The sequence below is a fragment of the Mesoplodon bidens genome (assembly GCF_964165515.1).
Source record: "Mesoplodon bidens genome assembly, chromosome: 10".
Classification (NCBI taxonomy): domain Eukaryota; kingdom Metazoa; phylum Chordata; class Mammalia; order Artiodactyla; family Ziphiidae; genus Mesoplodon; species Mesoplodon bidens.
Genome location: NC_138172.1, coordinates 75,850,075 through 77,003,507, shown reverse-complemented (window position 1 = coordinate 77,003,507; position 1,153,433 = coordinate 75,850,075). Strand labels below are relative to the sequence as shown.

The 1,153,433-nt window shown below is 40.7% G+C and overlaps 6 protein-coding genes across 21 annotated transcripts; 4 read left to right on the top strand and 2 right to left on the bottom strand.

The window, feature by feature from the left end:
- The first annotated feature begins 2,901 nt into the window (after nt 1-2,901).
- Nucleotides 2,902-14,925, top strand: ENPP5 (ectonucleotide pyrophosphatase/phosphodiesterase family member 5). Of its 2 annotated transcripts, none has more exons than XM_081246414.1 (4): nt 2,902-3,017; nt 5,719-6,582; nt 8,183-8,359; nt 12,446-14,925. In XM_081246414.1, exons 2-4 carry the CDS (start codon nt 5,754-5,756, stop codon nt 12,871-12,873), a joined length of 1,434 nt encoding a protein of 477 aa, XP_081102540.1. In that variant the 5' UTR covers nt 2,902-3,017; nt 5,719-5,753; the 3' UTR covers nt 12,874-14,925. The 2 variants fall into 2 exon arrangements, with proteins under 2 accessions (XP_081102540.1, XP_081102539.1); XM_081246413.1 differs by having other exon boundaries at nt 2,903-3,161.
- Nucleotides 14,926-16,354: 1,429 nt separating this feature from the next.
- On the bottom strand, nt 16,355-30,188 carry ENPP4 (ectonucleotide pyrophosphatase/phosphodiesterase 4). 3 transcript variants are annotated; one of them, XM_081247749.1, is made up of 4 exons: nt 29,948-30,188; nt 23,381-24,239; nt 22,026-22,196; nt 16,355-20,003 (listed from the first exon to the last, which is right to left on the bottom strand). In XM_081247749.1, the coding sequence occupies exons 2-4, from the start codon at nt 24,213-24,215 to the stop codon at nt 19,639-19,641; spliced, it is 1,371 nt and encodes a 456-aa protein (XP_081103875.1). In that variant the 5' UTR covers nt 24,216-24,239; nt 29,948-30,188; the 3' UTR covers nt 16,355-19,638. The 3 variants fall into 3 exon arrangements, with proteins under 3 accessions (XP_081103875.1, XP_081103877.1, XP_081103876.1); XM_081247751.1 differs by lacking the exon at nt 29,948-30,188 and adding an exon at nt 29,866-29,915; XM_081247750.1 differs by lacking the exon at nt 29,948-30,188 and adding an exon at nt 29,715-29,792.
- An 82,952-nt stretch (nt 30,189-113,140) lies between these two features.
- On the top strand, nt 113,141-217,340 carry CLIC5 (chloride intracellular channel 5). The gene is made up of 6 exons (XM_081247752.1): nt 113,141-113,506; nt 169,446-169,555; nt 173,370-173,495; nt 181,493-181,599; nt 209,304-209,488; nt 217,166-217,340. Exons 1-6 carry the CDS (start codon nt 113,444-113,446, stop codon nt 217,331-217,333), a joined length of 759 nt encoding a protein of 252 aa, XP_081103878.1. The 5' UTR covers nt 113,141-113,443; the 3' UTR covers nt 217,334-217,340.
- A 165,402-nt stretch (nt 217,341-382,742) lies between these two features.
- RUNX2 (RUNX family transcription factor 2) lies at nt 382,743-741,171 on the bottom strand. Of its 6 annotated transcripts, XM_081246845.1 has the most exons (9): nt 740,838-741,171; nt 740,514-740,637; nt 651,013-651,386; nt 642,207-642,363; nt 636,344-636,448; nt 580,233-580,406; nt 560,351-560,512; nt 530,915-530,980; nt 525,028-529,321 (listed from the first exon to the last, which is right to left on the bottom strand). In XM_081246845.1, the coding sequence occupies exons 1-9, from the start codon at nt 740,973-740,975 to the stop codon at nt 528,843-528,845; spliced, it is 1,779 nt and encodes a 592-aa protein (XP_081102971.1). In that variant the 5' UTR covers nt 740,976-741,171; the 3' UTR covers nt 525,028-528,842. The 6 variants fall into 6 exon arrangements, with proteins under 6 accessions (XP_081102974.1, XP_081102970.1, XP_081102971.1 ...); XM_081246848.1 differs by lacking the exons at nt 525,028-529,321; nt 530,915-530,980 and adding an exon at nt 382,743-383,093; XM_081246844.1 differs by lacking the exons at nt 525,028-529,321; nt 530,915-530,980 and adding an exon at nt 421,096-422,855.
- On the top strand, nt 690,250-1,131,798 carry SUPT3H (SPT3 homolog, SAGA and STAGA complex component). Of its 8 annotated transcripts, none has more exons than XM_081246852.1 (13): nt 690,250-690,486; nt 692,919-692,969; nt 700,439-700,539; nt 921,307-921,391; nt 980,471-980,557; nt 983,822-983,912; nt 989,049-989,188; nt 1,023,894-1,023,969; nt 1,029,810-1,029,922; nt 1,031,057-1,031,164; nt 1,034,690-1,034,857; nt 1,044,480-1,044,590; nt 1,130,424-1,131,798. In XM_081246852.1, exons 3-13 carry the CDS (start codon nt 700,439-700,441, stop codon nt 1,130,487-1,130,489), a joined length of 1,146 nt encoding a protein of 381 aa, XP_081102978.1. In that variant the 5' UTR covers nt 690,250-690,486; nt 692,919-692,969; the 3' UTR covers nt 1,130,490-1,131,798. The 8 variants fall into 8 exon arrangements, with proteins under 8 accessions (XP_081102978.1, XP_081102977.1, XP_081102981.1 ...); XM_081246851.1 differs by having other exon boundaries at nt 690,250-690,511; XM_081246853.1 differs by lacking the exon at nt 690,250-690,486 and adding an exon at nt 690,653-690,979.
- On the top strand, nt 1,065,909-1,068,217 carry LOC308624236 (ETS translocation variant 5-like). The gene has a single exon (XM_081247325.1). It carries the CDS (start codon nt 1,066,128-1,066,130, stop codon nt 1,067,769-1,067,771), a length of 1,644 nt encoding a protein of 547 aa, XP_081103451.1. The 5' UTR covers nt 1,065,909-1,066,127; the 3' UTR covers nt 1,067,772-1,068,217.
- Nucleotides 1,131,799-1,153,433: the final 21,635 nt, after the last annotated feature.

Here is a 1,153,433-nt window from a genome sequence, read left to right as displayed (position 1 = left end):
AAAATACTATACTATGAATACAATTTGCAAAATCCAGTAATGCAAAGAAGTTTACACAGTTCTATTTGACTGACATAAAGCTTTCTGAGAATAAAACATACTAATTGTGTGAAAATATAGTTCTAATTAGTACAAATATATCATTAGCAGCCTAAATTACTAATAGGCATAAAATTACTTGGACTAAATCTTTGAATAATCTGTAATTTAACTTTTCACTCATTGAGTTGAACTTCTGCTAATGAGTCCAAATTAGTGGAGACCTACTATTTATCAAGAATTAAGGTCAGTCCTGGGGGGAGGGGAAGGGATAAATTAGGAATTTGGGATTAACAGAATCACATTATTATGTATAAAATAGATAAACAACAAGGACCTACTGTATAGCACAAGGAACTACATTCAATATCTTGTAATGACCTATAATAGACAAGAATCTGAAAAGGTATATTTATATATACATATATATATATATGACTGAATCACTTTGCTGTACACCTGAAACATTGTTAATCAACTACACGTCAATCAAAAAAAAAAAAAAAAAAAGAATTAAGGTCTGTCCAGAACGAGAATCCTGATGGTTCCTAATCTATGGATGTTCAATACGTGAGACCCTATTTTGCAGAATGTTCTATAAAGGATTAAGAGATAGACTTTGTTTATTTTAGTTGTTGTGGTGGAATATACTACAACCTTAAAGATTTTTAAAACTGTGAAATAATTTGCTCATTTTCCCTACCACATGGTATAGACTAGTTTTGAAAACAAAACATCTGTGGCAGAGCCAGTCTTGGCTATTTCATTAAAAAAAAAAAAGATCTTATTCCAGTTTTACCACAAACCTCTTCCAGCTCCTGAGGAAGAAAATAATTCAGCTCTCCAACCCCTATTAGACAGGCAGAGGGACCCCCATCTCCAGCCCAAAACCCATGAAAGAAGTTGATTCTTCTGTTACACCATTATTCAGAAAAATATTACTAGCTCAATGATTACATATATTAATTAAATAATATAAAACAAAGGAATAGCTACAGTCAACAGGTTGTGGCTTAGGCGACCGTAACTGGCTAAGTAGTGATTGCATTTGGACAGAAATCAAGGTAACAGGGAGGACAGAAGGGCTGGTACAGATGTGGAGGCAGGAATTCCATGTTTTTACAATCATTCCTGTAGCTGTACTATGTAAGCCAGATTGTTTTTACCATTAGAGACATAAGTTATATAACAAGCCTGCCAGCTGACACTAGATGTCATTATATGGGGATCTGGGCAGTGTCTCTGGCACTCGCTGGCCCCCTCATGCATCGTTTTCCGTGCTGTGCACTGTGGTTAACAGCTGCACCATGCCTGTTTCACAGGGGTGGGTCGTGAATACAATCGTGTCTTCCATAAAAAGTTTGCAGAGCCAGGCAGTGTCATCTGAACAGAGTCCAACAATGCTCAGCGATCCATGTAAGAGACAGGCCTGTTTTCACTACTCTGCTCTCTAATCAGCATATGCTGTTCTCTGACTGTTTGGGGAGAACATAGGGGGGCCTATTCTAGGGGGACAAAGACATAATCCTGGCCACCCCATTCCAAGTTGAGGCAATATCAAAGGACAGGGCTCTGGGGACTTGGAACAACCTGTACAACTTCATTGTCACTGGGTCTGGGTAAACACAGACACCAGCTTCCCTCTTAACCCCCATCCCACACGTGGAAAGCCATAAACTCAAGTCACTACAAATAAAAGGCCATGGAAGAGTGCCCAGACACCCCTGGGGATGGTATGATGCATTTGGAAGGAAGCCATTGGGGTAGGGACTGTCCCTCTGTGAGAAGTTGAGAGAAAGAGAAAAAACAAGGAACAAAATGTTTGCCTCATTTAATTAAATATCAGCAGGACTGTCTATTCATTTTACAGTCCCGATATACCAGACAGGGAATGTGAGCCCTGGAGGGGACCCAGACCTACTGGCTTTGCTCTCCATTTTAACGGATTAAGTTGTTGAAGCTTAAGTTGTGACAGCCAAGCAGATACTATTGACCATTTCATGGTGGTCAGAATTAGGCCTGGGAATTCTGTAGATGGACAAATTCAGAGGAGCTCAAAGTCACTGCTACAATTTATGATAAATATAGCTGGGATCAAACTGGCAAACTGTGCACATGCCTGCACTCCCTCTGACCTAAAAATACCACTGATTACAAAAAAAAACCTGAAAAATTAATCCACTATGGTAAGGGAGCAGAAGAAACAAGGCCAAAGAAGACTTCCTGAAAGAGGCATCAGACCCGAAGTTCATAGCTTTATTGCATATTTGGAAACAAAGCTAGGAGCAGAGTCTGGCCCTGGATGCACCCATGCTGTTCAGTCTCTCACCCTGTGTAAATTAACCCGATTCAGAACCCGGCTTGGTGTAATATGTGCATTCTTAGGTGCCACACTATTGCAGATCCCTCAGAGACCTGCCATTGCCAAAACCTGGACAATAAACATCGGGGCTGCAGAGCTCACTAAATTAAATCCTTTTAAATTAGATTTTGCATCGTCCTATCGACATCCTGGGGTGCTCAGGTGTTCCTCGGAGTAAAGTCCAGGGTATGGTGCCACCCATTTGTGGTAAGAAAACAAACAAACAAAAAAATGGGATAGCGCACTATGATCTCTCTGCATCACTGACTACAGGCACAACTGCCCGTCTAGAAAAGGCACAGCGCATAAAGGTTTCGTGACCCGGCAGAGAAGACCTTAGCGAGCGCCCGGCGCCTTCGCCTCCCCGCCCTCGAGCCTCCCGGCCGGGTCCACGCCTCCCGGTGCTCCCCGGGCTCCCGCCCCATCCATCCTCCGAACCCGCCAGAGCCCGCCCCGCTCCCGCTGATTGACAGGCGGGGCAGCGATACCAGGAGCCCGGCTTTTGCTCCGCAACCCCAGCAGGAACCATCCTACTGTAGCCAATGGGAGCCAAGAGGTGGGGCCTGCGGTGGGCCTGCGGTGCTGGTCAGGTGCTTTGCGCTGAGGTGGCTTAAAGGTGAGGGACTGCAGGTTCGGGGGGGGCGCGCCCCTTGCTGCCGCCGCCTCCCCGCTATTGCCCCCGGTCTGCGGGAGGGAGCCTCCTCCAGGCCCTCCCTGCCATTGCCCCAAGCAGATGCGGACTGAGCGGATCGCCGCGAGGGTAAGAGTCCGGGAGTGTGGGAGGCTGGCCTGCCTGGGACCCACCCGCCTCCTGCGGGCTTCCAAAACTACCCTCCCACCTGTTTCCACTGCACACATACCCAGAGCCCACGTTAGGGCATCTGCCAGCCTTGGTGGGCGGGAGGTTTGCGAATTGGGAACGTACCCTACCCCGAGATCCTTCCAGGAGCTAGGATGGAATCCCGGTGAAGAAGATGGGGCGAGGCATCACCCTCCTCTTGATGTATATTCGCTCTACACACACCTACTACTCCTTCAGTGTCCTTCCTCTCGTTTCTTGGCGCCCCGTCCCTCCAGATTTCCAAGGCTGTCTGTGGGGGAAGGGTTGGAGGGGAGGAGGAACTGGAAAGCAGCTCAGTGAAATCTGGACCCAGAACTAGGGATTCCACTGCGCAGTGCAGCATTTTGTGCGTGGAGAAGAAATCAGATCTCCTTCCATCCCTACCCCCACTTCCCAGTTTGTTGCTTTATGTCATCGATGTGATGATATTGGTTCCTCTTACCAAACATTCCTAAGCTCGAGGCAACACTTAGCCTTTGTTTATTTTCATTTGTCCCAGGAAAGCAGTTCTTTCCTGCTTACCACAGTTGCTGAATTAATTTATTAAAATAGAGGAAAATCAGATGTTTCATGTAGTTGATTCTTTTTTAGCCTTAAATTGTATTTGGTTCATAGTATCCTTCCTTGTGTTAGGAAGGTGAAGGAGAGAAAGAGGAAGGGATCACCACTCTTAGCCAGAAATGTTAATAAGTATATTTGCAGTTCCTTACGGGAACTGATTATTCACATTCCTTCCAGGTTTGGAAAGTTTATTGCTGTTTGAGAAATAGCTTTTAAATTTAATTTTTGAACCATTGTCTGGAAACCAATACCTAAAACAATTTCAGTTTAAGCAACAATTTCAGTTCTAGGTATGCTGAAATCAATTAAAAAACAAAACAGAATTCTTGCCCCTGATAGCAAAGCAAGCACGCCGAGCAGTTTTTATTTACCTGCACTTATAGCAAGGCAAGACAGGGTCTAATTTTGAGGTTTAAATATGTCTTCAGCATATTCAAATTAGGAAGATGTCAAAAGCTGAATTCGATTGCTTTTTTAAATATCAATTTATTTATTTACCTATCTATTTATTTATTTATTTTGGGGGCCGCATTGAATCTTTGTTGCTGTGCGTGGGCTTTCTGTAGTTGCGGCGAGCGGGGGCTACTCTGTTGCTGTGCGCGGGCTTCTCATTGCAGTGGCTTCTCTTGTTGCGGAGCACGGGCTGTAGGCGTGCGGGCTTCAGTAGTTGTGGCTCACGGGCTCTAGAGGCTCAGTAGTTGTGGCGCACGGGCTCTAGAGGCTCAGTAGTTGTGGCGCACGGGCTTAGCTGCTCTGTGGCATGTGGAATCTTCCCAGACCAGGGATCGAACCCGTGTCCCCTGCATTGGCAGGCGGATTCTTAACCACTGCGCCACCAGGGAGTTTCCTCAAGAGATTTCTTGACACAAAATACGGCTAGATCCAGGTTTCTGTGGACTTATAAATACCTTCATGAAAGAATGGACAGCAGAGGGAGAGAACAAAAGATCCTTACTGGATCTGCAAACCCAATGAGAACTGACCAAATTTACATATGTATTGTTTTTTCATATTATCTCTTATTAGCTTTCTTGAATAGAATAAAAGCTTTTTAGAAATATAGGCAGATTACCAACGACAATAATAACAACCTTGATCCCAAGAGATTATTTAATCCTGGGAAGTGCCTTTTCTACACACGTCACTGATAAGATTAAATGTTGATGAATTTTAAAATTAGGAAGGTCAACATCAAATTTTAGAATTATGTTTCAGTTTATACTTCGTTCAGAATCTAATTGTTTTGTTTAAAGAAGGCTATGCTTTGATTATTAATACGTGAATGCAAATTACATTTCACAAATATATTTGAATGTCACAAATTTTGTCACTTCAGGATACCAAGTTAATCTATTTTCTCCTCTCTCTCATGACATCTCTCACATTCTTACCATTATGGACCAGACATAAGGCCTTGCCTTTGAAAAACAGAGCTGTATACATGTACTTTTAAAAAGTATTATTTTGGAGTTTGCTAGTGCAAATTTGCTTGTTGCTAGGTTCCTACAGCCCATCTAACCATAATGATAAATATGTCCACAGGTATTTGACTATATAAATGTTTCTGCCCAGGAGTCAGAAGTCTGAGTCAACCTGAAAATGTTTCTGAAAAGTTGTATGTAAATTATATCATCTTTTAAAATGATATTTGAGGAGCTTATTTAAGTAATTTCTTTGAGGAATGTTTCAATAAATTCTTGGAAACTAAAACAGTTTCTAAAATGCAAATATAATTTTTAGCTTTATTTATACAGGGAGCCCCAGGTCTCTTGTTTAAGATGAAGCTCTGCAGCATAATCCTTCCAGGCTGTGATTTATGATGTAACTGGGATTACTAAGCACCATCCCTCTCCATTTTGGGTGAAGTATACAAAACAAAATTATTGCCATTAACTTCTATATGTTTCTTAAACAGATTATCTTACACTGAACTGATCAAGTACTTTGAAAATGACTTCAAAACTTCTCTGGGTGTCCTTCATACTTGCTGCATTGACACTTTCAATTACGTTTTCTCTCCAACCAGACCAGCCAAAGGTTCTACTAGTTTCATTTGATGGATTCCGTTGGGATTACTTATACAGAGTTCCAACACCCCATTTTCATCATGTTAAAGAATATGGTGTCCACGTGAAGCAAGTTACTAATATTTTTATTACAAAGACCTACCCTAACCATTATAGTTTGGTAACTGGCCTCTTTGCCGAGAATCATGGCATTGTGGCAAATGACATGTTTGATCCTGTTCTGAACAAATCTTTCTCCTCGGATAATATGAACATTTATGATTCTGAGTTTTGGGAAGAAGCAACACCAATATGGGTCACAAATCAGAGGGCAGGACATACGAGTGGTGCAGCCATGTGGCCTGGAACAGATGTCAAAATACATAAAAGCTTTCCTACTTACTATATGCCTTACAATGAGTCTGTTTCATTCGAAGAGAGAGTTGCCAAAATTATTGAATGGTTTACATCGAAAGAGCCCATCAATCTTGGTCTTCTCTATTGGGAAGAACCTGATGACATGGGCCACCATTTGGGACCAGACAGCCCACTCATGGGGCCTGTCATTTCAGATATTGACCAGAGGTTAGGGTATCTCATACGAATGCTGAAAAAGGCAAAGTTGTGGAACATTCTCAACCTAATTATCACAAGTGATCACGGAATGGCGCAGTGTTCTGAGGAAAGGATCATAGAGCTTGACCAGTATCTGGATAAAGACCACTATACCCTGATTGACCAGTCGCCGGTGGCAGCCGTCTTGCCCAAAGAAGGTAAGTCTGAACTGACTGCTGGTCTGGGGCCTGGTCTGCGTGTGCCCAGTGCGATTGAGTGGGGGATTTTTGTTTCTGTGTCTTTCAAGTGTGCTTGCCTTTGTCATGGTAATATTCTGGGATTTAATCCTTAGTCTCTGAAAAGACAAACTCTCTTTTCTCAGAGTCTGATTTTTCACTTTTTCCTAGAATACTAAAACTGATACTTTATGTATTTATGGTAGTCGCATTTAACCATTTTGGAGTCATTGGATATGGTGAAAGCTACAGCCTCCATTCTCAGAGAAATTGAGATGGGAAGATAGATACAAAATGTGCCTGCAGTTAACAGTGATTTTATGGAAGCCCTAAGGCCTTCAATGGATCCTTAGTTAGGACCTGCTTATAGGGAAGCAGTGGGGTATAGGAAGGAGAGAGTTTTGGTCTCCTGAGATTTCGTTTTCTTATCTGTAAACAGGGGAAGTAGTAACAGTACCTCAAATTTTTACAAACCTCTCCCGGAAGCCTCATACCAACTCTGTCTCTCATTATTTCTGTTTTTTTTTTTTTTTTTTTTTTGATACGCGGGCCTCTCACTATTGTGGCCTCTCCCGGACCAGGGCACGAACCCGTGTCCCCTGCATCGGCAGGCGGACTCTCAACCACTGCGCCACCAGGGAAGCCCTATTTCTGTTTTAAAGATAGGTGAACAAGCTCAAAAGGTTTAACATCCCCAGGTCAAAAAGTAAGTGCAGAGCAAGACTCAGACTTGCACTCCTGATGTTTGTTTTATCACCTCCTGGGGTTAGTCTAGGTATCAAATGAGAAAACAGATCTTGAAAAGCTGAAGAGCTCACAAATGAGAGTTAGATCCCTGGTAGGGGAATTAAGAGGATAGGAAACAGTGAATGTTAAAACAGGCACGTGCAGCTGCACACAAACATTTCTACCAATTCAATACAAAATAGCAACCTTTTGTGGTTAAGAAAATTGCATTAACCCTTCTGTTCCCCTGATCAAGTTGGTATGGTGTTCCCTTGTTGGCAGGGAGGAAGCCCCAACAAATGGATTTGAAAAACAAGAAAAGGATTAAAGATATTGCCCAGGTTTACTGTGTTTGAAGTTACAGGGAGTACTTCTGCAACGCCTCCAGGGTTTCAAAGAACGTTTGACCACCCCTCACCCTCCATTTACCGAATTTTCTTGTCTTGAGATTCTCTATTTCTGTACTCAGAACTACCAGAACTTAGCTCTTTGGTTTTGTTTGGATGTTGCAGTGCCCTTGACATTTTACTTTGTGCCACCACTTAGTACCTGTGTGTGTGTGTGTGTGTGTGTGTGTGTGTATTTAGGGATTAGAGATTTCTGGTTCTATAAAATGTCTTCTCTTAAGGTGAATTTACTTTAAGAGAAGATTATTTCTCAGCTTCCCCGACAAGATTATTTCCTCAAAGGAGATGGGAGTTCTAAAGTGTCTGGTGAGGCTTCATTACCTTGAACTTGCTGGCTGTCTATGTCAGTAGGATGTCTGCGTTGATTGACCTCTGTTGCCATGGTTGTTTCTTTGGCTGTAGCAGTGAGTGTCTTGTTCTGACTGCCTCTCCTCATCCTTCTCTTTTAGGCAGATTTGATGAAGTCTATGAAGCACTAGCTCATGCTCATCCTAATCTGACTGTTTACAAAAAAGAAGAGATTCCAGAAAGATGGCATTACAAGTACAACAGTCGAATTCAGCCAATTCTCGCAGTGGCTGACGAAGGGTGGTATATTTTACGGAATAAGTCAGATGACTTTCAGTGTGAGTATGTTATAGTATTTCTCCCCATTCTGCATTGTTGTCTGCTAAAGTGGAGGCTAAGTGGGAGTTGTTTCTGCCGTATTCAACAGTCTGTTTATCGATCGAATAACTAGCTAGTGTCACACATTAATAGCTAAATAAAGATCCAATAAAGATCCCAATAAAGATTTATTGGGGCTTTAAAATGAGGTAACCTCCTAAAAGTGGAACATTTACTTCTCTTGAAGCCTTCAGACCAAAGATAAGCACAGTGCTTATTATAAGTACTGCTTATTATAACCGTTATGTTCTGGAGGAAAACCTAACTGAATTTTATAAATTGAATCATTTTCTGCATCTGTTTTATACTCTGATTTCAAAAGAGTTTAATCTCTATTTTTCTTTTCAGTTGCTAGCTTTCTAGTTTCTTTTGCGCTTCTGGCTCTACCAAATATAGTCCAGCTTTGCTTTACACCTTAGAAACATTTCTAAAAAAGAAGCGCATATTGGCATGGATAAAAATATATCAAGATATATTTTCCTAATGAATACCTAGTGGTATAATTTTGGAGATATCTCCATTGAATAAATTTAGAATATAATGTAAATCCTATTTAAAATTAAAGCATGCAAAATAAAGAGCTTCCTGCTATCCTTTTTTTTTTAATTTATTTGTGGCCACACCGTGCAGCTTGTGGGATCTTAGCTCCCCGCCCAGGGATCGAACCCACGCCCCCTGCACTGGAAGCGCAGAGTCTTAACCACTGGACCACCAGGGAGGTCCCCCTGCTATCCTTAAGTGTAGTTTTCCCTTCTCATATAGCTTTTAACAAGTTAGTCAAATGGAAAAGTCATCCACAGAATTTCACTCGTTTTTATTTTGCCTGTTATTTGCATATTTGCTCTCAATCTCCCCGCCCTTACCCTGCTCTGCTTTGTATCAGCAGTGACAGATCCCTACAGAGTAAATTTCCCAGGCTCCTTAGAGAACTGGTTTCTGGTTCAGTTTGGTCAATAGAGGACCTTTGCAGAGTGTGGAAGGCTGGAGTTTGGGAGAAAGCCAGGGTATTTTTCCCCCACTCTCTCTGCTCCAGGCTGTGTCTCTAACAGTGACTTCATGTCCTCTGTGATCCCAGCTCTGGACGACTTCCTGCTCTGTGGCCTCAGTGCCTACTGGGTAGTCCTGGCTTTGGCGTTCTGGGGACACTACCTCTTCCTTCTCTCCCTCCAGCCCTGGGGGCCATGGGAGGTTCCCACTGTTCTACTCACTGGGTAACCTTGCCATCCCATGTTTGCTTCTGAGCTTCAGCACCTTTGTAACTAGCCCCCCATCTGAAATTCTCTCTCTTGGATGGGTTCCACTTTCCCAGCTGATGGAGATATTAACACGCACTGCCAATCAATTCACTGGGAGTTGTTTCCATTCTGTTACTTGAATGTTGAAGCAAGCACATGGTGTCAGCATTATCTAGAAATGTTCTTTTAGGCACTGGTCCTTGATACATATAAGAGATGAACAAAGTGTCCCTTTAGCTAGAATTGGGTTCCCATCATGTTTATTGATAAAGAGAAAAGCAGTTGCCTGGCCATGGCATTTGTAGAGCATATGTAAGGCATATTGGCAGATGCATACAGGTACATGGGTTCTGGTCCTGAAAACAGGTTTTACATATAGATAATAATCTGTAAAACAATATTTAATCGGCCAGATGAGCTGTTTTAAGAAGGCTTTTAAAAGTAATTTCCTTGGCCAGGAGAATAGTTGCCACCTTCATATGTTCAGGTTTTCATGTATTGTGCAGGTACCTCTTATGTTAGAGGGGTTGCTCAAAAAAGAACTGCTATCTCTGAGGAGATTGAATTACAATGTACAATTAACATAAATGTAAGTGGCTCTCTTGGAATTTTGGTTTGGTGAACTACACATACTAGATGAGTCACACCTATTTTGAGTAGAAAACCTTAATAGTGCTCCTATTTCTGTTACATGATGTTCAACCATAATTATTTATTCAACAAATAATTAAGTACTGGCTACTACAATCCTTCTCAGCCTGAGTTCTATAAGAGAATTCAGCCCTAATGTCCAAAAGCAGTGGTTCTCAAAGTGTGTTCCCTGGACCAGCAGCATCCAAATCACCTGGGAACTTCTTAGAAATGCAGATTCTTGGGCCCAACCCAGATCTACAGAACTAGAAACTGTGAGGGTAGAGCCCAGCAATCTGTGTTTTTACCTGCACCCATCCCCCTACCCCGGGGTCTCAAGTTTAAGATTCAAGTTTGAGAACCTCCGCCCTTAGGCATGCATTATTAAATACTGTCTACTGGATCAAGCATTTATTGTAGGGGCTACCACTATGAAACAAAGTCCCTCTTCATGGGAAAAGTTTTCTAAGTCATAATGAGTTCACTTCAAATCTGATTTTCTAGTAAGAAGTGTGATATGATTTATCTTTGCCTTCACGATTAGAGTCTAGATCCAACTTTTCATAGACATGAGCATAGCAGTCATCCAATCAATTACAAATTATATAATGGCACATTTCCCAAGGTTACTATCGATTAATTAACTAGAATAGCACAATCCCGTCAGGTGATTCCTAGTGATTCATAAATCCAGCGTTATTTTCACTTGAATAATAAACTCAAAAGAATCATGACACTAAGAATGACTTCTTTAGATGGGTTTTGCTGGGCAGGTTGGGAATTACTTTGAGGAGTGACTCTTGGAGGAATGAATTTAGGATTTTCTTTTTTGCAATGCTGTGCTCTCATTGCATATTTCCCGGTAGCAAACACAAGCAGTAGAGGCTAATTTGCTAGTCCTTCTCACCACCTTTATTTTATTTTATTTTATTTTATTTTATTTTATTTTATTTTATTTTATTTTATTTTATTTTATTTTATTTTTTACATCTTTATTGGAGTATAATTACTTTACAATGGTGTGTTAGTTTCTGCTTTATAACAAAGTGAATCAGTTATACATATACATCTGTTCCCATATCCCTTCCCTCTTGCATCTCCCTCCCTCCCACCCTCCCTATCCCACCCCTCTAGGTGGTCACAAAGCACCGAGCTGATCTCCCTGTGCTATGCGGCTGCTTCCCACTAGCTATCTATTTTACGTTTGGTAGTGTATATATGTCCATCAGTTTTCTTTGGTTGCCGTCTCATCAGCAGTAGCACCCTGATATTATGCTAGATGCACATGCCTTTAAAAGGCAGCTTTGGGCAGAAATAGAGACACAGATGTAGAGAACAAACGTATGGACATCAAGGGGGGAAAAGGGGTGGGCGGGGGGGGTGCGGTGGTGGGATGAATTGGGAGATTGGGATTGACATATATACACTAATATGTATAAAATGGACACCTAATAAGAACCTGCTGTATAAAAAAATAAAATAAAATTCAAAAAAATAATAAAAATAAAAGGCAGCTTTTATTATGCAGGAGTTTTCATCCTTCAATTTTGTATCATCTTCTGACTTGATAAGTCACGAGACTCCTAAAGTTTTTACTTCTTTGTAGCCACACGAAAGCACACAATGCTAAGTTGGATCCTGATCTGAACCACCAAAGTCAAGATTTTACCCACAAGTCCTGACTTTTTTGATAGCAGATTGTAACTATAACTAGAAGTTTGATTTTTGTGGTGTCTTTTGTTTTCCTTTATTATTTTCCTCCTTTTATTGGTAATTATGAATTTATTGGCTTCATGACTAAGAGCACCTTTATCACTTTATCTTTAGAACAAGCTGGAACATAGTAGGTACCTCCCAATATGTGTTGAATATTAGTTTACCTGCCACGAAAAGAATATCACTTTCATGTTCCCCTGACTTGCCTCAGCTTTGCTCTTTCCCCTTCTTCCTGTGCTGCTGAAGGTAGTGTTGCCTGGAGAGGAAGATTTGTGATCACTTGACTTTTCGTTTCCTGAAGTGAATTGTGGTGTTGACAACAGCAGAGATTATTTGTAAAAGATACTTTTATTTAAAAGTCAAATTAGATAAAATGTGCATTTAAGTTCACAATTTGGTGATACAATTATTTCCATTTTAATACCATCTGGCTGGCTAACTTGTTCATGCATTCTCTCTTCACAGTAGGCAACCACGGTTATGACAATGCATTAGCAGAAATGCATCCCATGTTTTTAGCCCACGGTCCTGCCTTCCGAAAGAATTTCACAAAAGAGGCCATGAACTCAACAGATCTGTACCCCCTGCTCTGCCACCTCCTCAATATCACTGCAGTGCCACACAACGGATCACTCAGGAACGTCCAGGATCTGCTCCGTTCACCAACTCCAAGTGCAAGTCCGTATACACAGGGCCCGCCTCTCCTCCATGGTACTGTCAAACCAAGAGAAAATGAACAAGAGGAGCCATATGCTTACTCCATAGGGGTCTCTCTCGGTAGCATTGTAGTTATTGTGTTTTTTATCATTTTCATTAAACATTTAATTCGCAGTCAAATACCTGCCTTACCAGATTTTCAGGCTGAAATATCTCAACCATTATTACAAGCCTGATGCTCCTTTGATGTGGAGATTGCATAGTTATGTCAGTGTTTAAAGGTTTCAAATTCTAGGAAACCAGCTTCAGACATTTGCACAGACCATTAAGCAGTTACGTACATATGCAGAGGCAGTCATACACACACACACACACACTCATGCACATGGACCAAAATACACATACCTGCAAAGGATGAAAGACGGGGAGGTATGTTTCCATTGTCCTCTCTGGCTTCTGGTAGGTAAGATCCTGCTTTATTTGGACTTGGCACATACTTTGCACTATGTGAAGTACCTTACATATTGCACTTTAAATTACTCTCCTAATGGGTACATTTATGTGAAATGCACTTTATTGACAATTACGTCTGATAACTCGGTTGAAAAAGACAACTTTGCACCCATGTCCCAGAATACCTGTTATTCCTTGTTCAAACAGAATGAAATTTCTAATAATTCCTGAATACTGTAGAAATCTATCTATCTTCTTAAATTGGGAGAACATGAAGAAAGTGAAAACTGTTGAAAATGAAATGTGATGACCTTTGAACATTCAATTTTGGAGAGATGCATTCCCAACAGCAGGGTGCATCTGTGGGCACTCCTTGTCATATTTCTTTGCAATGGGCATGGGTTTTCACTTTATTTTTCCCCCAAAAAAGAGATCCAAATACTGACGGATTCATTCCAGGTATGTTGTTTCCATCGTGAAATTCATTATTGCTGTTTCCTGATTAGTCATTTTACTCTGATTTTAATAGTAAGACACCATGAGACCTCTACTCTGTAGGCTTGAAAAAAAATAATAATAAGACACCATGAATATACATTTCTTTCCTCTCGAGTCTAGCACTGGTCTGACTAGAAGGCATCAGGCACCATCTCAGCAATATTTTCTCTTGCTCTGTAATTATTTGCTTCCTTGAAAACTAAATCACTATTAATCGCATTAAAAAATCAGATTAGATAAAACAATGTTTTCTTTCCAGTAATCTGTAGTGACAGAGCACAAGCGTCTTTTAGATTTCAGCACGTGAAGGTCCAGAATGGCAAGAGAGCACAAACTACATTAGGGAAAATGTAGGCCATGCAATCCTTGAAAAGAAATGTGTGGAGCTTGGGAGAAAAAGAATTAGAAACTTGGGGAAAAAAATTAGGCAGGACCATTGTTGTTTGCAGTGTACGCAGGACATTGCTAAAGGGTGCCTGGTGGCAAAAAATAGTGAAACTCCTAGAGGTAACAGGTAATTGAAACAAGAGGAGCTGAGATTATAGCCTTGTTTCCTGAAATATCTGAATATCCACTCACCAAATGCTCAGTGGAATCAAAGATGAATCCAGGTTCACAAATAGACTTTACCTCCTGGGTAGGTTTTTTCACCTGCCTGTTCATCTCAGCTTCCCATTCCCACCATGGAAAGATGTGCCTTAGATCTCTTAAGTAGGCTGGTTAGGGAGAGGGTAGTGTTACCTGTGGTTTCTTAGAGGAAAGAGAAAGCCCTGGAAAGAATAGCTTTCCTTGAAGAAAATAGAAACCAGTTTATAGACACGTGGCCCATAGAAAATACTGTGATTTTGTGTATGCCACAAAAGTGGCATAGTGAAAAATACAATTGAAGTGCTTCCTAAAATCAGGTGAATGAATTATTTTTAAATGATACCAGTAAACAGTGTTAGCACTTAATTCTCATGTCATTAATACAACCTCTAAATGGGATAGGATGGAATCGCTGAAAATGTACTATAGATTAAAAAGCTGAGAAGTGAGATGGTAGATAGCAAACTCCTCAAGAGGTCTGAACTCTGGATTAGACATTTTACAACATGTGACCACTCGTGTTGGCTTGCTTTGTAGCGATGAACTTATCTGCGTTATTGAGATGCCAATCTAATGACTGAAAGATGAAATTGGTCTATTTAAAAGCATTATTATTCAAGTGCTATCTGTGTATTTAAACTAATTGTTGCATTAAATTCATTTTAGAGGGTGCTATTACCTTAGTAGTAACGAGAGAGTAGATTCTGTAACACTGATGAAATCATTAAAATTCTGATATGAAGATTTGATTATTGAATGGTTTCCTTTATCTACAGATACGTATTTTCCTGTAAAATATCAGCAGGAGAGTTTACCTGAAGGAAAATAAAATTTTCAACTTTGCTGGGGAAATATCTAGTCACTCATCATTTTTCGATAGTTTCGTTGTTGTTTTGGTTTTATCTGCATGTCTCTGTGGTCAAACTTTGTATGCAGTCAACACAAATTAGCACATAGAAATAACATGTAGACCAGCTAATCTTCCTAACTGTAAGTAAGAACTTTTAAAAGGTCCAAGGAATGGAATCCCCCCCCCCCACAACACTGACATGTTTGCTCTACATCCTCTATCGGCTATTTTGAAGTTCATTAGTTGATACGATTTTTCTTGTTCAGCATGTATTTTGCAATTTCTTCTCCCTTTGCCACCTGCCATTTAAGTTGAAAATTGCTTTTCAAAATGCTTTCTGTCCTCTTAAGTAAAATTAGGATCAATTCTATTATTAATTTCAGTTTCTTACAAGAACCTATTTCTAGAAAATCTATAGTTTTCTTTTTTTGATGCTATTTTTATCAGGTTTGATATCAATGTTATATTCCCCTCAAAAACTCATGCATTTTTTTCTACAACACTAGTTTTATGAAGCAACTATAACAGGGATAATCAAACACAACCAAGGGGCACTAAAAAAGATCATTGTTTTGGGGGCCTGAAACTTTTTTGTAGAATAGTTTATAAATTTCTCAATCTTTAATTAAGAAATTGGTTTTAATTTTCTTTCTCTATTGGAATCAATTTTATTCAGTAAATCTGGCATCCAAACTTCAGGAAGCACAGGGCCTGGGAAATGGTTCTGGATCCAAGGATCTTAGCCCAGGAGTTAAACCATGAGTAGACAAAAGTAATTTGTTAGTATAAAGTTTTACCACTTTTGAAATGCTACAGAACTCTCTTCCAAAGTAAAGTGCCTTTTTTTTGTTTTCCCACAGTTCCTAGAAGTGTTCAGTGAATGTCAAAATAGGAAATTAATCACTGCTCTATTAGAGGAAACTTTGTTGAATCTATATTAGAAAAGACATTAAATACTCTGGCTATGTACAAAAAAAGTTTAAATACTGTAATCCCGCCCTCACCCTGAGTGTTCTGTGATCACCTTTTTTCAAACTTCTTCCTGTCCACTGTAAGTCAATAAATTATAGTTCTAGAAACTCTGCAAAATTTATCTTGGCTTTCTTTCCAGTGATGTCCTCATGTTGGATTGCATATTTATACACTGCTTTAAAAATCTGGTTAAATGTTACAAACTTAATCCTGGTTTTAAAAAAATTGTAATGAATGCCTAGGTGGATTTTGCAGTATTACTAAGTCATGTCAACATCTATCACGGTATGTATATTGTGCGAGAAGGTGACAAATTAAAAAATCATCAATGACATCACATTGTATATTGAATAATTATGGTTAAAATGTTTTGGTAGATTTTATTCACATAAAATTTTTAAAATCATAACAAAGTCACAACTATGAATTCAAACAATATGGTCAAAATATATTTAACTTAAGGCACTACACACAAATTTCTTTAAAGCACACTCATGTCATTTATTTACATAGTATTTTAGGAATTTACAATAAATACACATTGCCCATCTCATCTTTGTCCTTCATTTGTAGCTTTATATACTCACAATGAAGTAAAAACCTCCAAATAAAAGGTATTAAATGCAATTATCCTTAAAGCTTACCAGATACGGGCAAGAGAAGGAAATACCCAAGAACAAGGCAAAGGTTTTTCTAATCCTTTAATGTTCCAAGTATCTTTCAATTCATATACCAAGCTTAATGGAACAATAACACAAAACCAGTGGTACAGAGAACTGAAATAATTTTTATTCTATTGCTGTTTACCAGAAGAACTTGCACATTAATAATAGCAGCAGAACTGTCCCTACATTTACATAAGTAAATGTACTTATTCTGAATTCACTCACTGAATTAACAAACTTACTAAAAAGTTTTCCTATTACCTTTGAGTATTGTCATAAACAGTTAAATCCTTCCTGGAGCCAAATACTTTCTACCACCCAGAAAACACAGAAGCATATTAGTCAATTATTTAACAAAATACACACCAAGTGAAAAAGGCTGGCTTTACTGAAATATTTTCTCAGTGTACTAGAGGAGTCATTGGCTTTAAGTGATCATTTTTAAGGATACAACTGAATTAACATAAAGTTCAATATAATAATATATAAACATCTCTTTGATTAAATACTCTTCTTGTCCCATCAACATATACATAAAACATTTACAATTTTTTTTTTTTTTTTTTTTTTTTTTTTGTGGTACGCGGGCCTCTCACTGTTGTGGAGCACAGGCTCCAGACGCGCAGGCTCAGTGGCCATGGCTCACGGGCACAGGCATGTGGGATCTTCCTGGACCGGGGCACGAACCCGTGTCCCCTGCATCGGCAGGCGGACTCTCAACCACTGCGCCACCAGGGAAGCCCAAACATTTACAATTTTAATTCAAGTTAGTATTTTGAGAATGAAATAAAGAACAAGACAAATAGGTCTTTTGTTCAAACGGCTGAGACACTGATGGGGCATCCCTTCCTATTCCATCCTCCATAAAATCCACTCACAGGATGGATGCTATGGACCGATTTCTGAAACTCATAACTGCCAATCAAGCCAGTACAACCACTAAAGCTCACACCACTGCAAAGACCAAGCTCTCCTCAATTAGTATTTTAGACATTTCAAAAAAATGCTCACTGCTTTAAATGTGACTGTTCTCCTGTCTTTTCTTTTTAATGGAAATGGAAGTAGAAAGAAATTATTCTATTATTTTGTTCAGATCAACTGTTAACCTTTAGGATAACTTTTATGTGAGGCAAAAACATCAGAAATAAAATCTGTCAAAAAGCAAAATGAGTCCTGGTGGTTTTATTTGTTTATTATGCTGTTCTTAATACAGCCACCTACGACTGCATGCATGGACTATTCATGCAGGGTGTAGAAATGCTTCTCAAGAACCCCAAGTACAATAGGTACCAAATGCCAGGATCAGGAGATCAGCAATGACCACAGGATGAATTATATGTTTGATGACTGGCACCACTGTTCTTGACCACCACAGATAATCAACATTTAAGTGGGCTGCATATTTACTGCAGGTTATCTTTGTATCTGTAAAACAGTTCCCTAGTTTATTTTATATTGTCAAAACTTTAAAGATCGCACTAGTAATATTAAGTGCTTGCCTCAGCTGTTGATGAATGGTTCTTGAACCCAATTTTTCCTCTAACAGATGGAATCTCGTCTGCCACAATTCAGTTTCTTCCTACTAATTATGATTGTTAAAAGGTACCACTTAGCAAAGCTAGGATAACAGTTATTCACAACAAATTCTTCGCTCTGAACAAGTATGTTTTAAAAAATATGAGCAGAGTGATTATTTCTATGAACCAAATATGGGAGAAAAACGCAGAGGCAGCGTTCAGGCTACTGAAGGTTAACAGAGTCCTGAGAGTTTCTTCAGCCACTTAACATATGATTCATGTAAAAGATCAAAAGATACTAAATTCCATTTTAAATTTAGCTACCCTATAGCCTAAAAAGTAAGGCATAAAATTCCCAAAGGTAAATAGAAAAATCTCTTTTCCTCATTCTGACCCAATCAAAACCAGATTTGTAGTCAGGTCATACATTTCTCGGCAGCGCCTGGAGACCTCTGGTTACAAAAAACAACATGAGAAAGTTAAAAATGGTAACAAAAATTAATGAATTTTTAAAAATTATGATTTTACCCTGTGAGTTAGAAGAAAGTACACGAAAGTGAAGTGCAATTATAACCTTTCCTGAGAGCTGGGTTCTATGGGGATATGGGAGGCTGCTCCCAGGCCATTCACCTCCCACCACCTGCTATAAGTCACACAAAGTCTGTACACACATACATGCAACACACTGGCACATACATACACACAATTAAATAACTTACACAAAGGCATTGACTACAAAGTGAGAAAAGCACTTTTCCCTATTTTCTTAATTTCTTCTTAGCAATACTCTTCAAAAGGTTTAACTTTTGAGGCTTCAATAGCTTAAGGGTCTTAACAAAGACACACTGGTGAAGAAGACAGGCTTTGTATCACAGGGTCTTTGCTTGTTTTCTATAATAGTTTTTCTTAAAATAATTTCTTCATAATGCTAGATCTTTTCTGCCTGCTTGATCCATTTTAACTAACCATCAGAGAATTTCCTACCTCAGGGTTTACTTGGGATACAAACTCTATTAAAGGCACATATAAAAATATAAGAAAGTTTTCCTTCCTGATACACAAAATCCACACATTTTATAAAGATTTCTGTTGTATAATTTACAAATGTAAAAATTTATTCAAAAAGCATACCCACTAAATTTTTGCATATTTTCATCTAAAGATGTGTCTAATCTTCATTGCAAAAAAAAAAAAAGGCAAAGGCAGTATTTTTCTTAAAAAAAACCTTTCTAGTTAGGGAAACAGTTGGTGTTAACTAATGATTTACTAGCAATTTTTTCTATGGTCAGAGTTTTTTATATTAGCTAATGCTGCAAAACAAAACACAAGGAAAAACAAAATAATTGTAGCATGCTTGGCCTAAGATCTTTGTCTTTCAAAGTATACTTTTTCATAGTTGTAACACCATTCCTTGGGTGTGTCCTAATCACAGCCACTTTGTATAAACCCCAGCACATGTCACCCAATTAAAGGATCATCATCATCATCTTGTAGCTGAAGTCGGGAAAATGGCCGGGGTCCAGAGAGTCTATTCTGCATGATTATGATGAGGCAGGTCAGAGTGGTTAAGACCAAGAGCGCACCGATAACAATCCCTATGGCTTCTGGGAGATTAATGCACCACTGGTCCACTAACAAACACTTAGTATGACCAAAGGTTCCATTATTGGGATGTGGCTTTAATCCCAGGATGTGGCACATCATTGGATAAATATCCACAATGTTAATGGTGCTGTGCTGGTAGCCTTTGTGAAATGCAGGACCGTGGGCAGCTAGAAACGGATTCATACTAGGCAAAGAATTATCATAACCATGGTCACCTACTGGAAAAGAACAAGATAATGTTAGTAAATAGAGCAGCTTTTCTACTACAAAATAACTTGCTTCTAGTGTAAATACACTGGATTCTTGCCAGTGTAATTCCCATTAAAATTCTGCTTAGTTGGGCCAAACAGGTGCCAGAAGTAAAATTTTCTGTTTTCTTCAAGTCAGCCATGTCATCTATTTCACACACACACGACCCCCACCTTTTCTCGATCGGTCATGACCTCAGGCTTTAAAACTCTCTCTCAGCCTGATGTGCTTCTCTCTCAGTCCCAGCCCCACGTATTTCACCTGCCAGTGTCCAGCACTGTTTGCACAAGCCCACTGCAAACAGCACCAGTGGTAAAAAGAGTGGTCGGCCTGAGGGTCCTGAGTAACTGGGGAAAGCAGAAGTGAGTAAAACCAGTGAGTGGCAAGGAAGTGAGCCTGCAGCCTGACCTATGTCAGCTGCTCCTGGACAAGGCACAGGATGTGGAATACACCACTGGTCTACTGACAGCTAATGGACACCTCAACATCTGGAGGGCCAGGGGATTCTTGCCTTGAATGTGAAGTCTAACCTGGTGACTCCAACTTGTAACTCTAGTCAAAGTCTAACTCAAAGAAAAACCTGACGGCCCCTGATATCATTCCAATACCAGATTCTCAATTTTTCACTTTATTTTTTTAAATATTGCCTTTTAATGCAGACCAGTTACATTTAATAAGCTCCTACTTCCATATGAAGGGCAGGTGACTAAGTGATGAGTGTATCAGTGTTACATATTCTTTAATCGTATGTTTGAAATATTTCATAATAAAAACAACCCACGTGACCAATAAAAAGCATAATATAACATCATATATAGGTATTATGATTTCAGTAATATAAATGAATATGATTATAATGTGAATAATATAAACCATACGATTTAATAATAAAAATATGCATTTGTATGTAACAGAGAAAAAGATTAGAAGGAGGAAAACACCCACAATTAACAACTGCCTGTACTTCTGTATTGAAGGATTATGGATAGTTTTTGTTCTCCTTTCTGAACTTTTCTGTATTTTCCAAGTTTTCAATAATTAGTATACAATGTAAGTATCAATAATACATAAACTCTAATGGCCCTCAGTCTTATCCTTGCCTGATGCGTCTGAACTGCTATAGATCAGGGATCTGCAGACTACAGCACCTGGCCAAATTTAGCCCTCCGCCTGTTTCTGTAAAGGAAGCTTCATTGGAACACCCCATGACAGTTTGTTTATGTATTGCCTGTGGCTGCTTTCCCACTATAAAGGTAGGATTGAGTAGTTGAGACAGACCAGCTGTTCCACAAAGCCTAAAATATTTACTATTTGGCTTTTTACAGAAAACTTTTCTGACCCCTGCTATGGTTTACAAAATCAGATTTTTGAAAAATGTACTTGAATTGAATTTATCGTATGGGTAAAAAGCTGTAATTCTCCCCTATACATTTCTTCAGTTTGAGGAGAGATTTTGATCCATCTGTTTTGTTTACTTGGTCGATTTTTGTTTGCATACTTTCTGGTTCTTGCCCAGTGTTCTAACTAGCTGTAGCACTCAGGTAAACAATTTCATCACTGGGGAAAGACTTAAGGTTACTTGGACAAATTTTTTTTTGAACACAAAAAAAGAATTTGAACTAGCTAATCTCTCCCCTTTTACTTTGTTTCTTGACTTCTCTCTCTTTTATTTTCTTTGTTTCTTTACTACTCTCTTATTTTTTACAAATCAAGAGAACCAGCCTTGAAAGTTACTGACAGTAACTGAAGTTTTTGTAAAAAAAGTAAAACTACTCCTTCACCCTTAAGATCACCCAACCTTCTAATCTAAGGATGAAACTGTGGTTTCTAAAAATTGCTCTCAGATGAAAACCTGAGAATCACCTAGTTGAAAATCAAACTAATTATACTGTGTGAACATCTCTAAATCAAAGTATCCTGTTAATGGAACAATGTCACAACGTGTGATTTATCCCTAGGATACAAAAGAAAAATTCTAAATAAATACTTACATTTTGGTGATGATTTATTTAGCACAATTGTCCAGCCTTCATCAGCAACCAAAATAATAGGTTGAATTCGATCGTTATGTTGGTAATGAAACCTGGCAGGAATGTCTTCTTTGAGATAAACATTCATGTGAGGGTCACAGATTTTCAGTTTGTTATAAACCTTTGTTCTGTCTGGAAGAAAAGGAAACAGCAAAGGGAAAAAGTCATGCTGACTGATAAGGAAAAAATATTTCTAACTAGAATAACTGGAAATAAGTCCTGAACAATGTTATCTATTAAAGCCCTTTAGTCATTAAAAAAAACAGAGCAATAATAATGATGTAACAGTGTTGGGGACACACATACACACACACACACCCCTTTCCAAGCATTCACATATCTCTCTTTTCATTTTGTGATTATCCCTGGTGGACTTTTATACAAAGAGGACAAATTTCACATCTAGCTTCCTAAGTAAATATAAACTAATTACATATTACTGCTAATTACTAATTCTAAGATCAGTAGATGAAGGGTATATCTCACACAAAAGTCCAAGATGTTTTTTAAGGATAAAAATTTCCTTTTTCCATTAGTGTAAATAAGTAAGAAATATATCAACAAGGACCTACTGTATAGTACAGGGAACTATATTCAATATCTTATAATAACCTATAATGGAAAAGAATCTGAAAAAGAATATATATATATATATGTAAAACTGCATTTCCTTGCTGTACACCAGAAACCTTATAAATCAACTATACTTCAATAAAAAAATAAAAATTTTAAAAAAGAAATATATCAAAAAGCAAGGAGGGACTTCCCTGGTGGCGCAGTGGTTGGGAATCTGCCTGCCAATGCAGGGGACACGGGTTTGGAGCCCTGGTCTGGGAAGATCTCACGTGCCGCAGGGCAACTAAGCCTGTGCGCCACAACTACTGAGCCTGCGCTCTAGAGCCCGTGAGCCACTACTACTGAGCCTGCATGCCACAACTACTGAGCCCATGTGCCAAGAGCCCATGCTCTGCAACAAGAGAAGCCACCACAATGAGAAGCCTGCACGCTGTAACGAAGAGTAGCCCCCACTCGCGGCAACTAGAGAAAGCCTGCGCGCAACAACGAAGACCCAATGCAGCCAAAAATAAATTAATTAATTAAGAAAAAAAAAGCGAAGAAATAATCCCTTTGAACCTAAACCTTAAGCTAATTGCCTAAAAACTTATACATCAGGGGAAAAACATAATCCCACTCTGAGTGAGTATAGGAGTGTATGGCTGTGAACTACAAAAAGTCTGAGCTTCATTCTTTTACAAAACCCTTCCTCCTCAATCAACTGCCCCATTCAAATATTCCTTGGCTAAAAGTTTACTTACTTATTTTGGGAAGTATTGCAGCAACTGGGGTCAAGTCTATAAGAGTGTAGTCTGAGGGGTCGATGCAGAGATCCAAGTTTATCAGCTTGTCCTTAGAACACTGGGTCATCCCATGATCACTTGTAATGATCACATTAAGATCTTCCCACAGTCCTAACACCTTGAGTTTGTGAACTAGCTCACCAATATGGTCATCTATTTCTTTCAACACTCGGCGCATGTTTTCTTTATCTTCAGGGCCATATTTGTGGCCACTTGCGTCTGGCTCTTCCCAATAGAGTGCTGCAAAGGTGACAGGTGGGTTCGAATTGCTCAGCCACGTGGAGACATTACTGAGTCTCTCCTCAAATGACACTGAGGGGCTGTAATTCATGAAATAGGAAGGTGTGGTATTGTGAATGGGCACGTCGGTACCAGGCCACATAGCAGCAGCACTTGATCTGTTTTCCTGAAGCTGATTGGTCACCCAAATAGGGACTGCCTCATTCCACCAAAAAGGATCCTTGTCATTAATGTCAGAAAAATGTTTCTTTGTGATGACATCATACATGGAATTAGCCACAATGCCATGGCTTTCTTCATACAGGCCTGTCACAATGCTGTAGTGGTTTGGAAATGTTTTTGTGATAAAGACATTTTTAACCTGCTCTACCAAGACACCTTCTTTGATAAAATTCTGGAGATGAGGAAATTCATAGTTGTGTAGATAGTCAGCTCTGAAGCCATCAAAGGATACCAGTAGTAACTTGGGTGGCAAAGTACAGGAAGAGTTCACTCTACAACCAGTTATAAGTCCAGAAAACAAAAATATCAGCAATAACTTCATAGTGAACATGCTGAAGGAGGGCAGTCAGGGTTCCTAAAATATAAAAACACAATTCATAAGTAGTAATGCTATTTGAGTTGGATTAGGTTTCAAAAGTTTAGTCATCAGGAGAAGAAAACCAACATTTATAAACTTTTTATACACCAGCTTTACCTACATCAACTTGAAAATTAAATAATGTCACTTACTGAAAGATAACCGAATAAAGTGGGAAAAAATAAAAATTGCCTTTACTTGTCCAGTTATATGTCCTGCCCCAGTTTTCATGCTCTGAAGGGGATATGGGCCATTCTTGTGCTCCATACAAACGGGTTGCCTTGTTTGTTTGCAGCAGCAAAAGTTATTCTAAAGGTTTAATAAGAACAAACGAAGAAACAAAAACAATCCTTTTGCACAAAACAGAAATAACGCCAAGCTTTCAGAGGCTCCAGAGAGGGCGATTATTTTTCTAGTTTAATGACTGGTACCCTATAGTTCCTTTTAATCTACAGAAATAGGGGGTGGAAACTCTACCATACTGGCTCATCATCAGTTCCTGTTGAAAAATACTGGCATGAAAAAGGGGAGTAAGTAATAAATATTACTTGAGAAAAAGGTCCCACCTCAATCTGAACCTGCCCAATATTCACAGGAGGCTGACAAACAGACAAAGCCTACAGGAACTTGGATGCCACGGTAATTTCTGAAGAAATGCAACAGCTGTTGAAATGCATTTCATCACCAATTCCCTTTTAAACTTCCTTTTTACTGTCAAAGACATACAGTTGGCCCTCCATATCCACGGGTTTTACATCCATGGATTCAACCAACCGTGGATGGAAAATCCAGAGGGCTGACCGTATTCATGTACTATGCCATTTTATATAAGAGACTTTAGCATCTGCAGATTTTGGTATCTGCTGGGGCTCCTGGAACCAATCTCCCTGCAGATAATGAGGGACCACTGTAACTCTCCTGCCTAACACCCTAGGCTCAGAGTGCTCCCTGATTTTTTGGTTCTTTTTTAACAATCTACTGATTACAAAAAAACAGATTTCCCCAAACAAATCTCACTGCCTTCAGGCTCTATCTTCTTTGGTTCCTAAGAAAATAGGATATGTAATTTAGGTAGAGTGAGTCTCCACTGCTGCCATACTCCTTTTTTTAAATTATTTTTTAATTTTTTTGCCACGCCAAGAGGCCTGTGGGATCTTAGTTCCCTGACCAGGGATTGAACCTGTGCCCTCTGCATTGGAAGTGCAGAGTCTTAACCACTGGACCGCCAGGTAAGTCCCCTGCCACACTTCTTCAAGTCCCCAGTGCCTCCTGTCCAGAGCCCTTCCATCTCTTAACTGACCTTCCTACCTCGATCACCTTCCCCTTACTCACCCAACATCCGCTCCCAACGTAACCTTCCCAGGAATAGCCCTGTCCATGACACTTCCTTAATAAAATCAGTATTCAAAGTCCCCCAGCCTATACAGAAACACCTCTGCCTGGCATTCAAGTCCCTCCATTATCCAGGCACAACTCACGTGCAAATTACTATGAAACAGTTACAGAAATCATGGTCAACCTTAATTCCCTTTTACCACACAATGCTGTCACCGTCGGTCTGAGATGTATTACAGAGACAATAATCGTTTATCTAGGTGACCTATAACAGCTCTTCAGTAATAATTTGTGTTTCCAAACCTCTTAAAGTTGCTTTCTACACATGAGTTCTTTGCCCAAATACTCTCTGAGGTCAATAAAAAAAACATTCAATAAATAATATAACTAAAGTCTATAACACCAAAATTTATGTATGTGCCATTTTTCAGAGGACAAGGGCTTTATACTTTTCAAACATAAAATACTCAAAATAGGGGCATAAATAATCCAAACAACGAATCTGGCTGTCATCTTGGAAGAACAAAGATGAGCTTGAGTGAACTCTGTTCTACAACACCACAATTTCTTGTAATGCTGTGCTTGAGACCCATACATCATAAAGTATTGTTTTTAAAACTAAGCCCTTTGAGGAATCATGTCACAGTATGTCTAAAACTTTTCCAACGGAGTTCCTCTAAGAGCAGAGGGGTGCCGAGACAACTGTATATCCACATGCAAAAGAATCAATTTGGACCCCTCAGCTCATACCATGTACAAAAATAAACTCAAAATGACCAAGATTAAGAGCTAAAACTATGAAACTCTTAGCAGAAAATATAGGAATAAGTCTTCATGACCTTGAGTTAGGCAAAGCCTTCTAAGATACAGCAACAAGAGCACAAGTGATGAAAATCATAAATAAATAAATTGGACTTCACCAAAATTGAAAGCTTTTACATTTCAAAGGATATAATGGAGAGAAAAGAAAACCCACAGAACGGGAGACAATATTTGCAAATCATATATCTGATAAAGGATTTATATCTAGAATATATAAAGAAGTGTAACAACTCAATACTAAAAGTTAAATAATCCAATTTAAAAATGAGCAAAGGATCTGAAAAGATATTTCTCCAGCTATAGAGATGGCAAATAAGCACATGAAAATATGTTCAACATCATTAGTCATCAGGGAAATGCAAGTCAAAACCACAATGAGATACCCCTTCACACCCACTAGGATGGATATAATAAAAAACATAATAACAAGTGTTGGCAAGGATGTAGAGAAACTAGAACTTTTATACACTGCTGGTGAGAATGAAAATGGTACAGGCACTTGGAAAACATTCTGGTAGTTCTTCAAAAGTTTAAACAGAGCTACCGTACGACCCAGAAAATCTACTAGTAGGCATATGCCTCAGAGAAATTAAAACACAAGTCAACAATAAAACTTGTACACAAATGATCACAGCAGCATTATCTCTAAGGGCCATGAAGTGGAAACATCTCAAATGTCCGTAAGTGATAAATGGATAAGATGTGGTATATCCACACAATGGAATATTATTTGGCAATAAAAAGGAATGAAGTGCAAATATATGTTATAACTTGGATAAACCTCTGAAACATTGTGCTAAGTAAAAAAAGGCAGTCACAAAAGATCACTTATTGTATGATTCTATTTAGATGAAATGCCTAGATAGGCAAATCTATAGAGATGGAAAGTATATTAGATTTGTCTTGAGCAAGGGGTTGAGGAGAAATGAGGAGTAAATGCTAATGGGTATGAGGTTTCTTTTTGGGGTGATGAAAATGTTCTCAAATTGACAATTGCACAATTCGTAAAACTGTACACTTTAAATGAGTAAACTAGACAGTATGTGAATTTTACCTTAATAAAACCATTATATTAAAAAAAAGAGTAGAGAGAAATGAAATTGTAATCTTAAAAGCATCTGGATTGTCCTGCCACAAAACAGGAAACATCTGATGTTTCATCTTACCTCAAAAATTATGTGAAATGTGTACTCTATACCACAGACCTGAGTTTTTTAACATGAATGTGTTTTACCCCATTTCCCAAGTGCAAAACAATAAAACAAAAACCTGTGTCTGCCCCTCTCTCACACAAAATACATACAAATCAAAATCTTTCTTCCCCAAATCTTGAGTGAATAGGAGGGTCAAGGCACATGTGCTGTTTACCCTGGGGTTCACTAACCCCTTAGCACACTGCTGGATTCTTGTCCCCAGACTTAGAAGCACAGACAAAGTGGAAAGATTAGAGGCTCTGAAATCAGAAGGATCCCAGAACTTGAGCTCACATTTAGTAGACGGGCAACTGTGGGCAGAACTACCAGCTTCAGTTTCTGTGTTTGTAAAATGCGGATACATAAAGTGTCAAACAATAGGCTCTCAAATTTAGTCTCTTTTTTATCCACAGTTACAAAGCTGTTATGTTAGGGAAAAAGTCTGTATTGTGACAGGCGGAATGATACTATTGTGAAACTATAAAGTAGACAGAAATAATTTAGGCTAACCTCTTCTTTTTACACAGGATGAAGATGAAGTCCCTGGATTGGCCAAACTCAGGAAGCAATTCGTAGCCTTACTGTCTGTACTCTTACTAATTTCAGGTCCTTAACAAGTTTATAAATCTAGTAACAGCGAGTTTACAAGTCTAGTTTTAATCTCCAAACTATGAACGGAACTTTTCCTGCTTTCATTAATGGTGCCTGTATCTATGTCTACTGCATTCTGTTTCATCCCAACAGGAGTGTTAAGCTATAAACAAAACACCAGTGAGAAGTTCTCAAGTATTTCCAAGGAATAAAAAAATCACTAACTGCTACATTACAAAGCACTGGGAGAAATTCTGTAATTTTTCAAACCAAAAAGATATCAAAGGGAAGGGAAAAAAGCAGAGTCACCGGAACTACACCCAGATAATCCCAACAGAAGTTGTGTGTAGTTTTCTTCAATTCAGGGGCCAAAACACACTCTACCTCATCTGGGATGACTTTCTTACTTGGATGAAATGTATCTCGGGCAATTCTCACTGGCATTCTTAGCTGAAATTGGGGGAGTGTGACAGTTAAAAGATATGGTGAAAGCTATTTGCCACCATTAGCATGCCATCTGCTCTGTAATACAAAAGCCTTATTCTAAACACTTCACAAATACTATTTATAATGAAACTCTTATACAGTTTTAAAATAAAATAAAAATAAAATAGCATTGTCTATGCACATAGATAACATTGGTGGTTTTCCCTAGATTATTATTATTAATTTTCTTGATATTCTAAAGAAAAACTAAAACTACTCTCTGAAAGACTCTGTTTCTTAACAACTCTAGGATTCTAAAGTATTCTTCAATTTTCCAGCACATACAAACTTTTCCAGCATCTTCAAAACAGCTACACTTAATCTTACTTTCTACATATATTATTTCTTTCTACAAAATAACTCCTTGTGTACTTCTTCTGTGTTCATCAAATTTCTCCCAAATTATATTTTGTAGCTGATTTAAAAGCAAGGAGGAGATATTTATATTTTATATATTTTAGTTATAAAATATCTCCTCCCTGCTTTTAAATTCGTTTAATTTCCTTAAAATAGCTTGGAACAACCTCTGGAAAAAAAGGAAGAAAGAAAAGAAAACCGGAATATTAAAAGGAGCAGTTGACTTTCTATAGTACTGGCAAGGTTTCCGGCTTGGGTCCACCAGATGGCCTGGTGGTTAAAGAAGAAACCCTAGTGAAGTCAAGGCTGGTATAAACCTGAATCTGTTCGTGGTCACTAGCTGTGCTTCACGTCTCTAAGCAGGACTTTCCCCATCTGTATAATGGGACGACGCTGTGATCTCACAGGGTTGCAGTGCCCAGAAAAGGAAGCGTTATTTGTAAAATGCTTAACACAGTGTCCGGCCGATAAAAATCAATTCAGTGTTACCTTTCTTGTTAGGTTTTCTAGGAAATTCGTTTTTAAATTTGGTGTGTCACTCCCATCAACTCTAACCGAATACTCAGGCGGAGGCAGGTCGATCGATACCTTGTACAATCAAACGCCCGCCCCCTCGGCCTCCACCTCTGTCCCGCCACCGCCCCCCGCCTCCACCCCATACCCCACCGTCCACCCAGGCCGCGCCTACCTGCTCAGTTTCCTATCCTCTTCCCACCCCGCCCTCCGCCGCCCCCAGCCAGGTACCTCCCGGCCGCTCCGGGGTCCCTAGCGGCTGTCCGCTAGGGGGATGTGTGTGTGTGTGTGTGTGTGTGTGTATCAAGGGTAGGGGATCTCACCACCTCTATTTTCAAAGCCCCTAGTGGACGGGGGAGGGGGTGGCATTTCCCTCCGGAACGCCGGGCGCGCTAGGCTCACACTCACCCGCTACCGCCGCTTCTCTGCAGCACGCGGAACCCGGCGCGCGCGGAACCCGGCGCTCCTGGGTCTTGGGAGCGACGGAGACCTGAAGTCGCAGGAGCCAGACCAAGCTCTTCCTGAGGCGCCTGCGCACTAGCGGGCGCCCCCCGCTGTTAACAGCCCCTTCCTCCCTGAGATTCGCGCTACCCGAGGCGCTCCGAGGGTGCTCGGCTGCCCCGCGCGCGACTGCGGAACAGTTTTACAGCTCTCGGGGACTCAGCGGGCAACGGAGTGTGAGACATGTCCTCGGATTGGACACCTCAGCCGCCGTCGATGTAACTCCCTTTCCGATTGGTTGGATTCAGGTACAACCTGGAGACAGAGGCCTTGTGGGGGTCGAATTGGATCTAGTAGGAGAGGTTAGTTCCACTCTCCTGCCACGCCCCATTTTCTAGCGTCCCAGGGCTGGGTGCCCTTCAGGGGACCTGAAACACAGCGAGTCCCTGAAAGGGCACCTGGCTATTGCCAGCCTCAGGCTTACTGCCATTCTCCGTTCGCCCCTAGCTAACATGCACCTGGCGGTAAGGTGTCTGCAGGAAAAACGACTTTGGCAGCCCCAGGGCCCAGCATGAGTCTAGAGCAGCTTTAGCCAGTTCCGGTTAGTTGGGAAAAATACAGTGTGGCTCTACCAAAGCAGTATGTGTCCGTGTTGCTGGAGAAGTGATCACCGTATTACACGCGAATTGAGTACTAGGCAGTTTATCAGTAAGGTTGCAAGAAATACAGAAACACGGTCCTTGCAGTAGGGAACTAGGAATGGCTACCAGCTGAGAAATGGGCGTTTCTTTTTAACACATATGTGTGGGTCTGGACCTTTAGTGTATAGCCATTACCAAGACCCCAGAGTCTGGAAGCAGCTGCAGAGACAAGTTGGGGCTGGATATTTTCTGTTGCTTATTAGTTTGTACCTTCAGAAGTTAATTCCAGTTTCAAAGCTCAAGGCTGGCCTGTGCACTGGTGAATTGGGGCATCTTAGATCCGTCCGTGGGCTGCCAGAGCTGAAAGGAGTGGCAGAGGCCACGTTGTCCAGTCCCTACGATCTGCCAGACCTGAGTTTGAATCCTCACTCAGCAGCTGAGCAATCTTGGGCCAGTATCTCCACCTGTTTGAGCCTCCATGTCCTCATCTGCAAAACAGGCCCTCTTAACAGTACTAGCCTCTTCGGGTTATTATAAAAAAAAAATGAGGTAAAACAGTAAAGTACTCAGCACACGTGCTGTCAGTGATTGTTATTGCTATGACCAGGAAAATGTTCCTCAGCGTGAACAATGGTCAGGGGAAAGCTGAGCTCTGGGGGAAATTACATGACATACAACTGAGTTAAATTTAAACGTCCTGGCGTTTGGGGCGTAAGATTATGCATGTCCTGTTTGTTCATTCACTGGGTGCATGACTGCATAAAGAGTAGACAGAAACTGGCTGCCGTGTACGTCAGGTGGTGATGGAGACAGCTGCTGTATGGGCATCAGGAGAGAAGGGCTCCCTTCATTCACTGTCCCTGCCCCTGCGCATGTGACTGGCTCAGATCAGGGAGTCCTGTGCAGCCTGGTCTCCTCTGTAAGATAACGTGGTCAAGAACAGAGGGACAGAATGATTCATAAGGATCTCTTTGTCCCAAGCATCTGTTATCTTACAAATATTTACTACGTCAACCACAAATGAAAAGCTATTTCAGATGCTTGAAAAATAAGGATATTTCTCATCTCACAAAACAGGAAGTCCAGAGGTAGGGCAGGCTTCAGAACTGGTTGAATTAGCAGCTCAACAATGTCACCGTGTCCTGAGTTCTTTCTAACTCCTCACGGAGCTATTAACAGAATTGGCTTCTGGTTCCTCTAGTGGTAAAGGTAACAACAGCAGGTATCATATGATTCATTTTTCACTTCCTCTGGGCAATGGACATGACTTCTCGGTTTTTTTATTTTTTGTGTTTGGCTCCAGCAACTATCTCCTTCAATCACTCTACAATTGTGTCATAGGCCCAAACCTAAGCCAGCATATGAAATTCAGCAGACCAATTCAGTCTGCACTTCGAGCTGAGTTCTCTTTCCCAAACTGCACTTCTTCTGTCAATGGAAGTGAGGAGTAGTGGGTGCTGGGAAGGCCACCAGAGAGTCCACTATAGGGTCATTGGAGGCATTTATTGATAATAAAAGAAAACATAACAGTAACAAATTCTCCATTTCCAATGTGATTTTCTTGATATATTGCTTTATATAGATAGACAAAATAATAACATTCATTTACAATTTTCTTTCAGCTCAGCTTTTGAAAAAGGAATTTCATATAAATCTTAGAAATAGGGATGAAATTTAAACCCATTTTTGTGTTGGAGATTGAAATGAACTAGGAGCTATAGTCTAAATCCATCATGTACAAATGAATGTGGTGCCCCAGAGAGAACCGACTTGGCTAAATTCACACAAACTAATTACAACTAGATTCTTTGCCTCCATGGCCAATGTCAAGTTTGGAAGCAGCATGTTAGAGGGAGTATCTTTTTCCCCCCATTAAGTAGACTCAAGACTTAGCATTTATTCATTAGTGTAAAATATTTAAAATGTTTTATCCTGTTTTCAAAAGCAACGACATAGCTCTTCATGCAGTTATTTTTCTTTTAAACTCCTTATTGGGATGCATCACTCATTGCTGGCAGGAATGGGTCAGAAGCTAGAAATTACAGGAAAAAAGTTTCACAAGAAAAGTCACACCCTGCCCCAAGAAAAACAGTTCCTGTCCACTGCTCAGTCTGGTTTAACGACAAAACTGAAACTAGTGAATCAAATTTCAAATCACAAGGAATGTATTTTAAGTTTCACTTTTTAATATATATTAGATGTTAATGTAAAGAAAATATAATAGAGGTTTTCTCTTAAATATGATGGGGAAAGGACCTTAGGAATCATAGTACTTTAATAATTTTGAAAGTTTAACACAAACTCTGCACCCACCCCATTGTCAGCAAGATTGCATTTGAATAATCTCAATCAAATAAGACTATAAACTATTTTAAATGCTCATGTTAAAAGTGATCCTGTATTATCCATCATGAACTACTTAGTGTTAGACATTCTTCCCTCTACAGGAATTTTTTCAAGTATTTAATAAAGTTGTGCAAGAAATAGGAGAAATTCTTTTGAGGCCCTCCTATGTGGAAGGCAGTGTGCTAAATTTTAGGAAAGATGCAAAAATAAGTAAGAGTCAATCCCTGTCCTCAAGGTACCTCTAATCCAGAAAGGCACATGGAGAAGATATTACTTGGTTACTTGGCCTTCCCAGAATCCATTTCCCCTTCTGGGGGTTCCTCCAGAAAACCATCCCACCTTCACTCCTAGTCGTGAGAGTCTTATGGGGCTCTTCTCCGGCATGGACTACTTTAGGGCAAATTTTGACCTAAATTGAGGGGTTCCCTGGGGCATGGGACTTCTAGTGCCGAAACCAGAAAAGTCCCAGGCAAACTGCGATGAGCTGGTTACACTTACTCTGACCCAAGCCTGGCCTATCAGAGCAAATTCTGCTTCCTTGACCAGAGGAATTAGTTCCGTGGTGGGTGGTGGGGACACGCCCCAGGCCAGACTAAAAAGATTCAATCCTGAAACGTTTGTTGAAACCATTGAGAGTCAGTCTTTCAGCAGGAGCAGCTAAATAAGTAGAATACAGGCATCCCTCGTTTTACTGCTCTCCACAGATACTGCGTTTTTTAACACATTGAAGGTCTGTGGCAACCCTGTGTCGAGCAACTCTTATCAGCACCATTTTCCCAACAGCATTTGCTCACTTCGTGTCTCTGTGTCACATTTCGGTAACTCTTACAGTATTTCAAACTTTTAAATCATGATTATACTGGTTATGGTGATCTGTGATCAGTGACCTTTGATGCTACTCTTGTCATCGTTTGGGGGCACAAACTGCTGCCCTGTCCGACAGCACATTCAATCAACAAAAGCTGTGTGTGTTCTGACCGCTCTACCATCCAGCTGTTCCCCCATCTCTCTTCCTCTCCTCGCGCCTCCATATTCCCGGAGACACAACAATATTGAAATTAGGCTGATTGATAACCCCACAGTGGCCTCTGAGTGTTCAAATGAAAGGAGGATTCCCATGTCCCTCACTTTAAATCAGAAGCTAGAAATGATTAGTCTCAGTGAGGAAGGCACGCTGAAAACCAAGGTGGGCTGAAAGGTAGGCCTCTCGTGCCAAACCGCCAAGGTGTGAAAGCAAAGGGAAAGTTCTTAAAGGAAATTAAAAGTGCTGCTCCAGTGAACACATGAACGATAAGAAAGTGAAGTAGCCTTAACGCTGATACGAAAAAAGTGTTAGCGGTCTGGATAGAAGATTAAACCAGCCACAGCATTCCCTTAAACCAAAGCCTGATCCAGAGCAAGGCCCTAACTCTGTTCAATTCTGTGAAAGCTAAGAGAGATAAGGAAGCTGCAGAAGAAATGTTTGAAGCTAGCAGGGCTGGTTCATGAGGTTTAAAGAAAGAATCTTTTTCCATAACATAAAAGTGCAAGGTGAAGCAGCAAGTAGTGATGTAGAAGCTGCCGCAAGTTATCCAAAAGATCCAGCTAAGATAATTAATGAAGGCGGTTACACTAAACAACAGATTTTCAATGTAAATGCAACAGCCTTCTATTGAAAGAAGATGCCATCTAGGACTTTCATAGCTAGAAAGAAGTCAATTCCTGACTTCAAAACTTCAAAGGACAGGCTGACTTTCTTGCTAGGGGCTAATGCTGCTGGTGACTTTAAGTTGAAGCCAGAGCTCATTTACCATTCCAGAAATACTAGGGCCCTTCAGAATTATGCAAAATCTACTCTGCCTGTGCTCTATAAATTGAACAGCAAAACCTGGATGATAGCACATCTGTTAAAAATCTGGTTTACTGAATATCTTAAGCCTACTGTTGAGAGCAACTGCTCAGGAAAAAATATTTCTTTCAAAATATTCCTACTTATTGATAATGAAGTGAATGAAGGGGGCCCTTCTCTCCCGATGCCCATACAGCAGCTGTCTCCATCACCACCTAACGTATACGGCAGCCAGTTCTGTCTACTCTTTAAGCAGTCTTGCACCCAGTGAATAAACAAACAGGACATGCATAATTTTGTGCCCCAAATGCCAGGACGTTTAAATTTAACTCAGTTGTATGTCATGTAATTTTCCCCAGAGCTCAGCTTTCCCCTGACCATTGTTCACGTTGAGGAACATTTTTCTGGTCATAGCAATAACAATCACTGACACTTAGCACGTGTGCTGAGTACTTTACTTGTTTTATCTCTCTTTTTTTTTTTTTTTTTTTTTTTGCGGTACGTGTGCCTCTCACTGTTGTGGCCTCTCCCATTGCGGAGCACAGGCTCCGGATGCACAGGCTCAGCGGCCATGGCTCACGGGCCCAGCCACTCCACGGCACGTGGGATCTTCCCGGACCGGGGCACGAACCCACGTCCCCTCCATCGGCAGGCGGACTCTGAACCACTGCGCCACCAGGGAAGCCCTATTTTTTCATGATTCTAAGTTCCGTGAGAAACTTCGAGTTAAGTCGAAGTTTCTTGGACTTCTAGCCTTCAGAAGGTGTCAGCAGGGTTGGTTTCTTCCGAGGGCCTCTCTCTTTGACTCGTAGATGGCCATCTTCTCTCTCTGTGTCTTCACGTGGTCTTCCCCTGTGCATGTCTGCATCCTAATCTCCTCTTCTTGTAAGGACACCAGTCGTATTTGGATTTGGCTCACCCTTAGGACCTCATTTGACCTTAATCACCTCTTTAAAGGCCCTGTCTGAAGTGCTGGGGGTCAGGACTTCAACCTCTGAGTTTGCAAGGGACACGATTCATAACCTACTCAAAGAGGTGGCGGGTCCACCTGCCAGAGGAATTTACCTGATTGCAAGTGTGCCCCACCTGCTGGTCAGTGTCCCATACTTGCTGGCCAGGGTCATGTGGCTGCTTGCTGACATCACCCACCCGCCTGTGACAGAACCCGCCCCCGTGCCAGGGTGACCAACCTTTGCCCTAAAGAAAACCCCGGCTTCCTGACACAACAGCCTGACCCCTGACCTCACCTCCTTGCAAGGATACCCCCAGTTTGCTTCTTACCTCCTCCTGCAGTACCTCAGCCACCTTCTCTTCTTTCCTGGACTCTGCTACGCCCCCTCCTGGGCTGCTTGCTTCCCTTCCTAACCCTTGCTGTCTAGTCCTCATTCAGCAGCCAGCTGGAGCTTTTGTTAGAAAATCTCTTCCTATGGTTCAGACCCCACCCGTGGGCTCCCATCACATCCAGAGCTCATCCAGCCTCCTACATCTGCTGCTCTGTATCACATGAGTATTTCTTGGACCTCGGTTCCGTCCAACTCACTGCCTCACGCACAGCATTCCTGACACACTGGCCTCTCTTCTCCCCAAAGACCCAAATCTCATTCCCACCCTGAAACTTTTGCCCCATTCCCACTGCCCGTATCACCCTCCACATGAGCTTTACACACCTCTCTCCCCATACTCATTATATCTCTGCTTATACAGAAATTCACTTGGTTAATAGAGCTTATACAGTTGTTCATAATTTCAGATGTTTTGAAGACTGCAGTGTTGTAAAAACTTAAAATTACAGAGATAAAATTTATACTAATTAATGGTCTTTTCAAGAAGAATGACATTTAAGGCGCCCTAGGAAGATGGTTATTTATCTCCTTTCTCAAAGTCCTACACAAAGGGAGATTGTATACAATTTTTCAGGAGCCCCTTCTTTTCTTTAATGATCCTAATTATGTGTTCCACCAAAACTAGTTATGTGACTACAGGCAAATTAGTTAATCTCTCCAAGTCCTTTGTAAGTGGAAACATTTCTGTTTGCCATCCTCAAGGAGCTGTGTGATATACACATGGGGCAAACTCAAATGAGAGAATACTTTGAGTGGGTATTGAGCAAGTTAAAGAAGAGATAAAAATTTTGACTCATCTGGATATTTCATGCTATATTTGAATGTGTGCCCATCCATAAGGGAGAGATGGAGACTATTATCACTGGCCCTTTGTATGGCATTCTCTGCTGGAGTTTGTCCTGACCTTGTTTTTCTTTTCTCTGATTTTTACTTTTAGTTTATATTATGCCACCTTAAGTCCTTTCTGGAATAAGCTGAAGTTACATATAAATGCATTGTTAAAACAGCACTCATCCTTTGTATACTGGAATCATGCTTTTAAAAAATTAATTTAAAAATTCAACTATACTTTGAGCTCTGTGACATATTAGCCCTTTCTTTTCAACCTATGATTTGAAGATGGCTGGAGTCATTTTGCAAATAAGGAAGCAGAAAACATTAAAATAACCTAGGATGTGAGTTTATCCTTCTGTTATCTCATTTTTCACACCCACTCACACACATTTTTTTTTCTTTTTGATTTCTCAATGTATCTAGAACGCATCTGGAATGAACCTAAAAATATTTCTTCCCTGAGCATGGTATGTAATGTATGAAATGATTATTTCCAAGGTGTTTAAGTTTATGAATGACTACAGAAAGTGAAAGCCAAAAAGGACCTCAGAGATTATTGAATTCAAGTCTGCGTTTTACATGTAAGAAGCTTTAATTACCTACTTAGTTCTGAATAGCAAATTTGAAACACTCATGTCTTCCCTCAGGGCATTATAAAGCTGTCAGATTATATCGTAGGACTTTGAACAGCCTTCTGAGGCATGTTTGTACCTGCTTCTTGGGTACTTTAGGCACTTCCTAAGCACTGAAGCAGTCTTGTAACCCGACTATCTTCCATCTGGGCAGATTCGTGTGTCTGGATCTGTTCACTGAACAGATTGGCAGGGGGTGCACATCGACCCTGGGTCAGTTTTTTGAGCACAGAGAATCTTCTCCTCTACAAGATGCATTTCAAGTCCCCAAAGCCTCCACGGGACATTCTTTGTTTTATGGTGGATTAGGTGAGAAGGGTAGGATGTCTCAACCCAACTCTTTTCATTCAATGCATTATTGAGGACCTACTGTGTGCATAATTCTGTGTTAACCCAGGTAAGTATAGTCAAGAGTTTGCTTCTTCCAGGACCTTGTAGTCTAGTTACCCATCAATCCAGCTAGGAGACTGTCACCAAGCAAATACCTGGATGGTGGTCAGGTGCACCATCTTGGTTAAACATGTCAATAAGCCATTTCCTGGTCTTAATAATGTGGCGCAGTGGCTTGGGTGAGAAGGAAACTTAAGTGGCTTCTCCTGTTTCAGTAATGGAGGCAAACATAGACTCATCAAATGTGAAAGTTGGAAAGGACCTTAGAAGGTATGTGAGTCCATCCTATTTGCTGTCCAGGTAGAGAGGCTGAGGCCCAGGGGGGCAGGTTCGAGATCACAACCCATTACTGTTAGACCCGGAACCTCCAGCTGGGTTCCCACGGCAAGTCCTGAGCCCTCTTGCCCTCTCTCCATGTCCTCAGGACTAACTGTGCCTTTAAGCAATAGCTCAGTGCCCTGGGGCAATTGTATTGACGCAGCTAACGTTGTGGTCCAGAGGGCAGAGATGTAGGCGATTCTCACCAACATTCAGGCATCCTGAGAAAGCATATGGCAGATCTCCTTGTTTGATTTACGATCTGGGTTGTATTCTTCATCTTAAAAGGTAGAGTTTAGGATGGAAGCACTATGGAGTTGCTCCCGAGCTGATAGCTCACACCGGTCTTAGCACACCATGCCCCGCTTGTCCCACAGTACTGTGCGTGGACCACGGGATTCAGTTGGACAGAGAAGAAAAATACCACCAGCGACATCAGTGGTCAGCTGGCCCCACCTCTGTGCTGGTGCCAACGGCTGCAGGGTGTGTGCACAGAAATAGCTGAGAGTGGCCAGTGACCTAAGCTCCATCCCCAGCTTTAGAACAAGTGTTCTGGACAGTTCTTCCCTGCCACCCCTGCCTGTGATGTCAATTAATGTAGCCAAGGTACCTGGAAGCATGTATCTTTGCTACCCATCATTTTCCTGCTTTTGTGACCTGCCATATCTTAGGATATACCTCATTAACTGGACCCATTCACGATGGGGGTGGGGGGTTGCTAAAGAGATGAGCCAGGTTGTGGATGCCAGGAGGAAGTTCATTCTGGCACACAGAGCCCTGTGTTGGGGCCACCGCAGGCTCTCAGGCTCTGCTCTTGGGCTGGGATTCAAGGGCGGGGGACATTTGAGGGCAAGGACAGCCCACCGAATTAAGAGGATCTGGCTTGCTGAGCATGTTACCAGTACAGCGATGTATCATGGACCTACTGATCAGGTCTAGGGTACACCATCAGGGTTGGGCCCTGGTTAGACCCAGACAAAAAGCAGAGTTGATGCTGAGGTTTAGAGGGCTGGGAGAGAGCTCTTTAAAAACCTCCTTCTTGGGCTTCCCTGGTGGTGCAGTGGTTGAGAGTCCGCCTGCCGATGCAGGGGACACGGGTTCGTGCCCCGGTCAGGGAGGATCCCACATGCCGTGGAGCGGCTGGGCCCGTGAGCCATGGCCGCTGGGCCTGCGCATCCAGAGCCTGTGCTCCGCAATGGGAGAGGCCACAACAGTGAGAGGCCCGCGTACCGCAAAAAAAAAACAAAAAAACCCTCCTTCTTAAGCCAGCTTTGGTTCTAGAGAATGAGAAAGGAGGTGTTCCAGGGCTGGTCTGTGGTAAAAGAAGAGACGAGAGGAAGGAGATGAGGCAGGCCACGAGGTGATCCCAGACATACGGCGCCAGAATAAACTCTGTCTGCACACCTGTGCCCTCTGCACTGTTTCTATGGCCCCCGCTCTTGCTCAGACCTGCATTGCTACTCCCCTACCTTGACTTGTCCTCCTTACGAGCTATCCCAGCCCAGGCCTCATGCTTCGGGAACATGAAACTGGAAAGAACTAGAACAGGAGGCATATAGCGATCACCATAGCAAGCGTTTTGACAGTTGTTTTGCTGGACAGTGTGTACCAATGACCTTGTGGTTGCCTCCGGAGACAGAGTGAGTCTTCGAGTATGTCTCTTGAGGCAGGAGGTAGATGAACACAGGGAGATGATTAAGAAGGCTTTTCACTTTTTATTTTGTATTCTTTGATAGCCTTTGAATTTCTTACATTGTGCCTGCTTTCATGTATTTCTTATATAATTTAAAATTAAAATATATAAAATGACTTGTAAAACTTAGAATAAGGTGGAGTTCATGAACAGCATCAGTCTGCTTGGGCCCCGATAAATCGCTGCCACTGTGGTCTTAATGGTGTGGAACTGGCACACGAGGAGGGGCAGGGCAGGGCAGGGCAGAGGGTGGGTACAAATTTGTAGCCAGTGCCAAGGCAGACGGCATCACGGGCCAGCCTCTGGCACCACCATGGGGCAGGCAGCACGAGAGCAGAGTTGGGGAGCTCTTAACTCAGGGCACCCCCAGAACCTTTCCATGCCTCAGTTTCCTCATCTTTAAAATGGGAGTAAGGGCGATGACGTTAGTCCCAGCCAACTCACAGGATTTGGCTTTTGTTTTTTTCTTTGGTTTTGTTCTTTCCTGGTGACTTGATGTTCCCATGCATTGTGGGTGTGACATAGTGATTGGATATTGAAGCAAGGTGAAGGGTCAAAGGCAGACAAAATGACTGGAGCCAAGGTGGGACGAGTTAATGACCTGATACATGTTGTAATGACCTACTTCTGCTTGGCATCTCCGGAGAGCTAAAAACAGGACCTAAACACCATCGTTTCCAAGAAAAGAAAGCTAGTGGCATTTTGTCAGAGTGGCAGAAGAGAGGGCTCAGCCCTGTTTTTGATGGTCTTATGAATTTTAAATGACCACAGGAAAGCAGTGGAGACTTTTCTTGAGATATAAGTCTCTCTCTCTATCCTTTAAGAAAGCTCCATAAAAAAAATACTATCAAAATGATCACTATTCTGCCAGTCATGCTAATGAGGAAATGTACACTTAAAAAATTTTCCCTTCCCTCTCCTCATGAGGGAAGCCCAGAGGATGCCAACTCCAAGGCCAAATTATCCATACATGCGTCCATAATTAAATGCATGGGCAAGAGCATACATCTGCAGTTTTTTAAATTGAAATATAGTTGATTTACAGTGTTGTGTTAGTTCCAGGTGTACAGCATGTGATTTATATATATATATTTTTTTCAGATTCTTTTCCCTTATAGGTTATTACAAGATATTGAATATAGTTCCCTGTGCTGTACATTAGGTCCTTGTTGTTTATCTATTTTATATATAGGAGTGTGTATCTGTTAATCCCCAGCTCCTAATTTGTCCCTCCCCTCCCCTTTCCCCTTTGGTAACCTTAAGTTTGTTTTCTATGTCTGTGAGTCTGTTTCTGTTTTGTAAATAAGTTCATTTGTGTCAATTTTTTAGATTGCACATATAAATGATATCATATAATTGTCTTTGCCTGACTTACTTCACTTAGTATGATAATCTCTAGGTCCATCCGTGTTGCTGCAGATGACATTATTTCATTTTTATGACTGAGTAATATTCCATTGTGTATATATTCCACATCTTTTTTATCCATTCACCTGTTGACATACACTTAAGTTGTTTCTGGGTCTTGGCTGCTGTAAATATATCTGCAGTTTTTAAACTGATTTTACCATAGAACTAACTCCATGGTTTTCCTGAGTTTTAGATGTTTACGGTCTTTGTATAAATAAATAAATAATTAATTAATTAAATACACACATATGTACACACATAAAGTAAGGTGTTCTAGAAATGTAGAAAAAAAAAAGAGTACAATTCTTCCAATATCCCACCGCCCAAAGATAACTGCTTGTGACAGTTTTTTGTGTGTGTGTTTTTGAAAAGTATGTTTTCTTTTGCATACATTTAAATTTTTTTCCTGCATTGTTACATCAGAAAGACCAATAGCAAGATGATAGCTGTACAGTTTTTACCCTTTCAGTGCATAGTGATAATGGAGCAAAGCCTCTGTTCTGCTTTCCAGAAAGTCCTGCTTCTGAGGGAGGTTGCCTCATTCACTCTCTCTCTTTTTTTTTTGGCCACGCGGCATGTGGGATCTTAGTTCCCTGACCAGGGATCGAACCCGCATCCCCTGCATTGGAAGCACGGAGTCTTAACCACTGGACCACCAGGGAAGTCCTATTCACTCTCTCTTATTCACAATGGGGGGCTGCCCTGCAGTTGAAGGGATTATTCCATGTTGTCCGAGAGGGAGAGCTTGGAGAACTAGGTCTGGTCGTTTTTCTGACCCTCCTACTTGCTACACGTCAGACATCCTGAAGGCCAAGAAGAGTTTTGACATTTGGACAAAACCCTAACTCTCCTGGAGGAGTTTAGTCCAGTGGAGTTTAGTACGTTCTTCCTGGAGTTTAGTGTTCTGATTTGATTCTTACTGGCCTGACTTTTTAGCCATTTTCTGTCCCTTTCTCTAATAAGAGAAACTCTGAAACCTGTAAATTCCGGGAACTTTCTAACCGTCTGTGGAACACCTGCTGTGCGCCCTCCCCACTCCTACCCCCAGGCGGCCAGTGCCAGTTTCCCACACCTGATCCCCAGGCTCTGGAAGCTTCTCAGGGCCAGCTCTGCACTGGCTCCAGGCCCTGCTCAGCAAACAAAGGACAATTAGCACGTTGTTCTCAATTGAGTTCACAGTGCAAAGCCTGCTGGGCCAGGCGGACGCTCTCTCCGCCGCCCTCCTCCTCAGGTACTTTTACTTTCTAATTGACTGGCGCTGACTCCTGTCTGGGGACCAAAGGAGAACAGAGGGTGGGAAGCAAGGTGAACCGTCGGTGCAGAAGCCCCTTCCACTCCCTCAGCCAGGCTGGGAGCGGCTTTCATGTCGACAATCCTGGCAACGGCCATGGTTCCTCCCAACCTCCCATAGATAGAATAACTGTAATCAATGCTAATATAATTATATTTTTTTCTTTTTTACCATAATGACTCCTCCCACACAATTTTTGAAATAGCAAATATAAATTTTTTCCCAAGTATATATTTTGGCGTCTGCCCTAAACACGTGCTGAGCCCACCTTTAAGGTAATCCAGCTATGCTGATCAGATATACACATCAGAATTTGGGACACTGGTAGCGTTCTCCTAGATGTCAGTTTCTATAGGATTAAACTAATTTCTGCCAATGAGATCTTATTAATTCTGGGAATCTAAAGCTGAAGTTTGTCCTGTTTTAATGAGAACTCATCAACCTATATCACACTTTGATACGTATCTCTAAGAGTTGGAAGAAAAAGATGCCCACAAAACTTAAAAACCTTTACCCAAAACAGCATTTTTTAAGTAAAATGTTATCTTCTTTGCAGTCCCCTTGAAAACTTTTTAACTTTGAAAATGTAAGGTCTAGTTATGTGACGCATATTAAACTCACCAGGAGGGCATTTAAAAAGTACAGGGGAGGGAACTCCCTGGCGGTCCAGTGGTTAAGACTCCAAACTTCCACTGCAGGGGGCGCAGATTTGATCCCTGGCCAGGGAACTAAGATCCTGCAAGCTGCATGACGTGGCCAAAAAATAAATAAACAAATAAAAATCAAAAGTACAGATGCCCAGGCCTCTCTCCTACCCGCCCTCCCATGTAGATTCAGCTGTCCCAGGGGAGCCAGTATCACCCTGGCTTTAAAAGCTCCCCAGGTGATTCTAGTAGTAAGCCAGCTCTGGGGATCAGTGTTCCACTCAGTAAGAAGCGGCGCCTACACCCCATTGGATGGTCCAGCAATGAATGACATTGCTGATATCCACCTGAAATCAATTAACAAAGAAGGTTACCATTTCAAATTAACCCAGCAGAAAGACTATGGATTAAATGGACAAAAAGTACTAAAGAGTTAGATTTATACATAGAATTGCAGACATTTCTAAGTTAACTATGTCAACATATGTTAAATTTTAACCACCAAGACATTTCATTAGGGTATTTGTGAATCATGTATGGTCTGGAATGATGAACAGGTCTCAGATTTTCTCTCTCCTGTTTTCCCAGCCACTCTGGTTGCCACTGGCAGCTTCAGTCCATGTTGGTCTGTGTTCTTCAGGAGGCTTAGATCCTCTAAGTAAATGAAGGTCCCACGTCGACCAGTATTTCTAGACCTTTGCCATGGTGCTCTCCATGTGTCCGAGTGCACACCTGATTTTTTTCTCTCTGCACAGGTGGTGAGCTGCACAGTGCTGTCAGGGCCTCTCCAAATGGATGTTAGAGGCATCAGCCCTGAGCTGGGATCAGGGGTACAGATATAAGCAGAAGTGTCTCCTCACTGTTGTGGGTTGTTTTCTTTTCAACGTTTTATTATGAGAATTTTCAAGCATTCAGAAAACTTAAAAAACACCCGTATGCCCACCATCTAGATTCTGCAGTATAGTTGTCCCTTCAACAATGTGGCTTTGAACTACGTGGGTCCACTTATATACAGGCTTTTTTCAAGAAATAGTACTACAGTACTACACAATCTGCAGTTGATGGAACGCGTGAATATGGAACCATGGATACATTTATAAAGGAAGTTATAATCGGATTTTTGACTGCACGGAAGGTTGGCACCCCTAACCCTGACATTGTTCAAGAATCAGCTGTAAACATACTCTGTACTTGCTTTACCCACGTATCTAGCCAGCTGTTCATCCATCAATTCATCTTATTGTTTGATGCATTTCAATGTCAGTTGTCATGGTTATCAGTACACTTCACTTAGAAACATTTCAGCAGCAGCATATCAATAATGGTAGTACAGAATTTTTTTAGAGTTATTCTTTTTAAATAAAATTTACAAAGACTAAAATGTACAAATCTAAAGCATACTGTTCTGAGTTTTGACAGATACATACACCTGTGTAATTCAAAGTCCTGTCAAAACACACGACGTTTCATTCCCCTGGGCAAGTACCTTTATAACCCTTCCTGTCTACCCCCTTCCCCAGGTAACCACTGTTTGACTTTTTAAAAAGTTATAGATTTGTTTTACCCTCTGTAACATCATATAAAAGGAATAAAATCATATAATAAGTACTCTTTTGTGTCTGGTTGTTTCACTAACATGATGCATTTGAAATTTACCCATGTTGTGTGTATCAGTACTTCATAGTTTTTTATTAGGAATCATTGGCCCAACATTGACCAAGAAAGCCTCAAGACAGGCCTGGCAGCAGGTTGGAGCCAGGCAAGGCCACAGCAGTCCTCTCTCATGGATCACTCAGTGACAGAAGTCAGTGGCCATGTCATTAGGACACTCATGCAGCTCCATGGAGAGCAGCGTGTGGGAAGGAACTGAGGCCCCCTGCCAACAGCCAGACGAGTGAGCCATCTTGGAAGCAAGTTCTGCAGCCCCAGGCAAGCCTTCCGATGACTGCAGTTCTACCTTACATAATTGCAGCCTCATGGGAGAACTCAAGCCAGTATTCCATGGTGTTGAAATAGTAGCCAGTATTCCATGGTGTTGAAATAGTAGCCAGCATTGCACAGTACAGATATACCACAATTTATTTATCATTTATTTATTTATTTATTTATTTACCAGTTAATGGACACAGGAGTATTTTCAGTTTTTGGCTGTTGTGAATAAAGCTGTTTTGAACATTCTTGTACAGGTCTTTTTGTAGATGTGTGTTTTCATTTCTCTTTGGTAAATATCTAAGAGAGGAACTACTAGATATAGGGTAAGTATATGATAATTTTGTAAAAAAAAAAAAAAAAAAAAAAGGACAGCCAGATCTTTGCTTAAAGTAGGTACACTTTTAAATCCCCATTTTATGAGAATCCAGGCATTCAGACGTCCGTACCAACAATTGATGTTGCCATAGTGGTGGTTGTGTAGTGCTATCTCATTGTCTTTGCATTTGCTTTCTAACTTTTAATTTTCTAGTACATGTGAGTTAACACCTGCCATGTGCAAAACATTATGCAAGGGCCTTGCTGCTCAAAGCGTGGCCCATGAACCTGTAGTATTAATATTCTCTGGGAAATGCAGAGTCTCAGGCCCCACCCTAGGCCTACTGAATCAGAATCAGTATTTCAACAAGATCCCCATAGAGTTATTATGCACGTTCAAGCTTAAGAAGCATGGCATTAGGGGATGTAAACATAAATAAGGTACGGTTATTGTCCTCAAGAAGTGGTGCAGGATAAAAAAGGTTTTGGGGAGGGAAAAAAGGCGAGGCTATTTTAATAGGTAGAATATGATGCTTGTACCATCTGACATGAAAACAAAGTCTGGAGAGATGGGAGAGGGCTTCATGGGAAGGCATCACCTATCTGGGTCATGAGCAATAGATAGGAAAGAGGGAGGAAGACACGTAACCTTAGCTGCATTGTAGGTTACTTACCCTGGTAAAAAGCAGGAGTTAGACTGAGAGGTGGTGGTAGGAGAGAGAGAAAGCAACCTTTGGACTAGAGTGACAGTCCAAATAAGAGAGAAAGATGGAAAATACAGTGACCTCATGTTCCCCAATCCTGTACTCTGTACACATAAAAGATTGTGTAGATAGGTAGATAGATAGATAGATAATGTTCATTCATTCAAGGAGACTCCTTAGCTTTTAGTTTGAGACTTCAGGTTGTAGAACTAATAAGACAGACACTATGTGCCATAATTATTAGTACTGAAGAAAATCACACAGGTTTTCTTCAGTGACAGTAAAGAAACTGCAAACATCAAGACCCAGGACACCAAAAGTGCCACAAAATATTGGTATGGAAATTGGGTACAAATGTAATTTTATATGTATATAGACAAATGTGTATACACATACACAAAATGAAACCTTTCGAATTTTGGTGTGGACAATCCAGAATTTAGACAGTTATCACTACTTTTTTTCTATTCGATTTGGACATTATCAGTGTTAGGAGCTAAGACTTGGGGTAAAATGTTATGAATACTTAGTTACTTAGATACTAAAATGAACCAGAGCAGGCGTAAAACACATTCAAAGGGAGTTTGTAGATTGACTCTAGGAAAATTTCTCTGAAATCGTTTCCTCGGGTATAAGATAGAAAAACGAATTGCCCTATAGGGTTGTTGTGAAGATCAAATGGTCCTCATGAGCTCCTTTCTTCTTTTTTAAAAAATTTAATACATGTTAAATGAACTGTAAGGAATTTTTTTAAGGGAGGGAATTGAGCTCTAATAGGACATATATAGATAAAATATTTTAAACATATGTTTTGAATTTGAGCCACCTTATCCTCAAACCAAAATAATTGGGAAATGGGAAAAAAGCCCTTAGACCAGGGAATCTGTAAACTTGCAATAGTTACCTAACTTTTTAGACTGGAAGAAGGAAACAGCTCATGAGGTAGTGCCAGGTCTGCCCTGAGAGCAGGTAACAGTGCTCCCTAGTGGACTAGGAGTGAAAGAAAACACTCAGTTTTCCAAATCCTGAGCGTTTCTCAGCTTGATCTTTCTTGCATATTGTGTTTGCCTTTGGTAAAAGCATGTTCATTTTTATTGCATAATCTATCATTCTGGTTCATTTATAGACATCTGATATTTTCCCTTACTCTACAGAGATACTTTACAGAGCATACATTTTAAACTTTTAGTGGTCACAGCAATCTTGAGCTATGGACGAAGTTCAGTAGCAGCTGTTAGGGGACCTGGGCCCTAATCTTAGTGTTATAAACATGCACCAGAAAAGCAGCCTGAGCCATGGCTTTCATATCTACAAAACGGATTTGGTAATACTTGCCTTACTGCGTTCTTGGCCAAATCATGCAAAATACTGTCTGTAAATGTCTTTTAAGTTTGCAATTACTACAAAATGCAAAATATAATTATGATTTAGAGGAGGTATCAGGGTTATGGAAAGAAAATAACTCCAAAAATACATAATAATAAATATAATTCAGAGTAGAACTAAGTTCTATTAACATACTAACATGTCATGATGTTACTTATACATATTTTTTTCCCCTCCAGAATCTCTTCATTCTGAGCTCTGAAACCAATGCAGCTTAGCTGTGGGAGAAGGATGGGGAACTAACACTGAACACGCCTGTCTAATCTATCAGGCTCTGAGGCTTCACACGTATCTTTTTATTTAAACTTTCCAACAACACTTTGAGGATGGTGTTAGTTACATTTTTACAAATAAGGAAACCAAGCCTCAGAAAAGGTAAGTGGCAGAGTCTACATTTGCACCCAGGTCTGTTTGGCACCAAAGTTTCCCTTACCCCATGTTGCATGTTGCTAAAACATTTCCCCTTCATCTTCATAATTTTTATAAACAAGAAACACTTCAATTAACCTCAAGTTGTTTTTTTTCACCCCAAAATTCCATAATTTCCCATCTCTGCTCCCGAGGTCTGCCCACTGTGCACCCAAATGTAAACTAAAACCAAAAGAGAATTTAAACATGTGTAGATAAATTGAGTATGTTATCTGCAGATAGGGATATTTAAAGGAAAATCATAAGCAGTCTTGAAATCCCTTGCAAAGCATTCAGTGAGCCCTGCCCTGCTGTGAGTATCACCCAATGTTACTGTAGAGTCACCATGTCACAGCCTGGGAAGCGCACAGAGGCAAGAAGAATGAGAGTTTCCCATGTTATTGTCCCGTTAGTTGGGCCAACCCCCTACTTAAACAAAATCCCATGCCTTTTAAAAAGTCTTTTGGCTAGACAGTGAAGAAAAATATCTTTGAATCTTCTACACTGACAAATTACATCAGCTAATATTTGAGTTGACTGTCTGAAAAATACTGGTCTTATATAAATATGCTTAAATTCCATGTATGTACACTGTATAATGTCAATTTTTTTAAAGCAGAATACAAAGATAACTATGATTCCAATTGAAAATATAAACATACAGGTAGAAAAGGAGTAAGAGAAAATTAACATAAGTACCTTCGGGTAGTAGAATTACAGATGATTCTTATCTTTTTTTTATAATAAGCATGAATGACATTTATAATGGAAAGAAGTCTCCTTAATGTAAAGGACACAGACATCTTGGATGCCACAGCAAGAACCTAAGAAGCTGAAAATGACAGCTGTGGACTTATTTCTCAGTAAGTGTGTTTCTTGTGGAGTAACTTAAGGGCAGTGTCCTTGGGCAATACTGTTTAGAAAATGTAAAACCAAGGTATGAAAGGACAGCTTACTCGGGCATTTGTACCCAAGCCAGTGGAATTATTCCTCAAGTTTCATTTTCAAAGTCCACAGCACTTTCTCCATCTTTTCTGGATGGCTCAGAGTAACAATTTACATTATATTTGTTATACAGTCTGCTCTGTATCTGTTATACAGATACAGAATCCAAGGATGCAGAGGGCGACTATACTCCATTTTACATAAGGGACTTGAGTATCCGTGGATTTTGGTAACCCCAGGGGGTCCTGGAACCAATCCCCTCAGATACCGAGGGATGACTATCTAGAGAATTACACAATATACAGAGTGATGACTCAGAACGTTACTGAGATAGATTGCCTTTAGTTTTATAATACAGAATCAAACTTCCCGGATGTCTTTGGAGAAAAAAAAATCCCCAAACAGTAAAACCTTAAAACCCCTCAAACCACAAAGTAAAATCTCCAAAGATGGAGAAATGTACTGGAAGAAGGTGGAGTGAGAGAGCTCAGTGGAGTCAAGTTGTCTATGGCAGAAAGAAGACACATTCCCTTTAGGCAGAATGATGGAGATTAAAAAAAAAAATAGCCCAGTGATACTCCATTAAGTTACTAAGTAAACTTGATATTTCCTCAAGTTCCTTCAACACTGATGCAGCACGCCTTTATCCTTGTCTGCAAAAGCCCAGCTAAAGTGATGCCCATCTCTCCTTTCCTCTCTTCTCAATGGACTATCTGGGCATTTCGATCTTTGGACATCTGCAAATTCACCTGCTTCAAGTTGCTTTTTTCCTGTACTAAAGGTTCTAGAGAAGTGATAGACAGCTACTAAGGGGTCAGACTTTGGTCATGTTGGAGACAGCAGAGGGAGGAAGTGGAGTGAGAAAACTAGACCCAGTCTGAATAAAGATGAAGGGCAAGGGGACAGCTGGGAGACATCCCTGAGGGTGGGGCCCTGTGGTTGAGTGTGTAGTCCCAGCCTGGGTAAGTCGACAATGCCAGGGGCAGGGAGAGGATGAAGCAAGGGTTTCCCTGCCTGAGGGCTTAAGGGTATATAGTTCATCCAATTTTAAAAATGATGTCATGTTCAATTTTTTTATCAAATTTATTTAAATAACCTTGTTGTCCCTTCCATTTATGTTAAATTGTTTGAGTGAAGAGCATCCCATCTGTCTCATCCTCCCAATGTTTAATATTACCCTTTTCCTATTTTCTGTATTCATTTCCTCTAAGTAATAAAACATCATAACTGACTGCTACTCAGGCTTCTAGGGCCTTTAGGACTTTTCCCAGATTGTATAAAGTAGACAGCACCGAGGTGGACCAACTATTGTAATGACGAGTCAAGATGCGAATGACTGTTCACAATTTGAAAAGTAAGAAAGTGCAGTAAAATTTTAAGAGATACCTATGGTGGGTATAATGGCAGAGTCAGAATTGTGAGGAATGAAATTCAAAACGTTGGAACAACTAGATGAAGGTTACGAAAATAAAGCTATGCAGTGACCAGCTGGGAATGGTGTTTGAGGGAGCTCCAAGGAGGAGAGAGAGTGCCAGGAGAGGTAAACGGGAGCGGGGCACAGTCACAGTGACTGAAATAAACCAGCAGAACCATCTGAAGTTCTCAGGTGCCTTCCACACGGTCCCCTCCCTGTGCTCATTCTGAAAGGTGGTTGCCACGTTGTGATGTGGCAGTAGACCAAGTTGCTCCAGTAAAGCAACACCAGCTACTGGAAATGGTTTTCTCCGAGCACCTGCCTCTGTCTTGAAGCCAGCTGGAGTGTAAATGATTGTGGAATTGAACGACTTTCTGTGTTATGTGTCTGCCCATCCTTGATATCATCCTATGAACATAAAACTCAGAGTTCTGATCTTGACATTCAACGCTCTCCACAGTCTAGCCCAGTACTGCCATCTTCTCTATTTTTTCTGGAATCCACATACTCCATCCAATCTGGTTTATCTCCATCATTGTGAATTCTCGATTCTGCATCATATTTCATACCTTAATCCTCCTTCTCCACTTCATTGTCCCTGGGTCTCTTCTACCACCTAAGGTACTCACTTTCCCTGTTCCTCACCCCCAACTGAGATGACCTCACCCTCTTCTGAAATCCTACAGCTCCTAAGATCAGTCCCACTTATTTGTCACTGAACATAGTACTTCATGTTGTTAATTAACTTTTCTTGCTGGAATATTATATCTTACATTCAGTCATATTTTAAACTCTTAAATTCATGGACCATATCTTAACAGCCCTTCCATAACCTCAGATTAGGTATAAGACCCTTAGGTATAAGGCCCTTTTATAATCTCAGATTTTATATCTTTAGATGAATCCAGAATGTTTCCTTATTCCTCAAAAAAGATAACAGAAGAATTCATATTGTTATCTAAGGAATAAAGCTTAGAATAGTACCAATAATAATGCCAATTAAGAGCCAGCCAGCCACTGCAATAAGCTTCTAACCTACATTATTTAAGTAAATCCTTCAATAACACATACTATTACTCTCACTTTATATATGAGACAACTGTGAATAAGTAGAGAAGACAGGAAGTGAGAAATAGATCTTCTCTGAAGAGTGGAAAATGAGTTTTCACCACTAGCCACTCATTCCTTTGGGTTAGACTTTGCATTGAAATTATTACTGAGAGAGTAAGTAATTAGCTTGTTGACGGTATGTGGCTCCTGAGAGGAAAAGCAGAGAGGAGGGGAGGGGTGAGGTGGAGAGAAGAGGGCAGAAGAGCAAACTGAGTTCCTGGCATTGGAGATAAGCCTGCCTTTCTTAAAATAACTCACCAGTCTTTCCCCCTCTGTAATGGTTTTCTTGCTCTTCTGAGGCCAGCCATTTCATTTGTGTTGATTTTCCTGAAGCTTGTTTGGCTAATTTCTGTATCTCAGGCTAGAGGGTCATTTTTCTTTTTTGTTTTTGGGCTGGGCACATGCGTGGCTTGTAGGATCTTAATCCCCCAACCAGGGGTCGAACCCACACCCCCTGCAGTAGAAGCATGGAGTCTTAACCACTGGACCTCCAGGGAAGTCCCTAGAGGGTCATGTTTTAAGTCACTGGTTTGCTAGGTATATCAGGGCCCAGTCACTCATTCCAGGACCTGTTATAAGCTCTGGCCTCACTATCTCTTCCTGTCCTAGAGGTCTATGGTTTGATGAATTTCAAATTGGCTGGAATGAACTGATATTAAACTCAAGTGAGTACTCCTAGTGAAAATCAAAGGCAAAGATTGTTAGACTAGATAAAAATATAACTATCTAATGCTTATATATGAGAACACACAAAAATTGAAAGTAAAAACTTGGGAAAATATATACATAAACACTAACCAAAAGAAAATTGATATCAGAAGAAGGCAAAAAATAATGCTAGAGATAAAGAGTGACATTTTCTACTGAAAAAACAGTCCATCTACCAAGATTATATAACAGTTCTGAATCTGTGTGCATCCAGTAATATAGCCTCAAAAATATATAAAGCAAGGGCTTCCCTGGTGGTGCAGTGGTTAAGAATCCGCCTGCCAATGCAGGGGACACGGGTTCGAGCCCTGGCCCGGGCAGATCCCACATGCCGCAGAGCAACTAAGCCCGTGCGCCACAACTACTGAAGCCCGCGCACCGTGCTCTGCAATAAGAGAAGCCACTGCAATGAGAAGCCCGCGCACCATAACAAAGACCCAATGCAGCCAAAAATTTAAAAAAAATAAAATAAATTTATTAAAAAAATATATATTTAAAGCAAAAAATGAGATAACTGAAGTAAGAATTAGACAAATCCATGATCATAGGGAAGATTTTAACTTTCCTTTTTCAATACCTAATAGAGGAAGCAGATGAAAGTCAATAGGAAAATGAAATAATTGAGTAACAAAAATAAACAGACACTAGTTTATTATCACCTACAGAATACTATACTTAACAATGGAGGAACACATGTTATTTTCAAATGCACATGGAATATTTCCAATGGCCATATGCTTGGCCATAAAGCAAATCTCAAAACAAATTTCAGTAGATTAAAATCATAACAACTGTATTGTCTGACCACAGTGAAATTAAGCTAAAAATCAACAAAAAATATAACTAGAAAATCTTCAACTGTTCTAAAACTGATCAATACATTTATAAATAGCTCATGGATAAAGGGAAAAAAATCTAAACAGAAATGGGAAGTATTTTGAACTGGATGATAAGGAAAATAAATCATATCAAAACTTGTGAGATGCAGGTAAAGCTGTACTAGAGGAAAATTAATAATCTTAAATGCATATATTAGAAAACAAGAAAAGTTGAACACCAGTGATTTAAGTGTCCATCACAATTATCTTGGGATAAAAAGCAAACAGCAACAAACAAGTAAAAACAAAAAGAGTAGAAAGGAAATAATAAAGATAAGAGTAGAAATTAATGAAATTGCAAAGAAATGCACACTAGAGACTATTAATAAAGTCAAATATTCTCAAAAGAAAAAGAAAGAAAATTTAAAAATCCCTAATAAGACTGATCAAGATAAGAAGAAAAGGCACAAATCACTGATACTGGGTTTTAAAAATACCCCTATTTTTAATAGGGGTATTGCCTCAGATCCTACAAACATCACATAAAAGTAATATGAGGATATTACCTTAACTGATTCCCTATGTAGAATTTGCTACCATGAAGAGACCATGCTTATTATCTCAAGCAAATATTCAAGTCAATGTGGCAGTTATGTTTTGGGGGGTAAATATAAAAATTGGCCTTTATGTTGCTAAACTGAATTTTTTTTTTTTTAGTTTAGTTAGAGTGACTCAGTTCTACAATGTTTGAAAAACCCTGTGTAAACTGACCAAATTGAGTCTTTGTACATGAAAAACAGAAGACTAGACATTGGCCCCACAGTTATCCAAGACAATGGGCAGGGCTGCTGTAGTCCCAGTTGGATCCTTTCTGTGGGATAGCTAATTTGTAAATTTCCTCAGTTGTACATGCAGGTAAGAACACGTTTTATGTATATTTATAGCCTGTATCTAGTAGAATGAGTAGCATTTCGCCCAGTGGAGGCAACATATGTGCAAAAGCATAGGGGCAGGAAATGGCATAGTATATTCAGGGAAGAGCAATGTTTCTGCTGCAGAGTAGGATATTTGAAGGAGTGCTGAGGGAGAAGCTGGCTGGACAGATAGGCTTGGTTTCATTTGTGAAAGGTCTTGAAACACACATCTTCCTGTACCTGCTTTATCAAAAAATTCCAAACATGGGTGTGATATAGGCAAACTTGTATTTCAGAAAGCACACAAGTTCATTCTTAGAACTTCTCAATCAAGTGAATATATGTCTTGTTTCCTTTCTTAGGTTATATGTAACAGCCATATGGGGCTCTCAAAATACTTTCAATTGATTAACTGGTTGATAGACTCTTTCTTTTATCAGTAAACAAACAAACTTGTTTTATACAAAGTGCTGTGGAAGACCCAAGTATTAGTTTTCTTCCTGCAGGAGTTTACAATATAGTAATGAAATAACACTTATGCACATAACACAGGAAGAAAATGGACCGGGAGTAAAAGGACTTGAATTCTAGATACATCTCCTTCATTTTAGTTGTTTATAAAAACAAATATTTAATAAGCACCTATTATGTGTCAGATATCTGTTAGACTTTAGGTATGCACTGATGAGCAAAATAGTCATGGGCTTTGTGTGTCCAATGGAGGATAAAGACATCAAACAATCACAAAAATTTATTCAACAAATTATTTGTTATTCAACAAATAATGTATTGAGAATCTAATATGTGTTAGATATTATATATATTATATATATCTAATATATATATTAGATTCTATATATAGAATCTAATACTGTTCTAGGTACCTGAAACAATAATGCAAAGGCAGACAGATCTGTGCCCATACAGGATTTACATTCTAGTGGGAGAAGACAGAAAACAAACTCTAGATGTACAATAAATAAGTAATATATATATCTTATTAGAAGGTGATATGTATTATGGAAAAAGAAATGGAAAGTCAGGTAAGGGTTTAGTAATGAGGAGGGGCTACAGATAAGAGTTGGGATGGGTTGTCATTTTACACAGGACAGTTAGAGTGGTCTCATTGAGAAGGGATGCATGAGCAAAAACTGAGAATTTTGGAGAGTTGACTATGCAGATAGCCAAGGGAAATGTATTCCCGGCAGAGGGAACAGCCAATGTAAAGATCCTAATATGGGAGCATTTTGGAGGGTTCCAGGCACAGCAACGAGGCCATATCCTCTGAAGCAGGGTAAGCAAGGGGGAGAAAAGCAGATGTAGGAGGGTTTGTGTAGATATTATAGGACCTTGAGGGTCACTGTAAGGACTTTGGCCTTTCCTGAAAGAAATGGAGAGCCATTATAGGAGTCTGAGTAGGGAGAGAGATGATCTGATTTATGCTTTAATGGGATGACCGGTTCCATGTTACAACCTGTAACTAAATCACGATAGGTGTGTGCATGCGGTCTATATAAGCTCACGTTGTAGAATACTGTTCCTTGGAAGTGTTGCAGAATGACACATAATCTTATTGCAGAACGGTACGTAATCTAGAAGTGTTCTAGCAGTGAAGGCACATATTCTCAAAGGAGCCATATCACCCCCAAAGGGGTGAAAATTGGTTCTTAAGGGACAAAAACTTACTCTGTTTTTGATGTATAAAGCACAGATGTACATACAGTATGTAACAGATATGTAATATATTGGCAGTATTTTAATTTCATGGGAGAGATACCTAAAAAGGATCCTTTAGGGATGGGGTGGGAGTGGAAGGTTGTATGATCATAAAAAAGGTTGGAAAACACCGACTTAAGAAGGGAGTGAGTGGCAAGAAGATCACTGAGCTGGAGGTTAGGAAACCACAGCCAAAATCAGCTCCATCATTAACTCTCTTTGCGAACTTGGACCACTTGCTTCCCCTTTCTAGGTTCCAGCCTGCCTTCAAATGTAAAATCAGGTAGACTGTGACTTTTTAGCTTTTCTCCAGTGCTAAAATTATGAGAAGGACTTGAGCTGGCTCTCCACTGAGTTATAAACACCGGATTATGGGAACTATGGTAATCTATCAGGTATTTGGACCCATCAAACCTCACCTTTCAATAAAAGAAAGGGATAGCATCAATAGACTTTAAAGTCTGTCTCTAGTCTCTTTCCCTTTATCTATTCTTTAAGCTATCCCCAAAGCTTGAATTCTAGAAATACTGCTTTAGTTCGCTCCAGAAGATTCCTGGATGCAACATTGGAGGCAAGGGTACCATGATACCATGAAGTTTTGTCAATAAGATGCTCATCAGGGCTTCCCTGGTGGCGCAGTGGTTGAGAGTCCGCCTGCCGATGCAGGGGACACGGGTTCATGCCGCGGTCCAGAAAGATCCCGCATGCCGCGGAGCAGCTGGGTCCGTGAGCCATGGCCGCTGAGCCTGCACATCCAGAGCCTGTGCTCCGCAACGGGAGAGGCCACAACAGTGAGAGGCCCGTGTACCGCAAAAAATAATAATAATAATAATAATAAGATGCTTTGGAACCTGTCAACCAGAGTTGCACTGCTTCTCAATTTTCACATGATTTCTAGACACTAAAGTCCCTTTACAATACATCTGGGTTGTCACTTCAAAGAGAACGATGTACGTGATAGGTGAAGGGATGCAGGAATTAGCAGGATAGAATACCAGGTTAAAAAACAAAGAGCCCGTGTATTCGTGGCATCTGTAGATGACATCAACTAGACAACTTTGTGCATACAGTTCTTTGCTTTAGAAGTCCTTTGAGGACAGAGAATGTATCTGCTAACTCAAATGTTTAGTGCTCAACTCAGTATCCTGTACATAAGAGGATCTTTGTGATGGTGTCTTGACTGTGATGATCACACAGGTCGAAGAGAAAAAAATAAAACTCAAAGCCATAAATCTTTGAGTCCCTTAGTTTGGGTGACTTGTACTGATGTGACCATAGACAAGAGCATTTATCTTCTTTTCCTTCTGTTATTTAATTTATTTAATCACCTAGTGGTGTTTCCAGATAAGCAACATAGACGGCATTCATTACGTAACTGGAGCATGTGTAGCACATTTATCATAGGGTATCAATACTCAAACAACTGTTTTGTGTAATGAATTCAGCTATTCATAGATGAGTTACTATTGTGAAGAATTGTGCTCCACTGAACTGCAGGGACTTCATGAATGTTGTCAATATTTGGAGGCAATTGGAAGAGGGAACACTATTTAGTGACAAATGGCTAAATATTCAGAATTTCAATGTATACTGGGAAGATAATTCAAGTCAACCTCTAGTTGATCCGAAGAATTTTGGAGTTACTGGCAATGAAGAAAACTATAGAGTCTGCTTGAAAATATCCTTAGGAGTGAAGGAATTAACTGAGTGTGTAAGCTTTATCTCATGTCCAATGGACTTGTGGTTTGCTGATTAAAGTCTCCGGTAAATAATTGTTAGAGACCTGTCATTGATAGCTGTTGCTAGTTGCTGTGTTTAAAAGCCCGTTGATTCTTCTGCAAGGTGATACAGCATCCTCTATCCCTTTCCTTATTTCAGACTTACTCAGGTCTGCCTGCAAAAGGATCCACCAAATCAATAAACATGAATGATGAAGACTGCAGCACCATCTATGACAGAATCCCAAAAGAGAGGGCATATGAGGATTCGGACCAGCCAGCAGAAAACGGAGGTCCCCTTTACAATGGTGTCCATGAATACTTGAAGGCAGAAGACAATTTATGTGCCACTGAGTTGGAAACCCATGGGTATGACTCTGTGGCCATTTATGCTGTTGTTGGTCAGAAGAGCACCTCAGCCTCTTTTCAGCGAGAAACAGGAGAATACCTCCTGCCCGAAAAAGTATATCCTGAGGCTCAGCATCCTCAACCTGGGGAGCCCCAGGAGAATGGAAATGAGATGGAAGCAGATCTGCCTTCTCCTTCCAGCTTCACCATCCAGCATAGCAGAGCCTTCTCCGCCAGCCAGAACTCCCCTACCAGCTATTCTGCTGATGATGTTTCAGAAGAAAACGAATCAGCTTCCACTAACCCTGAGGTTAACCTCTTTGTGAAGGTAAGGGCTGCCTCTGACACACACACCTGCACACACAGATGGTGTTTTATTTTGCTCTGAGTGACCAGGGAAAGATGCATGGTGTCATGGTCCTTGGGGGTCAATATATATTAAAGAGTAGGGCTGATGGAATGAGTTGTTCCATAGTTCACCCAGGACCGCTCAAAATTACAAGAATTGGTAAGTGCATTTAAAGTGTGTGTCTAATCATTGACTTCTCTATACCACAGGCAAAGCATTTTTTAAGAGTTCACTTATGAGGGAGCAGAAATTGTTGCTCATATTCTTTCCTTTGTGACAGACGTTAAGTGCATTTTCCTGTCTGGTTAAATTTCCTTTATCATCATGATTTTGAAAAACGAAACATGCTTGTTGAAGTCAAATCGATGGTCCTTCTTAACGTTTCTAAGGTCACAGATAGTACTTCGTATATATGGTCAATAAATGTTACCTCTGTCACCGAGCTTGCCCTTTTAGCACCAATATAGCTAAAATATCTGATTAGATAAACTGATTTCTCTAGTAGTAAGACACTTAGTGTCAGTGTTAATGTTTAACCCTTAGGATATTTAAACAAAGAACTTTGGTGATCTTTGTATTAGACTTATATTCTAATAAAGATTATGGTTATGAATATTATCAAAACATAAAAATCATTTCAGGGATAAACAAATCATCTTTATAGATCAAGATGGTGTTTTCCCCAACATTCCCCACCCAAATTCATATTTACACAAATTTTTATGTGAAGGCAACAAAAATGATTACTCTATGAACCTATACAAACCCCAGTCCACACTCATTTCTCCCCTTTCTGGTTTCCAATTAACTCCTTTAATGAAATGCACTTTATTTTCTAATTTAATACATAATTCTTTTCTATTTTTCTCTAGCTGTTTGGTGTATAAATCGTCTCCTTTATGCTACCACAAGGTCCTTTTCAAAAGCACCAAGAGCGTTTGGTTCACATTTAGGTACCTGGCAAAACTTGCCTGGGATTTTGTTGAGCATTTGGGAGAAAGAAGGGTGTGTAGACAGAGCCCTTGCTCTCAAGAAATAACAATGCAGTACAGGAGACAGACTTGCACGTTGTGAATTTTGGTGAAATGGAGGAGTGAGAGAGCGTTGTGCTGTGGGTATTCTGGGAACGCCCAAGGGTGAACGAAGGAGTAAGGGAAGGCTCCACAGAGGAGGTGACGTTCAAACAGGTGCATTCAAGCAGCATTCCAGCCATTATATTCACATGGCCATTGTGTTCATTTCAAAAAAAAAAAACCCACCTTTTTAAAAGTGGGAACTAGGTGTATTTTCCTCAAGACAGAGGCATCCCTGCAACTTCCTGCAAGAGACAAGATGAATCAATCATCATCGTCATGATCATCATCATCATTATGGGCACATCAAGCCATTATTTGCATGTTTGGCAAAGTGTCGATTTCATCAGAAATTAGGCTGCCACTGTTGAACCATACAGAAGTAGGAGGAAATAGAAGTGTTGGCATCTCTAGCTGGTACCAGCAACAGGAAAAACTACTTGATAGTACCATGTGGTTCCTAAGTTATTTAAGATCTGTAGTTCCCTAAAGTAAATATTGGATCTAATTAGCTCTTTACATTTTAGTATAATTATAGTATAATTTTGTTAACTAAGGGGTCGTAGAATGTACCATCAACCTCAGCTCCTCTATGTGAGCTCCTTTTTAGAGATTCTCAGCATCACTCAGTGAGAAGAGGGGCAGTCATAATCCTGGCTTCTCCACCCCCAGCCCACCTCCACTGCGGTCCTTTATTCAATGAGGAGGGAAATGCGTAATACGAAAACAGGTGATACAGGGCTGCAGGGCTTGCGTGGGAGTGGAGGGCATGCGTGTGACCAGCCCAGGCTCCTCCCTCCTCCCAGCTCTGCAGAGGGGCTGCTGGAACCCCCGCATTGGACGGGGATCGCCATCTTCCTAGCGGGCTTGTTGCTGGTGTTCTGGGGTTGTTCTCCTCCTGGGCTGTTTTGGTGTAGACCACTTGGGCTGCAGCTACACCTGTATTCATTTGTGCATGTTTCCACCTGTCTGGACAAGTCAGAGAAAATGTCATGCAGGTTAATAACTGTGTTCAACCAACTTTTTATTGAGGCTGGGCCATTTCAGGGTGTTGACCTGTTACTTACTTAGTTAAAGTATGTCATTTATTTATTCATTCAACAGAGAGTTATTGCGTCAGGTTCTGGGTGTACAACAATGAAGAAAACAAAGGCCTGGCTCCCCAGCACTTTGCATCATGGTGGGAGAAACAACAGACGGACAAATAGAGAAGTAAATATAAAATATGCCGAGTGGTGATAGTGCCATAAAGAAACTTAAAACAAAACAACGGGTGTGTTAATTTCCTACTGCTGCCCTAACAAATTACTACAAACATAGTGGCTCCAAACCACACACATTTATTCTCCTACCTTCTGGAGATCAATCGGAAATGAGTCTTAAGGGACTAAAACAAGGAGTCAGCAGAGCTGAGCTCCTTCCGGAGGCTCGAGGCGAGAATTCGTTCCCTCCCCTCTTCTAGAGATGGTCCTCATTCTTGGCTCATGGCCCATGTCACACGTCCCTTTCTCCCTGGCTTCCAGCTTCACCTTTTTTTTTTTTTGGCCACACCGTGCAGCATGCAGGCTCTTAGTTCCCCAACCAGAGATCGAACTCGTGCCCCCTGCAGTGGAAGTGCAGAGTCTTAACCACTGGGCCTCCAGGGAAGCCCCCAGCTTCGCCTTGCCTTCCAATCTGACTCCTTCTGCTTCCCTCTTATAAGGAAACTTGTGAATAGTTTGGGCCCGCAAGATAATCCAGGTTAATCTCCTCATTTCAAGATCCTTAATTTAATCACTTCTACAAAGTCCCTTTTGCTTCAGAGTTTCTGGGAAGTAGAGCATGGGCCTATTTGGGAGCCATTGTTCAGCTTCCCACAGTGGGACGGGAATGATGCTGAGTAGGGGTGGGAGGAGTAGGGGTAGCCGGGGCGTGGGGGGCGGGGATGGTGGCGAGGGAGATAAGAGAGGTGAAGGTGGGCACAGGTCATGCCTAGGCCTGATGAGCCATTGACAGAGCTTCCACTTTTTTTTTTTTTTTTTTCAGTATGCAGGCCTCTCACTGTTGTGGCCTCTCCCGTTGCGGAGCACAGGCTCCGGACGCGCACGCTCAGCGGCCATGGCTCACGGGCCCAGCCGCTCCGCAGCATGTGGGATCTTCCCGGACCGGGGCACGAACTCGTGTCCCCTGCATCGGCAGGCAGACTCCCCACCACAGCGCCACCAGGGAAGCCCAGAGCTTCCACTTGTACTCTGAGTGATAAGGGGAGTCATCAAAGGGTTTTGGAAGGAAAATTCTGGCTGCCTTTTTGATGATAGACTACCGCAGAGAAAGGGCAGAGGCAGGGAGGACAGGTTGGAGGCCCTTGAAAAGTAGGCAGGGGAGGCCGGTGGATTGGACGATGGTGACAGCAGTGGAGCTGGTGCCAAGTAGATTGGGATTGTTGGGAAGAGAGAGCCCAGAGGTTTTGCTGGTGGGTCTGATGTGTAGGATCAGGAAGGGAAGGAGCTAAGTTTGACTCTAAGGGTTTAGACAAGAGCTACTGAGTGAATGGAGATGTTATTCTCACTTCACCTGTGGACCTCTTCTCCAGGAGCATATGATCCAGAAAATGTGTTCACAGTCATTCATATGTCCATCCCTTCGTTCCTTCCTTCCTTCTTTCCAACATTTACAAGATACTTACTACGTGCCAGGTACTGGATGTAAGAGATGAACGCAGCACAACCCAAGTGCAACTGTCCTGTGGGCAAAGACAGAGAAACACAATTCTTGAAAATAATAAGAGGAAAGAAATAACTGCTTCCTGGTCATTGGCTGAGATCCAGTGAAGGAAAAGTCTCTAGTGAGAGCTGCAATTCATGTCGTAAGGCAACCAAGAGGAGATGTCAGTTCAGAATTTGCTGATAGGATTATAAGAATTTCTTGCTGCTTTCTGCTAAAATTGAAGGACCTGTAGACATTTTCCTAATTGTGTGTGTGTGTGTGTGTATGGAAGAGAAAGAAAGAGAGGGACGAGAGGGACAGAGACTGAGGGAGGAAAGGAGATAGAGATATAGATGGAGATAAGAGAGATAAGAGATGGAGAGGGAGAGGGAGAGAGAAAAAATATTCTGCTATTTAACACAAAGGAAAAAAAGTATTCTGACGATGACAGTTGCAAAGAAAAATGGTACAAATGAACACCATTTGTCCTGCACATAATTGATGTCATTGATTATGGAAGGCAGTATATATATGTATGCTGTAGAGCATGTTTTCAAGTCAGGTTGCATGGTTTGAATCCTGGCTTAGCAAATTAATTTCTGTTAAATTGTTTACCAATTTTCTCATGGGTAAAATGGATGTCATAGTGATATGTTCCTCATAGGGTGGTTGTGAAGATTGAATAAGAGAATCCATGTAAATTGCTGAGTATAGTATCTGACGTATAGTAAATTCTCAATATTTAGGAGGCTAAATTATTATTGTTTATTGTGATGAATTTGAACCATCCATAAAATAATAATTTTTATTTTAGGCACCATGCTTTATAGTTAGTAGACATTATAAATGTTCTGTTAGCTGATATTAATGTGACAGTGTAATATTGTGGAAAGAGCACTAGTCAGGAAATTCTAACACGACTTTGTCAATGATTCACTATGAAACACTCTTGGACCTAAGTTTCCTCATCTCTGAAATGTAGTCCATTCCAGCTCTTACAGTCTTTGACCAGAGTGTGTGGCTCCAGCTCTGTATCAGTGTCACGTGTCTGGCACCATCTATTATCCACTTGAGCAGACCACTTGATAGTGATTAGGGTCTCTAGATTAGGGTGTGGTAGGGAGGGCCAGCAGGAAATCAACACGCCTTTCCACCCTCAGCTCACGTGAAGCCTGTCCCTTGGAAAGCATCCTCAGGGTCTGTCTCTGATTAGGCACTCACAGAGTCCCCATGTAGAGTTGCACAGGTTGTGCACTGAGCAAAGTTAGGGGTCCCCATTCACAGAAAATATAAATGGCGTCCTTCTAGAGTCAGGTAACATATGAGCCCTGATAAATGTTTTTCAGACTCATAGCCTGGAGTATTTTTGTCTAAAAGAGTGACTCCCTATAATTTGGTTCAGCATAATGGAAAGAGTCACAGAATTGTTAGTAGAAATTGTTATTATTGCTGTAGCACAGGAGCCTGATGCTGTTCCAGTGGTCACGGTATCCAAATAGAGTATTCAACCTAATCCATCGGCTGTTAGAGTACTGTAATTAGGATAAAAAATATTAAGCAATATTTCTATTTACCCTAGTCCTCTTAAATGTTATTTTATATATTTCATCACATGTACAGTGTATTCTTGCAGTGATACATTAATATAATTTGTAAATGAATAAATATACATATATTGTGGGTAAATGTTTAAGTTCTGTATTGAGAGGGATGCTCAGTTTTTACACTCTTATTGACTCATAGGCTTTCCTTCCTTTTCTGCCACCACCTGGGGTCTGAGACTCTTTCCTCAGCCAAGAACAAGTGAGAATAGGTCCCCTCACCTCCCGGGTCCTTCCTGGGAGTTTTCATAAGCAACACACTGAGTCCATTTGCTTTGGAGGCAAACAAAAATTCACCATCTCAGTCGAGGAACTAAGAAATCGCATTGAGGAAATGAGGGACATGCAGCTAGATTTGTATGTTGAGATCTGATTCAGGTGAGGAGAAGTGGGGATGTGCCAGGCGGTGGTCTCAGCAAAGACACAGCAAATATGCACGTATATGTGAGGAGATATATTTGGCTGGAATGGAGGGAAGGTCCACACTGGTACAGAGCAGAGGCTGAGGTTGAAGAACCAGGAGTACAGTCTTTTTTTTTTTTTTTCAGTTTCTGGTCCTCTTTATTAGCTAGACAATCTCCAGGAAGGCTATGATAATTTTAGAGACTCTACTTCACCAACTGGAAGGCAGGGAAGAAAAACTGACCCGGCTTATTTCATAAGGCTCTTCTGAGGATTGATTGAGATACATGCATGCGCGGTGTAAAATATACAACCCGTATCAGGGTACATCTTAATAACATTTAGCAGTCACCTCACCCTTCCTGCCTGCTATCTATCCTGATCATTTTTCTCACATTTTTTTTTTTTTTTTTTTTTTTTTTTTTTGCTGTACGCGGGCCTCTCACTGCTGTGGCCTCTCCCGTTGCGGAGCACAGGCTCCGGACACACAGGCTCCGCGGCCATGGCTCGCGGGCCCAGCCGCTCCGTGGCATGTGGGATCTTCCGGGATAGGGGCACGAACCCGTGTCCCCTGCATCGGCAGGCGGACTCTCAACCACTGCGCCACCAGGGAAGCCCTCTCACATTTTATTTCCAAGACCTTTTCCTTTTTCAGCCAGGAACAGAGACTATTCAACAGGGCTTTCACAGAAGGAATATTACAGCTTGTGAAAGTCATTTCTCATTATATTGAAAGCTTTAATTTTGAAGGGAAATTCACGTTTAATCATATCTTTTATTCTCCTATTATCTTTGGGTTTTTGCTGTTGGTTTGTTTATTGAAGTAGGGTTGATTTACAATGTTGTGTTAGTTTCAGGTATACAGCAAAGTGATTCAGTTATACATACATATATAATTTTTTTCATATTCTTTTCCCTTATGGGTTATTACAAAATATTGGGTATAGTCTTTCATGGCAAACTGAGCAGCTTGGATTTTATCCTGAAGGCAACCGAGTGTAACAGGATGTTTTGGAAGAGAATATCATTAGCGAAGCAATGTTTAGGGTGATGGATAAGCAAATTAAAAAGCATCTCCACCTGTTGGTGTAGAACAGGACAAAGCAGACATCTACCAACTTTCATTTATAAGATTAGTTCAAGCATTTGAATGTAAATACATTGTGTAGAATGACTATCTTCTTTTTTAGTTATTTATTCATTCAGCTGTCTGTCTGAATACGTCCAAGTATTTAGATCCTTGATTTCATACAGACAAATTTCTGGAAAAAGTTACCAGATGTGATGCTGATTTATATACTATCTAAATGGGTATCTAGGTACTTTATATTTGGTTGGGGGAGAGGGATAATGTGGATTTGGCACAAAGTTTTTTGTTTTTGTTTTTGTTTTTGTTTTGCTGTATGTGGGCCTCTCACTGTTGTGGCCTCTCCCGTTGCGGAGCACAGGCTCCAGACGTGCAGGCTCAGCGGCCATGGCTCACGGGCCCAGCCGCTCCACGGCACGTGGGATCCTCCTGGATCGGGCCACGAACCCGTGTCCCCTGCATCGGCAGGCGGACTCTCAACTACTGCGCCACCAGGGAAGCCCTGGCACAAAGTTTTGATTGATGTTGTTTTAGTACAGTTCCCAATAAAAAAAATGTGTTTGTGAGGTCTGTCTTAGCCTGGCTGGACTACTCAAAAGTTTTACATTTAGATGCCTGGAGATAGCTGGAGCCCTGCAACGGGCTTCCTGTTCACAACCCCTAGGAACAGCCTGCTCTCATGTCAGTAATAAGCACACATCAAATATGTCCTTGGAAACATTTGTGAGAAAGTGGAAGTCTGAGCCTGTTGCATGTGCCCAACTATGCTTTCGTGGAACCCTTGAAACATAGGAATATGGAACAAGGGGCAGGTTTGAACAAAGATTTCTACTTCTTGTCATAATGTCCTCTTAATTAGGGTACTGGGAACAATCAAGTCCAAATTTCATTCAAAATCACTTTCTAGGTGCCTGTGTGAACTACTCTGCTCTGTGAATCAATGCCATCAATCAAAGAGAGACCAGAATCCTAGTGCTATAACAAGAATATTGAAAACCAGATGAGTCAAGTAACTTGCCCAAGGCTGATGGTAAATTACTAGCAAAGCCAGGGCTTTGACCAGCCCGCCGCTTCCAGGGCACTTTCCTTCCTATTGGCATTCCTAGCCTGGGGTGCTGGGTGCTCATGAAAGTGCTACAGGAGGTTCAGGAGCATTCTAAAACTCCATGCAAATTTTTTGTGGAAGATGCTTCCAAGAGGGTCCATGAACTCTTGCTGTTGTCTATCTCTGTGATGCATTCTGCTTCCCTACCTGGGTCCTCATGCTTTGTGTCTCCATGTGGGAGGGGGAGAATGACTGAGCAGCCCAACTAACTCCTGTCCTTTCTGTGGAGTCAGCCACTTGCTCTAAGCCGTTTAGCAACTTGAGAAACCATGGGAAGGAACACTGACAAAAGAGTAATAAAGATGCATTACCTGAATCATCATGGGGGGATTATGTCCACTCTGAAAACGAAGGTGATGTGATATTCTGAAATAAATACCACCAAATTAGAATCCACCTATTTTCCAAGGGACATTTTTTCCCCAGAGGGACTGAAAACTTAATGTCAACTCAACCACACCTCATCCCACCACCTTGGTGGGCAGTGTCACCAATTGTACAAGCTAAAACGTTTTAGTAACTTAGATTTCTGCTTCTTTACTGCCCAACATTCCAGTCAATTTCACCTCCTAAAGTGTTCTCATCTCTCCATCTTGGCCACCATTGGCCAAGGTCGTCTTGACCACAGTTATTCAACTTGTCGCTCTGCCTCTAGAATTATCTTCCTCCTAAGAAGCCCCACATAGTCACCAGAATGGCATCTGAACACACCATTCCCTGTTTCAAGCTATACAGTGGTTCCCCACTGCCCCCAGGAAAAAGGCTGGCATGAGAGAATGTACAGAAAGGTCTTCATGCCTCATCAGGCTTTTAGCCAAGACCTCATCACCTGCTATTCTTCACTCACCCTTTGCCTTGAAAAATGTTGACTTGTATTTCCCTGCATACTTCATGCCATTTCATGACACTGGGTCTTTGCTCAAGCTGTTCTCTTTCAGTGCTCTCCCTTCCTGGGATAGCCTACCATCCTTTCAGACCCAGCTGAGAAGTCACCTTTTCCAGAAGCTTTTCTTGGCCCCTCCAGGCAGGGCTGTGTTGGGTCTTACCTCAGTGTACCAGTCTGCTAGGGCTGCTATAACAAAGTACCACAGACTGGGTGGTACAAAGTACACAGAAATTTATTTTCTCTCAATTTGGAGGTTAGAAGTCTCCAGAATTCTCCAGGAGGCTAGAAGGCTAGAATCAAGGTGTGGCACGGTTGGTTTCTTCAGAGGCCTCTCTCCTTGGCTTGTAGATGCTGTCTTCCTCCTGTGTCTGCCCGTGGTCCTTCCTCTGTGTGGGTCTGTGTCCTAATTTCCTCTTCTTATAAGGACACAAGTCATATTGGATTAGGGGGTCCACTCTAATGATACCATTAGGATCACCCTAATGATCTCATTTTACCTTCATTACCTCATTAAAGACCCTGTCTCCAAATACAGTCACATTCTGAGGCACTAGGGATTAGGATTCCACATATGAATTTTGGGGAGACATAACTCAGCCCATAACACTAAATGTTATAATTCTCTCACTGAAGGAGCATCTGTCTTTTATCCATTTTCATATACACTGTCCATAGCTACTTAAATGATGATTGAATTAGGAAGGAAGGAGGGAATCAGTTACTCCTAGGGAGCCTCAGGGCAATGGGGGGAGGAGGAAGGCTTGTCCCAGTGGCCTGCAGCTGTAATGAGAACGGTGCTCCAAGCCCCTGTGTTAGTCTCATAGAGCTGCTGTAACAAATTACCATAAACTTGGTGGCTTAAAACAAAAGGAACTTATTCTCTCATGGTTCTAGAGGTCAGAACTCTGAAGTCAAGGTATAGGCAGAGTCACACTCCCTCTGACAGCTTTAAGGGAGAATCCTTCCTGCCTTTTCCAGTTTCTCGTGGCTCCTGGCATTCCTTGGCTTATGGCTGCATCACTCCCATCTCTGCTTCCATCATCACATGGCCTTTTCCCCTGCATCTCCGTATCTGTTTTCTCTTCTCTTCTTTTATAAAGACTTGTTAATGGATTTAGGGCCCATCCTAATCCAGCATGATCTTATCTCAAGATTCTTCATTTAATTACTCTACAGAGACACTTTTTCCAAATAAGGTCACATTTACAAGTCTGTTTGGGCATAGCTTCGGGGAGGGAGGAACACTTCAACCCACTACATACAGCCCCTGAAGGTAGGACTGAGTTGAGTTGAAGCATGGGAACTCTGGACATGGACCGCTACTCCTGGGATCCACATATCCCACCCAATGCAAGGGGTTCTATGAGAATTCAGTGGACTGTTTGCACCTTCATCTCATTAGCTCTGCAGCACTCATGAGACTGCCTGGCACGTGCCTAGCATCACCCTGAAGTTGGGCAGGAAGCCAGCCACTGAGTGCTTAGTGTCATTTGCTGGGCTTAGAAGGGACATTTGAGTCCAAGGACTTGAGGATTCCCACAGCGGTTGGTGTGAAACAGTGTAAGGAATGGCCTGCAGAAATAGTGTTGCCATAGCTAATTCAACATGTCCTGGTTCCTGGGTCTAGCTTTGTGTTTCTGCATCTATGTAATTGACCAAACACTGTTCTGACAATAGACATGAAAGCCAGATCAAACACAGTGACCAAGAAAATGTGCGTAGTGTGAACACTGGGAGAAAGAATGTCAACTGACGGGGATGGGGCTGACAATCAGAATATCTGGGGAGAGGGACAGTGACATGGATGATGGACCCTTTTCTGGACTCCCCTTGTTTAAAGGGTAACTCACCAGACTGTCAGCTCCTTGACGGAATGGATGATGTCTTTCTTATTTCCACAATGCATTGTCCTGTGGGGTGCTGGGCTGGTTGTAAGGGGCTCCATAAATGTGGGACAAACTGAACTGACCCTTCAGGTAGGCTTCACCCAGTGCTCTCTAGCCACATCTTACTCACCTGTGTTTGTACTTCCACCATTAGTGTGGAGGCTGGCCCATAACCGTAAATATTTTTCAAATGGAATTGAACTGAGCGTGTTATGGGAAAAGTAGTTAAGTTCTTTTTTGAAGGGAAAGCTTATTAGTGTATTCTGGGAAATGTGATCAGCATTTTCAAGCAAAGGCCCTATGTCCCTGCATCCATTGATGGGGGATGGTGTATGGGGGAATGGTGAGTCATGGTAAGAAGCCAGCTGATATGGGGGAGAAAAGAGAAGGAGAAATTCATATTACCTGAAAGTTTTCTTTGAACTATGTGCTGTAAATCACCTGCTTAATTGAAATTATCTCTGTAATAGGACTTAGGATCAAGGTCTGCATCTGGATTCTGACACTGGGTAACCATGCAATGTTGGGGAAGTCGTTTGCACTCTCTGGGCCTTAGATTTCTCAACTGTAAAATAGACAGTTGGAATAAGTTGAGCCCAAGAGCCCCCACTGGTTCTAACCTGCAGAGCGTGGAAGCTTCATTCTCCCCTACAGTAAAATAGTCTCCCTCCCACGCCCCCACCACACACACAGCTTAAATTTATATTATCATCAGGTTCTCTGAACTATATACTGAACATACTCTTAGACAGCCCCGTGACTTGTTAAATGGGGGAAAAGGGAGATAGTGAGTAACAAAGAAAAAGATGTTCTCACACAGAAACAGGATTTTGACTCAACTCATAATGAATAGTAACAGGTTTTGGAGCCCAATTGACTCTTCTCCCCTTTTGAATAGGTTTACCATTTGCATGGTTCAAAATTTGAAAGGTACAAAAGATAGTCTCTCCCCCACCATACTCCTTCAGACATCACATTTCCATTTTCTGAGGCGATTTATTCTAAACTTTCATGTATGTGCTTCCTGAGACATTTTACACGTATCCTGGCAAATATATGTATGTTTGTATATTCGAAATTATCTTTTTTCCCTTTTATTTAATACAGATGGTATTATACTATATATCCTATTATGTACCTTCCTTTTTTTTTTTTTTTTTTGCGGTACGTGGGCCTCTCATTGTTGTGGCCTCTCCCCTTGCGGAACACAGGCTCCGGACGCGCAGGCTCAGCGGCCATGGCTCACGGGCCCAGCCGCTCCGTGGCATGTGGGATACTCCTGGACCGGGGCACGAACCCGTGTCCCCTGCATCGGCAGACAGACTCTCAACCACTGCGCCACCAGGGAAGCCCAGCATAATGCTTTTGAATTCATCCATGTCAGTACATATATCAGCAGGTGGTTCCTTTTTATTACTGAGTAGTATTCCACTGTGTGAATATACCACAATTCGTTCATTCATTCAGAAGCTGATGAACATGGGTTCTTTCCCAGTTTTTGGCTATTATTAATAAAATGGCTATAAACATTCACATATAAGCTTTTGTGTTGATTGTGTTTTCATTTCTCTTGGTCAAATACCTAAGGGTGGAATTATTGGGTCATATGGTCAGTGAATGCTTAACCTCATTAAAAAAATCTTTCAAATTATTTTCAAAGTGGCTGTAAGAATTTATAAGAGATTTCTTGTTGCTCCTTTTCCAGTACTTGGTATTTTCAATCTTTTAAGTTTTAGGTATACTGATAAATATATAATGATCTTTCATGGCAGCTTTAATATACATTTTTTCTTATGACTAATAATGCTAAGCAACTTTTCATGTACTTACTAGCCATCATTAGATCTTCTTTGATGAAGTATCTGTTCAAATATTTTGCTTATTATTGTTATTTTAGCATTATCATATTATTGAATTTTAAGAGTTCCTTATATGGTCAAGGTACAATTTCTTTATCAGGTAAGTATTTTGGAAATAGTTTACAAAGTTACTTGACTTTTCATTTTCATAAGTGTCTTTTGAAGACTAAAGATTTTGATTTTGATAAAGTCCATTTATCAATTTTTTTTCTTCTATGGTTTGTGCTTTTTGTGTTCTAAGAAATATTTGTCTAGTTCATGGTCACAAAGATGTTCTCCTATATTTTCTTCCAGAAGTTTCTCAGCTTTAGGTTTTATATTTAGTTCTATGATCCATTTTGAGCTAATTTTCCATAGGGTGCAAATATGGCTTGCATCTATCTATCTATCTATCTATCTATCTATCTATCTATCTATATCTAACTTTATCACAATCTCTCTCTCTTTCTGCAGCTCCATCCCTTCTGGTATTTAGATCTGTGAATTCTAGCTGCCTTGACCTTCTGAGACACCAAACTCTGTTGTCTCCTCAACTCAGAAAGACCACCAGCCTCTATTTGGGTTCTATGCTATCTGTCTCCAATGTCTGAAAACCATCACTTTGTGAAGTTTGTCTGCTTTACTCATTGTTTAAAGAAATCTTCCAATTGTTAAGTGTAAATCTGGTTCCTTTTAATCCATGCTGGCCAGAAATGGAGGTTGTCAAAATTGACTTTAAGATCCTCATTTCACTTGGGTTGCTTCTCCTTTCTTTCCAAATATTGGCCCCTTAAAGTCAAGTTTGAATGGGAGTTTGGAATATAGCCATGAAGTTCAACTAGACTAAAGTCTAATGATTATGACATTAAAGTGATATAGTAGGAGTCAGCTATCTCAAGTATTTTGGCCTTCAGGCAAAGACTGCTTGCTGACCTTCCATCTTTCCATTTTCTTTTAAGACTATGTTGTCTTTTGCAAAGTCTTTATTTTGTACCTTAAGTTCTGAGTAATGACAAGACAGGAAAACAAATGTTCCAGCTAATCATTCACCAACATAAGTCATAAGACAATTCCATCTTCTCATCTTTTAACCTTTTACCAGTCAAGCCTCTGATGATTCCCTGAGTTCCTTAGATGACCCTTGAAAAAGAGGTTGTCACTACTATCAAAAGGGAATCCTATATTAAAAAAAATTTTTTTTTAATTTATTTTTGGCTGCGTTGGGTCTTCGTTGCTGTGCGCGGGCTTTCTCTAGTTGCAGTGAGCAGGGGCTACACTTCGCTGTGGTGCACAGGCTTCTCGCTGTGGTGGCTTCTCTTGTTGTGGAGCACGGGCTCTAGGCCTGCGGGCTTCAGTAGTTGCAGCATGCAGGCTCAGTAGTTGCAGCACATGGGACCTAGAGTGCGCAGGCTTCACTAGTTGTTCTGCGCGGGCTCAGTAGTTGTGGCTCACGGGCCCTAGAGAGCAGGCTCAGTAGTTGTGGTGCATGGACTTAGTTGCTCTGCAGCATGTGGGATCTTCCCAGACCAGGGATTGAACCCATGTCCCCTGCACTGGCAGGCGGATTCTTCACCACTGTGCCACAAAGGAAGTCCCAGGAATCCTGTTTCTAAGCTACCTTCCAATACGCAGGCCCAGAGTGTCCAGAATGGATTAGTGTATAAACTGTATTGTGTACGTGGGAAAATGCACTGACTGGCAGCTCTGCTCCCGAGTGACACTCCCTTAAAAATATGAGATGACTCTCCCTGTGAGTGGAGCATGAAGTTTAGCCCTGAAACCAAATATTTTGTGTAATCTTGTGAGGTCAAAGATTAAGAACCTGGGTTTTAAGCCATGCCCCATTTTTATGCTTTATAAGCAGAACCTTCCTTTCATGAGCCTGTGGGTTTGCAAAAGTGCTAGCCTCTCATTATTGCCTGGACTTGGTGCACAGCATTAACATGGCAACAGCTGGAATAAACAAGAGAATGCATTGCTTAGGAAACCACTAAGGTTCTGAGGTTTCAACGATAACAATTGCAGGGTGAATATGTAAGGTGGTAATGAATAACTGACTTGAGTGCCTTTTGTTAACTGGAGTACAGCTGCATATTTTCTTCCCCCTACAGAAGTATTTTTGTCCTGTTCTCCTACGGTGCCAAGAAAGGAAAGAATTTGGTGGATAGCCTTTTTATATTTACAATAGCAACCCTCTATAAACTGGCTTGGTTCTTCTACAACCGTGCTATTCAAAACACTAGCCATTAGCCCTGTGTGGCTATTTAAATTTAAACTAATTTAAGTGAAAAAATCTTAAAAATGCTTTTCCTTAGTCATGCTATCCGTATGTGGCTACTGGCTACTATATTGGAAAATACAGCTAAGGAACATTTCTAGCATCATAGAATGTTCTATAGGACAGTGCTACTGTAGAGTGGCCTGGGTTCAGCTGTGGCATGAAGACCAATCATTTATGTGGTCACAGGCCCTTCCTTGGGTCTTTATTCCCTTGTCTAAAAATAAGAGGCAGGTTGATTGCGTTTAGCGAGACAGAAGAGTGGTCATGCCCACAAAATAAAGAAATCACCAGTGAAATTTATTCTCATCGATAAATAGTATCTGTGCTACAAGTTCATATGAATCAGTTGGTTTAAAATGGCAACTGTTTAGGAAAAGCTCTACAACTCATTAACCAGCGCGTGTGAATCTCAGTAAATCTGTCAATAACCGTTGGCCATGCCCAAACCCATTGAAGGTGTCTCTGTGGCAATGTTATCCATCAAAGCTGCAGTAACTTTGAGGACTGAAGATGCTGCCTCACCAGCCACTTGAGCCAAACATAGCATTAAGCCTGGAACCCAGGTACAGAGATCAAGGTCCTTCTCCTCAATCAAAACAACTTGCCACAGTAAAGCAGGGAGTGTTATCTGGGGTGGGGGTAGGCGGCTGCTTACTGAGAAGATATGAGGGTGAAGGCTGAGCAATTCTCTTGTAAGTGTGATGAGTTCTTATTCCATAATAAACATTGTATTGCTGCAAGAATGAGCTCAGGTCTATTGCCTGTTCCTTCCTGTGTATCCCTTTAATCCATCTCCAATAAACAGGTTGATGAGTCTTTATGGAGCCTGCACTGCACTTGGGGTGCAGATGCTGTGAGAGGTAGAAAAGCAGTCTAAGATGGGGGCCTTTTCTGTGAGGCTCTGACCTGCTGGCTAGAAGGAAGGATTAACACACACCATGAAGCATTTAGAAATTAATATGAGGGTTGAGAGAGAATCAGTTGCCAGAATACATGATGTATGGTATCAAATAAGCACTGAAGGTGTTCAGAGATGGAAGAGTGCTGGACTTATCGGGGAGGGCTTCATGGAAGGGGCAGACCTTAAAAATTTGAAGGAAATGTAGGCACACAGGTTGCAGACAGAATGAAGGACAAGATGCCAGGCCTCAGCAATCACATCATCCTTCGCAATCCTATGTCACTGGGAGGCAGTTTAGCATAGTGGCTTACAGCAGAAAGCCTTGGAGCTAGACTGTGTGATTCACATCCTGATCCTGTCTCTTATTAGCTATGTAGACTTAGGCAATTTATTTAACCTTTCACTGGATTATTATGAGGGTGAAATAAGTTCATATATGTAAAAGTCTTAGGTACAAAATAAGCATCATATAACTATTAGCAGCCCCCTCCCCCTCCAATCTCTTTTTCTCAGGCCTTATTTGTTTTTACCTGTATTTCCATTGAATATCTCTTCTTTTAATAGAAGCCTCAGTAATTCATATTGACTTGGTATTTCCCTGACTTTATTCAGTTTGGTTTTCCTGATTTCTAATTTTTGCAATAAGTAAATATACCTTATTTAGGTCAAACCAACCCACAGAATTGTCCTGGTGAATGCCTCAGTTTTTTTTTAATTCATTTTTTTGAAGTATAGTTGAATTACAATGTGTTAATTACTGCTGTACAGCAAAGTGACTCAGTTATACATATATATACATTCTTTTTCATATTCTTTTCCATTATGGTTTATCACAGGATATTGAATATAGTTCCCTGTGCTATACAATAGAAACTTATTGTTTATTCTGTATATACTGGTTTGCATCTGCTAATCCCAAACTCCCAGTCCTACCCTCTCCCACTTCCCTCCCCCTTGGCAACCACCAGTCTATTCTCTATGTCCCTGACTTTCTCTCTGTTTCATAGATAGGTTCATTTGTGTCATATTTTAGGTTCCACATATAAATTATATCATATGGTATTTGTCTTTGTCTTTCAGACTCACTTCACTTTGTATGATAATCTCTAGTTTCTTCCATGTCGCTGCAAATGGCATTATTTCATTCTTTTTTATGGCTGAGTAGTATTCCATTATATTGTATATATGTACCACATCTTCTTTATCCATTCATTCATTGATGGACATTTAAGTTGTTTCCATGTCTTGGCTATTGTGAATAGTGCTGCTATGGACATAAGAGTGTGTGTATCTTTTTGAGTTATAGTTTTGTCTGGATATATGCCCAGGAGTGGGATTGCTGGATCATGTGGTAATTCTATTTTTCTGAGGAACCTCCATACTGTTTTCCACAGTGACTGCACCAACTTATATTCCCACCAACAGTGTAGGAGGGTTCCTTTTTCTCCACACCCTCTCCAGCATTTGTTATTTGTAGACTTTTTAATGATGGCCATTCTGACCTGCATGAGGTGGTACCTCATTGTAGTTTTGATTTGCATTTCTCTAATAATTAGCAGTGTTGAGCATCTTTTCATGTGCCTACTGGCCATCTCAGTTTTTGGGTTTTTTTTAATCAAAATACTCTTGTCATCGGAGCCCTGGGTAGAATCGAGTTAATCACCAAATTTGAGGCTGGGTCTTAATGTGTTTCCCAGGGTTATACCTAAATTATACAAGAGGGATTATTTGGTTTAGGAAGACCTCTGTGCTGTGTCAGTGTTCTTTCCTATCAGACTCCAAATTCTTTGACAGCAAAGACTGGACCTTTTCATCCTTGGATGCCCAGTCAGCATCTTGAATAGCACTTGCCATCTCCTAGTTGGTCCATGATACCTGAATTAAATGGACCTCTTTTTGTAAAATGAGCTAGTGATGCTTAACTCCCCCTGGCTCCTATAGGGTAGCATAATTCAATTCCATTCAATTCAACACATTTAATGAGCGTCCCCTCTGTGCCTGGCTTAGTGTAAGATGCTGGGATCCAGTGGTGAGCAAGTCAAGCACAGTCTCCCCTGTCATGGGGTTAATGAGACCAGTCTATTATTTCTTTGCTTCTCCTAAGGGAAAGATATGCAGCGGAACCTTGTAAAGCATTGCACTGCCCTTACAATCTCAGGACACAACACCTTTAGCCAAAAAAAAAAAAAAAAAAAAAGCAACCACTGAACTCAATCTAGATTATGATTGGCCAGAAGAGTTTCCATTCCCAGATGTGGCTGAGCTGTGCCTTGTAATGATGCTGAAGAGCATACTGACCAGGATGTGACAATGAGGTGACTCTGGTTTGCCCAAGGTCTCAGTGGTTTCACAGCTTGAGATAAGGGAAGAATAGAATTTCTAAGCCTTACCTTCTAATTGGGATCCTGTTCACTTCTTATTGTGACCTCATCAGAGCATTTATGAGATTTCCTATGAATTTTAAACCCTCTGTATGTGTTAAATACCTCGTATAGTAGAATTATACAGTAAGTTTCACCATTTTTTAAATGAGGATAACAATATCTTCCTAGTAAGGTGATTGCGAGGATTCCAACTAGACATGGAAAGCATTCTACACATGCATAGAGCAGGCTCTCAGTAATGGACAGCTATCATTTTTAATAGATTAAAGGTGTTGTTAGATTATTATAGGAGACACAAAGGTAAACAAGACACAGTCCCTTTCTTCAGGGACCTTCAGCTCAGTAGGAAAGATTTCATATTTACAAGTAACTATTACTAAGTCAAAAAGTGAAATTTTTCAAAAGAGAAGTGCTAACAATGTTCTTTTGAAATTTAGAAGAGAAAGGCATTATTATTGGCTAAGAAGATCAGTGATAACTTCACAGAAAAGGAAGCATTTATTTGAAAGATTTGGTCCAATGGAAATAGTGAAAGGGACATTCTGTAAATAGGGACTGCACGTACACAGACATTGTATCAGTCAGCTTGGTCTGTGTAACAAAACACCACAAACTAGGAGGCTTAACACAGACACTTATGTCCTCACAGTTCTGGAGGCTATAAATCTAAGGTCAAGGTACAGGCACGGTAGGTCTGATGATAACTCTCTTCTTGGCTTGCAGATGGCGGTCTTCTCACTGTGTCCTCATAGGAAGGAGAGAAGGCTCTCTGGTGTCTCTTCTTATAAGGACACTAATCCTATCAGATGAGGGCCCCACCCTTCTGATCTCATTTAACCTTAATTACTTCCTTAGAGGCCCCAACTCTAAATACAGCCACATTGGAACTTAGGGTTTCAACATATGAATTTGGGGAGGACACAGAAATTAAGTCCATCACAGGCTTGGAGGTGGAAAATACCTTTATAAGGAACATTTGATGATATAGTTTGATTGGAGCATAAGAGGGGCTGAAAGTGGAGGTATGGGAGAAGCAAAATTAAACCTTGGGGTTGTCCTGGATTACAGAAGGCCTGGAAGGACAGCTAAGACTTTTAGAGGGTACTTTGTCTGCATCAGGGAGTATCTAGTGTTTTAAACTAGGAAGTTGCAAGTTCAGAACTGTGCTTTGGGAAGATGATTTCGGCAGCTATGGGTTTTAAAGCCAGTCTCGCTCTTGTTATCTTGGAGCAGAGAAGGAGGTGGAAACACTGGCAGATTAAGTACCTAGTTCAGAATCTCCCAACCAGACCTTCCAAGTTGCTTTTCTGAATGCCAGTCAGTGTGTTGTTTGACTGGTAAGGAAAGAACATGCAGTTTGGGACACTGACTCTGGGGTGCCCTTGTGAAAATTCAATATGGGAGGCATCTTCTCTGGACCTACCCTCCACCAAGACTTTCTAAGCATCAATCCCAAAACAAAACAGTCCTTTTTATCTCAGCAAAAGATTTTGAATGGGAACTATTGCCCCATTGACCAAAGTAACTTTGGACGGTTTCTTGCTGACTACTGGGTACACAGCAGAGCTACCTGATCTTGCATTTCATGAAGGAGGCAACCAGTTCTCAGAGGTTATAAATCCTCAAAAGTCATTAGAGAGCTCTTCAGGCCAAGATTGCAGAATGCAATGCCTCTCCCCTGGGTAAAGTTCTCATCAGCCCCTCCTGAGGCAGTAGCTCCCAGCAGTCACTGCAGATGACTAAAAACAGCCCCAGTATAAAACCCCAGCTCCCAGGACTGCTGGGGAAGTGACGTGCTGAGAGGAGCAGCCCAGACTGTGATAAAGCATTGCCTCGGGTCTCCTAACACATCGTCAGATGGGGTATTCCCTGAAGTCACTAATGCCCAGCCTCAACAATTAGAGTGGGTCTTCTGGGTGAGATTGAAGGCTACTTTCTAATTACCATGGATGGGCCTTGGTGATTATCTAGTGGAACTGCTCAGTTATACCTGAGAACAGTGACGTCTGCCTTCCTCAGCGCCCTAACAGTCTTCCATCCACATTCTTTCATTCCTTCCTTCTTTCGGCAAATATTGATTGAATGAGGCTCAATTCCTTTATTCAGTGTCTCTGCTCGAATATAACCGTCTCACCATCCACAACAGAGCTCTACCAATCTTTTTCCTTATTCCCTGTTTGCTTTATGCCCCTGCCATTGCACTTTGTTATTGTCGGTCTGCCCTACTAGAAGGTTGATTGGCTCCCGGGACAGGGACTTTGTCTGTTTGGGGTCTGACTCTTGAATGGCTGTGCTGAGTATAGGGTGTGTCAGGCGTGGCCCTGCCCTCTATTTTTCCTGTAACTTGTATTAGTTGGGTGCTGCCCTTCTGGGTTTGGCCTCTACTTCTTGTTACTTCTCTCATGTTATCTGTCTCTCTTTTTTTATTCTATGTTTTGTCAACTGAAATAAAATGCACAACCTGAAAGTTGAGAATTATGTTTTATTCCATGGACTTAAGCTGGGAAGACAGCCTCTCAGATGGCTCTGGGGGACAGCTCCTAAGAGGTAGGGGAGGAACCAGGATGTATAGGAGTTTTTGCAACAAAGCCCAGGTAGTCAGAACCTCAAAAGATTGCTGTTAATTAAAAAAACAAAAACAAAACAAAAACCCCCCAGACATCTCAAGTTAATGATTTTAGCGTTTTTCTCTATATGGGAAGATGCAAGAGTCTGGGCTCATTGAAATGATTCCTTTGATGTGCACCTTAACTATCTAGGGCCAGTATCCTGCTTTTCTCCATCCTGAATCTCCTCAGGGCTGCAGTGGCTGATGGCTTGATGGCTACAACATCCTTCATTTACTGATATGGCAGGCAGCATTTGAAAGATTTTCTTTGTTTTCCAACTCTTCTATTACATTTTTCATTTTCGATTGTGACATTCTTAATTCCTCATAACTCTGGTTTTATTCTCTACTTGTTCCTTTTTCAAAGCTTCCCATGCTACCTTACAAGGGAAGAGAGACAGAGGAGGCCACCACTGGGTGAGCAGGAAGGAAGTGGATTTCCAAATGCCAAGAAAAGGAAGGATTGGGGGCGCTGCCACACCCACACTGGAAGCATCTTTCCCCAGCTCCTCAGATGGCTTCCTGTGGAGAAGAACCTTCCATTTACAGCCTGGAGTTAAACTCCACCTCCAGCTGGGACAGCTGTTCTAAGATAGACTTTTAATGAGTCACTCCACCTAAGCACCACATCATACCTCCCACCTGCTGTGGATTTGGCCAAGTTCAAGCCCACAGCTTCTCAGGGGTCCTGGCAGAGAACATGGCCCCCACCTCCTCTGCAGCCCCCTTGGGATTTATTCTGGGCTATAGTTTTCTCTGTCCTCTATCATCAGTCAATGTGTTGCCTTCTCTCCTCCAGAAGTTTGTCTAAATCCCTTATCCGTTGGTGATCCTGTCTCACTTCCTTTATTCTTGTGAGATTATTCCTTTTCATAGGTCTATACTGTTATTTCAGCAGGATCTCAGGAGGGTCTGTGGGCAGAAACCTGGCAATATTTCATGTTCAAGCGTTCTAAATATAGTTTGGAACTATTGAATTTACAAGTGTTTAAATAGGGCTCTTTATTGCAGAACTTCTCAGCCCTTTCATTTGCAAATACTTACTGCAAAGCTCTAAGAAAGGGTGTAGATGGAGTATTTCCCAATTATTTGACTGTAAGATTTTCTTTTTTTCAGGGAAATCTCACCATGCTTCATGAAATACACTGTGGAAAACACTGGATTAATTTACTGGCATTATACTAGCTCTGGGACTGAAATACATGAGACATTAACAATGTTTGCTGAATGCTTGTGCAAAAAGAGGTTGAGGGGATGGGTCCTAAGTACCACCCTCACTCCACCCAAGTTACAGGTTTACTTCCTGGCCATGATCCCTAACTTCAGAGACTGAGTACAGTGGAAAGAACACCCAGGCTGAATTCAGACTAACATAACTACTGGGTGCCTTCAGGCAGATTAACTTCTCTGAGTCCCGATTTCCATATCTGGGAATAATATCTACTCTTCCTACTTTGTGAGGCAGTTGTGAGTATCAAAACATAAATTATATGAGCCAGTATTTATAAAATATAAAACAGTAAACAAATACAAGGAATTACAGTTCTTGTGGTGAAATTTAGTCACTATGTCACGGGAGTTAGAATGTGAAAGGGAACATTTGAACATTCTCTAAACATAGCCTAGGGCTGGTGACCTTCTCATCCTACATCTAGAGTCACGGCTCACAGGGAGAAGCACTTAGGAAAAGAGGAGAGAAACCCTACTCATTTCTAGGTCTGTACCCAGAGCTAAACCAGGACTTCATCCTCACTTCGCTAGTGAAGACTTTGAGGTAAAGAAACAGACTCCGGGATCTTCAGATCTAGAGAAGATCTCAGATGTCATTTGATCCAACTTGCTTGTTTTAGATGCATAGAAACTGTGACCCAGAGAGTATAAAGAGTTTGCCTCCAATCATACTGAAATAATGGCAGCGAGTGCTAGCAAGCAGGTGTCCAAGTTCAATATAACTTAACCTGGCAAACATTTACCCAGCCTCTGGTACCGGCTTGCCGCTGCCCCAAGGGCTGGAGGACACACAAGTGGGAGCAAGGTTTCCACCCTGAAGGAGCTCACAAGTGCTCAGAGGAGAGAGTAACAGCAAACACTAGAGCAGAAGTGGGCTGTTCAGTTAAGTGTTCTAGGAGTTCGGAGAAAGGGTCATTGTTGATAGCTGAGACAGACAGAAAATTTTTTGTAGTTGGTATTTTCCATTTTCAGAAATTCTTCCCCTTACCTCAAAGATTCCTTAATAAGGAGACTATATATCACATACATACACACATACGTATATACACTTTTATTTTATATACATATATAAATATATACACACTTTTAAATTTCACATACATATGTGACATGTGTGATTTGGAGAGACTATTATTCTTCCTGTTTCTCCTTCTTGGTTATCTTTAGAATAGTGTGAGATGTATACAGATGCAAGCTGAAGAATCTGTTGTAAATGTCAAGGGAAATTTCTTGACCTTAAAAAATTCCAAGAGAAATGGGGACCTGCTGGTGGAGTCCATTCTGCCTAAAATATATTTTTTTCCACCTGAGGCAAAGTGCCTCAGAGTCCATGTTCCTTTTGTGGCAAAGAAGTAGAAGAGAAAACATCCCTTTCCCTGGCAACAGCGTTTATTTAGTATTGAAATACTATCCCTGTGTTTGGAAAGCCCATGCATCTATTAGTGTTTTAATTTCTAAATAGAGCAGCAAATTGGTTTGGCACCTGTTAGTAACTCTGCCCTAAGATGGGGATGATTCTATCTCGGCAATTAGTGGGCACTCTCTCCCATTAGGAGATGTGATGAAGTGATGTGGTTGAACATCTCAGGATGCCAAGTTTATTCTGTTTGGACAAATGGCATATTGTCTTGGTTTCCATTTCTTAAAAAATCTTTTTAGAAAGACTTCTCTTTTTAGTTTATGTTGGAAAATTCAGTTTAACCAAAGAACCAGAACCAGAGCAGGACATTCAACAGTGTGAAGGGGGGGTGTACCACCCTGCGGTATTCTGCCCACAAAGCAAGGACAGTTGAGAAGATTCGTTTTGGTGGCTCTGCATAAGGGTGTGGTACAGGGATCCACAGGGACCCAGAGAAACACAGAAGTAGATTAATGGGCAACTAAATAAATAGGCTGATGAGATCCATGTGGCTCAAAAATGGTTTACTGTTGAGGATACGTGTGGGCAGTAGTCACAGTGTGATCTCCTAAGACTGGTGATTATGTCTGAAGGTGTATCCCACGGAACACACATCCTTGACATACTCCACCCAAAAATGGATCCTCTAGCTAAAAAAATTTGAGAAACAAGACCTACTACTTCCTCCTCTTGCAAATCCACAGTGCACATTAGCCTATAAAGGAGCAGAAAAATTAGTTAAGAAAACTTGAACCTTGTTTAACCCAGCATTTCCCAATATTTTGGAAACAGTAACTATAACATCCCATATAGTGGAATCAATGCATCTTAATCTTTCTGACTGAAGCTATTTATACAGCACATCAAAAACTAATTAGCGCTGGTGGCGCATTGGTTGGGAGTCCGCCTCCCAATGCAGGGGACACGGGTTCGAGCCTTGGTCCGGGAAGATCCCACATGCCGAGGAACAAGTAAACCTGTGCACCACAACTACTGAGCCTGCTCTCTAGAGCCCACAAGCCACAACTACTGAGCCCACGTGCCACAACTACTGAAGCCTGTGCACCTAGAGCCCGTGCTCCACAAGAGAAGCCACCGCAATGAGAAGCCAGCCCACCGCAACGAAGAGTATCTCCCGCTCGCTGCAACGAGAGAAAGCCCACGCACAGCAACAAAGACCCAACACGGCCAAAAATAAATAAATAAATTTATATATATATTAAAAAAAAAGGATCCACCTGCCAATGCAGGGGACACGGGTTCGAGCCCTGGTCTGGGAAGATCCCACATGCCGCAGAGCAACTAAGCCGGTGTGCCACAACTACTGAGCCTGAGCTCTAGAGCCCATGAGCCACAACTACTGAGCCCACGTGCCACAACTACTGAAGCCCAGGCGCTTAGATCCTGTGCTCTGCAACAAAGAGAAGCCACCGCAATGAGAAGCCCACGCATCGCAACGGAGAGTAGCCCCTGCTCGCCACAACTAGAGAAAGCCTGCACGCAGCAACGAGGACCCAACGTAGCCAAAAATAAATAAATTTATATTTAAAAAAATCTAATTGTGACAAAGAAAAGAAAATTTAGTTTACATGAAATCTATTTGAGATGATGTAGCCAACCCAGTGTTTCGTCACTTGATGAAATTAGTCCTGCCTATTCCTACAGCCAGCTTGATGGCTCTTGCCTGGATCTGAAGGCTCTATTGAAAGTGGGTCTCATACCTGGATCTGTTGGTTTCCAAAGCCCATGTTTTTAATTATATGTTATTCTACTTGATATGTGGGTGAATATAAACCCCTTCTCTCTGAAGACCATGTAATAGTTGAGCACTTTCATTTCTCCTACATTATCCAACTTCCCTGCTAGAAATGAAAAAAAAAGAGAGGAGGAGAGGGAGGAATGAAGGAAGGAAGAAGGAAGGGAGGGAAGAAAGAAGGAAGGAAGGAAGGAAGAAAGGAAAGAAGGAAGGAAGGAAGGAAGGAAGGGGGGAGGGAGGGAGGGAGGGAGGAATGGAAGATTAAGTTCTTGTAGAAGCATGGGTAGGACTTTGCCACAGGAATACTTCTGAGCACTTGTAACATTTGTTTCTTTATTACACTTTCTAACAACTGTCACAACTCCCTGGGAGATTTTATGCTTGGACATAGGTTAAAAACATCAGTATTTACAGGATGAAAAACATCTGTCGTCCTAGGAAGGGGAGAGGATGGCAAAGATGATTGTGAATGAAATGGTCTAGGGTGACTCTTGAAAAATTGTCCCATGGAGCAGCCCCCAAGCCATTTTTCTCAGCCTTCATTTGCAAAGCAAAGTAGTAGTAATGTAATCAGCCTCTTATCTTTATCAAATCTACCTACCCTAGGACTTGCCGGGGTTATTAATACAGGAGACATTTAGGAAAGTGCCTTTGAACAACAGCCTCATTTGTTTTCCTCCCTTGTCTCTGACCACTCTGGTTTTCAAATTTTCAAATTTGAATTCTCAAGTTAAGTTTTGTATGACTTTTAGCATCATTTGCAACCAAGAAGCGTCCATTGTCCTTGCTGTTGCCATCGTCTGGACCACGAATTCTGACGGCTAAGCCACCATGGCATGACCGACTGAGATGATGTTTCAGGCTCTCTGCCCTTTCTTCTCCCTGGAGACAAGTGGCCCCTGACCAAGCTGTCAACTTCTCATTGGCTAACTCTCCTGAACTGTCCCCTCTGCCAGCCTGAACTCCTCTCCCACGCAAGGAGGGAGTCCAAGATCCTGACCGGGGCTTGGGCTCCAGGACCTGGACTGGAACCACAGAGCTGAGGAAGAGCGTGGGGCAGGGGTCCCTGCTGGGTGGTGCAATGCAGGCAGAAAAAGTGAGATTTGCAATAAGGAGGCTGTGAGGAGAGGGATGTAAGCTGGACAGGAGGCCAGGGAGCAGATAGAAAGAGCATTTGAAATGAGGAGGATGGAGAAGGGGCTGAGGTTGAAAATATTCCCACACCAATGGTTAGGTTAAGAACGAGGACAGATCCTGGATTCGTGAGGCCAGAAGGCTTGTCTAATCAGGGAACCGTCCTCCACAAATGGATCCAAATTTACAAATATAAAACTAAACACAGAAGTGAATATTTATTTATAATGAGAAAAAATCAAACAAATGAGAAACTTAAAAAAAAGCTGTCAAATACCACAGATATCAAAAAATTCAGAAAAGTAACCATGTTTTATTAAGTCCCTAACACACACCTACAATACTTTTTTCCCTGGGTTTTTTTTGACTGCACACATTTTGATTGCTTCCTTGTTGGACAAGGACTTTGTAAATATACTTTTTTTATGGGAGAAATGAAAGAAAATCTAATTCCTCCACTAGAACAATCGATCAAGATATGATTTTTAGTATTGATGGTTGGGATGCAAAGATGCAACTAGTTATAGAACTACTATAGGTTTACATGCTATAAATACATAAAGTCTATTTTGGCTACTTCCCCTTAAAATGTATAGTGAATTTATTATTGTATATGCTGCATTATTGAGTATATTCCTGATGGGAGAAAACCTCTGTTTGACCAGGCATTGGTGAGAACAAAGTCCTCTGTTTGCAATTTTACGCATCTGATGAATGGGGGAACTTACCAGAGACTACCTTATGACTTTGTGTATTTCAAACCTTGATTCTCCTCTATCACCCACGTACCTCTGATGCCTGGTGCCTTAGCACAAATTTATATTGCAATATGACCTCTGACCTTGCACCTTTGTGTCATGACCTGGGTAAGTCAGCACACGGGACTGCAAGAGTCTTACTAGAAGCTAGTCCTTCATGAAGAGAGCTAACAATAATATTACCAGAAATGACTTAGGACCACACAATTATCTTCCACTAAACCCAAACTAAATATATCCCCAAAATGAAGTGAAGTCCCCAAAATGACCATGGCCACTTCAGTATCACCTGATACTAGACAATGTAACAGAGGTGAAGCTGTAATGGAAAAACACTGGTCTCACCCAATTGCAGCTCAAATATCTTATGTTTGCAAATTTTAAAAAAACAAGATCACGTGAACACTATGGTAGGTCCTTTCTGAGCCTTGGAAGAGATGAATGCAAGGGGTGGGGGGAGTGTGTCAAGGATTTTGAGTTTTATTAGTGTCACAATAAAAACTGCTTGGGTTAGGTCACAGGTTGCTAAGCACCTTCCTATACCGACCCAGTATATAGACCCAGATTGTCTCTGTCCTGATCTTTCAACAGTCACATACACGAAGACTGGGCCATCATGGACTCCACACTTGCTCTAGGCACGCTGTACAGACACATGCCTCCCGCACGAATCCATGCTGCCTGTTAGGAATAAATGCCTCCTGTGTGAGAGATCTCACTGCCAGATGCTTCCATTTAAGAAAATCACTGTTATTAAAAGAAGGACATTAAAACTACTTTAAATGGATTCTGCTTCAAAGGGCTTTGCCTGGGGAATACACCAACTAAATGTAAAAAACACAGTTTTCAGGTGAGCAGTGGGGTCTCTGGTGACCACACTGATGACCATATGGGCTTATGTAAAATGTCTAATCCCAGGACAGGCATTCAGTCCCAGGTGGTCAGACAGTAAAGAGGCTTTTGACTTTCCACCCTCTTGGCACTGTTAGACAAGGGTCACAGGTTGTTTTGGGGACACTGTATTAATCCTTCATCATGTTTCTTTTGTTTCCATTAAGGTAGAATGCATGAGCCTGTCTTGCTGATAACTTTACTTTGACTAGGAAGGTCTTTAAGTGAGGCAGACCAGATGGCAGCAGAGACTGTCAGAGGAGAAAGGAGCCTTGGAGATAATCTTCATGGCACAGTGGAGGGAACCAAAGTCCCACAGGCAAAATTACAAGTCAGAGTTAAGGAAACTGGCACACTTATTGGGAAGTGAGGCAAGAGTCCTCTCTGGAAATCAAGTCCACTTTGTTTACCTTCTATGCAAACTGACATTCACTCAGAGTCTTTGTAGAGAAGATAATTCAGGAAGCTAAGGGGGTAATTCAGGCATCGTTCTTCTCAGCTCTATCCCCCCAGCCCTGCTCCCACCTACCTATCCCAAAGTGTCTGCACCTGTCTGTACACAGTTAAGGTGACTGTGAAATTTGTATTTGAAGGTAATAATGAAATAATAATAATGAAATAATAATGAAATATTTATATTCATCACACAATTATTCAGGACTTCCAATGTCTAGGGTGTGATAGAAATTTTTTGGATACTATTTAATAGGAAAGAAGAAGATGTGGAAGATCGTGGGATCTTGATACATACCAACTGGTAATACGGTATGATTTCAATTTTGCAGCATGTAAAAAAATAAAAAATCTTGTGTAGAACACAGAGAGAGAGAATTGTTAACAGGGGTTATATTTGCATAGTTAGCCCTTGCCATTTTTTTCTTCTTTGTATCTCTCTATAATTTTTAGATTATTCACAATTTATAGATTACTTACTACATTTTAAAAATTAGATATAGTTTTTAAAAAATAGAATAAAATAACCTTGAATTTGAATAATAATGAAATTCATTTTATCTGGCTTAGTGCTTCTGATTTTGGTTATCTTGTTTGATATGCAAGGAACCATGGACCCAATGGCATTAAGTAAATTTACACATAAGATCCCCAAATTTACACATAACACTATCTTGTTGCCCAGAAGGCCAGTGGTTTCTTGGTACCCAGCATCATGGAGAATGGAGCCCCTGAGACCCCGCCTCTGTGAGTGCTTTATGAGGTCACACTCTCTCTGAGTCAGTCTAGGGTGAGTCATGCTTCCCATATCTGTGAGCGGAAGGAAGAGAAGGAAGTAAGAAAAATAATAATAACTTTGTTGTTATTGTATTAAATAAGGTAAATTTCAGTGTGTCAGGCCAGGTGGTAAAATTATAGAAGCCAATCTAATCTTTCCGAAAGTGTAAAATCAACTGTGTTGAGTCATGATTTTTTTTTAATTAAAAAAAGATTGTTGTCAAATTTGTTTATTTTCTGAACACTTGGAACTGCCTATTAAAAAGAGGCAGCTAATTACTCTGGCAAACTTTGTGGAAATTTGACACAGAGTCTTGGGAGTGGCATTAAAAATGTAAGAGGGCGTTTTACTCTCAGAGGAGAGCAGGGTGGAGAAGGGGCAGCTGCCTCCTCACTGCTCCAGGTCAGCAAACTCAGAATTATTTATTTATGGAAAGTGTGCTAGGTGCCAGCGGGGTTCTGGGGAAGCTGAGTGCCCAAGAATGAAGTCTGCAAACACAGCAAATGAATTCCCACAGCCTTGATGATTTAGGAGAGAGTTTTGCCTTTGATTTTCATTGTTCGATGATTTTTCCAGATCCATTTCGAATTCAAGCTGAGAATTTCTCACTTTCTTTGGCTTCAACAGGATAAAACTTAGAATGTAGCTTTTATTCATGGTGTTCTAACCCTAGGAATTACTGGAGATGCATTTTTACACCTTCAGTACCTCTATGGTCCCCCAAAGACAAACCCTGTGAAATCTATGACTGTTTAATGAGAGAATCCAGTTCCCCAAAACATCCTCATTCAGGTCACCCGAAGGAATCTAGATTCCCAGTTCTCCAGGTGGGCGGCAAGTCTCCATTTACATTTTACCTGTGCCCTGAAAGTTCATAACAGTAACGAAAGCAAAAGGATTCAGAATCACTGCGTGAAATTTCCAAATTTATGTATATTTCTAGAGAGGTATGTAAAGCACCTAGCCCAGTACCTGGCCTACGGAAGGTGCTCAGTAAATGTTAGCTATCAGCATCATCAGCATCAGCATCATCATCAATGGTCTCATCATCACCATCCCATCCAGTAGCAGCAACGAACTCTGTTGGTGCTAATGAGGCAAAATCATTAGGTGTGATTTATGAGCAGGCTGGGTAGAGTCACAAGGTAGAAAATCCCGGTGAATTATACACTTTTAAATATATCCCTGCTTGTCAGTCATCGACAGTGCTCCTTGGAAACAAAAACTATAAAGCAAGGGAGAATGTGCACCCAAAGTGTGTGTTCAAGGTTCCCGCCTGATGGATATTGTGTTTTACCCATTGAAATGGGCAAGTGGTGGAGCGGAGAAGGTCTGGGTCTGAGGTCTGGATTCTAGCTTTCTGTCTACTTCTAATGAATAGCAGAGTGACCTTGGCCAAGCACCGCACTTCTCTGGGCTTCTGCATCCTCACCGGGGAAACAGAAACTTAGTCTCCATACTCTCGTTCCCCTTGGGCGTGGACAGTCTCTGTGTTTCCTTTACTTCACTCTTCCTTCCCTTTCCCAATTGAGAAAACAAGGGGGAGGTGAAAACAAGTCGGAAAACAGCGCCCTCTAGGGATTTTCAGAGGCATGTCTCTATTGAGGACGTAAGAGTATGAAAAACGCCTGGGTGAACACCTGGGGGCGCCGTACTTCCTAGGGCCTACATTACCTGCCTGCTTCTTAAGTGGTCCTTGCATCCTTTTTTCTATCTTAATGGGAATTGAAATTGAATTTGTTTTGAAAAATTTAAAAACTCCAGAAAAAACAAAAACCCTGGTGAAAAATTGAAGATACAGAAACTCAAGTCAAGCAGGAAGTTATTGAAAAAAAATTATTAAGTCCAACTTAGAGAAAGCAGCTATTATTTATTTCAATGATAATTAACATTTGAAGAAGAAATACAGTCTTTTTGGTGCTTCCATTAAGAGAGTAAAGAAAATGTTCAGAATATTTAAGCAAGGTAAACTTTAGTATTTTGTTAATTCAATATTTAATTTTTTAAAAATAAGAGTTTTGGAGGAAGTCCATTTTAGTTTCTATTTCTTGAGTTTATTATTCTTCTTGACATGAGGCAAAAATAAAGAAAACATTATTCTTTCCTAGACACAGAATGTCACAAATCACCTGAACTAACCCTCTCATTGTATAAATTAGTTGGAAACTCAATGCTTTTGTTTCTGGTCTAGAGCTCTTGGTACTTTATGGAAGAGTACATATAATAATAGCAATGATTGTATTCAATACAAATAATAATGGACATTAACTTACTCTGTGCCAGGCACTCTGCCATGTTTTACATGGAGCCCCTTACTTAACCCTCACAACAGCTCAATGAATTTGCTACTATTGTCATTACCATTTTACAGCTGGAGAAATGGAGACACAGAGAAGTCAAGTAAGTACTCCCAATTTCACAACTTAGCAATACCTGTGGGATTTTTATATTCAACCACAAACCTAACTCACATTCAAATTAATTGATACATACTTAATTGATACATACATACATACCTCTAGGTTCTTTTTTGACCTCTTTTTTTAGGGTGGGGCTTTGAAACAAAAAAATTGTTAGGTTTTGAAAGCTCTTTCTAACCATTATGAGGATAAAATGAGAGTTGGGACGGGGACTAAGACAGGTGATAAATGGACTCCAGAACCAGTCAGTTAGCGACCAGTTATTTGGAGTGAGGTATATGCTGAGTTTAATCATGACCTTTCCTAAATAGAGTCTATTGAGCAAGAACATAAAAAGGGAAAAACTTAATTCGTAAACCTTTATTGAGCTCTAAGCACATGTATTTATATTTTCTTCTGTTCTTCGGTAGAAACACACTGACTAAACACATGGTTTTGTGTTGGTCTAATGTCATTTTTATATGCATATTTCCTCATGTTTCACTTTAAATAATTGCATGATATTATTCCATCATCTTGATGTATCATGATTTGCTTAGTCATTTCCCTGTTGTTGAGGCTTTGGATTGTTCCCAGTTATAAAGAGCACGGCTATCCCATTTCCAGGCCATTTTTAATTTGGGAGATATTTTTCTGATGTATATTCCCAAGAGTTTAATTACTATATCAAAGTGTACAATATATTATATCCTTTGTTATGTATTTCTAAATTGCTTTCCAGAAAGACTACAGAATAAATTATGAGGCCAATAGCACTGAATTTTTAACACTTTGTTTTTCTGATTTATCCACCAAGAATGGTAGTTATTTTAACATTTTTTTGGCCACACCACCATCACGACCACTGCCCCCAACATCACAACCACTACCGTCATCATCACCTTCATCAACACAAGCAAAAACAGAACCATTAATATCATCAGCTACCATCACCATCAATACCACAACCAGCATCCTTATCCACCACCACCATCACCATCACCTTATCAACGACCACCATGGCACCAATGTCACCATCATCACAATCACCTTTATCAGTAAAACCACCACCACCATCACCATCATTCATTACCATCACCATCATCAAATCCACCAACACCAGCACCACCACCACCATCACCATGACCTGCTACCATCACCACCACCTTTTAACATCACTAGTCCTCATCCACCACTACCACCGTCACCTTCACCACCAACACCAGCACCATCACCATGATCAGCTATCATCAACATCATCAACACCACCACCACCAAAACCAGCACTACCAACCATTACTTTCACCAAGAGCATCAACACCAAGATTGTCATCAACACCACCATTACTATCATCTTCACTACCAACACCATCAACACCTTCCCCAGCACCAGCAGCAATACCACCATCACTATATTCCATCACTGCTGTTACTATTAATGGAAATATTCAATATGTGCCAAATACTGTAGTCATTGACGTTAATGACTTTGTCCCCACAGTAACCCTTGTAAGTATATAATAGCCTCCTGTTACTGATTAGAAAACTGATGTTGAGAGTTTAGGACCCTTGATCAAAGACACAGCTGCAAAGTGTCAAGGCCAGGATCCTTGTCTATATCCGACTACTCCACAGCCCATTCTCTGAACAGCCAATGCCTCTGCTTCCTTTAATCGATGTACCATGGTGTTGCAAAGTTCTTTTGTTTGCATTTCTTTAGTTTCTATGGAGACTGAACATTTTTCCATGTGGTGATTTATTGTCTGCATTTCCTCGGTGTAAACTCTCCATTTATTTCCTGTGACCTCATTTTGAATGAAAGCTGAATATTGATCTTAAATAATTAGATCAATTCTCCATTTTCTATGGTAAAGCTTTTCTTTTAACATTTATAACATAATTTTCTCACTTATATTTAATCTTTTAAGCCCTTTTGTTTTTTTATATTCTAACTATTTTACGTTTAATTATGTATTAGGAATCAAAAGAATTTCTTTCTTAATTGGAAAGAATATGCTTATTTTCTTCTAGCTTTCTTTATATGTTCTTCATTTTACTTTGACCAAAATGTATTATAGTATACTATATGAGGCGTGAATCTAATATATTCTCCTTACTGTGACTTGATTGCCTCATGTATTAAATAATAATTATTTCTTGCATTTGTATATTCTTTTGTTCATGTATTAATAAGTTCTTATAATAATTTTATTTACCGTTGAAATATCTATTCTACACAATAATTTTTCTTGCTTTTAACCCAATATCATATAGTTTTGGTAATTGTCACTTGTTTTAAAACCTAAACACTAAATCCTTTATCAATCCTTTTGGAAAAAACAATTTTGATATTTTTCCTGCTTGTTCTTCTGGAGGAATCTTAAAACCAGTGTTTCAAATTTTATAAAATCTAAAACATAAAATCAAAAAATACTGTGAAGACTTAAATTGTTATCATATGAATAGAATTTTGTTATCTTAAGGATACTTGGCTTTCCATCCATGAATAAGCTTTCATTTCTCATTTATTCATAGTATTCTTTTTCTCTTATAAGATTTTTTTCCTTTCAAAATAATTTTATCATTTGGAGCTAAATTATTATCTGAGCATTTAATAGTATTTTATCACCACAGTACATAGATTTTATAGCATTATTAAGTTATTCATCACCTAAGTATCCAGAAACAACTAATTTTAGTGAATTTATCTGTTCCCAACTCATCAACTTCTGCTGTAAATGCAAAATCTAGGAAGATAAATGGTTCAGATGCTGTAACAATTTTCTGTGTTTCTTGAAAAACAACACTCAAATTAGTAAAAACAATGACATCTTCTTTAAAGCCAAAATAGTTCAGAAAGGCAAGGTGCCCAGATGAGCCATTCTGGGAGAGAGAGGGCAATGGGAGTGGGGGGTGGGGATGGGGAGAGATTCCTGGCACATGGATACTCACTAATGTAAATAGCTGAGCCCACTAAGGCTGAGTTTTTACAACACTGTGATGTGAAGTGGGATATTGATGCCACTAAACTTCCCTTTCTCCCAGTTCCCTCATTTTCCATCATCTGGGGCTCCTATGTTCTGACTTTGGCAGAGAGTAACAGTCAAGACTGGGGTGTAAGCTGGAAAAATGGTTCCAGAGAAGGGCTTCTGAGAAGTCAACCCACTCCACCCTTGTCTGCCCCCTTTCTCCCAAAGATGGAGCCCTGCCCCTGGGTCCTAATGAGATCCTGGGGGTATGGGGTCCCACCCGGGTGGACAATACTTCTCTGACAGTCAAGGTCTTTAAGTTTGGAGACTAGATTTGCAGTCACAGCAAAAATAGATGAGTCCAACTTTCGTTCATTTATTCAACAAATATTATTGAGTCTCGCAAGCCACTAACTATGGACCTGGGCTTCGATTTTTTTTTTTCATCGATAAAAGTGAAAGGGGGGAAATGAAGGCATTGGACCGGGTGAGCTCCTGAGTCCCCTTCACTTTAGAGTTAGTATGTCTGGTGTCACAGAATGGCTGCCCAAGGGGCTGGCCAGTGTGTTCTGCCAAATAAAAAGCTAGTCTTGGTAAGTGGGCCCTCTGAGTGCAGTAAGTCCCGGGCTCAGGCTGAGGCCCAGATGTCAGCCTCTAATCCTGAGGTTCATTGTCACTGGCTTAATCTTCTCAATACAATTTCAGTATCTTCTACCGACTCAGCAGTCTGCCTTTTGGTGAATCCCTGTCTGTAACCCAATACCAATCCTTGCTGTGATTCTACAGTTATATGCTCCCCTGTGCTTTCAGCCACCCAGCAATGACCACATCCCTAGTACACACCCAAGATGGGCAAGCACCGTTCAGCAAACTGGGGGAGCCCTCTGACAATTCTGCAGATGGTCCACCCACTTACTTATTTAGTCCTTGTGCTTTCATTAATTTCTTAGTGAGCACAACCCATGTGCCCACACCCTCAGGCCTTTCTGCCCAATATCACAACTGAAGTAATTTGTTCTTTCAAACTGGCCAAGGCATGTCATTCAGTTGATAAACTGTGATCAAAAGCTTGTGCTTTTTGGGCTTCCCTGGTGGCGCAGTGGTTGAGAGTCTGCCTGCCGATGCAGGGGACACGGGTTCGTGCCCCGGTCTGGGGGGATCCCACATGCCGCGGAGTAGCTGGGCCTGTGAGCCATGGCCGCTTAGCCTGGCGCGTCCAGAGCCTGTGCTCCACAACGGGAGAGGCCACAACAGTGAGAGGCCCGCGTACCACAAAAAAAAAAAAAAAAAAAAAAAGCTTGTGCTTTTGAATTTTGAACCAAACCGTGGTTTGGGTATTCATTTGCAAAAGAGCTTCTTAGCACTGTTCTGAGTAAAGGGTGGGAGGAATAATTAATAGTCAGTTGCCAACCAGAATCACAGGGATGTTCTTCTTATGGGAGGGAGGGTCCCTTGAATACTCATAAGGGAAGCAAAGGAGATAAAATACAGTACATGCAAAAATATTAAGATCTTCCTAATATAGACAAATATTGAAACATTATGTTGTACACCTGAAATTAAGATGACATAATGTTGTGTCAATTATATCTCAATAATTTTTTAGATGTTAACACCTGAGGTTAAATAAGAATTGTTAAACTAAGAATGGAAAAAAAATTTGGGGGGGTATTTTTTTCCAAGCTTCTTTTTCTGGAGGAATCTTAAAATCAGTTTTTCAGCTTTTATAGAATATGCTATGGAGACTTTATGTTATTTTTTTAATTTTGGAGTAAGATGGTAGACAGAATTTGGAGGGCAGTGATTTCCAAGAAGAAACTTCCCATATTCTTTTCAAACAAAGCTATCATAACTCTTATACTACAAAACACACAAGGTTTATAAACCTTGAACCCTTGGGAATCCTCTAATAAAATACTTGCTATTCTGCAATGCCACCAAATTCAGTCACCATCCGTTCATTTATTCAACAAGTGCTTCCTGAGCATGATTCTAGCACTGTGGGTGCTCTGTGGGGAAATAAAAAGAACTGTAAGACATTATTCTAAGCTCAAAAACACTGCAGTCTCGTTGGGGAGACAAGATTTACAGAGCGAAAGGGAAACTAATAATAGAACACAGTTTAGGATTAAACAATAAGAGTAAAAATAAATAAATCGCCAAATGCTAAATAAATGCCAAATGAAACAATACAAGTGACTCTGAGTTTCAAAAGGCAAAAATCACTGCAGGCTGATGGGATAGGAGACCCTTTCTGGAGAGGTGAGACTTGAGCATTTGAACACAAGGAGGACATAGACCAGGCTGTTTGAGTGGAGAGAGCTTATTAAGAGCCAAGTCTTGGGCTTCCCTGGTGGCGCAGTGGTTGAGAGTCCGCCTGCCGACGCAGGGGACGCGGGTTCATGCCCAGGTCCAGGAAGATCCCACATGCCGTGGAGCGGCTGGGCCCGTGTGCCATGGCCGCTGGGCCTGCGCGTCCGGAGCCTGTGCTCCGCAACAGGAGAGGCCACAACAGTGAGAGGCCCGCGTACCGAAAAAAAAAAAAAAAGCCAAGTCTGGTTGTGATGCAGCCACCGGGTCAGCTGGTGCCCCCATCAGACAAGTGGCCCTTAGAATGACTTGACTAATTGTGCAAACTGACCAGTTACATCAGCCCAAAGCCCCCAAGTGAGAGCCTGGGGTAGATGCAGAGAGTGCACAGGCTTGATGTAAGTCAATGCTAGTTTTTCAAACACAATTCTGAGAGATTCAATGTCGTCCAGAAGCAAACAGACCCAGAGAACTGTAGAGATGGAGGCATTGTGAGGGGAGTTGAGGCCGGGTTATATCATTTAAAAGGAATTGAAGCACTGGGCAATTGCCAGGTAGTCATTAAGCAGCATGTTTGTTTAAATAACATATCCTAAACCAAATGACTGTACTTGTCACTTAGTCAAAGTGCCTTTTACTTGAAGGAAAATATTTTCTGTTCCATTAGCTTTTTTTGTTTTTTCTTCTTCTAATATCAGTCAATAAGTTGAAAATTCCTACTGTCTTTTGAGGAAAAGACCCCAGCACAATACAAAATAGGGAAAAGGAAGTGACTGGTAGTAGCCAAGAGATCTGAGTTCCTGACCTGGTTTTGCCATTGATACCCTTTGAAATTTGAGATCTGTCACTTAAACTTTCTCAATTTGCTTTAGCCCCACAAGATGATGACAACATGGACTGCCTTAATTACCTTACAGGGTTATTTGGGTTGGAAGTAAGGTAAAAATTTTTAATGTTTTGAGCACCTCCTTTTAACCAAATACTTTCACATTCTTTATGTCGTTTAATGCTGAAGACAAGAGTCCATATTAAATATGATTAGCCCTACTCACAGATAAGGAGACTACGAATGGGAGAGGTTAAATGATTTGTGAAAGGCCACACAGCTATTGCAACCCCAGTTGTCCAAACCTTAGGAGTCACTCTTCCCTTTATTGTCCAAAGGACACAGTTTGAGCCGGCGCACTGCATGCCTGCTCTCTCCTCCATCAGCTGGGTGCTCCTTTTGCTCCGAGAAGGTCTGAGACAGAACGTTGAAAGAGTGTAGTCCTTGAGGTGGGAGTGTCAAGTTTACACTGAACTACCTGATGAAGCTACAGCAGAAAAAGGGGGTGGGTTCCTGGGATGTGACATGGAGGGCCCCCAGCATGGGCTGCGACGTGTTCACCGGCTCAGCCTGAAGCAACTGTGTTAGAATTATCCCCTGGCTCAGGGCTACCTGGAGGGGACATCTTGCCTTCCTTCTGTGGACCTAAAAAGACTCTCTTAAAAGCAGTTGGCTCAACTTTGGCTGCACTACATCAGCTGGGGAGCTTTAAAAAGAATCCCAGTGCCCAGACCACACCCCAGACCAAGGACATTAGAGTCTCTGGTGATGGAAGACGGGAATAAATATTTTGATAGGCCCCGAATGCAGCCAATTTTCAGAACCACTGACCTAGAGAACAAAGGAAGGCTCTCCCAAAGGGCAAATCTGAGCTTCCAGTATTTTACGATCCAGACCCTCCAGAAACAGGGAGAAGCTCTCTGGCACCATCTCCATTAGTAGCTTTGTTTGTTTGTTTCTGATATATTAGCAAGTGGAGAGTAGCAGTCCCAGGGCTCTACCCTTAGTCTTCTTACTCTAAGATGCCATTGTTGCCCTTAAAAACTAAGAGCCTCGGCTTCCCTGGTGGCGCAGTTGTTGAGAGTCCGCCTGCCGATGCAGGGGACACGGGTTCGTGCCCCGGTGCGGGAAGATCCCACATGCCGCGGAGCAGCTGGGCCCGTGAGCCATGGCTGCTGAGCCTGCGCGTCTGGTGACTGTGCTCCGCAGCGGGAGAGGCCACAACAGTGAGAGGCCCGCGTACCACAAAAAAAAAACAAAAAAACTAAGAGCCTCTTGTGTTAACATAGCATTTGATGGCCATCCACTGGGGTTATTGTCAAAGCTGGCTCTTCAGATGCCATTTAAGGATCAAATGTTGATTGTTTTTAAATTTTATTCCTATTAAATAGATAATTGGTGGTGATCAGCTATTCTGGCTATCGTGATGGAAGTCAGGGCAGGGAGGACCATGCCGGAAAGATGCTCCCCAGATATAGATAAATCTACAGATAAATGCATCTATGGATAGAAATTTATTTGTTACAAAGTGATGCTAGTTTCCCACCCTTTGGCATTTCTTCTCTCTTCTCTATACAGGGTCTTTGTGGGCCTCTCAAAGTCAAGACTTAAAGCTTCCTGGGCTGATGTTATCAGGAAACAGGGTGGGTCTTCCTGTGTGTGCAGAATAAAGGTAGACGCTGTGGAGGGGCAGGGAAAGTGTCCGGCCGCCACACTCTCCCCTCTCCTCCCCTCCCCTCCCCCCTCCCATCCCCTCTCCTCCCCTCCCCTCCCCTCCCCTCCCCCCTCCCATCCCCTCTCCTCCCCTCCCCTCCCCTCCCCTCCCCCCTCCCATCCCCTCTCCTCCCATGCCCTCTCCTCCCCTCCCCTCCCCTCCTCTCCTCTCCTCTCCCCCTCTACTGCAGGGCTATGGAGCTTCAGTGGGCAAGAGAATCACAAGGGGAGGTGGGGGGAGCTTATAAAATGCAGATTTATAGACCCCACCCTCTGATTCAGTGTTTGTGGGAGGGGCCCAGAGGAGCCCATTTTTAAGATGCTCCCTGAGTGATTCAGGAACGGACTGTCCTAGGAAACTCTGCTGGCCCCACGCCCTTCTTGAAAGGCTGGCTTTTGTGCTATTTATGGCCATCAACCTGCATTGTCCTTTGTAAATGCAGATGTGACGGGACTGAACCCTTGGCTAATTTCCTCTGTGCTGCCTGCAGATGTAGGAACAAGGGCAGTGGGAGGGTCTCCAGAGGAAAGTGGGATCTTCCGAGTGTGAGGATGTCTGTGGGGGAGGAGGGTCCTGAATCCAGGGTAAGTCCATAGAAGAGGGAATTGGCTTCCCAAAGACAAACGTGATTGACTTTGTAGCAGTGGGGGACCCACATCGCCCGAGGGAGCTCTGACAGTCTCCTGACATGCCTGAAAAAAAAATTTCTAGCAACATACAAAGAAAAAATTGTAAAAAGTGAAAATAAAAAAATTCTCCCTCCCTCATCCCACTGTTCTGAACTAATCACTAGAGTTTTGTGTATAGCCTTCCGAACAATATGTGTAATTGTGTAGAATGACATATATTTTACAAAAACAAAATAAACAAAATAAATGCATGCACTTTCCCACAATTTGTTATCTTTTTTAATTTAACAATATATCCTGGATATCTTTCCATGTCACACAATCTATGTCTTTCCTGTGATAGCCTTCATTATGTGGCTGCACCAAAATGTACCCAGTCTCCTTCTGGTGGACTTTAGTTCACTTCGAATTTTTCCTTATTTCAAACAATGATGCAGTGAACATCTTTGAATCTACACTCTTTGCTCACGTAAGAATTTCCTATCAGTGGACCTGTTGGGTCTTCATATGCCCCAATTTGTCTTCAAATTTGATGGATAACAGGCCCTCCAAAAAGATGTACCAATTTACACTCCCTACCCATATTGCATATTTACCCACAATTTTTATCATGAATCTGTAAAAAATTTTACGAACTAAATAAGTGAGAAAACTTGTTCATTGGTGCAATTTCAGTTTCTTCGCTAAGTGGTATGCCTTTTCATTAACATGACTAATATTAATTAGTCCCCGACTTCCTGTTTTTGTGAACTAACTGTTCATATCTTTTACCCAGAGTCAAGGCTCACCTTTGTGTTTTCACACATCATGTTTTCTTACTTTCACTATGGCATCTGTTGACAAAGAGTGAATAGTCTAGTGTTGGAAAGAGTAAATGCCATGGAGAGGGGGAGGGGCAAGGGAGCCATTTCCCAATTAATCAAGATATCAGAACCACCAACTCAGTATTAAAAAGCGCTGCTTATATTATTTAGTGTGTAAGACCTTTAAGAACTGGAGTAACATCTTATATTCTGCAAAGAACAGTGGTGGAAGAAAATAGGACCTTAATAAGGATTTGTTGAACAAATGAGTAGATGTGGACAGATAGAACCAAATATATACCATGTGTTGGGCATGAGGGGAAACAAAGATAAGAAACATCACCCTGCTTTCTCAAAGCTTGAAAATTTTGGGGGGCTGTCGATGTGTAAAGTGATGAGTACAACACAAAAGGTGATTAAAGTAAAGGGATGAGTAGATGCCTCCTGTACTCAAAGATCTTAGCTCTAGAGGGCAACAGATACATAAACAAATAATTTCAATGTAGTGGAACAAGAAGAGAGATTTGCGTAATGGGTTATGGAAGCATGAGTTTAAGGATGAGAAAGAGTTTGCTGGGTGAGGAAATGTGCAAAAGTATCTCAAGGAAAGGGAGTAAAGACAGAGAGATAGGAAACAGCAGGGTGTGTATATAGGAAATCAACCGTCATAGGCTTCCCAGAATCTTTACGGCCTGAAGCCAGATGAGTCCAGTTGGGCAGGAAGGTCACAACCTGTCACATCATGGTCCACACAGAGCCACTGAAGAGTTTTGAGCAAGGGCTGGTGTGACCCAATGTGCTTTTTAAAAAAAATGTTATTTATATTGGAGTATATTTGATTTACAGTGTTATGTTAGTTTCAGGTGTATAGCAAGGTGGTTTAGTTATATATATATATCTATTCTTTTTCAGTTTCTTTTCTCATAGGTTATTACAGAGTAATGAGTAGAGTTCTCTATGCTTTACAGTAAGTCCTTGTTGATTATCTATTGTATATGTAGTTATAAGAGGTTAATGCCAACCTCCTAATTTAACCCTCCCCCACCTTTCCCCTTTGGTAACCTTAAGTTTGTTTTCTGAGTCAGTTTCTATTCTGTAAATAAGTTCATTTGTATCATTTTTTTAGATTCCACATATAAGTGACATCATATGATATTTGTCTTTGCCTGACTTACTTCACTTAGTATGATAATCTCTAGGTCCATCCACGTTGCTGCAAATGGTGTCATTTCATTCTTTTTATGGCTGAGTAGTATTCCATTGTATCTGTGTACCACATCTTCTTCATCCATTCCTCTGTCGATGGATATTTAGGTTTGTAGATAGCTTACTCTGGCCACAGGGTGGTGGATGGAATTAAGGGCAAGGTGAGTGGCTGAGGTGGAGGGCAGTTAGGAATGTTCTATGACCATTTAGGCAGGAAGCAATGCAGCCGCGGCAATGCAAATGGAAAGTGGAGAGATTTGAGAGTAGGGACTTAGTGACTAATTGTATTTGGGATGACGGAAGAATCAAACAAAAATATGGGCTTGGTTTCTGGTTTGGGTGACTGGATAGATGATGATGTCACCGGTAGGGAAAGAAAATACAGGATAAGGAGAGGATTATTTGTGTGATATTTTGGAAATGTTGACTTTGAGGAAACTGGGATACCCATGGGATTTACACAGCACAATTATATATTAGCATGAGGCTCTCAGGGACGAGATAAAGGCTAACAGCTAAGATCTGGGAATGAATGAAGGAGCTCCAGATGGCCTTGGGTTTCACGGCATAAGCCTCATTCATAACTCCCTCATAACCAGGCATCACTCCCAGAAGTTCATTGTCCCCTGATGGCCCATCACACTGCAGATCTGAAATGAATTTGGGCCTAGATCCTTGAAGCTTTTTGATCTCTAACACGAGCAGAGGAAGCCCAGCAGTGCATTCTTTGCTGTTGAATGAGTATGAGCTGCTCATAGATCCTTGTTCAAGTTTCCTTCCCCAGAGCTCAATTCCACATCCCAACAATAGTTTGCTTGTGGTGAAAGGAAAATTGGGGTTCTCTTCTTTTGTGAGAAGATGCACTCCCCTGAATAACAAGATTGGGATTGGGTGGCCCTCACCTGTCACTATCTCAGCATGAATTAGTTTCTTGTTTACTATTCGCTAGTTTGAATGACCAAGATCCTGGCTTCAGGGGAGACTCTGTATAGGATAAAGACATCAGAGTACATCAGAGAGTTCCAGAGGCCAGTGCTGGCTCTGCTGCTCTCCAGCACAGGGAATTTGGATGAGTTATTTTACCTCTCTGAATCTGAGTTTTCTGATCTCGTTAAAATGGGGATAATAAGAAAAATACCTGTTCTCCTACTTTTCATGACTGCTGGTATGATAAAATGAGAAATATTTTTGGAGGACCCATGCAAACGTTCTTATTGTCTGAAGATGCCCGGCAGAGAGCCTGCACTGACCAGACCTCCGTCAGCAGTCATCAGAGGAACTCCAAGAACTACACTCATTCGTTTGCTCCTTTATCAACCCATTTACTCAACAAATGCCAGTCGAGTACCTCCTCTGTGTGAGGCTCTGTGCTAGTGAAAGAGAGAATGAATGCCGTGAAAAGACATGGAGGAGCCTTAAATGCATAATGCTCAGTGAAAGAAGCCCATCTGCAAAGGCTACATATTGCACGATTCCAACTATATGACATTCTGGAAAATGCAAAATGATGGAGACAGTGAAAACATTAGTGGTTCCCAGAGGCTAGGGGGAGAGAGGGATGAATCGGTGGAGTACGGAGGATGTTTAGGGCAGTGAGACGACTCTGTAAGATACTGCAATGGTGGATGCATGTCATCATACACTGGTCAAAACCAATGGAATATATAACCCCAGGAGTGCACCCTAATGTCAGTGTGGGCTTTGGGTGATAACGACGGTCAACGTAGCGTCTCTGATTGTAACAAATGCACCGATCTGGTGCAGGAGGCTGATCGTGGGGAAGCTGTGCAAGAGTGGGGACAGGGGGTTCACGGAAACTCTGTACTTACTGCTCAATTTTTTAGTAAATGTAGAGACAGACAGACAGAGAGAGAATGGATGCTGTATGCCTTTTAGGCCCCTACAGCTTACTAGAGGAGAGAGGAACATAAACAGATCTTTAGACATCGATAAACGGGAGTAAGTCCTGCATGCATACAGTGCAAGCAAGCGCCTTCCTTTTTTGTTGTTCTGATATTTTGTCTTCATTTGTGACCGGTGCATGCAGAGGGTTAGTACTATTTATCATTCAGAGAGGACCCCCTTCAGCCTTATTTACTGCAGGGCGAGCAGCTTCAAAGAGACAAGGGTGAGGGGTGCTGAGTGGAGAACATCCACTAGGCTGGGTGCACAGCAGCCCTACAGCCAGAGGGAAGGAACAGAAGAGTTGGCCTTGACTGATGAACTCAGCCAGACCACTTTGGCGTGGCTGTTTTGCATCCCTCTGCCCTTTAATTTGATGACTTCCTGTGGGGAGCCGGGTGTGGAGAGGAAGGCAGAGCTTAGGTCAGCGTTTGTCCCTTTGGGCCTTAAACATTGGGAGGCTCCATTAAGGGCATTAAGTCTGGTGTCTAGTGATGCAATTACCCTGTGCTATGTGGATGGAAGATCAGTGACTGAGTCCATATTCAGCTCTATTCATTTGGGGGCTTAACTTTATGACTGAGGAAAAGTGACAACTGTTGGGTTTACAAGATTCCAAAAGAGCAAGGTAAAAAAGAATTAGTTCCACTGTAATTGAATGAGTTTCAATCCATTTTTTAAACATAAAGTCACTTAGATAAAATATCAGCCTTTGGAAGTGGGTTTACCATCCCACCCCCCCTCCCCCGTCGATGTCCTAGCCTGGTCTAGATGCAGCCAATGAACCAAACCAAGTGAGAGAGATCTTGAGGTGAAAAACAGATATTGCAAAGGAGTCTTAGACTAATGTCTACCTTTTGTATGGGGGTGCATTGCAAACTTTTCCAAAGTGTATTTAACTGAGGAAATTACGCATCATTACAGAGCAATACAGAAAGTGTATTGGCTGCAAACTCAATATACATTCAGTGGAGCTGTCATTATTTCTTCAGGCTGGAACTTTTTCATTGAATGAAAACCTCCAGGCAGATGTTCTCCAACAATTCCCATAATGTATTGAAATTACAAAGGTGGTATAACGTAATGAAATAAGAAAAGGTGAAAATGTGACCCCACCAAGTCACATAGGGATATCATGGAAGATTTCAAGCTAGACTTTCAGTTCTTCAACGTAAAATGCTTTGTTCTATCTACCTCAGGGGCCCTCACTCATGCTGTTCCTTTCTCTCTTCCCTTCAGTCTTCAAGTGACTGGCCCCTTTTTATCATTCAGATCTGGGCTTCAATGTCACCTCCCCTGAGAGGTCTTCCTCAGGAACACCCTACAAAGGAAGTTCCCTCATTCCTCACTGTGACTCTTTAGCATTGTAACCCAGATTCCCAGATAATATTGAGCAATTTTATAACTATACATCTATTTATTTGTTTACATGTTTGTTCTATCTCCTACAATGAATTGCAAGACCCACCAGGCAAGGGCCATGCACAATGGTTTTTTTTCCCCAAGGTACATCCAGTGTTTCCAAGCCTATTTGGTATATAATAGGTACTCAGTAGATAAAGGAATGTGAAAGTAACACTGGCCATGGAAGTCTCAGTGGAAGAGGACTCATTCATGAGGCAGCTGGCATAGTTTCAAGTGCTATCTGGTTACAAAAATGTAGGTAATGAGCATCTTTTCTCAATACTCTCAGATCTATTTTGATTCTGTGTTCCTAAAAACACATTGTATCTACTCAACTAGAAGGGCTGAGGAATGGGAGCACCCCCCCCACACACACACACACACACTTGTTTCAGGCACTGTGAGTTCCTTGGGACAGTGGCTGGATCTTATTCATAAATTTATCCCTAGCATTGAGCATAGTGCCTGGCACAGAACAGCTGACCATGTTTGCTGAATTGAACCAAAGTGAGGTATTTGAAGTGCTTTCTGCCTTCTCCCTGGAAGAAGAAAACTGAAGCAATTCAAGGTAATATTCTCTGATTTTTCTGTCCAAGCTTTGTGGGAGTAGGGTTAATCTTCCTGGCAGCTTGTAAAAGATTGCACAGTTGGTGAAAATATATGACAAAAATAGAATCAAATCTTCCTCCCTGAATATAGATTAAAGAGAACCACTTATTACTGTGCTGAAGAAATAAATTTCTTCTGTATCTGCCTGGCTATGACCAGGTAATAATGCACAGAAATGTAATGTTCTATTTCTCTGGGTTCCTAAAGGAGAGAGAGAGAGAGAGATACAAGGAAATATATGGAAAGGAAGAAAGACTCAAATACAGATATGTTCCTAGAATTCTAAGAGAGGAACCGACTTATACTACTGCTCCCACTTTTAGGATAGATTATTTAAAAAATAATAATAACAATTCAGTTAGATCAATTCTGCCCATTTCCAAGAAGGAACTTGTAATTTTCTAAATAATATACTATGCCTGTCAGGAAATAATTCCTTATGTAGCTTTAAGAGCTGATACGATGGCAGGCAGACAGTCAGATAAAGATAAAGGATGAAGGCCATCAAGCATGGTCAGGGTAATTACAGAGTACAAATTCCACTCTTCACCTGGGAGCATTGCTTTTTGAATGTTCCAGTAGCTGATCTTCAGCTTTCACTTCCAAACCGGGTGTTTACTTCCTTTCTCTCTCTCTGTCTCTCTCTTTCTCTCACTTTTCTACGAATTTAAATATAATAATAAAATAATATTAAATAGTGCTTATTTATTGAGGTCATTAAAAGTAGACACTAGGGAGTCAAACAGACCCGATTCAAACCCCAGCTCTAGAGCTCTGGTGGTTAGCTATGCTTACTGACTAATTTGTGTGTGTCAGTTTCCTCATCTGCGAAATAGAGTATTGTTAGTAGCTACCTTGTGTGTAGGGTTGAAGTGAGGGATTAAGTGAGAAACTGCCTGTGAAATGCAATGCTGCCTTATATACATTTTGGGGAAAAGAGCTCTTTTGTCTTTTGTTTACGGGTCAGTCAGTATGTTGGCTGCTTTATGTATATTCATAAATAGAATTATTTAAACTTTACATAAACTTGAGGCAAGGTACAGTTATCCCCATTTTACAGATAAAGAAACTGAGACTTAGAGGGGTTGGATGACCAGGTTACAGGACTAGAAAATGGCAGGAGCCAAGTCTTCAATTTGGAGCTTCAGGATCTAAGCCTGGTGTTCTTTTCACTGTATTGTAAGACATTCAAAAAAAATCAATTCCTGGAGACATTGTTTTATGAATTTGTTATTTTATTCTGTAGCTATCTATGATCACCTTCAATCTACACATAGGACTTTTCTCTGTAACTTTGTCAATTTCTGAACATATTTTTATTTTCATCTTATATCTTAGCTTATGAGCCTGAGAAGACTACATAGTGTTTTTATGAGGACTAGACCTTTAAAAATAATACTTTTTATTCATCTCAGGATGTGGCCTCTTTTTTAAAGTGCATCATTCTGTTGCTGAGACCTTATTTCTGTCATATGGACCATCTCTTGCCCATGACCCTCTTTAGTCTATGCAGGTTCTAACTGCTATGGATATAAATCTCTAGTTGCAAACATCAGAAAACCCAACTGAAGATGGTCTGAGCCAAAAAGAGATTTTACTGACCATCAGGACGGGAAATTCTAGGCACAAAGAGGTCCAGTCCCTCACAGAACATGGTCTTCCTCTCTCCAGCTCTTGGCCCTTGTTTTCTCTCTGTTGGCTTTACTCTCGGGGAGACTCCATCTCAGCTGTGACAAGATAGTGCAAGCGGCTCCAGGATCATATCCTAGTTTCTCCGTAAGTCCAGCAGAAGGAAAAATTGTCTCAAAAAATTATCTCTTTTCTGACAAAATTCCCAGAATTGGATCTCATTGGATCCAAGTTGATCACGTGTCCATTTTGAACCAATCACTGTGCTCAGAGGAATTCAGAGGCTCCCACTGGCCAACACGAGTCACCTACCCTCCCCTGAAACTCCACTTGAAGCTAACAGGCTGTGAATGGAGGAGGTGTAGAATCTTAAGGAAAATTAGGGGCCCCTTTAACAAAAAGAATGGATTCTAGTTGTCAATCATTATAACAACACCTAACTTTTCCTTTCAGAACTGTAATCTGTTTGGTAATGGACATTTGCCCACTTCCCTCAAAACATTCTATATTCTGCTCCCACTTGTATAGATGCTGACTTTCCATCCCCAATGTCCCTCACCTTGCTTCTTCTCCAACCCTCACTCTCTTTAACAGCACACCCTTTTTTGAGTTATTAAAGGCTGTCTCTGGTCAATTGGCAAAATGAACCTGTTGGCCAAAATAAAATCAGATGTGTGGGTAAGAGTAATATGGGTCAACAGTTGTTTTGGAATTTTGTTACATGTATTTACCTTGGACCAAGGTTTTTTAAGTGCATTTGTGTAATAGTTGTGTTTTTATGTGATCTTGCTGTGACTGAAGTATGAGCTTTGCCATTAAGTGAGGACAATCACCAGAGTAGTAAACCCTGTCAAAAATGCATGGTGATGCATTAGAACATGACCTGAGATCACTTTTCTCTTGCCTTTTGTCTCCTGGGGTTTTCCTTTCTCTAGGGGCTGGGTATTTTTTATTTTTTATTTTTTTTAATTTTATTTATTTATTTATTTATTTTTTGCGGTACGCGGGCCTCTCACTGTTGTGGCCTCTCCCGTTGCGGAGCACAGGCTCCGGACGCACAGGCTCAGCGGCCATGGCTCACGGGCCCAGCCCCTCCGCGGCATGTGGGATCTTCCCGGACCGGGGCACGAACCCGTGTCCCCTGCATCGGCAGGTGGACTCTCAACCACTGCGCCACCAGGGAAGCCCATTTTTTATTTTTGATGTGCTACTTCTTGGGCCCAATTTCTTTTTTCAGCTTATCTCTGGGTGTCTCTTAGGGTTCCAGAGTCACCAAATCCAGTCACTCCTTATCTAAGACCAGCCATTCACTGATCCTACCAATTCAATAAGCAATTTCTAAATCTCTATCAGCATCTCAACCTCGTCCAGCCACATCCTACTTCACATACACAGTAAATCTTGGTGGTTATGAAAATAGGCTTTAATGATGGAGAGACTTGGGTCAGAATACCAGCTGTGTTATTTATACTTATCTATGTGACCTTGGGCAAGTTACTTCACCTCTTTAAGTCTTAACTTCCTCATTTGCAAAATGAGACTAATGGTACCTGCCTTGGGTTATTATGAAGATGAAGCAAGCTAATAAGAGATTCAGAGTTCCCACACATGGTGGCCTCTTAGTAAATATTAACTATTATTTTGTTACAGAATGCTTTCCTATGTTTCAGTTCAAAGCTAGAATACTTATAAAGACTTCACACTGTAATGTCCATTTCACTAATATCAGCCTTTGAGAGATATGAGTACAGAAGTCCAAGAGGAAGAAGAGGCTGTGAATAAAATAGGTGCCAGTTATCTATTTATTAACTGATTCCATCAACCATTATTTAATGAGCATGTACACTGTACTGGGAATATTATCAGTTTGTTTGCAAGTTTATAGCCAGGGGCCATTACATTCTGTGGGTTGTGCCAAAGAGACATAAAACTAGATTCCTCTCCTCAAGGAGCTTTCACTCTTGTGAGAAAGATAGGACTCAATCCATGAAGGAATTCCATGAAGAAATAATGCAGGAGCTAAATCTGCTCATTGTCAGGAAGTGATATGCACACTGCATGTTCTCAGAGGGTTCTAGAAAGAGCATGGCATCCCCAAAACTCTAGTGGAGTAATGAGTGAATCAGTGGGATGAGTGAGAGTTATTGACAAGGACTCTTGGCTTCAGTCCAGGCTACTCCCTGGCCTCTCCCTTTGCTGAGCACAAGTAGGCAGATTGCTGCGAGGACAAAGATCACTGGCGATGTTGAAGACGTCCAAGAGCACATTAGTTTATGAAGGAATAGAATTAGCAACCCACCCCATGCTCCTCAGGGCCCGACCTGTGACCTCGTGCAGGTGGAAGCACTCATCTCTCTGTGTCTACCCTCACTCGATTCTCCTACAGAGACACAATATGACTGCTGCTTCTGCAGCTGTCATCAAAATCTGCCAGTCTCCTCAGCTTGAACCTGAAACCCTTGAGCTTCTCCAAGAGATCCTCTGCAGAGAATGTAAGGGTTGAACAACCTGATTCCTATATAAATAGCTCCCTTGGGCAGAATGAACGGATTCAACTAAATGCCATTAGGTACATAAAAGTTAGAGCCTATAACTAAATGATATACTCTGGTACTGTGTAAGGGGAACATTTTTGGAAAATTTCCTTATAAGGATCATCATTGTTTCATGATAATATATTCTTTTTCTCTGGTAAATATAGCTAGAAGTTTATTAATTTTATTGATGCTTTACAAGAACCAGTTTCTGCTTTCATTGATTTTCTCCATTGTTTTATCTTTCTTTCTATTTCATTAATTTCTGTGCTTATATTTATTATTTTACTCCTTCTTCTTGCTTTGTGTTTAGCTGGCTATTCTTTTTCTAATTTTTTTAAGGTGGAAGCTCAGATTATTGATTTGAGACCTTTATTCTTTCCTAAAAAGAACACTTTACGTGTAAACTTCTTCCTAGGTGCTGCATTAGCTGCATCTCACAAATTTCGGTATGTTCTATGTTCATTTGTATTTAGTTCAAAATATTTTCTAATTATCGTTGAGGCCTCTTTGTTAGCAAGTGAATTTCTTAAACTGTATTGCTTAATTGCCAAACATTTAGGGGTTTTCCATATATCTTTATTATTGGTCTAATTGATTCTGTTATGGTCAGAGAATATATGTTATATGATTTCATTCTTTTAAAATAATAATTGTGTAACCCAGAATATGGTCTATTTTGGTGAATGTTCCGTGTGTCTATTTTGGTGTATGTTCTGTGTGTACTTGCAAATAGTGTGTATTCTGTTGTTTGGGTGGGATATTGTATAAATGTTTATTAGATCAAATTGTTTGATAGTATTACTTATGTCTTCTATACTCTTGCTGATTTGTCTTCTTGTGCTATTAATTTCTAACAAAGGAGTGCTGTAGTCTCCAAATGTAATTGCATATTTGTCTTTTTCTTCTTTCAGTTCTATCACTTTTGCTTCATGTATGTTGTAGCTCTGTTATTAGGTACATACACATTTAGGGTTGTTATAGCTTCTTGATGAGTTGACTCTTTTATCATTATGTAATACCCGTCTCTTTATTCATGATGATTTCCTTTTTCTGGAGTCTATTTTGTTTGGTGTTAATATGGTGACTAGCTTTCTTTTGATTAGCATTTGCATGGCATTTTTCCCCATCTTTTTACTTTATCTATATCATTATGTTTGAAGTGAGATTCTGTAATGTGCCATTTTATTATTAGTTTTCTGTTTGCTCTCTTTTTCCCCCTTTTAGATTATTTGAATATTTCTTGTCATTACATTTTAATTTACATATTGGGTTTTTTTAACTATATCTCTTTGTGTAACTTTTATAGCTGTTGTTTAGGAGTGGTTACCATATACATACCTAACTTTTCTCAATCTGCTTAGAGTTCATAGGTCACCACTTCAAGTAAAGTATAGAAACATTACAGCTATACAAATTCCTTTGCCTTCACCCTTTAAGTCATATCATTAAATCTGAATATATTGAAAATCCAATCACATATGTTATAATTTCTTATTTCAACGATCATACAAAAATATGGGTGTTGCACAGATGTACATGTCATCCTTTCATTGGGGCAATTCTAATCTTTGCCGTATTGTTCTAATTTTAGTATATGTGCTGCTAAAGTGAGCATTGAATATGTTTTTGAAGTGCTTTCCTAATAAGGATTTATCCAAAACTTGCAGCAAGTTTGTGAAACTATGATTATTAGAAGTACAGTCTATATGATCAGGGAAGTGTTTTTCTCTGAAGAAAGCTAGAATTGCTTAACCAATTATGCTTTGACATGAAAGGGTACAAAATGAGGTCTTTTTTATCATGAACTAAAATAGAATGTGGAATTAAAAACTAGAAATATGCACAGAAATATTTTATAACTAAAGAAGAAATTTTTTTTGCAAAATGAAAGTTTATAAGATCAAAACTATCAGTTATCTGCAGAGATGTCCAAATGGGAGGTATTATCTAGAAATTAAAAGGGAACTGTTCTTTTTTTCAGTAAGTGGTAGATCTTTGGAGAAGATGAAATAAAAGCTAACTCTGCTAGGTTTGGGATTAGGGAAAGTAGAGGTCATACCACACATTGTTTAGCTCATAGCCAAGAAAATAATCACATGTGTAAAGCATCTTTCATTCAAAAAAAAAAAAACCCTCAAAGGCACTTTAGCATATAATTTTATTTACCTCTTTCACATTGCTATTGTGAATATTGTCCACTGTCCAGAGCAGGAAAGTGATGAGTCTGTGTGGCATGCAGGGAACATAGCAGTCTCCCTCCGTAACCTTGTCCTTCCCAGAGTATGCGGTCATTGGCTTGGAATGTACAGCTATGAAGGTGACTGCTTCTCTAAAGGCTTTGGTGATGTAAGCCCGAAACCAAGGAGGAGGCGAGCAATTAAGCCTCACCTTGATGAAGCTATAGTGTACCATGAGGGCTGCACGTTAGGCTTGGTGACTGTTTTCTTCAGTGAATAGGAGACATTTGCACTTGGAGTTTATGGGGAAACAGCCTGCCATAAAGGGCGGTCAGGATACCTTGCCATTTTCTCTGCCTATCAGATGCCTGACTATTTAGGAAGGTTCAGCTGTAGTGCCTTCTGCTCTATGAGGGCTTTCTTTCCGGCCACTCCAACTGTGATGAATAATCTCTCTACATGCTGACTTATGTAGCCCCTCCATCTGCCATGTGTGGCAGCCTTAGTCTTCTTCTCATGGGACTATTCTCCTGAAATAGATTTTAATCTACATTAAGACCAGGGCAGTGCCTTTGTTTCCCCAAAGTGCCTTACCCAGTGTGCCTGAAGTTTGAGAGAGGCAGTTAGTAGAGTGGTTAAAAGCATGGGCTTAGGGCTTCCCTGATGGCGCAGTGGTTGAGAGTCTGCCTGCCGATGTAGGGGACACGGGTTCGTGCCCCGATACGGGAAGATCCCACATGCGGTGGAGCGGCTGGGCCCGTGAGCCATGGCCGCTGAGCCTGCGCGTCTGGAGCCTGTGCTCTGCAACGGGAGAGGCCACAACAGTGAGAGGCCCGCGTACCGCAAAAAAAAAAAAAAAAAAAAGCATGGGCTTAGTCTGTCTGAGTTCAAATCCTGATTCCACCATTTCCTAGCTGAATGACTAGGGGCAAGTTACTTAAATAACTCTATGCCTCCCTTTCCCCACTTGTAAAATTGGGATACTAACACTATCTGTAAAGATTAAATAAGTTAAAACATGTAGAGCGCTTAGCATTTTTTTGCCTGGTACCTAATAAGTACTGTTACTTATTTTTATTAAGTGATTAATTCTTTTTCTTAGAAAGCTGTGGAACAAATATATATTTGTAAGTAAGGCAAGAAAGACCACAGACAAGAGCAGCTAAAGAGAAGGCAAAGAACACAAATAGAAGTTGACCAGATTCCAGATGCAAAAGACTTAGCACCTGTTTTTAAAAGAAATGGAGGGTGGGAATGTAAATTGGTACAGCCACTTTGGAAAACTGTCTGGCAATGTTTTTTTTTTCTTTGCGGTACGCGGGCCTCTCACTGTTGTGACCCCTCCCGTTGAGGAGCACAGGCTCCGGATGCGCAGGCTCAGCGGCCATGGCTCACGGGCCCAGCCGCTCCGCCACATGTGGGATCTTCCCAGACTGGGGCACGAACCCGTGTCCCCTGTATCAGCAGGCGGACTCTCAACCACTGCGCCACCAGGGAAGCCCCATGGCAATGTTTATTCAAGAACATTCTAATACTCTAGAACCAAGCAATTCCATTCCTGAGTATATAGCCAACAGAGAAGTGTCCACATATCGTGAAAGGAGTTTTATAGAATGTTCATAGCAGCCCCATGGTAGTCATTAACTGGAAACTCTGCAAATGTCCATCAACAAAAGAATGGATAAATAAATTACGGCAATAAAAATGGGTGGTTTGCAACTACACACAGCAGAATGGATGAATCTCACCAACGTACTGGTGAGCAAAGGAAGCCAGACACGGAGGAGTATATACTACGTTTATTGTAAGATTCCAGGCAAAACTACCCTGTGCTGTTACAAGTCTCACCCCAGGTGGGTGAGAGCCATGGAGAGGGAGGAGAGTTAGAGAGATCAGAATGAGCTTCTGGGCGGCTAGCTAACATTTTACATCGTCATCTGGTGCTGGTTTCATGGATGGGTTCAGCTTGTGAAAACTTATCTAGCTGTCCACTTACAATATATGCATTTTTCCCCATGCGTGTATTATCCTTTACTAAACAAACAAACAAACAAACAAAAAACAAACCAAAAAAAAGAGGGAGAGAGAAAAGAAGTAAAATAAGAATAGAAAAGAAAGAAAAAAGAAGGGAATGCAAAAGACAAAATGAAAGAAAGAGGAAGAAAACCAGCCCAGAAGGTTAAAGGACAGGATCTTGGATCTGGCTGCACCTGACTGGGCTAGCACACCTCTCTCTCTACCTTACACATCACCCCCTGGCCATCCCTGCCTCCCCCTGCCCCCAACCCTACTCTATTGATCCAGCACGAGGATGGTGAATGCATGGTTTTCAGGGTCCTTCCGTTCTCTTCCGCGCTACCCGCAGCCTCTCCCCACTCTGAGCATCCCTAAGGCAAGAAGGGGCTTTCCTCGTGGGTATCGCTGCTAGGAGAGTAACTTGGAGGAGCTGATGCTTCGTTAATGAATGTAAAGCTTAAAGCCATCTTCCCTTTCTCTCTCTTCTCTTCTCTTCTCTTCTCTCATCCTCTCCGCGCCCCCCCCCCCCACTCCCATCCCTTTTTACCTTTCCCAGGGCATCCTCCTACCCGGGTGGCGGTGCCGCCCGGCCGGTCTGCGCGCGCCCCGCAGGGCCTGGGGTGCGGGCGGGGGCCGCGCTCGCGGGGAGCCCCTCCCGCCCGCCCGGGCTGACCCCGCCCCGCGGCGCCGGCTATTTTGGGCGCGGGCGGCGACCGCGGGATCGCTGCCGGGCGCGGATCCGGTGACACCTCTCAGCGCGCGGCACTTGTTGCTCTCAGGACCTGCCGGCCATCCCTGAGTCCACCTTTCTCCCTCGCCGGCCCCTGTCCCCTCCTGGCTTCTCTCCTTTCCGTGTGATCGCCCGGGACACCGATCTCTCAGGCACCGCTGTCACCGGCTGGAGAAATAGATTAAAGGAAATAAACTCTCTCCGCAGGGGGCCCAGCCGGGCTGCAGCAGCGGCAGGAGCTGGAGCGCTGGCCCGGGCGCCGCAGAGGTGGCGCCTCCCCGGCCCGGGACGCTGGCCCCGGGCGCCGACGGCATGACGGACGCGGCGACAGCTAACGGGGACGACAGGGACCCCGAGATCGAACTCTTCGTGAAGGTAGGTCGGCGTCCCGCCGCCGCAGCACCTGCCGCGCCTCCAGCCAGGCTCGCGGCTCACGTGCCCGGGCGCCGAGCGCTCTGGGACGCGGACCTTCCCCAGGGAGCACAGCCCAGCCCTGACGGTCCCTTGGGTGGCCTTTCTGTTGCTTCGGGGCTCCCGGGAGGGATGGAGTCAGGTGCAGTCTGGCAGGTGGCTGTCTTCTCGGAGAGTCTGCCAGGCAGTTTGTCAAACCCGCCGCAGAACCAGCCGTCACCCTACCCCGGCGCGATTTTGGCCTGTCCTGAAGGGCATCTCCAGGTGCAGGGAGATGGCAGGAACCTGGCTGGACCCCTGAAGCTTTCTTCTAAAATTGGGGGGTGAGGGGAAGGAAGAGGGAGAAAAGAAAGCATTACTAGTAATATGACCTTTGGCAAAGCAAAAATAACATTTCTTAAAATCCCCCTTTTCTCTTTTACTCAGAGCTATTAAAAGAACAGCAAAAGGAAACAAAGACGTTTTCTTGCTCTGTGACCCGCAAAGCAGAAACCAAACACTCCACTCGCCCACATTATTGTAATTGTCATAATTATGCTTCTGCGGGGTTGTAGCAGGAAAGGCTAAGGGTAACCTGGGGCGGACTGGGAGGAAGGGGCATAGGGGAAAAAATTAAATTAAGTTGCCTTGCTCCCTGGGCAGAAACGGGCTAACATCCAAACCTGCTGCACTTCCTTTGCAACCTGGAGGGGGGAAGGATGGAGGCCGAGGCAGCGTCTCCCGGTCCTCGAGCGTAATAAGAAAGAAACATTTGATAGGTCTTCGTGCAGCAGAAGCCGGGAAACCTGAGGCGCAGGGAAGTTGCCTCCGGGGCGGTGCAGAGTCGCCAGAACTTGGGGGAGGGGGCGTCGGCTGGCTGCCTGAGCGCTGAGACCTTTCACAAAAGGGAAAAAACCCTCAGAATGCAGTTTCCCTAGGCATATACATGTAACTGAGAAGGGAAGAGAACTTGGTGCCTGTCAGGGGCCTCCTGGCTGAATTTAAAAGGCATATATATTCCCCAAGGATGGGGCATATACACGTCTTTTAAATTTGTTTTGGCCAAAGGATCTTTATCTAATACAAACTAATTAAACAAATAGAGTTTCACAGAAAGTATAAGATCTATATGACCTTTTTGGTTTTTGGTACCTTTTGACACCTAAAAAATAATAAACCAGTTGTGGAATTTACACTTGGAAATTGCTCAGTCTCAGTTGGCCCAGCCTACCACGAAGCTTTGTTGGATTTTTTCATTTTGGAGAGTTATTTTTCAAGACTATCCATAGATATTACATTTGTTTTTTAGTGAGACTTACTTTCCTCAACCTGTTTCTCTCCCCCAAAATGAGGCTTCTGTCTCCCTCATTTGGTTTCTGGGACCCCTCTGGGAGGATTTCCAGGCTCTGTGGCAGACCAGGTAATGAAAGAGGTCATGTCCTCCCAGGCTGGGCAGTGTTGGACCCAGGGCCCGGCAGGTCTGCCCTGACCCCCAGCGTCCAAGGCTGCGGTCTAGGGAGTGAATACGGAGAGCTTTTACAGAGCAAGGAGTCTTGCTGTTCTTCTTGAGGAAAGCTATTCTAGGACTTTCTCAGATTCCTTGGGAGCAGGTAGTTTCACGGTGTCAAGTTCCTGAAAGATATTTGAAACACAAATTGACTCTTTTAGAGCCAAAGGAGCCCTTTGCCCCCTCCTAGGTGAGAAGACCATTCTACCTGCGCCTTCTGAATTTCATGTTGGCAGCTTGGAGGGTTTCTCCATTTGTATAGAAAGCTCACTTCGCTGCCCCCAGTGCCTGCAAGAATTCTAAAGTACCTGTGTTGTCATTTGCTTTTTTTTCCCTAAAGGAAAGGAACCCATGAGAGCCAGGCAGACCTTCTTGGTCAGCGCAGAAACCAGATTGATGAGGGAACAAAAAAATCAGATAGGAAAGCTCTTTTGATTCCCCCACCCCCCTTTTGAGCTTCTGGTTAGTAGTTATCATTTACAGGGACAAGTAAAGGCTGAAAAAAATTGTGAACATAAAGACACTGCCCAGGCTTTGAACGGTTTTGTGTTAGAGAAGCAATGTCCTGATTTATAGAATCAGGCATTTCCATAGCTTGCCGTGTCTCTTAGCTGTATGATTCCCATCAGAAGAAAGTCCTTCTCGTTGACGGGGTCAGGTATCTGAGGTAATTTCTGCAGGCCCAGCGGGTTGGTTTCTAGGAAGCCTCCCAGGCAGGCTTGCCTCACCCAGTAAGACTTGTGATGTCATCTTCAACACTTCCATGAAGGGACCCTTGCCCCCAAAGCTGGCCTGTCTCCTGGGTGTGTCATTCACAACCTCCATAATCCAGAGTTTCAAGGACATGCGATTCTGTGCCACATCAATTGATAATCATCTGTTACTACCGCCGCTGCTAATAATACTACTAAATGGTAGCGTTTTAGGACTTAGGGAGCGCGTTCAAATACCTTATCTCATCAGATCCCCAGCTTCCTTGTTCGGGAGCCTTGGTTCACTCAGGAAAAGTGATGTAAACAAAGAAATGTGGCTCCCAGGGACCTCTTGAGACGCGATGCTGTCAGAGTGCTTGGCAAGCGGCCGTTTGCTCTCCCTGTAACAACCTCAGGAACTGAGGATGATGATTTGTCCCGTTTTATGGTTGAATAACTCAGGTGCTCAGGGAGCGTATGAGAAATGCCCAGAAGTAGATGGCAGTAAATAGCATTCAGACCCTGTCCTCAGCTAGCAGTTGAGACTCTACATTTCTTACTCTTTTGCAAACACCCATATGTCAGGTCTTGCACCTTCTTTTGCCAAGTCAGGCTTTCAAGTGTTTCCAAGATGATCCTTCCTGGCAACTTACTAGTCCATTCTCACGTGGGCATAAAACGCTGTCAGAGTTCCTGCCCAGCCCTGCTCTGTACTCCAAGTCTCTCCCGTCCAGGGAACATTCTAACGGGGATGTTTAAGAGATCACAGAGGTTTGAGGAGGTCAGCTCTGATTCTCATTTCCCAACTGATGTGGATCGAGAAGAGGAGCCAGAGACCTGGATTCAGATCTTGTCTCTGCCTCTCGTTTGTCGAGTGACTCTGAGCAAGTTCAGAGTGTATGAACAAGTGTATGAGTCTCAATACACCCCTCTTAAAACAAGAGGGTGGTTACAAATAAGGTGCCCGTATCTTGAATTGTCCAAACCAAGACACTTCTGAGAGAGAAAGGAGGTGCTACCAATGGTTAGGCTGGGACAACAGGTGTCACCGATGTTGTGCAGGACGTGTGGCCACCCTGGTTATGAAAATACCTCCCCCACAGACGGGCTGTGAGGATGCCACAGGAACAAATAGAGGAAAGCATTTTGTAAATTGGAAATTGCCATGAACACATTGACTTCGATAAGGATATGAGTTCCGTGGCAGATAGAACCTTTCTTGATCTGCAGGTCCCTGATTTGCCTTAGAGAACAATGGCCTGGCTGATTCCTCACTCGCAGGGCTATTTTGAGAATAAATGAGATCATACACAGCTGGGACTTTGATCACAAAGGGAGGACAACAGGTTAGAGTTGATAGTGGCAGTGAGTGTGGTTTATTGAAAGAAAAAAGAGCTCGGAAATAAAAGCAAAACAGAAAGTGATTTGGGAAGACAAACGCAGGATGTGCTGCATAGTTAGATCTCCATCTGTATCGACTCCCTCACCCCCAGTCCCACCCCTAGACCCCGGAGGTAGAAAGCCACCCAAGTGAAGTGATGATGGTGCACCAGTTGGCAACAAGTGTCTCTTGGGGCCAAGGCTGTGAGTTTCAACAGAAACCAGTGGTTCTCAACTTTGGCTACATATTCAAATCATTTGGGGGAGATTTTAAAACTCCTGATGCCAGGCTGCTCCCCAGGTCAATTACAGAAGAGTTTCTGTGGGTGGGACCCAGAAGTGGTATTTTTACCACACCCCCAGGTGACTTCGGCGTGCAGCTCTGGTGGAGAGCCACTGAGTCCTCATCAGAGGCGGGTCCCGAGGCAGTCAGCTTTGCCACAGCTGAACTAGGCGGCCTTGCTAGTGCAGATGAATGTCTAGAACTTCTAACAGCCTCTGGGCATCGTGATCATCCCGATCAGGAGCATTGTTGATAGAGAGCTTGCAGCCAGATGCTCCGGGAACAGATGCTGACGGACTATAAAGCCCTATCTGCAGGACTCCAGAACAATCCGTGCATGGGGTCGGTCTAGTAAATAATCATCAGTTCAGCCTGGGGGAAACAGAACGGAGTCCTGCTGTTTGTCTGATGGAAATGACTAGTCTTTTCATTTACTGAGTGATCCGAACGTCTCTGACAGTGGTGCAGGGCACAAGTCAAGACGTGGTGACCCGTGGTGTGGTCATCTGACTTCCAGAACAGACAGGATCAAATCTTTTTGTGTTGCCTCTCAGACCCCAGCTGCCCACTGGCTGCCTGGTCACCTGCCCAAGCATGGGTTTATCAGGTTTTGAAGTTCCTTTGATCACATCATGCCACTGTGTTTCTTTCCCACTACCTCCTGGCTTTGATCTTTGGTCAATAATCCAATACACCAATTCATCTGCCCTGCTGTGTCAGCGAGTGCATCCTTACCTGGTAACACATTCATGGCAGTGCTAATGTCAAAGGGTGACTCATATATGTCCCAGGTTCCCTGGCAGGTGGTGGGAGTGAGGACTGAGGGTCTCAAGATGCTAAAGCCCACAGCCAGTGGTGTCAGGTCCTGCCTCCCTGCCGACTTGCGCTGTTTCTCTGGGTGTTTGGTGGCTCTGTCCACCCAGGGCAAAGAGCCCATCAATTTAGACGGTCAGGTCAAAAGCTTTCCATTCTTGGTTCCTTTTGAGATTCCAGATGCTGGGCCCATGTGAGTGGTGACAGGAGGTGTAGTAGAAAAGTGCAGTTTTTGGTATCAGACTGAGAGTCATCTGCTGTGTGAGCTAGGACAGGCTGCTTGACCTCTCTGGGCCACAGTTTTCTTACCAGTGCAGTACTGATAATGGCAATACCTATTTCCTGGGGTGGGTGTGAGCACTGAGTGAGCTGTGCAGAATCTGGGGTCTAAGTAAAGCCTCCTCTGCAGGCCCAGTATAGCCCAAAAAGTGAGAAGCCAAGCCTTTGCCTGTCCCTTCCTTGATGTGTCCCAGAAGTCAGACATTCAGTCCTATGTTCTGCTGCCTTGTTGCTGGAGCCGGGACAAAGGCCGCTGGGAGCCCGAGCACAGGGAAGCTGTCTCTGGATCTGATCGCCTCCCACAGGGCTGCTGCTTCAGAAGCTGGAATCCCCCACAGGCCACTGTTTGAAGTAATGTAACCACAGGGACAGTGTAGATCTCTGACCAATGGGTGGATTCTTCCAACTCAAGGGATGTTGATTCCTCCTGTAGTTGCTCCCACATAGCTCGAGGGGCTGGACCAAGATGCATCAAACCACTGGGGGTGCCCCTCCCCTTTCAGCTCCATGGGGATGATACTTCCGGGGTTTTATTCCCTTCTTGTCACTGGATTCCAGGTGGGGCCTCCCAGGCTCATCCGTAGGTGCTACAACCTTGACCCTTCAATAAGGAGAAGGCTCTGGAGTCCAGGTCCTTTAGTTCCAAGAGGACCCCTGGAATCCCTATGCAGATTTTCTCACTTGCTTGCAAACTTCAAGCTCTGCCTAGCCATGGTTACTCTCCTAGAAAACACACACACACATTTACATGTATTATCTATCTGGACTATAGGAAAAACATAATAGACTCTCAATCTCTGGTACCTTTAAAAACTGTTACCCGGGAGACATTCTCAGTTGTCTTTTTCATCGAAGCTGGAAGATCAGAAATAGTGAAGATGCGAAGTGTTTAAAGCATGGGCTTCCTGAAGGTGTGTCTCCACCCCGGGGCATCTTAGATCTGACGCTGCTTGTGAGGGGTGAGCTCCAACTACCAAGGAAGTGTCTCTGCCAGCTCCCTGAGTGAGAATCTACTTTGCACACTCATATATTTATTCAAGGAGTATCTTAGTTCTGAGATGTGAAGGGCTTTAAGGATAAATAAGATAGATAATCTGCTGTCAGAACTAAAATGAATTCTTTCTGGTAAAGAGAAATGGAGTTTTTAACCTCTAAAACAAAGTCCCCTCTAGCTCTGTTAGCACGGGAAGTTTCTTTGAGTTATGTTTATTGCAGCACTCATGGTGAACAATGGCTAGGCCACTGGCGCACAACCTTTGGGGCATGAAAAAGTCACTGCAAAGCTTTTTCATATGGACTTGCCCAGCCCTGTCCCCAGAGATTCGCATTCAGGAGGTGAGGGTGAGTTCCAGGTATCTACCCCTGGGTGATCCTGGGATTCATCAAACATTGAGAACCACTGGCCTAGATCATGGGTAAATAGGGTTGAACCTACCCAGTGGAGGATCCAAAGGGCAAGAGAAAGTCGACTCCCCACTGGAAGTGTGCATTTCTTGGGATGGAGGAGGCTGAGGCAAATATGCTTATTAGCATGAATCACCCCAGATTGACCCTAAATAAACCAGAAAAGGGAGGAAAGGAATGCTTTTGACCTTTCTTTTACACTTGCTTTTCTTCCTTTGTAATTTTTTTATGATATAGGAATGACAAGTAATTTAAAAAGCTGGGCATGAAGGAAATAGTAGTCAGATAAGAAATGTAGGGCGTTAAGAGATTAAAAACAATCCATCAATCAGTTAACCAATTAACAAACATGTTTATGGAGCCACCTACTCTTGTGCCAGGCTCAGTGAAAGCTGAAATCAGGGCGGGGAGATCAAAGAAGATGGGGTCTCAGCAGCCCATGAACTTGAAGCTGAGGAGTAAAAATGCCAACATCATGCCCCGTGAGTGGTAGGAAGTGAAATGAGGGGAGCCGATGAAGGGACCCATGTGGCTCAGATGAGGTCTCCAGGTCTAGTCTGCAGGGAGGTGGGGCCTGATTTGTGCTCTGAAGAGTGATGAGAGTCACTAGGAGTGGGCAACCATGTCAGGTCCAGAAACAGTATGGAGACGAGGATGTGTGGGGCCCAGTGGGTCTACAAGGTTGGCTGAAGGGAGTGGTATATGGAGGGCCACAGTTGGAAATAAGATAGAAACACAGCAGTGGGAAGGGGTTTTGAATGGCAGGTAAGTGGGTTTTGCCCCCTGGTAAGTAATAGGGAGTTACCAGAGGGTTCTACCCAGGGTGGGAGCTTGATCTGGTCCCTGCTTCGTTAGAATGGTTCCTATGCTATTTTGCACGATGTGGTGGGAAGATTAATGAATGACAAGTAAGAAAACCTGGATTCCAGGTCTGGCTCTGCTCCATATTGGTGGTGGGGCTTTCTTTAAGGCCAAGCTTCCTCTTCTGTAAGATGGGCTCCACAATCATAAAATCATAGAATTTCTGATTGGGAAAAGCCTCTTAGAAGTCATCTGGTCTGACCCCCTCTTGTCAGATAAATTCACAGTCTAACATTTCCGGTTACCTGCTCTATGGGTTTGAGGAAGAGAAGCGAGATGACACGTGAGCTGCTGCTGTTTTTGTCTTTGCTCTTATGGCTGTGTTCACGGGGATTATGAAGAAGGAGAGCCTTGCAGCAGAGGCCGGGGAGGAGGCTCCTCCAGTGTTTGCTGCGGGGAGGCCACCGTGAGCCCAAGCTGGGGCTGAAAGGAGGGGCCTGCTGGGGAGGAGTGATGTGGGTACAGAACGAGCACAGGCCTTGGAAGAAGCCTCTGCAAACACAGGAGGGAGGCCCAAGTCTAGATTCATGGTCAGTTCACCTCTGGAGAGACTGGTTTCCAGGTCTGGAATGGTGATGCTATTGATGGGCTTGACCACTATTGTCCAAGCTGTTGTAAACGGATTGAGTCTAGATGAATGAATTGAGCTTCAGCTTTATGCTTCCTTTTTAACCTGGAAACCCTACGGATCTAGGATAGAAATAGAGCCGCGAGGAAGGGAGTTGTTGGTCATGAGGCTAATCTCCTGGTTTTAGAACTGTTCTGTTTGAGGTGATGGCAGGCCAGCTGAGGGCAGATGGCCATTGGAGTGCTGGAAAACCAGAGCTAACGATGAGATAGAGGTCAGGCTAGGGGTGCGGATTTGAACTCGTGTTTCCTTCCTACCACCGTTGAAGGCATGGGTTCGGACGAGGGAGCTTGGAGAAGGGGTAAAGAGGTGAGGACTGTGCTTTAGGAAATGTCCATTTCCTAAATGAGGAATGAGGCCCAGGAGGATTTAGCAAAGGTGATGAAGAAGCAGAGCGGTAGGAAACAAACATGATGTCCCAGACAGAGGAAACCATCGTATGGACGATGGCTTGTAGAGGCAAGAAGTGTCCGGAAGTGTCTAGAAGAACTAAGCATTCTACTGTTCTTTGGCAAAGCGTGTGGAGGGATATGGGGAAGGCAGACAGATATATAAGTTTGGGTCGGATCGTGAGGCAAACTGAGCAATTTGGGCTTTTATTTAAAATGCAGAAGATCCCATGTGTTACCTCCTGCTTGTGGGGCAATTATATTTTAAAAGCGAGGAAGGTACTTAATAATCTGAACGTGGTGTGCCTGGCCCCTTTGTATCTAAGGAGAGGTATTCTGAAGTGGAGTTCATCACACTGTGTCTTGGGTGACCCCCAGGCTGTGGTGTGTAGAAGTTTGGTGCTGGTTACCCTATACCCTATACCAACCTCTACGGAGCTCAGGGTGATGTTTTCCACTTCAGTTTATCATTATTCTAGGGTAAGCGGGGAAGACTCAAGTATCAGACTGGAGATAACACAAAAGGTGAAGGAGGGGAGGGTTTGTAGTGGATGGACGCCAACTGCAAACCCATTACCTAGAACGCAGAGGAAGTGAAAACTACGTACCAGTTACTGTCGCTTATAAACTCAGTTTGGGAGGTTGGCATGAAAGCAGATAAAGACTTCTTGACTCAGCCCAAGGCTCTTCTCCCCTCACTGCCCACCTGTGTTTGACAGGGAGCAGAGACCCAGGAAACACAGCAGGTAGGTGGTTGTAGGGAGGGGCAATCTCACCTGCCTTTTATTCATTTTCACATTTGGCTTCTGTGGCGTTTTGTAGTTATATCATAAAATCTAGCATCCACTCTGTCTTTGTTTTTCTGCCTTGGAAACCAAAGGAGCCATATGTCTGTGGTCCTTTATCACAAATGCCTCAGATTTTTCCTGTGGAGATAAAGGGTTCTGAGCAGGGCTGGACCACAGGGCTTTCGGGAGAGAAGGATGCCACGTGGGGAAGGTTACATGACCTCTTCTCCTTGGAGTACTTTAGGAGCACGTCAGAGGTGTTATCTGTCTGGTGGGATTAGTATAAGGGTCAAATAAAATCAGAAACATAAACTCCTTTCATAAATTAGAGTTTTCATTGTTTAAGTGTAGGGCATTGTATTGGTCAGTATGCACCCATCACCTTGTTCCCACAATAGCTCAGTGGAGGGTTTGGTGAACGATCTTCCTTCTTCTGGCTTCTTCTGCTCTGTGGTCCTGCCACTCCCTAAGGCTGCCAACTCCTCTGCTGGACTGTGCATTCGACCAGCACAGGGGGAAGGATGGAGCATCATGGGGAAGAGGTGAAGGACCACATGGAAAGTGTGCATGGTCCCTGCCTGGAAGCGGCCAAGTCACTTCCAGCCTCTTTCCATAGTCCAGAACTCAAGTGTCATTGAGCTGTGTTTTCAGGAATAGCGGAAGCAGGTTTGACAAACAACAAACCAGTCTCTACCGTAGAAATGATTTATTTCCTTGTTTCCTACCGCTGTGTCATCTCATCACTCCCTAGGACAGCATCCTGCCGACAGCCTCTCTCTTCTTCTGTCTGCCATGTTTGATACCATGAGCTTAATCTTCCTGGAATACTCGCTTTGTCGTAGCCACTCCTCTACCTGCTAGATCAAGTTCCCCTTCTTCTACCTGACATTGAGGACACTCTAACCAGGCCTGCATTCCCTTTCCCAGCCGGATTTCCTATACTCCCTTAAAATGGTTCCTTATGTGTCCGTACAGTTTCGGAAGCATTTTCGAGTCTCATCTGATTTTATCCTCACACAGTCCCTTGGAGGAAGGAAGAGGTTTAATCCTCAGGACAGACAAGATGACTTTCTGGGGCCTGTTCTCTGGTTTCTTCTGCACAAGCTGAGGGAGAAACCTGGAGATCCTGACCCCAGACCTGAGTGATCTCAACCAGCACAGGGTGTCCCAGCCTCGCATGATCACACGATCTACCTGGGACGCTTTACAAATGCCGGCACACGCTTATGAGTCAGAGTCTTGTGGGGAGGACGTCCCAGGCATCTGTAATTAACTAGTGCCCCAGGGATTCTGATGCACAGTCCATTATGGGAACACTGCCCATGACTTAACAAGGGCCCATGTGGATACCCTGAACCCAGAGAAGTGAGTCTAACAGTGGGAATGTGAAGGACCGTGACATGCACTGGAGAGAAATCTGAGGGGCAGCGGGTCTTCCAGCTGCTCCCAGGTCACCTCAATGTACATTATATTCCAATCCTCTTAAATATTGACCCTTGACTTTAGAACCTGCTCCATGGCCTTTGGAGTTAAAAAACAGTCATGGGCTTGTGTTTTCTGCACAGCTATTCACCCCTATCCCCGGAATATAATGTGCTTGAAGTGGAAAATGTCGGGAATTGATGGGTGGGGGGGATGTCAGGGGAAATAAGGTGAGATAAACAGAGGGCAGCTGACTTGACTTATGAAGTAGAAAAATCAACCCTCATTCCCCAGTCCTCTTTGGTCCCATGAGTGTCTCTGCACTTTCAGAAATCAGAGAATACGTTTGGAAACTGAATAATAATAACCATGGCTCTGTGCTGTTCTGAATGCCTTGCTTATTTAGCTCCTTGAATTCTATGGGTGGGTCCGATTATTACTCCCAAGTTACAGATGAGGAAAGTGAAGCTCAGAGAGACCAAGTCTACTGTCCAAGGCCACAGAGCTAGGACACGGTAGAGCTAGGCTTTGGCCCCCATCCCCAGGCAATGGGATCTGTGCTCTCTGCTTTCTCATTGCACCCAGACCCTCCCAGCTGCGTGAAGAGAAAGTTGTCGTGCTGAGTCAAGAGACATTTTTTTTAATGGCCAGCTAGAGGGGGGTGCCCAAGGCTTCGCCTTTCCTTAGTTCTCCATAGGTGACAACAAATAGTCCAAGGCCAAGTCAGATCGCTACACTTAGGCAGACCAGGCGATGACCAGACATGGAAGGTAGAGCCACCTAGAGACCCACCTGTTCTCAAGTCTTCTTCCTATTTCTCTACGACTGTCAATCAATTCCCACACTTTGATGTCAATCAGTTCCCACCCTTTGCTCAACCTCTTTGCTTTAAGGCCTGTCCCCCAGAGGTCCTTTTTAAAACGTGAGCGTTACCCAGGATGGGCTATACCTGGACACTGCAGCCCCTGCTGCCACGTTCGTTGGCTGGGATTGCTTTATCAGGTCAGGATGCAGGAGGAAGAGGATCCGAAGGAGGGGCAGAGAGAGACGAGGAGAACAGCTTGTGTACTGAGCTTGCCATCTTTCAGACCAGGAGTAGAGGTCATGTTTGCTGTGCGATCTGGGGGTAGCTACCCAGAGCAGACCCCATCCCCTTGCCAAGAGATGGCCGTTGGCCAAGGTGCCTCAGGATTCTAGGGTAAGCTTTGAAACTCATCTTTGCAAGGATGGAACCCTTGGCTTGAAGGAAACCTGTGTGTGTTCCAGTTACACTGCCCCTCTCCATCACTAAGAACTAGACTCATTTAAAGAGGTATGGTAGAGTCCTACAATAAAAATAATTACAGACAATTTGCCAGGGCCCTCTAAAGGTGAAAAATAATACATCAAAATAAATTTAAGTGTTACTTCTGGAATTCAGTGGATTCCACTGAGTCCTCACGGGATTCCAGCAGCTTCTGAGGAGCCTGATGGTGCTTTTGTTAAGAGGACGTTGAGGCCCAGAGAAGGTAGGCTATTATATTGCCACACAGCAGACTGAAGTCAGCAGGGAGAATAGAGCTATTGGCTGTGGTTCACTCTATGGGGGCCCAGCCTCACAGATGCTAGGCCCTTTCTGAATCATTCTGAGACACATGACATAGTCAAAGGTAGCAAAGCGGTGGGAGGCTTTTATAATAAATTCAATTTTTTGAGCATCTCCTATGCCCTAGACGTTGTGCTCGCCACTCCATTTCATTCAGTACCCCTGAGGCAGACATGCCATGGGGTGGGTACCTTGTGACTGATTTACAGATGGGAAATCTAGGGCTTGGAAAAGTTAGAGCTTAACTTGGGGTCCCATGGAAAGTAGTAGAGTTAGGATTCAAACCTAGGTCTGACTGACTACAAAACCACATCTTGTAACATATGTTAGTGATGAAAAATAACAAAATTAAAGTCAAACGTGCTTGCAATGCACTCTTCCACGTGGCAGCTGTTGCCTGAGGTCGACCAGGTGTCCAGCCCCTGGTCTGGAAGGGAATAAGGTACACAAGGCAGACACAGTCGGGCCCAGGCAGAATTTGCAGTCTGAGGTGGAGGGGTGGGCAGGGCAGCCACTGGATATGCAGGAGGATTGGGACCCAAGGGCACATACAAGGCTGTGGGAGCTGGAAGCAAGGGGACCTGGTATTAGGAAGGCACTGAGCTGAGCTTTGTGGCATGGGCAGATAAGGGTTTGGGGTTCAGTTCAGGGGCAGGGAGTGAGGGGATACTCCCGGCTAAGCTGGGGCAAAGAAGGGGGATGAGGCCATCCACCTCTGCCTGCAACAGACCTGATCCCAGGGCAGGACCTGGAGGAGCAGGTGGTGAAGGGCCTCCTGTTCTCCACCCCATCAGGACCCTGGGCGCTGCTCTTGACCAGGAGAGCAAGGGCACCCCTGGAGGAAGCCCAAGGCCTATCCCTCTGGCCCCGCTCCCAGTTTAGGTCATCGTAAAGGGCAATTGGAGCCTATCTCGGCCTGATGCTCTTCAGAAAACATTTTTTGACTTGTGTGCCAAGAACTACATTATCAAGTGTGTTTCATTCCAGAGTGGAGATAAAGGGTCCTTGGAGGGAAGGTCTGGTGGGTTAACACTTTGGGGTGAAGGCGTACCTCCCGATGTGTGATCAGACATCAGCCAAGGAGGGCAAAGGAGCGGTTATCAGATGCCCCTCGATGACGAAGGACTTGTAATGTGGGGGGACGATGGTCTACAAGGATCTGGGAAAAGAGGCCAGGGATGGAAGACAGCTGTCACTCGGGCCATGGTTGTGCCCCCTGGGCTCGTACTGATTTCCTTTTGTTGGGTTCAAACAAGGAGGACAGTATCCAACTGACATGGTTACTTTGAAGTCACAGATCAGTTGGAGCCTTTCCTCATGGCTGGCTGTTTCCTACAAGGGAACATGTGCACCATCATTTTATTATTGCTTTATACACACACACACACATGCATACATATATGATCATATTTATATTATACATCATATATAATACACATATAAACTTTTTATGTGTACACTCTTCTCCCAAGGTTTGAGGTCCAAGACTAAAATGCCTATATTCATATGGTGTTTGGTATATACCATATGCTCAACTAATGATATTGCTATATACATCCATATGTATCTTTGCATTTATTCCTGATTTAATGAATATTTACTGGGGAACATAGCAATACAATGGAATTCAGGAAAGTTGCTGTTTGCTATTGCTTCCTGCCACTCTAGGATTTTGGACTGGTCGTTTGAGTTTCTTCATCTCTAAAATAAGAGGGTTGGATGAAATGATATCTGAGGTCCCTTTCAGCTCACAAGTTGATTCTTGGATGGGTTCGACTGTGTACTGAGCATTGTGGGAGGCCTGGTGGGAGAGTCCAAAAGGACCCTCTCAAGCAGTTTACCATCTACTTGGTGAGGAGTCTTCGTGCTCCCATAACCTAGATTGAGGTCAGCAAACTTTTTCTATAAAGGGTCACATAGTAAATATTTTCGGCCTTGAAGTCCACACAGTTTCTGTCACAGCTGCCAAACTCTGTTGCTGTAGCAAGAAAGCAGCCATAGACAATACATAGATGATGGGCATGCTTGTGTTCTAATAAAACTTTATTTACAAAAACAGGTGTTGGGCTGACCCCTGACCAAGGGGCCCAGCTGACACGGAAATGAACTGACCGTGGTGTGTTACCCAGAGCAAAGGTCTTAGCCTTTGCTGTCATGTGCTGAGGTTGGAGGGGCTGCCTTCTGTGGAGGTGCCTGTACTCACCTGTCACTGTCCTTGCCACTAAGCACTGAGGTCTGGCCACCCCAGAGTGGAGCTGTCAGATGAAGCATTGTGAATTTCTTAGAGAATGTTCCTGGGTGAATCCAAATTAGTAATATTCCTATTCTGCATGGGATGAAATATTCACGGAAACTGAGGCTCTAGACTTTGTTACCAGACCCAGGAAAAGGTTTCTGTGGCTGTGGACTCAGGTCCTTGTGTGGGAGAGCAGTGTGTGAACAGAACTCATTCCCCCCTCCTGCCAGCATGATTTTTCTCTCATGCCCTGCACTTGGGGTGTTGTTCTGTCAAATGATCCCCTTGACGTTTTCTGCTCGGCCTGCCTTCCACGAAGCCCAGTGCTGCTGACACATGCTGTTTCTCTGGGCAGTGCCCTGACACCTGTGTGCTGGGACACAGCCACCTGGCGATGGAGAGTCGCCTCGGGGTCTGTCCAAGAACGTCACTGGGTAAAAATGCAATAGTGACTGCATTTCTCAACCAGTTTTGCACCCACATGAGATAGGTAAGCGATTCAAACAGGCAAGCCAATCTGTGAGGCCTCATACATCTGCTGCAAGAGGTAGATTTTCTGAGAAAGGAGAATGTTGTCTTATAAGGCAAACATTCCTAACAGTAAGCACTTGGAGTGGTTTATGTCCTTGACTCCCCTGGGCCCTTGACCAAGACACTTGGCCTCTCTGGGGAATTCTTCAACTATGAAATAGATGGAACTACATTCCTGGGTCTGTTAGATCCTGGCCTCAATTCAAATTATATAAATTCATGGAATCCACTTATGGTCTCTGGCTACTGTTGACTTATTTTGATTAACTTTTGCATTGGCCAGTTTCATTATGTGTGTTTGTGTGTGTGTGTCTGTGTATGTCTCTGTGTGTATCTGTATGTGTCTGAATGTGTGTCTGCATGTGTCTGTGTGTGTGTGTCTGTGCATCTGTGTGTGTCTGTGTGTATGTCTGTGTATGCCTTTTTTTCCTCAAATTCAAGGTCTTTTCTTTTCAGCAGTCTCAGATACAATGATCTGGCAGGAAATTGGTTCTTTTGAATGCCAACAAAGTAATAATAAAGGGTACTTTTGCTCACTATTCATATGTTTATATTTTGGAGAGTATTTTCAACTGATTTCAATAGTGACACGTATAGGGGACATTTGTCCAACTTTGTTGTGACCCAGCACCATTTGAACATTCTTCTTTTAGGCCCTGCTTCTTCAAGGCAGAAGCCAGAAATTGACTTTCTAGCCCATTTCCTTTTCTGCTTAAATGAGCTAGAGTGAATCCTGTGGTTTGCTACCTTATCAGTATTTCCTTAGAAAAAATTGTACAACAGAATCTTCTTTTAAGTCTTACTGATCCTATGATATTAATTATACCTAGTTTGAGTGCTTAGACTGTCCTATTAGGATATTTAACACCAAATATTTCTTTTATAACTTCAGTAAATTCTTTGGGGTGATTTTATTGGAGACTGACAGAAACGTAGATCCAGGATCCCATGTAGTTCTTGCTATGAATGTGGAGCGTCTGACTCACTGGGGGAAAGACTGCGGTCCAGCAAATCACACTGTGAGTTTTTTCTCCTCCCTCCTCACCCCCTTTAGTACCACCAAAGTAAAGCCTTTTCACTGGGTGGGAACAGGTTACAATAATTCCCGAGAGCCTCCTTACCCCTCAGATATTATACCTGGCTTAAGTTACAACAAAATTGGGCTGTAAGACATTTGAAGACATTGACCTTTACTTCCACACCGCCTGCAAGTCTTTGCACAGAACTAAACATTTGACAGATAATGAGTTTTTCAGAGATTGACTGGTTGACTGCAATAAAATCTTGCCTACCCTGATGACCAGATCTATAAAATGATAAATATGCTGATGGTTCTTTTTGTCCAAAATGTGTTTTGTTCGCTTACTTTAAAATAGGCATTTGAACGTAGTGGTTTGCAAGGGCAATGCAAAAATTAGAATTTTGGTATTTTCTTTTTATAAACAATTAAATGTCTTCTGCTTGTGTGGCCTATAAAATCTCTCCCAACTCTGAAGATCCGGAAACCAGGTCATGCCCAGTGAGCTTCAGAACTGGCTAGAGTTCCCCGGTTTTCTAATTGCTGGTGTCTGTTTCCTACAAGAACCACTGGACCAGGGCTGCTCTCTGGTTTGGCTGTGATAAGTGGGGAGCCTCCCCTCTAAGAGCTCAACATGCTTTGCAGGTCTCTCTCGCAGGAGCCCACTAGCTAGCTGGCTAGTGGTGTGCATGTGTGTGTGTGTGTTTGCACATGTGCACAGATGAACGTATAGGCCACACATTCTCAACGGGGGCAGTATCTCCCCAAGGGGGATAAAATTGGTTCTTGAGGGGTGAACCATCTTACTCTGCTTTTATATAAGGCACAAATACACACACAGCACATAAACAGATAGACAGTATATCTGTGGTATTAAATTTTCATGGGGAGTTAATGAGGGAAAAAATGTCTAAAAAGTCTCCTTAGAAGAGGTGATAATGAAAAAAAGAGTTGAGAAACACTGATATAGAGCAGATGGACTGACACATAAATACACATGGATGTGGGCATCCATATGTATACCATGCATACATGTGTGCCTATCAGGGATAACACATGCTATAACAGATTCACCTAGAAATTTGAATTGGTGGCAGGGGCAGGACTGAATTCTGTGTTCTTTCTGACACTTTCTGCAACTAAGGATTTGCATTCACTTTCATGATTTTTCATGAACTGCCATTCTCCTTTTAAATTGCAAACACTTCAGTTAACACGGCATACAGTCTCCAAACGCAGATAATCCATATTCCTGTCATTCTCTGGAAAGGCTGCCTGTTAAAAATGAGCTGGGTCAACAATTCATTTCACCAGTCACCTGCCAAGCACCTCCTCAGTGGGTGGAGTTGCAGTGTCTCCCATGGGACGTGAAAAGATGGAGGACAAGGGCCCTGGGTCCGGGACCCAAGGCAGGGTGAGGGTGAGGGATGGAACTTACAGGTGTGAGCACCCCAGATGCTGCTGAAGGATGGCTGATGACTTGAATAGCCCGAGACAGGGGAAGGGGCTTACCTCACATCCTCTGGGGCTCTGGATGCAATTTTCTCTTCCATCACTACCCTTTATCCACCTTATTCTGAGGCCTCTTGTTAAGTATTTTTTGCTATGATCATACCTTTTTGGAAATAGGTGGTATATGCAAAATCCATAAAAGTCAAAATTTTAAAGATCTTATTAAAAACAGCTTCAATTAGTACTCGTATTTGACCAGGCTGTCAAGTGTCCATGCTGAATTCCTCACACTCTATCTCATTAAGCTCCTTTGCCATTATCCTGACCCTCTGTTCATACTCATCCCCGCCTGTTACCTTGATGCTGTATTCCCAACCCTCCTTAGAAAGCACCTGGGAGGCCTCAACAAATGCCAGTGCCTGGCCCCACTCTGGACCAATTAAATCAGAATCTCTGTGGCTGGGGCTCAAGCTTCAGCATTTCTTACAAGCTCTCCGGAGGGTTCCAAATGCAACCAGAGTTGGGCATCCCTGGTTTATTCCGTTAACTCCTCAAATGACTGCACATCGGAACCTTTTCAGGGAGCTTCTGAAAAATACAAGCCCCTATGCTCCACCCAGGAACTCCGGTATGGGAACAAATCTGTACTTACTGTTGCCTTAATGCCAGACTTTCACATGACAGCCTCGGCCCCCGATGCACCCTGTTCTTTGCTTAAAATGCTCTTCTCCTTCTTCTCTCCCCTTTACCTTCTTAGAAACCGGCTCAGGATTGTGTTGCTTTAAAGAAACCCCCTTCTGATTCACACAGACTCTCCTGCATCCCTCTGGCTCCTGCACCCTCTTTCTTGGTTCATAGAATATGGATTTGCGGTACTAGCTTTACGTATGATTAAAATAAGTGTGATTTCAGGGACACAAAGAAAAACTCCTGCATTTTCCCAAATGGTGCCACCTCCCCCTGGAGACTTCAAAGGCTATCGTACTTTAGTGTGAGTGAAGCATCCGAAGTCAGATGTGGGGTACGGGTGGGGGAGGTGCATCACGACACAGGACCCTGAAGCGGGGTGGGGGGGAAGGGAGGCACCCAGGATGGTGGAAGGGAACATGCCTGCCTTTGGCTGGTGAGCTGCCGCTCTGTGTCGAGACAGGGCAGGAGATGAAGGGCACGGTCCCTGCCCACAGTGAGCTTGCTGCCTGTGAGGTGTGCAGCAGATGGTCCACAATTTCCGGACCTCCTTCACAGGGCTGTTGGGAGGATTACGTGAGTTCAAGTATGCCAAGTGCTTCGGACAGTGCCTGGCCCTTAGTAAGTGCTCAGTAGAGCTGAACTGTCCTTAGTCTTTGGCTTTGTCCATGACCCTGTGCTGCTCTCCTGTCTACAAAGCTCCATGGCATTTCTTATTGAAAGCTTTCTGGCCTTTACTCCTTCAATAGACACTTATCTCGGCATTTCATCTTATGTCAACAAAGTTTCACTGAGCGCTTTCAGCATCCCAGGGGGTCACCACGCTGGGCTTAGCAATGACAAAATGAATCAGGGTGTCTGTTCTTGATCAGACTGGAGGGGGAGACCACTTCCACACCTGCCTGACGCTGGGAGATGGAAGGAGCCAGAGCCAGGTGGAAGGCCGATGGAGACGGTTGTAGAGTTCAGAGCAGGGAGCTGCCACTTCAGGCTGAGGGGCTGGAGGAAGGCTGCATGGATGCCTGCATTAGAGGAGAAGCCTTGGGAAGAGTAGGGCTGGTGATACGAACAGGCCAGGCTCTACCTCTTTGCACCTAGAACTGTGCTCAGGCATCACCTGCACTGTAGGTCCTCTTAGAAGTCCCACTTTATGGATGGGGACACTGAGGCTTAGAGAGGTGGCTGCCAGCACTCGGTATCTCAGAGCCATATTCCTATATATATGCAGAGAGCAGTGGCGTGTGGAGAAGATTTGATTCCAGGCAGAGAGCAGTGGGGAGTAGAGAAGACATTCCACGCAGAGGTAGCAGCTGAAATATGACAGAGCATGAGAGTGTAGGGCACGGGGTGGGTGTGGGAGCCTCCAGTGAGAAACCCATTTGGTTATGCCCAGGGGATGAGTAAGAGCTACACTTAGACAGCTTGGTTGTCTAGATGATAGATGCTCTAACGTTTAACATCAGTTACAGCACTGGGGCAAGGTCTGGGTTGCCCCGTGCCATGTCTGCCATTAATCCATTTGTGCTGGATGCTGGGGAATCAGGGGGGTCCTGAATGGGGTGTGGGGGGGTGGTGGGGAGATGCTGTACAACAGTGGCTGACCAACCAGTGCAGATACTTCAGTTCTTGAACAACTGGCCTGAATATCTGCTCTGTTTGTGACCAAGTCATGATGGTTCCTGAATATAAGGAAGAGGAGTTTGGAATTATTATTTTTGTTAATTATTTTTGTTATGATCGTAGCTTGTTTTGATTTTGAGTGCCCTCAAAACTTTTGGGGGGAGTTGGTGGAATATATAAAATCAATAACATGAAATTAAAGACTAATTTTTAAAAATTTCCTGAACAATTTACAGCTACTATCTCTACTTAGCTTTGAGTTACTGAGACCTCAGAGCTATTGACCCTGACTGTCCCCTGTGGGTGAGAGCAGTGGCTGTTTCCAGGTTCCATTAGAAGCCCGCCCTTTAAGGGGCCAGAGATTGCCCGCCCCCCCCCCTTCAGAAGAACGATTGCTGCCACTCTTTTTTATTTTAATTTTACAAAATCTATTTCCACAGTGATTACTTTATGTTATCCTTACAACATCCTTCTGAACTGAGCAAAATTCATATAATTATACCCATTTTGCAGATGTGGAAACTAAGACACCCCCCCACACACACACAGCTGAGAATAAGAGACTAACCCAAATTTATAGGGCAGGTCAGCAAACCAGAGCCAGGTGGCCACTGGGTAGCCTCATGGAGACCTGGGCATGACTGGGGTGGCAAGGGCCTGGTGAGGTTCCAGAGTGCTGAAGTCTTCCCAGTGGTCACACCAGGCACAGTCCTTGAAAAAGGGACCGATGTGTCTGGGGAAGCTTCCCTTCCTTTCCTTCATCCCTATACCCAACAATTCTGTAGATGGATAAAAGTAAAACCCTGTGCTCCTTCCATCCAAGCCTGTCTCTACAAGTGATTTCCAGAAGCAATGGTGTATTCGTTTTCTATTGCCGGGTAACAAGTTACCACAAACGTAGTGATTTAAACCAATACATTTCTTTTTTTTTTAATTTAATTTAATTTTTTTGTACAGCAGGTTCTTATTAGTTACCTATTTTGTACATATTATGTATATACGTCAATCCCAATCTCCCAATTCATCCCACCCTCCTCCCCTGCTTTTCCCCCTTGGTGTCCATACGTTTGTTCTCTACATCTGTGTCTCTATTTCTGCCATGCAAATTGGTTCATCTGTACCATTTTTCTAGATTCCACATATATGCGTTAATATGCGATATTTGTTTTTCTCTTTCTGACTTACTTCACTCTGTATGACAGTCTCTAGGTCCATCCACGTCTCTACAGATTACTATCCTTTTTATGGCTGAATAATATTCCATTGAATATATGTACCACATCTTCTTTAAACCAATGCATTTCTTATATCAGAGTTCCTGTGGACCAGGAGTCTGACTGCTTTGCTGGGTCCTCTTCTCTGCATCTCACGTGGAGCTCAGAGTCCTTCCCAAGCCTTTATGGGGGTTGACAGAAATAGGACTGAAACCCCCAACCCCTTGAGGCTCCTCAGATTTCCCTACCACATGGCCTCCATGTGGGCGGTTCACATCACAGCAGCCTGCTTCTCCAAGGCCGGCAGGAGAGCGTCTCTTTCATGAGCTTTCTCCTGATTAAGTGAGGTCTGCTTAGGAGTCTCTTTTTTTTTTTTTTTTAATGGTACGCGGGCCTCCCCCTGCTGTGGCCCCTCCCGCTGCGGAGCACAGGCTCCGGACACACAGGCTCAGCGGCCATGGCTCACGGGCCCAGCCGCTCCGCGGCATGTGGGATCCTCCCAGACCGGGGCACGAACCCGTATCCCCTGCATCGGCAGGCGGACTCTCAACCACTGCACCACCAGGGAAGCCCAGGAGTCTCTTTTGATTAACTTATGTTTGACGAAGTTGGAGCCTTGATTACACCTGCAAAATCCCTTCACCTTTAGTGTATTCTGTTGGCTAGAAACACGTCCTAGATCCCATCCACACTCAAGGGAGGGGATTATACAAGAGCATAGATGCCAGGAGGCAGGGGTCATGGGGCTGTCACCTTAGGGTCTGTCACAAGTAGGTTGAGCTTACTTTCCTCTACAAATAATAATATAGCCCAGCACTTCATATACACCATCTTCTCATATCGTCACAGCTGCATGAGCAAGGAATTGATATGGGCCCATTTCATAGGAAAGGAAACTGAGGTTTAGAGATCCAGCCCCTTTCCCAGAGTCATACAGCTCTAAGGGGCAGAACCTGTCTTGAATTTAGGTGTGTCATACATCAAGCCAACCACCCCAAAACTTATGGGCCTCTTAAGGGAGCTGACAACCTCACATACTCAGAGGCCACTATTGCATTGGAAACTCGGGTTTTACTTGACCTTGCTAGATGCTCACCAACTTTATTTATATTTCTTCCCAAGCTTAGATGAGCTCACATCTGAGACCTTGGAGTTGGCATGAATCTGTTTTCTGAGAAAGGAAGGAAACCTTTACTATGTGACAGGATTTTTTTTTTTTGCATATATTCTCTTATAAACATTCTGCAGTGTAAATGTTGTTATCCGAATTTTCTCTACCAGGAAACCCCTCCGCAGGCTCAGGGAGGTTCTGTGACCTTCCACGTACAGTTGTTGGGAGTGAGATGTTAAACCCACCATCTGTCTATCACAGTTCATTCCATCGGACACTTATGGGCCAGCTCAAATGGAAACAAAAGTCAAGATGGAGGTTTCTTTTTGTCTGCTTTAGACAGTTATATTTTTAGCCAACTCTGTAACTCACTGACCCATTTGCTGGAATGGAAACTGGTAACTTAAGCATGAATGGAAACCACTTTAAAAAATAATGGTCCAACACTGGTCAACGCTGGTCTCTATCACTGCCACCTGCAATGGCAGAAAAGGTGAGGTTTTTACAGGAGTGCAAAGAATCTACCTGGTCTCGCTTATCTTCATCATCCCTTTTGTTTGTAAAACAGACTGCAGCCTATAAAGAATACTTGCATAATTATATCATGGAATTGTCCTAACAGCTCTGTTTCCATGTCCCTAATTTCCAGATGGTGGAAGGTTTCAGGGAGAGGCTCTGTGTCTTGGCCAAGGTCACACAGTGCGTACGAGGAAGAGCTGGGTCTCCTGCCTAGGCATTTACTGCCAAGTTCCCCATCCACTCCCCTCTCGTGAGCACAGATGGATATATGGGGGGAGATGTCATTGAAGAAAGCTTACGGATGTGAAATAAATACCATCCTGGACCCACAGAAACACCCAAGAGTTGACCCCAGAATTCAGCCATCATCCTATTGGTGAAAATCCTCAAAACACTAGACCAGGTCTGGTACTTTGCTACTGGTTCCCATCCTGGAGGCCAGTGTGACTTGCCCTGGGGGATCCTTGGGGGATTTGGGTACCTTTAATGGGATGCCTAGCTTGCTCAAGCTATTTTTTTGTGTATTTTAATATCCCTCATTTACAAAACAGAGCCAAAGCTGAGAATCCTTGTAGAGAGAAAGATGGGCCTTTCTCATTTTCCCATTCAGGTTATACTATGTACCTGATTTACATGTTTATTGACTTTGTGAATGTGATGTTGTGAAGGCAGCACCCGAGATACTGGTCCAGCAGTGATGTTAGGCACAGAAAAGTGGTGACTCTAGAAAACGACTTCCATTGATCTACATCTTAATTGGGGTATTTTCCATAATACTTTTTTCCAAAATTTCAAAGTAGCCCTGACTTTTGTCAGCCAAAATTATTCCTTCTTTACAGAGGTAGTACTGGGAATTGGAATATTTACAGAACAATACAGCTTTAGCAGGATGATGGGGGCTACATGTAAGAGAACCTGGAAGGGGGTCTCTGAGGTCTTATGATGACAGTCAGGAGTGGGGACACAGTTCATGTAAAATGCCACCTGGAAAACATCCGTGGGGGCAGGGAGAGTATTCAGAGTTAAAGCCAATCATAATTATATACCCTCTTCCTCCCGACATTTTGACGGAATGAAACAAATTCAAATGGATGTCAAGTGCAGCCTAGGAAGGCAGACCAAGTCCCCCATGCACATCAGCACCTCCAGACTGCAAAGCAGTTCTACCCAGGTGGGTAGGAGGTTCATGCTGCTACCTCTGAACTCACAGCCAGGGTCCTATGGACTGAGACTGGCCTTTAAGGTTTCTCCCCAAGTCATCGCAGGTCAGACAGCCTCCAACCAGAGCTGCTGTGGTAAAATCGTCCTGCAGAGCCTTGGGAGGGGAGGCTTCCCAGAGCCGTGGGGGCAAGACTGCGGCCCCAGTGGGTCTGAAAAGCAGGACATCAAGCTAAAGAGGTTTATTCTTGACATGAGATCTAGCTGAATTTGCTTTGCTAGATTTGGGACTTGCTTGGGACCCATCATCCTTTCTTCTTTTGTATTTCTCCCTTTTTGGAATGGGAATGTCTATCCTATGCCTGTCCCGTGATTGTGTTTTGAAAGCACATAACTTGTTTGGTTTCACAGATTCACAGCTGAAGAGAAATTTTGCCTTAGGATGAATCATACCTGGAGTCTCGCCCATATCTGATTTAGATAATATTTAGATGAGACTTTGGAGTTTAGACTTCAGAGTTGATGCTGCAAAGAGTTAAGACTTTTGGAGCCATTGGGGTGGAATGAATATATTTCGCATGTGAGAAGGACATGTATTTCGGGGGGCTAGGAGTGGAATGCTGTGAACTGAATTGTGCCCCCCCTCAATTCATATGTTGAAGCCCTAACCCCACAACGTGACTGTATTTGGAGATAGGGCTGTTAGGAGGTAATTATGGTGAATGAGGTCATAAGGGTGGGTCCCAGGTCCCATAGGACTAGTGGCCTTACAAAATGAGAAGGAGAGAGGTCTCTCCACTGTGTAAGGACACAGTCAGAAGACGGCCATCTACAAACCAGGAAAAGAGCCCTCACCAGGAACCATATGAGCTGGCATCTTAATCTTGGGCTTCTCAACCTCCAGAACTATGAGAAACAAGTTTCTATTGTTTAAGCCACTCAGTCTATGGTCTTTTGTATAGCAGCCCAAGAAGAATAAGAAACCCCTTTAAAACCTTAGTGTTGTGAATATCAAAAAACAAAAAAAATGCATTCTGTAAGTCCCTCTCTGACCAACTTTTACCATCAGCTGAAATCAATAAACAATAAACACTGCAGAGAATATAGAGATGTATACATCATATCCCTTTCTCCAATGGAGACTGCAGTTCAGCAGAAGAGGTAAATGTGGATACGGACACCCACAGGTATCTAACTTCAAAGGGCAGCAGAGGATCGTGCTAAATGTTGAATTGAGAAGGATATGTGTGGCAGGGGCATTATCAGGACAGGTTTTGTAGAGTGAGAAACGATGTTAGTAAATGTCTTTAGGAAGCAAACTTTTTGCAGAGCTTCCCACATACCAGCTAGGTTAATGGGGTCAAATGCTTGGGTGAAGTCCACAGTACCACTCATGTTGCTATTCTCAGCATCTTCCACTGGCTGCCAGTGGAAGAGTATCAGGTCTCCAGTTTCATGGCATCACTGGAGCTACACTGACTTTCAAGTAAGACACAACTGCCACTGATACGTATGAGTAGTTCATGGAAAATGACTCATGTTAATGCTGTTCTGAAATTGTGCACAAACAATATGGCTCCAGGTTGTCTGTCCCTGCACAAGCCTCCTTATGTTGGGCAAGGTCACAGTTACTGTCTCTTTGTAATCTAAGCAGTCAAGTGATGCCATCCATGCTTGAGCTACTGGCCACAATACCTGTGGATTGTAGAGGAGGCTGCATCCTTATGAGGTTCTCTACCCAATGAATGAGCAGAGGGGAAAGCTCAGCTCTAAAAATCAGAAAGGACCTCGCAGCTTCAAGTATTTTTCAAGTATTTCCTGGTGGCAAGGAATTCTTTTTTGGAGTTCACTAAATCATAGATGGAACCTCATATATAAAAAAGATAAAAGGAGGGGAGCTCTGACTCCCCTTCCCCCCAACCCCAAGGGGCCCTGAGGCACCTCCACAGAACACTGGAACTCCAGAGATGACATGGTCCAAAACCTGCAATTCATGCCTACCCTTTCCAATTGCAGATACCACTGCTCTCTAAGGCAATAAAGTCCTTTCATCAAAATTGATGCTGAGCAGGATTTGTACTTGCCTGAGGTCACACAGCTACTCACGGGCCAAGATGAGACTGGAAGCTGGGTTTCCTGACTCCCAGCCAGTGCTCTTCATCCTTTGGGTGGCTTTGTCCAATGGTATCAAAGACTGAATGTTCTGTCTGCCCTTGAGGCAGTCGTGGGGTCATGGATGGTGATTATTAACCTTATTGCCCTTGTATTAGGACAGTGCCTGACCCAGAGCTGCTCAGTGAGCGTTTGCAGACAGAAAGGATTTCCTGCATCCTGGTCTTCTCACCCTTGAAAACAAAGTATCATGGGAAACTCAATGAATTCGTCATGAGTGGTTTTGAGCGATGGCTGTAAACAAAGGCACTCAGCTCCTCATGATTTTTTTTCCTTAAAAGTCCACGAGAACCCCATTTTGTGAGTAACCAGTGCTAGCAAAGGCCTTTGCCTGCAGTGAGTCCCAGGGGAAGGCATCTTGGTGACAGTCAAATTGTGATTGTCTACATGTGATGTCACAGTTTATGGAGCACAGGCACTACATTATCTAATGTGTCCTTCAAAACAAAACTGTTGGGGGCTTCCCTGGTGGTGCAGTGGTTGAGAGTCCACCTGCCGATGCAGGGGACGTGGGTCCGTGCCCCGGTCCGGGAAGATCCCACATGCCGCGGAGAGGCTGGGCCCGTGAGCCATGGCCGCTGAGCCTGCGCATCCGGAGCCTGTGCTCTGCAACGGGAGAGGCCACAACAGTGAGAGGCCTGTGTACCGCAAAAAAAAAAAAAAAAAAAAAAAAAAAAAACTGTTGTGGGGGGCACTTAGTCCAAATGTCATCATCCCCATTTTATTGATAGAGGCCTTCTGATTTCTGCCAGTGTCCTTTCCGCTCGAGCACAGTGGGTCTAAGGATGGCCCGGGCCGCGTGAAAGAGTGCTGGCATCATCTAGATGAAGACAGTAGAATCACAGACCAGGAGGCCTGGAAAGTACTGCAGACTTAATTCTGCTCAACCCTTTCATCTCAAACACAAGGAACCTATGCATTGATGATTCCTCTGATGTTTTGTTTTTTGATGCCAAGTACCTTTTTAAATTTGGAGAGAGTGGTGGAATTCAGTTTCTGTGCTGGTTTTCCCTTTCGTTTTCTGCCTCACTACATGCTTTTCCACACTCTCTTAGAATCTCTTTTCGAAGGACCAAGGTCTGTTCATCTCTGTGAGTCATTCCTTCAAAAAGCAGTTTTTTGAGGGCCTGCTATGTACCTGGCACTGTTCTAGGTGCCAGAGTACAGCAGTGAGCAAAGTAGACAGGGTCCTGGCCTTCATGAGGCTTATATTCTAGTGGATGAGACAGGACATAAAGAAATAAAAAGTTATGTTCCATTTATAGTTATTGTAAAATATTTGCTATATTGCCCCTGTTGTCCAAAATATCCTTGTAGCTTATTTTATACCTAATAGTTTGTACCTCTTAATCCCCCACCCTCATATTTCCCTCTCCCCTCTTCCTCCTGTAAATAGAGTACAACCTTTAAAATTGTGCATCACTATATTGTACACCTGTAATTTACATGATGTTATATACATCAGCTGTACTTCAATAAAAATTTTTTTGGAATATATATATAAGGTGCTATGGAGGGAATAAGTAAGGGCCAATTTAGAAGGGGGAGGAAGGTACAGAGCTATCTGGGAAAGACTATATTTTAGCCCCGAACTCAGGGCTTAGCCCTTCTTAGGGGCTGAGGAAATGTTTGGTGAATGAATGCATGTATGCATACATTAAAATGAATGAATGAGTGAATGAATGGTTATTTGTATTCTCTTTCAAATCAGACGTGCCCTCAACCCACCTTGACCTACTTGTTGCCTTTTGGTCCCAGCTGGTCCACACCTAACTCTTCCATGTGGCTCTTCACCCTCCCTCCGCCCCGTAATCCCATAATTCCCTGTGGAGAGCTGAGTAGGGGAGCAGTGTGACCCCAGCTGGGCTCTGGGGGATGCCACTCTCACCTGCCCAGCAGGCTGTGATGAAAGCAACAGGACCACATGCTGTGCAAGAACGTTTCCTGTCTTGACTTCATGCACCAGCCCAACCCCCGCTCAGGAGGGTAGGAGGGACATTACTCTTTCAGTGACACTTTGGTGGCTCGGTGCATGACTGCACACACCCCTTCCCGAAGGTCTGGCTTTTTACAGCGTCCCAGTAAGAATGCCGGCAAAGCCTTACCCAGTGATTCCCTTTGCTTCTCCCTTTCTGCGCTGCTGCAGGAACTTTCCATCAGGTGCAATCAGGCTGTGAGAGAGGCCCTGGGTAGAGGTCTGAGGATTTAGCAGATCTACTGAGAATTATGGGCTGTCACCGAATATATGCCATAAGGATGCTCAGCTCCTCTCTTTTATTGCTTTTCCATGTTTCTCCCTGTCCTAGAATGTGCAGGCTTTTCCCTGGACAGCCCATAAAATTAGGCAACCAGCCTCAGTTATTCACTTTATCCTCGAATTATTTCTCATCTTTTACCAAGGCTATTCCGTTTCTGGATATATCGTTATTCTTTTCAGTTCTTCCCAACTCCAATGGCTTGTCATTTAGACTGAGATAAATGAGAGAGAAAAATGCCAGTCAGCGCTGAAAGCTAATCATTACCTTCTTAAATGTCTCTTATTAAAACCACTCATCTACGCAGCCAGGCAATCTGAGACAAACAGAGTGGATCCAAGTCTGCATCTCCACGTGCGCAGTCTCTTGTGAGCTTATATGGATATAATGTCATAGACTCATCCACCAAAAGAACCGGAAAAGCCTTAGAGATGAACTAGTTCAACTCATAAGGAAACTGAATCCCAGGCGGGGGCAGGAGGGACTTCTCCCAAGCCACCCAAATGGATAGGGTGGGGCTGGCACAAGAACAAGAGCCCCTACTGGGTTTGTGGTCTGGTGTTTGTTCATTGTTCCAAACTGCTTGTTGTACGGCCACCTCATCTCCCATCTGAACTTTCCCCCAAAGCCAGGCTCCCTCATGTTGGCTTTGCCATCCCCCAGGTTCCTAGAGCAAAGTCTCAGGGTCACCCTTGACTGCCCTCTGTGTTCCATCAGACAGCAGGTCTTCCTTCAGAGTGGTCCTCTTGGCTGACGCCATCAAAACTGGACAGCCATAGCGAGGTGCAGCCCCGCAGAGTCCACGGTCAGAGGAGCCCTCATGGTACCCCATCCGATATCACCTGTGTACAGAAGATGAATGTTACACACTTTGTGGCCTCTGACAATCAAAAACATTGACTCAGATTTACCCACTGCTTCAAATTCTCTCTGGTTGTAAACATAAGCCTTTAAGGAACAGGTGCTTAGAAGCTGCATTATTTAACTTGTTGAATTAAATGTTTCGCTTGATGTGGCTCCCTATTGCATTTTTTTCCACTCCAGAGTGTTTAGAAATTTCAGAAATTATATAGGACAAGAAGGTTCTACTTGTCTAATAAGTAATAGCTTATAGTAGGAAGTTGCAAGAAAATAGAAAATGAAAATAAGGACGCTAAGAACCTATGATCAAGGTGAGCATAACTATTGAGAGTGTGTTTCAAATATGATTTTGAGCTTCTTGGAAGGCAAGGGGAGGAAAGAAAGCAAAATCAGTTATAGAATTCTCTTTTTGAGAGTGGAAGAAGCCATCTAAATAAAATTCCCTACCACTGCATTACCTCGAAAAATAATTTAATTTTTTTCTATTTATAAAAGTAATTCATGCTCTTTGAAGAAAATTGGGAACAGATAAATATATAGACCATCTCTCACAATCTACCACCCAAAGATAATTTCTGATAGCATTTTGGTTTCTTTCTGTCAGTCTTTTTTTTTTTTTTTAATATTGAGATCGTATAGCCTATACATTTAGCAGGATGCTTTATTCACAGCATTATATCACTTGCATTTCCCCTGAACACTAAGTGTCTTTTTATATGTGGCACTGGGTCTTAAGGTCATTTCTCAAATGATGTTTTATGTGTTGTGTGTGGGGAAACACTGAAGAATTTAATAATGTCATCAACTTTTTAAAAACAATAAATGCAGTAGAAAGCTTCGTATGATGATTTCTTCTAGTGACCGCTGGCAAAGGCTTGAGGCCATGACATTAAAATGTAATTTAGTGAGAGTGATTTTCACAGGTGCTAATCTTGGTATAAGTGTTTAACTATTGGCAGTGCAAGGTGATTCCAGACGAGGCAGAAGGCGGGAGGGGTAGATGGATTGCTTGTAGCCCTGGGCGCACCTTCCCTAAATGTCCCTTTCCAGAGGGGCTCTTGATTCAAAGCTGCTTCAAGGTCTTGAGTCCCTGGGGAATCTATTCAGGGATTTGGGTCTTTAAGATACTAAATAATACTTCAGTGAACTGGGAAAGAATGCAACCTGCTTAGAGGGTATCTCTTCCACTCAAGGGGTCATTTTGGACTGGGAAAGGGGGAAGATATGGCCCCTCAAAATATTGGCTATATTTCCCATGTTGTACAGTAAGTACATCCTTGTAGCCTATCTTATACCCAGTAGTTTGTACCTCCCACTGCCCCACCCCTACGTTGCCCCTCCTCCTTTCCCTCTCCACACTGGTAACCATTAGTTTGTCTTGTATATCTTTGAGTCTGCTTCTTTTTTGTTATATTCACTAGTTTGTTGTATTTTTTAGATTCCACATATAAGGGATGTCATACAGTATTTGTCTTTCTCTGTCTGACCTATTTCACTTAGCACAATGCCCTCCAAGTCCATCCATGTTTTTGCAAATGGCAAAATTTCATTCTTTTTTATATCTGAGTAGTATTCCATTGTATATATATACCACATCTTCTTTATCCATTCATCTTTTGATGGACACTTAGGTTGCTTCCGTATCTTGGTGATTGTAAGTAATGCTGCTATGAACATTGAGGTGCATATATCTTTTCGAATTAGTGTTTTTATTTTTTCCCAGGAATGGGGTTGCTGGATCACATGGTAATTCTATTTTTAGTTTTTCTTTTTTTTTTTTTTTGCGGTACGCGGGCCTCTCACTGTTGTGGCCTCTCCCGTTGCGGAGCACAGGCTCTGGACGTGCAGGCCCAGCGGCCATGGCACACGGGCCCAGCCACTCTGCGGCATGTGGGATCTTCCCAGACCGGGGCACGAACCCATGTCCCCTGCATCGGCAGGCGGACTCTCAACCACTGCGCCACCAGGGAAGCCCAATTTTTAGTTTTTTGAGGAAACTCCATACTGTTTTCCACAATGGCTGCACCAATTTACATTCCCACCAACAGTGTACAAGGCTTCCCTTTTCTCCACATCCTCACCAACATGTGTTATTTGTGTTTCCTATGACTCTTAAGTTGATCTCCAGTCCGTACATATAATACTTTACATTTGTCCCGGGTCCTAATAGCACTGTGAGGTATAAAGGGAATATTCTTATCCTAACTCTACGAATAAGGAAACCAAGGCTCAAAGGAGATAAATGACTCGTCCAAGATCATATTCCAATGAAGGATGGAACCAGAGCTAGACTTTGGGTTGTCTGAGTCCAGGGTTCGTCCCACTCTGCTGTGCGTTTTCCTCAGACCTTGGCTGGTGACTTTTTCGGAAGGCTGAATTGTTTTCTCTCTCTGGCACCAGCACAGAGGTTCTCAAAGTGTGGATCTTATACCAGGAAGCGTACCCTGGGCATTTGTTAGAAATGCAAATTCTTGGGCTCCACCCCAAACCTATTGTGTTTTAACAAGCCTTCCAGATAACTCTGAGGTATGCTAAAGTTTGAGGACCACTGTTCTAAAAGTTTTCAATAAATACTGTTGAATAAATACTTCCTAGAATTCCTTTCATTAACATGTTTAAGTAATAGTCTTTCATTAACATGTTTAAAATATTTAAGAACTCCCATTTATATTTTTATTTGAAAACTTCCAATGACCCCTTATTAACCAATCCCCAGTGGGAGAGAGGAGTATTTTATCATACAGTGAAGACAAGGCCCAGCCCTGTTTCTCTGTGTGAAAGGTACAGAGAGAAAAGAAGGCATCACAGACACAGACGATATGGATGGGCGAATCAGACCAGCTAGAAGAACGAAATGTAAATAACGTTTATTGAGCTCTTAGTTTGTACCACAGACTATCCCTAAATGCTTACATGAACTATCTCATTGAATCCTCACCACAACTTTATGAGGTGTGTACCACATTGCATTCCCACTTTACAGATGAACAAACCAAGGCCAGGAAACTTGCCCAAGATTACAAAATTAGTAAGTGGCAAAGCCCAGTAAGATTCCAAAGCTCAGGAGCTTACATACTGTTGTATTTTGCCTTCTCATGTTCTGCATCTTCCAGAGAACATCAGCGCTGTAGCAAGTCATAGGGAGAGATGCTGAGTGGAGACTTACTGGGTATCCCTTGTCCCTAGAACAGTACACAATACATTGTTGATGCCTAATATGTGTCTAGTGAATGAATGAAATGAACTGTTCACAAAATAATTCTATTAGGAGTGGGCATAAAAAGCTTTCCAGGGGTGGTCGGATCGGGGTTGGCATTTGAAAATGGAAACATAGGGAAAATGCAATCCAGAAGAGAGAAAGGGTACAGATAACAGTACAACTATAGCAAATCAAGTTCCAACAGAGGTGGTGGGCAAGCGGTTTGCCTGGAGGAGTGAGGAGGTAAGGGAAGGGGTCCTGAAAGGGGACTATTGCTAAAACTGGGAAGAGAGAGTGGGACCCCCTGAGAGGCAGCCTACAGAGCTGGACTTTATCCTGTTATCAGTGAAAGGTCATCAGAGGGTTCTGAATATGGGCTCCAAAGGGCCAAGGAAACAACTTAGAACATTCTAGTATATATGTCTGTTATTTTTAATTTTACAGATGACAGGAAAGTCAGCTGGACTACAGATCTGGGAGAGTTTGCTGGCATGACAGCAAAAAGATAATCTCTCCAAAAGAGTCACATAGTCATTTTGATTCATTATAGTTTGCATGGAGTGATAACAATTACAATATGCCTGTCTGTAAAGCTTGCAGTGGCATTTGATAAAAATGAGTTTTTTCTGAAGGCTGAAGGGCTGTCATAGAAAAGAGGGATGCAAAATCCAAAAGGCCACAGGGTCAAAAATGAAGAATGGAGACGTTGCTATAATCCCTGTTATTCAAGGGTAGAATAAGAGCAATTACCCAATCTATTTATTTAAAATAAATATTTATTACAAATATGTATTATCAATCATCACATAGCTTAAACACAGCCTCCTTGCAAAGCAGAAAGCTCTGAAAGGAAGTAACTTCCTCTTTTGATATGTGGGCAGATCTGTTTGAACTACACTGCCCATTCAGTCAAAAATCAAGCGAATACGGCTATACAATGTGCACCTCACATACACATGGCGCACTCAAAAAATCCACCTCTCGAGAGAATCAACAATACCCATCTGTTATTGCTGTTTTCCTGACTAGCTGTCTTTTATCTCTTCTAGTTATTTTAGGAAAACTCATAGGTCTGAGCCACTACAATGTCCATCACCCACTTAAACAAAGTCTGGAATGATTTTTTTTTAATCTTTTACTTTTTTATTTTTATTTTATATTGGAGTATAGTTGACTCACAATGTTGTGTTAGTTTCAGGTGTACAGCAAAGTGATTCAGTTATACACATACATGTATCTATTCTTTTTCAAGTTCTTTTTCCATTTAGCTTACTAGAATAGTGAGCAGAGTTCCCTATGCTATACAGTAGGTCCTTGCTGTTTATCTATTTTAAATATAGCAGTGTGTATGTGTCAATCCCAAACTCCCAGTCTTAATACTGAGAATCACTAGATTCGATCCTATGAAGGATAAAATTGCAGGATGATGGGCCAAAAGTGCTAAGAAAGGATTATTTGAAATTTCTAAGCTGCTTTGAAGTGAATGAACTCAGTCTACACGTAGGCTTTGTGTGAATGCGTTTCTTACATTGAGCATCTATGTTTAAATGTCCCTTTAAATCCTATTTGGAAAGTAGAAATGTGCCTAGATACTGTTAGCAACTCATTCCAGTTTGCCAGGGACTTTCCCAGTTTTAAACCCTGAAGGCTCTGAAATCCCCTGTGTCTCAGGCAAGCTGGGATGGCTGGACATCCTACGCATTTAACAAGCAAGCAGACAAAAAAAAAATAAATCCGTAGGAGATGGTGAAAATGAAAGGACACTTTCCTAATCTCCCACTCAGAAGTAAACACTGCTCCCCTGGATACGTAGAACACATTGGTGGGACTGTATGTACCATTTATTCCATTCTGCCTTATATATAACTTTATTATTATTACTATTATATTCATCTTTTTATAGGTAGCTGGAAGCTGGAACCACTTCCAGTGATCAGAGCCCTTCCCATTTGCATGGTCTCATTTGACCTTTGTTGTCACTCTGAAAGATGGACAGGGCAAGGTGTCAGAGATCCAGGTATGAAAGCAGCTCCCGGTTTTAGGGGAGCATCTCGACCACACCTAGGATCTCTGATTCCTGGTCCAGTGATTTCACCACCACTGATCATTTGTATTCCCTTTGGGACATTCTGGCCCTGATCCTTCACCTCCATAATGTAGAGAAATAGGTCATTTATAACTTACAACATGTATTAATCCAAAGGCTTTTAAACACCTTTCAATTTTACTGATTACCTTCCAGGTGAGCGTGGTGAATGGTACTAACCCCCATTTCACAGTAAGAGAAACAAAGGCTCCAAATGCCCTGGCTTAGGTTATCCAGGACTTACAGCTTGGAGACTGACAGTTAAAATACTGTCTTGGGGCTTCCCTGGTGGCGCATTGGTTGAGAGTCCGCCTGCCGATGCAGGGGACACGGGTTCGTGCCCTGGTCCGGGAAGATCCCACATGCCGCGGAGCGGCTGGGCCCACGAGCCATGGCCGCTGAGCCTGCGTGTCCGGAGCCTGTGCTCCGCGACGGGAGAGGCCACAACAGTGAGAGGCCCGCGTACCGCAAAAAAAAAAAAAAAAAAAAAAATACTGTCTTGTTCTTTGTGATTTGGCATAATTGGACACTTGGCACCTTTGAAGATATTTTAAAGATCAACAGCATAACTATTTATATTTTTAAAAGAAATGTCTAGATTGATGGAGACCCACAAAAAGCAAAAGCTTACCTGCCCCAGTGAGAATCTGAGACCATCACTGAACAAGTTGATGGTGCACTGGGGCTGCCATGGATACGTATGCTAGGTTCTCCCTGTTGACTTCACACAATGTGCATTTTAACTTTGACACAGATGCTTTGGTTTCAGTTGCACACTGAATAACAGGAACCACATCTTAGTAGCTGGTTACTCCCTAGCACCTAAGTTACTTTTTCTGTTTTGTTAAAACTATTTCTATCATCTTCTTTTGTGTTCTCCTGTATCTGCTACACAGCAGTCCAGCGGGCTTGAATTTGCTAATGTCTCAAATGCACAAACCCACTCTCTGCATGTGTTTCACCAAACCTGCGTCCACGGGATCACTCTCAAGTTCTAAGTCAGAGTCCTTTGGAGGCACAAGTGCAAGTACCCAAGGGTACATCAAAGGGTGTTCCCCTTTATTTTTCCTTTCTCTTTTGTCCCTTCCCTTTTATTTTATTCTATTGGTTTAAATTACAAATACACGATCAGTGTGGCAAATCAGACCCTAAAGAGATACATGGATCCAGAATCCTGAAACTCAAAAAGCTCTGACACCTGAAAGTCCTTTTGTAAATTTGTGGCTAATTCATTTGAAGGCAAAACTGACCTAAATTTTTGGAGGCTATTTGTTGCCTCTATGTGTCCCACTTTGTGCTGCAGAAATGTGAATGGACTTGATTACAGGGTGGTGCCCAGAGCCTGCTGAGGATGGGATGAGGTTACATGCATCTTGTTACCTTTCTACACGCCAAAATATTTAAAATTTTGAAACATATCTGGCTCAAGGGTTTCAGATATTTCCTTATCTGAAACCACATAAACCACATAAAGAAAATATGAAGACTTTCCCTTCCCCACCCCTCAAATGCTTCCTACTGGAGAAAAGCTGATGTTATTTGTGTGAAGTACTGCCTTCCACTCCCCTCTGTCTATTGTCTCTCTTTCTCACAAGCTCACGCACACACACACACACACCACACATACATACACACACGTTTTTAACTTAAAACCGAAGCCCTGTGTGTGTGTTCATGTGTAACACAGCGTTTTGTTTTTAAATAAAAAGGGATCATACTACTCACATCACTTTGTGACTTGTGTTTCTCCCCCCACCATGATATCCCAGGATAAGACTTAAGACTCTAACTCATTCCTCTTACTAGCCATATGTTATTGCATTAAACACGGCTGGATCGTCCTGTGATCAACCATTCTGCTATCAACAGACATGTTGTTAACAGTATTTTGTTTTTGGGGATCGAATATTCGTGATTATAAAAGGACAAGTTATCGACAGAGGTTAATTTGTTTTATAAACATTGGCACGTTGGTTAGCCAAGAAACCTTTTCTCTCCATTGTATAAGTAGAAACCCTGAGGCAGAGAATGTTTTTCTGGTTTTGTTTTGTTTTTTATTTTATTTTTTAAGAGTATGTTGCAACGTACTGGCTTTCTTGTTTTTCTGCCTCTCTCTGTGTAAGCTTTCTATGCCCCAGGGGTTGCAGGCAGGCAGGAAGCCTGCACTGCACAGCAATGGGCGCTGATGTGACACCTTCAGAAAGCCCAGGTCACAAACCACAACTTGTCAGGTTTCCATAACTTAACCTCTCAGGAGAGGGTCCAACATCCGACTGGTCCCCACAGGCGAAGAGGCAGGGGGCTTCACAGGGATCAGGCCTGCGCGGGATGGATAGGCTCAGTGACTCTAGGCTCTGCTGGCTTGTGATGGACAAGCCACATCATGGAATTTCAATAAATAATTTAGCCCTGGCTCCAGTTTCAGCTGCAGTGTTCGCTTTCAGCCCCAGGCTGCCATTGCTATTTGCATTCAGGCTCCCCTGCTCTGCACAAGGTATGGAAATTTGGCTGAGATTCACTCACATTTCTAGAACCCAGTAGGACCAGATTCCTAGGTACAAGAGTAGAGATTTTTTTTGTTTTCCCCCTAAACAGGAGTGATGTCAAATCCAGATGTGCAAAAATGTACCTTTTAAGATCAAACAGAAAAGCTGGACATCACTGACCTAGTGCACAGATCGTGAATGTCTTTGCATTGTTGCTTTATGAGGCCTCTGTCATCCAAAGGTTCTGAAGACCAGGCTTCCCCAACGCTAACAGGCATAAATCACCTAGAGATCTTGTTGAAAATGCAGACTCGTGTTCAGTTGGTCTGGGGTAGGGCCTGAGAATCTACATACCTACCCAGCTCCTAGAGGAGGCTGTTGCTGCTGGTCCGTGGACCTAACTTTGAGTAGCACGGCTGTAGACAGCCTAGAATTCCCTCCTTTGAAGACAGTTGTTCCCTTCAGGGCCATTGCTGGGAATTCTGTGGGAGAGACCGGACATTCTTACTGGGACTCGGTGGAGGGCTGGGTGCATGTTCATTCCCCTACTGTCGAGCTGTTGGGCACCATAGTCTAGCTGTAATTGCTGATGAAGGACCAGATATGGGGTCGTAGCGTTATTCTTGTGCCCCTGCCTTGCAGGGCACTTGCATGTACATCATCTCATTTGAACTTCACAGAGAACTTGAAGCAGGCGGGCAGCTGTTTTTTTCCCCAGTGACAGATGAGGGAGAGAGCTCTGAGGCCAGTTCAAGCCATCTTTTATGCCCCTTTGGGAGAAACAATTGAGAGAAGAAATGCCATGCTCAAAGCTAGTTCCAGAACTGCAAATATGACAGAGCAAAAGTCCTATACTCTACTCACGTTCTATTGTTCCTAAGGTCTCTTCAGCCCTACCATATGTCTCCAAGACTGTGGTCTTTGCATGTAAGCTCTATGTTGAACAGCTAGAGTGTTATATCTGGCCCTTAACTATATCACGGGACTGAAAAGAGAAAAATAAAACAGGGTCTGTTTTATGACTTAGCAGAAAGAAATTCCGTTCAAGCAAGATGTGATAAGAGCCAAATGGGAGAACACAGAGGAAAACGCTGCTGCTTCTTTTGGCTTTGCCCTGTTTCTTCTCCCTCTTCAAATGTACATGTGGAAGTGTCTGCAGAATTCCATCTAACGTTAGCATGATCAATAAAGCATGTGATCACCAAATGACACTGACATTCTTGCCCACTGATCCTAGCTGAGACCTCAGAATTTTCTTCATCATGCTTCCAGCAGCCTCTTCCAATAGTTGGGAGATGAAGCAAAGTTGAAAAGTCTTTGTCGTTTCTGAGCTTCCATCAAAAGATCATTGGGAGGGGTTGATCCTAAACATTAGGTAAAAGATCTAGAAGACTATTTGCTATTAATCCCTGCAGGCCATTGCTTAGCATCTTCTAGACTAAACATAGCCCAACAATAGCAGGCTTCCTTCCTTAGATAGGTTTTGCGAGTAAAGGGAAGCTGTTGTGACTTTGGTTTGTCCTGGCTTATAAGGGTGGATTCTGTTTGATGGGGGTTGGGGTGTGGAGGACATGGCATTAGTACAATTATTAACACACAGGTGCAACAATTCTTCTCAGTACCTTCATACTAAATGGAAATACAAATGATATGCTTTGATGACTATCTACAGTGACATACACTTCCATGGGTGATCTCTGTTAGAGGTGGAAACGTGTCTTCACATCTACCAAATGGCTGATCTGAGGGATTCTCTCTGTGAATCCCAGTATTAGGGTACAGAAGCCAAAACAAGGGGTTCTGTGGTACTTGTGAACTTGAGGTACCCAGAAGCAGCACACCAAATTCTGAGATGTACAGAAAAGATCCAGTAGAGGAGAAGAAAACTTCTGCAAAAAAGGAAAGGAAAGGAAAGGAATGGAATGGAAAAGAAAGGAAAGAAGAGAAAACTTCTGTACCTCACTTACTCTGGAGTTATTTGGGGCAGTTTTCTATCTTTATGATGGCCACTTTCAGTGTTTTCTCCTAGGCATGAAGTGGAGAATTTGCATTATAGTTCTTCACAAGCAAGGGTTATTTCTAACTTCTTGGTGCCCAATTAATAATGCTGAACAAGTGAGCATGGAGAGAAGCAGAGAATTCAGAGCTAGACACTGTCCAGTCATCCTTTCATCTTATAGGCGAGGGTGCACAAGCCCACACTGAGGCAGTGACTTTCTCAAAGGCATATTTACCTTGCAGAACATCTGGGACCAGCCCGAAAATTCTTCTGACTCCCACCGGCCAGGCAGAAAGCAGAGTGGGCAATCTGTCTCTTGTAACTGTAGAACTTGTGAAAAATAAATAAATATGGTAGGTCTTGGAATGATTCCCTGTTTGGAGAGAAACGCAGACTCCATCTCAGGTTGTGGCTTCCTGGGTGATGACCTGGACTATTGTGTGTGTGGCATAATTACTAGGGTCAGTTTTTTTTTTTTTTTTTTTAATGGGAGTACAATAAATAGAACATTTCCTGCCTTAGTCTGCCATTTGGGAAAGCTTTTCATTTTCCCTTTGGGCCTAGGGAATTACAAAAGACAGACTTCTTTTCAATTATAGCTTGGCTTGAGCTTGAATATATAACTCAGCCAGGAGCGAGCTCAGACTGAAGTTTTTAAAGGCAGAGAAAATGAAAGGAGGTCTCCTTGATGCAAAACCTGGCTCAGTTTCTGTGTCTGTAGCTGGGATGCTGTTTGTAAAAAGCCCCCCTCTGAAGCAGGAAATAGAATCATCCAGAATGACACTTTACAGTAAGCTCTGCAGGAGCTTGAAAGAAATGAGTAGGGGGGGGCTCATGGGACAGAAGGCACTTGGTTAGTAGAATATTTCTGTCTTGCATGGTGGCAGAGAAGACCCTCCAGGCCCATGACCTTTAGTGACCCGGGGGTGTGAGAAGGAGGAAGGAGAGGTGGTCCAGAAAGCAGAGTGACGATGATGACAGCTGATGTATTGAGTGCTTGCTCTCTTGCAGCCCCTGCCCTCGCGTTTTACTTGTGTTATCTCCTTAACCTCCCCCATCACCTCTGGGGAGGAAGGACTCTGGAGAGGAGGGATTTAGCTACCCAGCTGTTCTCCTATCTGCCTCCTGGGGGATCAAGAACTTCAGTGTGAGACTGGCTTCTGGTCTTTACCCTGAGGGAATCCTCCACATTAAAGCAGAATAAACCTTGATGAGAATCTGTGGCCTACAGTAATCAGAACTTCTCTTTTCATGTCTTCAACATTTTACTCTTAAGAGAATCAAAGGGCAGGTAAGGGAGGACTGGCAGGAACGTCTGTAAGATGACGTTTGAAAGGATTCAGTTCTCATGGCTTTGGTGGTTATGGCTGAATTACTTACATTAATGACTTCGACTGAGATTTCAACCATCTCCATTCTACTGCAAACTCCATCCCCACTGATTGTCGGTGTCTTGGACAGTCATCTAAAGTCTTTGGACCTCCAGCTGGCTGGGTCTGAAACATAAGAGGGTTGGATGAAGCTTGAGGGATCAGGGTGGGTGTGGGGAGCCTTCCCAGAGGGATGCTTCTTTAACTGCTGTTGAAGGTGATGTACTGAGAATACGATGGAGAGATGTTAGAGGCAAGCTGTGAGAAGGCAGAGCCTTGAAGGAGCCTCTGAAGGTGGTCACAGAGGCTTCTTGCTTTATGTCTTCATTTGTCCTCCAACCTACAGTGCTGGCCGCTACCCCGCAGGTCCGTTGTAGTTGATTTACAATGTTGTGTTAATTTCACATGTACACCATCAGAATTCTTAAATGCAAATAAACGATTCAGTGATATTCACCTTCTCCCAGTCACACTTTAGAAATATTTCAGAGTATCTTTCAACATCATCTCTTCTAATTCATCCACTTTGTAAATAACAAAACTAAGGCCCAAGGAGGGGGAAATTACTTGCCCAAGATCACACAGTTCTTTGTGCCAAAACTAGGTCTAGAACACAGGACTCTGGATCCTCTGCTTTTCATTACACGCTCTTTTGCTTAAAGGGCTACCTAAGGCATTCAGTTCACCCGACCATCCTGCTTCTCCAAAAATTCTGACTAAGGCCTTATTGCACAGCGTATAGGAAAACATAACTATCCCAAATTCACAGTGCTCATATTAAAGGCAACACTTAACATGCCTATAGTTTCCCACTTCCAAATTAATTAGAAAGGAATGTGTTATTTTTAAGTCTTACCCTTCCAACCAGCCCTGAAGTGATTTTAAATAGAGAATTTTGAATGGAAATGAAAGCAGCTGTGCAATAAGAAGTGCTGCCCTTTGGCCTGGGCACCCATTATGGATGCTTGTCCTTGTAAGTTGCAGGTAAGAACTGACTGGCTCTCACTTAGGATGTGATAGGTGAGAGCCCATGTGTCTTATTTCAAGACTCCAGGAAGCTCCTGCAGTCCTTCTTCCTCCTTTCCCGGTTCCACACTCCCCTGCCAGAGGCCTGAAAACCTACCACTGGAGCTTTATCCCCTCTGCTTACATCTGGTCCACGATCAACGTTGAGATGTTGTCCAGAATTCACACTTCAGTGGGAATACTTTCAGAGTTGACTTTGAGAAAGGAAAGCGGGAAAGATGCCACATCGGCCAAGGGTGGCTGGCGGGGTTAGAGATTAGTGAGGGTAGGAATAGCAGACCCAGGGTACAGGTGGCTCCCAGAAGATAGGCTTTTGACTGCTTTGTGGCTTGGCGTGTGGTTGGGCTGGCATCCTCAAGCTGGAGGAAGAAAGGGACCTGGAGAATTCCTGTGTGGGCTTTCCTGATATAGCACGAAGAACAAGAGTACCTGCTCATGGTTCCTGACACACCTCGCCATCATGTAATCAAGCCTCCAGACCTGTTCTTACTTGGTTGCTTTTGCTCTGATGTCCTTCCCCACCACTTTGCTTGAACAAATCCTCTTACCCTTCAAGTCTCCTATCAAGGCAAGCTGTGAGAAGGGAGAGCCTTGAAGGAGCCTCTGCTGCCCCAAAACCTTCCCTGAGGTCTCAGGGGGTCTCCCTCCTGCTCCCACCCCACCCAGGCTCTATCACTCCACTTATGACCAGGTCTCATTCAGCACCACCCTCCTGGGCTCTGCACCGAGGAGGCCGTTAGTGAAGATGTTTGTCCCCCTCACTGCGAGGACCCACCTTGCCCACATGGTGATTACACATCATTGAGGGTGGAGCTAAAGCTTCCTAAGTGTCCCCCACAGCCAGGAAAGCCGAACATAGGACTTGATGGAATCCTGCGTTGCAGAAGCAGCGAAGTTTCCTGCGACCGTTGGCTAGAGGCTAGTAGAAGATAGTGCCTGGGGAGAGGAAAGTGGTTGAGCACATCTGACCATGTGAGAAGTTTGCCCAAGCGGGTAGGATTTCTGGACCTGGTCACAGTACTGTCACCTTCAGGGATGACCCACCTGCAGAGCTCTGTGTGGATGGGCAACTAGGAAGTCGTCAGTTTGTGAGTGAAGCTCCTGACATGGTGGCTGTGTTGACTTGAGATTCTACCACTGTTCTCATCCAAAATGTGTCCTCCATTCCCTGAATGACTCAAAATGGTGCACTTCTTCCAGGGCAAGGACTGATGGTGGGGAGGAACAGCAGTAGAAGTGGGGTCGGGGGGAGAAGGGGGCCGTGATCCAAAGGAGTTTCCAGGTTACATAGGGAAATAGGGAACAGAGTGGAGGGCACCTCACGTGTCTCCTGAGACTCTGGCCTCCCTGTGTCTGGAGTGGGCTCTGGGAGCTGTGTTGTCACTTTTCTTTTTTATCATGCTCCTTAGGGGATTCTATTGTCCATCCCCAATTTTGAGCACCACTGGGTCAGAGATGGCCAGGCGTTGTTGAACATTAGAATCACTTTGAGAGTTAAAAAAAAACAACTCACTTGAGTCCTACCCCAGATTAAATAAATCAGAATATCTGACCATCGGACCCGGACATGGCATTATTAAATGAATATTAGAATAGACTTTTCAAGCTCTATAAGCCCTACGTCACTGACATATTATAAAGTACTAATTTTGCAAAGAATGTTCCATAGGGTCCTGGATTTACATCACCCTATTTAGTAAATCTCATGATTCAGATTTGATTTTAGTGCCACAAGGCATTTAATCTCTCATATTTGAGAGGTTTGGATAGATGAGAGCTTAGTGAACCCATCTGGGAGGCCCAGTGACAGATTTTGTGATTTCTCTAAAGTCTTTTCAGACCAGTTTGTGATATTAAGATGCTCGAGTAAAAAACGCAGACAAGGGCTTCCCTGGTGGCACAGTGGTTGAGAGTCCGCCTGCCGATGCAGGGGACACAGGTTTGTGCCCCGGTCTGGGAAGATCCCACATGCCGCGGAGCGGCTGGGCCCGTGAGCCATGGCCGCTGAGCCTGCGTGTCCGGAGGCTGTTCTCCGCAACGGGAGAGGCAACAACAGTGAGAGGCCCACGTACCGCAAAAAAACAAAAAACGAAAAACAACGCAGACAACCAGAGCAGAGGGCAGGATGAAGAACAATTGCAGAATCTCCATTATCATAGGATCCCAAACACCATTCTCTTTGTCAGAGAACCAGTATCAAGATACCCTCATTTGGTATGAAGATTATAGGAATTGCAGGCTCATTCCATGAATGTAGGGGGAATGGATTCATGATCAAAAGCTGGAACTAATTTCTGTAGCAACTTGAATAATAAAAAGTATGTCAAGGGAGGAAAGCAAAACTTTTGACAGCGGCTTAATTAAGTGGAAGGCATGTTTCCTCCATTAGGGACTGGTATTCTCCAGGAGAGGCTTAAGTAAGAAGATGTCTTCTTCAACTTAAACCCATGTGGGAAGGAGTTCTGTTTATAGGAGGCTGTAGATTAGTGTCGTTCTTTGGTTTCCTGTGCTTTGGTGCATTTCTGAGGTGGAAGAATTCCAGCTTTCAGTTCTCCTGATCCGAGCATAGAGAGCCATTATCAGGCCTAAAGAATAGCATGACGGTCCCATAAATATTTGTGGCAAAGGTTCCTGGATATTCAGAGGACACAAAGGCTTCCACTAGGCTTCAATATAAAACTGCCAGGAATCTGTCACAGACCTGATCCCTTAGCTTTACCCATCCATCTTCCTTGAATTCCAGACCTTTGAGTCTGGTTCCTGAACTACTTGAAAACCTTGTTTGGTTGCAGAACATTGCTCTGCATAGAAACTCAATGGCCTTGTGGAGAGCAGATGTGCATGTGCCCATCACTGCAACAACAGCTCACCAAATATGAATCACTTTCCCTTTTCCCCTTCATGGTCAATGGGATTCTGCCCTAGCTTAGGATCACCCATCTCCGGCCAATGGACAGTGGCCATAGTTCTTCCTGTGTTTACTTTCTCCATTGAATGTATTGCTCCACACACAAAACCCTGAACATGGAGGTATTGCTCAATTTTTGTGCCATCAAAGTGAATCAGTTATACATTTATGGGATATTATATGTATATGTATAACTGACTCACTTTGTTATAAAGCAGAAACTAACACACCATTGTAAAGCAATTATACTCCAGTAAAGATGTTAAAAAAAAAAAAAAAGAGAGAGAGATCTACTGACTCTTTACTAAGGCATAACATTTCACAATCAGGGATGTTTAATTAGCTCTTCCTAAATGTTTGTCTTCTGTGCTCATGATGACAATAGCTCTAAATTTATAAAGCGAAAACTATGTGTTTTGTACATATTATCATCTAGTTGTGCAACAACCCTGCAAGGTAGATGTTTCTTGCCCCCAATTTGTAGATAAGGAACCTGAGTCTAAGTGTGTATGTGAGTTATATGCTGGATAATAAACCACTCCAAACTTAGGGGCTTTAAGCAATAACAACATTTATTTTGCTCGTGAACCTGCAGCTTGGCCAGGGCTTAGTGGGGACGACTCATTTTACTTCACTAGGTATCATTTGGGACAGCTCAAAGGCTGGGGGCTAGAATCATCTGAAATCTCACTCATTCATGTGTGGTGGTTGAGGGCACCTGTCAACTGAGAACTTAGCTGGGGATCAGCCAGAACACTACACAGTGCCTCTTCATGGGCTCTGGGCTTCCTTACAACATGGTGGCTGGGTTCCAAGGGTAAGCATCTCAAATGAGAGAAAAGGCCAGACAGAATCTGCATCACCTTTAATGATCTGGTCTCAGATCTCACACTGTGACATTCTTCTATTCATCTATGCTGCCACAAAGGTCCACCCAATTTCAAGAAAGAAAATATAGGCTTTTCCAGTGGAGAGTATATGGGACTGAAAATAGTACTGTAGCCACTTTGGGAAAATAAAATCTGCCACATCCAGCTGGTTGATATCAGGGCTGGAGTTTGAACCCAGGTGTGCATGGCTCTACACCAGGCCCTTTACACTGTACTACTGAACTCTGTGAAGTCAAGGACACAAGCCTGCCTCTAGTGCAATGGAATTTAGTTTTTAAATGTTACACGTGGGGCCAGTGCAGCAAAAGAGTCAAACTTAAGGGCAGAGGATTTGGACCTTGGGACCGTCTAAGCCTTGGTGCAGGTTTTTGGTATGAATGAGAGCCATTCTGCCTTGCTAAGCATGATGGAGTCATTTGGAAGACATATCAGGGCAATCAAATTTACATTTCTTGAGCCCTTACTGGGTTCCTAGGGTTTCATAAAATAAAGAACCAAAATAAAACAAGTCACCAAGTCACATCCATGCTAATGGAAGGCTTACCAACTAGATGGTTGGAAGGACAGATCATTTGGTATCAAAAAAAATAATACGGAGTAGTGTCTGACTTACTAATAAGAAAACCTCACGTATCTAGTAACTGCAAAACTATCTAATAGAAATGAAGCAAATTCTAGAACAATACATAACACTAGAGTGAAAACACTAGGAAAGGAGAAGGAACTAACAAGGAAGACTTAAAGCAAGCAAGCCCTGCAGCATTTCAACATTTTTCTTTTTCTTTGTTCCCTTTCTTTCCTTTTCCTTTTTTTTAAGCTCCGGGTAAATAGCATGTTTATAGGTCTAAAAGCCAGAGTTCTTGCTGTCTTGGGGAGGATAATCCTGTTCTTAGGAGTAGGTGAGTTCTCAAAAGGGCACGAAGTATGGCGGGGGAAGGGCAATTAGCTGAGAGGGCAAAGGTCAGGAAGAGGAGAATGTCAGTACATGGACAGGAGAGTCACATGCAGGACCGGCTGCAACTGGTGGGGCGCACTGCAAAATGAAAACGAGGGATCCTTTGTTCAAAAATGATTAAGAATTTCGATACAGCAACAACAGAGCCTTAAGCCAAGTGTGAGGCCCTTCTGTGCTCAGGGTCTCGTGCATCCGCACAGATGGCATGTGTGTGAAGCCAGTCTGGGACACAGGAGAGGCACCAGGTGACAAGGCAGGCAGCAGAGGGCTGAGTTTTAAGAGGAAGAGATAATCAGAAGTTCTAGCTACCAGAGTCAAGTAAGGGTAAGTCAGTGAAGAAGGAAGGGAAGGAGGGAGGGAAGAAGGAAGGAAGGAAGGAAGGAAGGAAGGAGGGAAGGAAGGGAAATTGCTTAGTCCCAGAAAGTGACTGAAAGAGAATCGCTTTAGAAGAGGGTATTAAGGTAGAAGCAAGACTATCAAGAATTTTAAGAGAGACACAGTAACCTATTAAATTGTTTGGACATGAAAGAATAGGGAGGAGAACATGTAGGAGTGGAAGGAAGGGGCATGGTGCTAGGGTGTGGTGTTGGGCTGGAGAGGGCAGTTCTTTCTTGGAGGGTCTGTGAACAAACAGGAGGGTGAGTACCGACTCAGTGCAGAAAGCCATAAAGCTCAGCGTAGGTTGAAGGTCACTCCCAAGAGGCCTCAAGCACAGTACTATTACGCAACACATTGAGTTGTAGGCAGCCTTGGCCCAAAAGCCACTATCGGACCAGGCTGGTAACTCAGGGTCCAAGGTACCACTGGACCCTGCTCTCTTAGACACTTGAGCTGAGTAGCCTGCTGGGCATGGAGCCTACGAGGTCCTTTAGATATTTACATAACTATGTTCAGTTGTTTATAAAACCATCTGGCAAGCTGAGGTGTTGATGACGCATACTAAATTGATGGGTTACCTGTCTCAGGTAATAGTTTTAAATTCATCTGGTGTGATGTTTAATTTTTATGTGTCAACCTGGCTAGGCTGTGGTGCCCAGATATTTGGTCAAATACTATGCTGACTGTTTCTAGGCAGGTGTTTATTTGGCTGAGATTCACATTTAAATTAGTAGCCTTTGAGGAAAGCAAAGTGACCTTCTGTTCTGTGTGTGAGCCTCATCCAGTCAGTTGAAGGCCTTAATAGAGAAACAACTGACAATGTCGGAGGAAGAGGGAATTCTGCCAGCAGGTTGCCTTTGGACTTCAACTGCGACTCTTCCCTGAGTCTCCAACTTGATGATATAGCCCACGAGATTTTAGATTCACCAAACCTCCACAATTGGGTGGAGACAATTCTCTCTCTCTCTTTCTCTCTCTACATATATATATATATATATATATATATACACATATATATATATATATATTTCTTTCTCTCTCTTTCTCTCTATCTATCTCTATCTCTATCTATCTCTGTCTCTATCCACACACAAATCCTATTGGTTCTATTTCTCTGGAGAACCCTGACAAATACACCTGAAATTCCTCATATGACATTATATAGGCAGCCTTCTGCATAGAGCTGATTCAGACTTTATAATCAGCTTCAGATAAAATGCTAAGAATCTCTGAAGCCTCAAATGTATACTTATTACCTGACTGCTTATTGAATGAAAAATAAGAAAATAAGGCCTGAGTGACCCCAGTGAGTTAAGCCGTATGTGACTACTGAGAAAAAGAATGTTGTCTCTTCAAGGGTAGAACTCGCCATCTTCAAGCGGACCACAACCGGCCCCAAATCCCATCTCTTTTCATGGGAGGCTGACCAACCAAATTATTGGAACAGCAGATAATTTGGTATTAAAAAACAGTCATAGTAAGGAATATTATCTGACTTACATGAATAAGAGAAAGTGGGCAAATCCAAATATCGCTACTATGAGGAAAAATTTTCTCTTCCACGTGATATGAATCAGTTTAGTGCTATAAAGATGAGTCACTTTATATCCAAAGAAAGTCCTTTTCCTGTGGTCTCTGTCACTTCAACACTCTTTCTGTAAGAGAAAAATCAGCCCGGCATAGAGAAAAGCTAGGAATTAGGAATCAAGAATTGTATCCCTGGGAGCTCCCTGGTGGCCTAGTGGTTAGGATTCCGGGCTTTCACTGCCATGGCCCAGGTTCAATCCCTGGTCGGGGAACTGAGATCCTATAAGCCACGGCACAGCATTAAAAACAAAAATTATATCCCAGATTCTGCCATGGGACCAGGCTGTGCCACCATGGGCAAAACGTCTAAACTTTCTGGGCCTGTTTCCTTCCCAGTAAAAAGAAAGAGCTGGACCATATCATCCTTGAGGTCAGTTCTAGTCCAACTGTTGTAGAATTTTTATCTGTAACTTGAAAAAAAATTTTAATCACTTGAGTCTTCAGGGATAGTTTTCACAGACTAAAGTAACAAAAAGTTGAAATGTGACATAAATGGTGACAATTAACTTTCTGGAGAAAATTCAGGTTTCTTTCTTCTAGTACCTCATTTAGGACTTAACCGTGTGAGATTTTTAAAGGAATCAGACAAATAGCCTAAAAATCTTCCATTTTGAAATATCTGACATCTAAGCATCTGTCGTAGTCTGGGTCCAATCAGGAGAGAGAAACCACACAGTGATTTTAGCAGAAGTTTAACATAAAGCAATAGTTAACTAGGATAAAAGAGTAACCATTACATATAAGGCCACTACATGGTACCCTAGAGTTGAAGGAGAATAGCCAAGGGATGACAAACTTAGAAGGGTTTCAACTCTCACACGGGAAGTGTGGTCAGCCCAGCAGAAAGCGTAGACGTCCACCGGACTGGCAAGGCCAGAGCTGGTTTGGAGTCGCTGGGCAAGCAATAGCCACCCTCCAGCACTCAGGACGGGAGCAGACGGTCAGCAATGGGGGCATAGGTGTGCACTGGGGTCCAGGTGCCGGCGGGAACGGGGGGCTTCAGGCCACACGGGGCTTGTAGAGTAAGTGGCAGATCTGTGTGGACACCCTGGCCACAGGCGGACTTACTCAGGCTACATGGAGGCGTTGCCTCCTGTGTCCAGAGGGCTAGCAGCAGGATGAGGCTACAGGGAACCGGAGAGGTCACAGTCTGGGCTGGGGCGGGGCCAGGCTCACTGCTGACCCCCAGCCCATGCCAGAGGCAGCAGAAGAGCCCCTTCTTCCTGCAGGGTCCCTCCAGTCCTCTCTTCTGGGAAATCCTACCTTCGCGCTCACTTTAGAAATGCCGAGAGGAATTGCCACTGTTTCTCACCCAGCATTTATCAAAGGGTGCCTTCAGAGCTGGGAAACAATAAATTGATAAGGGACCCGACACCTGTCAAGCTTCAGTGTCATCTCTCCCCATTCTGCTATTCCTTTTTGGATCCTTTCTGAATAATGCTTCCCTCTTCTGGACCTTGGTGCCCTCAAATGACTTGGGGGCAATTATCAACTTCACTCTATTGTCTGGAGAGGAAGCTCTATGTACCTGGTCTGTTCATGGGGTATCTTATCCCAACAGATCTCCAATGTTGTTCATGGACTCCTGGGTCCATGAGATCCTTTGGGGGGTTGCTGAGAGGTCACAACTATTTTCAAAGTCATCATTTTTCCCCGGGGTTGCTGTTTTGTGGGTAAAATTTGCTGGCATTTTAGGGCAAATAGAGGCAGTGGTATAACGGAGGAGTCATGCATGGACAGGAAAAAAAAAAAGCCAGTCTCGTTTGTGAATGATCTTGATGAAGCAGTAAAAATGATCTAATGTAATTAAATCTCAACTCACAAGTACATGTCTTTTAAACATTCTGGCAGATGAAATGGGAAATGCACATCCAGCTCTTTGGCCTCATTACCAAGCACAAATAGTTGTCTCAGGAGAAGCACTTGCGCCATTGAGCTGTGACCAGAAGTTTCTCTCGCAGAACAGTTTTTACCTGAAAGACAACCAGCAGAAAAACTATGGTTTTTACTACTTGGTATTTATTTGCCAGACATTTCCTGGGAAGTCAAGGAAATGAGCTTGTCATTTCAAGACTAACAGCTGACAGTATTCATTGTCAATGATAAAAGACAAGCTTTCAAGAGAAAATGAGAATATTGGAAAACAGGTATTTGCCACCAGGATCTTGACAGCCTCCTTTTGCTTAAACTTTTCTGATGAGCTTGGTGGTGATATTACAGAAGGAGATATTTTGCTACTGTATAAAGAGAAGTATCACCATTTGGAAGATCTGTTTAACTCTGTGAAATGCTATTTTCCAAAAGATGAATTTGTGAAGTGACAAAATCATTCATGGGTACAAGACCCATTCAAAGTGTGAGACAGATGAATGGGTTTTAGTGGAACAGAAGAATTTCATTGATAGGGTTTCAAATTCCACCTATCAACTAACCTTTAAGAAACTACCACTTGTTGAGTTTAAGTGTGGTATAAAAGAAAAATACCCACAATCTTCTGAATAGGCTATTAAATTACTCCTCCCTTTTCCAACTACATATCTGGGTAAGGCCAGATTTTCTTCATATACTTCAACCAAGTAGCAAAAGACTGAATGCAGAAGCCAACTTCTGTTAAGTCATACTTTAAAGATTTTGTAAAAATATAACGATTCCACTCTTCTTACTAAATTTCTTTTTTTAAATATATGGTTTCTTTAATTAAAACATTATTTATGTTAACATGTAATGTGTTTTTATTAGTATTATATTTTAATGAATGAGTAAACAAATATTTGAAATATTTTTAGCTTTAATTATAATACAGTAAATATCGATAGCTATAACCCACATGAACAAAAGCTCTTTGGGATTCTCACCAATCATGAAAGGCATAAAAGGATTCTGAGACCAAAGAGTTTGAGAACTGCTGTCTTAAACTGCTTAATTTCATTAGGCACTTGAATTCACAACACTGAGGGAAGTTATAAGTGCAAAGACTGAGACTCAGGGTCACATGGTGAATTACAGGCAGAGGTGGGTCTAGAACCGTGATCTCCTGCTATAATGTCTTCTACAACCCAAGCTTTTTTCTCAGGATGCTCTTCAGAGGGCCAATATCAAAATTTTGGGATACTCAAGCCACAAAAGTGGAGCAATATCACCCTCCCCTCAACATGTATCCATTCTAACAGGCACTGAATATCAACTCAGTTTCAGGTACCTGTGCTTGTTGCTGCTGAAGGTAACATGAATAAAACATAGTCGTGTTTTGGGGGTAGCCAAACTCACCATATGGGGGAGAGACTATGTGGAAGGCAATATTTCAGAACATATAATATGACTTAGCTGGCATACAACGTATAAAGTATAATCATACAACCTATATAATTACATCATGCTATCACTATTATAGTATGTAATATTATACAGTGTATAATATTTTATGTTTTATTACAACTTAAATAATATAGTATATAATACCGTATAGTATAACAAGGTATAGCATAATATATACGCTTAATAGTAAATAAATTTACTATGTCTAGGGAACAGACAGTACCTTGGAGTCATAGCTGGCTGGCGGTTGTGTGCACACGAGGCCCATGGCAAAGCAGAACCGTGAACTTGGGAAGTTTGCCAGTAGCTGTACACCATTCTCCTTTGACCCCACTGTTTGCTTTCATTTCCCAGTGCTGCCAAAATAAATGACCATAAACTGGGTGGCTTATAACAACAAAAATGTATTCTCACAGTGCTGGAGGCTGGAAGTTGGAAATCAAGTTATCATGAGGGCCATGCTCTCTCTGAAATCTCTAGAGAAGACCCTTTCTTTGTCTCCTCTAGCCTCTGGGGTCTGCCAGCCATCCTTAGTGTTCCCTGGTCTGCAGACAGATCACTCCAATCTCTCTTCCTATGACCTTCTCCTTTATATCTGTGTCCAAATTTCCTTCTTCTTATAAGGACACCAGTTGTGTTTAGGGCCCACCCAAATCCAGCGTGACCTCATGTTTACTTGCTTTCATCTGTGAAGATTCTGTTTCCAGATAAGGTCATGCACACAGGTTCTGTGTGGACATGAATTTGGGGGGAACATTATTCAACCCAGTACACCATGTTTTTGTCTGTCCCCAGCCCACATTGCTCAGAGCCTCTTTGGACCACAGCCCATCTGGATTTTCCCTCATACTTTTCAGGACCTGGGGTCCCATTGAGCCCCACCAAGTTCTTGGTTAATGTTTTAAGTGGTTGCCACAAGCTCACCACATTTAACCCATGAGTTTAGCAAATGGTTTCCATGGGCAACTGGTGAGTTGTGAAGGAAGAAAAGAGGAGACTAAACAACTCAGTGGTTAAAAAAAAAGAAACCCTAATAACCCAATTGAAAAACGGCTAAGGACTTGAATAGATGTTTCTCCAAAGAAGACATACAAATGGGCCACAGGGATATGAAAAAATTCTCAATGTCAGTAATCATGAGAGAAATGCAAGTCAAAACCATGATGAGATCTCACCTCCCCCCCTGTCAAGGTAGCCATTCTGGAAAAAACAAATGACAACAAGTCTTGGTGAGGATGTGGAGAAATTAGAACCCTTGCACACTGTTGGTGAAAATACAAAGTGGTGCATCCACTATGGAAAACAGTATGGAGGGTCCTCAAAAAATAAAAAATAGAACTACCATATGATCCAGCAATCCAACTTCTGGGTAGTTAGCTAAAATAATTGAACTTGGAATCTGGAAGAGATCTTAGCACCCCTGTGTTCATTGTAGCACCATTTAAATAGCCAAGGTATGAAAAGAGCCTGAATGTCCATTGACAGATGAATGGATAAAGAAACTGTGGTGTACACACACAGTGGAATATTATGCAGCCTTAAAAAAAGAAGGAAATTCTAAAATATGCAACAACATGGGTAAATCTCGAGGACATTATGGTGAATGAATTAAGTCAATCACAGAAAGGCAAATACTGCATGATTCCAGTTATATGAAGTAACTAACATAGCCAAAGTCATAGAATCAAAGAGTGGAAAGGTGGTTGCCAGGGGCAAGGGGAGGGGGGAGGGGGGAGTTACTAATAACGGGAATACAGTTTCATTTGAGCAAAGTGAGTAAACTCTAGAGAGCTGCTTACAGTGCTGGACCTACGGCCAACAATACTGCATTGTGCACCGAAACATTTTTTAAGAGGGTAGATCTCATGTTAAATGTTCCTAGCACAAGAAAAGGGAAGGAGAGGGAAGGGAATGGGGAGCTTCAGGAGAGATGCAAAGAAGTAAGGGTAAATCGTAAAATCCTCGCATATTATTTCTCTTGGTCTTGCAGCAATTTTTGTCTACTAGGTCTAGAATCATAATATAAGACAATAGTGGAAATGTGGGGAGCTGTGACAACCACCAGCCTGTACACCCCCGCAGAGCTGTGGCACATGGACTGAAGCCTGGGATGCATCACGCACATCCAGCACCCGCGCCTCCTGCTCTGTCACCTTGGGTGAACATGCCATCTGGGCTGGGCCCTCAGGGTGGAGTCTGTACATGGCAGTTAAGAGCTCAGGATCTGGAGCCAGGTGGCCTGGGTTCATTCCAGGGATCCTCAGACCAGTGATTTCCCCTCTCTGTAATTTCCCCTCAGCTTCCACATCTGTAAAATGGTGACACTATCTCACTACACAGGTTTCGCATGAGGAATAAATGCGTTAATAATATACGTAAAGCACTTCGAACAGTGCCTGGCTATATAGACATTCGTTGACATTATTAACATTATTATATGAATTTTTGGTCCAGCTAATAAGAATTCCAATAATTCAGTAGTATCTCCTTCAATCCCCTTATGACCACCTCCACCCCCGGAGGTAAAACAGATGAGAGTGTGTGGACCGTGGCTTTTTATTTTATTTTTTTTACATCTTTATTGGAGTATAATTGCTTTACAATGGTGTGTTAGTTTCTGCTTTATAACAAAGTGAATCAGTTATACATACACATATGTTCCCATATCTCTTCCCTCTTTCATCTCCCTCCCTCCCACCCTCCCTATCCCACCCCTCCAGGCGGTCACAAAGCACCGAGCTGATCTCCCTGTGCTATGCGGCTGGCTTTTGTTCTTTTTTTTGTTTTTTAATTCTCCACTTGTCTCTTACACCATAACCGGCCCTGGGGAAAAGTTCCTTTGTCAGGATGTCTTAAAGGACCAGGAAGCTGTCAGATGAGTGCTTCTTGGGAAAGAAGGTCTTAGGGAACTGATGTCATCAACTCAAGTTTTGCAATGAGCTATTATTAAATTCATAGTCACCTGTCTGAGTGTGGCTTTATCAGTAACTTTAGCCCTGTGGGCAGGGGTGGCGCCCGCCCTGTTGCCCTCCACCTTTCTGATTTTCTACAACCTAGCCGTGGTGTCTGAAACACCCAGGGTGTGTCTGTCTCCAGCACTAAGGAAAGTGAGAACTGAATCAGGATGGGGCTCTGGGTGGAGTTAAGAGAGAGGTAAAATAACTGTAATTTCATAGCAATTACCTACAAGCAATACGTCGAAGGCGCCAGTTTTCCATTATAAACCTGAGCCTCTGCTGGGAGCGATGGGCCAGGTAGAAATAAGGACACAAACCTGCCTTCCCACCCGAACCCCACAGCAAACAAACCTCGAGGGGAAAAATAATGTGCTGAGCTTGGAGGGTAGTTTTTTTCTCCTTCTCTTTCAGAAAAAGAAAATCTTAGTAAGCCCCCATTCCAGGATGTTGGTTGGATTGCTGGCAGCTTTGCAAGCAAGGCTGGGGCGCCTTCCCTCTTTGAACCCTCCCTGTTAGTGGAGCCTGGTCCTGATGCCACCATGGTTTCCAGGGGAGCCAACAGCAAACTAGAATGAATGGGTGATTTCTCCCTCCAAGTACCATTTTGGGGCCAATAAACCACTCACTGGAAAAAAAATTACACAGAGATCAGTTTTCCAAACTTTTTGTTCGTATGTTTCTGAAAGTGTATTCTTTATCAAATTCACATCTCTGCAGCCTACTCAGAGGTAAAGATAGACCTGCCTTTCAGACAAAAAAAAAAAAAAATCTGCTGTTTTGGGGAGGGTACTGAGAAGGGGGAAATGTGAAGAGCAGAAGTGTACAGGTCTTCAATAATGCTATCTGTCATGGTTTCCTATGTGTTCCCATCTCATCCCCCAGCCCAGCCCACAGGAGGCCATAAGCTCCTGAGTAAATGCAGTTTTGAATCCCCTGTGTAATTTCTTCCAGTGCCTTGCACATGGTCAATATGTATTCGTTGAGCAAAAGGATAATTTAACAAATGAATAGTTTATTGACACTAGGTCAAGCAGTAGTCAGAACTAAGTGGGACATTGATTAAAGTCTTGAGCCTGCTGACAAGATAGAAAGAGATAGGGTCAAAATCTGAGGGTCTATACTCATGATGTCTTCAGGGAGTAAGGACCAAAGGGTAGAAGATAAACTACAGAGGAACATACTTTGGCGAGGTATAACCAAAGAAAAGCATTTCTTTGGTTAGAACTGGTTAGAAATAGAACTGTCCTCAGAATGGACTGATTTGAGAGATATATATTGCCGGTGAGTGGAGATATTCAAGCATAGACAGGATGATTACCCAGGAGTATAGAAGTTGGTCCGACATCATTTGTGTTAGACTATGTGATGCTGAAGGTCTCTTTTTTTTTTTTTTTTTTTTTTTTGCGGTACGCGGGCATCTCACTGTTGTGGCCTCTCCTGTTGCGGAGCACAGGCTCCGGATACGCAGGCTCAGTGGCCATGGCTCATGGGCCCAGCCGCTCTGCGGCATGTGGGATCTTCCCGGACCGAGGCACGAACCCGCGTCCCCTGCATCGGCAGGCGGACTCTCAACCACTGTGCCACCAGGGAAGCCCTGAAGGTCTCTTTTTTACCCTGAGATGCAAAAGGGTTCGATGGTTTCAGAAAGTTATGACTCTCCCTAATCACCATGCTGGAAACTCACATTCAGTTCTGCACGTGTTTCTCGAGCCCTTACCCTGTGCCAGGTGTCACCTTGCATAAACATTAGGAAGACAAGGATAAATCTTAGAGGGCAACTTTAAAGTAAGGCTGGGGCATGGACTTTCGGTTCTGCTCAGACTGGTGTCTGGCTGTTATAATCCTACATTTCTTCTTGTTAATGTGCACAAGCTAACTCAGGACTCTGGCCTCTTCTTTCTAGGCTGGAATCGATGGGGAAAGCATCGGCAACTGTCCCTTCTCTCAGCGCCTCTTTATGATCCTCTGGCTGAAAGGAGTTGTGTTCAATGTCACCACTGTGGATCTGAAAAGGTAAAGGATGCTGCATTCATGAGCAATATGTTTCTCTGCAGGGAGAGAGAATCTCCCATGGTGGGGGGGCGAAAACCTCGAGGCTCCCAGCAGCCTCCTGCTCACACCTTGTTGGCCAGAGCCCTAGTCACAAGGGAGGCTGCAAAAGCAAGCAACACCCTTGGAACAGAGCAAGTCCTGATTAGCAAGGAAGAAGGAGGGAATGGACAATGGGTATCTCGACTGAGAGTGTCTAGCACAGAGGTGGACGCAGCATCTAAAAATCTGGGAGTGAGCCATTCTGGTCCTACTAGTGCCCCCAACCTAGGGGACCCCAGCCAGACTTCAGAGGGAGAGGTTGAGTTTCCAAGGAGCTGGGATCCAGACCATTTCTCCCACTATGTTCCCATCTTTAGAACTCCTTAGTGTGAGAACTCTGGATTAGAGACTGGGATGGAGAGTTACTAGTATTCTGCTTTTAAAGTGCAGTTTTAATGGCTGTTAAAAATACGGGCATTGTTCACCATCACAAGCCACACTGTTTCCATCTTTCTTCTCTTTCCTCTCCTCCGCCTGTCCTTCAAGTGTGGACTGGCTCAGGCTTACTCCCTGGGTCTTTATCACCTGCCACAGCTTTCCCCCAGTGAGCTTAGCATACTCTCCCTGTCACCTTTATGTCAATTATTCCATACCCAGAGCCCTGCTCTCGTCTAGATATTTCCACTTGCATTTTCTGTTATCGCTTTAAAATCTGTGTGTCAAAAATTGTACCTTCATTTTCCCTTTGAATTCGGGTCCCCTCCTGAATTCCTTTGTTCTTCCATTTTTCTAGGCACTGAAACGTTTCCAGCTGCCTTCTCTTGCCACCCCCATTGCCCATCAGTTGCCAAGCCCAGGGCATTCTCTCACCGTGCTGTCTCTTACTTCCAGGCTCTCTTGTCCATTCCCAAAGCCCACACATGGTGTGGGTCCCACCACTGGCAGCTGGACTGTTTCTCTGTTCTTCAAACTGGTCTTCATCCTTCTGGTTTCTCTCTGTCTCTCTCTGATCCATCCTTTATATTATCATAAGGATATTCTTCCTAAAATAATCCTATAATCATGTGGCTCTCCCTACTCAGAAAATCTCCTGACAGTTCCCATTGCCCGCAGCATAAATGCATCTGCAGCCCTCCTTTGTCTTTGCCAACATTGTCTCCCAGGACCTACCTGCCTCTGGCAGGCTGGACCACCTTCTGCTGTCCTTGTCCCTCTGGCCTCCAGCCGTTGCCTGTGATGCTTCCTCTGTCTCACAGAGGCTCTCTGTTTTTCCTGAATGGAGAGATGGTGCCTAGCCCCCAGAAGCAAACCCCTCCCCTGGGAAACTTCCCCCTCCCCCCCCCACCACTCTCAGGCAAATCTATCCCTCAGCCTCCCTCCAGACTCACCCAGCATCTATGGTCCATTTTGCATCTCACCAGTTTACGATATCTACAATCCCGATGCTTTACAACTAGTGCATGCTTCCCCATAAAAAATCACATAAAGTGTAACCCTGTGAAGGAGATCTTATTTCTTCATTCTATATGAGGAAACGAAGACAGACGCATTTAAATGACTTGTCCAAGGTGCCCACCTGGAATTGGAGGGGCTGCCACTAAAACCCCAATCTTCTAGGTTCAAATGCCGCGTTCTTCAGGACACATCAGTTATGAAGTTTATTTGGTCATTCGCATCAGACCTTCAACTCCTCAAGGGCAAGTCGAGATCATGTTTTAAGTTTCTTTGTATCTGCCCTAGAAGCCAATTCATTCATTCGGGGCCCTGACTAATTTCTGTCAAATGAATGAAAACACACACGAAATGCAGATATTGTCTGTGACAACTACAGAGGGTAGACTTTTTTTCCTACAGTTGGAAAGATTGGCTTCCTTCAGTGGAGAATAGGAGGTCTTTGGAGTATCATCTGTGAAAGTAGACTTGTATTTGGCTGGGGATCAGCATGGGAGAGGGAACCATCCCAGCATTCCTTAGATCCTTACAAGGCTCTTTCCCAGCTGTTATCATATCCGATCCTGCCAGCACCCTTTGAAGTGGGCCAGACAAGTATCACGACTCCAGTTTTATAGATAAGGAGAACTTCTTACTGAAAAAAAATTAATATATATATATATATATATATATATATATGTATATGAATTAAGGAATTTTTAAAATGTATTATACAGTGAAGTTTAGCAATTCCTAATAAAACTAATTTCTTATCCTGGCACCACCATGTATTGGTGGAGTGACCTGGAATCTTCCCTTTTCTGAGCCCATTGCCTTACCTGTACAATGGGGATAAAAGTTATGCCTGGTTTCTAGAGTTATTGTGAGGATCTGATGGGGCAGGCCATGGACCACTTGCATTGTGTTGTACTGGCTTCTAGCAAGAACACCGCACATGTCGGCTCCTTTTAGCATCGTCCTGCCCTCATGGAGCTGGCAATCCAGGCAGGGAAGGAGAACTGATATACATTAAATAATCTGTAAGTTAGACTTGGCAATATGTAATTAAGTTCTAATTACATAATTTCATAACTGCTGAAGAGGGTCAACAAAGAGAGGGCGCCACCCCTGACCAGCGTCCGTTGGCAACGGCAGCTGAGCGACAGCGGTCAGGGCAGTACTTCCCAAGGATGCCAGACTCCAGAGCCCATTGTTCTCTTGAGTCCTAGAAAAAAAAAAAAAAATCATCCTTAATAATTTCTGGATCTTTAAGCCCCAGAGAAATCATTGCTGAAAAATAAAATCAGTATAGATTTTCCCTCGCTGCTGAGAGCCCAAGCATTGCTGCCTTGGGTGAGCTTTCAAAAACAGGAGGAGAAGGTAAAGAATGTCTGAAGGGAAGAACACTGACAAAGTAAACACAGGGACTAAGGAAATGAGATTTTAGAAATGCTTTCAGTGTCAATTGTCTGAGGAGCTCCAAGGGCCACAGAAGGCAGCTGGAGAGTCTGCGTGTTGTGCAAGGGTGTGGGAGGGGCCCCTTAATTGAAATTCTTCTCTTCCCCTCCCAAGCTGATTACGCCAGGAATGCGTTTCATTACAGACTCCTCTTCCCCGTTGTTTACTCCTTTTCGGGTCCTCCATCTAATGTTTTCCATGCTTGCCTCCCACAGGGAGTGTGGCATTCTCAGAGAGAGCACTTGGGGTGACTGAAGGTCCAGCCCTGCCCGGGGAAGCTTCCATCATTATTTCTCTTCTTCCTCCCTCTGTCTTCTGTGCAGCCTTCTCCCTGCCCACTTCCCTCCATCCGTCCGCCAGCCCGTCTTCCCCTCGCTTTGCTCCATCTCTGCACCTCCATTCTGACCGGCTGTGGGGAGCCCAGAAGCTCAGCCTTGGACGTGAATGGGGCCCACGTCAAACACAAGGTCACTTCCTTCCCATTGCGCAAACCTTAAAGAACAGGGAAGCTAGTTCTTAGTGTAAAAGCCTGACTGAATTCATGAATATTTAAAGTTTGGGATTCTGCCTCGTGCATTTTTGTAAAGCTAATGGGTGAAGGACCTTTGGAAAGCAAAGCCCGACTTCCTCCCTGGGTATCAGAAGCTTGGTTGTAGCTTAGATAGTCACTTGTGATCACACTGCTTTTTCGAAGTCCATCCCGACTTGCTCCTCTCTCACTGAACTCCACCGGTTGGATATCCTGTGTCACACCACATCCTTCCAGAATCTCTCCAACCTCCTCTGCCCTACGCCTCACACTGGGTCTGATTTTGCCCACGGGCGTCTAATGGACAGTGCACCCTGGGCTTCCCTGTCCGTGAAGCACCCTGGTGTAAGCCACCCCTGCACCTTGCTCTCTCCACAGAAAGCCAGCCGACCTGCACAACCTCGCCCCTGGCACCCATCCGCCCTTCCTGACCTTCAACGGGGACGTGAAGACGGACGTCAATAAGATCGAGGAATTCCTAGAGGAGACTTTGACCCCTGAAAAGTAATGAGCTGCTTGTTTCTGGAGCTAATGAGAGGGAGGGGGGTCCTTGTGCTTTTCTAGATCCTGGGGGAGATTTCCATCTCATCAATCCAGAGCCCAGGACCCTCTTTGCACAGAGAGTCCCGCATGGCCCTCCCCACCCCCAAAGGGATGCCAGTCTCAAACCTGCTCCACGAAGTCCAACCCCAAGAGTTGATGCCCCTTAACGCCAGGTCCCTGGGCCTGAGTGAAGGCCAAGGCTCCCTCATTGCAAAGCAAGAGCTGAAAGGCCGACGAAGTGAAAAGTCAGCCAGGAGAGAGGTAATCCCATGACTTAAAACCACACCAAGGTATGAATAAGAGTCATAAATCTGACCCTGTCGGGTCGGAGCCCATAAGTAAACATGAAAAACACTGACTGAAAGCAGTTCCTCTTCTGAAAACAAGCTCAGGGAGAGGAGAGACCAGAGGGCTGTGGGTTCTTGTCCGGTAGATAAGCTGCTCCTGATGGGAAAGAGGAGTGAAGAGAACAGAGGTGAATTCTAAAAGCTTCTGGAAGCTAGACTAGTTCATTGGACTCTACTGAAATCAGGGATTCAAACAATCACCTTTTTAAAAAAAACTGGAACAATAATATTACATATAGAGTAAGGTGTGCACGGACTTTATCCTGTAGGATAGTCACTGAAAAGCTTTAAGCAAAAGTGTTGGAGAATCTGTTTTCAGGCTTACTTTGGGGGATGGGGGAAGATGGGGCGGGCAGAGGAGGAAAAGCTCCTAGAAATCAACTAGGAGGGAGCCAATTGGTGACATTCCGGGTAAGACAGACTGGAGGGCTGGGCTAAGGCAGTGACACTGAAATGGGGGGAGAGGGGTAGGAAGGATTTTAGGACATACTTAGTAGGTAAAATAAGTGGGATTGACTATAAAAATGACCATCTTGCATTTATTTTAAAGTTTTATTTTTTATTTTTAATCAAATTGTATACTTTATTTTTTATTTATTTATTTTTTACAACTTTATTGGAGTATAATTGCTTTACAATGGTGTGTTAGTTTCTGCTTTATAACAAGGTGAATCAGTTATACATATACATCTGTTCCCATATCCCTTCCTAAAGTTTTATTTTTTAATTGATATTTATATAGCCCTCACTTAGTGGGCCCTTAAAGGTAGGTGCTATCGTTATCCTAATTTGATAGCTGGGGAAACTGAGGATTGGAGAGGTTAAGTAACTTGCCCAAGGTCACACATCTAGCAAATCACTGTTAAATCAAAACTCCCAGTCGTGATCTAATTAAGCCTCAACCTTTTATACATTCTTCCTAAAAATGTATTCCTAGTCATCCACATTAGGACAGTTTACCTCCATACTGAGTGTGGAAAATTGCCTCAAGTCCAATAGACTTTAAAATAAATGCATTGATTAAATCAGCTGGGCAGCCCCTCCCGTAACACCAGGCCAGCCACTTGCTGAAAAGACCCCCAAGGGGCTCAGGCTCCTTCTTCCTCCCTTGGGACTCAACCTCATTGCGGGCTCTGGTTTGGAATCCAACAGCTGAAAATGAATGCTGTTTTCAATAACTAAATAGGGTTTGGACTTTGCCTGGGAGATCCAGAGGGGAAAGTGAACGATGAACATTTTCTCTTCTAGAAGTAATACCTGCACGCAGGAGTCCTTGCTTCCATCAAGGCCAGTAGGGAATGGGAAACTGAAACAATGCGGAGGCTGGATAGTCAGCCTGGTGGGTGGAGGCGTGCAGGGTTGGGCTGGGCTGGGCCTGGAGGCCTGGGGTCCACTCCTGGATCTGCCAGTGATGCAGTGTGACCCCTCGAACCAGTCCCTTTCTTGCTCTCGGCTTCCATTCCCTCCCCTGTGAAAGGATGACCCTTCACGCCCATCTTAACCAGGCTCCCTCAATCCCCGTCCAGCAGTGCCTTTGGGGGGGGCTGTTTCTCTAACTCAGGGCTCTCTAATCTACATCCCCAACAGGACCAAGGGGGCCCATGAGACCCCCCCCCCGAGAATTGTATGCCCATGTGTTCAGGTAGATTCTTCCAGAGGAGGGCCAGGATCAGATTCATCACCATATCATCAGATTCTGGAAAATTTCCATGATCCGAATCAGGCTAAGCTGTGCAGGACATAGACGCTGCCTCTTCACTTCTCTCTCCACCTGTCCTGAGCTCTGCTTCATCTGGTCCAGGTCCCTCTGGACTGCAATGTGTGTAGGAGGTTTTACTAAGTCCATTCCTGATGTGTCAGTGACCCTACGGTCTGCCACGCCACGGTAGCAGAACCTCAACACTCTTAAAATGCACAACTCCAGAAGGGCACCAAGGTGGGACCCTAGTAATGAGACCATCAACCATTTCAGAGCCCCCAGGAGTGTCCTTTAGATGCCTTTGTATGGATCAGACTGGGGCAGGTGCCGTAATTACCTCCCAGGAAATGTCAGCAAACCTGTGCTTCAGCCCTGCAAAGGGAGACCGGCTGTTCTGCCCACAGCAAAGCCACCCACCTCGGCTGGCTTCCCACCAACTCTAGCTGGGAGGTCGGTCAGGTGGCCCATGTCCAGAGGCCCCAGGAGGAGGGCAGCCTGGCCTTCTGGTACTCTAGGGGGCAGCAAAACCCCCGTTTCTGTTCCACAAACGCTGGTCGGCATGTGTTTCTCATCACACTGCTGTTTGTAAAAGCTGCCAGAGAGCCAAGAAATTGTGGGAGCCTTTTTCCCCTTAGCTTTATTTTTTAAAGGAAAAAACCCACATACAAACACTCCAGCAATCTTTTTAAAAGATCACATTTGGTTCCACAAAGCATTTGGTGTCAAAGTGAGGAATCTAGGAAGTCTCAAGAAGTTTCCAAAGGAGACGAACTTCCATCCTTCTCCTTAGACTGACCCAGTTAATGCTCCACAGGGAAGCGTCGGGATTATTGTTGACATGCTGCCTTTACCTTTCATCCTCATCCTCGTGGAATGGCCCAAGTTAATGGGATCCAGAAGTGAGAGTCAGGAGACCAAAGTCCGGCCACCTTTCTACACAGCGCTTGCTGTATGAACTTGGCCAAGCCTCGTGCCCTCTCAGACCCTCCCCATTCCATCATCTCTGAAACTACATAGTCTCTAAGATGCCTTTCAGCAGAAGTTCTATGATTCCACGAATTTTTCAAAGTGCTTTCCCAGAGCTGGTTGCGGTTTGAAATAAACAGTGGTAAAAATTCAGGGGAGTGAACGGATAAAGTCTAGTTACATGTCTTGTCATTTAGTCAGTCAACTATCACGTGAGTATTAACAGTGCTCAGAGCCATACCAGAATTGGAAGACACTTTGAATTCATTATTTTAAGAAATGTTTATGGATATTTCATGATAGTAAAAATCACGAAGTTTCTTCTGATCCTCTGGGAGGTGGAGAAGCAGCCTCAGTACCAAGGACAGGATGGCATAGTGGCTGAAAGTACAGTAAGTCCCCTACATATGGATGAGTTCTGTTCTGAGAGCATGTTCCTAAGTCCAATTTGTCCATAAGTCCAACAAAGTTAGCCTAGGTACCCAGCTAATACAATCGGCTATATAGTACTGTTCTGTAATAGGTTTATAACACTTTTCACACAAATAATACATAAAAAACAAACACAAAAAATAAAGAAAACATTTTTAATCTTACAGTACAGTAGCTTGGAAAGTACAGTAGTACAGTACAACAGCTGGTGCTTCTTAACGGTACCAGCTACATCACTGCTGCTTTTACGCCTGCTTCCGGACATCTGGGGCTTGCAATAAAGATACTGTACTACTGTACTCTATACAGTACTATACAGTAAAGTACACAAAAGCACAACGACTTGTAGAGGATGCATGCACGTGACAGTGTATGCCAGACATGTGAACTAACTTACATGACTGGACATGCGAACGCACGTTTGCATCTTTGAAAGTTTGCAGCTTGAAGGTTCGTATGTAGGGAACTTACTGTATGGGCTTTGGAGTCAGAATACCTTGGGTTCTAACCTGAACCACCAGGTTGTGCTACACCGAAGTAACAAATTGACCACAAAATCTCAGTAGCTTAACAGAATACAGGTTTATTTCTCACTCATGCAGAGTCTGAGTGGGTAGTGTGACCCTCTTCCATTCTGTAGCCTTTGAAATACATTTCTTCCAAGACTCCTTCAGCAGGGAAAGAGGGAGGAGAAGGGTGATGCAAAATATTTTTAAAGCCCAGGGTTATGAGTGGTTACATCACTTCTCCTCCCATACTATTGGTCAGAATCCAGTCACGTGACCCCAACCTATCTGAGAGGGAGGGGCAGGGAAATGCAGAGAGGCACATGGGTATTTAATGAGCATGTGTGGTCTCTGCTGCAGATAAATTACTCATTCCCTCTTTGATCTTTAATTCTCACATCTATAAACTGATGACGTCAAGTTGATCTTGAACGACTATTATTGAAGATGATACTGCTTAACCTAGCACCTGACGTAGAGTCAGAGCCCATTATATGGCAGCTTGAAGAGCTAGAGAGGTCAGTGCCTCTTTTGTGACCGTCTCCCAGGTGTAATCATAAAAACAACTGGTGAGCTTAGGTCTTAAATCCACAGATCCCAGTGGTTGTCTTTTTATGAATAAGCCAGACCCCAACCACCTCCAAGGATCATTTGTTTAAGTAGCAGGGACAAGACAAGGCAAGCTCACAGTTCAGGAGCAGAAAAGTCAGAAGCATTAATCTGCTTCTTCAGTGAGGGTTTGGTGAGGTGAGGAAGCAGGAATAACAGAGAAGGGAGAGAGGGGACATCCTTCCACTTTTCAGCTTATTTGAAAATGGAGTGTCAACACTCAGGCTGCCAGAAGAGCCCCTGGAATCAGCAGATGTCACCCCATGAGGACAAGATGACTGTTTCTCTTTTTCTCCAGTGTATCCCCAATGCCAGGGACAGGGCTTGGCCCCTGGTAGGTGCTTACTGCATGTTGGTTTAGTTGCATGGAGTCCTTCTGTTCAGGGGCGGGGTGGCCTATGGTTAGTCAGTGAGACGTCTTTTGGGACTCTAAGCCAATCAGAGCATTTCCATCTGCAATCATATCTTATTTTTTTTTGCTACTATTTACCAAAAAAAATTGTTTTGATGAGTGGCCAACTGTTTTACTTCCCAGAATGAAGCTTAAGTGCATATCTAAAATGAATGCATTTGAAATAAGATATCTTAAAAACAGAGTGGGGAGAAATTTTCATTATTGAGAGCAGGGGTTGGCCAACTTTCCTGGAAAGAGCCAGGGAGCACTTTTGACTTTGTGGCCATAGAGTCTTAGTAGAGTAAAAGCAGCCATAGACAATATGTAAGTAAATGGATGTGGCTGTGTTCTATTTGTGAATGCTGAAACTTGAATTTCATATTATTTTCACATGTCACAAAATAATATACTTCTTTTGATTTTTTTCAATTATTTAAAAGTATACAAAGTATTCTTAGCTCATGGGAGGTACATAAACAAATGTTGAGCTGGATGTGGCCCATAGGCCATCATTTACTCACCCTTGAGTTAGAGAAATTGCCCATCTCTTTGATTGTCACCAGATGACATCACAATCTTATTTCAAAGATGTTTCTATAAATGAAGTACTATTTGTTAGCCTTTTAGAGAAACAAAATGTACCTTGGAACCCACTTATTTTCATATTTAAAATGCAGTGTAAATATGGAGCTAAAATAAAAGCACTTAACATCCTGCACAGTAGCTGCCCCAAATCTAGTTACCAAACTCCGTAAGATTAATATTTGAAGACACACTTCCCACAAGGACAGTCTTCAAGTGGGACATTATGCTATAAAGTCACATCTCAATGAGTCATAGTGCTTAGAAAACAGGACGGCACTCGCATGGTCTCCCTGAGCACATGGCCCTTTTTTCGCCTGTCTTGGATTTGCTACCACCCAATCATGTTTGGCCCACACTGGCCATGAAGAAATGGTCAGATTAGTGGAAGTCTGATCAAATGATGGCATAAATTAAACAAACCCCAACAAACCCAAAGGAAAAATGCATTATCTAGGCCCTTCTCTCTTTACATGATTACCTTATCAAGCAAAAACAAGGAGCACTTGGTATATATTAAAATAATTTAAGACATTCCATTTTAAGAGCATGCCTAATTCTATGTGAGAAAGCCAAAATAGGGATGGATGATCCTAAATTCCCTTGTCTTGGAAGATTAACCTAGCATCCTGCAGGAACAATTGCTTTGTACCCCAAGTCAGAGCAGATGAATGGATGATTCCCAGGGTATTCAGGAAAATATGTGTGCAGAACCTGTGCAGAGCGCCCCCTCCTGGTGGTTGAGGGGAGTTCCTCCATGGTGCTCAGCCCAGCTCCAGAGGGTGTTTGGGAGCTTGGAGGGTAAACAGCAGAGTCGGTGAGAGGCCACAAGACACGGAACTTAAGATCTGGGCTTCCAGAGTGAAACTGCCTGGGTTGGGCTCCTGGGTCTGCCACCTGGCCACGTGAACTTAGATGAATTGCTTAGCTTCTCTGTGTCTCGTTTGTCTTCTGTGGGAAATGAGGCTAATGACAATACCAATGAAATTGTGAGGAGTAAATGATGAAACTGTGAAGGGGTTAGAACAGTGTCTGGCACGTAGTGGACACAGTACAAGTTAGCTTTTGCTGATATTGGAGAAGGGTCACTGCTTCAGTGCCCCAAAACTGGGTTCTCAGGGTCCCTCCACTATTTATTTCCCATGAGCCCTCAAATAGCCATTTAACCTCTCTGGTCTCCAGTTGCTTCTCCATGAAATGAGGACGATAATGCCTCTGTATCTGACTCTTGGCAGAGGACTGGACCCAGTGACTTTCCATGGACTCGTCCAATGGCAGTATCTGAAATTTAACAGCCACCTAATATGGCCCAAGAGTGGGCGGTCCTAGCTAATGGTCAGTGGAGAAGCCAAAAAATGAAAGAACACAAATACTTGTTACAGGCATTTTGGTTCAAGTTAGTTAAAACATTAAACCAAAAAAAAAAAAAAAAAGCAACGATTTTGCATTTTAAACATATAAAGTAGCCAAATAGTTCGCAGTTCACACTATTCACCCAGAGATCACAAAGGTCCACATACTTGGTGATAATGATGACCAAGCAATTGTCCCCCATCTCCTTCCACCCTTGCCTGGCCATCCATGTAAAATGTTTGTGAAATAATATTTTTTGAAAATTAGAATGGCTTGTTTTGATGGTGCCAGTGGGGTCAAAGCAAGTTTGCCTCATTTGGCCTCAAGGCCAGTAGGAAAGAGCCCTAACCCCAGTTTGCCACTTATACTCTTCTGGCTTCAAAATGGAAGAATGCGTGAGGGAGAGGCGCTGGGTCATTGCAAGTATATCTCCACGCCTGGAAATAAAACAATTGTAAATGCTTGTCCCACTGACGTAGCCTGGTAGTTTCTGCATCTTATTCCTGCACACAAATAAGAAGAATATTTCAGAAGGGGACCATGGGTAGCATTCCTTTCAAGAGATGATTTCGAGGCCTCAGTGCCAAGGTGCCTAGCACCTCCTTGCCCCCAGAATTAGCTCCATGCAGCTAGGATTATAATCGCAGGCCTGGCAGTGGATAGTTATTTTAACATGGGTTGGGAAAAGTCTGGGACCCCACCTGATGCAGAGGAGAACTCACTGAGAATTTTGACTAAGGCCTGGGCATTGCTGCATTATTGTTGGTGGTCCCAGGAAGAGAACACACCCTGGACCCTCTGAGTGGTGCTGTGCTTCTCTGCCCACAGACTGCGTTCCTGGGCAGTTCTCCACACCTCACTGGACTCTAGTTTCCTCTATCATTGAACCAGAGATGCAAATGCCCACCCTCCCTAGAGGATGGGATGGAAAAACCCCAAAAGATTTGTAGATCCTGCTAGAAACAAGAGTGTTTCCTGCTAGAAACTCATCGTGAGGTGATGGGAAGGGGCTCTCCCTTAAAGGACCTCCGAGTTCTCACTGACCCTAGAACACTGGTCTTGCATTCCAGGTACCCCAAACTGGCTGCGAAGCACCGGGAATCCAACACAGCGGGCATCGACATCTTCTCCAAGTTCTCCGCCTACATCAAAAACACAAAGCAGCAGAACAACGCTGGTAAGTGGTTCCCTTCTACCCAGAGCCCCTGGTGGCACTGTCCCCTGCCCAGGGCATCTTCAGACACTCAGACTAGAGAAGCACCTGGAATCAGTGCTTTTATTCACTCACCCTGAGGCCCCCTTGATGCAGGAGAGTGGGTGGTAGATCTTGCTTTCTGGCCAGTGCAGGAGAAACGGCCAGTGAGCCTTACTGTGGAATTGGAGGAGAGATGCAGTTTGTGTTCTGAGCCTGCCTTAGTCCACATCATGATACACTGCACACAGGGTCCTGCCTCGGCCATACTACTGTCTGTTTGTCCCCAGTTCATGACCCTGCTGCGCTCACAGGAAGTCCTGTTTGGAACGACACATTGCAGCTTCCTTCTGGTCCCTGAAAGACTTCTCAGGGGGTTGACCAGAGCCCATGGTGGGACAGGGCAGTCACCATGGTGGTAAATGCTCAAGGCAGAGCCCGGCCCTCTGCATTCCCCCCAACGGCAAGCGCAGAAGGTGCTGGGAAGCCTCCTCTCCAAGCCCGGCTCATCCTCCACCCGGCCCTTAATTTCTAGCATTGGCCATAGAACTCGGACTTGGTTCTCTTGTGGTGCCTTCTCAGAGGGGTTTGAGCTCCTCATTTAAGTGGATAGCACTTTTAGTCCCTCACTTGACTTGGTCCTTTAAGCATGAGCTGAAGCAATTTGAATAGAACTGCCACAATGAGCATGTGTAACTTTAGAACCGTGTTAGTTCCTGTGAGGAGAAGGAAGAAGGAAGAGGAAGTTTGCTTGCCCTCCGAATAGGAGGATGGAGCCCAGTGCAGAGCAAGGGCAACACGAAAACTTCATGAATGAGTGAGTGAATGAATGGTGATTGGCTGAACAGCCAATCTTGAGTCTTCATGAATGAACCAGGAACTGAATGTATATCAGATGAACACACAATGGATCCTGAAACAAGGTGGTCCATTTGTTTGGACCCCCTTGGAGGAAACTGCTGCAGGAGCTCAGAAGAGAAAGGCATCCCTTTGGACCAAAGTGACCAGGCAAGGCAGCCAGGATGAACTTTTGGCAGGAGCAGTGGTGTGGTGGGAAGTAAATGATTCAGGAACAGCTGCTGTGGACCTGGATCCTATTATTTGGAAATAGAGTCTTTGCAGATGTAATTAGGTAACGGTCTCGAGATGAGGTGATACTGATTTCGTGTGGTCCCTAAATCCAATGACTGGTGTCCTTAGAAGAAGAAAAGAGGACACACAGAGATGGGGGTGGGGGCACGTGAAGACAGAGCAGGGATTACAGTGCTGCAGCCACAAGCCAAGGACTGCTTGGGGCCACCAGAAGCTGAAAGAGGCAAGGAAGCATTCCCCCAGAGCCTTGGGAGGGTACATAGCCCTGTGACACCTTGACTTGGATTTCTGGTCTCCAGAACTGGGAGAGGAGAGATTTCTGTTGTTTTAAGCCACCCAGTTTGTGGTCCTTCGTGGTGGCAGCCCTAGGTGGCTATGCAGCCCTCACAGCCATCGATCGGGTGAAAGGCAACCCCTGCCCTTGCCCTGCTGCAGACACAGAAGCAATGGGATGACAGTGGCTTGTCCTCGCCCCCAGGGGCTAAGCTGGCTCTCAACTCCAGTTTTCAGATTCCACAGCCAGCGTCCTTTCAGCCGCAGATATCTTCCTTCATAGTCGTTGAAGCGCCAGCAGACAGATTGTCTTAGCCGAGTCTTCCAGACTTCTCAGGTTCTGAGTGGTATTTACATATGAGCCGTATTTACAGTTCTCCTGCCCCAAAGCCAAAGCAACCACTGAACATCATGTATCAATCTCATAAACTGAGCGCTCTCCAATTTTCATTGTTTCCACTTCTTCTGTTTCACCCTGTTTTTCTCTGTGATGGGTCTTGCGCTTGTGACTCCTTCTCCCCTAAAACTCATTTGCACATTTCAAGACGCCAGTGTTTCTCTTGTCCCCAGTTGCCTGTCCCCCAGATCAGAGTCCTCTGTGCTGTTCTCTCCTGCCTTTTAACAAGACACCAAGTTCTTCCTTCAGTGTGACTATAGCTTCCCCTGCCGCCCCCTTCACTTTTCTTCCCCAAGCCCACACCCTTAGTCCTGGTCAGCTGGTCAGCTGGCTCCGTAAGTTCTTAGGCTCAGCCACCCAGCACCCGGAGCTCCGGTGGGCCCGTCCTTGAGCAGAGAGCAGCATCCCTCTCGCGCTGGGCTTCGAGAGCTGGCACCATGGCCCCACCCCACCCAGCCGCTGGCCCGTGAGACCATCCACACCCTGTCTCTGCTTTGTCCGAGCTCTGTACTCACAGGTCTCTGCAAGGGCATCAACCTCAGCCCCCAGGCTTCCCCTGACAGCCTTCTGCATCTTCAGCTCTGCGTTTGTTTTTCCAACATCCTTTTTTCAGACTGTCCCTTTTGTGTTTTCAATTTTTTTTTTTTTATCTTGAGCAGAGCCCTCTCTCCACCTAATACCCCAGCACCCTCCACCCAGCCCCACAACACACTGACTGTCTTCTTGGACCTTTTCTGCCCTTTCAACAACAAAGCGTGAAAACACCCCACACTGTGACCTGGTTCTACATGATGGATCAGTTCTCCACTCCCGTGGTGGATACAGAAACCACCATTCAACATTTCCCTGTTGTTCACAAATCCTCAAAAAAGACCCCAGCTACTGGAACTCAAGACCCCATCCTGGAGGAGCCATCCACAGCTAGCCCCCAAGGGAGTTGTCCGTTAGTTAGGACGTTCAGTCATTCATTTATTCATTCAACAAATACAGATTACACGAAGTGGATCCAAGTCTGAGCTAATGTATAAAGGGTGGTTCTTGTGTGCCAGGCACCGGGCTGTGTTCTGGACTTGCCAAGACAAATGAGACAACATCATTGTCCTCTATAAACTAACCATCCACAGGGGCCTGTGAAACATACAAACATGCAGTTACTGACCTGGGTTTGAGTCCCAGATCTGCCACTTACAGCTGTACCACTTTGCCTGAGAGGCTTCTCTCTGAGCCTCCGTTTCTGCATCTGTAAAACATACTTCATAATGCTTTCAATTTCATCAATCTGACAAATAAGGCCATTAATAGCATAGCCAAGGTCTGTCATGCAGAGTCATTTATTTATAAGTTAATGCATGTAAATCCTTTAGCACACTGCCTGACACATCATAAATGCTTTTCAAATGTTAACTTTGATTATTACTAGAGCAAACATGAGACAAACACGAATACTGGCATCAGAAACTGCTGCTGCAGCTCTTACTTTTTGACCCCTAATCAGCACTTCCAAATCTCCCACTCATTTATTCTCTTTTCTACTTGTTTAATTTTGTTTCCCATTTTCTTGGTGCATTTTCCTCCTCTCCAAAGTATACAGTTGCTCCCTTGGTCCATGGATGCAGAATCTGCAGATTCAGAGGGCTGACTGTCCTGTGCCACTTTATAAAACGGACTTGAGTATCTGTGGATTTTTGATACCCGAGGGCATTCGTGAGTGAGAAGAGCTCTAGGGATGACACCCAAGGATCACCCACAGCTGTGGGGTCAGAAGGGTCTGAGGAAGCGGAGCCAGGGAGGAAGATTAAGAAGCAGTAGCAAGTGGGGAAGGGGGCGGGGGGTCAGGGGATCGTGAAGATGAGGGAGAAAAACTTTATGGAAAAGACTGATCTATGATATAAGACACTGCCCAGGTCATGGGACGCTTTGTCTTTTTTTTTTTTTTTTTTTTGAGGGTGCGGGGTACACAGGCCTCTCACTGCTGTGGCCTCTCCCGTTGCGGAGCATAGGCTCCGGACGCGCAGGCTCAGCGGCCATGGCTCACGGGCCCAGCTGCTCCGCGGCATGTGGGATCTTCCTGGACCAGGGCACGAACCCGCGTCCCCTGCATCAGCAGGCGGACTCTCAACCACTGCGCCACCAGGGAAGCCCGGCTTTGCCTTCTGTGTTCAGCTTTCTGGACCTGTCCTCAGGCATCCTTCTCCGACTGCTTCTCTCATCTGCATCAGCCCATAACTCAGACCCTACTCAACGGGAGAGCCAGGCTGACCCAGGAGCACAGGCCCTTCTCCCTTGGAACTCGGAGGTGCAGCGAGAGACCAAGAAACCACATGGCCCGAGGAAGGGCATCTTGGAGACGGGAGAGAGCAGCCCTGCATTTAGATTTGGCTGCAGGAATCCCTGCCCTGGGCCCCGCACATTCGTGTTTCAATCTTGCAAGGAAAGGTTTTGTCATTTGTTGAGTCTCGAAGGTTTATAGAATTCTGAAGCAGGATGGTGGGGAGGGCGCGAGCATCATCCATTCCACCTTTGGCATGTCCAGTGACAAGCTTGGAGTTAGCCGTGCTCAGCTCTGCCCTGCATCCTGCATCCTGCCTCTGCCTCTGCCTGGCAGAGGCCACTTTCAGCCATGCTGGTGGCCCCATCTCTAATGTCCTCCCTCTCTCTCTGCGAGTACCCATCCTGGCACTTCTCCGTTCACCTTCCTCAGAGATGCCACCATGGCACACAGACCCCAGGCAACCCAAGGCCGGGCAGCAGCCCCCAGACTCAGCAGTTCCGGCTCCCCTCGCTTCCCAGCCCCACAACTTGCTCAGCGCTCTGCCCGCTGGGATGTCAGTTTGGTGTATCCCTTCCCTCGAGGGGTTTCTTTGACACGCTACTTTACCTTGTCACTCCCACTCTTCTCTGTCGTCTTGTAAGAGGACCTGGGCTTTTCTCTCTGAATATCCATCTTGTATTTTGCATTTTTTACCCTCAAGCTGCTGTTTGAACAGACTCTTAAAAACCTCTGCCACGGGCTTCCCTGGCGGCGCAGTGGTTGAGAGTCTGCCTGCCAATGCAGGGGACACGGGTTCGTGCCCTGGTCTGGGGAGATCCCACATGCCGTGGAGCTGCTGGGCTCGTGAGCCATGGCCGCTGAGCCTGCGCTCTGCAACGGGAGAGGCCACAACAGTGAGAGGCCCGCGTACCGCAAAAAAAAAAAAAAAAACCTCTGCCAAACCCCTCGGCTTTCAAGAAACTCATTTTAGCTATTTATTCTAATCTGGGCATAAATGACTATATTTTACTTTCTTTTCCCCCACCTCTCTTTTTCCTTCTGCTTCAATCCTATCCATTCTACTGGTTTATTTCACTTTTTGTACATACTGCAGGGTCCAGGCAGTTAACAAATGGATCTCATGTGTGTTTTTAGTTCTCTGTTTTTTTGTGTGTGTGGTATGCGGGCCTCTCACTGTTGTGGCCTCTCCCGTTGAGGAGCACAAGCTCCGGATGCACAGGCTCAGTGGCCATGGCTCACGGGCCCAGCCGCTCCGTGGCATGTGGGATCTTCCCAGACCGGGGCACGAACCCATGTCCCCTGCATCGGCAGGCGGACTCTCAACCACTGTGCCACCAGGGAAGCCCCTAGTTCTCTATTCTTATTCGCTATTTTAAAAGTCCTTTTTTAATTCCTCCAGCCCTATCACGTGTCCCTAGATATAGTTAATATCCCTGCCCACGTGACCATCTCATTTTTGGCTTGTGTCTCATTCTCATGTACTTTCCCCCATTTTCCATCACCATTCCTTTATCCTTTGCACAAGCCCATGTCCACGGGGCTCTCTTCCCCTGCTAAGAGGTCTAAAAAGTCCCAAACCCCTCTGTTTGTATCTAATCCATAGATCATATGCAGCCTCATGGCTTTTCCTTCCTACATTTGCATATTCCTTTTTCACACATCTGACACAGGCTGCCTGTACCACCTATTTCTGTGCTAAGTGGTGTTTTTCCCAATTCGGATGATTTTGGTCTTTCAACGCTCCCTCGAAATTCCCTCATCTCATCCCCCCTCAAGTCTGGCTTTCTCTCTTATTTCCGCCTCTGTATGCGTCCATCTTGGGGGCTTTCTTTCTAATTTTAAAATGTATACTCCACTTGTCCCAGAATGGCTTTATAGCCACCCACAGGGACACGTAAAGCTCTGCAAAGCAACATACCCTAGAAGGAGGTGAGAAAGAAAAACAAGGCGGGTCATAAAATGAGCTCAGGGCAAGCAAGACAGGAAAGGCAGCTCCCAGAGCCCCTGTGCCAAGATGAAAGCAAACCAGCCTCCCAGGAGAATGACGAGTATTCCTGAACTGGGGCTTGAGTCGTAGTCATAGAGGAGCTGTTATTGTCATCTTCTTTGTCCATTTCCTCCTGTGACTCCCCTTCCTGTTCTCTTGGAGCCCAGGCCCGCTGACTTCATGCCAGTATGACTTCTCCGTCTTCACCCCGCCCTGTGGCTGCACCCCTCCCCATCTGTCTCCTCTTCAGTCCTCACTACACCTGACATCCATGTTCTTCTTTTTCCTGCCTAGGCCTGTTTCTCTCTCTGTCTTTTTTAATCTCCTTCATAGACAGAGTCTTTTTTTTTTAAGTTTCTTTTTAAGTTTTTTTTTTTTGATGTGGATGAATTTTAAAGTGTTTATTGAATTTGTTACAATATTCCTTCTGTTTTCTGTTTTGGTTTTTTGGCCACGAGGCATGTGGATCTTAGCTCTCCGAACAGGGATCAAACCCTCACCCCCTGCACTGGATGGTGAAGTCTTAACCATTGGACCACCAGGGAAGTTCCCCATAGACAGATTCTTAAATCCACACTCTGTATCTCCATTTATTCAGTTTCCATGCAACCCAATCAGGGATAGCCTAGACCAACCTTCATAAGTGTCATCAGTGGTGCACGTGGGGCTAAATCCAACAGGCATTTAATTAATTAATTAGCTAATTAATTAGTTTATTTATTAATTTATTTTTAGTATAGTTGATTTACAATATTGTGTTAGTGTCTGGTGTACAGCAAAGTGATTCATATATATATATATATATATATATATATATGTATATATATATATACCTATTCTTTTTCAGATTCTTTTCCATTGTAGGTTATTACAAGATGTTGAATATAGTTCCCTGTAGGTCCTGGTTATCTATTTTATATATAGTAGTGTGTACTTGTTAATCCTGAACTCCCAATTTAGCCCTCCCCCCACCCTTTGTTTGCAGTACGCGAGCCTCTCACTGTTGTGGCCTCTCCCGTTGCGGAGCACAGGCTCTGGACGCGCAGGCTCAGCGGCCATGGCTCACGGGCCCTGCCGCTCCGCGGCATGTGGAATCTTCCCAGACCAGGGCACGAACCCGTGTCCCCTGCATCGGCAGGCGGACTTCCAACCACTGCCCCACCAGGGAAGCCCCCCTCCCTTTTTTTTAATTGACACATAACCTTGTATTAGTTTCAGGTAGACAACATAATCATTCAATATTTGTATTCATTGCAAAATGGTCACCACAATAAGTCTAGTTAACATCCATCACTACACACAGTTACAAAATTTTTTTCTTGTGATGAGAACTTTTAAGATCTACTCTTTTAGCAACTTTCAAATATGCAATACGGTGTATTATTAACTATAGTCGCCATGTTGTACATTACATTCCCAGGGCTTATTTATTTTATAACTGGAAGTTTATAGGTTTTGACCCCCTTCACCCATTTTGCTTGCTCCCCAACCCCTGCCTTAGGCAACCACCAATCTGTTCTCTGTTATCTATGAGCTCTGTTTTTTGTTTGTTTTGTTTTTAGATTCCACATATAAGTGAGATCATACAGTATTTGTCTTTCTCTGACTCATTTCACTTAGCATAATGCCCTCTAGGTCCATCCATGTTGTTGCACATGACAGGATTTCCTCCTTTTATGGCTGAATAATATTCCAGCGTGTGTGTGTGTGTGTGTGTGTGTGTGTATACACATATATATCACATTTTCTTTATCCATTCACCCACTGATGGACACCTAGGTTGTGTCCGTGTCTTGGCTATTGTAAATCACGCTGCAGTATACGTGGGAGTGCAGATATCTTTTTAAGTTAGTGTTTTTGTTTCTTTGGATAAATACCCAGAAGTGGAATTTTTAGTGTTTTTGTTTCTTTGGATAAATACCCAGAAGTGGAATTGCTGGATCATGCCTGTCTCTTTTTATTATGACTGATGGCCCCCTGTGCTGTGTTTGCAAAGATATCCCCCTTTCTAGCTATGGAAGACACTGGGATATCCTAACATACTCCTGCTAAAATATTTGCCCTAGTAAGATACTTCTAACTTCCTAAATAAAGTCCTAAAGCCCCTTCCTTGGACACCCATGATGTGCTGGCCCCAGTGCTATGTATTTAGTGTCCCATGCTTGCACTGAATTGTCTCTCTAGCTGTTGACCTTTATTAGTTGTAAGTGCAGTGGCCATATTTTCCAAACTGAAAAATCGCATGTCTAACAAATTGCCTTCATTGAAAATAATCAAATTATAAGAAATCAGGACTGTCCCAGAAAATCCAGGACATATGTCTCCAAATGAAAAGCACCTGGCTTTTTGGTCCCCAGTCCAAATCCACACCTGGCTGCCACTGTTGGGGGGAAGGCAAGTGCATCGCATTTCCTGCCACCTCCTGGCCCCACATCCTGGACCAGACAAATGAGTGTCCATTAGCCATGAGCTTCTCTGAGCAGTCTTGGTTCTGTTTCCAAATAAGGATCAAGGTTTCCTCCCTTCCTGAGGCTTGTGTCAGCAGCTTCACTTCCTGGGACCTGGAAGCAGGTAGCAGGCGCCCTGGGTTTATTCTGAGAAAATTGATAGTCACAGCCACGTATCCTGAAGAAGACCCTCAGGGTATCTAGAAACCTCGGTGAGCTCATCTCATCATTGGGCTGGTCATTCTCTCCAGATGGACATGTGACTGAAGGCCTACATCATGGTGATCAACACAATATCAATTACTCTCATCCTGCCTCTCTCGCCCCCAGCATCTCCCGGAGTCCTCAGGAAAGGCAGCTTGAGCAAACCAGCCACAGCTGAATTCCTTACTCCTTCCTTGTCTCCCTCCTCCATTCAGGCCCGAATCTTCAAATCACTCCTGTCTTCTCTTCTAAGAGGTGCCCCCCGAAGTGGGCCATGCTCCGGGCGGATGCTAGTAGAAAAAGAATCTGCCTGTAGCACTGGCAATCTTTCTTTCCCTGCCATGTTCTCCAAGGCTCATGTCTGCATGAGCTCACCCCTGACCGCAGCCTGCCTGGCTCCATCAGACCAACACACAGATTCCTCCTGCATCCAGCTCTGCACATGCTTGCCCCTGCGTCAAAGTGCCTCTTCCCTAGCACAGCCCCTCACTCCCTTTTAATAAGATCTGTAAGACCCCTTAAGTACATATATTAAACAAGACAATCCCCATTGGATGTATAGAAAATTGAGGATCACAAGACTTCAGCTCAATATTAAGAAGTTTACAATTAAATCTGCAGAATGGGCCACTAACTAAAGAAGAGAGGGTCCCGTCAATGGAAGGATACAAAAAGAGACTGGACCTTCAGAGGTTGGACCTTTGCCTAACCTAAGTGGTCGACTATTATAAGACACTTATTTTAAGTACCACTAAGAAACAAAAAGTGCCTTCAAGTAAACAAAAATGCTTTCACTTAAACTCTAAGATTTTCATGGTAAGACGCAGTCTGATTTCGAAGATGTCAAATGTGAAAAAATGTGCATCTTAGTCTCAATGAAACATGGAAGGCAATTCCCATAGCCCTTTTTAAGTCTAACATTCCGTTACTTCCTAGAGGCTAAGCATGAAATGTCAAACCCTCCCTTCTGCTTGACCTTGAGCTACCCTGTTGGAAGGAAAGCGAATTAAGGTCAATACTGCTTCCAGATCCCTCTGGGATGGCTGTCCTAACCCCATATCCCTTTGTCTCTCCTGCCTGGAAACAAGTAGTGCTTATCTCTTAGCTCAGGGTTTGGCAAACTTTTAGACTTTTCAGGCTCTGCGGGATGTCGCCACTGCTCAACTCTGCTGCTGGAAGAATAAAGTGGCCACGGACAATATGTAAACCAATGGGTGTGGCTGTGCTCCGATACAACTTCATTTATGGCACTGAAATTTGAATTTCACAACATTTTCAGGGATCACAAAGTATTATTCTCTTTTGACTTTTTTCCAACCATCCAAAAATGTAAAAACCATTCGTAGCTTCAGGGCAGTGCAAAAATAGGCAGTAGGCTGGATTTGGCCCTTGGACTATAATTTGCTGAGCTCTGCCTTAGGCAGTCCAGGGCTACAATAGCAGATTCTCTTAATTTCTATGCCTCTCATCCTCCTCATCTCTAGTATAGAGACTATAATAGTGTCCTTTTTTGCATTGTCATGTTAATTAAACGAATGAATACATTAAAGCACTTCAGCCAGTAGGCACCAATAGGTGATGGCTATTACTGCTTCTGCTATTCATTTCATGAATCCTGCCCCAGATTCCATGGTACCCACCCTTTGGACTGGGCAGTCCAGCTTTCCCGGTAATGTAGAAGTATGTGCTGCCCTCTTCTGGCAGGTGGAGGAATCAGCGTGAGGGACAGCTCTTCATGTTTTAGTGTAAGGAAACCTATGGACTTTTAAGCATCTTCTGCGTTCAGGGACTCGGTTATCCTGAGCTTTTGTTGGGAGTTCCAGAAGAGGCCAGGTCTCCTTCGGGGGGCTCGAAGCCATCTTGCTTTCTCTGTCCCCTGCACCCAGGGTGAGGCATGTGTCCCAGGCCTGATGGATCCTCCAGAGGTCGCTGGCTGCCTGGTGATAAGCTGTCCTCCATCAACTACTTCTTTCTCCCTTGCCTCTCCCCACTCCATCACCTCCAGTCTTTGCTTTTATGAACTTCCTTGACCTAAACTAGGACAGTATTTGAAAGGAGTCGGAGCGGCCTGGGAGGGCCGTTAGCCCAGAACTAACGAGCCCGTTACTATCAAAGCCCCCTGTGCTTCTTCCTGCGGCCTCGTGAAAGCCAGCTTCTGTGGGGGGCAGTGGTGGAGCGTTTCTCCAGATTCCCCAGGATGTGGCAAGCCGCGTTCAGAAGCCAGTGTGTGCATTTATTATTCCAAGCCAACCGTTTCCATCCCAGGAACTTCCTTCCTTCACCTCTTCCTCGCTCCTGCCCTCAGCCCCAGGTCACGGTGGGCCCAGGCTGGAGGCCAGGCCTGCCCAAGGGGATGGGCACGACCCTCCCTTATTCAGCCTGATGCTCAGAGATGAAAGCTAAGGCAAGATGTCAAAAGGAGAAGGAACGTGCGTTGTAATTGCGCTGCTCAGAGACAGAGGTCCTGAGGTGGCGTGGGCTTCCAGATCTATTCTATAAGAAACCGCAACGTTTTCTTTTGGAGGAAGATAGCTGTGTCCAACTCGGGACAATGGGTTCCCTGGAAGGAGGCCCGAGCCCAGGCTGTTATCACGAGGGCATCTCCGGGGTGGTCCCTGGACTACCACAGTGCGGAGGGTAACGAGGGGGACTGTCTTCCCACTTCCTCACAAAGCAGCCATTGCTGTCTCATTTCAAAAACGCCTCTAGTCATAAAGGAGCCCTTCAGGCTGCCTTCCTTGGCCACCCTTGCGTGCCCAGGGCCAACTTGGGGTATTTTGTTTGTTTGTTTGTTGGGTTACCGTTTTGCTTTGATTAACAGTCTTACGAGGAAAAATAACCTAGGCTCGGGGGGACCCACCTCCGAGGTGTGGAGCGCCCTGCAGAGATGCTCGACTGTCTTCACACCCACGGAGGGTCCTTGAGGCTAAGAGCCGGAAGGAGGGGAAGGGTCGAACAATTGCTTTTGGCACCTACCAGCGGTTGCCCAGAGCATCCCTCCAGAGGGTCTTTGATTTGGCTTATGATCAAGGCCGTTGCTGGCCATGTCTAATTTCACAGATGTTGCTCCTGAAATGAAGTCTTCAGGAAGGCGGTTGGTGGCATGGGGCTGTTGAAGGCGGCGGGCCTGGGGAGGGAGGAGGTGGGAAGGGGGATGGCAAGCAGGGTCCTGTGTGGGTGGGCGCATTCATTAGTGGAGAGAGCCGCCGTTAGCTGTGTGGGCTCCCGGCAGCAGAGCTGAGACCACCAACACCATTCCATGTGCTGGAATTTCCCGCCGTCTGACCAGAACGAGCTCGCCTCGCCTGGCCTGGCCTCGGATCAAGGCCTGGGGAATAAGGAACATTAAATGACTAATTCGAACACGAGTTCAGTGCTCTTGCACCTCGGGCTACCGTTACTTTGTCCTGTGCAACAGATACAGACTCTTATACAGTCTGTATGTGGGAACTCAATCTCTACCTTTCTCTCTCTCTCCCCCTCCATGCAGACATACACACACACAAACAGCTAGTGTGTGTTCTGATGTTTCTATGTGCCAGCTGAGGCCATTACATAGCTCTTTAAATAAACAGGGTCATCGATCAATTAATCTGAAAAAACAAAAAAAGTGCTTGCGTGTAAAGTTGTATTAGTGCCAGGACATGATGGAGTAGCTTTGCCGTTAAGCCCCATGGTGTTCAGACCACAGAAGCATGGGATGCGTGTGGGTGCAGGTGTCTACATGTCGTTGTGCGCGTACCGGTCTGGAGGGCTGTAGTTGGTTTATACGGTGACTGCACTCATAGTCCCTCAGCTGTGATTAGAACGTAGCTTTGAGGGAAAAGTCCCCCTCTTCTCTGTTGACTCTCGGTGGAGAATGGCTCTGGGGAAATGAGCACGTAGAATGGGTTCCCCATTTGTGGTGGAGCTGGGGCTGAAAATGACAAGATGTGAAATCCAGGTAGTGGGTTGAACCTTCTAACCAAAACTTCAGATTCACCCCAATTATGAATCCTCCTTGTCAAATCTGTCACGATCTTATCCAGGCAGGATGGGCAACATTCTCTCCATTTCACACGAGGAAAGCTGAAGTGTGGATAAACTGTTCAGAAGACATGATGGAGCCAGAGATGGACACAGGGCAAACCAGGCATTTCTCAGCTTTTAAACTCTTTTGCTAACAAACTAGTAATACTAAAACATAAGAATTGAAACCAGGGGTTAAATCCAGTCTGGTATTTATCAGCAACTTAGAGAGGATTATTTATTTATTCACTTATTTAAAATATTTTATTTTCTTCCTTCTTTTTTTATTATTTATTTTCTTTATCTTTTTGGCTGCATCGGGTCTTAGTTGCCGCACGCAGGATCTTTGTTGAGGCATGAGGGATCTTTTGTTGTGGCGTGCAGGCTTGTCTCTAGTTGTAGTACGCAAGCTCCAGAGCGTCTGGGCTCTGTAGTTGTGTTGTGTGGGTTCCAGAGAGCGTGGGCTCTGTAGTTTTGCAGCATGCGGGCTCTCTCATTGAGGCGCCCGAGCTCAGTAGTTGTGGCATGCGAGCTTAGTTGCCCTGCGGCATGTGGGATCTTAGTTCCCTACCAGGGATGGAACCCGCTTCCCCTGCATTGGAAGGCAGATTCTTTACCACTGGCTGGACCACCAGGAAAGTCCTGAGGATAATTTATTGAAAAACAAAGTTGCTACACAGAATATTGACTTTAAAACCTCTAGCTTTCTTTAAAACCCTGCTCTAGAACTGTCTTTCTGGAAGGCATCCCAACCCACCTCCGGCCTATTGCTGAGTTCAGCCTGAGAAGCCTCATGAACTAAAGAGACACATAAGTTCAGGACTTAAGGCTCAAGTGGCACTTCACTCTGCCTTGTGATCCAGACCATTATCCAACTTGAATGTACATTTGAATCCCCGAGGGGTCTTGTGACAATGCAGATATTGATGGGTCTAGGGTGGGGCCTGAGGGCCCCCAGGTGGTCCTGATGCTGCTGGTCCAGGACAGAGCTTTGGGAAGTAGGGTCTCATTCGTCATCCTCATCCCCAGAGCGCAGCTCATCATCTAGCCCAGAACAGGTGCTCAATAAACATTTGCTAAATGAATGAGCGAACCATATCCCAAACACCTCGAGATGCCCCAACCCTCTCTGCTCATTTACTGAGAGAGGATGGAAGGGCTGACCCTGCTTCACCCATGTCAGGAGCTTTCCTCCAGGATGCTTCCTGTTCCAGCCTGTCCTGCACTCACCTTTAAGCCTGTCCCACTGTACAGCCCCTTCCATTCTCTTGGTTACCCCTGACACTTCCCAGTCTCCTTTTAAATTTTATGATACTCTATTGCTAAAACTGTCTCTCAGCTGAGAACATGTCATGCTTATATAACCTCTGTTATATTAAATCCAGTATCATGGTAGGAAAAAAAAAAGAAAAACCTCATTTAAAACCAATCAGTAGGGCTTCCCTGGTGGCGCAGTGGTTGAGAATCCACCTGCCGATGCAGGGGACACGGGTTCGTGCCCCAGTCCGGGAGGATCCCACATGCCGTGGAGCAGCTGGGCCCATGAGCCATGGCCGCTGAGCCTGTGCGTCCGGAGCCTGTGCTCCACAATGGGAGAGGCCACAGCAGTGAGAGGCCCGCGTACCACAAAAAAAAAAAAAAAAAAAAAAAAATCAATAAAAGTGTAAAAATCTGAACACTTCCCCCCATGAAGACTGTCAGTGTGGGTGGTGGTGTTGGCTTAAATGGTATTTTTCTTGTCACCCTCATTTTTATAACTACATTCAAGGAACGTTATATTCGGTGTTAAAGGTGAAACATCACCAAGAGGGGGGAAAGTAAGCACCCAAGACTAAATTCTAGTGTTCTTCCAGCCAGAAGCCAGGGGTCAAATTATTTTTCTAGGAACTCCTAGTTGAAGAAGCATTTAATGATCTGGATCATAGTAAGAAATGCGTTTCTCTGTGCGCATGTCCAGAACGCCTTCCATTCCTGAATATTCCAGGGAAGAGGGTCCCACCCAGTGATTTCTCAGCACCCCCCCGCCCCCCCGCCCAGCTCTAACTCTGATGGTCACATGCCTGCTGGCGTGTGCACTGACAGTTACCCATGTTTTGTTTCCATGGTGGAGACCTCAAAGCAAGCTTCTTCAATGCTCTGCCCAGGTCTGGCCCTGGCCTCCATACTGCTTGCATCACTTGGCAGGGGGCTGCAGATTGGTGATGGCCTTTGCATCTCATTTGACTCTGATGACCCTGCAAGAGGGCATGCCAGCCCAAACAAATGGAATCCCTGCATCCATCCCCCAGAAACCAAGGGCTCTCAGCACACAAAGAAAGGAGCCATCCTAGGTCCTCTAAGGACAGGAAGCCTGTTGCATAAACATAGGGAGACATGGAGTTACATTTTAGGGCCTCTCATCTTTCCTCAAACCCCACTGAATAGCTCAGTCTTTCAACAAATACGTAGTCAGTACCAGACACTGCCCAAGGTGCTAGAATTATAATGTAATAATGAAATATTGGCAATATCTATGGGTGCTGGCAAAGGTTGTGTTTGGCTGCATATGATACAAACCTGATCACAGAACCTAAAGCACATATTTATTTCATTTTACTTAGCAAACCTATGTAGCATTTTATCAGTACTATGTTCCATGCCCTGCTCTAAGCACTCTTTATAAATGTTGACTTCTTTTTTAAAATTTATTATTATTATTTTTTATACAGCAGGTTCTTATTAGTCATCAATTTTCTACACATCAGTGTATACATGTCAATCCCAATCGCCCAATTCAGCACACCACCATCCCCAGGCCCCCGCCGTTTTCCCCCCTTGGTGTCTATACGTTTGTTCTCTACATCTGTGTCTCAACTTCTGCCCTGCAAACCGGTTCATCTGTACCATTTTTCTAGGTTCCACATACATGCATTAATATACGATATTTGTTTTTCTCTTTCTAACTTACTTCACTCTGTATGACAGTCTCTAGATCCATCCACGTCTCAACAAATGACTCAATTTCATTCCTTTTTATGGCTGAGTAATATTCCATTGTATATATGTACCACATCTTCTTTATCCATTCATCTGTTGATGGGCATTTAGGTTGCTTCCATGACCTGGCTATTGTAAATAGTGCTGCAATGAACATTGGGGTGCATGTGTCTTTTTGAATTATGGTTTTCTCTGGGTATATGCCCAATAGTGGGATTGCTGGATCATATGGTAATTCTATTTTTAGTTTTTCATAGAACCGCCATACTTTTCTCCATAGTGGCTGTATCAGTTTACATTCCCACCAATAGTGCAAGAGGGTTCCCTTTTCTCCACACCCTCTCCAGTATTTGTTGTTTGTAGATTTTCTGATGATGCCCATTCTAACTGTTTGGAGGTGATACCTCATTGTAGTTTTGATTTGCATTTCTCTAATAATTAGTGATGTTGAGCAGCTTTTCATGTGCTTCTTGGCCATCTGTATGTCTTCTTTGGAGAAATATCTATTTAGGTCTTCTGCCCATTTTTTTGATTGGGTTGTTTGTTTCTTTAATATTGAGCTGCATGAGCTGTTTATATATTTTGGAGATTAATCCTTTGTCTGTTGATTCATTTGCAAATATTTTCTCCCATTCTGAGGGCTGTCGTTTTGTCTTGTTTATGGTTTCCTTTGCTGTGCAAAAGCTTTGAAATTAGGTCCCATTTGTTTATTTTTGTTTTTATTTCCAGTACTCTAGGAGGTGGATCAAAAAAGATCTTGCTGTGATTTATGTCAAAGAGTGTTCTTCCTATGTTTTCCTCTAAGAGTTTTATAATGTCCGGTCCTACATTTAGGTCTCGAATCCATTTTGAGTTTATTTTTGTGTATGGTGTTAGGGAGTGTTCTAATATCATTCTTTTACATGTAGCTGTCCAGTTTTCCCAGCACCACTTACTGAAGAGACTGTCTTTTCTCCATTTTATATCTTTGCCTCCTTTGTCATAGATTAGTTGACCATAGGTGCGTGGGTTTATCTCTGGGCTTTCTAACTTGTTCCATTGATCTATGTTTCTATTTTTGTGCCAGTACCATATTGTCTTGATTACTGTAGCTTTGTAGTATAGTCTGAAGTCAGGGAGTCTGATTCCTCCAGCTCCGTTTTTTTCCCTCAAGACTGCTTTGGCTATTCGGGGTCTTTTGTGTCTCCATACAAATTTTAAGATTATTTGTTCTAGTTCCGTAAAAAATGCCATTGGTAATTTGACAGGGATTGCATTGAATGTGTAGATTGCTTTGGGTAGTATAGTCATTTTCACAATATTGATTCTTCCAATCCAAGAACATGGTATATCTCTCCATCTGTTGGTATCATCTTTAATTTCTTTAGTGTCTTATAGTTTTCTGCATACAGGTCTTTTGTCTCCCTAGGTAGGTTTATTCCTAGGTATTTTATTCTTTATCTTTATAAATGTTTACTTCTTAATAGGAGTTTGCTTTTCTCACATCACAAGAAGTCCAGAGAAGAGAGAATTCCATGCAGTTGTAGTTCTTCAAGAAGTCATGGATCCAGCTCCTTAGAGCACCTGATTCTCCATCTTGAGTGTGTGACTCCCATTCTCATGTCACAAGATAGTTGCTCCACTTCCAGACATTACATCTGAGTTCAGGCACTGCCAGCTATATCTTGTCTTTTCTTTCCCAGAAGCGTATCCATCAATTTCCACTTAACATTTCATTGGCAAGAACTTGATCATTTGGCCTCCTCTAGTCTGGGAGTCTGGCAAAATAAGTATTTGTGACCCAGCATGTTGCTACTCTGAAAAAATCTGGGTTCTCTTGGTAACAAAGAAGGTAAGAGTGAATTCTTGCATATAATTCACTTTCAATTTAGTATGATTTTTTTAAAAAACTGCAGTGAAAGTATCTCAGCTAGCCATGCCAAAAAAAGGCATACTATTTCAAATTCTCCCTTGGGGTTGACCAATTCTGAATCATTACCCCACCTAGATTTTAGGCAACAGAAATATAAAATTGCACACTTAATCTGCAGTACTCTTACTTCAAACTTTAGAAGATACAAGACTCACGTAGCAAAAGCTGTTTAGTAAAGGTTATAATACACAGTGGAGAGTCCCCCCCCCCAGACTGTAATCCATGGGGGGGCAAGAGCAGGCACCCAGAGATCTGCCCTGAGCAAGGGAGGGGGCGGGTGTAATTGTGGCCTATCTGGGAAATTCTGCAAAAGTGTCGGTCACCCCCAACCCCCGCTCATCTTAGCCTCTAAGTTTGCCTCATTGCATGACTGTTAGGACAAAGGCCCACTCTGGTGGGACTGTGGTCATGGCAGCAGAGTCAGAGTGAAAGGACCAGCTGAACACACGAAAAAAAGACTCTGCCTAATTCATCCGGGGTGACTTCCTCGAGGCAGACGACCAGTCAAGCACAATATTTATCAAGCAGTCCTTTTCCTCGCAACTCTAAGAATTTATTAGCTGTTTTGTAGCTTTGATCCTTATACACCAGCATCATCACACACTACACATAATGACCAGGCGCTGTCCCAAGCTCTCTGCAGGCATTATTCACAGCCCTCCTATAAGGTGTGCTGTGCTATGATGTCTGTTTTGCACATGAGGAAACTGAGACACCAGAGGTTAAGGTAGTATGTGGCAGAGCTGGGATCTCAACCCAAGCAGCTGGTCCCATGGTCTGTGCACTTGATCCAGGCACAGTCTACATTTAATACAGTTCATTATTGAAAATGCATGTGGTACGGAGTTTTTGAACAAGAGTAGGTAGGTCATTTCGGAAACTGGGATCAAATCAACTCATAAAACAACAAATACTGATTGAACAACTACCACATATGTTTCGCTATATGTACCCAACCCTCCCAGTTTCACCTCTAGAGTCCTAACTCAGCAATCCGTGGGGAACTAGGAGTCCCAAACCTGGCCCATAGAGGGCGCTCCATAGATACCCGTTTAGCAAATGAAAGAACGGGCCAACTGGAAAGGAATTTATAATCACAAAACGACTAGAACCAGTAATCATTTAAATACAGATCTGTGACAGCAGGGTGGCCGTTTTTAAAGCTGTTAATAGCTCTTACATAAAAGATGTGGCCATCTGAGGATGAAGCAAGGCAGAATGTGGTTAAATCATTTCAGCCTGTTTGGAAGGGTTGAGAGTTGAGAATGAAAGTCTCTAGGTCTAAACGCTGGAACAGATGACTGAGGAAGTCAGAATCTCCCTTGACCAGCTCCTTCCAAATGTTTGAACATCAGCACTCCAGCTAATCTTGGCCTGATACTTAAAAATAACCTGTTGGAAAATCACTGTAAAAAAACTCCCAGTTTTCAGCCTGATTCAGTCCGCTGCATAAACTACAACCAGCATTAATAGCTTTAGTCAGCATTTATGTCGCTCTTCCTATTAGCACAATGGGTTTTACAACCATTTATGAGTTTCTGGAAAGCCTAATAGAAAACACACTTACGCGTTTGCTGCGGAAGCTGCAGAAGAGGTTTTTTTTTTTTTTTTTTTTTTTTTGAATCTCACTCAGCCAGTAGGGGGCGCCACCTCCCCGTCACAAAAGTCGGGGCCAGGCTCCCTAATGGGGACCACATTCCCTCCTGGCGGCTCCAGCTAGTTCTTACCCTCCCTGGTGAGTTTCTGCATTTTCCTCTTCAGCTGGCTGCATTCAGTGTCTCTGTCTCTTTCTCCTCCTGTTCATAAATAAACATTTGGGGCGTTTACATGGTACAGACTGTGTCCACAAAAGGAAACCTACATGTGAAGAGCTAAGTGATAATCTTTCTCTTCAAATTTACTGTGGCTTTTAGGAGATTTAGCAAATTATCTGAATCTGGAATTGTCTATGTGATCCATACCTCCCCTCATACTTTAAAATCATAGCTTATGAAAGGCATGTTGGATTGTCCTAAATTCTTTACCACGCTGGTGTTTTAAACACAGCCAGATAATTGCCAAAGACTCATCTTTCTTAAAGAAAAATCTTTGTTCTCGTTGTTTGTTGTTTTTGGGAATAATACTTCTGAACAAAGGGCAAATATGAAGTTGATTTGTGGAGCTGTATAAGTAAGATGATTATTCACAATGATGCCCTACAGGGCTTGAGGAGGAAGCTATGCAGAGGATCTGTCTCTTCCTCAAGGAAAATCCTTTGGAATTCTTTGGAAATCTGTCAGAGAGTGCCCCATTCACTCGATGATTCTCTCCACCAAAGGGGGATAAGGAGGCATCCAACAATGTACTAGATCCCAATCCACCATAGTTGCCAGAGTTGAATCCTGCCTTGGGAGTAGAGAATTATCTACTGGCCTCTTATTGGAAGAACCACAAGAATTTGCCATTTAACATCCTTCTCATTCAAGGCCAAAATCCCTTCTAGAATGGAGGGAATAATACTCATGGCAGCATGAGCTGCAGACTCTTCTCAAGGCCAGGTGACGCCACACAAGGGAACCCTAGGGGGTCTGCTGAAATTGTCATTGCTTTTTGCTTTCTCATAAACCACTGTTTTTCTGCCTTTCCTGTTTTCACCAGTGCCTAGAAATGGGGACCCGGGAACTGCTTCCCACATATAAGCCCGTCACAGACAGAGTCCATTTGACAGCATCCTCCATTCCTGGTCTGATGCCAAAGTGGACGTGAATTCTCCAAACCATCAAACCAAGAATATTTGACACACCCAAATAGCCCAGAGAGAAAAACGTTCAACCCAAAGAGATGATTCCAGGAGACTTGGGGTCCCGAGTGTGTCGGGGAATGCAGGAGTGGGCTTCACCCTCTGAGCTCCCTCGATTCTCCTTGGACCTGCGAAGTTCTGGGGTGATGGGATAAGCCTCACTTCAGACAGCCAGCTTCTGCCTTGAGTTTATCTCTTGCTCTCATCTTTTACCCACTCTGTCCTTGCTCCATCCTCAAACTTACATTCTACAGCCATAATAATGATAATAATTAGTATAATAACAATGATGTTTCATTAAGTCCCACCGGACTCTGTAGGGCCAGTGGCAGGATTCAAACCCAGGTCTCCTGAACACCGGAGCTCTGGACCACCTTGCCTGGTATCATGGCTGTTATCACAGGCCCTCTCTGGCAGCCTGGTCCAGGGCTGTGTGACACCCCCGACCCAGGCTCTCTCCGTCCCTTCCCTGATGACACCAGTGATATGCCAACATAGCCAGAGGACCCAGGCACAGCAGAGAAGGGCCCACCAAACCAGAAGGAAAGCCATTCCCATCTCCTACATCCCTGCTACCATTTCTGCCTCACTGGGGTCTAAGGACCCGGCAGAGACACTGCTTTAAGAGTGAAGGGACCGTGGGGATCAGCCACCCCTTACCTGCTTTGTGTTCTAGAAGGGTCACTGTGAATCAGAGTGGGTGTGGCCCCCAGTTTCTACCTGCTTTATAAGTTTCCCTCTATGTGGTCATGCATACTCACGTAACCCACATATAACTGGGCCACCTTCCTCTCTTTAAGGACTCTTGCGACAGAGAAAAGCTACATGACTCTAATTCCAAAACCTGGAAGAGGAATTCCGATCTTTACAGAGGATGTTTAGTGAGAGGAAATTACACTGCCCGTCACAAAGCTGAAAGTCCGAGATATGCCCTTAGAACATCTTTTTCTCTCCTCAAAACTGTGTTCTTCATGACAGCATCTACGTCTCTGCTCACCTGGCCCACCGCTTCTCTTCCCCCGCCTCCCATAACTCTCCCGGGCCTTTCTGCTGCCCCCGCCCCTCTCCCGTCTCCTGGATCTTTGGCCCTGGGCATCTCACGGAAGAACAATTTGACCTCTCCTGGTTTCTAAAGAAAGCCTTCTTTCTCCAAAAGGTGAGGAAAAAGTGATAGTAAATTCTGACTCTTTGATTTTTTTTTGTTTTTCCCATCACATTTTCATTCATGCTTAAAGCTATCGAATATCAACAAGGTGAGGCCATCTTTGTATTTTCCCTCCAAGGATATGTGATGGCCAGAAACGTCTCTGTCGTGGTCTCCCTCAAACCACAGCAGCATTTATTTTTTTTGCATCCTTTATATTGACATGGTCTCGAATGAGAAGATGAAAATAAAAACTTTATTCAGTCAGCCAGGTATTTCTCAATATGTAGATATTTCTTCCTTCATAGGCAAAACCCAAATGGATTTCTTTCTTCACCCAGATGTTTTGCTATCACCTGAGGCAATGGGACAGCACTGGCCCCGAGTACAGGCAGAGTTGCTATTTGTTACTGAGGAATGATGTAAAGAGCCCTGGTAAGCTCTCTCTTCAGAGATTATTCCTTCTAGAGCCAATCATGGTTACTGAGAGCACCACGGATTATAGCTAAAATCAACCCATTAATAGCAGAGTACAAATATGTTATCAAATAGCTGGAAGCTAGGACATGAGGAATGGTATCCTGACAGCCACACTCTTGTCAGAGGAAAGGGGTACGTGAGAAAGGTCTGCAGTATGGAAGGAAGATGGCAGGCTGGGTGGACCCCCAAGGAACAGTGGGCCAGTCCTCAGCATCCAGACATGGCCTTGCAGAGTAGAAGAAGTTTAAGTTTTAGAATCCAGCAGCCCTGGTTTTAACTCCTCATTTTGCTTTTAACTCGTAGGATAGGATTACTATCTTGAAAATATTTTCCTCAGTACCTAACTCTAATCTGTCCTACGCCTCCATCAACTCAATGAGAGATGAGGGTTTCTATAGAAGGAATTCTAAGAAAGAGCAAAGACTTTAATATTTAGCCTCTGATATTCAAAATAGCATTTTCAACAAGACAGTAGCCTTGCAAGCCAAGCTATTGTCTTAAAATGTCCTAGATGCCTTTTTCTCTCAATTTTAGCACATCAGGAACCAGGCCTGAGGACTCAGATCACAGGGAGGATAGCTGCTCTGTGGATGAAGGAATCTTTGACATAGGAAACTGAAACAGGGGTTTTGGGGATGAAGGAGGACAGAGAGGCAGGGAGAAAGGGAACTAGAGACGTGTCTGGGGAGCCCCATGGGATGCTTTGCTCAGGTATTCTTCCCAATCAAAGTTTTGGACAAAGGCAAGCAGCATCCCACCTCTGACCACCACCCAAGGGTCAACATCCCCACGGTTACTCTGGAAGGATGTGGAGGGTCAGCATCGCTGAGAAGAGACAGAACCCCTGTGGTAGCCTCCCCGAGCCGCCCACCCGACAGACCTCAGGATTCCCGTCTCCCCAGTGCCAGGAGGTCCCAGGGTCCTCCTCACCTACCCACTCCCCATTTATTCAGGAGGAAGCGCAGGGGAGAGCAGGTTCTCTGAGTAACTGAGCATTTTTATGAAAGAGACTGAGAATTCCCTAGAGGGACTATGTAGATTATTACATCAACTAGATTCTAATCCAGAATGGACTAAATTAAAGTTGTTGTTTTCCCATGACCCACGCGTTGGGAGCTTGTCAGGAAGAGCAAAGCGGTTAAAAACAAAACAAGGGGGGGCTTCCCTGGTGGCGCAGTGGTTGAGAGCCCGCCTGCCGATGTGGGCGACACGGGTTCGTGCCCTGGTCCGGGAAGATCCCACATGCCGCGGAGCGGCTGGGCCCGTGAGCCATGGCCGCTGAGCCTGCGCGTCCGGAGCCTGTGCCCCGCAACGGGAGAGGCCACAACAGTGAGAGGCCCACGTACCGCAAAAAAAAAAAAACAAGAAAAACACAAAAAACAAGGTACGTTTTTCATGGTACGTCCCAGGAGTCGTTTGAACAGCCTGCTGGCACAGGCCTGTGTGCCTTGGATGGGACTAAGACTCAATGTCTTTATCTGTTCAATGGGGATGAATAATAACTCTCATCTCAATAGCTTCGTTGTGTATTTAAATGATCAGTGGCGTAAACACCCCTGGTCCACTTCAGAACATCAGTAAGTGTATTTCGTGCCGGTGCCGAGGAAGAGGATTCAAGCAGGGAAAGGAACACAACAGGGGACAGGGTGCCCGCTCTGGGGTAGGCTCCCTTCCCCACCATCTCCTTCTCCATGGGAGAGGTGAACAGACCCCCATCCAGGCCACGGACCCTGATCAGAGGTGGACCCGTGGTTCTTATCTGTCTGCAAGTTCGCGTGCCAGAGAAAAATAACATACGAGAAACTGAGAACATAGCAACCTGGGCCCCCAGGGCTGCTCCTGTCCTTTCAAAGGCCACCTGTGACATCGCTCAGCTCCAAGTGAATTTTGAGCCCCCAGGGGTCTGCATGGCTCTTTGCTGCTTGATATCCCCGCTGCACAAAGCATGCCAGCAAACCAGGGCTGAGCCCTGCTTGCAAGAGCTTGTTGGAGGCTGGGTCTTGGCTCCCTGGTCCCCATTCAGCCTCCATGCCCGGGTAAGAGTATATTATTTTCTTAGCTCAAATTGCCGTTTCCAAGTCATTATTTCTCTACGAAGAGAAAACAATATCGGGTCTTATGTAATATCAACCTCAGTGAATCTGGAAGTGATCATGGAATGGGTGGATTTTTTTTTCCCTCCTTAAAAAAGAGAAGAATAAATTTGAGATTGTTTGCATATGGCTGAGAATATTTATGAACTATTCCCCTTGTTTCCTCATCACATATTTTACCCAGTGTGTTTGTGTGTGGTACGGAATAAATCTTTACGGGAAGGGTGGGGTGGAGAGGGGAAGAAAGCAGTTCAAGGACTGGGGATCCATCAAGTGCCTGGGACGTTAGTGGTCCCGGGTCTCGGGGTCCCCTGGCCTCAGGCTTGCTTGCTGCTCTCTGAGGTTTCCCCCACCCCACCCCCCACCCAACACCGTCCTGCTACTCAGAGGAAGTCTTTAGGAGGGAGGGTTTCAAATGCCAGCCCAGAAGGAATTAACATCTTCTTGTCGTTCTGGTTTCTTTCACATCCCCTTCACTCTCAGCAGAGCAGAAAGTTTAACAGCAACGGTTTCATGACCTGGGTACCATTAGCCAAAAGAGATCATTAAATTCTATGGATGCCAGATTGAGCCGAGGGGTCAGAAGAATGAATGAGTTGGCAGGTAGGGGGGAAAGAACCAGCAGAGAATGTATTGGTGCTGGTCTTTGTCATTCAACAACACAGCAGTGTGTTAGCACACAGGCACGTCTATCTCCCTCTGGCCCTGCCTCTCAACACAGCTTGTCACCGAGAAGGATCCCGAGGGAGGGTAAGGGACAAGGCTGTGGCTGGACATTCAGTCAGTAAGAGAAGCCAAGCTGCAGGCCATTGAATTTCCTCCTCTAGGGACTGGGCTTCAGAATCGGAGCTTAGAATCTCTCGTGCTCTGCCATACCTTGGATTTTTTGAGGAATATACTGACCAAGAGTGTGGGGTGAGGGACAGAGAGCAGGATGACTGCCACGTTTGGTAACACAATGGCAGTAAGTGTCATTAACTGATGTCCTAATAGGAGCCAGGCACTGCGTGACGCGCTTTCCCTGCATTGGCTGAGTTAATCCTCCCAGTGGCCTTATGAGAGTTAGGGTTTTTGTTTTTTTTTGTTGTTGTTGTTACGCGGGCCTCTCACTGCTGTGGTCTCTCCCATTGCTGAGCACAGGCTCCAGACGCGCAGGCTCAGCAGCCATGGCTCACGGGCCCAGCCGCTCCGTGGCATGTGGGATCTTCGCGGACCAGGGCACGAACCCGTGTCCCCTGCATCGGCAGGCGGACTCTCAACCACTGCGCCACCAGGGAAGCCCGAGAGTTAGGGATGTTTAATCCTGCAGTTGAAATGAGAAAAGCGATGCTCAGAGAGATTGAGGAACGTGCCCACGGTCACACTTCATAAGTGCCAGGATCAGGGTCATTTCCAGGATTTGTGGAATCGGAAGCCAATACAATAAATAGGGAATTTGAAAAGTCAAGTTCAAGGCCTTGGAGTGTAAGCCTCAGCAGCATCACGGTAAATTCACCCTGGGAGGGGTCAAAAGTTAAACACGGGGTCAGCTCTGTCACGTGGGCCCTCCCCTGCTGCCCCGTCTCCTCTTGTCTCTACCGTGATTATCGCCAGCTCCGGCCTTCACGTTCCTGATCAAAAATGCACAAACACGAGTGATGCCACTGACACTCGGAAGATGTCCTCAGAACATCCTGACTTGGCATATTACATGGCATGTCGTAGTTGTGACCTAAGGCAACGACCCTGCCGATTGCCAAACTTTACCCTTCCACCTTAAGAGACGGCTGGAGAGATAGTTGAAATTTCTCCAGAGCTATCCTCCCCAAGAGCTTCAGTTGCTGTTCTAGGCCTCTCTTACCAAATTTCACGTTTCCAAGACTGGGCACTCGGGCAGGGACCTGCTCAGGTGTCTGGGGGGCATTTGGAGTTAGAACCTGCAATGTCTCGTATCCCATCAATGTCTCTTTCCCTCGGATGATATCAGCTCATCAAATTTCAGCAGGCATTCTATCTGAGTTTTCCTTTCTCCATTAGAATCAAGATTTTGTCATCATCTCCATCACTGAAAGGGTAGCGGGATTTGTGGAAGCAACCAGACCCGATATCAATCACAGCTGCTTCAGTGGGGCTGAGCTGGGGTGCTAAGAAGTATTGTTGGCGCCCTCTGCTGGTGCTCTTGAATAGGCTTGCAGTCCCATCCCAGTCTAGACAATTACTAAGGGGAATACAAGCATTTTTCCCAGCCCCGCTCACTCTTTTCTCCCAAACTGGAAACACAAAGCAGATGATGAAGTCCAAGTTCAAATGCCAGGGAGAAGGAAGTGTTGAGAAACCACATCCAACCTCCAGCCTGTTTTCACATGTTCCAGTAAGCGTTCAGTTGATGTATCGTGGGCTGGTGTCGTTTCATTGTCTCAGACAAAGTCTTTCTATGAAAAGACAAACACGGGTTATGTGAGGAGGCGGAGCTAACAGAAGGCACATTTGGGGAAAATCTGAGCAAGAGCACAGTCCTCTGGGCTCTTCCTCCAGAGGCAGCTCCCTCCTTTTAGCTGCTGAAATTAACATCCAGACTGATTCCCATCATCTCGGTGTCAATCTCTAAACCAGAGTCTGAAAAAAACAGTCATTGGGGGGTGGGCTGATGACAGGTGCATTGGCCAATGACCTGGCCAGCCATCTCCTCCAGCGGTCAGGTGGACAGTTTCTAGATTAGGGTTCTCTGACTGGAATGGTCGGTGAGATTTCGGGTGGAATGACTCTGAGTGATAGTGATTTTCTATAGCTGCTCTTTTGAGTATTTTGTTCTGTTCTTATACGTACATGAATTCTTTGATAGATAATCACTGGGGCAAGACTGGAAAAATCTTCTGCCACATTGTCTTCCCTCGGATTTTCACTCTTTGAGCTGTATCCATGACAGGTTTCCACGAAGGCAGCTTGCACGTTTCTGGTGGAGCCTGCTGCCCGGTGCGTTGGGCGTTCCATTTTGGACCGCTCTGATTTTTAGAACAACCCCTCTAGATTAAAGTCAGGGATGCCTCCTTGATACCCACTGGTTCCCTGGGGGCAGCCCCGGACACGGGTGCTCACTGTCCTATGTCACGTCTTCCTGGAAGACTTCACACCTCTCCTTCTGAGGTTGGGTTAGCCATAGCTAAGGCTGCCCTCAAATCTAGTGACTATCTCTTTCCTAGGACCTCTATGCAGTTGTTATTTACTTATTTAATAGTTCTTTCTTTCTACAAAATTAGTATGCGGGTTAATTGCAGAATATCGGCAAAATTTAGATGAGCAAAAGAAGAAAATGAAAACTGACAATTATTATTACATCTGTTGGAGAGGAGTACTGTACAAGCTTTGATAGATATCCTGATGGTTGTACTTCTGTATTTATATGATCTTTTCCAAAAAAAAAGGATTAGCAAATGTTTATTGTTTGGTTAAGATTTGCTTTTTCAGGCTGTTTAATACTCTTCTATGGCAGCGTGTACCTGGCTGTCAGGTACTCTGTAGTGTGAGGGAAGCCGCTATGCTGAGGGGGACAGGATTCTGGATAAGCTCCTTTGCTCTGAAGACCCCGTGGCTGTATCCAGCGGCAGGAAGGTTGACTAAAGACACTTCTTTTGCTGTTGCATGCCAGCCCTTGAGCGAGGCCTGACCAAGGCACTGAAGAAACTGGATGACTACCTGAACACCCCTCTGCCAGAGGAGATCGACTCCAACAGTCGCGGGGACGAAGACAAGGGCTCCCGGCGCAAGTTCCTGGATGGCGACGAGCTGACCCTGGCCGACTGCAACCTGCTGCCCAAGCTCCATGTGGTCAAGGTAAAAACGCTCTATCTATCCGCAGGTGCTCCCCAGATCCAGCTCCGTCAAAGAGCCCGGGTCACCTGTGGAGGTGAGGCGAGGACAGTGCCGCCTGCTGATGGAGAGTCAGAGCTCGGAAGTCACGCAAACCGGGACCCCAAGTCAGCCTCCGCTGCGTGCTGGCTGTATAGCCTCTCTGAGCTCCAGGTTACACCTGTCACATAGGCATATATTATTTAGCGCTGTTGGGAGACTAAGTGTGGCCTGAAAGTGCCTGCCATATTGTAAGGGCTCAATAGATAATAGTTGCTATTATGGTCCTGTTATAAATAGTTATATATAGTCCTGTCACTCCACAGGCCTCTTCCTTACCTCTTCCTCATGGGTTTTCACGGGCCACACCTCCACCCCGACATCTCTATTAAGCGTGGCCTCATATGCATGTTTTTCTTTGTGGGCAGATGCACCTTCTGATTCCCTGTAGCCACTCTCTGGGGCAGGCAGGCACCTTCCTCTTCTACCAGTTGAAGAACTGGAGGCTGCAAGACGGGACAGCATTTTCTTGCTACTGCTGCACTTACTGATCACGGTTAACCTGCAGGGTAATCCCTTCCTATCCAGCCTTAGGACCTGAGAATTGGAAAGAAAGGGGAGATTCTGAGGTCACCCTAATCTCCCACCCCAAAGCGGACCCCTTCCTGTGTGTCTGTGACAGGCTTCTGTGCAGCTGTGACTGCACGTTTCTGATGACCAAGAGCCCTCTGCCTACCGAGCCAGCACTACCATTTTGGACGGTTCCAGTTATTAAACCATCCTTCTTTATATGGAGCCCAGACATGCCTCCCTGCTCCCCTTGGTTCTCTGGAGCAGCACGAAACAGGGCTGCTTTCTTCATCTCATTTGAAGACAGCAGTTGTGTCTCCCACATTTCTCTACACTAATACTTCTTCTCACATCCTTTTTTTCATTTTTATTTTTTTAACCATTTTATTTGTTTGTTTTAACATCATCTTTCTTGGAGTCTAGTTGATTTACAATGTTGTGTTAGCTTCAGATGTTCAGCAAAGTGATTCAGTTATATATAGATTCTTTTTTGGATTCTTTTCCTTTATAGGTTATGACGAGATATTGAGTATAGTTCCCTGTGCTATACCGTTGTGGTCTATCTATGTTATATATAGTAGTGTGTACATGTTGATCCCAAACTCCTAATTTATCTCCACCCCTCGCCCCTCAACTATCCCCATTGGTAACCATAAGTTTGTTTTCTATCCCATCCTTTTCTGACGCTCACCAGACCAGAGAAAATTACAGTGTGATCGTAGAGCTAGACTGCTCTCTACTTTTACATGTGTTAATATCTTATTGTCTCAGACAAAAAGCTCTGTGAGGACAGGTCTTCTCCAAGCACGATGGTGGGTACATGGTGGCCCTTTAATAAATACTCACTGATGGACCATTTGATCACCTAGCATGTGATCCCCAGTTTCTTTCCACCTGTCACTAAGGAGAACCAGATTCAATCATTTATCAGCTGGATATCTGCCTACTGGTTTTCAGCTGATGTCCTGAGCTGGAAATCAGAGCCCTCCAATCAGAGCACATGCCAGCTTGAGTTGAATTGTTAGCTGTGCACCCACCGGTGCTCCTGTGGGACACGTCAGGGCTGGAGGCTGGGAGAGCATCCTGCTTGCTGGGGCTGATGGGCAGAGCAAATTCAGTCTATTAGTAGGAAGACACTTTGGGTTTGGGCCAAGCCAGTGGTCACTGGTAGGTCCAGCCAAGCTATGCCTTTGAAGTTATTAATTACTGCACGCCCACCCCACCTCCAAAACATCTTTTATTCTCATTTCCTGAGGAACAAGTGGCACCATTAGAGGTGATCTGATTCTATCAGTCACACTGTCAGAGTGAGGTAATGGAAAGAAACCCGTTCTAGAAGTCCGGAGACCCAAGTTCTGGTCCCGTGGGGGCCACCAACTGGCAGCAGGAGTTGGGCCAGGCCTTTTACTCTTCTGGGGAATCCTTTCTCTCATGCCCAAAAGAAGAGATGTGGATTACATTCCTTCTCGCCTCTCCCCCTCACTTCCGTCCCTCCTCCTCTCACTCACACGTGGGTTGACCACCCACTCAAGAAGCATGTGTCTGATCAGGTGAACAAATGGATCTCCCAGGCCCCATGCTTCATCCTCTAGTTTCTCCAGTTCCTTCCAGCCCTGGATGACTAAGTTACACTCCTGTCCTGGGATGAAGTGCAGTGTGTCATTTACTTGGAGGAGCTGGGGATCAGAGGGAGGATGGCCTGCGAGGGGCCAAAGGCTGGGCCTCACCTCCCGTCTTCTTGGATTTCTGCTGATCCAGCTTATCAGATCCCAGAGCCCTGGCAAACCTCTGAAGTGTGGAAAGCGCGAAGGGGAAGCCAAGTCAGACCTCCATTTTGGCTTCAGACGCTGAGACTTAATCCGGGCTGGGGGAGCTAACTGTTTTCATATGAAAGCAAATTCAGAACATGAGCATGGACGTTCCTGCGGACGTCAGAGCTTCTGCCGTGCGCATCCTCTCCCTCTCTGTTTCATTGGCTCTCCTTCAGTGTGTCTGCATCCTTGGGGGCTGAGTTGCTCTGGCCCCGCTGCTCACGGACAGCCTGGTTTGAACTTTCGTTGCGTGGCTGCCTTCTATTCTCATCTCCCCACACAAGTCAACGTGTGAGGAAAGAACCAGCTCTGGCCAAGGTCATGGTGCGTGGATCTGGGCAGGGAGGGACACACGGGACTCCTGTGGCTGCCCCTGGGACCCTTAGCCCCTGGACCCTCATGTGGCACAGGGACCTGTTCAGCTGCTGAAGCAAACAGGAAGGGAGCTATATATATAAATACAAATATATATTCATAAGTTGCATCTCTGCCGTTTTCAAGCTCATATTATATATATCCTTTAAAAACCTGAAAATGCATTCCAGCATGTAGAGACTTGAGGCTGCCCCATGGATCAGTTTATAATTTTGAAAAATATTTTTTGATCGATGCCTTGACCTTATTGTGGGACTTTTTCTTTCTGTTTTTTTTTTTCCATTCTTTAAATTGAAGTATAGTTCATGTACAATATAAGTTACCGGTGTACAACATAGTGATTCATGATTTTTAAAGGTTATACTCCACTTATAGTTAACTATAAAATCCTGGCTATATTCCCCGTATTGTACATCTTTGTAGCTTATTTTATACATAGTAGTTTGTGCCTCTTGATCTCCTACCCCTTATTTTGCTCCTTCCCTCTGGTAACCACTAGTCTGTTCTCTGTATCTATGAATCAGTTTCTGTTAGATTCACTAGTTTGTTTTCTTTTTTAGATTCCACATATAAATGATAACATGCATTATTTGTCTCTCTCTGTGTGACTTCTTCCATTTAGCATAATGCCCTCCAAGGCCATCCATGTTGCTGCAAATAGAATTATTTCATTCTTTTTTAAAGCTGAGTAGTATTTCATTGTATATAGACCACATCTTCTTTTTTTTTTTTCCAATACATGGGCCTCTCACTGCTGTGACCTCTCCTGTCGCGGAGCACAGGCTCCGGACCTGCAGGCTCAGCAGCCATGGCTCATGGGCCCAGCCGCTCCGCGGCATGTGGGATCTTCCCAGACCGGGGCACGAACCCGTGTCCCCTGCGTCGGCAGGTGGACTCTCAACCACTGCACCACCAGGGAAGCCCGACCCCATCTTCTTTATCCATTCATCTGTTGATGGGCACTTGGGTTGCTTCCATATCTTGGCTATTGTAAATAGTGCTGCTATGAACACTGGGGTGCATGTATCTTTTTGAAATACAGTTCTCGTTATTTTAGGGTATAAACAGGAGTGGAATTACTGGATCATATGGTAGTTCTATTTCTAGTTTTTTTTGCGAAAACTTCATACGGTTTTCCACAGGGGCTGCATCACTTTACATTGTGTGGGCCTTTTTCGTTCACTCTGGCAATTTCCAGCTGCTTCCCTTGGTGGAGCCTCCACCCCTGCATGGATTTTCTCGTTACCCAAGGCAACCTTTTCTAAAGGTTCGCGAGCAAACCCAAGGAGCCGCCGTCTTGCAGTGAGCAGAGGGCTCTGTCGAAGGACCCTGATTCCATCACCTGTGTTATCAGCCACACCTACGCTAGACACACAGTGCCAGGTGGCTTCTGTAGTGACCACCCCAAACCAGTTATCTTAACCGAGATAATTTCATATGAAGAAGTACTAAGTACTGAGAACTAGGAAGCCAAAATGTTCCTTGAGGTCCCTCCTTCAGGGCAGCAGGGCAGAGGGAAGAGGGTGGAATGATCCAAACTTGAACTAAACAATAGCCAACCCATGGAAATAACCTAAATGTCCATTGACAGATGAATGGATAAGAAGATGTAATATATATATATATATATGCATGTATACATATATGTACATCTATATATGCAGTGGAATACTACTCAGCCATAAAAAAGAATGAAACAATGCCATTTGCAGCAATATGGATGGATCTAGAGATGATCATACTAAGTGAAGCAAGTCAGAAAGAGAAAGACAAATACCATATGATATCCCTTATATGTGGAATCTAAAATATGACCCAAATGAACTTATCTACGAAACAGAGTCACAGACAGAGAGAACTGACGTGTGGTTGCCAAGGGCAGGGGTGGGGGAGGGACGGACTGGGAGTTTGGGATGAGCACATGCAAACTAGTGTACATAGACTGCATAAGCAACAAGGTCCTACTGTACAGCACAGGGAACTCTATTCAGTATCCTGGGATAAACCATAATGGAAAAGAATATGAAAAAGAATGCGTAATATATATGTATAACTGAGTCACTTTGCTGTAATATATATGTATAACTGAGTCACAGCAGAAATCAACACAACATTGTAAATCAACTACACTTAAACAAAATAAATTTAAAAAAAAAACAAAAAACCTTGAACTCCATGAGGGATCCCACAGAGCTACACCTTGGACCTCCGGGGTGGGGTGCTGCTTAGCTGGGGCTGAGGGCTGAGTTCAGAGAGGCCCGTGGGGCTGGGACGCAAGCTCAGTGGGGGGCTCACTGCTGTGTGCCGGCCTCTCTGAGCTGGTGTGAGGACACGGGTCCTGTGAGCGTTTGCAGAATGGCAAACTGGATTCAGCTGCTGCTACTGGAGAAAAGGAGACTCTCATAGGAACAGGAAACCCACAGGAAGGGGCCAGTCCCTGCTCCCTCCTCCAGTCTCGAAGCCTCTGTCTAGCACCCCCTGGTAGAGCCTCAGGGGAGTTGCCGGCAAAGCAGAGGTAAGGTTTGCAGTCCCAGTCCCAGCATCACCAAGAAGCCGGTACAGCTACACCGGTAGGTCTGGAGATAAAGCAACAGTAGCTGAATCATTGGCACAGGAGAGATTCTGAGTAGAGCTCTTCCTTTATCATTTACATAAGGCTGAGTGGCAAAGTGGAAAGAATTGGATTAGACAGCAGAGACTGTAATAAATATTAGTGATTAATAGAAAATTATAGATAACAGATCCTGGTTGAATTATTTTCCTGTGTAACATTGTATCAACCACTAAATCTCTTGTGACTCCAGTTTGCTCATGGCAAAGATCTGCAAGCTTTAAAGTTAAGTGATCATATACGTTTGACACTAGAGGCACTCTGTCTGATGTTCGGATAACAAGATGGTAAAGATTAAATACAACTTTTTATTGAATCCCCCCCTGCTTGTTTAACCTCTCTCTGCCTTATTTTTCTCATCTGTAAAATGGGAATATAACACACTCTTCCTTGTAGAGTTATTTAGAGATTTCAGTAGCTCGCCAAGTGCTTAAGGCAGTGCCCGGTGCAGAATGCGGAGGGAATAGATGTTTGCTATTGTTGTTACTCTTATCAGCAGCATTATTGAGGTTGTCAAGCGGGACAGAAATGAAGAAGCTGCGGTTCCTGTCCTCATACTGCTCACGAGCTAGGGAAGAGAGGGAGGTTATGAACTGACTGTGATTCGGAGTAGAATAGAGCTTAGGGCCATAATGGAAGTTCAAAACACATGTAGGGGATCGGAGCGGGGAAATGCATCCTCCCTGGAACGTGGTCGTGTCTATGCGACTGAGCTGTTCATACAATAGGTCATCGGTGTTCCTCACTCAGAACTGCTTTCTGGGGAATCCTGCACAGCACTGGCGCCCAGATGAAGATGAAAGCCCGGAGTGGCTGGTCTGGGGGGTCCCCTGAGTGGGAGGATCCCTGGGCCAGTGATCTGGTGACCTGTTTAAAAAGAAAGCAAGGAAAGGAGTCAGAAGTCAGTGCTGCAGGAGAGAGGCTACTCTTTGCTCTCTCCTCTCCAGTTCCCGAGGGGGTAGAGGCAAGACTAGCCAATGTGCAGGTCCCAGTGCCCAGCGAAACTAAAAGGGTGCCTGTTAAAAAAGTCTTCAGTTTCCAGATGTTGACAGCAGAGTGTTAAACCAAGAGCAGGGCCCTTCTGAGTGTGAGACCCCCTGTGACTCACGGGTCTCACGTCTTTGAAGCCCCCCCTGGCTAGAGAGACCTTATTAAAGAGACCACGCAGCCCCTACCTAGGGAGGAATGCATGCAATGGGCAAAAGGTGGGTCTCAGTGAATTTTGACAACAGGTAATCTTTCTTGAGCACTTAGTATGAGCCAGCACCCCCCACACCCCCAATCATTTTATGTGTATTAACTGATTTATTACTCCAAGGTAGCTCGTCTTATTACCTCCATTTTAGAGGAAAATAATTTGGGGCTCAGAGAAGTTAAGTAACTAGTCCAAGGTCACACAGCTGTCAAGTAGTGGGGTCAGGATTGCAGATCCAGTCAGCTGGGATCCAGAGCCCACGCTTTAACCACTATGCTACTGTGTCTCTCAACACAAACACCACTTCCCCAGAAGGCCCAAGTCCACAGCCCCGAGTGTGGTAAACTAAGGAGAGAACGGAAATCACTGTCTGTTCACTCCCACATACCCTGAACCTACAGATACATTCCTATACCTAACTTACGTTTTATGCTTTGTATTCTCTTCTGTAAATAAGGATGCTTAGTAAAACAAAGTGGATAGGGAAAAAAGAAAAAAAAAATGTTGTCTATAATTCTGTCAAGCAGACATAACCACGGGTAATAGATTGGCGTATATACTTCTAGTCATCCTACATATTTCTCCAGATGCCTTATACTACACTTGAAACTCCACGGCCTCTCTTGAAGCGTTTTCCAAGTCACTGGGATTTCCTCTGCAGCATCATTTTTCATGGCTCTCCAGATATGTATGATAACGTATTTATCCATTCACGTGTTGTTGGACATTTGTGTTGGATACCATTTTTTGCTATTCCAAATAGTCCTACGGCCCTATGTGTGTAGCTAAATCTTCTTGTACACCCATGGTATTTCCTAAGGAAAAAAATCCCTGGAAGCAGAATTACTAAGTCAAAGGGCAAATTATATTTGCTTGAGAAAATACAATACAACAAAAATAAATAAAATATAAAATAAAATAAACAAAATTGCATTAAAAAGGTAGCACTGCCACCTTGCGTGACAAGCATCTTGCTGCTGGCCCCTTAGAATGCATGGAGGGTCTTCCCGCTGTGCACACACTCGGTCACACCACTAACACCTTCCCAGTGGTTTGTTTCATGCTTTAACACCATCTCCATCCTGCCATCTCTGTTGTAGACTGTGGCCAAGAAATACCGCAACTACGATTTCCCGGCTGAGATGACGGGCTTGTGGCGGTACCTTAAGAATGCCTACGCCCGGGACGAGTTCACCAACACCTGCGCGGCCGACAGTGAGATTGAGTTGGCCTATGCGGATGTGGCCAAGCGCCTCAGCCGATCCTGAACTTGGCCGTCTTGCCCCATCACTGCTGCAGAAAGACTCACCATCTCCCCAAGGACTCCAGCTTCACGGACTCCTTTTCCACGTCACCTCCAGAAACTTCTGTTTTTATCAGGCCACATCTTGCTGGCATCATTGGAACCCCAGCCTGCTGTCTTTGATGAAGGTCGGCACCATCCCCATCTGATCAGGCAGGAATCTGCAAGCAGAAATGAGAGAAACGGTCAAGCTCTCAGCCTTTCAGGCCTGGGCTGGGTTCAGTGTATTTGGGGTCGGTGCAGGAGAACGAACCCGTCTGTGGGATTGTCACTGGCCCCTTTTGCCAATATCAAACTATCTCCTAGGCTGCGTTAGACACGTGCAACACCCGGTCCTCATCCACTTACCTCTTTGTCAGTAACTCCAGGGCCAAGGCCAAACACCATCTTAGTTCTCATTAGAAAGAGATGCAGTGCTTTGTTAGGGGGAGACAGAGAGTGAATGGAAAGAATGGAGCAGGTGTGGATTTGGGCATCCGGCAGACACACCTCCAGTCACTCAGCACTTTCTGGCACTCCTGTCACTTCGGGCACTGAAGGCCAGATTGGAAAACTATTTCGGACACAATCTCAGTTCGCTGCAGTGCCAGGCACAGTCTGATGCTATCAAGTACCTGGCTTGATGCTGATCTCCATTTTTATCTGTCCAGGCCTTGCCAGGAAGGGAAATTGGCATGTAATTCCAAGCTGGGGTGACTGGGAAGGGGAGGGGAGGGGAACAGTGTTAATGCCAAAAGGCCCAAGGGGTCGGTCTACCAGCCATGGGGTTTGCTTGCTTACGGGAGTGGTTTCATTGGAGATTACATGCCTGGGTTTGACTGTGTTTATCCACGAGTGAATTTCGGTCTCTGAGAAAGCAGATGGGAGTCGGGGGTGGAGGGATGGGTGAAGATCAGAAAAGTTCTTTAGGAGGCTCAATGTTTCCCGGGAATCTTTTAGATAGGTCTTCTCTCTTATGATCTAACTAAGTCTTGAACTGGTGATGTCATGTAACTACACACCTTATAACAAAAATCCAAGAATTGGCCAAAAGTGACTGTCCGGTCTCTTCAAATTGTTCCTGGATGTGAGTCTGCTAAGCCGGGTGCTCTCTGAATCAACTGTAGCCTCCGATGGGTGAGAATACATTTAGGAGGTGGCTTGATCACGGAGCCTTAGGAATAAAGTTCATGGGCCTTTCTGATTGGGAAACCATGTGGTTTAAACTCGAACAGAAAGTACATACACATCTGGGTAAATTTTCCTACCATCTGACTCAACTGCCAGATGAAAAAGAAGAAATTTTTTAGCTAATATTTCGCTCTGTAGTCATTCTCCTTGAATTTCACCTCCTTAAAAATCTCACCCTGCTTGAGCACGGGGACCTGTGCAGAGGAACCAAAGAAAAATGAGCTAGTCATCAGCTCCCTCTTCCCGTGAACACCCTGGGAGAAAGTCCACCCGCCACCGACCCTCACCTCCAACAATCCTTCCTTCTGTGCTGCCTGTTGGTGGAGAGAGAGGCTCCCAAGTGCCCGAAAGCCCCAGGACTTGGCTCACTGCTCAGTGAGGGCAGGACGGCACAGGGCCTTCCTGTAGAAACATCACCAGATTCTAACCCAAGCAATCCCCGGACCTACCTGCCTCCAGGGATCTCTGGAGATAAAAGGGGCCCCCTGATCAGAGCCAAGGAGAAGCAGCAGGAGGGTCTCCTTTAGCCCAGGGAGGAAGACGACGTTTCTCAGCAAGACATCCTATAAGCCTGAGACCTTTCAAAAAGCAGAAGGAATTGATGCATCTTCACCTCTAAGGGAACCTTTCCACAGACTCCCTGGTAATTTTGTCCCTGGAGATGTTTGAAAAGAACTGGTAAGGAAACAGTCCTTTTGACTGTAGGGAAAAACCCCAAACTGGCCTCCTGGGAGGTGAAAGCTTGAATGATCCCAAAGGCCTTTTAAGTAGTGTGAAATCCTGTTGTCCCAGAAATCCTTCCCTCAACGTCACAGCACAGGCTTGATGATCTAAGAGGCAATTTACTTTCCTGAGACCCAGGGAGGCGCTCTTCTTAAAGCACATCTGAGAAGCATAGCCAGCCGGCGACAGAGAAAACAGGAGGAGCTCAAGTGGAGTAGCTCCCCCAGGGGAGTTTTTGCACACCAAGACTCTGCTTTGATATTCAGAATTCAGCAACTGGTGAGTCTTTAAACACAGCCTTTAAAAACAAACAAGCCAAACCAAATCAGCATTGTTGGTTCTAGATGTTCTTTCTGTGGTTGACTTAGTTTTACATAAATAACAATATTAAGGCACAGGGGTGAGGTTGGGACAGTTATATGATCCATCGTAACCACTTAGAAGAGGGAGAGGAGTTACAGATGGACGGCACTTCCTGGTACTCAATCCAGGACTATCTTTTTATTGCAACAGGAGATTATCATGTGATGCAACTGACTATTGATTTAAAGCTTTAATGTCTATGACCAGATTTATCAGAATATTTTTAAAGCATAATAATACTGCCTTATGATTATTTTTTTCCAAAGAGATTTTTCTCCAGATCTTTCAGCCTCCCCGGGTTTTGGCCATGACCTTGTCATGTACACAGCTTATCATCTCCCAGCAACAGTGTGGAGAGGTCCTTAGGTGTCCCCAGAACCAACTCAGGGAGTATTGATGGTCTGCACTTTGACCCTGAACTCCAGAGTGTTAAGGTGGGAGGTGACCTTTGTCACTGTTCTGGAATGCATATTGATGCCTCAGAAAGCATTTCAGTGACGCTGAAAGGGGATTTGTTTGGGTTAAGATCCTGCTTTACCCTGGAGTTAATTCTCTCCTTCGAATTTCACATCACTGTGGCTGTTTTGGTGGAGTAGCATAGTGGGGGAGAAATAAGAATCATACTCAGAATGGCTGTGTTGAATTTACCCCTCTTCTCAGTCCTGCCTGCCTCTCAGGTGGCCCCAAGAGGGTATGGGATAAGATTTTAACAGCTATAAAAGATGAGCTGGGTCAGTAAAATCTGGATTGGTCCAGAGCAGAGTTCCTTCTATTGCACGCCCTCATCACCTGACAATTCAGAATCACAGGCATGAGTATGGCTGTCTTGTTTTGAACAAGGATACAACTACCTGGCACCAAGCTCATGAGTTGAAAAGTGAAACCCACACTCCACGGGGTTATTGGACCACAGGATCTCAAACCAGTTTCAGCTTCCTAGGAAATGGCACTATCTTCAGCGTTCACTTCTCGTGCTGGTGGGGCCATTGAGGAGTTTGATCTTTTCATTAGAAAGGGGCCATGGCAAGAGTGAGGTTTCCTGGGCTGAATTTTCTAGTACTGAATGAAATAAGTGAAGCTCACAACACCTGTGTCCAGTGGCCACTCTGCAGAAAGACAAGACCAAGCATCTTAGAATTGTTGCAAAATGCATCACGCCCAGAAGGGACCCTGAGGATCTAAGAGTCTTAGAAATCAGCAAGGTCTGGACAAATAGAATGAAAACGGAGGCAGAGTCAGGAAAGTGCAGGTCTACCGAGCAAGTTTTCCATCCGGAGGAAACAGGGAGAGTCTGTCTGAAATTAAGTTGGTCTAGGGACAGCCGACATCCAGTAGGTACGTCTGTGGCTCCAATTTCCACTGACCCAGGAGCCAGTTCAACAGCAGAGGGAATCAAGATGCTGGTGTCTTCCTCCTTGGAAAGATGAAGCATTAACTCATGGTTAAAACTAAGCTCGATGATTCACACGGGATCACTTTCTTGTTTTTTATGTAACATTAAAAAGAACCTAAAGCATTAGAGAAAGGAGTGTGCCTGTGAAGCATCCTGGTTCTGATGTTAGGACAGAAGTGATCACATCATTGGCTTTGGGGCCCTTCTAGCACACAAGGCCCATTATCTTCTATCCGCTGCTCTTGGCATTTAATCCAAACGACACGTGCCCTCCTATGAATGCATCTTCCTCTCCCTTTGTCAATATTCTCCTCCCAGTTTAGTTTCAGGATACTTTCATTTCATAATTAGATATGATAAAATATAAAATATCCAGCTGATGTTTGAATTTGTCTATCTTTCCTGACCACCTGCCTATCCCATTTTATAAGCTGGAGAGCTAACTAATTCAGCAAAAGAAGCCTAGCTTTTATAAAAGATCAAACATATCATTTTATAAAGACACTCCCAATGATGGTAACTTGATTTTCTCAAGACCTTTAACTGTGGTGATAAAATAATAGGTCTTGCTTTCAAGCCTTAATAATGTAAAATGCCTTTTAATGAAGATATTACTGAGTGTCTTCCTCATGAATCTGAACCAGTTATAAATTTGTTTTCCAGTCTTGATTGATATTGACTGATCCAAATAAAGTTGGTTTATTTTCAAATAATACAAAGGCGATCATCAGACTTCTTACTGGAGGTGGGGGTTTCCTATGCTGTTTGAAATGTGTACGAAATACCTCTTTTTTCCCAAACGTTATTTTGTTTTCCCATTATAAAAGAAAATATGTTCATTCTTCTTAAAAATCAAAAGCAAATAAAAATTACACAGCAATAAAAAAGAATGAAATAGGGAATTCCCTGGTGGTACAGTGGTTAGGATTTGGCGCTTTCACTGCCGAGGCCCTGGGTTCAGTCCCCGGTTGGAGAACTAAGATCCCGCAAGCCCCACGGTGCAGCCAAAAAAAAAATAAATAAAAAGTAATAAAAGGAATGAAATAATGCCATTTGCAGCAACATGGATGGACCGAAAGATTATCATACTGAGTGAAGTAAGCTAGACAAAGACAAATATTATACGATATCGCTTCTATGTGGAACCTGAAAAATAAAAGATACAAATGAACTTATTTACAAAACAGAAATAGACCCAGAGACATAGAAAACAAATTTATGATTACCAAAGGGGTAGGGGGGGAGGGATAAATTAGGAGGATGGGATTAACAGATACACACTACTGTTTATAAAATAGATAACCAACAAGGACCTACTCTATAGCACAGAGAACTATACTCAGTATTTTGTAATAACCTATAAGGGAAAAGAATCTGGAAAAGAATGAATATATATATATATATATATATATATATATATATATATATATATATGAAACTGAAGCACTGTGCTGTACACCTGAAACTAACATGACATTGTAAATCAACTATACTTCAATTTAAAAAAGAAAAGAAAAAAAACAGGAGGAAGAAGAACAGAAAGAAAAGCAAAAAGCTTGTGACTCAGCCATCCAAAAACAGATTTTTATTTTAGCAAGGCTAAAAATCTATCATGGTACATGGCCCAGGTGAAAAAAATATACTGATGTTCCTTCATGGGTCTTATTTCAATTTCCTATGTGTATTGTACCTGGGGCTGGGCCAGCAGTGACAGTGTAGGTGCGATTTAAGGAACACCTTAAAAGACTGGTCTATCTGCACCCAAAGCTCTCTCTTGGCCCGCGGTGGCCTCGCCCTATCAGCTTTCCTGGCCTGAAATTCCCGCCCTTAGCATCATGTCACTGAGTCTGGATTAAGGTCCCCAGAATCCTCAGTAAGAATTTACCTGTAGGGGCTTCCCTGGTGGCTCAGTGGTTAAGAATCCGCCTGCCAATGCAGGGGACATGGGCTCAAGCCCTGGTCTGGTAAGATCCCACATGCCACGGAGCAACTAAGCCCGTGTGCCACAACTACTGAGCCTGCACTCTAGAGCCCACTAGCCACACCTACTGAAGCCTGCGTGCCTAGAGCCTGTGCTCCGCAACAAGAGAAACCACCGCAATGAGAAGCCCTTGCACCACAACGAAGAGTAGCCCCTGCTTGCCGCAACTAGAGAAAGCCCACGCAAAGCAACGAAGACCCAACGCAGCCAAAAAATAAATTAATTAATTTATTAAAATAAAATAAAATAAAATAAAGAATTTACCTGTAGTCAATGTAGCACCTGAGGAGGACCTCTGTGAGCAGTCACACTGCTGAAAGGTGAAAAGGTCCTGGCAGTCCTCTGTGCTCCCCGTGCTCTGTCAGAACAGCTTCTCATCCCTTGGAAGAGATCAGACCCTTGACTCAGGGAATAAGTCCTGGTGGGAGAGGCAGCCGGCAGCTCAGAGCAGATACTGTTGGTGGTCATCTCTCCATCCCGACCACCCCTATCTTCCTCTGGCGATCTCTGATGGGGTCGGAGTCCACTTCCCCATTCCTCCCTTCTCCCCACCTGCCCACTCTCTCCCCACCCTCCTGTGACTCAGGTGAGAATGGTTCCAGCCCCAGGTTCAGGGGTGAATCATGAATGGTCTGAGCCTGTCCTCCTGGCTGTGGTTGGTTTCAGAGTGGACTCTTGACCAAGTTTCACCCAGTGTTCTGAGGGGAGGTTTGTTCAGGAACCGCTGAGAAAGATTTCCTTGTTTTTCAGAAAGTGACTCCCTAAGTCACTGCCTCTGGTGCTCCCTTGGAATGTGGATGTGAGGTCTGGAAGTGCTGCCACCCTCTGGAGACCATGAGGGGCAAGCCTCAGGCAAAGGCACTAATACACTGCAAAATGCAACAAGAGTGGAGAGAGCCTGGGTCCTTGATGGGACCCTGAGCCGCTGAAATGTCACATCTTGAGACTGGTTCTACCTCTGCGCTTCCTGTCCTGTAATACATCCTAGACTGTTTGAGGATGTTTATTGCTTATTTGTTTATTATTATGAGTGGCCAAAACATCCTAAGTGGTATATTAGCCAAGTTTGTTGTTGCTGTTAATAGCCAGTTAGATCATCAGTTTGTTCACCCAGGAGGTGTTCTGTGTTTCTATTGTTTGCATGCAGAGGGTCTGTTCTACAGGCTGACCAAGGTCTGGGAACATGGGTCTTCATCTCTCTGCCTCTCGTTTCCTTCCCTATGCTATGACAAAACCAAGGGGCATACAAGTGGCAATCACTGTGCTTGGCATTGAGGAGAACTGTGCCGTGTTCCAGAGAAGCTTCCAAAAGGTGGACTTGGAGATGGGAGCATCTCATATACTCAAAGGTGTTGTGAGCCGTGTCGTTTTTACTCTTATGTCTAGTAGCTTAAGATCGCCAGAGTCCCCAGTAAGTTTTGCCTTGTGGGGAAAGGCATGGCGTATCAGACTAGAGAGGTAGGAGGCTGAGGATTAAAAACAAGGAGGTCGGGCTTCCCTGGTGGCGCAGTGGTTGAGAATCTGCCTGCTAATGCAGGGGACACGGGTTCGAGCCCTGGTCTGGGAAGATCCCACATGCCACGGAGCAACTGGGCCCGTGAGCCACAATTGCTGAGCCTGTGCGTCTGGAGCCTGTGCTCCGCAACAAGAGAGGCCCGCGCACCGCGATGAAGAGTGACCCCCACTTGCCACGACTGGGGGAAGCCCTAGCACAGAAACAAAGACCCAACACAGCAAAAATAAATAAATTAATTAATTAAAAAAAAAACAAAAAAACAAGGAGATCAGGATATTAATCGTAGGTCCATCACTTAGTTACTATGTGACTTGGAATAAAGTCCCTTTCTGAGCCTCAGTTTCCCCCAGGGGTTATTAAGCCCTCTTGCCTATGAGATGATGAAATCCCTGATGAAGAGTATTTATGAATAATAAAGGGTTATTTCAAGTGGAATGACATTTTGGCCAATTGGAATCTTCAATCTGTTGGAAGGTCTCACTGTAGTCTTTAATGGAAAGAGATGATCACCAGAAAACACATGGATACTAGGAATGTGTGTGTGTGTGTGTGTGTGTGTGTGTGTTGGGGGGTGTCTTTTAAAGTAAATTTCAGGCTATTTTGGAGTTAGTTCACATCCACATCAGCCTCCTATCTTTCTCATCTACACTGAATGAAATCTACATCTAGATGCAATGAGAATGACTGTGGGCCCTGCAATTAGGTTCACTGAGCTACAGTTATTTATGCAGAAAGTAAAGCAGACTCAAGTTTTGGAAAGGTTTTCAATATAAAGAAAGGATATTTTTTAAAATTTGAGTTTAACCCGTCTTTAACTAGAATATCTCAATGTCCCAAACCTTCAAACCAGTGAATTTGTATAGGACTTGGAGTCTAGACCACACAAGAAGCATAATGCAAATGTCATAATAGAGACCAGCATAGAATCAAGTCCTGATCCACCTGTGGTTATATGCCATTTTGCAGCTACTTGGAATTGTTCCCTGTGTGTCAATCACTCCTCATAGCCCCTTCCCCAATGAAAAACTAAGCTCCTTTAAGGACTGGAACGTAGGTTATCCAATTTTTGTGCCATGCCTCACCTGTCCAACACTCAGCAAATATCAGATGCTCAAAAATATTTATCAGTGGTTGATTGGAGAGTCGTGAGACAGTATTCAAGACTTCTGGTTCACCTTGGATCTTACCCCTCTCTTCCCTGGAGTCTCTGATCCCCACTATATCGTAATTCTGAAAGTAGAATGATAACAGAGTCCAGGACAGAAATGCATGTCTGTGTTTGTTAAGTATGCTTTCATTATACATGTGAAGAATGGATCCTTCTAATACAGTCTTACAGTGCTTATCTGTCTGAAAAGATGAAAAGCCGTCTAATGCACATTGAATCGCATGGTTGTGATTAGGTAATGATCTAGCCAGTTTCCCAAGTTGGCCACAAAATTCTGCTCGATTTGGTGTACTTAGAAATGGATTCGAAGTTTTGAAATGAGAGTGACTATGGATGCTATAGTCCTGCAATTATCTGGCTCAATATGAGTTAAACTAATGCATCTTTTTTTTTCTGAATATATGTTCATTAGAGAAAACTTAGAAAATACAACCTAGCAAAAAAGAAGAAACTAAAAGAATACTTGTAACCCCTCCACCAGGAGGTAACCACATTTAATTTACACATAATTATCTTTCTAGGCATTTTCTAGTGAGATTGAAATATAAATATAAACAATTTTTTTAACAAAAGAGCTATTATTGACAACTGAAATCAAAGTACTTTCTTGTCTCTATGGTAAACAATTATGAACAAAACATATATTCTTGTTTCTGCGCCAAACTATACCAGGACTAGGCACAAATAACCTGCTATTTGCTCCAGAAAATACTTGTTTACTTATCAAGATCAACAGTTTGCTCAACAATGTTTGTTTCAAGACAGTACCTTACTGTGTCCATCAGTCCAAAGCTGTTATGTCATAAATCGTTCAATCCCCACCAGTTCCCCACCTGGTAAGACCCACCTTATAATCAATAACTCAGCTCTGGCGTAAAGCCCTGTAAATATCCTCCTCCTGCAGCTTCCCTTTCTGCTCTACTGCTAAGACTCTGTATTCTTCTTTATTGAAATAAATCTAATAAACTTAGCTTTTCTTAATCAAGTCTTTCTAGTGTGTTTTTTGTTTTGTTTTGTTTTGGTTTAGTTTGGTTTGGGGTTTTTTGGGGGGTGGAGTGTAATTGTCAGCTAACACTCTTTATACTGTTTTCCTAATGTTTTTTTTCTTGCTTATGTATCAAGAACATCTTTCCAAGCCCCTTTTCATCTATGACATCATTCTTATGTATCATAATCCATTTAACCAGTTCCCTATTACTTGGTCCTTAGGGTATTACTAATTTATTACTCTTATAATCAATGCTATAATGAAGTTCCAGTTGGCGAGATTCTCTGTTACCTCTATTTTTTCCTTGGAATAGATTTCTGGAGGTGGAATTGCCAAATCAAAAGGCATGCAGATTTTAAGGCTCCTGAAATATACTATTGCTAACTTTGCCTCCAGATTGTTCCAACTTATTCCCTCACCAGAAGAATATGAGTGCTTATATTTTCACATCATTGCCAGTATTGGGTTGTATTATTTTTCAATTCTTCTCAATTTGAGAAGTGAAATATATCTGACTGCTATCTATTTGTCTACTTGTTGAAGATCTCTCTCAAGTGCACAATTCCATTTTCTTTACTGACTTTAGGTTTTCTCTCTCTTGGAGAGCACAAGAAACTGTGCTCATTTCTTCCTCTGTAATTCAGTTGCTGCATATACCCATGAGGCTGCCATATCATGGGATGAGTTGAGTATAAACTGTTTCTTGAGGAAGTTGCTGATACCCTTGTGACTTCTTGGTATAGTTTTAAAGTAGAAGGGGAAAAAATGTAGAATTCCTCCTTTAAACAAAAGAAAATTAAAAAATAAAAAACACATCCTTACTTGAGGCCACATAAGATTAAGCCAAGTGTATGTACACCCTGCCAGTATCGTCTTCAGGGTATTGGGAACATAATATGGGAAGGTGTATTTGTGTGTTGGTGGTGGGGAAAGACAGGGGGTCCTCGCTGGCTTAAGCCTTGGAAACATTAGTATTGGGCTTGTGAAGTGTTATTTTCTCTAGAAATTTCCACAAGAAATTCTCACCATCCATTGAGCTTTTGACCTTCAGAATAAGGTTGGGCCCACCCTTAGGGAAGATGAGTGTGGATAAAGTAAAGAGAAGGGCAAATGGCAAGTTGGCAGGTCCCCCACTGGGATTTGTAAAAGTGTGGTAGGAAAGTGACGAGAGAGAACCTGAAATCCAGGTCTGTATTTCTAGGGTAATGGTGTCCAAAGTACTGTGACATCTAAAATAAAACCCAAGAGACAGACAGATCTTCGACCTTAAATCCTAGATTAATTAATGGGGAAAAGACACTTGACATTCACCCGGAACCAAAGGACTTTTGGAAAACGGTGGTCTTCAGTCTTTCCTTTCACACGCACCACATTCTAGGAGAAAGATGAGGAATGGGAACAAGCATGAGACTCTAACTGAACCACTATATAAATAAAGACCATAACAGGGCCAAGTTCAACATCTAAAAGAGACATGGAGCCCAAAAGCTATGATGTGGTTATTTAATTCTAGAAAAGGGAACTACGTGAGGGTGTTGTGAGGGGTAGTGAAAGGAGCAGTTAAAATGTAAATTGCCCACTAGACACTATTTTTAAATGCTTTTTTGGAGTACCTTACAAGGAGCTCCAAAGTCAATAATAAAAGACCCTGGTCAGTGCATCAAGGCAGAAAGCCTACTAGAAAATCAGTGAGACCAATTGACCCAGAGCTGCCCTGGGAGATGAAACGGAGAGACAGAAGAGAGGCAGTTCTTCTTCTTTTTAACTCTGTAAAAGTGAAGAAAGACAACATCGGCATCCTCACTTCCTCTTCTGAAAGACATTGTTATAAACAGAGACTCAAACACAAATAGGACTAATGGACCTAGGGCAACAGAAGCCAACAAGAGGCATCTTGCGGGGGTGGGGAGGAGCCACTAGATACAATTCATGCTTAAAAGATGAGAATAAGCTCCCCTAAGAGGGGCTCTGAAGGCACCATATAAGCAAAAAAAAAAAAAAAAAAAAAAGCCCCAGTTGCACCCAGAGAATATTGAATTCTGAACTATTATTAGTAGCTGCTTCTCTGAGATACAGGCCCAAGGCTACTGTGGCCAAAAACACCAGCCAAATGCTAGGCTTCCTCTGGAACAGCCTTGGCCATGACACACAAAGCCTTGCCTACCCTGGTGCAAAACCAGGTGTGGTCCCTCCTGTCTACACTTCCGATGGCCACATCCCAAGGAATATTAATGATGGTAACAGCCACCATCTTGAAAAATGCTTACCCTTGGGTCCTTATGTGCTAAATAGTTATTGCAATTTCTTACAGCATTCCTGTAATGTATTCTTTTTTTTTTTTTTTTTGACGGATGGGGAATCTGAGGCCCACAGCAGTTAAGTTGCTTGTGTTCACAAGCCAGTAGGAGCTAGGATTTCAACCCAAAAGACTGGTATCAAGTCTTAGAGGTGAGGAAGACATACCAGAACAAAAAATAGTCATCTTTGATCTGAAAGGCAGGGATGTGACATGTTCATATCCCAAGCAAAGAAAATTGGTGTGGGTTGAACACCAGGTAGAAGTGTCAACCAAGTAACACATAGTATGGGAAACTCTGAAGCAGCTAAAATTTAAAAATATATTGTTTAACAACATATCTTGGAAACTGTTCTGTATAAGTACATAAAAATCTTCCTCAGTTGTTTGTTTTACAGCTGCAGTTTTCATTGTATGGATATACTTTTATTCGTTGATTTATTTGTAAATATTTTTAATTGAAAAAAATGCACACAGTAAAAGGCATGTAGTTCAAAAATCATTACAATGAAAAATAGGTGACTTTCCTACCCTACATACTCTCACCCCCTTCCCAGAGGCCACCACCATTAGCAATTTTTTATATTTGCTTCCAGAAATTTTCCATGTGTGTAGACACACAAACACACACACACATAACGTTGCACGTCAAGTTTTTTTTTTTTAATAGAAATACAGGATACATGGGAGTATGTGCATGCATCAAATTTATTTTATCAAAAATGGGGGCACAATTTTTTTTTTTTTTTTTTTTTTTTTTTTGCAGTACATGGGCCTCTCACTGTTGTGGCCTCTCCCGTTGTGGAGCACAGGCTCAGGACGCGCAGGCTCAGCGGCCATGGCTCACGGGCCCAGCCGCTCCGCAGCATGTGGGATCTTCCCGGACCGGGGCACGAACCTGTGTCCCCTGCATGGGCAGGCAGACTCTCAACTGCTGCGCCACCAGAGAAGCCCCTCGTGTTATTTTTTAGATTCCACAAAGCTAACTAATAAATGTTTCTTGATTGATCAATTGGTAAATGTGTTCCTCTCAGCGATGACACTCTACGCCTGAGCCAGGAGCCCAGCACTCCGCTCACATCATTTCTCTGAGGCTTTCCTCTCCCATGTGCTCTAGCTCCACATTGGCTCGTGAATTCCTGGAATGCTGAAAGAGACCTTAGAGTTTTCCTAAGGTTTATGACAGCAGTAGCAGCTATTGACTGAAATAAAGGATTTGAGGAACCAATATATTTGGAAAACACTGAGTGAAAGAAAATCTGAGTAAGTCCTTCACTGTAGAACTTCCCAAAGTGAACTTCTCATATTATATTAGCCCATGATATGCTAGGCTGTGTTGGGAATCTCTGAGAAAGGAATATAGTGCCATTTCTCAATGCCCTCTCACTGCACCCTCACAGTGGAACCCTTTTCTCTCAAAGCTTCCCCTTGGACTTGGTTCTGTGGAAATCACCGTGGGACACTGACCCACCACAGGCCCCTCGTTCTGCAGGTGGGAATTCACATCCTTGGATCACGGCGCCAACCCAGCAGTGAGGCTGCCTGCCTCCGGCTCAGTCTCTCCATCTCACTCTGGGGCTCCATCTTGATCTTCTCCACCACTTCTGGCCACACCACTAATTTAGCGCTTTGCATGGTTGGTCGTGTATGCACTTCTGTCTAGAACGAAATTATAACTTTCCTAAAGGGAGGGGCCATTTCAACACTCTCCTCATCTCCTCCTGAGTGCAGAGAGTCAGGCATGGGGCCAATATACTCTGACCGAAGAAAGAATGGCGAAGAAATGAGTGAGAGAGGTAAAAGTTTATCACAGTGTTTTGAAAAGGGATCTTATATATCTCTTTGGGGACTGGAATAGATGCACCATCATTATTCTATGTTCCACTAAACAGGAAAATGCTTTCCATGACCTCACCATACTTCCCCATCATCAACTGTACGGAGTGCCCTAATTTCAGGACTGTTAAAAACAAATCTGTACCTTAAAAAGTTGATGAAATACAGCAAAGACGTTTACTCAAAGCAAAACTCAGTTCTACAGATAACCTCGTTCCACTGGAAACTCATTTCGAAATTTCCCAAAGCCTCCGAGTAGGAGAGGAGTGGGCAGGGAGTGGGAAGAAAGAAAGGTCGGTAGTCACGGGGCTAAAGAAGGACAGTGAAGGGAATTCTGCCAAACGCCAAAGTTGTAAGTGCCTTGAGGTTCTCAAGGGTGGTGGCCGTTGCCATTGGGCGGACTCCAGCTGAAACCGAAGAGACAGGGCACACAAATGGCATCAATTAATCTGAGATCGGTAATGACATGTTTGTTTTGGATGGAAGGGATGCCATTGTGGCTTCAGTGCAGTGGTTGGGTTGTTGTGGACAGAGGGTGGGGAAATGTGTGTCCTGGGTACAGTTGTGCCATGGCCCTTGGAAGCTAGCCAAGAGGGTTCGTGGGTGTTTTTTTGGTAGTTGGGAGTCTCTGGGTTAAAAACATTTTCTCGAAGAACCTCAAACAAAAGCAGCAATTGCTCATTCTGAACCTGAGAACCAGAGGCTAAGACTGACATGCCAATGGCCACGGGGTAACGCTCTAGAGTTGATCTGAACATCTTCACTTTTTTTTTTTTTTTTTTTAAACGGAAGGCTTTTTTCTCTGATTGTATAAACACTGGGACCAGAAGTCATTTCCCCATTGCCAGAACACTGTCCAAATTCACGAGTTCGACATTTCAAACCAGACCCATGCCCTCAGCGGTCAGGTTGGTTTTCCTTTGGCCAAACACAACCTTCTGCACTTGGACGGGGCAGCCTGGGGTAGGAGGGCACTTACAGGGCTTCTTAAAAAGGACTTCAAAATCTTCTGGGAGAGAGAAAAGAGCTCTTTCCAGAGGGATATTTGTGATTAAGTGCAAATGAATCTGAAACACATGGATCAAATTTCCCTGAAATTACACACAGTTTTAAAAATTAAGGGGGGAAAGGGAATGGCTTTTCTGGTAACCCCAAAACATCTGAAGAAGCAACACACACACTCGGGCACACAAAAATAAACCAAACGATGGTGTCTGAGGGCTCCTATAAATGCAGGCTCCAACTGAACTTGTCCTTGAGTTAGGCTAAGGCCTCCCCTTGGAGCAGCTAACATCAGCGAACAGGAGAATCTGGGGCTGGGAGCCCATCTGCCACTGAAGTGCCCTGCAATTTTGAAGCAGGAGTCAGGGCAGCCGGGGAAAAAAGCCCATTTTCTGTCCGTTAAGCCTCTCCATTAGTTACCTTTACCTTTATGAATGTTGTTAAGATTTGGGCTTTAACACACATAACTTTAAATCAGTAATATCCTTCATGGTTCCATGATTTGTCGGCTCCATATGTAACCCCTTGGCCCATTAAATTGGCTCCAACTCAAATCCTATGGTTCCTGTACTTTTTGCTGGGAAGGGGCATGGAGCGGAGGAGTGGGCAGGCAAGAGACATGAGAAGAAGCTAGAGAAAGAAGAAAAAACGGAATTCCTTCTACTGAAATTTCTCAATGTGGAACTCATTGTCTGTACTGGCTTTGAGGCAGAAAAAAAAAAAAAAAAAAACCCGAAGAGTTTAAATATTTGTTGAAGTCTGGATTTCTCCCTGCACCCGTCCCCAGCAGCCCCCACCCCCACCCCGCCCCGCCCATTCCCTCTTGTAAAATTAAAGCTGAAGCTAGCAGTTCACATCTCGCTCTTGAAATGTCACCAGCAACACTGCTATTATTCTGATTTTCTGGGCAACGCCCATCGGTTCCCGGCTGCAGCTCAATTAAGCTAACTCTGCTTCTCTCGGATCTGGCCTGACAGCTGCATTGAATTTGGGTTCATGGGGTGATTTATCGGGCCTGCTGAGGTGCAGCCACGTGATTTTGGAGTGCAAAAAACCCTGGAATGCACCAAAAAGCAATATATGCATTATTATTAATAATAATAATAAAGATAAATGTCAGCCCCAAGTGACTCTGGTGACCCTTGTCACTCCATTTAACATTTTAACGGTGGCATGTGGCCCCTGCGTGGCACTCGGTTCTGTCTGGTGCCTTCAAGGAGGCTAAGAAAAGGTTATTTGTCAAATGCTGGGTCAGAGTTGGAGGGGGAGGGTGGGTATTTTTAAAGCTCTAGGTCAGCCCAGCCCAGCTGCATTCCTGTCCCTGTCATTGAAGGAGCTGAACTTTGTCACATTATTAAGCTGTCAGCAACACCAGGGCGTTGTTTAGATTTCTGGTGGGAACTCCTCACACATGCTCCAGGGCTCCATGGGGATTTTATCAACACTATTGTAAAACATGCACAAATGAGCTGTGCTGGAATTGCCCTGGGAAGACCCGGCTGCCAGGCCTCACCGGGCGGCAATACCAGAGCCGGGCTCTTGTGCTACCCACAGCACCCTCCCCAGAGCCCTCTGCAAACACCCATGCGTGACGGGGCCCTCCTTTCTGCTGGGTCCCTTCTCCCTGAGTGCTGATGGTCGAGAGCCCTGCTGTGGCCTCCGCCAGACCGGATGCGGAGAAGCTCTGAGTTCAGGTTCATGTGGAGCTGAGGTGGCCAATGGGGCTGTGGTCCAAGTCCAAGTTCAGCACCCCCCCCACCCGCTTATCTCTCTTTCCCCCCACAGGTCAGTTCCTCCCTCACCCATGAGAGCCGAACGTTCCCTCATTGTTCATCTTCCAGTCTGGGAGCCGGGAAACCTCCGGATACACATTAGGGAGGTTGAATGGTCAAGAATTATGGGGTGCACTCTCTCTGTAAGGAAGGGCTGTATTCACAGGGGGCTGGAATCCAGAGTTGGGCTTCAAATTTTAGCTCTCAGCAACAAGACTCCAGGGAAGGGGCTCAGGGCTGGGGGTTTCCAGCAGCCCTCAAATCACACCACGGCGCGCAGCCCACACTTCACGTCCCTATGGAGCTGCCTCCAAATAGGGCAGAAAGGGGCGGGGAGGGGAGCAAGGGCAGAAAGGGGCGGTATGATACTAACACACCATTGTAAAGCGATTAAACTCCAATAAAGATGTTAAAAAAGAATAAGCAGTAATGAGAACACCTGCAAGGACACTCCAGAATCCCTGAGGTCTTTATAAAGCTGGGAAAGCATTGTTCCCACCACAGCCAACCCCACTACTGGAAGAGAAGAGGGGAGGACAGCCCGGGACTCTTGGGATCCATTTAAATAGCAGGCTAGACTTGAGCAGGGTGAAAAAACCCTGTCCCCTGTTGGCTCTGTGACCTCAGACCACGACCGTCTGTACAGTAGATATAGAAGCAGCATGTGCCTTGTGGGCTGTTATGAGGACCAGACCAGATAAAGGAAATATCAATGCTGATTATACTCTGAACGTAATAGCTCTGCCACACTGATATTTTAGAGAAAGCAGATCCGGGCCCCGGTGCCCCTTGGTGTGTCTGGCTTATTCTGCTCTGACTTGTGGCTGTGTTGCTAACTGGCTCTGTGAACTTGGGAAATGACCCTCTGACCAGCAAGGAAGGTGCCCTCATGACTCAGTCCTCCTGTATCTTCTGTGATTCTTTTTCAACTTGCGTGATCAGAAACAGCACGAAGGAGTCAGAGCCACTGTTCAGAACCCCGGGTCCACGTGGGACCGAAACCACGTAGGCAGTGACACTCGCACAATTGAGCACCCCATGCCTAAGTGACAACACATGGCCACTTCACCGCCCCTTTCCAGGGCACACAACACGGGGGTGGTCCCCACAGGGAAGTGGAAAAGATCGTGTACCTGCTCAGAGGATTCTTTTCCACATAAGAAGAGCCCCAGATCTTTCTCCAGACTTCCCACTGCTGACAACTTTGTCCATCACCTGGCAAAGAACTCCTCGGGGATGGGACACTTCTCCTAACCAGGTCCCTTGTGACCACTGTGGGGCGCCTGCTAACAACCTCATTAGATTGGGTTTGTCCAGGCCTTCTGACGGATGCTCTGGGCACATCAGGTAGAAGCCACAGGCCTCTCCTAAGACATGGAAGGCATTACGATTTCCCCTCCTTCCGAGTTTGTGGAGGTGGATATTGTTAATGACAAGCAAAGATGCTACCACGTTTATTGACAAGCAAGGCAAATCATCACTCGTGGGCACGAGACACCGAGATACTGGGACAGGTCACTGATGCATCGTGCTTCAGACTTAGGGTCTAGATGGAGGGACACAGAGCTACGTCCAGGTCTGCCATCATGTGACCTTCAGCAAGCCACTTCCGCTCACCAGACCACCTCCTCAATTCAGAACAGAAAGTATGAGGATGCACTTGTCCTCCTTAAAAGGCTCTGGGGACTAGGAATAATAAGCGGAAGTGGGCTTTTAACAACACCCGTCTCCAAGAGGATTTCATAAAGCAATACACCTAAAGTTCTTGATACAGAGGGAGGCATGCAGTAAGAGCTCAATAATTATTGGCTATTGTTATCATTGTCAATCTGTCTCCTTTCTAGATGTAGTTAGTGCTGGATGCTGAGCTGGATGCCATGAAAATATTATTTCACTTAATCCTCACAACTTGACGGGGACTGTATTATTTTGCACATTTTACAGGTGAGGAAACTGAGGCTCAAGAAGATAGTTTTTTTCTCAGGTCCTCTAGATGGGGCAGAGATTCATACCCATGCCCTCTAACTCCAAAGCTGGTGCTCTTTCATTTCTAACTAAATGAAATAATGTGCACAGATGTACAATATTGTTGATAACTCTTACCAGTATTATTTCACCAAAGACCCTGGCTTCCTAGTATAATGTCTATCAGTTAGGATTCCATTCATTTGGCCACATGCAACAGGACACTCAGTTATCAGTGGCCCAGGTGATAAAGGCATTATATTATCTTACACAAACACAAGGATGGAGGAAGGTGGTGCTAGGTTCAACAGCTCTGTGAAGTCAGAACACCAAGGAGCTCGGTTGGCATTTCTCTGATTCTCTGGTCTTCCACCTCATTGCTGCAAGATGGCTGCCAAAGGGCCAAACATCACATCTTCACACCACAGCATCCCAACAAGGAAGGAGGGGAGGGGTCAGAAGAGCTTTTTCTCGTGCAACTTCCTTTTTTGTTATTATGAGAAAAATCTTTTCCAGAGGCTCCCAACAGAGTTCTAGTTATGTCTTATTGGCTGAATTGAGTCGGTGGCAAGGGGAAGAGAGTGGCTATAATTGAACTAGAACAATCAAATCCATATCCTGGGACTTCAGGAAGAAAATTGGAGTTCTGATTAGCAAGGGGAAGGGGGAAAAGTCAGCAGTATTGGGTGGTCAGCGATTCCTTTACATAGTATTCAAGCCCCGACTCCCTTCCCTGCCTCATAGCCCACTCCCCTTCTCATCCCCACCTTTCATTGCTCTCCCATTGGACCCTGCTCTGGCCAGCCAGTCTCCTCATTACTTGACCCATATGCCATGTTGAGGCCCACTTGCACATTTCTTCTCTTGGAGTTCCCTCTGTTTACAATATCTTTCTCCTATACCTTTGTCAATGAAAATTCTATTCTACAATAAAGGACAGTCATAATTCACATTCATCCCCAATAAATGCAGTCCACACCAGTGTTGCTTTCTTATATACTTGGGAACACTTAGAATCTGAAAGAAAGGGTGTCTAGCATGGTGGTTAAAAACATGGACTTTACACAGCTACCCTGAAGGTATTTGATTCCTGCCTATAGTATCTACTAGCTGTGTGACCTTGGGCGAGTCACGTGGTCTCTCTGGGCCTCAGTTTCCTCATCTGTCAAATGAGATTAATAATGGCTTCTACCACACAGGATTGTTGTAAGGCCTAAAAGAGTTAATGTAAATGACTTTAGAGCAGTGTCTGACACATGGTGAATGCCATTTGTATACGCTCATTTTACTATTAAACTATCCCTTTCATTACTTAAATCCTAGATTACAAGACTGAAGGAGAATATCCAGATCCGTCAACTCACATGGTAGTTATGTGAATTGAGGTCTAGAGTGTTTAAAACTGATATTTTCAAGGTCACAGGAGCAATTACATACTGCTGGCAGGTCCTTGAAATACAGACATTTTGGTGCCAAGGGTACTCTTTCAGAAACTTTGTAAAATGTTTCTGAACCTCTGGATCTGGGTTTCTCGAAGCCTGGGACTTCACCGCCATCAGAATCCTCATCAGAATCCTCTGGGTGCTTACTAAAAGTTATGATTCCTCGACCCCATTTCAGATTCTCTGAATAAGAGTCTCTATGAGTGAGGCTCACATCTGCTATTTGAACAAACTGTCCAGATGTTTTTTGAACCAAAGATTGGTACCTGCTGCCAGAGGGGTTGGCATTTCCTCCAGGAAGACTCACATGGACAAGACCTAGGATAGGGAGAAGGATATCGCTAAGGACCCAGGCAGACCTCCATGGAGATGGGAAATTACACTCAGCCAGGAAGGCACAAGGTAAGGATCTCTTGGGTCTATTTAATCACTGTCAGTCAGAGCCCTGTGGGATTTTAGAGACTGAGAAATTTGTCCAATGCTGTGAATTTTCTCAAAGGAATCATGTTGGGGAAGGAGACAAGATGGGAAGGGACAACTCTCCTGAGACCTGGTTTATGACCCAGCTCTCAATCTTGGGCATTTTTTTCCAGGGCTAATTCCATGGAAAATGTCACTGGAGAAGTCTGACACTTGGAGGACAAATGGGCTAAAAGACCCTTGTATTTGTTTTCTTTGGTACATAACAGATTACCACAAACTTCGCAGCTTAAGAAAACACACATTTATTATCTCAGGGCTCCTGTGGGTCAGGAGTCTGGGCACAGCTCCGCTGGCTCTTCTGCTTCAGAATCTCTCACAAGGCTGCAAGTGAGATGTCATCTGGGGCTGAGGTTTAACCTGAAGGTTTGACTGGGAAGAATCTGCTTCCAAGCTTACGTGGTTGTTGGCAGCATCTAGCTCTTTACAAGTTGTTGGATTAGGACCTTGGTTCCTTGTCAGCTATTAGTGTAAGACTTCTGAGAGTTTCTGATCATATGGGCAACGTCATCAAAGCCCACAAAGTTGTCTGCTACCAAGAAGGAAGTGACAACCTTTGTAACCTAATTATAGAAGTATAACCTGATCATATAACTTAATTAACATTGCTGTATTCTATTGGCTAGAAGCAGTTTGCTCAAGGGAAGGGGAATATACAAAGCTCTGAATACCAGTACATGGGGATCATTGGGAACCTCCATATTGAAAATTTTCTCTCTCAACCTAAGTGGGTGAAACCATTGGAGAGAAGTGTGGATAATGCAAATACATGATGTGGGCAGGATTCTATTAATCCATATATACCACCTCTCAAATTACTTTACTACGTTAGCTAATCTCATATTTATTCATGAAATATTATTGATGAGGGTATAGAAGTAAGTATTTCCAGGCAAACTAGATGTACGAAACAGGGGACTTCCGCCAAGAGGATTTTAATCCAGAAGGAGAGATAAATTATTATAATAGTTGCTTTTAAATTCTCCCTGCCAAATCCTCACTCTAAAGCCACTTCTGGGAGTAAGAGCACAGAATCTCCTAAAGGTTCCTATTAAATGCAAATATATTATCCCTGGACAGAGAACAGAAGTGATGCATTATATTACAGCAAGATTTGGCTAACAGTCACAGAACAGGTGTAAGCAGAGACACCAACTCAGACATGGTGACAGACTGATGGGGACAATGTGGTCCAGGCCTTGGGGGGGCTATAGAAGGGCCTCTTTCTGACTGGGGAAGGGGCTGTGACAGCAAGTGCTGGAAGGGAATAGGCAGGCACACTACCAAAGGGACATTCTTCACCAACAATTCCGTCCGGGGCGGACTCAAGTTTCAGCCAACAAAAAGTTAGCCAAGAAAGGTGCTTGGTAAAGTATAAAATCCTTTAACCAATACCCTCCACTTCCAAGCATTATTAATGCAAAAGGAAGTATAAAAGGAGGGTCATTCATTACTTTCATGTACCCAACAAGCTTTTATTGAATGCTCTCTCTGTGCAAAGCATGGGGGCCCTGTCTCTGCTCCTGTGCAACTTTTTGTGGGACCACAAGCAAGGTAACTCCACGCTTCCTTGTAATACTCAGGGAGAGTTATTCTATAGCTCCCATGGGAATCTGCAAAATATGGCCCCAGTCCTCCTTTCATGGAGCTCTCCTGGAGAGAACAATGAGAGAAGCCAGCCTGACATTTCTAAAGTGGGAGCCTCAAGTGAAAATCTCTTCTTGGAAAGACAGCAGGAAGAGAGGAGCCCGGAGGTTTGGAAATGGCATTTGATAACAATAGCAAGGGGACTGCTTTTCTGAGGGATTTAAACATGTGCACTGAACTCTAATTGGTGTGGGAGAAACTGGGATGTAGAGATGAATGAACCATCTATTGGAAGAAGGCCTGATGCATGTCTCCCAGTACCAGGCCAGGGACAGTGTGCCAGGCTCACTCCGGGCCAGGGAGGTGGGAGGGACAGATCTCTAGCTGAGGTTCCTCAGCAGAGTCAACTGCTTTGTGATCTCCAAAAATCACGATGGTAGAAGAGAGGAGAGAATGTTTGCCCTGTGCTACCCGATTCTTGTTCTAAGCAGCTGAAGTTCTTTATTAACACGACAAGATCTCTAGCCCACATCCAACCATGTTTTAACCTTGCCTATATTGGTCCTTCAAGTTCATGACAGCTCATGGAAACCCCTTATGCAAATGAAGAGTGTCCAAACCAATGGCTCTGACCTAGACTAGCCTTATGAGCACCAGGCCATTGTCTTGGCGTTCAAGGGCTCTTGACATTCAGCTCATTCTGTGCAGTAGGCATGGCGGCGATCCTCAAAGTTGGACATTCAGAAGCTCTGGCATCTAGAATGGACATCTAACCCCAAGGGCTCTAGAGGAAAGAATTGGAAATTTCAACAGAGATTTGAAAACTTGAGACTCTAGTCACAATGCAAAACTCGGGGCCAAATGAGGTAAGAAGGTGTTTCTCTATTAGCACCAGAATAACTTGTCTCTCTCAAATCTTACCTTCTTCCATAGATGCTGAGTGACAAAAATTCGTGGCAGCTGGGGAGGAGAGACACAATCTAAATAGGTGGAGGGTCTCTTCCTGAGACTATGCTCATGGTCTTCCTTTGTATTTTAGTTTCTCTCCGGATTTTAATATTTGTGATCTTTATACTATCAGAGAACAAAGACATACGTAACAGATGTCAATTTACTATGATGAGTTTATGTAATATTATGATTTGTTTTCTTTCACATATCTAATATTTACCCCTTTCTTTCCCCCCAATCATTTTTCTTCTGACGCATGAGGACACTACATTAAGAATCACCAGGGTGGCATATATCCAGACAAAACTATAATTCAGAAAGATACATGCACCCCTATGTTCATAGCAGCACTATTCACAATAGCCAAGACATGGAAACAAACTAAATGTCCATCAACAGATGAATGGGTAAGGAAGATGTGGCATACATACATACATACATACATATATATATATATATATATATATATATATATATATATATATATATATATATATGTAATAGAATACTACTCAGTCATAAAAAGAATGAAATAATGCCATTTTCAGCAACATGGATGGATCTAGAGATTATCATACCAAGTGAAGTAAGTCAGAAAGAGAAAGACAAATACGATATGATATCACTTATATGTGGAACCTAAAATATGACACAAATGAACCTATCTATGAAACAGAAACAGAGCCACAGACATAGAGAACAGACTTGTGGTTGCCAAGGGGGAGGGGGATTAGGGGAGGGAAGGATTAGGAGTTTGGGGTTAGCAGATGCAAACTGTTATATATAGGATGGATAAGCAACAAGGTCCTACTGTATAGTATAGGGAATATCCTGGGATAAACCATAATGGAAAAGAATATGAAAAAGAATGTATATATATGTATAACTGAATCACTTTGCTGTACAGCAGAAATTAACACAACATTGTAAATCAACTATACTTCAATAAAATAAATTAAAAAAAAAGAAGAATCGCCAGGGTGGGTGATTGATACATGAGTACTGGGAGGGAGAAGGGTGGGCTAGGATGTAGAGGGGCTACTCACTCACTTCAAATCCCTCCTGCCCCCTTGAAACTATACTTATGAGCAGGAGCAAATCTATCAGATTGGCAGAAAAGTTATTGAAAAATAAGGAATCTCTGAATTTTAGAATAAAGGAGCCACTTAGAGATCCTCTGCTACAATCCGTTCTCAGAAGCCAAGAAATGATAGGGAATGTACCCAGATCACAACAAAGAGCAAAACTAGGATACAATGCCAGGTGTGTCTGGTTCCCAAGCTTAGATTCTTTCTCCATACTGAGCCACCCCTGAGATGCTCAGACACTGATACCACAGCGGGATTCAAGCATCAGACCCATTTCTCCTCAGGCCATTTGCAAAGGCCACTTTCTACTTGAGAACATAAATCTCTGTCCTGTCCTACAGTGTGTAGCATGTCCTAATTCCTGTTGTGTCTCTTCCCTGGTTCCCCCCGCCACTTACGTCCAGCCATTCCCTGGGCTCCAGTGGACAAGAAGAGGCTTGTCCAGTTGAGTTGAACCCCATGGTGGCCAAGTCCCCACCTGCCTCCTTTTTGTAAATTTCCCTATGCTAATCTTATAACAACTTACACACACGTATGCACAGAAACGAGCAATAGTTAACAAGAAGAATCTCAGTCGAGGGAAACGTGAATGTTTAAAAAGCAAAGAATATATTTTAGCTCATAGAGCAGGGCTGATCTGGAAATAATCTGGTTTCGATATGCCTCTCGTGTAACCCTTCGAAAATATAAGACCCTTGCAGAACTCCCTATCTCTAATTTCTTTTGTTGCAATTTTCCAATAAAATCTGGCCCTGGCCCAAGTTCTCAGAGGACTAATAAGGATAAGAATGTCCCTGATTTTCCTTCAAAATGAGAAATCATTTCAACGTGAGGAGTTCGGCCGCAACTGGCACAATCCCCCTGGGTCTCTGGATTTCAGGAAAAGGGACCCGGGCCTCTTTCTCTGGCCATCCCAACAGCCTTCCCGACTTATAATTATTCAGTCAGCAGCCCAGAATTGTGGCCTACTTAGTTTTCTCTAAAAGCACTTAAGGACAGTTTAATGAAAGGAAAGAGCAGCAAAGAAAGGGGGAAAATGCTTTTTTTAGGAACAGAACAAAATATCATGTTTTCTTCTCTTTCTCTCTTTTTTCCCTTTTTGCAATATTTCTCCTCAGAGAAAATTATAGTCTTGAAAGCCAGCAATGTGCTCTGTATGTTTTGCTTATTACAGTGGTTAAAACGAGCACCACGGATGATGGAGTATCATTATAACATTCTTGATACCCCTGATATATTTGCGCAAACATAGTTGTGGGCGATGCATGCACAGCGATGAGCCTGTGTTGTCTGGAGAAGTCTCTCCCCATCTTTGTTTATTCGCACAGCCTCCTGCCTTTCTCTGGAATCCGTCCTTTGTATCCCTTTGTACAGCTTCTGTCTCTTCGAGCTCCCCTTTTCCTGAACTTACCTTCTTTCCCACCTCCCTGGAGCAGCATCACGATGTCTGGGTGCCAAACAATTTGCAAAGGAAATGGTTCAAGTTAGAAATGGAGTAAGATGGAGGCTGTAACCACAATGTAGGATTTCGGGTCGTTACCACTTCATTTCCTTTGGTTTGCATCTGTGCCTTTCTCGATTTTCTGTTCCTGTTTACACAGGATCCCAGCAAGAGGCCCCTGTTTCCTAGCCGGTGGAGCGGGAGGGTGTCTAAGAGCCAAAAAATAGAAAAATAAAAGCATAATACCATTCAAAGGCAATATTGAAGAGCACTGAGTCAAATGCTTTTGGGACAATGAGGAATAATACCCTCCCCCATTCCACTCCTTGCTCTAAAAATGTTTACAATGTGCAAAAAAGGAAAACATGAACGTTTAATAAGGCCAGACAGGTCAAGGGCCATAGGAGTTCAGGAAATAAGGGCCCTCTGAGGCTGGAAGATTCTAGGAAGGCTCCATGGAAGAGCTGGCCCTGAAGGATGGATGGGGCCCAGGAAGAGTAGAGAGAAGTTAGGAGAACTTTCCAAACAGAAGAAGCCGTAAACTTTAAAAGCATGTCACTCACGGTTGTCCTGTGGGTCAATTCAACACTGGAAGGCTGGTGGGACATCCCATAAGAACACTCTCTAAATAAGCATTACTGATATTCTAGATGGACTAATTTGCCCACTTCACTGGCTTCTGGTGCTAATAATGCAAATCTTTTGAGTTCGAGCCTTCTTCTTAAAATCTAGTATCTACTTAGTTATTGGATTCTATCTGTCTGTGGACACAAACACTTTGGGATTCTGACAAAAGTTATGGACTGTTTCCCTAGAAGAAGTCACATGAACACAAAATGATGCTTGTAATTTCAAGGGCTTCCAGAAGCCTCTTTATGAAACCCAGGTGAAAATGCCTGGACTAAACCATCCCCGAGACAGAGATATTGACTTTGATTTATCACGGTAGCCTGATGCAGAACACACTAGTTGGTCACTGAAGGTTGAATGAATAGGAATGAATTCTGTGTTCCCCCACACTTTTTGGTCCCTGGGACTTCCATCCATCTGCCCTCCTGGGGCCACAGACTCAAGTTCCCTGCTGATCCAGATGCCAGTGTGGAAGACTCTCAGAGAACCTGCCCATTGTGATTCCAGCTCCTATCCTGGTATCCAAGAACCTGTCCTTTTCTTGAATCCACCTTCTTATTGTTCTGGGCCCATCTTGCATCTTATCTCCTGAGGGTTTGGCTCTCTCTGCCATCTAAGGTAATAATTAAAGGGACCCGTGTCAACATGATAAAGGAAGAGAAATAGACAAGCCTCTCCTTTCTCTTGTTTCTGTCCCGGGAGAACCCCTTGCATCTTCATGGCTGCCTTCTGGAACCGGACCTCAATCTTACTTTCTAGCCCTGAAGTGCCTCCAGTGAGAGGAACTGAAACCTAGTGGAATGGGATGTATCTCCTGGGAAGGTCAGAGAAGAAGATGCTTTGTGGCAGGAAGAAGCTGGTCACACTCTCTCTAGTCATACTCCATGTTAAGAAAGATGATCCAAAATTTGGAAATAACACAAAAGATGACTGAGTTCCCTTCTGGAGTCATACTAGAGCACTGCCTCACAAGCCTTGATTTTGTCCTGGGGATATAGCTTTTTTAACTTCTTATTTAATACCGATTAAGAGCCCGGACTTTGTAAAGTTAATTGTTAATTTATAGAATATTAATAGATGACACATAATTTTTATCTGGTAGAGATGTAAGCAAAGTCTGTCTAATAAAAAACATAATTTCAAGGGATAGAGTTGTATGGTCCTGTAGGACATTACCTAATTTTGTATTTAAAGTTTCTATCTTACTTCATTAATCTGTCTTGCATTGACTATATATACTGCAGTCTCTTTCATTCTCTTGTAAAGTAGTTTTAGCATCCTGTAGTTTTCTTTTTTTTTTTTGCGGTATGCGGGCCTCTCACCGTTGTGGCCTCTCCCGCCGTGGCCTCTCCCGCCATGGAGCACAGGCTCCGGACGCGCAGGCCCAGAGGCCACGGATCACGGGCCCAGCCGCTCCGCGGCATGTGGGATCTTCCCGGACCAGGGCACGAACCCGCGTCCCCTGCATCGGCAGGCAGACTCCCAACCACTGCGCCACCGGGGAAGCCCCCTGCAGTTTTCTTGATTAAAGAGTTCAATGAATCTATGAACTCACTCTAAAGTTGTATGGGAATTACGAGGTTTTTTTTTGTTTTTTTTTTGTGAAAACTCTCAGCTACATCTCAGCTGTGGGCAGAGGCCAATGTCAGAGGTATTTTAAGACCCAGAGTGCTGTAGGGCAGCACTTCTCAGACTCTAGTGGACACACGAATTACCTGGGGACCCTTTAAAATGCAGATTCTGATTTGGTGGTTCTGGAGTGGGGCACTTCTCACAAGCCTCCCAGGGATGCCCGCTATGCTGGTCCATGGAGAACACTTCACTGAGGCTGTAGAACGTACATAGTCTTCACCAAAGACTGGATGGATCTGTAAATCTGTGTCTCCACCTCCACCCACCACCCCCTGCCCTTCGAAAGGCACAGCAGAACCAACCGAAGAGACAGCCCTGACTACCAAAGACCTGGGCTTGGTGGAGGGTTTCTGGAAACTTTCGGGGGAGGTTCAAGTGTGTGTAGAAGGGAGTGGGTAGGAGGGTGGGGCAACCAAAAGGAAATGAAGTGATTCATGCTCAAGTGCGATTGCATGAGCATTAAATACAATCAGAGGGAAACCCAATCTCCCTATTGCAAAGGGCGATATCCAACTTGGAGCGCTGCTCTCCAAGCAATACAGCCCCCTCCCTCTCCCGACGGACCCACCCAGACTCTTCCCCAAGGAGCCCTCAGGGCTGTCAAGTGCACAGGCAGTGCTCAGACTTCATGTTTTCCATGGCAGTTGAGCTCTTTTCACCTCCTTTGGGAAGAGGAGAGGTGGGCCCCTTTGGTTTTCAGTGGGCACATTTCAGTACATTGGTGTCCTGTCTCCGCTCTGCTACATGCTCTCTTACATCATGGTGCACTCATATTTTTAATCCTGCACATTTCTTGGAAACACATAGATCTCAGAGACTCCAAGAAACACACAATTGGTTTAGTTCACTCCTACCCCTGGGCCTCTACAAAATCGAAGAGGTATCTGTTCCCAGAGAGGATGGAAAGCTTCGATTCTGGAGCTCAAAGACCTGCTCGTGGACTGCACTGCACTGTGATGAGGAGAGAGAGAGAGAGAGAGAGAGAGAGAGAGAGAGAGAGAGAGAGATAGGAAGAAAAGGGGAGAGAGGAAGGAAGGGAGGGAGGGAGGGCATTGTTCATAAAGCTAGATTTATTCTGTGAAAGAGATGTCCTTTATTCTGAGAGTATCTTCTCTCTGTCTTTTTTGGAGGCCATGTTAGGTATCTTCATTGAGATGATATTGGTAGTAAGATGACAGATTTTGTGTTGCTTTGCTTTTGCTTTTGTTTTTTATGTCCTTGTTCAGTAAACTAAAAAAGTTGGCAATCCCGTGTTAGTCCTCCAATTTGGGGGGAAACTGTTCTACTCTGGAAAGCCACACATCCAAGAATCACTTACCCTGGGCTCTCAGGCTATAGCTGGGATACCCCTGAGTAACTGAGTCCCTTCTTGCATCTTTCTGGAAAAACAGCCTTTGATTCCCGGGGCTGGCCAGTGTGGGAGCAGGTAATGGGAAGCCCCTCTGTTCCTCCCTTCACCAGTCTGCTTAGAGGGAAGAAACACTTGTCAAAACAGATAACGGAGCATCTTCTACACTGATTTAACATAAAGTTTGGAGACTGGGAATGAGTTAGAGTTTGAATACCTGGGAGTGAGTCTTGGTTCTTCCACTTAAAAACTGTGTGAACTTTTGCAAGTGGTGTAATATTTTTGAAGCTGAAAAAACTTTCAGTTGCCAAGAGAATAAAATCAGTAACATATATGAAGAGCTCTGTAAAACATAACATAAAAGAGCTGTGAAAATGTAATCTATTGTTACAAGACCTCTCCCTCCCTCCTACCAAATTTCCACACACAAATGAAACATTGTTGGGTTTATAGCTAAGATTTCTGGCTCCCTTGTGCCCACTTTTGGTGTGGGGACAATTAAATGATCTCAGAGACAAGCAGTCTAATTTTCAGTTATTTATTAGATTTTAATATCTGGAGTTTGTCAGGGCATCAAGAGCTATCTGGGTAATTCAAATGTGCATCCAAGGTCAATAACCACTGTTTACAGGAACTGGGTAGAGAAAAGATATCTAACCTAACTAGCTAAGTTGCAGCTTATCAAATGTTCTGACATAATAATCTCATTTCAGTCTTAAAAAATTGAGTTTTACTGTTCCCAGTCACACATGAAAAACAGAGGATCTAGAGATTAAATTACTGCCCAAATTCACACCATCAGAGCAGCAAGGACAGGATGCTAATATATTTTGGGGTGATTCAGAAGCCCTGCCCTTTACCCATCACTACCTCATGCTATCAGAGAGCCAACAGTGAATCTTAATTCACTCACCATAGGGGAATTTTTTTGACAGGGTACCAACTTGGATAAATGGTCCCAACTTGACCATTTATCAAAAGTGTAACTTTGGACCCATCTCTTTTGATAGATCCTGTACCATTCATAGAAGAAATATAAAATCTTCTCAAATAATTTCCAGGAAAGTGATTACAAAAAAACAAAACCAAAATCAAAATACTTTGCAATTGTAAAAATTATAATTATTAACTTTCTCTAATGAACTAACTCACCATTAGCCAAGACTTGCTGTTTTTGCCATAACTGAAATGTAATTGAAATGTCATTCATTTTCTTAGTAGGGCTGGTAAATGGAACTGCTCATGTCTGAAGGGTTAAATAAAATATTTTTATACTATTTACACTGAGCACTAGCTAACTCCCTGGGCTAATATTAGACATTATCCCATCAGTGCACATTAGATGTAACATAGGCATCTGTTACTGATGCTAAACATCTAATTGGGGGAGTGGAAATATAATATAATAAAGAGAATGTATATATGAGGAAAACTGAACTCCAAAATGCTTTAAATTACAACATGATGCCTCCCACTTTATTTAATCAAGTCCTTTCTTATAACTCAGTTAAAATGAGAGGGAAGAGAGAAAGGGAAAGTAATACTAAAATTTATTCCTAATTTTAACTCTGAAGTATACAAATCATAGTGATTTGGTGAAATAGTTTGAAGTTTCCCCCAAAAAAAAGAAAAAGAAAAAGAAAAAGAAGAGTTCTGTGTTTTTCCTGTAAGCCCTCTCTTCAAGAAGATAATTACAGAAACTATACCTTAATCATTCTACTATTCTGACCCAAGAAAATTTAGATGTTGTTAACACAGATGCTGCAGAAATAGACATGGACAAAGAGTGGTGGGTCTGGGTGATAAGGGTCAGTGCCAGAAGGTTCCTGGGGTCCTCAAAACCTCAAAAAATAGACAAAAACAAATTCGACTCACCAAGTATTTCAGTTACATCTGGTGAGGTGACCCAGGTTAGCCGGGAGAACCACAAGTCTGCTTCTACATGTTAGAGTATGTTTGACTTAAAAATGGCAGGAGGAAGCAGAAAATAGTCTGTGTCCCTAAAAAGTGCTTGATCTTGTCCATCTCATAAGACATCTCTCTTCCTTCCTCCTGTCCTGAAGTCACCAAAAGACGGCAGACACCAGTAAAGACTCCCGCACATAGCAGCAGTGGAAGGTACACTCCCTCCTTGAGGGCTTCCCTGCCCTCAGTAAAGGAACTCAAGGGAGATCTGCTAAAACAGAGGTCAGCAAACTATTCCTGTTTTTTTTTTTAAATAAAGGTATATTGGAACACAGTCATGCAATTTGTTTATGTATTGTCTAGAGCTGCTTTTATACTGGGAAGGCAGAGTTGATTAGTTGCCACTGAGATCACATGGCCCACAAAGGGTAAAATATTTACTACCTTTACAGAAAAAGTTAGCCTACTCTTGTACCAAAAGGGGCACCAGCTACAGAGCACCAAGATTGGTATTTTATCAACTCCCACACTCTGGTTTGCAATCTTTCTGTAACCCTAGCACACCTTAGGGAAAAAACATATATCCATCGGTAATACCATCTACCTCCTCTAAGGAGGAAGGATTTTCCATGAAGCTAGTGCAATTTAAGCTTCGTGTCACTCACTTGCAGAAGGTCTTGGGAAGGACCCTAGGGATGTGTTCATATGGTTAGATGTTTTTATAACATTTGAAAACATTAGAGAGAGAGACTATTGTGTCTTTCCATTCCAGCTTCCCTTCCGCTAATCTTCTCCATGTCTTGGGTAGTGCTGGAAGGAAAGTGTGAATTTTGTGGATCCAATTAAATAGAAGTTGAGAAGGGGAGTTGGGGGTACATCTAATTGGGTTTCATGAGACATGGATAGAGAGAGACAGAGAGATGGTGTCTCATAGGCACTTCTCTTTAGGTTAAGTTTCTGCCAGTCCTCCCAAGATATGAATAACTCTCAGGACTCTTCTGAGCGCCCACTGCGCCAAACCATTGTCATTGTGACATAAAAGTACAGGCTTAGCTGTCCTAGCACAGCGGATACGTCCTGTGACGTCCATCGTTGAAAGTGTGTGGTTGCAGGGGAGAAAATTTGTGAAATGTGTGAAGCCAGAAGCTAGTCTATGGGAAATTCTACCCAGGCTCACAGTACATAACGGAAAAAAACATGATAGATTTTTCCCCCAAGATCTGCAAACAGTCTAAAACTGTCAGATGGCATTGTTAATTACAAGTTGTGATGCTAAAAAACACTTTTCTATCAATAATAAAAATTTTTTTCAATCAACCACACTGAAAAAGGTCAAAATATCTATTTCTCTTATAATAACGTATAGTGGAAAATAATCTGAAAAATATATATATATTTCTTTTGCTGTACACTTGAAACTAACACAACATTGTAAATTAACTATACTTCAAAGCTTCAAAAGAAAGAAAGAAAGAAAGAAAAAGAAAGAAAGAGAATATCTCTTTCTGTAGAAAATGATATAATATTGCAATTATATAAAGAAATGTTCAAAGAGGATGCAGCCCACACATATAGGAAAACTAGTATTATAGAGTGCATCAAATAATTAATTAATAAAAACATCATGCTATTTTCTGGATTTTGTGATGTTTGTGGTCACCTTTTTAAAATTAGTAATGTCTTGTGATGTTATCTTCATTCTAAAAAAATTGTATATACTTTTTCATAAATAGGGGCCCCCAGATCAAGTCAGCTTTAGGCCCACAAAACCTGGCCTATGCATGTACATACTTACTCACACTTGTGTGTTATTAAAACACAGATTTTCTTTCTTTCCTTTTTTTTTTATTTTTTTTTATTTTTTTATTTTTTTAAATTTTATTTATTTATTTTAGTGTTATGCGGGCCTCTCACTGTTGTGGCCTCTCCCGTTGCGGAGCACAGGCTCCGGACGCTCAGGCTCAGCGGCCATGGCTCACGGGCCCAGCCGCTCCGCGGCATGTGGGATCCTCCCAGACCGGGGCACGAACCCGCGTCCCCTGCATCGGCAGGCGGACTCTCAACCACTGCGCCACCAGGGAGGCCCCCTTTTTTTTTTTTAATGCTGGTCGTTATAACCCACTACACTGATGCAGTGATCTAGTAATGCATTAGGATTCCCAGTAGAAAAAAGCTTCCTTAAAAATCTATACAAACAAATTATCATTTTAAGTGAATCTATTATAAGTGGATGTCTCATGTCCTATCCCAAGTTACCTTGCTGCAATGGTCTGGATGGGATAGAAAGACATAAATTGCAGAGCTTGGTTGACCTGGATCTGAATCCTGACTTCACCTTTTTTGCCCTCTGAACTTCCCTGAGACTTAGTTTCTTTATCTGTCAAACAGGGAAATTGGTGCCGACTTCATAAGGTCCTCGTGAAGGGGAAATGAAGGAACCAGTATTAAAAGCGTAGCTCAAAACCTGGTGGACGGCAGGCCCTCCACCCTGGAGGTTCCTTCCCTTCGCCATCAACATCTCTCTGGGAGCCCCCAGCGGCTCCCGCACAGAAAACACAGCTGGCAAAGAGACACTCCGAGGAAAGCCTCTGTAATTAATGTCATATTCACTCAATTTCAGGTCTAGACAATATTTTTCTAAAACAATTGCTTCCAAGGGCCAGTAATAAAAACAGAACAATGTCAGTCATCAGAACTCAGAAAGGGGAGGATAAATACTGCCTGACAGGTCCATTCTAACTTTGATCCGAAATTCTGCATTCCTCTGGGAGACTTATAGTAAATGATTTCCACACTTCTCCATGGCTGTTGGTCCTTGCTGTGCATGGCCCTGTGTCTCAGGAACAAAAGACAGGAATGCAGAGAGAAGACGGCTTTAAGGGATCCAGAAGCCTCAGCGACTGGGGTAGCAGATGTTAATTGCCCTCTGGAGATCACTGTCCTAGATACAGTGTGAGATGGGTCCTCTGAAAGCTATGGACAGCCCCAAATCTCTGACCTAGAGTATTTCCCCAACCAGCATGCCAGGGGTCTGAAATCCTGTCTGCTACTTAGGACAGCTGCCTGTTGTCCTGGAAAAGCAGAGGAGGAGATGAAAGGGAACTGGAATTTTCCCTGGTATTGGGCCTGTTGAAGGGGGTCTCTGTTCTTCCTCAACCCACCTCTACGCTCACCCTATCTTCATTCTTCCTAACTAGTTAGGAGCAGGGAATACGGAAAGCACTGGCCATAGTCGCCAAAGTATCTCGACTCTGAGAGGGTGCCATTTTGATGGAATTCTTCGCAAATGGCATCTCCTAGAAATGGACAAAGTTGTTGTTCAGGTGCTGGCAATTTAGATCTTCCATCCAGAGAAGTTTCTTCACATCTCCCTTCATGGGGAGAGAGAACAAGAGACTAGAAACAGAGAGAAATGGAGAGGCTGACAAGAGGAAAAAGAGAGAAAGAGGAGGCCCAGAGGGAGACACAGAGAGAGGAAACTGGAGGCAGAGGCTGAGTGGCCTTTGTTACAGTCCTTGGGAATAAACCCAAGGCTCTTCAGTAAATAGAATTCAGCAAAGAAGCCAACAGACGTTCCCACGAACGCAGGGCACAGACCACCCAGCACTCAGACTCCTTCGCCAGATCCTGGAGTGTTGTCACCAGAAGGTGTATCTCGGTCTGCAGAGGCCCTGGGAGTCATTCGTGTTTGCCCACCCCCTGACCTTTAATTCCCATATTTGAATGAGGACAAGCCTTTGTGATCCGAAGCGAAAATCTACATCCTTCTCTCTCCCTCACCCCACCCGGATTCAGTAGCTCCTCCCAGCAAGAAGGAACAGTTCAGCTCAAAATGGCACGTGGCCTCCTTGGGCATGCTCACCCACCGGGCACCCAGCAACCCTCCATCCTTTAAAAATAGGTCTTCCTCCTGCAATTTCTCCAAACAAATCAAAAATCCCCTTCTCCGGTTAAGGTATTCTCCACCAAGTCAAAGGGGAGCCTGATTTAATTAAATCTGATGTATGAGTGACTGATGATCTTCCTCAGTGCTTCCAGGAGCATCTACACTATAAAAAAGCAATTTATGACAAAAAGAAACAAAGAAACAGGAAGATGAATCTCTCCTTGGTAGGGCTCCAGGGAGGGGGGCAAAGAGAAGGGATAAATTTCAGGAAGGGTGGAGACTTCATGGAAGGCCCAGCTGGTCTGCTAGTGCCCCTAAGTCACACCACAAGGGCAAGTGTTTGCTCTATCTAGGTAGAAAGTTGCTTCAGCATCCGGGAAGTCACAGCTCTCCTCGGATCAGCAACCTGATACACCTGTTTGCTGCCATAGCACCTAACAGGAGAGCCAAGGGGGTGTAAGACAGCGGTTCTCCAATGGCGAGCCCTGAAGCAGCAGCATGGGCATCGCCTGGGATCTCATTAGAAATGCAGAATCAGAAACTCAGGGGGTGGGACCCAGGAATCTCTGTTTCTACAAGCCCTCCAGGGAAGGCTGATGTACTTCAAGGCTGAGAACCATCTATAGCGCATGATGAACGGGGAGCCTTCGTCTTCCTCCAGCTACTTTCAAACCTTGAGTAACTCAGTTAACTTCTGTGAACTTCAGTTTCCCCAAATATCCAATAGTAGGATGGGATTTAATCAGTGTCCTAGGGAAAACCTGGTTTCCTCAAATGCTGCATGAAAAAAAAAAAAAGAATAGCCAGATCATTCTGGGAAACCGCTCCTTAGACATCCGTAATACATATTAGCCTATTAAAGACTTCAAAAAAACCAACCATGAATAAAGAAGCCTGTTTAACTGTGTTTAACTCCGTGTTTGGGAAACATGTTTGAGTATAGATCTTCTTTCTTAGTCACATCCATTAACATTGGGAACAGGAGGGTTTAGGTGATCACCAGGGTCTTTTCCAAATATAGTACCTTGTAGGTCTACATCGTACTGCTCCAAGGAGGTTGACTCTCTCTGTTCTGGCTCACGTCTGCTGCAGCACATGTAAAGTCAGCTCTAATAAGCAAATGCTCAGCTTATACAGGACCCAGGCCATCTACAGGAGTTTATCTACCTTATGATTTATGTGCATTCAGTAAATTTGTTAGTGCAGTGTACAATCTTACCCGTCTCTGCCACCTAGAGAAAAATCTAGAGAGGGGCATTATACAGCTTTGAGGGCAAGAGGTGAGGCAGGTGGGGAACAGCAGGAGAGGTGAGGAAGACATCCTAGGAGGAGGGGAGGTGTGGTGGACGGTGAATTGCTACAGAGAATAGAGGGCCCTTGGGAGGGATGAAGCTGACTGTCCTCAGCCATCTGCAAGACTGCCAGTAGCACTTCACAGTTTCTCATTTCTTAACCCTCTGCCCGTCTCAGAGGGCAGAGAAGATGAGTCACATGCATGAAACACCCTGATCTCTGAAAGCAAGGGATGCCAAGAGTAATAATCATTACTAGCTAATAATCATTAGAATGTTCTGCAATTTACAGAACATTTCTGTGTAGATTCTTCCTTAATCTTGGCAATAACAAAGCTGTGAAGTAGGAATTACCTTTTATTCCCATTTTGCAGATAAGAAAACTGAGGATCAGTTGGGATTGTTTTTTCCTGGACAAAGTTCAGGAAGGGTGGAGACTTCATGGAAGGCTCTGTAACTGGGAGTAAGTGGATTCACTTCAAGGGCTCTTCCACCATTCCAGGTGACAGCAGTCTCCAAGGGCACGTGATCTATCCTTCTAAAGCCACTTCCATTCAGAAGTTCTCTCTGGTTTGTGCAATGTTGAATTCACTTCACATTAGCCCAATGCAGCCCTGACAATCCCCTCCCTAATAGTGTAATGGCTCAGAACATGATTCTAGAACTGATAGCTCAGGATCAAGCCCCAGGTCCTCACACTAGTTGTATGACTTGGGGTTTTGTGGGACTAACTGTGTAAAGTTTTTAGCACAGTGCCTGGCATAGTAAGTGCTCTGTGAATGTTGGCTGCTCATCCATCATTGTGAGAAGACAAATCTTAGCTGAGTTCAAGCACCAGGAAAGGGAGTAGTAAGCACTAGAGGAATGAAAAGTCATGGACTACCCCAGGGCCAAGGAGACCAGTCATGCAAAGAACAATAGACTCAGGACTGAAGGCTTTGGTTGGAATCTTTACTTTGCCATTTAATTCCAAGTGGACTTGAGCAAATAACAGAACTGTTCAGTTTTCTCTTCTGCTTGTTGGCAGTTGTCATGCCTTACTTTCTACGTGAGGCTGTTAGAAGGTTAGACAGACCAAGCATGACCCTTCTAGCAGACACTCTTGGTTGCCTACCTAAGAGCCACTTACCCCAAATTCTTGATAACTGAACCCTGACTTTGTTCAGGTTCTGCTCTTCTCCATAGTCATTTCCTTTAGGGGATGTGCTCTGGCTGGTCTAAGCTCATAAAGGCAGCTCCATTCCTCTTACCAGTGACTGGTGGAAGTCAGGCATGTAACTCACTTCTGACCACTGGGATGTGAAGCCAGGTCCTCTTTGAACTTGGGGAAAAGATTTTCCGGATTTTAAAAAGATGCATAAGAAGAAATGGTATCTCCTTCCCCTGGACATGGTGCATCTAAATGTGATACTGGTCCTACTGCAGCAGGTGTCTTGCTACCATAGGGTGACATGCATGAGCATGATGCTAACCCTGGGAAGATGGCAGAGAAGAGGGATGGAAAGCACCCGGGTCTCGGACAGTGTTGCTGAGCCACTTAATTAACCAATCCTAAGATGTCCTATCTCTGAAATTCTTTGTTTAAGGGCAGTAGAGTCAGGGTGTTGTGCTGTTTACATCTGAGAGTGCCGTAGTGTCCCCCAGGTGATAGGTCACTGTAAAGTACTATTTTATGAATATGTGGAACTATTTTTTGCAGTGAATCCTCCAAACTCTCTGCATAAGTGAGAGAATAACAACAAATTACCCAGCAAAACCCCAGCGGGTCATAGCACTCAGGTGACAAGGCATAGATCAGTGATGCAGAATAGAATCTTGATACAAAACCAGCCTAACTGAGCTTCAGAGTTTATTTCCCTGTAATGATGTTCAGAGTTATGCTCCCCCATATCTTTATGTTCAACAAAAGAGTGCCCTAAAGAAATAATATATGATAAGGGAACACATTCTGCCACTTTATGAAATCCATATGCCCTCTCCCTTGCCATCCAGATTTCCAAAGCTGACATTTACTGTGCATCAGAACATAGGCAAACCAACTGCATGAAATCATCTGGAAGTCACAAGTCCATTGCTTCAGCTTTTTAAAAAGTGAAATAGAGGGATGCTGGCTGTGGCAAGTGTTCCATTTTCTAAATAGAATGCTTGATTTGGCCAGGCCAGATATGACCTAATGACAGAGATTCAATTGCATCTGAAAGGAACATAAATTAGGATATAAGTAGTAAAATTGCATGTTCTTACTAAACTGAACCTATGACAGGATTTTTTTTTCTTCTAATAGCTGTTCACTCTTACTATTTTCCCTGAGTTGACAGCAAATGGTCAATATCTTCAAACTTATTTAAGATCCTGTGGGATTATGTTTGTTTTAAATTTTGTATTGGGAAGGCAGGAAACTGTTCCTGGTAAAGAATCGGGAAAATGTCACAAGGATAATGTCTTGGTCGGAGTTGTGACTTTCAGTAATGACAAAGCCTGCATTCACTCCTGGCACATAGTAAGTGCTCAACAGATATGTTTGAAAGAACTAAATCACAGTATCCTATTTATTCTAAGCAGAAGACCCTGAGTGTCCTCTCAAGGTGGCAGTTTAATGTTCTGTGAACAGGTCTGAGATGTAAATTGTAAGGAAGTACTAGGATAAATGTCTTTATTGGAAAATCTATGATTTTTCAAAAATATATGACAGTGATAATTGATGTACATGATGAGCCACAGGGATTCACAACCTCTAAGTACCTTAAAAGGAAGCATTATTGTGAAGAGCATGGAATTCGGAGTCCACAGAACTGGGATTCTGTCCCTGGCTTCTCCACGTAGTAGTTGCATGACCACTGGCAAGAACTTCAACATCTGCACCCATAGCTTCTTTTTTCCCCCCAAACAAACAACTTTTTATTGAAGTGCAGTTGATTTACAATGTTGTATTAGTTTCAGGTATATAGCGAAGTAAATATATATATATATATATTCTTTTGCAGATTCTTTTCCATTATAGGTTACTATAAGATATTGACTATAATTTCCTGTGCTATACAGTAGGACCTTGTTGTTTATCTATTTTATGTATAGTAGTGTACATCTGTTAATCCCAAACTCCTAATTTATCCCTCCCCCCATTTCCCCTTTGGTAACCATAAATTTGTTTTCTATGTCTGTGAGTCTGTTTCTATTTTGTAAATAAGTTCATTGGTATCATTTTTTGAGATTCCACATGGAAGTGATATCATATAATACTTGCTTTTTCTCTGTCTGACTTACTTCACTTGGTATGATAATCTCTAGGTCCATCCATGTGGCTGCAAATGGCATTATTTCATCCTTTTTTATGGCTGAGTTATATTCCATTATATATATATATGTATATATAATATATATATATATATATTCCATTATATATATCTATATATCACATCTTCTTTATCCATTTATCTGTCAATGGACATTTAGATTGCTTCCATGTCTTGGCTATAGTAAATAGTGCTGCTATGAACATTGGGGTGGATGTATTCTTTTCAAATTAGAGTTTTCATCTCTTCCAAATATATGCCCAGGAGTGGGATTGCAGGACCATATGGTAACTCTATTTTAGTTTTTTAAGAAACCTCTATACTGTTCTCCATAGAGACCACACCATAGCTTCTCCTTTTTTTTTTTTTTTTTTTTTTTTTTTTGCGGTACGCGGGCCTCTCACTGTTGCGGCCTCTCCCGTTGCGGAGCACAGGCTCCGGACACGCAGGCTCAGCGGCCATGGCTCACGGGTCCAGCCGCTCCGCAGCATGTGGGATCTTCCCGGACCGGGACACGCACCCGCGTCCCCTGCATGGGCAGGCGGACTCTCAACCACTGCGCCACCAGGGAAGCCCACCATAGCTTCTTTATTGGCCAAATGGATGGTGACAATAGTGCCTACCTTATAATGTGGTTTTGAGGATTAACAGATAATGCATTGAAAAGCACTCTCCAAGGTGTCTGGCATATTAGTCTTTGTCAGAATCACCCAAAATATGACAAATGAATGAATGAAGGAAGGAAGGAAAAAATGAGCTATGTGGTGATAGCTTTCAAATCCAATCTATGATACTAAAGCCTAGTTCTGTTTGACCAATCATGGATGACACATAACAGGAACTCAACTAACCAGACTCTGACTAACCAGAGTATGCTTCTATTACTGTGCTTACTTTATTGTGTCACCATTATTTGTTCGGAAATTTCTCTATAGCTATATTCATCTTCTTATCTCCAACACCCCAGCGTTTGGCATATAGTAAGCACTTAATAAACATTTATCAAATAAGTGAGTGAGTGAATAAAAAAATTTCCCTGGGGTCAGAACGGTTTTCTGTAAAATATTAAGTGACTGACAGGGGACCCATTGGTAGCTGCTAAGACAAGTCAAGATGAAGCCACTACAGAAAGCCTTCGCTGAAGGCAAAAAACTACACGCTCCCACTGCTGGCCCTGCTGCCAGATGAAAACCACATCACGTGGCAATTTACATTGTGCTCTCCTAACATGGACAGATTCAAGACAGCCTGGCTTTTCCATCTTACGAACCATTCTGCCCCAACACACTGGCTACTGTTCTTTCTATTGAATTGCAACTTCTTTTTTTCCTGGGTATCGATAAACAGCTGCAGAGTCAAATTAGTACTGTTTACTGTCAAATTAAGATGGAAACCGATCCTTTCTGTTCTTTGTTTACAGTGCCTGTACGGCTTGTCCCAAACCTCCAGAGTAACTAAATGCAAACGGATGGCTTCTGACGGTGGATGCTGTCCCAGATCAAACAGAAGGCAGATTTTGTTTGTCTTCTAAAATAAACTATCTTTTCAGGTTCATGGGCTCAGAATAACAGCTATCATATTTCTCCAGCTGGTTTTTATTCCTTTACTAATTTTACAGCTTGGTCTTTTAGAAGGAGAGTTCTGTCTTTGTTCCATTCCTATGGGGCTAGTTCTGTGTCAGGGGAACAGAATATTCATAGAAGTTCAGGAAGCCGAGAGAGAGACAGACAGACAGACAGACAGAGAAGAGTGTGTCTGTGATTTGGATGCATGGATAATACTGTTCTGAAAACTCATCATGAAATAAAAGTGTTTATTGTCAAAACCTAAATACTGTGGCAATCTCTAAATAATAGAATTTTTAAAATCCTGGTCTTATTACTTAACTTTTATTTTCCTTCCAGAGTCTTTGCCGTTTGTATATTCGATTAGCAGACCTGTATGTTCCTCTAAGTTCTTTTCTTAAAATGTTGAACTAAATGGGTAGCATGCCACTTAGAAACCATCTGCAGCTTGACATCACTTTGACTGATTCCACCACTTTGGGGGACAAGTTTTCAAACCAGCCAATGCACTGTCCGGCGGTGCCCTCTTCTCTGTTGTTCATCAGCCTGTTATGAAGAAGAATCTTGCAAGTTGTCTCGCTCCAGACATGCTACTTATGCTGCCTTTTCTGGGTGAGACAGGCAACACTCACAACAAAGGGAATGATACTGTGCTCACATGAAGGGTTCTCATGAAACCCAAGCTGCCTCCTGACAATGACAGCTTCTTTATTTCATGCTTGCAAACCACAAACCAAATTCCCAATTGTCTGATCTAGAATCTCACCCAAGAACCCCACCATGTTGATTGTTCTGCAATTAGTAGAATCTATCCTCTTACCCTTTATGAAAATGGGACCAATAATTTGCTAAATTCATTTACCATTCATTTCACAAAGAGTCATTTTAGGTATGCTATATAATTTAATCTACATGACAATTTTATAGGAAAAGTACCATATTCCCACTTGATAAATAAAGCATCACACAGGAGGTTAACTTCTAGAACAAGAGTTGGCCTTCTTGTTTGCCATCCTAGTTCAGATGCTCCTGCCACCAGGCCCTGCCTTCTGTTCCCTGGAATTTGAAGCCTCAGACCTGGCTTTCAAGCCATCTCTAACGTGACCTCACTCTTTCACTTCAAATTTCCACTCTTCTAACACTTGAAGCTCCAATCAAACTGGGTTACTCCCTGAACCTAAACATGTCTGTACAATCCTTCTTCCATGTTCATGCCATTCCCCAGTCCTCGTCACATAGCCAGGTTCCAGTTAAAATATCTCACATGGACACATACAGACAATCACTCAGAGCTGTTGCAGTGACTGCTCAGTCATTTGACAGTGAATAGAAGAGCACCTTGCTGGGAGGACCGTGGGCATTGCAGACATTAAAGCCAGTGAGCTGAAGACTCCAGCTGAAGAAAATACTTAGAGGACCCCCAGGGGCTGGGGCAGATCATCCAGGAAAACCAGGCTGAGCAGACATGGGGCTTGCATTGGATTCGTTCTCTCACTGGTGTTACACCTGGGGACACGGATCTTTCCACCATCTTTAGTGCATCTGATACAGTAGAAAATATCAAATTCATATAGTCTTTGGCAGAAAGACAATCTTCCCCTGCCAGAATCAAGTGGGAAGACTGCAGCTGGGACACTTACTATTAATACAGTATCACAGGTAGTCAACTACCTGAAGGCAGAAGTTGCAAGGTGAGATCAGGTGAGGACAAGTGGATCAAGGCTATAGTACACATTCCTTGAAGATCATGGGGACCAGTCAAGGTGAGACTGAAGCCTCCTGGAGCACCAGGCTAATGAATGGGTACTCTTTGTATGCTTCTGGGTGGGTGATGGCGAGTCCTTGAAGGTTTTTGAGCAAGGGAGTGACGTGCTGAACACAACGTTTAGGAAGGTTAATCTGGTCATTCTATGGAAAAGGGAAATTGTACACGCCATATGCTCTGACTTCTTCACAGTTGGAAATCCTGAATATTCTCTGAATTTTCTCACTTCTTATTCACCTACACTCATCACAAATTATAAGGAAGCCTGGGATGCAGTTCCAACGTCGTTTTTTCTTGTTTTCTTAATTTTTTTATGAACAATATATCTACACTAGTTCTAGTTATGAAAAACAATGGCTATGGTCGAGTCACACAAGTTCCTAAAATGGAAGAAACCTCAAGTTAGGGACCTGAATCTGGTGTAGTACAAACTTCATCGTTGTCATCTTAATCACCATCATCACCATCATCACCATCATCATCATCATCACCATCATCACCATCATCATCATCACTATCATCCTCCTTATCATCATCCATCATCATCACCACCATCATCATCATCATCATCATCATCATTATCACAATCATCATCCATCATCACCATCATCATCATCATTATCACAATCATCATCCATCATTACCATCACCATCATCATCACCATCATCACCACCACCACCATCATCATCCATCATCATCATCATTATCATCATCTATCATCATCACCATCATCACCACCACCACCACCATCATCATCCATCATCATCATCATTATCATCATCCATCATCATCACCATCATCACCATCAACATCATCATCACCATCATCATCATCATAATCATCATCCATCATCACCATCACCATCATCATCATCATAATCACCATCATCACCATCATCATCATTATTATCGCCACTAACTAACTACTGAGCATTCACTCTCCCCACTAGGTACTTGTTATGGACTCATTTATTCCTTATCATACTATAAGCTAGAGGAAAGTGGCTGACCTTTACACTTGATCATCACAACATTTTGATTCCAGGTTCTCTTTGGTGTGTGTCTAGTCCAGGACCAGAACAGAATTTTCAACCTACATCCTGGGAACCAGTTCAGGGCTCAAGCTGGTTATAATCTGGAATTTTTGTTTGCTTCACTCTTTGGTCCCAATCAATATTCAGATCTGGATTGCTTTCTTTCATTCTTCAAATATTTTGTGAGCATCTGCTATGTGCCCAGGACTTTGGTGAACAAGACAGATGTGTTTCCTGCAAGCATGGGTGAGTTTTGCTTGGAATGCTTGAAGGTAGAAGTTTCAACCCCCGCTATGATAACAAAGAAACCTGGGTATAAGACTTGGCCCCGATGTTAATTATTCTGGGACCTTGGCCAAGCATCTAAATCTCCCTAAGCCTCAGTTTCCCTGTGGTTAGAAAGACAGAATTCACCTGGAGACTCTCAGCTCTTCATCAGAGTCTGGTTTTCAGAGTTTAAAAACTGAAGTTATGCTGCAATCAGATGCCTTTCTGTCTCCCCATCTCGGCCTTTCTACTCTCCAGGGCTGAACAGTTTAGCTATCAGTGGAGTGAACATGCCACATTGCAAGCTCTTCCCCACTGAGGTTAATTGGAGTCATTCTTGTCTTGGCCTCCCCACATCCCATGGGGGCCTGAGAGGTCCAGCCTGGCTATTTGCTCAGTGTCACTCTGAATCTAAACCTGTTCCTTTTTAACTTGATATTGTGTCTCTGTTTACTTTACCTAATAAGCAAATCATTTCCTTCATAAAAAGCTCATTTTGCAGATGAGGTGGGATTCAGAAAAGGGCGATGCCGGTCATTTTTCCTGACCTCTTCCATTAGCTGAAGTACTTGCTGAGAGGTGATGTCATTCCCTGAAACAGAGGCTAGACGTACAGGGATAAACAAAGTTGCTCTTCTCCTCCCATTAGAAGAGACCATGCCAATGGAGTTATGCTGGGTTCTTCAGAAAAGGGAACCCAGGAACTCAATACCAGGCTCATTATATAGACCCCACAAAGCCTCTTTCAACGTAGGACTCTTGACCTAGAGCATGCTATTAAACTGGAAACAGGATTAAGTAAGGCAGCTGCAAATCACAAAGCACTTGAGCTGTCATTTACTTTCACCCTTCTCTCCTTCCAAATGAGCATGCAATTTCCTTTGTGCAATGGCATTTGGCATATGCCAACCCAAAGCCATTTTGATTTTTCCTATTCTGTGGTTTCAGCCATGCATCAGAGGCCTATATTTTTCCTTTTTGCCCACATAAAAAAAAAATTCATAGTAGAACAAGAAGTTGATGGGAAGACTGGAACTCTTTCACTAAGAGGCAAGAGGAAAAGTATGAAGTATTCAAAGAAGATATTTAACACCTTGGGCCAGCCATTATGTTCTCTGAGCCTCAGTTTCCTCCTTCAGAAAATGGGGATGAAAGCTGCTTCCAGAAAGCTGGAGACACTTCAAGGAGATACTGTATATAAAACACATATTCATTCATTCAACAATTAGTAAGTGCCTACTCTGTTCTACACCGGGATGACTTTTAACTCCCTCAAAAACATGAGAATGCAGACCTAACTACCTATCCTATTAAAATAGATTCAAGAATTTGTTTTGGAAAATCACTGGATTTTCATAGCCTTTTTCTCTTTATCTTTTTCCCTTCCCTCCCATCCCAAACTTCAGTGTGAAGAAAAACCTCCTCCTTCAATGGCCCCAACTCAACTCCCTTCTCCATAAATCATTCCTTGAATCCAGTAAATCAGACTCAGAGAAGGTGTCTTGGAGAAAAGACACATATGAGAAAAAAGATGGGTGACTTTTGACTGATTCGGTTCCCAGTAAAAACTCGAAGGATATGTTCATTCAATTCCACAAACATCTAGTAAGTGCCTATTAGACATGCCATGTGGTAGCTCGGAAAGAGCTGAGTTCTAGTTGGCATTCCATCACTAATTGATTCCCGACACTGGCCAATTCCAATTCCATTGCCTCTCTGGATCTCCTTCTCTATAAGGGCGGCTGGAGTAGATGGTCATTAATGACCCTTCCAACACTAACGTTTATGGTGCTGGTGAGTGCAGGGAAAGGAACTGAAAAGTAGCTCCTGCAAAAATGGAACAGCTTTGCCATTTCTGTTCTTTATTTGACCACAATCACTTGAATTATTTAGAACATATTTCCATGTTGAGGTCTAATTACAGAATTTTCTAATCTTTTTTTTTTTTTTTTTTTTTTACTGCTGTTGTTGCTGTTTGAATCAAACTTGTTTTGCTCTTTGCCTCGGGTGGAGACTTTTAATGCTGAGTGTGTTTTTGTGAGTGTCTTTAAAAGCGAGATTTAGATTCAGCCCCTCTGCCTCGCTATGGAGGTCCCTGAAAGTTACAGGGGAAGAAAAAATATCTAGTCACTTCGAATCTAGGTCAAACCAAATTTTAATATCCAAAGAATTTAATCAGAAAGCTGGAGTCTACATTACTGTTTTAAGATACCAGATTTGGCAAGTGTTCTATTTTGTTATGAAGGACCCTACCCATCTCAAGGCTAATGCAGTACATATTAGCATTCAGGACCTCAGCAAGTCTCATTTTGTTTTGAATTTAACTCTGTATATCCCAGCATTTGTTAGATAAAGGCCTCTCTGCTTCAGATGTAGTCTCTTAGGTCATATCATATTTATTTCTCTAGTTTTGAGTATTTCAAGAGTTAGTTATCAATTGATTCAACACATTCCAAAAGTAAATGTGATAATATCTCATTAACTCAGACCTCACTAATTTAGAATTTGTGCACCTTGGGGGCACATAGGCAAACCTAAGCCAAATAGTAGTGTAAATGACATTTAAGAAAATTTTAACGTTCTTAAGAAGACATAGTTTTAAGTACATTAAAAAAAAAAACTCTTGCATTTAAAAAACAGAAAAGGGTGCTACATACAAATGATCCTAAGTTATTTTCCAAAGCTGACACAGTAGCCCCTCTTTGCACAATATATTTCTGGCCATTATCTGTGACACAGTTTATAGCAGAAATCATTTTTTATACATTCTGCAATTCTAGCTTTTCCCTTTCTGGCTGTACTGGTGCCACAACTTAGTAAAAATTAATAATATCACTGCTACAGAATATACCATGTTGGAAAATGTGACGTGTTTGATCACAGTGTGAAATTTGCTTTCTATGACTCACCCCAGGGTAATGATGAAAGCGTTTGTGGTGGGAAGAATATTTGAGTTGAGTTTGGGTAAATGCAGAAGGAACGCATGTTGTCAAAGAATTGACCTAGTCATCTCATTATGAACAACAAAGTAAGGCCCAGAGAAGAAAACCGACGCAGCTCCCTCCTCAGTTTAGCAGGAAGTGGAGCAATATGTAGAAAGTATGGCTCTTGACTATGGGTTCAGGCGTTTTCACTACCCAGTCTTTATGTGATGAAAGGGGGAAACCTCACCAGCACCATCTTGCTCTGTCATAAAGGCTCTTATGCTGACCCGGTGCCTTCACGCCAAGCAGCCACAGAATCCCTTGTTGAAGTTACACTGAGAGCCTGCCTACAGAATTGTTCAATTTCCCCCGAAAACCATGTACTTAGCCTCTAGATTTGTTTTTGTTCCAAGGCATCTGACTCAGTGGCAGCCCCATAGAGACACAGTGTTTAGGTAGGGGTGGGGAGGGTAGAGGAGATCTATCTATCTATCTATCTATATTTATATATAGATAGATATATAAAAATATATCCTGCCACATTATTGAGCCTGACCCTTCCACCCATTTCCACCCCCTGCTTACTGGTAAACCAAGGGTAAGTGTGTATTTTAAGGAGAATGTACTGAGTGATCACCAAAGCAACCTGAACTTAAGTTGAGCTGAGAACCACAGGCCACAGTAACCTGATTCTTGGAATGTTTACCCCTGATCTTGGCAGCCGTTTTCTTTCTGGTTTGCGATTTTCAATAAGATCCCAAACAACCAAAGAGGGGAGGAAAAAGAAAAAAGAACAAGCAAAGGGAGAAAAATCCCTAACCTTCCCAAACCAGCCATTTATCACAGTCGTTCACACAACGACCTCAGGGGAGGTCACCACTACTTAGGAACTGGCGACGGGGCTGTGATGAGCACTGAAAAGGGCATTTTTGGCCTAACAGACCAATTAGCCAATGATCATATCCACTTCCTTGCTCCTTCCTGAATTTCTTAAACATGTGTTTCTTGGAATCCACCTCTATTGCCACATAGACCCAAGTGACAAATCATCAACCCCCAAGAGCCACTGCTCTGCAGCAAACCAGCAGCAAATGCTGCAACTTGCCAGAGGGCAGGAGGGAACGATAAGCCAGACTACCAAATTTGGTTTAAAAAAAACCCCAAACCTGTTTGTATTGGCTGAGTAGTATATTCCAAAGCACAGTGGTGGCACTTACTCCTTTGCAAAATGTTCTGAGGTCCTATTACACTTAAGAGGAAGCTTGGTGAGAGAGAAGGTGTCATCCGGGGCAGGCTGGCTGGCTCCCAGAGAAGCAGTAGCCTGATGAAGCAAGCTCCAGCCGTCCACACGCTGGTCCTCAGCCCGGTGGGTGCAGCAGTTAGATTGAGCCCACACGTACCCAGATATGAAAGATGAGTTTCTTACAGGCAGGTGTTTGATAATCAAACACCTAGGAGGCTGATGTATAAACCAGAAGCTAGTCTGGATCTGACATGCTCTCTCCCTTCTCATCCCTGTCTGGAATGGTCCTCTGGTGATGAGATGCCAAAGTCTTCTACTTACAAATTTAGATATGTGATGTTGGGAAGACTTTTCCACAGATTGGCTTCTGGCTCCACACTTTTATACTTGGCTTCTCCTCCAGTCTCATCCTACCAGTGCCAGGCACCTTAGGACACAGTCAAAATGAGATGATTTTGACCCTGCGCCTTTAGGCCATGATGGGAGCAAGTCCACCCAGCGGGTAGTAGGATTTTCCCTGACGTTCCTACACGAGGAGGGTTTGCAATAACCTAATCGTACATGGGTATGATGACAAACTATACTAATATACACCCAAGAAAACTGAACTTATGTATCCCCAAAGCAATTGCCCTTTACCCAGATCCCCCAAGTGCCCACGGCCACTCCAATGTCACCTGATAGGAAGGGAGGTATTGGAGGGAAGGTTGGGGAGAAAAGACAGAAACCTTGACTACCTTAAAATAGCTTACTTCTGCCAATTTTACAAAGACGTACGAGCACTAGGGCGTCTCGCATGCAAGCGGGGGAGGGAGGTCCTAAAACTTAAGCCTCGTCAGCTTCATAGTAAATCCAGCCCTTAAATCTGGACATGCCAGACCTGTTGATAAAGCTCAGTGCAATCCCCTCCTCCCAGAAGGCTGGCTCATCTGATGTCTGGGCTGAGGAACTGATCTTCTAGGTCTGTAGCTAGCGGATGGAGGCGGGGGGCGTCCTGGATAATCCTTAAAATGAATCCATATGTTGCTGGATTTGTCGGATGAGTGGGGAGGAGGGTGAGGAACCAAGACCAGCAAACATCTATATTCAGGGGTTGATTAGCATCGTGGGGGAAAGAGACCAGCGAGCAGCCTGGCGTGGAGTGTGGGAAGCAGGGGATGGGGGAGGGGGAGGAGGATGGCACAGAGACACACACATACACACACACCCACCAGGCCCAAATGTGCGGAGCCAGTGGCTGCCGCACGAAGCTGGAGGGGAGGGTTGCTGAAGGACTTGGTAAGCCATGGGCACTCCGATCATCACCTGGTCAAGCCCCAGGTGACTGGGTGTGTGACAAAGAGTAGGGTAGCAGCCCTTTCCCATCTAAACAGAACACTCACGGCTCTGGCACCTTTAGGAGCCGCCACTCTCCAAGGAGATGACCCTGAACGTGGAGGGTGGTGCTCCGGAGGTGGAGAGGCAGCTCAGGAGGCCGGGCACAGAGGGCACATCATTGGGAGGGCCTTGATGGGGAGAGGAGGGAGATGGAGGACACCACGTGCTGACCACCGCTGGCACATGTGACACATCTTCCCAGGATCCCCAAAGTGACTGAGTGGGGGGGCTGTGCAGAGCACGGAGACCCTTGTGATCTCCTTGTGATCAGATCGCGTTGCTGTCATTGAGACCTGGGGAGACGGGAGTCCCATTTCACGGACATTAGCATCTTAGCCTGCTTTTTAGAAGGAACCCATCTAGGCAATATTATTGCTCTGATTTTGAAGGTTGAGGAAGGATAGGGCCACCTCAGGCCCATCCGTTAGGGGTGAGAGGGTCAGATGAGAATGAGGTTCTACTTATGTATTTATTCGTTCATCCATTTAATACTTGTTGAGCTTCTACTACATGCAGGCACTGTTTGGGGGTAAAATAGAGCGTTCCAGCTGATAGACTGCCGAGGGAACTGGACATCTCTGAGTTAAGGCATCTCTCCATCTCATGGGAGCCGGTGTACAAACCAAGTGGGAGGGCACACCACCCAAAGGTCAAGGTTGTGGACTCTGGAGCCAAATGACCTGGGTTTAAACTCATAGCCAACCTTTACCAGCTGTGAGAACTCAAGCAAGGTACCTCGTCTCTCCCAGCCTCTACTGTTGTGGTCTTTACCTGTAAAGTGGGAATAATAATATTTGCTTCCAGGGTAATTTTGAGGATTAAAATGTAGAATCCACAGAAGTGTTTAGCATCGTGTCTGATGCACAGGAAAGGCAAGGGGAGTGTGAGCTCTTCACAGTATATTTGTATGAGGATGATTCTCTCCTTGTCCCCGTTTGGGAGTGGTTCAGCAGCGCAGAGCTGTGAGCCAGACGGGCACACATAGGATACAGGAAAGAAAGCACAGGCTTCCACAGGCAGCAGAAGACAGCACTGGGGCCACAGTTTCCCCAGAGCATGCTGCGGGGCCTGGGAACTCGCTCCACCTCCTCAGAGAAGGAAACTGGCAAATGCCTTGAGGGAGATGACGGCTGTGCACACGAGCACTCAGACGACATCTTCTGGAGACTAGAAGGAAAACTAGAGGAGGGAGCTTTTGAAAGACTGAAGGACGGCTGAGGTTCCCATAGTGACAGATGGCGAAGTGAACTCTGCTGATCGCGTTTCTCCCTCCAGGCTGGAGGCTGAGACACTGCGGGCGACAGAAGAAGTAGCCTCCCCTTAGGAGGCCTGGGAAGGGAGGAGGCATTGGCTGGGGATGAATTCACCGGAGTTTTCTAGGTAAGACACCAGTGAAAGGAGACATCAAAGTCTAGGAAAAGGAAAGAAGCAAATGAGAAGGAAGTTGGAAAGTTAAATCGGAGGCAGATTGCGAAAACCCTTCTATGCCAAACCTACCCAGTCTCGCAGTTTGGGGGGCACACGGGAGGTTTATAAGCCAGAAGTAAAAAAGCAGATAGGACAATTGGGCATGCATTTATTAAAGGTTCCCTGTGGCAGTGTGGAGGGTAGATGATGGAGGCGCTGGCGGGGGAGGATTGGGTGTGGGCAGTCATCCGACAAGGTCAAAGTTACCAGTATTCCTGTACCGAGGGCTGCCCAGTTGGCCCGTGAAGATGCACTTCTTCTCTCTCTGCAGCTTTTCTAATCTCCTTTCTTTCTCCACGTGCTAATAGCTCCTGATGGTAGCCCCCTGCAGGGAGCATCTTGCCCCTCTGATTCTTCACCTTGAGGGTACATAAGAGACCAGATCAGTGTCTCGACTTTGCAGAAGTCTAGAAGAATAAAGGAGCATTCAAACGAAATAAGATGAAAGAGCAACTTATTTTGAGGCTACCTTTCTAATATCTTAAATATCAGGGCGAGCTAGATGGGGGCCCCTGGGGCTCAAGTTGTGTTTATGGGCTGACCTGAGACACGAAGAGCTGATTTGAAAACGTTAAGAAATGCCCCTCCAGGCCAGGTTGATCCCCTTGACCGGAATGATTTACTAGAATGGAAACCAGAAGAAACGTTGACCTCGGCTCTTTGCCTCCTTTTTCGGCGTGTAACCACATGGACCTGAGAAGGGGGTAGGGGACGAGAAATGCCTTTTGTTGGAAGCATAGTCCCTGGACTCCCCTCCCCCAACCCCTCCTCGGCCGTCTTGGTCCTCAGCCCTCCTGTCCCCTTGCTTCCCCAGACACACCTTGCTCCTTCTTGCTTCCCCATCATGGCTTCCACACTCGGCGACATGGGAAATGCCTTCAGCCTCCTCATCCCTTCCAGCCCTCCGCGTCCAGAGCACTCTCCTCACCTTCCACTGGCCTCCCCGAATCAAGCCAGTCATCACCCAAAATGAAAAGAGCAGTAAGGACAGTCACCCATGCGGAGCCCCACCAGCCAGACACTGGGAGCACCGGACTCAGCCGTGCACTCACTCATTCTATGAAAAGTAAGGAGCGCCTATGACAGACCAGGGGACCAGCCAGGAGCAGGGATTCGGCAATGCACGGGACAGACTGGGGCCCTGTCCTCACTGGGCTCTGCAGTGCTTCATAGCCTCCCAGGGACCCTGGGAATAAATAGGCTGTCCTGTTCTTTACAGATGGGATAATGTAAGCTCAGCCAGCCAGAGCATCTTCTCCAAGGCTGTACAACTGGTAATCGGGGGATAAAGCTTTAGACACTGGTCAGTGGGATGCATGGCCCTCCAGCTTTGGACACACGGGTCACCTCCTACAGCGTCTGTAGTGGCACCGTGTCTGACCTCCAGTGCCTACGATGTTTTCTCATTGTTTGGTGTGTGTTGGATGCAGCTCCTTAACTGAGATCATTTAAGGTAGGGGCCCGATCATTTGTGTCATTTTCCCCTATAGCACCTGGTGCCAGGCTGAGCCGTAAATACTTGGAGAGTGAGGCCAGGCAGGCCTTATCTGGCTCTCCAGCTCCTGTCTCAGGTTTTACCCATAATTTCAGCAGCAGAGGGAGGGCCAGTGGGACTCCTGGGTACTGAGACATATCAGGCTTCTCTCCATGTCCCACCATCTTCAAATCCTCCTACGGACCTTCTCTCGCAGTAGGAGGACTTGCTAATCCACTTGGTATCCAAAATCTTCTAAATGTGACATTTAATCATGTCATGTATTCCAAAGATACTGTGTTTTCTTTTTTTCATTTCTCGTGTAAATAATGAATAACAAATAAATCACACAACACTGGTCCCATGCCAGGCATTATTCTAAAACATGGTGCTTGACATTTCGGGGGCTCTCGCCTTCTGAGATGGCCCACACTCTGTCTGTTGAGTGTGTTTCTCTCTAAATAAATCCACTTATTACCTATCAAAACTAAATAAAGTAAAATAAAACAGCATGCTTTGTTGGACAGAATCAGCATCACCTGGGAACCTGTTAGAAATGCAAACTAAAGGGACACTCTGGGGTGAGGGTAGGGATCCAGCAATCTGTGTTTTAACAAGATTCCAAGTGCACTGAAGCTGAGAACCACTGCCCTAAGGGCTTTTCGTATATAAACTAATTCCCTGAATTCCCATTGCAACCCTCTGAGGTAGGTTCTATTGTTAGCTCCATTTTGGAGCTGGGGGAACAAAGGTACAGAGAGGTTAGGTAACTTGCTCAAAGTCACACAGCCAGGGAGGGTGGAGTTTCCAATCCCTCAGTGGGGGAGAGGGCTTGACCTCAGGGAATTTGCGGAGTTCATGGTGACATCTGTCTCACCCCTGGAAAACATATCTGGAGACAAGAGGCTGGTGGGCACTAGACAGGGCCACCATAGGACTTTGGAGGCCTAGGGATGTTCCAGTTTTCCTGGGGTTCATGTGGACCTGTGAACGGTCACTGGCCCCAAGACCTTGAAGAACAATTTGACTGAATGTGTCTGAAAATGGTGCTGTAGGAAAAACAAAGCGCTTAAAAATCATCCTCTGCCATTTGTAGTTATTACAAAATATTGGCTTTATTTCCTGTGTTGTACCATATATCCTTGTAGCTTATTTTTTAATTGAAATATAGTTGATTTACAATATTTTGTTAGTTTCAGGTGTACAGAAAAATAGTTCAGTTATATACAAAGAACTAAAAAAGAATATATATATTTTTTCAGATTCTTTTCCATTATACGTTATTACAAGATATTGAATATAACTCCTTAATTATATTTCTTTTTAACCCGTCCAACATTTGGAACATTAATACCACCTATCAATCATGTTTTCTTCTTATCATGTTATGTGATGTATCAATTCATTCTAATGTGCAGGGCTTGTCATGACCTTAGGGAGGTGGAGGATGTCAAGTTGAACACATTTGGCAGGAAGCTGTGATTCCACTGACACATCCAACCAACACTCCAAGTAGGTGAGTTTATGGGCGTGTGATGTGAAGGGGTATTGGGAAGACATTTAGTTATCCCCAGATATCCCTTTCTCGCTCATGATACTGAGCTGTCACCCTTGAAGAATTTTGGATTTTTCCAGTCCCCTGTGACAGTGCAAGGGTCTCTGGCTACGACTGGAAGGGGCAGGTATCCAGCTGAGAGTACAGTCTCTGGGGACTAGACCACTGGGGAGGGACCAAGGAATGAATGTAGAAAAAAGAGAGAGAGAAACAGGGAAGCATTGAAGGGGAGGCACCAAGGACTATTCCACCAGCCCCCCAGGTTTCTTCTTCCTTATGAGCAGGTAGAAACAGCATCCTCCCGAAGGATGCCAGATGGACAGCATATAAGAGTGCACAGGTAAGTGCACAGGTAAGTGCACTATGTGCTACGTAAGCACTGTGCTGATACTTCACAGGCACTAGCTAATTTAATCCTCACAACAACCCCGTGAGAGTGTCACTATTATTATTTCCATTTTACAGATGGAGAAACTGAGGCACAGAGAGGCTAAGTGTTACACCCAAGTTACACAGCTGTGTGACAGAGTCAGGAGCACAGACAGCTTGACTCCAATGCCATGCTCTGTGCCATCACACCAGCAATATGGCCCTTACGCCATAACACACACACACACACACACACACACACACACGCCCTTGGAGGATTGTCAGGGAACTCCTGCTTTCAAGAACTGCTAGTTGCCATGTTCTGCCTTTTAGAGCCAATGAGACAATAAGAACTTGTTGGTCGTGTGTTAAGAACGCTTACTTGATACTAACATAGTAGATTTATTCTCTGTCACTCCAGAGCACAGAACTAAAACTGAAAGGGGGGGAGGTACAGGAGGCAGACAGTGGCTCAACAGAGGCTGTGTCATAAGACAAAAGGGCTGTGGTAGGTAACAAGCTCCCCGTCAGTGGAAGTGTTACAGCTTGGGCAGTCACAGGCCAGGGAAGGTCTATACCCCAGGGACAAGGTTGGAAGAGACCAGAATCAAAGCCCCCCACTCCTCGCCCCCAATCCCTGGCAGTCAGTCTCAACACACTTCTCCAGATCTGCCATCTCCAAGCAGTGTGCTCACCCAGCAGGAGATGTCTGATGAATATTTAATATCATCTTCATAGACTTTCTGGGAGGAATTTAATAAAAACAGCAAGCATTCATTCTTTTCGTCTCCTAAGGGTAAGCCCATTCCGACCTGCCCAGTCACCCTTTCTGTTCTCTATCTGCTTCCGGAGAGCCCTATGGGGATTCAGACTTATTTAAAAAAAAAAAAAAAAAAAAAAGCCCATGTATAATAGGGTCTATGTCTTTGCCTCCGCAGAGGAAATGCTCTGTGTTACTGTAAATAATAATTTGCAGGTCCGTGAGGGTTGTTAAATGTCCCTGATGCGTTTTCTCACTTCCCTCCAGACTTTTGTAATTACTACTGCTCTGAACCCAGCTGGCAGAGGGGCATATTTCTCTGTCCAGGAAATGACAACACTGTGGTACCCTCTTCTCACTGTGGCGAAAGCCTGTATGACTGTGGATCGTGCCTGTCCTGAACCATTCACATCTCTGCAGGAAAACAGCCACGTGGGAACTGAGCATGTTGTTGCCCCAAAGACCCAAGGCATGGCAGCTGGGTTCTAAAGTTGGCTGTGCCACTATGTGCGTGACTTCAGACCAGGCACCGAAACTCCTGGGCTTCTGGTTCTTGACCTGCAAAGCTGAGAACACAATAGTTACACTGACCAATAAGTATCATTGCTATGAGAATTCATGCTTTTATCCAATATGTCTTCCTAAATCTTTACGGATCATCGCTAAGGGCCAGGGGGCCAGGCACATTGTAGTCCCTGGGGAGGGGAGGATGCAGTCATAAACAAAAGAGGCAAAAGTCTCTCTGCCCCTGAAGCTCCACTGGGGGAAGCAGAGAAATAAGGGAACAAGCCAAACCTACAGAATTCCTAGTGGTGCTAGATGCTTTGGCGAAAAGTAAAGCAGAAAAGGGAGGTGGGAAGTGCTGTGCAGTAATTGGGGAGGACATCTCTAAGAGGCTGCAATTGGAACTTGGACCCAAAGGAGGTAAGGGGGTGGGTCCAAGGAATATTTGGGAGAAGAGCATTCCAGGTGGTGGGAATGGCAGGGGCAAAGGCCCTGGAGCAAGTGTGAATCTGCAGTTCAAAGATGCTGAGGCCAGAGTGGCTGGAGCAGAGGGCGTGAGAGGAGCGGTCACTCTGAGGTCCCAGGGAAGCAGGACCAGACAGGGTAGGGCCTTGTAAGGCCTTTGACTTGGACTCTGATCGAGACAGGAGTCGCTGGATGGTTTGGAGCAAAGGAGTGACATAGTCTGACTTGAGTTTGAAAAGAATCTCTCCAGCTGCTGGGTTTAGAAAACAGAATCCAGTGAAAGAATATTTGCCGAGGGTTTTTGAAAAGCACAACAGAGAGATGAAGCACAGGGAAACCTTCAGTTTTCCAGACCCCTCAGGGATTTGTAGTTCCGGAGACCTAGTGTGGATTAGATACGACCACCCAATCATTGCACTTTCCCTGTTGAGAAGGGAAGTCATTTTCCCTCCCCTTCAATCTTGCTGGTCCTGCAACGACTTACCAAATAAAATACAGTGGGATTGACGCCGGGTATTTTTTTAAAGGACTGGCAACGCAGGAGCAGGACCCAGGGCTCCACCACTCGGGCCAGAGCTCCATCATCAGGCTCTCTGAGCACAGTTCTCCACTGTGATCTGTAAGTCCCCAGTGAGTCCAGGGAGCCACTGAAACACCTTCCTATAAGGGATGGTGAAGCCTGGGGGAAATGCTTTGTTTGGTCCCACTACTTACCAGCCTTATGATATCGCACAAGTCGCTTAGGCTGCCCGAGACTAATTTATTCAGGGTAATAAGTTCCACTATCCAAGATCACTATGAAAAATCAATAAGAGAATGCATGAGTCCCCAGCTCGGTATCAGGCACTCATTCAATTACCATCGCTCCTCAAGATGTAGGAGAAAAACTTACGGTTACGAAGAGGGAAGAAGGGGGAGGGGTAAATTGGGAGATTGGGATTGCCATGTATACACTACTGTATGTAAAATAGGTAACTCATAAGGATCGACTGTAGAGCACAGGGAACTCTACTCAATACTCTGTAATGACCTGCATGGGAAAAGAATCTTAAAAAAGTGGATATGTGGATATGTATAACTGATTCACTTTGCTGTGCACCTGAAAATAACACAACGTTGTAAATCAACTAGACTCCAATAAAAACTAATTTTAAAAAATTACCAACATTCTTTTGTCGTGCCCTGTATCAGGCTTAACCCTAACATGGAGTGTGAGGCTCCCTATAGGGCTGGATTTAAACCTTTCTTTCTCCTTGTGACTTTACCTACTTGATTGGAATATTCCACCTCTAGACCCTCCCCTCTGGAAAGTGATCGCAAAGGCAGGAGACTGTCCAGGGAAGGTGTCTGCTAACATGTGTATACATGGTGGAAGGGGTTATAGAGAGAGCCCGACCAGAACAGAATCCAAGTTTGCTGAGTCCTGTTTATAGGACTCTCTGCTGGGCAAGGGCTTCCCTAGGGATGTGGAAGAAGCCTGGTTTGCCAGAGAGTGAAAGTTTGAAGACGGGATACCCCTAGGAGCCAGCAATGAGATGTAAATGCTTCCCATCCCACGCCTCCCCCGTCAGTTCCCAAGGACTGTGAGGCCCCCATACTTGTTTTGGAGAGAATTTTAGTCCGTGCTCAGAGGAAAAAAGAGAGAGAGAGAGAGAGAGAGTCAGTAAATCAATAACAGATTTTCCTTCCCATCAGTTGGTTTCAAGGTTTGAGCCAATGTCAACCGATCTAGAATTTCGAAGTTGTAAATAAAAAATTGAATGGTAAGATTTTTATCTGAACCACCTCATGAAAGGCACTATTCAGAGTACTGGTTTATCACACTCCTCACGTAGTCGGAGCTAAGGTATGGGTGCAGAAGTGCACACCAGTCCAGGAAATGCAATGGGAAAGTTTTCACTTCTGCCCGGCTTGGGCTATGGTGCTAAGATGTGGCACTCTTACTGGGTCTTCTTGTTTCTCCTCCAAATTATTTCCCTCCGTTGATTTCTTGCCCCTTGATCTAATCAACATACCCCCCACTGTACCAGGTACTGTGGAAAGTAACAACAACAACAATAGCAAGGGCAGTTACTATTTTCTGAGCACCTACTATGTACCAGGTACCGAGCTTGCCACTTTTCGTATCTTATTTCTGATTCTTCTGAAAAATGGATAAAGTGGTCATCATTACCTGTTTTATACACTGACAAACTGAAACTTTCAGAAGTTAAGTAAGTTGCTTAAGGTTGCCCAACTAGTGAGAATAATAAAATCATATGATCATTTCCTTGCTCCCAAGGAGTTTTAAGAAAACCACCTCTCATCAATCACCCAGGATTGGGACTTCCCTGGTGGCGCAGTGGTTAAGAATCTGCCTGCCAATGCAGGGGACACGAGTTCAATCCCTAGTCCAGGAAGATCCCACATGCTGTGGAGCAATAAGCCTGCGAGCCACAACTACTGAACCCGTGTGCCACAACTACTGAAGCCACAAGCCTAGAGCCGGTGCTCCACAACAAGAGAAGCCACCGCAATGAGAAGCCTGCGCACCACAACAAAGAGTAGCCCCCGCTCGCCACAACTAGAGAAAGCCAGTGGGCAACAATGAAGACCCAACACAGCCAAAAATAAATTAATTAATTAATTTAAAAAAATCACCCAGGATTCTCTTACTTCTGGCCGTTCACTAACATTCCTTTGGCCAATAAATGTGCCTAAACCACTTACTATGTGTATCTGCAAATACAACATTGGCAACAGAGAAAAAAATACATAGAATGATTATTTTTTTCAACTTTGTGGAATATAATGGAAGGTCAGAGAAACAGGACAGCATGGGCCAGAGAACCCAGGGAGAGTTTTACAGAGAGAGTAAGACTTAGGTTGTGTATTGAAAAGTGAAAAAAAAAATTATTCAAGGGCATTCCTAGTCAGGGGAACGGGATAGGCAAAGGTACTGAGGCACGAATAAGCATGACAGGACGAAGCATAGTGGATGGACGTCTGAAGTGGAAGAATGAAACTATTCCCACCCCCTACAGGGACTGGGCAAGGGGAAGGCATTTTTCTAGGAATTGAACTAGATGATTGCAAATGGTAATGCCAATGCTTCACATTTCTCAGAAGGTTTTAGAGTACTTTTAAAAGTCAAAGAAGAGTGGAAAAAATCAACCAACCAACCAACCAACACTTCTCTGTGTTAATACTTGAATCACTAATTCTACTATGAGAGAAGCAGTCCACCAAACGTGGGGTGATTAAGAAGGTGTTTCTGCCCTTCTTCATCGGTTGAAATCAGAATTTCTCTGAAAATTCATCTTCACCCTCAGAAGATGTGCATGTGTGTGCCTCTTCCAATAATATGTACTTTAGAAACCTGGAAAAATAAGAAAGTGTAACTGCTCCTTATCTTGAACCTGGAAAGCTCTGTGGGGACCAGATCGATTGTGCCCATACCCCCCCCCCCACCGATAGATACATCTGAAGGTCTCGGGATGTCAAAGATCACCATGGAATGTTTTACTGTCCTAGTCTCCCCTCAGGAACCACCAAAGATGGCAGATTATTCCAGACTGAAGAACTCCAATTTAGGGGAAATCTCCTGGAGGGTAAGGGCTGGATTCTTTGGTGAGAGAAACTCCTACCAGGTGGAGTGGCACTTTCTCAAACCTAGGAATTTACATGGTGAAAGTGGAAAAGAAGGAGGTGCTCTTGCAAAGAGGAAGAGAGACCCAAGGACAGAGATGGGGAGGGTCAGGGGGTGGCAAGATTCAGAACTGGGAACGCTTTCAAGGGGACCATCCTACAATGTTTTAACTTCCTGGATGCCCTTGCACTAGGGAAGATTAATATTTAGGTACATTGTTGTCTCTTGTGGCAGAGCCTGTTATCCACCCTCCTTGTGTCCCCATCATTTCTGGGTGGTCACTGCTCTATCAGAGGTCTCATTTCCCAGCCCCTCTTGCATTCAAGTAGGGCCACGTGGGGTCTTCCAGGGCCCACTAACTGCCCTGGGCATGGAAAAATTTATTCCTTCAAATATTCCCTTGCTTCCTCATACAGAATTTATTCCTAATAATATTTCAATTGTCAGGATAGTAATAGCATGCTAAAATTAATAATTTGCAGTTTAGAATGTTTGTCCATACCTATGGTCTCATTTGATACCAACAAGAACCCTATGATGTGGCTATGGTACCCATCTTATCCCCATTTTAGAGATGAGGAAACTGAGATTCATGTCTTAATAGAATCTGGTAAGTGGTGGAGCCATAGTGGAGGTACCACACAGCTGAACAGATGCTCTCTAAGTGAAAGTTGGTGGATCCATCCCTATTAAATTGCTTTGCTTTGTTCCTTGCCACTGCTACTCTCATGCTACCCAGCTTTATGATCTTCAGGTGATTTCCACGGATCCAACTCTCCTATTTTTGCACTCAAACAAGCAAAAGGCCAAGGAGTCATCCCTGGTGCCCATGGTTTAACTTCGAATCTCAAATCAAAATGACGATGACAAATGTAGAGAACAGGTCCAGTGGAAGTCAAAATGTCATGGCCTTTGGCAAAATCTCTGCACACAGGAGTCTTTGCCCAGGTTAGTTGTCCAGCTCTAGAAAACAGAGCCGCGAAACACTGTCTCTTAGCAATTTTCCAGGAATATTCGTTGTCTCCAGCACAACATCACATTCATTCATTCAGTCAGTAAATATGTTTAGAGCAGGGTTTCCCAACCTCTTTCTCATTATGACTCCCCTTAAGGAGACTTTTTAGAAAATTTTCGCCCAATCTCCTCATGAAACTTTAATGCCACCGATATACTGTATACCTCTTTATGTACTGTGGACCATTGAAGGGCCATAAGCCATTTCTAAGACATTTTCATTGCCCTCCCCCAAGAACCACTTTCACCCCTTGGGGGCATTATCACCTCTGTGGAGAATGCATGGTTTAGAGGACGTACCATGTGTGAAGGATATGAAAGTAGAAAACAGACCTGATCCTTGCCTTCAAAAGCTTCCAGTCCAATACGAAGAAGGCTATGTCTCGCATTATCAACAATCCTAGTAAAGAAGAGAAACCAGTGATCCTGGGTTGATTTTAGAGATTTCTCTCTAAACCACCAAAGGTGATTTTAAGACCTTTCTCAATCCAAGACTTTAGTAGCATTAGATAGGGTTTCAGTTCTGGGCCATCATCCGTGGGGCTCTACATACAAAAAAAAATTGGCAAAGACCTGTGTTCTGTGTGGAAATATGGCTGGGAGGCACTCACCACACATTTATGGCACGGAGAATAATTTTTGCTAAAAAAAATTGTTTAGAGTGAAACACAAGACAGAATGGAACAAATTCCTCCAAAAATTATTTTAAAAAATGGTTTTTTGTTCAATCACTTCTATTGAAAAACCATTCAGCAGGATTTAAATACTCAAGATAATGTTTCACTTTCTCTAACAAGGGAAAGAATTTGAAGCTGAAAACCCAACAGCTCCTTCATTACTTGAATGGAAATCCCCTTGAATTCCATCATCCACTCAATCACAGGCTTGTAGGTTGAGTCACAAAAAGGTAACCAGTGGTCAGGAAGAAAGGGACTGAATGTGAAAGTCGTTTCCATTTCGCTTTAGCACCTTTGAACATGTTATTGTAATGCTTCTGGTGGAAGTGGGGAGGAAAATCTCATGGGTCATGCTCCTTCATTCAGCAAATATTTATTAAGTGCTGCTATGTGACAGGCCCCATGTCAGGTGTTTTTTAAAAAAAGAAGTCTATTAGGGAAAGAAGTACTTCTCTGACATCTGTAGCATGCCTGGCCTTGTCCTTGATGTGCTAGGGATTCAACTTGCATTATTAGAACATTTTTCCACAGGGATCAGGAGACCTGAGTGGTAGATCCACCTCTGGGTCTAGCTGTGTGGACCTCTATCAGTTGCCTAACATCTCTGGGACTTGATTTCTCCATTCATAATAATTAGGGAGGTTACGCTAGTGGTTCTCAACTATGGCTTTCACCTGGGGAGCGTCAAAGATATACCTATGCTTGAATCCTATTGGGACCAATGGTCTCAGAATCTCTGGAGGTGGGACTTGGGAGCAGGTATTTTTTCAAAGCTCCCCCCACTGATTCTTCCAGCTCTATCTTCTTTGCTAAAGACTAAAGACAAAATGCTAGAGGGGAGTCACCTTAAAACAAGGTGGCAGCTCTGGCTGTCTGACCATGGGCAATTCTCAACATAAAGAAGAGAGCAAGGCTTGCCTCCCCTCCTTCCACTTCCTGTTTTAGCATGTTTATGCTTTCCTTCCTCCTTTCCCCCATTACCATCTGTTTCCTGACTCCATTTCTCTCCTGACCCACTTGCTATGGCCTACTGCCCGCTGTACTTTCCTTCTGCTTTTGGTAAAGCCTACAGTAGCATTCATTTGAAGCTAAAAAGAGTTCCTGCTCTCAGGAAGGATGACCCGTAACAGGAAGATGAAAGGCCCTCTGACCCTGAGAATGCAATTACAGTCCTCAAGCAAATGGGACAGGACACTTCTAAGAGTCGAGAGCAAGGCTAAAATCAAACCCTGTGGAATAGTACATTCCTTGGTTATGCGGAAGAGTTGTATGCCTTCCACCTCCAGTGGAAAATTAGACACAATTTCTCCAGGATTTAACCCAAAAAGCTAAGACATTTGGAGTGGATTGGGAAGTCTTCTGGTCAAACATTTCTGCCCCATGCTCAGGCTCCCAAGCCCATCAGGGAGACTTTTTACTTGATGTGTTTCAAGTTGTGGATGTCCCCCTTTAAAAAATGGAAGTTCCATTAAATTAAAACATGTTTTTAAAGATGTCTATAAACTGAAAACCCCAGGGCCTCTGTAAAGTGCCGTTGTTTTGTCTGCTTGAAGACACAGATGCTGAGCTGTCTAACTTACAACCGCAATGACTTAAACACAGAAGGTATTCAGCTAATGTTCCATTCTTCTTATGAAAAAAGTAAAATTTACACTGTTAAAGTCAACCTGGGCCCTTTTTGCTCAAGGCCTTTCTTTTGGCCCCCAGACCAAAACCCCTTGCATGGATGAGAAGAGCTCCCAATTCAACTTTTATCACTTAGCAGAGGGTTTGGTACCAGAATGAATGAATGAACGAACAATTATCTCAGTGGAAGCTTTTGTGATTTTTCTCTCCTATAAGTCATTGTCCCTTGCTTATTCCCCAAACGATACTGTTTGCATCACAGGGAGATCTGGACTACTTTAAGATATAAAGCAACAATGCCTATATGCCGACCACACCATCTGTACTGTGACCAAAGGTCACCCTCACGGCTCTTTCCACGTACCCCATGAAGTCATTGCCCACAGTGGTGGTGTGGTACCTAGGACACTCAGAAGGAACTTTCAACCCTGGGTGTTCCATCTGGCCCCATGAAATCGCCCTGGAGTTTCAGCTGAGGGGTTAGTTATTCATTCATATCACATTTAATAATCTATTTGTAAATTTGCATTTTGAAATACTTGTATAGTCACAGGAAGTTGCAAAAATGGACAAAGAGGTCCCAGGTACCCTTCATCAAATTTCTCCAATTCACCAAACTAATATGCAATGTGGCAGAGTCACTTTTATCAGGTCTTTTCATGTGAGGGAATGGGAAATAGAGTGACTGACCTTCCTGGTTTGCCCAGAGTGGAGGGGGTTCCCAGAACATGGGATTTTTTAGATTTTAAACCAGGACAGTCCTAAGCAAACAGGCACAAGTTAGTCACCCTAAAAATATCCATACAAAAGCAAGCAATATTTGGGGGGATCTATCCCCACTGCTCTTTTTGTGCCTTTTCTAGAACTGGTTTCCATCACCCCCTCTGTGCTCTGTGGCTATTCCATTTCTGCTGTTTGCAGGCTCTCACCTCCCGCTAACTGGATCTGTCTCTCCTCCCAGACCTCTGTTTTGGAATGATCCCCTCATATTGTCCTGAGTTCCCCATTAGCTCTCAAGATTTCTACTTTCTCAACTCACATTGCTGGTCTCAACAAGATATTGGGAGAAAAGCGTTTCATTCCAGTGCAGTGAAAAGAGCCCTGGACTCAGAATCAGGAGGTAAGTGTTTTCATCCCTCTCCTGCTATTGGCTGAGTGACTTTGGGTAAATGATCTTCCAACTCTGGACTCCTGACTCTGAAAATAAGGGAACGGGTCAAAAACAGGCTTTTTCACCTACTGACACTGTTGACATCTGGGGCTACTTCTTCTTTGTTGTTGAGGTGTGTCCTGTGCATTATAGGATGGTTAGAAACATCCTTGGCCTCTGCTCTCTAGATGCCAGGAGCAGCCCTAAGCTGTGACAGCCAAACATGTTTTCAGACACACCAAACGTCCTCTGGGGGCTAAAATCACCCCTGGTGGAGGATTGGTCTGAAATATTTTTCAAGACACTTTCAGTTCTGGAAACGCTTGCTATCGTTAATCTGCAGTAAATTATAAGTGATTAATAGTTTCCCCTCCACCTCTCTAGAATATTTGCATTTTCAAAGCATAACTCGTTTGGAAAAAAGTCTAGAAGCAGCTTCACTGAAACATGAAAATCAGCTCTCTCTAGGCTGTGTTCATAGAGGTTTAATGTTTTTTCTTTTCCTCTTCGTTTCCTTCTCCCCGTACGCCTGCTCCTCCTCTTCGTTTTTTCTTCCGTTTAATAACTACATGATCATGTATTACCTGAGTTATTTTTTATGCATTTTTTTGACAAAGTAATTTTTTTGTTTTTACTGAGGTATAATTGACATATAACATTATATTAGTTTCAGGTATACAACATAATGATTCAATATTTGTATATGCTGTAAAATGATCCTCACAATATGGCTCGTTAACATCCATCACCATACATAGTAATGAAAAATTTTCTCTGGTGAGAAGAGATTTTAAGATCTACTCTCTAAGCAACTTTCAAATACGCAATACAATATTATTAACTATCGTCACCATCTCAGCTTCTTCATCTTTAAAGCAAGAATGCTAATACCTGAGTTATTTTTTTAATTGGATGTTTTCAGATCCAAATGAAGTCAGTAGGTTTTCAAGCCAGCACTATGAGTGAAACAGGAAGGATTACAGGAAAAACAGGGACTCACTAAGTCACATCGTTCTGAGCTCTCAGACCTTTTCATATAGTTGTACTTACTTTTAAATTTGTATGATGTAATTTTCCACATCAGATTATCTTGGCAAACAAACAAGAGTTTTCAAAATACTCTTCACACCAACGGCATCCCTCCAGCTCAGGGTACCTCAGCTGGAATGAACAAAACCTCATCAACTCTCCCCTCCTAGAAGCACAGTGCACCCCGAACCCTTCGCCTCTGACACTGGGCCTGTCTGACTGAGGGAGGGTCCTAGAAAACAGACTTCGTGGAAAAAGCTAAAACACCTCCAAAGCTCATGGATTATCCATTTCATACCAATGTGCTAAATATTTGATTTAATCATATGAACTTATTGATAACTGACTGTTTCTGACCTACAAAAACTGCAATTTTATATGGGTTTCCCCTAATAATATTCAGTAACTGTCAAATACATGAAGAATCCCACCCATCAGCACTGGTCCTCCAGCCAAGTGCCTTGACATCAGAAGTAGGTAGGAAGGGAGAGGGGGGGGTGGAGGAAAACCTGCAGGGAGAAGAGACACGAAGCCAGACCTCTTATGAGTGATGGGGGACCCCTGGGGATGATGGTGACCCCCACAGCTGACCTGATCCACGATGTCACCAAGAAGGACAGGTTGAGAATTGGGGCTCTGCCCTGTGCAGTGTGTAAGCTCCCTGAGGGCAGAAACCATCTGCTATTATATGCATCTGTTTGTCTCACTCTGTGCCTCTCACAGAGCGTTACACACAGCAAGGACCCAGTAATCACTGCTGTATGGTTATGTGCATAGGAATATCTAAATCACATTGTGCTATGAAATGCTTCATCCTGGCCTTCATTCATTTACGGGTTCCTTCATCCACTGTATTTGCAAAGAAAAATGCTAGATAATGTGGTCCGTTCAAAAATCTTGCCCCAGCTCTCAAGATATTTGTAGCCTATGCAAATTAGGCCTAAAGAAGTGGTTTCAACGCTAGAATCCAAGTTCAGTGTGGTTCCGTGTATATGGCTTTATCACTGAAAGAAGTGAACCAGGGGAACTCCCTTGAAGTTACATTCATGACCCCAGTCTCTCTGACAAAAGACAGTACTCAGTTAAAGCAAAGGAAAAAGTCTACTTGGAAGAAAAAAAAAATTTATTTCATTACTGGCTAAATCTTCACATGCTCAGCAACTCATTTTTGGATTCTCAAAAGCCATGAGTTTGCATCCATTGTCAAAAATGCACATGAGTAGGAAATTCTCCAAAAATATTCAAATATGCAAAAGTCAGATCGAAGAAATGATGAGGGAGCTCATTCTAAATCTTTTGGATTATTTTGGGGGTGCCTTTTCCTTTGTATGGCATTTATGGTTTATGAACAGAATTGACTAGGATCAGGCCTTCCTAGTGGTAGAAAGCCAATTAGATTTACTCCAAGTGATTAGAGCTACTAGCTCTGACTTGGGGTCAATAGAATAAACAAATCATTACTCAGGGAATGGATGTTCTTCCATCTTTTAATAAGAATTTCAACAAAATCTGACAAACTCATATGTTTGGATCATTTTCCTGTTTTTCCCTGACATTTGCATAACTAACAGCTTCTTCCAACGTGGCTTTGGCTGGTGTTAAGTGACTGCCAGAATTTGGACAGGACCATTCATAGGAGGCCCTGTCCCGTATCGGCAGCATGCAGCTGATCCCTGGAACCCACTGACTCTCTTGGTTACCATAATGAAAAGACTGCCAACTTCAGCTTAGTTCCATTATTTCTTCCCAAGAGCACCTGGCCAACCATATCTTGTTTTTCTAACCTCTTATTTAGGCATTCAGGATCTCCGGTGGAAAAGAAAACTACCGGAGGAGAGAAGAAATTTCAGCGCAGGGCAAAGGTCAACAGGAGTTGGCCGACCTGTGTTCACAGCCCACCTTTCTGTCTCCTATGGTACCCAAAGCCAATCATGCTCCTATATATCTCATCTACAAATCACAGAGGTGAAATTAGATAAGCCTGAAATCCTTCAAGTTCTAATTCTCTGTTATTCTATGGCCTCAGGAAAAAACTATACCTCTTTTCTGCTCTCCCACCTTCCCTTTCTCCCCTTCCTCAATCAATCTCTCTCTCTCTCTCCCTCTCCCTCCCTCCCTCCTTCCTTCCTCCCTTCTTCCTGCCTTCCCTCTCTCCCTCTCTCTCTCTCTCTTTTTTTCCATAGGGCTTGCTGAAGGCTGGCAAATGCTTCCCAGCAGCCAAATAGAAGTCATTACCAGAAGCACCGCAGCTAAACAGAGGGAAATGTTTAGGTAAGCATTATAATGGGCATGGAAATAAAGAGACCACAATTCAAAGCATAAGTCATCATAGATGAGAATGCACATGTCTGGGGCTAGGTTTATGAGAAATGAACGGGATGAGGCTCGGCTGGCGAATCCCTGGGCTTGTGTTTTCTTAATGCCAGGAGTGATTTATTTTCTGGTAAACAGTTTTGCTCAAGTAGGGCATCCAGTTACTACAAACCTTGTTTGGTATAAAAACTAACTGCATAGAAAAATATTGCCTTAGCAAGGTTTAACTGGTTGTTAATCCAAACATGTGGCAGAGACTGAATTCCAGAGCTCAAAATATCCTCCCGATTCTCAGCAGCATCAGAACGTCCAGAGGAGATCATAATCATCACTCTTAATGAGGCGTGACTCAGAGGTAGCGTATGGAAAGAGGACATTTCCAGAAAAACCATGGTATGGAAACCAAGCCCGCCGGGGGAGGTAAGCTGTCCCTTAGGTAGAAGTTCTACTCAGCTCTTTTGAAGTATGAGGCTGGGCTGCCTCGGGAAGATGAAAAAAAAAAAAGTTTTTAAAATCCTTTCCACACAAATCTCTTCACATACAGCTCTGTTCCCTGGGATGTTTCATCACCTTAAGAAATATATTTAAAACAGACACAAGGAAAAGTATCCTTTTATAAGGAAAGCAAAGCTCTGGGCTTTTATTTTTTTAACAAAAAAATTGAATTGCCTCCTTCAAATTCTCTGCGTTTGCCTCTCAGCATCCATGAGACCTAATTGTCATATTTTAAATATTTTGTTTTTATATTTAAACAAAAGCTTGAAAGAACTAAAGAAAGAAAAATGAAGGAGAGAGAGAGAAATCTGGTCATCAAGAACATTTAGCTTCTATGTCAAAAGATGTTTTAGGAAGAGAAAGAGAGGAGATAAGTTTAATGTTCAGATCTTCCAGCTTCCACATCTCTTTTCCGCGGGGGTTCCTGCTGCGCTAATAGCTTTCAGTTGCCTCTCCGAGGTGTCCGGTGACCGTGTATTCTGAGCACTGCAAATACACCCTCAGCCTGCATGTCCTGGAGGGTTTGTTTAAAATACTTTTCCTATTTCAAGGTGGCAGTTGGCAGTCAGAACGATCCTAAATGCCCCTGGAGCCGTTGGAGTCTACAGGATCGTGAAGTGTCAGCTTACCCAGCACACAGACCAGCAGCTTCGCCACAAGGCAGCAGGCTTCTGGCTCCACGCACTGGGTTCCCTGCCACGTGCAATACACTCAGTGCAGCAGAGTCAGGGCGCCCCAGGGGGACTTGGCCCACGGAAACGGTCAGCTCAGCCATCGCAGGCAGATATCTAAACCAATCCACCGCGTTGATTCACGCAGATCACATTCATTTAAGAATTCCAGAGATGGGGATTTCATAATCTTCCTTGGTTGTTCGTTCCAATGTCTCACAACCCTTCAACCAGGACCTGCTCCTTCATCTCCAACCTAATCTCCCCTGATGCAATTCCAGCTCCTCCAGTTTTTTGCTTTTTTTTCTGTCTTCACTAGAAATGAAAAACAGCTGGACACCATCTTCCGCATAAAAACCCTGCATAAGCTGGGAGACCATTATTAAATCAACCAGGTCCTTGTCTTCTCTAGGTTACACAATGGATGCCAACGCCTTATCGTGCTGATTCCTCTCATTATTTTCCTGACTGTCTGTGTCACTCAAATCTAGAAATTTTATGAGGATTTGACTCATACTAACTAAATGTGTGCATGTGTACATGCATGTATAGGAGGGAGGTTAAGCTCACAGTTCCAACAAGTTAATTTTGTAAACTCTTTTACTGTGAAAAACAGCAAAAAGAATTTATATAACATACATGCATGGTTTAAAAAACAAATTACAGTGAGAACTCACATACCCAGCACAAGTTCTTTTTTCTATTAACAGTGACCTTGTGTTTGATTTGCTTTATTTGAGAGGAGATGGAGAGTCATTTCGCCATTGTTTGTAGTTTAAATTACATTTACATTTAAATCACACTATGTTTTAAACCAATGATGCTGTTTAAACCCCTTCGCACATGTTTGTTATAGCCTCTTTCCAATCTGACAATATTTAGCTAAGGCATCAGAAATTTTATAAGGTGGCCCATTCTAAAAAAAGCTGAACCCAAATCAAAAAAATCTTTAAATGGGGAATGTTTTCACTGAGCCAAGTTTACTAACAGTCTAGTTCTGTATTATTGAAATATTCATGTCTGAGCTAAAATACAATGTTTTCATCAGGAAATGTCAGGAAACAGGCCATTTAATCATGTTTCTAGCAGATGATATTTGATGGTATTGTTTCCATCATCCAAACAAACTGCCAAGTATCAGATGTGCCCAGCATTCAAGTGAGTCAGAGATTCAAGCCCCTGTAGATGTAGCATCATGACTTTTCTACTTGCTATTGGTCAAAAAGATGCTGCTTCATGAAAACATTTGAGATGAAGCAAAGTGAACAAACAAACCACTATCATTTTGTATATTTTAGGGGAAAATACACAGATCTGATCTGTGTTAATTAGATCTTCCTTTATGGTCATCCTGAATCTCTGCTTGAGTCAGAAGCCCAAAGGCTTCCTGGACATTAAACCACAACTCTCAGTTCAGCCGACGTGAAGGATGGTGCACGTGCTGTTCTCCAGAGGCAGCTGTGATTCCCTCTCTCACCCATAGGTGGCCCATCCTTTCTTTTTTCTTTTTTTTTTCTTTCTTTAAATTGAAGTCTAGTTTTGATTTAAAATGTTGTGTTAATTACTGCTGTACAGCAAAGTGATTCAGTTATACATACACATACATTCTTTTTTATATTCTTTTCCATTATGGTTTATCATAGGATATTGAATATAGTTTCCTGTGCTATACAGTAGGACCTTGTTGTTTATTCATCCTATATATAATAGTTTGCATCTGCTAACCCCAAACTCCCAAACCATCCTTCCCCCAACTCCCTCCCTCTTGGTAACCACAAGTCTATTCTCTATATCCGTGATTCTGTTTCTGTTTCATAGATAGGTTCATTTGTGTCATACTTTAGATTCCACATATAAATGATATCATATAGTATTTGTCTTTTTCTGTCTGACTTACTTAACTTAGTATGATAATCTCTAGGTCCATCCATGTAGCTGCAAAAGGCATTATTTCATTCTTTCTTATGGCTGAGTAGTATTCCATTGCATATATGTACCACATCTTTATCCATTCATCTGTCGATGGACATTTTGGTTGTTTCCATGTCTTCACTGTTGTGAAGAGTGCTGCTCTGAACATAGGGCTGCATGTATCTTTTTGAATTATAGTTTTGTCCACATGGAAAAGGGAACCCTCCTACACTGTTGGTGGGAAAGTAAGTAGGGCAGCCACTGTGGAAAAGAGTATGGAGGTTCCTCAGAAAACTAAAAATAGGATTACCATATGATCCAGCAATTCCACTCCTGGACATATATCCATCTCTTCTTAATCTCAGAAGAAGCCTCAGTTTTCCATCTTGGCTCTGCTTTTCCCAGAGTTCTCCATTGCTAACTTTTCCTGTCCTAGAAAAGGATCAGAAGTCAAAGCTCTGTTCTCACCACCTTCATATCGATTTTTCCTCAAGCAGCCTAAGGCATTTCTTGCTTTTTGTTATTTTTGTTGTTGTTGGGTTTGGTTTTTTTATTTACCTCTCCTGCCAGCTGCTTCGCTACCATGGCTGGGACTCTATCTCACTTGTTTTATGTTTACAGTTTCTCCTTTCATGACTAGATCAAGGTTTGTGACTTGGCAACACACTTATTTTCATTTCTTTCAAGAATCCAGATCTTTTTTGAACACAGACCACAGTTGGCTTCATCGCATCGTCCCAAAAAGCTATGCAGAGGCTGGCTTCCTACATCCAGTCCCTTTATCCAATACTAACCCTTTCCCTTGGCTTCAGGTAAAATATTTTTAAACCATTGCCACACTTCCTGAGAATTTATAAAGACTGTTCGCTTCCATTTTTTTCCCTAGCTAATACCCATGTTTTATTCTGATTCCCTTTGCTGAAATTGAGAAACATGCAGGATATTTGATTTCTCTTTGGTAGCAGCTTCACTGTGGACACTTCTTGCAAGGATTTTTTCTCCACCTGTCAGAACCAAGGCGAGACTATTTCCCATCCTTATGGCTGCTCCAGGTTCCAGAACAAGGTTAGACCCACCTGACAGGCTCTGTGCCAGATCCAAGGTCAGGATGAGCCTGGCTACCTGTCTTGAAAGAAAGAAACTTCACCATTAGGACCACCCACCTGATACCATCCTGCAGCTTTGGACTGTCCTTTTAAGAGGGAAAGGGGGAAAAAGAGAAAAAATAACATAGCAAAATTGATCTCAGCACTACCCGTGGAGTCATTAATGTGGTTTTTTGCAAACTGCTCATAAAATTCATGGCAGCAGCTAATTGCTACCATGTTCTTCCTCATATACTCTCATATTAAATTTGAAAGAAAGAAATAAAAGCCCTTTCAAAGCCATATTAATCCATGCACGGCAGTGGAATGCGTGATCTAAAGCGAGCCTCTCGCATCGCCACAGCTATGTGGGCTGGTTGGCAAACGTGGATTTCATGTCACTCACAATACAATGAACAATGCCTTTGCCAGCCGCTGGCTCTGCCTGGGCCCAGCTCCCCTGAACCACAGCAGCCCAAGCCAGCAAGGAGTGCCGTGTGAGCTCCCACATGTGAGCAGCGGCACATGTGCCTGAGTGTGCATATCGGTCTCGATGGAATTCAAGCTAAACTTGGCGTGTATCTTTCTGCCTCCGCCCCCCCCCCCACGCACATTTGCTTGAAAGTTCTCAGCAGAAGAGTGGTGGCCCGTGGCCAAGATCTGGTTGCCACTTTACCCTCAGGAAGTTTCACTGCATTTGCCCTGCAATGTGCTAAGAAGACCAGTCTTGCCTCAAGCACCTCTTCCAAGAATTTAAAGAACTAAAAACTCGACAAGCCTCTCATACTTTCTTGAAATTCTCACTCGTAGAAGGCTCCTGTTGGAATGAATTATTCCAAGCTCTCCTGGGAACCGGGCTGCCCCTCGGCCGGTCTACACAGGTGTGGTGCTATCAGTTTTGATGGGTCATGGCACCCCTTCTGATTGGGTGTGGCATCTATCCAATTGGTCCTGGCGTCCCTTCTTATTGTTTGAATCAGTGCTGCACTGATTAGTACATATTTTAAGTGTATTAAATGCAATAAATCTAGCCAAGAAACCAATATATCAGAATAGCTAGGTGACAACTAACCAAAGACATGGCTGAGTCTTCAATGAGCAGTTCATCTGACAATTTCCTGCTTCTGTATGAAAATATGACCCTCTCCCAGGTATATCAGAGATGTCATTGTAGAATTGCTGCAGATGAATTTCTTGTCCCAATCCTGCCTGAACAGGAAAGCTTAAAGAGGACTAATGTGGGTCTCCATGGTCAAGAAAGACAGAGCATAGTATCTTATGGATGATTCTTTTATCCCTCCCTCCTGTCCCAGCCTCATGACCTGCAAGACTTGATCTCTTTTCATTACCATCCCAGACCCATTCTGGCCCCAATTCAGCCCTAACCAAGCCACGCAGCAAATCAGAAGCTCCATCCCAACCAATGGGCATGTTTGGTACTAGTTTAGAATTAGTCTTGGGAGCTGATGGGAACGAGGTGAGCATTCTGTGTCCACCAAACCTCTAGCCTTAGCCTCATCCTCACAGTCATTGTCCCCCCCCCCATCCCATTATTTCCATGGGGACGGGTGCCCTGCTCTGAAGCACAGCCCACTGATGTGAGTCTCCACCCTAACATAATATTTGTGACTGCCTCTCACCTCTATAAGTAGCTCAAAGCCTCCTACTCCTCTCTAGGTGGCTTCCCCAACACTCTCATCATCTCTCTGCCATTTCCAAGAGGAAGAGTTCTGAAATCACAAAGTCTTAGGACAGTTGGATCTCTGCTCTGGGCAGTGCACTTTGGACAGGAGGAGATGATGTGGGCATGAAATTGGCCAATATTCTCTTTCTCTTGGGTTCATCATTTTGGGTGCACCCTCACTAAAAGAGAGGTGAGAGTAGAAACCAGTGGGAAGAGGGCAAAGGGCCATGACTTTAGGTCTTGGATTATAGGAGAAAAATGTCTTTATGGTTCATATATGACCCATCCTTGGGCATGACACCAGATGAGGACATGGGGTCAAAGTCTGGGTTAGAAATAAAGTACGTTTCCTCTGTCCCTCTCCCTCAGGAGTCTGTGGCAATGGTAAGCAGCTGATCAAGTACTAGAGGTTCATTATCTTAGATTCATTTCAATGAACACATGGTTCTAGCCAGGCAGCTTTCCCTGGGTTCAGGGCTTGTTTACCATACTCTTCCCCATTGCCTGGGGTCCTGATTCTCACAAACAGAAGTTCCTGGATGCACAAGGCACCTTACCCTCCAGACAAAACATTTCACCCCTGCTTAAACACTCTTGCTGCTAAGCCCCAGTCACCACATTGGCATCCTAAGATGTATTCATCAACACACATACAGCCCAAGTTCAGGCACTGATTCTGTGACACATACTCAGCCATCCTCCTTCAGGACCTTGAGTCGGTTTCATACATTCTGACAGCTCCCCTCAACTGTTGCCCTATCTCGGACGTTTCAGATCACCCTGCAGCTATAATAACAGAAGTACTCGGTGCATGTCCAAAAGTGGAGCTGCTGTCTCTGAACACCGCTATGTATCTGTGTTGTGTCAGAGGAAAGTAGCAAAACATGAGAAAATTACTAAGCAAGTTACATTTTCATTGGACGGGGGTTCAAGCAACAGTGTTCATGAAAGTCTGTTGAGAGAACTGATATCTTCCCTGAAGGTTTTAGCTTGTGTGCTATTCAAAAAGAAGGATTCTCATAAATAATATAACTCAAGTGACCCCAGGTCTACAAGCTTTGGGTATTAGCTTCTGTCTAATAGTCAGATAAAATAATTCAAGTCTTTACCTTCCATAGCTATGGGGAATCCAGTGCCTCTCCAGTATTTCTCAGGATTTCGACAAGGTATTTACAATCTTTTGGAGCTTGCCTCTACCTGCCAGCCCTAAACCCTTGTTCCTGGTTTACCCCCAGTCATCCCTGATTTCAGCCCATGCTCCTCTCACCCATAACACTGCCCCCAAGGGCAGATCAGCCTCCTTTTATTCCCCAAGGCAAACCCAACAATCTTGTGTGGAACAGACTTTGAAGGATTACAACAGAGGACAGGAAACAACTTAAAATTGGATATCTGATATGAATGTTAATAAAGTTGGTTGTCTTAGCCCTTCATGAGGGTTTGGATGTCCACTATCCAAGATGGTGACTCCAGATCCGTCACAAATCAGGGGTCCTTTCTCATCACCTTTCTTTCCCAAGCCTCTGACTGCTATTACCTCCATTCCCCCAATGGTGAGCCCTTAGGCTAACCCAAAGGACACCGAAATTTTCACAAAAATCATGCAAAAACATTTTAGGCCTCTCTTTGATTCAAAGGCATCCATATAAATAGAACAGGATGTAAAATCAAAGGCTCATTAAAGTGTCTTCTTAAAAAAAGAGCAGCTCCCCACTTAGTAGAAGGTCTGCCTTCCTTCTAGGAGGTGGCAAGACTATAACTTTGAAAGGCAGCACCTTTCTTTCTTTGGTTCCACCATAAGTTAATCCAAGGATTTATTCCAATCATGGTGGAGGGATTTTAGGGTGCTTAAGGTTCTCTTAAGCATTTCCAGGTGGAGTTTAAAGGTATGCTTGTATCTGGAAGAGAGAGAGGAGACCTTACCTGCAAACCAAGATAGCCTTTGATTTGATGCATAAACGAAGAGAAGTTCAGATGATCCCATGGACTATGTTCTCCCAGGCATCCCCACGTCTTAACGAGATGGGTCTACAACCTAGTGGGATGGATCTTAAAACTAGAATTCCAAAGAAGAGAACATTTTTGGGAAAAGGAGGCAGAGTAATACAAGTCAAGGAGATGGACAGCTATGTTAAAATTCACAGATCTGTTATGGAAAGGTTTCTGGAAAACAAGTGAGTGAGGGGACCAGGACAGGAGGGAGGATGTGTTGTGGTCAGAGAAGACTGTGTTCTACTGGAGGGCATGGACGGTGCCACCCAGATGCAGATAATGGGAGGTGCCAAGAGAAAATGTTGGGAAGATCTTAAAAAGGAGTGGGGAAGCAGTTATCGCTGTGATGGAAAATCATCTTTTGATCTCAAGTGAAAGGAAAGAGGGAAATGCCTCAAGTAGATCGAATGGTTAAGTTGGGGGTTTTATTTAATTTTAGCCCCTGGTACTGATTCCTATATCCCTTTTAAATAGTAGGGGACCTGATGTAACTTTAAAGAAAATTAAAAGTTGGCCTAACTTGAAGTCATTTTTAAGAAATTTAGTATCCATTTAAAGCCAAAGAATCACAGAGGAGAGAGTATAGAGTCTGTTGCAAATGTGTGCATTCTGACTAAGACTAATATAGATCTCAAGAAATCCCCTCTCTTAACTCAATACAACACAGCCTTCTTGTGGTTTCGACTCCTTCCTCAAATGATATTAGAACCACCCACGTCAGAGGGTGGAAGCAAGAGGTGCAAGAAGCGGGATATTAGCGGAAGGCATGGGATCAGCTTGGAGATATTTGGGCATCCTTGTGAGCATTTGGTGGCTTGTTAAGCTCCAGGAATTGGCTGTGCTTTAGCCTCCTGCCTTTCTGTACTGAGCGACAGATCAGCTGGCTTGCTTTCCTTATCGATTAAGTAGGGTCATCCTCTTGGTGTCTCAGATCCTTTGTGTCACTCTCTTAGTCAAACGAAGGATCTGTATGGTTTAGAATTCATCTGCAAATAGGAAAAGAACCCAAGTAGCAAGCCAATTCCTTGAGCAGCTCTGACGCCTCACACAGGATGCTCACGTGGAAAGTCCCAAGTATCCTTTTATTCAATAGAAGTCAAGTGATGTCTCCACCTGATTAAAAAAAAATAGGTAATGCAATTGAAATAAATCAGTATTCTTACACAACTCAGAATTGTATTTTAGAAGTAGAGACAAAAGATAAATGGTAAATCAAACATGAATATCATGTGAATGTACATACAGAAGAAGAGTATCAAGGAGGTCATAGTCCTGACAGAGTGACCAGCTGTTCTGGTTTGCGTAGGACTGAAGGGATTCCCAGGACATGGAGTGATCAGTGCTAAAACTGGAAGAGTTCTAAATAAACCAGAACGGTTGGTCACCCTGGTCTACGATGAGTGAGGTTAGTGACAATGCAAGAGTCAAAAGAGATTTTTTTTGTGTGGCCAGCACAGACTAACTACACAGTCAGAGAGAAGCCTAGGAGCTGATCTCCATGCTGTATATTTGAAGGATGATATATTGAAAGTAGAGCGCTCAGACTCCTGCTTTGCTTTTGTTCTGTCTGGAAAGAAGAATGATCTTCAGGCCAAGAAGAATAAAAACAAAACTGGTTAAGGGTCTACCAAAGCTCAAGATGGATATAGAGTTAATAAGAATTGACCCAGCTGTTTGAAATGAAATCAAGAGTGCTAACCCAGGAACTTTGAACCTGAAAGAAACAACAATAGAAACTACCAAATCCTGTGGACAGTATTTAGAGTTCTCAAACTTGAGTGTGCTTGATGTCCTCCTGGAAAACTTGTTAAAGATGCAGCTTCCAGGGCTCCACCTTCAGATAATCTTATTTGATGGGTCTCAAAGTTGGGGGTCTGCAGCCTCAATAAACACACCAAATCATTCCCCTAAAGGTGGACCTTTAATGTCCACTCTTTGAGAAACACCCTTTTAAAGAACACTGGTGAGCAACCAATTGGTGAGCAAACAGTTGGTCAACACCAACAACTGGTGGACAAACAAACAAAAAGAAAAGATTAGAGATTAAAAAAAAGAAAAATACATATATGGATGTCTATATGTGCGTGTAGGCACACATACATGTTTAAATTTCAAATAAGAAATTTCTAAGATGGATTTCACAAATCCATCTTAATGAGCAGCTTAATGAACCACTTGCAGGTCCTGTCAGATGCAGGCAATGCCTCTCTGGAGGACAAAACAGCTGGTACTGGCAGAGGCCACACTTGGTCCTCTGACGTCCAGACTCTCTAGAGACCTATGGGCTGAGCACTCTTCAGAACCATCTGTTTGGAGTCAATGCCTCCACCCAAAGGAATGAACTTCAAGGTAAGAACTGAAGACACCCTGGACAACCAAAGCTTAATATATTATCACTTGAGTGTATTTTTGTCATCAGCAGGCCAGACAGTTGCAGGTATGCAAATCAGAGTTCTGGAAACCACACCACTGAAAATGCCTGGGCTGGAACCTCATCTCCACCCAGACAGTTTATATTCTAATAATGGCATTTCCTTCCTATCTGGTTGCTAATTCTCTGAGATGCAAACAAAAAAGAAATGAGAAAAAAAGAAATGATTTGCCGATTAGCTCTATGGAAAAATTCCTCCAATTAAGTGAAATAAGTCAGACAGAGGAAGACAGATACTGTATGACATCACTTATATGCAGAACCTAGAAAATACAACAAGCTAGTGAATATAACAAAAAAGAAACAGACTCACAGATATAGAGAACAAATTAGTGCTTACCAGTGGGGAGAGGGAAGGGGGGAGGGGCAAGATGGGGTGGGGGATTAAGAGATACAAACTATCATATAAAATAAGCTACAAAGATATATTGTCCAACACAGGGAATGTAGCCAATATTTTACAATAACTATAAATGGAGTATAATCTTTAAAAATTGTGAATCACTATACTGTACATTTGTAACATATAATATTGTACATCAACTATACTTCAATTAAAAAAAAAGAAAATTCCTCCCAAATTAAAATTTGTATCTCTTTTAACTTTGGTTTCTGAAATAATCGCTAATATGTGCGTCATGCTTTATTTCTTAAATAAGTCCTTTATGCATGTTATTATGTCTTTATCCTCCACCAGCCCCATGAGTAGGTAGGACAGAGAGTTTAATGACACCTGGGTCCTCTAGGCTGAGAAGCGGCAGAGCACAAATAATCAGAGCTGAGACTCAACTCAGTCTCCTGATTGCAAATCTGAAACCACAGCCCTCTGAACTGGACAATCATCCCCTTAAATCCTTCTGGGAAAAGGGGAGCAGTGCAGATTACTTAACGAGCTAATTCCTCCATTGAAGAAATGGCTCAGACAGTTGTGGCTGTTCTCCTGATCACCGTTATATTTGTGTTTGCTTTTTCTTAAAATTAACTTCATTATGTTCCTGAGTGGCGGATGCCAACGCGTATCTGCAGGGAATTACAATTCTGGGCTGGAAGGAAGCTCCCTCTTGGACGCCTTGCAAGACCCATCAAAGAACCTGATGGAAATTGAGCCTGTCATTAATGAGACAGGGCAATTTGGCACAGAGAAAACAATTTTCTAAAATGACTGTGTCAGCAACCTCATTGGACTCCCCACTGAAACAGAGCAGGGACCTGTTCCCAGAGGGCAGGGGCCATGTGGTTACACATTTATATGCTCCCTGGTACCAAGCACAGTGCCACAGGCAGAGTGGGCGCCCAGGAATGTCTATGAGGTGAACAATTCAGGATGGGTACATGATTTGTGAGCTAGAAAGAGGTGCAGAGAACAGAGCCAAAGAATAATAAATTAAGGTCTGAGGGTTTTCTTCCCAGCTCCAGCCTTGTAAGAGCATTTTACTCTTCTTTCTCACGGGTAAAGTGCTTTAGTGAAGAATAGGACAAGCTAAGCATTTATTTTTCAATAATCTATACAAAATCTGCCAGAGGTGGGTAAGCAAGCAAAGCAATTAAACCACTTTAACAACAGAGGGGAAGCAGTCCAAATTCAAAACCGAGAAACCCAGCTAGGAGAAAAAAGCAGTTTAGGTCACTTCCCTTTGTAAATCGATCCCACTGGCTAACACAAGGTTGACTATGCTTAAGGGTTAAATGCATTACCAGCTGGCAAACAACCTTCTGGAGAGAGAAAGAGGAAGCAAGAGAGGCCAATGCTTCAGAAGTAACTTATTTAATAAAAATCATCTCCCCCTCGCATTTCTGACACCACCGGGCAGTCACACCATCCTGCCTTGGGTCACCAGACTTGGCTCTGTGAAGTCAGAGGAAATTATAGAAATCCATCATGGCTGAGTTTTCTGAGCTGGTTATTAGTCGCTGCTTTTTATCTTCCAAACGGTCCCTAAATTTAATTGCTTCATTGTAATGGATTAACCTCTGAGGTCCACAGTAGCACTCATATTGTGTTCAAAGGGAAAGTTGCCGTTTCTGAGCTCGGTGGAGGAAGTTTCATGAGACCAAAACGTCCCTGCTCAGTTCTGGGTAACTCTGACAGTCACTTGTCTTCAGAGGTCACACAGAAGTCCAGGCAAGGAGTAACCCCAAGAAGACTCTTATTTGACCTAAAGGAACCAATGTATGCCCCCCAAGCTGATTTCAAGATGAAAGAGGAGTGGACAGTGACCATGGGGTTGTCACTCTGCAAATAGATATTAAAAACACTTGGGCTTCCCTGGTGGTGCAGTGGTTAAGAATCTGCCTGTCAATGCAGGGGACACGGCTTCGAGCCCTGGTCCAGGAAGATCCCACATGCCGAGGAACAACTAAGCCCGTGTGCCACAACTACTGAGCCTGCGCTCTGGAGCCCATGAGCTACAACTACTGAGCCCGCATGCCACAACTACTGAAGCTCACGTGCCTAAAGCCTGTGCTCCGCAACAAGAGAAGCCACCGCAACGAGAAGCCCGCGCACCGCAACAAAGAGTGGCCCCTGCTCACCACAACTAGAGAAAAGCCCTCACACAGCAATGAAGACCCGATGCAGCCAAAAATAAATAAATAAATAAAATTTAAATTTAAAAAAACATTGGTTTTCGGGGAGGATTAGACACAGGTCTTACTCTCCTGCTTCATTTATGCCTCTACTGCTTCTAGACCTTTCCCATCATCAAGCAAACAGGCTCTACTATCTCCCATCTATAAAAAGGTGCCTCTCTTGGCCCCAGAATCTTTGCTATTCTTTATAAACAAAATTCTTACAAGTATAATTTACACTCCCCTCCCACTCAAACGTCTCTTACCAGTGACCAACAGCCCTCATTGAGTCAGGTTCCATAGACACTTCTTTTGGTTCATCTTCCTCACCTTGGCAGTGGCATTTGATACAGGGGACTGGTCCCTATGTCTTGAAACATTGCTCCCTCCTAGATCCCATGAAACACACCCTCCCCTGGTTTTCCTCCTACCTCTCTGGCCGTTCATTCCCATGTCCCTTCCCTGGTTCTACTCCTCCTACTTACCTCTCAATGTCAGGTTTTTTCCCTGGGCCCTCTTCTCATTTCTCTCTATCCTTCTTTCCTAGATTTTCTCATCTGTCCCTATGGCTCTAAATGCCATCTAGACACTGATGACTCTACAATGTACATCTCTAGCATCTGACTTCTTTTCTGAACTTCAGACCAGCATATTCATAGTTTATCCGGCCCAAATTTAAATTCTTGAGGATTCACCATCTCAGGAAATGAATCCTACCCCTCTTTACCTCTAATCCACTGGCCTGTCCCGTTGCATCTGACTCCAAATTATATCTCATTGGGTTCTGACCCAGGGATTAGAGCAAAGGAGAAGTCTTCTTAGAGTATCTGGAAATCATGTTCAATTTTCATATATGTGTTAGAATTGGAATGGCAAAATCAAGAGGGGTCGGGCGTGGAGCAGATATATCTGGTTTGAGTTCAGGGCCTGTGAGCACAAAGTCTGGGAGACAAGCTTGGAGAAAACAGCATGCTGCAGTGGTCACTTTTGCAGTGTCCATAGCCAACCCTCCCTCCTTCTTTCATTCAACCCATTTCTTCCACAAATATTCACACAATACCTTCTGTGTGTGCCAGACACAGTCCTGGCAGCTGGGGGCATAAGATGGAGAACCAAGGGAACACAACCCCTGCCCAGATGGAGCTACAGCCAAGTGAAGGAAATAGATATTAACAAACACAGACAAATGCTGTATTTCTTTGATTCTAGAACATTATCAGTTGTAAGAAACACTACTTCACCAAAGGTATACATAAGCTGTAAGACGCAGTCCAGTTTAGAAGCCTTAAAATATTGGGGAGGAGATATGGCACATAATTGTATAATTGTGAGACATGTTATGAAGAAAAAGTACAAAGCACTATGGGAGATGATCACAGGGTGTAGGTGAGACTAATTTAGACTGTGGGAGTCATAGAATCCTTCTTGAAGGAGTAGTATTCAAGCTGAGATATCCTTCCTGGAAATCCCCTTTGACTTCCATGTTACTTTGAGGAGTCACTGGAGCCTTAGGTGGTAGATAGTTTTGACATGGGAACACCTCCATCGTATTTAAAACAAATCTCTTTTTAAATAATGTAAGGACATTTTAACACATTCTCTTCTCATATGTTTGAAGAGAAGAGCATCATTTGATGATAAAGCAAGAGTAAGTTCTGTGTCCCAAGCCCAGTCTTGCCACTAATCTTCATCATGCCAGGCAGTTCACTTCATAGGGATGGTCTGAGCAACAAGGATGAGAAAGAACAAAAAACTACAAAATATAAATGCTCACATACACAATCAATAATAATATAACAACAACAAAGACAACAGGCCATGTAGGACCAACCAACCACATCTTCCTAGTGTTGGTGGTTGATGACCCCTCAAACCTATTTCTCACTCATATAATGATCAGCAAAACCCCAAGTGTGACTCTGCCTAAGACTTTTTCTCAGTTCCCTTCAAACCCACATGGACTTTGAGGTAAATCTAATCCACATGTTTCTGATTCATTTACACTTAACTCATCAAAATGTTGTTTTCTAACAGCTATTTGATGGCCAAGAAGTCATTCTTAAAGCTCTTTTCTTAGAAATAGGATGTTGCGGTTTGCCAAGAGAAAAAAAGGCTGAGACCCCAAAGGTTTAAATTCGACTTGAAACTAAGAAATGGTGAAGTTTGGGCCAAATCTGGTCCAATGCTTTCTCATTATTCTTAAGAACCTTTCTGCCCCAGTTGGCTTTTCAACTCTCAGTTCAGTGTGAAAATGCTTGGACTAGGCAGGGTTGCTGGTCCAGGATGACCTTTGAGATGAATTTGAACTAAAAAATAGGATGTGTTCAAAAAGGATGTTTTTCTGTTGGCTCATTTTCCCTCCCTTGAAATTCCCTTTACCTCCATAATTTACAGGAAGCCTCTTGTCAGATAAATGGCAGCTCCTTGACTCACCCTGGGGTGCTCCCCCTAGGGTCGGGCTACTCATGGTACTTGGAACCACTGCTTCTTTCTTCGTTTCCCCTTCTCAATGAAAGCTCTGTGTCAAAGCTTTCAAGAAAACAAAAGTCCTGGAGCATGAAGAATTTCATGGCCCTGCAAAGAAACAGAAGATACGTTAGATCAAATTTAGGCTGATAAACTCACCAACTCCCTTTAACTTGACTTTAATTGCAATGACCCTTGTAAGGAGGACTAAAAATAAACACTCATTCATGGTTTTGCTCTGGAATCCCATAAAATCTACACGAATACACTACTTCTGGTTTACTGTAGCATCTCAAGACACCCTGCCCAGATGGATTCGATTCCTGCCATTTGGAATTAAGACAAACCTTTAGCAGCCCTCACAAGCATAGAAACTCTGATCTTCCTCCATGTTTGTTTCTCTTTGGGCAGCTTCCAGACATGGGCCATTGGACACATGATACACTAGTAAGATGAGTTTATGAATTCTCTCTGGTGAAGGAGCAAACTGTGTAGTCTGGCAGCAGTAACTAGGACACAATAAATGTCCAAAAAAATATGTGTTGAATTAATCTCTATCAACAAAACTCAGTGGGTCTATAGACCTAGTGGAATAGAGAAGAGGAAGCATATTTGTACTTTGCAAAGCAAAAGAAGAAATTGACCATGTAGGGAGGGAATGAAATGAGGAGAAATGCAGAGAGAAGGTACCTAGTTAAGTCATTCTGCAACCCCAGCCATTGGTTTTCCTCCCGATATCATATATGTATATAAAATGTGTACGCACACACACACACACACACACACACAAATGGAATACTACTCAACCATAAAAAAGAAAATCCTGAGATTTATGACAACATGGATGGACCTTGAGGGCATTATGCTAAGTAAAATAAATCAGACAGAGAAAGACAAATAGTGTGTGATCTTATTTATATGTGGAATCTAAGAAACAAAAAAACAAACCCCACCAAACTCATAGAAAAAGGGATCAGATATGTGGTTATCAGAGGTGGGAGGTAGCAGGCAGAAGAACTGGATGAAGGTGGTCAAACGGTACAAACTAGCAGTTACAAGGTAAATAAGTCCTGGGGATGTAATGTACAACATGATGACTATAATTAACACTGCCGTACAGTATATTGGAAAGTTACTAAGAGAGTAGATCCTAAAAGTTCTCATCACAAGGAAAAAAACTTTTCTTCTTTTTTGTGTGTGTGTGTATCTTTATGAGGTGACAGATGTTAACTTATGGTGCTAATCATTTTGCAATATATGTAAGTCAAGACATTATGCTGTACACTGTAAACTCATACAGTGTCATAAGTTAATTATATCTCAATAAAACTGAAAGATAGATAAATAAATAAGTAAATAAATGCCAGCAGTTACAAAATTTTAAACACATATATTTTCTTTTATTGAAGTAGAGTTGATTTACAATGTTGTGTTAGTTTCAGGTGTATAGCACAGTGATTCTGTTATATATATAAATATATATATATATATATTTTTTTTGAGGATAGTTCCCTGTGCTATACAGTAGGTCCTTGCTGGTTATCTATTTTATACATAGCAGTATGTATATAAACATATGTATATTTTATATGAGGTAAAAGTTTTTGTCTTTTACTGATATCAATAAATATAGATGGGGCAAATTAAACAAAGCTAAAGTTAGTGATAAAAGTGTGGGAGAAATATCAGTTCTTGAAATGGGACAAAACTTGAATCAAAGTCTATCAATAAACTCTCATGAATTTTTATAAGTTTGTGAATTCTTTATGGAATGTGACTAATATAATCTCTGTCAAAAATATATGTATATATACATACATGTATATACAAAAAGTACATACATATATAACACATACATACATGCACACACACACACACACAAACCATCCCCAGTGAAGAAATACAGTGATTTATGCTATATATCTGTTTATATAACAAGTTTTACTTAGGCTAATGATGTTTAAGGAGGAACAAGTAATTGGAGATTTAATTAATTAGAGACATGCACTCATGTCTACTGATAGTTTGAATCATATATTTTGGATAGTTTAAACCAAACTATACATTTGTTTCTCAAAAGATACACTTAAAATGGCATTAAGACAAAAAAATCATACTCAAGCTAAGAAATTCATAATAGAACTATAAACAGACTTCTGAATAATGAATGTGCAACCTGATTATAAATTTAGTGTATGGCCCAGAGCCTCTGTTCACCTGTCCTATTCCTTAGGAATTAGTTGCTCACAGAACATAGCTCAGAGCTGAGCACCTTAACAGGTAATTGAAAAAAGGCCTGACTCTTGACCAAGTTAAGTTAAGCCAAGTTAAGCCTTTATCTGTATTTCTTTCATGTACACACACACACACACACACACACACACCAGAGACACTCACATCTGTAGTTAGATTAATGCCTCATTTATCTGACATTATTGTTAGTACATTTCCCAAATAAATAAAGCTCACCCACTGAAAGTTATATATTTTAATTGGAATCACAAAACTTTCTAAAAGAAAATACACACTACTCAAACTTCTTAAACATAAAATTCTCAATATAGTATAAACTGTAAACAATGAGTCATGATGGTTCTAATTATGAACATCAGTCATTTTACTGGGCCCTCAGACTCTGTTGAGGATATTTTAGCCATCCTCAGGCTATTTATTATTTTTTAACTGCATTCTGAACAGCTGAGGCAGTGAGACGTCTCCCCCTCCTTCAGTGCCGTGCATTTGATGGCAAATTTTGCCTTCAGAATAAAACCTGAGGGTTGATCTCTGAAGACAATAGGTGTTCTGCTTGGGAAGGATACAGGTGAGGTTGAGTCTGAGATAGTATTAAAATAAATAGTTTGGTAACTCTAGCCAACACTCCCATTCGATTCTTAGGGAAACAAAAAAATCAGCTCCACCCAGGAGTAAAACACAGTGAAGGTTAATATCCCCAAACAGAAGTCCTCTTTATTTTGCTCCTTTTGGGTTGCCCAGCCTGCCCATGCAGGGTACCTCATATGGAAACATGTGCCCTGCCCACGTAAGCAGAGTAGGGAGGCTGTCCTCGTATTTATGGGAGGGGACCGTTAGGCAAACAGTCCTGTACAAAAGCAGGGGAACCCTAAAACCAAGGATCATCCAATGTGGAAGGAAAGCTGATTCCATAAAAGGGAAGGATCAGGTGAATAAAGAGATCAACTGTTATTCAGAGAACAGAAGTGACATTAAAAAATATATATATAATTAGTATTTGCAGAGAGTTTTAAGAAGATAATGCATTCAGAAATGGAGAGCAGGGTGCTACAAAAAAGAAGCATTCAAAGAACAAGAAGGAGTTCCTGGAAATTAAAACATAATACTTTTCAAAATATAAGAGTCACACCAATAACAGAACCAAGGTAGTTGTCTGGAATCTATAACTGGGCAAGCATTCCATAATATAGAGCAATACAACAAAGAGATGGAAAATGTGATAGGAAAATTAAGAGACCATGGAAGAAAAATCTACTAAATCCAGTCTATGTCCAATAAGAGTTTTAGAAGTAGAGAACAGAGACAAGGGAGAGGAGAAAACAATCAAAGACAGGAGGGAAGGATAAACGTTCCCTGAGCTGAGGAATGATAAGAATCTCCAGATTGGAAGGGGCCCATAAAATCTCAGAAGAATGCCTAAAAAGATCCCACCTAAACGTACAAGAGATTTCAGGATTTTGAAAAATAAAGAGAAAGGCTTAAAAGCTTCTGAGAGCAAAAGCAGTTTTTATAAGGGAATTTAAATCAGAGTGACATCAGACTATGGTTACAGTAGATGCTAGAAATCAATAAAGCAGTGCAAACACAGTTTGGAGACAAGAAGGGACCCAGAAAATGCACCTGTGTGTCATAAAGTAATCTGGGGGCTGACACTGCTAGTTTCTTGCCTTCTTTACCATTTTCTTAGGAAGGGGGATATCAATGTACCCAGCTAAAATTATCCACATCACCAGACTCCCGTGACGCTAAGAGTGAGCATATGACCCAGTTCCGGCCAATGAGTGTAAGCAGAAGCTGATAACTGGAACTTCCTGGATAGTGTTTTCAAAGGAACAGAGTCAATAGCCTGATTTTTTTTTTTTGTCTATTTGTCCCTTTGCTCTTCCCCCTGCCTGCTTCTCAGAATGTGGACTTGATGCTTGGAGGTTCACAACCGTCTTGTGACCAAAAGGGCCACAGTTTACACAATAAAGATGCTAATAGAGAAGGGTGGAAAAAGCCTGGATCCTTCAGGAAAAATAAAATCATAAAAGTATTAAAAGAAATGTGGGGAAATTTTTAAAAATCGTTTTGGAGGAGAAAGGACCATTCTAAGTGTGACACAAGATGCAGAAGCCGTAAAAAGAAAGATTAATAGATTTGATAAATTAAAACTTTAAAATTACAGTACGGGAAAAAGAGCCTCATAAAAAGTCAAATAATTAAAGACAAACTGTGAAAAAAAACATAGCTGCAACTCTTATCATAAAAAGACAATGTCTTCAATATATAATGAAATCCATACAAATTGGTACAGAAAAAAAGACTTGACTCAGAGAAAAATAGGCAAAACATAAGAACAGTTCACAGGCAAAAGAATACTATCACCCTTGTATGAAAAGATGTTCAACTCATAAAAAGATTAATGTAAACTAAAACTATGGTGAAATACCATGTAGATATAGACATACAGATATATAGATATAGTCTTGTTCAAGCTTGTATATTCATGAAATATTCTGGACAGATAAGTAGGAAAATTGTTCCTGGAAAGAGGGAGTGGATGACTAAGAGATAATGATGGTAGAACATTTACTTTTCACCATATACCTCCTTTTATAAATTAAACGTTGTATTTTGAGGTAATTGTAGGTTCACAGGCAGCTTTAAGAAATAATACATGAGCTTCCCTGGTGGCGCGGTAGTTGAGAGTCTGCCTGCCGATGCAGGGGACATGGGTTCTTGCCCCAGTCCAGGAAGATCCCACATGCCACAGAGTGGCTGAGCCTGTGAGCCATGGCCGCTGAGCCTGAGCGTCCGGAGCCTGTGGTCCACAACGGCAGAGGCCACAACAGTGAGAGGCCCGCGTACCGCAAAAATAATAATAATAATAATACAGAGGATCCTTGTATCCTTTACCTAGGGTCCCCCAGTGGTAACAATTTGCAAATCTCTAGTACATTATCACAACTGGGATATCGATGGCGATACTGTCAAGACACAAAATATTTGCATCACCACGGGATCCCTCTTGTTGTCCCTTTACAGCCACATCAACTTCCCTCTCACCCACAATCCCTCCTTAGCCCCTAGCAGCCACTAGTGGACATTTCAAGAATGTTACACAAATGGAATCATATATTATGTAACCTCTTCGAATTGGCTTTTTTCACTGGCATAATTCTCTGGAGATTCATCCAGGTTGCTGCATGTATCAATAGTTTGCTGTTTTTATGGCTGAATAAGTTTCATGGTACAGCTTTCACTCATTGAAGGATATAGGGTTGGCTTCCAGTTTGGGGTTATTTTGAATAAAGCTGCCATAAATTTTCATGTACAGGTTTTTGTGTGAACATCAGTGGTTTTTTGCACTCTGGGCTAAACGCCCAAAAGGGTAACTGATGGGTGGTATACTAGTTGCAGTTTTTCTAAAGAAATTGCCAAATTTGTGGCTGCACCATTTTACATTCCTACCAGCCATGGAAGAATGATCTAGTTTCTCCACATCCTCTCCAGCATTTGGTGTTGGTATTTTTAATTTTAATTTAACTGATATATGTTTAGTAATATCACATTGTGGTTGTAACTTGCATTTTCCTAATGGCTAATGATTGTTGAACAGCTTTTCAGGTTCTTATTTGCCATTTGTATATCCTCATTGGTAAAATGTCTCTTCCTGTCTTTTGCACATGTTTTAATTGGATTTTATTTTATTTTTAACTGTTGCATTTTGAGAGTTCTTTATATATTTCAGATACTAGGCTTTTGCCAGATATGTACTTTATAAGTATTTTCTCCTTGTCTGTACCTTCTCTTTTTATTCTCTTAACATGGTCTTTTGCTGAGCAAAAGTTTTGAATTTTAATGACATCCAATGTATCATTTTTCCTTTTGTAAATCATACTTTTGGTATCAAATCTAAGACTCTTCTCCTAGCCCGAAATCCTGAAGGTTTACTTCTATGTTTTTTTCTAAAAGTTTTATAATTTTATGTTATATACTTAAGTCCATTATTCATTTGAGATATTTTTGTGTAAGATGTGAGGTTTAAGTCAGGTTTCTTTTTTTTGAAAGGGTCATGGATGGCCAATTGTTCCAGTAGCATTTGTTTAAAAAGATACCCTTCCTCCTTCGAATTGCTTTTGCACCTTTGTCAAAAATCAGTTGGGCATATTTGTGCCCATTTCCCTAATGGCTTTCATTGATGTACATGTCTGTCACTCCACCAGTACTACACAGTCTGGATTACTATAGCCATAGGATAAGTCTTTAAATCAAGTAGACTGACCCCTCCCTGTTTATTTTTCAAAATTGTTTTAGCTATTCTAGTTCCCTTGCCTTTCTATATAAATTTTACACTTGATCTGAGCCAAAAGGCCAAGAAGTGATTCCATATGAATTTTAGAGTAATCTTCTCTATATCTACAAAAAGCCTTCCTAGGATTTTGATAGGGATTGAATTAAACCTGTACCTCAATCAATTTGAGAAGAATCAACATGTTTACTATGTTGTCTTCTTACACATGAACATGATATTTTTCTCCATTTATTTAGATAATCTTTGATTTCTTTCATTAGCATTTTGTAGTTTTCAGCATAGAATTTCTGAACATGTTTTGTTAGGTTTACATCTAAGTGTTTCATTTAGTTTGAGTGATTTAAATGGTATTGTATTTTTCATTTTGTTGTCCATGTATTCCTTGTTAGTGTATAGGAATACAATTGATGTTTGTATGTTTATCTTGTATCCCGCAGGCTTGCTGAAATCATTTATTAGTTCTAGGAGATTTGGGTGTTTTTGTAGATTCCTTAGGGTTTTCTACATGGACAATCATGTCGTCTCCAAATAAGAACAGTTTTATTACTTCCCTTCCAATCTGCATGCCTTTAGTTTCATTTTCTTGCCTTATTTCACTGGCTAGCACTTCCAGAACCATGTTAAATAAGAGTGGTAAGAATGGACATTCTTGTCTTGTTGTCACTCTTGGGGGGAAAGTGTTCAGTCTTTCACCATTAAATATAATGTCAACTGTAGATGAGGTCTTTATTAAGTTGAGGAAGTTCCCTCTATTCCTATTTTTCTGAGAGTTTTTATCATGCATGAGTGTTCAATTTTGTCAAATGCTCTTTCTGGATCAATTGATATGATCATGTGATTTTCTTCTTTAACCTGTTAATGTGATGAATTACATCGATTACATTCTGAGTATTGAAGCAGCTTTGTATCCCTGGGAGGTACAAATGACAAGGATTATTAATGCAAATAGGTTGTGGTATCTTTGAGCCTCACCTAAATTGTTCTTTCTCTGAGCTCCACCACACTTTCTCTCCTGCTGAAGAGGTTATCAAGGCTGGCTGCAGTGGACACCGATCCAGGCAAAGATCACCAGGCCATGGTGCCAGCAAGTATCACAGGGAAGCAAGCATGCCAAAGAAGAGAGTGCTGTGGATGTACCAGGCTGTGGGGAAGAGGAGTAAGGAGGTATGCCCACCATGACAAGTTTGCTGCCTGCAGAGCCCAATAGGGATACCAGCCTTCAGCTGGCCAACAATTCCTACTTGAGAACAATATGGCTGATTAATTCTTACTAATTTTGCCCATAAATATGCAAAGCATAAAGGGAGTATGCATCCAGCTATCAATGGAATGCAGTACTTGGGCAGAGACACTCACATCAGCTTACTTTGCCTTGCTACATTCTAAGAACATATTCTGCATTTTTATTTGTGTGGAACAAATTGTCCTCAACAAATCCCAGACTTTGTCACATTAACCTAGTGCTCAGTCATAAAAATACCCATAGACCTTGAACACTACTCATAGGCTACAGTAATGCATCTGTGAAAGATGAAATTTAGAAACTATTCCTTTTAGCCCAACGTCTGTATAACAGTTAAGCTGCCTGGAGAAAATAGGCAAGATTTTGTGTGTGGAGGATCTCTCTCTGCACCTAAGACCCCAAGGGAAGCCAGAAAATAAAGTCAAATCTCCATTTAGAAGCAGAGGCCATCTGTAAATCTACTTCTTTCACAAGAGTCATCTAGAGAGCAATTTATATATGTCTAGTGAAAGTGGGAAAACATTGTCCAGCATTTTAGATGGAAAGGGTTCCATTTTTTGTCTATTTTTTCTTCCTTAGATCAGTATTTCTCAAACATGTTTCATTATATCTCCCTCTAAAGCATCTTTTAGGAGATTTCTTTCCTAATTGTCTCCCTGCTTCCATGAAATTTGGATACCACAGATATATTGTTTAGTTTGATGGGTAAGGTTGAGTTTTGGGGGGGCCAAAGTTATTGTAATATCTAATTCTCTCCCAATCAATTTTTCCCCCTGGGGAGCAATACTGCCTTGTTAAGAATGCATATCTTAGATAAATGAGTATTTAAATTCTTCACAAAAGCAGAAGAAAGGAATATTCTAAAACCACTTTTAAGGTTGCTCCCATATCCTGTCCTCAGAATTGCAATGACAATTATTCTCCTTTATCTGGATTCAAGTATACATACTTTAGTCCAGAATCAAGTAAAAAGAGATTTATTATAATCAAAGAAATGTCAGGGAAGTCAGTTTTGGGAAGTCAGTTTCAGAAAGTCCTAAAAGACTGGGAAAGTCACGATCAGGCAGCTACCTTCTCCTTAATCTAATAAGTTAGGTGAAGGCTCTCACCTGCTTTTGCCCAGTGCTGTGTGTCTCCTGCAAAATCCAAATGCCTAAATCCTTCGTCCACACAAACTTCCAATGTTCCTTCACTGTTATGTTAAGGATGAGGGGTAATAGAGGGTGAGTTATATGGCACCATTTATTGCAATATTTGATGGCTGGACTCAGATGAGATGTTTAAGTGGACAAGCTTTACTTACGACATTATATAAAACCTGGCGTTATGTCTTGGACTCAGAGTCCAACAGATTTTTGGTACATGAACCATGACATATTTATCAAGGGTGGTAACTGCAATGTGGTAATGAAGTTGGGTATCTGATTCACCCACATTAAAGATTTCTTTCATTCATTTCTATTGGATTTGAGCAGCCATAACAATGATGTCAGGTAGCAGGAAATCTAAAGCTGTGTGGTGGCAGCTCAGCATGCCAGGGTACCAAGGTTTGCCAGGGAAGACAGTTGCTGGGTTTGAGGGCACCTCTAACAATCTCTCCACAAACTGGTTTAATGAGGAGTCTCAACTCATTGGGAGATAAACCTGAAACAGTCTGCTTTATGGAGTATCTGTTACCAACCAGGCTCTGTGGACTTGCCCTTCCCCCTGGACTCCGTACTGCTAACCATAGCTGAGATGGCAGCATACGTGTCCCATCACCTTCAATTATCAAAGCAGTCTCAGAGCAGACTCTCTGTGAGAGTCAGTGCTGTGAATGTAAAATCTCCAATTCCATATTCAAGGGGAACATTTCTCTTTCCACCTTCCGGACCTCAGGGTATGCTACACTGGGAGCTCAACTGGCTTAGCCAGGGGAGGGAAAGTGAGACATGGTCTGCTCTCACACACCTCCTCCTTCCCCTTCTCCACTCTCATTTTGGGGTGGAGAGCAGAGGGTTAGAAGGTATATATACTTTCTTACGTGACTGCTCACAGTGAGCTTTCAGACTTTTCCCAACTTCATCTTGGTTAGTCCTACCTGCAGACTTGGCTCATTATCTATGAACTCAGAATGGTCAGGTGGTGGTTCCAACAGCCTTGCTGATAAGGGACTCAATTTAGAGATGCTCTGCTAGGCATAGGTGGTCTCTTGAGAGATGAAGCCACCTCTTTCACTTGTCCTCCAGCCAATGGATTCACCTACTTGCTCTGATATTCCAAAACTATCAATACTTTGGTCTCTGGAAAGACTATGGCCCCAACTCCCAATTACCCTTCCCAACCCCAAATGTGGGGTCCATGACACATATAGGATCTATTTCCCATACTCTCAGGAACTATAGAGAGGCAGTCCTTGTCTCTGCCCCCAGGGTTCTTTCTGCCTTTCTGGTCTCCCTGGTATGGCTTCTCAAGTCTGGTGACTTGATGTCACAACCAGGGAATTAAACGTCTAACTTCTTCTACTTGCTGGACTTACTTACCTTCAATGGATTACATGAAAATTTATGAGGGATTCTCTTGAGGTCTCCATCTTTTGGCTTCAGAAAGTAAAACTTCCTTGCGAAGGGAAAGGGAGGATGGTTTGAGAGGCTCATGGCACTCCCTCAAGTAGGAAGTCTCATTCCACCCTCCGTTACCCTCTGATATCTACTGGGAAGAGGGATGGAGAGTAGCAGAAGCCATGCCTCTTGGCAAGCCCGATGGGAGTGTCTGATCCATTAATGATGTGAAAACAGGATCTCACTCCCCCGCTACATGGCTTCTTTCCAAGTCTCTTGGTTCTTTTTCTTCCACAAAGATAGCTTGCAAATATGGCTTTGGGTTGCTATGCTAACAGTTCCAACCACCAGTCCACCTGATCTCAACTCTATTGCTCAATTCCAACTACCTCAATCTCTGGGTCTCAGTGCAAATTTTCAAGAGAGGGAATCTGATTGGCTCCGTCCTGAACAGACGTTCACTACAGTTTCAACCTAATGTGAACAAAAGAGCAGGTCCCCACGTGAAAACACATCTTCATAGTCCAACTCATTCACCAGGGTCTAGGTTAGAATTACGGTATCATCACATCAACCAAGTTGAGGCATTCTGGAGAGCAAGAGGTAGAGTTACCAATAATTCTCCAGGGACTATAGCATACACTGGGAATGTCCTGAACAAACTAATATATATATTCATCCAACCCAGAGGAATTGCCAAAGAAGGAAGAGTGGGTAGACAGGTGTACCAGGTACATTTATGATGTAGTGAACCACAGATTAGTCAACAAGCTCCCTGAGGGAAGGAAGTGTGTCTTGTACACCTTTATATGTTGGAGTCTTTCACAGTGTCTGTCAGATAGGAGACACCTAATGAATATCTGTTGCATAAATGAAAATATAACAAGCTCCAATATCTCAGTGAAAAAAATGTAGTTAATTTTAACATGGAATCTTTTTTCCTGTAAAAGGGAAAAGGTTCATATTATTCTGAGAGATAATTTTATAGTCTTGCTGATCAAGTTGCCCACACAATGCAATGAGAATTTTGAAGCTTGGGAAAGTAGCCTGTTTAGAATTTAGCCTAAAACATAACCTGCACCAAAGCAGCATCTTTTATTTCTAATGAGACTCTTTCATTTACAGCATTTATCATTCTCAACTTTCTATGGAATTTCAGCCCTTATCTACAGGGTTATATTGGCAATCCTATGTCAGGAATTTAGGCAGAAATGTGGTCTCCCTCCCTTGTGGCTGGACACCCTCTGCTGCAGGATAATAAAACAGAGCAGAAAAAATGGAATATGGCCAGGGTTGGTGGATGAAGGGATACAGAAGAGAGAAGTAAGAGAGTAAAAGTCAAGAAGATACCCAAAGACAGGAGTAAGTCCACAGCCAGGAAAGAATTGAGAACAAGCTCTGAACAGCATCTCTGATGGGACTTCTCAGGGACTTCCAGCTCCTCTCCCATGTAGGCTTTCTTCAGGTATCTGCAGCCCTTTCCATACACCCATCTAAAGCCATCTCCAAGAACAACATCTTTGGAGCCAGCAGAGGCACCCACATGTGGCTGGGCAAACCACCCTGCCCCTCCTCCACCCAAGAATCAGAGTGGCACTCTCCTTATAGCTGTTAATATGGCCTTGGTCTTCTAGCTCTGTTCGAGAAGGCATCTCTGACTCCATAACAAAAATAATAACTACCAACTCTGTGAAAGGAAACTTTCTTTATTTTGGAGCATGAGACCATTATCTTATTATATATTATTTTGTTTTAACTGGGTTTATATTTAATGACTTTCTACAAAACTTAGAAGTGAGTTGTGTAACAAGAGAAAGAGAGGAGATAAAGGGGAAGAACAAATACATCACTTCCTCCCCCAACTCTCCTTTCATGTTTTGAAGCTATATTTTTACATTTATTTAAATTGTCATAGATAATTTTGTGGTTGATTCTTGTACTTATGAATGTTCAAGTTGCTTTATCTTTTTTCCTCTTAAGACTATATAATTTTAATTAAAATGTGGGCTGAGTAATGTGGATTTCTCTGGGAGGAAAACCCCCCTCCACCCCGTGATCTTGTTCTGTGGGAGAAGCTCTAATGCCAAGCATTTCCCCTCTCTGGGTGGCTGAATCACAGACATAAAGCCTCAGAGTATTTAACTTGGCTTTTGAGAGTCTCCTTGCAAACTTGAACTTAATGAGGACAGGAAAATTATTACAGAGGTGTTCTTGATGGCATCCAGAATGAAGGCACATTTGCCATTGGCCAGTGACAACAAGGTTTACCCCACTCTGTGTCACTGACAACCTCAAGCTCCCGGAATTTCCCTGAGGCCTAGTTGCCTCAAAAACCCAATAAACAGTCCAGATTGTTTATTGGAGAGAGGCTCTGCCTCTCTCCCACTACTCACCATTGCCCTGGGTGGCATGACCACCCTCGCTTTTAGGTTGGGAAAATGGCAAACTCAGGACCATGTGTATGGGACACACTGAATTATCACCTGTGAGAAGAAAACAGAGAAAGAGCGAGAGAGAGCCTCAAGAAATCAGTTAATCTGGGAAGCAGAACATGAATGCGTTCATAGCGTAAGGAAAATAGAAGGGTTACAGGTTTTGGTGGGTTTTTAAGATTTCAAAATGTTTTGTGATGGTTTACACCCACACGATACCATGTTTTAGACCACAGGTTGGCAAACGCTGGCCTGTGGGCCAGATCTGGCCAGCCATCTGTTTTTATAAATAAAGTTTTATTGGAACACAGCCACACCCACTTGTTTACACAGTGTCTATGGCTGCTCTTATGCTCCAAGGCTGAGTTGAGTAGTTGTGACGGAGACCATGTGCGCCACAAAGCCTAAGATATTTACTATCTGGCCCTTTGCAGAAAAAGTTTGCCAACTCTCGTTTTAGACCAACATGAAGGCACAGTCTCATCTTCCTAATTTAACAGGAGGACATTTATACATCAATGCAAAAGTAGAACCTAGGACCCTCCCTTGTAGGTTATGATCACGTCATTGTTCTTCTGCACCCACGGGCATGTCCTAGAGTGGAGGTAAAGAGCAGCATCCGCCTCCATGTTCACCAGGTGTGTAACTTTGGGCCAGCCCCTTAACCTCCCAAGTCCCAGTTTTCTCATCCGTGTATGACGGAGGAGATGGCAGATGGGATGGCGGTTGCACCTTGCTCATAAGGTTGTAATGAGATTACGTGAATGAACACACCCTTTGTATTAATGTCAAGAGTCAAGGACAGTGCCTGGCCATAGTGCAGCCTCCATGCACATTGGTTGTTGAGTGGTCCTTTTTCATTGCTGAGCCATTTCTCAACACCCACCATCCACGAGACATGCATTTCTCAGAAAAGTGGTAACAGGAGAGCACGAAAAAGAGGTAGTCACCCATTGGCAATTTAGCAAGATCTAAGTTCCTACCTCTTATTTATTTTTTCTAAAAATCATTCGTAACAATCCATGAACTGGATGTTCTAGGATACGGCCTGCAGAATAGCTCCTATAAAATCCAAACTAACAGTGAACAAGAATGATAATACTTATTTGCACTGGAATCTGCTCAATTCAGTATCTCCCTGGATGCAGCTACTACAACTCACTCTCATGCCCCAGTGAGCTCATTGTTCCTTAAATAGACTCACCCCTGGGCTCAGCACCCAACTCTCTTCAAAGAGCTCAATAAATCAGTGGCTCTCCACGTGTATCACTCGTGTGCCACAAAGTCAGATGCACAGGGTCTGGGCTGACCTCAGCTTAAAAACAGGAAAGCTAATCAAGTCATTGCTCCATGGGAATCCAAGGAACACGGGAGTAATTTGCCCCAAACACCCAGTGCTACATTGTCCCTCAACAGAACAGCTAAATCAATTAGCCTAATTAAAAGAGGTGGAAAATTACTCATGGCAAATAAGTTGCCATGAAAGGCAAGTCTTAATTTGGCCTAAGGGAAAGCAAAGAACTCACGCCTATGTCTTGCCAGAGTCTATGAATGGGGAATAATTGGCAATTTATGTGTGTGTGTGTTTAAGGCCATGGTACAAATATGTTTTCGTTGACAAGCAGCTGAGGCTTCCCCTGGTATAAAGAGAGGGTTCTAATTAAGGGATAGTATAATTGTGTGTGTTGGCTGAAACTCCGCGTGAGTACTGTGGGTGTACACTTGGGGGCCTGAGACAAACCCCACTGTGGGGATCCAGGGCTGGAGCCAAAATCGACCCCTGGGAGCAAGACCTCACATCAGCCGAGTCAGCCTCTGCTTCCTTCTCAGGGGACATTTCCCAGCTCAGCAGACTTTGCAGGGAGGATCTGAGGACTTTACCGCAAGCATCCTAGGAAGACAAGCTATGAAGTTAAAAAGTAAAATTAAAAAGGGTGCCTTCATCCCATGGAATCCCATTAAGAATAGTGCTGGAGAAGTACATCTCTGAGTGTAGGAAGGTAATCGAAATTACTTGATAAGAAAAAAACAGCTACATGATGGTCTATGTCAGCATGGGCGCAGCCACCTTGTTCTTCCATCCACAACCCAGCATCCAACCTCTGGGACTGTCCCAGTCCTCTGCCTGCCCCCAGCCCAGCCCCATCTGCAGGGAGCACTCCGAGACCCCTGCGTGGCTGAGAGAGCTGTAGGTCCTTGGGATCCTCAGAAAGGGACGTCTACAAACCCAGCATAGCTCTCTCTTGCCCATGTTGGCCCCCCTCGGGCAATGTAACTTTGATATGCTTTTTTTTTTTTTGAAAAAAGGAGAAAGAAGAAGAAAGAAAAATGTCTCCTTTCAATGTCTTTCTCAAAGGTCTCTTCCCCAACAGGGATGAGGACTTGAATGAAAGAAGGCTATGGGGAAGAAGAAAACCCTTGCTATACTTGGGTAATTGAAAAATTAAAATATTGAAATAATCACAGGATGCGAACATCTCCCAACACCCTCTTTCTAGGTTCAGGGAAGGACCCAGAGCAGTGTGGTTCTGAGCCAAGGGCAGGACATGGGATTCTCAGTCACCTTGGCTTCCTCCTCCCTCAACGCCCCATCCCCACCCTGTTTTCCTGGTCCCTCCCATACAGTGCGGCTCTTAAGCCCCTACTGTTTGCCAACTTTTCCTTGTGAACCCAGCTCATCTCCACTGTGGGTTTCTGGACCCTGGACTGTGTCTTACACTCTCCTTTCATCTAGCTGGGGACGATAAATGATTAGCTAATGACCCAGAATGGGGGATAGTCGACAGACCTAAAGGATCCTTGAGAAGAGGGGGCTTGAGGTGATGGAGGGACCCAACAAACACAATCTTTTAATTGACCCAGGACTAAGGCTGCATGCCCTGCGGATACGAAGAAAATCAGTCCCAGTCCCTCTGTGCTGTGACAGGGCTCAGTTTTTGAGATATTAAGCTTAAGAGGCAGTAGAGCTTGGGGTTAAGAGCATCAGCTCTGAAACAAGCCAGAGGGAGGGAGGAAGAAAGATGGAAAGGTGGAAGGAGGGAAGGAAGGAATCAGGGAGAAAGTGCTAATACCAGTTCCATACGAGCCATGTGCCAAGCCATGTGCCGTGCCCTTTACAGACATTATCTCACTGAAGCCTCCCCTCAAACCTGTGGAATTTACCATCCGAAGAAGAAGGGAATTTTAAAGAGAGCCCTCTTGCTAAAGCTCAGAAGCCATATCATTAAACGTCTTATTTGATCTGTAACCCTCAGCTCATCTGGACCCTCACCCCCATCCCCGAGCATATTCCATCCTCAAACCCCATCTCACACCTAAGATGAGGCTCAGAGATGGGTGGGAGGGAGGGAAGTGTCTTCCTTCTAAGTTAGTCGATCATTTTTAAAAGCTAACATTTGGAGGATTTTCTTTTTTTTTTCTTTTTTTTTTTTTTTGTGGTACGCGGGCCTCTCACTGTTGTGGCCTCTCCCGTTGCGGAGCACAGGCTCTGGACGCGCAGGCTCAGGGGCCATGGCTCAGGGGCCCAGCTGCTCCACGGCATGTGGGATCTTCCCAGACCAGGGCACGAACCCGTGTCCCCTGCATCCGCAGGCGGACTCCCAACCACTGCGCCACCAGGGAAGCCCTGAAGGATTTTCTTTGAGTGTCATAAACTGTAGTGTGAATGCCAAAATCTCTACCATGGCTACCAAAGCGCCAAGTCAACTTACCATATTACCCACCATTATCCCCATTATACAGATGAGGGTCCAGAGAGATTCAATAACTGGCCCACATTTCCAGAGCTAGACTGTAGTGGAGCCAGGGCTCCAAAGCCACGCATGTTTGTTTGTTGGAGTGCGTGGCTTTCCACTCCACCACACTGCCTTGCATCCCCGCACCCCAGAAGCCCCACCACCATCCATCTCCCCACCCCCGGCCTGGGCCGGGATGCAGATCTTCTTTCGTGTCCAGAATCATGAACCAGCCTGAATCAGTCCCTTAGTAGCCTTAACTGTGAATGTCCCAGTAGCTTATTGTGTGGAATTGTCTGGGAAAAAAATTGTTCCTGTGAAATGGAAAAAAAAAATGAAGTCAGATAAGATGCTACAAGAAAAAGCTTTCTTTTCTGACAGGTGCCATTTTTCTCAAACTCACATGGATTTAAAGTGGATCAGATACTGCTTCTTTTAGTATAACACAAGGATCAGGTAAATGGATCCATGGTACCAGTTTCTATTTTCCACTTGCTTTGAAATTGTTTACATAATGTGGGCATGGTCAGGTGTTCGTGCCGGGGAGAAACTCTGGAATTTGGGACAGCGAGAAGATCTCTCTAGGAGAGTCTGCCAAGGCCTGAACGGGACTTTGAGGACATCCTCGGGCTGTAGTTTTCATGAGGGCTTGTTGAACTCAGATTCTTGCTAAAGCCCTGTTTCTTTTCCTTGCTCTTTATTGATGAAGTTTTCCTTTGAAACCTAAATGCACGAAACAACAGCTCCTTCTGACCAATCTCAAGAGGAGGGCCATAATGAACCAGAACTGACTCTCTTTTCAACTTTTTAGAAATGGGGGAGAGGTGGCAAGAATTTTTATCTTACTTTGTCAAGGGACAACAAGCTTCCATGGTTAGTCATTTTCCCATTTGATGAGCACGCAAGAGACTGAACAGAGCAGGTAGATATCTCCTTGTTCTAGCCCTGAGGTTACTCATGGACAAAATGATTCTAGTGTTTTCTCTGCCCCTTCAAGTCTGACAACCATTGATTGTCCCTCATTTCTCAGTGTCTGTCAAGATTTTTTTTTTTTTGAAACATGTATCCTAATTTGAAAGCGAATGAGTTTTTTGGAAAGAAATAATATTTGCCACCATTTAAAAAGGTCTGTTGTGTCCCAGACTAAGACACAAGTAGCTAGAGGTTTGGATGGAGATGGGGGAAAATGGGCTGGCTGGAGGCCGCTCTCCAGACTCAGAGCATCTTGGGTCCACTGTGGCCTGATTGTGACACAAGCTTGTGGGTTTTGGCCTCCTGGATCCAGAGACACATCTGCCAAAGAGTCAGGAAGAAGACAAAATTCTCATCCATCCTGGTGATCAGCAAGATAGAGATAGACAAAAACAAAAAATAATCAAAAACAGGTAAGACACACAAAAAATAGTTTTAAGCCAGAAAACTGCCCTATTCCTTAGTAAAGACATCAAGGGTGCCACACCCATGTCTACACCTTCCCTGCACTGCAGAGTAAGTCAAGCCCCCCAATAGTATGTCCATGCCCCATCCCCAATAACATCCCTGGGTAGCAGACAGCCTCAGCAGCCTCTCCATAAGGCTCCAGGACATGGATTCTCACTCCGGAAACCCAGTGGGGGCCCCAAGAAGTAAGGGCTTTTTCCAAGTAACATTCTGAGGTCCTTTTTAAACCTCTGTATCTCTGCTAAATCTGCAAGGCTCCATGGAGTTGGGTTGGAGCCAAGGTGGGATTAAGTGGGATTGTAGAGGTTTTCCGAATAAACAGTTTCCTAGTATTAGCAACTTTGCACCTACAGCGAAGGCTCAACTTTTCCCCCTCCCTTTCTTAGCCAAGAAGTGTATATAATAATTCTGTTGTGTGAGATACATTGTGTGTGTGTGGATGTGTGTGCATGTGTGTGTGGTGGGCCACATATGTGTATGCACCTCTATACACAAGAACTGCAAGACCATATCCATACCTTCCCTGCACTGCAGAATTGGCCAAGCCCCAAAGAAAACATGCATTTTGGATGCCTGCATAAGTGTTTTCAGTGTGTATGCATGTGTGCATATTTCTGTGTATGCGTATGTGTGTGTAAACACATATAAATATATATTCTTTCTCTCCTTATTGATTCTCTTCCAAAGATTTCATCAAATCTGATAACCATTCTTTTCCATTCCTATCCAAACTAGGTTTTCTGTTATGTCTGCTTCAAACATCACAAAACAAAGGTTAATTTTTTTTAACAGCCTCAGTCATAGGACCTAGAACTGCTCTTTCCCCTTCCTTGCTGGCCTTGACCTCGCTGGGATATCTCCCAGCAGAATTCCCCAGAAACCGGGTTGCATGGCCAGGCATCTCAAGTCCTCCTTCTGGGTTGTGTTATAAATTTTGGCTGAGACATTGACACATGTCAACATGTTACTTTCAGTGACATGTTTGTCTTTTCTTTGTTAGCTTTGGTTCAAGGCCGTGAATCCATTTGGAGAATCGACTTTTCCAAGCCTAAGTAAAAGTCTTCTAATCTGTTTCATGGATTTTGGGGTTTCTCAATGCCTGCCCCCTCCTTCCATTGCTCTCCCTCCCCTCTTATTTTTCTTAGAAATTCAAGTGAAAAGGATATTTGGTGATCAAAGGGAATTCAACTGGCAGGGCATGAATGAAACAAACCAATGAGCTCCTGGTGACCTCTGTCTTTGGTTGGATCTTGATGAGATCCATCCCTGGTACCCACGTTTGCTGCCTCTGGGGAGACCGCAGCCATCTCTCCGCTTTTTCATCTGAGCTCTGTGATTCGTTTTATCTTTTCAATGGCAACAGCGATCTGTGCTGAGGTTTTAACCCTGCTTTGTCAAATCTCTTCTCTCCTTGGTCATTATTCAAAAGATCTTTGATCTACTTGAAGTCAGACTCCAGGGTACCTGCTGCATTCCTTCCAGGAGTTTTGAGAGCTCCAAAGCCATCTCCCTTTGCCCAGATGGGCTGCTTCTCTGCTCATTTCCTTTTGCCCTCGAGACAGTAATTTCCCTTGGTGGTGCTTTCATTAGCTGTCGTGGAAAAAGACGAGCCACAGCAGCTCAGCTCAAACGTGGCTTGGGAAAAGTGGCCTAAAAGTGAAGATGTGTTATGCATTCCTTGGGGCCAACTGAAGGTGGCCAGCAGGAAGCCAGTTTATAGCAAAAGAAACACAGTTTTGTTGTCTCTTTCTTTAAAAAATTCTTCTTGGGCTTTGAACAAATAATATTAATATAAAGCTTGAACACACATCTTAATCATCAACCTTAAATCTAAATCAGTTTTGGCTGCCCCAGAAGTCCATTTACAAAAGGTAAAGATTTACCCCCATTAGGATGGCCTAAAGAATTAGTCACACTCTAAAAAAAAATCTATAGCAGGAGACAGTATGTGAGAATGAAGGGGGCAATTAAACCAGAAGTCAGACAACTGGATTCTAACCCCAGAACAGCTTCTGTGTGGCCATGGGCAACCTATTTAATTACCCTGGGGTTCAGTTTCCTCATCTGTAAAAGGGAGGAGGTGGGCTGAAACCTCTAAATTTCTATGTTCTGAGCAAGCAAGCAGTATCATAATAATCAAGTATTCTCCTAAGGCAACTACTTTGAAGGGAAAATATATTTATTTGGATATACAAGTTCTGGTGTTTGTTTTTTAAAAAAAGATTTTCATTGCTTTATAATCACACCTCATATATTCCAGCTCCTGTTAGAAGCCTTTTATGACTCTGTCATTCATAAATTTGTCCAAACTCTTTTTTAATCCATTTACATTTCCTGTCTGTACCGCCTCTCAGGGTAATGAGTTCCATAACTTTATTATGTGCTAGGAGAGTATTATTTCCTTGTTTGCCCTAACGTACCTCAAGCTTCCAAACTGCCTGCTTGCCCTGGTATTTCAGAATTGGGTGAACAAGTTCATCCATAGTCTTTGCTTTATAAACTGGAGTTAAAATCATTTTAGGCTGTTTCATAAACAGCAGCCCACCCCACGCCTTTCCCCTAATCGTAATAGTTACTTGTGCAATAAATGTGGAAGCTGATGCTGTTAAGAAAGTCCTGGCTTCAAATGACTGAGAGTCAGGAGAGCCTGAAGGCGTAAAGCTTGGGCTCTAGAGTCAGACAAACCCAGGCTCAGATTCCAGTTCTGCTATTTTCTTGTGGTCTCTCTGAGCCCCATTTCCTCATCTGGAAAAGAGAAAACAGCCCTTACGTCAGAAGTTGTTATAAGAGTTGACTGATGTAAATTTTGGAATGTGCCCAACACAAGCCAGGGACGTTGTAAATATCTCCCCAGATCTAGTGGTTGGTTCGGTGATAGTTAATGGATGCCATGACACTAAATAGAGTTTAATGGGCAAGGTGTTCTAGAATCATGGCTCATATCGTGAGCATGGGTCTAAATAAGTGGTTGACAAAGAATAATCTAAGCTTCAATGCATGAAAAAAGCATGCATGGGGAGTGACGTTCCATACGTGACCAAGTGGGTAGGATTTGAGGGGAGATCTTCGGCAACAGATAGGTAGGAAATGTGATCTCAGCTTGAACTAAAATGGTATCAGATCATGGACAATAAATATTTACAAGGTAGTAGAGGATGTTTTAAACCAAAGAAGGCAGAGGAAGCCAATATACTCTTTCCAAAGCAATGGCCTGAGTGTCTCAGAGAATAGAAATTCAACATCTAGATCTTACTAACAAGTTGTGTGACCTTGAGTAATTCAAAGCTGTCTCTAAGTCTAGGTTTCCTTGTGCATAGAATGGAATCAGTCTAGTTCACTGACTTACAATTCCTGTTCCTTAGAACCTGTATTAAGGAAGAGAGGAAAGAGAGAGGGATGAGGATAGGATAAAGTCCTTGTTCCTAATTCAATCCAAGTAGCTATCTTTCTAAGGTCCTAAATGGGTTCATAAAGGAAAATTACATAGAACCAAAATCACTCTTTAAAAAACCCTTAAATCACCCCAATGTATACTGTGATAAGTTCAAAGGAACCAAAACCAAGTGAAGAAAAGCAAAGTCACCTCTCCTGTCTCACCCTGACTCTGGGGTATACCATCATTGAGCCAAGGGCCAGGCTGACTTCTCTCTCTCTCTTTCTGTCTCTCTGTCTCTGTCTCTCTCTCTCTCTCACACACACACACACACACATATAAACATACATACGGTTCCATAAATGCATGAACTAAAGCTATTACAATGAGCTTCCCTTTAAGATTTAAAATTTGGGTTGTAAAAAGTCTTCCTAAGCTGGAAAGAAACAACTGATACCACTTGATTAGATGCTGAGGTGCCTTCCACTCTAACAGAATGAGATTCCATCCAGAAGAATGCAAGCCCTGGCTCCAGGATTCTTATTAGAGAGATTTGGAGAGACTCCTTAAGAGGAAATTGGGACAATTTATTTGCACACCTAATCAGACAACCAACCGGTGAAGGAAGTGTGTGGAAAATATGCCAAAATACATAAGCATTTCTGCATGAATGTGGAAGCCTAAGAAAAACAAAAAGAAACACTTGGCATCCAGTAGATCCATAACCCAATGGGCGTCCCCACAAGAAACTGGTTACAAGAAAGGAATGCAGAAGACTCCATAGTTATTCTCTGAAGACAAGATCCCAATGTGTATTCAGCATCAAAATGACCAATAAAATTTCAGGCACATCATCAGCATGACTGCTTTTTTAAAAATACATAGATGCTTTATCCAACTCCTGAATAAAAACATGGCACAACCCAACTAAGGTAATTTGCATCGTTCTCATTCTTATGCCTCAGAAAGATGTAATGAGCTGGTCAAGGCAACTCAGAAAACAGAGAGAGAAAACAGGGCAAGAGAAGCAAGAGGAAGAGAGGGAGGGAGGGAGAAATGAAGGACAGACTGAAGTATTTCAAAGAGGGGTACTGAAATAATTAGAGTCATAGAAGATTCTTCAACAGAGAACACTTGGAAGGGATGTTACCAATATCCACAAACTATCAACAGAATTGCAAAGGAGAAAACAAGGTGGCCAAGGTCTTCAACCCCATTCATAAGTCCTTAGAGAAAAGAGTGTGGGGACTCAGCAAAAGCATACTCTATCCAATAAAGCAACATATATTTAAAGGATATCTCACAGGTATAGTGTTCACATTTATCCACAGGAAATGCTTGGAACTGGTTATTCCACCAGGAGAATTCAACAGATGTTATAAATAATTCAAGAAAAGTTAGGGAAAAAATGTAGATAAATTTGAGAATTTGATTTAAGGAGAATGCAGCTCTTCATATATCTTTGGCCAAAGAACAGTCCATTTCTTATAGGGAACGTTGTCATCTTCAACCTGGAGCATGATTCTGGAGAATACTACTCAAAAGTCTTCATATTTCCCCATTAGTTTGCTAATGTCCAGAGGCAAGGACCAGCTCTTACTCTCTTTTATGTCCTTTGAAAGCTCCTGTCCAGCACAGTACCTCATACATATTCAGCAGTCATTTATATTTGCTGAAAGAAAGTTAATTGCATTGATTCATTGAAAGAGCTGGTAAGTATGGTCTCTCTACAAGCTTTCTTTTTTGGGGGGGCCACACTGCGTGGCTTGCAGGAACTTTGTTCCCTTACCAGGGATGGAACCCATGCCCCCTGCAGTGGAAGCATGGAGTCCTAACTACTGGGCAGTCAGGAAATTCCCTATACAAGCTTTCTTGGTACTTCCAATATTCCCTTTGGATCCATAAGATCAGTCCCTAATAATCATTACATTTCTTGTCATCTGGAAAACATTCTTTCTGTGTTTTTTAACTTCTTTAAAAGATCCAACCTATTTGGTTCCCCAAGCATTGCATCTAATAAGCCTTTTATAAAAGTATGTGATTTGAATAACAACAGAATAAATGTAGCCTTGGCCTATTGTGATACTAGGAAACAGCCAGTGCCAATCAATTTCAAAACAAATCCCAGAGTTAGTGCAACCAAACACAATGGCAGTCAACCAGCAATTTTCTCCAGAGCATGACCATTGGTGCTGAGCCTGCTAAGGAAAAGCAGTATTTGTGAGCTCTCAGGATTTGTCATCATGTTCTTTGAGGGGCTACCAACCCGGATGTGAGAGATGCAAAGTCTAAGCCCAGTTCTATCATGAAGGCACCTGTGGCCTCAGGTGAATGATTTAGCCTCCCTGGGCCTCATTTTCCTCATCTGTAAAGTGTAGAGGTTACTGACTCAGGTCATAACACTCAAGTCCCAGAACTGGAGCTTCTTAAATCTATTGATTAAGAAAACTAGACATTTTTCTGTTTCCAGAAAGTGAGGTTTTGATTTCTATATTTGGGAATATAGATTCTCTAACTTACTCTAATTTCATTACAGCTCCATGAGATATTTGGAAGCCCAGAAAAGGTTGTGTGGGGGGATGGGGGGGAAGGCGGGGAGGATTGCATAAGGCAAGAGTTTAATACTACCCTCCCCTTCAACTCCCCTGATTTGAGAAGAAAACCAATCTTCTCTGTGATGTGACCACACTTCATATATTTCCATGTTCATATTTATCAACGAAACAGCCCTTACAGAAGAAATACCCCTTCTCAGAATCTTCTTAAGATCTATCCTCTACTGCACTACTGAATGAAAAACTCCTGGAGAATAGACACTTTAGGGCACAGTCCTGAAATTGTTCAAGAAGTGGAAAAGCAGAGTCCTATGTGAAAAGAATGGGGCTAAGAGAGCTGTAAAAAGAAGTCAGCCATGGAGAAAAAATAGAAGTCTTGCTGGAGAAGTCAGAGAGGTGAGGCTTATTCTAGATAACCGCAAACCCACAAGAAGACAGAAGCCTGCCTCAGAAGATGTTACAGTCCTTCCAGAATTCCAGTTCTTTACCAGCAAATAGAATGGACATCAATGAATGACGTGCCATGCAGCACTATAGCAATGGGCCAAGACAAAGAAGATGAGAACAAGAAAGGGCATGTTCTTCAAAGGCTCACAGACCAGCATGGCTAGTGATTGACTCCTAAAAAATGCTATGAGAGTGTTTGTAAATAAATAACATAGAAATAAAAACCCTTGTAGTCCAAAACACACATGAAATAAGAGCCTGCCACAGACATCTTGGAAGGCTTTCAGCATTGCTATCTACAAGACTTTTCCATTCATATAAGCAATAGGCCTGAGCTGTGACTGTGTCCTAACAAGAATGGATGATGAAAGGTCTTGTGCCCTTGCAGCCAATTTCATAGGACCTGGAGACGTGCTTTGCCCTGTGGCGAAAGAGGATATAACAAAGTAGAATATGAGGACTCTACCTACAGGAACATCACAATCCAATGGGTGAAGTAAATTATGCACGTGCCCAAAGTTAAACACCTACCCAAGAGATGGCATCAGACAACGTAAGAAATAGCAAAAGACTAGTACAGACAGTATGTGTGATAAGTAAGAAGAATGTGGATGTAAGCAGGTCGGGGACGTTTTCATGGAGAAGGGCTTTGAATTGTGGGCATGAGAGGCATAGTGGAGATGAAAGGAGAGACTTCCTAAAAGCTAGAGGAGTGAATATAGATAGGCACCAGTTCGAGCAGACTAGCACCATTTGGTGGCAGTAAGATATGACCTTCCAGTGACTGGGTAGATCAGTTGGCCAGACTAAGCAACTCAGACTTTATCCTGTGAGTTGTAGGGAACCTTTGATGATAAACAATGTAAGCTAGGCTCTTGGTCATCCAAAATTCCCTAAGTGAGCCTAAAATATTGATCATTGTTCCTTGCTCCATTGAGTCCTTGCTCCTCGTAACCATAGAAACACTCTTTGGAGCTGCCCGCATCACATGTGGTTTTAACAGATTTTCTTCCTAAATTACAGGCATCTTTGAAAACGTGAGGAGGATCCTAGAATTGGAAGAAGTCTAAGAAGTTGCCAAATCTATTTCTTATCGATGCAGAAAAGTTTTCTACAAGACCCTCAAGAGCAACGTATTCCCTAGGCTGGTAGAATACACTGAAAGTAGGAGACACTCAGGAAAGGCTGGCGGCGAGTAAGCAAATGAATTCAACCACTTCTTAACCTTGGTCATTCGGATCTCACTTGCAGGATTGAGCAGCACTGATTTCTTAGAAAGTTCTTTCTTCCTTTGAGTGGAATTCTGTCCTCCTATTTCTACCATCCATTGGCTCTAGTTCTGTCATCCAAAGAAACAAAAGAAATTGACTCATTTTTCCATGTCCCTGCTCTTTTACTATTTGGAGACATTTGTTGGGTCTTAGCCTTTTCCTCTCCAACTAAACACCTCCAGTTCCTTCCTAGAGCTCAAAGGAACCAGCCTGCTATTGTGAATAATGCTGGGTTCCCTTTTCTCCTTCTTAATTCACTGAGAAAAATGGGTTGCAGAAGGGATTGGGTTATAGATTCTAGGGGGAGGTGTCACCCAGAGGCTAGATCAATGAGTCCCTGAACTTTTACATACGTGCCATGCTTCCCTGGGTTGTGTGTTCCGACCCTGCTACAGCTGAGGCCACTTGGCCATTTTCCAGTGAGCCTGATCCTTTCTCCCCGCAAGCTCCCAAACTCCCATGCTGTAGGAGGATCTATGTGACCTGTCATCCTCCCGCTGCTTCCATTTCCATCAAATGGCGTTTTCCCAGGAAGGAGCTTTCTCAGCGCCCTGCTGGCAGTCTTTACACTAGCCTGTCTACTCTAAATCACAGCCATTACCATGTAAGCCCACTTCCTCCAACTTGGTCCCCAGCGCTTCAAGCGAGCAAAAGCAGCTGGTTCCTCATCTTCCACACCATAATCCTTCAAATCCTTGAAAGCCATCATTAAATCACAATTCCACCAATGTCACCACACCCCTAAGCTTCAGGGAAGGCTCGGCTACAAACCAACCTTCCACCTTCTAAGCAGAGGATTGTAGTCAACATTTCTAAAAAGCGAAACAGAAAGCACTTGAGCTCATCATACTTAATAAGCATAAATATGGTTTCTGGAATTTTGGGTTTTTGTATACAGTAATATTTTTTAGTTATGTACAAATATGTCCTATAAGTACATAAATATTCTTCAGGCACTGAAATATTAAATGTCTTTGTGTTGTGGGTTTTGGGCAAAAGAGTTTGATAAACACAGTCTTCTGCCAGCCCAAAGCTGTGGCTGTCCCTAGTTAAGGGCTGTGTAATAAAAAGAGGGATTCTGAAGGTAGACACCACGTCCGTCTTATTCACCTAGGCATCCTCACTCAGTATCTCCATGAAGTAGGTGTCTAATAAATATTTGCTAAATGACTGAGAAACACTCACTGGCTCGGTGACCTCTGAGACTCAGTCCCCTCATTTATAAAATGAATTTTCAGCACTTCTTGGTAAACTTTGAGTCCCCTCCCTCAAACCCTACCCTAAGAATCCATGACTATCTCTGAGTCCTAGAGAATGCTTTTGCCATGGCAAAATTTGGTTCCAGTAACATCTTTCTTCCCCCAAATTCACACTGTACAAATAACCACCACTGGGTAGGAAGTGTAAGGATAAGCTGGTGCTGAAAAAAGGCTAAGAAAAAAAAAATAAAGTAAATCCTGCCCAGTGTATGTCAGGCTGTGGTTTGTGCTAGATTAATGAAAGCCCCACATGGCATAATTGTGTTTACAGTGAGCTTATAGGAGTTTTCCCTCAAGGTAGGGAAAGGGGATCGGGTTAAACAAATTATTTAGCTTTTCCTGACCTGAACTGGCAACAGTGATGGAGAGCAGTAGTTGAGGAATGGCCTTCCCAATTCCAGCCCAAATTATGCTCACCTTGAGTGCTTTTACAACCAGAGGCTGGTCTTCCATCAGGGAGGTAGAAAGCAATTCCTAGGCACTACCCTAGAAGGTCTAAAGCCCCAACTTGTTTCCTGTGGGCGAACTGTACCTTGTCCAGTTGTGTAGAAGACTCTCAGCTACAAGGCAGCAAGTAACTGGTATTACAGGAATGAAAGGTCCTGCTTTCTGGATGGAAAAAGTGAAGCAAATAAGCAAATTTGATTGCCCAGAACTAGAATCCTGTTATCTTTATTGCTATGACTCAGCTCTTCTTCTTGAAACAGAAACACCTCATGGAGTTACACGCAGCCCACATCCACAGGAGGCTGACACCCTGAAGTTCTGGTAAGAAGAAAACACAAATCTTATCTGCTGAGTCTACACAACACCAAAAATCTAATTTGAATGAACACTTTACTCAATGTATTCGATGAAGGACCTATAGCTCCGGCATAGTTGACTTTGGTCTAAAAGCAAATTAGCTTTAACTACAGCTTAGGGTATATGGATATAATGTTGCTTAGTTTTTGTGTGTGTGTGTGTGTGTGCATGTGTGTGTGTGTGTGTGTGTTTTCAGTCGATCCATAGCCACGGCCAGTTTCTCTTTAGTCTCTGAAGATATTTTTAGGTATGAGACTGTACTAACAGGATGTATGTAATTTATTGGCAGAACTTTCCTGTCAACCCGTCAGTCATTTCTGATTCCAAATTACACGGGCCCAACCCAGGTCTGGGATGCATTCACATTAAATGATTGCGGATCGTTTATTTCAGAAATGATAGGTTGGAGAAAATGTGCTTTGCACATGAGAAATGAAATCCCACAGCACATCAGGTTTCCTGTTTCCTTGAGATCCTCCTTTTTTCCATTTAGTCTCTATTTTCACTTTTCCTCCCTCTCACTGAAAGGTCTTGAGAGGATCCAAATACAGATCAGGAAAGGCCTAACTACCCACTCCCTGGCCCAGGGTTGCATAAGACCACGCACGCTCCCGGAGGAGAAGAAGGAAGGAATCCCAGTCACGACTGACACTTGGTACGGCCCTTGGGAGTTCAGCAAGTCAGGAGAGGCGGTGTGATGACCCACCTTTGCAGGCTCAGCTGGATTAGGTGACTTGGCCAAGGTCACACAGAAAGGATAAGGATGCAGGAACATGAATGCGTGCTTTCTCGACTGTGTGCTCTTCTCTCCCCACTGTTTGTGAGCTCCCTTGTGGTTCCTTTTACCCAGCACCACATCTGTACCAATAAGCCAAATCTCGTGTCAGTGTGGGTTCAGTCAGAGAAGCACAGCCTCTGTGGATGTCATGGAGGACGGGATACCTTCTGCGGGTATGTCTTACTGTCATGGAACTGGCTTACCGAGCTTCTCTAAATACTTTGCCTGCTGTCAGTGTGGGCAACCAGGAAGGGAGGAAGAAGGTGAAGTGGGAAACGTCAAATCCAACAGGAATGGTGTGCAGCCCTTACCACCTCCAGTCTTTTTTTTTTTTAATTGAATGAAAGATTCTTTAAATTCCATAGTGCTTTACAATTTTCAAAAGTTTCACATGCATGATTTCATATAATCCTATAATAACCCTTTTCTCCCCCTATGCCTATATTATCCACCCCCCCCAGTGCTAACAGCTAGTTTGTTCTCTCTGTGAGTCTGCTTCTTTTTTTGTTTTATTCACTAATTTGTTGTATTTTTTAGATGTCACCTTCCAAGTCCATCCATGTTGCTGCAAATAGCAAAATTTCATTCTTTTTTATGTCTGAGTAGTATTCCATTGTGTGTGTATATATATATATATATATATATATATATATATACCACATCTTTTTTACCCATTCATCTGTTGATGGACACTTAGGTTGCTTCCATATCTTGACAATTGTAAATAATGCTGCATTGGGGTGCATGTCTCTTTTCGAATTAGTGTTTTTGTTTTTTTCAGATGTATACTCAGGAGTGGACTTACTGGGTCATATGGTACTTCTTTTTTAGTTTTTTGAGAAACCCCCATACTCTTTTCCACCATGGCTTCACCAATTTACATTCTCACCAACAGTGAGCAGAGGTTCTCTTTTCTCCACGTCCTTGCCAGCATTTATCATTTGTGTTCTTTTGATGACAACCATTCTGACCAATCACCACCTCCGGTCTTGATGGTGTGAGGCCTTTCCCTGGGGAGATGCACTCAGGCCTGGCCCGGGAGTTGAAGAAGCTGGATGAGGAGTTCTGGAGGCCTGGAAGCCACCCTGAGCCAGCGAGGCCTGCCAGCATAACAGCCCCAAGAGCGCCTGCTCATACTTCTGTAAACAAAGCTGGCCCATAAACAATTACACGGTTTGGACTTTGTGATTGTTCTTAGGTAATTTTTATTATTATTGAGATTTTATTTATTTAAGCTTTTAATAGAGGTATAAGTCACATATTATGAATCTTAGGTGATTGATACTAATAAATGTACACATCCATGCATCCTTTTAACAGGAACCCCTATCAAGGTACACTCCATGGCTCCAGAAAGTTCCCTCCCAGTCAACACCCCTCCCCTGCTACCACCAGAAATAGCCACTGCTCTGATTCTCTTGGCAGTAGATTCACTTTGCCTACATTAGAACTTTATATAAATGGAATCATACAGTACTTACCCTTTGGCGTCATGGATTCTTTATGTAACATAACATTTGTTAGAGTATCCATGTTGTTACGTGTATCAGTAGATCATTGCGAAGTAGTATTCCATTACATGAATGTATATGAATTGACCCACTCACCCGCTAATGGACATTTGGGTTGCTTTTACTCTGAGGCTATTATCACACAATTACTATGAACATTTTTGCACAAGGCATTTGGTGGGAGGGCATGTGACTTCACTTGGATAAATACTTATGGGTGGAATTACTGAGTCATAGGTAGAGGAATATTTAATTTTATTAGAAACTGCCAAACTATTTTTTTAAAATGAGACGTTATGGGTTGAACTGTGTCCCTTCACAATTCATCTGTTGAAATCTTAACCCCTACTACCTCAGAATGTGACTGTGTTTGGAGACAGAGTCTTTAAAGAGGTAATTCAGTTAAAGTGAGGGCATTAGAATGGGCTCTAATCCAATACGATGGATGCCCTTGTAAGAGGATATTAGGATACAGATACACCCAGAAGGAAGACCTGAGAAGACACAAGGGGACAATGACCATCTATCCACCAAGGAGAGGGGCCTCAGAAGAAACCAATCCTGCCCACACCTTGATCTTAAACTTCTAGCCTCCAGAACTGTGAGAAAATAAACATCTGCTGTTTAAGCTAATCAAACAAAGTTGTGGTACTTTGATATAGCAGCCCTAGGAGCCTAGCCTAGATGCTTGGCTACCATTTCCAACTCATCCCCTGCCACTGTCACCTTCAATTGTCCCACTTCAGCCACCCTGGACATTTTGCCATTTCCTCCACACGCCATACCCACTCCCGACTCTGGGACTTGGCGGTTGATATACTCTGCCTGGAATCTACTTCCCCCACATTGCTGCCTCCCTTCTTTCATCCTCAGCTCAAATGTCACCTCCTCAGAGAGGCCGTCTCTGACCATCCTACCAAAACAGTCCCCATCGCGCCCCCATCCCTCTCCATCACCAGCTAACTTTTTAACTTCATAAGAGCTTTGACTTTCTAACGTATTACATCTGTCTTGTCTTATCTCCCAAGGTAGACTGTAAGCCCTACAAAGCAGACACAGAATTGTTCAACACTGTACATTGGAACCCACAGAACCCACAGAAGAAGCACACAGAAGGTACTTATTAATTATTAAGGTAATTAGTAATTATTTATTAACTGAATAGTTTTTTTAAAAAGAGAGAACAAGTTCTATGCACTGCTTGGCACAGAACCGTTGCTAAACAAATAATGCTATTATAATTCTAAAGATATGTAATCATTGAAGCCATAAGAAAATATCATCACGTGGTTACAGTTCTCAATTTAAGACACACAAAAATGGACTTTAAAAAACAAATATAAATTATAAGCATGTTAAAAACATCCCCATATTCAGGCATTAATTAGTTTTCTTGCATTAAGCATAGTTTTCTTTTCCATTCTTTATTTACATTTTTTAACTCTTTTTTTAATTGTAATCTATACCCTGAAATTTTTCTGCAAAACAAAAACTCCATGGTTGAAAGTCTTGCAATGAAACAATTTAAAATAACACTTAGAGTTTTGTATTTCCCATGTCTTCAGGGTCTGATAGCTTCTGTATGCCTGTTCCCAGGATGTTTGGCTGTGCTGCAATTCCTACCCCTAGATTTCATGAGTATTCCTTTGTAGCTAAAATAATCACCTTATCTTACTGAACTACAATGATTCTCTTATTTAATAGAACTTCTTCATTGGGTGTCTGTATCTTGCAATCAATCATAAAAAACTAAAAAGAACAAGTCTTCTGTCTTGTAATCTTTTTTCACTTAACTGCATAATGTGAAAATCTTTTCATGTCAACAGGTATACACATGAATGACTTTAAATGGCTACGTACTATTCCATTGAGTGGCTAAAATATGAAATCTTACCAGTCTTCTATAATTTGACTTTTAAGTTTCAAGGCTTTGCTTTTCTCCTTACAATTTTTTCTTGCATTTTTTTTCACATCTTAAATAGCAGTTTATTTCCATAAACTGAATCGCCAAGTAATTCTTAGCTTATTTTAATCAAGTAAATGCAGAGAGCACGTATACCCTCCCACTGAAAAGATCCAAGAAGTGGGTAACACTGAGCATTACTAAATGTAGCAAAACCACTACCCAACTTTAAAATACATAAAATGATCTTATCTAGAACTTGTTCTAAAAGAGCTGGATACATATTTTCCCCTTAAAAAACAGTAAGTGATATTCCCAGTAAAAACATCTTAGGAAAATTAAACTTTAATACTTGCTCATTAAATAGTATAAACTTTAAAATCTTTGCTTTTTTAAATTTTTATTTCATATTGAAGTATAATCGATTAACAAAGTTGTGTTAGTTACAGGTGTACAGCAGCCTGATTGAAATCGTAAACTGGCTTTTGATTAAAAGACAGAACTTGTATATTTTCTTGTGAAACTTGAAAAGGTAAAAGACTTAAAATGAAAGGATTCAAAATAGTGGGGCATTTTATAGGTTCATGGTGTCTATAATATATCTGAACAGTGAATGGGCTTCAGAATGGGATGTAAAAGAGTTGATGTCACACAGCCTCTGTCCCAACCAGTGCAAGGACAGAGCTGGATGGTGCTGGTCCATTCTGCTGGCTTTGGCAGAAGACAGCACTTCTAAGAGCCAGATCTGAAATCTCGGATGCTAGTTATGCCCAATGAGGATAACTGGATCTCTCTTTCTCAAATCATAGGCTTGAGAAATTCCTTACTAAAGTGTTCCCTAAAATTAATTTTATTTTAAACTTCATTTTATAGCTGGTGCTCATGCAGCTCTGACTACTGAACCCAGGTAGGTGTGCTTTGCAGAGGTGGGGGGGGGGGCTGGTGGAGGTGCAGGGGAGCCCATGTTTCTCTCTTAGCTTGTTTTAGCCCAACTGTTACTCAACCTTTGGAAGGAATGGATTCTAAAGGCTCAGAGTGCTCCGTTAGCCACTCTAATTATTCCAGAAAAATTGAATTTCCAGGAGTTTAAGTTATTTGAGGAGAGAGAATGACAGGCAAAGGCCTGTGGTCTACAAGACAGAACCAAGAGGTTTCTGGGGTGTCAGCACAAATCACTGCATTGCTCTGAGCCTGATGAGAGGGTTGGGCTAAATGTTCTCTTGTATCTCCTTAAATTCTGAGATTTTTGTGACCCAGTTGTCTCTGGGAGAATTCAAACTTCTTTCCTAAAAGACTTAATCACTTCTTAAGTTAATTTGGAAATTCTCACTTTAGCTGGACACAATATTTTGGAAAAAAAAAGTCATTCCCTTATGACTTCTGTTAACTTCTGTAGAGCAAGCAGTTAATTCTACTTATACGTGGGCTTGGGAGCTCATAAAGAGCCCATTCTCACCTGGGGGCTCTGTGAATCATCACAGCCTCGCCGTCATTTTAAATAGTTCAATGGAGTTTAATAGCAAGTGTTTAATTCAACACACTGACTGGAATTCACCAGTCCAAGGCACCCTAGACTGAAGATATTGTGGGAGATAACAGAAATTAATGAGTTTCTTTCTTACTTCATTCAGATGACCAGCTGAAGTTATCTCCCTTGCCTGAGTTAGAGAACTCCCTAGCTCTCCTCTCTTCTGCTTCCTGTTCACCTTGGGCACCCATGTGCATTTGTGAAGTGTGCATTTAGGTGTATGGAAAAGCTCAGCTGATTGGAAACCCTGCGGGACTTTGGACAAGGGAGTGAAGATCAGACCACAGAGAGTTAACCTAAAGCGCACTACTAACTTATAGCCCACTATTTCTATAGCAAAGGAGCAATTTTAAGGCCGAAAAAATAATATGGAGCCTCTGCTATATCACTTGTATTATAAAAATTGGGGGAGAGGAATCTTCAAAGATGGGAGAGACCTGAGTGACTGAAGCAGTCATGTTCACATTGTATGGCAGGGAAGCATATTAGAAGACAAATCCCAGAGCCGACTGCAAGGCGGATCGCTGGAATCTTCCCTAGATACCTGCTCAACCGTGGGGCCCCCAGGGACCAGCTGGTTGGGCAGTGAAGGGGGTATAAAGTGATAATAGGTTGAGTTTGCAATTTACTTTTCTTGACTTGTTTCAACCTGATTTCACAGACGTAACAATGCTCATTTCACACTACAATAAAGTATTGACTAGGAACTAGGGAAAGGGGCAGAGAGATCTAATTCAGGGCTGAAGTGCCATAGCAAGACTGGTCCCAAACTTGAACTTTTAGAGGACATCCCCTGAGGAATTGTAAGAAATGGACATGAGGGGAAAAAAAACCTCCTCTAATGCTTTGTCTATGTCTTAAGACTTATGAAAAAAGATATTGAAAGCTGTGGCATCAGAACTCAATCCATGCAACTGAACTTGGGAAAATGTCATCCTAGGAGAACCTGCTCTGTTTCTTAAATCTCCATTTGTCATGTGGCCCTAGAGAATAATCATTTGTCATCCAGGTAGAAGTTCATTCCTACAGTCTCCTGCTGCAATCCAGCTTTGTGAAGAATGTAGCTTCTATGCGAAGCTTAATTGCCTCCATCAGTGTTTTTGTGAAAAAAATACAAAAGAATATAAACTGGGGATACTGCCCACTAATATCTCATAACCTACATTTTGTTTTACTAGTAGGATTTTTTTAGCACTTAATTATATAGTGTTTAATTTATATTATTTATACACATTTCAATAAATTTTCAATACGGATAATACCCTGTATGCTTCCTTTTTCTTAGCGGTAGATATCCTTTACATACTTACTTTACGTTTTTACATATATAATTACATATCAATACTTTAGAACTTTAGGCACTGAGCTTGCAACATTATAATGCAATAAAATGACTCAGAGTAGAAAATGAAAAAGAGAGGTTCTAAAAAAATTTAATTAGAGAGGGGATATTGTTTTGTTAAATGCCTGCAATGTAAGCGTAAAGACATTTGAAAACTAAGTTAAGCTTGAAGCTCCTTTGCAGCCTTGGCAAAAAGGGAAACATATATCCTAATGAGACAAAGCCTTTCCCCTGTGCTAAAATATACTTGGAATATTACACAGAGTCCTCTATTTGAGACCTTGAAAATATAATGGATGTCCTCACCTTGAGTTTTATAGAAGACACAAAAATTGTCTTCAGGGCTTCCCTGGTGGCGCAGTGGTTGAGAGTCCGCCTGCCGATGCAGGGGAAACGGGTTCGTGCCCCGGTCCGGGAGGATCCCACATGCCATGGAGCGGCTGGGCCCGTGAGCCATGGCCGCTGAGCCTGCACGTCCGGAGCCTGTGCTCCACAACGGGAGAGGCCACAGCAGTGAGAGGCCCGTGTACCGCAAAAAAAAGAAAAAAAAGAAAAAAGAAAAAAAAATTGTCTTCAATATGGCCATAAAATAAAATCTGAGGGTACATTATCCATCAAGATGGACAGGAAACTTGAACATGGGGGCAAAACCCAGCTCTTTTCATGGCAGTTGCCAGGATGATAACAATAACACTAGCGGTGAAGGTAAGATTTCCCCAGGGAAAAATGAAAGTCCCACGAGCAGACCATAAATAAGTATAGGAAGAAGCTCTCCACCCTGACACAGAGGATCTTATATTTGAAAGGATAAGTACGAAAATCCAGACATAACCTAATCCTCATAATTTGTGTTCAAGAGTCGCTCAATTCTCTATGTTTTTAAGGTCTTGCGAGAAACATTAAAATTCTAATTCTTTTAAAATGAATTGGAGCCAAAGCTGTGTTTTGCTAAACCAACACACCATATTATTTTGGTCAATTTCATCTACTAGTGGAAAAGCAAAGCAGTCAAACCACTGATTTCGAATGGTGCAGATACCTCCAAAAAGGAAAGCAATCAGCAAAAAAAAAAAAAAAAAAAAGCCTTCCATCTCTTTCCTTCATCGTACCAGAGCACCAGTTACTAAGAATCTCAGATGAGTAGAGAAATAACTATTAAAAAATTGAATTCTTGTCTACACAATGCCAAAACATCTAGTAAGTCTGGTTAAAAAAAAAAAAAAAGTCAACCCAGATGTTTGGCGCTATATAGACAAAACATCCAGATGACTGGCTGAACTTGCAAATAAACTGCTGAAACGGGCCAGATGTTCTGGCTTCTTTGGGCTTCGGAGCCTACGGGGTCCTTGGGGACATCAGGAGAAAGCAAATGTTCCCTCTGGACCTTCACCACCTGCATGCCTTCCTTGGAAACTGAAGTGGGTGTGCAACAGCGGGGTTTCAATTAAAAACGTCAACGACTGCCTTAGAAAAATCAAGGGAAAAGTACAAAAAGGCCGTAATGTGATATTTATCTGAAATCCGTGTTTTGGGAAGTCACTGAGTCACATCTATCTTGAGGCACTGTGGTTGCATATCTAAATATGCTTCCCCTTGAGACTTTCTCTTTCAACCCAAGTTCTGGGCTACCCTTACCCAACCCAGGGGGCAGTGGTTTTTCTACAGGCAACCGTTAAAGCTGACATCTACAGCTCTCTGTTTCCCCACATCAATTTTGCCCCTTCCTTGCTCCCTTCTTCATGGTTCCTGTTATATCTTTTCTTTCCTACAGAGGTGTGCTAAGTAGGAAAGGGAGAATCCGAATCAAACCAGGGATTCTTCTGGTACAGCCCAGCCATGGGCAGCCCTGGCAGAAAGGGGACAGAGGGACTGGGATGCTGAGGGCTGCTGCGCTCCACAAGGAAGTCTAGACCCACGTGGCTGCCAGCCAGCCAGCAGAGGCTCCAGCAGCACTCAGGCGGGTATTAACTGACAGGGTGAGACAGATCCACAAAACCCAGAGTCCCCTCCAGCAGATTTGTCTAAAATGGTGCCTCGCAGGAAACTGAGGGCAGCAGGAAAGGAAGAGTCTCATCAACCACCATGTGATTACTGAGCTCCCGACTGTATTTAGAAAACAGCTTCGGCTTCCATCAGAAAGTTCAGATATGCCTTCAATCCATGATCTAATTTTTGTTTTCAGAAAGGGGTCTGTTTTGTTTCTTTTAAAAAAACATCATTAAAAAGATTTCCTTTGAGTCAGTCTCTTCTGTAGTCACCTTCCTTGGGAGACTTTCTGCTTCTCTGTGAACGAAAAGCTGTGATTGCTTTCTTGTCCCCCTCCAGAAACACTTATTCAGACGTTATTCAGACAATTTCCCGACTGCCACTGCAGAAGGAGTTTCTACGTCTCTCATCAGGATACAATTAACAGAACAAATGAAGTGATGTGGGAAGGAAAATAGAAAAAGGAATCATTCCCACTGTCCTACATGAAGTCGTCCCTGCACTCTGCTGGGCTGAAGGAAATCAGAACAGCAGATTTGAGAGTTGAAACAACATCAGCTACACACCCAGCCCAAGACCCATAGGACACATCCCGATTTCACTCATGTCAAAAGATGGCACAGACAGACGGGAAAATTTAAACACAAAAATAAAGTGTTATTTTCCTCTCTTTGGATTAACAAAAAACTCCTTCTCCCATATCTAACCACCCCCTCCCCTCGCCCCCTCCTCTCTCAGGGGTTGGCTTTATTTAAAAAACTATATTTCTGCCCAGGCATTCAAAAATGCTGAGTGCCTCAAGCAAAGTAGTAGAATAAGCATGTTTCTTACTGCTTCTTGGCAACTCTGCGGCCCAAGACCTGCTTCCAATTAGGGATCATGTGGCTTCAGTTTAGTATTATCATGAAAATGAAATTACCACTTTAGAAAAGTCAAGTTATTTTGGAAGTGAAAACTGCAGGTCAGAGCCCACCAAAATTCCAAAAAATTTGCTCAAGAAACATCTTACTGAAGGGTCAAACTGGTCTGGCTGATAAACATCCTAGGGTTTTGTGAAATGTGCCTCTCCTCCGGCAGCTCCACTGTCCCCAACCCGGCCCTAGGTCAAGTTCATTGTCCTTGGGAAATAGGTATCCCTCTGATGGCAGATCCAAGTTTGCTCTGCTTGCAAAGCAATAGCATCGGCTTCTCTGATCCTCTGATGTACTTGAACCAGCAGACCTCATGCACTCACCTGGCTGGGACATAGTCTACCTTAGCTGGCTCCTTCTCTCCTGAGGTTTCTATTCCCTGCCCAGCCCCGCCGCCGCCCCCCCCCAACCCCCAACAAGATCGTAAATTCCTGAGAGCAAGGGCCATGTCTTTACTTTTTTGTAGCTTCATAAATTCTTAGAACAGGAAGGGACCAGATCCAATTGCTTCATTTTAAAGATAAGGCCTATTAACTAGTTCTGGCACACACGCTCTGAGGACTGAGGCCTCTGTCCGCAGCCAGGTCAGCCCCGAGCCCACAGGATGTCTGACAACAAGGATGCCCTTCACAAGTGTTGCAGACCAGACCCGAGAGACCTTGCCTGTGAGCAGAGTGGTTAAGACCCTTGAGAGTCAACCCAGCCAAAATAATAAATAAGTAAATAACTTAATTAATTAGTTTTTTTAAGTTTATTTAAGTTTACCCTTGAGATTCAGAAAGACTGGGTTCAAATCCTGGGTCCATCACCAACTAGTTCTGTGACTTAAGACAAATTGCTTTACCTATTCTAGGCTTCATTTATTCATGTGTAAAGCTGGGAAAATAGGGTTTGCTGGGGATTAAAGAAGGTAATGTATGTATTTAGTCCCTGTGCCTATCATTAGGAAGCACTAAATAAATGGATATAGTTTTATTGTCATTACTATTTGGCATGTTTGATGTAACCCAAACAGAGGGGTTTCTTTTATAGAAAGCTCCAGCGTTTGTCATATGAAAACATGGGTTTATTTGGAGGAAATGGTCTGTATCAACTTTTTGGAACCATCTCTGTTATTATGAAATTCCAGGAACTGGAATAAAATAACAAGGGGGTGGGAGAGAGGGTGAGCGGATGGCTCACAAAGCAACTGGAACCAACCAGCCCGGGGGTCACGAACTGAATGAGCACCCACTGTGTGTCAGGCGCTGTGTCTGGTGCTGCAGGAAATCCAGGCCATGTTAGACGTGGCTCGGTCTTCAAATGCTCACAGTCTACTTAGAGACATAGAATTCACGGGAAGAAAACTAAAATTCCAGCTGTGGGTAGTCGTCTCACGGGATCTGTTGATCACAAAAACTACAGAAGTACAGAAGAAACAGGATGCCTTCCAGGTGGTGTGGGCAGGGAAAATGTCACAGAGAAGGTGAAACTTAAAGGAGGCTTTGAAATTTTGCCATTTGCAGCAACATGGATGGACTTGGAAGGTATTACGCTAAGTGAAAGAAGTCAGACGGACTTGATGACATTGCTTATATGTGGAATCTAAAAAATACAACAAACTAGTGAATATAACAAAAAAGAAGCCGACTCACAGATACAGAGAACAAACTTGTGGTTACCAGTGGGAGAGTGAAGCGGGGTGGGGGGGAGGGGCAACATAGGGGTGGGGAATGGGAGGCACAAACTACTGGGTGTAAGAGAGGCTCAAGGATGTATTGTACAACACGGGGAATACAGCCAATATTTTGTAGTGACTGTAAATAGAAAGTAACCTTTAAAACTTGTATAAAAATTAAAAATAAGATAAAGTAGGTTTTGAAGCACTGGGAAGACTCAGCTAGGTGGAGATGAGGAAGCAGCACTCCTTACGCTAAAGAAAGAGTCTCTGTGAAGTCCCAGATGTAGGGATTTCATGATGTGTTTAGAGGCAGTGAAACCAGCCTGACTAAAGGTAAAGGTACACCTACAGGCTTAGGGAACAGAAGATTAGAAGAGTTGCTTGAACATGCACTGTGAAGAGCTTTGAATGCTTTGCTTATCACAGGGCCTTAGCATGACTGTGCTGAGTATGAGACATTAGTCATTAGCATTGTGCAGTGTACAACCTAAACAACTGTCCTTAGCAGCTTGGCTAAATCTTTGGACTTCATCTTGCAGGTGGTCATGAGGCACTGAAGATTTTCGAGTAAGATATCAGGGTCTGATTTTTATATATGTTGCTGAGGACATTGCACTCAACTTGGAAGAGTTTTAGAAGTGGGTATCACCAATTCCATGGAATAACTGACCACCAATTACCAATTTGGGTGTGGAGAAGGAGGGAAGTCATGGTGCTTTAAAGTCCTGGCCCTTTACAATTCAGTCTCTGCACCTTTGGAGTTTAAGGAATCTTGGTCCAAGTTAACAATTTTTCAAAGCTGACTGGGGAGAAAAATCTCAGAATAGAACATATTCCAGCTGTCCAATCTTTATTGTGGGCTGTTCTAAAATTCTCCTTCTCTAAAAGCAGAATGTCTGAAAGAGTTTAGAGGAGGAGGGGTAGGCTGTGGGGCTGAGGCAAGGGAGAAGCAGCCATGGTACCAACTAAACCTCCTTAGAGGCAGGAAATGAAGGAACAGGTGGATGCGGGGACTCAGTCACGATTCTTCCATTTTCCCTTTCACTGTCTTTGAGAACAATCGTTCTGTGACTTAACGTCAAAAATAGGGACAAATCCAGGATTGTGCCAAGAAAAACTCCGCTGGATATAGCACAATACTGAGTCTACCGTGAGGTGGAGGGCAAGGAGGGAGACTATTACAAAAGGAAACAGCCATGTGTGGTCCTCTTCACACACATTGGCAATTGATGGGTGAGTTTCTGTATCACGGGCTACTTCAAATGCCATCCAGCTCGAGTCTTTAACCCACTGCACCGGGCAGACAACCCCACGGCAACCGGAGGCTCCCAGGCACCCCCAGCCCTGGGTTCCCCGTGTCATAGCTCCTACTGGCCACCAGGGAAGACTGAAACTCAGAGGAGAGCAGAAATTTTCTGCAAGGCAGGAAAGGTGTGGAGCAGATGCTGGGGATGGGGGTGCCAAAGGGATGGAAACAGATGCCTGGGAGTTTCTGCCATCAACACCTACTTGTAGATTCAAGTTTGAGCCGTCATTTGCAGATGCCTGTGTAAAATAATCCGTCTCCCATGACCTCAGTGGAACATGACTTGGCTGGCGGGGACAAAGCCTCCTGAGGAGAAAAGCAGCTTGCCCAGATCTTCACAGAAAGCTGAAAAGATCCCAAGATGGGCCCCACTGCTTTAAGGCAGGAGGACTGGAGGGAGGTCAGGGACCCCAGAGCTACACCAAAGGAGCCTTTCCAAACCCTGTGGTTGACCACAGGAGAGAGAAAACGTGGACGGAGAACACAGGGGTGGAGGATGGCTCTCCCACACACTCTCTCAGGCCCCTAGGGAGCATCAGGGACCATGTCCCCATCTCCTCCTTCATTTACCACACTCGGACACACCCAGAAGAGTCATCTGTTTCCTCAGGAGAGAGCAGCACAGGCAAAGCCCGGCTGACTCCCCAGAATTCCATCCCAGAGCTGCCCCCAGCCCAGGGCAGACCCCTAACGGATGTGCCTGGAGGGACCCCGGGAAGCCCAGGCATGAAACCAGAACGGAAAAGAAAATGACTCCAGATTGCTGACAGGCAGCCCCGCGTCCGTGGACTGCAGAGGTGGGGGTAATGTACAAACACAAACCGAGCAGCTACCAGAGTGGGGTTCTGGGTGGCTGGCATTCCACCAGCACGGCCACCGGGATGGCAGCAGGGATCAGCAGCATTTAGCCTTTTTTCTGTCATTTCTTGCCAATGCTGCTCGGACCATCTCGAGATCAGGGTCTCGCGTAGGATTCCAGAGCACCGCTGGGGCACTCGGTGAGCTGAAAATTCGGGAGGAGAGGATGCCACGAGGCCCCTTGCCTGTGGTCAACACCACTCATTGTAATGAATGGGACATCCCCTCATTTCTCTCTCTCTCTGCTGCCTTTTTCTTACACACAGAAGATGTGTGTGGGTGCATACATATATACATACAGAACATTATACATAGATAAAATATAACATAGTATAATACAATACAATAGATCCTTGTGTGTCAGCATAGAAGTCAAGATCCTTGAGACTGACGTTCGGGCAACGGCCGGTTTCATCAGCCCAGCACTTTGAAAATCAGCTCAGAGCAGGGTCACTTCGAGATCTCTGTGCTACCAGTTTTCAGGAGGAACCGGGTGTATTTCCCTTAAGTGTTCCAAAGGTTCTCTGTGAGTGGATTAGTTTACTCAGCTCACAAAGCCAGAAGCTTCCATTAGCTTCCATGACTGTCACATGAACAAGCTTCCACGGTTGGGCAAACAGTTGGTAGCATCTAGCAGAGGCTGGCTCACGCTTGAAGATGGGGAAGGGTCTCCTCGAAGGGCCACAAGCTTCTGCCTCCTTTCCTGACCTTCTCCTCACCTCACCTCTCCTGCAATAGTGTTTTAAGAATGAGCTGTTCCTCCCCACCATCCCAGCTCCATCCATGTCTCTAGATGGATGGCCGTAGGACCACACCTCACTCTGCTGGGTTGCTGATGCCTCACCCTCCTGGTCTTTTATATCCCTGGAGATGTAGAGATAAAATTCTGAAAAAAAAAGTGCTCCAGTATCTCTGGGCATTCAAAATATCCACAGGGACCATGAAATCTGAATTTGTGCATAACCCAAGCTGTCACCACCGCCTGGAATCACCCCCTTGTCCTCCTGTACCTACTTCATCTCCAGCTACAGATGCCTGCGTCAAATTCCTTCAAGAGGTCCCGAGCTCATTCACGTGTCAGTAAATGTTTATTGAACATGCACTACGTGCCAGCACTGCCTGTTCTAGGCCCTGGGAATAAGGCGGTAGGCAACACTGCCAAAGTCCCTGCCCTCTTGGGTCTTACAGTTAAATAGTGGAAAAAGAAAATAACTACTTCCTAACATGGCAGGGGGTGATAGGGGCTACAGATAAAAATAGACTTGGTTAAGAGGACTGAGAGGGAACTAAAGGAATTGGGTAGCACAGCAGATGGCAAGGGGCTTGTCAGAGGAGCCCCTCTGAAGGGGAGACACTTGGCAGGGATTGAAGTGCAATCAGAGAGCCTGCACGAGGACATTGTTCACCTATTTAAAAATCCTGAATTCCCTATGGCAATGAAAGATGGTAATAAAAATTAAAGTTCCTGCGTTATTGCAGCACCTAATCACTTATCACAGGCTTTACACTCACCACTTCATTAGCTTCTCGCTACTCTCTGAGGTGTTATTTGCACTTTAAAGATGCTGACATGGAGTCTCACAGAGGGGAAGGGACTTTCCCAAGTCCATTCAGAGAAAACCCAGTGGCAGGGTGGGATTAGAATCCAGTTCTCCTAATTCCCAGCCAAATGCTTCCTAGGAGAATAGATAATGTTGGACGACCTCACTATCAGGCATATTTTTGCTTAAGACTTCAATCAGAGATACATGCCCCAGATATATAACTCTGTCTGTGTGCAGCCCCAATTCCCTTCCAGCTGGACCTAAAATATAACTACATGGCTACAAATAGGCAAATAACTCACTGACGCACCATAGGTATCCCACTCTTAGATAAATAAGAGCTAAATATATTCAATCAGAAAGGAGGTAAAGAGCAGAGAGTGAGTGCCCACTATGTCTACTATATTTGCTATAACTACTACATACATGTTTGTGGACTTGCTTACCTCTGCATGTTAATAAATGGATGCCCCTGGACTTTTGACACTTGGGTCCCAGCTTTCCCCACAGACAATGGACTATATAAGGTGGAAAGTTGCCAGTCCTATGTGACTTTGGGCAAATCTTTTCCCCTCTCTGACCTCAGTTTCCTCTTTTGTAAAATGAACACTTTGAATTAGATAATCTCTAAGTTTCTGTCACTTCCTGACATCTTACAATTCTATACAAACTCGTAATTTTTAGTAATAAATACAGATATGGTCCTAAGTAAGCCCTTGCATGCTGTGCCACATCATACCTGGCTAGAGACTTTCAACAATATCTTATCACCTTCTTGATTCATTTTTCCAGCAAAGAGACTCTTCCAAACCTAAAATATTCCTGAGCTTTGCTGAGACGAGGTGCAGAGAATGTTCATTTGTTTTTCTAAATCAGTGTCAATTGCTGACTAAAAAACTGAGGCAGGGTTAAGCCTTTGGGGATGAGTATGAAGACAAAAGGGAACAACAGGAAACGGGAAGAAAACAAGCAAAGGAGAAGAAAGAGTAAGAGAAGGTGAAGAAAGGAAGGAAAAGTAGTGGTGGGTTGTGGGTGATGGAGGGGTGTGGGCAGGGACAGGAAATGTCCTGGAAAGTATTTCCAGAGCTTTGTGATCTGTTTCTTGTATAAGGCATACGGGCTTCATTAATAAGAGAGAGTGTGTGTGTGTGTGTGTGTGTGTCCTGAAACATGTATTAATCATGCTGGTGACGAGCAGATGAAATCAATGATTCCTGAAACTTCCTCTGAAATCAACTCAAGAGACCACGTACGTGATGTTTCCTCAAACTGGCACCAACGTAGTCATCCTTCATGGGCTGGTGTCCAGGACCCTTTTCTCTTAGGCTTACCCCTCACTCCAGGATCCACCCCCAAACTCTCCCTCCTTCTCCAACCCCATCACTGATTTCTCCTTCTCTCCTGGAAGGGGAAGACTTGTGTCATCTCCCTAGCCAGCTTCAGCCAAGGAAAGTTTTTATTTCTCAACTTTCACACATTTTCTATATGATTTGAGCCTTTTACTCCACTTTTTTCATTCTGGTTCTTTTTTTCATTGAGGTCTTTCCATTCATTTTACCTTCACCTATGTCTATAGCATCTTATATTTTATGGAAATAATCCTCAAACTGGGTGTGTGTACCCCTACGAGGTCCAAAGGTTTTCTTTCAGGCAAGAAAAATGCAAGAGGGGGCTTCCCTGTTGGCGCAGTTGTTGAGAATCTGCCTGCTGATGCAGGGGACACGGGTTCGAGCCCTGGTCTGGGAAGATCCCACATGCCGCGGAGCAATTAAGCTCGTGCGTCACAACTACCGAGCCTGCGTGCTGCACCTACTGAAGCCTGCGCACCTAGAGTCCGTGCTCCACAACGAGAGAAGCCACTGCAGTGAGAAGCCCGCACACTGCAACGAAGAGTAGCCCCCTCTCACTGCGACTAGAGAAAGCCCATGCGCCACAACGAAGACCCAACACAGCCAAAAATAAATAAATAAAATAAATAATTTTTTTAAAAAAAGAATAATGGAAGAGAATACTTTTCCAGACCCTAAACTTCCATAAATTCTCTTAGATCAGCACCACCAGTCTGTGGCATCTGCTTTCACTTCCCCTTTCAAGGTCACCATTTTCTTACTTGACAAAATATGGTATATTTCTTGCCCATCCAAGTCTTGCTTTGGGGTATGACTTTGGTGAGTAAAAATCTCTGGGACACCAAACAAGGAGCAATTTGATAATGCATTGTTCCGAAAGGAACTCCTTGGCAGCAAAGCAATGAGGACTTTAGTAAGAATTATTAAAAGGGCAGAACCTTTTTTCTTCCAGGAAACCAATTAATGGCAGGACTCTGTGACTTTAACTGTGGGACTATCTACCTATCTACAAATTAGAAATAAATAATTGCCATAGGAACATATCAACAAGTATATGTGAATTAAAATTTTAAGTTAGATTTTTTTTCCTGACAAAAGACAAGGCTGATCCGACTGATTTATTTGAACATGCGAACCACCTTTGCCAAGGGGGTTTTATGTGAGTGGAAATGTTCTCAAACTGAATGAGTTTCTAAGGTTATGACAAAATATATGTAAAGCACATATGCAATATGCCAGAAATTATAACATTTGCAACTATTAAACTTACTAAAAAATTTTAGACGGTGTGATAGATTGTATTTTTGTTTCCAATTGTTTGCTGCCCCATTCTTATAAAAGGAATATACTTGGGTCAGGCTCTGCCCTATGACCTGCTTTGACCCATGGAATGTGAGCAGAAATGATGTATGCCATAGCTGCACAGCAGCTTTAAATGTCACCACATGGTTCTGCCAGAGCTCTTTTTTTTCCCTCTGCCACAAGCATGTCATGTTCCAAACAGCAGGTGCTGCTTTAGCCTGGATCCTGGAAGGAGAAGACATATGGAACAGATCCATAAACAGCCTGCAGCCAACATATCAGGTAAGCCAGAAATAAGACCTTGTTACAATAAGCCAATAAGATTTGTGTGCATTTGTTATAGCATCATAACCTAATAAAAGCTGACTAAATAGAGCTACAATATGACCCAGCAATCCCACTCTTGGGTATATAACCAGAGAAAAACATAATTCTAAAAGATACATGCACCCCTATGTTCGTCGCAGCACTACTTACAATAGCCAAGACATGGAAGCAACTTAAATGTCCATCGACATGAATGAATAAAGAAGATGTGGTACATATATACAATGGAATATTACTCAGCCATAAAAAAGAATGAAATAACGTCATTTACAGGAACATGGATGGACTTAGAGATCATCATACTACGTGAAGTAAGTCAGACAGAGAAAGACAAATATCATATAACATCACTTATATGTGGAATCTAAAAAATTATACAAAAGAACTTATTTACAAAACAGAAACAGACTCACAGCCTTAGAGAACAGACTTGTGGTTACCAAAGGGGAAAGATGGGGGGGGGATAAATTAGGAGGATGGGATTAACATATGCACACTACCATATATAATATATATATATATAATTGTATATATATAAAAAATAGATAATCAACAAGGACCTACTGTATAGCACAGAGAAGTCTACTCAGTATTCTGTGATAACCTATATCAGAAAAGAGTCTGAAAAGGAATAGATATATGTATATGTATAACTGAATCACTCTGCTGTACACCTGAAACTAACACATTGTGAATCAACTATACTTCAATTATAAAATAAAAATTTAAAAACATAAAATAAAAAAGGAAGCTGACTAATTATAGATAACTCAAAAACATCTGACGGGAAGGGCAAATAACTTTTCAAAATTTATTTATGGAGTATGAGAGTGAAAAGGTTGCCAACCTCCATTTTAGATCAATGCTCTTTTCCCATTAAGTAAACCACTTTTACACATTTTGTGCAGCTGTGGCATACATCACTTCTGCTCCAGGTTTATGTTAGATGTGAGCACTGGAAATAAAGAAATGAAGAACACATATTCCCCAATCTTCAAGAAATTAGAGTCTAATACAGCAGAGATATACAAGTAAGGTACCACTTGCCTGATGAGCATGACCACAGATATGGGTCCAGAGAACAGAAATATCACTTCTAAGATAGAAGACACTGCAGTCAGATACAAATGCATATATAATTTCCTGGAAATGTAAAAGGAGGTGGTATGTTTTTCAGAAGTAGAAACATCTGGCATTGCTGGAGTCCACTTTTCAGAAGCAGTAGAGGGAGCTACAGTCTGTGGCAGACAGACCCTAGATCCCCACCTCCTATTGTTCACACTCTTGTATAATCCTCTCCCTTTGGAAATGGAAAGGTCCTATGACTTACTTCTAACTAATAAAATATGGCAAAAGTGACGGTATTGATTCTAGTCCATTACATAAGACTCCTGGAAAACTCGCCCTGGAGTTTTTCCTTCCCTTGTCAGCTGTGAGAAAGCAAGTGCTCTTTAAGTAAGTGGAAGCTCACATGTCAAGAGACTGTAGGAGGTTCCTAATAGCCAAAGGAGACTTCACTCCTGCCACCATAAGGAAATAAATTCTGCTAACAATCAGAGTGAATTTAGAAGTGAATTCTTCCCCATTTGAGCCTCTGATGAGACCACAGCTATAGCTGATAGCTTGACTGCAACTTGGTTGAGGCTCTGAAGCAGAGAACTGAACTAAGTCAGGCCCAGGCTCCCATATAATAAATATGAGTTGTTTCAAGTTGCTAAGTTCATGGTAACTTGTTACACATCAGTAGAAAGTTAAAACACAGTAAAAGTGTGGGGAGGCACTCTTCAAGGAGTCTAGATTTTAGTACATGGTTAATGAGGAGCCCAGATGATGGCTCAAGGGAGGGAAATGATACAAAAGTAAGTTTTAGGATTGTCACTCTGACAACAGCGATGGAGAAGGACTTTAAGGGGCAAGGTTAGAAGCCTCTCATCTTCCACAAAGCCAGACATACAAATGAGTATGTGACCACAGACCAAGAAATATCAAGAAACATGTATTTATTGAGCATCTACAGGATGCTGTGTCAGTGAAGAGAACTGTAGGAAGAGTCACAGAGCATGGTTCCCACACTTCAAGATTCTTATGTCAAGCAAGGGAACAAGAGAGATGTGCAAACAAGGATTTGTTTGCTTTGTTTCATTTTGTCTTCTTAACTGACATTAATCAGTAAGTAGATAGTACTCGAGAGGAGGGATGGATCAAAGTCTCTTCCCACAGGAGTGGTGAAGGAGTGATTCTGTGAGGAGTGATTCTGAGGTCCATCTTGAAGGCTGAGTAGGATTTGGATGAGCCAGGTAGTGTTTCATGGCCAGCAGACAATTTCCCGGTGAGAGAAAATACAAGTTGGTTTGGAGAGAAAGCCGGAAACTGGGACTTTTGGAAAGGACTTCAGAGGGAAAGACTGAAGTGAGAGATTAGTCTTTCTCCTTCTTATTTGTTTACAGTACTGACTATAGTTTGGAATTTGTTGAAGGGCCACCCAAGAAGGCTTCATGGAGGAGGTGAGACGTGAACTGGTTCTGAAGGATGGCAGGGCTTAGATGAGCACCTAGAAGTAGAGAGAACCTTCCAGTGAGGAGCAGGGTGTGGCAGTGTAGTGGGGATTCAAGGAACATAAAGAAGACCCATCTGTTTGAGAGAAGAGAAGGAGAATAGAAAGAAATACAGGGAAAGAAGGTTGAGAAAGTTCGTTGGTGTCACATTTTTACCTCAAAAGCTTTAAGATCAATCAATACCCTTTTGAGCTTATACATTCTTAGCCCTTCCACGGTCATGTTACTCCCTATTCATCATCTTTTAAAACTATTAATAGTTTTCTATTATCTCTGGGATAAAGTCAATACTCCCTCCCATGACCTACAAGGCACTGCCCGCTCTGGCCTCTGCCTACCTCTCTGGCCTCACCTCCTACCCCAAAGGCCCCTAGCACCTGGCCTCATTTCCTCAAAACACCAAGCTTCTTCTGTCCTCGGGTCCTTTACACAGCAGGGTCAGCAGCCAGGAGGAGGAGGAAGCCATGTCCTAGGCAGTATTTCCCGGGACTCTCCTCACCTCAGTTTGGAGTCCTTCTTTGTCCTAAGTGCTCATGGCACCAGCTTGCTTCACAGAACTTATCATGCATATCATTACAACCCTGGTTAAGGAGTGGTTGAGTGTCTGTGGGTCTAGCTAGACTCTAGGAATCTAGTCTGTGTTGTCTACCACCATATTCCCAGGCTGTGTTGTGTCTGGCACAGAGCTGGCACACAATAAATATTGACCCAGTGAGTGGGTGGATCCATGGGTCCACCCGTGGCTGGAGTGTAACCCAACATAGATGACAGGAACCAAAGCTTGAAAGTGATGCTCCTACCACTCATGTTCACCCGCCTGGGACAGAAGCACCACTGGACACAAGCACAGACCACTAACTGGCAGTGAGTGAAATACTTTTACAGCCATCCCTCAGAACACGGAAATAAGGAAGGAAAAAGAAATAAGGTCTGGCTTGGCATCACTGCATGCCATATCTCCATGGCTGCATAATGCTTCTATTGGCAAGTGTTCACCACAAACTTACGGGTTGTTTTTTTTTTAAATCACCCCTCAATAGATAAGAAACCAAGAGATTATGATACACCGGGGGTCACATGGCAAATTGACAGTGGAACTACAGGTTCAAACTCAAAACCACGAGATAGTCAACATATTCAATGAACAGGCATTGTTCAAATGTGAGCTCTTTGGTTTCATCTGGTGATTTCATTCCAATTGTATGTAGACTGAGAGAAACCCCAGTCTGGCAGAGGACTTAATATTCAGAATGTAAGAGGATTTAGGACTTTCTGGGGTTGATGCCAAACTCTGTGCTGAGGACAGACAGTGAGTTAAGAGGAAATGAATGCCTGAGAAGGGTGACCTTTTTGAGAGAGGTTAAGGGGGATAGGAGAGAGTTGATAGGACTCAGGCTGGGATGCTGAGGGCCCCAGGAGGCACCTGTGCAGGGCGTGGGTCCATGTTTGGTGCTTTTAGAAACTCAGAAGGGTGGTTTAAACATGGGGCCACTAGTCTGGGTCTGCATCCTGGATCTTCCTGTCTTAGTGACCTCAGAAAAGTGACTTAATCTATCTAGTTAACTAGTACCTATCTTATGGGCTTGTTACAAAAATTAAATGGGAAAATTCTTATCAAGCCAGGGTAGTAAAGTTGAGCCACGCTGAGCCTCCTGGCTGTTTTTGTAAATAAAGTTTTACTGGAATATAATGACACTCATTTGCTTACACATTGTTTGTGGCTGTTTTCACACTGCAGTGGCAGAGTTAAGTAATCACAGCAGAGAACATATGGCCTGCAAAACTGGAAATATTTGCTGTATGGTCCTTTATAGGAAGAGTTGCTGATCCTCAATATGAAGCATCTATTACATGTTTAGTGTAATAATTTAGTACTAACTATGTACATATTTAAATATCTATTACACAGTCTGGCACAAAGTAAGTGCTCAATAATTATTAGCTTTTATTATGTAACCCCCTCCTGTCAGATGAAGGCCCAGAGAGAGGGTAAGTGGTTTTCCCAGGGCTGCTGAGCTAGCTTGTATTAAAGAAACAGGGTTCAAGAAAGAGAATTAGGTGCCAAACAGGGCAATCAGGAAACTTGCCCCCAGAGGAATGTGTACCCAGGACACAGGAAGTTCAATTCAAGGAATCTGTAGGTCAAATCCAGTGTCTTATGAGTTGAGCTGGCTATAGAACCAAAATTGATTAATCGAGAATGAAAAGCTAAGGAGAGTGAGTTTCCTCATGTGTTTTTCCTTATTAAAAAAATCCAGGAAGACCGGTCTGGAGAGAAAAGCTATTGTAAAGGATGCCTTTGACTCCTGAGTGATGGTTGTGACAATTTACCGAAAAGTGATGAGAACCTGCTAGCAAATCTTCATCTTAACTAAGGTTGGGGGCTGGCTGGTCATGGCAGTCCATGATTTCCCTTTCAGGAAAGTAGACAGAAAAACTTTCCATTTAATTGTGTGTTGTAACCCAGCAAATACAATCCAGAAGGTAAATAATGAAAATAGGCACTTTCAGGTCAATGATGTCTTTGTACAATCAAATAAAAATTTGGGTGCGTCTGAGGAGAGGTAGTTATTGTATATCAGAAGCCTTTGAGCAAGCACGCAGTTTTAACACGAGGCAGCAAAACGGGAGGCAAAAATAAGCTTGTTACTAGGGTTTATATTGCTTTTTTGTGTGTGTGTGCTTACTCATTAACACACAGATGGCAAATACTGGTCTTCTAAATATTGATCGTATGTGCTTCCATTCCTCTATCCATGGCAGACATTACTAATTGATCTTGGCACATTTTCCCACTGATTTCAGACTGCTTCAGAATTTACTTCAATGCCATGCTCTATGAATCTACCAGGTGGCATGCAAGATGAAATAAAATCGCCATCCCCAGATGCATGGCACGTGCTGGGGGCTTATTAAATTTTTCTTGAACGATGAATTAATTAATTAATTAATTAATGGATGAATAGGTAGTTGATTCAATAATGGATCTTTCTAAATGCTGCAAACTGCTGTTTGTTCATATCGTTGATCACAAGAGAAACCAGTAAGGGGTTGGAGCAGATTGTGGGTTTTTACTGGAGAAAAACAACTCCGGCGCATCCTTGGAGTCTTGAACTAATGATGACAACTACATTTCTAAAGAATTGAACCTGGGAGGAAATGGCTCTGGAACCAACGTGTTGCAATTATCCAGAAGTATGGCTCACTACAGTGAAGCCTCATTCATTTGTTCATTCAATAAATCTTAATTTCCTTAGTCAGGACCCCAGCAGAATACAGATAATGGTAGAAACAGATAAACTCAAAAGGAGTCATCTTCTGAGTTTAATGAAGAGACTATTACAAGGGATAGTACAGGATCCTGGGAGTAGAAGGAGGGAGGTTTTACCATCCCTGTGGTTGACAGGGGCTTGTGGCTGCAGCCCAGAGACTCAGCCAGCTCGATGCTGATATCCCCTGTGCTTTCACTGGTTTCCAAAAGGAAGCTGGAGGGCCAGGGAGCCTGTGTCAACCAGGGTTCTCCAGAGAAACAGAATCAATAGGATATATACAGACATGTATGAGATTGATGATAGGCATTGGCTCATGTGGTTATGGAGGCTGAGAAGTTCCACAATCTGCTGTCTGCCAGCTATAGAACAAGGAAATTCAGTGGTATAAGAGAACTGGGGGCCACGGTGTAAATCCTTCAGTCCAAAGGCCCAAGAACCAGGATCTCTGATACCTGAAGGCAGGAAGAGGTGGACATACCAGCTCAACAAGAGAGAAAGAGAATTCACTCTTCCTTGGCCTTTTTGTTACAGTTGGGCCCCCAATGAATTGGATTATGCCCACCCACGTTACTCGGTCTATCAAATCAAATGCTAATCTCTTCTAGCAACACAGTCTGAAACACCCCAGAGAAACAATACTTTACCGGCTATCTGGGGATCCCTTGACCCAGTCAAGTTGGAGCATAAACTTAACCATCACAGAGCCCATGGACATGGTTCATAGGCGTCAGCCCCGGGGCACAGAATGAGGTGAGAAAAGGTACAGAGTGCATCTGGAGGGGCAAACAGAGACACCCAGCTCGAAACCAGGCAGCAGTGTTGGTGAGACCTTGTTTTGAACATTGAGGACTCAATAGAGAACAAGGCAGACCAGGTCCTGGCTGAAGCTGACAGTACAGTGGTGGGAAGAGAAGTACTGAACTAATGAATAGGTGAAAATAACATGATTTCACATATTTTAGAAAACCCAAAGCTGGTGGTATTTTACCAATATTGCTTTGGCTACTTTTTCCTAAATTAAAAGATGAATTATCACCAGCAGATAAGGCAAATGCCAACAGAGACCATTCTGCCTGATTGGCTGTCCATTCTTAAAAAAGAAATGAGGCACGATTTTCCTTTTTTGTCTTTTAATCACATGCTCGCTTCTCAAAGTCATTCACTCTTCGATAGTTTGAGAAAACAGATTTTTGGTTTTGGAATGGGTGCCTTGTTTAATCATGGTTTCTGCAATCTTGGTAAATCAGGGAGAAAGATATGTCCAGTGGGCAACACAAGAATGTTTTATTTGCGTAAGAAAAAGAAAACAGAGATTTTTTTCCCAAGTTGCAGGAATCAAGTCTTGACCATACTTTGGTGTTTCTCATCCATTCATCTCTTTATTTCCAATCTGTTCTGGATTCTATCCAAAGAGAACTATGACATTTCTCTTCACCGATACTATTTTAGAGCTTAATACCCTACAGGATCTTTCTTAAATATTGTCAAAGGAGACAGGATTTGGCCAAGGGTTTTGATGGTTTTCTTGGGGACATCTGAGGGAGGGCTTGGCAAGTGGGAAAGGGGAGAGTTTCTTTTTTTATTCGAATGTGTTGTTTTGTTTTGTTTTGTTTTTTACCAAGATACCAAGTCCCGATCCCCAAATCAACAAGCCATGCCCAAAGTTACAACAGTAGAGAAGGGCTGGCTGAACTTTCAAAAAACTTGCAAACAAATTCACAGTCTGATGGGTTCACAGTCTTCCGCAATCACAAATCCTACAGTGGATTCCAGAACAATGAAAAAAGAGAGAGAGAGACATAAAGACCCCCAAACCAGCTGAGCCAGTATTTAAAGCCTTTTTAATTGAACGGAACTATTTTTTATGGTATCCAGGATATGTTTCTGGCTTTTCAAGCTGTCACATGATCTCTTGTCCAGATGTGCGGGTGTATCTCTGGGACGGGACCGGCCACAAGCTGCAGTGTTTCCCTTCGGCTTGTCGCTCGTTCCTGTAACTCAGCCTAGTCCTCTCGGCTCCAGAAGCCCCGCATTAATCTGTGGTAGAACAACAGTCACACAGGAGGGGATAAAGTTAAACAAAACACTCGCATGAATCTGGAAAAGCAGAGAGGCAGTGGGTGGGGCTGGAGGGGAAGGAGCGCCAACTCAGAAGAGGTTTATTTGTCAGCTCCACACAACGCTGAAAGTGAAACCTCCAAGTGTGTGGTGGTCTGAAAACTTCCCTTTTTTTCACCTACTGGGAATAGCTTTTACCCGAGGACAAGCCTTCCTGGAGCCTTCCCCAGGAAATTAGCAAATGCCTCTGTTTGGAAAGTCAGGTGGCAGGAACCCACAGCAAGGCCAGCAGTGCCTCAAGAACCGCAGAGAACAGGGCTTCTCCTTCAAAGAAATTTCTGGAAGCCCAGGCCTTCACCGCAGAGCAGGCGGGAATGGGCAGCCAGGGGGCAGCCGCCTGCCTGGAGCGTCTTTGCCGGTGACCTCTGTGGGGACTAACCTGTCAGGCAGCTTGGAGAGCTTCTGGCAATCAGTTGAATTGGTTAAGCCTTGGTTTCTTCGGTATGAAGTGGGGTTATTAATAGAACCTGTCTTGAAGGGTATTTTCAGGATTTGATGGAATCGCTGTGAAAGCACTTAGCACAGTGCCTGTCACAGATGAAGGTTTTGATTCATTCTTGAGTTCAAAAATATTGGCATATGCGAGGCTTGGGAACATCTGTGAACAAAACAAAGGTCCTGGCCCCGAGGAGCTTACTTTTGGAGGGAAAGAGGGTAAACATCATAAGTAAGCAAACAAATGTGTGTGCAAAGGTGGTAACACGTGCTACAGCAAAGGGAAAAGAAAGCCCGGTAAAGGGGATTGGGTGATAAGGGCAGGCCCTATGAAGAAAACGATTTTAAAATTCACTCAAGGGACTTCCCTGGTGGTGCAGTGGTTAAGAATCCGCCTGCCAATGCAGGGCACAGGGGTTCAATCCCTGGTCCGGGAAGATCCCACATGCCATGGAGCAACTAAGCCCGTGAGCCACAACTACTGAGCCCACGTGCTGCAACTACTGAAGCCCACTTGCCTAGAGCCCATGCTCTGCAACAAGAGAAGCCACCGCAATGAGAAGCCCGCGCACGGCAAGGAAGAGTAGCCCCCTCTTGACGCAACTAGAGAAAGCCCGCGTGCAGCAACGAAGACCCAACACAGCCAAAAATAAATAAATAAATAAATGGTCCTTTTAAAAATAAATAAATAAAATTCGTTCAATAAAAGAAATGTGATTTACAATCTTATCTTAATTCATAAAGGACGTCTATCAGCCCCTTAATTCACAAGGGACATCGATCAATGCCACTGGATTCCTAGCCCTAACAGTTGAGAACAAGGGACTTCCTCCAAATGAATGTGAGCAACTGGAGAGTGTGCAGGTGTCTCAGAGACACCGCCCCCCCCCCGCATTTAAGATCCGGCTCCCCAGCCTGCTGGGCCTGTTACCCCGGACCCAGCCTGGGATTACCCCAGGAGTTGGAGCCATAAGATGTGTCTGGGCCAGTTTGCCTGTGGGTTTTCTCCCCCGTGTAAGGCAAGTAGAGCCCAAGGTCCCAAGGTCCCCTTTATGATACTCCACTAAAGGGGCATGAAAGGTAAGAGCCTGATATTTATTAAGGGGATCTTTATAGTCTTTTCTGCCTTAACTCACACTCTTACAGTGCCACAGCACAGATGCCAGAAGGGAATTCTCTGCCGGGCCTTCCCCCAGCCTATTCCATTTTCAGGACACTTTTCCCTCTTCCTTGGAGTGTCATTCCTTCCAAAGTCTCTGTGCTCTACTCGGTTTGACTTCAGCTCCAGTGGTGAGAGGGAAGATTTATTTCCACAACTTTCTGTGCAGAGTGTTTCACAGAAGATGTATTGTTCCGAGTGAGATTTTCACCGGGGCAGTGGAAGAGGTGGGAAATCTGCCCCCAGAAATACTGTCACATTTCTTCAAAATCATTGACTCTGAAAAAGAAAGAAAAACCTATAATCATTTCAGTTAGGTAGTATGCAGATATCTGTATTGTATGTTTAAAAATATGTGGGAGTCTGACATAACCCACATATACACACGTTAAATCATATCATCTCGGGGTCAGAAGGGTACGACAAGCAGAAGCCCTTCTCTCGCCGTAATGCATTCTGAATTATGCCTGCATGAGGTATAACATGGGTTACAGCCAAGGAGAAACATCTACCCCTCTGCAATCTAGCCAGTCTGCTGAAATTCTGCAGATGGCACCCAACAAAGGTAGGATCTTAATTCACAGGCTGAATTATGATAATTAATTTCAAAACACTTTCATTTAAGGTGAGTTTAAAGGCAAAGAAGTTAATACAATTACTCTTAATGAGTTTTCACAGTGGTTTTCACCTCTGGGTACACATTAGAATCACCGGGACCTTGGTATTTTTAATCCATACCTGTAGAGAATCTGTTGACAGCAAATTCCAGTGTTCAGTATGCTAGGTTCATTTTTGCAACAGAAAGAAATATTCTGCTTATAATAATGAAAACTTGCAGCAAGAAGGCTCATATATAATTTCCCTCCAACAATGTTTAAAATATAAATCACTTCCCTCTCCACCCCATAGTCATAACCTGATTATTTTTTCATTGGCCTTTGCAAAAGGCCTTTTGACTCTTCTTATTTCAGTCGTGGGGAATAGTTGAAAGAAATCATGGTTTAGGAACCCAGAAAGATGGTCTTCCCCTCCTTTTTTTTTTTTTTTTTTTTTTTGCGGTACGCGGGCCTCTCACTGTTGTGGCTTCTCCCATTGTGGAGCACAGGCTCTGGACGCGCAGGCTCAGCAGCCATGGCTCACGGGCCCAGCTGCTCCGCAGTATGTGGGATCTTCCCGGACCGGGGCACGAACCCGTGTCCCCTGCATCGGCAGGCAGACCCTCAACCACCGCGCCACCAGGGAAGCCCTCTTCCCCTCCTTTGACATCAGCTCACTGTATGATTTTAGGTGAGGCCTTTGTGGCCTCAGCTTGCTCCTCAATAAAGCGGGCAGATTGTACTAGGCAATCTTGAAAATCCCTTCATTTAGAAAGAAAGCATGGAAATTATGGAAGGAGTCAGAGAGATGGGAGTTTGAATCCAGCTCGGTCCCTTCCTAGATCTTGGACTCGTCTCTGTTTCAGAACAGCCATTGGTAAACACGCACTGGGAAAATGAATTGAGATGGCATGCATGAAGCCTCTTTGCAAAAGACACAATTAAATATTCATTTCCATTCCATTTGGTTCTCTTCCTCCCCTCAGGCTCCTTCCTGAGTTGACAGAAGACTCAAGTAAAATACAAGAAGTGGTTAAGAAACCCACCCAAATGATGAAGGAATTTCTACTTTGGCACATTTTTTTTTTTTGTCCAGTAAATTACTCTTTTCTCTCCAGGTAGCCCAAAGGAGACAGGGAGTTGCTCATGCTGTCAGCAGGCCTTCAACATTCAACGTGCTTCCTAGAGTTGATGACCCCCTTGGGGACCCTGACGGTGGTGGGCATTGGGGGCTACGGGAGAGATGTTTTGGAGGCAAGCCCTGGATGGAAACCTCCAAATCGCATTCCGCAGTCACCCACTGGTTATTCCAGCGTTAGGTGAGCCCGACTGGTCTCAGCTACTGCCTTTCATTGCATCAGGGTCAGGCCCTCTGAGTAGCATCTTTGGGTAGATCTGATGCTTCCATCTTTTCATGGGAGGGAAGAGACCATTCAAAAAGGGCAGAAAGGAAAGCAGACGTTTTCTTGACATCTCTGAAAGCGGCATTCCTTCCAATAGCCCGGGTATCCCGGGAACTTGCCCAGCCCTCTATGCAAAGGGCTTTCTACCCTAAAAGGAACGATCCTTCCGATGAGTGGAGCATGGCAAAGCCAATGGTAGATAAAGCAAGCATAATTCCTTGCCATCTTGAGCCATCGTAACTATAGAATATAAGCTTGGTGTGTCGATGGTGCTTTGAGCCTGGCAGTTGGAAAAACATCTACATCGGACTCGTTCCCTGAATGAATATGATCGGGGGTGTTGGGGTGGATGGGAGAAGAGAAAAATGAACCGGAGCTGTGTGAATTTCATCAGTTTCCGTTCACAGGGCTTTGAGTTAACTTCTTTCAGTTTCCATTCATGCAGGTTTCCCTCCTTTGGAGAGCAACTTTGACTTTCAGGTTGAAAGAAGCTAAACGGAGCTGAAACCACATTATTTGACGTACTTTCAGGTTGAGTCGAGGAGAAGAAAGAGGTGGAAAGGTTGCCCCAGACGCCTTCCAATTTCTCCTACAAAAACCTGCTACCGGTTCACCTCCACAGTTCTGTGATTCCTGGTCAGCTGTCCTCTCAGCTAGATTCGAGTTGAATTGGAAACCCCAATTCCCATTTATTTAGCTTCTCCTGGAGGTCCACTCCCCGAGCCCAAGCCCACCCCAGAGGGAGGAGAGCTGACCTGTGAGGGAGGGGCAAGACCTGCCCTGAAAGACCCACCTGCCCCCAAATGCCACTCTGTTGACCTTTCTGAAATCCCCCTTGGGGCCTGGGATGGTGATCAGCAGAGAATTGGGGTTGGAACCTCACCTCCACAATTTACTATCTGTATGACCTTGGCAGGGTAGGGGAGGGGAGGTTGTTAATGGCCAAACTCTTTTTTGTAAATTTTTTTTACTTATTATTTATTTATTTATTTATTTATTTATTTATTTATTTGGGGCTGTGTTGGGTCTTCGTTTCTGTGCGAGGGCTTTCTCTAGTTGTGGCAAGCGGGAGCCACTCTTCATCATGGTACGCGGGCCTCTCACCATCACGGCCTCTCTTGTTGCGGAGTGCAGGCTCCAGACTCACAGGCTCAGTAGTTGTGGCTCACGGGCCTAGTTGCTCCGCGGCATGTGGGATCTTCCCAGACCAGGGCTCGAACCCGTGTCCCCTGCATTAGCAGGCAGATTCTCAACCACTGCACCACCAGGGAAGCCCAATCACCAAACTCTTGATGCAAATGTTGATGATTTCTTTAAATTCCTAACATTTGTCTGACTACCTCAAAATCACATCGTTGCTCCAAGTTTGGTTCAGTTATTCAACATGTTTAGCGAGGACTCCTTCGTCTATCTCTAGTCCAGTACCCTTAAAATGCTAAGTGCTTTGGGGAGAAGTCAGGAATGGAGTAGTTAAGAAACATTTAGGAGAATGGGAAACTCTTAGACAACAGAGAGGAAGGAAGATGGGCAGAGTACTCTGAGCGCGGGGAACCCAGGAGGAAGCAGGAGGTTTATGAAGTGGGGCTAGAGGGCGCTGAAGCCAACTCCACTTATTCCACAATTTGGCCCCAGAGAGGAGTTCCACTCATACAAATGCACTCAGTTCCTCCGAAAACCAAGCAGCCCCTCAGTGGAGATTGTGACCGCAGGAGACCCTCTCGTGGGTCTGACTGAGGCCATCATTCTTTCCAAATTACATCCTGTCCCCTCTGAGAGTCCCACTGAGGAAATGGGTCACAGGGCAGCCAACACCCCTGACCCACGTTCCATGGCATTTGCAAATAGAAAGAAGGAGGGAAGGAGGGAGACAGAGAGAGAAAAAGAGAGAGATTATCCTCCACGTAGGGGAAATCACTGCTCCCAAGGTTGCTTTGATTTCTAGAAATTAATAATGCGCATCCTGACAAAATTCCTGCTGCATGTGGAGCCACTGTAGACAGGGATCACTTACTGGAACGAGAAAGCAAGATCGGGTGCAGAATAAGAGAAGGAGCTCCAATGAACACAGACAGGTCCCAGTCAGTGAGAATGGGGTTTGCTCAATGTTTCCAGTAACCAGAAGGTCTACATTACATGGTTACATGGTAGAATCTCCTCAAGGAGATTCTATCGGGGATGGTTTTCTCTCTAGAAGAAAAGAAGCTCAAATGTTCATAGGTCTGACCTGGGCTTAGTACTGAGTCAAGCTCATCTTTGACGATGTAAGTTACAGGAACTGACTCCACAAGCCACCCAGGATACTCAGCTCCTAATGGGTACGTCTGAGACCCTTGCAAAGTCAACCCAAGGGCCAACGACTGAAGCATACACACCCACTTTGGGAAGTGGGGAGCCTCCACCCTGTGCAATGGCCTGTTGGACAGTGACTCAGAGAGGCAATGGTTTGGGGGTATGGAGGTACTTTTAATGAAAATCCTTGAGGCATGAATCCAAAACTCTTAGCTTGAACCCAAAGACTCCCTGTTACCAAAGCAAAGCTTGCAGAACAGCATTTCCCCAGAGTCCACAAACTCCCTGTGGCAATGATCACTGACTGTCCCCCAATACCTATTCTGTCTTTCTTCTGCAGTCCTTAGATGCGTGATTTTTTTTTGTGGGGCACCTGGCTGCCAGATTAAAGACTGCATTTCCCAGCCTTCCTTGCAGTTGTGTGATTGGGTACCTCAGTCCTGGCCAATGAAGTTAAAGTGGTGTGTGCAACTTGCTGGGAATGGTTTTAAAAGCAAAGTCACACCCTTTGTCCCCACCTCTCTCCCCAGCCTTTTTCTGTCCCACTGGCTGGAATGTGGCTATTGTGGTTAGAGCCCCAGCAGCAAACTGGGACCATGACATATTCTAGAGAAGCCACGCATCACGGAGTATTCAGATTAAAGATGCCTGAATCCCTGTTGCCACGGAGTCCAGGGGTGCTCTGGACTGCCTGCCTCTAAACTTATTGAATGTAAGGTGTAAAGAAACTTCTACCCGGTTTACACTGTTGCTCACATCTAAACATCATGCCTGATGCATTCCCTTAACATGCTGCGTGTTTTCTCGCTTCATTTCCTCTTCCAGTTATTCCAAAATTTCCCCTTCTAATAATTTCAATTATTCAGTTAACAAAGTTAAAATAATCAGAGCTAGCCTTTGTAGAGTGTTTATTATATGCCAGCCACTGTTCTAAGTGCTTTATAGGAGTTAATTTATTTGTCACCACAACCTGTAAAGCAGGTCCTGCTTTTTTTTTTTTTTCTGTTCAAGGATATTTATCATGAGAATGTTTGCAATGGCAAAAAAATAGGAAATAAACTATACCGACGGGGGACTGATTGAATTATTGTGTGTGTGTGTGTGTGTGTGTGTGTGAAAGGGTTATGCAGCTCTCTCTATACTGATATGGGACAATCTCCCAGGTGTGTAGCTAGTGAAAAAGGCAAGCTATCAAAGTGTGCTTTGACCAATCAGGAAACTGAGGCATAACTTGATGTTACATTTCTTACAGATGGTTTGATATTTGAATCCAAATTATCTAACTTCAACTCTGAAAAGTAAGAGAAAGGGATGGATTGGCCCGGGTCTTCAGCTGCCAGCTGAGGTTCACAGTGGTGGGGGGAATCTATCCACTGAGCAGAAAGTTGGATCAGATGATTTCCAAGATGCATTCTGGTTCTAAAAGTTCCATAATTGCATGACTAGGAGACATTGTATGATCCTTAGGCCACCAGTGAAGATTCACTGATGTGTATCACACCTCTCTTCCTGAGAGAAAGAGAGTGAACTGGAACCTTTTTTTTTTTCGGTACGCGGGCCTCTCACTGTTGTGGCCTCTCTCGTCGTGGAGCACAGGCTCCGGCCTTGCAGGCTCAGCGGCCATGGCTCAGGGGCCCAGCTGCTCCGCGGCACGTGGGATCCTCCCGGACCGGGGCACAAACCCGCGTCCCCTGCATCGGCAGGCAGACTCTCAACCACTGTGCCACCAGGGAAGCCCAAACTGGAACCTTTTAGATATATTTTCAATGCCTTTGTTACAGGATGATTCTAGATTCATCAGAAACTCAGTCAGAACTTGCATTTTCCCAAGTTTCTGATGAATCAAGCCTCATCTCCATCCAGTCATGTTTCATTCAGTCAAGAACAAACCAACAAAATCCTTTCCACGTTCAAGTCTCTATGCTACCTGATCAGAGAGATATAAAATAAAATAAAATAACAAGAATATGACACTGTCCATGCCTCCAAACCCTGTGAACTCTTAGGATAAAAGAATCATGTAAAAGAGTCTTAGGCTTGAATTCAGAAGAACTTGGCTTATGTCCTGGACCTTAAGAAAGTCACTTTTCCTCTTTGAGTATCAATTTCCTCATATTTGAGTTGGGATTGATAAGACTTGAATGAAAGAGTTGGCGTGAAGATTAAGTAGCATGATTATAACACGCTGCACATCAAAAAGCACTAAAACCATGTATAATTCTTAACTGCCCTTTATAATCTTCATAAACCTCTTTGACACACATTTTCTATATCATTTATTCCTTATCACAATCCAGCAGGATGTGTCACGTGAATAGTGTCACCCCATTTTACAGAGGAGGAAACTGAGACCCAGGAACATGAATTAACTTGGCCAAGTTCACAGTCATTCCGTAAAAGAGTCAGCCCTTAGAGCAGACACCTTCAAGCTGAAATCCTGACTGTGCCGTCTCCAGATGGTGAAGCCGCAGACAGGACACTTAGCAATTTTAACATGAGCTCTGGGGCCAGGCTCCCTAGGTGTGAATCCCAGATCTGCCACTGCATCCTGTGCAACTCTAGAAAAGTGGCTTAACCTCTCTGTGCCTTGGCTCCCTCATCTGTAAAATGGAGACGGAATAAGGTTAGAAGCATGATGAATGTTTAAAGATTCTCTACAATATTTTGTTCACGTACTGAAAGTTTCACTTTCAAATCTCTCCACTGTCTTTCTAAAGGACAGTCCTGTGCTTGGCTTGAAGGAGCTTTCAAGTCTGCTCTTCCTTCAGTTCATGAGGGTCTGGTGTCCACACCTGTTGCAATGGCCCAAAACCTCAAAGGAAAGGGACATCATAAGAGGTACATTGATTCCTCAGCTGGGGGCCAGAACCCCAGGCTGCGAGCTCACCCCGTGCAGAGAATTTACACCTCTGAACAGGGAAGAGTAGACTCTGCTGAGCAACAGAGGAAAAGCAGGAAGGAGGGATCAAATCCTAACTGTCCAGGCTTGACTCTCACCATGTAAACACTCCCTGGCTGCACACGGACACCCACGGCCGCACTGGCGTATACATTTACACTGGGACCAAGCAGATGAATTGGCTCAATTCACTAAGACTCTTGTTTAATTTGGAGGCTTGAACGTCCAACTGCCAAGTGAAATGCCTGTCTTAGAAAGCGCCTGTGTATTTTAAAGGAACATTGCATGCATTTTAACCAGAGATTTCCGCTGTGTGTTTATTTCCAATAGTAGAAGTGCCAAAGGGTGGTAAGTTTGTTGCCTCTCGTCTGTGGTTTTTGGGACAAGATGACTGGCCCGCCTGAGGACATTGAATGATGGGCTACAAGGAGTGAACTGGAAATCAGTGGGGTTCCTCTGTGCCCCATTGTTCAGCAACCAGGGAGAGGAAGGGGCTAGTGTTAGTCTGAAGTCTAGGGTGCTTGCTGATGCTATATTTTATCCAAGCTGTCAATGTAATGTTTGAATATTGCTTTGCAGTTAGAATTTTTTCACATGCATTCTGTATGTCACTGGGCATTAGAAAGACTACTGGTCTGGTTACATCCTGGGGCATCTCAGGTTATGCACATAGCCTGATGCTAGCAAGAGCCGTCACCCTACTTAAACTGATGCCACGTCCTCGGTATGTGTCTTAGATCACTTAACCTCTCTCTGTGTCTCTTTCCTCATGTCCCTACATGTGAGGTCGTGAGGATTAAATGAGTTAATGCATGTAAAGCATTTAGCATCCAAACCATAGTGAACACTCAATAGGTATTTGTGACAATGATGCTGAGGATGGTCATGATGATAAGGGTGGAGGTGATGAGGGTGATGACAGAAAGGATGCTTCTCTCTCCTCCTTTTTGGTAAAATAACAGTATTCATAGATTCCAGTCACTTGAGGTCTACTGTGAGCCAGGAAACCACCCTGATGGGCACTTTATATACTTGTGTCTAATCTGTAACAACCCCTATGTTCTAGCTGGGAAAATGGAGCATCAGGCTGGTTAAGTAACTGGCCTAAAGTCACAGCCCTAATAAAAGGCAGAGGGTTTGGATCTGTGGATACCCCCCTACCACAGTGCACACCTTTTTGCTGCATCTCCTGGACAGTTTAGTCCTCTTAAATGCTTTCCAGAAAAGGAGGTGTGTAATATAAATAAATGAACATACAAACAGATCTTTTGAAAGCTGAGTTCTTGCCGGTTTCCCCTTCCTCTCTACATTTTGTTTTACTTCTGTCTTGACTTTTCTACCTCCTACTAGCTTCTGTTCCCAAGTTTCCTGTTCACAACACCCCTCGTTAGAAAGTGTTCTGTGTAACAAGAGTTTTTCCCGAGGCCCCAAGTTATGGCAATGCCAGTTTGGAAATCCTGGGTTAAGTAGACAATGTATTGATTGGAAATGACAAAGTTGCCTGACTCATTTCAGTGGGCCTGTGGGGACTGAGCACCCGGCATGTACCGGCAACAGTCCTATGTGTAGGAACAAAGCCCCTGCTTCCACCAACCTGCATTCTGGAGGATGATACCTACAGCTCCTATACACAAAAAAAATCAGTAAAGCCGTATTCTTTGCAGGGAAAGCCATGCATTTCAAAGCATTCATGTCTTCAGCCCATTCTGGAGTCAAGAATTTCAGAATCCAACCCCAGCTGGGAGAGACAAGGAGTTGGGGACACTGAGATTTAAGTCTTGGTGCTACTTTCTTCATCTGTGACCTCAAGCAAGGATTAGCCCCTCTGATCTTCAGGTTAGTCCTTTGCAAGGGAGGTGACACCCAATCCCTCGGTAACAATGCTGTGCTTTTGCCCCATATATTTAACCATCACATTTTACATCAGCATTGCCTTTCGTTGTGCCAAGCCCGGCCCTCCAGGTCACGGGAGACATCAGCTCCCTGGATCTCTGTGGAGCGCAATGAACTAGTAGCCACCACTGCACGCTGACCATTCAGGGGCTCCACCCCCTTGTGCGGATCGGGACCGAGGATTCCGAGTGGGGAGCACAGGCAGCAGCAGATGTGCCGGCTGAGCTGAGAATGAGGGGTGGCCAAGGCCTTGAGAGGAGACTGGTCCATCCTAGACAAGACAGCATGTGCCCCCCAGACCCTCTTGCCAGCCCACAGTTGCTGCCTAGCTTGTTGATGGAAATAAATTAAGTGAAAGCCATTTAAGCGAAGTGGTGTTTGTGTGTGGTTTCTCTTAGTCAATATCCTGTACCTAGGTCCTTGTTTTGACTTTTGGGTGTAGTTCCTCAGAAAGAAACCTTGACCCTCCAAAACCACTGAAGTTCTGCCTGTGGTCAGGCTGCTTCCTCACTCAGTCCTGCACCCAGATGCAGCAGATTAACCCAGTCTTTGAGATTAACCTAACCGACACCGAAGGGCCCTGAATTCAAGTCCCACCTTTTCACTCACGAGCTGTGTGACTTTGGGAAAGTTACTTGACTTGTCTGTGCCTTGGTTTCCAAATCTCTAAAATAGGGATAATACTATTGGGGGTTGTTTTAAAGATCCAATTAAATAATGGATGTAAAGAACTTAGGACAGCAAGCACTTAGAAACTGGTAAAAGACAAAAAAAAATGCATAATAGCTGATTCTTATCAGGTAGAGTCCGGAGGAAGAAGGGAGGGCGCTTAGGAGAAATAGCTGTGCCCAGCATACCTTAAGCATAGGCCCTGGGCAAAAACGCATGGTAATCTAACCTTGTTTCTGAAAAAGAATGGATATGTATATCCATTGCCCAGTGGGCGGCAACACTTTCTTCCTAGTGGAGAAGCAGGCAGGCCCGGACCTCAGAGCCCCACAAAACAGTGGCATCTAGCTTATCTTTTTATTTTTTTATTTTATTTATTTATATTTCTTTTGCGGTATGCGGGCCTCTCACTGTTGTGGCGTCTCCCATTGCGGAGCACAGGCTCCGGACACGCAGGCTCAGCGGCCATGGCTCACAGGCCCAGCCACTCCGCGGCATGTGGTATCTTCCCAGACCGGGGCACGAACCCGTGTCCCCTGCATCGGCAGGTGGACTCTCAACCACTGCGCCACCAGGGAAGCCCTAGCCTATCTTTTTAAAAGCCTGAGGGATTTCATGTCCCAGAGCAGGCCAGAGGGACACAGAAGTAGTTTTGTATATATATATATATATATATATATATATATATGTATATCTGATTCACTTTGCTGTACACCTGAAACTAACACAGCATTGTACATCAACTAGACTCCAATAAAAATTTCAAAAAAAAAATCTAACCTTGCTTCAAGTACCCACCAAGAGCTTGACATCTTCCAGACATCTTGGGATAGATATACATTTCCTGATTTTACAGATAGATGAACAACCATGGCTCAGACACACTAAGAGGCTGCCGTCACACAGGTGGCTAGTGAGTGTCTTGAGGAAGGGGACCACTTGGGGTTATTCATCACTGTATCCACCATCCCATTACCCGGCACCTTGTTGCTCTGCCTGCCTCGCCTGGCAGCAGGTCCCTCCCAGATGACCCGTGTCTTACAGGCAAGAGATGAGATGATGCCCGAGACTTGGTCATGGCAACTGAGGAAGAGGGAAGTTATTAAAAACCCTACTTACCAGACAACTTCTGTGTCCCTCTGGCCTGCTCTGGAATGTAAAACCCCTCAGGCTTTAAACTGACAGACCAGATGCCAGTTTGTGAGGCTCTGAGGTCTGGGCCTGCCTGCTTCCCCACTAGGAAGAAAGCATTGCCACCCGCTGTGCAATTGTCCACACAGCTTCCGTCTTGGGCATATGGGCCCCCTCCATCACCCACCAGCAGGAAGGATGCTCCTGTCTCCTACCTCTGACTCACCTCCCACAGTCACTTCACCTCGCATCTGGTAACATTCATTTGTGCACGTGGGATTTCCTCCTTCCCCCTTCAATCTCAGGGATTAAGACAGCTGGCCCCAGACCGACACCCCTTCTTGGCCAAAGCTGGTTCCACCCCTGAGCATTGCTCTCCTCCCCACCACATGCCTCCCCTTTCCTCACCTCTCTGGCCAAGCCCCACCCTGGAGCACTTCCTGAGGGTGGGGCCTATGTTGGAAGTTGCCCAGCCCAAGCCAAGGCCACATGGTTCCAGGGCAACTGGGGCAACGGCACAGTGGATGACAATAGAAGGCAATGAGGGAAGATGCACAAACGGGACGGAGCACCGCAGAAAGGACAGGTGGTCTGGAGAAGGTGTCATGGTGGAGGGGCAGATAGACAGGTAGGATATGGACAGGCCCAACTGGGTGTGGAGGCGATGCCTTACTGAGAACCCTGGTGCACTGTGGGTGAGGAGATAAACTGGGGTAGCCACCATGGAAAACAGTGTGGAGGTTCCTCACAAAATTAAAAATAGAGCTCCCATATCATCTAGCAATTTCACTTCTGGGTATTTATCTGAGGAAAATGAAAATGAAAACTCAAAAAGATATTTGCACCCCCATGTTCATTGCAGCTTTATTTGCAATAGCCAAGACATAGAAGCAACCTAAGTGTTCATCAACGGATGAATAAAAAAATGTGATATATATATATATAGATAGATAGATATAGATATATATACGAATATTACTCCACCATAAAAAAGAAGGAAATATTGCCACTTGTGACAACATGGATGGAACTTAAGGGCATTATGCTAAGTGAAATAACAGACAGAGAAAGACAAATTCCATATATTCTCACTTACATGTGGAATCTGAAAAAACAAAACAAAAACCAACCCCAAGCTCCTAGATACAGAGGACAGATAGATGGGTGGTTGCCTGAGGTAGCGGGTGGGGTGAGCAAAGTGGGTGAAGGGGACCAAAAGGTACAAATGGCCAGTTGTAAAATAAATGTCCTGGGGGTGTAATGTACAGCATGTGACTATAGTAAATAATACTGTAGTGCATATCTGAAAGTTACCAAGAGAGCAGATCTAAAAGTTCTCATGACAAGAAAAAAAAAATTGTAACTATGTATAGTGCTAGATGTTAACTAGACTAATTGTGGAGATCACTTTGCAATATATACAAATATCGAATCATTATGTTATATACCTGAAACTAATATAATAGTATATGTTAATTACCTCTCAAGTTTTTAAAAAAGGAGATGGCCTGCTGAGAAATCCTGAACCAACTGTTACATCTGGAAAGGGACCCGAGGGATATTGCACCAGCCTGATAATGTTGAGACAGAGACCCCAAAGGTGTGACAGCTCCCCAGTCCACCTGGAATCTTGGAAAACACGTAGGTTTTGAGGTCAAATCGTCATGAGTTCTAATCCTGCCTTTGCCCTTCTGACCTATGGCACCTGGAGAAAGTCGCTCAACCTCCCAAGCCTCAGTTTCCTTATCTGCAAAATGGGACCGTCAGTATCTATCTCAAGAGACTTGATGAGAGGATTACTGGCTAGATGTGCATAAATCACTGAGCCCTGAGCCTGGTCATATCCTGAGCTCCATAAATGATTCTCTACTGTCCTCAGGATCAAGGGCAAACCCCTCACTCCATGCTTATGAACTCTCATACAAACATATCCACTATCGTAATTTAATTTTATATTCAGAAATTGATGTTTTTTATTGTAGTCATAATACACACCACAAGATACAAAGTTCAACAAAACCTTAAGCCAGTAGGGATGCAAATTGAAAAAAGGCCCAGATCTGTCCACAGCAGGAGTCAGGCTTCAGTCAGCATAAAATTGTCATGCTCTCAGTAGAGGGCAAGGGTCTTTAAGATTGAAAATCTTGGACTTGGGGTCTCCCTAGGGTCCCTCTGGCTACAGGAGTCTAAGTCTGACTTGGGGAAGGCTGGGAGGAGCAGAAGAGAGAATCTTATCCTCTGAGCCTGCATGGGATCGGGGATTGAGGTATGAGCGCCGCATGCAGGGCTTGTCTTCCTTGTGTTCCCTGCAGTGGGGTGTAGGAGTGGGGGCCATAGTAGGTTTAGAAGCAGAATGCTTTCTGTGAGCCCCTTTACAACAGAGGACAAACGCCGGAGTCCAAATGACCATCAGTATTCCAGAACTCTCCAGAGTCTTCCTGGAAGTTCTGAAGCCATTAGCCAAGCACTCTCTCAACATTTAGAAGGAAAAAAAAAAATTAGCATCTTTTGCTTCCAGAGTACATGCTATAAATCTCTGTACCCATCTTCTACATACCTTCCGTCTCCCCTCCCACTTTAGCCAAGCACTCAGAGGATTCTGGGTGGCTTCTACATCCCTCACACCAAGTTCTAGCTTTCTGGAGAACCAGGAACCAGCCACTACCACTTCCACTGGTTGGACTGCATAGGAGCATCCTAGGCTTGGCTAGGATATGATGTAAATTGTAGAGATTGAGAAGCAGCCAGACCCCAGCCTCCTCTTCCCCTGCCTGGAGGATCCATCTCCTCTCACATCTGCTTAATCAGATGGACTGCAGACCCATTTTTGCAAAAGTAGGTTAAGGTCAGAGCCAAGACAGCTGCAGAAAGAAGCAATTGCTTGTGGATCCCCACCTGGGTTATCAGCTCACTCTGGTCCTGGAAATGACTAGACCATGTTTGGGCATCCATGTTGATCAGCCGGCCTCCAGTGAAATTAGGTCCCAAGGAAATCTGAGCTTCCATCTCCTTGGAGCTGCATTGACTCTGGGTGCACCTGTCTTATTCACATTTGTGCCTTGAGAGAACCATGTGGGAAAGAAGAAGAGATGCCCCAGGCCAGCCTGGGGAGGAGCCTGTGTCAAGTGCATACAAGAGCCATGCTTACAAGGCCAAGTGTGGGAATACTGGATAACCCAAGCAGGTCATACCCTTGAGCCATGGATGCATCCTCCCCTCACCTGCAACTCCAGCCAGCTGTCTTCATAATACCTGTGTGTAGACAACAAACAAGCCAGGTGAGAGTGTGGGCAGCTCAGGGAAACTCGTTGCCATGACCATAGAAGAACCCAAGCAGCCCTGGGGGTAGAGATAGGCTATAGCATCATCTTTAAGTGTAGAAAGGACCACTCTTCTCAGAGTGGTCCTTTCTCTTCTCACAGCTCCATCACTCTGAGTAGCAAACACCTTCTCTCCCCGCTCAAGTGCTGGCCAGGATGGTAGATGATTGTTCAGGGCTGGAGAAACTATATCAGTGAGGGTCCTGATCCCAGACCTGAAAGCAACATAGAGATTTCCCTGAGTACAAGGCTCCCCTCCCCAGGGCCTCTCTCCTCTGGTCCTGAGCTCTGGAGGCGGCAGCCCTGCAGCAGCTTCCGTGACGGGACCAATTAGAAGAGCCTCCTCGGGCTGGTCGGGGCCCAGGTTTCCACCCATCATGTCATTGCACTGGCCACCTGGCAGAAGTGGATGCTCTCAGAATCAGCTGGCTAAGCTTGGATGATCTAGGTGGAGAAAGGCTTTCCTTTTCAAATCTGGTTGAATTATGTTTTTATACCATTTCTGCTATAACTATCATGATCACGCTTACAGTGCAACATGGACAAAGATCCGTCTTGACCACAAACAAGAACCTCATAGAAGACAATGTAGTGACACCCCCCACTACACGATATCTACTTAAAGGACCCCCTAAGGGCTCCGCACCCCCCAAAAGCTCTCTCTAGCTGGCCTGTCACCATCCAAGGCATTGCCATCTTTACAGTTTCATTCCTTTGGGTTAAGGTAGTGTTCCCTGTCAAAGTATAAAAATTCCTGGGAGGATAACACATTGAGTGCTGGTCTCCAGCATCTTAGAATCCATTCATCATGCTTTCATCACCCTCACCCAGACCATCGCAGCAGCCCCCTTGCCAGCTGCCCTGCTCTGCTTTTTCCTCCCTCCCACCCATCATCTCCTCTTCTGCCAGCGATTACTTTTAAAAACCTCAGTCCTTGCCGCTTCCCTGCCTAACAACTTCCCCTTCTCCTATAGAATCCAACTCAAACTCCTTAGGGTTCAAGGTCTCTCATTTTTTAGTCCCTGCGTGGAGATGGAGACTCTTCGCTTCCGTCACCCACACCCTGACCATTTGTTTCCCGAACAAACAAGCCTCTTTCACATCTCTCTTCCCCAGGGTGTTCCATTTGCCTTTCCTCCTCCCGTCCTCCTGAATTGAGAGGCACCTGAAATTGTATCCCTGTTGGCTGGGTTTTCACATCCCACCCCATGCTTCTGTGAACCCTCTGTCCTGCCTTTCTCTTCACCCAAAGATTCTTTTTGGACCCCTCTAGAAAGACACTCATCCCAGGGCCCCATGATTATGTTTGGGTCTATTGAATATAATATAAAGAATAGATTGTATTATATTTTTTCATATATATATATACACACACACAATAGGTATGATAATATTCCTTCCCCCTTTCTACTGTGAGTTCTTTGTAGACAAGGACTTTGTCTAATTCATCTGCTTGCCCCAGATCCCAGCACTGGCTACACAGCCAGCCTTCAACAAATATGTGTTCTCTGCCACCCCTGACAGTCAGCTAGGAGATTTTGATATGGAAAAAAAGGAGTGATGGGGCAGAATGGAGTAAAAGCAGTAACATACTTTGGTCTGAATACAGCAAGAAGTCACTTGAAGCCTGGATGCAGGAGAAGAATCCTAAAAGGTAAGAACTTAGGACCGGCATCACCTTCCAAGTCCTGGCCTCCAGGTCAGCCCAACCTTAGCAAAGACTGCTAGCCACTTACAGCTTCTAAACCTCTCTACCAGAGTTGATGTCATTTTATCTTTTTTTTTTGGGGGGGGGGGCTTCATTGGGTCTTCATTTCTGCGCACGGGCCTTCTCTAGTTGCCGTGAGCTGAGGTTACTCTAAGTTGCGGTGCGCGGGCTTCTCATTGCGGTGGCTTCTCCTGTTGCAGAGCACAGGCTCTAGGCGCACTGGCTTCAGTAGTTGTGGTGCGTGGGCTTCAGTAGTTGTGGTGCGTGGGCTTCAGTAGTTGCGGCACACGGGCTTAGTTGCTCCACGGCATGTGGGATATTCCGGGATCAGGGCTGGAAACCTGCAGGAGACCAGGGCCTGTCCCCTGCATTGGCAGGCGGATTCTTAACCACTGTGCCACCAGGGAAACCCCGTCATTTTATCTTGACTCCCAAATTTAAATTTCCAAATATACGTGTGTTATTTTTCTGTCATCAGTTTCTAATTTAATGGCGTTATAGTCAGAAAACGTGGTCTGTGTGTTCCTGATTTTTTTGAAACTTAGTAACCTTTATTGCATAATATATGGCCAATTTCTATAAACATTTACACAGGAAAGACTATGTAAGCCCCAACTGTGGGGCACAGGGCTCCCTGTATGTCCACCAAATCGATCTGGTTCTGTGAGCTGTTCAAACCCTCGACAGCTGTACTAACTCATGGCCTGCTTAGTCTGAAGTCCATTGTGTTTAACATCTGCCCCTGTGATGGTGAGATTCACAGCCTCTCCTCCTAATTCACTCTTTCTCGACAAACATTATCTGCTTTCACTTGCCTCAAAGAGTTGTCAGCTCCAGGGAAGAGAGGGTTTGTGAACTACAAAGCAACCCATGCAGGTTAATTATTACTGCTGAAAATTTTCGCAACACCTCTCACCATCTTGAGAAGAATAAAAAGCCTTTTTTTAAATTAATTTATTTATTTTGGCTGCATTGGGTCTTCGTTGCTGCACATGGGCTTTATCTAGTTGCAGTGAGCAGGGGTTATTCTTTGTTGTGGTGCGAGGGCCTCTCGTTGTGGTGGCTTCTCTTGTTGTGGAGCACGGGCTCTAGGAGAGCAGGCTTCAGTAGTTGTGGCTCACGGGCTCCAGAGCACAGGCTCAGCAGTTGTGGCACACAGGCTTAGTTGCTCCGTGGCATGTGGGATCTTCCCGGACCAGGGCACGAACCCGTGTCCCCTGCATTGGCAGGCAGACTCCCAACCACTGCACCACCAGGGAAGTCCCCTAAAAGGATTTTTAATAGTTCTTTTAGGCCTTCTTCCCATCTTCCTCATCATTGCTCCATGGCTAAACACCTACTGTGTGTGGGCTCTGCTCACTTCATTCTTGGGTTTCCCCTCCGATGCCCTTGAGGAGGTGTCATTAGTCTCAGAGGGAAGAGCCTTGCTCAGATCCCAAGTTCATAAAGCAGCAGAGTCTGGAGCAGAGCCCAGGTTGGCCTGCCTCCAAAACCTATGCTTTTATTATGTTTTGTTTCATTGCTTAAATTGTTTTTCTAATGATGAAATATTTCATATGTATACAGAATCATATACATAACACTATATAGAAAGTATAAAGAATAATCCCTACCACGCAGCCTTAAGCATAGTACATTCTAGATGCTTTTGAATCCACCTGTGTGCCCACCCCATTCTCATTCCCTCCACCCTTTTCTCTGGGGTATCCACTCTCCTTAATTTTATGGGTATTTTTTTCACCTTGCTTTTTTCTCGGTAGTTTTACTATGTGTGTATATATTATACATAGATATATGTAATAATATATTATTGAGTTGTACATAACTTCAGTTAAGTGAGTTCATACTACACATATTCTTCTGCAACTTGGGAGATTCATCTTTATTAATTTGACTAGAGGGATATATTCATTTTCACTTCTAAATAATTCCACTGTGTGAATGTATATCACCATTTATTTATTTCCCCTACTACTGGTGGATATATAGTTTGTTCCTACTTTTTGCTTAACAGTGGTGCTGTAAATATGCTTATCTCTTGGTGTACATAAGCAAAAGTTTCCCTAGAGTGTAAATACTAGGAGTGTGTCTTAGCTTGGGCTGCCATAAGAAAATACCAGAGACTGGATGGCTTAAACGGCAAAAATTTATTTCTCGAAGTTCTGGAGGCTAAAAATCCAAAATATAGGTGTCAGCATGGTCATTACCTGGTTAGAATTCTCTTCCTGCTTGTCGACAGCCACCTTCTCACTGTGTCTTCACATGGCAGAGAGAGACAGTAAGCTCTCTTATAAGGGCACTAACCCCATCATGAGGACCCCACCCTCATGGCCTCATCTAGACCTAACTATGTCTCAAAGGCCCCATCTCCAAATACCATTCCACTGGGGGGTTAAGGCTTCAACATGTGAATTGAGGAAGGGAGCACAATTCGGTCCAAAGCAGAGTGGAATTGCTGGGTCATAGGTTACACCTATCTTCAAACTTACTAGATATTGCCAAACTGTTGTCTAAAGAAGTCAATTCAAACTCCATGCTCCTGACCTGCTTCCTAACTCAGCCACCTGCCTCCTTCAGTATGCCTCCCATTAACATTCTTCACCCAGATTCAAAATGTTCTCTCTCCAAGAGCTTAAGAATCTTTTATGTGTCATGATCTGTTTCTCTTCCCTGCCCCCTTGCCCGGCCACCCTACCTTGTTTGTCTCCTCCCACCATCATTTCTCCCCACCTTCCTGGTGATGACACTGGCTGACACACACCCACACCCTACCTGTGCTCCAGGAATCCAGTGTGCTTTCAGGGGCAGAGTAGAAACTAACATTCCTCTCTCAAAGGCATGTGGAGAGATGGTGCCCCAGCTTCCCTATGGTTAACCACCGTGAATAAGCCAAGCAGTGACAGAATCAGTGGGCGCTGAAAATCTTAGAGGTGGAAGAGGTCCAAGCAATCATCGTCTACTCCCCCTTTAACACAGGAGGAAGTGAACACCCAGAGGGGAAAGTGTTTTGCCCAAGGTCACCAAGCCAGTGAGGGGCCACTGGGCTGGAACAATAAGTCCTGTGTTGTGAGCAGAAGTTACCATCCCGGCAGTTTGTAGGGACAGGGGTAACATTATTCTAATTCTGGTTTTTGGATACAAACAGCGAGTCTCATCATAGTCTAAAGCAGAAAATTTAGGTTGTCCCAAATGAATCACCTGTTTGGGGAGCTGATTTTTGAGGGCTAATTTTACGTCCAACCAAAGCAGACAATAATGAGTACATTATAGCAAGGGGTTTGTTTCTAGCATAGGACAATGAATACCTTGTTCATACCATCATTCATTCAAAAAGTATTCCTTGAACAGCTGCTATGTGCCATATTCTAGGCACTATACCAGGAAAGCGGGGGAGGGAGGGGAAACAGGCGAAAATCCCTGCCTTCTTGGAGCCTACTTTCTAGTGGGTGATAACAGACAATAACAAACAAAAAAAGATAAAAAACGAACAAGCACATAAATATCAGTGTGTAGGTGTCTGTGTGCGTCAAGTGGTAGCGACCACTCTGAAGAACAGCAAAGCCAGGTAAGAGAGAGACAGAAAACAAGGGCCAGCAGGGGGCGCTGTTTGTAATAAGGTCTGTGGGAGGGTAGAAGGAAATGATGTCAGAAAGATGGCAGGACCAGATAGATCATTTGGGTTTATCTCTATTCATTGCTCTATAATAAACTGCTGTAGGCAAACTTTATGGCTTCAAATATTTCAAATGTATCATCTTGAAGCTCTGGAGGTCAGAGTAGGACATGGGTCTCACTGGGCTGAAATCAAGGTGTCAGTGGGGCTGGGTTCCTTCCTGGAGGCTCCAGGGGAGGATCCCTTGCCTCCTCTTTTCTAGCTTCCAGAGGCTGACGTCGCTCCCTGCCTCCTGGCCCCCTTGTCTCTACCTTCAAAGGCAGCAACAGGGTGTCAGGTCCTTCTCACCTGGAATTCCTCTGACCATCTTTCCATACCCACAAGTCCACCTCTCTGTTCTCAGCCGGGCAGGGTTCTTCACTCTTAGGGACTTGTGGGATTAGGGTTGAACCCACTCGGATCGCCCAGGGTACCTTCCCCATGTCAAGGCCCATCCTCTTAATCACATCTGCAGCATCCCTTTCACCACGTGAGGTAACACACAGGCTCCAGGCATCAGGCCATGGACATTTGGGGACCATTAGTCTGCCAACCACAAAAACCACTGGAGGATTTTGGTAGAAGAGTGACCTGATTTCTAAACGGCTGCTTGGCAAGGAACAGACCACGGGAGGCAAAGTTGGGGGGCGGGGTGGGCAAGGGGACGAGCTAGGAAGCTGCTGCAAGTACCCAGGGCAGGGGAGGTGGCAGGGAAGGAGGAAGTGGATAGGAGCCGTGGAAGTTTCAAGAGGCCTTCTTTCTGCGGGTGTATTTTAAAGGTAGAGGCAGTAGGATTACCTGACCAACTGGACGTGGAGGGTGGTAGGAAGAGAAGAGTTGTGTGATTCCAAGGATTTTGTTCAGGGAATGGAGTTGCCTGTCATCAGAGGGAAAGACGCTGAAAGAAACAAGGGGTGGGGAGGGATGAAATCAGGTAATACTTCCACCCCCCAGAGTTAAGCTAATGCCTCTGCTCTGGCCCCCAGCTTTCAGGATTTTATATTTCAGTTGGGAAATCAAGACACACAAGATAACACAACTGATTACTTCTGAAACATCAGAACTTACACTTACAAGTGAACGCTGTCCCCAAAGCTGTCATCTCGGGAAGCCATATACATTTATTCCAAGGCTGCTGCCCAAACAGCCAAACAGCCAAAACATCCTTGGAACTTCTTTCTAGGAACTGGATTGATTTACGGGCTGTAAAGAACATCAGCCTTGTCATTTCTCCATCAGAAGTTCAGTTTGAACATTGACTTTATTCACCGGACCTGACTCAACCTTCAAAGAATTAAAACCATTTTCCCAGAATGATAATTGGCCACCACGGGGGACAGGCACATCTCTAGCTGTGGCCGTGCCACTGGAAAAGTCGGCTGCCATCTCCAGGGAGGACGAATTTCCTTCTACAGACCAGTACCCCATCCAGTGGAGGTGAGAGCCACCTCCCTCCAGAAGCTCCAGTAATGATGTCATTAATATTGGTCAGAGGTGGTCTTCTTAACAGCCCAGCCCTCATCTGGGTGTATAGATTTGGGTATAATATGGTTTAAAATTGTGCAACTTGGTGATAGTGGATCATCCATACATTTCACAGAGACATTTTTTCCTCTGGTTTCAATACCAGGCATATTCATGTTTCTCATAAGCTACTGGATTGTTCAGATTGTATGATCCTAGTGAAGATGTAACTGGTCATATTTCTTCCTTCATTCTACAGACCAGAAAATTTTCTGTTTGCTCATTTGTAAAATATGGAAGCTTACTTTCTAGTGGGTGCTAACAGACAATAACAAACAAACAAAAAAACACAAAAAAACAACAAACACAGTGTGTAGGTGTCTGTGTGTGTCAAGTGTATCTTCTTAGGGTAGTTTTGAGGAGGAAATCAGACATTCCATATAAAGCACTTCACACGATGCCTGAGAAACTCTTGAGAAATTGTATTAACCTCGGTCCATGTGCAGGATCACGTTTACCAGATCACTGCTCACCTTTTACTTTTCCCTGGAAGAACTTACTCCTTTCAGGCTCCAACTGATGGTGTTGCTTGCTTCTGATTCTTGCCTGGTTTTCCCAACATTCCCTTCGAGTACCTTAGCCATCCAGTTGGCCGTGAGGATCAAGCAGGTGAGCAGGGGTCTTCTTTTCCTACCTTCACTACCCTTCCCCTTTCTCCTCCGACTGCCAGGCCATCCCAAAGACAGGCAACGGCCCTGCCAAACCAATGTCCTATAAATTATCAGCCCTGCCTGCTGCCTTCATGATGGACCTAATACAGAGGTAAACTACTACCTGGACTTCCCCTGCAGAAAACAACAAAGACTTCATAGGCTACAGGTAGGAAACTTGGTCTTTGCTGGTATCTGGATGCCCAGAGAGAGAGGTGAGCTCTATCTAAGAAAAACTTTGGGTCTCCATCCCTTTCATTTAAACCAACACCCATGATTTCCATTAACCTGAGAAATAATTACGTGACGTTGCCGGGAGCACCTTTCTTCTCTCACAGGGAATTTTGGGGGCATTTTAACAGAGGCTTCTGGAATCCGTGCGTGGTTCATGCTTCAAATCTGAGTCACTAGTGGCCCAGTTGTTTGGAATTTTAGTCCAGTGGGGGAGATAGTTTTGTCCAGAATATCCTTTAGAAGCACCCCAAAATGGCAGTGAATCATGGCTCATTTTCTCTGTTTGTCCATGAGTGGCCCTAAGGGCAGTGTGAGGCCCGCTCTACCCCTCCTGCCCTATTTCTCCTCCTCCCCTGTCCCTACCAGGCCCTTTAAGAGGAGTCATGACCCGTGGTTGATGAGATCATTGTCCGCATTAGATGAGAAAATGGATTTTTAAAACTCCCTGCTCTGTTCCTGGCACATAATAGGCCCTTTATTAATGTCAGGGTAATTGTCTCTCCCATCCCCCATGTTTGCCCACCAAAACCATGAAGGTCAGACCCCAAAAGACAATCTTCAGAGGCTCTGATCTGGCTGTGAAGATCCCCAGTCTCCAGAACCTTCCCCAGCCCATTTATAACATCACAGTCTCACTACAGCTGCTGATGGACCAGCCATGTCCATCTTTCTTTCTGAGTCTCCAGGACTTTATAGAAACTTCCAACCACTTGATTTGACAAATGACTTTCTGAGTGGAAGGGGGTTTTACATTTAATACATATCATAAGAGACATCAGAGCTATGCTCAGGAGATCAAATAGTTTCTTCAGCTAAGAATGTAAGCATGATCCTCATTAATATCTTTCCAACAAAGGCCCTGAGCTCCCCACCCCCATTCCTCTATGATCTCAGTTTATTAATGTTGCTGTCCCCTCCCCCTGGTTAAGCTGCCCTCACCGCAGAGTCTCATTCCAGTCTGATGTACACCCTCCATAGAACACACCTCCTTGGCAAGCATTTAATGTTAAAAAAAAAAAAAGTCCTTCATCATCAAACAACTGAACGCCATCTCCTGGGAAATAAAATCTGAAAAGTTAAGAGGGGAAAAAGAGAGGGCTATGATTATTTTAATCTTATTCCAGATGCTCAAGTACGCTCCCAAACAAAACCCAAATTAAACGTGAGCCTTATTCAAAGGGATGATGACCGTGCAAGTGTCTGAGACAAGGTTTGGCAAATAGTAGGTGCTCAGTTAATATTTATCTAAAAATAAATAAGAACATCCATACAAGCTGTCTCATGGACCACGCTCTGTCAAGCCCCAGCCTGAACAGACAAGATGGGTTACTGTTACTGCAGTCCTCACCTGGACCCAGGGTGCTGTGATTTTTCAAAAGCACCTTCATGCTTACTAGCTGCTTTGATTAATGCAGCGTATCGAAGCTTGCACCTGGCCATGAGAGAAGAGGGCCTCTCCCAGGTCTCTCAAAGACAGGATTAACGCAGACACCCCACACTGACACACACAAACACTGGGAAAATCTGGTTCTCGCAAGAATTTGGAAGCCTCTAAAGATTTTGGAATCTCTGTCAGCACTACAGACATTGCTGAGATTGGGGCTCTGATTCCTTATCAAAACTAGAGTGAATAAAAACCTCTTTACCACCAACATCAACACCAAAAGTATGTCAGAAGAGTACCGACATTGTAGGATGGACGCTTTGGTCCCTTTGGTCAAAAGGGCCAATGTACCAGCCAGAAAATTTCCCTTTCACTTAGCCACTCCAGCCCTGAAACCAATGCCCAAGTCATGTTGTTCCCTGGGCCTCAGTTTATTGCATCCATAAAATGGGAACAAAGAGGTTAGCTTCGTCTCCCTGCTGGCATTCTTGGGAGAATAAAATTAGACAGCCTGAGAAAGATTTTTCAAGAATGGAAACTTATACATACAAATTGGCAGCCACCAGTGAAGGACAGATGATGTGGGTACCAAAGAGAGCCAGCGGGAGCTCCTTGCCAATCTGGTACTAGGTAACAGGGGTAAGGATGCTCAGATCATCACGGGTTGTGTTCTTCCTTCGAGGGCTCTGTCCTATCACCCAGGTTCAGGTCATTGGCAGTCCTGGATGTGAATCCCAGAGCTGTCATCTACCAGCTAAATAACTTCATAACCTGAGCTGGCCCCCTGGCCTCCCGGACCCTTCACCTCCTTGCATACAAGGTGGGTTACTATCTCCTCCCTCATAGAGAACAGCCAGAGGTAAGGATCCAATGAGGGAACAGAGGCCAGCGCACAGAGGTGCTGCACAGATGTTAGCTCATCCTGCGAGTTTGTCCTTCAAAGAAACCATTCTGCTCTCAGAGACCCTCAGAGGGGAGGAGGAGTTTCCCTACAGCTGCCTGTGGAAATCTGTCTCAAGTTCCGCCCCATTGCTCTGGGTCTCCTCTCCCCACCCTGTCTGTGGCACTTCCACAAGCCTTGGAGGGTCGCCTGCTGGGAAGCAAGTGGCCCTTTGCCTCATGCTCTGTCCCCTGCTGGTAGAGGTGGTGGCTGCAGGGGAGGGAAGATGGCCTGAGGTGGTTGCTGGTGGCAGCTCTGGACCAATGGCTCTAGCATCTCCCGCGGCCCCCAAGCGGTGCCCTAAACAGAAGGGGGGAATTGGATGAAGTCCTCCTGCACGGCGTTTCCATCTGCGTTTCACCACCCTCCCCCCAGCAAGGCCTGGGGCTCCACAAGAAGTGCTGTACCAGGTCACCCACCCGACCTCCAGATCCTCCTGTCAAAGCCTCCTTAGACTCAGAACTCTGGGACCCGGATGGGATTCAGAGAGCATCCTATCTGGATTCTAACCTGGGTCACTGAGCCCCTTAAACAGCCTGGCAGGCAGTAATGGGGGTACTAGAGACACTCTTTTATTTTATTTTATTTTATTTATTTATTTTTTCGGTACACGGGCCTCTCAGTGTCGTGGCCTCTCCCGTTGCGCAGCACAGGGTCCGGACACGCAGGCTCAGCGGCCATGGCTCACGGGCCCAGCCGCTCCGCGGCATGTAGTATCTTCCCGGACCGGGGCACGAACCCGTGTCCCCTGCATCGGCAGGCGGACTCTCAACCACTGCCCCACCAGGGAAGCCCAGTATATAATTTTTAAATGCAGCAATTACTACTTAATGAATGCTGTTTGTAGCACTGATGAACTTTTCTTTTCTAAACAAGGAGTCTAAGGGGAAAAAATGATGAAAAGGCTCCTTAGTGGCAAAAGGGGCAGAACCCACCAACCTGTCCCATTTTACAGGTGAGGAAATAGAGTCGCAGGAGTTAGGCCTCTCCCAAACCTGAGCAGCTTCTCTGGAGTAGAAGCAAGATTCCATATTACAACCCCAGAGTTTTGCTTCCTGTGCTGTTTGTTCGAGCTGCTTTGTCCCATCCTGGGCCCCGTCCTCTCCACACACACCTGATAATTACCAGGTTACACCAAACAAGGAAACTATGCCTTGTTAGCCAAAGGACGGACACATGTCAACAGGCCCTTCTAAAACTACGTTGTCCATTAGGTAAATACATGTGGATATTTAATTAATTAAAATTACACTTTACAATTCAGTTTCTCATTCGTACGAGCCACATTTCAAGTGCTAGGTAGCCACTTGTGGCTGGTGGCTACCATACTGGACCGTGCAGATATAGACCATTTCTATCATTGCAGGAATTTCTACTGGGCAACACTGGTCTAGAAGCAGTGACTTTGACAGGAAAGAGTTCAGACCCTGTGAGTGGGCAGGGCTTGGAGGTCCTTCACACGTCACCCAGGCTCTGCATGGACTCCGAGTCTGTGGGACCCCAAGGACCTGGAGACTTTGAGAGAGAAACAGCCTAAAGGACCACCTCCCTCCTAGACTGGTGCTGTGGTTTCTACGACCAGAGCCTCTCTCGAGATTCAGCCACCCTGAATATTTACAAGTCACTTTGTCACAGGTGAAGAAGCACTCACATGAGCATCAGAGAGGGTGTTTCAGCGCCAGGGCTGCCTTTTACTAGCTGTGTGTCTTCAGCAAATAACTCCTCTTCTCTGGCCCTCAATCCCCCACTAGGGAAACCATTCTGTCTTCTGAAGCCCCAAAATTTGATGCTGCTCCATCCTCAATTCATTCATCTCTCGTGGGTCTGTGTCTTATCTTTCTTGGGTGTCTGTGCATTTAGAGAAATGTTCATCTTGATCAAGGGCATGGTGGAGAGGGCAGGGGAGATTGCCTTGGCCAACATCAGAATATGGGTTTTTGTTGTTGTTGTTGTTGTTGTTTACATCTTTATTGGAGTATAATTGCTTTACAATGGTGCATTAGTTTCTGCTTTATAACAAAGTGAATCAGTTATACATATGCATCTGTTCCCATATCTCTTCCCTCTTGCGTCTCCCTCCCACCCTCCCTATCCCACCCCTCTAGGTGGTCACAAAGCACCGAGCTGATCTCCCTGTGCTAAGAGAAAAACCTCTGAAGAGACTAAGGCAGCAGAGGGCCTTTGGGCTACTGTTTTCCATGCAAGAATCCAGTAGATGGGGCTGCTGCATAGAGGCGATGTCCTGACAGGCTTTGCCTTAAGCTTGTCATAGCGAGTGCCCAAGCTCAGAGGGCAGGAAATGCGTCTTTTTTGTCCTTGCAGGACCCCAAATCTCTCCATACACCCAGACTTAATGAGTCACCGCTAGAAGCCTCAGTACAGGCCCAGGAAAGCCCCTCGTGCCCTTTGTGTGCCTTTAGCCCTGATGAATTTTCCCTTTCCCCTTCCAAATTATAAAACTGAAGCTATTTTCTCCGGTGCCTTATTTAGTAGCTGTCAAAAGTTGGAACCTGACAAAAATCAACAACTTTTTACCAGCTCAAACTTCACTCCTGTCCCAGGTGGGTTTTCCCCTGCTCTGCCCTCCCTCTCCTTCCCCAGTGAAAACTTTCAAAGTCCACCGAGGTTGCCTGAGACCCTGGCCGCGTGCCTCTTTGGATACAGAATGCTTTTAAAGAAATAGAAGTGCATCCCCGCCATTCACTTTTTCCTAACTGCCTCTTTTTCCTTCCCAAGGTGACGATGGAACTAAATCCTCCTCCCCAGATGAAGGTTGATTGGCAGCCTCGGTCCACAGTCTCTCACCATCTTCTGAGAACAAGACTCACTCAGCCTCAGCACCACAACTGACAGCCGATGGTTCGTCGGAATTTCCAACTCCTATGATTTCTCCCTTCAGTTCTTCAGAGGTAAAGATGAGAGTAAAATATGTCAAGAAGGCCCCTGGCTGTGCGTGCCCACCGTGGGAGTTTTGGGGGACAGAAAGGTGCACATCCTTTGCAACTTCACCGTGAGGCTTCCACAGAAGGGCTCTTTTGCTTTTAAATGGCCCATTTAAGGCTTCAGGTTCAAGAACGTACCTGGGTCCAGCCTCACTGGGAGGAGATGGGGGAGGGCAGCAGAGGAGGGCGACAGTCTGGCAGGCACCCCTTCTGTTGAAACCAGAGGGACCCGTCCTGGTAGGTGAAGCTGCGTATGGCAGCTCGGCTGCTGTCTTAAAGCGATGGATGAGAACAGGAGCTGTAGGTGGAGGGAGATTTCATTCCCTGAGGTTGGTCTCCAAGCTGAATAGACAAAGGAGCAAGAAATGGGGAAAATTCTCAAACAAAATAAGGAGTATTTGCTGGTCCACCTGAGTGAGAATTCTCAGAATATTTTCCAAAGCTCCAAGCTGCTTGGGGACTGCAGCCACAGTATAGAGATAATTGCCCCATATTCATTAGGAGAGCCTGTGTGTGTAAAGGGAATAAATATTCAAGCTTTGGGGCCAAATGTTGGTTCAAATCTCAGCCCCGTGAGCTTCTGCTTGCATAACTTTAGATAAGTCACCTGGACTCTCTGAATCTTCATTTTCTCATCTTTTATAGATTGATTATTGCCAAGAGTCAATGAAATAATCTGTGTGAAGGCACTCAGCACCGTGCCTGACATGTAGTAAGTACTCAGATGTTAGCTACTATCTTACTTTGCAAATAAAATAATACCACAATGCCCTTCTAAGTAGAAATAGAGATGTATGAGAAAATTCTCTTTTTCCACAGGCTACGGGAATTTCTTTAGGATTAACATACTAACACTTGTGGAATTTAAGACTGACACCCAAAGAAAAGTCACGGGGGCGTTTGATACGTGCTCCCTAAAATTTGCTTCCCGTTCTACCTAACAACCCTTACGAGTTTGGAGTTCTACCGATGAAGCCACGTGGTCAGTATAAATGGCAGCATATTCACCAAAAAACAAATATTTCTCAGATCCAGTAAAACCCTGTGAAAACACCACGCCCTTTCTCTCTAAATCAAAACCAGACACGGAGAGATTGGGTCCGTCCTTGTTCTAGCCCTGACTATAATAAAATGACCCTACGTTCATGCTATGGAATATTTTGGACCCCACTAGAAGATCGTAGTGGAGTATGGGATCTGTGTGGGGTGTGTGCCAACAGCCCCGAGGTGGGCAGACACCGCCCTGATGGTGTTAAACAGTATGTGCCTCGTTCCCATTCTTGTTTCTCAGTCAAGGTCAAGTAGATGTTCTTGGAGCAGTTCAGGGGCAGCACAGTTCCCGAGGATTCTAACCCCAGCCCAACTCTAACTCCCGCAAATGAGAGTCACATTATCGTGGGATTAGAACCTTGAGTTTGCACAAATAGTGAAAAGGGAGGGAAGAAAGAGCGTGGTTTCCGAGTTTGAAAACCTCAAGATTTTCTAACAAGAAATTCGCTGCGACACGTGTCCCGAGTGATCAATAGCATGTGGCCACTCACAACTGAAAAGTGCGCTAGTTTATTCATTCATCTCACAAACTTTTATTAAGCACCTACTATGTGCCATGCCCTGTGCCAGACCCTGGAGAATCAAGAAGGAACTAGGCACAGGCTCAGCCTTCAAAGACCTCACAAGGGTACGGGGGAGGCCGACCATGCAGGGTGACGAGTGCTGTGCAGGGTGACAAGCACCGTGCAGGGTAAGCACAGGGCACTGTGGAGCCCACAGGAGGGAGAGGCTGTTAGTTGTAAGCAACTCTGCCTTGAGCCAGGAGGCCAAGGTCCTGAGATGGGAGAGCCAGCGTGCATGGGAGGCCCCCTGGGGACATGGAGGAGGAGTCAGGCTCAGGTAAGAGCACCTGAGGCCAGCAAAGGCAAGAAGGCTCAAGTGCAAAGGCTCTGAGTTGGGAGCCTGTGATGGGCATCACAGTCTGTATGGAGGGGGCGGGGGGACGCTAATTCCAAAGCCCACATTCCTCTCCCATACTCACCATGTCTCTGATAGTTACACTTATATTCCAAATGCACTGTCAAAGCACAATTAGCACTGAATCTGAAAAAACGCAATGTAGATGCTTATTCTGAACCAGAAAAGACTTTCAGGTTTCCTAGGAAGTTTATGACCCTACCCCTCAAACACTGAAATGAAGGCCACGTGTGAGGTTTCAAAGCTCTCTAACGAAGCACATGCCTCAGCGTTCTTTGATAATAATATCTGACCTCTCCTTGAAAATCAGGAAACATTTCTTCACGTGGCCTCTTGTCACATTGTAAGCCAACTGGCTATTAGTCAGCATGCATCAGGAATAGAGCGTAATATCATTCATTTAATATAATTTTTTAGAAACCTCATAGAGTGATAGAATGAATAAAATGCCCCAGGCACGGCACTTAACCCCCTCCCTAAGTCAGCAACTCTGAGTGTGAACGCTGGATCTAAGCTGGTTGAGCCAGGCTACGTGCAGATCCAAAGCCAGCTGAGCCCCGCACGTAGGTAGGATTTGAGAGGCACCAAGAAACCTACCCTCAGTGGCAGAATTCCAATAAGTTATTCATATTTTGAGTGAAGGTAGTGGGAATTGGGGGTTTTGTTTGTTTGTTTTTCCTTTTTTTTTTAATAAAGCAGTGGAAACCTTCCTTCATGTGAAACCTTGCAGAGTGCCCCATATAAAATCATAATAGCAGATTCTTAAATAGTATTTACTATGTGCCAGATGTTTTAACTTATTTAGTCCAACAACAACACTGTAAGACAGATACAGTGTACTGTTACTGTCAAGATTTCCCAGATGACAAAACTGAGGCACAGAGAGGTTAAATGACCTGCCCAACATCACGCAGCTGGTAGGTGGTGAAGCTGGGGTTCGAATCAGGGTGGTCTGGCTCCATAGCCCATCCAATACTGACCCCACTGGGTGGTCCCAAAGCAGAAGGCAGCATGGCCCTGGTCGGAGCCCAGGTGGAGGGCAGGGCTTCCAGGCTCCATGGGGATGGGGTCACCCTCAGGCACATCCATGGAATAATTCCATGAAACACAACTTGAAAGCCATTGGATTGAGGTGTTATCTACCAAGGGTCACTTTACGATAATACCTCCTTCTTGGAAGGAGTGACATGTTAGTGCATTAGTATGAAACCGTTTTCAAAAACCTGGTTCTAAGTCCAGGGAAGTAGTGATGGGGACATCCCAGCCTCAGGGCAGGGATGCTGGCAAGGGCAAAGCTGGGTCCAGGGAGGGCTGGACTCCAGAGTCTGAATAGTAGGAGGAGAGGGTGATGCGAGAAATGGCGCCTCCAAGACCACAAGCTCCCTGCCTGGCAGGCGAGCGGGAGGTCAGGCTAAGAGCAAGGTGCCTGTGAGGCTCCTAAGGAAGGGCCTTAGGGCAGGCAGGCTTCTGGTTGCTGAGCACAAAAGAAGGAGGGTAACTCCTGGCAGAAGCATAGCGTGACTAGAGTTGTAGGGGGCGGGTGAGAAGAACAGTCTGACGTGGGAGTGTCAGGGCTCCCCGTGTGGTGACACTCAGAATTTTTCAGTTTCTATATTGATAAAAAATTTTGCAACTTTCAAAATTGCAGAACAAATAGAACCATGACTCATACTTCACAATTTGCCTGGCAAATTTACTGTAGTATCATGATTCTGACCATTGCATGTTTTTCAGGGGTGATGAGACATCAGGATAGAATACTTGGCACAAGTATGTGACTGTGGGGATGGTGGGACACACATAACCCCCACCTCATGTCTTATGTTCAAGATTAGAAACCAGTGATTTATGTGGATTATGAGTCTCAGTGGACCTGGGGGTACACGTTTTGATGTATCCACGTGTGTCTTTTTGGTCTGCTTTTTAATCAGCTCTGAGCCACATTTTCGTCCTCTGTAACTTCATGAGATTAATTACTTTGGACCCACCATTAAAAGTATTAAAATTTTGAATGGATTTGAAATTTGAATGTTTAAATGGTAGGAGTTTGAGTAGAAACTTTCAGGATAACATAATTTAAGAGCTGATGATATGCACAATTAAATCTTGACACTTGAAAGGAACAATTAAAAAACCAGATTTCTGCCCTTTGGTTTCTAACTGAGGAATCAAGTCAGAAAGTCTATAGTCTCTTGTGGAAGAAATAGACATGGGGGGCCAAGTCTTGTCACTGTTAGATGGCACCTAGCATTGTGTCAGCAACAGAAGACATAATCGATAATTCGCTGAATGAATGAATGAATGAATGATAAATACATATATGCAGACACTCAAATATACAGTCTCTACGAGTTGAAATACAGGCCCCAATCTTACTATACTTAGGGACCGTTTTTCTATTTACGATTTTTCTGGTATTTGTTCCTTTTTAAATGTGTTCATTAATCTTAGAAGTCAGTTTATACAGAAAGAGAAACTATTTTATATCTTGAATTTGTTCAACACCTTTCACTCAGATCTCGTTGACATTGTCCATATTTTCAATTTTCAGAGCACCAGTGGGCTGTCCAGGCCCAGGGTAAAGGTCATGGTCTCCAATATCTCACACCATCACGTTTTTCACTCTCTCTCTCAGGGGCTTTTGTGGAACAGAAACTATTCTATTAACTAAGAGACTAGTTCTCCTTAGAAGATGATTCATTTGAATAGTCTGAAACTAGTATTTGGTGAATTGCCTACCTCTACAGGCGTTGGGACAGACCCTTAATCTTTATTTCATTTAATCCTCCCACGTGTAATTTTGCCCATGTTTAGGAGATGAGAAATTGGGGTCAGAGAGATTTATCCAAGCCACAAAGATAGGAAGGGGCAGAATTGGGATTCCAAGCCAGGCTGAGTCCAATGACCATTATCTTTATATCAAGGACAAACAGCATTAGTTCAAATGGTGGTGGTTGGAAATGAACACCTTAACAAGGCTAGGAGCCAAACCAGGGATTAACCAGGAGGGCTTTTAGGCCAGGGGGTAGAGCTGATATTTGGGGAGACCCTCCTGTTACACCTCAGTTCTCACTGTGTAGCCATTTGGCCAGTTGGATGCTGCAGGGGCCTCCTAACCAGCCAGGAGCCCACTCTGGTCCCCCTCCAGGCCACCTTCCACGCTCAGCCAAGGTGATTGAATGTCAATCAGAAGAGGTCACTGCCTTGTTGAAAGCCCTTTAGCACTGCCCATTGCACTCAGAATAAAGACTCCAATCCCCACATGCCAGAGGTCCCACCTGAGCGGCCCCACCCACCTCTTTGGGCTCATCCACCCCCCCCTTCTGCCCATGCTCTCTGCTCTCCAGGCACTGGGCATTCACTTCCTCCTTCCTGCCGCAGGGCCTTTGCACGTGCATCCCCCTCCCTGAGAGCCCCATCCCACCTTGCTCTCCACCAGGCCACCTTCCTCCCCCTTTTCCTGTCTCAGCGTAAATATCCCTTCCTCAGAGAAGCCACTGTTGATGATGATCAGCTTAGGCCCCCTGCAGTGCATCCCAAGGCACCTTGCCCTGATCTTTAATTTATCACTGTTAGAGTGAGACAATTACCTGCATGATCATGTGTTGAATGGGCACACCCCGCCCAGAGGGAGATTTGGCTTAAGTGACACCCGTGAGGCAGGAACCCATCAATATTGTTCATCACTCTATCCCCAGCCTCTGCTTCAGCGCCTGACATATAGGAGATGCTCAAAACATGCTTTTTCCACCCAGGAGGCAGTTCAGTACAAAATCAGGCACTTGCCCATCTAGCTTCAGGCCCAGGAACCCCCAGTCGTACTTACTATGTGATTTCCTTGAGTTTTTTCGGAAGCAGTGTGTGAGAAGTCAGGGGAACCAGCGTGTAGCACCCATGTCACAGGAAACCGTTTACCACTTGGTGATCCTCTCTCCCTGCCACGTTTTAATAAGCGTAAGAGCAACAGCAGCCAACATTCATTAAGTGCTACACTCTCAGCAGTGCGTTCCGAGATTTTCATTCAGCCTAAGTCCACAAGGCATGATCCCATTTCACTTACATCAGATCCTGGCCTGGCTCCATTCACCTTCCAGAGGCTCCGTCTCACAGGAAAAGCCCCTATTCGAGGCCTGGCCTGTGAGGCCCAGAGGCTGGGTTCCTCTCTGACCTCATCCCTGTGACTCTCCGCCCCCTCATTCAGCTCCAGCCACACCGGCCTCCTTGCAGCTTCTAGAACACTCCTGGCAGGGAAACCCCCAGGGCCTGTGCACCTGCTCTTCCCACCCCCACCACCGCAGGGAGCCCTCTTGCCCCCCACAGAGAGCCACGGCTCTGGCATCTGCTTTAAATGTCTCCTTCTCTCCCAGCCTCCCCTGACCACCGTCCTGCACTCCCTCGGCCTCTTGGTCGCTACATTTCCTCCATCAGGTACCACCATCTAACATACTGTTATGTTAGATGTTATATTAGCTATTATGTATCTGTTTATGTATTGTCTCTCCCCCCACCCTTGCAAGGGAAGCACCACGTGGGGAGGGCGGTGCCTGCTTGGTTCACAGCTGTGCCCTCCTGCCTGGCACAGACCAGGAGCTCAGCAAACGGTGACTCCACCGGTGTCAAAAGAAAGGAGAAAGCATCTCTTTTCCTCCCAATGCTCATCCTGAGGGATGCACATGCCACCCCAACACCTTCCTGGCCACCTGTCTCTGCCGAGGCTAACGCTGCCCCTGCACCCTCTAGAGGAAGAGACCAGGAAACTCAGCCTCCAGAGATTTGGGGTGCACCACGGCCCCCAAAGTCTGATCTGAGACAAGCACCCTGTTTCAACTTCCCATTTCTTCAGTGCATCCAGAAGATGAGTTTCCTTCCCCATCAGTCGTGCATTTGTCCATTGTTTTAACCGAAGCCATCACTTACTCAGATGGAGGAGGCCCCACCCTTGGGGGACTCAAAGTTAAGACGCCACCTCCCAACAGCCATGTGAGCTGCATTCTGTTGAATGTGTTTTCCTTCTCATTTATTTTTCTAATCTCAGATATAGAATTTTGTTACCTTTCAAAATATGGGGCATTTAAGAAAAGCAGTCTTTTCAGAAAGTGCTCATGGCCAGAACTGGCTGCACTTCTTTCATACCTCCTGGTCCCAATCTCCAGGGGTGAAAGGGCTGCAGCGTGGTCCCAAGTAGGAAAGCACAACATTTTTTTAAACCAGGGAAGGGTTGTGTTTCCGCACATAGGACAGGTCCTGAGCCCCGGGACAGCAGAGAACTTGATCATTTTTCATCTCAGACACCACATCTCTGAATTCTTTCCCCAACCCATGACCGCTCAGCATTGCTATCAGTAGCTCCAAATATTTTGCTCGTGTTTAAGGCCTTGTAGTTATCACACAATAAATACCCCAGACGTGCTCCCCACTTCCTGCCTCCATTCCTTCCACTGGTTTCACAGCTCTGTCCTTTTCAAAGTTGTCCCCTGTACTTAGGATGACCCGTTTTTTCTGCTCTATCAAACCACCCTGCTTTCAAATCCCTCCCTCTCTTTAAATCCCTCTTCATTCTTTTTTTTTTTTTTTTTTTTTTTTTTTTTTGCGATACGCAGGCCTCTCACTGTTGTGGCCTCTCCCATTACGGAGCACAGGCTCCGGACACGCAGACTCAGCGCCCATGGTTCACGGGCCCAGCCGCTCCGCGGCATGTGGGATCTTCCCGGACCGGGGCACGAACCCACATCCCCTGCATCAGCAGGCGGACTCTCAACCACTGCGCCACCAGGGAAGCCCCCTCTTCACTCTTGAGTGAAACCTTCTACTGTGGTCTCACAAGGAGGGCCCCTCCCTCCTGCCACCCGTCCCCAACAACCTGGAGAGGAAGGAGTAATAGTAGAACTGAAATAATATGTCAGTTTCAGCTAACCTGAGCCAGGTACACTTTCACCAGGTGTTTCAGATCTTGGCTCCTGGGGAAGATAAGGATCCAAAAGAGCAAAAGCTGAGGACTTCATGTCCCCAACACCACAGCCTAGAGTGCCAGTCAGTACCTGCTTTGGAATGGACAGGGTATGGACTTGCCTACACCCTCCGATTAGAGGAATTAGCAGGGCATCGTGCACCCATTAATTCATCAGTGTCATCCTTCAGTTATGTAGCAAATAGTGATTGAGAGGTTTAGTTATTTGATTGCTGAAGGTTTTACAATCTAACTTTCAAGCATGCCCTATTACACTGCAAATCTTCTCACAAGAAATTATGTCTTACTGAACGCAATTGAATTTGATAAAATTCAGTTCCTTCATTTGACCCTCCATGGTATTTTTCGATGTAGTAAAAGAGCACTGGACTAGGACTAAGGAGAACTGGAGAAGAATCCCGTCTATCCTACTTAACCATGGGAAAGGCACATGACCTCTCCCAGCCTCAATCTCCCTTATCCATAAAATGGGTGTGATACCAACTGCCCTGCCTACATTACAGGAGTTGCTGTATCTTATTCATCTCAGTGTCCTTGGCCATCAGTACAAAGCCTGATCTATAACAGCCTTTCCAAAAACATAGATGACACTGAAAAGATGGTAGTTACATTGAGAAAATAATAACAAAGGACCTTTTTGTTGAGTCAAGCATGACGGACACAAAAGCCTCACCTCTACTTAACAAAATTCGGTGCATCCTTCCAGACCTAATTCAAATGCAATTTTATCCATGAAGTGGCCCATCCCCACAACCCCAAGACAGAAAAGAGTCAAGGAGGTTGTGTGGCATCTGGGACACCGGGCCATACCTAGGAGGTACCACCCCCTGGAATGGAGCTCTTGAGAGCTGCCATGAGGAGAGACCCAGTGCAGGTTGTGGAGTCTGGAAACCCAGGTCCTGACCAGGAGGAGGGATGAGCCAAGGACCCAGAGCAGGAAAGGACTCTGAGCTATGAGAGCAGGGATGGATCAGATGGGACATCTGAGAACAAAGTTGGGGGTTTTGTGGAGTCAGTAGAGATGGTCTCAAGGGGAAAATGGATAAGGACAGACTCACACTCTGTGTGTCTGGAATGTTCTCTGAATCAGGCTGGATGGAGACCAACTCTCCCTTTCTCAAATCCCATAGCACTTTGCACTTCTTGGGACACTGCCCATACTGCCTGTCTTCGTGGTTCTTTGAATATGTGCATCCCTCCCCTAACATCAACTCTTTGAAGGCAAGTCCAAGCTTTACTCATCTTTGTACCCCTTTCTCAGTCCACACCCAAAGCCTAGCCCAGTGTCTTGCCTATAACCACTCTAATAAATATTTGTTTGATGGATTATGAAAACATTACCCTCTTTGGTTTCCAATAGGATCAAATAAAACATGGTCCAAGATACTATAGAACCTTATAAACTAGTTCACTCATCTAGTTTTATCACCTGTGTTTTGCATTTTCTCCCTTATCCTTTAGCATTTTACAGCACACAGTTTTCTCCAAGAAAATCACTCACTACTCACCAGGCTGTGTGTTTCATACCAAATAACATAAGCATGGCTACCACTTATTGAGCCTTGTGGCAAAATGGCCAGCTGTTGGCCAGAAACATTTGGCACCCCTTAGAGAGTGTGGAGTTATTGCTCAGAGGGGCTGCTAAGCTGGGACTACATTTCTCAGCCCTCCTTGTACCCAGGTAAGGCCATGGGACCGGTTCTCATCAATGTAACATGATGAAAGTGCATCTCACCTGTAAGGATTTTAAGGAACAGCAGGGCTTCTCCACTCCCTCTTTCTCCTTTGCCACCTGAAGTCAGAGAACTTGGAGTTTCTAGGAGGTGGGGGAGTCACAGGATGGAAGCCTGGACCCCTGAGTCACCACGTGGAGGAAGGCCTCCTGCTTCCCTGTTGAGTCTATTACATGGGCAAGAAATAAACTTTAATTATATGAAACCACTGGAATTTTGCACTTAACTGTTACAACAGCTAGCATTACCTTAATTGTTTCACTAAACCCTTGTAATGGCCCTGCATGGTAGGTACTCTCACCAACCCTCTTTGTATTTTTCAAATCAGTGAACTAAGACACAGAGGGCCTAAGTTACTTAGACAGGGTATCAGAGCTAATAAGTGCTAGAGCTGGAACTCGACCAAGATTTGCCTGTTTCAAATGCCATGTTTTTCCCCACTACCTTGTCCTGTCTCCCATCCATCAATGACCTTGGACTCTGTCTTTGACATCATGTTTAAAGTAGGGGTTTCTGGGCTTCCCTGGTGGTGCAGTGGTTAAGAATCTGCCTGCCAATGCAGGGGACACAGGTTTGACCCCTGGTCTGGGAAGATCCCACATGCCACGGAGCAACTAAGTCCATGCGCCACAACTACTGAGCCTGTGCCCTAGAGCCCGCAAGCCACAACTACTGAAGCCCGCATGCCTACAGCCCATGCTCTGCAACAAAAGAAGCCACCACAATGAGAAGCCCGCGCACCACAAAGAAGAGTAGTCCCTGCTCACCGCAACTAGAGAAAGCCCGCACGCAGCAACGAAGACCCAGCGCAGCCATAAATAAATAAATAAATAAATAAATAAATAAATAAGGGGTTTCTGACCTACCCTCTTAAAAGAAGTTTAGATATATGTCTCCCCTTTCCTTCACAGAACTCCTTCCATCACCTAGAAGAATTATGAATGCCAAGCCCTGGAGTGTTCTACAAAGAACTTAATTTCTTCCTCACCTGTTCTGACATAATTTTTTTTTTTTACTACCAGAATTGAATTATTTCTCTAAGGAAATATTTAAACTTAATACTGCTTGGCTTCTGTGTTTTTCACCAGGTATGAAGGTAAGAAGAGAATTCATTATGGGTTTTGAGTGGGAGACAGGAAAGAGAATGGGGAAAAAAGAGAAATCATATGGCTTTATCAAATCCCCCCTGGTCCTTTCTTGCTTCAATAAGCTCTCAAAACCTTTGTACTGGTTCTCAGGCAAATTGTTGATACAATTTATGCCACCCACGGTTTTGTCTGTATTAGTTCTGTATCTTTTTCACCTTCTGACTGAGGCATTTAAAAAGTTCAGATGACTTATCCAGAATCATATAGTATCAAGGGACAGAACTGAAAAGCAAATTATATCAGCATGAAAAGGAATAGAAAGAAAGGTCAGTATAAACTCATCTGCAAAAAGGAGCTTTTAAAATGACAGGAGTTTCTTTCTTTCTTTTCTTTCTTCCTTCCTTCCTTTTCTTCCTTTCTTTTTCTTTCTTTCTTTCATCACCCTTTACATATAAAATTACAGTTATACAACTTAGAAAGAAGAAACAAGGAGTAGGCAATCCAGATTTTTTTCAGTGGATGCGTGTTTTGCTTTCTAATTATTTCATCTCCTCGTTTTATATCAAGTCGTGTGTTGCCATCATTTCCTTGGCCCTTAATTTGCTATTCCTAATCTTCTGTGGGTTGGGAAACTAAAAGATAGATACATACATACATGGATAGTTCAAAGAAATTGTGATATAACTCAATAGAACTTTTGAACTTTCTACAATGATGGAAATTTCTCTGTGCACTATCAACTTACCACTCTTGAGTCCTTGAAGTATGAGTAGTTCAGCTAAGGAATTGAATTTTACATTTTATCTAACTGTAATTAATTTCAATTAAATTTAAATAGCCATGTGTGCCTAGGGCCTACTGTCCTGGACAACACAGGTCTTGAACAAGGTGCTAAATAAGAGTCAATAAAGACTCGTCTGAAGCTCAAAGGACACATATTTTGAAAACTCAGCAGCATTATTTTTTTTAAATTCACTTCTGCCCTGATATGAGTGAATAATGAAGCCAGTGGAAAGACCCTCCAGCAAACCTGGGCATGGGAGGGGAGCTGGGCGATGATTTGGCTCAAGAAGGATAGTTCAGCCTTCGTGATCATGGAAGGAGGACAAGGGTGCTGAAGGTGAGAAGCAGGGAAGCTCAGTCAGGGGTGCGCCTGAGGCCAGGGGAGCCTGGAGAGAAAAGCTGCTCTTTTCAGGGAGCCCTTCCATCCTGGTCACTCAGGGCAGGGAACAGGGCAGACAGAACCTCCCGAGACACCCAGGACCAGCTCAGAGAGTCCCCTCGAGCACAGCACACATGTGGCACCAGCCTGGATAATGACAGGATGTTGACGTGGGGTTTGGGGCTTTTTTTTAATCCCCAGACTTGCTCACAGTTTTTTTCCAACACAAGGCTTCAAGCGACCAGAATTGGCATCAACGCTCTTCTCTATCCCTACCCTAAGAGTCAAGGATCATTCTAATGCGTTTGGGAAGGTTCAGGGTCTACGATCTGAGCAGATACCGGGTCTTCCAGGGCGTCTGTGTCCTGTGGGGGTTACTTGGTGGCTTTCTGAGTAGGATGGAGCAGCCCTGCTTTCTGAAGGGAGTCCATCCATCCTTTGCAGCTTTGTCCCAGGTATTCCCTGGAGCTACAGCAACCTCAGCAAGTTAGACCTCAAGGATCCCAGACCAAATTCAGGGTCTACTGTGTTCAGAAATGGCATCTGTCCATCTCTGTGCAGGAAGAGAGAGCCTCAGTTCTGAACAATGACACACACATACGTCTTTCCTGGCCAAGGATAACAGTGCTTGTCTGCGGCCTGCAGGTACCTACCACTGACTAGCTCGCCCGCCTACTCCCTCATGAAAGGGACAGCTTTGGCCTCAACCTCCCATACTTAGGCACCAGGTCCTATTTCAGCATCAAATCTGTGCAGTTCTTTTCTTTTTGAAATAAAGATATGCATTAATATAGAGTCATGTGTCTATTTAATAGAATATAAAAGCAATAACTGGTCATTGAAGAAAATGTAAAAAAAATATAAGCAAAAACATCCAAAGACCCCCATCTAAAGGCAACCTCAGTTACCATTTGTTTGTTTCTTGCTCGCCATTTCTCTTTGAGCAGAGTGTTTCCCCTCTTGACCTAGTTGTAAGCATTTTATAATCAGTATCTTGGTTTTTGTTCCATCATGAGCTTTTCTTGTAATCATACAGACTTAGCAACCATCACTTGTAGTGTCTGCAGAGCATCCCGTTAAGAAGAGCTACCATATCCGCTTACTCATTCCCCTCTTGAAATACATTTTTTTCTAGCATTGCCCATTTCTAAATTATGATAGGAAATGACTCTGTGTGCAAAGGTTTGCCCCCGACACACACCAGTTTGGGGAAACTCTCCTTAGGATGGAATCATAGAAGAGGAATTTCTGAGTCCAGGGTCCGGAAGACAGGGAGCCAAGGTCCAGGGTGGACCAGAGCCAAGTTTATGAACCAATAATCTTGACCTTCTTGGCATTCCAGCTCCCAAACACAAGACCTACTGCCACAGGATTATCTGGGCAGGTTCCTGACAGTTGCTAGGTGATTGCTTGATAATCACTGCTTCTGATCGACCGGACCTACAGGCAGGAACACATTTTGGAGAAGGTCTTCCTGAGCTTTCTCTTTACCTGTTGCTATTAAAACTGCAGACAACAGGGACTTCTCTGGTGGTCCAGTGGTTAAGACTCCTCACTTCCACTGCAGGGGGCACGGGTTCAGTCCCTGGTCGGAGAACTAAGATCCCACATGCCGCATGACAAGGCCAAAAAAAAAAAAAAAAGAAAAAGAAAAAAGAAAACTGCAGACAATAGGACTATTCTTAACCCTTGCCTCTTGGCAGGGGGAAAAACTCATAACAGCAATCAGTTCATTTCCTAGTTCCCTTTTTGAAGTATTCACATAATTTTTTTTTTAAATCATCCCATGTAAAGATATGGAAATTGAGATCCCACTGATTAAAAGTCCTGCCTTTACCTTACATGATCTTTGAAAGTTAGCTGTTCCCCATGTGGACTTTTATTCCTTTTATTCAGTATTTCCCTTGCTGAGCCCGTCCACAAGTCCAGCACTCTGGAGTCTTTTTACTGGAAGACATGGAGAGGGTCTCATCAGTTTTAATCATGAACCTCAAGGAGGTAACTGGAATTTTAGTCACAGAACATTACACATCCACCAAAGGCAAAGCGTTTGGGAGTTGCTGATGGGACCCTCTAAGGAGGAAAAGTGAACCTGGCTCAAACCCAAGATGTGCAAAGAACACTTAAAACTCTTCCATCTCCCTGAACCCAAGCCTGCTCCTTCGGTGTTCTTTTATTAGGAACGATGAATTTACATAAAACAAAACTGAGAAATAAAGACAGAGACAGAAACCAAGTCAAAAGCAGAGATCAATTTTTGGAGCACGCAGGACTTCAGGATGAGCTGGGTGTGATCCCAGAGGCTGCCACCCAGTGGAGTTCGAGGGAAGCATCTTGCCTGCCGCATCCTGGCCCCGCGTCAAAAAGGGCTTTCTCAGAGGAGGCGCTGAAAAGGTGTCCGGGTATTAATTTGTCTGTTGTGAGAGGTTTTAATGCAGCTGTAAATCACTGCAAATCACAAACAGGGCCTCCACGGAGGTATCCCTGAGCGGCTTGAGCTTGGTGAGGCCTGAAAAGAAGAAACTTCCGTCCATCGCAGGAGGGATCGGGCAACAGACTACAGGCCAGTGTTAATCACCTGATGTGGTTAAAAGGCAATGGCTCTGGTCCCACAAAATCACCCCACAACAGTGAACCTGGCAGGTGTTGTGTTTTGGTAGTTGAGAGATTTTTAAGGAAGCATTTCTCAAAAGTTAAGACGTGTTGAGACTCAGAGGCTGTGGTTCAAGGTTAAAAGGCCCGGGTCAGGGAAGGGCCATATACAGTTGTCTGGGAGAGGCTCCCTTTTAATATTAGACAAGCAATCAGCCAAATCCAGAGAGAGAAGTTGAGAGGCTGGCCATTGAGATGGGGACCTGGCCGGCTCATGGGTGTCACTTTAAAGTAAAACAGTTCCCTAGAATTTGAAGTTGCTTCACGCAAGTCTTCAATGATAGTCAGGCCGGTGCATGGCCTGGTACGATGAACCCACCCCAGGGTCCATTCTCTAGTATTCGCAGATGAAGAGAACAGAGGTCGAGGCAGAACAGCAGGAAGCAAGCGCTTGTGATAAAGCTTATTTTCTAACTTTCTATTATTAAGATGCCCCTTCTCTTCAGAGTGGGTAAGAAAGGCTGGAAATCCCAGGTCCAATCACCAACGATCCCAAGGGTGGTCCAGGAGTCTGTGATGTTAACCAGCCCCCTTCCCCATCACATGATTCTGATATCCGTGGTTGAGGACCCGTTGTGACCAGGACTCCCCAGAGCACCAAGCGTGGCTCCACCCATGGCCCCAACGTAACACTTTCAGAGGTGAGCAACCCTCAGATAAGCTCTGTGCTCCTAGGGTGAAAAGGCCATGGTTTCTCAGCCCTTCTTTTGGAATGAATCACAGAAGGAGGACTCTGCATTTATTCTTTGAGGGTACAAGCCAGTGACTCAATTCTGGCAGCAGCATTCTTGTCAGATGGCCTTTGGGGGCCCCATAAGCAAAAGAGATAGTCAAATGCACTAATTCAGCTAGCTGACTGGGGCCACACCTCCCCCTCAGGGTGAAGCTTATCAATCATATTATCATTCCCAAATACTTATCCTCCCCTCCTCATTCCATCAGAGCTGCAACCAAGTAATATGACATAAAAAGAAAGAAGTGTTTATTGTTTTAAACCATTGAGCTGTTGGGGGTGTTTTTTACTGCAGCAAAAGCTGCTTGACACACACAGCTTTGCTCCTTGTTAGACACAGGAATGTAGGATTTTCTTTCACCCAACATACTTCTTTTAGACACCTACTCTGTGCAAGGCATTATTCAAGGATAAATGTACAAACCTTACAAATATAGCATCGGACCACTCCCGCCATTCAGCGTTAGCCCCTTCTGCTACAGAAACAAATTATGTCATTCCTACTCGGAGCTCTTCAATGGTTCTCTGGTCAATTTAAAATTAAAGCCCAAGTCCCTTATGATGGCCTGGAGGGCCCCACAGGGTCTGGCTCTTGTCTCCTCTGTGACCTCATTTTCTACCACCCCTCCATCAACCACTTCCGCTGCCACCCTGGCTTCCTTGCTGTTCCTGAAATATGCCAAATGTGCCCCTGCCTCAGGGCCTTTGCACTTGCTGTTCTTTCTCCCTTAACTCTTGTTCCCCAAGATACCACAGGGGTCACTCCCTCCCCTCCTTTAAGTCTTTGTGCAAGTGTCACCTCTTCACTGAAGCCTGCTTTGACCACCCATTTGAATTGAACCTTCCTCCTTTCTCTCTGGTACCCCTTCCCTGCCATAACTCACTCCTTCGCATCTATCACTGTCTAAGTAGTTCTCAGAGCATGGTGCAACAATCCTGAAGGTCTCCAAGACACATTCAAACTATTTTCATGATAATATGAAGATGCTACTTGCCCTTTTCCCAGTGTTGACGTTTGCACCGGTGGTACAAAGGCAGTGGGGGTAAAACTGCTGGCACCTTGGCGTGAATTGGGTTAGGCACACCAAACTATACCTTTGGTCACTGTGACCTTCACTGCCACACTCACAAGAGAAAAGATGCTAGTTTCACCTAAGAATGTCCCTGAGGAAAGGGTGTAGATGACTAATTCTATTAAATCTTGACCCCTGAGCATATGTTTTTCTAATATTCTGAGGAATATGCACAAAGCCCTTCTGTTACCTATCAAGGTATGATTTTTTTGTCTCAAGGAAAAATATTCATGTGATTGTTTGAGTTACAGGCTGAATCAGCTGCTTCTTTCATGGACTACATTTCACTCAAAAGAATGACAGAAAAATTATGATCATTCCAACTTGGGCATTTGACAGATATTTTCTGGAAAACAACTGGTATTTGCTGCCAAAGATAAAATACTGGCTTTCAAGCAAAAATTAAAATTTTTGGAAGACTTGTATCTGTCACTTCCCAAAACTTAAAGACTTTTCTGATGAGTTTGAAGATGACATGCATAAATGTGATTTTGGTACTGGATCATGAAAGGTATGAACATTGGGAAGAATCTGTATAACTTGGTGAACCCATTCTTTGCAAATGATCAATTCGTAAGGCGTGGGTAAAAGACCCATTCAAAGTCCAAGGTAGACCAACAGATTTTAATGAAATAGAGTATTGATATGGTTTCAGATTCGACATTACAACCAACCTTTAAGAGACTACTACTTGTTGAGTTCTGGTGTAGTATCAGAGAAGAATATCCACAATTAAAAGGCTATTCAAATACTCCTCCTTTTTCTAACTACCTATCTGTGTGAGGTCAGATTTTTCTCCATCTACTTCAGCCAAAGCAACATATCAGCACAGACTGAATGCAAAAGCAGATATGAGAATCCAGCCGTCTCCCACTTCAATCAGAAAATAAAGAGATCTGGGACTTCCCTGTTGGTCCAGTGGTTAAGACTTCGCCTTCCAGTGCAGGGGGTACGGGTTCAAACCCTGGTCGAGGAGCTAAGATCCCACATGCCTTGGGGCCAAAATACCAAAGCATAAAACAGAAGAAATATTGTCACAAATTCAATAAAGAGTTAAAGAAAAAGAATGGTCCTCATCAAAAAAATCTTAAAAAAAATAAAGAAAGAGATCTGCCAAAATGTCAAGCATGCCACTCTTCCTCTAAATTTCCCTTTTCTAAAAAATAGCAATTTTTCACTAGATATATGTCATTTATCCTAAAATGTCATGAGCATATTGTTACCTTTAAATTTTCATATGTGAATATTTTTGGTTGCTCAGTTTTGATTTCTAGTATTATAAATTTCAGTAGCAATAACCTACATAGAAAAAAAGTTCTTTGAGATCCTCAATAATTTTTAAGGATAGATGGGGGTTTTGAGATCAAAAAGTTTGAGAACTGTTTCTATATATAACTTCTTAGTTATTTTTTGTCTTCCTCTTTTATAATGGAAACTACACTAAGGCAGGGGCTATTTTCTGTCTTGTTCACTATCCCCAGAGGTTAGAAAAGTGCCTGGTATTAGTAGGCAGTTGGTAAAGATCTGTTGAATGAACGAATGAATGAATGAATGCCACCCAGCCATACCCTCCACTCCTATGAACATGTCTGTGGCACAGTCCACAAGGCCTAGCTAAGGCTCTGTACCCATCCATCTGCTCTAAGATATTTTCCAACTTCCTGCCCTCTCCAAACAAAACCATCCTCACCCCACTGAACCATTCTGAACTCCCACTCCACTGACCTGTCTCACTCATCCTGACCCCAAGGCCACCCCTTGCTTGTCTGTGTGCATCCACTTATCTTCCCACCAGCCTGCAAGATCCCAGAGTATCATGTCATGAGCCTCTATCTCTTCCTCAGCTTGAAGCCCAGAGCCTAGCACCGAAGAAATACTGTTGAAGTGAAGAGATACTTTTTAAATGAGTGAATGATATACCACATGAGCATCCTTTCACATGAATAAGCACATGTGTACAAACATGCAGAAGATCCAGCAGCCAATCAAAACCTTTCTCCAGTACTGCCTGGATCCCCCACATTTCTGTACCTATAGCTCAACCCTTGACTCTCTCTTGAAGGTTCTCTGGCTGACCCTCACTGGCCCATGTGCCAGAGCTAGTATCCAGACTTCTGCCTCGTGGCCACAGATCCAGGCATTGTTCCCCTGCAGGAGTCCTTGCCTTGGTGATAACAGTAGCATTTCTTGAGCATCTACTATGTATCACTCATAGATATATATAATCCCCCCAGACCTTCCAACAACCTAATTAGGAAGAACCAAAAGGAACTAAGGGCCGTGTCTAATTAATTTGTTGTATCTCCAGCCCCCGGCACAGTGCCTGGTACACAGTAGGTGCTCAACCAGTATTTAGCGAATAAATGGATTAATGAATGAGTCCCACCCCATTTTACAGATGAGCAAACTGAGCCTCCTCAAGGGTAGGCATCCCATCCATCATGTGATCCTCTCTCCAAATATTCAGGGCTGCCAATGGTATACACCTGGCTTTGCCCCCACAAGCCTCTCTACCCAGTTGGACAAACCCAGTCTTCAGGTCCCAGACCCTCCTGGTCCTAGCTCATCCCAATGTTCATTCAGGAACAATCTCTCACTGGCAGCCACCTGAGACAAGGCACCTCAGGCCTCCCAACCCTGCCATCCTTGGCCGAACAAGCAGGTGTGTTTCAAGGTGCATTAAACCTCTTGCATGAAATCTCTTGATCTCAGCTTGGTCCAGACCAGGGACTAATACCACCAGGACCAGCTTGCAATGCAGAGAGCAGCAAGCCGACCACAGGAAGCCATCCTGCTCTCAACGAGAATGAAGCTGAGAGCCCTTCTTTCAGCAACTCCTCAGCTTCCGCTGCTGGGGGAAGAAAAGTGAAGAAGGAGGTCGGGGAAAGGCAGGCTGACCTACACACTCAAAACGCACCCAGCCTCCCCACCTGTGGCTACCGTTTTTTGCTGGAAGGTAATAGACACGTGACCTGGCCAAGCCTAGGGTGGCTTGCTTTCTGAGGGCTTCTAAGAGCTGCACTTGACCAGACGAAACAGAGCTGGGAAGGAGCTAGGAAGTCCAAGGTTGGCCTCCCTCCCCCGTGCCCAGGTCCCCTGGGGAGCTGGCCATAACCATCCTCTGCTCAGTTATTGCCACTTACAGCACAGGGAGCACGTGTGCCATTGTGAGAGCTGACTGTGCATCAGAGAAGGAGCGCCAGGACCCCAGGTGGGATTGGAGGGCCCGGGCCTGTGTGTCGCCAAGTTCAAGGGACAGTACCTACTTAGCGATGGGGGAAGAGACACAAGAGGATCAGTCCCTTCCCAGTAACCTCCCTAGACAACCGAAGGGCTGTGGTGCCTTCACCAAAAAAACAATTTCTTGCTTTATCACTTTAAAAGTGATTCATTTGAGCTTCCCTGGTGGTGCAGTGGTTAAGAATCCACCTGCCAATACAGGGGACATGGATTCAATCCCTGGTCCGGGAAGACCCCACATGCCGTGGGACAACTAAGCCTGTGCACCACAACTACTGAGCCTGCGCTCTAGAGCTCACAAGCCACAACTACTGAGCCCGCACGCCACAACTACTGAAGCCCATGCGCCTAGAGCCCGTGCTCCGCAACAAGAGAAGCCACCGCAATGAGAAACCCGCACACCACAACGAAGAGTAGCCCCCGCTCGCCACAACTAGAGAAAGCCGGCGCACAGCAACGAAGTCCCGACACAGCCAGAAATGAATGAATGAATTAATTAATTAAATTTTTTTAAAAGTGATACATTTTAAAAGTAGAAAATTTGACTAATACATAAAAGCACTAAGAAGAAAACTAAAATCACCTGTAACCCCACCCAGGACCTAACTTGTGAACATTTTGTACAAATCCTCCAGTTTCTTCTTCTACATGTATCTCTATTTTGTAACATATTGATCTCATAACGTTCAGACTTTTTTAAACAGGTTTTCCACCAAGCACTGCATGGTAAACATTTTCTTCATCACAGTAAATAAGATTTTGCTATCTTAAAAGTATACAGAGGGGCTTCCCTGGTGGCGCAGTGGTTGAGAGTCCGCCTGCCGATGCAGGGGACACGGCTTCGTGCCCCGGTCTGGGAAGATCCCACGTGCCGCGGAGCGGCTGCGCCCGTGAGTCATGGCTGCTGAGCCTGTGCGTCTGGAGCCTGTGCTGCGCAACAGGAGAGGCCACAACAGTGAGAAGCCCGTGTACCGCAAAAAAAAAAAACCCACAAAAATAACAGACATATTTAGGTATAACTGACATACAGAAAGTTGCACGTATTTAAAGTTTTGTAATTTTTTTAATATAAATTTATTTATTTATTTTTGGCTGTGTTGGGTCTTCGTTTCTGTGCGAGGGCTTTCTCTAGTTGCGGCGAGCAGGGGCCACTCTTCATCGCGGTGCGCGGGCCTCTTACTGTAGCGGCCTCTCTTGTTGCGGAGCACAGGCTCCAGATGCACAGGCTCAGTAGTTGTGGCTCACGGGCCTAGTTGCTCCGCGGCATGTGGGATCTTCCCAGACCAGGGCTCGAACCCGTGTCCCCTGCATTAGCAGGCAGATTCTCAACCACTGCGCCACCAGGGAAGCCCCTAAAATTTTGTAATTTTTGACATAGGTCCACACGCATGAAACCATTGCCATAATCAAGGTAATGAACATGTCCATCACCCTTGTAAGTTTCTCTGTGCCCCTTTGTCATCTCTTCCTCTCTCTGCTCTCCCCCTCCCCAGCACCACTGTTCTGTTTTCGGTCACTGCAGAATAGTTAGCATTTTCTAGCAATTTATGCAAATGGATCAGACAGTATGGACATTTTTCCCCTCTCCCTTCTTTAATTAGCATAATTATTTTGTGATTCATTCACATTGTTGCACATACCAACAGCTCCTTCCTTTTTATTGCTGAGTAGTATTCCACACACACTTTTAACATTCCTGATACATACCACCAAATGGTCTGTGGGGAACTTTTTGAGGCCCTCCATCATAACAGTACAGTGATTTGGAGTTGATCACCCCTGAAAAGCTAACGTTGAAATGCCACTTGTCCCAAGAACACCATTCTGCCTCCTGAACTGCCTGGCCTCCAACACGAATTACCAGAAACAAATAAAAAAGGCCAAGAAAACATGCAGGAGCAGAAGGGCTAGGGAGGGCAGCCATGGGTTCTTGGGGTCCTGATGGTTCACATCTCAGCCCTCCAAGCCCAGAAGGGACTGGTTTCCTGGATACTGCACTGCTGGCAGGAACTTGCACTAAATCAGCCTCTGATTGCTGGCAGTAATGGACATTCATGAGCAGGGCTCTGGGACAATACAGACCCCACAACAAGTGTTGGGGGCTGCATCTGCTCTCCCTGTGACCATGCATGAACATTCTATTGATACAGACAAATCTAACTATAAAATAGCAAAAAAAAAAAAAAAAAACAGCAAACAAACAAACAAATTTGCTTTGCTACTAGACTGTAAAACCGCTGGAGGGTAGAATCTACGGCTGACTCATCTTTCTCCACAGCCTCTCACTCTGGTAAGTTCTCAATACACTTTCTCAAACGCTGTGGCTTACATGTTCTTTGAAATAGCTCAGCTCCTGCCCCGCACCACAGAGACAGAAATCAGATGACCGCAGGGCAGACCAGCTGGGGGCTGCTACATTCGGGAAGGCTGTGTCGTTGAGTAGCTGTGATGGTTAATTTCATGGGTCACACACCAACGTGTCCATAATAAAAGCAAGAGGAATGCTCATGACAATTTCAGTTTTCATTTCTGTAACTGATCACGTGGTCATAGCTACAGTTTATAATTACCTTCTCCCACTACCCGCTCTGTACTCCCTTTGCCATCCGCAAGCACCTCAGCTGGTTGTGATTCTGTACCTGGTGGGATGACCCAAACCTTCATTCCTGAAGGGTCTGAGTCATTAGTAGTGCTGCCTGGATTGGGTTGTTGTAGTTTTTCATTGACCTTAATCACAGGACATGGAGATACTAAGAGACTAATTTCATGGGCATGGAATAATCCAGGGCATGGAATACTAAGCCCTAAGGGATCTCCTATATTTCAGACACACTCTTCCTTACCTTCACTATGGAGGAGCAGTCCTATTTCCCCTTGGGAGTCAGGTTCAATCACCCCAACCAACACTATAACTCACTATAACTCTGTACCTGTTGATTCAGAGGAAGGAGGAAACCAGAGTGGTTGGGTGGCTGTCTTAACTTCCAGTTCAGTGGAATCATTATTGTGTCTCCCACTGGAAGCCTTCCTCCTTCTGGAACTAAGACCTCTAAGCCAGCAGAGCATAAAGTCGCAGGAACGGAGAGCAAAAACTTTGATGGTGGGTCACTAGGAGTGTAACCTTCTCCCCACTCCCCTCCCACAAGCTTCTCTGCTTCCTTCAACATACAGCCCCATGTATTCTCTTTAAAGCCACTTTTGACCTCTCCAGCTGGAGTCAGTCACTACCTCTGTCCCCCTTGTTTTCCATTTTATTGAAATTATTTGTTTATTCATTCGAGAAGTTTATTGGGAGTCTCCCATGTGCCAAGCACCCTGGCCCTTCCCCACATAGAGTCCAGAGTCTAGGGAAGCCAAAGACACTGAAGACAACTTATCTGACCATATGTTAGGAGCAATGATGGAAATGTACAAAGGGCACCACGGGCCCACTGAGGAAAGGTGCCTGTCATGGGGTGGGCAGGGAAGTAACAAAGGCTTTCTGGAGGAGCTGGGCCCTAAAATAAGCCTTAAAGAATGACTAGGAGTTATCCTCTTCAGTAGCTCATAATAGCAGTTATCCTGCGTGACAAAGGAGGCAGGGGGCAGGGAGCAAAGGCAGAGAGGCGGTGGGGTGGGGGATGGGTGCAGAAGGAAGGGTCAAAACACTTACCCACCAGGAGGACCAGAGGCCAATGCAAAGGGCTGAATGGTCAGTCTGGTGGTCAGGAGCATCTACTAAGGGACAAAGCTGGAGAGGCGGGTACCAGCCAGGGCATCAAGGACTTTGTACTCCATGGTAAGTGGGCCAAAGGGAGCCATTTGAAAGCTTGGCTAGGTGACTTAGATGTATATTTTAGGCAAGTCACTCATACATCAGGGTGGGAAAGCGATGAAGGAGGATGAGACCAAATCAGATAGACTGGTTATGAGGAAATTGCAATAATCAACAAAAGAGGTATAAAGGACCTAAACTAGGGGAGTCTTGGATGGGATGCAGAAGTAGAGATGAGTATGATGAATGTTTCGAAGGTAAAATGGATAAGACTCCGTGTTTGATTGCAGTGTGGAGGCAAAGGAGAGGGAGACTCTCAGGTTTCTAAAGTGGCTCGAGTGTGGATGGTCTGTCACCTTCAACCAGGACAGATCCGTACCTTATTCACCTCTCCAACCTCAGAGGCCAATAGAATGTCTGAGACATAGCCAGTGCTTAAAATTATTTCCGAATGAATGAATGCATCAGTCAAGAATAGGGCCATAGTCTTACCTCAGTGTCCAACTCCAAGAGGACATCTACACAGAGTGCAAAGTGAATAGTGCCCTGGAATTGGACAGCTGGAGGCCCTGCCCAGAGACCCTTGGCTTGAGGATGGTCCCTGTCACAATAGCCTGAGCTTCACAGGGGAAAGTGCCAAATGAGGACTCGCTACAGCAAGGAATGGAGGAAGCCAAATAACCATAAGTAGAGGTGACTTAGATCCTTGTCACTTTCAAGCTACTGACAGCTTATCAGGTCTATGTGAGCAGAATCCCAGGAGCTTGACCTAGAGAGAGAGGAAAGGATTTGGAGAATTTAGTCAGCGAAAGGGACTGAACGTGGACAAGATCCATGTTTACAAAGTCAAGAGGTGGTCCCCCCCTCTTCTTAGTATAAAGAGGTTATTGGAGGTCAACTAAATGGAAACTCTAGTTCCTGTAAAAGGGACCACATAAAATTGTTGAGAGGAGGAAAGATCAAAGACTACAATAGATTTTTTAAAGTGTTCAGTTGATGATGCCTGATAGAGTTACCAGAAGTTATTGGGTATTTGTACAGGATGGGAGAGTTGAGTGTTTTTTTTTTTTTTTAATTTTATTTATTTATTTTTGGCTGTGTTGGGTCTTCGTTGTTGCATATGGGCTTTCTCTAGTTGCGGCGAGCCGGGGGCCACTCTTCGCTGCAGTGCACAGGCCTCTCATTGCGGTGGCCTCTCCTGTTGCAGAACACAGGCTCCAGGTGCACGGGCTTCAGTAGTTGTGGCTCGTGGGCTCTAAAGCGCAGGTTCAGTAGCTATGGCACACGGGCCCAGCCGCTCCACGGCATGTGGGATCCTCCTGAACCAGGGCTCAAACCAGTGTCCCCTGCACCGGCAGGCGGACTCCCAACCACTGCGCCACCAGGGAAGCCCCGAGTTGAGTGTTTTTACCCTCCATCTCTTCTCTTTTTGTCTCAGTTGAGGACTCCTCCATGGGCTTTATGGATTCCCACTGGGAACCTTCTTAGCCAAGTGTCCTTGAGCAAGCTCTCCATCTCTCATTCTTCAGATTCCTCCTGGTAGAACAGTCACAGAAATACCAACCTTGGAGGACTTCTATAGGGTCGAGTGAGATCCTACACATTGTATGTGCTCAATAAATGTCAGAGTTTATTCTCAGAGGCAGAACCCCATCATTAACTTAGAACAGATCAACCTTTCTGAGTTTCCCCACAAAAAAACATGACCATGTTTTGTGAGAATTCAATGAGATAATGGAGTGTTTTGTATCCTGGGAAGAATTTTCTAAAGAATAAAATGGTGATTGTTGAGTGGGAATGAGGAAGGAAATTCAGGCCCCCAATCCTCCTGGAGACAGTGAGGGTTTTCACTCAGAGAGTGCAAAGTTTTGTCTTTCATTCAAGACCTGTGATTCAGATCAGGGATCTGCACACGGGGTTCCTTGAGGGCTGGGCTTGGAATCTCCCTCCAGGACCACCCAGGAGTCTGAGCAGCCACGGGATGCCTGCAGCTTGTTGACTTAAGAATATGAACCATTGGAATGTACTACACCTGTCTGGACTGGCTACCTAGCCTTTTAGTCCTTCAAGGTGTTTAATTTAATCTGCAGAACTCTATACAGGGGACCCTCATTGCCTCTGAGGTTACTGCTTGCTTTTGTAACATCAGGCTTGGAAGTTATAAAATTGCAGACTGCGGGAAAAATACCAAGCCCCTAACATTGTTTTGACCACCTACCAACTCTGTGGTCCTGAGCAGATCATTTCACTTCTCTAAGCCTCAGTTTCCTAGCCTATAATATGGGGCTTCGAATAACCTGTTTATCTTGCAAGGTTAGGAGGATCAAGAAAATATTTTTTGCAGTATAAACAATTATATAAAATAAATATATGAAAAATTTCTGTTCATTTCTGCTATATTAGTTAGGTTAAGTGACACTATGCTCCAAGAATACAACAAAGAGTCATTTCTTGTTTAGTTAAATTTAAATGCGGATTGGGTGGATCCTGAGGGCAACTTTCCTCCACGCAGTGATTCAGGGATCTAGGCTGCCTCCATCTTGAGATGCCAACACCTCAACATCTGGCTTCCTGTATTGTGGAAGAGGAAGAGAGGGATGGTGACCCATCCAGGATGTTATCAAAGGTCATGCTCGGGGTGGTTGTACATCACTTCTGCCCACATCCTATTGTCAGAAACCAATCACGTGGCCCCAGTGTAACTGGAAGCGAGAGTGAGAAATTTAGGGCAACCCATGAACTAATTGGTGAATACCACTATCTCTGCTACTTCTGCACTAATGACAATGAATTCACTGTTAAGAAAAATGCAGGACAAAGTACAAAGACCTTAGAATCAGGCAAGGCTGGATCCCAATCTAAGCTTTGCTGCTCACTAGCTGTATGAGCTAGTTTGCTCAACTTTTCAGAACCTCAGTTTCCTTACCCTCAAAGTGATTCAGATGTATACATATATATTCTTTTTCAGATTCTTTTACACTATATCTTATTACAAGATATTGAATATAGTTCCCTGTGCTATACTGTATGTCCTTGTTGTGATATGTCTTTGGAATGTACTTTCACTCATTTGTTCTAAGCACTGTCTTCAAATGAGGACAAAGTGGGTGCTAGAGTGTGCTACTGAGAATTACAGATTCAATATCTTGTAATAACCTACAATGGAAAATAATCTGATATATATATATATATATATATATATATACCTATATACAAAACGGAATCATTTTGCTGTACACCTGAAAGTAGCCCCATATGGTAAATCAACTATACTTCAATTCTTAAACAACTTACAGTACGTTACAAGTAAGAGAAGCCTGAGAAACAGGGACATACATACCTTCGAAGTCTCGTGTTTCCTCATGTACCTGGACGTCCACAAAGAAGGCGTTCTCAGCAGTAGTCCTGGGGCCACGCTCTCAGAGACCCAGGCCCTTTCTGTCTTCTCCCTCAGCCATGCTCGTATTGTACTGTCACCGCAGCATCACATTCTCACTCCAGGCAGGAAGAAGGAGTAGGACAAAGGGGGTCCCCACCACCCCTTCCAGGAGTGCCACTCAATGTTTCATTTGTTTCTCATTGGCCAAAGGAGTGCCACATGACAACTGCTTTCTGCGGGGAAGCTGAGAAATGTAGGTTTTTAGCGAGGCACATAGTTCTGATAGTAAGGAAGAAAGGAGGAACGGATATTGGGTAGACACCTAGCAGTGTAGACTAGATGGTGTCTGTGACCAGCTGATTGACACAAGGGATAAAGGAGTGATAAAAAGTCTAAGGGGTAGGGGGCTTCCCTGGTGGTGCAGTGGTTGAGAGTCCGCCTGCCAATGCGGGGGACACGGGTTCGTGCCCCGGTCCGGGAAGATCCCACGTGCCGCGGAGCGGCTGTGCCCGTGAGCCATGGACGCTGAGCCTGCGCGTCCGGAGCCTGTGCTCCGCAACGGGAGAGGCCGCAGCAGTGAGAGGCCCGCGTACTGCAAAAAAAAAAAAAAAAAAAAAAAAAAGTCTAAGGGGTAAATCCCCACCTCAATCATCTACATCCACAGTAATGCTACTGCTACTGACCAGGGTCCTCGGACTCCTTAATCAATAGTGATGGATAAGAGGCCAGATGAGGAATTCAGGGAAGGTTTTTATTTTGTTTTGTTTTGTTTATAAATTTGTACATTTATTTGCTTGTTTGTTTGTTTGTTTGTTTTCGGCTGCGTTGTGCCTCCATTGCTGCGCACGGGCTTTCTCTAGTTGCAGCGAGCGAGGGCTACTCTTCATTGAGGTGCATGGGCTTCTCATTGCGGTGGCTTCTCTTGTTGCGGAGCATGGGCCCTAGGCACACAGGCTTCAGTAACTGTGGCACGTGGGCTCAGTAGTTGTGGCTTGCGGGCTGTAGAGCGCAGGCTCAGTAGTCGTGGCGCCATGTGGGATCTTCCTGGACCAGGGCTGGAACCCGTATCCCCTGCGTTGGCAGGCGGATTCTTAACCACTGCGCCACCAGGGAAGCCCTAGGCAAGGTTTTATTGGGGCTTGTGCTGCAGCACAAGGGAGGAAAAACAAGTAGCAAGTACCCTTGCTCGCTACTTGTCGGGGGGCGAGCTGGTCCCTTAAATGGGGTGAGGGTAGGGGTGGATCAGTGGGTCGGGCCAGAGGGGTAGCTTAGGTGGTCGGCCCACCCCTTTGGTGGTGCTGTGTGCAGGGACGATGCTCAGTACCCTACTTTTGCTCCTGGCACCTCAGAAGTGGCAGCTGGGTTTGGGACTTTTTGTATCTTATTGTTCATAATTTGCCCCACCTGTGCATACCTGCATTAATTTTTAGTCCTTTATTTGTATTCTGTTGCTCAAGGAGATGTTTATCTAGGTTCAAGCACTGCAGTAAAGAGTCCCAGGTCCCAGCCTGTCTCACTGCCTTGCCATCACTAAGTCTCAGTGACATGCAAGAATAAACATCTAGGGTCAGCTGGGGGTCAGCTAAGAGGCCCTGCTAATCTAGGCTGGGCTAACTCATGTGTCTGGGAGTTGGCTGACTGTTGGCTGATCTAGACTGGCCTCAGCTGACACAAGTGGGATGATCTGGCTCTGCTCCTCAGTGTCTCCTCCTCCAACAGGTTAGCTTGAGCATGTTTCCATGGCAATGAGAGGCACAAGAGAGCAAGAGGAAACATGCAAGGCCTCTTGGGATCTAGGTTTGGAGCCAATGCACATCACTTCCACTTTATCCTGTTGGCCAAAACAAGTTCATGACTAAGCCCAGATGTAGCCTTGGAGGTCAATGCAAAGTTATATGGCAAAGGCATGGATACAGGAAGGATGAAGAATTAGGATCATTTTTACAGTCTTCCCCATCCCCCTCCATGGGCCATGGGCCCTCACACCTAGGGGTTAAAAGTGGAACTAAGTGGCTAAAAAGTATTCTCTAGGCAGTAGTGTTCATCACATTCACACTCATTCACAGGTCTGATGATAGAAGAGTACATCCAAGCAGCACAATCACTTTATTTCCTAGAGCTCACTTGGGGAGTTAAATGTTTTCCCAGGAAGTAGAGAGAGAATGTCAGAATGTATGAGGGGTGGAAGAGCCAGGATGACAAAGGCGGCATCAGGGTAAGAAGGGGAAATACAAATCCTTTAGCTGCAGAAATGGCCCTTCACCTGAACTTGGCTCTTCACCTAAACTTGGAACTGATGGAAAACTAAACCTGCTTCAGAGCTGCCTTTCTGCACAGAGCTGCTATTGTGCAATGGGTGGTACAGATTTAGCTAACCCTACAAAATCCATTTCCCTGGACACATCCTGCAAGGTTTCTGTGGCCCCTGGTGGTAAAACACCAAAATGGAGCTCGTTCGTCAAAGAGCGCTGTCGTCTGGCTCCATTGCTCCTAGGGGCACACACTGGAGGAGAGAATTTCTCCTCTGAGGCCTTGGGGTTGTCTGCTCATGATCTTGTAAGTCACAGCAAGGACAGAGGAAAACATGGGAGAAATGAAACTGGCCAAAGGAAACGGCCAATTGTACAGACACGGTGCTTTCAGGAGAACGTGACAAGGACTTTCTTTCCCCTCAGGGAGAAGGACAAGAACGTAGTCAGCATAAGGCTTGCACTAGGATGAAGCGGACTGGGTTGCAAGAGGCCTGAGTTCTACTTTAGATAAGTGAGTACCCCTCTCTGGGTCTCAGTTTCCCCAAACAAGCAGATGAAGCAAGGTGGGACTGAGGTCCCTTCCAGCCCTTGGAGTCTGTGTTTGGGGAAAACCTGGAGGCCATCACTTCAAGGGATGTGTATGGTACCACGTACGTGTCCTCCCCAGAGGGGAGAAGATGGCAGGCAAGCTAGACATTGGCATGACTGGAGAAGAGTAAGAGGCCCCAGCCCAGTAGAGCAGACCCCTTACAGTTAGCCCTTAGGAGGGCAGAAGGGGCTGTGTGGTGTGTCCCCCAGGTGGGGACATCAAAGAGAGGGGGAGGTTCGGAAAACAAACTTTGCTTTAGAACTCCAGAGGAATAGAGACAGAATTCTCTCTGCATATGTGTGGGCAGCATTCACAGCAGACAGCCTCAGCTCCCAGATCCAAAAGGGTGACCACTTCCTACAGGGAGAGCCAGATGGCATTTCTGAACCAGATGTACAGTTCTAAAAGGAGCGCAGATGATTATATTTAGTAATTCAATGTCGGGGCTCAGAGCCCTTGAATGAATTAGATCTAAACATCCAGTCATTGACCAAACATGACCTGATCACCCACTATGTGCCAGTGACCCATGGGGCATCTTGTTCCCTTCCTGCCTCCATGCCACAGATGATAAACACCGTCACCTCTCAGCCACAGGTGGAGACCCCGGCCAGGGAGACACCATGGAACTGCAGATCAGTCTTGACCAGGAACACAACAGGACGGCCTCTGTTTCCCCAGCCTCCCTTCTAGACCGAAATTTCCTGCCCTGAAATGCTGCCGACAGCCAGGCCAAGCAGCCAAAAAAAAAAAAAAAAAAAAACAACCCTTTTAAAATTAACGTACTAGGATATGGAGCTGGTGGGAGGAGGGGATGAAAAGAAGGATCTTGGAAGAACTCCAGCTATTTTATTCCAACTTTTTCATTCCAGTTTGGAGATCTGGGACACATTGATTCACAACTTTATAGTTCTTATTCAGCATTGATTTATGGGTTGACCAATCTGGGCCTAATCTGTTGGAGAAGGATTGGTTTTTCGGTCCAATAATGTTATATTTATGAGCCCATGAAGTGCACCGGGGCTGCAGCCCAGCCTGGAGTCAATAGAACAGAACTTCTAAGATCTCAGAGAGGGGTGTTCACAGACCATCTTCTGCTCCCAGATCATGCTTAAAGCTCCCCTGTACATTAAAGGCTTCTGGTGTCATCTCATATTTGAACTCCAAAGTGCCTGCCCATAAATCTGTAATGACCGTGAACAGTTCCGACAGTTGGGAACGTTCCTGGTTCCGTTTGCCTGTCACTCTCCTCCCCCGCGCCAACCCCGCCCCCCAGGTCTCTCTCTGATTGTGGAAGTTACTAGCCCGAGCCTGGAGCTGCAGACACCGCTGGGTACTGGCTGGAGACCTCGCAGCTGCGCAGGCCAGGGCAGGATTTGAATGTGCGCCCAGCCAAGGCCATGCAGAGTTCAACAGGTTATCGTCTGCTTCCGGTTCGACTTGTGGTTATTCTGCTTCAGTAACTATAAAGAAATGAGTGGCCTGGAGAGACAGGAACTCGTGGAGAAGCCTGCCTGCCATGGTGAAGAGGAAATACAGCTATTCAGAGAGCATGCATTTCTGTGTTTCTCTTTGATGGGAAAGACATTTTCCTTGTCACCCTCTGGGCAGTTTTCTGTTCTCAGCCACTACCCGTGGGTCATTCCCAGCCTGGTCATTCTGAGGATGCCTCCGGCAGCAACCCCACAGTGGGTCCCAGTAGTCAATGTCCATTGCCAGCCTTGACCCCCTAATACACCATTGGAAGTCTCCAGACAAGGGGGTCACTGCATGGTTTGCCCTTAGAAGAGAAAAATCTAGCAACAGCAAGACACCACTCAGAGAAGGCACCAGCCTCTGAGGGATGAAGAGAGAAGCTGAAAATTCTAAATTTCAGAGTCCAAGCCCTATAAAGATGACCAGATCGACCTATAAAGGGAGTTTTTAGCATCCTGGGAAGATCATTTACCATCCTTGGATGAGCAGTTAAATGGATTGTCCAGACCAGGAATCAGCAAACTTTTATTTTCTGCAAACAGTCAGATAGTAAATATTCTTGGCTTTGCCGGTCACATACGGTCTCTGTCACATATTCTTCTTCTTTGTGCAGGATTCGAAAATGTAAAAATCATTCTCAGTTCCCAAGCTAAACAAGAACAGGTTATGGGCCAGGGTTGCCTGACCCCTGGTTTAGAAAACTAAAAAACGTTGTTTTCATTTAAAAATGCTAATGCAGGGCTTCCCTGGTGGCGCAGTGGTTGAGAGTCCGCCTGCCGATGCAGGGGACACGGGTTTGTGCCCCGGTCCGGGAAGATCCCACATGCCGCAGAGCGGCTGGGCCCGTGAGCCATGGCCGCTGAGCCTGCGCGTCCGGAGCCTGTGCTCCACACGGGAGAGGCCACAACAGTGAGAGGCCCGCGTACCACAAAAATAAAATGCTCATGCATCCTCCGTGTGTGTACACGTGTGTGCTGAGTGTAGGTGCACCCACTCTGTGCTGGAGGAGGCGGACTGACAGCTCCCAGCAATGGAAAGCTTCACTCTGGGGAGCCCGGAAGAGTGGCCGTTGAAAGAATGCAGGACTCAGGAGACATCTGCTCTGCCTGCCACCCCTGAGCAAGTCACTCGACCTTTGTGACGCTTCCTGTACCATCTGCACAGTGACAGGCCAGATGCCGTCTGACCTCGCTCCCAAGTGCGATATTCCATTTGGTCATCTCAAACGCTTCTGGGAACCAAGTGGGATGCAAGAGAAAGGAATGGGTAAAATCTGTTAGATCCGTTCACTCCAGCACAAAGCCCAGCTAACTTTGAGGTGGCTTAAGGAGACCATCCCCCATCGGAACACCCCACTTTGGGAGCGGAGCCCCCTGGCACAAGCCCGGCCTGGGGAGACCCTGAAGGAATGCTCTCCCCGGGAGTGCCAGCCTTCCCTGCCATGCTCACCACGGAAAAGAGCCATGCGGCCCGCGCACCACGCCAAGAATCCAGGCAGTTGAATGAGCCATGCCATTGTGGGCAGACACCGAGGCTCCCAGAAAACAAGCAAAGGCGAGGCCTGGAAGCTGCAGCGGAGGCAGGTCGTCATGACCTTCCCTCCCGGGCCAGCACCAGACTGGCCGGCCAACAGGTCTTCATCTCCATCCAGGCGGTCCAGGCAGCCCTCAGGATGCAGGAGGTGGCACCCACCGTTGCCAGACTGGATGCCCGGGGACTGCTCCCTCGGTCAACATTTCTGAGCACCAGCTCCGTGCCTCAACGCTGCCAGGCCCCATGGGGATGGGGCAAATGGGAGGAAATGCCTGCTCCAGAAGAGATGGCTGGGCCAGAGTCAGTGCCCTCCAGAGAGCACAAGGGCAAGAGACCCAGCCCTTGGCGCATTTTGGAGGAAGCAGCTGGAGCACAGAGCCTTGGGTGATGCCCCTGGTGGCCCCTCATCAGAGGCTTTGCACGTTCGTTTTATGGAAATGGTTTGAGCTGCCGGTACCCCCCCCAGCCAACCTCATCCATGAAAGTCAAGGTTAGAGTCAGCCTGCTTGCTGCTTGCTGGGGCCCTTGCTTTATAGGAGGCTTAGCAAATGCCCCCTGGGACTTGGGATCCTGGTGCAGGTGCCACAGTGACCTGCAGAAATCCTTGCATTTTCTGGCTCCCTACACAGAGTTGGTTGTTGGAAGCCAGGTGGCCCGAGGGGGTAAGGAGTGAAGGAAACACAATACAGTTACGGCCAAGTCCCCTTGTACGTGTCATGTGGCTAAGGACATCGACCTTAAAGGACCCGAAGGACCCGAAGGTTATCAGTATTTCAGAGCCGCCGAGGCGGCACAACCCTCCTGGCCTGTCCTCATCGGCTCTTTCCTGTGCCTTGTCTCATCCTCCAGTATCTCCTCTGCCTCTCCATGCGCAGTACACATGATGTCATTGGTACTGTGGCCCGGGGGGTGGGCGGTGCCCTGTTTATTGTTCCAGTTTGCTGACCTTTTCTGATTCTTCAGGGACCTGCTACTTCCAGAGAGCAATTCTGCTGTCACCCTGGGGAAGAATCATCAGCCAAAGGCAGTTCAACAGTCCTGGGTCCTTGACCTACTTCTGAAAAGAGAAAGTCCAGTTTAAGAGGCAGCCCCAGGTGTGGCACAGCCAGGGCCTTGGAGACAGACAGATCCAGGCTCTGTCGGTTACCAGCTATGCGACCATGAGCAAGTCACATGACCCCCTTTCGCCTCAGTTTCCTGATCAATGAAATGGGCTTTATAGGCGCTAGCTCCCAACTTTGCTTACAGGGATGCTGTGAGAAGTAAACCCAGTCCTGTACATAGCGCACAGCACAGGGCCCAACACCTGATAGGAGCCCGGTCAGTGTTAGTGCGGACGTCCTTTAGATAAAGGAAGATGGCCAAGGGCAAGTCCAGGGTTGGCTTCCTGCTCCCAGAGTGCAGCACACACCAGTTAACCTACAATTGTCCAGAGCCTAACAGCCCACCAAGAAGGCTCAGAAACCCAGCCCGTCTGCACCTGGCAGCGAGGCCATCTCCTGGGGACAGTATCTCATTGCCACACTCTAGCCAGTTGAGTGGCCTCAGATAAGAGACCCAGGGTGCCTTCTGTGAGGTCTTGGCAGGGTCCAGAGGGTCAGGTAAGCACTCACCTGCTGGCACAGGCACTGCCCACGTGGTCTCCCTGGTGCCTGCTCTTGGGCGTGCCCATGGCCGATCCATTCCACTCTCGGATAGAGACCTGCTTTCTTCAGATACACCACTACTTTGCCGCGAGTTCCTGCTGGGACTGTCACTCGCTTATTTGTTGTCAGCTGCATTCCTGCTCTTCTTTGCTCTGCCCTGTGTCATAAGGGCTGAAGCCCCACAAACTGCACCTCCCAGACTCCCTCCAGTGGGCCCCCAGCTAGGTTCTGGGAAGAGGAGGCGCTGACAGGGAAGGCGGGAGGCGGGGTGAAGCAACTCTCTCCCTTCCTCCCCCATGGCCCCCGGTGGCGGGTGTCAGGCAGTAGCGACAGCACTAGTGACAGCCGAGGATGACGGTGGCAGGGGCTGCAGCCTGGCAGGGTCGCTCCTGGGTTCCTGCTGAAGCAGCTCAGCTCTACCGCCGAGACCTTGGCATCACACTGGTCCTGAGTCCCCTTGGCATCTCCAGCCCAGGGCTGGTAGCGCTTTCCTGCAGTCACTCCTCTTGGGGTACCCACCTTCCCCTCCACACTCCTCCAGCCTTCCAACACCCTTGCTCCCGATTCCTGAATGAGTCCCCTCTGTGTGCAGAACCCAGATGGCCTCTGTTTCCTGACCAGACCCAGACTAACTCACTGGTCGAGTGACCATCCAAGATTCACATTTTCAGGGTGGTGGCACACCTCTGTCTGGCCCCCCACATGCTGACTTTAAAGTTCAGCCTTCAGAAGGCAGACTTGTTTCTATTTCCCCCTTTTTCCAGTTTCCTGGATGGAACCACCCCAAGGTCCCCGTGTTCCTCCTGCCATCCACTCACTTCCCCTTCTGGAACTTTGATGAAGCCACAGCAACAGCCTAAAGCAAGAAGTAGGAACGTATGCCTTTGACTCCACAATTACACCTCCAGGAATTTACATGAACAACATAGTCACAGAAGAGACAAAACATGTATCCCCAGACACGGTCATTACAGGACTGCTTACGATTGTGAAAAATCTGGAAGCACAAATAGAAAACGGGCTAAGTAAATCTTGCTTCATATATAACGTCTATTTTTTAAATAGAAAGACTTTCATCATCTATTATCAAGTTAACAAACAAAACAGGCTACAGAGCAGCAGACATACTGTCCATCTGTAGAATTGGACACACATGTATGTGTTTCTATTGAAACACAGATGTTTCATATAGTAGTTGCCAGAATACTGACAGCAGTTATCTCTTGGGGGTGGAATTTGGGGTGAGTTTTATATTCTTCTTTGTTCTCCTCTGTGTTGTCTGAATTGTTACAACAATTGACAGGTCCCTTTTACAAAACACTTTGTTTTTTTAAAGGCAGTGTGCTGGGAAGACAGCAGTGAACAAAACAGACAAAAATTTCTTCCCTCACGGGAAGCTGACATTCTAAGAACAAAAAATAAAGTAAGACATATACTGGGTAAGGTGGATATTGGTGCGAGGCAAAAAAGCAAGAAAGGAGAAAAAGAAATGCGTCTAGGGAGTGGAGGATGATGGTTAGGGAGCGGATTACAACTTTTAAAAGGATAGTGATGCTTGAGCCACGACCTGAAGGAGGTGAGGGAGCAAGCCATGTGATATATCTGGGAAAGAGTGGTCCAGGCTGAAGCAATAGGCAGTGCAAAGGCCCTGAGATAGGAATGTGCCTGGTACACGGGAGAGGCAGCAAGGAGGCGTGGGTGACCAGAGAGCAGGAGAGCCATAAGAGATGAGGTCAGGCAGGTAACAGGAGACCAGATTATGTAAAACATTGGCTCTTATTCTCAGTGAGATGAAAGCCACTGAGAGTCTTGTGCAGAAGAATAACCTAGTCAGAAATATTTTTAAAAGACCACCCTGGCTGCTCTGTGAGAATGGAGAGGGAGCAGGGAGCCCATTTAGGAGCCAATTGCAATAACTCAGGTGAGAAAGGATAGAGTGGTTTGGACCAGGTAGTAACAATGGAGGTGGTGAGAAGTGGCTGGATCATGGAACTCTCTAGAAGGTAGAACCAATGTGATGTGCTTTTGGATTGGATATAGGCATGAGAGATAGGGAAGAGCCAAGAATTACTTCAAAGTTAGAGTGAAAGAGTCCTTAAATCACTGCCCCACCGAGTAGAGAATCCCTTCTGCTGAAGCACCAGCTGCTCCCCATCCAGTCTCTGCTTGGTGCCCTCCTACAACAGGGCCCTCACTACCTCACACAGTTGAGTCCGGTAACTGCTGGTAAATCCTTCCTTGGTTGAAGCCTGCTCTCCTCCGCCATAGGTCTTATGCTTGCCTTCAGCTTGCCACCTTGAACCATCGTGTGCTTGTCTCATGATATGCCCACCTGAACGACACCCTAAGCCTTGGGGAAAACAGGTATCAGGACAGATATCGGAGGGAAGTTTCAATCTAGAATCTACAAGACTAGGGAATTCCCCGGTGGTCCAGTGGTTAGGACTCCACACTTTCACTGCCAGGGGCCTGGTTTCAATCCCTGGTTGGGGAACTAAGATCCTGCAAGCCGCGTGGCAAAAAAAAAAAAAAAAAATCTACAAAACTAGATTTCCTTTTTTCTGCCCAGCATCTTCAAACTGACATTTTGTTGGAACCCAGTTCCATCCCACCCCCCATCCCCCACCCCAGAAACTGTCAAATTTCCCCTGGCTGTACCTTCTGCAAGATGAAGGCCATCCTAACCTCTAACCTCCTTCATTCAGCCCCATCTTCAAAAACCCTAAACCAGGCCCAGTCTCTGAGGCCCCACTCACCCAGGACGGGAGCTCAGACTTTTCTCTGGTCTGCCCAGATGGAATCAGTGTTATGTCGGTTCCTTCCTCTGATATCCTCAATCTCAATCTCATACATAGAAATATAAATATATAAATATATATGGGGATTCTGATCAAATGATTCAGTCCCTGTATCTAAATTTAGGATTTATATACCAGCCCCTCTTTGTTCTTGAAAGATTTCGTTTTTTGTTGCTGTTTTTAATCTCACACAAAAGAAGTCAGTTAAAATGAAAACAAAAGACTGTTCAAATGAGTAAAAACCAGAAGCTGGTGCCCTCAGGTGTGGCACTGGCATTCCAGTTTAGCTGCTTGTTCCTCTAAAGAGCAGAACAAAGGCTGGTCCCTTTGGGCCATAGATTCTCTTCCTGAAAAAGTGAAGGGGTTAGTCCCTCAGAGCCGGAAGGCAACTCAGACCTGAGTGTGTGATTCTCACTCCACCCGGGGCCTCCTGACTTAGGACCCAGGAGAGAGGAAGTAAAAATGCCCGCTGACCATAAAAAGGCATTTGGACTGCACTTTCAGGAGTGCAAAGCTGCCATCGCGTCCATGTCTGATTCTGATAGGCAGATGCCATCAGCCCCATTTGACACAGATCAGAAGACTGAGGCTCAGAGGGATTAAATAACTGTCCCAAAGTCAAACCTCAAGAAGCCTGGCCTCCTGTGACTGCCATTCTCACCACTTCGTGCTGCTTCAAATTGTTTACATGCTGGGATTGATAATCCCTCTCTTTGTGGGACACTGGGCTGGGAACCCCTGGAAGGCAGGGCCTTTATTCTATTCATCTTTGTGTCCCCCAGGGCATCAGCATTGTAGATATCCAATAAATGCTTGCTGGAACTAGTTTGAACTCCACTGAAGCTTTTTTAGAAGTGGGTGGTTAGACTTAATAGACCCTGGCTTTAAAAAGAAAAGTCCCCCCACGAGCTGCTTTGAAAGTTTAAAGGTTGAGGAATCCAGGCCTCTGCAGGGGCAAGGACAAACAGCAGTTTCTGGGGAACAGTGGCAATGCAACCAGCAGGAATCCCAGAGCAGACAAACCCCTACTCACTACTACACAAAATGCGTCTTGGGCAAGTGGCATCAGCATCCCCTGATGCTGATTTGAAATGCAGAGTCCCAGGCCCACCCCGGAGCCGCCGAAGCAGAACCTGCATCATAAGCTCTCCATGCCAAAGTCTGAGAAGCTCTGGGGGTGCCAGAAACTGCAGAAACCAGGCAGCTTACCAGCTGTGCGCCCTGCAAATGCTCGAGGTGGGGTTTTACTCTGTGCAATGTGGTTTCCAAGGCTTGGTTTGTTTCTGGAAAGAGAGCAGTAGATTTGCTTCTGGCAAATGAGCACACTTAATTAAAATTCTAATTCAATCAGGAAGGCGAGAAGGGCCCTCTTCCTCATGGGAAGTCAGATCCTGAAGGGCATAGGTTCCTCCAGATTTCTGAAATTCCATCTAGGTCTCCACCAGGGGACACTGGCAAAGTCTGGAGACATGTTTGTTTGTCACAGCTGGGAAGGATGGTGTTACCGGCATCTAGGAGGAAAGGCCAGGGGTGCTGGCTTCCTCCTTGTTGGCCAGTGAATCGGTTTCTGCTCCAATCCAGAGAAAAGGGGCGGATTTACCAAATCTAGGGAGGTCTGGGAGCTTTAGAAAAGAACCATGACAATCTTTAAAAGCTTATTCTTCACAAGCACGAGAAAAGTTGAAATAAGACTCAAGGAGTAAAGTAAGGCTGGGATAGGTAACTGAGAACAGAAGGAGCAGGGGAAGGAAGAAATGTGGCACCGAAAGGCCAACACCCAGAAAGTACATATAAAAATCTTGTTTATTACACAAAATACTTTCTTATTCATAAGAAAGACTTAAATAACCCCCTTCTCCAAATACATCAGGTTTTTCTCACTTCTCTATTTTCCAAACCTCTTGAAATGTGGTTATAATGAGAAAAAATAAACTTCTTTTCCCAAAAATATTTTTTAAAGAAATGTGTAAAAGTCACCAGAGATCAGATACCACATCAACAACTCAAGAAAGGAACACTGGAGCTGCCCTTGAACTAATGCTTTTGTAACATGCTTCTCACTTGCCTTCCCTCCACGGGACTCAGAAGTCACCCATGTGGGCCGGGAAAGGATGGTTCTCTGAGCATCTTGCCCAGGGTCCCACCACAATCTTCGGGCACTTGTCCTGCCAGGAGCTCAAGGCCTTCTCCAAAACAAGAGAAGGACATCTGAAGGGCCGGGAGAGCTCCCAGGAGTGGGGCAGGTGGGAGAGAGCTGAGAAAGAGCCTGGCACGGCAGAGAGTGTGAAGACACCATCATATCAGATTGAAATGCGAGGGGAGGTCCATTCGTTCCCATAAGTAGGTTGAGCAGAGTAATTCCGTCCTCTGCTGGGTTTGCCAGGCTCAGGGGTGACACAGGCAGGGATGCCTGGTGCATTCTGGATCCCTTTACTGCGCGGCTCGGATACACAGTCCGGGGGCAGCTCCATCAGTTGCCATCCGGGGCATCCGGCGGCGGCTGCGGCTGTGGCCCCAGGGACGAGGCCAGTTTGGTGAGGGCCCTCGCTATGACGTCCAGGTGGCCATTCATCGTCCGCAACTCCACCAGGATGTCCCCGACGTTGGCTTCTAAGGTCGCGGTGGCGGCGGCGGCGGCGGCGGGCCGGGCGCAGGGCGGCGGGGAAGCGCCCGGGTCCTCCGCGCCCTCCTCCCTGCCCGCTGCACCCGGGCGCGGGGCGCAGGTAGCCGGCCGATCACGCTCATCCCCGCGGACGCCGGGAGGGGTGGTCGAGGGGCAGCCGGGCAGCCAGTCGACGAGGCGCGGGGCTCCCTCCGGGGAGGAGGCGACCACCGAGTAGAGGCCGGCGCGCCGGGGGGCGCCCGAGCCCGAGGCGGGAGGCGCAGGGGCGGCGGGAAGCGGCGGCAGCAGCGGGGGTAGCACCGAGGGCCCCGGGGAGAACGCCTGGGGCTCGCAGGACGACGAGGGAGAAGGAAGCGCGGTGGTGGAGGGCCCTGGCTCCTCGGAGGAGAGGAACAAGGTGGTCGAGGACTGGGAGTCCAAGGTGCTGGGCTCTGAATCTGTCAAGGAGGAAACGAGAAAGGGTCACTCGGGCATTTATTGAGTGCCAGCTGTATGCCCGGCTCCATGCTAGGTATAAAGGAACTGAGTTGGAAGGTGGAAACTTATTTCCTACCCCTAGATCCGATACGGAAGAGTGGGTCTCAGGAGCACGGGAATCCATAGGCAGGGGAGACCATGGAGTCCAGCAAGGCAGCCTGGTGGGTAAGGCTCTCTACTGAGGTCTAGAGAGGGTCACTGCTGGGAAGACAGCGAGGGAGTTCCAGGCGGGGGCGGAAGTCGCAGCCTGTTCGCAGGCAGTCTTGCCAAGGACAGTAGGTCAAGGCTGTGAAAGGAGGACCCCTCCACCCTCCTCAGAAGCAGAAGTGTGTTAAGCAGAGGGCTCTCTCCGCTGTCCCAGCAAAGCCAGGCTCTCAGGAGGAAGTTGAAAGAGTTTGGGGCCAGGAGCCAGATCTCAGCGCTGTTTCCCACTCTGCCAGAAAATGCCATGGAACCTTGGGCCAGACCCTTCTCCCCTTGAGGACTTGGTTTCCTATCCCAGTGACCCCTGGGTCCCAACCAGGACTGATCAACCTGCCTTCAAAAGTCTTCAGCTTGGGGCTTCCCTGGTGGGGCAGTGGTTGAGAGTCCGCCTGCCGATGTGGGGGACACGGGTTCGTGCCCCGGTCCGGGAAGATTCCACATGCTGCGGAGCGGCTGGGCCCGTGAGCCATGGCCTCTGAGCCTGCGCGTCCGGAGCCTGTGCTCCGCAACGGGAGAGGCCACGACAGTGAGAGGCCCGCGTACCGCAAAAAAAAAATAAAATAAAATAAAGTCTTCAACTTGAAGCACGGGTCTAAGTTCACAGGGGGCCGCACTCAAAGACTCTATAAGCCTCCTGCTGTGAGTTCTCCCCTAATCCCCTGGGTCCCCACGTAGAAAGTGGGCAGCAGCTCTTTGCAACTGGGTACGGCAGCAAGGTGTACCAATCTCAGATCAAAGGATCCACCTCAATGCCAATGACCTCAGCTGTTTCCGCCTCCCTGTTCCCGCCTTTGGGTAGACGGCTCGTGCTCACCCTGGAAGTGGTTCTGAGTTTTACTGGAGCCCGGTCTCCGCAGGCTTGCTCCCAGTTCCAGCTGGAGTGTCTGCTCTTGGCTCCCCTCATTGACAGTTCGGGTGACCACCTTTATGCCCTGCCCTTGAGGGGTTCCAAGCCTTTCAAAGGCAGAACTTGCTCTGTGACCTCGGCCTGTTATCTTGGGGGGGGGGGATGTGGGTGGGAGAATGACGTGATGACAGAACCAGTGAGTAAACACGTTCCCCGTTGCTTGTGAACATGTGTGTTCTCGCTGCCCCTCCTGGGTGAGCTGTTCCTTCATTTGGGAGTTGAGTCTTGCGGAGACTCAGAGCAATCATCTGGCGAGAACTTGTTCCCTCATCCTGACTTCAACCCAACCGCATTCTCGCAGTACTCACTGGCACCAGATGTTCCAATGTCCAGTCGGTGTGGTTGTGAATTTGGTCTGATGGGAGCAGAGAAGCAGTGGCTCCTCGGGGACCGCAGTTGAGGACAGCCACCCGTGTGCCTGAAAACTCCTCTGATGGAGATTGCATGGGCACTTTCTGCTACTGGCTTTCACAGAACTGCCTCTCTTCCACCAGAACTTAAGTTCCTCCGGTTTCTGTGAGGCTCTTCTTTTGTTAACCACGAATCTCAGACACTTCTGGGCACATAACCCTCATGAGTTGAAAAGAATCAAAGAGAAACCCTACAAACTGTTGGCTCTGCTTTTGCTCGAGAACGATGTTAATAAGCTTCACACATAGCAGACAAGAGGCTGTTTTATATATATATATATATATATATATATTTTTTTTTTTTTTTTTTTTTTTTTGCGGTACGCAGGCCTCTCACTCTTGTGGCCTCTCCCGTTGCAGAGCACAGGCTCCGGACGCGCAGGCTCCGCGGCCACAGCTCATGGGCCCAGCCGCTCCACGGCATGTGGGATCTTTCTGGACCGGTGCACGAACCGGAGTCCCCTGCATCGGCAGGTAGACTCTCAACCACTGCGCCACCAGGGAAGCCCAAGGCTGTTATATTTAATCGAATAGAAGTCTAACCAGGAAAATGAGATAGAGGCAAGTACACAAAATGTTCTAGCGCAGTGTTTCCTGAATTTTCATGTGCAGGCCATTCCCCTGGGACATTGTTAAAGGGCAGGTTGTGGTTTGGCAGGTCAGGACTGGGGCCAGAGACTCTGCATTTCTAGCCAGCTCCCAGGTCATGTGGATGCTGCTGGTCTGGGGACCACACCTTGCGGAGCAAAGGTGTAGACCAAATATACAAGGTTGGCAATAAAGCTTAGGGTTCACAATCATAGAAACTCGAGTAACCAGGGGTAGAGGAACAACCTAGAAGCCTCATATGATCATGAAGATAGTAATAGTAATGATGCTGATGACCTCGCCTAGCTATCAGAGGAATAAGAGAGGTGGCCTATCCTGCTGTTAGTTTGATGGGTTTCCAGCAAAGCCTTGAACCAGTGAGCACTGGCTTAGGGAGGACTGAAGGTTTCTTAAAGAGGAAAGCCCTTCATTGCTGTTTAAACTAAAACTTCAAAGATTTCTGCAGTGACCATGCATGAACATGCCTTCCCTTGTCACTGACCTTTAGCAGAAAGTGACTGCTTCCTCCCAAGCCTGTAAGTCAAGGTCTTCTGAGTGCTTTCTGTTAAATCCTATTGCTGAGTCAGGCTGAATCATTGCTTGGCTGGTAACTATGTACCTTGAACGGCTGACCTTTTCTATCTTTTTTTACACCCACTTGGCATTCCCTGTCACCACCACTTAAACCCACCTGCCTGGGCCTAGGCTTTCCCTGGGGGACGCCTGTGGAAGAGGTGAAGTGTGCAGCTGGCTACAGGAACCTGCGATTCGTTTGCAAATAAACCCTTCAGATCATCCCCTAAAACCTGCCCCTCTTGCTACCTTCCCCTTCTCAGTAAGTGACCTTCCCTTTGTTTAGCCAAACACCCAGGACAAACCCTTGACCCATCTCTTCCCCTTACTCCCCACGTCCAATCCGCCAGCAGTGCTTATAGCCTCTGCCTTCAAAGTATATCCAGCATCTGATCAATTCTCACTGGCTCCAGGCAGTGGTCCAGCTACTGGTGGCTGAGCTGAGACCAGAAGACGGGGCTCCTGAGTTCCAGGTCAGTGCTTCCTCTGCCACACCCAAAAGCTTACTGGATTTGAATGAATCATTTAGAACTCTCCCCTGGCTCTATTGTGTCTCCCCAGCCCTCCTGGCCACCCTCCACCATTTGCCCAGGAAAATTGTTTGCTGAGTCTTAGCCTCTTTTTTATATAAGATAATAGCTACATTTATTCATTAAGTCATTCAACAAATATTTATTGAGCACCTATAATATGCCCAGCAGAATGCTCCACAGTGTACAAAGCCAGACCTAAATCCTGACCTCACTGTGGAGGCAGAAAATAATCAAATAATTGCATAAACAAATGTGTAATTGCAACAGTGATACAATCTACATGCTATAAGCATCTAAAAGAAAACGGAGGGTTTGACCTAATCAAGGAAGATTCCCTGAGGAAATGCTGTTGGCGTGGAGTAAGGATGAGTAGTTAAGTAGGAAGAGGGGAGAATGTTGATGCATGAGCAAGGGCCTGAGGCAGAAGGGAGTGCTGCAAATATGTGGGACTTCCAGAGAAAGCCAGTTTGCTGGGAGTGGAGAGAACCACCAGGGGAAGGAAGTGTGAGGTGAGATGAAGCTCAAAAAGGAGAGCAGGGGTCAGGAGATGGAGTGTATGATAAACACTGCCAGTATTGCTCAGTACCCATTTTCTTCCTCCTTTTCAGCTGGTCCATGACCACTTAGAATAAAGATTACATTTTCTAGCCTCTCTTCCAACTAGCTCTAGCCATGTCACTAAATTCTGGGCAGAAAAATGTCAGTAGAAGTGCTATGTACAATTCTTTGTTCCTGTGTCTGGGTTTTGGTTGCAATGGCTGGTGCTCAAGCAGCCCCTTTGGACCATGAGGTAGAAACCACATGCTAAGGATTATAGAGCAGAGAACTGAGTCCCTGAGAATTTTAAGGAACTGCTATACAAATTCTAGCTGGCTCAACTGTAGCCTTTTTGTATGAGAAAATAAAATCTTATCTATTCAAACTCCTGTTAAATTGGGTTTTCTGTCACTCACAGCCAATCCAAATCCTGATAAACATGGCTTTGCGGAATTTATTAAGGGGGTTTGTCATTATTCTATGAGCGATGGAAAGCTTTGAAAATGCCTTAAACATGTGTGTGTGTTTGTATGTGTGTGTATGTGTGATATGATCAGTTTTGTATTTTGAAAAGTTCACCTGGCTGCATTGGGCAAGAAGTAGACAGAATAGAAGCCGGGGACACAAGTTAGGAGGTTGCCGTGGCAGGTGAGAAACTACAAAATGACAGTGGCTTTTGCTAGGGTGGTAGCTAGAGATGCAGAGAAGTAGACAGCTTCTAGAGACAGCTGGGACCCAGAAACATTAGGATTTACTATCAGCAGGGATGCAGGAGGTGGGGGAAAAGGCATCAGAGAAATGGGTGCACTCCTGGCTGCGGCTTCAGTGCAAGGTTCCAGAAATTCTGGCTGCAGAAGGGGAACTTTCCCTTTCTTGTGCTCTGGAGCCTGGGTGGCCCCTTCCCAGTCCACACCCAGCCATGCAGCATAGCTCAGCTCTGACACACCTCAGCAGAGGCAGCCCGTGGGAACATTTTCCCAGGAGCCTGGAGGGAGGAGAAACAGGGTAGCTTTGGGCAGGGAACCAGAGAAGCAGAAGTCTGTGGGAAAAGGATGAAACCTGTCTGGGGGAGAAGCAACATCTCTCAGCAGTGCAGCCAGGCCCTGGCCTTTGATGGTTCAGACTTGGCTGGGCCACTGCCTGCTTCTTTCAGAACCCCCGGCACACAAAAGGGAGGGTGAGTGTCGGATGAACTAAACCCAATAATATTCACTCCTTTTATTTTCCAGAAACGTCATGAGACCCACAGGGCAATCTTCTGGTTTTAAGACCTGGTGAGTCACGCCTACAAATACCTCTGACTCAATGTGATCCCAAGTTCTCCCCAGGCATCTCCCAGGAACGTGGCTCAGCAGGAGAGCCAGAGCAGGACAGCCTGGCAGGGGAGAGAAGGGCTGGTGTCTCTGGAGGGGGTGGAAAGGGCCAGCTGCAGTACAGACCATGAGATTCCTGACTTGACACTGACTGCTCCTAAAAACAGCCAACATTGACCGAGTGCTATCTCCAAGCCACATGCTAAATTCTCTCTTCTAATCTTCATGGAAGACCATGATGTGGATTCTGTTTTTAATCCCATTTTCTTGTGTAGGAAACTGAGGCTCTGTTATGTGAAGTACCCAGCTCACTGTCACAGAGCCAGGATAGGAATCCAGGCAGCTAATGCCAAAGGCTATTGTGTGTGAAGGAGGGCACATGCTTTCTGGAGTTTGCAGGGATGAGACAAGGGATGAGAAGGAGAGCTAACATTTGTGGAGGGTCTGCTACACTCTAGGCTGATGATTTGTCACCTTGACTGCACATTAAAATCACTTGGGGAACTTTATAAACACTACAGTTGCCCCAGCCAATTAAATCACGATCTCTGGGGATGGTGCCCAGGCATCTTATATTTCAAAAGCACCCATTTTATAAGATAACACTAATACGCAGCTAGGGTTATTCGACCAAAGCAACTTTCATACGTTTTCTTATTTAGTCCCAACAGTGGCCTTCTTCCCATTTGCAAACGGAGAAACTGAGGCTCCCAGAATTTGCATAGCTTAGACAAAGCCCACAGCCACCGAGACCTGATCTGTATCTGGCTGACCCCCATGCCATTCATGTTGATTCCATTCTCTCTCATATCTGGGCCTCCTCCATTTTGAAAGCATGTGAACTTGCGTCATGTAAATTTCTTTCGCAACTTGCATCTTTTTTGTTCAAGTGCAAGTACTGTTTAGGCCAGCTGTTGGAGAGTAGCAGTGCAGTCTATAGCTACTGAGTAGAATGGGCTGGCCCAGGGGCCTCTGAAACCATGGCTATGGCTTCATCCAAGCTCTGCTACAGCCAATGGACCAGGACATCTGAAGAGATGCCCAGTAGCCCTGGCCAGGATGTGCCTGCGGTCTCTCCCAGAACATCGCCCATTCACTGGAGTCCCTGCCTCTGAGGAGCCACCCTCTGAAGATCAGAAGGCCCAGCCCTGAGGAAATCCTTAGTCTCTGCTTCCAGCAGCATTAGTGACTTCCCAAGGATGACATGGGAAAAGTCATCACCCTTTTACTTCCGTGTGGATTACCCAAGCCTCTAATTTCCTAGTGGCTGAGGGCTGCGCTAATGAGAAGGGGTGTTCATCATCAATCAACTTAGTGAAAAAGCAGCTGGGAAGGCAGAAGGGCATCCAGAGACTGATTTGAGCAGCCAAAAGGTTCTCCTGCACGAAGAGTCCTTTTTAAAGACGGGAGAAAAGGAAGTGACAGAAGGGGTCTATCCGCCCATGCTCATGGCAGGATTATTCACATTGGCCAAAAGGTGGATGCAGCACATGTGGCCATGGATGGATGGATAAACAAAATGTGATATTGATATAATGGAACATCACTCAACCTTAAAAAGGAAGGAAATTCTGATACTTGCTACACAGATAATGCTTCACATTATGCTAAGTGAAACAAGCCGGTCACCAAAGCGGATACACAAAATATTATATGATTTCTCTTGGATGAGGTTCCTGGGGCAGTCAGATTCATAGAGGCAGAGAGGAGGATGGGGGTTGCCAGGGTTGAGGGGAGGAGGAGTAGAAAGTTAGTGTTTAATGAGTGCAGACTTCCAGTTGGGGAGGATGAGGACATTCCAGGAGATGGATGATGGGGAGGGTTACCCAATAATGGGAAGGTACTTAAGGCCACAGAACTGTACACTTAAAAATGGGTAAAACAGTGAATGTACACTGTATATATTTTACCACAACAACAAAAAAACAGGTGGGGGAGGTGTGACAGTAATTCACAATTTTATCCATACACGTGAAGGAAGGTCTATGTACGAACTTTCTGGGACGGTCTGTAAAACAGGAATAAGAAAAACTGGTAAATAAATGACTGTTGAGAACATTATAGATCAGATGTAAACACCCCGAAGTCTCCCCTAAGCATGAGGACCCTTTACCCAGATCTGGACCTAAACATTACTGCATCATTAAAGACTGTTCCATTTTCAATCAGCAGGGTGAAAAGTTCTGAAACAGTTTTGTTGAGACTGTGGACATAGGTTAGAAGAAAGGAAAGTCTGGAGTCTGACGCTTTTAGATCCACTTTTAGACTCATTCTACTTTCGGAAGCAAAGTGACGTCAACCCTCCAGGCATTTCGCAGCCAAGCTGCTGGCTCCTCAGGGTCCCCCTTTGTCACTAGCACCACTGGCCACCGAGAAAAAGTGGGGATTGTTTCAGTTCAAGAGCCTCAGGTCCTCAGCCCGGCCCCTAGCTGCCCCACCCCTTCCTCGTTCACTCTGCCCCAACCATTTCTTGAAGGTATCAGACACCTTTCGACCTCAGGGCCTTTGCACTTGCTGCTCTGCCCGGCATGCTTCCCCCCACGAACATCCCCATGGCTCAGTCTGTCACCACCTTCAGCCTTTGCTCAAGGTCACCTTCTCCAGCGGCCTCTTCTGGACACCCTAGTTGAAAGGACTACCCTCATTCCCCCACATCAGTTTTCTGTCCCCCTCGCCCTGCCCAAAAGATGCTGTCACTGTCCCACTCATACCCTGCGGCTCATTCCAGGTGGAGGGAGTTATATGAGGCTTGGGGATTGTGGCCTGAAAGACAATTTGAAAGAGCTGAAGTGTAGGGTGCCCAGGGCTGGGAGACTTGCATGAAATGACTTACTAGGTAACAAAGATGGAGAGCTGAGCGGCTGGTCTGCTAAGGTAAGGAATTTGAGCTTGAGCAGGCAGAGGGGAGCCACTGAAGGATTTTAGGCAGGAGAGTGCTAGATTTGATTTGGATTTTTAAGCGATTACTCTGGCAGCCGGCCTCGTGGAGGCTGAACTCAGGGGGTGAGGCTGGAGGCAGGAAGACCAAACGTAAAAGGAACCTCTTGGCTGTTCAAGGAGCTAAAATGATACTACGGCAGAAAGAGACACAAGCGTGAAGTCCAGCCAACCAGTATTAGAAGCAAATTTTTTTTTCTAGGAATGGATTGAATTTCAACAAAAAGAGACTTTCCTGCCACCCTTTATGGACAATACAGTGAAGGCTGCCTTCTACCCTGGTTCAAGTTGTCCACCCTGGGCCGTTCATGCGTCAATATTCAATAAAAGCGAGCGTGGGTTTTATGGGATTGTTTGTTAAGCGTGGAGCCAAGCTTTTCTACTAAGACAGAACTGCTCTGCCAACGTCTAAATTGGCCGTTTTTTGCGTGTAGGGTGTGAGGGATATCTCTATGTGTCTTTATGAGCACACCCATTTGGAAGGAGACCTATGTGACTATATATAATATCTTTATGTGATTTTTTGAGGAGATGTTTATACAACCTGTATATTCCTTGGCATGAATATGTTTGTAGCATGGAGAAAGGGAGAGACAGAATGCAAAAGCGATTCCCACACCATAACCGACTTTGGCTCACGAAGAAAAATGCAAAATAGATTATGTTCCCTAGCAATGCCTGCAGGGTTGAAAGATTTCCAAATCCACCCATTTAATCCTTCCTCTTGGAAGGGCACTCACCTTTGAACTTTATTTTTTAAAACTATCATTTAAAAAAATAACAATCGCACAGCCCAGACCAGGCCCTACTGCAGCCCAGGCTCCCCGCCCCTATCCCACACCCCAACAACAGAGCTAACCAAAGGGGCCATCTTGCTTGCAAAACAAACAAACAAACAAAAAACCCCGCGGGCTGCTTGATGAACTTCATGGAAAGAGCCAGCCTTGTAAAAGACGGCATTCTGGCTTTAACAAGGCCAGGAGCCCGGAGCGCCGCCAGCTGGGTAGTCTGAACCAACCCAAGAATATTAGAACCTGGGGTCACCCGGAGCTGGGACGCCACCAGGAATGCGGGGAGGAGAGACGGCCTGGCGGGGTGGGGGGGCGGCGCTGGGGATCACTGGGGCCCCGCGCTGCCAGCTCCTTGACGCAAGTCAACAGGCGGACGGAGAGGCCAGGACAGCTGAGCGGGAGCAGTGCTGTGCCCGCAGCACGGGGCTCGCCTGGGCCCTCTTCACACAACCAGGCTCCAGGACCCCTGGGGTAGGGCAGGTGGACACACACGCGTGTCCACTCACCAGCTCAGCAGGTACAGCACCTCAAGAAGGAAGCCTCCTTGGCTTGTTCCGATGCCTCCTTGCCACGCTGTTGACCCACAGGAAGTAAAGAAGCAGTGGAGCATCCCACCTGCAGAGGAGGGAGGGGTGATGGTCCCATTTCCCAAAGCCATAAGCAGCCAGGTTCTCAACAAGGGTGTTCCCTGAGTCAATGGCAGAGCAGAGGAAAGGGACCCTTCGCAGTCCTCTGGACCTAAGTGGCAATGCCAGCTCTGGACACGCTTGGTAAATGTCTATTAAGTGGATTACCCTGTTGTTCTCAGCATTCCATGCAGCCCTGGGAGCACAGCCTCGCTCTTAACGTCTGACGCCTCTGGTGTCTGTCACCTATTTCCACAGTTCCCCCACCCCACCCCCTGCACATAGAAGCAAATGACCCCAAGAAATGGCCCTGTGAGTTCTCTCACTGCCCCATCCGGACACTTTTAATACTTGATCCTTTCTCTTGAGAATTCCCTGGAGATTAGATCACCCAGCCGTGCCACTGTGTCTCTCCTTAGGAAGCTCTTCTAATTTAGGTCCGAGCTCTCCCTTTCCTTCATTCCATGCCAGCCCTCCTAATGATAACCAGGCTTGTGCCTGGTTCAACTGTGCCAGGCTCAATTACACACAAAGCTCAAATGAGCAGCCCCAACTCTAAACTTGGCCCTGTGCATTGGAAGGGGAGGTCTTGGGCATCTTACTCTACCCAGAAAGAAAGATGCTGTTCCCCCAGGGGAAACAAAGCCAAGGATGGGTGGGGTGGAATCTCCTGCAAAAATAAAAGTCAAGAATGAAGAAACAGGGACTTCCCTGGTGGCGCAGTGGTTAAGAATCCGCCTGCCAAGGCAGGGGACATGGGTTCGAGCCCTGGTCCGGGAAGATCCCACATAATGCGAAGCAACTAAGCCTGTGCGCCACAACCATGGAGCCTGCGTTCTAGAGCCCGGGAGCCACAACTACTGGGCCCACGTGCCGCAACTACTGAAGCCCACGTGCCTAGAGCCCGTGCTCTGCAACAAGAGAAGCCACCACAATGAGAAACCTGCACACCGCAACGAAGAGTAGCCCCCACTCACCGCAACTAGAGAAAGCCCATGCGCAGCAACGAAAACCCAATGCAGCCATTAATAAATAAATAAATAAATTTATTTATTTATTTATTTTTTAAAAAAAGAAGAAACAGACCAGCTCTGGCTCCCCCAGGGCACTGGGGCTGAAGGCTGATGTTGCATCTTCAGCCAGGCCTGTTAGGACACTGCCCTGCCCCAGGCATGCAAGAGCAACAGAAGTGCTTTGATTTTTCCCTTTCTAAAAACGTCCTCCAGCCTGACCCTACCTACGCTTTCACTACAGGGTCAGCAGAGGGTGAAATGAGAGCATTCTCTCGGAATTTCCTGACTTCTGTGAATTCTTCTCAAGATCTGGCCATGAGTCAATGTGAGGCACTGTGACACATGGTGTGCCTTGCAGTGGCTCCCCTGCCTCCTGGAACACCGTGAAAAGCATCTGCCAGCTGAGTAACTGAGGACGAAAATCCATAAGACCCCCCCACCTTCCCCCCAACTCTCCTTCCATATTGTCTCCAAATTAGAGGAGATATGGAACTATATTTTATCAGGATATTAATATTCTCTAGAAGTACGGAAAGATCTGTATTGATGCAGTTGACTTCCTTTGCAGAGTTAAGCTCTCTTGTATGATGTTTGTTGGTCTTTACGTTTCAGGTATTTAGAAAATGGGGCAGGGGGCGGATGAGAACAGCCGTGGAGGAGAGAGGAGGAGATTGCTCAGATTTACAAAGTCCTGGCAAGATCCTAGAACATCCCCTGAAAGGTCCAGGTGAACTGGACTAGGTAGGCAGGTAGATTTATCCGCTCAAATTTATTGATGTTGACAACCAATCTGAAATAGCCAAACAAAACAGATTAATTATAATTTTGCATGCGAATTATCTGACTGCCAGGACTGGATATCACTTCCCAGTGGAGACCAGCTACAACCAGTATCTGCTAGTGATGGTTTATAATCCCCCCCCCAGAGTTTGGGGGGCAAGTGCTCAGATCAATGACAAAAGATCCTGGAATTAAAATGAAGGGAATACTACACAGCCATTAAAAAGAATGAAATTTTGCCATCTGTAGCAACATGGATGGAGGTGGAGCGTATTATGCTGAGTGAAATAAGTCTGACAGAGAAAGACAAATACTCTGTGATATCACTTCTATGTGGAATCTAAACAATAATACAAATGAGTGTATATGCAAAATAGGAACAGATTCACAGATATAGTGAACAAACTAGTGGTTATCAAAAGGGAAAGAAAAGGGGGAAGGACAAATTAGGAGTAGGGGAATAAGGGATAACAAACTACTATGGATAAGGCAGATGAACAATAAGGATGTATTGTATATCACAGGAAATTACAGCTGTTATCTTGTAATGACTTTTTTTTTTTTTTTCTTGCAGTACGCGGGCATCTCACTGTTGTGGCCTCTCCCGTTGCGGAGCACAGGCTCCGGACGCACAGGCTCAGTGGCCATGGCTCACGGGCCCAGCCACTCCGCGGCATGTGGGATCTTCCCGGACCAGGGCACGAACCCGTGTCCCCTGCATCGGCAGGCGGACTCTCAACCACTGCGCCACCAGGGAAGCCCCTGTAATAACTTTTAATGGAGTATAATCTATGAAAATATTGAATGACTATGCTGTACACCTGAAACTAAAGTAACGCTGTAAATCAACTACACTTCAATTAATTAATACGAATGGAGTGTTAAAACGAGACTGCTAAATGTTTGTGGAGCCTGGCCTCACTCGGGCTTCTTGGGAACGTGTGTGGAAGCATTTTGCAAACTGTCATATGCTATGCAAACAGCAAGGAATCACCATCCTTAGGGTGTATTAAGACCCCAACTTGGGACCAAAGAAGATTAAGCCTTTTATAAATAGAGTAGAGAATTTCTAACCGTCCTAGTAGGGCCGAGTGCCTCTCTTTCAAATGCAGAAAATGAAGCGCAGACCCTAGGGGAGTTACCCAGACATTGAGGAAAATGAGGCACCTCGTACCCCCTCTGCCTACGTAGCCCCTTTCCCTCCTTAGACCCCCAGGAAGAGCATCCTCGGTTGTAGAAAGTCGAATTTGGGGAGGAAAATCCCAGTTTGAAGCAAAAGCTCTCAGAGCTCCTACACCTTCTGATCTTCTGAGGTAAATGGAAGATAAATATTGTCTGGGGCTCTTTCAACCAAGGTGAAGAAGGTAACTTTCCTCTCCCCACCCCCATTTCTTCTCCTTCCCCCAACCCCCCTCCCTTCTCTTCCTGTCTTCTCAGCACCATCCAAAGAGACAACTCTTTGGTTTTCTTCTCGTTCTGGAAAAAACTGTTTTCCTGAATTGCTGTCTTTTCACTGACTTGTGAAGGCAAAACAAGAGAATTAAATGAAGCCATTGGGTAAGAAGGAATCAAATCTTACTGAACTATGATTTCTAAATTTAAATTTTTTATTATATATTGTAGATATTTTAGAGATTTATTTTAAATTATTTTTATTATAACTATATATATATATATTTATAATTTATTTTTTTACACTAATAGAACCTTTCCTTTTCCTAGCCGACCATCTGCCATCTTTTTTGTAGTTTGCTTGCTGAGATGCGGCCCCGGGGTGGGCACTGGGGGAGCCGGGACTTCTCTGAGCCCGGGCCCAGCCTCTCTTACTGGCAGGCCCTGGAAACACGTTTCTTCCAACTCCGCCCCATCGTGCTGTGGTTCCCCTCTATACAAAATGAGCAAAACAACACTCTTCCCTCCCACAGGCAGGAGATGAGGTGGAATCCTTGCAAATTTGTCAAGTGTTTTAAGGTCCTTGGATTAAAGAAGTTACTTGAGAGAAGAAAATACGGTTCCAGGGTGGAATTCCACTCGGCGGTCATGTGCTCTGGCCCTCCCGCCACCCAACCTGCCCCCACCCCCGTGTCTTACATGACTTGGAACAAGGACCATGAGCTCTGAGAGGTTCAGAAAGCCTTTAAGTCATCTCTTGGCCTGCTCTTCTTTACCTTTTAATAAATTCTAGTTCTACTCCTGCTTTTTTTCTTCTTCACGCAGCCAAAACCTTCTCTCTCCTAATGTGGCTTATCAGACGAGGAGCCAGCTGGTTGGAGACGGGCCCCCTCCCATCTTGCTCTTTTCTCTTTGTCTCTCATCCCTGCCTCTCCTTTGCCTGTGCTTCCCTTTGCACCCCGTTTTCAACATGTCGTACGTTTCGATAAATTGAAACGAATTTGACTCTGAATTCTTGGCTGTAAAATTTTCTTCGTCCTCCTGAACTGGCACTCTCTGAAATGGAGCCCGGTGCCTCCTGGGGAGTGTGGGCCACTGGGCGGTGATGGAGGAGGGCCCTGCTGTCCCCGAGGAGGCTCTTTCCTACTCAGGGCTTCCCGACCTCAGCATCCCATGTGGAATGTGGGAAAACACCCAGGCAGCTGCTAGGGCAGCCGTGAGACAGCGGCCAAGAATGCCCCCGGCCCTGGCCGCAGCTGTGTCCTCAACAGGTGTTGGCTGGCCGCCGGGCATGCCTGCATGTGTCACCCTCTCTTCTGGACACACAGAAACATCCCAGATCAGGGCCACCGACATGGCCTCTCTCCATTCACCCCCGCCAGTCCTGAGGCCACAGAGATTCGGGCACAAGACAGTCCCAGGTGACAAAAAGCAGCCAGAGTCACGTTTCCTCTGCCCTCCACCCTCCGCCCTCAGCGTGAGGCTCACTGGACAAATGAGAGCCACTCCTCCGATGAGAGGCGCCTTCCCGGCCTCACTGCAGGAAAGGCGGTGTTTCCAGAGAAGGGCAAGGCTGACCCTTCACTGGCTGGCTCTGATCACAGCTCCAGAGAGGCTGCCACACCACACTTCCTAAGCCTGGGGACAGGACAGAACCAGGCACCTTCCTCCTGCCCCTGGGTCCTCTCTGTCACCCCTCCTGCCTTTCTCTCCTTCACCTGCCCCAGCTTCTCACCTCCCAGAGCCCACCCTCCTCACAGGAAGAGTTAGTTACCCTGGTGGGGCGCGTGTGTGTGTGCGTGTTTGTGCGCATGTGTGTGTGTTGCCTCCTCAACAAGACAAGAGTAGGGACTGTGCCATCTACAGCCATACAGCAGCCCCTCAACAGTGGCTTTTTGGGGGTTTTTTAATTTTTATTTTTTTGTTGGAGTATAGTTGATTTACAATGTTATGTTAGTTTCAGGTGTACAGCAAAGTGAATCAGTTATACATATACATGTATCTACTCTTTTTTAGATTCTTTCCCCATATAGGCCATTACACCAACAGTGTTTCACTCATCCCTATGGAAATAAAAACCAAATCAGAAAAACATCACAAGTTAAATCCCGTGTTGTATCTGTATATAAAATCTCCTCTCCCAATCCCGTGTGCTTTGGGAAAAATAGTATTTACTTGTGTCTTCCTTATCTATGTTTTACTCATTTTTTTTTTTTGCGTTACGCAGGCCTCTCACTGTTGTGGCCTCTCCTGTTGCGGAGCATAGGCTCCAGACGCTCAGGCCCAGCCACCATGGCTCACGGGCCCAGCCGCTCCGTGGCATGTGGGATCTTCCCGGACCGGGGCACAAACCCGTGTCCCCTGCATCGGCAGGCGGACTCTCAACCACTGTGCCACCAGGGAAGCCCTGCTCTCTTTTATTGTGTTTTACTTTACATTTCCCAAGGCCTGTTAAATGGAGTGCCATGAAAATTCAGTTCCATGACGTAGAAATGCTGGAACATTCGGAGCTGAACAAAGTTAAACAGGACTTTTCGGCATCTTAACACAGTAAAGGGCATAGCGATCATCCACAAGAAATGTAGAATTCAGGGTTTTCCAAATCTGCTTAACCTCAAAACCCCGTCTTTGGAGGAATATTTCAAGGAACTGGCATCCCTTTGGTCAATGCTTCAGTAGACATCAGCTCCTCTCGTGAATGATGTACAGCAGCCAGCAAGGATCATGCACAGGCCAATATGCTCATTAAAGACCAACGCCTCTGCCTTCCTTCAAGCCAGAAGAATAGAAATGCCTCATCTTCCAGAACTTTTGACAATTACAGGAGGAAGAAGCCCTTTGGCAAATGACGGATTTGCTCCGGCCTTTGTGTTTCAGCCTGGGATAGTGAGGGAATATCCAAAGCTATTCTTTCCACCAGAGGCCCTCATAAAAAGCCAGAGCCCTCAGCTATTCATCACCAGCAGTACCAGCATCAGGGCGGCAAAAGCATTGCAAAGCCTAGAAAAGTCCAGATCTGGCAGTGAGCCGTGATGACTCTTTTAAATACAACTCTTACCCCGCTGCTGGCCGCCTTCTTGGACTTGGTCTAACTTCTGTTGAGGCCCCTCGTTAATCAACTCTCACCTCCTGGCGCCCCAGAGGCTCTCTTTGGTGGTCCATGTGACAAGGTCCTGGGACTTGTGTCCTTCTTCTGGATGCTTTGAACTGCCCTACAGCCTGGACGTAGATCCATGAACCAATTTTGTTTTCTTCGAATCCAGAGGAAGAGAGGAGTGGTCTGCTAGCTTCCTGGGAATGTTGGTGATGTCAGAGAGTTGGGGTAGGGAGGGGGGAACTGTCGGGGCCAATCCAAGGGACGGGATCAGGGCATTTGGAGAAGCCAGGCCAGTTCCCACAGGGCACCGACTTGGAAGCTTTGTAAACAGAGCTCACTTGGCAAAGGATCTGTGTGGCCACTGCCATCCACGGCAGCATCGCTGCTGGCAGAGTGTTTACTCCCATCACTTCCTCCTCATTTCCCCCTGACACTGTCCCTACAAAGAAGGATGGGAATTGGGTGAGAATCAGGCAGACGATATCCTCTGGACAACCATCAGGGTTTCTAAGGATCACACCAAGCCGCTGCTGGCCAACTCATGTTTCTTCCTCTTCCCCTCCATGGGTGTGAGTACCCAGTGAGGCAGCGAAGAAGCCCAGTTCAGGAGCTTCCCATGCTCTGGGAGACAGTGTGGTCGCTTTGCTGCTTGGAGCCTCAGCGTGTCCATCTGGGACTTGAGCACAGTGGTTCCCTCCTGGCTTGTCTCACAGGGGCCTCTGAGATGCACGATGGGGAGAGGGGGCTGAGAGAACTAAAAACCAGCCTCCGCTCCGTTTCCCCGAAGCTTTCCATTCCTGCACCTCCGCCTCTGTCCCCCAGGAAGATCAAATAGAGACTCCCTCTCAGCCAACACGAGGCCGCAGGAGACCCAAGGTCCCACCTCGTTAGATTCCAATCACAGAATTACATGGTGAGAGTCCCCTGAGCTGCCTTACCTGGGACTACAAATCATATCATAGAAAAGACAGCCCCCCGCCCCCTTACCACTTACCCGCTCTCACTATGCCTGTCTCGTCTTCTCTGCCAAGCTCTTTCCTGGGAAGCTATCAGGACTGTGGCTGAGCACGCGTGACTTTGACCCTGACAAAACTGAACCCAAGGCGACCCTACCTCCATCTTCCTAACTGGTCCGTATGGAGTGAGATGGCAGGACCACAGGGAAGAGAGAACAGAATGGGTTCATTTCTGCTCCTTCCCCACTCCCCCGAGCCAGCCTCCAGATCAGTGCTTCCAGTTACAGACGCTCTGAAGCTGGTTCCCAGAATATAAGTCAAATGGAAGACGCCCAAGTAGAGAAGGTGCCTTTCCCCAGACAGAGGAGCCCTCCAGGGCACCCACAAAGAGCTCAGGATAAGCCCTTCCCGTTTCTGGGCTGCATCTCCTTTATCCTCCTGATGGTAACTCGCAAAGCCTTCATCAGCCCCGTCTCAGACCGCAGGATCTGTAGAAGGAGTCCCAGCCCTTCACACACCCTCTCCGTCTGCAGGGACCTGACAGTGGTCATTGTTCTCGGCCTCGTATTTCCCTTCCCTGAAGTCCCAGCAAAACCGCCCGAGCTCAGAGCCTTGCGGTGACACAGGGAAGACACCAGGAGAACCCCAAGCTGTAATGTGGGAGGGTGAGGACCCACTAACCAAGACATGAGAGGAGTGGGGGGGGGCACAGGAAAGGGGAGGAAAGGAGAAAAGACAGGAAGGGGTATGAGAGAAGGGAAGGGAGAAGATAGGAAAGGAAAGGGAAAAAAAAGAAAAAGAGAAAGGGAGGAACACTTCACCACGAAGCCTTTAAAAATGAACTCTCTTCCCCAACAGAGGGATGTAATGGGGAGGAAGGCCACGAAAGGGAGCACAGACAAATAAATATAAATACAGTTATTTTCGGGCTTGGTGGGGAATGGATGCTGGTGGTCTCCAGCTTCTTCCTGGTGGGTCGGCGCTCATCCCAGGGAGGAAACCTGGGCCATGCCAGCCCTGGCCTTGCGGCCCGACCGGGTGGCCGGCGTGGAACCGCAGGGCGGCCCCAGGGGCGGAGGCTCAGCCGCACCTCAGAAAAGCCAGGGTGTAGGTGTGAGCAGCACTGTGATATCTGGCCGAGGAAGGGCTAGTTCTCAAAGCTCCCATTCATGGACGCTACGCGCAGGAGCGGCAAACAGGAAAAAAAATTGTTTCCCGGTCGGCCTCGCAAGGTGGGTTCCTGTTTATTAATCAAAGACCACATCAAGAATGCAGGGTTACAAATGTTCCTTCTCAGGAGCACAGAAGCTGGTGGCTGGATGTAAAAAAACTGAAAATCCCAACCGGTGGACAAAAAGCTGCCGCTAGGGGGGCGGGGCCCCCGTGTTCGTTTCCGAAGGAAAATTCTACAAAAGGATGGGGGGGCCAGCAGCAGGCGTCCGTTGCCGAGGGCAATGTGCTCTCCATGGGGCTGGAAACAGGCCTCCTGTTGCCGGAAGCTCTTGGGTGGTGGGGTTAGCGGCTGCCCCGCACCCCCTTTCTTCCTGCTAGCCCCCTCGTCTTCCTTCTGAGCTGGTAGCAGTGAGAAATGCCCAAGGGGATTTTTTTTTAAGATAATTAGCAATTAGTTCCCCGTGGAAATCGGGGAAAATCGAAAGGAGGCCCTTGGAGGAGGTTCAGAGAAATTCATTCACCAGGCAAGGCTGGGCCAGACCAAGAGGGTTCCCCCCCCCACCGCCCCCGAGGGTCCCCATCCCACCCCTCGGAGACCAGGCTGCGCTTCCCACCTACAGCAGGGACCGTGGAAAAGGAATTAAAGAAGCAAACTGCAGATAAGATGGAGGCTCCCGCTCTCCTTTGAAGCTTAATTAAAGCAAACTGATCAGCCTTACACTGGGCATACTGCAGACTTCCCAAATGGCAGCGATAATCGCTAACAGGGAGCAATGTTATTCCAGAATCGGGGATGCACAGGAAGCTGGTTCAGGCTTCCAGTGCGGGTAGAGGAAAATCTGAACTGTGATAATTAAATACAAATCGCGCCTGGGGGCAAACAAACAAACAAAAATCCTTGCTCTCTCCAGATAAGGGGGAAAGGGAGCAAGCAGCAGAAGAAATGGATTCAGGGCCATCTACATTTAATTTCATTCTCGGGCAGATCTAAACTGATTTCTGGGTGAGGGGGGATCAAACAGACCTGTCAGCAGATCACAAAGCCGTCTCGAATACGTGCAGGGTGTACCCCATCCAGCACCCAGACCACCGGTACATTTTATGATTTCTTGACAATACAAATATTTGGCAGTGCTGAAATCGCCCCAATCAAATCAACGTGGGGCTTCATCTGCAGTTCTGAGGTGCTCTCCAAGAGGTTGCTGGAGCCCAGGCCCAAATAACCACGGCTCATCTTATTCTAATATTGCAGGAAACGGTGTCCTCCTTCCCATGTCTGCTCACCACCCTCTGCAGGGGGAGGGAAGGTCTCCACTTGGTGTGTGTGGTTGTTGCTTTTGCTGTTGACTTGGCCGCTCTTGTTTTCCACACACACGGCAGCCTAGTGGCCTGAGTCAGAAGACCAAGACTCAGACCTTCCCCTCTAGCCCTTCAGCTGCAGGCCCTCCACCCTCCTGCCTGCAGAAGGAGGCCAAGGCCAAGTTCAGGCTGGAAAGCCATAGGGGAGAGCAGGCATTTCTGAGACAGGGCCAAAGTCAAGGCTCAGAAGGGTCCACCTGAAGAGGGGCCGTGTAGGATGAGCAGGGAAGGGAAACGAAGCAGGAGCTGCTGCAGCTGTGATGCCTCAAGGTGCCCAGGGAACACCAGGCAGGTAGGTGCCATCATCCATGAGGCTGCTGTTTGCTTCTTCCACAGAATAAGATTTCACCTGCGTTAAGACACTGAAACATCTGCCTCATCTTTCTCTTTGAAATTAGAAGTTCTTGGAGCATACAATGTGGGTTTCACTCAATACCATTTTGGCCTTACTTAGAGAAGGTGGTATAATTTTCCCTCTTCACAGGTGAGAAAACAGGTACAGACTCAGGAGGAATCCCGGCAGTCTTCCTGGCCTATAAGGAGGGGCCCTGAAGATCTTTCAGGAAGCCTGGAGAACTCTGTACTTGCTTGCTAAGCACCTGTCTCCAAAAGCCTCAGCGTCAAGGGTTACCCGTGAACCTAACCCATGAACTTGATGTATAACTTCCTCCATACGCCCATAAACTTCAGTGCCTCACCAACGTGTGGAGGATGAGGTCCTGGACAGCAGCTAAAGGACCATGCATTCCATCCTTACCCCGCTGAGCCAGGCCTATGAACAGAGCAATTTCTATCAGACCCCAGCCCTAAGTGCCCCTGGATCCCAGAGAGTGGAAACATGAAATTCAGCCCTGTTCCCCATCACACAGAGACACCCCCCCACCCCCACCCCCCACCCACCCCCTGGCCAAAAAGTCTCAGACAAGCCCCATGGCAAAGCCAACAAAATTCAGTGTTTCTCCCCATGCCACACCACCATGCTACAAAGTGACTACCAACCCCCTTCTTTTAGTGATTGCCTTGCTTCTTCCCTCCTGCCTGGGAGATTGGTGAGATACTAAGTTACTAAACGGGCAGTACTTTGTGTTTGTGTGCCTGCAGTCCGGAGTTGACCTCGATTCCCTGGTCTCTCCCTGCCATCATTCAGCCTGAGCCCAGAGCTTATAATCAGCCCTTCCCCAGGCCTTCCTCCTGAGAAGCCCGTGGCTCTTTGGGGCATGTTCCCCTCGCTGCAGCAAGTTAGTGAACCTGGCCTTATGTGGTGACTTGCATTCTTGGTGGTTCTTATCTGTTGCAAAGAGCAATGCTGGGGGAAGTAACTGAGGCTAAGCCTTGGGTCTGACCACAGCCTCTGCGAACCCAGCTTCCACAGGGATGATACTGATACTCTGCTGAGATATCACCTCGTTATCAACACCTAGTTTTCCAGAGGGAGGTCACAGGCCCCAACCGTGGGGTCAATGGCTCTGTATCTTCTTCCTATTTCTCCTGGAGGCCACTTCTCCAGTTTGGGTCCAGGGTTCTGAGAGGGGAAAAGAGCAGAGGTATACCCTCTGAGCTCTGAAATGTACAGGTTGACTTTGTCTTATTGTTGCTATTTTTTTTAATTGAAGTATAGTTGATTTACAATGCTGTGTTAATTTCTGCTGTACAGCAAAGTGACTCAGTTATACATATATATTCTTTTTCATATTCTTTTCCATTATGGTTTATCACAGGATATTGAATATAGTTCCCTGTGCTGTACAGTAGGACCTTGTTATTTATCCTATTGTTGGTATTTTTAATTTTTACATTGAAAATAGTCTTTTTTTTCTGATTCAAAAATAATAAACAGTGCAAAAAATTCAAACTCTAGAAAAACATAAGAAACTAAAACTAACCTGAAATCCACTAGTCTGTTAATCACCACTAACATTTTGGTAATCCATCTCTTTATATCTCTGTCCGTGAACATACGTACGCTTTCTATATAAGTGGGAGGTAATACGTACTGGTGTTCTTACATGATGCACACCTTTTTCTCTTTTATGGTCTTTTTTCTTATCTCCCACCTCCCCATCTTCAACACTTCCCCTGCAGGGCACCAATGCTGCCTAATATGCCGTCCTCCCACCCTGATCTTCGTGCTGCTTTCTCCACACAGCAGTGGAGCATGATAAAAGCCCTGCTCCCGGGAAAGGTCTAGATTTTGACAATGGACCCTGGACAAAGAGACAAAGACAGAGATCCACACTTGCAATTAAGGAATCTCTGATAAGAAGTCAGAAGACCTCTAACCCATGCGACGCTATCATTTTAAAGACTGTTGCTAGGCCATAACTGAGTTCTGCTTAAAATATACCGACTGGTGGGACAAACAGAGCAGCCCCAGATGTCCTCCTCTTCCTCCCAAAACAAAGTTGGATAGGGTGGGGTGGGAGAGGGCATCCTATGTGGATTTCAGCACACCCTGTAGCCCTTTAGATGGTACTTCCAGTCCGTTCTGTGTGTGTGGCAGGGATCTGGTCAGGATGGTACCAAACCAGGGTGTTACTAGCCTCCTTGGTGGCTCCACTGCCCACACACGTCTCCCCACAATTGAAAAGAACTCCTCAACCCTACCAAACATAATTCCCTTCTGCTCCCACAGAGCAGCTTCTTGCTTTCTCTCATTTCTAATTATTTAAGATCGTTCCCCGTCTTGTGTAACATCCTCAAGACATCAGCCATGCTCAATGGCCACTTCCTAATGCGCTGCTTTCCACAGCATGTGGTAAAGATGGATGTCATTTTAATCAACTCTATTTTTTGCAAATGCAGATGTACACTAAAGATGAATTTGATGGTGGTTATTTGTTTAAGAATCAATTTATTGCATGAGACAGGGATATCCTAATTGGGGCTACAAAAATACATGATTTGCACCCAACATTTCAGGAGCATATTTGTTGCCTTAAAGAGAGATGGGGGCGGGGGCGGGAGCGCATCTGGGTCCCTGTCTGTATGTGTGTGTTTCTGCATCTATAAGCTTGGGCCTCTGGTCTCTGGCCTTTTAAATCAGGACCAGGTTGCCTGCCACATACCTCTCTTCTGCCTGTCACTCACCAGAAGCGGCCCCTTACAGGCTGGAACTCTGCTGTGCAAACAGGTGCGGCAGAGTTCATCCAAAAGAGTTGAACAAAAAACCCCCCTCCCCCCAAAAAAAACCCCAAAACAAAAGCGTTCCACTCCGAGCAGGCAAGCTTTACTTTTTTCAAGTAAGTGTTACTTAACAGAAGGCCTTGTAAAGCTCATAAAACCCTGGAACATCTGGTAAATGGTGTCAATTTTACACATTCTCCAACACAGGGTACATGACTCTTGTTTCCACTGGCGTAACTCAAGGATACTGGTGCGTCTCCGGGCATCCTGCCCATCCTGATTTTCATGGGATGGTCCCAAGCCAACAGGTCATCTCTCCTTCCACCAGCCCAGCAACAGACAACAGAAAACCTCAGAACCCAGATCCAAGAGGCAAGGGACATGGTGGGGGAGTGGAATCAGCCAAGGACATCACTCCTGCTGTGACAGGCGCACACGGCACACTGGGGGATGGGGGAGGGGCACAGACTAGGGTGCTGCATGTGAGGGGCAGGATGACTTCTCTGGGTGGCTTTAAAATACCATGAGAATCTGCGGTTTTAATATTTAGTCATTTATCCCAGTTGTTAAACATACCACCTTTGGCCTGAGTTGGATGCCAGGGATTGAGGGTTACTCAAAAACATTTAAAATCAATATTTCCAAAGTTGTCTGGAAATGAGGTCACAGTCCCATCAGCAGATGCTATTTGCTATACATATTTTTATATTCTGGCAAGTGAGAACCCCAAAGGCTCCACTGTAAGATTCTGACTTTGCTATCAGAAGAAGGCTTCTTGCTTCCCTGCCGGACTGTCTTCCCACTGTGTGACTTTCAGCCCTAGGGATGGCCGTAAGAAAATGTCAAAGAGACCATCTAAATTTTGAGTCCCCAAGCAAACACCTCAGAAAGCAAAACCTCACCCTTTTGCAAACCCTCACACTCTTGCATGTCCCTTTGGGATGTATTTAGATCTCAGGATTGTCCCAAAACCCAGGGATCAGGCAGTGCGTGCACCCAGGAATGAGCCGCGGACACCTGGCTGTAGGAGGACTGACTGTGTGTTCTTCGGCAAGTCCCCCACTTAAGCTTCAATGTCCTCATCTGAGAAATTGCTCTGTGTTTCTCACAGGCTTGATGGGAGACTCAAACAACTTAATACACATGAATGTGGTCTGTAAGACATTCCACAAGGGTTACTTACAGTTATACCTGCGTAATTGCTGACCATTTTGTCTTTTCTATAGTCTTCCCTAAAAAACCCAGTTCTGGCTAATGAATTAACAGAAAGTCTGCTGAAAGATTTCTGGGAAAGAATTTTTGCTGCTGATGAAATACTGAGGTTAGAGAAGAGAGCTCGCTGGTATACCCTCTTCCCTGTGCTTCCTGACTTTGAAAGCAGAGCTGCAGCAGCCATTCTGTCATCATGAGACCACAAGCCCAAGACTAAAAAGTCCATATGTTGAAGAGGGGAGGGAGGAGGCATAGAAAGGGCTTGGATCCTTGAAGACATCACCAAACCAATGCCAACAAATGCCTGCTTTTGGACTTCTTGTTATGTGAAAAGAAATAAACTCTACTTATATAAGTCACTGTCAGTTTTCTGTTCCTTGCAGCTGAACACATCAGTCCCTCTGTTAGCCACTTTCATATGACCTTGTATTTTCCTCTGTAGAACTTATCACAGTTATAATCACTTAATATATTATTCAATCCTTAGTATAATTATCTGCTCAATGTCTCTATTCCCATCTACACTTTAAGTTCTGCGAAGGCAGGAACCACCTCTGTCTGGTTCACTGCTGAATCCTCAGATCCTCGCTCACTGTCCAACATATAGTAGTTGCTCAGTAAATATTGGTTGGTTAAGTGAATAGCTCTGGTTCTAAATGGATACTTGTCACTTTGCTTCTTACTCCCAGTAGTGTTTAGGTTCTGGGGACGTGGAGAGGCCACTCCACCATTTTACTTCCAACGCTAACTTGACTCAGATTTTTATGCCAGTCAAGCCATCCCCCCCCCTTGTGGAAGATAACACCCAACATCAAGCCCTTAGAGGACCCTCAGTAAATACTTGTTGAACAGAATTTGCAGCCTCCCAGAGTGGTTTTCAATAAACAAATGCATTCTGCCTTCTAAAGTCTATTTGAATCCTTTCTTCAGAAGTCTGAGCCTCAACCCCAGCTTTGAGAGCAGGAAAACACAGGAAAATAAGTAATACCCGCCCATACGGTTTCTGGATTTTGCTTCAAGAAGAAGGAAGAACATTTTCTCAGTGAAAAATCTTCCTTTTCTTGCAGCTCCCTGGGCTGTGTTACCACTTCTAGCCCCAGCTGGAACTAGCAACCCAAAAGCAGCCCCAGAAAAGAGAAGGAAAAAGAATTAAATCACACCACCCACAAGGGATCAGGAGTTTACAATATAGTTTCCCCGTGGTTGGCTGCGAACACCGTCTGGAGGGTGGTCTCTCCCTCCATCTCTGGTCTCCGCGTTCTCCCTGTGCGCCAGGGGTATATATTACCTTTCCCTCTGTTAAATGCCAACACACAAACTCCTGGAAATGGTCCATCAGCAATTCCAAGACAGGATCCCCCACATAAGGCAGGAGGATCCTGAGTTCCAGCTTCCTGTCTCCATTCATAATGTACCTTCCAAACGGAGAGAGAGACTGGGTCCTGAGGGGCCATAAAGCATAACAGTCAAGAACCAGGATTCCAGACCTGGGAATTCTGCCACTTCCTGGTTATATAATCCTGGCGTTTTATCCAATCGCCATAAAACTCACTCTCTGCATTGCTCAAATCGGGAAATAAGTGAGATAACCCATGTAAAAGTGCAAGCCTGCCACAGAGTAAGCCTCGGAAAAAACTTCAGATATTTTTATCTAGGCTCAACCAGACCCACACTTACCTATTAAACCATGCTTCGGGCTTTGTTAAATGGCCTTCAAGATTTTTCTTCCTGATTGGCCGGTTCCCCCAGCCCTCTCTGGTCCTGCCTATGTTGCCTCTGTGTGCACCCGCCTCTCCTAGCCTCACTCTCTAAACGGGCTACTCCAGCTTGAGAGATGCCTTTTACAGCCTTTGTGGAGCCTGGAAAGGGCTATCTCGGTGAATACCTTAGTCACCCTGAACTTTGCTCTCCGGTTCTCTGCCAGGCAAATTATCTCCCCTCAGCTCGTTTGCATCCTCGGAACATCAGGGGTAATAATCGCTCACTTGCAGGATTGGTATAAGGTAGAAAAATTAAATAATATTTGCAAAGTGCCAGGCACATAAATTGTACTTAATATTGCTAGTATTAATAAGAATATCATCATCAATATTATTATTCAAGCTAATCATTCAATAATATTATTCAATAATAATATTGCTATTCAATGATAGTATTAATATTCAATAATATTATATGTTCATTATTATTATTCATATCATTAACATTATTAATATTTTTATTCAGAATTCAAGTTAGCCTACGCCTGAGTTCACCGAAACAAACAAACAGACACACAAACAAACCAGAAGTAAGGGCAAAAAATGTTTTTCTTTTCTTAAAGCCGAGATGCAACTTGGCAGTCGGCTGGGGTCTGGAAAGGGAGCCGGCCAGCCACCCAGCACGCTGCTGCTTCCTGGGAAGATACTGCTTTAAAGCTGAAGCCCCACTGGGCAGGGTCCAGAGATGCCTGGCCCGTAATGGCACCACCACACAAACAAAGAAGAATGTGTGCTTGCAGATACCTGTACAGATTTGGATGAAATAAAGTCCCCAGATGGACCCCACCAAGCTTATATTTTAGAAGGATTTCTTTCTCTCTCTATCCCTCCATGTGTGTGTCTGTCTCTCTCTGGCAATATTCTGGACTCCTGAAAATAGAGGTTTATTATGGAAATGCTGACAGACCCTTAAATAGAGCACTGTATTTGCAACACTGTAATTATGCCTCCATTGAAAAGCTCCAAAGAAAACATGATTTCCTTGAGCAAATAAATCACGCATGGCTCTAAAGGCCCAGATTTAAATCATTTGAACCATAAAGAACAGTCGTGTTCCATATATAAAGGGAATATAAATAATAATGACTGAAAAAAAAACCAAAAACCTAGGCCTATACCAGGGAAACGTAGACAAACTTTTACGGTCTTCATAAAATTGGACCCACGTCTCACTACCATCCGACTGCATAAGTAGGCACCAGAGTAGCCTTAGGACAGTGTTGATTTGATTGGCCTAGAAATTGCCCCTGAATAAATAAGAGATCCATATCTTCTCCCGTGCACACCCGGCACTGGACTCCCGTTTCTCTCCCTTTGTCTCCCTCCCTCTCTCCCCCGCTCTTATCCTGACCACACCCTACCTCTCCACGCCCCCCCACCACCAGTCGCCGAGTCCCACCACTAACATTTGCTCTGAGACATTCCTCAGCGATATGATCTAAGGTTAGACCCTGCAATTAACCGCCTCAAGGCGATGCAGTAGCTCAGATGTGTCCGGTGACTACAGACAGGCTCTCACTCCCCGTGGAAAATGACTTGTGCATTTCAATGTGCTCTCAACACACATCTCATTGAAGACATGAGGCCACCGATCCTTGAGACCAGCACCTTGACAAGCAGCGTGTGTTTGACATGCAACCTGTGTCTGCAGCCTGGGCAAAATTCGCTCCAGATTTCACAGTCACCATACCAAGCACTGAAAAAGGGGCCCTTCTGTGACTCTGCAGCAGCTCTCAGCAGTAATCAGAGAAGCCCAACACGGTACTGGAGGACAGGCTTTTTTTTTCTTTTCCAGCCAGATTGTGGTTTGCTTATTTTCAAACAGTTATTGATACTTCCAAATGGCAGTCACTAAATGACAGGTTTCATTTAGATGATTATCAAAAATGAAACTCGTAAAGTTTGAGGCTATAATTCCTTTTCTTAATAGCAAAAGAAAACCTGCGTTATAACTATATAGACCTCATGTGCTTATCCATACTTATTTATACCTACAAAAACCAAAAGTGTTCTATGGCTTAGTTTTTTTCAACAACATAACTATATCCAGATATTTTTCAGATGTAATTTTCATATTTGGGGGTGAATTCACTCCTACGAGGCCTTTCAAATTACAAATGAGAGATTCAATTATGTTCCTTCTGATTTTCTTATCAAGTTTGTTTTATTATATTCTGATCGTTTGAAAACTGAAAACTGGGTAACAGAGAGTGGCCTAAAGCTACATACCACCCCTATAAACTCAGGGCGCCTGTGACCCCGGCTTGGTAGAGGGCTATATTAAAAGCAATTCAATAGAAAACAAATATACTTGAAAGCAATTTAAATCACTTTTGCTTCTTTTTAGTAAAACTAAATTGGGGATGGTGGGGGGAGACACATGTTTAATATAATAAAACAACTTTAAAACCCTTGTATGGACTAAATTGTGTTCCCCCTAAAAAATCATATGTTGAAGCCCTAACCCCCAATGTGACTGTATTTGGGGATGGGGCCTTTAAAGAGGTAATTAAGGTTAAATGAGGTAATAAGGGTGGGCTCTAATCCGATATGACTGGTGTCCTCATAAGAAGAGGAAGAGACGCCAGGGATGCATGCACACAAAGAAAAGGCCATGTGAGGACACAGCAAGGAGACAGCCACGTGCAAGCCAAGGAGAGAGGCCTCAAGAGAAACCAACCCTGCCAACACCTTGATCTTGGATGTCCAGCCTCCAGAATTATGAGAAAGTAAATTTTGGTTGCTTAAACCACCCAGTCCGTGGCATTTTGTTATGGCAACCGTGGCAAACAAATACAAGGCTCTTTAGATGTCTTTCATGCTTATTCTCTCTCATACCTGTCATTGCTTCCCCCCCACACACACACACACAAAAATCCACTTACTCCCTCTCTCTCTATGGCCCTCAAACTCTCCCAAATGCCCATTTCACACCTGCTTTCACTTCTCCCTTCCTGCTCCCCTCTGGGGCTCAGCTCCCTATGATCAACTAGGTCACCCTGGCCGTCTTAGCCTTAACCCATCTTATCCTGTCCAATATCAAAGATCCCAGAAAATTAAAAGCCTTCCTCCGAGAGATGGATGGGAAGAGAGGCTATGAATATTACCACAATCTGCTGTCCTTGTTACAGACTTTAAGATGATAACGTAGGAGCAACTAGGACAAGAAAGAAAGGGATGAAGGTCGAAAGGAAGGACAGAAGTGCAAACAGCGCAGCCGCACTGCCTACACGATGTCAAACGTTCAGTAGAAAAGACCAATGATTTCTCACCATTAAAAAAAAAAAGAATCCAAACGTTTGACTAATATGTTTGCCATCCTGACAAAGTTGACCGAAAGTTTTGACATCCTAGCCACCGGGTGTGAAGGTAGTCTGCTTGAAAAGGGTGTGTTCAAGTCTTATCACCAGGCCGGCTCTCTCCAGGTGGAGGCAGAAATGCAGCCAGGCTCATCTGGCCACCCCTAACAGAAGAAAAACGAGGGAGAAAGAAGGGAGCCGTAAATGCTCAATGGAATAAGGACCATTTAAAAAGCACCAACAGAAAGTCTGATTTTTGTTTTGGGATGGACTTGTTTACAATTGACAACCAAAATATTCAGAAATGTCGTGGGGAGAAAGGGTCACCACCAACTCTGACAAATTCTACCGTTAGCAGAGTGCCTGTAAATCTGGATTCAGGCATCTGGGTGCAATCATGACAGCATTTCCAACACACCCTTCACCTTTAAAGCCCTTTCGCCAGCATTAACTAATGAATCCTCCCAACACCCTGGGAGGGGAGGTGTGATTATTTCTGTCTTGGAGAGAGAGGTAAGGTGGCCCAAAGAGGGCTCCACCTTCCCCAGGCCTGAGAGAGCAGTGACACCTCTGTGGTAGGAGCCACCCAGGGAGGAGGCCACCAGCTTACAGCTGCTGGTCCCCAAAGACAGACACAGTTCCTCTCTCTTGGAGTGAGGAAAGCTCATTTCTGCACCCAAATGGGGACCTCTCCTCCAACCATTAGTTTTCAGAGTCTTCTTGCAACACGTGCTGGCTTTGTCTAGTGTCAACTCAGCTAAACTGTAACTGAGATTCCCAGAATTCCCTTCCCTCTATGGCTCCAGATTAGGGTTGGCCACCAAAGAACTTGGAGTGGGATTTGGGGGGTGGAAGGCAAGCAGCCTCCATCACACGGGGAAGGTGGTGTGGAGCACCAAGCACCCTGGTGGCCTGCACCTGTTACCGCTGGTCCACTAGCCCACTTTGTGGGAGGAGATCCTACAAGATCGCCTCCTTCAGCTTCTCTGAGTCCTGGGCCAGGCATGCATGCAGTTCCATGGAGAGATGGGCACCTGCTTCTTCAGGGCATCCATATGGTTGAGGTTAGAGGTGACGAGTGATGCACTCAGGTTCCAGGATGTCTTCATGGGCTTCTTGAAGGTGCATTCCACTTTGTCCTTGGCTCTCCCCCACTTCAAATCCAAGCTTTTCTTCCCAACTGTCAACACTGACCTGCAGTGACTTCAGGCCACCATCAGACAGAGGCAACAGCCTTCCGTAGATTTCTTCACCAGTTGCAGATGGGTGAGCTATAATCCTTACAGAAAATCTCTTATTGACCATATCGCTCATAGTGGTTTGGCTTCCTTGATCAAACCCTAACTGACACAGAGCATTTGACTAATTATGCGATCATAGAACCTCCAGACAAAGTGGGGCCCCCACCAGGAATCTCATCCCCAGGAAGCCTATAAGGCATGTACGATGTGGTACACAGGCTGGATGGACTTCCCAGTTTCCTCCATTTCTCTCTTGTAGGTAGGCTGCTTGGCCTCCTCCCCTGTGAACCAGAGTCAGAAGACCTGTGAATCGGCATTCTAACCCCAAAGCACATTCCCACTCCTCTCTTCTCCCTCATACTCTCTCCCATCACAGTGACCCCAGCCTGTACTCTTACAGGTCAAGTGTTTATTTAATAAGGTGCTGCCTAAAAGATACTCCACCCATGTACATTTCCAGTGTCAAGAGTGAAGCTAATTTGGGGTGCAGTGGACTCACTAAGCAGTTTACATATTTTCCAAGAAAGGCGAAATCGGGAAGAAAGAGAGAAAAGGTTCAGTACAATCCTCCCAAGGGGCCACCACTTCTCTAAGATGAGTGCAGCCACATTGCCCCAAATCCACACCATAAGGAGCACCGGGGCATCTATGGATGAATGCTGGTCACTTGCCTATTTGCCCTCAGATCCAGTCCCCACCATTTCCTTGTTCTCTGTATTCAAAGGGGGAGAACCCAGGAAACTACCAAGGCTACCTCGCCCACTGCTACCTGCTTGGTTTGGCCAAAGAGAAGCACAGGCAAGGGATTGGAGGGTGGACTGGAAAGAGAAGCCAGGTGTTCACGTTCACCCCATCCTGTACTTCGGGCTGAGTCTTCCCCATTCAGCACAACTGTTGAACTTCCCATGGAACCAGATTCCAAGAGATGGCCCAGGCTCTTGAACTCAGGCTATGCCTCTACTCCTCCAGCCCTAGGAAGGAAGAGTAAGCTGTGCTTGCTAATATTGGGGTTGCCTTACCTTCCAAGCCTGCTCTTGCAATTCTTCTAAAAATCTTTGTAACTAATTTCCCATATTAAATTTCTTCTATGATATTACTCTGCATGAGTTTTGTTTTTTCTTGAGAGACCCAGGTTGATACATTTGCTTTCAACCCTGAGGAATAGAATTTGCCAAAGCTGACCTCCTTCCAAGATTTCTAAGCTCCCTGGACTAGTATCATTTTGTAAAATGACTGTAGATAACAACACACAGAGTGCTGCAGAAGAGGAAAACTGAATGATAACTCTGCACCCAGCCTTTTTGGGTGGGGGTGTGCAGAGTTGACTCAAGTCTCCCATCTAACCCAATGAGAGCAGACACGTACTAGAGGAGTTTCTCAGGGGATGGCAATGGGTTTCTACTCATGGTAAGTAATGGGTTTCCACACTGTCTTACCTGAAGTTCACAGCTTTCGTATAATCACCAGCATATGACCTGCTAGGCCCTGGAGAGTTGTGATGGACAACAATGCGACTGACCTCAAGAAATGTCCAGTCAAGTAGTCAAGCATGATCATGTGTGTGCTCATTCTAAGGGCTGCTCATAAACAGAAAGCTGGACTCTTCAAGTTCAACCTCACAGCAATGCCCATCGCTAAGGTCATTCAGATAGAAAGGGCAGCGACATGCACCCCCAGGGAGAAAACCATATTCTTCTCAAAGTTCAGAGCCCAGTCTCTTCTGGGATTGAACATTCCAGCCCCTCCTTTCACTGCCCTGTGTGCTTTGATCGTGCATCAGGCTAATCAACTAAACCTTCAAGGCTTGCCTTTTCTTACATGTTCAGAAGAGCTTATCTTCCCTCTTTCTCCTTCCCTAAGCCAGATACTGACCCCCCCACCCACTCTTCAAGTCCCTTAGGATCATGCCTCCATCTCTTCCTTCTCAATCAGCTCTGTGTCTTTCCTCAGCACCTGGTAGGCTCTGACACACTGAAGTCCTTTAATGAGTCTTTGCTTTTTGAATGAATGATTGCATGGATGCACGGATGATTGGTTTGGAGTGGGAAGCAACCACTGATGGATTCCCTAGGAGTTGTCTGCAAAGCACTGGTCTAGAAATCCTGCTTTAAATATGGTAACACCTCCACCCTTGATCATCATTAGTGTTGAACGGCAGAAATAAGACTTACAAGGAGGAATGCAGAGTAACGCTGAAACTCCATCCCTGGGCATAGACCAGGACCAGGGTGTGCAGAGGGGACCAGACCTGCAAAACTGTGACCAGACCTGCAAAACTAGTTTCATCCTAAAATTCAGCCAATTCTAGAAAATCAAGATGTCTAAGGAAAGGTCTGAAGCATTCATTTTGCAGAGTCCCCCCATGAAGCTTGTTCCGTGTGGATTCAATATTTTAAAATCTTCCACTGGCACTTCCAGTTGTAGAAAATATGGATCACAATGGACTACAGGCAGATGGCTCCTGCGTTTTCCTTTGCCAAAGTGGCCTGCAGACCCAACACCCACAGACAATGCCCTCTCTCTGCAGAGGATAAGTTAGACCCCAGGGAGGTGTCTGTTATTAGCTGTAAGACTCTCCCTTTTCCCAGACTTTAAACTTTGGTCTCTAGCTTGTTAAAGATAGAAGGTAGACTCCCGTGGGGCCCAGACTTGTGCCCAGCCTACTAGAAATAATCAGGAAGCCAGAGATGACTCAGCGCCTACTTTAGACCCAGGATGACTTTTCTACCAGCCAGCGCTATTGTTCTGAGGTACCCACCCTTCGGGGTTCCTGACCTTGCTTGCCTTGACCTCCAAGACTGGTTTGCCCTGTCCTGCCATGACAAATCTACTAGTTGGGCCTCAGGCCTGACCTCTGAAGACATCAAGTTCATCATTCTTGGCCTGCAGACCCCTAGTCTTGATTCCTGATCCATCTCTGCATGTCCGGTCCTGACAGGAGCCACCCACACCTCCAACTGTGAGTATCTCTTCCTCAGGAGACAAACAAAACAGGACATAAACCAGCAAAAGCCCTAGATAAAGATGAGATGGCAGATTTGCAGTGGCTTGGGCACCATGCAGAATTAACACGGAATGCCTCGTGCCGTAGATGAGACCACAGCCCCCAAACAAGCCACCTCCAACCGTCCCCCACTTCACTGAGACAGGGTGGCAAAGGCCTGCCCTCTCTCTGCCTTCTAGGCAGGAAGTCTTATATGGCTCTTGCATTCCATCCAAAAGACGAGGGGGTGGATTTCTCTGAACCCTCGCCAGGTCGCATTGAGGTGGGTGTTGGGTCTTTTGAAACTGTCAGAATGAGTATGCTTCTGATTATGGGGTTCCCAAGACTCTGAGCCAGTTTTTTTTTAAAGCACATACATTTTCTTTCTGGACCACAGCCACATTGCTCTGGCTATGTTAATCCCCGCAGTAGTCACAGTGCTTCCCAGGACATCCAGGGAGTTGCTTGTTTTAGGGAAATCCTGTTAGATTGAACTCTGTTCAAGAATGTGCCCAGTGTGCTTCAGCCCAGAAGCAAAGTGAATTTTGCCTGGAGAGTTCAAAGCACTTGGGTAATTGGGGGCCGGGCAGGGATGTGCATCTGAGGGGTCAGTTAGCTCAGCCCTGCAGCATTCTGACCTGCGATCTTGGGGATGAACTAGCTACTGGAAGATTCTCAAGATGACCCAATTAATGAAAGAGCCAGTTAGTACTGATGTGGTGTGGGCAGCTGTCAAGTGGGCCTTACTCCACCTTGTGTTCTAAGACCTTCCTCTCCCACCGGGTTCTCTGGGCCCTCTCTGTGCCCGGGAATTCTCAGCGCAATCCCTTTGCTGATAGGGGAGTATGTTGCCCTTTCCAAATGTTTACCAAAACTTTCCTGACCTGGGTCCCTACAGTGATAATAGGGTATGATCATTAATCCCTGTTAATGTATTTTTAAGGGTAACCTTATAAATAACTGGAAAAGGACATTTCCTCTATGATGGGAATTTAAACACACCAGTTGTTTGCCTCTTTCATCCCATGAACTCTCCACTTCTGATTCAAGACCACGTAGAGGTTCACCATGATGGATATGAAAAAGCAAATCGGAGAGGCCGTATGCTATAGTGGAGAGAACACCACCACTAGGAATCAGGGACTTCTGTCTCCCGGCTCTGCCATTAGCAAGTTATGAGATCCTGGGCACTCACTTCATCTCTCTCGTCCCTTATGTACATGAAGTCCAGGAAGGTCCCAGGAATAATGGCAATTTGGTGGTTCAATAAAGTCACACAGCCCCGAGGACTGCCTGTAAGGGGGTGCTCTCTAAATATTTGATGAACGGATGTGCACCGACCATAGACTAGCCTGCAGGAGAGTTAAGACCTTACGACCACTTACGTATACTTGTATGTTGATCAGATTCTTTCCCGATATTGGGTTTTCTTTAGTTGAGGGAGGGAGAGGGAGAAAATAAAAGAAAGGAGGAGAGACATAGAAAAAAATGAGCTGGAACATAAAACAGGCCATCAAGGAAAGAGAAAGGAAGCAGAAAGGGAGAGCAAAGGTAGCAGCACTGAGCAAGAAATGAGGTTCCTTCATAACTTCATTCAACCCTGCTTCCCTTTCTCATCACCAGTTCAAATATACCACACGGCATGTGGCCCTGGAGTTAAGCTGCGAGACAATGTTCTGAATTTGAATTAGACTCTACCTCTCCTTTTAGCAAAGGTATTTAACCATGATTACTTTCAAGGAAGAGATTCTGGGAATATTATGTTGTGCTCTTTAGAAAATAAGATTTTATAAAATGTGAACATTGGGAAATTTTAGACATGATCAGGTTTTACTGAATAAATTGCTGCATTTATAAAAGTTAATAAATTTAATAAAAACACACTACTGATATACATGAGGCTCAGATTTGCCAATAGCCTTTTTTTGTTGTTATTAAAAATCTATCCTCGGGCTTCCCTGGTGGAGCAGTGGTTGAGAGTCCTCCTGCAGATGCAGGGGACACGGGTTCGTGCCCCAGTCCGGGAGGATCCCACGTGCCATGGAGCGGCTGGGCCCGTGAGCCATGGCTGCTGAGCCTGTGCATCTGGAGCCTGTGCTCCGCAATGGGAGAGGCCACAACAGTGAGAGGCCTGCGTACCGCAAAAAAAAAAAAAAAAAAAAAAAAAATACTGGAACATACTAAAAAAGACAAAAAAACAAAGGTATTTAACTTTTCTTTTCTATGCCCTGACTTCCTCTTTTATAAAAGGAGGTCAACATTAGTACCTAACTCCATGGGTCTGGAGGACTGAGAGCATATGCATGTTAATCTCTGCCCTGCTAACGGATGTTTAGCCTTCCTCACTGAAGACTCGCTATTTGTAAGGTCTTGTTAGTATTTGGGAGGAACACGATGCCCTGAACTCCAGACAGGTGTCTAGAGGAAGACGTATTCCTTAAACAGGAGAACAAGGGCGGTGAGCATTGCAAGGCCTCTTGGGTTGAACCCTGTGAAGTGGGAAAATGAGCTGTCCATGATGAGGTCCTTGAAGGACATGCATGAGGTCGATTGATAAACCCCAGGTAATCCACAGGCGCCATGTTACCCGGTGCGCTAAGTGCATCCCCCTCTAAAGGTCAGGTCACACTGCTCAGACCTTGAGATTCACCCCTGCATTGAGGTGAGATCCCCAGGCTGCATTCTGAAATGTGATGGTTCTTGACCAGTGAGTTATGTTTAGCTGAGAATGAACAGATAGACTAAAGCTCTTCACAACTTAAAAGGTTATCTAGAGATCAGGTCAGCTGAGGCCTGGGGCCACCACCCTGCTCCAAGGGAGTGAGGATGGGATCCTGGGGGTGTTTTCTTCTCAAAGTAGGACTTGGGATTTTTATCACCGATGATAATGATGTGGACTCACAACTAGGACAACACAGTGAGCTACCAGGGCCTAAAGAAGTTTGAGTGTAAAAGAAAACTTATCTAACAATGTGGTTTAAAAAAAAAAATCCATAGAGTTCTTTTCTGAAGAACTAATTAAATAAAATCCATAGTCCTCACAATGACTTCAATCTTCTACGTGACCCAGCCCCTTTTTGTAATAGATTGAAACAATTTTTTTTTTTTTTTTTTTTTTTTGCGATACACTGGCCTCTCACTGTTGTGGCCTCTCCCGTTGCAGAGCACAGGCTCCGGACGCGCAGGCTCAGTGACCATGGCTCACGGGCCCAGCTGCTCTGCGGCATGTGGGATCTTCCCGGACCAGGGCACGAACCCGTGTCCCCTGCATTGGCAGGCGGACTCTCAACCACTGCGCCACCAGGGAAACCCCAGAAACAAAATTTTTATGCGATAAATGAGAAAAGGATAGAAAATATCAGTATTTCATAAAACTTGTACTTCCATTTTGTGGAGGTGTTTGTAATGTCACAATCTAAAATAAATTTTTCACCCTGGGTCATCGTTAAAAAGGTTGAAAAGTACTGATTTAGAAGAACTTATTATAGTCCTGATTTGGGGTGATTAAGACCTGAATTGAAGTGGAAGCTATGTGAGAAAGAATAACAAAAACAATAATAACTATTATTATTATTTTATATAATCCTCACAATAACCTGCTGGGTAGGGTTTATTGTGTTATTCTGATTTTTCAGAGACAGAATGGTAGAGAGTAAGTCACACAGCAAATAAGTGGAAGAGCCTGACTGGAACACAATTTGTGCTCTTGGTTTCTCTGTTTACTACAGATCCTACGGTCCTACGACTAGGCTATGTGCTTCTTCTCAAAGGGGACTGAGGGAGGCAGAAAGCTAAGAAAATTTAGAGTCAATATTGACACTAAGACTTCAGTCCTGAGTGGCTAAGAGAATGCTTGTACAAATGCCCAAAATGGACATGTCAGCAGAGACGATTGGTTTGGGAGGAGAGTGGGATAAGCGTGAATTTAAAGTGATGGAGGGACATCCAAGTGTCTAAGTTTCAAATCAGAAGAGAACTTCAAGCCCTTGGGAGAGATCACTGGGATTTGGGTTTGCACATCTCTGGGTCAGAGCCAGCACTTGTCCCCTCTGTGCAAAGGAGCACCTCCTATACACTCGAAGGGCTGGCTGGCCCTTGTGAACTGTGCACTGGCCTCATCATGGGGCCAGTGTCCTACTGACACCTTCAAATTCTGAGGAACCATCAGCCTTTCCCTGTGAGCACACCTCCTCACCCTCTCTAAACTGTGGTTCTCCACTCAGAGGTCATAGAACATGCTAGAGTCACTTTCTGTTCTGCAGCTTCAGTCTCTGAGGGCGTCTCAGACCTCCTCTAACTCCATCCCCCATCGCACGGAGAAGCATTCATCAAACCTGTCCCTTGCCTCCGTGATCAGCCGCCCTGCACAGCTCGCCCAGTCTCTCTTGCTGCCATGTGAACTGGTTGCTCTCAGAAGATGTGGGCACCAGACAGGCTGTAGCCTTCTGCAAAAAGCAATGACCCAGGGCAACCATATATTAAGTTAACTGAAAGTTAACCTCACGCCAAAGGCAAAAATTAAGGCTCACATATGGACCAGGGGTCAACAACATGTAACAAACAGAGTTTTAAAAATTCTTGCACCAACATCAGTGTGAAGCAAACTCAGCTAGTGGATGACTCCTCTCCCTCCTCAGCCCAAGGGGACCTCAGAGGTAAGGCATAGAATGAATGATTAAGGGGCTCTGCAGTTAGAAAAATAAACTACGACAACAAAATATATAAATGGCTAAGCTGTTCACCTAGGCCATTCCTAACATTTATGGCTAGGCTGTGCGGTCAGCCGGATAACGGTCCTCCTAGAGATATCTATGTCCTAGCTCCCAGGACCTGGGAATGTTACCTTATGTGGCAAAGTTGCCTTTGCAAATGTTAAAGATTCTTGAGATGAAGAAATCATCCTGAGTTACCCAAGAAGGTCCTAAATCTAATCACAAGTGTTCTTATAAAGAGAGAGGTTGAGAGAGATTTGACACATGAAGAGGAGAAGGCAATGTGACCACAGAGCAGAGTTTGGAGGGATGTGGTTAAAGCCAAGGAATGTTGGCAGCTGCCAGCAGCTGAAGAGGCAAGAAACAGGTTCTCTCCTCAAGCCTCCAGAGAGAGTGTGGCCCTGCTCACACCTTAATTTCAGCCCGGCAATATTGATTACAAACTCCTGGTCTCCAGAACTGTGACAGAATACATTTCTGTTGTTTAAGCCACTACGTTTGTGATGATTCTTTACAGCAGCCATAGGAAACTAACACAGTCTGGAATACAAAGAGATGTGAAAATGCCTGGTACAAGAAATGGTACATAAAAGACACTCTGTAAAGGTTTGTTTCTTATTTGCAAGTCTTTCTCCATCCCTTCCTTCCTTTGTGTGCTTTCTATGTTCTTATCCTCCTTTTAAAAGATACATCCAGTCTCTAGGGCATAGAAAAAGGAACACAGGCTTTGGAACCTTAGCTCAAATTCCACCACTACTCATTAGCTGAGCTTAGGCTAGTCATGTAACCTTCCTCAGTTCTCACATCTGCAAAATGGGGATAACCCCACTTGCTATGCAGGGTTCTTGTGAAAAGCAAGGGAGATAATACACATCAATCTTTATGCAGTTTGTTTGCATCACGTACCCATTTATTATATCTTGCCGTTTCAGCTTTCCGTATTTGGGGCAAAAAGAAAATGAGAGAACGATCATAATAGCAGAAAATAACTATTTAAATTGTGTTAGTAATTAAGCCTGGTGTTTCTCTCTATAGTCATTTTCTGCAAAGAGTATATAAGATGAAGGATATGAATGTACTCTTCCTTCTGGGACATCCAACCTCAGGTGATTCTGCTGAGTGCGTGTTCTGAGTACAAACCCACCATGTAAAGACATATTTAGTTATAGAACATGGTCCCTGAACACAGGTGCACTTCTTCATCTGGTGCCCAGCCCCAAAACAGCAGCATAATCCAACATAGAGGAAGAATCACCGGGATGCCTGACACTCTCCACTGTGTGCCTTTCTATGGGATTTAAACCAACATTATTAAGCATGCATGGTATACGCCTTATGGCTGACTTCAGAACATGGACCCAGGAAAGATGTGATTCCGTTGTACTGACTACTCAGTAAACTTCCACACATATATGCACTTGGCTGGCCAGCCCTCTCCTTCCATCCCCCAACTAAACCACCCCTCACTGAACTCCTATAGGCACCAAAGGCTATTAGCTTTCTGGTCTTCTGGCCACACTGTAATTCTGGAACAATTATCCTGCTTGTCTCTTATCTCCATCACATAATTTCAATGCAAAGTTTCAAAGAGGCATAAAGATTCCCCAAAGTTGGGGAAATGTAGAAAGCACTAAAAAGTCATGAAACTCATCAAACACCAAGTTACTGCTCCTTGCCCTCAGCAATTCCCTCAAAGAAGACAAACGTATTTATAGAACATCAGTCTTCCTACAGCATCTCCCACTTCAAACATGATTTCTTTTAATTACAGCAGAACTTATTGCTGAACAACCATGTCTGCATCCGATAGCTTTTTGGGAGGTTATAACACAGATAAGGAGCTCTACTGGAGTCATAACATAGCAAAAACCTAGTCACACTACTGAAAAAAGAAAACCTGAAATGTGCCCTACCCGCCTTAAAATGGGAGTCTCTCGGGAAAAAAAAAAAAGTCTCTGGCTTCTTTAAATATCTCTCTGTATTTAATTTCACTGAAAACCACGCTTCTGGTCCCACGGTGCCGGCAGCCTTCTCATTACCTCCAGCAATTTACATTGCAGCTTTTTTTTTGAACTCTGAGTTCCCGGACAGAGTGTGGTGCAGCAAATTAGTGAATCATAAAAATTAGAGTCGGAAAAGGCCTCTGGGGTCATAGGGTTATCCTCTGCCAATTCTAGATGGTTCTCTGTGGTTTATTCCTGAGTGCTTTGTTCAAACTGGTTTGAAGTCAACAGTACATCCCACAGGGAGGGGGAAAAAGAACAACAATATATCTCTTGCCTCTCCATTCCCCTAGCCAGCCCAACCCAGGAGAGGGAAGCCTGGGGCCACCGGGAAAGGAGGGATGAATCATGGGATGTGAGGGCTGGAAACGACTTTGGAGGGCATCTCATCCAACATCAAATTTCACAAATAAGGTTCAGGGAGTTTAATGCACAAGCCACAAGGATTACATGAGACCCATGACAAGGATAGCACATCAAAGGTACTCAACAAATATCGGTTCCATTTCCTTCATCAGTTCATCTTGTGCCTTGTATTTGAGTTGGTTGTATGCACACATTAGACTGCGGCTTGTGAACTCCTTGTGGGTGGAGCCCCTAATTTATTTATTTCTATATCTCCCAGAGTGCCTAAATCACTGCCTTGCACATAAAGGATGGCTTAGTGAGTGCTGGTCAGGTTGCATTAAGTTACTACAGAAATAGTTTTTCTTATACAGATCTCACTAGCTTGCATCCATGTATGTCCCTGCCCCCATCTTGTAGACCTAGGAACAATGGTGTACATTATAGAATCAATGTGAGCCGAGCTTTCTATGGATGACACCCAAAATGGACTGCACTGTCGTGGGAGGTGTGTCAGGCAAAGAAGGAAACTGGACAGAGACATAAAGAGGGGACTCAGGAACCCAATCTAGGTTTAGAGTATTGACGTCCGGGGTGCCATCCCACCTTCAAGCTTTTATGATATAAAAGAGCTTTATTTCCAACTGCACATAAGGTTTCAACTAGTTGAATCCCTTAAAAGTCAAAGCCCTCTCCAGACAGATCCCTCTAGCCTCTCACCCTTATAAATCAAAGACATCGGCATATGGCCCCAACCATGGGTATAGGGGGAAAGAGTTGTCCCCAAAGTTTTCTCCCAAATGCACCTCTTGATCTAGCTGAGAGACTTCAAAAGTTATCCTCTGATACACTTTTTAAAACCTCATTTAACATAGTCGAAAGTGGAAATAGTTCTGTGAGTTGGTTTGGCAGAGAGATGAAGTCACATCAAATCCATATTCATTATCGACATCCCATATGTCATCTGTGCAGATGAATGGGGACTCTCGTGTGGGAAAAAGGGTACTTCAACGGAAACACTCCAGAGCTCACAGACACCTGTCTACAGTCTTCCTGTTTTGCCTCCTTTTTTTTTTTTAAGAATTTCTTTATATATATATATATATATATATATATATATATATATATATATATATATATATATATATATTTTTTTTTTAGTTAGTTAGTTAGTTGTGTGGGGTCTTAGTTGTGGCAGGCAGGGTCCTTACTTGCAGCTTGCAGGCTCCTTAGTTGTGGCATGAGAACTCTTAGTTGCGGCACACATATGGGATCCAGTTCCCCGACCAGGGATTGAACCTGGGCCCCCTGCATTGGGAGCATGGAGTCAATCACTGAGCCATCAGGGGAGTCCCTGTACTCCTTTTAATGGATTTATCTCAAATACTGGCCAAGGGAGACTCATCCAGTTCAGCTGAAACTCTCTCATGTTTAATACTTCTCTTCCCACTCTTAACACCTAAATAGGCCTTTGAAGACGTTTAAACCTTCTTATGTGTTGTTTTTAAAATTAACTTAGTTAAAACTGAGAATATTATTGTTGAAAAATTAGAAAATGCAGGTAAACAAAAGAAAAACTCTCACCTCTTGGAGAAAATTGCTATGAATATCTAGTAGGTAGGCTTTCAAGCCTTCTTTCTCTGTCTTAGTCCTTTAGAGTGATGGGAATGAGGGTACTTAGAGAATAACTTTATTACCAAGGCTCCACTGAGAGTCAGCTGTAACTTCTAGGTCAACCTCACTCTTGGACACTTGGAAAAGCCAACAGTAGGCGTGTGTGGAAAAAACTTACAGAAATGATACAGGCTGTTTCAAACCAAACATCCTCTCCCTCTTGGAAATTATTCAGATTTCCAATCATTATCAATAGAGTTACTCCACATGTAGCTTACTGAACATGTATAATGTGCCAAGCATCCTTCATCTCGTTGAGTTGACATCTTCTAGAGCCTTCCCAGGGGCGTGATGGTAAAGTTCTAACAACTGGCAAATTTGGGGGTAGAGCCCTGACTTGTAACATTTGCCATTTTCTGTGGTGTAAATACTCCTATGGATTTCAAGTTATGACTCAGAGTTGGAAAGAGGAGCACAGCATCATATAGTGTTTCTGCCACTCAGATGTCATAGTCATAAGAGATGATAGCAAAATAGAGTCATGTAATTAGGAAGTGGTGAGTGTTGTATATTTATTACTTGTGTTTTTGGGGTTTTTTTTTTTTGTTTTTTTTTGTTTTTGGCGGTACACAGGCCTCCCACTGCTGTGGCCTCTCCCGTTGCGGAGCACAGGCTCCGGACACGCAGGCTCAGCAGCCATGGCTCACGGGCCTAACCGCTCCACGGCATGTGGGATCTTCCCGGACCGGGGCACGAACCCATGTCCCCTGCATCGGCAGGTGGACTCTCAACCACTGTGCCACCAGGGAAGCCCCTACTTATGTTTTTAATATATTCAATGGAAAGTTTATATAGCTTAATTTTCATTAATGGCTGTGTTTAACACCTGGCTTGCAAAATTCCTGAAAAGTAATAGATTGGTTCTCGTGAGCCTGCACACCATGGAGACTTCCTCACCAACTCTTCTTCACCAAGTCATCAGGTATAAATAAAACCTGATTCATGAGCTTTTGTTTGACCTGGATTTAGGTTTTCTTTCTCTATTTTCCATCCTCAAGATATTCTTCTCCTCCCCCTCCTCTTCTGATCTTGTCTTTCGGCAATAGGAGATATTGGGATGGGAAATGGAAGCTAGACTCCAGAGGGAAGAGCTTTTTCTACGGAACAAAGATTTGAAGAAAGGGAGAGCATTAAAGCCAGAAACGTAAGGCAAGTTCAAAAGGCATGCTGTCCAACATGGTAGCCCCTGGATGCATGTGGCTACTGAGCTTTGAAATGTGCATAGTTTGAATTGAGTTGTGCTATAATTGTAAAATTCACAGCGGATTTTGAAGACTTAGTTCAAAGCAATATAAAACATCTCATTGATGATTTCATATTGATTGTATGTTGGATGATGCTTCATATCTGTTGACTTAAATTATGTTATAAAATTGGTTTTACCTGATCCTTTTTAAAAGACACCCACTAGAAAATGTTAAGTTACATCTGTGGCTTGCTTTATCTTTCTATTGGACACCACTGCTCTAGACAGTTACCAGGAATCAAGGATAACCTTTGCTGAAGGTTATTTTGGGTTATTTGGCCCTAAGTTTCACAAGCTAGGGGCATGGTCTCTGAAATCTGCTGGCTTGGTGAGAAGGCAAACCCCAACCCTAATCCTTAGCATCTTTCAGGAATTCAGGCTGACCCTGACTTATTTAGTGCCAACTCTTAGGGACAGTGTGAGCAAGAACCAGCACCAATAACACACTGTTGTCATACCACCTGAATTCCTTACTGCACTACTCTCCCCAGGCCCAGCAACATTCACCTGGATCTAATGAGAAAGCCCTGAAAACACCTGCAATCAAGTTATAGCCTCCCCCCAGCAGTTATTAAACACCTATCTGTGCTAGCCCTGAGCAGGGACTATGACAGAGTTGGGGTCAGGAGTATTAAAAGAAGTAGACCCACAGGTATATGGCCAACTGACTTCTGACATAGGCACAAAGGCATTTCAGGAGAGAAAGGAAATTCTCTTCAATAAATGTTGCTGGAATACATAGATATTCATATGCCCAAAAAATGAATCTTGAGCCATACTTCACACTCCATACAAAAACTAACTCAAAATGGATCCTAGCCCTAAAGCCTACAACTATAAAACTTTTGAAGAAAACATGGGGGACAATATTTGTAACCTTGAGTTAGGCAAGGTTAACTGTTGCTGCAGTTAATTCTTTGCTAAGAATCCTAGCAAGTAGACCAGATCGATTCCTTTTAAGATCTGGACCCATATGGCCCCAGTCCGGGGCCAGCCATCAGCAGCCCTCCCACCTCTCTAGAGCCTTCTCCCCTCTCCTACCTGTACTCCCTCCTGCTAGCTGTTCTGAGCGCCCTGTGGGGAGCAATGTTCTCAGCTACTCCCACCCACGGAGGAATTAGTGCCTGAAAAATGTTTGTGTTGTTTCTCTCAGTGGGACCTGCCTTTTGACAGATCTGTGGAGCAAAAAGACTCAAAAGGATTCATTTCTAGAGGGGACATTTCAGACTCTATTGGGACTTGTGGGACCTTTCCATCACCTGGGCAATGGGCCACATTCCCCTCTCATCTTCTGCAATCACAAGTCAAGAGACCCTTACTCTCCAGTTGTGGGAGTTGCTGGCAGAGGGAAGTTGAGCTTATCTCTTGCTTCCTTTCAAACTGACCGCTCAGGAAAGAGCAGGTGGAAGGAAAGCCCTGGAGCTTTTGCTGCCTGTTGGGACCCCAGTCATGTTGGCCACCAGCTAAGTTCCACCTGAGATGGTGAGTTGCAGGCTGAGAAGTGGGGAACAAACCCAAAGTCCTATTGAGACAGGCTGGGAGCTGGGACCCTTTGCTGCAGCGCCTGCACCTGGACAAACGCCTCCTCAAGCAACAAAATACAAAGAAACTATAAGGGACTAAAAATAACTGCATGCATGCACAGTTGGGGCAAAGTATGGACAACAAGACACAAAAACAAACAAACAAAAACCAACTACCACTTCTGAAGAGCTGAGAGCAAAAGCAGGGTGTCAGGAGCAAAAGCAGGGTACTGTGCATGCCCCCCGCACACAACAACAGCAAAGAGGCTGGCAAACCACCTATGTCACCCTTCCAGCCTTACCCCTGAACACGCCACTACCCTCACCCCATGTAAGAAGCTAGCTCACCACCCCTGCTGGGGAGCGAGCAGGGAAAACTGTTACTTGTTTTTGCTCCCCCACTGCTGCAGCAGGGGCCCCAATAAAGCCTTGACTGAATTTCTTGTCTGGCCTCTTATCAGTTTCTATTGACTGGGGAAGGCCAAGGACCCTGATAGGTATCACCCTGGAGGACACTTCTCGGCGAGACTATGCTTGCCAAAGAGTGGCTTGGAATCTACTGGAATGTAATCCTTCTTCCCTCTAGGTAATAATGACGGGCCAGGTTAGCTCCCAGTGGGGCTAGATGATGAGCCAGGACCTTGACTCAGAAGCCCCTGCATTTTGACATGGCCCAGGTCAGCCCTGCATGCCAGCCCTCTGGAGTCTGAACCACCCAGGGCTGGCTGAGCCCCAAGTCAGAGCCCAGTCAGAGACAGAAAACAACAATGTTGTTTCTGGGGTTTTTTAAACTGCTCTCTAATCTTTGGACAACTTAACACAGGATCAGGAAATCTCAGTTGGAGGAACAGTAGAAGTATTCTAGCCTGACTACCTTGCTGACACATAATCTCAGCTCCATCATCCCTGTCTGTTCTTTGCCTGAGTGCTCCCAGTGACAGCGTTCTATTTTCAAACAAGCCCTAATTGTTAGAAAGTTCTTCCTTATATGCAGCTGTGAAAAAGAATGAGGAAGTTCTCTTTGTACTGATGTGGAAAAATCTCCAAGATATACTATCAAGTGAAAGGAAAGAAAAAAAAAATCAACCCCAAAAAACTGGTGTTGAACAATGTGTACCACATACTAACTTTGGAATTTTTAAAAATGAGAAAAATGAGAAATGACATTCATATCTGCTTATATTATGTGCATTGAGAAATTCTGAAACAATATACAAGAAACTTGAAAAATAAAGTTTCCTTAAGGGGGAATGGGGAGAATGAAGCCAAGGATAATGAGAGGAATGAGAGCTAACATGTATTGTGCAATTTACTGCGAGCCAGAAGCTACTCTAAATGCTTCACATGTATGAACCCATTTAATCTTCTCTACAATCCCGCATCATTATTCCTATTTTTCAGATGAGAACGCTGAGGCTCAGAGAGGTTAAGTAACTTGCCTAAGGTCACACAGCTAGTAAGCAGCATGGATGGGATGCAAATCCACGCAGCATAGCTTCAGAGATCCAGCTCTAAGGACCCTGCCAAACTGTTCCTTCCAGAATACAAGGGTGAGAAGGAGGCTTTTCCCTGTATCTGTATTTGTTTTTATACTTTTTGTTAGTTTGGTTGTTTGGTTAGTTGGTTAGTTGGTTGGCTGTTAGCTTTTTTAACCACGTGACTATATTAACCACGTACTAAATAAAATTTTCTCTGGTTGCTACGAGGAAGCAATGTTACAAGCTGGGTGGTGGTGGAGTGGGGTGGGGGGAGTTGGAAAAGAAAGGAAAAAAGAGAAAAAAGAAATGAAAGTTCTTCCTTGAGCTGAGAAAAACAAAAATAAAAACCTGAAGCTTTTTGCTTTTTTTGTCCTGGGTTGGTTCTCTGGGCAACTACCAGCTCCTGCTAAATGGACCCTTTCCCAGAAATGGAAAAGGACATTCTCAGTTCTTTCTGCTGATTCCTAGATGCCTTAGGCTTTCATACCCTTCACCATGCTGGTCCGTCTTCCCCAAATACACTCCAGGATATCACTGTCCTCTTAAGGGTGAGGCCCCAGACTGAACCCAGTTCTCCAGCACTGGTCTGGCCAATATGATACTCCCTTGTTTTGAGAACTATATTTCTACTAATGCAGCTTATGTTTACACTTGCTTTTTTGGACTCCTCATGTTTCCATTGCAATTAACTGAAATGTCCAACAACTATTCCCACGTGCTTCTGCTTATTCAGCTCTTCTCTGTTCCTGCCGGGCTGAGTTGTTTTCTGAGCCCGTGTCTAGGATGCTTAATCTCTTCCCATTAAACATTCTCTTGTTAGTCTGTTTGACCCATTGGTCCAGGCTGCCTCAGTTGGCTCCTGAAATAGTCAAGATCCTTCCCAGCCAGACAGGTTTCCATTTGGCAGGTAAGGAGACTTAGTCCCAGAGAGGGGACTTGCCTAAGATCTCACAAATTGTTGGTGCCGATGGGGAGGAATGAATCAAGGGCCTTGACCTCCATTCAGTGCCCTTTCCAGGAAGCCCTGCTGTCACAGGCCAGTGTCTTCAGAAGACTCCGTCCTACAGGCATGACATAGGCCGCCTCTGACAGGAACCAGGAAAGAGCGCACCGAGGTAGTCCGGCCGGTTGAGTGTTGCAGTTAAGAAGGGAAGGCCGGCATGTGCGTGGCACATGTTCATAGTTGGCTGGTGATTATAGCAGCTTAAAACATCATGTTCTAGATTAGCTGCTTGGGGTTTTCTGAAGCTTGTGCCGAAATCAGAGATGCCGTGGGGATGAGATCTTCCTTATCTGTGAAGTGATGCGATGTGGAGTTATTCAACAAGCAGTCCCCAGAGACCACAGACCAAGGAACCGGTCCAGGAATTCCACTCTCATCTGCCCGCCCGCCTGCCAGATGTGCAGGTTGAAGTGTGTTTCGATGTTCCGCCTGTCTTCTCTCCAAGAGATGGGATCAGACAGCTATTTTGAGGATGAGTCCAGAAAAGGAGGGGGTGCCTACCTAATCCTTATGCTGGTACAATATCCGATTTGGCAAAGTGGGTGGAAAAAGTGAAAACCGGAAAATTCCCTAAGATAAATGAATCCGTGGTCATGAAGACCCCAGGAAACAGGGTAAGGGAGACAGAGAAACCTCAGTTGGGCAGATCCAAGTGCTCCAGGACAATCACCCATAGGAAAAAGTCAGGAAAGTACAAGTAGCAATCAGTGAAAATGCCTTGGAGATGAGGTGACTCCAATCAGATACGGAGGCCAGCTCTCTGCAAAGGTCATGGAGGGTTTGTCTGAGACGTGAGACACACCTCAATATCTCGAATTAAGTCTCAGATGCCATCAGGAAATTTAGCTTTACTGGATCAGGTGGAACTTACAATGAAATCTTACTAACCTGGACCCCAAGATTGTGGTCTCCAGTTCTGACCCTGCCTTACTGGAGGGGCTTTTGAACATTACGTAACCTATGAGCACCTCCATTTCCCGCCTTTGGTGGTGACTCTTGGGAAGGTAAGAGGCCGAATAAGAGAGATGATTAATAATCCCCACTCTACCTGCCTAACTGATGTCCTGTAAATACAGAGACAGTAACGTCAGGAAATTCTTCTGAACTACTTCAAGAATGACAGAGAATAAATAGGAGACTTTGTTACTGCCATTAACCATGAAATTCATAAAACTGCCTATGGGGGTATGTTTTCTGAAATCCCCAAACACAATTTTTTCCCAAGTATGTAACCGACTTCACAATGTCAAAACACTTAACAAAAAGTCCCCGGGACTCCATCATGGGAAATTAAATCTCTGGAAATGTAGAAAGGCCTCGAAAATATGCCCTTCTGACCCCAAACCAGGAGCAGGTTAGTGCGAGAAGCTGTCTCAAGTATGTTCAGTTGTGAACTGGGTGCAGCTGGCATCTCTTAACGGATAAAACTGGTTCCAAGAATGAGTCATTCTGATTATACCCTTGGGACACCATTCATAAATATCATCTGTCCCCAAAGACTTCCAAAACACAGGAGTGACAGCAAAACACACACACATATATACATGTAAGCAAGGTTTCTAACAATCGGGCCATTGTTCAGTACAGAGAAACCAGGCGCACCCTTTATCTAAGATAAAAAGAAAATGCGAAAGCAATCAAATGAAATCTGTCTTGTCCAACCTGAAAAACGGCAGTTGGATTAGAACATTGTCTATGATCCATTTTCAGCGAGCCACCTTTCCGGGAGCGTTTCAGAGAGCAGAACAGCTTTTGGGGGGCCAGCCCTCCCCGCCTAATGAAGAAACGTTCCCTGCCACCTGTACCCAGGTTCCCTGCCATGACTGTCCTCCCCAAATCAGTCCCATCCTCACTCAAGGAGCCCAACACCTGGTTAACTAAACTTTCTTCTTTCCTATAAAATGTGGTCTCAGAAAAATAGCTCTCTTTTTTTCATAGGGAATAAAACTTCAGAAATGTTCATTTCAGCCTTTCGGGCTCCTGTAAGCTTTTGGAGATGGGGCGAGGGAAGGCGAAGGGGATGTGTACATTATCCTCTCCAGCTCCTCAAGGACGAGCCTGCGGTTCATCACCGTGAGGGAGTCTCTCCCACCTCCCCCTTCAATCCTGCACAAACAGAAAGTTGGCAGAGGACTAGCCCTATGCAATGGCCACTTGACCCCGCTGCAGCATCTTACCCAGAACAAAGCTCCCCAAGGATGCCTTTCTGCAGAAAGACCTGAGAAGAGTCAGCAGGCCACACAGCATAAGGCCAGGTGTAGAATGTATTCATCCTTGCAGAGCCTGCAGCCCTGGGGTAGAGGCTGGGAGGCTTCAGACTGTCTCTACCCCCTTGGTGTCCCCGGCAGGGTTCAGGAGCCTTCTGTGTGGTCCCCACAGAGAGATGCACATAGAATTCTGTCCCCACAGCCTTTCCCTCTACTCCTCTCCCCACTGCATCTCAGGATTTGGGAACTAACTGGAGTCCTACCCTCTCGTGTGCAAACCCAAGTGTGGCCATGACCCCTACACCCACACGCTGCTAGAGCACCAATTTAGACATAGGAATGACGCCCCCCCCCATGCCTACCCTTTTGAGGGCATTAGACAACCAGCTTCCCACTGGACACACACACATTTTTTTTTTTTTTTTTACGGTACACAGGCCTCTCACTGCTGTGGCCTCCCCCGTTGCAGAGCACAGGCTCCGGACGCGCAGGCTCAGCGGCCATGGCTTACGGGCCCAGCCGCTCCGTGGCATGTGGGATCTTCCCGCACCGGGGCACGAACCTGTGTCCCCAGCATCGGCAGGCAGACTCTCAACCACTGCGCCACCAGGGAAGCCCTGGACGCACATTTTCTAATTTGCCCCCCCAGGAGTTTTCGCCCCAAGCAGAAAGAATTCTAGCATTATGCTGTGTATTCAGAACACTCAGGCAAAGAGAGAGGCAGAGAGAGGGAGGGAGAGTCTCACAGGCCACCAGGGCTGGGAGACACCTCCTTAGAATAAGCCAGACACAGCCACTAATTTTTTTAAAATTTCTTCAATGGTTATAGATCTATTCATTTTTTAAAATTTATTCTGAGTCAGTTTTGGTAATTTAATAGGAAGTTATCTATTTAAATGTTCAAATTTATGGCATAAAATTATTCAAGATAGCCTTGTATGTATAGTTATGTCCCTTTTTTTCATGGTTTGCTCATGTTTTCTGTTCCTTCTTGCTTAATTTTGCCACAGATTTGTCTTTTCGAAGGACCAGCTTTTGACTTTGTCAATCCCCTCTCGAATCTTTGTTTCTGTTCCTTGAATCCCTGCTCATGCTAGTATTTTTCCCTTCCTTCCACCTCACCTTTACGCTTGCATTTCTCCTAACTTCCTAAGTTGGACACTTAGCTCATTAATGTAAGGATTCTTCTGTTTTCTAGTTGTAATGCCCACTCTCACTCAGGTGGTAATTTGTGTCTTCTCTCCCTTCATTTCTTGGTCCGTCTAGCTACATGTTTGTCAAGTTTACTGATCTTTTCAGAGAACCAACTTTTTGTTTCATTGAATTTCTTTATTGCTTTTCTGCTTTCTCTTTCATTCATTTCCACTCTCTTCTTTATTATTTTCTTCCCTCTGTTTGTTGTTTGCTTAGTTTACTCTTAATTTTCTAGTTTCTTAAGGTTTAAGCTAAGGTTATTAATTTGAGGTCTTTCCTGTTTTCAAATATAGACACTTAAAGGTATAAATTCCCTCTAGAAACATTTATGGAATGATGGAGTAAGAACCTCTGAAAATCAACTCCTCCATAAAAGCAACAAGAACATTGGCAAAAATGTTACAAGCAATTTTTTTTTTGGAATTCATAACAATCCAAGGAGCATTATGACTTTTAAAATCAACTTTTCCATTTCTGCAAGAAAGGCAATTGGGATTTTGAAAGGGATTGCACTGAATCTGTAGATCAATTTGGGAAATACTACAGACATAACAATATTAAGTTTTCCAGTGCACAAAAACAGGATAGCTTTCCATTTATTTGAGTCTTCTTTAATTTCCTTCAACAATGTTTTGTAGTTTTCAAAAGATAATTCTTGCATTTCCTTGGTTAAATTTATTCCTAAGTACTTTCTTCTTTTTGATTCTATTATAAATGGAATTATCTTCTTAGACTGTTCATGGCTAGTGTTTAGAAATATAATTAATTTTTGCATATTGATATTTTTCCTGCAACTTTGTTGGACTAGTTTATTAGCTCTAGAAGGTTTTCTGTGGATTCCTTAGGATTTTTTATATATAAGAGCATGTCATCTGCAAATAGAGTTTTATTTCTTCCTTTCCAACTTGGTTGCCTTTTATTTCTTTTTCTTGCCTAATTGTCCTGGCTAGAACTTCCAGTACAACAATGATTAGAAGTGGTGAGAGCAGACATCCGTGTCTTTTTCCTGACTTTAGGGGTAAAGCTTTCAGTCTTTCACCAATATGATTTATTTTAGCTCTGGGTTTTCCATAGATGCCCTTTATCACTGGTGGGAATATAAAATGGTAAAGCTGCTTTGGAATACTGTTTGATGGCTCCTAAAAAATTTAAACATAGATCTACTATATAACCCAACTTCCCATTTTGGTATATACCCAAAATAATGGAAAACACATGTCCACACTAAAAAACCTGTACATGAATTTTCATAGCAGGGTTATTCATCATAGCCAAAAGGTGGAAACATCCCAATGTCCATTAAGCCATGAATGGATAAACTAAATGTGGTATATCCATACAATGCATTACTCATTCATAAAAAGGAATAAAATACTGATACAAGCTACAACATGGGTGAACCTTAAAAACATGCAAAGTGAAAAAAGGCAAACACAAAAGATCACATAGCATATAATTCTATTTATAAGAAACGTCCAAAATAGGCAGTCCATAGAGAAAGAAATTGCATTAGTGTTTGCCAGGGAATGGGGGAAGGGAATAAAACCGATTGACTGGTAATGGGTATGGGGTTTCTTTCTGGGATGATGAAATGTTCTGAAATTAGTGGTGAGGGCTGAAAATCTCTCAGAGTTACACTGAAAACCACTGAACTGTATACCTTAAAGGGGCAAATTTTATGGTATATGAAGTTTATCTCAGTAAAGCTGCTATTTAAACAAATTTCCTTCTAAGCACATTAGCTGCTTCATATAAATTTGGATGATGTATTTTGGTTTTCATTCAGTTAAAAATATTTTCTAATTTCCCTTGTGATTTCTCATTTGACCCATGGGTTATCGAGACATGTGTCATTTAATTTTCAAATATTTGGAGGTTACTCATATTTATTTCTGTTGTTAACTTCTAATGTAACTCCATTGTGTCCAGAAAAATACTTTGTATCATTTAAGTGCTTTTAAATTTATCGACAGTTTGCTTTATGACCTGGCATATAACCTGTCCTGGAGACTGTTCCATGTATGCTTGAAAAGAATGCATTCTGCTGATGTTGAGTGGAATGTTCTACAGATCAGGTCAAGTTGGTTGGTAATGTTGTTCAAGTCCTCTTATACCATTGCCAGTTTTCTGTCTGGTTCCCTATCAATTATTGAGAGTGGGATATTAAAGCCTCCAAATATTTTTGTTGAATTATCTATTTCTCCCTTCAGTTTTGTCAGTTTTTAGTCATATATTTGGCGCTTTGTTCTTAGGTGTGCATAAGTTTATAACTTTTACATCTTCTTGATAAATTGACCAGTTATCACTATGAAATGTCCCTCCATGTCCCTTAATACATTTTTTGTCTTACAGTCTATTTTGTTCGACATTATAGCTCTCTTATGTTTACTTTTTATATGGTATATCTTTCCCCATCCTTTTATTTTCAACCTATCTGTGTCTTTGAATCTAAACTGCATCTCTTTGTAGATAGCACATGGTTGGATCTTGTTTTTTATCAAATCTGACAAATGACCTTTTGATTGGAGTGTTTAATTCATTTACCTTTAATGCACTTATTGAAATCTTAGATTTATGTCTGCCATGTTCTTTTTCTTTTCTGTATGTCTCATGCTCTTTTTAATTTATTTGTTCCTCCTTTACTACCTTATTTTGTGTCAATTAGATATTTTCTACTGTGTCATTTTAATTCCTTCATTGGATTTTTAAATTATTTTCTTAGTGGTTAGTCTAGGGATTATAGTTTATATCTTAATTTATCACAGTCCACTTTGGATTAATACTAACTTAACTCCAGTACAATATTGAGTTTACTTCAATATAACTCTGTTACGTAACTCCTTTTTGCTATCTTTGACGTATATATTACATCTTTCTGTAAGTCCCAAAATACAGTTTTAGAAATTTTGTTTTATGCAGTGATCTTTTAAACTTGACATGAGAAGAAAAGAGAAAAATATATAATACAGTCTTTTATATTTACCTATGTAATTACCTTTTGTAATGGTCTTTATTTCTTCATGTGGATTCAAGTTACTCTTCAATGTCATTTCTTGTAAGGTAGTTCTGCTAGCAATGAACATTCTCATTATTTGTTTGTCTGGTAAAATGTTTCATCACTGTCACTTCTGAAGGACAGTTTTTTGGATATAGTATTCTTGGTTGATTTTTTTTTCTTTCAGTATTTTGAATACGTCATCCATCGCTTTCTGACTTTCAATGTTTCTAATAGAAATTCAACTTTAATCATGTTGTTTCTGAGTATGTATTGCATTATTTTCTCTTACTACTTTTAAGGTTTCTCTTTGTCTCTGTCTTTCAATAGTTGTACTATGATGTGTCTAGATGTCACTACAGTCTTGGTAGTTCAGGTAACTTCACCTATTTTGGTCTTGATCATACAAGATGCAGATACAAATTGTTTTTATTATGTTCAACCCATGGTCCAGGAGCCAAGCAATGTGCTATCATACTTCAAATTTAATCTTCATAGCAATGCTGGCAGGGAGGGAAGCCTAGTCATGCCCATTCTGAAGATGTGGAAGCTGAGGCTTAGAAACATCTCAGTTTTGAAGTGGTAGAGATAGGATTTAAACACTGACTTTAGACTCTATGGCTTAGTGTTGAACATAGTTCAATGTTCTCCTTAAATTGGGATGTCATCCAGCTGAAATAAAGTGGGGAACATGGGATGAGCCTTGAGAAAATTGATAAGAATAATGCAAGATTTAGGAATAGAAAACTTAAATATTGGGTATTAATTGGTCTAGAAAGGAGCTGAAATAACAATATTTAATATCTGAAGTGATAACAAGGTTTGCTGGTAAGCACTAGATAATTATTTTCACTGAAGGGGAAAAAGCAAAACAAAACAATAGAAAGTGCATTTCTACTGAATATTTCATTGGGAAAATTTTACTCCTTTCAAGGATTCATGAGATGTTAAAGTTTGTTGCCTGAAAGTTTATGTGATCTCATTCTGCAGTAACTCACTGCTTTTCATGTCTCCTTCACATATAGCTTAGGTGAAGGCAAAAGTGGCTTCCCAAGACTCTTTCAGCCCTGCCTGCACTTCTCAAGTTAGAATGACAGGCTCCCCATTCAAGCCCACCAGCGTCTGAGCTCCATATGCGGCTCACCTCTGGTCCTCCACATCGTTCTCTGGTTCACGTAACTAATTAAAGCAAGATTCCAGGATGAAACACCCCTCCAGGCAGGGCCAAACCTCTCTTGAAGAAATAGGCCACCATATGAGCTCTAATACAGAGACGTATAAAAGCCCCACTTGCTCCAGCTAATCTCTCTGACCGAAAATCCCCTATTTGATTTAATACTTTGGGGTAAGGAATGTGCATCACCTTGGGCACATCTATTTAAGTAGATGTGCACCTCCAACTGGCTAACCATATCTTGGAAAGAAGGAGTGATTCTGAGATGATACCAGCTTAGATCAGGAGAAATTCAATTTGTGGACAAAAAAGAAGATAGAGATTTTGCCTTGATGGAGAAATGAGTCAATGGGGGCTGAGAAAGGAAAAACTGATGAGAGAGGAGGGCTAGCTGACTTTCAGAAAACACCACTGTAGACCAGGGATGTGATACTTGTCCTTCACAATTGTCCTTCAGCCCAGCATGGACTCAGATCATGCAACATCTATGCCTTGGGGCCAAGAGTCTGAAGCGAAGACCTGAATGCTGTGCAACTTTGATTGCACCTCAACCAGCCAGCTGGAATCATAAGCATATGCTTTTACATTCACTTTTCTATGAACTTCATTTTGCTAGAGATTTCATTAAAACCCACTTCCAGTCTTGATATGTGCAACATGAAATCCTCCAGATGAATTGGGTCTGTAGATGGTGACAACACTCTCGCCACACTCCATGGATCAAATTGCTCTGTATCCACTTAACTTGGCCGGAATGTAAAGGCAAACGCTGAGCAAATGCTATGAAATCAATAGCTACAGAGTGTTGGTTTCTTGGTTTTTTTTTTCCCCCCTAGGCAGACCCCAGAGGAGACTGACACGAAGATTAGACAAATCACTTTTCATAATCCTAAGGACTGCTGCATGACACATCCAGAGTATTAATCAAAGGCTAGGGCCGAGTAAAATGTGAATTAAATTTCTTAATGGAGAGAGACGTGAACTTTCTATTCTCTGGCTGTGGACGTCTCTAAGGCAATGAAAAATTCAGCTACCCAGTTTATAATATTCTGAGAGATATATCACCAAAGTGACACAACTTATCATGGTTACATTTTCTGTTTAGAGAACTTGGTTTCCGATGTGCTCGAAAGGAGCTCTGGGGATGCTGGCAGAGAGCTTGAGGGTAGCCCGTGAAACACAAGGTCTTATATATTTGGGGTCATTTAAAGATTCCTTTCACCAATGTCTGGGGGCCCGTCCTGGGGTCTCAACCAGACTCCAGGGTCTCAACACTTTTTATTTAGCCCATGGAATTGCAAAGAAGTGAAATCTTTTGCTTTCTAAGCCAGCAGAGCAAAGATGAGCCTCAAAGAAATTAGACTGAAAGCAAATGAGATTTAATACTAAAATTGAAAATAAGCCTGTGCCATGGCCTTTTTTAAAGGTCAAACTCACACCAACTAAAGTCCCTGCTAGGACCCTGGTTAAGTTAGGGATAAACAGCAAGAAAAAAGAAGTCAGTCATTGTGTTTGTGAAACAAAGGTTTTTTTTCTCAGCCCTCACAAAGATATATTTTGGGGTATATGGCAGTGCAAAGTCCATCCAGGACAACTGGCCATCTGAGAAGGCGTGGGCACAGCAGCGGACGCACAGGATTCCTCCTCGTCCGGGACTGTCTCCTGCTCCCTGTGGATGGACGGGGCTACAAATACACATGGAAGTTTTATAGGATGCCGTGTTTGTCGTGGACAACTTTCTCCTGGGGGGTTAAAAGCCTTTTATGGGCATTATCTGATGTATCCCCTGCAACCTCCTGGTAGATGGAGTGAGGAGAGAGGAAGCTAGCCGTATAGATTGGAACACCAATCAGAAATCCACAAAACCTGTTTTAAGAAGTATCAGTGATGGCTTCCCTGGTGGCGCAGTGGTTGAGAGTCTGCCTGCCGATGCAGGGGACACGGGTTCGTGCCCCGGTCCGGGAAGATCCCACATTCCACAGAGCAGCTGGGCGCATGAGCCATGGCCGCTGAGCCTGCGCGTCCGGAGCCTGTGCTCCTCAATAGGAGAGGCCACAACAGTGAGAGGCCCGCGTACCGCAAAAAAAAAAAAAAAAAAAAAAAGAAGTATCAGTGACTTGCCCAGGAAAAAGCAAGCTGGTGGAAAAAGAAATCAGAGGCATTCAGCTTTCCTAAGGAGACAGGGGCTGCAGGATTGCACACCTCACACACACACACACACACACACACATGCACACACACAATCTGGGCCTCCCTGGGACTCAAGATTACAGTGTACACCTTGCAGGATTTTGATGAAGATTCAGGGAGATGACCTAAGTAAAAAAATAAATAAATAAAATAAAAATAACTGATCCATAATAAAAGGCAATTCCCTCCTAAAGCCTTCCCTTTCCCTCCTCACTGCCATATCCCTCTAGAAATGGGCCACAGAAGGGGGCAGAACATATGAGGCAGCCAGACTGGCAGCAGGAGGCGTGAAGCTTCTAACAGCCCCTCAAACAAACTGATTATAGATTCTGTATATTCTGGGCTGTACATTGCCCATATCCATTAAAGCTCATCTCAAATGTATTTTGCATTTTGTCAGACTAAGAGTGCACTGAATCACTGGCTGAACCTTTGGCTTCTTCTGCCATGCCCGTCTGCTCCTCTTTGCCTGTGGTGGGTGGAGGTAGATTTCACCCCCTCCTCACCCTCCCCAGCTTGGAGACCCAGGGATTTTATCAGCATATGTGCAGTAAATCTTGAAGATCTATCCCCACTTGAACGCAGTGTGCTGTAGCACACCGGGTTACAAGATGCATAATTAGAACTCGTTCGGCTGACAGATTGATGGGGGTGTAGCAGAGGCCAGATGGCAGTAAATTAGGCAGCTAAACACAGCAAACTCTGGCATAACATCGGCACCAAGTTGCATGTCTTTTGCAAAGCTTCTTCAAAGGGTATCTGTTTTAGGAGGTGTTTTCTTTTCAAGGTACCTCAGCATAAATACTTTTATGGGGAGTTTGTCCTCCTGGCTTTCACCATTCCACTGCCCCAACTACTTCAGAATCACCTACTTAATACATCTAATATATCACTATGGCCTATTATTGGATGAACGGTCACAGGTATACGTGACAACAGTGACTTCTTAGTAGGACTCAGAAATACTCTCCCTAATGAACTGAAAAAAACACCCTAACAAACTCATGATTTTTGTACAAATGTTCTGATGACCTCATTCTCTGAAAGTCAAATTGGTTAAGAAGAAAGTTAAATTCCAGAATGTTCTGAGGGATAAATAAATAAACCTGAGTGCTATGGGTGTTCTCATTCTAGATAGGACAGCTCGCCAAGATCTCATATAAGACAGACAAATTCATGCCTAAGTACAGGCAGCAGGATCTTCTCTCCCAGGGTCTCCTAATCTTTTTCACCTTTTTTTCCATCTCTGCTTAGATTCCTGCAATTTTGGGAGCATTTTTTGAGTCCTGGGCTCCTTTCTGTCTATTAATGGGTTTTCCTCCTTGCCTGTGTCTCTCAGCTTTCTCTAAACCAGGGGTCTTCAGGAGATTTTGTGTGTGTGTACCCACAAAAGAAATTTTTTAAACTACATTTTTCAGATAACATCTACATCTCCTCATCGTACATGTAGTTATAAAGGATGTACCATCTGGCAACTGGTGCACTCTACTTACTTGTACTTTAGCTCTATCCCGTCAAACCCTTATTGCAACAGATTCAGGTGATTCCATTTATGGGAAATGTCTGCCATAGGACCTAAATGACTAAGCAGTTCTCACTGTCAATCCAATTAGTCAAATCAGACTCACTTTCTCACAGAGAAACTCGAACTTCATTTTTCATTTCAAATAAGTGTGTTAATATGTGTCCCCATGGCTACTAACTCATTTCTGAATTGTCATTCTAATAGACAGACGAGTGGGTAGATACTGATGGCAGATACAGACATACATACATGGAGACTTGCCATGAGTTTGTTATGGGGTAGAATAAAGCTCTGTCCCCTTTCAGTATTTCTCCCCAAAGCTCTCTTTGCTTTGTTCTCCTGGGACTTTTCCTGGGGTGAAATGTCTTCACAAATTATCCCTTCATTTAGAGACCCAAAGGATATTTAGACCCTGGGGCAATGCTCTACAGTGACACTAGGGTGGGTGAGAGGGTGCCTTTTTTTGTGACATCATTGTAAAGGAATGATGTTCTCAGGCTGTTGAGCTATAGAAAAGATGGGAGTGAAGGATCTCAAAACCCATGCCTTGGGCTTCCCTGGTGGCGCAGTGGTTAAGAATCCGCCTGCCAATGCAGGGGACACGGGTTTGAGCCCTGGTCCGGGAAGATCCCACATGCCGTGGAGCAACTAAGCCTGCACGCCACAACTACTGAGCCTGCGCTCTAGAGCCTGCGAGCCACAGCTACTGAGCCCGAGTGCCACAACTACTGAAGCCTGCACGCCTAGAGCCCATGCTCTGCAACAAGAGAAGCCACCCAATGAGAAGCCTGTGCACCACCACAAAGACCCAACGTGGCCAAAAATAAAAATAAATAAATAAATTTATTTTAAAAAAAAAATCAAAACCCATGCCTTTAAAGCCATGTGCATCTGCATAATCCCTGGAGAATCCAGGTACCCCCAGAAGGATGCATACTACACTGAAGATGCTGTTCTTGATCAAGCACACAAGATGGGGGTCATTCGGGGGCCAGCAGCAAGAAGCACCTGCTGTACCACCATCTGCCTCTGTTATTCCATCGGTCATGAGCAAGAGGTGTCCCCTCTTCACTCACTCATTAATTCATTCAACAAACACCTGCTTTGTATGAACCACAGTGCTCTGTAGGCTCCCTTGACATTGTGTCCCAGGGATCCTCTTGAATGATCATTGTCAACAAAATCTGGAGACTCCCATCAGCCCTCATTTGTGATAACTTCAGATCGTAACAAAACCAGGGTGTGTGTAGAGACAGCCACTGGTTACTTGGGTAGAAAAACCTGCTTTCGGTATTTCCAGACACTTGAGCCATCTAGAATTCCAGATCCCAAATAAAATAAAATAAAAGGGGTGGGAGGGATGCCTGAGGGAAAAAGTCATATCCTAAACTCATTGTTAAATTGCTAGGAAGTGTGAGTGATGAAAATGGCCAGAAAATATGATCCTTTGGTGAATTGGGATCTCACTCATGTTTAATTGAGTCTCCTGTGAGACATTTAAATCTATGGGCAGCTATCAAGGGTGAGAAGTCTGCTCCAGTGGCCCCCAAATGATTTCACCTTTACTTTCATTTTAGTGGTGGAGGAAAGCCAGGACATTTGCTAAAATATCTGAACTGTGGGTGTGTGTTTTAAGGCCTGTATGCGTGTGGCAGTCGCCATGGAGGAAATTCAGAGTCCCATGATCACTTTCAGCGTGTTGCTTACCAAAAGCCAGGGCAGCCACGCTGGAGGTACAGTCACCTTGTACATGCCCTGGATTTCTCAGTTTCCCAAAACAAGGTTTTTGTAAGAAGTATGGCTTAGAAATGACTATACTCAAAATTTCTTCAAGTACTTCCAAACCTTCAGGCTGAAATCTAGATGCTTCCAAATAAACAAAAATAGTTTGCAAAGCACTCCCTAGCTTCTTCACCCCAAACCCATTCAAAATAAACAATAAACGTTGTATTTTTTTTTTCTTTTAAATTCCACCTCATCGTCACAGGTTTGGGGACTAGAGACAGGGAGGAAAAGCAGTGGACCAGAAGGCAGGAGACTGAAGGTTTAGTCTCAGCTCTGTGCAGGGACAAAGGAGGCTCTGGACAGAGGTTGTGAATCTGCACCCCACACTCCCTTGCCAAGTGATCTTGGATAAGTTACTTAACTACTCTCTGCCTTGGTTTCCTTATCTTTAGAGTGAGAAGCTTCTGAGTGGGTTGTCAAGAATTAAAGGAGATACGGCGTGGGAGTGCTTAGCCTGGTGCCAGCACGTACCACGAGCGCTGTCATGTTTGCCATTACTGTTGGTGGCAGCGGGCAAGTCACTTAGTTTCTCTTCTTCTGCCAATGTGGGGAGGAAGAAAAGCACATTTTATGGTTTTACCACAATAAAGTTTTACTGCAAGGTAAATGGATCAAAAAGCAGTTTCTCCCTCCATTAAACTGCAGACGTCTTGAGGTCTAAGACCAGAATCTGGCTTTTATATTCTACCCCAAGCTCCCCTGCCCCCTCCACTGCCCATCAGTACCTTATACATGGTGGGCATCCATCAATACACGTTCGTGGACTTGAAGTCTCTCTAAGTGTAACTTTGCCATAAGGGAGTGAATGAGTGAGGCCGATTTTGGGGCGGGGGGGCGGTGTTAAAGTGCATCTGGGAGAGTCTGTCTGAGTGAGAGTAGGTGTGTTTATCTGTGATTGAGAGAGGGGTGGGGGAGGGGTGGCCACACATGGGTATCAACATTTCTGTAATTGCTGAGCCTGCTCTAACTGACCCAAAGACTGAATCCACAGTAACATAAATCTCCAGCCGGCAGATAGAGATGCTGTTATTAAAATTCTGATAATAATAATAATAAAGAGGCACATTTTAGATCTCAGATGAATCAGATTTTGACACTGATCTTCCAAAGATAAGTCCGTGTGGGGAGAAAATGAGTTGCATGTTTTCCACCTTTGCCCTTCCTTGCCTTGTTTTATTGAAAAAATACCACCTAGGAGAGAGCTTTCTCACTTCAAAACACACAAAAAAATCAACCCCTACTTCTCCACAGGCCTCCCCCCACCTTCCCTGTGAATACCAAGTGCAGATGAAGCCCTTTGGGACAAGCCTGGGTATCTAAGACTGCCTCAGAAATCTGAGGTTAAAAAACACCTCTAAACAGTGGATGTCCATTTCTATCTCTTTTTATTTTGAAATAAAGGAAAGATAAAACAAAAACAAAACACCCAGTGTTTTACCTGGCATGTGTGTTTGTGATGACTCACTTCAAGAACATCCGGTGAGGGGAGAAAAACCCACTTCACTTTTACCTCTAGAAAATTCCCTTTTCATGGGAATGAAAATCCCGGCTCCCACGTGCTCAGATCTGGGGACATGGGGATGTGGGTCGGTCTTCCTGCCCTGAAGCTACGAGCCCTAGGGCAAGGCAGTGCTTTCTCTCTAACCAGATCATATTTTTCCATCTGAACGGTTTTATGATGGGGGCTTAAGCAACTTCCTAAGTCCCGTTGTTGCTCTTAATTTCTTCGACTTGGAGTGAAACCTCTACGGGGAAGCTGTAAAGAAAATAAAAGAAAGAAGGGAGGAAGAGAATGTTCCTCTTCTCTTTCCTCCCTAACCCCCCCCCCCAATAAACATCCCACCCCATGTCGCAAAATGTATGGCGAGCGTTAAGCCTTGGCAGTATTTTGACACGATGCGCGGTCCCTCACTCCCCCTCTATTCCTTTGAGGTTCATCTTGCAGCCCAGGGCTCTGTTCCACTGCCAACTTGGTGGGAGTGTTTAGTGACTGGAAGGCTGTGGCTTGCTCTCCCCAGAACTTCACACTTCATTTTTCCATATCCCTGGGAGCAGCAGCAAATATTTCACCAGCCTGGTTTGCTGGCTACCAACATAAATCAGACTTAGGCCTCAAAAAAATATCCAGGCCTGTCAAGGCATTAAGCTTTTATTTTCTGACTCCATCCAGTGGTAAATGAGAGCTTGTATTTTCCTTGAAAACTGTAAAGGGATTTTTAAGGATTGTCGCTGGATGGCTGCCAGCTCTGAAAGATACGATACGGAGTGTAACTGGTTAGGAAAGATTTGAAAAAGTCTTAAGTATGAAAAATGGCTTTTCTGAAAGGTTTTTCAATGAAATGAGAAACGGGGCTTAAATTTCATATAGATTTTTTTTTTTTTTTCTGGAAAGACCTGAACTATTCACGAGAAAAGCGTTAGGAAGAGACGTGTTCTCAGAGAAACGTGAGTTATATTAGTGAGGCGTGCTTCTCTCCCTTGCCCCCGTTCTTCCTCTCTTTCTCTGTGTACACAGACACTTGGGCTGCTTTATTAGGTCAGTTCCTGCCATCATTACTGATGATACGACAGCAAGAACAAACAGACGGGACAGTTTTATGTGCTGTGTATTAATTGTTTCATAATTGAGGCCAGCAAACCCAGTGCGCTTTGAAAACGCTGGCTTAAAATTCTAAGCAAGTTTGCAAGGTGCAGACCATGCCTCTGAGATCGCTTCTTCATACCTCCCCTGGGTGAGGAATCCAATCTCACACTCCAAATGTCGACAGCTTTCTTGCGCTGGGAAGAGCACTGGAGTTAAATAGGCAGGCATTTGCACCAAAACACCGTGCAGGTCCAGAAAATCTGGGAAAAGGTGCAAGGAACCGGGCTGAGATCAGGAACTTGGGGTAGAAAAACAACCCCACTTAGATTTTGGGATGTGTCATGTTTCATCGAGGTACATGTTGAATTTCAGTGGAATAGGATGAAATGAGAATAAACGTGATCTGACCCCGGTTTCGCCCAGGTCATTGTATCGACTTGCCACCTGGGGTAGCGAGGAGGTGAGGGAAGGCAAGGAGGAAATAACTAAGGAAATAGTGAGCCTCTAGGTTGAAGGTTTCCATGTAGCACTTAAGGCAGGATGAGACTGATCAGGAAGGTAACAGGCCACGTGGACGACGCAATTTGATTTTTGAACCAGGGACCTGGGGATGAGGTGAGTGAGACTGATGGGAACCCAGTAGCCATGGACCCAAGAGGAGGAAATGGCAGGTGTGTAGCAGAGTGTCATAAGGAGAAGAGCGGGGAAGACATACGCCAGGCTGACTTCGCAGGGACCCACAGCCCATCCGTCCTCCTTGTGCAGTTGATTGACGTACACGGCTCCCATCCAACCCCAAGCCATTGGTTGTATTAAATCTTGGGTGTTCCCAAGGTGGGACATTGTTTCCCTGGGTGCTTTGTCTTCTTTTTTAAAAATTTTATTTTATTTTATTTTATTTTTTTCCTGCGGTACGCGGGCCTCTCACTGTTGTGGCCTCTCCCGTCGCGGAGCACAGGCTCCGGACGCGCAGGCTCAGCGGCCATGGCTCACGGGCCCAGCTGCTCCGCGGCATGTGGGATCTTCCCAGACCGGGGCACGAACCCGTGTCCCCTGCATCGGCAGGTGGACTCTCAACCACTGCGCCACCAGGGAAGCCCTGCTTTGTCTTCTTGAGAGAGTACAGAAGAATCTGAAAGCAGACTTTCTGGACCAGAGCATTTTGAGCCATGGTTCAAACCGCAGTGCCATCCCAGAATGAACCCACTGCTACGTTCCTTCCAGCTGATCTGGCTCCACACCTTCAACCCCTTTGGGGGCACCTGGAGCCAAGCTTCCAGCGGCTGAAGCCTCTGCAGCCACAGCCCTCACCTCCGGCTCCCACTCAGTGGTCAGTGACCACCTTCTGTTCGTTCTTTCGATTTGCTGAGCTCTCACCTGCCTCTAGTATTTTCCCTCTGAAAACTGTGAAAAGTGTGTGAAATTCAGAATGGATTCAGATTTATGGACATGGATGTCCATAAATCAAGTTTTATTGGGACAGAGCCGTGTTCATCTGTTCATCTCACATACTGTCTATGGCTGCTTTCACGGTAGAACAGCACAGTTGGGTCGTTGTGACAGAGATCGTGTGACCCACTGATGTTTACACCTGGCTTTTTACAGATCAAGCTTGCTGCCCTCTGCACCACTTCCCTTCGTCAACCACGCACACCCACGCTGAGTCTGGCCAGCCCCTTCCTCTTCCTTCAGAGCTGCCTGCAGACTAGCCCTCTGGCTGGTGGTTCCCATGGCGTATACTCTGAACTTAGCCTTGCAGAGCGAATATGTTGTAAACTGAATTCATTTCTAAATGCTTTGTCATTCAAACTACAAAATGGCAAAACTACTAGATGAAAAAATTTTAAAGTCATCCAGCGACCATAAAAAAAATACCCTACTTGAAAACTGGAATCACATATCCAAAATTTTCATATTGGTTATCCATAAATAGTGATATTCTGGATGAGTTTAATACACTTTTGACTTATTGGCACTTTCTAAATTTTCATAATAAGCATCTTCTAAATTTTCTCTGTAATGCACATGTTCTAAGTTTTTGAGAACATACATTCTATAATGTTTAAATATGACTTTTTTTTTTTTTTTTTTGCAGTACACGGGCCTCTCACTGTTGTGGCCTCTCCTGTTGCGGAGCACAGGCTCCGGATGCGCAGGCTCAGCGGCCATGGCTCACGGGCCCAGCCGCTCCGCGGCATGTGGGATCTTCCCGGACCAGGGCACGAACCCGTGTCCCCTGCATTGGCAGGTGGACTCTCAACCACTGCGCCACCAGGGAAGCCCTAAATATGACTTTTAATGGGACTTTTACAAAAATTTGTATTGAGCACCTTTTATATGCAAGGCTCTGTGTTAAGTGCCATGGAAATAATCCATGCCCTCAAGGAAGTCTAAAATCTGGTAGTTTACAAAAAATGGACATGCATAATGATGCTGACAATATGCCGACTTTGCCTATTTTGTTTGAGTATTCAAGAGAGCAACTATCATTTGCTGAGGAAATAGGTTTAAGTGTTATGAAACAATGTATATGTGTCTATGTCTGCACCCCGCCCCCCGCCTAGAGGCATCCACTTATTTACCAGAAGTCCTTGAGTATGTCTCTATCCTTTTTTAAAATGGAGTGTATGTGTTTTCATTTACATTAAAGATATTCTGCTATAATATCATCCTTTAATTTTTACATTCTTTAAAAGAGTTATTAAAATTTCCCAAAAAGATTTTGAGCAGTCTTCTGTTGGGTTGATTCCCAAATTTGTGGTGGGTTTAGCTGCTACTGTGAAGGGGATCTCATTTTCTATCATCTTTTCTAGTTGGTGATTGCCGGTGGGCCATGAATCTTGAATATGGGCCACCTTGCTGGGGAAAGGGAAAAGTCAGTAAAACACAGAGGAGCCTCTTACAGATCACCGTGCCACAAACTACGGAACTGAGTCTGCACCTGAGGTCTAAGAGCCTGGGATAGGGTGGGGCTCGTCTCTATCTGTGTCACCCATCAACAAGTCCCATGCTCTTCACAGCTGAGACCCCTGTAGGCCTGCTGCATGCACCTGGCATTTCTTGACACCACACCACCACCACTCTGACTATCCAACCTCACCACATACACACGCCCACCAAGAAACCCATCCTTCCCTTAAAAAATCCCCTGCACTCTCACTGAGGCTCTAAGCCTGTCCTTTCTGCTATAAATCTGTGGGCAAGAAGCAGCACTGACAGAGCCCTTTTTCTCTTTATACCCTCCCAGCTATCCTGGTAGATCGAATGGCCTCTAGTATCCAGCAGACCCCAGTGGGTGGAGCTCATTATTCTTAGGGCGCTCCTACTGGTTTAATAAGATCTGGAAAACTCTAGAATGATCTGAGCACCTGAGGTTTCCGGTCTTGGCCAGTCCCTGTTACCATCACCACTACCTGGGCTGAATCTTATCATGGGTGTCATAATGTCCTAGTTCTCTCAGGGGTTTGCTGAGAACAAGCACCATTTTTGCAGGAGTCACACGAGCTGGACAAAGAGATACTCTTTGTCCACATCCATGAAATGTTGGGAAGAAGCTTTTGAAAGGCTTTTCGAAGGGCTCTAGATGATCAGACCATCCTTAGCTAATATTTATGCAGGAATAAGCAATGCTACTTCTTACTAGGGCCGGGCCCAACTTTTCCCAGTGATTTTCCCTCTAAGTACATTTAGTCATCCCAGTTCTTTCCATAACTGGACCAGCGGCTCTCAATCACCTGGGAGCTTTCAACACATACCAATACTTAGGCCCTACCCCAGAGAAACTGAATCAGAACTTCCCCATCTGCTGGGCCAGCGGTACCATGTCGGGTCTCTGAGCCCAAGCAGGACACGTCTGTCTGTCTGGAGAGGTGGAGAATTGGATTGGAGAGCCTGTCCTCTGACCCCGCCTCTCTCTAACCACATCTAAGCTAAATACCACAAAACCAAGTAAACAGGCAAATGAGGGTGAGGCCATGATTCAAAGGAAGGGGGGCTGGCGGGGTGGGGAGGATGGATATGGGAGAGAGGCCGTGTTGGATGAACAGAGTCCTCTTCGAGGTCAGAATGGACACTTCACGGCGGAAGTGATCTTTGAGGGTCGGGGAAGGATGGTGCCACCAGTGCCCAGGCTGGAGAGGGCTGAATCTCAGCGAAGTCCAGGCCAACCCCAGGAGTTCCTGCCCCGTCCTCCCTGCAGACCCAGGCCACCCTCCGGCTCCTCCTCTGTGCCCCCTGCCTAGCTCACACTCACTTCATCACCGCCAATGCTTCTTGGGTGTTCCACCCGCCTCTGGCTGCCGTGTGAGGGAATTCACTTCCTGAAATGCCACCGCAGCCTCGTGGGCAGGTTAGGGAACAGCCAGCAGGGTTGGCCACGTGCCTCAGGAGGCCATGTCTCCACCAACTAGAGGTGCCAGAGACTCATTCGGGGGGCCCTCGGGGTGGGACGGTTTGCTCACCAGAGGTGTTTACTAGAAAGGAGGAAATAGTTCTCCCAGGCCTCCTCTGATACTTTCACCAAAGTTACCAAGAAACAGAAAGAACTCTACTTCCATCTCCATTGTCCTGCTCCAACGACCTCTCTTTCCCAGCCAGGTCCTCTTTGCTTCCTCTCCGTAATAATAAACACCTTCGATTGCATGCTAGCTAGCACTGGCGGCAGCGCGTTGAGGGATTCCTGCGTGCACTCTTCTGTAACATTCCATGCCTAGATGAAGAAATTGGGGCCCAGGGAAATTAGGCACATTGCCTCGCATCACATGGCCAGTAGCTGGCAGAGGACAATTTGGACTCAGGCCCATCTGAGACCAAAGCCAAAGCAAACACCATGCCACGCCAAGAGCTTTGTAGGCCAGAAACCGGGGTCATCAGTAAAGTCAGAGCTGGTACTCAAACAGCCCGACTATCTTCCACCAAACTCACCAGAACTCAGAGCCACTTGGCGGCTCTGGAGGGTAACAGTATAAGCTAGAGTTGAAAGCACCCACAGGCTTTGGAGTCAAACACTTACTTGACTAGCCAAGCTTCAATTTCCTCATCTGTAAACTAGGGCAATAGTACTTACTTCATAGAGTTGCTGCAGAAATGAAATAAGATAAGCCAGGGGAAAGGTTTACTACAGTGTCAGGCACAGCGTGAGAGCTCCATGATGTAGCCGTTTTATTATCAATGGTATTATCGTTAGAAATATAATAACCACCAAACATTTTCTCACTCGTTCGGTGAATATTTACAGAGGGTCCTGCACCGGTCACTGCTGTCATGCTCTCCCCAGTTGGAAAGTCCACCCTGCAAAGCAAGTTGCCATCAGAAGGCTGCCTGCAAGTTGTGGACCATCAGAGAAAGACGGCAAGTGTCTTTAAGCTGTGACAACTTGAAGTGGCCCCTTCCTTTCAAACATCTTTGGAGCTAGGGTTCAAGATGGCCTATTGCATGGAGAAGAATTGGGGAAAGAGGGAACTAAGCCTTATGGAGCACTTCCTGGGTGTCAGGTGCAACGCTCCTTGCTTGCATGCAGGGCAATGTCTCCCTATAATTCATGATGCAGGAAATGCTTTTAGGCAGCACCTGAGATGCTCTGGGCATCATGAAGTCAGAGCATTAAATAACATTGACCCTGCTGTGCACGAGAAGAAATAGACCCGTGGTGACAACAGCTCTGGAGACAAATCACTTTGATCCTCTCTGTGTCTGTACCCCTAACTAGCTGTGTGCTCTGAGCAAGTGATTTATTCTCTCTCAGCCTTGGTGCCTTTAGCTGGAAAAGGGATAGAAATAATAGGAGTAGCTGTCTCATATGATGGTGGAGTACATGCAAAGAGGGGCTCAGCAAATTTGATCCATTACTATTGTCTTCTGTCAATCTTCTTTACTACACCAAGGAGAGAATGGCTCTGCTGGTAAGTCTAACACTTGCTAACCTGACCTCTAACAAAAAGAGAGCAAGCCTCAGGCCCACAGAGTTCCACAGACAATAGTACCTAGCTAGGACTTAACAACCTGATTTTTTTCTTCATTGTGGGGTGTGTGTGTGTGAGAGAGAGAAGGAGAGAGAGAGAGACAGAGGGAGGGAGAGAGAAGGATTAACTTCTAATTGTGGTGAGTGACACTGGTGTTTCATTTCTGCTAGTAACAGAACGCTTCCTTTTAAAATAAACATCTTTTAATTAAAAGAAGAAATCAACTTAAAGGCAAATATTGAGGAAATAAAAGGACAGGCAGCAGGTGGATATGACAGACATCTTGACTGTGGCATTTGAATGATGGAAGTTTGGGAAACAAGGATAGGGCAGCCCCCATGTCACGCCTTCCAATCTCGTTAGAGACGAGACCCCCAAAGCTTAAGAGCAGTGGGGCACAATGAAGCTCGGAGGGAGGGGTTGTGCCTCTCTCTAGCACCTCTGCCCTTTCCCAGTATGTGCTAGCAACAGACCTATGTCTTTGCTTTCCAGCCACCCATTTTTCAGAGCCCAAAGAGACCACTGCCCGTCAGCCATCCCCTTCTTCTAAGAGGTCATGCACCATGTCTGTGGTTTCATTCCTTGGAGTTGCCTCCCAGGCTGAGGGATACGGCCCCATCCCCTTGGCAGGATCAAGAAGGTTTTCAAGTCTTCTTAGAAACACAACTACAAACCGTCTCTAGGTGTGGCCTACTTTTGCACGTGGCTCACCTCACTCACAGGCTATCGGGTCCAACTGCTTCCTTCCTTAGATGGCAATGGGGGCCCCTGGCTGGAGTTCCTCACGTTCCAGCCACACATCTGAGATAAACGAGCATCTCATAAAGTGGGAGAGACCAAAGCCCCATGAAGGACTCTGTGTCTATTGTGGCTCTGATTTCTGTCTCTCACGTTAGAGAAAGGGGAACTCTGGGTAGATATTGCTGGATAAAGAGTGTTCTTTGGCAAAGCTGTGATGGTGGGTCTTAGAAGTCAGTGAACTAGGGGCCCCAGGGGGTGTGGGTTGGGAGAGATAAGAATCATAGTATTTGAGATGTCAACGTTCCCTAAAACTACAGCCCCACGATTCTGCTTCACACACAAGGGGAATGAGGCTGAGAGGTTACTTGACCTGCCCAAGGTCATAGGCATCCCAGTCAGAACACTGCCACGTTTCCCTTTGGGCCTCTGAACCCAGATTGACCCTGGGCCTCATTAAAAATTCTTGCCATGTCTTCTTTCTTCAGTGGATAATTTAAAATAGAAATAATAAATATAACACCTCGTTGTATATGTGTAGCACCTTTCTTCCAATAAATGGTGTTCTTTCAGCTTGCCCACCCATGCTGCATGGAGCGGAAGTGTTTCCACTGTGGACTCTGACACTGGTTATTGACTGAACCTCGCCTCAAGCCCACACACATACCTCTATCAAAGGTATAGCTCACGGGACAGGGCCCAAGTCCTACAGGGAGCTCTGTGATTCGCTACTTCAGGGTGGTGTTAAAAAAAAAAAACAGCTCTCACACATCATATACATGAGAGACATATTCAGAAAGCTAAAGTTTTAACTGTTTTTCTTCTATCTAATTCTTTGATTCTCCATGCAATAACAGGCCCTTTTGTGTTTTTAGTAGTTTTTGCTGTAGCGCTTGTAGTAGAATAGTAGTGATTACCATCATTTATTAAACTTCGACATTGTAGACATTTATATCCAGTATCTTATTTAATCTTCACAAAAATCTTAATGATATATGTATTATGCTGCCTTACGAATGAAACAAACTAAAGCTCACAGAAGTAATTGCCTGATACAAAAAAGTAAAGTCTTCTATTTTTGACAGTAGGGTCAACTAGATTTTCAGGGAATTCCTAAGAGCACTACATAAAATATAACATCTTTTTTTTTTTTAATGCATGACAGATTTGGCTAGAAAGTGAAGTAATTCTTTGTGTTGCAGAAATGACCAGAAAGCCCAAATCCAAAGGAGTCATTAGGTGCTGGAGTTAGCATTTCCCACACGTGAGGGACAAATCCTGAAGCCCAAGCTGAGTGAAAGGTCAGAGCAGAGACCAAGAACACTGAAGGGAACCCTCTCAGTAAGTGAACCGGTGAAACCCTGATCCCACAGAATAGGAAGGTGGAGATCTGTGACCACTTGTCCTCAGCTCTGTGTGGAGCAGACCAAGAAAAAGACACCCCCCCCCCATTTCTAATTACAGACCTGGACTTTCATGAGTTTGGGGCCTGAATATACACAACCACTGCGGCTGGAAGAAAACGTTGAAATGTTAGTTTAAACTGGTTTCAACTTGGTGATACCCTCAGGCACCTGACAGAAGCAAATTCCAATTTTCTGTGGAAGAAAATACTCTTAAACGGGGCCTCAATGAATTCCTACACGTTAAGTTATGAGGAAAAGGACCTTTTTTTTTTTTTTTGTCACTAAACACACAAGGAAAAAAGCCACACTGAGAGTCAGCTGGAAAAAGAAACTCTAGAATCAGACCTTCAGTGACCACAGATACTGGAACTAATCAAGCACAGAATATAAAATTAGTATGATTAACATGTTCAAAAACATGAAAGGAGATTGAAAGTATAGCAAAGGAAAAAAGACTATCATATCTGGCCAGATTTGATAAAAGATGAGATAGAAATTCTAGAAATGAAAAATGTGATCAATAAAATTAGAACTTTAATGACTGGGCTAAAACAGAAACTAGGTGAACTAAAATACTGAAGAGATTACACATACTCTAGTAGTAGAGGGGAAAAAAGCAATGGGAAATATGAAAATGTTTAAGAACCTTAGAGAATAGTGCGAGGCTATTCTATAGGAAACAGTAAAGAGAATGGGAAAAAGTAATATTAAAAGAGATAACGACTGAGAATTCTCCAGAATTAATGGAAAGGTGCCAGTGCATGGATTAAGAAAGCCCAGAGAATCCCAAGCAGGATAAATATAAAGAAATCCATTCCTACACATATCACAATGAACACAACAACAAAAAGAAACAGAAGATCTTAAAGCAATCAGAGAAGAAGCAGATAATCTGGAAAAGAATGACAAGCTGACAGCTGAATTCTTAAGAACAGCAGGGAAAATTAGATGCATTAATATCAACCAATTCGTATCAAATAACCAACAATTTAGAATTCTAAACAAGGAAAGCTATTTCCCAAAGGTGGGGGGAGGAGCAAAAATTTTCAAAGGCATCACAAACTGAAAGAATATACTACCAGAACATTCTCACTGTAGGAACTTCTAAAGGAAATGCATTTTAGAAAGAAGGAAATTGATCCTAGAGTATAGGTCTAAAATGCACGCAACTCAGGTTAGCAAAGTAAAAGGTTGAAATGTGGCTAAATCTTAATAAACATTGATGGTATAAAACAACAATAATGTCTAATTTATGGCTTTCTTAAAATTAAGAGAGAATTAAAATCCTGGACAACTGGGTGTCAAATTGGAGGAGAGCAATTAGAATTCAAGGGTTCTTTGCTTCTTTTATCTTCTGGAAAGAGCTTAAATATATTAATTTTCAACTTTATTATGTTAAATATCCATATTGAAATGTCTAGGGTAACCTCTGAAAGAACTGGAATATGGAGAAAAATGAAACTGGGAAGGGGGGCGAATGAAACCAATCAATTCAAAACAAGGAAGCAAAGAAGGAAAAAGAAAAAGCAGGAAAAATATTACTAGAAAGTGCAACATAAGATGAGAGAAATGAATACAGAGAGTTCAATTATTACAAATGATTTCAATGGACTAAACTCTCTAGTTGAAAGACAAAGACTATCAGACTAGAGACTGACCTGGAAGGAGTAGTTGGTCCAAGGTGAGGAAGGGCAGAAATAAGTTTGAGAAGGTGATGCAAGCAGCACCATGTCACACAGGGATATAAAAGTTTAGCATTTGACTTTGATTTAACAGGGCCTGCTAGTGTGAAGCGTGGGACAGGAGACTGTTGTTTTCCATTATAAGATTTTTTCTATTATTATTTGAATAAATGTTTAACATTTGCATGAATTATATGGATAAATATTTTAAAATTTAAAAAGACTAAAAGAAAGAATCTCAAAAGACCAATCCTTTGGTTTGATGATAGATAGAAAGATACATGATGATGATAGATAGATAGATAGATAGATAGGAGATATTTTCTTTTATACGCTACTGTTTGTATTATTTGAATTTGGGACAGTAAGTGTTATTTTTGTGATTTAAAAAAAACTCAAAAATAGGCAATGGGGTACTGTAGAATTTTGAGTCAGGGGGACTTGAGAATGGGTTATTATTCGGGGAGTAGACTAGAAGATGGATTGAGAGATCAGGAGACAAAACCTAGAATCAGAGAAATAAGTTGGAACAACTAAAACGATTGTCTGGACCAGTGTGATCAATGTGGCATGGAAAGAAAGGAAAAATCTAAAAGGAAAGAAGTGATGGTCTTTGTTGACTGTTCTTGTTCCTGCAGGCCAGGGGTAGTGAGAGCCACTGAGTTCTTGAAGATGAAGGAAGAGGCAAAATTATTTAATGAATGATGATGACAATGCCTGTTCTAGCCTGCCCCTGCAGGAGTCACTTCTACCCTAAGCCAGCTTCAGACTCTCTATCTGGAGAGCAAAATATTTACTTATTGGACATTCTGGAGTGTTTGCAGTGACCCCCAGTTGTACTGTAAACCCCTCCTTGGTATCTTTCCTGGAAATAATTTGGCATCACAGAGGACCAAGCACTACTGTAGCCTTCAGAGTCTCCAAAACACAAGCCAATTGGATGAGAATGGGAAAAAAAAAAATGCTCATTTGCTATTCTCCTGGAAGCTCCCCTAATCCCAGCCCACAACACTGGAGGATCTGGAAGGATCTTGGAATTCCAGATAAATTGTCGAAAAGGAGAGGACAGTACCTCAACCATGTCACAGGTCCTGGCATAGGACGGGCAGGTCCGCTCTCCATGCCCTAGACCAGGTTCTTCCTAGAGCCACGTTATCCCGTGGTTGGATAGGACACTCAGCCCCAAAAGGCAAGGAACCAATTACCTGAAAATGGAAGCACCTTTATCATCATTTCTGGTGCCTCCAGAATGGTATCCAAACTGGCCATTCCCCACGCCTTCTAGAACTTCACTTGTGTGACCTGAGAAAGTCACTGAGTGTCTCTGAGCCCGAGTTTCCTCATCTGTAAATGAGGATGGTCGTAACAGACGTCTAAAGGTTTGTTATAAGGGTTAAATGGGACAATGATTTAGAAATCAGGTGGCAGAGGTTTGGCCAAGGTATTAATTTAACACTTATTTTTTTAATTAGTGGTTTAAAAAGAGATGATACAGAGAGCCCTTCTATTTCTGGAGAAGTGCCAGGAGAAACGTAAAGGGAAGAGGAGACAGGAAAAATAAAGTGTAGAATCAATAGGACTGAAAGAGCGGGAATGAAAGAAACGGAATCTTCATGAATTCAGAAAATATACACCTGGGCTATTATGTAAAGTGTGCTGTCAGTGATCAAAATAAAGATGTCAGGAGGGGAAGTCTTGTCTCTGCAATGGGATCGTAAGATGTTTGAGGCAAGAAACTGTGATTCTTCACCACGGCATTGAGCACAGGTCAAACATTATTTTAGTCTAAAACACTCAAAGTATCTGTTGAGTAAATAATGAATAAGGGAGGGCTTCCCTGGTGGCGCAGTGGTTGAGAGTCCGCCTGCTGATGCAGGGGACACGGGTTCGTGCCCCGGTCTGGGAAGATCCCACATGCCGCGGAGCGGCTAGGCCCGTGAGCCATGGCCACTGAGCCTGCGTGTCCGGAGCCTGTGCTCTGCAACGGGAGAGGCCACAACAGTGAGAGGCCCATGTACAGCAAAAAAATAAAATAAAATAAGAATAAGAATAAGAATGAATAAGGGAAAAAGTGAATGAATGAGAGGGGAAAGGGGGTCGAGGGAGGGAAGGATAGAGCACAAACTATAACACAGGCAGGTGTCCTCTCCTAGGGTTGGGATAGCAGCTCTCGCATGCCAAGGAGGGTGCCACCATGTTATCTATTCCAAAACAAGAAGGGATTCCGAACCTTGAGGCAATTTGGACATTATTAACCAGAATCCTTTCTGAGAAGCTAACACTGTCCCTGAGCTTCGTCCCCTGCTCCCTCATAGCACGTCCAGAGGTCTGAGCCCTAAGAAACCACCCAAGGGCTAACGATGCACTCAAAGAAGCTTGGCCATCACGGGCCTCGCTGGTCACAGGTACAGAGGCACGAGCTAGGCTGAAGCTTTGGTGCCCGCACTGCTCCAGATCTGGCTCCCACCCCAGAGCCCGTGTCCCCCAGAGGCTGAAGCCCGCCCTGGCTCTCATCACTGGTAAGTAAAGTGGTTTCAGACAACCTTGTGCACGGAGTCAGGACGTGGAAGGAGTTATTTCTTTTCCCTGCAGAGAGCTGGTTCTTCTGATAAACTACAGTTTGATTTTATTTTATTAATGCCAATAGTGGAGTGTGTTTTCTCATGATTAAGCTTCTTTTCCTCCCGCCTCTTTAGACTTTGGCTATAAATAGGAGCTTCTTTGTTCCGTCTCCTCTGGGCAATAATTGGAAACATAAAGTAGGGGAGACACCCTCGTGTCCTTCCGCATCTCTTGGTTGTTTCTCCACAAGTAGGCAGTCGCGCAAACAAACAGGCTGCTATGTTTGTATTTTCTCTGAAGTCACAATTTCTTCCACTAAATGTTTACACATTCCAGCATTTCGGGGCCTTGAGGACCAAGACTGACAGTATTTTAATATTCGTTTGAACACGCGCACTTAATGTGCTTGGTTAATTGGAGTAATCAGTGATCTTTTCATGCCAAAGCCGTTGCTGAAATTAAATCAGGGTTGTTATTTCTTTTAACGGACTACCTGAAGAATTTTTATTTTGAAAATGAATCAGGACTGACAGACATGAAGGTCAGCTCTGCAACAGAGGAGGAAGGGACAAGGATTCTAGGGACCTGGGGGTCTTCGGGGAGAGTTCCCAGCCTCATTGAGTCCCTCCAGATTTCCATCTGTCAGTAATTACAATGCCCAGGGTGATAATGACTTATCACCCAAACCAGGACACTTCTGAGAATGAAATGGGGTCCCATTACTGATTTCAACAGGACCACAGTCCTAAACGGTCCCAGGCAAACCAAGACTGTGGTCTCCCTACCCGACAAACGCATAGCTCTTTACACAGGACATTCACGATTTGATCTCATCTGCTCCTCCCCACAAGGGAGGGATCATTCCCATTTAACAGATGAAGCAACTGAGGCTGCAAAGTTAATAAGACACTTGCCCCAGGCCCACCAGGCAGTGGATAGAACCACGCTCAACCACAGCTCTTCTTCAGGGTCATATTCTTCGCCCACTACCCTGACCCACATTCCTTCTGGTCAGCCAGGAACGGCCACAGGGTTGAGTGGTAGCATGTAAACATCTGTGGCAGAATCGGAAGATGGATGGGAAGGTGGTAGAAGCAAGAGCCACAGTAAGGAGCCGGCAGGAGGTCCCAGCCAGGAAGGCGGGTGGACAGCCAGGCTGGGTTTCTGAAAGAGGTTGACCTTCCTCAGGGGCCAAGGAGGTGGCTGGCTAGTCTGGTGTTCTGGCGCCAGATGCCACCCCCCAGGCATGGGTGCAGCTCAGATGAGCTCCAGGGCTCCTGTGCGGCCAAGGGAGCTCTAATTATAAAGGCAATGGCTGTCGTGACAGAATTTTCCAGGAGATAATTTTGGGCAAACTCCTGGACTGAGAGGGCTGGCCATGCACAGCTGGGGGCTGTTGCGGTGACTCTCTGTGTGTCACCCTCCTCTGTGACTCATCGGCCAGGCAGCACTGCTTCTCTCATGTCTACCTGTTTCTCTCCACCTCCCATCTCTCCTGCTTGCCTCATCCTTCCCACTTGGTGAAGGCAAACGTCCTCTGCTCAGTTTAACTAATTCCCTCTGATATCAGCGTTTCTATCTTTACAGTTTGGCGTCCCTGTGAAGTTTCCCTTTGTACATTTCCCCGTTCCTGTATTCCCATCATTCAGGTATCATCACTCAATAACCATTCGACAGCAGTAATGCTTTTCATATGGAAAGAATTGGTTTTTTATTGATGGCAAATGTTGTGATGAACGTTCACGCCCACTTGGAGCCAAAGGAGCTTTTTATTGGATGAACCGCACTAAGATGTGGTTCCAAGAAATGTCTTTGGAGTGTGGACTGAGATGTACTTTTGGGAACAGGTCTTGTGGCTGGAGGCGGGGGAAGGAGGGCAGCCGTTCCGTTTATCAAAATCTCATCAATCAAAATGTATAATAGCAACAGTATTAATAACCCCATAGTTGCATAGCACTTGGTATTTTTCCAAGCACTTCCCTGGAATATTATCATTTCCATGTTACAAGCTAAGCCACATTGTAACAGGATGGACCGGCCTCATGAGCAAGGAGTTAGCTGATAAGTGGGTCAGTGTCCCATGAGAAGGATAATTTTTAGCATGTGTGAAAACCCATCTTTGGGTGTCTCTGAAGATCAGAAGTCCTTCCCAAGCTAAACTCTTCTCAAGGTTCCCTTTGCCCGGTCAAAATATAAAATGATGGCCACCATGACCAGGCATAGTACTCATCTCAATGCCACCTCTGTTGCAGTTAAGCATCCTGACACGTAACCCAGATGCAGAGGGAAACCAAGGTTTATTTAGCACCATATGCCATTGGCCTATGGTGTGGCCATCGGAATGTGGACGCCGTGTACTGACCGTCCCAGACCAGAGCCCTTCTCCATTGGAACTAACAAGAGGATGGCAAGCATTGGATGATGGAGGTGGTGATGCTAGTGTTTCCCACCCACATGAGTCAATTGTCCAGTTTGGACTCCAACCCACCTCTGCATTCCTCAGAAGCTAGCCTTAGCACTGGCCTTGGTAAAACAAGGGAATTAGGGGACTAGATAGGAACTTGGAAGTCATATGGGGCTACCACCATCAGCATTTTATTAATATGGAAGCTAAAGCCTCAAGACTGTGGAGGGACTTGCCCTAGTTAGCAAGGCGAGCCAGGGTGGAGCAGTCCCAAGAACCCAGGACTCTGATGGAGAATGTGGCTGTCTTCACTCAGCCTCCCACATCGAACCAGAGAATTTCCTAACTCACCCTGCCTGCCTTTTCTTCTTCCTTCTTAACCCGTTGGCTTTCCTTTATGCAGCTGGGACTCAGGGACTCGCCAGTCTATCTGAGGTGAGAAGAGGGAATCGTTCTACACATTCGGGTTCCCCATGCTCCACCGCCCAGCCCACGCCATGTCCACACCCTTCATTATAAGGGAGCAAAGCTCCCGGATCAGCAGGGTGTAGTAGTGGCACTTGGAGGCGATATGAACCAGCAGCATGCTGAACTCAACAGGGTGCGTGGTTAGCATCCGGCTGCCATGCCTGGAGGGGTGAGCTCGGGGATGTGTCCTGAGATCTGGTCCCAGACACACTAGATCACGCAGGAATGCACTGGGAGGAAAGGTGCTTTTGTTTCTGCACCTGCTTCCACTACTCATGGGTGTCCCTCACCAGGTCGGCTGCCTCGTTGCTCGTGTTACTAATTGGCTCATAACAGAACATCCAGACTCTCTGGGGCTCAGATTTTCTGTCCTTTCAGACCTAACCCTCCCTGGCTCGTGTTTCAAGGGATGTTTTCCTGCCTACCCTTTTGGCTTTCTCTAGTTCTTCGTCTGCTCTTTCTGTTTTGCTTGGCTTATGAAATGTCATATTTCATTCTAAGCCAGCAAGCTGCTCCAATAGCAATTCCATTTCAGCCCCAGAGCATCGAAGAGGGGGCCTAGACCACGATTAGCTTCTCTAGACTCTAAGATCGTAGGAAATTCCATCCGGTGCATCCGCAGCTAATTACCCATGCCATAGGCAGGGCTCTTCATTTATATTTTGCTTGGCAAACAAAGCAACTTATGGGGATTTTCCTCCTCAATGTCCCCTCAGAAATCAACCATCTAATGCTACTACCACCACCACTGAGTTAAGGAGGAAGGCAAGGCCACCAGCTGGAGCAGTGGTGACTAATAAGGCTCTGGCTTCATGGCTGTCATGGTCTCTCTGCTCGGTTCCATCTAGTCCTCTGTTCTCCCAGCATCTGTCAGGCCGGGCCTTCCTCAATCCACCTTTTCCAGTCTGGTTCCTCTCAGGTTCCTGGTTGAGGATAACTTAGGGGTTGCTTCCTTGCACATACATGGTCTTTGCTCTTTACATTGGGGGTATCAAGAATGAAGTACCTATTCTGGGCCAGACACTGTGCTAGGCACCTTGTATACATCATGTACATTATCTCACATGATCTGCACCATGATCTTACACGGGAGCTGTGAGAACTGAGCTCAAAGAGAGTAACGATTACCCAAGGTCCAGGAAAGATTTAAATCATAACTGCCTAATTTCAAAGCCTGTGCACGCTCCAATATTCCCCCAGGTTTTTTCAGGGAGATGATTGTGCAAGTGGCCCTTCACCAAGAAGGAGAACTTTGACCATCAGCCAGCTATTCTCCTTCACCTTTGTATTTAGCTAATTCTCATCATATTGCTGAAGCTGACAACCAGGGCTCTCCCTTCAGGAACGCAGACCCAGTAACCATTTATGATGGCAATCAGCACACACATTCCAATGAACAGATACAGCTTGAGGTGGGATCTCCAAATCGAAAACAGGAAGCCCTCCAGCTTCAGCAACGTAGTCCCAAAGCACAAGCCATTCCCAGGTGTAGCCTAGAAGATTCATCTGTGGTTTCTATGTGTGCTCAAACATGATAAGAGGCTCCAGGATCTCCAGAGATGCCCTAAAGAAAAGGTTCCCAGGTACTTTGCAGAGGCAGAAAGAAAAGGTGCGCTGGGCCGGTTCACACCAGCTGGTGAGAGTCAGCTGTGTCCATCATTTCTCAGTTCTGGTTGTAGTGACGTCGCACTGATAGTTTGAACTTGGCCAAGGCCAAGGAGGAATATTTACACCACAGAAATCGGCAAGCTACACATAAGGGCTTTTGTTTTTGTTTTTGTTCTGGCGAGCGAGTGGTGAAACATTTACCAACTTTTGGAAGGACGGGTAGCATAATGAGAAGCATCTGAGTAGCCAGTTTACATGGTGGGCTTTGAGGGGCTCCCACAAAGCCCCACCTGCCCAAGACTCATTAGCCGGGTTGTGGCTCCACCAATGAGGGCTATACTCCCAGCCTGGATCACTTCTCAGGACCGGGGACCGGACCACAGAGGCAAGGGCTCTCCTGGAAGTCCTGGTCACCGTGCCTACCTAGGACCCCACTTGTAGGCCAGGCTTTCTCTCCTGCCCTGCCCTCAAATGCAGTGGCTGCCCTCAGATGCAGTGGCCAGCACCCCTTGACCCCATAAGGAAACTGCTACTTGGAAGCACAGGCATGGCTGGCAAGGACCCAGGAGGACCACGGGTCCATGCTGAGGAGGACAGCATCTAAGTCTGAAGCTTTCTTACTCTCTAGATTCCTGGTTGTAGGAAGGAGCTACAGGAACAGTTGGGGAAAGGAGGGAAGGATTTTGCAGAAGCAGGAAGCTGGGTTAAAACTGCAGACTCCTGTGTTTGGGATTTCCCTTTTCACCCTCCAAGTTCTGGGAAAGAACTGTTCTAATTTGAGAAAATCCAGGCCAGGTGTGCCCCTCCCCCATTGTACCGTGGAGCCTCCTCTTCCTGACAAGGACCCCAAGTGCCCCTGCACTCAGCTCCACAATTTAGGTGAAGCATCTGAATGCAAGAGTGGCAGAGGGGAGTCAGAAAGGAGAATGGAAGAGGAAGAGAAACAGAGGATAGAGGTAAAGCCAGAGGCGGAGGAGGAGAGTCAGAGACAGCACCTTTGCTCTGGAAACCAGAGTAAGGAAGGAGGGGAGGGTGGCGCTAAGAGAGGATGAGAACGAGAGCAAATGCCACCATCTTACTCGTTTCTACCATGAGGGCTTTCTCAGTGTAAATCCATTCTGCAGCCAGCAGCTGGATGAACCATCCTAAACTACTGCTTTCAATAGGTCACTGCCACGAACTTTCAATGGCTCCCTTTGGCCCCAAATCACTAGCTTTGCGCCTAAAGTCTCCCTTATCTGGCCCCAATCTCCCTTCTCAAACACACCTCCCACTGAGCTATTTACAGAGGACAATTCTAAATTAGAAGAGAAGCAGAGGCATGGCTGCTAATGCAAGATGAAACCCTTGATTGAATCCGAGAATTTTTTTTAAGTAGCTGTAAAGAATATCATTGGGACAGTTTGAGAAATTTAATATATTACTATTTGTGACATAGTCATATATTTAAATAATATATTTTAATATTTAAATACTCATACATAATATGATATAATATATCAACATTTCCTGGGTGGGATCATAGTATTTTGGAATATATGATGAAATATTTAGGTGTAAAGCGTCATGATGTCCGCAACTGACTTTAAAATGCTTGAGAAAAAAAAGAAAAAGGGAGTAAATGTGGTGAAATATTAATTAGTGAACAAGCTAGGTGAAGAGTATTTATTTTAAAAAGCCTTTCAACTTTTCTAAAGATCTGAAAATGTTCAAAATTAAAAGTTGGATTAAAAATAAAATAACAGGGCTTCCCTGGTGGCGCAGTGGTTGAGAGTCCGCCTGCCGATGCAGGGGACATGGGTTCGTGCCCCGGTCCGGGAAGATCCCACATGCCGCGGAGCGGCTAGGCCCGTGGGCCATGGCCGCTGAGCCTGCGCGTCCAGAGCCTGTGCTCCGCAACGGGAGAGGCCACAGCAGTGAGAGGCCCATGTACTGCAAAAAAACAAAACAAAACAAAACAAAACCAAAACCTAAAGTAGCTCATGCCCTCCATCCACCATCACCACCAGCTTCGCCAGTCATGTCAGAATAAAATCCAAAGTCCATCACAGCCTACGACTGGTAGTCCATGAACTGGTCCTGGCTCCATCTCCTACCATTTCCCAGCTCTCTGACTACCCCCCAAGCTCATGAGCCTCCCCACTGTTTCTAGGACCAAGCATGGGCATTATAACTATAGAAGCAGACAATAATATATAATCTGATAAAGATCGATTATGTGTGAGTGAAAGAAGAAAAACAAAGCATATGCCTGCCTCAGGGCCTTTGCACTTATAGCTCCTGTTGCTTGCAACAGTTTCCCCAGGGGTTATAGCTTACTCACTCACTTTATTCAGGTTTCTATTCAAGTATGACCACTTCAGAAAGATCATTTCTGGCAACCCTACGTGAAACAAAATCCCTGCCTACTCCATTATTCTCTATCCCCTTTCTTTGTTTTTTTTTTTTTTTATGCAAAGCACTTAGCACAACTTGACATTATGTTATTTGTTTTATTATAGGTTTACTGTTTATCTGCCCTTGTTATAATCTGCAGTATCCAGAAAAGCAGATGGCATGTATTTTACATAAATACATGAGTGAAAAACTGAACTGTTCTTTATATATTAATTTGATACATATCATGCCTGGCTATGTATTGTTGGTTACCTTGTCCATGTATCTTCCCTCACACCTAGTTCTGGAAAGCTACTTTTTTTGTTAATTGATTCTTTTTTATTTACCACTTGTCTAAGTGACAGTAAGCATAATCATTCTCACTATAAACTAATTTGAAAAGATAATTTTCTAATTAATAAATATATACCAGTGTAAACTGTGTTTTTATAATAAAATAATTATAAATGCTGCTGACAACTTTGGAAAGAAAACAAAGGTATTTGTTAGTGGCGAGACCTCATGAAAAATCTGATAGTCTAAATAAGAAAAATGGACAAGCACAATTCCCCCTACAAGGACACTGGTAAATTACTTTTGATTTAATAATTTTGCCTAAGGATCATTTCAGGCATCATATACACAGATTCTCTCTGTGGAAAGTGCACAGTAAGAGAACTTCTGTTGACGGCCTAGCTCAACCCTTTACTGTTTATAGAAACTTGGCCAAGTTGCTTAACCTCTCTGAACCTTTGTTACATTGCCTGTACAATCATTACCTACCATACTTTGCAGATCTATTGCATTAAATAAGATCAAGTATACGCATGCTATCTGTAAACTTTAAAGCACTGTAAAAACATACTCTATTATTTTATCTCTGAGAAAGATCTGGAGAAAATAAACACGTCGAGTACCATTAAAAATATTAATAAAACTAACAATAGTGCTAGTTATAAAAATGTGAATCTTTCTATACTTATTCTCCAAAGCAGCACTGTCCAGTAGAACTTTCTACAATAATGCAAATATTCTATACCTGCACTATCTAATACAGTAGCTATTAGCCACATGTGGCTACTGAGCACTTGAAATGTGGCTGGCGTGACTGGGGAACTGCACGTAAAATTTTAAACTAACTGTATTAATTTTATTTAGACTTAAACAGTCATGTGGCTGGAGGCTCCTGTATCAGACAGCACGGCTCTAAAGCATCATTGCTTCAAATATGTTTTGCAGAAAACTCCTACTTGGCCCTAACCATAAAGGGATTAGGTTTTGCAAGCATCAAGACGCCTGGTGATGGAAATCTTGTGGTTTGGAGTAAAGGAAAAAGTGTGGAATGAAGTGAAGACGGGAAGAGAAGGAAAGGAGAGGATGGCTTCTTTGCCCTGTGGCCTTGCTGATTTTGAAAAAGCAAATAGAATCTACCCCTTTGGAATTCCAGCATCCCTTCTTATGTGCTGTGTGACCTTAGAAAAGATAGTTAACCTCTCTGAGCTTCAGTCTTTTAACTATAAAATAGGAATCATAATGCCTACTTCAGAGGCATAAAGAAGCTTCATAGGAGTAAATGAAACAGATAAATGATACAAAGTGCCTAACACAGTGCCCTGTACAAAGCAAACTGTGAGCTCTCTAAATCTCCCTTCACACCGGGAACACAGGAGATGGGGGGCAGCACATCAAGTCTCTTGCCCTGGACCACACGGCTGCTGGGCAGCCTGGCCATGAGTGGGCATCCCTCTAGCTTCATCCAGCCTCAAAGCAGCCCGGCTGGCACGCACCCAGCCTCCCACCCTCCCTCCATTCACGCCTCCTGAATGCCCTGACCTCACCCAGCTTTGCTCTGAAGATCTCTGAGGGCTTCAAAGACTCCTCTTTGGATTCAATACAAACGATGTTCCTTCTGGGTATGTGTACACAGGTTGGGGGAAGGCTAGAGGGTGGGGTCCAGTCACCCCTCAAAATGAAGCCACAACTCCCTCTGTTCCCTGAGCTGCCGTTTCCTCCGCTGTCGGTGGAAAAAATGCAAAGTCCGTTTCATCCCCGTGAGGGCCTGGGAGTCCACTGGGACAGTCTCACTCCCTAAAAAGCAGGTGGTGGTGGTGACCCCACTTTCCACAGGTGTGGCAAATGGATGTTTCCAGCAAACTGTTTAAAAACCATACTTTACTCTGGATTGCCCAAGGTAGTCCCATTTTTGATTATTGTCTCCATAACCCTTCAAAATATCCCAGAGTTCAAATGTCCAAGTCTCATCTCTTAGATTGCCTTTCTCCCCTGGAAGCAGCACCAAAATCCTTTGTTAGATGGTGGGCTTTCAGTGTTCAGTGTTCATAATCACCGTATGTCCGTGACGGTTTAACCCCACGAGTGCCAGCCCTCTGACACTCCTCCCTTGAGAGACAGGGTCCCTTCTCCTTGAATGTGGGTGGGCTTGTGACCGCTTGGACCAATAGATATGGTGAAAGTGACACTGTGTGATTCTGAGGCTCTGGCATTAAAGGCCACACAGCTCCCCCCAGGACGGCTGGGACACCTGTTCTCAGAGCTCAAGCAAGTACAGGAGAAACCCAGTGACCCTGAGGCACCATACAGGGCAGGCCATGCAGAGGGCCCCCAGGAGGCAGTCCCGGCTCAGACTACCCTTTGTCCAGCCCAATCCAGGCAACCAACACATGAGTGAGGACGCCCCCAGCCTTTCAAGTCTTCCCAGCTGAGGCCACTTGTTTACAGTGGAGACAAGCCTGTTCCACTTCCTGACCCACAGAATCTGTGAGAGTAATTAAATGTCATCCTCCTGCACCACTATATTTGGGGGTGATTTATTGTTCAGTAACAGATGACGGGGCCCAAGTACCATGTCTCATAGAACCCAGGAGTCTGGAAAACTGAATTCCACAGACTGAATGCCCTGACTGTCAGGGATAGGGTGGGACGGGGGACCTATGCAGTTCCCACTGGGACTTGTTGATTGAAGAAGAGGCAAAGCTGGACCTACATAAGAGTCGTCTGGAGTAGAATTGGTGGCAGAGGGGAAGCAGGCAGAAGAAGACATTTTCTTTTTTGCTTTAGTATAATCCTGGACTCTGATCTATCAAATAATTTTTTTAAATAAAGAAATCAATAGCAGAACAAAGACTTACTAATGTGATTTCAGTGAATGGCTTTACTCAAAGATTTTCATGTTGAAATTTGCTGGTGATGGAGACGGTTTTTTATCTTCTGTTTCGCTAGCATTTTCTCTTCTGGTCACCCCCGTATTTTTCGGGGTCCTATGGAGCACGCTACTCGAGAATGAAGGCCAAAAGTGGCCATTCTGAGTTGCGATGTGTCCTTTCAACTCAAATACTTTGTGTCCTTAGAGGGACTCAAACATCTATGGAACAGAAGGAAGAGCCCTGGGCTGAGAAGAGGAATCACCAATATGATGCTTAACCTTGGGCAGCTCATGTTAACAAGCCCAGGCCTCAGTTTGGTTATTCACAAATTGGACTCAGTGATTTCCAAGGTCCATTTTCTAACATGTTGGAGAGAAAGCAGTTAATACTTATTAAGTGCTTGCCCTGTGGCAAGCACCATGCTAGGCCCTCTAGGCCCTCTATCTAGATTATTTTATTTACTCCTCAAAAAAAAAAAACCCAAAAGCCTAAGAACCAGTGTCCCCATTTTGCCTGTGAGGAAACCAAGGCCCAGTGGGATGGAGGTTTCAGCCGCTGAGAGGTGGAGGGATGGAATTCTAGAATCAACAGGGCCACCCTCAGGGGACGCTCCCTCCCCTCTCTGTCCCACAGTGGTTCCCACACCTTGTGCTCAGAGGCTCTGAGAGTCTGGCTCTTCAGTCAGTTCTAATCCTCCATAGTTAAGAGGGAAGGTTCTAACTACATTCCTTTATACTATCATCAGCTACTTAAAGTGGCAAGAAACAATAGACTCTTTCTCTGCTTTCCTGGAAGGGTGGCTCTTGGACCCTTGTTGAGTCTCTGAGCGACAACCAGGGCAGCCATTCCAGCCTGACTGCCCCCCAGGTGGCCCGGGCAAGTCTAGAAGAATCCTGCCACCCAGATCTTCCCCGAAGAACTGTTAAGGGGCGTGAGCTTCTCTCTTCCCCTTAACAAGAGTCCCCCGACCCTAGGTTATTTGGCATATACTCGGTCCATCACAAGACTCAACAAAGCATATAATGACTGTTTTTACAAAATACTAGGGACTCCTCTTTCTCTGACAAACACACACCTTCTCCATTGCCAGGATGTTACTTATCCTTGTGTTTTGCTGAAGAGGGTTCTAACTGTGCAGGATGCTTCATGCCCGAGATCTCTTCTCACACACCTGTTACTGATGTCTGAATCCTGAAATAATCACCAAATGCTGACCAAGTCCCACTGCAATGGGCACTGAGAGGGATCATTGAGAACTGTGATATCTGAGGGTGTGGCTGCAGAGTGGCTTTGCCTCTCCTCTCATGAAGATCTGTGGGTCTACTTCCCCTCCCCTTGACTCTGGGCTGGCCTCTGTGACTGCCTTTGACCGACAGAACACAGTGGAAATGGCCTTGCCCATCTCCTCTTCCAAGGTGGACCTTAAAAGATGTGCAGCTTCCACTTCTGTGCCTCTTAGAAGCCTGGGCTGTGGAAGAATTCTGACTACCCTGGGACCGCCATGCCGTGAGGAAGCCCAAGGTAGCCCTACAGAACTGCCCGGCTGAGCCCTGCCTGCATTCCTGACCCATGGAATCATGAGCAATAAAACAGCTGTTGTTCTAAAGCACTAAATTATGGTGTAGTTGGTTAAGCAGAAACATAGCTAGCCGAAACAGACTATAAGAGGATGAGAGCACCAAACTCACAGTACAGATGACATAATGGTGTCATTGAGCAATTAGGTCAGAATGGTAAGGAAGTCTTCATAGAGGAGGGGGACCTGAAGGTTTGTAGGAGGGGATGGAGTTGGACGAGTGCAAGGACAGGATGTGGGGAGAGGAAATTCTACAAGATCCAACTACTCCACAGGCCTCTGGGAAAATGCCCTGAACACCCACCGGACTCCTCATATTTCTACTGCAGCCACCCGACTGCAGAGAGCAAACCCTTAACTCTGGGACATCAGCCTGAGTTTGGCCCAAAGTAACCCATTACAAGTAGACGATTTCTCCAGAGTCCTGTTTTATCTCTCCAACTCCCATGAATTCTATATTGCCTTCCATAGTTTATTCAACCATATCTTAATATAAAAAATGTTTGAAATGACTTACCAGTTAGATTACTTAACTTCACCCTACCCTAACCAGTTCAAGGAAAATAGATACTCCAGGAAGAGGGGTCAAAATGAGATATGAGACTGTGTAGCTCCAGAACACACGTGCACCCCGAGGCAGGCGTCATAATCACACATCTTCAGCAGACAAATCTAGCCTCCGGCCTCCCCCTTCCTGTCTCATTCCCAGCTTTAAACTAGCCCTAGGTTCACAAGGGGCCCAAATCAGGAGACACCCGGAGGACTCCGTCCAGATGTGGATTAAAAATTAAAGTCACCTGATGCTTTAGTTCTTCTATCTCTGATCCACCCTCCAGGTCAGCCACCCGTAGAGCGTTTGGAAAGTAACCTAGGGTGATTCGCAGCCTTTCCAACACACTGGAATGCTCCCCAAACTTCTTTTTCTTAGTTCACACACAGACACACACACGCACTCTCTCTCTCTCTCTCTCTCACATCTATAGCCTGTGTAGATACGTTGACACTTGGAAGCAAAAGAGAGGAAAGCTTTTATTATTGTTTGCCATTTGAAAATGATTATCTAGCAGGATGATGTGCATTGAAGGAGACGGCCTGCAGTTAGCATCCCGGGGAGAGCTCCCTTCCTAGACCTGGGTGAGCCTGCACTACCTCCCGGCTTCTCGACTGGGGACTACCTGGTGCCAGACTTGGATGCCGACCAACACAAATTAAAGGAATATACTGCCTCCTAGACAGGACAGGACGCGGGAGAGTGAGAATGCTGAGAATTTTAAAGGGATCATCACCTCAGCAGGAGACCAAAAATCAGCCTCAGAAAGAGCAGCTATCCCAACAGATGGTCACCTCTAGTTCAGAAAGTCTTTGGTTCTGGGTTACCGCGTGATTCCAGATGCTGTCTCTCTTGCACCCCACCACCCCCCATCCCAGCCTAGGGCCTCCACCCCTCCCCACAACAACTACTCTCTCCTCTCAGTCCTTTCTGGAAATACAGCCGTGCCTTATTTAAAATCGTGAAGCCCTCACACTATTGGTGGGAATATAAATTGTTACAGCCACTATGGAGAACAGTATGGAGGTTCTCTAAAAAAACTAAAAATAGAACTACCATATGACCCAGCAATCCCACTGCTGGACATATATCCTGAGAAAACCATAGTTCAAAAAGACACATACCCCATTGTTCACTGCAGCACTATTTACAATAGCCAGGACATGGAAGCAACCTAAACATCCATCAACAGATGAATGGATAAAGAAGATGTGGTACAAATATACAATGGAATATTACTCAGCCATAAAAAGGAACAAAATTGGGTCATTTGTAGAGTTGTGGATGGACCTAGAGTCTGTCATACAGAGTGAAATAAGTCAGAAAGAGAAAAACAAATATCGTATATTAACACATATATGCAGAACCTAGAAAAATGGTACAGATGAACCTATTTGCAGGGCAGGAACAGAGACTCAGATGTGGAGAACAGACATGTAGACGCAGCGGGGGAAGGGGAGGGTGGGAGGAATTGGGAGATTAGGATTGACATATATACACTACCATAGATAGCTAGTGGGAACCTGCTGTATAGCATAGGGAGCTCAGCTCGGTGCTCTGTGGTGATCTAGATGTGTAGGATGCGGGGGTGGGAGGGAGGTCCAAGAGGGAGGGTATATATGCGTACATATAGCTGATTCACTTTGTTACACAACAGAAACTAACAAAACATTGTAAAGGAACTACACTCCAATTTAAAAAAAAAATTTTTTTAAGGAAAATGAGAAAGGAAAGAAGAAAAGGAAATAAGTAAGGCACGCAGGCAGGAAGGAAGAAAGGATTCCTGTCAAGAATTGGACCTCATTTCCCTGGGTTCTATGTTGTCCTTTATCTTCGTATTTTCTCTCATTTTGCTAAAGCTCATTCTGCAGTAACTAATGTGTATGTATATTAAATCATCACATTGTACATCTTAAAAAAATCACATTGGGCTTCCCTGGTGGCGCAGTGGTTGAGAGTCCGCCTGCCGATGCAGGGGACACGGTTTCGTGCCCCGGTCCGGGAGGATCCCAAGTGCCGCGGAGCGGCTGGGCCCGTGAGCCATGGCCGCTGAGCCTGTGCGTCCGGAGCCTGTGCTCCACAACGGGAGAGGTCACAACAGTGAGAGGCCCGCGTACCGCCAAAAAAAAAAAAAAATCACATTGTACAACCTAAATATGTATAACTTTTGTCAATCATACCTCTATAAAGTTGGAGAAAAAATAAAATAAAATAAAATCGTGAAGCCCTAAAACGACACTCTGTGGGAAGGCAGTTAACCAACTTGTATTCAAAAATGAATCTAGAGGGACTTCCCTGGTGGCGCAGTGGTTAAGAATCCGCCTGCCAGTGCAGGGGATACGGGTTCAAGCCCTGGTCCGCGAAGATCCCACACGCCGCGGACCACCTAAGCCCGTGTGCCGCAACTACTGAGCCTGTGCTCTAGAGCCCATGAGCCACAACTGCTGAGTCCTCACGCCTAGAGCCTGTGCTCCGCAACAAGAGAAGCCACCGCAAAGAGAAGCCCGCGCACCGCAACGAAGAGTAGCCCCCGCTCGCGGAAACTAGAGAAAGCCCGCGTGCAGCAGCGAAGACCCAACGCAGCCGAAAATAAATAAAGAAATAAATCAAATTAAAAAAGAATCCAGAGGTGGGAACAGGGAGTCAGGGCTTAATGGGTGCAAGGTGTCTGTTTGGGAGTGACAGGAATGCAGTGGTCGTACAACGTGGAGAGTGTACTAAACGCTACTGAATTGTTCACTTTAATAAATGGTTAATTTCATGCCATGTGAATTTCACCTCAATTTTTCTTTAAAAAAAAAGGATCTTCCAAGAAAGAGTAAATCCTTCTAGAATCCTATTAACCAGCCCACATTTGACTGGGCCTCAGTCCCCTGAGGTGCTCATGGAAGGCTGTGGGGAAGAAGCGGGACCCACATTATCCAATGGTTTCACGTCCTATCAGGACAAGAGCTTTGGAGGCTCCCAGGACAGAGAGAAAATGAAATCAGCAAGCTACCCCGTAGGCTAAAATTAGCTGACCCTGTCTATGACTTGGACTTGGCAAGGGACTGAACTTCTCTCTTCTTCCTCCTCTGTGAGGCCAAACGTGTCTTATGAGACTACCACGAGGGACCCATAAAAGTGATGATAAACTCGGGCCAGATCTGGGGGGTGCTGTATATTTGGCTCCTCCTATAACTTCATTTCTTTCTCTGCCACCAGCAAGCAGTCTCCAGGAAGTCCCCATGTCAGGTAATGCAGAATTTTTCTTAATATCATCTTCAACAGCCCTGGCCACGTTCAAAATAAAGAGAAGACAGGATGCTGGGAGCATGTCCCCTACAAATTTTAAAAAGAAAATGGAAAAGGTCCTTGTACTCCAACAAGTCGATGTGATACTTAGAAAAGAATCCTTTTGGCTGAAGAATATTTTTACTTCGTGTGTCTATATAAGTAGGCTTTTTTTTTTTAATAGAAAGCACATCACTAGTGTCTAAAACCAAACATGGTTTTGATTGAACCAGACTTACATTTATAACTGAAGCTCATTGGCTAACAATAGAACTGGCTTTCCCATTTGCCAACATCAATGTTGACCTGTTTTCACCTAAATTTTATAGTTGTCAGAAAAGAAACTGTGCGCTAGTCAGTGGCATACCCTGGCCTTTCTCAGCCACACTTGCTTGCATTTTTTGCAGCTCCTTTAAATTCCCCTTGTCACAAATACTAACAATAAGGTCAAGTATTTCAGTAAGAAATATTGAATTATTATCCAACTTTGTCAAACAGCCAAGAGCCTACGAAAGCTAACCACGAACTGTAGAAGGGCAGATTAACCTCAGGCCTCCCCACCCTGCCTCCATGGCTCGAGGAAAGATTTTTGGAACCAGGGGGGCACCGGGAGGGTTGGGGGGAATGGGAACTGGATGGCTCACAATCACGTCCCAGCCCCCATCCCTCGGGAGTGTCTTGTTGCTCTCGTTTGCTGCTGCAAAGAGCCAGCTTTGATTTTTCTTGGAGAGGGTTCCAGGCACCCTAACATCTCAGTCATGCCAACACCACGAGGCTGCCCAGCTCTCCTGATCCCCTGGCCGTATCCCTGTCCATCAAGGTTAATTTCTATGACAACATAAACTTCATTGCGTAGCCAATAAACTCAAACCTGATGGAACTTGATGTGGCCAGGACGGAGAATGACGAACGGGCAAGATGTCAGGGCTGGAAATAGAACTTGCTTCACCAGCCAGTGGTTTGGGAGGCATAGAGATGGATTTATGTGTGTGTGCATGTGTTTTATTTGCTCTAATAACTGTAATAGATTTCCATTAATCAATAAACTGCCTCTTGCAGAGACAAGAATAAAATGCAAGGCTCCTGATGTAAGCTTCAGGTAGAACCAGGACCCTCTCCCTCATTTTCAGTCTAGCCCATAGCAGCTAAGAGCACGGATCCCCTATCACCTCAAGGGATCTGGGCAGGGCAGGGTTCTTGGGCAAGAGAGAGAGAGAGAAGAATGAGGATTGGCTTTCAACTGGACAGGGAAGAGATTAGCCTGCAGGAAGGCAGCAGCCCCAGGACAAGATGTCAAAAAAAATCACCCCAAGGAAATTTCCTGCTCTTTGAGCAGGGTGTGTGGCTTTGGAAGGAAGGTTTTAGTGGTTCCAGAAAACCTGCCTTGAAATGCAAATACACTGACTCCTCAAAGGTGAGGGTCAGGACACTTTTGTTCTATAAAAGAGGACGTCCTCAGCGCGGGGGTAACTGGTGTGGGCTCGGAGAGAGATGCGGGGTCCATGGGAGGTCCTTCAGGGGCATGGTGGGCCTCCAAAAGAGGGGTCTGGAGGACTGGGTAGAGAAGACCCCAAAGTACTGTTTTAAAGTATTACGCAGGGTCGGTCATGAGCATAACTCTCGTGAAGTTCTTTGACTGTGTCTCATCCAGAGCATAAACATATCCCAACCATTTATACTTGTCACGCTACTGAATGCTGAAGGGTCCGACGTGCCAAATCATCCCTCCCTTTCCATCAAGACTCCGGTTCACTTGGTAGTAGAGTTTGAACAAGCAATCGGATAAAATATATCTATACTTTGTCCTGAAAATTTGATATTTTGTGCTGTCATTCCTCGACATTTTTATAGTGGTACTTTCTTTTGTTAAACATTAAGAATCGCACATGTTTTTTCTTCATGTTGTATATTTTGATAACATAGGTATTTCCTCTGGTTTTTGATTATCTGATATTGAATCTGGTTTCTGAAGTAGGACTCGTCTCCCACAGAGATTCTGATACCACCCCCCTCACTCTAACGCCTCTGAGAATCCCTCTTGCCCATCCTATTAGTGGAAGTGTGATTTGGAATGCTACCGAATGCCACGAGCTCAGGGCAGCCGTCTCACCCTCTTTTTCTTTCTGGAGAGCTGTCCGTGGGATCACCATGGTGGGGATCCAGCTGCTGCCAGGTACCACACTGCAGGGTGGATGTGGGGCTGGCACGAGCTCAGCTGCAGACCCAGAATGGCAAGGAATTACTCAGCCTTCCAGATCCAGCTCAAGTGTCAACTTCCTGCTGTGCCCAGGAGCTGCTGCCTGAATGGGGCTCCTCTACCCTTGGTTCACATCACTGTTGTGGCACTGCTATGCCGTGTTGTCACTTACAGCTTTATTTTTCTGTCTCTCTGAGCAGATGGTGAGTTTCTTGAGGGCATGGGGGTATGTCTCATTCACTGCCATTTCCGTCATTTCTAAGAAGTGTTTTCACATCAGTGTTTACTGAATGAATAAAAATACAGCCCCTCCCTCAAGGTCAGATGAGAATTGGGGATTGTGAAGCAAACAATGACAGCTATTCTCTCAAGCAAGGGATAGGGTAAAGCTACAAATTCTTCCTCTTCTTACCCTCCACCTCCTTCCACCCTGTAAATGGCTTTGCACTTGTGTCTGATAATCAAGGGGCACAATAAGGCTATGTCTATCATTAAACAGGCATCAGATGATTAATTACGTTCTAAGTTTTGTGCGATAGCACTACACCTAGTACCTGTGTCTTCCATTCTTGCCCCACCAGCACAGTTTTCTTCTTGCATCTTTAAAATTGAAGAGATCTTTGTTATAGGTAACTCAGATAGTAAGTAGATAAAAGGTAACATTGAGATGGAAAATCTTTTTTCAAGATTAGCTGTCATGTACCATTTGTTTAGATGGCTAGGATATCGTGTTAACGAAGTCCAGAGTGTGGCCTCGTCTCTATAGCCAGAGCATGAAAGACCAGAATAGAAAGACCTTGGACCACGACAAGGTCATGACATCTACCCTTAGCACTGAGGACAAGGGGGTCTAGGGACATCAGCTTGAACCATGTTGCCAACAGATAGATCATCTTTATCCAGGAAGGAATGACACTGATGCTCTTAGACTGAAGTTCTCACTAGGTCAGACCTCGGAGCTTTATCTATGATTTTAATGAAGTCATATATAGCAGGTCTTTCTCAATAAGGTGAGCTGGAGTATGGTATGCTGGAAATTTGTATGTTGGAAATTAATTCACATGAGTATAGGAAATTTTTAACAGAATCAGTATGAGTTTATAAAATATGGAAATAGGTTCATAAAAAGTACAAAAGTAAATAAGTGCTTAATGAAAAGACAACACAGAAGAAGCTACTCTTATAAAGGAAGGAAATGTCTCTTCCAGTGAATGAGTATGAGAACGGCTTGGAAATAGAGTCCAACCCTTCACGTCCCCTCATCTGTCTACAGGGTGATCCTGCGTAAGTGATTTGACCTCTCTGGGGTTTCATTTACTAATCCTCTACAGATTGGCCATTTTTGCCAATTCTGTGAGAAACAATGGACCTCGTTCTCTCTCTTAATGCTAGGCAGACTCTACCTGCCTCTTAAAACTCCCCATAATTTCTCCATTCTAAAAGCCACTCCAAATCTATAGGTAAGAGTTGTTGCATGGAACCTTAGCATACCATCTAGTAATATATCACTGCCCACATTTAAGGAGAAGGTCAAGAGAGGTTAAGTGGCTTGCTCAAGGTCACAGGTTTAGTTGGTAGGGATGTGGAACCCAGATCTTTTTGCCACTAACTGCTTCCCCCCCCCCTTTTTTTGAATTAATTAATTTATTTTTTGGCCACGATGCATGACATATGGGATCTTAGTTCCCCGACCAGGGACTGAACCCGTGCCCCCTGCAGTAGAAGCATGGAGTCCTAACCACTGGACAGCCAGGGAATTCCCTCTGCTTCCCTCTTTCAATATACCACTCAACCCCTTAATGCAGAGTTGGCTGCATGACTGTGACAACAAGAAAGAGAAAATGGAAGACCAGCTTTCCCCCTTTGATTATATGAAAATCATCCACTTTTTCAACACCAAGCCTCCCATGTACTGTGGTAGAAATGAAAGGCTTGTATGGCTAAATATAGATGCCAAGTATCTCACAAATACTTGAGTGTTTCAGGAAATGAGAAATGGGAAATGAAATTGGCTATAAGCAGAAATCAAAACTATCCAAATTCTCTCTAGAAACTAATCACTAACTTTTTAATCTCTGTTTTGGGCAACCTGAAACATTCATGAATTCACTTAAATAAAGAATGGCATGGGGGCTTCCCTGGTGGCGCAGTGGTTGAGAGTCCGCCTGCCGATGTGGGGGACGTGGGTTCGTGCCCTGATCCGGGAGGATCCCACATGCCGCGGAGCGGCTGGGCCCGTGAGCCATGGCCGATGGGCCGGTGCGTCCGGAGCCTGTGCTCCGCAGCGGGAGAGGCCACAGCAGTGAGAGGCCCGCGTACCGCCAAAAGAAAAAAAAAAAAAAAAGAATGGCATGACAAACACCTCTTATTGGGATGGATTAAGTTGAATAGAGACGCTTTCCAAGGTGCTTTGTAATGGTGCTTTTTTAAGCCTTCCACCATACTGCTCTGCCTAGAGTAGGTGTTCAATAAATATTTTCAGAAAGAAGAAAGAAAAGAAGGCAGAGAGAGTGAGAGGGAGAGAGGTCATTTCTGTTCTCTTGGGATTTGGGGAAAATGGGATATTAATTCCATATAAAGTAAGGAAATAGTCTATAAAATGTTTTAAAACAGTTGGAGAGAAGCCTACTTGTTCAGTTAAAGAGATTTAAATGATTTAGGGCAGAGAACACTGACGCCCCATTCCCAGGCTCCTCCAGGCCCCTGCATAAGTACACAAAGCCGTGCACACACCAGGTATCCCATCTCAGGCCTGGGGCCTCCAGGATCAGCTCTCTCCAGTACACAGCACTGCCTCTTAGTGATGCATTTCAGAAATGGGGGATCTGGGTGCTGCCCCTTTATCAGGCGGTAAGAAGGATCCCAGAGCCACTCCTGGAAACGAAAGAGCTGAAGTTGACAGGAATTTCTTGGCTTGGGCCTTTCTCTTCTAAGATGAGGCCAATGCTGCCAAATCAGGTTCATTAATACCTTCTGCAGTAACAAAATTAACATGAAACTCAATACACCTAAATGGAAAACCTTGGAAGAGATTACAGACTGGGGACTGAGGTTGGGGTAGGGTCAACATTTCTGTTCTGAATGTGCCCGTGTATTTTAAATTTATAGTTTATGTGATGTGATGTCTCTGAGTTCCTACAGGGAAGAACCCATGTTAAACCAATTACCAAACTTAGCCATGATGTTCAGTAGAAAATTAGTTTATAAAATATGTAGAAAAATATTACTTTCAAAGAGCAACATTTTTTTTAAGTGTTAAAAGAATATTTTTTAAAAAGCATTCCACTTCGGGCTCCAGCTCTATTGTGATTCAAACTATTTGGAAACCTTATTGACTCATTTTAAGAGAATCATCTTAGTTATTATGAGTAACGATAATAGGTCCCATCAATTTTATATTTACTATGCTGTGGATACTTTGCTAGGCTTCCTCATATCTCATTAACTCATCTCCCTTCTCCACTATACAGATGATAAAGGAGATTGTGTCTAAAGTTTTAGCTTAGGAATATAGTCTCTGGAATCAGGCAGATCTAGGCTTGAGTCTTAATGGCTGTGTAACTTGGGCAAGTCTGAGCCTCAGTTTCTTCATCAGTAAAATGGGGATAAAAACAATACTACCTTCTTCATAGGTTGCTGAGAAGATTGAGATAAGTCATGTGAAACATTCAGCCAAGTGCCAAGGGCATAGTCCAGTGTGCCATGAAAATTAAATGTTGTTAAGTATTATTATTATTTGGTCACATTACCAGTACCAAATACAACTTTTCCCCAAGAGGAAATTAAAACAATGGCCATCAGTGCCATCCCAAGAGGGGAAGGAGGGAAATCATCTTCTGTCTCCATTCCTTTCTCCCCGGGATATTCATATTAGTGGGATGAGGGCCAAGCAAACTTCAAGGACAGCTACAGAGGACGAAAATAGTGAGAGAATAGTTGCTGGGGTGTCCTTTGTGCATTGCAGGGGAGGGAGCAGCAAGCAGGAAAAGGAAGGACCAGGGTTTAGGAGGATGATGGGAAGAAGAAAGGCCATAAGGAGGACTTTGGGGACCTGATTACCGGTACGAGCCTCTCTACCTGCTCCTAACGTCCCTTCCTTCTCTCACTCCTGCAAGCCCCAAGGAGAGACTGTCAGGGAGCGCCAGGCACCCCTGCTCTCTGGGAAGCAACTTCTGGGTGGCATGAGCCGGCAGCAGCGTGCAGCCTTGCCCCACAGAGCCCCACAGCGGCTCTGGCATCTCCCCGGGAAAGAAGAAAGCAGCGTCTTACATGTGTGGCGTATTCTAAAACAAAATAAGAACTGCGAGATTTGATGGACTCTGACAGGGGGAAGAAGGGAGTGAAAAAGATGGAACAAAGATGCCATTTTAAAATGATTGGCTTGGGTTCAGGATTTCACTATTTTCTATGGCAAGGAGCAAGTAAAAAAATTCCTCCTATTGATGAGTATTTTTTTTTATAGTCGGTGAAAGCCAAAGGGCTCGGGGCTTCCGACTATTCCCTCCTGGGGCACCTGGGAGCCGGTCCTCTGGATAACTCAGAAAAGAGCTGGATAGACAGCAGGCAGGAGACTCAAAGGCCCCCAGCAAGCAGCATGAAGGAGGCACGGGTGCAGGAGGACAGGCTGTGTTTTCAGCTAGGATTCTGTGATCTCCCTGCCAAACGGGGGTTTACAAAGCAAAAACCTCCAGAGAATTCTCATACTTTCTGGCTTATTCTCCTGGTGTTCATCTTAACAGGAATCAGCTGTTTGCCTTCTCACTTCTCCAGCATGTTGCCGAGGAGAATTTAGCATCTGGTCTGGCTATTATTAAAAACAAGAACATCCTGCTCCGTTGGGAGAACAGCACCACTGGCAAGAGAAGGACAGAGATCTTTGCATTCAGGATTCCAAAGATGGGTTTCGGTTCAATATCTGCTCTCGCTCCTACCCACCCCCCCTCCCCACCCGGGCTTTCGTTTTAAAATTTCCCAGTGCATCTGTCATTTGCATCGTGGTCTCCTCTTTCTGAAACAGAGAGATGGAGAGTACTTTTTCCTTTCACTGGGAGGCAGGAATCACTGGAGTTGTTCAAACACTGACCCGGTCCCGCTGTGTGATAAAGTTGAACTACCAGAGGAAATTTTTTTTTTTTTTTACAACTGCGGAAATGAAAAAGTAAACAAGACTGGAGCTGCATCGGTATTCAGGCTCCAGCTTTTTTGTTGTTGTTTTTGTCTTTTGCTTTTTTTAAGCATTGGGCTAGGAGCCTGAAGGAATCGTATAATATGAAAAACCCTGAGAGGTTTTATTAGCCAATAAAAAAAAAACTGAGTTCCCATTAACCACTTAACTCCTTGCTAAGGTTCCGCCCTTTCTTCCCTCCTGGATCCTTCTCTCCCTCTGATGCCTGTGAAGAATGAAATTTGGTCCATCGGTCTCTCCCCGCACAATCTGAGTTCCCAGTGCGTCCCAGAAGTTGTGGTGGAGAATTACATTCAGTAATTGTCTCTGCATTTCTCATCTGTAAAACCACTAATAAGATCTTGATAAGGAGTCAGATTTTCTATGCCCCCAAATCCACACCCAGAAAGACTCCCTGAGCACGCCTCTAAAAGGACAAAGGTCATCGTGATTTTCAAGATTTCAATACTAAATGACTGTTAGAGAAAAACAGAATCGGGCTAAGACATTGCTGGAATATGTCATGATTCCCACAAAAGGCTCCTCTCGTTTCAGGGCAGAAGAATAGAGAGAGAATAGAGAGAAACTCACAGAGAAACAGAAAGTGAAACTGGCCAGAGTTGTTGCACTGTCAGAGATGGATGCAGTTATAAAAAAAATAAATGACCTAATTTAGGAAGGAAAGGATGTCCAAGGAGATTTAAATCATAAAACCGTTGTATTAAGGCTCCCGCGATTACACATGTCATGCGGTTTTGTGTGTTTGCTTTTGCTGTTTTTAAATGAGACATTTGCACATTTACATCAATCCATCATCCGATTGCATTTTGGGAGTTCCTGGTACCCTCAGCTCTCAAAGACCCCCTTCAGCGCTGCCACTGTATCCTGTATCTCCTAACTCCACTGATTCCACTCTATCTTCCTTCCATCCCCGCATCCGGGCTACCTCTGGCACTTTGGGTTCTCCAGTAGAAATGTCCCAAGGCAGAAGGAGTACAGGGCCACATGAGACCTCGCTGCAATTTTGTGTTCTGGTCTCATTTAGTGTTGTGAAGATAAAACTAGTTCTTGAAGGGCTTGTGTGGAAGAACTTTTGCATGTCCCCATCCCTCCCCCCTCCCATTTTTTTAGCAGTTTGCTAGATGGTCTTGATTTCTCTATAAGGATGACAGGTTGGGGGGTGGGGGGCAGGGGTGGGATTCTTTCCATCCTATTGGCCGTGGAGTGGCACAGAAAGACCTGGGACAAAAAGACAGCAATCATGACGTGAGCTACCTTTGCAATGCTAAAACATAAAGCAGGTTTTCCAGAAAACCCCACTGAGTGGTCAGACACCATTGCAACAAGATAATAAGCAAATGAAATTAAAATAAATTTTAGTAAAAGTTCAGTGGGTTTCCAGAAACTTGATCCTTCTGCTTTCCAACTGGTTGAGCATGTCTGTCCAGGACAGCAGGGCCGGTTGAATCACAAAACGCTTGTGAATAAATGCGTTACAAAAATGAATAATAACCCTTCTTAGATGTCCATGTCACCGTGCTCCTGACATCTCAGGGAGGCGTCCAGTGTCCCCTGTCCCTTCTAAATAACCTATTTGAAGAAGAGTAAGTGCTTGTGGGATGGTGTGCTTTTTTTGCAGAATTTGAGGCAAATAAATGCTGTGTCAAGGGGTATCTGTGTGTGTGCTGAGCTCCGTCTTTCCCTGAAGGCTGCTCTGGCATCTCTTCCCATCCCTCCACCCTCCTCCCTCCCCGCCTCCCTCCCTTCAGGTGTGCATGCACCCATCACACACACACACACACACACATACATACATACACACACAAACACCCCTTAGTATACTGCCTTTTACATCTTCAGTGGATCCTTTGTCAAATTTTGATGTATAACTTTTTTTAAAATTTCATTTCCAAGACCTCCCGACTGAATGCTGTGAAGCCCCCGGGGAGCCACAAAGAAGCTGGAGGAGGAGGGAGATGCCCTCGCCTTTGCTCAGAGCTCATAATTTAAATGAGAGCCATCCATGTATTGGTTACTACCTGGCCTTACTTAAGCATCTTCTGCAGACCCAAGGCGAGAGCCCAGGAGGGAAGAGCAGAGGTGGTAGAGCAGGCATTGGAGTAGCCTGGTACCCCCAGCGCCAGTGAGCAACCAGCTGTCACCCACATGTTCTCTGCACCAACACCCGGACAGCTCAGGCATCCTTCGAAGGATCCTTCCTGAGCCCTTCGGACCCGATTCGAGGAGCAAATGCATGTGTTTGCCTGGGGTCTCACAGGAGAGCTGGCCCGCACTCACCGAAACGGAGGAAGTCAGTTGTCCCCAGAAAAACTTAAAGCCTGTAAGATCTTATCGTACCACCCGCCCCTCCCCTCCCGCCCCCCCACCAGAAAAACCCTGTTTCCTAGGACAGGTCTCTAAAATGGCGTTAAGTGATTGGGTCAGAGATTGAAACTGGATTGCCCACTGTTAACCTGATATCTAGGTAGGGTTGTTTGCTTACATCAGACCAGCCGGTACCTGCATTTGTACCCTGGCTCTTGGCTGGGTCAGTGCAATGAACCACCCGCCTCCAGAGGGGATGAAACATCAACACGTGCAGATCTGTGGGCCCTGCCCTCCCTGTGAACAAGGGCTTCCTCTACCTCCTCCCTGGCCTTTTCAGACTGTTCTCAAATCCCATAAATATAAACATGTGGCTCTTCAACCGCATCTGTAGATAATAACTTCAGGGGGCTTCCTGTTTACACGGCAATACCCATTTCCCAGCCAAATAAACTCTGCGACGGAGAGCTGAGGTGTTTATGGGGCCAGTCTCGGCCGGGATCGAGTTAACAGGAAACACCCACTCTCCAAGAAATGTCTGATGATTAAATATTTGTGGGGCAGGGGGCACAAAGGGTCAAAAACACTGGAGAAATTGCTTTCTTCTTCCGCCTGTCGTTTCCAGTGAGAAACAGAAGCAGCCATGATAAATACAGCCCAGCCGGTCAGGCCTAGCAAAGCCCCACAGCCGTGCTGATCGCTGGCTGCAGGGCCCGTGAAGCGGGGAAGATGGAGGAAGTGCAGACTGGAGAGTCAGGAGCCTCTGTCCCAACACGTACAGCCCTCAGGGTGCCATCAGGTGGAGGGACGGGGCAGGCGGATGGGCATCCACCCCTGGGAAGTCCCTCAGTCTCCTATTTGCCTGTCCTGTTTCAATGAGCAACGTATTCTCGCACCAGCTCTGTCCAGAAAGCCTGAGACGTTAGAGCCTTTAGCCCAGTCGTTCTTAATCGGGGCGCTTTGGCCCCCCAGGGAGCACCTGGCAACGTCTGGAGACATTTTTCATTGTCACGACTGGGCGGATGCTACAGGCCCGTAGCAGGTAGAAACCAGGGATGCTGCTAAACGCCCTACAATGCACGTGACAGTCCTCCCTACACACACGCCGAAGAATTATCCAGCCTGAAATGCCAGTAGCGCCAAGGTCTAGCCCAGTGCCTTTCCATAAACCAAGAAACTGAGACCCCGAGGAGGAGAGTGATTTGCTGCTGCAGGATAAAGCTGGAGAGGCCGAGAAGGCCACCATGCCCACCTCCCATGCAGTGCCTTTTAAAGCCACACAGATGTTTAATTTAAAAGGATAAATAAATATACATCCTCAAAGAGTTGCAAACAAGTTCCCTGGCCTAAGTTCACCCAAGTGCTTTTAGGATGTCTCCCAGGCTTAGAAATGAGCTGTTTCCAAGATCTCTCAGAAAACAGTGCCAAAGGGGCAAGGATGAGCAGATCTAAAAGGCAGCCTCTAACTCCTAGCGTGACGTGGGCCCCCCGCCAGTGACTGCGCTTGTCGGCACCGAGGTTTCCCCGTCCCTCTCTAGAACTGCGATAAGCCAAGGCACACGGACAGCACGGGACAGAAAGCAAGCAACCGCTCTACCCCAGGCCCTCGACCTTCTCGCAGGGGAGGGACTTACCAAAAATAAACTGTGGCCCAGAAAAAAAGTCTCCAAACTAGAGTTAACCTGACTAGTAGTGGAATTTTTCTGAGGCTAGAGCTCTCCAGGCCAAGGTCCGTTTTTACTCATCCTTGTCTTCGGTTGACTTTCTTTTTAAGAACCCAAAAGAGATGTCAGAAGGAAAACAGACTACCCTCTACGGCTGGGCTGCTTGAGCTCTTGGGACTACAGTCAAGGGTTCACCTGTCGGCCCCGTTCATGTGTCCAGAGATTAGCATCATGGAACCATCGAGGCTGCTGTCTTTCTACCCTGACTCGTCCCCTGGTTGGAATAAGGGGCTTTACCCAAGGATGGGGTGAGCACTCCTTCCTTCAGACAACAGGCTGATAAGGAAGTGAGCACACTGCTAGATTCTTCACCCACCCCTCTCTAGGGGTAGCACAAAACAAGAACCCAGCGCTTACCAAGACGGTTTTCCTCTCACCAGTAATATAGGATCTCTGCTCTCATCCAGCCCTGGCAAGTCCTACGACCAATAAGTGCCCAGGTGTAGGCAGGAGTAGGTGTCAGACTAGAGAAGAAACCGCGGATGAGAAAAGACCCAGTGTACACACATAACAAAACCAAAAAAGCCATTTTATTGAAAATTAAATTCAAACTTCAAATTAATATTACAATCATGAGAAAAATGCCAAATAATTCAATTTACAGTTGCAACATACAATACAAATAGTCCCTTTGAAGTTAAGAGTAAACTCATCCACAATCATGGCCTGTGGCACAAAGCAGAATTTGTACAATATGTGCACAGAAAGCAAATCTTGGGCAACAGCGACTGGAAAAAAATAAAAATGAAAAGCTTGTATTTACACAAAATGCTACAAATATTTTTGTTCCACAGAAATCTAAGAATGGTAAAGCATATCCAAAAAAATGGAATTTTATTCAAAATACCTAAGAAATTACTGTAAGTTATGGTTTTGGCTGATATATTTCAAAGTACTGCATGAAGAAGCAAACAGTTATTTGTAAACATGAAGTAAACAAACATCTAAAAAATTCTCACATAGAAAATATGTTTCAAATGTGTTATCTTTTGAAGAACAACAAATTCAAGGTTTGGAAGAGTCGTCTTTTATTTATTTTATTTATTATGGTTCTTTCGAATGTCATAGGTATAATTATTGTTTTTGCTAATGCTTTGTGTTTCCATGCATTCACCTAGACTCTGAGTCAGTCCCTTTCCTGGGAATGGAGGGAACTCTTTCAGCCAGCACACACATCTCTTCCCCTCTGAATCTGCAATGGATGCGCCCCAATGGTATACAGTTCTCTGCTCACTTTTAAAAGGCCCTGGTGGGGGTAAGACGGCCTGAAGAGCGAACCACAGCTGATCTGTTGAGTCTTTCAGTTCCAACCTGGATGTCATTTCACAAAAAAAAAACCCTAAAGCTTCGGTACCTGTTCTGGAACTCTGACATAGGTTAGAACAGGTTAAAAAAGTGGCTGTATTGGTCACGCTGTAAACCATGCCTTTTTAATCTGAAGGAAGTAGAGTGCTGGCTAGTTCATGGTTCCACAGTAGCAGTAAGGCTTTGCTTTGGTCTTGAAATCAAAAATCATACACGTGACCCAGTGCAAATTAAGGATTTGGTTAAAAAAAAAAAAAAAAAAAGATAGAAAAATTTAACCCCCGGGCTAAAAAAGGGCTGAATTTGATCTAAGAAATGTAAATTACCCCATTGGAATGGTTCGAGTGAGGGGAGAAGGAAGAAGTGCTTGAATTTTTCCCAAGGAAAAAAAAAAAGAAAACTTTTAAAGTGTTTCTGGGTTGCTGCCTGCAGCCACTATACTAACATTTCAACACAAAAGCATCCCTCAAGTCACTTAGTATGTGTACTGTAAACTTAAAAAAGCCCTTTCAACATTAAAAAAGAATGTACAGATATAGTACCTTTTTTATTAAATAGGGTACAGCTGGCACTGGCAGTAACATTTTTCTGTCAATTAATTAAGATTGAAATGTGTAACCAGACACTGGCTTTTTTAAGTGCTACTGAAACAAACACACATATTTTACACTTACAAATAAATGGACAGTGGCTTGCTTCAAGCTACCACACACAAATAATAAATAGTATCAATTACTACTTCCATCTTCAGTAATAGGAAAGTGGCTTATTTATCTAAGCATACTTGGTATACAACCTTTAGAAGGCAAAGTGTTTTGTTTTGGTTGGGCTTGGTTTTCCCCTCGATCTTTACTAGGAGGAGTCAGGGTGAATTCCCAGGCGAGGAGCACAGGTCCAATGCCCCACGAGCCGTCCCAAGATGCTTGGTGCTCTATGAGGTGGGCTGGACGATGATGACCGGGGAGCAAAGGGCCTCTGGGGCTGGAGGCAAAGCTCTAAAGGTTCTGCCTGGGGGCGGGCACAAGCTTTAAATGAAAGGGCCCTGACCTGTGGGGGAGGTGGGTGGGGATCTGCCTGGTGGTGTCGTGAAGTGGTCCTGGCTTGGATCAAGGATCCACACTTGAGAATCTGCCACGTGGCCGCCAGGAGTGGTCAAAGTGCATCCGACAGGAGGGCTTCGGCTCAAATTCATACGCAGTAGTAGACACCAAATTCCACCTAGCTTTGCCTTCCCTTTGCCCCCCATGGTGAGAAATATGACTATCAGAGGCTGTATTATGGGTCCCCACTGCCTGTATGTTCTCAGATCCGCTGCCTGCTGGAACTTGCCTGCTCCTTCAGACGACCCTGCTCCCAGAAGACAAGGACTTAACTCTGCTCCGTTAAATGCAAATTCTGTGGGAAGCTGCCAGTGGGGCCCCGGGCTAAGGCAGATTTGGGTTCCCCTGACTTACTGTTCGGTAAGGCGTTTTGGGTAACACTCCCTGTAGCAGTTTTGCTTTCCTGTACCGTGTGTCTCACGACTGCTCCTTCAGCCACATGTGTGGCTTTAAGCTGACTACGTCTTCACTGGTGATGTCGAGTTTTGCTTTAACTATGAAACCACAGAACATTGTTCTGCAGTTCAAGGATTCACTTGTGCTTGTCTTTTTAATATGACAAGAGTCATCATTATTTCAAAGAAATTAGGAAACCACATCACTCCAGCATTTCATGCTGACAAAGAGCAACATAAGTGATAAAGGACTAAGGGTTGCTTTTTAAATCTCTGATTATTGCTTTTTAAAAGGCAAAGCTGTGTTAGAGGCAATCAAAGATCTGAAAAGAACTAAACATAACATTTCCTTCATACATCACAAAAACAAGCTACATCTAAAATATTTGGAGATGGAAGTATTTTTAAAAATCACATTGTGTCTGGATGAACTGAAATTGCTTAGCAATATTTCAGATATGGCTCTAGCCCACTGAAGAAATTTGTTATTTAATAAAGAGCACTTTTAGAGACCGAAGTCAACATATCAATACACTAAGAAATGTTTCAAGGGTCCAAATGTCATTAAATAATTATAAATATATCTTTAAAGTTATATGACCATTCACGTTAGCAAGTTACCTCAGATTTTACACATATTCATAATTTAAAAAAAAAAGAAGACAAATAACACACAGCCAAACGCAAACACTATCTCTACCATTATGGCTATAATAAGGTATTGCCATTTTCAGTTTTGCGTAAAAGAAGAAGGGGTTAGGTGGGAAGGGGGCAGTTCGGGATCGGATTTCTTTTTGGTTAAATGGGAAAAGGAAAAAAAAAAGTATAAAAAGGTAAAATAAAATAATCTATCCTGATCGGTACTTTTTGAAGTCACTTTCTTAAAGTAGGAAAAAAATTAAAATAAAAACAACTGAACCAAACAGTTCAAATGAGTACTTGCAGAAAGTGTGAAAGCCAAAGTTTGGAACAGTTACTCTGAATGGATGGCAAGGGAACGGAAGCATTCTTTCTGCCCCTTTTCCCTTCGTGGGCACCTGCACCGGCTGTGTAAGCGGGTCTGCCGAGGGCACTGGTCCACACCCAGCGGCACCGTGAGGGTGTGTGGTTTCAAAGCACAGGGGACAAGCGTCTTTGCTTTTCCTCCTGAACTTGGAGTCCACCTCTCTGAACTGGCATCTGAACAGGTTACTGAGGATAACAGACCAAATGACAACAGCAACAAAAGTACCTTTTTTCCTTTGTTTGCTCGCAAAGGTACATGTTTAAATAGAGAACGATCTGGAATCTGATTAGGATTGTCTCTCTTGGGCCTCTTGCTTCTCAAGAGCTACCCTCTGAGGGTTGCAAGATCATGACAGAATGAGTGAATGCCAAGACAAAAAAAAAAAAAAAACCTTCTAAAAAATAGGCACTTTGTAGATAGGCTAGTTGATATACATATATATGCACTCTCTATATATGTATATGTTGATACATTTGGGATGTGGCTCCCAGAGGCCGCTGGGCCACTGCTGAGGAAGTTTCAATAGGGTCGCCAAACAGATTCATCCATTCTGCCACTAGAATTCAAAACGGTGGGGGAACTGCTGTGGCTTCCGTCGGCGTCAACGCCATCGTTCTGGTTCGGCAGGTTTGGGTTTAAGAGCGTGCTGCCGTTCGAGGTGGTGGTGCACGGCGGTAGCATTCTGGAAGGAGACCGGTCTCCCCCGGGCACCATGGGGAACTGATAGGATCCTGACGAGGTGCCATAGTAGAGATATGGAGTGCTGCTGGTCTGGAAGGGTCCGCTCTGGCTTTGGGAGGAGCCGGGGTAGGGTGGTGGCAGGTAGGTGTGGTAGTGGGTGGTGGCGGACATACCGAGGGACATGCCTGAGGTGACTGGCGGGGTATAAGTAAAGGTGGCTGGATAGTGCATTCGTGGGTTGGAGAAGCGGCTCTCAGTGAGGGATGAAATGCTTGAGAACTGCCTGGGGTCTGAAAAAGGGCCCAGTTCTGAAGCACCTAAAAATTACAACAGAAGATGGGGGGGAAACATCTGTAAATAGCAGTTAAAATCATGAAAGAATTTATTTTTTTTACAAGAAAAGAAAGAAAACTTTAGCTTTCCCCCAAAGGAACAGCAAGCCACAAACAGACTTTCAAATGCACCGGTCACTACACAGACTTCTGGGGTTTTTCTGTTTGTTTGTTTTTCACTTAACAGTCTTAGCAGCATTGAGCCTCAAGTTCTTCACCCCCAGAGACTCCCAAAGGGCTTTAAAAGCCCAAATGCGTGCTAGGTCGTGTGTGTAAACCAACCCAACACTCTGATCAGACAGATTCACTCACCAGGCTTTAAGACTGAATCCTCATTGATTTTTTTCCCCTCTCTTTTTATTCCTTGTTGTTCCTCAGATATTTGAAAGTGACCTTTTTACTAAGTCGGACACGTTTCTTTGTCTCAACCCAATATAAAGAAATTCCAGAGTGATCCGTTTTGTTATTGGTACTCTTAGCAGGGCCCCTTGTCAATGAAGGAACGTCAAAAAGATACCCTAGCGTGGGCCTATCACTTCAACTCTTAAAATAATGTGAAATCCTGTTTTATTCCTCATCTTGGTAACAGATTTCAAAAAAAAATTAAACTAGATTTCAATGTTTTCTGGAACTATCTTACCTATCTGGGGGTGTATGGGGAGTGTCTGACCCTTAGGAATTCTCCCAAGGGGCATAAACTAGCAGGTTTTGAAAGTGGGTGGGGGGAAGGCTTGGTACCTAGGAATCACTGCATTTCAAGTCTTGATGGGAGAAGTAGGACCTGATTAAGGCCACGTGCCAACAGCAGCTTTGGGGAAAGGCTCGCTGGTAGAGGAGATAAAGCAGGAGGGTACCTCACCATCCACCTTCCGGACCCCTGTACCACATCCTACAGAATTAGCTTCAGGCCAGTTGGAACTGGGAACCTGAAGCAAAGACAGTTTTCCTCTAAAATGTAAAGTCCTTGAACTTCTAAAGCTAACAGGGTGCCTCCTTAATAGGTATTTCTGGCACTTAACTTATGAAACCACAGTTAGAAATGACTTCATGTGGAAATTAGTTTTCGGAAATGCCAAAAACTTATAGTTGTGATCTTTAAAGACAGGGTTATGAATTTCTAACACTGACAGAATTGTGACAAGCCGTTTTATAATACCAGTGTTCTTAAGATTTTGTTCACACCTAAAATCTTCCAATCCTTTGGATCTCATACATTTGCTTTTCCTACCGCTTTTATCTGTAAGGGAAAGCACTCAGTAATCCTTGAAGGTCTTAGTGAGCAGGTACTTCTTCAGCTTCCATTTTTTATAGCCACGTTCTTGGATACTACAATATTTATTAAACGAATCATCCCAATATTTTTCTTTCAAGGTGCTGATCGAGAGTCGTTCATTTTTGTTAAAATGCACACTGCCTGTGTTCTTTATAAAATGCTCGGGACAAGTGCCGTGATGTGCACCGATAGCAAGAAGTGACTACTTCAAAGCAATATACCGTTAACAAGGTGTTTCTCACTCATGGACAGTCCCAATCAGACAGCCCCACCCAGCCCAGCCCAGCAATTGTGAAAAGTCTCACCTGCCTGGCTCTTCTTACTGAGAGTGGAAGGCCAGAGGCAGAAGTCAGAGGTGGCAGTGTCATCATCTGTAAAATGAGGGGATGAGCTCTAAGTTCCCTTCCGGCTCTAACGTTCTATCACCGTGAATCCCAAGACAGGAGGAGAAGCAACTGCCTTGGGGGTGGGGAAGGGGAGGCAGAGAAGGTCCCACCCCTCACAGTACCTTCCCAGAATCCACAGGCCCATAGGCAGAGAGTAAAAAGCTGGTGAGCAGCTTCTAATACCAGAAGCAAACACTTTCAAGATGACAAACCAAAACTAGCACAGTCTGGGCAGTTACTCTCTGTTTTTTATAAATTCTTCCATCCTCCACTGGCCTCTCCCTAACCCCACCCAAACATGAAATTCTGACAAGCTCACGTGTGAAAAGGTACAAGAAGTGATTAGGACAGAATCGCCAACGGGGCCAGATGAGATCTGCCATCTCCCCGCCCTGTGCTTCTGTAGTGCCTGACACGATACAGGCCCTGCCTAGAGACCAGAGATGTTCTCGCCCAGCCTGATTTTCACTGCAGGGCATCTAGGTGAACTTGAGTTGGCAGAGTTAATGGGTATAGGCAGGCCACTTCTGTACGCTTTAAGTTCAACGCTCAGCTCGTGAGAGAAACCAGAATAATGTGAGCAATTTCAAATGGAAAGATGTCACCCTTAAAACATCAGTGTTTGCCCCCCACAGGAGCACAGAGCTCACACAGGTAGGTTCATCAATGGAAAAAATGCTTCTCGTGGGTATTTATACTTAAAATATACTGTCGTCATGATTAAAATTCCAGGTGGTTTCCCTGCTTTTGATGCAGAAGCCTCATTAAAACCCTTTATGTGGGACCCTGCCAGTAAACTCCAGTGTGGTTTTGAATTTCTCTCTCCACCTCCCACCCCCAACTTCTCGATTTTACCTGATGCGTTTGCCTGATGTTTTTATTATCCATCACATGCCAGGATCACTCTACCTTTTTGGCTTCTAAATGCCAGCTAATGTAAATTGACATTCATTTCTCAATTAATGAGCTCTGGCTGTGGTTTATAGAAAACAATGCCACAAACTTCCGCTGGCTTTACAGAACTTTGACCAATGACTTCTAGTCATTTGAGACTGTCATGTCTTGAGGATTAACTCCTTCTGGGCAAAGAGAGCTCATGAGGACTTTAAAGGGATTATATGGTAATTTTTATATGTTACAAAAAATAAAGTTTTCTGGAACTTAGTTATTTCGTGTTACACTGCAACGTGTTCTGTAGGAAGAAATTTCAACAACTTGCTGCAGTATCATGTGAGATCTCTTATATAGTAATCAATGATGGGGAGATGGAAGGAATTCTAAACTTAAAAAGAAAGAACTTAAACCCCTTCCTAACCTTCGATTATTCATAATAATTATTACAGAAGCAAAGGATATAACTAAATTTTCTTTCCTTGAATGGGGTTGTACCTGTACTTCTAATCTCCGTTCTGTACAAGATCTCAAGTTTTTCTTTTAGACCATCTTCTCAGGTTATTTCGACCTTGTGTCCTAAACTATTCATACCCATGTCACCAGCCACATTACGTACAGCTACAAACTATCTATAGACCTAGATATTATGTCAACTAAAGTAAAGAAAATATAATATCTACTTATTAAAAGGATCAGGATGAAAGCCTGGAGAGTTCTAAAAGTACTCTTACCCCAATCTAATTTTAGAAATGTAAAGCCAAAGCTCAGTAATGGCCCCAGTGATCTGCCTTGTAGCTTTAGAGCCAGTTTAAAACTCCAGATTACAACCTACCGATTAAATAAAGCCAGCACTGCCAGGAGTTACTTGAAGCCCAAGATAAACATGGTGCATCTTCCTGATAGGCTTGTTTTACCCAGCATGGAGACAAGGGTATGCTGTACAGTAAACATGGACATGATATGGAGTAGAATGCAACATTTGGGTGAATTTTCAGACAAACAAAAAATGACTTCAACAAAATTTTGCACTTGTGAAGCTTTAAACTATGCGCCCAGATTCCCTAAGGTACCCATTTATCCTCCTCTGCTAGTTTGGGGTACTCTGGTGAAAAAAAAATCCAAACCCCTCGTTTACTGTTTAGATGATCCTAATCTAACCTGCTGACAAATGCGGAAGCTAAGCGGAGAAGGGAGCCATGTGCTCTACAAAAATCACAAAGCTCCAGAGAGGCAGAACCACAGCTAGACAAGACCTCTTTGACCTCTAACCACTCTGCAGTCTTAGTCACCCTTAAGGAATTGGGTGGACACAACCACAGATATATATTTGCTGTCTTACGAGCCTATCTGCCGAAATAAATTTGCCTAGAAATATTTAAGTAGGTTCTTCTGGTGCCCATGTGTTGCCCAATGAGAGCTACTGTTCTTGGGACACTGTTTAAAAACTCTTTCGGGACCTGTTGATCTAATCTGCTCAACAGTGAGCAACTAATTCAGTTGTTCATGGCATAATGTGAATGAGACCAAGGTCAAGGGCTTGATTCCCTTAGGACCTGCTGGTTCCCTACAGATGCATTTCATTCCACAACTGCTCGCTGCACCCTTAGCCAGTCAGACAGCTGCAGATTTATGTAGCTATCATAAATAGAGCGGCAAGAGCCTTGCTCATTGAAACGGCAGCAGCGGCAGTTTTTCACAACCTAGTGTATCTGGGGAAGAATATATTAATAAAATGCCCATGAAGCTCAAATAAAAATAAAATCGATGTTAAAAGTAAAAATTTCTTGCTCCTCTCCGCCAAAGGCTATGGGGAAAAAGGAAATGGCCTCCCTTTACCCAACCAGGTCTCTTGGGTCTCCCAAGCAAGTGGAAAGTGTAGGGGAAAGGAGTGAAACCAAGATAAGGGAGAATAAAAGAGAAGCTCTGATCTGATTCCTGCAAGCCTCCACTCAGCGCCTTCCACACCCCGATGGCTAAGGAGAGTTATCTTGGGTCATGCTTGAGTCCTAACTAGAGTGAGCTGCGGAGGGCACTGACAGTCTAATCCCTGTTCGTCTTCCCCTTTGGGGCTTCCTAACAATGATACTTGATGTTTCTAGGCCTTTACCCAGTACTTTCACATGCATTTTCTTATTCAGTAGACCGTCAAGACATTGTGGTTGGTTGAAAATGGGCCAGGAGAGCTCTCAAAAGGATGGGAATAGGAGTTCGAAAAGAATAGCAGACTGGGGTACTTGCCATTCGGGGCTGTCAGCTAGGAAACATCGTACCCACGTATCACCCCCTCTCAGCAGTGGAATTTACACACCCCAGCCAAGGAGGGCAGGTCGGGGCGGAGAAAAGGACAAGGGGCCTTGAATCCAGGTGGAGCACAGATGGGCAAATGCAGAGCCCTCTGCCCTTTTTTAATGCAAGGGCAAAAATATACAGAATGAAAAGCCCTCAGACTTCTCAGCAATGAAGCGTTAACTTCAAAGCTTCATCGGGGCCTTTCAAATGGTAGGAGTTGTCGCCACACCAAATCTCAAATAACGTCCAGGTACTTCTTATTAACCCCCTCGCAGCATCCTTTCTACTGGAACATATAATACACGAGATCTCCGCAGAGCTGCTCTCCTCTAAGAATCTTCTTCCCCTTCTACATTTTGGCTGCCACCTTCCCAACTGCTCTATTATATAATTTCCTATTTCACTCCTGTTCGAAATAGCATTTATTTTCCATGTCACTCTCTCGGGCCCTCAGCCACTACTTTACTGAATTATTAGCTGTTTCGTAGCCTGTGTTCTCCAACTACAAAGTAAGCTTTGGATGGTAAAGATGATTTATTTTCCTTTCCTATCCCTCAGAACCGTCTATATTTTAAGAGCTTAATTTTTTTTAAATATAAGTGTACGAATGGATGGATAAATCAACAAATAAGTAAATTAGTTGGGGGATCAGGAACTCTGCACAACAGCTGGTACATTTTTGACACATCAAGAAAATAGATATTATAATAAACATTAAGTAATGCTGACATCAAACCTAAAATGTAACTCAAATATGATTCCATACCTATAAAGCCTCGTCAAACTCTCTTTAAAGGGTGTTCAAAGCTCTCCCCAAGCATTGTTACATCGGTTGACTTCACGTTTCAGACAGGGGCCCGCAAATGGCAGTTGCCACTAGTGAACGGATTTCTCTGTTTGGCCACCGTGCTGTTCCCAATATCCTGAGAGCCCGTATCTGTGTGTAAGTCTACACTGGGGAGCCACGGGGAGGAGAGAGGAAGGAGAAAGAGGGCCAGGCCAGAAAGGTACAGCCTGCGGGAAGGCGAGTCAGCACGCTCCTCTCCCTCTGAACCCCAAGGTAACTGCTGCCGCTGAGGTCACGTGGTTTATCTGGAGTGGGTTGGAAAGCTTGCTTCCTGTCTGAATTTCTAGATAGTCTAAAGAGCCAGTATGTCAGCATCATCCAGAGTTGTGGATGACCTTTATAGATGAAGAGATGGCACCCTGGAGACACGTGGATCTGCGTGACATCCCGAGACGAAAACGTGGTCCTCCCGTCTCAGGCCCGAGTGTGCTACTGCCTGTCTGCATCCCTGACAGTGCGTGCCAGCGGGGAAACGTAGAGCTTCGGCCTTGAGCTTCCTTAGATCTGCATGCTATGGAAACACACACAGAAGGGGAAAATCTTCCACCTTTTCAGGCCACACAGGGGCAGAGCCTTGAAACCAGAGGGTGTCATCCCGACCCAGCACAGGTCACAGCCACCCTTCACCAGGCGTGACTGAGCAGCTCTGCAAAGGGGGTGCGGAAAATAAGGGTGAGGCTATTGGCATAGTCAGAGACCTCTGTCCTACTCTTCCACGGTCACGTCCCACTACGGCTCGGTATCAACCTTCCTCTTTGTGGCGGGACATGTACTCAGGACCCTCACGACAGCTTTGCTCATCCCCAGACTCACGGCCACCTCTCTTTTCTCTGCCAGACCCGGGTACGTAAGCACTGCCTTCAAAGCTCACCACTACACAAGGACTTCCCAGGTATACAAATGCCTATCACCTTTTCTTCACCCTATACAGCTGGAACGTTTACAGATGTAAATTTTACCACTCCATGCATTTTAAAGTATCATCACTGGTTTTAGAGAAGCATTTTCATTTTCCAGCTAAAGGGAAAGCAAATGAAGAAGAAGAACCATGTATCCTTTGAAATCCTACCTAGTAGGGGCTTCCCTGGCGGTCCAGTGGTTAAGACTCCTCGCTTTTACTGTAGGGGGCGCGGGTTCCATCCCTGGTCGGGGAACTAAGACCCCGCACACCGTGCAGCCAAAAAAAAAAAAAAAAAAAAAGCAGCACCCCTACCTACCTAGCTCACGGTATGGTACTGAAAAAAGACGAGTACTTCCAAAACATCTACTAAACGAATCAGTTACTAGCATAGACCCAAGCAAGCAACATGACAGAAGCAGAAATGCTATGTAAACATTACCTAAAATCAACTTTCGACTTTACGCAGAACATTACTTTGCATTTTCCACACTGAGGTTTTAAGAGATTTTTACATCAGTTTTCTTACTTTCCCTGAATTTGTCCCCTCACACTTAAAATGATCAAGTATCAATCACTAAATTACTTTTACTTTTAATTTCATTAGATAATAGGTGGAAAAATATACCTCACGGGGGAGAAATGTAATGGATCACACTGATGGAGAAGAAAGCAGCAAAATGAGAATCTGAAATCGATTTTTTGAAGATAATGAGAGGTCAGACTAGCAAGCTCCGTAGTTTTGCAAAAGAGAGAAAAAGTGCCTCGACTATCCAGTATAAATATTTATTTTCCGTGTTGTAATGAATTGTACTTTTCCACTGCACGCTCACAAATTCTGAAAGACCAGCTGATCCCAAGGCTCAGAAAGTATGCTATGCTGAAGGAAAGAGAGAGAAAAAGGAAAAATAAAAATAAAGCAAAAAACGCACAACCTGGCAATTTTCAGAAACTTCAACCATCCCTTTAACCCACCCAAATTTTGAGGATATGGTTGGAATAATACATTTCCTCTTGGTGAGAAGGAGGGAGGCCATAGATGTGCAGTGCGTGTGTGTGTGTGTGTGTGTGTGTGTGTTCGTGTGTGCATGGGGAGGGAGGGTAAGAGAGAAGGAAGAAACCAAAGGGTGAAGGGGGGGAGAGAAACGGAGGAAAAACGAGAGAGAGATCTTCTTGCTAGGCCTTGATTAAGAACTTTTTAAAGGCTAGGAAGGGTGGATAGTCTTTGAAACCAGATCCGCCACAGGAAGGAGGCCAGCACCCAGGACACCGTGTCTTTCAGAAGGGGCCACCCACAGTGCCGCGGTGGTCATATGACTGCTCTGTCACATCCTGAAGCCATTTCCAGCCCATGCACACGTCTGTGCTCCCATTTAGAGAGGATGGGGTATATGGGGAACACACATATGGAAACACTTTCAGAGAATCAGTTTCCATGAAATTCATAATAAGCCAAGTGGCTTCAGATGTGGTTGCGTTCCTCCGATTAGCCAGGGAAAAAAAAGAAGGAAGAAAAGGAGGAAAAGGGGACAAATCCACCCTTTCAGACCTTATTTCAGTTTCAGAGAAATTAAAAACCACTAATGACTTATGGCTACCAAAACGTAGAGCCACAATTAAGACAGGAGGAACTAGGGAAAAGAGGGACAGAGGTTTAGAAGCAATAGCCTTTCCCTCCTAAACGTAACAGCTTCAATATCAGTAATCTTGTCTTAAATCAGGGGGAGGCTTTCCTGTGACGGTATCTGCCTAGGGTGGCATAATTTTCGGACATCCTGGCAACAGGCAGTGCGCATGCGCACGTGTGGGGCGGGACCACGCGGACAGAGGCAGACGCTAGAAGGCCGGCTTTTATTCGATAACATATGTGGCCAATTAAGATTATTTTAAAAATTGCAACTAAATGATAAATTGTTCCTAAGTAAATCTTTCCAAAAAGCCTGAATGCAGAGGGGACAGCCTGGTATTTTCCTGTGGCCTGTGCTAATGGTAACTCAGACTATATATTAAAAGCAGAAATTTATGAACTGGTTGAGATGTTATATATTAGACAATCAAGCTTAGCTGATAGGAAGGCATGAAATACAAGAAGGGAACAAATGGGGGAGGGACTTTAAAAAGGGACATTCAACTGATATTAGTAAGTTAAGACGTTAGTTTTATATTAAAACCAAAGCAGATATACTATGGAGGAAAATTCACATTAATTTTAAGGTATAACAGGAGACAAGAAAATGCTCTCCAGGCAAGAGTTGGGGTTGTTTTGGGCTACATCAGCAGATTGGGGGGTGCAGAGTGGGGAAGGAGCCGAGTTCCCTCTGCCCTTTGGGGTGCTTCAGTGGGGAAGTCTTTCAAGCTTGGTACGTTGTTTAGGAATGCCCTGAGGATGGGCTGGGAACCAGCACTGCCTGGTGCTTAACAGACCAGTCTTTGCTCCAAGCATAGGAATCCTCCAAGTGAGTTTGTAGTCACAGCATCCCATGGTGTCACAGGTTTTACTAAGGGGAAAGAGATTCGAAGGTTCCCACCTGCAGAGGATCTGTACTCCATGGGAGATGTCTACTTACATTACAGTGAGTCTACTCACATTAAATCCTCACTCCAGCCCTGGGAGGGAGACGGTATCACTGACCCCACATTATGGATGACAAACTGAAGCCCAAAGAAGCAAAGTGATTTCCTCAAGGTTACAGACCAGTAAAATGGTGGCCTGGGACCTGGCCCCAGACCTAGGGGGCTCAGCAGCTGCCACAGTCCCCTCCATGGTTCAGGGATTCTGTGTCACTTTCATGCGAGTTCTAACATACTGGTGGCCATTCCTACCTGGAGGGCAGTGATGGAAAGGGTTCTGATCAATTGTCAGTGACAGGCCTGGGGATGGAGGTGGGGATGGGATGTGGAATGGGGTGGGGGTGGGGGGCTGATTCCTGTCCCCTATTTTCTGTGCTCGACTCAGCCCCAGAATTCTCATATGGTCCTTACCGTTGATGTTCTGGGTGATCGTAAGCAAGTCACGTTTTATTTATTCCCCAGGTTCTCTCATTGGGTAAGACTCTTGTAAGTGAGAACAGGCAAAAGTACACAGCAAATAGTAAACAGCTCCATCTCAAAGGGGTATTCCTTCATACGGTATTATTTGAATTAGTAGAGCCAGAGATGAAGGAAAATTTAAAAATTGGGTCCAAGCTAGGAAAGACGTGAGCTGAGAATTAGAATCCTGAAACTCCTGATTCACTCCACACACCCGGCTCCAGTCCCAACCAAACCCTTCTGTTAAAAAAAAAAAAAAAAAAAAAAGCCTCTTGCAGTGGGAAAAGGAGGCTAGGAGAGCAAATAATCACCATAGCAACCACATTCCACCATCCCCTAAATGCGCAGACTGTTTTCAGATCCAGCTCGATTCTCCCCTTCTTAAAGTAGGAACAGATAGACTAAATCCAGCACCAATGCAGTTTCAGACTCTCCCTGTGACTGACTCTAGCGCTGACCCAGGAAGGCTCCAGGCAGCAGCTGCCTTGGAGGTAGCATCGCTCAAAATGTGACAAGCTCGGGGCACCGTTTTTTTTCAAATAAAATTCCCTTCAAAGGGCTTAGCGCCCTGGTGTGGTCCCACAGCCCTGAAGCCATCCTGAACCGTAACGCCTGTGTCTCAAACCACCCGATGTCCCAAGACCCAGAATGGGAACCAGATGACCAAAGTGCTCTGGTTCAGGCTCGAAGTCAGCTCCCCAAGCTACAGCTCTCCCAGGCCTGATAGGACCCACGTTAATCTGGGATCAAAGCCACAGGCTTCAGCCTCACGCTGTGTCCTGCCGGGACCTGTCCTTACCCGTGCCCTCTCTCCCTCTCCAGTCAGATGCATCCACTTACCGGCTCCCTCTGCCCATGCCCTGGGAGGGGTTCCTGTCCCAGGGAGACCACGTAAGAGGCTTCCTGGTTGTGACAGAAGGTAGCCTTAGATCCAAGGGCCACTTGTGTGTGTGTTGTATCTGCTGCCCAGACGGCTTATCCATCCTTGTCTCATCTAACTTGCTGGTTCCTCAAGCTTTCCTACCCGTTCTGTGACTTCATGTCACGCTTTTTACGCGGGTTTGCGTGTATGTTTCCAGATCTCTCTATTAGGCACACAGCAAAACATTTGCTGGAGTAACAACCCTGTCCCAACTTACCTTTCCAGCCTCGTTTCTCACTCTCCTTCGTCGGGAGCTCTACAATCCATTCCGACTGGACCCCTGTCCGTGTTCTGTCCTGTCCACCTTCCATGTTCCCTCCTTCAGGCGCTGGTTTTACCTTATTCCCCTCAGCCCTCAGCGTCCCCACCTCCACTCTATCTCAATCCCTTGAAATTCTAAGCAGGCTGTAAAATCTACCTCACAATCCCCCTCCGCTTCCGAGAGTCTTCTCGTGTTCTTGCTTTAGCCCAGAGTGACCCCTCCTTCCCCTGCACCTCGTTCTTCGCTTATATTTCTCTTCTAGGCAGGCATGCACATGCAGAGGACCTACAATCACCTCACCACTTCTACCAGCCTGTAAATTCCTTGAGAACAATAACTCCGTCCTACATATCTTCAAACGCGCTGTAGCTCCTTCTCAGAGTGACATTCGGGAAGTTTTTAAATGTGTGTGAGAGGAGAAAGAGATGGTGATGCCAGGTTTGACCTAAAGCCTTGTCCCTAACTGCATTTTGCCTGTGCCTTCTGATTTCTGCCTGTCCATCTGCAGCCAACGGCTTTTCCTGACCTACTACACCTGTGGTTTACTTGCACCAAAAGGGCTCAGGTTAGTTCCAGACCCACAGCACTGCTCTGCCCACCGGTTTTGGGGTGCACCTCTCGTTCTAACCTGTCCCCTGCATTTGCTCCCTTATACTAAGAGCAAAAATTTGTTCTGGCTTTTTCAGTCCCAAGCAAATTCTCGTGTCCCACGTCAACACTGACTCTCAAAAATAATAGTTCAATTAAAAAATCATGTTGCAAATGTGTACATTGCTTCTTAGGTTGTCACTGTTTTCACATACATCTGGTTTTACCTTCACAAAAAGCCCAACTGATGTGGAAGCTGAGTCAAGGAAAGAAGGCACCAACTCAAGGACGCAGCCAATTAGTGGCAGAGCCAGGATGGAATTGTTGGGTTTCCTAATTTGTCCCTTTTCCCCGCTCAACTTGTCCCTTTAGCATCTACTACTTTTCATCCTAAGAGAAGTCCTGACAGGGAGAAAGATGGTGTTTCTTTAACAACAGGGATCATCTCGATTGAATTTTTTTTTTTTAAAGTGATGACTGGCATGCCTTGTCACATTGAAGGTTTATATCCAATAATATCAGAAACCAGTTTCAGTTAACTGAAAAACTGACTCACTTTGAAAAGAATTTCTTTTTCTTTGTTGCTAGGATTCAGCCTAAAACCATGTACAAGTCTTCCTACTGTCTTGAGACAATGCTCCTTATGTAACTTCCGAATCCAAACACAGTGTTGCAGTAACTCGTTCCTCTGACATTCTGAGATTTTCCACTCAGGCCCTGCACACGGAATTAACTCAAAACTTCTGCAAGAAAAACGTCCCTTTTAGAGTTTGATTTGGCATCCATTTCAAAGAGCTGTTTGTATATTTTAGAATATGGAGAATTTTCCTTTGATTGAAACCTCTCTTTTCACAATGGACAAGAGATGATTTCTCTTCTGAGTGATTTAAACAAAAACAAACACATCTTAGTTACATAGAACCTTGTTCTCAAAGTGGGTTTTTTGACACAAATCAAACCCTACAGATTGTAAAGCATTTGGCAAAAGCCTTCCAACAGCCAAAGCCAAATAGTGAAATTTTCCTTGTTGTAGGAGATAAACAAATACTAAGGCAAATCGAAAAAAAAAAAAGAAAAAGAGGACCTCCTTTCACTTTCTACTCTGCTCGATAACATTGCCCTCTCAACACACACACACACCCCTGCAGAGGGGTTGCATCCTCAGTGTTTATTCCTGGTGCTATAGTAATAACCCTGCCGCAAATGGACAATTTCAACATCTGTTTGTGGCTGCTCCCAGACTCCTTGTACTTCTTTAGGACATGAAGACCGCTGTCTCCCAAGTGTAAACAGACACACCTAATTATGTTTTAAGGTGTCTGAGAGGAGCTACTTGTTTCGATGACCAAAAAAAAAAAAAAAAAAAAGAGGGCCTGGTCAGCTCCATATCCTTGAGAGAAACACACAAAAACACAACAAATAGTCCAAGAGTAGCTCCTCCAACAGTGGAAGTTCTCTGCCTGCCCAAACCCTGAGCCCTATTTTTCCCCAGCCTGGGAATACTGTCCACTGAGTGCACCCTAGATGTGGCCCCAAACAGCTGGTGACCGGCCCGGAGAGATAGTGCTGTCACAGATGTGAAGCAGAGTCTACTCGGTCTATTCAGAAGGAGCTAATTCGAGGGTGAAAAGAGGAAAGGGGCAAAGGAGATAATACAGGGATAGCTTTTTGTTTTCCTTCAGATCACAGTGGCCATGTGCAGCAATAGCAAAATAATGTCAGTGGTCTATTAGATATGTAGCAGGAGAATAGGATTCTAGAGCCTTGGGCTAGCAGTCGGGGTTGGGGAGGGTTCTGGTCACAGCAGTGTCCCTAATGGGAAGGGTGATCATGGTGGAGCCCCCTCCCACCCCATTCTTCATCAGTAAAATGATGGAACTTGACTCAATCATCTTTATGGGTTTCCAGCTCTAAAATTCTAATTCATATTACAAAACCTTGAGAATTCCAAAAGTACCTTTAAAATTCTATTAGAAGTGCCGTTCCTCTAAAGAAAGGTGCCCATTCATTAAAAAACAGTATGACAGTCTTTTTTTAAATGAAGTATATAAATCCACCGTGCGAAAAATACCAGGTTTCCCTCGATATACAAAATGCCGATTAGAAAATTAAGTTCTTCCACAAAATAAAAAAAGTATAATTGTTAACAACAGTTTGCAAGGAGACCAGAAGAAAATGGGAACACTGTTAGCTTTTCAAGAAAGTGTTTCGTCATTAAATTTAGCAGTAAAGGGGGTTAAAATTTGCTTTAGGCTCACACATTCAAGGAGAGATAGGATGTGAGCTATTTCTCTTTCTTCTCTGTTCTAGACTTTTCCAGCAAATTGTTTTGATCTGACCTATCTGAAATTAATACATTTATATCCACCTTTCCAACTCTTGCAGGAGAGGATATATTGTTATGCATAACTTAAGTAGCTTAAGTTTCCTTGCCCCACACATAAAAATATATACCTTCAGGTTTTAAGATTCCATTAATATGTACATGTTTCATCTCAGAATAAAATTCAGGTTTACAAAAATCAGAAGGTGGATTATTTCCACTGTTGTTTCTGGTAGGAATCTGGTGAATTTTACTTTATTTTGGGTTCTCTGACCTGTAAGCATGAACATAGGAAGGATTACTGGTGTTATGTCCCCCAAAGATAGCCTGGAAAGACCAATGTGATAAAAATCCCTCTTAGGATGACACCCAATAGGTTCTGTAGCAAAATCTGGCTCTGATGTGGAGACCCCTATGACAACGCATGGTGGGGAAAGCACACTTGGAGCCCAGAGACGTGGGGTTGAGTCTTTCCCTCCCCCGTCTCCCCATGTGACCTAGAGGTCAAGTCTCTGAATGTCCCTGAGCCTAAACTCCTACTGGCAAAGCAGGGACTATAATAACATCTATACTCCGATGAGCTGCTGTGAGATCAAACGAGAATGTCTGTGAAAGTCTTTTCTATATATTTAAAACACTATCTAAATATTATTATCATTATTAATTCTGAGTTTTGCTATGCACTTAATTTTACTATCACCTTTCGATAGAGTTGCTACCGTATAATCCTTCCTGTTTTCCTCTGCACCTAATCTGTTGTAACGCGGTGTTCTCCTTCTGTAGGCTTTAAGTAACTTCTGCCACCAGGAAAACCACTGTTATCGATGACATGAGCGTCCTGGGTCTTTTCAGTTTCCTCTTGGGAGTTGCTGAATTAGAGCAGCAGAAGAGTTCCAGCCTCCCCACCACGAGGACGATTCCTCCTCCCTGGTGGTGTCTTCAGTTTTTCTTCACACGTTCAGGGGCGCCTGCCCGCATCTCTGCGTCTCCTGGCCGACCCAGCCTTCAGACCAGCATCCTCTGAGCCTGACGTGCTGCTGCAGGCCCGTCATCCTCAAACTGCACTGGGCCATGGTCCTTGTCACACCCAGTGTGATGCCACCGGAATCCACAGTCCCAACCCGCAGGTTGTATTTGTACAAATCTCTTTATTCGTCCCCTGTTTCCCTCAAGGCTAACTTGCCTATTTGTTCTATTTGTTAGAGCTCACTTGCCATATTTTTCAGTAACTGCAGAGTTTTACCTCAGTGTGAATGGCTCCAATTTGCCTTCTACATAATCTCAAGTGGTACTTGCTTATTCGATTTTTACAAACTTTCAGAAAGATTTTTTCTCCAACTTCCAAGCGGAAGTTCTGTTATTTACCATTTGAAATGTTACCTTTGTATTAAAATGTTAGCAGGAAGACCCTTGGGTGGGGTTCACTTTGGTTTTTCTCTTAATTTAGGCACCAGAGAACATGGCAAAGAGCTGGGCAATGCCACGAAGCCACCTGCAGGGACCCAGGGCGTAAGCTGTGGCTTCAAGCTGACACTTCAAATACTAGCTTGGAAGGTCTGCACAGGGGCTGAAACACAACCACATCACCAGTTTTCTACTTCCAAGGTCCCTAAATAGAGGCCTAGTTATCTATCTCCTTGCCCACTTTTGTAGTGATTTTCAATATAATACTGCAAAGTTATAGCAAAAAAGAACAGGACCAAAGCCTTAAAACTGGAGGGGACCATGAGTCTGATCAAGACCACCCCTCGTTTGAGGAAGAAGCAAGTCTGACCATCAGGATTCAGACCTGGCTCCTGGGGAGAAAGCAGCCCTCCTCAAGCCTGTTGTCTTTAAGTTTTATTCCTTTTAAAAAGTGCCTATTTTTTTTTTTCCCCAGTGGCCTGTTATTTGGTGTTTCTCAATCTGGTTTTGCATCCTCCTTTCACTGAGCCTTTTGATTTCAATCTTCCTTGACTGCTCTATTCTAAATGATAAAGCCAGAGAGAACGGCTAAGAAGGAGCTTCCACAGCTAAAGAAATGTTCCACCTGTTATCCGGAATTCCAATCCATCAAGTTTTCAGAGCCCCTGGAATTATTCTACATGTCCCATCCTAGGAGATGCTGATGCCCTTTGGATCGCACCTTATTTTGGGTCCTTTGGGCTTCCAAAACTCAATATAAATCCATCAAATAAATTTTAAGGGGATCAGGTCACCGAGAAATATGCTCCCCAGACTCTGATTTTACTGCTTTCCTTCTTTCCTTTAAAACAAGCTAACAAATGGTGGTAACGGTTTTCAGGACACACCTCCTCCCTCTGCACCTTGGCATTGCAGGAAGAAGAGGACGCTGGTGCCCATGGAGAGCAGGACTTTTGTTACTTTTCAAACAGGAAATGTCAGAAGGGCTCATATCTTCGTGAGATCTGGAAGCTAATTACTAAAACCACAAATGGAAGGTTTGGGGGTGGGGGTAGGGAAGACTCCCCCTTGAAGGTCGGGTTAAAGGATTTGAGAAGGGAGTGACCACTGACTACAGCAGTGACTCTGTACAAGAGTCTCAGCTGTTTGAAGATTCCTCCTTTAACCCTAGTTTGTGCTTATGAGATTCTGCTTAGAACAAGTCCCTCATCCCTTACCAACTCAAGTTCTTCCTAGTTTAAGCCATGTCCCCATTTCTCAGTCCTCTGGGAGGCAGCTGTCCTGGGGTGTTGACTCCATTCCCAGTGAGGACAAGTACTGGTGTCTCACCCAGCTTTCCTTGTCTCAAATGCAGGAGATGGGCTAGCAAGCCTGACCTAAGGAACCCCCAGCCCCTTGCCCAGGGGTCTCTTCCCTTCAAGGCTGTTGCCACACACGCTTCCCTTGTGATCATCTAATAGCCCCTGCACAGCATTTCACTCCATCTTAAAAGCAGTGTATAGCATATAGTGTATAAAGGCCATGGAAGACATAAAAACACAAGACCTACATTTTAAGAGGAGGACACACAATGCGGGTCAGTCCCCCTAATTAATCTCATCAGTGCACTTCACTTCACTGCACTGTAGTCGGGGTTTGCACGGTGCCAAGGAAGCGGAGCTACTGGAAATAATCAGATTAATGTGTCAATGAAAACAACCAAACCAAACATTTCAGCTCTCAGAATGGATTGCTGGCCTGAATTTTCCAGGTGGGTGGTTCTGTATTCACCTAATAAATCAAGCAATTCCTGAATTACCACTTCACTCTGGGGTGTATGAACAGCGTCTAAACATTAACTACGGTTTTATAAGATGCAGTATTATTCCTTTAAAAGTAAACTAATGACTGGGGTGGAGGGAGCATTACTGAAACATTTTGATGATACAGGGGTATTTGCAAATACCCCCTCCAATCCCCAGTCTCATCCCTTCCAGGTAAGCACAAACCACCGTCCTGTCACCAGCATGACTGCCACAGCCTCCCAGCCACACCCTTGCTTCCTCCCTCATCCTCCTACACAATTCTCCCCCAAACAGCCAGAGTGACCTTTGAAAGATGGAAATCCATTTTTATCGTGACCTTGCTTAAAATCTGCCAGTGGCTCATCACTGCAGGTACCTGCAAATCCAAACCTCTAATCCTGACCAGCGAGGCCCTGCATGACCTGGAGCCCATCCCTCTGACGCCATCTCACCTTCTACACACTCCAGCCACTGGGCATTCTTCTTGCCCACTGCCTGGGATGACGGGGCAGGGCTACACCTCCTGCCTATTTGGACCTCGGCTTAAATGCTTCTTCCTCATCACATCACCCTGTTTTATTTTTTTCACAGCACATATCCCTAGATAATATTTTCTTATTTTCAATTGCCTACCCTTCCCCAGGAATAGCTAACATGTATTGAGTGCCAGGCATTATTCTAACGGCTTTACATATATTAACTAACTACCTTTGAGTCCTCATGACAACCTTTCAACATTGGTGATATTATTATTATATTATTAGCCCATTTTACAGATAGAAAAATTGTGGTACAGACAAGCTAAGTAATCACCCCAAGATCACACAGCTAGTGAGTGAAGAGGCCTGTATTTAAACCCAGGGAGTCTGGCTCCAAAGACTGAATGTTTAATCACCACGTCATACACCATTAGAAAAAGCTCCCTGAGCTTTTATTAATCACCGTATTAATAAACATTTTTATCATGTGGACGTAAAACACTATGATAGCGATTCATCACTAAAAGGAAATTTGTTATAATTCTAATCATCTTTTCTCTAAATATATCTAATTTCTTTAATATAGAAAGTCTGGTCTCTGATCCCATTTTTTTCTGTTATTTACAAAATTCACCTGCCCTTTTGTTTTAATAACCTTTAGCTTACAAGATTCTCATTTCTCCAGTGAGATAAAGTACACTTCATTATAACCATCCTCTGGTAAAGAGTGTGTAACAAAGATAAGTTGCATAAAGCCACACAAGGGTGTGTAAAATGTCAATGAAATTAAGTTCCTTAATTTTAAAGTTGGGGTTTCAAAATCTGTCTGCAGACCCTGACACACATGCACATATATGAGGCTTCACCATGTACAGAAGCTCAGCTGTGGTCAAGTGTCAAGTTCTTGGCATTAATTAACCTGATCTTAGGTTGCTTCTCATCAGAATCAACTGAAGCACAAGACAAAGCTTTCCTTGACATCTGTAGTAGTTATTCCTATAAATTTAGTTCATAAATCAAATACTATACTAGCCTTTATTCACATTATGGGTGGCAGTATCCAGTTTTCTGATGTGCTTTCAGGCCTTAATTTAGAACGACAGACATTCAAAGCTTTACGAATATCTAGCCCAACTAACTCATTTCACACCTGAGGAAACTAAGACCCATGGAAGTTAAGTGACTTGCTCAAGAGCTCAGAGGCACATCAAAAATTAGATGTCAGGTTCCTCAATTCCTAGCCAAGTGCTGTTTCCAACACACGTCCAGTGATGCTATGAGAGTTTAATCACTGTGCTATATGCCTGGGCCTTAGAAGAAGCGTTTTCCTGATAAACCAAGTCAATTCAACAGAATTTTATTGAACAACTGCTATTGTATCACTGTTGGGTTCTAGTCTCTTTGGGGATGCGTATCCCAAATTTAAATGCTTCAATCATTTGCTGGATTAAAAAGATTATTTAAGACTTTACCAACCCTCCAAAGAGATGCTAATCTAACTATATCAATAATCACATTGAATGTCAATGGTCTAAATGCACCATTAAGACAGAGACTGTTAGAGTGGATCAAAAAAAAAGACCCAGTGGTATGTTATCTACAAGAAAGGCACTTTAAATATAAAGGCACACAGAGATTATGTAGAGCAGTGGGAAATCCCATTCATTGCTGGTGGGAATGCAAAATGTACAGCCACTTTGGGAGACAGTGTGGCCGTTTCTCACAAAACTAAGTATACATTTACCATGCGATGCGGCAACTGAACTCCTCGGCATTTACCCAAAGGAGTTGAAAACTTATGTCCACACAAAACCTACACACAGATGTTTATATATTGTGAGGTACTCACAATACCCATGAAGTGGTATGGTACTATTGAAAGACTTGGAGTAGTCATAAATGTACATTGCAAACTCTAGAGCAACCACTAAAAAAAGGTTAAAGAAGAAGTAGAACTGACATGCTAAGAAAGGAGAGAAAAGAGGATCATATAAAACACTCAATTAAAACCACAAAAGGCAGAAAAGAGTGGAAGGCAAAAATCAGAAAGAACAAGGGCAATAGAAAGAAAAGAGTAACAAATATGGTAGATGTTAATCCAACTAGATCAATAATCACTTTAAATGTCAATGGTCTAAATGCGCCAATTAAAAGAGAGAGTGGATCAAAAACCAAGACCCAGCTGATGCTTCAAAGGTATGGTACTCTTGACAACCTATAAACTTCTAAGGTCAGAAAAAATGGAACTTGTTCTATTAACTGCCCAGGGAGTCAAACTCTTTTCTTTTTGGAATCTTTAAGACCAATTCTCCACCACACCTTTAAGCAATACTGAGAATCACTGTTTTCCCAAGGTGTAGGTTGGGAGCTTACAGGTTTGTTTGTTTTTTTTTTTTAATAAATTTATTTATTTATTTATTTTGGCTGCGTTGGGTCTTTGTTGCTGCGCACGGGCTTTCTCTGGTTGTGGCAAGCGGGGCTACTCTTCATTGCGGTGCGCGGGCTTCTCGTTGCAGTGGCTTCTCTTGTTGCAGAGCACGGGCTCTAGGCACACGGGCTTCAGTAGTTGCAGCACATGGGCTCAGTAGTTGTGGCTCGCAGGCTCTAGAGCGCAGGCTCAGTAGTTGTGGCACACGGGCTTAGGTGCTCCATGGCATGTGGGATCTTCCCGGACCAGGGCTCGAACCCGTGTCCCCTGCATTGGCAGGCGGATTCTTAACGACTGCACCACCAGGGAAGCCCCAGGTTTGTTATGTTTGATGATGAGTACCACAACAGTATTATCAGACTTTTTCCTCTTTTCCAAGCCTGTTTTTATTTCCTTCTGTAGTTGTTATTTAGAAAGGGTTCTTCTTAATTACATGTGGATTTATTGTATCCACATCAACGGGTTTATTATTGATTTATTATGAATCACTGCTCTCCTTGGCATAGGGTGGAGTGTTTATAACCATCCTTATACTTGTTATTATTATTCCATTAATGCTAACATTATTATTAATTACAACAGGAAGCTGGAATGGTGACCATTTGGGTTGGAGACGGCTGTAGCCAATGTTTGGATACAGAAACATTGGTCTTATCCCAGTCCACCATGCTTGGCTGTTTCTAAGCTGGTCACTTAACGTGAAAGTCTCTCTGGAAGAGATATGACACCTTCCTGCGGAAGAAATCCTTTGAGATATTCAGGGACAATGTTGCCTGAGCAGTATTTTAATTTACATGATGTTCATGGACTTGACATTCATGAATTTCTTAAGAGTCACATCAAAAAAATAATAATTTAGACAGTTTAGTCAAATGGGATCCTAGATTTACCTCAGGCCAAGTGACTTATATTCCAACCCAATTTAATAATATACGCCTTCTTATTTGTTTTCTGAAAATGAACTGTTCGAAATAAAATACTACCCCAAAATGACTTTGAACAATTCAAATTTAAGTGCTGTAATCTACGTTTTATCATATAGAATTTAAATTATTAAAAAGCTTTTTACTTGTTTAGTTATATCTTTCTAAGTTCTCCCTTATAACTATTTCTACATATTAACAAACCTAAAAACTAACTTAATATAATCATGCAGTTTCTCTTTCCCTTTTTCTACCAGCACTAATCAAGTAATATTTCCTGAGAAAGCAGTGCTCAATAAAGTAACAAAATAATACTAATAATGTATTTCTCCTGAAAAAAAGTAAGTAGTAGCTTGGTTGATATTTAGGAATATCCCAAATAAGAGACCTGTCAAGAATATTCACATGTATATTCATTCTAAATGTAGTGAATAGGTAAATACATGCACATATGCATGTATATGTTAGAGCACATATCTAACAGTATTCCTTCACTTTAAAAGAGACAGTGGAAAATTCTATAACATAATCATGTGCTAGGACCATATTTGTATATACGGAATATGAAATTAAGGTAAATGACAATTATCCTTAGTCTCCTATACAGCCCCACTTCTAGATCTATTAGCCAATTCCTAATGGTCAGAGCATAGTTAACCCTGAGGCATGCAGCCTGGACTATTAGGTAGATTTTTCTTCTTCAGGCACGGACTTCCCATGAGCATCTACATGCAGAGCAGAGAGAAAGCAACAGAGGTAGCAAAGGATTAGAAGGCCAGGTCCTTGGCCTAAGGGGAGCTTTCAATCTAGCTGGGAAAAGACAAGATCTTATATATTCTTGTCATATGTTAAGAAATATTATGAAACCAAACATGTCAACAAGTGTAATTTTTTTCCAGCTGAAAATGTAATTGTGGAAGCAATTCAGAATAAAAATATAATCTGAGCAGAATGGAATTGAATTTTAATTTCCTAAAGGAGAAGACTTTAAGTTTATGCAGGGGCAAAAGAGATTTCCTTTCACTAAAATCCTGAGCATTTTTTTTTTTTTTTGCATATTCTGGCATCCATACGGGCTGGTATCATAATGTAACCATGTCATATTCCCATCATGTCTTCTGAATGAGACTGAAACCTTCCTGAAGGCAGAGAGGATGTCTTCTATTTTGCTTTTATTCACTGCCTGCCTAAGCACATTTTAAGTCACATACCAAGTATTTGTTGACCCGACTTGAAATGGCTGAAATGAATTGAGGAAAGACATTTGAGGTTGGAAAGAAAGCAAGAGACTACTAATATATTGGGTGACATTAATAAAAATCCAAAGTTCTTGACAGGTAGAAACTATTACCTGAATTCAATAAAATAAAACCTAACAGGAATAACTATAAATTTCTATACTTGGATCAAAAAAAAAAAAAAAACCTGCAGAAGTTAGAAATGGGAGAATCGCAGCTTGACAGGAAGTGGCAAATATGAGAAAACAGTGTAACATGGCCACCAAAGAACCAAGACCACGTGAGCTGGCACCAGCAGGGGCCAAGAATAAAGAAGTTTGGTACTGGATGCCAGGCATTAAGAGAGCCACTGAGAAACTGTAGTTTGCCCAGAGACCACTGACCAGGACAGTGAGGTGATGTGTCACAAAACCCCATCATACGGCAAGAGTTTAAAAGGGGGGGGGGGGCGGGGAAGAATAGGTGAAAACAGGAAAAATTCAGAAGACTTTGTGAGAAGTGATAGTTGTCCAAAGCAGATCTCTTGCTTTGTTTTAGGGGAATAATTTTGCTTCACTTTATGGCTTAGTTAATATAATTTCTATCGTTTTCTCAGAAAAGATTTTGACACTTTATTACATGACGGCTATAATTAATGTCAGACTCTAAATTAGAAATCAAAAACTCTATTTGATCATTTGGTTTCAAGCTGGATCTAAAGTATGTTTTGGCATGATTACTAACTGTTAGCAGCAAGTACTGGAAACAGATGCAGTCTTGATATGTGTTCTAAATGTGAAACACATTGCAAAGAGACTTGGAAATAAAAATATACACTGCTCATGCACACTCTTACTGTGCTATTTCCTGTCCTTATCAGTCATAAAAGTTTCTCTTGTTTTGTCCTTTATTTGTTTTCCCAGGTGAATAAAATCTTCATTCTCCTTTTTCCCTTTCTTCTTCCATTTTTTCCTACATGCCAATCTTCCTTTTTGTTTCTATTGTCTTTTCCACTAATAGTTTGTCCATTAAATATTCATTGAGCACCTACTATGCACCAATATCCTGTGCAAGGATATGTAAGACACAGTCCTGACCTTGGAGAAGCCTACCTCCTACAAAAGGGGAAAGGCATATAATGAAATTATTACTAAAGGAAAATACATACACATTAGACGTGTGCCCAAAGTACAGAGACGAGAAATGGAGGAGAGAGTGATTCACTTGGAGGAAAGTGGTGGTTGGGAAAAGGATGCCTGAGAAGGATCAGTCGGGCCCTGTCCAGCCAATGCAGAGAAAGGGGCTGGCCCATAAGTATGAAGCAGCACAGCATACTTGAGGAATGCCAGGCATTCTTAGGAGAAAAGGAGCATCCTTTACCTAGGAGAGTTGAGTATTTGCAGAGGCAGCTATCAATCAATAACATAAATGGATTGGTATTTTTTAGCTTGGGTCTGTGCTGTACTTGAATTGATGGGAACCACCACCTAAAGGTAAATGTCTCTATGGGCAAAACCAAAGAAAAAATTTTAATTAAAATATGGGCCAGGGACTTTCCTGGTGGTCCAGTGGTAAAGAATCCACCTTATAAAGCAGGGCACGTGGGTTTGATCCCTGGTCAGGGAACTAAGATCCCACATGCCGCGGGGCAACTAAGCCCGCGCGCCTTAACTAGAGAGCTCATGCGCCCTGGAGCCCTTGTGCCACAACTAGGGAGAGAAAATACGCATGCCACAACTAGAGAGAAGCCCGCGTGACACAACAAAGAACCTGAGCAGCATGCCACAACTAAGACCCAATGCAGCCAAAAAAAAATAAATAAATAAAATGAATAAAATTTTTTTTAATGGGCCAAAGATAAGGAAAATCATAATCTGGACCATTTGGGGACAGTTGCTGACACAGAGGACTTGTTCCCCCAGGTAGGAATGCATGAAATGCTTTCTAAAAAGAAATATCACTAAGTCAGTAACAAAAGGAAATGGGGTGGTCCTATTCAGAGGTGCAGGGAGAACAGTCTGGATGTTTTTTTTTAATTTAATAACATCCTTACAATGGAATATCATTCAGTGGTAAAAATGAGCTATCTAGCCATGAAAAGATACAGAGGAATCTTAAATGCACATTGCCAAGTGAAAGAATCCAGTCTGAAAAGGCTACATACTGAAAAGGCCAATTATATGATATTCTGGAAAAAGCAAAAATATAGAGACAGGAAAAAGATCAGTGGTTGCCCGGGGATGGGGGGCAGTTGGGGAAGGAGAAATAGGTGGAGCACAGGAGATTTTTTAGGGCAATGAAACTATTCTCTGTAATTCTGTAATGGTGGCTACATGGCACTATGCATTTGGCAAAATCCACAGGAGTACACAACACTGAGAGTGAACCCTAATGTAAACTATGGACTTTAGTTAATAATAATATATCAATATTGGTTCATCAACTGTACCACACAAATACAAGATGTTAATAATAAGAAAAAGTGGCCAGTGGGGATGGTGCAGGAGAGAGATACAGGAACTCTGCACCTTATGCTCAATTCTTCTGTAAATCTAAAACTGCTCTAAAAAATAGAGCATTAATTTAAAAACAAATATACATGATAGTATGTTTCTACTCTTTTGAAGCTAATGACATAACTTAGTTCTTCCACTAGCATTTATCAGGTCAGGCAAGTTTTCTTTACCAAAAGTCCTAAGAACAACAAATCCCTGGACAGACACGATCGTACTCCCTGCAGAACCTCTGAGACACGTAGGTGGGCAATTTTGAGTAATTCACTTACACAGGACCATTGAGGCACAATAAATTAACTGACATACCTGAGAACAGTGCAAAGAGTCTTTAGTGACAATGAAACTAAAACTCAGGTTTCCTTAGTTCAACTGTCTCCACCCTCTTCTTAGATCACAGTGAACCACAGAAGCCACTGTGTCATTCAAAAATTAACTTTAATACTTTTGGTGAAGTTAGGTTCAAGCTCCCAAGCTTTCTTCTATGAAAAGAAAAGGATTAGAGCAAATCTTTCAATAAAATGTGTAACCATGTCTTTGCCATCCCTGCATAAGCACGATTGCTTTCATTACTGAGTCTTTTCTCCATATGTGGGTGGTTGTACATGTATCGAAAATAAATCGTCACAGAAACAACTGACAAGAACCAAGTATAAAGTCAGAGTCAAACCGTGTACACAGGTTTCATTCTGTGCTTTGGTAGCTCAGTCTAGCTACAAGCAGCAGTAACTAGTCATACAACCAAGTTTAGTCAACTTTGTGAGCTGGGCCAACTATCCCCAACTGATCTCGTAGGAACGGAAACCACTTCTTGCATCCTCAGCACCAGTAACTCAAAAGTTATGCTCCACTGAGGTCCAGGGATGCCCTGGAAAACTGGGCCTACAGCAGTAAGATAAAAAATGTCCTCTGCTCATGTCAGAAAACAGCCCATTTCTAAAGAAAGCAAGATGAATTTCAACTTACGGAATGCAAAAATAACCCAACCAATCACAGTCAATATTATAGGGAAGAATATTGAATGTTCAATTGGTAACACAGGGCTTGCCTTTGTTTAGGGTCCATTAAATTTAATAACTTCCCCCTCTGTGGCTTTAAACAGAGAACTTCTTCAAAATAAGAGTGGCTCCTATTAAACTTAACTACTTGCCCGTGGCTGCGATGGCAGAGGTGTGTCTACCAAATAGGTGGGTCTTAAGAAAGGAATGGTTCTATAGTAAAAATAAGTAGATGGTCTAGTGTTTTATTAAAGTTGCTTTAACTTTCTGGTTTATTAGTATTAATTGCTGGAGTTTTCCTTTTTACCTCTCTTAAGGCATCACTCCCTCCTGTGAGATGAGTGGCCCTGCTAAAATTAATGTCCACATATACTTGAACCATTACTGAAGCTGCTGGTTCCAAACCCTCAACCAGGGGAACTGACAGAAACTCGTCTATAAGCGACATTTAAAAAATGAACTACATCAAACACCTCCGGCTTTGAAATGACATGAAACAATCCTCCCGATAGACCTTGAGTGATCAAATGGAGTTTTTCCACTGCAGTTTCTAGATTTTGTGGTAGTAATCAAATAATTTTTAGAAACTTTGTTTATTAGACTAATCCCTATCCTGCTGCCCTTTGGAAATATTATAGTTGAGCAACTAAGAGTCATAAAAATGGAGACATCTTTAATAGTCCTGTACAGTTGATTAAGTGGAATTCGTCGATATTTAAATATCTTGAAAGAAGGAATTCAAGACTATTTGCTTAAACAGGAAAAAAAAAAAGACTTCAAAAAGATTACAGTTCTTAACTCTGTCTCATGTAAAATAATCCTACAATTGCAGAGAAAAATCATCCACACAACCTGTCTTGGCCTCTCCCAGGGTACCTGAGGCAGACAATGTGTATGACCTTGCATTTCTAATTCATGTATCCTAAGAGACCTCCAGAAAGGATCAGAGAGGTCCATGGGCACAATGACCAGGACTGCAGAAAAATGCCTGCATAAACCCCTTCCACCTCCTGTATGCCAAAGAGTGGTACAGACTTAGGTTAATCTAAGATACTTCACTCAGATGGGTGGGGCGAGGAGGAGTTATTTGCAGTGAATAACCCAAGGTACAGTCTCTGCTAGGAGGCTAACGATAGCGCACACTCTTACCCACCAGTCAAAGAATAAGACTTAATAAACGGTTGTGCTTCTTTTCCTAAGAGTATAATTACATAAACTACATTTTGAAAGTCAGTGATTATTTATCATCGTACTATTTTTTAATGAGCTCCAGAAAAGTAATTATCATCTTTGTGTTAAGCCTCACAAGTGCTTGAACATCAAAAATGCCATGGGTGATAACATTACAGTGATGAAGCCATGCAATGGTTTGGTTTGCTGTCAAGGTTCCTTGCTTGTCTTGCCACACACCTTGCTCTTTAATAGAATCAGTGAGAAATAACTTTGGCTACCTCTGTGTAGTGAATATTCTTTTAGGATCATATAAGATGAAATGAGATAATGTATAAAATCTCTGGGGATTGGGGGTGCCACTTAAATACAGATTATTATGTGATAAGGCCATACTTACCATAGTAAGTATGGTGGGGAGGGGAACCAACCCCTACAGGGCTTCTGCTGCACTAGGTATCTCTAGACTGGTTTCTGCTTGACTTTTATAATTCAGCTGGACATGAACTAAACTCAATACAATAAGGTAGACCCTATTAGTCAACTACATGACAATAATTTACTGTTCAGCCGTAACTTATAACTGCTGCTATTGCTCTTGTTATAATATTGAAGGCTACTCAAGGTTAAGGAAATATTTTCTGAATCTTTGTACTGCCCCTGTGAACTTCAAGATATCTGGGTTTGTATCTTTCTTTGCAATAAAGTAGAGAATGTTAGTGATATATCTTTATCATCTTATTTTATTTACTCCTTGCTTCCATAAAGAATTTGAGGGAGACTACAGGAGCTATGTGGTATAATATCACTGCCATTATCATAATTCATTAAGTTTGAGCATTTGTAGCCACACTTGAAAAATTACTCAGAAGAAAGGATAACAAAAAAAGAAGTTGTAAAATTGGATCCTCTGAAGGTCTTTAAACAGATTAAATCATGGTCTTTCTTTGCAATGGTCTTTTAGGATGAAATGGAATTTCTTTAGGAATATTTCTTTCTGAAAGATCTTTCTGGTCCCCTTTATTCCTATGACCCCTTGGAAAAGAACCTTAGCATGCCTAGTTACATGTAAGTGTAATTTAACATCTATTTTCTGACACTATAACTGAATAGTTATTTTCTCTTAGTGCTTTATTGAGTTTTTGTGAATGGCTCCCAACTGCTTTTAGCTCCATAAAAATTTATAAGTCTATGGAATAATAATAATAATGACAAACATTTATTGAGTACTTCTATGTGTTAGGCACTGTATTAAGTGCTTTATGAATGCCATATGAGTATTAACTTGTTTAAATATTTAAATATTTCATGGTGTTTTTTGTTTTAAATATACTCTGTAGCCATCCATTTTAGAAAGCAAATAATCCCTTTAAAAGTTTAGATTTTTACCTACTGATTCATTTAAACCAGGGCTTGCCTGCAAATTATATACAGACATACAATTTTTACAAAACAATGTTAGCTTCATAATCTCAGCTACAATCTGTTTAGCACATATTGTGCGTCAGGCCTGCCCTAAGCACTTTACACTAAGCATCTCATTTAATCCTCATAGTAACCCCAAGAGATAAATATTATATCCCTGTTTGACAAATAATAAAACTAATTTTCTGAGAAGTAAGAAACTTGCCTGATATATGTGTGAGTTAGAATTCATACCTGGGTCTGAACCTCCAACCCTGCTGTATAAGTGAGGAATTTTATTCTTTCTCACCCAAGATCATATGAGAATGTTTTGTGTATTCCTTCATACAGCGAGATGAGAACTGATGTCTCTACACAGAAAAACAGGAACTGTTCTGGAAAGCATCTCAAAAAGTGAACACAGAGCTACTTGGAGATGGAGACAGAGGTTAATATTTTAGCTGTCTGTGTTGCAGAGACATAGCATCCTGGAACTTAGGGATACCTTTAGACATTGAGGGGAATAAGAAGAAGAAAGTATGCAGCTTGGTACCTGAGAACTTATGAGACAGGCTCCTCTCCAAGAAGTGTCCTAGGACCGGTCCCCAGGGAACTGAAAATGGGGCTCACTCCAGATGATTTGGTCCCCTAGTCCACCGGGCAGCACCCTGGGGTGCAGACGCAGGCCCACACCCAAGAGCAAGGTCAGAGAAAGCAAGGCTCCTCTAGTTCCCTTACAGTCCACTTCTAGTTCTTTCTTCCTGATTCCCTACTGCTGACAAGAAGGATTTTCTGTTCTCTTCGCTTTAATGTTTATACAGAACCTCCCACCCTGGCACCATGTTACTTTGCCAGGAACAACTCATAGAGATGTTTGGGGTGGGAGGAAAAAACTGAACTAAACTCAGTCTCGAACTAGTTTAAAGCAGAGGCCCGTTCCCACCATTGGCCTCAGATCAATATACAGCTGGGTAATGAACCAGTTTCTGTCTCCTCTGTGAAATGAGAAAAGCTGTGCTGTGTTCGTTTATGGAAATGTTTTAATTAATTATCAGTAAATTGCCTCCAAGTAATCTGGCTGTTCCGTGTTACACATGTAAATGATAAAATGCCATGTTCAGTGTTATTTTCAACGGTTTCCCCATTGAATTCACATACGAATACACCTCAGCGAGAAAATGCTGGAGGTAAGTGTCTCTAAGGTAAGTGTCTCAAGTGTCCCTGAGGTTTTTTTTTTTCTTCCTCCAGGTACTGCCAGAGGACAAACAGCAAAAACTGCTTCAGCCACAGAGGGTTGGACAGATGGAAGCCCCAGAGGACCCTAAACAGAAACAAGTTTGCACAAATCTGTCCCGGCAAAGTGTCACCTTGGCCTCACGTAAGACAAAACGAACTCAGTCTAAAATACAGAAGGAATGACCAGAACTAACTCAACACCCACCACCCACCACTATACCTACGATCCCGTGTCAGCCCTGGTTATCCCCACCCCCGTGCCTTCCTCATCCCTTCCTGTGTCGTTAACTGATGTTTGCCAATAGCAGAGAGTCATTCCAGTCAAGGGAAATGATCACTCAAATGCCATACTCGGCACACTTCCCCAGCACATACCATGTGATTCATGACAATAAGAACAGCGGTCGGAATGAAAAGTGGTCACGTGGTTTTCCAAAGACTCTTGAGGTTTCCCTCCCCCACCCCTTCTTTCCCTACTCACCCCTATGGGAGTCCGTCTGTGGCAGAAAATGTGAAGGCATTAGGACCAGAGAGCCCTTTCCTGCTATTTGCTTGAGAAACAAAGCCTTCCCTCCTCCCAAGTTGAAAGAAATAAAGGAGTCTGAGCTAGTCACAACCTGCAAGCCTGCTGGCGGCCCGTCAGCTTTGCCAGTGGTGCAACTCAGCGGAGTGAGTACCGGCTTCGAGCTTTGCAGAAAATAAGAGAGGGAGAGAAGACAGAGACAGAAACACAAAGAGAAAGAAAGAAAGGCATTAACCTGGCCAGGAGTCAAACAGGTGCATGGAGCCCGAACGCTGAGAAGAGTGTCTGACAAATAGAGGATCCAACTGTGTGTGCCTCTGGGGGGCTGCTTCTGTACTGATGGGGGCAGGGCTGCAGTCTGGATGTCAAGGGGTGGATGACAGATTTTTTTTCTTATTCACAGGACTCATATGGTTGGCCAAGAGCCTTTAACTTTCCTCCACTTGTCAGTCTGACATCTTCGTGGATACTCTCTGGCTCCCTGGGATGAATTCTCCATGAGAGAGGGGCAGCCAGGATGTTGATCACGCACGCTGCCACCATGAGTCACAGAATTTTGTGGTGCCTTTGGAAGAGGGGGTGTGTGAGCCCCGGGGCTGCCACGTTGACAGCAACAGCAGTGAGCTGTGTGATTCGTGGAGAGGCTGCCTCGGTACTGAGCTGGCCACTCAGAGGCCATACGTGGCCTTTGAAGACTCTTACAGCCCCACTGCACTTGGAGTGACACATGTCTGGCAAGGATCTGAAGTTTGCAGGCGCTCTCTCTCAGAACTGGCTACCTGGGACTCCTGGGATTTAAGAGTCTCTAGAAATGGAGGGCTGTGCCCTCAGGCTGTAATTTGGCTTTCAGGCAGATGTTAGGAACAGAAAAGGAACACAAGCAGAGGAAGGCCTGGTACAAGACCCTCAGGAGAAGGCCCCAGTTAGGAGACAGAGCCAACCAAAGGGCATGCAATTCAGTGGGACTAAACTGGGAGGGCACTGAGTGTCATCTTAGACAAGGATGCCATGTCTGGTGGACTTTCAGTCTCTTGACTTCAATTGAAGTTCAAGCACTCAATAGCCCCACAATTCAGAAGACCTGGTTTGCAGCTGTCAGACCCTTGTCCACATGCCTCTGATGGAGAGTTACTGTGAGTGTAGCTGAGATAGCTGGGCTCATCCCGCAGTCCCGACCCCACCCCTGCACCGGAGTGGGTTTTGAGTTCAAGTGTGGTCTTTACCTGAAATGCGCCTGGGCACGTCGGTGATGGCAGGCAGCCCGGTGCCCCGGGTGGAGGACAGCGGGGTGGTGGAGTGAATGGACGGGGGCGTCATCTGGCTCAGGTATGAGGGGTAGGACTGGTCGTAGGACCACGGCGGGGAAGACTGCGTCTGCCTGGGATCTGGGCAAAGAAGAAACGTCTTTAGCACACCAGCCGCTGTGGCCTTCGAACACACAACCCCAAACTCAGAAAGGATAAAGCAGGGGAAAATCAGAATATACAAGGACGGTTTATTTCCCACAACTCCACCCTTGCAGGCCCCCTAGGGCACAGAGCTTTCTAGACTTCGAGTCTCTATGAAAGTAACAAAATGGATCTCGTGTGTAAGGACTATTTGTCTCTCTCACACGTAAATATTTCTATTTGGAAAGCCTGTCATTTAAGAAAACAATCTGCTTTGGTTATCGTCACAGAGTTGAATTCCATTTTATTTATTTTCTGCATTTCCTGTATGTTTTTTAATATTACTCCAATGAATATGTATTACTTATTTCTTTTTTAAAAAGTTAGAAAATTTGGGAACAATTTATTTGATTAAAGAGCAGGTAGCCTGTGCCTTTTACTGCTACACATCCAGCCACTATCTTTCAGCCTTGCTTTTTGGTTTGTAAATGATTCCATGATTTTAGCATGGTTCGTTTTCTTTCCAGGCAGGTCAATGGGGTGCCCTTTCCAGCCTGGGGTTTAGGAGGCTGGGGTAGAGACGAGCACAGAAGGGGCAGCATGTAAGGAGAAGAGGAAAGAGGGGAGCCAGTTATGTTATTCTCATGCTAAAGCTACGCCAGAAAATAGCCTTTAAGAAAAAAACAAAACTTAATTTCAAAGCCAACTAAGAACTGAAAAGCTTCATCACCATCCAGTTTCAATGTTAAGCACATGAGTTTCTGACAGTAAGAAAATGATCCAAAACACAACAGGGAAATGTCTTCAATCCAATTGGAATCTGTTTAAAAGATGTCACGTGTTTGGAATGTGGCCTAGTGTTACCTCCAGTCACTATAACGATAAAAATAATGGGCTACCAACTGGTTAGAGTGAACTGCTGAGAATGAGCAATATCTTTTGATTTATCTCTATGGAGTTTCTTGGAGGTACAAACAGAATCATAAGCAAATTTCTCTTATCATTTTTTTTTCTAACTTCACATTTAAAAAATTTTAAACACTCTAACATACCAGGCTGTTCTCAAGACAGCTTTGTATATTAGAATAGCCATGGACTTTGGAATGTGCAGAATTAGGTTCAGGTTCTGAGACTTCTATTTTCTAGCTGTGCGATCTTGGGTTAATTACTCAGTGACTCTGAACCTCAGTTTCCTAATCTGTAAAAGGGGGTGGGGGAGTAATAATATATGAATCACAGGGATGTGGGAATTGCATGAGAAAACTATGTGGAGAGGGCTAGCATAGGAAGCACTCAGTAAGTATTAATTCTTGTCTTTTAGAAAAACTCTTGGTGACACGAGGATAGTTCCATGGTTAAAACACATCTGAACTGGAGTAAATACTTTTGGAATAGGTTTAATTTTAAATTATTCCTACATCACCTATCAGCCTCTGAAAACAAAAAGCTCAATTTTTAAAAACTATAAATAGGTTGAAGTCAATTCAGGTTTATTGCTACAAATAAAAGTGAGTGTGACAAAACATGGGTTTTCCTGAGATGATGCCTCTTTTAAAGCCTCTCAGTTTTTCTGTCCAAAGCCATTTAGTTTCAGCTATTTCTTGTTTATTTGTTCCATTCAGAAATATTTTATTTAAAGACTATCTAAATAGGACATACTTTTCTTGAGTCAAAATAATTAAATACATCTGGATATTTATCTAATGTTACTGTATCAACAGATGTATAGGAAAATTTCATCCAACTCAATTTTAAGGAATATTTACCTGAGTTTGCAATTTGAATAAAAGTATAGCACTGTAAATGGTTAACAGAAAATTTTCCTTCAGAAATCTAAAGGATGCTTGATCATTAAAGTAATGAACTTTTGTGCTTTAAAACGTTCAAGGCTGACATTGTATAGATCGGCAACATTTCAAATCTGAGTGAGTGGTCCTCGTTATATATCTGATACAGCCATACTTCCTTGCTTTAACCATTAATGTAATTCACTATTCAGATAAACGGTAAATGATCTTCAGATGGAAAAAGATGCATTCCTTACAGCACCAGAAAGCAATCTCACAAAAGTAAGGCCTTCTCTCAAGCACTATTTTCAATAGACAAAAAGGACAAGAACCACATAGCAAAATGAGCAGGGCACACAGGACTCAAATTTGGATTTGAGTTCTAATCTAACATCACCAGATGACTCCCTGAGCAAGCAGTCTAACCTCTATCTCCATCCCTCTACTATAACATGTTACCAGCAGTATTGGGCTCTCTGCCTGCAAGTGGGGGGAAAATACAAAGAAATCTAAAGAATGACTAAAATCATTGACATTTAGACATATCACGAAGGAATTTGGGAACTTAGCTTGGAAGTAAGATACAGCCTTTCATACCTCCTTAAGCTGAGAGGCAGGCCAGTACAAGGGGAAAGAAGGGGGCTTTCTGATGAGAGGATCTGAGTTGGAGTCCCAGCTCTGCTATCTGTGAGCTGGATGACCTCAGCTGTATTAGCTAACTCTCTGAACCTCAGTTTCCTCATCTGGAAAATGAAGCAGCATAACATGATAAAGTGAACATAGCAAAGTGCTCACGTGTGCTGGCTGGACAGACAAGCCTAGGCTTGAATCACAGCTCCCCACTTTGCTGAGCAAGTCACTTAAATGTTGGGGGCCTCAATGACTCATCTGTAAAATGGGAATCATGACACTTATTAGGGCTCTTGTGAGCATTACATAAACTAGGCCTTCTTTAAGGCCGAGTTCTTCTAAGGCCTAACTTCTAAGTTATCTGACACTCTTGGCACATACTAAGTATATAATAAATAAATATGATTATTGCTATCTGTAAAGTGAGTATAATTATAACTACTATCATTTTTGTTTACAGAATTAGGTGAAATAATACAAGTAAAAGCATTTTGTAAAGTACTATATGAAAATGATTATTATTCTCTCTAGGAGCTCATATCACGTGGCCAAGGCCCTACTGTGTTTCATGGGGTGTTTCTTAATGTTGCTGAGCTTTAATTTCCTCATCTGTAAAATGGGATACTATCTCAGAGCGTGTCATAACGATTAAATAACATACAGCAAGTGGCTAATTATCATTATTCAAAATAATTAAAAATCTGACTCTAAACTATCCAGGGTGGTTGGGTTGTCTAGTGTTAAGTCTTGAAGATTTCCAAGATCAGACTCAGCACAATTCAGTATAATGCCTGGCATATAGTAGGTGCTCAATAAATAACCATTGCATGAACCTCCCAGGGTGGCTGGAGTAAATAATAGAATTTTATAATGAAGTAGTAATTAGTCCTTTTCTAACTTCCCCTTAGGCTACAAAAGAACTTGTTATTGGTGACGTTTTAGATTTGACATAAACTTCCTGACTGCTGGAATATATACTAGAATAGTCTATCAAAGGATAGCTTTCCTTTGAGTGGAGGTCCTTCCTGAAGATATCCAAGATTAGCAAAAAGAACTTCTCACTAGCCCTAAACAAGTGAGAAGATCTCGATCTCTCTCTCTTTTTTTTTTTTTTTTTCTTTCTCAGAGGACAGGCTGCAGGCCAGCCAATCTCTCTTCCAAGTTCACTGTCCTAAGATTCTATGACAATGACCTACTCAAGGAGGGAGAGTTACTAAAGAAAAATAAAACACAAGAACTGCCATATAGGGCTCACTAGATCTAGTCTAAGGAATTTTAAAAGGGAACAGTAATCTTTAAAAAAAAAATAATAATAATGGTCTCCAAGCACCCCAGGGCTTCTCTAATACCCTGTGAATGAGGCCTCAACAATCCCAGCTCCCCAACGTCTGGCCTGTGTGATACTGGACAAATTACATAACCTATCTAACTTTAAGGTGCTTAATGTGTATAAATGTGGGAATAAATAAGAAGAGCTCCCTCTTAAAGTTGTTTTAAAGATTAAATGAGGTAATGTAGGAAAGAGCTTAGCACATGGAAAGAACCCAATAAATGTTCACCACTGTTAAAGCATCTACTTTACTGAGCCTTCATTCTGTATTTATGTTTCCAGCCCATAACCTCTTATTCTAGCAAAGGGCCATTTTTAGAAAGCTTCCTATAGTTTTGAAGTCTGCCATTTGGAGACCATATCTGCACTGGTCGCTTTGATACCCTTTACAATCATTTAACCTGAATCGTGTTCCTTCTTAGTCTTAAGCTTCTCCCAGACCAAGAAATCCTAATCTGTTTAGTGTGTTTTCTAATACTGTATGCTTCAACTTTTTTCAAACTTTTAGTGGGGAAAAAAAAAAGGCTATAAAATAGCCATAAAATGTCCAATCACTAAGAAAATGTAATCCTATCATAAATATATGATTACATCATATTTGCTTTGTTGTGGACAATTATTAATGCTTACAACAGAGAAAAGTCACCTTAACCTGATCTCATAAATGATTTCTGAACTCAACTTCCTGAAGAAACCTGAGACTTCTGAGATTCACTCTGAACTTGGATGAGTCAGAGCAGGTGACAGATGTTTTTAGGCACCGCCGGTCAATCCTAAGGTTACTAATAGGGAAAAGTGAGTATAGGGCCTAGCTCTGAGACAAACCTACTAATTAACCATTAACAAACAAGAAACTGTCTTCATCAACCTCAGGCCCCACAGGGCTAGTAGAACATATTCCTTTCCTATACCCCATGCAGAGCTGTACTGAATGTTTCATCCTATTGAGTCTGCAGAAACATGGAGGGAAGTACCCTGTCCTTCCACTCCAACATAAATAAGAATATCCTTGAGTTTTTGGGTCTCAGAGGCTAGAGGTGCCAATCATCGCGTTGATATTACACCCTGGGTGACCAGAGATTACCTATGAGCACCCACAAGTTTTCAGAAAATAACTGAACTCTATTTCGCAGACATTCCCAAAAGACAAGAAAACTGCTGTTGAACTTTAAATCGTTTTAGGGTGCTTTAAAAACAATAATTCATTATTTTCCTATGGCAATCTTCGGAAACAGCATCAATATTATTTTTATTACTATATTCTAGAAATTCAAAGCATTGACAGAAGTTTTTATATAGATATGACAATTTAAAAACAAAACCCTGGGTGTTGGTTTTTTTATGGGCACATACTCTTTTGTGCTTGGGAAACCTGAAATACTAAATAGCACAGGAGCATTTTAATAGGACTCCACCCCTATTTCTCCCCAAACTTCTCTCCTATTACCTAACAAAGGGGAGGGGGGAGTTTAAAGGGAAGTGGTAATCAAGTATGACCTGTAACATAAACTTGAGAGAGAAGATCAGGTCTTCCCTATACAATGGACTGCTGTGCTCACAGCAGGATGTGACTAATCACAATGACTAAATGGGAGAGAAGAGAAAGAAGCAGAAGACTTAGGGCAGGGCACTGGAGGCGCTGGGGACGACATCAAGGAGAAAACAGTCCCCAGTCTAACTGGGAACCCATGCTAGGAACAGCCACCAGGCTTCCGAGGTCAGGCTAGTGACTGGACACCTCAGACCTACAGCTGTACAATTCCACAAGAAACTGTAGACCAAATCTAGCTACTAAGAGCTCAGGTTAAATAAAGAGGAGCCAGTCACTTGACAAAAAGAATCCCTTCAGCATTTGTTCCAACTGAAGCAATGTCTGTTGGACAAATTTTAAAAAGACACCAGAGAGGCACAAACTACTGGGTGTAAGACAGGCTCAAGGATGTTTTGTACCACAAGGGGAATATAGCCAATATTCTGTAATAACTGGAAATGGAAAGTAACCTTTAAATATTGTATAAAAGCTTAAAAAATTTTTTTAATTAAAAAATAAAAAGACACCAGAAGTCCAGGGGCCCACATACACTTTGCACTTTCTCTCCCAAATCACTAAAGTTGAGGGCAAGGTTCTTATTTAGCTATCCCTTTTCCACCTACAAAGTACCAATCGTCATTACTGCCACCTTAACAGGGCTTTTGGGGTGGGGCGGCAGTTTTTACATGCTATTCTGGTGAGTCAGCAAACTCTCCATTTTTATTGTGATGAACAGCTTCTGTACGCCGACGTGGCAGTGCAATGGTCTAAGGGATAGATAAGTAACAAAAGATATTTCTTGCCATGCAAAGGCTTATACGTGCAGGTGGGGAAAGTAAGACTAACAGATATAAAACAAGTAACTTAATGTTCAAAGCATGTACCTGTGTTTTTCAAAAAGCTCTAAAGATAGACATGAACCACAGGGCACCAATATCAGTGTGAATTTTGTAAGATCTCCTTCTAGGGTGGTGTTCCTTCAGCTTAGGCTACTTGGAGGTTGAGCCATCTGCTTTCCGTTCTATAGACCCCAAAACATAAAAGTACAGGAGGCAACATTCCCAGGAGATGCTCAAAAATGGATGCTACTTGGGGGAGAAGTGGTTCACATGTCTTAAGTGGTCTTTGCATCAGGCAAAAAATGGAGACAACCATTTATTTAAACCATGGATATGAGGAGAGCAAGCTCTCTCCTTTGAGTTGGACCACAGCTTCTGAAGTTCAATAACAGATATGGGGAAAAGGAAGTAAGGCCATGCATTTCCTAAAATGATTTGTAAAGAGCCATGGGCTCTAAGAGTATCCAGGCTTTCAAATGACTGAGAAGCTAAATTTCATGTCTGCCTACTTGAACTCTGAACACTTGGGGTCATAATAAGAGAGGAATAAAAAAGAGACAGATGGGGCTTCCCTGGTGGCGCAGTGGTTGAGAGTCCGCCTGCCGATGCAGGGGACACGGGTTCGTGCCCCTATCCCGGAAGATCCCACATGCCGCACAGCGGCTGGGCCCGCGAGCCATGGCCGCGGAGCCTGTGTGTCCGGAGCCTGTGCTCCGCAACGGGAGAGGCCACAGCAGTGAGAGGCCCGCGTACAGCAAAAAAAAAAAAAAAAAAAAAAAAGAGACAGATGGTTAGAAAAAAAGGCACCGTAGGAAAAAGAACTGACTCCAAGAGAACAGGTAGAAGTCTCTTAATGAAGAAGTTTGAGCAGAGTGGGCAGAGAGCTTTAGAAAAGCCCAGGGAAAGGTACACGTGGAAACTCAGTGGTGGCTCTTAACGAGCCCCCTTTGGTAAACACTCTGGTTAGACACCTGTGGGTGTGAACGAAGGGCTGCTTTCCTAAGAACCACTCGCAACAGGGCAAACCTTGGACACAGTGCTGAACTCCACGCAGAGACGGGAGGAAACAAGTCAACAGGGGCCAAGGCTGAACCGGCACACAAGCGACTGCTTCCTGTCTGTGCGGCCAGTGGGCTGCTGTGTGACGTGGCAGGACAGTGGCCGGTGATTTCTGCCATGTGCGCCCCAGTGAGCACCTGCTGTATCTGGGGAGCCCAGTCCATTCAGAGAGCATCACATTCCCACCCCTTCTCCTCCACCCATTTCCCCCTCCTCAGCACTCAACTCGGGCTGCGCAAACCTCTGATATTTCGTGAGAAAACTGGGGTACTTCAAATGAGCTGCATAGATAGTTCTCCTAGTTGAAGATTATGCCTCTCCCTTGAAACCAGGGTCAAAGTCAATCATCTCAATGGAGAGAGGCAGCTTTACAATTTCCTATCCTAGGCTATTTCTGTCATATTACTGTCATTCATAAGACAAATATACTCACATTCTTACCTCCGTGAGTTCCCATGTCCAAACATTTACACTAAATGCTAAATCTTAAATTCCATGTCTTCTCTAATAACTCTGCTAACTAGACTGGAGTTTTAGAATGAGCTTTCCCACTCACTTCCCGTTCTCCTGACCAAGAGGGAACACCGTCTGAAAACAAACACGCACTTCCAAGGGCAGGGGGAGCACTGGATGGGGGGCTCTGGCACTAACTGTGCAGCCGTGCACCAATAGTTCACCTTCTCTGAGTATTGCTGTCGTCAGGTATAAGATGAGAAGGGATGGGTTATCTCTAAGATGTTTTCCAGCAATGAAATGCTATGATTCTAACTACTTGGAAAATTGGGCTCCCAACCCTCAGTCCTTTCTGGAGTCGGTAGTTGCAACAGCAAGGACCGAAGCCGCCCTGAGCTGATCTGGGGCGGCTGGGAGAGGAAGTGATGGGGGCTGACACTCGCGGTGTGTCCCATCACAGAGCGTTGTGGCCCACGTGGGCAGAGAAGGCACCGTGAGCGGGATTTTGACTCCCCTCCTGTCCCCAGCCAGGCAGTCTCCAGCTGACTAAGGTGGCCACCAGAAACGCTCGGCAGACCACCAGCCCAGCCGATTCCAGAGCTTAAGGCTGAAATCTGAGAAAAAAGCAGCAACCTGTTCGGATAGAACTGGATGCTACGCGGGGTGCACCAGGCATGACGAGTTATGTGTCAGTACAAACAATGGGAGGAGGGGGACTTAGGAAATCCCAGGGGACCATGGTGGGGAAGAGAATGAGAAATGACAGGTACAGCCTGAGACATCACAGCCCCTAACAAAATGTCAAAAGAAAAACCAGAAGGAAGTTAAGACAAGGTAATGAGAAGTGCCTTTTTTCAGTACCACCAATTTGGGGCTGGATGGAACTCATCACTGTCTTACAGATAATGAGGGAATTTTCTTATTTTCTTTTTAGTTAGGGCTTCTCGTTGACAGAGCAGAGTCTGCAGAGTTCTTCCTTATATTAAGGAAAACATGTCTCCCTGGAACTCCACTCACCCCTCATCATTGCTGCCTGGGATTCCTCGTCCACATGACAGTTATTACATTATTTGAAGATAATGCCTTTAAAGCTTGCTACATGATAGGCAGTACTTTTACATTCTCTTACCCCATTTACCTAGAAAAACCTAATAGAAGAAACAAAAGGCTATACCATATGTCACACCTAACCTGGCCTCAGCCTCGGCACATCCGGGACCTCAATGTAAAGGTAGCAGAGTGAAGGGAACTAGCTACAAACAGGTAGGACCAGGATTTGAGAAATAACTGGGATGTGGTGCTGGCCAGGGCAAGTGACCTTAGTTCAAATCACAGTATTGAAGTGGATGCAGGAGATTCAAGTTCAAATCAGGCTATTAACATCTAGCGGGTGAGATTATAGCAGTCGGGGTGTTACAGAAGGTCCCCAGACATGGTGAATCCTGTTGTCGGATGGATGACAGTATTGTCCATGGTTCCAAGAACTGGCTCCCACTCCTTCATTCAAAAAATATCTATTGAGTACCTCCTCTGGTACTCTGCTAGGTTCTAGAGATATTAATGATGAATAAAGAGTCTGCCTGCCCTCATAGAGTTTACAGTTTGGTGGGAGAGGCTGACATTAATCAACTAATCATGTAACTGTGATAAGTGCTAAAAAGGAGATGTCCTTGGCATCATAAGAAAGTACAGTGGGGGACTCCAGCCAAGGCTGGGGAAGGCTTCTCTAATGATGTGATGATTAGAGAAGGGCAAGCAGAAGTCCAGTGGATACGTAGGTGGGGTTAAGAGGGCTTTAGGTAAAGCGAACAGCATATATCAAGTTCCTGGGATGGGGGCAGTAGAGCTTTCCTGAAGAGTTGAGAAAGCCAGGGTGGTTGGACAACTGACAAAAGGTTCAAGACAGTGTGAGAAGAGACTGGAAAACAGGCAGGGGGCACCCAGGCTATGCAGAACCTGCTGGGCCACGCGAGAGGTTTTGGTCTTTATCCTAAGTGCAATGGAAGGTCACGGGGGTGTTTTTAAGTATGGGGTGGCATCATCAGACGCACATTTTTAAAATCTCCCTCTGACAGCATCGTAATAGAAACAGGGCAGAAGTCCAGCCCAGGACACACACAGGGAAGGGTGTGTAGGGAAAACGGCAGCTGAAACAGATGCAAGGGTGGAGTCCAGGAGCCGCACTCAGGGAACCAGGAAGCAGCCTGAGGCACTCAGCTGCCTCTGCACATGGTCCAACCAGGGGGATGAGGTCCTGAGATGCCTCAGCTGCATCAGATTGGCTCTGCGTGGGCAAGGTGAGCCTGCGATCAAGGGCCTTGGGCCTGCAGCTGTGATCTGGGCAGGCTCCACCTCATACTTTCTGGTTCACGGGTAAAGCCTGGGCATCTGTACAGCTAACAAGCTCCCCAGGTGATGCGAATACACGCCAAAGTCTGAGAACAACAGGCATCATTTTTACTGATGATTGTTAGAAAGGAAAATTACCCAACACTACTCTGAATTAATCTTCCCTATCAGGAAGAATGATCTTCAAATAGAATGAGCAAAACAAACATGCTTAAGAGGAAATTAAGGCCCAAGAGACGTGAGGAGATAAGAGAGAGCAACCCACTGCTTTAAATGAATTCAAGTTCCTGCTCCAAGATGAACTACGCCCCACAATATTGCAAGAATGTATGGAGACTGGCAGATAAAGGGCTTCTCGTTGACAGAGCAGGGTCTGCAAAGTTCTTCCTTGTATTAAGGAAAACGTGTCTCCCTTGAACTCCACTCACTCCTCGTCGTAGCTTCGCTGCCTGGGATTCCTCATCCACATGACAGTTATTATTTGAAGATAGTGACTTTAAAGTTTACTACATGATAGACAGTACTTTTATCTCTTTCCCCATCCACCTTTCCTGAGAATGGCATTGCCATGGGTAAAAATCTAAATTGCAACTAGTTTTTTGGAGCCACTGCTTGCGGACCACTAAAAACACTTGAGTCCCTTTCAAAAGCCTGTGTATAATCAACACTTCACACTTGATGCCCAAAGTGACTATCAGAAAGCAGAACGGGTTCACTAACAACTTGTTTCCTAGGATTACGAGAACAATAGGTTAAAAGAAAGCTCCTCTGTCTGCTGTGCATCTTGACCTCAGCAAGATACACACCTTACCTCTAAAGGGATGTACAGGTAGTTAAAAGGCCCACCAGGAAGTGGTTGTTGATACGGGTCACGGTCAGCTTCGAGAGAGGAACACAGTGGCATATTCAAGGACATGATAATCCTAGTTAATGTCCTGCATCTTCAGCAAAGTCTTTAAGAATGAAAAGCAACCTTCCTAAGCTTCAAGATGAGACAAAATTGGGAAAAACAGTCAACATACTGGATGAGGAGCCAGAGCCATAAAATAACCCTACAAGATGGAAGGAGGAGGTGAAAGTGACACAATGAAATCGACAAAGAACAAGGGTACCGTGTTGCATTTGGTCAACTCCAAGACGGGGACGGGGAAGTCTGCCCTCAGAGCAGAGTTTTTCATGGACTGCAAGCCACAGTGTGATGGGGTGACAAAAAGTCAGCACAATCTTGAGATGGATTAACAGAGCACGAGTGGACCCCTACCCCACTGGTCAGTGCTGGAGGGTTGTGTTTTCTCAAGGTAGGGTCAGCCCAGAGCCCTGGAGAAGACAGAACAAGGCATGGGACCTCCATCTGTCACATGAGGAAGGGTTAAGGAATGGCCAAGAGCTCCCATCTACCCTCAGCCTTTCCATGAGGCACCTACTTTCCTTCCTCCTAACCTTTCCACTTAGCTGTTGCTCATTCTCCAAGGTCACTAGATGAGCCAACTCCTCTTCAGAAGTTCTTCTGTCTTTACCCAAACCTACCAACCTCCAGAACATTCTTCCACATTGGTAAGTGGCTCAACATCTTCCTCGTTTCCCTGACTTGCACCGAGTCCTACTGAGTCCTAGAGAAACTGTCATTCCCACTGACTTTACCCTAACCTACCAACCTCCAGAACATTCTTCCACATTGGTAAGTGGCTCAACATCTTCCTCGTTTCCCTGACTTGCACCGAGTCCTACTGAGTCCTAGAGAAACTGTCATTCCCACTGACCATCAACCACTGCAGAGCCCACTTCTGTTCACAAGCTGCAACCACTTCAGGAGACAATCACTGCTGACTGGCTCTTCCCAGCATCTCTGCCCTTACCTCGGTCCTGCTCAAAGTCATTTTCCTTTCCCCCCACTCACCTTGCTGACAGCCCCAAAGGTGTACTGTTCTTCTAACCCTTTCCCCTACACCCTCCCCACCTAAAACCACCTTGTCAGACTTCACCTTCCCGGGACACTGATTTCTAATTTCAGCCCTGAGAGTTCCAGAATCTCCTGGTGCCTAAGTTTTCTTATTCGTTAAACAGGGTTCACAATACTGACTCTTCTGTGAAATCTGTCCTCTTACTGACTCTTCTGTGAAATCTGTGACAACCAGCTGTTTTTAAACAGTTAAAAAGCAAGTCCTTATCAAAATAAACAAAGCCCTGGAAAGAATCTGATGGTCTTAACTGGGAAAAGTGCCATACAATTTTATTCCTGGAATACTTCTGCATATATTAAAATGAAAAAAATGGAATGAAAATACTTTTCAAACTGATAACATCTGTAATATAATGTTGCTGCTATTAATACCACATAGTACAATAAACTCCAGCTCTCTGTTTGAAGGCCTGGGTGCCCATCCACAATTCAACATCAAAATACACCATTAGAGCATCCATTATACCAAACCACATGCCTGACTCGCCCCTCTCTTGAGGTAGCCCCGGAGGTTGAATACTTCATTCAAAGTTAGACTCCTATTCTGATCATTCTTCCCAGAATCCACAGCAAAAGGTAAAAAGGGGCAAGAAGGGTCCCTAGGCAACTAGTAAAGACACACATACATGTGTGTACACTATACACATATACAGATATGTAAAGCTCAAACTAAATATAAAACTAAAAAGAGAAAGATGATGCTTTGGAAAAGAATGAGAGAACGAAACCCAGACTTCCTCTGGGCAGAGTCCTGAAGTCAGGCTAGAAATGGAACAGCCTTGGGGAGGGACAAGGAGAGGCATCATGAAGGAGATCGATTCTCCTTATCATGATTCGATATTAACTGAGCATCTTGTATTCCAGACAGGAGAACATTACAATGCCAAGATTTTGGTATTTAAGAAATTGATTTTTCTTGGAACATTACCCATCTTGTGTTTTTCTAAAAGCGTAATAAAGTCAGAACATCTTCAGTTAATAGGGAATTCCAACCGACAGAAGTCCAGAGACCTTTAAGGAGCTCATCTACGAATGATGCCAACAGTTGCAGTGACCACACAGCACACTGACAGCCAGCCCTTCACAGGGTCATACTGAGCTTTAGCCTTCCAAGCAGCCCAGGTCGGACCTGAACTCCACTCTTCCTTAGTAGATGGCTGCCAGAGTTGAAGAGGTGTGAAATTGTGTTCACACACAGGATTTGTGCTATTTCTTCATAAGAACTGTAACCAGCAACCTCCTCTGAAAAGCTTTCCCGCTCACACGTGTGTGCGGCAGCAGCAACTTTTCCTGGCTATTCTGCCCAAAAGATGTCAAAGGAAGAAGACAGGACAAGACTCTGCAGTAACTTCAGAAATGAAAACACAGCACCACCCAATTGAAAGAACAGAACTTCCAACCACCTGCCCTGAGTGTGGTGATTTCGGTTCCTTAAGACACAAGGTGCCCATAGGTGAGTAGGACCACAGTGATCGTAAAGCAGGGGACCTCATTTGACTCCCACTCCCCACATCCTACAATTCTTCTCACGCTGAAGGCACCCCCTGCTCAGTAACAGTCACGGTGCCCCTCGTGGGTTCATCCTCTTCACACTCACAGCCACCACCACCCACCCTCGCCCGCTTCACCTCCCAACTTGTTTCACCCGAAAGAACTGCGGGGTCACTCGGCACTTGAATAGGACGGTAGTTTGGGACACGGCTGCTCAGCTGTGCTTTCCTATTTCTAAAAGGCTTTGCTAGTAAATGTTTCAGTGCAAGCACAGCGGCCTGAGGGCTATAACAGCCAAACACATACACAGCTGAAGCCCAGCTGGCCAGGATCCTCTTAATGCTTAAAGGAGCATGTTTGCCAAGGGGACACAGCAGCAGACTGAAGTTGGGCGGAAACAACTTCGCTTCGGGCAAGGTAACTGCTGATAAGATCATCATCATCCTACGTGATGCCTGGCAAGTTGATTTTCAGGATATCCCTAAAAAGGTTACCTTGAATATAGGCTCATATATAACTGTCCTTTAATTAGCAAAAGCAATTATATTGCATTTTAAAGCTTAATTCACATACTCCTAATGCATCCCTTTTATGAACATTTCGTCTCTGAGGATCCTAAATAATATCTGATGGAGAAAGAAAAAGACATCGGTCCATTAGGACACGTGCCACTTAGACAGTCAGCAACATGGCCGACTCAATGGCCATGAGGCTGGTTGCCCACTAAGAGTCTGGAACTCACAGTCAACTATAGTAGCTCAAGAGGCCTTTAGCAGCTCACTTCTCGAAGAGTCCACTTCCTCCACCTATAAAATATGTACTTTACAGAATTGTTTTAAGGCTTTAACAAGAACTTTATGTAAAACTAGTTTGTAAATGGTAAAGAGCTGCACAAAGTCTGAAATGGGAGGAAACTGGGCCAAGAGAGACGTACGCTTCAGCCTCCTGAGGGTGCCTGGTGGTTGAGTGCACAGGATCCTCCAGCTACATAAATCTGGCCTTAATTCCTATATTTATGACTCACTGGTGTGTAAGTGGGACCTTGAGCAAGTTACTAGCCTCTCGGACCCTCAGTTTTTACAACAACGCTACCCATCTCACAGAACCGTTGTGAGAAATGCCTGCTACACGATACACAGTCAATAAATGGCAGCTATGAGTAATCCAATCAAAGAGGTACTAGAAAAATATTCAGGGTAGGATAATAATGGGTCACACTTCCTGAAGAAGTCAAACACCTGTTCATTCATTCATCACCAAACCGAAAGTCACCAAGCAGTGGGCACCACAGAAGACAACAGGGACACAGAGGTCAGCAAAACATGGCCCTAGACTTTGAAAGTTCAAACTCTGACGGAGGAGACAGACGTGTACACAGATAATTGTCACCATGTGCAACGGTGGTGTGGGAGCCTTAGACTCAGCTTGGGTGGGTTGGAAGAAGCCTGACAGAGGTGCCAGAATTTGACCTGAGTTCTGAATGCGACCATCCTTAATTCCCTCTGGGGCTACTGCAGTCACTTCCTAAGGATGACCCTGCTCCTACCACTGCCCCCTTACGATCCATGCTTCACACAGCAGCCAACGGAGTTCTTAAAAGCCTGTGAATTAGATAATGTCATTCTCTTGCTTCACATCCTTCAATAGCGCCCCACTGTGGTCTGGACAAAACCCACACTCCTTACCAGGGCCTTGAAGACTCTCCTTAATCGAGCCCCTGCCCGCTCCCCTTTTTCACTCCGCTCTACCTATCCTGACCTTCCTGGCCCCTGCACACACCGCATCACTGCTCCCTGAGAGCCTTTGCCTGAGCTTCCCCTCGACCAGAAATGCTGCTCCTCAGAGATCTTCAAAGCTCTTCAAACTTTCCCATCAAACTTAGCTTCTTCCCTCCCTACACTGCTCTCTCTCCCATTACTCTATTTCATTTCCCCAAAGCTTCCATTATTATCTGAAATTATCTTGCATGTATGCTTATTGACCCAATCGCTGACTATATGTCACCAAAATGTGAGCCCCTGGTGAAGAGTAACTATACTATCTTGTTCTCTTACACTAATGCCTGGCAAAAAATAAGCACTCAATAAATATTTTTTTAGGAATGAATAACAGAATCGCAGAATGCCCACCCCCAAGGTTACATGAATTTCCCAATCCGTCAAGGGCCTGAGTCAGCTTTCTCTTCCTCTAGATGCGGCTCACCCATCCAGAGAGTACTGAGTTCAAAACAGTGCTTATCTTGACAACACCTCCTAACATAGTCTCCCTACTCCACTGCTACCACCATGTTCTGAATCCAAAGAAGTGGACATTTGTGACAAGCTAGGTGTTTCCTAGCACCCAGAGACAGGCAACCGATGTCTGAAAGATTAAAAAAAAAAAAAAAAAAAAAGAGGTGCCGAGGAAGCAACTTCCTCAGGAAGCCATGGGGAGGCCCTGGGCCCTCAGGCAGAACGTCCCCATTAAAGACCTCAACAGAGTGACAGGTCAGACCTGCACTGCATAGAAGCCAGCCCACCATATGGCCAGGACCTTGAGCCCTAGGAACTGTAAGGCACACTAATATGAAACAGTAAAGGCTTAGGACTTCTTCACTTTACAATTCCTAATTTCATTTCACTCTTCTGGGAGTTCAACTTGCCTTTTATGCTGGTATGTAGGAGAACTCATAGTGACTATACAACCATGATCACTGTCTACAGTTTGGGGGTAAGAGCTTGAGACATCAAGAGAGCCAAGCCAATCGATGAGAGATAACTGGGCCCTTTCTGTTACAAATACCTTTATCCAAAGGATTACGTGAACTAAAATGCAGGTGTGGCATATTGGAAAGAAGTTACAAAATCCAGTCTCTTAAGGAGAATTTAATCATGTGAAAATGTAGACCCTAAACTGGAATGATACCAAATGGTTTAACCATGGACGTGTTCTACTGAAATGTGATTTCTGCTGTTATTGTTCATCAGAAGGGAACAAAGGCACCCTGGGATGGGAAATCAGAAAGAACGGTCAACACGAACCAGGCATGATAGTCCAACCCTTCTTGCAATGATTTCTTCTTACCTAAACTTTCATTCATTCAACATTTAATGAGACGCTAGCTACCACTGTGCTAGGCACAAAAGAAAATAAATGTCTGGAATAAATCCCTCAGAGAATTTCTAATCTAGAGGGGAGATACACAGAAGCCACAAAATGAGGCTATCTCAACTGAAGCTTAGAGGATGGAGAGGCAGCCTCTAGATGAAGGTTCCAAGACTTTCACGAAGAAGATAACAGTGACCTTGAAGGATGGGTGGATCTTGTCAACAGAAAGAGACCGCCATAGATAGAACAGTGTAAGTCAGGGGGTACAGAGGGAAGACGTGTACATTATAGCCTTGGGATAGAATGTGGCTGTGCAAGGGCTGGGAAAGATAACTCTTCACTTAGACTTTAACTCAAGGACAGAACTTTTCTGCTCTCCCCCGTGTTCCCTAAGACCCAATTCTCTACATGTGGTTCACTCTAACTTACACTTATTAAATAAATAAGAAAATTAATCCAGGGAGAAAAAAATGATCTATTCAATTCACTTTGAAGCTGCTGCTGCTACGGATGTTTCTGGGTTGTCCTAATAACCCAGGTCATTGTAGAACTCCGCATATCCTTGGTTATGGGTAGACACTTGTATTGTCTCACTAACGATATGCGGGGGTTTAAAGAAAGGGCATGTGGCCAACAGTGGGTAGGGGCAGCATGAAGGTGTGTGTAAGTCTGCAAATTTGGAAAGTTTAAGGAAGTTGTAGGGCCCAATACCTTGTGGATGCTTAAAAAAATGAGGAGACTCATCTATGAATCAATTCTACTGATGCCATCATCCCAAAATGCAGAGCTAATACTCTTGTACTATAATTCCAGAAAGTGATATTTTCATTTTTAAGAATACAGCCAGTGAATATTGAAATACTGTTTTTAAAGGATCATGATGGAATTGCACCATGATATTGTATAAGACCAAACATACTGCCTTAGGAGTCAAGAGACCGAATTCTGCTCCGTCACTAACGTGCTGTAAAACTGCAGACAAGGAGCTTAACCTCTGTGAGCCTCCTGATGGGGAGGAGGCTGATGCCTGGAGGTGAGCAGGGTCGGTGGAGATGGCCAGGCTTTTGCTCAGCTCACATGCTCATCCGGCAGCGACGTGCCCCGGGTCTCCTCGGAGCCTCCCTCTCTGCACTCATATGTGGGGTCAGGGGTGCTGCTAAAATGTAGATCCTCTTCACAACATTTACCTAGCTTTCGGTTAATGATATCTAAGGGGGCTTTGGATTCTAAAATGTCCTCTGGGTCCTATTTTCTGGTGTCATCTTTAGGTTTGAGGACAAAGCCTTCAGAAAAGCATCTTCTTAAATGCATCTAGCAGCACACAGGTTCCAAAGGCCATTTTAAAGGCTTTAGCCATTAGCAAAATATAATTAGTAAACAGTTAAGGATTAAAATATAGAAATCACACATTTAAAGAACCCAGGGGTTGCCAAATCATAGAACATATATTTTTCTCATATATATCTTATTAGCCATCATAAGACCCTTACAAATCATATATAAACACTTCTATATATGTATACACATACTTCTATACACATACACACACACACACACACACACACACACAGAATCTAAGGATTACTATAAAGACAAAAGGACAGCTATTATGAACCTTAATCAATGACCTAAAATCCATCACTTTAACAAACTACTGTATATAAAATAAATAACCCATAAGGATGTATTGTATAGCATGGCGAATACAGCCAATATTTTATAATAACTATAAACAGTATAATCAATAAAAATTTTGAATCACTACGTTGTACATCTGAAACTAATATTGTAAAAACTATATGTCAATAAAAAATAAAAAATAAAATAATTCAGTCCATTACTTTAAATGTAGTAGCATGCATAGCGACAAGCTTCAAATTCACAAGTTGGTGTGAATTTCACCCTGGCATTTTCGTCAAGGACCCATTTCTAGTGAACATACTAACCTGACTCCTACATTTCAATAACTGGAGATTTATTTAAACCTAACACATGGCTATTCTTCACAGAGTTCTACGTTTCTTCTCTCATGCAGATATCTGGTTCTCTTCAGTGTTTAGATATTTCATTTTTATAGTTCTATATTATTTTAAAAATACATACTCAGGCATATCCATATATTCAGACTAATACACATAGACCCACAGAAACCTAAGTAAATATCCAAAAAGACATACCTAATAAGGGCAGGACAGAAGGAGAGGTAGGTCATTTCGTTTATAAACAATTATGCTTATAAACCGTTAAAGACACTCAAAACCTAACGGCTACAGACAAAAACCTAACCATTAGAAAAGATCCAAGTTGAGAGTTTATTGCACATTTTGAGTTATTTTCCTTCCCATCTAGTTGCTCTGCCAACAATAGTAACTAGATGACATGTTGAGTTCCTTGCTGCTCTCAGTACTGTGATCTGCAAATTAAAGACCTATGATGATTAACGCACTCTCTTGTCACCATGGCATAAAAGCAAGCAGACTAGTCCTACAGGAAGATCTGCTTTTGCCCAAGTGGGGCAGGAAAAAAAAAAGGGTTGGGAGTCTTAATGCACCAAATGTGAATGATTAGTCTGTAATGCGATGCTGATATTCATTTTTAAGAAGAAAGGTAAAGCAAGCAGCACACTGGAATGCATAAAGAGAAATGTCACATGAAGAACGGGAGCTCAATGTGAATCAGAGGGGACTTCGGTCTGCCCGATGGGCCGCTCCTTGGTCTTGCCTTATAACCACCAATTAAGGCTGCCTGTTAGCCCAGGGCAATTTTCCAGCCAACTTAATGAAACAGTTATACATGTAAGAAACATTAGCCCAGATCTGAGATGGTAATGCTAATTTTCTAATAGTGAGGGTGTGATGTTATCCCCTGCACCACCCGGACACAATATAGAAACTGACAACAAACATTCTCCCAGACAGCATGGTATTACCGTCCCACCAGTGTGCAGACTGACATCGCTACAGAGGACAGCATCAGTAGAAACTTCCCCAAATTTTATCCCAAAGTTAGTGAATACTGGTATTTGGTTTTTATTAAAGAGAAAAAAAAAAGAAGGCCAGTGTCTTCAAGTGTTGATTTCTTTCATCATAAGCCATTTCCCAGCTCCAGAAGCTTTGAAGTGAACGCGTCTCATCTGTCAGGCAGCCCCTCACCCCCAGCCTGCCGGAGTCTGCGAAAGTGAGACCTATGAGTCTGTCTTACCTGTAATCTGACTCTGTCCTTGTGGATTAAAAGGACTTGGTGCAGAGTTCAGGGAGGGCCGTGGGTTCTGAGGCGGGACACCTACTCTCATACTGGGATGAGGAATGCGCCCTAAATCACTGAGGCGGTCAGAGAACAAACTAGGTTTAGAGTCATCAAGCTTCTGTCTGTGCCCTGGAAACAGCAAATCATAAAATAAAAGCATATTAATTAGCTGAACAATTGACCATGCTAAATAGATACGTGAACATACATACTAGGGGTTTAAGCCAAGGAATTGTCAATACTGATCTTTATAATGATGCGTCTATATAATGCCTTCCATTTCAAAGGGCTTTGTAATAAGCATCGTCCGGTGGCAAGCATCCCTGGTTCTGTTCTAGGAATGGAGAGCGGAGGGGCCCAGAGGGTGACTCGGGGCCAAGCATCAGCGGTGAGGCCCAGACACCAGAGCCCAAGAGGGACTCTCTGGGCGCCGCCTCTGGCCTCTCGGGGAGGCTGGGAAAGGTGACTGTGTCCTGGGCTGTGTTTGCTCATTTCATGAAGGAGGAAACCTCCCCTGAAGGTTCAGAATCTGTGCATGGGACACACAGTGGGCCATACTTGGGGCAGAAACAGAGACAAACACATCTGTTAAAGGGACACTTCCATGATGATCATAAGTGACTTTTTCTTTTTTATGTTACCACTGTACCTTATGGAGACTCCTTTCTGAAAAATTAAAACTCAAACCGAGAACCCCTTTAAGAGGAAAACAGAAATACAGGCAAGGAAACTCAAATCCTCGAGAGGAATGTGGATATTTTGTGATACGCCAAAGCCTGAAAGCGTATAATAAACTATGTTAAATCAGAGAGAATGCTATTTTTATTTTAAATTTAGTACTGTGGTTCTGTAAGAGAAACTGAAAAATACCCTTTGGGTTACCATGTGAATGTGAGAATCCACTATTTAAAAAAACAAAAACCAAAACCTCACTTTGTCTCTCTTCTAGTTTATTCAAGTGTAAAATCCACAGAAATTCTAGATATTAAAGAACTATGTAAGTTGAAATATAACCAAGGTACTAAGACTTTTTAAAAATCATCCAATCATTCTTAGCAAAGAACATGGTATTGCCTTGGTGCAGGTATAACTGGAAAACACCTGAATCTTGATGCGACATTAGTTAAGTGTAAATCTGTAGAGTGGGACTATGGTGAACAAGTACAATAATGCCTACTGCCTAAACAGAAATATATTCCACATTCTGTACCAGTGAAGCCCTGGTATGTTGCCCCAACAGTTTAGTAAAATGTTAAGCAACGGAAGCTGATTCAAGGAAGAGCCATTTAAGATGATGACTAGAATAAGAATTTGCAGGAAAAATTAAGGGTATTAGGAGTAGTATCTATAACAGAAGAAAACCCTGAAGGAGGATTATGAAGAGCCTTCAAGAATGGGAAGGTAGATTCTACAAGTAGCAAGAACACCTTATCTCCCACTTAGTACAGGACAAGAGGAATATATCAGGACAGGGTTAAGCTGAACATTAGAATTCCCCAACTATAAGCTGTCTTCCTAAGACAAATTCCTTATTTTACTTGCCCCCAAATGTATTTTCCTGTCTCCTTTTTCATTGCCTACCCAGCCCAAAGAAAATAGACAGGAAGCCAAGGTTTGGTAATAGGAGTGTAGCTGTCTCCCCAGCCAAACATGTTCCAACTAAGGCCCATTAACTGAAATGCACCCACCACCCTATTTCCTGCCAGTGTAAGTCTGGGGCATGTGCTACAAATGAGGGGCTAAGATTGGGAGAAAAATGATCAGGAAAAACTAGGGAAACTCATTGCTTACTGATAGTCGTTTTCCCCACCATTTATGACTTTTTATCCAGATTACACATAGATTTTAGAAATCTAAAGGACCTTTAGGGATTACCCAAAACAGCTCAAAGACCCCAGGAAGTGAGGTGTTCATAGATGAAGTGACCAAGGCCTGCAGAGATAAGACAACTAGCCCATGGGTCTTAGCTATTGACTAGCTCAGCCTGGACCAGGATGCAGCCCGGGTCCTAGGGGACTCAGCCTTCCATACATCATCATGTGGCACCAACCATGCTGGATCCCAGCTTCTCCCTTCCTCTCCCAGCTGCTACGAAGGACTGAAAATATCCAGATCGCCAGAGTGAGGCACCTGAGGACTAAGCCCTGGGAGGTGTCAGGCTGGTTTTCAAGGCAGGCAGAAGCAGCAGCAAGGATTCAGTTACAAAGTTAATAGCTCACCCATTACCCTAAACAAACTTCCATCAGTATACCTCGCTGTGTCTTACAAGGTTCACGATTAGAGAATCATACAGTACTTGTCACACTTAGATCCATGGATTCTGTTCCTCATACACATACCAAAAAAAAATAAAGGATTGCTGTAGTGTTGATACAGCTGTAAACATTAACAAGAAAGCTTATGGAATTGTCCCTGGAAGTTATTTAATAGGCCATATTTTTGGAATGGCAGATTCCCTGAGGGCTGGCGGGGGGTGGGGGGAGGGCTACACGATCTTGCATGGTTCCTTTATATACTGGGGCTTTATGTGGGCCATGGGTCACAAGAAAATTTAATAAGCTTTGCCTCTGCTTTCTACAGCCCTTTCGTTAGGTTTTCCCAGAGACCGTATGAGATGTGAACTCAGTACACAAATGTGTGAGGACACGTTTATTTTCTCTGAGTCCGGTGCTTCGGGGCAGTAATAGGAGGTCGTAGGCAGGAATAAAGGACCTGGAGGAGTACGGATGTGTGCGAGAAATTTAAGAGCAGGTGAAATTTGAAGAGCCTCAATCACCTTTTGGAAATGATCTTCGAAGGCAAGCTACCGAGTATCTACACACACCCTAGAGTAGTTCGGGGAACATCTATCTGCAGCTGCATCTACACAGAAAACATACCCATTTTTCTTCCTAGAACGTCTGCCCCTTCACAGCCACCACCACGACCACAACAAAATTCTTACAGGAGAATGAAGAGCAAAAGCCGAACGGGTTCTTCATCCTTCAACCATGACAAATAACTGCTACCGCTAAACCACATCAGGGTGACACAGGAATGACGGGCTGAAAGAAGACGTACTTAAATCCTCAGCACCCAAGCCGTCCCTTCGGAAACTGGGGACTCGGAAGACAAAGGGCACACGGACTTCAATCAAGGACAGGCTACTCTGCCACGGTACAGGGAGAACCAAACCTCATCCAAAGGGCCAAAGAGTGGATCTTCCAAGCAGGAGGAAGCTATAAAGAATGGAGAACTGCTGTCCCCATGTTGCACAGTCTTGCATATCTAAGACTATGCAAAAGCTCGGTCCTGGATCTCCTTTTTCTAGTTGCACTGCCTGCCTTGATCAGTGGCTCTGCCATCCAAGCTGAATAAAAATATCCTCTACGGAGCTTTGAAAAATATAGATGTCCATCAGCTCAATTGAATTGGGAGCTCTGGAAGAGGGTCCTGGGGAAAGTTATTCTTTAAAAGCTCACGACATAGTCCAACGTGCAGCTGAGGTAGAGAGCCACAGCCCAGGACGATCCCACAACCCCACTCGCTCAAGGCCACCGACTCACGTCCATGCCTCCCCCCATCGCTAGGGTGAGCCCTGACCTCTGCCCTGAGTTCCAGGTTTGTGTGTCCCTCTGCCTACTTGACTTTGACTCTCCCCTGGGACATCTCAAAGGTATCTTAAATTCAGCATATTTAAGACAATTCTTGCTTCTTCTCTCCAAGAAACCCCGTTCCTCCCTAAGAGTCCCCCATCTCGGATGGCACCAGCCACTCAGTCCCTTAAGCCAAAAACCTTAACACTTCCCTTGATTTCCCCTTATCCCTCACTCCCCACATTCAATCCATTAACAGGTTTTGTCATTTCCATCTTGAAAGTCTATCTTGAATCTGTTCAGTTCCACCAGCACAACCCTCACGCAGGACCCCATCATGTCTCTCTGGGCCTCTGCCATTGTCTCCCTTAGTGTCCCATTCCAGGACTTTTCCATTTTCCTGAAATGCTCTCCCCAGGATTCTTTGTACAGCCCACTCCTTCTCATCCCTTAGACCTCAGGGTGAACACCACCTCCTATGAGAGGTGCCTGCCTACTAGACCCAGAATAGGTGCCCTCCCCTCGAGCACACCCTGTTTATTTCTTTGATGGCTGTAACCACAATCTGTAATTATCTCATGCATTGATTTGTCTCCCCTGCAAGACTATGAGTCCAACAAGAATGACTGCTCTGGCATGTTTACAGCTGTAATTCTCACAACCCAGTTCAGTCCCTGCCGTGCAGTAGGTGCTCAATAAATGTTTATACAATAAATGAATGGGGCTTCCCTGGTGGCACAGTGGTTGAGAGTCCGCCTGCCGATGCAGGGGACACGGGTTTGTGCCCCGGTCCGGGAAGATCCCACATGCCACGGAGCAGCTGGGCCTGTGGGCCATGGCTGCTGAGCCTGCACGTCTGGAGCCTGTGCTCCACAACAGGAGAGGCCACAACAGTGAGAGGCCCGTGTACAGCCAAAAAAAAAATAAAAATAAAAAATAAATGAATGAATGTTCTCCTCTTTTAGATAAAAGTCTTGGTTGAGAGAAATTTTTCTGGCCCAGGATATCATATTATAGCACTATCTTTCCCAGAAAAACTCTTCCCTTCTTATTTGGCAGTACTGTGAATCCAGAAGGGAAACCCCTTTTTTAGAGACCAGCCTTTATTGATGTTTCCTAAGAAATTTCCCTGAAGAACGTTCATTTAAGTGAAAGCTTGCTTGCTTGCTTTCTGAGAAAGCTGCATTTGCTCTTACTATAATTCTTAAGCATTGCTGCAAGTCATTTAGAATCATAGAACTGAAAAGAACAAGAGAAATCATTTTGACTCTCAGTTTTAGAGCAGTGTACTTCTTTAATGGAGAGGACTCTGAGTCGCTGAGAGGGGAAATGACTTGCCCAAAGTCACAGTTAGTGGCAGGACGAGAACTCAGGTCTTCTGACTGCTGGTCTGGGACTCTTTTCCCTCCCATTTGCCAACCAGCTTGTTTTAGATTAAAACAGCACATCATCAGTCGTTCAGAAAAAAATCACAGTCAAAAGTGAATTTCAAGTGGAAAAAAAAAGTAGTTTTCAGAACAAATTTCATTCAAAAAGTTAAGTGTGTTTGGCTAAATATGACTTTTGTTGCAACAAATTCAGGGGCACAAGAAGAAAGTGTGATGGAAGGGTCACAGCATTCACACATCCCTAGAGCAAAGACACATGAGCAACGGTTAAGTCACCAACCAATAGTCTAATGGTCCCATTCTTCCCCACCTGGCTCTTTCAGTCCAAGGGCAACTCACCCATGGTGAAAGTTGGTAATGTCGCCTTTAGAACTTCTGCTTAAAAAATCACGCTTCTGAAACTGGTCCACGAAGACTCTGAAACTGTGGTATGTGAACTACGAAAACAAACGTGCCACTCTGATGTAACCCATTTTGCCCATTTTTATAAAAGTCGATTGAGCACTGCTTCACAACTCTGGAGAGGCGGGTGGGCGCCCAGCCAGAACCTCATGCTCTGTGCCCTGTATTCACAGCGGGATGCACTACGCCAATTAGTGAGCCCTCTTGAAGGATGCCCAAGTGCACTTACAGAAGAGTACGCCTTTCACAACAGGCAGGGCGTGTCACAGCCCCTTCGCTCTCACGTGGCACAGAAGGGTCATTTTGCTGGTCACTAGGGCATGATGTTTGACAGTTCCTCTCTTTACAGTGGTATTTTATATTTTATTTTATTTTATTTTATTTTTATTTTATTATTATTATTTTTTTAAGCCAGAAATGGTGGGTCAAGTCCTCTCTGACTTTTCTATTTCATCTCTTGTTTCATGCCTGAGAAAGTTCTTTACTTTTTTTTTTTTTTTAAGAAGATGTTGGGGGTAGGAGTTTATTAATTAATTTATTTATTTTTGCTGTGTTGGGTCTTCGTTTCTGTGCGAGGGCTTTCTCTAGTTGTGGCAAGTGGAGGCCACTCTTCATCGCAGTGCGCAGGCCTCTCACTATAGCGGCCTCTCTTGTTGCGGAGCACAGGCTCCAGACGCGCAGGCTCAGTAGTTGTGGCTCACGGGCCTAGCTGCTCCGTGGCATGTGGGATCCTCCCAGACCAGGGCTCGAACCCGTGTCCCCTGCATTAGCAGGCAGACTCTCAACCACTGCGCCACCAGCGAAGCCCTACAGTAGTATTTTAAATCAGTTTTAAACACTCACTTCTTTTATTAGGTATCAATCTACTTGTATCCTGGGTATCAGGAAGATACAATGTTTAAATAAAATAAAGTTAAAAGGCAGATCTGCAATAAAGCATCAATCAGGAATCAGTATGGCGTCCAAATTCAGGTCAGTTAGTCTAGCTAGTGTGTGCTGGGCGTCTACCATGTGAGTCTCACTAGGCATTTTAAGGAGAATGGGGGAGAAAATATATAAGATAACATCCTTGCCCTCAAGCAGTGCACAGTCTAGTAGGGAAGAGAGGCAAGCAGTTAGGTCTAACTGCAAAGGACTGTGTGAGACAATCACTGAAACACTACAGTTTGGGGATCAAGTGAAAAAATATAAATATGGACTATTTCAAAATATTAAGAAAGAGGTGCTTTTGGTGATTATGTAAGAGTATGCCCTTAGGTTTTAGAACGGGTAACTAGAGGTTAAATGTCCTGATGTCTGGTATTTGCTCTAAAATATTTCAGCAAAATAACAAATGAAGCAAATACAGCAAAATGCTATTAATTGTAAAACAAGGCGATGGGTACCTGGGGTTTTATGAAATATAATCTCTTTTAATGTATGTTTGAAATTGTTCACAATAAAAAAAACTTTAAAAACTAATAAAATGCCATTGGAAGAACAGGGGAACAACTGATGCTGACTAAAAGGGAAGAGGAAACCCTCACCGATGAGATCATTACGTCCTTGAAGGTGGAGGAGGATCCTGATAAGCAGAGAAGGAAGCAGAAAAGCTAGTTGGAGGACAAATGACAGAACCATGATAACAAACGTCCTGTGAGACAAGATGGTGCTGAACATATATGTGATATTAACCTAACCAGAGGCAAACCATCTTCAAATCACTTGACACTTCTCATTTGACAACATTAATTCTTTTCAACGATGCAACACATATGGAAATCTGTCTTTTAAGACAGATCTTTTCATCCCCTGACCAATAAAACAACACTTTGGCAGCCCCTGAGACTCCTGTGCCATGCCGTCAGGCCTACCTGGAGGAGAGGGGGGTCTGAGAAGACATGAGCTAATTTAGCTGCCAGCAAGTCAAGTGACAGAATGAGATCTGGTCCAATACCCCAGGGCTCAAGCCACAGGGTAGAAGCATCTAAGAATATTGTGACAATGACTTAGAGAGTAAAAAGGAAAAGGGGAGAGGACTTGAACCAGAATTACCATTTTTCAGAGTAAATTGGTTATATGCAACAGAGATGCTATTCCACAGCAGTTCTGCGGGGACAAAAATGATGCCTTCAATTCTAATCTCTCTGCCCTGAAAGTGGCACATGAAAGAGTGTTTGCAGGGAGGGATTAGGGAACAGGTTGACTAATTTTTTTTTTTTTTTTTTTTTTGCGGTACGCGGGCCTCTCACTGTTGTGGCCTCTCCCGTTGCGGAGCACAGGCTCCGGACACGCAGGCTCAGCGGCCATGGCTCACGGGCCCAGCCACTCCGTGGCATGTGGGATCTTCCCGGACCGGGGCACAAACCCGTGTCCCCTGCATCGGCAGGCGGACTCTCAACCACTGCGCCACCAGGGAAGCCCAGGTTGACTAATTTTAAAGTCATAACTCAATTCCAAATGAAATTACTTGGAATTTTACCTCTGAGGATGAGCGTTACTACATTCCCACAAAAATGGAAGATGACACAGACTCAAGTGAGTTCTTAGGGAAGCCATGCAAAGTTTGGGTCCAAATACTTCATTGAGGCTCTAGGTTAAATACCTTGATTTTCTGCGTTCCTACATACATGTGAAAATGAAAATACTATCGAGAAAAGTGAAACTCTTATCTGTTTACATTCAGATGACTACATTTCACTGGTGGTTTGCGAAAGTCTAAAAATCGAAGACCTGTACCCTTGTCATGCACCCAATGTTTAGATAAGTTCTTCGCCTCTCCCTGACACAACTCCCCGTGCCACTACAAACAGTCCCAACCAGCTTCTCCTCTAATTTCCCTGTTTCCATTAATATAACTGTTTTCTAGTCTCCCAGGCTCAAAATCCAGCCTAGGTCTTTTCCACTTCCCTTTCCTAGACCCCAGCATCCGGTCAAGCCCATGCCTGTAGTTTCTGCAGGTCTAGCCCATATACAGGGATGAGCCCCTAGCTTCCATTCCCACTAGGACCACTCCTAACCTCTCACTTGTGGTTAAGATGCCAGAGCAGCAGGCTGGCATATATGAAAGGGCACCAACCAGCTGTATGACCACAGGAAGGGTTTAATGGAACTCTCTGAGACCCAGCAAAAACGAAGAGTTAGTTTCCATAATTTCTAAAGTCCTTTCAGTCCCTAAATCCTAACATTAACGTTATGTACCTGTTCAAACTCTTTCAGTCGTCTTACAGTGTCTATCAAATTAAACAGAGCCCCCTGACCCCAGTAAACAAGAACCTGGAAAAGACGGTCTCAATGTACCTTATCACACTTTCTTCCAATGGCTCCAACCACACTGCTCCTGGCCTATGCCCCACTCACACTGGACTCCCCACAGTTCTTCAGAGTCCCCGTGCCTTTGCCCAAGCTGCCTCCTCCACTCAGAACTGCCTCTCCCCAGCACCTCCATTTGGCCAAATCCCTTCCCAGTCTCAACCTGGTCACCACATTTGTTCTGGTCTTTTCTGTCTCTAGGGCCTCGGTGAGCCCTCTGGTTTCTATCACAGCAAACTGAGAGCAGCTACAACTGCTTTTTGTCCACTACATGTGGTTATACTTAAGTGTAGTAGGCATTCAGTAAGCATTAACTTTCTGTGAATTGATATAAAATATTTATATAAAATGTCAAACCCTAATATCTTAGATTCTCCTGGACGTGACTGTGAACCCCCTGAGGATGGGTGTCACGTCCTACATCTAACACGTAACTTTGAGCCTAGGTACAGAGAAGGCACACAACAAATACTTGTTAAATTAGTAAATAAGAACATTGTTACATTTAGAATTATCTCTCCTTTTGTCCAGTAAAAGTCAGAGAGGAGGGGGGAATAAAAAGGCTGGTTATTGGGCAACATTTCCCACAGTTAAATTGATGAGTCTCTAATCTTTGCTGGGAAAGGCTGCTGAGTCATCCTTTTTCCTAAGACTATGCTGTCTGGTTCAGGTCAAAAACTATTTCGGGACTAGAATAATGAAATGGACTAAGAAACTGTCTTCATGTTTAAGGAAGGCCTGGAGCCCCTCCGAGCCACTGGAAATTAGCAGCCGTGGAATATGATGTGTGCATGGGGCCCCAGAGCTCACACAGGACGGCCCGTGAGACAAGACAGCCCTAGACCACTGTTAGTGTGTGGCTTCAGACAGAGGACCACAGATCATAAACAAATCCCCTTCCAGGAGATTCTTCTCTGATGGCATTTCAAAAATGAACTAACAGATCTTCCCTCTAAGGGCCTTCTTAATATATAAACCAATTTCTAAAGGAAAAAAAAATGATAATCACTACCACATATCTTCAAGAGCTCTCTTTCGAGCCCTTGAACAGTCAGGCATGTAGAATTCAGAGTTTGTCAGGAAAGAAGAGAAGAAGAACAATTTCACCCAAGAGAGGTCTGAAGCCTTCCAAGTCTCTTGGGTAAAAACATAATTATGGGAAGAAAAACATAATCTACTCAAGAGACATAATTACATAGTTAAGCCATAGACTCCATAGAAATATTCTAGGAACTCCAGTTCATAGAAAAAAATGTTAAAAGCTTGAATTTGCTTTCTTTTAATAATAAGAGGCGCCAGTTTAGATCAGTGAGTAAAAAGTTCACTCTCCCAAACTCGTATGGAGTCATTTTTTAAATATAATTAGATGCATGAGAGAGATCATTGAAGGACAGCCTCTTTCAAAATGTAGGCTTCTAAAGGTTAAAGAATTCAAGATCTTTTGATAAATACACAAATGAAAGAATTGTGAGATATTAATTCGCATGTATATAAATGCAAGTTACTCTACAACTTTTAGATTTTAGGCTGTGGCAGATCCCGACAATCAAAGAATAAGTATCTGGAAGAAAGGACCGTCGCTCAACAGGGAATAACCCCTGAAAAACATATGCTTAGAGTACAATCCTTTTTCTTGAAATAATGGAGTCAAGCAACCTGAAATATCTAAAGAAAGAGAAATTCATGGGAGGTAAGGAGAAAAAAAGATTTTTAAAATGTAAAGAAAGACCAGATGAAAGCGTAATGGAAATACACAGGAGGAGATGTAATATTTTTGCAGGCGGTGGAAAAAGAACTAAACCGGGAACCTGGCTGACTTCAGCTCAGCCCCTCTCCTCTGTCCTAATACGTCTCTAATCTACTCTGCCTCTTTACCTCTAAATTCTCTGGCACTTTCTTCCTAGTTCCGATCCTGCTACCCTTGACTTTGCCTGCCTGCTGTTTCCAAGGGATGCTTCTTTCCAGCTTTACTCGCATTCAAAATAAGATTATATGAATTCGAATTTTTCAGAGCTGGAAGAGAATGTGGATTTCACCAGACCATGTTTTATTTTAGAAAAGGAATTGATGCCCACAAAACCCCTGTGACTTGTTTGAAGTCACGGAAGTAGGCAGTGACACTGGACACCAGCCCCTGACCAGCTTCTTCTGTCCTCTTTTTCATATGCCAGGCTGCCATACAAGGAAAGAAGGAAAAAAAGGCTAAGAAAAAGAGACCTAAAAAGAACAAACTAAGAAAAAGCCGAGAAGCTTAATTCAGAGATTTTGTTACATTATACCCAGTCTTACTGACTCAGTTTTATCACAACACATCTTGTTCTACTAATTACAACCCAACATCCACAACTGTCCTGGGCCATCAGAATCCGCATCTCTCCCTTCAGTTTCTGGGAAATGAACAAAAGATCTCTTTCTCTATGTCTACACTTCACTCACGAAACTTAGTAAAACTCGAGTGTGTTAGTTCTGAAAACATTTCCTTTGCCTTCTTTGACTATAATATATTCATACACACCACAGTTTTGTGTTACTGGCCTTTACAGAGACCCCACTGAGAGACGTAAAGATTTTTTTTCTTAACGGTGACGTTTTAGGCAATGGAAATGGTAGTTTCCATAGTTGAACAAAAAGCATCACTGTTTATTTGCCAATAATCCAGCTAAACATGGATGGCATTATTCTTCAAAGAGTCTAGTGACAACTAGCCTACAGACTGTCACGCAATTCCTGGATCCTGGCTGAGTTTCCTTAGCATGCGATCTTCTCTGTTTCTCTTTCATTATTACGGTTTGGGGCATGTGCTGTGTGACTCTGTGTGTGTTTCGAGCAAAGAAAAAAAAAGCACTACATCGAAGCAATTAAAAAGTGCAAAGAGCTCCTCTCTTGACATTTGCTGCTACAGCCGAGGAACATCATTTTCAATTTTCCCCTTTCTGTAACAGGAAGAAAATGTTAAAAAGTAATAACCGAGGAAAAAGTCAGCCAGCTCCCGCAGCCTGGTCTTGCTGTGCTGAATGGCAGTGAAGATCATAGAAGAAGAAAAAAGAAAAAGACAGGGGAGAAAAAAGAGGGGGAGGGGGAGAATTTCTTGCTTAAACTGGACCTAGTCCAGCTGGCAAGAAGAGGTGGTTTTCTTAACGCTTGCAAAACCTGATTACTTTTTTAAAGGAATGAAGAAGAAGGAGAGGTAAACACAGCCATTAAGACAGATTTAAGGTACTTAGCTTTAATCTGGTCTAAGGCCTCTCCAATTGTCTGCCGCTCTGCAATTCTCTGCTCGCTAGACAGGAATAGGGGGTATGTCAGTGTCTTCCGAGCGGCCAGTGCTGTCAGCTGAGCTCTGTGGTTACCCTCTCAGGTCAGGCATGGAAGGAACAGCGGCTTAAGCAATAATGGATGGATGTCTGTTATGTGCTGTGTCTGTCAGAAGTCTGTTCTACTACATTAAAGGACTATTGTGTTTATATCTCCACAACAGGTCTCAAACAGACTGTTTAAACATGCTTAAACAGGAGATGTCTTTGAAATAACCCCCCTAATAAAAGTCAGATGGGTAAGGAACTGAAAAATGCCATCAACAACATTAAAAAAATAACAACCTCATTTCTCTCTAAACTGCAAGGGAAACATGATATAAACTCCAAAATAAAACAGTTTACAAGTTAAACTCAGAAAAATTCCCTCGTGGATCAGCAGCCTTTTCCAATGGAAGAGCGCTTATCCACCCATCCATACACCCTTCCTAAACGCTGTTGCACAATGTACTAGAGTCTTGATAGACAGATAATTGCTTTGTTCAGCCATGTGTAATGAAGGGAGTCTATTGTGTTAATCCCGGTACTCTTATCTTCTGCGAACTCTGAATAAAGAACTGAAAACTCTACCCTCTTCATTCCAAAACAACCAGAGTTTACTCACTTTCAGATCTGCTAAAGTGTTCTTACATTCCACTCTTGTCACTAAAGGTGCCAAGTATTCTGAGTAGGATCAAGTTATTGTTATATAAAAGGGAATCTAAAGTGGTGTTAAATGGAGTTAGAAGATAGCAAGTTTTACCTTTTTTTTTTTTCAAGGCACAACAGACTAGAAAAGTGCATTCTTGTCAAACCCAAGGAAGTGGGTTGGCGGCCATTTTTTCAGAGCTCATCATCAGCACCCCCTCAATGAAAGAACATGATAGAGACACCAGCTCAATATATTTTTTTTTTTTTGCGGTACGCGGGCCTCTCACTGTTGTGGCCTCTCCGGCTGCGGAGCACGGGCTCCGGACACACAGGCTCAACGGCCACGGCTCACGGGCCTAGCCGCTCTGCGGCATGTGGGAACTTCCCGGACCGGGGCACAAACCCATGTCCCCTGCATCGGCAGGCGGACTCTCAAACACTGTGCCACCAGGGAAGCCCAATATTTTTTTAAATATTAAAAAAAAAGAACCTTCAGGTGATTAAAATTAAACCTTTTTTTCCAAAAGCAGATGTAAAGTTTTAAAGATTTTTGTCTGCTGGCTTCGTGCTGAATTATCTAATCAGTAATGACAGTTGAAGATTTTTCTTTTGTCTGCATAAAATGTATAAAGTATTGGCTTTTCCACATACACGTGTATATGGTTATAAATTTACATTATCTCTATTACATGTATACATATATATGCACAGAGAGCGAGAGCCCAGTGGAAGGGACAGAGATACCACCAATGTCAGTTCCATGTCTCTTTCCAGGTAACTGGGATGTTGTCCTCTTGAGGCCCAACATGCTATATACTCTACTTACACCAGGACACCACAACCCTTCTGACTACTGAACACACCATCAGCCTAATTAGATGCCTTGGTTTTGTTTCAAAATGGCACATGCTTAAGAATCCAGGAGGTCCACTGGAAAAGAAGGAATATGGTCTGGAAAGTGGGGTAACCAATGAAACAACATCCTCATTTTATTCCTACCCTTCTAGGTTCTATCACTTTCATGGACCTTAATGGTCACAGAAATGATATCCTTTCTGCTCCAAAGGTAGGCTCTTCCCAAGAATTCACTGGCCTAATGGCTCAAGAAGTCCTACTAAAAACCCATGAGATTCAACCATAAAACTCTGTCCAATAGAAATGACGATTGCCCAACATGTAGTAAGAAAGATAACACATGACTAATCGTCAGGAGATTTGGGTTCTGCCACTAATAGTAGCTTGTGAACTTGTCGGGTACAGAATTTTCTCATCTGTAAGATAACAAACTACCTAACTTACAATTCTAAGAATCAGTGATGCCATGGATGCCTCACCTGTCACCATGGGTTACACACACACACACGCACACACACACAATTAGTGAACTTAATGGAATAGTTAAAATACCAAACCACCGTCTGACTAAAAGCAGAATCCCATATCTAAATCTGGGCCTGACTTTACAAGGATCAGAAAATCTGGAGTCTGTTCCTGGCTTTGCCACCAACTTGGTTGTGGAGCTACAGGCAAATAATCTATCATCTCTATGACTCAATTTCCTCCTATGACTCAACTTCCTCATCTGTCAAATGAGGATCAAAGTATTTGCATCACAGGGACATCATCAGGATGAAATGTAACAGAGGTGAAAATGTCCTACACGGAGGAAACCACGATGCAAATAGAATATTCGTTTCTCAATTAAAATTTCCTAAGCACTTATTATGTACCATGAACTATGCTACACCAGTGGGCCCAGCATATACTTGGGGAGGCATCGTATAAACAAATAATGACAGCAATGCGACAGATAGCATAACTGAGGTCTGAATAGGCAAAGGGGAACCAAAGAATAAATGCTTAACTTCCAAGAGCGGACAGGAAGGGCTCACAGAGGAGATGGCATTTAAGTAAACTTAAAGGATGAGTAGAATTCAGTCAAGCAAATGCAGAAGAAAAAGACATTCCAAGCAGAAGGAACAGCAGGTGCAAAGACAGAGAGGTTAAAAAAGCATAGAGGGAACAATTTGGCGCGGCTGGGGGTGTGGGAGGGAGGGGATCGGGCAGGTCAGATACTGAAAGGCCTTGTCCACAATGTCACAGCATCAGAACTTCACCTTGTGAATAACAGGGGATCACTGAGATATTGTAGGCAAGGGTGTGCCATGGGCTGATTTATAGTTTCAGAGGACCACTTTGCTTAAAGGGGAAAACAGATCTAAAAAGCAGTGCATTTGAGGCATGAAACCAGTTAGGGGATTATTTTTATATTATAGACCAAGAGACAAACACTGAGAGTGTGAACTCAGCTACAGCCAGGCTAATGGGTATGCAGGAAAGCATTTCAGACACAGAACAGAGACAGACAGGGCAGTAGAACAAGAAGATGTAAGAGGTAAGGTGGAGGGCTTCCCTGGTGGCGCAGTGGTTGAGAGTCCGCCTGCCGATGCAAGGGACGCGGGTTCGTGCCCCGGTCTGGGAAGATCCCACATGCCGCGGAGTGGCTGGGCCCGTGAGCCATGACCGCTGAGCCTGCGCGTCCGGAGCCTGTGCTCCGCAGCGGGAGAGGCCACAACAGTGAGAGGCCTGCGTACCGCAAAAAAAAGAAAAACGAAGATGTAAGGTGGAGAGGATGAGTCTCTGGTTTTTGGTTTGGTCCAATAGGTGACTGTGGGGCGTTCAAAACTGGCGAAACTAGAGGGGGTTCCTATTTGGGTGGAGAAGTTTGGTTAAAGTGAAGGTGGGAGGATCCCGAATCTTGTAGGGGACATCAGTTGGAAGTACCTATGGGACATACTCAGGTGGAGATGCCCTGGAAGCAAAGCAGAATTAAGAGTCTGAGATTCCGAAGAGGACGGAGATGCATTTTCAGTGGTCACAGGAACGTGAAGCCATCGGTGTAAATGACTCGGTCCCTCGGGGAATGGATATAGAGAATGAGTGGAGGAGAGTATCTTAGAAGGAGTCTAAAAAGCACAAACACTTAAGGGGTCGGCAAGCAAGAGGAGCCAGAAGAGATGGAGGAAGAGGAGGAGGAGGGGCCCGTGGTGCCATGGAAACCAAGGAGCAGGTAGCCCTCCTCCTGAAAGGACACAGACCAGGAACCACCGCCCCACTGCTACCTCAGGGGCCCGAGGAAGCCTGAGAGAAAGCATCCTCTCCTTCTCCTCCGGGACCAAGGGCACAAAGTTAATTCAGCCACAATGTGAAAAAGATAACTCTCCTCCACTCCCTCTGTACCCATTCCCCAAGTGACCTCATCCACATCTATGGCTTCAAATGCATCTCCAGCCTCTCCTGAACCTGAGACTCACATTTCTAGTTGCCTCTGGGCATCTTTTTAATAAGAATACCTTCACCAGTGACTGCAGGTGTGCCTAGGGTCTTCTGAGTTCAACCTTGGTCATGTGATTTTAAAGGAATATTTTAAAGCCTCCCAACTGCAAAGTGATCAGCCCTCTTTGGGCCAAGTCACAAGTCAGACTGTGACTCTGTACCTGTCACTGGCACAGGTCAGAGGGTAACTAAAGTGTGTTCTGGTCTACATATTACAGTGGGAACACCTAAACCAGTGTCCAAGAGGAGGGGAAGCAAAAGAAAACATGAGGCGACAGCAAAAATCTCTAAAACTAACCATCTTCCGCAGTGTAACTTTGGAAAAAAATCCTCCAGAATCCTGTGTAGCAGTATGTGTGACCACTTCTTAGCCTGCCATTCGCACTCCAATAAGCTTAAGAGAAATACAGAAACAAAATCAAATAAACCCAATCCCTCTTCTGCACCCTCCCCCTTTCTACAGTCTCACTCCCAGTGTCAATCAGAAAGTAACCAACCCTGAAGAATGTATATGGGGATGGAAGGAAAGAATCCATCTGCTATGGATGGAGACGTGGCAGGGGTCCAATGCAAATAGCAGGAGTGATAGTATTTAGAGAACTGCAAACTTAACTAATAAACACATATCAAAGGACTTTGAAAAGAAAGTCTGAGCCACCAAGTTGGCCTGAAGATCTTTAGACCTTTTCCTCTCCCCTCCATGAATGCTGAAGTCCAGAGGTTGCTAAAGTCCAGACCAATTTACAATTTCCCTTGAAAGAACGTGATTATCACCTCTACTGATTCTGCAAGGGGCTTTTTTTTTTTTTTGTCTTCCTGTTAATTCAAAATGAGGTCCTAGGCTGGTCAATCATTTTAGGTACCAGGTCACAGCATAAATTTGTATTCCTTAATACTAATCTGAAAAAACAAATTACAGTCTGTGTTTTAAAAGTTAATTCAGGGCCTCCCTGGTGGCGCAGTGGTTGAGAGTCTGCCTGCCGATGCAGGGGACACGGGTTCGTGCCCCGGTCCTGGAGGATCCCACATGCTGCGGAGCGGCTGGGCCCGTGAGCCATGGCCGCTGAGCCTGCGCGTCCAGAGCCTGTGCTCCGCAACGGGAGAGGCCACAGCAGTGAGAGGCCCGCGTACCGCAAAAAAAAAAAAAAAAAAAAAAAGAATTTCTGCCAGTAAGTTTAACTGCTGACATTCGAGATCCAGCTCACGGGCCTTCACATCCATAAAACCTTCCCTCCACCCCCCAAATTGAAGTAAAGCTGCTCCTGAACTTCCCTGTCGCTTCCACTGCCACTACCTTATGCCCCTTCTCTTTTCCTGTCACTTTATGTTACACAGGCACAGGCATGAATACCCATGCTTTCTCCCCTTATCTGAGCTGCCTTCCGGGCAATCTCTACGACTAAGTCATCTCTGCATCCCCACAGCCCTCTTTAAAGTACATATAGGTACCCAACAAGTGTCTGTTGAATAAATAAATGGGCCAGTGACTGACAGAATCTATATGCTAACAACCATTCTCTCTAGTAAAAAGTAGTTCTCATTACACAAACACCGAAGGCAACAGGAAAGCCTCGTAACCATACCTATCTTGCCTTCTTTTTCTAGGATGAGAAATGAAAAGTTGGACTTAGTATCTATGAAGAGCTCCCTGGGAGTCTGACACTTAAGGAGACACTCTAACTTCCTAGTATTTCCAACAGCCAGACGAAGCTCTACAGATTCTGATCATATTTCAGGCTTATTAACAGAAATGAACAAATATCAACTTATATTCCTTCTACAGCAAACACTAGACAGGAAGACTATCCCCCCCAAAAATATGAAATGCACAATGATTCATCACAAGGTACACATTGTATTGTGTCCTTAAATACTTAAATACATATACATGCAGAATATGAAAATATTGTATCCTTTAATATATTTACTAAACCTAATTCTCCCTCAGATATTCCCTTAGCCATTATACAAACTGTACTCTTATTCACTTTACCCTTCCCTCTAAGATAGCTATATCTAGGGCACGCCAGTACTGTGACAAGTAGTTCAGAGGAAAATTTTACAGCCACTGATGCTGGACAAGGGGAAAAAATAGCAAAGCAACTGAATCTGCATTAAGGGTTTGGGCAGACAGAATATAATTATCCTGACCTTAAGATGTGCTTTCGGTGTTGACAAATCACATGTTTCACTGGATTAAGGGCAATTTTTCTTTGCTTTTAAGAAGAAAATCGCTTGGCCCAGATAATAATTCAAAGTGTGTATACCTGAGATGGCTGGACCACTGCAACTCCGCCAGCTCCATCCCAAGACCTTATACCTGTTGCCCGAGGTGGCATTTGTGAAAAAGGCAAGAGAACGAACATCTGACTTTCACAACTAAGCAGGAGGCAGAAAACGTTCTCAGACATATGTGACTCCTTTCAAGAACTCCTGACTCAAAATTTTAGAGGGAAGTGGCCCTGTAATAACATCTCTTCTGAGAATAGTGCCATATGGTTTTAACAGAGGTTTATTTCCTGAACCCAAAGAGGGCTGCTGATTCTCAATCCAAGGAAAATAATTATGCAGACAATTTCACTCTATTACTCTCAGTGAAACCCATTCTGTGTGGTCCACACATGCCTGCTGACACCTTCAAAGAGACATTAAGCCATTTTTATGTACCGTACCCTTAATGGGTAGAATGCAAGGGAAATTTCCCTTTAGATTAGCACCTGTCGCCATGCATAAGGGTCCCACACTTTGACACTCACATGTTAATGCTCTGAGCAGGTCAGGAAAGAGGAGGGAGATGAACAGAGCTTGCAAGTAACAACTAATTATCAGTCAGATAGTAGGGCAAACACACACACACACACACACACACACACACACACACACACACGCTGAGAACCTGAAATACTGCATCTCCCAAAGTCAACAGCACTGCTGCGAAATTACTTCAGACACAATTGGCAGGTAGGAGGGCTGGGGGAGGGCAACGGGACGGGGTGGGGGGGACGGGGGAGGGTAATGGAGAACCACTCCCTTATGTAAATTTTAGCAACATTCAACTGCTAACCTTAAAAAAAAAATCAAGAGAATAGGAAAATAAAACCCCTCCAGTGCCAAAGTCGAACAACACAAATGCTGTAAAAATAAAGATTTCAACCAAAGAACACAACCATTAAATAGGCTTTCAAAGAAGACCACCCTTTAAGCCTAAGAATATTCCCTTAAGAGCAGAATACGCTGAGCCACGCCAGGTTGCCCCTGACTCTGAATTTTATTATAGTATTTGGCTAGGAAATGAACTAGTTTCTCCCTTTCAGACGATTAAACATCACCGAGTTTGAACATGAACCCAGGAAAACTATTTTTCATTTTGCTATCGTACTTGGCACCTTGCAGAAAGTCTCTTTTCCCCGCATTAGATCTTTGCCTTCCAATACCTACCCACCTCTCTTTGAATCAGCAGAGAAACAACCAAAAAAAAAAAAAAAAGTAAAATTTCTGGAGATGTCCACAGGAATTTCACAAAATCGAACCAAAATCACAAATATTCCCTGAGAGAGAGAGACAGAGAGACAGACAGCCTTGTAGGGCAAGCAGTGTCCAGGCCCAGGGAGGAGGAACCAGATACAAGCGGTACAGTATTCACGACGAGGCAGGCCAGGACTGTTTTCTTTAGACTGCCTCAAAGTCTTGCCAAGAAACAGACGGATGCTGCTGAAAGAATATCTTCCACAGCTGGGCATCTGGGTTCTGTGACAGACAGCCCTGCTCCTGTGTGTGTGGCCTGTAGAACGTCTCAAAAGCTTGGGAGGGAGTTCTTAGCACAACAGGAGAAAACCCAAGGATGTTCTTTTTGAGGGGAGAGGGAATAAAATTCCAACATCATACACATCGGAGTGAAACTTTGCCTCTGTTGCCGACACCCCAGACTTAAATTTTGTTTCTCACTTGCGACCCTGTGTCTGCTGTCTGCTGACTGATCAGGCGGAGAAATCTCTCTGCGCATTTTCATTTCCAGTAAGACTTTTACATCCCGTTATTGTGCCAGCCAACACTAAGGCATTTTTGTTTGGAACAATCCAGCAGAATGTTTAAATAAAAAACAAACTGGAAATCTTGAAATTTCTTAAAAACAGAAACAACTGGAAACAGGCTAGCCATACCTGAGAACTATGCTGCCAAACAGGTTTTGGTTGAATTTTCTTAAATTAAAAAAAAACGCGACTTACCTTCCTTGATCAGATTTCTCAAAACACTTAGCAGTACCAAAGTTTTACTTTGACAGTATACTGGCTAAAACAGTAAAACAAAAACAGAGCCCTGATAAATAAAAAAGGTCAGCCTCTACTGTGTGTCCTTCAGAGTAAAGAGTCAGAGCTCAATAGAGAAAAGGAAGGCAAGCCTGGAAAATTAACAATAGAAGGTAGCAGCCAGCTTCCAATCTCAGTGGAATAATAGGACACCACCTTCTTGCTTATTCCATTCAATTTAAATAGCTTTGAAGATGCCTGGGGTGAGGCATACAGGTATCGCTTGAGTTCCTCAGAGAAAAAAAACACATGCACAGAACACAGACCCTGCTTTTTAGAAATTTAAAAATAGAACCATTCTCTGATTTATATCCATAAACATCACCCAAACAGTAGCATTTTGTATGAAAGCCATACATACTCATAGTCAGGAATTCCTCTGGTCTGGACATATAACAAATCTGGTGACGCCAATGACGGGGAACCACTCTACCCAATTTAAAAGTTGAGGCGCTTTTGCTAAAAAGAACGGGAAGACACGCAGTAGTCTGCCACCTCCACTCCTGACACCCCAGCGTCACCCCTTCTTAAGACGGCTCCTGGGTTGGTTTTCTATTTTCCTTGGTTCTAACTGGCAAGACTGAACAGCTATACCGTTTTTTTTTTATGTGAGACTTTTTTTTTTTTTTTTTTTTGCGGCACGCGGGCCTCTCACTGTTGTGGCCTCTCCCGCTGCGGAGCACAGGCTCCGGACGCGCAGGCTCAGCGGCCATGGCTCACGGGCCCAGCCGCTCCGCGGCATGTGGGATCTTCCCAGACTGGGGCACGAAACCGTGTCCCCGGCATCGGCAGGCGGACTCTCAACCACTGCGCCACCAGCGAAGCCCAGCTATACCGTTTTAATTACCGCAATATCATTATTATGTAAGTTTTTGTTAAATCTCAAATTTGGGGACTTGAATCCACAAAACCTGCAAAAATTTCCCTGGGTGGTGGAGGGAGGAAAGTTAAAATGAATCCGTTTCATTCCTTTGGAAACTTTTTGCCTTCCCAGAAGCCACAGTACCTGCCAGAGTCCTGAGCTAACAAACGTAAGAAATACAGACAGTTTTGGGCATGTCTTCAAAGAGGTGTTTTATGAAAAGGAACAGGCCTGGGGGTGACCCATTTTTAATGCCTTACCTCGGTGTTACAGAAGACACAGTGTCTGAGCCCCAACGGAAGCTCATAGTCACCAAGACAAGTATTCCAGGTATCAAAGAAGGACAATCTGATCAAAGAACTATTGTCGACTCAGAAAGAGGCCACGATGCTTTTTCTGAGTATCGGGGTCCACAGTGATCTTCTCCTAGTAATCTGCAGAACTCTGGTCTCTATCACTCCTCTGACATGTATCATATACTTCTTTTCTTTGTAATCTCCCCTGGAGAGTATTTCTCAACTTCCCAGCTCTACATGAGGTCCCTGAAGATGGAGCCCATCTTGATTCTCCATGGTATCTCCCAAACTACAAGAAGAGCTGGTTTTTAATTGACTCATTTGGCCAATGTCTGAGCTTTTTCTAACAAGATGGGGTCTGAACAAGGCTCAAATGCATATGAGTCAAGAGATGGAAAGAAAATAATGAAAATTGATGATGTCACTTGGCCGTATCACTTTCTTAGATCACTTTACATGGCCTTTACATTCAAAGACAAATACTTCCTACTTCAAAAAAATTATGTAAACAAAGCTGTTAATTTTCTCGTCATCCTCAACAGTAAAAATTCCTTTGTTGATGAGCACCTATGGCCTGACTCATTATTTAATACATGAAAACACAACCATCAAAACTACAATTTGCCAGAGTGCTGCAGCTGGATTGACAGAAAAAATAATATCTACTTTTCCAGTGGCAGTGGTGGTGTGCAGTAGCTTAAATGTGGTTTTCATTGTCGAAGGGGTCTGATTTCTTTCATACGGATATTGTTAGGAAGCTGAGGATTGGTGATGGAGTTAAGATGACAGAAAATGAAGCTGTGGCAGGAGAGACTGCACAAATGCTTCATGCGCCTCTAGTTAGAGATGAAAGGTGTGTGTGGAGTGAGCCCTGGGCTCATGTCCTTGGAGAGAGATGCTCAAAAATGGAGTATAAAGTGGAAAAGTTGAAAGCATTGAGTTCTTGGAAATCTTGCTTATGCTTTAGACCCTATGTGTTAGAAGTAGATCTTGAGGGAATTACCCATAGTGGTTTTGAGGTTTCGGAGTAAAGAGGGAAAACAAGGGAATTGCACAGGCATCCTGACTGACTTCAAACGTTGATTTTTATCTGTACATTTCAGAACTGAATGAAAAAGAAGCACTTTATCCACATTTTCCCTACAATGTGTGAATGCTGGTTTAATTCTGCTCCAAACTCTTGCTCTGGATAAAGAATTGTCTTATCTTGAATAATAATTCCAACAAACACATATCATAAAATACCATAATATATTTAGACAGACCAAACCTATAGACCCATTGACTTGTTATATGCTTTTCCGATATTAATTTGTACCATAAGAAATTTGTGACATGAAGGTAAAATGTAAATATCACTTAAAAAGTAAGTTTTAAATGCTAAAATCAGAACCAATCTTTCCTTTTCTTTTTCTCTACAATATTCTTTACAAACCATCCATTCATTTACCTAATAAACATTAATTGGGTATGTACTATGTATAAGGCCCTTTCCACCAAAACTGAAGAAATAACCTCCCATAATAGATGGTATATATCCTCAAGGATCTTATAAACTGGTAAGTGAGATAATACCTATACATAAGTAACTAACACAAAGCAATATGTTTTAAGAATGGTAAACTGTTGCAGTCAAGAATGCTGCAAGATTTTAGATGCCAGGCATTCCTCCTAAAGGAGAGCTTAATGGATTATGTACCATTTGAGCTAGAGAGGTAGGTGAGGTTTCAAAAGACCGAAATGGAAGAAGCATATTCAAAGCAAAAGGTACAGCATGAAAAGAAACCTGTGACTGGGGAAGGGCAAGGCACATTCAGGGAGCAGTGAGAACAGTTTGTCTGCAGCCGTGGCTCTCAACACGGAGAGTGCCAGCCCCTGGGGGAGCTTCAGAAATTCGTGGAGGTGGTTTTGATTGTCACATGATGCACTACTGGATTTTGGTGGGCAGAGGCCAAAGATGCTAGTTGTCCTGCAACACATGGGACAGTCCTACACAAAGCAGTTTTTCCACATCCCTCAGGACTTTTGGAAAACCCATCAGGCATTCATGTAGGTGGAAAAAAATCTGGTTATAATTACCTGACCCTACAACCTAACTCTACTTAAATATAAACATAAAGGGTTTTTTTCCCCCTAAAGTTTTAACACACTGGATTTTCTAGGAATAAAACTACCTAAAAGTCAAAGGAAGGGGCTTCCCTGGTGGCGCAGTGGTTGAGAGTCTGCCTGCCGATGCAGGGGACACGGGTTCATGCCCCGGTCCGGGAAGATCCCACATGCCACGGAGCGGCTAGGCCCGTGAGCCATGGCCGCTGAGCCTGCGCGTCCGGAGCCTGTGCTCTGCAACGGGAGAGGCCACAACAGTGAGAGGCCCGCGTACCGCAAAATAAATAAATAAATAAAGTCAAAGGAAGAGCATACTTTTTGGTTAGGAATTTTGCCTAGAGTTGTACAACATTTCAGAAAATCTTCACCAACAGTCATGTCATTCTGGGTGTCTGAGCCCCTAACACACACCTGGATCAATCTCAATTTGTAGCTGTCACACGTGAGACGGTTCTACACACGATCAAGCAGCTGGTTAGTTCATTATGTTTTCTAGCCTATTCTTCTCCAAGTATTTAGATACTAAAATATATAATTTTGTTTTAAATTAAGTTCTTTGATTTTTCCTTTATACTGCAATCCTGGCATTACGTTGCTCTTTTGGAAATTACTATCTAGATAGATATAGAAAACCTATGATTTCTTTTCAGGATAAGTAAAGGGAGACTACTGAGTTTTTGTTATAAAAAGAGGGTGCTGGCTCTAATACATTTGAGAACTATTGGACTAGAAAATGTGTAGGAAAGTGATGGGAGATGTAAAGGTAAGACAGGGCCAGGTGACTGTGGCTTTGAGAAGCCTGTAGGTGACTGGGTAACAACTAGAGCCCCACGAGGGTGACACAACAGAAAGCCCTCACGTCGATATGATGAAAGCTGAGCCTTAGGAGGACTGAGCTGCAACTCTGGGTGAAGAGAACTTTAAGAGGAAAGAGTCTGGTGGCGACAACAACAGTTAGTAACCCTCGCTTGTCACTACAGTTCTCTATGTTAAGGTAAGGAAGGGATAGTTTTTACAGGGACATATTATTTAAAGATCATAGGTCGAAAGGATTTAAAGGTCAAAGATCAAAAGGATTTTGTGGCATTCATTTTAGGGATAAGGGAAATGGGGCAATTGAAGATGGTTAGGATGAAAGATAAAGATTTGGAGGGGTGTTCATAAAATCAAGGTGATTGCTCATGTGACAGTGCCTTAAATGAGCAGGCAAGGAAACAGAGAGAGGAGAGCCGAGTTCAGAACTCTGGGTGACGTCCACTTGTAGGAGGAGGTGGGCGTTTGTAGCAAAAATAGAAAGAGGAGCAGTCAGACAGGCAGGAGGAAAGCGGAGTACGATCCAGCAGAAGCCAAGGACAGAGGCGGAGGACGTTATCGGCAGGGTTAGTGCACAGAGAGGTCGAGGTTGGAGACCAGGAGGACGGCTGCCAGAGGCTCAGGCCTTCCTAGCAGCCGTCAGAACAGTCTCAGTCCAGCCCAGGGAGCGGAAGCCAGCCTGCAGGAGGCCAGGGGTGAGTGGGCGTGAGGAAGCGGAGGCGACAAGTCTAAGTGACTCTTTCAAGAAGTCTGGTGGTTAGAAAGAAGAGAAATAAGATAGTAGCTCAAAGGAGGCGGAAAGACAAGGGCCGTCTTAGGATGGTAAATCTGACCAGATAAACAACAAAATGTTGCAGGGACTGCTTTTCAGTTTCTTTATCTGTCAAGTAAATGAACTGAGATCCAGGGGCCTTTGGGACAACCCTAAGATTCTCTGATGAGTGGCTCGGTACAAATCACATTGGTTAGGAAAGAAAGCATCGTAACAAAAGTCTTGTGTCATGGAAACAGGGTTTATTTCTCCATGAGGTTTAAAGAGGGAAAAGCAAATGTCCCACTCCTATGAGGCTCCTTCTATAGACTACAAAGCATTATAAAACTTGAAGGGCTCACCACGCCCACCATTGAAGAGGTGTCAAAAGTCAGACCGCCTCCTTGCTTGGGGACCTGAGAGCCCACTGCACGACCACGTTGCAGCCTGGCAGGAGCTCAGGCCCTGACGTCCGTGCTGGATTCCAATCGTGGCTTTGCAACCCACTGGGTCTGAGGACTTGGACGTGTTCCTTAACTTCTCCAAGCCCTTTCCTTTTCTTTCACATTTAAAGTGAGATCCTACCAGCATCTAGTCGTAGGGCTGTCATGTATATTATAGAATGTAAGGTATTATTATTGGTATTCTTAACATCTCAAGATTAGAGTTACTGCTGCAGTTTAACAGGTACGGAACTGAGGCATGGAAAGATGAAGTGGCTTTCCTAAGTTGCCACCGATGCAGAACGGAAGGCAAATTTCTAAGGTAGCATCACAGTGACCATACCAGCTAGCCCAGGCTCCTTCTTTTTTTTTTTTGCGGTACGCGGGCCTCTCACTGTTGTGGCCTCTCCTGCTGCGGAGCACAGGCTCCGGACACACAGGCTCAGCAGCCATGGCTCACGGGCCCAGCCGCTCCGCGCCATTTGGGATCCTCCCGGACCGGGGCACGAACCCGCGTCCCCTGCTTCGGCAGGCGGACTCTCAACCACTGCACCACCAGGGAAGCCCCCAGGCTCCTTCTTAATTGACTGAATAGTTTGTACCAGCTCAGATTAACAAAGTATTGATAGTGATCCACAAGGTAAGTGTGGTACCAAAATTAGAGTCTTTGAAGAATAAGACTCTTGTGACCAGCGATGTTTACCTCTTTCTAAATGCATTAGGCAAAACCCCCAAATGCTATATAATTAACCATGAGAGATGAGTATTTCAAAAGAACGGATTCAAAGCTGTAATGTTTCCATTCCACCGCCATCTTCTGATCTCGGAAGCCCGACCCACCTTACCCACAGGCCAGAGCAGGGTATGGGAGAGAAGGACATCTGGGATATGGTGACCAGGGGAGCCCAACTGACGGGCACTAGGGCCACCTGAAGGTGTCCCGGACGTTTGGCTAGTATGTTCTTCTCAGGACTAAGACCCCCTGGGATCACTATGGGAACCTGCAGTTTTCGGAGTATCTATGGAACTCCCACAAAGAGCGGCCTGGCCAAGGCTTATAAATATGTCACAACACAGGTGACCTGATTTCAGAAACAGGCCCCAAAGCTACTGGGTGAATTACGAGAAACTACAGTAGAGACAAAAGAAAGAGGGTCACACATAAACTCTAAAACATTTCCCTCAGTTTATAAACATGATTTGCTATAAAAGATAGCAAATCACGTGCACTCAAGTATCAGTGAAGCTCTCCTTAGAGTTCCCTTGTGTTTTAAAGCAGTGATGCAGCCACATTACCAACAAATGTCCCAGATACATAAGACGCTGCCGTGGTCTCACTGCAATGAGAGAGATTGTGATTCACACCCAGCAGAGGCCTTGTCCAGACAACTTAAAACTTGTAAATCCAACTGAGACACAGTCAGGTGCCTACAGCTATCAAAATGACAATGTCTGCTATAACTAATGATAAGAGGATATTCATTAGGGTAAAATGAGCAAAGTGAATGAACAGGCTATATATATCTGCTCAATCCCATACAGATTCTAAAGAAGGAAATCCCTCTATTTCCTATAAGAAAGCAAGTATTGGATAATGCTGTGACATGGGTCTCAGCTGGTTTTTCCAGCTCTGTAAAGAGCAAAGAAAAGGACCCAGTAATCTGGTTTGAGGCAGCTCATGCCAACCAAGGACCACTGAAGAGGCAGCTTCGGAAGGCTGACACTGCTCAAAATGAAATAAAGGATTTGCATTTCATTTTACATTATTCTCATGTCACCCTCTTAGTCCGCTAAAGAGAAAAAAAAAAAAAAACATGCTTATATTTCGGGTGCTTTCTTGGGTTTAGCCATCACTTAACAGTTCATTTACTCATTCTAAACATTAGAGTTAACTAGTGCCTGATGTACTGAGCTGGGTACCTGTACATTAGGATAAAAAGAGACATGGTCCCTGATAAAGAACCTATAAATGTTTGTTTAGGAGCTCAACTATCTCAGTTGTTGAGACATTTTTCTAATTTTCAACACAATCTACAATGAGTCCAACTCATTGTCTAGTTGGTTTTATCCCACAAATTAATAAAGGTAAAAACATTTCCATAGAGTAATTTATTTCCAGGATAAAATAAAGACCTGGATGCAAATAGTTCACTGTATTCTTCTAGTTAAAGAAGAAAAACAAATAAACTGAGCTACCCTCTTCTTGCCAGGGAAAGCTAAACTGAAAGAAAAAAAAGAAACAAAAGTCAGAGAAGAATTAATGTTTTAATAAAAAGCACTTAAATATATGTGAGCATCACTGTATCAATTTCTTTGGTTTATGACTATGACACTTATGCTGAAGGAATCCATCAGTTTTAACTCTACTGGCAAGACAAAAGGAAAAAAAAATACCCAACATGTACCAAATGAAATAAAGACTAATGTGGGAAAGATTTTTTTGCTCCCCAGCTAAAAAGGAAATATCTCCATCCTTTTGGAATAATAAGGGAACTTAAAATGCCTTAATGTCCACCCGTTGAGCATATAACCCACCTTATAGTGTTTACTATTTACTTAGTCAATTCACTCAATTTTTAATACGCCTGAGGATGATATAAATGCTTCCTTGTATAGACTTTTCCTCTTGCTTCTGTATGGAAAGATTTTATTTCTATTGGAGAACAATGACATGCATTTTATTTCCATTAGAAGGTATCAGAATGTCTTGTTTCCCATACTCATAAAACCAAAAGGAAGACAAAGAAGTGACCAGGAACAAAACCAATGGTAAAGACTCCTCCCCTTTAAAAAGTCACTGATCAATATTTGGTGGAAAGAGAACCTGGCTGTGACACGCTCCTGTTTCGGCTCAGACACACAGTGGCTGCGGTTCTGAGAGGCTGCCTGCTTCAGTGCATCATTCACACAGGTCCAGATGGGGATAACTTCAGCCTCGGGTTCTGGCCAGTCTGTACAAGCATGGGCTCAAGCAAGTAACTTGTCTTTCCTGACATGAGTACAGAGAGACAATATTACACTATGGCTCATAAAAAGTATGCAAATTGGTGATGCTTTCCGGACATCAGTGTCAAAATTAACTAGTCGTTGATGCCTACTTGCTTACGTTTCCTTCGTTTGAGTTCAAATTCTTTTGCTCCGAAAGGGAAATGTTTACTCTTGTACACATTTTGGTTTCAACCTCTGAAACCATTGCTAGAAATTCATCTGAACCACTGAACATCTGCTGTAAAACCCAAACCCAAATCCATCATTTTAATGACATCAATTACAAGTATACTGTTTATAAAATTCTACTGTGAATTGTTGTGCATTGTCACCACACAAGCCATTACATTAAAGCCAGCGCCTTAGTCCTGATGAATTACTCAAAACTATAGTTCACACATTAGTGAGTGCTCATTATCTCATGCTGGAAGCTAGTTTTTAGCCAGTAAAGAGTTCTCTTATTCATGTATATGTCCATTCTCACCTAAATCTCCAGGTGCATTGTTATGCGGTCTTCTTCTACATATATACACAGACCTATCAGCTCACCAATATCAAGGAAGAACAATGACAGAACTGCCACACCCTGTCCTCTTAACACTGAAGGAGTGACAGTGGATCAGCCCTCACCCCCCATTCCTATTCCCTTGGTAAGGATCAAACCAGCACTTCCCACCGGATTCGAAATAGAAAACAGCTTACTTCACTGATATAAATAACTCTGCAGTGCCTTTCATTGAGTCTAAAACCTTTCATGTATTTAAACCAATTTCCTTAAGAGAAACTGTCAGAAATGGAATCATTTTTTCCCTTTATTCTGAATCAATGTTTCTCTGTATGCTTTCTGAATCTTAGTTAATATCTTCTATTTTTAGTGTTTACTTGTGTGAGTGTCAAATGAATGGTGATGGGGTGGGGGGGCTTGAATTTGATAGTATTCTAGTTGGACAAGCCAACTGTGGTCATGCGTCCTAACCACAGCTGCCCTGGGAACATTTTTAAGGCTAGTAATTAATGTCTACTGACAAATCATGTTTTTTAAAAAACTGTGGCAACAGATTAACATGGCTAATTCATTTAACAGGTATTACAGATTCATGTAGCAAACTGTATGAGAGGCACAGAAGAATATACAGAATCCCGGTAAGATGTAATCCCTCACAAAACAAAAAGACGAAAAGAAAAGGAAACTTAAGCCCATTTTTGTCACCGTTTGGCTTCCTCCCACACATTTCCTGCCGTCAAGGGTATGTAGTCCATGCTCAGATGGCACTGGGAAGAGGGCCCAGAGGAGGGCCAAGAACTGCAATGGCACATAGTAGGTGCTCAATAAATACCTGTTGACTGGATGGAGACACACCTTCCTTCTGCACTGTCCTCTCCACGGTGTTAACACTGACTTCAATGGCACAGAAACTCCCAAACAATAAGGTTCAGTCAACCCAGATTCTCACCACACTTGGGTCGTGGAAGCACCTTTCCAGCTGGCCTCCTTGCCCCCGTATGCTCCTTAGCTCCTGTTTCCTCCTTGTTTTTGGTTCCTCCTGCTTCCCCCACCAAATTAAAACATTCCAGTCACAACCCACCACTGGAGCTCTTCCACAGACGGAGGCCGAAGTCGCTGCAGTTTCTGCAATTCCACATGATGTAGAAATCCAAAGCCTTCCACTCCCACCTCTCCTGCTGGCAAACCCACTGAGCCGCCCTCCGGCTGCCCCATCACCTCAGGCTCTTCTGTACGGCCTTCCAGCCCTGCATCTTCGCCCAGTTCTACCATCAGCTGGATTTTCCTCTTCTCCCCTCCGTGCATGCTCTGCCCCACTCTGGCCTTGCTGCTGACTCCCTCTTCACACCGCATGGTCCCTCCCTTCCCTGTGCCTTTAATGAATGTCTTCAGTTCACCCAGCAATTCATCCCCACTTTCTTCAGGACTCAGCTTCCTCCAAATGATCACATCTTTCTTTAGAATTTCTACCACACGTTAAAGATGCTAAGACTTTGACATTCATGTTGCAGTTTACAACTGACAAACTTATTATACGTGATCCCCTATGATCACCATTAGAGGGAGGTTTCAACATTCCCATTTTTCCATTGACGATGCCAAGGCCCCAAGAGACAGACAGAGCAGTGTGTCAAGGACACTCCCTCCTGAAGGATCGACCCTGGGGCTCCAGGTGTGTAACAAAGTCCAAATGGTCCTCCTTTTGTGCCACCTCCCCTTGCAGGTCCTCTCCGCTTCCATAATCCCCTTACAGTGAACACTCTCAAAGGCTGTGAACTTTCTAAATTCCTTTCCCACTTCCTGTCCTCCGTTTCCTCTTAAACTTTACCAAACCATCTTCTGAACCTGTCCTTCCACGGACATTTCCTGGCCAAGGTCACTGATAGTTTCTGTATGGCCAAACCCAATCAACAGAATCTGACACAGTTGGTGATGTTATTATGGAACTGAGTCCCTGGCTTTCTGGCCACCACACTCCTTGGGGCCCCACCTACTCACTGACTGCACCCTCTCGGTTTCCCTCACTGGTCCCTTCTCCCAATTCCAATTTTCAAATGTTGGGAACCACCCCAGGGCTTTGTCCTTGGCCCTCTTCCCTTCTCTATCTAAAAATATTTTGGGACTTCCCTGGTGGCACAGTGGTTAAGGATCCACCTGCCAATGCAGGGGACACGAGTTCGAGCCCTGGTCTAGGAAGATCCCACATGCCGCAGAGTAACTAAAAGCCCGTGTGCCACAACTACTGAGCCTGTGCTCTGGAGCCCGCGAGCCTCAACTACTGAGCCCGTGTGCCACAACTACTGAAGCCCACGTGCCTAGAGCCCATGCTCTGCAACAAAACAAGCCACCGCGATGAGAAGCCCGAGCACCACAACGAAGAGTAGCCCCTGCTCGCCGCTACTAGGGAAAGCCCGCACACAGCAACCAACGCAGCCAAAAATAAATAAATACATACATACATTAAAAATAAGTAAAAAAAAAAAAAAATACTTCTTTCAGTCCCATGGCTCTAAACACCACTCCAGACCTGTTCTGTAGCCTGAACTCCAGCCCCACAGTCTAGATCTATTGGGTTGGCCAAAATGTTCGTTCGGGCTTTTCCGTAGTTAAACGAATGAACAAACACTTTGGCCAACCCGTATATGGTCTAGACTTCCAGCACTGGCCTCTGCCCCCGACTCACTCTGTGGCCTCCTCGCCTACCACTTCCCCCCTCACTCTGCTACAGCACACGGGCCTCCTTGTCACTCCTTGAACATGTCAAGGAGCTTAGCCTCAATAACTTTGCTCTTGACGTTCCACTGCCTGGATCCTTCCCCAGATATGTAATTAATTCAGGTCTCTGCTCAAATGCCACCCCATCAGCAAGGCATGCCTGACCTACATGAAAGAGCACCCACCTCCCATCCGTGACCTCTATCCCCTTACCACGATGCCTCCTTTTCCTTTAAACCACTTATCACCACCCTGCATATTTGCATATTATATATGTATGTGTTTGCTTATGCCTCTTCCAATAGAATGCAAGCTCCATGAGGGAAAGAAACCTGTCTCTTTTGTTAAAGACTATCTCTCTAACACCTAGAAAAGTGTCTGACATATTGTAGGACTCAATAAATACTAGCTGAAGGAATGAACATATGATAACATCACACAAATGAATAAGTATGTATCATCTAATTGTTTAGTAATTGTAAATGCTATCACCTGAACCATATTTTAATTCCTTAAGGGGAGAACTTCGTGCCTTATATTCCAAATGTGTATGTAGTTGGCATAGTTGTGGGCACGCAGTAGGTGTTCAATAAAGACTGTGGCTGCCTGACTGATTTGAGCAATGCAGAGAAAAGCAGGACCAGAATTTCAAGGATATTCAGCAAGTCGTTATTTTTAGGTAACTCTATGTGTGCAGATTTTTACAAAGAAAATGAACTGATAAGAGTCCCTGCCCTGTGGGAATATAGTTGTATGATATTGAAAATGGAAAATCATAACGTATGTGGAATTTTAAAAAGTATATATATAACTAAAAATAGGTCAAACACTTACGGCAAGAACCCACGCTGAAAGAAATTCAACTAAAAGATAGAATAGGGGTTAAGGCTAAAGGGGGAATATGGGATTTTAACTCAAGAAGTCTAGATAAAAATAAGAATGAAGAATGTTCCATACAAAGAGGAGAGGGGAATTAATACAGAGAGAGGAAGGAAGAAGGTAGCGGTCCAAAGCTACAGGGTTTAGGACCAAAGAACACAGCCCCACATCCCTGTGGACAAGTTTGTTCTGAGAGGAAGGAATGCGAGGTTTTGCATCAGTGGCACCACTGACTTGAGAATCAGAATCATTAATAAAAGAGCAGCAGCTCTGGAATTTCAGGGTGCTGGGAGGTTCTGTAATGTTTCCAGATCATGCTTCCAACCTGTCCCTCTGTCCTGCCACAGATCACTCCCAATCAGTTTTATTTAAAAAATGAATATGTGAAACTTGACAGGTTCATTGAGCTAACTACTAGATGATTCCTTTAGCAGTCTGCTATTCACATACTTTTAATAGAATTTTTTATACCCGAGAGGAAAAATAATCAAGAAATTATTTTTGTTGACTTAATTTTCATGGCAAAAAGGATTAGAAACTGAAGAAGGGCATACTGTATTTGCCATTGAACACACTGTTGGCACTGAATAAAGGTATAATTTGTGGAGGTTATCATAGCTGGTTCCCTAGTAACCCAGTACTTCTTTGTGATTTTTCAAGGTTACAAAAGTGAAATAAGAACTCTAGGTAGTTCCATCAAGAATTTAAGGTGCTTAACAAATACTCTGCATTGCCTCTGAGTTAGCACTGGCTTGTTTTTATTGTTTTTTGTTTGTTTGTTTTGTTTTGTTTTGTTTTGGGCTGCCCACGGCATGTGGGATCTTAGTTCCCTGACCAGGGATCAAACCCGCACCCCCTGTCTTGGAAGTTCGGAGTCTTAACCACTGGACCTCCAGAGAAGTCCTTGGATTGCTTTTAATTTCCTACCCCAGAACACATCAGTGCCTCTGTCATTGGATCAGAGCACCTTTATTCGTCCTAGTCCAGGCCCATAAGCTTCCTTGTCTTATTAACAGGGAAAACGACTTTAGAAAGACCTCTGCAAACTTTTCCCAGAGCTTTGGGCCACGAAAACTGACTGAGCCTCTCATTTTTTCCCCTCAGTCACAGGCCCTCCTCAGCCAAGTCATCACTGTCCTGGCTTATTTCTTCCACCTGGTTCTGTGGGGCAGACTCCCCAACTCAGCCTCCCGACGTAAGAAGTCTGACACTAGAAGGGCTGGTTTCGTTTTCACAAGCTTTGAATAAAAAATAATAATAATTCAAATGACATTTCCAGGTAGATGAAGTAGCTTAACACAAAGCATCTGCCAAACAGATATGTTTATGAACTGAGCAAGTTTTAGATTTTAGGGATTTCTAAGAAGTTTGAATATACGTTGTATCATCTTTCACGCTTCTAGAACTTCAGAAATAGGTAAAGCCACTGTCTGACACTGGATCTTCCTTTCACTTGCCCTTCACCAGACACCCTCGCTCCCAAGGAGATAGGCCATAAGAGAACGATCAACTGGTCTACCCACTGACTCTCCCTATAGCCTTCCGTTGGGAAAGATAAACCACTATCTTTCCCTTCCATTCCTGATAACGTGTGAGCTACTACACTGAAGAGACCATCTTTTTTCCTATATCTATTTTCCTCCATGAATTGATTTAAATTGTTTTTTTTACTTGCATTTGATCCCTACTTACTTTCAAAAAAAAAAGGCATATAAAAAGGATTAATTTTTCTAGTTAGAATAACCTAAAGTCATTCTGACTGTAGTAATGTTTTCTGCACTTTGCTTTAAATTCTAAGCAGGAAACTTTTCTTGAATTTGTTTTGAGTCATACTAAACTGTTTTTAAACACTAAATGTTCAGTCAAGATGTGTGACCCTGGGCAAGTCCCTTAACTTCTCAAGCTTCTTCCTCACTTGCAAAACGACATCTTCTCTGCCTGCTTCACAGGGTTATTGTGAAATCAAAAGAGTTAACATAAACTTTGGAAACTACACAAATACAGCATATGATATCCTAAGTGAGGGCACACAGGACCACTCCGAAAGAGGACGTATAGAGATGGAGCCTCTAAGAGGCTTGAGAAGAGACCCTCAAAGCATGATTGTGGCACCCAGCATAGCATATTCTTGGTCATTTAGCATACCAGACATCACGTGAGCACCTATAAAACAGAATAAAGGTGAAAGGAAAAAGAGAAAAGAAAAGGAGGAGAAAGTACAATTAATGTAAGTTATATTCTGAGACAGGCAACTATATCAGGAACTAAATAATCCCAGGAGCTATAATATTTTTAAAGGAACCAAAATAGGAAATTTTTTATGCCAATTTTAATAAGCTAATTTTCACAATGTTTATCTTTACCAAACAGAAGATTTACCACTTTGAGATTAAGAATCAGGATGCAGCCCAATTCCTTCCAATAAGTAAAAAATAAAATCAGCTTAGAAGATATGAGCAAAATTTTGTCAAATAAAATGTGTGAACATATATGCATACACACAATTATGCACTTAGGAAATATATACATATATGCATATACACAAATATGCATTAGGATAAATATTAAAAGTAAATACATCAAAATACTAACTGGGGTTATATTCGGTGTTGAATTTCAAGTGACTTTTACTTTCTTCTTCATATTGCCGGCATTTTCTGAAATTTCACAGCAAATATTTTTCTTATGTAGTAATTAAATTAAAACAAATGTTACTGTGAGTGGATAAATAAGCTGTGGTATATCCAGACAATGGAATTCAGTGTTATAAGAAATGAGCTATCAAGCCATGAAAATGCAGGGAGGAATCTTAAATGCATATTACTAAGTGAAAGAAGCCAATCTGAAAAGGTTACATACTGTATGATTCCAACTATACGACATTACGAAAAAGGCAAAACTATGGAGACGGTGAAAAGATCAGGGATTTTCCAGGGTTTGAAGTGGGGTGGGGAGGGATGAATAGGCAGAGCAGAGATGATTTTTAGGGCAGTGAAACTACTCAGTATGATACTGTAATGGTGGACACGTGTCATTACACATTTGTGAAAACCTACAGAATGAACAATACCAAGAGCGATCCCTAATGTAAAATAAGGATTTGGGGTGATAACAATGTGTTAATCAATGTAGGTTCATCAATTGTATCGAGTACCACTCTGACGGGGGGTATTGATGATGGGGGAGCTGTGCGTGTGGGCGGCAGGGGGTATACAGGAAATCTCTGTATCTTCCTCTCAATTTTGCTGTGAACCTAAAACTGCTCTAAAAAATTAAACCTTAAAAATAAACACTATTTGAGTTGGGGTTTTTTGAGCACAAGCCACCTGTTCTTCTTGCTTGGCCCTGCAATAAACCTTTCCCTGCTCCAAAAAAAAAAAAAAAATTCTACTTAAAATGTAAGAAGAAACAAGTGGGCAGCACTGAATGTCATATATGTTTTTGTTACTCTTCCCACAAATGTTGTATTTTCACCAAAACAACATATTTTCCACATAATCTAAACTACCGAAAAATAAAAGTATTAATACTTCTCTACCATGGCAGAGCTTTTATCCACGATGGCATTAAAGGCTAATAGGAAAAAACAGGGCTTCCCTGGTGGTGCAGTGGTTGAGAGTCCACCTGCTGATGCAGGGGACACGGGTTTGTGTCCCGGTCCGGGAAGATCCCACATGCCGCGGAGCGGCTGGACCCGTGAGCCATGGCCGCTGAGCCTGCGTGTCTGGAGCCTGTGCTCCACAACGGGAGAGGCCACAATGGTGAGAGGCCTGCGTACCGCCAAAAAAAAAAAAAAGACTAATAGGAAAAAACAAATCCTGTTTATTAGTAGGTGAGATTATTCGTCTCCTATGACTAATAACAATTCTAATTTAGCTAAGAAGAAAAGATGGCTCCATAAAGTTAAGCAAGGCTCAGAGGAGTCCAAAGTGGTATCACTGGTTGTCACACGAGACTCTTTACCTGGTCCCCCACCTTGCACCCTAGTCCTTCACTGTTCACACTGAACAAAGGACAAATCAAACGACTACAAAAATATATGTGAGTCTAAGTTAGCTTTGTCTTAGCCCCTGATAGAAATCTCTATAAAGTTCCCCCCTCAAAATACTCACAGATATTCAAAGCCTTTGTTATCAAACAGAAGAAAAGGGGACTTCCCTGGCCGTCCAGTGGTTAGGACTCGGTGCTTTCACTGCTGGGGCCTGGGTTCAGTCCCTGGTCAGGGAACTAAGATCCAGTAAGCCGCGTGGCATGGCCAAAAAAAGAAAAAAAAAAAGAAAAGCAGCAGAAAAAGTACGGACCTGAAGTAAGAAAACGGAGTCGACTTTCCTAGTGTGAAGGACTAGGAAATGCAACTCCATGAGGTCTCAGTTTCCTCATTTGTAAAAAAAGAAGTTAACAGACATAAGGCATCCAGCCCGGAGCCTCGTGAACTAATGAACATTAATTTTTGTCCTCCCCAAGCCACCCCCCAGCACAGACACACTTTAACTTGGATGAATTTTGTTACACTCCATTCGGCTTTGGAACCCTTTCTTAGAGTCAAAATGTCCTTGGAAGGCCGTTTTGTAAGGCGGAACCCCGCTCCTGTGGAAGGGAGCAGTGAAGCTCAAAGGTGCCGGGCAGGAAGCGGGTCTGGTGAGGGACAAAGGAGTGAAGAGAATGGAGCGACAGGATAAGCTGAGATAAAGTGGGAGGTGGTGGGACTGAGTTCTCAATGAGGGCACTGAAGGCTGTAAGGAAATGCGGATGTGGCCAGAGAGGGGACAGCTGACTATAAAGTATGACAAGTAAACCGTAAAGTTCTAAGTTACGAAAATAAAAGCTGGGACCCCGCTCGTTCTCTCTACAAATTAAGCGCTTTACATCCTGATGTGTTCAAAATAATACTGTGTGCTACCCTTGGCTCTTTCAAGTTAGATTCTCAGTTATTCCATCAGCACCCAGCATTCAGAGGCTCTGACACAGAGCAGGCTTGCTAGAAATGTTTGTCCAATTAATATAGATACAGGCTGACTTTTCTTCCTAAGGTTATTTTAACTCCCAAAGTCATCATGAACAAAAGGGTCGAAGTATCAACATTGGGATTTCACTGCATTGCTACAGGTTCTTTGTAAGTGTGTAGGGGTCTTGGGATTTCAGATCCTAATGTACAAATAAGAATATTTTTTAAAGCAGTTATTTTTAATAATTTACAAACCATGAGTCATCCAATAGTCTGGCTAAATGTGGAAGAGACTAGTATGACTACATTTTCCTGAGGTGAAAACTATCAAACTCCATTCCCAGAACTGGCCAAATCGTACCAGGGATAGAACTAGGAATAGAGCTCAGCTATGTTTCGCCTTCAGAAGCTCTTTGTAGTAGCAAAAAATTTTTTTTAAAGTTGTCTTCCAATAGATTTTTTTAGTGCAATTTATTCCTATTTTGAAAAGAATGAAAGGAGACATATATAAATGAGCCAGAAATGCCACCTACTCCTTCCAACACAAGGATCTCCCCATTCCCCCATAAAAGCCTTTATTTACAGCTGAATTTGGTTCATCCTGTTGAGTGCCCAGCCTAGAGGCACACAACAAAAGTGGTAACAACCAGAGGCATCTATCTAGATCATCAGATTTCCTTCCTCTGGTCAGTGGGTGCCACAAATCTCACACTGCAAAAGCTACAACTCATCCTTCACTGTCATATTTCTTCCAATTCAGTTGCAAATTTTTATTTACTTTTATTTCAGTTCCCCCAACAACAGAGAATGCAGAAGTGGTCGCCTCCACACCACATAAGGGCTTCTCCTGAGCCGACGGTGGAAGGTGGACCCGCAGCAAAGAACAGGTGGCCGGTGCTGCTATATCTCATCCTGTTCTGTTACTAACTTCAGTTCACAGGCCACCACTGGGCCAGTATGTGACAGACAAACTACAGTCAAACCGAATCCTCAGTACAACTCCTAGACAGCCTGGATGAAAGCAAAGGGAAAAGGCACGTGTCCGTCTTGAGTTATTCCAGCTACTTGACTCCACCAAGGAACGGTGGAATCGGAGCTTACAATATATAGAACCAACATAGAACAGATTAAAAAGGGGCCAAAATATGTTCTGTAAATAATAAAATGGGTATATATCCTACATTTTGGTCCATCTATGCTTTCCTAATTATAGACTCCAAAAACTCCTGTATCCCTGACCCCAGAAAATTTCCTTGCTATGTCTGATCTGTGCCAGCAATGTCTAAAACTACCCACGGAGACCCCACGAGGGAACCCCCTGAGAGGTGATCAAAGCACAGGACCTTCCGCCAACGCGCTATCCAAATCATCCACCTTTGCTCCCTTTGGACCTTTATAAAAACCTTCATCCTTCATGATTATGCTTTAGACATTACCACAGCCATTTGTCCAGCCTTCTGTGAAGTCCTGACCACTGAAAGCTCTCACTCTGTCTCTATCACAGTTTTCCTAAAGGAATGGGAGGTTGGTTCACAGGTCTTAAGTCCTCAGGGAAGAAAGGAGCTCAGAGAAGAACAGACAACCGGACAGTTTCTGTGGACACACCAGTGGGTTTTCTGTTGCTTCAGATAAACCAATACATGATCAGTTTTACGGCTCATTCCTCGGGGAAACCTAGCCAGCCTTGGTTCACAGTATTTCAAAAGTATTACAGAAAATAAGGAATAAATTCCCTTCCACTGTCCACATATGTATAATGAAGAGACTTTTCCCATAACAAAGAAGGATTCAGAAGAGGGCTCCTTTTTATAATAGGAGTAAACCACATCACTTGTCAGTTGTTTTTCCTTCCCACTATCAATCTCTTGGCCTCAAGAGCAGAAAAGAAGGGCCACTGATCCCCTTTAGGTCACCTTTTCCAGTGGAAAAGGCAGCTGTAGGTTTTAAGAATCCTAAGGATGGGGTTTTGAAAATAAATTAACTGAGGGTGAGGGATACCCAAATGTAGAAATCACAAAAATAACTCAATAAAGTCCCAAAGTGCCAAGGCCATTAAGAAAATACCACAGTCAAGGAAGAAAGGAGGCCCGTAAAAGGAAGCAGGTTGTGACTTCTGACCCAACTGCGGGCTGTGGGTGGCTCTCCAATGGTCAGCAATGCCTTGGAAAGGTCAAGTGTAGTGGCTCAAGGGTCTAAATGTGCTTAATGAACCAAGGAGCCCAAGTTATTTTGGGAGGAAAGAAAAATATGTTTTCTGAGTATTTTTCCTTTCCCCTAGCTGAGCACCACACCCACCTAGCCTTTCCAGTCGTGTCACCTGTTTCAAAGTCTGTTTCTTTGGTCTTTTTGATTATTTCTTTTCCTTTAGAGAAAATTATATCCACTTAGTTCAAAACAAAGAACCCATCTGAGAACACTACATATGTGTGTGCTTTGTTTTTCACAGTGCTTCAAGCAAACCATCTGCAGGCATGCTAATTTATGATTACAATAGTTGCTCAGACAGGTATTTAATCAGTGAACGAGTGGATTAAGGCATAAATTTTAAAATAGAAACCCTGACACTTGGCTTCACGAGAAAAGTTAACCCAGGAAGCTGGGCTCTTTGCTTCCCTGCGGCTCCAGCTCCATGGTGGAAAGGAACAGTGGATAACGTCAGCCCTTCTCAGATTCGCTCTGCTCAACTTCTCCCCTGCTGTGCCAGCTTTTAAATGCATGAAGGTTTGTTTTCAGAAATAAATCCTGCCTATTTCCCCTCTCCTTCCTTCTCCGTGCGGATAAATTCCTTGAGGGTGATTTTTGGATTGCGTCTCTCAAGCTCCAGGTTATATGAACTTCGGTGTCACCTGGAAATGTTTTTAATTTCTCCCAGTATGGAGGGAACAGAGAAAAATGAATCGACTTCCTAAAACTTTACCATTTGAATATGGCATACCCAAATCAAATAAACCTGAGTTTTTCTAAGGATAAAACAGTCTTACCCTCACTCGGACCCAAATTCTTAATAATGTATCTCTTCTGATTATCAATAACAATTTTTTTTGACCATGTGGCAGATCCGTTTCTCTTGTTCGTCATATTTTTTCTCAATTAAAGATTCTAATGGCCATTGAAGCAAGACAAATTACCCTCATCATTTATGTCTATAAACCTCTGTGACTCTGAGCTTCAGAATTATAATGGGAAACAGAAATCGTGCCTTTGATTTTAAAAGCAGAAAGGTGGCACTTTGTTGCACTTCATAAACACACAGAGAATCGAGAAAACGGAAGAGATTCGAATGAAAAGCCCTCCAGTCAAAACCTCAGCTTTCAGCCACCCGTTCTATTTAACAATTCTTAGAGTCAAGAAGTTCTTCTTTAAATCTAACCTACATCCATCATGCTTCAGTGAAAACCTACTCTGTCTGTGCCAGAAACAAAACAGCTGGTCACCATACACAGCTTAATAACTCCTCATAATTTTGAAGTCTGTTATTAAGTCATTTTTTAGTCTCCTCTTCTTGAAGCTAAATAATCCCAAGTCTTTCAACTTACCCTTATAGGTTCAATTTTACAATCCTTTAATCATCATCAATGCTCTTTGCTAAACATTCTTAAGTTTTCCACATTGCTCTTATGTTTTGAAACCTAGCTCACCTTTGGAATTGCTTCTCGTTGTCCATAAAAACCCAGGACTTTAGTGCATTACACACAACCCACAGAATGTACTCGAATAGGAAACCTACTGCTTTGTTTGGGTTCTTTTTGGTACAAACCTACTCCGGCGGCTCCTTCTCTAAGGAAAACATGTTCTTTGGGAACCAGTGTTCTCACTCCTATGCGTTCTTCCCGACCAGAGCTCTTCACGCCTTTCTCAACCCACTTTCCCCAAACGATCCTGTTATACAATGAGTATCTAGCTAATCTGATCCACTTATTTAAACCAAGTTGTTAACCAAAAAAAGTCTTAAAATATGCTATGCCTTGCAGATAACGTCTATGAAGGTCCTGTCCTCCAAGCCTTAACTCAAAGAAGAATCTCCGGCACCTTCTCTGGTAAGAATCACACGAGACACGAGGGAGGTTGGGGCCAGTCGGGATGGACGTGGAGACCCCTTCTGTGCTGCTCAAACTGCACCACACCAGCCGTGGGTAGAACTGAAGGCAGCTTTGGGGTGTGTGATTCTAGTCAACTCTCTCTGCAAGCTCCTCCAACCATTTAGGCGTTCCCTATGGCCTCTCTTCTATCGAATGAAATATTAGATTCTGACACTGACTGTGCCCTTCTCCTTGAAGCCTCTTCCCCACTCTTCCTAGAGCTGGCTCTCTCTCACCCTCAGGTCTCTGCTCTAATGGAACCTCCTTCCCTTCACACTCTAGAATAGGTTCCTAGCTGTCCCCCAATGCCCCATCCTTCTTTATTACTACATCAGTTCCCCTTACAACACTTGTCACAACTTGCAGTTAGATGCAATTATAGATAAAGGTTCGTTTGTCCACTTCTTGACTGTCTTGCCCACCGAATGGCTCCTCAAAGGCAGGGTCATGTCTGCTCTGCTTTGTATGACTGGCACTGGCTAACAGCACACACTCAATTTTTGAAGGAATAAATGTCTCCACTGCTGGAAATATGTACATTTTAAAACATATCTAGGGGGCCGGGGTTGGGGGGAGAGGGAATGGGATGAAGGCCATCAAAAGGTAGAGACTTCCGGTTATAAGATAAATAAGTACTAGGGATGTCATATACAACATGAGTGATCTAATTAACACTGCTGTCTATGATATACGAAAGCGGTTAAGAGTAAATCCTAAGAGTTCTCATCACAAGGAAAAAATATTTTTCCTATTTCTTTAATGTTGTACCTATAGGAGATGATGGATGTTGCCTAAACTTGCTGTGGTGATCATTTCATGATGTAGGAAAGCCAAACCATTATGCTGTACACCTTAAACGCATTCAGTGCTATGAGTCCATGATATCTCAATAAAACTGGAAGGGAAAAAAACATCTCTAACTGTCTTATAAAGGGCTCTGTCAGCTATTACAAATAGGGTTGGTATTTTGGGGGGGTGGTTTTTTGTTTTTTTTTTTTGCGGTACGCGGGCCTCTCACTGTTGTGGCCTCTCCCGTTGCGGAGCACAGGCTCCAGACGCGCAGGCTCAGCGGCCATGGCTCATGGGCCCAGCCGCTCCACGGCATATGGGATCTTCCCAGACCAGGGCACGAACCCGCGTCCCCTGCATCGGCAGGCGGACTCTCAACCACTGCGCCACCAGGGAAGCCCCTGGAGGGTGGTATTTTTAGCAGTGGGACAGGGTGGTGGGAGGGATCCCACCCAGATCCGTCTGGTTTAATCATTCAGACATGGCCAGGGCCACGCCCTGCCCTACCCGCCCCCATCACAGAGACAGCTGCTGCCTCTTCCAAGGCTTTAACTGGAAACTGTGGTCGGTCCCATCGTCTTGCTTCTGCTCCTTAAAACAATTAATCTTGTGTCCAGTTATTCTGTCTCCTTTCAGCTTCAACATAGTCACGCCTCTTGTAGCACTCCCATCATCTTCCTGATGCTATGTCCTCATGGCTGAGCCCTTCACAGAGCTGGCATTTAATTTCTAGGATAATTTAATGAGTAATGAATATTATTTATTAATATCCAGGATGTATCATTGGCAGTGGAAATCTTTGGAGATGCGATTATGGACCTTTTTAAATTTTTCTTCTTTTGATTAATTTTTTTTTTTTTTTTTTTTTTTTTTTTTTTTTGCTGTACGCGGGCCTCTCACTGCTGTGGCCTCTCCCGTTGCGGAGCACAGGCTCCGGACACACAGGCTCCGCGGCCATGGCTCGCGGGCCCAGCCGCTGTGCGGCATGTGGGATCTTCCGGGATAGGGGCACGAACCCGTGTCCCCTGCATCGGCAGGCGGACTCTCAACCACTGCGCCACCAGGGAAGCCCTTTTGATTAATTTTTATTCTCTAGTTTTTCCACCATGTACTTGTCTGCATTTTCTACTTGAGTGATTTTTTTTTAAGGTTAACTAGCTTTATTTCAATGGTATTCAAAGTGAGATTCTACTGAGGGTTAACTTACAAAACTTGTGTTCGTCACACAAAATTCAGTGTTTTCAGCTCTGTTCAACTTTCATCTTAATGAATTCAAGACTCATTCAACAAACATATAGATATTCTCACACACACACACACACACACATACTTACCTATATTATACATGTCTTCTGTGTGTGAGGCCTTCTACCTTGGGACTTGTTTACTATACAGCAAGGCTACCACATCACCAGGCTTGCCTCTCAGGTAATACTACTTCATGACATCAACCTTCTTACCTTGGGCACGATACCAGAAGCTCCCATAACTTTAATGACGAAGCATCAGGGAGTCCAAGCAGTGAATAACTGAACAGGAAGAGACCTGGGCTCCTTGCCTACCTCCATAAATCATCTGCTGACTTGCAGACCAACATGCAGCAAATGAGTTTTCAAGTGCCCATGCCTCAGTTTACCCACCCATAAAATGCATAACGCACCCCTCAAAGGGATGTAAAGAGAATCAGTGAGGAAACAGTCTAAGCCTTTGGAACTCCTTGGCAGGAAGGCGCTACATCATTACTATTTGGTATTTAAGTTGCCCTTCATGCGCGCCAAGTACTTTATGATCATTCCTTAGGAGTTACTCCCTGCTATTCTGAAGTTGTCTTCGTGTCTATTTCCACTAAAAGGATGAATTGAACTGGAGAGAAGTGTAGCGATTTGCTCAGGGTCACTAAGATGGCATTGAGGTCTCCGAAGAGGACTTTCCAGGTCCCCCAATTTCCTCAACCATAGCTGAACCCACATCTTCAACACAAACTACCAATACAGATGAAATCCCTGTAAAACTGCTCTGAAAGAGCCCTCATGGTACAAAAAAAATTGTACCTTGTTTTTGGAGAATAGAGTGAATGGCAAGGAGGTGAAACAGAAACCAAAGCTCTAGAATTAGTAACCCAGACTTCACAATCAGCCTTTTTTTTTTTTTTTAACACATCTATATTTCTCCTCACTTCCGGTATAATAGTGTTTCAGCACCTTCATAATCTCTCTGAAGGGCCCATATTTTTCTACGAATAATTTCCAGGACCAACCCTAAGGAGGCATAGAGCCCAGGTTAAATCACCCTGAGTTTTTGCCCAGCAAAATACATACTGGCATTTTCACCCAAGTTGTAGCTCATGAAAATTAGTGTCAAGAAGGTAAAGAACGAGAAGATGCACGTCACACAGGGTGCATATACAGTCTGAGGAGCCATGAAAAGGTGGAAAGTACCAGCTTGTTTGAGTGTCAGCTGACCTCTTCCCACCAGCCACTTCCTGCATAACTCCAAGGAGGCGTGCACAGAGCCAACGCTGGAGTCACCCCATCTACTGTGCTTACAGACAGTACTATCCCAGATCATGGCCTTGGTTCTCCTGAACCATGCTCCTCTAGTCCACACATCTGTCTTCTCCCCCTGCTTCATTCAATGACTCATGTACCTTCTTTCGCTAAATGAAGCATCTTTTGGCTCTGAATCCTGTACTCTCACTAAAATGACAGAAGACGTGTGGACACAACATCTAAGAAGTGCTGCTCTGGTTGTTCAATGAGCAGCAGCCAGATGACCTCAGAGAACCAAGTGCAGTGATGGAGTTCTTTACCATAAATTTGGATAGAAAGTTCCAGAGCACCACGGGCCCTGCTCAGGGCAAAACAGTGAAGTTGGGGGTTGAATTTCCTCTCCCTAAATGTCCCTTCCTTTGACTCTGTCTGTGGAAACATTCCCTCCCACCACCTCTCCACCCACTGGCTCTGGACTTTTCAGAGCCCCTATTTCCCTTCATCCATCGTTCATGAAAGTATACCTGTCCTGGATTCCATTCCCTTAACTACTACTCCACTAACCTGATCATAATGGCCTGAAAGTCTCAGCCTAGAGAATGGCTAGGAGTGTGGCTCCCAGACTCCCCGTAGGGTGCCTCTCACACCATGTCACGCTGGCAGCCAGCAGCCACAACTGCTCACGTTTTCAGGAAAAAAAACGGAGTTTACGACAAACAGGTTCTCGCTGAAGGAGCTACCGAAGGACCTACATCAAGAAAACTGAATCCAGAAAGAAGAACTGAGGTGCAAGAAGGAATGGTGAGCGAATAAATCGATAAACATACAGGTAAATATGAAATAAACAACTTAAATACTGATGATGACTAATTTGGGGAGCATAAAACAAAGATAAATATATCAGACAGGGACTTCCCTGGTGGTCCAGTGGTTAAGACTCCACGCTTCCACTGCAGGGGGCACAGGTTCGATCTTTGGTTGGAGAACTAGGATCCCGCATGCCACGCCGCGTGGCCACAGGGAAGAAGAATCAGACAGCGACATTAGGAAAGACAGAGTCAAACTTACAGTTACCAAAGGGGAAAGGGGTGGGGGATAAATTAGGAGTTTGGGATTAACTTATACACACCACTATATATAAAACAGATTACACAACAAGGACCCACTGTATAGCACAGGGAACTATACTCAATATCTTGCAGTAACCTATAATGGAAAAGAATCTGAAAAAGAATATATATATACATAACTGAATCACTTTGCTGTACACCAGAAACACTGTAAATCAACTATACTTCAATTAAAAAGGGAGAAAAATAGAACAAGATCTCTCTAACTCCAAAAAAAAAAAGAGAGAGAGAGAGAGTGACTGCAGTTAAAAGTATGCTAAGGTTCTTCTATTATCCAAGAGGTAGACAGAGATTATGATGAGTTTTATTAAGACAGATATACACTTTAGAATAGTAATGATAATTACTAAAAGAAAAGAAAGAAATTGAATGATAATTTGCAAACCAGGAGAGGAGAAAAGCTGGCACATACCTAGAACAAAACTAGATGAGAAATACTCTTATTAAAGGGAAATGTTTGCAAAAGGGGGAAATATGGAAATATAAAAACCCAAACTCACAGCTTGAAATTATAAAATCCTGCACTCTTAGTAATACACCAGACCTGAAAAGCATCAGGAATCCACACTGCAACAGCTGACCTGCAGCAAAATTGCAACACTTGAACTTGGCAATGACTGCCTTCAAGGCTGGCCAAGGCCCTGCCTGCCCACCTGACTCTCTGTTTACTTCTAGTACCCAGGACTTGGCTGATTACTCTCCCTTTATCTCCCCAAGACCGCTGCCAATAAAGGATTCAAGATGACTTGTTTTTTATCTTAATACGAATTTAAGTCTGAGTTACCTTTCTCAGAGGTGTCTGGATATAAGCCGTAATCCTGAATTTTAATGAAGTTCTTTTGTCTGCTAGCAAAGAGTCTCACTGCCAGTGCATAGCAGCAGAGAAATCTGGAGGGGAACGGGGAGCCCTTCCTTTGCTACATAAGTACCACATCCCAAATACAGACTCCCGCATATGACCTTGAATAAATATTTTCAATTTATGTGCTTTTTTATGAACTCCCTTAATTTCCAAGAGTTTCTCGAAAAACATGAGCAATTATTTTCCATGCCTGCCTAAATAAAAACTTCCAAGATTTTATGGGAAGACCAAAGATAGGCTTTAGTTGACATCATAAAGGTGTGCTATAACATGCGAGGTAGGGACAAGTGTGAATATGAAGAGCAACATACCAAATCTTTTTTCTCTGTTATTTTTAAGTATTTCCTATTCTCCTCTGGTCCATCCCTTCCTGAAGCAAACGCTAGAGTACAAACAAAATAGAAGTAAAGTAGTTCAGTGATCTATTGGGAATTCTCTCTCTTGGGAAGGAAAATTTATCTTTTATAAAATAAATAAAGCCAAAAAATTTTGTCCTCTCTCTCAAGTCCCTAACACTGTTTTAAGAATGAATGATTTCTGACTTACAGTGAGATATAAACCGGTGACACACTTGGATCCAGTCTGTGTGTGTTTTGAGAGCATATATCACTTGAAAACCTGCCACGCTATATTTAGTTACAAGTAAATATATCAACTGGAACTGTGTCTGTGGACAAGGTGTTCTTACTGGGAAAGCCACACTCCTTGCGAACACACGTCCGATACACTGAGAAAGCACATTTGGAACTGGGAAGCCAGGGGAGAGTGCAAAGGAGGGACACGAGCGTGTTTTAACGGCTGCGACAATTTGCCATGAAAGGATGTGAAGGCCCGGCTCCTTGCTGCAGCATGCCATGTGCTGCTGAATTCAATTACTGCCATGCCGTCTGCGAGCAAAGGAATGTGTAAACAGGCCATATAGCCTTGCATCAGTTCCACAGAATGTTGCACAACCCAAAATGCCTCTCGATGTGTCATTTCCTTCTTGGCCATCTTCCCAGCCCCTGACAGTCAGTCAACAGAAAAAAATAGTACTGAAAGAGATTTTAAAATGCTCTTCTCAAAAGTACATTCCACCAACCACCAGACTTAACCTCCACCAGCGCTTCTGACTCTCCCTCACCATCCTCCTTAAGGAAAGGGGGAAAGGGAACAGTTTTTTAAAACTGTGATTATTCTCTTAAGTCAAAGATGTTCAACAAGACTTCCCTGGTGGCGCAGTGGTTAAGAATCCACCTGCCAGGGCCTCCCTGGTGGCGCAGTGGTTGGGAGTCCGCCTGCCGGTGCAGGGGATACGGGTTCGTGCCCCGGTCTGGGGGGATCCCATATGCCGCGGAGCGGCTGGGCCCGTGAGCCGTGGCCGCTGGGCCTGCGCGTCCGGAGCCTGTGCTCCGCAGCGGGAGAGGCCACAGCAGTGAGAGGCCCGCATACCGCAAAAAGAAAAAAAAAAAAAAAAGAATCCACCTGCCAATGCAGAGGACACAGGTTGGAGCCCTGGTCTAGGAAGATCCCACAGGCCGCGGAGCAACTAAGCCCGTGTGCCACAACTACTGAGCCTGTGCTCTAGAGCCCGCGAGCCACAACTACTGAAACCGCATGCCACAACTACTGAAGCCCGTGCACCTAGAGCCCATGCTCCACAACAAGAGAAGCCACTGCAACGAGAAGCCCACGCACCCCAGTGAAGAGTAGCCCTGGCTCGATGCAACCAGAGAAAGCCCGCATGCAGCAACAAAGATCCAACACAGCCAAAAATAAATAAATTTATTTATTTTTAAAAAAATGTTCAACGATGTTTTGTATACTAGTGACTAAAGGATGAATATTTATGACCATCAAACTGCTGCTTGTGTTTGCTGACTTGTAAATATCAAACATGACATGTACCCATCACGTCCATTCCTTGAGCACTTCAGAGACAGGGAAGAACCACTGGAAGTCTGCAAGTCGATAAGTCAAGTGCTTTTTTGCAGCAACATGGATGAACTTGGAGGGCATTAGGCAAAGTGAAATAAGTCAGACAGAGAAAGACAAATACTGTATGATATCACTTATATGTGGAATCTAAAAAATACAAGAAACTAGTGAATAAAACAAAAAAGAAGCATACTCACAGATATACAAGACAAACTAATGGTTACCGGTGGGAAGAGGGAAGAGGGGTAGGGGAAAAAGAAAAGAGTTATTATGGGATTATTTGAAATCATGTGTGTGAAACTTTTGAAAACTGTAAAGCACTATAGAATTTAAAGAATCTTTCATTAGGGGCTTCCCTGGTGGCACAGTGGTTGAGAGTCCGCCTGCCGATGCAGGGGACACGGGTTTGTGCCCCAGTCCGGGAAGATCCCACATGCTGCCGAGCGGCTGGGCCCGTGAGCCATGGCCGCTGAGCCTGCGTGTCCGGAGCCTGTGCTCCGCAACGGGAGAGGCCGCAACCGTGAGAGGCCCGCGTACCGCAAAAAAAAAAAAAAAAAAAAAAAAAGAATCTTTCATTAAAAAAAAAATTATTTCCCCATTAAAAAAGAGTTAAAGCCTTTTCTACTAATACTTTCCACCAAAGACTAAAATTCAGGTCTGAGGCCTCAGGAATATGTTACAAGGCTTAGCAATAGCAAGGGTATCTCAAATTGTCTTCACAGACAGCAAAAATGTGAACGCAAGAACTGTGTCCAGATGTATCAAATAGCTTTAAAACAATTCTGCTGTCCCTCCATCCAACACACTTTATACATGCCCCCCATTTTCTTTCACAGGTGACCAAGCTTTACATTAGCATCCACCATGGATGAATAAGGAAAGGTCATGGGCCAGCCATCATCAAAAGCCTATTCCTTCACCCAACTAGGATGAAGAGCAGTGGAGGATAAAAGCCAGCTGCCGCTGACACCATCTGCAATCAGGCAGAGAAAATGCCAAGCTCGCCATTCTCGCCACCCTTCACGGGACCGGAGGTGACCCAGTCTCAGAACTGGGTGGAACAGCACAGGAGAAAAATGAGATGATTCCTTGCCCAGACCACTCTGTTTTAATTACATCTGTTACCTTCAGTTTATAAGGTAAAATGTCTGCAACTGGAAGTGCCCAAGAATATGGAAAAATAAAACGTTCTCTAAAGAATTAAAAATGTGCTGACGAACTGGACACAGGTGAGAAGGAACAAGCAGGGAAAAGAAAACAGTTTGGCTGCAGGACACAAGCCTGACAAGCTGGGTGAAGCAGGGTGCTGAGGCAGCTCTAGAAACACACATGTACCCTGCACATCCAGAGAAGCTCTCACTCACCTAAGCACCAGGCTTACTGAAGTCACAAACGGAGCCTAGCAGAGCACTGCTGCAGCCATGCGCTCCAAGCCTACAGGAAAGGAGCCGGAGGGTGGGAAAGAAAAGGCAGGGCTTCCCCTTCGCCCACCAGGTTAGGACAGGTAGCTGGCCAGCAGTGACCGGGACTGTCCCAGCAGTGAGGACACAGGTGATGGCTCTGGTCTCTCCCTGAGAGAAACTATTAACTATGATTTACTTCCCTGGGGCACAACACACAAAAGCTATTAGAAACCCATCCATGTGTGTTAGGTATCAGGTTTGCAGGTGTGCTGGCAAGTGAGACTTTTCAGTGCTGGGTGATGTAGAATACAAAGCCTCCAGGCTTGCTCATTTGAAGAGTCATAAGATACTTTGGCTACAAGACTTGCCATGTTGCCAAGCAAGGCTAATAACCTCTTTATGTTCAAAGATCTAATGTTCTTCTCAAATAAGAGTACTGATCTGGCTTGGCTTGCTACTGACCTGTTAATGCCAAGCACCACGAGGTAACGCCCACCCTTAATTCATCTGGTAATTACCAAATTGGTCCAATTCAGAGTGAAGCCACTATCACCGAAACTTGGAGTCACCTTGTAGAACTTTAAATGTCCCCCAGATTAAAAAGTCAAGAGATCTTTTCAGGAGATGGTACCTCAAAAAATTATTTCTCCTGTTGCAACAATGACATTTCCCATCTAATCACTGATGGAAGTTGGTGATATTGGTAGTCCAGTGAACCACTGCCTTATCATTAATATCCTTGTGGGGTTACGCTCCCCCCTTGAGGTTAGGCTGCACCTGTATCTTGCTTTAACCAACAGAATGTGGAGGAAGTAACTCCATAGTAGTTCTGAGCCTTAAGAAGCCTTACAAAGACCTGAAAGCTCGCACTTTTGCACCTGAGGGAGACCTGAGCTGCCATATAGGAAGTCAGACTCTGCTAGAGAAGCCGCATGGAGAGGGGGAGGCTCTGGGACTACAGGAGAGACAGAAAGGCCCAGCTGTCCCCTTATTCCACTGAGCCCAACCTTCCAGCCATCCCACCAAGGCATCAGACATAGCAATGAGGCCATCACGCATGTTCTAGCACTAGCCACCGTGTTACTGCAGACACAAGAAAGACGCCAAGCAAGACCACAGAAAACCCATCCAGAGGAACCCCAGTCAACCCATAGAGTCGTGAGAAATAATAAACTGGTTGCTGTTTTAAGCCATTATGGGGACTTCCCTGGCGGTCCAGTGGTTAGGACTCCGTGCTTTCATTCCCGAGGGCCCAGGTTCAATCCCTGGGCGGGGAACTAAGACCCCACAAGCGGCACGGTGCAGACAAAAAAAAAAAAAGTAAGAGCCATTATGTTTGGGGATGGTTTGTTGTTTAGCAATAGATAACTGACAAAGTAGCAAGAGAATGGAAAGGCTTCTGACGGTGTAAAAGGCGATTTACTTTTTCCATCCTCTGCACAGACAATAATACCCTTCCCATCAGTCCTCTTCCCTAACTCAGAACCACTGCAATAGAACATGACACTGCTGAGCAAGATTTCACCTTCCTGGAGACATTCTTTCAATCAGACTGCAGCTGGAACCAAGTGCATACAAGGAACAAAGGATCCTAATAGAAACTGATGTTTAAAAGCGGTATCCAAACGCATTACTGTTGCTGCTGCTCCACTGACTTCTGCTGGCGAACATACGGCAGTACCTCTTCAGAGCTAACTTGCCAACAGGAGGTCAAAACGCCTTGCCTAAACACAAGACTTACAAATTTGGGATCTTAAGTATGATGTCATGTCTTAAAATGATAAGCTGGCAAAGAAAATAAATGGCATTTTGTAAAGATGTGCACCTTCTCATGTTTACGCTACTTAAGATGAAGGTTCTAATAAGTCATCGGCTATGTTCCTTGAAAGGGAAGTTTTATAACTGAGATGAATCACAACTGCAAAAGATCAAAGTTAAAAAACATCAATGATGCCATGGGGTACTTTTTAATCTTGTAATGAGTGATGATCATGTGCTCTTATGAAGTTAGTCCAACTGCCAACGCCAGATGTGTATATTAAGAAAAGGAGTTGTTTGTGTTGTGACAACACCAGTTCAGCTGCCAGAGACAGAAAACATAGAAGGATGAAACCTTTCTGATTTTTGAGTGAAAAGCAAGTCTTGGCAGATGCGCGGATAAGCAGGGCCTCCAAGGAGGGGTACTAGTGCCAGAGCATCCTCTCTTGGACTTTGCTGCAAATAAATTGTTTATCATCAGTTCTGTACAGCTGTCCTCAGGCAGCGTGAATACCTGCTCAAGCACCATTTATAGCACTTATTAGTGTTATTTACTGATGAGCAGAAATTAGTAAAGCCATCTGCAAGAAAAAAAAATATTACCCTAGAGAACAGAATCTAGATGGCATCTATTTCCTGGAAGCATACTCTAAGCAAAACTACAGCAAACTTCTGACACTGAAATTGATGTAATAATAGCTCATGCTTAATTAGCACTTACTACACGATAGTCACTGTGCTGTGCATTTTACATACATGACATCACTGAACATCTTTGCAGCAACTGACAAGAAAGACACTAGTATGCTTCTTCTCACTAACTAGTATTATTATTATTCTCACTTTAACAAAGGAAACTGAAGCAAAGAGAACTTAGGTAACTTGCCTACCACCACACAACTGGTAAACAGCGGAGCTGGGCTTTCAGTCCAGACAGCCTGACACAAAAGCCCACACCCTTAATCACTATGTTATTGCTGAGTAAAGACCCAAGCAGTTAACGCAGAACTTGTCCTTGTTCAAACAGCTCATCTACCAGAAGTAGCCTGTTCAATATATACTATGGTCTTCCAAAGAAGGACTGAAATTCCGTTAACAGAAATCAAGAGCACGAAACACTCAACCCCTTCAAATCACTGCAACAATAAACAGGTGTACATTCTTTTGATGACAACCACTACTTAAAGAATTACAATTTTGTGGGAGAAGATGCTAAAACAATTGCATTCATTGCCTTTTTTCTCCCCTCAGGAAAGCCTTTTTCTGAAGTCCTTCTCTGTTAACGGTCGAAAAAATAAGCCACTTTGAAGTCTAGAGCAGTGATTGGCAAACCACAACTTGTGTGTCAAATCTTACCCACCACCTGTTTTTGTAAATAAAGTTTTATTGAAACACAGCCATAACCATCCATTTATGTATTGGTGAAGGCTGCTTTTTTTTTTTTTTTTTGGCGGTATGCGGGCCTCTCACTGTTGTGGCCTCTCCCGTTGCGGAGCACAGGCTCCGGACTCGCAGGCTCAGCGGCCATGGCTCACGGGCCCAGCCGCTCTGCCGCATGTGGGATCTTCCCGGACCGGGGCACGAACCCATGTCCCCTGCATCGGCAGGCGGACTCTCAACCACTGTGCCACCAGGGAAGCCCGAAGTCTGCTTTTGCATTACATTGGCAGAGCTGAGTACCTGTGACAGAGATAGTATGGCCCAAAGGGTTGAAATCATTTACTATCTGGCACTTTCCAAAAAAAGTTTGCCAACCCATGTTCTAGAGGATTCTCCATTTACCATCACATACACGAAAATCAGTCAAAATCCTATCATACTCACAGTTGAAGGAAGTTGAAAATCCTGGGCATTTTCCACACCTGGGAGTCTCAAAATTAAAGAACCATATTGAGATGAGAGCTATACTTACAAACATTCAGTGCCCAGATGGCCAAGAGCAGGGCGGAAGGAAATAATCCAGTACAGAGAGCCCAGTTTGTAGGATTAAAATGTTACTGATACCAGACCCTTCGTTACATCCAGACACTGAGTTTGACCAGTCACCTCGTGATGTCAGACAAATGACATCACATTTCCACAGATATTTTTGGATCATGAGCAATGTTACTCAGGCTGATCTAGGGTGGTGGTCTGCCACTCGACTTCTGTATCTGCTTTCCCCTCAGCAGCACCCAAAGCCCGAACTCAGGTCACACAAGTACCAGCTGCCCCCTCTACCCCTAACCCTCATTGCTTTCAGAGCACTTCTCTGCCTTCACAGGGCAGTGAACCTGGCAACTATTAATTCTTCCAACAGCCTCTTGGGAATGAGGTAATACTACCCTCGCTTGAAAGAGAAGTGACTTTCCCAAAGCTACTGTACCTCCTCCCTTTTGTCACCACTTTCAGAATGAGGTAGCACCCACCTTTCCCCGCTTCCTCTCCCACCCATCAACTCTGAGCACCAACCCGTGAACATCTGGACACACACACACACACACACACACAAACATATACACACACACAATGATGGTTTTTCCAAGAACTGAGAAAAGCAGCTGAGATCAGCAGGAAACATCTTTACAAGACAAGTATTAGTCGTGTTAAATGTTAAAAGACTACCATCCTGCTTTATGCATTACTAAGAGGGATGTCCCTGCCTTTTCAGGAACGCAGGGGCTAATTAGATTAAATGCTAGAAGATGTCTTCCATCCTCAGGCATCGTCCCAGATGGATGGCAGTCCAGAAAAGTCAGACAAAACCCCAAACCAGGCCAGATGGCCCTGCGCTGATCAATTCACCTGCACTGCATGACCACTAGCCCTGACAACCAGAGACTTGGGGTGACCAGAGATGTGTGTGTGGCCACAGCCAAATAGGACATTCTCAAACTGAGCAGACAGGTCCAGCACTCCCAACGTTGGAAAATCTAGAAGAACGCCATACACATGAAAGGCGGAGAAAAGAAAAACCTCAAAGAGTGGCTTTTGAGACAGGAAACCTCCCTAGTTCAGGCAAGCAGTCAGCCTTCGTGAGATGAAACAGCGGCCAGAGGAGCGGAAGGCAACACGTGTTCCCACCGCTCAAGGACAGGCTGCCAGGGGTAGAGGCAAAACTTCACCAGCCCTTTGCTCTCGGTTTTAGGGGAAGAAGAGCTATGCCACTCTCACTGACTAGGTAGGTGTATTGTTATATGACAAATATTTCTGCCAGCTGTCCCTCCACCACAAACCAAATTAAACTCTCCAAACACAATGGCTAGGCCTCCAATGAATTCACTCATCAAAGGCAGAGTTCTGTATGATGTTTCCATTGGCATAGAATTTTTAATGTTGTATATATCAAATAATCTTTAATCCTTAAATATATTTAAATATTGCTCTGGTGAGTATGTTCAAATTAGTCATGGGGGCGGGGCAGGGAAGGCAAACCTGTTTTAATTTAGGTTTAGGAGGAAAATGATATTAGCCCAAATGGATTGTGCGCACTGCCTTAAAATGATGCTGGTTCAACCTTCTAGATGTCTCAGGAGACAAATAAATCAAGGTGGATTTAAACATGGCTTGACTCTGTTAAAGAAACTATCTATGGCCATTACTAGAACAAGACCAAACAACAGTGTTGTAACAATCAAGCAAGTTAGCCTTTGCAAATAAATTCTTTGTCATTAAGCAGTGTGCTCTTTATAAAGGGAACTGAGTGTGCGAGTTAAAAAGTTAAAACTCATTCTTAGACCATGGGAAACACACGCAAATGCTTTTTGACTAAGCTCAGAATTTTTCAATTTATTGTTTTCTTCCTCAGCTCTCATGGGTCTGTTCTGCCTTGTCTATTGTGCCCAGTGGATGAACAGAATTTTTAGTAAAAAATTACAGCGACGGAAAGTCACAAAGTTATGTAGGGCTTCGCAATTTTGCGGCAAAGGTGAAAAGTGTAATTTGATTTTCTACTAACTGTGAAGTTCTCCTAATGGTCCCTCATGAAGATATATGCAGATAGCAAACTTGGCAAAGAAACTATGTGAAAATAGCACTAACTTGTTTGGGATAAATTCCTCACAGGGTCTCTGTAAACTCTATTCCTATTTCCAGTAGGAAGGCAAGCACTTACTTCTGGGTTCCCGGGGTCCATCCACTGTAACTTTAATAGCTCTGTGGTAGGTGGCGACTTGAGGAGGATTTGTGAAGACAGTTATGGTCAAGGTGAAACTCTTGCCTGCAGATAGAAAAGGGGAAAATCCACAGTGAATATAAAAAGACAGTACTGATGATAAAAATAGCAGTACAGATGTCCAAACTGCATTTAAGCATCGCTGAAGAGGGAACAAAACAACAAGGGTCAGGACTCCTTATTCTAATGAGAAACCCTCTGATGGCCACCTTAGGGAGTTGCCAAGCTCACTGAGTGCTAAGATCATCATCTTCATGGCAGTCCTGTGCAAGGAGGCTCCAATTCCAAAAAAGAATTGCTCAGTAGCAAGAGCCGTAATGAAAACAAAAACTGGACCTCTTGAAGAGGGTTCTCTTTCCCTTCAGTTTTGTCCAACATCAGGAACACATCCAAGCAGAAAATTTTAGAAGTCTTTATTTAGGATTAGGTCATGACCCCGTGAGAGAACAATAGTAAATCACTGTTGATTATGCTATTGACTTCGCATGGCTTTAGCATTTCATTTGCTTAACTGCACTACAGTGAGAAGATGAAAGAGGAAGGTTCTTATGGGAATCATTTTAACAGGAGCCAGTGTCTCCCGTCCTGGCCTTAATGTGCCTGTGGTATGATGATTTCATCATTACTGGAACAAAGTTTGTTTCCTCCCTGCCCACCCCTTCCCTAACATACATCCTCGCTCAGCAGCAATCTTGAAATGACTCCCTGACAGTGACTTATTTTTGGCTAAATGTACATGACATCTCCCAATGTAAATACGAATACTTGCTTTTAGAGCAGGGTGTACTTCATTGAAATATTACATCTGATGTTTCAAATTAATGAGCTAAAGGTGATGAACAGAGGTTGGGGGGAAGGCAGCGGGGGAGGGGGGCGGGGGGGGTAGTTTAGGAGCAGATTTGGATGTTTGCTTTCTCCAGAAGAAGATACCAGACTCTGTTACCCAGACTCACTGACAGTTGTAATCAGTTAGATTTGCAACGGTTAGTCATGTCAGATAGTCAAAACTGCAAACTGTTACAAGACAGGAAGAGGTGGGCGTGAAGCAGTGACTCAATAAAACATTCAGCAATCTCAGGCCAGAGCATTCATTTAGCCTGCTCCTGGGACAGATCTTTAAGAAGCTCATTTCGTTTTGCTTTGTTTTTTGGTCAGAGACTGTTTTTCCCTTTACTGAAAGCAGAGGGTATGAAATCAAAACACAAATCTTAAACAATATGTAGCAATGCAAAGTTTAATGCAATCTTTTCAAAGCTTAATATGGAACAGGTTATATCCAAGGCTTAATGTAGAACAGGTCTTTGGCTGTCAAGTCTACTGAATGGGTTTTCTTTTCAACCCAGACCACGTAAGTTCCTAAAATATGTTTAAGACACATATCATTTGTTACTCTGTATATATAGTTTTAAGTCTCTTTGGCTATACTTTGGCCAAGAAAAAAAAATAGGAAAGAGAGAGATGCAGGGGGAGGGGGTACAGGGAAAATGAATATTGATTAGAAACCTATTAAGTGCCAGTCACTTCATACACATTATCTCATTTAATACTACCCAGTCAAGTTTATCACCCCCATTTCACAAATGAGGAAACCGAAGCCCAGAGAGTATTGGTAATTTAACCACACAACTAATAAGTGGAAAAAATCAGGACCTGAACCCAGGTCTTCCAGACCCTAAAATTAATGCTCTTCCTTTTAACTTTTCAGAGAACATTTTTAGAAATTAATAGGTAATTTATTGCTACATGTGTCCCAAACAGCTCTATCAGACCAAGAAGCAAATATAAATCTACTAATGTAGTATGTCAGCCAGAATGATGAAATCATCTATTCTTAAAGTGTCACTGATATATCGTATTTCAACCATTATATATTGAATGTTACATGGATTTAAGTAATTTAATTGTCTGGTTGGGGAACAGAGGATTTATTATAAACATTAAGACTAACCAGAAGAATAAGGCAGCCAGGAGTCTAAACTAGTCACAGAAAACTGAAAGTCTACAGAAATGGAGATTAGAAAGTTGAATAGGAAGCCACTGGATCCAGATCAGGACCTTAAAACAATGGGAAGTTCTGGAGGAGTGAATGGGCTGAACCCCTAGATTGAAAGTTAATTTGCATTAAACCATAAAAAGATCCATTCTGGGTTGGATCAATGGTCTGTGAGTCAGGATCGCATTTCTATCAGTGGCTTTGAGGGCAGTGCTTGGAAGACAGTTGTCATCTGTGGCACAAATCTTCATAAGTCAAGGATGTACACATCTCAATTGTCCTTAATGACTCTAAATAACCTGCTAGAGACACTGCCCATGAGTTTATATAAACTGGTTCTAACAATGTTGCTGTTTGAGACTTTTACAACGCACTTAGGATATTAAAAGGCATCGATGCTTCTCCCAAATTCAGAGGAACACCTTAGGTAGGAACAAAAGCCAAATATAAAATTCACCCTCCAAGATAAAGCATCTAAATGTTCAAAACAGAACCAGTTTTCTATAAAGACCTCTTTTAAAAAGAGGTGGGTTTGGGGAAAAGGAAACAAGTATTTGAGTCCAACGGCGGTCTTCTAAAATCAAATCCTAAGGATCAAGATGTACTTTAACAACTAAAACAAAAACCAAGGAGGTTCCTTCCACTTCTCATTGCCCCTTCAGAAGGAATATGAACGTAATGTTCAAGAAACTTCCACCCAATTAGGTAATTTGTTCTTCCCCCCTATAAACAGTGATACATTTCCTAAGTCAAATGTTTATATGCATATTCATGACTTCCTTAAATTTTAAAAAAATTTCCAAATCCCATTGTTTATTACCTTCCATAATAAGCGATAAAAATGCAGGCTCTTAAGGAGCTAGCGCTCATTAGACAACTAATTGTAGCATCCTTGGCTTCATCTAGGAACTAGTTCTGCAATGTGTCCTCAAGTCATATATTTTCTGAGATACACATAGGAACTGTCATTGAAAGACAATTCCAACCTAGCCCGAGGGGCTGTCAGAAATTGTCAGGAAAGTTAAGATTATAAGCAGGGATTGTATCCTAAATTGACAATGTACCATGCTCTGTACACTGCAGGTGCTTAGAAGTGCTTGTAAATTAAAAGCAACATGCTTGATGTCAAAAGTGAGGAAACACCAAGAAAACTTAAGGACCAAAGTCACTTTAAATACTTCTGTTTAAAATATAAAGGAGAAAAAAGGAAGAGACAATTTAAAAATATAAGCCACTCCTCACTTAATGCAAGTTTCACCGATGCTCTACTTTTATTCCAAAGTACTTCATAAAAGTTGTGGTCACTGGATAACCCATAATGCCAGAGTAAATAGTGATGTGACTCCCTTATAAATCAAAAACTGCTTTGCAATTTCTGAGAGTTTATATTTCTACCAGTGAAAAAAATTGTACCATTTGAGGAACTTGGTGTTTTTTTATTTTTTAATGCTACTGAAATAGAAAATTTAAATAGCTGGGGAAAAAATACAATGGTAGCAGCATGTTGACCCACACTTAAAAACCTGAGAGAAATGTAGAAGTGTGAAAATCAAAGAGGAAGATGGAAAGAGTCTGTTAGAAAGCAGGTCAGGTACACGGGCAGGTTAAAGGGTTTCCTGCCACTGAAGAACTGACCCATTTTTTTTTTCAAAGAGTGGTATCTCTTGTCAGTATTCTCTGTCCTTTTTTCCTCTTCATTTCAGCTTGATATTACTGTTTCCTTTCATATAATGTTAATGTCATGATATAAAAATCTATTATTAGTGATAAATCAATTTTTCTTTCTCTCTCCACCCACTCCCCCCACCCCCAATCTAAGTCTCGAAGACAAGTCTGGACCAATTTCTCCATCCTGCCTCTGGCAGCAAACTGTAGCATTTCAGATCCTCCACCAAGTCCCGGCTGCTTCAAAGGAAAAATCCTACTTTCTTCAGTTAAGATCATAAGAAATATAGGGGGAGGGGGTCAGCTCTGTTTGGACATAATTACACTTCATCAAAAGAAGCTTTCTTCATCTTCCATGCGTGAAAAGTCTGCAAGCAGTTAAGTCTGTCTTTTTTTTTTTAAATATAAAAATTGCTATTTGGGAAACCAGCCAAAACTCAGAAAGCCAATATAGTAAAACAGTGCACACCCTTTGTTTCTCTTTGAAGTTTCTTAAATAAATATGTTGAGGGTTTACAAAGTACACTATCACTTTGCCATAGTTTCTACTCAAATTGATCAGAGAAAAGTTATAGAGCATCTATATAATAGAAAAGCAAGATAAATGAAAACACTAGTTTTTATCTGTAAAGTAAAATGAAGTATAGCACCCAGTCTTTTAAATACTAAAATTCATTACTCTAGTTCAAAACAAAGTAATATTACATAGAGAGAGATGCAACTCAGAGCATACAGGTAAATCATCATGTTCAAATTTTTCTTGATTCTTACTAGAAAAAAGAAATTTTCATTGTACTGTGGACCTGCACCAGTAACTGAGAAAAAAAAAATGAATACACACACATACACACTTCACACCTAATCAGTCAACAGTGAGACAGAATGTGTCTTTTTTTTTTTTCTTTTAATGAAAGTGAACTAAACCTGATGTTGAGATAACCCCTTGAGTTTTGATTCTACCAGAGGCTCTGAGCCTCATTTTATTTCAAACCTTTCAGTAACAGTATCTCATTAGCATGCATCATTTTTTTTTAAGTTAAAAAGTACAACTTCTTGGCCCTGTTCCTAGAAAGTACACTAAAACTACTCATCGGAAACAGCCTTGCCTGAACTTCCCTTATCAAGTTTTTACAATGGTAATAATTTGACATCTGATCCAAACTAAAGGGCAATTATTGGACATGGTTTAAAAATTGATGCTTCTTATTTCCTAATTCAAACCTGGGTTGAAGTCACCCCATAGGTCTTTATAATTTATTTCACCCCAGTCCTAAAGTGGTCTATTTTCTCTCTTCTCATCGAAATACTTAACATGGAAATATTAGATTCAATCAATAAATAAATGAACATAATATTTCTAATGAATGATGATTAAAAGTCTCTCTATAGAATCTGTAAATAAAAGCCAAATATTGGTTTTCTTTGAGACTTTTTTAAGAACATTAACCCCATTTATAAAACAGCTATAAAAACCCTAAAAGGGATTATTTTCTGTTTTATGATCTTTTGATGGATTCCTAATATTTCAGTGGGGGTGTGCATGGTGGAAACTCTTAAATAATGTACAAATATTTAGAGTCCTGATCATTCATCTACATAGTCATACTAACATAAGTAACACCTTATTCACTTATTCGAATGAAAAGCCTTCTGTAAAAAACCATGATTTTTAAATAGGTTCTTATAGAAGTAAATTAAATCCTATAGAGGCAACATATGTGATAAGTGAAGAGCATTATGCTGCTGTCCTTGCTACAACTTAGAGCAAAATTGATATTACCAGGAAATTGATCCAATGCATTCCCTTTTCTTTGCCCTTTGCCACTGAATGTACTCAGTTACTTGGCTCCTGTAACTCAGAACTTGAACTTCCAACTGTTCTTCCCTCCACCTTATATGCTCACACCCAGTGAAATTAGGAACTGGTTCTTCTGAAAACACTGTTTGAATTTTCAATATAATAAAACAAATGAAAAAGGCCTGAGTACTCACTAAAACACTCAACCTCATCTGGACGTATTTAAAGAAAACCTTCAGTAATTCTATTCGGTAGAAGGTACTGATTTGAATACAAACAGGCCTACATTTCATCAGAGGATCCTAATGTGTTTATTCCATTATCCATATTAAAAATCAGAGACCTACCTCGTCCACTCCGGCCCACAAATCTCAGATCGTTGAACCTTGCTACTTGGTTTTTCATAACAGCAGAGGCATTTCGGAGCTCAGCAGAATAATTTTCATCATTACCCGCCATGACGGTAACCACAGTCCCATCTGGTACCTCTCCGAGGGCTACCACCTACGTAAAACAGGAAACACAGCAACAATAATGGCACATCAGAAAAGCTTAAAAACTGAGAATATAGTCTCATGGTAAATGATGCATCTTATCAGGACTTAGTGCTCTAGTCCAGTAATGGCAGACAGGAATGAGGCATCTGCATATGGGTTCGGATGCCACTTCAAAGAGACCAGTGCTTCAGGGTCCACCCATTCCAAAGGCAGGCAAAAGTTTCCTTCATTTGTTGTTGGATTCTTCACAGAATGCATGTACATTTTTATTAAATCCCCATGTTAAGTTGTCCATAGGAATTATGCCACAGAAGGAAAGCTGATGCCCCATCTGCAGATTGCATTGTACATATTAAGGCACCGCCTGTCTGCAGCCTGGAGCGCCCTGAGGTGTGGTCTCATCCAGATCACAGGCCAAAAAAAAAAAAAAAAAAAAGGAAGTCTGGTCAGCTCTATGGGAGAAGATATTTAGGGGGAACCTTACAGTTACTGACTATAGGGAAGACTAAATATAGTGTGGTATCCAGAACTACATTTCATCTCCTTACTTTGAGCTAGAGATTCAGCTTTCAATCACACTGCAAAGAACTACTGAATGCCCACTCTGCAGTGGGACCCATGGAATATACAAAGCCATCAAGAAGCCTAAAGTCTAGGTACAGGATAAAGATATATAAGAGGCTGAATATGACCACCGACAAATGAGTGGTATAGACAGAAAATACACCCTTAGCCAAACTTCTGTCTTGTCCCATCTGCCATCCTGGAATGACACACTTGCCTCCTTAATCTTCAACAATTAACCTGCAGCCAATTAACTCGGGCAAGTCAGGATCCAGAATAATCAGTCTTTGAGTCTAATAAACATTTTCACTGCTGCAAGGCAAGGATCACACTCCAGGGTCGACTAACTTGCAAATTGGTGCCTCTGATTAACATGGAGCCCGGAAGGGAAAGCCGGTGCAGGGTCTTTGCTGTCATATATAAAACACACTATTCTTAATCCATGAATTAAGGCCTTGCCCCTTGATAACATCCTTTCTCTCAACTAACTTCCAGGATCCTATAATATTCAGATGGGTTCCATCTCTTGCTCGTTCGGCTTCCAGATGCCCATGTGGTGACTAAGCCACAGCTCTGGCTACAGTAGCCCCACTACCCTCCAATGACAATATCCATGTGTGCTTGCCTGTCTGGCAAATATTACCCTCATCCTTCTGCTACTCCCTCTTTTGTCAAGATGTCCATAAGGCAAACCAAAGCATTTAATTCCATGCTCCCAATACAATTTGTATGTAGCTCTCATTAAAGCATATTTCTTACAATGTGATGAAACAGACATTATCACTACACTTTACAGCTGCATTTCCCTCACCCTTGAACCCTACCCTAACACCCCTCCACTATACCCTCTGCTCAAGCCAGGGAAACAACCAAACAAACAAACTTGTCAATATTTTTTTCACCCTTACTGTTCTCTTAGGCTGTTCCATTCCTTCTTTAGCACTTTGTTATTCAGTTTAAAATCTTAAAGCTGTCCTTAAATTACGGAAACCACTTCCTGAGCATCCCACTGGACTCAAATGACCCTCATTTCAAAGTACATATAGGAATGACCCATCTACTTCTTTTGATATGCTAGCCCAAAGCCATGAGACTCCCTCTTAGGAGTCCAGATTATATTAGACTAGAAATTACACAAGGCAAGGGCCTTCATCTGTCTTGTTCACCACTATACACCCGGCTCCCAAAACAGTGCCTGGCACAGAGTAAGTGTTTGATAAATACTTTTGAAATAAATAAATGAAAGCGCTCCACAAAGAGCACCACTTCCCACTGCCAATAGTCCATGAGAGAACCAGTTAAAGGTTGAGTCAGCATCCTCAGCTAGCGGCAATATGCCCTTGCTCCAAACTAGTTTTCTGACAACTTTTTCCATCCCAGAAGAGAGGGAATCATGCCCACTATCCTTTACCCGGAATATACGGTTACTCTATTCAATCTGAGAAGCCTCTCAGGTCAAGGGTAAATCCCTTGAGAACATAACTTCCTTCCTGCATACTTGACCTAGTGCCTCAAGTGGCTGCTGAACACAGGTAATGCTGTACCCCTGATAGGGGCAATGTACTTTTCAACTTTTTGAATTCACAATGCCAAACATGTGCACATTTGAAAAATACTGAAATACTGCAAAAACTGACTGCTTGCCAGTATTCATCTGAATGTTTGACATTTTTTACACTCAGCATATTGTGTTTTAACACCTGCTGTGAGGCTTTCTATGTCAAAGTAAATATGGAACCAGTAAGTGCACTAATGAAGGTAGAAAAGTTGTACTGTTTAGAAGAGAATTAATGCACCAAAAATCAAGAGGCCCCACTTCTCCCCCACCTCTGTTACACATCTGCTATGATCTCAAGTAACTTCATCTCCTGAAACTACTGTTTTCCAATATAAATTGGAAATCATTTTTTTTAAATCTGTAAAATGTAGAAGATACTATATAAGTATAGAGTACAATTATAATCATGTACTTTTTGTAAGATGAGCAGGCTAACTTCTGTTCCAAGTCAGCTGTGTGCTCAACACAGGCTTTTACTTATAAGCTTCCTTAAAGGGTTCAATTGAATATGTAATTCTTTACTTCATGTCCTGAGATATTTTTAGATGTTGTTGAGAGATACAGGAGGACTGCTGATAGGTTTCACTCCAGGCTGGCTAAATTTCATTTAAAAAAAAGTGAAGAAATCTGCCCCAATATAAAGATTTTTAAGAGCTCTGGGACATTATTATTTTACTGCATATTTTTAACATAATGGATTTTTTTTAGTTAGAAGAAAAAGAAAATTGATTCAATATGGGAAAATACAAAAGAAAAGATCCCTAAGCGTGAAATACATAAATCCATTTTTCTTTGCTTAAGCAGTATAATTAAATATTAAATATTGGTATGTTTTATGCATTACATTTAATAACAAAACAAATAGGTCATCACAAAATGTGTGAGTCTTCTATGAGGCTTACAACTTGGCCCAGAAAAAAAAAATTGCTAACTAACAAGATATAGTGACAACTTTTCCTGTTATGGCTGAATTCTATTTTAATGGCTAAATATATTGGTTCTTTCTGCTATTCACTCTACCAAAGCAGATTGCCTAATGTTTTTCTGAGGAAAAAAGGGGGGATAAGAAGTAATGTATGTGCTTTTATATCAATCAGAAGTGTAATTATATGTTTGAGGGTTTAAACAAAAAGTAGATCTCTGAAGCTAAAACGTTTCCCTTGGAGATTCTCGACTGTGTTTATCTAAAAGAAAACCAAAAGAATCAAGAAATTTTTACACATTTCATCTGTACCAAACCCAAGCAATGGAAAACACTTTAAGGGGTAGAGAGTAGTCAAAAATCACCCTTTAACTAGTTAGGAGTTAGCACGCATTAAAATTCATTTCCACACTACCCAATATAAAAAGTTGTTCTGCAAAGAATAATTTGTGACGAAAACTTGACAGTTACTTTTCTAGGTGCTTTTAACATATAAAATCTACAAATTCAAGAAACTTCATGGGGAAGAGGGAAGTAATTTTGTGTCCTGACATTTTAGAATAGAGAAAGAAGTTCCTTTATTTAGCACACCTCATTATAACTAGCATTTAAATCACATGATACGGAGCTTGTGCAAAATAAAGTAAAAGAATATTTAACTCTAGAAACGCTATTGAAAATTTTTATGAGACTCCCTACGACTAAATCTGTGAGTTACTCTGAAAGAGGAACAATGGAGAATTAACTCAGGCCCTTAAAATTGTTTTTGTGGTCTTATTATATGGAAATTTAAATTGCCTATGACATTTCCATGTACAGAAGTCTAGTCTTCGCTAATCAATTACTCTTACAGACCAATATCATTGGGCACATTGCACTTGCAGCAAAACAAATATAATTATTTTTCAAGATAGAATCTTATAAAATCTTTCTTTGGAATACAAAGAGAGGTAAGGGAGTAATTGCAAAAAGGAAAAGTTTTATTTCTATGATAATTATTTAAAGATAACTATAACTATCAAAAAGTTTCACAAATATTACAGTTACTTCTTAGAATCTAACTTAGAATTTAGAAAAACCTGGTTGAACTGTAGAGAAAAGAGTAAATACAATATAAAATATCATTTCATAAATTTTAAAATACATGTCAAAGAGAAATTTGATGGAAATTATTTCAATTTAAGCCAGAAATGTATGAGCCATATATCAAGCTGGTTTAGATCATCTAACAATGAATATTCTGGAATTTTGAAAGGATACAAACAGCAATGCCAATGGGGAGAAAATAATGAACGATATTTTACCGTGCCTGTTTTCAAATATAAGTTTTCTAAAATTTTTGAGTATTTATTTTCCATCTAAAATTACTTGTTTCCATTACCTTACCAGTAAGTTTTATATACTCAATCCTAAAATTTTTAACTTTAAATAATTTTTATTGCATTTAAAGGCATAACACAAAAATGTGTCTGTCATTACATAACTTGAGATCTATTACGATTTACATATTTTGCACGGCAACTCATAGTAGGTTTAGCAAAGTTTTAACAGGTCTAATAACCTGTTTTTCTTTATTTAGGTATAATTACATTCAAAAAGACACAAACATAAAATCTGATTATTAAACATGTAAGGAAACTACAACTCATTATGTCAAATAGTTATTAGCTGCATACTCGCTTATGAAGAGAAAAATGGCCAATGATGTTGAAAAATTATTTTCAAATAGAAATTGCTCCATCATTTTGAAACCCTACTTATGACAAATACTGAAAGGTATCATTAAACATGCAGAATTAACTATGAGCAATAGATCAGATATCTAAAACTGTGTTTCTTTTTCTTTAACATTGCCAGAAAAACATATGATACTGGTAAATATATAGTCCAGCGTTTGCTAACTTAAAACAGTGCAATAGTCTTACACTACTTTTAGCTTTAAAATATACATCTGGACTTAAATTTTCTGCATAGTGTTTCAGCTTGAAGCTATTTAAAGCAGCTGAGTTATGAACCCTGAACACCAGGCTTCAGGGTGGAAATGCTGACAGACCCCTAACTTACAAGGGTGCTACTGGATACAGGGCTAACATTTTCTCTCCACTATTTCTACCTGACCATTAACTAATGAGCTGAATTTGCGTATTGCTTTTTCATCACTACAATTACCTAGGACAGAAAGGGCCTGGGATCTTCTAATAGCATGCCTTAACTATTTTAAGCTTTCAGTGAGATACACCTGAGAGAAAGGTTAAAAATATTTATTTCCATTTCCTTGACACCTGGGAGCACTGAACATTTCAAAACTGCAGAACTTTGTTAAAAATATAACGCTAATAAACAGCTTGGTGTATTTTAAAGTATACAAGTTGTTTTTGCACTTTTACACGTCAGAGTATAAATGAATTAACTACTTTCGTATAATCCTAAAACAAGATCAGATGAACAACTCTAATACATGACACGTCTTAATACAATACATTGCCAATATCATTCTGAAGTGCTGTTTTAAGTTAACGTATCACAACACAGTCTACTGAATTCATTTCTGATTCTCTACCTTGCTGAGCTCAGTGTCACGGACATAAAATATGAGCTCAATAAATATTATATTGATTTGAATACCAGACCTCTCAACAATTAAGTCCTGTATTAAATATATTTACCTGTCTGCTGTCTACCCAACAACACTATAATTTACTTTGCACATAGCTCTAAATATGACAGCCAAATTGCTGTCACCACTTTTAAAACTGAGACTTCTTCATATTACTTCTTCTTTGCACATGTATTTGATTATGTTGCAAGAGTCTAGAAAGTCTACAGCTCACAGGCTTTTATCTCGAAAGTAAGGTAAAAAGAGGTTGTTTTCACTAACATTCAGATGAAAACAAAAAAAATATTGTCAAAATCTGGATGTTCCAAATATCTACACATGTTTTCAACAGAGACAAAACTTCTATACTGAGTGGATCTCAGCTGTCGCCCGCTATTTGAATTTTGTTAAACACAGGTAGGGGGGTAGGAAAACATGAAAGTCAAGTTTTTGGTTAACTCAATTTAACTTTCAATTAATATGAATTAAAACATTCAATTTAATATGGCCGTGTGTTATCTATGGTTTTGTTTACTGGTTAAAAGTAAACAATCTGTAATTAAAAATAAGTATGATGAATAGCAGAGAAAGCAATTTATTTTTAAAATAATTTTAAAAAGGTGGTAGTGAGAAAACCTGAAGATAGCCAAATTATCTGAGAATAGCTTTAGCTAAATTGTATTCTATCTTTATGCCAAAAACATCCTTTCTATCCAAAATATTAATGCTCAGAATCAATTCAGCACCATATATGTAAGAGTATAGTTCAAGACAGTTATACCTTCAACATGTTTAGCAGGACAAACGGAATGTAGAACATCAGACATCTAAAGGACATCTTTTAAAAATGTAGGCACCTATCCTTAATTTTTTCATACCCTAACTTGTGGCATTTTATATGTATAATATCTATTTATTTGTATTATTTGCTGTTTTCATCCCGTGTTTTTTTTGTTTGTGTCTTGGGGGGTTGGGGGGGCGTGGAAACAAATTTCCGCTCTCACATAAGGCCAATTAGAAAATTCTGGGCCCTTGGAGGATGAATTGTAAAAGATATCTCTCATGTGAAAATCCAAATTTCTACGATTCGCCTATACTCTGAGCTTTTCATATTTCAAGGAAGAAAAACTTAACCTACAAAATGAGTGGTTTATAAAAGGAGAAATGGGACGGTTAAAACACACACACATTTCTTGAGCCAGCTGCAAAATGAAACTTGCCCCAGAACGCAACATCCCCTTTCCATAACAATTCGTTCGATTTCTGTTCTGATACAAGACATAGCGAGATAACCAGCTCTAACTGACCTGGACTCCTCTTTCTTTCCACGCCACCCACGCACGGAATCTGAATTGGTGCGCGTGGGGAGGGGGTGGTCAACAACCGGGAACTGCCAGTGGCCCGTGGGAGTTTGGCCCGAGGGTCCACAAGGGAGGAACTGGCAGGATTCCTCCCTTCCCCCCTCCCCCCCAAGGCCTGGCTTACCCTGCTCTCCACAATCCCAGAACCCAGGGGACCCAGGCCCACCTTTGAGGGTTCAGAGGCTAAATAGGGCCGGAAGCATCTTCCTGGGAGCGCTCTCGTCCCTGTCTGGCTCACCGCGCCCTCCATCCCTGGCGCCTACTCCCGAGAGGGAGCACGGCCCGGGACCCCATCTCCCCAGCAACCTGGGACGCTCCCGGCCCTGCGGGCTCCGCGAGGGGACGAGGGCTGCCCGATGGATCCCGATCGCCTTACGGAGAGACTCCGGACCCTACACCCTCAACCTGCGGAGCCGCTGCCCGCGACTCCGGTTGCTGAGACCCGCCCTCAAACTAACGGGCCGGGAGGGCGGAGGAGGCCGCGAGGCGTGCGCAGGGCGCTCTCCAGCCCGGGAGTCACTCCCTCGGCGCCCAGGCCACGGGCCCGAGCCTCCCACGACCTCTCAGAAACGGAGGGACCTTTGGGGTCTGAGTCCTTAAAAGTAAGAATAAGGCGAATCGCACAATATCACCTCAGTTTTCAAGGCGGGCGAGCCGAAGGCATTTCACAGGTTTCCCTTCTCCCTCCCGGGCGCAGCGAGGCGGGGAGCGGGTCCGGGTGGAAGAGGCGGCCCGAGCCCCCGCCCCCTCCACTGGCCCGCGCCGTCTTGCACTTGAGGGTCCGGCGCCGGGGACTCCCGGACTCCCCCGCCTCCGGGCGCGCGGCGACCCCTGCAGCCCCGCCTTCCTCCCGGTAGCGGGAAGGGGCGCGGGTCTGCAGACAGAGAAAACGCCCCCGTCCTGTCTGCCCCTCACTCGCTCCCTGAGTCCCTAGGTTCGCCCGGGACCCTCTCGGATACTGATAATGCGGCCCACGCGCCGCAGCCAGCAGCCGGCACGCGGCGCCCCGCCCCGGGCGCAAACGCCCGGCGCCGGCACCCCACCAACACCGGCCCCCGAGTCCGGGAGGGGCCGGAGCCGCCGAGGCGCAAGCGGGTCAGAGAAGGGGGCGCCGAGACGGGCGGAGGGCGTTCGGTTGGGAAGGGAAGAGCGCGGAATCCTGGGGAGGGACGGCGCGGCGGCCCGCGGTGCGGGCCCGGCCGGGATGCCGAGGAAGGGGACGCGGGAGTCTCGGGGGAGAACGCCGGGGATCCTCGCTCCTGGGGAGTGGGGGCGGGGTGGAGCACATCCCGGCGGCGCCGCCGAGAGTGGGCACCTGGGGGCTCCTGGGGGAGGGGAGACCGCTCAGAGGAGTGGGTCGGGACGTTGGCCGGGAGGCTCCAGGGGTGATGAACGGATAAAGGGGACAAGGGCTGGAATGGTGGCTACGGACACAGGTGGGAGAGGGAAGCGCGGGGTCACTAAGCCCCGAGCCCGCTGTGGGATCCAGAGGAAGAGGGCCAGACGGGGGTCCCTCGGGTCAGAACCACCGAGGTAGGAGCCTTGGAGGCCGTCCGAGTCAGGGGCCCGGCCCCCGTGGGCTTGGAAACGCCGGCGGGCAGGTCCCGCGGCACCCGGCCGGGGGCGGGGAGCGGGGGGCGGCCGCAGCTTCTTACCTTGAAGGCCACGGGCAGGGTCTTGTTGCAACGCCAGTGCGAGGGCAGCACGGAGCACAGGAAGTTGGGGCTGTCGGTGCGGACGAGCTCAGCCGGGTGGTCAGCGATGATCTCCACCATGGTGCGGTTGTCGTGAGGCGGCCGCAACCGGGGCACCGCGGCCGCCGCGGCCGCTGCCGCCGCCGCTGCCGCCGCCGCCGCCTCCTGCTGCTGCTGCTGTTGCTGCTGCTGCTGCTGTTGCTGCTGCTGCTGCTGCTGTTGCTGCTGCTGCTGCTGCTGCTGCTGTTGCGCAGCCACCACCGGGCTCACGTCGCTCATCTTGCCGGGCTGCAGGCTGCTGGAGGGGGGGCTGAAGCGCCGGCTGGTGCTCGGATCTACGGGAATACGCATCACAACAGCCACAAGTTAGCGAAGTGGCCGGGGGAGGGGGAGGAGGGTGGAAATGAGGGGCGAGGAGGAGGAAATTGGGGGGGTGGAGGCGAGACGGGGGAAAGGGGCTGGAGGTGATGGGGCTGAGGAGGTGAGAAATCAAGTTCGATGAAGCCGACTGCCGGGCGGAGTCTGACGGGAGCCAGAGGTGGCGGTGCGGAGCAATCGGGTTGGCGGGTGGGGAGACCCGGGAGGCGCAGATCTTGCCGGAGCCTTTGGAACACCCGGGGTGGCAGCTGCGAACGAGCACCGGGATGTGTCTGGCCCGGGGAGGCGGGAGGCTTCAGTTTGCAGCAGCTTGTAGTGGGGTCCCGTGGGGCACCGCGTCCTGGGTGCGCTGGCGCCCCCTCCCAGTTCGAGTCCGGCGGTGGGGCCGAGTGGGTTCAGCAGTCCAGCCCCGAGGCCAGCATCGCCGCGCGCTGCCCGCCACCGCCGCTCCGCGCCGCGCGCTGCTGCCCAGCTGCAGGCGTCCGCGCCGCCGCCCGCCCGCCCGCGCCGCTGCCGCCGCCGCCGCCTCCTCCGCGGCGGCCGCCGCTCCCCCCGCGCCGGCTGCACACTCAGATTCCTCCCGCGGCGGCTGCCAGCCCGGCTCCCCGGCTCGGCTCCTTCCTTTCCCTTCTCCTCTTCTCGCCCTCTCACCGCCACCTCCTCGCATCCACTCTCTCCTGCTCTTTGCAAAGCTCCCCTGACCCTCGTGCTTCGAGGTGCCAGGAGGTAAGTCGCGGGCAGCGGATCTCGGGGCAACGGATCTCGAGCCTGCGAATCGCAGCCGCTGCCGCCGCCCGCCGGCCGCGAGAAGGAGCCCCCGGGGCGCCGCGCGCAGCTTCGGAAGCCGAGAGGCGGCCCCGGTCTACGGGGATCTCGCCTGGTCGCGTCCTCTTGCTTCTCGCCTCCTCCCCCCAAGACAAGGAACCCCCTCTTGGTCGGAGGAGGTTGAAGCTGAGACGCCAGAGAGCCGCCGGCTGATCTGACTGTCGTTATTTTTCGTTGTAACTTCAGGAGAGGAGGAAGGAAAATTCTTGAGCGTCTGTGCTGACTTCTCAGCTCTCTTCACCCTTCCCCCACCCTACCCCCCCCCACCTCTGCCGGAGCGGCTCCCGAGGGAAAAAAAGATTTTGCAGGGTTTGGGTGGGGTTTTTTTTGTTTTGTTTTGTTTTTGTTTTTTACTTAAGTGACACAAAAAATTGGGATGGAGGGGACACTTGTCAAAATACTTTTTAGAAACTCAAGTGGGTGGCTGGACACTTTTTTCTTCTGTATTCAGACTTGTCGTTCCTAGAGAACAAGGATGAGTTTTTTAAGGACTGGAAAACTGTCAGCTTGATGATTAAAGTAAGTTGCAAAAACCCTCGCTGGGGGAAAACCCCAGCAGTTTTCCATGAATCTCAATCTTTTATTGTCTATTTTGCATCTAAAACTAGGTCTAATGTCTTAACTTTCTCCCCCACCACTCCCGGAGGAAAAAATAAAACTACAAAATAAAATATTCAAAATGCTTCAATGGCTATTTATTTATGTATTTATTTCCCAATGTGGGTTTAAAAAGCGACTTTGGATCCCCAAAAAAGTTGTGGTCGAGAGGATGAAGGAGCGCAGAAAAAAACGGCAGTTTTACCTAAAATGTGGTTTTTGGAGGCTGGGATTTCTAATGATTAGGTTTTTGTGGTTTATATAGACACGACTCTGGCTAAGGCGATCATTACGCTGATGAGAGTCAGAAGCACGTGGGTGTCTCAGACCAGCCTCAAACTCCGAGCCTTCAAAACAAAACAATGTGGGGCGCCCGCAGAAGCCGGGAAATCCGCTTGAGGCTATTGCACCCCTAAGAAGGGGGCACCGGGCCGTTTCCCCTCCTCATAGTGTACTGCTATGTTCCTTGCTGTCAATCTCCTTTAAACCTCGCAAAGCTTGAAAACTTGTCTGCAAAAAGAATCATCAGTTGCCAAAGTTTTAAAGATTCCTAACAGTGTAGCTGACACTAGACAGTAGTAAGTGATTTTATAAAAGAAATGAAGTTACAGTGCCTCCTCTTCGGAGTATTCAGGAAGAAACATCGTTGAGTCATCACTCATCGCCCACCCCATCTTATTTAAATCAATCCACGTACCCATTAATCGGCATTTTTATAGCTCAGAGCAAACGCCTCTCTCACCCCGGTAGCGACCTGCCACGACTCTCTCTCCCGCTTTTTAAAGCGTCGCTTCCACTAGCCCAGCGGGCACTTGGGGGTCTGCGCCTTTGAAGGGGCCTGGAGAGCTTGGGGGGCGCGGAAGAGGGGACCTGGTGTCTGTCAAGGTCTCTGGAGCCTATTTCAAGCGCAAGATGAACTTGGAGAGCTATGGTTGAGTGGCTTGGGGACCAGGATTGCCCTCTAAATAGATGCTCCCTCGACTGAGGGGCCTCCAGCCGTGCGAGCGGAGGTGGGGCGGGGTGGCTCGGCGAGCGCCCTCGCGGGGGTAAGGATGCGGTCCAGGGGACACTGCACTTTCCTCTTTGGGGCTTTAGTTTTACCTTCCCTTTCCCCATCCACAACTCCACGCGTCCCTCGTCCGGCTTTCCCTTCCCCAGTTTTCTCCTCCACGTTCCCGCCTCTCCCCAGAAATCCCCCCGCAGACGCGAGCCTCCTCGCCGCGCCCCTCCCGCCTCCTCGGCCTTCCCACGGCCGCCTGCCACCCTGGATGACTCATTCTGCATCACCCGCTGGGACACCCCCTGCCCAACCTACTCCTCGCCGCGGCCCACTGGCCTCGGAGCCCGGGCTCCCCCGGCATGCGAGGACCCACTTATCCCGACGGACTCGATGCGCAGCGAGGAACGGAGCTGTCTCCTGCGCCTGTGATTTTTAATTATCTTTTCGGTCACAGGGGAGAGCTCTAACCCCGGGCACTGCCGCGCTGCCGGCGCGCGCCAGGGTCGGGTCTTCCCAGCCTCACGCGGCCGACCAGCCAAGGGAAGCCAGGCTTACCCTTGCAAAAAAAAAAAAAAGAGAGAGAGAGAGAGAGAGAGACCAGACTGCCTGCGTTAGTTTCCTACCTTACACCCCCGCCCCCCCCCCACTTAGTCACATGCACCGGAGCACACACGCCTCACACATCCGCACACTGACACATAAATACACATACACAACTCACACACAAGGCTTTTTTTTTTTTTTTTTTTTTTGGCCTTTTAGCGAGACAGTTTTATTTCGGGCGCATTGCACCTCAGTCTATCAAAGATCTCTGACTTTTTTTGTTGCGTTTTTGAATGTGTAGGGGCTGCAAAGGAGGAGAGAGGTTACCGGAAGCTGATTATTTCTGTGGTCAAAGGGAGATAAAAATTCAGTAACTACCATAGTCGGTGTTATGCCGCCTCCTTTGGAGTTGTCCTCTCCCACCCCAAAAACTTCAGTAACTACCATAGTCGGTGTTATGCCGCCTTCTTTGGAGTTGTCCTTCTCCCTGGAAATCCACAGAACCGGGAACTACCAGAAAATGTGGTGCTCAGTAACAGTCAGTATTTCAAATATGGGCGACCAGACGGGCTCTTTTGAATAAGAACTTCGAGGGCAGTTGAACTTAAGTAACCATCATGGGGGCTTTTCCTTCCTCTTTCTTTCTCCATTGCTGTTTTGTCCGTTCTTTGTTTTACTTGGTGGATAGCAAAATATGCAGGCCTCAATGTTTGGGTGCTTTGACTGGGGATTTTAAGGGCTATTTAATCAATGGTGAATTATTTATTTTAATTAATCATATCCGGTAATTCAGCTTTATAGCCATCCTTGGACATCCTCCCTCCATTTCACAGTTCAGTGGAGCTAATATAAGCAACTCTTGGAAGTTACTAGTCTTGGATCCCTTAAAATATCCTACAGTTATTTATAATGGGGAAATGAAATTTTCCACCGAATACCCTAACAACGTTTCAGATACCTGGCACAGCGGATTTTCAGTCTCCTTTCAAAAATATCCTCTTGCTGAACGTTCACACTTTCAACTGGAGCTGACTGAGCCCGGAACTGATGATGTCTTGGCTCAGAGTGTTATACTTAAAGGAAGAAAACATTTTTACAGACCCCTAAACTGAACCTCTCCTGGTAATAGTAGGCACAGAGGGAAACTGTGAAATTTTACATGTGTGTATTTTGTGCTATAGTTTGTATGATCTCACTCTTGGGGGTAGATTTTTTTTTCTACCCTGAAATATTCAGAACAAATCACCCAAAAGATTTCTCTTCAGAAGCATGCCTCTTTTCTGTTGTATGTTATGGCATTAAAACATGCACACGCACACACACGTTTTTCTGAACATGTGCCTATTCCAGAAAATATAAGCATAATTTTCCCCTCCATCTCCTTTAACGTTTAATATAACTGTTTAGTAACAACACCTGGAAATTCTGACTTTCCAGACAAAGAAAATGAGATGTGAAATGGTCAAGTTATTTATCTAGTCAAAGAACTGAACTCCCAAAACCAAGACCAGAATCTGTGCTTCTTTCATTCAGGTTTCATCTTCTAACCACTAAATTATTTTATATATACTTTTTTCTTCATGAAAAGTGAAAAAGTCACTGTGAAATTGTAAAACAATTTTCAATGGGCCAGCTAATAAAGTGGGTCAACCTTTCAGACAGGCAGTAAAAAATAATGGACATATCGATGATTGCTAAAGTTTTGAATGGTTGTATGGGAAAACTTTATAAATAGAACCATCTTTAGAGAGTTTTCCTTTGAACCGTAATTCAGTGAAAGTCACCCAGCCCTTGTAGAAGTAGCACTGCCAGTAGACCAGGTGTTGTCACACTACAGCCCACAGGCCAAATCTCGCCTGATGCCTATTTTTGTATAACCCACAAGTTAAGGATGTTTTTTGCATTTTCAACTAGTTGGGAAAAAATTAAGAGAAGAATAATATTCATGCATATGAATCTGATGTAAATTCAAATGTCAGTGTCCACAAAGTTCTATTGGAACACGGCTTTATTCATTTAATTATGTATTGTCTGTAGCTGCCTTTGCCTAAAACAGCAGAATTGTGTAGTTGTGAAAAGGACTGTGTGGTCTGCAAAGCCTAAAATATTTAATATCTGGGGTTTTTTTTAAACAGAAAAACTTTGCCAATCCCTGCCCTGAAGAGAAAATGATGCAGGATTCTGGTGGAATGGATCAGCAGAAAGAAGTAGCTATTTCAGAAGATGGAAGGATGGAGTGTGTGTAAGGTCCAAACTGGTTCTTTAAAAGTGAAAATTTTTTCATTTAACTTATTCTTTTCTGTATAAAATGTTAATCAGTTAGACTAATATTTTTTCACTTAATCATTTTAGATGGGCCAAAATGAAAATCAGAGAATGAGAAGTTAGTGCATTTGCATGAACTCTTTAAGCACCATTGTCTTACACATCTCTATATGTCAGCATCTTCCATTATCCTTCACAGTGAGAGCACATTAACTGCATAGATGAGAAAAGAGTAAAGAAACTTCCATGTAGTCTGAACGTGAAAAAAAATACGTATGGCTTGCACAGGTTTATTCCCTGTGTTCTACAAATGATTACACAAGAAACGTAAATGAGCTTACCAAGAATTTTCTGGTATACAAGATTTTCACAAGTCCTATATATACTTTTAAGAGAGTTAGCTTAATAACTTAAGTGATCCCAAAACTTTCTGACATATTTTTTTCATTTTAGTTTTTTATACTGTTCAATACTGTATGATTTGTTGTAAGCTCTCTCAATTTTTCCCTTTGTCAGTGGACCTATAATAATTTGCATGGCTGTAACAAGAGATGAATATTTGTAGTTAGAGGGCTTAGTATCATAAACCTTTCCTTGTTGTACCAGTTAGCATTTCCATGGACCATTTTCAGGTATTTCCAAGAGAGTACAGCATTGTCATAAAAAGGCTGATGCTTGCCATATCATTTTCACATTTATGGAGCACCTGTCTAATTGTACTTCAGGAACAACGCTGACTAGAGTGGCGCATGTGTTTGACGATAATGTCAACTTACTGAATGACACTGTTTTTACCTCAAGCGACCAATATAATTTCTAAAAATCTCATTTATTACCCAGGAGTCAGAGAAATAAAACTCACCTTCTTAAATCAGCCCTTTGGTATTTTGGTGTTGGTAATTGTCCTATGTTGGTGGCAGTGATCTCCGAGAAGTAGTGCAATATTATATGTAAAAGTTGACAAATGTCTGTGATGAAGCATCTAAGAACACCCTAAAAGGAAGTAATAATTTAACTTCCGTAGTAATTTAACCACTCTTTATTGCTGTGCTTGCATTTTACTTTCAAGGCACCAAGGCAGGTTGCTATCCAATTCTAATCCCACTGCCCACGGTTCTACAGTTTCACTCTAGACTTTGGGATGGTGGCCTGAACCATTTGTCCCCTCTCTCCAACTTGCCTTCAGGGTGAGAAACATAAATCATAGTGGTCTTAGTCCAAATAACAAAGTACAAAATCAGCATTTGCACAGTCTGAGAAATTTGAATTATCAACTAGAAAGGTAGGAAAAATATAAGAGGGAAAAAAGAACAGACTAGCAATAATCCAACTTGGTTCTCTTAGCTGCAATCCTAGGGGATGCCCGTTTTGGGTCACCATCCTAAGTGTTTTATTCCTCTGTATTTCATATTCAGAAACTCTTCCTCCAGTGTTTGCCCCCAGGATTTCCTGAACTAGACTTTTCTCAGAGAAAGCACTTTCTGTTTCCCATCTAGCCATAATCAAGTTCTATATGCAATGCTTCTTTTATCTTTTTTAACTTCAGATGAATTATCTGAATTATCTTTTTGTCGGGCAAGATCTGTTAACCACACTCCTATAAGTCACAATTTTTCCCCAGATCATTTTTCTTCCCTAGAGGAGCCAGTTATCAACTTATTACCTCTCATGTCCATATTCGTCTTTTTACCTGCTCTGTGAAAATGGATCTGGGCCCTTTAAATATTACTCCTTACCGGCTGGCATTGACATTTTGTCAGTAGGGGGCATTGGAGAAACCTTACAGAGGGAAAAGTGTTTGCTTCCTGTTTCCCTTGTGCTCAACAGGGCAGGTTGCTACAGCCCTTCAAGTGTAGCTTCTCTAGCTCCTAGCTTTTCCAGCACACACTCCAGCAGTTTCCCCAGGGCCCAGCTGCTGTAGCAAAGTTGGTTTCTCCAGTGCCAGGGTCCTGCTGTGCATAGCCAGCCGCCAGCAGCACCCAGCATTTTCCCCCAGCACCCTCCACCTTTGACTGTTTTATAGCAATGTGTCTCTGGTAAGTCACCTACTTGGGAACAGCTTTCTCTAGCAGACTAGAGGGCAGATTGCCAGCAAGTTCCACTTGTGACTTCTCTACCATCCAGGGAGTCAAGGCTGTGCTCTCCCAATAAGATCTGTATCTCAGCCCAGGGGGAGGAAAGAAGAGGACTCTTTCTTGGTTGCTCTGTTTCAGTCCTGAGGATAGTGGATGCTCTTATTCCTATAGTCTTTAGAGTTCTCTTGACTTATTTCTAGCCAATTCTTTGTTACTCCAATCCATTTTTATAGTCCACAATTATATTAAACTTTCCTTGTTCAAATTACTGTGTGGTCTCGCTTTCCTCATTGTTCCAAGACTGATATTACAAGCATTTAAAATTTTCTGGCCCCCATGATGTACTTGTTCACAGTGTTTTCCATTTGTGGTCACACCTTTTGGGTCATTATAAGATGAGCATTTCCAACATTACATCACATCTATTTGACTTATCTCTACCTGAGAAGTATGATAAATATATACTTAGAAGACATTGGGAATTCCCCTGGCGGTCCAGTGTTTAGGACTCAAGGTGCTTTCATTGCTGGGGCCTGGGTTTGAACCCTGGTCTGGGAACTAAGGTCCCACAAGCCGCATGGCACGGCCAAAAAATAAGAAAAGAGGACAGCGAGTAGAGGTAAAATGGGTCAATATTCTCCCCCCCAGAGTCTCTTGACATCTGTCATGAAATCCCATAGTCCACACTTCAATTAAAATATACATGAATAAAATCACACACAAAAATTCCAGAGCTGGGCTTCCCTGGTGGCTCAGTGGTTGAGAGTCCGCCTGCCGATGCAGGGGAAACGGGTTCGTGCCCCGGTCTGGGAAGATCCCACGTGCCACGCAGTGGCTGGGCCCATGAGCCATGGCCGCTGAGCCTGTGCATCCGGAGCCTGTGCTCCGCAACAGGGGAGGCCACAACAGTGAGAGGCCTGCGTACCGCAAAAATAAAAAACAAAAACAAAAACAAAAAAAATCCAGAGCTGCTCCATACCTAGATCCAATAAAAGGCCAGAATCAGGGAAGGTGGATAGATATCTTGCAGGATCAGGAGAGCAAAATGCTACTGCCCAGGAAAGACAGGGAGCCGGATTAAATGATGCAGCCTTATTGTACTTGAAGTCAGAGACTAGGCGATGCTATGTTTCTACAGTAAAATAAACCAGAGAAACGCTGAATGAAACAAAATAAATAGAGTTAGTACTGCCAATTTTCTCCCAGCTTTTAATATGCTTATAGGTATCTTGAACCTCCATGGAAGAAACTAGAATATAGTATTTCCCAAATTTACTTAATTATTTCTTCTGAGCAGATTTAAAGTTCTTTGAAATATTTTTAGAAAATCCACAGCTAAATCAAAGTGGAAAAAAATTGTTGGAACATTAAAGGGACTATCCTGTCTAGAAGGGAATATTGTAATGTAGTGGGGAAATAAAGTTGGCTAAGCTACTTATAGCTAGGTCACAGGGACCTTGGTACCACGATTCCTACCTTTGTACACATTTACAGGAGGGAGAATGTTTAGGCTGCTTCTAGAAGCCTTGCTCTTGGTCCTCATCCCACTATCCCAGCCCATTCGCCCTTCTTGATCTGAACAGAAGAGTTGAATGGAAGCTTTTCTGGGCAGGGCCAGTAGGAGGGTGAGGCAGAAGATCCTGCAAGGGCGGGGTCCCATCCTATCTTATTTTATTTTATTTTTTATTTTTTGGCCACACTACAGGGCATGTGGGATCTTAGTTCACTGACCAGGGATCGAACCTGTGCCCCCTGCAGTGGGAGCATGGACTCTTAACCACTGGACTGCCAGGGAAGTTCCTATCCTATCTTTATTTATAGTTTTGATACTTTGCTAATCATGGATCTTTTGGTATTAAATGTGATTTTTAAGAATACTGCATGGGGCTTCCCTGGTGGCACAGTGGTTGAGAGTCTGCCTGCCGATGCAGGGGACACGAGTTCGTGCCCTGGTCCCGGAAGATCCCACATGCCACGGAGTGGCTAGGCCCATGAGCCATGGCCACTGAGCCTGCGCGTCCGGAGCCTGTGCTCCGCAATGGGAGAGGCCACAACAGTGGCCTTTTTTTTGCATACCGCAAAAAAAAAAAAAAAAAGAATACTGCATGAAAATATTATCTTGAATAATGGGTTTCTTGGAACGCCCTTAAATTTTGCACTCAAGGCCAGTGCCTCAATTCATTTCATCCTAATCCTGGCCCAGGTCTGTGGGGATGTGGAACTTACAGAGCAATTCCTGACCTCCCTGCTTTGTCACCATCTTTCCTTTTTTTAATATATTACTAAATGTAAATACAAATTGCAATAATTCCATATTCTCCCACAAAAGAACATACCTTATAACTTTCAGTACCTAACTGAGGTTTCAATAGCAGATATAACAGAAGAGTTTGACCTTCAGTAATATAATAAATAATATGTAAGGGTAACTCTGTGTGTGTGTTTACCTGGTTATCACTCTTTGGCAACAAAAATACAAATCATCTGCTTTTAATTATGCAATTTTTTTGGCCACTTGGTTGTGGGATCTTAGTTCCCTGATCAGGGATTGAACCTGGGGCCTCGGCAGTGAAAGCGTAGAGTTCAACCACTGGACTGATAGGGAATTCCCTATTACACAATTTTAAAAGGCAAGAATGTGTCTTCTTTGTAGTTTAACTCTGTTTTAGAAGAACTATCTTCAATTTTATTTAAATTAAATACGTTGCAAACACGATACACTTAGAGCCTGTTATTTTTCATTTCTGTAAGTGTCGTATTGGTGTTGAATTCATTAGATTCTTTAATAAATTAAATGGATTCCATTATCAAATCTTTATAGGAGTTTTATAAGAGACAATTCCTACTGGTGTCAATGTGGTGGAAATAAACTTTCACCAGAGTGGGGAAAAAAAAGTAAGATATTTAAAAAAAAAAAAAAAAAGCTTACTTGGCCACTGTTCTTTCCTCTGTCAATACAGTTCTTTTTCTGTTAATTCACATCTTTGCCCAGAGAATATATTTATTTCTCTTTCCTAAGTGAAATCTCTAACTTTCTATAGTTTTTGATGACCAGGTTTGAGGCTTAACTGTGACGTGTTGATTCTTAGACATGTTGAAATACGGATTTTTCACATGCCTTAAAATCAAACTTTTTACTTGACTCTTCCTAGCAAGTCTTAATTAGGATTTTGACTTCAACATTTAGGTCAGACTTATATGTATATGGCTAATGAACAAATCTAAAATCTTATTTGACGCTATTCTCATTATTGTCAAGTAAAAAAGAAACTGATGAAATGTTCCAGGTCTTCATCTGATTTACTTAGTTTAAAGCTTATTCTTCTCTAAGATTGCTGAAAATGTGGGTTGCATCTAGTACTTTCATTGAACATAGCTGTTTTTTCCTGTTTTTAACTTGCTTCACTGTTTATCCTTATTGAAGGGTATTATTATGGTGTGCCCATAACTGTAAACATGGAAACTAGTTGAGGTGTTAACAATTTATTACATATTGTCATTCAAGATTTAATCATGGCTTCTTTGATGCTGACAGTATTGTTGACACAAAAATAAATATCTTTTTTCAAAGGTATCTGTGACAAAACTTGAACTATGGAAAATATATTAATAAGCAGAGAATTACTAGAAGTATGATACATAGAGCCATAACTTAGAGTCAGCTTTGCAGTTTGAAAGTTTTTCAATTCTCAACTTTGTTTTACAAACCTTTATAAACTCAACAATAAAATTTCCCTCTGGCAAGAATATTTCCATTCAGAACCAAACTTTCTATAGAAGATTTCCTACTGTCAGTGTTAAAAATTAAAAAACTGGAAGAAAAATAGTTGGAAAGTTGCATTGCACTTGTCATTGAAAAAAGGGGGGGTGGCTTATATCTAAATAAATGAAAGTCTAAATAGTCCATCAGCGATTTTTATTACACATGTATGAAAAGAAAAAGAAATTCGCTTTAATTCATTCACTTCACCCTTGAAATCATTGTATTATGTGAAAATCTTATGTGGCCTTGATAATTTTAATACAAGTTGCTCAACTTTCTTTTCTTCTCTGTCAGAGAGCGTGCAATTTGAAGCCACTGAAAGAAAAAAAACTTTCAGAAGGTTTATATTGGAGTGGAGACTTGGTCTCTTCCCTCTGAACTCCCTTCCAGGAGCACAGCAACATGACCACATGTGAACTACAGCTCTTCTCGGCACATTTTAGAAAAGAGGGTAGAGGTGCAAAATGGGAAGTGTACTGGCACAGCTTTTTAACTAATTCCCCATAAAACCTGGAACAAGGGCTCCAGACCAACATGTCCTATGACCTCACAGAAATTTCCATCTGAAGATTCATTCCATAAACCAGTCAAGGTCAATATGTCCAATATACCTAGCTCATTGTTCCAAGCAGAAAGGGAAACAAGGGACAACCTTTATACTGCAAAGGCCCACTGTACACAGTCCTTATTCCCCCCCCATCTTTATTAATACTCCTACTGAACACAGGTTTGTGAACTCCGTAATGGTAGGGACTATATTTGTTTGGCTCACAAATAATCTGGAACCATACCACTGAAGAAGTCCAGGGAATTCCATTCCTACTATGTTCCACATGTACACAATGTGAATAATGTTCCCTGGAGTGGTGTGACATGGTAGCCCTAGATAGCCCTGGCAGCTAGCATAAGGCCTGGCTTACAGTATGTGACCAATATATATTAGTTGACTGACTGAATGAATATTCCCTGTTAGGCAGAAACTTGGGTATCAAGATAAACTAAGAAACTTGAGTATTAAGATAAACTAGTCTTCATCATTTTTCACTTCTAGTCTATCACCTAATTCTATTAATGCTACTTCCTGAATATCATTCATATCTATTTTCTTTCCATCTCCATTACCACTGCGTTAGTTCAAGCCTCTATCATCTTGAATCTCAACTGTCAGAGACTTCTAACTTATCTCCCTGACACCATTCATGCCTGCCTCAATCCCAAATCATCCTCCATGTTACCATCAGGGGTCTCTTTTCATAACACAATGTCAACCAAGTCATTGCATGGCTTGAAACTCTTCAGTGGTTCTATATCATCTATCACATGGGACAGGGGATAAAACCCTTCACGATCCGGCCTTCTCAAGTTATCATCACAGAACCACAAGTACAGGGGTTAAAAGGTGAAACCCAAATTTGAAAACAAACATATCTTATGAAAAACCCCAACCTACACATCTCCTACTATCCCTTGCCCCCATATCAGCCACATTTTCTCTCTCTCTTTCATCAATGCTATTGCAATTTGCATTTACTTCCATTATTGCACTCATCACCTGAATTCTCTGTTCACATACATGTCTCTCAAAGAGAGTGTAAATTCCTTGAGGGCAGGGATTGGTTTTATTCATTTTTCATCCTCAGCACTTAATGTAATATCTAGAATACAATAAGTGCCTATAAATATTTGTTTAAATGAGTCAATGTATAAATAAACTTACTTAAAATTCTGTTTCGACCTGAATTTTCTGTCCTTTAAAATAGGAACTTTTCGTGTTATTAAATCCTATGGTTCTGTCTGAAATGATCAAATACTGATGAGGATGTGGAGCAATGGGAAATTTCTTACATTTTATTGAGACTGTGAATTGCAGGGAAAGACTTGGGATCACAGCTTGGTAATATCTAGTAAAGGTGACGCTGCACATATGCTCTGTGACTTTGCAATTCTACACTAAGTATCTACCCTGGATAGGGAACACATAGAAAATGATGATAGGTTACACGTTTTACTGGAGTAAAGAAATGAGAGACTTGTGCTTGCAGGCAAGGAAGTGCGGCTTCCACTACTTCAGCCTGCCCTGTGTCCTGAGTGCTCAGGGATCAATACTTTTTGCTGTATCAGTGGTCTTCAAACCCGGTATAATGTGGTTTGCTGTATTATTTAAGAATACTCACTCTGCTTTAGAAAATCAGAGAAGCAAATGAGGATAAGTGAAACTAAATACAGAAGCTAGTCGTTTGTAAGACACATTAGACATAAAGGAAATAGAGCGTATGTGTACTTCTTTTTTTTTTTTTTTTTTGCTGTACGCGGGCCTCTCACTGTCGTGGCCTCTCCCATTGCGGAGCACAGGCTCTGGACGCGCAGGCTCAGCGGCCATGGCTCACGGGCCCAGCCGCTCCGCAGCATGTGGGATCCTCCTGGACCGGGGCACGAACCCACGTTCCCTGCATCAGCAGGCGGACTCTCAACCACTGCGCCACCAGCGAAGCCCAGAGTATGTGTACTTAACGTCAATTGGAAGGGTTAGAAAGACCAAGAGCATCAAATAATCACGACACACTAAGTAAATACGAGGCACTCAATATTCCCAGGGTCTTAAATGGGCATCCCATTGATGACATCCATTCTGGCCCATGTGTCCTCTGCCCAATAAACTCAATAGCTGCTTATCAATCTAATGGGTAAGCTACAACTATGACCAGGTATACCATAAGCAAGTGTGTACTGGTTCTAGGTACCTTCCTTCTGCAGAACACTGTTGCATAAACCTCCACTCTGGCTTGTAACCACACCATCAGGAGAATGTTAAAGCATCAGAGAAAGAAATGAAATATACAAACTTTGCATAATTTGTAAATATGCACCCTCTTTGCACCCTATCCTAAGTGTACCAATCTATCATATCTATCCTCTTGCTTCTTCCTCTGATTTCAATTAATTCAACCAATTGCACGATTCAAGATTCTTAATGTGGTCTGTACGCCTTTAGTTCAGTGACAAATAGCTTGCCTTAGTGTTCTTAGAGGCTACCACTGATTGCATCAAGATAATTTCCCACATAATGCTGGGTTACATGTACCCCTACAGGACATGAGAACTTTCCAGGAACACAAATTGTTTTAAGAATTAATTTTAAAATCCTCAAAGTCATATATACTTAGAAGTGATCTTCCTGGGAACTTGCCTGTGCTTCGCATTTTCTCTCTTTATATTTCCCCTTTCCCACTTCACAAAAGAAAGAATACCTCCTGGCCACCTCCCCTTCCTATTGCGCATTGCCCCAGGGCAAATTAAAAATCTCCTGGCTGCCACACAGAACATCCATTAATCAAGACACCAAAATCACCATTTCAGTCTACTCCTTAAGAGATGCATTTCCAAAAAAAGTTTGACTTTCATGTTCAGTAATTATTTATAAAAGAATATAATGTATTTATGTTGTTTTCATCAGTTGTATACTATGGGAACACTAATAATATAATAACTCAAACCAGAAGAAGTATTTTAACAATTAGAAATGTATGGACCTAGGAAGCTAACAATTTCTAATTTACGTACCTGTTAATTTATGTACCTATTTTTGCTGCTGAAAAATAGTCCAGCATTACTGGTTGAAGATTTTAAAGCAAAAAATATATTACATTAAGACACTTTCTGTGCAGGATGTATGATAGAAGTGGGATGAAAGGAAACAATGTAAAACTTTTGACTGACAAGGATCTTGTTCATATATTTTTACATAATGGTCTCAAATCACAATGAGATACTGCTTCAGATCCACTAGGATGGCTATAACAAAAAAGATGAACAATAAGTGTTGGAGAAGATGTGGAGAGATTAGAACATTGATGGTGGGAGTGTAAAATAGTGTAGCCACTGTGGAAAATAGCTTGGCAGTTTCTTAAAAAGTTAAACATAGGGCTTCCCTGGTGGCGCAGTGGTTTAGAATCTGCCTGCCAATGCAGGGGGCATGGGTTCGAGCCCTGGTCTGGGAAGATCCCACATGCCGCGGAGCAACTAGACCCGTGAGCCACAACTACTGAGCCTGTGTGTCTGGAGCCTGTGCTCCACAACAAGAAAGACCGCAATAGTGAGAGGCCTGCACACCACGAAGAAGAGTGGCCCCGCTTGCCACAACTAGAGAAAGCCCTCACACAGAAACGAAGACCCAACACAGCCAAAAATAAATAAATTAATACATTTTTTTAAAAAGTTAAACATAAAATTACCATAAAACACAGCAATTACACCCAAGAGAAAAGAAAATGTACATTCACACAAAAACTTGTACACAGGTATTCATAGCAGCATTGGTCATAATAGCCAAAATGTGGAAACTACTTAAATGTCTATTGACTGGTGAATGAATAAGTAAATATGGTATATCCATTCAATGGAATATTATTCAGTCACAAAAAGGAATGAAGTACTGATCCATGCTCCAGCATGGATGAGCATTGAAAACATTATGCTAAGTGAAAGAAGCCAGACACAAAAGACCACATATTGTGTGCTTCTGTTTATAAGAAATGTCCAGAATACAGAAAGTACATTAGTGGTTGCCAGGGGCTGGTGGGAAGGAGTAAAGGGAAGTGACTGTTAATGAGTATGACATTTCTTTATGGAGTGATAAAAATATTCTGGAATTAGATAGTAGTGATCATGGCACAACCTTGTAAATATATTAAAAAACTACTGAATTGTGTGCTTCAAAGGGTGAATTTTATATAATGGGAATTATATCTCAATTTTTAATTAAATTAAAATTTTTAAAAAATGAATGATTGGGACTAGAAATATATTGGGGGAACGGAGCTATAGCACTTCAGCTGGGAAATTATTCCAGAAAGAAACCTGTACATATGTGCTCTAGGAGAATATATGCATATTCATAGCAACACTAGAAACATCAACAGTAAAGGATAAACATACAGTAGAATACTTATGCTGTAGAACTATCTACAGTGAAAATGAATAGACAACAGCTACACACAGTATCATAGATGAATCTCAGGAAACCAATATTGAACTAAAACAACAAATTGCTTCATTATAAAGACATATAGGAGAATGATCATAGCCATGCTCTTCATAATAACCAGAAAGGAAACTACCCAACCAACATCCACAGTAGAATGGATAAATTATGATATATTGACACAATGGAATACTATGAGCAATGAGAATGAATTAAGTTCAATCTACATGTAACAATAAGGATGAATCTCATAAAAATAATATTGAATGGGAAAACCAGAAGTGACAGAGTAGGTACTGTATGTTTCTCTTTATAAAAAACTCAAAACCAGGCAAAACTAATCTACAAGGTTAAAAGTCAGGATACTACATACCCCAGGCAGAAAGGAGGGTAGTGACTGTCAGGTGGCCAACAGGGGCTTCTGGGATGCTGATAATGCTGCTTCTCTATCTCAGTGAAGGTTAAATGGGTATATTCACTTGTATAAATTCATCAAGCAGCACACATATGAGGGGTACACTTTTCTGTATGTATGTCATGTATCAAATTAAAGTTCAAAAAGAAAACAGCAATCACTTGCTAAAGAATTATTAGCTAAATATGATACCATTTATGTGAAATTTAATAACATATAAAATTAAATAATATATTGGAGAAACTAATATTTGGTAAAATTATAAAGGTAAGAAAACAATAAACCCCAAATTCAAGCTTGTGGTTACCTCCAGAGTGGATCAGAGACCAGATCAGGGTTTCACAGATATAAGTAATACTTTATCTCATATGCGGGGTTGTAGGTACACAACTTTTCGTTGTATTGCTATTCCTTACACTCAACAATATTTTATAACATCCTCTTGATACTACTCAATATTTAATAAAAGCTATTTTTAAAAACTCTATGGTTCTGAGAGCCAAAGTCTATAACATATGCTTCCCAGTTTGGGGTTGGGCTAGAGATTGGTTTGGAAAATCTGTCATTATTTTTCCTATCTTTACATACTGTTAATTATTCTATTGGTTGATTCAAGATCTTAGGGAAGAAAAAGTTTTTAGTCAAATCCTGTGTGAATCAGTTAACCCAGAAAAATCAACCTATTCGTTAACTTCCAAGTATACAATTCAGAAGAATTGTATTCTTAAATTTTGTTTGCAAAAGGATTTTGGGGAGTTGGGAATACTTTTTCCCATAAAACAGTATTATAAATATTGGTCAAATTCCCACCTGGCCCAGGAAAGCCTATTTAACCTGCAGTATAACTAAATATAATACCGAGTCTTATATTCTTCCATTGATTCTGTGGAAAATGAGGTTTAACATTTGCCTGTGAAGTCAGGATGCTAGAACATACCAGCTACTGCTATAGCCCCAGTCTCTCACCCAGTGATCCTTCTCCTGTAAATATCTAGAGAGAGAGATTTTCATCCTGTGGTCAGCTTCCCTTATCATATGGGTAGGTGAAGAAGAATTAACTGAGGCAGCAGAGAATGTGTCCTACTCTATACAGCAGAGGCATTGTGGGAGACGATGTTGCAAAAATCAAACATGGTTATATTGTGGACTTCCTTGAAAGCTTCACAGAGCAGCTGAGAATTTATGAGATAGGTAGATGGATGATCTAATAAAAATTAAGCTATCAGTTATTAAATATTTACTATGTACCATGGATTTTTTCCAAGTAGTGTACATGCACATACTCATATACTACTCACAACAACTTTATGAAATATGTAGATAATTCAATATCCTTATTTTCAGATGAAGAACCTGAGAGGCAGAGTAGTATCAGATGACTAAGAAGCAGAGTGATATTTCACCCGATGTCACACAACTAGTAAGTGGTAAAGCCATATGCAAAGCCAGGCCATTGATTTGTAGCATCTGCCAATTTCTAGGGTGTATATACTTCCATCACAATTGACCTTAAGCTACCACCATGATGTCACCAACACTGGGTTGGAAAGGGATATGCACAATTGGCTCTAGCAAAATGATATGAGCCAGCTCTAGTGCAAAACTGAACAATGATTTATCAGTGCTTATTGTATACAAGAAGTACTATGCTAAAGCAAAACAATTGTTCAGGCTCCAATTCCTGCCCTTCTGGTAGTGACAGGATGAATGGAGAGACAATATTTACGTTAATGAAATATTGAATAAAACATATACATGTAACTTTATAAGAGGAATGAGAGTTCACATTTAATTGTCAAATAAACGTTGTAGTTTAGAAGTGGAAAAAAATAGCAGTGGCCTCTATGGACAAGTAAGGTTTTATGGAGAATTAATGTTATTAAATCATTGCAGAATTTGCGTGGGTGAAGAGGAAAGCATTCTAAACAGGGGTAAGAACATGAACAAAAAGCGCTATTTAAGTGAATTAATGTTTTTTGAAATCAGTTCAGTTCACGAAATCAGACTACAAAAGGAAATTGTAGAACCTCTTTCAATGGAAATTTTTTTCAGTGACCTAGATCAGCTTCAACATTGATTTGCCAAGAGGCAGGGGGATGAACCAGATGACATTTTGAAATCTTTTCCAAGTTTTCTAATTCTTATAGCTGTAACTCTTTAGCCTTTCTGATCTTAAAATACGTTAATGAAGAGAGCATTTAAATCTAATCTTTCAAAATGCGAGGTTCTGGTTCTGGAATGCTGAGAATCTTCCTCTGGCTAAAATACGAATTTCACATCCTTTTTTGGGGTTAAACTGTGAGTAATCAATCAAGTTGGTCTGTTATGTTGATGTCTAGTGTGTTGTTGACAGATATCCTAAGAATTGGAAATTCTATTCAATTGCATGGCTATTTTAAAGAATGAATTAATAAATGTCAATTGACAACAACGCTATCAAAAAGAATGAATGAGCGCCTATAGGGAGAGGAGCAGAAACGGGTTTCCACACAGGCTGTTTTTCTAAGCAGGGAGAAGGAGAAACACCACGGAAGGGAACAGAGGAGGTGGAGAGGCAGGGATTGAGGATGGAGACCTCTCAGAGTAAGAGACCATCTCAAGGAGGTGGGTCCTTTGCTCTTGCATTTCTTTATGCGTGGAGCACTTTTCTCCAGGATATCTATATAGTTCACTCCCTCATCCTTTGTTTTTGTTTTTGTTTTTTTGGCCTTGCCAGGCAGCTTGCAGGATCTTCGTTCCCTGACCAGGGATTGAACCTGCACCCTTGGCAGTGAAAGTACAGAGTCCTAACCACTGGACTGCCAGGGAATTCCCTCCCTCATCCTTTAAATGTCATCTTCTCTGAGAGGCCTCCCTAGACTGTATATGTTAAATAGCAATTCTGGCCCCACCCCACATCTCACCAGCTGGCTCCCTTATGTCCCTTCCCCTGTGTTGTTTTTATCCATGTCTCTAATAGTTCACGATTTGGTATACCTGTTTATTTCCTTATAATCTGTCTTCCCTCTTCTGCCAACTCACACATGTATTAGAGCGTCAGCTCCGTGAGAGTGTCTCTGTTTTTGTTTACAGCTGAATCCACAGCATCTGTTACAGTGCCTTAAGACACACAATACGTACCCAATAAATACTCATGTGAATACAAGTAAATGAAGATGGGGTGATCAAATGAGCCAGAGATGTTCTGGTTCCTCAAATAGACTACATCTCTAACACTGGTCAGCTAGATTAAACACACCTCTATCGATTATAAGGAAAATCAAAATGATTAAATATGGAAGAAGACAGCTTGAGCCCACTGCCAACCGCTGAAGATAAAACAAAAGAAATCCTTCAATCCTATTTTTGTGTTAATGACACAGGTAGTACAATGAACTTGGATCCTTACTATAAGGTTGTTGTGATTATATCCTTGTAAGTGTTTTATAATCCTAAGAAGAAAAATGTCCTGTGAGTGTGGGTTACTTTTTAAAATCACATAGTTCTGCCAAAATGTTTTGTAGACACTGTGGTAAAGGTACTTTAAAAAAACAATCTACGTTTCTGCCTTTCCAAAAGAACCTCTTAAATAGATACTTAAGTATTAATTTTTAGGTCCAAGATTTTTGAAACATGCTCTATATAACTGATTATTATCTTTTGGCATTTTATAAGAAGCTTTATAATTCCTAAAATATTCACTAAGAAATATAGAAAATATTAATATGTATTTAACTAACTTGGGTGAAACCATCTCAGGGCCCTTTAAAATCTTTTGTATTCTTCTTTTTAAATGTTGGTTTCAGATGACTTTCTCTGGGAAGACATCCTGATATAGACTGGTCTTTCATAATTCAGCTTGTGATATATAATTTTGGCAACTCCAAGATCTGTAAGAGGCCATTTGCAAAATTTGCCAGTTGCTGAGGGAACAATTATTTTTAAATTCCCATTAATACAATCTTCAGCTAAGGAAGTAGGCAAGTTAGAAGAGGATAAGGGATGCTTACACTGTTTTCACTTTAGCCAACACCTTGCATTACCTAATTTATTTCTCATAGTGTTTGAAAAGGTTGAATCAGACATTTTTTGATGCTGCAGAAATAACTACTAGAACCCAGCGCACTAGGACCTAAAGCTAAGAAAGAGAAGTTGGGTATCCCCATTACCACTGTTTGGATTGACATGGATGCATGAGATTTGTTTGTGCCAAGTGGGCACTGCAGACAGTAACAGTACTAGAACCATCTGGACAGTAGCTCATGGAAGAGGGCTGCCACTAGTCTTAGAAACGGGAAAGGAGAAGGAATGCCCCTGGAAGAGGCTGAGCTGCCACATGAGGAAAATGTATTGGCTTTTGAATTCCTGTTGCTCATTAGCCAGAAAGGCAGGGACCCCCAACAGTCAGTCACATAAACAGGTTCTGCCCTCTTTTCATTATCCAATAGTTCAATTACTGGTTCTAGTTTTTAAAAGCCCACATTATCCAATTTAATTTTTAGGGCAATTCTGTGAGGTAGGCATTTAAAAAAAAATCATACCTCATTTTCAGATTAGGAAACTTGTAAATGCACTCAGAGACATTATACAGTGAGTCCAAGGTCACACAGTAAGAGAGCCAGGACTTAAAACAACTTTTTTAGGCTTTGCCCTCATTTAATGTGTTCAGTATCTCTTTTGGACAAGGCACCATTAAATGCATTAAAGATTATATAAATATCTAAGATAGTTCTTGCTCTTAAAGAATTCTTAAGGAATTGTTGAGGAGAAGATCTTAAGTAGCTTGGGTGAAAAGACAATAAGAGTGCGATTAGTAGGAGATAATGCAACAAAGAAAGCTGAACTGCGTTCCATTAGAAATAAACGGAAATTTTGGCAGGGTTTCCCCACTGTAGAGACAATCAGAATTGGAGAGAGAGAGAGTGGGATGAATGACTGAATGACTTGGCAAAGAGACAGAAGGGATATTTTTGGTTTTGTTTTTTCCAATCTTTTATTATGAAAAAATTTTAAACAAACAGCAAAGTTGAAAGAATTTTTACAGCCAGCACCCATTTTCTTACCCACATATATTCTACATTAATATTTTATTACATGTGTTTTATCACACATCTAGCATCCCTCTATCTCTCCAGCAATTCATCTTTCTAAAAACAAAACAAAACAAAAAAAGGATTTCAAAGTAAATCGTGGACATTAGTACAGCTGCAGGCATTTTAAAAACAGGGATGTATTGTATTCCATTTAAAGTTATCTGTGTTGCTGCACTGTAATTCTTCATGTCTCCTTACCTTCAGTAAAGCTCACTCTACACAAAGAGGCCTTGTAAGAATAGTATTTTTAAATAATAGAAGTCAAGAAAAGTGGCTGACTTCCAAGTGTAAGTAGATGTAAAATTTGAGATAAAAGAATATACGAGACAAAGGGGAGAAGCCAAATTTAGTCGAATCAGGAAGTCAGAACTAGAGGTGAACACAAGATTATCAACTCCCTGTACTGTGGAGGAGTCTTGGGGAGAGCATCCGACTTTGCACAAGGCGGAATTAGGGATCTGAGGCTGTCTTACACAGATCCTTGAAAGGCCAAGCAAATACCAGTTGACAAGTAGATTACCACCTCTTTCTCAGTTACCACTAACTAGAACTAGAGGTGTTCCATCACTGGAGGCAACACCTGTGATTAGAAGGAAGGGGCAAGGCAGAGAGGAAAGAAAACCTTGACTTGAACCCTAAGACCCAGCCACTGCCCTGGGTCTCCCCTGTTTTCCCTACCCACCCCTTACACCTCCTAATTTTTCTTCCTTCCTTTCCTCCTTCCTTCCTTCCTCTCCCCCTGTCTCTCCTTGTCTCTCTCTCTTCTTCCCTCTCTACTTCTCTTACTCCTTCCTTTCTTTCTCTGGAGGGTGAAAGAAAGAGAGAAATAGGGGAAGGTAGAAGAAAGAAAAAATTAGGAAGAAGAGAAAGGGAAAAAGAAAAGAAAAGAAAAAAGGAAGTCACTTTGGAATCTGGGCCCTTCTCTCTGCCTCCAATCTGATCAGGCTCAATTTCTGCTCCTACTTTAGATCATTGATTATCACAGGTAAGACAAAGAGAGGAGGAAACAAACTACTCCTGGTGGGGGGATGAGGTGTGGAGCCAGTAGAAAAATGGGAGAGAAGAGGAGGAAAAACTTGTATAAGAGAAATCACTAATTCTTTTTTTTTTTTTTTTTTTTTTTTGCGGTATGGGGGCCTCTCACTGTTGTGGCCTCTGCCGTTGTGGAGCACAGGCTCCGGAGGTGCAGGCCCAGCGGCCATGGCTCAAGGGCCCAGCCGCTCCGCGGCATGTGGGATCCTCCCGGACCAGGGCACGAACCCGCGTCCCCCGCATCGGCAGGCGGACTCTCAACCACTGCGCCACCAGGGAAGCCCCCTTGGTTTTTTTTTTTTTTGAAATCACTAATTCTTCTAAGCATTATTCCTACCCACATAAACCCAAACTCAGTCCCAGAAAGTCAGTCTTATAGTCACAGGTGCCTCAGTGACTTTTTATCCCTAATTAGAAATTTCTTTACAGTTTGCTTTTGTAAACAAAACTTCAAACACCTCTTCTCAAGTCACATGAGAGTCACACAAACACTGGATTAAATACTAGCTCTTTATTTACTTGTTATGTGCCTGAAGAAAATTATATAACTGCCTTGAGTCTCAATTTCCTTGCACCTAAAATAGGGCCAATAATACCTCCTTTCCTAGGTGGTTGTGAGGATTAGAGATAAAAGGGCATTAAAGTACATGCCACATAGCAAGCCCTCAATAAAAGTCAGCTGTTACTGTTACAAGGTGGTAAGCCCTAAATTGGAACTCTAGGTGACAAACTGGTGCTCAGGTTTGAGAAGCTCTTTTGAGGGACTGCCTGATTTCAAAATAAAGATTTAAGGTGAATTAGAAAAGAACATGTTTTATATAAACCCAGGGAATGATGATAGACTGTGGTAAAGTATTTGTGGTAAAGTATAAATATTTGCTAATATTTAAGGTTTAGTAATAAAGCTACCATATTGTATCTAGTTGCCAATCTCTTTGAAACTTTGCTGTTCACATGTCACCTTTTGATTATTGAGAGTGTTGTTATGTGTTTTGGTTTCAAAAGAAAGTTTACACATATAAGTATATTTTAGGGGAAAATTGAGGGGGAAAAGCAGCTGACCTACCTCTCTGTTAATGAAACAAATAGCTGAAGTCTGGCTGTTCGGACTCTAACAACCAGTTAGAGTAATAACAGCTAATCTTTATTGAGCGCTTATTTTGACCAGGCATCGTGCTAAGAGCTTTATGTGGGTAGTCTCATCTCCTTCTCACTACAGCTCTATTCAGCAAGTATAGTTAATAGGTGACGAACCTGGGGACTGATATAAGAGACTAAGTCACTTTCCCAAGTGTACACAGAAAGTCGCAACGACAGGCAATCTGACTCTACAGCTTGCACACTTAACTACTGCATTATACTGCCATGTGTCCAAGAGCCAAGGAGGCAGCTCAGTGGAACCCCTGACAAAGTTCCACGGAGGAAAATAACTTCACACATTCTGAATTTCCAAACCTAAGTGTAAACTATTTAATAACCATCCATTGAACCCACAGAATGTTTTAGGCACAGTGCTAGGTTCAATGTTAGATGCAGGAAATACTAAGATGAGATAGATTCCTGCCTTTGAGGACTTCAGCAGGTCAATACTGATATTCCGTTGTGTTGTTCTTATTTAATGTTATAAGGTTAAATATAATTAATTGTACTACAATTATATTTATGTATATGTGTAATTCCTGAATAAAAAAATCAAATTGAATCTAAATGGTGTATCTGTAATTCTTTAATTTGGGTTCCTTAGAATATTATGTAACTAGCAAAAGATTTGGATATACATTTCACTAGAGAAGGTATACAAATGGCCAATATGCCTTTCTTGTAATATTAACAAGTATTACAAATCTGACACCATTAGTCATTGGGGAGATGCAAATTAAATCTACTACGAGATACAATTTCACACCTGCTAGAATGCCCATAATCAGAAAGACAGTAACAAATGGTGGCAAGGATGTGGAGAAATCAGAACCCTCAAACATTGCTGGTAGAAAAATGTTAAATGGTGCAGCCACTTTGGAAAATAGTTTGACTATTTCTTAAAAAGTTAAACATAAGAGTTATCATAAAACGCAGCGTCTTTTTTTTTTTTTTGTAGCATGTCTTATCCCTATGAGTAGAATTGGGAAATGAAAATATACATCTACACAAAAAAATTGTACTCAGGTATGTATAAGTATTATTCATAGCATTATTTGTAATAGCCAAAAAATAGAAATGACCCAAATGGTCATCAACTGGTAGATGGATAAACAAAATACGGTACATCAGTTCAATGATTTCTGTTCTTCAGCAATAAAAAGGAATGAAATACTGATACATGTTACAAGATGGATGAACCCTGAAAACATTATGCTAAATGAAAGAAGCCAGACACCAATGGCCACATATTATACGATTCTATTTTTATGAAATGTCCAGAAAAAGCAAATCTGTAGAGACAGAAAATAAATTAGCTGTTGTCTAGGGCTGGGAATGAAAGCAAGGATTAACTGTAAATGCACATAAAGGATTTTACTGGGGTGATGAAACGTTCTAAAATTGGATTATGGTGATAGTTGCACAACTTGGTAAACTTACTTAAAACTATTGAATTATACAATAAACATAAGTATATTTTATGATATGCAAATTATGCCTCAATAAAGCTTATTTTTAAATCCTAGACAAAATAAAATAAAACCAAAAAAACCCAAAAATTTTTTTAAAAAACATTAAAAATATCCTAAGCAAGTATGGAACTGAAAGTCTCCGGTATTTTAGTTATTAATAGGAACTATTTTTGTTTTATATAATATTTATTTTAACAAATATATTCAATAATATATATATAATAATTATATATTATTAAATATATAATATTATATATAATTACATAATAGAATAGAATATGGGGGTTTTCTGTACTAAAGCTTTATAATTGCCTGTCACTTGATCATGTATATTCAGGTTTAAACTCTATCTCAATTTTAAAGCAACTACTCAATTAAGAAATAGGGTCATAAAGCAAATAATCTTTTTATAATTAATATAGTGGTTTAAAAATGTCTTGGATTAAATAGTGCATGACTTGAAATGTTTACTTTTACAGGCTATAGTATAAAGTAAAGAACCATAGAAATTGCCTCCTTTTTCATTGAATTTTTGTGACATTTCTTTCTTGTCCAAATGTTTTCTTATATAGTCTTAGTTTACCCTCCAGTAATGATTTAGGAAGAATGGATATTACCCCCATTTTACAGTTGAGTAAATATGGGCTCAAGTGGGTTGGGTGACTCAGCATCCAGGAGAGTTAACAATTATATCTGAGCAAAAAACAGTGTGTCCTTCAACGATTGGATACTAGAGTGGCTTCGACTGATAGAAATTAGGATTCTAACATTCACAGATTATTTCTATATATGAAATTAGAGTGGACTTCCAGTCTCCGGTCCGACATATAAAGAGCTTGGAAGTTGTCGCTCTCCCATCCCCACAAGAACAGAAAAAAGCTGAACATATTGAAAATCAGCCATTCTTCTTAGATCTATCAGAGAATTGAGGTTGCACGGCAAACCACTGCCCCAAACACTGGAGAGACAGATGCCTTTGCTTGCCCTCAAGATAAACTATTTTATCAGAATCTAACTGACCTGAGGGAAAGGAAATACCTAATTCCAGCCCCTTCTAGTCTTATACCTAGAGGAAGAGAAATACCAAATTCCAAACCCCTCTAGCCTTCCTCTCCTACTTAATAGCAGGGAGTTGGGGAGGAAAAGATGAGCTCTCAGGAAGGTCACAGCCCAGGGACACAGGCTCACTGAAAACCTCAAACGTAATCATAGGCTATGGAACACTCCTCCTGTCCCATACTTCACCACCATGTCACTCAGATTCCTGTATAAAAACAAACAATTACAGCTAAAAGAACTACAAGCCTCAGACCCTACTAAAGAAGGACTCTCTCAGGGGGACAAAAATAAGGACATTAGAGGAATTTTAGCCTCTGACACTATGGCTGCAGCAACAGTAAACACAACCTAACTCCTAGCCAGATAAACACAAAACTTCACATTGAATGCCCTTACTTCCTTTTACCCAATACATCATGTCCGGCTTTCAACAAAAAATTCCAAGGAGTGATAAAAGGCTAAAAACTCAATCTGAAGAGGCAAAGCAAGGATCAGAACCAGACTAAGATATGGCAGAGTTTTGGGAATTATCAGACTGGGAATTTAAAATAACTATGATTAATACGTAAAGGGCTCTAATGGAAAACGTGGACTACAATGCAAGAGCAGATGGATAATGTAAGCAGGAAGACGGAAATGTTAAGAAAGAATCAAAAAGAAATGCTAGAGGACTTCCCTGGTGGCGCAGTGGTTAAGAATCCGCCTGCCAATGCAGGAGACACGGGTTCAAGCCCTGGTCTGGGAAGATCCCACATGCCGTGGAGCAACTAAGCCTGTGCACAACAACTACTGGGCCTGCGTTCTAGAGCCCGTGAGCCACAACTGCTGAGCCTGTGTGCCACAACTACTGAAGCCCACGTGCCTAAAGCCTGTGCTCCCAACACGAGAAGCCACCACAATGAGAAGCCCGTGCACCGCAACAAAGAGTAGCCCCCACTTGCCGCAACCGGAGAAAAGCCCATGTGCAGCAACGAAGACCCAACGCAGCCAAAAAAAAAAAAAAAAAAAAAAAAGAAATGGAGCCAAAAAAAAGAGAAATGCTAGAGATTAAAAAAAACGCTGTAATCAAAATGAAAATGCCTTTAATGGGCTAATCAGCAGAAATGATACAGACAAAGAAAGATTTCAGTGAGCTTGAAAATATGTCAATAGAAACTTCCAAAACCAAAAAAAAAAAGAAAAAAAGAGGGAAAATATCAGGACAGAGTACCCAAGAACTGTGGGACAATGAGAAAAGGTGTAACATAACTGTAATGGGAATACCAGAAAAAGAGGGAAGAGACAAAAGAAATATTTGAATAATGACTGAGCATTTTCCAAAATTAATGACAACACCAAACCACAGACTGGGAATCCCAGAGGACACCAAGCAGAAGAAATACCAAAACAAATCTACACCTAGGCATGTGGTATTCAAACTGCAGAAAATCAAAGGGAAATTGGAGCATGGATCCAAAGTGTAAAGGGTTTTTGGTTTTGTTATTTCCAATTAATATGACAACTAGGGTTTCCCTGGTGGCGCAGTGGTTAAGAATCTGCCTGCCAATGCAAGGGACATGGGTTCGAGCCCTGGCCCTGGAAGATCCCACATGCCACGGAGCAACTAAGCCTGTGCACCACAACTACTGAGCCTGAGCTCTGGAGCCCGCGAGCCACAACTACTGAGCCCACGTGCCACAACTACTGAAGCCCGCGTGCCTAGAGCCCGTGCTCCGCAACAAGAGAAGTCACTGCAATGAGAAGCCCGTGCACCACAACAAAGAGTAGCCCCCGCTTGCCGCAACTAGAGAAAGCCTGCACACAGCAACAAAGACCCAATGCAGCCAAAAATAAATAAATAAATGAATTTATTTAAAAAAAAATGACAACTACTTGGTCTCCCTTCTTTTTCTTCTGATTTTCCCCCACCACCTAAAGTCTCTCTGTCTGGGGAATATGGTAGAATTGTTACAGGGGCTGTATAACTTAATTATTTCCCTCTTTAATAAGGAAATTATTTAAATATAGAGAACAAAAAATAGAATGTTCTATTAGCTTGGTCTCTCCAAACGAACTGCAGATTTCTTGAAGGCAGGGATTATATACTGCATAATTCTGAATCCCTTAGAGTGTGTAGTGCCATCTATAGTGTTGAAGCAAATGACATCCTGTTGTTTTAACTGGTTGGAAATAACTGTAAAAGCCTAACTACACTGGGACCTGCAGGTTGGGACTGGAGCCTGGTGAAGAGGAAAGCCACGAATCAAGTGGATTAAATAGTTTTGAAGTATTCTTTAAATATTTAAAAAGTAAAACTCATTCTCTCTATGGTCTCATAGTATGTTGTGCCTTTATAAGACCTGCAATGATTTGTTTACAAGTCCATTTAGCCTCTTAGAGTGTAAGCTCCTCTAGGATGGGGTCACATTTTTTTCCTCTTTTAATTGTGAGAGGCACTTAATTCACGTTTGGTAAACAAAAAGTTAAGAGATTACTGATGAAAGGAAAGAGAGTCTAAAGCCATTCTATAGTAATAAAGCTATGCATTTAAAAGAAGTACCTAAATGTTATATTTGAGAGGAATTTTTTTTTTTTTTTTTTTTTTTTTTTTGCGGTACGCAGGCCTCTCACTGTTGTGGCCTCTCCTGTTGCGGAGCACAGGCTCCAGACACGCAGTCTCAACGGCCATGACTCATGGGCCCAGCCGCTCTGCGGCATGTGGGATCTTCCCGGACCGGGGCACGAACCCATGTCCCCTGCATCAGCAGGCGGACTCTCAACCACTGCGCCACCAGGGAAGCCCTCAGAGGAATTTTGAAGGGGTTTTTCCCAGAGAAGCGATGTGACCCCTTTGCCCCCAAAACCCAGTCTTCCTAGGGAGCCTGGATTCCACTCAGCCCCTCTTCTTCTACCCAATGGCTTTCATATCTCTGTTTCTATTGGCTCCTTCTCTCTTTTTTCCTGATCTAATATCCTTTTCATGGGGGTGGGGGGAGAACCCAACAACAAAAGAACCAAACCTCTTTCCATTTGCACCATTACCCTTTCCACCTCCCACCTTGCTTCCTTCCTTTCTTTAACGGCTAAACCTCTCAAATGGGCAATCTTCAAGATACTCACATTTCCAACCCCTCCACAGCATCAAGACTAGTTATGTTAAGGTTAAAGGATTTCTGACTGAACTCAGAGTCGTTTCTCAGTTTCTCATCCAATTTAAGTTCCCTGTGCTTCAAAATACTTTCATGAAGTAAATGATCCTTTTATGAAGTGAATAATCACATGCTCCTTTATCTGTTTCCTGGAGTTGTTCAGAAAGGAAGGCAGGTTTCCAGGTTGGGGTGTTGCCAAGGGGGGCTGTCTTAGTCGCTCCCAGTGGAGCTGGCGTTTGGGGTTTGGCTCCCTAGTGCTCACCAGGCAATATTATCCCTGTTTCAGAGCTGACTCACCCTGACTCATAAGAGACCCAGCATAAAAACCGAAATGCTGAGTTATTGATTGGTAATGAGGAAATATAACTGTTGGGTGGAATGAACCGTCCTATCAGCCTGGTCATCCTATTTCTTGGAAAGCTTCATGGAAGCCAAAATAGCTAAAGACTGCTGGTCACAACAGAATCAGGATAAGAAGAGTTAGCTACCTAATTTGAATTCTTGAATATTAGGACTCTGATAGCCTGACTCATTTATCATTTCCCACTCGTCTCCACCATACAGGAATGTGCTATGCCAATTTGTTCTAATTCTGCTTTTTCTGTGCTTTGTAACTAACTAACCTCTCTTCTTATTTACATACTATTTTAATCAGGTTATAATTAAGGCTTATTGTGTTGATCTGTATCCCTTCTGCGATCCATTTCTTGTTTATTGTACACATTGACTTTCAGAGGTTGGTCTTATTGGTAATTAGAAAAATGTCTCACTGTCGTCTGCACCTATAGATTGTAAATATGGATTTCTGCATATTATGTCATGTTTCTTTTTTCTTTTTTTTTTTTTTTTTCAGTATGCGGGCCTCTCACTGCCGTGGCCTCTCCCGCTGTGGAGACAGGCTCTGGACGCGCAGGCTCAGCGGCCATGGCTCACGGGCCCAGCCGCTCCGCGGCATGTGGGATCCTCCCGGACCGGGGCATGAACCAGTGTCCCCTGCATCAGCAGGCGGACTCTCAACCACTGCGCCACCAGGGAAGCCCCTATGTCATATTTCTTAAAGCAAGGTACACCAGGATAAATCAGCCTGATCGCCCACCTGCCTAATGGCTGTAAGATAAGTCTTTAAGATTCTTCTAGATTGTGACTGTTGGCTTTTCCATTGTTTCAAGTATTCAAAAGAACATGCCCCCACATCCTGAAAGTAGTCCTAAGTTAGGTTCCAAATATTTGAGCAAAGGCAACATTGTTGGAACAATGGTAGTAGAAACTGACTATATTTTTGATATGTAGTATAAAAATCACAGTCACAGACGTGTCCAATTATAGAGAAAATATTGAACTAAGAATGACTGGCTAACTTCAAGTTTCTTTAACATTCATTTACTATTTGTTCACTTCTTTTGTAATCTATTAGCATTTTTTTGGTAAGATAAGCAGTTACAAGGGCCAAAAGTTTAAGAAAAATTTATGGGAGAATAACTTAAAATTGAGAAAATTCAATTCATAAACTTTCTCCCCATGAATTGAGAAGTGATCACTATTATTATTATTATTATTTTTTTTTTTTTTTTCTTTTTGCGGTATGCGGGCCTCTCACTGTTGTGGCCTCTCCCGTTGCGGAGCACAGGCTCCGGACGCGCAGGCCCAGAGGCCATGGCTCACGGGCCCAGCCGCTCTGCGGCATATGGGATCCTCCCAGACCGGGGCACGAACCCGTATCCCCTGCATCGGCAGGCGGACTCTCAACCACTGCGCCACCAAGGAGGCCCGTGATCACTATTATTAATTAGAATGGGAGGATACTAATGCAGGAGCATAATTTGAGAACTGCTACCATATGGTGAGTTCTTGAATACTTTTGATGGAGTAAATAACAATTTTATTATTTCTATTATAAATGTAGAAATTGAATAGAGAGGAAAAATGTTTTACAGTATTTGCTTGGTAGAACTTAGAAGAAAGGATTCTCCTGGTTCAGATTTTTAATCTTATAGGATATCCATTTCCAGAGAGAAACCAGCAGAGTTTTAAAAATCCTTAACGATATTGTTCTGAATAAATATATTTTACTATGATATGAAAAATGTTACTAAAAAATAACTAGAATATGGTTGAGTAGGCTAGTTTGTGCTTTATTATTTGCTTGCTAGTTGGGGGAAGTCACAAGTTCTGTAGAAGTTATTTTCAAACATTAGGGAACCTCAAAATCCTTTGGAGGGCTTGTGAAAGCAGATTGTTGAGCTCTATCTCAGAGTTCCTGATTCTGTAGGTGTAGGGTGGGGCCCAAATTTGTATTTCCAACAAGATGTACCAGATTTTAGGACCACTGCTCTATATACCCTGGGCTATCTTCCATTTAACAAGCTCTTGTTTATCTTTCTCCCATTTCTCACAGTGGTTTAACCAAACTTTATCACCTCACACCCATTTTACTCTATCATCCCCACTTTTGTAGCATCCCTACTTTCCTACATTTCAGCGAGAAATTGGGGCCATTGGGTATGAACTGCCTCAAGTGCTTATTCTTTTCTTCCAGTTAGTCCTTTTCCACTTTAAGGTTCATCCCACTTCCTGGACTCTTTATCAAAAACCTTCCCATTTCTTCCAGGATCTAATTCCATCTTTATGGCCTAAAGATTTTGCCACTGGCCCTCCTCTATATCAAGTGTTCAACCTCTTTACCAGCTTCTCCAAAGCTCGTGGATAAGCTCAAGGCCATAATCTTAAAAACTCTATCCTGTGGCCTTGAATATTTCTCTAGCTATTCTCTTTCCTCTTCACAGACCAAGTTCTTGGAAAGAATAACACACTTGATTTCTCAACTTCCTTATCTACTCTTCCTTTTTCAAGTTACTACAACCAAGTTTCTAATCCTACCACTTTATGCTGCTTTGGAAAAGGTCATTTTGAACTGGCTAAATCCAATTAACTCTGATTCTTATTTTAGTACCTTTAATTTCTCTTTGAAACCAAAGGTACTAAAATGCTCTCCTGGTTTCCATGACAACACTGCTTCCTCAGTGTCCTTCATAGGCTCTTCCTCTCCCTCTCCTACTGAATGTGGGCATCTAGAATTCAATCTTTGACTCACTTCTCTTTGTTCTATGCATGCTCTCTTGGCCATTTCATTGTCTCTGTTGGCTTCAGTTGTGCTCACAGATCCTCATGAGAATGTTTTCTGGCCAAAGCTGGGAACAGGGCTAAATTCTACATCCAAGTGATGTGTGTGGAATGCTGTACGCTACTGGTTCCCAAACCTAAATGTCCATCTACTCTCTTGAACTCCAAACTTTATTCTGGCTTCTATCACCACCATTCTATCTGGATAGTCCAGTTGGCTACTGGTTTATAGCCACCTGCAATTTCGTTATGGTCAACTTAAACTTACCAAGACTAACTTGCCTCTCAGTAAGTTGAGAAAACTTGGAATCATCCTATTTCCTCTTTGCCTTACATCCATCCTGATATCTTACAGTTAGTTACTGGTCCTATAAATTCCACTCCCTTAGTATTTCTTCCATCTGTCATCTTCTATCATTTCCTAGTCCACTGATGTAGCTCAAGCCCATATCAGCTCTTTCCTGAATTGTTAACTTCTTCCAGCTTTTTCACCCTTCCAGTATTTCTTGCACATTACTGCCAACTTACTAACAGGCAAATTTAATCATGTCATTAAAAAACATATTTCCAAGTTTCCCCATTTTTTATTAGATAAAGTCCAAATTCCATAAAGAAATGCACAAGACGTTCTATGATCTGGCCCTTCCCAAGTTTCTGGCTTCCTTTCTTACACCCTGTGATCCCATCATACTGGACAACTTGCAATTCCCTCTAAACACTGTGGCTTTGCTCATGTTACTCCCTCTGCCTAAATAATCCTTCCTCATTTTGTTCCACTATTACTTTTCAAGACTGAGTTTTTGAGTCATTTTCTCAATAGTAATAATACTAATAAAAAACAAGATGTATTAAGTGCATGTTATGTACCAGATACTTTACATACTTTCTCACTTTACATGCAATCCTCACAACAAAACTCTGAAGTTTATAACATCCTTGTCATAAATTATGCTAATAAGTGGCATGAAAGCCCATATTTTTTGGGTTAATGAAGTTGTTTTAAGCATATTCTGGAAAGAGGAAATATACCTTATGCTGCATCTATGAAATACTAAAAATAAAGTAACTTGGTCAAAATTTTTGGTATAAATCCCTGATCACTAGCAATTGATCCGAGCATTCCTTAGTCAATACAGGTTTGTTGCATCCAACTTCAGAGTATGAACTAGGAATAGCAGGCTGCATTAGCTATACTGTGGTTTATTTCACTCATGGTACTGATTCATTTGGGGCCCTGTTTCCATGTATCATAGAAAAATAAATGTATATGCATAATATAAAATGGAGGCCGTTATTCAAATAATTCACTGAATTAGATCCAGTTTTACATCTAAATTTTTCAATGAAAGTACTTTGGGGAATTGAATATTTCTGTGTATTTGTCTCAACTGAATGCTCTACTTTATTTTCAGGTATTGACAGACCCCCTGCCAAAAAAAACCCCCAAAACAGTGATTCTTTTCTTTTCTCTTCTTTCTTTTTTCTTTTTAAACAAGGGGATGTTTAGCTTTCCTCACCTCTTCTTAAAGCAAAAATAAAATATTCCTTGACATATGTTAGGTCTAGATGGACCTCTATTATGTGAGCAGGATTAGAAATTAAATTATTATTAAAAGAGTTATAAATACAAACTTCCCTTCATTTCCATAAGCATTTACTTATGATGGCAAAAACAATAAGATAATACAAATACTGCACTTAATTACTTATTTATGCCTAAAACTGGATTCTTGATCTCTTACACTTGGATTTTTTTTTTTGGCTGCGGCCACATATCATACGGGATCTTAGTTCCCTGACCAGGGATGGAACCTGCGGTCCTTGCATTGGAAGTGCAGAGTCTTAACCACTGGACTTCCAGGGAAGTCTCTGGATTCTTGATCTCTTATACCCACCCAACATACTCCATCCCCAGTCCTTTCCATCTCAGTTCATGGCAAATTCATTTTTCCACTTTCTCAGAACCCTTGAGAGTCACCCTTGATTCCTCTCGTTCTCCAGAATCCCAAATCCAATCTGTCAGTAAATCACAATGAGTTTCAAACTATATCCAGAATCCAACTACGTCTCATGGCATCTACTGTAACAACCTTAATACAAGCTACCGTCATCTCTGGCCTGGTTACTGTCTGTGCCTCTACAGACTATTTCCAGCCCAGCAGCCAGAGTAATCATTTTAAACCCTTAACCACATCATGACAATTCTCTGCTAATAGCCTCCTAGTCCCAGGCACACAGACCTTCCACCATCTGGTCTCCTAGTTCTTCTGTGACCTCATATTACACTATCTTCTTTCTGGGTCATTATTCTTCAGCTAAAATGGCCTCTTGGCCGCTCCTGCAACTTACCAGCCCCGTTCCCACTACTGTCTGGAAGGCTCTTTCTTTAGATATCTACAACTACCTTCTTCCTCAAGTCATTATTCAAATGCCACTTCCTCAGTGAGCCCCACCCTGCTTGCCCAATACAAATATCACAGTTCTCCTATTCCTCCTGTGCTTTTTCTCATTCCATAATCCCTTCCCTGTTGTATAAAATTTCCCTCCTCTAACACTCATAGCCTTTTAACATATTACACAATTTGGGTATTTATTTTATCGTCCAACTCCTTCTAGAATGTGAGTTTGATGATGGCATGGAGTTTTGTTTGGTTCACTGCTGTATCTGCAGCTCCTAGAATAGTGTCAGGCACATGGTAGGCCCATCATAATAATTGTCGAATGAACGAAATAATTAGCACCTATCACTAACACTCAGCAAACAGACCTTATTTTCAAGGGGAGAAATTTAAAAGTTGTTCGTTTCCAGTACAAGAGGTATTATATATTGGATTCTATGGGAATGGGAGCAACTAAGTTTCCATATGTCTAGAGAGTTCAGGGGACCCATGAAACCCTGATATTCTATGATTCCCTTCCCATCTAAGTCTCAAAAATGATCATTTTCTAGCAGCCAAGCACTAATTTTAAAAGATCCTGGGGCTTCCCTGGTGGCGCAGTGGTTGAGAGTCCGCCTGCCAATGCAGGGGATGCGGGTTTGTGCCCCGGTCCGGAAAGATCCCACATGCCGCGGAGCGGCTGGGTCTGTGAGCCATGGCCGCTGAGCCTGTGCGTCCGGAGCCTGTTGCTCCGCAACGGGAGAGGCCACAAGAGTGAGAGGCCTGCGAACCGCCAAAAAAAAAAAAAAAAGATCCTGGAGTGTTAAACCTGCAATGAGAGATTCCTAAGAGGATGGTTCATGATTATAGTTCTACAAGCTGCTCAGTGCTGCAATTCTTAGCATTTCTTCTCTCATCACTGTGTTGCTCTTCCAACTTCAAAACATATGAATATAACTGGAAGGTATGGGAAGCCAATGTGATTACACTCTGAATAGTTATGTGATGCACCCTCCCTCCAGTGTGTCAATAAATTTGATTAATATATATCTTTTCATGTTGGGCTTTCTTTTGAAATACATAACATCAGTTGATCCAAGTTGGCCTAAAGCAAGAGTCCTGCATAGTCACATAATTTTTGGTAGCATAAATATAAATGCTGAAATTATTCTGTACACCTTTAAGATTCATCTTTTGGTTATTCCTACTTTAAAGAAGCATAGAGTTTTAGGGTTACAGGTTTTATTTCATTTGGTTTGATCACCTCATTTTACAGATATGAAAACTGAGGACCCATGATATAAAATGACTTGCCCAGGTACCACAGAGCTGAATAATTGTTTTGGTCAGAACTCCTCGTTCTAAAGATAAAACAAGATACCTCTGAGATTGCAATTGAAAAAGAGTTCTTAATATTAGGAAATTAACTGAATATAGCAACAATTTCAATATGCAATTCTAAACAATATTCAGTTCTACCTGGTTTATTTCCATGGTGACTATATAAACGTTAGAATAGCAAATATAGCAAAGGGTGAAATAATTGATAAATAGGAAAAGAAAAAGCCTCCACAAGCATCCTAATACATGACAGTCATGGGTCACACAAGAGTAAGAATTTGCAGGTCACCTGGAGTAAACTGTCTGCATGGCATCCACAGGAGAAGAAACCACTTTATCACAGAGATGGCTCCATACTAGGCATGGCTTCTGCTATTATTTGGAGGATTAAGCCTTCTTTCATTATCTAATCTAGTCATCTTCTAAGATGCCAAGAGGCATTTTTGCTTAGATATGTACCCTTTCTGTTTTCATTAGTCAGTCTATATGAAGGTTACTATACCAGAAGAATGTAAAAATCTACAGTAACAATGCTTCATTTTCCTTTAATGGCTTTGTTCAAGGGATGAAGACATTTTTGTGGTGTGATGAATTCACTTGGTCTCCTGATGTGTTTTTTTCACATGCTTTGGAAATCACGTGTTTTTCTGAGAGGTGGTAGTCATCAGTGTCTTAATTTCAGCACCATTGCTTTAGCTTTGTTATAACGAAGATATCTTAGTAGCACTGATAATTTAGGATCTTTGATATTAATCGAATGGAGAATATTTTTGACCCACTGTGGGTAGGAGTGCTCTCAAACTACAAACAAAATTATGACTAAATCAAATTTTTAAAATAGATTTTAACAGATTCCGGGAGGTAGGAACACTAAGATAACTCATGGGACTGCAAAGCTAAGATCTCCGCCAACAGCAAAAGTCACAGTTTCCTAAGAGTGAAATTTTGAGCTCCCTCTACTAGGGCCTGTTTAACTCGGTTTCCCTTCTCCATGGCACACTTTGATTAACTCCTGCTGTGTGTGATTATATGTAGGTTAGACACCAGTGGCTTGAGAGTCAGGTCTGGGTTCTGTCCTGAAGAACTAGGTCAAATCTGGCCTCCATGTGATGCAGGTAAAAGTCCCATGAAAATATCAGTACGGCAACACTGACTGAACATAATTTTACTTGAAAGGATCTCCTTCCAGTTATATTTCCTTAGATGTACTATTAATATTTTTCTTAATTTTCTTCTATTTTCTTGCTAATGTACTTGAAAGGGCTTTTCAACTATTGTATAAACCAGTCTTCCTTCATAAGAAATAATGACGATTCTCTCTCACTGTTACTTTCTTCCCTTGTACACTTTGCCCATCAGTGGATTGAGCCCTGATTTACACATTATGGTGAGCTTCTACATCCTAAACAAATTTATTCTTTTGGAACTTTATTTGGCAAGTATTTAAGTGTTGGGGAGATTAAAGGAGAGCTAAAAACAAAATTAACAAGAGGCTGAACTACAATCCACAGACGAAATAACCAAATAAGTTGCTATTTTAAACAATGTAAGCGAATAGGAGGAAGGGATTATTTCAGAACACAAATATTCATAGGCAAGAAAATAACTGAAGTAGTAATGCTTAAAAAAGACTTGATGAGGGTTAGTAGTTGAATCTCTGAAATATAATATTTGACGTCATAGGCATGGACTTAAGTGGGTAATAGTTTTCTTTCCTGAGCAGCTAAAAGAATGTTAAAAATATAAATAACAAGACCACGTAAAATAATGAAAGCAACTAAAATCAGTCTTATGACTGTATTATTTAAAGAAATACATCTGTATCAATCAATTCTGACAGGATGTACAGCTCAAAAGTGGGAGTGCAAGATTTTAAAATAAGGAAAAGCAGGCTAAAATTCTAAGGAAAAAAAATAGGATCATCCATTCAGAAGCCTTGAAATAGCAAATAGTTTTCAATAAAAACGTGGTCATTAAATGCTTGAGCTTGGTAAATTGAATAGGAGGGGAAAATTCGCTGCAGACTATCATCTCCCACTACCTCTGGAATGACTATGCGCAGGGGAAGGATGGGGAGTGGTGATGTGTGAGGGCCGGCGTAAGAGGGGGTGTTTCACGGTCCCAGAAAGGGTCGCATATCCACACCCCGGCACCGCGGTCCTTTGGGGGAGGAGGGCCTTTCTGATGTCTCCGTTTCCCTGCATCATCCCGGTAAGATCCCGGTTCACCCCAAGTGCGGACAAGACTGTTACAGAGGTCAATCTCTGCCCTGAAGCTGAAAACAAACTTCCAGCCTCGGTCACTAAGTCCCTCGAAAACCCTAGTCCTCTCAGCTCATTCTTAAGGAGTCCAAGACCGACCTTGAACACCCTCCGATTCTCAGCTCATCCCCCCTCATCTCCCAGCAACCCCCGCTCTAAGGACCGCCGCGTGGCTCAAGGTTGTCCGCCCCCAGCTCCGCGCAGCCCGCGCCGCCCGCACCGCCCGCACCAACGCCGCACGCAAAGCTGCGCACGGCGCGCTCCGCGACGCCCCGCCCCCAGCGAGCGTGGCGGAAGTGGCTGCCTAGAGAAAGAGACCGCGCGCCACCTGGCCGAGCGCGCATGCGCCAGCGCCCGCGTCGGGAGTGGCGGGGGTGTTTGTAGCCCTCCCTCCTCCACCTCCGCCACCCCCGCCCCACAGTGAGAGTCGGGCTCACGCCATCTTGCCCCCCCGGTCCGCGCCCAGCCACCCTTTCCCTTTAGACACTCTCAGCCCCCTACCCCGCCCCTTTCCAAGCGTGTCCCGGGCCGCCGCCGCAGAAACCGCACCACCTCTATCCCCACATTCTCCACGCGGGACGCGCAGCCAGGTCTACAAGTGTTCTTAGAACAGAGGTTGTAGGGGGACCGGGGGAGGCGCGGGGGTGGGCGGGGGAGATGGCTGAGGGCCGGGAGAGGCGCCGAGCCCTGCGTGTCTGGGCCCCGCCCCCCTGCCCCCGGGAGCTGCCGCGGGGGGTCCCGGTCGTTCGCGCGGGAGGCTGAGGGACACACAGAAGCAGCGTCTCCCGAGGCGCTGGCCCCGCGAGTCGGCCGGGTTCTCCCGCGGCGTGTGGAGTTGGCCTTGACTCCTCCCCGTAGGCGGGTGGGCGTGGGGCCAGGGGAGCTGGGCGGGCGAGCGGGAGCTGGCGTCGCTGGGTGTGTTCAGAAGCACCTTCCGCGTGTCATCTAGGTCGTGTTTTGGGGGGAAGAATTCTTAAAACAAGGAAATTGTAGCCTTATGGGCGAGGTGGAAGAAGAGTTAGGTAGCGTTAGTAGAAGTGTAGCGTCCAGGAAAAGGAAAAGATCGACTCCCTTCTCTCTGGGGTGAGCCCACATCTGTGACCCCTGGGGAAATTATTTAGCGTGTCTTTGGCTGGGTGTTTTGATCTGTAAAATGGGGATAGTAATAACCTAGCTCAGAATTGTGAGGATTAAATGAGGTAATACAGGTTAATGCTTGTAACAAGCTCCAGGCACTGATCAATTAACTGTCAGTTACCTGTCATTTTTAGCTCCCTGTTTAAGGAATTCAGAATGACTGTGACCTGGTTTTCTAAGTGGAAAAATCAAGAAACTGGTGTGGATTTTTATAGGGGCAGTGGAATGTAATATCTGACACTCAGAGGCGATCCTGGAAATGTGTTGTTAACGTACACGTGGATAAATGAGCTTAACTCCGTGAGGCTTTAAAAACTTTAAACTCTTTCGTTCCAGAGAAATGAGGATGTATTTAGCTAGGAGGAGAGGATGTAGGGATTTAGTATATGTGAGGGCAGAACTTTGGAAACAGAATTAAATTACCTCTGTCAAGATTTACTTGGAGACCAAATTGAGGATGGAACTTGTGGAATTTCTGGTGGATGTTTTAGAGAGGCTGGATTTCACTGAATGTTATGAATAATTTCCCGATAGTTACTACTTTGCAAAACTAAAGTGCACTTCATTGTGTTATTGCAAGTTTCTTATCTCTGGGAATATTCAAGAAAAGATCTAGAGCAGCCTAGGTCTAGAGCAGCCCTGTCCAATGGGACTTTCTATCGTTGTGGAAATATTCTGTAATCTGTTCTGTCCTAATATGGTATCCACTAGACACAAGTGGCTCTTGAGCACTTGAAGTGTGGCTAGTAGTGCACTGAGGTATTTAATTTTTAATTTTATTTTAATTAACTTAAATATAAATAGCCACATGTGGCTAGGGGCTGCCTTATTGGACAGCATAGGTCTAGAATCTAGCCTTTGAGACCTTTTCCAGTTCTTGATTTTGTTGAGTTCTAAGTCAGAGAAGCCAACTCTTAGAACATTTGTTGCTTTAGGGAATTATAATTATAAATTATAATTATATTATAAATAATGCCTTTCATTCATATACTGTAATTCAAAGCTTGGGTCTGCTAATACTTACAGCTTGAAAATTAAAGCAAAGCATTCTTTTGACTCCTACGTTGTACGGCTAACGGCAGATTTGTTTGGAGAGTCATAATAATACTAAGTGGAGTTTCCTTTAATCATTGTACTGTTTCGTGACTGGGTTTCCACTATCTTTTATCACTTTAGTTTTCAGTGAAAACCTTTCAACTCTTTTACTCCTGAGTTTTTTCAGTTTGAAAGATGGTGCTTTTTCCTTAACTTTTTGTATAAAAAACAATTTGATAAATTATAGTAGTAAACTGAGCGTTGGGCCATTTCAGAAGTAGTTTTGTGGTTATTGGTATTCAAAACTTTTGAAGAGATAAGTCTGAAATTTGCAGATATTTTGCAAGTTTGCTTTCTTTGAAATACGTAGTGTTTTTTTTCAAGCAAATGTTTATAAAGTTAAGTTTGAAAGAAAAACTTAAAAAAAAACCTACTTTGTTTATAGATAACACACCCTTAACTCTGGCCTGATGTTTGTGAAGTGGTACCCTTGGTCTCAAGGCTGATGATAACCCTTGGATCTGGAACAAAAACTTAAAGCTCACGAGTTAAGCATATACAAAGTGCAGCCCATAACACACAAATCAAAATGGGTTGCTCTTATGTATACCCTGCTTTTTCTGGGGCAGTCATGGTTTAGAGTCTGTTTGTCTCAGGATAATTCTTAATAGAACTCCTTCCATTTTCAAAAATGTCCCAGTTGGGTCTACTTAATAATATGGTCACCCTCCTTGCAGGCTTGTTGAAATTTGGAATATATGATTTTAGGAGGATTAAACGCACTGCAACCTCAGAAATGTACTTGCTTTAAAGTAGTGACAACTTTATTGCTTATGTGCTTAAATAACAGATGAGCTATCTGGAATAAGGCCAGCAAGTGACCTGTCCATTTAAGCCACAGGTAATTAACATTTTCTACTTTTCTCCATATAATTGGTTAGAAATCTTGGGCACCTTGATTTTTGGTTCTCTCTTGATTTTTGGTGTAGGAATCTGCAAAGAAAGTTAGGCCATGCCAGTTAAATTAGAACATTGAGTATTCTTGTTGAAAATAATCCTTGTTTTACTTTATGGTGAGGTTGAATAGTGAAATTAGTTAGAAATCTACTTATTATATTAAAGACTGGTTTTGCTGATGGCTCACCTAAATAGTAAAGAAAAATAATTCAACTTAATGTTTTATTGTATTAATTGAATTTATTCTGTAGTGGATAAAATATTTTATTGAGAGTCAAACACATTTGGTTTGATTCCTTACCTGCTGAGGGTTAAATGAAGTAACCCATGTGATGTGTGTTGGGTGCAGCGAAGCACATAAGAAGTATGTACTCAATAAATATTGGCTGCTCTAGCCTTAAGTTTATTGAATAATGGATCTGGAGAGATATTAATGTTCTGAGATGCATTGTGGATAGGTGCAAAGAGCACTTAAAACTAATTTCAGAATCTAGATGTAGCCCTTTTCTGCCCTAATTCTCCATGTGTGATTTCAATTAAGGTATTTAACTTTTCTGAGTCTCAATTTCCTCATCAGTAAAACGGAATTAGTACCTAACCTTATCCCACCTCCTCCCAGGATCGCTGGAGGCTTCAGATGAGAATGATGTAAACTGTTGTGATGTTTTACAGACATTTAACTATTTAATTGGTTTCCTCTCAACTTGTCTACTGACTACCTCCAGTAAATCTGCAAAAACTGTTTACACATATTTTAATTTGTGAAACAGCATAGAGTGTAATAGACACTGTTACCTAAGATCATTCTCTTTGACAAATAATACTGAACGCCCCAGTAATGGTGCTATATTGATCTGGTTACAGTATATTCCCTATACAAAACAACTCCATACTACTGCTGAGGGAGAACCAACGTTTTCATGGGCACTTGATGTGTTCCAGACTAATGCTCCATCTCATTTATTTATCCAAACGTGTCATTCCCACTTAACAGGTGATACTGATTGAGTCTCTTACTTACGGATCTGTACGTTTTTTTTTTTGCATTATACTACTGCCCCTGATAGAATCTGACTGATAGTGGATATTGAAGGTTAAATAAGGTTATGAATATTAAAATAACATGCCAACTGGCTTATAGTATATACTAGTTGCTGAAAAACTGCTGTGTTCATTGAATTCATAGGGCAGTAAATATAAAATACAAATATAAACTATTTAAAAATCTTGAAGTGTACTTTTGCTATTTCAAATGCTATAGCAGTTTTATGACTGAATCCTTTGTATTTTACTTTATTCATATTATTTGTTTCTGAAGCTTTAAAAGACTATTCCTAATCATAATATTCTTCCCTGAGAATATATGTGTTTAATAATAATACTTTGTGATATGTTTTCAAGAAGCTATACTTTTGCTTGGATTCTTCATCATCATCGTCATCATCATGAACTGAGTGCTTTCTAGGTACCAGGCACTGTCCTAAGTGCTTTGTATACATTACTTGATGTCACCTATAAGAGGAGTATTTTTAATCTCCTTTTTAAAGATGAGGGAACTGAGGCAGGGAGGTGATGTGACTTGCCCAAGGTCACCTGGTAAGTGTTAGAGCCTGTGTTGGAATTCCATAGCCCAGCTCTTTACAGCTAAACTGTGAGTCGGCATAGACAGATAACTTCACAACAAAGTTCACTATGACAGACACATTGTGGAGGTCTTGTGAGTTAATTATAATCAACTTTTATTTGTGTGTTCCTTGTGGGATAGTAGAAAGAACTCTGGACCAGGAGTCAGGGGACCTCAGTTTTAGTCCCAGCTGTATCACTAAATAGTGATGTGTCCTTGGGCAGTTCAAGAAACCCCTCTGGACTTCAGTATCCTCACCTGAAAAATGAGGGATTTGGGTGAAATTAGTGATTTTCAAACTGTAGTTCTGAACGTCAGATGTCTTTGGTCCCTCCTCCCGCCAATTTCCATAGTTATACTTTGTCTGTTATAGTTGTTTATCCGTCTGCCTAAGATTTACTTTTAAGCACAGAATTCCTGAACTTAACTTTTAAAGTCATCAGTCTTCAAGAAAACTTAATGACAAGTCCCCTGGCTACTATGTGTACAACTTCTCAGTAATTCCATATTATTTTAGTGTGTTAAAACTAAGGCACTATAATGGTAGGGGATTGGTGAATTTTTAAAAAATATGTATGTAGATGGACTGAATATTTCAGGTTACCTGGGATCAAAGCCTGTTTTTTGTGTTAGATTTGTTACCTTCACCCAGTGTTTTTACTTTTACCTTCTTCATGAATACGGGGGAGATACATGCCTAAGAGGGTGGTTGTGAAACATGTGAGCTAATACAGGTGAAAGACCCCTTATAAACTCCGAAATGCTTATACAAATTCACTTCTTTTTTACATGCCTCCAGTAAATCTCCCACTCCTTTTTAGTCACATGAACTGTGTTTTTAACCACATGAGATCTTTTATTGAATTGTTTATATTTAATATGGACTTCTCATAAGGTTTAATATTTCTAAAATGTGAATCTGGACTGGAAGAGAATCTTGATGTTTAAGAGAGCTCCTTTTTTGACATCCTTGTCAAATACACTTACTTCTTACTATTAGAAGTATAATTGATTCCAAATTTTTGCATATATCTGGAACGTTAACCATTGTCACTCAATTATATAATATTTTATGTAAAAACAACAGTGTTTTCAATATTGGAAAAGTAAGCTTGCCATTTTTTCAGGGTTTGGATGTCATGTATTTTAGGATGATCTGATAGGCACGTTGGCAGTGCACTTTAAGAACCGTTTTTGCAAAGAATAAAATGTTTTTTGAAACTCAGTACTTCTTTGAGAGTACTGGATATGAAAGCACATGGAGTAGAAACCTACATTAATATCAGACTAAAGAAGAAAAATATAATAATAGAACTTCACGTGTCTCTGAGCAGTGTGTCACGGCTTCTATGTCTATAGGTTTAAAAAAATGATCGCTCATGTAGACAACTGAGATAAGTAAACTCAGTTTACAATCCGTCTGTCTATAGGGAATTTTCATAATTTACAGGTGTCTTGATGTTTTCAATTCACGTATATTTCTTGAGCGCCCATTATGTTGCAGTCACTGTCTTCTTTACAACACTCCTCTGAGACAGGTAGAAACTATTCTTGACAGATGGAGAAACTGAACTTGAGAGATTAGTTGATCATTATTACCAGGTTCTACTATGTTGATTAACTTGAATTGGGGCATACATAAGTATATTGGAATTATCATTGTGTTATACCAAAACTAGGTATAGAAGTTTTAGAAGTTTTAAAATTTTGCACATTTTAATTTTTTTTATTTTTATTTTTTGCATTCTCAGTGATTGAATGATCATTTGGTATTATTTTTGCACAGCAGGAGAAATTTAAATCATGATGTAACTTGAGTTTTTTTTTTTTTTTTTAACAACAAAACTAAAATGTAGTGTCTAATAGTGTTGGCTTAACCATAATCGCTTCCTGCCTTTGGAGTTCTATGAAAATGAAAATGTTCTGATTATAATAGTTTTCTATTAATTTATATTATGTGGGATGCTCAGATTATGAGTGATTGAAATTGAGACTCTGTAGATGTGCAGAATCAGTACATAGGTCTGCTGAATTAATATTTCTCAGGAGTGAAACAATTTAAAAATTCCACTGTCTTTTAGTAAATGGGTAGGCTGATGGATTTCACAATCCAGATTTTTGACACTGTTTTGAGGGTGTTGTAACTAGTAACTAGTAATAATGTTTTCAACTCTGAGGTATTTTAAGCTGAAGATGTTTCATGGTATTTCTTCTTTGGTCATTTAGTCACTAAAAATATGAGCTATAGGGCTTCCCTGGTGGCGCAGTGGTTGTGAGTTCGCCTGCCGATGCAGGGGACATGGGTTCGTGCCCCGGTCTGGGAAGATCCCACATGCCGCGGAGCGGCTGGGCCCGTGAGCCGTGGCCGCTGAGCCTGCGCGTCCAGAGCCTGTGCTCCACAACGGGAGAGGCCACAGCAGTGAGAGGCCCGCGTACCGCAAAAAAAAAAAAAAAAAAAAAAAAAAAGCTATAAATAGAAATGCAGTAACATGTTCATTACATTTTCATTTAATTCACATTTGTGATGTATAACTTCACTACAGTTAAAAATTTTTTGTCGTGGTATTTTCTGAGAAAAGGGGTATATCCTTAAATTTCATTATTGTTATTAAAAGATGTCAGTTTTTCTACTCTGGAACAGAATTTTACAGGTGTGACATAGTATTGGCTACTGGCTTAATAATTAGGTTTAAATATAAGTATTAATCAGAGATGAACTTATTCCTTGAGTTCACATTTAAACTGTGGCATGTTGAAATAATCTGGGTCTCCATCTGCACATCTGAATTCATTTTGTAAAATATGGCAAACAGCTGCATTTCAATTGAAAGCTAAAACAACTGCAGGACATTAACCCATTGAGAAGATTACAGTAGGTTTTCAGTTCCATGTTAACTGTATTTATTAGAGAAAATTGACTTGAGTGCTTCTGCTTTTAACCGACATTTTTTTTTTTTTTAATGTCCGGGAGATAGGAAATAAAGCATCGGAATGATAGGACTTTGATGTGTAACGAAGTTGATGTCTAAAGAAGTTAATTATCTAAAACATCAAACAAAATGTGTGCACGGGAAATAATTACTTTAAAGGTTCTAATGCACTGTTAGCTCATGATGTCAAGAAAAATGTTATTCACCTGTTTGATTTAAGAAGTAAATAACTTGACTGTGAAAGGATGATCGTGGTTATAATAAACTAGGATTGGGATCTTTTCACTCGTACCAATAAACACTCTTGATACGAAACACTGGCAGTAGGGGCACAACCTAAGAAAGCTGGGGTTTTAGTATGCATTTACTTTCTGAAATGTCTCTTCTTCAGAGAGTGTTAAAGCAAGGTGACTGGATTTGCAAAATGAAAGGGGGCAATAACTCCAGCAGTGTCTCAGCATAATCCCAAGAATGGCATGCCTTCAAATCTGACATGAGTCAACTTAAATCATAGACTGGGGTTAATACATAATCTTTGAGTTTAACATCTTCTCCAGGATGTCATATCTCTGTCAGTCTTCTCTTGGGACAAGTGAACCATTTTGTCAGGTCACTGGAAAGCCAAGTTTCTTTTTGAACTTGCTTTCCTTTTTTATTATTCCCCAGTCTTGGACTGATGATGCGATTTTTTTTTTTTTAACCTGAGTTCCAAATGGTGTTGCTTCTTTTCCTCTATTATTTGTAGAAAAAAGTACTTATTCCAAAAAAGTCTTTGTGAACAAATAGGACAAATTTACGCTTAAAAAGACTGATGGTCTTTCATAGCACTAGCTTCTTTATGTGTTTTAGAACTTTGGTTTTCAGGTTCAGTTTGAGTGAAACTTTCTTCCTTCTCTTTCTCTGCTTTTGCAGTCTCTGTCTAGTGGTTTTTGCCTGGCTCCTAGGGACCTTAGGTTAGACCAGGGCTTACATTGGCAGAGAGTTGGTCCTGCCACAGAGTGATATTGGGACATTCCAGATCTAGCCACCCAGCTAGTGTGCTGCTTGTCTTAGGTCTCTGTCCTTTTGCCTTCTCAAAAGCTTCATATGTGGCCCATCTCAGGCAGTGGTTTGTAGTAGTTAATTTTTTCAGCTTTCGTTCATGGGACCCAGCCTTTCCATCTCAGCCGTCAGTGAATGACCCTGGTTCAAGTTTCCTTTATCAATTTTAAGCCTCCATTGCCCACAGAAGTGGTCAGATTAGAGGATGTATTAAGAAGATAAATTTGATAGCAGTGTGGAGAGTGAACTGAGCTGCAAAGAGAGAAGCTATAAATAGAGCTCAACAAGAAAGGGAGGAGGTAAAAACATAAAGTAGAATTTATTTGGCTTCTTACAAATTATAGGGTGCAGGAGAAGGAGTCAAAGATGATGACTGAGATTTTAAGCCAGGCTGACTAGTAGCAGTAGTGATGTCAGTGTGAAAACAGAACTTATTTTATACGGAAACTAATTAATATTTGTTGAATTGTATTGGTCTTGTAGTGAAGATATTCAAGTTTCTTAAAGTTTGTGATTATGAAATAAGGATAATCAAATTTGTCACATAAAAGCTTTTAGCAGACCAAGAAACGGAAAATTCTTGAGTTCTTTCTGTTTATAATAGTTAACATTGTGTACTGACTGTGTGCTAAGAACTATTCTGAATGCTTTGCTTGTGTTAGTTCATTTAATCCTCACAACAACCCTAAGAGTGTGCGATTATCATTCCTGTTTTACAGATGAGGAAACTGAGGCACAGAGACGTTAAGGAACTTGCCCCGAGCCCTAGTGAAGTAGTAGAGCTGGGATTCTGACCTAGGCAGTGTGACTTCTGACTCCTAATTATTTTACTGTACTTAAAGTTCTCAGTACTGCTTTACTTTATTATATATTTTAAATCTGTTAATTCTTCTTTAATCAGCAAAAGTATTTTTTAAAGAAAATCGTAGTATTACAAAATTTATATAAACAGGAAATAATAACTAACATTTATTGAGCACTTACTGTGTCCTTGAGGTAAAAGCCTGAGGATTTTATCTACTTCTATTACCTTAATGTTATTTTCACTAATTCTTGTTTGTGGGACTGCCACATGTAATAAGTAAAATGACGTATATTAAGATTAACATCTAGTTTTCCCATTATGCGTCAGCTTAATTTTATTGGGAAAAAAGTCACATTTTATTTTATTTTATTTTTTATTTTTTTTAAAGTCATATTTTAAATTGATGAGTAATTTAACCATAAGATTATAAAATATCACAATGCTTACTTCTGATCTACTGATTGGCTTTATTTGTATTATTTGTATTTTAGGCTATTGTTCAAATGGGAATTAGATTATGTTTTGGTTTTCTAATTTTGTATCTTACAGCTGTGCAGCTCTTTCTTTAAATGAAATCTTACTTGGAACCCCAATATATGAAATAGAAAAATCAGAGTTCTTGTGTTCTGGATGGAACTGCTTGGGGGCCACTGGGAGCTCACTGAAATATTGCTGGGGAATCTTTGGGCTCCATGGAATGGATTTTAAAAACCACTGAACTTTATTAAAAGATTTTAATGAGTATTTTTCTTCCAATACTTATTACAAAATATGTAATGAAAAGTTTATCACCCAAGTGAGTAATTTTTTTACATCATATTTGACTAAGCAGTTTTCTACCTTACTGTTTCATTTTAATAAAGAACAAGTATGGACAAATCAGATTTACGTAAAACAAATCAGAATTTTAAAAATTTCTATACTTTTTGAAGTAACTTACAATTGCTTCCGTTTTCCATGCATTTACTTATAGCTAAATACATTTTGTAAGCTGAGTTCTCTTTTTTATTTAGATGAATAACACTGCAGCCAGCCCAATGTCTACTGCCACGTCAAGTAGTGGAAGAAGTACAGGGAAGTCTGTAAGCTTTGCAGCAGAATTGCAGAGTATGATGTAAGTATGGCTCTGTATCTCAGTTATTACTATTTTAAGTTTATTCATGTTGATAAAAGACAATAGAAATAACGAGATTTATAAAACTTAACTTGGAAATTTGTACTTAAGTAAAAATGAAGTAGTCTGATAACATTTTAAATAGCTGTATGTGGAAGGGACAAATTGGTTAAAAATGCTACAAATGCTTACAAAAAGTAAGTATTGGTTCATCTTCGTAAAAGAATGAATGCTCATGTAGACATTTGTGCTCTGATTATTATCTGCCCAAATCTGTGTTATGGATTGCTTATTGCTATTTTAGTTTTAGATTTAGAAAATTTTGACATTGATTATATTCTTGGATAGTTGGAAATATTTTCACAGAGTTCTCAGTTTTTCCCAAGTGTCAGTCATAATAATTCTGTGAGCCTAATTTAGTTTTCAGTTTTGATAATATTTGAAATCACTGTGTTTGAGAACTTGAGAAAAAACTTAGGACATTTAAAAAACACATTTATTTAGTTTTTGAGAAATTGCATAGTCATTAACATTTCTTTCCTAAAGCTTTTTTCAGCTTGATTTCTGGCTTCTTTCACTGAGTGAGACTGCATATCTTGATTTGATGAGAGGTAGCATATTTATTAGAAATGTCTGCTGGCTCATATTAGTTTTTCTTTATTATTGGTCCAGGAGACAGTTTTCTGCATAAGGGGGACAACACATTAGAGCTCTTCTTTTCCTATGGATACATTATTCATGACATACCCAGCAATTTTAAAAGAATGTTTCTGTTGAAGGTTTAAATGGGTGTATATTGATAGCCTTCATAGTGGATTAACTCCACTTTGTGATGATTATTGTTCAAAGGAAAAATGAGTTTGAGCATACATCTAATGGTTGCTTGGTAAACATACTTTAAACAGCATCAAAAACGTTCAGGTCACAGGTTCTCAAACTTTGGCCTCGGGATCCCTTTATACTCTTAATTATTGAAGACCTTAAGCAGCATTTGTTTATGTGAATTGTTTCTATTCATATTTATTGCTTAGAGTTTAAAACTGAGAAATAAAAATTATTTACTAATTTATTTGAAAAAATAATAAACCTATGATATGTTAATTGATATATACCCTATAAAATAATTATATTCTAAAACCAAAAATTGGTAACACATTTTGTTAGCTAAGATGAGACTAATAAAATGTGTTAATTTAGGAGTTGTATGAGGTGTGGCTGTCTGTTAAATTATGGAAAATGTTAAGGGTTTATGCTTGTATACACTTTTGTGTGTTTAAAATTTTTAGCTGTGGTTTAGTAGCTTTATGTTAAAATTTTACGTTGTACTATGTTGATTATGTTTAAAAATACTAGATATGTTTTAGAATGTTTATAGTAAAGTGAGGAAATTAATTTTCCTGTAGAGCCAATTCATTGATCTACCTTGTATTTTTAAAAACTTTTAATTTTGAAAATTTCAAACTCATAAAATTATTGTAATAGTATAATGGACTCCATGCATCCATCATCAGACTAACGCTAATTGTGTTTTGCCAGTCTTCTTTTTTTTTTAATTAATTTATTTTATTTTTGGCCGCATTTGGTCTTCGTTGCTGCACGCGGGCTTTCTCAAGTTGTGTCGAGCAGGGACTACTCTTTGTAGCAGTGTGTGGGCTTCTCATTGCGGTGGCTTCTCTTGTTGGGAGCACGGGCTCTAGGTGCACAGGCTTCAGTAGTTGTGGTGAGCGGGCTTCAGTAGTTGTGGCCCGCGGGCTCTAGAGCGCAGGCTCAGTAGTTGTGGTGCACGGGCTTAGTTGCTCTGCGGCATGTGGGATCTTCCTGGACCAGGGCTCGAACCTGTGTCCCCTGCATTGGCAGGCGGATTCTTAACCACTGTGCCACCAGGGAAGCCCCTTGCCAGTCTTCTTTAACCTTTCTCTCTGCTCTTCACTTTTTTTTTAATGAAATATTTTAAAGCAAATCCCAGACATCATATTTCAAATTTGGTGTTATTTATTAAAACAACATATTTATTAGTAGGTAAAAAAACAGGCTTTATAGCAGAGGTCAGCAAACTGTGGCCATAGACTGGCTCCTTGTTTCTGAAAATAAGATTTTATTGGACCACACTCATTATTTATCTGTTATCTATTGCTGCTTTCATGCTACATGGCAGAGTTGAGTATTTGTGACTGACACCATATGGCCATGGCCCTTTACAGAAAGTTTGCTGACCCCTGAACTATAGAAACAGCTCTCTATAAGAAGAAATCTGTATTTCCTTTTGTCATTTATACTTAGGAGAGGTTCTACTTAGTGCATTGGATAGACTGCAGGCCACTTAAGAAAACAGAAAAAAATAAAATAAAAGCTAAATTCAGCACTTTCTTATGAAATACTTTTGCAAACATCTTCCCAACTAATGTGCTTAAGCTAGATTCAGAATGCGAAAGTTATTGTTGGCCACGGCTTTGGAAGAAATGTACATTTTCCTTCTATTTCAGACCTCATAGAGAGGCCACTCCTAATAGTTATACATTCATCATTTATAGTCTGAAGTTATTTTTTCTTCTTATGAATTGCTTCATAGAACAGGAAAATAGGGCCAAGATTAGGGGAGTCCTTTTTTTTAATCTACCAATATTTTCTATTGACATGAGGTTTTCAGGCTTTGGATTCTGTAAAATTAGAATCAATATGCATTTGATCCTTGCTTATATGATTTTAAATGAGAAAGTGCAGACTTAAGTCTCTGTGTTAATTTTGTGTTGTAGGAATTTCATTCTGTGATCTCTACTTTTTTTCTCCTTCATTTTCACAGTTCTTCTAAGCCTGTTTGTGTGGTATATTGGTGTTTTTTAATCCTCTGGCTACTGTCTTCCCTACTTATTCGCCACTAATGAGCTGGTTTTTCTTGGCTCCATGCCCGCTAAATAAGTAACAGTATTGTAGTGTCAGTTCCAGGGAATGGCTTCACTGAAAGGCATCTAGTTGTCAGGCACAAATGGAATTGTCAGAATCTGCTATTAAATATAGAACTGGCAGCCGGTTTGTTCTCCTATTAGAGCCTTGATGGGACTGACCACATTTTAAGTTTGGGTGAGAAATACTACGACTGCAGCATTCTCTAGGAAATGCTTCTACAAATTTTAAACTAAAGGATTGGTGGTCAGACAGTTGCTGGTGGGTTGCGGACGACAGCATCTTTCTCTTACCTAGTGCATGTAACTGAGCACGTTTGCTACACGCTCCTTATCACAGCTCTTAGAATAACATGTGCTGAAAGGGTCCAGAGTCTTTTCATTTTTAAGTTATTGAACTCAAGTAGCCTGTAAATTAGAAAGTGAAATCTTTTCAATCTACGTTGCAGGTATTTTGACAGACTTCTTAAGAATTTAAATTAATTTAAACTCACTTCAAGGAATCTTCACTGGACTTTCTTTTCCTTATTTTACTCATTTATAAATTTCTTTGCCTCGTTATATTGTACTTTTGCAGGTTTGTAGGCCTGGTGATAATGTTAGGTTTCACTGCTTGGTAGCGTTTAGTAATTCTCATGTGACCAAATTAAAAAAAAAAAAAAAGGATTTTTGTTTGTATGCTACTTATATTTTATAAGAATACTTCCAAATGAAAATTTCATCCTTATTTAAAATCCACAGATTGAAAAAAAAATTTCTAAATCAGAGTTTATTATAAACAATAAAATTCACTCTCTTAGTTGTACTATTCTGCAAGTTTTGCATTAAAAAAAATCAACATTATTAAGCCCTTATATAGCAGGACCTAAATGCCTTCAAGATAGTCTAGCAGTAGAGAATGGTTGTGGAGACTAAACATTGTCATGTAATAGGACGTGAAAAATTCCATGGTAATACAGAGGAGGGAGTGGTGAACTTCTGAGTGTAAGCTTCCTCACTTTAGGTCTGTACTTTGGACTGCTTCCTGAACGTCCATTAAGTATTCTGTTAGCACCTCAAACTTAGTATATCCAAAACTGAACTAATAATTTTCTCAGTAAGATTCGCTTCTCTTGGGAATTTTTGAGGTAAATAGCAACAACCATTTATTCATTGCTACACTAGAGTAGGACATAGTTGTATATGTGAAATGGTATCATTTGGCTGTTATTTAACATTATGAAGTTATGTGCTGTGAAAGAATGTATTCCCAGTTCTATCCTTACCTTAATCTGACTTTAAAGGGACCTAATATATAAATGAATCAATTAGTAATAGATGTTTATTAAACTGCCACAGGGTTCCTTCAAACATTGAGTTTCCCTGGTGCATTTAAGGTTTTCAGGAAACTGGAGGAAAGAAACTCTTAATGGTAAAAAGTGCTAACATTAATATATTATAGTTTTGGAGATGCTTTAATAATGCCAGTGATAATAGCGAGTGCTCTTATGTGTACCAGGCATTCTCCTGAGTACTTCCACATACCATTTCTTTTACTCCTCCCACAGCCCTGTGAGGATACTCTTAGTCCCTTTTATAGATGGGGAAACTGAGACCCAGAGGTTCCTAAGACCAAAAATTGCCATTACAGCAAGTGGTAAAACCTTGATTTGAACCAGGAAGCCTAACTCCGAAGTCCATGCTCTTGACAAATTACGCTAAACTACATTTCAACCAATAAAACTTATTTTGGTTTATAAAATTTAGTTTACAAATGAACTTTTACCAACTTATGTATGACTAGTGTGGTGTAATGAGGTAATAATGGGAAAGATGAATAATTGTTCAGTTAATTACTGTTATTTGTGATGAGGTCTAATTTTTATAATAAATATTGGATTAAGGTGCTATTTTCATATTATCATAGCATTTATTTCAATTTCCTATTCCTAACCACCAAATCTTTTTAAGCAAGGCCATATCGGTAACCAAGAGAAAGTATAATTTTTCATAGAAATTGAATCCTAATATACACCTTATTGGATGCTTATATTTGTGATGGTTCATAATTTTGGATATAAACTTGGCCATATTGTTGAATATTTTAAATGTCTATCCTACTTTTATATTTTGTCACTATTAAAAATTTATCTTAATTCCTGACATTTAAATTACATTAAAATATGTGGATAAACTTATCCTTGTACTTTTTGTGAACTGTATCTATTTGGAATATTTTAAGATATGCACTGGTTTATAAGTATAATAATAATGAAGATTTCCAAGTTATAAAATTGGTCACAATCTTTCCTGAAAGTGAGAAAATGTGCAAAAGTTAATTGAGAACATAGAAGCACTGTGTAACTGAAGGTTGTTTATACTTTTTTCCTTTCAGAAATGAAACAAGGTAATGTTTAAGTTGCTATATCCAACTGAATTAAGTGCTTGCATTGAAAGAATGTATCATTTTATAAATGTGACAAAATACAATTTTGAATTTATATTAAATATCTCTATCAATTGTTTCATGAAAAGAAGATACCTAGGCCTTTTATTTTAGGATATGTAATTACAAGAGGGAAGAACATTTTGTTCAGTCTTAGAAATGAATTCTTGAAATTCAGGGAGAGTCATTTTAATAATTCTGTGTTGAAAATCCGTAGTTATGTGGGGAAAATAGGTAAAAATTCATGGATTTGTCATTCTAAAATTCTAGTATTGTATAAATGCAAGTTATTACACTGGTCAATGGGAATATCTGTTCTGAACTAGTTTGATGGCAGAACCAGGACCTAACTGATACGTGGTTATTTATTGACTTCACTTATCTTTGGTGTTAATATTCATACATTCTTCTGTATTCCTGATTGCTTCCCTAGACCCTGCTGAGGGTGTTATGTAGCATATGGTTTTTGTGTAGTATTAACTTTCTTTTTTTTTTTTAAATTAATTAATTTATTTATTTATGTGAAAGAATGTATTCCCAGTTCTATCTATGGCTGCGTTGGGTCTTCATTGCTGTGCACAGGCTTTCTGTAGTTGTGGTGAATGGGGGCTACTCTTTGCTGCAGTGTGTGGGCTTCTCATTGGGTGGCTTCTCTTGCTGTGGAGCACAGGCTCTAGCCACACGGGCTACAGTAGTTGTGACACACAGGCTCAGTAGTTTTGGCACACGGGCTTAGTTGCTCTGCGGCATGTGGGATCTTCCCGGACCATGGCTCGAACCCACGTCCCCTGCATTGGCAGGCGGATTCTTAATCACTGTGCCACCAGGGAAGTTCCTAGTATTAACTTTCTAAATCTGAAAACTTCCGAATTGTGAAATACATGTTTCAGATAAGGCATTGTGGACTTGTATCTACCTCATAGGGTTTATATGAAGATTAAGTGAGGTATATAGAGTCGAAGCACATAGTATTGTTCCTGGCGTATAGTAAACACTGTCCTGTTAGCATTTATCATTGTATTTAAAAGAATAATTATAATCATCAACATACTGATTTAGGAAGTTATAAAAATGTTTCGGGTGCAGGGGGAAATGTTTGCAGTTTTATGGGAATAATTTTTATAATTATAGAGAAAAAATTGATTTGTCTATTACAGCATGCTGCCCGGTAGAACTTTCTATAGTAATGAAAATTTCTATTTCTGTGCTCTCCAGTGTGATAGCCACGAACCACATGTACCTTCTGAGTACATTAAATGAGCTAGGTAACTGAGCAACTGAATTTCGCGTTTTATTTTAATCAATTTAAATAGCTACATGTAGCACATGGCTACCATATTGGACAACACAGAAGAAATATGGAAAGTACACAGAATACTTCTTTTCTGGTACGTTTATATTTTTATTGAAATTGGGAAAATACATTTTACATGTTACATGATTTTATTCTGTATTTACTCTTAACACTGTCATCCATTTACTTTTTACTTCTCCCTCTTATTTTGGATTGTCATTGTCTTGCAGTTCTTTAGTGATTGGGGCTGTTAATTTTTGGTTACTTTGGCAGATCAGATTTGATTGGGAGGTTTAATATTACATTCGTGTTCCATTTTGTAGGCAGTCTGGATGATATTGAAGTGTGTTTCTTAAAAATGTTCTTTTGTGAATTTACTTAGTATATTTATACTTAGTCCTTCTGAAAATCCTGTGACTATAGCTCTGGGTATATTGTATTGCACTTGATTATCATGACAGTTGTGTAACTGAATATGTAACAGTGTTGTAAGTTTTGGGCACTCGTTTTCATGTAGCTAGATTTGCAAAATTTACTGGTAGCTATAAGTTAGCAGTATGTTACGTAGCATTTTGTCAATTCATTGTTTTTATTTTTATTTTTAATATGCTGAGATTTTGAAAACTTATTTTTAAATGTATATAGGTCAAAATTAATCTTTGAAAAAGTTACTCGATAAAAATGGATTCTTCAATGCTGAAAATATATCAGAAAGTGGTTAGTAATTTTGGGTAGGAAATTAAAATTCGTTATCTATGATTATGTGCTTTCTTCCTTACAATAAATTCTGTTGATACAGAATGTAAACTCTTAAAATTAAAAAGGTGTGATTTTATAAAAGAATAGTAGATTCTTAATATAGAGGAATGGATCTTTTTGATCTTGACTCTGTTAAGTCAGAGGATCCATGGCTGTTTTTAAGTTTACAGAGGCACTGTTCTGATTCTCTCTAGATGTGAGACATGTGCAGTTTTATATTACCTCCAAAGAAATGGGAATTGACTTATTCTGTGGTGTGTTTTAATATGTCAGCATACCTATGTATGTGTGTGCATATTTTTAGCATATTTAAAATACATCACAAAAGTATATATTGGTATATATATTGGTATGAGTATGTCACCTTTTGCAAATTTTTCTTTTTTTTTTGACATCTCTGCATAGACATTTAAACAATCTCAAGTAAAACACCATATGCCTTTTTAAAAATACTGTAGTAATTAGGTTTTCTAACTGGCATAACATTTTTTCCCAGGACAGAATAAATAGAGTCACAAACCCCAGTTCTGGGGAAGAGTAGTGAGAAATAATCCTTAACCTGTTATCTTTGAATAACTGCTTTCTTCCTGTTTCTCTGTCTTGAAAGAACCATGTTATGACCAGTTTTTGAGTGTTACTAACCTTTTGTGGCTTTCTACCTATTCCTAGATTACGTGGGTTGGTAATGTGTGTTTAATAGGGATAACAATATACTAGTAATATGTTTCTGCCAATTGTGGGTTAAACTTTTTGGACTGGCCTGACAGTCAATTAGTACTTATTTCTACAACAAAAATAACATTCTTTTGTATGGAATTACTTCCAAACAGTCGAACTTGGAGTACAACCCATTTCTAAGTCAAATACTGTTTGTAGTTTTTAATTTTGCCTCTTCCAACCTAGAATTTGGGATTATCAGCATCCTTTATGTCTCTAATCCTTTAGAAGGATGTGAGCAGAGATAACATTTGTTTTAAATATACAATAAAACTTCACTTATCTAGAATTTGTAATAAAATATAAATATTTTAAAGGATAAATTAAGGACAGTAATACCACATATAAGTGAGTGATTAAGATAACATGGTACAATGGAAAGGATTGTAGATTTGGAGCCAGAAGATTTGGTTCACTTTTGTATTGGTGGATTTCATAATGTTAAGAACAAAATACCAGGGGCTTCCCTGGTGGCGCAGTGGTTGAGAGTCCGCCTGCCGATGCAGGGGACATGGGTTTGTGCCCCGGTCTGGGAGGATCCCACATGCCGCGGAGCGGCTGGGCCCGTGAGCCATGGCCATTGAGCCTGCGCGTCCGGAGCCTGTGCTCCGCAACGGGAGAGGCCACAACAGTGAGAGGCCCACATACCACCAAAAAAAAAAAAAAAAAAAGAACAAAATACCAGGCTTCCCTGTTGGCACAGTGGTTAAGAATCCGCCTGCCAATACAGGGGACCTGGGTTCGAGCCCTGGTCTGGGAAGATCCACTTGCCACAGAGCAACTAAGCACATGTGCCGCAAATACTGAGCCCACGTGTCACAACTACTGAAGCCTGCACCTAGAGCCCGTGCTCCGCAACAAGAGAAGCCACCACAGTGAGAAGCCTGCGCACTGCAACAAAGAGTAGCCCCTGCTCGCTGCAACTAGGGAAAGCCCGCGTGCAGCAAAGACCCAATGCAGCCAAAAAAAAAAGAACAAAATACCTGCCCCCTCTAAAAAAAAATCACAAACCATGCAAATGTTATGAGTAGGGGAATTATTATATCAATATTTTTTTCAAAATGAAGTATTTTTTTATATTTTAGAAGCAGTTCATGTTATTTTCTGAAAAGAAAATACAGAAAGATAATAAAGAACACTTAAAACTTGCTGAATTAAAGCACTGTTAATGCTTTGCTATTTATCTTTCCACTTCCTTTCTAATGCACATAAAAAATAAATGCTAAAATCCCATATTATAGCTGCTGTTGTGTAACTTGGGTTTTTACTTATTATATAATATCATAGGCCCTTTCCATTTTGATAAATATTTGGCATTATCTTTGTAGCTACAATAGTTTGTATTCCATTATGATGTCTTTAAGCAGTCTTGTTAAGTATTGATACATTAGGTTATTTCTAATTTTTCAGTTTTATAGATAAGATTGTAATGAACTTCCTTTACTTACAGGTATAGATCTCTCTCCTCCCTTTCTTCCCCTTCTCTTTCCTTCCTGCCCTCCTCTCTGCCCCCCCTTTCTCTTCCTCTGTATCTATATCTTTGAGCATGTGACTGGATGTTTCATTAGGAATAATTCCTTTAAGTTTCTTTTTTTAAAAAAATATTTATTTATTTATTTTATTTTTGGCTGCGTTGGGTCTTAGTCCCGGCACGTGGGATCTTTGTTGTGGCACGTGGGATCCTCCGCAGCTGCTTGCGGGCTTAGTTGCCCCTCTGCATGTGGGATCTCAGTTCCCTGACCAGGGATCGAACCCAAGTCGCCTGCATGGGAAGGCAGATTTTTAACCACTGGACCACCAGGGGAGTCCCTCCTTTAAGGTTTTTGGTGACCTTCCATAAAGGCTTTAATGAATTATAATCCTACCAATAGTGTATGTATGCCTTGCCAATATTGAGTAATGTGACATGTATATGATATGTATTATTTATATATAAATAAATTTATATTTATACATAATCCTTTAATTTATACATATTTAAAATATATATTATCATGAAAGAATTGTTTTAGCTTAGTTTTTAATTGGTAGTAATTTAAGGATAGTTATACAGTATAAAGTTTTCCTATTCCTGTTGCCTGATTTCTTCCCTTTAAGTAACTTTTATTCTTTCTTGGGTATTCTTTCTGACTTTCTTTATCCACATTATAAGCACATAATGAATATACACTTATTTTTTCCTTTTTACACATGGAGTACCATTCTGTAGACACTCTTTTATGTTTGGTGTAAAAAAAAAAATGTACCAGGAGATCTCTGCATACCAACATGTGAGAGAGAGGGAGGGGGGGAGAGAAGGAGGAAGGGAGGGAGGATGTATTATTATTTTTTTTTTTGCGGTACGCAGGCCTCTCACTGTTGTGACCTCTCCCAGTTGCGGAGCACAGGCTCCGGATGCGCAGGCCCCGCGGCCATGGCTCACAGGCCCAGCTGCTCCGCAGCATGTGGGATCCTCCCGGACCGGGGCACGAACCCGTGTCCCCTGCTTCGACAGGCGGACTCTCAACCACTGCGCCACCAGGGAAGCCCGGATGTATTTAATTTAAAGTTTTTCTAGCATTTTTTTGGGGGGGGGGTTCACTCTTATTTAAAAAAAATTTTTTTTTATTTTGGTAAAAGTCACATAATATAAAACATACTATTTTAAGCATATTTAACTGTATAGTTCGGGGGCACTAAGTACATTCGCATTGTTGTGCAACACTCACCATCATCCATCTCCCAAATTTTTCACCTTCCTAAACTGAAACTTTGTCCCCTTTAAACACTAACTCCCCATTCCCCCCACTCCCCCCATCCCCAGCCCCTGGCATCTACCAGTGTACTTTCTGACTATGAATTTGACTATTCTAGGTACCTCGTATAAGTGGAATCAAACAGTATTTCTCTACACCCAAGAATATGGATGACTAAATTTTTTAAAGACTTTATCAGGAATAGATATTTTATCAAGTGCCATTTTAGCATCAACTTTTTCTAGCATTTTGTAGATGAGTTACTGTTTGATGAACTCTGGAGCCTAAATAAAGAAGGGAGACCTTTATTTTTCAAGGAAACTGAGGCAACTTCTAAATGAGTTACTTAAGTCAGAAGAGGTAATAAGGTCCTCACACAGATAAGCAGCAAGAAGAAAATAAAAGCTATCTGTAATCTTTTACCAAGAGATGCTTATATTTTGGGTGTGTGTGTATGTGACTTACTGAAGTCTAAAAGTCTAAAAGCTTTTTTGATAGTAACTTCCTAATTTTTCCTCCAAGAAAGTTAGATTTTTTACATTTCTATCAATAATTATGAGAGTACCCCCCTCCACCTCTCTCTGACATTTTAACAGTAGAAACATTGTGCTTTTTTCTAACTATTTTACATTACAGCTTTCCTTTGACTAATGAGTTTGAAAATATTTTGGCCATTTATATTTCTTCATTTGTGGGTGTATGTTCATATTCTTAGCACAATTTTACTGAGTTCTTGTTTTTTCCCATTGTTTATTAAGGGCTTTTAATATATTAAAGGCACTGAGCCTTTATTGATCATATATGGCAGTCTCCCCACAATCCCCCATACCCTTCATCATTTGGTTTCCTTAAGGTTTATTTCTTTTTGATATGTTTGTTTTCATTTTTAATGTAGTTAAATCAGCCTTGTACTTTATTACTTCCACTTTGACAGAAAGTCCTACCCTCAACTTTTGTACAAATCATCATGTACTTCTTATATTTCAGGCTTTTAGTTTCTACAGTTTAATATTTAATCCATTATTTTGTTGTATTGTGCCAGGGAGGGTTCTAAGTTAAAACAATTTTACTTTAAGTTGGTTTGCCAGTGGTCTCACCACCACAAATTATATAAACCTCCCTTTTCTCTCAGAATTGAAATGCTACCTTTATCAGATAATAAATTATTATTTTTGAGTTTTCTGCTTTGTCCACTGAATTGTCTATTCCTTTGCCAGTACTACATTACTTTAGTTATTATAGCTTCTTAATATGTTTTAATATTTGGTATTACAGTTCAGGGTCACCTGCATAACTTTTCTTTTTAAAATATTTCTTGTCTCTTTTCCTATTTTTATTCTTCCAGATGAATTTTAAGGAATCATTTTATCAAGTTCCAAAGCAAATTCTAAGTGCAAATTTTAAGCAGTTTCATTTTTCTTTTCTTTTTATGCTTTCTACTGTATACTCAAATTTCAGACATTGGTCTATGTGATTCATTTTACTTTTAAAGTTGATTAATAAAATAATTTTACTTTTAGAAAGTTTATTTGAAACAACACTGGATAGAAACTGACTAATGAGTGACTTGGTTAACTAGTGTGTGATTAGAGATGCTGAAGAACTTCTCAGTTTTCTTTAGTATTTGTTTTTCTTGCTTTAATGTAGAATTGTGCTGTGCCTGCAGTATGTAAAAATCAGCCAAACTATCTCCTCAGTTTTTAAATCGTGCAGTTATTGTCTTATTTTTGAATGGAGAGCATGACTAGTAACAAAAGACAGCTTAATTTTTTTATAGGGATGTAAATCTGTATTCTGACTAATAGAATTAAATACAAGGGCATCCATGCCATATATATCATAGAGAATAAACATTTAATATATTTATAAATACATGAGTTAATCTAAGTGATGAAATGGATCTTATTTTGACCGTCTTAATGAAAATATTTCTATAGTAAGTTTATTATAGCACATTTATGACTATGTATAAATGGAATACCAGGTACAGTTTAATCTTTTTTTAACTGAAATTTCATTGTAAATATCAGGTGTTGCAATCTACTTGTACTATAGTGGTGCCCTAGGGTACCATAGAGGCATGAAGTGTAGTTTGCTTCTATGATAAATAGTCCTACTTTGCTATGCTCTTTGAATTTATAATTTTTTTTGGTAGAGTTTTATGTTTTCTCTCTTGTTTACATCTGCTAATTTTATTGCTGTTCTTGTGCCATGCTCTGGCAGTGTTTCACCTTCCCCACCTTTTGCATGCAGCTTCCAGCCTACTATAGATTAGAAATTAAATTTATTAGATTTGTATCTAAAATAAGAAATCATACTCTAGGAAAGCCTGATACACTTTCTCTTCTGAGAAAAGTTACTTGATCTTTGGTGCATAAACTTAATATCAATTTTGAGAGTTGAGTTTACTTATTACTTTTGGTTTTTGGCTGTATTTTTAGTGGCTGAAATTGTCAGGTAGCAGGTCAGAGTTTATTTTTAAGTCCTTTGTTTGGGACTGAATCTGTTTTCACAATGAAACCATGTTAAGCATGTTAGGTTTCTGGGTTAGTTCAGTACACACAAATTTTTTTTTTACCCATAAAAAATAGCCTGAAGTAATATTTTCAGCTACGCGTAATTATCATTCATACCATTTTGAAGAAGCAGGCAAGGCCACTGGCTGGGTTTGGCAAGGATGGGAGGTAGGGAAGCTTGAGAGTGGTGAAGGTTTGTAATGGCAACAGTGGAGTTAGGGAGAGAAAGCTAATTAGGAATATGCTTAGTGTTACCTAATTTGTCAAGGGCCCTGCAGAGCTTATAAAAGGGCTCTAATAGCAAGGTTGTATAATTTTCTATAGCAGTGCTCAACTGCTGGGCATAGGACTGGAAAAGAAAGATGATTGGGTTGATTTAGGGATTTGAAGGGCAGATGTAACAGAAGAATATTGAAATTCGAGGTGTTTGAATCTCTGATCACTGAGCCTAGGCTGGTGGGGAGGGATGGAATAGAAAGGCATGAAGGAGTTGACCAATTTGTAGAAAAATGGGAGAAGGAGAAGGGTTTGGAGAGTTCAGTGAAATATGAAATTAAGTAAAATAGAAGATTAATTAAGAGAACCGGAGGTATAGAAAATACAACAAAATGGAAAATATCAGCTTGGATGTTTCATCTTCCAAGAAGATGTCCTTGGCCTGTCCAATCTTGTTAATTCCTTTCTGTGTGCCGTGGCACCTTGTAGTATACTCTTACAGAAGTCCTTATTTTACTGTATTCCAGGGATCTGTTTACTTGTGTATTTCTGTTCCCCCCTGTAAGCTTCATGAGTACAGAGCTTGTTTTAATTTTCCTGTTTTACAGTACATGGTACCTGTTAGGTACCTAGTAGGTGTTGAATTTAATAGAATGAATAGGAAGTTGTGTTCAGAATGGGATAGTATAATTTAGGAGGATAATCTCCATGGGAGTTGCTAAAGCTGAAAAGAGGTTAGAACATTTTTATGTCACTCATCACCTATCTATTTTGCTTTCTTTCCTTTTAAAATTTATTTATTTATTTATTTTTGGCTGCATTGGGTCTTCGTTTCTGTGTGCGGGCTTTCTCTACTTGCGGCGAGTGGGGGCTACTCTTTGTTGCAGTGCGCGGGCTTCTCATCGCATTGGCTTCTCTTGTTGTGGAGCACGGGCTCTAGGAGCGCGGGCTGCAGTAGTTGTGGCATACGGGCTCAGTAGTTGTGGCACATGGGCTTAGTTGCTCTGTGGCATGTGGGATCTTCCTGGACTAGGGCTCAAACCCGTGTCCCCTGCATTGGCAGGCGGATTCTTAACCACTGTGCCACCAAGGAAGTCCTTAACATTCTATATTTTGAGTGTCTTTGATTTACTTGAAACCTCTACTGCTTCCTTAGAAAATTGTAGCTATATGTCATGGCTGGTTTGTAGAAGGAAGGATGGTCTTGTGGAGTCATACAAATCTGAGTGAGTGCCATTAGTTCTCTTTTTTATATTGCTGGGAATTCTATTTGTAAAATTCAGATAAACATATACATCTCTCAGATTTCTTATGTGGATTGAATCAGATTGTGTAAATCATTTATATAGAAAATAGAAAGGTGTTCATTGTAGATCTCTATATAAATGTCTATACCTTTTAATTAGTTTGACTTTACAGATAGATAGAATTGAACCTCAGCATATTTTTGTAGGACCACCTATCTGCCTTTATTCAGAAACAAAGGAATCCGGGTAGTATCAGTTACTTTGGCTGAATAGAAAATCTGAGAGTCTTTTTATTAACTCCTGAGGAAACTGAAGAACAGTGAGGTGAGGTGATTTGCCCTAGAATGTGTTTTGGGTTAGTTTTGGGTTCAGGGCTATATACCTGGTCTTCTGAATATCAGTCCAGTTTACTTTCGCAGAGCCTGTCTGCTATAAATTAGTGTTAATTTGACTATTCCTCACTTGTTCCTCATTTTTTAAACAGCCAGCACTGGCTCAGTTCTTTGTTTTACTTTTATATTTGAGATGACACTACGGTATTGGACCCACTTTAAAGTAAGGAATGAAGTATATACTTGAAGTGTTTATGTTAACTTAGAGCATAACTTCTTTACGTGCCTTAATTCCTGTGATTATCTATTATAAACTGCTCTGAAAATATAAAGACTTCATTCATTTAGACACTACTGGGATGTCTGAATTTCCTGATTAGAACCTGCCATTCGGTTGACAAAAAGAATTTATCCTTAAATTTTTTGTTGCTTTCATGTTTCATAAGCTTCCTTTAAAAGACACAGTGACCTAATTATGACCACATTTCAGCAGCCAGACATTATTTTTACAAATTATTCTTTGGTTTGAAGTTAGTTTCTTTTTGTTTTTTGGGTTTTTTTCCCCTCTCATTTCAACTCCCAACATTTAGCCTAAAGAGGTGCCACCCAGTGTAGCCAGTATGTGAACTGTTTCTCATTGTCTTTTATGAGATAAGTAGCTTGAGCTGGACTGTAAAAGTCCTCTGCTTCCTTCGTTGAGACAGTTTTCCTGTGTTACAAGAGGAATTAAATAATGTGCACAGTGATGCACATTCTGGTGCAAACTCTTTAACTCACTGTGGACTTGTAATATACAGTCTGAGACTGTCACTTGTAGGCACACCTCATTTGATATAAAGGATTATTAAATGCTAGTGCTTTTCATTTATTCATTCAGCAAATGCCTGTTGAGTGCCTACTACTGTTTGCTAGGCAATATACCAGTGAATAAAACAACAAACCCCCCCCAGATCTCATGAAGTTTACATTCTAGTTCTGTTAGAAATACCATTATTATTTCTCTTTTCTCAGAAGTTCTGTTGTTTTTTTTTATTAAAGCTGTATTTTTGCAGTTTACAGTCTTATGCATTTGAAGCTGTGACTTAATTCTGTATATGTTTACATATAGTGGTAATACTACTATAAAAAATTAAATTAAAAAAATTTAATCAGCTTAATTTTTTAGTGGATTCTTCTGAGCTTTCTAGGTAGAGAATTGTATTATCCACAAATAATGCTTCTCTTTTAAGTCAGAACTTCCAGAACATTAATAACTAGGAGTGAGGATAATGGATCTTTTTATTCCTGATTTTAATGGAAATGTTTTTTATATTCACTAGTAAGCATGATGTTGACTTTTGGTTTACAATGGTTTAAATCACTTTGAGGAAGTAGTTTTATATTTCTGGATTTAAAAAAGAAAATGAAGGGGAGTTGAGTTTTATCAAATGCCCAAAAGGATATCTTTGAGACGATTGCTTTTTTCACACTTGACCTACTGATGTGTTATATTATGTTAATAACTTTCCTATCATTAAGCCACATTTGCAATCTTGTTGTGGAAGTTTACTATCATTTATTAATGAATTACATCTCTGAAATAGAGATTAATCTAGAACCCTTTTGTATCTCTAAAGATTAATCTAGAACCCACTTGAATCTTTGACTTAATTGTGTATATCTTTACATGTAGTGGTAATACTTTTAATTACATTTTTGGCTTAGATCATTTTCTCTTTCCTGTGACTTATAAAACCTTTGAAAACAGTGTTTGTATTTTTTGTCACCTTCTAGCTTTACTCGAAGTTAGTGGTTCTGAAGCAAGGACCTTTTTAGGAGGAGATGTAGAGGGAGTTAATTTATAATAAAAGAAAACAGTGACATCATGAATTGACTACACAGCATATCTGGATAGAACAGTGTATTAAACAGTCATTCTTTGGTTGTCTGTCTTATGTTTCTGACACATGTCCTATTGCTGATTTTAGAGTATTTTAGAGATTATACTCCAATATTAGAAGTTTAATGATGAACTATAAAGCCTGGCAAATTGATGAAAACGGATGAAACAGCCTATTGCTTATAAAGACTAAATCTGCTAATGTGATGGTTCTCAAACTTCAATGTGCATTAGAATCACCCCAGAGCCTTGCTAAACCCTAAGACTGCTGGACTTCACCTCCAGGCTTTTGATTCAGTAAATCTAGGGTGAACCCAGTAATTTGCATTTCTAGTAAATTCTCAGTTGATTCTGGTATTGATGGTCCAGGGACCACACTTTGAGAGCCAGCACACTAATGTTACCTAGCAGCGCTCCCTGACTTATCAGTAAATAGCTGATTTAATCACAGTTCTAGCAGGTGGTGATTAAAAGAAAGCTCAGTGGGTAAGCTAAAAGCCAACAAAGAAACTTGAAAAATTTTTTAACCTTTATTTTTAGTAGACTCATTAATGGAAGATCAAAGGACAAAATGTAGTTACTGTGATTCTGTCATTGTGACTAATTATGTAGAGGTAGACTGAAGTACCAGTGATGGGATGTTCTTTTCTTTCCCTCATGCAGTTGCCCCCAGAAGTACTAAACTCAAATTTAGATAGCCCATTCATATCACAGTCAATAACAGTTATAATCAAGATCCCACTGATTATATAGAGACAAAATTTTAATGGTATCAGTGGGAAGATTACAAATTGAAACATCTTTATTCATAAATTAATTAATTTATAATTTACTGAGTATGTATGGTATGCTATGCACTGTGGATGCATTTGTATAAATAAATAATTATAAATTCTGATGATTATTAAAGGAAAAGTACAGGCCACTATGAAATAGTGGAATATAGGAGCTTAATTTAGGGAAAGCCTCTCTAAGGAAGTTCATTTAAGCTGCAGCCTGAAGGATAAGTAGGAATTTTGGCTCCACAAAGAGTTACAGGAAGAGGGAATACTACTGCCATCACTAAATAGGCATTATGCACTAACATCTTTCCATGATTTCATTTACTAGCCCTGTTAGTTGGATAATATTATTCCCAAATTTTAGATGAAGAAACTGAAGATTAAAGAAGTTAAATAACTTTTCCAAAGTTACCCAGCTATTAAGTGGTGGAGTTGGGATTTCATTAGGTCTTCCTGACTCTACATCCGAACTTTTAACTGCCATGTTACATTAGGGAGATTTGAGAATATTTTCTAAATTATCAAATTATATGAGTTAACTTCATATTTCACTGTTTCTCATTTTTACACCAGGGCCCTGCTGTTTCTATAAATTAGACTAGAGTAGGCCATTTACAAACATACATATTCAGATACACACATCTATACATACATACATATTTATATTTCTGTAACGTTAACTTTTTCTCATTGTAAAGGTAACACTTTTGAGAGATTTTGAAATCTCTAGAAGAAAAAAATTTCATCATTCAGAGATAATCATTTTGACATTTTGTTATGTTTGATTATTTCAGTATTTAGGCATTCGTTATTTTTAAAAAATTGTAATCATACCTTGTATACAAAATTATTTACTGATAAATAAATCTACAATGTTCACATGAGATATACATCTGTTTTTGGAATGCTAGTAATTTTGTAATAGTTTCATTTCATAATGTATTGACTTTAGCCTTCATGTAGTTAGTGAGAAGGGGAAGGGGTTTCACATATTTCATGAAGTCAGATTAAAAGCATTCTGTTATAGTCATCTTTGGGAGTCAAATTTGGTAAATCATTCTTTAACCTTGTTGCTCTGATGGAGTGAAGTTTTTTTTTTTTTTTTTGGCTGTACGCGGGCCTCTCACTGCTATGGTTCCTCCCGTTGCGGAGCACAGGCTCCAGACGCACAGGCCCAGCGGCCATGGCTCACGGGCCTAGCCCCTCGGCGGCATGTGGGATCTTCCCAGACCAGGGCACGAACCCATGTCCCCTGCATCGGCAGGCGGACTCTCAACCACTGCGCCACCAGGGAAGCCCTGGAGTGAAGATTTTAAAAGAAATATTTGTAATCTGGTTTCTGGGCTGTTTTTCTCATTTTTAAAGGAGTATAAATAACTTTAAGATATAATCTTTACTTGTAGTTTACCATTCAAGAGTATTGTGCTAATAATGTCACTAATTTTTTTATGCTGTTACTTTTCTTTTATTGATTTTTATCCATTGCATGAAGTTTTGTGTGTTTGTTTTGTGAGTACAGAAAAATCATTTAGATTTCAGCCCTCTATTTAAACCACAGTCCAATGGGATTATGTTTATTTGACTTTTTTTTTTTGTCTCTAGCATGTATATACTCCTTTGCTTTTGTAGACAGACCCCCAAGGATGCCAGAAGAGTTTAAAAATCTGTGGACTGTAAGCCTTGCCACATTTTATGTTTATTAACCAATTTTCAGAAATATTAAAGGTCAGATTTTGTTTTATCAAACTTAACATCTTGCCTTTAGTGATATATGCCTACTCCTTTTGGGTTCATTATATGTCATAGTGATTTGTGTTGAGGTATTTCTTTTGTGTACATCTACCTCCAAAAGATTTTAAATACAGTTGCAGAACTTTACATTTGTAACTTGAGAAACAAGGAAACACATTTTAAAAAGAAAATCAGAACACCATTCCATAACAGTCATACATAAATCAGTGAAATAAAATTCATTTAAAAAAGCATGCTGATCGTTCACTATAGTTTAATTTAGTATAACTCTTATTTTTAAGCTGTTGGATGTAAATTGAGTTTAGATATTAGCCAGATAATCATATTATTCACACATAAGCCTTAAAATGATGTGTGTAAATAATTCTTTCATGTTAGCTTCTTTCTTTGGTAGTAAATTTTTACTGAAAAGTCTCAGTTTTTAAATATATAAGGTACCACTGTTTTTCTTTTCTAACCATAAAAGTTATGTGTAAGGTGTTTTCCTTTTTTCTAATATAGTATTTCTCTACCATGTCTTTTTTCTGTACTTGTTATCAAATGCCTTTTCTAAGTCTTTTTATGTTTTGTTTAGACAACTGTTCTTTCAGCTGTTCATCCACTTATTAATTCATTCAAGAAATGATTATTTAATTCATATTATATGCTAGGCATTTGACTACATGATGTGGAAAGAAAGTATGGGGAGGAAAAAGGGAATGGGAATTCTTTTGTACTGATGCATGTCTTAGGTATGAAGTATGACTTTTTTTTTTTTTTTTTTTTTTTTTATTTGCGGTAGGCGGGCCTCTCACTGTTGTGGCCTCTCCCCTTGCAGAGCACAGGCTCCGGATGCGCAGGCTCAGCAGCCATGGCTCACGGGCCTAGCCGCTCTGCGGCATGTGGGATCTTCCCAGACCGGGGCACGAACCCGTGTCCCCTGCATCGGCAGGCGGACTCTCAACCACTGCGCCACCAGGGAAGCCCGAAGTATGACTTTTATGTGTCTTATCTCATGTGGTCATCACATGAGATAGATTTTACCATTTCCATTTTACAGATGAGGATTTAGGTTCAGAGAGATTAAGGGTTTGCATAGAGAACATAGTTTATAAGCATCAGAGCTATGATTTGACTCCAGGACTCTCTGATTTTACACAGTGTTGCCTTCCTACATGGGAGATAGGTGAATAAAGTGAGTATACTGCTTGTCTTCACAGACGGTGTGGTTTGGTGTGCTGTATCTCTGTGCTTTGTGAAGATGTCTGCAGAGAGCGTGAAGTTCTAGCTATCTTCTCAGCCCTTCTCCCTTGCAACCAGAAAAGCTCCTTTAAAAGTCCATTTTCCTTATTAGGCTTTCTCATAGCATCTTATGTGAAAAATGGATTTTACAGCTAAAAAAAAAAAGGCTTCAGAGTCACTGGTCTAGGAGAATTGTATATGTTTACATATATGTGTAAGTAGAGAGATAAATAGTCTTATACACAGGTAGAAAGAGAATGATAGGAGATGAATATGTGAAAAATTAGATATACTGGTTTCGGAATACAGAGGTAGGTTAAGGGGATTTTCAATTTGGAGTTTGAAAGCTTGTTAAAATAATGCCATTTGAGCTCTGTCTTCAAGGATGGCTAATATTTGGCATTGTAGAAATCTGGAGGTAGTGTGGCAGTGAGGATAGGTAGGGAACACTGCAAGTAAGGGGAACAGCATGACCCAAGACCCAGAGGCAGAGGTGAGGCATGTGCGACAGAAATTTTAATGTGTCCAGAGAGAAACTTGATTGTAGGAAAAACAGACAAAACTGTTGATTGGTATCAGAATGTGGCAAGCTTTGAATGCCAGACTAAGGAGTGTAGTCTTTTCTCTAGGTAGTGGGAAACCTTTAATAGGTGTTTGAAAAGATAAAGGTGTGATATGTGGTGATACTGATTAAGAAAGATTGATTGTAAGCAGCATGTAAAATGGATTGGCTGTGGGAAGACCTGTTTTACTGCAATAGTCGAGGTGAGTGGTAATGGCAGTGGGAATGAAGAATAGGAAATGATTATAAGTGATAAAGCAGCGGCTAGATTGTTAGGTATTGGGGGCTGATGGAATTAGTGCATCAGTTACCAGAGATAATTCCGAGGTTTCCCTCCTGGAGGAATGGGAAGCTGATGGTGCCAAGTGGCAGGTTTGAGTGTTGAGTTTTATCATTTGTATCTTAACTGATTCCAAAAAGATGAGGAGTTTGTCGTAATTGTTTATAATAGGATAGAAAAAATGAGAATTAAGATTAAACCTAAAAGGAGTGGAGATGCAAAATTAATACAGGTGGAAAAAATGCACCGAGATGCATATAATAAAGTCCCTCTCTGATTGCCTAGTTGGGACAAAAGTTTTACTGTTAAGCCTCCTAGAAAATAGGAAAGATAACATTGTATACTATACTGTCTCAAAAGAAACTAGATTCACAGTCCATGATATAACACATAGTTATTAGGGTTTAACATTTATTGGTACTGAGGCCTGAGAAAATTTTCTTCCCTGGAAGCCTGCAGAGGGACACTTTATTATATAGTCAACAGTAATCTTAACTGTGTATCGGCAATAACTATAGTCCTGAGTATTCAGCTGATTCTTACAACATCTTTGACTTCCAGCTAAGGAAACAGCACTATTGAGTAAAAGCACATTTATTTATTTATTTTTTTTTTGTACTTTTTTTTTGAACTTTATTTTTTTACACAGCAGGTTCTTATTAGTTATCCATTTTACACACATCAGTGTATACATGTCAATCCCAATCTCCCAATTCATCATCCCCCCCAGCGCCCCCCCCCCGCCGCTTTCCCCCCTTGGTGTCCATACGTTTGTTCTCTACATCTGTGTCTCAATTTCTGCCCCGCAAACTGGTTCATCTGTACCATTTTTCTAGGTTCCACATATCTGCATTAATATATGATATTTGTTTTTCTCTTTCTGACTTACTTCACTCTGTATGACAGTCTCTAGATCCATCCACATTTACTTGTTTATTTGGTTGTTTGTTTATTTGTTTATTTATTTATTGTGGTATGCGGGCCTCTCACTGTTGCGGCCCCTCCCGTTGTGGAGCACAGGCTCCGGACGCGCAGGTCCAGCGGCCATGGCTCACGCACCCAGCCGCTCCACGGCATGTGGGATCCTCCTGGACTGGGGCACGAACCCGTGTCCCCTGCATTGGCAGGCGGACTCTCAATCACTGCGCCCCTGGGGAAGCCCCACATTTATTTATTTTTATAGAGGTTAATGGAAAGTCTGATCTCAAGATTAGTTGTTACAAATTGTGCTTTCTGGAACCGTAGGTGTTTCATCATGGACCTCCAGGTTCTGGTTCCCTTATTCCCACTTTAATCAGAGCAGCTCTGCCTTTATTTGTTTTATAGATTTGGTTTGCATTTTAAAATTTGGTATTGGAACAGAGCGTTCCATAGCTTAAAAAAGTTTGAAACCACTGGCTTATAGCAGTGGTGTCAAAGTAGAGTTCAGGGAAAAAATAGTAATACTTCTATTTATATATTTTTTCATGCCTTAAATTTTCTGTTTTCATGAATAATTTATAAGGTAAATAATGTGTCAGAAAGGTAACATATATATATATAATTTATAAACAAATGTACAGTGGTGGTCATTACATGTATATTTTATTGATGGGTCACATTATATAAAAGTGGGTCTCAGAGGAGACCCACTGAGCTAGAGGAATGTATAGACAGAGTAACTCTGAGATAATTTGTAATGAATATTGTATCACAAAGTTTAGTCTTCAAAACTACTTGGTTTGCTGAAAATTTTAAAGTTTTATTCTTTGGTAAAAAACTGGCCAGCCCATATCCCCTATTGCCATTTAAAGGCACAAGCATTTTTTTTTGGCATATTCAAGTTTGAACTTTTTTTTTTTTTTTAACAGTACTAAATTTTAATGACTTCATACGATATAAGTGAGATTTTTTTTGAGCTTTGACGTATTTTATCTCATTTAAATCTCAAAACATCTATGCAAGGCAGGGCATGTAGGTGGATTTTTCCTCCTATTTCACAGATGGGGAAACTAAGGCATGAGGGGGTGGTTATTTTTCTAAAAGCCATGCAGGAAAGTTAAAGGGCTCTAGAATGATGTTCTTCCATCTATCTTTTTCATTACCTTTCTGCTTCTAATCACTGCCCTGCTAATGCCTCCTTAAAACATGCATCTAGGACTGCAGAAGCAAAAACTCAGAATAAAAGATTGATGTCAGGATTCAGTAGAAATGAGCATGGTTAGATGAAAGTCAGGAAGAAGAAACTGAATTTTAAATGCAAGGATAAACCCTCAGGCATGTAATGGTAAAAAACTTCTGCAAATTCCTATTGTTTATTAGTGGCTCCCTGAAGACCAGAATTGAGAAGGATTGTGGTTATGCAGGGTCTCAGTGGGAAAAAATGCCTTCTACCATGATATCTGCTGTGGATGGCCTTCTGTTAGCCAGGAAGTACTATTAGAAATAATCTTCTATCCTGAATGTAATAAGTATGGCAGAGACAGAGAATTTGGAAAAGCCATAGAGAGTTTTATATAGTTCAGTACTGGTAAGCGATGAAACTGAAGCTCAGAAAAACTGTTTTGTCTTATATCATCATAACTCTGTAACTAGATCTTAATTCTCTGACTTGCAGCGTAGTCCTTTAAAAATCCTATCATACTAAAAAAGTTGGGATGAGGTGGGAAGCTTGGAAAAAAACAAGAAAACTAAACCATGTAAAGAAATCAAAAGGAATAATTTATTAAGACTATGTCCTGTGGCTATAATTAATCTTTCACTTTGACTTTCTGATATCCTGGCTGTCTATCATACTTTATATTTTTCAGTTTGTTTCCTTTCTATTAGATATTCATATGCTGAGCAAGTGGATACTGATCATGAGGAACATTTTAATATACAGCCCTTTTGTTAGCATAAATCAGTTTGTTTGATTTTGATTCAATTAGGTTCAGTGGAGACATTTCTAGACTCATAAGAGTGAAGCCAGCTTTAGAGAATAGTATATAGCAACTACTAAACCACGCTGCTTATAAATAGTCCCTTACACATCAGATTTAAAAATTCTCAACTTCCACTTGTTTTATTGTCTCCCTTGTCTAACTCATCATTCTTTATTTCTTAAATGAGCTTCCTTTCTCCATCCACTAAGTATATTCCTCTTGTTGTCTTTTTTTTTTTTTTTTGTGGTATGTGGGCCTCTCACTGTTGTGGCCTCTCCCATTGTGGAGCACAGGCTCCGGACACGCAGGCTCAGTGGCCATGGCTCACGGGCCTAGCCACTCCGTGGCATGTGGGATCTTCCCGGACCGGGGCACGAACCCGTGTCCCCTGCATCAGCAGGCGGACTCTCAACCACTGCGCCACCAGGGAAGCCCCCTCTTGTTGTCTTTAAGGCCAATTCACCTTTCATATTCAGGTTTCTTTTTCTCTAAGTCTTCCTAGCCAAGAGTAAAATGCTGATTCATACACAACTTCCTTACCCAAAAAGTTGACATGCTTTTATCTGTTCTTAATTTTCAATGAATTTTAAATTTGTGGTAAGCCTGTCTTTCTGTGGGCTTTTAATCATTATAGGTGCGCCCATCCTAAATTTTACTACTCTAGGTAATTTTCAAAGGGAAACCTACACATATGGACCCTTCCCTGGAAGTTTGGAATCTAAGGCAGTGCTCATGTGGACATGAATGAAAAGAAAGTTCAGGTAGGAGAACGGAAAGAAGAAGGCAGTACCTGAATGGGCAACTAAGGGTATGTCCTTTATAAGGGTAGAGAGCAAGAATAAGTATATAGGTAAGGGGAAATTTAGGCTGAATAAGTGAGGGAGTTCTCAACTGTACAAGAAGTAAAAGAAAGTTGAAAGTTCTGTTCAAAGCAGTCTAAGAAATCCTTCAGAGGAGGTCAACTTCTAGGAGCTCTGTAATAGTCTAAATCATATTAGTGTACTGCTGAATCTAGTAGATGTTCTTTTTCTTTGTGATACTACTTCATGCCACTTTTTATTACTCTAAGTTAGGAAATTTGAATTGCTATTTTGTCTGACAATTTTTCATATATACAGTTGTCTTCTGTGTTTCCTGTTTCATTCAGTTAGTTGTCATGGAATGGAAAAAAGACAAGAGTGGGCACCTGCAATTGTAAAATACTTAACAGTAAATAGTATAAAATATCAAAGAGAGGAATTAGTTTTCAAAATGAAAGTCCAAATACCTCTCAGCTTGAGGCCTCTGAGCTTCTAGAATAGGTTCTTAAAGACATGATTTGTGAGCCACCTAGAAGATGAGTACTGGAAGCCAGAAGGTTGTACTCAGCAGTAGCCGTGCCTCACAAACTCTGTGCTGCCAGGGATACTGGGGAGCCGTCTCAGGAACATGGGCCAGATAGAGTGTTTTTAACTTTCAGTAAGGAATTGAGAAGTTTGCGGTGAGACTTCGTGGACAACATGGGTAAATATAGCCTGGTACCTAGTTAATACAGTTGTGCAGCTTAATAATTTTTAAAGTGTAATTATCCAATTATTAAAAAATTTGAATTTATTGAATTCTTAAAGACATTGTTTCACAAGAGAGAGTTATGTACCACAGGACCTGCTCGGTGGATTAATTGAGGGGTGAACATGAGAGTTCTCTTTAGGTTTGCAAAGTATGTTTTGGAAGTGGAAGTAGATTAGACTTTCCATCGGTTTCTCAGAATTAGGAATTAAGAGTAAACTACGAGGTACTCTTCACTCGGCATCAGAAAGAACTCTGGGACAGAGATGGAGTGGACAAGTTCAGGGAGCTGGTAGTCCTTAATTGAGTGTTATTTGGAACAGGGCTTCTCAAATTTTGTTTTTCCCGGGGATCTTGTGAAAATACAGATTCTGATTCAGAAAGTTTGGGGTGGAGCCTGAGGTTGTGCATTTTTATACAAACTTTCAGGTGATGCTGTTGCTGCTGGTCTGTGGACCACACACTAAGTAGTCAAATTTAGTCTTTTAAGAGGATCTAAGAATTGGAAAGTTGATTATGTGTAATAGCTGCGGTGATTTTTTTCTGACTGGGTATGAGTGCTTTACACGTGTTATCTTACTTTTCACAGAAAACATTCCAGGTAGGTGGTAATATTTTTACGGATGAAGAAATTGAGACACAGGGAGCTTAAGTAGCTTGCTCATGGTTTGTAATTGGTGTGACTGGGATTTAAACTTAAAAGACACCAAAACCCTTCCTAGGTCTGTCATATTTCCATGAGATTCTGCGGTTTTTGTGAAACTGATTTTCACGCTTAAAAATAGTTTCTAATTGTGGGAATTTACTCTATTTCATGCATGGGGGGGAAAACAACAACCCAGCATTGTTTCCAGTACCAAATTTGTTGTATGGGTTCAGGAAAAATAAGCTTTTTAAACATTAAAGCATACTGTCAACTAAATTTTAAAAATTATAAAATTTATTCATTCTTTAGTGGAAAAATATTGGCAAGTATAAAAAAAGGTTTTCCTAATTCTTCTGAATTATCTAAACATAATGATTGCCACTGTTTTGAGTTTTTCTGATACACATGCATACCCCTGTATAATTTTTTAAAAATTAAAATTGTGTACACCTGTTTTTTCCCACTAAGCACAACTTTAATAAAGACATAAGAAAACTCTACTTTACCCTTTCCTGTTTTTCTCTTAATCATTGGCAACCTCACCATTCTCTCCTAGGCTGCAATCAAATTTTCCTTATTCTTCGTCTCTCCCAGTAATTGCTGCCAAATTCTGCTATTTCTTTGTATTATCTTTGTAACTTGCTTGTGTTTTTCACATCCAGGCTAGATTTTTTTTCTACTAGTTAATGATGACTGAATCACCATATAATTCTTAAATTCATTCTCTCTTTCATTGGTTGACTATTTTGGCTGCACACAAAACCTTTAGTCTTTCTTTTCTCACATCTTTTTGATGACTTTGATGAAATCAGTGTGAATACTTGTGGAGTTTAAAGCCAGTGAAGTATCTGACCCTATTAGCTTTTATTTCTAACCAAAAAAATTTTTTAACTTCTTGCCTCCATTGCCAGATACGGCACTGGTTTGCATATTTCCTTTTCTAAAATGTAGTATCTATGTTTTATACTTGCATGTGTGTTTAGTTAATGTTAATAAATAACTCTACCTTATTTAGGCTTTCTCAAGTTGTTGGTTTGATCATTAAAACTTTACGTATCAAATTAAATATGGGTGCAGAATGACTGGAGAAGTCTGTTGATGTTTGTAGATGCTCAAACAGTTTTCTCAGTTCTTTATTCTTTGCAAAAATGACTCATCTACTTATCACCTGTGGCTTCTGGTCAGTGCATCTTCTCTCAGTGGATCCATGTAGATTGAGAAATGTAATCTCACAGCTTTATTCCTACCCTCTGCCAGGAAAAAAAAAAAAAAAGCAGCTAGAGCTCTTTTGTGGCTCTTCTAAGATTTTTTGTTTTGAATAATAATGGAGAAATGGTTGTGGATGAAATTGGGATGAACAGTGCATGTCAAAAGATATACTTCCTAAAATCATGTATATAATCTCTTCGGTAGGTAAAGAAAAATGTACCCTTATCCATGGATCTTCGGGAGCATCAAAGATTTAAGTGAATAAGAATTTAGGAAAGTATAGTTAGAAATTAATATTTAGAAATTAAAGTTGTCTCGGTCACTTAGCATAAGTGTGTGCATATAGGCCTTAAATTTTAGGTAGGACAGTGAGACCGTGGTAAAGGGAATATTGTGGATAATTACAGGAACTAGGATTTGACTCCAGATCTGACTGACACCAAAGCCTGTGATTGAAATGATTATCATTTTAATTTTATAAATAAGGATTATAAATTCCTTATGTTCAATTTAAGAGCTTAATTTTTAACTCCTAAAATGGTATTTTCATCTCATGTTAAGTATATACTGTGTGGTGTGGACATTAAATAAGATTATTGATTATAATGATTGGTTAAGAATTATTTATTTCCTTGGAACTTGCATTTTCTGATTAAACCTGACCCAAATCTTATCCCTTGGTATCTTCTTGTTTCATTTTTTCTTAATCTTTTTGATTCTCACTGATCAGTATTACTAAAAGTTATACTTCGGGAGTCTTTGGAGATGCAAAGATTCTCTCTTTTTTTGTATTTTGTCAATTTAATAAAGCTTTAATTATGTTTCTGAGAACTAATACCTTTACAGATGAAATTAGGGATTAGGAAGTCACTTCATTAAGGTTAGGTTTAACACTATAAGGTAGTAATTAAGAGTGAGAAGGCTTGGGTTTGAATCCCAGCTCTTTAACTGTGTGACCTTGGGCAGATTTTATTACCTCATTTTCAGTTTCCTCATCTGTAAATAATTATAATGCCCATCTCATATAAGGGAGTTATGAGAATTAAAGGAAATAATGTTTATAAAGGGTTTAGTGTAGTGCCTGGCACAATAAACAGTCAAGAAAGAAAAGCTAACATAAAAACAAAGTACAGTTTCAAGGTATTTTAGGCACATATATTTTGATAGATATGTTACTGTGAACTTAATTAAATGAATTTAAAGTTTAAAATACTAGGTTTGTAGAATAGATTGAGATGATATACTTAGAATAGTTATTTAAACCTAAAATAAAAATATTAATTTGGGCAGCTCTATTCATCTCATTGAATTGTCTATGCTTCTGATTTTATTTTCCTTATTAACATTACTTGTTGGACACATCACCATTGACTAACCTCTACGTGAAGAAGGGGAAGTAAAGTAACAAACTGAAATTTTAATGGTTTCTATTTTGTGAACAAGCTTTACAAATGTTTAGGGAGGAGACAATTTGGAAATTTATATAATTAATATGTATAACTTGTCTTAATACGCTTATTATAAGTTGACTGTTGGCTCTCAAACTTGGCTGATTTACCTGGAGAGCTTTGCTTAAAAAAATTCCCAAGACCGCCTCTTCTCCCTTCCCCTCCCCAAGACCTGTTCCTCAAGTGATTCTGTTGATTAGTCAGATGTGGATGTCACTGGGCTACAACAACTCAAGTGTGGCTCTGTGAACCCTATAATGGAACATACTCAGTTCTTTTTTTAAAAACAATAAGGCAACTTAGTTTACTTTGAAAGATATTTATGGCAAATATAAGTCTCCTTTAAAGAAAATTTGTGCAGTCTCAGAACCCTTAACTACTCATTATAATATACAGTGAATAAAAAATATTTACATTTAAGTTGGAGTGGTTCCTTTTTTCTTTTTTTAGAAAAATGTAAATCAGATAAAGGTAGAAACTTATTTTTAATTTTCTTATTCTTATATTATCATATTTCTGTTTATGATACCTTGCTTAGAATATGTCTCATGAAATGCTTTACACTAATGTGCCTCCGGAGGAGAACCTGGGCCTAGAGTGAGGCAAGCAGAGTGTCCAGGGCACAGCGTTTAAGGAGGCACTCACTGTCAGGGCTGTTGCCTGAGGATCTCCTTAAATTTTGAACCATAGGTGCCTGCTTGCTTGCCTCACTCTTCTTCCAGCCTTGCTCCAGGGAAGTAGGCTGCATATAAATTATTTTAATTTTAGTTTAGCATAATCTTATACATGCTTGTATGTTTCATAAAAAATACTGACAATGAAAATAATGTAGCCGAACCCAAATTTATATTACCCAGAAAAAAATAGGTTAACTATTTGAAAAAGATAATATTATGATTTTATTCTTGCATGTTCAGTAATTGTCAGAGTGTCAGAAATTCCAGTTCAGTAGAATCTTGTCTCACACTGAAATGTGCTTGTTTTATCTACTGGCAGCTATCTGAAATCATTAGTGCTCTATCATAAGTTTCTTAATTTGATAAATAGTACATTCAGCTCTTGAACTTGTGGATGATCATTGAAGCAATAAGTGGTAACTCCAGTTTTACCATATTTTTATTAATAATTTCAGAATTCTTTGAGAATTTGCCTATGATTTTTCTCTTTTTTTTTGAGTGCCACATCTGGAAATGCTCAAAACTTGTTTGCCTTTTTAAGAGAACAGTCTGCAGTGAAAGTATAACTTCTTTAGAGGTGAGCTTCAAGTTAACGAATGATGAACCATAATGTGAGGAAGCATAATACTGTGAATTATTATTTGGCAAACATAACTAATGCAGGCCTTAGCTGCTGAAGCCATTAATAAAGTACCACTTGCAGAAAGCTAGAGAGATAGGCAACACAGAACTTTCTCTGTAAACTCTCAGAATGTAAACTACAGTACAACCTAGTTTATTCAATAAGGACTAAATTCTTTAAGTTTGATATGTTTGTAGGTTCCATGATTAATGTGTAACTAGAGTATAAAAGGAATATTTAGAATCTGTTAAAATTTGTAGATGTGACATCATTGTCAAGTCAGGCGTTTTATTTCTTAAAGTTAGAATTTATTTAAATGCACTTTTTTTTTCCAAAATAAATTTTTAATTTCTTCTTACAGTGGTGCCAAAGTAAGTTTTCCTAAATAAAATTATTTAATATTTAGGTCTGTTGATAGTGTTTAAAGTAAACAAAAATAAACCCATAACAACCAAGGGTGGAGGAGTATCTAGATTTGTTTTTGGCTTTCTTTTTCATGGTTTCTCAGAAGTGTATCATATTATAAATACATTCAAAATGTTTTGCTCTGAGGATATGTAGCATTCCTATAAAGGTTAAATCAATAAAAATGATTTGGACACATTCCTAAGCATGGCTAGAACAGGTAGCCCGTTGTTTTAGGTACCCTTGAGTTTTTGGAGCAGATCATTATGGCGTAGCAAAAGAACTTACTAAAAGTTGCTTTCTATGTGTAGATGCGTCAGCTTAAAAAAAGCAAGATTTTCTGGCCTTCTAGAAATGAATATTTTTACAGTAGCCTGTGAATATTGATTTAATGATATGTTTTAAACTTTGTTAAAGTTCGAAGCTTTTTTTTTCTCTTCTCCGAATGCTGAAGATACACCATAATTGATAAGGAAGAGGTACGTACAGGAAAAATGCAATGGGCAAGCCTTTCCAGCCAGTTTAGAATAAATGGTAGTCTTATGATTAAAGAAAGTATCAGACATTATAATTGCAAAATTAGGAATTAGATGTGATCCTTTTTAGTCTTGCCAGTTTAGAAGAAAATTCTGTAATCACTGGAATGTTATCTGTTCAAAATGTTCAAATGCAAGTTTGCATTTGAACGTTTATTTTAAAAGTGTATGTGTTTCTCCTATGCTCAGGGTTGACTTCTTAGTGTGGTATTGTTGCTAGGTAGAGTTTTATTTTATGCCATTTATTTGCTGTTTTCTTGTTCATTTCATATGTTTGAGTATGTAAGTTTTAAGTTCATATGTAAGTTTTCAGATCACACACTTTTCACAGCTACTTTTCAAAAAATTCCTTTCTGTCAGCTTACAATAATAAGATAATTTTTCTTAAAGTTTCCTTTAAAACAGCATTCAGGGTATTAGATGTTTTTTGATCATGGAAACACAATGAATTGACCATGTATTTGGCTGAATAAGGTTTAAATCAAAGTAGAGAATTTGAGTTACATATATTAGTTTCATTATAGAAAATCACTTATCATTTTGTACATGTAATATATATTTACTTTGTACATAAATACTTTATCAAAAATACTATGTTATTTGTTGGAGCACATGATTTCATTTCATAGACAAGAAAATAGTTTGAACATATCTGAGTAAAAATGATTTTTACACATATAAGCATATATAGAATGGTTTAACCACTTAATAATGAAATAATTTAGCAATTTAAGCCAAATATTTTGCTCTCTTAAAAAATAGTTATAGTATCTCTTGATATATTCTGATTTATCATTACATTAAAAAGTAAGAACATTTATAAAAATAAAAATAAGCTAAAAATCAGCATATGTCTCAATTTTCTTTCTAGATACTTGTGAATGATGATTAAAAATAAATCTCCATATGTGTTTTCTTTGGTCCTATTGGTGCACTAAAATATTCTGCAATCTGCTTATACATAGTATATGGGAAATATATTGTTAAATCTTTATTACTAAATCAAGAGTGATGTTCTGACAATACCGATTGTCTTGATCTAGCTTAGATAATAGTATTTTTAAAATAAAGTGGATACTTGTGGTAAAAAGTTTTAAAAATGTTATAAGTTTTCCTCCTAAAATAGAATATATTATGTGTGTTTAGTTTTAACAACTGAGGGAATGTAAAGAATTCTGTGTTACCCTGGAGTTTTAATAATATGAAAAAGAGGAGTTTCTACTATGAAGAGAAGGTTGGATTAATGATCAAAGGTTTGGATTACATTGACTTTCATGTTTATATTGCTTTACGAACATACTGTAGTACATTGTCTTTGTAAGTATATCTGTTTTATGGATTATCTTCTTAAATATTTTAATTTTTGTTTTGAACTCTGTAAAAGCAGTAGCAGTTTTTTCTGCATTCTGTCAAAAGACGAATTACCTAAAAGCTTTACAAGTTTCGTGAGAAGTAAAAATTAATCTTGCTAGATTACCTTTTGTAACCAATTATCTTGCCTGATATTAGGATGGAACTGTCTTGATGGAAGTTTTCTCGTAGATATCTTCTTATAGTGTCTTAATATTTTTGAATCGGGTGCTAAGGTCCTTAGTATGAAATGCTTGTATATTTTTACGTTTATACATTTTATGGAAAACACGGTGATTGATAATAATGTAGACTATTAGCATAAAGAAGTTTTCTTTCTGTGGTAGTATATTATTGCAGATTTCTGTAATCTGACAGAAGTTTATAAAATAAAGTGAGAATTCACTTTTCTTCAAAAAATAGGTTTTCTTTAAGGTGTGTTTACAAAACTTATAATAAAGTTATCATTGATTAAAGGGAACACGTACCCTGTAACTTTTGCATACTCTTGTGTCTAATTCTGGGATCAAATTACACTAATTCTGTAAAACCAATGAGATAAATAGTATGTAAAATACGGCACTTTTTTCTTTTCAGGTTCATAGTGAATTCACTTTGTTTAGATCCATTTAAGTAATTCTTAATCATTTGGTAGAAATGATGATACCTTTCCACTTAAAGATTATCTGGGAAATTTGAAGTTTAAATTGGGAACTTCAGTAGAAAAATTTAAAAATAAAATTAATTATAATTATTACTATCAAAATGAAATAACCTAATTAAAAATCACAATGCCTAATTTAACTTGTTTACCTAGGTTATATGGGCAATGAGTAAATATACAGAAAATATACCTGTTTAGCTTCAAGCCAGAGTTGTTCTTTGAGATAATGTATGTAAATAGTATCTGTTAGCAGATTAATTACATTCATATTTTCCCTTGTGAACTGTAATAATTTGTTTAACTGATACCAGTTTTTAATTTAAGTTTATAACTGGAAAATAGTGTCCTTGTGTTTTACAAGTATAGTTTTTGATTATTTTAATCTTGTATACCCTAACAGATGCCTAATCTCTGTTGTTGGTTTTACAGATTAACATTTCTCTGTTAGTATACATGCAAAAAGTAATTGATTATCTTTCCAATAGAACTGCAAACGATACCTCAGTTAACTAATTTACAGTTGTTTTCTTCCTGGTCTACAGTTATTATCCCAAGTTTCTCTAGTCACTTGTGTGTATGCATTCATATGCATTCACAGGTAGATTCATATACTACATATTAAAATTTTCATAATTGAAAGAAATTGAAGTTGTATTTATGTGGCAAATATTTAGCTTTTGTATAAAAATATGTCCATGTCTATAGAAAGTTCTGTGGAATACCGCAACATCATTATTCGAATTTTTCCAAAGAAAGACATTGCATATACATGCCTTAGAACCTTACTGTTTGTTATTGTGATTTGGCTAGCATTTTTCCTTTATTTCCCTTTTTTTTTTTTTTTTGGCTTTTGCTTTTAACTGATCCACAAAATGGATTTAGTTGTAAGATACCTGACTACAAGGAATATCTAACAATAAGGAATGTATAAACAAAGTCTGGCACACTCATGGTTCATATGATTTTTGTGAACCTGAAAATGTGTATTTAAATGTTTGAGTTTTTAGCTAAGTCTTTTATGTAAATATATTTTTATAGTTGAGGGTATAATGATTTCAGTAGACACCATTGATACAAAGACTGAAAAGTATAAAATAAAATTAATTTATTTGATTTTGTGGTAAAAATTGTTGGCCTTGCACAGGATACTTGGATGTACCTTGTTAGACTCTCACTTCTCTAATGTAATTCTTATGTATAATTTCTTAAGGGATGGCAGTAGAAGTAGTGCAGATAAGTCTTTAATTGCCACCATAATTTTAAATACATGTCTGAGAATAATGTAACTTGGTAAATCTTCTGACATCAATATAATAATTTTAAAATATCTTAAACATCATTAAAATTGCATTCACTTAATATATGTCTATATGGTGCAGAATTCCTTGTTTTGTGGGCAGTTGATTTAAAAATTGAAAAACTCTTAATTAGAGGCAAAATCACACTCAGTATGATTTTTAGTCCTGGACTACATATTGGATGTTGGATTTATGAGTATTAACAAGAATAAAGAGTACTTATAGGAGGTGTATCAATAATGAATTTTTTCTTCACTGCAAGTATTAAATGCTTATCTGGACTCAATTCTACAGCTCATTTTATTTGGGAATTATCTTAACATATAATGGTGAATGATTAGGTTTTTATTCGTATAAGACAGCATATTTATGAAAAAATATACTTTAGAGTTAACATCCTGTTCAACAACAACAATAAACACCCGAAATGATTGGTATGGTATTGCTTACATTCAGCACTGTCCAAAGTTGAATCCTACATCCTTAGTAAATAATACAAAGGGGAGAAATTCCTAAGAATTCAACATAAGATAAAGATTTTGTATACAATGTAATAAAAGAGCATTTAATCTCAGTTGCTCTACAGATCTTTAAAAAATTATGTGGGAATGTATGTGTGCTTGTTAAATGGACAAAAGCTTGTGGTCAACTGTGGTTAAAATTGTAAGTAAAGTCCCTTTGAATAAGGTATAGAATTTCCCCATTATTTTTTTGAATTGTAATACATTAATCAAAATACATATCCACCGAATTCCATAAACTTTGAAATGGCAACAGATTGTATCAAGGTGTATATTTTCATTATGTGAGACTTCCTTTTCTAAAGATTTGTTTTAAAACATTAAATATTTCCTATTTCATGAAGAATTTCCATATACTGTAGACACCTTAGAATATTTTTCTCTTTAGAAAATACTGAATATGGAATTTATTGTTATCCTTATTATGGGAGGCTAATGACAGGTTTTTTTTTTTGGATGAAGTTTTATCTTCAGTGAAATTCATTGGTATAGGAGAAAAAGGTAGTGCATTTGGGTAACCTAATGGGAATACTGCTTAAATTAGCATTGGTTTTGTTAGCACCCATTTACTAATAAATCTTGCATGGCAGATGACTAGAAAAAATAGTTACGCTTTGTCATGTTTACAGGTTTATTGTTTGTAGGAAGGATTCTTTCAGATTGAAGGTATTTGTCTGTTTGACCATATGTGTATTATTTTTACAGAGACACACTGTAGAGGTAGACTGTTCCAGTGGATCCCTTATGTAAAAATATCTCTGTAGAGTTTTGTTAGGTAATTAATTGCATTTGCAATGAATGCTTTTGAGGAGATTTGCATGACCTCACTATTGACTTAGAGTTGTCACATTTTAGTATCTTGCAACAAGGGTTAGAACAGCATGGAAGGTTGGCATTTGTATGCTTTGGAGAGGAGTTTGAGATGTTACCCTGTTTTGCCAATCAGTTTTCGAGTATGCATGGGTGCATCATTAATCATAGGAAATGCAAAAATAAATAATCCAGTCCCATTGGATTTTTTTATATGAATACTTACCTTTTCCCTTTTTCGTATATACAGTTGAGGTATTTAGGTAACCCCTAACCTTTTGCTTCAACAAAGAAGTACAGTATAAAAATATTACCACAGTTTTCATGTGAGCAGCTCTTGAGAGGAAAAAAAAAAAGCCCTCTAGATGAATATTTGTTGAAAAAAAAGTTGTGATACAGAATGTCTTAACTCAGCCCCAATACAGTACTTGAGGACCACCAGTGTATAAAATTGAAAGCACATGAGTTTTGAAGCACTAGAAAAGGTTTGTAATTGATTAGCGCTGCTTGAAAGTACTGAAGTACAGTGAGTTTTGATTTGTGAATGGTTCTATTCAATAAAGATTAATTCTGTGTGTTTGATAAAATCTTAGTGCCTTCAATGAGTTAGTTTTTTCCCCCCTCTGCAGTTTATTTAACCATCAAATATTTCAGTGTTCTTTTAACAAACTGGAACATTTCTATCTTACTTAATTTAACTTTAGCATGACTGATTTAAACAAGTCAAACTATCAGTGATTAGTTTGAAGGGTGTAATTGAAGAGATTAATTTTTTCTTCTTTTAAAATAACTAAAGTATATCATAATGTAACCATGTATATTTCATGCTTTCTTGTCATTTAGAGACTATCAAGAGATTTATATAGACTAACAATATTTTTCTGTGATTTGTTTTAAATCTTCTACATTCTAAAATATTTTTAATGTTTAAAAGTGAAATCTTTGCCAGTTTTCATGTAAAATTATGATTATTTACTATAATGTTAAATAATAATAAGAGTCTTTGGAAATTGCATCGACACTGTTAGCTTTTAATAGGAGTGGTCTTCTATGTATGCTCTTTTTAAATCATCTCCCTGGATTTTGGAATTTAGCTCTCTTATTTTAGAAGCAAGTTGTGACACTTTGTCGCTGTTAAATCTTGAAACTATAAAATCACTATCATTGATATGGACCACAACTATTGTTTTGGAAATCAGTCTTCACACATCACATGCAGTCGGGCACTACGGTCAGTTACAAAGGTTTTATGTAGAAATTTAGTCTGTCAGCTGATATATTTTCATAAATAAGTTCTTAATGGTAAGATACTCCATGAGTTACCTCTGTTCATTTTAACAGACTTCATTTATGATAAATAATGGACAGATTTTGAGTAGTGCACATTGAAAATTCACACACGCACACACACACACACACACTTTTCACTCATTATTTTGAGGTGAGGCAGTTGGTCAGTGTGTGCTTTTGTCCCTTACCTAGGAAGAGCCTGAACTTTTAAAACTATTTTACAAAATTGGAGCACATACTTTTGACATTTCATTAGGTTGTTTTGATAATCAATTACTTAAGAATTTAAAGCCTGAAGTGAGGTTTCAGACTTCAGATAGATTCCAGAAGGGGGAAATGTTTGTAGTGTGATGATAACCTATACATTATGTCCACCACCCACCTGTAATTAGTCCTGTGTAGTGGGTTCATCTTATGTTCTCTATCCAGGCTCTCAAATACTATTTGGGAGTGGGAGAGGGTAAATTCCACTTTTCAGAAGAGGAAGACTTAGTTATGATGTCTAAAAATACGTGATGTGATAGAAGATTATTTAATTCATTATCATGCCTGTTTGAAACTGGGTCAAGTTTTGAAAATTTTACTGTAGAAATAGTTACTAAGGATGTCACAGAAATGTAACACTCCCTCATAAGACAGAATAAAGAGCATTTTAACATATTCTTTGTGTCTATGTTAGTAACTTTACATCTAATGCTGAAATAGTCCTTGAAATTTGTGTTCCCAATCTGGTTTGAAAAATTCTTATTTTTTAAAAAATAGAGTAACATTGTGAAGAGTAACTTAACTGCTTGAGATGCTGTTTCAAGTTATCCCTCCATATAACAATAGTTTTAAGCATTTTTTTCCCCTCTTCTTTTGGATGGGAACAGCAAAAGTTTCCATGTATGAGCTATAATTATAATAGGGGTTGTTAATGCAGTCTAGTTGTGTATATGTTCTGCTTCCTTAATGCAGAAATTTTTACAGTAATGCTTATTATCTTCCATTAAATTAAAAAAATAATCTGTGATTATTGTATGTATTATAACTGAGGGGGCCCACTTAGAACTATTGAGGGAGTCACTACAGCAATTTTACATTTTTTTTTGTAAAATACATAGTATATTTCCTCACCCTTTTAAGAGAAACCTTTTTTCTCCTTCAGGTTTAATTATTTCTCTTTGACTGAAACTAAGACCGATCCTCTGGTAGCCAGTTAAAATGTGTGAAGTAGGAGGAGTAAAAGAAACTCCAATCGTTAGTTGTAAGTTATAAAGCAAAGTTAATACAGGTATACACAGCAAAAGGATTTATTTTAAAGGATAAAAGAAAATTTTATTAACTTGCCTTGTAGAACATGTTGGACAGCATAAAGAAAATCTTGTAAGTGTTTAGATATTTTACTATAATACCATCTTAGCTGATGAATGTTGAAGTAGTTTACTTTTGTGTATTAACACTAACTTTAAATTAAATACTAATACTATATTATGCCTGTTTTCTTTTAAAGTCCAGCATGACTTAATTGGTATGGCTCTTTTAAATCATGCAGAGTATCCTTACAGAGTTTTCTTTTTTATGAGACTAAACGATACTCATTTTGGTAGGTCAAAGAATATGATTAAAAGAATCCTAGACGTTTTAATGTTTGCTATGTTTATAACAATTTCTACTTATGGATAATAGTGTGTAGATGTAAACTAAAATTGTATAGAAAGTTATGGTTGCATGTAAGTTTTTGACGACTTCTGTGAGCTTTTTAATATCCTGGATATCCTGGGCAATTATAAAGATCTTTTAAAAATGGCTATTACATACTTATCATAATTTTATTTCAGTTGAATATATGCTTCAATTATGTAAAGTTGCTTAGAAACAAACTTGTACGGATATCTTATGATGCAGTCTAAAATTATAAGTAGATTTCTTGTAGTTGAGCTGGTTAAAATATAAGTTATACTACAGGTTTATTTCTCTGTTTTACATAGTAGAGTATAATGTCAAGATAATTCTGTGGTCTGTTATTTTGTAAAATTGCTTCCTTTTAAAAGTTTGCTCAAATATTGGGAGCTGCCGGAGTGAATACTTCACAATACTTTGATTAATTTAGTGTCTAATTTTATTTCAGTGAAGGTTAATGAGAATATTAAACTTGCCTTTACTGTTTCAACTACCTCACTTCTATAGCTCTAGAAAACATTTAGACTAATGTGAGATAATTTAATTTTTTCTATTTCAAGTCATTAGTCCGAGAAGTAGATAAGTTACAGATGCCAAAAGCAAATTTGTACAGCAATTTCATTTTTCAACTTTTAGTGCAACAAAATAGCATCATTATGATCTTTAATATAATGTTAGCTGGCAAAGCTAGCAAGTTTATCCGAGAAACATACCTTTATGTTTAACAGGTTCATCTCTTATAGGATTTTAAAATATGAGAACACTTACCCCAAAAGAAGTTTTGCTGACATGGTGTCACTGTGCTGAAGAGGCTGTTTGATGCCATAGTCCCTCCTTTTATTTTCAGATAGAACTTGTACCCTCTGTTGTAAATTCTGCTTGCAGCCTTAAACTGAAAACACAAACCATACCCAAACCTTGTTTTAGTTTTACAGTATGCCTGCAGTACATAGACTTGATATTTATTTTTTTCTGTCAAGAAATTATGTAGCTGGTAACATGTGAAAAGCAAGGAAACAAAACAAAAAGAGAATGAGCAAATATTGGAAGGACCTACTATTACTGCATAGACTGTGGTTAGAGAGCACTCACTGACTCTGTTGGTCTCGGTGGCTGGTAGTGACCTGCGGAGATTAACCATTTAAAAACCAGAGACTTCTTGCTGTCCTCCTGGAGAAAGTTTGCACCGCACTTGTGGTTCTGTGGTTGTTTGTGAGGCGAATGAAGCATTCACACAATCCAAAAAAGCAAAAGCTTTCAAACTCCTTTTTTTTGCAAGCACTATTACTGGAGAGACAGAATCATGTGGTTTGTGACCTCATAGTACTCACAGTCAAGTGGGACTGCCTACCACTGTGGCTTTCCCCCCTTGCTCATGCTCTCTCTCTCTCTCTCTCTCTCTTTCTCTCTCTCTCTGACAAAAGGCTTGTGGTAAGGCCCTTCCTGGCATCCAGAAGGATATAGCTTTTTAATTTTTGTGACTCATGAGGATTTGGATAGAATACAAATGCTGAAGGAGCCCAAACTCCTGTAAGGTTAAGCGTTTGTAGAGCAGAACTCTGCTGTTGTGGGCTTTCCTTTCTATCCCCCCACCCCTACTTTTTGTGCCTCCTCCTTTTATTTAGTTCATTATTGTGTCTGTGGAAAAGTGAGCAAAATTGGCTCAAGAGGCTGTGTGTGAAATCCTGAACAACAGTGATGATTTACAATAATTTACATCTTTGGATTGTATCACATTCTGGGGTCTGCTTCATATTTGCTGGGTGATTGGAGTCCTTCTGTTTTTCTTTTTCTTGTCTTCTTAAACTCATGAATCTGTAACTCATTGTAAAAAAGTTTACCTTTCCTAAGGTCTGGTTGCAAACTGCTTGCTGGGCTTGACTGTAATTGGCTGTCATGAAAGTGTTAGTCTGGGGATTCCTTTACAAATATTAAATCATGTCTGTCTAGTTTATGTATGATCAATATTAGATGCCGGCTCCTACAATAAAGATTAAATATAATTAGTATCTTTTGTATTATGTTTACCTTTATCTCATGGCTAGTTTGAGTATCTTATAAAAATGAATAGCAAAAATTGTAGCATAAGTTTATTGGATGAATCTTAGTTTTCTTTATGTTTGTAATAATTTTTATTTTTCAAGGAAATATACTCATTTTGTATACTCATTTTGTATAGTTTACTTGGATATTAACTTCAACAGAGCCTTTGATAGCAAGTCTTATACAAATATAAAGTAAAATTCTTATGTTGTAACTTAGATTGTTCAATGTTATTGATTTTTCTAAGCTCAGAATGGAGTGGGTTAACAGAAGCTGTATTTTTTGTTTATAATAGAAGCTTTTGAAATAAATTACAAAATGCTGTGTGTAGTAGGGAATAATGCACACAGAGTATGTTAGTCGTCTCGATTTGCTAATTCTGATTCAGAAGAAAATTGGAAACATCTTTGGGAAACTATCTCCTTTTTTGCCCCTTTGGACATGTATGTATAGAACTCATTTTCTTATTAGGAAGATTATATATCATAGGCAGAGAATTTCATATTTATGAATAGAGCTTCCTGTTTTCATCAGTTGAGAGAGATGGGGTATTTTTCAGCAAAAATTATAAAGCTGAACAGACCAATTTTCTAGGCATTTTTTTGCCATTTATCCATGCCACTCTGAATTTGCATGTTAGACTTCTTCCTAGTGTGATAGTAACCAGGAGTGGCATGAAGTAAATGAGTGGGAGGGTGGGCGGAGACAGTGAATTACAAAACATTATTTGGGGTGTATAATGGGGTAAGGACTGGGAAATACTGAGGAGGATGCTAGAGCCAAAATACCCCTTCGTATGGTCATCCTAGCACAGTTCATTATCTGCTTTTGGTTTATATTCGATAAAAGATACATGTACTAATGTGTTCATAAGTTTCTTACAAAAAAGTAATTTGCCCAAAATACACTGGGAGGATATGGGAATGACTTTAATCCTTTATTATTCAAATACCTAGAACTTTTCCATAATAAATTTTTAGTGATAAAAAACCAGAAATACGTTTTAGTGTTTTATTTAAAATACATATTTATCATGCCTCATTGTGTATGTAAACAGGTTTTACATTGAAAAGTAAAAGCTTTCATTTAACATGCAGTTACTCATGCAAAAGGGAAAATTTATTCATTGATTCTCTTTCATAAATAAGGCGTACAGTGGGATCTGTAGCTCTAATTAATGTCTAAAGTAAGTTAAAGGAGGGCTTTGTCTATATAATTTGTGGAATTTTCAAACATAGTTCCATATGCACATACAATAGCAGCAGAATCAGGCAATTGAAAAAATTTAGTAGTCTGCTAAGTAAATGCTTTTCTTTTTTCAGAATGAGTTTTCAGTTTCTGCGTTTGGATTTGCTGACATCTTATAACTTTTTGCTAAATTTTTTCTCCCTTAAAATTTTTTGTTTTTATTAAGTGTACTTTGGCCCTCCAAATGAACTGTATATGTATTTGAATAATTTTTAACATCCCTGTGTCTCTTAACTGCTTGTTCTGTTTTTGCAGGTAACCCTCCTGCACATAATTTTTGGGTCAGGGTAATCACTCTTATTGCTTAAGAGTTTAATAGATATTGTTGAATATGCCCTTTCTGTTCTGCGTGAGGCCCATCAAATTCTGGCAGGAGAAAGCAGTGAAGTCATGTGCTTTAAAGTTTGTATATCCATTATCCGCACACACACAAACACATGCATACGTACATACATACATATACTTTTTTCTTTTTATAAACTGAAAATCTATCCTCTTTGGAGCAAATATTACTTTGTGGTAAAAATTTAAAAACAACAGTGATAACTGGTACACATTTGATAATTGACAGTCTGTTTCATTAGAAATAGCTTACCACATGTGTTGAAGAGAGACTGACTCAGAAAAGTCACTGCAGATAAAGCTCTTGATTATGCTTAAAATCAGAAATGCAAACCACAGGGGTTTTTTTGGTTTTTTAAAGACCCTCAAAACTTCATTCTTTTAGGGGATATATTAGTATTTGCTATGTTGAAGTAAGTATCGAGTTTAAGTCTGCTATATAAATTATGTATTATAATGCCATGGAAATGAAATATAGCTTTGAACTTGAAAACAGTTTCACAAAAAGTAAAGAAGTTAGTTATTTGTTTTCCCATTGCCTTGTATTTAATACGTTTGTCAACATTGGTCGAATTTTTTATATTGTATATTGTTATATGATATAATGTTTTAAATGCTACGTATATATCTTCATTGTTACCTTTTGAATCATTTTTTAATTTTCTGAATTCATGAACCTATTATATAATACAGTAGTTTTATCAGTACCAGTCTTGTGCCCATTTCTATTTTTTTTGATTGTTTTAAACTTATATTTGTTGCTGTTCTATTTTTCTTTTAATTGAAAACAATAGAAGCAAAATAGGTTTGATGTAGGAATTTTACAAATTGTAGAAATCCTATTTTGGCTTAAAATGTTCTCATTGATTATGAGGTTTTAGCAAGGAATTTTCTTAATTTATTGTTTCAACTTGGTATGTGACAATTTTTTTTGGATTTGACGTATAGCTATTGAGACTTACATAGCATTTATTGGGCCTTTTATTGATGCTTTGAAAAATTTTTACGTTAGTAAAATATGTATAATTTTATTGCTATTTTAAATTATGATTATGAGAGATTTAATTCCACTTCCTTATTTTAATGGGGTATATATCCATGTTCACAGCTGCACACACATGTGTGGTTGTATGTGTGTACAAGGTATTATTTTTTGGTACTTTAAAAAATTTGCATATATATGTGTGTGTATGTATATATATACTAAAAAAAGTGGTATTTTTTGTAATCAGAGTATTCTTTGTTTTTCTCCTCATTTTCTTTAAATTTTGTAAAAACCCAAAGCACTACCATATCCATGATTGTTTGAACAACTTCATTTGGTTAGTATTAGCAGCTCTCTGTCTAATGTGAGATAATGTGGAAGTTGGATGCCAAAAGAGAAAGTAGTTAACTTTTGTGTCTCCCTCTCTCCCCTTCTCTCTCCCCTTCCACTCCTCCCCCTTTCTTCCCTCTCTCCTCCAGGCTTTTTTGGTTTCTCTTTCTCTGTTTTGACATTTATAAAATCTCAAAGTAGATTCTTAAGGTTCTAGTAGGGGATATTGACATTAATCTTCACTAATGAATATGTAACAGGTTTGAAGCTTCTAACATTCAAGGCAAATCATTGTTATATCTTGTTATAGTACACCTCATTTGTTAGATGGTATTGGCATCTGATTACAGAGATATTTTCTTTTAACATTTTTTAATTCCTTCCTCTGTGTTAATTTACTTTAACATTGTTTCATATGAATTTAGCCCTTTAATTATGAGGATTACTTTTTTCTCCCTTTGACTGTTTTTCAAAGTACACAGTGATCCATACTTGTTTAATGTAACTGTATAAATAATTCATGTTTCTTATAATTATTAGAACAATTCATCTTCTGCTGTCATTTTTCTAAGAAGAAAAAAAAGTCGAGAACTTGCAGAAAATATGGGAAACATGCTCATATGACAGCTGAGGATGTGGCTAGGGTAAAGCAGGAAACTACTACCCACAATGCAATGTTACATATACTACCACTTAATAAAATTTATATCAGACATGCTACTGACAAAACCAAAGGAAAATAATATCCCAACTATACTAGTTAACATACTAAATATATCTAGGGAAAAGTGAAACTAATCTTTTTGGAACCTTTGTACTTAGAGAATATAGTAAATGAAAGTGTGGGACATCATAGTACATTGGAGCCTTTGTGCTATGGGACTTGTCTGTAGGTGAAACTCTCTTATAATGAGAACTTTTTGGATATTCACTTTCCTGGAAAAGGCACAAAAGGGCACCCTTTTTCTTTTTTGATGGAATTGTTGCAGTATTATATAGGGTTCGAGGACATTGTCATCTAGTAGGAAAAATAAGTTAAATTATGAGATGTTCATCACGATTATTTAAACTTTTCACCCAGCCAGGTATATTTCTTTACATTTTGCTTTAAGTTGTTTTTTATTGCCAGGTTTGAGATGGGGCTTGAATTGTTCACTGAAGCATTTTTCTTTTCAAAGTAATTGTTTTTCTTGCTCTTTCTTTTTATTTATCTTAACCTACCTATAGCTTACCTGACCAGTTTATATGCTTTACTAAAGGGGGGTTAATCTAAAGCAGAAAACTGCTTTTATAATGTGGTTGAAAAAGATACAAAGATATCTTCTAAAAAAAAATCAGGTTTTAATATATTTAGGGTTTCTGTGTTTAAGTCTTAATCTTTTGTGCTCTTAACTGTCAGACTTCAGTAATTTTGATGAATTTAGTACCTTAGTAATTTAGATGAATTTTGAGGTTTTATAAGGGCCGTTTTAAAATATTTAAATAAGGGAAACATAATAGTTCTTTTGAATTGGTAAATAATGTATAGAAATTGTATTAGATAAAGAATAGAAAAGACTATTAAGTTAGTGTTACTTATGAAAGATTCTTTAGTATTCCAGTGTATAAGTTGTCACTGTTTCCGACCTTGCATGGTATTTGTCATCTCACCATTTAAACATTAATATATTGTCTATCTGTCTGTATCTCTATTAAGGCTGATTTGCTTAATTGTTTGAAGTATTTTCTCCTTAAGAGACTGCTTATCAATAACAGCTGTAGCACTGTGGCTTTTCTCCATGGACTCATGGTGGTCTTTGGAACAACGTTCTTCAACTTTGACAGGTGAGACAGAGGCTCTCCAGTGCCACTGCATTTGGATGAATCTAGCTGTGGTTGGAGAAAGTGCATCTTGCCAAAATATATGGGTGAGACCACACACAGCCTTTAAAATAGTTATTGTAGGCTTATTTTTAGGGATACATGTCTTGACAGTTCTTTTATTTGCATGCCAATTTCATTGCTGTGTATAGATTTTTCATTGGTTTCTGTAAAGGCAATTGCAGATTTAGGTCACTATTTGTTAAGCCTTGTGTATAATTTACACTGGAAAATACTCTGAGTTCAGCCATAATTAACAATATAGAGAATATATTGGAAATGAATCACTAGAATACTGATCTTTTTGTTTTTATAAATTTGACAGTATTCCCATTGGAAATCTCAATTTCCCAGACAGCTTAGTAGTCAAAAATTGCTCCAATTTGAACTTTAAGATTAAATAAATTATGAAAGAATTTGAAAATATTTATATACTTTAATTATATTAATAATAAAAAATTTGTGGTTCATGTTATTCAGAAGTACATATTTTTATAATGGTATAATAAAGCATTGTTCAAAATATAAGTTTTACACTTCAGTAAAAGCTTGAAAAATTTGAAACAAATTGCCAAAGAAGTCGGTTTCTTAGTGCATGGGCATAATATGCAAGCTATTCAGTCTTTTTATGGGATGATTAAAACTTTATTTAACTTAGTGAGCTATAAAAATTGACTACATTTTTTTTTAAAAAGTATGTTTTGTCTTCTAAAACTGGCTTTTTCAGTGACCAGTAAAGAGCATGCTTTAGACTTTTAGAAAATATTGTTTCTTTTTATAAGATATAGTATTTGGATAGTTATTCATGATTCTTATTAAGTTATTAGTGATAACAGTATTAAAGCTTAATTTCTTCAGTCCTGGCATGTCTTAGTCACAAGACTTTTCACTTGATGATCAATGATGTTGGCTAGGTATATATCTATAAAAAATGAAATCAGCTATGATAAGATTGCAGTTTCATTCTAGATATTTTCATAGTGAAAACAGAATCTACTGAAATAATTGGAAATTCAGTTTACTCCCCACCATTATCCCAGTACCTTTCCATTGCTGAATGGTTCTGGCAGGAAAGTACTGGGGAAATTGTGTTCCTACAGCTTTTCCAGAGAACAAGTTTTCGGAAAGAAGAGAGAAGATAGTATACACAAAAAGACTGTTTAAAGAAAAATTTGGCCCTTGTCTCTCAGAAATTGGTCATGTATGTGAACCTTGACTGGATGCTAGATTTTTAAAAAAGCTTCGTAAGTCATTTTTAGGATATTTGAGGAAACTTGAATATGGAATTGATATTGATGATACTATGGAATATTTATTAAGTGTCATAATGCTGTTGCACATATATAGGAAAATATCCTTACTCTTAAAAGAGGTGCATGATGAGTTATTTTCATGAAGTCAGTACTATACTTAAATTCATACATAAAACAGATGTGGCAAAATGTTAACTATTGGTGAGTCCAGGTGAAGGGACTTTTTTTTTTTTTTTTTTACTATTTATTTTAGGCATTCTGCTGTTTTTCATCTTAAACAATAACTTCTTTTTTTAACATCTTTATTGGAGTATAATTGCTTTACAATGGTGTGTTAGTTTCTGCTTTATAACAAAGTGAATCAGCTATACATATACATATAACAATAACTTCTTAAAGGTGAAACATGTTTTGGAAAAGGTGTATGGGGATTTGATTTCAAAATGAAATCAGATAGATGGGGAAAATTCATTCATTTTTATAAATAGTAAGTTTTTTATTTTTTTGTAAAGAAGTGAATATGGATAGCCTGGGCTATACATAGCAATTTTAGGTTTTAGTTTATAGTTTTATTTTTTACATTGAAATTCCATTCACATTAAAAGAACTACTTTTCACAAAATTATACGTGGCAAATATAAATTGAAAATGGTAAAATATTTTTGAAAATAGCAATATAAAAAATTTTACCTTTTTATTATAGTAACTCAAGTCTAGACCAATAAGCTAGAGGTTTTTAGAGGATCAAAATAAGCATCTGTTATTACTATGTCCTTGTTTATTAATTGGATGCTTCTAAGATATGTAAAAATGCCTTAAAAAGTTCGTTCACGTTAAATAAATACTACTGAATTGTACTACCGCTACTAAATTGTTTATACTATTAAATTATACTCTTTGAAGAAGTATTTTAATGAGCAGAAGCCTATATTTCTGTATTTAAATTATTCTGAATTTGTGTTTTTTTAGTTAACACCCTACCAGAGATGTTTACATTTTTTCTGTAGAGGGCTAGATAGTAAAGATTTTTGCCTTTGTGTGCTGTAAGGTCCCTGTTTACTACTCAACTCTGCCATTGTAGTCTGAAAGAGAGACAGTAAGTAAATTAGACAATAGGTGAATGAATGGGCATGCCTGTGTTTCAGTAAAACCATATATGCATGAACAGGCAGCTGGTGTGCCACAGTTTGCCCACTCCTGCTACCTCTGTACTTTTATATATAGAACTTGGGTCCTAGTGGATAGCCTCTTTTATAGGAGAGGCAAGAACAGTTTGAAATAATGATCAAACTTCTAATTTACTTATTATAATGAAAATCTTTTCTTAAAGTATTCTAAAAATCTGGTTTGTTTTTTTTTTTTGGTTTTTGTTTTAATTGACTGTTATGTGAAAGATCATATCTGTGGGGCTTTATAACTGTCTTTTGAATTGAGTAGTGTAATTTCATCTTGATCATATAATTATATTGTGAATAGTTTTATAAGGCACCCCAAAATTCTTTTAGGAATAGGGTTGGAATCCAAATAAATAATCTTGATTATAATGTATCCCCAAATTATCATAAATCTCAGTATTTATATTAGTCGTTCATTATTACTAGTAAGAAGGATGGTAAAATTCCTATGCCTTTTATCCACAGAAATGTTTTCTTTTCAGAATTCACGGGATTTAATGCCCAAGCATGAAATATTTAACAGAAATCTTATCAGAGATTATGAGCTATTTTCCCTCGTTTTCATTTATATTTGAATTTAAATCTGAGTAGATAAAGGAATTAATTATTTTTGTTATTACTTAATCTCTAAAACATTCATTGCACCAATCACTGTACATATTATCCAAAGTAAACTAGTTTTCTGAGGATTCACCTACGTTAGCTAGACTGACTATTATTTATTGGGTGATGATGATGATTACAACAACTGAACAGGAAAAGAACACATTTTTTTCAATTGGTAAAGAGCAAATGAACCCATATTTTGATCTGAATTTGAGACCTTTAGTGTATCATTACTACTATATAAATCTCATGAAATTTCATCATAAAGTCTTCCTCCCTTCTTTCTCTCCTGCAAGCTCTGGTCATTGCCTGCTCGCCCTCATTTTTGATAAAGTTCTTACATGATTGTTTTTATGCCACACCCCTTTCCCCAATATTTAATTATAAAACAGACACATAAATCATTGCAAGTAATGAGAATAGCCGTCTGGGGACTAAACACACGAAAGTACTAATAGACCAAACCTGAAAAAGCATCCTCCAAGGTCATTTAATGTGGATTCAGACTACCCTATCTACCTTAATAGATTTTTTTAAAAGGTAGCACTGTGCTGAAAGCAGTTTAACAAACAGGAAGAACATTTGATTAAACATACTTTGTTTAAAAAGTTAAGGAAATATTTAATATGTAGGCAAGATTTTTATAAATTAATTCAAAAGAGTTTTGGCATTTAAAGTTTTAATGTTCATTTAGTAGGAAGATGAACCTTTGAGGAAGAAAACCTGGCCTAAAAATTAATGGTTAAATACAGATTTATTTATTATGTTTTGCCTTCTCTTTGTACAATTTTAAATTTCCAGGGTTCTTGTCCTTTTAGCTATCAGTTCAGTTTTTAAAAAATTAAGAATCCTAAAGTTTGCATACTTCTGGAAGAGCTTATGGATTATTCCATATAATTGATATATACGACAGCACTGCTCTGTAGTTATTTACTGTCTGAAATCTTTATAAAGCTTAATACTGGAAGTGTCAAAAAGAACAATTTAAAAACTTAATAGGTTTTATTTTTTAGAGCCATTTTAATTTTACAGAAATTTGAGTGGGAAGTACTGACTTCTATATACTTCCCCCAGCCCTCAGTTTCCCCTACTATTAACATCTTCCATTGGGGCCTGTGTTTGCTACAATTGATGAACCAATATTGGTATGTTATCTCCTGAAGTCAGTAGTTTATATTAGGCATCATTCTTTGTTGTGCAGTTCTGTAGGCTTGATCAAATGCATAATGTTATATACCCATTATTATAGTATCATACAGGATATTTTTTTCTAGAAATCGCCATAAAATTTTGGTTAACTACACATAACAAAATTCAGTGTCTTAACCATTTTAACAACTGGTGTTTTTACTCTGTATAGTACTGTCTGTTTCAGAATGTCATATAGTTGGAATCATACAAAATGTAGCCTTTTCAGACTGAATTCTTTCACTCAGCAGTGTTCATTTAAGGTTCTTCTGTGTCCTTTTTGTGGCTTAAAAGCTGATTTCTTTTTACTGCTGAAAAATATTTCATTATATGGATGTACCACAGTTCGTTTATCCATTCACCTATTGAAGGAAATCTTGGTTGCTTCCAGTTTCTGGCAATTAAAGCTGCTATGAATATGAGTGCTGGTTTTTGTGTGGACATAACTTTTCAACTCATTTGGGTAAATGTCAGTACTTAGGAGTGCAATTTCTAGATTGTTTGTTAAGACCGTGTTTAACTTTGTAAGAAACTGCCAAACTGTCGTCCAAAGTAGCTTTTACCATTTTGTATTCAGAGCAGTAAAGAATGAGAGCTCCCATTGCTCCACCCTTGTCAGCTTTTGCTGTTCTCAGTGTTCTGGATTTTAGCTATTCTGATAGGTGTGTAATGGTACCTCATCATTGTTTTAATTTGTATATTCCTTAATGGCAAATGGTGTTGAACAACTTTTCATATGCTTATTTGCCATCTATATATCTTAGGGAGGTATCTGTTCAGATCTATCCCCCATTTTAAATTAAAATTTTTTAAATTGAGTTTTAAGAGTTCTTTGTACATAGCTCATTTGGTTTGTACATTCATTTGTTGATGGACACATGAATTATTTCCACCTTTTGGTTATTGTGAATAATGCTGTAATTGAACATTGATGTTTAAGTATATGTTCAAGTTCCTGTATTCAGTTCTTTTGAGTGTATACCTAGGAGTGGAATTGCTGGGTCATACAGTACTTCTGTGTTTAGCTTTTTGAGGAGCTGCCAAATCAGATATGTGTTTTGCAAATATTTTCTCCCAATCTGTGGCTTGTCTTTTCATTCTCTTTACGGTATCTTTCGCACAGTGGAAGTTTTTCATTTTAATGAAGTCTAGCTTATCAGTTTTTTCTCTCATGAATCATACTTTTGGTGTTTGTATCTAAAAAGTCTTTCCAAATTCAAGTCATCTAGATTTTCTCCTATCTTCTCTTCTAGAAATTAAATAGTTCTGAATTTTACATTTGGTTTGTGGACTATTTTGAGTTAATCTTTGTGAAAGATGTAGGGTCAGTGTCTAGATTCATTTCTTTTACATTTGGATGTTTAGTTATTCCGGCACCATTTGCTGAAAAGAGTATCTGTTGGACTGCCCTGCTCATTTGCGTGCATCTGTTTCTGGACTCTCTATTCTGTTCCATTGATTTAGATGTCTCTTCTTTTGCCAATGCTGTGCTGTCTTGATTACTGTAGCTTTATTATGGTGCGGTGACATATCAGTTTGTTGATATTCACAAAGTAACTTGCTGGGATTTTCTTTGGGATTGCATTGAAGCTATAGATCCAGTTGGAAAAAACTGATATCTTAACAATTTTGAGCAGGAAAGCTGTGTCAGTGAACACAGAATGTCTTTCCATTTTATTTCAGTCTTCATTGATCTCTTTAATTAGAGTTTTGTAGTTTACCTCATATAGATCTACATAGTTTATTAGATTAATATTATATATAAGTATTCATTTTTTTAATGTCAAGGTAAATGGTACATATTTTTAAAATTTCAAATTCCAATTATTGATTGCTGGTATGCAGGCAAGTAATTGGCTTTCATATATTTACCTTATGTTCTACAACCTTGCTATTATTAATTGCCTATTGTTTCTAGGAGTTTTTTATTGATTCTTTGTAATTTTATACATAGACAGTCACGTCATCTGTGAACAAAGATAGTTTTATTTCTTCATTTCCAATCTTTATACCTTTTATGTCCTTTCCTTAGCTTATTGCATTAGCTAGAACTTCTAGTATGATGTTGAATAGTAGTGGTGGTGAAAAGGGAATATCCTTGCCTTGTTACTGATCTTAGAGAGGAAAGAAAGCATCTAGTTTCTCACCATCAAGTATGACATTAGTAGGGTTTTTGCATGTGTTTGTTATCAAGTTGAAGGATTTTAATTTTCTGAGAATTTTTTATTATGAAGGGGTGTTGGATCTTGTCAAATTTTGTCTATTGATAGGAGCATATGGTCTTTCTTCTTTAGCCTGTTGGTATGATGGATTAGATCAGTTGATTTTCAAATAAATCCCACTTGGTTGTGGTGAACACTTCTTTTTATACGATATTGAATTTTATTTGCTAATATTTTGTGGAGGATTTTTTTGCATCTGTGTTCATGGAAGATATTGTTCTGTATCTTTCCTTATTTACAGTGTCTTTGTCTGGTAATAGAGGAATGGTAACCTTATAGAATGAGTTAGGAAGTGTTCCCTCTGGATCAGATTGTAGAGAATTGAAGACAATTGCTTCCTTATATTTGCTAGGAGTCACCAACGAAGCCATCTGGGCCTGGCGCTTTCTGTTTTAGAAGATTATTATCTATTGACTCAATTTTAAAAATAGATATAGGCCTATTCAGATGATTTATTTGTCATTGTGTGAGTTTTGGTTGCCTGTGTCTTTCAAGGAATTGGTCCATTTTATCAGAGTTATCAAATTTGTGGGCATAGAGTTGTTCACAGTATTCCTTTATTATCTTTTAAATGTCCATGGGATAAGTAGTAATGTTCCCTCTTTCTCATGTTAGTAATTTGTGTTTTTTTTTCTTAAACTGGCTAGAGGTTTATAAATTTCATTTTTTTCAAAGAATCAGCTTTTGGTTTCATCAGGTTTCTCTATAGATTTTGTTTTCAATATCTTTAATTTCAGCTCTAAATTTTATTATTTCTTTTGCCTACCTTGGTTTTAATTTGTCTTTTTTCTGTTTTCCTAAGTTGGAAGCTTAAATTACTGGTTTTAGATCTTCTTTTCTAATATTAATATATGCATATAATGCTATAAATCTCTCTCTAAGCACTTCTTTTTCTGAATCCACAAGTTTTGGTGTGTTGTATTTTACTTTTCATTTAGTCTGAAATATTTTGAAATATTTTCAAACTTATCTTGAGACTCTTTCTTTGACCCATGTGTTTATTGATATAGTTGGTTTAATATCTACATCTTTGTAACTCTTGTCTATCACTGATCTTGTTCTTTGTTTCTCTCTCTCTCTTTCTCTTCTTGGCTTCCACTCTTTTTATGCCTTTCCTGGTTGGTGTTAATTGAGCATTTTATATGATTCCATTTTCTTTCCTCTATTAATATATCAATTATACTTTCCTTTCTTTAAAAAGTTTTTTTGTGGTTATTCTGCAGTTTGAAATATATGCTTAAAACTATTCTGAGTCCACCGTGAAATAACGCTATATGGCTTCATGGGTAGTGCAAGTCCCTTTTTTAAAAAAAAATTTATTTATTTGTGTATTTATTTATTTATTTATCTATCTATGTATCTACGTATCTATGTATCTATCTGTTTTTGGCTGCGTTGGGTTTTCGTTGCTGCACGCGGGCTTTGTCTAGTTGTGGTGAGCGGGGGCTACTCTTCGTTGTGGTGAGCGGGCTTCTCATTGTGGTGGCTTCTCTTGTTGTGGAGCACGAGCTGTAGGCCTGCGGGCTTCAGTAGTTGTGGCATGCGGGCTCTAGAGCTCAGGTTCAGTAGTTATGGTGCGTGGGCTTAGTTGCTCCGTGGCATGTGGGATCTTCTTGGACCAGGGCTCGAACCCGTGTCCCCTGCATTGACAGGTAGATTCTTAACCACTGTGCCACCAGGGAAATCCAGTGCAAGTACCTTATAAAAGAGTATTCCCTCCTTTATAGCATTGTTGTCATTCATTTCCCTTCTCTATAAGCTATAATCATGGAACACATTGTTGCTATTATTATTTTGAGCAAACTAATATTTGTTAGATCAATTAAGTATAAATAAAATTTTAAAAAGTTTTATTTTACCTTTTTTATTCCCTGTATAATGCTGTTTCTTTCTCTATATAGATCTGTGTTTCTGACTTAATCGTTTTCTTTCTCTTTGAAGGATGTCTTTTAGCATTTCTTGCAAGGCAGGTTTGTTGGTAACGAACTCGCTTAAGTTTTTCTTTGTGTGTGTGAGAAAGTCTTTATTTCTTTTTCAGTTTTGAAGAATAATTTTGATGGACACAGAATTCTAAGTTGGTGGCTTCTTTCTTTCAGCACTTTAAATATTTCATTCACCTCTCTTCTTACTTGCATAGTTTCCGGAGAGAAGTCCAATATAATTATTATCCAATATTATCCTTGACTTCTTTAGGTAAGGTCCCCCACCCCCACCCCTCTCCCCCAACCCCCCGTGAAATGGCTGCTTTCACCAAAATTTGCCATTGTTAGGCTTTGTTGCAAATCATGTTTATATGCCAATTTAGAAAAATGGCAAAATGTTGCATAATATAAAGAACAGAAAGCACTCATAATTCTTGTTCCTAGAGATAAAAATTTTAAATCAGTGTTTTTTCTTTTTGTATATTTTTGGGACATCTATATTTATACATATATATGTGACTTTTTTAACTTAATTTTTAAGTTAACGTTATGGTATGTTTTCTAAATATATTAAGAATCTCTATAATACCATTTTAGTTACTAAATAGTATTCCTCCTTGTGGGTATTATAGCATTTTCACATGGTTGAACTTTTAGTTCTCTGTTTTTCTCTAATGTGCATGTGTGTATTTAAAACCTGTTTTTGTATTTGGGATCTTCAATTATTTTAAGATTTCTTTTGTTTCAGAGGCTGCTTGTTTTAGAGCCTGTTACTGCTTTTGTTTTTAAATAATCATCAGTTTAACATTATTGCTTCATGTAATTCTATTGAATACAAAACATTTTTACTTATTTTGATGCTTTTTAAACTTCCAACTTCTGTGGTTTTATGGCTTTGTGCCAGGGATAATGAAAAGCCACAAGATTAAAATGACCCATATTTTTGAAGCATCAATTTTAATTTCTGGTAAGTAATTTTTAAAATATAATTATAAACATGGATGTATTGTGAGATCAAGGTAAAGTTAACAGGAAATTTAAATCTAAAACTGGAGATGCCAAAAAATTTTGATAAATTCTAGTATTTTGGTGGAGAGTTTTGAGAAATAAATTGGTTTAATTTGCAGCATGTGATATTCTCAAATTTTATCACTTAGTTCATGAAATAATGATTATGTTCTTCATCATCAGTCATTTACTTTTCTCATTTGAGCAGACTTAGTAGCTGTGTATGTTTTACAATGTATTGTTATGGACTTTTGAGTTATTTGTCATTAAGAATTAGGTAACATTTTAATAAATATTCTTTACATTTGTTAGACATATCTTGTAAGATTTGTTCCTGGTTTTTGTAAATGATTGTTTTGATGTGTTACAGGTAGATCAAGACACATGTCTGGGAATTAACTGTGAAACATCTTTAATTCTCTTCTTCAATCCCTTCTTTTTCCTTCATTTAAGCAATTAAATTAAAATTAAATGAAAAAGAGTATTATCAGTAGTTTTTCCTGTTATGAAGTTTATACCTGTATTTTGTTGAAATGTAGAAAACAAAATTTCTTAATGGCACCATCATTCTTCCAGTCACTGGATTTGCTATTTTATTCATTGACTCCTTTATTTTAGTTGATTCTTATCACTTGTTTCTCTATAGCCTTTCTTTCCCTTCTGTTTTTCCAACTTGGTTTATACTCTAAACTTCCTGATCCTTGCCTTATGAATTATGACCTCATTTCTCTGTCTCGAAATTTATCCACTCTAGTACTTTTTTGTTTTTACTTTTGTTACTACAAACCTCTTATATACTTATGTGTAGTTAGGTAGGTTAAATGCTTGTTCTAGGTAATGGTGCTAAACGTCATTTTCCAAACTTGTTTCTTGCTGTCTTCACTTCTCTTTATTCCTGTGTCTGTAATGGCTTGCTTGTCTCCACTTTCTGAAGTCCTGGTCATACTCCAAGTTATCACAAGCCCTGCCTTTCCTTAAAACTTTTTAGTGAACTTCAGAGTGAGAACAACATGAGGTTCTAGAAAGGAAACAGCTCTGGAGTTTGTCAAAACTGTGTTCCATCCCTGGCTCTGCAAATGCTCTACTCTGTGATTCAAGCTTTGGAATTTTCTGCTTCTTCATCTCTAAAGTGGGCATAATCATTTAATGAATATTATGAAAATTAGATAATGTTTGTAAAGTGCCTAATACGAGGAGCTGATAAGCAAATTATTTATTGAATCATTTATTCAGTACATATGGGATGTCTCCTCTGTGCCCGGTTTTCCCTAGGTGATGAGCTGCACAGGGAAGTAGATGTTGAAGTTTTAAAATTTTACATACCATTAGTAATTTAGGGGAGGGGAATTATGAAGATGAGAGAAAGTAAGATTGTCTTTTATGTTTTCAGTAGCAAAAGCAAAAGTACCTATGCTTGAATGTCAGAAAGACCTACTCCTACTGCAGCTTAAGAGACTATGTACAGAATGTTTATCAACATATCTTTAGGTCTTTTGGAACCAGGGCAGCTTTAGGATGGTGTGATTTTGGGTAAACCTCAACCTCAGTGTTTTCATCTATAAGACAGGGTTAAGAGTGTACTCCCCCTATCCTTGGACTTCTGTAAGGCTGTGATTAGATAATGTATGTAAGCAAATTATCACAGGGCTACAGTGCTGTTGTCAGTCCTCACAGTAACACTATGAGAGATGAGGAAGTGGAAGTACATGAATTCTAAGTGACTTATCCACAGTCTTGCAGTTAATAGTAATGGCAGCAAAAGCAGCTGCCATTGCCACCTACCTCTCTCACTGCCTTCTGTGAGTTTGTAGTTTCTGGTCTCACCAAAGTTTTGTCCATGTTGTTTCTAATGCAGATCTGTGTTACACAGGGGAATAGGCAAGGGGAGAGAATCACAGTGGCTTTTCCTTGGCAGTTATGGTTGATAGGAAGTTGCATATCAATGATATTTGCTGATGGTCAAGACTCTAGAGAGTCTGGAGAAGTACTGTATGTCCAGAACTACTCTTAGATTGCTGAAAGGTCAAAGAATTGATAATCTCATTGTGGTTCAGATTAACTTCTAAGAGAACTCTTTGTTCTACTTGGTGATACCATTGATATAAGAGGAAAGCTGTGTTATCTTTGAATTTTGAAGGGTATAATTTAAATTTTTCTTCTATCACTTAATAACTGTGACTTTGGATAAACCACATAACCTCTGAAATGCTATCTTAAATCATTAAAACTGATGATAGTGCATCTTGAAAGATTATCGTAAGGCTAAAATGAGATAAAGTTTAACTCCCTCTGACATAATGCTTAGCTCATAGTAGATGTGGCATTCATGAGTTATCTCATTCCTTTGTCAGCTGTGAAGATTCTTTTTATCTCCATTTTGCAAATGAGGAAGCAGAAGTGCAGAGAAAGGTTGTGTGAATTGACCAAGGTCACACAGCCAATAGGTAGTGGATCTAAGATTGGAACCCAGATCTGTCTGCCCACGTTGCTAACTAGAATTCTGTATAGAAGAGTTATGTTTTAGGTGGGGTTTAGACCGGAAAATGTTTGTGAGATCTGTTAGATTTTATTTTCTCAAGGCCAGCCTTCTCAGTTTCTCTCTTTTGCTTGCAGTGTAGTGGTTGAGGCAGACTTCTTGGGGAAACTTGGCTTTCCCATTTATTTGCTGTGTGACTGGATGCGAGGTACTTCACTTCCCTGACCCTCTGTTTCCTCATTTGTCAACTGGGAGTAGCAAGGTATCTCTCTCAATGGGATTTTGTGATGTCATACTGTGGAATGCTTCAGTATATAGAAGAAACCCTCAGTTGGTGTTAGCTGCTGTTATTATTTGACATTAGAATCAATAGTGTGGAAAGAGTTTGGAATTGGATAGATGTGGAATCGGTATAACTCTTCACACTTTTTAGCTTTGAGTGAGTTAATTGTTTGGAAACTTAATTTTTTTCTTCTCTTTAAAAAGAGATAATAAGACCTACCGTACAGGACTTTTGTTGATGTTTAAAGGATAACATATTAAAAACAGTGCCCAGAAGAGTATATACAAAATAAATGTTAGCTTTTTCTCCCGTTCTACTCCCCACTCCTGCCATTTTTTGAAATCTTCAGCGTACTGGTCCTTCTCCAGAAGGGATTCATTTGGTCCTAGGACAGTTCAGTTCAGAACTGACTGCAGCGCTGCAGATGTAGTGCAGCCTGTGCCTGGCAGACAGTCTCAGTCTCAGGTCTTCTGGGCCATATTAGCTTAGTAGTTGTCTTCCTTTTTGTCTCCAAGTGAAAGCAAGAGACCTTTTTACTTCGCAAATAATTTTAAAATTTAGACTGAATTTGTCCAAAGAAAGATAATTGTATTTTAATATTTAAATAAGAAGTTGTTACTGTTAAAAAAAATTCATACTTCAGTCTTCTCTGTACTGGTGTTAACAGCTGACTATTACGATTTTTCTTTAAAATCTTTCAGCAAGCATATTTAGTAATTATCTCACCCTTAGCTGTCAGACTCACCACACATGACATAATGCAGGTATTACTGATGGATATTTTCTTATAGTTACCTCTTTTTTAGGAACTGAGGATAAGAAAGGTAATTATACATAAATATTTTCTAAAAAGTCTATATATTAGTTTATCAGTTAATATATTATCTGACTTCTCAATAAATTATTATGATATCTTTTGAATATAATACCACTAATGATTAGATAGTATTTCACAGATTACTTTCTTAAAATTTACATGGTCGGGCTTCCATGGTGGTGCAGTGGTTGAGAGTCCGCCTGCCGATGCAGGGGACACAGGTTCGTGCCCGGGTCTGGGAAGATCCCACATGCCGTGGAGCGGCTGGGCCCGTGAGCCATGACCGCTGAGCCTGCGCGTCCGGAGCCTGTGCTCCGCAACGGGAGAGGCCACAACAGTGAGAGGCCCGCGTACCGCACACACACACACACAAAATTTACATGGTCATTGTGAGAGTAAAATATTACATTTGATGAGACCCTTGAGGCTCACCCCCTTTGACTAAGTGACTCAAGTCCCATTGTGTATGTAATTCCCAGAGCCAGGACCAGATCTCAGATTTTAGTTGATATTTTCATGAAAACATCATTGTTTACTTACAACCTTCCTTGTTCCAAAAAGACCTTAAAATGACTTTTAAAAGTGGAAACAGCATTGCAAGATAGAATACATTAAGAGTGAGTTATAAAATGAGGCAAAAGGAATATAAAGTCAGAAAATAGGATGGTGTTCAGGAGTCAGGTTTGTATGTGAAATGCATACAGAACATAAAAGTTTAACTCTTGTTAAAGTTTGAAGCAGCAATAAACCTGAGAACCTCTCACATAGGACCGGAAACTGAGCACAAATAAATATGTATAAAGTATTCATTGCAGCATTGATTGTAAAATCAAAAATAATAACCAATCCAGATACCAAATAGGGGAATGGATTAGTAAGTAGAAACAAATACATAGCATGGTTGTTGTTGGACAGTTTAAATTAACTAAGTCAATAGGTACTAACATGAATGGATACATTTTAAAAACAAAGGAGTGCAAAAAGTAGACTGTAGAGGGACATGTACAATAATGACATTACTGATGCAGATTTTTTTTTTCTGAAAATACTAGGTTTTATTCACCTCCCTGTGGTAACCAATAACCATACTATTAGTTAGTAAGATTTCTTTATAGTAACTGTCACCTGAAATACAAAAATCCATTAACAATCTAAGTTATCAGGTGAGGTCTTACTGGAAATTCTTAACCATATACTTGTCTTGACAAGTGTTGTTTTTTAAATGATGAATTGTCTTAGTATAAGCCACTGTATTTCTGTAACAAAGTAATGAAAGGCACAGCTAGTGCAAGCGAACTTAAACCCATTCAACTACCCGCTGAAAAAATACTTTGGTTCTTCAGGAAAAAAATTAGCAAGACAAAAAATCTGGTTCATTTCACAGTTCTGTTCATTTTCATAACTGTAATCTAATAGTTACAAGATAAAAATACTCCAGGAAGAACCAGATATGTAGTAATGAACAAACATGCGTGAGAGAATTTGTGCATTCAATGTATCTGGCAGAAAAACTAGTTAAAATGCTAAATAGAACAAATTTGGTCTTTAAAATATCAGTTCCTTTCCTTTAAAAAAAAAAACGAGTCTACCAAGAAAATACAAAAACATAAGGCTGCAAGTAAATAATAGTTGTGTTTAGGCTGTTACAGTTCAGGTTATCCTCAAGACCACATACATCCTGCTTCACTGCTGCTTGCATTCTGCTGGGTTTTGATGCAGATTTTTTTTTTTGCGGTAGGCGGGCCTCTCACTGTCGTGGCCTCTCCCCTTGCGGAGCACAGGCTCCGGACGCGCAGGCCCAGCGGCCATGGCCCACGGGACCAGCCGCTCCGCGGCATGTGGGATCTTCCCAGACCGGGGCACGAACCCGTGTCCCCTGCATCGGCAGGCGGACCCTCAACCACTGCGCCACCAGGGAAGCCCCAGATTTTTAAAACAACACCATACCATGTTTTATGCATAAGAATAGTATTCCAAAACATGGTGAGAAGGATACATACCAACTATAGATTAGTGGTTATTTCTGAGAAGGGAAGGAGAGAGAGTGAGGGAAGATAGTATAAAATGGATATCAGTTATATCAAACAATGTATTTTAAAAAACTGGTGGTGACTTCTTAGTGTATTTTCAGTAGTGTTCTATCTTTAAAGTAATTCATAATTTAAAAAATGTTAGCATGAGAAGTTTTAACAAAAAACAGGTAGCAGTATATCATTAGAATTTAATAACATGTTCTTATTTTTTACAGTTGTCTTTATAGTAAGTGATTCTGGATTTTTATTTATGGTAGTGAGTAAAAAGATTTCCCGTTAAAATTGAAGTAAAAAAAAAGGGTTGATACTTGAAGAAATTATTAAGTAAATAAGAATGTAATAGTATGTTGGTATGCAGAATTGTTGAAGATGGAATATGAAAAACACATTGGGAAACACCAAGTTTTAAGATTCAGTTTCTTACAAGGTTAAAAGAAGTATGTTACTCATTCTTTCCTGATGCTGAGACTAGAAAATTTCCTATGGCCCCTATAGGGAAGACAGTATATAATTTAATGTGTGTGACTTGTATCGCAAATGCAGGATGCACTCGTAGGTACGCGTCTCCTACAGTGCCTTGCCATCGACTGACATTATCACTCCAAAGTGCGGTTAAGTGGAGGAGAGGAATGTTAGGTGGGAAGATGGGTTGATGGACAGCGAATGGGCAAAAAGTTGTGTTCTTTCCAATGATTTGTCTTTATCAAGGGATAGGTTTTAAGAGTATCTTAAAGTAGCTCATAGCTCGATTATTGCAAGAAATAGTTGGATTTATAAATAGTACTCAGAGAATATTGAATGTAGACTTTAATATGTTATGCCAAATATGCATGCTACTGTACCTCTGTTACATGTGAAATTTACATGTAAAGTACAAATACGTTTTAAAACATTACTGGATGCGTAGTAGCTTTTGTTATCTGTATTCTTCATCAGTGTGACATAGCTATTATGTTTGAACATGCGACTTTTTTAATGTTAAAAAAGCAATATGCTGACTTAAAATGGTTGGAAATCACTATTGTTGAATTGCCAAACTGCATATGCTTCAGTCTCTTTCTAAATATTGTTACTTTCAGTTCTCAGTGATGATTCTTGAAAGGTACATAGATTGCAGTCCTTCTTGGTTGCCGATTAAGTAGTGACTTATGTCTCAAGGTTAAGGTGGAACAGATTTGACATCATATTGTGAAAGTTGAGGAGCTGAAGGTAGATGTGCCAGATAAGGGAGGTGAGCTCAGGAATTACCTGATGGCAGCACTGGGATTTTCTTTAGAAAATAGTATTAGGTAAATTTTAGTAGGAAGTGAGTACTTGAGGCCCCACAATTTCGTATAATAAAAGTGTGACCATAGTAATGTTAACCTGGAAACTTTTTAAGGCAGATAGAACAATTAGCCTTTCTCAGCCATAAAAAGATAAAATTATAGGAAAGCAGTGTGCAGCATATCTAACTCTGAATAATGTATTATTTTAGTATACAAAATCAATGCTAAATATTTTTTCAAAGTTACAAGATACACAAGTAATAACTAAGTGTGGTGGTTTGCCACAAGTAATAGGGTAAATCAGTTAAAGTTGGGAAGATGCAGTTTAGTTTTGGAAATAAGAAAAATTTGATTTAAATTTATTAATGTTCATACACATTTAAAAATTGTAACAGACATCTATATGTATATACATAAATTTTGCCATTTTTACCATTTAAAAATGTACAGTACAGTGGTCTTAAGTACATGGAATGGTTGTCTAACCATCACTACCATCTATCTCCAGAATTTTTTCATCTTCTCAAATTGAAACGCAGTACCCATTAAACAATAACATCTCATTCTTCCCTTCCCCAGCCCTGGCAACCACCATTCTGTTTTCTCTCTCTATGAATTTGACTGTTCTAGATACTTTATATAAGTATAATCATACAATATTTGCCCTTTTGTGACTGGCTTATTTCCCTTAGCATAATGTCTTCAAGATTCATTCATGTTGTAGTGTGTTTCAGAATTTCTCTCTTTTTTTTAAAGTTGAATTCTGTTGTATGTATATACTACCTTTTGTTTATCTATTCATCCTTTCTGTGAATTAGGATAGGTGTCCTTTCTGGGCAAATCAATTAGAGTTCCATTCTGGGCTAAAAACCCTTGACGATACAGACTGGTGAGAAGATGACACCTTCGGATTAAAAAGCAAGAAACAACAACCACTCCCTTCTTCTGGTGTACTTTGCCTTGCACCAGGGTGCACCCCTGGATGGTTCAACTTGTACCTACTCACTCAGCCAGGTGCTTTTGTGCAGGGTATAAATCCTCTAACCATGCTTGATAGTTCTGCTCGTTTGTGTATTTCATATCTTTAAAACCATGTGCCTTATCCTTTACTACTTCATTTTTTTTTCATTCATCCGTTGTACTGGTTAAGAATATATAGTACATGTACTCAGTGCTGGAGACATAGAATGGATAAAGGACATTAAAGTGTATTAGGTGGTAAATGGATGAGCAAAACAACATTATAAGGATGGCAGAGGAGGGGTACATAACCTAGCCTCAGGGGATAACAGTTGGGCTGAATGTGATACTTAAACTGAATTTTTTTTTAACATTTTTATTGGAGTATAATTGCTTTACAATGGTGTGTTAGTTTCTGCTTTATAACAAAGTGAATCAGTTATACATATACATATGTTCCCATATCTCTTCCCTCTTGCGTCTCCCTCCCTCCCACCCTCCCTATCCCACCCCTCTAGGTGGTCACAAAGCACTGAGCTGATCTCCCTGTGCTATGCGGCTGCTTCCCACTAGCTATCTGTTTTATGTTTGGTAGTGTATATATGTCCATGCCACTCTCTCACTTTTTCCCAGCTTACCCTTCCCCCTCCCCATATCCTCAAGTCCATGCTCTAGTAGGTCTGTGTCTTTGTTCCCGTCTTACCCTAGGTTCTTCATGACATTTTTTTTCTTAGATTCCATATGTATGTGTTAGCATACGGTATTTGTCTTTCTCTTTCTGACTTACTTCACTCTGTATGACAGACTCTAGGTCCATCCACCTCACTACAAATAACTGAATTTCGTTTCTTTTTATGGCTGAGTAATATTCCATTGTATATATGTGCCACATCTTCTTTATCCATTCATCCCATAAACTGAATTTTAAGAGAGTAATTATAGCTAACACTTGAAGTGTATCTTGCATGGCTCATACTCGTTAAGGCTTTATATACATTAACTCATTTACATCTCAACCTTACATGATAGCTACCATTATTGTTAAGGTTTACATATAAAGAAGCTGTGACACAGAGAGGTAAGGACTTTGCCAAGATGATACAGGATTTAGTTCAATTTGGAATAAGGATTCAAATTAAGGTAGTTGGCCCCAAAATCTGTGCTCTTAAACATATTGCTGCAGTGTATCTCAGGACTCGTGGAGTCCCAGGGTTGGGATAAGAGAGAGGGTTGTGACACAGGTGGTGGTCATTGTGGGGTCTTTAAGGGAGATAAGTTTGGGAATTCCAAAGAGATGGACTGTCTAGATGGAACATCATGTGCAATGTCATAGAGGCTTGAGAGAGCACAACCATTTTGAGGGAACTGCAGGTTCTATGCTTGGCCCTTGGCTGATATTTGTGAAGGGTTGGTGGGCGATGAGGCTGGGAAGTAGATGGATTTAGATAATGAAGGACTTTGTATACCAAGTTGACATTATCCTGAAATCCTCCACTGCTTTGAGGATGTTAGTCTGTATGTTAGTTCCCTCGGTCTATGTTTAAGTCAAAATTTATCCCCACGTCTACCTTCATTTATCAGTACCTCTCTCTGAGTGGAGGGAGTGGAGGTGGGGCAGGGCATGTCGTGGAAGATGAGATTACAGACATATTAGGGGCTCCATTATGATGGGCTTTTGAACTTTTGAATAATATAAGTGAAGAACAGGATTCCACAGAATTTTAATTAGTGATAATTTTCTCATTGTACTTGGAATCTGGAAGTTTTAAATTTCATGAATTATTTGAATATTTTTTCCAGGAAGATTATTCAAATATTCATCTTGTTTTACTTATGAAATAAGCTAGTTATCAAAAATTTATATCACAACTCCTCTGTCAGTTAAATTATTTTTATATTGCTTAAAGGTCAGAATAAGCACTTTCTGTGTTTACTGTCTTATTCATGAATGATTTATAGTTCTCCTCAATATGTCTGCTTGTTGTCCAAGAATGCCACAGTCAAGTGTTTTTTAACTGATTGTTCTGTCATTCTTTATAATCATCTTTATTGAACAAGTCACAGACTTATCATTGTACTCTCCTCAATGTAATTCTTGCTCATAAATTGTAGTGCTTTGAAGAAATCATTCAGTTCTTTTGAAATGACATTTAAAATGAAATCAACTTTTAGTTGTTAGAAAAAGTAACAGCTGTGACTTTGTAAGCTACTGTTAGTGGCTTTGGAAGCTAGTTGGTTAGCTAGTTGTCATAATGAGGTCATTTTCCAAAAGAAGATGAAGTCATTTGCCATCTTGTTTTAGTCATACTGGGCTTTTTCTTTGACCAAATATTTTCAAATTACACACTCCCACCCACTTATTTTCATAGTTACTAATACCTTCATGGAATAAGATAATGATGGAACTTTTAAAAGGCAACAGTTTATACTTAACATGGTCAGTATGTGATTTGTGTTTTATATCAGAATTAGAAAAAGGCCTCTATAGACTTGAAATATTATTAATTTATATTTCCTAATGGGAGAGCTGAGTGGTGTGCGGTATTGTGTGCATAAATCTCAGCACCCAGAATTTGAATTCTACCAAGAATTCTGTTCTCCCAAGTCCCTGTAAGTTGATGATCTAATCAGATCCATGTAATCTCTACCTGCTTGAATTCCTGTTTTTTTTAAAATTAGCAATGGTAAACTTTTAAATTAATTAATTGATTGATTAATTTTATTTTTGGCTGCGTTGAGTCTTCGTTGCTGCACGTGGGCTTTCTCTAGTTGTGGCGAGTGGGGACTACTCTTGGTTGCGGTGCGCCGGCTTCTCTTTGCGCTGGCTTCTCCTGTTGTGGAGCACGGGCTCTAGGTGTGCAGTCTTCAGTAGTTGCAGCATGCGGGCTCAGTAGTTGTGGCTCGTGAGCTCAAGAGCACAGACTCAGCAGTTGTGGCGCACCGGCTTAGTTGCTCCACGGCATGTGGGATCTTCCCGGACCAGGGCTCGAACCTGTGTCCCTGCATTGGCAGGCAGATTCTCAACCACTGCACCCCAGGGAAGCCCTTGAATTCCTATTGCTTCACCATATGTCACTCTAAATTCATTTCTTGTCTCTGGCCCTCCAGATCCACTTGTGATGGAAAATTAACAGGTAGTAGAGATAAGATGCAACTATCCCAGTTATTCCCATCTGTTTTTTACTGGTGCCTGAATTGTCTTTGCTTCAGGGTTGTAGCCCATATAAACCTGTATGTTTATTTTAGCCTCATGATTCCAGATGTATCAGAAGGACTGATTCTAGATACTTGATGACTGTCTAATCCAAGTGTCCTTTTCTTTGTGAAAGAAGAATAATTAGTATATGTTTGTTATTCAATAATATAAAAATAGTTATATATAATTTAGAAAGATACTTCTGTAGTGAAAACTCTGAGGTATTAGAATTTATCTAATAATAATTAATCTGAAATCTGGGATAAATGGAGAGCCCCAAACTAGATTCAGTTGCAATTAAAAATTTACTGTAAGAACCATAAAACAAGAATAAGTAATTATTAAATAATGTCACATTGGATTACAGAGTTTAATATAAAGATAATATAAGAAAAACTTATGGAAAACAGAAATGCAATGGAAAACGAATTTGTTTTCAGTCGTAGTAAATATGTCTCTATGTTATAATATTTAAAAGCTGGAATTTTTTAAATACTGATTTTTGCATGTTAAATGATTCTTGCATTTCTGGAATGAACTTTACTTAGTTTTGCATTATCAACCTGTGTATATGTCTGGATAGCATTTTGATGGATGTTTAGTCCAATTTTTATTCACCTTTTAGTCTGTTTTATTTGTGTATGTTTGTTTGAACTTTCTGTATAGTAAACAGTGATGCTGCAAATATTCCTGCAGCAAAATCTTTAATCTCACTCTTTGCATAAATTCTGTGACTGGAATTACTGTATGAAAGAGCTATTTCTGGGAGAAAATAAAATGCATACCTATCCATTTATGTATTTGCTTGCATATACATTAAAAAAATCTCTAGAAGGGTATACAAAAAACCAGATAATATTGGTTGCCCCTCAGGGAACTGGATAGATGGCAAATGATTGTAGGAGGGAGATTTTTCAGTCTGTATAACTTTTAATTTTTTAACTCATTGAATATTGAGTCATGTAAATGTATTTAATCCCAAAATAAAATTTTAAACTTTTATTCTGAATTAATTTAAGCTTTTCAGAAAAGTCTCAAAAATAGTACGATGAATTCATGTATACTCTTAACCCATCTTCCCCTAATGTAACAACTTATCTATCCGTAGTACAATTATTAAAACCAGGGAATGAATTTTAAAAAGCTATTAACTAAATTACAGACTTTATTTAAATTTCACCGGTTTTCCCTTACTCGCCTTTTTCTGTTCCAGGAATCAGTCTAGCATCCTGCATTGCATTCAGAGGTTCTGTCTTTCCTTTTGTCTTAGTTTCTCCCAATCAGTGACAGTTCTTAATTTTTCTGTGTCTTTCATGACCATGATACTTTTGATGAGTACTAGCAACCATTCTGTAGAATGTCTAAGAGATAACTTTTTAAAAGGACTTTTTATAAGAACAAATTTAAAGATATGTCAGTGATTTTTCCCTTTTTCTAAAAGATTGATGACATAAAACACACATAGAGAAGAACACAAATCATAAGAGTACAGCTCAGTGAGTTTTTGCAAACTCAACACACCCATGAAACCAGCATGCAGATCAAGAAATAGAAGATTGTCTTTGTCTCAGAGGCATCCCCCTTCATGCTCCCTTACAACCACTGAGCCCTTCACTACCCTGCTTCCCAGTTCATTTTATGAAGCTAGTATTTTCTTGATAGCAAAACCAGAAATCACAAGGAAACCATAGACTATATTATCTCTTACAAATGTAGGCACAAAAATCCTCCAAATTGCTAGCAAACTGTAACATATAAAAAAGATTACACACCAAGACCAAGTGGGATTTACCCTAGGAGTGTAAGGTTGGTTCAACATGAAAAACATTAATTAATGTAATAATGCTATATCAATAAGGGAGAAAACCACATGATCATCTCAGTAGACACGGAGATAGCATTTGACAAAATTCGACATATTTTTCCAATTAAAAACACAATAAAGTAGGAATAGAAGAGAACTTCCTCAACTTGATAAAGAACATCTACAGAAACCCACAGCCTACATAATACACGATGGTGGAAAACTGAAAGCTTTCTCTTTAAGATCAGGAAAAAGAGAAGGATGTCTTCGCTCACCATTTTCTTTTTCTTTCTTTCTTTTAAAAAAATTTATTTCACTTATTTATTTTTGGCTGCATTGGGTCTTCGTTGCTGCGTGCAGGCTTTTCTATAGTTGCGGCGAGTGGGGGGCTACTCTTCGTTGCCACGCACGGGCTTCTCATTGCGGTGGCTTCTCTTGTTGCAGAGCACGGGCTCTAGGTGTGTGGGCTTCAGTAGCTATGGCTCATGGGCTCTAGAGCGCAGGCTCAGTAGTTGTGGCTCACAGGCTTATTGCTCCGCGGCATGTGGGATCTTCCCAGACCAGGGCTCAAACCCGTGTCCCCTGCATTGGCAGGCGGATTCTTTTTTTTTTTCTTTCTTTTTTTTACATCTTTATTGGAGTATAACTGCTTTACAATTGTATGTTAGTTTCCGCTTTACAACAAAGTGAATCAGTTATACATAAACATATGTTCCCATATCTCTTCCCTCTTGCGTCTCCCTCCCTCCCACCCTCCCTATCCCACCCCTCTAGGTGGTCACAAAGCACCGAGCTGATCTCCCTGTGCTATGTGGCTGCTTCCCACTAGCTGTCTGTTCTATGTTTGGTAGTGTATATATGTCCATGCCACTCTCTCACTTTTTCCCAGCTTACCCTTCCCCCTCCCCATATCCTCAAGTCCATTCTCTACTAGGTCTGTGTCTTTATTCCTGTCTTACCCCTAGGTTCTTCATGACATTTTTTTTTTCTTAGATTCCATATATATGTGTTAGCATACGGTATTTGTCTTTCTCTTTCTGACTTACTTCACTCTGTGTGACAGACTCTAGGTCCATCCACCTCACTACAAATAACTGAATTTCGTTTCTTTTTATGGCTGAGTAATATTCCATTGTATATATGTGCCACATCTTCTTTATCCATTCATCTGATGATGGATACTTAGGTTGCTTCCATGTCCTGCCTATTGTAAATAGAGCTGCAATGAACATTTTGGTACATGACTCTTTTTGAATTATGGTTTTCTCAGGGTATATGCCCAGTAGTGGGATTGCTGGGTCATATGGTAGTTCTATTTGTAGTTTTCTAAGGAACCTCCATACTGTTCTCCATAGTGGCTGTACCAGTTCACATTCCCACCAGCAGTGCAAGAGTGTTGGCTTTTCTCCACACCCTCTCCAGCATTTATTGTTTCTAGATTTTTTGATGATGGCCATTCTGACTGGTGTGAGATGATATCTCATTGTAGTTTTGATTTGCATTTCTCTAATGATTAATGATGTTGAGCATTCTTTCATGTGTTTGTTGGCAATCTGTGTATCTTCCTTGGAGAAATGTCTATTTAGGTCTTCTGCCCATTTTTGGATTGGATTGTTTGTTTTTTTGTTATTGAGCTGCATGAGCTGTTTATAAATTTTGGAGATTAATCCTTATTCAGTTGCTTCATTTGCAAATATTTTCTCCCATTCTGAGGGTTGTCTTTTGGTCTTGTTTATGGTTTCCTTTGCTGTGCAAAAGCTTTTAAGTTTCATTAGGTCCCATTTGTTTAGTTTTGATTTTATTTCCATTTCTCTAGGAGATGGTGTTTGGGAATGTTCTAATCACATACTTTTACATGCACCTGTCCAGTTTTCCCAGCACCACTTATTGAAGAGGCTGTCCTTTCTCCACTGTACATTCCTGCCTCCTTTATCAAAGATAAGGTGACCATATGTGCGTGGGTTTATCTCTGGGCTTTCTATCCTGTTCCATTGATCTATATTTCTGTGTTTGTGCCAGTACCATACTGTCTTGATTACTGTAGCTTTGTAGTATAGTCTGAAGTCAGGGAGCCTGATTCCTCCAGCTCCGTTTTTCGTTCTCAGGATTGCTTTGGCTATTCGGGGTCTTTTGTGTTTCCATACAAATTGTGAAATTTTTTGTTCTAGTTCTGTGAAAAATGCCAGTGGTAGTTTGATAGGGATTGCATTGACTCTGTAGATTGCTTTGGGTAGTAGAGTCATTTTCACAATGTTGATTCTTCCAATCCAAGAACACGGTATATCTCTCCATCTATTTGTATCATCTTTAATTTCTGTCATCAGTGTCTTATAATTTTCTGCATACAGGTCTTTTGTCTCCTTAGGTAGGTTTATTCCTAGATATTTTATTCTTTTTGTTGCAGTGGTAAATGGGAGTGTTTTCTTAATTTCACTTTCAGATTTTTCATCATTAGTGTATAGGAATGCCAGAGATATCTGTGCATTAATTTTGTATCCTGCTACTTTACCAAATTCATTGATTAGCTCTAGTATTTGTCTGGTAGCATCTTTAGGATTCTCTATGTATAGTATCATGTCGTCTGCAAACAGTGACAGCTTTACTTCTTTTCCGATTTGGATTCCTTTTATTTCCTTTTCTTCTCTGATTGCTGTGGCTAAAACTTCCAAAACTATGTTGAATAAGCGTGGTGAGAGTGGGCAACCTTCTCTTGTTCCTGATCTTAGTGGAAATGGTTTCAGTTTTTCACCATTGAGGACGATGTTGGCTGTGGGTCTGTCATATATGGCCTTTATTATGTTGAGGAAAGTTCCCTCTATGCCTACTTTCTGCAGGGTCTCTATCATAAATGGGTGTTGAATTTTGTCGAAAGTTTTCTCTGCATCTATTGAGATGATCATATGGTTTTTCTCTTTCTGTTTGATAATATGGTGTATCACGTTGATTGATTTGCGTATATTGAAGAATTCTTGCATTCCTGGAATAAACCCCACTTGATCATGGTGTATGATCCTTTTAATGTGCTGTTGGATTCTGTTTGCTAGTATTTTATTGAGGATTTTTGCGTCTATGTTCATCAGTGATATTGGCCTGTAGTTTTCTTTCTTTGTGACATCCTTGTCTCGTTTTGGTATCAGGATGATGGTGGCCTCATAGAATGAGTTGGGGTGTGTTCCTCCCTCTGCTGTATTTTGGAAGAGTTTGAGAAGTATAGGTGTTAGCTCTTCTCTAAATGTTTGATAGAATTCGCCTGTGAAGCCCTGTGGTCCTGGACTTTTGTTTGTAGGAAGATTTTTAATCACAGTTTCAATTTCATTGCTTATGATTGAAATTGTGATTGGTCTGTTCATATTTTATATTTCTTCTTGATTCATTCTTGGCAGGTTGTGCATTTCTAAGACTTGTCCATTTCTTCCAGGTTGTCCATTTTATTGGCATAGAGTTGCTTGTAGTAATCTCTCATGATCTTTTGTATTTCTTCAGTGTCAGTTGTTACTTCTCCTTTTTCATTTCTAATTCTATTGATTTGAGTCTTCTCCCTTTTTTTCTTGATGAGTCTGGCTAAGGGTTTATCAATTTTGTTTATCTTCTCAAAGAACCAGCTTTTAGTTTTATTGATCTTTGCTATCATTTCCTTCATTTCTTTTTCATTTATTTCTGATCTGATTTTTATGATTTCCTTCCTTCTGCTAACTTTGGGGTTTTTTTGTTCTTCTTTCTCTGATTGCTTTAGGTGCAAGGTTAGGTTGTTTATTTGAGATGTTTCCTGTTTCTTAAGGTAGGATTGTATTGCTATAAACTTCCATCTTAGAACTGCTTTTGATGCATCCCATAGGTTTTGGGTCGTCGTGTCTCTGTTGTCATTTGTTTCTGGGTATTTTTTGATTTCCTTTTTGATTTTTTCAGTGATCACTTCGTTTTTAAGTAGTGTATTGTTTAGCCTCCATGTGTTTGTAATTTTTTACAGATCTTTTCCTGTAATTGATATCTAGTCTCATAGCATTGTGGTCAGAAAAGATACTTGATACAATTTCAATTTTCTTAAATTTACCAAGGCTTGATTTGTGACCCAAGATGTGATCTATCCTGGAGAATGTTCCATGAACACTTGAGAAAAATGTGTATTCTGTTGTTTTTGGATGGAATGTCCTATAAATATCAATTAAGTCCATCTTGTTTAATGTATCATTTAAAGCTTGTGTTTCCTTATTTATTTTCATTTTGGATGATCTGTCCATTGGTGAAAGTGGGGTGTTAAATTCCCCTACTATGAATGTGTTACTGTCGATATCCCCTTTTATAGCTGTTAGTATTTGCCTTATGTATTGAGGTGCTCCTGTGTTGGGTGCATAAATATTTACAATTGTTATATCTTCTTGGATCCATCCCTTGATCATTATGTAGTGTCCTTCTTTGTCTCATGTAATAGTCTTTATTTTAAAGTCTATTTTGTCTGATATGAGAATTGCTACCCCAGCTTTCTTTTGGTTTCCATTTGCACGGAATATCTTTTTCCATCCCTTCACTTTCAGTCTGTATGTGTCCCTAGGTCTGAAGTGTGTCTCTTGTAGACAGCATATATATGGGTCTTGTTTTTGTATCCATTCAGCCAGTCTTTTGGTGGGAGCATTTAATCCATTTACGTTTAAGGTAATTATCAATATGTATGTTCCTATTCCCATTTTCTTAATTGTTTTGGGTTTGTTATTGTAGGTCTTTTCCTTCTCTTGTGCTTCTTGCCTAGAGAAGTTCCTTTAGCATTTGTTGTAAAGCTGGTTTGGTGGTGCTGAACTCTCTCAGCTTTTGCTTGTCTGTAAAGGTTTTAATTTCTCCATCAAATCTGAATGAGATCCTTGCTGGGTAGAGTAATCTTGGTTGCAGGTTTTTCTCCTTCATCACTTTAAATATGTCCTGTCAGTCCCTTCTGGCTTGCAGAGTTGCTGCTGAAAGATCAGCTGTTAACCTTATGGGGATTCCCTTGTGTGTTATTTGTTGTTTTTCTCTTGCTGCTTTTAATATGTTTTCTTTGTATTTAATTTTTGACAGTTTGATTAATATGTGTCTTGGCGTGTTTCTCCTTGGATTTATCCTGTATGGGACTCTCTGTGCTTCCTGGACTTGATTAACTATTTCCTTTCCCATATTAGGGAAGTTTTCAACTATAATCTCTTCAAATATTTTCTCAGTCCCTTTCTTTTTCTCTTCTTCTGGGACCTCTATAATTCGAATGTTGGTGCGTTTAATGTTGTCCCAGAGGTCTCTGAGAGTGTCCTCAGTTCTTTTCATTCTTTTTTCTTTATTCTCCACTGCAGTAGTTATTTCCACTGTTTTATCTTCCAGGTCACTTATCCATTCTTCTGCCTCAGTTATTCTGCTATTGATCCCTTCTAGAGTATTTTTAATTTCATTTATTGTGTTGTTCATCGTTGCTTGTTTCATCATTAGTTCTTCTAAGTCCTTGTTAAATGTTTCTTGCATTTTCTCTATTCTATTGCCATGATTATGGATCATCTTTACTATCATTACTCTGAATTCTTTTTCAGGTAAACTGCCCATTTCCTCTTCATTTGTTAGGTCTGGTGGGTTTTTATCTTGCTCCTTCATCTGCTGTGTGTTTTTCTGTCTTCTTATTTTGCTTATCTTACTGTGTTTGGGGTCTCCTTTTTGCAGGCTGCAGGTTCGTAGTTCCCGTTGTTTTTGTTGTCTGTCCACAGTGGCTAAAGTTGGTTCAGTGGGTTGTGTAGGCTTCCTGGTGGAGGGGACTAGTGCCTGCGTTCTGGTGGATGAGTCTGGTTCTTGTCTTTCTGGTGGGGAGGTCCACATTTGGTGGTGTGTTTTGGGGTTTCTGTGGCCTTATTATGATTGTAGGCAGCCTCTCTGCTAATGGGTGGGGTTGTGTTCCTGTCTTGCTAGTTGTTTGGCATAGGATATCCAGCACTGTAGCTTGCTGGTCGTAGAGTGAAGCTGGGTGTTGGTGTTTAGTTGGAGATCTCTGGGAAATTTTCGCCGTTTGGTATTATGTGGAGCCGGGAGGTCTCTTGTGGACTAATGTCCTGAAGTTGGCTCTCCCACCTCAGAGGCACAGCACTGACTCCTGGCTGCAGCACCAAGAGCCTTTCATCCACACGGCTCAGAATAAAAGGGAGAAAAAGTAGAAAGAAAGAAAAGAAAAGAAAAAAGCAAGAAAGAAAGAAGATAAAATAAAACAAAACAAACTAAGATAAAATAAAATAAAGTTATTAAAATAAAACATAAAAAATAATTATTAAGAAAGAAGTTTTTTTTAAAACATTAAAAAAAAAAAAAAAAAGATGGCCAGAACCCTAGGACAAATGGTGAAAGCAAAGCTATACAGACAAAATGTCACACAGAAGCATACACATACACACTCACAAAAAGAGGAAAAGGGGAAAAAATAATAAATCTTGCTCTCAAAGACCACCTCCTCAATTTGGGATGATTCGTTGTCTATTCAGGTATTCCACTGATGCAGGGTACATCAAATTGACTGTGGAGATTTAATATGCTGCTCCTGAGGCTGCTGGTAGAGATTTCCCTTTCTCTTCTTTGTTCACACAGCTCCTGGGTCTCAGCTTTGGATTTGGCCCCGCCTCTGCATGTAGGTCACCTGAGGGCGTCTGTTCTTTGCTCAGACAGGATGGGGTTAAAGGAGCCGCTGATTCGGGGATTCTGGCTCACTCAGGCCGGAGGGAGGGAGGGGCATGGAGTGCGGGGCAAGCCTGCGGCGGCATAGGCTGGCGTGATGTTGCACCAGCCTGAGGCGCACTGTGTGTTCTCCTGGGAAAGTTGTCCCTGGATCCCGGGACCCTGGCACTGGCGGGCTGCACACGCTCCCTGGAAGGGAGGTGTGGATAGTGACCTGTGCTCGCACACAGGCTTCTTGGTGGCGGCAGCAGCAGCCTTGGCGTCTCACGCCCATCTCTGGGGTCCACGCTGATCGCCGCGGCTCGCGCCTGTCTCTGGAGCTCCTTAATTAAGCAGCGCTCTTAATCCCCTCTCCTCGTGCACCAGGAAACAAAGAGGGAAAAAAAGTCTCTTGCCTCTTCGGCAGCTCCAGACTTTTTCCCGGACTCCCTCCCGGCTAGCTGTGGCGCACTAGCCCCTTCAGGCTGTGTTCACGCCGCCAACCCCAGTCTTCTCCCTGCGATCTGACTGAAGCCGGAGCCTCAGCTCCCAGCCCCGCCCACCCCGGCGGGTGAGCAGACAAGCCTCTCGGGCTGGTGAGTGCTGGTCAGCACCGATCCTCTGTGTGGGAATCTCTCCGCTTTGCCCTCTGCACCCCCGTGACTGTGCTCTCCTCCGCGGCTCTGAAGCTTCCCGCCTCTGCCACCTGCAGTCTCCGCCCGTGAAGGGGCTTCTAGTGTGTGGAAACCTTTTCTCCTTCACAGCTCCCTCCCACTAGTGCAGGTCCCGTCCCTATTCTTTTGTCTCTGTTTATTGTTTTTTCTTTTGCCCTACCCAGGTACTTGGGGAGTTTCTTGCCTTTTGGGAGGTCTGAGGTCTTCTGCCAGCGTTCAGTGGGTGTTCTGTGGGAGTTGTTCCACGTGTAGATGTATTTCTTATGTACCTGTGGGGAGGAAGGTGATTTCCGTGTCTTACTCTTCCACCATCTTCCCCCCTCTTCCGGCAGGCAGATTCTTAACCTCTGCACCACCAGGGAAGCCCTTCTCTCACCATTTTTATCAAGCATTATACTGGAGGTTCTAGCCAGAACAATGAGGCAAGAAAGAAGAAGAGAGAGAAGTAAAACTCTTTCAGTTCTTGCAAATGACATGACCTCCTAGAAAGAAGATCCTAAGACATCCACAAAACAACTGTTAAATCTAATAAATGAGCTCAGCAAGGTTGCAGGATACAAGATTAATATATAAAAATCAGTTGTATTTCTGTGCACTAGATTGAATAATCTGAAAATGAAATTAAGAAAGTAATACCATTTATGATATCATCAAAAAGAGTAAAATACTCAGGAATAAATGTAACCAAAGACCTGTAAGACTTGTACCCTGAAAACTACAAAACACTGTTGAAAAAAACAAGACTCAAATAAATGGGAAGACATCCTGTGCTCCTAGTTTGGAAAAATCGGTGAGGTGGCAGTATACTCCCCAACCTGATCTATAGATTCAATGCAGTTGCTATCAAAATTCTACCTGCTTTTTTAAAATAGAAATGGACGGGCTGATTCTGGAATTTTTATGTTAATGCTAGATTCTTGCATGGAAATGGCCCATATTCTGGGTCATATGGGGCACAGATTAGCCAAGACAGTCTTGACAATAACAGAGTTGGAGGGCTCATGCTTATCGATTTGAAAACTTAGTATAAAGCTGTTAGTAATCAAGGCAGTGTGGTATTGGCATAGGGACAGACATTTAGTTTAGGCCAATGGAATAGAATTGAGAATCCAGAAATAAAGCCCTCACATTTATGACCAATTGATTATTGACAAGAATTCTGAAACAGTTCAGTAAGGAAAGAAGTGCCGTTTCAACGAATGATACTGAGACAATATGCAGGTGGAAGAATTTAGACCCGTTATTACACCATATACAAAAATTAATTGAAAATGGAGTATATAGATCTAAATGTAAGAACTCAAGCTATAAACTTCTTAGAAATCAATATAAAAATAAATATTTTTGACCTTGGGTTAGGCAAAGCTTTCTTAGATATGACACCAAAATCACAAGCAACCAAAAAAATAATTAAAAAAAAAACCAAACTCAGCCCAATTAAAAAATGGGCTAAGGATCTGAATAGATGGCTCTCCAAAGAAGATTTACAAATCACCAATATATACATGAAAAGATACCAGTCAGTATTTCTGGCTATCAGGAAAATGTAAATCAAAACCACAGTGATAGGCTATTCCACACCCAGTAGGTTGTCTGTGACTAAAAAGACATTAACAACATTGATGATTTGGAGAAATTGGGAAATGGAACCATTTTGTGTTGTTTATGAGAATGTGAAATGGTGTAGCTGCTTTGCAAAACATTTTAGCATTTCCTCAAAAGGATAAACAATTTTACCATGTGACCCATCAGTTCACTCCCAGTGAAGGGGGGAATGAAGAGAAATGAATACCATACAAAAATCTGTACACACATGTTCATAACAGCATTGTTCATAATTGTAAAAAACAACAAAAATGTCCATAAACTGATGAATTGATAGATAAATGTGGATTATTCATATAATGGAATGTTATTTGACAATAAAAACAATGAATTACTGATATTTGCTAAAACATCGATGAACCTTGAAAGTGTTAAGCTAAGTTGAAGACGGTAATTACCAAAGACCACATATTGTATGATTCCCATATCATCTAGATACTTCTATTCTGAAGTATCTAGATTAGGTAAATCAATAGGAACAAAATACATTGGTGGTTGCCTAGGGCTGTAGGCAAGGGTCAAAATAGGGTTGGGATGGGGGAGTAACTACTAATGGGTACAGAGTTTATTTTGGGGTAATGAAAATGTTCTAGATTTAGATTGTGGTGATGGTCGCAAAACTATAAATTACTAAAAACCATTGAATGGTGCAATTTAAATATGTGAGGTGTGTGGTTTATGAATTATATCTCTATAAAATTGTTAAAATGATCAATAGCCTTTGCCCTTTAGACATCTGTCTTGTATGGGAAACAAATGTGTAAAGCAATTAAATTTATAACGTGATGAGTTAAATAAAATGAAGGTATTGTGAAGCTTCAAGTTTGACTAGTTGCCTATCTGAGAGACCTGGGAAAGGGTTCCCTGTAGACAGAATTGTCTCTGCTAAGCATACAAGTGTGAGAGACGATACTTTTAGGGATTGACAGATAGTGTTGTTTAAGTAGGAATAATGTATGTGAATAATATTCAGCACTTAGTGACTCTCAAATTGTAGCTGTCATGATAGTTACGATGAGACAACAATACTAGTGATGTTAATAATTTTCTTTTAACATCTTTATTGGAGTATAATTGCTTTACAATGGTGTGTTAGTTTCTGCTTTATAACAAAGTGATGACGTTAATAATTAAAGTGGCATAGTCTGCAGAACTAGTCCTTCCTCAACATTAGCCTTTTCTTAAATGCCCTGAGTCGGGCATCCCTTTAGGTGCTTCTTGAAGAAAAGCTGCTAAGGTTAAATAAGTTTGAGGAAAGTGGTATTTTTGGTGCTTAACACTATATGTACTCTATTAAAGGCTCTGAGTAGTCCTGCAGTAAAGAAACTTGTTTTAAATCTAGGTTTCCCAAACTTAGTTTATCCACCGTTCTTTTGTTTTCAGCACACCTATTAACATGTTTTGCAGTTTGCGTTCCCTGAAACACATTTTATTAAATCCTGCTCTAATTTCTGTATCTTTTTCCCAGGTATGTTGATGGTAGTATGACATAGCCAGGCTTTACTTATTTGGGTCCTTAGATGAGTGACTTTACAGAACAATACCTTCAGTTACAATGCTCCCGTTTCTCTATCAAAAAGCCCTGCATGACCCTGTCCTTTTGAAGATTTAAAAAAAAAGTTATGTTTTCCTGACAGACGCTTGTGCTTCATTTTATTAGGTAAAACAATGGGAGCCACATAACCAATATGCTTTTCTTTTAAGTTTAATTGGCATGATGTTCAAAACAAAGATCTGTGTTCAGTTTATTAACTCAGTCTAGGTTGTCTGAAATAATTTTCCTTCCGAAACTATCGCAACTATCTTCTTAGTTATCTAGCCTTTTAGTTTTGTTGAGTAGTGTCAGTTTTTGTTTATCTGTTCCTTTCTTATAGTTTACTTTAAATACTTTTTTGAAAATAGGTGAACTATACATTTGTATAATAGCTCAGAATGAGAAAAAATTCATACGTTGATTTATACAAGAAAGTGTTGTGGTTATGTTAGGGAGATTATATTTTAAATGACCTCCAGTTTACCTTAATCATTCATTTAAAAATATTCTAAGGCATTTCAACTGTACTTTTACGTTGGATGAGGTGTCTTTTTCTTTACCGTGTTAGGAGGTATACAAACCATGTGTTTACTTAGATGCTAAGCAATGGAAAAACACATCATTTATCATTAAAATTTGTTTGAATTTTCATAGTTTGGATGATTTACAGTTATTAATTGCAGTGTTCCTCACATGCCTCTGATTTTTTTTCTAAATGTGTTTATTGGAGTTGTAAGATATAAATTATTTGGGTTTCTGAGTCTGTCATTTGTCACAGCAGCAGGATTATGACTTCATACAATTATGGAGATAGTAAAAGGAAAAGTCTAATTTTTTTCAGTGGTGTGTTTACTTTAACAATTTTATTCCCGTTTGGTTGTATGTTTGGAAATCAAGGTATTTGATTCTATGGAAAGAGAATAATTTTATATTGTTGATGTTTCAGTTGGTGCCAAAGAGAATAGTCTACCTATAACTCATTTTGCTCTTGCAACTATGTCCCCAAACACAGCCTGTTTGTTGATCAGTTGACTGGGCTTACTCAGTCGGCTCTGCTTCTGACTGCACACATGTGGGTGGGCGGGGGCGGCTCTACTCGCCTTGACTTTCCTCTTTATTTCATGGGGTACCTAGGGAATGTTCTTGTTTTGGTGATGGCGGAGTCTCAAGAGGGCCTCTTAAGGCCTTGGTTTATAACTGGGACATTTTGTCACTTCTGTCCATTTGTCATTCGCAAAAAACTTTCACATGGCCAATTTGAAGTCAAGAGGCAGAGAAGTACACTCCACCCACTGTGAGGCCATGGCAGTGTTGTGGCTGGAGACATGGAGCCCATTATGTAAACTACCACAGTTTGAGAGTTCAAAGGAGATAAATTAATTAGACACTTAAGTGATTTGAATATTAACTAAATTCTCCTAATCACCATCCCCTAATATCTTTTTTATTTATATTTTTTAAATTGAATATCAATTAACTGCCTTGACATACTATAATGTTAGGATCATTTTAAAGCTTAAAATAAAAACAGTACACTTAATGCATGTGCAAGAGTGTGTGCATATATGTATTTATGTATGAATATGGTAGAGAGAGAATTAAAGAAAATATTTTGTTTTCACTCTAGACCTATTTTATAAATTAGAATCTGAGATATGTGTGGCATAGTCAGCCTTTTAAAAAAAATTATTTATTTTTGGCCACGTTGGGTCTTCGTTGCTGCACGCGGGCTTTCTCTAGTTGCGGTGAGCCAGGGCTACTCTTTGTTGCGGTGCGCCGGCTTCTCATCGCCGTGGCTTCTCTTGTTGCCAAGCATGGGCTCTAGGCACACGGGCTTCAGTAGTTGTGGCACTCAGGCTCAGTAGTTGTGGCTCACGGGCTCTAGAGCACAGGCTCGGTAGTCGTGGCGCACGGGCTTACTTAGTTGCTGTGCGGCACATGGGATCTTCCCAGACCAGGGCTTGAACCCGTGTCCCCTGCATTGGCAGGCGAATTCTTAACCACTGAGCCACCAGGGAAGCCTTAGTCAGCCTTTTCATTAATACTATTGTATTAAATTTGTCAACAGTTTTAGTAAAGAAGAATTTCCATGTTGGCTATTTCTGTTAATGTTTGAAAATATAGTTTTCATCTTATGCTTTTAAGTTGGTATATATACCTGAGTATAGTGTCCCTGAATATAAGGCAAATTCCTTTGTACTGGATGAGAAGATTGAAGAGTTTTTTACCAACTTGAGTGTGAAAACTACGAGGGATATAGATGTCCTAAAATTTCTGTGCATGATAATTTCATTGTACACATTTAAATTATTATATAAATAAAAGTAATTTAGAAATGTGATTTTCCCATTTAAATTTTATGAATCTTCTAATTGTTCACATGCACCTGACTTTAATATCTTCACCTGTGCTAGAGCTGTGTTTAAGATTCTTGATCGAGGTACAGAATAATTTAATGTAATAATTAGAAATTTTTACCAAGTCCTAAGTAACTATTTATTCTTTGTGGTATCTACATGATAAGTACTTCGATCTGTTTCTTTTTTAGCATTAAAAAAATTTTTTTACAGTAACATCTAGCATTTCTAATTTTGAAGTAATTCTCCCAGGAATAACAATTAAACTTGTATTGAATTACCTTGTTGCCTCTCTCTCTCTCTCTCTATTTTTTAAATCTTAATTTTGTTAGGTGACTGTTAAAAGCTTCCAGAACTAGTATTGAGTGAGGTTGATTCAGGCTCCTGTATGTTTCCCAAATTATACTTTCTGATTCTAAATAAAATATCGTGGTAGAGTGCCCTGTAACAGGAGAACCTTTGTTAGGATTCTAAGATGAGACAACTCTTTTTCTGAAAGATAATTTTGTGAAGAAAAGAAGTTTGATTTATATTTGGGCAAAAGGCATGCAAAAGTTCATTTTTAATCATCTTAAGAAGACAAATTTTAACATATTGTTATTTCTGTCTTCTTCACATATACTTTGTTTTTTTTCCTTTAGTGTAGTCTTGTTTTTAACTATTTTCAAGAGATTAATTGATCAAACATAATGTTCTTGCATGCATAATATATTCAGAACCTCCACTAAAAGAAATGGTGTAATTTTCATTGGATTGCTGCAAGGACCACACAAATTTTATGTGGTTTTTCATGGCCATGTGACATCATTTGTACTTTTTCTGAAGAATTATTTCCAAAGACAGGCGGTAGAAACCCTAATTTGGTGTGCTTTGCATATTTAAGGATTTAAAAAAATTACTTTAACCTTAATGTGTTTAAAGGTATTATCAGTGTTGCTCAATGTGCAGTCCTTTCTTTTTTTTTTTTTTTTTTTTTTTGCGGTACGCGGGCCTCTCACTGCCGTGGCCTCTCCCGTTGCGGAGCACAGGCTCCGGACACGCAGGCCCAGCGGCCATGGCTCACGGGCCCAGCCGCTCCGCAGCATGTGGGATCTTCCCGGATGGGGGAACGAACCCGTGTCCCCTGCATCGGCAGGCGGACTCTCAACCACTGCGCCACCAGGGAAGCCCTGTGCAGTCCTTTCTTGCTTACTTGAAAGCTGTGATTGCTAAGAAGACTTACATCCTAGGAGATAGAAAGGTTAAAAAATTATAAAAAATATTTTAAGACCTCATCTACTGAAGTCATGCTAGATGTTACTAAATTAGCCACAACAATTGTTTGTTGCTTATATTCGACAGGACAAAGTTCAGTTTAAGCATTCTCCGTCCATCAACAATTTAAAAAAACTCTACATAAACAACGGAATACACATGTTTATTTTTGTGATGCCATAAAATGTAATTGAAATTTAATATGGAATGAAACAGATATAAGGTCTTAAGAAAATCTCTAAATATAATTAGTCATTTAATATGGTTTTATTAAAATTTATGATCATTTACAATAAACTGATAATGTTAGATGTCTATTGCGTGCTTTTTTGTACTGTATGTATTCAATTCACTTAAAAAATGCTGCATTAATCAAAAGAATAAAAATTCTCTTGAGGAAATATACTGGTCTTGAAATAATTGTATGTATGCCAAGGAAAACTTTAATTATAGCTATTGTCTTCTCAGCCGAACACTTCATAGGCGAAATTTCAATTTAAATTAATGTAATTAAGATTTTTTTTCTTTCAATAGGTAAGTTTGCCCTATTTACATTTATTCTGATATAAACGTATCAGGTCTTCTCTCACTTAAAAATACTTTTAAAAAAAAAAAACTGGTTCCTGTATTTTCTGTTTCCCCCCCTTTTCTTTTCTTCCTTTTTAAATTTTGTCTGGAGAACATTTCTTTCAGGGTAGTCTGCTGGTTATGAAATTTCTTAGTTTTTCTTTGTCTGTGAAAGTCTTTAGTATTCTTTCTTTACTTTTAAAGGATAATTTCTCCAGATATAGAATTCTAGGTTGGTTGGTTTTTTCCTTTCAACACTTTAAATATTTCACTTCTTTCTCTTCTTGCTTGCATGGTTTCTGATAAGAAAACTGTTAATTCCTATCCTTGTACCTCTATATTTTTTTTCTTCTTGCTTTTTTCAAGATTTTCTCTTTGTTTTTTGTTGTTTTGATTTTTGTGTTGTTTCAGTGTGATACACACACACACACACACACGCACACACACACCCGTCTAGGTGTATTTTATTCTTCTAGATATCTTCTGAGCTTCCTGGATCTGTAGCTTGTCTGTTACTAGTTTGGGAAGATTTTGACCATTATTATTTGAAATATTTCTCTATTCTCTCTCCACCTTCTGGTGTTCCAATAATGTTTGTGTTATACCTTTTGATATTATTTCACATTTCTTGGATGAACGGTCTGTTTTTGTTTTGTTTTCATGCTTTTTTTTTTTGCTTCTTGCATATCAATTTAGGAAATTTCCATAGACCAATCTTCAGTTTCACTGATTCCTTTTTTGTCTCTGTTGAGTCTATTGATGAGAGCCTATCAGAGGATTCTTCATTTCCTTTACTGTGATTGCAGTTTCCTTCTTTATCATTTCATTTTGATTCTTTCTTAGAATTTACAGGTCTGCTTATATTACCCATCTGTTCTTACAAGTTGTCTACTTTTTCCATTCGTCATAGTTTTTTTAAATTCCCTTTTTGATAATTCCAGTATCTGTGTCATATACAAGTTTGTTTCTGATGATTGCTTTGTTTCCTCTGTGTTTGTTTTTACCTTTCGGCATAACTTGTAATTTTTTCTTGACATCAAGACGTCATATTTGGTAACAGTTACTGAGATAAATACATCTTTATGGGTTTGTACCAGTCTGGCTGAGAGTTTGCCTTTGTTTGCTTTATCAGTAGGTGCCAGAGACTTCAAATTCTTCTGATGTTCATGATTTTGTCTCATCTTGAATTTGGGCCTCTCTTAGTGCTACCCCTGATAAAATGTCTGTTTCTTGGAGCTGTTTCACCTGTAATCCACTGTTGTGATACTGGTTAATGATTTGAGATCTTTCTTCCTCTTTAATGTAAGTATTTACAGCTGTGCATTTCTCGCTGAGCATTGCTTTTGCTTTATCTCATAAGTTTTAATATTGAGTTTTCATTTTTATTCATATCGAGGTATTTTCTAATTTCTCTTGTAGTTTCTTCTTTGACCAATTGGCCGTTTAGGGGCGTGTTGATTAGTTTTGACATATTTATAAATATTCCAAATTTCCATCTTTTATTAATTTTATTGACTTCTAATTTTACCTCATTGTGGTTGTGTATGATGTCACCTGTTTAAAATTTATTTACACTTGTTTTGTGTGGTTGCTAGGATATTGTCTCTTTTGGAGAATGTTCTATGCAGTCTTGAGAAGAACAAAGTGCATTCTCTTGTTGGTTGGATTGGTCTATAAATGTCTGTAGGTCTAGTTGGTTTCTAATGTTGTTAAAGTCTTATATTTTCTTCTTTCTAATTGTTCTATCCACTATTGTAAGAGGAATTTTTAAAGCCATTTTTTAAATTGAAGTATAGTTAATTTACAATGTTGTGTTAGCTTCACGTGTACAGCAAAGTGATTCAGTTACATATATATATATTCTTTTTCAGATTCTTTTTCATTATAGATTATTACAAGACATTAAATATAGTTCCCTGTGCTATGCAGTAGGTCCTGGTTGTTTATCTATTTTATACATAGTAGGGTATACATGGAGAAAGTAAAAATGTCTTGGATCATTACAAGTTTGCAGCAGTTAGATTGAATTTTTGCTGAAATTTAGACATTTCTAGGCCCCTGGTTTAGACTTAATAATGTCTTAATAATTTGAGCTTAATAATAAAATTTTAGTTATCAAATATAATGTTAATATAGTGGGAAGCTTTTCCAGTAAAAGGATCCGTGCAATGATTTTGAAGAAACTGTTTAGTCCCACTTATTACTATTCTTATGTAATTTATTGAGAAGGAAATTTGTTTTTCCTTCCTTAACATAGGCTTAATTTTCTTGAGAAAGTTAGCAAATGAACGAAAAAATGTTGGCTGATGAACTTTTCCCCATTTTCCTTCACCACAACAGTTTAAAAATGTATATAAATACACTTTAAATAAAAACTGGCTTATTTAGTGATGCAGGTAATATAATGGTGGATAATTTCATTTGTTTAGATGAGGAATTTATTGCAAGGAATTGGACTAGGACTGACATGGCTGGGTCAAGTATTTCCCTCTAATTCTTATCTTGGTGACTTCCCTTGTAGCCCAGTTAGGCCTTTCATGTATTTCTTACTGGGAGAGCAGGTGTCTGATTGTGATGTTTTGTTTGGCTATTTAGTCAGCTTGGTAAGAAATTCTTCTGTTGTTCAGATGGTCTTTTATATAGGTAATTGACGTAAGGATTTTCAGGGGCTTTCTGCTTTTCATAAAATAGTGAGGTTTCTATGAACATTTTTGTACCACTGCTCCCCAAGAAGTTGGCAAAAGCTATTACATATTCTTATGCAGTTAATGTTAATTCATTGTTTTATTGGTTCAATTAAAATGTAGGGATAAAAGACAAATGATCTGTATTATGAAAGACCTAAATAATAATAAAAATTGACTTATTGTTCAATATACTTATAGGTTTTATAATGATATATTGCCATTCAGTCAACAATACTACTAGAATGCTGTCACTTAGCTTAACTTTTTTCTAAATAGGTTAAGTTTTTTTTTTAAATACATTTGTTTATTTATTTTATTTTTATTTTTGGCTGTGTTGGGTCTTCGTTGCTACGTGTAGGCTTTCTCCAGTTGCAGCGAGTGGGGGCCACCCTTTGTTGTGGTGCGTGGGCTTCTCACTGTGGTGGCTTCTCTTGTTGTGGAGCATGGGCTCTAGGCAAGCGGGCTCCTTAGTTGTGGCTCATGGGCTCTAGAGCACAGGCTCAGTAGTTGTGGCCCACGGGCTTAGTTGCTCCACAGCATGTGGGATCTTCCCTGACCAGGGATTGAACCCGTGTCCCTTCCATTGGCAGGCGGATTCTTAATCACTGTGCCACAAGGGAAGTCCCTAGGTTAAGTTTTTTTTTTTAAGACACATTGATTTCTGATAGGAATAAATTGCACGTGCAGTGACTGTGGTGGCTCTGGCCATAATTTTTTTAGGTAAACCACAACTAATTCATAAAGGGCTGTGGACCCTTTAATACCTACCAGAAGCGGGCAGGCTGTCAATTTGGAAGATTCCATCTAAAACGTATTCCTTTACTTGGCCCTTGAAAAACTCTCCCGCAGTACACTGCATAGAATGTAGTTTATTTATTGAGAAGAAGGAATGGTTGAGTCAACTCACAGGAGATAAATCTGTGGTAGGTGTTACAGGCTGATTTTTAAGCCACACACCATCTCCCTCTTTTAGTTTATTTTACTTGCTAATATGTAAATTTTATTAACGAAGCCAGGAGGGCTCATTCAGAGATATTTTAGACTTCTTTTCAGTGAAGGAAAACGGTGCTTTTGTTAGGCATGACAAATTAGTTTTGTCACTGAGTAAGTGCAGAGCTTTTAGGAGGGGATTAAGTTCTTTATATAATCTCTATTAAAACAGGAGAAAAGTAACTATCCAGTGTTAATTTATATTTTTAATAGTTAATTTACAGTGTCAAATGGTTATATCCAGTGTTACCTTCCTTTAGATTAACCAGTAGAAATGAACCTGTTATTTTCAATATCAGTTTTGAGCATCAGTATTAAGCTGCCTTCAATGGAGGGGATCATTGTGTATAACAACATCTAGGTTCCAGCCAAGGCCCAGACCAGGCACCAGAGTAACTAGTTTTTACATGGCTTGATTAAAAAAGAGGAGGCTCCTATGCACTGAAATTTTCTCTTTTAAAATGGGCACATTTCCCAGCATAAATATGATACTTCTATACTAATCAGGATGGAGTCTTATCCTGCAATGGGACTTACATTTTGGGCTTTTCACCACATCATTGCTGTTTTCTATGTGGTCAAAAATAGATATAGAGTAAACCAACCCCAAAAGTCAATTACAGGGTTTTATAGTGATGTACTGTGAAAAATTTGGTCGTGTTTTTCATTATACAGAATGTTCTTTCCAAAGACATAAACAGAAAAAGCACATATGTTTGATTTTAAAAATAACTCTGCTTAGCTCTTTAAAATGCTGGAGACATTTTGGATACTTTTAAATGATCAGCATTATAATTACATGATAAACCCTCTTTCTAAAGGCAGGCCTGGCTTGTAATTATTTATTCAATTTCTCCCCCAACCTTAATTTTTTTTTTTTTTGTGAGGGATCAACATAGATGCTTTGAAAGTATTTCCAATGTATATTTGAATGATCTGGTAAACTCATCTTATTTTCTAATCTCTTCCCAAGAAGCAAATGCTTTATATGTATTATATCATTTTTGGAGCATATATGCTAATTTACAAGTAATATACTATAAAATGTATGCAAAATGAAAACCATTTGTCGATTATGAATTAGTACTTTATTTAAAATATGATTTATGAAATCTATTTGCTAATATAGTTGCTAAAGTAATATAAAATAGTACTTAAAGTTGTTTTAAGTTAAACTGTACATTCTTAAGGAAAACTTATCTAAGCCTCACAGAACCTTAAAGTGAATGAAAAATTTTGTTATAATGTTATTTTATTGGAAGAGAGACTTTGAAGCCTTATAATTTAAAATGTTATTTTTTTTATTAATGATTATTTGTCATTTTCCAGCTTTAAACTGCAGTTAAGTCGTATTTTGGCTGTTTGAAAATGTACAAATAAATGTTTCATATTTAATGCTTTGGTTCTATAGTTAAGGCTTAATTTTCCATAGCCAGATTTCAGCCTAATGCAAGTCTTGGTTTCTTTGCTTTATTGAAATGGTTGCTTTCTTTGTTATCTAAGTCTTACTCACTGACTGACATTATAATTATCCATTTACTCATACAAGTAACACTAGCACAGTAGTAACTGAGTGGTAACTCTTTTTAAACCTCTTAAATTCACTCATTTCTGAGATGGTATAAACAAGAAAATCAGAAGTTTTGTTTCTTTACATATGTATCTGTAGTAGACATTTTTGATTCAACTGATTAAGAGCCATTCTTACCTTCTTTCTTTTTTTTTTTTTTTTTTTTTTTTGAGGTACGCGGGCCTCTCACTGTTGCGGCCTCTCCCATTGCGGAGCACAGGCTCCGGACACGCAGGCTCAGCGGCCATGGCTCACGGGCCCAGCCGCTCCGCGGCATGTGGGATCTTCCCAGACTGGGGCACGAACCCGTGTGCCCTGCATCGGCAGGCGGACTCTCAACCACTGCGCCACCAGGGAAGCCCTTACCGTCTTTCTTTCTGGAAGAGTCTTGATTTTACAAAAAAATCCTGAATAATCTAAACCAATAATGATGACCCTATTCTTATCAGTAATTGGTTTAGGAAGAGTCATGTGACCCAAACATGGTCTGTGAGATATGAGAAGTCTGAATGGCTCCTTGGGAAGGTTCCCTCACTGTTAAAACAAATTACCTGGAAAAGGCTGCCCCTCTTCCCTTGGATGGAAAACATTGGAACTGCTGCACCATTATAATGTAAGACATTGAGCTGTGAAACCACCCTGCCTGTGTTAGAACCATAGCTTTTCCCTTACTAGCTTTGTGACCGTGGGCAGTTTATTTCACCTCTATCTCAGTTTTTCTTATTGTAAAAATGGGGCTAGTACAGTTGGAATATCAGTCATTAGAGAAAAATCACTATCATCGCTAGTAATTAGAGAAATCAAAACCACAGTGAGATAGCACTTCATTACCCACTAGGATGGCTGGAGTCAGAAAGTCAGACAACAGCAAGTATTGGTGAAGATGTAGAGAAACCAGAACCCTCATACACTGAGGGTGGGAATGTAAAATGGGTCAGATGCTTTGGGAAACAGTATGGTAATTCCTTACATGATTAAACGTAGAGTTAACTGTATGACCTAGCAATTCCACTCCTAGGTATATACGCAAGAGAACTGAAAACATGTCAACACAGAAACCTGTACACAAATGTTTATGGCAGCATTATTCATAATGGCAAAAAGGTAGGAACAACTTGAATGTCCCATCAGTGGATGAATGGGTAAATGAAACACAGTGTATCAATACAATGTATTATTTGACCACAAAAAGGACCTAAGTACCTTTGATACATGCTGCAACATAGATGAACCTTGAAAACATTATGATAAGTGAAAGAAGCCAGTCACCAAAGACCACATGCTACATTATTCCACTCATATGAAGATCCGGAGTAGGGAAATTTACAGAGGTGGAAAATAGATTAGTGGTTGCTTAGAGTTGTGGGTGGCAGTAGGACAGGGGATGGGAAGTGATAGCTAAAGGTTACAGGGTTTCTTTCTCAGGTGATAAAATTGTTCTAAAATTGACTATAATGATGGCTGCCATTGGATTGTACACTTTAAATCAGTGAATTAAGTGATATGTGAGTTATATTTCAATAAAGCTGTTAAACATGGGGCTACCTCATAGGCTGTTGTAAGAAATAAGTTAATGAGCATAAAGTTCTTTGAATAGTGCTTGGCTCATAGCAGTAACTCAAATAATGATAAGTATGCTAAAAATTAATTAAAGCCCCGAGAAGAGCTAGTCAGGAAACAGTATACAGAAGAGAGAAGGTCCTAGAGTTGGAAAGGACCCAGGCTGCCTTGCTTTGGGGCTACTTATGTGATAAAATAAGTTGTGTGATTCAGGTCTGTTTCTTGAAGCTGAAGGCATCTTACTGATATAACACCTTCATTTACTCTATCTCAGTGCATGTTAGCTGTCCCCTTCTTGTTATACTTAGAGACTTTACCACCTTTGGCCTTTGTATATGCTGATATCTGTATTTTTATTTTGAGTTTGTATGTCATCAATGAATTAAAAATTCTTTGCTTATAGCATGGGCTATGTTTTAAATTTTAATGTCCTTTATATTGCTGAGCACAAGACTGTGGTTGCTAATAGTTTGTGGTTAATCATTTGTTAGTAAGAGAGAAAAGGAAGTGACTTCTAGGTTTTCTTGGCATAATCTTAACTGACTTTATTTTTGTAGAGTAATATACTTTATTATGAAAGCCATCTTTCTCATATTTTTTAATTAGTGGAAACTAATCAGTTTCAGTTGCAACAGAATGACCTATATTTAAACTAAGCAGTAAATCAGCATCAAAAAACTGTATATAACAGCTTATAGACACCAAATCATGATTCTTCTCTAGGATGTATCTGTTTGTAGTCATGATTTTATGGTTAATATGCAACTACAGTAACAGCCATAAAATTGACTTATTTTTGGACGCTCATTTCCTCTGTTTCTGTCTTGCACTTGTCAGCGCTTCATGATTGAAGCCTCTCTTTTCAGATTTAATACAACCTGAGTTCCTATTTAGATTATGATTGAAGTAGAAAAATGTTTAAAATGCTAGTAGTTACCTGCCCCAGCCCTTTACCTCAGTTGCTATATAGAGGAAGTTGTTGTTGTTGGTTCCTGATCATAAAAGTAGTACATACTCATTTACAGAAAAAATGCAGATGTAAAGTATTTTTTAAAGGTACAAAATACTAGTAAACTCAGCATTTCAAAATAATTTCTATTGTTTGGTATATATTGCTCAAATATTGATATAGGTATAGGTATAAATGTGTGTGTGTGCATGTGTGTGTATGTGTGTGCGTGTATATACAGAGAGGGAGAAAGAGGGAGAGAGAGTTTCAGTGCTTACATTTAGTTTTGATTGTGAGTTGGGGATGGCATGGGGGCAGATGAAGAAGTGGATTAACTAAAAATTTAAAACTTGACTGCTCATTTATGCTCTTTTCGAGGAGTTTACTTCAAACTGCCCAGTAGTGCTTGGTAATTAGGTAGTCAGCAAATTATCCCTGTGTACAAAATGTTTGTGACTTCTAGATCCTGACACTTGCTTCAAACAGACTAATTTCTTTGTGAATTATTTGTTATTTCTTACTCATTTTAAAAAGATAGAGATGTTTATATTCCCTTATTGAGTTATAAGAACTCCATGTATTAAGGGAAGGTCTTTAAACCTTCATAGTTTGTAATTCAAAGCTTTATTAGTTTATTATTTGAAATAATAAATTTGCATGTTTATCGTATGATTTTCATTCAGAAGTTTTAAAATCTATATGTCAATATAACATTTTTTTTAATTTAATATATTTTTGGCTGTGTTGGGTCTTCGTTGCTGCGTGTGCAGGCTTTCTTCAGTTTCAGTGAGCGGGGGCCACTCTTTGTTGCGGTACGCGGGCTTCTAACTGCGGTGGCTTCTCTTGTGGAGCACAGGCTCTAGGTGCATGGGCTTCAGTAGTCGTGGCACGCGGGCTCAGCAGTTGTGGCTCATGGGCTCTAGAGTGTAGGCTCAGTAGTTGTGGCGCACAGGCTTAGTTGCTCCACAGCATGTGGGATCTTCCCGGACCAGGGCTCAAATCCGTGTCCTCTGAATTAGCAGGCGGATTCTTAACCACTGTGCCACCAGGGAAGTCCCACATATAACATTCTTATCTGTGGTTTTCTGACTTTGGCTCATGGTTGGTGAATACTCTCGATAGCATTAGTATTTAAAGTCACCTCATAGCTGATATGAATATCTCATTGAAGATGGTAGGCTTACATGTTGGCATTTTTGGTCTTTTTTAATGCTCGTTAGACCTTGAACCAGTTCTCCCAGGAGTAATCTATAGGATTTAGAATATTTGGTTTCTTGGCTTGTTTTTTGGTGTTCTGAGACATTATTCCTGATTTTCTTCTCTTCTTCATAACCCCAATCCTAGTTACTTACTAATGTCTGTCCCGTTATTTGCCACTAAATATGACTGGCATATAATAGGATGGTAGGAATTTTTTTTTTTTTTTTTTGCGGTACGCGGGCCTCTCTCACTGTTGTGGCCTCTCCCGTTGCGGAGCACAGGCTCCGGATGCACAGGCTCTGGACGCTCAGGCTCAGCGGCCATGGCTCATGGGCCTAGCCTCTCCGCGGCATGTGGGATCTTCCTGGACCAGGGCACGAACCCATGTCCCCTGCATTGGCAGGTGGATTCTCAAACACTGCGCCACCAGGGAAGCCCAGCAGGAAATATTTTTGAATGGAGAAATAAACTTCCTGAACTGGTTTAAGAGTCACCTCTTCTGGTATACCTTTTCTGAGAGCACCCCCCTTTTTTGGTGCCTATTTGTATTATACCTTAGAACTTTTAATCCTTTCTAATTTATATGTTTAAGTGTCTACTCTGCCATTTCCAGATCTGAAATTCCACTGGAGAGAACTTTGAGTACCAGAACAGTGCTTGCCATATAGTAGAAAATGACAAATATTGAACTGAACTGATAAGCAAATTGAGCAGAGAGACAGCATAGAGACAACTGGCAAATACCATATTTCCTTGAATCTGTGTTGTTTCATTATTTCAGTAGAAGTTATGGGCATCATAAACACATATTCAGATGAAAGTATAAAATTTCATTTTAAAATTGTGTGTAAATGAGTTTTGGACCAGAACAACATCAACTGTAGAATTAAATCAGAAGCAGCTTCTCCTTATTAACTGTGATCTTGGACAAGTTAATTAACCTGTCTCATCATAATTTCCTGTCTAAAATAGAACTAACACCTGTTGATGAGGATTGAGCGAGATGTCTATAGTACAATATATGGCACACAGTTGAGAATAAGTAAATATTTGCATGTTGTTGTGATCCAGTTTCCTTTTGGACCTAGAGCGAAATTTGGGCATGTCCCTTCATCTTCCAGTCAGTTGACGTTTTTTTTTTCTTCATTTCCACTCCCTACCTCCCTCCCCCATATGATATTTCTTTATTTAAACATAATTTATTGAAATAGAATATTTGAGATAATGGTCTGATTATGTTCTCCTTTAGATAATCTTTATTATCTCAAAGCCCTGTCTTTTACACTTAAGAAAAGTTAATACCTAAATCTTTGGAGACCAATATAGCCTAGTGGAAGTAACACTATAGTTTATTATCATGGTAATTCATTCGATTAACCTGGCTTTTGTCAGTGGTAAAATGAAGCCTTCTGGCTTGACATACCTGTGTGAGGTATGTGGAAGTACTTTGAACTTCTTAGAGAAATAATTATTAAGTTTTATGAATATCAGATGGTGATATTTTATTGAAGCATATCATTTTCTACTTGAAAAGTTCATCTTTTCTATCAAATCTATCCATTTAAATTTCCCAATTTCAGTGTACTCTATTATAAAGAAGATTTTTTGGGACTTGAAAATTCTGTCACTGGCTTGCTGTTCTGATGGAAACTGACAGGCATAAATTTCTGTAGAGTGAACTGTACATGGGGATTACCCACAGCAAATTTTTAATCTTACTCTGGCTTTCTGCTGGCATTGAGCACTTTTCTTGGCAGCTTTCCTTCATAGTCATTTAGTATCCACTTAAAGAAGAGACTAATTTCAGCATTCGTTTTAGAAAAACATAATTTAGATGTTAACTATTGTTGAAAGATAAACATGAATTCTAAAGCCAAGTGAGAATGGAATACATACCATACATTTCAGATCATTTGTGTATACTTTTCAAATCATTTGACATAGGTTTTGAGTTGCAAATCATTCTCTCTTAAAAGTCTGAGGCCTTTCTCCCACTATTTTCTAGCTATTATTGTTGCTATTGACAAGTCTCATGTCATTCTGCTCTAGGAGCCTTTATATGTGACGATTTTTTTCCCACCTTACTCTTGACACTTTTAGGATCTTTTCTTTTTTTTTTTTTTTTTTTGGTGGTACGTGGGCCTCTCACTGTTGTGGCCTCTCCCGTTGCGGAGCACAGGCTCCGGACGCGCAGGCTCAGCGGCCATGGCTCATGGGCCCAGCCGCTCCGCGGCATGTGGGATCTTCCCAGACCGGGGCACGAACCCATGTCCCCTGCATCAGCAGGTAGACTGTCAACCACTGCGCCACCAGGGAAGCCCAGGATCTTTTCTTTATCTTTTGTGTTCTGATATTTTATGATAATGTTGGTATGATGTGGGTCTTTTTTCATCCACTTTGCTGGGTGCTCTTATCTTTCAGGTTTTAGAAATTTTCTTGAATTATTGTTTTGCTAATTTGTCTCTCTCTCCCTCTCCCTGTGTATTTCTGTCTCTGTGTCTCTGTATCCGCTTCTCTTTCTTTTTTTTTTTTTTTTTTGCGGTACGCGGGCCTCTCACTGTTGTGGCCTCTCCCGTTGCGGAGCACAGGCTCCGGATGCGCAGGCCCAGCGGCCATGGCTCACGGGCCCAGCCGCTCCGCGGCATATGGGATCCTCCCGGACCGGGGCACGAACCCGTATCCCCTGCATCGGCAGGCGGACTCCCAACCACTGCGCCACCAGGGAGGCCCCGCTTCTCTTTCTTCATTCCTTGTTTCCTTCTCTCCATCTGTCCGTCCATCTTTCTGTCTTTATTTCTCTCTCTCTCTTTCTCTCTCGAACTGCTATTATTCAACTGTCAGATCTCTTAAACTGGTTCTTCAACTTTCTTACCTTTTCTATCCCATTTACATGTTTGGTCTGCTTTCTAGGAGATTATCCTTAACTTCATCTTCTAAATTTTTTATATTATTAATATTTTTTCTAGTCATAATTTTAATTTCCAAGAGTTCTTTTTTGATTCTCTGAATGTTTCTTTTACTTATTTATTTTTTAAAAAGTCCTCCTTTGTCTTTTCATGAGTGTAATATTGTATCTCAAGAATATTTACGATTATATGAAGTTTTCTTTTAGATCTTTTATTTTCTCTGCTTCATTTGATTTCCTTTTTATTCTCTTTGTTCTAGTTACCGTCTTTTATGTTGGAGGCTTTTCTTATTTTAAAGTTTGGAGGGTTAATTATATATTCTGAATACCAGTCCTTCAGAAGTCTTTTGCCCAATATGTGATTTGAAAATATTTTCTCTGAGTTTGAGCTTGTCTTTAATTCCTTGTACAGTAACTTCTACAGAGCAAAAGTTTCTTATTTCGATTAAGTCCAATTTATCGATTTTTCCTTTTATGTATTATGCCTTTGGTATTGTATCCAAGAACTCTGCCTATCTGAAGATCACAAACATTTTTTCCTGTTTTGTTCTAAGAGTTTGATAGAGTACTTATTTTACGTTTAAGTGTATTTTGAATTAATTTTATATGAGTTGTGAAGTATGGGTTAAGATTGACTTTTTTCCTGCTTATGGACGTTCAGTTGTTCTAACACTATTTGTTGACAAGTCTGTCATTTCTCTATCGGATTGCCTTTACACCTTTCTGAGTAATCAATTGACCATACTTGTGTGGGTCTATTTCTGGACCCTTTTTTTCTGTTTCACTGATATTTGAGCCTAGCCTTTCTCCATTACTGTACCATCTTGATTACCATAGCTTTATAATAAGTTCAAAAATCTCTTAAGATGAATTCTCCAGTGTTCTTCTTTTACAAATTTTTTTTGGCTATTCTAGTTTCCTTACCTTTCTCTATGACATTTAAAAGTGGCTTGTCTATTTCTATAAAAATTCCTGCTGAGATTTTGATTGAGTTTGCCTTAAAGCTATAGATCAATTTGGTGATAATTGTCATCTTAACTGTACTGAATCTTCCAACCCCAACTGATACTTAAATGTTGAACCAGCCTTGCATTCCTGGGATGAATCATACTTGGTTGTGATGTACTGTTGTTTTTATATATTGCTTGCTGGATTCAATTTGCTAATATGTTGTTGATGATTTTTTTTTTTTTTTTTTTTTGCGGTACACGGGCCTCTCACTGTTGTGACCTCTCCCGTTGCGGAGCACAGGCTCCAGACGTGCAGGCTCAGTGGCCATAGCTCACGGGCCTAGCTGCTCCACGGCATGTGGGATCTTCCCGGACCAGGGCACGAACCCATGTCCCCTGCATCAGCAGGCGGACTCTCAACCACTGCACCACCAGGGAAGCCCCCTGTTGAGGATTTTTGATCTATGTTCATTAGGAATATTGATCTGTAATTTTCTTTTTTGTATTGCTCTTTTCTGGTTTTGGTATCAGGGCAATGCTGGCTCCATAAATGAATTGGTAAATGTTTCTCCTCTTTTGTTATTGGGGAGAAATTGTGTGGATTCAATGTTATGTCTTCCTTACATGTTGGGTAGAGTTCCCCATTGAAACTATGGCATGTGAGATCTTCCCGGACCAGGGCTCAAACCTGTGTCCCCTCCATTGGCAGGTGGATTCTTAGCCACTGCGCCACCAGGAAAGCCCTAATACATGCATTTAATGCTATACATTTCCCTCTTAGTAGTGCTTTGTTGTGTCCCACAAATTTTGTTTTGTTTTATTTACATTTTCCTTTAGGTAAAAGAATTTCTTAATTTCCTTAAGACATCATTTTTGACCCATGAATTGTTTAGAAGTTTGTTTCATAATATCTGATTATTTGGGAAGATTTTCCAGTTATCTTTCTTTTATTGATTTCTAGCTTAGTTTACTTGTGGTCAGAGAATATATGTTGTAAGATTCAATTCTTTTATATCTGTTAATATTTGTTTTATAACCTTGAATATGGTCTGTATCGGTGAACTTCCATGTGCATTTGAAAAAAAATGTGTATTTTAGGTCATGTTTGGTGGTGGTCTTCAGGTCATACATATCCTGCTAATTTTCTATCATCTTGTTTTATTGGCTACTTGAGAAGAGTGTGTTGAATTGCTCATCTGTATGAATGGATTTGTCTGTTTCTCCTGTGAGTTTAATCAGTATTTGCTTTATGTGTTTTAATGCTCTGTTATTAGGTGCATACATATTTAGGATTGTTATATCTTTATGATGAAGTACTGTTCTTATTTATTCCTTGTAATTTTTCTTGTTTTGAAGTCTATTTAGTATGATATTAATTCAGTCACTCATTTCTCTTGATTAGTGTTTACATTTTAGGTCTTTTTTCATCCTTTTACTTTAACCTATCCATGTCACTTTATTCAAGCTGGGTTAAGCCTTCCTTTCTTCTTTTTGATGCCTTCATCTATTTAATGGATTAGGAAGAAACTTGTCTTTTTGTACCCATAAATGAAGTAAAAGAGATGTTTGGGGATTAACCAGGAATTGAGGTTATTACTGGATTTTATTTTATTTTTATTTTTATTTTATTTTATTTTACAACCACTGGATGTGGCTGTAATTAGATTGCACCACTGGACCACAGTCCAGTAAAGTAGTAAAAAGAATGAGAAAGTTCCTTCTAAGAGCAGTTACCAGGTTTTCTATTCTGAGGCTTGTTTGCAGGCTTTTTAGCACTCTCCATCCCTAGGATCCCTAAGCACAATAAGCAGTGTCAGTTCTCACTGACAATTTGAAGTGCAGGCAGAGGGCTAAGAGCATTATGAGTAATATCTAGATATTTTGGGCATACAGTTTTGGTGTTAAATAAAGTTTGCAGGAAATCCCTAACCTTTTCTTTCTCTCTTGGCGCTCTGTAATTTCTTTTACATTAGCATTCAAATAATCACATTAGGTTCAGCTTAGAGCCTGTGTCTGCATTTATATCTGTTCTCTTTCATCTGCACTCCCATATATTCTGTACAGCTTTGTGGAATTAATTTTTCTGGGAATATACACCCAAATTGCAAAAATATGTTATAATAAAATATTCCTCTGTGTTTTTGGAAATGGAACTTTAGATTTTCAAATGCAAATCTCAGTGCTTATATACTAATTAGGGAAATAGGGAAATAATTTCCCTGGTCTTTACTTTGCCTAGAATCTTTATCAAGAGTAACTACAGAGTAAATTATCCATAATCTTTCTCTAGATTATCTCATCTTTTCAATTTAATTAATACCATTGATATTCTCATGACAAATTTATGTCTTTGCTCTATAGTTCTTTCCTGATTTACAGGTTGTTATATCTAACTGCCTACTTGATATCGTCATTTGGATGTTTAATAGTTTAAAACAACATCCTTGATTCTTTCTACCAAACATTTTTCTTTTCTACTTTTTTCATCTCAGTTTGATGTCAGACTCCTTAGCAAATTCTTAATTGTTCTCTTTCCCTTATTCTCTAAATCTACTTAAAAACAAGTCCTCTCACCTGTATCTTCAAGATATGCTTAAATCAGGCTACTATTCCCTAACTCTAGAACTTTCTACACATAAATATTTCCACTTCTTTTAAGATTCAGCAGAGGATAGTGGTTAAGGTCATAGTCAAGGGAGTCTACTGCCTGCGGTTACAGTTCTAGTTTTATGATATCCTAGTTGTGATCTTTGGCATGTTTTTTTAACCTCTGTGTGTCTCTGTTTCCTCATCTCAAAATAGAGATGCAGTACTTATCCCGTAGAGTTGCCATTAGAATTAAAGGATTAATATTTATAATCTTAGAACAGCACTACATATTTTTTAGTTAATATATATGCTTATCCCCCTCAATCTGTTTTTCTAACCAGTAGCCATGTTTTCCTTAAAGAATGTAAATGATTCGTTATTGTTCCTATGCTCAAAAACATTTCAGTGTTTTCCTATCCCAATCAGTGTAAAACTCAAACTTCTTACAGTATTTTTTAATATCCTACATGAATTAGTTCTAGTTATCTCTCAGATCTGTCTCCTGTGCATATACCATTCTAGCAACACTTTCTTACTGTTTCTTAAATGTAACAATCACATTTCTCCCTCGCCATCTACAACATTCTCCCTTCCCCTCACAACTCTTTATTCTCATACCCTTTTATTTTTCTTCACAGCAGTTATTATCTGGAATGATATTTAGTATCATTATATATTACATTATAATATATTACATATTTTTTGTTTGTTTATTTGTCCTTTTGTTTATTTCATATCTTATCCACAAGGATGTAAGCTCTCTGAAAACAGAGACTTTGTATGTCTTTGTCTGTAATCCTTAGTGCTTAGAACAGTGTTGGCACATAGTAGAAGTGAAATTAATTAAATATTTTTTGAACAATTGACTGATTCAGTGAATGAAACAAAATAAAACAAATTCTGTACAGTCATTTTCTAGACAGTACAGGCTTGGAATCTGGGAAGTTTTTGCTCATTGTTTCCTTAAATATATTTATAATTGGAGGGGAAATGTGAGAGACTCTCACATTTTATTACTTTCTCTTAAAATTAAAGAGAATGAATGAAGACAGAGTTAGGAAAAGAACTCACATTTTATGACTGTTTGTTCTTTTCACTATTACACATTTCTTTCCTGAAGTATGTGGTGATGGTGGTGGTGGAGGCTGAGATCCCAGTACAGTGTTTTGGTTTCATACAACATAATAGCATCATGTTTTCCTATTTTATTTTATTTTTGGCCACACCGCACAGCTTGTGGGAGTTTAGTTCCCCGACCAGGGATCTAACGTGGGCCCTCGGCACCGAGAGTGTGGAATCCTAACCACTGGACCGCCAGGGGATTCCCATGTTTTCCTATTTTAAATTCATATTACTTTTTATTTTTACATCCTGGTAGGAGTTAAAGTAAATATTTTTTCTTTATTCTAAAGAGTAAATGCTTTTTGTAATTTGGAGAAAATTAACCAGGGAACTGATAACTTTAACTTAGTTGCCGAGTTATACTCTATTTTCTGTTTTGATTTTATATATATATATATATATATATATATATATAAAACTTATTTAGATAATATTTTCATGTCAGCTTAATCACTGTAAAACATCGCCCTTTCTTCGTGATAAAATAGTTGTCTTTTTGGAAAAGATTTTTGAATTTCTTAAACAGAAAAATTTACATTTTTGCTGAATGTTATATATTGAAAATCTGTCTTACCCTATCTTAGTTGTCATACTTCATGATCAGGAGAAGTCACGATGTGAGTACCATGCTTTTGGACCTCCCATATAGGATGGTGCTTTGGAGTCATTGTACTCTACAGATTGACGGTTGATAAGCGTAAATTTAGATTTTGTCATGACCTGTATTCTTGCCTGATCCTTATCCTTATTGTTTTCTGAAGGGTTAATGTCTTCTTTTTCTAGCCTTGGCCTCACAATGAAGTACTTTATGCTATAACAAAGTCTGTTATAATGGGGTTCAGTGTTAATCACTGTATAGTTAGGGTTAATGTAAAAACTCTTCATTAGTTTGGAATTTAATGATAGTTTTCTACTTTTGAGTAGTTATATTTCAGAAGTTCACTTGTAATGATCAGGGACTTAAATGTAAGAACCAAAACTATTAAGACTGTTAGAAGAAAACACAGGGGAGCACCTTCATGACACTGAATTTGGCAGTGGTTTCTTGGATATGACACCAAAAGCAACAAAAGAAAAAATAGGCAAGGTGGACTTCATCAAAATTAAAACCTTTTGTACACCAAGGGACACTATCAAGAGAGTGAAAAGGCAACCCACAGAGTGGAAGAAAATATTTGCAAGTCATATATTTGATAAGAAGTAAATATGCAGAATATATCAAGAATTCCTAGAACTCAACAACATAGAAACAACCCAATTAAAAAATGGGCAAAGGACTTGAATAGACATTTCTCTCAAGAAGATATACAGATGACCAACAAGAATATGAAAAAATGCTCAACATCACTAATCATCAGAGAAATGTAAATCAAAACCACAACGAGATACCACCTCACAACCATTAAGATGGCTATTAACAGCAACAACAGCAACCACAAAAAAAGAGAAAAGAAAAGAAGCCTTGGCAAGTCTGTGAAGCAGTTGGAATGCTTGTGCACTGCTGATAGGAATGTAAAATGGTACAGTTGCTGTGGAAAACAGCGTGGTGGTTCCTCAAAAACTAAAAATAAATTACTGTTTCTAATAAGTTACTTCTTTTCCCTAATAATATTTGGATTAGTATCTACAAACTTTTTTCTCAGAAGTGATGCTCCTTGAGCCTTGCAGGGTTCAGAAGAGTTTATTCTGGATTTTGGTAATGTTGGGTGAAAAGACATATTTATATAGAGGATGTGATGTAGTTTGTCCTTTACCAGTAATTTAAACTTTTCAGACATTACTACTGTTGATAAGTATTTATAAGGAGAAATTTTTAGTTTTTAGCCATTTAGTTGATTTCTGTTATGGTTTTTTTCCCAGGGTCTTTCTTTCCTTTCTGTCTTTCTAATCTAATTTCTGTGTCCTTTTTTTAAATCTGAAAAAAATTCCCAAGGGAGATATTTTCCTGTTGGGGAGGTTAGGGCAGAATTTTGCAAGATGTCTGGTTTATTTGGCTGTTATATTTTATTAAGAAGACCTTTGTATTATATTGAACTGTTTTTAGGGGTTTTAAGAACATGAAACTATTCAGTTTTATACAGATCTGTTGTAACCTAGAGAAGCCTCCAGTCAGCAGAGATCTCCTTGGAAAACATCATTTAAATGAAGAATATTATAAATTGACTAGAAAGGTAGTAACTTGATATCTAGCTATAATTTGTTTATACTTTCAAAGTCTTTAAGTATAATAATTTTAAATTGTTATGCTGTAGGGGTAGTGATTAAGCTAGGTAAACAAAGAGAACAAAATATATAGTATTTCTACCAAAGATTAAGAAAGTCTCAGCAATTGTTTAATTTGAAAATAAGTATTCAGTCCAGTAAAAAATAAGAAACTTGAAGTAATATACCTGTTTTTATTCAACAACTTTGATGTGGCTTACCAAAAGATTAAAGTATTTTAAACAATTGAACAAAACATCACCATTTACTCAATAATGTATTTTATGCAAGAGTTGAGTATACATAGGTAACATTTTAAAAGAAAATGTTTGGAGTTTTTATAGGTTCACCAAGAGAATACTTGCTATACTTCATAGCTTTTTTAGAATTTGGTACATATGTAGTGAATATCTTTCAAGGAGTGCCCAACCATTTTTTTAAACAATAAGAAATATTTGAGATTATGTCTTTTTTTTTTTTTAAGTGATGTCTCTGAGTCTCAGAATAAAGGGCAACTATTTTGAATGTAACTTATGGTTTCAGCCATACTGTTAGATTTACTGGAAAGTAACACATTTCTCCCTAGGGTAACTGTTGGTATAGTGTAGTGTGAAGAATGTGGGCTTAGAGTCAATCTGGAATTTGAATGAAGTTTTAGCCAGTTACTAGTTGTGTATTTTTGGAATAGTTGAGGTGTTTGGCTTCAGTTTTTTCATATTCAAAGTGTGGTTGATGATGTTATCTAGGTTGGAGGCTGTTTAGGAAGAATAAATGACATAATACGTATGAAGTATTTAGAACACCATCTATGTCTGGAACATAGTAAGTGCTCAGTACATGTCAAATATTGTTATTTTGTTGTAACCAAATACATGGCTCATATTTATATATTTCTCATTCTATGTATTATCTGATTAGGAGGCCATATCACCTCTCAGAATGAAAAATTCACCTAAATCAGAAAACTGCTCTTTCAGTGTAAGTTGATTTATACTTCTCCTAGGAGAAATAATGATTTCTAAAGGCTTTTAGCACCTCCTCTGATACATACAAAGTCCCAAGAAGTTCATTAAATAAGTAGTTACTTCAGTGAAAATAGTTATTACAATAATAATAAGTCAAAGTTAAAAAAAAAACAAAATCAGTAATATTTTTTCAAACTTACTCTTTTTAAAATTCATGACTTTCATACAACAGGATGCTATAATTTTGATTTTACATATTTTTTTAAATGTTAGTATTCATCCTAATACATTTTAGAGTGTTTGTTATTTCACTGATTCAAGTAAAAGACTTTTGTGCAGGATTATTTCTTTTCAGTGTCATACGCTTCAGTAATCCTGTTGATAAATTGATTGTAAAGAATTTATTTTTGGAAGATGTATTAGTCAGGGTTCTCTGGAGAAACGGAACCAATAGGGTGTGTGTGTGTGTGTGTGTGTGTGTGTGTGTGTGTGTGTGTGTGTGTGTAGAGATTCATTGTAAGGAACTGGCTCATGCAATGGAGGCTGACAAGTAAGGCTGGAAGCTTCCAGAAAACTAGAACAGCTGATGTTTCAGTTTGAAGGCTGTCTGGCAGGAAGAGCCTATGTCCCAGTCAAAGGTGGGAGAATTTTTTGTTATTTGTAGGAGGGTCAGCCATTTGTTCTGTTGAGACCTTTGCCTGATTGCATGACGCCCACCCGCATTATGGAGGACATTCTGCTTTTTACAGTGTACCGATTTAAATGTTAATCTCATCACAATACCCTCATAGAAACACCCAGAATAATGTTTAATTAAATATCTGGGCACCCCCGGTACATTCAAATTGACACATAAAATTAACCATCATAGAAGATAAGCAGAAAATAATAAAAGCGAATGCCATTGACTTGACTTACTGATTTTACTTGAGGAACAGCTGGAAGGTGATTTAGTTGTAGAGGTCACTCCTTCATATGTGCTTTTGTCATGGCATTGCTCTTACTGTGTGTTTTCAAATTGTCAAAGGCTTAATATGTACTTTGAGTGTAGATATTTTGTTTTGCTGTAGCTTTTCTTCCCCATCCACCTTATTTTGATTAAAAAAAAAAGAAAAGATTTTTTATTTTTATTTTTTGGAATATATTCTTTATGCCCACCAAGTCTCCACCATCCTATCTGAAAACATTAGCCATTCTAAAGTGCTCTATAACTTGTGTGTGTTTTTAAAAAATTTGTCCGGGCAGACAAAATGGTAAATTAAGGAATAGTTACTGTTAAGTTACTTGGTGACTTACCCAGTACCTATATCTTTGTCTTTCTTTTATTTCTTACCTTTGTCTCTCACTGTTCGTAGCATAAATCTACCAGGTGGCTCTTGGTATCTTATCTGTCTAGAAAACCAGTTGTGATCTGGGAATGCAACAGGTGTCTGGTCCATCTTTCCATTACCTAATGTTATATATAAGTTTCAAATATGAAAGACAAAATGGAAACTGAAGGCAAAATATAAATATTCTTTTTCTTGGAATCAGTCTAAAACTAGCAGAAAAGCCTAGTAATTGAAATTCCATAAATTTTATTTTTTTAATGAGTAGTATCTTGTTTTCTGGTAATCATTTGTGTATTTTAAAGGCTGAGATCTAGAACTGAGTTAAATAACTTAAGCATAGTTCTGAAGGGATAAGCACATGAACTTCATAGGGTTACGGAATTCATCAAATTAACATCTTACAAATACTGACTTTCTGAGAGGAAAGAGAATTTTTTTCCTAGGATATCTAATACAAGTAATTTTTTGTAACTATTTTCTAGAAATTCTTCTGCCATGAAGACATCATTGTAGTCTCCTCCAATCACTGAATTGCCTTTTAAATGTGACTAGAATATGAACCTATTTTTATGATGTAAGAATTTTGGCTTCTTGGAATAACTCTATGGATATAGAATGTGGAACTGTCCTTGGATTGCTTTACTTTGAATGGATATTTTCTTTCACTATTCCCTTTTCAGTTAATTAGGCTTTATGATAGTGTAAGTGGAGAGTATTTTCAGTATTCTTTAATTTCACAGACTACAAATCATTAAAGAGATAAAAAATTTGAAAATGCATTAAGCCTCTTTTACCAGCACATTGAATCATTATGCACACTTTTCTTCTTTTTTCCTGTATATGAGTAAACAAAGTTTTATATATATATATATATATATATATATATATATATATATATATATATATATAACTCATATATACATATATATATATGAGTCATAGTGTATCCTTGATGGCAGAAAACTAAAACAACTTAGCTGCCTTAAAACAGGAACATTTTCTGCAACAGAATTTACAGTTTTAATACACTCAACTCAAAGATGTCATTATTTCCTGGATTTGATATATCTGTTGTGAAATTGTAGCAGTAGTATGTAGGACTATTGAGAGGATAAGTTTAGTTAATACATGTAAAAGACATGGTTCTTGGTAGTTTTAAGTGCTCAGTAAATCCAGTACTTACTCTCATATATCTGAAGATTACTTTGATATATTGAAGTCTTATGAGGATGATAGTATTTAGGTTAGTTTTTTTTCCTGTAATGGATTTATGCTCCCTCTCCAATTGTGCTAAACAGTTTGCTTCACACTAGTCACCTATTATGTAAAATAGGGAGTTTTTTAGTTGTGTATTTTAGTTTCACTAATAAACCGCTATAACCATGTGGAAAGGGGGAGGGAAAACTACGTCTGTGTGTCTTTTGGGAATGTGTCTGCCATGTGGGTATAGTAAGGTTCTCATACATATTTAAAAGTATGATGAGGATCAAATATATTAAAATTGTTGCAGTTTCTGTGAAAAAGTGGAGTTGTATTATGCATTCTTAATGAATGACCTGAGACAAACTTTAAAGATATTATCAGGGTTGGAAAAAAATATACTAGCTAACCACCTACTTAGTGATGAGGAAGAGGATGGTAGGGGAAAAAAGATAGTGGTAAATTCCGACCAGCTAATCTCTCTTCATATTTGAAATGGATGCAAACATTTTTACGTTTAAATTTTTTTTTTTTTTTTTTTTTTGCGGTACGTGGGCCTCTCACTGTTGTGGCCTCCCCGTTGTGGAGCACAGGCTCCGGACGCGCAGGCTCAGCGGCCATTGCTCACGGGCCTAGCTGCTCCGTGGCATGTGGGATCTTCCCGGACCGGGGCACGAACCCGTGTCCCCTGCATCGGCAGGCAGACTCTCAACCACTGCGCCACCAGGGAAGCCCCGTTTTAATTTTAATAAATGGTAAAACACTTAGTGACTGCAGCTGGGGTTGGTATTGACAATATGATTGAATAGGTCTTAGTGTGCTTTGATGTTGAACCTCAGCCTTGAAAATTAAGGCATATAAGAAATTCCAGGGCTTCCCTGGTGGCGCAGTGGTTGAGAGTCTGCCTGCCAATGCAGGGGACATGGGTTCGAGCCCTGGTCTGGGAGGATCCCACATGCCGCGGAGCAACTAGGCCCGTGAGCCACAACTACTGGGCCTGCGCGTCTGGAGCCTGTGCTCCACAACAAGAGAGGCCGCGATAGTGAGAGGCCCGCACACCGCGATGAAGAGTGGCCCCCGCTTGCCACAACTAGAGAAAGCCCTCGCACAGAAACGAAGACCCAACACAGCAAAAATAAATTAATTAATTAATAAACTCCTACCCCCAACATCTTCTTTAAAAAAAAAAAAGAGAAATTCCATAATATGTAGATTAAATCAGGTAGCTATTTTTGCCTAAATGTTCTTTTGGCTTTGTAGTAAAGAACATAAAAATCCCTTTTCAGTTGATTATTAAAAAGTGTTTAAAAATAAACTAAACAGCTGGGAAGTTGTATATGTTCAAAAAGATACATAATTATGAATAACTTTTTGCTCTTTCCTCATTCAAAATTTACTGTAATGTTAATGATAGACATTATAATAAGTAAATTTTGTTGCCTGTATTAATACTCTGTAAAATTTGGTATACTTTTAATTAACTGTTATATCCCTATTTGTCCTTTCATGAAATGATGATAACATATAGAGATTTAATTTTTTTGAGGTTAATTGGTGCCAAGATGCACCAACTAATGTGAAGTGTCAATTAGTGTGAAGTGTCAGTACTTTTTTCTTTTTTTGATAGTAAACTCTGTATGTGGGTAGTGGCAGAACCACACAGGGAGAAACATTTTTTTCACTGTGTCGTGGTTGGTTCTGCTCAAACCATGAGGTACTGTAGATCCTTTAATAATCCCATTGAGAGAATTTCATGCTATTTAGGGGGAGTACTTACATATGGGTAATGACAACATTTTTAATTAGGCTATACAATGGGAACGGGAAAGCTTCAGAAATAGTGGATGGTAAGAATGATGTTGATTAATTTTAAAAGGACATATTTACATTTTATATGACTACATATTATGTTTGATTTTGAATCCTATAATGAATTTTAACTGAAAAGATACTACCTTTGATTCTTTATGGAATTTGATTCAAGAAATACGTTTTTGGTGGATTATCAGTTAGTTATATGTCCTAAACTTAGTATATACATCTTATATATTTTTCAACTCAAATATTTAGGCATATTTTATTATGATTTTTTCATGTAATTTAATCTTTATAAGTATATCATATTTATAAGATTGTAACTTGTAATTTAACATCATTAAATTAAAGTTATGGGGGCTTCCCTGGCAGTCCAGTGGTTAAGACTCCATGCTTCCAATGCAGGGGGCACGGGTTCCATCCCTGGTCAGGGAACTAAGATCCGACAAGCTGCGCAGTGCAGCCAAAAAACTAAAAAAATATATATGTGTGTGTGTGTGTGTGTGTGTGTGTGTTTATAAATTAAAGTTACAGTAATGTTTTTTTTTTCCACCCTTCCCCCTCCCGATATCCTCAAGTCCATTCTCTAGTAGGTCTGTGTCTTTATTCCTGTCTTACCCCTAGGTTCTTCATGACATTTTTTTTCTTAAATTCCATATATATGTGTCAGCATACAGTATTTGTCTTTCTCTTTCTGCCTTACTTCACTCTGTATGACAGGCTCTACGTCCATCCACCTCATTACAAATAGCTCAATTTCGTTTCTTTTTATGGCTGTGTAATATTCCATTGTATATATGTGCCACATCTTCTTTACCCATTCATCCGATGATGGACACTTAGGTTGTTTCCATCTCCGGGCTATTGTAAATAGGGCTGTTATGAACATTTTGGTACATGTCTCTCTTTGAATTATGGTTTTCCCAGGGCACATGCCCAGTAGTGGGATTGCTGGGTCACACGGTAGTTCTATACAGTAATGTTTTTGATTAAGAAATTTAAAATAAACTTGGAATTTTGAGCTTCACAGTAAGTTCTTAAATAGAATTCTAAATTTGATTTTATTAATATGTTTGTGCAGTAAGTATAGTAAATGCATTCTTAAAGTTAAACTTAAAATATTTGCTACTTTGAGACTTCATTGATTCAGAATTTCCTGGAATTTGATATAGCATACAGCTTAGCTTTAGTTTATTTGTTATAACAAGGTTCTTTTTCTTTTGTTTGTTTTTTAAATTATCTTTTAACTTTGACATGTTTGTAGCTTCAAATTTAGCTGTAAAAAATAGTACAGAGAGATGCTGTTTATATTTTACCCAGTTTCCCTCAGTAGCTACATCTTGCAAAAGTGTAGTGCACTGTCACAATCAGAATATTGACATTGATAAAATCCACTTATCTTATTCAGATTTCTGCAGTTTTACTTGTACTCATTTTTGTGTGTGTATTTTTATTGCATATAGTTCACTTGTGTGTGCATTTTCATTACGCATAGTTCCGTATATCTAATACTACAGTCAAGATACAGAACAGTTCCATTACCACATTATTCCTTTTATTACCTTTCTATAGCTGCTTCCCATGTCTGCCATCCCATCCTTATCTCCTGGCAACCACGAATCTGTCCTTTATTTCTTTAATTTTACCATTTTAAGAAAGTTAAGTGGATTTCTACAGTATGTTATCTTTGGTATCAGGTTTTCCAGGCAGCATAATTTCACGGACATTCATTCAAGTTGTCGCATGTGTAAATAATTCATAGCTCTTTATTGCTGAGTAGTATTCCATGGTATGGCTGTACCACAGTTTGTTTAATATTCACCCATTGAAGGATATCTGGTTTTTTGGTTTGTTTTTGGTTTTTTTTTGCAGTTTTTGGCTATTACAAATAAAGCTTCTGTGAACATTTTTTTATAGGATTTTGTGTGAAAATTAGTTTTAAATTTCTCTGGAATAAATACCCAAAAGCATGATTGCTAGATCATATGGTAACTGCATATATAGCTTTTTAAGAAACTGCTAAGCTATTTTCCAGAGTATCTGTACTATTTTACATTACCATCAACAATGTGTGAGTGACCTATTTTCTCTGTATCCTTGCCAGCCTTTGGTATTGCTGCTGTTTTTCATTTTAGTGATTCTGATAGGCACTTAGTGATAATTTTGGGGTTTTCATTTGTGTTTTCCTAATGGTTAATGTGTTGGACATCTTTTCGTGTGCTGATTTGCCATCTGTATATCCTCTTCTGTGAAGTGATACCTTTTGCTGTTTTCTAATTGGATTATTTGTGGTTTTACTGTTGAGCTTTGAGAGTTCCTTTTAGATGTACATACTAGTCCTTTGTCAGATATGTGGTTCACAAATATTTTCCTCCCATTTTTTTTTGTTGTTGTTGCTTGTCTTTTCATCCTGTTAACAGGGTCTTTTATAGAGCAAAAGATCTAAATTCTATAAAGTCCAATTTATAATGTTTCCTTTTGTGGATCATACTTTTGGTATCAAGTCTAGCCTTTACATCCCAAAGATTTTCTCTTTTTTTTTCCAAAAATTCTGATATTCTCCATTTAGTACTGTGATCCATTTGGAGTTAATTTTTGTATAAGGCATGAAGTTTAGGTTGAGGTATATTTCTTTGCCTATCGTGTGCAAATGCTCCCTCTTCACTTGTCGAAATGGCTATAATTTCTCCATTGTACTGGTTTGTATTTGTGAATCACTAGACTATATTTGTGTCTATATCTGTGTTCTCTGTTTCATTCCATTCCACTGTTCTGTGTCTCTATCCATGCAGCAGTACCACAGTGTCTTGAATACTGTACCTAAATATAGTCCTTGATATCATGTAGAGTGAGTCTTCCTACAATTTGTTTCTTCTTTTTAAAAAAATAAATTTATTTATTTATTTATGGGTCTTCGTTGCTGTGCGTGGGCTTTCCCTAGTTGCGACGAGCGGGGGTTACTCTTCGTTGCGGTGCGCGGGCTTCTCACTGTGGTGGCTCCTCTTGTTGCAGAGCACAAGCTCTAGGCGTGTGGGCTTCAGTAGTTGTGGCACGTGGGCTCAGTAGTTGTGGCTTGCAGGCTCTAGGGCACAGGCTCAATAATTGTGGCACACGGGTTTAGTTGCTCCACGGCATATGGGATCTTCCTGGACCAGGGCATGAACCTGTGTCCCCTGCATTGGCAGGCGGATTCCCAACCACTGTGCCACCAGGGAAGTCCTGTTTCTTCTTTTTAAAGTTCATTTTATCTATTCTAGTGCTATAGTGTGGAATAAGATTCCTCACGTCTACAAACAACCTTGCTTTGATTTCAATAGGTATTGCATTAAACCTGAAATTTTGGGATAACTGGCATTTTTTATTATGTTTATTATCTTTCAGTCCATGAAAACAGTGTCTCTCCATTTATCTGAGTCTCCCTTGGTTTCATTCATCAACATTTTATACTTTTCAGTATATAGCTCCTGTTCATATTTTGTTAAATTTATATCTAAGTATTTCATTTTCTTTGGAATTATTATAATTTGGAGTATTTAAAATTATTTTCACATGTTCATTTTTAGTGGTTAGAAAAAACTTGATATTTGTGCGTTGATCTTGTATTCTGTAACCTTAGTGAACTCATTTATTAGTTCTAGGAGGTTTTTTGGTAGACTCTGTGGAATTTTCTTTGTAGAAAATAATATTTTCTAAAAACAGTTACATTTCTTCCTTTTCAATCTATATGCCGCTTGTTTCTTTTTCTTGCCTTATTGAAATATCTAGAAGTTCTAGTAGTATGTTGAGTAAGAATGATGAAATGGACATCTTTGCCTTGTTCCCAGTCTTTGGGAGAAAGAATTTAGTCTTTTACCATTAGGTCCAACGTTAGCTCTAAGTTTTGTGCAGATACTCTCTATCATGTTGGGGAAGCTTCCCTGTATTCCTAACTTGCTGAGAGTTTTTAATCATGAAATGATGTTGGATTTTGTCAAATGTCTTTTTCTGCCTCAATTGATAGGATCTTATTATTTTTCTTTGTTAGCCTGTTAGTATGATGGATTACATTAGTTTCTTAAAATGATGAACCATCCTTGCATACCTGGAATAAATCTCACTTGACCATGACGTATATGTAATTAGGTTTGATTTCCTAATATTTTGTTGTGTTTTTTTTTTTTTTTAACATTTACGTTCATGAGATAAAATGAACTGTGGTTATCTTTTTCTGTTAATATTTTGTCTGGTTTTAGTATCAGGATAATATTAGTCTTATAAAATGAGAATCATTTTCTCTATTCTTTTTCTTGAAAAGATTGTGAAAATTGATGTTATTTCTTTTCCACATGTTTGCTTGAATTCTCTACTGAAAACATTTAGGCCTGGTGATTTTGGGGGTAGCTTTTAAATTATGAGTTAAATTTTTAAAATTACTATAGGACAATTCATATTATCTATTTCATCTTGGTTATGTTTTGGTAGTGTTTGATTTTTAAGGAATTAGTCTCTTTCTAAATTGTCAAATTTATAGCATAAAGTTGTTTGTAGTATTCCCTTATTATCCTTTTAATGGCTGCATTGTCTGTAGTGATGTCCTCCTTTTCATTCCAGATGTTTGTGATTTGTCTTTTATCTATTTTGTCAGTCTTCCTAGAAGTTTATCAATTTCATGCATTTTTCCCCTAAGAACCAGCTCTTTTATTGATTTTCTCTATTTTCTTACTTTCAATTTTTTGTCTTTATTTTTTCCTTTCTTTTGCCTGCTTTGGGTTTATTTCCTCTTTTTTTTTTTTCGAGTTTTTTGAGATAAGAACTTAGATCATTCACTTTATACCATACTTTTTTCTGATACTATTAGCATGTAATGCGCTCAGGTTCTTTCTCTACACTGCTTTAGTCACATCGAACAAAATTAGATGTGTTCTGTTTTTATGTTGTTTCAGTTTTATGTATTTTAAAATTTTTGTTGTGACTTCCTCTTTGACCCATGGATTTATTTGGAAGTGTCCTATTTAATTTCTACGTGTTTAGAGATTTTTTTCATTATCTTTCTGTTATTGAATGCCAGTTTGATTCCATTATGTTTAGATGACATGATCTGTATGACCTTTAAATATATTGAGATTTACTTTATAGCCTAGGGTATAGTCTGTTTTGGTGGATGTTCCACAGGCACCATTGTTGGGTGGAGTATTGTTTATGTTTCAGTTCGATCCTGTTGGTTGTGCTGTTCAAATTTTCTATATCCTTTATAATTTTCTGATGAATACTTCTGTCATTTGCTGAGAAAGGGTTGTTGAGCCCCCAGTCATAATTGTGAAATTGTCTCTTTCTTTTTGCAGCTCTATTTTTCCCTTATGTATTTGGAGACTCTTGTTTATTGTTGTGTGAACTTTTGTAGGATTGTTATGTCTTCCTTGCGGATTGGTCCTTTCATCATTATGTAGTATCTTCCTTTGCCTCTTGCAATTTTCTTTGTTCTGGAATCTAGTTTATCTGATATTAATATAGTCACTTCTGCTTTTTATTAACTAATGTCTACTTGGTATGTCTTTCTTCGAGCTTTTGCTTTCAAAGAATTATTTTCATGTGTTTCTAGCCACTCTGCCAAACTGTGCTATTTTAATTGGTGAATTGTTACCATTTCCATTTAAGTTACTTATTAATATGTGATAGCTTGTCTTTCATTTTATTTTTTGTTGTTTGTTATTTTCCTTCTTCTCATTTCTCTGTTTCTCTTTTCTGGCTTTCCTATGTGTACTTGAACATTTTTGGGGATTAAATCTTGGTTTTTTTAATATTATTTTTGAGTGTATTTTCTATAATTCTGTATAATTTTCATAGTGGTTGGTTGCTTTGAGTATTATAATATACATATATGAGCTATCTTAATTTACTGGTATCAACTTTTTTTTTACTTCAAGTGACATGTAGAAGCCTTATTTCTGTTTAGGTCCCTTTACCTTCCTCCCTTTTACATATCATGTTTAGTATCAGATGGTGTTATAGATTTTGTTCTAATCATCAAATACAATTTATAAAACTTGGGGGAGTGATAGTCTACTGTACATACCCATAGTTCTGCTTTTTCCTTGCTTGTGCTGTGAGGTTCCTTCTTTTTCATTTCTTTTATTTTTGACAGACTTTTTTTAGCCAGTTATCAAGAACAAACTCCTTCATTTTGTTTTTACATACAAGATTATGTTTTCAAAGTAAATGTAAATGTACTATATACTAAAGACATTGTATGTTTTAGTGGTATGAGGAACAATTAAAACATTTTCTTATACAAATGAGATATATTGTACTTGGTGAGAATGAATAAAAATATTTTTGGACTGTAAGAAAGTGCTGTAAGAACATGTCTGATTACACTGTCCTAGCTTTGAAATAATGATGATAAGAATGAGTAAGAGCTATTTTTCATACTTTTTGTTTTTAACGTTAAGGGAAGATCTAAGTGTTGTAATTAGGCTGCTGATTAGTATGTTCATCTGTGCTGATTTCTACTCTACTAATAGTGTCTTATTAATAATACACACAGTTTGTACTTAATCTATAATGTTCCCCACCAATTCATATTATAAGTGAAAGAGAGTAAGATTTTCAAGTTGAGATGTCAAAAAAGTGATTTTTAAAGGTCTTTCTTGTTTTGGGGTTTCTTAAATTAACTGGAGCTCTGTTTCTTTGACAGTATATCTATATAAGGTGATGGCTGTTAACTTTGTAAATAGTTACATGTGAATTTTGGTACCTTGTAAGTTATGATTATAAAAATTGTTGATACTTATGTTTTATGTGAAAGCATTTGACTTCTGTTCAGTTATATAAACAGATGCTATTGACTGTCCTTAATGTTCTCACAAATGTGTTTTTTCTGAATTTTCACAAATGTTTGGCATGGGATAACATTTATTCTCTATTTCAAAACAGTCTATACTTCATGATCAAAATTTATGTATTTTTAGTGTTTTAAATTAATAAATTCATCTCTAGACAAAAATTTCTGTATTTCTTTCAGATAATGATGATTCTCTTTTATTAGTTTTTTATTATTGTCAGTTTTTTGATTGCTGTCCATCAAATCACTCTCGCATTTGGCATAATTTATACTTTTCTTCATTTTTATATCATTTTTCCTGTTATTTTTTTCCTGTTATTTTTGCTCCTCTGTAACTACATGGATTGGGAATGTGTGTGGTCAGATATTTAAATTTTTTTCATAACGTGTTGTGGAAAACCCATTTCTTTCTTTTGAGCTGTTATGTACTTGGGTGGTCACTGAATCGTTTGATACCATAGCTGTGAGCTATGTTTGCTCATTTATACATTGCTTTATTGTTTAAAATCTCTTCCTGGAGTTAATTGCTTTCAGTCTATTGACTTTTTTTTTTTTTCTTTTTTTAAGTTTCCCAATCTCAAAAGTCTTTTGAATGCTGTTGTGTTGGCATAGTTGTTCACATTATTGTTATGGATTTTTATCTTTGAGTGGTAAATTTTGTAAATTTACACAAATTTTAGAAACTTCGAAATAAATCCTGTTTAGTACCAACTTTAAAGATTCTCCATAGTATACTAATTCCTGTATGAGAATTTAAGAGATCTTTAGGTTAAAATGATGGTGCTTTTGTACTAAAGACTATTATCTTAATTCTCAATTTGGAGTAATTTTTTAAGACTTAGGCTAAAAATCTTCCTAGTGACCCAAGAAGATTATTTGCTAATAAACAAATTCAGGATGATTTTTTTTCTTTTGATCTTTTCTGTATTACACACATATTCAATATGATTTCAAAATTATCTTTATAATCAGAAAGCTGAATAAAACTTTTAATTTTGGAAACAAAGACATAAAACCTTTTTAAACCTTGTGATGGGTTGTGGACATCTTTCCTTGTCATTACTTACAAGTCTCCTTTGTTATTTATATATCTGCATAGTTATCTATCCTTGGCAGTCTCTATTGGACATCTGGATTGTTTCCAGCTTCTAAATATTTTAGCCAACACTTAATGGACTTCTTTGTTCCTGATAATTTGTTCAATTTATTATTACAGGATATATACCTGGAAGTGAAACTTTTAACAAGGTTGGTCATTTAAAGTTGTGATTAATTTTACCAAATTGCTTTATGAATGTATTGATTTATACTCTTATTAAAACAGTGGCTATGAGAACTTGTTTCTCCAACAGCTTTACTAACCAACACTAGTGTTTATCTTTTTTATTATTACCAATATAGAATTATAGCGTATTTAATTTACAATTTTTTTTAGTAAACATAAACATTTTTTCAAAGACTTTGGCTATTTATAGTTGCTCTTCTGTTAGTTACAAACAGTTTGTTCTTCTTTTGAGACATTGATCTTTTTCATATTAAATTTAAATGGCTTTTTATGTGTTATAGATAGTAATCCACTTTGTAATATGCATTTGTCATATTCTTCATCCAGCAGTTTGCTTTAGATTCAGTTGAACACCAGAATGCTTGTGTTGAGGGGTCCTATTTCAAAATCATACTCAGTCTCTCTAGACACATTGTGTGGTGACATGCTCAAGCTAAATGAGACATGAGGGGACCGAATCTGAACATACACTGACAGGGCATATACATAGTTGAATTGTGTGGCAAACAATTGTTTTCTCTTTCTGACTCTTGTTTTGCAGTATTGAGGAGAATGGCACTAAACTGGTTTGTGTGTGTCTGTGTGTGTGTGTATTTTTTGAAAAATTTTTCTCCAATTTTTTTATTGTGACAAAATACGCATAGCATAAAATTTCATCATAATCATCTTTAATGTACAGTTCAGTGTTATTAAATACATTCATAATGTTTCTCAGCTATCACTACCATCTATCTTCCTAACTCTGTCTTGTAAAACTGCAACGCGATAGCCATTAAACAATAGTTCCCAATCCCCTCCCTCCTTCAGCACGTGGCAGCCACCGTTCTATTTTCTGCCTCTATGATTTTGACTTCTTTAAGTACTATATATAAGTGAAGTCATACAGCATTTGTCTTTTTGTGACTGAATTATTTAACTTAGCATAATGGACTACAAGTTCATCTCTGTTGAAGCATGTGTCAAAATTTCTTTCCTTTTTAAGTTTGAATGGTATTCCATTGTTATATTCCACACTTTGCTTATCCATTCATCCTTAGATGGATACTTGGGTTGCTTCCATGATTTATCTATTACGAACAACGCAGCTATGAACGTGGGTGTACAGATATCTCTTTGAGACTCTGCTTTCAGTCATTTTGCCTATATACCCAGAAGTGAATTGCTGGGTCGTATGATAATTCTATTTTAAATTTTAGGAACTGCCATACTGTTTTCCACAGCACTGTACCACAGGAAGCTTTAGAATCTGTAAAAGGCACCTCAAGCTTCTAGAAGGAATGCAGTCCTATTGACACTTTGTTTTTAGCCCATTGAAACCCATTTCCAACTTCTGATCTCTAGAGCTATAAGATAGTACATTTGTGTTGTTTTAAGCCTCCTAGTTTGTGTCATCAGCAATAGGAAAATAATATAGCCATTAAGCCAACATCAGCAATCACCTACCTCTGGGCTTCTCATTATATGAAAACAAACCAACCAAAACCCTTATGTGTTTAAGTCTTCCTTATAAACAGCCATGAACAATTCTAGCAGAGAGGAGAAATTTCCCCATTTAATGCCTCTTTAGAACCATTGATATCGGGTTAAGATTATGTGTTTGCAGACGGTTTTATTTAACTCAGCTATGAAACTGTCTAGGCCTGTTGTGTGTGTGTCTGTATGTTTGTGTGTTTGTAGAGGGGTAAGGGTTTGGTTTGCTTTTTTACCTGCAGATTGAGTTTCTTTAGCAGCCATGGGTCTATTTAGGTTTACTATTTCTTTTTTATTCACTTTATTAAATTACAATTTTCTAGGCAACTGTCCAGTTCGTCTTGTTTTCAGATATATTTTACTAAAGGTATATATAGTATTTTCTCTGTGTATGGTAGTGTTATCCTTTTCATTCCTAATATTGTGTCTTCCTTTTGCTTGATCAATCTTGTATAAACTATTTTCAAAGAAGTAACTTTTAATTTTGATGATACTAAGTTTTTTCATTGTTTTCTATTTCATTGTTTTTGCCCTCATAGCTGTTTCTTTTCTTTGCCTTTCTTTGGACTCACTCTCTACCTCTGCAGCATCTTGAGTTAAAACACAGAGCACATCGATATTTCATCTTCTAAAGTATGCTTTTTTGCCTTTTTTCTATAGTTTTAGTTGTATCCCACATTTTGGTATAATTCTGACATCAATTCCAATGTGTGTGTTTTTTCCACACCACCAAGCCATGTCCCACAGGTTAATGGCTCAGTCCTACAAGACTCCCCACTCCCTCCACTTCACATGTCAGTCGCAAGTCCAGGTTGTTACCAGTGCTTCTGACTGACCAGCTACACATCGTGCCATTAGTCCCCTCTCTTGAGTTCAATTAATTTGCTTGAGCGGCTCACAGAACTCAGAGAAACATTTTACTTACTAGATCACCAGTTTATTATAAAAGGATATCTCAGGAACAGCCAGATGCATAGGGCCTGGTATGTGGGAAGTGGCACAAGAACTCCATGGTCTCTGAGCGCACCACTCACCTGGAATCTCCATGTGTTCAGAGCCTTGAAGCTCTCTGAATCTAGTCCTCTTGGGTTTTTATGGAGGCATCAGTACATAGGTATGATTGATTAAATCATTAGCCATTGGTGATAGAACTCAATTTCCAGGCCTCTCCCCTCCCCAGAGGAGGTAGGGAGATAGGAGTGCTGGACTGAAAGTTCTGACCTTGGCAACCAGCCTCATCTTTAGGTTACCTAGGGGCTTTCCAAGTCACCTCTTTAACACAACAAAAGAAACCTTTGTTACTCTAAACACTTAGGATGTTACAGAGTTTTAGGAGGTCTGCCAGGAACTGGGGTGAAGATCAAATACATATTTTTTATTATAAATCACAGTATCACATTTGGTACATGAGCTTTCATTGTCAGCCAATTCTAAATATTTTCTAATACCTATTATAATTCTTTTTTGAGACATTTATTTGACATTGTATTTTTAAATTTCTCAACATTTGAGAGTTTGGGTTACATTTTTATTTGTTTCAAATTTAATTGCATTTTAATGGGAGAATGAGATCATTATATTATCCTCTTACATCTGTGACCTTATCAAATTACCTAACTTCTCTGAACTTTACCTTCTCTACTCATAAGATAATAATTATTCCCTTTTGGGTTCTAAAGTCTTGTGAGGTTAAAATCTCTGTAGAGTTGATTAATATGTAAATGGATATGTGTAGTAATGGATACTTTCTGGATCCAAACATCTTGTCTTTCAGCTTACTTTAGTTACTAATTTCCTTGGTCCCATTTTTAATCTTGTTATTATCAATATTGGCAACAATTTTATAAATTCAGTTTCAAGACTTCTACTCTTTGATCACTTCTGTTGCTCTTTATAGCATACCTCTTTACTATTCCAATGTAACAAACCCATTGATTTGGCCACTTTTTTATTCTCTTGTCCTTCTTGAATTCTTACCTTCCTCTTTCACCTATCTGTAGACTATAGTTTGTCATTATAATCATCACAATGCAGATGCTCTCAACTCTTCAGTCTCTTTTGCTCTTTCTCCTTCCTCCCTCCTCAATTCTTTTGCTCCTCTCTCCCTCCTTCCTTGGATTAAATTCACCTTTCTGCCTTCTCTGTGCTTACATAGGCACAAGTCAATGTGTCTGAAGAAAACACACAATACTGATGTTGTGATTTAAATCATGACCACTAATCTCAACTTGTATTTCTTTGCAAACTTTCATCCTCCTAGTCCAGTCCCTATTCCATTTTTAAAAAATAACCATTTCATACATTCTCCTTTCCTCATAAACCTTCAACACCTCTTCCCTTACCCTTACTCTCAGTTGCTAACTTTGCCCTCTATTTCATTGAGAGGATGAAACTATTTACTAGAAAATTTAAGTAAGTTCCCAGCACCAAATATACTTACCCATTTGTATCTGTCTATGCCCACTTCCTAGCTCTTACTGTGGATGAACTATCTGTACTCCTATCTAAGGCCAACCCCTGCAGCTATGCATTTGATTCTATTTTCTCTCACCTCCTCAAAGACATTACACCAGCATTTCTTTTTGTTTCTTATTTTACTGATCAACAGCATACGAAGTTGCGTAAGTTTCCTCTTAAACAGTAAACAGCAGCAACAACCACAGCATACTGATGGTGCATCACTCTCACCATCCCCATCACTCTGCTCCCTTTTTAACAGAACTCTTCAAAAGAATGGTCTGTTCTCACGGTCTCCAGTTACCTTCCCTTTCCCTTGAATTCACTTCATTCAGATTTTTGCTTCTATCAGTCCACCAAAAGTGCACTGCTCAGGGTCACCAGTGACCTCTGTATTGCTAAATCTAGTGGTCATTTTTCAGTGCTTACCTTCCTTGACCTATTAATAGCATTTGACACAGTTGATCACCTTTCTTGTTGAAAGACATTATTCATTTGCATTTGAGAATCTCACTCTTCTGTTGACCTATTTACTCACTTCTGCTCATCTCTTGGATGTTGGTTGCTTCTCATCTCCTGGTCGCCTGAACAATGGGGTGTACCCTTCCCTACCTTATTTCTTGCCTTATTTGTCTTATTTATCACTGTTTGACACTGTAAATATTTAACTTATTCATTCATTCATTCATTTATTCTTTCATATTTTATCACTTTCCCCTACTAAAGTGTTTTTTTCATGAAGGTGGATATTTTAGTCAGTCTTGTTCCCTGTTCTATCCCTGGCGCTCAGTAAATATTTGTTAAGTGAATGTTACCATTCTGCACAGGTAGGAAGACAAATAGCTAAAAATTACTGTAACCAGGCTTTTTTTTTTCCAGTAAACTTTATGACCTATATTCAAACTCCTGTAGTCTGAGTCTAGAGCCCTGTCATAAGCCCTTGTACACTATAAGGTCTCCTCTGAAGACAGGTGGAATAGAGCTGGACTAGAAGGAAAAGGGGTGCGCTGAGCTGCTAGTGGTCTAGTTCCTGGCCTACCATTAACTTTGATGTGTGACCTTGAACAAGTTGCTTACTTTTTCGAGTTTCATTTCCTCATCTGTAAAATGCAGGTTGCAGGGTATATGTTATCTAATGTCTTTCATAACCTCAGTAATTTTATGTTGTGTCATTGTGAGATTTTATGCCAAGATTTAATGTACCTAAGAAGTACAGAGAATGCATCAGATATAAAGATGGCTCCTATAGTTTACACTTGTCAAACTAAGAACACGAAGTTCTACTCTACTGTGTCTGATGTGCCTCAGGAACTTAGGCCATGCAGCTTTGGATCTCTGGTTTAGATAGGCAGAGAGGAGAGGCGTAGAGCATCCTGCTTGAATGATGATGATGTACTTTTGAGAAAACTGATCAAAGAAGAAGGAAGTCTACTAGGTTGAATAGGTGTTTTGGGCAGGTTGTAGAAGGAGGATTTTTTTTTTTTTTTTTTTTTTTTTTTTTTTTTGCGTTACGCGGGCCTCTCGCTGTTGTGGCCTCTCCCGTTGCGGAGCACAGGCTCCAGACGCGCAGGCTCAGCGGCCATGGCTCACGGGCCCAGCCGCTCCGCGGCATGTGGGACCTTCCCGGACCGGGGCACGAACCCGTGTCCCCTGCATCGGCAGGCGGACTCTCAACCACTGCGCCACCAGGGAAGCCCTAGAAGGAGGATTTTAAAAACCAGGGAGGGGAATTTGGTTTTGTTATGATATTAAACTGGAATCCATCAAAAATTTCTGTTACGGATACAACAAAAGTACTACGTGAAGGCGGGTTCAACGTGGGTGTTTTTAAGGAAGGGGAGATTGGAGTTAAGTAAGCTGCATAGGATTAATTACAGTAGTAGTAGTCATTACTACAGTAGCTGCTGTAGTAATTCCAGGAACAAAAAGAATCTAGATCTGTTTTAGCCTGGCAGCAGTGGAAATGGGGATAAGGGAGGGAGGAATACCAGGATCTGGTGACTGATTACATGTGGAGGAAAAAAGGAAGCAGAGAATTAAGATGATTTGAGCTTTTAGCCAGGGTGACCAGGGTGGTTTCTATTAGTATGTTAGGATGTTAGAAGTGATGGCTGGAGGAAGGGATCCAATATGAATGGATGGCCTACAGGTCAGAATTTGGAAATTATTTAGCACAGAGGTTTTCAAGGTTTTTTTTCCCCAAATGAAATGTTGTGTAAAGACACAACATGTAAAAATGCATAAAAGTGAAGCTGATTTGGTTGGATGCAGGGCAGAAGTTTGTGGTAAATGGGACCGACATCTTGCTGGCTGGCCCTCCTCCTGTCCTTTGAGGCACCTTGTTGAATCTGAGGGCTCTGATGAGTATAGTCAGAAACTACTGAAGTAAATCATCTGTAAATGCTCCTCTAGATTGAATATTTGGTGACCTGAGAGTCTGTTACATCCTCTGAGTTTTCTGGGTGACAACATCCTCTTGTGTCTCCTTGCCTTAGCATTTAGCAAATATTTATTTTTTCAGACTCTTGTCTAGGCCCTGGGGAATGGTAGAATACATAAAAGATACAGTCCCTCCCCAATAGAACTTACAGTCTATTATTATAGAAAGCCACCAGTTAAAAGATAATAAAAGGCCATCAAATAACTATAATCCGTAAAGTGCTGGGACAGTGAAGTAGCAGTTGATCTGAGCTTTTAAGAACACCTTGCTTAGTCTGAGGGATTGAGGAGGGATGATCAAGGAGGACTTCTTTGTGAATGTTACAGTTGGGCTTGTTGGAGATAAAGAGGTACAGAGAGCAGGTTGTATCTGCTGCTAGCGTATAAGACTTTATGAAGTTAGCTATTAAGAAAGGCTTATGAAAAAAAAAAAGAAAGGCTTATGGACAAAATTGTTTAAGCAGTCTTCCTAAACCGGACAATTGACTGCTTTATGCAAGAGATTATTGGTTAAAACCAATCCATTAACATTGTAAATGCTTTTGAATTTACTGTTAGATAAATAGTAACCTTAAATTTTCATTATTGTAGATTTTTGCTTTTTAAATATGTTTCATCAAGAAGTGCATAAGGCCTTCACTCTGTTCCTTTCTTCTCTTTGTCCTCTCTTTGTCCTTTCTCTTATAATAATTACTTTGATTTTAATACACCCTCAATCTGAAACTTCTTTGAACTCATTCATAATTATCTGAAATATAATTTTGTAGACATTCCAGTGAGAGTATCATTGTTAATTCAAAGATTCCTAGGTCATATTTTAATACTGCATATTTATTTTTAATTTATAATTCTTGAGTAGATCAAAATAAAAGTAAATTTTTGAAAATTGATAGGATTCATTTTAGCATCTGAATTTGCGAACTTTGTATTGGAGAAGATATATTCAAAGTGAAATTAAAAGTGAATTCACATTGATTCTAAAATATAATGTATCCCATTTTAGGAAGTTGCCTGAAGGTCAGTTAAAATCAAGTGGAGTTTCAGAAACGTTGGAAATAACTGATGTAAAATGTTGATTAGGTATGCAAATGATACTATTTTTAACATGTTAACATAATTTGAAAATTTGAACTATATTTTATGAGCTTAACTAGTTGTAAATTAAAACAAAATAGAACTACAATATTTTAAAAACTAAGCATAAGGCATTTTGGTAAAGTTTAAGAACATGAATGTTTTAGTTGGAACAGATGTGAAAGACATATTATTTTAAAGGAAAATGAGGTCCACAGCTATCTGTTTGGAAATGTCTTTCAATTACAGTGGCGTCCATGAATGTTGGATTTGAATGAAGATTTGGCTAGAACTTTTCTATATCCTATTCTGTATTTCCTTTTGAATAAGAAATAGCATGTGTGAAATACATTTACTATAATCCATTCCATACTGTGTAATAAAAATTTTGTGAAGAATGATTATGTAAGGTATGAAATTATCCCGATTATATGTTCTTTTCACTTTTAGCTAGCTAGTATTTTAAAGTTTATATAAATGTTATAGAGTGTGTTGATATATTAATTTATTTTTCAAAATGGGAATATGGAATAACGTACTCTCATTATAGATAATCACATTCCATTGGTGGTGTAACTTCCTATATTTAGCCAAACATGAAACATTGTTCACTGCAAAAGAAATAAGAGGTTTACCTGAGTGAACAACAACCCAGCAATTAGAAATGAATTCTTGCTGAATGAGACATTCAGGGGAATTGCTGAACAATATTATTTGCATTTAACAATTCTTGTATTAAATTCTAGAAACAATATTATTTGCATTTAACAATTCTTGTATTAAATTCTTGTATTAAATGGCCTTCAGTTTTTTAAAATGCAGGATAATTGAGTCAGTTGAACAGGGTAAATTTTAGTTCACAGTAAAAGTAAAGTGAATGATTGCTATATTATCTATATTATTATTCATTTAAACTTACATATTAAAATTTCAGTAAATAAAATGTGGTTTAGTATATATTGAATTATTTTATTATTTAGGTTAGTAATCATCAGAAAATATTTTTATGCTTGATTTTAATAAGTTTAGTTATATTGAAATCCTCATGTTGTTCCCATAAGGAAATTGTATACATGTGCTTGTGTGTATATGTGCACATATGACTGTTTAATTTAGATCAAGTCTATTCAAACTTTAGGTAAACATTTGATTTTATTCCTTTGAATGTAGAAGATACATAATATACAGAATGGCCATTTGTTACAAGTACTGTACAATAATTTTATATAAGGCTTAAGGTATGTATGTATGCTCGTATAGTAATCTTTTACATATTTGATCCAGGCATTATGTTAATGAATATCACATTTTTCTTCAAATTTTAAAAAGTCATGTTTTACTGTGATGCTTACTTACAAGGACAGACCTCAAGAGCATGGACTTAGGAACCAAACAGTCTGCTGATTAATAACTGTGTGACTTTAGTAAGTTACTCACTCCTAGGAAGTTACTTTTCATCATCTATAAAATGAAGGGGTGCTTTGACTATTAAGTTCAAAATTACAAAGTCTTTAACATCTGTACCTTGCATGTAATGAGTACTATCAGCATAAAATACATGTGAGATTATTATACTAGCTGCACTTAAATATGTGATTTTGGAATCTTGAAAGTCTGCTAATTTTAAAAAATGTGAGTCAAAATTAGATCTGCTTTAGCTATTTTATTGGACATTTTGGTTGTGGGCTCGTTTTTCATTAATGTATTAATTTATACTTGTTTTCATTTAACATTGGGCAGTTTAACTGTCATTTAATATTGGTAACTTTTTAGAAATAGACAATAAACTATACATGACAATTATATGGACAAAATTTTCTACAGTAATCCAATTAGAGAACAAATTTCAAGATGCTTATTATGGAGACCCATAGCATTTGATCAAACATGGAACTCATTATGTTCACATATTAGAGTTTCATTAATATTTGCTGAGTTAAATAGAAAATGTTACATAAATGTATTATATAAATGTATAGATGTGTTATTGCTAATTAATTTTTTTAATTATAAATATTTTATTTCCTCCATCAATTTGCTTTTCTTTTATCTCTTATCTGTTGCATAGAGTAATGTTTGTTACAGTCTATGATTTCATCGAAGGGGGATGCAGCATTTGATTGTCTTCCTTTGCACATATCTATATGGATTGAAGCTAGATGGTGTTTAAGATGCAAACTGACTTTCCTTGGAACAGAAAAATTTTTGTCAGTTAAGCCACAGACTCAAATAAGGCTCTGGTCTTAAAGAAACAATTTTTTTTTTAATGTTTAACTGATCTTTGAGAAATCTTGAGTTTAAAGTCATGCATTGCAAAAAAGGAAAACATTTCTGAATTATGAATGCTTTTTGTACTGTAGACAGATAAAAGATATTCCTTTTAGAGTTAAAGATAGAAAAAAAGCACCCATAGCGAAACAGAAAATGTGTTATAGGTTTAACAGTGGTTTCAAGTAATGTGAAAAATTATGCTACTGTGAAACTACTGAAGAATCATCATCGAACTATTGAATTACCTACAAATGTCAATCTTCAATATTTGGTGGGGTTTGTTGCCTGACCATAATGTAGGAAAAATAGTCTATTGGATTACCAAGTATTTTTGGTATATACTTTGTTCCAAAACAAGTGACTTTTTTCAGCATAAGCCCATGAAATGTTTTTCATGTGGTTAAAGAGTAAATGTGCAAATAATATTTTTTTTTCGTAAAATTATTTAAAGTGCTGCTGAACTGTGAAGATTCATGCTTTAATTGGTAATTTCTCAGATGATCAGAGTAGGTCTCAGGTTACATTATTTGTACATGATTTAAGTTTGTAATGGTGTGATAAAATATTTTTAAATTAAGCTGATTTTTTTTTTCTGGCAAGGAAAAATAGACTTAACTCTGTATTAGAGGTATTCATTAACTATATACATACTTTACTCCAACATAACAACATTTAAAATAGTTTTTAAAAATAGATCCATCTTATTATTCTTGGGTAAATAAATTTTGAAATATAAAATTATTTGTATTTCTAATTTTAAGGAGACTCCATCCCTAAAGATGACAGCAGTCTTAATAAGCACTTAATATTTCTTTTCTTATGATTTTAACGTTATAAAATAGCACAAATATTTGTAAAAGAAGTAACAGTACAGGAAATAAAGTGTTGTAATCAGTCTGTTTGTTGTGCTTTTCTCACATTTTTCTATGATTGAATTCCATATTTTTCAGAGCTTAGAATAAAAGATATGATTAGAAATTAATGTGTCTACTCAAAAAGAATAGGTAACTGTTTCAATAACTAAGACATTAGTGTTCCAAATGTTATAATCTCAGGTAATGTGACTTAACTCGGAGTAACTCAAGGACTACGTATATAGAATTAACAAGTTATATCTCTTTACGTGGTCAAAAACTATTCATGTAGGCTATTGTAATTAACTTAGGATCAAACGAATTTTCTTCAAAATCTAAGTTATTTTACAACTTAAGAATGAAAGTTCTTTTCAGTATATCACTGTTATTATAGATGACACATTGATTCATTGTATGGTTATTCCCAAGTTCTGAAATTTGATTTGATTCACAAATGAAATATTCGGCAAATTATTGTAATGTGTTAAAGACTGATTCTTTTTTTTCCTCTCCATTTACTTATGGTTAATTTTTTAAAGTGTATTTTAATCAAAAGCTGTTATATTAGGAGACTTTATACTTTTAAATTGCAAGGTTTGTATGTTCCAAAAGCTGCTAGTGTTTAATTCTTAACTTCTTTCCACCTCAGAACTTGTGATTATAGCAAATGAGGTAGACATTTATACTTTTACTCTCTTTTTTCTACTGTTGATGAATAAAAAATGACATTCGATTTTTGTGAAAGTGATCCTATTTCAAATCAGAAAACTGCATCACTAGAATATATATTCCTATTTTGAAAAGCTATTTTTAAAAATACTATTTGCTTTGTAGCTTTCATATTGATTCGACCATCTCTTACTTTAGGAAAATGATTAAGTATCATTAATGGGCAATTCAAAGCAGCTAACCTTTCAAATGATATCTTGTTCAGCAGAAAAGATAAAAGATAAGTTGAGAACTTTGAGAGGTTTCTAGATAATTTCTAGAAATGTAATGGTGCAGTATTATCAAGTTTGTATTAAACAGCATTCAAAGTAAGAAATTAAGTCTGCATGCTTTTAAAAGTTCACAATCTGAATAGATGCTGACTGTAGATGAGAAAAATATATTGTTTCTTAATGTGTGATGTAATTTGGGTGTTTTTTAGATTTTGGTTAGCAGTTAGGTTCACTTTCCAGTGTGTAAATTCAAAGAAAAGCAATTGTCTCCCCAAAATCAGATACCTCTTACAAGACATGGGGAAAGAGCAATGTTTACATAACATATAGGGACTTAAAAATACAAAGCATAATAGTTTTATAGTCTTGACTTTTTTTTTCAGTAAACTAAAAATTATAACTTATTTCTTTTTCTGCAAGTACCCTGGAACTTTTGTCTTTCTCATTCAGTTTGTAATTTTCTTACATTGCATATTTTAATCTGAATTTTTCCTTATATATATATTTTTTACTTTATAAAACATAAGGGAGATATAAAAGTTTTCATTGAATCTCATAAGCATGCACTTAGTGAATCTTTGAAAATATTTCATAGGTAAGTATTTTTGGTAAAAACACATATAAAGAAGAACCACCATGAAAATTAGGAGCCATTAAAAAATTCCTTGGTAGTTTTATTTTCCTTTCAAATCTTTTAAGTAATTAGAAGAAAGTGTAGACTAATTGTTCATCACCTTTTGAATTATTCATTTAAAAAAATCTCATTAAAAGCAAAAATTATCTGAAATAACCAAGTGCCATTTTCTACCCCATTTAATCATTTGTTCACTCAGTATTTATTCAGCTTTTTAAAAATTTTATCAAAAGATTAACAAATAATCCTCCAATATTCCTAGCACTGGTATTTAAAAACCAGTTTAAATATGTAGTGGCAGGAATTTTATTGCTGTGAGGAGAGATAGAGTATTGAAGAACTATTCCTAATAACAAAACTCTTTCTCCATTGTTAAGTTTAACAGTAAACATTATTTATTTCAACCTTTGGTACCAGGTTGTTTTCCTTTTCTTTCTCTGCCTCAGAAGCTGAGGATATTTTATGTTAGATAAACCGTATCAGGGAAGAGACACTGAATCCATGTTGTTTTTTTTTTACATGTCTTCTAAAACAGGCTTTTTTCTCTTGTGCTTTATAACATCACAGTAAATCAGTCCTCTCTATGTTTCCCTGAATCACTTTCATATTCTCATCGTTTAGCAGTAGTTTTCACAATATTTTTGTGGGGCCAAATGCCTAATAATTGTAACACACACGTAATCTCCTAAGAAGTTATGAAAATACAATTCTTTTGCTTAACGATATCCAGAAAGCATAATATTCTGAAAAAAGAAATCCCCTTTAGTCAATTTAAAATTAAACACCCTAATGCAAAAGGATATCTAAGGTGAAAGATGTTTGTGTAATGCTAAACATAACCAAAGAAACTGTGGTTTTAGCAAAGGTACTATTGCTCTATTTTATCAAGTGCCAGAAGTTGCATAATGAAAGTCTTTCAGTTAGTGAAAATATAAGTAAAAAAACATAAAAATACCACCCAGCTGGTAGAGATCTTCCTAATTTTTACCTGATTGTATTTCTGAAGAAATATGGCAGGGCTGTCATAAATTTTCAACATGAACTGCATTTTTGTTGCCAATTTCCATATCCTTTAAAAAGTGCTGAAGCGTGCATTTGCTATTTATGTTTGCAGTAGACTGAGTACACTTTTACTATTTGTGGTTTTAGAAATTGGAAACAACCAAACAGTGGTGCTATGGTCTAAAAAAATAAATTTTAAACAGCTGTGGGGACAGTATTTTTAGAATGGTAGGAGTCCTTCTAAAGCAGTATTACTGTCCCCCACCCCCTTTAAAGATGGAATATGGTCACATATATAAAGTCAGGGTTCCATTGTATTTTATCTAGGATAGATAAATGAAATGAAGAGTATGCTTTTGTTATATGTGAAACATACTTTTAGCATCCTAGAGTCAGCTGTCTTTGCTAACCAGCAGATGTTTGTTAATATACCAGGCTAATCACTTTAGAGACTTGAATCCTCACAAAAGACCCTTCTGTGGATAAGAATTATTATCCCTATCTTACAAATGGGGAAACTGAGGCTTAAAGAGAAGGTAAATAACTTGCCCAGAATCACAAAGTTTGTAAGTGGTAGACCTGCGCTTCAAGCGAGTACTCTTCAACTCCAGACGCACTAATCCAAGTGCTTTTCAACCTTGTGTTTTGTCCAGATCCCGTTAAAAGGGAAAAGAAATCCTCATCAACCCCAGTATTAACGTAAAATATTTTTGTGCTAACATTACTAAAATATGTACAAACATAAACATATAGATAGCATCTTCTTATTGCATTTAAATCTAATGAAACTATAAATTTAAAAGAAATTTAGAAATTACAACTAAATCCATAATACCAATAACAATCAAATTGATGTTCTTAGTTTAATGTGACAGACTTTTCACTCCTGGATAAATGCCCTTCCTCAGTGTGACTGCTGTGGAATAAGAGTTATGTTTTTTTCAGTAGTTCACAGTGTTTTTTGCACATCATGGCACAGGTAAAAATGATAGTAGTATTCATAGGGCCGTGGACTGTAAAAGCACAAGGAGACAGCAGGCCAGGGAAACCCTGAGCACCCCTGGGCCCAGCCCACCATCCCACAGGCTGAGGGGATTGAAGTCTGTGCACTCACACCCAGTTGCACAGGACGTGCAAAGGACCTGGGTTGGGAAGCTCTGACCATCGCTGTCTTTTCCCTTGTGATAACTCAGTTTCCTGTGACTTTATTCTTGTTATTATGAAATCTGTCTGTAGTGTATCCTCACAGTATTTGACCACTATTTGCATATTAAGGTAGCATCATTCCATGTTCTCTTTTCCCTGACTCCGCATTGTTGTGCCACAATTAAAGAGGCTTTGGCTGCCACTTCCTTATATTTTATTGACACAAAAATTTAATCTTGCAGGAAAATTACTGGAAACTTGAAATTCCCAAGAATTAGGTCCACAGTCTTCAATTAAGAGACACTATTCTGCTATTTACAGGTCTTTTCACAGTAGTTTAAACATTTTAATGTGAATCTTTTGTGACTTAGTATCACGGACACATAAATTTGCTAAATGAGTAGTCAACCTGCTTTGGAGTAAAAATTACTAAGCAGTGTGAGATTACATGAATACTACTTGGGATGATATTGGGTTTAAATGGGGTTGACTTAAGTCACTGTAATAAAAACATCACAGCAGATTCAGCTTAACTTTCAACTGCAAAACTCGTTAGTTTTGTTGCGTACAACCATAGTATATTTTCTCTAGAACCCAATATGTATTTATAGTAGCTTTGATGCCAATTTGGAGAGCTGATTTTGATTGTGTATATATGTGTATATTTAACTAAAATGTTTTGTTGCATGTACCTATAAAGCCATTAGAAAATAAACCAATTTTACTGTAACAATTTAATTATAGAGATTTGAATAAAAATTTTACTCTTTTTTTGGTGATAAACAGTCATCACCAATACAATAAGCACTTGGATGATTTTCTTTAAACTTATGATTTTTAAATAAACAATTGGTTAAGTAAAATAAGTACATTTATATATATGGTTGAATACATAATAGAGGTGTGTTTTTTTCCTCCCTGCACCACTGACAAAACTTTTAGATACCTTTCGGAGTGCTGATTTTTTTCTTGTTAAGCAAGGCCATAAAGCATTGTTCTCCTGGAGAGAGGGGCATATGTGTATGTAGTTTGCAAAATATAGTTAATATCAGAAGGTGGTTTGTTTATTTGGAAGATGGAAAAATTGTATATATTATATTTGTAATATAAACTACAAAATATAAAGTTTGACAGTATATTTTTGATCATTAAGTCATGTCAGTTGTGAAACACTAACACAGTCTATGTAATGACCTACGAATGATCAGTAAGAATTTGTTCTTAATTTCTAGTGCATGAATGAACTGGTAAAGGAAGGTGAAGACCCTGATGTATAACCTGGTATTTAAAGTTTCTGATGTGAAACAGATAAGATGATCTGTTCAATGTCTGTATAAACGAAGACCTATCTTATATAAGACAAAATAATTAAAATTTCAAAAGCCATATATAATTAGTTCTTATAGAACTGAAGTTAATTTCTTTGTTTTTTGTCAATGTCTTTTAGTCTGTATGAGGGCTCACTTTCTCTAAGAATTCTATATAATAATCTTTGGATTGAATTCCTGGTATAGATTATGACCTCCTGTAGCCATAGACCTTTTCTATGAAAGCTAATAGGAATACATTATCTTAAACAGTTTTGTTCAGCAATCAAATATTTATTGAATTCATACGCTTAGCTAGGCCCTGGATATAAGAAAATGAATTTGGTACAGTGTCTTAATATTTAACTTGATTTTACAGGTCTTGTTTTTTATGATACAGTCTTGAAATATTAAAATATCTTTGGTAAAAATACCCAAGATGCTTAATAAAAACAACCCATTTTAAAGTTTGGAACTGCATGTTAAAGCATCATATTTTATTTGGGACTTCACACAATTTGTGATCATAGTCTATTTACAAACATTACATTTGTATATTAAGGACCGATGAGCATTCTTTTTTTCAGGTCATGTGAATTCTAAGAAGTTATTTGCCAAGTTAAAAAAGTTTGATTTCTATTTGTAACAAAATGATGAGGTTTTGGTCTCATTTGGAAATCTTGTAATTTACAACTTAGATTCTTTGTAAATAGTAGACTTTGTGTGTGCATGTTTGTAAATAGAGCAAGGAAGAGATAGGTGCAAGAGAAAAGAAAGAATCTGCGAAACCATGCTGTCATGGTTTCTTCTGATCTTCATAAAGTATGAGAGATACTTGCAAGTTTATTGGTACTCTAAACAATGCCTGTTCATTTGGCTTTAGGAATGCTCCATAAAATGCTTTTTCTTAAATAAGAATTTCCCATTGTAATATTGTCATCAGTAGCTTATATAAATTCACTTAAGTTTTGCTTGCATTATTTTTTATACTATACGTTCATAAATGATCTCTCTACAGAGTAAATTATACTTTTATTGGGTAATAAGAATTTTGACTCCCCCCCCCCAATTTTTCAGCTAAAGACTGTTTTATTGAATTTTTTACTTAGGAGTTTACTTATTTATCTTTGGTTCTTTTCACCCATTCCTCTGACTCCCTCTTCCAACCTCTGGAAACCAGCAATCTGTTCTCTGTAGTTATGAGCTTAGGTGGTTTTTTTTTTTTTTTTTTTTTTTTAAAGATTCCACATGTGAGAGAGATCATATGGTTTTTGTCTTTCTCTGTCAGACTTAACTTATTTAGCATAATGCCCTTGAGGTCCATCCATGTTGTTGCAAATGGCAACATTTCATTTTTTTGTAGGGCTGGATAATATTCCATTGTGTATATATGTACCACAATTTCTTTATCCATCTATCAATGGATACTTAGGTTGTTTTCTTATCTTGGTGATTGTAAATAGTACTGCAGTGAACGTGGGTGTGTGGATGTCTTTTCCAGTCATTGTTTTCATTTTCCTTGGATAAATACCTCTAAGTGGAATTCTTGGATCATATAGTGGTTCTTTTTGATTTTTGGAGGAACCTCCATACTGTGTATTGTAGTGGCTGCACCAATTTACATTCCGACCAGAGTTGCACTAGAGTTTCCTTTTCTTCACATCCTTGCTAACATTTGTTGTTTTTTGTCTTTTTGATAATAGTCATTCCAGCAGGTATGAGGTGATACCATATTACAGTTTTGATTTTCATTCCCCTGGTAATTATTGATATTGAACATCTTTTCATGTACTTTTGTCCATCTATATGTCTTTTTTGGAAAAATGTCTATTCAGGTCTACTGCCTATTTTTAAATCACAGGTTTTGTTTGTTTTGTTTTGCTATTAAGTTGTATGAGTTCTTTATATATTTTGGACACTAACCCCTTATCAGATATATGATTACATATATTTTCTCCCATTCAGTAGGTTGCCTTTTCATTTTGTTAATGGTTTCCTTCATTGTGCAAAAACGTTTTAGTTTGATGTAGTCCCACGTTTTAATTTTTGCTTGTGTTGTTTTTACATTTGGCATCAGATTTAAAAATATCTTAAAAACCTATGTCAGAGAGCTTATTGCTTATGTTTTCTTCTAGGAGTTTTATGGTTTCAGGTCTTATGTTTAAGTCCTTAATCCATTTTGAGTTAATTTTTTTTTTTATGGTGTAAGATAGTGGTCCAGTTTCATTCTTTTGCATATGGCTATCCAGCTTTCCCAACAATTTTTATTAGATAGACTGTTCTTTTCCCATTGTACATTCTTGGCTCCTTTGTTGTAAATTAATTGACCATATAAACATGGGTATATTTCTAGGCTCTCTATTCTGTTACATTGATCTGTGTGTGTGGTTTTGAGGTATGCGGGCCTCTCACTGTTGCGGCCTCTCCCGTTGTGGAGCACAGGCTCCAGACATGCAGGCTCAGCGGCCATGGCTCATGGGCCCAGCCACTCCGCGGCATGTGGGATCTTCCTGGACCGGGGCAAAAACCCGTGTCCCCTGCATCAGCAGGCGGACTCTCAACCACTGCACCACCAGGGAAGCTCTGTGTGTCTGTTTTAATGCCAGTACCATACTGATTAAATTAGTACAGATTTGTAATATAGTTTGAAATCAGAGAGCATTCTGCCTCCAGTGTTGTTCTTCCTCAAGATTGCTTTGGCTACTCAGGGTCTTTTGTGGTTCTATACAAAGTTTAGGATCATTTTTTCTATTTCTGTGAAAAATGCCATTGGAAATTTGATAGGGATTGCATTGAATCTGTAGATTGCTTTGGGTTGTATGGACATTTTAATTATATTATTCTGATCCATTAACAGACTCTTTCTCCATTTTTCTTTTTTTTCTCTTTTGGTGTCTTCTTCAGTTTCTTTCCTTAAGGTCTTGTAGTTTTTAGTGTACAGTTTTTTCACCTCCCTTGTTGAATTTTTTCTTAGATATTTTATTTGTTGTGATGCAATTGTAAATGCGATTGTGTTCTGATAGTTGGTTATTAATGTATAGAAATGCAATTGGTAAAAACAACCAACCCAATCCAAAGATGGGCAGAAGACCTAAATAGACATTTATCCAAAGAAGATACACAGATTGCCAACAAACACATGAAAGAATGCTCAACATCATTAATCATTAGAGAAATGCAAATCAAAACTACAGTGAGGGGCTTCCCTGGTGGCGCAGTGGTTGAGAGTCCGCCTGCCGATGCAGGGGACACGGGTTCGTGCCCCGGTCCGGGAGGGTCCCACATGCCGCGGAGCGGCTGGGCCCGTGAACCATGGCCACTGGGCCTGTGCATCCGGAGCCTGTGCTCCGCAACGGGAGAGGCCACAGCAGTGAGAAGCCCATGTACCGCAAAAAAAAAAAAAAAAAAAAAAATACAGTGAGATATCATTTCACACCGGTCAGAATGGCCATCATCAAAAAATCTACAAACAATAAATGCTGGAGAGGGTGTGGAGAAAAGGGACCCCTCTTGCACTGTTGGTAGGAATGTAAATTGATACAGCCACTATGGAGAACAGTATGGAGGTTCCTTAAAAAACTACAAATAGACTACCATATGACCCAGCAGTCCCACTACTGGGCACATACCCTGAGAAAACCATAATTCAAAAAGAGTCATGTACCAAAATGTTCATTGCAGCTCTGTTTATAAAAGCCAGGACATGGAAGCAACCTAAGTGTCCAACGACAGATGAATGGATAAAGAAGATGTGGCACATATATATAATGGACTATTAGCCATAAAAAGAAATGAAATTGAGTTATTTGTAGTGAGGTGGATGGACCTAGAATCTGTCATACAGAGTGAAGTAAGTCAGAAAGAGAAAAACAAATACCATATGCGAACACATATATATGGAATCTAAAAGAAAAAAAAAAGTCATGAAGAACCTAGGGGCAGGACGGGAATAAAGATGCAGACCTACTAGAGAATGGACTTGAGGACAAGGGGAGGGGGAAGGGTAAGCTGGGACAAAGTGAGAGAGTGGCATGGACATATATAAACTACCAAATGTAAAATAGATAGCTAGTGGGAAGCAGCTGCAGAGCACAGGGATATCAACTCGGTGCTTTGTGACCACCTAGAGGGGTGGGATAGGGAGGGTGGGAGGGAGGGAGACACAAGAGGGACGAGATATGGGGATATATGTATATGTATAGCTGATTCACTTTGTTATAAAGCAGAAACTAATACACCATTGTAAAGCAATTATACTCCAATAAAGATGTTTAAAAAAATGCAATTGTTTTTTTAAATATTGATTTTCTATCCTGCAACATTACTGAATTTATTAGTTGTAACAGTGTTTTGTTGGATTCTTTAGGTTTTCTACATATGTATCATTTCATCTGCAAATAATGACAGTTTTACTTTACCTTTCCAATTTGGATACCTTTTATTTCTTTTTCCTGCCAGGTTGCTCTTGCTAGGATTTCTAATACTATGTTGAGTAAAAGTGATAAGAATGGTTGTATTGTCTTGTTTTAATCTTAGATGAAAAGCTTTCAGCTTTTCACCTTTAAGTATGTTAGCTGTGGGCTTGTCATATATGGCCTTTATTATGTTGAGAAACATTTCCTCTATACATGCTTTGTTGAGAGTTTCTATCATAAATGGATGCTAAATTTTTAGATTTTGAATTATTTCAAATTAATTTTCTGCATCTGTTGGAGTGACTATATTATTTTTATCCTAAATTTTGTTCATGTGATATCACATTGGCTGAATTGTGGCTGTGGAACCATCTGTGCATTCCTGTAATAAGTTCCAGTTGATCATGGTGTATGATTCTTTTAATATATTATTGAATTCAGTTTGCTGATATTTTGTTGTTGAGGGTTTTTTTTTTTTTTTTTATCTCTGTTCATCTGGGATATTTGCCTGTAATTTTTTTTTCTTGTGGTGTCCTTGACTGTTTTTGGTATCATGGTAATGCTGATCTCATAAATTGAGTTTGGAAGAGTTCCCTCCTCTTCTTTTTTTTTTTTTTTGGGTGGTACACAGGCCTCTCACTGCTGCAGCCTCTCCTGTTGTGGAGCACAGCCTCCGGACACGCAGGCTCAGCGGCCACGGCTCATGAGCCCAGCCACTCCACAGCATGTGGGATCTTCCCAGACCGGGGCACGAACCCGTGTGCCCTGCATCGGCAGGTGGACTCTCAACCACTGCGCCACCAGGGAAGCCCATCCTCTTCTATTTTTTGCAAAAGTTTGAGAAGGATTAGTATTAATTCTTCTTTGAATGTTAGGTAGAATTCACCAGTGAAGCCATCTGGTCATGGACTTTTGTTTGTTGCGAAGTTTTTGATTACTAGTTCAATCTCCTTAATAATAATCAGTCTATTCAGATTTTCTATTTCATGATTCAGTCTTGGTAGGTTGTATGTTTCCAGGTGCTTATCCATTTCACATAGGTTATCCAATTTGTGGGTGTTGTAATTGTACATAGTGGTCTCTTACGATCCTTTTTATTTTTGTGTTATCAGTTGTAATATCTCCTCTTTTATTTCTGATTTTGTTTATTAGAGTCCTCTCTTTTTTTCTTGGTGAGTCAAGCTAAAGGTTTGTCAACTTCATTTATCTTTTCAAAGAACCAGGTCTTACTTTTCTTCTTCTTTTCTATTGTCTTTTTATTTGCTCTTTCACTTCTACACTAATCTTTGTTGTTTTCTTCCTTCTATTGACTTTTGGCTTCGTTTGTTCTTTTTCTAGTTCCTTCATGTGTAACGATATGTTGTTTGAGATGTTTATTGTTTCTTGAAGTAGAAGTCTGTTAACAATCAAATTCCCTCTTTGAACTGCTTTAGCTACATCCCATTAATTCTGGTAGTTTATGTTTCCATTTTCATTTGTCTTAAGGTTAATTTTTGATTTCTCTTTTGATTTTTGTTTTGATCCATTGGTGGTGCAGTTTTACATTGCTTTTAATCTCCACATTTTTTAATTTTCCAGTGTCCTTTGTGTAACTGATTTTTTTGTTTCATGTTGTTTTGGTTAGAAAAGGTGCTTGATAAGATTTCAGTCCTTAAATTCATTAATATTTGTTTTGTGGCCTAATACATGATCTATCCTAAAGAATATTCCATGTGCACTTGAGAAGAATGTGTGTTCTGTTGCTTTTGGATTAAATGTTCTTTACATATCTTTTAAATCTATCTGGTCTAACATGTCGTTTAAGGCCAATGTTTTCTTATTGATTTTTTCTCTGGATGATCTATCCATTGATGTAAGTGGGATATTATAGGTCCCTCCTATTATTGTATTGCTGTCTGTTTCTCCCTTTAGGTCTGTTACTATTTGTTTTATATATTTAGGTGCTCCTATATTGGGTGCATAGTATTTACATATGTTATATCCTCTTGGTGGATTGATCCCTTTAACATTATATAACACTGTTCTTTGTCTCTTAATACATTCTTTTTTAAAGTTGATTTGTCTGGTATAAGTAGCACTGTCCCAGCTTTCTTTTGGTTTCCATTTGCATGGAATATCTTTTTCCATCCCTATACTTTCAGTCTGTGTTTGTCCTTATATCTAAAATGAGTTCTCTTGTAGGCAGCATATAGATGAGTCTTGTTTTTTAATCCATTTAGTTTATTAGGGACCAATGTTCATATATTTATACATAAATGTATGTAGGTATCTTTCTTATGTGTTTTTGTGTGTGTGTGTGTGTTTATGAATTTGAATCAAAGTTTCAAAGAGCAACACTTATTCTTAACTATGCATACATTGAACTTGATATTTCACTTTTGAAAAATTGATGATCATGATCCCCTAATGATTCATAACCTGCAGTGTTTGAGAAACACTGTCAAAGAGTATTCTTTGGAACCCTATCAGTATTATTTCTGTTTTTGTCCTGATTTGTACCATAAATACCCTCATCAAATCTAGAATATTTGAGCTGGTTCACAACGTCTTTTTATATGGCTTAAAGAGTAGAAGAGTGGGATACAATTTCTCAGAATTTTACATTGCTCATGTTTGCCTGTATTCTAGAATACTGGAAGTTAGAGTTTGTATTTTTTTGTCTGTTTTAAACTTTATGGAATTTTATATTTCAGAGCTAACATGTACATTTTAGCTAAAATTTCTCTAGTAGGTATCTAACATAGTGTGAAGTGGTGAGTCATAATCAACAAGCTATTAAGTGCATTGTACCTTTTATTCTCAGGGATAGATAACCATTTTGCTCTGATTAGAAATATTAATTCAGAAACATTTTGAATTTTGCCTTCTTATGTGATCAATCTTATAAAATGTGTAAAATATTTCTTTCCTGAGACCCAGGATTAAGAACACTTATTTAAGCTGTTTTAATTTATTAATATCTATATGAGAAACAGAAAAATTGCCTAATTATTCACCATCGTTAGGCTGACTTATTTGAGATATAGTTAAATATACTTCTTTAAAATTAAAGATCAAATAAATTTAAACTTATTCTTTGAAGTAATTAAAACTGACTCAGTTTTAATTTTAAAATGATCTTAATTCCCCATTCTTATTTCAAAGCACATACTTCTTACATTTAGTCAGATTTTTGCTTTTCAAACCCTTTTGTATTAATAAAAATGCTATGTAAGTGAGGAGGGTTTTTTTCCCCTAAAACCCTGATTTTTTTCCTCACAAAATTAATGTTAGAACCAGGATCTATTATGCCATAATTAGAACATTGACTTTTCCTTTTATCAGAAAACTAAGAGAATTCAATTGACTAATTTAATTTGAATAAGAGTTCAAATGTCTCTTGCAAAAGTTATTAGAAATGTCCTGGGAATAACATTTCTAAAAAATCTTAATAGAAGACATTTAGAGAATGGGAGTGGTGGACTAAGATAGGTGATGTTCTTACCGTTTCGTAGCTTTCCTGTGAACTAATGTTACGCTTTTGGATGCAGCAGTCTCTCTGACATCATTTTACTCAGTAAATTAAGTGAATACGAGGTGACTGTGATAAAAGGTGTCAGACACATAGAGCAGGTGTACAATTTGATGACATCAAGTAAGACACTAGGTTTTAAAATATTTTTTATTCTCATGACCTGAGTTGTTTTAAGCCTTGGACACTGGGAGTCCTGGGATAATATTCTTTCCTATTCTTTTAGAGTAGATAACATAAATATTTAAAAATTAGCCGTACTGTGGAATTTGTGATTTATTAAAAATAATTATTTCATAAAATTTGAGTGTAGATAACCTTTTTCTTCCTTGAAATGCTTGCTTTTATTTTATTGTGTTATTTAAAATTTTATAGTCTATTTTTTAAGAGCAGTTTTAGTTTTAGAGAAAAATTTAGCTGAAAGTACAGTTCCCATATACTCCTTCTGCCACCACTGCTCCCCCCCATTTCAATTAAAATTGAATAGCCAATATTGATACATTATCTTTTTATAGATTTATTTATTTTATTTATTTGTTTTTGGCTGCGTTGGGTCTTCGTTTCTGCGTGCGGGCTTTCTCTAGTTGTGGCGAGCAGGGGCTACTCTTTGTTGTGGTGTGTGAGCTTCTCATTGTGGTGGCTTCTCTTGTTGCGGAGCACAAGCTCTAGGCACGCGGACTTCAGTAGTTGTGGCACACAGGCTCAGTAGTTGTGGCTCACGGGCTCTAGAGCACAGGCTCAGTAGTTGTGGCACACGGGCTTAGTTGCTCTGCAACATGTGGGATCTTCCCGGACCAGGGCTGGAACCCGTGTCCCCTGCCTTGGCAGGCAGATAGTTAACCACTGCGCCACCAGGGAAGTCCTGATACATTATTTTTAACTAAAGTCCTTAACTTACATTAGCTGCTCATTCTTGGTGCTGTATATTCTATGGGTATTGACAAATGTATAATGACAGGTATCTACCATTGTAGTATCATGCAGAGTAGTTTTACTGCCCTAAAAATCTTCTGTGTTCTAACTGTTCATCCCTTCACTTCTCCTGAACCCCTGGAAACCACTGACCTTTTTGCTGTTTCCATAGTTTTAACCTTTTCCAAGATATCATATAGTTGGAATTATACAGTATATAGCCTTTCTGGTTGGCTTCCTTCACTTAGTAATACGCATTTAAGGTTCTTCCATGTGTTTTTGTGGCTCCATAACTCATTCTTTTTATTTTGTTGAATAATATCCCATTGTCTGGATGTACCACAGTTTGTTTATCCAGTCACTTAACAAAGAACACTTTAGTTGCCTTGAAGTTTTGACATTTATGAATAAAGTTTCTATAAGCATTCATGTGTGGGTTTTTGTGTGGATGTAAGTATTCAACTCATTGGTTAAATACTAAGAAACATGATTGCTAGAACATATGGTAGGAGTATTTTAGTTTTGTGAGAAACTTTCAAATTGTCATCCAATCTGGCTGTGTCATTTTGCATTCCCACCAGCAGCAAATGAGAATTCTCATTGCTCCTCATCCTCAACAGCATTTGGTGTTTGACAACACTAATGTGTTGGGAGTTTGGCCATTCTAATAGGTGTATAGTGGTATCTCGTTTTAATTTGCGTTTCCCTGATAACATATGCTAATTTGACATCTAGATGTCTTTTTTGTTGAGTTCTCTGTTTAGATCTTTTTGTTCATTTTCAAATTGAATTCTTTGTTTTCTTATTGTTGAGTTCTAAGAATTCTTTGTATAGTGTGTTTACCAGTCCTTTATCACATATGTGTTTTTCAAAGATTTTCTCCCACAATATGGCTTGTCTGTTTGTTGTCTTTAAAGATTTATTTTAAAAATTTTCACTCATAGACTCCATATTTTTTAAATCTCTATTTTCTTTCTTACCTAAAGTATCTACTCTTAATTTATTGAGAATGACCCAAGAAAGTCTACTACTTAACTAAATAGTGAAGTATATTTTCACAGAGTTTAGTGCAAATAATTGGCCTGTTTACAGAGTTTATATATGTAAAAACATTCATAAAAGTTTAAGATCTGATTTGAAAGCACAGGGCATTTGTTGTGTCGTGCTTTGGGAAGCTTTGCTTTGAACCCACTGATTTCTGTGGGCCAGTTAGAATTTTTCATCCATCTTAGTTTGCACTTCTAATAGCGTTTCTCAAACTATATTCCGTGGAATTTGAATATTTTTCAAGGTGTATATAGATTTTTACACACTAAGTTTTTATTCCTTAGTCATATATTTTGGGAAATATTCATACTTTATCTCAGTATTTGAAGATTTGCAATGCATATTAAATCTTTAAAAGAAAGTCTTTATAGTAAAGAAGTGTATTTTATTTGTTTAATGCAGTGGTCCCAGAAGTCTTTGATGATGGAACCTTTTTGGGGTGAACACTTACTGTAGCTTTCACAGTGCTGTTCTGCAGAAAAGTAGTGAGGAAAATGATGCCCTGAAGTTGCATCCACTGGGAAATTCCCTTCGCCTAGTGCCAAAGGGAAGATAAAAAGTTAAAATATATAATTTTTAGTATGAGAATAAAGGGATTTTAAAAATTCTGTTATTATTGATAGTGTCCAGTTGTGTTACACATAGCTTTTGATATCAAGGAACATGGAGTTACTACTTAATGGCTTTCCAATCAAAATAAAATCATTTTGCTCTTCTTGTATAAAAAAGGGGTTTGAAACTTAAGGGTTTTGATTTGTCTCACAAATAAATTCTCTTTGAAGGAGTATTGTTTTCTTTGGTGGTGAGGACTTCCTCTTTTGATTTTACTAGATTTTTCCAGTGAAAATGTCTTTGGGTGGTCTTTTAGGCTGGGGGGTCGATACAAAATATTAATTTACCTTTTCTGATAAGTAGTTACTGCAGTTCTCTTATTTAAACCCCATCTTATGGTTTCCTCTGTAGATCTGGTGAAATGAGTAGAAATGACAGATGTGCTTTTCTGAGGGTTGCTTTTGAAAAAGGTAACCATGTTTCTCTGAAGTCTTGGATTGATGAGAACCTTAACATTTTTCATTAGCTGAACTGAAATGAACCTGAAATATAATTGCATTAAAATTTGTATTTGTCACTTTAGAGACTGATATTTCAAAGGTTTTCTTTCTGATTGAAGACTCTGAGCCTTTAATGCCAAGTTATGATTTATGAACATGGCATGGAAAAAATAGAACATCATCCTTTTGGTTTTTCATTATTCCTTAAAGTGTTTTATGCTTTTAAACTTACAGATTAAATTTATACCTAGTGTTCTTTGCATTTCCTTGTATGCTTATTCTCTTTCTTTGAATATTTTGCTTTTGCTGCATCATTAATTTTTTTCAGTACATATATTATGTGGTTAATTAGTTTCATGTTGTAGGAGATAGTTGAGGATGGTTTGTAACTGATTGGCTTTTAAAAATGATTTCTTAAAGAAAGGAGGAAATGGGGAAAACTTTATTTCAACCTTTTATCAAATAATGGGTATTAGAATAACTAGGTAAGAGCCCTTAGTGATACAGTAATTATCTAAAGGATTTTATTTTTCTTCCCAGTGTTTTTAACATACAGACTTTGCTTTTGCTTAATATAATTTGTTTTGTTTGGGAAATAAGGCAAATTAAATGACCTTTGACCTTTTATTTCAAGTTCTTTCTAAGAAAGTGCCAACGTTATTAGCCACTTTAAAGAGGATTTATTATACAATGAATGCTTTTTTTCCACCCATAAAACAATAAAAAGACCGCTGTAAGGTGAATTCAAATTACTTTTAAGAATGAGTAACATGGTTTAATGGTGATAAACTCTGAGGTATATGCTGTGCTACAGTGGAAAAGGGATATGAACCAGAATGCAAGGAAATTGGTTTTTAGATCCTGAAATACATCTAGCGTACACCCTCCAAAGAGCTTTGTACTTGCTGCTTCCTTCTCCTGGAATTCTCTTCTTAGTTGACCCCTCCCAATGTATGCAGTATTTTACTCAGGTTTCTCCTAATGTTTCCCCTTCTGAGATTACTACACTAGCCACTACCTTATTTAATATAATACTCATCACTTTTTATTCTCATTTTAACTCTATTTTATTTTACTTCATTGCTCTTACTCCTGTCATTATATTATACATTTATTTGTTTTTCACTTTTTTTGTTATCTCTGTTAAAATGTAAGTTAAGAGTGCAGCGCCAGTGCTTTTGTTCTTTGCTTTATCTCTTAATTGTTTTTGTATCTACCGTAGGTTTTTGCTTACAGACTAAAGACTTAAATATAAGACCTGAAACCATAAAACTCCTATAAGAATAGGTGGTAAGCTCCTTGACATCATTCTTGGCAGTCTGGTAAAAAGAACTCACAAGAGAAGATATTCTAGAGCATTTAATAGAATTTATAGACACTAAGAATATATTCTAGGAAATACTTTAAGACATTGGTTCAACCATTTTAAAGATGTACCTTTAAAAGTATTTATTTCATACAAAAAATTTTTCTGTTGGACTCTAGGAGTCAAGAGCCTTGGGTTCTAATTTCTAATTGATTTGTGATTGTAACTGGGCAGATTGCCTAACCTATTTGAGACTTGTGTTTCACATTTGACTAGAATAAAGAACACTATAATTTTTTTCAGCCCCACAATTACAGGATTCTGTGAAATATCATATGTCCTTGATTCTAAGATATGTGTTTTAACTTACTGAAGGTAGTATGCCTCTTAAATTGACAAATATCTTTAAAGTGATATTTGTTCTTATTTTACTTACATAGCTTTTATTAATCAGTGGTTTCATATTTATAATCAGCAGTGTCTCAGATTTAAGGAGAAATGTCAGTTATCTATTTTAGTGGTATGTATTTAAAAGTAACATTTAATAATCTCAGATTAAAATTTAGTTGCAGAGTTCCATATTTTGCATGCACATATATTTTCTGTAATGTTTATAAATGTCTTTACATAGAGAACATGATGGTAATACAAATCATACACTTTTTTTATGAATTAACTATTAACAAAATATAAACTTGAAACTGTATTTTATGGAACCATACTATCCCTGAATTATGACTAAGAAATTGAGGTGGTAGAAAAAAATAATAGAAATAGACTTGTTTGTAAACTTTGAATCTAATTTTTGCTTTGCCACCAAATTGTTTTGTTATGTTGGCCAAGTTGCTTAACTTTTCTGTTAATTTTTTTGAGTAGAATTAAATTATCTGCCCTCTAATTTTAAGACCCAAATGTTGTAATAAAGCTCTTCTAAGATTATATGTTTTCAAGACCTTTGAAAATTTTGAAGCCTTATACAAATGCATGATTTGGCCCTGTTTGTAGCTCTAAAGTGTTCTCTGTTTTTTCCCTCCTTCTCTTAGTGAAAAAAGAAAAAAAAGAATAAGAATACTCTCCTACCTGAAATAACACTGAACTTCCCTTTTCATGAATATCTTCTAACAAAGCTAAGGAAAAAAATAATGGAACATTATATGTTAAGATCTTATGGCTTTAAAACTTATACTGGATTTTTAAAATTAAACTTTTACTTTTGAGATAATAGATTCACGTGCAGTTTTAAAAAATAATACAGAGAGATCCTTGGCACCCTTTGCTCATTTTCCCAACGGTAAATCTTACAAAATTATACTTCAGCATCACAGTCAGCATATTGACATTAATAAAGTCAAGGTCCAGAACAATTTGTTTACTACAAAGAGCCCTCTAGTTACCCTTTCATACGCATACCCACTGACTCTGCCCCCAACCCCCATCTGCTCTTACACCCAGCAACCACTAGTCTCTTCCATTTCTACAATTTTGTCAATGCAAGAATTTTATATAAAGGGAAACATACAATATGTGACCTTTGGGGATTTTTTTTTTCTCTCATGGTAATTTCCTAGTGTAGTTGCATGTATCAGTATTTGTTCATTTTAATTGCAGAGTAGTATTTCATTGTACTGTACCAGTTAATTTAATCACTCCTCTGATGAAAAACATTTGGGTTGCTTCCAGTTTGGGGCTGTTATATAAAGCTGCTATGAATATTTGTATACAGATTTTTGTGTGTGAAGATAAGTTTTCATTTCACTGAGGTAAATGCCTAAGAGTGCAGTTGCTGACTCATATGATAATTGAATGATTAGTTTTATGAGGTACTGCCAAATTGTTTTCCGGAGTAGTTGTACCACTCTACACTTCAATCAGTAATATATGAGTGATCCAGACATTGATGAGTGATCTAGTTTCTCTGCCTCTTTTCCTGCATTTGGTGCTGCTATCATTTTGTTTGTTTGTTTGAGGCATTCTAATAGGTGTGTAATGGCATCTCTTTATGACTTCCATTTGCATTTCACTAATGACTGATGATGCAGAACATTTTTCATGTGCTTGTTTTCCATGTATTTCCTCTTTGGTGAAATGATTGTTCATGCTTTTGCCCATTTTATCATTAGATTATTTATTGTTTACTGTTGAATTTTAAGAGTTCTTTATAGATACTCATCCTTTATTAGATATGTGCTTCACAAATATTTTTCTCACAGTACTGTAACTTGTCTTTTCATCCTTTTACTAGGGTCTTTTGCAGAAAAAAAGTTTTAAATTTTGAATGAAGTCCAGTTTATCAAAATTTCCCTTTATGGATTGTGCTTTTGGTGTGAAGTTTAAGAACTCTTTGACTAGCCCTTTATTCTGAAGATTTTCTCCTATATTTATTTTTCTAAAAGTTTCATAGTTTTAGGTTTTACACTAAGGTCCATGGCCCATTTTTAGTTAAGTTTTGTGTAGGGTATGAGGTTTAGTTTGAAATTCTTTTTTTTGTTTTTTGCCAATGGATTCTGTATTGCTCCTGTACCGTTTGTTGACAATGCTATTTGTCCTTCCTCCATTAGATTGTATTTGCAACATTTTCAAAAATTAGTTGGGCATATTTTTGTGTGTATACTTCTGGGTTTAGATTCTGTTCCATTGCCCAATGTGTGTATTTCTTTGCCACTTCCATACTGTTTTGTTCATGTAGCAGGCCTGAAGAGTAGAGAGATTGATTTTTTCCACTGTATTATTTTTTTAAGATTGTTTATTCTAGGGCCTGTTCCTTTCTATCTAGATTTTAGAATTAGCTTATATGTCTACAAATAACATTGCTGGGATTTTGAAGGAAATTGCATTGAACTTAAAGATTGATTTGGGAATTGACGTCTTTACTTCATTGTGCCTTATAATATATGAAAATGAGGTGTTTCTCCATTTCATTTAAGTATTCTTTGATTTCTTTCCTCAGCATTTTCTAATTTTCTGCATATAGATGCTGTACTTGTTTTGTTAACTTTATAGCTAAATAGTTCATTTTCTTTGTGTGATTATACATAATATTTTAATTTTGGTTTCCACATGTTCCTTTTTGGCATATAGAAAATTTTTTTTGTTAGTCTTATATCCTGTGACTTTGCTGAACTAACTGAACAGTTTTAAGAGTTTTTTTGGCAAATCTGTTGGAATTTTCCATGTAGAGACGCATTCATCTCCAAATAGAGATACTTTTATTTCTTTTTACTGTCCTATTGCAGTGGCTAGAACTTTCAGTGCTATGTTGAATAAGAGTAGTAAGAGCAGGACAGCCTTGCCTTGTTCACATCTTAGGAGGAAAGCATTTGATGAGAATTTTTATCATGAAATGATGTTGGATTATGTCAGATGATTTGTCTGCATCAATTTACATGATCTTATGATTTCTCTTATTTAGTCTGTTGATATGGTAGATTACATTGATTGATTTATAAATATTGAACCGGCCTTGTGTACCTGGAATAAATTCCAGTGGTCATTGTATATAATTCCTTTTATATTGATATATTGCTGGATTTGATTTGCTAATATTTTGTTGAGAAGTTTTACATCTAAATTTATGAGAGGTACTGGTCTATAAGTTCCTCCCCCCTTTGTTATACTATGTTGTGGTTTTGTTGTGCTTTGGACTCCTTTTGTTTTGGTATCAGAGTAATAGTCCTGAAATAAGTGGGCACATTTTTCCTCCTTTTTGATTTTCTGGAACAGATTGTGTAAAATCTATATTAATTCTGCTTTCAATGTTTGATAGAATTCTCCTGTGAAACCATCTGGGCTTGAAGATTTTCTCTGTCATCTTAACTATAGCATTGAGTTCATCCACTGAGTTTATGTCGTTTCTAATATTTTTTCAGTTCTATGCTTTCTATTTGATTATTTTAAAAAACTTATTAATTTGTGTTAGCAAAACTTTAATGGCTTGTTGAAGCATATGTTGCAGCTGCTTTAAAATCCTTGTCATCTGATTCACCTTGGCTTGACATTTGTTGGTTTTTTTCTCATTCATGTTGTGCTTTCCTGGTTCTTGGTATGGCAGTGATTTTTTTCAATTATATCCTGATATTATGAGACTCTTGATCCCATTGAATTTTATATATCTATATATTTAAATCAGCTAGGCCTCCTGTTGAAGTGTAACACAAGGGTTGGGTGTTTGTGTATGTTCAGGTTCCCACTAGGTTCCTCGCCAAACCATACTCCAGGACCCCTGTAGCAAAAGTAGGACACTGACTCCCACTGCCTTGTTGCAGATGGTAGGTTGGACATTCACCTTCCCCTCTTGGGGTTTTGGGTTATAGTGTCAGTTTCCTGCTGAGCCTACCACCATCAGGGTCGGGATGGAAGGAGTGGAGTGCCAACTAGCTCTGCATCCCACTACCTCCTTTGGCCTTGTGAATTCAGAGTTGGGACTCTGCTTCCCCCTGAGCACTGCTGACACCAGGGGAGTGGGGAATAGGAGTGTTGACCAGCCCTGCTTGGCACTGCAGGGTGGGTATGGAGATTCAGCTCCCCACTGGGCCTCAGTGACACTAAGGGAAGAGGGAAAGTGAAGCAGGGGCTAGTCTCCCCTTGTGCAATCTTGGTCAGTCTCACTGATTGTGAGGGAGTTGAGGCTCAGCTCCTTCGTGGACTGCACCGACAGTAGGAATCACGGTAACTCGCTCTGCCTTGGACTGCCTTCTTAGTACATCTCATTGCTGCTGAGTAGGGGAGGAGGCTCAGCTTTTTGCTCTGCCTTACAGATGCTACTTCACTGGGGGCATTCTAGCGACTGAGGAGAATGAGCAACAGAGGGGAATCTAAGATCAGCTTCCCTCTCAGCCCACTGACAGTTTCCCAGCAGGGGAGTTAGTGCACCCCTTGGTTTTCCCTGGTGAAGGATGGAAGATCAGCCTGCCCACCCAACTTCCTGATTGATTGCTGGTGGGTGAATGAGGCTGACTGCTTCTGTGTGTGAAGGAAGGGTGGGGAGCAGGTGAGGCTGGAACTTTAACTTCTCATTTGGCCTGCTGAAAGTAGAGCGTGGTTTTTCCATTAGTGATTGGCTGGAGGGGGATAAGTATTGCCAAAAATATTTTTTGTTGTTGGTCTACCCTTTTCCTTGTCCTTGGCTGGGGGGCGGGGGGAAGCTTTTCTTGGAGGTCCTGCAGTCAGTCTTCTGCAGAGTACCCTGCTGGGACACATGGTGGGCAGTAGGAAACCCAGGGCACGCACTGCCATGTTATTCCTCCAGAGGTGAGGTTTCTAGGCAGCCAGCCTTCTTTTTCTGCCTTTCAGAAACTTCCTATGCTTCTTTGTTGTGTTACATCTAGGGTTTTTTAGTTGTGAGAAGAAAGACTTGGGTCGAATGGGGCTTTCCATCATGACAGAACCAGAAGTCCTTCAAGATACTGCTTTTGTCAACATGGAGCACTTAAAAGTAAAATTAAATATTCTTATTGTAGTGGAATAGTATCTCATGAAAAATTTTTCCATGAAGATTTTCACTGATTTCTACATTGGATTGTAATTCATTATTAGCATTTTTCCCCTAGAATCACAGAATTATTTTCTTATCAAACAAGGAGTGTCTCAGATCCTTTTTATTGTGGTAAAATATATGTAACATAAAATTTGCCATTTTAGCCATTTTTAAGTGTACAATTTGGTGGCATTAATTATATTCACAGTGTTGCACAACCATCACCATTATCTATTTCCAAAACTGTTTTTTGTTAATTAATAGACTTAAAAAAAAAACTGTTTTAGCGGCTTCCCTGGTGGCGCAGTGGTTGAGAGTCCGCCTGCTGATGCAGGGGACACGGGTTCGTGCCCCGGTCCGGGAAGATCCCACATGCCACGGAGCGGCTGGGCCCGTGAGCCATGGCCGCTGAGCCTGCGCGTCCGGAGCCTGTGCTCCACAACAGGAGAGGCCACAACAGTGAGAGGCCCGCATACCGCAAAAAAAAAAAAAAAAAACTCTTTTAGGTTTATAGGAACACAAGTGGAAAGTACAGAAAGTTCTCACTACCCTCTTCCTTCTCCCCTCCCCCACCTTTCCTCTATTACTAGCATCTTGCGTTAGTGTGCTACATCTGTTACAACTAATGATGTGACATATACATTCTGTGGGTTTTGACAAGTGTATAATAACATGTGTCCACCTTTACAGTGTCATACAGAATAGTTTCACTGTCCTAAATATGCCCTGGGCACTACTTACTCATCCTTCTTCCTTCTCTGCCCCACATTTCCTAGGAAACACTTATCTTTTTACTGTACCTAATTCAGTACCCTAAAATATCCATATATATTTTTTAAGTTAGTTCATCAAAACATTTGGAGAATATAATTCAGTTTCAGAACATTAAGAAGGTGAAATATAATGTAAAAACCATTTTTATAAATGTTCATTTTAAACAGAGTCTGTTACTACGAACTATTCATGTGTTGTTCTGTTAGTGTTTTGCAAAGGTGATATTTTGATTGATAGCTCATAAAAGTGAAAGCCCTTTTAAGCAGTTAGCATTATGCACCATTGTGGCAGTCGATGTTAATGTTTGCTCAGTTTTCCACTTACCTCACTTTTTATGCCTGGTGATTCTTAAAATGCCTCATGGTCTATGTCTTCTTAGGTTTGGAGCATGTGTTATAGGAGTCAGACTCTGAGATAATATGATTAAAATATCCTTACGTTATAAAGGAGGAACCAAACTCCAAAGATGTAAAAGGTCAATTTTTTATTTTATTCATTTAGAGAAAAGCAAAACCTAACATATATTAGACACTTATTTTGTGACTGTAATATGTTTTCATGTATTTTGTGTATTGACAAACCAGAGGATTAGAGAAATGGGTAATCTTGCCCACGATGGTGCAGGGAATTCATGAGCAATTAAAACTGTGGGCTCTCAACGACTGTCTGATACTTCAGCCAGGAAGGTCTGATACAGATGTCCTATTTTCTAGTAAATTTTGAGGGTATGGGAGGCACAAAGATAAAAAGGCAGAAGGCAGTAGGTTGAGTAGAACAATAAAGTAGATAGTGACAGTACAATGCGATTAGCGCTGTGATAGAAATACTTTTGGGTATACAAGATAGGACATCAGGGATATCGTCCCCTAAGAAAGACACAGCCAAGCTGAATTTTGCTCTTGGCATCGTTAAAGACATGTTACTGTCTCTGAAGCATCTACCTATAGCACTTTTGAAATGTATTTGTGGTCCTTTCTGGCTCTGTGCTGACAACAGTCCTCCCCAACCTGCTAAGATTCTCAGCCCCAATTGAGAAAGCATGGTTTGCAGTTGTTGGTTTAGAACCATTAAAAAGAATCATACACTACAGGGGAAAGATGTTTGTGACAGTGCCATTTAATGAAAAATAGCTTGTTTTGTGGTAGTAAGGGTTCAGCTCTGGAGTTAAGTAGAACTGATCTGATCGAATCTGGATCCTGCAATTATGTGACCACGGATAAAGTGGATAACCTTTGTAAAACAGGGACACTACTGTTTTGTAGATTAAATGAGATTATGCTTATAAAGCTCTTAGCACAGTGCTGGTGTATACTGAGTACTGCGTTAGCTGCTTTTATTAATAAATGAGCCTTACCTAACTGTGTTTGCAATTATAAAAATATAATATTAGTACATGTTACTTTGGTGCTAAATTTGTGCTTAAAATAGTTGGGAAAATGTTTTACTTAAGTTTATGTAGACTTATAATAATATTTCCAGTAGTAACCGTAAATATAAACACGTGTGAAGAAATGAGAATTAAGAGCAGTCCTATTTTGGTAAATAGATATTATACAGTGTTTTTCTAAGAAAACCACAAAGAATTTACCCATAGAGTTCTTCAGTGTGTGGCATCAGGATGTTTAACATGTGATTGTTTACATGTGCCCTCTCCAATAGTTGGAAGTCTATATGCTTTGTGTACATTTTTATTTCATCACATCTTTGGACCCAAAAGTTTTTGATAAAGAAACTTCTTCTTTCATTTCTTCTTTTATCAGGGTTGAAGGATTCCCAGTACAATTGCTCAACAACTAAATTTTTTAATGTCTTCAGACTTCTTTTTCTTTTTTTTTTTTTTTTTGAGTATATTGGGTCCATTGTTAATCATAAGAAAGTTTGGATTCCTGGATTAAAAGAGTTTGAAATCTGAGATGAAGAAGATTGATACAAATATATACAGAGTAACTTAAGGATAATATTTTATAAATAATACAAATAAGAAAATAAATAAATGACCATATTCTACTGGAATCCCACCCCATCACTTTAAAAAAAAGCAAGTGGAATTTTTGTGAATGCCTTACTAGAAAAGGATAATTTCAAAGAGCTGTCTGCACTTTAAAGGAGCAATGTGTTGGTCTTACCCTAGATTGTGATCTTACTTTTATCAGTCTTGAAGTGACTCACTGTTTGAGTTGGGGGCACTGGTTTGAAAGGTCCTCTTCAGTTATAAGCCATAAAAATGCCATGGTGGTTTGGGGTTTTGATTAAAAATAGAGTGTACTGATTTCTGTGTAAGCGTGCTTGCCATATTTGTTTACATTTATTCAGTGTTGGTATTGCTTTTATTTCTAGCAAATATTTCTGAAGTGTATTTTTGTCTTGTTTGTGTTAAAAACAGAAAAAACAAAACTAAAGGTATAAATTCATACACATTTTGTAACATGTTAAATAACGTATTTGTTTTTGCAGATAACATCAGAGAAGTTGCCCTTTTTTCTTTTGCCTCTTTTTGTACTTTTGATTAATAGACCCCTGAGATTAATTAAAATCTGTTGCAGTTTTGATCATTTTAAAGCTGATGCTTAAAACTAGTATAGGCACAAAAACTGACTGTTTTTTAGATATTTAGTTATTATGCACATGAGCTGTTCTGCTGGAGAGCACAATACTCAGGATTCGTAATCAGTGAAATCAGATGTGACAGAAGTGGGCTCATTTGGGCATCTTTGTGATTTGAAGCAAGTCTGTAAGAACCTTTTGTTGATAGTCTTCATTGGCCAGAGACAGAGACTTTTATAGATTCACTTCAAAATACAAATTAAGAAACACCAGCAGCTAACATGTATGTGATAGTTTACTATTTATAGAGCCTTGTATGTACAGGATGTCCTCTTCATCCTACCATCAATTTGATGAAGGGGTATTATTATCTCAGTTAAATTGATTTGCCCATGATCATAACACCTAGTAAGTGACACCACCAAGATGTTACGCTAGAAATTCCATGTTCTTTTCTACATTCTCCAAGAACATGTCTTGATTTTAAAATTAATCTTACTGAATATTGGACTCATGATATCTCAGAATGATTTTGTTTGATCTTCCATTGCATTTTGGAAAAAATAATTAACAAAAGGTACCCCAGCATTCTTCTGTTACTAGTCAGAAGTGACAACTATGGAGGTGCTGGGGAAGTGGTAGGCCCTACGGAAATCAAAGTAATTGTAGGATCCAAGTTAAGTAAAAGAAAATTATTTTTACATTCTCAGCACAGAATCAAGCGAGAATTTCAAATTCAGTATTTTAAAGGAAAATAAAATAAAAACAAAAGGGAAACTAACCAAAACACCAGTTTTCCGTGTCGTGACGCTGTACTAATACGCCTTTTAAAGGTAGTGATGATGTACTAACACATCTTTTAAAGATGATGATAAACTGCACAGATGTGCTTTCATTCCCTTAAACAGGATTTCCTTGAACTCATTTCACCTACAAGGGAATTATGGACTTAGTTAGTCAACAGTCAGTGAACATAAACATTTCATTTGGCTGGAGAGGTCAGAAAGGTTTTTCTGTAGGAGAGAGAGGAGGAATGCTCTACATATGGAGACTGAGGAAAATTTCATATGCTATGATTTTGTTTTAGTCAGAAAAAACTTTAAGGAAACACAGGTCCTACCTAAAGTCCTCCATTGCTATTCCATAAGGCTCACATCTGCACCCAGTGTAGGACTACACTTACAGAATTGTTCAAAAATGATTTTTTTCTCTTTCCACCAACCCACGAATAATAATTCCATCTATGTAGCCAATATAAGTTATTGCCAGTATGCCCTTTAAAAGGGTAAATTTCTTCCCTAGAAGTCTACCAAGAGTTGTTTTCCAAATCATAGCCTTTCCTAAATCAAAGTGAGACAACTTGGTAATACTTCCTGTGTTGAAAGATAGGAGTGGGAAGTATCAAAGCAAGCTGCAGGGGGCAGTTTCCTATTCCCACCTCCTGGGACTGTGCCCTAGGGATCTATTTTGAGTTGCCAGACTCAAAGTAAATAATTTTATTTAGCATCTTCTTTATACAGTGGCTTGTAGCTTAACTTTATAAATTAAAAATATATTACATTGCAGGGCGATTATCCTTCTTAAATGATTTTTGTCACTTTTCATATATTTTGACTGCAGTTCTTGAAATACTAGGATGAGTCTTATGTACTGTAAAAGAAGTAAAGAGATTTTAAATATATTATTGTTCTGGCTAGAAAATATTAAAACTACATTTCACAGACTGAGTCTTAGTGGTTAGAAAGAACCATAGATCACTGACCAGGGGGCCATAGAAGAAGAATCTGAAGAACTTTTACACGGATCTCCCCAGCTCATTTGATTGAATGGCTTTGAGGTGGCTCCTGTACACGGCACATTTTTTTTTTTTTTTTTTGCAATACGCGGGCCTCCCACTGCTGTGGCCTCTCCCGTTGCGGAGCACAGGCTCCAGACGCGCAGGCTCAGCGGCCATGGCTCACGGGCCCAGCCGCTCTGCGGCATGTGGGATCCTCCCGGACCGGGGCACGAACCCATGTCCCCTGCGTCGGCAGGCGGACTCCCAACCACTGCGCCACCAGGGAAGCCCCATGGCACATTTTTATAAAGCTTCTAAGGAGATGATTCTGATTAACATTCACAGTGAAGAGCTGCTTCATTTGACTGTTTCAAGCGATGCCCAAAGACGTGAACTGGTTTGCCTGGAGACTGCTGGTTGCAGAGCCAGAACAGATTCTGGTCTCCTGCCTCAGGTCCCATGTGGTTTTTTTTTCCACTTTATCAAAGTCACTTCCCAATTTGTTTACACGAATACTGGAAAATCCTCTTTTCTTTTCTCACTTGTTTCAAACTTGTGAGATTGTGGTTATGTGAAATGCATAAAGAGTCTAGCGCATTTTTTTATACATTTATTTATTTTTTATTTATTTTTGGTTGAATTGGGTCTTCATTGCTGCACGCGGGCTTTCTCTAGTTGCAACGGGTGGGGGTTACTCCTCATTGCGGTGCGCGGGCTTCTCATTGCAGTGGCTTCTCTTGTTGTGGAGCGCGGGCTCTAGGCGCGCGGGCTTCAGTAGTTGTGGTATGTGGGCTCGGTAGTTGTGGCTCGCGGGCTCCAGAGCACAGGCTCAGTAGTTGTGGCTCACGGGCTCTAGAGAGCAGGCTCAGTAGTTGTGGCGCACGGGATTAGTTGCTCTGTGCTTGTGGGATCTTCCTGGACCAGGGCTCGAACCCATGTCCCCTGCATTGGCAGGTCGATTCTTAACCACTGTACCACCAGGGAAGTCCCAAGATTGTAGCTCTGATATCAAACTTTAAGTAACTTCAAGATGAGGGCTGAAGGTAGTAACTTCTTTGTTTTGACCTCTCACCAATGTTTTACATAGTTCTTATATTGTAAGCACTTGAGAAGTGCCTATTCAATGAGTAGTGATTCCTTTAATTAATTATAAATGAGTAGTCTTTGGAATAATGTAACATCTAGTGCAATACACATTTGGTTCTTGGCCAGTGTTCAAGAATATTTATTGAATAAAAATCAGTCTTCAGGGAGTCTTCTTACAGTATTAGCTATAAATATCCTTTTCCACATAATTTCTGCATAATTTAGAATAATTTTTATGATTTAGAATGATGTTTATCTTCCCAGAATAATTGTTTAGTTTTGCTTTTTGTGTAACAGTAACATAGTTGTTGCTTCTGATAATAAGATCACATTTGAGTAGTTAAAAGGGTAATGGATTTAATGTTAGATCAGATTATATCACTATCTTGGGCTTAATTTTTCTCTGTCTGTAAATGAATGAATTAGGCTAGATTTCAGGTCTAAAATTATGTAAATATATTTTGTTGGCTCTGTTTCTCTCTCTATATATAAAGACATATCCTGTTGTCTCTGTTTCTCCGGAGAACCCTGGCTAATATGATCTCTGTCTTTCTTTTTTGTAAAACGTGTAATGTAAATGGTGGTAATCCTAAGCACTTTGAAGGGCTAAAACAGGAGATAGGGGACCAGAGAGTGATGGGAAGTGCCATTTCAAATAGAGTAGTCAGAGAAGACCTTTCTGAACAGATGACATTAGAGCAGAGTCTTGAGAAAAAGTAAGGGAGTGAGACAAAAGGATATCCTAGGGGTAGAGGGAAATGTATGTTTGTAACAGCTTCATTCATAATTAGTCAAAACCAGAAACAGTTCAGTGTTCATCAACTGATAAATGAATAAATAACTTAATGTTTATTCGTAAGTTGTATACCTCTATACAATGGAATCTAGCCAGCAATAAATAGCAACAAATTATGGATAACCACAGCGTGAATATATCTCAAAAATATTGTACTACATGAAAAGATTAAGCCATAAAAGAATACATACTGTCTGATTTTATTATTACAACATGCTAGAAAAGGCAAAACTATAGGAACAGAGAACGGATCAGTGGTTGGCAGAGATGGGGGCAAGAATTTTCTATAAAAGACACGACTTCTGGGAGTGATGGAAATACTTTATCTTGATTGTGGTGGCAGTTACACATCTATATTCATTTGTCAAAACTTAAACTATACATTCAAAAAGGGTGAATTTTACTGCATGGAAATTATATCTCACTAAATCTGCCTTTAAAAAATTATTTGTAAATTACATAATATGAAGTAAACCTGATGCCCACTGAAGGCATGCCATTTGTGTTTTATGACTTTCTATTGTCCTTGGAGATGGAAATATACCTGGTTCCAGTTTGAGAAGCATGGGGCTAAGAAAATTCTCACAGATAGTTAATCATGCTACTTATGATAGCTAATTTATGAACAATTTCCACTGTAATGAAGTACTTCTTAGCATAAATTGTGGAAGTCTCAGAAAACAGTAGTTTCTTGAGGAACACAGGTAAACAATGCTCTAATCACAAGCTAAAACCAAAAGATATTGTTAACAGCATGATCAGGGATACAGTTTCATATGGTTTGAGAAGGGAGCTTTAATTTCCAGTGTCAGAATCAAGACCTGAATCAGGCTATTGCCATGTTTCATCAAAAGTTCAGTAAATATTTCTCTCAGTGTTTTCATCATCTTCTAAATTTTCCTTATTCCAGGCAGAAAGGAAAAACGTCAGCCAAAATCACCAGTCTCTTCCTTCCTAGGGTTTTAAATTATATGCCAAAATCCCTAAAGAAATAAATGTTGAGTCTAACCAAAAGATGCAGATGATTAAGACTTAAGAAATATAAAGCAGCTAATTTAGCACTTGAGCAAAGATAGAAAAGATTAGTAAAACAGAATTCATCAAGCCAGCCCCCACTCCCCACCCCCGGCTTTTGTTGGTCACACCAACAAAACTTACCCTTAAAAAGTTTCTTAACATGACTGCATCCCAGTCACTCAGAGTTATGGATTCTAGCAGCTTTACAGGGAAGACAGATGCTTAGTTATCACTTAGCAAGCCTGGTGAGAGCAGTGGGGCCAGATGTAAAGGTCTAAGGAAATTCCAAGAGAGCATCAGACTTTGGTATACGTGAAATACACACTTTTTGTTGTCATCACTTCTTTCCCTCTTCTTTCTAGCCATAGCATTAGTTTAAAGGTGGAAAGAAAATAATGACTTTGGCTAGGCTTCAGAGTGCCTGTGCATGAGAGTTCGTTACTTCACATCCTTGTCAACGCTTGGTATTGTGTCTTTTAAATTTTAGCCATTCTAGTGGGTATGTAATGGTATGTAAGTGTGGTTTTCATTTGCATTTCCCTAATGACTAACGATGATATGCATTGTTTCATGTTTTTATTAGCCATTTGAATATCTTTTTTTGTGAAGTGTCTGTTCAAATCCTTTGCACAGTTTTTATTGGTTTTCTTTTTATTTGTGTATGTTTGGGGAAGTGGTCTTTTTATTATTGAGTTGTGAGATTTCTTTGTATATTCCAGATACAACTGTTTTATCATGTATCTGTTTTACAACTATTTCCCCCCAGTATCAGACTTTCTTCTCCTTCTGACATTCCAATTTTATGTATGTTAGACCATTTAATATTATCCCACTGCTCTTGGATCCTCTGTTCTCTTTCTTTCGGGGTTTTTTTTTTCCCTTTGTATTCCAGCTTGGATAATTTCTGTTCACCTTTTCAAGCTTACTGATTCTTCCCTTAGCTGTGTCCTTACTGCTGCTGAGCCCATTCTAAGGAATTAATCTGTGATACTCTATTTTTTATTTTTAGCTCTTCCATTTGACATTTTTTATAGGTTCCATCTCTCTGCTGCAATTCCCCATCTGTTCATGCATGTTGTGCCTTTTTCCACTAGACCTTTAATATATTGCTAATAGTTACTTTAAATTTCCTATATAGTATTTCCCACATCTGGATCATCTCTGATCCTGGATTTGTTGTCCGCTTTATCTTTTGACAATTGGTTGCTGTTTAGTTGCTTTTATTGTGTGTTTCATAACTGTGATTGAATGCTGTATATTGCTTGTAGAAGAACAGTATGTATTTTGCTAAATAGTATTTACTCCTGGAAATGGGCACACCTCTTCTACTGTTAAGCATGGGTGATTGAGTCAACCAGCAGTTGAGCAGAGTTTGGATTTTTTTGTTGCTGCAGTCACCTTTAAGGCACCAGACTTTGATTTTCTCCAGTGGGAGCTGATGTTACCTTGTGCTTATTGTGGGGTCTGTGGTGCTGGTGGGTTTTTCTTTCAACACAGAGATGCCTGCATCACAGAGAGGGCATCTCTCTCTGTGCTCTTGCTTTTCTCCCAGCAGTAGAATGCTGTTTCTTGTGTTGTTTCTTGGATATGGGGCTTGTGGTTAGGACCGGATGGAAGTTTCTCAATTCTTCTTGTGCAGCCTTAATCTTAGGTGACCCTGTGCATATGGGCCTTGGGAGTGTGGCCTTCTCTGTGTACTGGCTCATCCTCCTGTGGAATCAAACTTTGCCTTGTATCTGTGGGGTCTTGGGCTTTAGCAGACTTACACCAAATCTGGGCAAGAGGATTTTCTGCTTCTCCCGTAGTAGCATAAGCTTTTGTTTAGTATAAGATAATGTTCTGAGGAGGTGGATGGGGTTTTATATATGTGCCACTGAGGCCCATGCTCACCCTTTAAAATTCATTAAAATTTTACCTGTTTTCTTCTTACCCACTTTTATAGGGGCCACCTCTTTCTCCATTGCTCCGTCAGTGGTGAGATAGTTTGTGTATCCAGTCTCTCCTGAGAGGCTTTTGTTACTCTGGAATTTGTTTACTTGGTGCCTTGTAACCCCAGCTCTCTGATGGGCTCAAGAAAAGTTATGATTTTATAGGTTATCTGGAGTTTTCTCATCCTTCAGTTTGGAGCAACATTCTCTTCTGGTTTTCTACATCCTAAAGCAGAAGCAGAACTCCAAAATAATTTTTATATATTGGGATGAGTTTTTATGATAAAATATGAGTCTGTAAAGGAATCATCTGTTTATGGCACGCTGTTTTGTGGCACATTCCTCAAACTGTCTGGCACACATGTTCTTCTCCTCTGACATTGGGGGAACTTTTGTGGAAAGTTTGAGAAGTACTGAATCTTAGGCCAAGCAAACAAAGGCAGAAAAATTCACCTTAAAGCATTGGTGAGTCATCAGTGACGTAGACACTTGTAGGTTGGCCACTCATTTCCAAACCCCTTCCATGTCTACCTCTATAGAGAGATGCCTGGAAAAGGTAAATATGGTTGATTCTTGTTATTGGCAAAAGGTAGATTCTGTAAAGTTGCCAGGAATCCTGAACCATTGCTCCTATGGGAAGTATGTGCGTGTGCGCGCACACACACACCCCACTCACACAGACTATAAATGTAAATCCTAAAAACAACTCATCTTAGTAGAGTCTAATTTCTTTATTTTATAAAAGAGAAAACGAGGCTCAGAGTGTTAACTCACTCACTGAGGCTTCCCCACTGACAGGTCCCAGACTTAAGATTCATACCCCATCCAGCTGGCCCTAGAGTAGGAGCTTCTTGCATTACATTCCTTTGCCTCCTCTGTCCCCATCCCCTGGTCACCTCTGTATGAGAGCTGAAAAGAGAAGGCACACTGTCACCTTGTTAGACCTCAGCTGGGATTTCGTATATCGGCAACTCAGATTTTTCTGCACATGTCCGTGAATGATTGTGAAAACACTGCAAGTGTTGATTTGGGGATTATAAACAGATTTTAGTGAGTAGATGAATTTGCAAATATGGAATCCATGAAATAGGATTAATTGTATCTTTTCCAATCACCCTAATAGTTAGAGGTGGGTAAGCTGATGAGTAGTAAGTAAAAGACTGCTGTAGGGCTTTTGCTTTTTTTGATAACGGTTGCAAAGTGACTGGTACTGCATCACCCTTTTCCTTCTGAGATGAATGTTGATATAAGTTGCAAAGTGTGGCAGTAGTCCTCTGACATCTAGGTGACAAGCATGAGGATGAAAAGCAGAACTGTAAGGTGGAAAGATCATGATTCTTGGTTGTACCTGGTGAGCAGCTAACCCTGTTCTTACAATGGAGAGATTTCACTGTTGTCTGTGCTCTTCGAAACTTCTCTTATAGAAAAGTATTGCCCTGAATAGGAGTCAGGTCTCCTGAGGTGAGTGGAGTCAACCCAAAACTTAGAATGTGGCTATGAACTAGTGTTCCTTATTCTGTGGCCCAAGAGTCATGTTTACAAGCAGGCCCAGGTAATGCTTCCTTCTAAACAGCATAATTTATCAGTTAAACAGAGTAATGTTTCAGAGGCAGGACTGGTTAAAAGATTTTGTAGAAGGAGTTTCTTATCAAGACCTAGAGTAGAATCTTTGGGTATCTAGATTTTTCCTTGTATAACAAAAGCATTGTATCTCCTATAAATTATACCTCCTTTGCTTCTATGAGTAGTCTTACTGTGTTCTTTTTTTTTTCTTTGTACTTACTTTAATTTCTTATTGTACTCTTCTCATTTAAACATACAAATTTTACAGAATTTTTTTTTGGTTTCAATTCAGTATTCATTCCAAGCAGTTAGGAAACTCACCATAATTCACTTACATGTAAAAAATGTTTTTACCAGCTAAAACAATATTTTCAGTTTCAGATTTTGCTATGCTTGCAGAATCTGTGTGTTGTGCTCATTCATTTTTATGGAAAATCTTTATATCTCTAGACTGTAGACATAGTACTTATATTTTTGATCATGTAATTTTAGACTAATTTTCAAGAAAACATTTGGTCATGCATTTAAAATGTTTTCTACTGCAAAGCCCTACTCTGGTGCTACTCCTCCAAATACTTGCAATAGATCTTTTTGTAGAGGCCCTTTTAACATTCCAGAAAGTTTTAACTGCCTTGTTTGGAGACTTACCTCATACTAACAGTTTTTCAAAATAAACAATTAGTGAGTTTGTATCTTAATTGAGAAGAACATAAATGACTTACATCTCTTCCTGCCAGATGGCTGTTTAAGAGAAACACATTGGTATCTTTGTTAATGATCTTGGTTTTAACCATTTGAGAAGTACATGCCGTGCTTTATAATAGCCGTTATGGTCCCTACATTTCAAATGATATTTTCAAGTTCTATTTCACTTCTCTGATGACTAGACCATAAAGGACCCACATTTCTTTTGTTATTTATAACCTATAACTAATTTGGGGGATGTTGGGACTATCTTGTTGTTACTTTTGTGTTTTTAAATTGTGGCTTCTGTTTCTACTTCAGGGAACAGGCTTAGACTAATAATTGTTTTTGAAAAATTCCTGACATTACTGAACGAAGCAGAAGTGTATTCATATTTCAATCTTACATTTCTGAAACCAACAGAAAATAAAATAGTTCAAGAGCAAGACCCACCAACCAACAAAAAATGTAATAGGGAGAAGCTAACTAAATATGGATCTCAGTGTTAATAGCTAAACAAAGAAAATAATTAAAATACTTTAAGTTAAAGATCATAAATTTATGAAAGAGTTGTGTAGAAACTAAAAATTTGTAATCTATTTAAACTAACATGGAATTGCTGACTGTTCAGAAACAGTGTAGTTGAATTGTGGGTTATGGGAGAATCTGCATGGTTCTAGCTAGTCACCATGACACCTGTCTCTGAAGAAAGGTGGATGTTTAGGTATTGGGTGAGGCTGTAGATGACAGTAGATCCAGTGATGGTAACTGCCTATCAGTAGATCCTTTCCCTGGGATGCCAATTTTGATCTGCACCTCAGATAATCTGAACGGTCTCACTGACTGTGAAACTTTAGATGCCCCGCTGGCAGCCAGTTAAGTATTTGGGTTGTGATCTCATGAGAAGTAATCTGAGCAGGTACATTCAAACATGCCCAGTAATCTTTCACCAGAAGGAAAGGTGGCTTTACCAAATTCAGTATTGCCATGCATCATAGGAAAATGGGCCTGTTGCATTGCCAAAAAGCTTGAGCAAATCTGGCATACTGTCATATTTGATGGCATACTGACCATGAATTGTAGAGGCTTGGCCACCTGCAGAGATGACTGGAGAACTGGATAGCTTGGTCATGCCCTTCAGTGGGAGTGGGAGGGTAAGGATGTGAGGCAGGATTTCAACACAGTTGCATACATTTTTTGACATACTCCATTATGGATTGTGGAATGCAGCAATGAGATGGATACTCAGTCAAATCGAGAGCCATATTCGTTACCACTTGGATTTGAACCCCTTTGCTGTCTGTTATTTCTTTGATATTGCAACCACTTTCCCCAGTGAGAGACCCCCAGTGCCTAGCAGGGACCATCTGCCTCAGGGTGACTGGTAGTGGTGGGGGATGTGTTGTTGTTGTTTTCACACTGTCTACATATTCTGGGTGCCAGGAGCTCTACCACGTGTTTATATCACAGTATGACTTCTGGTTTTGCCCCTTCATAGCATAAAACAGATGAGTCAATACAGTGGGAAATAGGACTATTTCTGGAAGCCATTCCTATATGCTGACAACTGTCAATAACCATACAAGGACTGTTAACCACTAAATATATCACACTAACCCCAAACAAAAGGTATCCCCATTTCATCCTTCCCTTAGCTGGATTCTAAAACTGCCTGTGACCACTTCAAAGTCACCTAGCAAGAGGAAACTGTGATGGATGGAAGTTAGTATGGAAAGAGACAGCTTTCTTAACTGACTACATTGAAAATACTTTATTTTTGTTGATTTTTTAAACAAAATCATATGACCATGTATCTTAGATCTCACCAGGCCCAGGGAAAGAGTTGATACAAACGAGGAGACCTGAAGATTAATTTCGTTAACTTCATGATAAATCTACTCATGTATGTTTGTTAAGTGTGTTTGTAAGATAAACTTGAAAATTATTATGGGATCAAGAAGACACAATGCAGATAGACAAAACAATATGAGTTTATTAATATGGCATTGTGAAGTAGTAAGAGCTTTTTTTCACTATTTACATATCTATATATACATATATATAATTTGCTGAATAAGCTATGTTAAGACCTCTGACTTGATTTTTTAATTTAAATCAAGTATTTATTTTAGGTCTAGTCTTTACTCAGCCTTATGTTGGGGTTCTGTGGTATTACAAATGTAATTCTTGTCTTTAGGGAGTTTATAAGTCCTATTGGACTAATATACCCATGTGGAATAATTTAAGAGTAATTTACAACATTATGATAATTATACCTAATAACTGTGTGTATTGTTTATGAGAATCATGTTATCCTTACAACTCTCTGAGCTACCCTGAGAAAAGGAAGTTATTTTATAGCTGCAGAAACAGAATCAACAAGTAATTCTTGGAGCTAGGATCAGGATCCATATTATTTGCCTCTTTGTCTTTTTTCTTAATTAAAAAAAATCTTTTCCCTCTTTTTGTAAATAATGAAACACTTCTTATAGTACTCTGTTTCACAAAGTATAATTGCACTGTGTTCATTTCCTAGGGCTGCTGGCAACAAAGTATCACAAACTGGGTGGCTTAAAAGAAGATACATTTAGGGCTTCCCTGGTGGCGCAGTGGTTGAGAGTCCGCCTGCCGATGCAGGGGACACATGGGTTCGTGCCCTGGTCTGGGAAGATCCCACATGCCGCGGAGCGGCTGGGCCCGTGGGCCATGGCCACTGAGCCTGCGCGTCCGGAGCCTGTGCTCCGTAACGGGAGAGGCCACAACAGTGAGAGGCCCGCGTACCGCAAGCAAAAAAAAAAAAAAAAGAAGAAGATACATTTATTGTCTCATAGTTCTGGAGGCTAGAAGTCTTAAATCAAGGTGTCAGTAGGCTTGGTTTTTTTCTGAAAGCTCTGAGGGAGTATCTGTCCCATGCTTCTCTTCTGGTTTCTGGTGATTCTAGCTGGTAACCGTTGGGACTGGTGGGTTTTAGATGAATCACATCATCTCTGCCTCCATCTTCACGTGGTGTTCTCTCCATGTCTGTGTGTCTTCACATGGTCATTGTTTTATTAGGACAATAGTCATATTGGATTTGGGGCCCACCCTACTGCAGTATGACCTCATCTTCACTAATAGCATGGATAATAACCCTATTTCCAAATAAGGTCACATTACAGGGTACAGGGTACAGGTCCTTCATCTTATCTTTGCACAGTGCAATATACCTGGACAGATTATTTTTGTTTGAAAAATCTCATTTCCCTGTTTGAAATTCTGTCAATAGAAAATTAAAACAATTCTGAATTTGGCCACAGAAGCCACATTACTTTAAGCGAACCCTTAACCTCTTGCTGTACAGGGATAAAACCCTGTTGTGTATGACTTACAGTGTGCCTTTAAGAATCAAGTGAGATGATACTTTAAAAATGATACTACTTGAGGGCTTCCCTGGTGGCGCAGTGATTAAGAATCCACCTGCCAATGCAGGGGACACGGGTTCCAGCCCTGGTCTGGAAAGATCCCACATGCCGCAGAGCAGCTAAGCCCGCGTGCCACATCTACTGAGCCTGCGCTGCAGAGCCCGCGAGCCACAACTACCGAGCCTGCATGCCACAACTACTGAAGCCTGCGCGCCTAGAGTCTGTGCTCCGCAACAAGAGAAACCACCACAGTGAGAAGCCGGCACCACAACGAAGAGTAGCCCCTGCTCGCCACAACTAGAGAAAGCCCGTGCACAGCAACAAACATCCAACGCAGCCAAAAATAAATAAATAAATTTATTTTAAAAAAATGATACTACTTGATTTTTCCAACGAAATATTAAGCACCTTTTATTTTATTGAGGCTTTAGCTTTAAACATTGATACGTAGTTATCGAAAAGCTGGTTTCTACATAAAGCCCTTTTCAAAGTGTTCCTTGTAGGTTAGGATTAGAGTTATTAATGAGGAACATTGGGGTGCATGTATCTTTTTGAATTAGTTTTCATCTTTTCTGGATGTATGCCTAGGAGTGGGATTGCTGGATAATATGGTAGTTCTATTTTTAGTTTTTTAAAGAACCTCCATACTCTTCTCCATAGTGGCTGCACCAATTTACATTCCCACCAACAGTGCAAGAGGGTTCCCTTTTCTCCACACCCTCTCCAGCATTTATTGTTTGTAGACTTTTTAATGATGGCCATTCTGACTGGTGTGAAGTGATACCTCATTGTGGTCTTGATTTGCATTTCTCTAATAATTAGTGATGCTGAGCATCTTTTCATGTGCCTGTTGGCCATCTTTGTGTCTCCTTTGGAAAAATATCTATTTAGGTCTTTTGCCACTATTTATAATAGCCAAGACATGGAAACAATGGAAGTCCAACAACAGACAATTCGTTTAAGAAGTTGTGAGATACACACACACACACACACACACACTATGGACTCTTATTCAGCCATAAAAAAGAATGAAATATTGCCATTTGTAGGAACATGGATGGACTTAGAAAATATCATACTAAGTCAGTCAGACAGAGAAATACAAATGTTATATGATAGTTCTTACAGGTGGAATCTAAAAAATAATACAAATGAATTTACATATAGAACAGAAATAGTCTCACAGATATAGAAAACAAACTTATTGTTACCAAAGGGGAAGTGAGGGGGGAGAGCTAAATTAGGAGTATGGGATTAACAAACTACTATACATAAAATAGATAAGCAACAAGGATTTACAGTATAGCACAGGGAAATATATTCAACATCTTATAATTACCTATAATGGAAAATAATCTGAAAATAAATATATTTATAACTGAATCGCTTTGCTGTACACCTGAGACTAACACAATATGGTAAGTCAACTATACTTCAATTTTAAAAGGAAGAATTAGTAATGAAGAAAGTTTTAGTGGTATTATGACTTGACAGTTTTTGAAAGAATTTTGCATGACAGTTGTGGAACTACTTTAGATACATAAATGTGCACACTGTATAAAGTAATCAAAAAAGGATGTTTGGAGGATTCCTTATTAAATAATGCATTTTATTTTATTTTATAAGGAAGAATGCAGAGGTTAGAAAATAAATGTAGATCAGAGTTTCGGAAAAGTGACTTTGTTAGGGCTTGAAATTATAAAATAATTATATTAAATAGTTTTCAAGAGTTATAATTTTAGATATCTAAGTTTTAGAACGCTGGTCTTGACCTAGAACAGTGATTCTCATCCTTGACTAAATATTAGATTCACCTAAAAAGCTTTTTAAAAATATCGATGCCTGGGCCCTACCCAGACCAACTGAATCAGAACATCCTGGGGATGGAGTTCTGGTATTGGTATGTTTTTCAGATCTTTAGGTGATTCTAATGTGCAGCCAGGTTTGAGGATAACTAATCTGGAATGAGGGAATTTCACTTATAATACATTATAAGTAAAATGTTAAATTGTGTATTTATTTTTGGAAACTGATATTAATTACTGCATTTTAAAATAATATGACATTTTAAAATATAAAAATTGACATTACTTTTTCTGAGTCATATGTTGTTAAGCCTTTTAAATTATTATGACATTATTAAAACTCCTTTCTGAAAACAATGTTATATATAAACATAATAGAATTGAATAATAATCCTTTGAAGGTGAAAGAAGGAAAAATGAAGGTTTCATCATTGTTTATAACAGAAAAAAATTTTACTTTTGCCAGCTAATTGCACTTTCATTGAAAATTATTAGAAGTGGAATTCCATTTACTTATTAGTGTTGTCTGATCAAATCAGCAGAGATCAAGGATATATGGTGATGGCTGTTAAATTCTTTGCACTTGTATCTTGATTTCAACATATTTTTCAGAATCCTGTGTTCTTTTTTCACTAGTACTATAGCAATTATGGTATTAAAAAGTCACAGAGGGGAGTTCCCTGGCAGTCCAGTGGTTAGGACTCGGTGCTTTCACTGCCGTGGGCCAGGGTTCAGTCCCTGACATCTTGCAAGCTGTGTGGAGCGGTCAAAACAAAGTCACGGAATTACTTATTACATTTTTTAATCAAAAAAATTACAAATTATTCTTTCAAGTTAGTTATTCCAAAAATCTTTCTGATCAAAAGTCAAAAAATTCATTATTCTAATATATATAGTAGTGAAGTCCTAGATACTTTTTTATGATATGTATTTTTTTTTCTCACACTTGTTTGTAATCCTGTCATGGAATTGGAGCACTAAAAAAAAAACTTGCTTCTTGTCATGCTCATAAAATTGTTAATATTTTATTTGGATTGATGAATGGATACTGCAAAGCTGCATTGATTTAAACATTTTTAAAAGCAGAGATCCCAGAAACTTTTTTTTTTAAATATATTTACTTTATTTTTGGCTGCGTTGGGTCTTCGTTACTGCACGCAGGCTTTCTCTAGTTGTTGTGAGCGGGGGCTGCTGTTCTTTGTGGTGCGTGGGCTTCTCATTGCAGTGGCTTCTCTTGTTGTGGAGCACAGGCTCTAGGCACACAGGCTCAGTAGTTGTGGCTCGTGGGCTTCAGTAGTTGCGGCTCACGGGCTCTAGAGTGCAGGCTCAGTAGTTGTGGCGCATGGGCTTAGTTGCTTTGCGGCATGTAGGATCTTCCCGGGCCAGGGCTCGAACCCGTGTCCCCTGCATTGGCAGGCGGATTCCTAACCACTGCGCCACCAAGGAAGCCCCCAGAAACTTTTTGAAATCAGTCTTTATCATGTGAGTAGCAGAACAGAAAAGGGAAAGGAAAGGGAGATAGCGTTTTGAAATGTGTGTCAGTCATTGAGCCTGTGCCTTTAAATGTGGTAATAAAGGTTGTCCAGAGAAGTGTTTGCATTGAGCCTTTTGACCATTCTTGAACTCAGGAAGGATGCAACAGTTTTGTTAGTTAAAAAACACTATACAAATGTTGAGGATGTCTGCATGAAATTAGGGGATTGAAATCATTTTGTCATCCTGTGATAAGAGCAAGACCAGGTGGCTCTATTCTGTGGCTTAGGATGTGGGTTTCTTTGGCTGTGCTAGTCTCAGACACTGAGGGAAACAAGTTACATATGCAAAAGGAGCTGCTTTTTATGGTCCATGTAGCTTGGTAATATAATTATTGGCCATGGGATCTGTTTTATTGACCATTTCATGACAAGCTATGTTCTATTTTGCTTTTTTGGCTGCAGTGTAGATAGGTCATGCTGAGGAATTACAAATATATTGTTTAAGATAGAAGAACTGAGTTTGGCTTTATTCTTATTGTATTTGAATGTCAGATGAATTATTTGCTGTAATGTGTATTTTGAAAATGAAAATTGCCCAATTGAGGGTAGAATGGCGTCTGATGTTTAAGGCAACTTTTTTTGATGCTCTTCAGCAGAATGCCTCATACTGGCAGCTGACTTCATTGCCCCAATTCATAGTGACCCTAGGATCTCAGTCTTGTCCCTTAGTCTTTCTTTTGTTTTAATTTGCTTTTATTCATTGAAAAACAACATTCTCAGTCACTCATTTGTAATGCAAAATCTACTTACTATTTATGAGAAATTTATGGTTCAACCTATATATTAGCTCCTGCAGTCGTCTTTGAACCTCCATTTCCTTATCTTACTATAAACTAGCACGTGGACTGGAAGAGGCATTTTTCCCCTTTGGAGTTTTTCCCCTTTGGAGTAAGTGAGATGAATATTGAATCCTAGGGGAATAAACAGTCAAGATTTCAAAGTCCCTCTTCTTTCCAGACTCATCCTTTTCCCTCCATCCCCGTGCCTAAAATATATCCATTTAAATTTTACCTATTGGGCTTTGATGTAAGATTTCAGTTAAGGACAAGATTCCAGCTGCTTAAAAAAGAAAAGTAGTTTTAAGTCACTGGGCTTGGTCTTTTCTTTTCCTCCCTTCTTCACTATTTCCTCAAAATAAGTCTGTTATTCTAAGATTATTCTAAATATGAGGATGAAATCAAATTGAATTTTCTAGAAATTTAACTTTTGTGATGGATATGCTCTTCCATATCGTGTTAACAACAAGTAGATGAATTATATAGAGGATTTTTACGTCTACAAGTCATTGAGTACATTTTGTATGGTGAAGGATGATTCATGGAAATACATGGTTAGACAGGGTGGGGTTATAGAAAAATCCCCATCTCATGTTAGTACAAAAAAACTAAACCTACTGGAGTGAGTGACTTTTATAAACTATTTTAATTATGGAACTGTGGACTTGGCAAGTCAAACAATATAAGTACTTCGTGAATGTTTAGCAATAATTTTTGACCTGTCTCTGGTAACACAAATATACACAGTCATTTTTCATTTAATATTGAATAATGTATTATAGTTCCTACGAAGGTTTAGTCATCAGTTTTCTCTTTATTATTCCATTACTTATTATACTTTATTATCTAAAGTTGTTTAATGAACAACTTTAATGAGAAATATAGTCTAATGTCTATCTCTTGTCCGTGTTAAAATGACATTCTTTTGTCCCGATTAATGTCCTTATTAAGAGGTAATTCATTCAACAAATTTTACTCTATTCCTACCATGCCTGAGGCAGTGTTCTAGCCACTGGGGCTGCAGTTGTGAACAAGATGAAGTTTCTGTTTTCATGAAGCTCACATTTGTAGAGATAGACAGCAAGTAAGTAGATATATGATATATCTGATACTGATAACTCCTAGAAAGAATAATTAAAGCAGGCTAAGGGAATATAATATAATAGAAGTGAATATTTTCAATATGAGGGCCAAGAAAGGCCAATCTGAAAGATGATATTTGAGCAGAGATATGAATGATGCCAATTTTGGGGGAAGGAGCACTTCCCATCTTAGGGAATAGTGAAGGTAAAAGCTTTTAAGTGGGAACATATTTTGACTCTTCAAGGAACAGTGAGAGGGCTGTTTGGTAAGGGAAGAAGGAATTTGGTGAATAAGGGCAAAGAAGCCAGACCTTGCAGGCCATGGCTGGAAGTAATGATTTTATTTAAATATATGTTTTTTAATTGGAGGACTTTGATTAGGGGAGAGATGTGTTTGTTTTTAAAAGGCTCAGTCTGGCTGTGGAGGAAGGACATTAGGTGGGACAAAGGTGTAAGCAGAAAAGCCAGGTAGGAGGCTACTATAGTAGCCCACGCTGGAGATGATGGTAGCTTGAAATAGGTCAGTAGCATTTGGAGATGTGAAAAGTGGTCAATTTCTAGAAATATTTTGAAGGTAGTTGGCAAGATATATTAATAGATCAGATGTGGGACGTAAGAAAAAAAGAGTTGATTCTAAGGCTAAAGAATTGGGTGAATGAATATCTATAGTCACAGTAGTACATGTGAAAGAGAATTGGAAGTTTAAGATGTTCAGAAAGCACATCGTGTGCTAACAGTTTGGGGTGAATACATAAATAAAGGTGGGAGACCCCTTAACTTAAGAGCATTGACTCTGATATGGGCAAACTCAGATATCACTCCAAAAGAGTTAGTTCTGCTATAATGCACCATAACATATATGTTGCTAAAAAAAAATCATCATGCTATGCAAAATCACACAGCGAAAGCCACAGGACTTATGAGAAAATGAGATTATGGCACAATATTCAAAACCTTGTCAGTGATATATTTAAAAATTTTTAAATGTTGAATGGTTAACAACTAAATACTGCAGTACATTTGACACTTTACATTGCAAAATACGTTATTCCCTCATGGGAGTGGCTGTGGAAAGGGTTGCAAGATTGTGAGTTTCTTGGAGTGATGGAAGGAAGCTTACTGAAATCTAAAGGGAAGTTGTGACACCAGATGTGAACGGATGTGATTCACACCTCACATGGTGAACTGGTAGCTAGTAGATAAATGTTTGAGGCATGTGCTTTTGGCGTATTCCTACGTGGCCTTGTGTAATGGGGTGCAGTTTTCTGCATTTACCTTATGTTTCTTGTGGATGAACTTGCTCATAAGCAAACACAAAATGTGAGTTGTATTCACACTGTTCCCTACTATATCAATTGCATTGGAATCAATTTACATTTTCAAAATTAAGTGTTACAGCAGAACTAACTGTACCATCTAGTGACCTTTGACACTTTGCATAACTTCTCAGAACCTTGATTTCCTCATACGTAAAACAGGGATAATAGTATTGAACTTTAGTAGGGTTTGGGAGAGGGTTAAATGAACGTATACATGTAAGTTTAGAGTAGAATATGGTATATTTGTTAAAAATGAGGCACTTTCCTATAACCTCTGTGTAGAAATTGTGCTATCTGAGGAAACTAAAAATGTAAAAAGATATGTTTTTGTGATTTTTATTTCTCTAGTTAGGCATAGATGTAGGAGTATAGATTTAGCTATTTATAGGTGGTTTAAACCTATGCCGGTAATTCAGTTGCTATCAGTAATAATGCCATGCTTTACTATGGGACTACATGGCAGAAAGTGTGTGATTATTGCTTAATTTTCTCTATAATGATAAATTTCTTCATTAAAATAGCATATTTGTTTAACTGCTAACTAATTGACACGATTTCTTTCATCTTCTTTTCTTTTTCCCTTTACTTCCAGTGTCTCAGTTGAGGACTTAATCCTTCATCTTTATGTTTACAAGTCATTGTCTGAGTACATTTTGTATGGTGAATGGAATTGGATTCTTCTGTCTTCTGCCTCTTTCCCTGTCCCTGGTACTAAGATGTACCTTCTTCCTCCATTGCCCCAATTCATCCATCCTCCATACTGCTGACAAAGTTACAAAATGATAAGGTCACTGCCTTGCTCAGAATTCTCTCCTCACCTTCAAGCCATCTCTTCCTATGACACCATACACTGCAGCCATCCTGGATGATCTAGTTCTTCGCCTGTGTTGCTGGAGATGTCTGGAGTGGATCTGTCTGTTCCAGTCCCATCCACCCTTATGTACATCCCTCATACAACAATTACACTATATAATAATTCTTTTCCAATTATGGCCTCATAGATGTCTAAGCCTTTTGTTTTCAGAGATTTTGATTTCTTGTTATCTCTTGGGTCTAGCACGTAGATGTTTGATAAATATTAGGGAATTAAGTGAAGGAAAGAAGGAACAAACATGTAGCCAAATGTAAAGTAAGATTTTAAAACTTGAACACCTGGGTTCAGTGTTAGTAAGTTATTCACATCAGCTTTTATTGTTCATTGTCTAACTTAACTTCTGATTCCTTTATTTTGTACAACCACGACAAAGTATTTTAAATATCTTAGCAGTATAATGTAGTGGTTAAGAAAACAGTCTCTGGCCAGACTGCCTTGGGTAGATTCCTAGCTCAGCCACTTACTAGCTTGAGGACCTTAAGCAATTTACCAAACTTCTCAGTTTCTTGATCTGTAAAATGAGAAGAATAATAGCATTTACCTCATAGGCTTACTGTGATAATTAAATGAACTGCGAGTTGAAAAGTGTTTAGAATTGTAGCTGTTTAGAATGTAAGTCATTCCTACTGTTCTCAATTATTATGAACCGTCCTGAGAACAGATGCTCCTTTGCCTTTCCTCTCTAGGTGCTAGGTTCCTCAAGACATTTTATTTTCTGGCTTTTCCAAGGCTTCAAGGCAAGCTCTGGCAGGCTTTTCACCAGCTCTTGTCTCAGCCAAAGGTTCCAGATGGTATAATTTGCTGTTAAGATTCAAGGACTTTTTCCCTTCTTTCACTGGAGAGCATCTTTCCTCCTGCCCTTCTTTTGATTTCATACATTTATATGTTGGAATTTGTTTTTGTTTTTGTGGTACGCGGACCTCTCACCGTTGTGGTCTCTCCCGTTGCAGAGCACAGGCTCCAGACGCGCAGGCTCAGTGGCCATGGCTCACGGGCCCAGCCACTCCACGGCATGTGGGATCTTCCCGGACCGGGGCACGCACCCGTGTCCCCTGCATCGGTAGGCGGACTCTCAACCACTGCGCCACCAGGGAAGCCCTATATGTTGGAATCTGGTTATCACTGTAGTGTTGGCTAACACCTCTATCACCTTGAATAATTATTATTATTTTGTGTGTGTGGTGAAAACACTTAAGGTATAATTTCTTAGCAAGTTCGAGGTCTGTAATACAGTACTGTTGCCTGTAATCACTATGCTGTGCATTTGATGCTATCTACTGATTACAAGTTTTTACCCTTAAACAATATCTCCCCAGTTCCCCTACCCTATACTCTTAAAGTACATTTCCCCAATTCCCCCACCCAAAGCCCCTGGGAATCACCTTCTACTCTGTTTTTACAAGTTTAGCCTTTTTACATTCTACATATTGATAATATTATGTAATATTTGTCTCTGTGTCAGACTTACTTCACTTAGCCTAATACCCTCAAGGTCCATCCAGAACCACCAACGACAGGAATTCTTTCTTTCTCACAGCTGGATAATATTCCGTTGTAATATATGCACCACATCTTCTTTATTCATTCATCCATTGAAAGACACTTGGTTTATTTCCATACCTTGGCTATGGTGAATAATACTGCAGTAAACACAGGAGAGAAGATACCTCTTCAAGATCCTGTTTTTGTTTTCTTTGGATACATATCCAAAAATGGGATTACTGGATCATATATATGATGGTTCTATTTTTAATTTTTGGAGGAACCTCTATACTGTATTCCATAGTGGCTGCACCAGTTTACATTCTCGCCAACAGTATACTAGGATTCCCTTTACTCTACACCCTTGCCAACACTTTTTATCTCTTCGTGATGATGCCATTCTAAAAGGTGTGAGGTGCTATCTCATTGTGGTTTTGATTTGCATTTCTATGATGATTGCTAATGTTGAGCATCCTTGCATGTACCTGGTGGCCATTTGCAAGTCTTCTTTGGGACTAAGTGTTCATTAAGTTTCTCTGTTCTTTTCAAAATCAGATTGTTTTTATTTGTTATTGGATTGTACACATTCTTTATATCTTTGGATATTAACCCCTTCTCTGATACATGATTTGTAAATATTTTCTCCCATTCTGTAGGTTGCCTTTTCATTTTCTTGCTTTTAGTATCTCTCATAAGGCAGATCTGCTGGCAACGCATTCTCTCAGTCTTTGTTTATCTGGAGGCGTCTTTATGAAAAACAGTTTTACTGGCTACAGAATTCTTGGTTGATAATTTTTTTTCTTTTAGCACTTTGAACATGGCATTCCATTGCTTCTTCGCTTCATTGTTTTTTTATGAGAAGTCAGCTGTTAATATTGTATGGAACTACTCATTTCTCTTTTGGTACTTCTAAGATTTTCTCTGTCTTTGGCATATAAAATGTATAGCTATGAATCTCTTTGAGTTTATTCTGTGTGGAGTTTGTTGAGATTGGATGTATTGGTTAATGTTTTTTATCATTTGGCTTTCAGGCATTATTATTTTAAATATTTTTGTCTTCTGCGTTTTCTCTAACAACTTACGGTACTCTTTTTTTAGTTATATTGGTATACTTAATGTGCTCTGAGGTTCTGTTAATTTTTTTTTTTCAATCATTTTTTCCTTTGTTTTTCAGAATGGATAGTTTCTATAGGTCTAATTCAAATTCACTGAATCTTTCTTTTGAGAGCTCAGATCTGCTGTTGAATCCCTCTGGTGAATTATTCACTTCAATTATTATACTTATCAACACCAGAATTTCCACTGTTTATTAAGTAATATTGCCTTGTAATATTCTATTTAGTAGATCACTGTTGTCATACTTTAGTTCTTTAAACATGGTGAAGCATGTATAGTTCTTTGAATGTATTTATAATAGGTGTTTTGACATCTTTATCTGTTAAATCCAACAGAGGGAGCTTCAATTGATTACTTTTTTCCTGAGTCAGTAGGTTACACTTCCTTGTTTCTTTGTATGTCTCATAATTTCTTTTCATTGAATACTGGACATGTTAGATAATATTGCATAGCAATTTTAGATTCTGAGTTTTTTCCCCTGAGGTTTGTTGTTACTGTTGTTCTCTTTGTTTGTGTGTTTGGTAATTCTCTAGACTAAATCTTCACCCAAACTGTGAGGCCACTGATCTCTCTGTTTAACTTTTGTTTTGTTTTGTTTTAACTGTCTTTATTTTTAAGCCTCTTCAGTCAGCTATTGGTCAGAGATTGTGATCAAATAGTTTGAGCCAGTAAGGCTTCCTCTGTCTACTTATTGATCTTTTTGTGGTTTGGGGGGTTCAAATTTCACTGTTTTAAAGTTTCTCCTGGCTCTTATTTTCTCTTGGGCTCTCTTGTGTCTCCTCTGTGTGTTAGCTTAGGTTCTGTCTTCTAAGGATGTATGAGTGGCTTGCACCACTCCATTTTCTGCTGTGCATATATCACCCTCAGTCAGTGTAACATACTTGCTGATCTCATCTAGCCCCATGGCTGTCTCACCTTCCAGAATTACCTATTAAATCCCTTGCTTGCCTGACAGTCTGTTGCTTGCCTAAAAAAGAACAATACTTCAAACTAGTGGAGGCTGTGGCCTTCCCTCTTCATGTGCCACTAAAATCACCATTTTCACTGACAACATTTTAAATCAAGTGAGCTCCTCCTCAACAGCAGCAGGTGAACTTCCAGTTATTCATCTTGTCTTGCCCTAATTGAACTACTGTGTATACAGAGCTGAGAGCTTGTTAGAACCCTCAGGAAAATCACCACAGGCTTGTGCTTTTCTTACTTATAGTTCAGTGATTTTTACGAACAACCACTTCTCAGTTTGTTGTAAGCCTATGGTCAATGTTCTGAGTGCTGAAATGGTTGTTTTTGACACTTCTGTTAAGCTGTATAATTTTTGGGGGAATGGCAGAAGACTTGTCCTCCCATCATGCAGGAGTGAATCTGCATTAGTTTTTAACCAAGTATGTGGTGCAATTTATTTTCAGGCCTAAAATGATTCAAATATGATAGATAATCTGAAATTCAGGTTTGTGTGTCTGTCCTCTCCTGCTCTCTGAATATTGAATATTGGAAAGAAAATTTCCACTAGGGAAGAAAAGAGTCTGTTAATTCACATTTCAAAACAATTTTTGAAGTTAGGACTGCAAGAGACTAAATATCTGCATTGAAGATCTGAACAAGTTGTATGGAGTATTAGCAAGAAGAAAAGATGTTTGTATCAAATCATTTGTTCCTCAAATTTAGAAAGTTTATACTGCCTCCTCAATCTGAGTGAGTCCTGCAGGCTGAGCAATTAAGTAGACTTGGGCTGAAAGTAAACAGATGAAGATTCTAACTACTAATTGTGTATGTGTGTTTACTTTTTTTTTTAACATCTTTATTGGAGTATAATTGCTTTACAATGGTGTGTTACTTTCTGCTGTATAACACAGTGAATCAGCTATACATAAACATATATCCCAATTTCCCTTCCCTCTTTCATGTCCCTCCCACCCTCCATATCCCACCCCTCCCGGTAATCACAAAGCACTGAGCTGATCTCCCTGTGCTATGTGGCTGCTTCCCACTAGCTATCTACTTTACATTTGGTAGTGTATATATATCCATGCCACTCTCGCACTTCATCCCAGCTTACCCTTCCCCCTCCCCACGTCCTCAAGTCCATTCTCTACATCTATGTTTTTATTCCTGTCCTGCCCGTAGGTTCTTCAGAACCTTTTTTTTTTTTTAGATTCCATATATATGTGTTAGCATGCACTATTTGTTTTTCTCTTTCTGACTTACTTCACTCTGTATGACAGTTTTTAGGTCCATCCACTTCACTACAAATAACTCAGTTTCGTTTCTTTATGGCTGAGTAATATTCCATTGTATATATGTGTCACATCTTCTTTATCCATTCATTTGTTGATGGACACTTAGGTCGCTTCCATGTCCTGGCTATTGTAAATAGAGCTGCAATGAACATTGTGGTACATGACTCTTTCTGAATTATGGTTTTCTCTGGGTATATGCCCAGTAGTGGGATTGCTGGGTCAAATGGTAGTTCTATTTTTAGTTTTTTAAGGAACCTCCATACTGTTCTGCATAATGGCTGTATCAATTTACATTCCCACTAACAGTGCAAGAGTGTTGCCTTTTCTCCACACCCTCTCCAGCATTTATTGTTTGTAGATTTTTTGATGATGGCCATTCTGACCGGTGTGAGGTGATACCTCACTGTAGTTTTGATTTGCATTTCTCTCATGATTACTGATGTTGAGCATCCTTTCATGTGTTTGTTGGCAATCTGTATATCTTCTTTGGAGAAATGTCTATTTAGATCTTCTGCCCATTTTTGGACTGGGTTGTTTGTTTTTTTCATATTGAGATGCCTGAGCTGCCTCTGTATTTTGGAGATTAATCCTTTGTCAGTTGCTTAATTTGCAAATATTTTCTCCCATTCTGAGGGTTGTCTTTTCATTTTGTTTATGGTTTCCTTTGCTGTGCAAAAGCTTTTAACTTTCATTAGGTCCCATTTGTTTATTTTTGTTTTCATTTCCAATCTCTAGGAGGTGGGTCAAAAGCGATCTTGCTGTGATGTATGTCATAGAATGTTCTGCCTATGTTTTCCTCTAAGAGTTTTATAGTGTCTGGCCTTACATTTAGGTCCTTAATCCATTTTGAGTTTATTTTTGTGTATGGTGTTAGGGAGTGTTCTAATTTCATTCTTCTACATGTAGCTGTACAGTTTACCCAGCACCATTTATTGGAAGAGGCTGTCTTTTCTCCATTGTATGTTCTTGCCTCCTTTGTCATAAATTAGGTGACCATATATGCATGGATTTATCTCTGGGCTTTCTATCCTGTTCCATTGATCTGTATTTCTGTTTTTGTGCCAGTACCATATTGTCTTGATTACTGTAGCTTTGTAGTATAGTCTGAAGTCAGGGAGCCTGATTCCTCCAGCTCTATTTTTCTTTCTCATGATTGCCTTGGCTATGGGGGGTCTTTTGTGTTTCTATACAAATTGTGAAATTTTTTGTTCTAGTTCTGTGAAAAATGCTGTTGGTAGTTTGATAGGGATTGCATTGAATCCGTAGGTTGCTTTGGGTAGTATAGTCATTTTCACAATGTTGATTCTTCTGATCCAAGAACATGGTATATCTCTCCATCTGTTTGTATTGTCTTTAATTTCTTTTATCATTGTCTCATAGTTTTCTGCATACAGGTCTTTTGTCTCCTTAGGTAGGTTTATTCCTAGATATTTTATTCTTTTTGTTGCCATGGTAAATGGGACTGTTTCCTTAATTTCTCTTTCAGATTTTTCATCATTAGTGTATAGGAATGCAAGAGATTTCTGTGCATTTTGTATCCTGCTACTTTACCAGATTCATTGATTACCTCTAGTAGTTTTCTCATAACATCTTTGGGATTCTCTATGTATAGTTTCATGTCATCTGCAAACAGTGACAGCTTTACTTCTTCTTTTCTGATTTGGATTCCTTTTATTTCTTTTTCTTCTCTGATTGCTGTGGCTAAAACTTCCAAAACTATGTTGAATAATAGTGGTGAAAGTGGGCAACCTTTTCTTGTTCCTGATCTTAGTGGAAATGGTTTCAGTTTTTCACCATTGAGAATGATGTTGGCTGTGGGCTTTTCATATATGCCCTTTATTATATTCAGGTTAGTTCCCTCTCTGCCTACTTTCTGGAGTGTTTTTATCATAAATGGGTGTTGAATTTTGGCAAAAGCTTTTTCTGCATCTATTGAGATGATCATATGGTTTTTCTCCTTCAATTTGTTAATATGGTTTATCACATTGATTGATTTGCATATATTGAAGAATCCTTGCATTCCTGGGATAAACCCCACTTGTTCATGGTGTCTGATCCTTTTAATGTGCTGTTGGATTCTGTTTGCTAGTATTTTGTTGAGGATTTTTGCATCTATGTTCATCAGTGATATTGGCCTGTAGTTTTCTTTCTTTGTGACATCTTTGTCTGGTTTTGGTATCAGGGTGATGGTGGCCTCTTAGAATGAGTTTGGTAGTGTTTCTCCCTCTGCTGTATATTGGAAGAGTTTGAGAAGTATAGGTGTTAGCTCTTCTCTAAATGTTTGATAGAATTTGCCTGTGAAGCCATCTGGTCCTGGGCTTTTGTTGTTGGAAGCTTTTTCTTTTTTAATTTTGTGGTACGCAGGCCTCTCACTGTTGTGGCCTCTTGCGTTGCGGAGCACAGGCTCCAGATGCTCAGGCCCAGCGGCCATGGCTCACGGGCCCAGCAACTCCGCGGCATGTGGGATCTTCCCAGACCGGGGCATGAACCCATGTCTCCTACATCAGCAGGCGGACTCTCAACCACTGCGCCACCAGGGAACCCCCTGTTCGAAGATTTTTAATCACAGTCTTAATTTCAGTGCTTGTGATTGGTCTGTTGATATTTTCTATTCCTTCCTGGTTCAGGCTCGGAAGGTTTTGCTTTTCTAAGAATTTGTCCATTTCTTCCAGGTTGTCCATTTTATTGGCATATGGTTGCTTGTAGTAATCTCTCTTGATCCTTTGTATTTCTGCAGTGTCAGTTGTTACTTCTCCTTTTTCATTTCTAAGTCTATTGATTTGAGTCTTCTCCCTTTTTTTCTTGATGAGTCTGGCTAGTGGTTTATCAATTTTGTTTATCTTCTCAAAGAACCAGCTTTTAGTTTTATTGATCTTTGCTATCATTTCCTTCATTTCTTTTTCATTTATTTCTGATCTGATTTTTATGATTTCCTTCCTTCTGCTAACTTTGGGGTTTTTTTGTTCTTCTTTCTCTGATTGCTTTAGGTGTAAGCTTAGGTTGTTTATTTGAGATGTTTCTTGTTTCTTGAGGTAGGATTGTATTGCTATAAACTTCCCTCTTAGAACTGCTTTTGATGCATCCCATAGGTTTTGGGTCATCGTGTTTTCGTTGTCATATGTTTCTAGATATTTTGTGATTTCCTCTTTGATTTCTTCAGTGATCTCTCGGTATTTAGTAGTGTATTGTTTAACCTCCATGTGTCTGTATTTTTTACAGATTTTTTTCTTTAATTGATATCTAGTCTCATAACATTGTGATCGGAAAAGATACTTGATACAATTTCAGTTTTCTTAAATTTACCAAGGCTTGATTTGTGACCCAAGATATGATCTATCCTGGAGAATGTTCCATGAGCACTTGAGAAGAAAGTGTATTCTGTTGTTTTTGATGGAATATCCTATATATATCCATTAAGTCCATCTTGTTTAATGTATCATTTAAAGCTTGTTTTTTCTTATTTATTTTCATTTTGGATGGTCTGTACATTGGTGAAAATGGAGTGTTAAAGTACCCTACTATGATTGTGTTACTGTTGATTTCCCCTTTTATGGCTGTTGGCATTTGCTTTAATTATTGAGGTGCTCCTATGTTGGGTGCATAAGTATTTACAATTGTTATATCTTCTTCTTGGATTGATCCCTTGATCATTATGTGGTGTCCTTCTTTGTCTCTTGTAATAGTCTTTATTTTAAAGTCTATTTTGTCTGATATGAGAATTGCTACTCTGCTTTTTTTTTATTTCATTTGCATTGAATATCTTTTTCCATCCCCTCACTTTCAGTCTGTATGTTCCCTAGGTCTGAAATGGGTCTCTTGTAGACAGCATATATATGGGTCTTGTTTTTGTATCCATTCAGCCAGTCTATGTCTGTTAGTTGGAGCATTTAATCCATTTACATTTAAGGTAGTTATCGATATATGTGTTCTTATTAACCATTTTCTTAATTGTTTTGGGTTTGTTATTGTAGGTCTTTTCTTTCTCTTGTGTTTCCTCCCTAGAGAAGTTCTTTTAGGATTTGTTGTAAAGCTGGTTTGGTGGTGCTGAATTCTCTTAGCATTTAATTTCTGTGTCGAGTCTGAATTAGATCCTTGCTGGGTACAGTAATCTTGGTTGTAGGTTTTTCTCTTTCATCACTTTAAGTATGTTCTGCCACTCCCTTCTGGCTTGCAGAGTTTCTGTTGAAAGCTCAGATGTTAACCTTATGGGAATTCCCTTGTATGTTATTTGTTGCTTTTCCCTTGCTGCTTTTAATATGTTTTCTTTGTATTTAATTTTTGATAGTTTGATTAATATGTGTCTTGGCGTGTTTCTCCTTGGATTTATCCTGTATGGGGCTCTCTGTGCTTTCTGGAGTTGATTCACGCTTTCCTTTCTCATATTAGGGGAGTTTTCAACTATAATCTCTTCAAATATTTTCTCAGTCCCTTTCTTTTTCTCTTCTTCTTCTGGGACTCCTGAATTCGAATGTTGGTGCATTTAATGTTGTCCCAGAGGTCTCTGACACTGTCGTCAGTTCTTTTCATTCCTTTTTCTTTATTCTGTTCTGCAGTAGTGATTTCCACTATTTTATATTTCAGGTCACTTATCCATTCTTCTGCCTCAGTTATTCTGCTATTGATCCCTTCTAGAGTATTTTTAATTTCATTTATTGTGTTGTTCATCGTTGCTTGTTTCATCTTTAGTTCTTCTTAGTCCCTGTTAAATGTTTCTTGCATTTTCTGTATTCTATTTCCAAGATTTTGTATCATCTTTACTATCATTACTCTGAATTCTTTTTCAGGTAGACTGCCTATTTCCTCTTCATTTGTTTGGTCTGGTGGGTTTTTACCTTGCTCCTTCATCTGCTGTGTTTTTTTCTGTCTTCTCATTTTGCTTATCTTACTGTGTTTGGGGTCTCCTTTTTGCAGGCTGCAGGTTCGTAGTTCCCGTTGTTTTTGGTGTCTATCCCCAGTGAGTAAGGTTGGTTCAGTGGGTTGTTTGGGCTTCCTGGTGGAGGGGACTGGTGCCCGTGTTCTGGTGGGTGAGGCTGGATCTTGTCATTCTGGTGGGCAGGACCATGTCCGGTGTTGTGTTTTGGGGTGTCTGTGAACTTATTATGATTTTAGGCAGCCTCTCTGCTAATGGGTGGGGTTGTATTCCTGTCTTGCTAGTTGTTTGGCATAGGGTGTCCAACACTGTAGCTTGCTAGTTGTTGAGTGAAGCTGGGTCTTAGCAGTGACATGTAGATCTCCGAGAGAGCTTTCACTGTTTAATATTATGTGGGGCCAGGAGGTCTCTGGTGGACCAATGTCCTGAACTCGGCTCTCCCACCTCAGAGGCTTAGGCCTGACACCCGGCTGGAGCACCAGGACTATGATTGTGGAGGCTTGGTGAATCCAAAATCTGATGTAGTAGGCCAGCAGGCCGGAGACTCTGGGAAGAGTTGCAGTCCAAACAACGGCTGCTGCAGAATCCCCGGTGTGTTTACTTTTAAGAGACTTCTCTCCCTCACCCCTTTATTATCCATGAGACTTTTAAGTCTCACTTTTATTTTTTGTAAAGGGATGATAATAATAATATCATTTTCATATTCTCTGAGGATTGAAGTACATTGTTTCTATTATTGTTACAGTTTTATTAATTTCTAGGCTGACACTTCTCTAGGCAAAGTGTTGAATAATTTTGAAAAGCAAAGAAAATTTTGTGTAAGAAAATAATTACTGCCTAAATTTACTTTTGTCAATTCAGGTGCATTGTTTTACATTCTATCTGAAAATTTATTTTTGTGAATTCAGATGGGTCGTTCTCCATTAGGTTGTTCCAAAGCATAGTGTGCTAGTATATTTGGATTTGGGTTTTTTTTCCTATGAACAATCACCAATGAAAAATGAAATGCTAATTTGATAAATCTTTTGTAGAATTATAACAATTTTCAGTCAATGTTTAACACACTTTATTTCAGATAATTTAATATGTAAAATGCATTGGTCTCAGGAGAGGTCCAGAGGTCAAAGAGAAATGTAAGAATGTGAAAAAAAAAAAAAAAGGAGGATTGTTTTTCTATTCTGTTCTGACCTTTATTTCCTTGGCTGGACTTTGGAGTAGGCTATCAGGTATACGTTTAAAGTAGGTGAAATCCATGGCTTTATTTTCTGCTTTTGTTACTGGTTTAATATGGAGATAGCCATGGAACCGTTTGAAGTCATCTTTTGCAGCAATTTTGAATGGGAAAATAGAATTGAAAAAGACCTTACTATTATCTGACAGCCTGTTTGTGTATCAAAGTTAATGAGAGGTTTGCAAATAGTCTGAAGAGGCAAAACTTCCTACCTCTCAGTTTGGACTGCTTCCACAGAATACAGTGATCCAATTTTAGAGGAGATTTGGAATTGCCAGTACCTAGGACTGGAAAATAAATCCAACATTGTTCCAACCAGCCTGAAACGTCTGGTCAGTATAATTACACTGAAATAATACTTAACTAAAGCTGTAATTTACTTGTTCTTCTATATTTCACATTGCTTCTTGGGAGTAATATTTATTCTGTATGCTTAGCTAAATTACAATTGTTAAAAAGTAATGAGTTAAGAATGGTATTTGATTTTGTTCTTTGCTCATATTTTTATATTGACATTCAGATCTTCCAGCAATATGAAAATATTTTTATAAATGATGTAAGGTTATAGGCTAAGTTCTTTTTCTCCCAGATTGCTAGTCAGTTTATTAGTAACACTAACTGAATAATCCATTCTTTCCTCATTGACTTGAGAATACATGTATTGTTCTTACATATAAATGGTGATATTGCTGCATTCTGTTTTGTTTCATTTATTTATTCATTCATTAAGCAAATAGGTCTTGAGTACCTACTGTGTATCAGGTGATATGTTACAAAGTAGGAATACATTAGTAGTAGAGACAGTCATTCAGTAAATGTTTTATATATAATGTAAAATTGCTAATAAGTGCCACAAAGGAGAAAGGTGTTTAATGCTATGAGAGCTTACTACAAAACATTTATCTATTTCTGAATGTTACACTGTTTTAAGTATACTGTATTTTGATATAACATAGTACCTTCCTCATTAATCTATTTCAAAGTCTTTTAGGTAGTTTTATGTATTTTACTTAGATTAGTTTTACAGTTTATATTAATTCCTTTTGAAATTGTATTGAATTTATGGACCAACTTTGTGTAAATCAACATCTTTATAATAGTGAGCCTTTATATCCAAAAGTATATGTTTTCCATTTCTTCTATTTTCCTGTATATGTATCTTTAAAATAATTTTTTACTGTGGTAAAATACGTATAACATAGTTTACCATCTTAACCATTCTTAAGTATACAGTTCAGTGGTATTAAATACATTCACATTATTGTGTAACTATCTCCACCATCTACCCACATAACTCTGAAACCCTGTACCCACTAAGTGATGTCTCCATTCTCCCCTCCTCTAGCCCTACCATCCACCATTATACTTTGTGTCTTTATGATGATTTTGACTACTCTAAGTTCCTCATGTAAGTGGAATCATACAATATTTGTCTTTTTATGACTGGCTTATTTCATTAGCGTAATATCCTCAAAGTTCATTCATGTTAGTGTCTTGTAGAATTTCCTGTCTCTTTAAAGTTGAATAACATTCCATTGTATGTATATACCATATTTCACTTAACCATTGATCATATAGTAATTCTATGTTTAATTTTTTGAGGAACATTATACTGTTTTCTGTAGTGGCTGTACCATTTTACATTTCCACCAGTGGAGCACAGGGTTCATTTTTTTCTACATCTTCACCAGCACTTGGGGTGTGTTGTGTGTGTGTGTGTATGTTTGATTTTTGGATAGTAGCCATCCTAATTGGTATGAAGTAGTGTCTTTTCATACTTCTGATTTGCATTTCCCTAATAATTAGTGATATTGAGCATCCTTTCATGTGCTTACTACTCATTTGTATGTCTTCTTTGGAGAAATGTCAATTTAAGTCTTTTGCACATTTCTTAATTGGTTTATTTCCCTTTTGTTGTTGAGTGTTAGGAGTTTTCTGTATATTCTGGATGTTAATCTTTTATCAGATATATGAGTTACAAATATTTGGTCTTATACTGTGGGTTGCCTTTTTATTCTGTTGATAGTGTCCTTGAATGCACAGCATTTAAAAATTTTTATGAAATCCAATTTTTCTGTTTCCTTTTTGTTATTTGCACCTTTCCTGTCATATCCAAGAAATCATTGCCAAATCCAATTTTGTGAATCTTATGGCCTATTTCTGCTTGTAAGTGTATACTTGTTTTAGATCTTATATTTAGGTTCTTAATCCATTTTTGAGTTAATTTTTGTGTATGGTTTCAGGTAATGATCCACCTTCATGCTTTTGCATGTGAATATCTAGCTTTTCCAGTATCATTTGTTGAAAAGACTGCTTTTTTCCCATGGAGTGGCCTTGGTACCCTTGTTGAATTGAGCGTAAATGTGAGGGTTTATTTCTGGGCTCTGTAGTCTATTCCATTGGTCTAATGTGTTCTTTCCTCATGCCCATACCACACAGTTTTGATTATTGTAGCTTTGTAATAAGTTTTGAAATCAGGAGTCCTCCACTTTTGTCCTTTTTCAAGATTGTTTTGGCTGTTCAGGGTCTCTTGAGATTCCATATGATTTTTAGAATGGGTTTTTCTGTTTCTACATGAAACAGTATTAGAATTTTGATAGGGATTGCATTTGAAGTAGATCACTTTAGGTAGTATTGACATTTTAATAATGTTAAGTTTTCCTATCCATGAACATGGGATACGAGTCCATTTATTTGTATCTTTTAAAATTTCTTTCAGTAACGTTTTGTAGTTCTCATTGTGTAAGCTTTTAACTTGTTTGGTTGAGATAATTCCTAAGTATTTTATTCTTTTTGATGCTTTTATAAATGGAAATGATTTTATAATTTCCTTTTCAGATTATTTTTCTTTGTGTATAGAAATGCACCTGATTTTTGTGCATTGACTTCATGTCTTGCTGCTTCACTGAATTCATTTATTAGTTCTAACAGGTTCTTTTTGGAATCTTTAGTGTTTTCTACACATTAGATCATATCATTTGCCAAAAAGATCATTTTACTTCTTCTTTTCCATTATGGATGCCTTTTGTGTCTTTTTCTTGCATAGTAGCTCTGGCTAGAACTTCTAGTACTATGTTGAATAAAAATGATGAAAGTGGGCATCCTTGCCTTGTTCTTGATCTTTGATTAAATGTTTTCAGTCTTTCACCATTGAGTGTGATGCTCGCTGTGTGTTTTTTGTATTGGATTTTATTATGTTGAGGTGTTTTCTTTCTATTCCTGTTGAGTGTTTTTATCATGTAAGTGTGTTGAATTTGTCAAATGCTTTTTTTCTTTTTTGCATCAATTGAGATGGTGATGTGGTTTTTTTTCATGCTGTTGATGTGGCATATACACTGATTGATTTTTCTTTGTTGAACTTTCTTGCATTCAGGAATAAATCCCACTTGGTCATGATGCATAATCCTTTATATGCTGCTGAAATGTTTGCTACTATTTTTTTTTGAGGATTCTTGTAACAATGTTCATAAGGAATATTGGTCTGTAGTTTCCTTTTTTTATAGTGTCTTTGTATGGCTTTGGTATCAGTGTAATGCTGGCCTCGTAAAACAAGTTAGGAAATATTTCTTTTTCTTTAAAGTTCTGGAGAAGTTTACTAGGTTTGGTATTAGTTCTTCTTTGTATGTTTGGTAGAATTCATCAGGGCTTTTCTTTGTTGGGAGATTTTTGATTAATTATTCAATGTCCTTACTAGTTATAGGTCTATTCATATTTTCTTTTTCATTATGATTTACTCTTGATAGGTTTTATGTTTTTAGGAATTTTTCCATTTCATCTACATTATCGTAACTTATTGGCATACTATTCTTTTAGTACTTTCTTGTAATCCTTTTTACTTCCTTTGAATTTGTAGCAATGTCCCCACTTTTTTTTCTGATGGTAGTAATTTCAGTCTTCTCTCTCTCTCTCTTTTCTGAGTCTGTCTAGCTACAGGGCTTTCAATTTTCTTGACTTAATTTTAAGAAACAGCTTTTGGTTTCATTGACTTTTTAAAATTGCTTTTATATTCTCTTTTTTGTTTATCTCTGCTTTAGTTTTTATGATTTCCCTCTTTCTGGCAGTTTTAGGTTTAGTTTGGTCTTCTTTTTCTAGTTACTTAAGTTGTAAAGGGAGGTTGTTGATTTGAGATCTTTCTTGTTTTTAGGTGTTGATTTGAGATCTTTCTTATTTTTAGTATAAGCATTTATAGCTGTAAGTTACCCTCTCAGTATTGTTTTTGTTGCATACCACATTATCCTGATACTGAAACCAAAATATTTTAGGAAAACAACAAATCATTGTCTCTCGTGAACATAAGATGCAAAAATTCTTAGGTAAATCTCAGCAAATCTAATCCAGCAATATATATAAAGTAAAGACTTTGAAGAATTTATCCCAGCAATGCAGATTTGTTGCAACATAAAGAAAATCCATCAGTATATTTCTCCACATTAACAGTATCTAGGGTAAAAACCATAATCATCTTACTAGATATACAAAAGATACTATAAATGGAAATATGCTTAAACTGATTAGGATCATGTATGAAAACCTGCGTATAATATCATAATTAATATATTAGATAGAATATTTTCCCTGTAAGATCAAGAACAAGGTGTGATGTTTGCTCTTACCACTTCTATTTGATAGAATACTGAAAGTCTTAGTGCAGGAAGGCAACTGAAGAGAAAAGAAACATTCTAATTGAGAAGGAAGTAAAATTGTCTTTATTCACAAATTACATAATCTTGTATATAGAAAATGCTAAAGAATGATTGAAACAATGATAGTTTAAAGACTACCGGACCTGGGACATCCCTGGTGGTCCAGTGGTTAAGGCTTCACGTTTCCATTGCAGGGGGCCCGCGTTTGATCCCTGGTCAGGGAACTAAGATCCCACATGCTGCATGCTGCGGCCAAGAAAAATAAAGACTACCAGACCTAATAAAAGAATGTATTAAGATCACAGGATATAAAGTTAATAAACAAAAATTCCATGTATTTCTATAACTAAGCAGCAAAGAATTAGTAAATGAAATTTATTATTCACAGTAACCAAAACATGGAAGCAACCTGAATGATCATCGATGGGTGAATGGATAAAGAAAATGTGGTACATACATATGGTGATACTATTATTCAGTCTTAAAATAAAGGAAATCCTGCCATTTGTGACAATAAGGATGAACCTGGAAGACATTATGCTAAGTGAAATAATTCAGGCACAGAAGGACAAATACTACATGATACTACTTACATGAAGAATCTAAAACAGTCAAACTCATAGACGTAGGAAGTAGAATGGTGATTGCCAGGGACTGGCAGGAGGGAAAAACAGGGAGGTATTATCAGAGGGTACAAAATTTCAGTTATAAATAATTTCTAGAGTTGTATATAGCATAGCACCTATGGTTAATAATACTGCATTGTATACTTAAAATTTTTCTAAGAGGGTAGTTTTTTTATGTTTTTAAGGAGTATGACTTTATTTCCTTCTCATTTATATTCAGATGCTTTTAACAGAAGTTTGAAATTATCTTTCTCTGATTTCATCTCATTAGTTTCGAGTGATCTTAGTGCCACTCTAAATACATATACACATGCATATATATGTATGTTTCTAATAAGCATACCTCATAATTATTTCTCTATACATTTGTACATTTTTGATTGTACTAGATAGTCATATGAAAATGAAAAATTCTTTCAAAAACTACCACATTCAAGCATCTGCTTGGATTGTTCAATATTAAAATTTGGGACTTAACCTGTGGCCTAGAACTCTGTATTTAGTACCTTTGACTCAGTCAGCTGAACAAGTTCTTGCTGCACATTTTGTGGCTTTTTTCTTAGGCCAGCTGCAAGTGCCTGTTTGCTTTGATATTGGTCTTTTACAGTTGGTGCCTTCTAAATATCACAAAATTGGCTGGTATGGATAAGGATAAAATAGCCCAATCATTTAAAATATACATACATGAGATCCATTATTATGCTCATTTGGGAATTTTGTCTGCACTTTAGTTAAAGTAATAGATCTGACGCTTCCTTATTCCTGGTTCCTAAAATAAATCTGCAAGTCAGATCCGCAAATCATTAAATGTAATTTAAGTGGGCTTTATTTTAAATTATACTTGTTTTTTAAACCACTTTATTGAGGTATGACTGATATAAAAAATCTGTACATATTTAATGCGTACAACTTGATGACTTTGGAGGTGAGTATATATCCATTTTGGTGAAACCATCCCCACAATCTATGCCATAAACATATACATCGTCTCCAAAAGTTTCCTCCTGTCCTCTTTATTTACTTCTTTTGTGTGTGATAGGAACACTTAAAATAAGATCTAGCCACTATGGGTTTAAAAAACAAGTGTAATTGAAATAATAAGAGGCTTCCCTGGTGGCGCTGTGGTTAAGAATATGCCTGCCAATGCAGGGGACACAGGTTCGAGCCCTGGTCTGGGAAGATCCCACATGCCGAGGAGCAGCTAAGCCCGTGCACTGCAATGAAGAGTAGTCCCCACTCACCACAACTGGAGAAAGCCCGTGTGCAGCAACGAAGACCCAACACAGCCAAAAATAAATAAAATAAATTTATTTTAAAAATAATAGCAATTATAATTAAATGATAACAAGTATAATAATTAAATAATAAGTATAATTAAAATAAAAACAAGTATAATTTAAAATAAAGCCCATTTATAATAGCATTAAAAATCATACAGTAGGAATAAACTTAAAATATGACAGATCTATACAGTTAAAATTACAAAATATTTCTGAGTAAAAACAAAAGTAAATGGAGACTTATACCACTTGAATTTATTGTCAGTTCTCTCCAAATTGATTTACAGTTGAATGTTATCCCAATCAAAATCACAGTAGGCTTTTTTAAAAATAGAAATTGACATGGCTATTCTAAAACTTATATGTATGCAGAAAATAGCCAGAACAATTTTTAAAAAGAATAATGTTGGAGGCTTTACATTATCCAATTTCAAGACTCATTAAAAAGTAAAATGCTGCAGTAATCCAGACATTGTGTAGTGGCAGAAAGATAGACATATATATTAGTGGAACAGAATGGAGAGTCCAGAAATAGAGTCACATAGACGGCCAATTGATTTTCTACAAAGATGCCAGGGTAATTCAACTGTGAAAGGATACCCTTTTAACAAATTGTGCTGGATCTACTGAAAACACATATTGAAGAAAATGAATAGGTAGGCCACAGACTGGGAGAAAATGTTTGCAATACCTATGTCTGACAAACAAATTGTATCCAGAGAATCTATGTAACTCACACTTCAATAAAAAGTTAAGCAAACCAATAAAAAAATTGGGGAAAGACTTGGCATTTTACAATGGAAGGCATACGAAATGCAAATTAGCACATGAAAACTACTGAACATCATTAGTCTTCAGGAAAATGTAAAATAAAACTATAATGCGATACCATTACATACACCCTGTAGCAGTTTACTCTTCTTGAGATTCTTATCTCTCTGGTTCTCTGTGTACTTGTGGCTTCTTTCTCTTTTGCTATATTCCTCCTCTTTACTGTCCTCTTTTCTGTCTTGCAGTTTTTGATTACTTGGGCTGCTTTCCTTCTTGTGTTTCCTTACTTTGCCTATTCTACTTCCTGTTGACTTCGTCAGTTTTCCAAGAGAATAAATATAATTGGGTAATACTTTATTGTATGGCACAACTGATATGTTTGTCCACCTCATTATCCTCTGGCTTGTTGATAGATATGTGCCTTGAAGGTTAAGCATTCGTCCCAATCAGGTACAACCTGAGTACTCTTGAGATTATCAGGGTAAGTGCCTATTTCATTCCTTGCTTTATGCCCAGTGCCCAGGCCAATAGTTGTCCCTAATAGGATGTTCAATAAATAATTTGTTGAATGAATGAGCTACCTCTGAGGATGAGGTTGAATGTGGCTCCTTCCCTTGTAAGGGACATGATATGTCATGTTCAGAATATAATTCTTCCAAAATGATACTTTCAAGGAACTATGCAACTTCTTGTTCTTTTTGAAGATCTGGAATAGCCTAATACTTAGGAGCACTGACCCTGGAACCTGAGTCTCAGTTTGAATCATAACAGGCAGTTTTACTATGTTTGTGACTTTGAGCAAATTACTTAATCTCTTAGTATTTCACTTCCCTTACGTGTCAATGGAGATAACAGTATCAGCCTCATAGCATGTATTGTTGTAGGGATCAAATAATTTAATGATGTCAGGTGCCTAGGAAGAGTACTTGGCACTTAGTATGATGGGAGGGTTCATAGTTATTATTATTACCATTATTATTATTATTATTATTGATTTGGAGGGGAAAAGCATTACTAAGAACAGGTACAGAATGTAAGTCAGAGTCTTCAGAGCCTACAACTTCTTTTATCAATGTAATTTTTTTTCAGGCAAGCCTTTTCTCTTTTTCTCCTCTCACTCCCCGTTTTAAGAGAAGAAGTTAAATTACAGAGGTATTTAAACATTAGAAATCACTGTGGAATCTTACAAAAACACTTTGAAGTCAGTAGAGAAAAGATACTCGATAAAGCTTTGCTCCACGTCTATTTCATCCTAACTTCCCTTTGTGGGAACGACTGTGTATTTTTTTATTCTCAATTCCAGGCCCCTCCCTTAGAGGACAGGCATGCTCAGTGCCTTAACCCTCACATCTCTGATGCTGTCATTCATATCTTTTTTGGGGAACCTTTAATTATCAACCTTAGAACATCCTATGAATCTTCATTAGGAAATTCCTTTTGAACTTTTGCTGAAAAGTAGTTACTGTGCACTGTATGTGTAGCAGCTGTTTGCCTAAGTTAAAAAAAAGTTGACCGTTTTAATTTGCTTTAAAAATATCCACTGGCACTGGTTCTCATTACAGATGTGTGGTTGTAACATTTCATTTTTAAAATGTGTATCCATCTTTTTTCAGTTCTAAAGGAGTCCAAAGAAACCATCTAAAACCTTAAAAATAACCACTAAACCTACAGTGTTTTTGGTTTTTAAAAATTCTCAAGGGAGGACATTTTTTATCTTGGACTTAAGCTTCATACAGGGTGGCCCATTTAAAAGAGGCCCTGTACACAGCCACATTATTAAATAGGAACTGTTTTAAATGGGCCACCCTGTAAATCAGGACTTTTTTTCCAATGGATATTTACTTCTTTGCACACTTGTGAGTTTAGTTCAAGTTTTCAGTTACTATGCTTGATAAGCATCCCTGAAATTTAAATTTGGGCACCTCAGTGACATTGAAATGCACAAATCTGAGTTCAGAGACATTTAGAAACTTGTAAATTTGTGTTTTGAGAGATCATGTTTGGATCTCTTTGAAAACTGGGCCAACATTCTATGCGAATCTCCTTTTTCAAAACATTTTTTTTTTAATGGATGAAATACAAATAAACTGAAAATGGAAACTTTAACATAAACAGTAATACAGCCTTGGACTTTCTTTTACTGGAAATCTTTAAAAACAGGAAAGATGTCCACTTTTTTTGGAATAGGTTAGGGTCAGTAGTTCTTAATATTTTTAATCCAGAATTTCTAAACATACTCTATTCTGTTTACTTACCAAAAGTTAAATCTGTGCTAGAAATGAGATAGAAATAATACCTTATTTGAACCATAATGTATCTGATTCAGGTTTTGCTCAAACCTGCTCCCCAGAATGTGTAGGGCAAAGAGTAAGAATTTAAATGAAGGCACACATACCATGTGTCATCATAAATATACCTGAAATCACAAATCAGAACAGGAAGAGAAGCAAGAAAATGAATCCTTGGCACTATTTGAAAATGGTTCTTTGTAATGCAAGAATCTTTTGCATTCATGCTATCTCAGAGAAAGATTTGAGAACTTCAGCATTTCTACCACCTAATCCTCCCAACTCCCCAGAGCAGTGTGCATTTCCCATGTCAGTAGTAACACAACCCACAAACTTTCATGGCATTCTGATGCAGTAGCCTTTTGTTTTGAGAAATGTGGAGAAATTTTTCCCTAGGGGCTGAATGGTGTCATTCATGAGAATGGATGATTTTGGTTATGTGCCAGTGATGAGTATTGATGTAGTTGTGTTCGTGACATTTAGTCTCAGGTAGAGTTCTCGCTTACCACATCTTAAGGTAATACTGTTAAACTCAAGTATGAGTTTTATTGATTGATTGTAGAAATCTTAACTTTTACTTTAAATATAAATAGAAGCTGTGTCTCCAAATTTGTATGGCTCTACTAATATACTACCACAGGGGTCTTTCTGTACATTTCCCTGACTCTAATATTTGCCCAAAGAAGTTTTTCTTATCTTAGTACATTATAGGTCATTATCATCTTGGGACCATGGTTAATGGCTTGGATGGAACCTACCACCTTATTTTAATTCTACACATTATAGAAAACAGTACATTGGGAAAACAGATTAGAAAAAATTTCAGATAAAGTGTTTGTATAAATTGGAAACCTGAGAAGGAAAAACAAAATGAGGAGTTATAACAGCTAAATCTGGCCTAGATCCATCAGCTTTCTCTCTTTTTTTTTTTTTTTTTTTGCGGTACACGGGCCTCTCACTGTTGTGGCCTCTCCAGTTGTGGAGCACAGGCTCCGGACGCGCAGGCTCAGCGGGCATGGCTCACGGGCCTAGCCGCTCCGCGGCATGTGGGATCTTCCCGGACCGAGGCACGAACCCGTGTCCCCTGCATCGGCAGGCAGACTCTCAACCACTGCGCCACCAGGGAAGCCCCATCAGCTTTCTCTTTAACATTCCTAGTAAACTCACATTTTCAGAGATGTTCTGTTAAAGCACAGGATGAAGATAACATGTGGTATCTTATAATTTGAGTTCTTCTTAACTCTTAAAATATTCTACATTATATAAGCCAAAGTTAAATGATTGATGTATACTCTTAAAATAACAAAAAGGCAATCTAACAACTCTGGTAGCCTTGATGTTGCTGACTGACTTTATTTTTACTGAGTGGCCTCAATCCAAGACAATGTCCTGATTATTATTTTTTTTCCTAAAGAAGTATGGCTTGTGCTCAGATTTAAAGCATTAACAGACCATTTAAAGAAAATGTTATAACATAACTACTGCAAGAAAGAGCTCCTGGGCAAGGTAGGTATGCTTTTATTTGCCCGAGGAAAAGGTTTCTTTTATTCTTTAATGTGAAGCTCCATCTTGAAAAAAAGTATTGACGTGGATCCAAATGAATTTCCTGGTTGCTTGTGTTACCCCCATTGGGAAAGAAGGTGGTCTTGGTGGTCATTTCTTGGATTACTCAGGAGCACACTATGCCTAATGAGCAGAAATATGCCATTTGGACATTGAGGACACCTGGGCCCCTAATTGCAGCAACTTAATTACTCAGCTGCTTCATTCAGGAAACTTTCACCTGACATCAAGAGGCAACAAGATAAGTAAGTATGACTGATTTTCTGTCTGCTTGTTAGATGTCCACCTTAACCAAAGAACATCTGGTTTGAGGTATTGAGGAAAAACACAAAAAAACAAGGAATGACTTGTTTGGTAGCCGTATCATGTAAAGAAAGTCCATTTAATTTTAACATGACAATTTTAATGCACAGTTTTATTTCAGACTTAATATTTTATTTGTTCATTAAATGATGACGTGTTATTTGAGTACTGTAATGATAGTCTTACAAAGTGAAAAATGGTCTTAACACTTTGTTATGTTTGTGTATTAGTTTCCTAGAGCTTCTATAACAAAGTATCAAAAACTGGGTGGCTGAAAACCACAGAAACGCATTATTCCATGGTTCTGGAGCCTGAAATTCCAAAATCAAGGTGTCAACTGGACCATGCTCTCTCTCTGAAGGTTCTAAGGGAGAATCCTTCCTTGTCCCTTCTAGCTTCTGGTGTTTGCCAGCAGTTCTTGACATTCCTTAGGATGGAGATGCATCACTCCAGTCACATTGCTATCTTTTCCCTTTGTGTCTGCACCTGGTCCTCCCTCTGTGTATCTGTCTCTGTGTCCAAATTCCTCCTTTTTATAAGGATATTGAATTAGGGCCCACCCTGTTGGACTTGCTTTAACTTCATTACCTCTGTGAAGACCCTATTTCCAAATAAGTTCATATTTATTATTTTAAATGTGAATATACAATATTTCAAAAAGCTTACCAATTTCAAAAATTGGTAAGCTGTACATACAGCTTCAAACAACAGTATGATGCTTAATCACTTGTTGTTTACTACATGTTTTGACAAAATAATGATTTTTTTCCCCAGAGTGGAATAACTTTCTTGCGTATACTAACTAGATAGAAGCTGCAATAAATGAGTTCTCATTGTCCTTAGATCAACTCAGGCTCTAGCTCAAGCTCTTCTTATTCAAAGAAGTATTTCTTGATTGTTTGGTCTTATTCCTTTCTCCTCTCTGAACACCAGTAGCAGCTATGGTCAGTACCTTCTAGAATCACTCTAAACTCATGTATTATTTGGTATTGGTGCTTGATCACACCAAGAGTTGGCCAACTATGGCCCAAGGGCCAAATCTTGACAGCTGCTTGTTTTTGTATATCATGTGTAACTAAGAATGCTTTCTACCTTTTTAAATGGTTGGAAAAAAATCAGAGGAATAATAATATTTTGTGACATGTAACAATTATGTGAAATTCAGATTTTAATGATCATTAATAAAGTTTTACTGGAATATAGCCATGCTCCTTCATTCATTAATGGATTGTCAGTGGCTGCTTTGTTGCTACAGTGGCAGTTGTGTAATTGCGAGAGAGACCTCATGGCTCACAAAGGTGAAAATATTTACAGTCTGGCCTCCCATAGAAAAAGTTTGCTGGCCCTGGATTTACCAATAATTTATTCCCAACCTGTTAGTCTACCTCACATATGAAAAAAAAAAAGTAGGTAATCAATATAATTTTATGTTCGACTATAAAAAGGACAGTTGTACTGGTTTATTTGTTTGCTTGTTTACCAGTTGCTACATATTATTTTTAGAGTTCACAAGGACTTGGTGTTAGTCATGTTTGTGTTTCTCAGCCTTTAGTGGAGGACTGGTTATGGTTCAATGAATATTGTTAAACAATTAAATTTATATGTAAATTAAGATGTATATGTGTGTTGGACAACTAAGTAGCATACCTAGACTATTTAGCTGATGTAAAGAAATTTATCCCAAGTCCTCCAACATATTGATGATAAAGCTGAAAGTAGAGCACATATAGACTCTTAAATTTACACCTTTCGTCTATAATATACAATCCAAAATGAAAGAATTTAGTGAGTTGCAGATGATTATTATTCTTGTTAACTAGATCTGGGAGTTTAGTATTCAACGTGATTTATCTTAGAAAGAAAATACACACAAAGCGCTCCTCCTTGTTTAATTTGAAAAACACCTCCTTCTGATGTGGCCCCTCTCCAACAGTGCTCCTATTTTGTTTCCTTTTAACAAAAATTAAAAACAAAACTCTTTTATGGGGATAAGAGCAACCCTCTCTTCTATCTTTGCTCTTTTAATGATCTGTGTGGTGATTTAGCCTTAAGACATTAGGATGAAGTTAGTTGCCAGAATAAAATTAATGATGGTTGGTTTAGTACCCTTTCAAAATCTACTGTTTTGTTTTCTTAGCAAATAGATTAAAAAGAGACATTTTAAATATCAATATTTTATACATTTAAAAATATAAATATTTTTATAAATATAAATATTATTTTTATTCCAGCGGTGCCACCAAATTGTTCTTAAATTAAGTTTTTTAGAGAGAAAATGTATAAGGGCTTTAACTATAAAGCGTATGTGAGTTTAAGAAAATTGAGGTAGTTATACTAAATTGAACCATGGTTTTTCTGTTATGTGTTATTCCTATAACATTTACTAAAAGTGCTACGGACAACCTTGTTAGTTTTCTACTTCCTCACCAATCCCCTTCTCTCACCCCAATCTGGAATAGATTGTTGTAGACTATTGCATTTTAACAGCATAATAAAGCTGTGAAATATAGCGAATATACCTATGTGAAAATATAATAAGGGTAAACAGATTAATTTGGCACTTTCTTTTTTAAAGTTAAAGCTTATGTATGTAGAAAATTAGTGTTTCCTTACTCTGGCACTCTTTATTTTCCTCTTTCATTTTTAAAAAATGAAACATCTCTTTCACTTAACTTTTTTCACTTAGGGTTCTAAGAACACATCTATAAGTAGAAACAAGCTCTCTGAACTTAATGAGGAATTGAATAGTACAATATGAACAATATAATTTGAAATGTTAAATGTTATTTCGATTCATCCACCTGTGAAAGATATATTTTGACAATCACCTGAACATAATTTCTTAGCCTTGTGAATCTTTTGAATGAGGAGGAGGAGCTCGCTGAAGCTGAGAGAACTCAGATTGTGTTATCTCATATTCTGGTTCCTTATTAATACCGAGGGAGACAAATTGTTACACTTGTTTGAATCTTGGGAACCTCTGGGCTCCAGGGCATGGAGCATTACACTTTCCCCTTTTCCCTCTCAGAGTGGCCTAAGGATTCTGTCTATAAAGGCTAAGCAGAAATTCGCCAAGGGGTTTGAGATGTGAAATTTGTTCACGACAAAAGAAGCTCGAATTCTTCTGTGGGAACCTGGAGTTATTTGGGGAAGCCAAATTCTTATGGGCTGAGATTTTTCTCTGTTTATCAAACACTCTGTGTTTGTTATATGAATGGTATTGGTATCTTTAAGCTACAAGGAATATTTCACTATGAATATAATAATAATCACATACCTTATTAATCAACCTGTCTCTAAGTATCAATTTTTTTTTTTTTTTTTTTTTTGCGGTACGCGGGCCTCTCACTGTTGTGGCCTCTCCCATTGCGGAGCATAGGCTCCGGACGTGCAGGCTCAGCGGCCATGGCTCACGGGCCCAGCCGCTCTGCGGCATGTGGGATCTTCCCGGACTGGGGCACAAACCCATGTCCCCTGCATCGGCAGGCGGACTCCCAACCACTGCGCCACCAGGGAAGCCCTAAGTATCAATTTCAATCTCTGTAATCTTTATTATAACACATCTAGTATGATGAAATTAACCCTACACTTACTGTTTTAGTATTTCTGCCTTAAATCATAATTTTTACCAAGTTTTAGTTTGGGAAAGTTTTACATTAATTAGTAGGGTGATTTCTGAACTTTGTTCCAGAACCCCAGTGATTTATGCATATGCATCTGTGATTTATGCTTAAGGGTGCCATGGATTTTCCCAGTTATGCATTTTTAATATTTACAGTAATTCTTGAGACTTAAAAGATGAATTTCATGTCATAAGCGATTTGAATAAATAAGAGAGGAAGCCATTGATTTGCATTTGACTTGGAAGATTTTTTTGTTTAACCTTCCAGTAGATTTCGTCTTCTGGGTCTTGATATGAAAAGCATTTGATGTTCCAATTCTCCATTTTTTTCCCTCTTAATCCTATAAACTTAACTATTGTAGCTTGTTTATACATTTGTTTATTTTTCCATGTGTTCCACACTTAATTGTCAAAAAGTCATTCATAATTTATCTGTCGTCCAACAACCTAGTGCAAGCACCCTAATTGAATATATGCTTACATCGTTTTAAATTTTTTTATTTTATTTTTTATTGTTTTAGAAACTGAAATAAATGACATATGAGGTCCCTTCAGTTCCTATGAAAGTATTACAGAGCAGTCAGGGGGTTGATTTTTAAAGTTTGCAGTTAGACTGGTGAGGGTTGGAATCCTATTTCTGCCACTCATTAAATGTGTGACCTTGGGTAATCTAGTTAAATTCTTCAAGCCTAAAAATGGAAATAATAGTACCTACCTTATGGGCCATTTTGACATTTAAATCAGTTCAATAGTGTCTAGCAAATAGTAAATTCTCAATATGTATTATAAATATCATTTGCTGTTACTTTCCTCATTGCTGTTATTATGGTGACTATAAATCTTATGTCCTTTCAGATTCATTGATTTTTTTTCTTTTTTATATACGCTGCTGTGAAAAAATTATATCATAATCTGACACTTTTTGAATAATTTTTACCTGTTCCCCAAAGCATACCAACTATAATAAAACTTTTAACACTTTTTTCCTTGTGCTGTTGTTTTATTCAGTAAACATTTATTGAGTTTCCACTATGTGCTGTTTCATTTCATGATGAAAAAGGTCAAGTCTCTACCATCATGCAATTACCACTAATGTAGTATTCTTATGCTATAAATATGTGTGTATAGATTTCAAAGGGTATAATTAGTTCTTCTTTAGATAGGTGTTAGAGATGATTTCATAGAAGGGGAAACATTTGATCAAGACCTTAAAAGATATAATGGTATTAAACAGGTGATAAAAGGTGGTGGCATGTTGAGGGAGTACAGCCAGGCCTTCTAGGTAGAGGCAAAGTTGTAGAAGCAGTGGTATATGTGTATGGGTTTACAGGAGAAAAAAAATGGGGGCTCTTTTCCTTTGGCATCTTTACAGTTCTGCCTGCTACCTCTACATGTGAAAATGTTAAGATTTCGAACATACACCCTTTGATTCTCTGCCCTGGTATCTTCTACTGCATAATGTAATGCCACCCCATGCTGTTGGCCAGAGTACTACAGTTACTGGCTCTTTCCTGTTAACACTGTATTCACAAGTCACATGAATTGTAGGTATTTTTTCTAATCTAAGAGACAGCTATCTATGTGCTTTAAGGTTTTGATCTCCTCTACCAGTATTTAGTGTGTGTGCCCCACAGGGCAGAAGACTCCTTGGAACCTGAGATCTCAGTGAAATCAGATGGGAGGTAAATCCCATCGAAATAGCTGTCCTTCATCGCCTGTATGTTTTTCCGTGAGAATGTTTTCTTCTTCAACACGACAGTCCTTTTGATTCTTCCTTTCTCTTTCTCACCTCTTTCCCTCCCTCTTTCCTTCTTTACTTTCTTCCCTCCCTCCGCCTTTCCCCCCTTATTTTCACAAACATATATTTCATGCCAACATGCAACTGGCATTGTGTTAAATGCTAAGAATACAAATTTAAATAATACATGCTCTCTCCTCTACAGTCTAGGGGAGAAGAGATAAATGAGTCACTATAAACGTGTGATGTAATATGTGCTATAAGTGCTGTGGAAGCATCTAGGAGGGTGGATCTGTTATTTCCTACCACAATAGTACTGCATAACAAAAAGCCATAAAACGTCAGTGGTAAATCCTCAGCATTTGCGTTTATGTGTCTGGGATAGTAGATTAGGCAGCTCTACCAGTCTTGAGTGGGTTCTGTCATCTGACTGATCTAGGGTGTCTCAACTGAGAGAACTGGAGTGACTCATCTCTACTCCGTGTGTCTTTAGTCAGCCAGCGTACTAGCCTGGGCACATTTTCATGGCAGTGGCAGAGTGCAGGAGCACAACTTGAAATACTTCAGTGCTTCTTAGCCTCTGCTCTGCTTGCTAACATCCTATTGGCCAAAGCATACAACATGATTGAGTTCAGAGTTATAGCATGAAGACACTTGAAGTTACTTAGCAATAGGAATGGATATAGTGTGTGGTAAAGAGTTAGGGCTATCAATGCAATATACCACAGAGAAGCATCTAAATTAAACTGGGGATTAGGGAAAACTTCCCAAGGGTGGTACCCCTTGAACTAAATTTTGGAGGAATTAGTTGAGTGAAAGAAGAAACAAAGGCCAGAGAGAACATCACATACAAAGGCCAGAAGATGTGAAGCACATTGTATCGTCAGCTATATTCAGGTAGTCTTTGATATATCAAATGGGAACAAAGGATGCATGGCTGGAAATAAGGCCAAAACTGAAGGCAGAAGCCAGATTTCAAAGGTTTTTATATACAAAGCAAAGGAGTTTGAAAGTTGTAGGGTTCTATGATGGTTCTAAGCCTAGGTGTTAACTTCTATTTTATTGATATTAATTATTATTACTATTTTTATTTGCTACTATGGAGCTAGTCCTTATGCAGATAATATATAGACTGGTAGTTGGTACATGACATATGTTTTAATATTTTTAACACGTTTAGAAGACTGCACGTTATTCATTGTAAGCAACTAGAAATACAGACTAAGAATTTCATAATGTTATTAATTTAAAGATTAACACATGACTTTCACTGATAATGTGTGTAAATATCTATGAAAGAGTCTATACATGCCAAAATTTTAAATTAAAACCAAGAGATCATTTATTATATCCTATATGTTTATTCTCAGTAGAATTGTTATATATAATTGTCTTAACGTCTTTCTCTTTTATCACTTTTTTATCCATGTTTTTGAGAAAGATTTAAAATGCATTTTTTTCTGGGCATACTAAATTTTATTTTGATTTGAGGGAAATTGTGGAAGCTAGAGATAAACTTTTTCATAGTTTTCTCAGAACGAAAGTAACCGATCATTGTCCAGTTTACATATTCTAGAAAGATAATTGTCTTGTACACCTCCTGATTGAAACTGAAGCCCTTTGTGAAGGAGCAAATGGAATGTATTATGTACTGCAACTGGAATATATTATGTATTTTCCTGTTGGCAGGCATGAATATTTGTACAATTAATTTCTGAGTTGCTTAATTGGTAATATAACAGTTTTGTACTGTTTTCCATATATTTTAATTTACAGATTTATTTAGTCAGTATTACAGTATATGAGACTGAAACCATTGTTTTGGGTGATAAATTAAATCCTGGAAATAAAAGTACATTAGGAGAGAGATTATTTACAACAGTGGTATTAGTTATTACCAGGTGGTTTTTCTAGAATGTTATTTAAGGAAGTGTAATTAAGTTATAATTTTGGCACAAGTTTCTTCAATTAAAAAAATGACAGGGGAAGGGAGGTTTCTAGTCATTACACCCTTGTGAATTTGACATCAATCTCAATAAAAATTCTGGGATCTGTAATGAATGAGTAGGAACCTGATGAATTCACAATTCATACTTGAGTAAAATAATTTCCATGCCTGATAGAGTATGGCAGTAGAGTACAAAATTTCAACAAGATGTTCTTATGGATGAGATGGAGAATTATAGTCCAGACAAAGGCAGCTTGATAGTTGGTTCAACTCTTCCCGGCCCACAAAGCGTTGATTAGTGAATCTTTTGTCTAAAGGATATCTCTTAGCTTACAGGATTTTATATTTGGCTTATGACTTGTTAAACCCTTAAATTATAGGTTTTCATTTCTTTTGTTTATTTAAAAATTTTGGAACCTTTTTTCATCAAATGAAATCTTGGGCAGGACCCCAATATCTAGGCCAAGTAAATGTCGAACTGCTCTGATTCAAGCGAGGATTGGAAGTGGTGGTAATTGGAAAAGGATACGCCCTTTTAGAGAGAGGGTGCGTGGCTTCTTCAAGTAGATTAATGGTTGCCTGAGGATAGGGGTGAGAATGGGGATTAACTGTAAATGAGCATGAGGCATCTTTTTGGAACGATGGAAGTGTTCCATAATCCAAACTGGATTATGGTGATGGTGATACAATTCTTTAAATTTACTAAAAATCATTGCATTGTACACTTTAAATCTGAATTTTATGGTATATAAATATCTCAAACTGTTTTAAAAAGATCCTATTTACCCGAAAAAAAATTTAAGAAAACTTTTTTCATATTTTTGAAGACCCATCATGTAAAAGATAGATTTGATATTTTATCTAGTTCTAGGTGGCAAAACTAAGCCCAGTGTATGGAAGTTAGCAAACAGAACTTCACTTACTGTAAGGAATGTCTCTCCAAGAGGGGCAGGGATAGGCATAGTGATAGTGGGTTATGGGGTCTTTAAGAGGTTTAAATGACATAATTCATGTCAGGCACATGTAAAGCACTCAATAGACATTTACTGTTCAAAGAAAAATAGAGATGGAGATCCAAGTATATATGTATGTAGTGTGTAACATGTTTTTTGTACGCATTTATATAAATATGTGTGAGAAAGCAAACGTGCTAAAATGTTAACAGTTGGTGATATTAGCTGAAGGATATATAGGTGTTCATTGTGCCATAATTTCAATTTTTCTGTTGATTTGAAATCTTTCAAAATAAAAAGTGGGAGAAAAGAGAGGAGGAGAGGTTAGGCTGACAGAGTTGTGAAAGCAGTCTTCCTCAAACACTGTGTGAAAGTGTAATGAGACCATCATTCAGCATTCAATATCTGAAATAGAGAAAACTAGATTTATTTTTTATTACCGTAAAGGAAAGGTATATGCTGGTCAAACACGATCTCGCAGCAGGGAAGATTGCTGATCTTACATAGAGTTTTCAGGAAGCATGGAGTTCAGGGATTGATTGGTGTTTTCTGGAGGCTGACGTCATCTGTAGATGAGAGGTTACTCAGATGAGACTGATGTGCATTGGTTGATACTCAGAGGCAAGTTGAGTCCGTTCCTAATTGACTTTCAGAAGTGAGGAGCTGCCACTGTTAGGTGATCTAGATGAGCTTTAGTCAGGTTCTGGCGGCTGCTTACCGGAGCCACAGAAGAATCCTTAGTTTGTAATAACTTTAAAAATTCTCAGCTGGTGTATATTTCTTTTAAATAAATTTATTTGTTTTATTATTTATTCTTGGCTGTGTTCCGTCTTCGTTGCTGCGCATGGGCTTTCTCTAGTTGCGGCGAGCGGGGGCTACTCTTCATTGTGGTGTGCAGTCTTCTCATTGTGGTGGCTTCTCTTGTTGTGGAGCACGGGCTCTAGGTGCAGGGGCTTCAGTAGTTGTGGCTCACGGGCTCTAGAGCACAGGCTCAGTAGTTGTGGCACACGGGCTTAGTTGCTCTGCGGCATGTGGGATCTTCCCGGAGCAGGGCTCAAATCTGTGTCCCTTGCATTGTCAGGCAGATTCTCAACCACCGCGCCACCAGGGAAGCCCCAGCTGGTGTAAATTTCAGTGCCTAACGTATAGAACCACAGTGAGTATCTATAGAATGAGTAAGGGAGAAATCAGACAAACCAACTGCTTGTTATTATCACCACCATCATCTCATTGTTTAAAACTGAAGATCCTTGGGACTTCCCAGGCAGTCCAGTGGTTAAGACTCCGTACTTCCACTGCGGGGAGCATTGGTTTCATCCCTGGTCAGGGAATTAAGATCCCACATGCCACGTGGCGTGGCCAAAAAAAATCGGAAACAAAAAAACTGAAGAACCTTGACCTTCTAGCAACTTAGGCTGCAGTGTATTTGGAATCCCATTACTAAAGTTTTTAAGTCATATTGGACTCTTTTTGCTTATGTCGGTGTTGCCTAAATTGATTTTCAGTGCTTCATAACTAAGTGGGCTTAGAAAAATGATTATATACACAGTAAATACCTTGAAAACCAAAAGTTTCTTTCTTCCAGTACTTTTCAGAGTGTCTAAAATAGTAACATGCATTGCAAATCTAGAGAATAAAATATATTTCCTAAATTTATTTAACTATGGAGTAGTATTTTTCTGGGTAACAGTTTGGGAAGTGCTGGTATAGTATGCTCACAATTATATATTTTGCTAATTTTCTAAATATCCGTATAGTGCAAAATTCTCCTCTCTCTAAGTGACCATCTCACAGCATGTAATTCTGAAGTTTACTATGGCTAACGCCATGGGCAAATCTCTTTAACTTTCTTGAATCTCTGATTCCCAGTCCATGAAATGTGCTTGAAAATTTGGCTTAAATTTGTGATTATACTGTGTCTATATCCAATGTTATAGAAAGTTAATTTTTGACTGTTAAATTTCAGCAATAATAAGATAGTTAAATCCTTGTGTTATTTAATGTTTTGAGGGCCTAAGGGACTAAAAATAACTTTCTTGAAGTTATTACATATCTCTACAAGCTTTAAAAATTTATTTAGTTATACAAATTGAACCGAGTTTCCTTTATATTATTTTGTTAATCGTAATCTTAGATAAATGAACATTTAAGGTTAATTTGTCTAATTTGTTACAGTTTTTGCACATTTAACATGGTATTGCAGACAAAGAATTCTGGACAAAATAACTTCTGATTTGTGACCCTGAGATGGTTATTTAACCTCTCCGACCTTTATTTTCATTCTGTTTACAGCAAGATGGACTAAATCTTTTAGGTTCTTCCCTGACCTAACAAGCAGTGATTGGTATACTTCTCATTCATTCTCTTTTCTGTCCTCAAATAAGGAGTGCTTATAACCATTAGCTTTATGCTGCTGTTCATTAGAGTTTGAATATGGGGCTATTTACTTCTTAGGAATGTAGGATATGTGAGAAAAATTGCCCTAGAATTGTTAGAAGAAATTCATATACATATTAGGCTAATTTTGTAAACTTCCTCAGATGCATATTTCCATGCCTTGTGCTCTGTTAATTCTCAATGAGCTTTCCTAGGTGAGTATTTGGTTTTTACCAAGTTTTCTGATTTTTCTCTCTTTCCTATTTCTTAAAAGCCATTTCTTTCACACATAAAAATTAATAAATGTCCATTTTAATATTTACACTGCCTCCCTTCCCCTATCCCAAACTTCCCATTTCCTGATCCTGTTCTATGTTTTCTTTTTTCCTCTGTCATCATTTTATCATATAAATCATTTATTTAGTAATTTATCATGTATATTGTTTGTTTTATCCTTTCCTCATTGGAATACAAACTCCACTCATTTTTTTTTACCTGTTTTGTTCATTGATGTATCCTAAGCAACTGAGCAGCACCTGTTGCATACAAGGTACTCAGTAAATATTTGTTGACTGAGTATTAATACCTATAGTAATGAATACTGATAGGTTATTTAAATGCTTTTTCAAAGTTTTACCCTGTGTTAACTTTTGTTTTACTTTAAACAAATATATTTATTAATATATCTCTTTTTTCCCCATCAATATTATAACTTTTGCATTCTGTTGATAATTTCATAATCTTGCTTTTCTTTTTTTTAACTTTTTTTTTCAACATCTCTTTGGAGTATAATTGCTTTACAATGGTGTGTCAGTTTCTGCTTTATAACAAAGTGAATCAGTTATACTTATGTCCCCATATCTCTTCCCTCTTGCATCTCCCTGCCTCCCACCCTCCCTATCCCACCCCTCTAGGTTGTCACAAAGCACCGAGCTGATCTCCCTGTGCTATGCGGCTGCTTCCCACTAGCTATGTGTTTTACGTTTGGTAGTGTATATATGTCCATGCCACTCTCTCACTTCGTCCCAGCTAACTCTTCCCCCTCCCCGTATCCTCAAGTCCATTCTCTAGTAGGTCTGTGTCTTTATTCCTGTCCTGCCCCTAGGTTCTTCTGATCATTTTTTTAATTCCATATATATGTGTTAGCATACAGTATTTGTTTTTCTCTTTCTGACTTACTTCACTCTGTATGACAGTCTCTAGGTCCATCCACCTCACTACAAATAACTCAGTCTCATTCCTTTTTATGGCTGAGTAATATTCCATTGTATATATGTGCCACATCTTTATCCATTCATCTGTTGATGGACACTTAGGTTGCTTCCATGTCCTGGCTATTGTAAAAAGAGCTGCAATGAACATTTTAGTACATGACTCTTTTTGAATTATGGTTTTCTCAGGGTATATACCCAGTAGTGGGATTGCTGGGTCGAATGGGTAGTCCTATTTTTAGTTTTTTAAGGAACCTCCATACTGTTCTCCATAGTGGCTGTATCAATTTACATTCCCACCAACAGTGCAAGAGGGTTCCCTTTTCTCCACACCCTCTCCAGCATTTATTGTTTGTAGATTTTTTGATGATGGCCATTCTGACTGGTGTGAGATGATATCTCATTGTAGTTTTGATTTGCATTTCTCTAATGATTAATGATATTGAGCATTCTTTCATGTGTCTGTTGGCAATATGTATATCTTCCTTGGAGTAATGTCTATTTAGGTCTTCTGCCCATTTTTGGATTGGGTTGTTTGTTTTTTTGATATTGAGCTGCATGAGTTGCTTGTATGTTTTGGAGATTAATCCTTTGTCAGTTGCTTCATTTGCAAATATTTTCTCCCATTCTGAGGGTTGTCTTTTGGTCTTGTTTATGGTTTCCTTTGCTGTGCAAAAGCTTTTAAGTTTCATTAGGTCCCATTTGTTTATTTTTGTCTTTATTTCCATTTCTCTAGGAGGTGTGTCAAAAAGGATCTTGCTACGATTCCTGTCATAGAGTGTTCTGCCTATGTTTTCCTCTAAGAGTTTTATAGTGTCTGGTCTTACATTTAGGTCCTTAATCCATTTTGAGTTTATTTTTGTGTATGGTGTTAGGAAGTGTTCTAATTTCATTCTTTTACATGTAGCTGTCCAGTTTTCCCAGCACCACTTACTGAAGAGGCTGTCTTTTCTCCACTGTATATTCTTGCCTCCTTTATCAAAGATAAGGTGACCATATGTGTGTGGGTTTATCTCTGGGCTTTCTATCCTATTCCATTGACCTATATTTCTGTTTTTGTGCCAGTACCATACTGTCTTGATTACTGTAGCTTTGTAGTATATCTGAAGTCTGGGAGCCTGATTCCTCCAGCTCCGTTTTTCTTTCTCAAGATTGCTTTGGCCATTTGGGGTCTTTTGTGTTTCCATACAAATTGTGAATTCTTTTGTTCTAGTTCTGTGAAAAATGCCAGTGGTAGTTTGATAGGGATTGCATTGAATCTGTAGCTTGTTTTGGGTAATAGAGTCATTTTCACAATGTTGAGTCTTCCAATCCAAGAACATGGAATATCTCTCCATCTATTTGTATCATCTTTAATTTCTTTCATCAGTGTCTTATAATTTTCTGCATACAGGTCTTTTGTCTCCTTAGGTAGGTTTATTCCTAGGTATTTTATTCTTTTTGTTGCAGTGGTAAATAGGAGTGTTTTCTTAATTTCACTTTCAGATTTTTCATCATTAGTGTATAGGAATCATAATCTTGCTTTTCTTATGTCTTAAGATATTTATACTTATTTCATAAAGGGTTATAAAATTCTAAAATATTATCATAGTTCACTTTAATAAGATATGAACATATACTAAAGTAAAGGACGGGGGATGGATGTTGAAAAATCAAGCAAGCAATGAGACAAATAAATGATCATATCTAGGAAAACTGTTGGCTTAGGTTTTTTTTTTTTAACATCTTTATTGGAGTATAATTGCTTTACAGTGTTGTGTTAGTTTCTGCTGTATAACAAAGTGAATCAGCTATATGCATACGTATATCCCCATATCCCCTCCCTCTTTCATCTCCCTCCCACCCTCCCTATCCCACCCCTCTAGGTTGTCACAAAGCACCGAGCTGATCTCCCTGTGCTATGCAGCTGCTTCCCACTAGCTATCTATTTTACATTTGGTAGTGTATATATGTCAGTGCTACTCTCTCACTTCGTCCCAGCTTACTCTTCCCCTTCCCCTTGTCCTCAAGTCCATTCTCTACATCTCTGTCTTTATTCCTGTCCTGCCCCTAGGTTCATCAGAACCATTTTTTTTAGATACCATATATATGTTGGCATATGGTGTTTGTTTTTCTCTTTTTGACTTACTTCACTCTGTATGACAGACTCTAGGTCCATCCACCTACCTCACTTTAAATAACTTAATTTCGGTTTTTTTTAAATGGCTGAGCAATATTCCATTGTATATATGTGCCACATCTTCTTTATCCATTCATCTGTCGATGGACACTTAGGTTGTTTCCATGTCCTGGCTATTGTCTTAAGTAACTTAAAATAATTAAATAAATACCTGTCACTTTGGCTTTCTCAGAGCCATTGCTAATTGAATTCGTTTCTTCCTTTGGAAAACAGGTAGATAAAATCATAGAGTTACAAAGGTTAGTGGTATTAAAAATTGAAGAGTAAGGAGAATTTGCATGTGTTTATGACTGTCTGATTACCTTAAATGACTGGTCATGGTCAAACTTCTGTACTTTTTTTCCCCTTTGGACAGAGGATAAATCAGTCTCAACAAATATTGGGTAAGAATGACATAAGCAGTATGATGTCTGTGTTTGCATGTGCTGTCTAGTACCAGGTTAGCTGACTGGAGTGTATGCTAGGGCTCCAGCCTGCTATTCACTCTAATTCCAGTTAGGAGAAATTCCTGGGTATTATAGTAATACCTAGCCTATAAAAGTATAATCAAATAAGTGGTTTTAAGAGAAAAAGGAAACTTTCTTTTGGGGACAGAAAGTCACCCAGGGCCTTCTTACATCAAGCAGTAGTCACAGTGTCCATTCCAAAGTAATATCAATTACCTGAGGTAGAAAATGTTCAAAAAACCAGAAGTAAAAAAAAAAAAAAAGCAGTTACTAGCTCCCAAGACCACAGCAATTACTTAACCACAGTATCCAGAATAATTTAACCACATTAGAGTTTATAGCCAGTGGTAAGTACTGAAAGCAACTCAGCATCCAAGAAGACACACACAAGGTAGTAAAGAAATGTCTCTTTGTCCTTTTATGTTAGTTCCTGGATCTTTATGAGCTGATCTGCTTGTGGGCCTTGTGTTCTTCAGGACTGTTCTAGCAGGCTCTCTGTCATGGATTTTTACTAAACTTACTTCCTTGGCTTCTTTTTCAGACTCTCTCCCCACACCCCAGCTTTACTGAAGTATTATTGACCAATTGTAAGTTATTTAAAATGTACAATGTGATGCCTTGATATACATATACATTGTGAAAGGATCTCTTTAATTGAAGAATCCCCTTAATTAGAACTTATTCAGTCCTTCCACTCTGTTCTTAATCGGGGCTTGAAAATTTGAAAACAAGTATTTTAGACTCAGAAGCTGACCCTGTCAAATATACTAAAGAAGAATAATATAGAATTCTGTGATACTTTCCCCAAGTACGGGCACTATCTTGTTTTGTTTTGTTTTGTTTTTAATGTCTTTTAGGGGGCAATGGAATGTTTCTTGGAAATTATTTCCACATATAGGACAGGAATAAATTTAGCTTTATTGCTCTTCCTCTAATTGTTTTTATTTATTTATTTTATTCTGTGTTACCCATTAAATTTTTTTTCTTTTTTCTTAATTTCATGATTGTTGCCCAATTTACTCAGTTTAGTAAGATTTAACTTTCTTACAAGAGTTATAAAAGTGATTTTCTTAAAATATAATTTTCTTATAATTCTTGAAGACAGAAGTTTTAGGGATTTAAGGATTATATCTACTTGCATACCCAGAATAAATATCTGAAAGCACATCTTTAAAATCATTGAATCCAGTCCCCTCCTTTCATTGTGGAGGAACTGAGGTACCCAGAAATTCTACTTGCCCGAGGTTACAGTACTACTTAGTCACAGAGTAGGAACCAGAACCAGGTCATCTAACTTTCAGTCTAATTTCTTTTCATCATAACTGATTGCCTCTTCTTTGTAGCTGATGGCCAGGATGCAGTGAGACTTTGAGCTGCATTATTGTAATCTTCCTAATTGGATACTGGCCATATGAATTATATCTGTTTATTCTCAGCTCACATCTCTGGCCCCTCATTCAGCTGGTGCTGTTTCTTCTTTGAGTGGAGGCAGTGACTGCAACGAGACTCAGCTGGGTTGCTACTCCTCCTGCACTGAGTACCCTACCTTAGTCCTCAACTGGACAGCATGGAAAAACATTATCTCCAAATGAAGGGTCAAATTCCCCAGGTGCTTTTTGGGGACTCTAGAACAAAAATAATAGGGTAACTGTTTGAAAGTAAATAGTATACACACTTATGTATTATTCATTCATTCCCTTAAAAAAAGACAATTTTCTGACTTTTTTTTTGATAAAAAATATGTCATGACCTTTTAGTATTAATTAGGCTGATTTCTTTGGTAGAAAATAATTTGGAAAATCCCTGTCTCAGGCAAACTGGGAGTGTTGGTAATGCTAATAATTTATATATATGTATTTAATCAGATCAAAAAAGTTTTCTCATTTCAATAAAGAAAATAATACTTATTTTAAAATATTGTTTGATACATTTTTACCTCCTTTGAAATTTCTCTTTTGTTTTATACTGTGTTTTTGTACTAATATCACATGTATGTTTGTATGACTTAAAAAAAGATAAATATACACGTACTGTATATGCTTACTGGAAAAGTTTGTTTTTCTTACAGTTACAGCCATTAAAAGAATTTGGGGTTGATGCTTAGCATCATACATCATTAAGGAATTAATTGCAACTTAAAACAACAATGAAATAGCACTACACAGCCATTAGAATGACTAAAATCCGAAACACCCAGTGTTGGAGAGGATGTGGAGCAACAGCAACTCTCCATTGCTGATGGGAATGCAGAATGGTACAGACACTTTGGAAGGCAGCTTGGCAGTTTCTTACAAAACTAAACATACTCTTATTATATGATCCAATAAACACACTCTTTGGTAGTTACCCACATGACTTGAAAAGTTACGTCCACACAAAACTTGCATGAATGTTTATAGTCACTTCATTCAGAATTGCTAAAACTGGGAAGCAACTAGTATGTCCTTCAGTAGGCAAATGGATAAACCATGGTATATCCATACAGTGAAATATTATTTAATATAAAAATATAAAATATAATATAAAATTTAATATAAAAATATAAAAATATAATTTAATATAAAAATATAATAAAAAGAGTTATCAGGCCATGAAGACATGAAGGAATCTTAAATGCATAATGCTAAGTGAAAGAAGCCAAGCTGAAGAGGCTACATACCATATGTTTGCAACTCTATGACATTTTGGAAATGACAAAACTATGGAGGTAGTAAAGAGATCAGCTATTGCCAGGGACTGCAAAGGAGGAAGGGATGAATAGGCAGAGCACAGAGGATTTGTAGTGAAACCATTTGTATGATACTCTAAGAGTGTATACATATCATTATACATCTGTCAAAACCAATAGAGAAACTCATGCAGAGTCACCCTTAATGTAAACTCTGGACTTTAGTTAATAATAACGTATCAATCAGTACTGGCTCGCTAATACAAAATGTTAATAATAGGAAACCGGGCATGGAGGGAGATGAAGGGATATATGAAAACCCTCTGTACTTTCCACTCACTTTTTCTATAACTGCTTTAAAAAATGAAGTCTATTATAATTATTTAAAAAAATAGAATTTGGGGTTGATTTCAACAGTTGGTGATAAGTGGATGTATGAAGAATGGGTCTGTGGGTAGATACATCATCAGATATATATATTTACATAGGATCTGGAGGTTAGCAAAAGATTCTGATAAACAATAATGTGTCAGAATTTCCAGAGACATTGAAAGTGTATCACCATACTCAGGAAGCATCTAGGCATAAATTACTAACTAAAGATGTCAAATAGGGGTTCAACAGAGAGTAAGATAGCAAATATCTAGCATCTTCCTTTTTTTAAAAAACTTTATTTTTTTCTAACTGAGGTTAGAAACTATTGAAATGAAGTTTTGTTGTTTTTTGGAAACACATAGTGACTGTAGTAATATTCAGTGTGTATTTTTAAAAATTTGTTTTCTGTGTTTTGGAAATGTTTCTGTAACTAGTTCTTTTTTTTTAATTTTTTTAAATTAGTTTCTGCTTTATAACAAAGTGAATCAGTCATACATATACATCTGTTCCCACATCCCTTCCCTCATGCATCTCCCTCCCTCCCACCCTCCCCATCCCACCCCTCCAGGCGGTCACAAAGCACCGAGCTGATCTCCCTGTGCTCTGCGGCTGCTTCCCACTATCTCTCTACGTTACGTTTGGTAGTGTATATATGTCCATGCCTCTCTTTCGCTTTGTCACAGCTTATCCTTCCCCCTCCCCATATCCTCAAGTCTATTCTCAAGTAGGTCTGTGTCTTTATTCCCGTTTTACCCCTAGGTTCTTCATGACATTTTTTTTTGAATTCCATATATATGTGTTAGCATACGGTATTTGTCTTTCTCTTTCTGACTTACTTCACTCTGTATGACAGACTCTAGGTCTATCCACCTCATTACAAATAGCTCAGTTTCGTTTCTTTTTGTGGCTGAGTAATATTCCATTGTATATATGTGCCACATCTTCTTTATCCATTCATCCGATGATGGACACTTAGGTTGTTTCCAGCTCCGGGCTATTGTGAATAGAGCTGCAATGAACATTTTGGTACATGTCTCTTTTTGAATGTAACTAGTTCTTACTCTGTTGTACTCTATACTTTCTATTAATAGATTTTTCTTTTTACTTTAACAGATGTCTATGTAAAGGCTATCTCCCAATTTTAGACTGTGTTAGGCTTACACATAGCACACAAAAATACTGAAAGGCTTAGTGGTAAGTTCTGCAGAATTTTTGGAATAGTATCCCATGGTTTCGTTCAGCACACATCCTCTTCTAAGTGTGCAGAAGTATAACTTCACCTCATGAATAGTCTTGCTTATTTCATACTTTCATTATGCACTTGACAAGGGAATTGCAGAGTCAGCTGCTCTAGTGATCACTGAAACATTTGATTCTGGAATTGAATAAAACCAATCCGGTTTGGGTGAGAGGATGGAGTATAAGTGGCTGTGCCACTGTCTTGGTTAAGTGGAGTCCAGCAAGTATGCTCTGGACTTACTTGTTGTGACCATAGTTATCAAAGTTACATAATAACTAAAATAGAGTCTTGTGTGTTATAGCAATGAAGCTACTGCAGAAGACCAGGGGAGGGACAACTTTTTCAGGAACGTTTCCTGAAAGACCTTTAGTGGAAGCTGGTCCAGCAGTACTGGTGTTGTTATAGGCATCTAGGCAGTATGTGAAGGATTTGAGCATCAGACCTTTTTGGTTGGGAATAGACCCAAGACAAGTCAGTGAAGGCATCAGTGAGTAATAAGATAGGTGTTTAATTGGGGGGGGATCAAAAGATATATATAAGTACCAATTACTTGGATTTTGTCTTTAAGTGACTTAAAAATATTATATACATTGCAGAACAAAAAGAGGTGACTATGGCTAGGTACTGTGGCTTTCATTTCTATTTTCCAGAAGCCATTAAGACAATATCTAGCTTTCTGCATGTGGGAAAAAAAACTTAGCAGCCGTAATATGAGAAAAAATGCAAATTTAAGCTGAAGAACTAACAACCCTGAAAATTAAAATAATATACTCATCAAAATCCCATCCCTATTTATATCTTTAGCTGGTTTTAAGTACTTTACATGTTTATGTTAATGATGATTATTTTTAGTAGAAAAGTATATAAAAGCTTGAGGTAAAACTTGGTAATTATTTGTATATTTTATTAATATAAGAAGTATTTTAAAATATTCTTTTTACTAGAGATGTGAATTGTATTCATTGTTTTATCTTTGAGTCAATTATTTCCCTTTGATAACTCTGTACTTCTTCTTTCCTGCGATTTAAATTAACTTAAAATAATGGAAGAGAAACTTTGTTCCAGCAGCCCAAAGAATTAAATATTGAATATGTCAGTGAACATAACAGAAGATTTTTGCCATTGTGGAGTTTACTCTCTAATGGGGACTTTTTATTCTCTTTCTGTTCTGTTGGTTTGTTTGTTTGTCCTTGCACCAGTAGCACACTACCTTAATTACTATGGCTTTATAATAAGTCTTGTAGGAAATCTCCTTCTACTTTGTACTTCAAAAGTGTCTTGACTATTCTTGGCTCATGACTCTCTCACATAAAGTTTAGAGCCAATTTATATATTTTTAATTGCATTTTCTATCTTTGTGTGCTGTTTTCCCCAACTTTATTGAGATATGATTGATATTATATAAGTTTAAGGAGTACACATGTTGGTTTGATATACTTGTTTATTACAAAATGATTACCACCATAGCTTTAGCTCACACCTTTATCACGTCACACAGTTACCATTTCATTTTTGCGGTGAGAACATTTATGACTTACTCTCTTATCAACTTTTAAGTGTATAATATAGTACTGTTAACTATGATCACTGTGCTGTATGTAACATTCCCAGAACTTACTCATCTTCTAACTGGAAGTTTGTACCCTTGAAGCATCATCTTCCTGTTTCCCCCACTCCCAGCCCCTGGTAACCACCACTCTGCTGTCTGTTTCAATGAGTTCTGCCTTTGTGTTGATGATATTCAGATTGCTCTTATAGTTGAAAAACTTGCTGGCTTCCTTTATTAATTGAAATATTTTGTCTCCCCATTATTTTGAGTTTTCTGTGTAGATACTCAGATTATATGTGAATAAGAACAGTTTAGTTTTTTTCTTTTCAATACTTATATAGTTTAAACCTTTTCTTGCCTTATGTTGTCGCTGTAATCTTAAGTATTATATTGACTAAAAGTGGTGATAGTGGGAATCCTTATATTGGTCTGAATTTCAAAATGTTTGAATGCTTCTGAGTATGTTGTTCCCTATATGGTTTCTGGTAGATTCTCTTCATCAGATTAAAGAAAATCTTTTTAGTCGTACTTTGCTAAAATTTTTGTCGTGAATGATTGTTTAGTGATTTTCCTACGTCTTGATATGATCATACAGTTTTTTTTATTTTCATATTTTATGTAGTTAATTATATTAATAGATTTATGGGGGTTTTTTGGTTTTGTTTTTTTTTGCGGTACGCGGGCCTCTCACTATTGTGGCCTCTCCCGTTGCAGAGCACAGGCTCCGGACGCGCAGGCTCAGCGGCCATGGCTCACGGGCCCAGCCGCTCCGCGGCATGTGGGATCTTCCCAGACCAGGGCACGAACCTGTGTCCCCTGCATCGGCAGGTGGACTCTCAACCACTGCGCCACCAGGGAAGCCCTAATAGATTTATGTTTTGCTCTTGCTTTCCTGGCAGCCAAAAAAAAAAGTATACCCAGCAAAGTTATCCTTCAGAATTGAAAGAGAGAGAAAGAATTTTCCAGACAAGTGAAAGTTGAAGGAGTTCATAAGCACTAGATTAGCCTATAAGAAATGTTAAAGGAACTTCTTTGAACTGAAATGAAAGGATGCTTGTCAGTAATAGTAAAATGTATAAAAGTACAAATTCCACTGCTTAAATTCAGAATACACAAATGTTTTAATGGTGGGTAAATCAGTTACACATCTAGTTTGAAGGTTATAAGACCAAAGTAGTAAAAATAATCATAACTACAATAATTTGTTAATGATACACAAGGTAAAAGATGTACATTGTGAAATCAACAACATAAAATGTGATGAGGGGAGGGTAAAACTACAGTATGAAAATCTGAGAAGCAGTAGAGCTGATGGTGTCCCAAAATGAGTTCAAAGGCAGTCAAAGACCAATGTCCCAGCTTGAAGATAGGCAGAGGGTGAATTCTCCCTTACTCCTCCTCTTGTTCTGTTCAGGCCTTCAATAGATTGGATGAGGCACACCCACATTGGAGAGGGTAATCTGCCTTACCCAGTTTATGGATTCAAATGTTAATCTCACGCATAAATACCTTCAAATACATATCAAACTAATGTTAACTACCCCATGGCCCAGTCAAACTGAGCCATAAAATTAGCCATCACCCATATCAACTTGGGCACCCGTATCTCCTTAAACTATACTTAATCTCCAAATAAAGACAATAACAAGGTCATAGTTCTGCCTAATGTGATACAGTTATCCAGCACACAACTGAAAATGTGCTAACCCCTTCCCCAGAAGATGAGGTTAAGTCCGTGAGTGATGTTTATACTTCTCCTAACTTAAATACTATGATATAAAATGAATATAAAATGAATAACAAATACAGTAAGGCCAATACATTTTATGTTACATGAGGAGGGAATAAGAGAGGGAAGGAAACAGATATTTCCCCAACACTCACATTCATACACACACACAAACGTATTCATAACAAAATAAGGGAATACTTATGACCGTTACAATCCTCTTTCTATAACTGGTCATAAGGTTGTAGCTGGTATTAATAACTATCTTCTTCCACTACCTAATCTGTATTCCCCTGCCTTCAGCAAGCACCTCAGCTGGTTGTGGTTCTTTAACTGGTGGAGTGACCCAAACCTTCATTCTTGAAGGATCTGAGCTATTAGTAGTCCTTCCTGGATTGGGTTGTAGTTTTCCATTGACCTTAATCACAGGGCATGGTAATACTATGAGACATCCTAAGGGATCTCCTATATTCCAGAAATACTCTTTCTTACCTCCACTGTGGAGTACCAGTCTATTTTCCACTGGGTAGTCAGTATCACTCACCCCAGCCAACACAGTAACTCCTTCTTTGCTTGTTGATTCAGAAGCATGTGGCATCCACAGTGACTCAGCTACAGTCTTAAGTTGCATTTCAATGGAATAATTGTGTCAGTGGCATAAATGTGAAAGCATTCCTCCCTCTGGAATTAAGACCTCTAAGCCAGCAAATCATAAGGCCATGGGAACGGAAAGCAACAATTTTGCTAGTGAGTCTAGGAGTAATAATGAGTGGTGCCTCTCCCATTCTATCCCTTGATTCCTAGACCTGTGAATTCTATGTGTGGGAGAAGCAGCACCACATATTAGATGCTGGTTCTAGACTGGATAGTCTTCTGGAAAACCTTGCTCCAGATCTACAAGGTATTACCAACTTGCTGGCACTGTAACTCAGTCTTCAAAAGGCCATTTCATCATTCCGTCAAACCAGCTGCTTCATGATGGTGGGGAACATGTTAAGAATAGTGAATTCCATAAGTGTGGGCCCAGTGTAGCCCTTCTCTTGCTGTTAAGTAAGTTTCTTGATCAGAATCAATGCTGTATAGAATATTATGACAGTGGATAGGCATTCTCTAAGTCCACAGATGGTAATTTTTGCAGAAGCATTGCATGCAGGGATGCCAGTTCCATATCCAGAGTGTCTATTCCAGTAGGAATAATACACTTCCACTGCCATGATGGAAGTGGTCTAATGGCATCAACCTGTTACCAGGTAGCTGACTGATCACCCTGGGGAATGGTACCACATAGGGAACTCAGTGTTGATCTCTGCTGCTGACAGATGGACACTCAGCAGTGGCCTTGGTGAGTGGAAGTCCATCCTTCCCACCACAGCCACCTTGTTCATAAGCCCATTGGGCAATGATGGGGTGATTCGGGAAAAGCTGATGGTATCCACTTGATCGTTAAAATCTTCCTTTGCTGAGGTCACCTATGAGCATTCACACAAGACACAGATATCTTCACTTTTTTTTTTAGTTTTTTTAAATTGAAATATAGTTGACGTCTTCACGTTGTTGTTGTTGTTGTTGTTTTGCCTATTTAGAGACATCTGTCTACCTCTTCCCCAAATTTCCCAATTTCCCAAACATACTCCTTCCATGTCCCTTACCATTAGCCACTCATTGGTCATAGCCCATGAATCAGTATAAAATTACACATCTAACTATTTCTCCTTTCAAGTAAACAACTAAGTGCACTGCTGTAAGTTCTGTGCACTGGGAAGATTTCCCTTTACCACTGTCTTTCAGGGATGTTCCAGAAGGGGACTATAGCACTACAGCTGTTCAGTTTCGGGTGGTGTCTACATATCATGCACATTTCCACAGTGGCTGCACCATTTTGCATTCCCACCAGCAATGTACAGCATTTTCAATTTCTCCATATCCTAGCCAACACTTACTGTTTTCCATTTTGTTGATAATAGCCATTCTTACAGGTTTGAAGTGGTATCTCCGTGTTTTTTTTCATTTGCATTTCCTTAATGGCTAATGATTTTGAGCATCTTTTCATTTGAAATTAGCCATTTGTTTATTTTCATTGGAGGAATATCTATTCAAGTCTATAGCCCATTTTTAAGTTGGGTGTTTTTTTTTTTTGCGTTATGGGCGTTCTTTGTATATGCTGGTTATTTATCTGATATATGAGTTTCAAACATTTTTTTCCCATTATGTGGGTTATCTTTTCTCTCTCAATACTGTTCTTTGATTTATAAAAGGTTTTAATTTTGATGAAGTCCAGTTTATTTTTTTTCTTTTGTTGCCTGTGCTTTTGGTGTCACACTTAAGAAACCTTTGCCAAATCCAAGGTCATGAAGATCTCCCCTTCTGTTTTATTCTAAGAGTTTTATAGTTTTAGGTCTTTGATCTATTTTGAGTTTATTTTAATATGTGGTACAAGGTAAGAGTCCAACTTCATTCTTTTGCATGTGGACATCTTGTTTCCCTGCACCAATTGTTGAAAAGACTGTCCTTTCCAGATTGGGTGCTCTTGCCACCCTTATTGAAGATCAGTTGACCATTATATGTTTATTACTAGGCTCTCTGTCCTTTTCCTATAGTCTGTTTGTGCCAGTACCACATTTTTTTTCTCTTTCACTCAGCCCGGGGTAAGACAGGCAAAGTGCCTTCCTTGGAGTGGTATTTTCCTAGTTCACACACTGAAAGTATCACCATCTGGGTGTTGCTTTTCTCAACTTCAGAGTAGTTTCCTCAAACTGACCTCATACCTCTCTTGAGGTCCCAGCGCTCTTTCCTATACCTTGAAAACTGTGCTGGTTGAAATCCAAGCTATAGGCTACTATAAAGAAGTAGATGCTTTCAGAGTAAATTTTGGCTCCAGGGCTCTCTTATCCTGTGGAACTGTGTTTTCTCATTTTCTCTGACTTCTTTGTTGTTTTCTCTACTGCTGGTTAAAGTATGCTTTAAATATAAGTTTTTAATATATTACTGTATATTTTCAAATGTTCTTTACCAGGACCATCTAGTCCACAATATGAAAATAGAGAAGAGGACTTTTAAGATCAGCTTTGTCATCCATTCTTGATAATCTGCTTGTATATAATTTGAAATAATAGTTTACACCATTTACATGCATTTTTCTTAGCAGTTTTCATTTTAATTACATCACATGCTTTTTTTAGTTTTCTATGTGGCTATTATTGTGTTACTGTACAGTTGTCCCTCAGTGTCTGAGGGGGGTTGGTTCTAAGAACCCCCTGCAGATACCCAAATCGTCAGATGCTCAAGTCCCTTATATAAAATGACATAGCATTTACTATATAACCTATGCACATCTTTCCATATACTTTATTTTTACTTTAATAAACAATTATTATTTGTAGTGTTTACACACATAGTCTTCCATGGTAATGTTAAAGTTACCGTTTTCTTCAAATGCCCCTCAAAATAACACACTTTGCCTTCCTAAGTGAATCTTGGACAAGGAAATTCAGTGAAAGTGATCTACTCATGACTGTGTCCCATGTCTCTTTTTCTTTTTTTTTTAACATCTTTATTGGAGGATAATGCTTTACAATGGTGTGTTAGTTTCTGCTATATAACAAAGTGAATCAGCTTTATGTATACATGTATCCCCATATCTCCTCCCTCTTGCATCTCCCTCCCACCCTCCCTATGCCACTCCTCTAGGTGGACACAAAGCACGGAGCTGATCTCCCTGTGCTATGCGGCTGCTTCCCACTAGCTATCTATTTTACATTTGGTAGTGTATATGTGTCCATGGCACTCTCTCACTTCGTCCCAGCTTACCCTTCCCCCTCCCTGTGTCCTCAAGTCCATTCTCTACGTCTGCGTCTTTATTCCTGTCCTGCCCCTAGGTTCTTCATAACCATTTTTTTTTCTTTTTAGATTCCATATATATGTCTTAGCATGCTGTATTTGTTTTTCTCTTTCTGACTTACTTCACTCTGTATGACAGTTTCTAGGTCCATCCACTTCACTACAAATAACTCAATTTCATTTCTTTTCATGGCTGAGTAGTATGCCATTGTATATATTTGCCACATCTTCTTTATCCATTTATTTGTTGATGGACACTTAGGTTGCTTCCATGTCCTGGCTATTGTAAATAGGGCTGCAATGAACATTGTGGTGTATGACTCTTTTTGAATTATGGTTTTCTCAGAGTGTATGCCCAGCAGCGGGATTGCTGGGTCATATGGTAGTTCTATGTTTAGCTTTTTAAGGAACCTCCATACTGTTCTCCATAGTGGCTGTATCAATTTACATTCCCACCAACAGTGCAAGAGGGTTCCCTTTCCTCCACACCCTCTCCAGCATTTATTGTTTGTAGATTTTTTGATGATGGCCATTCTGACCGGTGTGAGGTGATACCTAATTGTAGTTTTGATTTGCATTTCTCTAATGATTAGTGATGTTGAGCATCCTTTCATGTGTTTATTGTCAAATCTGTATATCTTCTTTGGAGAAATTTCCATATACTTTAAATTGTTCCTAGATTACTTATAATACCTCATACAAAGTAAATGCCATGTAAATAATTGTAAATACAATGTAAATGATATGTGAATTGTTACCACCACATGGCAGAATCAAGTTTTGCTATTCAGAACTTTCTGGATTTTTTTTTTTTTCGAATATGTTCAGCTGGTGGTTGGTTGAATCTGAGGAACCTGCAGAACCTGAAGATATGAAGGGCCAGCTGTATTGGTTATTTGGATATGGTAACAGTTTTCTGGTTGCCAGTATTATGAATTGGGTGTCTTTAAAATTTTACATTTTGAAATAGTAAATGCCCTCAAAAATGCCTACACAGATCAAGAAATAACATTGATGACACTGCACTTTTCTCTGGAAGTTTCAGCTTATGTAGGAAAGATGCAATTCTTTGTCCATAGAAAATTGAATACATACTCTGTCATTTGAGAGGACAGTTTGTACTTTATTAAACAGTATTATGATAAATATTTTTCACTTTTGCCTTTCTTAGTTTTACAGTCCTTAATATTGGTATGTTTGATTTTCTTTGCAGGTTTTCTCTAGGTGATTCTAGGAGGCCTCTTCACGAAACAGCAGTTTTGGTAGAAGATGTAGTACACACTCAGTTAATTAACCTGGTAAGAGCATATAATCTTATTTGGTATCTCTCCTCTGCATTCCACTTATATTGGCATCACAACCCAAGATATATATATTTTTTACATTTGGAATTCTTTTTTTGTCAGCTCTATCGCAGTATAATTTTCATGTAACAAAATTTCACCAGTGCATGACTTTTGACAGATGAATATTGTCATGTGACTAGCAATGCAATCATTATATAGAAATATTTCCATCATCCAAAAACATCCCTTTGTACCCCTGTGTAATCAGTCTTTTCTCCCACTCCTGACCTCGGATAACACTGATCTGTTTTTTATCATTATAGTTTTTTTAGAACTTTAAAAAAAAACTTTTATTCTGAATTTTAGATGTCTGGAAAGAGAATTACTCAAATATTACAGAGAATTCTCAGATACAGTTCACATTCCTCTGTTAACATCTTGCATAACCATAGTACAGTTATCAAAACCAGGAATAACATTGGTACAATACTGTTAATAAAATTACCAACCTTATATGAATTTCATCAGTTTTCCCGTTAATGTCCCTTTTCTGTTCCAGGAGCTAATCCAGGATAACACACTGTAGTGAGCTGTCATGTCTTTGTGGTCTTCTATCTGTGATAGTTCCTCAGTCTTTCTTTAAAGTCTTTCATGACCTTGACATTTTTGAAAAGTACTAGACAATTATTCTGTAGAATGCGCTTCTTTGTCAATTGGTCTAATGTTTTCTTATGGTTAGAATGTGGCTATGCCTTTTTGGCAAGAATACCACAGAAGTGATGGGCTTTTCTCACTGTATCATATCAGTGAGTTCATGTTGTTGATGTGTTGTTTGTGATCTTAAATTAACCTTGATAACTTGGGTAAAGTGGTATATGCTGAATTTTTCCACTATAATAAAGTTTGGTGGTTTTTTTTCATTTTGTTGTTAATAAATGTCTTGTGGGAGATATTTTGTGACTATGCAAATACTGTTTCTCTGAAACATTTTGCATATTAATTTTAACGTTTATCAGTGGGTGTAGTCTGAGACAGTTATTACTGTGGTATTTGCATAGTAATGATTTTCTATTTTCTTCTTTCCTTTTATCTTTTTTAATTGTAGTTATTCTGAAAGGAATAGCTATTCTTTATCACCATTTATTTATTAAATTTTTAATGTACATGTGTATGGACTAATGTGTATTTAAATTTTATTCTTTGGTTCATTATGCAGTAATATTATTATTTATTTTTATTTCTCAAGAAGTTTCAGTGTTGGCCACTAGGAACGCTTTCATGTCCTTTCCTCATTTTTCTATCAAGTTTTTGGTCCTGTGTCTCATAAATGTTAGGTATATCAGTCATTTGTTTGTGGCATATGATACAAATATATTCTTCTTCTGTGTCAGTTACAGTTATCTTCTGACTTTGTTTTTATGAGCTTTGGCGAGGCATACAAGTATTTTTATTTTAATGTAGTCAAATGCATCAATCTTTTATTTCCTTTGTATTTTGAGTTATAGTTAGGAACACTTTTCTTATACTGAGTTTAAAGAGAAATTCATCCGTATTGTCTTCTAGTACCTGTATGATTTCATTTTTAACATTTAGATTCCTAACCATTTGTGGTTTATTCTTGTTATTGTGTGAGATATGGATCTAACTATAGATTTTTCCAAATGACTACCCAGTTATACCATCATCTTTTATTAAAAAGTATCTACTTTCCCTAATGATTTGAGATGCCTCCTTTATCATTACTAAATCAGCATATGTATTGGGGTCTATTTCTGATTTTATATTCTATACCAATGGTTTATTTGTCTACGCATGTGCTAATACAACATTTTTAATTATATAGGTTTTATGGTATATCTTAAAGATTGTTACAGCTAGACGCCCCTTCTAATTTTTTCAGTGTGTTCCTGATTATTCTTATATGTTTATTTTTCCATGTGAACATTAGTATTGAATTTTCTAGCTCCATAAAATAACTTGCTGGTATTTTTATGGGGATTGTGTGAATTTATAAATCAATTTAAAGAGAACTGCATCTTAATGTTGAGTCAGTCTAAGAAAAAGGAATGTCTACATTTTTTCAGGACTATTTTTGTGTCTTTCATGACTGTTTTAACATTTCTTTTTATAGGCTTCACGTATTTCTTGTTAGATATATTCCTAAGTATTTAACCTTCTTATTTGCTATTGCAAATAGGCTTTCTGTATAATTACATAATGGCTGAAAACATCTGGAATTTACTAAAATATGTAAATCTATAGATTTAAGAAGCTGAGCAAACTCCAAAAAGGATGAGCCCAAAGAAATGCACGTTCAAACTGCTGACTATGAACGGCATAATATAAATTTTAAAAGCACCCAGATTTATTACCATAGGGGAACAATGATTTGAAAGACAGCAGAATTTTCATGAAAATATGGAGACTAGAAGGAAATAGCACAACAGTTTTAAAGTACTGGATTCCCTTTTCTCCACATCCTCACCATCACTTGTTATCTCATGTCCTTTTCATAATAACCATTCTAACAAGTGTTGGCCTAAAACATACATGTAGATCAGTGGAACAGAATAAGAGCCCTGAAATAACCCACATATATGGTCAATTAATTTATGAGAAAGCAGTCAAAATTGGAGAGCCACATGCAAAAGAATGAAACTAGATGCTCTTTTACACTGTACACAAAAATTAACTCAAAATGGATTAAAGACTTAAATGTAAGACCTACAACCATGAAATGCCTAGAAGAAAACATAAGCACTAAGCTCCTTGACATAGGTCTTGGCGATGATTTTTTGAATCTGACCCCAAAAACAAAAGCAAAAATAAACAAGTGAGACTACATCAAACTAAAAAGCTTGTGCACAGCAAAGGAAACCATCAACAGAATGAAAAGGTAACCTACTGAATGGAGGAAAATGTTTGCAAATCATATATCTGATAAGGGGCTAATATCCAAAATATATGAAGAAGTCATACAACTCAATAGCAAAAAATAAACAATAAATGGGCAGACAATCTGAATAGACACTTTTCCAAAGAAGACAGACAGCTGGCCAACATGTACCTGAAAAGATGCTCACCATCATTAACCATCAGGGAAATGCAAATCAAAACCAAATGAGATATCACCTCACACTTGTCAGAATGACTGTTATCAAAAAGACTAAAAATAACAAGTGATGGTGAGGATGTAGAGTAAGGGAGCCCTTGTGCATTGTTGGATTGTGCATTTGTGCAGCCACTATGGAAAGCAGTATGGAGGTTTCTCAGAAAATTAAAAACAGAACTACCATATCACCCAGCAATTCCAATTCTGGGTATTTTTCCAAAGAAATGAAAATACTAACTCAAAAAGATGTATGCATGCCCATGTTCGTGGCAGCATTATTTGTAGTAGCCAAGATATGGAAACAACCTAAGTGTCCACCTATGGATGAATGGGTAAAGAAATTGTGGTATGACTATGCAATGGAATATTACTGAGCCATAAGAAATAATGAAACCTTGCCACTTGCAATACCATGAATGGACCTCAAGGATATTATGCCAAGTGAAGTAAGACAGACATAGAAAGACAAGTACTGTATGAGCCCTTTTATATGTGGAATCTAAAAGAAAAACAAATCAACTTCATAGAAACAGAGAAACAGATTGGTGGTTGCCAGAGGCAGGGGGTAGAGTGGGATGAACTGTTTTTTAGTTTAAATAAATTGAATTTAAATTTTTTTAAGTAAATTAATTTTTAAACATTATGATAACTGGTAATGCTGATATTCACAGGGAGAGATGGGGGTTTTGACAAGAGGTATCTAGCCTGGAATTCTTCTTGTTTTTGTATATACATGTCTATATAAAAATATATGTTAAATCTTTCATAGGATCTTTCATTAGATCACTTTTACATAAAAACTTAGGATTTCTGGCTATTCTTGAAAGATTAAAATTGGAATGTTTGACAGCATAGGTATGACTTTTAATATGGAAATCTGAGCTTAGGAGCCACTTCTACCTGGTTTTTACCAGGCCGGCTTCATTTGCTTAACCAGGAAAGTATTCAGTGTTAATGGATTTATATAGCACATTGTTGCCATATTTCCCATATCCATCTTCAATTTCAATTTTTCAAGAAAACATACTTTTTAATTTTGGAAGAAAATGATGTTTTTTAAAGGAATTTTAGTTTTCCTCAAAAGCTGTGGAAACAGTGTTACGTATGTCATAGAAGTCCATAGACAAATATAATAAGGAAGTTGTTTTTATGTGATATACTTTTTCCCCCTATGACTTTGCTCTGTTAATGCTAGAGTGATCTATCAAAGTGCTTTGATAGTGTACTATCCAAGGGAATACATAACTTATAGAAGAAATAAAAAGCATTCAGATTCTTACTACAGCCTATTTAGAAGGGAAGAAAGTGATTCCACTCTTACAACCTCTGTGGTGCTGTGTCTCCTGTTCAAAAAGCACCTTTAAGTACTGGGGTAGTGAGCTAGAACTTCAGTTGACTCGTTCTTTCCTCAACTGCCGGCCCTTAATACCTTAATCTAAAACTTTAAAGGGGAAGAAAATCCGTTCTTCAGTCTCTGGGATCATTTTGGCAGCGGTTGCGTGTTGTTTCATTTGGGAAGAGGTTTTCTTTAAATCTTTTGTCTCTTGTTTCTTGGACCTATGATTCCCATTTGAGACCTGTGCCCTCTTGTCCTACCCCTGATTCTTTCTCAGTTCTTCAGCCAGGCCTGCCCTCCAGTCTGAGTGATTCCACCTAACTCTACTCTGTTCCACTTGTTAGGTTGTGACCAGCTTAGGCCCCAGTTAACTGTTCTTCACTGGAGAAGATTATAGAATATGTTAAATCATGAAAACATATAGTTTAAAATCTATATAAAGCTTTTGACTTTATTCAGGAACAAGTTAGAATACTAAAGTCATAGGATTTTAAAGTTGAATTATACTTCAGCAATTATTTGTTATATAATACTTTGAACCAAATGAAATTGCCTTTTTTCTAAGTCATGAATGGTTAAATATCAGCAGTTTTATGATTCAGTGCAATACTAATTAGTTGTCACTAGAGAGAGTTTTCAAAACTTTTTTCTTATTTTGTAAAATAACAATACTAATACTTACTTTATACAGTGGTTATAGAGGGTCATAAAAATTAGATATATTGTATATTAAAGGACTTAGTGAAGTTTCTGAGGCATAGTATCCTTTCTCTAAGTTAGTAGTAGTAAATGGTTACTATCGTGATTAATTCTAAGATAACAGGGCTATTTAATGGCATGATTTAGATTAGAATTGGATTGAAAAATCCATTGAAATTCTCTTTCAAATTTTCCAGAAAGATGCAAACATTTTCATATCCTAAGCTTCCCTCTTCTCCCACTCCACAGGGTGAGCTACATCTACTTGAAGTAGGTAAAGATTTATGCCAACTTGAAATTGTGTGATAGAGTTGCTATTATGATACTGTCAATAATAATAACCTTTCAAGTTCCAAAACTGTCATGACATCTGATGGCTAGATAGCTGCTTTCATTTTTTTATCCATTCAAAATTAAATATCAGAGGACCCTGTTCATTGTATGCACAAAGTATAACTATCTACCATTCCATTTCAAAACATATTGGATTTTCACTATATAATCTACCAGGAAACTAGTAAGCTCCTCAATTTGTTGTACTGTTTTCACATCAGAACCACTTTCTCAGGGTTATTCTAATAGTCTTTAGTTATGAAAATTAATAACAAATTTATATGTGTCAAAAGTGATTGCTTAAGTCTCGCATCTGGATTAGCATACACTGAGTCATCCCTTCCTCCACCCCACTTACTTGTAATGCTTTTTAATTTGACACTCTATCTTCCTGGTAGAAGGAGCTCATGCAAGGCAATGTTCAGTCCTCATCACCACTTCTGTGGGGCTGTCACTTATGTCACCTCAGTAATGGTTTATGAGTATGTTTTAAAATAGCGATAGAATTTCCTGTGCAGAACTTCAGTTATAAGGGTTATAAAAATAGGACAAACTAATATAATTTGTGATTGCATAAAGTAAAGGAAGTAGAGGTACCATGGGGACCTAATGAATCACAGAATGGAAACAGTCTTTTAGCTGACTAAACATTCAGACTTTGTACTAAGTCAGAGCGTGGATATGTAACTCAGCAAACCGGAACACACCACTCTGTGTTTACTTGGATGGGACAGAGAAATTCACAAATACCATCTGGGAAAAAATTCTTGGCTTATTTGTCTGTTTCTACTGTAGAGTAAATGAAGTACCACATATTTAGCATAAACAGACTGAAAGCACACCTGCTTTGTGGAATATACACACACCTGTGCACACATATACACACACAGCATTGTTCAAAATATAGAACATTGTATGTCTTGAAAAGTGATTCCTTTCCTTCTTTTTTGCTTCTTTTTAAAGAGTGTATTGTGGAAAATTTACTAATTGTTTTGAATGGCACTTGTTTCTGATCGATTGCTCTTAATATTTTCTATTACTTAGCTGGATTTTCTCTCATATTACTACCTCATACCTCAAGAAATAGTATTGTATCTTCTGTTTTTTAAGAAATAATGTTTGTATTGCAGATGACAGATAATAGTTTTTAATCTGTGACACAAAATGGGCATATTCTAAGTAGATTGCCTCTTTAGCTACGTTTTCCCCGCCAATTCTCCTGGGTAATTTGCTACAGGCATAACCTAGAGGACCAACCAGGAAAGAATTTCCAGTCCTTTCCCAACTCTCAGCATGTCTTCTTTTTCTTCCTGTAGTATATTCTACTAATAGTCAATTGTTCAACTCTTCAAGGTAAGAGAATCTCAGAGTACAAATTGTTTATCGTTCCAAGTAAGTTAAAAGCACTGTTTCATATTATTATACATGGTTTTCTTAGCGGAGGTATAAAACAGTGTCTTGCCTCCTTTCCATGTGTGTCAAGGCTTTTCCTTTAGTGTTCTTCATTTATTCCTGCCGGTCAGCTAGGATCCTGTTACCTAACTTAAGCTAAGCTCTGCTAGCTACTTGGATCCTATGCCAAGTTTGGATTTCTGACCTGTGCTGAAACTCAGTTCTGGCTGCAGCTCCTATTAAATGCCTAATGTGTAGTTTCCAAGAATTTCAGATTTACCAAAGACATGCAGACCATTCATAAAATACCCTCTCTCCAGACTGAGTTGCATCAGTTAATTAAAATAGGTACAGATTTGTGCCAACTGGAAATTGTGTGACTGAATTGATATTATATGCTGTCAATAATATGCTTTTGATAATACCCATTTTTGCAGTTCAAAAAATACCTTAATTTTTGATGGCTGTATAGCTACTTTTATTTCTCTATTTACTCACAGTTAAATATCGGAAAAATCACTTTGTTTTATGCACAGAATATAATTACCTACCATTCTACTTAAAAATCATACTGGGTTTTCACTATATGAATTTATCAGCCAAGTAGTAAACCACGCAGTCTGTTGAATTCTGTGTTCATATATGAATTGGTGTTCAAAGTTATTCTAATAATCTTTATGAAAACTAGTAAAGAATAAACTTAACAGGTGTGAGGAGTAACTATCTAACCTCCCATCTGGATTAGCAGGCACTGAGTTTCTCCTCCCCTGTTTGTTCTTCTAATGCCTTTTACTTTGGCACGTATCTCCCAACTACTGTATTCTCCTTCATCACATTTTGTGTTCTGTCCTGTATCTGAACCAAGAGACTTGTTTTCAGACTCCTGTTCTTCAGTACCTTTTCCAAGGTCTTTGAAAATCTTTTATGTATTCATAACCCTATATCTTCTTTTCCCAGAGTTGCTGTTTCTCTTGATTAGTGTGGAGATTATGCAGAGAAGAAGGAAATAAAAGTTCATATCCACTATGTGCCAACCAGTCTCCTAAACATTTTTTATATATTATTTTATTGTAGATACATAGGCCATTTTCCAGGTTTAAAAAAATAACAACTATTATTGCTATGTAGCTTTCTAACATAGTTTAACCCAATTTGACATGGCCTTATGTGTTATATAGATATCATTAGACAGCTTTATTTCCCAGATCCAAGTATTATGTATTAGTCTACAGTTGAAGAATATGTAACAGTTCTTTTTTTAAATATGTTTTTTATCCCTTCAGATACTCACATTCATCCTGATGTTTTATTAGGGGTTTTATTTTACTGACTGTGATAGGGAGCCATTTGTTTATGCTTATAATTTCAAACGTTCTAGTCATTTTTATATCTCTCGATGAATTTATAAGTCACATTCTGTTTCCTAAGAATGCACTAACTCTCCTTAGATACTTCTCTAGAGTAAGTGGTTCTGAATTCTAAGTGATGTAGATAATCTGAAATTCAAAAGATATTATTTATGTTTGAAGACTGATATAAAATTGACTTCAGATTTTTAAAGTGAATGGAAAGAGAAATAAGGTCCAGCAAATAAATGTGTCAATTAGAAAAGGCTTAAGAGAACACGTTAAGAATGTTTTGAGACTAAATTTGAAAGTAATGTTTTATTATCAGTAGAATCTTACTGACTTTGCACTTCTAATCCAGCTAAGAATCTGACAGTAAGCGACAGAAAGGCAATAGACACTACTGTAATCGTGCTCATTACTCAGAGTGGGTTTAATCTAAAAGTTTATATATTTTTCTTTTTCACAGTAGAGTAGATGCAGCAGAATGGTGTGGAAGCAGGTGCTGATAAGAAGCAGCAAGAAGTTGGGAGAGTGTAGGAGCTAAGAGGGAAATGATTGCTAAAAAACAGAACTACACAAAATTATAGGTATCTCATTGGTCTAGGAGTACCATTTATAAATTATGTTCCAGAAAGTATGCATTGAAATACCTAACATCTCCTAATACATTTCTTTGGTTGTAGAGACCATCACTCTTATATACTACAAGTATATTGATTGATATTCATATTGAAGGCTTGAAACAATTAGAAAAAATTGATACATTCAGGATACTCTTTGATAGTAAAGATAGTGTGTGATACACTTAGAAAGATGTCTCTCAATAATAAAGTTTATTTTTTTTAATCTGGAAATTTAGTTATATATAATATAGCATATATTTCTTAAAAGATCAAAAAACTTTTTTCCCTAAAACTTTGTATAAAGATTCCTTGATTTAGTAATGTCCTTAAGAAATTTTTTAAAGTATATTTTCTTTTTAAACTTTCAGTTGTGCATACTTTGAGAATGACATCTCTTATAATAAACATTTTACTTAATATTTGCGATAAACCTGGAGAGTTAGAAAATATTTTGTAGGTGTGGAAACTGAAGAACAGAAAGATTAAGCAACTTGGCAAAAGTCGCACAGTTTATAAAATAGGAGATGTGAAATTCAAGTAATTTCTTTTTCAGAGAGTTTGAGGAGTCTTTAGAATGAAAAATTCTGATTCTTTTATTCTGGTACTTACTGACTGAATTTACTGTGTATCTCTAAGGTCCCTTCTACTTTTGAGTATTCTGTGGTTCTCTGTAGTGAAAGTATTGATTTCAGAATAGATTCATATTTTGCAGAGGGTTTACGGAGAATATTGAACAAAAAGAAATGGTTAGAAAAGAGAAGCCCCAAGAAAAGTAAGTAGAACCTTCTTCTGGTGTGGAAAATATAAATTCAATATCAAGTATCTGATAAAGATATCCTGTATTTTAAGTCTGTAAAGAGAAAAAGTAACATTCTTCAACGTGAGAAATGGTCATAATAGCCAGCAAAACATTTTGGCATAACGAATAATTTTGTAACATTAAAGTAGGCATCATTTGATAGATCTCTGGACAAAGGTAATTAAATGTTAAGAAAGAAGAGATTAATGCATACTCAAAAAAAGATATTTAAGATATTGTGAACTTTTCTGGAAATTTACCATTTGCTGCTTGCGTTGGTCATTGGCTTCAAGAAGAAAAGTTTTAGATGTTGTCAGGAGTAGAATTCCTATTTTTAAATATCATATAAATTGCCCAGAGCTTGCATTTTATGCCAAGAAATCAAATTTAGCCATTGGTTTATATGAAATCACCTTGATCAAGCCATGTGGATTTCCCACTGGAATATACTTGTTTCTTAAATGTATTCTGTAGAAAGGGATGAAAAAGAAGGTTGGGACTAGATATTCAAGGTCATTGAATTACAAACTGAGGAATTTTTATGTAATTCTATAGATTGCTGGGGATATTGAAGATTTTAGAAAGTGGCATAGTCAGGAAAGTGGATAAAATAACCTGGCTGTTTTATATAAGGTAGTGAAAGACTCAAGATGCCACTTCCAGAGAGGTCTGTTTGAAGAAGGATGTTGAAGTATTTAGGCGAGAGATATTACTACCTCTGAGTTGGATGGTGACAGGTTTCTGAACTACATTTGCCATCTGTAAACACTAATCCACTATGGCTGTAAATTAAATTCTGTATCTGTAAGAATAAACAAATTCAAAACAATATATCAATCAAATCCATTATGACGGACATCAGTGTTTATCTGAGTAAAAAACAGGTAGAAGTTCTGAGTTCTGAGTACATTTAGATGTACCAATTTGGCATATTCTCACTTACTAGTCATTGTTCTAAATGGGACCCTCCTGGTTACTTTTGCAAAACCCACAAGAGCTTTTGAACCTTCAGCTGGGAAATGCTGGTAGGGTGGAAAGCTTTTGGAGACAGACATCCCTGGGTTTGAATTTTGGCTTCCTTCATAACTTGCTAGTTATGCATTATTGAGTGTTATTTCTTAATCCCTTTGAGTCCTGGTTTACTCATCTGTAGGAATTTACCTACCTCGTAGGCATTATATAAGATGATGTACATAAATGGCTTAGCACTCGTCGACACTGTTGATGAAAACATGATTTAATTAATGCCAGCCAAAAATTTTAATCAAAAAACTATACAATTGGAGTAATACAGTGTTAAGGGCAAAGACACTAAAGAGCCAGAAGAGAGCTTGAAGAATCATATGCTGTATGTATTTCTGGGGCCACTTTCCTGGCTTTGAATGTCACACTGTATACAGTTCTGTCTTGATTTCTCCTACTTCTACTTCTCACTCCTGGTATGCTTTAGATATCTTAAAATTCTCAGATATCAGTTTAGATAATTTGTTATATGTGAATTTCCCTGTTCTTCCTTGTCTGTTCCCATCTAACTTGATGTCCCTGAGAAGAAACCGTCAGATGCGGAGTGGTTTAAATTGCCTTTGTTTGAATCCTGGGACTTGGAAGGCTTTTCCGTAAGCTTCATGCTTTCTCCTCTTATGACTGCAGTTCAAATACAACTTAACTGTCAGTGAAACAAGAGTTTCTCCATCAAATACTTGAATGTTCTCCTAAATGATTTTTTGAGTCCCAACATTTTGTATTTTAGTGATGACTACTATGTCTAGTTTTTTCCTTTCCCCCAAATGAATGACTTTCAGAATATTGTATGAAGAAGTTTCCCAACATGCTTGAAAAACACATGGAAAGATGTACTAAGTAGATAGTAACGTGGAGTTTGAGAGATAAAACAGAGAAATAGATAAATGGGTAGGTGAGAGAGGGTTCAGAGGACAGAAAAGAGAGTTCAAGCCCCCAAAATGACCAGTGTGCTAATGAGTATAGATTTATTATATAATTATTTGGGGGCCTAAATCAGGTATTTGCTATGAATATACTTTATAAAATATGAGGCACTATATTTTATGAGTATTGCTAATAATAATATTTTCAAAACCTATTTTGAAAATCTTTACCCTGAAGAGTCTATAGAGAAAGCTTTTTATCTGAAATATTGTTATAGTTAATAGATGCAGTTTTTATCATCAGTATTAGCATTCATAGTTAAGTTACAACCTCTAGGTACCAAAATTTGGGGAGAGTCAATCATCCTTCCTGTGTTCATGTGTTCTTTCCTCTGTGAATTGACCCTGTAAGCATCTTAACTTGTAATACCTTGGTATTTATGTAGGAGACTTCGGGGAAAAAGTTAAAATTCAGTATTTTCAAATTAATCATCCAGCATAGTTTTTTTAAATAATTGTTTTCTACCAACTAAAGTCATGCAACATAATACTTCCATACTTATACCTGTATTTAACACTATTCTTCAAAATATGTATTCTTAAAAGTAAAAGTACTTGCTGTGCTTTATGTAACTGAAGTTACAAAAGACTTGTAACTTCTAATAATCAGCTTAATCTGATCTTAAACTCTTGATGGTTTTGGAACAGGAATTTTTGTTTTAAAGAGCTTGTTAAATGAATTATGCAATTATAAGTAAATGTGGTCACAGCTGTTTTTGATTTCTTTGTTATACACCTGATTGGAAACAAGTTTTTAAAAATATTTTTCCATTTCTTACACTGACACCTAGTGTTCACTATTCCTGATATCTTGAATATCGAAATTTAGTTATTAATAGCTCTGGAACTAGAATTACATTAAAACTTCTTTTTTTTTTTTTTAGCAGTGCACCTGTTCACAGACCAATAACTCCTATTTTCAACATCAGTGAGACAGAATTTTTTCTAGTTATGTATATGACACCATTATGAATCAATTGCTGAGGCTATTTTGAACACAGCAAAACTCAAAGAAGCATAGAGTTTTAGAGGTGAAAGGAACTTGAGGAGGTTTTTAAAACCAAGATTCTTAAGACCCCAGTGCTTTGTTATGTACACAGTTCCTTCAAGTCCAAGTGGATGGTTTTGTTTATGTGAGTTTGGTTCCTGGGCGATAGAGTAACAAATCACATTTAATCATGTAAGCATTTAAGATTTGATATTAGTAGTTGGCCAGGAAGTAAGACTGAGTTGTTTCTGATTTTTTTTTATTGAGGTATAATTGACATAGAACATTATATTAGTTTCAGGTGTACAACATAATGACTCAATATTTGTATATATAGCAAAATGATCACCACAGTAAGTCTAGGTAACATTCGTCACCTTACATTGTTAAAGAAAATTTTTTTCTTGTGATGAGGACTTTTAAGATCTACTCTCTTAGCAACTTTCCAATTTGCAATACAGTATTATTAACTATGGTTACCATGCTGTACAGTTTCTAATTTTTGTAATGGGTGACCTTGTGATGTTATGTGTATACTATTTCCTGTGACTTCCTAAGGATAATTTAAGTACTCCAGCCTTTCTGGTAATACACTTTAAAGATCTAGAAGGTTAGTATCCGATTATCTGCAATTAAGTGAAAATGTATATATAAGTTGGAGAAAATTTATTTATGCAGTAAACAATTGTTAATCCAGGTGGCCAGTGCACATAGTGAAATTTGTTCATTTCATTTTTTATATTTTTTATTAAAGTAGGGAATGATATTATTGGTAAGATTAAAATTTTAGAGAAGCTTAAACATTTAATTTGCTTAAGTATTTACAAAGTCAGTGACAGAGTAAATTTCAAGTCATTTCTAATTTAATTTGCTACAGACTTCAGAGTATTTGAATATAGAAATGTATCTTTCAATGGAGTATAATTTTCTCATAAGTAAAAATCAAACATTTTAAATATAGGAGATAATCATAATTGAATTAGATTTATTGTTAGTAATAGTTATGATGTTTCTAGGTAATCTAAGAACTTTGAGAGGGGAACTCTGTCACACAAGCTGTTGTTTTATATATAATTTATAGTTTATATTTATTATGTAATTAATATTTATAATTTATATTTATCATCTGCTATTTGATAGATACTGTTTTTGATGCTTGAGATAAGTGTCTAATGAGGTCTTCATTCATATTGTTTTGGTTAACAGAAATGATAAGAATAAAGAAATGTAGAAAGAAATTACAAAAGAATTTTGATTACCATTTCTTCATTTTTAATAATTTCCAATATATTTCTCACATTATTTGGGGGCTTGGATTTCAATACATTTCTGAATTACTGTTTTCAGGATTATCAAGTTCACCCCCAAATCAACCAAGTTCTTGGAAAAGAGATGCCCGGTCCCTTTAACTATGTGACATGAAAGGACCTTGTCAGATATAACAAAAATGAGTAATGAAGTAGGTAGCAATTGTGGAGTACATAGTTTTTCCTTGGCTTAAATGTGTTGAAGTTTTTAATTTGGAATATCAGCATCCATTAATGTTGAATGAAGATTGGAGCAGTAGTAGATAATGTACATAAATACAGTGATTCTCTGTGTATAGATACTTCAGAATATTTAGTAAAATATTTAAGTCTTTCTGTTGTAAGTCAGGGCAGTAGGATTCCAAATCACATTTTTCCTAGGCACTTAATTAAAATGCGTAATGTGGCACTTTTTTAATTCATAAGTTCATTGGCTCCCATTTTATTCAAATTGCTTATTTCATTTAGAAGCCCAAATAAAATTAAAGAAAGGCATCACACTCACATATAAGTGAGTAAAAGTTCACCTGGCTTTTTCCCCTTTCTGTTCCAGGTGCAAAAATTGGTCGAAATTGCTGGGACAGGCAGTTATTTTTAGAATAGTTTCTGGTTTAATGTTTTTTCAGGCCCAATACTAAAATATTCTTCAACTACTGCAATTTTATATTGCTACTCTCAAAGCAGAACTCTGTTAAAAATAGTGTATAATTATGTGGATTCTGATATAAGTAAAATCCTGTCTCCTCAATATACTGTATATACAAGAGGTTGAGTTAGACTGGATGGGATTGTTGGCCTCACATTGGTTCCATCATTCATTGGTTCATCAATGATTTACTGATGACTGTGCCAAAGTGTTGTTTCAGGCATTGGGGATGTCATGGTACATAAAGCCCCTGCCCCCATAGAGCTTATCTTTTGGTGTGCAAGAAAGATAATAAATGAATAAATAATATCAGATAATGTTAACTGCTATAAAGAAAATAATGCAGTATAAGGAAAGGGAGAGGTAAAGTTAGATTACTTCAGAGGAGATGGTATTTGAGTAAAAAATTAAATAATGTTGAATAGAATACCATACAGAGATCTAGGGGAAGAGCATTCCAGACTGAGTGACAGGAGGTATAAAGGTCCTGAGACTGGAATGTGCTTCAAAAACAGAAATATCAGGGTATTTGGAGTGAAGTGAGTGGGGTCAAATGGTAGGAGATGATGTGTAAAAGGGAGGCAGGGGCCAGATTATGCATGCATTGTGTTGCTCTGTGTCACTTTCACTGTTTGACTTTGTACGGACAGAAGTTTTTAAAAGGTTTAATTTACATTGATATATCTTGCTAAGGAGTTGCATTTTGTTCAAAGTCTGATAGGAAACTACTAAAGTTTATAAGTAGGGGAGTGATTTGTGCTCTCATTTAAGGGTATTTTATTTATCTTTTTTTAGAATTTATTTGACTTTGAGACAAAAGCACTTGAGTTTCAAAAATATTTTTGTCCAAGTGAAGTAAATTCACTAATTCTTTTTTCACCATTCCAGCAATTTCTAAATGTGCAGTACAGTATTTTCAACCACATGTACATTGTTGTGCAACAGATCCCCAGAACCCTCTGGATGATTTAAGATTTTTAAAAGATCACTCCAGCTGGCTGTAGCTGTTTTGGAGTGGAAGCAGGGAGACTAACTAGTTAAGAGACTTCAGTAGTGGTTTCTGGTAGCTCACTCACTGTACTGGTGAGAAGTGGTCCAGTATGGCTTTATTTTGAAGGTGGTATCAACAGGACTTGCTAATAACAGTGGATATTAGATGTGAAGATACGGAAGAAATCAAGGATGACCTCTAGAATGTTTATCTGAGCAGCTAGATGAATAGCAGTTTGGGGCCACAATTTAGCATTTATGTGTTAAATGCATTTATCATACTAAAGTTGAGAAACCTGTAAGACAGCTAAGTGGAGGAGTAGAGTAAGCAGTTTAATATATGACTTGAATTCGTGAGAGAGGTTGGTGCTAAAGATAAAAATTTTGTAGTCATTGGCATATTAATGGGATTTAAAGTCATATAAGGTAGTATGAGGTCTATTAGGAAGAGAAGAGAGAAGACAGAGAGAAGACTGGAGAGCAGCCCCAGGAGGTATCCCAACACACACAGGTTGAAGAAATGAAGACACAGGCCAGGAGATGAGTGACACCAACTGTATGGTATCCTGGTAGCCAAATGAAGAGAGTGTTTCAGATCCTGTTGAGAAGTTGACTAAAATGAGGACAGCGGGTCGATTATTGCATTTGATAAGTTGTGGCAAGAATAGTTCCAATTCAGTGGTGGGAACAAAAAGTCTTTTTAGAATTAATTACCAAGAGCCCTGGAGATGAGATAGTGAAGGCAGAAGTAATAGTCAATCCTGAAGGGATTTTTGCTCTAAAAGTAGTATAAACGCATCCTGGCTTGCTCAGGGAGTCCTGCTTGTTGCCCATCATCCTAGCATAATTATTATCAGCACTCCGTTTACTGTCAAAGACTGAGAGGGGGTGTGGTATCAAGGGAGGATTTTAGTGAACCTGATTATTATTCTAATGGATCTAATAATATAAATGAAACCTTACAGGGTATATTCTTCTGAATCTAGCTTCTTTTACTCAACATCATGTTCGTGAGATTCATCATGTTGTTATTCTCGTGCAAGATGGCATTCCATTGTATAAATTTGACAATTTATTTCTTAGTTTTGATAAATACTTGGGTTAATCCAATTTAGAGCTATTATTAAAAGTGCTCCCATGAATATTCTTGTACAGGTATTTTGATGAACACATTTTTGTCGGTTATACTTAGGGGAAGAATTTTAATATAGTAGGATTTGCTTTTCTAATACTTGTATAATGTAAGGTAGGTTGGTATTCTACAAAATGACTAAGGTATTATTGTATTTTATAATTTAGACATTCTCAAAAAGCAAAGCAAAACCTGATTTTAAGTCATTCCTTTGGCTCAACTGTATTGAGGTCTTCTGAATGTCTTATATTGTACTTTAGGGGTACAATGAGGGCTAAAACCTTCAAAAAGTACCATATAGGATGACTTCTGTGGATACCTTACTGGAGAGGTTATATATAGTCCAGCAGAGGATATGATAAATTATTAAATGAATATACTACTAACGAAGATGTAATATATGAGATGTTATAGTGGTTCAGTGAGAGAGAAATTAGTTCTTCCTCTAAGAATCAGGAAAAACCTTATAAAGGAAATAATTTTTGTGCTGGGCTTAGGAATTAATGTCTGATCTCGTAGAGACTAGAAATAATCTGGGAGTTAGATAGTGGAAGGTATAGATAGGAGAATAGTTCGAGAAAAAGGAGTAGTTCATTTTGAGGGGAGTATAGCATCCATGAAGAGAAACAAAAGGAAATAGAAATTTTAAAACTCTGAGACCATATTTAATAGAAATTGAGAGTCTCTTGAAGTTTTGACCTTATTTTTTTCAGTTGCTGTTTTTAGATGACAACCTAATATCAGTACATGGAATAATTTGGGGCAGAGAGACTCTTGTTGGGGGCCCTGCTGGGATACTGGGCATTTAGACTCCCAGGGCTTGACCTTAAGTTAGGTGGTTATAAGATATGGTGTGGGAGCGTGGCGTATGCAGTGGAGAGCGAACCTTTTGTTCTGAGCTGATAGTAAGCAAACGTTAATGTTACTCAATAGGCTGCAACTTAATCACTTTGGCAGGAAAGAAGACCTAATAATTAAAAGTGTTCATGTAAATTTTTTAAACGTTTGGCCATGTATGCTGATTGTAACCTTATTTCACTCTATTATAAAAGTACAAAAGCATTCTGATGCTAAAGAATCTTTGACTTTGCTGGCCAGTGTTAGGTGGGAAGAGCTTATCTGTACCACAGAAAACATCAGAATCTCTGCCCAAGTTGTTTTTTTCCCTTCATATAGCGTATGCTCTATGATGTCAGACATAGTAACAGGAAGAACATCTCCATCTGGTAGTCATTACCTGTAGCTTGTATGTGTCTTCTGGAAGTTAACTTTTAATGTTAAACAAAGGAAGCTGATCAAAACCAGCTGTAAAACCTTTACATAGTTCATATTTTATACAGTCAGCATTAGGTTACCATTCACATAACTGCATGTCTGAAGTTTAAAAAAAATAATAAGGTAAATCTTTTCCTTTTATTAAAATAAATGTAATCCTGATTTTATAGTTGACACAACTTTAATTGTTTTCCTGTTTGGCAGGAAAATTTAATGCAGTTGGCATCATTATGTATGTATTTTACACACCTTGGAGAAATAATGGCTCATTTATTAACTATATGTGCCACAATTAATATATTTTGGATGTAATCAAAATAAAAACAGTAGGTTGAAATATAATTTTCTAATATAAAATTATGGGGTTAGTAAATGTAGAAACGCTCCAGCTAAACACGTAACAGGCCATTAAATGTATTATGTGAACTAATTCTATAGATAATGAAAATTACTCTAGTAATACCTTCTTTGACACATGGCATTTATTATAATTTTAGATACATGCAAACACAGTAATTTTAGATCATTATTGGTTATGATAAGAAATGACTCAGAGAATTTTAAATCACGATGACTTTTTTCTTTAATTGAACTTAGAAGAACTAAGGAATTTGGAAAAATCGGAACATTCTGGGCCGTGTTTTGCCTACTGTTGGTACATTGTGTATGTTTAATAACAGTTTCTTCTGCCTGGAACTTGCAGTTGTTATATTTAGAGAAATTTTGAAACCACAAAGAAGCACATGAATTTGTAATAGCACATGCTTTTGAAATATCTGTAACAACAGTGTTGAGGATTTGCTACCATGAAATGGAATTTCCTATCAAGAAAATGCAGCAGATAATGTAATGACTCAGGCATAACAATCGAGGTGGAAGACAGTAAGCTTTTCTCTACCAAAGAAATATTTTGAAATTCAGTGGTTCTTTTGCAAGTGATTAGCGCTGTTTTGTTGGAAATGTTCTAGTCTGTAGCAACCTAAGTATTGCTCACAAATACCATTTAGGCAGAGAAGCCAAGGACAATTCTGACCATCCAAGTATAGCACCATATCAAAGTGTGACCAAGATTTGACAATCTGTTGTATAGGTGCTTTTCTCAGGCCTTGGTTAACTATCTAGCTTTAGAAAGGTATTCTAAAATGTATAAGCACATAAATAGAAAGTAATTGACAGCGAACATTAATAATTATTAAAATAATGTAATTGTAGTTTTCATTTCTGCAAATAGGGGCGTACTCTGTTTTTAAAAGATATGGGATATCTTGTATGCAGAAAAAGTACTGGACAATGTTACCATCAGAGAACTGACAAGTTACCATTCCTTAGGAGGGAGATTTAAAGAGTGTTTTACTTTAATCATAGTATTTGTATTGGAACATTTAAGTCAATTTAAGATATGTTCATATCTAACACAAAAACAAGTAATTTAGCACATGCTAGGAACTCAGTATATGTATGTCTATTAAGTTACTCATTGTCTAAAGAAGGCTTAGCTAAACTCAGTACTTTTTCTTAGACTACATATATATATATATGTTTTATATAGAGAGAAAGAATATATGTAAATATGTACATGTATTTAATGTAAGTAAATATACAAATTTGTACATTTAAAATTAGCACAAGAAAATGCACATTTTAGTTGCTCAGTTCAGGGAGCTTTTACAATTCTATATTACCGTGTAACCATCACCCCAAACTAGGACTAACATTTCCATTCCTTAAGGAAATTCTCCTTTCCAGTCACAACCTGCCTGCTGCCCCCAGGTGATTGCTCTCACCATAGATTAGCTTGTCTGCTCTTAGATTTCATGTAAATGGAATTGTATAGAATGTACTTTCTTGTATCTAGCTTCCTTGGGTTTGTTAGTCTTTTTATTTCATACATTCTAGTGGGTATGTATTGTTATCTCAGTGTGCTATTTCCTTAATGATGAATGACATTCAGTACCTTTATTTCTATTTCCTTAATGATGAATTATATTCAGTACCTTTAAATATGTTTATTGGCCATTCATACGTCTCACCTTGTGATATATCTGTTCAGTTTTTTTGTCTGATTTTTTCATGTTATTTGTACTTCCCATGCTTTGTCCAATGAATCTTTGTGTACACCAAGATCATGAAAATTCTCTCTCAGGTTTTTTTCTGGTATTTTTATGGTTTCGATTTTATGCTTAAGTCTGTGATCTACATTGAATTAACTGTTGCTTGTGGAATAAGATAAATATTGGAGCTTATTTTTCCCATCCAGTAGTTACAGCCACATTTGTTACCCATGTTTCAGCAACATTTTGGATAAAAGACCATATGACTTTTAAATTATTTGTACAATTCATCAACATTTCCATTCTCTTAGCTCCTTTTAATTTAATTACAGTTTGTCCACTAGTGAATTCACTAAACAATACCTGCCCACAACATTTCAACGAGTTGGTGTCATCATGCATTCTAGTTCTCTGTTCTCTTCCATTTGTATACTCATAGACCAATTACTTCTATTTGTCAGTATGGAGTGACTTTTGGTGAATTTGTATCTAACTTCTATCTTAAAGTTCTCCTCAGAATCTCAGTTAATCTGTTTTTCCCGCTCTTCTCAAAGCTAAGTGTAACGACAAACCCCACAAGCCATAAGATCTTAAGTATTTTCTAAAACTATTCAGCTGAATTTTTAGAACATGATGCCCCTAACGTGTTTTAGGTGTGGTAGTGTAATGTAATGGTTGAAGCCCAGTTGCTCATCGATATAAGATTTCTTAGGTTTCTGTGTTCATTTTAGAAACATTTTGATGACTCCCATAAGTTATCAAAACACTGATTTGCAGTTTTTCAAATTAAATAATCTTATTTAATTGAGTAGTCTATTTTCACCCTAGACTTAATTTATAAACTGATTATAATTAATTTGATCTTTGGATTAAGGCTGATTTTTATCTTTATTATTCTTCTCTATAGTTTCCAAGCTTTCCTTGATAAACATGTATTGCTTTTATAACCAGGAAAGAAAGAGTAGCCATTAACAATGTCCAAGAGTGGAATATGTTCTCTAAACTTCTGTCAATGCCTAATTAATTAACAGGACATATTTAGATATCAGAGTATTTTGGCTAATGAATTTTCAAATTAATATAAATAGAAGATGGAGAAAATTGGGCTTCTAGAATGCTTTGAGTTGGTGTGTTTAATTATATTGTTTGGGCTATATGGATCTGTATATTTAAATAATATTGCTTGTGGACTACCCATACATCTACTATGTAGATAATGAAGACTGTCTGCTGAAGTATCAGCCAAAATGTTACTTATGAGGGACAAAAAACAGACTACAGGGGGAAAAGTAATTTTTTTCAAACTTTTATTTGGGTAAATAACAGTCGAGAGCATGAAGAAATTTTAGAAATGACAGGGGAACAAATGATACCATTGTTTTATGAACTCTGAGCTGATTTTTTTTTTTACCCTGGAACTTTCTGATGTTTGAATGTATAGTGACACAGCTCTCATTTCCTGAGTCCTTCTTGTAAGATAAAGAGGGGATCCAAGTTTGAAGAGTGCTTGTCCCTGTCTGGGATTAAAACCCAGGAGCTGACTGTGGAGCAGCCTTGGTAACAGAGGAACATGAGTACAGGTGACTCTGCATCAGAAACAGATTTGGAAGAGTCAAACTTCTAAGTCAGTGCTTCCTAAACTATTTGAAGTAAAAGTCCAGTTTTTATTGTTATTGTTGGTATTTTTTACCTTTACCACATTTATAAAATATAATAAAAAATCATAGTGATGTCAAATATTATAAAAGTTTCTAAACATTAATTTTCTGTTCTTGTCTTGCTGAAGACTGACAACAGTTTGTGATGTGGTGCTAGTCAGGGCCCGTATTTTTTGTGTGTGTGTGGTACGTGGGCCTCTCACCGTTGTGGCCTCTCCTGCTGCGGAGCACAGGCTCCGGACGCGCAGGCTCAGCGGCCATGGCTCACGGGCCCAGCCGCTCCGCGGCACGTGGGATCTTCCCTGACCGGGGCACGAACCCGTGTCCCCTGCATCAGCAGGCAGACTCTCAACCACTGCACCACAATGGAAGCCCAGGGCCCGTATTTTGAGTGGCGCTGATAAGAAAGCATTGTATCACTTTAATTGGCAGTGTATTTTTTTTCTTAGTGCCAAAATAATGGTGATCTTAACACTTGATGATAATAGAGGTTTGATGAAATATTTGGTATATATGGCTTAATTTCTCTGAAACCAGGGTTTCTGGGGTCAGACTGCCTCATTAATTTGGGGGCAAGTCCTGTATCCTCAATCTCCTTGTTGTAAAGTGGGGATATTATCATTCCTAACCTCATTGCATTGTTTTGATGATTAAATAAGAAAATTCATGGCAGTTGCTTGGCATGACATAGTAGGAGTGTTATATATATTAAGCCATATTGTCACTCTCATCCAGACTTTTTATCCTAGGAACTCAATGACAGGCCACTTTAGAGGAGTGATTAGCATGCTAGGTCCCATTGGGAAAAGTCACAGGAGATTACCTCTCTTTGTAGAGCTGGCTATCAAGCACCAATAAACTCAGGTTTAATTCAGGGAATACCAACAGCCTGTGAGTTTCTTCTGGTAGGTCTGCACATCAGGTATCTGTGTCAGATTTAAGGAGGGATATCTATACGGGCTGAAGTAGGTCTTTAGGAAGCAATTAATACAAAGTCAAGATCTGCCTTTCCAGGGAAAGGGATCCAATAAAAGCTAAGATGGGTCACCAGGACTCAGTTTCAAGAGACTGATGTTCATGACAAGACTCTAGCCCTAGAATAAAACTGGAGTGCATGCTAATAACCAGAAGAGGTACCTGGTCAGGAGGTATGGTATACATGACAGAGTTCTGGGAAAGCTGTGTCTTGGTTGACATGTGAACATATAAGAACTTATTGTGCACACTGGATATCAAGTTAAAACAAGAGACTCTCTTTTGCCTTTTTTTGGCTGATGACTCGTTCTCATTGGCTCCATACCTAGGAAGATCTGAGTTTGCAGGTTAGTGGTCTTTAATAGATGTAATGGGCAAGGCAAAGATAGACAAATAATGAAGTGTTATTTGGTTAGGTAGGCTCCTCACCTGTGACTTTTGCAGCTTTTTCTAAATGTTTTCTGAACAGTAATTTTAAAATGTAGATTGGAGCTTCTTGATGTTGACCTTAAGGAATCCTCAGTTCACTGTCCTACGGAATGAATAAAAATGTGGGTTTCCCAGATGTCCGTTAACCATGGCTTCGTTATTCCTGTCACTCAATAAACTTGAAACTCTTGCCAAATAGGAACCTGCCTGAAAAGAAGATACATGTCTTTCTATTACTTTATCCATTTTTCTTCATCTTACATTTTCCAGAAGGCTAGACAGAAATAAAATACTGAAAAACTTCTTTTTCAGTCAAGGGTTTATTACTCTTTATCATATTTGTTTTAATTTAAGTATAGGAACATACTGATTATGTTAAGAATAAATGGCAAGAGAAGACATAAAGGAATATGAAGTTTGTTTTGTGGCTCAGATGTTTGTTGTTTATACATCTGCTTCATTTCCTGTGATTTCATTGGTGGTTTTGAACTCGTGGGCATCTTGCTGTATACTGGTAGTGACAGTTGCTTCCATGTCATCACTCCAGTTTGTAAAAAGAAATTGCTTCCATTTTGAGATGAAAGGATTTAGTTTTCCCAGCTGTTGTCCATGCATGCAACCCCTTCAGCAGAAACTTATGTCTCTGAACACTGAATAAGAATAGATTGATCCTATAGTTTACAGACTGGCTTTGGGGTGGTCTGAAAAAATCAGAAATCTACCTTTTGATCTAAAAGCTCTATAAATTCTCATAGATTTCAACATGTTTTAACTCCCGTCTAGATAGTGACTGTTCCTTGTATAACATGGGTTTGTTGGGTAAGCAATGATCTTTTTCCCCTTAAATTTCCAGATTATATGAAATAAATAATGATATGCTATTTACTAGATTCATAGCCAATGAAAATGAGCAGATTTTCTTCAATGCATTTGGTAACTTCAGAGCAGGCTCTGTTAGAAGTCCTTTCTTGGAAACAACTGGCCAAACGTAGTGTATTGATACATGGTATTCATCTGAGGTCTCTTCTGCAAGTGGCCACTTTGTTGCATAGCTTTGCTGAAGTGAGCGGAGCCATTTCCCTCTCCCAGCAGTTAACAAATGCTGCTACCAGTAGCTACTGGTGGTCTCCTCTCTAGGCATAATTGAAGAGGTGGAATGGAGTTACTGTGTTTTTCCTTTGTGTCAGAGTAGTTACCTAAGACCTGCAGAGGAGAAGGTAGCTAAATATTACCAAATATTTTTCAAAAAATAAAACCAATTCAGTTACTTTAAGGGTTCTCTACAAAATATAATTTGTTAAACTGTGGATTTTTTGGTGGTTTCCTCCCACTCTTCTCATATATCTCAGATTCTTTTGGTATAGTGCTGAAGCAGTTACTCTCTAAAAAAACTCTAAACAGGAACTTTCTAGGAAATATGGAGGCGACTATGAGTATACTGTTTCCTTCCATTAGTTTACATGTACTTATATGAATCATACGTACATTTTTTCCCTCCCAAACTTCCTAAACCAGGCTAAATATGCTGTGCCAATTTATAAGGGCCTATAAATCTAAGCAGTATTAGGACCGCAGATCCATCCTTTTTTCTCGCTCTTCCTACAACTGTAAAATTAGTCCATGTGGTGATCTCTGGATTTCAGTTCTAACTCCCCTTCTGACACATGCTGTTAATCCGTAAACACAACTTTTATCATGTCACCCCCCCACAACTTGAGCCCCCCACCTCCCACTCAGAACGCTATACTGTTGTTTAACACCTTCTGCTTTGGTTTGTTTAATACCTTTGTTTGTATTGATGCTATCATTGTGGTATTCACAATTTGCTGCCTTGTTTTACTGTCTTTGTAATGTTTTTGGTGACAGGATCCATAATTCTCTTTATCTCCCCAACTTCTAATTCAGCATTTTATAGTCACATATTCTATATTTATTGACCCTCTGCTGTGCTCTGGGCACTGTAAAGTACATTGAGGAATCACAGACGAAAGCTGTAAAATACACTCCTAAGAAGCTTGAACTACTTTGATGCTCCATATAATGTTTGTTGGCTGTAATGTTGGTGAGTATCATAATGCTAAGGAATTTGTCTAAGAATAATAATTTTATAATATTTACCAGCATGCTCTGATTTATGCTTTTAAAAATTGAGGGCTTCCCTGGTGGCTCAGTGGTTGAGAGTCCGCCTACCGATGCAGGGGACACGGGTTCGTGGCCCGGTCAGGGAAGATCCCACATGCCGCAGAGCGGCTGGGCCAATGAGCCATGACCTCTGGGCCTGCGCGTCCAGAGTCTGTGTTCCGCAGTGGGAGAGGCCACAGCAGTGAGAGGCCTGCGTACCGCAAAAAAAAAAAAAAAGAAAAAGAAAAAAAGAAAAAAAATTGAATTTATTACAGTATACTAATTTTTATTATTTTAATTTTTGCAGTATTGTATGTGTTACTTTATTTCGTAAGTACTTTATAAATTACTTTGTAAGATACATGGTTCAACTTTTGAAAAAAGTGCTACAACAACCTTAAGTTTATCATGGGCTGGATTGAATGATTAGCTTAAAAGACGCATCTGTATCCTTTATCCTATCAGACTCCAGTGTAAACACTAGGTAAGGTGTATATTCATATGAAAATTTGTGTACTCTATATTTGGAAGTAGATTGATTCTGGGTACTGTTTAAATTGTTTATGAAAATTTGGTATGGAATAACTCTTTCATTTTAACAGTGTGTAGATGTTCATACAACACATTATCACTCAGTTGAATCCCCTTCAGTTAGAATTTGGGCTCTTGCCAAAAAAGCACCTCAAGGATAAAAAGCTTACTGTACCACAATTGGTTTTGGAACAGAACTCTGAATTTAACAGCTCAGAACAGTGGGTGCCTCTTTCAACAGTGGATAGCATGGCTAGAATTCTTTTAGACGTGAATGTTATTTAAAATATATTAGTCTGATGTTGATTTATATACTCATATATAATGGATTTTTAAACTATTATACACATATAACATTGCAAAAGTTTAAAATAATAAAAATTATGGACATACATTGTAATAAGTTCTAGTTTTAAAAGTATCAACAATTGATAATTTCTGAATAGGATATGTTCCAATGTAGTCTACCAAAAATTGTGCTAAATGTTGAAGGAAAGCAAAGCACAGATGAGCAAAACACAGATCCTACCCTCCTGGTGCTTCCTGTCTCATTTCTATGAAACATTATAAGTACCATAGAAGAAATACAAGGAGCTTACATATTCAACCAAGGGAGAGATCAGATCTACTTCAAAGATCAAAAACATCTTTATAATGCATAGGGAATTTTGGGGTGAGTTTTGAATCGGATTTCAAGTGGAAAGATGGATAAATTAAGAGGGCAGGCATTCAAGGCCAAGAGGAATAGATAAGTGTGAACATGTGCATTTGAACAACGTCACTAATTAATAAATAGTGAATAATGAGTTTGGCTAGAGGTAAGAACGATGAGGGGAAAAGGGTAATGAAACTGGAGAGTAGCTGGAGTCATACTATAGACTTCTCAATGTTTCTCAATGACAATTATGCCCTCCTTTTAGTGGGAAGGGTTAGAACCTTAGGATAAAAGAAAATCAATGTGTATGTGAGGTTTTAAAGAACCCCACAGGTACATCTAATATGGCCTTTCAGGTATGTGTGCTCCCTAAAATTGAAAATCACTCTGTAGACTCTAACGCTTCATGTCAGACACTACTCTGAGTACTTTGCTCACGTTAATACCATCTGTATTACAATGGGCCTGAGCCTGTCTCCCTAGTCTTAGACACTTATGAGCACTTCACATATGCATCTGAAACAAAATTCCTTAGCTTACCTTCAGATTCCTCTTTGCCAGCAAATGTTTAATTTCACATGTGGGGATACTGCCTTTTACCGAGTAAATAAAACTAAAAGCCATAAGGTCATCCTTGACTTCTTATTTTCTCTGCTTCTCTCTCCCCTCACTCTCTCCCCTCTCTCCCTCCTACTCCCCACTCTCTCTGCCTGCGCCTCACTCACTCACACACACACCTTTTTCTTGCCTTCTGCCTTGCTTATACTTTCTAATGCCTAGAGCACTCTTTTTCTTTTTCATACTCTTCTCCCATCCCTCCTTTTCTGGTCTGTCTTGCCCATCAAAGTATGACCTCCCTGAGGATGAGGACCACATTTTAGTCATCTTTGCGTTCCCAGCCTCTGGTGTAGCGTCCAGTACACTGGAGATCCTCTCAGGAGTGTGAGGTAAGGTACAGTCAGTCTGTGGATTTGTTTCTCCTGACAGTAGGACTAAGGTAATGTCTGTTAGTAATAATGGGGCATTTTCTAAGAGCTGTATTTATGTAGAGGTTTTGTTTTGCTATTGCTTTAAACTTGGTTAAATAAGAGTATCTGCATCCAAGGTGTTTAATTATATTGACAATCATCATCTACTGAGAAATGCAATCTGTACAAAATTCTGCCACTGGTATGATTGAATTTTTGCAGAGCTATTGAAACATATTCATGCCATAATTTGGAAATTATATTCAGCACATTCCTAGAGAACCTTTGAGTAAAATTTGGTATGAATGTGTATCTCTTTAACAATCTTTCTTAGCTCTTAACACCTCTTAGAAACAAAATCTTATGCCCTTCTGTAATGTTAATTTAAATTTCTGGATGAATCAAACACGGCAAAACAGACTGTAACAATCTTATTTTAAATATGCTTTTTCAAACTTAACAACTCCATAATGGCATAATTCTTCCACCCCATTAATTATCCCATTTCAGAAAATGTGTTTTAAGTCCTGTATCACTGACTCATCTCAAAAAACCTTTTTGTTCACTTCCCAATTATAACTAAAAATATTATTCCATCAATAATACCTAGATCATTCCCTCTGATTTCTTAAAAGATCTGGTTCATTTTCCTGTCCATCATACTCGTCTTGGTCAGTTCAGTAGTTACATACATGATCTTTCCAATACCCTGGTCTTTCACTTTCATTTCTTTTTCTCCAGTGATATGGTCATCCAGCCTACTTCAGCCAGAATTCCCATGGTCATACCTGGGACCTTGTCAACAATAACTGCACTCCCTCTACAATTTCACTTTAAAGTATTCTACTCTCCAGTCACCACCTCCCCTTATCCCTCACTTATTTTTAGATTTCATGGTCAATAATTATAATCATTCCCTTGCATGTGCGTTAATTCCCCTTTGTGTTCTACCTAAGAAATTCCCCTCTGTGTTTGAACAAATGCAAACAATCCAATGAAAAATGGACCAAAAAACTCATGAAGACCCTTCTTAAAAGGACATTTGTGAATAACCAGTAAGCACATGCGAAGGTGCTCAACATCATTAGGCATTGGGGAAAGGCAAATTAAAACCAAAATGTGATATTGCTATATCTCCATTGTAATGGCTAAAAATAAAAAAGTTGAAAATGGTTATCGTTGGTGGGGATGAAGAGCTGATGGGAATGTAAAATGGTACAAACACTTTGGAAATCAGTTTTGCATTTTCTTTTTTTTTGTTTGTTTGTTTGTTTGTTTGTTTTTGCGGTACTCGGGCCTCTCACTGTTGTGGCCTCTCCCGTTGCGGAGCACAGGCTCCAGACGCGCAGGCTCAGCGGCCCTGGCGCACGGGCCCAGCCGCTCCGCGGCATGTGGGATCTTCCCGGACTGGGGCACGAACCCGTGTCCCCTGAATCGGCAGGCGGACTCTCAACCACTGCGCCACCAGGGAAGCCCTGCATTTTCTTATAAACATATTCTTACCATAAGACCCTGCAGTTCTACTGTGTATTTACCTAAGAGAAATGAAAAGCCAAGTGAAGAGAAAAAGGTCTGCACAATTACTTTTACGTGATGGTTTTAAATAGCTTATTCATAGTTGTCCGAAATTGGAAACAACTCAAGTATCTATCAAAAGTGCAATGGATAAACAAATTGTGGAATATTCATACAGTGGAATACTACTCAAGAATAAAATGAATGGACTAAAGATGCCACAAATAACAAGGATGAATCTCAGAAAACATTATGCTGAATGAAAAACTCCATACAAGATGACATATGGTACGATTCCATTCATATGAAGCTCTAAAACAGAGAAATTTAATCTACGGTAATGGAAGACCTATCAGTAGTTGACGGGGAGTAGGAGTGATTGACCACAGAGGGGCATTGTGAGGTTTGGGCATTATAGAAATGCCCTAGATATTGATTGTGGTGGTTAGGGCAAGGGTGTATATATTTTTCAACACATCAAATTTTCACTTAAAAATGGGCATTTTATTATATGTAAATTGTACCTTAGTAAAGTTGACTTCTACTTCTTTTTTTTTTTTTTTTTTTTTGCGGTACGCGGGCCTCTCACTGTTGTGGCCTCTCCCATTGCGGAGCACAGGCTCCGGACGCGCAGGCTCAGTGGCCATGGCTCACGGGCCCAGCCGCTCCACGGCATGTGGGATCTTCCCGGACCGGGGCACGAACCCGTGTCCCCTGCATCGGCAGGCGGACTCTCAACCACTGCGCCACCAGGGAAGCCCGTAAAGTTAACTTTTAAAAAACATATTTGGGTATTTTTTCCTTTTGACTGTTATCAGTGAGTATCAGTTTAGTTCATTTCTGCCCCTTCCTCATCCCAGCCACACACATCTCACTGATTCAGTGTCATTTTTTGTGACTTTTTTTTTTTTTGCAGTACACGGGCCTCTCACTGTTGTGGCCTCTCCCGTTGCGGAGCACAGGCTCCGGACCCGCAAGCTCAGCGGCCATGGCTCACGGGCCCAGCCGCTCCGTGGCATGTGGGATCTTCCCGGACCGGGGCACGAACCCATGACCCCTGCATCAGCAGGCGGACTCTCAACCACTGCGCCACCAGGAAGCCCCAGTGTCATTTTTTGAATATAATAAAACACTAAGATGATTCAGAAGTCAAAAACATATTAAAGAGTTTTCCCAGTAAAGTCCCATGCTTTTTATATTTATGTATATACACACATACATATACACATATTCAGACACATTTACATATATGCATACATGTGCATATATTATATAAATAATATAGATATCTTCACAAAGATAGTATTCTTTATAAATTTTTTTGCCCCTTTTTGTTGTTGTTTTTTTAACATTTAGCAGTATATCCAGAGAATGACTCCATATCAATTCTCTATAAGTTGAGAATTCATTCTTTTTTTCCATAGCCAAATAGTGCTACATTATGTAACTGTACCATAGTTTATTCAGCCAGTCTCTATTGTATGGGCATTTAGGTGGTTTCCATTATTTTGATATTTTAGTATTTACAATATTTTGTATACAAAATAAGCGATGGCGAATAATTTGAGCATACGTTTCTTGCATACTATTGGAGTTGTATCTTTAGGGTCTATTTTCAAAGTGGGTTTGCCTGGTAAATCAATGTGTTAATCTTGTTAGATGTTGCCAAATTTCCCTCCACAGGGCTTGTACCATTTTACTCTCTTACCAGCAATGGCTGAGAGTTCCTATTTCTCTATCCTGGATAGTAAAGTCAAGCTTTTGAATTTTTACTCATCTTATAGGCAAGAAGTAGTATCTCAGTGCAATGTTAATTTGTTTTTCTCTGATTTCAGGTCAGGTTAAAATCAATGTTTAAAGGCTTTTTGTAGATCCATTTCTATGAACTGTCAGTATCTTTTGCCTATTTTTCGAGTAACTTCTTTTTTTTTTTTTCTTGGATTTTTACTAGTTCTTTACAAATTAGGTATATTAGTCCTTCGTTCATATGTTGCAAGTGTTTTTTTCCCCAGTTTGTCATTTGTCTTGGTTTTTCTTACAGTGATTTTTGCGTGTAAAAGATTTTTGTGTTTGTAGTCAAATGTACCATCTTTTCCTTTATTGCATCCACATTTTAAAATCACAGTTTGGAAGCATTTCTCCATACCAGGTTGTAAAAGTTTACTCATATTTTCTTAAGGTATTGTATGACTTAAATTTTTTTACATTCATATCTGTGATCCATTTGGAGGTTATGCTTATGTATGATGTGAAATATTGATCCAATTTTTTTTTCCAAATGGCTGTCCAGTTGTCCCAACTTCATTTATCAAATGGAGTTTAATAATTTCTACCTTTACCCCAGTGATTTGAAATACCATTTAGAAATGTAACATACTGTATTTCCATATGTCCTTGGATCCATTTCTGGACTTTCTATTTTGTTATGCTAGTCTTTCTGGCTGTTCATATGCTAATACCACACTTTCTTAGTTATAGAGACTTTATAGTATATTTTAATAATTTGGGTAGGGCTAGTCCTCCTTCATTGTTCTTCTCTTTCAAGTTTTTATTGTTATTTTTGCATGTTTATTTTTCTCCATGAGTTTTAGAATAAATTTGGCTCCAGATAGAAACATATAGATGTTTTTATAGGGATTTCCTTGACTTGATAAATTATGTACGGTAAACTGACATCTTTATACTATTGAGTCATCCTATCTATAAATAAGGAATGTTTTTTTCATATGTTCAAGTCTATAATAGTTTCTAGGAGTTTTAAAAATGTTTTCCTCCTATAAGTTTTGCGCATTTTTTTATGATGTTTAGTCCTAAAGTGTTTTTTTTTCACCGAAAAAGGGTGTTTTCTTCCATTATCTGTTTATAGTTATTGTTTGTGCATCTCAGAGCTATTGATTTTTGTATTTTAATGTTATATATCTGTGTTGCCTTATTGAATCATTCTGTTGTTTGAATCCAATTTTTATTAGACTCTCTCAGTCAGATTTCACCCTCCCCCACCTCCTCTGAAACTGCTCTTATTGAGACAAGAGACCTCCATGCTGCTGAGGCTGGTGGTGATTCTCAGTCCTCATCTTACTTATCAGTCATATTTGATAAGTTATACATTCTCTCCTCTGTGAAACAGTTTTTTAATTTGCTTCTGGGGCACTACACTCTTTTATTTTCCTTTGCCTCACTTTCCTCAGGCTCCTTTGCTGGCTGTTCTTCTCAGTCTGGAGTTTCCCAGATATTGGTCTTAGCACTTTTTTGCTTTGTCTTTACTCTCCCTCCTGGCTATTCTTTTCTAGGATACTGTTACCAGATATATGCTGGTAAGTCCCAAATTTGTATGTCTAGCCCAGACCTCTTAACTGGTCTCCAGACTTGTATATCCAGTTTACAGTAGGCTTTACAACTAGTCTCTCTGCTTCTCATGTGTCCTCCCTAGAGTTTAATCTCAACAGAGCAGACAGAATGATCTTTTTTAGATGTACGTCAGATAGTGTCACTCTTCTGCTCAAAACCCTCCACTGTTTTCTCATCTCACTCAGTATAAAAACCAGAATCTCTTGGAGCTTCCCTGGTGGCGCAGTGGTTGGGAGCCCGCCTGCCGATGCAGGGGACGTGGGTTCGAGCCCCGGTCAGGGAGGATCCCACATGCCGCAGAGCAGCTGGGCCCATGATCCATGGCCACTGAGCCTGTGCTCAGCGGAGCCTGTGCTCCACAACGGGGGAGGCCACGGCAGTGAGAGGCCCGCATACCGCAAAAAAAAAAAAACAACAGAAACCAGAATCCACAGTCACCTTGAGGCCCTACAAGATCTAGTTTCCCGCCACATTTCGTCATCCTTTACGACTTTAACTCTGTACATTCCTGCCTCGTGGGCCTCCTTGCTGTTCCTTGCCTTTGGGCCTTTGTATTTGCCTTGCCTAGAACCTCTTTGCCTAGAACATTCTTTCCCTAGGTACCTGCCTGTCTTGTTCCCTCACTTCCTACAAATCACCTTCTCAGTGAATTCTTCCGACTACTCTGTTACCAGTAACAGTACCCCTCTTCCTTCCCAGTGGCACTTCTTATGATCACCTGTCATACTGCTGCCTTTTCCCTATTTATTTACCTCTTTTTCCTTACTAGAATATAAGTTCTAAGGTGAGAAAATGATTTTAGACTGTCTTCTTTTCTCTTCCCACTGTTGTATCCTCGGCTCCTTAAATATTCCTGGCACGTAACCAGTGACTGATAAATATTTGGGTTCTTCCTGCAGAGTATCAAGACTACTTTCCTGTGGCTCATATACCTTTAGAGAAGGCAGTGCTCTCAGTGATGATAGCCTTATAGACTAAGAATATAACCATCTAGACAGGCTGCTTTAAGTGACACACTGGTTTGGTTTTATTTTGTTTAGATACTGACATTAGGAATATCTGATAAAATTCATTTATTAAGTCCTATTTTTCCAGAATGACTGCTGGTTCCACTGCTAAAAAAAGAAAGAAATTTAAAAAGCTAAATAAGAGCTGCGTTTATGTATACATATTCTATACAGATATCCATGTTCACACATATTAGAAGTTCAGTGCCTTATTAATTACAACTGTATAACTACATCCCATAAACAAGGTGGTTTGGGGTTATGACAGTATTTTAGAAGAATTTAAAGGTCTTTAATACTTTGGTGTTTTTGGCTTAAGAGGACAGTCTGTTCCCCCAAGGGCATGGGGAATTGAGTTCCTGAATTACTGAGGAAGAAGCAGCTTCGTTTCTTATAACATTGGTTCTCAAAGTGTGGTCCCCACAGACCGCTGACGGGCTCCTCGGGGTCTCTGGGTGGTCTCCCAGCTGGTTTCCTCTAAGGTTTATAATATGACAGTGTCTGCAGTCTGTTTTATGGCCTGGATTAATAATTTACTTAATGACATTTCTAAAGTATTTTCTCAGATGCCATTCTTCCCATGAGTAATGATGAGGTTTCTTTTCAGTAGCAAGCGAGTATAGATGGGGTTGGTGGTCCACTCATTCTTTTTTCGTCTCATGAAATAATCCACAGGGTGAGATTGAGAACGGCTACCTTAGAGATAGCAAACTGTTTATATGATTATTAAAGCTTTGAGAAGTCCTTCACTGGCAATTTGAAACACTAAAATAATTTTTTTATAAGTGAAATGCCAGTTTGCATGATTTAAAATGACTCTTCATCTGGCTACAGGGTGGTGGCTCTGTTTTCATCCTGGAAGAAATCATGTCTAAGAATCTAAGATCATACTTTCAGTTGGCAGCATAGGGTCATCTGGCCTGAAACCCAGCAGGCCTAGATTTATTCCTGATTCCATCACCTAGTAACTATGAGACCTTAACCAAGTTATTTTCCATCTCTGGAATTACTCATAAAATGTTGAAGTATTTATTATGCCACATTGACATTCCTACAATAGTGCCTGACACATTCATTCATTCAAAAAAAATATTTTGAATGTGTATTCTAATGCTAGATGCTGGATAAGATGTGATTCTGGACCTCAAGGAATTTTGCAGATAAGTGGTACAGATAGAAAAGGAAATCTCCCCTTCTGGTTCAGAGCCATCATTTATTCAGCAGTGCTCCAAGCATTCTGAGAACAGGGGATTAGGAGGGGTTTCCTAGAGGACACGAAGCCTGAGCTGAGTTTTGAAGATTGAGTAGGAGTCAGCTAGACACAATTGGAAAGGTTATTCAAGCCTGATGGAACAAGAGATTCAAAGGCATAGCAGCAGGACTTACGTGGAGAGCTTTTGGCCTGGTAGCAGTGAACAGTGGCTGGGGAGAGGGGTAGGCGATGAAGACAGACATTGGATTTGGACAGGGGCTTCAGAAATCAATAACTAGACACTACACTGCCACTACTTTTTTACTATTATCATTTCAGATGGCTAGATGAATGAGAGGGAACTGTAGCAGCTCCACTTGAATGAAATCATTTAGCTCACTTCGTTGCAAGTACAAGTAGAGGAAAAAATGTCTTTTCCTTGACTCACATACCTGAAATCGTTAGATTCTCTTCCTAAGTTACATATTTCTGAGTTTCTCATTTTTTAGAAAGGCAATGAATGAGTGGTTCCTGAAAGCCCTTCCACCTTGGAAGGCTGACTTGTTTGTAACTTCAATACATTTAGTAGTCAGTTTTCTTCAGTGAGTAAAAGCTGAATTTCCATGACCAGCGTGTCCCAACAGTTACAAATTTGAAATTAGTGAAAGCTAAATTAATGTGATTTTATCAAATAATAGTTATGCAGAGCTATAATCAGGTCATTTTTATTTATGAATTTCCGTATGTTTATTTTCAGCTTCTGAGATGTATGTATGGGCTCCCACACTGGGATAGGTTCCCTAAAGGCAGGCTGAGGCTTTATGCTTTACAGTTTTCCACTCTTTTTTTTGTTCTTAACTCTAAATAGCATGTAACATAGTGCTCTGCAAGGAGAATAAAGGACATGTACAGAATTTTGTCAGAAAGTCCTTTTTAACTTAACGTATAAGTCTGATTATTGCTCCCTGTGGGAATTTTGCCTAAAGAGGAGAGGGGCTTTTTTAAAAGAACTAACAACATTAAAATATTTATTTCTACTTGTGTGTGTGTGTGTGCTTATGTGTATGGGTGTTGTTGTTTATCTTATTTTCATGGATGGAGAATAAAAGGCAATTAAATGGGGATTAATTGAGTTAAGGATTTTAAATTCTCTTTGTAGTCAGTCTTGGTTTTTTGTTTGTTTTTTAGATATGTCTCCCAGAACAGAATGCATTTTACGTGATAGTCCAAATAACCAAGGAGATAGAAAAGATCCTTTTTACATATGTAGGCCAGATACTATACTGTTTTAAATATTTAGGAAAGGAAGATAGTGCCACTTGGTAAAGTCCTTTTTAGGACAAAATGTTAAGAAAGGGATACTTCTTTAATAAAAATAATTACATGTATATAACTTAGTACTAGTAGTTTCTTAAGCACTAAGGTAGTTTTCCCTAATAATACCTTACCTGGTGTGCCCTCCCTGTTTTAGGCAGGTAGTAAGCAGTCTTAAACCATGTTCTAGGCATTTTGCATACATTTACCACTATAAGGGGGAATTAGACTAAATGGATTCTTAAGTAAGTTTGACTTTTTAAACATCTTTTAATAATGAAATTTAATTCTGTACCATAATGTAATGTATTCTGTACTTACTGTCTAATACAGTTGACACTTCTGGAAGATGTGCTGCATGTTTCTTAATCTTTAGTTTTTTTTACCTTATTGCATAGGTCTCTGGAGTATCTTTGTACCCTTATAGGAGAAGCCCATAATCATCTTATAATAACCTAAGGAGAAGTAATTATTATTATCTCACATTTCAAATGAGGAAACTGAGGCCCAGAAAGACAAAGTCACTGATTCCTAAGAATATAGAAATACCTTTGTAATGTCCTGTTGGCACAAGACAGTTTTACCTGGTTTCAGGACTTGTGACTAGTAGTGAGGAGGAGATGTTTAGACTTCTTTTTTTATCAATCAATGCAGGATAAGAATAAGGGCACATTCTCTCTTTTCATTTTGTGTTCCTTGAAATTTCCGTTTCATAAGCAATTTTCTGATTTGGAAAGTTTGCCATTTACAATTTATTAATTTTGAAGGTTTATAAAGAAATGCATCTGAGTTAAACTTCGAACTTATAGATTTGTAAATTAATGAAATATTGCAAATCTATGAAAAGCTTATGTTCTTGATTATATTGGTCTTTGTAAACTAAGGAAGTAGATATCCAGAAATCTGAGTTTAGCTTTACATATCTACTCCTTGAAGGCAGAGACCATGGCTATTTTTTTCAGTATGGTAACCTAGCTCCTAGCACAGTGTGTAGTGTATAGTCGGCACTCAATAAATACTTGTTGAATAAATGAATGAATGAAGACAAATTGAAAGCCAAAGCTTGCTTTAGTCTTGCTTCTATAAGACATGACACAAAATTGCCACCTGTTCTCAGTTGAGATTTCTTGGCTAAAATCAATACTAACTCACTTTTGAAATGGAAGAAATAAATGACACATCAAGATCTTGACATCCAACTTTTTGACCACACATACAAAGGAGAAAAAAATCTCTCAAGAGAGAGGAGATTGGGACTTCCCTGGAGGTCCAGTGGTTAAGTCTTCGCCTTCCCATGCAGGGGGTGCGAGCTCAATCCCTGGTCGGGGAGCTAAGATCCCACATGCCTCGCGGCCAAAAAAACCAAAACATAAAACAGAGGCAATATTGTAACAAATTCAGTAAAGACTTAAAAAATGGTCCACATCAAAAAAATTTTAAAATCTTTAAAGAAAAAACAGAGGGGGGGGTATAATTAATTTAAATGTAACAAACCCAAAGCTATTGGCTCGTTGGGGGTTTGTATTCTGTATTCCTTATCACTGGCAATATATTTAATCAATTATGCATCTTAACGTTGTGGTGATTCTCTGTCATTCAGCAGAATTATTGATCATCAGTATCAGGAGAATATAGTAGAAATACAATATTTAGTGTGTTGCTCAAGAGTACACATTTCTATTTGAAAAAGGTTTTTGTTTCTGTTTTCAGTGCTATAGTCTGTGTAAGAGTAAAAGCATTCAGAGAAGATAGGACTTGGCAAGTATATACTTTCCAAATAAAGTTCAAAAGTTCTGAATGCTATTTTAGTAAAATAGTTTATAAGATCATATCAAAACTTCTGAACAGCTAATATAACTAATCATGTGTTTTTCCAACTATTCTGTATCTGCATGTACATACATGGATTACATATTTAAACTCTTACGTTTGTGTTGGGTTTTGAGTGCTTTTCTTAAATTTTGTTTTACTTTACAGAATAGCATTGTTTTTCTAACACAATAGATTTTTATATTTTCCCCATGATACTTTAGACCTGGGGCCAGCAAACTATGGCCCGTGGGCCAAATCTGGCCCTTTGCCTATTTTTGTAAATAGAGTTTTACTGGAACATAGCCATGCTCATTCATTTATATATTGTGCATGGCTAGATGTGTGCTACAGTGGCAGAGTTGAGTAGATGTGACAGAGAGTATGACCTGCAAAGCTGAAAATATTTACTCTTTGGCCCTTTACACAAAGAGCTTGCTGGCCTCTGCTGCAGATCACATGAAGGCTGTGACCGCGTCTGATCTGTCCATCACTGCTCATCTGCCTAGTGCCCTGCTAGAGTCTGGCCAACTCCAAAATCCTCCTGCAGGTTAAAAAAGCTGAAAGCCTTTATTCTTATTTCCATAACCATTGTCCTGAACTTGGTACATCTTGTAAATTTTATCCAAGCATGGCAAAGATAAATCCTACTTGTCTAATAAAATTTTCTTAGGTGTGTTATGTCAGAGTTTTTTTGTTTGTTTGTTTTCTGTTTTTTAAGTAAACTGATGGAAACATTTCAGAGCAAAACCTAAGTTCTTTAATACTACAGAAATACATATAAATCAATCCTAACAAGCAGTTTTTTATTTCTTCCTTCAGTTTTGACATTGCTATTTTATGGTTGATTTTTGTTGAAAGCCTTTCACACCTTAGGAAAGTAGATTTGAAATGTTTAGGCAATGCCTATCCACATAGTAAAACACTTTTCTTCCCAGAGGAAGTATAGTAATTTATTCTTTTAGGGGTGTTGTGACTTAAATGCATCTTTTTCTTCCTGTTTCTTGATCCAATGTAATTAAATAATAGATTTTATTTCATAACTTTTCAGAAGGAATAAAGGGGAAATTATGTTCAGCAGACTTGTTTATTTTTTTCTGTGCCCTTCTAAAGTTTAAATGGGATCCTTTCTCTCTGCACTAAAGGGCAGTAAAATAGCCCTTTCAAATCAGTGTTCTTGGAAAATGAATGTTAATTAAAATACACTTTAAGAACAGAAACCTAATTTTTTTCTGAAATATCTAATGGTTAAATCTAAGTTAAATGCTACACTGAAAATAATGCTAAGATTTTTAATAACATTTAAAAATCAGTGCCATAATATACACACAGTGAGGTGTAATTTAACTAGTTGCCAACTTAATCCTTATCAAGTAAGTCTTAGTTTTTATACCAAGAGAAGCAGGTACTTAAACCTTCTAAAAATCATGCCTTCTCTTCAAATTGTATTTTTTATCTAATATGCTACATTCACTTATTTATGTTATATATGTATATTATAATATAATATACTTAGGTTATGTATGTATAAATATACAGAAACATCAACATATATAAGGTTTTCCCCCATTGTTACTTTTTTTTATAAAAATGGGACTATATTATATATACTTTTCTGCATCTTGTTTTTCTTGCTTAAAAATTCTTCATAGCAATTCCTTTCAGTCAACTAGTGAAACTCTATTTCATTGTTTTTTAATGACTGCAGGATGTACCATGACATAGGGACACCGTAATTTATTTACCTTTCCTCTGTTGATAAGCATTCTTTTTTCATCATTAGTTTATTTGATTAATCTTAATATATAGTCAGATTCTTTTCCTCATATTCCTGTTAGCAATAGAAGTTGTAACTCCTTTTCATTTTTGCCTGAATACTGACTGGAAGAAATAGCTCGTTTTACTTGAATTTGCAATCTGATTTCTGGTAACTCTGAGCGTCTTTGTGTTGGTTGACATTTGGATTTGATCCTCTTTAAATTGCCTGTTCCTATTCTTTGTCCATTTATCTATTGGATTATTTTCTTATAAATTTCTAAAAACTTTTATTACATATATTAAATCTCTTTAATTTACACTGCAAAATTTTTTCAAATATTCCATGAAAGTGTTTTAAATTTTTATATAATCCATTGTGTTTATATTTTCCTTTTTGAACTTCCAGCTTTCAGTAAGGATGTCTTTCTAAAACTTAGATTGTATACATTGTGTCCTAGACCATCTTGTAAGGTTTTTATTGTTTTGTTTCTTGCTGTGTAACAAACCACCTCAAAACATGGTGGGATTAAAATCAGAACTTATTTTATTGTTTCTCATGGTTCAGTGTCTTGGCCTTGACTGGGTGTTCCACTCGTCTTGCTTGTGGTCTCTCACATGGTTGTGCTCTGGTGGCACCTGGAGCTAAGCCATCTGGAGTCTTGGCCAGTATTCTTAGGAAGGCTGGACCTCTCTGCTTCACTGTGTAGACTCACAGCCTCTCCTCTCCATCTGGTCTGGTCTCTTTATATGGTCTGTCAAAAGAGTCTTACATGGTATCACCAAACTCCCAAAAGTTTGAAAGTAGAAGCTTCCGCAGCTACCTGCTTACCTAGGCAGGTAAGTCCTGGAGCATCGCTGCCTCTACACTCTGTCCATTAGTACGAGTTGCAGGCAGCCCAGATTCAGTGCTGGAGAGAAGTACATGAGGGCATGTGGGCATGAGGGACTTCTTTGGAGACCAGCCGCCACAATATCTACATTTTCTATGTGAGCTTCTAGCCACGCCTACAAATGTCTTCCGTACTCTTGGATTGTATATATAGTTCCCTAGATAATCTTTCATGATTTTTATCATTTTGTCTTTTACATTTTAAGTTTTTCTTTTTTTTAAGGTAGTAATTAAAACTGCCCAAGCAGCAAAATTTATTGGTATTGCACTACTAAGAGTAAATTTAACATGATAATGTTTTTACAGAAAGCCAATGTTTGAACAATCAACTGTAAAAATGTTTTAAAATACAAAGGAAACCTTCCATCATTCAGACCATATTTAAGGTAAAAGGTTTCTCATTTCTCAACTGGTGTTACTTACATCAAAAGCTTTCAAAAAGAGCATAACTGTTAAGACACAGGACTTTGTTCATTTTCTCAGTGGAGAGTACAGCTGGCATTTCTAGTCGACTTTGGAAGTTCAGTAATCCTGCAAACATCTGAACTCCTGGCTCATAAACATGAGTCACTGGAAATCCTTTACTTATGATAGACACTCAATATAAGTGAAAATCAATATAAGTAAAATCCTTATCCTTTCATTAACACTGAGGGGAAAAGAGAAAACTATTCAGTCAGAATGTAATAAACCCTGAAACACAAGAAGTAATACCACTCTAAAGGTTATCAATTCATTTCACTATAAGGTGCACCAACAAGGTTGGTTTTGGGGTTCCTTTTCTGCTTTTCCTAAATGTTTGATAATCAAAACAAGCACCAAAAACTTCATTACTACCATGGACAGAATCACTCCAATGGTTTACTTACACAGTCTTTCTCTAAACATTAAAATGCCCTAGAAGGTAAAGTAATAAAACGCTGCTATGATTAAGGTAAAAATTAAATGTTAAATCATTTTACACGAGACAAAAATTATTACTGAATAAAGTTTACAAACCTATTTAGTTATCACATTTACTCTAAAGTTCAGTTTTCTCAAGTGGAATATCGTGTTTAGCGAAACCATTTCATTAATTTTTTTCTAGCAGATTTTGTAGGTCCCAAATTACTTGTTTAACATGACTCAGCATAAATGTCTTCACCTTTTTCAGACTAAAACCTACTCCCAAGAAAACTGTTTTAAGACTGCGTATCTTCCATGAACATTACCTAGTCTCCACAGCATCAAAGACACTTCAAATCTTGTTTTGGAAATAGGCGGGAAATATAAAGAAATCAATTCTTATTCCCTTTCCCATCCAAACTAAACTGTATGCCCTTATTTTGATGGTCACTTAAGTTAGTTAATACATGAACCATAATTCCATTTGATTAATCATTTTATTCTGAAATAAGACTTTAAAAATTTCATTAAACAGGTAAAATTAAAAATCTGAGTTGTATGAATAGTTAGCAAAGACAAATTTTTTATAAAGTATTAAGCTAATAAGCAAACTTCAAAAACAATTAGAAAAATATGTATATTGTGTGTGTGTGTGTGTATATATATATATACAAATATATGTATATGCAAAATAGTTCATGGTTTTATTTTCCTTCCCTATTTATTACTGAAGAAAAACAGTTTATAATATTTATAAAATGGAAGTCAGGTTAGCCGTCTGCTGTCCTAACTTTGGAATGAAATTAGCAAAAAAGTAAAATTAAAGAATCAGTTCTTTGGGCTCTCACATTTGAAATTAAAAGGTACTTGTACAAGATCCAAACACAAACGTAAAATGACCACTAGAGACAGCAGTGCCCTGGGACAGTAGTGAAATGTACAAAGAAAGTCTGCCGATACGTCTTTTGTGCTTTTCTATCAGTGCATGTCGTATGTGTTAAGACATGAAGAGTACTGCTACTCTTTTGTTCCAAAAGTATTCAATATTAACACATCTAGCTAACCAAACTGCCGAGGAATAGTTACTACCTTTCTCAATTTCATTCACAGTTGAGAACCTTTGCTTCCATTTCCTGCCATTTTCAGTTTTTAATTCATCTGAAATTTATTTTTATATATTGAAAAAAATAAAATCTTTTTTCTCTTCAGATAGTTAGCTGTGTTTCAAACCATTGATGAAAAATTCTGTTTTGTCACTGAAATAAACTGCCCCTTTCCTTCTGTCTTAAATCCTCATCTAGTTCTAATTCTGTTCTACTTTCACACATAACCTCTTCCTTCCTTTTTATTCCTTTGCCGTTCCTTTTCTCCCTCCATCCATCACCCCTCTTTCACTGCAGCCACTTCGACTCCAAGTGGGAGGTGTTCTCCTCCAAATAAACTATGTGATCCAGCGATAGAAATTGTAATTACAGATTACAATTATAAGTTTTTTAGTCATTGTTTACATTGTTTTGACTCTCAGATCACCTGACTTCTTAGCTGAGTTGTGTAGTATACCATATGTGCATTCACTTACTTGTAATTTTTGTTTTAGTTTCCTTGCAACAGTCGTCTTAACTTCTTTTTAGTACTATATTTATCTACCAGTAATTCCTACCCAGATCTCCTCAAGCGTGTATCTCCTTTCAGTATAAATAAAAAAGGTGTGTGTCCCATAATTCCATCTTTGTTAAGGAACACCTTTCCCAGCTCCCTCCAGTCTGGAGAGGTTGCTCTTTCTGCTCGGTGTACATCTGCCAGCCTGAGTAGAGCTACTTTCACATCATGGGAACATCCTCCATTCTCTGTGGGATCACTTATGTGTTACATTACTTCCTACAAGGCAGTAAATCCAGGAAAATTCTTCTTGTTTCTTGGTTTATTCCTGTGTTTTGTTGGAACACATTGTCCGTTAGCTTCCTAAGAAAGACTCCACAGAAGGTGAATGTTTATTTAGTTGGCATGTCTTAAATTCTACCTTCACAGATTTTTGACTGTTTGCCTATGTGTGAAAACTTATAGGTTAGAAATTATTTTATCTCAGGATTTTGAAGGCATTTCTCCATTACTTTCTGGTGTTAAAAGTTGTTGTTGTAATGACATTCTAATTATTTAACCTTTACATGTAACCTCGTTTTTTCCTTTCTTCTGTAAGTTTTTAGTATCTACTGTTTGTCCTCAGATTTCTGAAATTTCATAATGATACATCTAGAATGTTTTACATGACATGCACCGCTCCCCCTTGGCCGCTTCTCTGATTTTAGCCCTGACTGTTTTCCTCTCCACAGCCAGACTAGCCTCCTTTCTCTTCCTCCAGCATGATCACGCATGGTCTTGTCTCAGAGCCTCTGTGCTTCCGGTTCCCCCTGCATGGAATGTTCTCCCAGATATCCGTGTGGCTCACCCCCTTATTTCTGCTCAAATGTCACACTAATAATGAGTCCTTCTCTGATCACCCTGATAAAATAACAGCCCGCAGCCACCCCTCCCGTACACCTTATCCTACTCACTCTTTTTATTTTGGCCAAGGGATTATTATGACAATTTATTTATTATTCGTCTCCTGACCACTAAAATATAAGCTCCATGACAGTGTGGACTTTGTCTATTTTGTTCAATGTTGTATTGCTTAGAATCGTGCCTGGTTCTCAGTGGAAATTTGGGAATGAATAAGTGAATGTGACTTGGTGTGCCCTTTTACATCCATCGTGTTGAGCAATTAGTAGATTCAGTTTGGAATCTTATGTTCTTCAGTTCTGGGAAGTTCTCTTGAATTATTTCTTCACCTCCTTTTTCTCTTCCAGAATTCTGTTTCAGGATGGTAGACCTGGATTAATCCTCTACTTTTTCATTTCTTGTCTTAGTTAATTACTTACACTATATACTAGGTTAAGTGTGTTGGAGAAGTAAAAATGCAAAGTGAGTTTTCTACTTACGATTATTTTTTAATCTATAGTAGTTACTTATATTTTTTACCAACTGGCATTATCACAGAAGTAAATTGTTTGGGGTGGTTTTTTGTTTCTAATTCATAGCTATGACTGTGGCAATACATATGTAAAAGAATTATTTAAACAAATACATGTCATAAATATTGATAGGGGCAGGGAAAACACCAGAATCTATAAGTATATGACACCTGAATCCAATTAGTTGGTGAAAATTCCCCTTCCAACCTCCACCCTTACCTATAAGGGGGCAGAGAGAAGAGCTTCTAGTCAGGTTCTGTGCTAGTAGTTTTCACATTAACTCCTACACACATCCTTTTGGGAAGAAAATGACTAAGGTACAGTAGGAATGAATACTTCTTGAGAATTTGATACGAGAAATGGTACCAGCCACTTTGCATATATAATTTAATATGGTCCTTACACAATTCGGAAATACAAATGTCATCACATCCATATTAAAAATGGGAAATTGCAGGTAAGACACATTAATGACTTAGCACAAGGTCACACAATCAGTATCAGATCTGAAACATCAACTGGTAACTTTGAGTTTAAAGTTTTTTATTTTATTGAAGTATAGTTGACATACAATATTATATTATTAGTTTTAGGTATACAACATAGTAATTTGATATTTTTATAGATTCTATGCCATACAAAGTTATTATAAAATATTGACTTTATTCCCTATGCTGTACATTACATTCTTGTAACTTTGAATTTTATATCTAGTAGTTTGTATCACTTAATCCCCTTCACCTATTTTGCCCCTCCCCACAACACCCTCCCCTCTGGTAACCACTAGTTTGACCTCTGTATTTGTGAGTCTGTTTCTGTTTTGTTATAATTGTCTTAATAGCATGTTAAGACTTCTAAAATAATTGCTATGTGTCTAAGAGTAGATCTGTATGGGCCATATGAAAAATTCTTTTCCTACTCCAAAAAACAAAACACACTTACACAAAAATATTTACAGAAAATTATCAGAGACTTTAAAAACTCCATTAAATCTATATTGAACTGCTAATTCTAAGTCCTGGAAAGTGCTACATGTTGACTGGTCGATTTACTGAATTTTATATATTTAAATATTATTTTATATAAGGATACTATTAAGTATAGTTTACATGAGGAAAATGGAAAAGTTAGCTGTCTACTAGCTGTGGGATACAGTGGAAACAGAGAGATATTGTCTGACAGACTTGGTCTAATCCCATCTTAGTCATTTTAATGCTCTGAGCTGCTGATTCCTTATCTAAAATACTAATATCGCTTAACCTGTAAGATTTTTGTGAAGATTAGAAAAACTAACAATTTTTAAAATATGTAAAAAGTGTCAGACACCTTGTAGTGTATTCAATAAATGCTAGTTTATGTTCTTGTTACTCTTAGTATTGGTGCTATCCTTTCTAAAATTAAGTATTGAAATCTGTAATTACAATTTCTATCGCTGGATCACATAGTTTATTTGGAGGAGAACACCTCCCACCCATTTCTATATTTAAATTGTCTGAACAGAAATATTCTTAGAATGGGATGAAAAACATTCTGCTTTAGGTGTTTGGGGGAAAAGTGGCCCTAGTAAGGTTATCCTTGATAAATCTGAAGACTCACGTGATAGTGGATATCTCATGTTTGTCCCTCCAGATCCGCTATTCACCCTTCCTCCTTTTCTGTAACCTGGGAGGCTCATCTCTTAATCTGCTTGCCCTCTCACTTCTGGTTCAGTGTGGCCAGTGGGAGATGCCAGCAGGAGACCTGAGAGTGGTATGAATGTAAGGCCAAGGTTGCTTGTGTCCCTGTCAGGTGACTTTTCTAGCTTCTAGGTTCATAGGACAACTGCCTTTCCCTTAACCCTCTAAGCCTAATTTAACAGTGGTTTCCTGTTGTTGTTAGATCCAGGAGGATACCACACTATCCCTTGGAATTTCCCAAAGCCCTCCCCTCATCTTTGTAAATAGTTTCTGTTTCAGCTCTTCCTCCAGCTACCCGGTTTAACTGTGCTTTTTCCTTCCAAGCCCCTGACTGATAAACATCAAATAACTATCAATGATCCCATGTGGGTCATCCCCAAAGATGCCCCAGACACACATACATTAGCTGAGACTCAGCCAGATAAATTCTAAAAATTGAGGTTTTCTCTAAATCCTGATTAGAGACTAGGAGGCACAATTTGATTTGCCTTTAGGCTGGAAATTAATCATGGCTGATATCTTAACTGAACTAACTCCAGTGGAGTCAGGATATTTTTTTTAGACATTTTAGATAATTTGTAGCAATGTCTTGGGACTCTTTTCAGATTAATAACCTTAATGTACTGTGTGGCTTCCTTGTGGAACATTTGCAAAGGTGTTAGCTGATTGTACTCTTCAACACAGTATACAAGTTATGGAACTTATTTCCCAATTCTTTGATTTTCAGCATTAACTTGTTTAACTTATTTTAAATAAAAATTTCATAATATATGCTGTTATTTATTATGCATCTTTACTAAAAAGTAAGCACAGTCTATAAAATCTATGAGATTAGAAGCCATGTTTTGATTTTTTTTTTTTCTTGTTTGCTTGCTTGCTTTGCTTCTGACCAGTTCCAAGCCCAGTGGTTGGCCTATACTAGGTGCTCAATAAATATGTATTGAACAAACCAAGGGCCAGTGTTCAATTAAAAGTGATAGATTTTTAACCTCCATGCTTACTTACTTCATTTTCGCCTCACCTACAAGACTGCAGTTGGAAAGGCTGTCCTTCCGTGGCTTCTCTTTTTGTAATATCACTGCCCTGCAAATCCACAGAAGGAAATAAAAGACTAATATTTGTGGGGCAGATAATTATGTTTTAGGCATTATCTTTTCTGTGTTCATTTTTTCTTCCTCACTTCTTCTTTTTAACATCCCTGTTAAAGGATGTTAAAAGATAACTGTTATTTTTCCTGGATTTGTTTGTTTGTTTTGGTTAGCACAGTCTCAGTTATGTTTACTTATTGGCCACATTCACACAGAGCTCATACTAAGATCAACAGTCCTCAGCCTTCTTCCTCTAGTCCCTGTGCCAATTTCCACGCACCAGTCATGCCGCTTCTTGTTTTACGTGGTTTTTGCCAAATTGCTTAACACGTTTTAATGGAGAGTTTGCATTCTGGAAGGGAAGCCTTTATCTCGTAAAAATATCTTTACAAAATACGGTGATAATAGTAAGCTGACTGAAGTCATACAAGGTCCCCAGGAAGCACAATGGAAAGGGGATGTTAGGTCTGTGCTTGAGTTAGAGGAGATCTCAGAGGCTGTGGCACCTACCTTGCTTTTTTTTTTTAACATCTTTATTGGAGTATAATTGCTTTACAATGGTGTATTAGTTTCTGCTTTATAACAAAGTGAATCAGCTATACATATACACATATCCCCATATCTCCTCCCTCTTGTGTCTCCCTCCCACCCTCCCTATCCCACCCCTCTAGGTGGTCACAAAGCACCGAGCTGATCTCCCTGTGCTATGGCAGCTGCTTCCCACTAGCTATCTGTTTTACTTTTGGTAGTGTATATATGTCCATGCCACTCTCTCACTTCGTCCCAGCTTACCCTTCCCCCTCCCTGTGTCCTCAAGTCCATTCTCTATGTCTGCATCTTTATTCCTGTCCTGCCCCTAGGTTCTTCATAACCTTTTTTTTTTTTAGATTCCATATATATGTGTTAGCATACAGTATTTATTTTTCCCTTCTGACTTACTTCACTATGTATGACAGACTCTAGGTCCATCCACCTCACTACGAATAACTCAATTTCGTTTCTTTTTATGGCTGAGTAACATTCCATTGGATATATGTGCCACATCTTCTTTATCCATTCATCTGTCGATGGACACTTAGGTTGCTTCCATGTCCTGGCTATTGTAAATAGAGCTGCAATGAACACTGTGGTACATGACTCTTTTTGAATTATGGTTTTCTCAGGGTATATGCCCAGTAGTGGGATTGCTGGGTCGTATCTACCTTGCATTTTTGAAGGACATAGGGTTCTATCTTCTCTATGCTGTCTGCTTTCTTAGGATGTGACTGTATGAATATTGTTGGAAAGTTGTACCCTTTTATGTCTGATGTGAGTGAATCTTTTAAGAATATCCTGGTTTGGGTTTTAATAGCAAATCTAAAATTTTCTCTGCCTACCAAATTATCGGTAAATTTTTCTTCTTTTCTTATGTCGACTGCTATTCCACCTTATTCATCCCCACGCAGTATCTTATGCTGGCAGAGCGCTTGGTAGCTCCCCAAGTGCCTGCCCCACATCATTTCATCTCATCTTCACAGTGACCTATGAGTGTAACAAGATCTGTACTATATCACCTTCTTGAGCCCATTTTAATAAATAACCTTTTTAATTCTTGAGTGGAATATGGGACTGACGTCTGAGCCTCAGAAACCTGATTCTCATTTAGTTTTACATATACTACAGCAAATTTGATAAATACTGTATACAACATTGATTGGTTTGCCTGTGTAAGCAGTGTTTGGATACAAAATTTGAATAAGGGCTACTTTCTCTGACGGACTAAGGGGGAAGTATATACAAATTACCTCTGCTCATCATATGATAAAAGCATAGGGCACAGTGGAAATGGATAGAGATCAGTCTCTTCTATGCATTAGTAACTGCATTGCTTTAATCCCATTTTGCAACTGTCTTTGGCTTTCAAATATATCTGGACTATTGGATAGGATACTGGAATAGTTAACTATATCACCTGTGCCACACTCATACAGATAGTTGGATTGGTTGCCATTTCCACTGGTATAACTAAGAGGATTTTCCTTTGAAAATTGACTCCCATCTGCCTCTCACCAAGTTGTACTATTTCTCCTTGCATTCTTCTTTTTTATTTCTTCTCTCATTGATGCAAGTGCTTAATTATGGAGCCAAAAGTAAAGTACACCTAGGTTTAAATACTAGAATCAGAAAGGGAAAGCCAAAAGGCTTTTCATTCTTCACATCTGTTCGGTTTCCACTTGAAGAACTTGAGGATCAGAAAGATCAGCTATTCTGTTCAAAACTTTCTACCATTCAGATCAATAAATGACACGCTGCTAACTATTAGGGTATTTTATTAATGGGATTTTATTGGTGAATTAGTGAGTTATTAGTCAACCTATGTTCAAAATATATATTATCACTGGTGAAATTAAAAGTATTCAACATAAAAAAAAAAGTGTGGCTTCAAAAATGTATGCACACTAACACATGCATTGTATTTCGTGGTGAGTTGATTCCACAAGAGAATTTATTAGAGAAGCTGTTAGTTCTCTATCAAAAGAAGTTCATATAGTTTCCCCGTTAAATTTAAGTAGAGTTACTTTCTTAAAATTTGTAAGAAAGTGGTTCTAGTGATATATACACATATGTGTATATGAGTGTGTATATACATACAAATAATATATGTGTGTATATATGTGTGTGTGTGTGTGTATATATATATATATATACACACACACACATACATATAACTTATCCACACAAATTATTTACATTCTAAATTTGTTTATGGTAAAATCAATAAGTGCTAAGTAATAGTCCGATAGTAGCCTAGAAGTTATAAATGTTTTTATGATGGCCCTGAAATTTAATTTCTCATTTCTAAATAAATGTAGATAGCCTTTATTCAGGGCTTACTATGTGCCGCATGATATAATCTCCCTTAAACATCAAACTGTAGGCATTTTAAAAAATTTTATGAGAGGAAAGAAGTTAAGATGGTTTTGGAAACTTTTTTAAAGTAATGGTTTTTTAAAGCTTCTTTATTAAACTACTTGTGAAATCAATTTGTATAGTGCCTTACATGGAGATAATCTGTTGAGTTAGTTAGATCTTAAAATGGAGGCAATAATCTAAATTCTCTGGAACTCTCTTCAGGATACACAGTACTGACAGAGAAAACCAAACTTTAACTGAGTTTCATAGCAGACCCTTTCCCTCCTTGTGCATGGATGAGGTTCTGAGACCCAGCATGGTTGCAGTTCTAAAATTCTAAAGTTGGCACTTTATCCATATATTTTCTCAAGAAAAAGACAAAATTATAAAATTGCTTTTGTCAAAATAAGGGTGATAGTAGCAGAGATAAAATTAGAAATCAGTTTTCCTCATTCCTCATGATTATTCTTTAACATTATTCTTTCCATTTGGTAATTTTTCCAGTCATTACATTGGTCTGTGTGTGGTCTGGTGTAATTCAGTGCTTTTAATACCCTGATCTAAACATGAAGATTTAGGACAAGACCTGTGTTTATTCCTAAACATTCTAGGGTGAAATGAAACCAGGTTATCATGTGAAAAATTAGGTAGCGTTCTGAAGAAAAGTAATTAACTGAGTCTTATATTTGTTATTTTTTTTTTGTCCTTTGGAGAACTAAGTAATGGCTACAGTTCTTTTGGTAGATGCCTTTTTAGAAGTGTGAACAGAAGGGAACATGGAGGGAGGCACAAAGATGCCAAGAAATAAGCAGAGAAAAAAAAGAGACATTATTAATTGTAGATAAAGAAAGTATACATTTTGTAGGCTACCAGAAATTACGCTTCTAAAATTTTAAGAAATGCAAATGAAATGTACATATTTGTACATGTAAACTCTATCGTTTTTCAGTTATTGACTAACGGAAAGATAGCTGTATATAACATTGAACACATTGAAGATCTGCTACCATCTTTGTACAATTTTACTTGTATTTTAGTTTAAATAGTTAAGTAGCAGTTTAGTTTTAATAGTTAAATAGTAAATAAATTTTAAATAGTATTAACTGTAGTTAGTTAATAGCATAGTATTTAAGGTATAGTATAGTATAATATTTAAATTATAGTCTAGTTTATTATTTTAATTTCAACCTTAAAAAATTTTCAAAATATCCTTTTGCTTTCAAAACTTGATGTGTTTAGACTTGAAAATTGCTTATGAATAACTTATATGCAAAATAGTTTAAAACTTTCAAATGGTTGCTGTTCTCCCACTTTCACATTTAAATAAAAATAACCAAAGAATTAGTTTCTTGTCAGGGTTGCTGTTCTCATTGGACATTTTTTAAGCATTGCAGGATTATATTGATTGTGTCTTGGTCATTCTTTAAAATGCATATATAAATGAATATGAATTATTTGAGTCATGAGATACTGATAATTATAGGCTTATCATATTTTTAAAAACTTGACTAACTGTGTTTGACTTACTACTCTAAAAAGAAGAGTTAAAATGAAATTCTAAAAAGTTAGGCACATCTTTTATCAATTTATATACTTGTTTATGTTTCAAATGTCTAAGACAGTGGAAGACTAGTCACCAAAAAGAATAAGGAGATCATATGATAGGAAAAGACTAAGTCAAATATCTTACATTTATAGTATTCTGAACATTGACTGTATTTAGTTACAAATCCCTTTCCTTTCAAACATTTGCTGAGTTCTCGATCCTTAAGCTGTGTCTGCATGAAGCAACTGACTTGAATGTTTTGATCCAAACCTTTTTTTTGGCAACCCTTTATTTACCAGCAATGAAAATGTTTTGAAAGGCAAATAAATGTTTTTGTGGGTAGATTTTCTATGCAGTGTAAAACTTCATTAAGCCTTACATACCTTCCTGTATTCCGAATAAGAAATTAATCTTGGAGAGAAAGATGAATGGCTTGATGTTAAACATTTATTAATTAGTACCAGTTTTGTGTACCTGGACATCTCTCATAGGTTTGTTGTGAGGGTTAAATGAGATGATATATAGAAGGCAGGAAGCATAGGATACATTCAGTAAATGTCAGCACACAAAAAGGAGCAACAGCATCTGTTTAAACATAGGTGATACACTGCTTATCTCCAAACCTTCTCAAAACCCTACCAAATGATAGCAAAATAATTTTTAAAAGCATAAATCTATGAAGATCAAGAAAATGGGAGATTAAATAGCAGATGAGACATATCAAATAATTATGGAAGTTTAAAAGTGGGTAGAAATGCTTAAAGGTTTAACAGATTTGAGAAAAATGAAACCTTGGAACCTAGAAAAAAATCAGCATTCAGGATACGTCTGAAGAAACAGGAGCACTGGTAGAAAGTAAAGGAGCAGTTTTATTCCAGTGCCCTATCACAACCACATAGGCAGTCAACTACCTCTTTGCCATTCTGACAAAACAATGTAGGTTTACCTCTGGAGAGGTTGAATAGAAAGAACTCCAGTATTAGAGATCTCAGGCACAAAGACCACTGACATTTGATTAATAGATATTCTGAAAAAAATCCAGAAAACAGAAGGAAGGAAATTTTCAGAGTAATCCCAGAAAATTTCCCAGACTTGCAGGACAAGAATATATAGGTTACAGTATCCGTGTGAGTACCAGGAAAATAGGTGAAGAAAGAGCCTCACCAAGGCATAGCACTGTGAAATTTTAAAATTTCAGGTATAAATAGAACAGTAGTAAAAGTTTCTCATGGGGGGGTGGGTGGGCAGTGGGGGGGAAGTCACCTAAAGGCTTAGGAATCAAAAAAAAAAAAAGACACGTGTCTTCTCAACAGCAACATTTTAAGCTAGAAGACAATGGAGCAGTGTCTTTAAATTTCTGAAGGAAAATGATTTTTAATCTCAAATCCTATATCTAGGTAGATTATAAATTGAATATAAGGGTGGCGTAAATGAATTTTCAGACATACAGGATCTTTAAAACTTTATTTTCCATGCACCCTTTCTCGGGAACCTATCAGAGGTATTTTTCAGCTGCAGCCCACCACTGGAGGAAGGAGATAGATACTGCAGTTTGAATTCATTTTACTTATCTGCCTGTTTAAAAAAATTGATCAGTATTCTTCAGAGGAGCATAGCAGAATCCAGAGTCCTTACAATGTATCATTTATAATATCTCAGATAAAATCACAGATTATCCTTAAAATATGAAGTAACAGGGAAGCATGACTAATAGCCAAGAGAAAAGACAAAATGGTGACTGACTCTAAGATGACCCAGGTATTGAAATAGCAGACAGGGATTTTATAAAGCAACTATTAGAGCTATGCTCGAAAACAAAAAAGGGAAACCTCCAGGGAATGTGCTCTACCAAAATAAAGGAAGTAAATTAAGAACAAAATGGGATCAAGAAAACAAAAATCCAAAATGTAATTGTTGAAGAGAGTCTGGCAGACTCCAGATGAGTCTCTGAGGAAAAACAAAAACAATGAAATTGAAAGAAATCCTTACATGTTTCAAATCTTTTAAATAATGTAGATGAAATAGTGTTAGATTCACAATAAGTTAAGCAAAAAAAGAAAAGGAAATTCTGAACTACAAAAAAAATTTTTTTAATTTATAAAAAGAAATTTGATCATGGTGGCCAAGCTGTAACAGTGTTTATGCAGTCATAATAATATAAACACTAGATACTAATTTAACAAAAAATTACATTTTTAAAATAATATCAAGAGGGGAGGAAGGAGATGGTAAATATGAGACATCTGTGAACACTAAATCTTCATCCTCCATAGTAAAAAGTCAGTCGATAGTATTTAAAGCTGAAAAATAAAGCAGCCTTGTAAACGTATTTCAAATGTGGAGGTAAATAACAGAAGAACAAGCTAGAAAAGTTAAAAGTATTTTCCTTCGGAAGCAGAATTACAGATTGGAAAGAAATATGGCTAGGTATTTCTGTCTGTCATTATACAACTTAGAGTATTATTTGACTTTTTAATGTTATGTACATTTTAACTTAGATAATTTTTTAAATAAATTTATTTATTTATTTATGGCTGCATTGGGTCTTTGTTGCTGTGCGCGGGTTCTCACTGTGGTGGCTTCTGTTGTTGCGGAGCACGGACTCTAGGCGTGCGGGCTTCAGTAGCTGTGGCTCGAAGGCTCTAGGGCACAGGGTCAGTAGTTGTGACGCACGGGCTTTGTTGCTCTGCGGCATGTGGGATCTTCCTGGACCAGGGATCGAACCCGTGCCTCCTGCATTGGCAGGCAGATTCTTAACCACTGCGCCACCAGGGAAGCCCTTAACTTAGATAATAATTTTAAAATTAGAATTAAATGTTTATAATGCACATAGCACAGTTCCTGTACTGCCTAAGAACAAATTAGGTACTTAATAAATTATTACTACTAAGATTTTTTATTAACTCTCCTTCTAGTCATTAAAATCATTGCTTATCCATTTCAATTGGAAAAGAATACAGAAGCCTACAAATCTAGGGAAGTTATTTGAAGTATCTGAAGTTATGTAGTTACTTAGTGGCCAGAACTGGAGTCCGGATTTCCTATCTCTTAATTCTTTCAGTCACAACATGGAGGATTCAGAGAGGATCTTTGAGGTTATCCGTGGCTGACAAATATGGTTGCAAGCAGAGCTGTTCTTTCCTAGCCTAACCTCGTATCTGGCCCGATAACTAGTGTGTGATAGACAAATGGATAGAAAGACAAATAAATCTTAGGCCAAGTGATAACTTACCCTAAGATTTTGCCTCTTCATCACATAGCTTTTAACTCCTATATGTACTATGCATTCGTTTATTTATTCTCAGAAAGGAAGGATCCAGAGATTTAGCCAGAATCCAAAAGAAAGAGGTGCAGTAGAAGTGTGGTTAAAATGAAACACCTTCAGGATGCTAATGATTGTGCAGTCATTGAATTGATTTTGCTTTACTTTTGAAACCTTTTCGAACTTTAGAGAAATCTTTCTGCTGAATTTACCTGGGCCCCAGCCAATTGCGGGGGTTATTGACTTCATCTAGCTCAATTTATTTATATTTTAGATGGGAAAACTGAAAACAGTCAAGGGGAAATGGATTGCCAACATTTACCAAACATTTATAAATTGCCTATTGGGGGAATGGTGGTCCTGGACCTAGAGATATTATTCAGAAGGAAGTTGGGAGGTGAGAGCATTAGGTAACTAACTGGTTGAGGAAGATAAAGAAACTTGTTCACAAGTACAATTACGATACTGTAAACTGAGCGTGTAAGTTCCATGCCTAGGTTAGGTAATAACACTATTGTATGAAGATAATCATAGATCTTTTATTTTTTTGGAAAATTATTTTGAAGTCTGTATTTTAAAGGAGAAAGTGCTGCATCCCATAAAGAATCAAGAATTTCTCATAATTTGAGTATAGTACTATATTAGAATTCTCCAGAAAAACAGAACCAATAGGATACGTGTGTGTGTGTGTGTGTGTGTGTGTGTGTGTGTGTGTGTGTGTGTGTGTGTACAGATAGATAGATTTATTATAAGGAACTGGCTCGCATGGCTTTGGAGGCAGAGAATCCCAAGTTCTGTAGTTGGCAAGCCAGAGACTCAGGAGAGACAGAATGTAGTTCGAGCCCAAATCCAAAAACCTGAGAACCAAGAGACGGTTTAGTCCAAGTCAAAAGGCTGGAAAGGTCTATGTCCCAGTTCAAGGCAGTCAGGCAGAAGGACTTCCCTCTTATTCAGCCTTTTTGTTCCATTCACCTCTTCCATTGATTGGCTGAGGCCCACTAACATTAGCAGGAGCCGGTGGTGGGGAGCGGCAATCTGCTTTACTCAGCCTAGGGATTCAAATCTTAATCTCATCCAGAAATACCTTCACAATCACACTCAGAATTAACATTTGACCACATGTCTGGGCACCCTGTAACCCAGTCAAGTTGACATATAAAATTAACTGTCACAAGTACACAAAGGCTTAAGATAGAACTGAAATGATTGGAGCTTAAATGTAGAATAATGACAGAAAAACAAGAAATATAATGAAGAGGATGAAGGTATACGGAAAAACATCTGTGAGCCAGTCAGTCTTTAAAGACCACACTGAAGTCAGTAACACTGAATTATCATAGATCCTGGAACAAGAATTGTGGACATATTTGAAGAAGATCATGTTAACACTTAATATAGGGTACATCATCATTTGGAGACATTGAAATTTAGAAAGCAGTAAGCAAAAAGCCCCAGAGGCCTACATTCAGATGAACACTGTGGAAGTAGAGAGCAAATTCAAGACCCTGAGCCAATTAAACCAGCAAAATCAACAGAAGTTGGTGAAAATAAAATAGAGAAAAAAAAATTGTTCGATTGTTAGTGTCATTGATAGAAATGAGAAATTGAGAAGAGATTTATTTGTGGGCTCAAAGATGTAAAGTTTAAAGTGTACCTTTTATGCTCAACCTGCAAATAAAGTATCATAAAGTATTTAAAATGCAAACATGATGAGTGTTAATATGCTAGGGGTAATTTTTTTCTTTGAAGCAGTTGTTACAAGTATAATATTATTTTTAATTTACTTTGAAAAATAGAAATAATATTTATCAGAAACAAATCAATGCTTTAAAAGAGTTCCTGTTGTAGAATAATGCTTTTAGCAAAGTATTTTACTGAGTTACAAATAAGTCTCTATAAAGTTACTATCATCATACCTTTATCCATATAGTTAAGAAAATTTGTATACCCATTCAACCAGTAATTGGTCTTAAAGGATTCCTCTGCTCTGTCAATTCTTGCATATTTTATAAATGCAATTAAATGTATACTACTTTCATTGTAATAAAAAATCATAAAATGTACTATCATTTCATGTCATTTTAGTTACTGCCAGAAATACTTGACTTGCTGCAGTGAATAATGAAGTACAACTTCCATTTATTTTCAGGGATTAAAAAAATTGAGGGGTTTCTTACAATATATTGATAGAATCAACGTTTTGTTTTGTTTTTTTTTTTGGAACACTGAAGGTATTAGAAATATTTCTTGATTTTGGTTTCCTGGTTCTAGTATTGTTTTCACACTGAGTGCACCGGTCCTGAGCTCAGCCTCCTGTGGAACTGGACTGCCAAGCTGCTAACTTGCTTTTTAAGCTTACGATGTTAAAGAGAAGTTTCTTTAGTCTTTTTGGTAATTGTAGACAAAAGTTCTAGAAGTTAGCCAGTGGGCAATACACACTTCAGTGTCATCACTGTAGTTAGTTAAGAAGCTTGCCCTCCTCACTTTGTAGAGAAGAGGAAGTGAGAGTGTGAAGGAGGTGATTTTGGAGTGTGGGACTCGTAGGGGCCAGACGGGCTTGCTGTGCAGTAACACAATGATAACTTTCAGCCCTGAGGACTCACTACGTGGGAGTCCAAGGCATACTGGAGAGTGCCAGCAGTGCCAGTGCTAGTGAGGGTACTAGGTTGGGTGAGGGAAATTAGTAAATAAGGTAGATGAAAGCTAAAGTTTTCCTGCTATTTATGGCAACATAACTGTGACATAAATTCCAGATCTCTACAATAGTTGTGTACTGGTTTCGAAAAGGTGTTTTAAAATGGCTAACTCTTCTATGTGTTTATTTTTCCATTTTCTTCTTTTTTTTCCTACTGAATGTGTTTATACGTTGACATTTTGGAGAGTGTTATAAATACAGATTATTTACATGTATTGTGGATAAACAGTTGATTTATTGGGAAGACAATTTAGGGAGGTATACTTATCCTGGTCCTTTCTTAACATGAGTAAAATTACTTATATCTGTATAGTATTTTAGAGTTTTCAAATCATCACCATCCTCCATTTAAGAAAATAAAAAGTTACTTGAGAGTGCGGCCTCCTGGTTCTCTGTGTCCAGACAAATGGATACTGAGCCCATATTCTTCTCCACATTGATTATGTGTATTTTATTCTGTCATAGAAATGTTTTTGTTTGAAAAAACACATGTACACATATTTCCCTGACATTCTTCAAGTTTTTAGAAAAATATGTTCACATTTTTCCCACTGAAAACTTAGTTTCTTTCTGGGTAGATATATCATCTTTTTAAAAACCTTTCCCCCAAGATTTCTTTTTAAATGGTTCACAGTTAAATTTAAATTTCTATATTTAGGTAGAATTATGTTTATATACCAACCACCAGTATCCAGGAAATTCAGTGGTAAGGCTGACACATAGGGAGTTTATAGTCTATTTTGTAGTCTGTGTATTTAGACAAGGTTTGAAGCTTACTTAGCAAAATCTCTTGACCATTCAGAATTTCTTTAGTATAAATGCACTATTTGATTTCTTATACTTGTTAAGATAACAGTGTGTCATTTTTTAAAGATTAGTTCTTAGGAATATGTGTTAGATTTATTCCTTTCAAAGAAAGATGCATTCAGGAACAGCTTTTATATGTAAATATTTTTATAATATTGGATAGAGTTGGTTTGGTGCAATCACCATGGTTTGATCAAATTTGGAAGAAGTTACAGGCACATTTTTGTAGTGTTTTCTCCAGCATCTTTATTTTTTTCAGCTGGATGTATCTTATGTTGCTTCTAACTAATCAAAATAAGAAACTGATTTTGCCTGTGCCAAAAAATAGAACTATCATTTTTCACATTCTTTTATTTTCCAGGTCATTTTCAAGTAAGATTGTGTTTCTAGGACTTCTGAATCCCAGAAAACTCTCAGCTTTGTAGATATAAGTGCCCAGATGAACATTTCAGGGGGAATCTAACTTTTCATGCAGTATGTTTTGTGTTGTGCATTCCAGATACAGTTAACTTTTTGTGTGTATGTGATTAGTGTGGAAAGAAATTAATGCAGTCCAGTATTATGATTTATGGACTGAATCCTTTGCCCACTGAAGACTTGCCAAAACTAAAACTATTTTTTTTCCTCTGGATATTAGAAACAGCTACTGTTTTTGTTGATCTTTTAAAGTTCTGAATGGGCCTATTTCAAATCATACCAGCATGGGAGCTCAGATTAATAATATACTTATTCAACTAGTGATACTGAGTGAAACCATTGCTCACATGGATATGAGGATAAAATTTCATAAAATTATTTTCAGGTGCATTAATGCATTTCTGGAAGCTGCATATGATTTTTCTTTTGCATGAAAGAAGTCAAGGATTTCTCTTTATTGTATCAGTTACAGGTGGGCGTATAAGTTAATTTAATTGCATTTTTTTATACCTTAAAACATAAGATATTTTGCTTTTAAAAGCAGTACTGTGATTGCTGGATTATTCCCAACGGTTTTTAACTCTTAGAATGTTTATCTCTCTTGAGACATCATGACTGTAGTATATTTAATTTAGATTATTGAGAAAAATTTCCTTTGTTGTTAGTTACAGCAAGCTGCTGAAGTTTCTCAGCTTCGGGGAGCAAGGGTAATCTCTGCTGAAGATCTTCTGTTTTTGATACGCAAAGATAAGGTAATATAAAATAATTTCATCATATTGAAATGCCAAGCTTGGTGATTAATTACACTTATGTAAGGAAGCTACCCTTTTATAGCTTTCACATTGGAATCGTAACTGTTGAACTAATATTTGAGTCCTCATAGTTTGCATAACAAAATGGTTTACTACAAAAGAATTTATTTTTTATTTTTACATGGACAAGGGTACTTATGTAAAAGTGTGCTGACAACTAATTCTCACTTATCCTTAAATATATATTTAGACATTTTCACTGCTACATGGTGTTCACTAGTTATTGACCAGGTGCTTTGTTTTGGTAACTGGGATATAACTAAGTGGCATATTTATTTTTCTTCTAATTTTATACAGGCTTTCATGGAATAGTTTTTTCACTTGAAATACAAAGTTTTTTCTGTGACACTGGTTAAAAGGAAAAAAAGCAAATCAATCAAGATGAATATCGTATAAGATAAATATACACCATAATATCTAGGTTTTTTAATAGATAAAGATCTATCTTTCTTACTCTTTGAACTCTGACATTAAAATATTTATGCTGGTATTTACATGTATAATTTTGTCATAACTATCTTCCAAGAGTAGCTAGTTTGAAAATATTTTGTGACATTTTGCATGTTTTTAATAAAATTTTCATCTAAAAGTTACATGTGGAAAAACTAACTGAATAACCACAGTGTGTTATGGTGGACTCTAACCCGAGTGAGCACGCAGTGCTGAGTTCCTAATGTTGCGTCTTTCATTTCTCCATTGTTTTCCCCTGGCATCTTAATTACATTTACCCATTTTTGTATGTTTGTGGCTCTGGTTTTTATCAGAAGGCATCCCATCTGACCTTCTGGATATCCTGGTTAACATTCTTGCTGTGATACCCAGTTACTTTATATCTTTATATCTTATATCTTTATATCTTATATCTTTATATCTTTATATCTTTCCTTCTATATCTTTCCTTTCCTTCTGACTGACTGAAGATTGACTAAACTTGGATGACTAAACTTTCTGCAGTGGGATTCAGAGATGTACAAACTGCACCTCGACCAGTCTACCATTAAATTTTATAAATTTTTAGTTCATTAACTCTTATATGGTATGAGGTCTATAAAGAGAAAAGAAATGTCTTCACTATCAAGAAGCTATACTCCGGTTTAGGAAATCTGTATGATTTAGTTGAAGAAGCATTTTGAGACTCACAGCATTTTAAGGTTGTGTGATTAGATTGGAGAGGCTGTAGGATTTGTTGAAGTGGAGGTTTCTGCCTAGCGTGAGACTCATGCCGCTATATGCAGCTATATGTAGAATGGAACTAACCAGGATGCAGGCTCAGTAATCAAGGCAAACTGTGATTAGTATGATGGCTCTGAAAGTGGATGGGAAGGAAGAATTCAGAGAGATGGTGAAGAGTACGAATGTTCAGGATTTAGTGACTTCATTAGGAAGACAGAGAAGTAGGCACCATATAGCAGTGGTGCTGTGAGGAAAGAGCCTGAAGGTGCCGTTGGCAGGAACAGGGACCTTGAGCCAAGATCCTTTACGAAGGCAGCTGGAGGGCAGTGGAGTTCGCATCAGTACTTTACAGAATATGTCCAGTCAGTTTTTCTTTTTCGACAGAGGTAAACAAGCCAGCACAAAAAAATAGTCCACATTGACACTTTTTCCTGCCTTTCGGGGAAGTCAAAGTTTTAAATCGTGTGGAAACTTCAGGAACATACACTGATTGTCAAAACCCTTCTACTGTCTAGAAGGACTGTTAATCAGAACCTTTTTAGCAACCAAGAGCCTAGCTGTAATATGATAAGTTGCTAGTATTCTCATCTTTCTCCTCAAAATAATAATTTTATTTATATGCTGGTGTGTTCCAAACAGAATTTAAAGTAGTTTACATGACTGTAATATAAGACAAAATAAAATCTAAAATACTGAATTTTCAGGAATCAGAGGAAAGAGAAAAAAAGGGTAGCAAACACCTATATACAGGTATATGTTTTTTTCTCTTAATAATTCTGGTTTATATTCAAGCAGAAGTCATTGACTGCCTGTTGTGTTTTCCATACTTCACTAGGCAGCTTCACTTATTTTCTCATTTATTCCTCTAAGGTAAGTACTTTCTTACTTTGTAAATAAGGAAACTGGGGTTCAGAGGTCATGTTCTACTTCTGGTCCTGCCGTAAGCTCCAGTTGTGAGACTATCTTTAACCTCGGTTTCCCTATATATAAAAAGGAGACGATTATATTTGTCTGTATCTCAGGGCTATTGAAAATTTCAAATAGAATGCATGTAAAAGAGCTTTGTAAAATACAGTTTATTTCAGCTGTCATTAGGAATCTTAAACATGAAGACCAGGAACCAGTAATAATCCATTCTAAGTGTAAGCATACAACAGATGACAAAGTATTATCAGTTACTTTTAAAGTTAAACAGTATTATAGTCTTCTAATAAACCTAAAGAAAGCCATCATTAAGACTCAACTATCATTCATCAGCTTTGAGTTTCATAAAAATATGTTCCTCAGATTACAGAATGTTTTCCAGAAATATAAAACATAAACCAACTCTTCTAAATAAAAGATTCTCAGAGAATTTAAAAAAAACAATAAAAAGGAGAGTGCTTGGCTTTTTAAAGCAGTTGTTACAAACTCCTTGTCTAGCTGTTTGTAAATCAATTAGAAAAATAAAATTTCGTTCTGAATGTGTACAAAATTCCATAAAGTCAGTATTTGCAGCATAGTGTAGAGAGTTTATCACAATCTTCAGAAGGAATTTAACCAAAAAAACCCAAAAAACAAAAATCATTGTGATTCTGGAGTATCTGGATACTTGCAAATGAAAAGTGCTTTTAAAAATGCTACTGTTGGGGCTTCCCTGGTGGTGCAATGGTTGAGAGTCCGCCTGCCGATGCAGGGGACACGGGTTCGTGCCCCGGTCCGGGAAGATCCCACATGCCTCGGAGCGGCTGGGCCCGTGAGCCATGGCCGCTGAGCCTGCGCGTCCGGAGTCTGTGCTGCGCAACGGGAGAGGCCACAACAGTGAGAGGCCCGCATACCGCAGGGAAAAAAAAAATGCTAGTGTTGTAGCTATTATGTTTAATTTGATGACTAAATTTTGTATTCACAGTACTATGCTGAGAATTGCTATATTCCCCCCCCTCAGTGATCCTGGGGTACACATTATTAAATTTAGTTATCGTAATAGTCTTTAATCAATAAAGCGAATGTATGTGTAAGGTTTTTTATTTACTTATTTCATATTTTTAATAGAAAAAACTTAGAAGACTGCTAAAATACATGTTTTTCCGAGACTACAAATCAAAGATTGTCAAAGGCATTGACGAGGATGATCTTCTGGAAGGTAACTTGAAGCAATAAACTAAAACCAATAGAACACATGTATGCTGATGACACATTTATACAATGTCAATGTAGATATTCCCATCAGAGTAGAATATATGTACTTCTGTTAAATAATGTAGCTTAGAAACTGTCCAGATATTTATATATAGTTGGCAGTTAAATCTTGTATTTTCCAATTATGTGACTTCAGAGTAATCTGGTATTTTAATTCTTTTTTTAATAAAATGACCTGCTTTACACCGGAATATCATGAAACTAAGAAAATTGTGTTGATTTAAAACATAATTGATTTTAGCAAGCATAATTTTTCTGTCCTGAATGAAGGGAGCCAGAACTATTATATTTTTGAAATTGACATGCATGGTTTTTTGTTAATTTATTATAGAAAGTATCTGATATGCTCTATAATGTAAAGTCACCTCATTTTAATGTGTTATTTCTGTGCTGTTTGAAATCTAACAAAAAGTCTGACACAGAGTGGGAAATTTTCCTTAGCTGATTTTCCAACTCAATTCCCCATTTTAGGATATTTAAGGAAAATATTTATGTTGCAAAATCAAATAGTGATAAGCTAAAAATAGATAATTACTAAATAATACTTATTAATCAAAATAAATATGTTGTATTTTTGAAGTAATTCATCTATTTTGTATTGAATATAGTCACTGCATAGTAGTATCCTTTGCTGGTAGATACACTGCTAAAGTAGCTAAACAAACTCTACTGTATTCAGAAGAATTCCAGAAAACTGCTCAAAATTGCTGAATCAAAAAAAAAAAAAACAAACTGAAGAGTTAACTAACTTTGAAAGAGAACCAGTTACTTTCATTGATCCTCAATAAGTCAGCAAGTGTAATGGCCATGCCAAAAAAAAATTCTGATCAAATGTCTAATCAGTGTTGTCTATTTAATATTCCTGCAGTTCTCATAGAATTTAACTCCAAATGAATTTAATGCTTCCCTTTATAGAGAGCATAAAGAATACAGACTTGGAGCAAAACAGACCTAAATTCCTATTAATCCCAGGTTCTCTGCTTTCTTTCTATGTGTCCTTGAGGGTCAGTTTTCTCATTTGTAAGTCATAAATTATACCACTGACCATGAGAGTTCAACATAATGTCTGAAAAGCACCAGATACATTCCCGCCACTGAATAAGTGATAGCTGTTAATACTGTGCTTCGAATACCAAGAAGCTCAGAGTAGTGAGACTAGTATTCAGTTTTACTAACACTGTCATATCAGTTTGATGCCCTCTCCTCCTTATTTATTTCAAACCTCCCCTCTTTATCATTTAAATTTTCTAATCTTGTGTGTCTCATATAAAGTTTTAAAATACAGTTGACCCTTGAACAATGCAGGGGTTAGGGGTGCCAACTGTCTGCACAGTCAAATCTGCCTTTAACTTTACAGTTGGCCCTCCATATATGCGGTTCCACGTCCCCAGATTCAACCAACCTCATAGAGTCACATAGTACTGTAGTACATATTTAATGAAAAAAAATTCATGTGTAAGTAGATACACGTGGTTCAAACCTGTGTTCTTCAAGGATTCACTGTAGTTGATATAACTTGTAAGGTAAAATACTCAGGTAAAATACATCTAATACTGAGATGGGAGTTCTAGAGTGGCCTTGGGAGGAACATGGTAGACTCTTCTCCCAGTGAAACACATTTAACTGGTGAACATTTTAAAAGTAATAGTTTAAAATCTTTAGAAATGGTCCTAAGGGCAGACAGCAAATGGAGAAACATATTCAAAAAAATCTACTAAATCTCTTTAAGAACAGTGAGAGTCTGTTGTGTTTGAGCCACAATATACTCCCCTCATTTCTCTCCTCCGCTCCCACCCTGCTGTCCCAGATCAAAATGATAGAAGCTTTACTCTGGGCAAATGTGTCCAAGAACCATGAGCACCTGCTTCTGTACCTCCCAATCTAGGGTGACAGTTTCACCCCAAGAGGGGCAGGAGATCAGCATCTCTCATCTCCTTCATCTCTGTGTTGCAGAACCTCTGTGCTAGGCAAGCACAGCTAAAAGGACTGGGCCTTCCTCTCATCTTCTAGTCATAGGGAAGCTCTACTACCCCAGATGGACCCTGCTTGCCGCATCCTGGCTTGCTCACACGGAATAAGCTTCACACCAGAAGAGACAAGCCTCGAAGACAAGGGGCTACCATCTCTGTCCAGATCCTCACTCTTAGATCCAGGAGAGTCTTTCAGGGAGAAGCTGCTTGCTATTCCCAACCCCAGCTCTAATACAAAAGTACAAAGATTCAGCCTGTAAGAGAGAGCCAGCCCTTAATAACAGAGAGCTCTGCAGCTCTCCCTATAGGGACTGACTATTTGGAAAAGAGCATTTGAAGTTCATGGCTAAGGGTGTTTTAAAGCAATGGAGATCCTGGTGGTGAGGAATTAAGGGGAAGCTGGTCACTCCGTGATACTAGTAACGACAAACAAAACAGTGCACCAGCTAAAAGTTTAACAAAGGAAAGAGATAGCTAAAAAGAGTCTTCCTGGAGTCAGAGCAAAACTTAAAGGCTGCAGAGTGACCTGAAATTATTTAGATCAATCTGTGGAGCAATTTATGCCCAAGAGTATTATCAAAACAATAGAACTGTCAGCCAGCAGTTAGTGGAAGATAACAGCTGTGTATCATACCAATAGAGTCACACCAGCCAGAAACTTAGTGGAGAGATCAGGAAAAGTGACAGGTAAAGAGAACTTGACTAAAACCACAGTCATCCCTGGTGATTGAGGAGACTGTTCACATGCTCAAGGCTGTACCCTCTGAGGAGCAACATCCAAGGCTGCACACCAAGAGGGAAAGAGACTTTACTGAATTAGCCCAGCCAAGTCACTAAACAAATAAACAACCAAACAAGCAAACAATAACAACAAGCCCCAGGAAGGAGAGGAAATTATTATCTAGAGTTGCTCCAATATATTACCTAAAATGTCCATTTTCAGCAACAACAACAAAATACTAGACATTCAAAAAACCAGATATGTATGATCCATAAAAATAGGAAGAATAAGCAGACAACACAAACTGCCTTCTAGGGGGTCCAGATGTTAGACTTAGCAGACAAAAACTTTAAATAGCTATTATAATTGGTGTTCAAAGAACTAAAAGAAACCATGTGTAAATAGCAAAAGGAAGGTATGGTTACTGTGTCTCACAAAATAGAGAGTATCAATTAAGAGATAGAAATGATAGAAACAGGTGGAAATTCTGGGGTTGAAAAGTACAATGACTGACATGAAAAATTCAGTAGAGGGGCCCAATGGTAACTTTGAACTGACAGAAGGAAGAATCAGTGAACTTGAAGACAGACTGTTAAAGATTATACAGTCTAGGGGCCTCCCTGGTGGTGCAGTGGTTGAGAGTCCGCCTGCCGATGCAGGGGATACGGGTTTGTGCCCCGGTCCGGGAGGATCCCATATGCCGCGGAGCGGCTGGGCCCGTGAGCCATGGCTGCTGAGCCTGCGCGTCCAGAGCCTGTGCTCCGCAACGGGAGAGGCCACAGCAGTGAGAGGCCCGCGTACCGCAAAAAAAAAAAAAAAAAAAAAAAAAAAAAAAAAAGATTATACAGTCTAAAGAACAAATAGAAAAAAGAATGAAGAAAAATTAATAGTGCTTCAGAAAAATATGAGACACCATTAAGTGAGCCAGCATATGCAATGGGACTACAGAAGGGAAGGAAAGAAAAAAAGGAGCAGAAAAAATATTCAAGGAAATAACGATGGAAAACTTCTCAACTTTGGTGAAAATTATTAACCACATCCAAACAGCTCAGCAAGCTCCAAGTAGGATAAACATATAGCGATCCACACTCAGACACATTCTAGTAGAAATGCTGAAAGACAAAGACAAAAAGAAAATCGTGAAAGGCAAGAGAAAATCACCTCATCAAATACAGTGGAACCTCAACAATATTAACAGCCGACTTCTCATTAACAATGCAGGTCAGATAGCAGTGGGATGACGAATTCCAAATGCTGAAAAGGAAAACTGTCAACAGCAAATATGTCAAGAAACATGTTCAGCAAAACTGTGTTTCAAAAATGAAGACAAAATAAAGATATTCTCAGATACACAAAAACTGGAGAATTTTTTTGCTAACAGACCCATATAAAAAATACAAAAGGAAGTTATTCTGGCTGAAAGCAAGTTGTACCAGACAATAATTTGAATCCACACTTAACACACCACACAGACAACAAAGAGTATCTATAAAAGTAATTATGTAGGTAAATATAAGAGAATATAGAATTGTGTTATTTATTTTCCTTTCTTCTCTTAATAGATTTAAAAGCAAGTGTATAAAACAAGATATATAATTGTAATATTATGTCTATAATATATAGATGTATAATATATTTGATAGTAGCAACATAATTGAGGTGGGTGGTAATAAAGCTGTATTGGAGTAGGGAGTGACAGGTTTTTTTTCACCCTAAGATGTTTGGGTTGTCTTTATTTGGTATAGGAGCACGTAATTTGTCACATTAAAAAATAATCTAGCTCTTCCTCACTAATTCACACTGATACTTTTGTGTATTAAACTGTATTAATTACCTTTTGCAATATTACATTCCTTCCTGACTTTTTGCAGTAACTTTCTCAGAGTTGTGTTTTGCTTTTAAATAAGTATGATAGTTTGATCTCTTATGAGAAAAAGAGTAAGATCTCATCCCATAGGTTTCAAATATATTGCCACAGTAGTGTACCTAGTATTTTCTTCTTTTAATTTCATGTCTCAATCCTGATGTTTTTTATTTATGTCTTTGTTTTTATTTATTTTCTTAATTAGGCTTGCTGTAGCAGGATTCTTTTTCCAAATCTGAGAGCCTTTCCTTTTTTTTTTTTTTTGTAAGGAATTTTAATCCATTCACACTTATTGTGCTAACTGATCATTTGGTTTTATTCTCTCAATCTTATTCATGACATAAATAGATGATTTAATTCTACATGACTTTTACTTTTGTTTTAGATGCAAGGATTCTCCTTATGAAGATTATTATGAGAGAATTCCAGTTCTGAATTTTATATGCAGTATTCAATACATATGATTGGGGCGGATGTAAACCTATTTAAGAACGTTTCTTTTTTCCTTCCCTTATCTTCATGAAGACAAATTGAGTGGCAGTAATAATGCGAACAAAAGACAAAAAATCGCTCAAGACTTTCTCAACTCCATTGACCAAACAGGAGAACTCTTGGCAATGTTTGAAGATGATGAAGTTGATGAAGTTAAACAAGAAAGAATGGAGGTATAGTACATGCTTCCCTTTTTAGGGTAATAGAATAACTGCAGTGCATATACTATTTGGTTCTATTCTTATGTTCTTTAAATGTGGTCTGAAATGTCCAAATCAGTGGTTTCATGTCTGAAGGCATCATTGTGTAGTGGAGTAACCCTGGAAAGGATGTCAAACTCTGCCTTCATAGCTGACTTTGGGAAACAACTTCAGTTTTCTGTTTCTTTGTTTCCTCCTTTGAATATGAGTAGGTTTCCCTAAGCTTCCTTCTGGATCTCACTTTTACTGATATTATTTTATTCCATAAAAGCTAGTTTATAATTAAATATTTACTTAGTTTTTGTACCAAACCATCCAGTTATCTTTGTGGACAAAGGTAACCCTTACTGCTTTTGTGTTGGCATATTGTGTGAAGAGCTATTTTTCCAGCTGTAGTTGCAGCCTCTGGTTGGACTCACCAGATAAGGTAGGATCCAGGGCAATTCCGTGCTTTATATCACTGTAAAACACAGTTAGTGACATGTGTTTGGGTTCCCTGGGTATGTTTTAACAATGAATATGAAAATTGTATGCCTTCTATTTACCCTAGCTTTCTATTCATAAAATGGTTCCCTTAAATACTTGTGGAAAAATAAAAGTAGTGATTGATTTCATCTGAGTGCCCTCCAAAATATAAGGCATTATTCTCTTATCATTCTTATTCTTATAATACTTTTACACGTAAAAAAACTAATCTCCATTTTTCCCCTTCTCTTTAATTTGGTCAAAAGAGGTAATTCCAGAGCTCCGAAAGATCGTGCTAAGTGCTGACTTTATCATAGTCTCTGTGCATGCTAAAAATATAATTATTTCATGTTAAATTTTGGAGGAAGTCCAATAGACATATATGCTTTATAAAATTTAACCACCTTCTTTAAAGAATTAGTATGCTTAGATCATGAACTGTGATCTAAAGGCAATGTTCTTCTTAGGTATCAATTACCTTAGAAATGTGTGGTTATCTTGGTTTGAGGCAACTGCAAATGATTTTAGTTCGCCTTGGGCCAAAAACATGCTAAGTTGTCCAAAGCAGATGATAAACATGTATTTCTGATGTCATTATGGCCTAAACAGGATATGATTGTTTCGTGGCATGGTTTCACTTATGATGCATTACACAGAGAGCAAATATTGTTTATGCTTTATTTTTTAAACACTTTTATATTATACAAATGGGCATTAAGAAAAAGTTATTAAGGAAGGACTCTACAGAAAACATTAGTAAAATTGAACAAGTAGCTTTTCAGTTTTGACGGGAAGATCTCTGTCAACCAAGCCTGTTGCCCGGAAGGGCATTTCACAGTCAAGGAGAAGAGAAGAAATGGAGTATGTTGTAACACTGAGCTCATAATAGCAGGCTACTGTAGGCCTGGAAGAGTGATGAGCCAGTAAGGTACAAGTTCAAGTGAATAAAATATTTGGAAGTGCAGGATAGAAAAAGCTTGGGAGCTTACGTGGTTTATATTTCTCTCCCCTGTAGTTATATTGTATATTATATAGTGGTAACCAGGATAATAAAATATCAATAGTTGATAAAAATAGTTACAAGAAAGTCAGCTTCACCTATACAATAAAAATTACATTGGCAGTTTCTCTGAGCTTTGTATCATAACTAAAATCTCTAACCAAGATAACAAAGAGTAGTTTTGAGATTCTGTTCATCCAAATAACAGAGTTTAAACTGGATAAAAAAATGCTGAACTTGTAGACATAACTATAGACAGTAAAAAGTGGAACCGTTAAGCACATAGGCCTTGCCTGCTTCTAATTTGACAGGTTATAGTTTCAAGCGTAAACCACAACTGTGGCAGTCCATATGAAACCACTTTGGACTCACAGACTGCAATCCCTTGCTTTTAAAGTGCAGTAGAATAATCAGTCCTGGCATCACTCAGTGATTTAATTTTCCTCTAAGCATCACTTACAGTTGTAGAAACTTTGTTTACTACCTTCTCCCCTAGAATGTATGAAAATGGTATAGACCTACCAACAAAGCTTGTTATTGGTTTTTTTTTTCTTTTTTTTTTCATTTAAATGTAATTTAGAAGAGAAGAAAATTTATAGATACAAGCTCGCTTGGGACCTAGATTTTTCTCAAAATATTGAGCAAGCATATGAAAAACTGAGTTCTTTCCCATTGTTTTCAGCTGATTTCTGTGTGTGCCTGGCTTTGTGTTTTACTCATAATTTACTTCATTAAGTATTATGTGATTTAAAATATAAAAAATGTCTGAATTTTTATATCCATTTCTACTTGCTAGTCCATTATCATATTAAGTTAACTAACGCTTACCCCATTTATTTTTCTCCAGCACCAAAATTTTAACACTTTGGTGTGTGTGTAGTAGAGATCTGTGATCCATGACCTCTGAAGACCCTTCTAAATTATCAAATAAAGATTAAATAATGTTCAGAATTGCTTTAGTGTATTTGAGGGACTGGGAAAGAGAAGCAGGGAAATGATAAGCATAATACATATAAATACTCACAACTCCCCTCCAACCACCCCTCAGACCCCCTAAACCCACCCCAGGATGACCCATGTGTGTTTGGCTGTTGATCCTGTTTCTTACATTCTAAGTTTCTGAGATCTAATCAACTAAATGTGACTGTGTCAACCAAAGGCCAAGGAAGGGTCACTAAAGCCTGCAGATAGCTTTGTGTTTTCTTGCCGGAGGACCTGTGGTCACTCACAGAAGAGCTTGCCTAAAACCCCACTGCTCTACTGTGAAGGAACTTGGAGAAGCTCAAGTTTGTCATTAATCAAGTAAAACATCTGGTCTACTGAACTTCTAGGTTTTGTGAAGAAGATGTAAATAAGGAGCGCCTAAAAAATTGGGTGAACTCTCTACCTTCTGACTAACCCTCAAACTGGTAAAATAAACAGGAGAACAAAGATTAGAGCTCACCAAAGAGCAGCCTTTAAACAGCTTAGGGTGCTGAAAATCCCCAGTGACTGTTTATCTTGTGTTTTTAAGTTAGAGGCCTAATCCTGGAATCTAGAGAAAAAGCAGAATGGAATACATAAAATGTAAGGCAGCCTAAAAATTGTTTATTTGACTGAAAGTTGAGTAAGATCCCAGGTGATCATCTGAATTTAACCTGAAGTGACTAGTCATAGATTTTTAAATACAAAGTTTCTCATAAAGGTTGAATGATCACAGAAATCAGGTATACCATTCAGTTATGCTCCAAGTGTAATAAGCTTATGATCCCTGGGGGTTTTGAGTCCTAGTGTCATCGTTTTTGGAGCTAAGTAGACTGGAAACCTCGTTGAGAGAGGTGGATGACTATAGAAGTTCTCCATCTTCTCCTGTTTATGAAATGTGATAGTTCAACACTTCCCCTTTTCTATCTGTCATGGTTTTTTTAGTTATAAAGTAAAATAACAAGCCTTCAAGACTGAGCTGAAATATAATATCTTAGATTTATCATAAAAAGGCTAATTCCAATAAGATAAATGTTTACAAATACCAAAAAAATTGAAAAGATTGAGTTAAAAAACTGAAACCCAGAACAAAGTTTAAAATATACATATATATGGGATTAAGAAATGCAGAATTTATATACTATAGAGATATAGTTTATATACATATATACATTCATGATATATATAAATATGCATATATATTTACACACATGCATATACTATGCCTACATGTGTGTATGTATGTATCTTCCAAAACCCCTCCCACCCACAGCAGCTGATAGGATGACATGCCCTGATTGGCTTAGCCTAAGTCATATGCTCCATCTCCAAAGAGGGTACAGTTAACCTCTGTAAAAGCATGAATCCCTGAAGCTTTAGGAAGAAGGAATGGATGCTGGAAAGGCAGCCACGAAGGTTGTTAAGTGTAAAGTACCTCTATTTTATGTGTAACAATTCAGAGTGGTGCATCACAATCTTGACTCTCTGCTCAGATCTCTGGGAAGTTTTCCCTAAGAGACAGCATGTTAGAATGAGTAGAAATCATTTTCTTTGGATTCAGGCAAACCATCCATCCATCCTTTCACTCTTTAATTCATTCAGCATTTATTTGAGGTGCTTTTGTAAATCAGTCACTATTTCTAGGTCCTGAGGTTATGACTATAAAAAAGGCAAAATATGGTTTCTGCCCTCACAATCCTTTAGTAGTAACTGGCAAATCAAAAGGTAACTAAGTACTCTGGTGAAGGGAATACAAGCCCAATAAATGGTTGCCATTTTTATTATTATTACTATATTTGATCTTGAACTTTGAACCCTCTAGGTGGATTATTGGTTGTGTGATGGAGCCATGTATATTCTATTTCACTTGCTATTTTATTTGAAATTTTGTTTATCCTGAAGTAAAGCACATTACATTTTCAAGAAATTTTTTATTATTAACTTCAGACAGGTCCATAGAATTAACTTCAGTGTGGTTTGCTGAAGAGGGCACAGAACAGAAAAATGAGAAGTAGGCTCCATTTTAAAACGTGAAATAGTGTAATATGTCAGGATTAGTTTCTGAAAGAGATTCAAGAGAACACATCAGTATGTCTTTTTTATTCTTTTGAAAGTAACTTCTGTTCAGATAATTTAAAAATTCTCTATGAAATCATTCCTCGGGGAATATTAGTAGAAATACCACCCAAAACCTTTGGTAATTCTAGCTACACAGAGCAGAATTAATGTAATTTAGTATATGTTTTTCTGGCCTAGAAACTGCAGAACAGGGAGTGTTACGTGACTTTAGGAGAACCCAAAGTTTGGTGTAATGTGTAGCTCTGAAACTGACTTCCAACTCTATCAAACTACTTTTTATCCATACCTTCTGATTATGTAATGGTAGAGATCTGTATATTCATTGCCATAAAACATCTGGAGAAGATATTTTTCAATTAATGACATGAAAAGTAAGTTACAGATCTTATGAAAATAGAACATTCCCTAACTCTTACCCAGGTACTTATCATTCTATAGCTTAACACATCAGATGTGACAGATGGTTCTCAAGGGATTCTTTTAGGCTTTTCTTAACCATGTGAACTCTGGGCTCTTAACCGTGTGAACTGAGGGTAGAGTCAGACTTCTGCTTTGCTTAGAGCGCCCCACACACCAGGTGTGAAGCTAGAAGTGGTTGGGTGGTGGTGGTAGTAGTTTAATCAATCTCTTGGGTTATGCTTTGCTATAGAAAAATTTTAGAGCAAGATCAGTCAAATAACTACCATCTTTATGATAAAAAATTTAGTATCACTTCCATTTTTGTCTTCCACCCTCAGACCCATTTAGAATTTTTTACTGTTTAGTGTGGGTGAAATTTAAAAGATTCTTCTCCCTGCCCTTCCCCGAGTCTATTGAGGAGTAAAATACGTGGTAACAGCATTGAAGCAGTACTCATAGTAGTCATATTTCCTTTAATCCAAATCAGGGCTTATGATCCGATGTCCACAAGTATCTTTTGTTATGGAGACAGGCATATTTTAAATCAGGCCTTGGTAGTAAAATATAGGAACAGTGATTGCTATTCACTTCCACCTTCCCCACCGAGGAGTTTCAGCTACAGTAAAGTAGAGAATCATTTCTATGGTGAAGATGTGCACCAGTACTGCAAATTGATCATCCGTGTCTCCCAGCGCTGATGTGCCGGCGTGGGCTTTACTGCGCTGCACTGGTCAGTCTTGCTAAGTGGATATTCGACTAACACATCTGAATATACTGTCCAGTTAAGTTTTTAATAGAATCCATCAATATTTTCTTTCTCAAGTAATTTCAATTTGTCCTTTTGAAAATGAAACCCTTCTCTTTTAAAAGATACATTTCAAGGGTTTTCTCGGAGATCACTCCACCAGCTTGTTTATAAAACACCTTGGTGGGGAAGAGTTTTAAAATATCATCGAGGGGCTTCCCTGGTGGCGCAGTGGTTGAGAGTCCGCCTGCCGATGCAGGAGACACGGGTTCGTGCCCCGCTCCGGGAAGATCCCACATGCCGCGGAGCAGCTGGGCCCGTGAGCCATGGCCGCTGAGCCTGCGCGTCCGGAGCCTGTGCTCTGCAACGGGAGAGGCCACAACAGTGAGAGGCCCGCATAACGCAAAAAAAAAAAAAAAAAAAAAAAAAAATCATCGAATTTCACAACGCCACAGGATTGACCACTAATTTACATTTAATGTTTGTAGTTCTCAAGTTGTGGCTGTTGTAATAACCAAAATGTTTTTTCCCCTGAATATTTTGTAGATTATGTTTCCCGATTCTTTCTCCTTCACCCACATTCCCCACAGTAGACGGGCAGATTGTTGTTACATAGTCTGGCCTTTTTTTATCTTATTGGTTTAATCTCCACAAGTTAGTCCTTCTAAATATGAAAATAAATTTATTCTGTGGGAAGAGTTTTGTCTTTTTAACGCTATCACTTCTTTAGTGGCATTAACAGATCATTAATTGTTTGGTATAGATAATTTCCCTCTATCCCTTAATTTATTTGCTGCCTTAAGATCAGCTCTTATTGTTCACCACTTTATGGTAAATCATGCAAATCAGGCTGCTTAATGCAATTAGACTTATTCTTAGCTCATTGTATTCCTCATTTAGAATTCTGGAGTAGGCTGTAAATATTTAGTGATCCATGTAATCTGTTGCATGTGGATGTCTGTTGGAAACTCTCCTTTTCATAAGCATTGGTCCGAAGGACAGATCAGGTGCTGCCAGGCTTCTGCTTTTCATGACTCTCCATTTTCTACAGTAGAAACTTAAGTCCTTAACACATTATTCATGCATCTTTCATGATCTGGCCCCAACAGACTTTTTCATCTTCATCTCCCACCATTCCTGCTCCCCCCGTATTACCTCCCAAAAGACACATGTACACACACACACACACACACACACACACACACACACAACCACCACCACCACCACCACACACGATTTAAGGAACCCCCTCGGACTTATAGTTCCCTAAATAGGCATTCAGCTTTTCTTCCCTTCCCCTGAACTTTCTCCATCTGGCAACATCTCAGTTCTGATATTTTAGTATATGACAGATTGTAACTAGTAGTTTTTTCTTAGTTTGACTTACTAAATAAGGTCCTTGAAAGCATGCACTTATTTTATTTACTTTCATATCTTCTGTGCCCATCACAGTGCCTTGAACATTACAAACTTTCATTAAATATTTGTCCAAATATGGTGAATAAAATAGGTGATATATGCAAATATTATTAATCCTGTCCTTTGGATGATCTGAATTTTTTTTCTCTTTTGCTTAAAGAATGCAGTTTTTTGGGTGTATAAAGTTAGTCTTTTCTTCTGATTCACGTAGGATTACAAAGAAAGCTATATAGATTTTTATGAAATTTTTGTCCGGAGCTCTTCAACACATCTTTTACAGGTGCTTTCCAGTTGCTAATGGTTTTCATTGCTTGAATAACTTCCTGTTCAAATTAGAGTAGTGGCTTTTCCACAGTTCTAGCTGTAGAAGTTCTCCTAACCACACTGCTTCAGTATTGACCTGCAGTGTTCCAGATCTGTCTACAGGCTGATACTGAGCATCAGTTCTAATTTCAATTAGCAGACTTTTTTTTCAAATGGACCAATACCATATGTGACTATTGGTTCATTCTCTCTAGTTACCAATTCAGAACATTCGGCAGTAAATGTTAAACACTTTTCCTTGTGTATTTGCTATTATAAGATTGTATGATTTAGCATCTTCAAATAATAACATATGCTTATTCACTTCTCTGATCCATTAAATATCTCCTCTGGGCAATTCTTTTAGTTATTGGTTGATTTCTACTTAGAAAATATCAATAGTTTGAATTTGCATATGCCTTAGGTTACTGTTGAATTTTTTGTGGCGTGGAAATTTTGCATTTCCATTCATTCTACTTCATACAATAGGAAACTGTTTTTTCACTCAGTCCTTCTAACACTAAGGAACAATTGACCAACAAATCACCAGATTCACAAAAGTTACTTTTGCATTTATCTGCCTCATCTACTATATTGATCAGACTGTGGACTTGAATTTAATATTCAATTCAAATTAATATTACATTCATCATTAATTTTTACCATCACTACTTTGGCTATTATATTCATTTACAAAGGGAAGTGTTTTGCCATACTCCCACAGTTAATAACATAGCCATGTAATGAACTTTTTAAAGTGTGGTATTTAATTTTAAAGTGACCAAGTAATAAGTATTAACAACTTGGGCATTTTATCCTACTCTTTAAAAATATTTGTTAAATATTATTTTAAATGCCGTTACTTTTTTAAATTTTTTATTCTTTTGATTTCCATTCTTTTGAAAATTTTAATATATCTTAGACACTCATCATTACACAAATCAATCAACAGATTGTTAATTCTATTAAAATTTTGTAAAAAGTCTGAACCAGAATAGGTCTTTATCATTCCTCATGTTGAGTATGGTTAGCTGCTGCATCTCTCAGATGAGTCTAATATCATTTGCTTAGATCAGTGGTTCCCAGTCACATGGGGAGTTTTGTTTTTTTTTAATTGGAGTATAGTTGATTTACAATGTTGTGTTAGTTTCAGGTGTACAGCAAAGTAGATCTGTTACACATATACATATATCCACTCTTTTGGGATTGACATATACACACTACTGTATATAAAATAGATAACTAATAAGGACTTACTGTATAGCACAGGGAACTCTTGGCAATACTTTGTAATGGCCTATATGGGAAAAGAATTTAAATTTTAAAAGTCCTTTTAAAAGTTCTTGAAGAAAAGCCATCTATTTCTTTTAGTAATTCTGCACCTTAAATAGAAGACAGCCATTAATAGTGGGTTTATTGACCTGCTCTCAAATATGGAGAAGCTGTAAGTACAGAAGTGACCACCTTTGGGAAGACATACTGTGGAAAAATCCAAAATCACTGAGGTAATTGTTTTAATTTTGAAAAAATATCTTATTATTTAAAAGCTCTAGCAGAGCTTTTAAATAATTTAAAATTAGACTTTATTTACCAAAATTCAGTACGTACAGAAATATCTCAAAATACTGCTGTATTCCTTTGTTATATCTGTAGAAATTATCCAAGTGAGGGAGAGACTGAAAGAGGACTAAGAAGAGAGGGAGGGAGGGAGGGAGGGAGAAAGAGAGAGAGTGAGAGAGAGAGAAGGAAAGAGGAAGAAAGAAAGAATTGAAACCTTTTTCCCTAGACGGTATCTCTGTGTAAAGTTCTATTATCCATCTGGGTTTAGCAGGGAAGATATTTGAATCTTGGAAGACTTGTTCCTTGTAGCCCTACAATAAGTTCATTACAATCAATAAAATAAAATAGCCTAATGTAAGACAGTTATCACTCTTCATTTAAAAAAAAAAAGGCTTCAAGTGAAATTTTTGGGAATTTCCCCCATCCTCTTAAGCAGTTCTTTTTTGTGGGGGGGGGGGGCTGTGAATGCGGGTTCTTAGTTCTCCGACCAGGGATTGAACCCGTGCCCCCTGCATTGAGAGCACAGAGTCTTAACCACTGGACTGCCAGGGAAGTCCCTTAAGCAGTTCTTATTGATAATCCATCATATGTTTTTTGTTTGTTTGTTTGTTTTTTATTATTTTTGGCTGCATTGGGTCTTCGTTGCTGTGCGCTGGCTTTCTCTAGTTTCTCTAGTTGCGGCCAGTGGGGGTGCAGCGAGTGCGGTGCGGTGTGCGGGCTTCTCATTGTGGTGGCTTCTTCTGTTGCGGAGCACGGGCTCTAGGGCACGCAGGCTTCAGTAAGTTGTGGCGCGCGGGCTCCAGAGCACAGGCTCAGTAGCTGTGACTCACGGGCTTAGTTGCTCTACGGCATGTGGGATCTTCCCAGACCAGGTCTCAAACCCGTGTCCCATGCATTGGCAGGCGGCTTCTTAACCACTGCGCCACCAGGGAAGCCCCATCATATAGTTTTGAAGTAGAAAATGTAGTACATCATTTGTATAATTAAATATTGCTTAAACTTTTCCTGTGACTCATAGAAACTCATCATTTAATTTATTGTAACCAAAGAGTGATTAGGTATCTTGATGGCCTGGATATTATTTCTTTGGGCTATCGGTCATCTCAAACTCATCAACTCTTCTACAAAATTCTTCTAATAGTACACCTTGGTATTTATTTTAAATCCTTCCATCCACTTGTGTGGGACTTGGGTACTTTCATATGTAATGACTATAGGCCAGCTGGTTATATTCAGGAGTTATTCAAAGAATTGTGGATTCTCTGAGGCAAGAAAATTTATAACTCACTTTAATACACTTTAATAATATTGAACCTCATCTCTCAATCTACCCCCTTCCTTCCCAGAAACCAAACCAAAGCTGTGGGGGCGGCGGTGGAAATCGCATTTTATTTAACCTAGAAAATGTTTTTGTTTAAATTGTACCTAGGATTATTTAATGTTCACTTGGGTGTGGAGAAATAGACTATATTAGTGGGAACACAAGTTGATACATAGCTTTCTGGAGAAAAGTGTAGCAATATCTATCAAACACATTAATAAAAAAACCCTATGTGCCTTTGATCCAGAAATTGCCTTTCTAGGTACTATACTAAGGATATAATTGAACAGAGACTTTTTTGAAAAATCAAATGTATTCATTGTTTATTTATAGTAAAATTTTTGTTTAACAATGGAAATATTAACGTTGTAAAGTTTCTTCTTAGCATAGCTTTTGCTATAGCCCATAGCTTTTAACAATACATAATACTTCTATGATTTAAATACTGTTTTGTAAATATTCTCTAGAATTGCCCTTTAGCCTAATTTATGTAAGAGAATATTTGACATATATGGGTATATATTTTCCAGGCTGGATGTCTTGTCTGTTTCAGCCTCTATTGGGTGTTTTAGTTGTTTTATTGCATAGTAGTCAGATTGTTAGCTATATTCTTTTTAGTGTTAGGAATTCATTAGAACTTACTAGGTATCCTATCCTAATATGTTGCAACTTTTTGTAAATGACTCATTGACAGGCTAGGGAGATGTTTATGTATCTATTAGATCATTATTATTAATAGTATTCACTTGCTTTTCATCTTCTTTCTTAAAAGTAAGCCTTTTATTGCTGTGATGTATTTGTAAATATCTCCTTTAATGTCCCACCATTTTTCTTGTATATAGTCCAGTTCTCCTACATTAGGAGGGAGAAGTTCAAGAGTTTTTCTTCATTGTTGATAGACTCTTCATCAGTAGAAACTGGTTCTCTTGGTCCAGTGAATACCAGGCTTGCTATATCTTTACCTGTCTTTACTGTTAATCTTTCTGAACCAATTAGTTTGGGTGTAACTGTCGTTAATAGTATATTAAGATTATTTCCTTTAATTTCTTTCAATTGCTGACATTACCCTATTTACCTTTATTTACATAGCACACATGTTGTTTTTTCTTTTTATTATTTTTTAATTTAATTTTTATTTTATATTGGAGCATAGTTGATTTAAAACGTTGTGTTAGTTTCAGGTGTACAGCAAAGTGATTCAGTTATACATATACATATATCCATTCTTTTTCAGATTCTTTTTTTTTACTTCTTTTTCTTTTCCCTATAATTTTTTTTCACACACACACACTGTATTTTATTTTTACAAGAGATAAATAAACTGACACCAAGCATTGTAAATGTATGACCACAACAAAAGCAACAATGATTGCAATTACCAAACACGAAACACACTTATACTATGTCATAATATTGACATTCAGTCCAGTAATCCTCCACTGTAACAGCTCCTTTACTCTGCAGTGAAAATTGATTTGTATATTTTTTGCTGCTGAGTCCTTGTGGGATTTTTTTTTTTATTCAAACAGAAAGTCACAAAAATTATAATCATCCTCATCAGTTCACTCAGTCCCATGTAATTAATTTTTTTTATCTTGATCTTTTGTTAACACTTTTATGAATTCATCAGTTTTCCATTAGAGTTCTGAAAATGCTTATTCATTCAGTTCAGAAGTATAGTCAGTTACCAGAAACCTGTAGTTGTCAGAGTCTTTTCCATGAATTCTTTGAAGATGAAACCCTTTTATAAGAACATTTTTGCAAAAGCATCAGAGTACACCCAGAACTGTCTGTAAATGACAAAAGACTTTAAAATGACCATGGTTAAAGATTTGATGAAAGTTCATAATAATGTAGTTGACAAGGAAATTTAGTTATTTCTAAGATATATATTTTAAAGTAATAACTAGAATTATGACTTATTATACCAGAACATATAAGATTTTTAGAAATTTCATGTAATGTCTGAAACATTTATATTAACATATTTCCATACAAATAACCCAAAGAAAGTTCAGTATTAGTTGGGTGTTTGTTTGTTTGTTTGTTTGTTTGTACTGCAGGTTCTTATCAGTCATCAATTTTATATTCATCAGTGTATACATGTCAATCCCAATTGCCCAATTCAGCACACCACCATCCCCACCCCACTGCGATTTTCCCCCCTTGGTGTCCATACATTTGTTCTCTACATCTGTGTCTCAACTTCTGCCCTGCAAACTGGTTCATCTGGACCACTTTTCTAGGTTCCACATACATGCATTAATATACGATATTTGTTTTTCTCTTTCTGACTTACTTCACTCTGTATGACAGTCTCTAGATCCATCCACGTCTCAACAAATTACTCAATTTTGTTCCTTTTTATGGCTGAGTAATATTCCATTGTATATATGTACCACAACTTCATTATCCATTCGTCTGTCGATGGGCATTTAGGTTGCTTCCATGAACTGGCTATTGTAAATAGTGCTGCAGTGAACATTGGGGTGCATGTGTCTTTTTGAATTATGGTTTTCTCTGGGAACATGCCCAGTAGTGGGATTGCTGGATCATATGGTAATTCTATTTTTAGTTTATGTTTTTATCTTACTGTATTACTCTGCTTTTTTTGCTTCCTTGCCCATTTCCATTAATTTTTTTAAACTGTAGTTTCAGAATTAACTTGTAGTTAAATCTTTCAATGGTTATTTTTAAATTCTGAGGAATCATAAATCTATATGTCTTAGTTTATGAACCTTAAAAATGAATTCGGTTTTTGTTTTGTTTTGTTTTGTTTTGTTTGGCAATACTGCGCTGCATGTGGGTTCTTAGTTCCCTGACCAGGGATCAAACCCATGCCCCCTGCAGTGGGAGTGTGGCGTCTTAGCCACTGGACCACCAGGGAAGTCCTTATTTTATTTTGTTATGCCAGCTACTGTACTAGATCATGGGGACATAAAGTAGTGTTCACAGTGCAGTTGTTTTCTTGACAGGACTTGTAATATACCAGAGAAGTAGACATAGTAGTAATAACAACAGAGTCCTATGCGGTACATGCCACACAGTGCCAGACACTGTTCTAAATCCTAACATAGACATCAGCTCACGTCACAGTCTACTCATGAGGTCGATTCTGTTATTATTCCCTTTTTGCAATGAGGACCCTAAGGCACTTGCCGAAGGTCACAGTTACAAAGCAAAAGTGCTGGGAAGGAAAACTCATGGGTACCAGCACTATCTGGAAAAGGAAAATAGCAGGAAAGTGTCCTATTTCTTCCAACCTGGAAAAATGTATCTGGAAGACATTGAGTTATATGGTATATGATTACTAGCCTCCCTAGCTTCAAGGCAAAGAAAGTTATTTTGTTTTACTTTTGCTTTTCTTTGGCCATTTCAGGTAATGTCTGAACAGAATCACACATTTTAAAAGATAACAGATTTTTTTCATATTTGTTTTAAAAATGTGAAACCTCATTATCTTAAATCCACAATTTTCAAAGCCATAGTTGATAAGAGATTACTGTTTCTTCTTTCAAAATTTTTAAAAACGCATGCAGGGCCAAGGACACTCAGTTATTTACATACTTATGTGAATCAGATTGCTTACCTCTTAATCATTAGCTGAAAGGGTCTTTCTTTAAAGACATTTAAAGGTCAGCAAAGAGAATAGGTAAAGTAGTTTTGAACTTTAGAGAAATTTAAAGAGTAGAAAACATTAAGCAATGTGCTATATTGTATGTTTGCAGGAAAGAGAAAATTCAAGAGAGATATGCTAGGAAGTTGAGATTTCAGAAATAAAGTGAGAAGACGTCAAACACCAACTTTGTGTTTTTATAATTTTGTATAATACTGGACATGGACAAAATTCTAAATTAATTATGCCTCTTCTGATCCTTACATAAACTCGATATAGTCCAGATGCATGTGGGTGTTAAAGAGGTTTTTGTAAGATTACTTGGGAATCTACCCACCATTTAAGACAATATTTCTATGAGAAGATACAGTCTGAATTTAAACCAAACTTTCAGGATATAAGTTGGAGGATTTTGTATTTTAGTTTTAAAAGTGAATTTTTACATGTTCCAAATTTTCAGTGCAACAGGACTGCTTATCATCTCTAGAAACTGTTTTATCTGGCTTGTTTTCTCTGGAAACAGAAAACTACTGGTATTAGAGACCAGTAAAAAAAATTGGCACCTCCACCTGATATTTTGTAAGGTTATTTAGGATGATCATATTTCCTACTGAGTGAAGGACTTCATGATTGCATTTAGGACTTTATATAATTTATGTCCAAGCTACTGGCAATGTCCTGATGGTAAATTAAAGAGGTATATTAATTCAGTGTGCTATTAAATTTAAAAAGTGTTGGTTACATATAGGAAAGAGGTCAGTTTTTTTCAGGGTGATGATGCAAAGTTGTCATGGGAGTTACACTTCAGTAAGAGTTAACACTATTCTTTCTGTGATTGGTGTACAGACTGTACAAACATCATGGATTCATTTAGAGGCTAGGGATGACAAGCTAAATTTGTTCATTCACTTATAACCCATTTGATATGTTGTTTAGAAAACTATTTAGCTCTGCACATAGACAAATTTATTGTGTAAGGATCTACATCTTCTAAGCAACCCAAAAACGGAAATACAGATGAGCCTCAGGAACTGCAACTCAGACACCAATGAAATCAATGTTTTGTTCACTGTTTCTGATCTCTTGCTTCTCTCTCTCTGCATAGGCTTAATTTTTCTCTTCCTGTCAATTTACTACTTGTATAATATTCCACCAGCAGGTGCTCCCAACTTAGCTTCCTCACCTAGAGAGAGGCAGACCCAGCTCTCTGGGATAACAATCTCAAATCTCAGCAGATGACATCTGATTGACCCAGTTTGTGTTGGGTGTCCATGCTGGGGCCTGGCAGCATGCCTGGAAGCCAGGGCCGTGCTGTAACCTCTCTGCTGTGGAGGTTTGTAGGGCAGCCTTGTAGTGATGGAGGCAGCAACACTTGGCAGCCAGTACGTTAGGTGCTTACTGCACCCAGCCATCCCTCCATTCATCCGCTCATCATTTACAGTGTGCCCACACATATGGTAGAGTTGACCTTGAGACTATGAGTACTTTACTTCAAAAATGATTATCTTAATGTAAATCTAATTTCATTTTAAAAGCTACAGGGGATACTATCCAGTTATCTTAGACTTAAAAGAAAATGGCTAATGAAAGAGTAAATATAAAAATCCTGCTAAAGTTCACAGAACGACAAAGAAAGTAAAATATTCTTCAGTCAGGCCTTTTCTCATAAAAAATATCCTCACTTAAAACTGTAAAACATTTCAACAAAAACATTTCTTCAAATATGTTATTTTAAATACTATATTACTTAAGCAAATATTTAAATACTATATTAGTTTCTCTGAATACTTGACTTGAATTTAATTCTACCTGTCTGCCAAATATGTTGAAACTCCAAATCCATTTTCATTTGCCAGGTTAAATGTTTATTTTGTTTTCCCACATAATATGTTCTTTAAAGTGTCACAGGCATACCAAATCTGATTTCTTTTTAATAGGGACTTGGTAGGGATTTTTTTCTTTCTTCGGTTAATGGTAAAGGATATGCTTCTCTTAAGGAATATGCAAAGGTATATTCACATTTCCTACCTACAGAAGGTATCTACTCTGTTAGCTGTTGGAAAATAGACATTAACTTTCTTAAAAGGAAGTTTAAAACGTGTCCACTGCATTTGCCTACATGTTTGAAGCCTCACTGTTATTTCCTTACAATCAGAATACCAAAGACTTTTCTCGTAGAGTGTCTAGTTTTATCTAACAAGTGACTCTGTATAGACTAGTACAATGAAAAAGTATTAGGCTACAGCAATTTATTTGATTACAGGGTTTCCCTTTCCTTCTGCTCATCTATGTTTATGTGATCAAACATCCATTTGAAAATTTTGTTCTTATTTTCAAAGAACATTTGTATACCTTTGAATATTGTAGTCTCTCAGATATACTTCTCTAAAAAGAACTAATAACTTTCAACATATATCTTATTTATTTTAAAAAGATAGATTTACTATTTAGCCTTCATATGAATTGCATAGTGGTTTGTACTTTTTGCAAAGCTTATTAGTACATCTTAGGTTTCTTATATTGGACCTAACTCACTACAGTAAGAGCAACTTGAGGGGGAGGTATTTGAAGCCATTGTGATAGCGATCTCCCTAACCTTTAACTTGCCGGAAAAAGTGTACCTAGAATTCCTTTTCCTTTCTCTATCTATAACGAAAGTATAGATTCTTATGAATGCCACAGTGTCTCTTCAATTATCAGTATTACAAGGCCTCCTGATTTCCTAAATCCAGTGCCCTTCTGTGTGAGAGAAGGGAAGCATAACAAAAGTTGCTGCAGTAGTTAAGTAGCCGTCTCATTGCTACAGGTGAAGTGTTTCACACATGTTTTCAGTTTTGAAATATGTAGCTGTTCCCCAGAATTTAGGAACCTGATGGCTTCTCCCAGTGATATTTCTTCTATATAAGAATCACTGCAAATAGACTGAGGCTGTTTTCCTGTGTGGACTTGAATAGGTTGTCTGATCTCTTAAGTCTTAGGAACTATGGCTCTGAAGTATTTCTAAAGATTTCAGGACTTCCCTAAGTACAGGATACACATAGAACCACAGAACATCAGCTCTATACTAAGAAGAGAGAACTCAGTCACAGTAAGATGAAGCAACTTAACCTAGAGAGTCCCATTTTGTGTTAGAGGCAAAACAAGGCCTAAAGTACAGGTCTTCTGATTCCCAGGTCAGCATTCTCTTCAGTGGTCACTTTAGTATTTTTCTGATGGAATAGAATGAATCTCAGTATTATATAAGAATATATATCAGAGCTTTAGATTATGATTAAAACTCAGTAGTTACTGTTAAGAACTCTTGATTTAGAATATAGAGAGATTGAATTGGAATTGTATTAACCCTATAATGTACCCTATCCATTCCTTTTCAAATATATCTTGAATGCCATCTTATTTACCTTCTGTTTGTATCTTTTATCATCAAAATAAAACTTCATAAAAGGAGAACTTCTTGAGAAGTATACAGTGTTTGCCCTTTTTTTGTCAATTTTAAGTTTTTCATTAAGAAGCGAAACAGTATTTTTCAGTCATTATGGCCTGCATCTTCATTAAAATCCATCCTGCATTTATTTATATCCATCTCTCAAGATATCCTTTATTACTTTCAAGTTCTTTTGTTCTCAGGATCACTTCAGCCCTCACCACCCCCCGTCTGCTTCAGTCATCTTCTCTCTCATTGATGAAGTTTGAGATAGGTGGCTTTTCATTGGCTATACCTAGGATGCCAGTAAAGCATGAAAATAGGACAGGTCAAAAGCAGTGTCCGGGCTTCCCTGGTGGCACAGCGGTTGAGAGTCCACCTGCCGATGCAGGGGACACAGGTTCGTGCCCCGGTCCGGGAAGATCCCACATGCCACGTAGCGGCTGGGCCCGTGAGCCATGGCCACTGAGCCTGTGCGTCCCGAGCCTGTGCTCCGCAGTGGGAGAGGCCACAACAGTGAGAGGCCCGTGTACCGCCAAAAAAAAAAAAAGCAGTGTCCCCATCCTGCCAGCCAACATTTATGTAAGATGCATAGATTAAAAATGGTAAGCATTTAAGCACCCGTTGGAGTGAATTGTTTGTCAAGCCCCTTGTCAAGTCACTCACCTTTGTTGAATTGTTTATGCTATCCCTAATTGTGAATAGGTAAATGCAAGTACATCTATTTCTTTTTAAACTAGAGCATCTCAGTCTTTCTGGAGTTAGGATAACATTATTGGTTATTCGTTTGACTTAATGTCCTATCCTTATCCCCTGAACGCACTCCCTGAAGTTAAAAAATATATAAAATAAGTTGCATTTTTAAAAAATGTTGGTGAGTGTTGTGAGGAGAGAGAATCCTCACTCTTAAGCTCATTCACGATCCCCCTGACTACTAAAAATCAGGTCTAGAAATCAATATAATAGATCACATAAATGTGTAATGACTTTTTTTTTTTTTTTTTTGGCGGTACGCGGACCTCTCACTGTTGTGGCCTCTCCCGTGTGGAGCACAGGCTCCAGACACACAGGCTCAGCGGCCATGGCTCACAGGCCCAGCCGCTCCGCGGCATGTGGGATCTTCCCGGACCGGGGCACGAACCCATGTCCCCTGCATCGGCAGGCGGACTCTCAACCACTGCGCCACCAGGGAAGCCCCCTGTAATGACTTTTATACTTCAGTCTTACAGCAACATGATGGAGACAGCTGCTTGTCACCCAGTATCCATCCTCTCCATCTTTCTTTGTTACAAAACTCTGATTTGTAGCTGGATATGTTGCCATCCTAAGTATCACATCCCTCTTCTTACCTTGCAGCTAGGTTTAATCGTACCACTGAGTTGTGGCCAATGAAATGTAAGTATAAATATTCTATTGGACTTCTGTTAGTTTTCTTAAAAGGGAAGGGGTACACCTTTTTTCTTTCTACATTTGATTACTTTATACAGATGTGATATCTGGAGCTTTAGAAGCCATTCTGCATAATGAAAAGAAAGCTACAGCCTACACAATTTTATACATCAAATGTATCTCCGTAAAGCAGGGGAGGGGGTGACGGGGAATGAATGAATGAATGCATAAATACATAAATAAATAAAAGGTGAAAAAAAAGCCACAGCTTAGAAATGACAGAACAGATGCTGGAAGTGACTGAAGTTCTCACGATGTCAGCAAGTAGTTATGTTAAGCCTGAACTACTTGCCTCCAGAATTCATATATATGAGGAAAAATAAACTTCTGTCTTGCTTAAGAAACTATAATTTGTAATCATATTGTATTCAGCCAAAAATATTTAACTAGTAAAACCTGTGAATGAGACCCCTAGGTTGATAAAATTGAGAATATACTTCTAGAAAGTAATTAGTTTCTTAGGGTAGGCCTGGTCTGAGTCTTTTACTTAGGGCATTGATTTTTTTCCCCTTTGTTAATTCCAAGATAATTGACAAATTAAGTCTATTTTTCATATTGAAGGAATATTCTGTCATGTGGCCTGTGATTTTCAAAGAACTGTCATAGCCACAGGACAAGCATTAATATCTTGATGTGTTTCAGCCTAAGTCTCGTATTAATTAAAAGTTTTGTTTATCAAAACTTACCAACATCAAAAGGTTGAAGAAATCACTCACCATTTATTAATATGTTTCCTGCTTAAATTCCAGAGGAAAATACAGGAAAGGATTTGATTTTAGATTTTTTGTTTGTTATTCAAAATATCCATCCTGCTACTTAAGAAATTAAAATACTGGGCTGTAGAAAATAAGTACCATCTGGCCTGTGTGTTTTTCTACCTCCTCTAAGGAACACTATGCAATGGAGGGTGTGCAACGTAACAAGGCATGCTTCATTTAACTATACTTAGGGGATACCTGATGTGGTAAATAGGAGTATTATTTAAAAATTGTATATAAATTTATAAATAGCAAGGTTCTGTTGTGTAGCACCAGGAACTATATTCAGTATCCTGTGACAAACCATAATGGAAAAGAGTATGTAAAAGAATATATGTGTGTGTGTGAGTGTGTGTGTGTGTGTGTGTGTGTGTGTTTGAGTCATTTTGCTGTACAGAAAGAATTAACACAACATTGTAAATCAACTATACTTCAATAAAATTAAAAAAGAAAAAAGTTGTATATAAATCAAATTGTTGTTTATTTCATCATATTGTAAATGTACCAGGAAAGCACCAATATAAAACAACTCTAGAGGATTGCTTTTGTGCTATGAAGAATCTTAATGTGTTATTTTGTTAAGGTCATCATTAACAAATGTCATCATTCATTTCAGTGTTGTCTATGTGTTGTTTTTTTTTAAAATTCACCTCTAACATTTGGGCAATCTGGTTATGAAACCTGTAATATGAAAGCCCAGTAATCATCAGTGTTATTGGACTTCTCTAACTGGCTAATTAAATTCTGCTCTCCCCACCTCACTTTCACCCTGATCCTCTCACATGTAGCCTTCTTCTTGCTTCTTACTCTTTGGAAGAGAAACATCCAAGACAGATGAGAACATGCTTATGTCACTACAGTGCATTCCCCAGTTAAAACCTACAAACTGGACTTCCTTGGTTGCGCAGTGGTTAGGAATCCGCCTGCCAATGCAGGGGACACGGCTACGAGGCCTGGTCTGGGAAGATCCCACATGCCGCAGAGCAACTAAGCCCGTGCATCACAACTACTGAGCCTGCACTCTAGAGCCCATGAGCCACAACTGCTGAGCCCGCGTGCCACGTGCCACAACTACTGAAGTCCTCGGACCTAGAGCCCATGCTCTGCAACGAGAGAGGCCACCGCAGTGAGAAGCCCACACACTGCAACGAAGGGTAGCCCCCGCTCGCTGCAACTAGAGAAAAGCCTGTGTGCAGCAACGAAGACCCAACGCAGCCAAAAATTCAATAAATAAATAAATAAATTTATTAAAACAAAAAAAACCCTACAAACTAATAACACACACACACACACACACACACTACATGTTCTCAAAGTATTTAGCCAATGTATTTGTTTCCTTGGCATCATTTTCCTAATGAAGGATGTCAGTCATCACAAAAGAGTACAAAGTCTTTATTATAGAATGACAGTTTTTTAAAATCTTTTACCAAGCTATTACCAAGCATGGTATTATGATCAGAGCATCAGCTTTGGGGTCAGACAGACCTAGGTACTCAAATCATGTTTCCATCCCTTATCTTGTCCAGGGTATCCTTGTTAGTACCCTAGACAAGTTACTTAACGTTTCTGACTCTCAGATTCTTTAACTGGAGCCACATCTTAGAAGTGTTGGGAAGGATTTGTGAAAACGTATGTAATGTACCTAGTTCAGTGCCCGGCACATGTGAGTTTAAGAAACAGTATCTGTCTTCGACAAAACCTTCTTTATAAAAATGTACAATAAGACTACATTCCCGTGGATATACATACAAATGGAATATAGTTTAGGTACCGTCTTCCTTTCATAGTGACTACAATCAGAACCAGTCAAAGAATTTACAACATATATGAAAGATCAAGTTATTGGGATATCTTTCTAACTTTGACTGCTATCTCTCAGTAAAATGACTCAGAAAATGTACAGTGTATCTTCAGAAGGCACTATGTAAGATAATTCCGTAACATTTGTCCACTTATATCTCGTTAAATATCTTATGTTAGAATGCATTTCTAAATCTTATCAAAGCCACACATAGCTCAAGTTTTAGGGTTTTCAGAGCCACTAAAGTGCATTTCAGGTAGAATTTTTTAGATTATTGCACATCTTATAGGTGTCTAGAGTTATAACATGTAGTAGCAATCTCCAGTTGAATTCTTTTACTTGGGCAAAATTTACTTGGATACTTCTATCTATATTCAGGCAGAAAATTTTGTATCTGAGCAAGGAATTTTGTTCTAGAAGTCAGAGATATAGTGGAAAGAGCGCTGGTTTTGAAGAAGGAGTCTTAACTCTTTCTAGCAATATGCCTTACCTTAAGGAAAAGCCACAGAAACTCATCCAAGAACTGAACACACCTGACCCTGCTTGGCTTTTGAGATCAGAAGGGACAAGGAGTCTTTGGGCTGGTGGGGCTGGGGGAAGAGTACACAGGAACTCTCTGTACTGTTTTTGTAAGTTTTCTGTAAATTAAAATTATTTCAAAATTAGAAGTTGTTTTTTTAAAAGCCACAGAGGGTCAGTGACATCAGCGTCTTCATCTGTAAAATGGTGATGATAGTAATAGCTGACCTTCCCACCTCACACAATTGAAAGAATCAACAAGTAAAGCAATACATAAAACTCAACAGTGCTGCTCTTCTGTGCTGAGTCTTCCTCACTTGACGTCACCCGTTTTACCACCTCTGATCTTCCATTTTTCTTGCTGCCAAAGTTGTCTTTGTTTCTTCAAAACTTTTGCAGTTACTTCATATAAGGTGAAGCGCTGCCTAACATCACCAGTTACTAAAACAATTCTCCTTTCTTCCTCTCTTTGTAATCCATTCCACACCCTCTGTGGCATGCCTTCTTTAAGCCTTCTTACTGAAAAACCCAGCCTAATGGCCACTGACGTTTAATCAAATAACAGTTATGATACATTTACTCATGAGTAAAGGCTGATTTAAATTTGGGCACCGACATCTGAGGATGGGAATTTCATCATCAAATATCTTAATAGAAACCATTTTGTTAAATAACCATAATTATGGGTTTTACATTTATGATTCTAGGGGATTTTGCTGTTCTGCATTCTTTGGAGCCCAAGAGGCTGTCATAGTATTCAGGCTGCTTGCAATACTGAATCTAAGTACATCCAGGGCTTCTTCAGGAGATAAGGCCCTACAGGGTTTCATCTTTCCAAGGTTTTGAACCCACAATTATCTTAAAGATGATTTCTGGTTTTGGTTTTTTTTTAATTAGGTACCGTTTTTTAAGGTAAGTGAAAATAAACAATTTTTTTAATGTGTAGACATTTCTGCTTCTTCCTGTTAATAATTTAGGAATTTTCATTTATTACATTTGAAACAAAAGCAATTTGGATAGCTATGATTTCTCTTGTATTCTCATTATAGTCATATTTGGTCAAGTCTGTTTCTGGGTTTTTTTCAGTGATCACATCTTGGCATAGTCAGGAAATCCTTTTCTTTTTGTTTGGGGTTAACTCATGCTTGCAGCTACATCAGTCTCTGTGGCAGGTTTCTGTTGATGAACTTGCTCATTTCTGACTCATGAAAACAGCTCAGCCAGTTATGAGAAAAGAAACGTCAGCTTTAAAATGATTAAGAGCATTCTCTTCAGGGGAATAAACAACTTAATTTGGTTTTGTTTCTAATTCTAACTCAGATGGTGTCCAGTTATAAGAGCATATTTTTCCTCTATAACATATTCCCTTGAGAATTTTTCCTAGATTGGTGACTTTGTTTCTTCACTGGTGCATAATGTAATAGACTTCATTATTCCTCTTTTCAAAATTTCTTTTTTCTTCTTTTTTAATTTTTAAAGCATGTGTGATTCAAATTTATCGTTAAACATGGTTTTTTGTATCCCTATTTATCTCACAGTTTGTTTACAGCAGTATTTTCCTTCAGTTGAAAATTCCTAAATGAAAAATTTAACCATCTTACTAGAATACCTTCTTACCTAGAGTACTTAAGGTTTACTATATGAAGTGCCAATTTTCTTTTTTGGCTACATTGGGTCTTCGTTGCTGCGCACGGGCTTTCTCTAGTTGTGGTGAGCGGGGGCTACTCTTCGTTACGGTGTGTGGGCTTCTCATTGCGGTGGCTTCTCTTGTTGCAGAGCACGGGCTCTAGGCGCGTGGGCTTCGGTAGTTGTGGCACGTGGGCTCAGTAGTTGTGGCTCGCGGGCTCTAGAGCACAGGCTCAGTAGTTGTGGTGCACAGGCTTAAGTTGCTCTGCGGCATGTGGGATCTTACCGGACCAGGGCTCTAACACATGTGCCCTGCGTTGGCAGGCGGATTCTTAACCACTATGCCACTAGGGAAGTCCTGAAGTGCCATGTTTTTAATTGTTTTATAAACTGAGAGATTGAAACTATCAACATAAATTATAGGAAGCGGAGACTGTGAACTGGTTATTCTAATCCATCACTGAGCCAGTTATCTCTGCTACTTCTCAACTTTTCTGGCAGCAGTAGTGTAGCTTTGAGATAGAGAGTAAGATTCTGATGAGAGGGAGGGCAGGTCCTGGTGTATTGGTTCAGGAGGGTTGAAAGAAGCAGCGTTAGTTGTGGTCCCTGTTTTCGGAGCTCTCTTTCGTCCGTCCTCCACAGATAAGCCTGTTGTTTTTGCAACAGACCATGATGTCAGAACCAAGGAGGGATTTGATAGAAATGACACATGATTCCATTTTTAAAAGGTCACTCTGACTGGTATGTGGGGATGAGTTGTTCCTTCAGTATCATGGTCACCCCATGAGTCTCACAGGTGAAGTGGCCTCTGTTTTGAAACCAGATGTAGAGGCACAGTGCTTGTTCCTTGAAGGGCAGGCAGCATAGGATAGCACAGTGCTTTTCAAGTTCTGCCCTGCAATTTTTGGAGTTTCACTGAGAAATATCTGCAGAGGAGAAGGAAAATTGGAGGACTCTAAGACTCCTTCCCTCCCTACTACCACCTCTGCTTTACAGTTTCATTAATGAGGATTCATTGTAAGAAGAGCATAGACTTTGAAGTGAGACAGACCTGGGTTCAGAATGCACGTGCCTCACCTGCTTAGCAAACTTAGATAAGTTACCTAACGTATCTGAGCCATAGATGCTTCATTTTAAAAACAGGGATTATATCTGCCCATTGAGATTATTGGAAGAATTGAAAGAGAAAATGACGCAGTGTGGCACCCACACATAGTAGTGGGTCAACCAGTGTTAGTCCCCTTCGCCTTAGACCAGTGGTTCTTAACTGGGTGTGATTTTGCCCCCAGTGGGACATTTGGCGATGTTTAGAGACATTTTTGTTTTTCACAGCCCACGAAGTGGTGGGCAAATGCTATTGGCATCTAGTGGGTAGAGGTCAGGGTTGCTGCTAAACATCCTACAGGGCATAGGACAGACCCACAACAAAGAATTATTCAGCGCAAAATGTCAATAGTGCCAAGATTGAGAAACCCTGCCTTAGAGGTATTAATTTTTATACTTTAAAAATATAGAAAAAAGTATTTATGGGTTTGTTCCACTAATATTTATGAAACACTACTATGTGTCAAGCTCTGTAGAGGCTGTGAGGATTTAGCACTGAATAAAATAGGTATAGTCTGTGCTGTCAGGGAACTTACATTCTAGTTGAGGAGAAATAGGCAATAAGTAAGTACATAATGTTATTGTGGCAGATGGTAGTAAGAGCTATGAAGAAAAATGAAGCAAAGTAATGGATAGAGAGTGACCGGGGGGAGCTGCTATTTTATATTAAGTGGCCATAAACTGCTTCTCTGATAAGGTGACTTTTGAACAGAGACCTGATAGAAGTGAGGGAGCAAGCCAGACAGTGATGTGGGGTTAAGATATTCCGGACAGAGTAGGATAAATGCAAAGACCCTGGTGTGGGAATGTATTTGGCATTTTCAAGAAAGTTCACGATAGGCCACTGTGGCTACAGTGGAGTGAGAAGGGCAGTGGTAGGAGGTGAGATGTGAGAGTAATAGGGAACCAGATGACGTTGGGATTTACAGGCCATTCTGAGGATTTGGGCTTTTCTTCTACGTGTGGTGAGAAGCTGTTGGAAGTTTTTGTTTGTTTTAATTTTTATTTTATATTGGAAGGAATAGATACATGGAAGTTTTGATCATAAATAGCATGATCTGATTTTCATTTTTTAAGAGATCACTCTGGCCATTGCTTGGTGAGTAGATGGTCAGGGGTGGGGATAGGAGAGGAGGAAGAGTGGAAGCAGGAAGACCCACTAGGAGATGATCACAGTAATCCAGAGGAGAGATGATGAGGACGGCTTGGACCAGAGGAGTGGCAGTGACAGTGGAAGGGCATGAAAAGTAGTTTATTCCAGACATATTTTTAAAGGTAGAGCTCATGGAAAACAATAATTCAAAAAGAGTCATGTACCACAGTGTTCATTGCAGCTCTATTTACAATAGCCAGGACATGGAAGCAGCCTAAGTGTCCATCAACAGATGAATGGATAAAGAAGGTGTGGCACATATATACAATAGAATATTACTCAGCCATAAAAAGAAACGAAATTGAGGTATTTGTAGTGAGGTGGATGGACCTAGAGTCTGTCATACAGAGTGAAGTAAGTCAGAAAGAGAAAAACAAATACCGTATGCTAACACATATATATGGAATTAAAGAAAAAATGGTTCTGATGAACCTAGGGGCAGGACAGGAATAAAGACAGAGATGTAGAGAATGGACTTGAAGACACAGGGAGGGGGAAGGGTAAGCTGGGACGAAGTGAGAGAGTGGCATGGACATATACACACTACCAAATGTAAAATAGATAGCTAGAGCTTCCCGGGTGGCGCAGTGGTTGAGAGTCCGCCTGCCGAAGCAGGGGACACGGGTTCGTGCCCCGGTCCAGGAAGATCCCACATGCCGCGGAGCGACTGGGCCCGTGAGCCATGGCCGCTGAGCCTGCGCGTCCGGAGCCTGTGCTCCGCAATGGGAGAGGCCACAACAGTGAGAGGCCCGCATACCGCAAAAAAAAAAAAAAAAAATAGATAGCTAGTGGGAAGCAGCTGCATCACACAGGGAGATCAGCTCGGTGCTTTGTGACCACCTAGAGGGGTGGGATAGGGAGGGTGGGAGGGAGATACAAGAGGGAGGAGATATGGGGATATATGTGTACATATAGCTGATTCACTTTGTTATAAAGCAGAAACTAACACACCATTGCAAAGCAATTATACTCCAATAAAGATGTTAAAAAATAATAATATAAATAAATAAATAAAAATAAAGGTAGAGCTCATGGAACTTGCTTAGAGGGAATTAATCAGTGAAGTGAACTAAGATAAAAAGTGTTATTTTCACATATAAAAAAAAAATCCTTGGTGAAAACACTTAGATGTATCACATGGTAGCAACAAAGGGAAATTCCAAGGGGGACTCTCCCTTGTTCTGTGCAGAGTTCCATGGATCCTTGAAGAGGATGGTGAGGGCCATGCTGCATTGACAGGCTCCCTGCTTCACAGGATTTTATTTTAAAGGTGCCAGACTTTCCCACTATATAAGTGAAGCCAGCCTGTGTTCAGTATGTGTGTTGGACTGCTTGAGAATTTGATTTTGACTAAATCAAAATGGACAGGTCTGCAGCTCTCACTCAAGGTTAAAGAGAAAGTATGAATTAAATTTTGTGCAATAGTTGCTTTATATACATATTTTCCAGTTGTAAAGTTTTACCCTAAATGACCAAAATATTTAACTGTATCCTTGTACATTTGCTAGACTCTAAAGTTATGTCGACTCATCTGGATATTACATAAACCTATGAGAATTTTTCGGAATATTATTCAGAATACCTAAAGAGCCTACATATATTAACCTGATATGTTCACTTTGGGATATACAGCCAAATAGAAACCACAAAAAAGGGTTATAGCACCCTCAATCAGGAACATAAAAAAGAAGTCAAGCTTCTATCACTTTAAAGAACTAGTTTGGGCAGAAACTCACATAGCTTTTTATATTATTTGCCAACTTAGTTATTACAGAGCATGTTTACAATTTCAGGAAAACATCAGTAAAAATTAGTACTAATACTACGTGAGGGTTTACAACTAAACATGGGATTAGGTTGTTTGGCACTAAGTTATTGAAAAAAAAATGATACTTTTCTTAGCACACATTTTATCCCAAGACAGGAAATATTTTATTGGGAACAATTCTCCCCACTACTAGTTTAATAAATTCAGATTAAAAAATTTGAAGCAGGCATTATCCCAATTTAAAGTGTAGTATTTTGATTTTTAATAACAACTGTATTTTCCTTATATAACCAATCATGCTCATTCTTCATACTTTAAAATATATAGAAAAGAAAAAAAACTCCTATATTAACATTAATATATTTAGACCCCAAGAGTATAGACCCAAAAAAATCCAGTATTTTGAAACAACTCTATTATGAACTAATGTCACAAATATCCTTTTGTGTATTTCTCAATCACTGATGCTTTGTACTTGCTGAGAATTACTCACTTATTTTTAGCACAGAATTCCTTTTAAATCCCTTGAATGTTCTCCTAGAGTCTACAGCTATTTCCTTGGGAAACTTCATACAGCTATTACAATACATTCTTAATACCTTGGACACATAAAACTGGTGGATTATAAAAATCACTCTGGGGGAGCAAATCAACACTAACGGAAACCTTTATTTTTAGGCTAGGAAATATATTGTATTTTTATTCAGTTAGAAAATTCTGGGTCAAACTTAAATGAACTTCTGATTTCAAGATTACATCAGTCAGAATTCCGAGTTGGCTCCCTTAACATTGCAGTAACATTCTCCTCTCTCTCCCTCTTTCACTCCATCTCACAGAGAACATATATCCAAGCCTCTGCTATCTCTCTGTGATTTTCTGCCTCTTGAGTAACCACTTTGATTATTTTACTGCATATGGACATTTATTTAATGACCTTCTGTAAGGCAAACAAGATTTTTTTTTTTTTTTTTTCTCGGTACGCGGGCCTCTCACTGTTGTGGCCTCTCCCGTTGCGGAGCACAGGCTCCGGACGCGCAGGCTCAGCAGCCATGGCTCACGGGCCCAACCGCTCCGCGGCACGTGGGATCTTCGCGGACCCGGGCACGAACCGGTGTCCCCTGCATCGGCAGGCGGACTCTCAACCACTGCGCCACCAGGGAAGCCCAAGATTTCTTTACTTTCAAAAATCTTTTCTTTCCTGATTGTAATTCAGTTAAGAAAAAAAATTTTAATTACTGCAGTGTGTACCTGAAAAAGTAAAAGTTCCCTATAATGTAACCCCCGAGATTAATACTATTAAAAGCATAATGTATATACTTCCAGATGTTTGCATACGTGTATGTCGCATGTGCACGCTTGTGTGTTTAAACATAAATGGGATCAAGGTACATACATTCTGATTCTCAACTTGCTTTTTTCAGTTAATACGTTCTCGCAGCTATAATCTCTGAGGGCAGACAGAAGTAGGACACCCAGAAAAGTGCAGGGGTATCATATTATCTAGAAGAACATGTGTGATTCGGAAGAGAGGAATCAATGTGACCTGGAATCTTGAGGGAAAAGTTGCTAGAGGAGATGGTACTTATGCTGAAAGGGAAGGAGTTAAATTACCATGGGGATGGAAGAGGGGGTGTCCAGCACCATCATGAGGGAGGGGCAGGGGACAGCAAAACATGGCAGATGTGACAAAGAGTAACCTTTGTGCCAAGGTCTTTTCTCTTTGTTTTTACTTAAAGTAATTGTACCCAGATGAGTTGGGAGAGTTAAAATATTTGGAAGGAACCAGCAGAAACCTGTTGCAGTACTCCAGGCCCAAAATGATGAGCACTCCAGTGGGCATTAAAAGCAGGGGAATCTACCAGATGTTTTGAGGGAGACTCACCTACCTCTTGGGTAGGGGAATCTAGTACATTACAAACTGACCCAGCAAGCCGAGCCAGCACTCACCTGCGTACCGGGTTGCCTCTGCAACGATCCAGATAAACCCTAAAACCTTTTTGGACCTCATCTTCCTTATCTACGGTGAGTTGGGGGTGTATGAGGTTTCCAAGGTGCTTCAGCATTCTGTCGCGTTTACTGATCTGTGAATGTCCTTCTGCTGTGGACCACAGCATACATGAACATACATAAACATTCCACAGTTCACATGTTGTCACATTGCTGGATGCTGCTGCAACCACTCTGTATGAAGTTTTCAAGTTCAGCAACCAGTTCCTGCCTAACATGAGGTATTTGGTAGATTACCATTGACATTTGGCCTTTTCCATGCCGAAAGGACTTTGCATTTCAATTGTAAGACTTCTAAGTGTAATCAAAGTAAGATTTTTTTTTAATTCAAGGTGGAAGTGAAAGCAGATGAAAACTTTCATCTTGGTTTAAAAGTTATGTTCTGTGATTCTGTGTTGCTGAAGAAAGTCATGTGTCTTGAGAAGCTGCCAAGAGATAGGCCAGCACATAGTTTCTATAACCTTTACGTATGCTTCAGTGAAAGCATGCAGAGAATTTAAATGAAACTGCATGCTGCAGAAGTAATCCAGCCTCATACCTCAAACTGATATAGGCAGGGGCAAATGGTGATTGTCACTGCTGTCCTTGAAAGTATTTTTCAAAGACACAGCAATTTCACATCCACTGACATAAAAACTTTTCACTAAAAATTTAAATTAACAGTTATATACTGACAGACTGTTAGGTTCAGGTATTGAACAAACAAATTATACTACCTACGGCATTTGTAGGGATATTTGCTCCCCTGTTTTCATTTAGGTAAGACCCAGAAAGTAAGTTTATCTGACATGGAATTGTGCCTTCTGTTTTGCAATAACCAGAAAGGCCCGTAACCTTGATAATGAGATGAATGACTATAGTATAACTCTTCTCTATTACCTTTTTTTTGAAGCTGTTTCAGTTAAATTTTGAAATATTGTTGGGTATTTGGAAAATTTTAGGAATAATTCTTTCAAAGGTAGTGCATCCATGTATGCCCCTACATGGTAATACTTTGCTATGTTGTAGTACTAGTAAGGTTCAATTTCAGAGAAGCCTCTGAGTTCTTAGCATATCTTTATGAGCGTTCAGAAGCACTGCTGATACCTAAAGAAAGCAACGAGTGGGTAGAAGCTCCAGATTAAGCAGAAGACGAACTGGACTTGCAGATGCAAAAGCATGAGTAAGCCAGAGGTGACCTGACATGTATGTGGCAGTCTGAGATCATCCTCATCGCGCGGATGTTCAGGAAGAATAAAAGCTGTGATTAACCTGATATGGTTATTCAGTGATACACCTCAGAACAGGTCATTCAAGACCAGCCCATGCCTCTTTATTAACTGTATACTTTAATTTTTTTTCTTTTTTTTACTTCTCTACATCTGAGTGTGCTCAAGCTCAACTTCTGAAATGGAGCTATGAAAAAAAACTTTATCTTAAAGTTTATTGTGCTGCTCTATGCAAAGAGGAGGCATTGTTATTCAGGTCATGCTATTTTATTAGGCTTCTGATTTTTTTCCCTCTTGAATCTTTTTCCAGAGATTTCTTAAAGTTCCAGGAATAGAAAAGGACAGCCACTGTGTACTTTAGTGTGAATTACAGAGGGTGATCTGAAGAGAGGCAGAAGGGAGGTGGATTTAGGACAACACAGAAACTAAGAGCCAGCCTTAGTTAATTGTTGGCCAGTGTCTTGTTTTTTATGGGTCTTTGGCTTAAAAAACTGTCTACCCTCTCTGGAATTTGTACAATTTGTTTACAAATATTACAGTTCCTGCTCTGAGATCAGCCATCAAGGATTTATGTGCATTTCTTTTGCCTCAATCTACCCATCCAGCTGCCCAGTCAGCACATGTTTACCGAGGCCCAGGTAAATCCAAGCTAGGAAATCTCAGCCAACACTGAGATTATAGAAGCAAAATATAGTTACTATCTTTGAAGAATACATGGTCCATGAAGATTAGGTATTTTCTGACTTTCCCAGTATTTCAGGTGATAGTGTAAGATCAGGAGATAATGTAATCAGATGCTGAATGATTTGGATGCTTTTATGAGACCAAATTTGTCCCATTTTCTTTTTGGTTATTTGAAACAAGTCCTGGGGAAGAGAGAGGAGTAAACAAAAATTAGCATGAGGAGCGGATCTGAACCATCCTCATCATCATCAAGTCCCAGTTAGTGTCTCTGATTTCCTGTTGAGCACACTTGACCGTGCTGTGAATAGCATGCATGCCCAGTGACATGCAGTGTATATTCTGAGGACATTAGGAGGAGTGCTTCCCAACCTCTTTTATGTCATGGCACGCATAGAAAATGATAACATTTACCAGCCTGGGGTTTCTGCGGCCTCAGCCTTGTGAGGCATCCAGAAGGTTGAGGGGAAACAGTATCCCTCCACACCTGTGACATGTTTGCAGCACCCCCGTGTACTGTCAGTTACCTTACAGTTTGTACACTCTGTACTAGGCTATCCCCAGATCTGCCTTCTTTGCTGATCCAGGGCCTCACTAATTTCATTTTCTCGTGAACAGTTTGGGCATGTTAATTACAGTGGCTCCATAATACCTTTTAGTAAGATAATGTATAGAGTTTAGAGGATCCCAAAGAAAAATATTGGAGTAAAAAATTACTATATGTTAGAGACAGCTCTTTATAATGAAAATAGGCTTCCTCAAGGAATTGAGAGTCCTGGGCTTCAGTTCTAACTTGGTCACCTTTCACAAATCATTTCCCCCCGAATCTTAATTTCCTTATCTTTAATTTAGAGAGAGATTGAACAAGATGAACTTTATGCTGCTCTCTAGCCGTGATTTTGTACTGCCTGTAAATCTTTGCTGTTGAGTCAACTGCTTCACATTGTGTGTTTGCTGTATGCTAGGCACTTGGTGAATAATTTCTACGCATACCCTAGTAGCTTCACGGGGCTCCCGAGATCAAAGGTTACTGCGTAGAGGCTAGAGGACTTAAAATACATCAACTTACCATAACGATGGATACGTGTCATATATTTGTCCAAACTCGTAGAGTGTACAACACCAGGGGTGAACCATAATGTAACCTGTGGATTCGGGGTGATAATGATATGGCAGTGTAGGTTCATCAGTTGTAACAAGCACACCACTCCGCTGGAGGTGTTGATGATGGGGAGGCTGTGTGCGTCGGGGAGCATGGGGTATTTGGGAGCTGTCTGTACCTCCTTCTTAATTTTACTGTGAACCTAAAACTACTCTAAAAAATAAATCTTTAAATATGAAAAAATAAATAAATAAGATAAAATATATCAACCATCTAAGCTATCTAAGAATGTATACAGAAGCCAAATCTTGAATGTCCAATTTTTGGAGGAAAGTTAGTATTAAGAATCTCCTTAGGAACTTTCTTCTTCTGTAGTCATCTGATTCCTTTCTGTCTAGCATGTGTTTGGTAAATGAGGCTGCCTAGCTGGAGAGTAGCAGACAAGACCTGGAGGAATGCATGGGTAATGAAGGATTGGCTGCATTATAGCCATTTGCCTACATCATAGACCAAGATGGTAGCATTTGTTTATTCCACAAATGTTTTATTGTTCATTTACCATGTGTCAGATATTTTTTAGGAGCTAGAAATTCAAACCTAAGAGATTCCTGCTGTAGTCAGACACAGACAGTCAGATGCACATACAGACATGCATACGTAATATGTACATACATTAAAGATATCAGTCTCAGAGGTTTTTGTTTTAATAAACACATTAGTAACTGATTTGTCATGTTCAAAACACGTAAATTATCCCTTACTTCCTGTTTTCCACTAGCAAACATTTATTGAGTCATGTATCAGATACATTATAAAGGACAAAACTAAATCATGCATTCATATATCAAAAAATACTTCTGAGTACATAAAAAGTTATCCAGTAATATACCCTTAAGGAGACATGATGTTTCAGATACACACACAACAGGATACATGTACACATACAGCACATACATATACCTGCACGTGTGTGGGAGTAATATTTACTTGTACGTGTTCAAAAAGGATAGTTGAACCTAGAGAATAAATAAACAAGAAGTCTGGGTTTGTGTCAACACATATATGTGTTTGTGAGTATGTGTGGAGGAGGTTAGGAAGGAAAAGGTGGAGGGGAGAGAAGGAAGGGAAAAAATAATCAGTGGTCTTAGAAGGAACCACAGTAGTTGGTAAATTTTGCCTTAATTCCCACCCCCCATCTATCTTTTCTCTGTGGAGCTGCAGCTAGTGTGCCATTATTCATTCAACTGATAGATTATTGGAATTAAATTGTCTACTCACCCAAATCAAACAAGAGGAAAAAGAATAATTTCAGTTTTAAAAAAATATAAAAATATCCATAGACGTTAGAGGTGGTACTTATGTATTCCATCAACTGTGATAAAGAAAATTTGCTGAAAGTCCTTCCAAAGCAGAAAAAAATTTTAAATCTCAGGGAATTTATTTTCCTTTACTGGCCAGAAACTCATTCCAAGAAGTACCAGCCTGTCTCATTTCAAAATGCTTCCCTTGCCAAGGAAGCGGAAGCGGTCATATTCTTTCCCACCAAACTATGGGTGAATTATAATTATCCTACCTCTTGTGGGACAATGAAGCAGCAAACATCTGCTATACTGAATCCAAAAACCCATGAATGAAACTATACCAAACTGTGAATCATACCTGGACTCAGATTAAAGGATTTGTGTTGTGTTTACCTTTTTCTTTATTTTCTTTGCAATTTAAAATATGGATTTGTTAGCTCTGGCTCTATGTTCTAACTGAGGGGAAATATATGGATTCCATTCGTTGATTCCTATTTTAACATTGAAAAATCCCAGCTTTAAGGCAGATAGGCAATAAGAGTTCGTAACAAATTTTCTGTTTGATTTGTTACACCTCACAGTTTTCTTTTTCTTCAAGAGTGTGGTACAGTTAAAGAAAATTTAGAAGTGCACAGTCTTAAGAAGTGAGGTCCTTTAGTTTTTTCTTCCACTGTAATAAAAATAACAGAGGACTGGAAAATGGTTTTTAAACTTTATTTCTAAAAGAAACAAGCTTCAAAACTACTGTTATCATAATTTTATGTATCATGGTATTTATGGTGGTACTAAACTATTCACCTAGAGTAAGAAAAGGAAATGGAACTTCAGTTCTGGGTTTTAGCTGTGAAAACATAAAAGTCTACTTGCTTTAAAAATTGTGTGTCTTTTTATTTTTATCTATTAGAGAGCAGAAAGACAAACTCGAATTATGGATTCAGCTCAATATGCAGAATTCTGTGAAAGTCGACAGTTAAGTTTCTGTAAGTAAGCATTTACCTTTGCTTCATTATACGTTTGAGATTATGTGTTACAGATACGCTGAAGTACAGCAACATCTGTGTTCCTTAGAAATTGGTGAGTTTAATACATATATACATAGTTATAACTATTATGGAAACAGCCTCTGCATTGTAGGGGAGCCTATAAAAGGTTTTACCCCACTCTGCTGTTTTGCAGTTAATAGTATTAAGAGGTTTTTAAGGGTGCTGGTAATACACAGAGAGCCATGTTAATTATTCACATTACTCTTAGTCAGAAAAATTCCATTTTTTGTAATATTCCCATTTAAATTTCTTTTTTGGTTTCTTAGTCATTTTTACACTAGCATTGCTGATTGTACTTGACCCATAATGGACTGTAGTAGTACAGTCATGACATTTAAAAGCCCCTAATGGTAATAAATACCAAACTTTCCCTTCATGTGTGCATTCTCATATTACCACAATAGAACATATCAACATAAACAGTCTCTTCCATCTTTGTCTGTAAGCTCCTGCTGTGGTGTGCATTCCACGTTAGCAAATTCATTAGTCCACGCTCTTGTACCTATCGCAAAATGAGTGCTGTCCCACCCCTGCGCACAGCTTACTGAGAATAAAGGCTCTTGATAAATAGTGGGCTAGATTGTGTACAAAACATCCTTACAGCAACAGTTCAGTGATGACTAAGACTCTCAGGGTGAAGGTCAAAGCGTAAGTGTGATGAAAAGTCCAGTTAAAAATATGACAAAGTAGCACATGACCCTAATCTGAGGGATCATGGACACAATGGTGTCTTTAAACGAAAAGCTATTATGTGGTCACAATAACAATGTATTTGATTTGGAAAAAGAAAATGAGAGCTTCATTTATAGATCATAAAGTGCAAATAAATGACACATTTCAAATACTGCCTCATGTAAATGTCAGTAAAATATAGGAAAACATGTTTGGGAAGATTTTTTTTTTCCTAACTAAATATACTTTGCAGCCTGACTAACAATTTGGCATCATACATCTGTGAAGCATTAAGTAAATGACACTTCAGATCATGGCAATTTCAGCAAATGAGAGGTTTTTGTATTGTAAGTTTTAGGTTTAAAAATGGCATTCAAGTCTTTTATAAGTATAAATCTCCATTTTATAAAGTAACATTTAGTGCTATTGAACTATTTTTTTAAATCATATTTTAAATTTAATTTATTTAAAGGAACAGAAGTGCTATTTCACACTAAAACATGTAGTCATTGACGCGTCCTAATACATCTTTTGTTTAAAAATCTGATTTTTCATGACAATTTTTTGATTCATAACTTAGTAGTAAACTTAGTAGATTAAAAATTAATACATTCCATTTCTGTATAAAATAATTGTAGTATAAAGAGTATCTTATGCTTGGTTTTTTTTCTTTAAAGAAGAGGGATTTGGGCATTTAAAAATATTTCTTTATATGGTACCCATAAGTGCTGCATCATGAAACCTTCGTGGAAGAATCTGTTTTTTTATATGCCACAATACTGTCGTTGGGAATGCTCAGTTGAGACTACTAGTGCATGAGACTACTAGTAGTTGAGACTACTAGTTGAGACTACTGGTGCATTTCAAAATAACATGTCTGTAACTTCATAGGCTGAGGGTAAGTTGTAAAACCAGGACACTGATCATGCTCACCAGTGTTTTGTTTTTACATTTATGTAAGTCAGATAGTCATTTCCCTTAAAGTCTTTTAAAATCTGATATTAATTCACAAAGCTTTAATTTAGTTATAATTTGATATACCTGTTTCCAGTCCTTTCAACCTTTTGTTTTATGTGTGGATTTTGTAAACAAATACCTAAATTTTCTTTTTAGTTAATCTGAGAGTCTCTTTGTATTTTAATTGTTGAGTTTAATTTATATGTATTTAATTACTTATACATTTGGGTTTATATATCCTGTCTTATTTTGTGTTTTCAATTTACTGTGCTTTTTTATTTGGTTTTCCTCCTTTTCTTTGGATTGATTGGGTTTTCTTCATTCCATTTTTCATCAACCAGTTTGTATATTATATATTCTGTTGCTATTATTTTAGTTGCTATCCTTAATTTTTCTAAAGTACACCCCTGACTTAAAATTTTTTAAGTTGGTAACTACAGGCATACCTCGTTTTATTGCTCTTTGCTTTATTGTGCTTCACAGATAGTGTGTTTTTTTAGGAATTGAAGGTTTGTGGCAACCCTGCATCAAGCAAGTCTATTGGTGCCATTTTTCAAACAGGATTTTTTTTTTCCAAACAGGATTATTTTTAATTAAGCTATTTTTTTAGACATAATGTTATTTTACATTTAGTAGACTACAGTATAGTGTATATATAGCTTTTATATGCACTGGAAAACCAAAAAATAGGTGTAACTCGCTTTATTGCAATATTTGATTTATTGTGGTGGTCTGGAACCAAACCCACAGTATCTCTGAGGTATGCCTGTATCTAAACTTCCCTTCTCAGCCTAATTTTGTTTTTCCCAAGCCTCTGTAAGTGCTTAAAGTACTCATTTCTGTCTTAAAAATGGCTTTATTTTGCCCTCCTACTTAAATAATAGTTTAGTTAAGTAGGAAATTGTAGACTAATAGTTATTGGTTAAAACATGATTCCATTGTCTTTTAGCCTCTGTTGTTGGTTAGAAATCTGATGTCTACTTGTTTTATGTTTTCCCTGTGGGAGAAAGAAAGAGAATGAAGATATACCCTCGGGTATATGGGGAAATGAACAGGCTGGCAATCAGTAGCCGATCAATAAATATGTATAAAAGAAAAGAAAGAAGGAACCCCTACTATAGAAGTTTCCAGGGAAAACCATGCCCTCTGAGAAAGGTTATTTTCGATATATCCAAAGAACAGTGATTTTGAAGAGATAGAAGTTGTAGAAGGTTTTCTTCGGAGTGGAATGAGCATTACAGAGGGCTCTGCAGGAAGGATCAGGAATGGAAAGGCTGGTGAGAAGGGATGTGGTAGAAATAATGAAATAGTGTGCAGGGGTGAGAGAATGGAATATTGAGAGGAACTTGAATTTTACCATTGATCACTGATGAGAAAGATAAAGTGTATGAGAACTGACAACCTTAAATTTCCATATGAAATTATTAAGTAAAGTAGTTTTATTTCCAGCACAGGCTGAAAACTCAGGTGTGTCAGAAAGAGGATAATCCCAGGAATTTTTGACCTTTGGTCAAGGTTCTATTTAGACTGTTGATCAATTTCCAGGATTACCCTTTCCCCTGATATTTTGAGAAGAGAGGTGAAGGAAGAGGAACTCATTCAGTTTCATGCCCCCTTACTTCTGGTGAAAACAAACTATCATAACTAAGAGTATCTGTGCCTCTTTTTTTTGGAACCAGCGGCACCCTGGAAAGGTCCGTCTCTGAAACAGTCCTCCACGTGACAGGGAGGGAATTAGCTCAGAGAACCTTCACCTGGAAGATTGCTGGCATAGTAGTAACCCAAGTGGTCTTATGCATCTTTTTTGATGTATGGAAAAGTTTGGACCCTACCCTTTTCTTAAGGAATATCTTTCATTTATTCATTCATTCATTCACTTCTTCCTTCTAGAAATATTTATGGTGAGTGTGCTAATGTCAGGCACTGTTCTGGGTGCTGGGATACCATGGTGGACCCATGGTCCTCACCTCTGCATTCTCAGTACGTAAGATCTAGTGAGAAAGCTGACGATTCTGTTGCTTAGGTAGGCAGATCTGACAGAATACCAAGAACTCTTCTTTCCCTTACTTTTAAAATTAAGTGTTCAGAGCAGTCACAAAATAACTGTTTCCATGTTGCTGTCTGCAAAGGGAGAAGTGAATAGGGTACATTTTATTGATCTTGCCAAATTGCTGCCTGTTGACTTGAACTTCAGAAGTATTCCACAGATGTTAACCAAGTGTTTGTGAGCTATTGCAGCTTACTAGTTAGATGGAATGTTGCATGTCAGAGAGCATTGGGAAGATTGGTTACTTTAGGGAGATAGCTTTAAGTGGGATTATCATAATTCTGCCACAGTTGACAGCTTTGGATATGTGCTTCGATAGCAGGACTTAATGTCTCCTGTGATTTATTTCACAGAAAACTCTTCTGTATGTGGAATCCATGAAGACTTTATCTATAAGGATCAAAACATCATGCTTGGAGTTACTGTTAAGTGTTTTATAGACCTGTGGGACCAGATTAATCAAAAGAATAATCATTGGATTTTTTAAAAGATGATTATGTTATAGATATGATAAAATCTTCACTATCTATCTTTTCCCTCTGGGTTACTAGTTAAATTAGTAATATCTAATGAAGGAACCTACGTCAAGTTAGATTCTGCTTAGCACTGTGGTGGTTTAGAGATATTTAACAGAAGGTTCCATACGTGCTTGGTACTGTTAGGTATGCATGAGACGTAACGCATGGTGTTGGTCCACAAAAAACTTGTAATGTGGCTTGAGAAATTATAAGCAGGCACAAAAGGATCTCTGATGATATAAGTGTTCAGTAAATGACTAGAGTTGAGGATGTATACCTTTGGCTTGTATGGGCAGAATTCATACGAATGAAACAGTGATAGAGAATCCCATGCAGGGTGAACACAGAGGATTATACTCAAGGCCAGTGACATTTTAATAGGGAATAATATAAAGGCAGGTTGGAATCAGTCTGGGTGGTTTTGAGAGTCAGGCTTAAGAATTTGGACATCTTTGCAATCAGGAAAATGTAACCACAGATTTAGATCAGACCAGATATCAGTTTATTCTATTTAATTCTAAATTCACAACTTTGAGCCTATTCAAGTAATAGGCACATTTTGAAAGGTATTAAAAATACAATTTCTACTGAGCTATTTGTAATGAGGTGGATAGACCTAGAGTCTGTCATACAGAGTGAAGTAAGTCAGAAAGAGAAAGACAAATACCGTATGCTAACACATATATACGGAATTTAAAAAAAAAAAAAAAAAAGTCATGAAGGACCTAGGGGCAAAACGGGAATAAAGACACAGACCTACTTGAGAATGGACTTGAGGATATGGGGAGGGGTAAGGGTAAGCTGTGACAAAGCGAAAGAGAGGCATGGACATATATACACTACCAAACGTAACGTAGATAGATAGTGGGAAGCAGCCACAGAGCACAGGGAGATCAGCTCGGTACTCTGTGACCGCCTGGAGGGGTGGGATGGGGAGGGTGGGAGGGAGGGAGATGCATGAGGGAAGGGATGTGGGAACAGATGTATATGTATGACTGATTCACTTTGTTATAAAGCAGAAACTAATTTAAAAAATTAAAAAAAAAAAAAAGATAATGAAAAATTACAAAAAGAGACCATATGATACATTGAAATCATTTAATTCTACTGTCTAATGGTATCACTCTCAGGAACTATCTGATTAATAGGAGGTATATAGGAATAAATATCGTTGTGCAGTAAAAAAAAAAAAAATACAATTTCTATATGTTCCTTTTTTATCACAGGTTCTTTCTTGCAGGATTTTCTTTCCACAAGAATAAATTAAAGTTACATCAAGCAAGTAATTCTCTGACTACTGTTATAACATAAGCTATGGCCAATGATAACTTATTCCGACACATTGTAAGAAGTGCTAAACATTAAGTGGTTTAGTATACAGTGTTATGTAGCAGAGATACTAAAGATGCAAATGTATAAGGGATTTCTTGGGGCTAGAATATAAATTCAAAAATGTTGCATATTATATGCATTGTTTTTCATATGCAATTTTCAGTAGAAATGTTTTTCATTCTGTGATAGTAATATGCAGTATTAAAACACTTCCTAAGCTAAATTTTCTATACTTTTTTTTTAACGGCTAGCCAAAAAAGCCTCCAAATTTCGAGACTGGTTGGACTGCAGCAGTTTGGAGATAAAGCCCAATGTTGTCGCTATGGAAATTTTAGCATATTTAGCGTACGAAACTGTGGTACAGGTAAGAATTCTAATCTGTCATATCAGGCCATACATAGCTGCTTTCTCCCTACCCCTGTCCCTCATCAATTCTTCTTCCACCTGCTGCTCTACCAGGAATGAGAACAGCCATGAGTTCTCTCCTATGATAATCTCATCATTTTCTAAAATTTAGTTCAGTTATGTTTCTTTGCATCCTCAGCCCCGGTGGGTGTTAGGCTAAAAGTGACTGTTTCTTGCAACTTTAGCCAAACCAGAAATGGAATACTTGCATACTTTTCCTCAACACTGAATTCTAAGTACACATCTCTCTTGTTTAGAGATTATTTTTGAGCTTTGAAAAACAGCTTTCTAGAAATGTACAAGCTACTGAGTGCTTACCAAAATCTGAGTCTGGGATCACTGCCCTCTAGTTTCTCAGAGCATGGTTCTTAGACTACAAGCATCAGCATCTCCTTGGTTCTTGTTTAAAATGTAAATTTCTCAGCTACACCCCAGAGCAGACCTACTGAATTAGAATCTTGGAGCTTGGAACCCAGAAATATGTATTTTTAAATGTTTCCCAGGTTTTCCCTGGTGGTCCAGTGGTTAAGAATCTGCCTTCCAGTGCAGGGGACACAGGTTCGATCCCTGGTTGGGGAACTAAGATCCCACATGCCACGGGGCAACTAAGCACCTGTGCCACAACTACAGAGCCCATGCACTCTGGAGCCCACACACCACAACTAGAGAGCCCTAGCGCCACAACTAGAGAGGCTGTGTGCCGCAACTTCTGAGCCTGTGCACTCTGGAGCCCATGCACCACAATTAGAGAGAAGCCCCCGCTACAGTGAAAGATCCCGCGGGCTGCAACTAAGACCTGACTAAGCCAAAAATTAATTAATTAATTAATTTAAAAAATTAAATAAAATGTTTCCCTAGTGATTACAGACTTTGAGAACCACTCCACTAAGAGGTCAGAATATATCATTTATGTTCATGGTTAGGTCCATTTACCAGCCAGTGAAAGCATATGCTCATGTCCACAATACAGATTTTTAGGCAGACAATATTATCAATAACATTTGGGATATATTGCTTTTAGCTTTACCATTTCAGTGACACTGATGATTATTTCCATTTGTGTGACTTTAGTTTCATTGCTCTGATCTTCTAGTTAGTGGATCTGGCTCTTCTTGTGAGGCAGGACATGGTAACCAAGGCAGGAGACCCCTTCAGCCATGCCATTTCTGCCACCTTCATTCAGTATCACAGCTCTGCTGAGGTAAGTATTAAAAAAATCTGTCTTTGACCCATCTGTGGATTTTTTTCTCATGTCTGGTATTTACATGTAGTTCTAAGAAAAAGACTGTGTAGGAATATATAGCCTTCAGTCAATGAATCTTAATACATTCAGCATTCAAACAAATACGTACTATGTACCAGGCCCTAACAATCCACTTAATACAATGATTTTTTTTCACCTTCTCCCGGCCTTATTTAGCTTTCCTGGCCCTTCGGTGAAAGCACACCTCTCATTTCCATGGGAGATAAACACCTGGTTTAGGTAATTGAATAACATTGAGAAAAGTTATTTCTTTTTGCTTCAAAGATGAGAGAATTATTATTATTCGTGTAATAATAATTCCTGGCATTTATTGATAGTTTTACTGTCCAGTTATTGATTTATCTCTAAACATGATTTAAAGAAGCATGGCTCCATTTATCCTTCGTGTTTCAATTGGCCCTATCATATGATAATCACATCCTTTCTGATTGCATTTATGTTGCTGGGATCCCCACCTGTGGGGACTATAAAGTCATCTTGCCAACTTTAAGACTTTGTGTAATAACTGTGTATCATTTTTGGCATAAAAAATATTCTCTGTAAGCAGCATGTGCCTAAAAACCAGAAATGTAATATCTATTTAATGAATTTGCCAATAATTTGACTTTTTTTTCCTAACATAAACATCAGTTTCATATAATTCAACCTAATAACCACAGAGAAGGCAGCAAGGAGGTTAGGTTAACATATGCATGTATAATTGTGAAGTGAACTTTGAATCAAGTTGGGTGAAACATATAACCTGAAAATGGCTAAGCCATTCAAAGAATCTGAAGAAAACTGTAAATCCTTTCTCCATAAAGACATTTGCAAATTTTGTACACAATTTCAGGGTGTTGAGAGACCGTCTGAAACCATTCTGCAGATATAAGGGATCTGTGAACCCAGTAAACTCCAAATTTAGGTATATCTCTGCTCTAGGATACATATAAAATATATAAAGATATATTCCTATATCTTATTACATGCCAAAAGTTTGACATCTTTTTATGCCCCTTGTAGAACCAGATTGGCTTAGAACTAAAGTAGGAATTTAAATGTTTATGCTCATTAAAAATCCATTTTTGTCTTGGAAAAGGTCATACATTATTATCAGTGAATATACTTTAAAAGTCCCTAAAGCTTACCCAGTTGATTAAACACTATTTGTTTTCTTTATGTTACAAACCCAAATTATGATGTCAAAGAACACCCTTTAAACTGTCTTTGATACATGTTCACTTTATGAATATGTGTATAAGTATGCTTTTCATTAACATCAGACAAATTGAAGAAATTTACAGTGAACATAACAAGCCTAGTTTTCCCTTAACATTCAAGGGATTGCTTACGTGGCTAGGAAAACTCTTCATGTCCCTCCCACTTTCTCGGTTCTCCAGGGTGGCCAGGCTGCCCTGGGCAACTGCTCAGCAACCACAGCTGCTATTCACAGCTACCCAGCCGTTAAGAAAGATGGCTTATGTGTGCAGAATTTCCTGGGCTCTCTGGGAGGTGGGAGCATGAGCATCAGGAAGTATCCTGGCTAAATATGTTAGTACAAGCCTCAAGCTTTTCCCTGACTTGCCAGACACCCCTCCTTCAACGTGACTGGTGGTCAGAATGAACATTCGGAGAGACTGGAAGTCTTTCTGCCCTTTATTACCTGACACGACACAAAAAGAATGGCCACTCTAGAGAAGGAATCTTACCCATCAACATTGCAAATCAGCAACCACTATCAAGGGCCTGCTTTAAGGACTTTACCAAATTAGGTACAAATGGGGGCTCTGAGACTAATATGGTCTGTATTTAGGGAGATAGAACATTCTTTAAGACAACGAAGGAAGTAAATTAACAAGCAAACAAACAAACAATTCAAGATTGTATGTACTAATTTCCAAATGAGTGGTGTAGACAGAAATTTCAGAGATTAAAAACGACTCCCTAATTACCATGAAAGAAGACTTCAGAGAGGAGGTTGGGTGTTGAAGGAAAAATAAGACTTTTATGAGATGGTAAAAGTGGGGAAAATACTCTAGGCCTCAGAGGCAGCAGAAGTGTAATTGTACTGGGGGGAAAAAAACTGTGATTAAAATATTCAAGCCAAGAATTCATTGAGAAGGGGTAGTGGGGAGTTAGCTTAGAAAATAAAGGCCTTAGACGCTTAGAGTTATTAAGGAAGAATTGAAAGTTTCTTGGCTAAAGTTTGATGAGTTCAAAAGGGTATTTTAAGAAGATCCAGATGGAGGTGCTATGTACAGTAGCTTGGAATTGGAAACTCAAGGCATGGAGTTAACACAGTGCATTCTATTTTAATAATTATCGTTCTTGAACACTAACTATATAAGGAACTGAGCTAGTTAAGCTTGGGTTTCTCAGATTATCAAGGTTAATTTTAATTTGAGTTAATTTTCTAGATTTTGTTTTCTAATATATGGTTCATATACTGGAAGCAATGATCTCTAGGAGTTACCTTGTTTTTTCTAAGAACAACTCATGCCACATTAGGTTTATTCTTTCTTGTTTGATGCTTCTAGGCAAGCAGATCAAAGAAATACTATTGAAAACAATATCTGAATTTCAGCAAAACATTTTACCAAGCCTAACATAATTTTTAAAATACATGACAGAGAATTGTAGGCCAGTAGATAGTATGAGGATAATGTAGAATTAACAATACCATACATGAAAAAGACTTAGAAACTTTTATTTGCCTATACATTTCTTAGGAGTCAATATTGTGATGTTACTGAAAAGAAAATGTTTTTTGTTTTGTTTCAGTGTTTAGGCACCATCCTATAGGATGGATATTGACAAAGTGAAGGCTGTCTAAAGGAGAGTAATGGGCGGGAGGAGGAACCTGAAAGCATGTCTCATAATAAGTGGTGGAAGGAACTTGAAGTGTTTGACCTATAGAAGAGAAGAGGCTGTGAAATAAACAGTCTTCAGTATTTGAAGTGCTTCCACATGGAAGAGAGAACAGACTTGCAGTCATAACCAAAGAAAGCAGATAGATATGAGGCATATTCTGAATGAAGGAAGGAACTAGGTGTTGGAGGAGCTAGAGATATATCTACAGTGACCTTAAAGCACTGAGTTTGAGTTACTAGGCGAAGGCTGGTCACCATGTTACAAAGAATGTCTGGAAGGCATCCTGTTTGGGGGGAAAGTTTAGAACTTCCTTTTGAGTAAGTTTGAAACACAAAACGTCTCAGTAAAAATATCTCTATTTGACAAAATCAGCAGAAATTTTGGAAGCCGTATCTGAGGAATCCTGATTTTTATCTAAATGATCAGACAGATTAAAAATTAATATGTTTAGACCCTTGGGGTAAGATGGTGGCATCATTTCTGTGGACTGGATAATAATAAACTGTGTTTTTATAACTTTCAAATATTACTGAATTCATGAGATGTTAAACAAACTCAAATGTTAGTAGAAGTTCTGGTTGCTTGATTTCAAAGCCACATCTCTTTGGACAGGGGTCTTGCCTAAGGTCTTACCCAGACTCTCCTGAGAACACACCTCCTCCTACACCGAGCGCTCCATCATCTGGATCACAGCTCTCAGGGAGAACCACATCAGGATCCCTAGGGAATGGGAGTGCTGGACAAGACTCAGCTAAAACCAAACAAAGGAAAAGAAAAAAGGTCAGTGATATTTTTTCTTTTTCTTTTTCTTTTTTTTTTGCTGCAGAATGGAGAGGTCTTGTTGAGTACGGAAACTGTGTTCTATTTTTCTCATAAATCTGATTTTTAGAAGCAGCCAGTTTACAGCAAGATAATTGATTTTTTCTAATATAAAAATTTTCAAACACAAAATAGTTAAAAGAATTGTAGAGCGGATACCATATATCTGCCATCTAGATTCTACAATTAACATTTTTTTTAAGATTTTTTTTTTAGAGTAGTGGTATCTCAATGTGGTTTTTTTGTTTTGTTTGTTTTTTTATTTATTTTTGGCTGTGTTGGGTCTTCGCTGCTGCACTCAGGCTTCCTCTAGTTGCAGCAAGTGGGGGACTTTGTTGTGGTGCGTGGGCTTCTCATTGCGGTGTCTTCTCTTATTGCGGAGCACGTGCTGTAGGCGCGCAGGCTTCAGTAGTTGTGGCACGTGGGCTCAGTAGTTGTGGCTCGCAGGCTCTAGAGCACAGGCTCAGTAGTTGTGGTGCACAGGCTTAGTTGCTCCCTGGCATGTGGGATCTTCCCAGACCATGGCTCAAACCCATGTCCCCTGCATTGGCAGGTGGATTCTTAATCCCTGTGCCACCAGGGAAGCCTACAATTAACATTTTACTATATTTAATATATTAACTATATATTTACTATATTTGCATTTACTCTATATATGCATCCAGTTGTTCTTTAATCCATCCATGTGTTCATTTTTTTTTAATACATTGAAAAGTAAGCTGCATACATCAGCTTAGTTTTCATTCCTAAACACTTCATTATGTATAATTTGTTTATGGTTCCTTTTTTTTAAAGGTAACATTTATATTCAGTATACCACTGAATTCTTAAGTATACCATTTGATGAATTTTGACAAATGCATAAATTTGTTGTTTTCTAATCCCCTCTCAAGATAAAAAACATTACCATCAGTTCAGAAAGTTCCTTCATACCTCCTCCAGACAATCCTGTCACCATCCTCAGAAAGGCAAACACTGTTCTGTTTTTTTCATCATACATTAGTTTTTTCCATTCTAGAACCTCATATAAAGAGAATATAGTATGTATACTCTTTTGTGTGAAATTTCTTTCAGGACATTTTTGAAGTTTATGTTTTTCAGTATAATATATTCTTCTTTATTGATGAGTAAGTTGCTTGTATATATCTGTTTACTCATTCTCATTTTTGGTGGACACCCAGGCTATTTCCAGTTTTTGAGGTATTATGCATAAACCTGTTATGAGCATTATTGTACAAGTCTTTATGGACAAATGCTTTCATTTCTCTTAGGTAGATAGCTAGGGATGAAATTACTGGGTCATAGAGTAGCTACGTGTTCAGTTTTTAAAGAAACTGCAAGAATTTTTTTCCCAAATGGTTGTATCATTTTATACTTTCTTAGCAATATATGAGAATTTCAGTTGCTCCACATGCTCATCAACATTTGGTGTTGTCATTGTTTTTACTTTTAACCATTCTGATGGATATTTAATAATAATTCACTATAGTTTGAGTTTGTATTTTCCTGGTGACTGATAATGCTGAGCATTTTTTCATGTGCTGATTGGCCATTCATATATCTTCCTCAGGGAGGAGTCTCTTCAAATATTTTACACAGTATTTTTGAGGTAGGGTTGTCTCTTGTTTCAATTTGTAGGAGTTCTTTATATATTCTGTATAACAATCCTATGTCAAATATATGTTTTTCACATATTTTCTCTCTGTTTGTAGTTCACCTGTTCATTGTCTTAATGGTGTATTTTGTTGAGCAGAAGTTTTGAACTTCTAATGAAGTCTAATTTATCCAATTTTTTCTTTTGTTTATTGTTTTCTGTGTTCTGTCTAAGAAAGCTTTGGCTACTCCCAATTCATGATGATGTTCTCCTGTGTTTTCTTCTGGAAGCTTTTTAGCTTTACCTTTTATGTTAAGTTCCATTAACCGAGTCAGATTAAGTTTTGTGTCTTTTATGAGTTGAGGCCATGTTCACTTTTTTACATATATCTAGTTATTGCAGAACCATTTGTTGAAGACTCTTTTCTCCCATTGGATTGCTTTGGTGGCTTTGTTGAAAATCAAATGACCGTATATCTGTGTCGATTTATTTCTGGGATTTCAATTTTGTTTTACTGACTTGTCAGGTCTTTTGTCATTGTCATCTGCCTTGATTACTGTAGCTTATAGGAGATCTCAAAGTCAGGTAGCGTAGGTCCTCAAACTTTATTTTTCAGGTTTAATATGGATATGTTGTATCCTTGCATTTCTATGTAAATTTTAGAATTAAAATTTAGCTTCTACCCAAAAAAGGAAAGAAAGAGAGGGAGCTATAGAAAGAGAGAAAGAAAAAGGAAAAGCCTAGTGGGATTTTGAAGGGGATTGGATTGGAATCTTACATCAATTTGAGGATATAAATGTCTTCACAATACCAAGTCTTATAATCCATGAACATGGCATATCTCTCCATTTACTTATCTTTATGAAATCTCTCTTTTCATCACTGGCAATACTATCCATCTTGAACTGTTTTATCTGATTAATATAGCTATTCCAGCCTTCTTATGCTGTTTAAATGATATATGTTTTTCTCTCCATTTCCTTTCAGTATATCTGTATCTTTAATATTTAAAGTACATCTCTTGTAAACAAAAAATTGTTGGCTCTTCTTTTTCCTTTCTTTCTGTATCTTTTAATTTTAGTCTTTAAATCTATAATGCTTAATGTGTGTATTGACATGGTTCGGATATAGGTCAGCTATTTTGCAACTTGTTTTCTCTATTTTTTTTCTGTTTTTCTTTCCTATCTTCTTTTGGGTTTAATTATACACTCCTTTAGAAATCCATTTTAATGTATCTACTGATTTCTTAGTGATATCTCTTTGCATCATTTTTTAGTGGTTATGCTAAGGACTACAATATAGATCCTTAAATTTTCAATGTACTTAGAGTTGTTATTGTACTGTTTTACTCACATTAAATGTAAGACTTTTATATTTATATAGGTTTATCTACTTTAGTCTTGTTCTTTCTGCTATAGTTGATGTACATCTTACGTTGACATGTTATAAACCATAACACTATTTTTGCCTTAAATAATCAAATGACTTTAACATTTACCATTTCCACTGTCCCTCTATTTCTTTTTGATGATCAGACTTTCCTTCTGGTATCATTTTCCTTTTTTGTTCTACTAAATTTTATTTAGCACTTATAGCACATGCTGGCTGGTGATGGTTTCTCTTAATTTTCATTTTTCTGAAAATATCTTTACTTTTCCTTTATTTCTGGAAGATATTTTCTCTGGCTATAGAATTCTGGATTGGCAGTTTCATTTTCAGTACTTTAATTATATCATTCCACTGTTTTCTAGCATCCTTTTTCTTTTAATCACATCAGTAGATTTTGTAGTTTTGTTTCTGTGTATGTCATGTATTATTTTTCTCTGGATGTTTTCAAAATTGTATCTTTATTTTTGGTTTTCAGCAGTTTGGCCATGATATCCATAGAAATGGTTTTCTTTTGTATCTAGTCTGTTTAGGGTTCACTGAGCTTCTTGAAAATGAAATATTTTTAAATTTGGGGGGGATTATCAGCAATTATTTCTTAAGATATTTTGTCTGCCTCATGCTCCCTCTTCTCCCCTTCTGAGACTCCAAGTACATATTCGTTAGTTACTCGGATATTGTTCCACATATCCCTGAAGCTCTGTTTAATTTCTCTTTCAATCTTTTCTCTCTGTTCTTCAGATTGGATAACTTCTATTGATCTTCCTTTATGTTCCAAACTCTATCTACTGTCAGCTTCAGTCTTACCACTCATCCAGTAATGTCTTAGTTCTGATATTTTATTTTATAGTTGTATAATTTCCTTTTGATTTCTTTTTGTAGTTTACATTTTTCTTTTATTTTTTGTCATTTATTACAAGTTTATTTTATTTCATAATAGCTGCTTTAAAATCCTTGTATGATAAATACCTGGATTATTTTAGTCTCCATTGAGTATAAGTCACAGTTTCTTGCATTGTTGCATGTCTAGTAATTTTAAGTTATATCCTGGATATTGTGAGTAATATAGAGATTTCAGATTCTGTTATATTCCTATGAAGAGAGTTGTTAGTGGTGGTGGTGTGTGCATATGTGTGTTAAGCAGGTAGTTTACTTTTCTAGATTGAACTCTAAAGTCCAAACTCAAATTCCTCTTCAGCAGCTAGATTCTCTCTTCACTTCACTTCACTTGATTACCTGGGTTTTTTGGATTTGGTACCACAAAGGAATAGTTAAGAAGTTAGTCAAAGACTGGGTAAAATTTATACACTGAATTTGGTACTTCCCTTCTTTGATTCTGTCCTTTTGGGGATTTTCTTTTTCACTTTACACATACTATGGTTGCCCTGAACTCTGGCCAATAGTTCTTCATGCCTCTAAGGTCATGTCCTCCCTATACTGACTGGAGCCTACCCTTGGGCTAAAACAGTAAAAACAGAAAATTCAACCCACAGCCATTCCCTTCTTCTAAATATAGGTACGCCGCCTTTCAGTTTCTGCCTTGTGTTAGATCAGTCTCTTTTGCTTTCAGGTACTTGTTTTTTATAATTTGTCCAAACTTTATACTTTTATCTACAAGTTCGTTGGCACAATAGGAACCATTTGCCATTACTAGCAGTGGAGCTATGCCTAGATATAATTTTATAACTGATAGTAAGCAGATTTAAATTTCATCCTCACATCTGAACTCCTCCTTTTGTTTTCAAAATGACAGAGCTAACTGATTATTTTAAAAGGGAAACTCTGAACTATAAGGAACTTCTATATTAGAAAGTAGTTCTAAAGGTTTTCAGCTGTAGTGCTCCCCAACTCATTCAATAAATAAAACTAGGCTAATAAAATGTTACCTAAAAGACCTCTTCAGTGGATTTGCTTTACAAAGTATGTAGGAAGTTGTAATTAACCTGGTTATTATGCATACATAAAATAATTAATTTTTTCTCTATTTACTCATCCACATCTTTCTACGTTCAAGCTCTTGCTATATTTTGATTTTTACTCACTGGAAACCTCAGCTATGTTGGTAACATGGTACAGTTCATTCTATGTAAAATAATAAAGCCTCTATTATATACTAGCTATGTGTACTAGAAGCCAAGGGATTTGATATATAACCATATCTTAATACTATCATTTTAATCTTGGGAGTGTCCCTTATCATCTATAACATAGGGAAGGAGTTGGGGAAGTTTAGAATAGATAATATTGTGTGTTTTTTCTAAATTTTATAATTATGAATCCTTGAATTTGGTGATTCTTTCTTCTCTTCAATACGTTTTTTTTTTTTTTTTTTTTTTTTTGTGGTACGCGGGCCTCTCACTGCCGTGGCCTCTCCCGTTGCGGAGCACAGGCTCCGGACGCGCAGGCCCAGCGGCCATGGCTCACGGGCCCAGCCGCTCCGCGGCACGTGGGATCCTCCCAGACCGGGGCCCGAACCCGCGTCCCCTGCATCGGCAGGCGGACTCTCAACCACTGCGCCACCAGGGAAGCCCCTTCAATACGTTTTTTAGTTTTAATTTCCTTAGTTAAAAAAAAAAATCTCTTCCTAGTTATATAGAATGACAAATTTAACATCTCAATTAAGTTTTGAAATGAGAAAATTAACTGTATTATACTACAGCCTTTAGCCAAAGAATGGCCCAACTTCATCTGAAAAGAAATCCTCTTTAGACACAAAGCACTGAGAGAGCTCTGTGTACAAGAGTGAGGAGAAGGAAGACACTTACCTGCCCACTCAGGTCACATCAACCCATGTGGTCAGTGAGTGACAGAAGTCAGTAATAGTGCTACTAACCTTTCACTTGCTCTAACCTGAGATACGTATTACTCCTCTGTAAAATCTAATATTTCAAGTTTAACGAAAGGTCTAGTCCACCATTATGGATGTGAAAAGAATAAGAGGCAATTATCTGAGATTCCAGGTCCTTCTTAAATATTAGATTACCCGGCAAGGGGAAGGCTGAGAAAGGATAAAATTTCTTTAAAAGCTGTTTCTTCCCAACAGCTCTTAAGTTCAGAAGAAAAGAGTCAGGAGAGGTACAGACTTTTGTAAGAGATCCTGGGGCAACCAAAGTTTCAATGTAACTTCTTGTACCACAGTTGAGAGTTCAAGCTGTTGGGGAATTTTATTCAATACAAGCCAGCAAGTACAAGCAGAGGGACAATACTCAAATGTGGGAAGCATGGAGGACTCTATATGATACTTCAGCTTCCAATACCCAGCAGCAGTTTCTGAATAAAAAGACATAAATAAAAATGAAATGGAAGAATACAAGAATGGAGTATGAATGCAGCCAAGAGGAAGAGTACCTGACATATGAAAAACTTTATGAAGCACCTTGTACTTTACTTTAGGAAATAAAGAGTTTAGTCCCCACAGAGATTTTGACAAACACGCCATAGACAACAGCGCTCAGTATTTTATCAGACATGTGGGTTTCATTTTTGAAAACTTAAAGAATATTCTATAAGGTGGGCACAAGCAGAATGAGAAAGCTGAATTGGTACATAAATGTAATATTCTTTATATGTATTTATAACATATAATATTTTATATTAGGTAGCACAAATACACAAATTTAATGCTAATCCTGTAACAATTTTGAAGACTATTACAAGATTTAGGAAGTCACTGCTGAAGTAAAAATTCTAAACTTAATATGAATTTTGAATTTAAACAGATTTCGAGTGCCTTGGTGAGGGACTAGATATTTACAGAAATGAGAAGATACTTATTGCGGTCGAAATAATACTGCAAATACAACATTTTAGATTTAAAGGTTTCCTTCCAAAGAACTCAATGGGCAAATCAGGAAAGTGTAGAAGTGCACATAGTAACTTATGCTGATGTTTACATTTGCTTAATTATAGCAGGTAAACCTGAAACTGGCAAGATAGAAATTTTAATGACATTTTTCACAAAAATGAATATTTTTATTTTTATGTAGGTTAGCTTCTTTTTAGCAGCGATAACATGATTCAAACGGGCCTGGCTTACATGTTACCCCATCTTACAAATAGCAACCACAAGTAGTTTCTAACTTATGCTTCCTACTTCAGTGTTCTCAAGTCCCATTGGATCGCCATGCCAGAGGTTCTGAGAGATTTTGACCAAAATGTTCTATACCAGAACCAAATTTATTGGGGAAAGTAGAGAAAGAGTAGACTCTCCATTGGCCATGGAGAAAAGAAATGAAAAATAAATCCAATTTTCAAGGAGAAAGGAGCTTCCACAGAGGAATGCACTGGAAGGACTCCCCACCCACTTAGTCTGCAGGATATTGACCCTCTTGATGTCCCCCTTTTGTGTTTCCACTTGAGTTTCCACTGGAAAACTTAACTTTAGATTCCAAATCCAGCTAATTATTTGCATTCATTTCCACAATTGAGTAGAATGCCTCAACTTACTTCACAAGTATTTGTTATCCCTAGCAGATAATGAGTCTGTATTAGTCATATTCACATCTTGGAGCCAAGTGGACTTAACAGAAGAGTCTTTAGCCTTACTGGGTACCTGATAATTGCATTTATTCTAATATATTCCAACTGAAACAAAGTATTTGGAATGAGAATCAAGAAAGCACAATTTAAAAAAAGAAAGAAAGAAAATGAAAAAACTCTGTGTGTGCACTTCTATATGAGTGCCAAAGTGAGGGGTTAAGATAACTTAATCCTTGTTATTGTGGGCATAGCTGATGTGTTATTTAGGGTATTGTTGAAATGAAATTGAGAAAGATAGCCTAGAGTAAATTCCTATCTGGCTTATTTCAAATCTTGTTAAAATAATAAAAATAATCAAGATCTGTTTTGTTTTATATTTCAGGTTCAGCTTGGATAATTAGCTGATGCTCTTCATAGGAATTTTTACAATTATTTTACTAGTTTATAATAGAAGAAGCACAAAAAGTATATTTAAAAGGTACAGAAGCATATACAGTGAAAAATATTTCCTCTAACCCATGTCCTCCAGACACCCACCTATACTACAAGAGATAAGCACTGTTACTGATTTTTGGGGTACCTTTGTGGAAATATTCTAAGCTTAAATGAGCATATAATGTTCAGCTTTTTTGAAAAAAACAGCTGGCTAACATAGTTATCCAGTTGGTCACTTAGTATTTCTTCAAACAATGTATCTTAGAGATAGCTCCATAGGAATATGTATGGAACTACTTCATTCTTTTTGGTGTTGCTGTGGTTTCTGTTGCATTGAATGAATGTATCATAATTGATTTCATTGTTCTCTCGTTGATGAACATTTGCTTCATGAATTCAGATAGCACAGCGGTGAATATCTACCTATCTATCTATCTATCTATTATCTTGTACCGTGTAATGTGTCTTTAGGATAAATTCTTAGAGGTGAAATTATTGGGTCAAAAAGTGTTGTGTTTTTTCATTTTGATAAGATTTGCCAAATTGCTATCCATAGAGGTTGTACTAGATATACTCCTATAAGGAATTCTGAGAGTGGTACCTCTAGACCAGAGTTATAGTAACATACAGGCTGCTATTTCTTTCTCTTGATTCTTTAATGTTGATGACCTGGCATCTGGTATCCACTGCACTTGTAAGTAAATTAGCTTATCATTTCAAGAACATGGAGGTTCCATTTTTAATGTAAATAATAGCCTAATGCTGTTAATAACTAACATGTGTCAGGCACTGTTCTAAGTGGTTTACACATATCAACTCATTTAATTTTCACAGCAACCCTATAGAGCAATTATAATTATTATCCAGTTTACAGATGAGAAAACTAAAGTGCAGAGATATTACATAACTTGACAGAACTGGTAACTGATATGGCTGGGATCTGGACCCAGGTATTTGGGAAGCCAGAGTCTACAACTGAATCATGAGACTATAATGCCCCTATTTTATTTTTTTTAAATCATGTTGCATACATTTCTTGAGTTGATATCCATAGTCTTATTGCAAATAACCTTTCTGTTTCTTGTGTTTCTTTGTACTTTCAAACCTGCCTTTTACAGATGAGGCAAATTAAAATAGAAAGTTTTTGTTTTATTTTGTTTTTGCATGGAGGATACCTAGAAAACTAGGAACCAAGTTGAAATGATCTTTTACGACAGTCCACAGTATTATAAATAAATATATAGCAATTTTACATTTTTTATTTTAAAATTGATGACCCTCAAGTTATTTCAGAAATATGTCCAACAGGCTCCCAAGAAACATTTATAATAATAAATGTTTAAATGTTTTTTAAAAAAATAGTTTCCTGTGGTCCTTTCAGCAAGCCCCTATGACACTTTTCATCTGCACGCAAGTGGCTGTATTCTTCTGTACCTTGACAGGTAGGCCTAGGTGAAATATTGGGGGCATAAAAATTGCATTTGGTTGGTCTGCTAGGAAGGGGTCATGTAAAAGTCATCTTTGATTTGTTAATGGAATTTTTTTTTAGATGTAGTATATGGCAGCAATGATGTGCATCCTAAGGGAAAAAACCGTCCATTTTATGAAAGTTTATTTTCATATTTTATACACTGTAGTTCTGTTGTGTGTTTTTGATTTAGTAACAATTTATGTGTTTTTCTGTCGCAGAGCACTGCGGCCTGTGGTGGTGAGGCTCACAGCGATGCCATCCAGCCCTGCCACATCAGAGAGGCCGTTCGACGCTACAGCCACAAGATTGGCCCCCTTTCCCCATTCACAGTACGTAATAACAGAGTTATAAAAAGTTATATTTATAATCTGAAAGAATTTTGATTTTCAAGTGGTCAAATGAAGCAGCAGTGGAATTGTTGAAAGCAATTTGTGGTGACTGTAATTTTGTTGTATAAAAGTGGCATAATTCTCTTGGGAAATAAAAGTTAGTCATTTTTGTCTCTTTTTGGAAGGACAACTTTTTTTCTACAAAATATTATTTTCTTTCAATTACAAATTATGCTTTTTTTGTTGGGGCTTATATTTTCTATTTTTTAAAGCTTAGGTTATAAAACTTTTTTTGTCAAATTATATGTATCCAAATATTGCTAGAAGCACTTTATACTTTAAAATTGGTTAGATTGGCAATACCACTTCTATCAGATGTTCTGCTCCTAAACATACTTTGAGTTGGAAGAAGAAGAAATGATTTCTTTACTGGCTTTGAAGTAGGCTGAAAGGCAGACAGTCTTCCACATCTTCAAATGGTTTTAAAGCTTATAATCAAGGTTTGTTTTGGTTTTTTTTTAATGGAGAATTAAAGACTTTATATTTCAACAGCCTAAAGAAAGTGTGTGTGTCCATGTGTGTGTGTCTGTGTGTGTGTGTGTGTTTTAATTAAATGCTCATCTTGTGGCCCTTTTAAAAAAAATCTTTGTTCATGTCAGTATAACTTTCTCCAAGTCCTTCTCTGTTTATAAGGAATTGGTTTGATTTTCAGAAAGTTAGGTTTGATTTATGACTAAAGAACAGTAGAATTTACCATTTGTTTGTTTTTTTGTTATTTTTTTAATTTATTTATTTTTGGCTGCACTGGGTCTCAGTTGCTGCACACGGGCTTTCTCTAGTTGCAGTGAGGGGGGGCTACTCTTTGTTGTGGTGCGCAGGCTTCTCATTGCAGTGGCTTCTCTTTTTGCGGAGCACGGGCTCTAGGTGCACGGGCTTCAGTAGTTGTGGCTCTCGGGCTCTAGAGTGCAGGCTCAGTAGTTGTGGCGCACGGGCTTAGTTGCTCCACGGTATGTGGGATCTTCCCGGACCAGGGCTCAAATCCGTGTCCCCTGCGTTGGCAGACGGATTCTCAACCACTGAGCCACCAGGGAAGCCCTGTTTGGGTTTTTTTTGGACTCACATCTGCTTTAACATACTAAAGCAGAATATATATGTATAACATTACACATACATATGTACATAAAATAATATGTGTTTTTTCCTAAGAGTGGATTTTACTATTATCTGTTGATAGAAGTCATGATTTCTTCTAAATTATAGCATCTCCTTTTTTCTTATGTTTCAGTTAAAGAGAATGCTTTCTTACCATCCTTTGTTTTCATTGTTATTGTTAATTGTATGCATTCTCCGTGTGACAGCAAGAATGTGTCAAAGCTTTTTATATATGTCTCTAGAAGCTTTTTGTAATGGTGACAATTATTTTTACTTCTGATTAATACCTTAAATTTGTCATATATTATAAGAATGTGATTTATCATATTTATATTAATCATATGTTGCTGATAAAGCAATATATCCTTTTGCATGAGTGGTTTTAGATTATTACAATTGAAAACAAGGAAATCAATATCTCTTGTTTTATTTTTTCCTACATGACAGGTGAGGCTATTTAAAGCAATAAGCCAAAAGAGATGAAATTTAGAAAAATATGAGATGATTGGAAGAATTTACGAACCAACTGAAGTTGAAAGAACCAATTTATAACAAAGGATTAAAAATATCAAATCCATAGATACGAGCCAAATAATGACTAATAGCCTGAGGCAGTGGAGAAGAGAGAGAAGAAAAAGACAGAGTCGGTAATATCTAGAAGTAATTAAAGGGTAGCAAGGGGAAACAGGATTTTTGAGAAATAACCTAAAATGGTAACTAAAAGTAATGGATAAAATTAGATAACGGAAAATATATCTAATGTAAAGGGAAAATCTCCTAATCATGAAGTCTGTGATGTTTCCTCAAAAGGAAGTGGTGGCAGTGGTAGCTGTTTAATTCTTCAAGTTTTTTTATTTTTAAAAAGACTGGACAGATCACTTGAGAACCATCTTGGTTGATGACGTGTGTGTGTGTGTGTGTGTGTGTGTGTGTGTGTACATGTGTATTCATGATGCTCTATTACTCATGTATTATTGCTTTTATAATCTAAGATTGTAGTATATGGTCAGGAAATATACTTGAAATATTCAGAATATATATATTCAGATATAGTTTAAGCTAATTTTTGTCTAACAAACATATAACTAATATGGTTTTTAAAACTAATAATGCAATTTTAAAATGCTTAGTTTAAATAGATCTGGAAAATAGAACAAATAAGCCATGGTCTTGGAGGTTCCCTTAGCTACTACCAGAGCAGACGAGCAAAATCAACAACAGATGAGAAAGAACTCCACCACAGAAGGACACTGAGTTTTTATCACTCCTCGGAAAGGACCCACCTTGAAAGGTCTACTCCATTACCTGGAGTTATAAGAATTTGCCCAGCCTACAGGACTGAATATACCTACTCCATTTTATGTCATGAGTAGTAGGATCAGGCAGACACAGTTTCTTGGTATATATTACAATACTTAAATCTGCCTTTTAAAGTTAAAAATTCTCTTTAAAGTACAATAGATTGGCAGACTGTGTATATTAACAGTGTGAACACCTGTCCTGGATCCCTCCTACCTTCAGTGCTTAAAGGAGGTGCTCCTGATGCTGGGGAGATGCTGATGCTGAGTTCCCTGGTGCCCACTCCCTGAGATGATACTTTATGCTGCACTGGGGACACTTTGCTTCCTAGGCTTTGAGCTGCGGCTCCTGAGAGGAGGCATGTGGGCTGTGTCTATAGCAATCATAGACTGAGACTGAATTTTATACAGAAAGGCTGAGCTAACTTACCTCCAGTATAAAATTTCCTTTGTAAACTAAAATGGCCATGAACAACGAGTTTACATTTTTGAAACATAGAGATTTTGTCTTTGCAGCATTTCATTCTAAATCTCAAGTGCTTGTCTAATGTATATATAAATGAGATGTCTAATTTAGAATATCCATAACTCGATTGATATATAGCTAATTCCCAATAATTTGAAATTGATTTGGAGAATTAAAATGACTGAACCAGTAGGTTACATGGAAACTGAATTCCAACATCAATCAATAAACCAAGAAAAATTTGCTTTTGGTGAGGCATCATTCTGTCTTCTACTGTATGACTTCCGATGATCAAATTCAGGAATACAATTCATTGTATAAAGAATTGTAAGTGAGTTCTTCCCCTTGGGAATTAGTTGAAATGACAGAAGAAAGGAATAATTAAAGCCACATTAGGTGGAGGGGAGAAAAGAGTACAAACAATGCTTTGCACTGAGTAGCTGCTGGAGTGGAGAGAGAAGGGGCCTCATGGTGGAAACATCAGTTTCCTGCCACTCATATGAGGGCTATGGAGACACTTATAAACTACCCATCCCCACTCAACCAATTATAACTATGCTGTCTTTGGCATGTTGGTTTTAATCGATGACTTCTTTCTTTTCTGTGTTGTTATTTATTCTTAATCCTATGCAGAAGATCAGAAGAGAGTATCATACCTAGAAGACTAAAGTAATTCTCCTGACATTAAGCTATTCATTAGATTTTTTTGCAACTGTTCCCACCCCTGTATTCCTGATCTTCCATATACACATGCTAAAGAACATTTAAAGAGACTAGTTTACTTTTTGCTTATTATTTATTTTTTCCTAAATAATTCTGAAAATCGCTTCAGTCTGTGATGTGTAGTCATTACTTTAGAGTACTTATGCAAACTGGGGGTGTCCTAAGTCATTTTGATGCTTGTCATCTTATCTTGTCCTTTTACTCATCGTAGTTGGCATTACGTGAGGTTATATTGTGTGGTGATTAAGACTTGATTCTAGAGCCAAATTGCCCAGATTCAGATCCCAGCTCTGCACCTACTAGCAATGTAGCGTAAGGAAGTTTCTTAACCTCTCTCTGGTAGAATAGAACATACCTCATGATAGAATCCAACGAATACTATGAACTTGAGTGGTAAGCTCTTAATGTATTATATTAATAATAGTGGAAGTCATCATAGCACGAGTAGCTGTAGTATATTTTCTAAAAGGTTTCAGATAAGGATACAAACGGACTAAAGTAGAAACCATTCCCCCCACCACCAACCACACAGACATACAAACAAACACAGAGGCCTCACTTTGTAATGCTAGAAGAAACTAAAACTCGAATATAATGTGATTTCTTTACAGACTTATAATTTATACCATTAAAACTTAAATACTATTTAAAGATTATTGTTCCTGAGAATAAATTAATGTTCATTTTCACTTTTTGAATTAATCGTGGTTGAGGAACTTTAATGGATTTTTTTTATCACCACTGTCACGTTAAAAAATAAGGTCTCAGTAACTGAGTGTACATAGTTTCCACTCGATTTTTGCATACTAGCTCCTGTGAAATAGAAATCTAAGGAACAAACCGCATGGCCTCAGATTTATAAAGCTGCATCAAATTCAGTTTATGTGAGTTTATACATTTGTGTAAGTTACCAAAAAAGGTTTTCAGAGACTGATGTGTATATCAAAGTTGGTGATAATTTTTTAAACATTAATTATTACTAGCCTCATTTTTTTCAGTTTTTAAAATTTCCTCATTTTACTGATTATGAAAGTAATGCTAGAATGTCAGAAAATTAAGAAAATATAGAAAAATAAAGGATAAAATAAAACTTACATTAAAAAGAGCTTCAGGGCCTAAAAAAAATGTTTAGCGAAAGCTTTAAATGAATTGTCCTATTAGACAGTTAACTGGTATTTAATTGTTTTAATTGAATTTAATTATTTAACTGAAGAGTACTTTCTTGCAGCCTAAAAATTCAAATGCTTTTGGCAATGGTTTTTTTTTTTAATTCTTATAATTATGTGGGTCTAGAAGGAAAGAGCATTTAAAAATTTTGAGAATGAAGTAGACTTTTATAGTTAGAGCATTTTGTTTTTTCTCTCAGAGAAAATACCCCCAAAGAGTAACCCAGTGGACTGTGTTGTCTATCATGAAGAAGATGGTCAGACATGTGTTTTATCTAGATCCTTGCTGTGTACAAGCAGTGGGTGGTGCCCATGGTTACCTACTCTGAAGCCCAATCCCAGCGCTCAGCGAGAAGTGCTGGAAATGGCTGATAGAAAACCGGGTCTATAATTTTGAAAGCCAGAGAAAGCAAACTGTGTACACCAAATGGGATGACATAATCCCGTGTGTAATGCCTAAATATATTTTAGTTTCTCCTGAGTGATATTCACAGTAGAAAAATATCTCACCCCCCCTAAGCTTACATATTATCAGGTGTCTTTCTATTGAAGTAGAATAGCAAAACAATAAAATTTCTCATTTAAGGATGGTCATTCATCTAAATGGTACCTTAAATGCATCCCTAAAAGTGAGTGGCTTCAAAATCCACTCAACTGTATTAAATTGTGAGACAGCTGGCTAAGTATTTTAAAGCTGGCTAAGACTTGAGAAAATCAGTTAAACTCAGTCTCAGAGATGCTTTGCCTTGTACCCAGTGGCACCTTGTAAGTGAATGCCGGGGCTGACCCTGGAATCCAGCCTCCTGACTCTCAGCTGACTGCTCTTCCACTGTGGCCATTTAGCTTGATGTATATATGTCTATTAGGGGTGCTAGGGATGCTCTCATATCATTGGTCCTTCAGAAGTGTTCACAATAGACAAATAAGGATCAAAATAAAAAAATTTCCTTTAAGAATCCCTCACATTAAACTTTTAAAAACAAAAGTGGCATAGCAGATTGCTTTGACTATTTTGGTCTAGAATTTCACATTCATGAATAATTCTTATGTCTTGAGTGCATTAGATTTTGTCTGCATTTTATGTGTTCAACCTGGAAAATTAAATGTCACAAAATATTAGAGTACTCTTCAAATGTAAATACCAAGTAGAAACTGGGTATGAATTCTTAAATATTTTTTAAGAATTTTGTTTTTTACTGGAAGTAAGAATTTCTCAATAAATTTTTTGGAAGTACTAAGTCTGTCGTTATAGGTTGGAACCAATTACTTTTTCATAGTTAATGGGCCACTGGTTCTCAGAAAAAAAATTAACGTGGTATATTTATCATATAAGAATAACCTAAAAGTGGGCCTTCTCTAGAAAAAAATGTAAATATTTTAATTTAATTGTTTTTAATTTTAAAATAAGGTGAGACGGAAATTACAATTACAAAACGTATTCTGTCAAATTATAAAATAACAGCATCCCTAGGTCATAAACAGTTGAGTATCAGAAATTTTATATGGTTCAACTAACACAGTGTTCAATTTAGAATTAGGGAGAAAATGTTTGAAATGTGGTAATAAAAACATTAGAAGAAATTGGGAGAGAAAATCATTAGAATCCAAGAAAAGTGTTGGGTGATCAAATAATAACTTTTATAATATTTTTAAAGAAACTTTTCACCTGCATTGTGTTATTCTTACAACACAGCAAGATGAGTGTTGTTATCCCCACTTTGTAGATGAGAAAACGGATATTTAGAGAAAAATCAAGTAACCAGCTTAAGGTTACATTGTAAGTACCAGAGCTCTATCTGTGGACAGGAGCTAAATACTCTGTGGTTAACTGGGACCACAGGCTTCAATGAATTCTCACTAATCCTCCTCATTAAACTCCATCTTTGCATACTGGCCTCTATTCTTAACTGTTTAAGCAGTCTTATCCTGAAAATGTGAGATAGCATTTCCTAAACTACATTGCGTAGAAGACAAGTGTTGCAAGAGGTATTAAACCTCCATAAGAGAAGGGTTTCTTTATCAAATATTCCAGCAACTCTGTATGTAGAAGATCCACTCTTAAAATCTCATTCAATAAGAATAGTGAAGGTGTTTGAAAATCAAAGTTATGATGTAATGTTATATTCATCACAGTATCCACTTTATTTCCATATTTTATTTTATTTACACACTTCTCTTTATTTGAGAAGTTTTCATTCACAGATATAGCAGTTTTTAATAACGATCTACACAGACCTCCAATAGTCTTGGCTCAAAAGAGAAATAGTAAGAATTTTTTGCTCAAAAGTTGTTTCACTAACAGTATCTAACAAGTGCTCACATTTTTAAACTGATAATGTTTAAAGGGCATCAATATATGGATTTCTTATCCAGTATATAATTCTTCATGGTTTTCTGGAAATATTTTAAGGTATCGTAAAAACACTATAAGCTATTCAAAGATGTCATAAAGAAAATCTCAGTCACCTGAAAATCCTTCCCTGAAAAATACTTGTTTAAAGTTTCAGGGTCATGTTTATTTTGCTTTGCCTGTGGAATCCAAATTTGCTGAATTCATTACTGATACTTTTTTCTGCTGTTGTAAGCACAGCATCATAATTCTGTGTTGGCATAATCATGTTACATTGTGAAACTGTTTAGTTAATGTTTTTTGTTTTTTTTTTTTTTTTTTTTTTTTTTTTTTTTTTTTTTGCGGTATGCGGGCCTCTCACTGTTGTGGCCTCTCCCGTTGCGGAGCACAGGCTCCGGACGCGCAGGCTCAGCGGCCATGGCTCACGGGCCCAGCCGCTCCGCGGCACGCGGGATCCTCCCAGACCGGGGCACGAACCCGTGTCCCCTGCATCAGCAGGCGGACTCTCAACCACTGCGCCACCAGGGAAGCCCTAGTTAATGTTTTTTAATCATCAGGCAGAATGCAGGGAGAAGGGAAGAGAGATCTTATGTCATTTGAACTTTTGCAGCAACACCTTAAATTGGGACAGTGAATTTGTTTACAAAGAGTTATCCAGTTCCGCTTTTAAAAATTATGATGTTATTAACAGCTGGTTTGTCTCTTCAGTAAACAGGGACTATTCAAACACATTTTGCTTTTTTCTGCCTTCACTTTTGTATCAGCAGTAAGGACCTCACATTCAGTTCAGCATGGGCTATACACTCTAAGGTGACGTACTCACTTGCACAGTTTTACATAGAGGATTTATTTGGGCTGCTTTAAATACCAAAAAACAAAACTAACAGGCCAGAATTCCAAAACATCATTTCCTAAACAACAAAACATTTACAGGAAGTTCAATATAAAACACAAGATGACAGAACCTTTATTTCAAGTAGCACAAAAAATTGGAAATGGACATTCTCGTCAAACGTCTGTGAGGCCCCTAAAAGTCCTGCAGAGAGTCCTAGAATTTTCAGGAATATAATTTGAAAAGGAACCAATCAGTGTTCTCTAATGGGGGACATGAATTTGAAGTTGTTCAAGAAGGTAACATATCTCTATTCATTGTTAACGGCAGGCTGTATCGTGGAGAACAGAGGAATTTGAACATGAGTACAAGGAAAGGAGTAGTTGACAACTAAGAGAAACTTTTTGAGCAGAATATTCTAAAAGGACCACATCTTGAGATTTGAATGTGTTATTATGGTTTCTAGGTTTTTGCAGTCTTCTGAGGGAATGAAGATAGAATAGAAAAATATTTTGAGTGACTCCCGAAAGGAAATTGTTTTTTCTTAAAAAAAAAAAAAATCACAGGACTCTTTTAACTCACAAATTCATGAAAGCAGCAAGAAGATTAGTTGGGAGGAACTAAACTAAGCTGAGATATTTCTAAACTTAAAAATTATGCTCTGCAAATGGCAAGAAATTTTCCTTTTAAGTCTATAAATAAGATTGTAAACACTGAGTTAGACATAAACTCATTACATTGGTCAGGTTCACCTAGCAAAAATACCATTAAAATTTTTCAATTAACATTTTATATCTAAACTAAATGAATATTAGGAAAGAACACAATGGTTTTATTGGGATAGATTCTTTATTAACCATTGCCAGAAACATCTAACCGTCATAAGCATGTTTTGTTTAAGTGAAACATTTGCGTACTGTTTTATTGATAGTGTGACAGAAATTCCCTCCAAACAGCCATGAGGAGAGCCTGTTGAACTGGAGATGATTTACTTTTTGATGATTTCTTAAATAGTGTTATACACTTCAGTCACACAAATATAATCATTGAACTGTCATTTAATTTACTGATGTAGTTGCAGAGTTAATCCTACAACATAATAAGTGGATTGTTTTAAGTGGAAAGTTTACACCTTCCAAAAACGAAACTGATACCTAGCTGTTATTGTGCCCAACATATATTTAAGGCTGTATCCAAGGTAGGAAAAAAAAAACGCAGGAAAAAAATAATTATGCCTTGTTTTCCTGACTGGTGTTTTAATTATGATTTGATTTAAACCAAATCCCCTAGGCTATGTATGTGCAGATCAAATATTCCACTCCCACACACCACCTCTGCATGACCCCAAGCTGTGAGAAGAGAAAATTCATAGCCCATATGTCAGTCAGATGTTAATTCTTGCCCTGGCACCTGGATAGGCTCTCCCACCTGATTGGAGTGCATTTGCAGTTCTGGGCATATACCCAAAATGTGGAGTAGGCTCTCCAGATCTGGAAATATTTTGGCTGATTAGTTCTCAGAGGTCACTAGGGCAGAGCCCAGTGTCAGTGTCTGAATTGGCCCAGGTGCATTCAAGGTGACAGTTGGGCAGCTGTGCCGCTGCTGGAAGTACCAGGGAAGGAGTATCTGAGTTACCTCTCTGGCTCCTGAAGCTCACAGCCTGGCCTACAGGTTCCTGTCGATTCCAATTCAAACACTTGTGCAGATTTTATAGTTTCCAGGAGAGAAGTTAGAGACTATATTTCTGGCTCCGATTTAATTCTACATTCCTGATCTAACCTAAAACACCCACTCTCATATTCTGGACTAATTAGGTAAGAGCCTAATAAGTAAATAAGTTATAGTTGACCACATTGGTCATTGAAGCAAACTTTTGGTGTTTAAAAAAAGGGGGGAGGGGATGGTGGGGGAGAAGAGGAGAAAAAAGAGAGGAGAGGAGAGGAGGGGAGAGGAGGGAGAAAACCAGCCTAGGCTCCACACGGTGCTTTTCTCTGAAGCCACTGTCTAAAGAAGACAGCATTAGGGATTGATCCTCATGTGGGTAAACTAACGACACTTCCGTTTTTGGTGGCGCAGTATCTTTCACCCACACAACCAGCTCACAAATGATTAAGAGAAAAAGATGAATAAGGAGGCAGGGCAAGACTGTACTGCTCTAAGTCAGTCTGTCACCTGCAACTGCCGAGAAACAATTCAAAGTACGTGCCTTCCTGAGAGGATGGAGGCGCCCTTCACATACAAAGGATAGCACTTGCTTTCTGAGTTTGGACTAGGTAATGACAGTCCATTTGGCAGAATCTTCATTGGTAAGATTGAAGTAGACCTGATTTAGAAGTGGAAGGACCAGTAGTGACATCCGTACGTGGCCTAAGATCCTTACAGCTCTGGTATCTCCGTTGATTAATTCAATGAACAATTGCCAGGCGTTGTTTTAGAAATCTGTTGAAAGCGGGCTATGGGAAAAGGAGATGAGTAGCTGGGTGTTCCAGTCTAGTGAAGGAGATGTGTATGTAAGCACTGCCGTGTGGTTGGCACTGTAACTGCGGGGGTGCGGGACACAGTGCTTCTGGCGCAGCGGAGACCGAGATCTGTCTGAGGAAGTCAAGGAAGCTTCCTCAGATCACTAACATTTGAACTGAGTTTATGAGACAGAGGTGAGGGAAATGAGTGAGAATTGCAAAAAAATAATTCAGGCAGAAAGAAGAGCAGGAATAAAATCGGGGGGAAAATGTAGGAAAGCAGAGTGGCTGTTTGGGCCAAGGTGAGGAACCGAGGAGTCCATCGAGAGGAGGAGAAGCATCAAAGGGAGGCTGATGACAGTGTGAGAAGGACTTCGAGTCACATGGCCTTCATGACGTAGGCCAGCAGTTATCTAACCGTGCTCTGCAGAAACCCTGACTTATTTTACAGGTATTCTGCAAAATAATAAAGAGTTTTCCCTAATTAATACAGATCAATTTTTATCTCTGATAAATATTGAGTTTTCAGTAAGATTTAGTTTGGAAAATTTCTTTTTAAACAACGGATACAGCCTTCAAGGAGTGATTTTAGAGTTTTTGAACAAGGGATTGATATGAACAAATTTGTATTCTAAAAAAATAACTCAGCTGATGGGTTGGAGGAGGGACTGGAGTTAGGAGATGTAATCGGCAGAGTCATCAGTCGGGTGACCGCTGCAGTATTGCAGGCAAGAGGGCAGAAAAGCCTCTGCTGAGGCAGTGACGTTGAGACCAGAGAAGACGGAATGTATTCAAGAGATACTTGGCTTAAAGAAAAAGTAGAACAAGATCCTGAACGAAAGACGAATAATAGATGACAAGTTGGTCATTTGGGTCAATGCATAAAACAGATAATTAGAAGTAGTCTCAAGAATAAAGTTATTACTCAGATGCTTACAGAGAATTTGCATGAAGTTTAAAGATTCAACAAGAAAACTAATTTCAACGGGGAAATTTCCTTGGGGGAAGGGGGGAAAGCTCAATGCATAGTTCACCTGAACCTAAAAAAGGAAACAAACACAGACATTCTAGCTTTCTGTTTGAACTTCTGGGAGTGTTTAGATATATGACCAGAAAGTCCCACAAATTATTATGCTGTTTGGATGAGCAAATTGACTTTCTAATCCATTAATGAATTTGGTCACGCATTCCTGAAAGATGACTCTAAGCTAGCCAGATTTTGCAAATATTTTCATCATTAAAGCCATGCCTCCAATAGCTTTGTGCTGGTGTAAGTTCCAAAGCATCTTTTTTCTAAACTTTGATTAGTGGCTTTCATCTCTGTGTGAACCCAGTATCTCTTCCCCACCCCCACCCCCAAAAAAGAAACTCTAAGGGAAGTAATGGGAGCAACACTGACTCAGTCACCAGATTTTGGAGGACTGATGAAATGATATGTCATTAGCATTTTTCCCTTGTTTTAACAGAAATCCAGTCTTACTGATGGTAGCGAGGCTTCTAAATGGAGACGCGCTGTGCGCAGTTCATCCTCACCCTACACTCCCTCCTCAACAACACGTCCATCTGTAAGAAGCACAGTCTCAATTTCAGACTTTCTACCCTTCCCTGCCATGACTCCCTCCTTCAGATTTATGAAAGAAAACATTTCTTTCTGTGAAAGGTTTTTGTACACCCGCATCTGGAAGTGTTTATTTCAGTGGCATGTAAGCTATCTGTGGATTTAGTTAGCACCAGACCCCCTTTTGTGTACTCCTGACTTAAAAATTTTATAAATGATCTTATTGAATTTGTGCCAGTGTGCACGTGGTTTGGCTGATTGCTGCATATATCCTTTACCTGCCAGTCACCTTTGATTTATGTTCCTTCTCCTAAGCTTTTACTTTCCAAAAATGGTGCCACTGAACTGTCCTCTAAATCATCTTACTGGTTAAATTACTCCAAGACGAGTCGGTATGTTTTGGGTTGCCTACAGACAGATGAATTTATGTTTTTCTGCCCTTACCCACTTCTAGCAAAGCCACTTATAGAGGAGGATTGGGCATGTTATGTCGTCGATCTCTTTATTCCAAATGAATACCATCTGAAACACTGTGCCAAGACCAAAGTGACAAAGAAGTGTTCTTTAGCATCCCCTTCTGTTCTGAGACCTTCTTTTACACATAAGTCTGTGCCTTGAACTGAATCTGATGTGAGGACTTTTCATTGCTCCGAAAAGAGGAAATAAAGTCTCTCAAACAAAATAAGTAAACTTCATCAGAAAGACTGAGACTTTGTAAAGTCTTTTGCTAACTTGTGAGTTTTATGATGTTTCCTGGAGAAAAGCAGGTGGCTTGGCAGTTATTTTAAATGTTGGCTATTTGTGGTAGTGGTTTCGAGGGGTTTCATGTTTCTGAAGAGACATCCTGAAAAGCTAATTCTTAAGAATGTTTGACAAAATGATGCATCATTTTGAACTAATTTTCCAGGAGTTCTTTGGTCACTGACCATGCTGTTTAACTTGATCTTGCAGGTTACCAGCTATCACCACAGGGGGTAACCTTAATACTTACGGTGAATTTGCTGACTAGGAAGCCAGTACTGTGCTGACAGAGCAAAGCAATACTGATAGAATTTTTTAAATAGCTTTTAGACATGCAAATAGCTCACTTAAAAAAGCTTTGCAAAGAGCTGCTCTTTTTCTGTTCCATGTGGTGATAGGGGAGTATTTTTAAATTTCATGATTGTACTTGAAATGATGTGGAAGCATTTCAAATACTTGGATTACACAGATCTCAGTGTCATAGTTCACAAACTACTGGAAGCAAAGGATAGAGCTTCTAGGCTACTTTGCTGTGGTCCCACCAAGCCTGGAGGTATATATTCCAAAACACTCAGGAGTCTTCATTTATACTTCTAAAACTTTGTGCGGGGCTCCCTGTGTTCTGCCAAGGTGAAAGATGTCTCAGGAGTGTGTCAGTCACATTTGCACAGCTTAGTCAGTCATCCTCCTGGCATGCTTTTCAGAGACATGGGGGACTACGGTTGTTAAGAAATCAGCACCAGATATGTGAGCAATGTATTTCCATTAACATGTCGCTTTGATTAAAAAATATACATGTGTGTATATATAGTGTTTTAGATAGGTGTAATTTATATATGTATGTGTATGTATACACATACACATATATATAGTCTCATTTAAAAAGATTGTCTTGGGACTTCCCCGGTGGTGCAGTGGTTAAGATTCACTCTGCCAGTGCAGAGGACACGGGTTCGAGCCCTAGTCCGGGAAGACCCCACATGCCGCAGAGCAACTTAAGCCTGTGCACCACAACTAGTGAGCCTGTGCTCTAGAGCCCGCGAGCCACAACTACTGAAGCCTGCGCGCCTAGAGCCTGTGCTCTGCAACAAGAGAAGCCACAGCAATGAGAAGCCCGCGCACCGCAACGAAGAGTAGCCCCTGCTCGCCACAGCTAGAGAAAGCCCACGCACAGCAACGAAGACCCAACGCCGCCAAAAATAAATAAATAAATTTATTTTTTAAATATAAATTAAAAGATTGTCTTCTAAGGGTGTTAAATGTATGATATCATTTAATCATTACAACAACCTAGAAGATAGCATGATTATTAGTATCCTAAATAAATAAATATTAAAAGATTGTTTTAAATGAACCAAAAATTTCACTGATACTGTTTCATGTAAATCACTATTTAACATTCTACTGTCTTTGATGGTTAGAGTCAGATGACTTGCCTGAGCCTCAGTTTAATCATTTGTAAAAAATAAGCGATTTTTAGCAAATATCAATATTTAGTAATAACACTTGAAAGCTCCTAGCACTGTGCCTAAAATATAGAACATGAAAATGCAAACACAGTGTTTTCTTTTAAAATGATTATCATCTGAACAAAACTCGAGTAGAGATGACAAGGCTAGTTTCCCAACAGTGCCCTTCTGAGAACTGCAGAGGGAGGCCCAATCTGATATGTGAGTTTGGGGTGGAGACCCACACCCACTGATTGGCTTTCTTTGTAGCCTTCAGAGAATTCCTACTGTTTTTGTGTCCAGTTTCACATGTATAAAATGGGTAATAACGTGTTCTTGATAGTTTCAGAGCACCTTGAGATTCATGACCGCTGGACTCCTTTCCTGCTCCATATTGCTGCCCTTGTGTGGGCAAACAGGCCCATGCTGAGGACCATTTTACTTCCGGTGGTGGTGGCATTACTGACCACATATGGGAAGTGAGGCTTAGATGCAGAAAGAGTATGGTAAAAAGATGAAAAGCTACAGAAATTGTGGGTTGCAAAAAGTGACTGCCAAAAGCTTTTCCAGGAATGAGAGCTTAGAGAGGTTGGAAGATTTAGATTGAAAGGAAAGAATCAAATATATAGTACATTGCAAACTGATTTTAATTATGTTTCCAACTTGAGGATCAGGGAAGGACCCTTACCTAGAAAAGTTCCTACTCCTGCTTTCACTGATTCCTAAACTTCTACTAGGAGAGTCATTGACTTCTCTTAAAAATATTTTTTGTACCCATGTGAAGATTTGACTTCAGATATCTAGGTGAAAGGATTCATAATTCAACAAAATTGTTTGGTGATGATACTTTAGGTTTAGTAACTAGTATGGTCTTGGTGTGTTCTCTCAGTCCATTTCAGTAGGATCTTACTTAAGTTATTCAAGATAAATGAGAATTTATACTGTTTCCAAAAACCTCCTAAATATTAAGCTGTGAAATCTCTATTTCCCAGGTTATTCCAGTATCTAATCCTTACACACTTTTCTTCCAACTTAAATTGAAAATTTTTCTTTATTTCTCCATCGTGGAAAGAGAAATACTATATTATATGAACAAACTCTCTGAGGCCCTTTCTAATTTTGGTAGCAGTATTTCTCACACTTGCTTGGAAGAATTTTGTCACTGTCTCCACTTTAATCTCGAGACAGCTTCTGTACACCCATACTTTTAGGGGTTGGGGTCTAGAGGAGGAAACCTTTCCAGACTTGGAAAGATCTAAGCCCAGGGAGCTCCTGGTGATTCAGGGCATGGTAGAAAGAGTCAAGTCCCATCTCTTTCTTATTTCCTTGACTCTCTCTGAAATGTTTTCTCCTTTAGAGCCAAATTCTAAACTTTGACCTACTTTCCTCCAAGATACTTTGTATTTCCCAGTCTGATCAAAACCTACTGAGGACCTATCCCCAGCAGACCAAGGGACCATATTTTAACCATCTTGTATCTCCCTCAGTAAAGTACAATGCTTTTTGCTTAATTGGAGCTCAACATAAAAGAAGGATGAATGGATGGACAGATGGATGAAATGATGGTCTGAAGAGAGAACAACCTTCCAATGGACAAAGTCCAATCTTAATCTCCCTGATCAGTTTTAGGCCCCCTGAACTTGGTATACCCTATAAATGTGGATACTCCACTACCTTTGATTAAACAGTTTATAGATCACTGCAGGGCAGTAAAAAGAATGATATGGTTGCTTCATTATTACTATCCAGCATTAATCATTGATTCCTCTGGAATCTAAGGCAAAATAATGCCCAAGTTATCTCATCAGCAGAATCTATTTTAAAATTAATTTGCTCAATGGGTAGTTATGTACCAATCATATTGAAGAATTCTTAGGTATTGGCAAAGTATGAAGCTCAGCTCCTAGCATCATGTTGGAGCCATAATCAGAGCTAACATATACCTGTTTAATTGACTGACCTTTGCACTCTGCACCTTGATCAGCAATGAGGAACAAAGCTCCACATACTCAACCAATAAGAAGGAATTTTGCTATCGGTTGTAAGGCTGCAAGGATTATCTTTTTTTTTTTTAATTTTATTTATTTATTTACGGCTGTGTTGGGTCTTCGTTTCTGTGCGAGGGCTTTCTCTAGTTGCGGCAAGTGGGGGCCACTCCTCATCACGGTGCGCGGGCCTCTCATTATCGCGGCCTCTCTTGTTGCGGAGCACAGGCTCCAGACGCGCAGGCTCAGTAATAGTGGCTCACAGGGCTAGCTGCTCCGCGGCATGTGGGATCTTCCCAGACCAGGGCTCGAACCCATGTCCCCTGCATTGGCAGGCAGATTCTCAACCACTGCACCACCAGGGAAGCCCAAGGATTATCTTTTAACATCACTCTTCCATCATTTTGCAGAGTGGCTTTAGGAAATTAGATAATATATATAAAACATCCAATCCTCACAGCTGTTATTTTTTATCACAGAAACTAATCTTGTTTACATATATGTTATTTTTTTTAATTTATTATTTTTGGCTGCATTGGGTCTTTGTTGCTGCATGCGGGCTTTCTCTAGTTGTGGAGAGTGAGGGCTGCTCTTTGTTGCTGTGTGTGGGCTTCTCATTGTGGTGGCTTCTCTTTGTTGTGGAACAGGGGCTCTAGAGCACAGGCTCAGCAGCCGTGGCGCACAGGCCCAGTTGCTCCACGGCATGTGGGATCCTCCCGGACCAGGGCTCAAACCTGTGTCCCCTGCATTGGCAGGCGGATTCTTAAGCACTGCGCCACCAGGGAAACCCTACATAATTGTTCTTGATGGCAAGATTTTATATATATATATATGTATATGTATATATATATATATATATATATATATATATATATATATATACATATACATATATATATATATCCAGGAAAGCAATGCCCAATTATTGGGCTCTAGAAGTGGCCTTGTTATAGAAAATTCTTTTTTGTAGATGAAGTCAGATTTTACTGGTATGGCTATTTTATGAGCTATTAAACTGATAACATTTAAGGAGGACTAAAGTTGATAGTGAATAGGTTGGGTTTTTTTAATAACAACAATTATAAATATGAAACTATACCCTGGTAGAGGTGGCATGAAACATCGCTCTCCATTCAGGAAGCTTTTGGCTGAAAAATTATAGGCACCAGAAATAACCACTCGGAAAATAAGATGTGAAGAACCCAAAATAACAGAATTATTTGTATATTAAGATACATCTGTTTGTTAGATGATTATGAATTCCCATAGACACAACCTAACGTTTTTGATAAAAGTGCCTTTGTTAGTGTATGCTCCTGTACGGTTCAGACACATTTTTATGATACATTTTTATGCGTGGCCATCAATTAGGAAGAGTCTAGACATCTTGTTTTCAAATTTGGGAGAACTGTTTTCTCATTGGATAACAGCTTCGCATGCTACCATGAAATATGTCAGGTTCCCACACAGACTGTAGTTGTCTGCTTTCTTAGTGAGCAGCTTTTCTCTCGCCCCATTAAGAAATACATTCCCAGCAGATAATATTTTGTGCTAGAAGACTAAAGAAAATCACTGGACAGCTACAGTTTGAAGATGAAGCTTCACGTTTCCTCACTGGAGGAGGATTCATCTTTCTTTTTATGCCAAAGAAAAGCAGACACCCACAGGGATGCTGCGATTCTGCTTTGGGAGAAATAGAATTCTCAGGATTGTAACAAAGGAAGAATAGCACAAAGGAGTATATGTCCTGATGTACACTGTCAGCTGGAAGGATGGTGATTCTGCTCCAAAGGCAGATGGAGATAAGACTTGGGAAGGAAAAGAAATCACCCCTCCCACATATAATTAGGAAAACCAGTTCTCTGCATCCTCTGTCTTTTTCCTGACGGGTATGTTTGTTCAACTTTTCTCACCGGGCAGGGAAATCAGTTCCCCTGATGGGCAGGGAAGAATAAAGGTCATGAGTAATTCACATATTTTGTTAGGAAGAAATCATTTTCCATTTAATTGATTAATCAGCTATAGTTTTGAATTCCTGGTAATGTGGTTAGTGCCATGTTAGACACTGGTGAAGAGAGGAAGGAAAAAAATGAACATCTCCTGAGTGCCATCACCTAGTGCGGGAACGGGCAGGCTGAGAACCAGTCTTCACTTCCTTCTCTGTTAACTACCAGCACCAACGCCTGGGAATAGAAAGAGAGCTTGAAGTTCAGGTGGGGGTGGGGAGGGGCAACAGTAACTCTGTAGATAAATATTACACTTTACTTCATTGATTGCAGGTGCCTTAGGAATTCAGAGGGAAATAACAGCTGGATTAATCAAGAATCTCCGTCAGTGATTTTTGGGGGGTAGCAGTACTCTCCTAAACCCTGGTGGGAAGGCCTGCTGCCTTAAACCCCACATTGTGTGGAGAACCTCCTATCACAAACACTGCTCAGGCCCCCTTCTCCATACCATGCCCTTAATCAAAAGGCAAGCGCTAATGGATGAGTAGACAAATGTGGTCTATGCATACAGTGGACTATCCTTCAGCCATGTAAAGGAATGAAGTGCTGATCCATGCTACCACATGGATGAACCTTGGAAACATGCTAAGTGAAATAAACCAGACACAAAAGGACATATATTATATGGTTTCATTTATGTGAGATATCTAGAAAAGGCAAATTCATAGAGACAGAAAGTAGATTAGAAGTTTCCAGGGGTGGAGGAGAGGGAGAATTATTGTTTAATGGGTACAGAGCTTTTGTTTGGAGTGATGAAAAATTTGGGGAAATAGTGGTGATAGTTGTACAATGCTGTAAATATAATTAATGCCACTGAATTGTGCCCTTAAACCTGGTTAAAAAGGCAATTTTTTTGTCATATATATTTTTCACTCTCCCCGCCCCCAAAAGCGGCAGCTGCTGCTGAATGCCATGAAGGTCTGTGGATCGTGCTGCTGCCAGAGTCTTGGGGGGATATTGCCTAAGTCAGAGTAAGAGGAGGATTTGAGCTGCAGAAGCTTTTAATAAGAGAAAAGGCAAATTAACTCATCAAATCCTTCTTCTCTTCATGTTCTAGTTCAAGATTCAGTATATACTCATAAATTAAAACAGTATCCACAATGGTTGCGTGTGTTGGCTGAAAAACAGTATGACTCATATTACTCTTAAATTCGTTGTTATATTTGTAGGTCTAGATAATAAGTGCATGAAGTTTAGTAGTCATTCTTTATATTGGCAACTAGATGGGCATTAAACATTCAAATTGCAAATATATTTATCTTAATAACAATATATAATGATTCCATTAAATTTTCAAAAAATTAAAATAGAAATCTTTATTTTATTTAAATAATTTAAAAACATATCAAGGGCAAGGCCATCATAATGGTATTAACACAGCTAGTAAAGGAAAAAGGTATACATGACAGAATTTTGGAAAAATGCCCATAGTATTTTTTTACGCTTTGCGCAATGCATAGTCTTTTGAATTTGTTACTGGAAGTTGTGGTCACAACTCTGCAAATAACAGTGACATTCTTTGGAACAATTTGAAGGTTACTTATGATATTTTCTGGATCTACCCAAAGAAAGAACATCTTGATGAAATAGATATCAAATTTGACCTTGCAATCACCGTCAAACACATGGTGGGAATGCTGACTAAAAACAGTTAAAGTGATTCTATTTAATGATCAAATGATAATGAGAAGATACAAGATGAACCAAAAAGAGAATGACAGAAGTTTCTCAAATCAAGAATAAACCAAGGTCTTTGGAGGAAAAGAAATCAATTTTAAATTGTGCTATCCACAAGTTACTTGGTATGAACTATTGATTATTGTGAATAATGGTAGCAAAAGCTTACCAAAAAATTATATCAAAAATTTGGCTAATTCACTTATAAAAGAAGTCAACTTTTTTTTTAATTTAAAAGAAAATAGTTTTCTAAATCAAAGGTAAATTCAAACAAGGAAATGAAAATATTTGCCTAATTATGAAGAAGAATTTTCACAAACAAATAATCTTACAACTAATTTCTGTAGAAAATATTTTCTGTTTATTATAGATCAAGGTATATTATTCTAAGAAAATCATTTCAATGAATCTCTTATCACTTTATTTGTTTTGTTGTTATTTCTGGAAATGTTACTTAAATTCTATGGGGTGAGTAAGGGGATAGGCATCGTTTGAAAAAGTTTATCATTTAATTTTAATTTGGAGAACAATATTAATTTTGAAGTATAAACTATATGAAATAAACAGTTGTCTCCAGCAGAATATGTGGTGGAGAAGCTTTGGAAGATAACCAGACTGGGAAAGGGGGAGAGGCACGTCAGAATAAGAAGCTAATGCGAAAGGTTGGGAAACAGGGGAGGTGGGAATTCAGTGAGGCCTTCACATCCCTAGGATTCAGAGTCTGAAGGTAAAGAGGCAGGAAGGAGAAGGAAGAGGCAGGGAGATTCTGCACACGGGGGAGAGATGAACCATGGCTCCAGGCACTCAGAAGACAGGGAGGAAACAGGCCCAACTGCAGCAAAGGATCTGAGGTCACAGTGGAGGCAAGTGTAGCCTGTGGCCCAGAAATCCCAGTAGCAGTTTTCTTTTTCCTCTAAAACATTTTAAGACCTCTGGTATGTATTGCCCAAATGCATTCTAAAAGGGCTATGCCAGTTTACTCTCCCACCAGCAATTTGTGAGAGTTCAAATTTCGCTGTGTTCATGCCAGTATTATTATAAGTTTTAAACTTCATTAAAAGTTTAATAATTTGATAGTCTGCCAACATTTCTAAAATGTAGCGTGACACTAAAACTAAAACCATCCCTGTTTGTAAAATGTTCCTTGGAGAATCACAGTGCTCACTGCCTTTGGTATGGGGGAAAGAACCCTCGCTCCCCAGCCATGAGGACAAGTCCACGAGCCTCTCTCTCCATCTGTAATGTAAGTCATAATATAGGTCCTGCTGAGTCCCAGAGTGGTTAAGAAGATTAAAGGACATGATAAAGGTGAATATTCATAAATAGTAAAATGCTAGATAAATGTAAATTTTAAGATAATTGGTATATATTATATTAGCATAGCATATGGTAAAACTTAACCTGAGTACCTACTTTATAAGATTGTGTGAGACATAAAGATACATCACTTCTGAAAGTCCAGCGGCTGGTGCGCGGAGCGGTTCAGCATCCCCGGAGCGGTTCGGCCCAGCCATTAGCCTAGGCGCTCAGGCCCGGTGCACGCGTGTGTGAGCGCGCCTGCGCCCCAGGGCCGCTGCAAGGGGAGGAGAGCCGCTGCCTCAGGAGGACCCCTTTCCCCCCAGAAATTACTCAATGCTGAGACCTTCCAAAGTGACATTAGAGACATTGGAAGCACCATGGATGGTTTTTATGATCAACAAGTCCCTTTTATGGTCCCAGGGAAATCTCGGTCAGAGGAGAGTAGAGGGCGGCCTGTGATTGACAGAAAGAGGAAGTTTTTGGACACAGATCTGGCTCATGATTCTGAAGAGTTGTTTCAGGATCTCAGTCAACTTCAAGAGGCTTGGTTAGCTGAAGCACAAGTTCCTGATGACGAACAGTTTGTCCCAGATTTTCAGTCTGATAACTTGGTGCTTCATGCCCCACCTCCAACCAAGATCAAACGGGAGCTGCACAGCCCCTCCTCTGAGCTGTCGTCCTGTAGCCATGAACAGGCTCTCGGTGCTAATTATGGAGAAAAGTGCCTCTACAACTATTGTGCCTATGATAGGAAGCCTCCCTCTGGGTTCAAGCCATTAACCCCTCCTACCACCCCCCTGTCGCCTACCCATCAGAATTCCCTATTTCCCCCGCCTCAGGCAACTCTTCCCACCTCGGCACATGGCCCTGCAGCTGGCCCAGTACCAGGTGTGGGCCCCACCCCCAGCCCTCATTCACTTCCAGAACCTGGACCACAGCAGCAAACCTTTGCGGTCCCCCGGCCGCCACATCAGCCCCTGCAGATGCCAAAGATGATGCCTGAAAACCAGTATCCATCAGAACAGAGATTTCAGAGACAGCTGTCTGAACCCTGCCACCTCTTCCCTCCTCAGTCAGGAGTTCCTGGAGATAATCGCCCCAATTACCACCAGCAAATGTCAGAACCTATCGTCCCTGCACCTCCCCCACCCCCTCAGGGATTCAAACAAGAATACCATGACCCACTCTATGAACATGGGGTCCCAGGCATGCCGGGCCCCCCAGCACATGGATTCCAGTCACCAATGGGAATCAAGCAGGAGCCCCGGGATTACTGCGTTGATTCAGAAGTGCCTAACTGCCAGTCGTCCTACATGAGAGGGGGCTACTTCTCCAGTAGCCATGGAAGTTTTTCATATGAGAAGGATCCCCGGTTGTACTTTGACGACACCTGTGTTGTTCCTGAGAGACTGGAAGGCAAAGTCAAACAAGAGCCCACCATGTATCGGGAGGGGCCCCCTTACCAGAGGCGAGGTTCCCTTCAGCTGTGGCAGTTCCTGGTTACCCTTCTTGACGACCCAGCCAATGCCCACTTCATTGCCTGGACAGGCCGAGGCATGGAGTTCAAGCTGATAGAACCAGAGGAGGTCGCTCGGCGTTGGGGCATTCAGAAGAACCGGCCAGCCATGAACTACGACAAGCTCAGCCGATCTCTACGCTATTCCTATGAAAAGGGCATCATGCAGAAGGTGGCCGGGGAACGATACGTCTACAAGTTTGTCTGCGACCCCGATGCCCTTTTCTCCATGGCCTTCCCCAACAACCAACGTCCGTTCCTGAAAGCGGAGTCTGAGTGCCACCTCGGCGAGGAGGACACCCTGCCACTGGCCCACTTTGAAGACAACCCTGCTCACCTCCTGGATGTGGACCGCTGCAGCAGCCTCCCCTATGCCGAAGGCTTTGCTTTACTAAGTTTCCGAGCGGCTGAGCGGCCAAACCCTAGAGATAGCAGTTCCCATTCAGGCAAACGAGGGCAGTGGTTTTGTTTGTGTTTCTGGCTGTTCCCAAAGCTTGCCCTTTGAGTATTATCTGGAGAACCCAAGCTGTCTCTGGATCGGCACCCTTAAAGACAGATACCTTGGCGGGGGAGTGGGAACAGGGAGGGGCAGAAAACCACCAAAAGGCTGGTGCCTCAGCTCTGAACCTGACAAGGTTTCTGGGAAAGCAATTGAAATGGAGCCTCCTTCCCATGGACAATATATGCAAAGCAATACCTTGTTCAGGTTAGTACCCACAAACCAGGACAGAGTGTGTGACAATCTGCATTGATCATGGACTACTAAATGCCTTTACGTAGAAGGGCTCTGATTTGCACAATTTATTGAAAAAGATGTCACAAACCCATAGAAGAGGAGGTAGGCAAAGTTGGGGAGGCTCAAACCATGAAGGGTTACAAATATATCTTAAAACTCAGAGAGCTCTTCCAGCTTAATCTGAAATGTTTCCTCTTGGTCTGGAAAGAAGGGGGAAAAGAATGAACGGCTGTTACCCACTCCATGGTTCTCAAATAATAAGCCATTGCTACCCTTGGGAACCTTCTGGCCATGTGGTCACCAAGTAGAGCAAGCCCCCTTTCTCTTCCCAGTCACATGGCTGTGTGTGTGGATGGCTTTAATTTTAGAAGAAGGGTGATTAACACGTTTGACAGTATTTTGTTTTGCTTTGATTCGGGGGATTGTTTTGGTGGTTGTTTTGGAAAAACAGTTTATAAACTGATTTTTGTAGTTTTGGTATTTAAAGCAAAAAAACCAAACCTTTTGGTAACTGTGCACTGCGCCCTTTAAACAGGGCAGTGCCAACTTATGAAGACGCTGCAGCTTGAAAGGGGCTTTGCTGGGGGCATCCCCTTAGCCGAGTACAAGCCCTCTTTTATTGCCTGCTTTGTGCTTTCTGCACCAGACAGCCTGATGGAACATTTGCACCTGAGTTGTACATTTTTGAGGTGTGCAGGGCAGCCTGGACACACCGTTTAGATTCTATGTGTATAGTCCCCCATGTTCCCTCACATGCCCTCTCTGGAAAGCATATGTACATAATACATGTCATGTCCATTTGAAACCTGGTCACCTGGTGGAAACCCTAGGTAGGGATTCTTCCCTGGGCCTGACTGATGACAATTTCCATTTCAGTTTGTTTTGTTTTCCTTTTTCTTTAAATTTTGGACTCTAAACCCTGCATATGATTCCATAGGGTTTGAGACTTATGTGCGACACTGACAGGTAAAGCAGTACTAGCATCTTAGTTTCCTGCCACTTTTAAAAAGGTTTTCTCTGATTGCTGTATTATATTGGGAAAGTTTTAAATAACCCAGCTAAAGCTATATTAAAGTTAAGCTCAAAGTAGTGGAAAAAGAATTAGAAAGTGGTAGCACCTTGCTGCCTGCTGATAGGATTCTGTGCTTCCCCTGACACCTAGCACACAAAGAATGATTATGCTACTCTTCATATGCGAAGGACAGTGCTTTGAGTTGTTTATTGATGGAACTGCTCTGCAGTCTCAAACAGTCCCCCTGGTGACCAGGAGCACATTTGTGAAGAGGGTCACAGAGATAAGGGGTGCATTTTACAGCTATGGAAATACAAGATTTTCCTCTCTTGGAAGCTAATTAGCCCACAAAGGTGTTGAACCTGTAGCTTGGGCCTTAATTAGCATTGTATTCTAATCAAAGGACTTTCCAAACCAGTATTTATAGCTTTCTAACCTACACATAGTCTATACATAGATGCATATTTTACCCCCAGCTGGCTAGAGGTTAATTTGTTGTAAATGCTGTATAGGATTTGTTTTTTCCTTTCTTTACTTATCCGGGTTTGGGTTTTGTTGGGATTTTTGTGTTTTGTTTTTTTTTTTTTTTTTGATGGATTTATGCTGTCTTAGCAAGTACTGAAAAGCATCCTCTGTAGCCTGAGCTCCCCTCCCCTGCCGTAGCCACGTGGCCTGTGCTGTCACGGGACACAGGACGGCAGCATCTCCGTTGCATTCCCATCGGACTCATGCACCTCCCTGATGGTTTTGTTTCTTTGTTCTTCTTTTTGCTTCTTTCCAGAGTGTGGAAAGTCTACAGTGCAGAAAGGCTTTAACCTGCCAGTTGATTTGAAATACTTTCCCCTGCGCAGGGCCGTTTGCATCCTGCCAAGCTGCGTTATATTCTGTACTGTGTACAATAAAGAAGTTTGCTTTCAGTTTAACAAAAAAAAAAAAAAAAAAAGATACATCACTTCTGACCCCAATTTTTAAAATCCAAGTTTGAAGTGGGGGATGGACTAAATAGGCAATCCTAAAGTTCATATAGAAAATCAAATATGTAAGAATAGCCAGGATAATTCTCAAAAAATATAATCGGGGGAGGGAGTATTAATTAGCCAGGCCAAATATTAAAACATAGTACAAAGCTATAGTAATTCAAAGTTTGATGTTGGTGCATATATAGATTAATTGAGAAGCCTGGAAAGACCAAAAATATACCCAAATATGGATGGTGAATTTAACACATGATAAAGACAGAAAAATCATCTCCAAAAATATGTTTGTAACTGAACCAAAACAACCACCAAAAAAACCTAAGATATAAAGCAACAGAAAGGTATATTCTGTTATTTATATTAAGAGGGGTAATTGAGGAGAATATCTGTCTATACGAATATGTCTTTGTCTATACACATATGCTTGTTTATGCAAAGAATTATCTGGAAGGTAAAAGTGGTTGTCGATGAGTGAGTTCAGAGGGAAGCCTACTATTTAAGGTTACTCTTTGCTATAGTTTGAAATTTTTAAACCAGTTTCAAGTATTACCTATTTTTAAATATTTTAAAGAAAATAGTAGCTCAGAGTAAGGCAGAGCCAGTGGGAAATTTTACAAAGGAAATATCTTGATGATTTTTTAACTTTTTCTCAGGTATTTTAGTGTACTGGTATTTAATGTAACAGGAGTTGTATAAACCTACCTTTCTGCAATTCTTTGCATAGTCCCGCGCACAGAGTTGGCTTGTAGTGAAGAGTTTCTGGAGTGTGAAGGTAACTTTCCTTTACTATGGAATGGGTCTAATTTAAGAAGCAGGGTTGCAGAGTTGGCAGTCCTCTTAAATACTTTCCCCATAGTACCAGTGTGAAATATCAAACTTTTGGCAGCCAGGCGAGTTCCATGAATTCATGTGTAGCATTTCTTTTCTGTTTAGAATTGAGATCCAGTGCCCAGTGCTTAGTTTTTAAATTATCTTTCTGAAAACCTTGCTACATTTTTGCACTGGTTGAAATGAAGCCCTTTGAACACATGGGAGGTTGTTAAAATTTCTTCCTTTGGGAAGTCACTTCTGACTGGATTTCTGCGGAGGGAGTTGTTTCTTGCTGCTCTTTCAAATTCTCCTTGTTTTTGGTCCTTCCTCACTCCCCTACAGTCAGAGCCACGACATCACAACTTATCTTCAAAAAGTAAACTCAGCATTTTCTCTTTTTTAAAACTTAGCATTGGAGAAAATACAGATAAACATATATTAGCAGTAATTGTATCAAATCAGGAATTTTGCAAGCCCATGAAGTCAGCATCTCAGAAAATGGAGACAGCCATGTTGTATATATGATCATCTTGAAAAATATCACTTCCCAAAATAATAATGCCTATAACAACCAGATATAAATCAGGATGTAATGATGTAACTGCTGACTTTTTGGCCAACTGTGATCATTAATAGTAGTAGGGTGTGTAATAACTAAAGGAATGATGGTGGTTTATGGGTGATAAGAGAATCACAGTAAGCTGTTGCATGCTCTCAAGGTTGGCAACGGTATTCATTATCTACTGTATCATATCTGTAATATCTGTAACAACCCCAGAACTTAGTGTCTTAAAACAACAGTAATCATTTAATATCGCATAATTATTGTGGGCTAGGAATTTGGGAGCAGCATGGCTGAGCAGTTCTGGCTTGTGGTTTCCCATGAGATTGCAGTCAGGTGTCAGCCAGGTGCTCGCTGAGGCCAGACCGTCCACTTCTAAGATGACTCACTTACATGGCTAACGTGGTTAGTGCTGCCCATTGGCTGAGACCTCAGTTCTCCATGAGACTAATTAAGTGTCCTCATTGCATAGCAGCTGGCTTATTCAAGAGCTGGCAACCCAAGGGAGCATGGTGGGAATCACAGGGCTTTCTGCGACCTAGTCCAAAGGTCACATACTGTTACTTTCACCAACCCTGATTCAGTGTGGGAGGGAGCTACACAAGGGCAGGAATGCCAGGGGGCAAGAATTACCCAGCGCTGTCTTGGAAGCTGGCTACCACAGCAACCCAAGCAGGATATAGTCTTTAGGAAAAGAGCAATTTGGGCTCAGTTTAAAAAACAACAACAACAAAAAAAAATGCGACACAAAGTCAGAAGCTTCTTCTCATCTCCAGAAGTACAAGGGCTGAAGATTAGGCCATATTACATCCAATAACTGGTGATTTTAAAGGAGGACATTCCTATTGAGTAAAGGACCACAGCCAAGAACTGCTGAATGGGTTCAGTTTTCCCCCCACTAAATCTTAAGTGAACATTTTTCTATCATTAGATTTCTGTAGGATGACTAATGGACTGTAGGGTAATTCAGCCATTGTTTTTAAAAATCCATCTTGGCAAAGAAAGCTGACATTCTGCTGAAAGAGTTGAGGCTAACCCCCACTCTTTGAAAAGTACTGAAGGGCCTGTGTGTCTTCTCCACAGAGAAAAGGCTCCGTTCTCCATGACTAGCCCAAACCCCACACTACCTAATCTGCCTGGCCTTCAGTTTCTCCTGTTTCGTAGGACCTTGGGCTGAGTCAACACAACTGGGATTTGGAATCTTGACGCCAGAAAGTCTGCATTTTTTAAACCTCAGGCTCAGCCATTCTCTGATTTTAAAGCTAATAACATTTTAAGTTCTATATTCTAAGGTAGATTTAGCATTAAATGAGATAGTGTACATAAGATGCTTTGGCACAGTGACCTAAAGAGAATCAGGTTGCGATAAATGAGGTGGTGTCAGAGTCATCTTAGTTGTGTCATCATTATCACTATCATACACTTGACCTTGACCTTCTGTCCAGCTGTACTACATGCAGACTTCGAGGTATCCTGAGTTTTCTAACCTGTTTTTTAAAAAGTAGAAGACAACTCTTCGGACTTTTCTACCCTAGAGAAATGTAAGTGAAAGACTGTTATGAAAATTACTTAGAGAAGAGCAAAATAGGAAAGAGGTGCTTTTAAAAGTCCACTAGAATAAGATCTAGGAAGGTTCAGTGGTTTCAGTTAAGCTCTTTTGTGAACCTTAGATGCCTCATATTTACAGTTAGAGTTTAAGACTAGATGATCATAAAGATCCCTTTCATCCCTCATCATCTGATTGATTTTGTATTTGATCTCACAGCAACCCTATGGAATAAGAGTTATCTTTGGGCAGATTACTCCATGACTCAGTTTCCTCATGTAGAAAATGTGACTAATAATAGTACCTTCTCATGGGCTTGTTAAGGATTAAGTGAGTTAAAATGTATAAAGCCCTTAGAACAGTGCCTGGAATGTAGTAAGAACTCCATAAGTCTTAGCAGTGGTGCTGCTGCTGATGTTATGATGATTTTGCAGGTGAGGAAGCTGAGATTCATGAAAGTTAATTTTTTCTGAGCTCACAGAGTAGTAGAGCTGGAACTTGAATTCAAGTCTTTTTTTTTTTTTTTTTTTTTTGCGGTACGCAGACCTCTCACTGTTGTGACCTCTCCCGTTGCGGAGCGCAGGCTCAGCGGCCATGATTCATGGGCCTAGCCGCTCCGCGGCACGTGGGATCTTCCCAGACCGGGGCACGAACCCATGTCCCCTGCATCGGCAGGCGGACTCTCAACCACTGTGCCACCAGGGAAGCCCCAGGTCTTCTTTTAAACCACATTACTTGTGCATGTATCTTTCAGACCTTGTTGTCTATTTTTTAAATATAGAATTGATTCTCGCAGCATCTAAACAGCTCCGCCAAGATTGTCTTACAGAAGAAGGTAAGGAATGAGAAGATGGGGTGTTTTTTGTCCCTAGGATTCTGAGTCTGTGGGACATATGGCAATGCCTCCTTCAAAACTAAGTCCCACCAGGGCATCGCCACCTAGGAAGGTGGAAGAGAATCCTACTTAGTTCCCAAGGACTATTTGAGCTGCCTCAGTTGCGCTAACAATGCCTGTGAGGTAATCACTAATTTTACCCTACCTCAGTTACGTCTTCACATTTCTCACTTATTTGGATAAGGAGGATGAATTTCATTTTAGACTGTACAGCCTATTAAAGCAGTAAATAATGGTTTGGTTTTAAAATAGATTCTTTGTTCTCCAATTCTCCAGTCTTTTCCACTAACCGTGATTCTGCTTTGGGTGAATGCTCGAAAAGCAAGATCTCATTGTCTTCAATGCAGTTATTGCATTAGGAGTGGACCACAGCCCCAGACAATGCAAACATCATTCTAGCCACGTTAAAAAGGCAGGGGAAGCTAGAAGCAATCTGACTAGTTTTATTATTCTTGTTGTTTGTTTTGTTTTCAAATATAACCAGAGCATTATTGCTCAGAGTCTGTGTCTTTCAAAACTAAATGTCCTTGAATAGTTCTCCAGTTCCAAACAGTGCTGCCTTTACTCAAAATAGTTTTGAAATTACTCTTTGGTAATTATCTTCAGAGCTTGCAACACATTCTTTTGAAAAGATTCAGTGGTGACGAATCAATTATTTTATTAGCACACCATATAGTTGTAGATTCGAACTACTGCTGACATAAATATGAAAAGAAAAATTATGGACTGGATTGTCTTGTGGCCCAATTCAGTAGCTGTGTATAGTGAAACTAAGTTGATGCAGAAAATTAAAGAAATGTTAAAGAAGAAGTTTTAAATATCGACTGGTAATAATAGATTATTACCATTTCTGGACGTCACTGGCATATTTCCACTGTATCCACATCATTAACAGTATTTATCTTCACGCACTCCAGTTTACCTAGTGGAAAAGTTAAATAAAATGTCTGTAAGAACTTTTTTTAAAAAAATAATGTTCAATTATTATACTGTTCAATTTTTATATTTTATATTATTTTTAAATGTTATAAAAACATATTATTTTATTGCCCTATAAAACACACAAGCTCATTAACCTGGTGTTCTTGGTCTGTTTATGAGAGTGTTTTATCAAATGGATATTTTAAATGTAAAGATGTAATACTGTGCTAAATTAGACTATAAATGATTAATTTGGAAAATGAATACATTGTTATTATTTTTCTAAAATGCCTTTATATGTTATAATAGGCAACTACTGGGAAGTAAGATGCCTTCCAATGTACACGTATGCTATCTTTGGCACACAGGCCTCTGCTGTAAATGAATAATTGAGTCACCATTTGTCCAAATTTAAATGTTTTTGCGTGTATACTTATCTTTTGTGTACTCACACACGTTTTTTATTTGTTCAGAAGACTTTGCTCTAATTTTTATTCTGTGTGAGTAAATTGATTTGTAATAAAAAAAATAAGAGTAGAGGGAAAAGTACAAAGTCAGAAAAATGGAGCTAAATTCTTGAAATAGATTTCAGTAAAAGGAAAGAAATTAGATTTTTGGCTGCTAACACTTGGCTCAAGGGGTTTGATTTACTGAAGCTGTGTGGTGTGGTGAAAAGAGCACAAGTCAAGAGGCTTGGGCTTAAAATCCTTGGCTCTGCCACTAATCTTTCAGAAGGATCTCACATGAATCACTTGACCTCTTTGAGCTTCTGTTTCCTCGTCTGTAAAATGAGAGTTTTGACGACATGGTTGCTGAAACCTCTTCCAGCTACAACATTCCATCATTCTAATTCTGAATGTACTGATTCAGATCTTCTCCCTCTGTGTTAATTGCATGCAGACTACTTAAATATCCACAGATGGTTAACGTCCAGGCTTTGTATTAGTCAGCTCAGACTGCCATTACAGAATACCATAGACTGAGTGGCTTAAACAACAGATGTTTATTTTCTTACAGTTCTGGAGCCCAAGATCCAGGTGCTGACCAATTTGGTCCCTGGTGAGAGCTCTCTTTCTGGCTTGCAAATGGCCAGTTTCTTGTTATCACCTCACATGGTCTTTTCTCAGTGGGAGAAATCCCCCTCTTCCTCTTATAAAGCCACCAATCCTATGAGGTTAGGACCCCACCCTTCTGACTTCATTTAACCTTAATTACTTCCTAAAAGTTCTGCCTCCAAGTAGAGTCACACTGGGCTTAGGGCTTCAACATAGGAATTTTGAGGGGGAAATACAGTTTAATCGATAGCAGTTCCTCTCAATATTTCCCCCTAGACCTTCTCTGCATTCCAGGTGGTTTGTACTCACCATCCTCCTTTTTAGGTTAAGAAGAAAAAACATAAAATTTCACGAGCTTCCAAAATCAGAGAAATAATGAATATACCATCAACAAATGTGTAAAAGAAATAGAGGTGGAAATGACTTTTTGATGAACCTGTTCCCCAACATTACTATGGAAATTTTGTAACATAAAACACACAGGCTTACAGAAAAGTTGATAGAATTTTATGGTGAGCACCCATATACCCACCACCTGTATCCACAGTTAATATTTTACTCTTCTTGTTTTGTTGCAAATCTGTCCATCCTCCATTCATTCGCCAACCATCTCTTTTTATTTTAAGCATTTCAAAGTAAGTTCCAGACATCAGTACTTAAGCATGCATATTATTTACTAACGTTCAATTTTTTTTCTTTTAGATCACCATTTTAAATCACGCTATGTTGTATATACATGTTAACTGAAAGAGTTAATGTCATGAGAAAAGAGACACTGCTCCATTAGTAGAAGCTATTTATAACTTATACTAGTTTTTGAAAACATCATTATTTCAGTCACCAAAAAGGACCGAGCTGGGAAGTAGGAGAATGAAAAATGTCAAAATTATTTTTTAAATAAAAGGCAAATTTGGCAGATGATTAGGAAAAAACAGGTTACAGGCATTTGAGTACTTTTTACATACATATATAAATAATTTGCTTTCTACCTTTGCTTTGATTTGTAAATGTGAGGATAGGGAAATGGAAAAAAGATGTTGTTTCTCCTTGTACTCTTATCCCTAGAAATTCTTTCTCAACCAAGAGAGAATCTCAAATGTTTCCTAACATGTGGTTGTCACCTTGTAAAGATGGATAGATGAATGAGTGAATGAGTGAAAATGAATGAGTGACTGTCGTTAGCAGTCGGAGAGTCCTTTCTAGGGACTCCTGAACTGATGGCTGTGAGATAATTATGATTATCTTCTGATGGATCATGCACTGCCCTCTCTCAAACTGTGAGAGTAAGGGATTCCAGGCAGGTTAGAAAAGGGCTTTATCATTCATAGGCATGCATAATTGGCTTAGTTTTGTTGCTTTTATATACAGTAATACATATAACATAAATAATACAGCTATATGTAACATATATAGATTTGTAGTTATATACAGACACACATTGTCTGAGCATACTAGGAGTAGTCATCAACGGGCCTCTTTTGCTAGTCGCTGAATTAGTTGTAGATTCCTCAGAACAGTTGCAGTTTAAAGTCTGTCTGAATCTGCTGGAGTCTTAATTGCTCTTAGTGGTATATATCTCAGCTCTTTGTTCACCACTCAGAGCTCACCACTGTCTTAATGAGTCATCCCAGCATTTAGCAGCATCCAGGGCTATTTTTCTGCAAAGTCACTTGAAGTGAACTCCCAAGCACTGGAAGGAGTTGTTTGTATAGGCGACAGTTGGTAAAGGACTTTTTTGGAATTGCCACAGTCCTTGGGGTGTGATATGCTATTCCAAGCAGGCACTCTTAGAGGGGGGGAAAAAGGACAAACCAACATATTCTCATTGTGGAGAATTGTTTACTTCTGATGTTTGGACAAGAGCTGGCACTGCTAGAGAGGGTCTGCCTTTTTAAGCACTGCTCATGCCATCCACAAGGACACGAAGTCTCATCAACACTCTCATCCTACTGCTGATGGCTTCACATTGTGGAAGTGGGTAATGGAAATGTCGGTGAGATTTGGTTCTTTTATTCAGAGCAATCCAGAGTGACAGAGAGGAGCCAGAGTCAGCAAGTAGGTCCACCATCTGGGGTGGTATAGACAGTTACCAAGTAAGTCGTCATCACAGAAGCCTTGCCTTGAGGCCAAAGCACGGGGATCAAGGATTGCACCAATTGGTCTGCAGTTGTGGACCTCAGACAAAAAGCAGCACTGGGGATCTATGACTGGGTGACAAGGAATCTATCCTATCAGGAGTTTGGGGCACAGGAAGCTGTGGCTGGGGTGAAGTGCAAGAACTAAGGAGCTCCAAAGACAGGGACACAGGCAGGAGTCAGTAGGTATGGGAATGCCTATGGCAGAAAGGACAGCTGACAGGATACCAGCAGTGGAGTCCCAGTGGGAATGGTGGAGCAGGGTGGGTGGCCCAGCAGCTGCACAGTCAGTGGAGTGGCAAAGTGCACAGGGCAGGGGCTGAGCAGAGAAATTCACCTACTCACAAATGATTTTCTTGTCATCCTGCAAGACAGAAGCATTGTGAGACGCAGCCTCATCTAGGTAGGCAGGTGGTGACGTCATCCTTAAAAGGCTGAAATGGATGGTTCCATGCTTAAGAGTTTTTTCTTTAAAAAGTATAATTACTGGGGCAAGAAAAAAACGTTTTGAACTTGGTTTTTAAATTTTACTTTACATTTTCTTGGGGTTTAGTTCTATTTGCTTCCAGCATGATCCAAATACCTACTTCAAAGCAAGCATTCTAACAAGAACTTGTTAAAAGGAAGGGAAACCAGCTCCTGTGGCTTCTTGTACACCAGCTATGGAGGCGATCACAGAACCACGTTTGTGAGTTGAGTGTAAATGAATCCGAAACCTACAAATTAGATTTCCCTTGAAATACACATGGGTTTAAAACCTTAACGGGAAAAGAACTTGGCAAGTCAAACCTGACCATATTCAGTGAAACCTCACTAATTTGCACTAATGACCAGGAGATCCATTGAGAATTACTGATTTTTTGTATGTTAGCATGGGAACAAATACCAAAACGGGGGTGCAGGGATGAGGGGGTATGGAGCGAGCGTGGGACGGGGAGAATCAAAGTTGCAGCATCAAACAAATACACTTTCTGGTACAATGAAGAATGTATTTGAACAGTTCCTGGAATGAAACTCACTAGCTTAATGAGGGCCTGGCTGTGGCGCGTCTGCCAGCTGCGGGGGCAGCCGTGTCATCCAGCCTGCCTGAGCCAGCAGTTAACGTGCACTTAGGTTAAGAGGCTTCTGCTTTCTCGCAGGTTGGGGGGTTGTGGTTTTTGCAGGGGTGTGAACCAACGAGATTCTGCCACGTGTGACACACGTGTGTGACGCAGGCTTGCACAGACAAGCTGTGATTGCAAATTGGCATTGGGGTGGGGTTGCTTATCACCACTTAAAAGCAAAACAAAACACCAAGAAGTTACCAGAAGAGATAGCAAGGGTGGTTGGAATTCTGACTAGCTGAATCTTCCTTAGATGTTAGTGAACCATACTTGTAGTGGAAGATATTTAAATTTTTCTGAGTTGAAGATTGACTATTTAGTAGATGTTTATCTTGATGTGTTTTATTTCACTAAAAATAAAAGTTGTGTCTTCCTTTATAAGCAACTATCTAAAAAGTTCTTTGAAGATTTAATTATCTGTGGCCCAAATTTCAGTAATTATAGTGACTTTTTAATTCATTTCATTTGAGAAATAGAATACTTTCTTCCAGTTGTTACTATTTAACAATTACAGTTAAAGGACAGTGATGATGCTTCCTTTGACTTTCCTCTCCATAATATCTAAGAGTATCTAGGGTTTGGATATTCTTTGCAACTGAGGAATTTCTCTTAACTAAATGTTCTATTCCTCTGACTTAAGAGCAGCCCAGGTAATGATTTGTGTTTGAGCGATTTCAATCGCTCCTTCTTACTTGCCTGACTGGGAGCTAATGTTTCACCAGCTGAAGAATAATTTAGAACTTCCACTCAAGCAGCCATGGAAGGCTGTGGGGAATAATAAATACATGTAGCCAGAGCTTTCTTTAGGACCTATGTTGAGCAAATAGTTTCAAGTCTTCTCGTACTTCCCCTGGACCAGAAAAGGAGTTGTCACCCCAGCTGGCACAGAAAAAGACTGAACCTCACTGGACTTACACTAAAACCTTCTGCTTTCATCATTTTTAATCTTTTCCTTCTTCCCAACTACCCAGTTCAACAATAAAGCACGATTCATGCAGACCTTTTGTGCCATCACCCCTTAAGTCACGGGCGGGGAAGTGTGGACACGTGAAGGGTTTATGTGTCATTAGCATCCCCAATAGGAACTATACCAAACTGACAACTCTTCCCAAACCCCCAGGTTTGCCCCCATGAGTCTCAGGCGGGTGATTTGCTTTGCTTTAAAAAAAAAAAAAAAAAAAGGAAACCCAAGGCCAAATGTAAGCTTTCTAAATTACTTTCTTCTCCACCTCAAAATTTCTGTAGTTTAATTCCTTTTTCCTTTCTTGGACCTGTTTCTGAGGAAGAAGTACTCATTGCTTTGTCAAGCAGGAAGCCTGAACTCCCCTCCCCCTGTCTTGAGTTCTGTTTTTGACATTTCAGTTTACTATTACTATTACTGCCCTTTTCCAACAGAACTCCTTAGAAGGTTGGAGAACATTCTATTTCGTGTGTGTGATGTGCTCCAGGTCTTCCCTCTAATGCCCTACATGAACCTGCCCCTGACAACCTCTCCTCCCTCATCTCCCATCCCCACCCTCCTGCTCATTCTGCTGCAGCCATGCCAGCCTGTCTCCTGTGCCTCAGATGCTCCACTTTGTCTCTTACCTCAGGGTCTTCTCACCTGAAATTCTCTCTACCTACATTGTTCTTTTGTCCTATATGTGCATGGCTTACTCCCTCATTTCCTTTTGGTCTCCGATCAAATGTTAGCTGAGCTGACAGGCCTTCCATTCCTCACATGTAAGAGTAACTCCATCCCCTCTTCAGGGTCCCCATTGCCTTTTCCCAGCTTAACATTTTCCCATAGCACTTATCACCCTGTCATACCATGTGTGTATTGTTTGTGTGTTGTGTATTTCTTCCACTGTAATATGTTGCATAAGGGCATGGACTTTGCCTATATTACTCACAGATGCATTCCCAACACCAAGGAGAGTGCTGGTGACTAGTGGGTACTTGATAAATAATTAACGAATGGTTGGCTAAAAGGTATAATATAGATACATTATAAAAACTCTACGAATACGTACTGACCCTTTCTCTGGTTAACTTTATTATTTTGGTTTTGGTTCTTAATTAATGATTTTTTTTCCAGTTTTTTTTCTTTGAGGAAAGATTTTAAAACAGTTTTTAAGTAGAGTGCTGTTCTCTCTGATTGAACCTTCCTACTGCTTCATAACAAATAGATAAAATAACAGTCAAATCCTTGTTGAGACCCATTTCTTCATTTCTTCATTAGCTTGGAAATAGGATTTTCACAAGAGAATAAGCTGTATATTTTCAAGGGCTTTTTCAGAATTTTTTTTTTTACCCAAAAAAGACTGGGTCTTCTTTGCTGCATGGGAGCTTTCTTTTTTTTTAGTTGCAGGAAGCAGGGGCTACTCTTTTTTTTTTTTTTCAACTTTATTTTTTTTTTTTACACAGCAGGTTCTTATTAGTCATCCATTTTATGCACATCAGTGTATACATATCGATCCCAATCGCCCAATTCATCACACCACCACCCCCACCCACCGCAGCGTTCCCCCCTTCATGTCCATACGTTTGTTCTCTACATATGTGTCTCAATTTCTGCCCTGCAAACCGGTTCATCTGTACCATTTTTCTAGGTTCCACATATATGCGTTAATATATGTTGTTTGTTTTTCTCTTTCTGATGTACTTCACTCTATATGACAGTCTCTAGATGCATCCATGTCTCTACAAATGACCCAATTTCGTTCCTTTTTATGGCTGAGTAATGTTCCATTGTATATATGTACCGCATCTTTATCCATTCGTCTGTCGATGGACACTTAGGTTGCTTCCATGACCTGGTTGTAAATAGTGCTGCAGTGAACATTGGGGTGCATGTGTCTTTTTGAATCGTGGTTTTCTCTGGGTATATGCCCAGTAGTGGGATTGCTGGGTCATCTGGTAATGCTATTTTTAGTTTTTTAAGGAACCTCCATACTGTTCTCCATAGTGGCTGGATCAGTTTACATTCCCACCAACAGTGCAAGAGGGTTCCCTTTTCTCCACACCCTCTCCAGCATTTGTTGTTTGTAGATTTTCTGATGATACCCATTCTAACCAGTGTGAGGTGATACCTCACTGTAGTTTTGATTTGCATTTCTCTAACTATTAGTGATGTTGAGCAGCTTTTCATGTGCCTCTAGGCCATCTGTATGTCTTCTTTGAAGAAATGTCTGTTTAGGTCTTCTGCCCATTTTTGGATTGGGTTGTTTTTTTAATATTGAGCTGCATGAGCTGTTTATATATTTTGGAGATTAATCCTTTGTCCATTGATTCGTATGCAAATATTTTCTGCCATTCTGAGGGTTGTCTTTTCTTCTTGTTTATGTTTTCCTTTGCTGTGAAAAAGCTTTTAAGTTTCTTTAGGTCCCATTTGTTTATTTTTGTTTTTATTTCCATTACACTAGGAGATACATCAGAAAATATCTTGCTGTGATTTATGTCAAAGAGTGTTCTTCCTATGTTTTCCTCTAAGAGTTTTATAGTGTCCAGTCTTACATTTAGGTCTCTAATCCATTTTGAGTTTATTTTTGGGTATGATGTTAGGGAGTGTTCTAACTTCATTCTTCTACATGCAGCTGTCTTGTTTTCCCAGCGCCACTTATTGAAGAGACTGTCTTTTCTCCATTATATATCCTTTCCTCCTTTGTCACAGATTAGTTGACCATAGGTGCATGGGTTTATCTCTGGGCTTTCTATCCTGTTCCATTGATCTATATTTCTGTTTTTTGCCAGTACCATGTTGTCTTGATTACTGTAGCTTTGTAGTATAGTCTGAAGTCAGGGAGTCTGATTCCTCCAGCTCCATTTTTTTCCCTCAAGACTGCTTTGGCTATTCAGGGTCTTTTGTGTCTCCATACAAATTTTAAGATGTTTTGTTCTAGTTCTGTAAAAAAATGCCATTGGTAGTTTGATAGGGATTGCATTGAATCTATAGATTGCTTTGGGTAGTATAGTCACTTTCACAATATTGATTCCTCCAATCCAAGAACATGGTATATTTCTCCATCTGTTGGTATCATCTTTAATTACTTTCATCAGTGTCTTATAGTTTTCTGCATACAGGTCTTTTGTCTCCCTAGGTAGGTTTATTCCTAGGTATTTTATTCTTTTTGTTGCAATGGTAAATGGAAGTGTTTCCTTAATTTCTCTTTCACATTTTTCATCATTAGTATAAGAATGCAAGAGAATTCTGTGCATTAATTTTGTATCCTGCAACTTTACCAAATTCATTGATTAGCTCTAGTAGTTTTCTGGTGGCATCTTTAGAATTCTTTATGTATAGTATCATGTCACCTGCAAACAGTGACAGTTTTACGTCTTCTTTTCCAGTTTGTATTCCTTTTATTTCTTATTCTTCTCTGATTGATGTGGCTAAGACTTCCAAAACTACGTTGAATAATAGTGGTGAGAGTGGACATCCTTGTCTTGTTCCTGATCTTAGAGGAAATGCTTTCAGTTTTTCACCATTGAGAACGATGTTGGCTGTGGGTTTGTCATATATGGCCTTTATTATGTTGAGGTAGATTCCCTCTATGCCCACTCTCTGGTGAGTTTTTATCATAAATAGGTGTTGAATTTTGTCCAAAGCTTTTTCTGCATCTATTGAGATGATCATGTGGATTTTATTCTTCAATTTGTTCATATGGTGTAACACATTGATTGATTTGCGTCTGTTGAAGAATCCTTGCATCCCTGGGATAAATCCCACTTAATCATGGTGTATGATCCTTTTAATGTGTTGTTGGATTCTGTTTGCCAGTATTTTGTTGAGTATTTTTTGCATCTATATTCATCAGTGATATTGGTCTGTAATTTTCTTTTTTTGTAGTATCTTTGTCTGGTTTTGGTATCAGGGTGATGGTGGCCTCATAGAATGAGACTGGAGTGTTCCTTCCTCTGCAATTTTTTGGAAGAGTTTCAGAAGGATGGGTGTTAGCTCTTCTCTAAATGTTTGTTAGACTTCACCTGTGAAGCCATCTGGTCCTGGACTTTTGTTTGTTGGAAGATTTTTAATCACAGTTTCAATTTCATTACTTGTGATTGGCCTGATTATATTTTCTATATCTTCCTGGTTCAGTCTTGGCAGGTTGTGCATTTCTAAGAATTTGTCCATTTCTTCCAAGTTTTCCATTTTATTGGCATAGAGTTGCTTGTAGTAGTCTGTCAGGATGCTTTGTATTTCTGCGGTGCCTGTTGTAACTTCTCCTTTTTCATTTCTAATTTTATTGATTTGAGTCCTCTCCCTCTTTTTCTTGATGAGTCTGGCTAATGGTTTATCAATTTTGTTTATCTTCTCAAAGAACCAGCTTTTAGTTTTATTGATCTTTGCTATTGTTTTCTTTGTGTCTAGTTCATGTATTTCTGCTCTGATCTTGATGATTTCTTTCCTTCTGCTAATTTTGGGTTTTGTTTGTTCTTCTTTCTCTAGTTCCTTTAGGTGTAACGTTAGATTGTTTGAGATTTTTCTTGTATCTTGAGGTAGGCTTGTATAGCTATAAACTTCCCTCTTAGAACTGCATTTGCTGCATCCCATAGATTTTGGATCATCGTGTTTTCATTGTCATTTGTCTCTAGGTATTTTTTGATTTCCTCTTTGATTTCTTTAGTGATCTCTTGGTTATTTAGTAATACATTGTTTAGCCTCCATGTGTTTGTGTTTTTTACATTTTTTCCCTGTAATTGATTTCTAATCTCCTAACATTGTGGTCAGAAAAGATGCTTGATATGATTTCAGTTTTCTTAAATTTACTGAGGCTTGAATTGTGACCCAGGATATAATCTGTCCTGGGGAATGTTCCGTGCGCAATTGAGAAGAAAGCGTTATCTGCTGTCTTTGGATGGAATGTCCTATAAATATCAACTAAATCTATCTGGTCTATTGTGTCATTTAAAGCTTATGTTTCCTTATTAATTTTCTGTTTGGTTGATCTGTCCGTTGGTGTAAGTGAGGTGTTAAAGTCCCCCACTCTTACTGTGTTACTGTCGATTTCCTGTTTTAGAGCTGTTAGCAGTTGCCTTACGTATTGAGGTGCTCCTATGTTGGGAGCATATATTTTTATAATTGTTATATCTTCTCCTTGGATTGATCCCTTGATCATTATGTAGTGTCCTTCCTTGTCTCTTGTAGCATTCTTTATTTTGAAGTCTACTTTATCTGATATGAGTATTGCTACTCCAGCTTTCTTTTGATTTCCATTTGCATGGAATATCTTTTTCCATCCCCTCACTTTCAGTCTGTATGTGTCCCTAGGTCTGAAGTGGGTCTCTTGTAGGCAGCATATATATGAGTCTTGTTTTTATATCCATTCAGCAAGCCTGTGTCTTTGGTTGGAGCATTTAATCCATGAACATTTAAGGTAATTATCGATATGTATGTTCCTATGACCATTTTCTTAATTGTTTTGGGTTTGTTTTTGTACGTGCTTTTCATCTCTTGTGTTTCCCACTTAGGGAAGTTCCCTTAGCATTTGTTGCAGAGCTGGTTGGTGGTGCTTAATTCTCTTAGCTTTTGCTTGTCTGTAAAGCTTTTGATTTCTCCATTGAATCTGAATGAGATCCTTGCTGGGCAGAGTAATCTTGGTTGTAGGTTCTTCCCTTTCATCACTTTAAGTATATCATGCCACTCCCTTCTGGCTTGTAGAGTTTCTGCTGAGAAATCAGCTGTTAACCTTATGGGAGTTCCCGTGTATGTTATTTGTCATTTTTCCCTTGCTGCTTTCAATAATTTTTCTTTGTCTTTAATTTTTGCCAATTTGATTATTATGTGTCTCAGCGTGTTTATACTTGGGTTTATCCTGTATGGGACTCTCCACGCTTCATGGACTTGGGTGGCTATTTCCTTTCCCATGTTAGGGAAGTTTTCGACTATAATCTCTTCAAATATTTTCTCGGGTCCTTTCTCTCTCTCTTCTCCTTCTGGGACCCCTATAATGCAAATGTTGTTGCGTTTAATGTTGTCCCAGAGGTCTCTTAGGCTGCCTTCATTTCTTTTCATTCTTTTTCTTTATTCTGTTCCACAGCAGTGAATTCCACCATTCTGTCTTCCAGGTCACTTATCCATTCTTCTGCCTCAGTTATTCTGCTATTGATTCCTTCTAGTGTATTTTTCATTTTAGTTATTGTATTGTTCATCTCTGTTTGTTTGTTCTTTAATTCTCCTAGATCTTTGTTAAACATTTCTTGCATCTTCTCGATCTTTGCCTCCATTCTTTTTCTGAGTTCCTGGATCATCTACACTATCATTATTCTGAATTCTTTTTCTGGAAGATTGCCTATCTCTGTTTCATTTAGTTGTTTTTCTAGGGTTTTATCTTGTTCCTTCATCTGGTACATAGCCCTCTGCCTTTTCATCTTGTCTATCTTTCTGTGAATGTGGTTTTCCTTCCACAGGCTGCAGGATTGTAGTTCTTCTTGCTTCTGCTTGAGCAGGGGCTACTCTTCATTGCGGTGCGTCGGCTTCTCATTGTGGTGGCTTCTCTTGTTGTGGAGCACAGGCTCTAGGCACGTAGGCTTCAGTAGTTGTGGCACACGAGCTTCAGTAGTTGTGGCTTGAGGGCTCTTGAGCACAGACTCAGTAGTTTTGGTGCATGGGCTTAGTTGCTCAGCGGTATGTGGGATCTTCCCAGACCAGGGTTCGAACCCATGTCCTCTGTATTGGTAGGCAGATTCTCAACCACTGTGCCACCAGGGAAGCTCCAGCATTTTTGAAATTAAAATTTTTTGTTCAAGTTCAGGATTTGTTTTTATATTCCCTTTCAATGTCTTTATTAAACTTTTAGGCACTGATAATTTAACAAATGTAGAAGAGAAAGGTTTTTATCAGAAGATGTTTATAGCCCAGTTGAAAGAGACAGTGTAGAATCACATGATTTCATTATAATGTTTAATTACTGTGATAATCCCTCATGGGACCAAATGGGAGCAAGTTTGGGTGTTCAGAGAAGGCTTCATAGAGGAAGGATTGCCTGAGCTGAAGTTTGAAGGTAAGAGGAGTTTAGCCAAGCAGAGGGACGAGATGCAGAGGGAACATGAGCAAAAGTAGAGATCCAAGGAGGTGTGAAACAGCATTGCATGGTCAGGAAATGACCAACAGTTTGAAAATATTAGCACATGGAACACATGGTGAGAATGGCTGGAGATGAGGAAAAGAGGGGAGATGGGGGCTGAGGCATGGAGAGTGCTGTATTTAGGAGCTTGGACTAAATCCTTGATGGGGTGTAGTTGTAGGACCTTTAAGCTGGGGAGTGAATATCAAAGTTAGAAGGAATATTGTAGTGCTTTAACTTTTTGGTGGTTTTGAAACTTTACCACATAACTTGTTTTTCAAACAAAATCTTACATATTAACTTAATATCAAAATTGGATCAAAGCAGAGCTGCCCAGTTGAGGTTGGGGTGGAAAACTCAGAGCTTCCTAGCTTGGTGCCCCCTCACTCTTCTCCTGGCCCCTTTGTCAGCTCCTAGGGCACCATCATAGAACCTCCATGGCTTTTCTGAGCACACTTAAAAAAAAAAAAAAAAAACCTTTCAGTTTATAGACTAGAAAACTGGGACTCAGGATGTTAGAGTATCTAAACTATTGATAATTCATAGAAGAGCCCAGAATAGAACCATGTCTCTTGATTCCAAATTTAGTGGGTGTTTTTTCAGTATAACATACTATCATTGGAGAAAAATTTACTATTTCATATAACAGAAATTCCTCGCTCCTGTTATGCAGATGTAATATATGAGACAAAGAAAAATATCAATAATTGTCCAAGTTAGAATTAATTTTCTACATTTAGTACATGCTTATTAGTTTTATGCAGGGTTTTTTTTAACATTTTAGATTGTTTTAGAACTGGATCCAGTTTATACAGTTCCCTTTGCCTTTTCATGCTGAGAAAGTACCAAGTTATCCCTCAACTTGAATTTGTAGGAATTAGATACAGGGAGTTTACTGTTAAGGCGTCTTGTTGTTGGAATTCTCCCCATTAAGTGTTGATAGTGCCTGGGTTTACTGACCTTGTCTAAATAGTATATCACGGATGAAGCCTGTTCTAATGGCAAAAGCAGTGGAATAGGAGTCAGGAGACCTGGTTCTACTCCCAGTCCAGCCATTAACTGGCTGAATAACATTTGGAAAAGTCACTCAAGCTCAACTGTACAATGGGAAGATTGAACTAAATTACCTCAAAGGCCTACAGTCTGCAGCTCCTACAGTCTGTGATTCTAATTACAACACATGTTGTGTTTTATCTTTGAGAGTGCTGATGTTTTATAGACTGCCGTAAGCTGTCATTTTTGGTGGTCCTAAAGACTCAAGATAGTTGGGTACATGAAGCAGCTGATTATGAACATCTTGAAAAAGAAGTGGGCATCTACTCATTTACTCATCAGGCAAAGGATATATGCTAATGAAATGAGTTAATTTTATTTGCAACTATATTCCCAATCTGGGAATTTGAGTGCCTTCACTGAAATTCTAGTAATACATTCCCCATGACCTTATCAATGGACAACTCAGCCTTGGACAGCCCACATAGCAGATAGGAGGATGTTTACGAAAAGCTCTGCTTATCTCTGTGAAAATCATGGTATATAAACTCTTTCAAGACTCAGAATTGTAGAAGTCCTTCAGAGTCCTTCTCTGAACTCCCCTTTCTGTTTTTGATTCCCCAACCTCATTTTTCTGCACGAGCCCTTCCTCAGTGTGCTATTTAAAGTCCTTTCACATCAAGCCCTACTACTTTAAGAATAAGTGTGATGTAACAAACAATGACATTATTATAGTGTAAGGACAAGAAATAGGGGGTGAGTTATAAAGCAGAACATTTTTATTTACACAGCAGTGTTTTACTAACCAGTAAAATTTTGGAAGAGAACTAGAAAAATAGTTAAAAGATAAATGGACTTATGTTTCAATGTTATGATTTTTCACATACACTAAAGTTCATTTTTACTTTCTTTTTTTAAATCCCTGAATTTCGGACAGGACCCTGGGAGAGTTGTTGGCATCCTTTGGTCAACATATTTGTCAGGGTATTTTTTTTCAATGTCCTTCTATGGTTCTATTAAGCAATAACCTCATTAGCAACACATTCTGAGTGGTATAGTGTGATAGCTTTACTACAAAGGGGTTCTGTATTTCAGTTGCCAGAATATAACACTCTTATGACAGGGGAGAAAAAGAAAACTTGCTATGAAGGGGAAGCTTATACATTATTTACTCTAAATATCGGAGCTTTCCATTTGAAAGTTTACAGAGGCTGAAGAATTGTTGAATTTGGAGATTTCGAAATAAAAATCTCCAGCGAACTTTAAAAATGTTTCCACCTTGAAAACAAATTCTATTCCCTCCTGTGAGCATTTGCCTTACAGAGTTTGGGATTAGCCTATAAATTATTTTCATCACAAATACCTTTCACTAAGAGACACAGTATCACCCTCTTCTGGAGTGAAACAAATAAAACATTCCGATTCAGGGCTGGGCAACTTGAGAACAGACTGTCAGTTGTGCTGAGTGACACAGAACTCAAAAAAAAGGTAGACTTTTTTTTTTTTTTAACCTCTTTATATCAAGTCTATTTTTTAGGCCACACCAGGTTGGAGCAATGCAGGCTCCACAAGGCCCAATCCAAATTAACCCTGGCAGTATTCCAGAAGTGCTGGAAATTAGCAAATTTAAATAATTTTCAACTCCAAATTCTTTTTGTTCTTTTACCTTTGGCTTTATGTCATCATATATGAGTTAAAACTATGGAAAAATACGTTGTTACTGATTTTACGCCTTTTTTGGGCCCTTGGCTTGGTCTACATAGGCAGAATGTATTACGACCAGTGTCATTGTTCACAGAGGGTTCTATATGGCAAAGAGATCATTAAGTCTCAGACAACCACAGAAACAAGGCTCTGTTGACACAGTTTAAAAGACTCCTATGCATAAATGCCTTCTGTGGTCCCTACCATGTAGGACATGACAGCATGACAGTATGTAGGACTGTGGTGTTTCCCCAGCTGTGGGTGAGTGGGGTGGCGCACATGGGTGAAGACTAAGCTATAGCTGAACTCCATACGTGAGGTCAGAGCACGTGAAATTGCCATATTTGTAAGTCAAAACCAGTTGAATGTCAACAGTTTCATATGGTTCAACCTACTAATTATTTTGATCTGTTTCAATTCAACTTTGTTCCCAGCATATTAGCTAAATTCACCTAAATTGACAAGGATTTCCAAAACAAAGCAACTCAGAAAGATGCAGAAGGTTCTCTGTTTCTTCATCTATAAAATGGGGATGGTCACGGTGCCTGCCTTGTAGGATTACTGTGAACATTAAATGTAAAGGGCTTAGGAGAATAGTTCTTGGCACATGATAAGCACTCAGTAAATTCAGCCTTTATAAAACATTGTCGTCATTATCAGCATCCTACTAATTTATCGGTTCAACAAATATTTATTGGTATTTGACTACATGGGAGGCTGAGTGTCTGGTGCTGGGACCAAATTTCTGAAGAGGCTGTATTCCCTACCCTAAGGAGCTTACAAGCATGTCTGTGGCAATTATAATGGAGTGTGGTAAATGCCTACTGTAGGGTCAGCAGGTGCTGGGGACGCACGTAGGTGAATCCTATCTCTGTCGTAACGGTCAGGGAAGATTCTGAAACCCAAAGGACTAGTGGAAGTTAGTCAAGGAAAACCAGAAAGATCAGTCTCATCAGCATGAGTAAAAAGTATAGAGGCCTGAGGAAGAGGAAGCATCATGTGTTCGGAGACCTGCAAGTCGTTAAATGTGGCCCGAGCAGGGAACAAAAGGTGAAGTCACTAATTCCCTCCTGCTTTACTCTCGTTACCCCATCCATCAGCAGGTTTCATCTGTTGCCACCACAACAGAAACGTATATGATTTCTACCCATCTGATCAAGAGCTTATTGCCAGTTGCCAATTCGGATAGCTTGAGAGCTCTTACCAAGGGATTCTAACTATGATGTTTTTGTCCTGTACAGAAGTGGCTACATGTATAAAGGTGTTTTTTATAGCAAAGGTCCTAGGTAGGAAAAATAGACTAAAAAAACTGACCTCTGGAATAAAAAAAGGACTTTGAAAGAAAATCTGTTCAGAATGCCACATAATAATAGCAATAGTAGTAAGATTGTAGAAGCTGGATGACCCATTTATCTGAATAATCAACAGGCACATTTTTTAAAAAACAAAGCCAGTTAACATTGAGCTAAACATGGCCTTAAAAACATGGACATCAACCTGACTGATCTGGGTTTTTTCTTCTCTTGAACAGAGTAAACCAGTGAATGCAAAAGATTGCTGTAGTCAGGTCCCTTCCAGCGAGGCTGTTCCCCCAAACAGAACATCCCTTTCCTTCACCAAACCCATCTGTGTTCAGAGGATATGTTTTTCTTTCTCCTTTTGTCCTCTTACTGAGGTAGAACTTGCATGTGCATTATGGTACTTTATGTTTGATACTGATATTATAAGTGATGTCTTACTTTTCTATTGTATTTTCAGAATATCTATTTTAGAAAGATTAAAAAGGTAAGTAGTGTGGAAGAAGCAAAATATAGACAATAAAAATGAAAAAGGTAATTTACCCATCAGTATTCCATTGAGCACCTGAATATTTAAGAAAGGGATGTATTTCTTTCAATCTAAAAAGACTGCTTACTGTTCCGCCTAAATGTTTTAGATTAGTTTATGATACAGAAAATTGATTGGATTGAAATGTATATCTTTCTCCCATATAATAACATACCTAACTCTACACTCATAAATGCGACAGTCCCCAAGATTTCTTTATTACAGATTTTATTCTCATTCATGAGTTCCATGTTAAACTGTTAAATTAACGGAATCATCATCTTAGCCTTAGATTAGCATAGCACATCATTAGGGAAAGCAATGCTATACATTTAATTGCTGTTTTTAAAAGTTATATCATGTTGTCATGCCCTGCATTTGTGTTCATATGTTACCGTGTTTAATTTACAAGGAGTTTGTTTAATTTACAACAAGCTTCTGGGCTGCTTCCTGTTGTTCGCTAGCTCCCTCCAAGTGCAGCTATTTGGTAATAACTGTGGCTATTGCTACGTGAATATTTGAAATATAGTGAAACTCAAGTGATATAGGATAAGAGGACAAATGTTAGAGAATTGGAAAAATAGAAAAACAGTGCAGCATGAAATGTCAAACCACATTTTAGGGCACTTTTTACTCGGTTTCCATAAATGCATGCGGGAATTATGTTGCAAATACTTGAAACTGTTTGTTTTCATTTTTGGCCTGATTTTCTAGCATTGAAGAAACCATGTCTAATGATCTTGAGTGTTCTTAAAGAAAAAGAAATTATATTTTACATAATGGTTTGCATGTGTGAGTTCCCTCTGGCAGCAGCACTATAATTAGGGTGTCGTCTCTCCGAGGAGAGACTCTCTGTCTTAAAGATGCCATGGCCACATCTGACTGCCGGAGCTGAGTGCAGAACATCATGATTTTGTTAAAAGATAAACACCATCTCTTTTCGCTTATTCATTCCTTCTCCTTCCTGCTTCTTTGGCTCAAGCCGAAGAAGCAAAGGACAGCTGAGTACAAACCGTTTTCTTCCTTCCTCAAGCAAACCATGGAGAAAGATCTTGGCTTCTTGACATTAATAACTTTGCTTCAACTCTACTTGGAACTATTTGGGCAACTTTTCAAAAATGAAAAAGGTACAATAAAAGAGGACTGAACTTCCTGTTTTACTCCTAAAGTAGCAGATTCAGCGAAGTCTCACTGTCTTATGGGAATGACCGTATTCTTCCCTGGGGACCCACAATTGTAGAATATTATTTCCTTGCACAACTTTCATTGAAACTATTAAAAGGCAATCAGCTTGAGTAGGCCTAGTGGCAGACAGTAGGAAGCTTTTCAGTCTCATTATTAAATAAGTGTAACAGCCATATAAATGTTTGACTGTCTTTTAGACAGTCAGAAATGTCCCTGATCATAGGAAGGAGGGGGAAACCTAAAGGCTGTTCTTGAACCGAAATAGAAAAAAAAAAAAAATGTGAACACTTGTATAAGGGGTGTATGTAATGTATGAATATATTTGACATCTATCTGCCTTATATACACATGCTCACAAAATCATACACACACCATCTCTGTCATAGTGACCATTGCTGTATATTAATTTCTGATTCCCTGCAGTATTTGAGAAACTGGAATTGTCCAGGGGTCAAATACAGCACATTTCAGGTCAATACCTGTAGCTGCACAGTAGGAGGAATGGCAAGATGTGAAGAAACCATTCTATGACTAAAAATGACAGTTTCATTAGGAGAGCAAAATAAGAAAAACCGTGCCTTCTGATTCTGTTTTGCATTAGTTTGCATTTGTTTCTGAGCGCCCTAGAGACAGGATGTCTGCTACCCCTTATCTGTTACAGTGCGGGCCATCAAGCCCGGGAGATGAAAAACTGCCGTCTCAGTAGAAGCATCCGCCAGTCAAAACTGGCCAACCCAAGAGATGGGGCTCAAGCCCATCAGCAGCCCCCTCCTCCATGGTAGAGAGATCCAGGTGGAGGCGGGCAGAGTTCAGCGTGCAGTGTCCTATGACCCTCTCAAGAAAGCGCAACATGTTTAGATGCAATTCCGTGTGATGGAAGGAGCCTAAGCTTTGAAATCAGAAAACATGAGTTCCTCCTTCAGGCCTGACTGTTCTGTGATAACCCAAGAACTGCAAGTTGCAGACCTGAGTGGAAAAGAACGAACTCTATGGTTGTTTTCATTCTAACATGTACCTCATCAGGAATACATTTTGTGCTTCCTCCTTTTCATTTTTATCTTTCAGATAAGGAAATACTGTTTTTATCTCTGGGGGGTTTCTTGAAACTTAAGGGATACAGCTAATCCTGTTTCATAAGCTAGATCTTCAGGTATTTGAAGGCAGCTATCCTGTTTCCAGATTCTGTTCGAAAATCTTTAGAAGATAAAAGAATTATCTAAATGGTAAATGAGTTTCTTTTTATCTTTTCTATGAATAATATTTTTAAATCACCCTTTAGATATATTTTAAATGCTTGTGCTTTTGCTTTAGTGTGTTTTTGGTCATGAGCAGAGACAGGAACAGGGCGCAGAGAGAGGCTGGCAAAAGCAGGTTGGAGCCGGGTCTACAGAGGCATAAAGAGAAGAAAGGGGGACTCTGGCTGGGGGGAGGTAGCATATGGGGACAGGGGAGGAACCTCTGCAGAGGGAAGCTATTCCGTGATGTCGACCCCACTACGCAGTCCCACCACGTAGGAACCAGGTTCAACCAAGGACCAAATGACTCACAGTATCTACTGTTTGGTATTCGTTTTTCCTGATTGACTGATTGCTTCTTTTCAAAGTAGATGATACAGGGTCACTGCCTGCTGTGAAGAGAGTGTCCCATAGGCCAGAAGAAAAGCAGGGAGACGAGTTCAGAGGTTATTGTAAGAGTCCACAGAGAGATGTTGGTACAGTGTATTTTGCTTTGGGAAAGCTGATTTCAGCCAGTTCTTTTTTTGCCTGTTACTGCCATTTCTGCATTCACTTTTATTCCCCTACTTGGGGCCACCTCTGTCTTTACTTTTGTAATTTGCCCTACGTGCATTTCCCAGCCCCAGGCATTGTGTAACTATTCATTTGTTGAAATGACCACATGCCATGCCAGTGATGTCTGTGCCTCATTCATTCTTCTATCTTTAGTGCACAGCCCAAGGTTAGGGATAGATTCAACACTCAGCATGCGTTTATTACATGCATGCATTCAGTGAGTGCGTGTTTCTGTGATGATTTTAGAGCTTCCTGATTCAAGGCCAGTATGAAATACAGCTTGAGAACATGGGCTCTGGAGCAACCGCCTAGGTTCACATCATGGCTCCGCCACTTAGTGGCTATGGGACCTTGGGTACATTATATAGCCTTCCTAATAGCACCCACCTCATAGAGGTGTTGTCAGAATTACGTGTGTTAATATGACTAAAGTACTTAGGACAGTGCCTGGCACAAAGGAGACACAGTATGTTAGCCTTTATAATTATCATAAAGAAACAAAAGCTTATTTCTCTTTTATCTCCAGAAGAGCAAGGCAACCACTAGGTGAAATACTTCTACAGCCACTAGGACATTGTTTAGAAATGTTTAAGATATCAATTTAAAACCTTTCTGTTTAGAATAGTTTTGAACTGGGTAGTGGAATGGAAGCTCCCTAAGACAAAGGGTGAAACTCCATTGTTGGGCAGTGAGATGATGCTCCAGCACCCCTTCCCTCTGCCTCTCCTAAGGTCAGCTCACAAAGAAAAATACTTAAGACGCAGCATTCACTTTACACAAATTAACTATGAGTTTTGTGGGGGAACAGGACTATTTGTGTGCTGATAGTCTTTTTGTTTAATAAAACACTAAAAGGTAAAAAATATAGAGAATTTATCATAACCGTTCTTCTATGAAAATAATCTCCAAATTAGAAGAATAGGTGAACATAGCATAACTTTTAAAATGTTTTCATTCTGTTCTGATGTTCATGAACACTGTTTATTGTGGAGTGGTTGGAAGGGGGCATAGTGAGAGGAAGAGGCATAAGAGAAGAGAGGGTTCCTTCTCCACTCAGTTTTTCAAAAGATTCAGTCCTTTAATAGCCTTTCAATCAGAAGTTTAAGTAAAAATGCAACATTGAAGCCTTGCTAAAACTCCACCTCTAAAGCTGTTTTAAGGTGGGTGCCATATTATAGCCTCACAGCTCCATGGTGTAGCTTTCAGGATAGTTAATGAAGCTGACCAAAGTCTAAGCATGTCACAGCCAAGCATAGTGCATAATTAGGGGAAAAATAGAAGAGTGGAATTAGTTGAAAGGTGAAAGAAAGCAAAATGGAAAAAGTGACTGTAGTGGGGAGTTTGTCTAGTGTCACCAATAATTACTTTTCCTCAGGTGCCCATTTTCCTATTCTGGCTTAACGACTTCTAAATAGTTGATTCTGAGCCTCTTCCTTCCTCACTAGAATACAATAAAAATTAGAAGCAAAGGTCTTTTGAGTTTCCCTAGGCTGGAAAATAGGAGATATGGTATCATTACCATGAATTAGTCTTCAGATGTCAGAGGATGATGGATTTTCCATTTCCTTTGGCATCCAAATTTATAGGAAATGCCTGTGGGCCCCTCTTCTTTAAACAAGGAGTCAATCTTCATCCCTTTGGCAGGTTAAGTTCCTGGAAAAGACCTGACAAGTCAAAATGGTATGAGTCAATCTTAAACTTTCCCATAGAAAGTGTTCAGTAGGAGTTTATATTCTTCACCAAGGGCTTGATGCCCAGCTTTTTATAGAAATAACTCCAGACACCAAGATTTCATCAACTAAATCAATTAAAGAAGCGGCTCTGGTGTTCCAAAACTTAAGACTTTTATGTATTTTTACTGTAAGGTCATAGTAGACCATATGGAATATTTTTAAAAATTATTTCTATCACATTTTTATTTTAAGGAACTAGAAGGTGACAATATGTCTACCTTAGTATGGAAATTTAAAAGGCTGTTTGGAGAATATTTTGACAAGTTTCTTCAAGGAGATGTAGGGCCACTCAATGATGGCTCTTTGATAAAGAAATCGCACTCTTCTCATTGCTAATTCCATTATAACCAGCACAAGTTTTAGAAAACGAGTGCTTTGGTAGAGGAATTTGAGGTCCGATTCATTTCCTCATAATTGCCTTATAAGTCTATCTGTACTGCCAGCCGTAACTGCTGCGGATACTAACACAGGCCTGCTCATTGCCCTGAGTCACATCTGTGTCCCTCCAAGACTTCCTGTTTACCAATGAAAGAGAATCTCTTGTATCCCCACGTTCCACTCATCCCAGCCAGTTTGGGAAACTCTCTTTATTCCTTAGATACTAGTGTGGCTTTATCCTACTCTTGTATTTAGGTAAATTTTATATATAAATTCTTCAAAAAATATATCTATTGATAAAAAGCCTCATGGAAAGATGTCATTCAGAATGATTGGAACCATTCCAATGAGGAAAGCTAACAGCTATTCCCTTCCTGTGGTCTCTGCACATGGACAAGTCTTCACGTCTTGATGCTCATATCTAGAATTCCATCCCATATACAACATTCGGGGTTCATTTTATATCACCTGCCAGTGGTCACAGACTCCTCATTAAATCTTGATCTCCCAAAAAGGGGAAGACTTATTCTATGGGTGTGATCCCTTCGCTAGCAAATCTTGAACATAATCTGAATCTGTAACTCTAGATGAATCAGTAGCTTATTACAAATATGTGATTATTCAAGAGGTAACTGAAAACCATGATAAGTGGTGACTCCACAGCACCTGTACATGTGTTGTATATACACACAGATACAGATGCATTTAGAAAGATAGATGGATAGTATATTAAACCAATAGCAAAATAAGCCCAGCTTCCCCAGACTCTGACAAAGAACAAGATAATTGAAAAAAGAGAGTTCAGTATTTCAGTCATAAATTTCCAAGACTCATTTCTATTTGAGAATGTTTTTGTCTTGCTAACCACAGAGAACAGTTGGAGTGAGTGGGTCATTTTCTTTCGATTGCTTCTCCAGCACTGACCCTGGGGGTACAGATCTGATGATCTAATAGGTCATTTCCACCCCTAATATCTATAATTTTGGCTGCTCTGTGGCAGCTTCTTATTGCTTTAAATAAGCCATCTTAATTCAAAAAACATACATCTGGATTTGACCTGCCTAATATATGTCAAGAAGTGTGTGTCCCACCAAAGCCCCACCAGGAACTCTCTGAGAGACTAAAGAAACTGAAAGGAAGCAAGAAAAATGATCAGGGAGAAGTGGGGAGACTGTGAGTCAAACAATTTTCTGTTTATTTTATGTAAGTTTTTATTTTTCAAGAATGAGATCGACCCTTAGGCCTCTTTAAATATTTTTTGTTCTGTTAAAATCTAATCTGAACGTTCATACATCTTATTTTAGTAATTTTTAAAAACAGTTGATTCATTTTCTTAGAAGTTGTCCTATCATAAACTAGCATTTTGATGCTCACATCATCTCTGGCCAATTCTTGGCCTCATATCCACTTTGCAACTTCTCAGATTGAAATGCCTGAAGAGGAAGTGGCATCTGTGCATGGCTCCAAATGTCAGCCAGTTGTGGTCCTCTGGCCAGGTGTGTTGGGAGCTTTATTACAAATACATAATAACTATCTTCTCCCCAGCTAAATACAATACTATGAATTAGCTTTTATGAATGTATGCATACGCAGCCTCTATAGTTGTACTTCAGGTCATAGATCTGGTTGACCGGCCAGAATAGCTATCCTTTATTCTTCCTGCACAGTGATTTTCATTTAATATGTAGCTTTTTATAAGCTGTTGTCAGTTAATATTTTCTCCTGCGCACATTTAGTTACTTCCTATAGAGAACCGTGTCTGTGTGTCTTATTGTCCATTAGTCTGCCTCTGTCTTCCTGCAAGACTAATTCAGCCTCAGTGCTGAATTACTTTTTCTGACCCTTTCTCCAGATCATTAGGGTTATAGGCAGATCAAACCAAGATGAAAATTGGGATTCATTTGGAGTGCTTATCTCTACAGCTGTTCTCTATAGAAAGGTCATATCCATCGCCAGAAGTAAGTAGGATTTTGCACATTTACTCAGTCAACAAATATTTGTTGACCTCATACTATATTCCAGGAACCTCATTAAATTACATTAAACTGATTCCATATACGGCACCCGGTGCTTCAGCTATAACCTATCCTCTCATATCACATTTGAAATGAAATGAGTCACAAGATAACAAGAAAGTCATCTCTCACTCACCTCTATTCTCCTTCAAAGGAAGGTCGGGTGGAATGAAATCACGGAATTTGGGCTGGGTTGGGAGTTAGATGTCCTGGCTTCTCGTCCTGCCTGTATCTGTGCTCTAGTCCTTCCTGAACTCTGAGATTTAGACACGTCATTTATTTAATTTCCCTGAGCCAGTTTTCTGATGTAAAATGGACATAATAATCCCGCCTGCTTTCCAGAATTATGGTGAGGTAGGTGCACATGAGCTAATGCTTATAGAAGGACCTTGTCAACCACAGACCATTGTGCAGACATGGACATAAAACGTTGGTGCCAGCTAAAACTAAATGATGAAGATAAATCAAGGAAAATGTCTGAAAAGCAAGCAGTTTGGACTTCTTTAATATCTAATGGAAAAAGTTCACTTATAAGCTGACCGACACGAAAACCCTGATGAGAAGAGGCCAGTTGCAGATATTCACACAACAGTGTACACGAAATATAACTGTAATACTATTTGTGTTTAATCACAAGGAATTCAGGCAGCAGGGAATTAAAACTCAGAATGAGCCTGAAAGACAAAAGAGGATTTAATTGTTTTTCCCCTATGTCAGTGGTTCTCCACCCTGATTGAATGTTGGAATTGATGCCCCTGCCCCACTTCCAGAAATCCATGATTTGGGGTGCCGTCTGGGCCTTAGGATTTTATAAGATTCCAAGGTGGTTCTACTGTAGAGTCAGCTGGTAGTAAGAAAAATCACTGTGCTAGAGAGATTTAAAAAAAAAAATCTCTAAAAGTCTAGTTATAAAGATGAAATTTATGGACACAAAGAGATAACTGTCAGCAGTAGAAGAATATATGTGTCTAATGACTGTAGAGGAAATTGCTGGTACCCATAGGCCTCCAACAGTAGTCTTACAGGAGCTTAGCTGACATCTCACCAGGTGGAAATAAGGGCAGGAGAAGAAAAGACGGAGTTATAAAAATCTTCCCAGAATTGTTCAAGTTTCCATTTGAAAAATGAGTTTCCAGCCAGTAATATGATAGCTATAGAGTAAGTCAAGTGGCAATAGGTATACGTAAACATGAGCATTAAGTGTTATTTTCACAATTCTTGTTTCCTCTAGTAAATATTTATATAACGGCTAATCTGAGTTGTTATAACTAATCATGGCCAGTTCCCTTTAATGCACAGACACTTTGATTGTGACCAGACTTGTAGTCTCAGGTCATTTACAGAAATGCCAAAAAAAATCTTTCCGCAAGAAAGACAGTGGCATTTTATGCTTAGCAAAATAACTGTATCAGCATTTGGAAAAGTATATAGTAGTTAGCACAGTCCCAAAATAAAATGCAAGAAACAAAGTATTAGCCTTTCATTGTGGTGCTCACAATCCAGTTCCCAGAGCATTGTCCTGATTTATGCCCAAGGGTTCAATCTGATTCTTAACGTCAGTTACCGGGAAAAAGTTACATTTCTGTGTTTTCAAGTTCTGTTTTTAAACACAGAAAAAGCCAATAAAGTCAAAGAAATTGTAATGCTTAAAACTCCATTCCTTTAAAAAATATTTTCATTTGGGAAAAGACAAAAATATTCGGAAGGGCCAGGCTTCCCATGCTCTCTGCAAAGACCCTTCTCAGTTTCCCTGTAGTATATACACGCCTGTCTCCATCTTACCTCCTTTCCCCAGTTTTCCTGAATTCTAAAAGCTCTCTTTGTTTCTTTTGCTGTCTGCTCCCTGTGGTTTTTTGTTGGGCTCTGAAGTTCCTCCCCAAGGCTTTTTGGTGTCTATACTACTCCGGAGCCAGCCTCTTGTCACTGTCATCTGTGGTTCGCTTGTTGGGATATTTGGAAGTCTAGCTCTTGAAGAGATCAGAGAACCCAACTGCTTGTTTTTGTTTTGTTTTGTTTTGTTTTTGCGGTACGCAGGCCTCTCACTGTTGTGGCCTCTCCCGTTGCAGAGCACAGGCTCCGGACGTGCAGGCTCAGTGGCCATGGCTCACGGGCCCAGCCACTCTGCGGCATGTGGGATCCTCCCAGACCGGGGCACAAACCCGTGTCCCCTGCATCGGCAGGCGGACTCTCAACCACTGCGCCACCAGGGAAGCCCAACTGCTTGTATTTTTAACTAGCCTTTTGCATTAAGTTGAGGAAAAGCTCATGATTGTCAAGTCAAAAATGATAGTGCAGAAAGGAGCAAAGTTGGAGAGCAAATTGGTGAAAAGCACCAAGGGTCAGAGATGGTCCAAAACAGTTTTTCAAAGCCTGCTGCTTCATACACTTTCTATCAAAGGACAGTTCTCCAGAATTAGATTTCAGGCACTCCACCAAGCAGTACCATTTCAGGGCTTTTTACTGATTGCTAATAATTTCCACTGTTAGGGTGTGAATGGATGGCTTAGATCTGCTATATGTGAGTCCCTGGAGATGCTTTTTATGCCTCATCTGTCTTCCTCCCACATGGTGCCTCAGCCAGTGCCTGATACATAGTAGGCATTCAATTAATGTTTGCCAACTTGAATTGATTTTATAAATATATACACATTTAACTTTGGTTTTAACAAAGTAATTGTAGCCACATATTTTTTCTATTCAACTAGACCTTTCTAATGAAAACATAGAATGCTGCCTTGGAAACTTACTAAGTGTTGTCTTTCATTTCCTAACACTGTTCAAGTCTGAATATTCTTCCTGCCTGTGATATAGATGTCCTGACCATCCCCAGAAAATCATATTTATTTGTTTTTTGTTGTTGTTTTACTGAAGTATAATTTACATACAATAAAATTCACTCTTTAAAAATATATAGTTTGACGTGTTTTGACAACTGTACATGGTCATATAACCACCATCACAATTAAGATACAAAGAATTTCCATTGCTGGGAAAAAAAAAAATCTTCATGCCCCTTTAAAATCACTCTTCTCCCCTCCCATCCCTAGCCTTGTCAACTACTGATCTGTTTTCTGACCCTATAGTTTTGCCTTTAGAATGTCGTATAAATATGGAATCATACATTTGTACCCATTTGAGTCTGACTTCTTTCATTTAGCATAATGCATTCAAAACCCATCCATTCTTTACCTATGTATTAATAGACATTTTGAGTTATTTCCAATTTGGGGCAATTATGAATAAAGTTTACATTAAAATATGTAAACATTCACATATAAGTCTTTATGTGGGCACGTTTTCATTTCTCTTGAATCTGTAAGTTTTGAAGAAGTCCAAGTTGTCAGTTTTTCTCTTTGTGTATAAGTATTAGCTAAGAAATCTTTGCTTATCGTAAGGTCACAAAGATTTTCCCCTTTGTTCTTCTAGAAGTTTTTTTTTTTTTTTTTTTTTTTTTTCTTTTTGCGGTATGCGGGCCTCTCACTGTTGTGGCCTCTCCCGTTGCGGAGCACAGGCTCCGGATGCGCAGGCCCAGCGGCCATGGCTCACGGGCCCAGCCGCTCCGCGGCATATGGGATCCTCCCAGACCGGGGCACGAACCCGTATCCCCTGCATCGGCAGGCGGACTCTCAACCACTGCGCCACCAGGGAGGCCCTAGAAGTTTTATAGTTTCTAATGTTTAGGTCTGTGATTCATTTCTAGTTAATACAGTTGACCTTTGAACAATAGGGTTTTGAACTGTGTGGGTCCATTTATATGCAGTTTTTTCAATAAATATACAGTGGCCCTCTATATTTTCCAGTTTCGCATCTGAGGACTCAACACACCAAAGATCGAAATTTCCATCTGAGGTTGGTTGACTCCATTGATGTGGAACCCGTGGATACAAAGGGTCAACTATGGAACTTGAGTGTCCTCGGATCTTGGTATACTCAGGGGCTCCTGGTACAATCCCCAACAGATACCAAGGAATGACTGTTGGCATAGGGTGTGAGGTAGGATCAAGGGTTTGTGGGGGGTGCTGCATATGGATGTTCAGTTGTTTGAGTTTTATCTTTTGAAAAGATTATTCTTTCCTCCACTGAATTATCTTGGCACCTTTGTTGAAAATAAGTGCACCATATACATGTGGCTCTGATACTCTCGCATCTGTTCCATCTACATCTTTATGTGTATATGCTGTTACCACACTGACTTGATTGCTTTAGCTTTCTACTAAGTTTTGAGATCAGGTAGTGTATGTCCTCCAACTTCATTCTTTTTCAGGGTTTTTTGACGGTTTAAAGTCCTTTGCCTTTTCATTTAGAATCAGCTTGTCACTTTCTACAGAAAAGCCTGGTGGGATTTAGAAAGGAATTGCACTGAATCTATAGATACGTTTGTGGAGAATATCTTAGCAGTACTGCTTTGTGATCCACGAACATGGTATAGCTCTTCATTTATTTAGATCTTTTTAAATTTTTCTCATTAACATTTGGTAATTTTCATTGTACAGGTCTTGGATGTATTTTGTTAAAATTTTCCCTAAGTATATCATGTTTTTTCATGCTTTTGTAATTTCTTAATTTCATTTTCTACTTGTTCATAGCTAAAATACGTAAGTAAAATTGATTTTTACATTGACCTCATTCTGAAACCTTGCTAAACTCATTAGTTCTACTATCTATTTTTTAGGTTCTTTGTTGTTTTCTGTGTAGACAATTGTGTTGTCTGTAAATAGAGGCAGTTTTATTGCAGTGTTTCGAATTTGTTTATTTCTGTTTTCTTGACTTATTTCACTGGTATTGATAGTGAATAGGAATGGTGCGAGTAGATATCTTGCTTTATTTCTGATCTTATGGGGAATGTGTTCGAATTTTCACAATTAAAATTGATGTTAGCTGTGGATTTTTCATAGATGTTCTTTATCAGATTAAGAAACACTGTTGTTTTTAGTCTGTCTTTTTCTGTGTATGTGTGTACGCCTCATTTGGAATTTCTAAGTCTTTTTTATGTGTGTCATTAGGGTGCTAATACAAAACAGCTTGTAATTCTACCACCAAGGAGTCTTTTGTTATCATGCCAAAGTGTATCTGTCCTGAAACTAGACTTTTAGTTGTTATTATTTCTAAAACGTCTGTCAGTATTGGATGCTTTCTTATCTAATCCATCTTGTTATCTAGGTGGCCACAGTGTGCCCAGGTAACAATATCCTTCCACATAGCAATACATTTCTTTTCAAAAGTCAGTGGACTTGAGTCTTTTTCATTGAGCAATGTCTCTTTGTTCCCACCAAAAGCAAGTGACATCATTGAACATTTGAAATGATTCATTCTGATGTGAGCATTTATTCACAGCCACTACCATAACCTTTGCTGATATATGGTAATATGATACATGGTCCCCTCGTATCTTACAGGAAACTGGATAAGCAAGCCTGTCTGTTACCACACAGTAATCATATCTCCTTGTGTGAAAGCACTGACCATCAAACTGCTCTTATTATATCACTATCATTTAAAAAAATTTTTTCTTGTCTTTGTATATCTTCTTATATTTTTTAATATATAGATATATATATATATATATGATTTTTAAATAGGTATATGAAAGCATGGGAAGCCTTTGAATAATTTATGGCTGGTAATATCTCTCTCTCTTTCTAGTCATTTCCTTATATTGAAATAATCCCAATTGGGCAGCACTGAGCAGCCTCATGATCTCGTGTTCTCACAGATTTCTTATTAAACTGATATCAGTTACCCATTTTTCTATAGGAAGCAGAACTTTCACATTTACTTCTAAACCCAAGGTACTTTAGATAGGACTTCAACTATCCATGCCCTAGCATTCTCAACAGTTACTAAAACCCCCAGTGTCTCCTATTGAAAGAGTTTGTATTAGTCGCTGTGGATCAATGAGCTCTCTATGAGACCTCAAAATTAAAGAAGTGGCAGGTCATGCATAATGTATGATGTACTTTGAGTTCCTCATAAAAGTGATATTGGTAGGCTGGTCTATCAGAGTTGCAAGTAAGTGCCCCAGATATACACCATCTCTTCCTCCCAGATGACTTCACAGTGGAGCTGAGATCAGGACACATTTTCCTTCTTGGCATGTTGATGTTCCCATGCTGTGTGGCACTGGTTGGTTTAAAGGACTTTGTGAGGGAAAGATATCACTAAAAATCTAACCTTCTCTGGGGAAAGATATGTTAACTGCTTGAATTGTATTGAGAGATTTTTTTCATTAAAAATTATTTGGAAGGTGGTTTCTTTCTCATTTACAAATATGTCACTAGAGAGCTCACACTCAGCCCTTGCCAATGAGCATTAGAACAAACTCCTGAAAAACAGCCAGTTTGTTTTTGTTTTTGTTTTTGTTTTTGTTTATTTGAACCTATGACTCTGTCACTCACATGGGACTGAGCCAGGCTGTAACCAACCTTCTAGAAAAGGTTGTGTTTCATAGTTTATTTGCGTGAGTGCATGTGCATACACACACAGGCATACACGTATACATCTAAGTGACTTCCCCCCCTCTCCTTTCCCCCTGACCCAGAGCAGGATCCTAGTAAGAAGAGCCATGATTGGATCACTGCTTCAAATCCTCAGAGCCTACCAGGTGCCTTTCACAGAGGATATACACAAGAAAATGCTGAAAGGAAGATAAGATATTTTCAGCGTTACCATTGTCATACCAAGGTTTCCCTTTCAAATATGATTTCTTTTATGCCCCCCACACACTACTGCTATGATTCATAGGCCATCTGCGCTTTGGTGTCTGCACGGCTTCCCTCCCTTACTTCATTCGGGCCTCTGAATGTCACCTTATCAAAGAGGCAACACTCCCACCCCATCTCTGTCTGTCCCCTCCCCCTACCTTATTTGTTTTCATAGCACTTATCACCACTGTCATAGTATGTATGTATGTATGTGTGTATGTATGTATGTATGTATGTATTTATTTATTGACTTACCTACTAGAAAGTCAGATTTAGTGTATTCATGATGTGCCCCACAGCACTTAGAACACTACATGACATGTTGTAGGCACTCAGTAAATACTTGTAAATCAATAAATAAACAAATGTAAGCCGGGGATACCATTTTCAAACCTGTGAACCTGAGTTCCCCAAGAGCCTTATAGTTAGAATGGGACGCCCCTAGACCCAAAGACACATAAGTGCTGTGTATAAAGTGGCTACCAGAAATACAACTCCCATATGTGTTTTAAATTTTTTTAAATATTTCCCCATAGACAAATTTTTTCACCATAATATATGTTCTTAATATTCTCTTATATGTTATAAAGATGGGAATTATTGATCCTGGGCTTCACTAGGTCAAAAATAAGGTAACTTGATCTTAGTTATTAGGTTAGCCTTAAAGCAGAGGCACGATGGCCATTATCAGGAACTGAGCTTTAAAAATATCTCAGACTTCTTTTAAAGGCCAATACCTTGATACTCTCTTTTTTTATACTTTTACACAGTGTTTGAGATGAAAATGCCACAGTTTTGAAGATATCACTTTAAGTTCTTTCCCCCCTAGATTTATCATTTAGGAAAGACTTGCTTAAAAATACATTTTGTTTCAAGTGTCCATGGCACCCCTTTACCTGCTGTGAAAGCCAAAGGTAAAAGTCTGGCCAAGTGGAAGCAGAGCTGATCTCATTTGACCCTCTCAGCCCAGAAAAGTAGTGGTTTGTTTTTTTTTTCTTGCAAAAGCAGCTGTTTCTACTTCTTAGACTGAAAGGATTTCAGCAATGGCCTTAGTTTCCAGACTATTTGTTTAAAACCATACTGATCTATAAAAGAAAATAGTGAATGTACGTGAGTTACCTTAGTTTTTTAAGACTGCTGTATAACAAAGTACTACAAACCGGGTGGCTTGAAACAACAGAAATTTATCATCTCAGAGCTGTATAGGCTAGAAGTCCGAAATCAAGGTGTCAGCAGGGCTGGTTCCTTCTGAGGGCTCTGAGGGAGAATCTGTTCCAGGCCTCTCCTAGCTTTTGGTGATGACCAGTAATTCTTGGTGTTTTTTGATTTGTAGATGCATCTCTCCAATCTCTGCTTCTGTCTTCACATGGTGTCCTCTCTGTGTGTCTACCTCTTCTTTAAAGGTCACCATATTGGATTAAGGAACACCTTAATGATCTCATCTTAACATGATTACATCTGCAAAGACCCTATTTCAAGTAAGGTCACAGTCACTGCTGCTGGGAGTTAGGACTTCAACTTTTCTTTTTGGAGGACGCAATCTAACCAGTAACACCTTCTCCTTACCATTATATCAAGATGGTAATTGTAAACAAAATTAGTCTCAGTATAAAAACCATAGAAATGGCTTTGCTGATTTTATTATGGTGAAACAAATAATGAGAAGAAGGAGGAGAAGAAATTTAACATGGAACATTAAAATGAGGGGTAAACAAATTTACCATCATTACCTCTCCACTGTTAATAAGAATTTTCAAAATGACTGAAAAAATATCAATACAACCTAACTCTAGAACAATGCAATCATGGAATACCTTCCCTCCACCTGCTCACTTATAGTCGAGAATGGTCTTTGATATTGATATCCTCTCATCACACCTTTCTGCCTCAGCACAGAGCGCGCTCAGGTGGCCTTAGGATCTGAGTCCAGATTGGAGGTTTTAGGAGCTGGTCACTCAGCCTACTCAAGGAACCAGCTCTCCCAAGTTCCCTCTGCCCTTGAATGCCAGGACCCTGCCATTTCTTGCCATACCCTACCTGGATGGCCCATCCTGTGCTGGGGCAAGACCACTGATTCCCAACTATTTGTAGTATTAGGACTTCACATAAATATATTTTATGGATACCTACCTCCTTCCCCATAATAGCAGTTGTACACCCTTTATTTAGGAAAATTTACTCTGCCTTTTGTTTTGTTAATCACAAATATAAAGTAGTATATGTTTGAGAAGTTAAAATTCTCAATTTATGAAATAAATCATTTTGCAAATACAATTGTCCACGTATATTGGTTTTCTTTACATGAGGACTACCCAAGTTGAAATAGGCTTTTTCTTATTTACCAAATATTTATTGAGCATCCAAATGTAAGGCATTATGGGATCTATAATAATGGCCAAAATAGAGCTTGAAAGGTAGAAGTTATTAATTAATTAATATATTGAATTATATTAACATTTTCAAGTAGAAATATGTATTATTAGAGAATTATAATCAAAGTGCTTCCAGAGTTGAGAATATGCATTTCAGTGAATATGCATTTGTTTAAAAAATTCTCCAAGCATATGATTTGATTATATATCATTATAACTATAACTGGGATAATAATACATACTGTATACAAATCCAAACACCCTACCCTTATACAGGGCTTCGCATTTTACCAAATACTTTCATGTGCATTATCATAGCCAAAACTTCCAAATCTCTCTTCTCCAAAGTTAGATTGCAACATCATATTTTAAGGCATTACAACCTTACTTGACTTTTTTTCATTATAAGTTTGACTCTTTAATATCACCATATAATTATGTTTACATGAAGAATTGGAAAGAAGGCATAGAGTCTCCATATGTTCATTTCAGCCTGGGTGGCTAAATGGCTTATAACAGTCAATGCATGAAAATGGTCTAGATTGAATAAATTAGCAAAATCACAAAAGGAAACCACTGTAGGAAATAGTTTTACACATGTAATTGCTCAAATCCTCTAGTGAATGTGTCAATCTGTACTAACTAAATAAATTTGTTTATAGACATGTTCTGTATTAGCTTCCACTCTTTCACAGCCCTTTGCCAAACAAAATCCCACTAGAAGTAGGATGTTCACACCCGAGTAGGAGTTTCTTGGATAAATATTTTTACTATATTGAGACCAAAACCACTTCTACAAATTTCAGACTTTGATTGAAATACTATATTTCTTTAGCTTTTTTTCCCTTCCATCTTTTCTCCTGGCAGCTATTCATGCATTAGCTTACCTCCCCTCACCTCCCACGGCTGTGGTGTACAAGAAGAGGCGGGCTGCATGCACAGGGGGCCAGTGGACCCTGGGAATGATGGGACCTGCCCATTCAATCGCTCCTACCACCACATGGACTAGACAGACAGACAGACTCGTGTACAAAAGAACTTTCCCTTCCCTTTCCTAAAACCTGGTTGAAATGATTCATTGAATTAATTTCAAAGTAAAGATTACACATCCTGAGGCTATGCTTTATAGAATGCCTGCTTACATTCCATTTGAGCTCTCCATGAATAGAATACATAAAGGTAGAATTCACACAGCCCTTCCTAAAGAAATCAGGGTAAGAGTTCTTGAAATATAACAGCCACATTCTTTCGGAAGGATGTCTCTGATCTCAACTTTCACCAACAAGAATCTCAACTGATTTCTTAGTTCCCTGGTCCATGGTTGGTGCTGAATTTTTCATAGGCCTTTTGAAGATCTATTTTTTAATTTTTCTGTTGACTAATAATTTCAAAAGAAAGTATTTTTAATAGCAATAACTCTGTTAAAAGTGAAATTAAGAACATTGCTTTTTAACGTGCTAAATCTAAACCTTCTCGATGTTTTTGAGAGACAGAATAACCAGTAAACAGTAGACTCAAACAACAGTGGAATAGGGGTGATCTGAGCCAGTGCAGTGTCCTAGTTACCATGACCCAAATAACCCACCTTTTAGGGTTAATTAGCATAATGCCCAATAACATGAGCACTGTCACTGCTGTAGAAATAATATATCTGACATGGAATGATTTCATACTTAAGGAGATTTAGTCATTTAATATGATAGCTCTGTTCAAATTAATCTTTCACACTGGAGAACACACTTTGGTTATTTATGATACTTGCAGGTAAATTTTTTAAATGGCTAAGGCAGATTGTAAATGTCTGTGGCAAATTCCATTAACACAGCTCTGTTATAGAAATAGAGGTGTATAATATGTACAAAAATATGTTCATAGTGCCTCAAGAACACTTAATTAGGGAAGGAGACACAAAGGCATGAAGGAGGCATGCCTGTCATTGTCAGTCAGTACACAGCAGTTTAGTTTTTTTATACTTTTTTAATTGACGTATAGTTGATTTACAGTGTTTTTCAGGTACACAGCAAAGTGATCCACTTATATTCTTTTTCAGATTCTTTTCCATTATAGTTTATTACAAGATATTGAACATAGTTCCCTGTACTATACAGTAAATCCTTATTTTTTATCTATTTTATATATAGAGGTGTGTATCTGTTAATGTCAGATTCCTAATTTAACTCTCCCCTCTTTCCCCTTTGGTAACCATAAGTTTGTTTTCTATGTCTGTGAGTCTAGTTCTGTTTCATAAGTAAGTTCATTTGTATCATTTTTTTAGGTTCCATGTATAAGTGATATCATATGACAGTTGTCTTTCTCTGTCTGACTTACTTCACTTAGTATGATAATCTCTGAGTCCATCCATGTTGCTGCAAATGACATTATTTCATTCTTTTTTATGGCTGAGTAGTATTCCATTGTATATATGTGCCACATCTTCTTTATCCATTCAACTGTCGTTGGGCATTTAGGTTGCTTCCATGACCTAGCTATTGTAAATAGTGCTGCAGTGAACATTGGGGTGCATGTGTCTTTTTGAATTGTGGTTTTCTCTGGGTATATGCCCAGTAGTGGGATTGCTGGGTCATCTGGTAATGCTATTTTTAGTTTTTTAAGGAACCTCCATACTGTTCTCCATAGTGGCTGGATCAGTTTACATTCCCACCAACAGTGCAAGAGGGTTCCCTTTTCTCCACACCCTCTCCAGCATTTGTTGTTTGTAGATTTTCTGACGATGCCCATTCTAGCTGGTGTGAGGTGATACCTCACTGTAGTTTTGATTTGCATTTCTCTAATAATTAGTGATGTTGAGCAGCTTTTCATGTGCTTCTTGGCCATCTGTATGTCTTCTTTGGAGAAATGTCTATTTAGGTCTTCTGCCCTTTTTTGGATTGGGTTGTTTGTTTTTTTAATATTGAGCTGCATGAGCTGTTACTGTATTTTGGAGATTAATCCTTTGTCCGTTGATTCATTTGCAAATACTTTCTCCCATTCTGAGGGTTGTCTTTTTGTCTTGTTTGTAGTTTCCTTTGCTTGCAAAAGCTTTTAAGTTTCATTAGGTCCCATTTGTTTATTTTTATTTCCATTACCCTAGGAGGTGGATCAAAAAGGATCTTGCTCTGATTTATGTCAAAGAGTGTTCTTCCTGTGTTTTCCTCTAAGAGTTTTATAGTGTCCGGTCTTACATTTAGGTCTCTAATCCATTTTGAGTTTATTTTTGTGTATGATGTTAGGGAGTGTTCTAACTTCATTCTTTTACATGCAGCTGTCTAGTTTTCCAAGCACCACTTATTGAAGAGACTGTCTTTTCTCCATTGTATATCCTTGGCTCCTTTGTCACAGATTAGTTGACCATAGGTGCATGGGTTTATCTCTGGGCTGTCTATCCTGTTCCATTGATCTATATCTCTGTTTTGGTGTCAGTACCATATTGTCTTGATTACTGTAACTTTGTAGTATAGTCTGAAGTCAGGGAGTCTGATTCCTCCAGCTCCGTTTTTTTCCCTCAAGACTGCTTTGGCTATTCGGGGTCTTTTGTGTCTCCATACAAATTTTAAGATGTTTTGTTCTAGTTCTGTAAAAAATGCCATTGGTAATTTGATAGGGATTGCATTGAATCTATAGATTGCTTTGGGTGGTATAATCTGTTCACAATATTGATTCTTCCAATCCAAGAACATGGTATATCTCTCCATCTGTTGGTATCATCTTTAATTACTTTCATCAGTGTCTTATAGTTTTCTGCATACAGGTCTTTTGTCTCCCTAGGTAGGTTTATTCCTAGGTATTTATTCTTTTTGTTGCAATGGTAAATGGGAGTGTTTCCTTAATTTCTCTTTCAGATTTTTCATCAGTAGTGTATAGGAATGCAAGAGAATTCTGTGCATTAATTTTGTATCCTGCAACTTTACCAGATTCACTGATTAGCTCTAGTAGTTTTCTGGTGGCATCTTTAGGATTCTCTATGTATAGTATCAGGTCACCTGTAAACAGTGACAGTTTTACGTCTTCTTTTCCAGTTTGTTTTCCTTTTATTTCTTATTCTTCTCTGATTGCCATGCCTAAGACTTCCAAAACTATGTTGAATAATAGTGGTGAGAGTGGACATCCTTGTCTTGTTCCTGATCTTAGAGGAAAAGCTTTCAGTTTTTCACCTTTGAGAATGATGTTTGCTGTGGGTTTGTCATATATGGCCTTTATTATGTTGAGGTAGGTTCCCTCTATGCCCACTTTCTGGAGAGTTTTTATCATAAATAGGTGTTGAATTTTGTCAAAAGCTTTTTCTTCATGTATTAAGATGATCAGATGGTTTTTATTCTTCAGTTTGTTAATATGGTGTATCACATTGATTGATTTGTGTCTCTTGAAGAATCCTTGCATTCGTGGGATAAATCCCACTTGATCATGGTGTATGATCCTTTTAATGTGTTGTTGGATTCTGTTTGCTAGTATTTTGTTGAGGATTTTTTTCATCTATATTCATCAGTGATATTGGTCTGTAACTTTCTTTTTTTGTAGTATCTTTGTCTGGTTTTGGTATCAGGGTGATGGTGGCCTCATAGAATGAGTTTGGGAGTGTTTCTTCCTCTGCAGTTTTTGGAAGAGTTTGAGAAGGATGGGTGTTAGCTCTTTAAATGTTTGATAGAATTCACCTGTGAAGCCATCTGGTCCTGGACTTTTGTTTGTTGGAAGATTTTTAATCACAGTTTCAATTTCAGTGCTTGTGATTGGTCTGTTCATATTTTCTATTTCTTCTTGGTTCAGTCTTGGAAGGTTATACCTTTCTAAGAATTTGTCCATTTCTTCCAGGTTTTCCATTTTATTGGCATAGAGTTGCTTGTAGTAGTCTCTTAGGATGCTTTGTATTTCTGCGGTGCCTGTTGTAACTTCTCCTTTTTCATTTCTAATTTTATTGATTTGGGTTCTCTCCCTCTTTTTCTTGATCAGTCTGGTTAATGGTTTATCAATTTTGTTTATCTTCTCAAAGAACCAGCTTTTAGTTTTATTGATCTTTGCTATTGTTTTCTTTGTGTCTAGTTCATGTATTTCTGCTCTGATCTTGATGATTTCTTTCCTTCTGCTAATTTTGGGTTTTGTTTGTTCTTCTTTCTCTAGTTCCTTTAGGTGTAACGTTAGATTGTTTGAGATTTTTCTTGTATCTTGAGGTAGGCTTGTATAGCTATAAACTTCCCTCTTAGAACTGCATTTGCTGCATCCCATAGATTTTGGATCATCGTGTTTTCATTGTCATTTGTCTCTAGGTATTTTTTGATTTCCTCTTTGATTTCTTTAGTGATCTCTTGGTTATTTAGTAATACATTGTTTAGCCTCCATGTGTTTGTGTTTTTTACATTTTTTCCCTGTAATTGATTTCTAATCTCCTAACATTGTGGTCAGAAAAGATGCTTGATATGATTTCAGTTTTCTTAAATTTACTGAGGCTTGAATTGTGACCCAGGATATAATCTGTCCTGGGGAATGTTCCGTGCGCAATTGAGAAGAAAGCGTTATCTGCTGTCTTTGGATGGAATGTCCTATAAATATCAACTAAATCTATCTGGTCTATTGTGTCATTTAAAGCTTATGTTTCCTTATTAATTTTCTGTTTGGCTGATCTGTCCGTTGGTGTAAGTGAGGTGTTAAAGTCCCCCACTCTTACTGTGTTACTGTCGATTTCCTGTTTTAGAGCTGTTAGCAGTTGCCTTACGTATTGAGGTGCTCCTATGTTGGGAGCATATATTTTTATAATTGTTATATCTTCTCCTTGGATTGATCCCTTGATCATTATGTAGTGTCCTTCCTTGTCTCTTGTAGCATTCTTTATTTTGAAGTCTACTTTATCTGATATGAGTATTGCTACTCCAGCTTTCTTTTGATTTCCATTTGCATGGAATATCTTTTTCCATCCCCTCACTTTCAGTCTGTATGTGTCCCTAGGTCTGAAGTGGGTCTCTTGTAGGCAGCATATATATGAGTCTTGTTTTTATATCCATTCAGCAAGCCTGTGTCTTTGGTTGGAGCATTTAATCCATGAACATTTAAGGTAATTATCGATATGTATGTTCCTATGACCATTTTCTTAATTGTTTTAGGTTTGTTTTTGTACGTGCTTTTCATCTCTTGTGTTTCCCACTTAGGGAAGTTCCCTTAGCATTTGTTGCAGAGCTGGTTGGTGGTGCTTAATTCTCTTAGCTTTTGCTTGTCTGTAAAGCTTTTGATTTCTCCATTGAATCTGAATGAGATCCTTGCTGGGCAGAGTAATCTTGGTTGTAGGTTCTTCCCTTTCATCACTTTAAGTATATCATGCCACTCCCTTCTGGCTTGTAGAGTTTCTGCTGAGAAATCAGCTGTTAACCTTATGGGAGTTCCCATGTATGTTATTTGTCGTTTTTCCCTTGCTGCTTTCAATAATTTTTCTTTGTCTTTAATTTTTGCCAATTTGATTATTATGTGTCTCAGCGTGTTTCTACTTGGGTTTATCCTGTATGGGACTCTCCGCGCTTCATGGACTTGGGTGGCTATTTCCTTTCCCATGTTAGGGAAGTTTTCGGCTATAATCTCTTCAAATATTTTCTCGGGTCCTTTCTCTCTCTCTTCTCCTTCTGAGACCCCTATAATGTGAATGTTGTTGCGTTTAATGTTGTCCCAGAGGTCTCTTAGGCTGTCTTCATTTCTTTTCATTCTTTTTTCTTTATTCTGTTCTGCAGCAGTGAATTCCACCATTCTGTCTTCCAGGTCACTTATCCGTTCTTCTGCCTCAGTTATTCTGCTATTGATTCCTTCTTGTGTACTTTTCATTTCAGTTATTGTACTGTTCATCTCTGTTTGTTTGTTCTTTAATTCTTCTAGCTCTTTGTTAAACATTTCTTGCATCTTCTCAATCCTTGCCTCCATTCTTTTTCCAAGGTCCTGGATCATATTCGCTATCATTATTCTGAATTCTTTTTCTGGAAGGTTGCCTGTCTCCAGTTCATTTAGTAATTTTTCTGGGGTTTTATCTTGTTCCTTCATCTGGTACATAGCCCTCTGCCTTTTCATCTTGTTTATCTTTCTGTGAATGTGGTTTTCCTTCCACAGGCTGCAGGATTGTAGTTTTTCTTGCTTCTGCTGTCTGCCCTCTGAAGTGGGTTTCTTATAGACAACATATCGTGGGGTCTTATTCTTTGATCCACTCTGATAATCCCTGTCTTTTGATTGGTGTGTTAAGACCACTGACATTCAAAGTGATTATTGATATAGTTGGATTAATATCTACCATATTCGATACTGTTTTCTATGTGCTGCCCTTGTTCTTTGTCCCCATTTTTGTCTTCCACTCTTTTTCCATCTTTTGTGGTATTAACTGAGCATTTTATATGATTCCATCTTCTTTCCTTTCTTAGCATGTCAGTTATACTCCTTTTTTTTAAGTTTACTTTTTTTAGTGGCTGCCCTAGTGTTTGTAATAACACATTGACATCTAATCAAAGTCCACTTTCCAGTAATACTTTACCACTTCACAGGTACTATTAGTACCTTATAAGAACAAAATAATATTGATTCCTTCCTCCTGTCCCTTGTGTTGTTACTGCAATTCATTTCACTTATACATAAATATACAGAAACACGGGTATATCTGCAATGTAATTGAATACATTATTGCTATTATTTTGAACACACCATTATCTATTAGATCAATTAAGAATAAAAGTTTTTATTTTACCTTCACTTATTCCTCCTCCAATGGGCTTCCTTTTTTTATGTATATCCAGGTTTCTGAACTATATCTACAGAACTTCCTTTAACATTTTCCTGCAAGCAGGGCTACTAGCAAAAAAAAAACTTCCCTCAATTTTTGTTTGTCTAAGAAAATCTTTATTTCTCCTTCACCTTTAAAGGATTACAAGACAGAGTACAGAATTCTGGGTTGGTGGATTTTTTCTCTCAACACTTTAAATATTTCACTCCACTTTTTTGCTTGCTTACATGGTTTCGGAGAAGTTAGGTGTGATTTTTGTCTTTGCTCCTTTATAGGTAAGGTGTTATTTTTCTCTGGCATCTTTTAATTTTTTTCATTTTTCTGTAGTTTGAATATGATATGCCTGGGTGTAGTTTGGTTTTTGTATTTATTCTGCTTGGTGTTCTCGGAGCTCCCTGGATCTGAGGTTTGGTGTCTGACATTAATTTGGGAAAATTCTCAGATGTCGTTTTTTAAAATATTTCTTCTGTTCCTTTCTCTTTTTCTTCTTCTGGTATTCCCATTTTACATATGTTATACTATTTGTAGCTATCTCACAGTTTTTGGATATTTTATTCCATCTTTTCTGTTTTTTTCACTCTTTGCTTTTCAGTTTTGGAGGTTCCTAGAGAACAGTTCTTGGATATTCTTTTCTTTTTTTCCAGTCTTTTTACTCTTTGCTTTTCAGTTTTGGAAGTTTCTAGTGCAATATCCTCAAGCTCAGAGTTTATTTCCTCAGCCATATCCAGTCTACTAACAAACCCATCAGAGGCATTCTTTATTTCTGTTACACTGGTTTTTTATCTCTAGCATTTCTTTTTGATTTTTTCTTAAAATTTCCATCTCTTTGCTTACATTGCCCATCTATTCTTGCATGCTGTTTACTGTATCCATTAGAGCCTTTAGCATCCTAATCATAGTTGTTATAAATTCCCAGTCTGTTAATTCCAACATACCTGTCATAAATGGGTCTGGTTCTGATGCTTGCTGTGTCTTTTCAAACTGTTTTTTGCCTTATAATATACCTTGTAATTTTGTCTTAATACCCAGACATGATATACTGGGTAAAAGGAACAACTATAAATAGGTCTTTATTACTATGGTGGTAAGATGTGGGAGGAGGGGACGCATTCTATACAACTATGATTAGGTCTTAGTCTTTTAGTGAGCCTGTGCCTCTGAACTGTGACCTTCACAAGTGCTTCTTAGTGTCCCACCCACCATCCTATTAGTCAAGGTGGCTACAGTGGACTGAAGTTGGGTATTTGCCTTTTCCCAGGTCAGTTAGGCTCTTACAAAACCTCTGCAGGTTAAGCTCTGGTTAAATAGTTCCTCCTGTAGGTAGACCTTGTTAAGAAGAACAGTATGCTTTGGTGTATTTCAAAATGCTTTTTACCCCTCTCCCTGCCCGAAGCATGAGGAGAGTCTTCTGTGATACTCACTTTGAGAACCTGGTAGAGCTCCAGGAGGTAAAACTCAGAAGAATGTGGTCCCCTTCCCCATCCCCCATGACTGAGTCCCCCTGGAGTTTTATCTCCCCAGTTTGTCCACACTACAAACCTAGCAGTTTGTCAGTTACAGTTCAGTTTTCCCTACCCCAGCACTGGTCCCCACAGAGGTTTTTGCTTATAGATTTGTGCTCCATTACGTTGTGACTCTCTGTATTTGCCTGTCTTGTCTCTCTGATTTTAACGGTATTGGTTTTCCCTGTCACTTCACTTCTCCTTTGGATCTAAGAAGAATTGTTGATTTTTCTGTTTGTTCAACTTTTACTTGTTGTTAGGACAGAGTGGCACCTTCCAAGCCTCTTACATGCTACCTCAGAAATGAGAAGTCCTCTAGTTATTCTAATTTAATATAAGGAGTTTATATCAGGCTCTAAAATAATGATTCAGAAGAATTGGTTGAATGTTTATATAACATGAGCATTTCTTGCCTGAATTTTGATAAACCCTTCAGTGGTAGGTGGTGTGGGTTGGTGTCTTGGATTTAATATTTATTGTGACAAGCATAGCCTGTAGACTGGCATTTGGGAATAAGATAAGTCAGGCTCTCTCTCCTCTGGGTCTTACCTAGAACATTTTTCTGTCCTGCTACGCATTCCCCTCCCATCCCCAACTCAGGCCTCAGCTGAGTGTCTTTTCCTTCAAGAAGCCTCCTTGATCACCACCACCCACCTCTCCTATCCTCTTATATGGTCCCATTACACTCTATTCTCACTTTGTAATGTAATGTAACTTTTGTCATTTCTCATTCAATATGTCTCCCCCACTAGACTGTTCAACATATGAAGGGTAGAAACCACTTCTGTGATCACTGCTGTGATCACCACTGCACCTCACAACCTATATGATTAAATAAATGAATGAATGAATGAATGAATGACAGTAGTTTCATACAGAAATATACCTTCTCAGGTGGCCACCTCAGTGATTGATATTAACTACTGTGTCCTGATAGTTCTGTGTCATAATTTTATTATTCACTGTCTTCCAAAAATTCGTGAATACCTTAATTATAATTTATTTACTCTTCTAAATTGGTGTCTTGACCATGGGTAAACAGCTGTTGCTATTCGTGTTCTTATTCCTCATGTTGTATTTTTTGACGTGGCAAAGGCCATTGAGGCAGTATTTTCTTTTCATTTTTATTGTATCATTGTTGACAACTTTGAAAATAGGAAATATAATTGAGTAACATTGCCACCCAGCCACGATTGTTAAAAAATTATTTTATACTACTATAAACTTTTCAGTAACAGAATTTTGGAACTTAAAATGTTTAGATGCCACAAAACAATTTAACAGTGTTGTTTTAGATGACTTGGATTTTTTTTTTCTGGCAAACAATGCAGTTGGCTCCATAGATGCAGAAGTTTTTACTCCTGGCAGAAAACAGTAATGAGAAGCCCAGAAATGATCCCACTGGGAGCTGTGAACTAACATCAGAGTAACCCTTTGCTTTGCTGCATTGCTTATGATTGAATTATTAAGGTCACTAATTTATTTTTCTTAACAATTGCTGCTGATGGTTATCTGGTGAAATGATAAGTGTGTGATCTAAACCTAATTTTTCAGAGCTGAGATACCCCAGCTCCTGCTCTCATGGTGAACACATGTTAGCATTTCTCGTTGTCCGGAGGAAACTAAGGTACTTGCAAGTCAAATGCATTCATTCATTAGATGATTGTTTATTGAGCACCTACTTATGTGCCGTGCATTGGGTTGCACCCTGGACATACAGAGATAAATAAAATAGCAACTTCCTGGGGCTTCCCTGGTGGCGCAGTGGTTGAGAGTCCGCCTGCCGATGCAGGGGACACGGGTTCGTGCCCCGGTCCGGGAAGATCCCACATGCCACGGAGCGGCTGGGCCTGTGAGCCATGGCCACCGAGCCTGCGTGTCCGGAGCCTGTGCTCTGCAACGGGAGAGGCCACAACAGTGAGAGGCCCGCGTACCGAAAAAAAAAAAAAAATAGCAACTTCCTGCCTTCTGGAGAGCTTTGAGTCAAACAAGAAAAATGAGAATTAGCTGTTGTTATACTAAACTGCCCCCCCCAAAATGGAGATTTTGATTACTAACTCCTGCCAGTTTGGCACTGTTTATACATATACTTATATGTGCTTGCAGCTTGGAACAATTCAGACATCTGTGTTTTGTTTACAGTATAGGTAGCTGAAGAAAAGTTTAATATTATTGCCATTAAATTATTATTACCATAGATGTATTTAAGTGCATACAATATCATGGAAAGAATAATTTAAACATAGAAATGGCACACTTTTAGTTAGACTCATGTAAAGTTGCTAAAAATGACATTCACAAAAAACTTTTCTCCAAAATGCAATGCTATTTGTATCAACCACATAATTATTTTTCTCAGCAACAAGAAATTAACACATCTCTCATATAATTTGATTGCAATTACTTGGGCAATTAGAAATGGTAATTTTTAATAATTAAATTTTAATTTAGAGATGTTTATATTCAGAATCCTGAAATAACTTATAAGAAGAATATGATACAGACTTAGAGAAAAACATGCGTAAAATGACACATTCCTCAAGATTTATAGGCTCCAGTTACTTGGAATAGAATGGGAGTTAATGCTATGTCTTTTTCCTATTCTGCCAGCCAGAGAAGACCTCTTATTTAGAGGGCAGGGCTCCCTCCACTGTCTTAAATCAAGGCTCTGCTGTCTGACAAACTGCCCTCCATGATTTTCTCTGGATATTTATAGCATGGGGAAGTACACAAAAAAGGAAAATGTTTAAGGAAGAGCTTTGCATGCTACAATGCTATACATCATATGGTTCAATTTAGATTCTCTGCAATATCAGAGTTAGAATGAAATTATCAAAAAGGGGAAAGTCACATGGCATTGGTACAAACAAGATGTGCCTATTTGTATTTATGTTTGCTAATGAATTTCAGCCATGATCCCCACTTTGATTTTCAGCGTCTCAGACCACCATTCGGTTTTATTCATTGTAATTAAATCTCTTGCCCACACGCAGACACAAGGGCAGCAAGAAAAAGGGGCATATTTTATCTTTTCAAAAGCTATTACGTAGCTTTGATATGAAGCTCCAGAGGTCCAAAGATTTATAGTATTAAAGCAAAACAGTGTGTCTCTCAGGGCACTGTCACCTCCTTCAGCAAATGCAGGAGCCAAGAGAGGGCTTGGACTCTGAATCCAGTGACCCCACAGAGGGCAGGTCTGAATTTGTGCTTACGGGAGCAGTGGAATTTGAGGCAACTTGGTGTAGTCTCCGATGTTGCTACCGGAAGAGAGGTAGAAAAAGGCCAGATAAAAGCACACAACTGGGGGCTTCCCTGGTGGCGCAGTGGTTGAGAGTCCGCCTGCCGATGCAGGGGACACGGGTTCGTGCCCCGGTCTGGGAAGATCCCACATGCCGCGGAGCGGTTGGGCCCGTGAGCCATGGCCGCTGAGCCTGCGCGTCCGGAGCCTGTGCTCCGCAACGGGAGAGGCCACAACGGTGAGAGGTCCGCGTACAGCAAAAAAAAAAAAAAAAAAAAAAGCACACAACTGGTTTCACAGTAACTTGTGAGTGAGTTGGGGCAGAGAGGAGGGCTAATTCAGCCGTCTTGTGGAACAGCATTTATACGTGAAATGCAGAGATGTACAACATACCTTCCCAACCCCAGCCAACCGAGTGTTCCAATAAATAGAACACTTAGGGTAACTTAATTAGTAAGGACTAGGGAAAGACTTGCTTTCGGTTACTCTCCAACCTCCCTCACCTTTTCCTTCCAGCAAAGCCAAGCCCGTAGCTGTAGAACCTCTGCCCTCTGTGCCCTCTTCATCCCTGTGGAGTGGAAAAGAGCTTTTGGGAAACCACCAGACCCTTGGTAACCAGGGCGGCTCCTGTGGCCCACAAATCATCCAAAATGCAGAGAGTCTACCCTACACTTAGTTAATTGGGAGTTAACGGTAGTTTGGGACCGGGTGAATGTATGCTCCAAATCTTTTCCTTGTCCTTCTTCTACTGGATTCCACCCAAATTCACCAACTCCAGACAGACCTAGGCAGGCCACATTATTTGCTTGGCCCTAAATCAGACACTGAGCACAGCCTTAGTAAGACTTCAGCATGAACAAATGGTACGTCGTTCCCCTGAAGGTTCTAAAGGTGCATACTTTTGCCACAGAACCTTTCAGCCAAGTTTATCTTAATTATTTTGCTATTTCATCCATTTATCAAAACTATAATTTGGGGCACTCGGGGATATTAGGTGATTCTCTAAGGGAGAGCGAATCATATAGCAGGAGAGGCAGAAGTAGAACCAAAAGCTCGTGATGGCCGCCTTGTTCTAACTACTCAGCTGTCCTGTTTTGGACGTCATGAAGTCCCTCCCTTCGCCCAGTCTCTTCACTTTTGTTCTGCTCCCAAGGGTACTTTATCTGGAAAAATGATTTTTTCCCCTACATCTGTTTTCCCCATTAAGGTCAGAGAAGCTGAACACACAGCTTTGGCCAGAATGAGAACCATCCTGGGTTCTCTCCACATGACCATGGATGTGTCTCTCTTTCTCTCTGGGCAATGTTTTTTTCATCTGTTAAGTTAGGAATTGGGCTAGAGGAGTTCACAAAGATACTTTCCAATTCCGAAATTTTATTGTTCCTTGATTTTTGATGTAAGCAAAAGATTTGTTCAACTTGGTTTAGTAGGCTTAATTTCCAAATCACTTTGTCATTATGGAATGAAACGTGGTGTGGCGGTCTGAAGGACTGTGCTGCCTAACAACAGCATCCAGCATCTGGGAAGGAGACAAACAATGTGTGTTTGTCTGGACAAACACAAAATCTAGTGTCCAGATGACCCACAAGTAAGAAGTGTGAGAGATAACAGCTAACCCGTCCGCTGTCTGCGTAAAAGGCACGGTCCAAAAACCTAACTTCTGTTTCTTCTGTATTAAATTAAATGCTAAGATTAGGATTTCCATTATGAAATATTGTTTACTGTATAATCATGACAGACTCTGAGAGGGTTCCATTTATTGACCAAACCATTTTGGGATCCTGTTAATGGTGTACTCACCTATTCTACCACCATTCTCAGCCCTCACCTGCATCCAGGTCACTGGGATTGCTTCTCAAACATTCCAAACTCGAACTCAGACCAATTGACTTTAAAGAAGTGAAGCCAGAGTATCTGTTATTTTTGTAAAGCTCCCCAAGTTATTTGGATGCACAGTGTTTTTTATTATATACTATTCTTTAAATTAGTCTGGAAAATAAGCGCCAGTTGAGAGTGCCTCCAAACTGAAGATGATTTAGATTCAGGTCCCATCTTTGCACTCTGAAGCATTGTGCCAGACTAATCTAGTTAATTTTAATTTACTTTAAGTGATCTTTAGCAAGAATTGAGTTTATTAGGACTAGGAGAATATGTATATCTATAGTAATCTGGATGGAATAAATTAGGCCAGATTTCAGGGGTTTTTTTGTTTTCTTTTGTTTAATGTAAGCCAGTGTGGTATAATAAAAAGAATACCAGCCCTGGGTTTTGAATCATAAATCTACTCATCACCCACTAGACATGTCACTTTAAAAAGGAGAATAACAAGACCTTTTTTTTCCTGCTAGTTGTGGTAAGGCTAAATTAGATATGGACATGAAAGTATTGTACTTCATAAACCATTTTTTTTAAAGTGTAGTATATTTTAATATTTGCCCCCCTGCTTTAAGAAATATACAATCTCATGCCCTTTTAAGTGTTATTTGAAATTAAATATTATGATTAAAAGTAAAAGAGAAAACAAAAAGGCTGCCTTGTTTTTTCTCTTTCCCACCCTTGAAAATGACCTCTCAATGCATTTTACTTGTGGTGGTTAAACCATTAGCATTAAATTGGAAGCTTTAGTGACTGCAGGGACTGTGTTACACTTATCCTTGTGTGCTTTGCATCTCCAAGCACAAGTGGTGGTGCAAGCAAGCACCACCAAGCACCAAGCTGGAACTCTAAATAAAGAGTTGCTAAAATCCAATTCTGCAAACTTATAGGAATTCAGATAATAGAACCAAAATCTTCTGTCTTAGGCCTTTGAGGAATGAAGTATTTGTAAGTGAATTTGAGGCCTGCTAAAATGAAATTTTCCCCCTTTTTTTCCAGCTTTATTGAGGGATAATTGAAATATATAAGGTTATATAATATATAAGGTTTGGTTTATTTAAAATCTTCCCTTTTTAAAAAAATTTTTATTGGCGTATAGTTGATTTACAATGTGGTGGTAGTTTCAGGTGTACAGCAAAGTGGTTCAGTTATACATATATCCACTCTTTTTTTTTTAAGATTCTTTTTCCCATATAGGTCATTACAGAGTATTGAGTAGAGTTCCCTGTGCTATACAGCACGTTCTTATTATCTATTTTAGTAGTAGTGTGTATATATGTGTGTATATGCCAGTCCCAGTCTCCCAGTTTATCCCTCCCTCTGCTTATCCCCTGGTAACCATAAGTTTGCTTTCTACATCCGTGACTCTATTTCTGTTTTGTAAATAAGTTCATTTGTACCCTTTTTTTTTAGATTCCACATATAAGCGATATCATATGATATTTGTCTTTCTGTGTCTGACTTACTTCACTCAGTATACAATCGCTAGGTCCATCCATGTTGCTGCAAATGGCATTATTTTCTTCTTTTTTCTGGCTGAGCAATCTTCCGTTGTATATATGTACCACATCTTCTTTATCCATTCCTCTATTGATGGACATTTAGTCTGCTTCCATGTCCTGGCTATTGTAAATAGTGCTGCAGTGAACACTGGGGTGCATGTATCTTTTTGAATCATGGGTGTATGCCCAGGAGCAGGATTGCTGGGTCGTATGGTAATTCTATTTTTAGTTTTTTAAGGAAGCTCCATACTGTTCTCCATAGTGGCTCTAAAAATTTATATTACCACCAGCAGTGTAGGAGGGTTCCCTTTTCTCCACACCCTCTCCAGCATTTATTGTTTATAGATTTTTTGGGTGATGGTCATTCTGACCAATGTGAGGTGATACCACATTGTAGTTTTATTTTGCACTTCTCTAATAATTATTGATGTTGAGCATCTTTTCATGTGCTTTTTGGCTATGTGCATGTCTTCTTTGCAGAAATGTCTATTTCTTCTGCCCTTTTTTTTTTTTTTTTTTCGGTACATGGGCCTCTCACTGTTGTGGCCTCTCCCGTTGCGGAGCACAGGCTCCAGACGCGCAGGCTCCAGACGCGCAGGCTCCAGACGCGCAGGTTCAGCGGCCATGGCTCACGGGCCCAGCCGCTCCGCGGCATGTGGGATCTTCCCGGACCAGGGCACGAACCCGCGTCCCCTGCAGCGGCAGGCAGACTCTCAACCACTGTGCCACCAGGGAAGCCCCCTGCCCATTTTTTAATTGGGTTGTTTGGGGTTTTTTTTATTTTGAGCTGCATGAGTTGTTTTGTATATTTTGGAGATTAATCCCTTGTCATTTGCTTCATTTGCAAATATTTTCTCCCATACTGAGGGTTATCTTTTTGTTTTGTTCATGGTTTCCTTTGCTGTGCAAAAGCTTTTAAGTTTAATTAGGTCCCATTTGTTTATTTTTGTTTTTATTTTCATTACTCTAAGAGGTAGATCAAAAAAGATCTTGCTGCGATTTATGTCAAAGAGTGTTCTGCCTATGTTTTCCTCTAAGAGTTTTATAGTGTCCAGCCTTACAATTAGATCTTTAATCCGTTTTGAATTTATTTTTGTGTATGGTGTTAAGGAGTGTTCTAATTTCGTTCTTTTACATGTAGTTGTCCAGTTTTCCCAGCACCACTTGTTGAAGAGACTGTCTTTTCACCATTGTATATTCTTGCCTCCTTTGTCATAGGTTAGGTGACCATAGGTACATAAAATCTTCGTTTTTTCTTAATGTAGGCATTTATCACTATAAACTTGCCTCTTAGAACTGCTTTTGCTGCATCCTTTTGTTTCATCTTGAAGAACTCCCATGAGCATTTCTTGTAAGGCAAGTCTAGTGGTGATAAATTCCCTCAGCTTCTGTTTGTCTGGGAAGGTCTTTATCTCTACCCAGGAACTACTTTCATGGGTAAAGTGTTCTTGATTGGCAGGTTTTTTTCTTTGAACACTTTGAATATATCATCCCTTTCTCTCCTGGCCTGCAAGGTTTCTTCTGAGAAATCTGCTGATAACCTTATCTGGGTTTGCTTGTATGTGATGACTCTTTTTAAACTCTTGCTGCTTTCAAAATTCTCTTTTTGTCAGTGATTTTTAAGAGTTTGACTATAAAATGTCTCAGTGAATAGCTCTTTGGGCTAAATCTATATGGGAATTCCTGAGCTTCATGTTTCTGGATGGTCATATCTCTCCCCAGATATCAGAACTTATTTCTTTTTTTTTTTTTTTTTTTTTTTTGCGGTACGCGGGCCTCTCACTGCTGTGGCCTCTCCCATTGCTGAGCACAGGCTCCGGATGCGCAGGCTCAGCGGCCATGGCTCACGGGCCCAGCCGCTCCACGGCATGTGGGATCTTCCCGGACCGGGGCACAAACCCGTGTCCCCTGCATTGGCAGGCGGACTCTCTACCACTGTGCCACCAGGGAAGCCCTATTTCTTCACATGAGTTTTCTGACCCTTTCTCTCTCTTTTCCTTCTAGGACTCCCATAGATCAAATACAGTCATCCCTCAGTATCTGTGGGGGATTAGTTCCAGGACCCGCCATGGATACCAAAATTTGCAGATGTTCAAGTCTCTTATATAAAGTGACATAGTTTTGCATGTGACCTCTGTAAATCCTCCCATATATATTTTAAATCATCTCTAGTTTACGTATAATAACTAATTCAATGTAAATGCTATGTAAATAGCTGTAGATACAATGTAAATGCTATGTAAATAGTTGCCGGCTCACAGCAAATTCAAGTTTTGCTCTTTGGAATGTTCTGGAATTTTTTTTCCAAATATTTTTGGTTGGTTGAATCTGCAGATGTGGAATCAGTAGATACAGAGGGCTGACTGCATTATTTCACTTAATGGTGCCCCGTAATTTACACAGACCTTTTTCACCCTTTTTTCATTCTTATTTCTTTTCTCCTCTTAATGGATAATATCAAGAAATCTGTCTTCAAGTTTGCACATTCTTTCCTCTGCTTGATTCTGTTTCTGAAGCTCTCTCTTGCATTTTAGTTCCAAAATATTTGTTTGGTTCTTTTTTATGATTTCTATCTCTTTGTTGAATTTCTCATTTTGTTCATGCCTTGTTTTCTTGAGTTCATTGAGTTGTCTGTCAGTTCTCTTCATCTCACTGTGCTTTCTTAAAATAATTATTTTGAACTCTTTTTCAGGTAACTCACAGATATCCATTTCTTTATGGTTAGTTACCGGAAAATTATTGAGTTCCTTTGGTGGTGATATGTTTCCTTGCTTTTCCACGTTTCTAGTAGCTTTGCATCGACGTTTGCACATTTGAGGGAGCAGTCAACTCTTCCAGCCTTTTCAGACTGACTCTGGAGGGGAAAGACTTTCACCTGAAGGTGTCTGTGAGAGCTCTGGCAGGATGGGGTTCAGCACCTCTGATTCTGGGGAAAGCACGGTGGCATAATCTCTATGCAGCTCCATCAGCTGAGGTCAACTTGGGCAAAGACTGTAGGGGCCCAGACTGCAGAGGTTCTGCAAGTGGCAGTGATACCTAGGGCTGTTGGGGTCCTCGATGGCAGAGGCTGCTGCTGTGGTCTTTCTTTTTTGCCTGTGAAAGGAAGTTCTAGCCAAGGGGATCCATTTTGGTACAAGGTTTAGTGAGCTGGCACTCAGTGGCAGTGGAGCCGGGGTTCTAGGATCAGGCACGTGTGGAACTACCTTGGTCCTGGGGCACAGGTGCACTTGCAGTGATGGTAGTGCCAGTGTCTGAGGTGCAGGCATGTGTATATCTTCCAAGGACCCAGGGTCTGAGTTCTTGGGGCTTACCACAGTGATTTGGGCCCCAGGGTGGGGAGAACAGCAGTGGCACAAGCTGTGGGGTGCCAGGGTACAGTAGTGGCTTGGGCTCAGGGTGCAGCAACAGCACATCCTGGGGGTGGTGAGTCAAAGTCCTAACTCTGGCCCCATGGTACAGGGTGCAGAGCAGCAACAGCTCAGCCTCAGTGATGCCAAAATTAATCAGGGAATGTAGTAGTAAGAATAAAATACAGGTCTGAACTGAGGGGCGTGGTTTTATCTATAATTAAAGCCTTACTAATTAGGCTAATGGCATAAATAACACACACATATAATTATATTCAAACTGCAGTATATGTTTTATAGCATATTTATCTTCTTTTGCTTAAGATAAATATTAATCTTTTGCTTTTTAATATTAATTTGCATTCCTTAAAATGTGTAATTTATGATGAACCGTAAAAAAGCAGAAGTAAACCAGTTTGGGATTTAAATGTTTTCTCTAGCTTGTTCATTGTCCATATGATTTTTTTAAGCCATATTTTAAAAGTACACCCTTAATTAGTTAATTTCCCCACCAGTGCTCAGTGCAGCAAGTAGAATCAATGTCTGTTTATCCAGGTAGATTGAGATTCCAGTAAAAGGTCGTAATTTGGAGCTGAATGAATAAAAGAATGTCAAAATGGGGAGCTAGCTTGATACTCAATTAAAAAGAAAAAAAAAAGCCTAAGAACTACAATTGGTCCTTTAAATATATATATATATATATCGTCTTTGCTGGTAACTTTGGGAGATGCTAAAATATCTGAGCTGTTCAGTGCATTAACATAGGAGCCAACGGTAGTAGAGAACAGAGCTCTATTAAGTAAGAAGTAAAGCTGAAGTGGTATATAGCAGTAAGAGCTGGTTGGGCGGGGGCGGGGCGAGGTCTGTGTTATTGATTAATTTATACTTTTCAGTAGCTGGGGAGGTCCTGGCTTTTTCTGGCCAAGGTCTGGGTTTTACTAACTAGGGGTGTCTGTGAATGGTTCATAGGATCTGACAGTAGAGAGTGAGCTGGATACAGAATGTTTCATGAGAACGTGGCCTCTGGAAGGCCCTCACACCAAGCAACGTTCAAATGTAGTTTCAGCATTCACAACACAAATAGAGAGAAATTCACAGTTGACACAGAGATGAGTTGTCTTCATCCATCTTCCTTTCAAGTTGCTTACTACTCTGGAAGGGATGCCAAATTTGGGACATTCCCATAATTACCCTACACAGACAGACAACGTACATCCTTTATACATCAAAAGGAAAAAAAGCAGTGACTCAGGGTGGAGGACCCTAGGGGGTTGGTTTGCTGAAACTGTTCTTCACTAATCACACGTGCCCGTTTGTTTCTTCTTTATTTTAGAATTAGAATAGGAAGAACTTATTCCAGAAATCTGGGTCAGCTCTAAACTTTGTTTTCTCATTAAACTTGGCTACTTGAGTGTCTATGTTATGAAATACGCCTGTCATCTTTTACTTGTTTGCACACAATAGTAATCAATTATCCGTGAAGGTGACTTGATTTTTGAAAAGTGACCTTTTCAGTACTGGAGCGAACCATTTCATATCGCCCACCCTGGAAAGATTTAATGTGGTAATTTCTCAGGTGAGCTCAGCCAAGACTCAGTCTTCTCCCGAGCCAAGACTGCTTTTTCAAGGAAGGCTCACCTCAACCATTTACCTTTAAGAGGAACCCAGCTTTATTCCCAGGTCCATTTATCTCCATGTAAACCATCCCTGTGCTTTCAAAATTATGTTATGTTAAAGGTTGTCACTGTGGTTGTAAACTGTAAAATATCAAGGTTAAGAAGCTGAAAGTATTACTTTGGCGTGAGCCTCTCAAAGGCGGCTCTGGTAGAAGGGGCTGTTTCAAGGCCTGAGGCTCCCCTGCCTGTAGTTGTGGGAAGACACCTTATCCGTTCCTGCAACTTATTTGTGGCTCTCCAAGGAGCTCACTTAACCACTGTTCTCCGGTGCACAATCTTAGGAGCTAGAGCTGGAATTTTCTAGCCTTTGTTAGAATGTTTGCTTCAGTCTGAAACTGCCCTGCGGCACAAAAAGTGCAATGGTAAGATGGAGCTCCCAGGGATCCCTGAGAAAGGAAACTTGGAATCTGCCACTGTTTTCTCATCCTTGATATGCTGATCTGGAGTGAACTGTGTAACAGCATAACCCACCGATGAAATTTCAGCCAGGGCGCCAAAGCCTGACAACCATAGTAAATCCTGTGTAAGCAGGAGATTTGGAGGGAAGGTTTTGAAGTTAATTGAATTTTATGATTAACAGAAAGTTATCTGGAAAACCATTTTTGTTTCACCTCATATTGGTAGAAGTCTTTCTAAAAAGCTTGGGGCCACTTTCCTTTTTTTTTGTATAATTAAAAATAATCATGTTTTTAGAATTAAACTCTCAGCACCTTCATAACATTATCTTAACCATAAAAGCTTATTCTGTATTTCCTATAATATGGCTACTGAAGGTAAATTTATTGGACCGAAAGTTTCCAGACTCCAGAACAGCCCAGAGTTACTAGCTTAAAGGAAAAAAAAAAAAAAAAAAATCCCTGATATGAGGTTTTGTCATTTTTTTCCATTTTTCTGAAAACAGATTATAGAAAAGTTCCATTTAATTGAGGGTTATGCATTCTCTGAACGTTGCTGTTCCTAGTTTAAATAATGAAAACTATGGTGGTGAAAAAGGGTATTTTATTCCTAAATCCCGGATTTTAATTCTGCTCCACTCTGGGTCTCATTGTGAGAATGAGGACGAGTCACAGAGGCCCTGTATGGCCCAACTCTTTCAACTCTGAAATGCAGAATATATCTCTTGAGGTGAGAAATCACGCCATTTTACTTTCTTTACTGGAATATATTGCATTATTGCAATTAGTATCTATTTTCCCATTTTTCTTTTATGGGAGTATTTTTATCCCATCATGAATATCCGTTTATATATCTGTATGTACATGAATGTATATAAAATTATGTAAGATTCAAGTTTTCTGTAATGTCTATAATGTACAGAACTCCTTAGAGATTGCCATATTTGTGGGGGGGGGTGCTCTCTTAGTATCTGTTCCCATAGCTTTTCGCTGAGACTGTAAATTAGGCCTGGGAAGGATATAATGAGTCAGTAATTTACAGACTATTAAGAGACTTAGAAGTGATTCTTGGGCATGTCCAATAGAGAGCACATGTTTATAAAGGACAAACAGATTCAACACAACATGTCTTTGGCCTAACCAAGCCCAATCAATTAACAAAATGGGATGTCTTATTTTAGGTATCTCCCACTCCCCCAAAATAGAATCACTAACCACTTGTTAACCACACTGACTTTTTAACAGAGTGGCTGCTAAAGCTTTGCCACCAGAAATGTTCAGATTAAGCACTGTATTAGATTGTAGCCAGCAGAGTCTACAAAACAGGAAGAAAGTTCTGTTTGCTCTTTTGCTTCCTTTCCTGGTTTGACTTGATGTGATAATTCACTGCAGATTTCTTTTTCTTTGACAGAGCGCCTACCGCAGGAATGGGATGGCTTTTCTGGCCTGCTGATGTGACTGTGACTGAGGCAACAGGAAAGGCAATGTTATATTAAGGTGATTTCTGTTCCCCTCCTTGGGCAAAATAAAATACAAGTTTACCTTCTCCGCATCCTTGGGAGTGGGTTGGTTTGTTGTGACTATCAACTGGCTGACTCCAGCCCTTTTCCAGCCCCCTCAACGCTTAGTCTTGTTTACTAGATGGGCCATTTAGCCAATTAATGGCAGGATGTTTGGGATGGTGTGTAGGTGGACAAGAATGCACAGCACACAATTTTGAAATTTTAATTTGGAATAGATCTACTGCTCTCAGCTCACATAACTTAAAAGCAGTGACTTTTTTTTCCTCAGTGTTTAGTCTGTGTTTTATTTGATGCATTTTGTAATCCAGGTTTAGGACAAAGGAAACAAAATTAAAAGAACAGTCAGTTTTCCCCTTGCACTGTCCCACCAACTCTACCTTCTGACATTTGATGTCTAGATCTACATGTAGTTTACAGACAAATGTCCATCTTATAAACTCACACTAATCAAAGACCTAATTGGCCTGATGAACTGTCTGTTCCCGTCTTCTCTTCCCTTCACCCCACGTGTAGTATATGTGTCATTTTCATGGCCTCTTCCCAACTTTCTGAGTATCTGCCTATCGTGTGTTTTTCCCCTCGTAGACCCTCTTCCCCATCTTCATTTTTCTCCTTCCTCTGTCCCTCCGATCCCCAGGCCCAGCCCTCACACACAACGCTGTACCCATTTAGAAGCAAAGCGGTTAGAATCAATGGATGGGGAGCCAAGTGATCTGCTTTCTCCCTCCAAAGCACTAACACCTAGACTGAAATGTGGGCTGGGCAGTTTCTTGCTGGTAGCAGCTGAGTTATCCTTCTGACATCTATACTTTCTCCAGTAAACGAGGAACTGTAACGAAGCAAACCAAAATAATAGCAGTTATATGCAGTTCTTGATTGAACTTGAATTGCAAAGAAGGAAGTTGTTTCTTTAATTCTTTATGAGTTTTGTATAATTTTACTTTTATTATGGTTTCTACACACACTGAGATAGCCTTTGTAAAGAATTAATAAAAACAGAAATGAGAAGCATGAAAGATTTTCCTCCTGTGACCAAATCACAGTGAGGCTCAGCTAATGTGATTGTGCCATATTATTCACATTTGTTAACTATCACTTACCTGTTCTATGTTAGTCCTTCTGGAAAAAATCTTCATGTCAAGAACAAAAAATGCAGATATATAATATCAAAAAATTGCCAAAGGGTTTTGATGTTCCATCTGTGCTTGGTGAAATGTATGATTAAACTTTTCTTTTTATCATCATTCTTATTTTTCTTGGCATCTCTAATCATGGAAAATTATAAGCTTGCAGTAAACATCCTAACTTTTAAAACGACAGCATTTATTGTATTTGGTTTCTGTGCCAGGCTTATAGATGTATAAAATTTTCAGGAGCCGATTTTTCACATCGAAATTCCTCGTCTCCCACATTATACATTTTAAAGTATGCACAAGGCAGAAAATACAGGGTTTAGATTTTTTTCCCTTCATTTTATTCTACCTGATCTCCTTATAGTCCCAGAGAAGGAAGACTCAACGTACATTTCTCTCAGAAATATGACAGGTCTGTGTTTTTGTTGGTCTGGCGTATGTTTGTCTATCTTGAACAGTCTGACAGGTAATTATTTATAAAATCTGGTTTTGCCCAGTAAGTCCATATAATAACCTTTCACTTTTCATCATAAGCCAGTGAGCTGAATTTAGAATAAAACAAGGTCATTTATGTCTGTCCTGAACCAGCCTAGATGTCCCCGTAATGGCTCAATATTAATATTTGTAATTCTTTTTTTTTCTTTTCTACACTTAGGTTCTTTTTCTGACTCTTTCCACAACACTAAATTTGAAGTGAAATAAAATTTCCTTAAGCAGTGAGTATAGGGGAAAAAAATTTATAGAGGGAAAGTTTCAGAAAATGTGACTTAAATAAATTTCTTTAAAGATTAAATTGTTATGTAGAATCATAAACTGTCAGAGTGGAAGATGGTCTTAAAGGTCATTGAAAACAACCACTCATTTTACAGATGGAAAATGATGGCCTGAAGAGGGAAGCTGACTTTACCAACGTCACTCAGCAATGCTACGACAGACCAGAGACCAGACCATGGTCCCTAATTATCAAGTCTGTCTAGTCTTATACTCCACCATACTGGGTTTGCATTAGATATTACCAAGACACATCAGGGTTTTATGGCATGTTTATCTTAGACAATAACCTAGATTTATTTTTTAAATGATTCTAATTATGGACACATCCAAAAGCATAAGCGTTATATTAAAATCTTCTTCAGAGGGACTGTGATACTAATTAAATAATGTGTTATATGCCAGTTATACATCAATTTTTAAAAAGAGGTCTGTAAGCAGGGGAGAGGGGAATTAACACACTTTGAGCACCTACTTTGTGTCAGGAACCTTACCTTTGGTGGTTCATTTATCTTCCCAATGACTTCGTGATGTTGATGCTAGAATAATGAAAATAAAAACAAAAATAAATAAATGGGACCTAATTAAACTTAAAAGCTTTTGCACAGCAAAGGAAACCATAAACAAAACTGAAATACAACCCACAGAATGGGAGAAAATGTTTGCAAATGAAGCAACCGACAAGGGATTAATCTCCAAAATATACAAACAGCTCATGCAGCTAAATGTAAAAAAGAACCCAAATAACCTAATCAAAAAATGGACAGAAGATCTAAATAGACATTACTCCAAAGAAGACATACAGATGGCCAAAAAGCATGTGAAAAGATGCTCAACATCAATAATCGTTAGAGAAAATGCAAATCAAAACTACAATCACCTCACACCGGTCAGAATGGCCATCATCAAAAAGTCTATGAACAATAAATGCTAGAGGGGGTGTGGAGAAAAGGGAACCCTCCTACATTGTTGGTGGGAATGTAAATGGGTACAACCACTATGGAGAACAGTACGGAGGTTCCTTAAAAAACTAAAAGTAGGGACCTCCCTGGAGGTCCAGTGGTTAACACTCCTCACTGCCAATGCAGGGGGTGCAGTTTTGATCCTTGGTCGGGGAGCTAAGATCCCACAAGCTGCACAGTGCAGCCAAAAATTGAAAAAAATCAAATTTAAAAAATTAAAAGTAGAGCTATCATATGATCCAGCAATCCCACTCCAGGGCATATATCTGGAGAAAACCATACTTCAAAAAGATACATGCAACCCCAGTGTTCATTGCAGCACTATCACAATAGCCAAGACATGGAAGTATCCTAAATGTCCATCGATACATGAATGGATAAAGAAGATGTGGTACTTGTATACCACATAAAAATATATGGACTAGGGCTTCCCTGGTGGCGCAGTGGTTAAGAGTCCGCCTGCCGATGCAGGGGACACGGGTTCGTGCCCCGATCCTGGAAGATCCCACATGCCGCGGAGCGGCTGGGCCCGCGAGCCATGGCCACGGAGCCTGTGTGTCCGGAACCTGTGCTCCGCAACGGGAGAGGCCACAGCAGTGAGAGGCCCGCGTACAGCAAAAAAAAAAAAAAAAAAAAAATATATGGACTATTACTCAGCCATAAAAAACAATGAAATAATGCCATTTGCAGCAACATGGATGGACCTAGAGATTATCACACTAAATGAAGTCAAAGACCAACATCATATGATATCACTTATATGTGGAATCTAAAAAATGATACAAATGAATTTATTTACAAAACAGAACAGACTCAGAGGCTTAGAAAACAAACTTATGGCTACCAAAGGGGAAAGGTGGGGGAGGGGTGGTAAATTAGGAGGATGGGATTTACATACACACATTACTGTATATAAAATCAACAAGGACCTACTGCATAGCACAGGGAACTCTACCCAATACTCTGTGATAACCTATATGGGAAAAGAATCTGAAAGAGAATAGGTATAACTAAATCACTTTGCTGTACACCTGAAACTAACACAACATTGTAAATCAACTATACTCCAATAGAAAATGAACATTTTAAATAAATAAATAAATAAATAAATAAACAAAAAGTCAGGCTTAATTGTAAATCAAATGTGAACGCACAAAATAGTTTCTATTTCTGTAGGCCTGTGTTTGGGAGATGGAATTTGAAAATAAATAAGTAAATAAATAACTTCTCTTATGGGAAATTGGCACTGCCTTATAGACTTGAGGATAAAGGAAACAGAAATATATTTCTCCCTTCACCTGAATTTGGAAATGCAACTTTCTAAACATGCCATTTTGAGGATATGTCATTAACCTTCTGCCTTCACGTATTACAATAGTTGAGATTCAAAAATAATGTTCCAGTTTTAGAACCAAGAGTTGTTATTTAAAAACCATCAGAAGCACAAATATTTTTTAATGGTGTATATACTTCCTGTATCTGGGGAGGATTCTTCATTTATTACTGCATGTTCTTTGTTCCTATAAAATAATAAACAATCCACATTTAATGCTTTTACCACGTAGAAGAAAAATAAACATAACTTGTGATTCTTGGTCTGAAAGAAAACAATTTTACTTGTCTATAAATTATAAAATTTAATTTTATGAAAAAAATTTTGTATAGTTCCCAAATCAGGTATTTCTTTCCAGTTCATATAACCCCTTATGTAAAACTGAGTCACTACAGAGAAAGTATTTCCTCATCTGCCCTCCTGGAATTTAGATAGAACCTTCCCAAGTTGCATTTAAAATTCTACCATCAACCATGTATACATCTCATAAAATATTTTATAGTTTCCTGTATGCTCTGGCTGAACATTTCATAGTACATAAACACTTCTGCAAATAATATAAGGGCATCAAGTTGAATATGTCATAGCAGTGGCAGCCACATAAAGCTGATTCTACCTCAATTTATTTTCTTATTTTTATCTTCTTATTTGAAATGCAAGGTGAAACTTTCTGTGCTCTTCTCGTACAGTTGGTTGGGGGCAGGGAAGGGGGGCAGACCAGGGGACTCTAGCAGTTTCAGTGGGGTTGTGTTCATTAAAGCAAAGGCTTTCTGCAGAGGGCATCAAGCCAAGCTTAAACAACAAAACCATGCCTGCAGAAATTGGATGTAAATGTGATGGTTAAATAAGGGCCAGATGGCTTTAAAAACTCAAATATTAAAAAGTCATATCTCTTAAAGTAAGTTTCTAGTGTCGTGGCTAGGATAGTGATACTATAGCACTTTAAAAAAAGAAAAAGAAGAAGAAGAAGAAACAAAGAGACTTACATTTGTCTTCTGGAAGAAAATATCAAATATTCAGCCTGTCATAAGTCATGGGAATTTTGGCAATTGAAGCATATTTTAAAACAATCAATTCCTACAAAGTCATGAGAAACCCAGATACAGTATTTCATTGTTGGAAACCACTGTAACTCTGTATACAGTATTATATTCATGTTCCCTTTTCTGCTCATCACCACCACTCATTCACTCTTCCCTTTTATTCAAAGGAAGATAAAAATAGAAAAAGATATAGGAAAAACCAAGAAGCAAGAGGATTACTTATATAACTGTTTAAGTAACAATTTACTTGCTATCAAAAATGATGATTTATTGTATCAGTATTTTAATAATAAGTTTTACATAATAATTGTAGTACACCGTGTGCCACCCTGTATACTAAGCACTTTGTGTGGCTATCTCATTAAATCCTCACAACCCCACTATGAGACATGCATTGTCATTCTCCCTGTTGCCCAGAGGTGATAGAACGCAAATTTAAGAACAGAAGCTTCACTGCCTTATGCAGAAGTGCCCAAGATGGCGCTAGCATTTGTACCCAGCACTTTGACCCCAGAGCTTATGCTCTTAACCACTGTTGTGCAGCACGGATTGTACTAAAGAGTTCTGATAACATATTAAAGAGAATTGCTGCCCTGAACCTAGAAGCACTTCTCTACTAAAAAAACTTGATTACAAGAAAATTTCATTTTAATTTAACATTCCTTCCCTAAGGCCAAGTATTATGTATATAATAGAATATCATGTAATGTATAATAGACTATAATTATATAGAATGATGCCAAGTCCTCTGTAATGTCTTAAACCTTAAGATAAATACATATGATCAATGCACATACTGAGAATCCCTGTAAAACTTATGAGAAAAACTTCCTCAAAAATCCATGTGTACAAAGACTCTCCTTTGTGGAGACCAGATTTCTCCAGAAGGCTCTTATTACATAGGCTACTATTTTATGCTTTCATGCAAGGTATTTATCTCATGTTATAACGTAATCCCCGTCTTGTGTACATGTGTTTGCAGTGGCAGATACAGAAGTACGTATGGCAACCCCTTGCAACTTTATACAAATGTTCCTTTTAGATGTTTTCTTGTTAGTTGTGACATAGTCATTGTTTCTCCTAGCCCAGGATGTGTGTGTGCTTGGGGGGAGTGGTGGACAGAGAAAAGAAGAAAGTGGAAAGTTGCTGAAAACAATTTGAATTAGAAATGATGGTTTTCATAATTCAAAAAGACACATGCACCCCAGTGTTCATTGCAGCACTCTTTACAATAGCCAGGTCATGAAAGCAACCTAAATGCCCATTGACAGACAAATGGATAAAGAAGATATGGTACATATATACGATGGAATATTACTCAGCCATAAAAAGGAACGAAACTGTGTCATTTGTAGAGACGTGGATGGACCTAGGGACTTTCATACAGAGTGAAGTAAGTCAGAAAGAGAAAAACAAATATCTTGTATTAACGCATATATGTGGAATGTAGAAAAATGGTACCGATGAACCAGTTTGCAAGGCAGAAGTAGAGACACAGATGTAGAGGACAAAGGTATGGACACCAAGGGGGGAGGGGAGGTGGGATAAATTGGAAGATTGGGATTGACATATATACACTAATATGTATGAAATAGATAACTAATGAGAACCTGCTGTATAGCACAGGGAATTCTACTTCACTTTGCTGTACAGTAGAAACTAATACAACATTGTAAAACAGCTATACCCCAATTTAAAAAAAGAAAGAAAGAAAGAAATGATGGTTTTCCTCCCTCATCAGTGATTAGCAGCTTCTTTAATTCAACCCTAGGTCTGTTCTGCCTCAGAACAAGTCGCTTTCTGAGTTTTGTTTGTTAAGATGCCAACTAGCAGTGCAGCAGCCTGTGGTACTACGTACCTGCAGCTTTCTCCTCTGAATGGCGTTGATTTACTTCTTCCAACCACTTTACTTGGGAAAAGTTAATCACTCCTTCCAGACCTGTATGTGCCAATCCATCGAGCAGTCTCTAAGCAGCAGTGACTCCTGCAGGTTGGCCAGCCACACTTCCATAGGTTTGGCCTGGGAGGAGACAATGAGCCCAGATGGTGCAGGAAGTTTGTGACTTACAGGGCAGCCTAAGCAAGATCAGCATGGTGACAACTTTCCATGGTCCTAATCCCACGGGAATGTACCAAATCTAGCGTCCAGATGACAGAAGACCAGAGTGATGCGTCACTGTGTCATGGAGGCACCAACTCTAAACCACAACCAAGCAGTTTTCCAGCTTTCATCCATACCTAAAAGGAGGTCGAGGTGTAAAATCCCATGTCTCTCCAGAGCCAGGGAGGCAGATGATTCCTTGTGGCAGCTCCTCCCAAGACTGGCTGTCTTGCATCCCTGGGATGATCACAGAGTGAAGTGGAACCTTGCCTACGTGATCCAGATGGAGACATGCAAGGTCACTTAGGGTGCATTTCCCCTGCAATATACAGAGTCATGTGTCTCTGTGAACCATATGAAAAATCCATCTGCCGCTTCCTCCCTAGGTTTTCAAGGTGCTCTCCTTCTCTAGCTCTTTTCCATAAAGCTTCCTGCCTGCCTCAGGGCACAGTGCCTTCTGCATCCTCTGAATTTTTATTCCCCTGTTGGTCTCTATACTTCCTATTTTCTGTCCCTAATCATCTCTCAGTGTGCTTTGTAGCCTGCCTCAAAAAATTAAGAATTTCTTGAGGGCAAGTCTTAAAGCTATACCTCTTTGTAATCGCCACATGCACATATTAGGTATTCAATAAACATTTTTTGGTTGTTTAACAAACATGAGTACAGAATTCTTTCTTTTTCTGTCTTTTTTTTTTTTTGGTTAAGTCTTTGTTTAATCTCTTATTGATGCTTGTTTGACTTATTTGGCTGCAAATCTCAAGAACTATAGATGATCACAGCCTTTTTCTTAAAGACAATAATACAGTGTCTCAGAGAAAGCAATTCAAAGCAGGCCATGAGTCAGGTTTCTTGTGGGCTTTATGAGTAGGTCACTCTGACTACAGTCTTATTTGAGGGGGTTAATGACCTCAGGGAGGGAGGTAACCTTAGTCACATTGGTATACTACTAAAGACCTAAGAACCTTTGTGTCCTACTTGAATCTATACAAACTTGAAAAAGACTTAGAGACATACTCCATTTTTGTTTATAGCAGCATCTTTGAAAACCTGCTAGGCCTCCCACTAGTTTACTTTAAAGACAACAAGCTATTTTAGGATGAGATTTCCCTAAAGGTAATGGAAATAACACGTTCACTGAACTTAAAGCAAATATGAAGATCTATTTAGACTGAAAATAATGAGATTTTGTGAACCGGAAGCAACAGTTTTTCACCCAACAGTAGCTTGCAGCTAAAACGTCTGCTTTCTTTATCTCTGTTCATTCATTCAAAAAAACTTTTCTTAGCCCCTGTGAAAACCAAACAATCAACATGGTGTCGACAGTTCCCAAACAGTGAAGCAAGGACCTGGGGGAACCGTAGAGTTCCAAAAAAGGGCTCAAGAAGCCACCTACGGGCTTCCCTGGTGGCGCAGTGGTTGAGAATCTGCCTGCCGATGCAAGAGACATGGGTTCGAACCCTGGTCTGGGAAGATCCCACATGCCACCGAGCAACTGGGCCCGTGAGCCACAACTACTGAGCCTGCGCGTCTGGAACCTGTGCTCCACAACAAGAGAGGCCGTGATAATGAGAGGCCCGTGCACCGCGATGAAGAGTGGCCCCTGCTTGCCTCAACTAGAGAAAGCCCTCGCACAGAAACGAAGACCCAACACAGCCAAATATAAATAAATAAATAAATAAATAAATTTTTTTTTAAAAAAAAGAAGCCACCTACATTAAATTATCTATAGATTAAATATGTTACATGTTTTGCCCATATGGGTGCCACTCTAAATATTTACATACGTGCCATTGTAATTTATAAAATACAAACATAAATTTATTTAAAAATGACACTGAAATCCTTGTAGCTTTTTTACATTACATTTTTTTTTTTCATTTAAGAGGTAGCAAAAGTACAAGTTATAGAATGCATGAGTCAGGGAATTTGTTAAGGTTAAAAAGTGATTCTCAAGCTCAAAAAAAAAAAAAAGATATCTATTGTCTTCTGTGCTTTTACAGTAACTGCCATTGTCTCCGCAGCCCTTCAGTGGTGAGTAAGTTGTGCCCTCTGAAGGTTTTAAGCTTCTTTAGCTTAAATTGAAGGGTATTTTTTTCTTTTGACATTAAGTATCACCCGAACTTTTTTCATATGTCTTATTTTGGGGAAAATTTATGATCTTTTTAACATTAGGAAGTTTTGCTTTTCCTAACATTTTATTACTTTGCATATTTGAAACATTTCAATCCCAGACAATAAATATTATGTGATTATTATTTTCATATGGATAGGCTATTTCCTCCTGTTTTTTCTAACCCCCTTTCCTAGCTAATACTCAAAAACTTATTGATATTAAACTGTGCCATTCAGCTTTTTCAGAATCGTGTATAATGAAAATTGAAAGAAGGGCAGGTTTGAGAGAGGAGAGGTAGTAGTAGTTGAAAATAGATTGAAGTGTGTAGTTTTCTTTCAGTTGGATTTCTAATATTTCTTGTTTGGTTGAAATGAAGATTTATTCTGTAAATCATTTTTATAAATTGACATAACCAGTTATCACATTAAGTGGTATCTTTTTATATCATTATTATGGAAGCTAAATGGGTCTCAACAAAGTGGACGGATGTTAGCTGAGTACACCATGAGAACTCAGTGTTAAGAGCACCCACCTTTAAAAGCTCTCCTCATGGCTCCCTCACCTGCATCAGTTCTTTTCTCAAGTACCTGTTCTTCAGTAAGGCCTTCTCTAACCCCCCTTTTAAATATTGAAGCCCTAGCCTCTGCCTTACATACGATATCCCGCTTCCTTGTTCTCCTTTTTTTCACTAACACTTCTGTACCATTTCTTAGACTTATTTATTTTGTTTATTATCTCCACCCTCTAGAATGTAGACTGTCTGAGATTCAGGATTATGGTCTGTTTTGTCCACTGTTGTGTCCCCAGCACTTAGAGCAGGGCCTGACACTAGTGCATGTTCCGTCAGTATTTTCCAACATGAATGATTGATCAGTCCTTAATTCTAAAAATTCTTGCAACACTATACCCATGTCATTGTCCTCTGGTTCTTCTCCAGCCTTTAACTTTCTTCTCACTTCTGTCCTGGCTTGTTGTCTGACTCCATGCCTCAACTATTTGCTTTCCCTTGACTTTCCAAAGTCCTCTGAATTTCTTCAACTGTGTTCTTCAACATAACTCTTTTTGTACATTTTAGTACTTCCAAATTCACAATACATCTTCAACAGAATAAGAAATTTGGCCACCACAAGCAAGAGTTATTATGATGTACTTAGTTTTTCATTAACATTATTTCAAAGTTTTTGATATATTTCACGACTTATTGAATTTTTTTCACAACTCCAAGTTAGCAATTCTTTTTTGGCCGCGCCACGTGGCTTGCAGGATCTTAGTTCCCCGACCAGAGATCAAACCTAGGCCCCAACCGTGAAAGAGCCGAGTCCTAACCACTGGACCACCAGGGAATTCCTGGGTTAGCAGTTTTTTAAGTGCACTTATTTATTACCTCTTATGTTGCAGTCGTTTTTTTTAGACACAGCACATATATTTATTTCTTTTTTAAAAATTAGCTTAATGTAGTATAGTTTACATATAGTAATAACCCCTTTTTAGATGTATGGTTCAATTCAGTGACTTCTGACAAATAAGCACAGTTGTGTAACTGCCACCAAAATCAAGATACATGAATGCCAAAAAGTTCTCTCATGTTTCTTTGTAATTGATCTGCCACTCATCACTAACCCCTGGCAACCACTGATCTGATTTCTGTCTCTGTAATTTTACCTTTTCCAGAATATCACATAAAATGGAATAATTCTATATAAATTTAGATTTAAAGTTTTTGTGCCTTCTTTCACTGAGTGTAATGCTTTTGAGATTCATCCATGTGGTTGTGTGTATCAGTAGTTCATTTCCTTTTCTTGCTGAGTAATATTCCTTTGTGTGGATGCACCACAGTTTGTTTATCCATTATTAAGTGTACCTTTCGATTGTTTCTGGCTATTAAGAATATAGCTTCTATGAACATGGATGGACAGAGCTTTGTGTAGATTTATGTGTTCATTTGTAATGGGTAAACACTTAGGATTGGGATCACTGAGTCATATGGTAAGTGAACATTTAATTTTATAAGAAACAGACAGTGTTTTCCCAAAGTGCCATACCATTTGGCACTACCATCAGAAATATGAGATTTCTAGTTGCTCCATATCTTTGCCAGCATTTGGTATGATCTATTCTGTTGCTTATTTTGTCTTGTTTTAATTTTAGCCATCCTGATAAGCAAATAGTGGTATCTCACTAGGGTTTTACTTTGCTTTTCTCTGGTGACTAATGATACTACGCACTTGCATGTATTGGTTTACCATCCATATATTTTCTTTGTTGGTTCAAATCTTTTGTCTATTTTAAGAAATCAGTTGTTTGTCTTCTTATTACACTATAAGAGTTCTTCATATATTCTTGGTACAGAAATGTGTTTTTCACATATTTTCTCTGAGTCTGAGGCTTGACTTTTCTTAAAGAGTTTTTGGAAGAGCTGAAGGTTTTAATTTTGAAGAAGTTTGATTTATCAATTTTTATTCTTTTATGGATCATACTTTTTTGTGTCTTATCTGAGAAATCTTGATCTAACCTAAGCTCACAAAGGTTTTCTCCAATGTTTTCTTCTTGATATTTTAAATTTCAACTTTTGCTTTTAGGTATTTGATTCATTTTGAGTTTACTTTTGTATATGGTGCAAAGTAGGGTTTAAGATCCTTTTTTTTTTTCTTCCCCTGCACATGGATGTCTGTTCCAACACCATTTTTTTGAAGATTATTCTTTCCTCATTGAATTACCTTGACACCTTTGTCTAAAACCAATTGACCATATATGTGTGGGTCCATTTTGGATTCTGTTTTCTCCAATGTTTTCTTCTTGATATTTTAAATTTCAACTTTTGCTTTTAGGTATTTGATTCATTTTGAGTTTACTTTTGTATATGGTGCAAAGTAGGGTTTAAGATCCCTTTTTTTTTCTTCCCCTGCACATGGATGTCTGTTCCAACACCATTTTTTTGAAGATTATTCTTTCCTCATTGAATTACCTTGACACCTTTGTCTAAAACCAATTGACCATATATGTGTGGGTCCATTTTGGATTCTGTTTTGTTCCATTGATCTATATGCTTATCCTTAGCACCTCACTGTCTTGATTACTAAGTCATGAAATCAGGTCTTATGAATCCTTCAGCTTTTCCTTTTCAAAATCTTTTTTTATTCTAGGTTCTTTGATTTTCCATATTTCTACAAAACACTTGCTAGGATTTTGACTGGAATTGCTTTGAATCTAGAGCTCAATTTAGGGAGAATTGATACTGTATTAGGCCTTCTAATCAATGAATGTGGAATAGCTTTTCATTAACTTAGGTCTTTTCTGATTTCCTTCATCAATGTTTTATAGTTTTCAGAATGTAAATCCAGTACATATTTTATTAGATTTATCCATAGATATTTCAATTTCTGGTTCATTGCTAATATATAGAAATAAAACCAATATTTGTATATGAACCTTTTTGCCTGTAACCTTGCTGATCTCACTTATTAGCTATAATAGTTCTCAGGGTTTTTTTGTTTTGTTTGCTTTTTGTGTATTCTTTGGAATTTTCTACATAGATGATTGTTATTTGCAAATAAAGACAGTTTTTTTTCTTTCTTTCTAATCTGTATACTTCTTATTTCTTCTTCTTGCCTTATTGCAGTGACTAGCATCTCCAGTACACTATTGAATAGTCATGGTGAAAACAGACATCCTTGCCTTTTTCCTGAATTTATGGGGAAAACATTCAGTCTTTCATCATTAAATTAGCTGCAAGATTTTCTTAGATGCTCTTTATCATATTGAGGGAAGTTCCTTTCTTTTTTTTTTAATAAGTTTATTTATTTATTTATTTTTGGCTGCGTTGGGTCTTCATTGCTGCACACAGGCTTTTTCTAGTTGCGGCAAGCCGGGGCTACTCTTTCTTGTGGTGCACGGGCTTCTCATTGCACTGGCTTCTTGTTGCGGGGCATGGGCTCTAGGCGTGCAGGCTTCAGTAGTTATGGCACGCGAGCTTCAGTAGTGGTGGCTCACAGGCTCTAGAGCGGAGGCTCAGTAGTTGTGGTGCACAGGCTTAGTTGCTCCACGGCATGTGGGATCTTCCCAGACCAGGGCTCAAACCCATGTCCCCTGCATTGGCAGGCAGATTCTTAACCACTGTGCCACCAGGGAAGTTCCTTTCTATTCTTAGTTTGCTGAGTGTTTTTATAATCAATGGATGTTGAATTTTATCAATGGTTTTTCTGCATCCTTGGAGATGATAATATAGTTTCTCTTTTTTTGGTGGTACATTGCATTGATTGATTTTTTTATTTAAGTATAAATGACTTACAACATCATATTAGTTTCAGATGTACAACATAGTTATTTGATATTTATTTACATTACAAAATGATTATTGGGATGCATGTATCTTTTTGAATTAGCATTTTCGTTTCCTTCAGATATATCTGATTTATCTTTTTTGGAGTTTATAGAATTTCTTGAATCTGAGGCTCGATGTCTTTCATCAATTTTTTTTAACATTCTCAGCCGCCATTCTTCAAACATTCTTCTAGGATTTTAATTACATGTATGTCAGACTTTTCACCATGTGCAAGATGTCTCCTATGCTCTTTTTGGAATTTCCCATCTCTTTTTCTCTCTTCTTTATTAATCTGGATATTTTCTACTGACTGACCCATCTTTATTAATTTTCTCTTTTGCTGCATCCAAAATTCTATTAAGCCCATCTAGTGAACTCTTAATTTCAGGGTTTTTTTTCAGTTATGCAATCACCATTTGATTCTTTTTTTTTTTTTTTTTTTTTTTTTTGGCTATGTTGGGTCTTCGTTGCTGCACATGGGCTTTCTCTAGTTGTGGCAAGCGGAGGCTACTCTTCTCGTTGCGGCACATGGCCTTCTCATTGAGGTGACTTCTTCTGTGGAGCACAGGCTCTAGGCATGCAGGCTTCAGTAGTTGTGGAGTGTGGGCTTCGGTAGTTGTGGCTCCCGGGCTCTGGAGCACAGGCTCAGTAGTTGTGGCGCACGGGCTTAGTTGCTCTGCGGCATGTGGGATCTTCCTGGACCAGGGATTGAACCTGTGTCCCCTGCATTGGCAGGCAGATTCTTAACCACTGCACCACCAGAGAAGTCCCCATTTGATTCTTCTTTAAAATTTTTATTTTAAAAAGTCCCTTTCTGATGACCCCAGTATCTGTGTTGCTTATAGACCTGCTTTTGTACTCTGGGATTTTTTCCTCTTAGTTTTCAATCACTTTGTTCTGTATCCCACTATGCCTAGGATTTTTTTGCTGAATACCAGACCTTGTATGTGAAAAAATGTAGAAGCTCTGGATGATGATTTCTTCCAGAGAGGATTTAATTTTCTGGCAAGCAGATAGGGATGTAGTCAGATCAAGGTTGATCTTTTTCTACTTTGCCCTTATTCATAGAAGGTATACCTAGGGTCTCAGCTGAGAGCCTGTGGTGTTTACCAGACCCTTCAACCTTGGTGAGCACTGAAATCCAGCCCCTGACTCCCTGGACCCATAAGATGGATGAAATTTCTGCTCACCTCATTCACCTCCCAGCTTCTACTCTTACCCCATACACGTGCAGCTTTGGAGTTGACATATATTTCAAGGAGAAATTTCATGTAGAATTATAGGCTCACTTCTCTGCAGTTACCTCCTGTCTGAGATTGTGGTCCCTCATTACCTCTGTACCTCAGCCCCAAGCTCCAACCTCTGCCTCTCCAGCCCAGTGAGGCTGCCGCAAGCCCTAGACCACTGCTTCCCATGCCACTTCTCTTACTCTTACATTTAATTGGCAAATTCCCTGAAGGAAAAAATGAACTTTCCTCTTCTTCAATTTCTAGTCCCTCAAACCCTGACTGCCTTGGCTTTTTACTGATGCCTCAAATAAAGTGTTCTTCCCAAAGATGTCCACATTCACATCCCTAGAACCTGTGAAGATGTCACATAACAAAAGGGAATTAAAGTTGCAGGACTGGAATTAAGGTTGCTGATCAACTGATAATCAAGGGAGATTATCCTAGGTGATCCAGGTAGGCCCAATCTAATCACATGAGCTCTTAAAAACAGAAGAGGGAGGCAGAAAAGTGGGGAAGATAGTGTGACATCAGAAGGACTTGACACTGCTGGCTTTGAAGATGGAGTAAGGGTGTCATGAGCCAATGAATGTGGTGGGCCCTAAAATGGCTCTTGTAGCCGGTAAGAAAACCGGGACTTCGGTCCTACAGCCAAGAACTGAAAACTCCCGACAATCTGAGCAGGAAGTGGTTCTCTCCTACAACCTCCAGAAAGTAACATACCTACCAACACCTTGATTTTAGTCCACGATACCCACAGCAGACTTCTGACCTATAGAACTGTAAGGTAATGCATTTGTGTTTAAGCTGCTAAATGTGTGGCAATTTGTAACAGCAGCATAGAAAACTATTACACAATTGTTTTGCATTTTGTCCAGCTTTTCTAATTGTTCTCAGGTCAACGATTAGTCTCAATCTGTCAGTCAGAGTACCGTCAGAGTCAGAACCACTGTGCTTATGGGATAAAGGTTTTATTATAGGAATCAGATCTTCCAGAGCTGTGGGAGGATTTGGGAAAGTGAAACCCTAGGAAGGAAGTTGGAGGATCAGAGAAAAAGTCCACAACCCATCAATTTGGGAAGCAAAGCACAACCACCTGACAAAGTAGCTGCAGAGTGACAGCTCACAGGAAGGTCTATAGGAAGCCATGCTTCTGTAGAACTGCTACCTCTGTGGGTCTACCACCAAGTGTCTGGTAGTGAGCTTGGAGCCTCTGTTGGGAAATAGGATCCTCAGTCAGGAAGAAGAGCTGGATGGAGAGTGGAGGGAAGGGAGGGTAAGCTAGAACCACCAGCACTTCTGTGGCGGTAACTGCATCTAACCACAGTGAACTTCAAAGGTTAATAACTGCTTCACTGCCATCTTCCAAATCTTGCATAAATTTCTTTTTTGGCCAGCTCTACTCAGAACCATATAGGGAAGGGAATTCTGGAAATGTAGTTTCAGTTTCACCAAGTTGACACAGTACCAAATAGTCTACCCTTTGTCAGCTTGGTATCCATACACCATACACTTTTAACTGTATTATTAAATCCTCCAAATAAAGACAATAGCAAAATGCTTCCCCCTAGCATGACGCATGCTAACCCTCTCCTCCAAAGAGGATATGAGTACCTTTGTGGTCTTCCTCCTGAAAATCTATAACCTCAGTCTAATCATGAGAAAAACATCGAACAAATCTCAGTTGAGGGATATTCTACAAAACACCTGCCTGTACTCAAAACCATCAAAGTCATCAAAAACAAGGAAAGTCTGAGAAACTTATCACAGCCAAGAGGAACCTAAGGAGACATGTCATAAGTAAATGTAATGTGGTGTCCTAGGTGTGATTCTGGAACAGAAAAAAGGACATTAGGTAAAAACTAAGGAAATCTAAATATAAGCATGGGCTTTAGTGAATGATAACATATCAAAATTGGTTCATTAATTGAAATAAATATACCATACTAATGTAAAATATTAATAATAGGAGAAACTGGGTGTGGGGTATATAGGAACTTTGTATTATCTGTGTAATTCTTTTAATAAATATAAAACTATTCTAAAATTAAAAGTTTATTTTTTTTAAAAAAGGATATAGTCCAATATGACACATCCATTTGGGGTGATGTTTGTTCTTTTCTGTGAGTTGATATCCTGCAACTTAAATACTGAGATATATGGCTAACCACTATTAATACCTGATAATAGGGGAAAGGGAGAGGGGGAAATAATAAAGAATTGTTTAATACCCAAATAAATACACTGTATTCACCTTAAAGTAAGGAGACACTCATAACCACTCCTGTCATCATTTCTGTAACAGGTCCAGTGGTCATAGCTAGTGCTTATAACTTCCTTCTTCCACAAGCCAGTTCATACTCCCTTAGCCCTCAGTAAACACCTCAGGTGGTATGGTTCCTTGCTTGATGGGGTGAGCCTGCCTCTTTCTGTTTCAGTTATATTTTGCTGTATAACAAATCCCCCCAAAACTTAGTGGCTTAAAACAACAATGATTTATCATTTCTCATGATTCTGGGGAGTCAGAGATTCAGGCAAGTCTTGGCTAGGTAGTTCTGCTCCGTATGGCATCATCTGGTAGTTATCAGCTGCATTCAGCGGGCAGCTGAGCTGGACCAGAAGGATCAAAAAGGCTTTGCTCATCAGTTTGGAGATTTGGAGCCTCAGAGCTCTACATGATCTCTCCTTTTGCTTCTGACAACCTTTGGCTTCCTCACACATGATAGTTTCAGGGTAGTTGCATTTAAAAGACAACTGGCTTCACACAGATGGCCAACAGGCACATGAAAGATGTTCAACATCGCTAATTATCAGAGAGATACAAATCAAAACCACAATGAGGTATTACCTCATACTGGTCAGAATGGCCATCATCAAAAAGCCTACAAATAATCAGTTCTGGAGAGGGTGTGGGGAAAGGGAACCCTCCTGCCTCTGCTGATGGGGATGTAAATTGGTGCAGCCACTATGGAGAACAGTATGGAGGTTCCTTAAAAAACTAAAAATAGAGTTGCCATCTGATCCAGCAATTCCACCCCTGGGTATATATCTGGAAAAAATGAAAGCACTAATTTGAAAAGATAATGTGCACCCCAGTATTCATAGCAGCACTATTTACAATATTCCAAGACATGGAAGTAACCCAAGAGCCTATCAACAGATGATTGGTTTAAGAAGATGTGGTATACACATACAGTGGAACACTAATCATCCATAAAAAAGAATGAAATATTGCCATTTGCAGCAACATGAATGGGCCTAAAGAATATCATACTAAAGGGGTGTAGGCATGGCTTCTCCTATTCCCAGGGTCCTCCCGTGTGAGGAGGGGTCCTCAGTGCCCCTAGAGGCACTCCATCTGTGGCCCAGGAAGCAGTAACTTCAGGGCAAGAATGTTCTGGGCATTTGTCCAAATGCCCAGCTTGTCAGGTGTGATGCTGGTGGTGTTCCCTCTGCACCACGGCTCTCACACTTTTATGACCACGATCATTTATAAAGCACATGGGAAAGTGTGTGTGTGTGTCTCTAGGCTCATCCCTCAGAGATTCACATCCAGTAGTTGGGAGAGACCAGAAATGGACATTTTTTAAAAATGAGTCCTTCCAAGCAACTTGGATGGACCTAGAGATTAAAACACTAAGCGAAGTAAGTCAGACAGAGAAAGACAAGTATCATATGATATCACTTATATGTGGAATCTAAAAAACAATACACATGAACTTACTTACAACTAATGTCCTTTTTCTGTTCCAGAATCACACCTAGGACACCACATTACATTTTAAAAGCTTGAGACTTATCCAAATGGCCCTCCAGTTGGGTTTTTCCAGTTTTCATTCTCATTAACAATGTTTGAAAGTCAGTTTCCCTGTGCCTTCACCAACACTAGATATCATTACCTTTTTTAATCTTTTCCAGTTTAAAGAAGGGGAAGGTCTGACCACTGCATTTATTTGCATTTTTGAATACCATTGAGGTTGAATATTTTGAATGTGTTTATGGCCATGTGTCGCCGTTCTTTTTTGAATTGCCTAATCTTGTACTTTGCCCATTCCTCTCTTGGGCTATTCCTGGGTTGAGTGCTGATGTTGGTCCGAAAACTGGGTTACTAAAGTTTAATTGACCTCAAACAACCCAACTAGGTTTTTAAATATTATGAATTACTCTCACCCAAAAACTATCTATCTCCATTTCCATTTGTTTATTCTCTACTTCCCTAGATCATATCACCTTTTTCAGTTCTTTCTTTTCTCAGATTCACAATATTAGAACTGCAGAATCACCTCATTTTTCAGTTGAGGCTTTTGACGACAAAAGAGGAAAGGGTCTTGTCCTTTCTAAAGGTGGGGAGTCTATTCAGTTTGAATGCATGGAACCTCTCTTTTGGCTTCTGGTCAAAACTACGCCAACAATGCATTTAGCCCCTTTACCAAAAGGGTTGTGTCCTTGTGTCTGGCACTAAGAAATTCAGTCTGTCCATAACTTTTGCCTCATGAATAACTCAGATCCTAAATTCCCCCTGCCCCTACTTGGCTGTGTGACATTTTATAAATTGCTTTAACTTTGGGGCCTTGGATTACCCATCTGTTAAGTGGGAGCACTGAACTTCTACTCAGTGATTCTGAGACACACTTTTTACTCTTGAAGTCTGTTTTTTAAGAGGGTATTAGAGAGAATGGATTAGGGGAAACCAGCATAGGTGAAAGTTGACCTTTAAGAAATTTATTTCGGCCTACAGTGTCTATTTTTGAAGGTAACCTAATCAAAGCTTTTTAAAAATAGTTTTTAATTATAGGTTTGAAACTTTGTGTTATTTGTAATACCTTTTTAGAAGCATGAAAATAGCATTTCTCTCTGTACCAGCTTTGTGCTTTCCCATTTGGTAAACACTGATTTTATTTCTATCTGTTGCCTGTAAGAGTAGACCAAGCCAACTCAGTACTTCCTGTTTACCTCCTGGTCTTACATATGGTAGATTGCCACAGACCTGCTCTCAAAATAAGCTTCCTTGGTTTAATTCTGCATTTTCTGGTTAGGCAACTGGCCTGTCAATACTTGAACAATGAAACAATTTGGCTACTGAAGACTTGTTCTGACATTCCCCCTTCAAATTGTCAGTGGAAAGGAAAGTCACTTAATGTAATGGCAGGGATAATGTAATAGTAGGATTTACATTTAAATGGGGGCATCACACAGTACCTTTCATTTGAGAATATCAAAGCATTTCCAACTCTTAAACTTGGAATGTGTGACGTTGGCAAACACAAAGATAGTAAATAACCTGATTTCCTCTGGAGATTCTCAGTGCTCTAAATATCTACTTTTTAAGGAGGAAGACTGAATGTTATGTGTATTGATGAATAGAGTGTAAGCTTAGAAATAGTTTATGTTCCCATCATAGTTTATTGTGCTTAGCATAAATCATCAGCGCCAACCATAACTTACCATTTACTGGAGCTTTTTCGGTTGTATTACACTTTTCAGTTGTATTACACTCATGTCAGACACACCTTCGTACAAGTCCCTCCAAGGTCAATAGTTTAGAAATTCTGCCTCTTCCATCCCCTTCTCCACTCAACACTTATGGAAATATATGCTAATTGGAACAGAAGCAGCCTACACAACTAACAGGGTTAGACCACTCTCAACACAAGATTAATGAAACAGAAGTTTAGGGTAAAAATAACATTTTTCAAGCCCTAAGAGTGTCGATGCCAAGTAAAAGCCAACAGCTCTCCAGGATCAGTCAAATCCCACGCTTTGCCCTCCTTCAACTTTGCTCAACGGAGTTGAAGAAAAGAGGAAATCCTGTATGCCCACTGTTGCTCTGGCCACTGTTGCCACCCTCTGGCCCTCCCACCTTCCCTGAAGCCACAGCTCAGCAGTCACCATTGTGGAAAACAGGACTGCAGACTCAAGGTGCAGAATGAGACTCTACACATTGTTTACTGAGGTGACACGCAAGCAGGAATGATGAGGCACTTGAGCACGGGTAGCTACCTGTATTCATGGCTGGCCTTTGTAGGTGTGAGATTCATGTCCATAAGAGGGCATTTAGAGACCACAGATATTTAAAGTGACAGATATTGGCAAGAAGTTGAGTTTTTGAAGTATTCTACATTGCTGATTTGTGACTGAACCATGGGTTAAGAGACATCTAGAGCTATCAGAGGCTTAGAGAACAGTATTTGCTCAGAGGGAGAAAAGGCTAAGGATCTTATCAGTTTGCTGAGACTGGAATTGGCATCCTGTGTGACAGATCTGTAATACTGGGGGTGAGGGGGCTGATTTCCTTTTAGATTTCCAGGATCTTTCAGGATCCAAAGGCAGCCTTCACCTCTGGATACTCAGCTCTTTATAGACACCCTGAATTCTTCCAAACTGACCAATCACACTGGAAATAAATTTTACACACTTAAGAAGTGATACTCGGGCTTCCCTGGTGGCGCAATGGTTGAGAATCTGCCTGCCAATGCAGGGGACACGGGTTCGAGCCCTGGTCTGGGAAGATCCCACATGCCGCGGAGCAACTAGGCCCGTGAGCCACAACTACTGAGCCTGCGCGTCTGGAGCCTGTGCTCCGCAACAAGAGAGGCCGCAATAGTGAGAGGCCCGTGCACCACGATGAAGAGTGGCCCCCACTTGCCGCAACTAGAGAAAGCCCTCGCACAGACAGGAAGACCCAACACAGCCAAAAATAAATAAATAAATAAGACCACATATTAAAAAATAAATCTTTTTTTTTTTAAAAAGTGATACTCGTTCGCATCTAGTACCCAGATCTTAGTTTCTAAGTATTCTCCACTGATATTCAGGCTCCTTGGAAAAACAGCTGATTCCAGGACTGGGGCAGGGAAAGAGGCCTTGAAAAATTAGCCTGGAACATCCTAATTCACCACAAAATAAAGAGTTGCTCAAAGAACCACAGGGAAATATAAAAAATGGGAGCTTGAAGAGGCTCCCACTGGCTAAATCTGGGAAATTTTGATTATAGTAATGGATTATCATGCATAGAATAAGATAAATAATTTTGAGTTCATACAATATAAATGAGTAAATAAATAGAGAAAGTGAAAGCTCTTCTTTGCCATAGAATGCCAACTAATAAATATAGCTGGAGTTATGGCATTAAAAGATCATCAAAAGACGGCGGAAGAGTAAGACGCGGAGATCACCTTCCTCCCCACGGATACACCAGAAATACAGCTACACGTGGAACAAATCCTACAGAACACCTACTGAATGCTGGCAGAAGACCCCAGACCTCCCAAAAGGCAAGAAACTCCCCACATATCTGGGTAGGGCAAAGCGGAGAGATTCCCGCACAGAGGATCGGTGCCGAGCGGCACTCACCAGCCCGAGAGGCTTGTCTGCTAGCCCGCCAGGGCGGGCGGCGCTGGAAGCTGAGGCTCGGGCTTCGGTCAGAGCGCAGGGAGAGGACTGGGGCTGGCGGCGAGGACTCAGCGTGAAGGGGGCTAATGTGCCACAGCTAGCCGGCAGGGAGTCCGGGAAAACTCTGGAGCTGCCGAAGAGGCAAGAGACTTTTTCTTCCCTCTTGGTTTCCTGGTGCGCGAGGAGAGGGGATTAAGAGCGCTGCTTAAAGGGGCTCCACAGACGGGCGCGAGTCACGACTGAAAGCGCGGAGCCCAGTGACGGGCGTGGGACGCTGGGGCTGCTGCTGCTGCCGCCAAGAAGCCTGTGTGCGAGCGCAGGTCACTGTCCACACCGCCCTTCCGGGAGCCTGTGCAGCCCGCCACTGCCGGGGTCCCGGGATCCAGGGGCGGCTTCCCTGGGAGAATGCACGGCACGCCTCGGGCTGGTGCAACGTCACGCCGAACTCTGCCGCTGCAGGCTCGCCCCGCACTCCGTGCCCCTC

Coding starts and splice junctions, on each gene's coding strand:
- ENPP5 (XM_081246414.1), top strand. CDS start 5,754: ATGACTTCAAAACTTCTCTGGGTGTCCTTCATACTTGCTGCATTGACA. Junction 6,583..8,182: donor AGCCGTCTTGCCCAAAGAAG/GTAAGTCTGAAC, acceptor CTTCTCTTTTAG/GCAGATTTGATGAAGTCTAT. Junction 8,360..12,445: donor TAAGTCAGATGACTTTCAGT/GTGAGTATGTTA, acceptor CTCTCTTCACAG/TAGGCAACCACGGTTATGAC.
- ENPP4 (XM_081247749.1), bottom strand. CDS start 24,215: ATGTTCACTATGAAGTTATTGCTGATATTTTTGTTTTCTGGACTTATA. Junction 22,197..23,380: donor TGCAATACTTCCCAAAATAA/GTAAGTAAACTT, acceptor CTTTTCTTCCAG/ACAGAACAAAGGTTTATAAC. Junction 20,004..22,025: donor AAATAAATCATCACCAAAAT/GTAAGTATTTAT, acceptor GTTCTTTTCCAG/TAGGTGACCATGGTTATGAT.
- CLIC5 (XM_081247752.1), top strand. CDS start 113,444: ATGACGGACGCGGCGACAGCTAACGGGGACGACAGGGACCCCGAGATC. Junction 113,507..169,445: donor AGATCGAACTCTTCGTGAAG/GTAGGTCGGCGT, acceptor TCTTCTTTCTAG/GCTGGAATCGATGGGGAAAG. Junction 209,489..217,165: donor CCAAGCTCCATGTGGTCAAG/GTAAAAACGCTC, acceptor TCTCTGTTGTAG/ACTGTGGCCAAGAAATACCG.
- SUPT3H (XM_081246855.1), top strand. CDS start 700,439: ATGAATAACACTGCAGCCAGCCCAATGTCTACTGCCACGTCAAGTAGT. Junction 989,189..1,023,893: donor TTAAACAAGAAAGAATGGAG/GTATAGTACATG, acceptor TTTATCTATTAG/AGAGCAGAAAGACAAACTCG. Junction 1,023,970..1,029,809: donor AAGTCGACAGTTAAGTTTCT/GTAAGTAAGCAT, acceptor TTTAACGGCTAG/CCAAAAAAGCCTCCAAATTT.
- RUNX2 (XM_081246844.1), bottom strand. CDS start 740,975: ATGCTTCATTCGCCTCACAAACAACCACAGAACCACAAGTGCGGTGCA. Junction 740,638..740,837: donor CACCGAGACCAACAGAGTCA/GTGAGTGCTCTC, acceptor TTGTGTTTTCAG/TTTAAGGCTGCAAGCAGAAT. Junction 422,856..560,350: donor CGTGCCCAGGCGCATTTCAG/GTAAAGACCACA, acceptor CCTCCTTGACAG/ATTCAGAGCCCAGCACCTTG.
- LOC308624236 (XM_081247325.1), top strand. CDS start 1,066,128: ATGGATGGTTTTTATGATCAACAAGTCCCTTTTATGGTCCCAGGGAAA.